General features: G+C 39.2%; 11 protein-coding genes, 2 non-coding genes and 1 pseudogene across 18 annotated transcripts; 7 read left to right on the top strand and 7 right to left on the bottom strand.

Moving 5' to 3' along the window:
• Positions 1-997: 997 nt before the first annotated feature.
• CFI (complement factor I) lies at positions 998-47,807 on the top strand. The gene is made up of 15 exons (XM_065907290.1): positions 998-1,121; positions 9,352-9,396; positions 16,357-16,416; positions 19,309-19,588; positions 21,541-21,694; positions 24,552-24,718; positions 25,565-25,678; positions 26,033-26,143; positions 30,665-30,688; positions 33,232-33,267; positions 35,099-35,202; positions 35,374-35,477; positions 39,242-39,519; positions 45,101-45,205; positions 47,399-47,807. Exons 1-15 carry the CDS (start codon positions 1,065-1,067, stop codon positions 47,614-47,616), a joined length of 1,857 nt encoding a protein of 618 aa, XP_065763362.1. The 5' UTR covers positions 998-1,064; the 3' UTR covers positions 47,617-47,807.
• Positions 47,808-59,222: 11,415 nt separating this feature from the next.
• On the top strand, positions 59,223-72,353 carry PLA2G12A (phospholipase A2 group XIIA). The gene is made up of 4 exons (XM_065907465.1): positions 59,223-59,629; positions 65,655-65,731; positions 66,923-67,088; positions 69,367-72,353. Exons 1-4 carry the CDS (start codon positions 59,434-59,436, stop codon positions 69,483-69,485), a joined length of 558 nt encoding a protein of 185 aa, XP_065763537.1. The 5' UTR covers positions 59,223-59,433; the 3' UTR covers positions 69,486-72,353.
• A 3,348-nt stretch (positions 72,354-75,701) lies between these two features.
• Positions 75,702-93,648, top strand: CASP6 (caspase 6). 2 transcript variants are annotated; one of them, XM_065907500.1, is made up of 7 exons: positions 75,702-75,963; positions 86,210-86,252; positions 86,771-86,917; positions 87,339-87,415; positions 89,452-89,627; positions 92,248-92,407; positions 93,114-93,648. In XM_065907500.1, the coding sequence occupies exons 1-7, from the start codon at positions 75,924-75,926 to the stop codon at positions 93,350-93,352; spliced, it is 882 nt and encodes a 293-aa protein (XP_065763572.1). In that variant the 5' UTR covers positions 75,702-75,923; the 3' UTR covers positions 93,353-93,648. The 2 variants fall into 2 exon arrangements, with proteins under 2 accessions (XP_065763572.1, XP_065763571.1); XM_065907499.1 differs by lacking the exon at positions 75,702-75,963 and adding an exon at positions 76,380-76,478.
• Positions 93,649-96,537: 2,889 nt separating this feature from the next.
• MCUB (mitochondrial calcium uniporter dominant negative subunit beta) lies at positions 96,538-194,978 on the bottom strand. 2 transcript variants are annotated; one of them, XM_065907492.1, is made up of 8 exons: positions 194,650-194,978; positions 113,892-113,967; positions 113,207-113,377; positions 109,241-109,345; positions 101,168-101,328; positions 98,837-99,040; positions 98,138-98,254; positions 96,538-96,770 (listed from the first exon to the last, which is right to left on the bottom strand). In XM_065907492.1, exons 1-8 carry the CDS (start codon positions 194,743-194,745, stop codon positions 96,681-96,683), a joined length of 1,020 nt encoding a protein of 339 aa, XP_065763564.1. In that variant the 5' UTR covers positions 194,746-194,978; the 3' UTR covers positions 96,538-96,680. The 2 variants fall into 2 exon arrangements, with proteins under 2 accessions (XP_065763564.1, XP_065763565.1); XM_065907493.1 differs by having other exon boundaries at positions 96,538-96,748; positions 194,650-194,977.
• Positions 194,979-208,627: 13,649 nt separating this feature from the next.
• SEC24B (SEC24 homolog B, COPII coat complex component) lies at positions 208,628-289,336 on the bottom strand. Of its 4 annotated transcripts, none has more exons than XM_065907539.1 (24): positions 289,051-289,336; positions 274,313-275,056; positions 264,929-265,102; positions 256,543-256,647; positions 243,508-243,588; positions 240,500-240,717; positions 233,810-233,991; positions 230,782-230,884; positions 228,984-229,110; positions 227,965-228,074; positions 227,024-227,136; positions 224,157-224,275; positions 223,732-223,787; positions 223,282-223,488; positions 221,193-221,316; positions 220,591-220,749; positions 219,921-220,094; positions 219,218-219,328; positions 218,401-218,576; positions 217,649-217,786; positions 216,596-216,700; positions 215,742-215,834; positions 209,743-209,846; positions 208,628-209,528 (listed from the first exon to the last, which is right to left on the bottom strand). In XM_065907539.1, exons 1-24 carry the CDS (start codon positions 289,175-289,177, stop codon positions 209,414-209,416), a joined length of 3,765 nt encoding a protein of 1,254 aa, XP_065763611.1. In that variant the 5' UTR covers positions 289,178-289,336; the 3' UTR covers positions 208,628-209,413. The 4 variants fall into 4 exon arrangements, with proteins under 4 accessions (XP_065763611.1, XP_065763610.1, XP_065763613.1 ...); XM_065907538.1 differs by having other exon boundaries at positions 233,810-233,994; XM_065907541.1 differs by lacking the exon at positions 256,543-256,647.
• LOC136148068 (ubiquitin carboxyl-terminal hydrolase 1) lies at positions 210,960-213,958 on the top strand. The gene has a single exon (XM_065907543.1). It carries the CDS (start codon positions 211,282-211,284, stop codon positions 213,634-213,636), a length of 2,355 nt encoding a protein of 784 aa, XP_065763615.1. The 5' UTR covers positions 210,960-211,281; the 3' UTR covers positions 213,637-213,958.
• Positions 289,337-336,393: 47,057 nt separating the features above from the next.
• On the bottom strand, positions 336,394-336,499 carry LOC136148173 (U6 spliceosomal RNA). Its single transcript, XR_010659458.1, has one exon. It is a non-coding gene; the product is annotated as a U6 spliceosomal RNA (small nuclear RNA).
• Positions 336,500-390,138: 53,639 nt separating this feature from the next.
• On the top strand, positions 390,139-892,245 carry COL25A1 (collagen type XXV alpha 1 chain). The gene is made up of 37 exons (XM_065907544.1): positions 390,139-391,036; positions 392,118-392,187; positions 646,609-646,653; positions 648,678-648,685; positions 679,637-679,654; positions 716,710-716,736; positions 716,880-716,906; positions 762,885-762,956; positions 763,693-763,800; positions 765,300-765,335; positions 781,554-781,580; positions 783,601-783,645; positions 805,945-805,998; positions 807,913-807,939; positions 810,598-810,642; positions 817,789-817,821; positions 818,240-818,275; positions 823,080-823,124; positions 836,757-836,819; positions 842,032-842,100; positions 843,076-843,120; positions 844,667-844,711; positions 845,659-845,736; positions 851,426-851,449; positions 852,070-852,114; positions 856,164-856,208; positions 858,384-858,464; positions 859,313-859,375; positions 860,011-860,061; positions 862,466-862,492; positions 871,795-871,848; positions 878,047-878,100; positions 879,498-879,524; positions 880,478-880,531; positions 884,471-884,548; positions 886,362-886,400; positions 890,752-892,245. The coding sequence occupies exons 1-37, from the start codon at positions 390,740-390,742 to the stop codon at positions 890,752-890,754; spliced, it is 1,965 nt and encodes a 654-aa protein (XP_065763616.1). The 5' UTR covers positions 390,139-390,739; the 3' UTR covers positions 890,755-892,245.
• On the bottom strand, positions 414,931-419,141 carry LOC136148101 (small ribosomal subunit protein eS1-like; annotated as a pseudogene).
• A 22,596-nt stretch (positions 892,246-914,841) lies between the features above and the next one.
• LOC136148197 (U6 spliceosomal RNA) lies at positions 914,842-914,944 on the top strand. Its single transcript, XR_010659481.1, has one exon. It is a non-coding gene; the product is annotated as a U6 spliceosomal RNA (small nuclear RNA).
• A 7,287-nt stretch (positions 914,945-922,231) lies between these two features.
• Positions 922,232-941,906, top strand: ETNPPL (ethanolamine-phosphate phospho-lyase). The gene is made up of 13 exons (XM_065907535.1): positions 922,232-922,420; positions 924,963-925,081; positions 925,346-925,505; positions 927,662-927,736; positions 931,677-931,767; positions 932,766-932,882; positions 934,525-934,607; positions 935,399-935,624; positions 936,535-936,689; positions 937,309-937,398; positions 937,618-937,748; positions 939,058-939,125; positions 940,541-941,906. The coding sequence occupies exons 1-13, from the start codon at positions 922,365-922,367 to the stop codon at positions 940,661-940,663; spliced, it is 1,494 nt and encodes a 497-aa protein (XP_065763607.1). The 5' UTR covers positions 922,232-922,364; the 3' UTR covers positions 940,664-941,906.
• Positions 941,907-998,902: 56,996 nt separating this feature from the next.
• OSTC (oligosaccharyltransferase complex non-catalytic subunit) lies at positions 998,903-1,010,479 on the bottom strand. The gene is made up of 4 exons (XM_065907405.1): positions 1,010,279-1,010,479; positions 1,005,745-1,005,838; positions 1,002,910-1,003,107; positions 998,903-999,487 (listed from the first exon to the last, which is right to left on the bottom strand). Exons 1-4 carry the CDS (start codon positions 1,010,415-1,010,417, stop codon positions 999,469-999,471), a joined length of 450 nt encoding a protein of 149 aa, XP_065763477.1. The 5' UTR covers positions 1,010,418-1,010,479; the 3' UTR covers positions 998,903-999,468.
• A 24,759-nt stretch (positions 1,010,480-1,035,238) lies between these two features.
• Positions 1,035,239-1,039,740, bottom strand: RPL34 (ribosomal protein L34). Its single transcript, XM_065907497.1, has 5 exons — positions 1,039,681-1,039,740; positions 1,038,623-1,038,696; positions 1,038,441-1,038,540; positions 1,038,049-1,038,152; positions 1,035,239-1,035,354 (listed from the first exon to the last, which is right to left on the bottom strand). The coding sequence occupies exons 2-5, from the start codon at positions 1,038,685-1,038,687 to the stop codon at positions 1,035,270-1,035,272; spliced, it is 354 nt and encodes a 117-aa protein (XP_065763569.1). The 5' UTR covers positions 1,038,688-1,038,696; positions 1,039,681-1,039,740; the 3' UTR covers positions 1,035,239-1,035,269.
• A 26,222-nt stretch (positions 1,039,741-1,065,962) lies between these two features.
• On the bottom strand, positions 1,065,963-1,139,496 carry LOC136147870 (basigin-like). The gene is made up of 5 exons (XM_065907231.1): positions 1,139,373-1,139,496; positions 1,137,424-1,137,492; positions 1,128,736-1,128,786; positions 1,127,098-1,127,193; positions 1,065,963-1,067,016 (listed from the first exon to the last, which is right to left on the bottom strand). The coding sequence occupies exons 1-5, from the start codon at positions 1,139,494-1,139,496 to the stop codon at positions 1,066,205-1,066,207; spliced, it is 1,152 nt and encodes a 383-aa protein (XP_065763303.1). The 3' UTR covers positions 1,065,963-1,066,204.
• Positions 1,139,497-1,153,433: the final 13,937 nt, after the last annotated feature.

The raw sequence follows: 1,153,433 nt of genomic DNA on the forward strand, positions 1-1,153,433 counted from the left end.
ACTGCAGCCCCAAGGTCAACTGCAAGGGCAGGGGCTACAGTTCCTTCCCCCACCCACACCCCCTGCAACTTCCCTCCCCTAAATTATCTCTCAGGAAGAGGCCCATTGCAAGTGTGAAGGAGCCACCCTTGAAACATCCATGGAAAGTAGACCTCAAAGGTGCAAATGGTAGACTCTGAAAGGCCAGGAGATGAATTTCCCAGATCCCCCTTTCAAGGAAGTTCTGACCGCCTGGCTGTGAAGAGAGTGGTCAGCAGACACTTCTCTCTGACAGCAACTGAAGACCTGCCTCACCCATGCATTTCCTGGGCAACTGTCACCAGGTCACCGAACAAGGCGGGCAGGACCCAGCCATTTCTGCATGACCCAGGGCCCCTGTGACCCGCCATTATCACTCCAGAGCCCCCCACCCCCCGACCCCGAGCTGGCCGAGGCTGTGTCAGACCCACATTGCAGTCCGCTTTCTCTTTCTGTTCATTCCTACTTCTCCTCCCTTCCTTTCCCCGGAGCTGATTCCTGGTAAGTATCTCCCACCCCAAACTGTCTCACATCTGCTTCCAGAGAATCGAACTGTGACAGCATTTCTGCTGAGAGAAAAAGGATTTATCACAGGACAACCCATGATTGATAAAGGAACCATTTTGGTGAGGACTTTTAGTGTTCAGCATAGCATTCAATACAATGGACTTTTTACTCCTTACCATTCCCTAGTCTTCATCCTTAAAGAAAAATATGATTCTGTTTTACCAAAGCATAAGGAATTTCTTTCAGTGGTTTCTGTCTACTCTAGCAAACAGAACAAGGCATTGTTCAGAATCGAGGTGGGGCATCAGTTTTCTCTGCGGGAAACACAGTCCCTCAGCTATTTGCTGAAGTCTTTTTTGGTTTCATTTACGGTAAAACTCTGGATTTTTGCCAAGTTCTCCACAAGTTCAAAAGTACAAAGCTCTTTAGGAGGACTGCTTTTTTAAATATTTTTTCAGAGGTTAAAAATTAAATTTCAAAAGAATACCTGGGGTGCAGAAGAGTCCACAGTAGAGATACAGATCCTGATTGTCTCCAACATGAAGCTTGGTCATGTCATTCTCTTACTTTTGTGCTTCTACTTAAGCTTTTGTGAGGTAAGCAATTCAATATTTATGCAAACTTTTAAGTAGATATTTCAAATAGTGTAAAAATACAGAAAAAATCTCAAGGATATTATTTTGACTTAAAGATTACATAGTTTACTTGCCAACGATGACATTATTTAGTCAGTAACCAAGATTTTATGTTATATCTTGATGAAAGAGCTTGAAGAAATTGCTTTTTTCATATGCTATTATCTGTGCATAGAGATTGGATTGAATGAGAATTTTACTAATAGATCTATGATTTATAGTAATTATTAAATCAGTAAACATTTATCAAGCCCTGTCTATGTGCAAGGTATAGTGATGGGCAAGACTGATCCTTCCTTCAGTAGCCTTTTGTACAGTTGTAGAAAGATGATTCAAATATACCAATGAAGAAACAAAACACATAATTTGAAAAATATTTGAAAACATGAGAAGGAACTGTTACGAGACATATATTTTTAATTGCCCAAAAATGGCACAAGTATCATCTGCCAAGGGACTTTAATGAGAGGAAAAATCCCTTCCTGCTTGCAGATCAAGAAGGGTTTATGGGACAAGTGGGATTTGAGCTAGACCTATAATTCTGGATTAGATCTGATCAGTGGAGAGAAAGAGGAAGTGATTTTTCAGCCTGAAAAACAGCAAGTGGTATGGCCAGAAAAACACTGGGCTCCTCTCCATGAATAAACCCACTTAATCAGAGTAGAGACTTTGCAGGCAACTCAAGGAGTTAAAGCCAAAACAGCAGACTGTAGCCAGTCTGGAAGGTAGGCTGTTAAGGTTAGGAATGTTTAAGACATTTTAGAGCCTTACTGATGATTGCCTACTTTTGTGATCAAAGAGTTTTGAAACAATTCCAAATATTGTTTTGTGTTAAAGTCTGTTTATAGCAGCAAATGTTTAAAGAAAACTACCTAAGATATCAGAATTAAATACTTAAGTTTCTTATAAGTTCTAAATTATATATGCAATGTTTATAGTATAAACCAAATGGAAATAAAGTAAGTGCTTATTGACTAAAATAGATTAAACTCTTGCACATCCAGAAATAACTATCACATTAAAATGGTGCTTTTATATTTATTGAAATAAAAATAATACCTCACTAAAATCTTGTTTTTGTTAAGAAGAAAAATACACACACATAAATACACAAATATATTAATAAATGCTTATATAAATGGCAGTTTAAAGGTTCATGAGGGGTGTGTATTAAACAGATAACAGTTGGTATCTCTGAGTAATGGGATTACTCATGATTTTTATGTTTTATATATTTATGAATTTTCAGAGTTCAAAAATTTTGTCTTATTTATTCTTCATTTTTCTTTTTTAAATACCAGATAAATGTGTGCTACATTATAACAAGAAAAATTTGTTTTCTGAAAAAAGGATATTTCAGCCACATTTTGGGTTCCTGGAACAAAAACAGAGTAAAAAAGAAAAAAAGTGAAAATAGTTTTCACTTACACAAAGGAAAAGAGCCTCTTTCTTTTACTGAACAAACATCCAATCATAAAATTGTCTTCATTCCTTTAAGAAACAGCATTTTGAAAAGAGTTGATATCATATTTGTGAAACCACAACTTCATAAAATGCTATTATTATTTCTTTATAAAAGAAAGTGGAATGATTTTTTATGCCACCTGCTGAGAAATAATCATTTTTAAATGGAGCTTATCATAGAGATAGGGTCTTCCCCGGTGGCTCAGCAGTAAAGACTCCACCTGCCAATGCAGGAGACCTGGGTTCTTCCCTGGGTTGGGAAGATCCCCTGGAAAAGGAAGTGGCAGCCCACTCCAGTGTTCTTGCCTGGGAAATCCCATGGACAGAGGAGCCTGGTGGGCTACAGTCCATGGGGTCACAAAGAATCAGACCTGATTTAGCGGCTGAAGAGCAACAACCATCAGTTCAGTTCAGTCGCTCAGTCGTGTCCGACTCTTTGCGACCCCATGAATCATAGCACGCCAGGCCTCCATGTCCATCACAAACTCCCGGAGTTTACTCAAACTCATGCCCATCGAGTTGGTGATGCCATCCAACCACCTCATCCTCTGTCGTCCCCTTCTCCTCCTGCCCCCAGTCCCTCCCAGCATCAGGGTCTTTTCCAACGAGTCAACTCTTCACATGAGGTGGCCAAGGTATTGGAGTTTCAGCTTCAGCATCAGTCCTTCCAATGAACACCCAGGACTGATCTCCTTCAGGATGGACTGGTTGGATCTCCACGCAGTCCAAGGGACTCTCAAGAGTCTTCTCCAACACCATAGTTCAAAAGCATCAATTTTTCGGCACTCAGCTTTCTTCACAGTCCAACTCTCACATCCATACATGACCACTGGAAAAACCATAGCCTTGACCAGATGGACCTTTGCTGACAAAGTAATGTCTCTGCTTTTTAATATGCTTATCTAGATTGGTCATAACTTTCTTTCAAACAGTAAGCGTCTTTTAATTTCATGGCTGCAACAACCATAGAGACAACATAAATATGTTCTAAGCTTTAAAATGTATCTCTACATTTTCAACATGACATAAAATATGTACAGCTGGGGTAAACTTTTGTATTTTAAAAGCTGGGAGCAGATTTCCTTCTCGGGGATAAAAAGCCCCACTCCTTTTTTATATCAAAACATTTTGATGGACTGATTTGAAATGATGGGGTGGGCTGGCAGTGAAGTTGTTCTAACAGTGAAATGAGAATCCTGGTTTTACTGAACCTACCCAGACAAAGAGGTAAGGGGACTTAGGAAAGGGTGGGAAAGAAACTCAGAGCTCGGAGGGAATGGCTACTGTGTCAATAACAAAGGGATACTAAGGAACAGGGATCTCGGTCCTTGGAACTCTCCAGGCAAGAATTTTGGAGTATGTAGCCATCCCCTTCTCTACAGGATCTTCCCAACCCAAGGACTGAACCATCTCCTGCACTGCAGGCAGCTTCTTTACCATCAGAGCCACCAGGGAAGCCCCAGTAATGAATAGGGAAGCCAAATATTTTAGTCAATATGGTAAAATACTGTGATATGCTTGACTGTGACATAATCCCCGACCAAAACCTTTAATTTTTTTTTTTTACCCTAAAAGCATATTATAAACTTTGGTTTATATGGGTAGTATTTTGGAAGGAAAGAACTGGGGTGATGGTCAACAGAATGATGAGATCTGGAAATAGAATATGCACAAGAGGCAATACACAGTGCAGAGAGTGATGTCATCTAGCAAGACAAAGTAGGCAAATCCAAACACTTGTCCCTCCACCAAATAAAAGTAGAAAAGTTAAGCAAACTTTCAAAACCAACTTTGTCAGAACTCCAGTTATCAAAGTCCTACAGTACCAAAGTGAATGCCGAATGAAGTAAAAAGGCAACTTAAAAATGGTTGGAAAACTGCAGTATTTCTACTTGCCCTTACCCCACCCAGATATCAACTCAGTGGCAGTCTTGAAGATAGCAATCCAGATTCCCAGTGTGGAACTCTAGTCGCCAGTTCTAAATGGAGCAGAGCAGACTTTATTTAAAAAGAAATTGTGTTTGTCTGTTCTAACCTATCCAGGGGCTACTTGAAAGACTGAAACAATAAATTTGTCTTTGTTTCATCTAACTTGGAACTCAGAGTGGAAAGGCAGCAGGCATTCCTCAAAAACATAAAGGCAAGCAAATGAACAATTACCTCCACCTGAGACAAAAGGTAACAGTTGAGGCCTACAATAGAGTGCTGAAGCTTGGAAGGAAAAGTTTTCATTGGAAATTAGGGCATTCAAAAGCCCCTGAGTATCCTGGGGAATTTAGAAAGCAACACACATGCCCAGGGCAAGATGAAGCCCAGAAAACACCTAAGAAGACCCTAAGCCTACACCTCCAAGCTCAGTGCAAGCATGAAGTAAAAGCTAAGACAGGATTGTAAACACTCTGGTGAAGTACTGAGCACTGATGTGCCACAGTGCAGAGCCAGTTTGCAAACTCGGAAGAGGTTTCTTTTATTGTTCTCAATTTCAAGGATTCCTTATTCTTTTCTTTCCTTCTTTCCTTCTGTCTTTTATTTCCTTCTTCCTTCCTTTCTCTTTTTTCCCCTCCCTGTCCCTTTCTCTTTCTCTCTCTCTGGTTCCTTGTGTGGAAGGAAATCTTTGTCTAAATCTTAGATAAATGCAAAGTAAAGGAACTGTTAGGTAGTTAGAATAGGGAAAAGGAGTCCAAAATGGCGGTGGCTAAAAGACCTGGAAGGGAAAAGCCCGCGAAAATAGAACAAAGGAAGGTTGGAGGACTGGAGTGAGGACTTCAGGTAGAACAGTGCTCCTGCCTAAGCCCAATTTGCATAGGGCAGGCCCAGGGGGGACAAAAAAACATATAAAAAGAAGAGCCAAAGCCCTCTTCTCTCTCTCTCTCTCTCTCTCTCTCTCCCTCTCTCTCCCTCTCTCTCCCTCTCTCTCCCTCTCTCTCTCCTGCACGACGGGGCACTCTTCTCTTCCCGTCTTTGGATCCAAGTGCCCTCACAACTCGAAGATGGATTTTCCTGCTATCATCTAAATAAAATAGAGCTGTAACACTGATTTATTTAAGAGCTATAACACTGGTCTGTCCAAGACCCAAGAGCTGTGACCCGCCGGGGGGCTTCAATGTCTGTCACTCCAAATTTTTGTTGTGACAAGAAAAAGAACCGAGGATCATACACTTGCTTGACAGAACCAAGACTTCAGAAACCACACATGACAAAAAAACCTTTATAGAAACAATTTGGAAAAACTAGTAAACAGCTATAGTCTACAGGAGTCAAGGAAAGCAAACCCTGAGGAGAAGAAAGAATTTGATTTCAAGAATTACAACATTATAATATTCAAAATATCCAATCTTCAACAAAGAATATGAAGCATGCAATGAAACAAGAAAATATGGCTCATTCACAGGAGAAATTATTTCTAAGGAAGGACAGACTTTGAAACCACCAGACGAAGACTTTAAGTCAAACATCTTAAATATATTCAAATAGCCAAAAAAAAAAAAAACCAAGGAGGATGTAGGAACAAATAGAGAATATCCATGAAAAGATAGAAATTATAAAAGGAATTAGACTGAAAAGTAAAACAAAGAATTCACTAGAGGGTTTTAATAGCAGATTTGAGCAGGCAGAGGAGTAAGTGAAGCTGAAGATTGGTCAATTAAATTATCTAATCTGAGGAGCAGAAAGAAAAAAGAATAAAAAGAGAAACCATCAGTATATACACAATTGGAATCTCAGAAGGAAAGAGAGAGTCAGAGAATATTTGAAGAAGTAATAACCAAAAACTTCTTAAATTTGATAACTGACAATGAATCTAGAATGTCCCTGGTGATCCAGCGGCTAAGCATCCGCCTGCCAATGCAGGGGACACAAGTTCCATCCCTGGCCTGGGAGGATTCCACACGCCGTGGGGCAACAAAGCCTGTGCACCACAACTGCTGGGCGCGTGCACTCTAGAGCCTGTGCTTCGCAACAAGCAAAGCCACTGCCGTGAGAAGCACCACACCTAGGGAGGAGGCTCCACTTGCAGCAACTAGAGAGGGCCTGTGTGCAGCAGTGAAGACCCAGTACAGCCTCAAGTTAGTTAATTAATTAAAAAAAAAAAAAAAAGGTGGCCAACCTCAGTCATTGGGGGGTAATGCAGATAAAACTATTCTCTGATGACATTTTTATATACCTAATTGACAAAGATAAAAATGTTTAATGTTTTCTGTTCTGTGGTCAAGAAAATGGAAAATAGGCCCTGTCATATACCCTGGATGAAGGGATGAAGGGATGACCCCTGGAGAAGGGATAGGCTATCCACTCCAATATTCTGGCCTGAAGAAGAACTAAAGAGCCTCTTGACAAAAGTGAAAGAGGAGAGTGAAAAAGTGGCTTAAAGCTCATGGCATCCGGTCCCATCACTTCATGGCAAATAGATGGGGAAACAATGAAAACAGTGACAGACTTCATTTTTGGGGGCTCCAAAATCACTGCAGATGGTGACAGCAGCCATGAAATTAAAAGACACTTGCTCCTTGGAAGAAAAGCTATGCCCAACCTAGACAGCACGTTAAGAAGCAAAGACATGACTTTGCCAACAAAGGTCCATCTAGTCAAAGCTATGGTTTTTCCAGTAGTCATGTATGGATGTGAGAGTTGGACCATAAAGAAAGCTGAGCGCCGAAGAATTGATGCTTTTGAACTGTGTGTTGGAGAAGACTCTTGAGAGTCCCTTGGACTGCAAGGAAATCAAACCAGTCAATCCTAAAAGGAATCAGTCCTGGATATTCATTGGAAGGACTGATGCTGAAGCTGAAACTGTTTCAACAAACCTGAAACTCAAATACTTTGGCCATTTGATGTGAAGAAATGACTCATTGGAAAAGACCCTCTTGCTGGTAAGATTGAAGGCAGGAGGAGAAGGGGACATCAGAGGATAAGATGGTTGGATGGCATCACCAACTTGATGATGGACATGAGTTTGAGCAAGCTCCGTGAGTTGGTGAGGACAGGAAAGCCTGACGTGCTGCAGTTCATGGGGTTGCAGAGTTAGACATGACTGAGCGACTGAACTGAAGTGATATATTGATGATAAGAGTTCAAATTTGAGCAATTTCTAGAGACAGAAGGGCTTCCCAGGTGGTTCAGTGGTAAAGAATTCACCTGCCAATGCAGGAGACCCAGGTTCATCCCTGGGTGGGGAAGATCTCCTGGAGTAGGAAATGACAACTCATTCCAGTATCCTTGCCTGGAAAACTTCATGAACAGAGGAGCTTGGCGGGCTACAGTCCATGGGGTCACAAGAGTTTGCAACTGAGCATGCACACTAGACAGAGAAATTAGCCAATGTCTTTCAAAACTAAAACTGCTCATTTCTTTGATTCAGTAATATTACTCCCAGGTAAGTACTGACAAATATACTTAGCATATGGGGGAGATGATGTATATTATATGAGGAGATTTATTACAAAACTGTTCATAGTAACAGAACATTGGAAACAATCTAAATGCTCTTTGAGGGCTCCTGGTTGTAAATTATACCGGTGTTGGGGGTGCAGAATTAGTAAAGTGTAGGTTCACATATGCAGTGATGATCTCTGGAAAGGTTCACTAGAGACTATTAAATGGTTGACTCTGAGGTAGTGCTTGAGTGTGTTGAATGGATAACAGAAGGAGAGAAATATAATTTTTACAGGCATGCTTTTGAACATGTTTGTAATATTTCTGTGTGTTTTCTATTTTTTAAAATACCAATTAAAAATGAAAAGTTTTTTCATCCATTTTACATTCATTATAAAAAAACAAGACCAAGAAACTATACCATTGTTTTGTTTTGTTTTACACTCTCTGAGACAAAAGTGATGGAAATGACCCTGAAATAAAATTGGAGGAAAAAATTGCTAGTGAAGCCCATGATGAGAAGGAATTGAGGCCACATAGGGCCTAAGACTCTTTCAACAGAAATGTTTCTGATGTGATTGTTAACTTTCAGGATATAAGCTGTTTATTCACTTCTGGAAGAAAGACAAAAGTCTATATTGCTTATTCTTTTTGAAAATTTTCCATCTTATTCCTCAGTGTTTTCCAGGGAAATCATGATTGTACCTGTTGGCCATCATAATGCAATCATCACAAAATCTCAGTGGCATATAACTTTAGTTTACTCACCTACAGGTTAGCTGGAGATCATCTCATCGAAGCTGGGCTCAGCTGGAGCGATTCTTCATTGCTGGCCTGATCATCGTCTTCCCATAGCTATGGCAGAGAAACAGAAGAACAAACCCAGTTGCACAAGTACCCTCCAAGCATCTCTTATGTCACACATGCTGACTTCCTTGTCCAAAGCAAGTCACTGGCCAGGCCCAGAATCTAGAAGTAGGAAAATATACCTCCCCTCTTCGAAGGAAGAGATAACAGCAAAGGATAGGATGAATAGTAGTAGAGTTGGGGCCATAAGATTCTACCACAGTCAGCATCACACTAGCATTTGTACAGGATCTCAAGTGTTTATTTCTGCCTTCCCATGTATTTCTGCTCTTCACAACAGCTCTGTGAGGATATTTTTATCTTCCACATTTCACAGAAGAAGAAGCAACCGTAAAGGTAAAGTCATTTACCAAAAATCACTCAACTAGTTAGCAGTAGAAGGGGAATTTTCAACTTTTTTACAGCAAACAGTCAGAGGGAAAGTGGTGGACTTTTGCTCTATTTGGTCTTAATTGATTTTGTTTTTTGTTTTGTTTTGTTTTGTTTATAGGCTAATTTTGGAAAACGAAAATCAAAGGCAGTGAAGAAATCCGAGGTAAAGCTATATGGCTGTATACCGGGGTGTGATGGTAGATTGTTGTTTTTTTCTTGTTTGTTGTCTAATAACCAACTGTCCATCTAAAATGCCTTCACTGGGAAATTCCCTGGAGATCAAGTGGTTAGGTCAAGGAGGTCAATGCTTTCACTGCCAAGAGTGCAGGGTCAATCCCTGGTTGAGGAACTAAGATCCCACAGTCCACGTGCCATGGCTAAAAAAGGCTAACCTGTACTCCTGCCTAGAATAAAAAGATAAAGTTTACAGCAGGATAATGATTGCAGCATCACAAATCCCGAAGAAGTGATCCTCCCTTAAAAAAAGAAATAGCAGCTAAGGGAGTTGAGTCATGTTTTAGAGATAACTAGGCTATAGCAGTAATTACTAAAAATTTGTGTGTGTGTGCCCCCAGTATATGTGAATATATCTATTTATAAATAATATATAATCTACTGTATAAATACACTTTAAAAAAGAAAAATTTAAAAACAAGTATTTTAATAATCTTACTGTTGATCTTTAATGAAATAATGTCATCAAATACAGTATTTTTTAATTTTTTGTTTGATTTTAATATCATATTAGTTGGAAAAGATACCTTACAAAGAGCAACATACACAATAAACACAGGGAAAGTTTCAATAATGATATTAGATGGAAACCTGTATTTCAATTAGTCTCTTTAATATTTTTGATTGGGGGAAGGTTGGATTCTTTTCCTATCTGATTAGCTTTCTTTTGTCTTGAACCCCATGGGGTGGCTAATGAACAGCTTCTACTGTAGCTGGAAGTGTAGACTCTGCCATTTTCTTGTTTATCGATGTTGTTTTTTGGCATTATTGTCAATCTGGTATCATTTCACTACATGAATCTCTAAATCACTTGTCCATCTGCGAAGATTATTTCGGCTAAAACTAGATGATATAATCTATAATGTCCCATAATCAAGCACATGAATATGATTCTTCATCTTAAAACAGAAACCTTCTCTTGACCCCGTGTTGTTGTTCACTCCCTCAGTTGTGTCCAACTCTTTGTGACCCCATGGACTGCAGCACGCCAGACTTCCCTGTCCTTCACCATCTCCTGGAGCCTACTCAAACTCACGTCCATTGAGTTGATGATGCCATCCAACCATCTCATCCTCTGTCGTCCCCTTCTCTTCCTGCCTTCAATCTTTCCCAGCATCAGGGTCTTTTCTTATGAGTCAGCTCTTCACATCAAGTGGTCAAAGTATTGGAGCTTCAGCTTCAACAACAGTCCTTCCAATGAATATTCAGGACTGATTTCCTTTAGGATTGACTGGTTTGATCTCCTTGCAGTCCAAGGGACTCCCAAGAGTCTTCTCCAACAACACAGTTCAAAATCAACAATTCTTCAATGCTCAACCTTCTTCATGGTCCAACTGTCACATCCATGCATGACCACTGGAAAAACTATAGCTTTGACGAGATGGACTTTTATTGGCATAGTAATGTCTCTGCTTTTTAATGTGCTGTCTATGTTTATCATAGGTTTTCTTCCAAGGAGCATGTCTCCTTTAATTTCATTGTTGCAGTCACCATCTGCAGTGATTTTGGAGCCCAAGAAAATAGTCTGTCACGTTTCCATTGTTTCCCCATCTTTTTGCCATAAAGTGATGGGATCAGATACCATGATCTTAGTTTTCTGAATGCTGAGTTTTAAGCCAGCTTTTTCACTCTCCTCTTTTACCTTCATCAAGAGGCACTTTAGTTCCTCTTTACTTTCTGCCATAGGGTAGTGTCATCTGCATATCTGAGGTTATTTATATTTCTCCTGGTGATCTTGATTCCAGCTTGTGCTTCATCTAGCCTGGCATTTCACATGATGTACTCTGCATATAAGTTAAATAAGCAGGGTGACAATATACACCCTCGACGTACTCCTTTCCCAATTTTGAACTAGTCCGTTGTTCCATGTCCGGTTCTGACTGTTGCTTCTTGACTGGCACACAGGTTTCACAGGAGCCAGGTAAGGTGGTCTGGTGGTCCCATCTCTTTAAGAATTTTCCACAGTTTGCTGTGATCCACAGAGTCAAAGGCTTTAGTGTAGTCAATAATGTCCTCCAATTATTGCCCCATTTCTCTGTGCTTCTTGACATCTAATCTTCAAAAAAGTTGCTATGCTCAATTTCTCTATTATTTCTTGGGGCTTCCCAACCCAGTCCAGCTTGAGTTCCCATATTCTACCAAAATAACCTTTGTCAAGATCACCGTCTTACTGGAGGAGTATCACACAACTGCTAATCATCACTTCCTTCTCTCTGCCTCTGTGTCACCATTTTCTATTTATTTGTCTTTTACTTCACTGGCCACGTCTTCTTATCTCCTTTACCAGTTCTTCATTATCTGCCTACCCTCTCAACATCATTTGCTCATATCCCCCAGTGGATAAGTCAAAGTCTTCTCAGTAGCCAACAAGGTCCTATGTGATCAATCACACATCCCTCCAATTCTCTGGCCTCATCTCCTCCTGTTCTCCCTTCAGCCATTCCCAGCCCTCCAGCCACACCCAGCATCCTGGTCCAAGAGCACATCACATATACTTCTACCCCTCAGCTTCTGCTCTGGCTGTTTCCTCTGACTGTGACACTTCACCTCTAGATATCTGCATGGCTTGCTCACTCACCTTCAGGCACCTGCTCCAAGGTAAACTTTTCCTCAAGGTCTTCCTTGACAACCCTATATGCATAAATAGCAATCCTTCCCCTCACTCTGTCTCTCTCTTACTGTGTATTTGTATTTGTCACGTTATGTCATACTACATATTTATTCTTTTAAAAAAATATTTATTTGTCTGCACTGGGTCTTCTTTGGAATCTTTAATTCTGACATGTGGGATGTCGCACATGTCCTGGGATTGAACCTGGGCCCCCTGCCTTGGGAACACAAAGGCTTAGCCACTGGATCACCAGGGAAGTGTCTATCTTTACTCTTTATTTACTTTTGGTGCTTGTGTCCCCAGGACCCAGAACAGTGCCCAGCATATAGTAGGCTCGCAATTAATAGTGAATGAATATGCTGTGAAGAGCCAATCCATATTCAAATATTAGTGAAGGTTCATTTCTTTCTTTCTACTTTTTCAATAAAACATACAAAGTTATTTTACCCTCTGGGTTATCTTCACATCCCCGGGGTTAATGTAATCCACTTTGAAAATTACTGGACAATAGAAGTGGCTCTCCATCCTTGGGGAGTATAAGAATCTTTATGGAGCTAGTTTACAGTACAGATTCCAAGATCTTCCCTCAGAAACTCTGATTCAGGAGGTCTACTGCTTGGATCCAAGAATCTGCATTTGCAAGATTATACACCTCACATGAGTGATGCAGATAGTCCCAGGCTACAACTGGGAGTACTTTTCATGTATTTGGTACTCTTCTTTTTCAGCTTTTAATTCCAGGCTCAACAAAAATGGGAAAAAACTTCTTTAGCATATTCCATCAACTCACACATAGCTTACACACAGAATGATTCAGTTTGTCCCAATCTCCATAGACAAGTGGTTCTCAAAGTTTTGGATTATAAAGACTATATCTAGATGGCTATCTGTATCAGTCAGTTTTGGCTATGCTGCAATAAGAAAGTGAAAGTGCAGTCACTAAGTCGTATCTGACTCTTTGCGACCCTGTGGACTGTAACCCACCAGGCTCCTCCGTCCATGGGATTCTCCAGGCAAGAATACTGGAGTGGGTTGCCATTTCCTTCTCCAGGGGATCTTCCTGACCCAGGGTTAGGACCTAGCTATTCTTCCCAATAACTTCAAATAGTCAAGGAAATAAACTGCTGCAAAAAGCGTTATAGCAGTTCTGATTTTTTTAAACCAAAACAAAACTTCTGCTTCTCTTCCAAGATTAATTCCCTTCAAAGCTTCAAGGAAAAACAAACAAGGAAGCAAAACAAAACCCCAAATACAAAAACAAAAAACCACTGATGGTAAAGAGAAGCTTTTTACTCACATTATCAATTTGAAAAAAACAATACTTATGCTGTTTTCTATGTATGAACAATCCTAGGACATTCCTCTGAAAAGCAGGTGTCCAGTGGCTATGAGAACTCTTTACCTTCAAGCAACTTTAAAAAGAATAAGATCAACATAATACAGAAATTGAAATCCCAACTAGGGGGTGTGTGGGGAAAATGAGGAAGGATCTAGTTCTATCTACGGCTTTAAGGAAGTTAAAATAAGGATGACAGGAAAGACTAACATGCCAACGAAAAGGCGAGTTGAGGTGCTTCCAAAAAAAACTTTGGTAGAGAAAATAGGAATGCTAAATCCCAGGAAGCCTGTAACAATCTACAATTGGTCCAAGTTAAAGACAAAACTGTCCAAACAATGTTGAAGTCTAAAGGAAGTTGAAAACTAGTTTGTGAATTTTTGCTCTTGTAATAAGTTACAAATGTGGGTTTGGTGTCTTTTGCAATGTTCATATTATATTCATTTTTAATGTGAAGAAATAGTTGGGTTTTTCTCCTGCTGCAATAAGAACCAATCCTCAAATCTTAGTGGCTTGACTTAAGAAAAGTTAATTTTTTCTCGTGCAAAGACTGTGGGTCTGGGTGACTCTCCAGTGAACACATCCTTCATGTGTTGGCCCAGCCTTCTGAGCTTGTTTGATTCTATGGTGCCTCTGAAACATATGTTCCCCTGATCACCATAGCAGAGCAGAAGCAAGTAGCATTGTTGAGCACTGGAAATTAAATGTTTCTACCTGAAACCAATACATGTTACTTCAGCTCACATTTCTGTGTGTAAAGCAAGTCACCACCACATCCAGCCACAAGAAGGAAATGCAGTCTCACCTTTTGCTTGGAAGTAAGAGTTAAATAAGATTTTGGTAAATAGTACCATGTTTACCACAAAAACAAATCCTAAGAAAATACTTAGATCCACCCATCTACCTTTCACCATCAACTACAGGCAGAATAGTAGCTGTAATTTTAGTATCTGTTATTGTAGGAAGGAAGGAAGTTACACAATCAATATAATTTCAGTGATAGTTTAAATAATTTTGCTTCTTATTAATTTTAACAGCTTCCACACACATTGGAAAGATAAATACACATGAATGTATAAGGAATAGTTTATATTCTGTCTACAGCAAACACTGGTGTAAAAATGCACGTACAAACCCCTTTAATAATGTCCTCTAAGATCATCAGCCTACTGCTCTAGACGTTGAGGATCCATGGACAACTGTGACTTACCCAGTCCCTTTAGAGTTAAAACTTTTTGCCATCAGGTTTTACACAGTGAATAAGAAAGCCTTACTTTTACTGTTTTCAGCCATCACCCCACAATAATTTCCTAACTTTCCTTTGATTATTGCCATTGTCAGCAGCCACGGTGTTGGTATTTGCCATTACCATCAACTTTAAATTTTAAATGGTAATATTATCATAAAACTGATTCTATTTACAATAAGAAATTGTAGAAATAGAAAACTGCTTAATTTCAAAGGCAATCTTCTCCCCCATGTTCTGGTTACACCTTCTCCCATCCCATCCTCAACCTGATTCCAACAATTTTGTCCTTTCTCCCTTAAAGCTTCAATCTTTCCCATTCCATTGGATTACTTACCTTACCCTTTACTCATGATGAAATCTCTCCTAACCTAACAACAAAAATCTCTTTACTGTGTCCCTTTATGATACTATCTTTCCATTTTTTCACTTCAAAGCCTAACTTTAATGTTTTCTATATTGAAAGCATGATGACCTTCTTTTTCATTTAGCTGTTTTTTTACTATATTAATTCTATATACAATTACAAAGGCAAATAATACCATGTGGCTTAAAATCATGAAGATATTAAAATATTTAATAATTTATTTAACAATTGATTGGGCTTAGATGGACTTCCCTGTTGGCTCAGAGGGTAAAGAATATACCTGCAATGCAGAAGACCCAGGTTCGATCCCTGGGTCAGGAAGATCCTCTGGAGAAAGAAATAGCAACCCACTCCAGTATTCTTGCTTGGAGAATCCCATGGACAGAGGAGCCCGGAGGGCTACAGTCCTTGGGGTCACGAAGGGTCAGACACAACTGAGCAACTAACACAGACACACATAACATAAAACACCTCTATCACACACACACCTCCTCATCCTTGATTCTCTCGACTAGAGACAACAATTTTCAAATATTTGTTGTTTCTTCTGCTGTTTATATCAGATTCCTTAAAAACATATTCATACAGCCATTCTTTTAAATAATCCTTTGGTTTTTTTAGCCACTCCATCTTCTTCAGAAGTAGTAGGTGCCCCAGTTGCTAGGATTTTCTCGAGTTCTCTGGGGATTAATTTGCTTTATTCTTATGGACTTCCTTTATTAGGTTTGGGTTTCATTTCTCTCATATGTGCTAAACCTATTACTACCATCCCATCTGCTTTCCAGCTTCCAACCTTTCAATAATGTCCCAAGTCTATAATCCTCTCCCCCATTCTTCTTGGCCTTATTGATTATGCCTTTTAAAAAAATTCTACTACTCTCATTTTAATGAAATTTGGAGAGGAGGCAGAAGTTTCTGTAAAGTCTGTGTTCAGTCTCCCATGTCTGTGTACAGGACCAATCAACAGAGTTAACCCATGCTTCTGTTTCCACTTTGTCACTGCCCATTCTGGCCTCAGCTCACCGAGGTCTGGTTTCTGCCTCTGACATTCAGCTAAAACTTCTGCTTCAAGGATCCCAGTCATCTTTGTTCATCAAATTCAGTGGCCTTTTCTCAGCTTCCACTTCTGAAGCTCTCTGCAAAATTAGACGCATGAGCAACATCTCTCTGGCTGAAAAGCAAAATATCTTCTGCTTATTCCACATCCTCAGCTACTAAAGTGTAAAATTCTCCTCAGTGTTCTTTGTGGGGTTTTTTCAGTTTATTTTTGGGGGGTCTTTTTGGTTGTTGGTCTGTTTTGTTTTTCACCTTTCATTCAATGCATTCCAGGTCCACCATACCCCTGAAGCAAGTCTGAGCGAGGAGAAAGAAGCTTCTTCTGAAGTGAAGGTCAGAGTCTGTATAATTACCCAGAATGGACACTTGATGTTATATTTTTGTAGCCACGCGTTTGGGAAACAAACTCACTCAGAAGGACAATGCAGATAGTGGAGTGCAGTTTATTACACCAGTGGGCCCAAGGCAGAGTCTCCTCTTAGCCAAGGACCCCAACCAGTTTTTGTGAAAACCTTATATACCCTAAGTGTATGTGCCCAAACCTACCTTCCCAAATTGCCTGAAACTAGTCTGAACAAAGGAAAAGAAAGATACAATCAAAGTTAACCCATGATTCATATGCCTTAAACCTAGGTAGTTAACAGTGGGCAATTATCAACAGGCCTGTGGTCATATCCCAATAAGCATAACAGAATTTGTGATTCTATTTGGTTACACAGATAATTAGGGTATTCTTTTAGGCTGTGGAGAGTCTAGGTACAAGCCCTGGGGCTCTTCCCTCCGGGAGGTATGGTTTTCCGGTTGGTATGTTGTTTCTATGTTGTTTCCATAGATACTGGGCCTATAGCTCAGTCCATAGTCCAGCCCAAGATGGAGTCCTGCTTTCAAGATGGAGCCTGTTCTATCTGTTTCCTCCTTCAATATATGACTCTTCCTGGGACCAAGAGTCTTTTAATTTTTTGTTTTTGCTCTAAGAATGACTGAAAAGTTGATGACACTTGCCCAAGTTTTGGTCTAAAACTCAGGAGAAAATGACACCTCAGAAAGGGATAAATTTGGGAAAAAAAAGAACATTTTTCACCCAATTAAAATATTGCTTTTTCAGTAGAAAGGTGATTGTCCCTAAAAGGGTGACTGTCCCAGCTGTCAGGGCACTTAAATTTTATCGGTGGAAGGTACAGGAGCTAAATAATACAAAGTTCAACTCTAATAAGTGCTACCAAAAAAGGCACATGGAACCATAGAAAGTATTAACTAGTAGATTTTATTCTAGACCAGTGTATCAAAAATTGGTGTATTTAATGATAAATTTGTCAAATTTCCTGGTTATTTGATAAAGTTTACAAAAAATCACGTCAGATAGAATGACTTTCACAACTTTTGCAAAGTTTTATGTGGTCTTTAAGTGACTGATTTTTGTCTTCATCACAGCCCTTAAAGATTGTTTAACTTGTTTCTGCCCCAGCTTGCTGTTACTGTAGCTGGAAGGCACTGAGCGAGAGAGGGGATTGGGGTGGGGTGGGGACTCTTGGCCGGAGGCTGGGGAGACCAGATAAAAGGATGTCCATCCTTCACGGGGATGCCTGGAGCACAGAGAGAGAGAGAGGGAGAGAGCATTGACTTTCCACAACTGGCTTTTGACCCAATTGAACTATTTCCAGCTTTCACTTGTTTCCTCTGGATTGCTGCAGATTTTTTTTTTTTTTTAGCAGCACTGAACACATGTGGGATCTTAGTTTCCCAACCAGGGATGGAACAGGGGCCCCTGCAATGGAAGCATGGAGTCTTAACCACTGGGCTGCCAGGAAATTCCCCCACAAGTCTAATTGGCCTCCTGCCTATCTGTCTGATCTGATCTCCAGAAAGATCTTCCTCCAATGCAAATTTGGGGAAATGCAAAAAAGCCTCCCAGGGGCTTCCTCAGGACCTGCTGCCTTATCCCCCACCACCCTCTTACTCTCTCCCTCAGCCTGAAATGCACTGTTTTTACTGTCAGGGTTTCACAGTTCTGCCTGGAGTGTGTACCCACCACACCCTGCCAGTAGACTCCTCCTGAGTGCTCTCAGAACGCAATCCAGACATCAGCTCTTCTTGGAGATGTTCCCAAGCCTCCTAGTCAGGCCAGGGACCCAGAACACAGTCCTGAGGGCATCTTTGGCCCATGTCTACCAGGGAGCTTGAGCATGTCTACCTTGGCTCATGTCTACCAGAGATGGGCTTGCCTGTCCCTCTTCTGGTTGGTATACTCCTTGGCAGGGTTTCCTAACCAGTGACCATCCCAGCTGAAGCACCACAAACCTGGGGCCCATCAGGAGGGACTGATGTGCACCACCCTCCCTGTGTCTTGCTAGCACCAACCCTCTGCTAACACCTGACTTTATTCCATGAGGCCTTTTAAAGTGCACCTGGAGGGACTTTCCTGGTGATTCAGTGGTTAAGATTCTGCATTCCCACTGCAATGGTCAAGAGTTTGATCCCAAGTTGGGAAACCAAGATCCCCGATGCCTCATGGAGAAACAATAAAAAAAAAAAAAAAAAAAATGCCCCTGGAAAGATGTATTCTCTCCCACTCTGGATCTCCAAGAGTACTGCATCTTGTTTGTATGACTGTTACATCACTTACCCTAGTTATTATGTGTATTTCTATCTTATTGTCTAGATGTCAAACCCTTGAAAGAGCCAATGTCATGTTCATTTTACCAGGATTTTGCACAAAGTAGGAGTTTGACAAATGGTTTTGCATTTATTAATAGAATTAATCAACTTCATTCATCAGTTCATTCCATGAGACTATAATCAGCGCCAAATTTGCTACTCCTTAAGGTGACTGATGAGATACACTGATTTCTTCAAAGGCAGAATTTTATGTTGGCATTTGAATAATTACAGCTCCCACTGATTTCATGCCTAGTACCTGCCAACCATTATACACATCTTATTTCTAATCCTTGCAATAACCTTGTAAGACAGAAGATAATATCCCCATTTTACAGATGAAGAAGCTCATGTTTCGTGAGGGTAGGTAAATTGCTCAAGACCATTTAACTGTAAGTGCCTAAGTTGGGACTGAAAGCCAGGGTTGTTTGAGTCTAAAAACCATCAGACCACATCACCCTCATCTATGCTGTGGGGTAGGTGAGTCTGTTTGGTTTCTTTCCTTCAGGTATTCATCTTTAAAAAGATTTTAGCTTGTTGCTAAGTTAATGTTTATTTTGTGCTTTATAGCCCGCTTCAACACCAGACACATCTCAAAAAGATTTCGTGGATAAAAAGTGCTTAACTGCAAAATACACACATCTCTCCTGCGAAAAGGTCTTCTGCCAACCATGGCAGAAATGCGTCGATGGGACGTGTCTTTGTAAACTTCCTTATCAGTGCCCAAAGAATGGTACCAGGGTATGTTCAACTAATGGGAAAAGCTACCCAACTTACTGTCAGCAGAAGAGTTTTGAATGCTTTCGTCCCGAGGCAAAGTTTTTAAAAAGTGGAGCATGCACAGTTGAAGGTAGGAAAAGCCTACTTTATTATATTAAGAAGAAAATTGTCTACTATATTGTCTATTAGAAAATACTTTTCCTTTGAAATGTTATAATGACAACTCAAAATTCTTCTCTAGATCCTCAGTAGTAGTTTATTATATTAAGAAGAAAATTGTCTACTATATTGTCTATTAGAAAATACTTTTCCTTCGAAATGTTATAATGACAACTCAAAATTCTTCTCTAGATCCTCAGTAGTAGTTGGGGTGATAATAAAGAAATTAGGAATCATCAGTATACAGTCAGCCATTGAATCTAGAGCATATGACCCTGAGGCTGGTCCTTCCCACCCCCTCAGGGCCTATGCCATTGTCTGCTGCCCAGCCCTCAGAACCAACCATCCCTTCTCTCACTTCTACTTGGCTAAAGGGATTATTCCCAGAGCTGTTGAGTTGCTTTAGAACCCAGGGGGAAATGCTTTACATGAGATTGGTACTTAAATAGAACATCTTTGGACCCCCAACCCCAATCATTTATTCCAGTTTCCATCCCACCAACCCCTACCCCTCTCCCTAGCCCCAGCCTCATCAGCCTTGATCCGGGGTTTAGCTTAGGCCACTGCTGGCCGGGGACATACTCCACCCTAGCAAATGACAACACACCAGATCAGAGAGACAGACAAGACAAAGACTTCATCCAGGTGCCTGATGTAACGAGGAGGTTGGGACCCTAATATGTGAACTAATGGAGTGATTAAGATGAAAAGACTCGGGCTGCCCTGGTGGCTCATTGGTAAAGAATCGATCTGCCAATGCAGGAGACATGGGTTCAATCCCTGGTCCAGGAAGACCCCACATGCCTTGGAGCAGCTAAGCCCCTGCACCACAACCACCAAGCCTGTGCTCCAGAGCCGGGGAGCCACAACTTCTGAAGCCCACTCACCGTACAGTCGGTGTACCCCGACAAGGGAAGTCCCCGCAATGAGAAGCCCGTGTGGGACGATGAAGACCCACGCAACCAAAAATAAATAAGAAGATTAAGGGTCTCACTGTCAGTCAGTTTCATTGCAAGCCCCTCCAAGCACCCCCTCCATTACCGACAAGCTGTGCGGCCTCTCTAGACTGCGGTTTCCGCATCTGTAAAATGTGAGTAACAGTAGTTCCTAACTCATCAGACTCTCGTGAAACTTTAACAATGTCCGTGAAGCTCTGTGAGGAGTGAACAAGAAGTGCTCATGAAATTTGAACTATGACAGCAAGTTTCAAGCTCGTTGTCTTTGGATATGAATTATCACAGGCATTTCATGAATTTACAGAAGAATGCTTGAAACATTCTTTTTAAAGATACCATGGCATGCACCGGAACACAGTAACCTAAATATTTTTGCGTTGCTGAGTTAAGATGCCGGGGTACTGAGGACGGAAGGAAGGGAGATCCCCGAGTCCAGCTCCCTTACCTGTTGGAGAGGAGGAACGCGATAGTGCAGATTATTCTGTTGGTGTCAGACTTCCGTCCTCTTCAGGCATGCAGTGGCTTAAGTATGTGAGAACACATAAACGTTTCTTACATTTTCTTTACTTGTATAGCTTACTTTTAAGAGCATGGATTTTGGAGTCAGATCAATACAGCAAGTACAGATTCCTGGCTTCACACCTTGAGCAAGTCACTTAATCTCATGTATAAAACTGGATAAATGTAGGTTCCTCATGTGTAAAAAAGGGAATAAATATCACCCTAGTCTTCATAAAATTGACATGAGGATTTTATGATTTTTTTTTTTTACAACTGGGTATCTCAGCCACTGATACATAATAAACTCATAAAATAATTGCTTACCATTATTTGTTAACATATTCATAGTGTTCAAAGTTAATTAAAAATTATGCATTTTATTTCTTTAGAGGCTTTTAATCAAGAGGATAAAAAATGAATGCCTGACTATTGCTAATTCTTTTAAAAAAATCTTTTTTAATTTTAGGGCAATTTAGTGTTTCCTTGTCACATGGAAAACAAGATTCAGAAGGAGTTGTTGCAGTAAGACTTGCAGACCAAGATAGAAAAATGTTTGTGTGTGGAGACAGCTGGAGCATTACTCAGGCCAACGTGGCCTGCCTTGACCTTGGATTTCCACTGTGAGTGCTTGCTCACTGAATTTTCCCAGGGCTGATTTTATTCTTCCAACTATTTGTCTTTAGATTACCCTGTCTTTCCATGCCTCAACTTCCTCAAATGTAACCTGAGGATAATAACTACCTGCCTCATAGTGTAGTCATGAGGGTGAAATGTGTTTATGCTTGACTAGTAGTTAGAACACTGCTGAACGCACAGACTGTAGGTTTGCTCAGGTCTCTGGATGCAAATCCTTTGCTCATCCATAGAGTTGCATACTCTACGTTTGCATCCATGCAGTTGGGTGCATAACTGTCTCTATTCATCTATGATTATGTCCATTCCTTCGTACCTAATGTTGTTTGTATACTTTTTCTTTCTGATTTTTTCTCATCAACCTTGCAAAGATTTGTCTATTTGATTGTCTTTCACTTTTGTATTTGTAAATTTTCTCTTGTTTCTTTGTTTTCATTAATGTTTGCTGTTATCTTTGACTCTCTCTCTCTGCTTTTCCCTATTGTACTTTTTCTAATTCTGTGAGTTAAATGCTTAGCTTGTCAATTTTCAGTTTTTCTTACTTTCTAATGTAAGCATTTAAGGTACAAATTTCCCTCCTGTTAATGCTTCATCTGCATGCCTTTACAAATGAGTATTTCATTTATTATTCAGTTCAAAATATTTTCTAATTTTCAGTATAATTCCCCCTTGACTCAAACATAATTTAGAAGTTTGTATTTTTACTTTCCTAATGAATATATTAGTTTGCTTTGGTTAACTTTTTGTTATAAATTTCCTATTTAGTTGTGTTGTGGAGAGAGAATTTCTCCACATGAGGACAATTGTTTAAATATTTTTTGAGACTTCCTTTGTACTGTGTATATTTCAAATGCTTCATATACAGGGTTCTACATAATGGAAGTGTTAGAATAAAAATTTTTATTCCATTAGAATAAAAAAGCATGTCAATTGCTTTATTCAAATATTTTCCCATTTATTTATTTATAAGTTTTCAAGGTCTTTATCTTTTGAGTGTGTCCCTTATAAACAGCACATATCATTTTTGTTTTTTTTTAATACAATATGATGATAACTGAAGAGTTTAGTCCATTTACATTATTGTGATTATTTACATTGTTGATTTTCCTGTCTTATTTGGGGCTTATTATTTACCCTTTTCATATCCTCTATTTCTTCCTTTTAAAAATTCTGTTGGATTAATAAAACTGTTGTTGTTTTCTTAATCTTCTTTTTTTTCCTCTATTTGGTTTGAAAATTATATACATCCTATTTCTATTCCATTAATGATTATTTTCACGTTTATACCATGAATCCTTAACTTATGAAGTTCTTGCCCTCTTCAGAAATAATGCAAAGAATGTCACTACCATATCAACTTTTCAGTATTTTGTTCCACCTTATTTGTATGTATTCCTGAAGTTAATTGCTATCATCATGTAATAAGCAATTATCAGTACTGCTGTTCAGTCAGTGGTTATTCAGATGGACTTCATGTTTGCCAACTTCTTGGTTTGTTGTTTCTTCTTGCATCTCACTTCTTCATTTTTCATTCAATTTTTTTCTTCCTAAACCACATTTGCTAGTAGTTCATTAGTGAGAGTCTCTTATTGTTAAATTGAGTCATGAGATAGTTCTTATTTTTGACAGTTTGTGACCTACAACCTATGATTTAACCTAACAGCAAACTCTCTCACTCTTTGATCTCCCAGTATTTTGTCCTTATCACACTTTGTATAAACTCATGAACAGACTTCTCTATTTAGTCAGTGGGTATTTCCCTTAATTTCTTAAGAGCTCATGGAGGTCATTTATCTAGTACTTTCAGAGAGTCATACATTGAGAGGTTTCTCAGATAATTCACCTATCAGATTGCCCCAAATGACTCCCATTTGTTCTCATATTTCGACTCAGTTTGGCACAGTTTCATGACTACTATATCTTCATTATGGATCTGAACTTCTCTGTTCCCTTTAATTGCTCTCTTTTTCCCTTTCATTGTAATTTATCAGATATTTATATTGCCATTACTGCTTAATTTTTTGCTTACATTTCCCTCATGCATCTTTGCTGAACCTTGTATTTTTAACCCATTTCCCCCATTAACTTCTAGAGAAAAGCAGAGAGCAATTGAATGTTCTGGAAGCTCACTGTAACTCACCATCTCTAGGATATTGGGTCATTGAGGTAGCCTCTTAGTTACACAAATTCTGAACAAAATGAGAAGTCCAAGCAATGGCATATAAATGTCAAAATACCACTTAACACTGTTAAGACTGAATTGAGGCCATAGCTTAGCATAAAAGTAGAGAATTAAGCCAACTGTTAGAATTAAACTAACTCAACCTCCCTGATTCCAGGTAACCGTGGGGCCAACCAGGTAAGACTCAGCATGGGGCAGGGTGAGAATGGAAGAGCAGGGTGGACCTGGCCTGCTTTTTATTTCCAAGATTCCCTAATCAAATTAATTTTCTCCCTTTTCTGGAGAAAAGAGGAGTTAACCAGTGGAGAGGCCAAGGATGACACATCTCAGGTTGGAAAGAAATCAGGAATGTTTGATCAAAGAGACATTTCTTCTTAACAAGAAACAGAGGAGGAGAAACCAATATTTTTGGTTGCTTGTTGTATTTTGAACTTTTCCAGTCAGTTTAAATTGATTGTTTTTATCTTTACAAAACTCAGCGAGGGAGTTATATTCCTTGTTACTGGGGAAGATGTGGAAGCTCCGAGAATGTAAGCATCTTGCCTAACCTATCACCCATACATAGAAAATAAAAGGAAATTAGTCCCTCACCTCCTACAGTAGAATTATAAACACAAAGCACTAATTATTCTGCTTTAACATTTCATTTATTTGATTTGCAGAGGTGCTCTTGATACTCATGGAAGAGATCCTGATCTAAATTCCGCTGAATGTCTGCACGTGCATTGTCGAGGATCAGAGACCAGTTTGGCTGAATGTACTTTCACTAAGGGAGTAATCAACATTTTGAAGGGGTTGGCTGGCATGGAGTGTTACACAGAGAGTGCAGGTCAGTGGAGTACTTGCCCAATATTTTCCCTTCCTTAGAGATTGTTTATTTTATACCAAGTCTGTAGTAAACAAACAAATTACAGATATCCTGTTTTCAGTCACACACAATGACAAAATCACATTTTGGATTTTAGAGCCCAAATTGGCGCTTTTCCCCTATTGTACCTTTCTCCCATTCAACTATTACTTCTATCCTGGTTCCTACAGGGGAAGTAAAGTTGTTTGATTCCACTGTGATTCTTGGAACATATGGATTAAAATTGATGTAGCAAACACAAGTAAATATTAGAAGAAACTCAGCATCTCCTTTGAGGAGTCCAGCCAATTACATATTCCTTTAGAATGGTTAAGTGATCACATCTATGCTTGAGACAATTACTGCCACTTTCCTCCTTCATCCTGATGTTGGAATATTTTAGCTATATATATAGTGTTAAAGATCAAATCTTTTGAATTGATGCTAAAAAAAGAGAGCCATCAAAATGTAAATGGCACTGCCCAGGTAAGCCTCGGGTGGGGCTGGGTCAGCATGAAGGAATGGGTGAGCACCAGCGTTCGCCAGTGTCAGCAAGGGCTCCGGATTCCCAGATCCCCTCCCCCAGTCTCAGAAGAAACCTCCACAATAAATGCTGGCTTTCAGAGTTTATCAAAGGACCTCCATAAACCAGCTTTGGCATTTATTTTCCCTTTTAATATATTATGTTAATGCTACCACTCATGCATTTTATATCACTTTTTATTTGTGCTTGATTTTATCTACATGTCCCCATTATTCCAAACAAGTGATAAAGATGTCATCCACAACTTCATAGATAAATTTCACAGAGACAATTCTATTTTACAGCTCCTCCAGAAAAGGACTCCTTTCAATGTGTGAATGGGAAACGCATTCCTCAGGAGAAGGCCTGTGATGGTGTCAATGATTGTGTAGACAACAGTGATGAGCTGTGCTGTAAAGGTAGGGATGAACCCAGCCTTTAAACCCCCAAGTGCTTTCTTCTAAGAAAACAGAAGCAACTTTCCCATTGATTTAAGATCCCATCTCATTGCATTTTTTTTTTTAATTTTTTTTTTCAGTGGGTTTTGTTATACATTGATATGAATCAGCCATAGAGTTACACGTATTCCCTATCCCGATCCCCCCTCCCACCTCCCTCTCCACCCGATTCCTCTGGGTCTTCCCAGTGCACCAGGCCTGAGCACTTGACTCATGCATCCCACCTGGGCTGGTGATCTGTTTCACCATAGATAATATACATGCTGTTCTTTCGAAAGAGTGAAAAAAAAACCTCCCCTCTTCTATTTTGCACAGACTGCCGAGGTGAAGGTTTTCTCTGTAAATCAGGTGTTTGTATTCCAAAGCAATATAAGTGCAATGGTGAGCTGGACTGTATTACGGGAGAAGACGAAGTTGGTTGTGAAGGTAATTTAAAGTTTTGTGGTTGTGTTTTACTATCATTATTATTATTTGATCCAGGGGTTTTAGAAGGCTTTGTAATTATTGCCTAGATCCAATTTGTCAATAGGGCCTATAAAATGGCAATTTCTTTTTCTAAAGTTTTTACTGAAGTATAGTCAACTTACTATATTGTGTTAGTTTTAGGTGTGGGCTTCCTTGATAGCTCCAGTGGTAAAGAATTGAACCTGCAATGTTCAATCCCTGCGTTGGGAAGATCTGCTGGAGAAGGGAACAGCTACCCACTCCAGTATTCTGGCCTGGAGAATTCCATGGATAGAGGAGCCTGGCAGGCTATAATCAATGGGGTCGCAAAGAGTTGGACACAACTGAGCGACTAACACTTCACTTCATAGTGATATATATCCATACACACACACACACACACACACACACACACACACACACACACACACACATATTCTCTTCCAGATACCTTTCCCTTAGAGGTTATCACAATATATTGAATATCATTCCCTGTGCTATACAGTAGGTCTTTGTTGGTTATTCTTTGTGTGTTGGGGGGTATGTGTGTGTGTGTGTCTGTGTCTGTGTCTCTGTTTATTAATCCCTAACTCCTAATTTATCCCTCCTCTCTTCTTTTAAAAAATGGCAATTTCTAATTCAACATTCCTTCTGCATTTATTAACTGGAATCTTGTAGAGAAGAACTATTTTGTTTCCATGAAATGCAGTTCATTATTGAAAGGCAAAGTGATATTTAATTCCTTCCTTTTTCTTACTACATTTCAAAGCAGTGAGCAGGTGCTCTTTGTTTTTTAGCGCTCACTGGAAAACCTCCAAAGGTGGGGAATATTTACTAAGTACCTAATGCATGCTGCAGTCCGTGGGGTCGCAAAGAGTTGGACATGACTGAGTGACTGAACTGAACTGAACTGAACTTAGTGCATCCCACCCAGACTGACTTCATGCTCCCATTAATGCATTCTGGAGGAAAAATCTTCTTAGTTAATATATTTATTCATCTACCCAATGGATATTTATTGAGTTCTTACTGTGTGTGCTGGTTCCTATTCTTAAGACACTGGGATTACCACTGTGAATAACATTTCAAAATACCTGCACCTTCATAGACCTTACATTCTAGTGGAGGAAGAGAAACAATAAAGAAAAATAAGTAAAAATATCTAGTAAAATAGTAAGTACTTTTTTTAAAAAAGCAGGAAAGGAAGATATAAAAGGGGGGATAAATTCTGGAAGTTTAGACAAGGTAACTTGGGAAGGCACACTCTCTTTTATTTTTAGGTAAAGAACTGAAGGAAATGATGATCCAGCCATGTAGATGTCTGTGGAAGAGTATTCTAGGCAGAGGCAACAACCAGTGTGGTTCTGCTAAGATAGGAACATTCCAGTATGTTTGAGGGACAGTCAGCAAGGAGGCTCATGTGGCAGGAGTTCCAGCTGTGCATACTGAGATTACGAGACAAGCAGGTGGGGACTTCCTTGGGGGTCCAGTGGCTAAGACTCCACAGTCCCAATGCAAGGGTCCCAGATTCAATTCCACATGCCCCAACTAAGAGTTCACATGCCACAACTAAAAGTTCCCATGTGCTGCAACTGAGACCCAGGGCAGCCAAATGAAAAAAAAAAAAAAAAAAAACAGGCAATAGGAGAGGTTGGAGAGGTGCTTGGTTGGGGTGATCAGGGCAGCTCTAAGGAGGTCTGTTAAGGAATGAAATGGGGACTCTCAGCAGAGGAACGGCATGATCTGAGTTACATTTTAAATCAAGATTACTCTGGCTGCTGCGTGGGGAATAGGCAGGGAGAAGCAGTAATGAAGCTACTGAGTAATCCAGGGAAGATGACAGTGACTAAGATAAGCTGGTAGGAATGGAAATGATGAGAAGCAGTCATCAGTTCAGTTTAGTTCAGTCGCTCAATCGTGTCCAACTCTTTGCGACCCCATGAACCACAGCACACCAGGCCTCCCTGTCCATCACTAACTCCCGGAGTCTTTGCAAACCCATGTCCATCGAGTCGGTGATGCCATCCAGCCATCTCATCCTCTGTCGTCCCCTTCTCCTCCTGCCCTCAATCTTTCCCAGCATCAGGGTCTTTTCAAATGACTCAGCTCTTCGCATCAGGTGGCCAAAGTATCGGAGTTTCAGCTTCAGCATCAGTCCTTGCAATGAACACCCAGGACTGATCTCCTTTAGGATGGACTGGTTGGATATGATTCACTTATAGATTGGATGGGGGTGTGAGAACAAATGAGCAGTCAAGGATGACTCCAGGGATTTTGGCCTGAGAACAGAAAGGATGGAGCTCCCTTCCTCAAAGATTGGGAAGGCTGCTGGAGGAGTGTGTGTGGGTCCTTGCATCCAGCTTACTCACACGGAGTGAATCCGGTGGTGTGCTGGTGAATGTTTAACAGTGGGCTTTGAAGAGTGAGAGGGACTCCCTGATTTGTAGCTTTTGCTCATTTCTGTGGTCTAAATGATTCCCACCATGGGTGAAATCAAGCCACTGACATGATGTCACAGAACACGAGCTGGGAAGTGACGCAGCAGCCTCTTGTGAAGTGGCCGTGTCTGTGTCAGGACACACCTGCATTGCTGTTAATGGTTTATTCTAGTGCTTTATACTTGCCTTCCCTTCCCTTTTCAACAACACATGCCTTTAAAACAGAGTCTACCTATTTTTACATTCCAAATGCCCCCGGTAAAGTGCCTTCTACATAAGCATTAAGTAAATGCTGGAGATATGTATGGATATGCATTGATATTAGTCATATCATGTACAATTACTTGATATGCCAAGTATTACTATTTGACTTTAATGAAATTTTGCTTAATTTTCCATTGATATCAGTTCCTAAGTTTTTAGGATTTCAAATCATGTCATTTCTTTTCAAGGTTATAAAGCAGTTGAGCAAAATACTTTCATGTTGGTTAACTGTAGTTAAGTCCTTAGTAGAGAAAGGAAAGAAAGAAATTTGAAAATTTTTTTCAGGGAGGAAGACATTACCACCCTCAGTTTTATTGAGATATACTTGACATACAACAATGTAAGTTTAAGGTGAACTTGATACGTATATTGCAAAATCATTACCACAGTAAGTTTAGTTAATATCCATCACCTAATGCAGCTACAATTTTTTTCCCCTGGTAATGAGAACTTTCAGGATTTACTCTCTAAGCAGCTTTTAAATATACCATAGTGATTATGGTCACCATTCTTTGCAGTCCACCCCCAGTGCTTATTTATCTATTTTTTTTTAAATTATTTATTTTTTTATCTTAATTTTGGCAGCGTGTGAGGACTACTCTCCCCTGCAGTACCCAGGCTTCTCATTGCGGGTTCTCCTCGTTGCAGAGCCCAGGCTCCCGGGTGCATGGGCTTCAGTAGCTGCAGTTCCCCTGCTCCAGAGCACAGGCTCAGCAGTGTGGCTCACGGGCTTCGTTGCTACAGGGCATGTGGGATCTTCCTGGACCAGGGATCAAACCTGTGTCCCCTGCACTGGGGCGGGTTCCCATCCATTGTACCACCAGAGACGTCCTTTATTTATCTGATAACTGCAAGTTTGCACCTTCTGTACCTCCTTCACCCAGCTCTTACCCATCTTCACCCAATTCCCCACTCCCCAATCCCTACCTCTTGTAGCCACAAACCCCACCCCTTTTTCTATGGATCTTGATTTTTCAGCTGCCATATACAAGTGAAACCATATAGTATTTGTCTCTCTCTGAAGCTCGACAGTTTGATTCCACTGTTTCAGTATAATATTTGGGGTTTCTTATCTATTTTCTCCTCTTCTTTCCCCTCTTCCTTCCTCCCCTTCTCCTCAGAATTTGTTAGTTTATCATAAAAAAAAAAAAATCCTACTGCGAGGGAGTAAGTGCAACCTAAAGTTTCCCTTTAGTATTAACTTCTTGAATCCATATCAAACATATATTTAGTCAGCTGTTGCTACTTCGGTTTATCTGTCTTTAGAGTGACCTCTGATTTGCATTTCAATAATGATCACAATTTTTCCCTTTCTAAGAAAGAGCAAGTGAGAGCAGAGGTGTGAAATAATATATTAATATATTCATTGATTTCTCCTTTCAGTGAATGGATCAGAATCACTAAGCCAAGGGAGGTTTGGAATAGATCTTAATTTCATTTAACCTTTATAAACTTTTTCTTAACATGAGTTAGAAAAGAAATACATTTTTTGTCTAACTATATAATAAATCTGCTGTTAGGTATGTTTTCAAATGTATCTAACATATGAATCTCTTTTAAACTCAAGTGAAAATGATTTCCTTGCTGTGATAAAATTGGTGTGCATTTAAATGTAAGAGGAAACATTTGTTAGGCACTATTAAAAATCAAAGTATTTGCTACAAAAAGTGGCATACTATGGGTCCCTTTTATCTTTTTATAAATGTTGTTATACTCTACTGAAAACTGATGATTAATGTACATTTAATTCAAGTGAAAATGATCTCTTTGCTACAGTAAATTTTTTTCCTTTTGTTTTTAGGAACTAGACATCTTGAAATTAAAGGTAAATATACTTTTATCATAGAAAATTTATATGATAGAATTGAAAAGAAGAATAAGGGGTCCTAGCTTGAAATGGTATTTTTTTTTTTCAAGTAAAAGTGATGCCTTGCTGTGGTAAATTTTTTGGGTTTTTTTTTCATGTCCTTGACTTGTAGCTCAAAGTAAAAATTTTATTAAAGTCTTGGGATTTTGCAGAATTGAAACAAAACACAAGCACTGCTTTTATGTTATATTGTTATATTTGAAGGTAATCATTAACCTAGAATGATATATATGACCAGTTGCACCGTTTGCTTAGACACAGAGGCCTTATCCCGCAGTGGGGTAAACTTTCCTTCCCACACTCCCTACTCACAGCCTGCCAAGAACCTTCTCTGCACATTGCACCTCTGCCAAATAGCCTTCTCTTCCTTTCCTTTCTCCTCAAAACCAAGGCAACTGCTGAAGAAACTGTCACCAGAGGAAAGATAACATCTTTTCACCTTAGGTATTTTCTTATTTACTTTTGTAACAGACATGCCCAAATCTTCCAGCTCTTTAGAGTCATCCTTTTCTTCATTATTCATCGAAAATGACTGCCAGAAGCTTTTGATCCTCCTCAGGATTTCTCAGGATTCCTGAGTGACATTTATATACTCAAGATCATCCTTGTTCTAAATGGCTAACTTCAACTGTTGCTTTGTATTCCCTCCATCTTGTCATTTTGCCCTCCAAGGCTGCTGCTGTCGCTTTTGTTTCATTTTGGTATTTGTTTGTTCATTTCCTCTGCTTAATTCCTTTCCCCCTTCCCTCCCTCTTGCCCTTCCTTCCTTTCTAGACTTCAGGTGCAAAGTGATGAGTTAGTCACACTCATGACCAGCACACGGTCATCTCTGGTTCAGGCAAGGTCCCTCTCTTGCTTCATTGATTCTCCATTCCTCCTGTACCTTAGACTCTCTCATTCCGCATAGCAACCACTGTAATGTGATTTAACTTGAGTGTCTTTTTGTTTGTATATCCAGGGTTGGTTGTTATCTTATGAGGGTACATTTGTAATTCACACAGTGCGGTGTTGTGTATCCTCTATTTCCTTTCCATCTTTTCACAAAGCATTACATTTTCAAGACCTGTCCATGTTGTGATGTTTCTGTCGAATCTGTTGCTTCTAACTGCCACACAATAAGACACGATGTGGTGTTCATCTTCCACAAGTTACTCTACCTGCTCAGTACTGAACTCTCAGCCCACACTCATGTGCAACGATGAATATCTTCTCCTTAAGGATGTGTGGGGGATTTCTCTGAGGCATCGAGCTGGGTCAGAAATTGTTAGAGGCATTTGACAAACTAGTGCCTGCACGTTCTGTGGCTGAGCTGCTCACCTCCACCAGTACCCCCCAAGGGGCACCTCCGCACCACTAACATTTAGTACCATCCAGCTTTCTAATTTTGCTGGTCTCATACTCTCAAGTGATAGGGCGTTCTTTATTCATTTGAACTTTTGTCATAACCAATGATTCTGGGTTTCTTTTCACATGCATACTAGCCCTTTGAGTTTCCTCTTCCTTTTCGTCTATCCTTTTGCCAATTCCCATCTTTTGCCTCATTTCACATTGGAGCCGCAGTCTTCTTTCTTCTAGCATTCTAGATATTAGTCCATTTTCCATTTTAGACATGCAAATACCTTCTTCCATTCTGTCACCCACCTATTAACTTTGGCCATAGTGAGCCTTGTTGAGTAGAAGTCTTTAATCTTTAAATTTTTAAATCTTTATTTAATCAAAGTCATTGATTGTTTTTCTTATGATCTGTGCTTTGGAGCTTTCTGCTCGTCTTGTAATATCCAGTATATCTCAGCTATACTGGACTTTCCCCATCGCCCTTTGTTGAGCATTTAATTATGAAGTCTTCTCTTTGGTTTATGTTACTGCTTTTGTGAAAGCTCTGAGCAGAAAATAACCTAGGGGTGTAGTGTAACAGATACATGTAAGTCTTCCCCTCCCCAAAATTTGGGAAATGCAGTAATAATACACAGCACTGCTGCAGCAAAGTAACATTGTCTCTCTGGGCTGCAACCTCATCCAAAACAGAGCAATCTATTGTGGAATTCACCTTTGGATGCTCAGGTCAAAGAAATCATGATTCTGTTCACAACTGAAATGTTTTAGGACAGCAGAGTGAAGATGGAATCATCCTGTATAACTTCAAGCCGAAGTCTAAGAAAGAAAAAGAGCGAATCTGTTCTTGTTTTTTTTTAACTTCTGTCTTCTGCATCCCAGATGACTAATAATAACCCTGTTGAATATGGAAACTGATGAAATATTGCATGACCCCTTATTATATACAAAATGTGAAGACCCTTTTTAATGTCAGCTCAGGACTCTTTTGGTCAGTGTCTTGAGCCTTCACAATTACCTACCTACAGAAAGGAAATAAGATGATTTTGTGTTGTCCTTTTTAAAGGTAGGACAAAATTTAGGCGGAAAATTATTATCAAACTTTAAATGATTTTAATGATTTAATTTTTACCATAAACATAAACATTAGAACTTCTGTTTGATTATAGAAGAAGCAGAAATGTTGACTGCTGATATGGATGCAGGTAAGTTAACATTATTCATTTTTACTAGTGCTTCACTGGTCAAATTTGCATTTTAATGTCATGTGCATGTATGTTAGTATATATGCATATATGCAATATAATTGATTTAAGTACCAATTTCTTTTGATTTCAATTTAAATACAAAAAACCATTACTACTTTTCTTATCATTTTTAAGAAAAACAAGCTTAAATACTTCTTGAGAACTACTTTTAAAATGGGTTAATATACATGACTTATTTTGAAATGAAAAAAATAGTCTAGTTCAACATACAGTTTTTCTATTTGCTATGAGCTTTATCAGGTCAGTTTTGTCAAAGCCAACCAGATTTCATGTGTGACCCAGGACACACATTTTAAGTACAAAAATAATAGATTCTTTTGCAATATTTTAAACCATGGTAACAGGAAGTCTGTGAAGATGTGTTTTTTGACCAAGTTTACACTGAGAGCCAAATTTAAATAAAGTAGTAAGCTCCTGGGAAGACAGTAACTGATAGGAATTTTTGAGTCAAGCTGACATATAAAGTCCTGACTTAGTTATTTGTTAGCTGTGTGACCTTAGGTTAGTAACAAGCTCAAATACAACTGGGAGTGAAATATCTCCCTATTTTAGGAGGATTGAAAACTGAAGCTCATGTAAGACTCTCTTCTGATTGCCAGGCCCCAGAGTTCATCAGCAATTTTTTAAAAATCAGGCAATGAGTGGAAGATTTAGAACTCAAATCAGTCAGAGGGATTTCCAACAAAGGCCCTTTATTTTCTACTCAGGGTAATAAATTAATTTTCAGGTTCAATCCAAGCTGATTTGACAGTCCTCAATAGATGAGGGTCTCCCTTCTTAAAGGTACAAGCAAAAATTTAAAATTTATCATCACACTCTTCCCCTAACCCAGTTCTTAGGCTGGACAGGACTCCCCCAAAATCTTTTATCCACATTTGTTCACAACTTCTCTACCTCTTTCTTTTGTGCTCAAAGTAATTGACAGTGATATTAATTTTCAATTCTCATTTGGGACTAAGAAGCAAGTTTACAAAAATTTTCATGACATGATAAAACAGAGCATGATTATAAGAAGAGCATCTTATACTTTTACTTTCTTCCTTTGTCATTAATTCCCTTGCAAATTCATGTCTTAAGCCTGACTCTAGCATGCCTCCCAGTGACAAGTGTGCTATGTCTGAGTGCTCACCGAGGAAGGAAAGACCATCACAAGTTAAGCCGCTAAAAACACAGCCCCCTCCCAGCCTACTGATCCTGGATTGTCCAGGGGCTCCTGGCAGGTTACCTCTCAGTGTCAATACGATGATTAAGTGATACAAGCTATATACAAAGTATTTAGTATAGGATCTGACACACAGAAAGAATTCAACATTAACATCATTAATGTTAATATTAATATTACTGAAGAGTCCCACATAAACAGTCTCTAGAAAGTAAGAACTATGAAAGAGAGACTCGAGTTCTGCTTGTGAACCTCATCCAGAGGTGTCACCCCATCCTGAACTGTCACAGTAGTAATGTCTGGGCGTGTGGCTTCTCTTATCTGCCAGAGGCTGGTCAGTGAGTAACCCCTCAGGCAACCTCCTTCTGCCATGAGTCCACCTTTAGGTAGAACGTCAGAGTATCAAGCCAACTTTAAGCTTAATTTTTAATATTAAGCCAGAATTTTTAAGCAAGGTGAATAGCATCCAAAATAACTTACTAATGAAACTGGCCTGCTTCATATTTGTTGTGACTCTGCTGTTTTTGTGGCATAGATAATCAAGAAGTTTGCCCAGAAGTAATGGTTTCAAAAATCATAATGACACAATCTCTTCTTTTCTTAAAGAAAGAAAATTTGCAAAGTCACTTTTGCCTAAACTATCGTGTGGCGTTAAAAACAACATGCACATTCGAAGGAAGCGAGTCGTAGGAGGCAAGCCAGCAAAAATGGTAAACCCACACAAAAAGTTATAATGTCATTTCCCAGGAGCCACCCAAGTTGGTGGAAAAAAAAAAGTCGGGGGTAGGGATGGAAATTATTAGAGATTGAGAACCTTGCAATGGAAATCTTCAAGCCACCTGTCCGGCAGGATGGCCGAGACCACATGAATGTCTTTCCAGGGAGACTTCCCATGGCAGGTGGCAATCAAGGAAGGTGACAAAATCCACTGTGGAGGAATTTACATCGGTGGCTGCTGGATTCTGACTGCTGCACATTGTGTCAGGTAAAAAAAAAAACCTCTCCAGTAGATTCCTGATTTCTGAAACAATGAAATTAGGTAAAAAAGGTTGTGATAAAGTAAAATGATAAATAAAAACCTATGTAAGAAAAATCACTAAGTTCCACTCTATTGTCTGCTAAACACCCTCTCTGATGTTCACGATCGGGAGGCCAGAGGCCAGTTCCTCAGAACCCACTATGTTCCCCACAGACCAAGTTGTTGACCTCAGCTGGCAGGGCGGATCGAACCTGTAGGTACAAGCTGTTTCACTTGGCTCATTTGCGTGGGTCAAGGTCAGCCTGGAGGACAGAGTTCAGAATTCTGGCTTCAGTTCTGACCTTTAGAATGAATGAAACACCATTTATGGAGTACCTCTTACAGACCAGATACCATGCCCAGAGCTTTCATAGATGTTATTTTGTTTTAACATTCTTAACATTCTTGAGAGGCAAATATTATTCCTCTCCTTTTCTAGGTAGGCAGACTGAAACCAGAAGTCAGATAACTTGGCTAAAACAGCACAAGTCTGTAGCAGGGCTTGGTGTGTGCTAAGTTGCTTCAGTCCTGTCCAACTCTTTTCGACCCCATGACTGTAGCTACCTGACTGTAGCTCGCCAGGCTCCTCTGATCATGGGGTTCTCCAGGCAAGAATACTGGGGTGGGTTACCATTTCCTACCCTATGGGATCTTCCTGGCTCAGGGATCGAACCCCCGTGTCTAGTATCTCCTGCACTGGCGGGCAGGTTCTTCCCCACAGCACCACCTGGGAAGCCCAGTCTGTAGCAGAGCCAGGGTAAAACCAAGTTCAGCATATCTGACAGTGACTTAGAGGAAGGCCTGTTTAGAAAATCTGCAGGTGACCCAAATTTAGAGGGTCAAGAAATCTGTTGAATGGCACCCATAAAAATCCTCATGGATTGGAGCGAAGGACCAAATCTCATTTTTTCCTTCTGAATGACCCTTTTCTCTTGGCTTCTGGAACACAACACTCTTCTGGTTTTCTACCTGCCTCTCGGGTCACACCTTCTCTGCCTTCTTTGCAGCTTCCTCTTCCAGTGACTGAGCATTATGGCTCAAGTGAAATACTGAAGTTCCTCGATGTGTATCCTGGCTTCCTCTTCTCTTCTGACTTCTTTCTTTCTTTTTTTTTTTAATATCTTATTTATTTATTTATTTGGCTGCATTGGGCCTTGTAGTTGTAGTGTGTGAGCTCTTAGTTGTGGCACATGGGAACTAGTTCCCTGACCAGGGATTGAACCCAGGCCCCCTGTATTGGGAGCACAGAGCATTAACCACTAGACCACCAAGGAAGTCCCTGACTTCTTCTTTCTGAAGTTATCTGCACTTTAAAATACCGCAGTATGCTGACACAGTGGTATCTCCAGCCTAGACTTCTCCAACCCTGACCCTATAGTACACTATCTTGACTGTATCAGAAGTATTAGTACATCAAATTCAAAAGGTCTAAGACTGAGCTCCGAGACTTCCCTAGTGATCCAGTGGTTAAGACTCCATACTTCCAATGCCGGGGGACACCAGTTCAATCCTTGGTCGGGGAACTAAGATCCCACCTGCCCCACACTGCGGCCAAGAAATTAAATATAAAAAATAATAATAAGACTGAACTCATGATTTGCCCCTTCCCCCAAATATTGTCCTGACCTAATGTTCCCTTTCTCAGCAGATGGCAACACCATCCATCTAGCTACACAAGGCAGAAATCTAGAAATGATCGCATTTCATTCCCTCAATCCTACCACACAGCTCAGCTGTGTATCACTAGCTCCAGATGTCATTTAAAATTTTTTTAAAATTTTTAATTGGAGGATAATTGCTTTACAATGTCATGTTGGTTTCCACTGTACATCAACATGAGCCAGCCATAGGTACACATATGTCCCCTTCCTCTTGAGCTTCCCTCCCACCTCCCCCTCCACCCCACCCTTCTAGGTTGTCACAGAGCACCGGGATGAGTTCCCTGCGCGATACAGCAACTCCCCACTGGCTCTCCGTTTAACACATGCTAGTGTATGTATTTCAGTGCTAATCTCTCAGTTCGTCCCACCATCTCCTTCCCCTGTTGTGTCCATAAGTCTGTCTCTATGTCTGAGTCTCTATTTCTGCCCTGCAAACAAGTTCATCAGTACCATTTTTCTAGATTCCATATATATGTGTTAATATACAGTATCTGTTTTTCTCTTTCTGACTTACTTCACTCTGTATAACAGGCTGTAGGTTCATCAACCTCACTAGAACTGACTCAAATGTGTTTCTTTTTATGACTGAGTAATATTCTTTTGTTTTAATTTTATTTTATTAGTTGGAGGCTAATTACTTCACAACATTTCAGTGGGTTTTGTCATACATTGACATGAATCAGCCATAGGCTGAGTAATATTCCATTGTACATATGTACCACAGTTTCTTCCAGATGGTGTTTTTAATTGTCAGTTATTTAATTCTCCAAGTTTCTGTTTATCTCCACTATTACCATGCTCCCACCTCTCTCCTGGATTTTACCATCTGCTTCCTAATTGGCTTACCTACATTCGCTCGGCACATTAAACATTTATTAAGTAAATTGAATGGATGAACAGTTAACCTTTGAATGATATTTAGGACCTCTCATCCTGAAATATAACCAAAATTAATATGAAGTACAGCATTCTAAGAACACTGAGTGTAAATAAAAACATCCTAAACCCCTCATTAGCTCCTAGGACACCACGGTAAGGTGTTTCCCTGAGATAGTGGTGTAAGCTGTGCTGTGCTTAGCCATTCAGTCGTGTCCGACTCTTTGAGACCCCATGGACTGTGGCCCACCAGGCTCCTCTGTCCATAGAGATTCTCCAGGCAAGAATACTAGAGTGGCCATGCCCTCCTCCAGGGGCTCTTCACAACCCAGGGATCAAACCCTGGTCTCCTGTATTGCAGGCGAATTCTTTACTGTCTGAGCCGCCAGGGAACCCCAAGAATCCTGGAGTGTGTAGCCTATCCCTTCTCCAGCAAAGATCCTGACCCAGGAATCGAACCAGGATCTCCTGCATTGCAGGCAGATTCTTTACCAGTTGAGCTACCTGGGAAGCCCGAGAAAGTAATAGATGCCAAATTTGCTGGAAACCACAAGGTGAAAATTGGTAAGAAAATGGAGTGAGGCATGAGGACAGGCAATATTTAGCCCATTCACCATTTCGACCAAATTTTAAAACAGCTACTATGTTCCAGATACAATACTCAACACAAGTATCTCTCTGTAGACAAATAAGATCCAGTAAAGGTTCTTGAGCAAATAAATACAATGCAAAGTTAGGATGAAGTCAGTTTTAAAGGTTACAGTGGTGGTTCCCAGGTCTTCACCTTGGGAACCTCTGGGATCCTGAGCTCTGACTCCCCACTTCCTCAAGCACATTCCTGACTAGATGCTCTCTGCTTTCTGCTTAAATACCCTCAATTCCCACGCTCTTACATCAGAGGCAGCCAACTCATTCTACTGTTGGCATCTCTGGTAAGTAGTGAGACCTTATGTCCCTAATATTTAGCAGGTAGATGAAGTATTCCTTTCTACACTTATCCACTGACTTTAATTCTGTCCTAAGAAAATTTCATTGCAATGCTTCATGGCAGCAAGGATTAAAAAAAAACCTGGGAAAATGAAAAAGCTCCTTAAGAGGGGAGAACTTAAAGATGAAGCATCAGAAGTCCAATTTATACTTGCTTCCCCACCCCCCCAACTCAATATATTTCCCCCCCTTTCCTATTTGTTACAGAATCAGCAGAATTCATCGTTACCAATTATGGACATCATTTACAGACTGGTTAAAACCTGACACTGAGATAGTTGTTCAATTCGTGAATCAAATTATCATCCATGAGAATTACAATGGAACTACCTACCAAAATGACATAGCTTTGATTGAAATGAAAAAACGCCCAAATCAAAAAGAATGTGTGTTGAGTAAATCTGTCCCTGCCTGCGTCCCGTGGTCTCCATATCTATTTCAGCCTAACGATAAGTGCATCGTTTCTGGCTGGGGTCGAGAAAAAGGTATGTTTTACAGTTTGTTCATCAGAATGCAGGGGTTGAAAAATGAATAGGAAGAGAAACGCATAGGAGCTAATCTCCCAGTGTTCGGAGAGAAACAGTGCATCAAATCCAGAAAAGTGAGCATCCAGCCAGGGCCACCTCATGGGCAGAGGACCTGCGTGGTTGCCCAGCACCCCAAGCTCTGGGCACCAAAGGGCTTTGTGCTTGCTGTACTAACCTGCTGTCACCATCATGAAATTCTCAATCATTTTTGCAGGGGCCCCACCTCACATTTTTAATTTTTAAAATTAAATAATTTGGTTCTGCAAATTATGTAATTGATCCTGACCCAGAGTTTCGAGGATACCTATACTCTGCGATAGTGAAACATCCATTGAGGGGTAACCATTCATCAAGAGAAAAACAGAGTGACAGGGGGATATAGCCTGGACTTTTTGGATTGGTTGGAATGATATGAATGAAAGATAAAATGTTTTTCAAAGGTATTGTCACAGTATATGCTGAGTCAGTGACCGCACAGCCTTTCCCCTCCCTCTTCTGTCCTCCCCTGTTCTCCTGACTCACACCCCAACATCCCACAAAGAGAAAGATAACATAAAGAAGTTATCCTTTGTGCTTCTAAGATGACTTGAGGTGAACATTCACATGAATAAAAGATATACCTTGCTTAGGGACAAATCATTAGAAAGACCTAGTAAATTAGAGATAGATTAGAATTAATTTAGACAGTACTTGTCCCCTCATCTTGAAGTCAGCCTAGAAATTTAGCTTCCTTTTGATCCCTTAACTTTCTTTGTAAATAGCTTCACTGCCTTTGCCTAATAGACTCCTATTGCAACACACTCTTTATAATTGCCATATTGAAAAGTATAAAGTGAAAGTTGCTCAGTTGTGTTCAACTCTTTGCGACCCCATGGACTATACAGTCCACAGAATTCTCCAGGCCAGAATACTGGAGTGGGTAGCCTTTCCCTTCTCCAGGGGACCTTCCCAACCCAGGGATTGAACCCAAGTCTCCCACATTGCAGGCAGATTCTTTACCAGCTAAGCCATGAGAAAAGTATAAAATATGTATATAAATGAACCAGAATTTGTGGTATGTTTGAATACCCAAAACTTACAAAATGCTAAAATTTTATTAGTAATTAATTTATTCAGAGTATTATGTTCTTTTATTTGTTCTTTTTTAAAATACCAACATTTTATTTTATTTTGGCTGCACTGCAAGGCTTACCAAATCTTAATGTCCCGACCAGGGGCTGAATCTGGGCCCTCAGCAGTGAGAGTCCTAACGACTGGACCACAAGGGAATTCCCTGTTTTCTTTTTTAAAAACTTTTATTATGTACATTTATATGTGATCACAAAAGTAGAGATAAAAGTATAGTAAACCTGCTTTCACCATGCAGTTTTCAGTTACCAACATTCTCCCATTCTTATTTTAGCTTCCGGAATCAATCACAATCACAATAGGATAATTAGGAAAGTTTATTTATAAAGGAGTTAATAACAAAGTGGGTGGGAGGTTGGGGAACCACAAGAGCTGTGCAGAAATCCAGGTCAAACAATCCCAGAACTGAGACCTTCCTAGATCTGAAGGTGTAAGGTGAAGAACTTACCAGAAGGAGAGAGCTCTTGGGCACAGCATGCTACCTTGTGAGAAGCAATGACCTCGGGTTGAAGGTTATAGTCAATCCCAATCTCATTATCCTCTCACCTTCCCTCCTTTTCCTTCTGCTGGAGTCTTTTGTTGGAAAGCAGCTGGAAACCAGGGGCGAGTTTACTCTTGTTGAGGCAGTCCCTCCAGCTCCGGCTCTCAGGGTAGGGGCCAGAGCATTGAAGGGTGGAGAAAGGATCTGAATGACAACAGGAGCTTATCAACATATTCCCCCACAGTGAATTTATTTTTTTCCCCTGGAGGATATCAAATCAAATCCTAGACACCATGTAATTTCACCCACAAATACGCCATCTTTACCAGGCAAAACTTTAAAAAAAAACCAACCAGTTCAGTTCAGTTCAGTCACTCAGTTGTGTCCGATTCTTTGCAATCCCATGGACTGCAGCACACCAGGCATCCCTGTCCATCACCAACTCCTGGAGTTTACCCAAACTCATGTCCATTGAGTCGGTGATGTCATCCACCACCTCATCCTCTGTCGTTCCCTTCTCCTTCCCCCTTCAATCTTTCCCAGCATCAGGATCTTTTCAAATGAGTCAACTCTTCGCATCAGGTGGCCAAAGTTTTGGAGTTTCAGCTTCAACATCAGTCCTTCCAACCTTTAGGATGGACTGGTTGGATCTCCTTGCAGTCCAAGGGACTCTCAAGAGTCTTCTCCAACACCACGGTTCGAAAGCATCAATTCTTTGGTGCTCAGCTTACTTTATAGTCCAACTCTCACATCCATATATGACTACTGGAAAAACCATAGCCTTGACTAGACGGAACTTTGTTGGCAAAGTAACGTCTCTGCTTTTTAATATGCTGTCTAGGTTGGTCATAACTTTTCCTCCAAGGAGTAAGTGTCTTTTTATTTCATGGCTGCAGTCACCATCTGCAGTGATTTTGGAGCCCAAAGAAATAAAGTCTGCCACCATTTCTACTGTTTCCCCATCTATTTGCCATGAAGTGATGGGACCAGATGCCATGATCTTTGTTTCCTGTATGTTGAGCTTTAAGCCAACTTTTTCACTCTCCTCTTTCACTTCATCAAGAGGCTCTTTAGTTCTTCTTCACTTTCTACCATAAGGGTGGTGTTGTCTGTGTATCTGAGGTTATTGCTATTTCTCCTGGCAATCTTGATTCCAGCTTGTGCTTCCTCCAGCCCAGAGTTTTTCATGATGTACTCTGCATATAAGTTAAGCAAGCAGGGTGACAATATACAGCCTTGATGTACTCCTTTTCCTATTTGGAACCAGTCTGTTGTTTCATGTTCAGTTCTAACTGTTGCTTCCTGACCTGCATACAGATATCTTAAGAGGCAGGTCAGGTGGTCTGGTATTCCCATCTCTTTCAGAATTTTCCACAGTTTATTGTGATCCACACAGTCAAAGGCTTTGGCATAGTCAATAAAAGAGAAATAGATGTTTTTCTGGAACTCTCTTGCTTTTATGATGATCCAACAGATGTTGCAATTTGATGTTTGGTTCTTCTGCCTTTTCTAAAACCAGCTTGAAAATCTGAAAGTTCACGGTTCACATACCATTGAAGCCTAGCTTGGAGAATTTTGAGCATTATTTTGCTAGCGTGTGAGATGAGTGCAATTGTGTGGTAGTTTGAGCATTCTTTGGCATTGCCTAATAAAAACGATTCCATAATATCATCCAATACCCAGTTGTGTTGAACATGCCTTAATCATTTACAAAACATTTTTACAGATTATTTCCACTGGGATCCAAAGTCTACACATTGCATTCAGCAGCTACTTTTCTTAAACCTCTTTAATCTAGAACAGTTACGTCTTTCTTTTATTTAAAATGTATTTATTTTAAATAAATGTGGGTCATTCTTATTTTAGAATTCCCACACCTTGAAATTTGCTGATTGTATTCTTGATGTACACATTTTCTATAAGCTAGTAGATTTGTTCTTATACATTGGCTTATTTATTAATCATCACATGTATTAAGCCCTCACTGTGAGTGCAAGATAGTAATGCTAAAGTGCTAGAATCTCACTGATGAAAACCATGGACATAACCAACAAACAAGAGGCGCTAAGGCTACAAAGTGGAATGACAGAGGTCAGCCCTCCAGGGACTTATGTCGCAGAGGCACCATCAGATATAATTGTCACCAGCAGACAGCAGTGAGGGAGGCTTCCAGGAGCACACAAAACAAGAGTTGAGGGGACGAAACAGTCTCTGAGGCTCAGAAATCACTCGTGTGGTACAAGAGTTCCCAGTTTTGGAAGGCTTATCCTGAGTTAGGGGAAATAATAAATTGCTAATTTTTGGAACGCTCTTATCCTGAAGAAGGCAGTCATCTTAAGATTAACTTGAGGGACTTCCCAGTGCAGTCAAATAAATTATTTTGCTTATTCACTAAGTCATGCCCAACTTTGTGACCCCCACATGGGATTTCCCAGGCAAGAATACTAGAGTGGGTTGCCATTTCCTTCTCCAGGGGATCTTCCCACCCCAGGGACTAAACCCAGGTCTCCTGCACTGCAGGTAGATTCTCTACCACTGAACCACCAGAGAGGCCCAGGCAAATAAATAAAAATAAATATTAAAAAAGAAAAAACGAAAGACTAATGTGAGGTATGACTTGAAGGAGAAAAAAGAAACTCCTTCCTGACTTGCCATACTGGTTGGAGGAATGTGTTAGAAAGCATTAGTTTCTCCCTCTGTTTCCCAGAAGAGAAGAATATTAGCCCGCAACACCCTGGGTGGGACCACAACACCCTGGGTAGGATCTGTGAGGGTGTCTTTTCAGAATAAACCAGACATCTCTGTCCCCAGGTAGAGACAGAGATTTGTAGATTAATTGAAGAGCCAAATCATTTGGCATAATGTGTTTAGTGTATAATGGAATTACTGAGTTCATGCATTAATTACCTAAATATTTATTAAGTAACTGCTTGGTACCAGCATGAGGCTAGGTGCAGCAGTGAATGAATCAGGCCCAGCCCCTGCCCTCCGGGACCACATAAAAATTGCTGTAAGGTGGGGAAAAGGAAGAGAGGAGATGGGACAAAAATTCACTCCTTATACCTGAGGTATATGAACCTGTGTTCTTAGGTCTGTCTCATCTTCCCTGGACTGTCAATCAGCAACAGCACCTGGTCCTTCTCTTTCCTTGGATCAAGTTCAAATCCCAAATCTGTGACTTAAAGGGAAATCCTAAATCCTCTTTCAGTCACTTTCAAATCATTTAGGAGATCGAGTTCCTCACAGACACAAAAACTCATAGATACCAATAATTTCATGTGTATTTTCATTTTAAGTTTTTATATTTAAAAGTTGTTTTCACTCTAACAAGGACTTTCAAGCAAAGAAGGGACTATAAGAAGACTGGAACTACTTATGTGAGAAGACCCCAATCACAGATTCCTAATCACCACCCACCCCCACCCCACCTCACCACTAGACTCAGTGATCAGAAGGAGTCTATCCCATTCTTTTCAAAGTGTACTGTGTCTTAGTCACCCAGTCATGTCTAACTCTTTGTGACCCCCTGGACCATATAGACCTCCAAATTCCTCTGTTCATGGGATTCTCCAGGCAAGAATACTGGAGTGGGTTGCCATTTCCTTCTCCAGGGGATCTTCCCAACTCAGGGATTGAACCCTGGTCTCCTGCACTGCAGGCAAATTCTTTACCGACTGAGCCACGAGGGAAGCCCATCTCACAGATATTCAATAAGGCTTCTTGACTATTTTTAGAAAGACAATTACAGAAATGGGATACGAGCAGTGTATGACTAAATTTGCTAGTGAGTTCTCCTGAAAAGTTTACAGATGTATTAAAGAATATATATAGTCTTATATGTTCCAAATGGTTTACTGAATTATGAAAGTAAATACTTAGATTCCTCATTTGTAGCTTCTAAATGCCTCTTTGTTTTTTCACTTTGTTTAGGTAACCAAAAAGTATATTCACTTATGTGGGGTGAAGTTCACCTAATAAACAACTGCTCAAAGTTCTACCCAGGTCGCTACTTTGAAAAAGAAATGGAGTGTGCAGGTAAGCACAAAGTGGCCTCTGGGAGATGTCTCCATAGTTTCTACCAAACACCTTTGTCCTCCCTGCTGAGTCACCGCCTTGTTCTGGGCCTCCAACCTTTTCCTTTGGCCTCTGGCTGTAAAGATCCCCTGGAGAAGGAAATGGCAACCCACTCCAGTATTCTTGCCTGGAAAATTCCTTGGACAGAGGAGCCTGGCAGGCTACAGTCCATGGGGTCGCCAAGAGTCGGACACCACTTAGCAACTAAGCCACCACAGACTATTGCATTATCAGACTGTTTCAGTCCATTTCCCTTAGCTCAAGTTCCCGCAACCTAATACGCAAAGGAAAAATCTTCCTTAAGCCATTATACAGCAGTCCAACAAGGTGATTAAGAGCACGGACTCTGTAACCAGACTGCCTGGGTTTACATTCCAGTTCTCACCAATTACTACTTTGTGACCTTGAGCAAGTTTCCTCACCTGCAACACTGGTGATCTTAAGATATGAGAAGAGTGAGATGCAGAGCAGTAATGTGAGTTGCCCCAAGTCGTATAGGGGCTTCCCTGGTCGCTCAGTGGTAAAGAATCCACCTGCAATGCAGGAGACACAGGAGACGCGGGTTTGATCCCTGGGTCAGGAAGATCCCCTAGAGAAGGAAATGACAATCTATTCCAGTATTCTTGCTTGGGAAATCCCATGGACGGAGGAGCCTGGCAGGCCACAGTCCATGGGGGGTCACAAAGAGTCAGACACAACTTAGCGACTAAACAACAACACAGCAAAGTCTTACAGACAAGCAATGGTATATTTGGGATTGAAGCCTAGACTTCTAAGTAAAAATCCAGACGATCTCACTTCAAAACGTCCAGTTGGAAGTCAGTTCTCCCCCGTTAGGAATCCCTTTGTCTTCTCAGGATTCCTGTCCCCCCCTCCTTCAATATCACAGGAATGCCAGTGCTACCACCCAACACAACTACGTCAGTTCCTACTTCTGGTGGTGAGCCAAAGGCAGGGTGCCAGCCATGGCAGGGCACTTAGGACACTTGATTGAAATCACTTGCAAATAGTGGATTATAGCAAAAGGCAGAGTTACTGACATTCTGTAACTGCTTGGATGTATCTGTGTGCTCAGTTGCCTCCAACTCTTTGTGACATTTTGGACCATAGCCTGCCAGGCTCCTCTGTCCATGGAATTCTCCAGACAAGAATACTGGAGTTGGTTGCCGTGCCCTCCTCCAGGGGATCCTCCCAACCCAGGAATCAAACTCGAGTCTCCTGCGTCTCCTGCACTGCAGGTGGATTCTTTATTGCTGAAGCATCAGGGAAGCCCCAACTTCTTGGATACAGTGATTTAAAATCTTGGAAAGTCACAAGAGTGAGAAAAAAGTAAACAGACCACTCCATGTGCCTCCCCCCACCCCACCATCTTAAAATGGAGCTAAGGATTACAGAGCACAAAAGGAGAGAACAGCACAAAATCTACCCAGGCACAACTGCACAGTTAAGAGGATAAGCTCTGAAGTCTGGCTACCTGGGTTCAAGTTCAGAAGTTCAAGTTCAAGTTCAAGTTCTGGCTACCTGGGTTCAAGTTTATTTCCTTGACCCTAGACAAGTTCACTAATGTCTCTGTGCCTTATCTCATCTTAAAATAGGGATACTAACGATCTGTCTCTCATAGGGTTGTGATGAGGGTTAAAACAGTGAACAATCAATACATCCTAAGCACTCAGTCAGTACTAGGTACTCCTATCATTTTTCCACTCAGTCATTGATGCTACTTTGAGATTGCTATCTCATTATGAAATATGCTTCCACAAAGTAGAGGAAGTGGGGGCGTACTTGCTAAACTTGGAGAATGAGTTTTAATAAAAGACACAGTACTTCCTAACCTGCATTTCCACAACTCTTTGGGCCTGCTCTGTAAGGGAGCCCATCGTTATTGCCTGTTAGGAAAGTGTAAGAAAGTCAGTGTTTGGGACTTTCCTGGAGGTCCAATTGTTAAGACTCCACGCTTCCAATGCAGGGGATGGGAGTTCAATCCCTGGTCAGGGTATTAAGATCCCACATGCCACATAGCACGTTCAAAAAATACAAACAAAAAACTTGAAAAAAAAAAAAAAGGAAGCCCGTGTCAGTACAGGCAATTGGTGGGAGAACAGCCTTGACAATGGAAGTAAATGTGTGATTTTCTTTGTCCCTTGTCTTCCTCAGGTACAGATGATGGTTCTATTGATGCCTGTAAAGGGGACTCTGGAGGCCCCTTAGTCTGTCAGGATGTCAACAACGTGACTTACGTCTGGGGTGTTGTGAGTTGGGGTGAAAACTGCGGAAACCCAGAGTTCCCAGGCGTTTACACCAAAGTGGCCAATTATTTTGACTGGATTAGTCTTCACGTAGGAAGGGCTCTTATTTCTCAGCACAATGTATAAAACTACGATCTCGCTCTTCTTTCTACTCTTTTTCTCTCAGGAGCTCCATTTTAATTGAAATGATACTGAATAATTAGTACTTCTTCAAGGAAAACAATAGAGGTGGTTTGATGGGACATTTTTTAAAGGTCTCTACAAAGTTTATGCCATTTTGGAATTTTGCTGTATAATTCTCAAATAAATATTTCAGTCAAGCATACATATTTTATTTTATTTTATTTATAAAAGACCTGGGTAATCTGTTCATTCAGGAGTGCTGTATGTTTTTTTAGGATTTATGTATTTACTTTTGACTGTGGGTCTTTGTTGCTGCATGTGGACTTCAGTCGCCACGAGTGGGGCTGCTCTTCACTGCGGAGCCCTGACTTCTCATCGCGGTAGCTTCTCACCTTGTTGCAGAGCACACACTCTGGGCGCAAAGGCTTCAGTAGTTGCAGCCCACAGGCTTAGCTACTCCGAAGCGTGTGGGATCTGCCTGGACTAGGGACTGAACCGGTGTCCCTTGCATTGCAAGGCGGATTCTTAACCACTGGACCACCAGGGAAGCCTGGGGGTGTTGTAGTCACTGTACTAAGGTTTAGCAGGTAGAAAGACATTGGATTCCCATACGCCCGGTTCAAACTCCAGCTCTACCACCTGCTCATCACTTGGCCCTGGGCAATTTACTATCTTTTTTTGTGTCCCATTTCCCACTTTTAAAAAGAAAACTGGAATTTTGAGAAAATGAAGCTACATATTAACTTAGCGACTGAACTGAACTGATTACAGTAAAACAGTTGCCATAATACCTATCACAAGAAAATAATGGACCTCACAGCTCTTGTCCCATTTTTTTCTGTTTCTTTAAGTATTCAAAGCTCCCAAAAACTTTTAGTTCCTTATTTCACAAGTCCTCCTTAAATCCCACCACAGTCTACCACCACACAAATCCGTATCTCCAGCCCTGACCTTTGCTAGAAGTCCGGACTATGCATCTCACTGAGCACTTAACATGTCTCCTGGATGCCTGATAGTATTTTCAAAGAAAGGCCAACCCCAAAGTCTACCCCTATTCTTAAACCTGTTCTTCCCACCTCAGTAAATCCCCTGTGGCCTCAGTGTACAGTGGGCATGCAATTGCTCTCTATCACATGAGCCTGCTTTAATCTCACCAGAGCACTTGTCATCACCCAACACACTTTGTTTTCACTTGCCTCCCCCTTCCCCAAAACCCCACCCACCCACCACCCCCCAACCCCCACTACACTGCAAGACACAGGAGACTTTGTCTTCTTATCAGCATCCCTAGCACTTTGTTCATCAACAGTGCTCGCTGCTTTTACTATTATTTTTTTTTCAGGGCAGCTATCAACATCCTGAAGACAGAGGTGTATTTTTTCACATAAATATTAACCTTTAAAACCTGAGAGCCAGAACCAGTTCTGGGTAGATTCCAGTTGTTTTAATAATATGAATATCCAAATTATTCCCAATTATTCCCAAATTATTGCCCAGATTTTTTTCCTTTTAAAAATTTTAGTAAAGTAAACATAAAGGTTTTTGTTTGTTTGTTTACCATTTAAACCATTTTGAACTGTGCAGTTCAGTGGCATTAAGCACATTCACATTTTTATGCAGCCATCTCCAGAAATCTCTTGTCTTCTCAAACTGAAACTGCCCCATAAAGCAGTAATTCCTCCTTCCCTCCTTCGCTGCCCATTTTTAATTCCTTTCGTCATTGACTGCAAGAGAGCATCTGGTTACTTATAGCTGTGAAAGAAAGGCCCCCAAAGCAGTGATTACCTGATAATTGTTTATGATTTTGCTCCTGCATCTGGGGATTGACTGGACTGGCTAGGTAGCTCCTCCATCCTCTCAGAAAGCTGCCATCACACGGGGCTGGGACAAGGATAATCTCGAAGCCTTCTTCACTCATGGCTGGTTTCTGGTTGCTGGGCTGGGAGACTCAGCAGCTGGGGTCCTCAGGCACCTCTCTCTATGTGATCTTTCCACATGAGCTCTCAACGAGGTGACTTGGGGTCACCAGACTTCTTACATAGCAGTTGACAAGTGTCCCAAGAGAACCTGCAGAACCTGCACTGGCTTTCTAAGCCTGGCCTGGAAAGCTTAGCTCAGCTTAACTTCACTTCCATCACAAAGACGGGACCAGGTTCGAGGGAAAGAAACATAACCCATCTCTTGACAGGAGGGGTGTCAAGGAATTTGTGGTGCGTCCACCATTTCGTGGATCAGAAGGTGGAGCCCTCACTCACATACCATTCCATATATCAATCAATAGTACAGATCCCGACAGGAAGAGGCTACTTTGCATTTCCAGCAGGAAGTGACACCAGTACTTTACTACCGCCAGCAGGAGGAAGAAGGATTTTCTCCCTGGCTGACAACAGCTCAGCCAACTTGGAGCACATGCCCTTTTAGCAGGTGTCTGTTTATGAGCAAAAAGAGAAGAGAACTAAGGCCTACAAGCTGGGAAACTCCGCATATGGGCACCCTCAGCCGACCCAGGAAGGAGCAGCACCCTGGCAACTCGATGGCCCAGTCTGCACAGTGACCGGAGACCTCACAGAAGTGGACCGGATTTGGGTAAGAGAGAGGAGCAGGCTTCTCCATAGTGACCCCGTGCGGTAGAGACTAGGAACTGCAGGAGTGGGATGCCCTAACTTGAGGGCTTTCCCAGTTGAGAGGTTTGCGTGAGGGCTCCTGGTTGCACACCACAGAAGCCAATAGTATTGTTTAAATGGAAAAAAAAAAGAAAGAAAGATTTATTCAAATATATTGTGCAGTTCACAGAATCTCCAAAAAAAGCCAGAAAGTAAGAGGCAACAAAGACCACTGCAGGACTGCTCGTCAGAGATTCCCGCCGCCACTAGCTTGGGTCCCAGGCTCCACGCCTAGCTCCTACCGCAGAGGCTGGGCATTGGACGCTACTGACTGACCCTTTGCCATCACCGCTTCTGTGAGTTAGCATGATCTTCCCTGAACGTGGTCAACAAACAGAGGTCACTAGATGTGGAACTCTGCTATCACCGCATTTAACCCTGGCTCAGAACTCACCAGCTTATAAGGCAGATGGTGATTTATGATTTATGATTTGTGATTTGTGATTTATAAATCACAAAGCTGCACTTGACAGGTACAATGGTAAGAAACCTCATCGGAGAATCATAAATCGGCCTTAAGAGTCCAAGAAGACTTCCCCAGAGATGAGCTTAATCTAAATTACGGAAGAACTTTCCAGGCAGATAGGAACACAAAAGCCCTGTGACTTGAAGAACCAAAGTCAGCACCGAAGGGATGGGGAGCAGTTCAGCATGACTGGAGCCCGGGGTGCAGCTGAGGAGCTGGAGACGGAGGAAAGGCCACACAGGGGGGGCCTTGCGTCAAAAAGTTGGCACCAATGAAGGACTCTGGAAAGTTCGTGCTGGGGGCATTGCGGAAGAATGAAAAATGATGACTGATGAACGGAGAAACCAAAGCAGGGCCCTCGTAAAGAGAATGGAGCTAATTCTAGAAATGTTAAGGAGCAAAACAGATGATATCTGGGGACAGAAGACATATGGCACTAGGGAGAGGGATAGTAGTCTAGGGTGATTCCCAGGTTTTCTCTTGGATAATGAGGTGATCGCTGTTGCCACTGATTGCAGAAATAAAGGGAAGAGAGGAATAGAAGAAGGCTTAGTTAGGAATATTTTGAAGCTGTGCTGTCTATGGGAGTTCGGCAAAGACAAATAGTAGAAAAATATAAAGAAGGAAATAAAAAGTTCAAAATCAATCAGAGGTTTGAAAGTAGTCAGAAACCCTACTGAGAGAAGTCACACACCTGAATTTATCCGGATGGTCTAAAACCTGCAATTTCACTTAAGTGGATTCCTTTCCATCTTCTCCAGTGCTTCCTCCTTGTGTGCCAAGTAATCTTACATTCTAGCCACAAAGGTCACTTGAAAATCTCTCTCCCTGATTGCTATGGTCTGAAAATTCGTGCCCCACTGTGAAAATTAATAAAGGGAAAACCTCACTAAAATGCAGTTGGGTGATCAGACAGAGAAGCTCTCATGCATATGCCCTCTATATATCAATCAATGGTACAGATCCCAACAGGAAGAAACTACTCTGCATTTCCAGCAGGAAGTGACACCACTACTTTACTACCACCAACAAAAGGAGAAAACATTTTCTTCTTGTCTGGTAACAGCTCAGTCAATGAGAGAGTGTCACAAATTGGCCAGCGGAAAGCCAGTATACATCAAGCTCAGCGTTTTCTCCAATGGCCTTTCATTTATAACAGGTCCCTCCCAACTTCCCAATATCCTCTATAAAAGAGTTTCCTTTCCTTTGTTTGCATGTGGACTTGAATGTGGTTCACCATAATTGCATGTCTTGAATTGTAATTCTTTGCTGCTCTAGAATAAACCTGTTTTATTGGGAAAATAACTGGCTATTTTATTGCGTTAGGTTGATCCTCCATATTTATATATTGAAATTCTAATACCCAGTGTGATGGTATCAGGAAATGGGATCTTTCAGAGGTGTCTAGGTCATGAGGTTGGAACCCTCTTGAATGAGCTTAGTATTCTTATAGAAGAGACCCCAGAGGTCCCACACCTCTTCTACCATGTCAGGACATGGTGGAAAGTCAGCAGTCCACAACCCTGAGAAGGGCTTCTCCAGAACCCCACCATTCTGGCACCCTGATCTTGAACTTCCAGCCTCCGCAACTATGAGAAATAAACCTTTGTTGTTTGTAAGTCACCCAGTCTATGGTATTTTGTTATAGAAGCCCAAAGGTCTGATGGTAGACCTCCCCAAGCAAAAAGCCGTTACCTTCAACATATTAAGATTATGGAAGCAGACGTTCACAGATCTGATGCAGCCATTTCTTGTCCTTCGCTTCATTTCCAGCTTGAAAGCTATCAAACCATTAATTTTTTTAAGGCAGAGGCTAGAACTTAGCACTTGAAAGAGAAAGTGTTAGTCGCTCAGTTCAATTCAGTTCAGCCACTCAGTCGTGTCCGACTCTTTGTGACCCCATGGACTGCAGCATGCCAGGCCTCCCTGTCCATCACCAACTCCCGGAGTCTACCTAAACTCATGTCCATCGAATAGGTGATGCCATCCAACCATCTCATCCTCTGTCGTCCCCTTCTCTTCCTGCCCTCAATCTTTCCCATCATCAGGGTCTTTTCCAATGAGTCAGCTCTTCACATCAGGTGGCCAAAATATTGGAGTTTCACCTTCAACATCAGTCCTTCTAATGAACTGCTCTCTAATGAAGTCTAATGAAGGACTGCTCTCCTTTAGGATGGACTGGTTGGATCTCCTTGCTCAGTTGTGTCCAATTCTTGCAACCCCATTGACTGTAGCCTTCCAAGCTCCTCTGTCCATGGAATTCTCCAGGCAAGAATATTGGAGTGGATTGCCATTCCCTTCTCCAAGGGATCTTCCTGACGCAGGGATCAAACCCAGGTCTTCTGCATTGCAGGCAGATTTTTTACAATCTGAACCATCAGGGAAGCCCCATCTAGCACTTATTCCCCCTTAATTTGAGCCTCTTTTAGAAACTAAACTTCCAGCTTTCACATTGGGTAAAAACTGATCATTATGGCTGTAATTCTTTCACTACGTGGCATTTATTTTTATCATGATAACACTGCTGAGGCCATTTAATGAGACACTGGAAAAGACTAAAAACAGAAACTTCCCATGATCATTAGCATTTCATTCATTTTGTTTTATTTCACACAAGACAAAAGATTGCATAATATTCTAGTTTCCAAGCATTCTGAGTTAATATGTTACATTAAACCCAATACATTTTGCATTCTTATTTCATTAATACCATCTTGTACTATGATGTCTATGTCCAGTGAAGAGACCATAAGGGGTTTTTAGAAGGGTATCTGACGGATCTTACTTATAACTGTACTGGGAAGCTCTCTATAAAAAAAGGCATAGTTGCAGCTGCCCAGAATTTCCCACCCTAAGGCATTTAATCATTCAGACAAGAATCAACACAAAAATAGAGTATTTTATATTTTCAGAATTAGCTTTGATAGTTTTCACCATAATTGGTTTCCCTAGTTCCTCTTCCAATCTTTTCTTCCTTGGACTACAACTGTGTTTTGACCCTAGTACCCCACAGAGGTGCCCCTAAAATTCACCAATAACTTCCATGTTATTAAATCCCATGATCAATATTCTGTCTTCATCTTTCTCCACACCTGTTGAACCGATGATTCTATCTTTTTTAGATACACTGGATTGGAGCACTCTCCTGCTGCACTTGGCTGTTTCTTCCTTGTCTCTTCTACCGGTTCTTAGCTACTTGATCTCCAACATCTTAGACCTTGTTCTGCTTCTCTTTGTGCATTCACTTTTTAGAGGATCTCATCTAGTTCCATGGCTTAAAAAAGCCATTTCTATGCTGACAATTTCCAAATTTAGTTCTAGCTCATATCCCATTTTGAACTGTGAATTCAGAATACTCTTCTTAAACATGGTATGTCTGAAAATAATTTTCTAATTTTTCCTTGAAATATTTTACTTCTGAAATCCTCCCCATTTTAGTTAGTAAGAACTCTATCCTTCCAATTGTTTAAGCCAAAACTTCAATGTCATCCGTGAGTTTTCTCTTTCCCTTTTTACCATAGTCAATCCACCAATAAATCCTGTTGCCTCTACCATGGAGTTATATCTAGAATGTGACCACTTTTCATACTTCCACTTCTTCCTCCTTGGGTCAAGCCATAATAATATCTTACCTAGTTTATTATGTCATAACTGGCTTCCTGGCTTCAGCTCCTACCCAATCCATAGACAAAGTGTATATAGATAAAACTAGTCATTTGCTAGCAGGAAAGATCTGGAAGCCATGGATTTGCAACCAGTAGTGTCTGTCACAATAAATACAGGCTTTCCTGATTAGGTGAAAGTATTCTGTAAAGGACAGAAATGGTATGGACCTAACAGAAGCAGAAGATATTAAGAAGAGGTGGCAAGAATACACAGAAGAACTGTACAAAAAAGGTCTTCACAACCCAGATAGTCACGATGGTGTGATCACTCACCTAGAGCAAGACATCCTGGAATGTGAAGTCAAGTGGGCCTTAGGAAGCATCACTATGAACAAAGTTAGTGGATGTGATGGAATTCCAGTTGAGCTATTTCAATTCCTGAAAGATGATGCTGTGAAAGTGCTGCACTCAATATGCCAGCAAATTTGGAAAACTCAGCAGTGGCCACAGGACTGGAAAAGTCCAGTTTTCATTCCAATCCCAAAGAAAGGCAATGCCAAAGAATGCTCAAACTACCGCACAATTGCACTCATCTCACACACTATTAAAGTAATTCTCCAAGCCAGGCTTAAGCAATAAATGAACCAAGAACTTCCAGATGTTCAAGCTGGTTTTAGAAAAGGCAGAGGAACCAGAGATCAAATTGCCAACATCCACTGGATCATCAAAAAAGCAAGAGAGTTCCAGAAAAACATCTATTTCTGCTTTATTGACTATGCCAAAGTCTTTGACTGTGTGGATCACAACAAACTGTGGAAAATTCTGAAAGAGATCGGCATACCAGACCACCTGACCTGCCTCTTGAGAAACATGTATGCAGGTCAGGGTGCAACAGTTAGAACTGGACATGAAACAACAGACTGGTTCCAAATAGGAAAAGGAGTACGTCAAGGCTGTATATTGTCACCCTGCTTCTTTAACTTATATGCAGAGTTCATCGTGAGAAACGCTGGGCTGGAGGAAGCACAAGCTAGAATCAAGATAGCCAGGAAAAATATCAATAACCTCAGATATGCAGATGACACCATCCTTATGGCAGAAAGTGAAGAAGAACTAAAGAACCTGTTGATGAAAGTGAAAGAGGAGAGTGAAAAAGTTGGCTTAAACCTCAACATTCAGAAAACTAAGATCATGGCATCTGGTCCTATCACTTCATGGCAAATAGAGGGGAAACGATGGAAATAGTGGCTGACTTTACTTTTTGGGGCTCCAAAATCACTGCAGATGGTGATTGCATCCATGAAATTAAAAGACGCTTACTCCTTGGAAGGAAAGTTATGACCAACCTAGACAGCATATTAAAAAGCAGAGACATTACTTTGCCAACAAAGGTCCATCTAGTCAGGCTATGGTTTTTCCAGTAGTCATGTATGGATATGGAGTTTGACTATAAAGAAAGCTGAGCGCCGAACAATTGATGCTTTTGAACTGTGGTGTTGCAGAAGACTCTTGAGAGTCCCTTGGACTGCAAGGAGATCCAAGCAGTCCATCCTAAAGGAGATCAGCCCTGGGTGTTCATTGGAAGGACTGATGTTGAAGCTGAAACTCCAGTACTTTGGCCACCTGATGCGAATAACTAACTCAGTGGAAAAGACCCTGATGCTGGGAAAGATTGAGGGCAGGAGGAGAAGGGGACGACTGAGGATGAAATGGTTGAATGGCATCACCGACTCAATGGACATGAGTTTGAGTAAACTCCAGGAGTTGGTGATGGACGGGGAGGCCTGGTGTGCTGCAATTTATGGGGTCACGAAGAGTCGGACACAACTGAGTGACTGAACTGAACTGATCCTGCAAAGGAGGCTCTTTTCAAATATTCTATGCTAACTAGAAGAAAAGGTGGAAGTGGGTCACCTAGGACTTATATGATATTATCAATCAGGCCTGGCCTCATGAGCAAGCATCCTGTGCATTTGCACAAGGCCCTGAACTCAGAAGGGTTCCAGACTATATCTCCCATCAACATCCTGAAATTCTTAATAATTTTTGAACAAGGAGACCTGGATTTTTACTTTGTGCTGAGCCCTGCAGGATCAGCCCTGATTATGTAGCTGATCAGGTGATCAATTCCATACCCTGGTATCTGATAGCAGGAATTGAGAGAAAAAAGTAAATCTTGGAATCACTACAGCAAAACAAGTATCTAATGATTGACTATGAAGAGATGTAAAAATAAAACTTAAGAGTCTTGTTTTCTGGGACGATGGCAATGATTTACTTGAAGTACATAGTAGAAAAGAAGATTTGTTTGAGAAAAAAAGAGAAGATCTCTATCAGCCAGAGAAAATGGAATTTGAGGATTTAACCCCTAAGGAAAGCTCAGACAAAGAGGACAAAATCTGAATTCACAGAGCTGGAGCTGTATTTGCCATTGTTTAGTTGCCAAGTCGTGTCTTTTGCAACCTCATGGACTGTAGCCCACAAGGTTTCTCTGTCCATGGGATTTCCCAGGCATGAATACCTTGCCATTTCCTTCTCCAAGGGATCTTCCCAACCCAGTGATTGAACCCATGTCTCCTGCACTGGTGGGTGGATTCTTTACCACTGAGCCACCTGGGAAACCTGAGGTTGCATTTAGAGTATAAGAAATTAGGTGAGATTACCAGGAATATGGACGACAGAGGATGAGATGGCTAGATGGCATCACCAACTCGATGGACATGGGTTTGGGTGGACTCTGGGAGTTGGTGATGGACAGGGAGGCCTGGCGTGCTGTGATTCACGGGGTCGCAAAGAGTCGGACACGACTGAGTGACTGAACTGAACTGTGTCATGAATACGTATACAGAAAAGGTATAAAGGAGAGACTTGGCTCATTTATAACAGGGCTGGAACCAGGTAACATTGCTATATTTTGTCTTTTCTTTGTGAAGACTTATTCCCATACCACAGCTGCTGCTGCTGCTAAGTCGCTTCAGTCGTGTCCGACTCTGTGCGACCCCATAGACGGCAGCCCACTAGGCTCCTCTGTCCCTGGGGTTCTCCAGGCAAGAACACTGCAGTGGGTTGCCATTTCCTTCTCCAATGCATGAAAGTGAAAAGTGAAAGTGAAGTCGCTCAGTCGTGTCCGACTCTTAGCGACCCCATGGACTGCAGCCCACCAGGCTCCTCCGTCCATGGGATTTTCCAGGTAAGAGTACTGGAGTGGGGTGCCATTGCCTTCTCTGCCCATACCACAGAGTTTCTCTGAAAAAACCAAGCCTGGTCAAGGGAGCTAGGTGGGACCTCAGAAGTACTGTAGGACTACATCCACACTTTAGAGATGAGAAACCCAAAGCTCCAGAAAGCAGACCAAAAAAACAAGAACTCTATGTTTCCTTTTCCCAGCTGTTGAAATGTGCTGTCCAAAAATTAAGGAAAAAAAAATCTTTGGCATCTTGTGATGGCAGAAAGAGGTCTTGGGGATTTGCTGCAGGTCCAGTGGTTAGGACCCTGTGCTCTCATTCCGCAACTGGTGTGAAAGAGGCCTTGATTTGACTGGATTCTATCACATGACTTCTCTGTGGGCACTTCAACTCCTTTACTGTAAAAAGGATAATATCCCTCAAGCACATTTCTCCTCTTCCTCTACTGTGGTTCGAGTTGATTACATCCGTGAGGTTCCTGGCTGAGCATCTGAAGGCAGACTTAAGCCTGGCTGCTCACCAGTAACCGAGCCTGGGGTTAGGCTCATAGGTCAGTCCGGGAGGGATGCCCCTCTCTGTTTCTAATTTGTCCAAACGCTGTATTCCTGAAAAGCGTTGTTTTGAGTGTAAGAGAGCCTCCGTGAAGTGCCTGGCACAGAGGAAGTTCTAAATAAAGACACGAATACAATTCGTATGAGCTGTGCATTGCACATTTATTAAACTCATGAAGCTTAACAAACACAATAACGCCAAACTAGAATTATTGGTGTAATTCTTATAGAATGGACTCATCCATTCTCAACACTTGCAGTATTACCCTGGATCTTACTGTAAAATTCTTGTAAACTGCCAGGATACTAAAATAACTAGCTCTTTACAGCTCTGGTAAAAACTCCAATTGTTATTTCAGGAGTCTGCACTGCGCTGGGATTAAAAATACAGGGAAACGTCAATGGAGCCATGAAGCTACAACGTAGCATCTTCAGTAGGAAAATTGTGCTTTTTTTTTTTTTTTTTTTTAATGCTTTCAAGTTTACAGTATGGCTTCTTCTCTATTACGGAAGAAAACTCATGGTTTTTATTGTCAAATCACTTTCTTCTAAAATTTCTCAACCAGCATCTACATTTGTCAGCCAGGCACCACCAGGGCCTGGGTTAGCATGTTCCAGTCCCTATCCCCCAACCGCGGCCACCGCAGTCCAAGGAGACCGGTGAGAACCCGAGACCTGGAGGTGCGAATCTGAACTCTCATTCCACGTATCACGCAGAATCACGGTTTCAAGCCCCAGATTCAGCTGGTCTTCTCGCAACGCTCTCTGCAAGGGACTCCGGGGCTTGTTTCTCCGACGTTGGCTACACCCTGAATAGCTTGTCGCTCGGCTCGGGATGGCCGGGCTGCACGCCCCCAAGTCAGAGGAGGTCACGGGGGTTCACCACCTCGCTACACCCTTCAATTACCCGAAGAGCTTTCAAAATATAACAATGCCCACTGACGCCGGGATGAACTTAACCAGCCTGTCTGGGATATGGGGCCCAACTAACCCCTAAGGTAGTACTAACGAGCACCAGGTCGTACTGCCTCCGGGGCACCACGCGGGCCGCGAGGCAGCCGGGGCCACGCTGCGTTCCCACCTGCCCCGCGCCTCTGACGCACCGCGCTCCGCGCAGGCGCACAGCGCAGCGGCCGGCCCGGGCCCGCGCGTGCGCAGCGCCCGGCGTCTCTGCCGCGGCACGGTCTCCCGGCAGGAGGGCTCATTGCGCGCGGCGAGCCCCGCCTCCCCGGCCGGCTGGGGGCGTGGGCATGGAGCCGGCCGCCGCTGCCTAGCCCCCGACCCGCGCCGCTGCTTAGGGCGCCCTGAGGTCTCCGTGGGGTGGGCCGGGCGCGGCCTGGCGCTGCGCGGATGGCCCTGCTCGCCGTCCTCCTCGTCCTATTCCTGACCGCCGCTGGGAGGTGCCAGGAGCAAGCCCAGACCACCGACTGGCGGGCCACCCTGAAGACCATCCGGAACGGCGTTCACAAGATTGACATGTACCTGAACGCCGCCTTGGACCTCCTGGGAGGCGAGGACGGGCTCTGCCAGTACAAGTGCAATGACGGTGAGGGGGCCCCGGCCCTGCGGGGCCCATGCTTTCGGGGCTGTTGGGGGGACTGGGGTCCTGGAGGTGTGAGATGCCCGGCGAACCTTGTCGGTGTCTTTCTGGCCCTGGAAAAACGTAAGCACCGCTAGGATCTTGCCGTTCTTGTGATTGAGCAACCTGCTGACAAGTCCACACCACTGCTTTTAGACTGGGAGAGGTCGCCTGAGAGTACTCTGCATTCTGTTTCATTGCTGCTGAATTACATTTTTTTTTTTTTTTTTTCAATTGCATGATGACGATTGCCTAAGAACTTTGTGACATACGTTTCATAGGGATGGAGTGAAACACACTGATTTTAGAGCCTTTAAATTAGCTGACTGTGCAAAACATACGGAGAATTTTCAAGTCATGCTGTTTTATGATAACTTTTTCAAGAATTGGTTTAAGTTTTAAAACTACAGAAAATAAATTGCGACCTTTGTACAGACTTTGGTGTACTTTATTGTTGAGAAAGAGTTCTGATTGACTCTTCCAGAACGATTCTATCAATACTGGGCGGGAATTTTCTTTCCTTAAATGTCAGTGACCTGCCTTCTCATTGTTGGTTGCTATTAATATTATTCTTTTGATTTACTTTTTCATATTTTTAAACTTAAATTCTGTTTGAATCTGAGAACTTGTTTGGTGTCATTGTTGGTGATAACTTGGTATTTCAGGCGGAGATCTTTCTTTTGAAGCCCTTGACTTTTTTGAATGCCTAAATGCTATAATAGTTCAGATGAGGTATTTGGGCTTCTTTTTTGAAATTCAGAATGCTAAGAGTAATTGGGAGACCGTGTTTCCCATATATGTGGACAGGTGTGGGGCCTAGTTAATTTCATGTTTGGCAACTCAAAGTAAAAGGCAACTTCGTGACTTTAGTGGTAAAACTGAACTATACGTAGGTGAATTTAAAGGGACTCTGTCACGTGAAAGCATGATTAACATGTAGTCATAATTTCTGGTTTTCTGTTAATGGAGGTAAAGAATGAATTATATGTTGTATGCTATGAACTGCTAAATATCATTCCTTCTTAAATGTATGCCTGAATGCTACTACCAGTGTTCCATCAGAAAAGGTGTTTTTGTACTCTTAGAGCTTGTTAGGAGGAATAAGAGAGTAGCTTGAAGATTAAAGGGTTGCTTTTCTGGAGACAGACATCACCGTTTTACTTAGTCATCCCCATTCATTAAACAAATATTTGAGTGCCTGGTTTGTGTCAGGTGTTCCACCAACTGGAGATTTGGCAGTGAACAGAAGCAACGGGAAAATGTGAAATAAAACTGACAGAATCCCTGTTCTTGGAGCTTACATTCTGGTGCAGAGAGACAGTAAACTAAAGACTAAGTGAAATAAGCCGGGTCTGCAGTGTGTGGAGGTCTGAAGTGGACCAGCACTTCCAGAATAGTACAGCAAGGAGCCAACAGTGGTGGTGCTGGGAGGCGGTTAGTTTACTCTTGTAAACAGATTCAGGGCCGGCCTCACTGATGAGATCCTACTTTAGAAGTCTGAAATGGTGAAGGTGACGCTGTGAAGAGCTAGGGAGAGAACAATCCAGGCAGAGGGAACAACACTCGTAAGGCACCAGAATTGAAGGGCCAGGCAAGGATGAGCCTGTAGGTTTTGGCCTGAGCCAAAGGAAGGATGTAGCTGCCATTTACTGAGATAGGAAAAGTTGGAAGGATCAGTCTTCATAAATTGATTATGAGTCAAGGGTTCTAGAGTTTATTTTATTACGTTTAAAATATCTCTGAAGTTAAATGGATGCTATTCTTTTTGTTTTAACTTGTGTATTGGAGTATAGCCGATTAACAGTGTTGCAATAGATTCCGGTGGACAGCAAAGGGACACAGCCGTGCATGTACATATATCCATTCTCCCCCAAACCCCTCCCTTTCTGGCTGCCACATAACATTGAGCAGAGTTTCCTAGGCTGTACAGCAGGACTTTGTTGGTTAGACATTTTAAACATAGCAATGTGTATATGACCATCCCAAACTCCCTAACCATTCCTTCACCCTACCCTTTCCCCCAGCAACCATACGTTGTTCTCTAAGTCTGTGAATCTCTTTGTTTTGTAAATAAGTTCATTTGTATAATTTCTTTTTAGGTTTCACGTATAAGGGGTGTCTAATTCTCCTTATCTGTCTGACTTAACTTCACTCAGTGTGACCATCTCTAGGATCCATGGATACTATTCTTATTAAAAATATTGTTTTAATCTTCTCAATTACTTAAACCTTTTCCACATCCTCACTAAATTTACTGTCTCGAGCAAAGTTTCCAGTATAAAAAACACAAATGAACTTGAGAATTTAGGAAATAGTATGTTTCAGTGAAAATCTTTTTGTCTTAGTAAATACTGTTGTACTTACTAAGTACTTAGAAGTACTGCTCATAGGACTCATAGGTTCTAAATCACCAAATTAATGATTCTTACATAATGGAAATTGTTCTTTAATTCCTATTACTCGAGAAGTCTCCGTGGAACAGTGTTTCAACCTTTCCTATATATTGAAGTGTGAGTGACCTTATCAGAACCAAATAGAAACAGACAAATCTCAAAACTAGAGGAGCATGGTAATTAAGGGATGTAGCAACAAAGGACATGGTAACCCACTCCAGTATTCTTGCCTGGAGAATCCCAGGGACAGAGGAGCCTGGTGGGCTGCTGTCCATGGGGTCGCACAGAGTCGGACACAACTGAAGCAACTTAGCATGCATGCTTGTGTAGGAGAAAGAAATGGCAACCCACTCCAGTATTCTTGCCTGGAGAATCCCAGGGACAGAGGAGCCTGGTGGGCTGTTGTCTGTGGAGTCACACAGAGTCTGACATGACTGAAGCAACTTAGCAGCAGCAATAAAGAAGTCAAGAGAGCCTTAAAAAAAAAAAAAAGACTTAATGGCGGAAGAGGTGTTGAATTAAAGGGCACAGATTTGTTGCATTTATTTATCTTTGCTCTGTGGAAAGAACTCTGAAGAGTGAGTTCTAGTACATAAATAGATTGGCCAAGAGCAGTGATGGCATATCTCTATTAATTGCAACAAATGTGTAGGATATGTGCACAGATACCGATTGGGGTAATGTGGACGTTCTCTTCTCATTCCTTGGTTTTCTCGGTAAAGTAGGAATAGAGGTAATCTGCTGAGTGAGAAGGTGGGAATGAAAATGTTGGTTGTTGTTTAGTCGGTCAGTGATGTCTGATTTCTTTTTCAACCCCATGGACTGTAGGCCACCAGCCTCCTCTGTCCATAGGATTTTCCTAGGAAGAATACTGCGGTGGGTTGCCCTTTCCCCAGGAAGTATTGGAGATTGAAGAAAATAGGAGAGCGAGTGTACTAGGGGGGGAAAGTGGCATTAGGGCTTTTTGGAGATTAATAATCAGAAATTTAAACTCCCAAATGTTTGCGAAAACAGGTTGGAGTTCTGTACCGTGCTTACAAAACGCATTAGTAAGAGCTTTCTGAGACCCAATAGCCTTCCCCTTATGCCTCTCATCTGCTTCAGTGTCTTTCAGGTGAAAGACATTGGTCTGTTGAAAATATTTAAACCAAATTAAGAAAATTATGTAGAAAAGAGCTATCATTGTCTTAGTCCAGGTGGATCTTTGGATTTCAACTGCCCGTACAGACGATAAAATGTAAAGCGTCAAGATTAAGAGCAGTTGTTGAGTTAAAAAATGAGATCAGTGAATTGTGTTTGTGTGTAGTTGTGCAAAGTGGGTTGGGTTTGTTTTTAAAACTCTTATTCATAGCCCATTTTCCCCTTAGCTTTCTGTACAAAAATGCCGAGAAATTATAATTTGTAATTTCTGCTCATGTGTTTTAGGAGACAGTGACCACAACACATTGTGGATTTTTCGTTTGACTCTCATGTTTCTTCTGCTGTTGAGTTTTTGCTTGCACTGTGTATTAGTCTGCTCAGGTTGACATAATGAAATACCACAGACTGGGGGATGTAGACAACAGGAGATTATTTCTTACAGTTCTGAAGGCTAAAAAGTCTGAGATCAAGGTTGAGCCAACCCTTCTCTATGGTGAGGGCCCTCTTCCTGGCTTGCAGACCATGCATGGTAGGGGTGGGGAGTGCAAGGAAAGCAAGTTCTCTGGGGTCTCTTCTTAAAAGGGTGCCAATCCCGTCATGAGGGCCCTATCCTTGTGACCTCATCTAAACATAATTACCTCTCAACGAACCTGTCACCAAATGCATTGGTAGTTAGGGCTTCAGCATATAAATTTGGGTGCGGGGAGACACAGTTTAATTCATAGCAGTTAGTAAAAACTGGCACCCAGTAGAAATGCTAAGTACTTTTAACATTCAGCAGCTTATAATGCCATTTATAACAACATTTAAAATAGTATTAATACAGTTGTAATCTTGGTGTCCATATCAAATTAACCTTTTTTTCATACTTTTATTTATTACATTTTTAAAAAATTTTATATTTGAGTACAGTTCCTTTACAGTGTTGTGTTAGTTTCAGGTGTATAGCAAAGTGATTTAGTTACTGTTGTTGTTCAGTCGCTAAGTCGTGTCTGGCTCTTTGCGACCCCATGAACTGCAGTATGCGGGCTTCTCTGTCCATCACTGTCTCCCTGAGTTTCCTTGAACTCATGTGCACTGAGTCGGTGATGCCATCCAACCATCTCATCCTCTGTCATCCCCTTCTCCTCCTGCCTTCAGTCTTTTCCAGCATCAGGGTCTTTTCCAGTGAGTCAGCTCTTCACATCAGGTGACCAAAGTATTGGAGCTTCAGCTTCAGCACCAGTCCTTCCAATGAATATTCAGGACTGATTTCCTTTAGGATGGACTGGTTGGAGCTCCTTGCAGTCCAAGGGACTCTCAAGTCTTCTCTAGAACCACAGTTCGAAAGTGTCAGTTCTTCGGTGCTCAGCCTTCTTTATGGTCCAGCTCTCACATCCATGTTTAGTTATTCAGATTCTTTTCCCATATAGATTAGTACACAATATTGAGTGGTGTTCCCCATGTTGTACAATAGGTGTGGGTTGATTATTTTATATATAGTAGTATGTATATGTTAATCCCAACCACGTAGTGTATCCCTCCCCCACACCTTTTCCATTTGGTAATCATAAGTTTGTTTTCTAAGTCTGTAAGTATTTCTGTTTTGTGAATAGATTGATTTGTACCATTCTTTTATATTTCAGATATAAGTGATATGTCTTTCTCTGTCTTACTTCACTTAGTATAATAATCTCTAGGTCCATCCGTGTTGCTGAAAATGGCATTATTTCATTCTTTTTTATGGCTGAGAAATATGACATTGTGTTTACATACCACATCTTTATCCATTCATCTGTTGATAGACAATTCAGGTTGTTTCTCAATGGTAAAGAATCGGCCTGCAATTTAGGAGATGGCAGTTCTGTCCCTGGGTTGGGAAGATCCCCTGGAGGAGGAAATGGCAACCCACTCCAGTATTCTTGCCTGGGAAATCCCATGGACAGAGGAGCCTGGCGGGCTACAGCCTTTGGGGTCACAAAGAATCCAGACGACTGGGCACCTAACACACACAGTAGTTATTTTGAGGTTTGTGTGCAGTGGAACAGTGACTGAGGTTGGTAAGACACAGTTCTTGCCCTGTAGATTTTAACCTAAAAATAGAAGCATTAGAACGTGCAGGAAAACAGGTTGGATTTATGTTTCATACATATGGACCCAGTCTGGCCTGTAAGCTCTGAAATAGATGTCCAGAATAAGGATTTATATGTGTGTATGGTGTAGGATTACAAATAAACTGTCAGAACACTTTATGAACTGCCATCTATGTGTACATGTGTACACTTGTACATATTTTGCTTGAGAAGTAAAAATAATTTGGTAGACAAATCAGCATTTTTAATGCTCATCCAAATAAACACATATTCACTTATGTCAGCATCAAACAGTAAATATTTCCAAGGCTAGCCCAGCATATTGTAAACTATGTGTATTTTCTAACATATTTGAAAATTAATTTTTATAACATTTGTATTTTATAGGATCTAAGCCTTTCCCACGTTATGGATATAAACCCTCCCCACCGAATGGATGTGGCTCCCCACTGTTTGGTGTTCATGTAAATATTATTTTTTATTTGTGAGTTTTATGATTGGTAGTCTTTGTAACGCTCTTAATAAATCATCAGTGTGTTCTCAGGTTCAGAAATAATTTTGTTTGTTAAAATAGTGATCTTTTATAGCTAAAACACAGTAAGTTCTAATGAAACTAAATAATGTAAAAGTCATGTTTTGTTTTTTCTAATCCTGTAGATGTTAATACCATTTCAATGCTATTTCCTTTATGTCACACATATGATTGAAAAGTTTGGAGTATAGAAGTAATACTACTTAGGGTGAAAAAGTATAGGAAAGCATAGTATTGTCTGTGTTGCAACTAGACCGAGTGGGATAGCTGTGTGTTGGTTATAAGGGAGGCTGAATCAGAGCCGGTATTATGGGAAGAAAATGTTTTATGAAAGTGATTCCTGGACACAAAGATTTTGCATATAAAGTTATTTAAAATAGTTGAAGATAACTATGAATTCAAAGGAATAATCACATCTTCAGGGAATTGGTGAACTCTTAAAGATTAAACATAAAAAACAAACAAACAAAAAATTCAATTGTAGGAGCTTAGACGTTGTCAGTGACATTTCGTAAAAAGGACATTGTATTGAGAATCTGCCTGCAATGCAGGAGACCCAGGTTTGATCTCTGGGTCAGAAGATCCCCGGGAGGAGGGGATGGCTACCCACCCCAGTATCCTTGCCTGGAGAATCCCATGGACAGTGGAGCCTGACGAGCTACAGTCTATGGGGTCGCAGAGAGTTGGATACAACTGAGTGACTAACACTAACATTGATTTGAGGGAGGAGGCACAGAATACTTTGGAATAGGCAAAAATCATACTTGTGTAGCCCCTGCAAAAATCTTCTAAAGTTCTTAGCTTTATCTTTTTGTTTTTAAAACTATATTTTATGTCTTGGAAAATGTCTTGTGTTTGCTACCAGCAGATGACTGAGAATACTCTAACACGGCAGAACAGGGAGCTTTGGGGCATGGTTTCGAGGGAGAGGATGCAGTAACATGGGGGTGCAAGTGAGAGTAATGGAGGGAGATTTAACCTGAAAAACATTTGGAGGCAGAAACAAATTTTGAAAATTATCTATACAACAGTATTGTCTTTGATTTCTAAGACTCTTTGAATGCACTACTTCAGACAAAGGTTGAATTTCATCAACAATAATCCATCCAAATGTCGCTTTCAGCTTAACATCGGCATCCCTTCCCTGACAAAGTGCTGCAACCAGCACGACCGGTGCTATGAGACCTGCGGCAAAAGCAAAAACGACTGTGATGAGGCGTTTCAGTCTTGCCTGTCCAAGATTTGCCGAGATGTGCAGAAAACACTGGGGCTGGCTCAGCACGTGCAGGGTAAGGCTGATTTCATGCGATGGGGGTGCGTGTGTGTGAGCATAAGATTTACTGACAGAAATCTCTCACTCTGTATTACCTTATCTGTTGTGACATAGGCCTATCAATTTCCTGAGATGATTTTGTCATCTAAAATGATTTACAGTCACGGAAGCAAGAAGTGGAGGAAACCTTGGGAGAAGGGTGTGAGGCAGAGAAGAATTCATCCAAGATCTTGTGCCCTATGTATAGTCCTAATTATCCAGAGCCTGAAGTTTGAAACTCTGGACCCAGTGAAGTTCCCAGTATAGCACAGTGGATTTGAAGTAGGAAGTTCCAAAGATTTGCATCTTAACTCTGTCTCTTTATATGTGTCTGTGTTGGGAAGGTCCTCAAAACCACCTGCAGGCTCAGTGATTTGCTCAGTGGACTCACGGGGCTCAGCATGTAGTCATATTCATGGTGATGGTTATTGCAGAGTCAGCAAAGATGACTAGGTGTTTCAGTATCCTCATTTATACAATGAGAATGATAATACCCATCTTATAGCATTGTCATAAGGGTAAAATGAGCCATTTGTCGAAATACACATTGCTCTACAAATACCAGTAGTTAACAAGATTTTTTTTTCACTGACAAACCAAAGAATATACCATACACTGAAATAACAAGAGGAAGGGCAATAAGATGAGGCAGGAAAGGAAATTGCCATTTTTAAGCACTTTCCATAAGATACCGTGCTAGATACTTGAGACATGTTTTCATTGATGTTCACAGAAACCCAAAGTACTAGTTGGCATTCCTTCCTTTCTAAAGGAAGGAAACTGAGGTTCAGAAAGAAGTAACTTGTCCCAAGTTACATACATCTGTCTATTTCAGTATTCCCCAAGACTCATAGGTGTCTTGGATTTTGAAATCCTAGTATTAATAATAACTAGGAAGTAATAAGAAGGAGGAAATCTCTTCCAAGTGAAGCTTGAACTCACTCTCTCTGAATCCCTTTAAATGCTTTTGGCTAAGGTAAACTAGTTGTCCAGCTGAAGCACAGATACATGTCATTTCTGCTTTCTGACCTAAGGATATACTACTGTTAAATGATGAAACCCCTTGCAATTTCCCATTTAATAATCATAACCTTTACACTTCTGCAGTTAGTTGTATTCCTTAATGGCGCAGTCTTTTGGAAACTTTGAAAATGCCAAGAATTTGTAATGAAAAGTTTCTTTCCTAACCTGAATGTTGGAAACTAGGAGTATTTGAATAACTAAAAATCACTCTGTGCCACGTCTCTGTAAGTGTAATATATTAAGATAACCTTGGACTTTCCTGGTGGTGGGGTGGGTAAGAATCCGACTGCCATTGCAGGTGACACAGGTTCGGTCCCTGGTCAGGGAAGATCCCACACGCCGTGGAGCAACGAAGCCCATGTGCCACAGCTGGAGCCTGCACTCAAGAGCCCCCGAGCCCCAACTGCGGAAGCCCACTTGCCCTAGAGCCCATTCTGGGCCACAGGAGAAGTCAGTGCAGTGAGAAAAGCCCATGCACCACACCAAAGCACAGCCCCCACCCCCTGAAACTAGAGAAGGCCGGTGCACAAAAACAAAGACCTAGTGCAGCCAGAAAATTTTTTTAAAAAGTTAAAAAAATAGATCATCTTACCTAGGTGCTCTAGGTTTCTTAGAATAAGAAAAGTTAAATCTATTGTCTCCTCTTACAGTCTTTCAAAAAATTAAGAATCCCCACCAGAGGAGAAACACCTTCGATTCCTGTGTCTCCCCTGCCAAGCCAAATTTGGATATTGGTCAGAGAGAGAGACTGAAGTCCATTTACTTTTAAGCATCTGAAATGTGTGGCCATTAAAAGCTATTGGCTTATCATTAAATGTTTTGAGGTTTCTCCATTTTTAACCTTCATTTTTTTCTGCACCTAAAAGTCACCCCTTAAAGTGCAAACTGAAGAGTGTTATCAGGCATCTCTGTGAATGGTATTTTTCAGATGGAAGGGAAATTAACAGTGATGAGCTTATCAGTGCTACTGAGAGAGACTCATTGTCTGGTACAAAAAGTTGGGTTGGACAGTTGCATGCAAAGAAAACATACAGGTGAAGAGACTGAAATGGAAAATCTGTGTATGTATGTTTATGTGACTAGTCTGCGAGAGCTTGGGAAGACGTTCACCTAAAATAGTTTTAAGTGCCCACCAAGGCTATGCCTGACACTGGGCTGAAACATGTATTATATGTGAAGAGAGATGATGCTTTGTAGTTGCCCAACAGTGATGGCACTTTCTTACTTTGCAGCCTGTGAAACCACCGTGGAACTCCTGTTTGACAGCGTTATACACTTAGGCTGTAAGCCGTACTTGGACAGCCAGCGAGCCGCATGTAGGTGTCGCTATGAAGAAAAAACCGATCTTTGAAGAAGATGCTGGCAACTGGTGACAACAGATGAGGACAGAAGAACGTAACCTTTGACAAAGAACTAATGTTTTTACAGCCTAGAGTTGCCTTATTTTTGTGACAGGATTATTTTAAGAACTTACTTTGACATTAAAACTAAAGAAACAAATGCAGGTTATCTTTCCAGACATTGCTGCCTTACTGTGCCACATTGTCTTGACCAGTCACAGAAAGCGATGCATGTTAAGGGGAGAATTTTTAAAAGAAAGAGTATGACTCAATTTTCACAACTGTATTTACCAAAAAGTAAGGTCAAATGTGAAATTCATGATAAGGTTATGTTCAACATTATCTTATTTGGAAATATGGTGAAGTTTTCACTGAGAAGTATGTTTGTTTTCTGTAAAATTTAAAATATACATATATGCCCAGAAAGATCTGACTTTTAGTTTTGCTCTTTTAATTAACACATAATATACAGTTTTTCTATAACCCACTGAAACATAACAAATAAGCCATATTTCTATGAATGGTGGGACTAGATACAAGGACAAGGGCATGTCTGTTTCTCTTATAAAATTGGAACCATCTGCTGGGACCTCTTAGGAAGCAAAACTAGGATATCTAGGTATTAATATAATGTGCCTACAAGATGACATGAACAAAATTCAGAAGCGTAGCATAGCCATTGCCATTTTATGAACCACTCATGACAAATGCCATATTTTTCTATAATCTTTGCCTATTGGAGAAAAGATGGATTCAGTAAGACAAAATGACGAGTCGTTTAACATACATCAGAGCAATATAATCTATTATGCTTTGGTATTTACTCCTTAGTACTTGCTCTTCATAATAGATTTGGGGATATTTTTAAAAGACCGTAAACCTTTTACTAACAGTGGCCTTAACAAAATTGTTCTTGATATTGTTGGGTTTTTTTTTTTTTTTTAAGTCTTTAACTGTGGAATCAAAAAAGATGGAAAAACAAGATACAAAAAACTGTCTTTTATAGAGCTCAGTTTATGCTGAAAATTATTAACTCATAAGAGCAAATCCCAGAACTTTAGCTGCCTCTGAAAATCTCCTCAGCCCCTTGGAAAGCTCAGCTGTGTCCCTCTACCATTCTTTGCTTACCACTGGCTGTTGACTTTCCCTCGCCCAAGCTATGTATGTCTTCTGGGTAACCTATGGCCAAAGTTAATAAGATAAACCACTTGGAAAGTCGGAGAAAGATAATACCAGGAGAAATAGTTCTTTTGAAATCATTACAGGCAGAACTGAGAAGAACTAAAATAGGTTTTGGAAAAAGGATCACATTTCCGAACTTTGAATATATGTCATTGCTGAGAACTTAATGGCTTCCCCAACTGAGATGATGGAGCTCTTCTGCTAACAAATGTCCTCTATTAAACAAAGCAGGTGTGTCCCTCAGGGCTAAGTAAGCAAACTCCAGTCAGCAATATTTGACCAGGCAGCTTTAAACTTACAATTGATTCATGGATTTTCTTGGCAACCTTGGCTTTCTCAAGAGGACAGAGTCAGAATGTCTTTGTAAAATATTTAATTCATGATCATAAATGTACAGATATCAGTAGAAGTAACTTTTATGTTCAGATTTTTAAAAACTTGTCTAGGAATAATTTTAGATTTACCAAAAAGTGGCAAAGATAGTATAGAGGCTTCTCATACACACTTTATCCCTAATGTTAACTAAGGAGCCAACATTGGTTGGTTCTATTAATGCAACTGTAGACTTTATTTGACTTGCACTAGTTTTCCCACTAGTGGCATTTTTCTTTTCCAGGACCCATTCTAGGACACCATACTGCAGTTAGTCATCAGGTCTAATTAGCCTCTAGTCTGTGACGGTTCCCCTGTCTGTCCTTGTTTTTCATAACCTTGACAGTTTTGAGAAGTGCTGGTCAGGTGTCCTGTAGAATGCCCCTCAAGTTGGGTTAGTCTTTCCTGTGTTTAGACTAGATTTTTAGGAAGAAAACCAAGCGTTGACCAGTTCTTCTCATCAAATCACATTGGTAGTTGATTGTTACCAGCTCGTTAGGTTAGCTCTAGGCATTTGGTTAAGGTGGTATCTGTTAGTTTTCTCCACTCTAAAGTTACTATTTTTCCCTTCCTGTGCTTCTGTTCTTTGGAAACCAGTCACCAAGTCCTGACTGTGGCAGGTGGGGGATGGGCAAGATTACATTCCACATTTTGATAGGGGATTATATCTAGATATACCACTTGAAATGCTTGTTAATCTCCCCCTCACCCACTTATTATTCAATTATTTTTATCAGTATGGATTCATGCTTATTTCTTTTGTACTCTGGGTAATATATACAAATCCTTCCAGCTTGGCTGTTGGGAATTATGTCAGGTTGACTCTGTATGTCTTTGACTTGCACCCTCCTTTTAACTTTTGAGCATCTCCATACTTTCTGGCCAGAAAGTAGGAAAGTTGCTTCAGGCTCATCCTCTATATTCCCCACCCCAGCCCTAGAATCAGCATCTTTTCAAAGGTTACTTTAATTGAAGAATGGTTTCCAATGGCACTTAGAAACCAAGATCTGGACAGTGGATGGCTTGTTTCTACTGGGGTGTCACTGCTTTGAGACCCTCCCACCAAACAGAGCTAGGAAATATATGTATACTAACCCATGTACATGTACATATCTGTAATTACTTATGTGTATATATATTAAGCTGTCTTCACTTGAATTCTGTACAACGGGGCATATATTTAAGTTTTAAGGATGGTATTTTCCTTATCTACAGAATACATTAATGAAAAAACAAAATCACATGCCAAAAAACTAGCTTTTGCGGCTCTTTGCAAGACATATATTGATATTTTAAAATAATAAAACTATATTGCCTTCAAACAATGCCTGTCTTTTTAAAGTCTTTTGACTTACCTCTTCCAGGGACAGATATGGCTGTACTCATTTCACAGGTGAAGAAACTGAGGTACAAAGAAGTTGCAATGAAGACAATTAAAATACAAGGGCAAAAGCAAATTAAACCCATCTTCTTAAGCAGGCTTTCTTCAGTGACCCCCCAGAATAGTCTAGACTAGTAGACTAGACTAGCAATTAAAAATTGCTTTGTTAGCTTATAACTACTTCTCCCTAAAGTGAAAAAGTGCTATTTCTGTCAGTATGGATAGAAGCTCAAGATTTTCAGGTCAAAATGGTCATTATTTTATGTACAAAACAGGAATAACATCTAATAAAGTGAAGATAATGGAGTGTTTCTGTAAAAACAACTCTTTTTAGTAGACTGGCTTTATTAACTTTGGGGAGTAGAATGAAAACAATTAGCTAAGGATCCTTCCACATAGATAACGTTGCATTGGTCACAGCTCACAGACACTACCCACAATGTATTCAAGTCTTGTAGAACGCCTGACTGTAATGTTTGAAATAGCCTTCTTAGTTTGCCGTTTTTCCTCAGAGAATTGGCTCAACCAGTATATGAAAAAGAACTAAATGAATAGTTACCAATCAAAATAACTAAAACTAGGCCGACAGTGTCATCTTTGCATTCAGGCTGCAGTGATGGTATGCTTTGGTTTGGTCTCAGGCTTAATTTGGTTTCCAAAACATCCTTCAGTCTCCTTGCTGACTACTTAACAGTGTTTGTCTTTGCTGGCTCTCAATTATAGGTATCAGAATTATAAAAATTCTTTATTTCTATGATTTGTATAGGAAAAAAACAAGGTTTAGTGGGGGGTAAACACTGAAAAAAGAAAGGTCACATTTTAAGTTTTAGAATTATCTCTGAATTTAACTTTAGCTGATATATTTCATTCCTTGGATAGGTTACAGTTGACTAAGAGCTTCAGTTTCAGTAATTCCATAAAAGTGACTATTTATAATGGCAAGAATCAAGCCATGCAGTCAGGTAACTTTGGGTCTTTAGTATATCTTAATTATTTTAAAATATGGATTTGCTATGAGTTCTTTTTTTTCCTTCTTTGAGAAGGAGGAGATTGCTCAGTAGAATTCTAATCCGTCTGTCTCAAATGAGAGCATGCTGCAGAGAGTCACTGGAGGGCTTGTTAAATTATACTCCTGGACCCCACCTGCAGTTTCTCATCCATTATGTCTAACTGTGTAGGTCCCAAGAGTTTGCATTTCTAGTATGTTCCCAGATGATGTGGATTCACATCATCTGCTGGTTCAGAGGCCACAGTTTGAGAACTGTCTAGATAATCTTCAGTAGCTAAAAATAACACTGAAAGCTTACTATGAGCTGGGTTCTATTCTAGGAGTTTGGCAGTTTCTATCTCAACTATTGAATTAATTTGGTCCCCATTTTAAAGAGAAGAATCTGAAGCTGGGAGTGGTTAAACTGCCTTAATTGTCCAAAGCCTCACAGTCAATAAATGATAGAGCAAGGATTAGAACCTTGGCAGCCTATTCCCCAATCACAGACACCCTTTTTCATGGGGGCAAGGTGAGGGGATAGCTATTGCTTTAAAAGGCTAAAATTTAGCACTTGTAATTTTGAAATGGCTATCCTAATACTTTATACTTACATTTCCTAAGGTAAACAAATCTTTAAAATATATCACCCCATATGCTGTAAAGGCAATACAGTATTCTGAGATAACAAACATCTGGGGGGGGGTGGAATTTAATTCCTTTCATCTGTTCCTTTCAGGTAAATGGAAGGTTAGCCAATTGGAGTTCCACTTCAGTATAAGGAGTATTTTTAGGGCTCAAGTAGAGGAGACCATGAAAAGTAGGCAGAAGAACAGGAAGTTCTGGTGGTCAGATAACTCATTCAAACTGGGTAAGGTCCAGAGCACAAATGCTGAAATTATGAATATCATTCAGTGGGTAAATATTTATTGAGTACCTCCTATACCCTCCGCAACTTCCTGGTAATGGTCAAACCAAAAGAAGGCCAAGTCTGCTTTCAATATGCTTAAGATGGTGGCAATAAAAATTTACTGAGCTTTTCACAAACCAGGCACTGTTCTGAATACAGTAATTTAACTCAATTGTCTCAACCAGTTTATGAGATACTGATATTCCATGTCTTCACTGCACTAGGAACAAAGTGATTTCAGAAATATTTTATGCCTACAATAAAACGAACAGTAAATGGCATAGGGTGAGTAAAATCCTTCGATTTCATATTCTGTGTGCTTTTTTGAACCACAGCACATGTAGGAAGTTAGATTTTATTTTTCTCTCTCATATAAAAAAGTTATATTTATAGAAGCATGAATGCTAAGTTGCTTCAGTCATGTTTGACTTTTGGGGACCCTATGGACCGTAGCCCGCCAGGCTCCTCTGGCCATGGGATTCTCCAGGCAGGAATACTGGAGTGGGTTGCCTGACCTCCAGGGGATCTTCCTGACCCAGGGATTGAACCTTGTCTCTGGCATCTCCAGCATTGGCAGGCCAGTTATTTACCACTAGCGCCTCCTGTGGTGTTGGTTTAGTCACCAAGTCGTGTCGGACTCTTGCGAGCTCAAGGACTGCCAAGCTCCCCTGTCCATGGAATTTTCCAGGCAAGAATACTAAAGTGGGTTGCTATTCCCTTCTCCAAGGGATCTTCCCGACCCAGGGATCGAACCCAGGTCTCCTGCATTGCAGGCAGATTCTTTACCGACAGAGCGCCACCTGGGAAATCCCATTTATAGAAATCTTATCTCTTAGGCTAATATATTGGAAGTCGTGTCTTAACACATTTTCCCCCGTCTGCTATTGGTTACTTTTTAAATGACGAGACCACGAGAAGTTGGAAAAGATGAAGCCACGTTTTCTTCCAATGTCAGGAGTTACTCGTTGAGGCAAGTTTACACAATAACCAGCCACCCGAAGAGGAGTTCAATTAACTGCAGCAAACATGCTCAGTAAAAGTCAATCTACAGAGCCCAAAATCGGGTCTCCGAATTTCTGCATGATTCCTTTCCAGAATTAACACTACATATGAAAGTCAGGCTTGGAAATTCTGGAGTTGCCTCCAGTTTACTTAGTCCCGGATCCGCTATACAAAGAGCGTTTTAAAGCCCTCCGAACAAGTCACCGGCGCTGGGAAAAGGGGGAAACGCGGCAGCGCACACCTTTGAGATGCGCGAGGAGCAGAGACGGGGCGGAGCTCGAGCGATCCGGGGCTCGCCGCAGGCGGTCTGTAGTTGCCTGCAGCCTCCCAACCCCAGGACCGCGGCTTGTCTTCGGAATCGCTGCTGACATCTTACGAAGCCCGGCTTCGGCTCCCCAGGCGCCAGGCGGGCGAGACCGCGTCCTCCGCCGTGCCCGGGCGCTCCGGCCGCGGCGAACCCCGAGCGAAGCCAAGGGCACCCCCCGACCCCCCGAGCCCGCCTCCACCGCGGGAAGGGCGGGACCCGGGGCGGCGGGGGCGGAGGAAGGGGCGGGGGCAGCGGCCCGGCTTCAGGAAGCGGAGGCCGCCCGGGCGTCGGTGCCACGCTCCCCGCTGCGATGAGCTCCGAGCCTGCGCTCCGCCCGGCTCGCGGTGCGGGTAGGTGGCGGGTGCCGAGCGGGGCGCGCGGGCGCGAGTGGGGACGCGGGTTGCCCCGGCTTTGCTCGGCGGCCGGGAGAAGTTGAGGGTCTTGGAGGGAAGCGCTCAGGTCGGGTGGGCGCCGCGGAGCTTCTGGGCTCAGGAAAAACAACTCCGGGACCTCGCCGCCGCCTCCTTGCGCTCTCTGGTGGCGGCGCTGGGCGCTGGGGAGTGCCCCGGCCGCTTTTGTCCTCCGGGCACTGATCTCTTCCTAGCTGTCGTGGCAATTTGAACTTTAACTGCGCCTGGTCATAAGAAAAGTTAACTTTCGGGTCTTGTTGGGCCTTATTTTTTTCCCTTCTACGTAAAAATAAGTGTTTGCTTGTAGTAACAGTGGAGGGTGAGCAGCCCGCGGGGGCGGCCGGGCAGAGAGAAGCCCCGGGCTTGCCAGCACGGAAACTGGAGATGAAAGTCAGGCCTTGGCGGCTGCACAGCCCCCCATGGTTCTCCTGCATCTGGGAAACCTGCAGTTATTTGTGAGTTTAACGTTAGGCCACGGTAACTTTTCTCTGAGGGGTTCCCTGATGGCTCAGATGGTAAAGAATCCTCCTGCTAAAGCAGGAGACCTGAGTTCGGCTCCCTGGGTCGGGCAGATCCCCTGGAGGAGGGCATGGCGACCCAGCCCACTATTCTCGCCTGGAGAATCCCACGGACAGAGGAGCCTGGCCGGCTAAGGTCCATGGGGTCTGAAAAAGTCGGACACAGCGACTAAAACAACAAACAACTTTTCTCTACAAAATAATCAGCTTCTAAACGCATGCTTTAGGATGTTCTTCCCTGTCACTTATAATTACATTATTGATAAGGTTTAGAAACTCTGAGCCTGGCCATAGTTTTAAAAAGGGCGGGGCGGGGGGGAGGAAGGTGGAGAGTGGTTTGACTCGCCGGCGGTCAATGCACAGAGTGCCTTTATTCCAGAGCTTTTTGTTCTCTGCTACGTAAAACAAGCCTTGCCGCAGAGGCACGTTGTAAAAGTCACCACGGTTGTTCAGGAAGTGGGGTTACCCTGACGAGGTCCTGCAATCATTTCCCTTTTGGAACCCCGGGGGAGGGGTTCGGGAAGGAGGGCTGGATGCTTGAGGCAGTGCTAGTCACTGCACATCCCCTGCCATTCCTGTAATGGTTTCCTTCCTCTCCCGACTTGCTCCCCTTTCTTTGTCCACATTGCTCCTTTTCCTATGTATTCCAGGCCTGACATGAAGGCCTACACTGAAGGTAGGATTATTAAACCAGTCCTTGTTAAGGAATATGGGTAGATTGTCACAGATACTGCAGTGAATGAAGATGACGACATTAGATACTGAAGAAGTCTGGAGAAGTGAGCACTTGGTTTAGAAAGGTTTCTGGTCTCTCCCTGGTGGGAGTGGTTTTACCGTGTTAACAGGGAGTGCACGGACTTTGCAATCTGCAGGCAGAACCGGGCCTTTTGGTACCAACTCCAAGGCACTGACCTTAGATAAGCCCCTTGCACTTTCTCTGTCTCAAGGGGCCTGTGGAGCAGAGTGAGATAAAATTATCTCATGTGCCAAGTCATCAAGAAATGGTAACTGGAGGCGTTCTCAGGTTAAGGTGTGGAGGAAAAAGAATGATTGATTGGTTTTGTAAAATCTGGTTTGAGCAAAGAAATGGTTACATTATGATGGAGAGGAAAATTGCATAAAATCAGAGACAAGGAGAAGGAAGGAGAGGTCAAGAGTCTGGTTGCCTCATTTCTGAGGATAATTGCAGATGAAAAGGAATTTATAAATCGTATATAGAGTATCTCCCTCACTAAGATTTATTTTCTCCACGTCAACAAAACCAGTTTATTTGTATTCATGCAGTATGCCATTCAGTCACTAAGTTGTGTCTGACTCTTTGCTACCCCATGGACTGCAGCATCCCAGGCTTCCCTGTCCTTCACCATCTCCTGGAGCTTGCTGAAACTCATGTCCATTGAGTCAGTGATGCCATCCAACCGTCTCACCGTCTGTCTTCTCCTTCTCCTCCTGCCCTCAGTCTTTCCCAGCATCAGGGTCTTTTCCAGTGAGCTGGCTCTTCACATTATGCAGTATAATGATACTATGCACCCTTCCTGAAAGCTGGTCTGTTGCGCACATACAGTTTAAAATGACTGTGACAGAATCATAATGATCTCGGAGAGGCAGCAGTGAGCTGTGGCCTGAAGTGGGATTGTAATTCCCTGCCCAGGAATTGAATCTGGGTAGCCTTGATGAAAACCAGGAATCCTAGCTTCCAGACCAGTAAGGGCTAGAGGCTCAAATCTGTTTTTCCCTGACTCTTGCCCCTAGTGAAAAATGCATTTTTCATGGAGGCAAAAACTGTAAATGCAGGTACAAAGTTTATTATTAGAGACATAACACAACGACATGTGGGAGCGAACACAGAGAGACTGTTAAGAAGAAACAAGCCAGAGATGCACACTGCAGAGAAAGGGTGTGGGCGTGTCCTCTCTGATGAGGACACAGTAAAAAGACAGTAAAAAATTCGTTCAGTCTCTCAGTCATGCCCGACTTTGCGAGATGGTTAAGTCATTTATTAGGACAGTGCTGGTGGCTAAGACGGTAAAGAAGCAGCCTGCAATGAGGGTTTGATCCCTGGGTCGGGAAGATCCCCTGGACAAGGGCGTGGCAACCCACTCCAGTATTGCTGCCTGGAGAATCCCATGGACAGAGGAGCCTGGTAGGCTGGGGTCTATGGGGTTGCTGAGAGTCGGACACAACTGATCGACTTCACTTTCACTTTTCACTTTCACGCATTGGAGAAGGAAATGGCAACCCACTCCAGTGTTCTTGCCTGGAGAATCCCAGGGACGGGGGAGCCTGGTGGGCTGCCGTCTATGGGGTCGCTAAGAGTCGGACACGACCGAACGACTTTCGTTTTTCACTTTCATGCATTGGAGAAGGAAATGGCAACCCACTCCAGTGTTCTTGCCTGGAGAATCCCAGGGACGGGGGAGCCTGTGGGCTGCCGTCTATGGGGTCGCACAGAGTTGGCCATGACTGAAGCGACTTAGCAGCAGCAGTGTCTCCTTTGCCCTAAGAATGGGAAATATCTGACCTCTTGATCTTCTAACAGAGTTTAGCCACTCTCTGTTCCTGCCATAAAGTACCATGAGGTCTGGTTATCCACTGTATTCCTGTTGTTTTTATATCCAAGAGCCGATCTTGAAATGTAGACAGCAGGCTGGTCATAAATACCTAGCCCAAAGCCCATCTGTCTCTTGCCTCAGGATATGTAAGCAGAGGGCTGGGAGTGTCTGGCCTGGAGCCTATCTTTTCCTCCCCCGCCCCGTGTCAAGGGGCCAGTTGTAAATTCTTTTCTAGAGTCCAACTGTCTCCTCCCTCAATAATGTATGTTCTCTGAAGCTGGATAAAATTGATCAGCTCCGAGGAAGTTTTGGAACTTCTGTTCTAATCTCTGTCTCCCTAACTTTCTGTTCCGATTCAGCAAACTGCTAGAACAGACTGGCAGCTGGACCAGATCAGTGTTGATATTGTAGGATACAGGGCGCCTGTTTATAGAAGCGTGAAGGTTAGAGCCTGTGAGGTTCCGAATTAAGTTTTCAGAGCCCAGTTTCTATGTCTATTGTGTTAACGGTGACAACAACAAAAAAAAAAACTTCAAAAAAAAAAAAAAAAAAACCACGCCTCATTAAGATGGTCCTGTTAACTTTGAAACTGAATGTCATTTTAAACAAGTTAATCTTGAACTACTTAATACTAGCTGTCTTCCCTAAATATTGCTGACAGCAATATTTGAGATGACTCAAATGCGCCGTGTAAATTACATCAGCCCAGGAGAGCTGTGAGGCTCCTTCCTCAGACTGTGAAAAGGAAACCTTAGGGACCCAATAGAGTGTACATCTCCAGTGCTTTCACTCTCAGGGACCTGAGTTAGTTTGGTGACCAGCCGGCTGGCAGGGACACTTCAGGCTGCCTTAGGCTCGCTACCGACAAGGTGCAAAAGCTGGGGGAGGTGAGCTGCTGGGTCTCAGCTCCTCTGGGGTTCTCAGAGGAGACTCAGTGCCCGTGCAGGTTCTTGGAGGGTGAAAGAAGTGATTGGCTTTCAGATAAAGATGCTTTTTTTTATTGGAGTGTAATTCCTTTACAATGTGTGTTAGTTTCTGCTGTTCAAAGATGTGAATCAGCTATATGTGTACATGTAGACCCTCCCTCATGGGCCTCCTTCCCACCGCCCACCTGCTCTATGCCATCCATCTAGGTCATTCATTACACAGCAATGAGCTGAGTTCTTTTTGCTATAGTGGCAGGTTCCCACTACACTATCTATTTTACATATCATAGTGTATATATGTCAATCATAATTTTCCAGTTCATCCCACCCTCGCCTTCTCCCACTCTGTCCACGTGTCCATTCTCTACAGCTGCCTCTCTTTTCCTCTCCTGGAACTAGGTTCATTTGCCATTTTTTTAGATTTCCACATACCTGCCTTAATGTACGATATTTGTTTTTCTCTTTCTGATTTACTTGACTCTGTAGGAAAGACTATGGGAGCATCCAGATCTCTACACATGGCCTAATTTTGTTCCTCTTTATGTCTGAGTAATACTCCATTGTGTATTTGTGCCACATCGTCTTTGTCCATTCATCTGTTGGTGACACTTCGGTTGCTTCCACGCCCTGTCTTTTGTAAATAGCCCTGCCATGAACATTGGGGTACATGTGTCTTTTTCAGTTCTGGTTTCCTCAGGGTATATGCCCAGTAGTGCTGGGAGAGTGCTGGGTCATGTGGTAATTTTATTCCTACTTTTTTAAAGGAATCTCCATACTGTTCTCCATAATGGCCACAGCAGTTTACATTCCCAACAGTGCAAGAGGGTTCCCTTTTCTTTTTCTTTTTTTTTTTTTGAGGGTTCCCTTTTCTCCACATCCTCTCCAGCATTTATTGTTTGTAGATTTTTTGATGATGTCCATTCTGACTGGTATGTGGTGATACCTCATTGTAGTTTTAATTTGCCTTTCTATAATAATTAGCAATGTTGAGCATCTTTTCATGGGTTTGTTGGCCATCTGTATGTCTTCTTTGGAGAAGTGTCTATTTAAGTCTTCCTCCCATTTTTTAATTGGGTTGTTTATATTTTTTAACATTTACTTATTTGTTTGGTTGGGCTGGGTCTTAGTTGTAGCACACGGGATCTTCGATCTTTGTTGCAGCATGTAGGATCTTTAGTTGTGCAATCAAACTCTTAGTTGTGGCTTGTGGGATCTAGTTCCCTGACCAGGGATTGGACCCTGGCCTCCTGCATTGGGAGCTTGGAGTCTTAGCCACTGGACCACTGGCAAAGTCCCTGTTTTTTTGTTTTTTATATTGAGCTGCATGAATTGTTTGTATATTTTGGAGATGAAGCCTTTATCTGTTGCTTCGTTTGCAATTATTTTCTCCCATTCTGAGAGTTGTCTCTTCATCTTGTTTATGGTTTCCTTTGCTGTGCAAAAGCTTTCGAGTTTAATTAGGTCCCATTTGTTTATTTTTTTCCCTTCTCCAGGGGAATCTTCCCAACCCAGGGATTGAATTTGGGTCTCCTGCATTGCAGGCAGATTCTTTACTGTCTAAGCCACCAACTTCCAAAGCCATGCTAGATAATAATAGTGAGAGTGAACATCCTTGTCTCATTACTGATCTTAGAGGAAATGCTTTCAGTTTTTCACCATTAAGAATGATGTTTGCTGTGGGACTATTGTATATGACCATTATTATATTGAGGTAGATCCCCTCTATGCCCACTTTCTGGAGAGTTTTTATCATACATGGCTGTTAAATTTTGTCAAAACTTTTTATGCATCTATTGAGATGATCATATGGTTTTTATTTAATTTAATACAGTGTATCACATTGATTTGAGTATATTGAAGAATCCTTACACCCCTGGGATAAATCCCACTTGATCACGGTGTATGAGTCTTTGAATGTGTTGCTGCATTCTGTTTGCGAGGATTTTGTTGAGGATTTTGTGTCTTTGTTCATCAGTGGTATTGTTCTGTAATTTTTTCTGGTTATTTATTTGTCTGGTTTTGGTATCAGGGTGATGGTGGCCTTGTAGAATGAGTTTGGGAGTGCTCCTTCCTCTACAATTTTTGGGAAAAGTTTGAGAAGGACAGGTGTCATCTCTTCTCTAAATGTTTGACAGAATTTGCCTGTGAAGCCATCTGGTCCCAGCCTTTTGTTTGTTGAAAGATTTTTAATTACAATTTCAATTTCCTTACTTGTGATTGGTCTGTTTATATTTTCTAATTCTTCTCAGTCCAGTCTTGAAAAGTTGTACCTTTCGAAGAATTTGTCCATTTCTTCCAGGTCGTCTATTTTATTATCATATAGTTGCTTATAATAGTCTCTTGTGATGCTTTGTATTTCTGCAGTATTAGTTGTTCATTTCTCCTTTTTCATTTCTGAATTTGTTGATTTGAATCTTCTCCCTTTTTTTCTTAATGATTCTGGCTAAAGACTTATCAATTTTATCTTCTCAAAGAACCAACTTTTAGTTTTATTGATTTTTGCTATTGTTTTCTTCATTTCTGTTTCATTTATTTCTGCTCTCATCTTTATGATTCATTCCTTCTACTAAACTTTGGTGTTTTTGTTGTTGTTGTTGATGTTCTTTCTCTAGTTGCTTTTCGTGTGAGGTCAGTTTGAGATTTTTCTTGTTTCTTGAGGTGAGATTGAATTTTAGATATAGATTTAATGTGTTTAGTTTGAGTGATTCTGTTTCTTTATTATGTAATTGTTTTAATGATAAGGAGGTAAGGGTATTAAAAGGAGGTAGGAAAAAAAAGGTAGATCATGGAATGCTTTTGAAAATGGAAGGAGAGGAAATGCTGCACATTTCTTAGTAGAGCAGTGTGGGGAGCAGGAAGGAACCCCACTAGACAATGTGTGGAATAAGAGGTCTTCTGGGAGGGCGATCTGTTGGCTAGGAGGAGTCCCAGTTAGAACAGTGTGTGGCTAGGAAGTAGCCCCAGCAGAGCACTGTGTGGAGTGGGCAGTGTCCCAGGGGAGCAGTGTGTGGATGAGAAAGTATCCTACTGCATCACTGTGTTGTAGGAAGTATGCTGGGTGGAGGAGTTCATGGGCTCGGAGGGGTTTGGGGTAGCTCAGTATGCAGAGTGGGAAGTCAGCCTTGAAGAGTTGCGTGTCCAGAAGGGCAGCATCCCTGAGCAGAGGGGAGTCTTGTCCCCGTGGAGCAGTGTGGAGCAGGAAATTCTCCCTGGTACAGCAGTGTGTGGAGCAGGATGTATTCTGTGTGTAGCAGTGTGTGGTGTGGGAAGAGGAGGATGTATATTCAGTGGAAGTGTCTGGGGTAGGGAGTATCCTCGGTGAGTGCAGTAGGGAAGCGTCCCTTGTATAGCACTGTTTAGGAGGAGATCTCCAGGTAAAGAGGCCTGAGGAACAGTGAAGGAACGACCCTGGCTGGAGCACCGCAGTGGTAAGAAGTACGTCACGTAGAGCTGTGTGTGGAGTAGGTAACCGCGGAGAACAGTGGAGCGGGAAGGGCCCAGGCATGGAGCAGAGCGTGGAGCAGGAGACGCCGCTTGTAGCGGTGTGTGGAGCAGGGCGTTTCTGGCAGCGTGTGGCATAAGGAGGGAGGGTGTCTCCTCGGGGGAGCACTGCGTGGAGGAGGAAGTCACTGGTGCAGAGTGTGCAGAGAGGGAAATATCCGTCCACAGAGCAGTGTGTGGAGCGGGGAGAACTCCGGGCAGAATCTTTGTAGGGAAGAGAGGTTGTATCCAGCCCGCAGCAGTGTGATGGGAAGTAACCTGGCCAAGTAGTGTGTGGAGTAGGGTGTCCCGGGTGCAGCAGGGTAGAGGTGGTACCGGTGACCTTGGTGGGTCAGCGTGTGGAGGATGAGGTCCCCAGAGTAGACCGTGTGTGGATGCAGAGTTCCCGAGGAGAGCAGGGTGTGGCGCTGGCTGCGTTCCCTCCCGCGGTGTGCGAGCTGGGAAGCGGCCCAGCTCATCGTCGTCTGGACTAGGAGGTATTCGGGTACAGCAGATTGTGAGTGTCCCGGGGGAACAGCGTGTGGTGTGGGAAGTAATCCTGGTAGAACAGGCTGTGTCGGAGGAGGCGTCCTGGGCCCAGCAGAGGGTGGAATCGGAAGCCCCCCAGAGCTGTGTGTTCACTGGGGCAGCATCCCGAGTGGAGTGCGTCTGATCAGGAAGCGTCGGCTGTTCAGCCTTGTGTGGAGGAGGAGGTTTCACAGTAGACCAGCGTGTGACCTAGGAAGTATTCTGGATAGGAGTTCTGGAGGAGGAGGTGTCCCTGCAGAGAGCTGTGTGTGGTCGGAAGTCTCCCCAGCATCAAGCGCAGGGGTAGGAAGCGTTGTAGAGAAAAGCGTGTGGAATGACTCTGGTGGTGTGTCCAGCAGGAGGTATTAATAGTCCCCAGGGTCGGTGTGTGGAGTAGAAGTCTCCTGGTGGGACGGGGTACGAGGTGCCACGTACCCTTTGTAGAGCAGTGTGGGGTGGGCAGGACCCCTTCTAGAACATGACGTGGAGTAGGTCGTGTCTCGGTAGAGCACTGTGTGAAATCGGAGATCCCCCCAGTAAGCAGCTGCATGGTAGGGGCGTCCCCGGATAGAGGAGAGCTTGGTAGGAAGGGTCCGCAGTACAATATGCAGGATCCGCCTCAGAGCAGGATGAGGGTAGCATGGAAGCCTCGGGAGTGGGGAGGATGCATTAGAGAGGCAGCTTCTGACTTCTAATCTTTGGTGTGAGTAAAAATCACCTTGTCACATCTCCCAGGATTCTAATTCTGTAAATCTGGGTTACGTACCAGGAATCTGCATTTTATCACCCAGGCCAGGGATTGATGCAGAAGGTTAAGGAAAAGTGATTGGGGCCCATTGGAACAAGGGTGATGCCTCTCTGGGGTCTCGGCTGGTTTGAATGCTGGATGCAGTCCAGGAGGAGCAGGCTGAGAGTGACTGGTAAAGGGCCCTGGAGTTGAATTCTCCCTCTCCTCATCCTCTCTCCCTAGGTGGACTTTTGTCAGTGAGGAGACGTGAGGTTAGAACCATCAGGCGTGAGGGAGAGACTCCAAGGAGTGAGGGGAACACCACCCTCTTGGCAGGGAGATGATGGGTAGGAGTTTACCCCTAGGGTCTGTCCTCCTTCCTTCAAAGACCTCAAGTGAAAGGGGCATCTTGCTCCATTATTAGTATCTGTGTAGTCGTCACCTTCTGTCCCCTCTCAAGCTGTTTATCAGGTAAAAGCAGACTCACGAGCATGGACTCTTCTGATAGAAGATGTCAGACTCACTGCTGCTGTCCAGTAGAGAAGCCACTGGCCACACATGTTATATAAATTTAAATTAGTTGAAGTTAATTAAAACTTGAGTTCCTCAGTTGCACTAGCCAAAGTTCAAGAGCTCAAAAGCACATGTGGCCAGTGGCTGCCTCCAGAGACAGCTGGGGTAGGGAATTCTGTCACTGCAGAGGCTCTGATGCACAGCACTGTTCCTGGGAGGAGAGGGATTCAGTGAGAGGTTGTCTTGTGGGTGGGGAAGTCTGATCTTGGGTTGGGAGAAGAGGGTCCCCATTATAGGATCGTAACAAGCATGCATGTGTCATGCAGGAGGTCAGAATCTGAGTCTTTGCCCTTCCCTTCCTCCACCAAAACGTCTGCCGCTTCCAGGCAGTAGGGTAATCCAGTGTCAACCACACTGTGTTCAGTTCTCCTGCTTGACTTCACTCCTCCTCTGTTTCAGAGAATATTTGCAAAAAACATTTTCTGCAAAATAAAGCAATTTCATATTTCATTTGAGCTTCACAATCACAGAGCTACGTTTGTTACTTTTGGCATAGTTGCAGCAAATGAATTTGAGTAGTGTTTTTCCACTTCTGTTTATGATCTTTTTTTATTTTGCATGTAAGAGTTGGAGGTGAGAAAATCGAGCTGTCTGTTTACGGTTCGTTTATTTATTTTGGCTGCGCTGGGTCTTCCTTGAAATGCGTGGGCTTTCTGTAGTTGCGGTGTGCGGGCTCCTCTAGTTGTGGCACGTACAGTTCTTTTATTATTAACAGCACTTTCCCTTCCTTCTCCCTTACCCCTTCTCACATCCTTTGACTGTTAAACCGACCAAGACAGAAGAAGCTTAGTGGATAGGAATCAAGGCAGCTGGGAGTTCCTAATGTGTTTTATGACCATAAATCAAAAAGTATGTTAACAAGACCCTACTTTCTTTTAATAGGTGAAGAACAAAACATGACCGAAATAGATGCCTTCCCTAGGAGGTAATAATGTTCTGTTTACTCACAGAGGTCTTTTCCTTTAGTGGTCATCGTCAGCCTACAGAAATCAAAGAAAGAAAGGGACATAGGCACTGAAAAGCAGAGCGGAGAATGCCAGGTTTCAGCATCTGGAGGGCTGGCTTGTAGGTGTGCGGGTTGGTTGCTGCCCCTGGTTCTGAAGGGACTTGAGGCTCAAGATATGGAACAGTTGGGACGGCCTTGGCCTGGGCCAGGCCACTGTCTTTGGTCCCCGGTTCCTGGAGCCCTGGGGGAAAGACACCCAAGCAGAGGAACTGGGGGGTGGGAGTGGTTTGCTCAGGATGGCTGCCGTTTACCGGTTGGTATAGAGATGTTTCAGGGCCCTCCTGACCAGTGTGGCTGGGAGGCCTGCCCAGGGCACAGCGGTGGCCTGTCGGCCTGGTGCAGGAGGAAGTAGCAGACCTCTGTCTATTGGGCGCGTTGACCTTGGGATTGGAGGAGCTTATTACTTAATGTGATTTTTTTAAACTTTTTCTAAACAGAGAAATGTTTGATCCGGCTGAAAAGTACAAAATGGACCACAAGAGAAGAGGAATTGCATTAATCTTCAATCATGAGAGGTTCTTCTGGCACTTAACTCTGCCAGAGAGGCGGGGCACCAGTGCCGACAGAGACAATCTTAGACGCAGGTAGTATTGTTTTACTTAACATCCAGATGGTCAGATATTTAAGTGATAACTACTTGTCCGCACCGTAGAAGTAATAGAGCAAGAGTATTTGAGGATGAACCTCACTTGGGTCCAGCCTCCCTTAAGAACTTACCTGAATTTTCCCCTTAATCCTGTTCTATTAAATGTCAGCAGTCTTTGCATTCTTATAAATATATCTGCATAGTAGATGGCAGTATTCTAACTTAAATCAGTTATCATGAATAAATCCCTTCCTGCCATGGGTAATTGAGGAAAACCATCATTGTCATATTTGATTTTTCTTTCTCCCTAAAGAAAAGTCAATTTATATGTCATAAAAATGTGTATAGATTCCTCAAATAATTCGGAGTATATGACAGTTTTGAATAGCTCATAAGCTAGTATCCAATTTAATCTCCAGGTTTGCAGATCTAGGATTTGAAGTAAAATGTTTTGATGATCTTAGAGCAGAAGAACTATTGCTCAAAATTCATGAGGGTAAGTAGTTTTCCTATTCATCTTCCTTTGATGGGACTGAGTAGTTTTTAATTATCCTTGTATGAAGACAGATCCAAATAATTAACTGTTGTAAAAAAGGCTTATCAATTAATTTAGCATGGGTTATAAGTTTTGCTTGTGCCTCTCTGATTATACATTACTCAGCAGATTTAGAGACCTTTGCAAAGTATTATGCCTACCAAGTTTATATACCACTACAGTCTGTTACTCTGGAAATGAATGTAATGATCTTTTCATTTGGCAATTAAAAGCCTAAGATGCAAATACTACAGATTCTGGGCAGTCGTTTTTTAACTGACTCCTTCCATACCCAAGTTTTTTACTGACTTCAAAATACTGCTGATTTATACATTATCTCTTAATTTCTATATCACTATGCAGTAGTTTGGAGAAGGAAATGGCAACCCACTCCAGTACTCTTGCCTAGAGAATCCCGTGGACAGAGGAGCCTGGTGGGCTGCTGTCCATAGGGTCGCAGAGTCGGACACGGCTGAAGCGACTTGGCATGCATGCATGCATTGGAGAAGGAAATGGCAACCCACTTCAGTGTTCTTGCCTGGAGAATCCCAGGGACGGGGGAGCCTGGTGGGCTGCTGTCTGTGGGGTCGCACCGAGTCAGACATGACTGAAGCGACTTAGCAGCAGCAGCAGCAGCATGCAGTAGGTAAATTAACAACCTAATGTGTATAATAATCACCACGTGTCATGGGTTCTTAAGTAATTTGTCAATGGACTATTACAACAATTACATCATTAAACTTTCTTCAGAACTTTTTTTTTAAATTGCGGTGTAACTGACATACAGAGGAGCCTGGTGTGTTGCATTTGTGTACACTGGGGAACAATTGCCACCAGCAGTCTAGTTACCGTCACCGTTCATAGTTATCAAATCTTTTCTAGTGACTTTTAAGGTTTATTCTCTTAGCAGCTTTCAAATTTGCAGTACAGTACTGCTAACTGTAGTCATCATGCTGCACATTAACATCCTCAGGACTCATTTATTTTGTAACTGCGAGTTTACACCGTTTGACCCCTTCACCATTTTGCCTCACGCTTCTCCTTCCCCTGCCCCAGCTGCCAGCAGTCTGTTCTCTGCGCCTCTGAACTTGGTTCTGCTTGCTGGCTTTCTGGGTTTTTAGTTCCCACATACAGTGACGTGATCATGTCCTGCTCTGACTTGTGTCTCTTAGTATAATGCCCTTGGGGTGCATCCGTGTTGTTGCAAATTGCAAATTTTCCTTTTTTTAATGACTGAATGCTAATCCACTGTATATGTGCAGATCACACTTTCTCTATCCATTCATCCATTAGTGGACATGTGGGTTGTTTCTGTATCTTGGCTGTTGTAATAATGCTGCAGAGAATACGAGGGTTCATATATCTTTACAAGCTAGTGTTTTTGTTGTCTTTGGATAAATACCCAGAAGTGGAAATGTCGGCTATGGTAGTAGCTCTGTTTTTAATTTTTTGAGGACCCTTATACCAGGGTTCTTCTTTAATCTGTAAATAATTTCTGCTGCTGTAAATAATAACTGGCTGCTCACCAACTTTCCTACTTTGCTTGCTGCTCAGCCTCGTGTCTTAACACTCTGGGAAGCTCCAAGCGCTGCAGACATAATAGTGATGGTGCTGCCTTCCTTAGCGGTGCAGCGACACTTAGGGAAGTGTATGGGGCAGTTTCCAGTCTGCTCTAAGAAGGTCTCTGCTGATTCAAAGAAACTTTTTAGGGGTTCCCCATAATAATCCCTTTAGGTTTTCCATGTCATTGTTCTGTGTTTTAAAAAAGCTAACAAAAACCTGTTCAAACTATTACTTTGAACTGTAATAATTTGGATGTTTAAAAGTCAGATACAGTATTGCTTAATTAAATAAGTGGTTTCATTAGACATTTTATAATAAAAAAATTTCCCCTCAATTATGTGAAACTTTATTCTAGTATTAGTAAATTAAAATTTTATGTGTAGATAAGAAGTACCTTATTTTCATTTCTAAATAACTTTTGGGGTCCTTTTTAGCGTCAACTGCCAGCCACGTAGATGCAGATTGCTTTTTGTGTGTCTTCCTGAGTCACGGTGAAGGCAACCACATCTATGCGTATGATGCCAAAATTGAAATTCAGACGTTAACAGGCTTGTTCAAAGGAGACAAGTGTCAGAGCCTGGTTGGAAAACCCAAGATATTTATCATTCAGGTAAGACTGATTATGTTATAGTCTTAATCATAAAGGCCATGGTTCTGTACATGTAAAAGAACTAAAGCTGATTTTGGAAGTTAACTGTCTCCAGTAATCAGAAAAGGCCCTTTTTGAATCCTAACCAGAGTTGCAGCTTGAGCTATTTGTGGTCGTTCTTTCTTAACATAAAGATGCTCAGTATCTTTATTACTTGCAAATGACTCAAAATAACAAATATTACTTGGAAATGACTCCATGGCCCAGCCCAGTGTTAAGGTAGGGAGGGCCTCTGGAGAAAGTGTCTGCTGATGGACCAGTGTGGTGAGGGCACCACCTGTTCAGACCAGGTTTAGTTTTGGGGCTGGAGAACGTGCCAGCCGGTGAGGAGAATGTGGGCATGAAGACTTCTAGTCCCAGCTAGACTTCTAGTCCTTTCACATTTTCCCTTAAGCCAAGATGTGGCTAAGAATAAAAATATTTGAAAAAAAAAAAAAAAGAAATATTTGGAGGGACCTGAATAACATCCCCTTTGGTACCTCAGGAAGGATTTCTGGAAAAAAATGGGAATTCCTGATGTTGCCGGGCTGCACGAAGTACACGGCCACATCTCACACCCCGCCATTCCCTGAGAGAGGGACTAGGGGGCTACTTTAAAAAAAAAAAAAAGAAGTCAAGGATGACTCCCTGGTTTCTTGTTGGACTGCGGCACTGGGGCGTCTGTGAGACATGTTGGAAATACAGGTCGAAACTTGAGACAGGAGGCCTAGCCTAGAGAAGTTAGTTGGGAGTAACGAGGGGATGGATGGTAACTGAGAGCGGCGGCCTGGGTTAGGGAATGGGCAGTAATGAGCGGATAGATGGTACTGGGAGGCATGGGAGGAGGTGAGCTTCTCCGTGTCAAGGACACCCTGAGAAATGCATGCGGAGAGGGAATTCTCTTGTGGTCCATTGACAGCACACCCTGACTGCCAGGCCTGCGGCTTCAGCCCCTGGTTGGGGGTCTAAGACCCCACAGGCTGCGTGGTAGCACCAAAAACAAGCGTAGGGCAGAACTGAGGGGTGCCGGTGAGGAATGGGCAGAGGGAAGGTGAGGAGGAGGAGGGCTCGGAAGAGTAGGAGAAAGTCATAAGAATGATAGGTGATTGTTCACGGAAAAGGGGGAGTGGCCAGCACTGTCAGGAACTAAATCAAGGAAAACGTTTTGCCAAGTTATTTTACTTCTCTGTGCATCAGATTCTTCATCACAGGAGCACTGCCTCATAGGGTGATTGGGAGGATAAGATGACCTGGCCTAAGGTGAAAAACGCTCTGAACAGTGCCTGGGAAATGGCACAGCCCCAGCCAGTAAAGGCTTACCGCAGGTGATTTGACAAGTGCTGGCATTGAGTTCCACATGCTCTACATTCCATTTAGGGAGACCGTAGAAAAGGTCTGACGATAAGCCTGATAATACAAAATAAGATTAAAATCTCCCTGTAAAATAGGGTATCAGGAATCTTCTGTTTATCTGGTAGCTCTGAAATCCATCAGAATGTTTCTTTTAAAGCTGATAATTCTTCAGCCATTTCGGAATGGATGGACACATATATAATACTGTAGCAGAGTCTTGTCAGACACTGAACTAAGTTTACGAGGGGTGCCAGAAAAGCGTACAGGCGTACCTCGATTTATTGTGCTTGGCGTATTTTCACACTTTCGCTTTTTTAAGACAAACCGAACATTTGCGGCAACCCTGTGTTGATTTTTTCAACAGCATTTGCTTACTTTGTGTCTCTTTCACATTTGGGTAATTTTATATTTCACGCTCTTTAAATATTGTTCATCATGATCTGTGATTTTGACATTACAAGGACACCAGTCATAGTGGGTTAGGGCCCACCAATAGGCCTCATTTTACCCTAATTACCTCTTTAAAGACCATGTCACCATATACAGTTAGATCTGAAATATTGGAGGTTATTTGTTTTATATTGAAGCCCTCAATATATAAATGGGGGTGGGACCTATTGACTCAAAGAAGACCAAATTCCCAGGGAGAAGGACCCTGCCAGAAAATAAATAAATGGAGCGGGGACAGAAGCCCGTAACAGTCATTGAATGTTAGCCTTTGTACGAGTCAGAATTAGTAAGAATCTGAGCCCTCGCTTTAAAAGGGACCAGAAGGCGCAGGAGGCACAGTGGTATGGCTCTCAGGCCGGGTGGTGTCATTTTGACCCTTGCAGCTTGGCAGGGAAACCCCGATCTGGGAATATGTTCCCTGATTAAATAGACACACTTAGGGACGTACTCTAGTTTTCTAAAAGAAGGGGTGGCTCTTGGTGCTGTGGTGTGCGTAATGCATAAGAAACTTTTAAAAGCACAGGTATTTTCCCCTCTACAGTATACCTTTCGATCAACATAACTTGGTGTCTAGTTGAGGATGCCAGTTTTTTAAACCATCAACTATGAGAAAGCGTAAGTAGGAAAAAAAGCACTGTCAGCTTTGGCCTGCTGTAAACCCGAATGCATTGTTTCTGAAATGCCTGGAAAGTGGATCCTGTTGATGTTGCTGTAAAGGCGTACGGAGCATTCACTGTGAACGTGAAGCACGGGGAAGAACAGGTGACTCAAGGAGGGGATTTTCCTCCCTGTCCCGTAGGCGTGTCGGGGCAGCCAGCATGACGTGCCGGTCATCCCTCTGGACGCAGTTGATCACGGGACACACGGGCTGGATGCCAACCTAACCCAGGTGGACGCGGCCTCGGTTTACACACTTCCTGCTGGAGCCGACTTCCTCATGTGCTACTCTGTGGCAGAAGGTCTGTGGGTGTTTAATACAAATGTATAATTGGCTTTCTTGGCTAAGTTTCTGTACGTTTCATCTTGCCTTGATTTAGGTGAGGTCTTTCTAGTGGGACTTGTGATCTGGTTGCGAAGCTCACAAGCTTAATGGACATCTTGATCAGAGTGATATTTAAAACTATAAAGTACCTTATAGAAAAATCCTTCCTGAAAACTATTACATGTTAAATAAAGCTCTAAGGCTAATTATATTGACTAGCTTAGCAGCAGAATTTGTCAGTTAGTGATGTGATACCGCTTTTATGGTTAACACTTGTAGAAAACGTTGAAAAAAAAATTTTTAAGTGTGGCACCTAAACCACTGGATGACCAGGGAAGTCCCTGAAAAATATTTTGATGACAGTTGTTCTCTAATGTAGTAAATAATCTTATGTTTTTCTTTTTTCTAATCACCGGTCTCAAAAATCATTGCCTAGTTTACTACTAGCTTGGGAATTTTTAGGAAGTGGAGAAAATTACATAGCATCAACACCATTTTTATAGAACTGTGTGGAATTAATCTTTTTTTCCACATGAGGATAGTCAGCAGAGAAAAAATTTTAAACTGTATCATGGACACATCTTACTCTTGCCCAATGATTTTTGAGAACTCGGACTTGAAAAGTGATTTTCTGTCACAGTAGGTAACCTGGAAACGTCAGTGGCTTCTCCTGTCTTTTTTAGGTTACTATTCTCATCGGGAAACTGTGAATGGTTCATGGTATATTCAAGATTTGTGTGAGATGCTGGGAAAATTCGGCTCCTCTTTGGAGTTCACAGAACTCCTCACCCTGGTGAACAGGAAGGTTTCTCAGCGCCGAGTGGACTTCTGCAGAGACCCAAGTGCGATCGGAAAGAAGCAGGTTCCCTGCTTTGCCTCAATGCTAACTAAAAAGCTGCACTTCTCTCCAAAATCTAAATGATAGGTGCTATTTTGTTTCATGTATTCAAAATAGATTTTCTCTTTTCATATAAAGGAGTATCACTTGGTTGAAGCAATTTAAATGGTTCAGCAATTTTAAATGTTTTAAGCTTTAATAACTTAAAATAGTTCATATTGGACATGGTGAAGGGGTTTTGATATATGGAAAAATGAAATCCTCAGGGAATTCCTATAGATAAAAATCCACAAGCATTTGTAATACTAGACTTTTGTACTAAATTGTAAGTTTACTCAATATCTGACTGATTTAACTTGTATTTTGTGACTTTTTTTTTTTAATAAAACTTTATAATGTTTTTAGGGGCTTTTGAAATCTAAGAACTTGTTTTCCTTTAATATTTGAAATTTTTAAATTAAGTTTTTCTAATTTACATTCTTGTATCATTTACTTGGTCATAAAAATTAATCTACTTATGAATTACCACTTTTTTGTATAAGACTAACTCTTTAAAAAAAGCCTTCAAGAACTATTATATGACATTTTGAAGAAGAAATATAAGCAGTTAATTCTTAGTAGAGGTCACAAACTTGCAAAGTTTGATTCTGTCAGTATCTTGCATGGTAAGTTATTATACACTGTCTGGTAGTCCCACTCACAGACCATCATCATATTTATGGAATAATAGACGTTACTTTTTTTTTTGGCAGTGCTGTGTAGCATGTGGGATCTTAGTTCCCAGATGAGGGATTGAACCCATGCCCCCTGCAGTGGAAGTGAAGTCTTAACTACTGGACTGCCTGGGAAGTCCCAGATGTTATTTTTAAGATTCAGCTCTTACTAATACGATATGTAAAATTTGAGTAATATGCTTTGTTAATAATCTGCCAGAGGCTGAAGATGGTTAAAAGTCTGGGTTTTGATAACAAACTTGGGACCTGCTGGTTCAGCAGTAGTTTGTGCTGTTTCAGGTATAGTTCAAAACATGTGCCAACTATATGCCAAGGTCACTGGGGCATTTAAACCTTTTCCTGTAGTCATGACAGGGGTTTCACTGTCAGTTGAACAGTTTACCTTTCCTTTAACCCCTGACCCTCAGGTGCTGCTGTCTCCATGACTCCCCTTGCAAGGTGAATGACTACAGAAACTCTCTTCATCTCATCCAGTGAGCACAGGTCCAGCCCTCTAGGCAAAGATTATATAACTCTGGTTACCTAAGAGAAGTTAGCTGATGTTATTAAAAAGCTCAACCCCTGCCACCCACCGTATGCATATACACACATTTTTTTTTCCTTCAGTGATCAGTCTGAGGGTTTATTTGAATAAAATCCCCTTGTTCAGATGCAGTGACACTGGTACCAATGTATCTGGGCACCAAAATGCCATCAAATTTGAGCTGTGGAAACAATAAGGACACAGCTGAATTTTGTTTATAATGGTTGTCTCAGGATAACACAACCCTTTCGTAATAAAATTAACATGCAATTTCTTTGGAATCCTTTAGTTTTGGTTTCAGTCTGTTTAACTTGGAACTTGAGTAGAAAGATCATACTTGGTGTTAATAAATGATCTCTCTGATCAATAACATTTTAACATATATGACATCTCCCATTTGAGAAACTACAGTTTAAGTACTAAAAAAGGTCAGAATGTCCTGCCTCTGATCACTGAGCTCTCATCCCCGGTGCTCAAAAATCAGTTTCACCTGTCACAAAAAAGTAGTGTGACCTACATGCAGCTCCTTCTCTGAAGAATTAAACTCTACTTTAAAAGTAAAGTCTATTTTACTTTGTAAAGTGGGATGACACTAGTCAAAGGGAGCTATCTTTACTAAGAATTCATTCATTTTTCACATGACAAATTTTCTGAAGCTCTAAAGACACAGAAGTATTCTTTGATAACTGTCTTTCACATCCTCTTTCAGAGATCAGTAAAATTTTTACAGAGCCAGAGATGAACTGTGTTGGGCTTTGCAGCCCACGCTGTCTGCTGCAATCAAACCGTGATGCTATATTGTGAGAACAGCCACAGACAGTGCATCAGTGTTCATACTTGTGTTCCAATAAAATTTTATTTACAAAAAGCACAGGTATTAGTTTGCCAACCTCTAGTCTACCCCTCTTCCCAGGTTTTCCTTTAGACTGTTTGAGAATTCAGAAGCCATCCTTTCTCTTTCCTGTTCCCAGCTTTCTCCTAGCTCTATACCTGAAAACTCCACCGACACCTGTCTCTCTCGGGTATGTCATAGGGGCCAGGCATTCTTCCTGGTGCCGGGGATGGAAACATCAGTGAATTCAGTACAGCAAACGGCACTCCCAAGAGGTAAGACCCACCTTGCCCAACTGGTTTCTCTTAACTTATATTGTATTGATGGTGGTCTTGTCCCTTCCTGGTTCCTCAAAGGCAGCACATGTCCTGCCTAAGTGCTTGTCATAAGTGCATGTTCTTAGCATGTTAGTAAAACACTTAACATTCTGCCAATCCAGACTCCCTGGGTGTCAGAGATACTGATACAGACTAGCACCTGGACCACTGGGTGTTGCTCTAATTAAGGTGTTTGAAGTTTGAATCTGATTTGACTGGAAGGTATACCCTTAAAACAGTGTTCTTTTTTTTAAAGCAAATCTCAGTATCAGGGTATCATCAGTACCCTTTCTGTCCCATAGTCAATCACTGAAAAAGTGACATCCTAGGTAATGGATTAAGCACCATTAGTTGTACATTTATAAAGATTTATGGTCTACTCTGAGTAGGTACACTAGCTATGTACACTTGGGCAAACTAACCACGCTAAACCTTAGCTTCCTTATTGGGATTAAAAACAGCAACCTCGTAGGATTACAGGATTACAAATAATTATATGTAAAGTGCCTAGAACAATACTTGACAACAAATGATAAATAGTAACTAAAGTAAATATTAAGATGAAACATTTCAAAAGATATTTTATAATAATTTTAACTATCGAATGATAAAAATCTTCCAGCTACTGTGAATTACAAAGAAATTAATGACCAGATGATTTTAAATGAAGCCTGAAAAAGGGAACCCAAGCGTCCTCACGGGAAGGAACACAGGACAGGCTGACAAAGCTGCTTAAATGCTGAAGTGTAACAGCAGCAGCTTTGATTTTGATGGATGCAGCCCAGATCCTTCCAGCAGTAAACCTCAACAAGTCGTGAAAATCCACAAATTGAAAATATCAAATGAGAACATCAAAGAATAGCTGTGTTTTGCAAGCATTTTTTTTATTAACAAGAGATTGAAACAGTCAAATGCAAATGAACTATGGGAATCAAAAAGTTCCAGTTGCAAAATAAACACATCATGGAAAAATTCACTGACATTAAAAATGTAAGATTACTTCTTTTCATCCAGTTCCTCTACTTGCATCCGCAAATAGAGAGAGCGGCGCACATGTCTCAGGGCTTCGGTAGCCTGTCCAAGGGAAGAGAAGGCACTGATCAGAGAGAACCACGAGCGTATCAGATCACTGTTCCTACGAATTTTATAACTTTAACATCTCCTGAGGGTAACACATAGATCTAAACTACAAGTGGCAACTGCCTACAATATTTCAATTTATGTGGATTCTTTTGTAAAAGATGAGTTTATAGTATATAGTTTATGCTATAGTTTATAGTATATATAGTATATAGTTTATAGTATATGAGTTTATAGCACTTCCTTATAGTTCTTGTTATGTTCATGTTCCCCTTTGCAGTGGTTTTTCTAGCTCATTAAAAACAATAGCAACAACAACAAAAAAACATAAATCTGACCTATTAGCTTCCCCTTTTTCTCAACTTTATTACCTTAAAAAAAAAATCTAAATCTTCAATGCCCAGTGCTGGAAACTAGTTAGGAGAACATTCTTTAGCCTTCTTGCATTAGATCATTTAAATGTAAGTACCCCAAAAAGCATCATTACCTTTTTCCTAAGTAATGATTATATGGAATGTAAATGTATTTTTAAAGCCTCTTTATCTCTAATTTTTGGACTGTGAATTCCTGTTAAATCTTTCCTTTTTTTTTAAATTTGAGGGATGGGTAGTTTAAAATGTACAGGTAACAGAAGATGTGATGATCGCTGGCTATTAAATGATCATGTATTGAACAGCAGAAGACATTTTTACCAAAACTTTCTTATAAAATTACTAAGAAAAATTTAAAAAGCTAATGGGTCTGCTGAGAGGCCAGAGATAACAGCTGCCTAGGAATCAGATTATATGGAAGTGCTCCAGAGTACAGCTCCAGAGCCAAACTTTCGGCTTCATACCCTGGTTTCCCCACTTTCCAACAGTTATACACCTCTGTTTTTTCATCTGAAAGACGAAAAAGATGAAAGGAGAAATGGCATATTGACTCTGTTTTTATGGAGAAGAAACCTGGAAAGCATTTAGAGAGTTTAAAATTGTTTTATCAGAGTGCTTACGTTCTTAGAAGTCTTTTATGTTCTTACTGGGTTCAGAATTTGCAGTTGAGCTTGATATGGGACTTCTTTCTTTAAAAACATATCTTCACTTAGAAATAGATGTCTATTGAAAACTATTATTTTATTATCTCAGAGTCATTCAAGACTTTTCCTATTTACATTTAAAGCTATCCCCATGTAGAATACAGATGACAAGAAGAAAAACTGTAGGAAATTAGTATAGGACATGTCAACACGTCAACTGTTTCACTAAACAAACCAAAAATACAGAGAAGCCCATGTGGGACCAAGATTTAACCCGTGTGGGGGAGCCACCAACTGTGCTTCCCTGACCCTCAATTCTGGCTCCCAGACAAGACCAGCTGTAAGATGTCACATTTGCAATGAGGTACCTTAGCAAGGTCATCTTTTAGCTTGTTGTACTGTACCACATCAAAATGCTGCTGCTTTGATCTCTTATGGAAGAAGTGAAGAAACTGCCTACTCTTTACAGCTGAGTAAGTGTAATCCTAAAAAAACAGCAAAGCAAAACAGAACATGCTTTAAATGAACATAATACCTCAGCAAGAAAGACACTTGTCTTAGCAACAACAAACCAAAGGAAGGCACATCAGTAAAATATTTGCCATATTTGTAGCCATCACAGCCAGCATAAGGCAACGCAAGTGAAACATTTAGTCTCACTTGAGATCAGCTGTTCCTTTCAAAAGCAAGCAAGCAGGGAAGAGAAATCACACATGCAGGGATAGAAAAGAGGAAATGGAAAATGGACATTTTTGGCAAAACAAGACAAAGCTAAAGTTACTGGGTGGTTTGAATTATAAACAGGGCACGGTACACAAATTTGATTTGTGTATCTCAAAGGAGGAGTTTAAGCGGCACTGTATTTCTCTATAGAGGTTATACACACTTTCTCTGTGCTAATATAAATCTCCATCCTCTGGTAAAACAACAAAATTTAACAGCTGATAACCCAGGTAGCAGTAATTCAGTAAGAAAGAAGGGTTTTTTTTTGCTCATTACTTGATTTGAGTGAGGAATTATTTACAAAAGACATTATAACTTAACCATTTTCTAAACAAACTACTTACCTGTCGAGTGACTATAAAGTATGCAAAAAAGACCATGGAATTTGCAAACGTGATGAAATACGTGACTGGTTCCATGATATCCCAAGAGTACACCCACCAGGTGAGCCAGGCCATTGCTCCGCCCTGAACGGACAGCATCGCTAATCCAGCCCACAGGAGTCCACTGATCTTGGCTTCTGAGCGAGCTTCAATTCTAGCTTTCATCTGAGCAAAATTCAAATGACTGTTAGTTGTTTACAGTGCACCAACTTAAAAAAAAACCCAAAGGAGTAAAAGTAATACATAACTGCATTAAAGAGGTAAGATTTGTGAAAAATCAATTTATGAAACATGTACGTTCATGAGTGATCACTTATTTCCAAATCAATTCATTAGTCAACCATTTTTTAAATAATAATGTTAATACCTGGTCATGGAAAAAATTTAGTACAGAAGGGTATACAATGAAAAACTCAAAGTCATCTTCTAAAACCTAACTAAAATTATGTCTACTTTCTTTGACCCGGCAATTTCACTTCTGTGTGTCCTACCTGCACACACATGATTCATTATAGGTTCATTCTGAAGGGTAAAACACCAAAAATTATCAATTTTTCATCAAGCTATCATGCAACTTTAGTGAGAAGGCTCTCTAGGTACAATAGGGAGATCTTTCCTGGATATACTGTCAGTGAAGAAAACTGAGACTAGTGTACAACAGCATATACTCTTTACTGGAGAAGGGAACAAAATCATATATTTGCATTTGTTTGTACACAGATAAAGTCTGGAATGATTCACAGTTCAGGGATATGGTACTGGGAGGACAGTAGGAAGAAAACTTTCCATTAGCCATTTTTTTAGATTTTTGAGTCTTAACACAAGTGAAATGTGTCACCAACTCTTTAAAAAGGAAATAAAAAATGAAAATGTGGGTGTGCTTAGTTGTCAGTCGTGTCCGACTCTGCGACCCCGTGGACTGTAGCCTTCCAGGCTCCTCTGTCCATGGGGATTCTCCAGGCAAGAATACTGCAGTAGGTTGCCATACCCTTCCCTCCAGGGTATCTTCCCAACCCACAGATCAAACCCAGGTCCTCCACGTTGCAGGCAGATTCTCTCCCCTCTGAGCTACCAGGGAAGCCCAAAAATGTGGGTACACAATCCAAACACAAAGTCCCTCTCTCTGGCATCCCCTAAGTATCCTTACAGCTAATTACCATCAAAAGTTTCTTTCAACAACAAGGTACTACTGTATAGAACAGGGAACTATATTCAGTATCCTCTGAAAGTGTCTCAATCATGTCTGACTCTCTGCAACCCCATGGACTATATAGTCCATGGAATTCTCCAGCCCAGCACACTGAAGTGGGTAGCCTTTCCCTCCTCCAGGGGATCTTCCCAACCCAGGGATTGAACCCAGGTCTCCCGCATTGCAGGCGGGTTTTTTACCAGCTGAACCACAATGGAAGCCCAAGAATACTGGAGTGGGTAGCCTATCCCTTCATAGCTCTATGTCCTGTGACAAACTATAATAGAAAAGAATGTAAAAAAGAATGTGTGTATACACACACACACACACACATACTACTGAATCACTTTACTGTACAACAGAAATTAACATGATACTGTAAATCAACTATACTTCAATAAAACATTTTTTCTATCTCCAGAAACTCTTTATTCATACACAAAGATACACATATACCTACCCATTTTTAAAAATCACAAATAGGAACAGAGGTTTTAAAAAATGCATTTTTCCCTTGAAACAGACTCCTGCCCCTCCTCCCTAGAAAAGTCTGTGGTTTTTTTTTTTTCCTTCCGCCACTGATTAACTTCAGATGTTGGGAAGCCATTGCTAGTTTTCCAGTTGCAATTCAGTTGAGCAGAGTGGGAGTGGAGGGCCTATTGTCTTAAAAAAATAAACAATGGTAGCGCTCCAGCTAGTGCATCGCAGTTAATCTTACACTCAGTTACTGGGGCACTGGCCCACCAGAGAGAGAACGCACAGCAGAGTTTAAGACGGCAGCCCGGAGTCAGACTGCCAGAGCTCAAGCTCTCCCACATATTAGCATGTATCTTTGCTGCCTTAGTCTCCTCAGGCAAAGGATGAGGCTGATACTACCGAATGCACAGGTTCACTGCGAGGAGTAAAGGAGAAAATAAACCTATGTGAAGCATGCAGGAAAACGCTCCCATGGAGCAGTTATACCAACATTGGGTATTAAAATCTCATGCGCAGAGGAAGGAGCCTGGCGGGCTACAGTCCATTGGGTCGCTAAAGAGTCAGACACGACTTTGTGACTAAATGATGATTATTTACAAACAGACTCGAACGAGATGCTTCCAAACCTGCTCCAGGGGCTGCAGCTGTCCCTTCAGGTGGTCAATTTTCTCCAGCAGATGGTGCTCTCTCTTCTTCTGAAACTCTTCTAAATGCAAGGCGGTGAACAGTCTGTAAACCAACGATTTCATGTTTTCCATCTCAGTAGCCTGCTCGCCGCTCAGTTTTTCTGAGAAAAGGCGACACAAAGGAAACGTGAGGCAGTCACCACGTCTTTCCCACAGGGAACCAAATCTGAGTCCCATGGTTGGCTGCCTGGGTGCTTCCCACTCCTTGGGGGGCATCTGATATCGGCCCTTATTCCTGTCTCAGGTAATTCCATTCATCTCTTTCTGGAATGATAATGACCAGACAGTAGGTTTAAAATTCATTATGTTTCTTTTTTTCTTTTGTAATATGACCAGAACTGTTTTTTGTTTTTTTTAAAAAGGAAGAATAATACAGGAAAAACAGAGTATCCATCTACCAGAACCCAGGTAAATACCTCACCTGAGTTTGTAACACATCAGTTTACAGGTTCACTTTTATACCTGTGTTAACCTAAGATCCTTCTTAACCCTCACCTCTATCCAAAATCATTTTGGGGTCCACTGGGGAGGGAAGCTGATGTACAAACATGTAAACAACAGTACAATTATACATTTGAAAAGTAATTCAAGTATAAGTTATTTTCAATAAGATATAGATCTAAAGAGAATCACAGTTTCTGATTTTTTTAATTATTTAAATTTTTTCTTTTTTAAATTTTTTAGAAATATTTTTATTGGAGGCATTTTTAGAGAAAAGGCTGGTATCGGTGCTGGAGTATAAGATCAGCCTGAATCATCTAGTTACATAAGAAAGAAAGAAAATGTTTAAAATAAAAAGGGGCAAGCATGTCACAAGGACATGGGAGCCAATGATGTTCGCATTGTACCAGATATGGTTAGCGGGAGGCCCTTCAGCTGGCTCCTGTGTCCTTATGACTTACTCCCATTTTTGTTAGCATTTCCTTATTTTTTATTACCGACATATATATAGTTGACATAATATATCAGTTTCAGGTGGACAGCATAGTGATTCTGTATCCTTACATATTATACTCCATTAAAAGTTACTAGAAAATAATGGCTATGATTCTCTGTGCTGCATTCTTGCTTATTATATACACAGTAGTTGGTATGTCCTAATCCCCTCCCCTATCTTGCCTCTCGCCCTTTCTTTCTTCTCACTGGTCAGCACTCGTTTGTTTTCCGTATCTGTGAGTCTTCTTCTGTTTCACTAGATACATTAATCTGCTTTAGTTTTTAGATTTCACATATAAGTGACATCATATAGTATGTGTCTTTGTCTGATTCAGCATAATACTCTCTAGGTCCATTCATGTTGCAGCAGATGGGGGAATTTCATTCTTTTTTTCTTTTATGGCTGAGCAATATTCATTCTTTTTTATGGCTGAGTAGACATTCCAAAATGTCTACTGAGGTCTGAGTATATACAGCAATATTCCTATATATACACACACATCTGTTGGTGAACACTTGGGATGCTTCCATTATCTTGGGTATCGTAATCAGTACTACTATGAACACTGGGGCGCATGTATCTTTTCCAGTTAGTGCTTTCATTTTTTTCCATATACATACCCGGAGTGGAATTGCTGGGGCATATGGGTGAATTTAACTCAGATGACCATTATATCTACTACTGTGGGCAGGAATCCCTTAGAAGAAATGGAGTAGCCATCATGGTCAACAAGAGACTCCGAAATGGAGTACCTGAATGCAATCTCAAAAACGACAGAATGATCTATGTTCGTTTCAAAGGCAAACCATTCAATATCACAGTAATCCAAGCCTATGCCCCAACCAGTAATGCTGAAGAAGCTGAAGTTGAATGGTTCTATGAAGACCTACAAGATCTTTTAGAAATAAAACCTAAAAAAAAATGTCCTTTTCATTATAGGGGACTGGAATGCAAAAGTACGAAGTCAAGAAACACCTAGAGTAACAGGCACATTTGACCTTGGAGTACGGAATGAATCAGGGCAAAGGCTAATAGAGTTTTGCCAAGAGAATGCACTGGTCATAGCAAACACCCTCTTCCAACAACACAAGAGAAGACTCTACACATGGACATCACCAGATGGTCAACAATGAAATCAGACTGATCATATTCTTTGCAGCCAAAGATGGAGAAGCTCTATACAGTCAGCAAAACAAGACCAGGAGCTGACTGTGGCTCAGATCATGAACTCCTTATTGCCAAATTCAGACTTAAACTGAAGAAAGTAGGGATAACCACTAGACCATTCAGGTATGACCTAAATCAAATCCCTTGTGACTATACAGTGGAAGTGAGAAATAGATTTAAGGGACTAGATCTGATAGACAGAGAGCCTGATGAACTATGGACAGAGGTTTGTGACACTGTACAGGAGACAGGGAGCAAGAACATCCCCAAGGAAAAGAAATGCAAAAAGGCAAAATGGTTGTCTGAGGAGGTCTTACAAATAGCTCTGAAAAGAAGAGAAGCCAAAAGCAAAGGAGAAAAGGAAAGATATTTCCATTTGAATGCAGAGTTCCAAAGAATAGCCAGGAGAGATAAGAGCCTTCCTCAGGGATCAATGCAAAGAAATAGAGGAAAACAATAGAATGGGAAAGACTAGAGATCTGTCAAGAAAATTAGAGATACCAAGGGAACATTTCAGGCAAAGATGGGTTCGATAAAGGACCGAAATGGTATGAACCTAACAGAAGCAGAAGAGGTTAAGAAAAGGTGGCAGGAATACACGGAACTGTACAAAAAAGCTCTTAATGACCCAGATAACCACAATGGGGGGGGTCACTCACCTAGAACCAGACATCCTGGAATGTGAAGTCAAGTGGGCCTTAGGACGCGTTACTACCAACAAAGCTAGTGGAGGTGATGGAATTCCAGCTGAGCTATTTCAAATCCTAAAAGATAATGCTGTGAAAGTGCTGCACTAAATATGCCAATTTGGAAAACTCAGCAGTGGCCACAGGACTGGAAAAGGGCAGTTTTCATTCCAATCCCAAAGAAAGGCAATCCCAAAGAATGCTCAAACTACCGCACAATTGCACTCATCTCACATGCTAGTAAAGTAATGCTCAAAATTCTCCAAGCCAGGCTTCAGCAATACGTGAACCAAGAACTTCCAGATGTTCAAGCTGGTTTTAGAAAAAGCCGAGGAACCAGAGATCGAATTGCCAATATCCGCTGGATCATCAAAAAAGCAAGAGAGTTCCAGAAAAACATCTATCTATTTCTGCTTTATTGACTACGCGAAAGCCTTTGACTATGTGGATCACAAAAAAAGGTGGAAAATTCTGAAAGAGACGGGCATACCAGACCACCTTACCTGCCTCTTGAGAAACCTGTATGCAGGTCAGGAAGCAACAGTTAGAACTGAACATGGAACAACAGACTGGTTCCAAATAGGAAAAGGAGTACGTCAAGGCTGTATATTGTCACCCTGCTTCTTTAACTTATATGCAGAGTACATCATGAGAAATGCTGAGCTGGAAGATGCACAAGCTGGAATCAAGATTGCCAGGAGAAATATCAATAACCTCAGATATGCAGATGACACCATCCTTATGGCAGAGAGTGAAGAGGAACTAAAAAGTCTCTTGATGAAAGTGAAAGAGGACAGTGAAAAAGTTGGCTTAAAGCTTAACATTCAGAAAACTAAGATCATGGCATCTGGTCCCATCACCTCATGGGAAATAGATGGAGAGACAGTGGAAACAGTGTCAGACTTCATTTTTGGGGCTCCAAAATCACTGCGGATGGTGATTGCAGTCATGAAATTAAAAGACGCTTACTCTTTGGAAGGAAAGTTATTATCAACCTAGACAGCATATTAAAAAGCAGAGACATTACTTTGCCAACAAAGTTCCATCTGATCAAGGCTATGGTTTTTCCAGTGGTCATGTGTGGATGTGAGAATTGGACTGTGAAGAAAGCTGAGCGCCGAAAAATTGATGCTTTTGAATGTGGTGTTGGAGAAGACTCTTGAGAGTCCCTTGGACTGCAAGGAGACCCAACCAGTCCATTCTAAAGGAGATCAGTCCTGGGTGTTCATTGGAAGGACTGATGCTGAAGCTGAAACTCCAGTACTTTGGCCACCTCATGCAAAGAGTTGACTCATTGGAAAAGACCCTGATGCTGGGAGGGATTGGGGGCAGGAGGAGAAGGGGGCGACAGAGGATGAGATAGCTGGATGGCATCACTGACTGATGGGCATGAGTTTGAGTAAACTCTGGGAGTTGGTGATGGACAGGGAGGGTTGACGTGCTGTGATTCGTGGGGTTGCAAAGAGTCAGACACGACTGAGAGACTGAACTGAACTGAATGCTAGGTGCTAGTCCTATTTTTAGCTTTTTGAGGAACCTCCACACTCTTTTCCAAATGCCTGCCCTGATTTACAGTCCTACCAACAGTGCGTAAGGGTTCCCTTTTCTCCATATTCTTGCCAACATTTGTTATCTGTAGACTTTTTGATGACAGTCTTAACAGGTGTAAAGTGATATTGCATTGTTTGGATCTGCATTTCTCTAATAATTAGTGACATTGAGCATCTTTTCATGTGCCTACTGGCCATCTGTATGCCTTCTTTGGAAAAATGTCTACTGAGGTCTTTCACTCATTTTCCATTTGCATGAAATATCTTTTTCCATCCCTTACTTTCAATCTGTATGTGTCTTTAGCTCTGAAGTGAGTCTCTTGTAGGCCACATACAAAAGATTCTTATCTTTTTAAACCAATCAGCTGCCCTATGTCTTTCGATTGGAGCAGTCAGTCCATTGACATTTAAAGTAATTATTGATAAGTATGTACTTATTGCCATTTTATTACTTGTTTTCCAATTGTTTTTGTGGCTCTTCACTGTTTTTTATTTTATCTAAGTCACTTCCTCCACTCCTCTCCATTCCCTTGGCATCTGTTGATGATTCTTGCCTGAATTTGGCTGCAATATAATGATTTTTCAACTACAGCAGCCCTCCCATATTTACCAGTCAGAACCTGGCATTATAATTATAAACATGAGCCCTCCCTTACATGTTGATTTACTTGTCTCATCATCGGTTTATTAAGGCATAGACTCACCAGTCATCCTACCCTCAGTAGTCCACAATCATAGTTTAACTGAGAGCAGAATCCTCTGGAGCCAATACAGGCAGGAACACTAAACTACAACTGTCAAAATGCTGGAGGTTCAGTGCTGACTAGTTTGAGAAATAAACACACTCACATTCATGAGTTTTATCTCCAGCAGTCCCATCAGGTTCTCACAGTGGAGGTCAGAGATCTGCTTCTAGCAGACACAGCAGAAAATTAACCATTCTCAAGTAGCCCTGCGCATTACTTTCTCTATACCTAGGAAATAACCAGTTGACCCTCAAATAACGTGGGGGTTAGGAGTACCGACTCCCCACGCAGTCAAAACTGCACATATAACTTCATAGCTGGCCCTCTGTATCCACGATTCTGTGGACCACACAGTACCGCAGGGCTCACTGAAACACATCTGCGTGTAAGTGGACCCACACAGTTCTAACTGTGTTGTTCAAGGAGACACGGTGCTCTACCAGAGCCTAATCTGGCCTGGAGGAAGGGCAGTTAGCCAACGCCAGGCCCCTCTAGCCTTCCTGTCTCACATTGGAAAGAGAAAAGAAAAGATAAACTCTTCTGAAGGTCACAGCACAGTAATCCTGGCCCAGTAAAAACCCTGAGATTTAATCAGAAGATTACAGACTGCTTCTCCTCCCCAATACCTTAACATTACAGCAACAGGGCTCCAGTTCTGTACATGACACAGAATGTGTCTATTTAAGTAAGAATTTCTGGAGAAACTTGAACACAACAGGGGAGAGAAAAGCAGGGACACGAGAAGAAACTGAAGCCTCTGACACCCACAGCTATAGGAAACAGCCGAACTCCTGGTCAGACTCACAGCACCTCACAAGAGAGACCTACTTGCTTCAGCTTCTATTTTCAGTAATATCATGTCCAGCTTTCAGCAAAAAACCACAAAGCAGGTAAAAGTCAAGGAAAAAACCATCTAAAGAAACAAGGCAAGCATCAGAATCTGATATGGTAGGGATTTTGGGATTATCAGACCAAGAAATTAAGACAGATGTGACTAATATGGTAAGGCAACATGCAAGAACAGGTTTGGCAATGACTTTTTAGATCCAACACCCAAAGCACAGTCCACCTAAGAGATAACTGATAAACTCAGCTTCATTAAACAAAACAAAAGACAATGACAAGCACATGAGAAACAGTGGGAGAAACACCTGCACAACAGAGATCTGATAGCGGACTGTTACCCAAGATACACAAAGAAACCTTAAAACTCAACAGCATGCTTAAAAAGCGGGTCAAAGGCTTGAACAGACACCACACCAAACAAGGTATATAGATAGCAAGTAAACATGTGAAATATGTTATCAGGCAAGTGCAGACAAACAATGGATTGCTGCTACTTCATACCTTTAAGAAAGGCCAAAATCCAAGACACTGGCAACACTAAACGCTGGCAAAGATGTGGAGCAACAGTAACTCTGATTCTCTGCTGATGGGAATACACAACGGTGCAGCTCGTGTGGAAGAAAGTCTACCAGTTCCTTACACAACGAAATGCATGCCTTATGTGGGCAGTCATGCTCCTTGGCATTTAATCAAACAAACTGCAAAAGTATGTCCACATAAAAACCTGCATACACATTTATAGCCATTTTATTTGTAATGATCAAGACTTGGAAACCTCCAAGATGTCCCTCAGTAGGTGAACAGATACATAACCTATGATACATCTAGGCAATGGAATAATAGCGCTCACAAGAAATGAACTGTAAAGCCATGAAAAGACAAGAAAACTTAAATGCATACTACTCAGTGAAAGAAGCCAGTCTGAAAAGAAGCTACGTGTTGTACCATTTCAACTATACAACATTCTGGAAAGGCAAAACTATGGAGACAGTAAAAAGATTAGTGGCTGCCAGAGGTTAGGGGTTAGGTAGAGAGGAAGGAGGACAGCACAGAGGATTTTGGGGGCAGTGGGACTATTCTGTGTGAAATGACAATGGAATGGTGAATCCATGTCATTATACATTCATCAAAACCCATAAAACAAGCGGGAGACAAATTGGAAATCTGGAATTGACATATACATACTATTACATACAAAATAAACTCTATCTGCCAGAGTTTGCTCAAACTTATGTCCATTGAGTCAGGGATGCCATCCAGCCATCTCATCCTATCTGTGAGACGGTGAAGGTCAGGGAAGCCTGGCATGCTGCAGTTCATGGGGTCTCAAAGAGTGGGGCACGACTTAGGGACTGGAAAACAATAAAACAAATAGCACAGGGAACTGCATTCAATATCCTGTAATAATTTACAATGGAAAAGAAGCTCATTCATACACACACACACATAACTGAATCATTTTGCGGAACTCTGAAACACTATAAATCAACTACAGTTCAGTAATAAAATAAAGCCTTAAAAACCCAAGAAAATACACAACACCAAGAGCAAACCATAATGAAAAGTGTGGACTTGGAGTGATAATGATGTTTCAATGTAGGTTCATGACTAAAAACAAATGCTCCATTCTGGCTTTTACAGTAGGGGAGTCTGGGGGGGATGGGTACATTAGTACACAGGGCCTCTGTACCATCTCCTTAATCTTGCTATGAACTTGAAACTGCCCTTTAAAAAATAAAGTAAAGCCTATTTTTAAAAAAAGTCTTAAAAACTGTGCAAGAGTATACACTTGAGTTCATGATTTTCAGGTCCACTTCTTAACCCAATAATGTCAAATTAAGCATTCAAGATCCTAGAAAGAAGCCTTAAAAGTCTAAAAAGAGTATGTGAGACTACATTAAGCCCTGACACCCATCTTCTACTGATCATTTCTACCCTTGCTAGAAAAGCTTAAACACTGGTCCTCCAAAGCCTTCTGGGTCATTAAGTTAATTAAAAAGATTCTCAGGATAAGCTTGCTCCCTGAAAAAGGCCCACAGCAAAAGGGAAATGTTAAGATAGTTCATAGCTGTGCTTCTTACCTTTCTTAGGGCACTGTACATCATATGTTATTTTATCAATAACAAGTTTAAAATCATTCATTAGCAAAATTTCCATCAAGGTTGAAGCTGCAATTTCAGTGCCATCTGAAAATGCAAAAATATGTCCTTGTTTTAGAATAATAAGAACCATTTTTCAATGTATGGAAAAATACTAATCCAGGTCTTTATAATACAGTAGTGTACATTTGCCTTTTTGGGTGGGCAGAAGCTCCCCAATACCCAATACTGTTCCCACTGGGAGTAATCCTCCCAATACTGCCCGTTACACTAGACCAAGATGAACAAGCAGATACCCCATCACCCACCCTCTGTCAGCAGGGCTGGGGTTCAGACTGATGTTCCTGGTGAGACTGTTCCTACAGACAGTCATGTACAGATTCCGGGGTGGGAGGCAGGAACTCATCACAGCAAGGCCAGTGGAGGTGCAGGCTGGGGGACGGGGTGCCAGCAGCAAAGCCTGTCAACCACTCCCAGGCTAACTTCTTCACCCACGGCCTTCTGCGGCTCCTGCCCTCTTCTGAGCTTGGTTTTCTGTCAGTTCCAGTCAGAAAGCCTGCTGACACGCTCCTCAGCTCAGCCAGTGTCCATCTCCGTGGCTTTTAGCCAAACCCCTGACTTTGTGGTGGAGGAACGCAGGTAGTAACATTTTTTAAAAGCCCACCTTTCTCTTATTTTTTTCAAACTTCCTTTGTGGCTCAGCTGGTAAAGAATCCACCTGCAAATGTGGGAGACCTGGGTTTCATCCCTGGGTTGGGGAGACCCCTGGGAGAAGGGAAAGGCTACCCACTCCAGTATTTTGGCCTGGAGAATTCCACAGACTATACAGTCCATGGGGTCGCAAAGAGTCGGACACCACTGAGCAACGTTCACTTTCCCTGGTGGCTTAGACAGTAAAGAATCTGCCTGCAGTGAGGGAGACCCAGGTTCAATTCCTGGGTTGGGAAGATCCCCTGGAGAAGGAAATGCAACCCACTCCAGTATTCTTGCTTGGAGAATCCTATGGACAGAGGAGCCTAGTGGGCTACAGTCCACCGGGTCACAACCAGTCAGATGCGACTGAGTGACTAACACTTTTCCTTTATCTCTAATTACTAAAGGTGAGTGATTTGTATTGTTTAAACCACCTCAAACCACCACCACACAGGGCTCCCTCCCTTTCTAGCTTAGGAAAGAGGAAAAGAGGCAAAATTGTTTCAGGAGTAAACATGCACTTGTGTGGTATGTTTTAAAGAGGTGGAGAGAGGCAGGAGAGATTCTCATAGTGATTTCAAATATCCTAGGAACATTTCAGAAAAAAAGAAATCTAGGAAAATTTAAAAGTCAATGTGCTTGGCACGGCTTCCTATATAGCCTAGCTGTTAAATTTTTGAAGTTTAATGTAACCCAGGGGTTAAGATTCAAACTCACTGAATAAAAGCAAAAAAGCATCTTGGGAGGGGTTTCTCTATCATTATTCTTTCAGCTGGTCTACACATAATTACCTGATATAAAGTCCAAGACGTATATTTTCACCTGGCCTGGCATTTGCTTGGCTGCATTCAACCAGAGAGGTTTCAGCTACATTAATATGCATGGTAACAGTAACACTGCTAGTAAAATAGGAGGAACCCAGATGCCTGCCTCCCGTCTGGTTCTCAGCAGTTCTTTTGTTCCAGAAGGCAGCAAGTCAAGTCTGCACCTGGGTCTGTTCCTAGAATTTGGCTGTTTGGGTTCCTGTTCATCAGCTGTGGTGAGATCATCTTCCCAGGAATTGCCAAATAACTCAGCCCACGTTATGGGCAAAACTGTGACAAGCTTAGAACACTCTTTTCAAGCCCAAATTAAATGCTGGCAAATTCCACCCACAGAGACTCTTAAAAAAAAAAAAAAAGATCAGCAACACACCAAATCCATTTTATCTGATTTGCAAGTGTCATTTAAAAATTTACATTTAAATGACTTCAAACCTGCTCCTTAAAATATTATAATAAAAAGAAATCAGCTGAGTATGATCTCTCAGTTGAAGTACTACATTCTCCTTTATACTAATACAGGATCAGCTAGAGACGGATATGAAACACTTTTAAGGAGCTCATGATACAGTGATGAATTTTTCACCTGTTCTTGGACAAGTACTGAAATGAACACCAAGAACTCAGTCCAAAGAGATCCTTTATGCTAAGAATTCTGGTGTTTCCCTGGCGCACACTCCAGGCGAGCACTGTGTGTGGTGCCCTTCTGAATTCTGCCTGTTCTAAGGAAGGCAGGCCTTGCCCCATAGGGAAGCCCCAGGGGATTCGCTGTTCTGTGGCTGGCAGGAATATGTCAAGGATGAAGTATTAGGCCATTGTGCCCACAGGGCTAACTCCTCATTTCCTGATCTTGGTTTTACCAGGAAGAAACTCCCCTTCCAGTTGAATCCAAAGTGCTTCCAGCAACCTACATGGAGGCTTTCCCTAGTCTGCCCCACCCCTCCTGCCTGTATCCACTCCCTCCCTTTATGGCTGCCAGTGGGGTTAGCTCCCACCTGAGGGGCTCTGCCTGGAAAGCTCTTCTCCCATCCCTGTCGTATCTCTTCCAGGTCTTCACTCAGATGTGCCCGTAGTGAGCACCTCCCCCAAACACACACACTCCCACCTCCCCACCACTCTGCTTTTTCACTGTAACTTATTATCTAATACATAAACTTAAAATTTATATAATTTATAAATTAAGTATTTATTGTTTCTTTCTCCTTGTAAAATGTTAGTTCCATTAGAACAGGAGTTTAATCTCTATTGTTCTTTGCTGTCTCTAGCATCTAGAACAAGGCCTGGCATATGTTAGTGTAAAAAAGGGTTAACACACAAGAACCTCAATTAAATAGAGTCTGGAGACCAGAAGGGGGAGCTCTCACACCTGTGAGGGCAGCACAGCCCAGCAGGAAGAGGCGGTCCTCTTTCCCAGCAAGGACACAGCCAATGAAAAGCCAGGGACCCTTTGTTTGCTACTGTCCTCCCCACTTCCTTTCCTTCTACAGAAGCATCCTCCTTTCCTCGTCCTGCAAGTCCTCACACGTGGCTCGTGTGAGCGGCTGCAGACACTGCACTACAGTTCTCCACTATCTGCAATAAACCCACCTTTGCTGGAGAAATATCTGGCAGTCTGTTTGTTTCAGGTCAACATCTGTTAGGTGCTCAAAGTTTGTCAAGTAAATAAGTTCTTTAATCTCTACTCTTCCAACTTTTATATCTATCCCTTAATTGGTTCTGAACTTGGACAGGGAAGAAGAATGTTAATTTCCTTTCCAAAACTGTAATAGTAATCATTAACTTTTAAATAATATTACATTCTAAGAATGTAATACTACAATAAAATAACGGTGCAAATTTATTAATCTGTTTATATTTATAGTAGCCTGGTATATTGGGCTGGGGTAAAGAATTCTTTATTCTCTTTTAGGGGCAGTAGGGCCTGTTTTTATGTCCTCAGATCATACAAATATAAAAGTTATATCCTAGATTTATTTAAAAGTCTATCTGATTAACTACCTCTGCTGGTATCAAACTAGTTTCCCGAGAATTAATTAATCAAAAAACACTTGAGACCATAACTGCTTTATAACAAAGATCAATGAACTATTTGTGTATTATCCATTGTCTATTTCAATCATGGAGCCTGCATTTCATTTTCTAATTATTCACATTTCTTATAGAAAACTAGATGCTAATTACTATATCATTAAAATTTTCTCAGAGAAAAAGTTGGGGGCTAAGTTTATAAAATAAATAACCAAAACATGAATTAAACTTATTCCATTTCTTTCCTCTCCATTAGAGTTCATTCTTTTAATATTATTCATGTTCAAAAATGAAGGACTTAGTAAAGACCAACCATTTATTAAATAATAATTTTCTAGAAAGTAAAGAAACAAAACAAAGTTTCAAAAGAAGAGAAACAAAAAAAGCTGGAAATATATATATATACCTGCTCTGAAGATGGCAGCTGTTCTGATACCTCTATCTTCATTTTGTAGGTCCTGAAGGAATGAACCAACTGTTGACAACATTGGCTTGACGACAAATTGACAGCGTTCTTTTCTGGATGGCAAAGTAAGTGTTATCAAGGGAAGGCCATGTTTATAATTAATTGTGATTTCTGTTAAGAAAAAAAAATTTTGATAATAGAGGATGGATAAAATTTACTTTTAAAAATAACTTTTAAATTATTATTAAACACTATGAACAACAAAAATTCTAGAAGGAATACCTAAATGTGGAATTCATAACCCTCTGAATTCCTGTAATAATTTGTATCACTCTTATAGTGCCTTCATTATACTAGTTAACATATTCCCCCCACCATTAACATTTTATTAAGTGTGTACCACACTTTGTTATAATTATCTGCTTAGGGTCTTCTCAGGTCAAAATTTACTGAGGGCAGAAACTACTTCCAAATCATCTCTAACTCCTTTGATAACTGGGATGGGAGTTTGCCAAAAGACATCAGAGATCTAATGGGAGCAGAGAAGGAAGAAACTGAACTCTGATGGGGGAAGAGTGGAAGGGGCGATACAAGAAAAGTCTGTTTTGTTCAAAACTCACATTTCTCACTTAATTTAGGATGAAAATAAATCAGCTGGGGAAATCAAAGTGATAAGAAAGCTTACCATCAGATGGCACCAGTGTACTATAAAGATTTGATTGATAGAATTTCAGGCTTCCGCACAGTTTCACACACAAAACCTGTAATGACATAAATGATTATCTATGTATAAGAGTAATATAAAGGGTAGGGGAAGGTAGCAACTACCCTCCTATAAAATGTTGTTTAAATATAGGTGGTGAAAGTTAAAACCCCTCCCCTTACTTCTTCACAGTGCCCCGACTTTCCCCAAAGATAATCACAGCAGAGGTGACAAAGACTCGCTCCTGGACCAAACTTTAGTTGGGATCCTCTAAGCCTGACTAAATCCCAACCTGTGCGTGTCCTCTAGGAGTCCAGTTAAGCAAGAATGTTGTCAAGTTAGCTTAGCCAGCCCTCCCCCAACACACACACAACCTTCAGTATCTGATCAAATTCCTCGTCCTCCACCATTCCCCAGGTATTATCTGATCACCCCAGTTTGTCTTCAACAAGAATCCTGCCAGGTCAGGTTAGCAAAAAATTACCCTATCCTCTTGGTAATTTCCCATCCACCACCTCCTGCCCCTCCACAACCCCCGTGTGCCCAACTCTGCTCCTTGGATATAAATCCCCACTTTTCCCTGTTGTATTCAGAAGTGAGCCCAGTCTCTCTCCCCTACATCAAAACCCCACCATGGCAGTCCCCCTGAATAAAGTCTACCTCACAGTGTCCTTAACAAGCGTCATGAATAACTTTCTTTCACAGTGGTTTGGTGTATAGCCTCCCAAATGTTTTTCCATATACTGCCGCCTTCACATGCAAGTTAAATTTTATGCTAGAGTTAAATTTAATGCTAAAGACAGTTTATGAGTCAGGTTCCTAGATGCCAGTGATGATACAATGCTCATAAAGTACCTACTGCTTAATGTGCTGATGAAGTTTCTGCACTACTATTGAAGAAATCATTGCAGAGGCAGTCATTAGACAACCAGGAATTGCTGAAAGCAGGTAAAGTGCCCAGGGAAAACGATCAAAGCTTTCTCAAGCTTCTGCATACCTGATAATCAGCGGGACACCCTAATATTGTCCATTGCTAAATAAACAGGGCTTGTTAAGAGCACAGCTTCCTGGACTCCACTCCCAGAGATTTTTGATCTAGTAACTCTGAGGCAGGGGTATGAGAATTTGCATTTTTAATAAGCCCCAGGGTTATACTCAAATTATAGGTGTGAAGACCATACTTCAGAGTAGCTGGGTTCTAACAGACCCTCTGTGGCTTTCGGGTCACTACTTCTAAATTTCAGCATAGAATCATTTTGAAATCCGAATTTTAGTGCTGGACAAGGGCTACTGCCTTCAAATGATATTCAGTATCAGGTCAAAAGAAGACTCAGGCTTCTCTTTCATCGCATCTTTTTCCTAAATACAATTCTAATCACTTTACTTAAAACCCCGCAGACTTCAACAGCTTATATAAAGTACTGACAGAAAGCACAGTGACCCCATAGTTGAAAAGACTGGTATTCTAAACTCAGTTTAGCCACTTGCTGGCAGGAGATCACAGATAAGTCATAGGACTGTGCTTCTGTTCTCTGAAGCCTTAGGTGGAGATACTCATATCTTGTGGGTCTTGTGGAGTCAATATGAGGGTTAAACAACTCAAAGTATCGAGCAAGGGTCAGGCAGAGTCTGTGAGCCTCCTCTGGGCAGTACATGCACCACCACCACCCCCACAGCTCCATCACTTTTTCTCCTTCAGCAGGAACCTGGGCCCCAGCCGGATGAGCTGTGCGCCACTGACGTATTGAAACGCCTTCTTTATCCACTTCTGCCTAACAGGCCCTGTCATTCCCTCCAAGCCCAGCTCTACATCCTTCTGCAGGGTCATGATGGTTGAGTGTGATGGCTTTGCCATCAGAACCAAGTTGGAATCCCAGCTTCAAGATACACTAACTGCCATGATCTCTGGCAGGCAGAGGAAGTTTCAGGAAGAAATGGGTTGTAAGAGAAACAGAAGGGCAAGTTTGCTAGTAGAAAAAAAGAAAAGAAAAAGAGCCAGGGCTTTAGTTAGAAAAGGAAAACAGCACTAACATGAGAAAGCTCTTTTTGAGCTTCAAAGTAAAGGTAGGCAGGTGTTAGTGGATAGGAAATGTATAATGATCATATGTTGGGCCAATTAACAAGATCAGATTGCTTTGACAGCTTTAAGATATTTTAGATTATGTATCTTTATTATTAAGTAAAACAAGATGTAATTCCCAGTCAAGACAGTATAAATTAATACTTAAGCAACACCTCTGCTCCATGTTCAAAAAGAATCCACGTTCCCCTTGTAGCAACACCAAGAGCAAAACAATGTGATAAGCAAGACTCAAGCAAGTAGGGAGTCCACTAAGGTTCTCCATTCTGCAGGAAAAGGGTTTCAATGGAAAATGATGCACTGTTTATACCACACTTTCCTTGGGGAGGGAGTATTAATGATTTTATTTTTATTTCTTTTTTCAATCAATATATTTTTACTGCAGGACAGCTGATTTACAATATGTTCATTTCTGCTGTGCAGCAAAGTGATTCAGATATATATATAACATATGGACATAGGATATACATTATATATTCTTTCTCATATTCTTTTTCATAGTGGTTTGTCACAGGATATTGAATACTGTTCTCCATACAGTAGTATGGAGAACATACAAGGTCCTCTATACAGTAGGACCTTGTCTATCTGTTCTGTACACAGAAGCTTACATCTGCTAACCCCAGCCTCCCACTCCATCCCCCCACCCCACTCCCCGCAACTCTATGTCTGAGAGTCTGTTTCATGTGCCAAGTTGCTTCAGTCGTGTATGACTCTTTGCGACCCTACGGGCTATAGTCTGCCAGACTCATCTGCCCCTAGAACTTCCCAGGCAAGAATACTGGAATGGGTTGCCATTTCCTCCTCCAGGGGGTCTTCCTGACCCAGGGACTGAACCCACGTCTCATATCTCCTGCAGTTAGCAGGCGGCTTCTTCACCACTAGCGCAACCTGGGAACTTTGTTCTGTAGGTGGGTTCATTTGTGTCATATTTTAGATTCCACACATGATATCACACAGTATTTGTCTTTCTCCTCCTGGCTTGCTTAGTATGGTAATCTCTAGGTGCACCCATGTTGCTGCAAATGGCATTATTTCATTCTTTTTGTGGCTGAGAATTTTCCATTATATATTTGTACCATGTCTTCTTTATCCATTCATCCATTAATGGACATTTAGGTTGTTTCCATGTCTTGCCTACTGTGAATACTGCTGCTGTGAACACAGGGCATGTATCTTTTTGAATTATAGTTTTGTCTGGATATATTCCCAGAAGTGGGATTGCTGGATCATATGGTAATTCTATTTTTAGTCTTCTGAGTAACCTCCATACTGTTCTCCATAGTGGATGCACCAACTTACATTCCCACCAACACTGTAGAAGGGACTTTTCTGCACACCCTCTCCAGCCTTTACTGTTTGCAGCTTTTTTGATGATGGCCATTCTGACTAGTAATAGGTGATATCTCATTGTAGTTTTGATTCGAATTTCTCTAATAATTAGCAACGTTGAGCACCTTTTCATATGCCTCTTGGCCATCTGTATGTCTTTGGAGAAATGTCTGAGTAGCATTCCACTGCATACATGTACCACATCTTTATCCACTTGTCTGTAAATGGACATTTATGTTGTTTCCATGCCTTGGCTACTGTGAAGAGTGTACAGCCTACTTTTTCAAGTTATTACATTCCAACCCTGTTGGCTGGTTGGAAGCCATCTTGGAACTATCTGTAAACTGTAGGTACCTAATTGGTAGGTATACAAATTTTGTCTAATCTGGTAGCAATCTAATTGAGTTCCCCACCCCATCCCAAACACCAGTTTTATCTCTACCTGCAGTTCATCTTAACATTCTTTCCTCCATATAAATTTGTGATGTTTTGACTTTTCCTATTAACTGGATAAAACATGTGCCTGGTTCCTTCATATCATGAGAGTAAATTTTTTAATGCATATTCATTCTTATAACTGTATGAGAGTCATATTTTTATCTTTTCCCCAAAATTATCTTTTAATAGTCCAGAACAGAAATAACTGAGAGTTTGACTCTTTGGGGGTAGGAAAGACTAAAGTAGCCCATGACAAGATTGAGTCAAAATTCCCAGTGATCTGATGACCTAATCTGTGATACATCCAATATCACTGCAACCTGGTCAGGGACCTTAAAGTGGCAATTTAAGAACCATTTCTGAGCTCTGGCTACAAAAGCCTTGCTGGAAGCAATATAAAATCACTAGTTAGAAAGGGGTGAGAACAGAATGAACAATAAACTTCTACTTAGAGTCTGTAACCCAGAATTTTACTGTATGAGAAATTAAATGCTAAGAAGGAACCAAATATATTAAGAATATTAATTCCATTTAGGGAAAGTAAAGAGAGTCATCCGAAACTAACTTTAACACAAATTAGAGGGTCTTCAAAGAGATAAACAGGAGAATTAGCTTCCAGAAAACCAATAAGAAATTATGATATTAAACTTGTAGAACTAAAACAAAAATTAGTAAGTTGGATCAACTAAACTTTCTAGAAATGGAAAAAAAATCTATATACATGTAAAAAACACAGTTTAATGAACTAGATAAATTCTAGACTAGATAAAGTCAACAGAAAAGAGAATTAGTGAATTAGACAATACTTCACCCAGGTACAAAACAGAATGAAATAGAAACTTTAAAAAGCAATCAATCGCATACATTGAACGTAAAATGGTACAGTTCAGTTCAGTTCAGTTGCTCAGTCATGTCCGACTCTGCGACCCCATGGACTGCATCACGACAGGCCTCCCTGTCCATCACCAACTCCCGGAGTTTACTCAAACTCATGTCCATTGAGTCGGTGATGCCATCCAACCATTTCATCCTCTGTCGTCCCCTTTGGTACAACCATTCTGGAAAACTTTCAGCAGTTTCTTATAAGATTAAACACACACTTCCATGTGACCCAGGCATTCCCAGTCCTAGCAGTATACCCAAGAGAAATGAAAACTTATGTTCACACAACTGCACAAATGCTTCTTCCTCCCTCTAGAGTTGAATACTCCCTGTTCACTAGTATATTCCCAGCACCAGGAATAGTAGCGTACCTGACTCAGTATAGGGACTCAATAAATACATGATAAATGGATGTATAAGGATTCTCATGGTGCTAAGGGAAAATAACTATAAACCTAAAACATTATATTTAGGAACATGACTTAAGGTTGAAGGAAGTGAAGAGATTTTCAGATGTACAGAGATGTGCATAGTTTCTTTCCCACACATCTTTGCTAAAGAACTTCCTAGAGAGAAGGGAACTAAACCCAGGCAGGAGAATATGGTTATGGACTGAAATGTGTCCTCCCTTCCCCACCAGACACATATGTTGAAGTCTTAACCCCAAGGACCTCAGAATATGACTGTATTTTAAAGAGGTCATTAAGTTAAAATGAGGTCATGAGTGTGGACCCTGATCCAGCATCACTGGTGTCCTTATAAGAAGAGATTTGGACAGTTATGCACACGTGAAGGAAGACCTGTGGGGACACAGAGAAGGTGGCTGTTTGCAAGCCAAGGAGAAAAGCCTCCGAAGAAACCAACCCTGCTGACACTTTTACCTTGGAATTGTGGCTTTCAGAATTGTGAGAAAATGAATCTGTTGTTTAAAATCTGAGGAACTCTATTATGGAATCCCCAAGAAACTAATACAGAACCAAAGCTATAAAATATGTTAATAAATAAACTACTTACTGTAAGAAATTTTAAACCATTTTTTTTTGTGTGTGTTAAAATGAGTGGAAAGCTAAACAAGATTTGGCATGCTATCTCTGGTGGATTCTTAGAACATGTGAAGATCCTCATCACATCAGAAGAAGGGCAAAAATAGTGAGAAACCACAACTGTGTTAGGGAAGTTATAACTGAGTATGTTAAACACTTAAAGGAAACCATTCATACACAATCTGTAGTTTCTGCAGTGGTAGAAAAGGAAAAAAGAACAAACTTTTTCAAGAAAAGTAGAAGAAAGAAGCAAAAAACCTACATAAATCAGAAAATTAAAAAAAAAAAAAAACAATGAAAAGAAATACAATAAAAATCATTGTGGAAACTTGCAAATAGAGAAAATGAGCATCCACAATCCCACCACCCCTAGCTTATGCCAGCCTTTCCAGAGGTATATATCTTTATATAATCATAGTGCTAATCATTAGTGTTTTATAAGCATTTTATTCATTAAAAACTTTTCATAAACAAAATAAATAGCTCCATAACCACATATACCACAGGTATAACAGAATTTACTATTTACCTATTGTTGGACATTTTATACATTCTACAAACTTTTTTCCATGTCAGAGAGTTTAATGCATGCTCATTTTAGAAAATCTATAAATCACAGACTCTCAAAAAGAAGGGAAAAAAGTCACCAATAAGGTCATTATCTACAGTCTCACTTCTCAGGTGGCGCTAGTGATAAAGAACCTGCCTACCAATGCAGGAGACATAAGAGACATAGGTTTGATTCCTGGGTCAGGAAGACCCCCTGGAGGAGGACATGGCAACCCACTCCAGTATTCTTGCCTGGAAAATCCCATGGACAGAGGAGCCTAAGTGAGCTATGGTCCATAGGGTCACAAAGTGTCAGACAATACTGAAGCAACTTAGTGCACACACACATATCTTCTAGTTTATTTTCTATATATATTGTATTTTGTTTTCACCATTACAACTAAACTGATTCAAAACATCTTTGCAGGTAAATCTATGTTAGGATATTTTCCCTTAGGGTAGGCTGTAGAATGACTGAATCATAAGGTAGTAATAGTTTTAGAATCCTGATATCATATTATCAAACTTTGGGAGTAATATTTTATTTTTTTCATGTTGTTTTACTCACTATAACCATGAAATTATTAATCTGAATCCAAACAAGCAAACCTGCATGAAGTTCAGAATCAAACAATAACAGACCCAGTTGGGCATCCCTGGAATGAGAAGTTTCCCTCTGGAGGCTCATCCCCAGACAGGCTCACCAGACATATTCACCAAGACAGCCCACAGGTACCACAACCTCAGTAGCTCCTCAACTGAGCTCTTTCTTCTTCTTGATCTTCTCCTTGATGGACATACACCACTAATTACCAGTCATCAGAACTAGAGGCCTGAGTGTTACTTCAAACAGTTAATAGTCCATAAAGTCACCTGGTAGACCAGTAGTTACAAATGAATGGTCACTAAGGCGTACTGGTTCTACTTCATAGCACCCCCAGATCCATCCTCCCCTCTCCATCTCCACTTCCACTGCCCTAGTTCAGATCCTCACCATCTCCCATAGATCACTGTTATGACTTTCGAACCAGTCTCTTCCACCAATCCATTCCAGGTTAAGGTCTCTAATTTTCTAAAATTACATAAAGTCAAACTAACTCAAGATTTAAAAACCTCTATTTGTTCTCTGTTGCAAAGGGAAATCATTCCAAAGTATACTTTCCACGAGCCGATTCTCATCAGCTTCTCCCACCTCCCCTTACCAATACCAGCACCACCCACCTCCCAACCCTCTATTTCAGATATGCCGAGGGTATTTCTCAAGGAAGGAACACTGTTCATGCTTCCTTGTCTTCACACTTATTTCCATCCTGCCTAGGAAGCCCTGCCTGGTGTACCCACCCTGCATGTCAACTCTTACTCTGAACACGCTCATGTTCCCTCTGTAAAGCCTACAGAACTTCATCTGAGACCACCATTGCATCCCTCCCCCCCACTGCAGTCCAGTGATCATCCCTTACAAGGGCCAGTTCCTCCTCAGAAATTCTCCATCTTATACATCACAAAGCTTTTTTTTAACTCTCCCTTAATCACTGCCTCTCACACTCACTCCTCTCTAACCCCTGGCCACCAAAGATCCTTTTACTGTCTCCATAGTTTTGCCTTTTTCAGAATGTCAAATAGTCGGAATTATATGGTATGCAGCCTTTTCAGATTGGCTTCTTTCACTTAGTAATACACATTTAAGATGGTTCAATGTCCTTTCATAGCTTGATAACTCATTTCTCTGTTCTTTTTCATTTTTTATTGAAATATGTTTCACATATAACATCCTGTAAATTTAAGGTGTTCGGATGTTGATTTGATGCATTTATATATTGTAATATAACTGCCACTGTAGCGAGAGTTAGCAGCTCTATCATATCTCATAATTATTTCTTTCTTGTGGTAGGACTAATTAAGATCTAGTTTCCTATAATCATTGAACTTGCTAACACAATATTACTGTCTATATTACTCACTTCTTTTTAATGCTTTAATATCCCTTTTTCTGGATGTATCACAATTTATCTATTGATTAACTTAGTTGAATGCTTCAAGTTTTGGCAGTTATGAATAAAGCTGCTATAAACATCCATGTGCAGGTTATTTCTCAGATTTTAATTATCAGAGTATTGGAACACACGGAGATTAAGTAATCTGTCTAAAGTCACACAGCTAATGAGTGAGCACAGTCAAGCAGTTAGGAACCCCTCCGCCCCTTTTAAATTGCTTCACTGCATTCTCATCCTGTGGGAAAAGGGGTCCTGGCTCAGGTTAGCACCTGCTGTGCCCACATCTGTGCGGAGCAGTGGGTTCTGCTTTCAGGTGAAGAGTAAAGAAGGGGTCCTGGGAAGACAGAAACAACTGTTAATACCAGCTCCACACTATTGAAACCCATGTACAGAAGGCTCCCAGGTGTAAGTGAACTGAACCAGAGAATAAAACATTTGCTACTTCTATTACAAACAAACCTTAATTGCATTCACACAATAATGTTGAAACCAATTTATTAATTGTAATATTTATTTCTCTGCCAATATATTCTAATGTTTTGATATGTTTTGCAACAGACTAGAGTGGGACAAGCAAATTAGTCTAGTATCTTCTCTCTGGGTTGTAATCCTTCTTTAGAATTTTGCTCTCAAAAGCCATTTCCTTGTTAAAGGAAGAAAGAAGGAAAGAAGGAGAAAGGAAGGAAAGAAGGAGAGAAAGGAAAGGAGAAGAAGGGAAGCAGAGAGAAAGGAAGAAATACACATAAAGACACACACAAGAATATAATTTCAGGGTTCCTGCTGAGATCAGTACAGGAAACAAAGGATGACTGGCTTAAATGCCAAGGGTTTACAGGGATATAAATGGGGCCTGGCTGAGACTCTACAGTCAATAGGTGAAAGTTATTATTGGTTATGAACCAAGTACTGTATGCATTACTCCTGTACCTTTTCTGTTTCAATCTCACTATGTATTAACTACTCTTCTTAGTCTGCCCAGATCAAAAAGAAAAATTTATTTTAACAGTGATTATTCATGTAGCATGTGAAAGAGACTGGGACATTAATTAAGATAAATGCCTAGTATGTGTTACAAAATGCAATTTTTGTTGGCCAGATTTAAAATATCAATCTAGAGACAAGTTAGAAGAGTTCCTCAAAAGAGAGTTGCTATATAACAGTTTGATTTTTGCTTTTATCCAGGGAAGCAAAAAAGAAATCATGAAAGCCTGAAACTCAGTGTGAGGTTCTGCAGAAAATCACGATGCACCACAGGTAGAAAACTAATGAACCCAAGGATGAGCTTCAAAGCAAAACAGTTATATAACCAAGGGGTTCATCTGCTTGCTTCACACATTCCATGAAACTGCACCGTAGGTGGTACATAAAGTATGGTTTAAAATTATTGAGTTCCATTCTTTTCTATGTTTGTCTTTTACTCATTTCCTTGTTCAACATTTCTTCTGCATCCTTATTCCTTTCATGTTAAATTTTGCTCACTAGAGCTTTGATCAGTGCTTTCACTGAGAGCCTATGTTGAGTAGTAAACCCTTCGTCTATGTTATAAATTTAATTTCTGTCATTTTCCTGTTGAATTTAATCTGTTTATATTTGTTGCTATATCAGATACATTTGGATATCTGTCATCTTATTTTGTGCTTTCTGTTTATAGTGATTGTCTTTTGTTTCCTTCTTTTTTCTTATCTTCTAATAATCTAACTATTCCTTTAGACTCCATTATCATTCTCTGTTAGTTTGGAAGTATTTGGGGTTTTTTCCCTCTGTGTCCTTTTAGTGTTTGTCCTTTACATTCTGACATTCTTACTTGCCTTAGAATGTAAATTTCTCTATCCTATGGCTGAACAACAGGATCTTAGTACCAATCACAATTAAAAACAAATTATTTTGACCTTATTTTTTAGACCCCCCCCCCCAAATAGACCTGGGTTCAATCCCTGGGTTGGGAAGATCCCCTGGAGAAGGGAAAGGCTACCCACTCCAGTATTCTGGCCTAAAGAATTCCATGGACTGTATAGTCCGTGGGGTCACAAAGAGTCGGACACGACTGAGCGACTTTCACTGACTAAAATGGCATCTTATGTTGTTTTCTACAGTGGTTGTTTCCTGGATTCACCTGTAAGTTTCCAACTATTTTGCTCTCCATTTCTTCTTACATCCTGTTCACTTCTGTGTTCAATTTCATGCTTCCTGAGAACTTTCAATAAGAATCTTTTAATCTCTCAAACTTAATGCTGTTGAAAAGGATAGTTTACTGGATATAAAATTCCAGATGGTTACTTCCTCTCAGAACCTTGAAGATATTCCTTTGCCTTCTGACCTCTATAAACACAACTATAAATTTAAGATTTTCTGAAAGATTTTCTTTCATCTTTCTGCTTCTGGGATTCCCCAAAGTATGTCAGCAGAGGCCTAATTTCAGTTTTATGCTTGGGACTCATTTAAAGATTCTTTCTGAGAAGGGTTCTCATGGGGAGAGGAGGGGCCCAAGGTTGGGAGTCTGAGTCCAAGTGTGGCTGGAGGGCATCCACACAGAGGGGCAGCTGGCATGGGGGTGTTGCAGCCTGAGCATGGTGACAAGTGAAGGGGGGTTGGTGTGGGGCAGCAGAGCCTGAATGGGTGAAGAGGGCATCTGCATGGGAAGCAGGCTCAGAACAAGATGCTGGAGCCCAAATCGGGTGAGGAAGGCATGCATGCAGGGAAAGGCTGTCACATACCAGAAAACTGACCAAATGAGGAAATATATTACTGTCAAGAATAACAGAAGTCAGATGTACTCTGTCAACGAAGGGAGCTACGCCATGGAAAGGGAGAAAATTGGAATAAACCCTGTACTACTGGAATGAATTTGGAAGTATTGGTATGAATTCACGGTTTTTAACATCTAAAAATATAAATAAAACCAACAAAATACATATAGAACTTCAAAAAAGATTGAATGTATATGTATATATAAATGTAAAAGATTTAAGTTTTATATAAAAATAAATACAATATTTTTTTGAAAGGAACAGTACCACTGTCAATAATGACAACATATAGCATCAAGATCTTGGCTTCTAAGTACCATTCTTATCCAAAAGGAATCAGAGCTCCTTGGAGAAATGGCTAATTCCAGGGCTGGGCATGAAAAGGACAAGATGAACTTGGAAAGCAAGGAAGTGCTCAATGAATGATGGGAGACATGTTAAAAGGGTGCATCAGTCAGCTTGAAAGGAGTCTCAATGATCAAATCTGGAATGATCTAGGCATTAAATGATAGTAACAGATTACAATATATTGAGCCCACTCTGATATAATGAAGTAAACAAATGATAAGGAACAAGATACTTAACACAGTTTTAATATGCCTCCAAACAAATGCATTAATACCAAAGGAAAAATAGTAACTGCAAAAAAGAGAAGTCTGACCTCAATTAAGCGATCAAATGCACATTATCAGTCACGGGGCAAACTGATGTCATGCTGTGAGACAGAACACATGTAATACTTCTGTGATATTCCTGATGAAGATGTATAATCTGAGTCAAACTGGAAGGAAGCAACAGACAAACCCAAACAGAGACACCCTACAGAATAACTGTAATCTTCAAAAGAGTCAAAACCATCACAAGTTGAGGGAAAAAATGTGATACTATTTCAGACTGGAGATAACTAAACTCAACTGTGATTCTGAACTTTTCGCAACAGAAAAGTTCCCAATTACTGGAAAAATTGGCAAAATTTGCATGGGGTCTAAGAATTAGATAGTGGTAAGGTTAGTTTTCCAGTGGTCATGTATGGATGTGAGAATTGGACTGTGAAGAAAGCTGAGCACAGAAGAATTGATGCTTTTGAACTGTGGCGTTGGAGAAGACTCTTCAGAGTCCCTTGGACTGCAAGGAGATCCAACCAGTCCATCCTAAAGGAGATCAGTCCTGGAAGGAGTGATGCTGAAGCTGAAACTCCAGTACTTTGGCCACTTGATCTGAAGAGCTGACTCATTGGAAAAGACCCTGATGCTGGGAGGGACTGGAGGCAGGAGGAGAAGGGGACTACAGAGGATGAGATGGCTGGATGGCATCACTGACTCAATGGACATGAGTTTGGGTAAACTCCAGGAGTTGGTGATGGACAGGGAGGCCTGGCGTGCTGCGATTCATGGGGTCACAAAGAGTCAGACACGACTGAGCGACTGAACTGAACTGAAGGTTAGTTTTCTGATTTTGATGGTCATTTATCGTTAAGCTGGAAAATGTTCTTGCATTCGAGAGGGAATGGCATTATGTCAACAACTTATTCTCAAATTAGTTCAGATACAAAGTGTCTGTATAACTTTTCTACAGTTGGTGATTGTTTCAAAGTAAAACAATGCTAAAAGTAATAGGCTTAGTCAAACACCAATATTGCCATTTATGTAGAGAAGTGACCTATTAACAAGAAGTCAAATGTTAAAAAAAACTTTTTTGCACACCACTGGGAAGCTATGGTTACTTAAGGAATTAAAATATTTTTAATCACAAAATTTTTTTTAAAAAGCACAAAAACTCATGTACCCTTTACAAGTTCTTAGGAACTCTAAGACTATCGTTATTCTTCTGACATATGTCAATAAAGCTTAAAAGAGAAACTATCGTATCTATCCTACAACAACCATTTCTTAGCAGGATATTATTTAAGATCATTCTGAAAATCTTACACAAGCCCACCACACACGCAGAGTTTAATTATTTGAAAATTGAGTCACACAAAATCAGCTGCTTCTTTCAATTTACATCCCATCAATGACCCACCTTGAGGAGTCTGTCAGTTACTAACCCAGTCAGGGCCTCATGTTTCCAGGATAGCATCAGCTATTCGTAAAATAAACTGACCTACACAGTCAAATTTGAATATGATTACTTCTCTTGAATGTTAACAATGGCCAAGTGTTTTCAGTGTTAAAGTCTAGTAGAGAGTATATCACCATAACTCCGCTACACGCCATTTCACTAAAAATAAGTCAGGGAGTGCAACTGAAGGAAAAAAACTTAAGTTTTTAGTTTTCATCCCTTTAAAGTAGCAATAGCAGCTTTTTGTGCTCCAACCTTATATTCTAAATATATTAAGAAAATGACAAGTATCAAGAAGTAGAAAATATGGCCTAAAAAGAAGTCAACCTCATTTGAAAAGGAAACAACTTTTCCATGTGAAGTAAAGAAGAGATATTGATATATAAATGTCAGTAGCAGGAACTAGCCTGATTTGTATAACGAATATAAATCAGAGAACTGAAATATAAATCGGAGAGAAGAAATAAATTTCTTAGCTGAAAGGCAACAGTGATACATTGATAGAGAAAAACAAATAAAATCAGAGTACTTCCAAATAGAAGCCTTTCTAGGAGGACCTTAACTACTTCGCTACAAAAGCACTCCCTGTGACACTAGTCTCAGCAGCAGGCTTTCAACAACAATGTGTTCTTTACCTTTGCCCTTCCCACGTCCACAAGTGTAAACTCCATTATTACTGCTTCTCTCAGGGACTGCTTGATTGTATCCCACAGATATCATTAGATCCTGTGGTTTACTTTAAAAAGATTTAAGACAGAAGCTGGATAAGAAAAAGCAACAGACTTGGTTCCTAACATTTGGCTGTTCAAAACTATCAAATGGTGAGTTCTTACCACCTTTAAAAGATATTCAAAATAACATGGCTCAAGGTCAAAAAACAGCTCCAAAAATGCAGTCATAATATTTTACCAAGTCAATGTAATTATTATGTATTTTCCCAAACTAAAGATATTTCTTTAGATAGTGTTTGGTCTGGACTAGTATGTGTTATACATATATGTATATATTTATGTACATTTATGTGTATCTTTTGGTGAAGGAAATAGCAACCCAATCCAGTACTCTTGCCTGGAGAATCTCAGGGACAGAGGAGCCTGGTGGGCTGCTGTCTATGGGGTCGCAGAGAGTCGGACACAACTGAAGCAACTTAGCAGCAGCAGCAGCATGTATATTTATATATGAATACACATAATATCCATATATATTAGAATGAATATATACATATGTATTTATTTAAATCAGCACATATGTTTCTAGTCACAACTTTATATATTGGAGAAGTACTTGAAGATCATTGCATGACAAAGCAGGTAGTTCCATAATGGGAAACACATGAGTGCTATATAAAGGAAACATCTGGATTTCTTTAGCAAGCACAGAATTCCAAGCTATGACACACTCTGCTGTGGGAATGTGGAAGTGACTGTTCCCCTGAGTGACGGAAACTAAGAAGCAGATCTCTATCACAGGAGATCTGGCTGTGTGGGGAACTGACAAATGAAACTGCAGCATATAATGCCTGAAAATACGAAGTCTTCCACTCAACAAAAGTCAACAAATATTTACTGAGCATCTGCTATGTGCTGAGTGACCAGACTCTTTCAAACTTCTGTACCAATCCAGCCATCCTTCCCCAGTTTCTTACTGTCACAGAGGTGAAGTCCTTTTCTGTTCCCCCTAAGGCTAACACATTTCCCCTGAGCCCAGCATCCCATCCCTTCCTGCTACAACAGAGACCTCACTTTTCTGAATATTTTCCCAATCAGATCTTTCCCATCAGCAAGTAAGCCCACTCCAACATCTCCTACCTTCTGGCTATCTTCCTTCCATCTCTACCCTGTTCTTAGTTAGCTGACTTCAAAGGGTGGGTCACATATGCTGTCTTAACTTCCTTCAGTTCAGTTCAGTTGCTCAGTCATGTCTGACTCTTTGCGACCCTGTGGACTGCAGGACACCAGGCCTCCCTGTCCATCACCAACTCCTGGAGCTTGCTCAAACTCATGTCCATTGAGGTGGTGATGCCATCCAACCATCTTGTCCTCTGTCACCCTCTTCTCCTCCTGCCTTACATCTAGCATCAGATCTTTTCCAATGAGTCAGTTCTTTGCATCAGGTGGCCAAAGTATTGGAGCTTCAGCATCAGTCCTTCCGATGAATATTCAGGACTGATTTCCTTTAGGATGGACTGGTTGGATCTCCTTGCAGTCCAAGGGACTCTCAAGAGTCTTCTCCAACACCACATTCAAAACCATCAATTCTTTGGCGCTCAGCTTTCTCTCACATCCATACCTGACTACTGGAAAGAACATAGCTTTTACTAGCTTTTACTAGATGGACCTTTCTCTGCAAAGTAATGTCTCTGCTTTTTAATATGCTGTCGAGGTTTGTCCTTTTTCCTTAGCTTTCACTCATTCTTTACCTATTGCAATCTGGCTCCTGTTCTATCGTTTCGCTGAAACTACTTTCCGAAAGTCACTGCTCTCCTTATCTCTAAAACAAAGGAAAACTTCTTGGTCACGGACTTCAAAGGAGCAATCATCATACTTGATCACTTGATACTCGACCACTCTTGATTACACTTGTCCTCGAAACATTGTCTCTTCTGGCTTCCATGAGATCATGTTCCCTTGGATCTCTGATCACGTCTTCTCAGTCAGCCTTCTTTAGAGACTCCTCGTCTTGTCACCCTTTAAATGTCAGTGTTTCCCAGAGTTCCATTATGTGCTAGTGGAACTAGTCACTAGTTTCATGTAGCCACATGCCTTCAATTACACTATTTTCCTGATGACTCAAAGCGGTATGTATGTCCAGTTCAGAGCCTCTCTTTGTGCATCTAATTTATATACATGATAAAACGTTTCAGGATATCGACCTAGATCATACAATTTTCCATGTTCTAAAAACTGCCTCTAGTTCCGCTTCAAATGTAGTAATGATGGACGCCCCCAGATCAGGTCTGTATTATGTGAGCCCCAGCCCCTTCATCACAATGGAACAGACATCTGTTCCAAGCTGGGTTGATCAGATTCCCAAGCCAGGAATCTGAGACTAAAATCTGTGTTCAAACTGGAATTCTCAAACACTGCTGGTTGATTGTGTAATCTACAACTTTGAAAACTGGCAATATCTCCAAATACATACATACTTAATGACCCAGCAATCTACTCCTAGATATAAAACAAGAGAAATAATTGCATATGTGCTCAAAAGACAAATATAAGAACATTCATAGAAGCACTCTCTATAATAAGCAAACACTGGAAACTACAGAAATCTTCATTGGTATTATAAAAAAGGAGGTATTCATCAGATGGAATATTGTAGCAATCAACATGAATGAATCTCACACATATGCTAAGCAAAATGGTACAAAAGAGTACATGCTCCAAGATTCCATTTTTATAAATTTCAAAAACAGGCAAATACTTCAGGATTTAAGCAGTGACTAAAAGGGAGTATAAGGGATTTCTAGGGTGTTGATAAAACCCAGATAAATATAACATAGGTATGTTCACTCTGAAAATGCATTAAACTTAGGTACAATGTATTTCCTAAATGCATGTTATTCTTCAAGATTATCAGCTAAATCTGAACTAGACTCTTGAAATGACATTTATAATTCTTTACAATAATAGATTTAATACAGGGATAATGAGAGGAAATATAATGGAGAGAACAAATCAAGTATAATAGAGCTCAGAGAAAGACATCACATAGGAAAAAAATTTCTACAGGAGATGCCTTTCAGATAAGAATATTTACCAACTGTTTGCTCCTTATGTAAGCTAATTGTTATCCAGAATTATCTCAAACGAAGAGAATCAAGATATGAAAGGCTTAACTAGATGGAGCTAATCAAGTTGTCTTCCTGGCTTTGACGCCTGGATGTCTGAGGTGATAGAAGGCTGAGGGCCCCCCGGAGTAGCACAGTTGGCAACTCCACTCAAATTCTGCAAACTAACACACAAAACGCTTTCACTCTATCCCACTGCAGGCTTACTTACAGGTTTTTAAAAAATTTTTTTGTAAAATATCATGTTCTATTCTAATAAAGCAAAACAAAAGACATCAGCTTAAAACCAGGATGACTTAAACTTTAAAAGGTATGTCTTTGCGTCTGTCATTTCTAAAGTTATGAATTTGTAATTATATATCTCATTTTGGATTCCTTCCTAAAACACAATGGATGTATTTCTATCTTCTGTCTGCCTCTTAAAGCTCTACTACATTCTAACCACATCTTACTGCCTCCATCATAGTCTCATAGTCATCAGTTTGCAGTCTCAGCCTCAGGGCCTGACATTCACTTTGCCACCACACCCTGACACCTATCAAGATGGTGCTGAAACAGAAACTGGCAATGACAGAAGACTCAAAGGGAATAAAAAATAAAAACCAACTAAAAATACCATCACCACTCAGTAAGTCACCCCTGGAAATAACTATATGCAGAACAAATCTTATGGCAACATGCTCTTTTAGGTCTACTGGCATACAGTAATTTATTTTAGGAAAGAAAGAAAACTGAAAGGACACTGACACAAAGATCAAATTAAATATAGCTCAGTTCAGTTTGGTCACTCAGTCATGCCTGACTCTTTGTGACACCATGGACCACAGCACGTCAGGCCTTCCTGTTCATCACCAACTCCCAGAGTCCACCCAAACTCATCTCCATTGAGTTGGTGATGCCATCCAACCATCTCTTCCTCTGTCATCCCCTTCTCCTCCTGCCTTCAGTATTTCCCAGCATCAGGGTCTTTTCAAATGAGTCAGTTCTTCACATCAGGCGGCCAAAGTATTGGAGTTTCAGCTTCAACATCAGTTCTTCCAATGAACACCCAGGACTGATCTCCTTTAGGATGGACTGGTTGGATCTCCTTGTAGTCCAAGGGACTCTCAAGAGTCTTCTCCAACACCACATTCAAAAGCATCAATTCTTTGGCACTCAGCTTTCTCTCACATCCATACGTGACCACTGGAAAAACCATAGCCTTGACTAGATGGACCTTTGTTGGCAAAGTAATGCCTCTGCTTTTTAATATATTGTCTAGGTTGGTCATAACTTTTCTTCCAAGGAGCAAGCATCTTTTAATTTCATGGCTGCAGTCACTATCTGCAGTGATTTTGGAACCCCAAAAAATAAAGTCAGCCACTGTTTCCACCGTTTCCCCATCTATCTGCCATGAAGTGATGGGACCGGATGCCATGATCTTAGTTTTCTGAATGTTGAGCTTTAAGCCAACTTTTTCACTCTCCTCTTTCACTTTCATCAAGAGGCTCTTTAGTTTTTCTTCACTTTCTGCCATAAGGGTGGTGTCATCTGCATATCTGAGGTTATTGATATTTCTCACAGCAATCTTGATTCCAGCTTGTGCTTCATCCAGCCCAGCGTTTCTCATGATGTACTCTGCATATAAGTTAAATAAGCAGGGTGACAATATACAGCCTTGACGTACTCCTTTTCCTATTTGGAACCAGTCTGTTGTTCCATGTCCAGTTCTAACTGTTGCTTCCTGACTTGCATACAGATTTCTCAGGAGGCAGGTAAGGTGGTTTGGTATGTCCATCTCATTCAGAATTTTCCACAGTTTACTGTGATCTACACAGTCAAAGGCTTTGGCATAGTCAATAAAGCAGAAATAGATGTTTTTCTGAAACTCTCTTGCTTTTTCAGTGATCCAGTGGATGTTGGCAATTTGATCTCTGGTTGCTCTGCCTTTTCTAAAACGAGCTTGAACATCTGGAAGTTCTTGGTTCACGTATTGCTGAAGCCTGGCTTGGAGAATTTTGAGCAGTACTTTACTAGCGTGTGAGATGAGTGCAATTGTGCGGTAGTTTAAGCATCTTTGGGATTGCCTTTCTTAGGGATTGGAATGAAACCTGCCTTTTTCCAGTCCTGTGGCCACTGCTGAGTTTTCCAAATTTGCTGGCATATTGAATACAGCACTTTCACAGCATCATCTTTTAGAATTTGAAATAGCTCAACTGGAATTCCATCACCTCACTTTCAGTATTCTTGCCTTGAGAACCCCATGAATTATATAAAAAGGCAAAAAGATAGGACACTGAAAGATCAACTCCCCAGGTTGGTAGGCACCCAATATGCTACCAGAGATAAGTGGAGAAATAACTTCAGAAAGAATGAAGAGACAGAGCCAAAACAAAAACACCCAGTTATAGATGTGACTGGTGATAGAAGAAAGATCTGATGCTGTAAAGAGCAATATTGCATAGGAACCTGGAATGTTAGGTCCATGAATCAAGGCAAATTGGAAGTGTCAAATAGGAAATGGTAAGAGTGAATGTCGACATTTTAGGAATCAGCAAACTAAAATGGACTGGAATGAATGAATTTAACTCAGATGACCATTATATCTACTACTGTGGGCAGGAATCCCTTAGAAGAAATGGAGGAGCCATCACAGTCAACAAAAGAGTCTGAAATGCAATACTTGGATGCAATCTTAAAAACAACAGAATGATCTCTGTTCATTTCCAAGGCAAACCATTCAATATCACGGTAATCCAAGTCTATACCCCGACCTGTAACACTGAAGAAGCTGAAGTTGAAAGGTTCTATGAAGACCTACAGGACCTTTTAGACTTAACACCCCAAAAAGATGTCCTTTTCATTATAGGTGACTGGAATGCAAAAGTAGGAAGTCAAGAAACACCTGGAGTAACAGGCAAATTTGGCTTTGGAGTACAGAATGAAGAAGGGCAAAGGCTAATAGAGTTCTGCCAAGAGAATGCACTGGTCATAGCAAACACCCTCTTCCAACAACACAAGAGAAGACTCTACACATGGACATCACCAGATGGTCAACACCGAAATCAGATTGATTATATTCTTTGCGGCCAAAGATGGAGAAGCTCTATACAGTCAGCAAAACAAGACCAGGAGCTGACTGTGGCTCAGATCATGAACTCCTTATTGCCAAATTCAGACTTAAACTGAAGAAAGTAGGGAAAACCACTAGACCATTCAGGTATGACCTAAATCAAATCCCTTATGACTATACAGTGGAAGTGAGAAATAGATTTAAGGGACTAGATCTGATAGACAGAGAGCCTGATGAACTATGGGCAGAGGTTCGTGACACTGTACAGGAGACAGGATCAAGACCATCCCCAAGATAAAGAAATGCAAAAAGGCAAAACCGTTGTCTGAGAAGGCCTTAAAAACAGCTATGAAAAGAAGAGAAGTGAAAGGCAAAAGAGAAAAGGAAAGATATTCCCAATTAAATGCAGAGTTCCAAAGAACAGCAAGAAGAGATAAGAAAGCCTTCCACAGTGATCACTGCAAAGACATAGAGGAAAACAATAGAATGGGAAAGACTAGAGATCTGTTCAAGAAAACTAGAGATACCAAGGGAAATTTTCATGCAAAAATGGGCTCAATAAAGGACAGAAATAGTATGGACCTAACAGAAACAGAAGATATTAAGAAGAGGTGGCAAGAATACACAGAACTATACAAAGAAAGATCTTCACGACCCAGATAATCACGATGGTGTGATCACTCACATAGAGCCAGACATCCTGGAATGTGAAGTCAAGTGGGCCTTAGGAAGCATCACTACAAACAAAGCTACTAGAGGTGAATGGAATTCCAGCTGAGCTCTTTTGAATTAAATATAGGAAAAAATGCTTATTTTTAAGGTGATTCAGTGAAACCATAATATGCAAACCAACAGACAATTAGCCCAACTGGTAAGGACAGAATGTATATGAGTTTAGGACCACAGTAGGGACTGAACACTTCACCCTCAAGCAACCAGCCCTCTGGCTATGAAGACAACAGAACCTCAGAAGGAAAAAAAAAGTGTGTAATCGGTTGCTAAGGGGCATGGGGCAGATTACAAGTGCAAGACAGGCAGACGTGTAAGGGAAGAAAGGCCTAGGGGAAGGTACTCAGTGGAGGGTCAGCAGAGCCAAGAGATGAGAAGCAGGCACTCGCACAGTGAGGCATGCCGAGCAGAGAACTGGTGGGTTTGATGCCGGAAAGAGGAAATAAAGTATTTAATACAATAGACTCAAGTTCAGTTTTGCTCTATGATATGTCAAAACAGCATCATTTTTAACAACAGCAAGTTGTTATTTCAGTATAATAGTAAAAGCTCATTAGACTTCTATTTCCTGCATTTTGAATGTATCAAGAGGCAGTTAAGAGTTTATGTACATACAATATAAGGTTAAAAGACTTGTAAAGGAAAGAAAGGAAAAGAAAAAGAATTCTCTCAGAAATTAACCTATCAAGGAGTCAGAGCATGGTGAAACAGGAAATTCATGCAGAGGCATCAGCTCCCTAGGACTTTTTTCCTGTTGGTTCTCTCACTGACTCACTCTAGCTATGTTCCCTTGGGCAAATCCCAAACCTTCTTCCAGGACCTGTTCAAGGGTATAATTAATAAATAGACAAGTCATTTCAAATACTTTTTTTAAACTGTGAAACCCTTGTATGTCCAAATCTATTACTACACGGGAAGAATGTAGAAAATAGACACACGAGAAAGGAAGGCCACAGCCCAGGGACTGGACCACCCTGGAACTCTCCTGTAGGAGACAGCATTTTTACTGTGCTTAATTCCATCTAAATTAAGTATTTTAGAAGCTGCTGTTTATATGTAATTGTGTGTTAATTATACATTATTTCATTAATTGAATTTCTAAATAAAGAGCTGGGTTTGCAAGACTGTCTTCTTGTCAACACTTAACTGAGTAAGCATCACTGAGTACACTTAAAAACAGTTACATGTAGAGAATTCCCTGGCTGCTCAGTGGTCAGGACTCCTCAGACTGGCTCATCAGTTACCAGGGAAACTAGCAGTGGGGCATCCACCACCCCTTTGATAAGACGGGTCACTCGCTGGGGCCTGCGGCAAGTATGTAAGGGGGTCAGTCATGTAAGCTGGGTGTAGGTGAGCAGGCACTGGTGGGGCATGAGATGTACAGAGAGCGGGAGAACAGCCACGCTGGGTGGCATGATCATACAGCTCGCAGGGTTGCTCTAGTCCCTCTGCTGACAATGTGCCGGCCGGCAAGAGGGAAAGGTTTACAGGTTCAATTCCAAGATCACAAAGCGAAGAAGTGGAGACTGGAAGTTGATGGACAACAAACTATTAACTGCCACCAAGTGTCAGCAGGTTCTCAAATGGCTCAGTGGGCAAGAACCGCCTGCCAACGCGGGAGACACAGGAGGCGTGGGTTCCGTCCCTGGGTCAGAAGATCCCCTGGAGGAGGGCATGGCAGCCACTCCAGTGCTCTTGCCTGGAGAATCCTATGGACAGAGCGTGGTGGGCTACAGTCCGTGGGGTCAGAGACCGAGCATGCACGCGCAGCTGCCACCATACTTTCTCTCTTTTCTCTTCCACTTTGCCCCCACCCCCTTTTTTAAAGGAAAAGCATAAGCATATGTTGTGAGATTAAATATTTATCACTATATTTAGTAAACAAGCCAAAGCCTCTCAAGTTCATTCTATTATGAAACTTATTTTCAGAGTTAAAAAGACTTCAAGTGAATAGAAGGAGTATCGCATTCCTATCTAGCTATCCAATGTTGGGGGAGGGGAGAGAGGAAGCGTGATAGCTGAAAAGCAAATTTCTAAGTCCTAAAGCATAAGAGACTGAGTAATACTCTTAATTAGAAACATGTTCTTTATCATCAGAAAGTCACAGGTCACTGTCTATGTATGGTGTGGTGGTAAGTCCTACACTAAACAGAATTATAGAGGCTGGATGTGTACTCAGTTGTTTCCTGAGCAGAAATTATTTATTGCTTGCTTCCTCTGAAAGAATTTCCTGTATGGCAAAATATGCTAGCTTGGTCACATCTGCGATGCCACCGACCTCACCCAGAGATTGAATATTTAGGCAGAGAAGATGAAGGGAGAGAGCAAACTACTGCATAAAGAATTAAAAGGAATTCTAAATGCTCCGAAATCTGTGAAAGTAACCATTCAAATAACAAGTCAGTTCATATAACAGAAGAGTCCAAGGAAGACAGTTCATATAATTCAGGGGGAAAAGAGGATAACTTTTGTAGCTAAAAATAACCCTTCAGAAGAAAACCTTTAGAGGGTTCTTTTTTAATCCAATAAAAGAAAAAAGAAAGAAAAAGAAAAAAAAGAAGCCATGTTTCCCAAATCAAATTTTGAGTAAACCATCCAGCTTGGACAAATACTCTAGCTTCAGATCTTAAAAGTTCTCAAGAGAATGGACTAGATTTTAACTGAGGGAGATTAAGAAGGAAATTAGATCTAGGTTTCTCTGAGACCCTAACCAACCAGGACCCACGAAGAACACTTCTCCAGTGACAAGTCCCAAATTGCTGCTCCAAGGCTTCACACTTTGTGGCCCACGGTTCCCTCTGTCCTAAATGCCCTCCCCTCCTTGACTCTATCCTTAAAATTCTAACCATGAAGCCAAACAAGGGTATAAAGATAGGAGCAGGGCTGTTTGAATTCGACTCTTGGTCCTGTCCACAGCACCCAGGCTCAGGGTCTTAACCTTCTAGTCCTCATCGTCTCCCTCAAGAAAACCCCAATTTAGGAGAAGGGGATAATTGATTCTTTCTCCCACATCAGCCCCTGCTGACTCTTCCCATCTCAATAAATGCTACTACCATCCACTCAGCTATTCAAAATTCAAGAAGTCCTTCTTCACTGCCCTTTCTTTGCATACATACAATCCCTCAGCAACTGGTATCTGCTCTAGTTCCAAAACAAACTCCAAAATTGATCAAATTCTTCCCTTTTCCCACTGTTGTTAACCTTTTCCAAGCCACCAGCACATCTCCGTGGCTACTCTTGCCCTCTTCAATCTGTTCTCTATACAAGAGCCAAAATGATCTTCTAAAAGCTATGGATGTGAGAGCTGGACTGTGAAGAAAACTGAGTGCAGAAGAATTGATGCTTTGGGGCTGTGGTGTTGGAGAAGACTCTTGAGAGTTCCTTGGACTGCAAGGAGATCCAACCAGTCCATCCTAAAGGAGAACAGTCCTGGGTGTTCATTGGAAGGACTGATGGTGAAGCTGAAACTCCAATACTTTGGCCACCTGATGCAAAGAGCTGACTCATCTGAAAAGACCCTGATGCTGGGAGGGACTGGGGGCAGGAGGAGAAGGGGATGACAGAGGATGAGATGGCTGGATGGCATCACCGACTCAATGGACATGAGTTTGAGTAAACTCCGGGAGTTGGTGATGGACAGGGAGGCCTGTGGTGCTGCAATTCATGGGGTCGTAAAGAGTTGGACACGACTGAGCAACTGAACTGAACTGAAAAGCATAAATTAAATCTTGTCACACCCTTGCTAAAAGCTCAGTAGCCCACCAAGTGCACTTAGAATAAAATTTGAAGTGTTCCCCTTTCTGGCCTCTGTCTACCTCTGACCTCTTCTCTTCCCTCTAGGCTCTCGAGGCATACAGGCTTCCTCTCTGTTCCTGAAATTTGTCAATTTCATTCTTGCCCCCTGACTTTGCACATACCACTTCCTCTGCCTGGAATACCCCTCCATCTAGTCTGTGTATCACTGACCCCCATCATTCAGCTCTCACTCAAATGCTGCCTCCTCAAGTGGACTTCCTATCACCCTGTTCAAGACTATCCCTCCTGCAGGACTCCTCGTCTCTCATCTCTCCTTGTTTTAATTTCTTCCTAGTTCTTCTCTTGAACTGCAAGTAAATCAGTTACAGATTCACTTTTCACTGGCCTATCACCACTAAAAGTTCAAGAGAACAGGGACCTTGACTCTTGTGTTCTCTTGTCAAGGAGCCATATTTTGGGGTCATGTGTCCTGAACCTCATCAAAAGCTATTCACTTCCTAAATTACTTAATGGGTTCCATTTGAGAAGGCAAAGTCCGAGCCCTTTGATTCTCCTAAACCATGCAGCATGTCACCTTATACTTAAATAATTACTGAGATTAATTTAATTCTTCCTCAATACCTATAGATTTTTTTGGTTACTCTAAATATTTCAATGACAAATTAAACTTCTTTTGTCATTCCTTCCAAAATGCTCCCAGATACACACCAGTAAACACAGGTCATCTTCCAATGGTCACAGAAAAACTGGAAGGATTAAGACCTACTTGGGGATAAAATTAGTATCTTTTGAGGAAATTTTTTTTAAATTTCAAAAGCCTAACTTTAGAAATAATGATAATAATGATCAGAAGAATTGAAAGCTGTGGTGCACCTTGAGCTATGTTAATTTTTATTAGAAATTTAAAAAAAACTGATATCCCTAGCAAAAGTGCATAATGGGATCATTTATCCATTACTCTAACACGTAATACTAGTGTTATTTTTCACACATTAATCCCCATGAGTTTTCCTTTTCTCATCTCTATGCTTCACTGGTTAACAAATATCCACAAACAATTTGCTGTGTGATGGTTGAAAAAAGGAGCCTGTTTTAATCATAATATAATAAAACACAGCAAATATACCTCAACTTATTCAGTTCAGTCCTGCAAGTATAACTGCTGTCCAGGTGTCCTCAAAATAGAATTCTTCTTAGAAACACAAATAATTAACAGTTAATTTCTAACATTTCTGCCAGCTCCCATTTAACTTCATCTTAACACCTAGCTATAACTTCCAAAAGCTGTAGAAAACAGCATCCACCCTTTGAAAATTTTAGCTGTTTCTTTGAAACCCAAACCCTAGTCCACAAAATGAAAAAAAAAGTTAGGCGAAGCACTCAGACACTGCCTTGTGAGCATAATTAAGTCCAAAGAGCTGAACTGGTAACTATGCATTTGACTTGTAAGTAACATACGTCACTTACACATTACAGTCATGATTTTTTAAAGAAAATATCAGATATTAAGATCAAAGTTTTTACAAGTTAAATAAAGGTGCCCATTTAATGATAATAGGTAGGTATAGTATAAGCATTTTCCCAGAGAAATTCAGCATCTGCTATACCTTCCTGTTTTAAAAGTCTCTCACTTCTGTCCCACACATCTTTATCCCAAACTATTTGAAAATTTTCATACATAGAGGAAATACTGCATTTCTGAAATGGACTGGATTGAAATGAGTAACAGCTGGAGCACCAATCCTGCTGCTGTTGCTAAGTCACTTCAGTCGTGTCCGACTCTGTGCAACCCCATAGATGGCACCCCACCAGGCTCCCCCATCCCTGGGATTCTCCAGGCACAAACACTGGAGTAGGATGCCATTGCCTTCTCCGGCACCAATCCTGACTGTAGGACAAAATGAATGACTTTGACAAGCCACCTAACCACTTTGGGCCACAATTTATTCATCTGAAAAAGATGGAATGGGACAAGATGATTTCTATGTTACCATCATCCTTGAAATTCTGTCCTTGTGAAAAATCATGAATAATTACAACAATTAATACTACAAATAAATTCAGAAAACACGAATGTCAATAAATAAAACCATCATTTCCTAAAAAGAAGAGATGCCGTGTTTTCACAAGGAAACTGCAATGGCCGGATGGTGGGGGGAAGTGAAGAACAGGTTATACTGGGTGCCTACTGGTGATCAAATTTCAAAGTTACTCTGATTGTGTATCTGAAGTAAACTGCAAAACAATCAGACTGCCGCTAACCATATGTCTTAGGCTAGTCAGAGATAAATCCTTAGTCATTTGTTAAGTCAGGCACAGGCACTGGCACATAGTAAGCACACACACACAAGTCTGTTAAATGAATAAACGAGTAGACAAATACATACACAGTTTGGCTTCTTAGCTCAGGAGCTTAAGTTTTATAAATTAAAATGGAAAAAGTTCAAAAATATTTCAGGTGTTACATAGAGAAGACACAGCAAGTCAGCTGGCCTGTCTGGAGTGACTCCCAGTGGCCAGACTCTCTGGCCTTCTTAGCTGAGCAGGGCCTGAGACCTGAGTCGGGCCTCCACCTTCTCCTGGGAATGTGAAAATCTGAACAGGTAGGAAGTGACCGAGGTGGCTGAAACATCTTATGGGGGAGTCCTGGAGAGACAGATGACTCCCTGCTGCGAAGTTCACGGACTTGCTCTGGTTCCCCTCCCTCCAGAAGACACGTATCTCTCCAGCTATTCCTTCCAGAAGCTACTAAAATGTTCTTTCAACAGATTTCTTTAAGAACAATACAAATATGCAGTACTGCTCTGACATTACTGTTGAGAAAGGAGCTACCATGTGCTGAAAATCTATATATTAATAGCAGCACCCGTCTGTGTTAACATGATTCAATATTTAACTAAATCTCATAAGGCAGGTGTTCTTCCTGTTTCCCTAATAGGACTCCAAGGATTAAGTAGCTTGCAGGGCCCAAGTCATAAGGTCCAAGTTCATTCACATGCAGGCTTGTCTGACTTCAAGGTCACCAGGCCACAGTGTCTTTAATATTATAACTTTCAAAACTTCCTGGATTTAAAAGGGCTTATCATAAATCTGAGTATTCAGAATTATAATTATTCATGTGGCAATTGATATGATATCACTTATGTACTAGAGCCATGATTCTGAATGTTAAATTTCTGAATGTTAACTAAATCTCTTCTTTAAAAAGCCTTTGTACTCTTCTTCAACATAGCTTCTTTTTAAAAGGATAAGGAAACTGTAATAAAAAATTTTTTCTTGTAAATTTTCTCTGCTGGAAAAATCTTCAAGTTTTATATATTTTCTGTAAGAAATTTCTAGAAGGCATTTGGGTAGGGGAGAATTGTAAAATTAGTGAAGTAGAAAGGATCCAGTGCTAACAGAAACCAGGGCTGATAAGGCAATATTGGCAGAGTCTCAGACATCTAACTATATTACATTTGGGATGCTACCTCAGAAGGTGGGACACTGGCTAACATGAACCCTAATCTAGGACACGCATTTGTAATTGAAATGACAACAGAAGAGATAAAGACTCAATCCCTTCTAAGCTGTAACACTGAGGACCAATGCATTCTGAAAAGACCATGAGGGAAATAACTAGGGCAGATAATCTACATGAAGCTATTTCTGACTACTCCCGCTGGAAAAACTGTATTCTATTCAGAATGACGAGGTGCTTTTATCCTGCATCCTCCTTCCCCTTCATCCCAAACCATTTAATGAGTGATTATATTTGCCATATAAGGTTTACCAGACCCTGGAAATACTCTGGTAAGCAAAATATAATCCTTACACTGTGAGACAGATAGTAAATACACAGTTGTAATGCTGTGTGATAAAGTCTGTGATGGGTTAGAGTGCTCTGAGTTCATCCACAGAGACACATACATGGCAAAATCTTGAAGTAATTAGAGCATGCTTTAACAAAATGAAATAACTGGTTTTTTAAATGCCTCAGATGGTCCTCACTCTTAAATCATACTGACATTTCTGTTAAAAATAAAACAGCCCTGAAGTCACACAATTACTTTCTAGAATCCTAAGGTTCCTTTAAGATCTTTCCTAGTAGGTTTTAACTTTTTTAGTTTCCATCCATTCAAATCTTTTTGCCAATAAATAACTTCGTTATTTTACACATTTCATCCCAAGTTTCAGAAACACTAGCTTTTATATTCCTTATCCCATCTTTTTATTTAAAATAAACAAACATTTATTATTACATGTTACCACTGGGTGTGGGAAGGAAGAGGGAACATGGAGAATGATTCTTTGTTTACAATAAGCACATATTCCTTCTGTAATTCAGAAACATATATGTCTATTAATAGTGCCACAAAATCCACACACTATGTTCATGTTTCCTATGGATCAACTACAGAGATGCAAGTACACCAAAGCCACTTCACTGTGTTTAATTATTGTTGGGTAATAATTCTGGTGGTGACATTGTAATTCTGTGAGTTGGCATTAAGCAGAAACAAGTATAAAATGATACTGCTCTATTTTATGTACTCTGTCCCTGATTTTATTAGAGTATTTTCTATAAAATCTTCATGGATAAAATTTGCTTCATTTCTTCCTGTGTGTAGCTACCGTAGAATACTGTGTTCCTTTCTCTCGGGGTATTATAATTCAATACTCAGAATCACATACTTTGTCTTCTAAGCATTTCACAGTGTTAAGGCAGCCTTCACTCCACCTCTGGTGCAACATTTCTGCAGGGCATGTTAGAAACAACTGGAGTAATCACCGACTTCTCTCAAACATGTAGGAGAAACATGAAGCAGTATACAAACTCTTTGTACCACCCAGACTCTGAGCCTTTGATTGTATAATTTAAAGTCAACACTCTTTCTAGTCTCAATCTCTCCTCTTCAATCCATTCTTTCTTTTTAACCAATCCAGTCTATTAATAGTTATGGAATCAAAGAAAAAATTCACCAAACTGGTCAGGTTTACTCTAGCTTACAGCTAGAAGATGTCAACACTGGGCTTCTTAGGCAAGTTATCTAGTCTCTCTTAGCCTCAGTCTCACCACCTGTAAGTGGGGATCAAGTTGCCTCTTTACCACCTGAAGGTGCTTAAAAGCACAGAGGAAGAGGGTTTGTGAATTTATCAAGCACCATAGATACATGCTATTAATATACTTGATGGTGTGATCACTCACACTAGAGCCAGACATCCTGGAATGTGAAGTGAAGTGGGCCTTAGGAAGCATCACTACGAACAAAGCTAGTGGAAGTGATGGAATTCCAGTTGAGCTATTTCAAATCCTAAAACATAATGCTGTGAAAGTGCTGCACTCAATATGCCAGCAAATTTGGAAAACTCAGCAGTGGCCACAGGACTGGAAAAGGACAGTTTTCATTCCAATCCCAAAGAAAGGCAATGCCAAAGAATGTTTAAACTACCGCACAACTGCACTCATCTCACACACTAGCAAAGTAATGCTCAAAATTCTCCAAGAGAGGCTTGAACAGTACGTTAACTGAGAACTTCCAGATGTTCAAGCTGGATTTAGAAAAGGCAGAGGAATCAGAGATCAAATTGCCAACATCCACTGGATCATCAAAAAAGCAAGAGAGTTCCAGAAAAACATCTACTTCTGCTTTACTGACTATGCCAAAACCTTTGCAGAAAATTCTTAAAGAGATGGGAATATCAGACCACCTTACTTGCCTCCTGAGAAATCTGTATGCAGGTCAAGAAGCAACAGCTAGAACTAGACATGGAACAACAAACTGGTTCCAAATTGGGAAAGGAGTATGTCAAGGTTGTAAACTGTCATCCTGCTTATTTAACTTATATGCAGGATACATCATGTGAAATGCTGGACTGGATGAAGTACAAGCTGGAAACAAGACTGCTGGGAGAAATATCAATAACCTCAGATATGCAGAGGACACCACCCTTATGGAAGAGAGTGAAGAAGAACTAAAAGCCTCTTGATGAAAGTGAAAGAGGAGAGTGAAAAAGCTGGCTTAAAACTTAACATTCAAAAAATGAAGATCATGGCATCTGATCCCATTACTTTATAGCAAATAGATGGGGAAACAGTGGAAACAGCGATAAACTTTATTTTGGGGGGCTCCAAAATCACTGCAGATAGTGACTACAGCCATGAAATTAAAAGACACTGCTTCTTGGAAGAAAAGTTATGACCAACCTAGACAGCATATTAAAAAGCAGAGACATTACCTTGCTGACAAAGGTCTGTCTAATTAAAGCTATGGTTTTTCCAGTATTCATGTATGGATGTGAGAGCTGGACTATAAAGAAAGCTGAGCGCCGAAGAATTGATGCTTTTGAACTGTGGTGTTGGAGAAGACTCTTGAGAGTCCCTTGGACTGCAAGGAGACCAAACTAATCCCTCCTAAAGGAGATCAGTCCTGGGTGTTCATTGGAAGGACTGATGCTGAAGCTGAAACTCCAATACTTTGGCCACCTGATGAGAAGAGCTGACTCATTTGGAAAGACCCTGGTGCTGGGAAAGATTGAGGGCAGGAGGAGAAGGGGACGACAGAGGATGAGACAGTTGGATGGCATCACCAACTTGATGGACATGGGTTTGAGTAAACTCCGGGAGTTGGTGATAGACAGGGAGGCCTGCCATGCTGCAGTCCATGGGGTCAAAAAGAGTCGGACATGACTGAGTGACTGAACTGATTAATATAAGAAATGTTCTTTACTTTTTTTGCTTGTTTAAAAATATTTATTATATCACCATACAATGGGAAGTATGGTGTTCTGTTTATATGAAAAGTATCCCAGCTCTGTTCAGTTCAGTCACTCAGTCATGTCTGACTCTTTGCGACCCCATGAACTGCAGCACTCCAGGCCTCCCTGTCCATCACCAACTCCCAGAGTCCACTGAAACCCATGTCCATCCAGTCGGTGATGCCATCCAACCATCTCATCCTCAGTTGTCCCCTTCTCCTCCTGCCCCCAGTCCCTCCCAGCACCAGGGTCTTTCCAAATGAGTCAGCTCTTCGCATCAGGTGGCCAAAGTATTGGAGTTTCAGCTTCAACATCAGTCCTTCCAATGAACACCCAGGACTGATCTCCTTTAGGATGGACTGGTTGGATCTCCTTGCAGTCCAAGGGACTCTCAAGAGTCTTCTCCAACACCACAGTTCAAAAGCATCAATTCTTCGGCGCTCAGCTTTCTTTATAGTCCAGCTCTCACATCCATACATGACCACTGGAAAAACTATAGCCTTGACTAGACAGACCATTGTTGGCAAAGTAATGTCTCTGCTTTTTAATATGCTGCCTAGGTTGGTCATAACTTTCCTTCCAAGGAGTAAGCATCTTTTAATTTCATGGCTGTAGTCACCATCTGCAGTGATTTTGGAGCCCTCAAAAATAAAGTCAGCCACTGTTTCCATGCTAAGTATCCCATACCAAAGTTTTGAAACCAACTTTAAAAGCATATGTAGTTCAAACGTGACCAGAAATATTCTAAAGAACATTGTTATTACAATCAAATAGAATAAGCTAAACTTAGTATGCTATGCACCTGTACAAAGGTCTGATTTTTGGTTAATTGCTCTTTATTCTTACTCAACTCCCTATCTTTTTATCAATAATAAAGAGAAAAAATATACAAGTATTGCCATCAAGTTGCTGGTGCATAGAATCAGTTACGATAAAAACAGAACATTAATGTGTGCATGTGTAAGATTACAATACCTGGCATTTGAGGAAGCTCTCAACAAACATTCCTTTTTCTTAACCTCATTCTCTTTTACATCAAATAAGTGATTTGGAGTATCTTCATAAGTAGCTCTTTAGGGCATGGGTACAATAATTTATATCAGTGAACAGGACCAACTAAAATCCCCCTATGATATAACTTTGAATAATAAGGTTAGAAGGAAGGTAATTGTGATGCAATAGCTTATAATTAGTACTTCCAGTAATGAACTGTTTCCTGCCCACATTGTGTGATAAGAACGAAATCTGTAAGAGATAAGGGCAAGCCTCACTCCTATCCTGTCCCTGAGGCTGGTGAGCTAGGAGTCACTGTAAACTCTGTTATGGCATTCCAGGATTCAAGCTGACCTTAGGGTTAGAGGCTGTCGAGCCATCTGCCTGGCATTTACAGGGCCTGTGCACGAAAAGTGGAGGAGACAGTGCCTCTAACACTGTCCTCAGGGACATCATGTCAATCTCCAAAGGCCTCAGAAACTATCTGATGAGAAAGGATGAAGTATTTAATGGCAGAGCTAAGACAGGCAGACAGGGATGGGCATCTAACCTGTCACTCAATAGCTCTGTGATCTGGGTGCGTTAACTTCTCTGAATCTCAAGTGTGCTCACCTACACAATGGGGACCACAGTGCTACCTCTCGGAGTTTGCATGAGCATTAAAGCTGAGCAGGTGTGTAAAGTACTCAGTCAGTCCAACATCATCACAATTACCCTGTTACTATGATTGTTGTTAAGCTCTCAGCCAGAAGCAACATGACCCCAAAACACAACTATGGGTAAACTCCACTGATAACCTAAAAGCCCTTGTTAATTTCAGGAAGATCAGCACAACACAGAAAGAGATTCAATAATGGACTCGAAACCAACTGGGATGGTTGGTATATCAGACACCGGTTTGGGGAGGGTAGTAAGCACATCCTTAAAGAAACTTATTCAATTGATAATTTTCTTTGCTGCATGTAAGTCAGAAGCAAGAAAGAGCCCATGGGAAAAAAATAAGTACATTTTAGACAATGTAACTATTTAAAGACTAATGACATTACTAGAAAAATCATACCCTCAAGTCAGGCCATATGATTATTTTACTTCTGTAGTTCCTACTTGACTTTAGCCTAGTGTTTCTGTATCTTTGCTAATTTTAATTTGTTGCTAGGCTGTTTCCTCATTTGCTGTTTGGTTAGGTAAAAATGCAATAATTTAATAAGAAACATAGTAACCAAAAAAGTTAATTACTATATGAGAATTTGGGTTTCTCTGAAGCAGAGCCTATGACAAGGATGTGGATGCATTCATTTATTTTGGAGGGGATCTTATGAAGCATGAGTGAGAGAGGGCAGGCATGAGACAGGGAAGGAAGAAATGCTGAATCTATGAGCATTACTGAAGTCACTGCTAGAGACAATAGGGGATGAATTCTGCCAGTACCCACGAGAAGCATTTTAAATATCTCCCAGGATTCTCCATCTGGAACACAGGAGGCTGCAGCGTTGACTTAAGTCTGGTTGAGGGTTGCCTTCCCCACCACAGCCTAATAATAAGCTTTCTGGAATGACTATCAGTTGGGGTTCAACTAAAGAAGCAAACCACTGTAATTGTGTGTGTGTGTGTGTGTGTGTGTGTAAGACCGCACGAGGCTTGTTAGAGAGATGTGACCTTCTGCAACTGTGGGAGCTGGTTAAGTGGTTTCTATAAGGTTGTCAGGGCTTCCCTGGTGGCTCAGCTGCTAAAGAATCCGCCTGCATGCGGGAGACCTGGGTTTGATCCTTGGGTTGGGAAGATACCCTGGAGAAGGGAAAGGCTACCCACTCCAGTATTCTGGCCTGGAGAATACCAAAGATCCCCAGAGCAGGCAGGCAGTCAAGGAAGATGGAGACAAAGTTGGGGAGAGAAAAACTAAAAACCACAGCACAACCTGGAGACTGTGAAATCTGTATCATTCTCAAATCTGCTCCCTGATGCCTCTAACCTTGGTGACAAGGGTTCTCTGCAGAAGCCGGGGCCCTGCCACAGAGTGGGAAACACACACGACTGGCGTGGGGGCCAGAGACACTAAGGAGGACCCAGGGGGAGATGGAGCAGGTCCAGGTCCAGCTGCTGCTTCATGCCAGCGAGGTGTCATCAGCTCAGCAACAAAAGTTGGGGCCAATGACCTGTCTCTTTAGCTTCATGGGTCTGCAGAGGGAGAGGCACTGTGTTCATGGAGCTGTTCTTAAAGGCCTGGGCCTGACCCAGACCACACGATTCTGGACTCTGAACTGATGCTGGGATGGGATGACACTTCTGGGGCCTTGGTTGGAGGTGAAGTTATGTTTGCACGTTGGAGGGATGTGAAATCAGGTGGACAGTGGTACACGGTTTTCAATATGGTTCTCCAACACGAGGAATCCCACCCAGTGGGGGAGAAAGTACAAACCTCCATGTGAAACAAAACTGCATAAACCTGTACAGAATGAAACACACAAATGAGGACAAGGAAAATGGGGAAATGTGAGTAAGACTGGTAGATTATATCATTGTTAAGATATAACAAGACTTTAGAGTCCCTTGAACTGCAAGGAGATCAAACCAGTCAATCCTAAAGGAAGTGAGTCCTGAATATTCATTGGAAGGACTGATGCTGAAGCTCCAATACTTTGGCCACCTGATGCAAAGAGCTGACTCATGGGAAAAGACTCTGATGCTGGGAAAGATTGAAGGGAGAAGGGGATGACAGAGGACGAGATGGTTGGATGGCATCACCGACTTGGACATGAGTTTGAGTAAGCTCCAGGAGTTGGTGAAGGACAGGGAAGCCTGGTGTGCTGCAGTCCATGGAGTCACAAAGAGTTGGACATGGACACGCCAGAGTGACTAAACAACAATGACATCCTGGCTGTGCCATTATACTACTTTTACAAGATGATACTTTCGGGGAGAAGGGGTGAGTGCACACCAGATCTCTATGTATGATTTCTTAACAACTACCTGTGAATCTGCAAATATATCAATAAATATTTCAATTAAAAAGACAAAGACAACCGTCTGAGATCCCATTGCTGGGCATCCCCCGCCCTGCATAATCCCTTCCTCTTGAGTGTGAGAAGGACCCAGTGATGTGCTTCTAATGAATGCAACACAGCAAAAGTGGTGGTGGTTTAGTCACTAAGTCGTGTCCAACTCTTGCAACCCCATGGACTGGGAACCTACCAGGCTCCTCTGTCCATGGGATTTTTCCAGGCAAGAAGACTGGAGTGGGTTGCCATTTCCTTCTCCAGGGGATCTTCCCGACCCAGGAATCAAACCCGGGTCTCCTGCATTGCAGGCAGATTCTTTACCAACTGAGCTAGTTACTTCTATGATTAGGTTTCAAAAGATGGTGACTCTGTCTGCTGCACTCTTAGCTTGCACACTTTGATGAAGGTCCCTGCGAGAGGCCACAGGGCAAGGAGCTGAGGCTGACCTCTGGCCGAGAGACAGTGAGACATGAAGCCTGCAGCCCATTCCCCCGTGAACAACTGAACTCTGCCAACAGCCAGGGGGTGAGCTTGGAAGCCTCAAGGTGACTCAGCTCCAGCAGAGACCCGACTTCGGCCTGAGAGACCCTGACTAGTGCCTGAACTCCTGACCCACAGATAAAAGTGTGTTCCTTTAAGCCACTAACTTTTGACATATTTTGCTATATAATGACAGACAACTAATACAGGCTTCTTATTTTTTTAATCTCTCTTTCTGGCTCCAGTACTTTGTTGCTTCATTTCTTTATCCTTGTGGATTTGTATCTCTTTTTTATTCCCATATTCTTCCTTTCTTAGGGTTACAGGAAGGAAACCATTATGTATTTGTTGATCCTGCCAATTTTTACTGCAAGTCACTCTCAAATCTTGTTATAAACTAGTTGTGTTCCCCCCCACCCCCAGATTCATATGTTGAGGCCCTAACCCTAAAGGCAGTGGTACTTTGAGAAGTAATTAGGTTTAGATGATCTTCCCTGGTGGCTCAGATGGTAAAAGCGTCTGCTTACAATGTGGGAGACCCGGGTTCAATCCCTGGGTTGGGAAGATCCCCTGGAGAAGGCAATGGCAACCCACTCCAGTACTCTTGTCTGGAAAATCCTACGGACAGAGGGACAGAGGAGCCTGGTAGGCTACAATTCATGGGGTCGCAAAAAGTCGGACATGACTGAGTGACTTCACTTTCTTTTCTTTAGGTTTAGATGAAATTTTGAGGGTGGAGCCCCATGATGGGACCAGTGCCCTTAGAAGAGGAAGAGACACGAGAACTTTCTCTCTCTGCGCTGTGAGAAGGCAGCCATCAGCTAGCCAAGAAGAGGGTTCTCACCCGGAACCAAACCTTTCAGCACCTTGATCTTGGACTTCCAGCCTCGAGGACTGTAAGAAAAATATGACTGTTGTTTAGACCGCCCAGTCAGTGGTATTTTGTTATGGCAGCCTGAAATGCTAAGATACCATGAGACCAACAAAATTAATGAGACAAATTAACAAGCAGTCTCTTTTAAATGACAGACATTTTATTCTAAAATTTTCACATTGTAAGTCTAGTATGGAAGATGAGACTTCTGTTACAAATGAGTCTTTTCATTTTAATCACTTGATCAATGTAGCATAATCAGAGGGCTTTATTTCCTTATAGTTTTAGCTAGCCGTGGAATTTAAAATGCCCCAGTTTGCCATCTGCTTCATTTTCACCAGCATGAGCAAAACCAATAAAAAGAAATAGCCTTCAAACATCCGCCCTTTTTCCAGAGAAAAAGAAATGCATGCCTAGACTATGGATTCTATTTGAGTCACAGGGAGATTTGGCCCTAATTTCCAGAAATCTCCACTCATATGATACAGAAGCAACTGAATTACTCCTTTTACTTCTAAGTTACTATTTAAAAAGCAAAAAAGGAATGCCAGAATCATGTAAGCATCATTGGTGGACGTTGGGAAATAAAATATCCCTGGATTTCTCAGTGCTCCTGTAAAAGGCCCCAGCTCCCTGAGACACAGAAATATACACAATACAAAGATAATGAATGCTTGCTTTCATCCTTAGAAGCATTTTACTTTTCACATACCCTGAGGATTCGACCTATAGCGATCAGTCTAGTTAATTGCTCTCTTCTGAAAGGGATGATAAAACTTCTCTTATCTTTACAAGAAGCCAAACGGTGACATTCCAGACTAGGCCCACTGGCCGAGCTCCCAAACTGCCAGGAAGACTGGAGGGCTATCTCCAGACAGCTACTGCTCTCTCTCTAGGTTCTTACAGAAGCCGAGGACTTGGAGACATCTCCTGGTCATAAGCCTGTGCAGACAGGAATGCTTACCCTGCCCTCACAAAGATGCATTCACATTCTATTAATAAAAGTTTAGAGTCAGAACTCAGGACCCTTTCATCTGTCTCAAAGGAGCAAAGATTTCCCTCTCTCTTTTAGGGCGAGGAGGGGAGGGGAGGAACTGCCTCTAAACGAAGAAAATACAGTGTTCTCTGTCTCAAATCAGCGGGGTGAAACCTGCCACCTACTTAGAGAAATTCCACAAGCTCTCATGTGCTGCCTGGGGGTCTAGTTATGGGGGACCAACAATGCAATGGTACTCTGAGTGTGGATCTGGTTGTGTCAGCAAAGAACTCTTTTCTGACCCAGATGCCCCATCTTCCCACAGTGTGTGTGTACACACACACACCCCAATCACATAACTACACCAGTAAGCTAGTGTCTCAAACTTTTTACAGTTCTTAACAGTCCAGATTGACAAACCTAAGAGCAAGCAAGCAAGTTAGAAAAGGAATATCCACTAGGAAGCAAAAGAGATTCCCTCAATATATTTTAGATTAAATCTCACAGAAAAAGGCTCCTCAGAGGTAAGAGCATCATATAGGATCATAGAATTAAAAGATAAAATAAAAATATGTCTCAAACCCCCAAGATTCCCCATGGAAGGGCCATGGGTCTCAATTCTATCTCAGTGTAAGTAGACCCTGTTCTCCAAGCTAAGTTCAGGAATCAGGATTTTTCCAGTCCCCTCTCAGACCTACTCTAACCACTAGCTGGGAGGGCCCCAGGGAAGTCTAAGCATCTAGTGCAATGTTTCAGACCCAAAGAGCTGATCGCTCTGAAGTCAATGTGGGCTTCCCCAAGCATCAGATGGATGACTGTGCTGGACTGATCTTTAAAACAGCTTTTAATATATGAGTCAACCATTTTATTACAATAAGCACCAAAAGAGTAGAAGGAGGGAAATGTAGGCTACTCTTGGCATCTGGATGAGAGCTGGAATTTATTACAAGCATCAAGCTCCAATAAGGCAAGGCAAATGCTGCATTTGAACTGTGAAGGCTCAGATTCCAGGCCTCTGAATTTCACCCCTTCTTTTTCAGACAAGGGCACCAGGGCCCCCAAAGGTAACAGGACTGCTGAAGTCATACAGGTGGGCTTCCCTGGGGGCTCAGTGGTAAAGAACCCACCTGCCAAGGAAGAAGATGCAGGATTGATCCCTGGGTCAGAAAGATTCCCTGAAATACGAAATGGCAGCTTACGCTGATATTCTTCCCTGGAGAGCCCATGGACAGAGGAGTCTGGCAGGCTACAGTTCATGGGGTCACAATGAGTTGGACACGACTGAGTATGCACACGCCCAAGGTCAGCCGTAACTGAGAACTAGTCCAGAGTGTCAGAGGTCCAGGGCCAATGACCAAATGGGACCATTCTGAAAGAGCAAGGTGGGTCTCTTAAAGGTGGCTGAGGCGATCACAATGGCCACAGGTGTCCTAGGTCCACTGAGACAAGTTCTAAACAGCAGGAATACAGCCCAACAATTTGTACCAGTGTCCCTGGCCTCTGGCTCCCCTTGTTTCTGCTCCTGTGGCTTCCATGGGTGCACAGGTTTACTTGGGCCTCATCTTTCTTCTTTTGCTCTTCAGCTTGCACATTCACTTCTTTCTCCACTTCACTCTCAAGGTGCAGAAGTTCCTCAGAAGATGGTGCTAAGGCCGAGAGGAACCCAGGTCTCCTGAATCACAGTAAAGTACTCTTGCTATTTAATCATTAAAAATGTGCATTTCCTACAGTGGAAATGAATTGTTCATCACAACCTGGACAATACATCCCTTAAGCCTCTGTCCAAAGAGCAACCTCTTGATTAGCTGGTACCTCCAAGGTACCTCAATATTACACTGTCCCACATCTGACACACAATATTTCTAACTACCAAGTCATGTTCCATGGCTTTAATAAGAGCGCAGTACAGCTCACTTCTTACTGGCTCTGGACCAGTCCAGCAAATGGATAAAACCAAGGTTTTTTGAAAACTTGAGACCACTCACAGGATCCTGCAAAGAAGAACATTCTAAGGCAGAGTCACCTTCAAGGACCTTCTAGACAGTCCTTCCTCAACTTGTTGTTCAGTCACTAAGTCATGTCTGACTCTTTGTGACACCACGGACTGCAGCATGCCAGGCATCCCTGTCCTTCTGTATTTCCCAGAGTTTGCACAAACTCATATCCATCTAATTGGTGATGCCATCCAACCATCTCATCCTCTTTCGCCCCCTTCTCCTCTTGCCCTCACTCTTTCCCAGCACTGAGGTCTTTTCCAAGGAGTTGACTCTTCCCACCAGGTGGCCAAAATAGTGGAGCTTCAGCTTCAGCAACAGTTCTTCCAATGAATATTCAGAGTTGATTTCCTTTAGGATTCATTGGTTTGGTTTCCTTTAGTATTGATTGGTTTGATTTCCTTGAAGTACAAGGGACTCTCGAGAATCTTCTCCAATACCACAGTTCAAAAGCATCAATTCTTTGGCACTCAGTCTTCCTTATGGTTCAACTCATACATCCATATATGACTACTGGCAAAACTATAGCTTTGACTTTATGGACCTTTGTTGGCAAAGTAAGTAATGTCTCTGCTTTTTAGTACACTGTCTAGGTTTGCTATAGCTATTCTTCCAACGACCAAGTGTCTTTTAATTTTGTGGTTGCAGTCACCATCTACATTGATTTTGAAGCCCAAGAAAATGAAATCTTACAGTTTCCACTTTTTCCCCATCCATTTGCCATGAAGTGATGGGACTGGATGCCATGATCTTCGTTTTTTTAATGCTGAGTTGTAAGCCAGCTTTTTCACTCTCCTCTTTCATCAAGAGGCTCTTTAGTTCCTCTTCACTTTCTGCCATTAAAATGTATCTATCATCTGCCTATCTGGGGTTGTGGATATTTCTCCAGCAATCTTGATTCCAGCTTGTGCTTCATCCAGCCCAGCATTTTGTATGATGTACTCTGCATATAAGTTAAACAAGCAGGGTGACAATATACAGCCTTGCTGTACTCCTTTCCCAATTTTGAATCATTCTGTTGTTCCATGCCCAGCTCTAACTGTTGTTTCTTGTCCTGCATACAGATTTCTCAGGAGGCAGGTAAAGTGGTCTGGTATTCCCACTTCTTGAAGAATATTCCACAGTTTGTTGTGATCCACACAGTCAAAGGCTTTAGCATAGTCAATGAAGCAGGAGTAGATGTTTTTCTGGAATTCTTTTGTTTTTTTCAATGATCCAGCATATGTTGGCAATTTGATCTCTGGTTCTTCTGCCTTTTCGAAATCCAGCTTGTACATCTGGAAGCTCTCAGTTCACATACTGCTGAAGCCTATCTTGAAGGATTTTGAGCATAATCTTGCTAGCATGTAAACTCAGTGCAATTGTGCAATAGTTTGAACATTCTTTGGCATTGCCTTTCTTTGGAATTAGAATGAAAACTGACCTTTTCCAGTCCTATGGCCACTGCTGAGTTTTCCAAATTTGCTGGCATACCGAGGACAGCACTTTCACAGCATCACCTTTCAGGATTTGAAATAGCTCAACTGGAATTCCATCACCTCCACTAGCTTTGTTGGTAGTAACGCGTCCTAAGGTCCGCTTGACTTCACACTCCAGGATGTCTGGTTCTAGGTGAGTGACCCCCCACTGTGGTTATCTGGGTCATTAAGAGCTTTTTTGTATAGTTCTGTGTATTCCTGCCACCTTTTCTTAACCTCTTCTGCTTCTGTCAGGTCCTTGCCATTTTTGTCCTTTATTGTGCCTATCTTTGCATGAAATGTTTCCTTGTTATCTCAAATTTTCTTAAAAGAGATCTCTAGTCTTTTCCACTCTATTGTTTTCCTTCATTTCTTTGCATTATTCACTTAAGGCTTTCTTATCTCTCCTTGCTGTTCTCTGTAACTCTGCATTCAGTTGGGTATCTTTCCCCTTCTCCTTTGCCTCAATAGTGCTGTATAATAAAGACTTCAGATACTGTAAACACAGACTTTGGGGCTAAAACTACTTAAGATCAATAAAAGGAGTAAAGACTGAAAAGCTGTTTCCAGTAGTTCTGGTGTAGGCCCTAGTTTCTGAGACTTTTTCTGTCATACAAGATATTCAGTGAGGTCCACAAGAATCACACAACTCTGGGAGGGGATCCTCAATGAAAATGACGCATTACAGGTTTCACTTGACATGACATTCAATCCCAGCAAAGCTCAGCACTTAATTAAGTAAGGCTTCAAATTCCACTATAAGCCATGATACCCAATTCTAATCTTGAACTACAGAGCTTAATTAAATATCCAGCATTAGGAATACCTTCTACCTTTTCCACTTTCACCTTTTTTTCTGCAAATGAAATACCCAAGTATCTCCTGCATTGCAGGCAGATTCTTTACTGTCTGAGCCACCAGAGAAGCCCTATTAAGAATACCTTCTGCCTTCTCCACTTTCACCTTTTTTCCTCCAAATGAAGTGATAGCTGATTGGATTTTTTTAATATATTAAACGTCAAGGATATTCAATCCTTTTTATCCAAAAGTTAAAATTTAAGCACTCTTCAGAGATGATAAATGTCCACCCTATTTATTCTGACAAACATTTGGCTAATATAGAATAGCTGGCTGACTATATTCTGAACAGCTGAACATAAATTGGTATATTGAAATACATCCACAATTTATTTCTTTTGATGCCAATTTAGAGAACAAAACAAAATTAACCATTTGACTATGGAAAGACAACTGCATATATGTACTTTAAAAGGAGTTCAATGAAAGAAGTCTTAGCTTTAAGTTCTCAGACAAATTCTTTTCTTTTAAATCAAGCCTCACAGCCAATATGAAAAATCAAGGCCCCAGACTGTAAGTAAAAGAGAAGCTGACCCAGTGTTCCCGAGGTTTAAGCTCACTCCGGAAGACCCTGGTCCACAGTTTCTGCACTAGCAGGTCCTCCCCAGTGTTTCTCTGTCCCAGCTTGGGACCCTTCCGGCCGCCCCCTTCCATCCGCACTGCAGGCTGAAATGCCGTCTTTGTAAGGCATTCTCTCCAGGGACTAGCGAGAGGGCTGCCTTTCCCTCCCTCTTTTTAATGCCTGAGTCTAGTAACCTGACGATACACCCCATGGGGCCCCTCACGGTGCTCCTGGAAAGCTGAGAAATCTCAGGCAAGTAGGCCGGCAGGTCAACTGCTGTGACATTCCTGAAGAACACACACAAACCGGTCCCCACTGTCACCCTCACAACAGAACCATACTTACACAACCGGCAAAGAATCCATGAAGCGATTTTTAGGCAGATATTTACTGAGTGCCCAAAATTCACACAGGCTGCATGCCATGTTAAGTGCCCTGTTGCAGAAATTCTCAGCAATCTGCTGAATTTAGAAGTGGCAGCAGGTGTCATCAAATGAAAATGGAAGAAGGCTACATCTCTTCCCTCAGGCTTTTCTCCTCCAGTGAGACAAGCAACACTTGGCCGGTAACTGCATCTGGGAATAAGTTGACAAGTACTTCCAGAGGGCTGACATCACCCCTTCACTGATTACACCGTTCAAAAGGCAGACAGGAAACACCAGGGAAGATTAGGCAGACTTAAGTTCGGCCTCCCTAACTGCATCTCTCTGGTAAAATGCCAGGGAGTAATTGGACTAAATGATTCAGAAAATATATTTACTGAAGATGACAAATTACAGAAAAATTCAAAATGGCTAAAACTGCTACTGTGGTATCATTGGCTCACTTTATGACTAGATGCAAAGTAGGAGATTTAAGTGTATAATATACTGACAATCTGAACCAAGTTCTCTCAATTACAGGGTCTGCTCACAATAAGTCTTTTCCAAGATTCTGAATAAGAAGATTCACTTTGGTGTTCTAAATAAAGTCTACTAAAAGCCATCATTTCATACTTTGGATGCTCTACCTGATTATTATTACATGAGAACACAGGAAGGAATGGGACACACTTACTTCTCAGAAAGCCCAGCGAAAGTGAAAGTGAAGTTGCTCAGTCGTATCTGACTCTTAGCAACTCCATGGACTGTACCTGCCAGGCTCCTGCATCCATGGGATTTTCCAGGCAAGATTACTGGAGTGGGTTGCCATCAGAAGTGACCCTAAATAATCATTCAGTCTCTGCCTTACATGTACTTGAAAGACAAGAAGGCTGTAGAAGATGACTGTTTAAGTTCCAATAGTTGCTTGGCCCAACTTCACGAGAAAACTGGAAATTAAGAGAGTTTGGTACGCTTCTCCTCAAGTTTTTTTCAACAAAAGACTGGAGTTGAGTGTGTCTTTTCACTCCAGTGACTCCCTGCACACTGCCTCAATCTTTAGGGAAAGTACCAATTTTTCTTAATTATGTAGGAAAATACTGATCAACATGAAATAAGAAGCATGTATTTACACTTGCACACGCATACACAGCCACATGCTCTGGCACTGAAGTGAGACTGACACTTTTCAGCATTGAAGGAAACATTAGTCTGTTGTCTGGAAATAATAAAGAAAACATTAAATAATGAGTGGAGACTCCCAAGTTAAGTGTCTAAAATGGACTGTTCTGTTATAACACAGAACATCCCTTATTTTTTTCTGGCTCTCTTACTTCCAGTATCTCCATATGGACATTACTGCTTTTATATTCTTCTCATGACTAAATACTGCTTTTATATTCTTCTCATGACTAATGGAGGAAAAAGTCTAAGGGAACTTTTGACTGTGACAAAAACATTCTCAGCTTTATAGATGGACAGGTTACACAGATCTGTGCCCTGTCAAAACTCATAAGTTGTGCACAGAGGATGTGTGTATTTTACTGGATGTAAATTTTACCTAAAAAAGAACTATATACAGATACTGAACTCTAGGGATTAGATTTTCTAAGCAGTAGCACAGAATGCCTATTTAAAAACTTCTATTTTCATGTGTATTCAAGGCTTGAACAAATAATTAAATAAATTGAAATGAGGCAGAAAATTTCCTCATTGTTAAATATGCAACCTCTGGTGTTTGACTGCAATTGTTGGTATCAAATATGAACTCATGGTATTGTGTGTGTGTGTGTGTGTGTGTGTTGTGTGTTATATAAAATACACTTATAAAATATACAGGAATAATATACATACACTCACTTATCATTTTTCTTACTAGCTTGGTCTTCAATTGGCAGCAAGGAAGACACACAGCCACCAGATCTTGGTGCTTAAATTACCATCTGCCACCAAGACATGGACCAGCAGACTGGTTCCAAACAGGAAAAGGAGCACGTCAAGGCTGTGTATTGTCACCCTGCTTATTTAACTTATATGCAGAGTACGTCATGAGAAATGCTGGCCTGGAAGAAGAGCAAGCTGGAATCAAGATTGCCAGGAGAAATATCAATAACCTCAGATGTGCAGATGACACCACCCTTATGGCAGAAAGTGAAGAACTAAAGAGCCTCTTGATGAAAGTGAAAGAAGAGAGTGAAAAAGTTGGCTTAAAGCTCAACATTCAGAAAACTAAGATCATGGCATCTGGTTCACTTCATAGGAAATAGATGGGGAAACAGTGGAAACAGTGTCAGACTTTATTTTTTGGGCTCCAAAATCACTGCAGATGGTGATGGCAGCCATGAAACTAAAAGATGCTTACTCCTTGGAAGGAAAGTTATGACCAACCTAGACAGCATATTAAAAAGCAGAGACATTACTTTGCCAACAAAGGTCCATCTAGTCAAGGCTATGGCTTTTCCAGTGGTCATGTACGGATGCGAGAGTTGGACTATAAAGAAAGCTGAGTGCCAAAGAATTGATACTTTTGATCTGTGGTGTTGGAGAAGACTCTTGAGAGTCCCTTGGACTGCCAGGAGATCCAACCAGTCCATCCTAAAGGAGATCTGTCCTGGGTGTTCACTGGAAGGTCGGATGTTGAAACTGAAACTCCAATACTTTGGCCACCTCATGCAGAGAGCTGACTCATTTGAAAAGACCCTGATGCTGAGAAAGACTGAAGGCAGGAGAAGGGGACGTCAGAGGATGAGATGGTTGGATGGCATCACCGACTCAATGGACATGGGTTTGGGTGGATTCTGGGAGTTAGTGATGGACAGGGAGGCCTGGCGTGCTGCAGTCCATGGGATTGCAAAGAGTCAGACACAACTGAGCAACTGAACTGAACTGCACCAAAAGAAACCTGGATTCTTTGGATAAAAAGCTAAGTCCAAGGTTATGGAAACAAAAATACAACCTAGAACAACCTAGAACATCTTGCTGCACTACAAACAGAAGCTGCACTCAGAATCTGAGAACCTACCAATTAAAAAATTTCCTGAGCTCAAGGACACAATTTCCAGATTCAAAGGGCCTAACAATTGATGCTTTTGAGCTATGGTGTTGGAAAAGACTCTTTTTTTCTTCTAATTTTTTTTTTAATTTTAATTTTTTGGCCTCCCGGCATGTGGGATCCCAGTTCCCTGACCAGGGATCAAACCCACACCCCCTGCATTGGAAGCACTAAGTCTTAACCATTGGACAACCAGGGAAGTCCCCTGGGGAAGACTCTTGAGAGTCCCTTGGGCTGCAAGGAGATCAAATCAGTCACCCCTAAAGGAAATCAGTCCTGAATAATCATTGGAAGGGCTGATGCCAAAGCTCCAATACTTTGGCCACCTGATGCAAAGAACAGACTCATTAGAAAAGACCCTAAAACTGGAAAAGATTGAAGGCAGGAGAAAAAGGGGACAACAGAGAATGACATGGTTGGATGGCATCACCGACTTGATGGACATGAGTCTGAGCAAACTCCAGGAGTTGGTGATGGACAGGGAAGTCTTGGGTTCTGCAGTCCATGGGGTCACAAATAGTCAGACATGACTGAGCAGCTGAACTGAACTGAAATGAAATGAACAGTTAACAGCACAATGATGAAGCTATCCGCCACAGGCCCATCTTTATGAAATTTCTGAACATCAAATTTCTTTTAGGGCAAAGAAAAGGCCCCATAAGTTTCCAAAGATTAAAAAAAAAAAGATTGCATACTAAGAACCAAGAAGCAGAATGACACTGGATTTAACACTGGAAGCTATAATATAATGGAGAAATGCTTCCAAAATTCCAAGGAAAGTGCTCTGGATCCAGAGTTTAACACACAGCCAATGCAAGCAAACTACTCAACGTAAAGTCTTTAAAACATTTATCATTCACATATGTACAAATCCACTGGAAGAGCTGCTCCACCAAACTGACTGAACAAACCAAGAAAGCCCTCCAGGGGTCAGGATCCAACATGAAAGAGGAAGACAGCAAGGGAAGATCAGGAGGGTAGCTGTGGGCAGAAGCCTCAGAAAGAGCTCCTCAGGAAGGTACAACTGGAAGCATCTCTAATGAGTGTCCATGTACTGAGAGGAGATTCATCCAACCAAAGGGAAGTCTGAGACTGAATTACTGAGGAGTAGGAAGAAAATTCAGTGCAAGTGTGTGTGCACACATGCATTTAGACCAGCAACTGTTAACTTCAGATAAGACAAATCTTGGACAGAAAAGGAAAAGTAAGCCCTGAACACTGAGCTACGAGTGTAACTGTACAGAAAGAATGGGAGACAGAAGTACAGGGTAGGAGTGAGGACAGCTGAATTCTCATCTTCCATGGAAGTCACCAGAAAATGCCTCAAACTGAAATATCCAAGGAGAGCAATACAAGCATTTGTGAATGATTTCACAGATATGATGGTAAATGAAACTTATCAGTTAAAAACACTAAGTCTCTGCCTTTAGGAAGTAATGTTTTTCACAACAACTTGTATAACTCTCTGACTCCTAATGACTGCACATACAAACACAATAAAAGTGAAAACTAAATTTTAAAAATTGGTTTTTTGGTTTACCCTTTTTTTTAACAGCCTTTCCAAGAAATTCAATTTTAAAATCTCATAGAACAGGTAGATAAAATGAAACCACATTAGATGTACTTTTCACTATTTTAATCAAACAATATTTAAAAACTAGATTAGAAATGATGCAAACTATAAGCAAACAAAAGCAAAAGGAAGTCAGGTACAGACCAATGACAACATTGAAAGCACCTTACTGTTTGCAAGATACTTCCAAACATACCTGTATTCATACACATATCCAAAGATGGAGAAACTGGGGATCAGAAGGTTACTAACTTACTCTAAGAGCAAAGAGAAAACAGACTTATGATATTACTCTTAGCATAATTCTAGCAGCCTTCTAGTAGAAAAAAAAATTAAGAATATTCCTTCCTCGAACCTTCCTACACTGTTGGTGGGAAGGTAAGTTGGTGCAGGCACTATGGGAAACAGTATGGAGGTTCCACAGAAAACTAAAAATAGAATTACCATATGATTCAAAATCCCACTCGTGGGAATATACCTGGACAGAACTATAATTCAAAAATATACACGCACCCCTATGCTCATAATGGTACTATTCACAATAAGCAAGACATGGAAGCAGACTAAATGTCCATCAGCAGATGAATGGATAAAGTGGTACATACATACAGTGGCATATTCCTCAGCCGTAAAAAAGAATGAAATAATGCCATTTACAGCAAAATGGATGCAGATAGAGATCATCATACTAAATGAAGTAAGCCAGAAAGAGAAAAAAAAATACCATATGGTATCACTTTTATGTGGAATCTAAAATATGGCACAAATGAACCTGTCTAGAAAAGAGAAACAGACTTATAAACATAGAGAACAGATTTGTGGTTGCCAAGGGGTTTGTGGGGAGGGAGAGGGATGGACTGGGAATCTGGGGTTGGTAGGGACAAATTATTACAACATTTAGAATGGATAAACAAAAAGGTCACCATGTATAGCACAGGGAACTACATTCAATATCCTGTGATTGAACCATAATGTAAAAGAATATAAAAAATACCGTATATTTGGGTATAACTGACTATTTGCTGTATAGCAGATGGGCACAATACTGTAAATCAACTATACTTCAATTTAAGAAACTATTTTTAAAAAAAAGATATTCCCTCCTTGCAAAATGACAAAAACAAAAAGATAACTGATAAGAATCTGTCTGTTGAGGTTAATGTCTTCCTAGTTAAAAAAAAGAAAAGAAAAGAAAAGAAACAATGTAGGGGGCTTACCACCAGATAAACTGCCAACTGTAATTCTTTTGTACCCTTATCAACTAGAGTGAAGAAACATAAAATATTCCTAGCATTCTTAGGATAACGCAGCTCTGTGTCTAAGAAATAGTAGGATTCCTACATGATCAGGCAGATAGACAAAAGTCAGACAGGAAAGTAGCATATATTGTTGCTGTTAATCAGTTGCTAAGTCATATCTGACTCTGTGAACCCACAGACTGTGGCTCAGCAGGCTCCTCTATCCTCCACTATCTCCCAGAGTTTATTCAAATTCATGTCTATTGAGTCTGCGATGCTATCCAACCATCTCTTTTTCTGCCCTCAATCTTTCCTAGCATCAGGGTCTTTTCAAATGAGTTAGCTCTTCACATCAGGTGACCAAAGTATTGGAGCCTTAGCTTCAGCATCAGTCCTTTCAAGGAACATTCAGGGTTGATTCTCTTCAGGATTGACTAATTTATTCTCCTTGCTGTCCAAGGGACTCTCAAGAGTCTTCTCCAGCACCACAGTTTAAAAGCATCAATTCTTCAGCACTCAGCCTTCTTTATGGTCCAATTTTCACATCCACACATGACTATTGGAAAAACCATAGCCTTGACTATATGGACCTTTGTTGGCAAAGTGATGTCTCTGCTTTTTAATACACTGACTAGGTTTGTCATAGCTTTCCTTCCAAGGAGCAAGCATCTTTTCATTTCATGGCTGCAATCACTGCCCACAGTGATTTTAGAGCCCAAGAAAAGAGAATCTGTCACTGCTTCCGTGTTTTTTCCCTTCTATTTTCCATGAAATGATGGGACCAAATGACATAATTTTAGTTTTTTTTAATGTTGAGTTTCAAGCCAGTTTTTTTACTTTCATCAAGAGGATCTTTAGTTCCTTTTCACTTTCAGCCATTAAAGTGGTATCATCTGTATATTTGAGGTTGTTGATACTTCTCCCAGCAATCTTGATTTCAGCTTGTGATTCATCCAGCCTGGCATTTCACATGATGTACTCTGCATATAAGTTAAATAAGCAGGGTGACAATATACAGCCTTGTCATACTCCTTTCCCAATTTGGAACCAGTCAGTTGTTCCATGTCTGGTTCTAACTGTTGCTTCTTGACCCGCATACAGATTTCTCAGGAGACAAGTAAGGTGGTCTCTTGAAGAACATTCCAGTTTGTTGTGATTCACCCAGCCAAAGGCTTTAGCATAGTCAATGAAGCAGATGTTTCTCTGAAATTTCCTTGCTTTCTCTATCATCCAATGAATGTTGGCAATTTGATCTCTAGTTCCTCTGCCTCTTTGAAACCCAGCTTGTAGGTCTGGAAGTTCTCAGTTCACATACTGCTGAAGCCTAGCTTGAAGGATTTTGAGCATAAACTTGCCAGCATGTGAAATTAGCGCCAAGTTCACTGAGCACCTATAAATGTGCTAGGTACTATTCCAGGCCCTGGGAATATGAAATGGACATGATCCCTGCCTTCATAAAACCTACTGATCAGCAGAACTGAAAGAAAGAAAAATACCTTGAGAAAAGTGATTAACATTCGCCCAGGGATTAATCTTAAGACCACTGAAAAGACAATTCCATAAAAGAAAGTCTGTCTACATCTCAATTTCCATATCCCAGAATAGGAATGAAGTTGACTGAAACGAAGGTTATTTGTATAACTTTGCCCAAGATGCCTCAACTGAAGGGTTCTCTTTACTGTTTTCAAATAAAGCAAGTGGTGGGGGGGGTGAAACCTAAGGTATCCAGCATGGCACCCATGTTTGCAGCAGGGAGGAAAACGCTTACTGAAGCTCTAGGTACTTGAAAGTTATTTCTATGCCTGTGAGAAACAGGTGACATATTCTGTAAGATGTGTTCTTGCCAGTTCAGTTACAATTCTACCTGGCCCTTCAGCTGGGACATTAAGGTGAAAGTTGTGGTTTGGCGTCTATAAATATAAACTGAAGATTACTGATAAACTTAAAAAACAACTAACCTCTTACATGACAAACAAATGAGCCTTTTCATATCTGTCCCTTAGGTACTGGATGTAGTTCTTTAAAAGTTTCTGATTTTAGACCATATTATAGCTATTAACCATTTAGGATTTTGCTTCTAATTATTTCAAATATATCAACTGAAATAGCTAACAAGTTTTCAGTACAACAAAGGCAGAAAAATTACTATTTACAATGTCTGAGAAAAAAAATAAATAAATACTTCTGACACTAATTTATTTATAAAGCTTCCAGCATAGGCTTATGTGTGTTTTTATATGTGCCCAGGTCTTAAAAAGGGGTTTCTCTGGTGGTTCAGTGGCAAACAATCTGACTGCAATGCAGGAGACTCGGGTTTGACACCTGGCTTGGGAAGATCCCCTGGGAGAAGGAAATGGCTCCCCACTCCAGTATTCTTGCCTGGGAACTCCCATGGACAGAGGAACCTTGTAGGCTATAGTCCTTGGGGTCACACAAGAGTAGGACACAACTTAATGACTAAACAACAATAACAAGGTATTCAAAAAATGTTATGATATCAATAATGATGGAACACTTAAAACACGGTTTTATGATTTAGTCAGTCACTGTTTCTTATTGAAACCTAGAACTCTTTTAAGAGAATACTCTGAGTTCCATAAACTTTTGTTTCAAGGCTGTTGTAAAAGTAATTTTTCTGCTACAGGGATTTGGTTATTTCTCCTTCCATCTAATTGTCATTTTCAGTCAGACTTCAAATATTTTTGTTTTGACTCAACCTCTGGATAAATTTAAAGTTGAACATAATACACAGAAAAGACTCTGATGCTGGGAAAGACTGAAGTCAGGAGAAAAACAGGACGACAGAGGATGAGATGGTTGGATATCATTACCGACTCTATGGACATGAGTTTGAGCAAGCTCCGGGAGATGGTGAAGGCCGGGGAAGCCTGGCGTGCTGCAATCCACGGGGTTGCAGAGTCGAGTGACTGAATAACAATAATAGATAAGTCTTTTCTATGTGGCAGTGGCAAGAAGTTCTGCACTGACCCATAGTTACCTATGAATTAATTTAAAAATCACTTCCTGTTCCTCAGATACATTTATGACCACTTATCAGAAAAGCATCATAACTGACACCACAATGTCTATGATAAAACGTCATCACGCAGATGTGTGCCCTTGAATAATACAGAGCCTACACAACTCTACATGGTAGCCCTGCTTTTATTTAAATGTGAGGTCTATTTAAATGTGAAGTTTAATCAAATGTGAGATTTAATCAATCTAACAAAGTATGCTATTGAAGCAAAAGAGAAATCAACCCCCACGCTGTGAATTTCTAATCCTGGGCGGGGCCAGGCCAGGTTTGCACCTTTGTTGCTTTCTTAGGCGATGAATGGCGGGTAATCTGGGCACCATCCCATAGGACTTGGATGAACGCCTGTGAGATGAGGCAGGGAGAGAGCCGACACCAGTGCCCTGCCCCTGCCCTGTCTGAGTCAGCATCATGGACAGGCTGCATCAAACAAAAGCAGTGCTGACTTCAATGGCCACTAGTGTCAAAGAGGGAAACAATACCTAAAGGTTTGACTTAGAATGAAAGTGTTAGTCACTCAGTCCGGTCTGACTCTTTGCAAACCCATGAACTATAGATTGCAGGCTTCTCTGTCCATGGAATTCTCCAGGCAAGAATACTGGAGTGGTTGCCATGCCCTTCTCCAGGGTATCTTCTCGATCCAGGGGTCAAAATGGGTCTCCTGCATTGCAGGCGGATTCTTTACCAACTGAGCCACCAGGGAAGCCAGATTCATCATTAACAATGAATTAATAAAACACAGGAAGTCTTAAGCTAGACCAGTAAGACTGAGAATTTTGCAATTTCAGTTTTAATCACTGTTAATACTTAAAGGTCCAATAAAAAAATAATTTCTGAGTGACTATCTGGCTGGGCCCTTCAATTCAGGGCCACTACTCCCCTTATTGTCACCCTGGTTATTTAACTTATATGCAGATTACGTCATGAGAAACGCTGGGCTGGAAGAAGCACAAGCTGGAATCAAGATTGCCAGGAGAAATATCAATAACCTCAGATACGCAGATGACACCACCCTTATACCAGAGAGTGAAGAGGAACTAAAAAGCCTCTTGATGAAAGTGAAAGAGGAGAGTGAAAAAGTTGGCTTAAAACTCAACATTCAGAAAACTAAGATCATGGCATCTGGCCCCATCACTTCATGGGAAATAGATGGGGAGACAGTGGAAACAGTGTCAGACTTCATTTTTTTGGGCTCCAAAATCACTGCAGATGGTGACTGCAGCCATGAAATTAAAAGATGCTTACTCCTTGAAAGAAAAGTTATGACCAACCTAGATAGCAAATTAAAAAGCAGAGACATTACTTTGCCAACAGAGGTCCGTCTAGTCAAGGCTACAGCATTTCCAATAGTCATGTATGGATGTGAGAGTTGGACTGTGAAGAAAGCCGAGCACCAAAGAATTGATGCTTTTGAACTGTGGTGTTGGAGAAGACTCTTGAGAGTTCCTTGGATTGCAAGGAGACCCAGCCCGTCCATCCTAAAGGAGATCAGTCCTGGGTGTTCATTGGAAGGACTGATGCTGAAGCTGAAACTCCAAAACTTTGGCCACCTCATGCGAAGAGTTGACTCACTGGAAAAGACCCTGATGCTGGGAGGGATTGGGGGCAGAAGTAGAAGGGGATGGCAGAGGATGAGATGGCTGGATGGCATCACCAACTCAATGGACATGAGTCTGAGTAAACTCCAGGAGTTGGTGATGGACAGGGAGGCCTGGCGTGCTGCAGTCCATGGGGTCGCAAAGAGTCGGACACGACTGAGCGACTTAACTGAACTCCCCTTGAGGAGGCCTTGGGTCCACCTCACCCCAACCTCCACCACCGCCATCCCAGGATTACCGCACCAGCCCTCGCAGTTCCCCTGTACCCCAAACGCTGTGAACAGCCCTCTATGTATAAGCCCTCCTTTAATTACCCTTATCTAACTGAGCCATCTGTTTCCTGTTGGGACTAAATTATACAATCACTTCACACACTAACATTACAGAAGAGTTCCTGCATCATGACATGTTTTACACTTTGAGTATCTGTTTTTCTCTGCTATTTGTTGCCTTTGTACTTTTTGACTATCATTTTCTGGTCTTCTCTGGAAGCTTAGATGGTAAAGAATATGCTTGCAACACAAGAGACCTGGGTTCGATCCCTGGGTCTGGAAAATGCCCTGGAGAAGAGAATGGTAATCCACTCCAGTACTCTTGCCTGGAGATTTCCATGTACAGAGGAGCCTGGCGGGCTACAGTCTATGGAGTTCCAAAGAGTTGGACACGAGTGAGTGACTAACACTTCTACACTTACTATTTTTCATACATTTATTCAGTTTACTCACCCAGTCGCATCCAACTCTTTGTGACCCCATGGACTGCAGCACGCCAGGCCTCCCTGTCTATCACCAACTCCCCAAAGCTTGCTCAAACTCATGTCCACTGAGTCAGTAATGCCATCCAACCATTTCATCCTCTGTCGTCCCCTTCTCCTCCTGCCTTCAGTCTTTCCCAGCATCAGGGTCTTTTCCAGTGAGTCAGTTCTTTGAGTCAGGTGGTCAAAGTACTGGAGTTTCAGCTTCAGCATCAATCCTTCCAATGAATATTCAGACTGATTTCCTTTAGGATGGACTAGTTTGGTCTACTTGCAGTCCAAGGGACTCTCAAGAGTCTTCTCCAACACCACATTTTAAATCAACAATTCTTTGATGCTCAGCCTTCTTTATAGTCCAACTCTCACATCCATGCAGGACTACTGGAAACACCATAGCCTTGACTAGATGAACCTTTGTTGGCAAAGTAATGTCTCTGCTTTTTAATATGCTGTCTAGGTTGGTCACAGCTTTTCTTCCAGGAGCAAACGTCTTTTAATTTCATGGCTGCAGTCTCTCATGTAGCCTAAATTAAGGGTTCAGCTGAGCCTTGGGAATGGACTAGAACTAGGGACTGGTGTGTCATACTGAGATTAGGAAGTCCTCTTGATCCACTTTTCATTTCTCCTTTTCTCTGCATGTCAGTGTCATTCTGCTTTATCACTACAAAATGATCTGCACCGCTTCCAAGTACATGTGATAGAAAATGATCATTCTGAGCAGCTCCAAGTGTGTAACTCCACTATTCAAAGGAGCAGCCAGCAGAGATGGCAATCCTATATTCAATCCAATTTCCTCAGTCAGATGACCAACTGAATGAAAGCCATGTTCTACTGAGATGACCAATTCTGTTATAACCATGTATTTAAGAGCAAGGAAATTTCCAGAGAAAGCAAGATGACTAGCTGAGACCACAAAAGTGGTTCCTAAAATTTCAAAACCAAGACCATTACTATGCTAAAATATAACAGTGGTAGTTTTAACAATCACTGCTGTGTCTATGAAATCTTTTCCAAGATCTAATAGCTTACAGTAAGCAGGATAATTATAAATAATAGCATATTTCATCCTAATTCTGTTCCAAAGATACATTCAAGTCATATAATTATTCTGCAAGAGAAGTTACACTTGGATGTTTCCACATAACTGCAGGCATCAAAACAACTGTTGATTACAAAGCTTAGTCACTGCCACAAATTCAGGCTTCGCTAATTAAATGGAGGCACAATCCCACTAAGTAGAATAACTAATTAAATGAAACTGCCTGGATTCATTATAAAGTGAATTTCTTTTTTTTTTTTTAAGTGAATTTCATATGTGAAAAAGTGTTATAGCCTGTTAAAAGAGCATCCGTGCTTAAAGCTTCAATGAACACCAGTAATGAACAGCACACCAGGGTCACTTCCAGCAAAACCTCACACCAAACATGCTAAACCCAAGCCTTCACAGAAAGATTAATATCATTCACATAAAAAGTCAAAACACAAACCACCTCAACTACGTAGTTAATACACTATAAGCAGTCCAAAGCTGCTTCTTGGTGGGGAAGGCAGGTGGCAGGAGTGGTCAGCAAGGGATGCACAGCAGTGGACCAATATTTAGCTAAACGTTTGGGTTTAGCAATCCTCAGGCTACAGCAGTCTCTGACTCTGCGATGAATATCAGAGGCTGTGGACCTGAGAGACTTCACAGAACAACAGTTATAAAAGGAACTCCAGAGCTCACCTCAGCTGGCCTCCCACTTTGACTTAGACCCCACTCAGGTTTTAACCACCCCCGCTTCAGCCCACTTCTTGGTTTCTCCATCGCTCACCTCTTGCCATCCTATCTACTCAGTCTAACTTCCTCCTGCACTTACATGTCTCATACTTTTGTTTTAAATCTCTCTGCCTTACCTGCTCCCATTTGGATTGTACTCTGTGTTCCTAAAACAGTCGCGTTCCCTGATTCCTGGTCTAGGCTATCGCACTGTAATCAAAGCGACCACTCCTTTACCCGCGCCAACCAGTCTGGCCCGTCTCCCAGAGCACTGTGGCCTGACCGATGAGTGCAGCTGCGCCTCCAAGTACTGCACAGGTGTTGCCTCACCCCCCTGTGACGGTGAGACACTCACGGCCTATAAGCGCCAGATTCACCCTCTTCCACTGCTCCGTAAACACGAACCTGCGTTCTTCAAAAGCAGAGCTATCACATACTCTAGTAATTCCACTTCCTGGTATAAATCAGAAGAAAACTTGAAAACTAGTTTGAAAACATATGCACGCCAATGTTCACAGCAGCATTATTTACAATTGCTAAGATATGGAAGCAACCTAAGTGTATATCAACAGATGAATGGGTGAAGAAGATGTAGCACATAAATATATAATAGAATATCACTCAGCCATAAAAAAGAACGAAAACTTTCCATTTGTAACAAAATGGATGGACCTGGCAAGTATTATGCTTAGTGAAGTGAGTCAGAGAAAAACAAATACTGTACCTTTTCACTTATATGTAACTTTTTCACTTATATTTCACTGTACCTTTCACTTATATTTCAAAGAATATAACAAAAACAGGCTCACAGATATGGAGAACAAACTAGTGGTTACCAGTGGTGAGGGGTGAGGGGAGGGGCAAGATAAGTGAAGGGGATTGAGAGGTATAAACTAATAGGTCTAAAATAAGATACAAAGATGTAAAGTACAGTACAGGGAATATAATTCATATTCCCAACACTTGATAATAACTTTGAATGGAGTATATAAAAATACCAAATCATCTCATACTAACATAAGATTGTAAATCAAGTATACTTCAATTAAAAGCAGTGTATGCACTGGTGAACAGGCAGAATATATATGATTTCTTAAACTAAGCTGAACTCTACCCACCCTTTCTGCCCAATCTTAGGAGTGATTTCCTTGCTCTGAAGCAACACAGAATGACAAATCTTTCACATTCCTTCTCAGATGTTTGAAAACAAAGATTTTGCTTCTGCTCTGCCTTCTTTTCACCAGATTAAACACATCCAGTCCCTTCAATCTCTGATATAAATCCTTATCATCTTAACTGCCTTCTGGATGCACCTTCCTTCCACCAGCTTGGCAGCATCCCTTCCAAAGCCCTGCCCCAGTAACAAAACATAATTCCTCATATGATCTGATAGCCTGGTACAGTGTAACAGAACTATTGCTTGTGATTAAGACTCTGCATCTCCCTTCAATGAGTTAGGAGCCACACTAGCATTCTGGAAATTCAGTGTTCAAAGGTGGCTTGTGGGTCAACTGAAACGCCCAGATCTCTGCCCACAATTACTATCAAGCAGGATTTACTGATCTTATACTTCCTCCCCCGCATCGAGAGGGACTGCTTTCTTCTAGCACTGCTAAACTGCTTTTCCCTTACTATTCTTACGCAATGTGCCGTGTGCTGTGCTTGGTCGCTCAGTCACGTTCAACTCTGCAACCCCATGGATTGCAGCCTGCTAGGCTCTGCTGTCAATGGGATTCTCCAGACAAGAATACTGAAGTGGGTTGCCATGCCCTCCTTCAGGGGCTCTTCCCAACCCAGGGATCAAAACCAAGTCTCCTGCATTGCAGGCAGGTTCTTTACCATCTGAGATACCAGGGAAGCCCTCTTAAAGCAACAGCCCAGATTAAAAATACTGCTGCAGTATGGAATAAGAATAAGCCTCCAGTAAAATATAATTCCACACAACCTAGGATGATCTATTATGTTCAGATATGGCCAGACCAGGCCCAGCCACAGTTCATAATACAGTAAGTGTTCATTTTGGTGATATATTTCCAATTATATATATATATGTTACATATATTACCAAATGTTTTTGTTGTTCAGTCACTCAGTCGTGTCTGACTCTTTGCAACCCCATGGACTGCAGCACATCAGGCTTCCCTATCCTTCACCATCTCCATTGAGTTGGTGATGTCATCCAACCACCTCACCCTCTGTCATCCCCTTCTCCTCTTGCCTTCAATCTTTCCTAGCATCAGGGTCTTTTCCAATGGTGGCCAAAGTGTTTGAGCTTCAGCTTCATTATCAGTCCTTCTGACGAAAATTCAGGGTTGACTTCCTTTAGGATTGACTGATTTGATCTCCTTGCAGCCCAAGGGACTCTCTAGGGTCTTCTCTAACACCACAGTTCAAAGGCATCAATTATTTGGCTCCCAAACTAGCCCTTTGAACAACTCTTTCATTGAAGTCTCATTTACTGTTTCATGGACAATATAGTGTCCAAGTTCAAGGAATGTATAGGAATCTATGAAAATCTAGCCTTTATAACTATGTTGAAATGTATGAAAAGCAATGAGAAAGGAAAACATTTCTAATATTCCAAAGTAAAAGTTATGCATTTAAGGCTGATCAACAGTGCTATCCGGCTCCGCTGGTGCTCAGATGGTAAAGAAGCCGCCTACCTCTGCAGGAGACCTGGGTTCGATCCCTGTGTCAGGAAGATTCTCTGGAGAAGGAAATGGCAACCCACTGCAGTATTACTGCCTGGAGAATCCCATGAACAGAGGAGCCCGGAGGGCTACAGTCCATGGGGTTGCAAAGAGGCAGACATGACTAAGCAACTAACACTTTACTTTCCATAGTGGTATTACCAAGCCTGACAAATTAAAATTTAAAAGTCTGTGATTACAAAGATGTGATTAAGTAAATAATGTGGTGAGGAGACATTATACGAGGTCCCATGAATAACTCTTTTTGAATATGCCCTGAACTATGGTAGATGAGTCTCAGTGTTATGTTGTTGCTCTTGTTTAGTTGCTAAGTTGTGTCAGACTCTGTGACCCCACGGACTGTCCCTGGGATTCTCCAGGCGAGAATACTGGAGCAGGTTGCCATGCCCTCCTCCAGGGGATCTTCCTGACCCCGGGATCGAACCTTCATCTCCGACTTGGCAGGCCAATTCTTTACCACTGAGCCACCTGGGAAGCCATTATGTTGTATACTAAGATACATTTTACTCTAAGACTCAGCTGCCATCTTTCAACCATCCTAAGCATCTATTTCCCTGGTGGCCCAGTCAGTAAAGAGTCTGCCCACAATGTAGGAGACCCAGGTTCAATCCCCGGGTCGGGAAGATCCCCTGGAGAAGGAAATGGAAACCCACTTCAGTATTCTTGCCTGGAGAATCCCATGGACAGAGGAGGAGCCTGGTGGGTTATAGTCCATGAGATCGCAAAGAGTTCGACACGACTGAGTGACTACCACACACACAGGCATCTACTTAAGATTTCCCTGTTTTAGATCATACTTATAATAGGCTAGCCTACAAAATGCCACTAAACTTAAATATTAGATATGCACGATACTTTTATAACTTTCACTGCAGCTCCTTTATCTATTAATGACCATAATTCCTCTACAGTAAGTCCTTCTCCGAGACTTATATGGTCAGCATCTTCTCTACCTCTTTTCCTTATCAGGTGTCATTGCACAAACTTGGCCTCAAATACTAATTGAACCATTGGAATTTACTTCTCTCTCTTGCTTAGTTTAACAAGTAAAAGTGAGACCACACCCTTTCCTATTAAGTTGCAGCCCCGAGGGCAGGTATAATGAAGCCAATCAGGTGTCAAATGTTCCTGCTCTAACCCAAATTAAAAATGCTCCATTTCCACCATTTCCTTTTTAAGTTTTCCAGGGGGAAATAAAGTTCCCCTGAAAATATCTACTGCTGAGGAATACCATACAAACAAGGCACAACAGAGCCTTGACAATTCAGTGCCCACAAAAAGCAAAACTGTCCTGTTTCTGGCCATGGGGGACTGCAGCCGAAAAGCTAAACGTGCACTAAAATTCTATCTCCCCTTTTCCACAGTTTTCATGTGTTCGCTGGAATGTGGCTCCCAGCCAACACACCTCTCAGCCCCCCTGGCAGCTCAGGGTGGCAACTGACCTTTTCAATGAAATATTCAATGGAACATGAGCACAAGCATTACGTGACATTGCCAGGCCCAGCCTGTAACACCTTGAAAAGTCCTTCCACGCTCTCTTGAGTTTGGGAGCCACATTCTGAAGGCAGCAGAGGGACTGGTTGGCTTAGGGTCCTGGAACAACTACGTGGAGCAGAGTTACTGCTGACCTGAAAAGCTTACCTCAGATGCATTTCCTGAGACAGGGAAGAGTGACTTAAAGCATACAGAAGTTCACGGACTGTTGGGGTCTTTTGTTTCAGCAGCACAGCTTAGGTAATAGAAAATTCTTAAAAAAATTTTTTTAAAGTTTGGGAAAGGAAAAGTGAGGGAAAACATACATAACAACTGCAAACTCTAATGCTGGGTTCAGATGAAAGACAAATGGCGCCCATGGTTTAACAATCCCAAAGGGAAATAACCTACTGGAATAAAGCCTGGGCCAGAGCACTGCCTCTTGAACATCACTCAGCCACATCTTCACTTCTCACCCATCATGCCACATCTCCCGAAAGAATGAGGACTCACCCCAGGACTCTGATTCTTTCCCTGACTTCAGATGGCAGCTCATTGTCTTAGTCCCAGCCATGGATTCTTTTCCTGCTCTCAAGTGCCAGACACCATGACTTCATGGTCAGGTATAAGCCTAATCATGGAAAACTGCTGGAATTCCTACACATTTCCATATTCTTCCTCTTGTTTCTCCATTCTACCAGTTCCTGTTACTTTAGCTCCATGTACAGTGACCAGGACTTTGTGATTGTTCCTTATTAATGAAGTCACTGGTCTCATCCCATTATACATACACTGGGTTGCTAAACCCAGATTCATCTCCTAGAATAGCATCTCTATGACTATTCCAAAAATGGAGTCTACAGTTTAGGGACTGGCAAATGATGGTCTATGGGCCAAATCTGGCCTATTGCCATTTTTGTAAACAAAGTTGATAGGAACATAGCCACGCCCTTACACGGCAGCTTTTGTACTGCGATGGCAGCACTGAGCAGCTGTGACATCACAGGCTGCAAAGACTACAGTGCTTACCATCCGGACCTTTAAAAGCTTACCAATGCCTGGTACAGACCAACATCATTTCTCATAAAGACAACGCGGCTATCTTCTTATACCTCATTCATTGAGCACCACTGCAAGCACCTGAACTAGCAGAATAAGAAAACCAAAGATAAATAAACATATATATGTGTATATATGGTACTGCTAGTGTACAGAGAAAATGAATACTCATGGGTGGAGGCAGAGATGCTGGTAAGATACATACACAAAAAGCCCTAATGTAAGAGAGTGTCCAAGTACCAAATGAGCAGTACAATGAGCCAACTAGCAGACACAGGAGGAAAAGAAAGGGAAAAAATGGCAGAGGATCTGCATATACGTCTTCCCAAAGAAGATATACAGATGGCCAATATGTACATGAAAATGTGCTCAACATCACTAACCATTAGAGAAACGGAAATCAAAACTACAGTGAAGAATCACCTCAACCTGTTAGAATGATACCTCATGCATGCATGCTCAATCATGTTCAACTCTTTGTGATCCCATGGACTGTAACCTGCCAGGTTCCTGGAATTTTTCAGGCAAGAATGCTGGAATAGGTTGCCATTTCTTACACCAGAGGATCTTCCTGACCCAGGGATTCAACCTATATCTCTTGAGTCTCCTGCATTGGCAGGGGGATTCTTTATCACTTTGTCACCAGGGAAGCCCCATCTATTAGATTGGCTCCATTCAAAAAGACAAGAAATAAGTACTGGTGAGGATGTAAGGAAAAGGGAACCCTTGTGCACTGTCAGTGGGAACATAAATTGGTGCAGCCACTATGGAAAACAGTATGGTGGGCCCTCAAAAAATTAGAAATAGAACTACCATATGATCCAGCAATTTGAAAACACTAATTAGAAAGGATATCTACACCTCTATGTTCACTGCAGCATTATTTACAATATCCAAGACCCAGAAATAAGCTTACTGGTCATCAATGGATGAATGGACAATGATGGTGCATTGGAATATTATTTGGCCATAAAAAAGAAGGAAATACTGCTATTTGAGGGATGGGTGAAATGAATGAAGGCGACCAAAAGGTACAAACTTCTAGCTATATAATAAATAAGTCCTGGGCATGTAAGGGAAGCCCCCATAGCATGGTGACTATAGTTAACAATGCTGCGTTGTATATTTGAAAGTTGTTAACAGTAAGTCCTAAAAATTCTCATCACGTGAAGAAAAATTTGTAACTATGCATGATGACGGATGGGTTTTCCTTGTAGCTCAATTGGTAAACAATCTCCCTGCAATGCAGGAGACCTGGGTTCAATTCCTGGGTCGGGAAGATCCCCTGGAGAAGGAAATGGCAACTCACTCCAGTACTCTTGCCTGGAAAATCCCATGGACAGAGGAGCCTGGTGGGCTACAGTCAAAGGGGTCGCAAGAGTCGAACATGACTTAGCAACTAAACCACCACCACCATGGTGATGGATGTTAACTGGACTTATTGTGATGATCTTTTCGTAATATATACAAATATCATATTATGTTATACACCTAAGACTAATGTAATGTAGTAGATCAAATATATCTCAATTTCAAAAAATGGAAAGGTGATTTCCATCTAGTAATCAAGACAGGTTTTATGCAAATGATGAAGCCAAAGTAAGACTTTTAACCAGGAATACAGCGGGTGCATAGTGGGTAAAGGCAGCACAGGTAAACTGTTACAGTCTATAAAATATATTCCATCCATATACTGTTTTTCTTTTTTTTTTTCATGTATTTTTATTAGTTGGAGGGTAATTACATCACAACATTGCAGTGGGTTTTGTCATACATTGACATGAATCAGCCATGGATTTACATGTATTCCCCATCACGATCCCCCCTCTCACCTCCCTCTCCACCCGATTACTCTGGGACTTCCCAGTGCACCAGGCCCGAGCACTTGTCTCATGCATCCCACCTGGGCTGGTGATCTGTTTCGCTATAGATAATATACATGCTGTTCTCTCGAAACATCCCACCCTCGCCTTCTCCCACAGAGTCCAAAAATCTGTTCTGTACATCTGTGTCTCTTTTTCTGTTTTGCATATAGGGTTATCATTACCATCTTTCTAAATTCCATATATATGTGTTAGTATGCTGTAATGATCTTTATCTTTCTGGCTTACTTCACTCTGTATAATGGGCTCCAGTTTCATCCATCTCATTAGAACTGATTCAAATGAATTCTTTTTAACGGCTGAGTAATATTCCATGGTGTATATGTACCACAGCTTCCTTATCCATTCGTCTGCTGATGGGAATCTAGGTTGCTTCCATATCCTGGCTATTATAAACAGTGCTGTGATGAACATTGGGGTGCACGTGTCTCTTTCAACTCTGGTTTCCTCAGTGTGTATGCCCAGAAGTGGGATTGCTGGGTCACATGGCAGTTCTATTTCCAGTTTTTTAAGAAATTTCCACATTGTTTTCCATAGTGGCTGTACTAGTTTGCATTCCCACCAAGAGTGTAAGAAGGTTCCCTTTTCTCCATATCCTCTCCAGCATTTATTGCTTGTAGACTTTTGGATAGCAGCCATTCTGACTGGCGTGTAATGGTACCTCATTGAGGTTTTGATTTGCATTTCTCTGATAATGAGTGATGTTGAGGATCTTTTCATGTGTTTGTTAGCCATCTGTATGTCTTCTTTGGAGAAATGTCTGTTTAGTTCTTTGGCCCAGTTTTTGATTGGGTCATTTATTTTTCTGGAATTGAGCTTCAGGAGTTGCTTGTAAATTTTTGAGATTAATCCTTTGTCTGTTTCCTCATTTGCTATTATTTTCTCCCAATCTGAGGGCTGTCTTTTCACCTTACTTATAGTTTCCTTTGTTGTGCAAAAGCTTTTAATTTTCATTAGGTCCCATTTGTTTATTTTTGCTTTTATTTCCAATATTCTGGGAGGTGGGTCATAGAAGATCTTGCTGTGATTTATGTCGGAGAGTGTTTTGCCTATGTTCTCCTCTAGGAGTTTTATAGTTTCTGGTCTTACATTTAGATCTTTAATCCATTTTGAGTTTATTTTTGTGTATGGTGTTAGAAAGTGTTCCACTTTCATTCTTTCACAAGTGGTTGACCAGTTTTCCCAGCACCACTTGTTGAAGAGGTTGTCTTTTTTCCATTGTATATTCTTGCCTCCTTTGTCAAAGATAAGGTGTCCACAGGTTCGTGGATTTATCTCTGGGTTTTCTATTCTGTTCCATTGATCTATATTTCTGTCTTTGTGCCAGTACCATACTGTCTTGATGACTGTGGCTTTGTAGTAGAGTCTGAAGTCAGGCAGGTTTGATTCCTCCAGTTCCATTCTTCTTTCTCAAGATTACTTTGGCTATTCGAGGTTTTTTGTATCTCCATACAAATTGTGAAATTATTTGTTCTAGTTCTGTGAAAAATACCATTGGTAGCTTGATAGGGATTGCATTGAATCTATAGATTGCTTTGGGTAGAATAGCCATTTTGACAATATTGATTCTTCCAATCCATGAACGTGGTATGTTTCTCCATCTGTTTGTGTCCTCTTTGATTTCTTTCATCAGTGTTTTATAGTTTTCTATGTATAGGTCTTTTGTTTCTTTAGGTAGATGTACTCCTAAGTATTTTATTCTTTTTGTTGCAATGGTGAATGGTACTGTTTCCTTAATTTATCTTTCTGTTTTTTCATTGTTAGTGTATAGGAATGCAAGGGATTTCTGTGTGTTAATTTTATATCCTGCAACTTTACTATATTCATTGATTAGCTCTAGTAATTTTCTGCTAAGAGTCTTTAGGGTTTTCTATGTAGAGGATCATGTCATCTGCAAACAGCGAGAGTTTCACTTCTTCTTTTCCTATCTGGATTCCTTTTACGTCTTTTTCTGCTCTGATTGCTGTGGCCAAAACTTATAACACTACATTGAATAGTAGTGGTGAGAGTGGGCACCCTTGTCTTGTTCCTGATTTCAGGTGAAATGCTTTCAATTTTTCACCATTGAGGGTGATACTTGCTGTGGGTTTGTCATATATAGCTTTTATTATGTTGAGGTATGTTCCTTCTATTCCTGCTTTCTAGAGAGTTTTAATCATAAATGAGTGTTGAATTTTGTCAAAGGCTTTCTCTGCATCTATTGAGATAATCATATGGTTTTTATATTTCAATTTGTTAACGTGGTGTATTACACTGATTGATTTGCAGATATTAAAGAATCCTTGCATTCCTGGGATAAAGCCCACTTGGTCATGGTATATGGTTTTTTTAATATGCTGTTGGATTCTGTTTGCTAGAATTTTGTTAAGGATTTTTGCATCTATGTTCATCAGTGATATTGGCCTGTAGTTTTCTTTTTTTGTGGCATCTTTGTCTGGTTTTGGAATTAGGGTGATGGTGGCCTCATAGAATGGGTTTGGAAGTTTACGTTCTTCAGCAATTTTCTGGAAGAGTTTGAGTAAGATAGGTGTTAGCTCTTCTCTAAATTTTTGGTAGAATTCAGCTGTGAAGCCATCTGGTCCTGGGCTTTTGTTTGCTGAAAGATTTCTGATTACAGTTTCGATTTCCTTGCTTGTGATGGCTCTGTTAAGATCTTCTATTTCTTCCTGGTTCAGTTTTGGAAAGTTATACTTTTCTAAGAATTTGTCCATCTCATCCAAGTTGTCCATTTTATTGGCATAGAGCTGCTGGTAGTAGTCTCTTATGATCCTTTGTATTTCAGTGTTGTCTGCTGTGATCTCTCCATTTTCATTTCTAATTTTGTTAATTTGGTTCTTCTCTGTTTCTTAATGAGTCTTGCTAATGGTTTGTCAATTTTGTTTATTTTTTCAAAAAACCAGCTTTTAGCTTTGTTGATTTTTGCTATGGTCTCTTTAGTTTCTTTTGCATTTATTTCTGCCCTAATTTTTAAGATTTCTTTCCTTCTGCTAACCCTGGGGTTCTTCATTTCTTCCTTCTCTAATTGCTTTAGGTGTAGAGTTAGGTTATTTATTTGGCTTTTTTCTTGTTTCTTGATGTAAGCCTGTAATGCTATGAACCTTCCCCTTAGCACTGCTTTTACAGTGTCCCATAGGTTTTGGGTTGTTGTGTTTTCATTTTCATTCATTTCTATGCATATTTTGATTTCTTTTTTGATTTCTTCTATGACTTGTTGGTTATTCAGAAGCATGTTATTTAGCCTCCATATGTTTGTATTTTTAACAATTTTTTCCCTGTAATTGAGATCTAATCTTACTGCACTGTGGTCAGAAAAGATGACTGGAATGATTTCAATTTCTTTGAATTTTTCAAGATCAGATTTATGGCCCAGGATGTGATCTATTCTGGAGAAGGTTCCGTGTGCAGTTGAGAAAAAGGTGAAGTTGATTGTTTTGGGGTGAAATGTCCTATAGTTATCAATTAGGTCTAGCTGGTCCATTGTGTCATTTAAGGTTTGTGTTTCCGTGTTAATTTTCTGTTTAATTGATCTATCCATAGTTGTGAGTGGGGTATTAAAGTCTCCCACTATTATTGTGTTACTATTAATTTCCTCTTTCATACTCGTTAGCGTTTGCCGTACATATTGTGGTGCTCCTATGTTGGGTGCATATATATTTATAATTGTTATATCTTCTTCTTGGATTGATCCTTTGATCATTATGCAGTGTCCTTCTTTGTCTTTTTTCACATCCTTTATTTGAAAGTCTATTTTATCTGATATGAGTATTGCGACTCCTGCTTTCTTTTGGTCTCCGTTTGCGTGAAATATTTTTTTCCAGCCCTTCACTTTTAGTCTGTATGTGTCTCTTGTTTTGAGGTGGGTCTCTTGTAGACAACATGTATAGGGGTCTTGTTTTTGTATCCATTCAGCCAATCTTTGTCTTTTGGTTGGGGCATTCAACCCATTTACATTTAAGGTGATTATTGATAGGTGTGGTCCCGTTGCCATTTACTTTGTTGTTTTGGGTTCACGTTTATACAACCTTTCTGCATTTCCTGTCTAGAGAAGATCCTTTAGCATTTGTTGAAGAGCTGGTTTGGTGGTGCTGAATTCTCTCAGCTTTTACTTGTCTGTAAAGCTTTTGAATTCTCCTTCATATCTGAATGAGATCCTTGCTGGGTACAGTAATCTAGGTTGTAGGTTATTCTCTTTCATTACCTTAAGTATGTCCTGCCATTCCCTTCCGGCCTGGAGGGTTTCTATTGATAGATCAGCTGTTATCCTTATGGAAATCCCCTTGTGTGTTATTTATCGTTTCTCCCTTGCAGCTTTTACTATTTGTTCTTTGTGTTTGATCTTTGTTAATTTGATTAATATGTGTCTTGGGGGTGTTTCACCTTGGGTTTATCCTGTTTGGGACTCTCTGGGTTTCTTGGACTTGGGTGGCTATTTTCCTTCCCCATTTTAGGGAAGTTTTCAGCTATTATCTCCTCGAGTATTTTCTCATGGCCTTTCTTTTTGTCTTCTTCTTCTGGGACCCCTATGATTCAAATATTAGGGCGTTTCACATTGTCCCAGAGGTCCCTGAGGTTGTCCTCATTTCTTTTGATTCTATTTCTTTTTTCCGCTCTGCTTTATTTATTTCCACCATTTTATCTTCTACGTCACTTATCCTATCTTCTGTCTCTGTTATTCTACTCTTGGTTCCCTCCAGAGTGTTTTTGATCTCTTTATTGCATTATTCATTTTTAATTGACTCTTTTTTATTTCTTCTAGGTCTTTATTAAACATTTCTTGCATCTTTTCAATCTTTGTCTCCAGGATATTTATCTGTAACTCCTTTTTGTTTTCAAGATTTTGGATCATTTTTATTATCATTATTCTAAATTCTTTTTCAGGTAGATTCCCTATCTCCTCCTCTTTTGTTTGACTTGGTGATCATTTTCCATGTTCCTTTACCTGTTGGGTATTTCTCTACCTTTTCATCTTGTTTAGATTGCTGTGTCTGGAGTGGGCTTTCTGTATTCTGGAGGTCTGTGATTCTTTCTTATTGTGGAGGTTTTACCCAGTGGGTGGGGTTGGATGATTGGCTTGTCAAGGTTTCATGGTTAGGGAAGCTTGCATCGGTGTTATGGTGCGTGGGACTTGATTTCTTCTCTCTGCAGTGCAATGGAGTGCCCAGTCATGAGTTTTGAGATGTGTCTATGTGTTAGGTGTGACCTTGGGCAGCCTGTATGTTGGCATTCAGGGCTATGTTCCTGAGTTGCTGGAGAATTTGTGTGGTATGTCTTGCTCTAACACTTATTGGCTCTTGGGTGGTGGTTGGTTTCACTGTAGGTATGGAGGCTTTTGGACGGTCTCTTATTACTTAAAGTTCCATGTAGTCCAGAGTTTTCTGGTGTTCTCAGGTTTGAAGCTTAAGTCTCATGCCTCTGGATTTCAGTTCTATTCTTCCAGTAGCCTCAAGACTTCTCCTACTATACAGCACTGATAATAAAACTTCTAGGTTAATGGCGAAAGATTCTCCCCCGTGAGGGACACCCAGAGAGGTTCACAGAGTTACATGAAGAAGAGGAGAGGAAGGAAGGAGATAGAGATGAGCAGGAGGAGAAAAAGGGGGACTCAAGAGGAGAGAGACAGATCTACGCGGTTGTCTGTTCCCAGAGTGTTCTCCGTAGCCCAGACACCCACAAAATATCACAGAATTGGATTGGGAAGAGAAGGGGAAAGGAGGAAATAGAGGTGTTTTGAGGTAGAAAACGGAGAGTCAAGATTGGGAGAGAATAATCAACACACTCCTGAATAAAAATGGGAACTGAATATTAGATTCTTAAATGTCCACAATTTATATCATATACTGAAAAACAAAGATTGAAAATCTAGAGTAAAGGTTAGACTCTTAAAAATACTATATTAAAAACAAAAACCAAAACACACACACACACACACACACACACACACAAATTTTAGAAATATATATGTAGTTCGGCTTAAAAATAGGGCTTCTCTTTTTTTTTGTAAGGTTATAGTGTAATGAAAATGAAAATTAAGGAGTAGTAGAGGGGTAATAGAGGACTTTAAAAGGAAATAAGAGAAAAAGGAAAATAGAAAATAGGAGAGAAAAAGGAAAAAAAGAAAAAAAAAACACAAGAAAAAAAATTTTTTTTCCTAATTAAAAAAACCGTAAAAATCTATGAAAATGAAAGTTAAGGAGTAATGGGGGAGTAATATGGAATTTTAAAAGAAAATAAATGATAAAAAAATAAAAAAGAAAAAAAATTTTTTTTCTTTTACTTAAAAAAAAAAAGTAAAAATATAATTAGGAATTTCTCTGGAGCTGTTGCGGTCAGTGTGGGTTCGGTTCAGTTTCAGATAGCTCCTCGTTCCAGCTTACAGTTCTCGATCTCTACAGGCCCCTTCCGGTGTAACCGGTGTTACCTACAGGGATTTTAATCTGTTGCACAGGTCCCTTCTGAAGCGGTTCCCTTTGTTTACTTGGCTTCTGTTTGCCGGTCTCTTCAGTGCCTCATTTCCACCCTGACACAGGCGGGCGGAGGTGCTCTCTTATTCAGGTTGCTAGTTCCATCGCACTGCGGGGAGAGACTGGCACTGTGGGGAGAGGCTGGCACTGTTTTCCCCTGTCTACGCTGCTCAGGCTCCCGGCTGCTCTATATGGAGCACGCCCTGCACTGCGCTCGGTTCCAGCCCTCGGGTGTTCCACAAAAGCGTGGAACACAAAGCTGTGCCTGCGTTTTGTGCCTACCCCATCCGAGCGGCTCAGGCCCCCAGGAGCTTGACTGGCGCACTCTCCCCAGGTGCGGTGCGCCTACTCCCTTCCGCGGCCCCAGCCCCAGTCCCTGCCCGTGCCAGTCGGGTGCGTGTGCCCTCTGCCCTCCGTGTCCCCAGCCCCAGTCCCCGCCCGCGCCGGTCGGGTGTCTGCGCCCCGTGTCTTGCCGCGACCCTCCCAGTGGATGTCGACCATCCAGAATCTCAGGACCTGGTCTCTGATTAGAAAGTGGAGGCCTGTTTGCAGTGTGGTAGGGGATGTGGTCCTTGGGGCCAAGCCTGCCCCTTTCCCCTCCCCCCTGCCTCCCTCCAGCCTCCAGCAGGGCTGGGTCGGTCTGCAGTCTGCGAGCTCTTCTCTGGACTTGCTCGGTCCCTTTGTTCTGCGAACGGCCAGCAGTGCTTGGGCCGGTTAATTCTCTCTCTCTCTCTCTCTTGCTGTCCCACAGTTTAAGTTGGTAACTCACAAAAGCTCCCTCCGATTGTCCTCAGGGCACTCAGGCCCGGTCATTACCCTAAGCAATGCCGCCCGCTCCTCTCCGTTCCACCCCCACTTGCTGGTGGCGGATGCGGGTGTCTGGGGTACTTTTCTGCTGGGAGTTGCTTTTAGGCACGTAATCTGTGGGTTTTATTTGTTGTTCCCCTCCCAGTCAGGTTGCCCTCCGAGATTCAAAAACTTCCCCCAGACCCACCAGTGCGAGGGTTTCCTGGTGTTTGGAAACTTCCTCTATTCTCCCTTCCTGGGACAGATCTCCATCCTTAGCTCTTTTGTCTCTCTTTTTATCTTTTATATTTTGTCCTACCTCCTTTCGAAGACAATGGGTTGCTTTTCTGGGCGCCTGATGACCTCAGCTAGCGATCAGAAGTTGTTTTGTGAAGTCTGCTCTGCGTTCAGTTATTCTTTTGCTGAATTTGTAGGAGAGAAAGTGGTCTCCCCGTCCTATTCCTCCGCCATCTTGGCTCCTCCCCTCAATATACTGTTTTTCAACTTCAGGTTTCAACCACTGGTAACGATGCTTTGGGAATTTGTAGTACTGCTTTCTGAGAGCCTCCAACAGCATCAGCCTCACAATGTCTTGGGCTCGTCTCCCCGTTTTTCTTGCTCTTCTGCTTTAATCTCATCATTCACAGACTTCCAGCTGGGCTGCTCTTCCATCGGACAAGGCACAAACTAAGCTGTTGTAAGGAAGAAACCAAAAAGCACATGGAGCTCCAGAAATGATTCCTTTTCTGGTAGGTAGGCAGTTGAGGGTAAGAGGACATTAATGCCATCCAGGGATCCAGGTTCCTTCTATCTAGTTGCTCCACCATCATCTAGAGGGTTATATGCCCCCACAGGGTCCAGCTGGCCCATCCCTTTCACATCTACATTCCAGCCCATGGGAGGGAGAAAACAAAGAAGACAGAACAGAAATCAGTTTCCTACTTAAGGATGTGAACCAGAAATTACACATTTATGCCATGTGGGCTATCCAGAATTTAGTCATGTGCTAGCTACAAAGAAGGCTGAAGAACAGAGCACCTCGGAATGGTCCAATACACTACAGTCAGAGTGCCAAGACTAGTGATGCCAGAGAAACAGGCTAGGAAATGGGAGGATTTCACCTGTTTTTTCCAACATCATCCATCCCCAATCTAATTTTTTAGTGCAGTGTTCCCCAAATTGTGTCCTATAGACCACTCTTCTGGGAGAAGCTATTAGGAATGCTGTGGAGTGACAGAAGTCTGTGATCAACCTCCTTCCCACTCTCAGATCATCCTGCTGCCTGACAGCAAAGGTGTGCAGCCAAGGAACACATCTAACTTGGCAGGGCTGAGCCCAGACTTAAAAGAACAGGCAATCTGTTTTTTCTGTATCATCTATTAACACCCTAGGAATCAATGTCCAACTACAGGGTGTCAGTTTGTGATACAGAGTTTAATTTAATAAACATAATTTCTACAAGATTTTAACATGGCATCTAAAACTCTAATCCAAGTCAAATCAAGAACCATACTTCACAGAGAAAGCTTCCTGCCACCTGATCAGAGGGCCTACTAGACCCCCAGTTCTGCTCAGAGTCCAACTCACTGTGCTTATAACCTTTCTTCCTACTCTAGATGTGTCTGCTAGCCTCTTCCTCACCCCCTGCTCTCAGAGCTTAGTTGAAATCTTACCTCTTTTCATCTCCAATTTCTATTGCTGTTTCTTCTCTGAATTCTTCCAGTATTTACTGTCTCTGATATTTGACTCTCATGAGCCAAATGGTGAATAAACATGTATCTCTTTTATGTATAGGTATGTTGTACTGCATGTAATCTTTAAGGATATTTTCTGCAAGCTTTCAGACCTAGCATGAACCATCACAACTCCCATTTTATAATGGATTTTAAGAGGATTATCACTCTAAATTATTGACCTTTTAATGATTAAGTTTTTAGTGCCGATGTGCTCAGTCGTGGCTGACTCTTTGCGACCCCATGGACTGTAGCCCTCCAGCTTCCTCTGTCCATGGAATTTTCCAGGCAAGAATACTTGAGTGGGCTGCTATTTTCTTCTCCAAAATTTTTAGTACCGACACTAGTAATTTTGGGCAATCACAAAACAGCACGTCACAAAACAAAAACCAATATGATCTAATGTGCTAGGAATTCCATTTATGAACATCCTCATGAGAGAAAAGCGCTGCCTTCCCCACATGTAAGGAATCACCCAAAATCACCACCATGCTTACAGAACAGCCAAGAAAACACACGCCAGGCTGTCCTGACAAAATTTATGTTTCATTAAATCATGTTGACTTAAGTCCTTTAAAAAGCCTGACGTGAAAGCAGATCTGAAACAAAACAACAAACCAAAATCTACTTGGATACCACAGCTTTAATATAAATATGATATATGAAGATTATTTTGATTAATCTTAAAACAATCTTCAACATTCAAGGCTCAAATCACAAGAGGTAGGTAAGAACACTTTAGGTGTCTCCCTGGCTGGAGTCAGTGGGGAAGAGGAAATTGAGAAGGTCAGGTGTGAAGAGAATGAACCGTGAAGGTAACCTATATAATATTTAGTTCTTTATCATCCACCCCTTCATTCCTCTACCCAATAAGCATTTATTATGTACCTACTGTGACAGGGCAGAAGCCAGAGATAAGGAGAAACAGTTCTGATCACAAAGGGCTGAGAGAATCCACATGGGAAAATCATATGAACCCAACTAAGGCTAATACAGGTTAGAGTGAAGCCTTTTCATACTGTTCATGGCATTCTCAAGGCAAGAACACTGAAGTGATTTGCCATTCCCTTCTCCAGTACTGCAGGTACCGTGGGAGTGAAAAGGAAGTGTAATTAATTCTGCTGGCAGAGACCTACAGAGACTGCATAAAGACTGAGGCAGGGTGGGTGGGTACTGGAACTCAGCCATGGAGGATGAGACTTCAAAAGGTGAAAGGGAGAGTGATCGGGGGCAACATTGCCAGTGGAAGTCATAAAGGCCACCAGGGACAAGCCCCAAGAAGAGGTGTGAGTCGCTGTGGCTGATGTGGGCCTCGCAGAGCATGCAGTAGAAAGTGAGCCTGGAGGGATGAAAACACAAGATTTCTCAGTCAACTGTAGCTTATGTACAAAGCTTGCTTATCTTGGTTTCACTAACAACAAACCCACAAAACCACATTTGCAAGGTCAAAATAAACCATACATTCTCCTGAAAAAATGAAAACTGCTACATGGTACATTCTCTGAAACATTCCCAAAGCAGAGTTACAGAAATGAACTTATAGACTATAAAACATCACAACAAATATCCTCTAGCAAAGGCTTAGACAGCCAGCACTATGCTGTTCTGTTTGCACACATTTTCTAAAACAAAATTTCAGGTTTATGGTCACATTACTGTCAGTCTCTCTAATAAAAATGCACACTTGTATTTCAGCTACATTACTGGCTGAAAAGGCAGTTTTTCATCAACAGCTTTTAAAAATCCCCTCTTCAAATATCCCATTCATCCACTAGTGTTCAAGCTGGATTTCAAAAAGGCAGAGGAATCCGAGATCAAATTGCCAACATCCGTTGGATCATCGAAAAAGCAAGAGAGTTCCAGAAAAACATCTGCTTCTGCTTTATTGACTATGCCAAAGCCCTTGACTGTGTGCATCACAACAAACTGTGGAAAATACTTAAATGGATGAGAATACCAGACCACCTTACTTGCCTCCTGAGAAATCTGTATGCAGGTCAGGGAGCAACAGTTAGTATTGGACATGGAACAACATACTGGTTTCAAATCGGGAAAAGAGTACGTCAAGGTTGTATATTGTCACCCTGCTTGTTTAACTTATTTGCAGACTACATCATGAGAAATGCTGGGCTGGATGAAGCACAAGCTGGAATCAAGACTGCTGGGAAAAATATCAATAACCTTAGATATGCAGATGACTGCAGATTTTCTGCAGATTCCCTTATGGCAGAAAATGAAGAAGAACTAAAGAACCTCTTGAGGAGAGTGAAAAACTTGGCTTAAAGCTCAACATTCAGAAAACTAAGATCATGGCATCTGGTCCCATCACTTCATGGCAAACAGATGGGGAAACAATGGAAACAGTGGCTGTCTTTATTTTGGGGGGCTCTAAAATCACTGCAGATGGTGACTGCAGCCATGAAATTAAAAGACGCTTGCTCCTTGGAAGAAAAGTTATGACCAACCTAGACAGCATATTAAAAAGCAAAGACATTACTTTGTCAACAAAGGTCCATCTAGTCAGAGCTATGGTTTTTCCAGTAGTCACGTATGGATGCGAGAGTTGGACTATAAAGAAAGCTGAGCACTGAAGAATTGATGCTTTTGAACTGTGGTTTCGGAGAAGACTCTTGAGAGTCCCTTGGACAGCAAGGAGATCCAATCAGTCCATCCTAAAGAAAATCAGTCCTGAATATTCACTGGACGGATTGATACTGAAGCTGAAACAGCAATACCTTGGCCACCATTGGAAACGACTCTGATGCTAGGAAAGATTGAAGGCAGGAGGAGAAGGGAACAACAGAGGATGAGATGGTTGACTGGCATCACCAACTCAATGGACATGAAATTGAGTAAACCCTAGGAGCTGGTGATGGACAGGGAAGCCTGGAGTGCTGCGGCCCATGGGGTCGCAAAGAGTCAGACATGACTAAGCAACTGAACTGAGCTACTAGTGAAACTCATACCAAAACAAACAAAATACTTGACACAAAGAGACAGCCACACATGAACACACACACACACACACACACACACACACACACACGTAAACACACAGTTAGAAAAGTAACAAGGGTTTGTCAAGAAAATTTATAACTTCTTTCCTCCAATCAGGCTCAGGGCATTTATTTTTACTGTCATACGTAAGAGCTTTAAGATAAGTGAATTCATCCTTCAGTCTCAGAAATGTAATTTAAGCAGCACATTCAGTATAAAAACGCTCCTACAACAACAAAATAATTGAGAGTTCCCAGTGGAGTTAAATATACTAGGATTACCACCTGTGTCCAAAGCAGTTTTATAAACCAAAACATCTTACTCAATCAGGTAATAAGAACCTCGGGTAGAAGCCAGACTCACGGTGTGACCCTTGTCAATCTTGAAGACTTTTTCCGCCCCTAAGTTTGCCACAATAAAACTGTGCATCTGTCAGTTTCTCGATAAGAACTTCAGTGCTTCACGGCACTTCCTGATTCTGTGCACAGGCTGCAGCAATTTCAACTCTTGCTCCATTTCTTGCCTCTCTTTTCAAAGTTCCTTATTTCTGCCCTCAAATCTATTCAGAGAAGTCTTTTCAATGGATTCTGTTGACAGTGCAAGTTTCACACATCACTTCTCATCAGCATCGAGCTGATGGGTCCTAGATCAAGCTCTGATTGTCCCCCAAAATGCTGCTGAACAAATGCCTGGACTGCATGCTTTCTGTTCTTGTAAACTAAGGTAAAAACGACGTAAAACCAAATAGCATCATTTATGAGTTAAATAGGAAACTCAGCATAAAGAGTTGACCCAAACTTTATTTTTTACTCAGGTGAAGCTAGTGGAGGTAAGAAGGGGCTAGGAAGATTTAGGACAGGTATGGGTAGTAAGGAGCAAAAAGGTGAGATGAGAGTCAACAACTTCAGTAACATTGCCTTTAAGAGACAATCACACTTGTCAATTACATTTCAAAACAAAAAAGAGCACCGTGGCATCAAAAGTCGTTTCTTAAGGCATCTCAGTACAATACAATCAGTATGTGTGGTGCACTTGCTATGGGTGAAGCACCCAGGAGACTGCACAGCAGACTGATTTGCCACGCTTCTGTCATAAACTGTGCTGTGCCTAGTCACTCAGTCGTGTCTGACTCTTTGTGACCCTTTGGACTGTAGCCCACCAGGCTTCTCTGTCCATGGGATTTCCCAGGCAAGAATACTGGAGTGCATTGCCATTTTCTCCCCCAGGGGAATCTTCCCATCCTAGGGATTGAACCTGTGGGATCAAATCCAGGGATTGTCTATGTCTCCTGCAATGCAGGTGGATTCTTTACCCACTGAGCCATCGGGAAGCCTTTGAACATATTTGTTCAAATACCAAAGAACTGATTTTTTTAATTTAATAAAGCCTTCTTTATGTACCACTTTTCCCCATTAAAAGATAATTACAGAAAAATGGGTGAAGATATGAATGGAGGGGAATTTTAAGGCAGAGATGATGAAACCTCTCTGAGTATAGTAAATGAGTATGGTAAATAGATAAAAGGCATGTCATAAGATCTTTCACATTTGTTAGAAGGTGGGTTGAAAATCTGACTCAAGGCTTTCTGGCAGCCAGAGCATAGAGTGAACACCCCTGGCTGTATACTCCACTGTCTGCATAATAAACCCCAAATCAACTCGGGGAAAACCCAATTCTAAGACTAAAACTAGAAAGTAGTATCTTCCACAGGTCCTTGTAAAAGGCACCTCTTAACTGACCACCACGTTTTATAGTACTGTTTCTTAAAAGGTACGCTAGTGAAGAAAGTTCAGTAAAACATTTCGGTGGTGGATCCCACACCATGCAGTCTAAACACACAGCTCAGAAAAAAAGAGCTGGCATTTGTTTTAAAAACCAGGAAAATTAATACTGTGGTAAGTTAAATGGGATCAAAAATCAGATACTTCTCAGATACAGCTAAGATAATGCTATTTTATTATTAACATCTATTGGCTTATAGCCTGTAGGTTAGGCCACGATGTCTATTATATAATGGTTTTAGGGTTCTAAAGCTAGATTCTCTTGAAAATCAACATCTCACAGATTAAATCACTAGCAATGACAGAATTAAGTATTAGAACACGACAAACCATAATTCCTAATACTACTATGCCATGCTCACCCCATGTCAAATAAATTCCAGTTTCTTTTTAAAGGGGAAAACAGTTATTAAAATCATTAGTTAAAACTGCCACTTTACTGACTGCCTAAGATCATAAAAGAGGATTTTCAACCACTAAGACATTCTGACACTGACAATATTTTATTCAACACTGTATTTACAACCCGTGGTAAAAATAATAAAATGGCAATTTTAGAGATGAAAAAGGCTTTTGAGACCACTTAGACAAATCTTGTTTTGAAAAGGGAGTAAAATAGGCTCAAGTAGGCTGAATGACTCGGGTTGACCATCAAACGTTCCATTTGCCTAACACCAACGAAATTAACTGCTCATTTTTATTCTATGAAGTAAATACATTTCGTTTACACAGCTACTGATCAACCAATACCTAGCCTCTGGTTTTTTACTGCAGTTTCATAGGTACCACATTCAACAAATATTGAATATTTATCTGTCAAGCTACAAAATGATTTTCCAACTTAGATCTTGCTGTAAAACAGAATCCTGTTAACTTGAAATAAACAGTAAAATAAAAACAAAATAATAAAACCCAGCACTAATACCTAAGCACTGGGAAAATAGTAATGTTTAACATTTAATAGACAAAATGGTCTAGAATTACTTTGAGACCAAAGCATCTATGTCGTCTCTACAATGTAAGTACAATCATAGCGAGACAGCTCTGAAATCAGGATTATAGACTATAACTTGCCAATTACAAACCCATGACAGAGAATCATAGGAAAGTATCAAACAAGAATGACACGTTTATTAAAGATGAAAACAACTTCTAAATTGACATTTGGTGGTGGCATTAAAGGCTTCCCTGGTGCCTCAGATGGTAAAGAATCTGCCTGCAATACAGCAGACCAGGGTTTGATCCCTGGATGGGGAAGATTCCCTGGAGAAGGGAATGGCTACCCACTCCAGTATTCTTGCCTTAAGAATTCCATGGACAGAGGAGCCTAGTGGGCTACAATCCATGGGGTCTACAAAGAGTTGGACACAACTGACTTGAAACATGTTTATGCTTTGTTTCTAGGGGTTGGGGGGAAAAGAAAAGCACAGGCAATACTTAACTTCTCTGCAAAGTACACTTGAATTTTTAAAAATTTTAAACTTATGTAGCTTCTGTAGAGACCCACATACAGTGCCAGTGGCTTGAAATCACCTCAGGGAGTCACTTCAGCTAAGTAACAGAAGACCCAAATTAAGGAAGGCACAATAAGGCTGGAGCTTTCTGTTTAGTGATTAATTCATTAGGCATCATGATCACTCGAAGCTGTGTCCTCGAAAACAGAAAGGCCAGCAGGAGCTGTGGACTGCCCCACCAACCACTCAGCCACAGCACAGGAGACAAGCAGAGATGTGGGACCCCCCTCCCACTGCCCCCCACCCCTGAAAATGACTGTGGACGCTAGGCCGTGCCGTAGCCAAAGGCAACACCACGTGCTCTGGTTCTCTTATGCCTCAGCCTAAATGTGTCCTTTAAAAAGCAATTCAGTTATACTAAACATACCCATGTTGACAAACTTTCTTTCTACCCCCAAAATACTGGCAATTACTCACCTACCATGTGAAACATATAAACTGTCTATTTTTCAAAATCACCAAATGCTCTTGTAAGGCACATTCATACTTTCAGAAAAGGCCAAATATAATTGGGAATGCTTACTTGAGATACTATTAATGACAAGTCCTTGCAAGCTAGGATTTTATGAGCTGTCAGGTCACATACATCACTTTTTTTCCCCTGCTGCTTTCAGAGGCTCTAGGGATCTGAATGTTTACAACAAAATATAAAGAGAAGTAATACTTGTCTTTAGTCACAGCACTTTTCATATCAAATGGGGCAATCACAAAACAGTGAGATCTTAGAATGAAAGATGTCCTTCACAATCAGTTAATTTGATTTACAGAAAACGATTTAGCAGCCTTAACTAAAACTCTGAGGCAGTCAGGATATTTGTCAATTTCTTTATGGTACAATTTCAAACAGCATATAAAGAAGCACATTCAAAACGTCTCTTTATTCTTTGGGGGTCTTCAATTAGACAAGTAAAACGAGGCAAGCATTTCCATTTCTAAAGTTCAGCAAATTGACTTAACAGCACAGTGAAGACTTAAAAATCTGCAAATTAGTAACAGTCAAACATAAGGCTTCTTCAGATGATTACATAGAGGCAACGTGATAACCAGAGTTCCCCTATAATTAAGCCAAGTAAGCCCCACGGTAACATTTTCGACCTCTTTAAAAGAGCACCCAAATCCTGCTGGGGCATGCAATGGCACTCCTTGGATAGCATCAGGTGGGAAACATGGAGAAAAGAGCTTAGAGTTGACAATCTGAGAAAGAGCAGCCAGTCTGAGGACCCATAAACATTCTACTCAAAATGTTAAATAGATTTAACAGAAAACTGACTCAGTCATTTAAATTTAAATGGTATATAGAGAAGGGGGGGCGGTCCTTGTATTGGGTTGTTTACTGTTTGGTATATTTTGACTGTAAAGTACAACATTTATACTAAGACACAAATTTCACAAAATGAAAAAAAAAAAAAAAGCCTCTCTCCAATTAAGTCTACCATTTCTTAAGTCTACCATTAAGTCTTAAAAAGTTTGCCAACCTCCCCCCCCAAAAAAAAGAAGCTTGCCCCTTTCCTAGTTATAAGGAACAAAATGTCCTTCCTCATTCTCTTTCAAACTTTCAGGGAAGGCATGCATTTAAAAACGCATTTAAAGATTTTTTTCCATCATTCCAAGCTCTGAGAGACTTGGAGAGGAAAAGAAAAAAGAAAAAAATGAGCAGGAAGTGAAAGTGACAAGAAAATGGTAACGACATCACTTGCCGCTTTTCTTTTACTGAGCACAACTCAAAGGGGAAAAAAACACATCTTTTTCTCGTTAACAATATGAAACTGATTTATGAGGTGGGGAAGGAACTCAAACTCAAACCACGCGCTCCCCAACCGCACACACCTGGAAGGCTCGATTTAAAAAGTCTGTCTTTCCTCATCAGGCTCGGAGTTAGGGCACCTGAGCTCCTGTCCGGCTCCGCCGCAACCCCAGTTACTACCAAAACTGTCCCCCCGTCTTCCTTGCCTCTTTGAGGGCACATCATCTCCCCCTCCTCCTCCGAGCGACGCTTCCACACAGACCACATACAAGTGTCAGGCCATTTGTTACTCACCAGCGCACACTCATGATTCACCCGTCTCTCGAGTCTCGGAACAAAACGCGAGTTTTTCTTCCCTCTTCGAAAGGGAGGTGCTGGCGGTTTCCAGGACGGGCATTTGGCTTTCCCACCACAGCGCTCACTCGGGGCAGCACTCCAGCCGCCCTACCGTTCCCTTAGCCCCCTTCGGCACCGATGATCGGGCCGCCAGCAGAACGGCTCTGAAAACTTACTTCAGACAGCGGTCTGGACGCGGACACACTGCCTCCCGGGGTATCTGTGCCGCCCCCACGCCGCAGCCCCACGGCGCCTGCACCCCAACTTCACCGAGGTCATGCGCCGGCGCACGTCCCCGCCGCCCGGGCTTTCCCTTCCCCGGCTCCGGGGGTGACTCCGATTGCGGACACCCGGCCCGCGGCCGCAGCCCGGGCGACCACTTGCCGGCTCGAAGCCGGGCGGACGGGCCAGCAAAACGCAGGGCACGTCCCTCCGCTGGGCTTTCGCGCCCGCCGAAGTTGCCCCACGCAAAGTTTTCCGGTCGCCTCCCTCGCCCCGGGCTCGGGCTTACCTGGGGCATCGGCGGCCGCGGAGGCGCCCGGCCTTGGGTTCGGGGGGTCGGCAGCAGCCGCGCGCGCCAGGGCCAGGGGCCCCTCCGGAGCATCATCCCGCCGGGCGCGGCGCTCCCGCTCCAGTCAACCGGCCATCGTCGGCGCCTCGCCGCGGGGAGCCGGCGTTCTCCGTGGGCGCAGCCTCGCCGGGCCCCCGCCTCCTGGCGCCGCGCGGCGCGGGGAGGGCTGACGGGAGGGTGTGTCCGTCTCCCCTCCGCTCGTCTTCGCGCGCACCCCGGCGCGAGGCTGTTTTCTCTCCTCCGACCAAAATTTGAACAGCCGGTGAGCGCGGGAGGGCGGGGTGGAAATAAAGCGCCAGGGAGCCGCCCTCCGCATCTCGGGTTTCGAGGGGCAGCGCGGATGCTGCGCCGGCCTCCTTGCCGCGGAAGCCCTTTCCGGAATGAAGGCGGCCGGCCCCCGTGTACCTTGCCGGCTGATTTCAAAACTCGCGAGTAAATCTGGGTCCTCGGTGCCCTAGGGGCCGTCTGCTCCATTCCAGCCCGCCGGGAGGGGAGGCATGGGGCGAGCGGAGAAGAGCCACGGGCATCTGGGGAGAGGCGGGGGCTCTCTGGAAGTTTCCCTCCTGGACTGAGCAGAGAGGAGGGAGAGAGCAGGTCCACCGAGCCGCCACCTCTCAGCTGGCTTAAGCCGTTGGGCTGTGGTCGTCTCAGGCCCCAGAGGTTTGTGGTTCACTAAAATGGTGACCCACCCAGGGCTCTTTGGGACAGTCTTTCCCACAGCCGAAGTGGCTTCTTCTTTGAAGCACCGGTTTAACTGAAGGAGGTGAAAGTTCTTAGTCTTCCCAGTGATTGGGAGATCTCAGTGTTTGACTTGGAGACATTTTGTTTGTAAAAACCACAAACCGTCTAAAAGAAGCCTAGCCCAACTTTCACATAGCGTCCTTACCACGGAGTTGCTAGACAAAACGCAGGATGCCCAGTTAAATATGATCCTCAGATAAACAACATAATTATTTTTAGTATAGTGAGATTCGCTCAGTGGTGTCCAACTCTTTGCGACCCCCTGGACTATACAGTCCATGGAATCCTCCAGGCCAGTATACTGGAGTGGGTAGCCTTTCCCTTCTCCAGGGGCTCTTCCCAACCCAAGGATCGAACCCAAGTCTCCGGCTTTGCAGGCGGATTCTTTACCTACCGAGCCACAAGGGAAGCCCAGGAATACTGGAGTGGGTAGTCTATCCCTTCCCCAGCGGATCTTCCCGACCCAGGAATCAAATCCAGGTTTCCTGCATTGCAGGGGGATTCTTTACCAATTGAGCTATCAGGGAAGCCCTTTTTTTTTAGTATAAGTATGGCCCAAATATTGCATGGGTCACACATTCTTTTCTTCTAGAATATTTCGGACATACTTATACTAAATTATTTATTACTTATCTGTAATTCAGATTTAACTGGGCAGGCCCTATTTTTATTTGCTAAATCTGCAAGAGGCTTGAGTTAATGAATTAGTTCGCAAACAATGCAACAAGTGGCAAATCTCACCTGATGACTATTTCCTTTCTTTATTGAAAAAAAAAAAGTAAGTTTCTATGATAGCAAAAACTGCGTCACCGCTTAAGGCTTATTTATATGTGTTAATGAGCATCTGCGTTTCAAAATACCATTGCTCTTTACTGAGAGTGACACATTAAACAATAAGTCCGCATGGGAAGTAATTTACTTTACCTGAGTCCTAGAAGGAAATTTGCTAGTATTTGCTAGTTCTCCCAATGAGAGATTTAGTTTGTCTCCTGTGAATGATGTTGCAGTAAATGAGCAAGTGCAGATATGTTTTTGAGACACTTATTTCATTTCTTTTGGATATTTATCTAGTAATGGGATAGCTGGATCTGTGGTAATTCTATTTTCATTTTTTGAGGAAACTCATACTGATTTCCATAATGGCTGTGCCAATTTACATTCCCACCAGCAGTATACAAGGGTTCCCTTTTCTCCAGTAGCCTAGACACAGAAACAATTCAAGGGGTCCAAGGGATGACTGGACAAAGAAAATTATATATAGATGACATACATATATTCATAATGGGATATTAGTCACCCATAAAATAGAAGGAAATCCTACCATATGGACAGTATAGATGAATGGAGAGAACATTATGCTAAATGAAATGTCAGAGAAAGACAAATACTATATGATCTCACTAATATATGGAAACTAAAAAAGTTAAAATCCACAGAACCAGAGTAGAACAGTAGTTTCCAGGGACTTTGAGATGGAGAAAATGGAGAGATGTTGGTCAAAAATTACTTTCAGTTATAATATGAATAAGTTCTGATGATCTAATGTACAGTGCGGTGACTATAGTTAGTAATACTTGAAATTTGCTAAGAATAGTTCTTAACTGGACTAACCACACCAAAAAAAAAAGTAACTTTATGAGGTGATGAATGTGTTAATCAATTTGATTGTGGTTATCATTCACAATGTATACAGATATCAAACCATCACTTTGTTCAAGTTAAATATATACACTTTTTATTTGTCAGTTAATTATACCTCAGTAGAGATGGGGATGAGGAGGAACAAAAAAGAAGAATTTTATTTGGAGGGAAATGGAGAAGAGGAGAAAATGTTCATTTTGAGCACAGACTCTGCTGCTATATCACTGTAATACTCTTTTTCTACAGGTTTGTTGGGGCTACATCCCTTCAGTTGCCTTTTTATGGGACAACAATTTTGTAATATTTTCTCTGGAGAAAATAGAAAAGATAATTGTCTTCTCTCTAGCACATTAATTTGTTTTTACATATCATAAATAGTTTAGAAAAGTCTTTAAGCGTTACAATTCACTATTGGTAATGTCATGAAAATACTTATTATTGTTCATCAATTTGGAAAAGTTTCAATCAAGTGTTTTTCATACCTGAGCTGTAACAGTTGGAAGTATAGTTCACAGACTAGTTTCTGAGTCCATTGATTGCAAGCATCATTTCTTTTTTACTAGCCACATACAATGGTCATTTGGCACTGCAGGGAACATTCATAATTCAATGCAATCTCTGGCCCTGCACTTTTGTCACAACAGTAGGGGATAGTATTCTTGGAAGTCATTCCTACAAGGGTATGGCTAATGATATTTAATAGTATTTGGAAAGGATGATGAGCCACACACAATTATCCCACTAAACCCAAACTAAATGTATTTCCAACTCAGGTTTTGTTGGATTTTGAAAATGGCCATGGCCACTCAGCCACCTGACTCAAGGCAACACATGACAGAAGGGTGACTGGATAGGAAAGTGACAGTGGTCTTAACTGATTCCAGTTAAAATATTTTACAAATATTAAGAAACATATCACCAAGCGAATGCATCACTAGGGCTTGCCCCCCACGGGGGGACTTGGGAAGGGCTTATGCAAGTGAGGACCCCTGAAGTTTAAGCTAAATCAAGTTTGCTGACACCTAAGTCCTCAAAAGGGAGTCCCCTGGTGGCTCAATGTTAAAGAAATCCACCTGCAATTCAGGAGATGCAAGAGAGGTGGGTTTAATCCCTGGGTTGAGAAGATCCCCTGGAGAGGGCAATGACTACCCACTCCAGTGTTCTTGCCAGGAGAATCCCATGGACAGAGGAGCTTGGCGGGCTGCAGTCCATGAGGTCCCAAAGAGTTGGACACGACTGAGCGACTAACTTTTAAGTCCTCAAAACATGCTATTACTCCAAACCATTCCATAGCACTTAGCACCTGCGTAGTTTGTAGAACTTGTCACACTATCTAGTTATGCTCATATCTGGCTCTCCAGCTAGATTACAAATGCAGGGGCAGGTGCTGCATCAGAGTGCCTAGCACAAGACCTGCTTTAAATTAGACACTCAATCAGCCAGGAGCAGATGAAACTGCTAAAGGGCAGGAAGATAAATTGCAATAACTTAAGACAGATGCCATGGAGGAAAGGTTTGGGTGCTATGGATAACAATATTCAGAGAAGGAAGTGCTCTGCAAGTGCTGGAGGGTGAGGACCAGAGACCTCAGACTAACGATGGGTAAGACAGTTACAGGAAGGACCTTTAAAGCCACCAAGGTGATTCTATTTATCTAAGATGTCCGGAAAGGGAAAATTCATGGAGATGGAAAGTAGATTAGTAGTTGCCTGGAGCTGAAGGTATAATTGGGAGTGAGGCAAATAAATGAGCATGAGGAATATTTTTGGGGTGCTGGAAATGACCTAAGTTGGATTCTGGTTATTGTTGTGTAAGTCTTTAAATTTTCTAATAATCATCTGTATACTTTTGAGTGAAATTTATGATATGTAAATGATAGCAATGAAGCTGTTTAAGGTTTTTTGTTTTTTGTTTTTTCTGAAAAGGGCAAACTAAGATTCAAATGCAAACAGGTTGTAATGTGTCAGTAGTATTAATGAACTAGCTGTGAGTAATTATTCGGTCTCACCAAGATTCCTGCACATGGTGGTGAAGTGTGTTGTGCCCACGACCCACTGTGAGGATAGGGCAGCCCTGGAGCCTGTCTGCAGTGTCCAGAGCTCTCTCACTTTGCCGGCTCCCCAAGTTACTAGTTACTGTGTGGCCAGTAAAAAGAAGCAACATGCGAAATGAATGCCCAGACACCAGCCTGTGGAATATTCCTCAAATATTACAGCTCACATATGAAAAACACTTTAAGAATTGACATGACATTATCAGTGCTGAGTTATAAAGTTCAGAGACACTTTTCTAAACTAAAATGATGTAAGACAAAACAGCATGCTAAAGAAGTTGATCTTTTCTATTCTCTCTATAGAAAATATTACAAAATTGTTGCCATAGGAAAAGGCAATTATAAGAAACATAGACAAAAAACTGTCATGGGAAAAAAGGGTATTACAGTGATGTGAGTGGCAACTAATTTTTAAAAATTTATTGTGGTGGGGGTTGTGCTTTTAAAAAGTTTGTTATATATCACTGATTTTCTCACTCTTAAGTATTCATTTAGGTCATACCTGAATAGTCTAGTGGTTTCTCCTATTTTCTTCAATTTAAGTCTGAATTTCGCAATAAGAAGTTCATGATCTGAGCCACAGTCAGCTCCTGGTCTAGTTTTTGCTGACTGTTTAGAGCTTCTCCATCTTTGGCTGCAAAGAATATAATCAATCTGATTTTGGTGTCGACCATCTGGTGATGTCCATGTGTAGAGTCTTCTCTTGTGTTGTTGGAAGAGGTTGTTTGCTATGACCACTGTGTTCTCTTGGCAAAACTCTATTAGCCTTTGCCCTGCTTCATTCCATACTCCAAGGCCAAATTTGCCTGTTACTCCAGGTGTTTCTTGACTTCCTATTTTTGCATTCCAGTCCCCTATAATGAAAAGGACATCTTTTTTGGCTGCTAAGTCTGAAACGTCGTATAGGTCTTCATAGAACCGTTCAACTTCAGCTTTTTCAGCGTTACTGGTTGGGGCATAAGCTTGGATTACTGTGATATTGAATAGTTTGCCTTGGAAACGAATAGAGATCATTCTGTCATTCTGGAGACTGTATCCAAGTACTGCATTTTGGACTCTTTTGTTGACCATGATGGCTACTCCATTTTTTCGAAGGGATTCCTGCCCCCAGTAGTAGATATAGTGGTCATCTGAGTTAAATTCACCAATTCCAGTCCATCTTAGTTTGCTGATTCCTAGAATGTTGATGTTCACTCTTGCCATCTCCTGTTTGACCACTTCCAATCTGCCTTGATTCATGGACCTAACATTCCAGGTTGCTATGCAATATTGCTCTTTACAGCATCGGACCTTGCTTCTATCACCAGTCACATCCACAACTGGGTGTTGTTTTTGCTTTGGCTCCATCCCTTCATTCTCTCTGGAGTTATTTCTCCACTTATCTCCAGTAGCATATTGAGCACCTACCGACCTGGGGAGTTCATCTTTCACTGTCTTGTCTTTTTGCCTTTTCATACTGTTCATGGGGTTCTCAAGGCAAGAATACTAAAGTGGTTTGCCATTCCCTTCCCCAGTGGACCACATTCTGTCAGACCTCTCCACCATGACCCGACTCTCTTGGGTGGCCCCACATGGCATGGCTTAGTTTCATTGAGTTAGACACAACTGTGGTCCTGTGATCAGATTGGCTAGTTTTCTGTGATTGTGGTTTCAATGTGTCTGCCCTCTGATGTCCTCTCCCAACTCCTACCGTCTTACTTGGGTTTCCCTTACCTTGGACGAGGGGTATCTCCTCACGGCCGCCCCTCCTGACCCTGAATGTGGAGTATCTCCTCTCGGCCCTCTTGTGCCCGCACAGCCGCTGCTCCTTGGACGTGGGGTAGCTCCCCTGGGCCGCCGCCCCTGGCCCCTTATGATTACACAGTGGAAGTGAGGAATAGATTTAAGGGACAAGATCTGGTAGACAGAGTCCTGATGAACTATGGACGGAGGTTCGTGACAGTACAGGAGACAGGAATTAAGGCCATCCCCATGGAAAAGAAATGCAAAAAAGCAAAATGGCTGTCTGAGGAGGCCTTACAAATAGCTTTGTAAAGAAGAGAAGCCAAAAGCAAAGAAAAATGAAAGATACTCCCATCTGAATGCAGAGTTCCAAAGAATAGCAAGGAGAGATAAGAAAGCCTTCCTCAGTGATCAATGCAAAGACATAGAGGAAAACAACACAATGGGAAAGACTAGAGATCTCTTCAAGAAAATCAGAGATACCAAGGGAATATTTCATGCAAAGACGGGCACAATGAAGGGCAGAAATGGTACGGACCTAACAGAAGCAGAAGACATTAAGAAGAGGCGGCAAGAATACACAGAAGAACTGTACAAAAAAGATCTTCACGACCCAGATAATCATGATGGTGTGGTCACTCACCTAGAGCCAGACATCCTGGAATGTGAAGTCAAGTGGGCCTTAGAAAGCATCACTATGGACAAAGCTAGTGGAGGTGATAGAATTCCAGCTGAGCTATTTCAAATCCTAAAAGATGATGCTGTGAAAGTGCTGCACTCAATATGCCAGCAAATTTGGAAAACTCAGCAGTGGTCACAGGCCTGGAAAAGGTCAGTTTTCATTCCAATCCCAAAGAAAGGCAATGCCAAAGAATGCTCAAACTACCATACAATTGCACTCATCTCACATGCTAGTAAAAGTAATGCTCAAAATTCTCCAAGCCAGGCTTCAGCAATATGTGAACCAAGAACTTCCAGATGTTCAAGCTGGTTTTAGAAAAGGCAGAGGAACCAGAGATCAAATTGCCAACATCTGCTGGATCATTGAAAAAGCCAGAGTTCCAGAAAAACATCTATTTCTGCTTTATTGACTATGCTAAAGCCTTTGATTGTGTGGATCACAATAAACTGTGGAAAATTCTTAAAGAGATGGGCATACAAGACCATCTGACCTGTCTCTTGAGAAACATGTATGCAGGTCAGGAAGCAACGGTTAGAACTGGACATGGAACAACAGACTGGTTCCAAATAGGAAAAGGAGTACGTCAAGGCTGTATATTGTCACCCTGCTTATTTAACTTATATGCCGAGTACATCATGAGAAATGCTGGGCTGGAAGAAGCACAAGCTGGAATCAAGATTGCCAGGAGAAATATCAATAATCTCAGATATGCAGAGGACGCCACCCTGATGGCAGAAGTGAAGAGGAACTAAAAAACCTCTTGATGAAAGTGAAAGAGGAGAGTGAAAAAGTTGGCTTAAAGCTCAACATTCAGAAAACTAAGATCATGGCATCTGGTTCCTTCACTTCATGGGAAATAGATGGGGAGACAGTGGAAACAGTGTCAGACTTTATTTTTGGGGGCTCCAAAATCACTGCAGATGGTGATTGCAGCCATGAAATTAAAAGACGCTTGCTCCTTGGAAGGAAAGTTATGACCAACCTAGACAGCATATTAAAAAGCAGAGACATTACTTTGCCAACAAAGGTCCGTCTAATCAAGGCTATGGTTTTTCCAGTGGTCATGTATGGATGTGAGAGTTGGACTTAAACAAAGCCGAGCACCAAAGAATTGATGCTTTTGAATGTGGTGTTGGAGAAGATTCTTGAGAGTCCCTTGGACTGCAAAGAGATCCAATCAGTCCATCCTAAAGGAGATCAGTCCTGGGTGTTCATTGGAAGGACTGATGCTGAAGCTGAAACTCCAATACTTTGGCCACCTCATGAGAAGAGTTGACTCACTGGAAAAGACCCTGATGCTGGGAGGGATTGGGGGCAGGAGGAGAAGCAGACGACAGAGGATGAGATGGCTGGATGGCATCACCAACTCGATGGACATGAGTTTGAGTAAACTCCGGGAGTTGGTGATGGACAGGGAGGCCTGCGTGCTGCGATTCATGGGGTTGCAAAGAGTTGGACACGACTGAGCGACTGAACTGAACTGAACTGAACTGAGTATTCATTACCATGCCAACTTTGCATTCCTAATTTTTTAGTATGTTTCTTAAAGAAGTTCTCCCAAATTATATAACCTCAGGCTCCACAAAACTTGGATCTGCCTCTGTGGGTCAGGCATAAGCATTCTGTTACCTTGTTTAGTCACTATAAAAACCTTATGGGATTCCTGTTATTAGATACCCATTACAGGCAAAGAAACTAGCTAATAGGTTAAGCAACTTATTTAAAGTCATATAGTCAGAATTCAGGCTTCCCTTATGGCTCAGCTGGTAAAGAATCCGCCTGCAATGCAGAAAACCTGGATTCGATCCCTGGTTTGGGAAGATCCCCTGGAGAAGGGCATGGTAACCCACTCCAGTATGCTTGCCTGGAGAATCCCCATGAGCAGAGAAGCCTGGCGAACTACAGTCTATAGGGTCGCCAAGAGTCGGACACGACTGAGTGACTAAGCACACACACAGTCAGAATTCAAGGCTAAATCTGTGTAACTATGACACCATGTTTTCCACTCCAAGACCCCAAGATAACCTTGACCTTACATTGCCTGTCTTCTGATATCACTTAACCACCGACCTTCTCATAGCTATAGCTGGGATCAGTATGTGAGGTGAATCAATTGCAGAGTCAAATCCTTTATTTAACATTTTGATATTCTGTTTGTGGACTTTTTCCATTAATTTTGATTTTAAATATATTACATTAAAATGTTATCTCAATGACTGAATTTTGTGATGCATTTGGTGCCCTAGACAAGTGCTTCAGTTGCCTCATCCTACTTTTAGCCTGGTGTCACATGCTGAATGAAGATGTGAACATCCACTTTATGCTTTAACTTCTAATGAAGGCAGTACCCAAATTTCATCCATTGACTTTCATACAATCTGTCTTTGCAGATATTATTCACTTATGTCCTCAAACTGTCATTTGAAAACTCAGTTCTTCACAGATAAGTTGACCAACAATAATATTGGATTATCTATTGATGGGACCGCTTGCCAGCCACTGGCAAAGGAGTTAGCTTTGGTCAAGGTGGAAGGAAAGTTTATTTCCACAGAAAGTTTTGTATTTATGTCACCTGGTCTTGTAAAATCCTCTGAACGGAGCAACTTCACCACATCCTCTGCAGATGCTAGCAGCACCGGACTGCAGCACGGACTGGCAGACTGGCAGATCCTTGAGACTAGATCCCCTCCCCTTGGAGGCCTCCACATTGCATGAATTCTAGTAGTGACCTGAGAAGAATATTCCTCTTCCCTATTCTGCCTCCAGACCCAAGGCTTTGGCTTTCATTTTTAACAGTTAGAGTCACAAAGAACTTTGTGCCCAATAAGAATACATATTATTTTCAAGCTCATATGGAAGATTCACAACATAATGATCATAATTGAGGCCTCAGAGGAAATCTCAAAAAAAATTTCTTTTAACTTGCAAACATATAAGCTCTGTTTATGAAATTAGAAATTAACGAAAAGATAAAGCTTCATTACCACTGAAATTTGAATAACAAACTTATAAATAAATATTCATAGATTAAGTGAAAATAAGTAGAAGTTGAGAGCTATTTTTAAGCTATACAGCAATTAAAACCTTCATTATTCAGGAAAATGTATAGTCTTAAATGCATTTATTAGAAAACAGGAAAGTCTGAAAGTAAGCTCACAACCTAAGAAGCTATAAAAATAGCAGCAAAAATAAACCTATAGGATGTAGTGGGAAGAAAATGATAAAGGTAAAATCAGAAATGAATCAAACTTCCTGTTTGTTCTAAAGCAACCTCTCTCAGAAATAGTCAGTCAATAAAACCAAAAGTTGTTTCTTTTTTTAAAGGCACCAAGTCTGACAAACCTGAAACAAGAATGATTAAGACAAAGAAGGAATACATAAACATAACAGAAAGGATATAAAAACTAGCCCCAAATAATTGCTTGTATCAATCAAGTTAAAACTATAAAAACTAAACTTGGCTCAACAAAGAGAACCTGAAGAGATCAACGGTCATAAATGGTAACAGTGGTTAATAATATACCTGGAAAAATGCCCCAAGCCCAGAAATTACTGAGCAAGTTCAACCAAAAGTTCCAGAATAAGTGATACCTATCTTACATACCTAGACTTTAGCTAACTTCTTTACAAATGGTTCCAAAACCTCAAAACAGATGGGAAGCTAATCCAATTCATTTAACAAAATTAGCATAATGCTGATATCAAAACTGAACTGAGTTGGCTAATAAGCTAAAATAATACATACCTGAAAAGCAGAAACAGCCATAACAGCCATGAGCACCTCTGAGTGGCAATGACACCGTCATAAAAGCTGGCCCGTCACTGACTGCAGGGCAGTTTCTGCCAACTGTCTGCCAGGCCACTGACCCACAAGCTGGAAACTCTCACACCCACTCACTACCCTATCCTTGGATTCTGCATTCTGCTTGCCTTCCCTACTGCCAGAAGCTGCTCCAAGGATCTAGCCTTGAAATAGAAATGTGGTCTTGAGGATACATGATGATGGCCACCCAAGACAAGCCGTGTAATTCCTTTGTTTATGAAACCTGCCACCCACCCGTCTGGAGCGGCCACCTCTTTCTTTGGCCTCTCCTTGTCCTCTGCACATGTAGGGGCATGTTGCAGATTTTACCCAAGAAGCTTCTGAGGAGGTTGCAACTCAGAATCTGTATATGTGCACTTTGTGGAGTTTTTGCAAAATTACAAACTTGCCCAGGAACCAGGTAACCAGATTTCTTAGGAGAACAGAAGTAAAGTGTCGATTAATCTCTAATAAAAACTGATATTCACTTGACTACAAATTTAGCAATCTTCAGCAAACTCATTTGGTGGGTTGTTGGTAAGCAATGCTTTTTTGGCCCCAAAATTGAAATGAAAATCTACAAAACTGTGCCTTGTTAACTAATGGGAACTAAAGTAAGGGCTTTCATTTTTGGCTCAGCCCAAGATGCATGAGAAGGCAATGGGTTAAGAGCCTCTGTGTCCCCTAATCACGGCTCAATTCTCTGTCTCTCGGAGGTATCCTAAGGAGGCAGAGGAGGAGGATGCCCAGTTTTCTGGTTGACACAGATCCCATCTCTGAATTTAGAGATAAGAGATGAGTGATTCATGAAGTATCTATCATTTTTATTTTTCAGGAGGTCTTTGCTTCATATGCCAAAGATTAAGTGCTTTTTTTTTGTTTTAATTTTAAACTGTCTTCAGTAATTAGAGATTCCATCTAAATAATATCTGCAGTGTTGCTTTCAATCTCATTAATTTTCATCTTTTTTGGCCTTTAAAAGTATTTTCAATGTCTTCAAAAGTTACTTTGAACAAAGGAATCATGGTTTTCTTAACATTTTGCTATTAATGATATATGCATTTCATAACCTCACAGGTTGACCACAACAGATTCATGTCTATAAACAGCTTTCAAATAGTTTTTAGCACACAAAAATACATTAATGTATAAACGAAAAATAGAATTCTTTTTCCATCAATGCACTCTATTTGTGCTAGGATATATTCCTTAAGAGTAGTGTGTCAACTATAAATCAAATTGTATGTTCCTATTAAATAATGACTCTAATAGCAGATTAGCAGATTTTCACATTACCTGGGATACCCCTAAACTGTTCACTTTAACGACAGTTTCAGTTAGTTGAAAAGGGGCTCAGAGAACTCCTGGTGAGCATGCCCCTTTCTCTCATCACTCCCCACCTCAGAAAACAAAGGGCCAGAGACTTTTCCCATAGGAGGGAGTGAAGATGATAGATAATCTGTCTACAGCCCATTAAGATCAACCTCCTCACACTGTTCCCACTGATGTCAATCTCCATTCTCTAACTGAAGTCTGGCTGCCTTTAGAGAACAAGGCTTTTCAGTGTGGCTCTTGTTGATCTCAAACCCCAGGTAAGCATCTCTCCACGCATTTGTAGACATCTAGATTAAACTTCCCCAAATCTCAATTTCAAGCATCCCATATCCTGACTGCCACTTCCTGTCTTTCCAGTTCATTCCCTCTGGTCTCCACACTCTGACAGCTCTCTGACCTCAACAGGACCTTCAGACTACTAAGCCCTTCTCTATCTACTACCACTACTAAGCTCTTCTCTATCGCTCGGTGTGCATCCCTTCCACTGGAATGACAGAGTAGCTTCCTTGTATACATCCACAGTTCCCCTGCTCCTCTGCTCTAACTTAAATCCAATTTTCTACCAAGCAGGAAATCCGGCTAGAAGGAAGAGGCATGCTAAGTGGTTTACGTTCATGCTGCCTGACAACCCTACTTCAAGCCACTGGTCAATCCATCTCTTACTCTTCCTAGGCGACTATTTCTTGGGATTCCAACACTCTTTACCCTTTCTCAACTGGTAACTCTAAGTGCTTCTATTATTTAATAGGGAAAACCAGAGTGACCAAAGGCTAACTTCCACATTTACCTACTGTAAAGATTCATCCCCTGGATGCCTCTCCTTCCAGACAGCCACATGGCTCTCTTCAACAGTCACCTTTTCAGAAGGGCCTTCCCTAGTTACTGTCAAAACCAGGATTCTTGACACTTTTTCTGCCTTATTTTTCTCCCTTGCATTTCCCACACCCGACATACAAACATGCTGTCTTTTCCCCAGTCCTCCTCACACTCACTCAGGAGTGTAAGCACTGTGAAATCGGGATTTTCTGTGTTTTGAGCTAGACCAATATCTAGCAAGTATTAAGTGCTAATAAATACCTATTAAATGAGGAACAAACTATCCAAAGACAAAAATATTTAGAAACATGATACCTCGTGTTATATAATTACAGTATACAGCTGCCCTGGGAACACTGCAGCTCCTTCTAATTCAGTAAGATTCTCTCCTGCTGCAGGCCGCAGGGCGCAGGGACACATACAGTGCTGGGGTGGGCTGGGCTGGGAGTAGGTGGGGGGCGGGTAGAACATTTGCCGTCTACTATCAGCTCTGTCACTAATTAGTAATGTCATTCAGGGTGAGTCATTTAACCTCTCATTTCCAGCAGGGAATGTAAGGGACTACTTTTATTTTTATCCAAAGAAAAGAGATCCAACAAGTGCAAAACCACTCATCACACACATCAAGAGCCTTTTCCCTTCCAAAGTTCATCAGTAGGACTTTTATAGTGTTTATAATAAAATTTTATTCTACAACCTAATGGATCATTAACAGTTTTTATAGTAAATAAATGTTAATAAATGAAAGATTTTTAAAAATCAGAATAAGATCGCTCTCAAAGTTCCAGATGGTAATCTTAAAAGTCAATTAAATAGGACAGTCACATGTTATAAAAATTTTGCTATGAATGTGTAAGGAAAAAAAAAATGCCTAATTTAACCAAGAAAGACAAATTAAGCTTATGATTAATCAACAGTCATATATATTTTGAAAGTAGGGTTTGCTTTCTGAATACAAACAGAATAAGTACTTTGTAATATCCACAAATTAATGAAAACATATTCACATATATTACTGGTTGAAATACAGTATCACTGCATTTCCTTGAGCAGTAAATCCAACATATCCTAGATGTAAGAATACCACCAATTCTCCCCAACCATAAACACACAAAACACCAAGCCATATTGTCAAGCAAAATATTTTTAATTAGTAGGCTGATCATAAATAAATCCACATAAAAGATTTAACAGAATTACAAAGAGTTTTGTGTTTCTTTTGTGGACTCAATTCATAATATGCATTAGTCAACCTCATTCTCTAACTGCGACAAAAAGAGTTGTCATCCAACAATGCAACACAATTTAAGCAATTCATATTCTGTAGTTACATTTTTACATTTTCTTTACAAATGTAACATTTATGTACATTATATATATTTTTTTTTCTATAGTTCATGTAATGAAACTCTATTGTTTTTACAGGGAAAATATTGAATTCATTTAATGAATATGAATCATTCCTTGTTAAAAAGTAATTCATATAAACAAATAACATGGTACGACTGCCTTTTGGCATCTCCTGTCAGAGTTCAAGTCCAGAAGTGTTATATTAATTATAAGAAAAAGGAATTTATCTAACTTTTCACTGACATATCATCCCACATAGCTACAGAAGTTTGCCAGCTTGCAATGAACAGAGAACTGTACTGCTGCACTCTGGAAATGTGTGGAAACCAATTCAAAATACACTTGGTGAAACAGTGTTATCAGCATCAAACTCAGAGTGAAGAGAATCTGTGAAGTTCCTTCTTCCTCTTTACCTTCTGCCAAAGCCTCAGCCAAGGTGCTACGCTACGTACTGCCTCTTGTAACGAGTGCCTTCATTTCAAATTTCTTATGTGCTTCTCTGACAGATTAATGCTTTACCTAGGTTACAGATCTCTTTCTTCTTATTCAATTTTATTTCACTTCACTTACAAATCTGCTGCTGAACATGAAGCAAAAATTCATAGTAAGAGAAGGCAGCTTCTGTCCGGTCTTCAATCAAATGTTGAAAAAATTCTGTTTTGGTAGGACTCTCATCTCTGAAAAAGAAAAAGGGATATTTATCTAAAAATTCGTATTTTTAAAAAGAATACTTATACATTAGAAAAAATACATGGGGACTTTTATGAAAAAGGACAGCCTTCTACCACTACAATGTATTTTGATATTATTATTTAAAATTTGAAGACAAACAATTTCACATGGACTGGACAGGATAAGACAATTTCATAATTAAGTTACAGAAGTACTTACTTTACCACGTGAAGAATTGGGCTTAACGGTCTGCTGTCTCTAAGCCAAGTTATAAAGGATCTGGCTCTCTCTGATGAAAGTGTGTCTAGCTCTGGAAGATGTGTCTGGTAAAAAATGCAATTAGGAAGTCATTTTCTTTCTCACAGACTTAGGCAGTATTAGAACTCAATCATAATCACGACTACCACCAAACGCCAGCACTTGATTCCAGCCCCAGCAGCAGCAACCAAACACGAAAAATTTATTACACTGTTGATAAATCTGTTTTTCTGACTAATAAGACATATTTAATGATAAGTATGCCACTGATATTTTACCTGAATATTATAGTTTTTCCAGAAAAGTCAATAAAACATACACAATTAGTATGTTACTCATATTGTGTTATACTTTTTGTTTCTTCCAAAGGAAATATTCAAATTGGGGGGCTATCATTAAGCTTCAGTTTCACTTATAAACAATTATACATTATTCTAGTAACAGACATTCTTACAGAATTTTATGTTTCCTTTGTCCTTAATATTTAAGGGCAAGAAATTTCAAAAGAATAGTGTGAATGTTTTAAAAACCATATGCAAGACTATTTTTTAAAAGACCTAAAGAGTCTATTCTTTTATATATATGTGTGTGTATGTATATCTGAGGGCATCCCTGGTGGCTCAGACTGTAAAGAATCCACCTGCAATGCAGAAAAAGTATATTCTTCTATGTGTACAATGAGTTTTTTCCAAAGTACATAGTATACAAAAATTTAAACAGAAAAGTTTGGGTTAATTATATTTAAATTTATATCAATATTTTAAAAGTACAAGAAAAACATATTTTTATGTACATTCTTTCATATATTTTCTAAATATATATAATATAGTCACTATTATATATAGAAACACATTTTTGAAAATACAAATAAAAAAAAAAAAAGAAAATACAAATGGATATTATGCACATTGTTTTCTTTTTCAGATTGTATTCTTTTTAATAGATTCATAGATTTTACTTGGGCTTCCCTGGTGGCTCAGTGATAAAGAATCCACCAGCAATGTAAGAGCCACAGGAGATGTGGGTTCAGTCCCTGGGTCGGGAAGATCTCCCTGGAGAAGGGCATGGCAATGCACTCCTGTATTCTTGCCTGGATAATCCCATGGACAGAGGAGCTTGGGCTACAGTCCAAAAGTCGCAAAGAGCTGGACATGGGGCGCTCCTTGCCGTCCCGGGGCGGGGGCGGGCGCGGGAGGGCGCCGCTCCGGGGATGTAGTTGGTGCCCGCGCCAGGCAGGACCGAGCTGCAGCCCGGGTTCCCGCTCTTAAGAGCGAATGGTCACTTCCCCGCGGGGAGGGCGATAGGGTCAGCTTTTCCGTGGGTCGGGGGCCCCCGCGGGCCCGGGGCAGGGGCTTACCTGTCGCACCCGCACTCAGCGGGGTTGGACTTGCCGGCGTCACCGCCGCGGACCTCGCTCTGGGCCATGACCAGATATGATTGGTGATTACAAGATCCCTGTATAAGTTAATTCCTGTCAACTGCTTGGGATTTGAGGAGAAAATGCCTGGTGTCATACCTAGTGAAAGTAATGGGCTTTCAAGAGGTAGTCCATCCAAAAAAAACAGACTTTCCTTGAAGTTTTTTCAGAAAAAGGAAACCAAGAGAGCCTTGGATTTCACAGATTCTCAAGAAAATGAAGAAAAGACTTCTGAATATAAAGGATCTGAAATTGATCAAGTTGTTCCTGCGGCACAGTCCTCGCCTATAAACTGTGAGAAGAGAGAAAATTTGCTACCATTTGTGGGACTGAATAATCTTGGCAATACTTGTTATCTTAATAGTATACTTCAGGTTTTATATTTTTGTCCTGGTTTTAAATCTGGAGTGAAGCACTTATTTAATATCATTTCAAGGAAGAAAGAAGCCCTAAAAGATGAAGCCAATCAAAATGATAAGGGAAATTGCAAAGAAGATGCTTTGGCAAGTTATGAACTAATATGCAGCTTACAGTCCTTGATCATTTCAGTTGAACAGCTTCAGGCTAGTTTTCTATTAAATCCAGAGAAATACACTGATGAACTTGCTACTCAGCCAAGGCGACTACTTAACACACTCAGGGAACTCAACCCTATGTATGAAGGATATCTACAGCATGATGCACAGGAAGTATTACAGTGTATTTTGGGAAACATTCAAGAAACATGCCAACTCCTAAAAAAAGAAGAAGTAAAAAATGTGGAAGACTTATCTACTAAGGTAGAAGAAGAATATCAGAAAGAGGAAATGAGTGATAATAACAGCATGGAGATGGACAGTATGAAGCATTCTGAAGACTACAGAGAAAAACTCCCAAAAGGAAATGGGAAAAGAAAAAGTGATGCTGAATTTGGTAACATGAAAAAAAAAGTTAAAATCTCTAAGGAACACCAGTCTTTGGAAGAAAACCAGAGACAAACCAGATCAAAAAGAAAAGCTGCAGGTGATACATTAGAGATTCCTCCTAAAATAATCCCCAAGCACATTTCTGAAAACGAGAATGCAAGATCCTCCCAAAGGAAATCAAAAGTTAAAATAAATTGGTTAAAGTCTACAGCTAAGCAACCCAGCATTCTTTCCAAGTTCTGTAGTATGGGTAAAATAGCAACAAACCAAGGATCCAAAGGACAGTGTAAAGAAAATGAATATGATCTTGAAGAGGACTTGAGGAAGTATGAAAATGATAATACAACTAATGATTGTGAACTTGAGTCTCCAGGGAATAATGATATGCCCATTAATGTTAATGAAGTTAAGCCCATAAACAAAGGTGCAGAGCAGATTGGTTTTGAGCTAGTTGAAAAATTATTTCAAGGTCAGCTGGTATTACGGACTCGTTGCTTAGAATGTGAAAGTTTAACAGAAAGAAGAGAAGATTTTCAAGACATCAGTGTACCAGTGCAAGAAGATGAGCTTTCCAAAGTAGAGGAAAGTTCTGAAATTTCTCCAGAGCCAAAAACAGAAATGAAGACCCTGAGATGGGCAATTTCACAATTTGCTTCAGTGGAAAGGATTGTAGGAGAAGATAAATATTTCTGTGAAAACTGCCATCATTATACTGAAGCGGAACGAAGTCTTTTGTTTGACAAAATGCCTGAAGTTATAACTATTCATTTGAAGTGCTTTGCTGCTAGTGGCTTGGAGTTTGACTGTTATGGTGGTGGACTTTCCAAGATCAACACTCCTTTACTGACACCTCTTAAATTGTCACTAGAAGAATGGAGCACAAAGCCAACCAACGACAGCTATGGACTATTTGCAGTTGTGATGCATAGTGGCATTACAATTAGTAGTGGGCACTATACTGCTTCTGTTAAAGTCACTGACCTTAACAGTTTAGAACTAGATAAGGAAAATTTTGTGATCGACCAAATGTGTGAAATAGGTAAGCCAGAACCATTGAATGAGGAGGAAGTAAGGGGTGTGGCTGAAAATTTTGACAATGAAGAAGTGTCTATTAGAGTCAGTGGAAATAACCAGCCAAGTAAAGTTTTGAACAAAAAAAATGTAGAAGCTATTGGACTTCTTGGAGGACAAAAGAGCAAGGCAGATTACGAGTTATACAACAAAGTGTCTAATCCTGATAAAGTTGCCAGTACAGCACTTCCTGAAAATAGAAATTCTGAGACTAACAATACTAATGGGACCCATGAATCTGATAGTAATAAGGAATCCAGTGACCAAACAGGCATTAACATTAGTGGTTTTGAGAACAAAATTTCATATGTAGTGCAAAGCTTAAAGGAGTATGAGGGGAAGTGGTTGCTTTTTGATGATTCTGAAGTGAAAGTTACTGAAGAGAAGGACTTTTTGAATTCTCTTTCCCCTTCTACATCTCCTACATCTACTCCTTACTTGCTATTTTATAAGAAATTATAGAGTGTATTTTCCTTGTGTATAATATTAAAGAGACATGGATAAACATTGGTAAACTGATTACATCAAAGTAGCTTATCTTTTGAAGCTATTGGATATTATTGGTCTCTAGGTTTTTATATAAATAGTGAAATTTGAATTATTGAAAACCATGTTAATTTTTAGACTTCATTTTCCTTAGTAGAGACTAGTGATAACATTAGCTTCTGGGAACAAACTTGTATAGGTTCTTAACTGAATTATTCAAAATTGAAGCATTTAAACACTTTTGAATTTACATCTATCTTTTGTGTTTGCTTTTTAAAATAAAGTGCTTGTATTTGTATCTCCATGTTTTGGAGTAATTATATACACAATGTTTATAGGTCTTGTGGGTTTTCAGCTAAGAAGCAGAATCTCATTTCAGTACATATAGTTTTGTAAATCATAAACCAAACCTTAGATGGGCTATATTACAGGCACAAACCCTGGAATATGTATGTATTCACAACAGTGTACATTTTGTGCCTTGAATCACTTTGAAAAATATCTCAGAAAACCTGTAGAGTCAGTCCTCTTCTATCTTCACCAGAATTTTATGTGTATTTATGAAAAGGATTCTGTATACTAGTAAATCTTTGGGGGGCATGGGCTAATTTGTAGCCCTTCATAGTCATACTCTGCACGGTCTGTATATAGTACATCAAACTTAGAGGTGTGACCTTAAATTTAACTTTTTTAAAAACCAGGAGGTCAATAAAATGTAAACTGCTTAACAAAAAAAAAAAAAAAAAAAAAAAAAAAAAAAGAGCTGGACATGACTGAAGTGACTTAGCATACAAGCACGATATCCTCTTAAGTATATGTGTACATATGAATACTTCTATGAGTATATCTATAGGATACATTCTTAGGAGTAAATAATTTACTATGTCATACGCTGTGTGTTTCTAATTTCAACAGGTATTGTCAAATGGTCCTCCTAAAGACTATGTAAATGTATACAGTCCAATTAATAGGCCTGCTGACCTATTCCCTCTGCATTACTGCCTATTATCAAATTAAAAAAATTTTTTACCAGGGGGCAAAATCTGATAAATGAAAGAAACACTATACTGTTATTAATAGTTTATTTTGTCTTCTTAATTATAAATGAAGCTGAATGTTGATTCATATGGCCACTACTATATTTGCCACCTATGACTTACCTGTTCAAATCATTTTCTCATTTTTCTTCTTTGTTGAGTCTTAGAAATAAACTCTGGATTAATGTGGCAAATTTTAAAAAATAAATCAAATAGCGAACGTGGTTAAGAATTACATTGACTTATATTAATTTTAGGAGAAAGGGCATATTTACAATATCCAAGAATAAGGTAGGCCTTTTCCATTAAGTAGCATAGAGAACTGCTTTCAGAATCATATTTCTTTGGTATCAACATACATACAGTACAGGCTTAGTGAAAAAATTATGTTTATTATCAGCAAAATAATTTAGAGAAGTTAAAGTTGTTGGAAAATCGTCTGGAGTTGCTCAAAAAGTTTACTGTATGACCCAGCAATTCTACTTCTAGTTACAGATCCAAGAGAACCTGAAAACGTGTTCACACAAACATCTGTAGGCAAATTGTTCACGGAAGCGCTTTTCACAATAGCACCAAAGTAGAGATAACCTAAATGTCCAAGAAGAGATGACTGGATACACAAAATGTGATCTATTCATACAATGAACTGTTATTTAGTCATAAAAAAGGATGAAGTACTGATACACATTACAACATGGATGTTGAAATGGTGAGAAGTTGTCAAACTCAAAAGGCCTTGCATTGTGTGATTCCATACATATGGATTGTCTAGAACAGGCAAATCCACAGAGATAGAAAGTAGGTTAGTGGTTGCCCAGGGAAAACAGAAAGGAAGAATTGGGAGATACAGGTTTCTTTTTGAGGTGATGTAAATGCCCTGAAATTATATACTGGAAATGGTTGTAAACACTGTGAATATACTAAAAACAAATGCATTGTACATTTTAAAATTATTAAAATGGTGACTCTTATGTGCATTATATCTCAAAAAAAAAATTAAACAAGTAAGTACACGAAAAGTTAAAGCTATATAAATCCACTGACCATTTTCTGTGGTATTGATGCAAAATCAGGATACCCAAGCACATCCTCTATAAAGTTATTGTCACAGCTCTTTCCGATCCAAATGTAAAAAATCTAAAAACAAAACAAATCACAGTAAAACTCCCTAATTGGAAACCCGTTACAGCTCATTTGCTCAAAATCATCAAGCGTAAAAGAGGCAAAGTATACTAGCTCGAATCAAGTAGGAATAAACACGAAAGTAAAAAAGGAAGCTTGTAACCTGCATATATGGAATCTGCATTCAGGAATCCAGAGTGGCTCATATCTTCTCTGCTGAAATTTCAAGCTTCTCATAAAATATATTTTACCATTTTCCTTACTTTTCCCCCAATGCTTCAACCAAGATATATGACTTACTACATTTCCCATCCGCTATTTCCATTATTTCAATCACTGCCTTTGTACTGTCACTAATGTCCCCTGCCCCACCACTCCCCACCCCGTATTGTGGCTATTGGAATTCTCTTCCTACTCACAAGGTATCATTAACAAAGCCACCCTGCCTATTCTGACAACCCTTCACCACCACCCTGTCCAATGACATCTCCTGAAATCCTAATTATTAATGGCATTTCAGACAATAGATCAAGTTGAACTACAAAAATTCTTGAGATCCCTTAGAATTTTATGATTCTAGACAAAAAATTCCTTGAAGTAAGGAATTTATCTCTTTACTCCTCTTAAATAAATTGATCTCCTGTGCCAGTTCCAATTTATTGCCCCTGAATTCCCAAACCACCTTTCATTGCCTGATCTGTGGTAACAGAGCTGGATCCTGTGTTTCTCCTTTTGCCAGCTGCAGTTGTTAAGCTTTGCCACTAAAGGATACTTACAGAGCCACAGTCCATAAGGAAAGCACCTTCTCGTGTCAGTTTCTCTGCAGACAATTTTTGAAGAGGTGGCTGAGGTACAACCCTGTCATTAACGTGTATTGCACCCTGAAGAGAAAAAAGATAGAATGTGAATGACCTTACATAACTACTATCCCAGGCTGGAAGCTAATGGCCACTAGCTCTGATACTGAAAAATGATACTTGATAATTTTGTAATATGTAAAAACTACAGTTGACCTTTGAACAACATGAGTGTAAACTACGCAGGTCCACCTATATGCAGTTTTTCTCAATATATACTACAGAACTACGTGATCTGCAGTTGGTTGAATCCATGGGCACCGAATAGAGGAAACAGAGGGCTGACCATGAAGTTATACATGGCCTTTCAATTGCACAGGGGTGGTGCTCATGACCCTCATGCTGCTCAAGGATGGACTGTATTGACAATATATACTACCGCGGCTGTGGAATCAAGACTCTCAAATGTAAATTAAAAGATGCTCAAAGGTATTCAAATTCAAAACATAAAAACTTGACCAGGTAAAAACATCTGCCCATTTCCTTCCCTTCTGCGTTCAGGATATACTAAAAGTACGACTACAATATCTGCTACAAAGGACTTTTTAATTTCAAAGAGTAGAAAAAAAGACATTACATATTGGCATATTAAAAATACTGTTGGATACCAGATTAGTTTTACAATAATATAGTCAAAGTTGCACTCTGATCACATCAGAAACTGTCAATATCTTCAAAATACAAATGGAAATGTCCTTCTATAATGCTGCTTTGCAGTAAATGTAATCAAATCCACAAAGTGAATCCCTTCCCATATGAAACTATTTTTGAAAATGCCATAACCATACTATCTAATAGTCCTCTTGTCCAATCAAATCCATAGTTAACGTCTATATTTAATGTTTTATTGTCACAGGGGAAAAACAGATGGAAGAAATTGTTAACAATACAATACTATCTTAGATGCAGAATCAAGACACCCAAATAAATTTAAATTAAAAAATTTCAAACACAATGAAAAAAAAATCATACCTCATCTGTCAATCTGTCTATCCTGTACAGGTTGGGATGAATCATTTTCATTAGATGAACAAGTGGCTGACACTTTATCTGACACATGGCATACACACGATCATCCAGGCGTGTGCTTGTGCCGGTTCTAAACGCTTTCTACATGGAGAAACAATACACGTTTTTCAGTAAAACATAAATATGGTGGACAAATATTAAAACAGATACATACCATCAGCCATGGGAAAAGCACAGCCTTCACACCAGATAGGCCTGGATTCAATTTTCAACACTGACAATTTAATTGGTAGATATGTGAGCAAGTTACTTAGCTTCTCAGAGGTATACTGACTGACATCATAAGAAAAAAGGAGAAAAGAATACCTCTAGGGAGCTGTACGGATTAAACGCGATGATGTATATACAACACGTATTATGGTGCCGGAGACTTGGGAAGATGTCCAATGAACAGCAGGCCCTGTCCTTAGAGTCTCTTTCCAGGAGCACATACTAAGAGTGTGCTACACACACACCATTATTCACGCTGCTCCCACATGTCAGAGTGAGAGCACAGTTTCATGACAGTCATCATGTATTTGTACACCTTCCTTTTCCATTCACCTCTTCCTGTTTAAAACTCCTCCAATGCTAAGCTGCAACTGTCTAATCAAGTATTTAATTCCCTACCACCCACCAGAAAAACTAGGTTTGGAAATCTATACATTGAAAATTTCATAAGACTTTATAAAATCTAACAGTGTACAGAGAGCTACCTGTTTGAGAAGGGCCAAAACATAGAGAGGAAACAACTTGAGGGAGCTGGGTGCTATCAACCCCGAGTGCTGTAAATTTGAGACAGTTGAGCCGTATGCAGATAATGAATCCACCACAGCGTTCACTAAGGCATCTCTTGCATCCGATAGACTTGAGGAAATTGATCGATCCACAGCTATAAAGCAACGAAAATGAAAACGTTTTTAACCAACAGATGCCAGTGAATACTGTAAGAGATAAAATTTACATGCAATACTTAAGAAACAAACATAAATTTCATTTTTAGGTTAGAAAAATACATTTCAGTTGTTCCCTTGAGTGTGGCTGCCCCTTTGTAGTAAAAATCCTCCTCCTTCCACCAATCCTGATAATCAGTGAACTATTCTTCATTCTTATAATTTTCACTTTTCCAGAATGTTGAATGAATGAATCATTTGTATGTAGCCTTTTAAGTTTTGCTTCTTTCACTTAGCATAATGCCTTTGAGTCATCCATGTCTGTTCACATATCAACAGTTCATTCCTTTTCATTGCCGAGTTGTATTCCATCATATGGATGTACCACAGTTTGTTCATGCAGTCACCATTTGAAAAACACTTGAGATGCTACCAGTTATTAATGATTATGAATCCCACACATGATTTTTAAACTAAAGAATTCATAAGAATGAGAACACCGCAATTCACACTGTTGTAAATGAAAATATAAAATATAAACATTTTTTAAATGAGGAATTTCTAGGGTAAAACAGTGTCCAGGCTTCAGTTTTTAGTATAGAAAAATATATTTCAGCTGTTGCTTCACTTTTTTACTTACCCATGTTTGCCAGGAGGCAGATGGCGGCTTGTACATCCACTCCTGCATACACATCTGCTAGTGAACTGACCACTGGCAAGCAAAGAGTGTGCACTCTAATTCTCCGCTCACCTAATGAAAGGATGAATCCATGTCATTGCAAAATACATTAGGCCAAGTAATAAAGAAAGCAAATAGGTCAAAATATTATTCAAGTTATTATTTGATGGTATTAAATTACCAACAGGATTTTGAAATGGCAAAAACAAAGTTTTACAATGAACATGTTTTAAAGAAAATTAAACATTCTCTAAACCTGAACATAGACTATGAACATACACTATATTCTGAACACTAGGTTCTGGTTTTTAATCTTAGCAGTACTCATTCTAAATTATATGTTACATGGTATAATGTCAGAAAACAGACCAGATAGACCTTAAGTGCCATGGAGAATTTCTCATGTTATGGATAAAGAAATAATGCTCAGGATAACCCAGACAGATTTAGTTTGAGTTATTATGCTAATATGATTCTGGGGGTACAAGTCTTCCATAAGTCAAAAAAGGTACTCTTTGAAGATTCAAAAATGAGTGAACGGAATGTATATTTGATGAACACAAATTCCATTACTTCCTATTGGTGTTCACTCTCCCAATCTCCCGGTAGGTGAAAAGAGGAGAGAATTACGGGGCAGGTTACATTTCACTTCTGTTAACATTACCTTTGCTAGATGTATATAATAGGGCTGTTTGAAAGCACACTAAGGAAGTATCTGTCAAACTTTCTTCAATTGAGAGTTGTACTGCAAATCCAGCATCGGGATTGATGTTGGCAAGGGATAACAAATCAGTGGAACGGACAAAGAAATTTCCATGAAAAGTGTGCATGGAAAGACCTAGGTAAGAGAAAACTTGTTATAAAAGATGAAGTAGCACTAGTCTCTTTACCTCAGGTTAAAGCTACTTTTTAAATAAAAAATGTCTCTGATTTCGAGTCAAAAGGATAACTGGGGAGCAGTACTTTTCACATAAAACAGAGATAACTGAAACTGAAGACTGTTTGAATGATGAGGAAGGCGAAGATCATTAATTGGACAATTTTCACTTAAGATCCTCCCTATTCCTCAAGTTCATCTGAAATCACCTCCAATATGGGCTTTCTCTTGACTTCCTCCTAACAAGGCAAGGCATTACCTCTGCCCACTTATTCAAATTACTTAAAAAACTGAACAATGATTATTTAATAACAATATTTAAAACAGTACAGCTAGTTGGATCAAGTAGAAAATCTTTTTTATGATAATGAAAGGTGGTCACAGGTTATCACTAATGAATGCTTATTAATTTTGAAAAAAGTATACAATATAAAGCATAACTTTTATAATTTCATACCTTTAGTACACCTTATTCTCATAACAGCTTCAAATCCAATTTTTCTTGTGAGATACCGTTTTAGATCTTTTTGTAACTTTTCTGCTTGTGAAGGATTGTGAGTGTAGTGGAAAGATGGATAATAATAGATGCACCCTGCAGAATACTTGGACATGCAGGCTTTAGAGAGAAAAAGGAGAAGTATTAGCTACTGAAATGATAACATTTTACTTGTCCAACAGCAGTGCAGATTCTGTATTATGAAGAAATCTAAGTTATAATGAAAAAAAGAAAAAAAAACCTACAGTGGTCAAAAATGGAGATAATATATAAATCTGAGAAAGAAATATTTATAAAACATAATATATATTAAGTTTACCGTTGAGCAGAATGGTAAAAGAATTGTATTTAAACAAAAACAACAACCCAGATTAGCATTTTATATTTGTATAGGGTAGGGTGTTTTTTTTTTTTTTTTAAGTTTAGTGGTAATTTCATAGACATTATCTAATTCACATGTCTTTCTCCCCAAACAACTGAGAACTCTTAGTAAAGAATTTACATTTAATTATATGCTAAAAATGTTTATGTAAAAACAGATAAATACAATGGTATCTCCTTACCTAGAGAAGCGAGATCAGAATACTGTGAACTTAAAAGGAACAGATCCACTGCAGTCTGCTGCCCTGAGCAATCTAAAGCGAGTTTCTTATAAAAATCAGTTGCAGGGCCAAGATGGTGTACAACCTAAGTCAATAGGTCATAAAGTAAGAGCTAGAAAACCTTGAATTATGCATATATTTCTATCTGCTACAATAAGGAAGAGAATATCCTCTGTCCCCCTATCAAACTAAGGATTTTTTTTTTATGTCTAGGTAGTTGGCATAGATTTCCAATGAGAATAATCACTAACATTTATAAAAGCACATATAGGGCAGCATAGATGTCTTATATAATTAAATTATTTAATCCTCATAATAATATATATTTCACAGAGTTACCAACATTTTACAGATGAGGGAACTGAGGCAAACAAATGACTATGTAACTCAACTAATCACATAGTTATTGAGTGGTAGATGCTGGAGTATCCAAGCAGTCTGGCTCCAGAATGAGTACTGTTACCAATTATTACACGTATACTGTTACACAATAACAGGAGAGACTAACAGAGTAAGCAAAGTCTTTCCTGTTGGTAGGAGGACACTTGAGCTGAGGAGGTGGCAATAGAGAAGAGTTAAGAATGTAAGAGCCAGGCTCCAAGTTCTTAATTATTTCACTACATTGCACAACAAAATGTTTCAATTATAGTGTATGATTATTATGTGAGCTTAGAACAGACACTTAAAATTCTTGAGTCTCAGGCAGATAGACAATACTTCTGAAAGTTAAATGAGAACAAAAACCCCAAAACTGTATCAAAGAAATCAGTAAACACTTTGCTTTTGTTAAGTAATCCATAATGGATTACGATGGATCAATGCACTGGATAATGTTAGCTGTACTTGTTGATGAGTTAAAAAATATAAATATAAATAATATAATAAAAAATATAAATATAAAAATATACTTGTCCCCAGTTTATTTTGAAATTAGCTTCTTTCTCAAAAGCAAATTAAAAGCACAATTTCATAAAAAGTAAAATACAGTGCTATTCAAAAGTAAAACACAGTGCAATTCTTTAGCAAATTGGTAAAGAATAAAAAAGTTATCAGAGTCCTTAAGAGTATAGGTTGATTAGAAATCCCAATAAGTAAAATAAAATAATAATTTTAAATACAGTTTATACTCATTGATCCAATAATTTCACTTCTAGAAATTTATCTTAGGGAAAAACTGAATATGTGGCTAAAGATTTACAACACTATTAAAACTGTTTAATTCATACTCATAACTAGATGCAATGGCATTTTCATATATATAAGTTGAGGTCAGACAAAACTTATTTACAGAACAAAAACAAGTATTTGAAATTGGGGTTAAAATACCCTGACCAAATCTTCACTGTAAAACCCTAGGAACATTCAGCCTCATTTCACTCTTAAACAGCAAGAAGGCAATTAACGAAATCATGTTTTTCATATTTACTAAAAAACCTTTTTTAAGTAGAATTTTTAGGGACTTCCGAAAATGCTATGAGTGAATGCTCACTTCAGTGAAAAAAGTCAATGAAAAAATATAGTATACATGTATGATGCCCAATTACGCTTACTTGTATTTATTTAACTACTATTATCTTGACAATGAGATAACTGATCATCTGTATGTTTCTATGTTCCAAGTTTCATACAATGATTTGTATTACCTTCATTAAAAGTTTATTAATATGTGCAGATTAAATTATATCTCAGATTTAGTAAGTTTTATCAATTGTGAAATAGAAAAGAGCACTAGAGTCAGAAAATCTAAGTCACATCTTTACCATTAAATATTTATTTAACTTTTGGCAAGACTCTTTAATCTGTTTCCTCATCTGTAAAAAAAAGGTTAGAGTAGATAATTTCTAAATTTCTATGACTCATAAAACAAAGTATTAAAAAGAACACACTGCAACACAACAACAAAATGGTAATTTAAATTAAACTCTCTTACCAGTTTGGTTTTTTTTTTTTTTTTACTGTCAAAGAATTAGAAAAATAGACCAACAAATAATTAAACAAGTCAATAGAGGTAGAAACCATGATCTTGAATATGAGAGAGGAACTAATATACCTTTGTGCTTGATCTCTGATTAGGATCTTCTCTGGACTGCAGAAGTCCTGCCCCCAAGGAAGGTAACTGTGTCTGAAATACAGACACACGGCCACCTGTTGGAGACATTAATTTAAAGGCAGCCTGGAGAGCAGGACCCAGGGCACTGTGTGTTTCTCTTGTATTGGTGAACATATTTGGTAATGCATTCAATAAGTCTTTAATAAGCTGGGAAAACAAAGATTAAAAGTGGAATTACTGAGAAGGAAGGGCAATATTCTTCTTTAAAATATTCCAGAGTACAGTATATGCCACTACATTTTGGAGGACTGTAAAGTGAGCAGTCAACAGATATGCTACCTACAATGTTTACTGCAATGTTAATATATACCAAGTAAACACATGTAGAACATTACAATCAGTTGAAGTAACAGAAATACTTTAATACTTAAAAAAAAAAGTCAGTCTCACCTCTTTACTTTCATATAGATTCACAAGTAAGCTATCCGGAGTAGGTAGAAAAACATCTATAGGGAAAACATATATTTTAACTAAAATATAAATAAACTCAAAATAATTTCGAATTTAAAAAATCTTAGTTTTTTAAGTCCATACATGTAAAGGGTATGCACAATATTGCTCTATTTAATATATATCCTCTGTACATATCATATGTGTGTGTATATGTGAGCATGTGTAAGTACACATACACAGGTGTGAAAAACTTTGACTCAAGTACTTTCCAGGAAAGCAATTATTTTAAAACAAATATCTAATGAGCTAAATTATCTGTACAGCATTATGACAAGCATTATGACAAGATGTATTGTAAAATAAAGTACCCTTAATTCCAAATTCTGTTTTATTAATAGAGGTTTGTTTTATTCACTGCTTACCATCTATATCAGATACAATCAACATTTGAGGCTGTGATAATCCTTCTTGTAAATTGTAGAAATGAATAGTGCTATCAAAGGTCACGAATCCTATTCTTGTTCGTGAATCTCCAGGGAGCCTAAAGATAAAAATTATAATTTTAAATTCAAACTGCTAAGTGACATATCCTATTTTCAAAAAATACTAATTGTTTATTTTTTTTTACAGAGGATAGCTACCCCTATCTAAACCAATGCATATCAGAAAAGATTAAGTATAAAAACATCTCTCCATTTCATTTTCAGACGAAACCAGACATGTTTATAGAGTTCATGCCTCTGATAACAGAACTATCTTCAAATAATAAATCAAAACTTAAAATGATATGCTTAAAAAACAAAAGATTTTTTTGCTAACTTTCCTCTGAAACAAATTCCTTTAAGTACAAATCGCTCATATTTTCAGTTTTAGTATTATAAAAATCATGTATATTGTTTAAGTATTTTAAGGACAAAATGAGTACTTTTCAAGAAAAGATTTTAACATGAAAAATTTTAAATAAAAACCACATTCAGAAATATCAAGACATTTAATCTATTATCATTGTTTTAAAATTTTTCTGTGAGTATTCAAGTATTCAAATTTTCTGTCAGTATTCAAGTCAATAATACAGCAAAGAATAAATAACCATTTAAAAGCCTGTCAAAAAAAGAGTCTGTCAAGCTATCCTTATTAATAATAAGATAGATGCCCTGCCTTACAAAAGTATCAGTATATTTCTAAGTACCATCATGTTAACTGCTATAATTTTTAAATGTAATTTATTGCAATTTTTTACATAATTTATTGTTTTAGCAACGTCTTTAAAGATATTTTTTAATATTACAGGATGCCAAAACAGTGTGCACCAAAGCAAGAAGCACTATTACTAGTAGGAAGGGTCAGTCAGGCTACTTAGAGGCAGATTCATGACACTGTAAAGCAATTACATTCCAATTTTTAAAAAAGGCATTTCAGAGAACAGAAAACAACAAGCTATGCAGGTGTTCAGCTTAGCAATACTGGTCAAGATTTACCTTGTTTCTACAGACTAATTTCTTCACTTCTTTGAGATTTCTAAGGTCACTGCTTATTAGAGTCATTTGTTATCAATCGCGACGGAGACTAAGTAACTCTAGGCCAAAATACAAAGCCGAGCTAGAACTGCTCCAGCATCGAATTTCCTTTCTCAAAGTTATATACACAGCCCTTTCCAAAAGCATGGTAATATCTTACTGCTATCCTATCACCTTTACATTTTTACTTTCCTGATACTTTTAATTTCCACTTTAATCAAACATACACGTTTTTAAAAACTATTTTTCATTCCCAATATTATCTTTTTGGCTTTCCATAGACCATTTAATTTGCAAATAGTCACTCATCTCTGTTGAAAGTGAAAAGTGAATGTGGTTGTCTCAGTCGTGTCTGATTCTTTGCAACCCCATGGACTATAGTTCACCAGGCTCCTCTGTCCATAGAATTCTCCAGGCAAGAATACTGGAGTGGGCTGCCATTTCCTTCTCCAGGGGATCTTCCCGACCTAGGGATTGAACCCTGCCTGGTCTTTTGCATTGCACTGGCTTCTATTTCTAGTGCTATATCATCAAATACCTTTCCAGCAAGCTAACTCTTCAGTCTTAACAGCTATTTCTTTGCAGAGTGTCTTCCTTTGCTACTCACTGGTAAAGTCATGTATGAATTAAGCACTTGTGACTTAAAAACAGCAAATGCTTCAATCAAGAACAAAAATATGAAATCACTAAGTTACTAACAGAAACTTAAAGCAAATCATTTAATACCTCTGGATGTTTTTAATCCTGAATGTCTCAATGTTATCAGTTTATTCACAGGCCAAAATCAGTGATACGCAATTATAGCGTCTAGAGCTAGCACTCAACAGAATAAGGATTCTCAAACTCAAATGGAAGATGGAAGAAAAGAGCCTTTTGGAATCACTGAGTATTTCTGACAAAATATTCATGTATTTTGAATATTGAAATATATTTCAATATATATTGAATATATATATATATCAAATTCAATTGAATATATTCAATATATTCAATATATATATTCACCCCTACACCTCTACACAAATCAAGAACCCACTGCAGTAGGAAGCTACTCTTACTAACAACCTTAAGCCATATTTCTTATGGGTGTTGGAGTAGAAAAAGAAATGTACAAACAACTTTGTTTCCTAGAGATCTGGAACATCCACTTTTTAAGTTTAGTTAAGGATCTCCTTCATGACTAATACTGGTCTCCTTCATGACTAATAGGCAGGACTTAGAGCCAAGTATAATCACCTTATCCTATACTTTGTTTCCACTTTCACCATAAAGCTTCTTACTAATGTGCCAGTTCAGTTTCTGGCTTCTTGAAATATTCAGCACAGTATCAATTCCCTCTCTCTTTATCTGGCTCATTTTCTCATTAGCACATCTGAAACTATCTTATGAAAAACTTCTTGCTCAGGCATAAATTACAGCTCGATTTCTCTCATCCAGATCCTTGATACCCTGGCTAGGTTGAGTTTTCTGGATCTAAGTGCTCAGACTTGCTAAGTCAAGGGGGATAGTTAGATAAAATCTAAATTCCTAGGTATTAAAACTATTATGGTTTTAACATTCAGATATAAAGTTATAAATCCAAATAATATATGTAGCAGATCTTTATTCTAAAGTAGACACGATGTACTCTTTTAGTGATAAATGAAATCAAACTTAATAAAACCCAACCCCATAAATTGCTAATATACACACTTCACATTTTATATACTTACACACACACACACACACACACACACACACACACACACACACTGAGTAAAAAAAATTCTTACTTGTCTAGATTTTCTAACAGTGCCTGGCACAAAATTGTCAAATATCCAGCTTCTACTGCATTATGAGACACATCTAAAACAAACAAGTAAACTGCAGGTTGAGGTGGACGGAGCTGAAAGGAATAGAAATAATGTAATATATTCAGTAGGTATAAGTTATTCTTTTTATATCGCAACTAGTACTGGATATTTACTGATTGTAAAATAAATATACATACATCTACACAAATAGAATCAATGTTTTATAAGAGGTTAGGTAATGAAAAGGATATTCATTTGATTTTTTTCCTTTAAATTTGGTCATGGATTAAGCATGATTAGGCAGTAATTACACAGTAATGGTTAAACAGATAGGCTATATGTCTTCCTGATGGAGTGATGGCTGAGATATCTTTCCAAGGAAAATTAAGCATATTTATTACTATATATTAATCTTTAACCCCTTCCCTACTCCTAAAAATATTTTACTTTAAACATTTATATTTTTAAACCTGACAATCATTAGTACCATTGGGTCACCTGATGGCAGTTGAATCCCAAGGGTTAAGTGCTAGGTGTAAAGCAAGCTCTTAAAAGCAATTTTTGACAAAAATATGAGATTTTCTATTGAAGGATCTTAAATACTAAATAGTAAAAAGAATACTTATATTCATTCCATGCAAGTAATGAAATCAAAATGGCAACAAATTGTAAATGATAGTATTTATTAGGAAACATTACCAATGTTTCTTAGGGATGTAACTGCATTCTTCTAGGAGATCAAGTAATCTTTACAAAGATACAAAGAGTTATCTATTTGTTAAGTACAAGCTTTCAGCACTACTTCAAAGAAATCATACTATGGACAATTTAAAAAATTAGACAAGAATTCACTTAAGAGTAAACTACCAAATGACTAATACAATTGCACTCCAGGACTAATTTTAACACTGAATAGTTACCATATAATCTGAAGAAGCAATGAACTCCACTGTTGAATTCTGAACTTCTGGCCGTTTATGAGGCTCTCCATAGGATCGGGTAAGGGGATTATACATAAATTCTTCAGGAACTAGATAAGATTAGGAATCCAGTACAAATTTAGTAGCACAATTTCTAAATACATATATATGCCTAGAAATAAACACCTTTATCATTAATATTTATGAAGTTTATAATAGCTTTGTGAAGATCTAATGGTAAAAACTAATCCCCTAAACCTTCTTTAAAAAATAAATCAGGAGGACAAGAAAACTTATTTTCTGAAATCAGATGAGAAAACCAGGACACAAGGAGCCTTGCTTCGTAGGCTTGTGTCCTATTTATTATGTCACATGACATGGGAAAGAAATCAGAAACACAGATTTGAAAGCAATCATAGTAAGAAGATCTAAGAAATGTCTTTAAAGGGGACAGTAGATACATATGCACACATGCATCCACACATACCAGCAGAGATCTACACTGAGTTGAATGAACCAAATGTACAAAAAGAAGACAATCTAAACTTGTCAGGGTCAAGCATGATTAGTGTGCATGCTCTCATCTGCCTGACCTTCACTTCACTTCTTCAAAAATAATTTATGAATTCTTTTTACCTTCTCTCCTCCCTGTCAATCTCCGCATTATCAATTATCCCCTTGGCCAGACAAAAATGAGGTGTCCCTAGCCTGTATTCTCTTCATTAAAAGTGTCATGAAAGTTTACAAACAGTGAGGAGAGACCAGATGATAGCAACAATGTCAAAATGTCTAAAATAATATAAGACACATTATTTTAAGAATCTGAGGGACTTTGCTGGTGGTCCAGTGGCTAAGACTCTGCTCCCAATGCCAGTGGCCCAGGTTTGATCCCTAGTCCGAGATCTAGAGCTCACCTGCTGTTAATTAAAGATCCCGCATGCCACAACTATACATCCTCAGCTAAGACCTGGCACAGACAAATAAACGAAATAAATATTTTAAAAGAATATGAAACTCACCATCATTAACTCTATAGCACAAATTGCATTTCCATCTACGTTGATCAATGAAGGATACAAAAGGGTTGATATATGTTCGACAAGATCGGCACCTCACAATGGTATTGGATGTTATCACTGGTAATTGCTAGGAAAGAGAGTAAAGATGTTGTAGCAGAAAAAACACCCCAGAGGAAAAATGGACCACATACTGCTCTGCTCCCTATACAGAACAGAAAACACATTTGTGTTTTGAAACTGAAGCATTTTAATAAATTCCAGTGGTGCAATGATCAACATAAGCAGCTACCAAGTTTCTCCCCTTTCTGTCACAAACTGTAAAATAACACTAAAATAAAGCCAAGTCAAAAGTAATGAAAGTTACTGGCAGACAAGAAAAGTCTGGTTGGCCAAGATAATATAACAATAACCTCAGCTTATCAGCTAAACTGATAAGCAAGGGTGAGAGACTCGTACTGTGTAAGATGCCTCTGTCTCTGCCGCCTGACTGCGCCTGGTACCAGACTCCAAGGCCCTGCTTGTCAGGCAACCACACAGCCCGGGCGGGGACCACAGCCACCAGAAACCAAGGACAACGTGCCTTAAAGACAGAGCATCTCTCAAGGCTTAGTGTGGGACAGACACTTTACACATAAGTAACTACATCTTATTTGTGAAAAAGTCAGGAAATATACTTAACTGAAAATGAGGAAATTAAAAATTACCCAGAATTCTACATTCCCAAGAAATCACTGCTGCCAATTTAGTGTATACATCCAGAAGCTATCATATATGGAATACATATTCAGACAAAAATTTTCACCTATGTACATGGGAAGCTACCCATCATGGTTTAGAGATAAAGGTTGCAATTTTATTACAGGTGGTCAAATAGTACTTACTGAATGAATATAATAAAGGTACTTATCACCTATTATAATTATTTTATTTTCTATTTACTTGAGGAAAGAAAACTCCACAAGGAAGCTTAATGACCTTTGTATCCTCAGCACTCAGCATGACAGGTAATCAAAAAATGTTTTTTGGTTCAATGAGAGCAAAAGAAACTCATTAGCAATGAAAGGATAAAAAAACCACAGTTATAAAGAAGTATGAGGGCGAAATACAACTTATAAAGTATAAATAAAATGTGTCCGATTAAATGTTTTTTCTGAAGTTTAGAAATTTTAAATATAATATACTTGCATGAAATACCAGAAATATGTATAAAAATCCAGCATGGTAGGTATTAAATCAAATAGACTATGGAAACGTTAAAAAATAATGCTTTAATTCAATAGGCTTGAAGAATTTAGACTTTATTATTACAAAGGTTATCTGATTAATACAGTTGGGAACAATCATATGGTTTTCCTCCGTAACTGTGCATCATTAGTGGTGTTTCCTTTATGTTTAAAAAAGAACTCGTAATGTTTATCTGTCATCTGTGGCTGTTTGACAGTACCACTAAAACTACCGATCTTTCCAAATCCAGCTCAGATCTCATTGCTTGTAGAAAACATCTGCTACTGTACCCAGAGAAAATCCCTTCCAGTACTGCATTCATTACCTAACTACTTCATAGATTTTGATTAGTTACAGGTATTAGTTATCCTGCAATGCAATTATCTGCCTTTACATTTTTGTTCCTGTCAGCAGGTGACAGAAAACGTTTGTTGTATCAAAACTGACAGAAATAATTAATTCTACCTTCAATAAAACAAAATGAAAAAAGTTCTAAGAAAATACACAATCTAAACATCTTGCACATAAGTACAGAGGTCAATACCCACAAATATCTTAAAATAGGTTACCTTACCGTTAGGTCTCTGAAGGGATGTAACAACAATCCTAAAGGAAGTTTAGCTTTATTCAGTAACGCCTGTGTCTGTGGAATATTTGTTAAAGTACACCGAAATGAGCTGTAAAGACAGAAACAACATGGACTACATCAGCTATCAGGAAAAATATTAATACTGACGTGGACAGTTGTAGACAGCCAGACATTTAAGAGGATACGTGAAAATCACTGGACATACTACATAACTATAACTACGAGGGTCCTGGTGACTTAACAGGTACACATGCAATTTATATGTCAAAAGATCCAAATTAAGGACTCAACTTTTTCATGGTGAAAAAGTACAACATACTTAGGAAAACACAGTAACTCTAGTATGACTATCAGGGCATGAATAGGAGGGGGCATAAAACATGAGTGAAATGGTACCTTTCCATCTGAAGAATGCTGTTCTTGCTCAACTGTGCATTCTTCACCTACTGAACTCCTGAACTCCTCCTTTTTCTATGAGACGCATCAAAGTTCTAGCTTCCTGTGAAACTACCCTCACCCCTGATCACAAGTCAGAAAGAAAGGCTTCTTCCTCTGTGCTCTGAGATCTACGTATGTTTCCAGAGCATCAGTTAGTCTGATCTGCTTTGGTTGTATACTTCATCTTCTCCATCAGCGACCTTTCGTTCGTTGTGTCGCCCTAGCACTATTCCTGTCACAGACCAAGTGCTCACAACCCAAGATCGGCAGACACAGAACCAACACAGGAGCAGCCAGACACACAGGCAGAGGTGCCGGAGGTGGTGCCAGGACGTCTAAGGAGCGTGGCTGACAGCATGCAGAGATAATCCAGACATGGGCTGGCTCCACACTGGTGAGCTCCCCGAACACACCAGGTTGGCTTCTGCTTCAGGACCACTGCATCTGCTGTTCATGCAGCTTGGCACCCTCTTTCCAGAGTCACATTTTGCTCTCTCATTTCATTCAGATCTCTATTCAAATGCTAACTCCTTGGGAAAACCTATCCTGACTCCTCAATTGAAAATAATCAACCTCATTCCTTACTACTCCCTACTTCATAGTTATTCATTGCTTTCATTACTAACAGTGCATCTTCCTTAATAGGATACAGGTTACATGAGACTGTGAGAACTTTGTTTGGTTTACTGCTTCATTCCCAGCACCTAGAAACAGTGTCTGACACCTAATTCAGAAAGCATTCAAGTCCAGTAGTCATGTATGGATGTGAGAGTTGGACTACAAAGAAAGCTGAGCACTGAAGAATTGATGCTTTTGAACTATGGTGTTGGAGAAGACTCTTGAGAGTCCCTTGGACTGCAAGGAGATCCCACCAGTCCATCCTAAAGGAAATCAGTTCTGAATATTCACTGGAAGGACTGATGCTAAAGCTAAAACTCCAATACTTTGGCCACCTGATGTGAAGAACTGACTCATTTGAAAAGACCCTGATGCTGTGAAAGATTGAAGGCGGGAGAAGGGAACGACAGAGGGTGAGATGGTTGGATGGCATCACTGACACAGTGGACATGAGTTTGAGTAAGCTCCAGAAGTTGGTGATGGACAGGGAAGCCTGTCATGTTGCAGTCCATGGGGTCGCAAAGAGTCAGACACGACCAAGCAACTCAACTGAACTGACTGAAATACTGAATGACTAATCTTAATATGCAGACACAATTACTATTCCTCTTTTACAGTTGACAACACAGATTTGAGACATTGAGTAATTGGCACAGCTTCATGGCTACTTATCAGTGGAACCATGATAAGTACCTAGGTCTGTCAAACTCTAAATCTATGCTCTAAAGCCTACTACTCTGCTTTGCTATTTAGGTAAGAGGTATTTTATGTATTTTACACATAATTGAGTAGAAACAGAGAACTATTCCCTATCTATGTGATCTCTTACACATAAACGTATACTATATTTACCTACTTGGGGGGGTGCCTAACCATTCATAGTACAAGGCCATAATTCACATACTTATTGACCCGATGGCAACTTACATGTAGTTTGGGCATCTACTTTCAATCTGGAATCAATGATTATACATTTTTATAGAAATTATTTTGGCACTGCCTTAGACAGTGATTGGGGGCTAGTGTAGGGTGTGGTAGAAGAGGTGGAACCCTTAAAGCACCCCCATCTTCTGTTTCCTGACTTTGGTTAAAAAGAGAGGAACTTGTTAGCTTTTTTTTTTTAAGCTAGAAAACTACTGCCTTAAAAATACATATATATATGTTGCCTCTGAAGAACACTAATTCTAATGCAAGGAAGACAGTGTTGTCTGTGAATCAGAGTTTATGAGGAGATTCCAGAAGCAGGAAGATGTCTGGGTACAGAGAAACATTCTACACTTAGGAAACAGAAAAACAGATACCAGGCAGTAACAGAGAACTTTCGGTTTGGGGGCATTGTGAGGTGAGGAACAGCTCAGCAGACACCAGTGGCTTGTGGCCATCAGATGGAGGCTGCCAGCTAAACTTCTCCGTGAGGTGAGGAAATGCTCAATAAAGAAAATCCAAATCAATATTCAGGCTAAATAAATGGATAAATACACGTTGGGGCAAGGGTCTTCTCATTCAACACTAAGTGGGAAAGGAAAATTAAAAAAAAAAAACTACTTATCTAATCTGTATCCTTTTCAAGCAGAGATTGAATTGCATTAAATTAAGATTTCACCTAATTTAAAAGGCAACAGAAGTTACTACTGGTGAAAAGTGAGGAGAAAGAAATGTAAGAAAAATATAGTTAGATTTGGGTTTCTAAAACCCTTCACTAAAATAGAAAAAACTTTTCCTAGCATTAGATAATAGGGAATGAGACAAGGAATGAGACTCGATAGCAACAAAGAGGACAGGAGCCAATGACCTAAACTAAATTTTACATCCAGAATTTCTACACAAACTAAATTACAAGTGTTCACATTAACAAAACTTCCAATCAAGGAATTAATACCATAGTATTTTTACTATGTTTCAAAGTCATGCAATGTTTTTGACAAGGTTTTACTTACTAAAGATTATAAATACTTACTCTGGGCTACAGTTTAATTTTTTGAGGTCTAAATTCAAGTTGGGTACAGGAGCCCAAACAGGAGTCATGGGTAAAATATTCCTCTCCTGAGTAAGATTGACAGGTCTCAAGCTTTCTGGCTGTGAAGAACTCTGAAGACTCAATCCTCCCAGACTGGAGGACAGCTGGTTCATACCAGGATACTGCTGAAAGGGCAATTTGAAACAAAACAAAAGAACAATGTATCAAACACGAATACAATTTATTAGACTATGTACAGGAAAGCAAGAAGATAAAGTTTGAATCTAGCTCTGTAACAGTAGAAAAACCTAATAGGGCAGCTCAGTTTAAAGCACTCTTAAAAAAACTCAAAGTGAAAACACTGAAAAAATTTAAACCTCATGTGAATGGTTAGACTTAACAACAAAATTTCGACAATGCTTTTCAACATCAAGAATTTGGTTTCTCTGAATATCTTTCATACTGGAAAGGCAGGATAAATGCTTATTTTTAAAGTTTTTCAATTTTCAGAATATGTTCCTGCCACAGGAATGACAATGATGTTCTATGAGTTCTGCTTGCTTAGTTTTTGTTTCCTTTTATATTCTTAAATTATTATGAAGTCACGGCTCTTATTAACTCAAAGTGACTTAGTGAATTGTAGTTACTATTCGCTTTGATGCCCACACTACCCAATTTTTTGCCAGTGACAGCCCCTTACAGCTGATTCCAGTGTCCTTTTGATATGAACCCTTGTCTCTGTTAGTTTCCTTGTTTTCTGACACGACATTCCATATCACTCCTCCTTCAGAACTGAAATTAGCTGTTTATCAAAAAAAGATTCTTGGTTCCTTTTAAATTGGGATGGTATCTAGAGACCATAATTTAGATAACATTATTATTGTGCTGTTATTACTTCCAGACTTCTACAACAGAGATAGAAATCAAAGAAGAAGGAAAAAAAAAACAATAATGAGTTCACGCTGACATTTCCAATTCAAATTTAGGTAATGGCATTTTAACTTTTTTGATTTTATGCCTATATCGCTCTTCTCTTTTGCTGAAAATCTTGAATTCTAATGGTTAACAGCCTTATGCATATGTGTTCAGTCAAGTCCAACTCTTTGCATCCCCATGGACAGCAACCTGCCAGGCTCCTCTGTCCTGGAATATTCCAGACAAGAATACTGGAATGAGTTGCCATTTCCTCCTCCACAGGAAATTCCCAACCCAGGGATTGAACTCCATCTTCTGTGTCGACAGGTGGATTCTTTATCATTGAGCCACCTGGGAAGCTCCGGTAACAGCCTTACTTATTTGTTTCATCCCACAATATCCTAAGATAGTTCCAATATAACAACACTAATATTACTGTAAGTGGAAGGTTATTTAAAGATTTCTTTGTAGTTCTTTTGTCCTTAGATTATTTTCCATTCAGAACATACAAAATACTGATTTTTAAGATTTGTTAGAACAATACTTTTTTCTATATCAGCATGTATTCAACTTGATAAATTGGTTCACTTCTTTTTGTTTGATTTTAATTTTCAAGGATTCCTTTCTATCTTTTATTCATTTTCTGTTTTTTTGAATAAAATTTATGTAGTTTTAATGTCAAAACTTATTCAGAAATATCTTGTTTCACTCTTGATTCCTCTCCCTAAGCTATTAGCTTTTGGTCTTATCTTCCATTGTCTCTACTTAATAATACAATATAAACTAATATATATATACACTGCTCTAAATGTGACCTTTTCACTTAAAAAAGAGTGCTAGCAATGACCACATCTGTATATAGAGTTTCTTCACATTCTTTTGTACAGTTATCAAACATTCCATTATGTGAACATACTGAGGAATTCCAGCTAATCAGTTCAGAATGATAAAGTCAGGAAAATCACTATTGTACAACCCATATGGGAATAAATGATACATGTAATGGTCATCTGGAATAGATGATAAACAGATACCAAGAGATGAGTGAAAGCTTAATAAGGAACTTCATAATGAAAAGATCAGGCTGTCACCAAATGAACCCATTAATCTATCTTAGCACCACTAAAGTGAGACAATCAGGTATTATTATGTTGTACACAGAATCAAAATATATATTTTGGCTTACGAAATACATAAATTAAGTAACATACTGAATTTAATCAAGCCATTGGATCTAATTTCTAGTCCACAGAAAATGGAACAGAAGAACAAGTCAAATGATACCACAAGAAGCAATCAGTCAAATTCAGAATGTGGGACAGTCTATAGATCAAGAGACCTAGTTTTTTTCAAAAGATCAAAGGCACAAAAAATAGGGGCAGAGTTTTGTGTTAGAGTTAATAAGAGAATTAAGAGACATATGCTAATACAATTAGTGAGTCTTGTTTAATTAGTGAGTCTTGATTTGAACAAACCAACTACAGAATGGCAACCTGGAAACTACCAGGCAACTCTGAATACCGACTGAATTTTAAACGAGTGTGTGTGTGTGTGTGTGTGTGTGTGTGTGTGTGTGTGTGTGTGTGTGTGTGTGTGTGTGTGTGTGTGTGTGTGTGTGTGTGTGTGTGTGTGTGTGTGTGTGTGTGTGTGTGTTGGGATAGGTAGAACAAGTAGAGCAAATTGTTGATAGTAATTGAAGCTGCTGAAACTAAGCAAAAGGAAAAAAAACACTGCATAATAAAAGGGATTCTCTTGAGTTTTCAGCAGAGCTGTAAAGGAGGGGAGAAAAATGGTTATATGAATTAATAATAGTGTATAACAGAAAACCCCAAACAGACCCAAGTCTAGAATAACAATTTAGAATTTAAATTTAAGAATTTAGGATACAAAGTAAGGGTGGAATATTTAATCAATGAGAAAGAATAGATTATTTAATTTCAGTGAAATTGGAACTATTTTGGAGAGGGAATGAGATTTACACTTATATTCTAAAATAAAACCTTAAAAGATGCAAAAGACAAGTCAGCAAAGAACTAAAAAAATACACAGAGGAAATTTTTCCTAATCTTAAGGTTGAAAAGACTTTTAAAGGATACAAAGGCAAAAACAAAAGAAATTATAATATGACTATATAAACATTTCTCTAATGTATTAAAAAAACATAAAAATTGAAAACAAATGTCAAGTTGGGGGGGGGGAAACTATAATATAAATTAGATTAAAAAAGGTTAATGTACTTATTACAGACAGCTTTTACAAACCAGAAGGACCTAAACAGAATGGTAAAAGAATATGAACAAGGATTTCAGTAAAGAAACACAAATAACTAATAATTATGAAAATAATAAAACATTTTTGCTTATAAAAAAATAATTATTGGTATACTGAAAAGTGGGCAGTCATAGAAACTTTTGCTAGGAATATAAACTGGAACATTATTTCTTCATATCTGAGCACCAAAAACTACTGTCTGCTAGACATCTCCACTTGGATGTCTATTGGGCATTTTAAATTAATATGGCCAACTTGATTCCCATTCCCAGAACTATTCCTCTGTCTTTCATCTAAATAAATACACTACCCTCTATCCAGCTGTCCTGCCAAAAACCTAAGAGTTATCCTTAATGCTTCCTTTCTCTCACCCACCACATCCAATTCATCAGTAAGTCAAAAGATATCCCTTATCCATCCACTTTTCACTACCTCTGCCAATACCACCTTAGAACAAAGCATAATCATCTATTCCTGGGATGATGCAAAGCTTCCATCTGTCTCCCTGTTTCCATTTTTATCTTTTCAAATACTCTCATCCCTAATCCGTTCTTCACTTAGTATCCAAGTGATTCTCTAAATACATAAACCAGATTTCATTCCATTCCATAAAATCTCCTATGTCTTTCTTTGCACTTGGTGTAAAACTCAAGTTTCTGACTATGGTCTTTCCCAAACTCTCTGATTCCATTACTATTACTCTTCCCTTTGCCAGCTGGGCTATAGCCACACAGGAACTTCAGTTCTGAAACACGTTAAAGTTGCCTCTGCCTTACGTTTCTGTATATATGTTTCCCCAGCCCCAAATTCTCTACCCCCATATTTATCCTCGTCTGACTTCTCCTGTCATTCAAATAATAACTAAACAAAACTTCTACAATGAGGGCTTTCCTGTTTACTCCACATACCCAAGCCCAGGAATTTCTTCAACTCATCTTGTTTCACAGCATTTATAACTGTTTGAAATCAGCTTGTTAATTTATGGATTTACTTATTGTCCTATTGATCCAGCCTTCCCACCAAGTTTCTTGAGAGAGAGAACTCTGTTTTGGGCACTTGGCTTCCTCGTGTAGCCTCAGTGCCTAGAGTAGGGCTGTCACATAGTAGAAACTCAGTTTTCACTGAATGAATAAGCAGAGAGAAATTCTAAAGTCTGGTATTAGCACCTATGATTGACTAATTTTACCTGAAGAAATTTCATCTAAGTTAATAATGAGACAAATACACAAAGGTTTGTGCACACTTGTACATGTTGATTTTGATGCTCAGTTATGACCAATAGCAGTAGGCTGGGTGATTATAAAACATTACGACGTAGCTCTTAGATGAAAGGTATGAAATAATATGGAAAGGTTCCCTCTCATGCCATTCAAGGATTTTTTAAAAAATGTAAAACAATGCTCATATTTATCAACTTGTTTGTGTAAATAAGTCATTTAGATGCCCAGCTCTTTTACTGGCTTTCTCTCATAGATGCATATAGCAAGAAACCTGGAAGGACAAGCTCCAAGTGTTACTGTTTATATCTTGATGGTGGAAATACTGGCTGATATTTTCTTCTTTTCTGCTCATCTACATTTTCCTACAACTGATCATGCACTGCTTTTTAAATTAAAAAAAAAAAGCCATACAGCTTCTGTATCTGGTTTTTTTTACATATTCACTAAAATATTTTTTTTAAAGATTTAAACATTTTTTTGGCTGTGGTGGGTCTTTGCTGTTGCACACGGGCTTTCTCTAGCTGCGGTGAGCGGGCTACTCTGCAGTCGTGGTCCAAGGGCCTCTCGCTGCGGAGGCGTCTCCTGTTTGGAGCACAGGCTCAGGTTCAGTAGCTGCAGCGTACGGGCTTAGCTGCTGCTTGGCATACGGGATCTTCCTGGACAAGGGACTGAACTGGTGTCCCTTGCATTGCAAGGCAGATTCTTAACCACTGAACCACCGGGGAAGCCCTAAAATATTTTTCTAATTTTTCTTTTAAAATTAATTTATTTTTTAATTTTTAGGGTTTTTTTTCTGGCCATACTATATGGCTTGTGGGATCATACTTTCCCAACCAGTGAAAGTGAACATGAGCCCAAGGCAGTGAAAGCACCAAGTCTTAAACACTGGACTGAGGAAATTCCCTTCTTTTTAAAACATCAACTTTTTCTGTTTTTCAACTCTGAAAAACTAATTTTAAGCTTTTTTTCTTCCTCAAAGGACAACCACTGGGGTTTCCCACTACTTAGTAAAGGTCATCTCAAATATATGAATACCAAGAAAACCCTTAAGATTTCAGGGCCCTCCCACTGGGTTATACTAGATGTAATATTTAGAGTCATTTCAATTTTACTCCTTGTGGCTTAGCTGGTAAAGAATCTGCCTGCAATGCAGGAGACCTGGGTTCGATCCCCGGGTTTGGAAGATCCCCTGGAGAAGGAAAAGGCTACCCACTCCAGTATTCTGGCCTGGAGAATTCCATGGAATGTATAGACCATGGGGTTGCAAAGAGTCGGACACGACTGAGTGACTTTCACTTTTACTTTTCAATTTTACTACAGAAAGCTATTTAAAGTAAAATATTCCTATTCTAACTAGGACTTGAAAAATAAATGGCTTCTGTTAAAATTAGCTTGTTAATGTTAATATTAGATTAAAATCTATAATCTTTTTTTAAGTAGACAGATAAGAATTTAAAGCACAACCTAGCTATCTGCTTAAGTCATTATTGCTCACTTATCCTGAAATAGTGGAGTTCCATTTGGACCAACACAGCCCAAAAGAAAATCTAACAAAACGGAAGGCAGGGAAGCCTGAACTAACCAACCATATTTCTCCAGTGCCTTCCCCAGTTTCCTTCTCTCTTCTGTGCTTTAATTCTAAAATTAAATTCCAGGAAGAAATGTTTTTTTTTCTTCTCTAATTTTCATCAGTTCACCATAAGATGAAATCTCTGTAAAGTTAGTCTACTAAGAGCAGTTTTATACTATAAGTAGAATGCTTTTGTCATTTAAACTGTTTCCTTATATTTTACTTTTTCTCAACAAGTATAAATGCAAAATACTTATTGTCCTTTTAATAAATTGCTATGGTACTTAAGAGGTAACTCCATGAAAGGTCAAGTCAAAAATAATGAACAAATGTATTAATGAGCATTTGTTGAGGCTCTTACCAATTTTAGCTATATGTCAGAGACTTCTTCAAGTTAAGCACTGAAACCAAAATCCCAAACTACATTTATACCATGTCAGTTTTTGAGAAAGCCAGCTTAGTAACACAAAATTTAAAATAACATTTAATTTCCTGATCATAAAATGAATATCTGCACATTACAGAGACTCTGAAAAATAAAAGTACAAGCACACACACACATAAACATACACACACAAACTGGAATCAAAGTCTGTGCATGGTTAATCTAGGCTTATCTACATTAGCACCTATGATACATCTGAATCATCAGGGAATGGTCAGAATTGCTAAGTTTCACAATTTTTGTATAACTTTATATGACTAAATACATACTTGAGCATACTGCTGGAATCCAGAATACACTGGGCTGCTGGGTGGTCCTCCAGAATTAAGTGGTGCTGTGGCGTTCTGATAACCAGGCTGAAGAGTCGGATAGCCATACCCAAACGGCTTAGGCAGTTTTGAAGGCTGAGGAGCCGCTGGGGCTGGCGCTGGAGCGGGGCCGGGAGCGGGGTCAGGAGCAGGACTACTTGCTGATGAGGAAAGCACATCTAACAAAGGGAAAGTCACGGTGGTCACTGAAAAGCAGCGTTCCACAAGGACACCTGGGTAAGCCGCAACTTCTGGCACTTTCTTTCCTCTTATTAAAACTTTTCCTTATGAGAAATTGTGAATGCATACAAAAACGGAACAAAATAATAAACCCATATATCCATTACTTAGCTTTAAATATTTTGCTAATCTTGTTTCACATGTTCCTACTCCATCTTTATTTTTTTTTAACAAATATATTACAGGAAAACTCCACCTTGTATCATTTCACTGACACATACTGCAGTTGATATTCCTAACAGATAACATACTAAATGTATATAATAAATACAATATAGCATATAAGTTTATATTTATGTATATGAAAATAGTTATTTTTTCCCTTTATTCTCTCAGCAGAAATGGGGCCAAGAAGCAGAAATCAAAGCAAAGCAATAAAAAACAGTGTCAATTACTCTCTTCTCCAACTTGCCTTTTTATCCGACCTTGACATTTATTTAAAAAAAAAAAAAAAAGGCCCATGGAAGAAGTGGCCTATTTCCACAATCCCCCAGAAATCTGCTTTATTTTCAGAGGCAAAACTGTGAAACTATGAAAGACAGTGTCTAGAAAAGTGTCCAGCTCCTAAAACAATGTCTGGTATACAGTAGAGTCCAAATGAAAATTTAATGAATGAATGCTTTTCCTTCATTTAAAACAGAAACTAAAACGTGATGAATACTGTAGGGGGAAAATAACTGTAGAAAATTTAATTACCACATACAAGAATAATATCAACAAAAGAAAGCCTATTACTCTACTACACAAAACCATTATTAACATTTTGTTATACTGTTAGTCTTACTTTTAAAATTAAATCTAAAATAAATGTGTATTTTACACTGCTATATTTAAAAGGACCTACTGAACAGCACATGGAACTCTGTTTGACGTTCTGTGACAGCCTGGACAAGACGGGAGTTAGGGGGAGAATGGGCACATGCGTATGTATGGCTGAGTCCCTTCCCTGTCCACCTGAAACTATCACAACACTGCTAAGCAGCTATACTCCAAAACTAAATAAGAAGGTTTTTTAAAAATAAAATATATGTATTTTAGTCTATTTTTCATATAAAAATTATATTCTTCACTAGCAATCAGATTCTCCAAGAAAATTCTTAAAAGCATCTGACTTTAATAAATTTATTTTTTCAAAGTTTATTGAGGAATCCCATCATTCTATTGACTCTATTAGCTCACATTTTTGAAGAGACCTTCCTGGACATTCTTAAAAGGACAAAAGCATCAACGTCATGTTATTTCCTCAGATTTCCTGCTTGTCTCTCCTGACGGTGATGGGAACAGAAGTATTAATAGAAAGGTCTCTTAACAAAGCAAGAGTCATCAGCTTAAGAAATGAAGAACTGGAGTCCTAAATATGAGGGTCCAAAGCTTTTCCTCTTATTTAGGAAAGGAACAATATTTCATACATCTCTACAGTCCCTAAGATCTATCTAGTATCTGACATACAGACTTACTTCATTTAATCTTACTCTGACAGATTCTCATCTTTCCTTAATTTTGGTGTAGTACAAAGAGCTAGAAAACTTGCCCAGGTCATTCACTTACTGTCAAGGCATAGTCCATAACAAGATTAAGATCTGGTGATTAAATGAATACAGACAAACACAACAAGGTCTAACTCCAAGGCCACCATGTTTTAACTCCACTACATTGGATGTTTTACTTCGGGTTAACCTGATGCTCATGAAATACTATAGTTATAGTTTCATCTTTTAGTGAATGAAGTAACTCTTCTAGAATATTCTAATAATGGGGATTGCTTTTGGAATGGTCCATAACTTCTCACCCATACACACACAAACAGATTGACAGATCCCTAGGTGAAAAAAATCCTTAACCACAAAAGACTGAGTAGCTCATTTAAGTATTCTTGAAATATTAAAAGGGAACTCTATATTAAGCTGAGAAGATTGAAGTTTTCTACTGATTCATATGACAGTAATAGCAAGACAGTTTGTGAAGCCCAGCACATTCCAACAATTAAGCTTCATCCTGGATAATTACCAATGTGATCAGAAAAAGAAGAGCACAAAAAGTTGTTTTATTAGTCCTGAAGTTTGGAATAATTAAAAAGAAAAGGCAGAAGATCAGGTGTGGTTGTCAGGCTGTTGGTGTTAGGAGACAGGCAAAAAAGGAAAATAACAGCACAAGACGCTAGAATGAAACACCTATCCATTATAGAAGTCAAATTTGTAGATTTTTTAACACTATCCACCACTCCTGCTCCTACATGATGACCAAAGTTACTTCCAGATATGGTTAAAAGTAATGCCTCCAAAACCTCCCCCCAAATTGGCTAATCTGTTTACTGGTGGAGGCAGGCAGAAGCCATAGCGGGAGTAAAGTATCAAAGACTATTTATACTCAGAGGCTAGTTGGAAGAAATTCAAGGACCTAAGCATGACAACAGAAATATAAATTTAAGGAGTTATAAGCATAAAAAAGAAGGGAAAGAAGAGAAAAATTATTCAGTATTAAGTCTTCTAGAAAGAGGAAAAGGATAAAGAGCATGGTAACAAAAATCAAATACTAAATTTCCTTAGGCCTCCCAGAGACAGCATCCATAGTTGTTACATGACAATTACACCATGAAATTAAGGCTGAAAATAACAGGAAAATGTTTCCTTTCTCTGTTAAAAATATAGTACAGTAAGTGTTCATGTTTGAAAGTAATTGATGGTCAGTAACTTTTCAAATAAACTTCAGCTATGCACAAAACAAATTACCTGGATAGCTGCCTCCTTCTAGAGCATCATAACTGTTGGGCATTGGAGAAGCACTGCTTGTCGTAGAAGAGCTGTCAACACCTAAAAGAAGAATCAAAATATCTGCTAAGTTTAAAATGACCATGTATCTTAAAGCAGCCTTTGGCAATTTTGAAAAAAGATGTTTTGCTGATCTAGGAAAATTCCTGATCCTAAAAACATGAGATAGCTGAGGTTTAACGACATTTAAAAAGCCATATATAAATTTCTGATAAGAACAGGGGATGAAAGTGGGAAGAATACGGAACTGATGAGTAGAATAAAATTTAATCAGACACACATGAAGGCATCTTAACGATATAATTTAGAAGTAGTAAAACACAAATATCAATTTAGAATGATAGAAATGTTAATATAATCACACCTCAAAGACAGGCTCTACCAAATCGCAAGCTATTAAATACCTCTTATCAATACCGGGCTATTTTAAGATAATTAAATTTTAATGACTTTTATAACTCAGCATAGCTGTATGAAACATGTGTAAGAGGAATCTCTGGCTTAGGTTGCCACCTAGCATGTTACTAAGCTTTTCTATGTCTTGGCTTATTCATTTGTTCAATAAAGATTAAATGATATCTGCTATTTTAATAAGAACAAAAATAAGTGGTACTCTATTAAATATGTGTTAGACTATAAAAACTTATTACTGTGTTCATTTCAAAACTTGTAAGATTAATTGGAATGTTCAGTGGCAATTTATGATAAAATTTAGTAATGTCACACAGATAGTAGAATGCAATATAAATCCTCTCATTTATTCACTCAACAAATACTTTATTGAAAGTTAACATAGGTAGATACACTAAAGTATATACTACTGAATAAAACTGAAAATGCATATGGCCCCTCTCTTGCATTGGCTTTTTTCACCAGAAGACAAAATTCTGAGTTACAGAGATGATTCCTAGCTCTTAATACCAATATTATAACTGGGGTTAAAATTATATTTTAGGTTAATTTTCAATTGTGATATAAAAAGAATAAGTATGCACAGTATCTTTCATTGAATAATTTAGGTTAACTACAAGAATTCAGGGTACTGACTTAGGGCATAATAGCTAAAATTCTTTGTGTAGGAATATTTTGTTATTAGTAAAGAACATGATTTAGAGGCAAAAGATTATAGTTACATTAGACTCTGCCACTTAAGTGCTACACAACTTTGGGTAAGTGACAATCATCAATAATACTCTCCTGGAAAACAAGAACAATTTTTTAAATGCCTTATATGTGCTTTTTAATGTTCTTGTGATGCTTAAATGAGGCAGTGGATATTAAGCAACTTACAAAACATTAAGGCTATAAACTAAATAACAGGCGAAAGACACTAATACAAAGTACTTTCTTGGTGGTAAATAGAAAACTGTTGCATATTTTTGTCATTACTCTTAATTAAGAGTGAGAGGTATGGGCACTTCCTTTTTGTTCCTTGTATTTGTGAATTTATATCTAAAGAAGCATGCTGATATATAAGGTCAAAAGTCTTGAAGTAATAGGATTAAAAAACAATATACCAAAACCCAAATATTCACCAGGAGATGAATGGATAAACAAAATGGACTATATGTAGTATATCTGAACAATGGGATATTATTCAGCAATAGGAAGGAATTAAGTACTGATACAGGCTACAATATGAATGACCCTTGAAAACATGTTAAGTGAAAGAAGCCAGACACAAAAGGTCACATGTATGATTTATATGAAATACCCAGAATAGGTAAATCTACAGAAATAGAAAGTAGATTGGTGGTTGCCAAGGGCTGAGAGGAGGAGGATATGAAAAAATGAAGACTGAAGTTAGATCCCCTTCTTACACCTTATGCTAAAATTAATTATCATAGACCTAACTGCTAAAACTCATAAAATATGGGAGTAAATCTTCATGACCTTGGATTAAGCAATAGATTTTTAGATATGACATCAAAGGCACAAGCAACAGAAGAAAGAAAATAGATATAATGGACTTTATCAAGTTGAAAACTTGTGTTCCAAAGATATTATCAAGAAAGTTAAGAGATAACCCCAGAATGAGAGAATATCAAGTCATACATCTAATTAATAAAGGTCTAATATCCAAACTTGGGCTTCCCTGGTGGCTCAGGGGGTAAAGAATCCTCCTGCAATGCAGGAGACCCCAGTTCAATTCCTGGGTCAGGAAGATCCCCTGGAAAAGGGATAGGCTACTCCAGTATTCTTGAGCTTCCCCAGTGGCTCAGATGGTAAAGAATCCACCGTGCAACACAGGAGACCTGGGTTTGATCCCTGGGTTGGGAAGATCCCCTGGAGAAGGAAACTGCTATCCACTCCAGTATCCTGGCCTGGAGGATTCCACGGACAGAGGAACAAGGCAGGCTACAGTCCATGGTGTCACAGAGTCAGACTACTGAGCGACTTTCACTAATATCCAAAATATTTACAGAACTCTTATGACTCAACAATAAAAAGACAAATAATCAAATCAAAATGAGCAAAGGATCTAAACAGACATTTATTACAAAAAAAAGATAAACAAATGGCCAATAAGCACATGAAAAGATGCTCAATATTACTAATTAGAGAAACGCCAATCAAAACTACAACGAGGTGTCACCTCACACTGATCAGACTGGCCATCATCAAAAACTCTACAAATAAGAAATGCTGCGAAAGGTGTGGAGAAGAGAACCTTCATTTGCTGTTGATGGGAATGTAAACTGGTACAACCACTATGGAAACCAATACGGGGGTTCCTTAAAAAAGTACTAACAAAGCTATCACATGATCCAGCGATCCTACTGCTGGGGGTATACACCCAGAGAAAAACAAAAACTCTAATTTGAAAAGACACCTGCACCCCAATGTTCACAGCAGTACTATTTACAACAGCCAAGACAGGCAAACAACCCAAGTGCCCATCAACTGACAACTGGCTTAAGGAGGTGTGATATACAAATATACGTAACAGAGTGCTGTGCAGCCATTAAAAACAGAAAAAAATATCACCATTCCCAACAACATGGATGGACCTAGAGAAGACTGTAGTTGGTGAAGTCAGACAGAGAGAATCTAAAAAATAATACACATGAATTTACACACGAAATACAAACAGACTCGCAGACATAGAAAGCAAGCTCATGGCCGCTAAGGAGAGGTGGGGCTAGGACCAATCCCTGCGCTTTCCAAGCTCTACTCTGATCCTCCCTGTGCTGGCTGAGCGATCGCAGCACGCTGCCCCATCATACTACAGCGCACAGAGGCAGCTGCGCTACTACGTTGGTATTTGCAACCATGATACCAAGGAAAATACTGCTTTCTGCATCCAAACTACTTTTAGCTGAATGAGAAGCTCTGGCACTTGTTGCCACTCTTAAACGTTAGGTTCAGTCTGCCTCAGTCACTTCACACTACAGCTACTGATAAGAAATATTCTGAGATCAAATGGATGTAACACTCAGGGCACATTTTTCCTCATTCCTTTACTGGCTCTATGTCACGCGCTGAGAGAAGACGAGAAGCTGGAAAAGAGTGGGAGCTGGGTCAGAAGTAAGGTCAAATAAACAGCTCAGAATCTTTGACGCTGGGGGAAAACAAACCACGGTACACTACAGCCTTCTAAAAGAGACTTAAGCCATTTTCTCTCCTTGGGTCAAAAAAGTCAACTACACCTATTAATATTTTTCAACTTGAAATTAATGAGGCAATTTGAAACTGTATTTCCTCATAACATGTATAAAACACGGAAAAAGTGTAAGCCAAATTCCATCTCTGCCACTTAGCAGCTGAGAGAAAATGGGTGGTGGTGGCTGAGTCTCTAAGTTGTGTCCAGCTCTTGAGACCCCATGGGCAGTAGCCTGCCAGGCTCTTCTGTCCATGGGATTCTCCAGGCAGGAATACTGGAGTGGGCTGCCATTTCCTTCTCCAGGGGATCTTCCCAACCCAGGAGTCAAACCCAGGTCTCCTGCACTGTGGGCAGATTCTTTACCAACTGAGCTATAACTGAAGCCCGAGAGAAAATGGATAAGACTCCTAACATTTCTGAGTGATTAATTACTTGTAACAACAGATTTTATAACTCCACAGGGGTAATGTTAAGATTAAAGAACTATAACAGATGTAATCTAAATAGTTACTAGCCAAAGACTGAGAAAACATTCTTCTACTTTTCTCTTCCCTCTTCCTATCCTAAAACCGCTACAAAAGAGAGGAAAAGAAAGAACAAGACAGAACCTCCTGATTGATAAAGCCAAGCATTTATTCTCAAGCTTTGACCAAACTTAACATTTATCACTGCTAACCAAGTTTCTTTTGATTTGTAAAAATGGTTCTTTCAGGAATACTCTGCTAATATGCTTCCCTCCTCCAATTTTCTGCTACCTTACTCTTATTTCTCACTAGCTTATTCCTTATTTCAAAAGCCGCTAGTGCTAATCAGTTTCTTCTGTTAATGCAAAATCAATTTGCATTTCTAAAATACAAGTTTGGTTATTTTATTTTCCGAGGTAAACTCCTTCAGTGACCTCTCACTACCTTAAAGATAAAACCCAAACTCCTTACTAGGAAATGTGAGGTTCTTAAAGATCTTATCCAGCCTACTCACCTTCATTCCAAATCTTACCACTTGCCCTCTGCAAACAATAGGTCCAAACTCGCTAAAGTTCCCCAAATATGCCACTATCTCTCATGCTTCTTCTTGCTTTGTTTCAAAAAAATGTCTCTGCCTCTCCAGAGGTCCCTCACCCGCTCAATTCCAAGTTCTTTCAGATTCAGTTCAGGTTCCCCTTTCTGCCCTTCAGAACCGTCCCAGTCATCTCCACCGTACGTCTGGTTCTAGATTCTCCTATGTATTCCTATAAAGCACCACAATTAACAAAGGACTGACTGTAATTTCATTCTATATTTCAAGTCAGACTGTGAACTTCTTGGGTTTTCAATCAAGCTCACACACGGAGCATTGTTAATCTGTTTACAAATTGGTTGTTCAGAACTCAAACATTTTTCAGAGAAATAATAAAATAACCGGTTTTTATTATCCTAGTTCAGTCAAAACCAAAATCAGATTGATTATATTCTTTGCAGCCGAAAATGGAGAAGCTCTATACAGTCAGCAAAAACAAGAACAGGAGCTGACTAGGGCTCAGATCATGAACTCCTTATTGCAAAATTCAGACTTAAATTGAAGAAAGTAGGGAAAACCACTAAACCAAATTCAGGTATGACCTAAATCAAATCCCTTGTGATTAGGCAGTGGAAGTGACAAATAGATTCAAGAGATTAGATCTGATACAGTCCCTGAAGAACTCTGGGCAGTGACACTGTACAGGAGTCAGTGATCAAGACCATCCCCAAGAAAAAGAAATTCAAAAAGGCAAAATGGTTGTCTGGTGAGGCCTTGCAAATAGCTGAGAAAAGAAGAGAAGCTAAAGGCAAAGGAGAAAAGGAAAGATACACCCATTTGACACCCATTTGTATGCAGAGTTCCAAAGAATAGCAAGGAGAGATAAGAAAGCCTTCCTCAGTGATCACTGCAAAGAAATAGAGGAAAGCAACAGAATGGGAAAGACTAGAGATCTCCTCGAGAAAATTAGACACACCAAGGGAACATTTCATGCAAAAAATGGGCACAATGAAGGACAGAAATGGTATCAACCTAACAGAAGGAGAAGATATTAAGAAGAGGTGGCAAAAATACAGAGTAACTATACAAAAAGATCTTCATGACCCAGATAACCATGACGGTGTAATAACCCACCTAGAGTCAGACATCCCAGAATGAGAAGTCAAGTGGTCCTTGGGAAGCATCACTACAAACAAAGCTAGTGGAAGTGACTGAATTTCAGTTGAGCTATTTCAAATCCTAAAAGATGATGCTGTGAAAGTGTTGCACTCAATATGCCAGCAAATTTGGAAAACTCAGCAGTGACCACGGGACTGGAAAAGGTCAGTTTTCATTCCAGTCCCAAAGAAAGGCAATGCCAAAGAATGTTCAAATTACCACACAATTTCACTAATCTCACACACTAGCAAAGTAATACTCAAAATTCTCCAAGTCAGGCTTTCATAGTACATGAACTGAAAACTTCCAGATGTTCAAGCTGGATTTAGAAAAGGCAGAGGAACCAGAGATTAAATTGCCAACATCCGCTGGATCATCAAAAAAGCAACGAGTTCCAAAAAAACATCTATTTCTGCTTTATTGATTATGCCAAAGCCTCTGACTGTGTGCATGACAACAAAATGTGGAATATTCTTCAAGAGATGAGAATACCAGACCACCTTACCTGCCTCCTGAGAAATCTGTATGCAGGTCAGGAAACAACAATTAGAACTGGACATGGAACAACAGATTGGTTCCAAATCAGGAAAGAAGTCTGTTAAGGCTGTGTATTGTCACCCTGCTTACTTAACTTATATGCAGAGTACATTATGCGAAATGCCAGACTGGATGAAGCACAAGCTGGAATCAAGACTGCCAGGAGAAATATCAATAAACTCAGAAATGCGGATGACACCACCCTTATGGCAGAATGCAAAGAAATAAAGAGCCTCTTAATGAAAGTGAAAGAGGAGAGTCAGAAAGTTGGCTTAAAACTCAACATTCAGAAAACTAAAATCATGGCATCTGGTCCCATCAATTCATGGCAAATAGATGGGGAGACAATGGAAACAGTGACAGACTTTATTTTTTTGGGCTCCGAAATCACTGCGGATGGCGACTGCAGACATGAAATTAAAAGACGCTTGCTCCGTGGAAGAAAAGCTATGACCAACCTAGACAACCTAAGAAAGCAGACATTACTTTGCTAACAAAGGTCCATCTAGTCAAAACTATGGTTTCTCCAGTAGTCATGCATGGATGTGAGTTGGACTATAAAGAAAACTGAGCACTGAAGAATTGATGCTTTTGACCTGTGGTTTTAGAGAAGACTCTTGAGAGTCCCTTGGACTGCAAGAAGATCAAACCAGTCAATCCTAAAGGAAATCAGTCCAGAATATTCACTGGAAGGACTGATGCTGAAGCTGAAACTCCAATACTTTGGCCACCTGATGTGAAGAACTGACTCCTTAGAAAAGACCCTGATGCTGGGAAAGGCTGAAGGCAAGAGTAGACAGGGATGACAGAAGATGAGATGGTTGGATGGCATCACCAACTCGATGGACCTGAGTTTGAGCAAGCTCCGGGAGTAGGTGATGGACAGGGAAGCCTTGCATGCTGCAGTCCATGGGGTCGCAAAGAGTCAGACATGAATGTCAACTGAACTGACAGATTATCCCAGTTATTTCATAGGCATTTACAAAACTCATAATCCATATTATTGATTAAATATCATACATTTATGACAAGCTGGAAAAAATAAGCATTTGCAAATCTTTAGTATTTCAGTTAATTACTTTTGGGGCTAGCCTAGATATCCAATTACCATCCTATCACTATTTCTACTTGAATGTGCCCTTTGAATTGTAACTCTGGACACTGGTACCAAATCTCCTTTTGTTAAGGCTTTAATATTCTGCCCTCTCTCACTGTACAGAAAGTTGGAGTTTCCAGTGACAGCAATCATATATACAGATACTTGCAAACTCAATGCTCAGGTAACAGGTGCCACCTGCAAACACATGACAATATTTTGTTTTCAATGAATACTGAAGACCCTCAAACTAATATTGTTCTTAATGGCACTGATACCTTTTTACATCCTTCACAGACCCAGTACATGTGCTCAATTTCTAAAATTTAAAAAATATACTAAAAATGTACTGAATTTAGTTGGAAGATACTTACTTTTTAAAATAACCAAACAGGAGTACATCAGTTAGAGAGAAAGCTAGATTGGGGCTTCCCTCAGTGGTGAAAGAATTTGCCTGCCAATGCAAGAGAGATGGGTTCAATCCCTGGTCTGGGAAGATCCCACATGCTGAAGAACAACTAAGCCCATGTGCCACAACTACTGAGCCCGTGCTCTAGAGCTCATTGAGTGGCAACTACCGAGCCCTGTGCTGCAACTACTGAGCCTGGGATCCACAAAAGGAGCCACTGCAATAAGCCTGTGCACTGCAACTGGAGAGTAGCCCCCCTCTGCAACTAGAGAAAAAGCCTGTGCAGCAATGAAGACCCAGCACAGTCAAAAATAAATAAAATTATTAAAAATAAGACAGAAAGTCAGATTGAACCCTTTTAGGGATTTTCTTTGGCAATGGGTGTTAGGGTGGTGGAGGAAAAGGGAAGATGTTGATCAAAGAAGAAAATCTTCCAGTTAAAAAAGTTCTAGGGACCTGGGAATCTAATGTATAGCACATAATGATTATAGTTAGTAATAATGCATGATACACTTGAACTACTGAAAAAAAAAAAAGGAATTTTCTTTGGAAGTTAGAAATAAGGCCAATACTGTCCTGTTCTTTATAAGAGTTGACTTAACTTGTTCTAAGTCAAAACACAGCACTACCTTTTAAAATAACCAAGTCAACCAAAAACATATTTTCTCTGAGGGAGTGCCTGGCACTGAATAATTACTATTAGTCTGTGTGAAAGTCAAGTAAAAACTGACTAGCACCTTAAAACTCATTAAAAAAAAAAAGTTTTTTCTTCTAGCATTATTTACAAAACATAGCATCATGCTGTCGCATTATGGGAGAGAACTTCCTCTTGTCCTCCGGCCTCTTCCCAACCTGAAAATTCCCTAGAGGAAAGGCGACGGGGCGTGTGGGGAGCAGGTGACAGAATGTCAGACAATAGTGTCTTCCAGGCACTAGGGCTGGCACTGCTCTTTGGCTTTTTACTCCCCCCTTTCACTTTATCTCACTTCTCAATTTTATTTCACCTATTACCTTTCACTCCCATTTTCAAGTTAGTATTCCTTACCAGTACAGGTGTGACGGTATTTGTCCATGAAAGGCCCACTCTAGCACCAACAACTGAAGGACAGAATATCTGTTACTGAATAAACTTAGTGAAGAACTTAAGATATAACCATTATGAGTAGCTTGCTCTCCGCTTTCTTTAAATTTAAGTTTATTCTCTAACAATTCTGAACTTTCACAAGCTTCCAACAAAACATAAAATTGTCTCCAGTACAAAATTCTATTTCAGTTTCCAAGTATGCATTTAATAAGGAAACTTGAAAAAGGAAACCTACTTGTAGCACGTAATTTTAAAGATATAATTAGATGGTTTAATGTAAAATCAGAACTGAAATCAAAATTTTCTTTTAAATCTGAAAGCTAAAAAAAAAAAAAAAAAAAGAAAGCTTTAAAGAAATATCGCTGTACATGACTCCTAGATAGACACACTGTCGAGCAAACCACAACCTTTAATAAATGAAAAGCTAAAATAAGTGGAGAGTCACTTTAACTGTAACTATGAAGAACTATGTAACTATGGGCTTCCCTGATGGCTCAGACAGTAAAGAATCTGGCTCCAGTGCGGGAGACCTGGGTTGGATCCCTGGGCTGGGAAGATCCCCTGGAGGAGGACATGGCAACCCCTCCTATGTTCTTGCCTGGAGAATCCCCATGGATAGAGGGGCCTGGTGGGCTACTGTCCATGGGGTCGCAAAGAGTCAGACACGACTGACTGACCAAGCACGCACAGCACAGCATAAATAATATTAATATTATGATTTCCTGCTAATTGATATTTTACTACTGCTTAACAAATTTTTCCAAAATTGGGGCATAACTTCACAAGAACTAAACACACAACAATCTAATGATTACAGGGGGAAGAACACCACTGAAATGCTTAACAAATACAGCACTCCAAATTCTCTACTTCATAGAGCTACTTATATGTAACCTCCACACCAATTTGAGGCACTCTCTTTCACCATTTTACATACGGAAAAAATACTGTAACTGACCAGGACTTTTAAAAAATCATTTTAAAGCTAAATTTCCTTTCTATTTTTTCTTCTCCCTCACTCAGAATGTCCTTTTAATTTGCAACCAACAAAAACAGGATATTTATTTACAAACCATAAGGAGATAACACCAGGATCCTAGGAAAAATTTTCATGGTACAGTCTTATTTTATTTTAGTGTGAATAGTGAAAGTCGCTCAGCCGTATCTGACTCTGCAACCCCCACAGATTATAGAGTCCATGGAATTCTCCAGGCCCGAATACTGGAGTGGATAGCCTTTCCCTTCTCCAGGGGATCTTCCCAATCAGGGATCGAACCCAGGTCTCCTGCATTACAGGCGGATTCTTTACCAGCTGAGCCACAAGGGAATCCTTTATTATTTTGCTGCATGATAAAAAGGCAGAGGAGGAAGACAATACTTGAATCACCATGGTGACCACTGCCACGTGCTCTTTAGTCCCCTCTACTTCAGGGCTTCATGTTCTCTCGAGGAGATGAAAACTACACTGTTCACACCTCTCTGCAGACAGAGAGACCTAGTTTGAGGCTAATGCTTTGTTCAGATCTCAATCAACTCATCTGCAAAATGGAGCCAATTATCTCTACATTGCAGGATTGTAGGGAAGAATAAACTGAGATAAGAACATGTGCTCAATGTTGCTAATGACAACTAATTTTTAGAGAGATTTTAGCATTTGCCAGACACTGTTCTAAGTTCTTGACAGATAACACTTTCAATCCTCAAAACAACTATGTGTAATTGTTACTATTATTCTCCACTGACACGATGAGTAAATTGAGACTCAATGAGTTTAAGAAACTTGTCTAAGGTCACAAAGTTAGTAAGTGACAAAATTTAGTCACTTACTAAAGCCACAGCTTTAGTTAAATAATGTAAGGTAACAGAAGAAAAGCCATAAATGCTAAATCTTTTTGATTTTCTGATTTTTTTCTTTTTCATCTAAGGAAATGGGATTTTCAACCAATGCACCTAATTGTTCAGCAGAACAAAAACATGGGAAATTTAGGCTGACAACATTACACAAAGTAACACATTTTTAACTGTGTAAAATTTGGATCATAAGATTAAAAACTGAGACATATGTAGGATCTGAATAACACAGGCATTAAATAATTAGAATACCAGGGCCTGGGAGCAGTGGCCCATCAGCAGCAAGGGCCATCGATACAGTAAGATCTTGGTTCCTAAAATGCCCTTCTCCACTACAGGTACCAGGACTGAAGCAAAAGGTCCATTCCAGGCTGCAGCAGCCCAAACACAAGATGAGCTAGGAACATCTTAGTGAGGACTTAACAGACTTAAAATAAGTGCTTAAAGATTCATGAGAACATTTTTAAAAGACAGCTTGAAGGAGCTGCCGCTGGCCAGGTTGAGGACAAATTGCTATTAGAATAACTAATGACAGTAATGGATTATTACCCACTGAATAAAACAAGAATCCATGAGTCATTATAAACCCAAAGAAATCAATAAGGGAGAAGAGAAAGCTCTTCTTCACAGTGAAACCTGAACACAAAGAAGGAATGTTAGAACTAGAAAATCTCCAAAGAATGTTCAAACTAATGTATGCTAGTTGAATAAAGAACAGGGTATTTATAATAGTATCAAAGAACTTCCCCATAAATTACTTATTAATTTCAAGGGAAAAGAGAAGTAACTTTACAGTTGAGAAATCTGGCAGACACCCTCTTAATCAAGTCATCAAAGTTAACATCATCAGTATGGGAACAAATCAACACCATGTGCCTCTTGACAGAACACACTACTTCAGTGGTAATCTTGCCAAAAATGTGTGATTTCAATTTAATCAAAAGTGTCAAAGTCAAGAAAAGTAAAGAAAGGTTAAGGGACTGTTGTAGGTTGAAGAAGTCTACATAAATGGCGACTAAATTCAACACATGACCCTGGACTGGATCCTAGGACATGGAAACAGCTATAAAAGATCTTATTGAGACAACTGTTAGGATTTGAATATGGACTGTGTAACAGATATTAAGGTAACAGTGACTGATTTCCTGATAACTCTATTATGTTTGTGCTATATAAGTCAGGAAATACACATTGAAATATTTAGAGGTAAAGGTCATGGTATCTCCACCTTACATTCAAATAACACAGGAAAAAATGTATACAGAGAGGATGAGGCAAAAATGGTTTATCTTGGTAAAGTATATATGGTAGCTTCTTCCACTCTTCTGTAAGAGTGAAATCATATAAAATAAAAAGTTACCAAAAATTCACAAAGATAAATGGGTATCTGGATTTTAAAGGGAAGAAAAAATTACCATTCTTCTGGAACCCTTTCCTTTCACCCTGCCCCCACAAATCATGCATAAGGATTTGAATGCTTAAAAAATGCAAAGGAAACAGAAAGCTCTATTTAAACAGACTGTTTACAGAGCAAATCCTTCCACTCAGTTATAAAGAGAACAGAATCGTGGTCATGTATAACTTGAAAGATCAGCACGTATTGATTCAGTCTTAAAATATTAGAATTAACAGAGGAACTGAACTACTTAAAATTCAGCAGTTATACTGATCAAAGGTAGAAAAAGATACTAAACAGGCTGCAACACATCATCACACGCACAATTTCTTCAACTAGCAAGATGTAAACTTCTACTTCAGAAAGTAGGAAAACAACTACAATTTTGGGGTCTTCAAAATATATGACAAGATGGTCCACAAAGAAAGACCTTAGAGAAACGCTCTCCAATTTTTACATCAGTTTTATAAAACCCACATGACTCATTTTGATTATCCCAAAGTGGCATGCAAAGCAGAAAATAAAACATTCCTAAAAGGGTGCTACAGCAATCATCAGCCAAAAGCATCAGTCAGGACTCATTCTTTAGCATGTGGCATGAGAGGAAATAAATTTCTGAAAGAAGAAAGCACTCTATCATCATGAAAAATGCATTGTTACTTACAAAATGGTAACGATGTCCAAAAGAGGAAACACAAAACAGACAAGCAAAACACCTCCAGTGACCCCCACCTTCTGTAACCCAAATCAATCTACTGAGCTAAATCTGCAAAGACACATTGGTTTAAGGACGAGTAGGACTATGGACATAAAAAGAAAACTTGAGTAGGAAAAGTTCAAGAACTGGGGTAAAGCTAAAGCAGACCTGCTTCCTCATCCTCCTCCTCCTCTTCCTCATCATCGGAAGTTGATGACAAGGGAGTTGGTGCGAAGCTAGCTTGATTATTAACATATTCACCATACTGCATGCCTGTAAAGTGGAAAGCACAAACACAAGAGTCAAACCAACAGGAAAGATGAGAAATAAAATTTTGACATTGCATCAAAAGTGAGAAAGAACTCTGACATTCCAAAGAACACCCCAGCATGCATATTAATATTAGCTAATTTATAATCAAAACTGAAACTGTTAGAAATCTCTGCGAAGCAGTTTAGTAAAAGCAGCTTTAAAATGAACTGGTTTAAGTGTAAAAAAAATAGAAAAAAAAAGAACCAGGTCTGACCAATAATATTTAGGAAACTCTACTGATATTCTCCGAACATTTTACTGAGCTCTACACACGTTTACCTTCTTTGACCTTGGGGCCCTTGTGGTATACTTCCTTTGAGACCATGTATTCTTGGTGAACAGCGATCGTTTCCACTGAAATGAATTTGTACAGCATACAACACACACACAAACACTTGGTACCTTCCTTCTGCTAATGCCACCCTGACAATAACTCAGTTCTCACAACGGAAAGAGAATGACAGTTAAAGAAAAGAACTGCATCTAGCACAGTTCTCTGCTCAGAGTAGATGCTCAAAAGAAAAAAAAAGGGGGGGGGGTGCTTATTCACTGTGGCCCTACAAGACAATTAAAGCGAATTTTCAGAGATGGCAAATCATCTCAGCATCAGCCTACTGCCTACATGTGAGTCTGGATTAAGGGAAGGAGACTGGTCTGCAGTGTGAGATACAGCAAGAGAAGGCAGCCTGTGCAAAAGGCACAGCTGGTAACTGTAGAACACCTCCCTTTATAACAAAAAAGTTGGCTGCATATATTTATTATTTAATTACTCTAGCAAAATCAGGACAAAAAACTAAGATTCACAAAATTTTTAAGAGGGAAAATTAAAAAAAAAATATATATATATATACACTTAAAAATACATATTCTTCATAAATAAGAATAAACATCCTTACTAAGAAAAATCTTAGAGCTCAATTTAAAAAAGAAAAAAAAAAAAGAATCAAGAAACATAACGTGGATTTTCAAGAACATTTCACAGTATCAAAAGTGCAGAGATGCCCTGCCTCACTAAAAAATCATGTGGTAGTCCTCTCATGCTCTTGTTTTTTTTTTTTTTTTCAGGTGACCTTCTTAATTAGCATGGAGAAACATAACTCATGTGTATAGTAAGAAAAAAATTTTAATGAAGTAAAGTCTGAACTTAGAAGACAGCAAAAGTTAAACTGTATATGAGTAAAGCTTTGATACTTATGACTAAAGACGTCATTGACAAATCTGCTAGCTTTGCTGAAATATGTTTTAAATACAGATAAAATGGCAGTTATCACAAATTCACCTGAAAAAGTAAAAATCAGTGCGAAGTAAGTTCAGGCAACACAAAGAATTAACTTGATACCTTAAAAGACCAAATTCAGAGTGGCAAGTTCCTCTAATAAAAGCCTAGTTAAAATGAAAATTTGACTAATATTAGACTTTAGCTTAAATACACTAAGAAGTTTATATTTAGACATGTTAACAGTAAAAATATTTTATAGAAAAATTGTTCAATTTAAGGACTTCTTTAAAAATGAAATACTTTCTCAAAACACCAATTAGCACTGCACTTTAAAAAGTACACGTATGTGTATGTATATAATAAGAAACAAGAGAAAGAAGAAAGCAAGAAATTTCCATCTACTGTGCTAAGCTGAGAGAGGCCAAAAAACTGGAAGAAAATCCTTTCTTTTCATGACTGTGTAGACTGTTGATTTTATATCTAATCAGAGGAGTCAAAGCATAGGGCAAACCTATACGTGTTATAAGAGAAATATTTTCCTCTTTTTCCAGATTTACTGAATAAAAACAGATTTCATGTATTACTGGAAAAATATCCAATGCTGAATTGGAAGCAAAAAAAAAAAATTTTTTTCATAGAGCAATGCACTGGATTAATGCACTGGAACAAACCTAAAAATAAGAGGTAACAGAGTAATATTATTTATTATAATATCATTTTAGATCATTCAATGGTTGTCAACATACTATATTACCTAAATGTCACACAACATACTTAATTTTACTGTTCTAAAAAGATGCAATCTTTTTTGAGAAGTGCTAGAGATGAATATATCAATACTTAAGCTCTTTCCCAATTATGACTCAATCTGCTCTGAATTTAACCTTTCTTTGCTCCATTAAGTAAACTTTGTTAAAAGTTTAGGAATACTAATGGCACAAGAATATAACATTCTGCTTAATTAACAGAAGAATGGTAAGAGTTCCAGAAAAACCTTCCATATGTAAATGCCCTGCTCTAGACTGTACACAGTACACTGTAGAAACGTACATGGGGTACCTCCCACCCCAACCAACACCATCACCATCACCATCACCACCAAACAAGGAAGCAAAGCCACACTCCTATTTCATTCTGTCAGAGCTTTCAAGGCATAAATCTAGAAAACCAAGAGGCAGAACATTACTTCACAGACTGAAGGACATGATAAAGAACCTGTTACTAAAAAAAAAAGAACCTGTTACTAACAGGTCACCAATATTTTAAAAAAGACATCCTCTTTAAACTACCTATCATTAAAGGACTCTCTTCAGAGAGTTGGAGTTGCTTAATAAAAGGCATCTTTACTGTTCCCTAGATACAGTTATACTGGGAATAAATAAAACCAGTCTGAAGAGAAAACAAATCCTTTGGGGAGGCTAGCTTTTTTAAATTCAAGAGCTCAGACATTTGAGCGACTGCTACCTTTCCTAATCTAGTTTTCTAAGTACATACACTAGAAGACTTTGCAAGGGTTCCCACAAAAGAATGGGAATCACTTTCCACAGTATTTTCTTTCCTATACTTAATCCATCTAAGAAAATATCTGTGTTAAGAACAGACTTTTTCTCAACTTACAAAGGAAACACATTCCCTTAACTTATCCTAAATCTTAATATAGGGAAGTCTCCTCCTTCTTTAAATGATTAATCAAGGCACCTTAAATCTACAGACTTTCATTTACCTTGCCATACATGCTTCACTTAAAAATTAAACATATTAGAAACAGGGTTGGCTTTATTAATTCAGAAATATTGAAAAGTAGGGTAGTGGGAGTAATGATTTATTTAATGATTCTGCATGTATGCAGGCCCCAACCATTACTATCAAAGAAGCCACTGCTTTTCAGAATTCAGCGAAAACAAAGCAAAAACAGTAAGAAATATTAAACAAACAAGCAGCAAGCCATTATGGATAAAATGGAGTCTCTGAGTTCAATTCCAGGAAATACCACTTACTAGCTGTGTGTCTTTGGGCAAATTACTAACCTCTCTGTTCTTCATTTATGTCATCTGTAAGATGGGGCAATGACTACCTCAAATGGCTGCTGGGAGGATTAAATGAATTAATATATTTAAAATCTTAGAATGGAACCTGAAATACAGTAAATCCTACACAAGTATTTACTATAATTACTACTGAACTTCAAAACATGTTTTTGTGTATATTTAAATGAAAACAATTATTTTCAACTATTCTTAATACTTATCCCCAGGATAAGTCATTAGAAAAAGAACCTTCCACCAACCTGGGCAATATTTTGAGTAATGCCAGTTCCTTTAAAAACAAGTAGAATATTTTCTAGGACTACCAGTCTTTTTCAAGATACACTGGATTTCTCTCAAAGTCTATGAGATATTCAATAAAGTACTTTACAACACTTTATCATAAAATATTTATAATACTTATAACTACTTCATATCTCCCTCTATTTTATACAGTATTTACTTCTTTCTACCTTCTTTTAAAACCAATAACAAAAAATTTAGTAGCAGGTAAACCTATTAGCTGGGCTTTCCAGGTGGCTCAGTGGTAAAAAATCTGCCCACCAATGTAGGAGACATGGGTTCTATCCCTGCGTCTTCGGGAAGAACCCCTGGAGGAGGAAATGGCAACTTACTCCAGTATTCTTCCCTCGGAAATCCCAGGGACAGAGGAAACTGGCGAGCTACAAGTCCATGGAGTCACAAAAGAGTCGTGCATACCTTGGCAACTAAACAACAACAATAAACCTATTAGTACTCAGTAGTGTGTGTGTATATATGTGTATATATATACATAAAATAAAATATATATATATATACTGTATATACATTTGTATATGAAATATATATACAAGCTGTATATATATTTGTATATGTACAAGTTTTTACTATGCCTGATGAAATTAATGGAATTATTTCTAATTCTTATGCATGATTCCTATTTAAATGCTAAAAAAAAGTCAAATAACAGAGTTTGATAAACACTATGCATATATTTGGGGCTTCCCTGGTGGCTCAGAAGATAAAGAATCTGCCTGCAGATCCCCTGGACAAGGGAATGGCAACCTTCTGCAGTATTCTTGGCTGAAGAATCCCATGGACAGAGGAGCCTGGCAGACTACAGTACATGGGGTCGCAAGTTGGACGTGACTGGAGCAACTACACTATGCATGTATTTTACCACAGGAATACAATGCTTTTTAAGACAATCCTTGCTTCACAAATAGCCTAATATCAGGTACATATTACAATGCTTTGTTTCAAATTTGGCAATGAGAAACAGCATATTGATTCACTGTCTAGTTTTTATATCTCACTATAAAAAAGAATAACTTTGACATTTAAACTTGACAGCTTTTAGTAATTTTGGCTTATGAGATATAAGATGAAATTTATTTCTCAGTGGAGTTTATGATACCTCCTGAAACTTTAGGAACACATTTCATTGGATTAAAAATTAAATCAGACTATTTGACAAAGAATAAAATGTGTCTCACTGGTTTGAAAATGAGGACTGCCTTTGCCAATTAGGTTATGTGGAGATACTGCCTGTGAGATAAAAGTATGTGATATTATATTGGCAATAGTATAATGAAATTTACAGTATTTTGAATAACTGTTCACTCAGTAAAACACACACCTCTCTAAACCGCAACTTCTCTCTTCTATAAAAGAAATATATGGTTTGTCTGCTTCATGTGATGATCAAGTGAGATAATAAAACCTAAAGGTATTTTTAAATTGTAAACTGCTGCTGCTACTGCTAAGTCACTTCAGTCCTGTCTGACTCTGTGTGATCCCATAAACTGCTACATGAAATAATAATGTTACCAGCTATCTACAACCTGGAAAATAAACTCAGAAGGTTAAAAAACCTAAAAGAACAATATTGCTTTAATAAAATCCTTCCAATACCATTCCTATCTACCCTACATGAACAAAATTTTCTCAGTAATTATCTGTATAAAAATAATTATAAATGAAATTTTTCTAAAATATATCTTATTTTAATAATGAACCATATGCAACCCAAGTACAGAAAGCTATGGTGGGGAGGAGGGAAAGCCATTAACCTCAATGAAAGATGTATTTCCAATGAAAAGGTACTTTCTATTTAAAAAACACCAAAATTCATAATGTTTATTGTTTTCACCAACTAGAAACTCAAAATAACTGTATTGATAGAATAACCAAGAAGAAAAAGTGTTAAAGCTTAGACACCTGTGGGTATAGACAATAACACAAATTTTAAAACTTCAATTTATATATATATATATATATATATATATACACACACACACACACACACACACAGTACCAGAGAAACATGATGGAGTGTTAAAAAGTTTCTAGCTTAAGTATATATTTTTACTACATTCAAGAGAGGAGATGTGATATTAAGAAGAAAAAGGAAAAATGTAAACTTTCTAAATGTTAAAGAAGGGCTCATTTCACTATTTTTTTTAAAGGATGACAGACTTCATCCCAGTGGATACAACGAAAAACACATCATCTTTGTTTTAAAAGTCAATATATGCAGTACACTGAAAATTATGTAACTGCAAGTATTTAAACTTCTGGTGAAAAATTTTAGATGTCGATCTAAAAATGTTCAAGTAGTTCTAGTTTGCTTCAAAAAAAATTTTAGGAGGTATGCAAGCAAAAATTTGAAGTCTCTCCTCTAAAAACCAGCACAAAATGCTGTGAGAATAACTAAGAAAGGGTATCTCTGAAATGCTGGAAAAACACAACCTAAAGGTTGAGAACTATGTTTTATTTGGTGGACTTTCTGAGGACTTCAAGCCTGGAGGCCAGTATCTCAGGCAGCTCTGAGAGGCTGTTCCGAAGGGGTAAGGGAGGAGCCAGGATATACAGAGGTTTGGGGGACAAAGACCAGGCAGCTGGAACATCAAAAGATCACCGTTAATTAAAGAAAACCAGTGAATGGATGCAGCACTTTTCTACCTATGGGAAGACGCCCTGAAATCACTCATGTGATGTGCACCACCGCAGTGGAGGCCAACGTCCAGTTCTTGCCCACTCCAGCTCCCTCAGGTGCACCGCTGCGGGGTGGTTGTAGGGCTTCAGGGCCTCTGTCCTGAGTTCCCTCAGGGCTGACTGCAGGCGGGCAGCTACAGTGCCTCGGTGGCTGCCCCATTCTTTGCTATATAGCTGGCAACATTTTTCATTCACAGGAGAAAAAGACTAATCTCTTTCAAGTATCAATATTTCAGAAGTCATATCAGACCCACAGCATACTGTACACAGCTGTAGCCTGCACATCATCAAGAAGTATCAGGCCCATAAACGATTATGTGCACAACACGCTTGCTGAGAGAACTCACACAGACCTGTGTGTAAATTCCAAATCAATCCCAAGGCAAAGAGACCACTCAGTACCCAATCTTCTACTTCAGAAAACAGAACAAAAAGAGCTGCAATTGAAATGTCTCCAGGATTATCTTTTCTGTTACTTATTCAAGGAGCATTATCTTGGGTAAGATAAGCACTTAACAGCTGACAAAAACAATAATTCAGCCTCATAGACACAGCACAAGACAGAAAGGTGAGAAATAAAGATCTTTCATTCTACTACTCCGTAATTTATAATCTTGAGCAAGTTACCTAACTTCTGTGAATGTCACTTTTCTCATCTGTAAAACCAGGATGTCTATCTAGTAGAATTGATAAGGGGATTAAAATAAATGGGGGGGAGGGCAATGTAAAGGGCCAAAGCAAGCAAGATATGTAATATCTGGAAGGTGGCCATCAATGGTTAGTAAACACACCACTCATTTAGTTAGGGCTCCTACCTACCCTTAAATTTCTTCTATTCATGATAAGTAAAACTCTCCTAATAGTCCCTCACTTTGAAGGTAAATGCTGTAATAACTAGATTCTATTCCTAAGACACCTACTGGCTTGTTGGGAATCAATGGACGCCCTTTGGTGCTGCAGTTGGTTTCTCTTAAAAAAAAAAAAAAAAGAGTAAGCAAATCTATAATGTACAATCCAATCAAATGATAGAAAAGCCTCTGCTGACCACAGGAACACTTAGCAGATAAGAGCACTGAGACAAGTCGAAGGATTTATGTTGCTTTTTCCAAGTTTCAAACAAAAAAGGGTTCTTCAGACTCAAGGAGAGGGGTTGGCATTACATAGTGATACAGTGCCTAAAACATTACTAATGATTATGATGGGAACACAAAGCATATATCCCTAAAAACAGTTCTCTCTCATCAAATGAGAAATACAGTATATTAACCTGAAACCTCAACAGATTTGGAATTTCAGCCAAATAGAAAACAAATCAAGAATACCGCCAAAAGAAAAGCCATTGTGGGGAAATAGGGTTAAAAGAACACCTGTCACTTAACACATGCAAACCATTAAAAGAGCAGACAAATAAACCATATTGTTTGTCAACAAGGTAAGAGTGTGGCTTACAATTTCATTTTCATCCTCTCATACTCAAAACTGGGTCAAAAGTTACTTTCTACTAATTATAATGACAAGCAAAGAAGTCATCAAAGAGGATATGTAAATTCGCTATTAAATAAGGAAATCTTGGGTGTTTCATCCTAGAAGAAATAATAATAATCTTAAAAAAAAAGAAATGAAATGGTCCATAATAGAGGGATGATTAGTAAATTATAATATACTGACACAATGAATTAGTCATCATGACTACAAAACTGTACAGACATATACGGAGAACTGCATAATTTAATAAATGTGAAAGCAGAATACAAAACATTATGTAAACTGATCACAATTATACATAACAGATTTAACAAAATTCTACAACATATATAAAATCATAAAAAGAGGCTGGAAAATATTAAAACATAATAGTCTGAACAGAAACTATAAATTAGTTTTTTCATATTTTCTATAAATTATGGTTATTCAGTCTGACTTTTTAAAATCAGCTATTTGAATTAGCATGTACGTATGTGTATGTAGGTACTATACCTAGTATAACAGATTTCTCAAATACCTTTCTGCTGTAATAGCTCTGACGGCTGTGTAACCGAGGCCACAGGCTCCACTGGACGATTTGCAGCAGGAGGCATTCTAGCTGTCGAGGCTCCTGACACAACAGTGGATACTACTGGGCTGGATTTAGGAGGCTGAACATTTTGCATTACAGAACAGGACAAGGAATCTGCAACTGAAGACAAGAAACTGTTTCATACACAGCAATAAGTTTGAAATACATTAAAATACCAACAAAACACAGTTTATCTGAAGTTCTTGTAGAAACTTCAGCAGCATCACATTTAGCTAGTATGTCTGCATCTAGGAAATAATGGGTCCAAAGAAATGATTTTCCAAAAAACGAAAAACTTACTAAATGTTTTAATAATCTTTAACAGCAATTTTCCTAAAACATTTCACAAGCTTCCAAACCTTCTTGAACAAAATGAACCCCAATGATTTTTACTAAAGATCACTATTATTAATCTGAATTATTGCACTATGCAGTGGTACCTCAGATGATAGAGGTAGTTTGCTTCAACAGTAACGTGATTTTTGAATGATACCAATGTTTCCAGTATTAGCTCAGATCCCATTTTGTTTTGTAAACTACCACATCTCATTTGCTGTCTCTAGTCAGATGCCCTGTCTCACAGGTAGCTAAGTAAGGTTCTGAGATTAACATTAGGTTGGACTTCTAGAACAAAGTGCATGTGATTCATATTCAGTCTCTGTGACAGCTCAAATTGCCTGACCTGCAAGATCATTTTCAGCCAACCAAGAGATAAAGGAAAAACCTACGATGACAACCTAGGTGTTCACTGGTGGATGAATGGACTTTAAGAATGTGGTGGATCTAGATATATATACATGGAGGTATGATGTGTATGCATTTATACGTGTGTGTGTGTGTGTATACACACATACAGTGCATGAATGGATACAGAAAATGTGGAAACAAAGAAAACACATACACATACACTGGAATATCATTCAACCATAAAAATGTAGGAAACGCTGCCATGTGACAACATCAATGGACCCTGAGGTTGTTATGCTAATTGAGATTAAGTCAGAAAAATAGTGTATGGTCTAATTTACATATGGAATCTAAAAAAGCCAAACACAGAAAGTTTTGGTTCCCAGAAGCAGGGAGGTGAGGAAAATAGGGAGATACTGGTCAAAGGGTACAAACTCTCAGTTAGGAGTAGGTTACAGTACAGTACTCCTGAATGTACAGTATGGCGACTATACTTAGAAGCACTGTTATAATACACTTGAAAGTTATTATGACAGTATATCTTAAATGTTCTCACCAAATACACAAAAAAGGCAATTATGAGAGGTGACTAACCCTACTATGGTAGTCATTTTGCAATAAATTTGTATATCATTATGCGGCACATCTTAAACTTACACAACAGTATATGCGCACATACAGACAGGTACGTATGTGTATTATATGCATGATGTGTGCATGTGTATATATACATGAACAAACTCAGGTCTAAGACTGAAACAAATGTAGCAATATATATAGTAACAGAACAAAATGTGATACATTTCCTAATAGTGTACAAATGATACAAATATGAGGAATGGGAAAAGGTGGACTGTGGTCTAAATGCACTGACTGCCACATAATTTTCAGTAAGGACAAATGTCACTGTGAGAGACCAAAAACACAGTCAACAATATTTTTCAGTTCCTCTCATTAAGAAGTGAGAGTCTATTTTCCCACTCCCTGAACTGAGGTTAAACTTTCGACTGGCTTTCACCAGCAGAATGTGGCAAAAGTAATGGTGTACAAGCTCAAGACCTCAAGTTTCGAGAGGCACTGAAGCTTATGCCTTCCTGCTCTTGAAAACGCTGCCCGGACCCCGTCATGTAAGGAAGCGGAGCTGGTCAATGTGGAGAAAAACCTAAGTACTCAAGTGAACGGTGGGCACCAACAGCTACACAGGCGAGTGAAGCCCTAGCATCTTTCAGCCCAGCCAACTGTCAAGCTAAACGAAGTCACAGAAGTCCAGGAAAACAAGCAGAGGAACTGCCCAACCAACCCACAGGACTGTGAAAAATAAAACATAATGCTGGTTTTCAACCAGCATTAGATAACCGATAAAATCATTCAAAATGTCAAAGTAACAAGAGTGATGACTATATTTAACAGTACAAGGTAAAAATTAAGAAAGATATGATCACCTAAAATTCAGTGATAGAGAAAAGAAAAGGGGTATGGAAGACAGTAAATATACTAATTTTACCTTTGCTCATATGAGAAACTAAAAGACACTGTATAAAAATATAGAAAAAAAAATTTAAAAAAACTATATAGAAAATATTTCTGCCTCTGGTAATGACGATCTAGGTAATTAGGAATAAACCTTCTAAGGAAGATAACTTTAAAAACTATATTTAAAAAGATTTTCTTAAAATAATCAAAAATCTAACATGACATAAACTAATCTCTGGGGAAAATCTATAAGAAACTGAAAACTCAAGAGAAATAAGCCCAACACTCAGAGCTGCTTTCACCTTGTGGATATCTGTTGCAAACCAGATCTGCTGTTCTTGGTGACCCTGCAGAGTGTGGAAAATAAGACATCTCCCACAGCACACCCAAGATACGGCGCCTGATACGGCACCCCATACCTTCGCTTTTAGGATAGTTTCTGAAGGGTTATAACCTCAGGACCTGGATAAATCAGGAAACCAAGCCTTACAAAAGCCAGCAGCTTTGATTCAGAGCATCTACACAGTCCACTACATCTAGGGCCTTAGACTGGGATAAATATGACCACAAGCTGGTAGTTCTTGGAGGAAACTGGCAGAAGGAAATGTAAATTCTCCTTGGAGAATGATTCCATCACCCTAGGCCTTTAGAAGGTCCCACAAGTAATTTTTCAGAAACAAAATTCCAAGCACCAAGTCGAAGATAAGCAATTCAGGTGTGTACAGGGCCCTCTGTGTTCTCCGGTCTCCAGCTTGATACATGGCATCATCCTGGTTATAGTCCTTCAATATTCTGCCAGTCCTTAAGGGTGAAGATGAAGCATGTTATCCTGAAAACTTAAGGGGGTCAACCAGGCCCTGAATGATCCCAGCCTCCTCCTGGTCCGTGGTTCTCCTCTAGCTTCAGTCTTTCAGTCCTTTGAACTTGCTGCGCTCTCTTCCATTAAAGGGAATTTCACATAATCCCCTTTAGATGTAACAGACTTTTTTCCTTAATAAAATAATTGATACAAATAAGTCTATGCCTTACATATGTGTATGTAGTTATAAAATCATAATAAAAGAAATACCCAGGAACTCAGTATCCAACTGTGAAAAGAAAGCGTTTCCAATATTGCTGACGCTCTTGTTGCACTCCTCACAGAAGGCATTCCCTTGCCTCTCTCCTGATTGTGTTCACTATCCCCTTACTTTTGTTATTAAATAGTTTACCACACAAATAAGTATCTCTAAACATTATTTCTGCTTATTTTTTAACTTTATCACAATAGCATACCACATATATTCTTCCATGAATTCTATGGTATATTTCTAGGATTCATTTGTGTTAACGAGTGTAGCTCAATTCAGCAGTCCACTGGAAGGGTATACATTATGTATCCCTTCAATTACAAACGGACCCCGGGGTTCTGCTTTTTCATTTTCACATGCAGTACTGCAGGAATGCTCACGGACCTTCCCTGGCGCACATGTGCAGCTTCTCCGCGGCAGAGCCCCTCAGCGCGTGTGCCGCGGCTCAGAAGGGTGTAGCTGCAGCAAGGAGTGAGAATGCCCTTGGCCCCAGGGGTAGCCTGTGCGAAGTGAGCTCTTTGGCCAAGGGAACAGACTAGTCTCTTTAGTTCAGAATCCCCAAAACGTCATTTCCTACTAGCACTACACATCTGAAACAGGAAGTGGTGTTCTAGGGCCTCCTTATTCAAAGTGTACTCCATAGGGTAGCAACACCTTAGTCAGAAACTTGATAAAATCCTTAAGCTGGGCCACACTAGCCGTGGTGAATCAAGACCTGCATTTTAACAGGACCCTGGGTAATTCATATGCACAAAGTGTGAGACAGAAGTGGGGCAGCCGTGTTCTAGAGCATGGTTACCTTCAATTCCACTAATGCCCAATTTCCCTAAAATACTGGACCAACAGATCCTCTGACAAACAGTGTCTAAGATTTTTTTTTAAATTCCACATCCTTGCCATGCCCTGATATGGTCAGTCCTTCAAAGTTTCATCATGCTGACACTAGGTATAAGGAGTCTTCCCATGCTAAGCTGCTTTTCCCTGATTATTAATGAGACCGAATATGTTTTCATTTGTGAAATGCCTGTTTGTGTTTTTTTCTTGGTTGTGTATCTTTCTTTTCCTTATTGATCTTATTGTGTTATCTGTGTAATTTTGGATAAAATAAATCTTTTTCTCCCAGTTAATGGCAAATAAAGTTCTTAATTAGAAATTAGTAAAGCTCATCATGCTTATTCTTTATGGCTAGCTAACATTCTGTGTAGTGTCCTTAAATTATTCCCTACCTGAAGTTTTTTCCGTATTTTCTCTGAAAATTTTGGAAGTTTTGCCTTTTTGCATTTAGATACTTGCTTTATCTGTGATTTATCTTATACATGGAAAATTCATTCTTCAGATTGCAGCTCACATATCAAATATCAAGGAAAACTTTCATAAGTTCCCCGACTAACAGGCCAGATGTACCTAGAATACTCTTCACCAAGCATCATAAATCTCTGCCTCATGATACTTAAATGACAATAGCAATTTTACATTTATTTGCCTTTATTTGGATAATGTTTGCCTTCCTAAGAAGATTACAACTTCATGAGGTAAGGCATCAAGTCTTTTTATTTGCTATTTTATCTCCCAGCACTAAAATAAATGCCTGTCACATAGGTGGCTTTCAATTATCTGTCAAATATATGAAGACAAGTTCCACAAACATTAAAGACCACCAAAAAAAATGCCAGGAAAAAAACCAACAAAACTATCCCTTTCATAAAGAGAAAGTGACAGATGAAATATGGTATATTTAGTGATGGAACACAATTCAGAAATAAACTGTTTATCTATTTATTTGTTGGCATTAAGGTAGTTCCCTTGTCAGTTCTTAGCAGCTCCTCAGTGAGTGTACATACAACTCTGTTGGAACTAGGGAGATTAAATTCTCAACTAATAATACTATTACCCATTCAAGCTGTTCAAACTAGAAAATTTAGGTCAACTTCTATTATTCCTTTTCCTTCATAAACCCTATCAACCAATTCTTGAAATCATCTCTTGCCACCTGTCTTCTGTCTAAACGAATCCCAACCTATGTTATCATCCTTCATCTAGATAGTTGTAGTTAATTCCTTCCTAGTTAGTCTTCTTGTCTCCAAGTTCTTCCTCTTCCAGTTCACCTACCACACTGCTCACAGAGAAACATCTAAAACACAAATTTGACAGTGTCACCACTGTGCTTAAAAATTTCTGATGGTCGCTGATTACAGATAGAACCAAGCTTATGTTTTTCCTTCACTTCGTCCTTTCCTCTCACCTTCCCAATGCCACGGCCCAGCAGAAACTGGGAAACTGAGACACCAGAAAAGACACCAAAAAAAATAACCAATAAAACCAAGTTTTGAATGAAGTGGTCATAAAGATGGACATTTCATCTTCTGGGCTTAAAGGAGTAAATATAGAAAATCTTCAAGTGGAAGGTACTAAGGTAAGAAAAGATAAGGTTCAAGAGTGCCTATGAAAAACTGAAGGAGTATGAGGGAGCAAAATTATTATTATCTCACAACTCTGCAATCTCAACACAAGTTCCTGAAGCTGAAAATAATCTCTTAACTGTACTATTTGTGCCTCCAATGTAGTTTTCTAACTTATTTCTAACTTGATTTCTTTATCCAGGTAGTCACCTCCTAGTATCTATTTTGCTTTTCCTCAGGCACATCATCACCTCAAGATGACAGACATATATTAACACATCAGTGATTATACCTTAGTATCGTGTTGTAAGTTGTAGATTTTTACACAAGGATTTTATCAATGTTTATTATTATTATTTTTATGAGTAGATTTTTAAATGCTTCTTTTTAAAAAAATAAAATTGTACTTGGTAAAATAGCATTAATCAGATAGTACTATTTTACAATATGCCAGCAAGATGTGACCCTTCTTGAACTTGTATTACTCAACCAATTTCACCTCAAACTAGGAAAGAGCTTCTGAACCTTGAGAAATTTACCTATAACGACAGTTAAAAAAAAATTTAATGGCCTAATGATACCTTTTAAACACTAGCCAAAACTGCACCCTAAATTAACTAAACACAGCACTCAAAACTTACATCACTATGTTTTTAACAAAAATAATCTGAAATTCTAGTGCTAAATTATATTAATGGGCTTTTCTAAAATTGAAGAGACAAATGAGATAATGTTTAAATGTCTCTTTTATTCCATATTTCTGAATATGAACTCAACTGCCTAAAAGTAACAGCATGTATCAATCACTGTATTTTTGATAATCACTTAACTCGGGCTATGCTTTTGAATCTCAACCCTTCATGAATTGCTGAAGTTTAACTATATTACCTGAAAATGAAACTAATATAATCAAGTAATAAAATGCAATCATTCTTATCAATTACTCAGATTGGTTTTCATACAAAACCATGCTTAAAATGTAAGATTCTTACTTTGACAATATAATTTAAAAGTGTCCTAAGCAATTAAACTGCTTGTCTTTCTAGAAAATTACAAGCAACATACCTATGGTTCCCAAACTTTGCACTTAGGCACCCAAGTTGCCCTTGCAACAAACTCACAGTTCCAAGGGATGTTTTAAAATTTCCAAGAGAAAAACAGTAACATCTGTCAGAAAACCTTATGAACTATTACTACAATGCAGTGTGGAGCACTGGAAAAAATTATTGAGAAACATCAACTGAGGAAGTTCAGGAACTTCTGTAATACTGAATTTTAAAGTAAGTTTTAAAAGTAATCTCTTTATCTCTTTTGAAATGATGACAAGCAATAGGCCATATTAACCTGAGATATATTTAATTTGTCAACTTCTGAACTACAATTAAAAAGTCATTTACCAATCTAAGGAGGGAAAAACCCACTTCTTTAACATTAATTTCCCAAATTGTATTTATTATGGCTTTCATAATATAGTATTACAATTAAAACAATGGAAATACACTCCCTTCTCTTTGCCTAATGGACTAATTACTAGTCATTCAAACAGAAGGTAATTTTGTAATTATCCTTACTCTTTATTCAATATTTTTTTCAATAGTAGGCCCTTGCCAATAGGTATTCTACTCATAAGCCAAATGGCCCCAACATTTTCCAATCTTACATCTTAATATAAATTCATTCTGTCCGGTCCTATTCCCATCTGAGAAATAAGATAGGAATTGCCTGACTTTCTTCTTTTTTGTCACGAAAGTCATAAAATCCTTAGGTCAGGGGGACCTTAGATAAGCTGATCTGTAAAAGGCTTACTGAAAGGAGAAAGCAAGCAGGATTTCTACGGGACAGAGAGCCCTGGTTCTGAGATGGGCAGACTGAGAGTCAGAAGAAACAGCTTCAGGACTGTTCCTAGTATTCAGGACTACAGGCTTTCCTAGTCTGTAAACCACAGGGATAGCACTAGAGCCTGGATCTGTTACCAGACGTTATTCGAGAGCCAGTCAGAAATTCAGATTCCCAAGACTACCCTGGAGATTATTCTATTCTAGCTCAGTCAGCTGGGTTTGAGGAATTCTCTGCAAGGGATTCTGGTGCAGAGCCAGATTTGGGAATTGTGACGGATGCTTCAAGCTGACTCACCTAAGACCCAGTCAATGCTGGCCCCCTGTTTCAGGCCTGTCTCTACCATGGAGGCTCTAAAGCAAACTATTTATTTCCTGGCCTTCCCTTAAATTAGACATGGTCTTTTAAAACAGCAATGGCAAATGACATGGAAAATGAAGTCTGTCAGTGCCACAAACCCATCGTCTTCCTCTCCCTTCTTTCTGCTTTTAATTTTGACAGGTATGTAAGTTATCTTGTTTCTATAAACCAACATATTAAGGATGGCAGAGTGGAAAGAGACAAAAGACAATGAGGACATCTGGATCTGCATCTGCCTAGACTTCTTGACTCCTTGCTATGTGAGGAAAATAAACACCGTTTCTGTTTAAACCACTATTAGTTGCTTGTAATCCAAGGTGTTTCTAAATAACATAGCACTAAAAGAACAGGCAATCTGAAATGTACAGTTCAGATCTAATATTCTAAAGATCTAACTTTAAATAATCTAACTGTCTAGGGAAGGATACTTTTCTACAACATCCTTGACATATGGCTATCTAAACTCTGATATACAATCTAGAGACATCATTCAGAAAACTATCACAGATTTCCATTACTCATTCTTTACACACTGTTTCACTCGGTTCAAGAGCAGATTTTGTCACTTGTTAAAGTGACAAGATGAATTAAAGTGAGTAAATTTTATGCAAACCCCACACTAAATAAACTACATATACAGCTTGTGTATATAACTTTTAAACAAATAAATTTAATCATATCTTGGTCTAGGAAGGTGAGAAAAACTAATTACAAGGGTATTCTTCATATATCTTTCTCCATCTTCACTGTCCTTCATTCAACTTATCTATCTGGGGCTGAGAAAACACCAGCTTTAATGTATAGGAAATACATCTTCTGTGAAAGCTGCAAATAAGGGTCCACCTAACCAGTTTGGTATTTCAGACCATAATTTTTTCTACAGAGAACGGGGCTATGGCTGGAAGAATAACTGTCTCAAAGTTGAACTAATATAAAAAAGAAAGTAGCAGCTAACAAAGTGAAGTCGCTCAGTCGTGTCCGACTCTCTGCGACCCCGTGGACTGTGGCCCACCAGGCTCCCCCGTCCGTGGGACTCTCCAGGCAAGAAACTGGAGTGGGTTGCCATTTCCTTCTCCAGGGAATCTTCCCGACCCAGGGATCAAACCCAGGTCTCCCGCATTGCAGGCAGACGCTTTAACCTGTGAGCCGCAGCTAACAAAACATATCCTCAAATGGACTTTTCCACTGTGCCCTATTCCAAACTCACATTAAAGACAACTACTGCAGAGGCAAGAAAACCTATCAGCAAACACCAACTGAGATCCTAATCGTGGCAAGGAACCACTCTATACAAGGTCAGGTGGCTAACTGTGAACAAATGAAGGGGATGGGTTCAAGGAGATACTGCAAAATTTTACAGCAAATAAAAGCAAATAAATAGCAAAAGTAAGCAAATTGCTGATTTTTCTAATGGGCAATATCATCTTTAACCTTCATGCAATAAAAACGGACTGGAAATGCACTGACTTTCAACCATGCTTTGGTGGACTTTTCATTCAACCTACCGGTATTTGTTGGGTTGCTGGCTGTAGCCAGGGAGGTGTGGTTTCGAATCAGATTGTCTTGGGTTGATGGAAGGCCCGGAGCTGACCACGAGAAAGTACTGTATCCTGAAAGACTCTGCTGCTGGTGGTACTGTTGTGACGGTGGAGGTGGAAGCGGTGACGGATGGCTGACAGCTGTACTTTGACCAGAAAATGAATTATCTCTAATTGGCCTGACAGTTGGAGCATTCTGTGAGGTAAACATTTGTTGCCCATATGGATCACCAGCAGGTAGAGAGGGATATGAAATATTAGGATACGCAGCATTAGAAACAGTTGACAAAGCGTAGTGAGCACAAGTAGAGGGAAATCCCTGAGAAGCAACAGAAGAACTGGCAGAGTACATGGGTGGACTGTTGTAATGATTCACAAAAGAGGAGAGCGGCTGGGAGGCACTCGTATGCAAATGCGATGCGGAGGCCGAGGCACCTTGGAAAGATCCCGGAGTGGACCCCACAGCACGAGGGGCGGGAGGAACCCTGCCATACATCTGCTGAGCTCCTGGCTGCTGGCTGGCTGTGTTAGGAGTCGCCACACTCTGCGTTGGTACCGTATAGAGACCAGAGTAGTAATCACCACTCTGGCTATCCAATGGCAACGAGGTCATTTTCCCAGGTCCTTGAGAGTAATGTCCTGAGGGAACAATATAGTTTTGAGGAGGCAATCCATACTCAGATGGAACTTGCATTTGATTCTGTGCTGGACCTGAAAAAGAAAAGCAAGTATTGACAGGCATTAGTAAGAAGGCAACTAATTTTTAAGCACAGTTCCCATCTAAATGTTGCCCTAATTTACTTCTTCATAATCCCAAACTGTTACCAGAGGTTATCCTCTAACAGACCTGCCGTGGTAGTCAGCCTCCAAGATGGCGCCCAGCCGCCTCCGCGCTCCGGTACTCCTACCCTCGCGCGATAAACCAGGACTGGACTGGGTGACCAGCAGCATAGAGCAGAGGTAATGGTATCACTCCTAAGACTTGTCCTGTCTCAGGCACTGGCACTCTTAGATCTCTCAGTGTGGAAGATCAAAGCTGCCAAGCTGTGAAGAGCTCTCTGGAGAAACCCATTCAGTGAGGAATCGCATTCTCATAACCAACCACCAGAGAGAAACTGAGGTCTGCCCACAACCTCAAGAGACTGGAACCAGACTCTTCACACCAAGTAGTAGAGTCTTAAAAATAACCAGAGCCCCTGCTGACAGTCCGACTACAATCTCATGTTTGAGACCCTAATCCAGAATCTCCCAGCTAGACTGCTTCATGTCCCTCAGAAAGTATGAGATTAGTACTCCTTGTTTTAAGCCGGTAAATTTTAGGCTATTTTGTCATGAAGTAACAGATAACAATATACCTACCACAGATGAAGTTCAAACCTTTCTTACTGCCCTCCCTTTTTTAATTATAAAACTAACAATATACCTACTATCAAAAAAATTCAAACAATGAAGAACATAAAATGAAAAGTACAAGTCCCCTTCTTTCCCTGGTAGCTGAAATCCTACTTCCCAGATGTAGTTTAGTTAATGGTTTCTTGTGTATTCTTTGGATACCTATATGTACAATATTGGATACCTATATGTACAACATATGTAATATACATATAAACATATATATATACTTAACCACAAAGACCATACTACAGTTCGGCAAGGATATCCTTCTGTGTTAGCATATATAAATCTTTATTATTCTTCTAAAAGAATCTAATAATATTTCATTGTAGAAACATAATATTATTTACCAAATCCCCATGATGAATATTTATTCCAGGGAGTGAACTAATTTATGAGGTCAACCCCTGTGATGAATCTGCAGGATAAGTTCCTAGAATTGAAACTGGAGGTTCAAAGGGTTTAGGGGCAATTAAAATTGACCATTATTACCAAATATCTCCAAAAATGTCTATCAATTTATACCTCTCAAAAATGATGCTTCAGAATGCCTCATCTTCCCAACACTGAGTACCATTTTAATCTCTGCCTATCTAATAAGAAACATTTTAGCTTGCAGTACTAAACTGAGTGATGCTGAGAATCCTTACAAATGTTTCTTAGCCACTTGGGTATCTTTGTTACCTACCCTTTCCCCACAGAATTGTGTGTCCCTTAATAATTTATAAATGTTCATACACATTAAGCAATTAACAATATTATTATGTGCTGCCTGTATTTGCTTCAGGTTACTTAACTTTGTTCACGTTGTCTCTTGCTATAGTTCCTCAACTATCATGTAGTGAAATCTTTCATGCTTGACAAAATTTTAATTCATACTTCATAGAGCCTCCCCTACTCCAATATTATAAAACTACCCATGTTTTCCTCTAGTGCTTTTAATACTTTCATTTTTACATTTATCTTTGATCACTACAGAATGTATTTATTTTATCAGTATCATTCAAGTTACCATAACTTAATATTAATTTTATTAATAGTCTAAACATTACACTTTGTGCCACTCACTGTTCTAATGTTTTATATATATTCAATCCTTTATTCCTCCTAACCACCTGAAATAAAGAGTATTATTGTAACTACTTTATAATAAGATAAATGAAACAAAATTTAAGTAAATAAAGTCACATACTTAGAAAGTAATAGGGCTGGGATTTGATTTAGATAATCTGGCTCAAGTCCATGCTTTTAAACAATTATCTGCTGGCCCTCGCTACACTAAAATCCTACTAGCTTTCTTCAGCCTAGAAAGTCAATTATCTCAAACAATGGAATTCTAGTTTTGGTTCCAAGGGCAAACTTGAATTATCCTAGAATCTAATTTGCTTGTCTTTTGGAATGAAATAGGCATCTGTACCTTACCTCAAATGAAAAGTGAAGGTAAAAGTCACTTGGTCAAGTCTGACTCTTTGAAACCTCATGGACTGTAGCCTGCCAGGCTCCTCTTTCCATGGGATTCTCCAGGCAAGAAAACTGGAGTGGGCAGCTGTTCCCTTCTTCAGGGGATCTTCCCAACCCAGGGTTCAAAACCAGGTCTCCCACATTGCAGGTGGGTTTTTTACTGTCTGAGCCACCAGGGAAGCCCAAATGAAAGGATAATCATGTATATGTATGTACATATATATGTATACGCACACACAGATAAGACATATGTATATAAATTTCAAGCTGCTTCAAGTTCACTGACACAAAAGGTGTCACTGTATTCCTTGCCATAATAATGTATAAAATAGAAAATATGTATTTATAAAAGATACATGAATAATTTCCTTATTCTATTTTCAATTTCTACTAAATAATCTTTAGTATTTAGTCATTTAAATACATTCTCCAAAGATAACTCAGACAATCAAGCTGTAAACAAAAAAATAATGTCCACACTTCTGTAATTCCAAGTATACAAGGAACCAAAACTCAGGTAACACTATTTTACTAGGTATATAATTTACTTTTCTTATAGGATATTTCACATGATCATAGTTCACTTAAAATAATTTATTTACTTAAAAGGAAACAAGTCTTAAAATACAAATCTTTCATTAACATGCCCTTAAAAAAAAGTGTAAAATGTTCTCCTCTTACTAAAATAGATCTTAAAAAATGGTTTTGCCACTCTTCATTATAGCCCCAGAAAACCCAACAATGTACACATTTATTAATCAAGAGATCAGATAAATCTGTTTAAATATCTACTCACTCTATGATTTGATTTGGCTTATCTATGCTAAATGATCTCTGCAAACAGGACAAGAACCATCATCTTGTCCAAGCTACTCAAATGCCGTTCTTCTAAAAATAATAGGGATGTTGGAACTGGTAAAATTTATCAGAAGTAAATTACCCACCCAAAAAAGTCTATTTACTTTTCAATCCATCAAGGAAAAGGAAGGTACTTACTTTGGAGAGAGGGTGCAAAGGTAAGAATAGCTAATTATATGTCGATGCATACTATTCCTTATCAAAATCTAAATGATCCAAGAGTACCCTCCCCCAAAATTCTAGTAAAATTTAACCAAAATAATATGTGAATTAACTCTTTTGAAAGTAAAATAATTTTTTGAATGTTTAAAATCAATTTTTAAAAACCTGCACAAAAAAAAACTAAAGATCAGTTTAAACTGAAAGAAAATGCTAGGACAAGAAAATAATTTTAAAGATTTTGTCTTACTGTGACCTAACAAGGTGTGCATTTTCTTCAACTTTAAAATGTATTAGATAATTCTTAACTTTTTCTTGGGGTATATTAATAGTGAATGCGTAGTCGCTCAGTTGTGTCTGACTCTTTGACTGGACTCTGACTGTAGCCCGCCAGGCTCCTCTGTCCATGTGATTCTCCAGGCAAGAATCCTGGAGGGGACTGTCATTTCCTATTCCAGGGGATCATCCCGACACAGGGATCGAACTTGGGTTTCTTACATTGCAGGCAGATTCTTTACCATCTGAGCCAACAGGGAAGCCCAGGGTATATACGAATATTAAAGTTATATTTCTTCTGTATAAACTAAAAAATGAGCCTGGGAAAGATCACAAATGCACCCATTCTTTTTTTTTTTTTAAAGAGACTCTGTAAATTATGGGAATTTTACTAGTATTAGCATTTTCATTTACTTATATTCCCGATAATTGCCTCAGCAACTGTGGCAGTTTTAAAACACGGTCGCCAAACTCTTTGACACTCTGCTGATTAAAGGGTAGGATCTGTCTACTCCTCCTGAATTGGAGCAGGCTTATAACAGCTTCCACCAATAAAGAATGGCAGAAGCAAAGCTGTGTGAATTCCCAGACTCAGTCATAGACAATTGAGCATCTGTATTGTTTGACGGGATTATTTGCATGTGGATCCCTAAGCAACTCCATAAGAAGCCCATTTACTCCACAGCTGCCATGGTCTGAGGATGCCAAACCACACAGATTGGTCACTGCTAGGCACTCTGGTTTGAAGTGCAAGTCTGATATATTCTAGTCTAAGTGCCAGATGTGTGAATAAATGAGCCTTCAAGATCATCCTAATCTCCAGCCATCAAAATCACCTTTGCATCGTCCCAGCTCTGGCCCTAGGCATTCTAAAGCAGAGAAAAGCCATCTTTGCGGTGCCCTGTCCAAAGTCTTAGCTCAACACACTCTGTGAGCATAATGGTTGTTTAACCCCTAAGTTTTGTTGTAATTTATTATGTAGTAATAGCAACTAGAATAGCAATTACTATTTTTAAAAATTCAGGATTCAGATTCTAAAGCCAAAATACTATTTTCAACAGCACACACAAAAAGTAGTATTAAAAATACAAATCTAATGAAATATGTGAAGAATCTATATGTAGAAAACTAGAAAACATTGACGAAAGAAATCAGGGACTTAAGTAAATGGAATGATATACATCTTTGTGGACAGGAAGGCTTGACATTAAGATGTAAATTATCTTAATTTTGATCATTAGATTCAATACAATCCCAACAAAAACACATGAAGGCTTTTTTTAAAAAATAGATACCAACAAGATGATTCTAAAATTTCTAAGGAAAGGCAAGGTACTAAAATAGAAAAAAACCAAAAAAACAAAAAAAAAACTTTGAAGAAGAATAGCAGATTGTTAGTTCCTTGTTTAAAGCTTTCTAATAGTTTCTCTTGCCATTAAGAATAATTCAAATTCTCTAATATGGTAAGATAGTGGGAGACAGGATAATCCCTCCCTCACCCCACGTCCATGTCCTAATCCCTAGAACCAGTGAAAATGCTAGGTTACATGGCAGAGGGGTGGTAACATTAGAGATAGCATTAGGGCTGTTAGCCAGTGGACCTTCGAAGAGGGAATATATAATCCAGGTAAGCGCCACATAATCATTAGAATCCTTAAAAGGGGAAGAGGGAGGCAGAAGAGCCTCACAAGGAGCCGTGACTACAGAAGACTCCTCTGAGAGAGGCAATGTTGCTGGCTCTGAAGATGGAAAGAGTGGCCAAGAGCCAAGGAATGTGCACAGCTTCTGGAAGCTGGAAAAGGCAAAGATATGGGTTCTCTCCTAGAGCCTCTAGAAGGGAACGCAGCCCTAATGACACCTCGATTTTAGCCCAGTTAGACTTCCAACCTGCAGAAGATGGACTGGTGTTGTTTGAAGCCACAGTCTGTGGTCATCTGTTACAGCAGCAGAGATAAAACCAATGCAAAGACTTTTTATGCTCTGACCCCTGCTTGTGTGTGTGCTTGTGTTCAGTGCTACGCTGTGTCCGACTCTGACCCCATGGTCTGCAGCGCACCAGGCTCCTCTGCCCATGGGGTCCCCCAGGTAAGAACACTGGAGGGGGTTGCCATTTCCTTCTCCAGGGGCTCTTCCCCACCCAGGGATCGAACCCGTGTCTCCTGCATCGGCAGGCAGATCCTTTACCACTGAGCCACTGGGGAAACCTCGACCACTCACCGCTCACCACTCCTCCTTTTCACAGTGATTTCCTAATGGTATACCTTAATATACTGCAAGTCCTCACATGAGTTTGCCACACTTTGATCAATAAAATGTATTAACAGCTCTGCTACAACTACGAACGCCGAGTGTTGTGATGAAGTGACACAGAATGCCGAGCTGGTAAAGAAGTGTAACTTGCCACAAGAAAAGCAAAGGAGCCACAGCACAACATCAGGTGAGGCTGCAGGCTAGAGCTTTGTGTCAAAAGGCCATCAGAGGGGTTGCTGGGGCAGAATATTAAGTTGCCTCATAAAGACTTCTGAAGAGGATCACGTTAATATAGTTTTCTTGGAACTTGCTGTTTTAAAATACATGTGTTCTAAGTTTAACTCCTTCAAGAATGTCACCAAGAACTTCAGCACTAAAGTAGCCATGAGTGAAAAGGTTGAAAATCTCTATTCCACATACACTCACTCTTAGCACAGAGAGTTATCAAGTCATGCTTGTTCACTTCCAACTGTTCACACAGGCTCTTCCTTCTACCCGCTTCACCTGACCAACTCTTACTCATCCTTCAGCTCTCAGCTCTTCCTCTAGAAAACATTCTGCAATTCTACAAGTCAATGCCCGCTTAATGTTGTACTACAGTATATTGGACCTCTGTGACAGCACTTTCCACGTGGAACTGTAACTAAGTGTACACTCTATAAGTCAAAAACCTGGGCCTACTTTGCTCTCGGCTCTATCACCTTAAGGCTTAGGATAGTGACTGGTTCATGGATTCCACTGCTGTATTTTTGAAGAAAAAAAAAGTGCAGTAAATAATCATCAAATATTTCTGTATCAGGCATTTATCTCATCACAATTATCAACAACTACATGATATTTAAGGGCTTCCCTGGTGGCTCAGTGGTAAAGAATCCGCCCGCCAATGCAGGAGACTTAAGAGATGCAGGTTCAATATCTGGGTTGGGAAGGTCCCCTGGAGAAGGAAATGGCAACCCACTCTAGTGTTCTTGCCTGGGAAACCTCATGGACAGAGGAGGCTGGTGGGCTATGGTCCATGAGGTCCCAAAGAGTCAGACACAACTGAGCGACAGGATGCATGCATGCACATGATATTTAAAGAGAAAGAATTTAAAACTTAATACTTATACTCTACTACCAGAACAAATTACAAGTCTGACTATTTTTTTCTCTGCCATTCTACACTTTTTATTCTTTAGTAGTTCAAGTATAAGAACACTCAAAACAAAAGGAAAGTAAAAATCTACTGCATTTCATTGCATCTAGAGTGTTTTGACATTGCCGCTTTTTTTCCTTCTTACTAGATGTATGAGTTTCCCAGTACAAATGTAATAAATTACTACAAATATAGTGGCTTAAAATAGTACAAATTTATTACTTTACAGTTTGGAAGTCAGAAGTCCAAAATCAGTTTCATTGGGCTAATGTTAAGGTGTCATGGGCAAAGCTGGTTCTTTCTGAAGCCTGAGAGAATCCATTTCCTTACCTTGTTCAGCTTCTAACGGTCACCTGCATTCCTTGGCTTGTGGCCCCTTCCCTCCATCTTCAAAGCACATCATTCTAACCTCTGCTCCTGTGGTCTTGTTACTTTCTCTGTAGGTTGACTCCTCCAGTTTCCAATAAGGATGGTTGCAAGTATATCAGGCCCACCCAGATCCAGGATAATCTCCCCAGCTCTAATTACAGCTGCAAAGGTTTTAGATGGTCAGCCTGACTGATATTATCATACACAAGTGAGATACAGCCTCTGATTTTCTATAAGCACCCTTGCTATCCTTATTGAGAGAAAATTATCACAAAATCTACCCAAAGGATAGATTTGCCTCAGTGACATAATATCCTTCCTGAGATCAGATTCTCACCAAAGGTAAACTGATTCTAGTCCTGCTTCATGCAAACTTGATATGAAAATCAAAATTTATACAGCAAGTATTTTATGGAACATCTAGTCACTACACGGAAAAAATCATAGGCTCTTACATGTTTCCTCATTCCCCTCATTCCATAGAGAAGTAAAATTTTGAATATAAAAATGTTTGCTTCATTAGTCCTTTCCTGAATTGAAAAGACTCAATTAATTCAGGAAAAATTGAATTCCTGAATCAAATTCCTGAAATTCAAAAAATTTCAACATTTAAAAAAAATTTATTTTCATTTTTTATTTTTTGGTCAGGCCACACAACATGTAGGATCTTAGTTTCCCAACCAGAGATCGAACCTGCATCCCCTGCAGAGGAAGTGCAGGGTACTAACCACTGGACTGCCAAGAATTCCAGAATTTCAACTTTTTTAAAAAGGCAGATTAAAAAGTGTTTATTATCTTCAAAAGAACATCAAGGTCAGCAAACTACAAGCACCTCTGTCCTACTGAAATACAATTCATACTAATTTGGAAAAGTAATTACATTACTAAACATTTATTTCATTCATCGCTGAACTATCAAGAAATAATTCAATATTCAGCCTGTATGTAGTTTAACAATCATCTTTATTAAAACATTGCCGAGCCAGTTGGTGAACAGTCACAGTCCTGACCCTGCTTCCCTGTTACATCCTACCATGCTGGTCCCTGGCCCCAGACCCACTCACAATGCAGCAACTGAAGGAGTAATCCAGGCGCATTACAGTCTGACACAGTTCTGCGCCAGTGTCAAGGCTGGGATCTACTCAGTGGTCAGTACGTTAAGTACTAATTACTAAATATTTTGAATATAAAGCATCAATAATATTGCTAAAATACATTTTTAGTGAGCATAAAATGTATACAGACACATACAGCTCCAAAAAGTCTGCAATTATAACCCTAGTGATTTAAAAAATGGGGAGTCTGAATGACATCTGATAACCCTGGATTATTCTTCCTGATGGAAGGCTAACAGCTACAAAGGTAACTGTTCCAGTCACGGCTGGCAGACAGAGCCTATGGAACCATTTAGATGAACTCTCACTGCACTAAGTATAGATTATTCCTGCCACTCCATCAGTTGTCCTCTTGGATGCCATCATAATGACTGCTAAGAGTAAAGGGGCCAAAAGAAAACCAATATTGATTGAAAACCTACTACATGCCACGTACTATGCTTTTTTATCCATAATCTTATATAATTCTCATAAAATCCTGTGAAGTATCACTATCATCACTTTACAAACAAGGACGTGAAAGGTTATTAATTCATACAATTTCACACAGTTCGGAAGTAGTGAAGATGCCAGTCAGTGAAGGTTCCAAACCCATTTCACAATACCTGTTTCTCAGAAACACTAGGAAAAACAAGCGAGTTAGGACTTGGCTACGGACTAGGCAAGGCATTTTACTACTCCCTCTTGCTTCCCTATTTTACCTCCCTTTTCCTCAATTCCTTTTCCTGGCAGCATTCGGGACGCAATCGTAGAAAACTTAAAACCCCTCTTCCCACAAACCAGCTAGCTGAGGTAGTGGCCTATTGGAGGAAACCTTCCAAGAGCAGATTCTTTGTGGGGAGGGCTGGACAGTGTGAGAAAATTAGTAGCCAAGTTCACGTACTCCATTGAGTGCCTATCGCATGCTGCCACTGGGAACATGAGGAGGAAAACTCACATGGTCTCTGCCGCCTGAAGAATTTATATCCTGGTGTTTTGAAGGAAATGGAATGAAGGAGCCCCTCATTTGCAAAGCATCTCATTTTACTAAACACCAGGTACTTTAAAAAACAGCACCTCATTTAATGTAATCTTCTCAACAACCCTAAGAGGAAGGTAATATTCTCCTCTGAAGCCCAGAGATGTTAAGTAATTTTCTCCACAAAACCTTGGGCTGTAACAGAACCTACACCTTTTTTCACTAGCCTACACTTTCTGGCAATTCTGAGTATGCTTAACCTACTGGAAATAATAGCGGCTTCCTCAGGGCTGAATACAAGATCTGCTCTAACACGCAGTGCTAACTCTGAAGATGCTCTCATTTCTAGGAAAGTCCATTGAAGATTGGCTCAAAATCCCTTCTATTTCAACGTCTTTAGCATCTAATACTTCAGGGTTTACAGATCAATCAGAAAGATGGAAGTTAGCTGAAATACCGGGATCAGTGGCAATGAATGTGATCTACAAAAATTATTACACATATTATCTCAGAAATTGAGGGGGAGGTGTGGGGTGGGAATGAAAATATAAAATAACTAAAACAACACAACAACAAAAAGTAAAAACAATCCAGATAACAGACACTTGTGTATATATTTTATAAGATCCTTGAGACATCTATTCACCAGTTTAGGAGGAAATTATGTATGCAGAAAGTCATATTATACCATGGCACTGTCTTCAAGAGAGGACCAGATGCTTCTGGGTGGCTGTAAAGGAAGACTAGAAACTTGAGACAAGGACACTGCTCTGATCAAAAAGGACTTACTTCAGATACACTAGTATCTGTATGTACACTTGTATGATTTTAAATTTTGCATGTGCTCTCAAAGTTGAACCGTTTCCTATAACCCACCAGATAGTATTCCTGAGTGAAAGGTATGTTTATGTAATGCTGCTGCTGCTGCTGCTGCTAAGTCGCTTCAGTCGTGTCTGACTCTGTGCGACCCCATAGACGGCAGCCCACCAGGCTCCCCCGTCCCTGGGATTCTCCAGGCAAGGACACTGGAGTGGGGTGCCATTTCCTTCTCCAGTTTATGTAATGAAGTCTAATAATAAAGTAATGAAGTCTGATAATTCCCATTACTATCTCATCTTTCTTGCATTATGGACAATAAAATGATAAAACTGCCGATAGTATCATTCTTGGGAAAGGCACATGGTAGGAAGAAAACACATTTTCATTTGAAAATGAGCACCATTTGCTTCCTAAAAGAAGAATCAGAAAGCAGAGTTTTACTGATAAATCTGAGTGCCCCCCACCAAAACAAACAAACAAGCAAACAAAAAACCACTTCTAAAATACCTCTTTCAATTTAAGTCAACTGGGAGAAATTATGGAGTTATGCCAGGTTGCCTGGTGGCTCAAAGTAAAGAATCTGCCTGCCAATGCAGGAGATGTGGGTGCAATCCCTTGGTTGGGAAGAGTCCCTCGACAAGGAAATGGCAACCCACTCCAGTATTCTTGCCTTCAAAATCCCATGGATGGAGGAGCCTGGCAGACTACAGTCCACAGACCCAAAAAGAATTAAACATGACTTAGCAACTAAACAACAACAATGGGGTTATGCCGTAATTACCAGGATATTATTCACTCAGTCTTTCCTTGTTTGAGGACTCTGTTTTGGAAGGACTCTTAAAAGGCAAAGTGTAAGCTGAAAAATATTCAACTAATACTTTCTATGAAAATACAATGATTCTAAACTACCCATATGCTGCTCAGTGAAAAACTGAAGTATAGAAATGTAACTCCAAGGAAGAAAGTTCAGAAAGAAATAATTCACAAACTCAAAGAAATCAAATCGTATCTTCAAATAAGTGGGGGGGGGGGGGGGGTGGAGGAATAAGTGGGGAAAGTATGTTAACAGTTAAACACAGAAAACAAGGAAAAATATTAATGAAGTCTGGGCTTCTGCCCCCCAACCCTTTCCAAAGTCAAAGTTTCCAGTAAGAGACTTCTTAGAGTCTGTTAAGAGAAAGAGATCTGGACTTTAAACTAGAAAAACTGTATTAAGCTTCATTTAACAAATGAAACTATAACTTGTTCTAGGCCTCGAAAATACTGAGTATACAGCAGTGAACAGGATACAGCCAGTCACCCTCAAGAAGCTTATACAGGCACAGGTAAAAAACACCCATCCAAAACTTTCTGGATCTTGATTTTATCTGTTTAATTAGGGAATCGAACTAGGTGTCTTACAGCCTGTACTCCAAAAACACCTGAACCTCCACCTCTATTTTAACCACAACAGCTCTGCTTTTTTCAGATGTCTGTAGCAGGGCTCTACAAATTCCTCTGGGAAAAGAAATCTGTTTTTAAAAATGTTTGATAAACACTAAAGCAAGTGATTGGTAGGTACCACTCCAGTTTTACAACTGTCTTCTGTGATGTTTCAAACTCATACTTCTGATCTATTTCTTTTTCATCACGCCTGGAATTCCAGAGATATAAAAAGGCAAAATAGTTTATGCAGGACTGAAGAATCAATCACAAACCCAAATGATTGCTTAACCGTTATCTATGGATTCCAAAAGCAAAAGTTACTTTTCTCCGAGATTAACAAGCAAAACAAAAACAGATTTGATCTTGTTATTTATCTACTTAACCCACTTATTTTCACAAAAACAAAAAAAAATTAACTCTAGTTCTTTATCTTAATTTCCAAATTCCTTAACACTCAAGACCTTTCTGTAATCTGGCCCCTTTCAAGTATTGTTTTCAGCTTTAATCCCTTGGGTTTTCCCTCTCACCTGGCACTCTTTTTGCTTCTTGGTTCCTAAATTTTTCAACTTTGGTTCATGCCCCTGCAACAGCCCTCCCCTCCTGCCTCTATCTGTCAAATTCCTCAAGGTCATAACCAACTTGAACGTCACCAAAATACATGTCAATTTAGGAGAAAGGCAGGGATTTTGTTTTATCTACTAGGCTAATCTCGAGTCCCCAACTGCAAGCATGCAACAAATGCTGAAATGAATTATATCAAAGGAAAGTAATGATTATAAACAGTAGAAAGCAAGCATCATTTATATCTGGCTTCTAAATGTATCAACTGATTTTTTACATATTTAACATCTTGATTACAACTGATATCCTGTCACTCCTTGAGTATTCACAAAATTTGTAAGGCTAAGGCAAATATTTGTCACCTTAAAAACTGTACACTATGACAATAATGCATAATCAGAAAATCAAGAAAAGACACAATCCTTGGATCACTATTAAACATGGATTTACAATATTCTAAAAGACTGGGGATCTCTTCTTTCAGTTCTTCCACACACAAAGCTATTTCAAAAACTAAACAAAAACAAGAATTTATGCTAAGTTTACAAGAACAAAAACTGCTCAAAAATAATATCTTCATGTTTGTTCAGGGCAGAAGAACAAAACCTACTACACTGTTTACATTTAAAACCCATACAGTAAACAATGACCAGAAAAAGTACTGCATGTAACATTGACAACTATGGCTGATTCAAAGGATTATGAAGACTAAGCCATCACATTTGACTTACAAAAAAAAAATAAAAACCTCAACTTCTGGTTCTCAGGATAAACGATAAACTGCAAGCGTGAACAGCATCAGCTATAAAAATTAAATGTTCGCTGAACTGATTTATAAAGTCCAGTAAGTTTTCACTAGCAGACTGGGTAAAATAGGTCAGTCCAACAATCATTTGAAGAGCACCACCAGACTTTGTTCTCTTATACAAACAGAGAACCAGACATATTCTTGTAAAGTATTCAGTCAATTAGTGTCGAGCGTTCTCATCGGAAATATTACCGTTTATACAGAGACGGCCCCTCTCCCCGGGCCCCATCCACTAACTGAGGGAATGGATATTCTACAAGCATCATTTTTCAGCGGAGACTGTTACGTCCCCAAAGCCCACGACCTTAGGCTGAAAGCGGCCTTCACGTTGCAATGCCTGCTGCCGGTATGAAGGCCTTGCCTCCAACAGGGCCAACTCTGGCACGTTTTTGTTTCTGAAAGTGAAGCTGGGGGACGGGGGAGAGGCGGGGGACACCCAGATCTAAAAGTATTCGTTTAAATCCGTTTGACACCTGCTCCTTTTCAAACACGACCAGCCAGTTCCAGACGCTCGAGTAGCGGCCGCAACAGCAACGACAGATCTCGAAGGCCGAACTGGGTCAGGGTTACAGTTACACTCGTGTTGCCTATTTACACCCTTTGTCTACAAACTTGAGCACAAACTGAAGTTTCCTTCCAGGCAGCGTGCTCGCCGGGCCTCAGAAATCAGAGCAATTTTCCCCGAGACAGGAAGGGCACAACCCTCCTCAGCTCCATGGCTACAAGCAGCCTCCGCCGGACCACGCACTCTGCGGCCCCGGGTCTCTCCGCGACAGGGGTCGCTCGGGGCACCTCGCCCGCGCCCGGGGCTGGATAACCGCGATTCACGTGGTCTCTGGGCTGCCCCCTTTCAACGCCCCAACTCGCCCCGGCGGTTTAGGGCCTGGGGCCACACTCCAGAAGCAGCCGCAGCCCGCGATGCCCCGGGTCGGCCCCGCGCCGGGGCGTCCGTCCCCTCTCTCCCCGCCCCCCGTCAGGCTCCCGCCGTGCGCCCCCCGCCCCCAGCCCGGCAGCCCCCAACTCCCGCCGCCCGCCGGCCCTCCCCGCCGGATCGCGCCGCGCAGGATGCCCCGCCGGCAACTAGGCCCCGCGCTCCGCCCCGGCCGCCCTCCTCACCGTTCTGCTGGTGCGGCCCCGGGCCCGGGCCTGCCGGCGCGGCGGCTCCTGAGGCGGCGGCTCCGCCAAGCTTGGGCGGGATCCGGGCGCTGGCGGCCGGATGAGGGGACCCGGCGGGGGCCGACATGACGGCGCTGCTGGCGGCGGCGGTTCGGCTTCGGCAGGGTGGGCGGAGGAAAAGGGAAGGCGGGGCCGGAGAGGCGAGAGGAAGAGGAAAGAACGCGGCCGGCGTCACCGAGGGAGTCACCCGGGACCGCGGCTGGAATGCTCACGCCCCACTGCGCAGCCCAGCCGGGCCGCCGCGGGCACCAGGACCCTGCCCCTCCGCCGCCCCGAGCGCGGAGCCGCGGGACTCCCACCCCCGGTAGTTCCCCTCAGGCACGGGCTGCGCTCGCCGCAGCGCCCCCTCCAGGCGGAGCCGGGCGCACCCAGGCCGGAGGCGGGGCGCGGGGCGGCGGCCTCCCCGGGCGAGAGTGGTGGACCTGGGTCGAAGGGGCGCGAGGCGGCGGTGGGGACGGAGTTCGAGAGCTGCGTGCGGAGCCCAGCTCCGGAGCCCAGGGATACGTCTGGCCGGACTGACCCCAGTCACCCTTCCTCCGAAGAGGAACCCGGGGTTTGTCTTTGTTTTTCTAATCTTGAGGTGTTTTCCCCCTTAATATTAAATTCTGAAGGAAATAGGCATCCAAGCGCCCTGCCCTTCGGCAATTATAATGCAAGGCAAAGGAAAAAGAAATATTTCTCTATGATAAACACAGAATCTCAGTCAGAACGGAGAACTTTTCGCACTGACTTACATACTGGGAAGAGCAGAGGGGAAGATGGAGTAAGGGAAACTGAAAGACAAACTTCACCTCCTCGAGATTTTTGCCAAGGGTTGGCTCATCCTGCTGGTATTCAGAAGAGAAGCTGTAGCACCCAAAGCAAGAACTCAGCTTCGTGTGTCCCCGTGAGGGAAATCTTTGAATCTCTGGCATGTCCCAGCATGCTAACTGGCAAGCAAGCCCTGGACTACATTACCCAAGTCGTTTTGCCATCTTATTCTGGCCACACTTACTCTGTGTTAGAAATGAAATTGTTCAAAAACATCGAATTCCGAATGGAATCTAGCAAGATGATATTTCTAATTACTGAATGATTATACCGACCATAAAGTGAGTTGTAGAAGAATGCAAAGTTCCCCTTTTAATTGTTGCCATGAATTAATGATACTTGGTGCTTTAATGCACCACATGAATCACAAATAAGGTTTCAGTAGTTGAATTTGTAGGTTTTCTTTTTGGAATTTATGTTTATTATTTCCACAATTCTGGTTAATTTTTCGTTTCCATTTTATACATTTACACTAATAAAGGACCCAAACAGTACCAAATGCTAAAATATACTAGTTCCTGCATGTGGAAGATACGTTGTCAGATTCTTAGGTTTAAAGCCTATGAGTTTGTTAAATGTAAATTTTCAGAATCTTTAGAGAAAATTACACATATAAGACGATCCTGTCCTAGAAAACAGTATCACATTGGTAAAAACTACTTGAATTTTTAACATTTTAGGTAGATAATAAAAGAAATACATTGTAAGAGAAAATAGTATAATGGGCTATCATATACTTATCAACAAGTCAACATTTGTCAATTCGGGATAATCTTGTTTCATCTATACTGGCACCAACCTCTACTCTCCTGAGATTATTTTGAAACAAATCTCAGACATACTATTTTATAGGTAAGCATTAAACATGTATCTTTAAATGCATAACATAATCACAATACTGTTACACCTAAAATCATTAAAAATAATGTATTTGTATATCATCAATATACAATTAACAGTTGTGTTTTGTAGTAGTTTGTACTTTGGAGTTTTAGGATTTTCAACAATACATTATATTTCATCTACACAAAATGAGCAAGTGCTTTTCCACAGCATTAGAAGCTTTTCCACAAAACCTAAGCCTCTGTGTGAGCAAAAGGTCACACCTTGCTTCATCAAGAAGATTATACAATAACAGTTTTCAACACTTCCTGGGAGTCCTTTGAAAAGTGGCTCAGGAAAAAAAAAGCCCCTTAAGGGAATAATTAGGCAGTTGGCTTTCTGCCCCTGGAATGTATCCTCTTGGGTGTAAGAAGCCCATTTTAATCACAGGTGTAGGGGATGAAGTTGAACCTTGTCTCTTTAGGGGAGACTCTTCTAAGAGGAGGACTAGAAGGCTAAGTTTTAACACTTCTTCCCCACAATCTTTTTTTTCTTCTTTTGGCCAGCCATGGAGAATCTCAGTTCCCCAACTAGGAATCGAACCCATGCTCCGTGCTTTGGGAGCAGAGTCTTAACCACTGGACCCCCCTGCAATCTTTATCACCTAAGCTGCTTACACTTCTCCACTAATTCATCGTAATATTTTCTCGCATTTTTATGAGTCTTTTTTGCATGACAGATTCTATAGTCTTTATGAAAAATATGTTATTTCACTCTACTGCTTCAAGACCCACGACTGCTGTCAGCCAAGAAGAGGAAAAGGATGAAGGACTGAATGAATGCTTACTATGTACCAGGCACTGTGCTAGTCTCTTTAGATATATTTCCACCCCTTTAGATATATTTCCGCCCCCCCATTTAATCCTCACAGTAACTCTATGGGATATTTTTCTTATCCCCATTTTACCAGAGGAAACTAAGGCTTATATAAAGTTTAAGTAATCTTGGTAAAAATCATGAATCTGTAAATAGCAGATCCAGAGCTTAAACCAGAGTCTATTTAGCATCAAAATCTTTGCTGTATTCACTACAAGCTATAGTTGGTTAATTTACATTTTTCCTCATAAAGCTATGCTAATTACAACGTACTATTTTGCTTGTCAAAAGATTTTCAGTTTTACATATGTAGAATTTGTTCCAGTATTCTTTTGAATGGTGAATCTTAAAGTGTTTGAAATGCAAATTCTCAGGTCCCACCCCAGACCTACTGAACTCTGGAGATGGGACCCAAAAGCAAGCCCTCCCAGTAATTCTGGTGTACTGGAAAATTTGAGAACCACTGCTTTGAATAGCAAAATGCAGCTGAATCTGTTCCATTCTTTTTTTACATTGGGGGATAATAGTTCTTTTCTTCAGCACATTTCTCCAATTTTTTGTCAATTATTGAAAGTGATATTTTGTAGGTGTGTGATTACAGTGCCAGAGTGCCCAATATGGTAGTGTCAATCCTGCTTGTTTTGATGGGCAATGCTGAAACCAGGTCTGTGTCCAAAAGGAAAAAATGCTGTTATTGAAAGTGAGCTCTGCCACAGGTGCAGGAGGGACATTTTTGCTGAATGTCAAATTCTGACATGTGCCACTATTTGTCACCCCCAATTCGGGACTCATATTCTCTGTAGCAGAAGTTGTGGGAGGCTTGAACAACTGAACACCTATTTTTATATCCAAAAAATGCTAATCTAGTTCCTTCTTTGTTGTGTCTGGCTTCCATCTTCCACAGCTTTTTCACCCCCTCTAGTTTTTAAATCACATTTGGCCTTTGTAGAACACCTTCCCTCTTTTAGTGGCATTCCCTATTAGGAGTCCCTCTACCAATATGAAGACACAGTTTTCTTTTTTCTTCTCCTTATTCTGATCTGTTTACACATTTATTGCATTTTTAATAAGCCAGGTATTGGGGATACAAAGATTAATAGTATGTAACCTGTCCCCATTTATATATGTGTACATACATATCTTTTACATATATCACTACTGACTTTCTTATACATGGATTTCTTTGATTTTTCTTTTTCTTTAAACTTACTTTTATTTTTTTCTCATGTTCCCTGTGTATCTTCATTCCTTTTTTTCCTTAGAGCATCCTAAGTTGAGTTCCAAGATTCATCTTATGGCAGGAAGAAATCATTTCACTGTTGTTCATATCAGTTGATCACCTATGTTGATGTCATTTAACTAGCATTGAAGTCTGAAGTATCTAAGACAACCAAGATCCTAAAAGATAAAAAAATGAATAAAAGGGTGGGACTATTAGTCAAATAATAACCACATAGCCTGTGTGCAAAAAGTGCACTTACAGAAAATCCTCTCAAGTTCTCACTTAGACTATTTGGCTGTTATTTTAGCTATACGGTAATTTCTGTGGCTCTCCAATCACCCAGCCCACAGCAGGTTAGAAAGAATAAATCATAAGGCAGAGGAAGGAAACACTGTGGATATAGGCACAATGACAGCAGCAACACCTTTGGTTGGTGGAATAAATAAACCAGAGACAAGAATATTGGGGAAAAGGTATAAGTGAAAATGCATAGCAGCCTGAGGCAATTAGTTCAATGGAACAACCTTATATATTCCACTGAGACTATGATAAACATAGCCCACAGGTCTCTACCATCTGAGAATTTCTAAGCTGGTATTCTGAAGGGAATTGAATAGAGCAGACTCTCATTTACTGAGCATCTACTATATAACTTGAAAACTCTTTAGAATATCACTCTTTTATATACAGATATTCATAGCTTTGCCTCTCAACTACTGCTGCTGCTGCGTCACTTCAGTCGTGTCCGACTCTGTGTGACCCCATAGACGGCAGCCCACCAGGTCCCCTGGTCCCTGGGATTCTCCAGGCAAGAACACTGGAGTGGATTGCCATTTCCTTCTCCAATGCATGAAAGTGAAAAGTGAAAGTGAAGTCGATCAGTCCTGTCTGACTCTTAGCGACCCCATGGACCGGAGCCTACCAGGCTCCTCCATCCATGGGATTTTCCAGGCAAGAGTACTAAAGTGGGGTGCCATTGCCTTCTCCATCTCAACTACTAAGAAATCTAAATTATGCTCTATTCTCTGTTTCAGAAAACAGGGATATACAAGCCATTTTTAGAATCTTAGAAACTTTCACATATGAACAGGTTAGGTTCCCAAAGCTCCTTTCTTCAAAAGTCCCAATACAAATCCCGGATGAACTCTCTTAGGTCACAAATATATTTCCACCACACAGAAAAGTGAGTTTCTTTGAAGTTTTAGAACCAAGCTTCCTCATCTCTTTTCTGTTGGTGCAAGATGTAAAGTGGTGCATCTCAAACCACAATATGCCTATGAATCACTTGAAGATCGTGTTAAAATGCACATTCTGATTTGGTAGATTTGGGAAGGGCTGAGTTTCTGAATTTCTGGCCAGCTCCCAGGAGATGCTGATGCTTGTGGTCCACAACCACTCTTTGAGCAGCAAGGTTCCAAAGGCATCTTTTCATTTACATTTCAAAGTCCACTAAGGAAAGGAATGCCCTCCAAAGGGAGTCTTTTAGCAGCTACTGTGTATTCCCACCTACTCATGTGGATGAAAGAAGAGAGTGAAAAAGCTGGCTTCAAACTCAGCACTCAAAAACGAAGATCATAGCAGCTGGCCACATCACTTCATGGCAAATAGATGGGGAAACAGTGGAAACAGTGTCAGACTTTATTTTCTTGGGCTCCAAAATCACTGCAGATGGTGACTGCAGCCATGAAATTAAAAGATGCTTGCTCTTTGGAAGAAAAGCTATGACAAACCTAGACAGCATATTAAAAAACAGAGGCATTACTTCGCTGACAAAGGTCTGTTTAGTCAAAGCTATGGTTTTTCCAGTAGTCATGTTTGGGTGTAAGAGTTGGACTATAAAGAAGATTGAACACCAAATAATTGATGAATTATGGTGTTGAACTGTGATGTTGAACTGCTTTTGAACTGTGGTGTTGGAGAAGACTCTTGAGAGTCCCTTGGAGTGCAAGAAGATCAAACCAGTCAATCCTAAAGGAAATCAATCCTGAATATTCATTGGAAAGACTGATGCTGAAGCTGAAGCTCCAATACTTCGGCTACCTGATGCAAAGAGCTGACTCATTAGAAAAGACCCTGATGCTGGGAAAGACTGAAGGCAGGAGGAGAAGGGGACGACAGAGGATGAGATGGTTGGATGGCATAACAAACTCAATGGACATGAGTTTGAGCAAGCTCTAGGAGATGGTGAAGAACAGGGAAGACTGGCATGCTGTAGTCCATGGGGTCACAAAGAGTCAGAGACAACTGAGCAACTGAACAACAATAACATGTTGAAGTATAGATTGAAATGGGCCTGGCACATCCATGGTTTTCTACACCAGTAGTACTTTTTAAAGATACTGACCCACCAGTGACCCAGCAGAAATGATTCCTCCAACTTCCATGGTGGCAGACAGTTGGGGGTAGGTGGGGAGCTGTGGTGTAGGTCTGGGGACCAGGTGTGGTGACTGTGGACTGTGGGAATGACAAGCAACTACTAACGTTCTTCTGGATGCAAAGTAGAATTTCATAAGAATCTAACGATGGCAATGAGAAAACCTATGGTGGTCATGAGAGCCCTGATGCCATGTATGTCAAATCAGTATTTTCTGATGGTCATGCTGCTGCTGCTGCTAAATTGCTTCAGTCATTTCCGACTCTGTGCGACCCCACAGATGGCAGCCCACCAGGCTCCACCATCCCTGAGATTCTCCAGGTAAGAACACTGGAGTGGGTTGCCATTTCCTTCTCCAATTCTGATTGTCATGAATTTATTGTAGAAAAAGAACATGAGCTAACATCAGGAACAATTAAAGCCATGTTGAGTGGTCCAGGTCAGTTTGCTGAGAACGAAATTAATAAAGTCAATTTTAGTGAGATCTCTTCACATGTGCTACCAAAAGTATGCATGTATTTCACCTACAAGGTTCATTCCATGAAGATTCCTGAGTTCCCAATTACACCTGAAATTGCCCTGGAACTGCTGATAGCTGGGAACTTCCTAGACTGTTAACTAAAATAAATTATAATAAACTGTTAACTTTTTTCAGTATTTAATACCTATACTTCAGTTAGCATTTTTTTTTTTCATCTGTAGAATTTTGCCTATGTGAAATTGAACTTTAAACTCATTGCAAAGCAGATTATCTTCTGTTCCTTTGCATAGCAGAGTTGAAATTTGTTTGATCAACATCAACAAATTAAGGGCATTTTCACAAATTGAGACATGAACAAATATGCCATTCTTAGGTGGTTTTGCCTTACTGTTAGATGTGATTTTTTAAATTAGATCTGTGGTGATACAGTAAATGCTGAAATTTAGGCATAAATTGAACATGTTCTATAGGTAATTAATGGGGTTATATATTTTTATGTTTTTAGTATTTTTCAAAAACCTATTCTGATCTTATAGCAGTTGTTAGCATTATTAGGGTTATACAGTTGCATATCATTGCAAATAATTGCATTATAAACAAATTTATAATTTAACCAAAATATTGATTTTTATAATTCAGACTTGAGAGTTGAAATTTCTTAAGCATCTTTTGATAAATCTCAGTATTGTTTAAGTGTGTCTTATCTTTTTGTTTATTGCTACAATTTAAGAACTTTATTTAAAATTTTGGAAGATTACTAAGTACAGCTTTAGAAGCAGGGACTTTTTGAATAGTAACCACATGATCAACAAGTAAATTATATGACTTTCGTTTCACATGCTTTGTGCATTTTGGTCAATCCAAAGTACTATATTTTCATTGACTCTAAAGTTTCCTTTGCAATGTTAAAAAAAAAAAAAAAACCGAACCACCTCCTAATGGGTTAATATGCTTGATGTTGACATTAATCATCTTGCCACCCATTCAACGATGTTTCCATTTCGCCAATTACTTTTCCTCTGGCTGGGTATTGTTTGTCCTAGAAAAATGCTGTTTTAGCGCAGGCCGCCATAACAAAATACCACAGCCTGACTGGCTTAAACAACAGAAATTTATTGTCTTACACTTCTGGCAACTGGAAGTCTGAGATCAGGGTTCTAGTGAGAGCTCTCTTCCTAGCTTGCAGGGCTCCACCTTCTCACTGTGTTTTCTCATGCTGTGGGGAGAGCTATCTCTCTTGTGTCTCTTCTTATAAGGGCACCAGTTCTATCAGATCAGGGGTTCAAACTTCTGACCTCATTTAACCTTAGTCATCTCCTCAAAGGCCCTATTTCCAAAACAGTCACATGAGGGGTGGTGATGGTTACAGCTTCAACATGTGAATGTAGAAGCAAGAAATCAGAATCAGAGGGCCTTTAGGTGATCCAGCTGCTAGTCTCCTTTGGCTGCAAAACCCTTGTTTACTTATCAAGTGAAATACTCTTATTTTTCAGCTCTGCTCTGACATGGAGGAGCTGGAAAACTCTACCCCAGAAGAAAATTACTTTGTACAATCTTCAGTGCCATCTGCTGGAAGCAGGCAAAATTGATATACTGTTGCTCCAGAAAGCTGATTTTTTTTAAAAAATGAAACTATCTAAGTTAAACTATAATGAGTTTCTTTTTTAAAGAAAATTAGTTAAAAATTTTTAAACCACTTTAAAGGATAAACTTCAGTTAGCTGAAAAAGAATAAGTTGTGTGAGACAGTTCACTATTCAGAAAATGCCAGATGAAAAAAATTCAAATTGGTATGAAATTTCAAAAATTTCATCTCTATTCATTTAGAGAGGACATACTTAAAAAAAAAAAAAAAACTATGATGGCAAGATGTCTAAAAAGCTTGCCTTATTAAAAATGTCCAAGAATTGGCAGGGTTGAAGTTATCCCCATATTGGGACAGAGTTCAGCAACTTGCACCCAATTCCAGATTCCATAGTCTGTCATTCTGTTTGTCATTTGGATTTCATTTAGTTTGATATTTTCAGTAATTAAAAAACTTTTATTAATATCCTTAGTCTTCAGTGTCATATCCAAGTATAATTCTAGAAAAATTTAAACCTGTTATGGGCTGAATTGTGTTCCCTCATAATTCAAAAAGGGCTTCTCCCAATGTGGGAGACCTGGCTTCAATCCTTGGGTTGGGAAGATCCCCTGGAGAAGGGAAAGGCTACCCACTCCAGTATTCTGGCCTGAAGGAGTCCATGGATGGTATAGTCCATGGGGTTGCAAAGAGTTGGACATGACTGAGCGACTTTCAGTTTTCATAATTCGGATATTGAAGTTCTAACCCCTAATAACTCAGAATGTGACTGTAGTTGGAGATAGGGCCTTTAAAGAGGTAATTAAGGCAAAATGAGGTCATACAGATGGGTCCTAATCCATTATGGCTGGTGTCCTTATGAGAAGAGGAAGGACAATGTAAAGACACAGAGAGAAGGCACCATCGGCAAGCCAGTCAACCCTGCTGAACACTGACCGTGGACAGCTAGCCTCCAGGACTATGAGAAAATAAATTTTTATTGTTCTAAGTCAACCAGTCTGTGGTATTTTGTTATGGGAACTCTAGCAGACTAAACAATGTCCTTCCGAAGGAGAGTTTCTTTACTTCCTTGGTTCACCATCTCTTCATCTCTTTCAAAAAGGTTCTTTTTTTTTTCTTCTTATAACAGCCTTCTTCTTCACTAATGAAAAGTAGAAATCAAGGAGATTCCTAAAGACAGTTGGTATGTAATAGGCTAAAATAGTCCTTATCACACTCTAGCAAACATATGATGTTACAGGGCTCAAGTTACAGGAAACTTGGTATAAGAAGGGTTTATTTTGAACAAGAATTTCTCCCAGGAGATTTTCTCCTTTTAACTATAACAAAGTAGGGAATGTAGACAAACATTCAGGAAAAGAGACTGTATATTCTAAGGGATGCCACATGCTTTTTATCAAGAAAAGAATAGCAAAAGGCCTCCAGTCGTCTCCTTGGTGTGGCTGGAGCCCAGGTACACCTCACCCCATGGCTTCTCACTTTTACACCATGTAGGGAAAAGGTAGGAAAAGGTAATGAACAAAGTAGAAGCAAAACTCTGAGGGACTCAGGGGTTGAAAGAGCAGGAGAAGGGATTTCTGTGGTGGTCCAGTGGCTAAGACTCCGCAGTCCCAATGCAGAGGGCCTGAGTTCCATCCCTAGTCAGGGAATTAGATCCCACATGCCACATCTAAGACCTGCACAGTCAGATAAAAGAATAAAAAATAAACATTAAAAAAAAAAGAACAAGAGGAAGTTTTAGCTGTCACGAGTAAGGAGTTTGTAAGAAGCTTCAGAGAGAGAAGAGATAATGTTGTAGGAGGCTTTCCTTTTTGCTTTTTCAGCGAAAGGCCTTGGTATTAATACATCTCTATGGTGATGGTTTAGTTGCTAAGTCGTGTTGGACTCTTGTGACCGCCCCGCCTCAACCTCCAAGGACTGTAGCCTGCCAGGCTCCTCTGACCATGGTGTTTCCCAGGGAGGAATACTGGAGTGGATTGCCATTTCCTTCTCCTAGGGATCTTCCTGACCCAGGAATCGAATCCAGGTTTCCCGCACTGCAGGTGGTTTCTTTACTGACTGAGCTACGAGGGAAGCCACCGTACTTCTTTAAGGAAACATCTAAATCCTTTTTGGATTAAGTTTCTTCAGTCTGCAACTGGGTACCATGTGATCCAGTGTCTGTGAGGCATCTCATTCAAAGATTATAGGACTAATTTTGTAAATAAGTTTCCTTTAAGGACACTTACAATACTAATGATCTTTATTATTTACAAAATTAGTTCCATTACCTTTGAATGAGACGCCTCACAAACACCGGATCACATGGTACCCAGTTGTAGACTGAACAAGCTTAATCCAAAAAGAATTTCCAGTCCTCATTGTTCTTATTTCCTGGATCTGGGGGTGGGGGATGGGAGTTTGATATATGAGTAAAGTGGACCTTTCCTGTCTACTTTCCAAGACAAGAAAGAGAAAAAAGTTCTTTGTTTTCCATGAAACTGTAGTGGAGCTATAAATTGCATGGCTGAAGCATATAATCTAATCCATATACTTTCTCCATAACTACTAGTGGGAAATTTTGCAGTCCTGATGTCTATTAGTTTCTCCCCCCTCAACTAAAGTTTAGAAAATATGTGCTTTGAGACACACTCTGGACTGAAGTAACATTTCTTCTCTCTGTATGTTTTATTTTTATTTTTTGTAAATTAATTTATTTATTTTAATTGGAAACTAATTACTTTATAATATTGTAGTGATTTTTGCCATACATTGACATGAATCAGCCACGGGTGTACATATGTCCACCATCATGAGACCCCCTCCCACCTCCCTCTCCATCTCATCCCTCAGGGTCATCCCAGTGCACCAGCCCTGAGTGCCCTGTCTCATGCATTGAACCTGGACTGGCAATCCATTTCACACATGGCAATATACTTGTTTCAATGCTATTCTCTCAAGTCATCCCATCCTCACCCTCTCCCACAGAGTCCAAAAGTCTGCTCTGTACATCTGTGTCTCTTTTACTGTCTCTCATTACCATCATCATTACCATCTTTCTAAATTCCATATATGTGTTAATATACTGTATTGGTGTTTTTCTTTCTGATTTACTTCACTTTGTATAATAGGCTCCAGTTTCATCTGCCTCATTAGAACTGATTCTTTTTAATAGTTGAGTAATACTCCATTGTGTATATGTACCACAGCTTCCTTATTCATTCATCTGCTGATGAGCATCTAGGTTGCTGCCATGTCCTGGCTATTGTAAACAGTGCTGCGATGAACATTGGGGTACACATGTCTCTTTCAATTCTGGTTTCCTCAGTGTGTATGCCCAGCAGTGGGATTGCTGGGTCATATGGCAGTTATATTTCCAGTTTTTAAAGGAATCTCCACACTGTTCTCCATAGTTGCTCTACTAGTGTGCATTGCCACCAAGAGTGTAAGAGGGTTCCCTTTTCTCCACACTCTCTCCAGCATTTATTGTTTGTAACTTTTGGATAGCAGCCATTCTGACTGGCATGTAATGGTACCTCATTGAGGTTTTGATATGCATTTCTCTGATAATGAGTGATGTTGAGCATCTTTTCATGGGATTGATAGCCATCTGTATGTCTTCTTTGGAGAAATGTCTGTTTAGTTCTTTGGCCCATTTTTTGATTGGGTCATTTAGTTTTCTGGAATTGAACTGCATGAGCTGCCTGTATATTTTTGAGATTAATTCTTTGTCAGTTGCTTCATTTGCTATTATTTTATCCCATTCTGAAGGCTGTCTTTTCACCTTGCTTATAGTTTCCTTCATTGTGCAAAAGCTTTAAATTTAATTAGGTCCCATTTGTTTATTTTTGCTTTTATTTCCATTTCTCTGGGAGGTGGGTCATAGAGGATCCTGCTGTGATTTATGTCAGAGAGTGTTTTGCCTATGTTTTACTCTAGGAGTTTTATAGTTTCTGGTCTTACATTCAGATCTTTAATCATTTTGAGTTTATTTTTGTGTATGGTGTTAGAAAGTGTTCTAGTTTCATTCTTTTACAAGTGGTTGATCAGTTTTCTCAGCACCACTTGTTAAAGAGATTGTCTTTTCCCCATTGTATATTCTTGCCTCCTTTGTCAAAGATAAGGTGTCCATAAGTGCATGGATTTATCTCTGGGCTTTCTATTTTGTTCCATTGATATATATTTCTGTCTTTGTGCCAGTACCATACTGTCTTGATGACTGTAGCTTTGTACTATAGTCTGAAGTCAAGCAGGTTGCTTCTTCTAGTTCCGTTCTTTCTCAAGATTGTTTTGGCTATTCGAGGTTTTTTTGTATTTCCACACAAATTGTGAAATTATTTGTTCTAGTTCTCTGAAAAATACCATTGGTAGCTTGACAGGGATTGCATTGAATCTATAGATTTCTTTTGCTAGTATACACATTTTCACCACATTGATTCTTCCAATCCATGAACATGGTATATTTCTCCATCTATTTGTGTCATCCTTGGTTTTCTTATCAGTGTTTTATAGCTTTCTATATATAGGTCTTTTGTTTGTTTAGGTAGATATATTCCTAAGTATTTTATTCCTTTTTGTTAGTGTATAGGAATGCAAGGGATTTCTCTGTGTTAATTTTATGTCCTGCAACTTTACTATATTCATTGATTAGCTCTAGTAATTTTCTGGTGGTGTCTTTAGGGTTTTCTATGTAGAGGATCATGTCATCTGCAAACAATGAGCATTTTCCTTCTTCTTTTCCACTCTGGATTCTTTTATTCCTTTTTTTTCTTCTCTGATTGCTGTGGCTAAAACTTTCAAAACTATGTTGAGTAGCAGTGGTGAGAGTGGGCACCCTTGTCTTGTTCCTGACTTTTAGGGGAAATGCTTTCAATTTTTCACCATTGAGGATAATGTTTGCTATGGGTTTATCATATATGGTTTTTATTATGTTGAGGTATTTTCCTTCTATGCCTGCTTTCTTGAGGGTTCTTCTCATAAATGGATGTTGAATTTTGTCAAAGGCTTTCCCTGCATCTATTGAGATAATCATATGGTTTTTATCTTTCAATTTGTTAATATGGTGTATCACATTGATTGATTTGTGAATTTTGAAGAATCCTTCCATCCCTGGGATAAAGCCTACTTGGTCATGATGTATGATCTTTTTAATATGTTGTTGGATTCTGTTTGCTAGAATTTTGTTGAGGATTTCTGCATCAATATTCATCAGTGATATTGGCCTGCAGTTTTCTTTTTTTGTGGCATCTTTGTCTGGTTTTGGTATTAGGGTGATGGTGGCCTCATAGAATGAGTTTGGCAGTTTACCTTCCTCTGCAATTTTCTGGAAGAGTTTGAGTAGGATAGGTGTTAGCTCTTCTCTAAATTTTTTGTTAGAATTCACCTGTGAAGCCATCTGGTCCTGGGGTTTTGTTTGTTGGAAGATTTTTTTTTTACAGTTTCTATTTCTGTGCTTGTGATGGGTCTGTTAAGATTTTCTATTTCTTTCTGGTTCACTTTTGGAAGGTTATACTTTTCAAAGAATTTGTCCATTTCTTCCAAGTTGTCCATTTTATTGGCATATAGTTGCTGATAGTAGTTTCTTATGATCCTTTGTATTTCTGTGTTGTCTGTTGTGATTTCTCCATTTTCATTTCCAATTTTGCTGATTTGATTCTTCTCCCTTTTTTTCTTGATTAGTCTGGCTAATGGTTTGTCTATTTCATTTATCTTCTCAAAGAACCAGCTTTTGGTTTTGTTGATTTTTGCTATAGTCTTCTTTGTTTCTTTTTCCTTTATTTCTGCCCTAATTTTTATGATTTCTTTTCTTCTACTAACCTTGGGATTCTTCATTTCTTCTTTTTCTAGTTGCTTTAGGTGTAAAGTTAGGTTATTTATTTGATTTTTTTCTTGTTTCTTGAGGTAAGCTTGTATTGCTATGAACCTTCCCCTTAGCACTGCTTTTACTGAATCCCATAGGTTTGGGGTTGCTGTGTTTTCCTTTTCATTCATTTCTATGCATATGTTGATTTCTTCTGTGATTTGTTGGTTATTCAGAAGCGTGTTGTTTAGCCTCCATATGTTTGTCTTTTTAATAGTTTTTTTCCTGTAGTTGACAACTAATCTTACCACATTATGATCAGAAAAGATACTTGAAATGATTTCCATTTTCTTCAATTTACCAAGGCTAGATTTATGGCCCAGGATGTGATCTGTCCTGGAGAATGTTCCGTGTGCGCTTGAGAAAAAGGTGAAATTCATTGTTTTGGGGTGAAATGTCTTATAGATATCAATTAGGTTTGACTGGTCCATTGCATCTTTTAAAGTTTGTGTTTCCTTGCTAATTTTCTGTTTAGTTGACCTATCCATAGGTGTGGGAGTTAAAGTCTCCCACTATTATTGTGTTACTGTTAATTTCCCCTTTCATACTTGCTAACATTTGCCTTACATATTGCAGTGCTCCTATGCTGGGTGCATATATATTTATAATTGTTATATCTCCTTCTTGGATTGATCCTTTGATCATTATGTAGTGTCCTTCTTTGTCTCTTTTCATGGCCTTTATTTCAAAGTCTATTTTATCTGATGTGAGTATTGCTTTCTTTTGGTCTCCATTTGCATGAAATTTCTTTTTCCAGCCCTTCACCTTCAGTCTGTATGTGTCCCTTGTTTTGAGGTCATTCTCTTGTAGACAGCATATATAGGGGTCTTGTTTTTCTATCCATCCAGCGAGTCTTTGTCTTTGGTTGGGGCATTCAACCCATTTACATTTAAGGTAATTATTGATAAGAGTGATCCCATTGCCATTTACTTTATTTTTTGGGGTTTGAGTTTTAAACCTTTTCTGTGTTTCCTGTCTAGAGAAGATCCTTTAGCATTTGTTGAAGAGCTGGTTTGGTGGTGCTGAATTCTTTCACCTTTTGCTTGTCTGTAAAGTGTTTGATTTCTCCTTCATATCTGAATGAGATCCTTGCTGGGTATAGTTATCTGGGTTGTAGGTTTTTCTCTTTCATCACTTTAAGTATGTCCTGCCATTCCCTTCTGGTCTGAAGTTTCTATTGAAAGATCAGTTGTTATCCTTATGGGAATCCCCTTGTGTGTTATTTGTTGCTTTTCTCTTGATGCTTTTAATATTTGCTCTTTGTGTTTGATCTTTGTTAATTTGATTAATATGTGTCTTGGGGTGTTTTGCTTTGGGGTATTTTACCTCAGAGGTTTATCCTGTTTGGGACTCTCTGGTTTCTTGGACTTGGGTGGCTATTTCCTTCCCCATTTTAGGGAAGTTTTCAACTATTATCTCCTTAAGTATTTTCTCATGGCCTTTCTTTCTGTCTTCTTCTGGGATGATTTTTCTTCTTCTCCTATGACTTGAAAGTTGGGGCATTTAACATTGTCCCAGAAGTCTCTGAGGTTGTCCTAATTTCTTTTAATTCTTTTTTCTCTTTTCCTCTCTGCTTCATTTATTTCCACCATTCTATCTTCCACCTCACTTATCCTATCTTCTGCCTCAGTTATTCTACTATTGGTTCCCTCCAGAGTGCTTTTGATCTCATTTATTGCATTATTCATTATTGATTGACTCTTTTTTATTTCTTCTAGGTCCTTGTTAAGATTTTCTTTCATCTTCTCAATCCTTGTCTCTAGGTTATTTATCTGTAACTCCATTTTGTTTTCAAGATGTTGGATCATCTTTACTGTCATTATTCTGAATTCTTTTTCAGGTAAACTCCCTATCTCCTCTTCTTTTGTTTGGTTTGGTGGGCATTTATCATGTTCCTTTACCTGCTGAATATTTCTCTGCCTTTTCATTTTGTTTAGATTGCTGTGTTTGGGGTGGCCTGTCTGTATGCTGGAAGTTTGTGGTTTCTCTTTATTGTGGAGCTTACTCCCTGTGGGTGGGGTTGGACGAGTGGCTTGTCAAGGTTTCCTGGTTAAGGAAGCTTGTGTGGGTGTTCTCGTGGTTGGAGCTGTATCTCTTTTCTCTGGAGTGCAGTGAAATGTCCAATAATGAGTTTTGAGGTGTCTATGGGTTTGGTGTGACTTTTGGCAGCCTATATTTTAATGCTCAGGGCTATGTTCCTGTGTTGCTGGAGAATTAGCATGGTATGTCTTGCTCTGGAACTTGTTGGCTATTGGGTGGGGCATGGTTTCAGTATAGGTATGGAGGATTTTAGATGAGCTCTTTTTTTTTTTATTTCTACTACTTTATTGCTACCAACCCATTTCCCTCCACCCTCGTGCACACATGCTCAGTCATGTAATCCCATGGACTTCAGCCCGCCAGACTCCTCTGTCCATGGACTTTTCCAGGCAAGAATACTGGAGTGGGTTGCCATTTCCTTCTCCATAGATGAGCTCTTGTTGATTAATGTTCTCTGGAGTCAGGAGTTTTCTGGTGTTCTCAAGTTTTGGATTTAAGCCTCCTGCCTTTGGCTTTCAGTCTTATTCTTACAGTAGCCTCAAGACTTCTCCATCCACACAGCACAGATGATAAAACATCTAGGTTATGGTGAAAAGATTCTCCATAGTCTGGAACACCCAGAGAGGTTCACAGAGTTATATAGAGAAGAGAAGAGGGAGGAGGGAAATAGAGGTGACCAGGAGGAGAAAAGAGGGAGTCAAAAGGGGAGAGACCAATCTAGCCAGTGATCAGTTCCCTAAGTGTTCTCCACAGCCTAGAATACCCAGATAGATTCACAAAATTTAGAGAAGAGAGGGGGAGGGAGGAGATAGAAGTGACCTGGGTGAGAAAAAGGAGAGTCAAAAGGGGAGAGAGCAATCAAGCCAGTAATCATACTCCTAAGCAAAAATGGGTACTGAAGATTAGATTCTTAAAGGCACAAAATTGATAACAAATACCAAAAAGCAAAGATTAAAAATCTAGAGTAGAGTTTAACTCTGAAAAGTACACTATTTAAAATACAAAACAAAATCAATCACAAAAATTATAAAAAAAATATATATGAAATTTGCTTTAAAAATAGGGTCTTTTTTTTTGCAAGGTAATAGTAGATTATAAAAATGAAAATTAAGGAATAGTAAAGAACTTAAACATAAAAAAATTTAAAAATGATAATAGTAAAAGTATATCTAGGAATTTCTCTGGAGCTGTTGAGGGCAGTGTGGGGTCAGTTCAGTTTCAGATAGTTCCTTGTTCCAGCTTATACTTCTTCTCAAGGTCCTATATACTTCTTCACCCCTTCCAATGCTTAGTCAATGCTAACTACTGTTTAATCTGTTGCACCTGTCATTTCCAGAGCGGTTCCCTCTTCTTTGTTTATTTTGGCTTCCTCTGTTTGCAAGTCTCTTCAGTGTCTAATTTCCGCCCTGACACAAGGCGGGGGCGGTGGGGGAGGTGGTCACTTATTTAGGCTCACTTGTTCAGTTGTGCTGTGGGGCGGGACGGACACAGCAAACAAATGTCAGTGGCCTGTGTGGGGAGCGCTTGCAGCATATGGACCACACTGGGTTTGCCCCAGCTCACAGCATTCATGCTTTCCCAGTCTACGCTGCTCAGGCTCCGGGTTGCTCTGCAGGGGAACTGTCCAAAGCGGGCTCCGGGTTTCTTGCACTTCCCAGGTCTAAGCTGCTCAGGTTCAGGTTCTCAGTTACTCCACAAAGGTGCAGACTTGATGGGACATGCATTTTGTGCCCTTCCCAGGTCCAGGCAGCTCAGATGACCAGGTGCTTGGCGAGCACACTGTCCTAGGTGGGCTGTGCGTCTTAATCACCTCCCCCATCCCAGCCGCTAGGTTCCCCGGGTGCTCCGTGAGAGTACCATCTCAGGTGTGCCGTGTGTCTCCTCTGGGGAGCTGATCTCTGGCTGCGACCCTCCTGGCAGATGTCAACCGTCCAGGATCCCAGGAGGACTTGGTTAGCAACTGGGAGCCTGCTTGCAGTTTGGTAGAGGATGCCATCTCGGGCTGAGATTGTCCCTTGCCTTCCAGCTCTGGCTGTAGCCCACCTGCCTCTCTGCCTCCGGTGGGGGGATGGGCAAGTCCACAGCTGGCTAACTCTCCTTTGATATTCACTCAATCCTTTGTTCTGTGAGCGGGCCAGGCTGTGCCTTAGGTTAGAGCTTTTCGTGGGAAAGTTCTCTCTGTCTCTTTTTTTCTCTCTCTCTGGCTATCCCACAGTTTGGGTTGCTATCTCAATGTTAGCTCCCTCAGATTGTCCTCAGAGCATTCAGGCCCAGTCCTTACCCTAAGCAATGCAGCCTGCGCCTCCCTGTTCAGCCCCTGCTTGCTGGTTGCAGACGCGAGCGTCTGGGCTCCTTCTCCCCTGGGAGTTGCAGTTAGGTGCATATTCTGTGGGTTTTGTTTTTTTTTCCCTCCCAGTTATGTTGCCCTCTGAGCTTCCAAAACTCCCACAGACCCGCAGGTGAGAGGGTTTCCTGGTGTTTGGAAACTTTTCCTCCTTCACAACTTCCTCCCTGGGACAGGTCTCCATCCCTAACTCCTTTGTCTCTCTTTTTGTCTTTTATATTTTGTCCTACCTTCTTTTGAAGAGAATGGGCTGCCTTTCTGGGTGCCCAGTGTCTTCTGTAAGTGTTCAGTAGTTGTTTTGTGAAAGTTGCTCAGCATTCAAATGACCTTTAGATGAATTTGTGGGGGAGAAAGTGGTCTCCCCATCCTATTCCTTCACCATCTTAGGACCACCCTCTGGGTGTGTTTTACATTGTAATTGGCCTACCAGGCTAAAGAAACCAAAAATTGTAATGGCTGCAAATACATGAATTTTTGAGTTCTTTGCCAACATGAAATGTGTAAATTTTGATGGTTTATCTGCACACAAAAACTATAGACAAAGTCATAATTCTGTTTCAAGATCTTGAGGCACAAGTGATGAGAACTAGATGCAAATCACTTGACTTTCATAAGTCACATGTCCTTTCAAAATAGAGTAGAAGTTGGGGGCAAAAATAATAATTGTTGCTATAAAAATAATAATTGTTGCTATAAAAATAATAATTGTTGCTATTTCTTGAGCACCTACGAAGCACCAGGCATTGTTCTAGGTTTATTAAATGTTATTTCCACAAAATAGTAGACTTTTAAAACATAATTCTAAGGAGGAGAACTCTGAAAGTCAAAATGCTTAAGAAACTCCCCTCAAGCTCACAATTATCCCAGTAATTCAGTGAGTGGGATGAGAAATGAGGACAGTCATAGAGGAAGAAGGGATGGTTTCCTGGAAGACTCCAGGATTCTAGTGCAAAGTTAGCTGACCCAGTTTCCAGTAGCTGGTGATGTCCATCAAGAGGATTTTCTCTTCTGTGCCTTAGTTGAGTGAGAAAAAGTGTAAGAGATTACAAGCATATAGAGAAAAAAGCCATTTTCTACTCCTCCCCAAGCCTAGACACTTCAATGAGCAGGTTACTGAGAACTTAAAATAATATATCTTAGCAAATTTTACCCAGGCAGTGATGATGTTCAGTACCATTTTGTTTCATTTTTTAAAATTACCAGAAAACATAATCTAGTTGTTGTTGCTGTTCAGTAGCTAAGTCGTGTCCAACTCTTTCTGACCCCATGAACTGCAGCATGCCAGGCTTCCCTAAACTTCACCATCTCCAGGAGTTTGCTCAAACTCACGATTTGTTGAGTCATCCAGCCATCTCATCCTCTAGTTAGATTACTAAAAATACTTTGTCACTAACGAATCTTTCAAAAAGTTCTCTTTTATAGTTGAACTTTTAAAAAAACCCATTATTTGAGGCTCTAAAATGCAACAGCCTTCCTCTATTTAAGTTTTTAAAAAGATTTAAAAAGCAGCTTCTCCACGACCGCTTGTCTTGATTTCCTTCTGCTACAGCATAAACTGATGGTGGGCTTCCATCGCCATCTGGTGGACTATGTGTAGATGTGTCACAAGACCCTACAGTTGAGTGGACTACTTGAGTAGGCAACTTGACCAACCCGTTAAATCACAGTTCCTTCACTCTGGGTGGGGCTGGGTAAAATAATCCAGTCTCAGTTTGGAACCTCTCTTGAAAGGAGGAGCTGTACATGTTGGAGCTCTAGGAGGCCATTGACAACCTTAGGGAATGCTTTTCACAGCTTTTCCTCCCTTGCCTGTGATTCCATCATGGTTCTCAGGGAAGAAAAGGAAGGAGGAAAAGGATGAAGGGACGAATGAAAGGCAACTGTGAGCAGGCGGACAGAAGCAGAAGACACGCTGAGAGGAGCAGAGACCACTGCTGCCTGCAGCTGACAGCTGATGAAGGACCTGATTACAGCTCATTTCAGAGTTTCCACTGCAGTGCTGCTCCTTGTAGAAATTATCTCCCCTCCTTTCCATTTAAGATGCTTTATTTCTTGTGGTCAAATGCGTTTAACCGACACTCCCCTCCCAGGTTCTTGCATGACTCCCGATAAAATTATTAAAGGAAATGTCTTCAGAACCAGTTCAAAAGTTAATCCCCAGTCTCACTATTACAGTTTAATCACCTTGTATGGGCTTGGTGTTGTTTCATACAGTAAATATTTCAAAAGTGCTTGTTCTGTGCGATGCACAGTGCTTGTCAGTCCTAGGAATGCAAAGACTAGTAGGAGATAATAGTTTCTTAGTGGGTTTCCCTGGTGGCTCTGTCGGTAAAGAATTCGTCTGCAATGAGGGAGACCTGGGTTCGATCCCTGGATTGGTAAGATCCCCTGGAGGAGGGCATGGCAACCCACTACAGTACTCTTGCCTGGAGAATCCCCGTGGACAGAGGAGCCTGGCAGGCTGCAGTCCATGGGGTCGAGAAAGTCAGACATGACTGAATGACTAAGCAAAATAGTTTCTTGGGGAGAGGAAATAACATGGAAAAATAATAATAAGTAACCAGTTCCATGACAGAAGTATAAGGAAAGTGATTTGGGACAAAGGAAAGCACAATTTATTCAGATTTTTAAAATTTACCAATGCTGAAATGCTAACAACATGCTGAGAAGTGTGTTACCATCTGAAGATATGGTGCAGAATAAAATATAATCTCATAGTTTAAGGAGCTTAAGTTTTATCATAAAGATAAATGTAAACGTATTTGGCAGCCAAAGGAACACCAAACCATGTGTTTAAGGGGCAGATCTGAGAAGGGACCCAGAGAGGAGATATCTAAATTGATACTGAAAGGTTTAAAGGTTAAGCAGGATTAGATGAAGATGGGTTAGAAGATTTCATAGAGGAAACTTGCAAATACAGAATGCTGGTATTGAAACAGTCCTCTCAGCAGCATTAGATAGTGACTTTCAGATTCTGTTACTTTCCACGTTTCTGTTTTTCTTCTTACCTGTCTGGCACCTTCCGTTTTTTAAGTGTAATTTTTTTTGAGCTATGATTGATGCACAGTATCATACAAGTTCTAAGCGTACAACATAGTGATGCGCAATTATTAAAGGCTTCACTCTGTTTATAGTTTTTTAAATAATATATTGGCTATATTCTCTGTGTGTACAATATATCCTTGTGGTTTATTTATTTTGTAAACAATAGTTTGTACTTTTAATCCCTACACCTATCATGCCCCTCCCCTCTCCCCCATCTCCCCTGGTAACCACTAGTTTGTTCTCTATATCCATGAAGTGAATCTATTTCCTAGGTACTTTATTCATGAGTTTGTATTTTTTTAGATTCCATGTATAAGTGGTATCATAGAGTAGTTGTCTTTCTCTGTCTGACTTATTTCCCTTAGCATAATATCCTCTGTCATATCTTTTCCTTTTACGTGTCAGGCTCCTTCTCAGTCTTCTTGGTCCTGAGTTTCTCTCCCTTCTCTTTCCTCACTCCCCTGCCAGGAGCGTTTTAACTAACAAGTCCACATGCTGAGCCCTGAGCTGTGGTCAGTGAGTGCTGCGGATCCACTCATGTCTGTGCCCTCCATCACGTTCTCCTCACCTGGTGGTGGGGCCGCTGCGGCTCATGCCCTCTGGCAGTTCCATTGCCACCAGGATTCCTGCAGCAGCCACATGTCTCCTTGAGGAACGCCTCTCAGCCTAGGGCGGAGGCCTCTAAATTTTGAAATTTCCTTCCTTGCTCACTTTCCATTGACTTTAAACATGGTAGCTGCTATCTGCAGTTGCTATTTCTGTGCCCTTAGAATTCTCTTATATCTCCATTTGTGTGTGTGTGTGTGTTAGTTGCTTGCTCTCTTTGCAACCCCATGCGTTATAGCCGACCAGGCTCCTTTGTCCATGGAATTCTCCAGGCAATAATTCTGGAATGAGTTGCCATGGCCCTTCTCCAGTGGATCTTCCCAATCCAGGGATTGAACCTGGGTCTCCTGCATTGCAGGCAGATGCATTGCTGTCTGAGCCACCAGAGAAGCCCATCTCCCTTAGTAGATCCCTACATTTTACTACTTAACTAACATTTATATTAAACTTTTCTGTTTAAATAACTGACACAGTTTTTGTCTCCTGATTGGAACTTGGGTGATGGAATGAGGCTGAGAGAGGAGTTGGGAATGATTGCAAATAGCACAAGCCGCAACAAAGAAGAATTAAATGGTTTGACTTCATTAAAGTTAAGGACTTCTCTGATAGACATTGTTAAGAAAATGAAAAAACTAAACAAGTCCTACTATACTGCCCAGAGAACTATATTCAATATCCTATAATAAACCATAATGGAAAAGAATATTTAAAGAGTATATATCCTGAAATATGTTGGTACCACTGACTCGATGGACATGAGTTTGAGCAAGCTCCAGGAGTTGGTGATGGACAAGGAAGCCTGTCATGCTGCAGTCCATGGGGTTGCAGAGTTGGACTCTATTGAGCGACTGAACTGAACTGAATTTTCCTCACGCCACCCACAACTTGAAACTTTCCTCAAACATACTGAAGAATCTTAACAACTAATCATTGAATGATCGATTGCAAAGTTGACCAGGCTTTAGCTTTAAATTCCACAGAATTGCTGATTTCAAGGCGTGCCTAAGAAGCTCTGCAAATAAACACATTGTCCAGGTGTCTGAAATGCTCCCTCCTTTTCCCTTTGTCTTGTAAGTTTACATTAGTCTGTTTCAATATCTCATTAGCAGAATAAATAGGATCCTCTAGTCCCTTGAGGGGAGGCAGTTGAAGGATTCATATGATCTTGCTTTCACCTGTTTATCAGCTTCTCTCTCTTCACATCTACTCACCTAAGGGCCTTCCTTTTCTGTCTTCCACTGATAGAGTACTTGCTGATATCCCCTCCACCTTGTAAATATTCTTTTTTAAAAAATTATTTATCTATTTATTTTTGTTGCACTGGGTGTTAGTTGCTTTGTATGGACTTTTCTCTAGTTATGGCTAGCTGGGGCTACTCTTCATTGAGGTACAAGGGCTTCTCTTTGTGGTGGTTTCTCTTGTTGCAGAGAATGGACTCTGGGCGCCCAGGCTTCAGGAATTACAGCTCGTGGGCTCTAGAGCACAGGCTCAGTAGTTGTGCATGGGCCTGGTTGCCCTGTGACATGTGGAATCTTCCTAGACCAGAGATCCAACTTGTGTCCCCTGCATTGGCAGGCAGCTTCTTATCCACTGTGCCACCATGCCTCCTTTTCTTTTTCTTTCTTTCTTTTTTTTTTTTTTTAAGGCCATGAAGCATGTGGGATCTTAGTTCCTTGACCAGGGATCGAACCTGTGCCCCTGCATAGGGAGTGTACCACCATCATAGGAAGTGAACCACCAGGGAAGTCCCTCCTTTTCTTTTTTGACCAGTCTCACAATGTTTCCAACATCTGTTATGCTTTAGAGGGGACCCTTGTCTGAAAATAGAAGTTCTTTCCAGGACATGAAATAAATTTCTAGTAAAAGCAAATGAATGAAAATATAGCAAGAAATGACATTTCACAAGGAAGTTGCCTGAAAGTGGGCTGTTGTAGTAAAAAGAGGCCAACGCCCAGCCCTTAGTCCCCACGGCCTGATCACTTCCACCCCTCAGGACTCCATCACATGTGTGGTTGGCTGTCTGATCCTCCGCAGACCGTGTGGATTACACTATGTGCATTGGCACTTGTTACACAGCAAGTGCAAACAGCTGGGTTTCTTGCTCTTCATCCACTGCCAAGATATTATTCCTCATAAGGCCTTTTAACTGCTTTTGCAGTTGGTAACATCAGCGACTGGGAAATCAAACGTTTTATCTGGTGGTTTGTTAACGCAATGCTCTTTTCCAGATGTTTTCTAGGGCTGTTCCTCAGATGTTGATTTGTGATGGCGTTGATATTTTCTTTCTATAGCCTTTTATTATTTTTAAGCAGTGATATTTAATTTCGTTAGGTGAAATGTCCTTTCCAAATCCTTTGTTTCTGATGACACACAGTTATTTTGTGCCTCGTGTTAATCCCACAAACTACGGGACTTGGCCCAGTTGTAGACAGGACTAGACAACAGATGCGTTAGAGGAAATGCTGCACCAGACTTTGGCTCCTATTGAGGCTACCAGACACGTAATGGATCGTAGGCCCAGGAAATGTTAGGCCGAGGGAGATTATTTACTCAGATCTTCCCTTTATTCACAAAACATAGCTAGAAGTTGTAGATGCTAAATGATGTTATTCTGGGCCACACAACTAGTTGTCAGTAAAATGAGAACTAGAACCCAGATCTCCCAGGTACATGTGTGTGTGCATGCTAAGTCACTTCAGTTGTGTTCAACTCTTTGTGACCCTAAGGACTGTAGCCCACCAGGCTCCTCTGTCCATGGGCATTCTCTAGGAAAGAATACTGGAGTGGGTTGCCATGCCCTTCTCCAGGGATCTTCCCCACCTAGGAATCCAACCTGAGTCTCCTGCATTGCAGGCAGATTCTTTACCCCTGAGATATGGAGGAAGATCTCTCCTAGGTACAGGGGAGAGGAAATCTTTTTTTAAATTCTTTTCACCTGAAGGCATATGTGTAAATTTGTTTGTCCCTTTCAGTGGTCCAAGGGCACATTCATTGACAAAAAAGTCTCTTGGTAGCATTTCGAAAAGGCGGGACAAACCCTTGCTGCCCCAGTCTACAGGAACCATCACGTCACTCTTCCCCAGTGAGCCCCCCTGAGACCACCTGCCCACCCTTCTTATAGGCTGGCACCAAGATTTCACACAGATGGACTGATTCCCATGCAAAGCTGTTTTGCCAAGAATGGTTTCAGTTTCTCTACTCTCCAATTCCTCCTTTCTCCCCACAAGCTCTCCTAGATCATATAGACCTACCAAGGTCCCCTGAAAGTGTTGTGATCATCTATTTCTCCATCCCTCGTGAGAGAGAGAGGAGAAGGAATCAAGTTCAGGGTGCTATGAGGCAGAAACGCTTTGAAAGTTTGACAGCAGTTTATAAATAACACAGGGTGGATGCAGCTGACAATAGGAAGGGTATATATGGGAAATACCATCATCAAAAAATGTCTTCCTTTAAAAGGAAGGATGACAACATACAGCCCAAATCCCCAAAAAGCTTAACAGAAATTCTCATAAAACTGTAAGTAGGCTTACATTCTATGACGTAAGTTTTAAACTCTGGATCTGGACTGAAAACATCACCTGCTTCAGGTCTTCCCATAGACACTTAAGTGAAAGTGAAAGTGAAGTTGCTCAGTCGTGTCTGACTCTTTGCGACTCCATGGACTATAGCCTACCACGCTCCTCTGTCCATGGGATCTTCCAGGCAAAAGTACTGGAGTGGGTTGCCAAGACACTAAAGAGCTACAGAAAAATGCAGTTGACCAGCAAAACACTTTAAGATTCAGCCGTAATCTATAGACTGTCAACTTGAGTGTAACTGGTAAAGTAATTTGTGGTCTTTTTTTGGTCTGATTTAATTCATGATATTTCTCTGCAGCTAGCTTTACAGGTGAAACTGAAGCACAGCTGCTGCATTGTAAACCCACAGAGTGAAATAAGCAGTGTCCGGTGATTAGCTACAGGGCCCCAGTGTGGCCCTCTAACAGCCCTACTTGCTTCCTTCACTGGAATCCTTCCATGTGGGCTCAGTGATGCTCATGCATCCAGGGCACAGAGACCTGGGATTCAAAGCCACGATCAGGCAAAGGGGAGGAGGCCATTACTTGCTCTTGGAATTTGGACCAGATGAGTCAACAATAGCAAAGAAGGCCTGGAACAGGAGCTTCAAAATCTAAGTCAAAACTCGCTCCGAATAGAACAGACCTGATGCACCCTATTGGATTCTATTTGCTCTTTCACTATTTGCCATCCTTTCGGTTTGTATGTATTCAGCTTTGTTAGTACTATTGTCCTATAATGGTCACCAATGCACTTGTGGTCAGCAGACTGTGGTGGTCCAGTCTGGCCCCACCTTTAAGGGGTTCCCCTCACCCGGGCACTGAAGCCAGACTCCGCTGTGCAAAATGTACGAAGATCTGCTGCTCACAGGCCTGGCTCACCAGCTCCACCCCGCCCACACGGCTTTCTCTCACCTCTTGGATTTCCATGTTGCTGCCTCCCTGGGGCTTGAGTCCTCACCCATCCACTTTCAGCTTAATGTTTAAGTTTGTTTTTTCTCTCAGCCGCCTTTTCTTCTTTCTCCTTTGTCCTTAAGAATCCACAGACCATCTTGGGGTAGCAATGTCCTTCTATGCTTGGCTTCATCCTCCAGATTTTCCAAACCATATCCTTACCTTGGAGACAACTTTGCTCCAGACAGGTCCAGATATACCTTAGAAGTGGTGGTAGTGAGGAGTATATTTACAAAGAAGTTTTCTATTCAAGATGGTTGTAGTAAAACAAGTTAGATATGGAAAGGGAGAGTGAGAGTGAGTAACTCAGTTAGTTGTTCTTTTATTCAGCTCTTCAAAAAATATTTGTTCTTCCAGCGTGTCAAAGAAATAGAATTTGATGATGATGTGTGTGCTAGTTGCCCAGTCATGTCCTACTCTTTGCGATCCCATGGACTGGAGCCTGCCAGGATCCTCTGTCCGTGGAATTTTCCAGGCAAGAATACCAGAGTGGGTTGCCATTCCCTTCTCCAGAGGATCTTCTTGACCCAGGGATTGAACCCAGGTCTCCTCTATTTCAGGCAGATTCTTTACCATCTGAGCCACCAGAGAAGCCCAACTGATGATATTAACTTGCATTTATATTAAAATGTTTTGTATTCAAATAGGGGTTCCCACGTTGCTCAGTGGTAAAGAATTTGCCTGCTGATGCAGGAGAAGAAGGTTTGATTCCTCAGTCGGGAAGATCCTATGAAGTAGGGAACAGGAGCCACTCCAGTATTCTTGCCTGGAAAGTTTCATGGACTGAGGAGGCTGTCAGGCTGCAATCCATGGGGTCACAAAGAGTTGGACACGACTGAGCATGCATACGTATTTATTGGGTATGTATAGTTCATTTATCTAGTAAGCTCTTAGCTTCTTTGGGGCAGAGATCGAATTTTCTATTACCTCTTTTTATTTTTTGTATTACAGAATTTTTTAAAATTAATTTATTTTTTATTGAATGATAATTGCTTTATAGAATTTTACTGTTTTCTGTCAAACCTAACATGAATCAGCCATAGGTATACATATATCCCTTCCCTTTTGAAACTGCCTCCCATCTCTCTCTCCTCATCCCACCCCTCTAGGTTGAAACAGAGCTCCTGTTTGAGTTTCCTGAGCCATACAACAAATTCCCATTGACTATCTATTTTACATATGGTAATATAAGTTTCCGTGTTACTCTTTCCATACAACTCACCCTCTTTTCCCCTCTCCCCATGTCCATAAATCTATTCTCAATGTCTGTTTCTCCATTTTTGCCCTGTAAATAAATTCTTCAGTACCATTTTTTCTAGATTCCGTATATATGTGTTAGAATACGGTATTTATCTTTCTAACTCACTTCATTCTGTATAATAGGTTCTAGGTTCATCCACCTCATTAAAACTGACTCAAGTGTGTTCATTTTTATGGCTGAGTAATATTCCATTGTGTATATACACCACAACTTCTTTATCCATTCATCTGTCAATGGACATCTAGGTTGCTTCCATGTTCTAGCTATTGTAAATAGTGTTGCAATGAACAATGGGATACATGTGATCTCTTTCAATTTTGGTTTCCTTAGGTCATGTGCCCAGGAGTGGGATTGCTGGGTCATATGGAGAAGGAAATGGCAGCCCACTCCAGTATTCTTGCCTGGAGAATCCCAGGGACAGGAGCCTGGTGGGCTGCTGTCTATGGGGTCACACAGAGTTGGACACAACTGACGTGACTTAGCAGCAGCAGCAGCATGGTGGTTTTATTCCTAGTTTTTTAAGAAATCTCCATACCGTCTTCCATAGTGGCTGTATCAATTTACATTCTCACCAACAGTCCAAGAGTGTTTCCTTTTCTCCACACCCTCTTCAGCATTTATTGTTTGTAGACTTTTTGATGAAGGCCATTCTGGCCGGTGTGAGTGATATCTCATTGTAGTTTTGATTTGCATTTCTCTAATAATAAGCAATATTGAGCATCTTTTCATGTGTTTGTTAGCCATCTGTATGTCTTCTTTGGAGAAATGTCTGTTTAGGTCTTTTTCCCACTTTTTGATTGGGCTGTTTGTTTTTCTGGTATTGAGTTGTATGAACTGCTTGTATATTTTGGAAATTAATCCTTTGTCAGTTGTTTTATTTGCTACTATTTTCTCCCATTCTGAGGGTTGTCTTTTTACCTTGCTTATAGTTTCCTTTGTTGTGCTAAAGCTTTTAAGTTTAATTAGGTCCCACTTGTTTACTTTTGTTTTTATTTCCATTACTCTAGGAGGTGGGTCATAGAGGATCTTACTTTGATTTATGTCATTGAGTGTTCCGCCTATGTTTTCCTCTAGGAGTTTTACAATTTCTGGTCTTACATTTAGGTCTTCAATCCATTTTGAGTTTATCTTTGTGTGGTGTTTGGAAGTGTTCTGATTTCGTTCTTTTACATGTAGCTGTCCAGTTTTCCCAGCACCATTTATTGAAGAGGCTGTAGGGCAGAGACTGAATTTTTTCTCTCTTATTTTCCTTCCTGGATGGCCACTCAAGTTTTTAAGTGACTGAATTGACAGATCTACCAAACCAAGGCCAGCATTTCACAAACTGTGAGCTGTAGATCCGTGTACAAATGTCACCACCCATTTGGAGGACAGTTTCTGTGGACTATGGACCTGGCAAATCACACTGCGTGAGCACTGTTCCTTCCACCTCCCCATTCAGCTCCAAAACACTGAAGTTTAATTCAGATGAAATTCCATTAAAATGAATATCAAGTAATGACTGTATCAAGAGGACCAAAACCAGGACCTTTATTATTATTATTTTGTTTTTTACAAATGTATTTTATGAAAGTATAGTTAGTTTGTTAATTTGTGTTAATTTCTGCTGTACAGCAAAATGACTCAGTTATGCATATATATACATTCTTTTTCATACCGTTTTCCATTATAGTTTATCACAGGATACTAAATACAGTTCCTTGAGCAATACAGTAGGACCTTGTTGTTTATCCATTCTATATATGAGTGAGTGAGTGCAAGTCACTCAGTCGCGTCCCACTCTTTGCAACCCCATGGATTATACAAGTTCATGGAATTCTCTAGGCCAGAATATTGGGTAGCGTTTCACTTCTCCAGGGGATCTTCCCAACCCAGGGATAGAACCTAGGTCTTCTGCATTGCAGGCAGATTCTTTACCAGCTGAGCCACAGGGAAGCCCAAGAATACCAGAGTGGGTAGCCTACCCCTTCTCCAGCAGATCTTCCCGACCCAGGAATTGATCCAGGGTCTCCTGCATTGCAGGCAGATTCTTTCCCAACTGAGCTAAGAGGGAAGCCCTTTCTATATATAATAGCTTGGATCTGCTAATCCCAAACTCCCAGTCAAGCCTTCCCCTACTGCCTCTCCCCCTTGAAAACCACAAGTCTGTTCTCTAAGTCTAAAACTGAGGTCTTTAGTCAGTAAAACAGTAAAACTGGTGTGTGTGTGTGTGTGTGTGTGTGTGTGTGTATGTGTATGTGTTGGCATGAGGTTGGGCAGAAATTAGACTGAGGATGTCATGAAAAGGCAAATTTGGCCTGAGAGGCCTGTGGAAGTCAGCGGGGCTTGTGGTTGCCAGGCCATTGGCCTTCCCTCTGACATTGCTTTGTGACTTGGGAAGGAGGTCAGGTGAGGCCTTGTCTCGGTAAGAGCAAGACCTAACTGCCTTGTCTGCGTAATCTTCCCTGAACACCCCCTCTGTAAGCATTAGCTGCCACCTCTGTTTTCCCACAGTGTGCTGTGTTTTTCTGTTTATTTAGGTACCTATTTACCTTTTGTCATTCTTTTTTTTTAAGTTTAAATTTTTAAATATTTTTTATTTTTGGGTACTCTGAACCTCTGCTGCCGCGTGTGGGCTTTCTCTAGTTGCAGCGGGCAGAGCCTGCTGTCTAGTTGCAGCAGGTTTCCTTCTCATTGTGGTGGCCCCTCTTGTTGGAGGACACCAGCTATAGGCATGCAGGCTTCAGTAGCTGTGGCACTCAGGGTTTAGTCACTGCATGTGGCATCTTCCTAGACCAGGGATCAATCCCGTGTCCCCTGCAGTGGAAGCAAGGAGCCTTAACCACTGGACTGCGAGGAAAATCCCCCCCTTCATCATTCTTATTTGTGTATCTGAACTGAGTGACTACTTGCTGTGGGTCAGACAGCCTAGATTTTAATCCCCAGGTCTGGTCATCTCTATGATCTTTGTAATTAAACAGTTTTAGTCCTGACTTCTTCATTGATAAATTGACAATAATCATAACTATCTCAAAGGTTTGCTGATGAAGGTTAAATGAGATAATGAATGTAATACACTTAATTCAGTACTTGAGAGATGGTAAAAGATCAAAAAATTATGTTATTGTGTTTATTATTGTTGTTATTTTTTCCTTTCTAGACTCTGACTTTGTGAGAGTTAAATCTCTCTATGTAGAAGGCATCAAGAGATTTTTTTCTGTAAAAGCTCAGAAAGTCAGTATTTTAGGCTTTGCAACCAACATATATCTCTGTCACACATTGTTAAACAATAGTGAATCTATATATTTATATAATGTAGTGAATATACATAAATAATAAATAAATAATAGTGAATATATATATATATATATATATATATATATATATAGGTTTCTGCTACTACTTCTCATCATAAAGCAACTAAAACTCTTGCAATTTCCCAAGAACATTAGAAACATCTTTTAATATTTAGTCTTTGACCCCAGTTGCTCACACAGGGCTCCTGAAAACCTTATAATCTTCTGGTGTTGGAAGTGTCTTTTGTTCTAATGAGGCGATTTTCTCTCTTTTTTAAAAATTAATTGCTCAATTATTTTTTAACTGTGCCCTACTGCATGTGAAATCTTAGTTCCTCGACCAGAGATCAAACTAGTGCCCTCTGCACTGGGAGCACAGTCTTAACCACTGGACTGCCAGGGAAGTCCTTCTAAGGAGAGGATTCTAGGTGGATTTCTGGATGATTCTTGGGTGGGGACTGGTCACCAGAAAGACCAAGCCATGATAAGAATCTTAGAATTTTCAGCTCACAACCTCTCCTTCTTCTCCAGAGAGACAGAAGAGGGGCTAGACACAGAATTAATATTTGATCATGCCTAGATGAGGAAACTGCCACAAAATCCCAATCATAAGGGGTTGCAATTGCTTTCAGATTGGTGAACACATCCACACACTTCAGTGACGCACTTCAACTGCAAGGAAACAGAAGCTTCTGAGCTCGGGATCCTCCCAGATCCCGCCCAGGACTTGATATTTCTCTGTATCCTTTATCATATCCTTCAATACTGGTGAACTAAAGTGTTTCCTAAGTTCTGTGATCCCACTCTAGGAAAGTAAAAAATTCCAGGAGAGGGTTATGAGAACCCCTGGTTTATCAACAACTTGGACAGAAGTTCTGGGTAGCTTGAGGTCCATCTGGTGGGAGGGGCAGTCACATGGGACTGAGTCCTTAGTCTGTGGAATGAGATGCTGTCTCCAAGCAGGCAGTGTCAGAATTGAGTTAAATTGTAGGACAATCGGCTGGTGTCAATGAATTGCCTGGTAGGGGGAAACACCCATATCTGGTGTCAGAAGTGCTATGAGTCTGGTAGAAGCATGAGACTGAAGGAGACGCACAGCAGGGGAAAAAACGAGTTTTTCCCAATACACATTTTTCTTTTTCTATTTCAAATAACCTTTGAAAATGCAAAATTCATCTCTAGCTCACAGGTTATGCAAAAACAGTCTTCACACTGGCTTTAGCTTGCAGACCCCTCTATCCAGTCCATAGTACCCCAGATCAGTGCTTTGTGGATATAGAGAAATATCTGATTAATTAAATGAGTGATCACATTATGAGTGCTCTAGGAATGCCACTGTTCTTTGTCTGCCTCTTGCAAAGGACTCCATTTTGTGCCCTCACACTCTGCACCAGAATCTAAGTCCAGAATCTTTCCAGCGTGTCTGATGCTAGGAACAAGCTGGATGAAGTCCCCAAAGTGTGGAGCTAGAAATGTGCTGCTTCTTCCACACAACTAGGCTTTCTGAGTGATCCAAAATAGCAGGGGAGCTGTGTGCACTTAGTGAGGTTCAATTATTCTGGGGAGAAAAGTGGTGAGAGTATTAGAACAATATTATTATATTGCATTTGGATGGCAGGTATTCATGTTTCTCCATGAATGTGTAAAATCCTCCCTTCCATGCTGATTTTAATTGAATTCTGACAAATCCAACTTTACTGAGGCAAGAGAAAATGAGAATGTTGATATTAACATAGCTTTTCCCCTTGTTAACTGTATTTACATATCAAATCCTGGGGCAGCATACATTATTTTCTCCTTTGTGCCTAGGTTTTATCACAGCAGCATCAATTAGCTCTATTAAGCATCTTTCTATAGATATACAGGAATGTGAGTGAGATTTTTACTACCAACAATTCAGGCATTGGCTCTGCTTCTCCTGTAAAGTCAGTTTTAGGAAATAATTAATATGGCATATTAAATTTGAAGCACAGATTATATGTGTACCTTCACACATTTTACATACTTCTCTCTTATCTTTAAATACTCAAAAATTGTGAGATTATCATTGTTTATGTTAGGTGAACTCTATACATTCACACATTTGCTCACTAGAGCAATGTTGAGTTATAAAATCATCAGTAGTATCCATATAAATTGCATCCCTTAGCAATTTCTTACTTTGAAAGGTAGAGACGTTTCTTAGCTGAGAAGTACAAAAATGTCCAGTAGGTGTTGCTGTTGTACACTGAATTAGCCAGGAGAGCTTAAAGAAATACAAATAATAATTCCACCCACAAGTTGGTTATCATGCTTGTTTAAGCACGTACTGTTGGGAAGACAAGGGAATAAATGGTATCTAACTTATTTTTATGTAATTCTGAAGATGTTGTCATTTGAAACATTTGTTTCATATACAGAAAGTAAAATGTCTTAGGAGAATAGCTAAAAAAGAAAAACTTCATTTTCTTAATTTAAATAACCTTAATTTTTATTTTTTACTAAAATAACTAAAAGGAATCTATAAGATAGAAATTATAGGGAATGCAAAGAACCATAAATAAAGAACATGCATAGACTATAGACAACACTATACTTTTAACAGTGTTGAAAAACATTTTGTTAATATAATGATTATTAATCTGAAAATCTAGTAAAATTCTGTGGCAGTCACACTAAGCCTGGAAAGAAAGAAAACCTCGATTCTGGTTCTGGTTCAAAACTCAAGACGTAATCATTTTATTTCTAGGGTTATAGAGCAGTGAGTGAAAGTCGCTCAATCATGTCTGACTCTTTGCGACCCCATGGACTAGTCTACCAGGCTCCTTTGTCCATGGGGATTCTCTAAGCAAGAATCCTGGAGTGGGTTGCCATGCCCTTCTCCAGGGGACCTTCCCGACCCAGGGATCGAACCCAGGTCTCCTGTGTTGCAGGCGCATTCTTTACCACCTGAGCCACCAGGGAAGCCCTGAAAAGTGAATTCGCTGTTGTGTCCGACTCTTTGTGACCCCATGGACTATAGCCCACGGGGTTCCTCTGTCCATGGGATTTTCCAGGCAAGAGTACTGGAGTGGGTTGGCATTTCCTTCTCCAGGAGATCTTCCCCACCCAGGGATTGAACCCAGGTCTCCTGCATTGCAGGCAGATACTTTACCATCTGAGCCATCAGGGAAGATCCCATTTCCTATCGAGTAGTAACAGCTGCCAAAACAATGTAAATGTACATTTAATGACCTGCACTTTCATTTACCTTTTATGATTAGCTGTTGGAAGTTGCATGATGTGGCTCATTTTATATATATATAATTTGTGTACTTGTTTTTGGCTGTGTTGCATCTTCGCTGCTGCGTGGGTTTTGCTCTAGTTGTGGTGAGCGAGGGCTCCTCGCTACTTGTGGTGCCCTGGCTTCTCATTGTGGGGGCTTCTCTTGCTGTGGAGCACAGGCTCTAGGGGGCTCTGGCTTGCAGCACACAGGCTTAGTAGTTGTGGCTTGTGGGCTTTCTTTAGTTGCTCGGCTGCATGAGGAATCTTCACTGACCAGGGATCAGACCTGTGTCACCTGCACTGGCAAGTGGATTCTCATCCACTGTACCACCAGGGAAGTCCTGTGGTGTGGCTTGTTATGACAATGCTCCAGATGAGTTGGAGAAGGCTAAGAGGCAATAAGATCTCCCTTCTATTAAATATTAGTATGTATGCATGCTTAGTTGCTTCAGTCATGTCCAACTCTGTGCAACACTATTGACTGCAGCTCTCCAGGCTCCTCTGTCCGTGGGATTCTCCAGGCAAGAATACTGGAGTGGGCTGCCATGCTCTTATTAGTATAGTCACTACAGTTGTTATAGAAAGGTAAGTTTGAAACCACTTGGACTATTTTTCTTTTCACAGTAGTTTCCACATTATGGGGAAGGAGAGTTACCCAAACTGTGGACTGTGCACCTTTTCGCTCCTGGGCAGGGACGCCCACAATGAGAGTATTGCTGTTGCTCTGGTACTTCTCTCGCATGGAACAAATTTGCAAGGTCTGGGCAGTGATTCATAGCTCAGGAAAGACACACCTTCCAAAGGCAATGATGAAGAAAGAAGGATATTATATGTTTAGTCTCCACTATTTTTATCCTTCTGGTTTTCAGTTAAATTGTGACTTACAATTGTTTGGTTATGGTGACCCACTAATTCATCAAACAGAAGCTCCATTTGAATCAAAGACTCCTTTTTTCAAACTTAAAAGAAAATGGGTCTATATGTTCTTATACTTTCCCTGCAGTATATTCTTTCATTTTAATAGTATTCAAAGTCTATCCAATAGGCCTGGACTCAGCTTGAATAAAACTATATAGAGTTTCACATGAATAGGTAAATAGTAGTTAGTATTTTCATTAAAAATGAGCACATATAAAGACTCAATTTTTTTTCATCCCTATCCCAGTCCTTGATAATATGCACTAAAAATTACTATCGTACTTAAGAATATTTTTAAGATTGAAGCTGACCTGATTGGTATTGAAATATTTGAACATTCTGGTTGTGTCATATGGCAGAAGCCATGTGCCATGTAAAAATATCATTTGTATATTTAATTGTGCATAATTTCTTTAGCATCTGCCTCTCCCTCCAGGCTGCAAACAACCCAAGAATTCTTTTATATAAAGTGTCTGTACAAGTGGATACATTTGTATCTACATTTTTGTAGATTGGACTAGCAAAAGAATCAGTAAAGATAAACACTGCTGTATTAAACATATGCAATATTAGCCAAGGTTAAATACAATCTTAGTTCAAAAATAATTTTTGACACATGAGTCAATCAGAATATTCTGAAAAGTAAGTGCTGCCATCCATCCATAGGGGAATTTAAGATGCTAAAGAACTTACAATCTTGGTTGTTTCTTATTTTCCAGCTCCTTCACACCTCATTCAGAATACAGATTTCAGCACCTTGTTTCTTGACTACGCTGTTTCATAATGATAAACCCAACACTTGGATAACAGACAGTTACAGAATACTTTCTGGTTTTATCTTTAGCCTCCAGTCACACTAGATATGCCAAGTCCATGAAAATATCAAGTGATTTAATGCCACAAAATATTTACTGCATGCTTTCTTGGGCTTGATGTACTATATTCTATACACACTATGATGTTTTATTCCTTTGTGCCTTTGTTAATGACAATCTTTCTAGTTTGAACGCTTTTCCCTTCCTTCTTCTCTGGGTAACCACTATTCATTCCTTAAGACTCATCTCAGATATCACCTACCCCATAGAGCTTTACCTCAGCCAAAAGGCTGGGGTCCCATAAGACTACATAGCTGTGTAACAGAACTTAGCTATTTTATTTTAGTACATATAAACACTATCTGTTTATGTATCCAAATGTCCCACTGGACTATGAACTCCTCAAAGTAAAGATATCAGAAGAGAACTGACCCTTATTTCCATTATCAAATATACCAACCTACCTGAGTGTATACCTAAATATTTGGTCTTACTTCCTAGTAGAATGAGTGGACTGCCATTGATTCATTAAGGTCAATCCATCTATTCGGGTACTTCTTGTGCACTTGATTTATAGTTTGTTTAGTTATGGAATTCTAGTTTGGAAATAATTTTCAATTATTAGAAATTTTGAAGGCATTGCTTCATTTCTTTTTATTTCCAGTACTGCTGAGAAATCCAAATCTTCCCTACCATTCCTTTAAAAAAAAACAAACTCCACATTACAGAAAATATTAATATCTACCATGAGCACAAATGAATCCTTACCCACTATCTTTCTGCTCCCACAGTTATCAATTCACAGCTGACCATGTTGGATCGAGTTCTTCTCTCCTCCACAGTTGCCTTTTTTTCCTCCTTACTTTTTTTCTGACCGTGCCCTATGGCATGTGGGATATTTTCCTGACCTGGGATCGAACTTGGGCTCCTGCATTGGGAGGGTGACGTCTTCGCCACTGGACAACCAGGGAAGTCACTCTTTACTTACGTTGATTTCCATTTTCTGTGGCAGAGACGTTCTACTTTGGGCTTGTCATCTCTTGGCTCTCTGCTCATAATCAAGAAGTGTTAGTCGCTCAGTCGTGTCCAACTCTTTGCGACCCCACGGACTGTAACCCACCAGGCTCCTCTGTCCATGGAGTTCTCCAGGCAAGAATACTGGAGTGGGTTGCCACTTCCTTCTCCAGGGCATAATCAAGAAAGTGTGAGACTAAAAACTGATTCACACTGAGCCTGTGGGAAGGACTTTTCAACTGTGAATTTCACTGAATAGGAATCTGGATGGGTTATGTATAGGGGAAACTCTGAGGTCAGTGCCTTTAGGTCTTGATCTTAGGTCAGAGTCTGTGGAAAGGAGTTTCAGTTTCTTTTCTGGAGGGTAAATGTCTGGCTGCCAGCATGCTGGGAGTTGTGTTGGAGAAGAAAGCTAGATGTGTCTGCATTCAGCAATTCACTAGCCATCTGCTCTCATGGCATCCCTGCTCATTTTCCTAGGCTGGAGTAAGTGACCTGAGATTTTTACTGTTTCTCAAACAGCTTTTACCTCCACCTCCTTATTTAGGAATGCTCCTTCACACTCCATTTCAGATTTTTCTTAACATTGCTAATTTCTGATCTTTTTGAGGCTGTGGTGCAAATTATGTTGATTTTGAACTTTCCTTGCAGCCAACTTGGGATTTGAGTCTCTTGGGGGTGCTAACTCAGTTATCGCACATCCATCTGCTTTCTAACTCTCAAAATCTTGTTGCTGTTTTTTCCTCTACTGCTTTCCCCACACGTGTATGTTTAGAACAAAACTCACTTATCATACTTTCAAGCCCTTTTGGGAGGGAGAAAGTTAAATGTGTGTATTTATATTACCTTCACCTGGAAAAGCGCCCCCCCCCCCCCCACACACACACCCGACCCTATTTTCTTTAAACCTTAAAAATCCCATAACCTTTGTTTGATATAAAGATGAACTCTCTTCCTCGTGGTTGATTTCTCCCTGGGACTTCTGGTAGCTGGGAATTTCCTGGTCCAGTGGTTGGGACTCCATGCTTCCACTGCAGGGAACATGGGTATGATCCCTGGTGGGAGTGGCACAGCCAAAAAATAAAAAAGAAAAGATAAAAAGACTTTTGGTAGCCACTGTGTGTACCGAGGCCTCTGACCTTTTTGGGTTTGCAGAGAAGGGATCAGCTACTAGCAGAGAGTATGTGGTCCTGCCAGATGAGTATGTCTTTGATTTCCACCTTGGAGCCCCATCCATGTATTTCTGGTAATACACCACCAGGGTTTTGGAGATGGGCTAGCCCCTGGCATAAATGTGGGCCACCCTTCACGCGGGGATGGATGTCCATGCAGGGAAACTGCTCTTTACCCAGGAACAGATCGGGCTCCAGAAGCATGTATATATAGTGCAGAGCAAGAGGCCCACTCAGCTACAGGGGCCACTGTTCACGTTGTACAAACAGCTGGCTCTTCATGCTGTACTGAGGCTGTGGTCACCTACTTGCTTCCTAAGACCTGCACAGACTGCAGTGGACCCATGGGAAGCAGGGCAGCCGGCAGAGACAAGGACGCCTCCACAAGGAGCTCCGTAGCTGGAAATACCTCTTCATGAAAACCCAGCTTTCTCACTGGAATTCTGGGGTACTGTATTGGCATGTTTTTGTTTTTTCCTTACCTCGCTGGCCACCCAATCGAAAGTAATACTTTGGAGTGTTTGGAGTTTTCTTTGAAGTGTTTTCCAAATGGCAGGCACTGTTTAAGATAATGGCAAATAATCAAGGAACAAAACAGACAGCTTTCTGTCCTCCCGGAGCATGTATTTCCCTGTTTCTTTGTTGAGCTCTTACCCTTTTTCTGATGTTTAAATTATGTAGGGCCCCAAACTTTGGTCCTTAGATATTTTTTGTTCTTCCTAAGTTATGCCATTCAGCTCCATGGCTCTAAAAACATCTATAAAATGATGACTCCAAATCTCATATTACTCACTGCTTACTCAACACTATCACTTGATACTTGTAAGGGGCTGAAAGGTGGCCCCACAAAAGATATGTTTACTTTTTATCCTCAGAATTTATGACTGACAATTTATTTGGAAAAAGATTTTGTAGACTTAAAGATGTTGTGATGAGATCATTCTGAATTAGCCATATAGAACCTAAATCAAATGATGCATCCTTATAAAAGACCCACAGAGGAGAAGACAGACACAGAGGAAAAAGAAATTTGAAGATGGAGGTAGAGACGAGAAGAATGTGGCTACATGTTGAGGAATGCCAAGAGTTGCCAGAAATTGCAAGAGGCAAGGAACATTTTTAAGTGTAAGTGTGTAATTATAATTAAATTACTATACTTAAATAAATAATTTCAGGATATAAGACCAACCCACAGAAATCAATTATATTTCTATATACTAGAAATAAATATTTTGAAAAATGATACTAAGGAAATAGTTCCAATTATGATAGTATGAAAAAGAATAAAATTCTTAAATATACTTTTAACGGAAGAAGTGCAAGTCATGTATACTGAAAATTGCTAAATGCTGTTGAAAGAAAGAAGATTTAAGTAAATAGAAACACATCCTATGTTCATGGGTTGGAAGACAACATTTTTAAGATGGCATTATTTCCCAAATTGTTCTTAAATTCATACAGATATATAACAATTCCAGTGAGACTCCTAGCTTTTTTTTTTTGTAAAAGTTGACAAGTTGATCTTCAAATCATGTGGAAAGGAAACCTGAATATCCAAGGCAATCTGGAAAAGAGAAACAGTGTTGGAGGACTCATATTTCCTGATTTCAAAACTTACCCGTGAAGTGACAGTGATCAAGATGGTATGGTACTGACATAGGGTAGATATATATATTGGTGAAATAGAATTGAGGGTCCAGAAATAAACCCTTACTTTTATGATCATGTGATTTTTGCCACGGTTACCAAGACCATTCAATGGGGAAAGAACAGTATTTTCAACAAATGTTAGTGCAACTAGGTATATCTGCATGGAAAAGAATAAAAATTGGACTTTTGTCTCTCACCATTAATAAAAATAAAAGGTAACTAAAAATGGAATACTGAAATGTAAGAGCTAAAATGATGAAACTTTTAGAAGAAAACATAGGAATTAATTTTCATGGCCTTAGGTTAAATAGCACACAAACAACAAAAGAAACTGTAGGTAAATTGAACTTTATTAAACTTTAAAACTTTTGTGCTTCAAAAGATACTACCAAGAAAGTGGAAAGAGAACAATGGAATGGTAGAAAATATATGCAAAACATGTATTTGATAAGAGATTTATATTCAGAATGTATTATAACATTTAATTCTATAATATATAATATAAAGAACAAAGCTCAATATTGAAAAGACAAATAACAATTTTAAAATGAGCAGTGAATAGATACTGTGCTGTGTTAAATGATGACCCTCCCAAATATGCCCTTGTTCTAATCCTTGGAGCCTGTGAAAGTGCAAAGACCTAACCACTGGACCTCCAGGGAATTATCTAAAAAATGTTGAATGGTATACTTTAAAAGGGTAAGTTATACAGTGTGTGAATTTGATCTCAGTAAAGCTTTTTTTCCTTTTTAAAAAATGATTCAATGAACTCCCATCTAGTCTTTGCCCAGTTTCATCAATTGTTTACATTTTGCTCGATTTATTTTTTCATATTCTTTCTATGCATCTTTTCTGAAACCATTTGTAAATCACTTGGGATGATTTGGGGATGACTGTGGAATACTATTCAGCAATAAAAAAATTAACTATTGACACATATAACACAGATGAATCTCATGCAGAATGAAAGAAGTTAGGCAAGAAAATGGAGAAGACAATGGCAACCCACTCCAGTTCTCTTGCCTGGAGAATCCCATGGATGGAGGAGCCTGGTAGGCTGCGGTCCATGGGATCGCTAAGAGTCGGACATGACTGAGCAGCTTCACTTTCACTTTCATGCATTGGAGGAGGAAATGGCAACCCACTCCAGTGTCCTTGCCTGGAGAATCCCAGGGACGGGGAAGCCAGGTGGGCTGCCGTCTATGGGGTCGCACAGAGTCGGACACGACTGAAGCGACTTAGCAGCAGTAGCAGTAGGCAAGAAAGACTATATATTGGACATTGCCGTTTACATAAAACTATGGAAAGTGCAAACCAATCCACATGAGCAGAGAGCAGATCTGTTGTTGTCTGAGGGATAGAATGGGAGGCTGAGAGGAACAAGAGAGAGGGATTATAGACCATTGTCTTGATTGTGGTGATAATTTCCTAAGTGCATGGTGGTGGTTCGTGCATGCTCAGTCGTGTCCCATACTTTGTGACCCCATGGACCATAACCCATCAGTCTCCTCTGTCCATGGGATTCTCCAGGCAAGAATACTGGAGTGGATTGCCATTTCCTTCCCCAGGAGATCTTCCAGACCCAGAGACAGAACCTTCATTTCCTGCATTCAAAGGCAGATTCTTTACTGCTGAAAATAGGTAAAATTTTATTAAACTGTACAGTTTAATGTGTACACTTTATTACATGTCAACTGTAGCTCAGTAAATGTGTTCAAGACTTTTCAAGTTGTACAGTTTGCTTTTCTAAGGTTGCATTTTTTGGGCCACACAACATATGCAATCTTAGTTCCCTGACCAGGGATCAAACCCATGCCCCTTGCGTTGGAAGTGCAGAGTCTTAACCGCTGGACCACCAGGGAAGTTCCAAGTAGTACACTTTATTTATTTATTTTTTTTTTGCTTTTTATTTATTTATTTATTTTTGTTTTTTTTTTTTAAATATTATTTTATTAGTTGGAGGCCAATCACTTTATAACATTTCAGTGGGTTTTGTCATACATTGACATGAATCAGCCATATAGTTACACGTATTCCCCATCCCGATCCCCCCTCCCACCTCCCTCCCCACCCGACTCCTCAGGGTCCTCCCAGTGCACCAGGCAAGAGCACCTGACTCATGCATCCCACCTGGGCTGGTGGTCCGTTTCACCATAGATAGTATACATGCTGTTCTTTCAAAACATCCCACCCTCACGTTCTCCCCCAGAGTTCAAAAGTCTGTTCTGTACTTCTGTGTCTCTTTTTCTGTTTTGCATATAGGGTTATCGCCACCATCTATCTAAATTCCGTATATATGTGTTAGTATACTGTAATGTTCTTTATCTTTCTGGCTTACTTCACTCTGTATAATGGGCTCCAGTTTCATCCATCTCATTAGAACTGATTCAAATGAATTCTTTTTAACGGCTGAATAATATTCCATGGTGTATATGTACCACAGCTTCCTTATCCATTCATCTGTTGATGGGCATCTGGGTTGCTTCCATGTCCTGGCTATTATAAACAGTGCTGCGATGAACATTGGGGTGCACGTGTCTCTTTCAGATCTGGATTCCTCAGTGTGTATGCCTAGAAGTGGTATTGCTGGGTCATATGGCAGTTCTATTTCCAGTTTTTTAAGAAATCTCCACACTGTTTTCCATAGTGGCTGTACTAGTTTGCATTCCCACCAACAGTGTAAGAGGGTTCCCTTTTCTCCACACCCTCTCCAGCATTTATTGCTTGTAGACTTTTGGATAGCAGCCATCTTTAAATATAAGCAGTTTATTGTAAGTCAATTCTATCTCAAGAAAGTTGTTGAAAGAATCAGAAGACAAATGAAAATTAAAGGAATACTTTAAAATCATAAAAAAGGGCTAATTTCCTTAATATAAAATCTGTACCAAATCAACTAGAAAACAAGAAAACACAGCTGAAAAGTGAGTAAATGATATGAGCAGTTCATGAAAAAGAAAATATGTTGGACCTTAAACAGAGACAATACTCAACCTCACTGAGAAAAATTCAAATTAAAGCACCGCTGACACTGTTTTTGCATTCCTAACTGGGCGAATAGCCACCAATTTCATACAACACTATGTTGACATGAGTTTGGGGAAGCAAGCAGTCTTCCACATAGACAGTAAGTGTATGGACTGCTCTAACATGTAAGAAGGATACTTTGATAATATGTATTTAACTACTGTATCCTTCCCTGTAGTCATTCCACTTGGAATTTTTCCTACAGTTATACTTGTGTAAGTCCAAAATGACCTACCTTCAATGTTATTAATTAAATTTTTATTTGTTGTTAAAGACTGGTAAAAGTCTAAATGCCTGTGCATAGGAGATTGGTTACATAATTATAGTTCAACTGTTGAATGGAGTACTGTGTATTGGTAAACAAAGAATGAGAAAACTCTTTATATGTTGAAATGAGAAAATCTTATTTATCTGAAGTGAAAACAAAAAGGTACAGAACAGTGTGTTATAGTGTGCTGCCATATGGATTAAAAATCAGTCTACAAATACCTTTTGCCACAATACACATAAGTCTGTACAAGTGCAGATTTGCTTCTGGGGAGGGGTTTGAAGAAAGATTTGGGAATAAGTCTTTTCCCTATGTCTCTTTTCTAAGACTTGAACTTTGGATTATTTGAATCTATTTCCTACACTACAAGACCCCCTCTTTTGTTGATATTAATAAACCCCTTTGGTGCTGCCAAAATTTTAGCTCATAAACATATTTATTTTATTTCCCCCTTCAACATTTAAAAAAGTAAGTTCATTTTTAATCCAACATTTCTTGGTGTTTTGCAGTAAAAACTTATTTCATATTTTCAGTTTACATAGTTCATGATATTTCTAGATATTGATGTCCTCATTATTTCTTATTGTATTCTGGAGGTAAAAGCTGGGTGAAAAAAGTCTGAACATTTTTTCTTCAACACTTTGGAAGAATATTGCCAAATTGCCCTTTGAAAGATTATACCAATTTACATTCTCACCTGCAGTGAATGGATAGGCCCCTTTTCTTGAACTCTCATTGGCACTTGTGCAATCATTTTCTAAATTCCAATTTTATGGGTTACACTCGTATCTCATTATTTTAATTTTTCATATTCTAAATTGCAATGAGTTTGAAGACTACTTCAAAGTTATATTAATCATTTAAGTTATTTTAAAAAATCTTTTTCTGCTTTTTTAACTATGTAATACATTGATTTCATTTTCACAATATATGATTCAAACTGTATGGAAAAATGCAAATATAGGTTAGTATATGGTGTTAGGTAAAGAATCTAATTATATTTTCCCATAGTTAACACAATTTTTAAGTGGCCGTTCATTAAAAATCTACTTGTTCTGTACTGAGCACCAAAGTGCTTCACTAAAGCTAAATTCTTGGATGTATCACAGAATTTAGGGTCTGCTTCATTTAAACTGTCTGTCTAGTATCAGGCTGGAAACATATCGTCTAGTTATTTTTGCTTAAGAGTTTTGTATCCATTCTTTATTCTTTTGCTGCATAGTTCTGGACTTGCACATTTAAATCTAATTACATTAAATTTATAAATGAAATGTAGGAGACTTGAGATTTTGCAACATTAATTTTTCTCATCTGAGAACACATTTTACTCCATTCATTTACCACTACTTTCATATTCCCCAGTAAAATTTTGTGTGTGTCTTTATGCCGGCGAGCATATTTCTTGTTAAGCTTACTCCAAGGTATTGGAAATTTATAGCCCCTTCCCTGGTGATTAGATTACTTTATGGTGCTCTTTCGACTTTGTGTCCTTTCATATCACTCAGCATCCCTCAGGTCCCCTGCTGTCAGAGCAGTTGACGGGAGGTTCAAATGCCATCGGTCGGATGGATATTGTTTATTCTCCTTGGGCTTGAGCTGACCACCTCTTACTCTCCTTTTATGGCCTGCAGAGAGCTTGCAGTGACCTTCTGCTGGAGCGAGGACCAGGAGCTGAAGTAGCTCTCCTTCATTTACATAAACAGCTAACTGGTTGGCCGCCGGCCTTTAGTGCTCTTCCACAGAGGGCTCAGCACGTGTGCTTCTGATCCCTGCTTGGATATCTGATTCCAGGCTCTTCCTTCCTCACAGAGCTTGTCCCCACCCAGGGCTCCCCCACCCCCAACAACCCTAGAAGAAAGTCAATTGCTTGTTTCCATTTGACCCCAGAGAATTGTTCCTTTATTGACTAAATACCAATTCGGGATTGCAGAACATACAAATGAGCCTGTCCTCAATCAGAAAATTTTAAAAAGAGAAAAATAAAGAGATAATAGTAGTCCTTTTCTCCTGAAACTCTCTATACCACGCACTTTCCAAGTGTTTTTTATAAGGTAAAATAAAATCTTACATTAAAATTTTTTCTTTTCTACTTTTTTTCCAGCAAAGAATTGTGGTAAAATACATATAACAAAATTTACCATCCTAAATTTTCTAAGTATACGGTTCAAAAGTGCTAAGCACATGCGCATTGTTGTACAACTGATCCCTACAACTTTTTCATCTTACAAAACTGAAATTCTATACCCATTAAATAATAGCCACCCACTAATCCCTCCCCCCAGCCCCTGGCAACGATCATTCTACTTTGTTTCTCTGAGTCTGAGGACTCTTGATACCTCAGAGAGTGAAATCAGACAGTGTCTGTTTTCATTTAGCAGAATGTCCTCAAGGTTCTTTCGTTCACTGTAGCATGAGTGAGAATCTCCTTCCTTTTTTTTTCTTGCCATGCTGCAGGCAGGTGAGATCTTACTTCCCAACCAGAGATGGAACCTGTGTTCTCGGCGGTGGTGGAAGCTTGGAGTCTTAACCACCAGGGAAGTCCTTCTCCTCTCCTTCCTTTTTAAGACTGAGTAATACACCATTCCATGTATATATCATATTTTATTTATCCATTCTTCCGTCCATAGACATTTGGATTGCTTCTACATTTTTTGGCTATTGTGAACAGTGCTGCTATGAACATGGGTGTACAAATTTCTCTGTGAGACATGTGATTTCAATTACTGTCTTTTAAAAAAAATTTTATTGATGTATAGTTGATTTACAATGTTTTGTTAATTTCTACTGTATAGCAAAGTGACTCATTCATATATATATAATATATATATATAATCTTTTTCATATCTTTTCCATTATGGTTTATTGCAGGATATTGAATATAGTTCTCTGTGCTTTACAGGTAAGACTTTGTTGTTTATCCATTCTATATTCAATTACTTTCTAAGTGTTTTACTAAGTTTATTTCATTTAATCCTTATTACAACTTTATCAATCAGGTATTATTAATATTCAAGCTTTATTATTTTTAATTTTTATTATTTATTTATTAGTCTGAGGCTAATTACTTCACAACATTTCAGTGGGTTTTGTCATACATTGACATGAATCAGCCATGGAGTTACATGTATTCCCCATCCCTATCCCCCCTCCCACCTCCCTCTCCACCCGATTCCTCTGGGTCTTCCCAGCCCCCCAGGCCCGAGCACTTGTCTCATGCATCCCACCTGGGCTGGTGATCTGTTTCACCATAGTTAATATATATGCTGTTCTTTCAAAACATCCCACCCTCACCTTCTCCCACAGAGTTCAAAAGTCTGTTCTGTACTTCTGTGTCTCTTTTTCTGTTTTGCATATAGGGTTATCGTTACCATCTTTCTAAATTCCATATATATGTGTTAGTATGCTGTAATGTTCTTTATCTTTCTGGCTTACTTCAATCTGTATAATGGGCTCCAGTTTCATCCATCTCATTAGAACTGATTCAAATGAATTCTTTTTAACGGCTGAGTAACATTCCATGGTGTATATGTACCACAGCTTCCTTATTCATTCATCTGCTGATGGGCATCTAGGTTGCTTCCATGTCCTGGCTATTATAAACAGTGCTGCGATGAACATTGGGGTGCACGTGTCTCTTTCAGATCTGGTTTCCTCAGTGTGTATGCCCAGTAGTGGTATTGCTGGGTCATATGACAGTTCTATTTCCAGTTTTTTAAGAAATCTCCACACTGTTTTCCATAGTGGCTGTACTAGTTTGCATTCCCACCAACAGTGTAAGAGGGTTCCCTTTTCTCCACACCCTCTCCAGCATTTATTGCTTGTAGACTTTTGGATAGCAGCCATCCTGACTGGCGTGTAATGGTACCTCATTGTGGTTTTGATTTGCATTTCTCTGATAATGAGTGATGTTGAGCATCTTTTCATGTGTTTGTTAGCCATCTGTATGTCTTCTTTGGAGAAATGTCTGTTTAGTTCTTTGGCCCATTTTTTGATTGGGTCATTTATTTTTCTGGAATTGAGCTTCAGGAGTTGCTTGTATATTTTTGAGATTAATCCTTTGTCTGTTTCTTCATTTGCTATTATTTTCTCCCAAAAAAATATGGAACACTTCACGAATTTGCGTGTCATCCTTGCGCAGGGGCCATGCTAATCTTCTCTGTATCGTTCCAATTTTAGTATATGTGCTGCCAAGCGAGCACAGTAGTCAAGCTTTAATAATGTGAAAACGGAGGTGCAAAGAGGCTAACTAAATAGTTGTGTATGTGTGTGTGTTCAGTCATGTCCAACTCTTTGCGGCCTCATAGACTGTAGTCTGCCAGGTTCCTCTGTCCATGGAACTTTCCAGGCAAGAATACTGGAGTGGATTGCCATTTCCTTCTCTAGAGGAACTTCTTGACCCAAGGATTGAACCTGTGTCTTCCATGTCTCCTGCATTACCACTGAGTCACCAGAGAAACTCCTTTTAGGTATATCTTATACTAAAATATCCTGTATAAATGACTTGAAATATTACTCCAGGAAGGAAAAATGAGCCTGAGCACGAGAGTTTTCATAGTTAAATAGGCAGTGTGGGGTTTGAAAAAACTGGTGATGGAGTCACTCCATGACCTGCATTCCTATATCATTGATTTGATGACATCCTAACTCACATATATTCCCTTTATGCTTTTGCAGTATAAATTCCAAAACCTCATAAGAATTGTAAAAAATGGGTTCTGGAGAATTTTTTTTAAGTCAGTTGTCTATAAAATGTATTATATATTGTTCATAATATATATCTCAATATTATATATATTGATTTTTTCTTTTTCATTTTTTTCAACTTAGCTACACATTAAATTATCCATCTTATTTAAGGATCAAAACACTGCTGAGTTTTCAGGATTGAGAAATGAATGTCTTTATTTCCTGCTCTTCAAAATAAATTATTTGGGTTGTTTTTCCAAGCTAAATTGTATTTAACTTCCTTTGCATTTTTTTTTTTAACCACCAGACGTTTTTAAGTTAGTGTAACCTAGCAAACACATTTCTTTTTTAAAAAATGTAAAGTCCTTTCTAGAGATAGAAATCTTTGAATACTTTTTTCATAAAATTATCTGCAAAATAGATGGAGAATGCTTTACTAAGTCCAATGAGTTTTAGTTTTTCAATGATATATGCTGCAGTGGATAAATAAAGAAAATATTTGAGGAAATTTAAAAAGTGGCCTCAATTTAAAAATAAGTAAAGCAATATCCTACTGTGGAAGGAAATACAGACATTATTTGTTACCCTACATTAAAAATTTTTATTTATTTATTTATTTATTTCTGGCTGTGTTGGGTCTTAATTGCTGCGTGGGCTTTTATCTAGTTGCAGTGAGCCCCAGATACTCCATCGGTGCGTGGGTTCTCACTGTGGCGCCTTCTCTGGTTGCAGAGCACAGGCTCCAGAGCATTCTGGCTTCAGGAGTTGCAGCACACAGTTTCAGCAGCTGTGGCACATGGGCTGAGTTGCTTTGTGGCATGCGGGATCCTCCCTGCCCAGGGATTGAACCAGTCTCTCCTGCGTTGGCAGGCGGGTTCTTTACCACTGAGCCACCAGGGAAGCCCTACTCTACCTTTTTTTTTTTTTTTAATTACAGGACATTAATTCGCTGCTTCGACAGCTTATTATTTTATTTCTTTATTTGTCCTCTCAGCATGCAGAATCCTAGTTCCCCAAACAGGAATCAAAACTACACCCTCTCCATTAGAAGCATGGAGTCTCAACCACCGGACGGCCAGGGAAGCCCAACTGTTCTGTTACTCTACTTTGATCACATTTACATGATAGGATTTTAGGGCAGAAGTATTGGTATCTTATCATAGGGATGAAGGTGATAGTATCATAATAAGGTTAATAGTCAGGCTTCTCTGGCTATGTAACAGAACTCCAACTCAGATTTGTTTTGTGATTTTAATTGCTCATGGAATCCTTGACAGGGTTGACAGGATATGTGTTGGATGATGCCTTGGTTTGGTATATGAAATAATAGATCTTTACTCATAAAGTGGTTAAGAGCATATTTTATAAAATGTTTGTTCTGAGCATTTTTTGGGGGTGGGTAACTTTGTTTTAAAATAATTTCAAACTTACAGAAAAGTTACAAGAATAGTATGAGGAACTATCAAATGCCGATTGTTCAGATTTACCAGTGGTTTATATTTTGTCCCATTTCTTTAAAATTTTCTCTCTTCTTTTTTTTAATTGAAGTATAATTGATATACAGTATTGTATTAGTTTTCAGAATGATTTGCTATTTGTATAGGTCCCATTTAAAAAATTAATCCTATTTTAAAGACTATTTATTTATTTATTTTTGGCTGTGCTGGGTCTTAAGGGCAACAACTAGAGAAAGCAATAAAATTTCAAGTGAGGCTAATTATTTTATTTTTTTGAATGATTCAGACAGTAAAGAATCTACCTACAATACAGAAGACCAGGGTTCGATCCCTGGGTTCAGAATGTTCCCTGGAGAAGAGAATGGCAACCCATTCCTGTATTCTTGTCTGGAAATCTCGTGGACAGAGGAGCCTGGTGGGTTACAGTCCATGGGGTTGCAAAGAGTTGGACCCAACTGAGGGACTAACACCTTACTCTCTAGTTGTGCCGTGTGGGCTTCTCATCGCGGTGGCTTATCTTGTTGCGGACCATGACTCTAGAGTGTGAGGCCTTCAGTAGTTGCATGTGCAGGCTTAGTAATTGTGGCACAGGGGATCAGCTGCCCCGTGGCATTTGAGATCTTCCCAGAGTAGGGATCAAACCCTTGTTCCCTGCATGGACACGTGGACTCTTAACCACTGGACCACCAGGGAAGTCTCCCATTTGTTTTCATACTATTCTCTATACCTATATACATACATATATATAACACATATATGTCTTTATAGATACATATGTCTGTATAGATATATGCACTCTCTATATTATATATGTATAAAAATATATTCATATTTTTTTCTCTGAACCATCTGAGAGTGTGTTAGATGTATTATGCCTCTTTATCCTTTAATACGTGAGTGTGTTTTGCTAAGCACAAAGAATTCTCTTACATAATTGAAACTGCAGTCACAAACTCAGAAAATTTATTATTGATTTTATATTATTATCTAATCTATAGTCCCTGTTCAAATTTTAGCACTTAAGTCAATAGTATCCTTTTTCCCTAGTCTAGGATCCAATCAGGGTGCATATACTGTTATTTAATTGTCAAATCTCTTTACTCTCCTTTAATCTGCAACAGTTTCATCAACCTTTCTTTTTTTTTCATCAGTCTCGTTACTTTTGGAGAATAGAAGCCAGGTATTTTATAGAATGTTCTTCAATTAAACTGGTAAGTAAGTGGGGAATGGAGAGAGAGAGAGCAGTGACAGGGTCTTCACAGATAGCCTTGATAGTCTGCTCATTATCTCTGAAGTGGTTTCCATTCTACCTTATAGGTAGCTCTAGAGAGACTACACGTGAGAGAGAATGCCCATCGATTTAAGCCAGACAATGCAGCATTATTGGAAAATACTGGAACATGTGGATGTAATCAAAGTATCAGTGATGAACCCTTCAAATCATTTTTAAAAAAATAGTACTGTTCAGAGGTGGTCTCTAACCAAAACTTCTAAATAGCAAGTGGCTATGTTGAATATATCATAGAAATTTATAGCTCATTGGAGCTAGATATTATTTAGTGTGTTTTATAGAACAAGAACTTCAGATTCACTGAGCTTAAGAAATTTGACTATGGTAGTCAGTGGAAAGCCAAGATCAGATCCCACATCATCCTGATTCCTTGCCCAGTGCGCTTTCTTTTTCATTCTGCCCCAAGTGATGGAAATTATGCTTCACTGTAATTGTCATCTTGAATCCCATTTGTGATTTGGTGGTAATCCAATTTTCAGTGTATGCATCTCTTTATTAAACAAATGAAGCTTCACCAGGAAATTTGTCATTTTAAGGGCTACCACTTAAAAAGCATTACTAAAATTGGCAGCTATTTTGTATCTCAAGACATTCATTCTGCCACTAGAAATGTTTCCATAGCCAAATGAACAACTGTTTTGATACGTTAATTTCTGATGTGTAAACTTTTATATTTTAGTTATTGGTCTTAAGAAAACAGAGTTTCTCCATTAATTGTTCTAACTTAAGAACAAAGTACTCCAGAGGAATGCAGATCCCTCCTACTTGTTAGTGACAAAAATTGTATGCAGAGCTTTCCCCTCACCAGGGAGAAATGGTCGAAAGTCAGACTAGTGCAGTGGGAAGAGTGCGCGTGTGGGCTCAGTTGGGTCTGTCTCTTTGCGATCCCATGGACTGTAACCTGCCGGGCTCCTCTGTCCATGGGGTTTCCCAGGCAAGAATACTGGAGTAGGTTGCCATTTTCTCCTCCAGGGGATCTTCCCACCCCAGGGGTTGAACCTGAGTCTCCTGTGGCTCCTGCATTGCAGGCAGATTCTTTACCACCAAGCCACCTGGGAAGCCCTTAGTGGGAAGAGCATGAACTCTAATTAGCCAAATGGAGTTTCAAAGTCTGTAGCAGACGATACTAGCAGTATGAGTTTATTCCTCATCTGCGTAATGGAAGAGATAATACTGATTATCTGACTCTCTGGTGCTGTAAGTACTTACTCTTAAGGATGACAGAAATGTGTCTCGTGGTGGAGGTCTCAATTGTGATTATTTTCAGCTGGGTAATTGCCCAAGTGCTGTGCCCTGAGTAGGTATTAAGGAGCGTCACTAGAGGCTGTGGAAGCTGATCCTACCAGCTGGTGCTAAAAATAATTTAAGACTGTCATAAACAGTCCGTACAATTATTCTTTAAACTTGCTTTGCCCCAGGTTTGGGGTTAGCAGTTAGCAACAGTATTACACTTCTCCATTAAAAAACCCCCCACAACTTCTTTCATTCTTCAAAGTTACTCAGATTTTAATTTTCACCAGGTTTCTCCAGCACAAAAATGTTTTGAGGGGGGTCCCTTATGCTAGGGCTTTTTCTGTTTCCTTTGGGTGACCATTGCTGTATTTATGAATTCCTTATTTAATTGAAAAGGTGACCCAGGAATTCAGACTATAGAGTGATTCAGACTTGACACTTTCACTACCTTGACCCAGAGTTCAATCCCTGGTGGGGAGCTAATATCGTGAGGGTCAGTGGAAAAAAAAAAAAAAAAGACCCAAGAGCCCATAGTAAGTTAAAGAAACTAGACACAGAAAAGAGATTTTTTGAAATTTTAAAGTATTTCTGTGCTTTTTGTTTTTCTGTTAGTTTTCTCATCTCTAAAGCAAATTGGTCAAATAAATGTCACAGTCTTTCATATGAATATTTCCTTCCTGTTTAAGTTGGTAATATCATTAGGCGTGAATTACAAAGGTCTGAAAATGGGACCTATAACGGAAATGGCAACTCAACAGTATAATGATGGTATTGCAAATTTGAAGCTGACACAGACTCGCTGGCCTCCTGAATGGATTTCTATCCTTTCTAGTCCACAAAGGTGCTGCTCCCCACTCTATCTTTCTGTTTGAACAGAACAGACACCTAGTATTACCAATTATCTGTATGAATCAGTACTTTTGAATCTGACAATTTTCTTGGAAAAACATTTTAAAAGCAATTTCCCTAGCATGTGAAGATTATAAAACAGCTAATTTGGAAGGAACAGGGGAGATGGCAGGTCCAGGCATTCCGTCTACAGTCTGACAGTCGGCCAGCCAGGCCATTTTATCATTCAAAATGATAAATAAGTCATTCTAACGAACGAGATGAATTTTTGTAGTCTTAGTTTCACAATTCTTTCCACGTCATTTTTATCATTGTCTTCCAGGCACAGAATATAAAAATAAAAGGAAACCATAATACTCTGTTAGAAAATCTATATCTATAGAAAGAAAGGCAATCTTTTATTTCATAAATTTACAATGGTTCATTAATTTTTGGCTGCTGTGGATCTTCCCTGCTGCATGCGGCTGTCTCTAGCTGTAGTGAGTTGTGGTGCCGCTGTGTTGTGTGTGGTCTTCTCATTGCAGAGGCGTCTCTTGTGCAGCACAGACCCCAGACTTCAAGGGTTGTAGCACAGAGGCTCAGGAGTTGCGTTACTTGGGCTTCAGTAGTTGTGGCATGGCATATGGAATCTTCCCAGACCAGAGGTCAAACCCCCGTGTCCCCTGCATTGGCATTAATTTTTATTCTTTACTCTAATGGTGCATAAACATATATACATAGGCTACTAAAGAATATACAACATACGAACACACGTGTGTTTGTGTACTTTATTTCAGGCCACCTCAGTTTATTTTTGTAAACCATGCTAAAAATATTCAATAAAAATGCGGTGATGAGAAGGCTGAACCTGATGCTGGGGACTGGAGATTTTCTAGGTGGCAGGCACGTGCTAGACACAACAGCGTCTCAGTGCCCAGGTGTGATTTTTGTGCTGGTGCAGGCAGCTCTGAGCTGCACGAGCTTCCCTCTCCTGGCATCTCTATTTCAAAAAGAGCCCCGCAGGTGAAGGGACAGCTGTAACAGCTGAAACTAGAGCTATCAAATATGATAAAAAGCACTAGTAGAGTTTTGGTGGCATAGAGTAAGCTTTTTGGAGAAGGGAAGAGCAAGCCACTCCAGTATTCTCTCCTGGAGAATTCCATGGACAGGGGAGCCTGGCGGGGTCGCAAAGAGTTGGACACGACTGAGCAGCTAACACTTTCATAGTAAGCTTTCTTTCTTGTAGTCTTACAGAGTAGCCAGTTTTGTTTTCTGCCTGCTTTTTTTAAATCTGTCCCTTGGGAAACCCTCTGATGATCAGCCCTGGTTTGATATTGATTTCCTTTCAAAGACCCCTGCTCACATTGGGCAGCCGTTTCTGGAAGTGCCTGCTGTCACATGGGGCTGGGGCTCTAGGTGGAAGAAGGAGGGGAGAGCTGGGAGGGAACAGCTGCCTGTCACATAGTAAACAGTGACGCCTGCCCATCAGGGCCCAGCTGGAATACATGGCAGGCTGCAGGGACCAAACAGAGCCGCTGAAAATTGGGTCCTTCCACCTAGCTCCTGACCCTATGGGATCACAGAGCAGGAGTTATTCTTATATAGTTGAAGTTCCTAATTTTTATTCTGCTCCCCACATCACTTTTGCTTTTACCAGAGGAACCAAAAGAAGGCCTGAGAAGCAAAGAGAGTGGTATTCCAGGAACTTGAGTATAGAAGTCTCCACTGAAACCTCACTTAGAAGCTAACAAAAATCAGTTATATTTTCCAGCTGGATGCCTACCTTGAGAATGAATACTCTTATGTCATCTGTTGGTTACTGTTGATTATATACCAGTGGGCCATAAAAATGAAAGATTAAAGTCACAATATGTTTAGTACTGGCTTTCAGAGATGACTTTAAAAAACAAACAAACTCAGTGGCTGCAGGAATGAAATGTTTAGTCATTTCTGAGCACTGATGTGGTCAGAGCAGCCTGTTTTAGACACTGACTACTTTCAGGTCTGAAGAAACTCTAGCTATTAATGCTTGCTTAGGGTTGTTCCACCTACTTACAGGGCAATTCAATCCATCAGTCAAGGTTTGTTAATGTTTCTTTATGTGCACTCTACAAAAGAAGCAGAAGACACACTTTAAGTCCTAAATTCTTGGGGAGTTTACGATTGAATGAGAACCAGAGAAAACACAAACAAATAGAGAACTGTAAACATAAAAGACAAAACAAAAAAAGCTCTCTTGCTTATAGAGTACTGGGTGCCTTTAGTAACAGAGGGGCTACGCCGGTGCCAAGGGCACTCGCAGTGTTACTAGTGGGTGTTCAGGTAATAGAAGTCTTTTTAGTAATTTTCCTCTCCTCAAAAAGTGGTAAGTGTAGTACCACAGTTTCATAGTTCCTAATTCATAAAGTATACAGCACAGCTTTGATAGAGAAGTAGCAATGTTCTCAAGTATCAGAAATGATGACTGAATTGGGCAAAGTAGTCAGTTCCAATCATGCAGTGAACATGCTGTATTGGAACTAAAGGGCAAGAATAGTGTGTGGAGGATTCTGAGGCTAAACTTTGTGATTCCATGGATCTAAACTAAGCTTGTCAATTTCGTTAATTCATTGAAGGAACATTTGAGTGCCAACTACCTGCCCAATACACTTTTAGGGGATTTAAGAATGAGTAACAAAGAGGTCTTTCTCTCAATGAGCTTATGGTGTATGAGGGTAAGGGTCGGGGGAGTTTGGGTGGAGAGCAAGTCAGCAGAAAGTTGCATTAGTGTATGGCAATTACTGTAATGACTTCTATTTTCTATTTTTGGAATTTGTAGTGGAGTATGGATAGTTGGTAGCTATACTTCTACTATAGTTTCTGGCAGAAGGGGATTGTGAATTATGGAACTGTTGCTGGATATAACTGTTAAGGGTTAGAGAATTAAAGAACAAAAGACAATTATGCTTACTGATGGAATTCTGGTATTCTGAGGGCAGTGAAATTCTCAGTCATGACTGTAACGTGGGAGAGAGTCTGTAATGACCACTGTCAATGGCTGGCTCATTTCTTCTCTGCCTTATCACTATAGTAACTCTGATGGTTGAACTCTAATGGCCTGAAGGATCTCTGTGGTAGTGTTGGTGGGCTGGATATGCCAGAGAACTGACGCTTCCTTCCCCCTCACCGCCAGATCCCATCATAACTGATGGGAATATGTGCATAAATACCCCATTTTTTGCTCTTCCAGAGGGATAACTCTGAGATTTGGCCCACAGAGTTCTACAGAGTGATTAATTGGTGGAAGCATTTAGGTGATCTTAGAAAATTGGGAACGGTAATTATATTAACTGCTGGTAATCCCCCAATACCCCTTAACCAATCCAATTTTTCTTTCCTTTGCTAGAGCCAGACAGGGTAAGACACTTCCGTAGGTCAATGTCCAGAGGTGAAGAGTCATGTTCTGAGGGCCAGTCCACAGACTCCTGCTGAGAAAAGATTTTCAACTTTTTTACACATAATTGGTCATATTTTATACCATGCAACCTCCTTGGCTACAAATATAGATAGATTAGCAGTGGGCCAGTATATGAATTGGCCTAAATTAGGTAGCCATTCATTCATTTACTCATTCTTTAAAAAAATATTTATTGAGACTCTAAAATGTGCCAACCACTACTCTAGGCATTGTGTAAAGCTGTGAACAAAGCAGATCTAAATTCAATCCTTTACTAGTCTCTGAAAGCAATGCTTATAGAGATGGTAAGGAGGAAATGGTGGCCAAAGCTAGGAGGTACATAATGGGTATGTCACACAGAATTGCAAAAGCCACAGAAGGGAGAGAGTCATGCCCGTGTGACAGTGGAAGATGAAGTTAAGATAGAGTTAAGCAGAGACAGAGATTGGCAAAATCATGGTGATGCTGGGACTCTAGAATGGACATACCACAAAACTGCCGATGAGATGGTGGCAAGGTAACTGACTTATAAAAGCTGCATTGGATTCTAAAGGACCACCTAGTTTCCAGACTCCACTTGTCTCTGAAAGCTGGCTTTGCTCAGTCGTGTCCGACTCTTTGCGACCCCATAGACTATGACATGCCAGCGTTCCCTGTCCATCACCAACTCCTGGAGCTTACTCAAACTCATGTCCATTGAGTTGGTGGTGCTATCCTACCATGTCATCCTCTGTCGTCCCCTTCTCCTCATGCCTTGAATCTTTTCCAGCATCAGGGTCTTTTCCAATGAGTCAATTCTTCGCATCAGATTGCCAAAGTATTGGAGTTTCAGCTTCAGCATCAGTCCTTCCAATGAATATTCAGGAGAATTTTAAGCATTACTTTGCTAGCATGTGAGATGACTGCAATTGTGTGGTAGTTTGAACATTCTTTGGCATTGCCTTTCTTTGGGATTGGAATGAAAAATAAGCTGACCTTTTCCAGTCCTGTGACCACTACTGCGTTTTCCAAATTTGCTGGCATATTGAATGCAGCACTTTCACAGCATCATCTCTTAGGATTTGAAATAACTCAGCTGGAATTCCATCACCTCCACTAGCTTTGTTCATAGTGATGCTTCCTAAGGCCTACTTGACTTTACATTCCAGGATATCTGACTCTAGGTGAGTGATCACACTGTCGTGGTTATCTGGGTCATGAAGATTTCTTGTATAGTTCTGTGTATTCTTGCCACGTCTTAATATCTTCTGTTTCTGTTGGGTCCATACTCTTTCTGTCCTTTATTGTGCCCATCTTTGCATGAAATTTTCCCTTGGTATCTCTAATTTTCTTGAAGAGATTTCTAGTCTTTCCCATTCTATTGCTTTCCTCTATTTCTTTGCACTGATCACTGAGGGAGGCTTTCTTATCTCTCCTTGCTATTCTTTGGAACTCTGCATACAAATGGGTGTATCTTTCCTTTCCTCCTTTGCCTTTAGCTTCTCTTCTTTTCTCAGCTATTTGTAAGGTCTTCTCAGACAACCATTTTGCCTTTTTGCATTTCTTTTTCTTAGGGAGGGTCTTGATCACTGCTTCCTGTGCAATGCCACGAACCTCCGTCCATAGTTCTTTAGGCACTCTGTCTATCAGATCTAATCCCTTGAATCTATGTGTCACTTCCACTTATGTATAATCATAAGGGATTTGATTTAGATCATACCTGAATGGTCTAGTGGTTTTCCCTACTTTCTTCAATTTAAGTCTGAATTTGTCAATAAGGAGTTCATGATCTGAGCCACAGTCAGCTCCCAGTGTTGCTTTTACTGCATGTATAGAGCTTCTCCATCTTCAGTAGCAAAAAATATAGTAGATTTGCTTTGCTCTAGGCCCTGTTTGTCTATGTCTTTGGGGAACAAGATCCTGTTTTCTTATTTCCTGTTGTATTATTATGATTGTGATTTTACAACAGTCCTTCACTCATTAAGGAAACTTGTGATGAATTCTTTTTCATTTTAAAGCTGATTAACACAGAAATTTGAACATGGAATTAAATTATCAGTTTTAACTGGTAAGGAAACCGAGGCCCAATGAAACAAAGTGATCTTCTGGTATGGAGAGAACCCCGACTCCAAATTCACGACATTTTAGGTCTGTCGCGAGCAAATGCTAATAACCTCACTTACTGTGAACAGGCCTAGAAAAAAGGACATTTCTTGGCTATTCAGCATCCTGAACTGGCTTTTTTCATAGTCTCCAAACACATTACCCTCATTATGTATGTTTTACTAAATTTGCACTGACCCAACCCATAGTTACCAGTGCCATTCTCTAATCTTCCTATTTATTCTTGTGTTTTATACTACTGCATATATTTTTAACTCAATAGCATTGACATCATTTGGGAACTTGTTAAAAATGTAAATTATAGGGTCCATCCCAGAGCTACTGAATCAGAATCTTAAGAGTTGACACTCAGCAATTTCTCATAAGCCCTCTGGTTGATCTTGATGGCGTGTTAGTGTTTGGAAGTTATTGCTGTAAGTTAAGAAACCATCTGGATCCACTTGCAGCCAGTATTCAGAGTGTTCCCACAGATACCTCTGAAAAAGTTTTTAAAAGAAGAAACACTACAGCCTTTGAAAAACTAATCTCCCTGTTTGATGCTTATCAGCCCTTCTTGGTGGTGGTGTTGATGACAGTGATGTGTATTTGTATCTGTGTGTGTGTTTCGTTCTACGTACATCAATTCCAGTGGTGTGCTAGGAAATGTTTAACAACTGGCTCTCTGGAAAAGGAAAAGGAAAGACATCAATTACAGGATTTACTGATTTCTGTCATGTAAATACTCCCACTATGGCCAATTTCAAGGTGTCAACATGATATCTCTGAAAATGGAGCCGAGAAGAGATGTGGAGTTGGGAAGAGATCAGCATAGTCAACTCTCAAAAGTACTGCCTCTACCCACCGATTTTTTAAAAAAATTGAAGCATAGTTGATATACAATGTTGTTATCAGATATACAGTTATCAGATATACAGCTAAGTGATTCAGTTATACATCTATTGATCTATTCTTTTTGAGATTTTTTTTTTCCCTTATAGGTTATTTCACAATTCTGAGTATGGCTGCTTGTGCTACACAGCAGGTCCCTGCTGTCCATCCATTTTATATATAATAGTGTGTATATGTTAATCCCCAAATCCTAATTTATCCCTTCTCTGCTTTCCCGTTTGGTAACCACAGGTTCGTTTTCTCTGTCTACCATTAATTTTAATTCTACACACTTAAGTATATAACTTAATACACAGCTGTACCTACATGTTTGGTGAATAAAATCTGAGGGAAGAAAATAAAGCTATAGGGCTGGAATTTTATCTTTTGGCTAGGAAAAAGAATTAGTGTGATTAAAGCTTTTAATTAGCATCTCAAACCATTCTTCCTTGATTTTAATGACTTTCAGAAAAGTAACCAACAGAAAGAAAACTGAAATTAAGCATGTATTTATTTAAAATGTATTTTAAAAATAGCTCTCTTTATCACCCACTGCAACAAATCAGGCTATTTAAATACAGGACATTTTCAACATAGCGCTTTATGGCAATAAAACACTTTGCAAATCAATTTTATTGTTCTTCTCTGCAACCTTGAGAGAGAATAGATATGAGCTCCCTATTTCTACAGATGAAGAAAGTAAGGCACAAAGAAATCTTCAAACTTTCACATAGTGCGTTAATAGAAAGACTGGGATTAGGACTCAAGCCCTGGAATTTCCCAGCCATAGTTTATTAGGTTGTATTTTCTGAAATTTGAATAATTAAAAATGAGACTTTAATTGTATTTGGCCTGCAGAAGTGACTGAGATTTCTGAACGAGATCAAAGGTTCATCCTATTGCTTGCCATCCCAGACTTCCCATGGTCCTTGCCGAGAAGCATCTTTGAGGGCCAGTATCCTATATATTCCTAAACCGCTCCACCCTCCAAACCATAGCTGACTGGGTTGGAGTTGGACACCAGACCCACAGGTGGCCAATCAGTAGCTTGGCCTGTGGCCTAAACAAAACAAGACAATTGTACTCTTTCTTTCCAGAGCTTGGAATCATGAAGGATAAGAATATTAGCATGGGAACTGAAAGCTGAAATTTATGATATAAAGATGTGCTGGAAAGGTCATGGTGGATTGTAGGTAAACTGAAATTATGAGAGTAGAAATGACTAGTGAGTAGCAGGTTTGGCTTAGAGAATAGATATAATTATTAGATTAGGAAGCAGGTAGTTAGAGCAAATAATATAAATAAATAAATGTTCACCAGAAAAAAAAATACACGAGAAACAGACCATGTCGCAATTGGAAAGGGGGAGAGACGGAGAGAGTAGCAGGTTCCTAGGGCTGCTGCAGTGGCTGGCAGCTTGCCAGGTTCTATCCACTTATTTGTGTATAACTTCTGCTGCACAGAACAGGAAGTCTGCATTAGTGACTTAGCCCAAAAAAGGGTTTGTGTTCTTCAGGTAGCAAGAAGTCTGGAGGCAGGCATTCAGGGCTGGAGTCGCAGCTCCACACTATGACATACCAGGCTCCTCCAGCTTTACTCTTTACCCTCCTTGACATGTGGCTTTCCTCCTGATATTAGCCATCTCATGGCCTCCGGCATCACATCCATTTGCCAGCCTGAAGAAGTGATGAAGAGGAACATGTTTTCTCTACATAAATATCAGGGATTCAAAACTTCTGCTTTTATCTTATTGGCCTGAACAGTAGCATGGACTCCTGGTCACAAAAAGATAAAAAATAGTCTCTCCGCCTCCCCCTTCTCTCTTTTCCCCTCCCTTCCTTCCTCCTGTCCTCCCTTTTTCCCAGGGAATGTGTTGTTCAGTTGTGCTCTGGAATAATGGTAAGAGTTAAAATTTGGAGCACTTACTATATGCTTTATATACATGATTATACCTCTTATTCACAGCAGCATGATAAAGTATGAGCCTGTTTTGTCAATGAAAAATAAAAACGGACATAGAAAGGTTAAGCCAATTGCCCCATTCACACAGTTAAGAGCTGGTAGAACCAGGATTCAGACTCAAGCAATTGACTTCAGAATCCATATTTTTAACCACTCATTAGAGCCAGAGTGTATCTACAGCAGACTGACTGGATTCCAGAAACCATGCCGTTGGACAGAAGGCTGAAGGAGCTAGTATTTTCCTCAGAAAAGAGAACATTTCTGAGGATCAGACTTTTTCCAGTGTGTGAAGGAATGAGGTGGAAAGGTGAAATCTTTATATTGCTGTAGAAGGACAGAACTAAAGCTTGCAATGGAAACAATACAGAAAAGCAGATTTCAGTCTAATGTTAAGAAAGACCTTTGTAACCATTGGAGCTGTACTGAATTAATACAATTCATTAATTGAATACAGAACATTAATTAATGTTTTACTGTTCAAAGTGAGTCTTTCTTTATCATGAAAGTTTATGCAGACTTGGATGACCAACTCTCTGGAATAAGATTCTTCAGGTAAAAGGTTGCCTTTCTAACTTGTGAATTTTGTGATTCCCCTGCCCTTTACCTGGTGGCTTCCTTAGGCACCCAAGGCAGTGTCAGGGTGAGACAGCATGAGACAGCTTCACCAGCACAGGGGAGAGAAGCAACCCCTATGCCGAAGGCGCCTTGGAGATGGATAGGAGGAAGCGTTGTTATTTCCTAAATGTAAAATTGTGTTCCCAATGTGAATGCAGTGGGATTAAGCTCACATCCCATGGTTCTTTGCCCTTATTTGTAATCAGGCACATGTTAATCAGACTTACAGGAAAACTCATTATTGCTCAGGCAGGAAGGAGCTTGATGAAACAAATCATCTAGCTTAATTTGAGAGGAACTCAAGGAGACATTTCTGACTACATGTGTCAAAAGAGGACATCTCTGGAGGGTGAATGGGTAAGAGAGGGGTGGAAGGATGCTGCTGAAGCAAGAATGGGAAACTTAGAGAACCAACCCCCAAATTTTCCTACTTCACAAATTTCCAGAGTCTTGGACCTGCTCTCTTCCTTATTCTTAGTCCCGCCTGGCATGGGTCCTGGTCAGATCTGAGTTCTAACCCTGACTGTTCCCCTTAGTAGTTGTGAGATGGACCTTAGACATTTCAATAGCTCCTGAGTCTCTGCTTCAGCTTGTTGATCACCACCCACCTCAAAGGGTTGTTGTCGGGATCAAAAAGCACTGGACAAAGCTAAATATGGCTTTGTTGCTCAAAAATATCTACCCTTCTCTCTTCTGCATCCAGAGAAGGAAATCTTCTAGAATTGTGCTACTCAAAGGGTAATTTCCAGACTTTCACTCATCCATGAACTGTTTGTTACTGGTTAGAGGTGAGATTAACAGCTTGATCGAGTCCATAAATTAGGTGCACTGCTTTTTTTCATCCAGGAAACCGACTGAAACAAAAAAAGTCAGCTGAACTGGATGGTGTTTAGTGACCTAGTCCTTACACTCTAAACAAGTGCCTCACCTCGTCGTGGATCAGTGGCAAATATTCCATGGACCGACACTTGCAGTAGCTCTGTTTCCTGGAAGCTTGGAATAAAGATTAAGGACATAGTAAAAAAGACCTAGAAGCATAACTGCCTAGGTTCAAATCCCGATTCCACTGTTCAGCAATTCTAGGTGAGTTACTTACCTTGTTGTATTTCAGTAATCTCATTTGTCAAATGGACATATTAATTGTATCTGTGAATTCACTTATGTGTAAACTTTAGAACAGAGGCTGGCATCAAGTAAGTACCATGTAAGATTTTGCTATTACTATTGGGGAAACTTTAAAAGTACATTTTGGTCTTATAAGAACTAAGGTGATTTGCTTTCACTCTTATAGATTACTTCTCCACTGGGTCACATTTTGTCAGAACTCTCCACCATGGGCCTGTCCGTCTAGGGCGGCCCTACAGGCATGGCTCATAGTTTCATTGACTTAGACAAGGCTGTGGTCCAAGTGATTAGATTGGTTAGACTGTGATCAGTATTCCTGCCTTGAGAACCCCATGAATAGTATGAAAATGCAAAAAGATAGGACACTGAAAGAGAAACTCTCCAGGTTGGGAGGTGCCCAATATGCTACTGGAGATCAGTGGAGAAATAACTCCAGAAAGAATGAAGAGATGGAGCCAAAGCAAAAACAACACCCAGTTGTGGATGTGACTGGTGATGAAAGCAAGGTATGATGCTGTAAAGAGCAATATTGTGTAGGAACCTGGAATGTTAGGTCCATGAAATCAAGGCAAATTGGAAGTGATCAAACAGGAGATGATAAGAGTGAATGTCGACTTTTCAGGAATCAGCAAACTAAAATGGATTGGAATGGGTGAATTTAACTCAGATGACCATTATATCTACAACTGTGGGCAAGAATCCCTTAGAAGAAATGGAGTAGTCATCATAGTCAACAGAAAAGTCCAAATGCAGTAATTGGATGCAGTCTCAAAAATGACAGAATGATCTCTGTTTATTTCCAAGGCAAACCATTCACTATCACAGTAATCCAAGTCTATGCCCCGACCAGTAATGCTGAAAAAGCTGAAGCTGAATGGTTCTATGAAGACCTACAAGACCCTTTAGAATTAACACCCAAAAAGATGTCCTTTTCATTATAGTGAACTGGAATGCAAAAGTAGGAAGTCAAGAAACACCTGGAGTGATAGGAAAATTTGGCCTTGGAATACAGAATGAAGCAGGGCGAAGGCTAACAGAGTTCTGCCAAGAGAATCACTGGTCATAGCAAACACCCTCTTCAAACAACACAAGAGAAGACTCTACATATGGACATCACCAAATGGTCAACACCAAAATCAGATTGATTATATATTTTGTAGCCAAAGATGGAGAAGCTCTACACAGTCAGCAAAAACAAGACCAGGAGCTGACTGTGGCTCAGATTATGAACTCCCTATTGCCAAATTTAGACTTAAATTGAAGAAAGTAGGGAAAACCACTAGACCATTCAGGTATGACTTAAATAAAATCTCTTACAATTATACAGTGAAAGTGAGAAATACATTTAAGGGACTAGATCTGATAGACAGAGTGTCTGATGAACTATGGACAGAGGTTAGTGACATTGTACAGGAGACAGGGAGTAAGACCATCCCCAACATAAAGAAATGCAAAAAAGCAAAATGGCTGTCTAAGGAGGCCTTACAAATAGCTGTGAAAAGAAGAGAAGCCAAAAGCAAAGGAGGAAAGGGAAGATATACCCATTTGAATGCAGAGTTCCAAAAAATAGCCAGGAGAGATAAGAAAGCCTTCCTCAGTGATCAGTGCAAAGAAATAGAGGAAAACAATAGAATGGGAAAGACTAGAGATCTCTTCAAGAAAATTAGAGATACCAAGGGAAAGTTTCATGCAAAGATGGGCTCAATAAATGACAGAAATGGTATGAACCTAACAGAAGCAGAAGATATTAAGAAGAGGTGGCAAGAATACATAGAAGAATTGTACAAAAAAGATCTTCACGATCCAGATAATCACGATGGTGTGATCACTCACCTAGAGCCAGACATCCTGGAATGTGAAGTCAAGTGTGCCTCAGGAAGCATCACTATGAACAAAGCTAGTGGATGTGACAGAATTCCAGTTGAGCTATTTCAAATCCTAAAAGTTGACACTATGAAAGTGCTGCACTCCATATGCTAGCAAATTTGGAAAACTCAGCAGTGGCCACGTGACTGGAAAAGGCCCATTTTCATTCCAATCCTAAAGAAAGGCAATCCCAAAGAATGCTCAAACTACTGCACAATTGCACTCATCTCACATGCTAGCAAAGTAATGCTCAAAATTCTCCAAGCCAGGCTTCAACAATACATGAACCGTGAACTTCCAGATGTCCAAGCTGGTTTTAGAAAAGACAGAGGAATCAGAGATCAAATTGGCAACATCCGCTGGATCATTGAAAAAGCAAGAGAGTTCCAGAAAAACATCTATTTCTGCTTTATTGACTATGCCAAAGCCCTTGACTATGTGGATCACAATAAACTGTGAAAGAGATGGGAATACCAAACCACCTGACCTGCCTCTTAAGAAATCTGTATGTAGGTCAGGAAGCAACTGGACATGGAACAACAGACTGGCTCCAAATAGGAAAAGGAGTATGTTAAGGCTGTATATTGTCACCCTGCTTATTTAACTTATATGCAGAGTACATCATGAGAAATGCTGGGCTGGATGAAACACAGGCTGGAATCAAGATTGCTGGGAGAAATATCAGTAACCTCAGATATGCAGATGACCCCACCCTTATGGCAGAAAGTGAAGAAGAGCCAAAGAGCCTCTTGATGAAAGTGAAAGAGGAGAGTGGAAAAGTTGGCTTAAAGCTTAACATTCAGAAAACTAAGATCATGGCAGCAGGTCCCATCACTTCATGAAAAATAGATGGAGAAACAGCAGAAACAGTGACAGACTTTATTTTTTGGGCTCCAAAATCACTGCAGATGGTGATTACAGCCATGAAATAAAAAGACACTTACTCCTTGGAAGGAAAGTTATGACCAACCTAGACAACATATTAAAAAGCAGAGATATTACTTTGCCAATAAAAATCCATCTAGTCGAGGCTCTGGTTTTTCCAGTAGTCATGTATGGATGTGAGAGTTGTACTGTAAAGAAAGCTGAGCGCTAAAGAATTGATGCTTTTGAACTGTGGTATTAGAGAAGAGTCTTGAGAGTCCTTTGGACTGCAAGAGATCCAACCAGTCCATCCTAAAGGGAATCAGTCCAGAATGTTCATTGGAAAGCCTGATGTTGAAGTTGAAACTCCAATATTTTGGCCACCTGATGCAAAGAGCTGACTCATTTTAAAAGACCGTGCTGCTGGGCAAGATTGAAGGCAGGAGGAGAAGGGGATGACAGAGGATGAGATGGTGGATGTCATCACTGACTCAATGGACATGAGTCTGAGTAAACTCCGTGAGTTGGTGATTGACAGGGAGGCCTGGTGTGCTGCAGTCCAAGGGGTCGCAAAGAGTCGGACACGACTGAGTGATTGAACTGAACTGAACTGATAGATTACTTACCCTTTTGTGGATTTTTATTTTTTGTTATTTTTCTTCTTTTCCCACTCTGTCCTCCCTCCCTTCTTTCTATTCTCTTCCTTCCTTCTTTCTATCCTCTTCCTTCCTTCTTTCTATCTCTTTTCTCCCTCCTCCTTCCTCTCTTTTCCTCTCCCCACTCCTCTCATTCTGTTGATATAGATGATAATGTGACCTTTTCTGCTAGCACTAGTAATAATGAACCCTTGGTGAATTCACTTATCAATGTTAATAATATTTAGGAAGCTTGGCTTATAGTAGGTTGTGACTTAAAGTACTCATCCTGGGAAAGAAGATCTCTACATCATTTTTTTTTTTTTCTGGGAACAGATAGAGGTTTTGTGGTTTCCTTGAGTAAAGCAGATTTACTGACCTCTCATCCCTGTTGATTAGGATGGTGATTTCTGTTCTTGTGCCGCTGCTCCTCTGACACCAGTTCTTCTCTATGTACATAAAAGCCATCAGAGACAGTCTCCTGTGAGTTGGTTCAAACTAATGCATTTTCACATTTGTAAAATAATAACAAGAGAACAAAGAGTTAAATGCTTTTGTTAAAAAGTAAAGCACTTCTGTAGTGTTCTAGGGCAAGCAGAGAGTATAGCCTTGTGTATCTGTGTGCATTTCTGCTAGAGAGTTCAACTTGTGAATTCCATATTCTTCATGGTCAGCTGTGAATGATATCCATCTTTGCCCAACTTTTCAGTTTCTCAGAGAATCTAGTTTTATATATTGCCATTTCGGAGCAAGACTTCAATCCCTTGACTTGGCTTGTTTTTCCTGCATGTGTGTCATTTGGGTGACATTGTCCTAAATTTTAATTCTTTCCTGTTTTCATTCTGTAAGTGATGGAAGAATCAGCATTGCATTATTTGGAGGAAATTATTTGTAGAATAGGAAAAAGCATTCACCAGATGTCCCACTCCACCTGCATCTTTCCCTATCATGTAAGCAGAGATTTGAACTCTATTCTAGGGAATTCTCACACATAAGTTGATTCTTATAATGACACCACTGGAATAGGCAACAGACGTCGTTAAGCCATCTTAACAATGACTTTGTGTATATTTTTGGAAAAGATGGCGTTATCAGTGTCCCAGCTGTCACTCTTTCACTCTATTTTCTCCACTCCCACATCTGACCTATAGGAACCTCTACCTACAGTCAGAAGGAATGGCGCTTTATCCTATTGATAAGTGTGCTCTGTGGGGTTACTTCCAATCTTCCCCTTAACAATCCCTTACTCTTCTTGTAGGGCTAATTTTCAAGTTTTAGAAACTTACAGGAAGTTGGGATAGATTTTTGCTGGTTTTTGAAATGAGTTCTGTTGGTTTCTCACCAACTTTAGCTTTTATGATACTGTAAGCATGATCACTAAGCAATTAAATGCTTTTTAAGAGTCTGCTTATTGGATTCTCAAAACCACTTATTTCTGTGATACCTGACAATAATTAAAACTAACGTTAGAATATAGAGTACCTGAGAAGATAACAAAACAATTTTAATGATGAGATATAGTGTTATAAAAATATACTCTTTTGGAAGTTTTGTCTTAATTTCTATTTATACCCTTATGAAAAGCTTCTGATGAGTCTAAAGAGAGAAGTAGAAATAATCATTTTTTTATAAAATATGTTTTTTCTTCATGAGTGGAATAAGATAGCACTTTCTAATCAATTAAAAAATGCTTTGAGTCTTCCTCATTGTAGGGACCTAGGAGTATCTGTCTTCCAAATGGAAAACTAAGATAGTTAAGGCACAACGTTAAAGAACATATTGGCTGTGTTCTGTGTGGAGTATCTGGTTTGACTCTTTAGCACAGATACACCCATTACACAAGTGTTGAGACCTTGATTCCTCTCTCCCCTACAGGTCTCCCCTACCTTCCCACAGTTCAATTTATTCCCAGGTCTTGATGAAACTAACACATCAATTTTTGAATACATTCCCCTTGCTCCTCTCCACTTTTGCACCTTAGTCCAGATCATCTTTATCTCCAACTTACGTACTTGCTGCTGCTAAGTCACTTCAGTCGTGTCTGACTCTGTGCGACCCCATAGACGGCAGCCCACTAGGCTCCTCTGCCCCTGGATTCTCCAGGCAAGAATGCTGGAGTGGGTACTTGCAGTGGCTTCTAAATAATCCCTCAGTCTCTAACCTTTGCTGCATACCGAGGCAAGAGTATCTCTAGGAAACGCAAATTTGATCGTGTCACCACCAGTCTGTTTAAAGTCTCTAGACTTCTTCCCACTGCCTTCAGGGGAAAGTCTAGGTGTCTCAGTTGACTTAAAAAAACCCTTCCTCCAACATCATCAGTCACCTCTCTCCTTCCTTTTGAGTTCTTTTTTCTTCCTCACATACTCTTTCCTCTGACAGGACCATTCTGCCCCGACTTTTCATCTGTTGAACTGTCCTTCAGGCCTCAGCAGAAAGGCTACTTTATCATGGAGGCAGATCCTCCCTTAGATGCCTTGCCATGATGTTTTCCTTAGATGCCTGTCTTCTCTGCTGGACTATAAGCTTCATGAGGACTAGGACTTTGTCTGTTGAGTTCCCACCTAGTTAGTACCTAACCCAAGTGCCAGACACATCAGAAGTGGTCAACAAACACTTGTTAAATAAATGAAGCAAGTGATTCACACTTTGCTGACATGTAGTAAGCATTTGCGGAGAAGACAATGGCACTCCACTCCAGCACTCTTGCCTGGAGAATCCCAAGGACAGAGGAGGCTGGTGGGCTGCAGTCCATGAGGTTGCTAAGAGTCGGACACGACTGAAGTGACTTAGCAGTAGCAGCAGTAAGCATTTGATGAATGGCAGCTCTTTGCTTCTACGTCTAGGTCACTATCAATGTACACATGCATACACATGTGACATGGTCAATATTAATAAAATAGTCTTGTTGTATACAATAGACTCACACTGAAGACTATGATAGGAAGGATATAGTCTATTTATTTATTGAAATGATTGCAAGTGTGTAAATTGGCTCTCCACCCAAACTGGAAAATACTCTTATAAATAAACATGTTCCAGGGCTGCTGAGACTTAAATTTGAATGAGCTTTCTGTGTAGGAGAGGCAGTAGGAGAGTACATGTGTGGTGAAATTTTAGTAACCAGTAGTATTTGAACATACACAGAGGTTATGGTGAGCAAATGTTGAAGTTATTACTATTCAACATGCTTAGTGCTGAGGGCTCACACTGAAGCTGGGTACAGTTGATCATTTAAAAGGCTATGTCCTTGCCAGATGGAGTAACATGGTCTGATTTAGGAAGGGATTGAACAGGTCTGAGGTTTTGTTAAACCTTAGCTTTACTACAAAGCTCTTCCTGGCTCCCTGGTGTATGTTGGAACTTCATGGCATTAAAGGTGAAGACGACGGTAAAGTGAGAGGCAACGAGGAGTGTGAAGTAAGTGAACGGGCTGAACGGACCAACCCTCAGCAGCTGGCTTCCAGTTGCTACTTGCTTTCCAAAGGCAACAGTGGTATGTACAAGGAAAAACAAATCAGGGAGTTAGAAAAATGTGATTGTGACATTTGCGTCACTTTCCCTGATTGAAGTATTGAGAACTGAGAAGTGACTTTCCCAGCCCATTTCTTACTGATAAGCTCTGTTCCAGGAATAGCTGAGCCACATGGAGTCAATGATTGCAATCCCTTTCCTTTATTACTTTATGACCTCAGTGTCAGCAGAACAAAAAGTATATGTTCAGAGGTTCTGTAAGTACCCAGTATGTTTCCCACTTTCAGCCTCTCAAATAGAGAAATACATGTTTTCTCTTTGAAAAATTATTAAGAAAGATTTTCAAAGATCAATGTATATCCAAATTGGATCAATATCATGTTTCATTCATTCTCTTGCGCTCACCCCAAATCTCTCAATCGGATGCCATCTTTAAATATTTGACTCTAAAGGAGAGAATGAGTGACTGTGCTCTAAGTATCTGCTCCCCATGATTCTACCATAGTGATTCTGTGTTGGTAGATGTGATATATCTAGCTCTAGTCTGCCTACTGGGGGCTTCCCAGGTGGCTCAGTGGTATAGAATCCATCTGCCAATGCAGGAGACAAGGGTTCAATCCCTGGGTCAGGAAGAAGCCCTGGAGAAAGAAATGGCAACCCACTCCAGTATTCTTGCTGGGAAATTCCATGGACAGAGGAGCCTGGAAGGCTACAGCCCATAGGGTCACAAAAGAGTTGGACATGACTGAGTGACTAAACAACAATAACAGTCTACCGGTTCTTGTTCTCCTCTATTTTTTTGACCATGCCATGCAGCTTATGGGATCTTTGTTCCCCGATTAGGAATTGAACCATACCTTCCAGGGCCCTACACAATAAAAACATGGAGTATTAACCACTGGATCATCAGGGAATTCCCATGTTCTCTTGCATTTTAATGATTCCAGTGGTCTTAGTGTATGTGGCTTGAGCACCGTTAAGAGATGTGAAAAAGATGTCCTTTTGGAAATCCATATCTGTACAATCAAAATGAATAGAGTTACCACACACAACACCTAACTCATGACCTGCTTCTGGTTCCAAAATAACAGCCACGTAGTGCTGAGAGGTGTAGAAGTCAGCTTTCTCTCTCTCCTCTTCTTGAATTCTTCATTGAAAGGGTTGAGCAGATCACAGTTTTTGCAAAGCTATCTTAAAACACACACACACAACAGTAATTTTTTTGCAACAGGGACAGTCATGAAACAAGGGAATTATTTCAGGATGTATGAATGACTTGCTCACTGTACCCCAATAGTAACCTGATTGGAGCTCATATCACCCTGTTCCCGTCTGCTGCACTGGGTCCTTGCATGTGGATCTACAGCTGGGGCCAGGGTGATTCTCCACTCACCAGTGACACTTTTTAGACCCTGAAAGAAAATTTGCCTCTGATTTTATACAAGAGTTTTGAGATTATGTAAAATATCTTTATATACCACTTTTCTTCCTTATAGTTTATTTTTAAATGTCATGTCATAACCATTTCCATTTATGAATGGTCTGATGAAAAGATAAACACATTTTAAAATATAATTTAAACATTGAAGCAAAATCCCCTAAGGCGTCATATATTTTCAAAATATGTGAGCTATTAAAACAATAGTATGTTAAATTAAGAAATTAAAAAGAACCACAAAAATAGTATGTTAATATGCCTATTATATAAAAGTGGGCTTCCCTGGTGGCTCAGATGGTAAAGAATCTACCTGCAATGCAGGAGACCTGGGTTCAATCCCTTGGTTGGGAAGATCCCCTGAAGAAGGGAATAGCTATCCAATCCAGTATTCTTGCCTGGAAGATTTCATGGACGGAGGAAACTGGTGGGCTACACTCCATGTAGTCACAAAGAGTTGGACACAACTGATCGAATAACACTATACAAAAATACTTTCATGCTACAGGGGAAAAACTTATGCTCATGACATATATAATTATATATTCACTTTTTATGAGAAGTGGACTTAATTTACTGATAGGATGTTTATATAAATTATAACTGTGACTATCTCTCTTCTTTCATCATTCTTTTGGGGGGTTTTACTTAAAGCAATAATACCCCAAACTAACAAAAAATACAAAACAACAACAAGAAATGAATTTTAAGATGAATAAAGAAATACTTTAAAAACTAGAAAAAAACAACATCCACACCAAAGATTTAAATAAGAAAACAATTCCTATGAAATACGTGTAATAGCTGTTCATAGTCATGCACAGCTGTTATTTTATTTAAATATCACAATTTTAAAGAGAGACCGTCATCCTGGGATATATAATGCATGCGTGTATGGTGTGTGGCTGTTCTAGAAAGTCAAGGCAAATCCCATTTTTATGGCTCCAGTTTTTAAATCCCAGGAAGACTTTGCAGAATGAGACTGACAAGAGGGACAGGTGGATATTGGCTCCAACTTGGTGACAAGTTTTCAACCTCAGCTGCATTCTTACGACAGGGGAGTGAAGAGCAGCTGGCCGGCCGGGAGCCACTGTTGTGCAGATGGAATTCTTGTGGCAGAGAGAAGAATGTTCTATCTGGCTCCCCAAGCTTTGTGAACAAAGAGCACAACTTAAGAGATTGAACCTACTGTTTGATCTAAATGGTGGAGCTTTATTCCCCGGACCCTCTCTCCCGTCTTTTGTATTACGGTCTTAGTGATTTGGGTTTAGAAAAGGATATAAAGTTTCCCAGTTTATCATTAGCCAGTGATTTCTCTGAATTCAATATGCCCTTCTAAAAACCTGCCTCTCACATTTGTGAGGTTTAGGGTAAGAAAATAAATAAGGCCCACCTATCCTATATCCACAAATTTATCAGCTATAAATCAAGCTAGCAAACTGTTAAATAGGAGATGTTCTTTCTTCTAACCTGGACTTGGCTACCAGAGCAGGGACACGTGGAAGAAGTCAGTCCTATTCCTCTGCCGTTACTGACTCTGTTCCATACAACTGTGTGTTTAGTCGCTCAGTCATGACCGACTCTTTGTGATCCCATGGACTGTAGCCTGCCAGGCTCCTCTCCTCATGGAACTTTCCAGGCAAGAATACTGGCATAGGTTGCCATGCCTTCCTCCACGGGATCTTCCTGACCCAGGGATCAAACCCACATTTCACGTGTCTCCTGAATTGGCAGGCAGACCGTTTACCACTAGCACCATCTGGGAAACCCATGTGCACATGTATTAATGCCCCAACTTGCATGTCTAGGCTCTGTCTGCTTGCCTATAGCTACCCCTTGGTCACCTTAGAACTAGGAATTTTGGAAGCAGGTTGGGGACTATTTAAGCTGGGAGTTCTATGGTCCTAGAATTCAGAAAGTGGTTCAGAGGGAAAACTCAGGCTCTGAGGGGCATGTCCCACTCCCCTGCAGCAGGGGGAAGGGTAGGGCTGGAGGGGAGCCAGAGAGGAGTGCTCATCAGCTCGAAGCTCGAGACAAGGGCCCCTTTACCTGGGTCTGGGACAATACATTTCTTTCAAACCTTGAAGTCTATAACATTGTTCCCTCCATGGCCAGGCAGGGAGGAAGACATTGTGGTTAACTTCTAAATTCTCCATTTAATTAAGTATGGTTAAAGCCAGTAATTATTTACCTGGTGTTTATGGCCCATCTGCTCTCAAACTGGGAACGATTTCAGTAAAGACAAGGTAGACTCTTTACTGCTGCACATAAAATATGAAACCCCGTGATTCAACATGGAGATCATGCCTCCCTTGCATTTTCTATAGCCTTTGGAAGGGTGACTGCAAATGCAAACTCATCTCCTCCCAGTTAGTTATATTTGACAGAACTTTGGTCTGAAAGGTAAATGGTATCCATTATTCTAATCCTATAAATAAGAGAAGCTGGAAAAACATTTCACTTTATGCTTTCTTCAAATACACAATAAAGTAGGAAAGGAGCCAGTAGCAGAAGCAAGAATCTCCTGGTTCTTAGAAATCAGTGAAATACAGGTTGTGATAGAACACAGAACCAAAAAGACGTGACCCATATTGCATCACAATGTATTGAATAGAAATGTAAGAGGAAGAGCAGAGGGAGGAATCCCCATTTGCGTTACTCATAGAATCACCCATTAGTGACATGATGTAGGCGAGAAACCCCGCACAGTGTTAGCAGGAAAGCTAGTGTTACATAGATTTTTTTACTGTAAGGTCCAGGGGAGCCCGGCCAAGTGGAAAAAATAGCTGAGTTATGGTGGAAACCAGTCACCTTGTTAAAACTGAACAACCAGGTGTTTAGGAAAAGAATAGCACGAGAGACTGGTTTCTTTCCTGCTGAACACAAGCATTCACTGTGAACAGAGAAAAGGAATCTTTGTGACAAGCCTAGAGGAAGACAAAAAATGGCGAATTTGTTTTTTGTTTGTTTTTTTTTTAATAATAATGTATTTATATTAGCTGTCCTGGGTCTTTGTTGCTGCGCGGGCTTCTCTCTAGCTGCAGCAAGCGGTGGCTATTCTCTGGTTGTGGTGCACGGGCTTCTCACTGCAGCGGCCTCTCTGGCGGAGCATGGGCTCTGGGGTACTGGCTTCAGCAGCTGCGGCGCGTGGGCTCAGAAGTTGTGGCCCCTGGCTGTACAGCACAGGTTCAGTAGCTGTGGCGGAAGGGCTTAGCTCCTTTGTGGCATGTGGGATCTCCCGGATCAGGGATGGAACCCGTGTCTCCTGCATTGGCAGGGGGATTCTTTACCACCGAGCCAAGAGAAGCCCCCACAATGAGAAGCCCACAATTGGTGGATCTGAATGCTTACCAACTAACCTATGACACGAGCCCATTCTGGATTTCACAATATAGTCGAGGAGAGCTACATGTCGAGCTACAGTTATGCTGTATTTCTTGGAACAAACTTAGTTGAGGTGTTTGTTTTAGCACAGAATCTATAGCAATACAAACTGTGATAAGTTCGGATAGATGGAGGATACATTTATTTTTCCCATGTGATCTTTTCTCCTCCTAAAGAATAGTGAATTAGACAAGCAAAATGGATGTAGATCATGCTCATTCCAAAATAAAAACCTTTGGTGAATGTTATGCAGTGAATAAAAACGGTTCAGAGTAAAAGATCATAAAAGATCTTGGCTTTAAAAGAATGCCTGTGTGTTAATCAGGCATTAACCTGATTAACATCAGCCTGTGTGTCTGACTTTTTGCAGACCCCTGGACTGTAGCCTGCCAGTCTCCTCTGTCCATGGAATTCTCCAGGCAAGAATACTGGAGTGGGTAGTCATTCCCTTCTCCAGGGGATCTTGCTGTCCCAGGAATCCAACCTGGGTCTCCTGCATTGCAGGCAAATTCTTTACTATCTTCTTTACCAGAAACCCTGGTAAAAGAATAGTATTTACCAAAAATAATAATAAAATTTGATCTAAAAATATAAAGAATATTTATATTCATAAAAATGAGATAGGACTTCCCTGGTGGCTCAGTGGTAAAGAATTTGTCTGCCACTAGAGGAGACCCAGGTTCGATCCCTGGTCCGGGAAGATCCCACACGCTGAGGAGCAACGAAGCCTGTGTGTCTCAGCTATTGAGCCCATGCTCTAGAGCCCGGGAATCACAGCTACTGAGCCCACATGCCTCAACTGCTGAAGCCCGTGCGCGCCAGAGCCTGTGCTCCACAAGAGCGGCCACCACAATGAGAAGCCCTGCAACCAGGGGGTAGCCTCTGCATGCAGCAGCTAGAGAAAAGCCCGCTCGGCAGCGAAGGTCCAGCACAGCCCTAAATAAATAAATTTAAACAATGAAATAAATACTCATGCGTGACTTCCTGTTGCTTTGGGGATAAAAACCCTGTATGACCAGGCCCCTCCCTGCCTGACTAGCCTTATCTCCCGAATCTCTCTGCTCTGCACAGACCTGCATTGTTACCTAAACGTCTCCTTCCCCCTCCAACACCATGTGCTTTTCTCTCTCACTCACAGTGTCTGATTTTCTTCCTTCTCTCGCCTAATCCATTCCCTTTCTAGTCTCAGCTTCAATGTTACGTTCCCAGGGAACTTTCTCCGTTTCAAAACCAGGCCAGTTAGGGCTCCTGTTGAACCCTTCCATGAAACAACTGTAGCTTTCCTTCTGTGTAGAAATAAAAATTTCTATCACAGGGTGATCCTGGCCCTTTCCCTCTCAGCTGCTAAAGAGTGTGTTAGTTTGTTCCTTCCACTTTCACAACTTCCAGGGAAATTTTTGTATGAGGTGGGGGGAAAGGGGAAGTGGAGAAGACACCAGGGAGGTGAGAAATGGGGAGCAGAGTAGAAATAAAGGACCGATGTGGCCTTAGGCTGGGGGCTGCAACATTTTGTGACTTCAAGGAATGAGTCAAGTGACAAGAAGAGGGAATCTGTGGAAGTGTTGCTGAGGATAAGTATCTCTTCCCTGTTGGAATTACCTGTTAGTTCCTGGGCTACATTCTTTGCGACAGCGCTGAGACTGGATCACACGTGTCCCAGTGTGAGCAGCACTTCTTGCAGTGTACAGTTGTTTCTGTAATTGTTATGCTTTTCCTTCCCCCACTACCTCGAAGACTGCAGGGCGGGACTCGTCTCTGTGTTCTTCAGAGCTCAATTCCCAGCGTCTAAGACAGGGTTTGGACCATAGTAAATACTCAGTAAATAACAACTGAATGCACAAGTGAATACACATACGTGTCAAGCCATTCTAGTTTAGATTTCTAATCACTATATATCACCCTAGGCCTAAGTGACAAAATTATGCTCCTTGGCCAGAGTTCTGTAGCAGATGTTCTGAGCTGGTTTTCAGATACCTGCTATTAGAAACTTTTAAAATAAACTGTTTTTTTTTCTTCTCATCACATTCTGATGACACTAAAAGGTACAAGGATTGAATATTAATATTCTTATAATTGAAATGAAACTCACCTAATACTTACACACTTTTCAAAGTAGTAAAATACTTCCTGAAAGAATTCTATCTTGGTACACTTGTTAGCTAAGAGTTTCTGTCTATTGAAAAGCAAAGAGAGTGTATATAATGCTGCTACTTACTGAGAATTTACTGTAGGCTTGGCAGTACAGTATTTACTACACACAGGCTACATCATTTGAACACATAAATAATATTTTGATGTAGGTATTAGTTCCTGATTTTTACCAGTAAGGAAATTAAGGTTGAGTGGTCTTGCTCAGGTCTCCTAAGTTAGAAAATGGGGGAGCTGGAGTTCAAACCTAGGCCTGCTGATTCTGAAGTTTAATGCTGGTGAGTGGCAACATTCATTTTTTAATTTTGAAGAATAAACTACATAATTGATTAAGAGTTTGGTTAACTTGTAATTATAAGAGTTTAATTAGCTTGTAATTATAACAGCAAGATGGGGTCCACAGTCTTGCTCCACCTTCTTTTTTCCAGAGATCATGTCCACTCATTGTGCGTCTAATTCACACTGTTCATTATGGGACTTTTCTAATATTTAATACTACATGGCTAGATAAAGAAAACGCATAGTTAATGTACTCCACAAGAAGTCTTATGTCAGTTGAGTAACTTGACAGAAGTCCACTTTCAGCCACTTTAGTCTACCAGCTACTTCTCTAGATTAATTACCCGTTGACCTTTATTTTCATAAAAATCCATGTTGGCTTTTGTAATTTCATCTTCTGTGTTATTAACCCTCTGTGTTCATCTAGATCATCTAGAAATTTTTCTCCCCATCAAAAGGATTACCCCGTCTTTTTTTTAAAGACTTAATGGAACAAAATACATATATTGAAGGCAGCCAAAAATTGATCCTGGGAAAAAGCACTCAATGAGTTGACTAGAAAATAGATTATATCTTTTTTTTTTTTTTTTTTAGATTATATCTTTTTTAAAAAGTTTATTTGAAAACAAAACAGAACTGAGGCCCAGATGGGGTTAAGTAACTTACTAAGACAAAATGGTTCCATAGGCCATGCCCAGAACAGGAAACCCTAGATCTTCCTCATAATTATTGTGTGGCTAAGGGTAGACCCTGCTGCTATCTGTGGTTCATTTCCTTTTCCTCCTTGTGGTGTAAAAGAGTCTGAGAAACATACATTGAAAAGTTCTAGAGATCCCTTAAAAAAAACTTTGCATAAAATATTAGTAACATAGCTTTCTAGTCCTTTGGCTTAAATCAAGACTCAGTTGAGGCTTAGTTTTCTTTCTGGTGTGTGTGTGTGTGTGTTCAGTCATATCTGATTCTTTGCAACTGTATGGACTGTAGCCCGCCAGGCTCCTCTCTCCATGGAATTTTCCAGGCAACAATAGTGGAGTGGGCTGCAATTTCATGCTCCAGAGGATCTTCCCAACCCAGGGACTGAACCTGGGTCTCCTGCATTGGCAGGCAGATTCTTTACCACGTTGTCACCTACCCGAGGCAAAAACAGAGAGGGTGATGTGGAGGAGGCGAGTTGGCTGGAACTAGGTCTTCCGTGTGCTCAGACACAGCCTCACACTCTCTTCTGATAAGCATCCCTAAACCTTCTAATGCCCAAACTCTTCTGGTAGAGTGATCAACCATTCCTGTTTGTCTGAGACTGGGCGGGGGTGGGGGGGGTGCTGGGTCCCAGAATGTGGGACTTTTGGTGCTAAAACCAGGAAAGGCCTGAGCAAATCAGGATAAGCTAGTCAACCTTCTTGTGTTCTCTCTCTCTTTTCTGAAAGTTAGTTTTTATTGGAGTATAGTTGCTTTATCATGTTGTATTCATTTCTACTGTACAGAATGAATCAGCCACATATAATATATATGTCCCCTCCCCTTCAGACTTCCTTCCTGAATACAGGTGCATTAAGTAGAGTTCTCTGTGTTATGCAGTATGTTCTCATTCATTACCTATTTTATATATAGTATCAATAGTGTACACATATCACTCCCAGTCAGAAAAACAAATATCTCATGTGAATGCATATATGTGGAATCTAGAAAAATGGTATATATAGATGATCTTATTTGCAAAGCAGAAATAGAGACACAGACATAGAAAAAATATAAATGGATTTTTTTTTTTTTAAGATAGCATCACAGTCAATGGACATGAATTTGAGCAAACTACAGGAGATAGTGGAGGACAGAGGAGCCTGGTGTGCTGTAGTCCTTGGGATCTTGAAGAGTCAGACAGGACTTAGTGTCTGAACAACAGCAACAACTCTTTTTTAAAACACAAGCTAGTTTTAAGTTTTCTCTCCATTTTTAGAAAAGATCAGTGCTTCTTCATTAAGAACCATATTCAATAGTTGACATATTTAGGGGCCATTGTATGAAAAAGATGTAACTTAGATCATAGACTCATGCTCAGTAAGGTGAGGTCCTCATAGTATAAGAGAGTGTCAGGAACAGAATATGTCCTAAGGAATAGCAGATCTTATTGTAGCTCAAGCTTTCACAGGGCTATACATTCATTGAGAGGAACAGCCATAGAACTGCAAGCATTGTTTAAATTATTTATATTCTCAGGATCCCCACCCTTCACTCCACAAGCATGTATAATTAAATTCACATAATTTAAATCCCTCTACTGAAAGAGACATCTGGATGTAGAAGAAGACTGATATAGTAGTCAAAGACCTCAGAGAATGCAGAGTGGCTTGGAGGTGAGCAGTTGTTAAAAACAAGTGTGACGCATATAAGATAGGGAACTTCCAATCATGCAGTCAGGCACAGAGGTAGGTCCTGAATTCTGCCTTCAGGACATGCTACATGATGAGGTCAAATAAGCTCTAAGAAAAGGATTTGGGGGGAGAGAACTGTGGCATGAGTAGCCAGTTCTCCCATGGGCGAAGGGAGTGGGTATGTTTGGGTGGTACACATTCACGCTGTAAGCTGCGTGAGAGAGGCCACAAGGAGCCCTTCTGGAAACCTGACACATCCGCTGGAGTTGACAATGCATATGTGCTGATATCGACACACCACTGAGAAGACTATAAGGGAGAGCCGTGTACTTTCACTAACTGCAAGAAAAGGCTACATGAATCTTCCTTTGGAGCAAGGAAAACCACCAGGATTGGGGACAGAGGAATAGACTCAGCCTAGAGCCAACTTAAAATCATCTTGCCAAGAGGACTGCCTGGAGGGTTATGGAATCCCAACAGAGAGAATTTGGAGTGTACTGCCAAATGCTCTGGAGATTAGAGTTGGAGTTATTAGTGACCAGCAGAGAAAAAGGTCCCTTCCTTTAAAAAAAAAAAAACGTAGACTTCTGAGGAAACTTCAAAAACCACTCTGCCAGAGAAAGTTCCAGCTCTAATCAACAGCCAGGCTCAGAGTGTTCCAGTGTTAGATCACAGTGGCACCAGCTACCATAATAACCATCACTGTGCGCTTTCCCATAATACCCTCTTCCCTGGTGCAGACCATGGAAAGGTCAAGGATGCTGACAGGATGCTGGAATAGAAGGAGGCAGAATTAGGAAGGAGAATAAAAGCTGACACTTACCATTCTCTCCCACTCTGTCCGCCACACAAAGCCTTCCAGGTCTAAAGTGTTTTTAACTGATAGAGGAACATCTGATAGATAGAAAAACTGATAGATAAAAGTTGGAGATGTTGATGATTTCACATAACTGGATATCTTAATTATTCAAATATAACCTCTTGGGGCAGAGAGAGATTGGAATCATGAAGAAAAGGATGGAAAAGTTATAGGACCAATTCACGATTTCATTCAAAGTATAGGAAGAAGCTAGTTCTTAGATTGGATTTAAAGGGACTGTGTGTATGTGTGTGTTTGTATATGTAGATGAGAGTGACAGAGGAAGAGAGAGAGAGACCCAGCTGAGTTCAGCCGGTTTAACAATAGCCGGCATTTACACTGTACTTATTATGTGCCTGGCACGGTTCTTTTTCATGTGATAAATCACTTAATACTCATAGCAACTCTGTGAGACAGGTACTATTGTTTCTCTCATTTTGCAGATGAGGAACTTGAGAGCCAAGGAAGTAAAAGTAATTTGACAAGGTCACACACCCAGTAAGTGGAGAAGCTGGGGTTAAAACTCAGATATAACTTAGGAGTTCACACTCCTAATCACAATTCGCATGTGGTGATAGTGGTAAAGAACATGTCTGCCAATGCAGGAGACAAAAAGGGCACAGGTTTGATCCCTGGGTTGGAAAGAGCCTCTGGAGAAGGAAATGCAACCCACTCCAGTATTCTTGCCTGGAGAATTCCATGGACAGAGGAGCCTGGTGGGCTACAGTCCATGGGATCACGAAGAGTTGGACACGACTGAAGAGGCTTACCATACTTAGCAGAATCACAATATGCTTTGCTTGTTCTCTTAAGAAAATGATTACAAAAAGATGCTGTGGGACTCACAGAAAAATGGTTTTTGATTGAGCAAGTTAGAGCAATGGTCTGGAAGCACCTCTTATGTAGGAGGAGGCTGCCAATGGCCAGCACCTTGGAACTCCAGCTGGAATTTAAGTGCATTGTATTCGTGGGGTTGCTGTAGGTTTTCACCCCCAGAGGACTCTCAGCAGACGGGGGTGGGGGTTGCTAATTTTCACCAACAGAGAGACTTTCTTAGACATGGGTCCACTGAAGGCTTTTCTTTTTGAAAATTACCTATTTTATTTCTCCCCTTTTGAATTATTTTGCTTCTGCTCTGGTCCCCATTTCTGGGCTCCTTTCTGACTTGAGTCATCAGAGTGTTAATGGTAAATGCCATTATTTCATTATGTCCCTCCTCCAACTTCAAGACTAGCTTAAAATCTTTCCTGATTAAGTAAGTACTAAGTACCATATTTCGTGCGTAATGCTCACTTTCGTATGCAAGGATTCCAGACATCACAGCTTCAGAATGTGCCCCAAACTATTTGATCTGATTAATTATTGGAGAAAAGATATATTTCCATAATAAATTAGACATAATGGAGAATATATTAATGAAAAATTCTGTAGATACATTTTTGCAGAGTTAAAATTTTCCAACCTTGAAAGTCAGTGAATACAAAGTCATAGTTTTCCTGAACTCTATTACTCTCTTACACTTTTTATATCATTGTAATATAGTGAAAATTATTTTATTGCATTCATGGAAAATTTAATGTCAAAATAATGAGGTTGCACTGAAGCTTACAGCAGGAAAACTTAGGCACTTGAATGCTAATTTTCTTATTCCATTCTGGCCATACTACTTAAAGTGCCAGTCGACTGTGAGAAGAAAGTGGTTGGAAATTAGTGAGGAATCAGATAAAGGAAGGAATATTGGGAAGTCAAACTAAGATCACTTAGAAGGGGGCTGGGTTCTCCTTTTCTACTCTAACTTCTCATCTTCCAACTTGGACTTCTTCAAAGAGTAAATCTTGGATAGGTTCAATATGAAATTAAAGTTTTTCTAAATTATTTTTTTTCCTATATGCGTGCATGTACACATGCTCAGTTGCTCAGTCATATCCGACTCCGTGACTCTTGGAACTGTAGGCTGCCAGGTTCCCCTGCCGGTGCGATTTCCCAGGCAAGAACACTGGAGAGAGTTGCCATTTCCTTCTCAAACATTTTTACCACCTTAGAGTAATTACTCTGTATTTTTAGTTTTTGAAAGTAAAGATTAAGTTCTAGACTTGAAAGAAACTTCATTCATTCACTCTTTTTTTAAACAGATGTTTTCATTAGATATTTTCCAACACTTACTCAACTATGTTTGATCTACCAAAATGGCAATTTCATGTGAGTCAAATAAATGCTGTATGTCTGGGACTCTGTTAAGTGCTTAGTTAGAATGGTCTTATCCAGTCCCTCACTTTACAAATGAGAAAGGAAAACAAAGCTAGCTTGTAAAGTCTGTTGATAAAACTATTATAAGAACAATAAAGAATAATACATTTCTAAGAGCTAAACAAAAATATGCTTGTTAGTATATGCATTGGAGGTGTAGTTCTGCTTCCTGTGGATTTATAGCTCCTGTGGCACCATTTATTTTCCTGATACTCTACTGTTCTACATTTGAACATGTTGATGAAGTCCTATGTCATAGGTACTTAAAAAAAATTTTAAAAAAACTTCCTAAAGTGTAAACAAATAAAAACATTATAAAGTGGAAAAGTCTGAAAGCATGCTTATTTTTCATGTTAAGGTGGAAAAATCTTTAGCCTCCTGGGTAAATATTCATTATCTTAATTGACTTCTGGCTAGTTAAGTCTTTGGGAGGATAAAAAATAGTCTGTGGGTAAAATACTTTTGATGGAAACTACAGGAGTGGAATGAAAGCAACATCTGAACTTCACTCTGAAACCAGAAAATCTAATACAGTAGTAATGATTTCGTCATGCTGCTTTTTCCAGGCATGATCAATAAAAGAGGGGAAGTCAAGTCCTACTTTGAACACTGGAGTTCAATAAAGAACCAAGTAGAAGAGCTGAAAAAGAAATCAGAACTAGATTAATTTGGAAGCACACACTGGTAAGAGAAAGTCCAAACAGAGGAGTGTGAAGAGAAACGGAAAGAAACAAAACCGTTCCATTAAAAAGGTGTTTAAAGAGCTTATTCTCCCTCAGCGTGCATACATATAAATTCCATTAGTGTTAATAGACCCAACTGTATGACTCACGGGGAGAACAAAGGGACTTGTGTATATGTAGTTAAATGAAGTCTAGGGAAAGTCAGTTAAAAACCACAGATGATAGTTCAGGAGTCTAGTAGACTTACAGATATCTGCAAGAAAGGTGTTTAATTTTAATTAATGGAATAATGCATTTTTCTTTCGCTTAAGACAGAAGTCATAAAAATCACAAATGGAAATAAGCCTAAATTTAGCTCTCAAAATCATTGCTTAAAGTTAAGGGATATATTTTGTGCTCTAAATGGTAAAACTGATCCCTTGTGAAATATTTATAGTTTGTATTCAAATTAGAAGTCATATAAGGAATTCAAACTACTGTCCATTTTTCCTAGCTTTCATAGTCAGAAAGAAGAGAGAGAAAGAAAGAGAGGGAGAAAGAGAGAGAGAGAGACAGAGAGAGAGAGAGAGATTCATTTACAAAGAGACAAAACTCTGCTCTTTGGTTATTTGTAAAATGGAGCATAATCAAACCAAATTTTTAAGAAAACGCATAACGGTACATAAACTAGTAGACGGAAATCTTACAATCAAGGGAGAAATTGTTTCTGGAAGAAACTTTGTGATTACTTTGCTGTAGTTCAAATGAACAATAAAGTTCTTTATCCAGAAGAGATAGAAAACTAAGGATGTTTTTCTTCATAGAAAAAATTAATGGTTACAAACAAAAGTTTTCTTTATGAGTATTTACTACTTATGTCTCATAAGCCATGCATTATTTGAAACCAGGCATGTTGTAATCTTTTACTTTAGTGCTCATGATTCTATGTGTATTAAATAGGTTCTCAAATATTTAAGTAATGATGAATAAATGAAGAGGAAAGTGGATTTGGAAATAAAAAATGTCTTGTTGAAGTGTTTTCTTTGAAGTGTCTTATCTCTCCTCTGCTTTTGGAAAAAGTTAGGTTTAGCACAGAAATGCTTTAGACAGAAGTTGAATGCGTAAGTACTGACGCGATCTTTTTTTCTAGTAAAAGGAACTACATTTAGGAAGAAGAATGTGAGTGAATTCTCTTTTGGTTTAGTTTAATAAGAAGCAGATCTTAGAGGGACTTGATATCATGAATTTGCATTAAGCTTTAATCCTTTGCTCTGTAGCTCTAGTATTATGGCACTGAAGTCATACTTATTGTAAAGCAATAAGTCTCTAATATTGCTATCTCCTTCCCATCCACGTTAATTTTTAATCATTTTAGAGGGTTCTATAGATTTGAAGACCTACACAGCAATATTTTTTAAACAAAAGGTTTATAAAATTTGCATATTCAACTGCACTAACATCAGATGTACATACTGTGTACTGTTTAATCAACCAGCTCTAAGTTAGGAAAATTATTAATAACTATGGGAAGCCCAAGAAGACTATATGATATGCCATGTCATTTCTTCACCCATGCATATACAGTAGTACCAAAACTAGAAGGGTGAATTTAGTTTTACTGTAAATACTAATTACTATAGTGATGTTGCTAAGATGAGGCTACTGGGAGGGCTGGCATAGAGGGTGGGATGGGAAACTGAAAATTGCACATAATAAAAAGAATTAAAAAGGGGTCTGCAGGACTTCCCTGGTGGACCAGTGGCTAAGATTCCATTCTCCCAATGCAGTGAGCCTGGGTTCCACCCCTAGTCAGGGAACTAGATCCCACATGCAGCAGCTAAGAGTTCGCATACTGCTAAACATTACAACATAAGACCCAGTGCAGCCAGATAGACAAATAAAATAAATGTTTTTAAAAAGGGACTTTGTAATACCAAGCGTTGGGGAGTGTATAGAGCAACTGGAACTCTCATACATAGCTGGTGGAGTGGCAATTGTTGTGCCCACTGAAAAATGGTGTGGCAGTGTTTCTTAGTGCCGAGCATTTGCAAAACATATGAACCAATCATCTTCTAGGTACACACACAGCGGAAATGTATAGATATTTACCTAAAGACTCAAGCAAGTTATAGGAACACTATTTGTAATTGGATCCAAGCTAAATATCGATAAGTTGTAATATGGATAAATAAATTGTGTTATAGTCAAGCAACGAAATACTGGGTTGGCCAAAAAGTTAGAGTTTTTCCCTAAGATGTTACTTGAACTAACTTTTTGGCCAACCCAATGCATACAGTAACAGGAATAAATATGGATACTGTGTGGAATCTCAGAAACAGAGCATTGAGCAAAGAAGTCGGGGGAAGACAAGTCTGTACTGTTTGAGTCCATTTATAGAAAGTTGAAAAGAAGCAGGCTGCAGTTCTTTGTGGAATGGCAGAGGGAGTCACGCCTGCCTCCGACTCCGGGCACAGGTTACCCAGCAGGATTCACTCGGTGAGCATTTATGGAGCCGGACGCCTCTGATTTGTGCAGCTTTCTATTTTTGGATGCATGTTAACCTTCAGTAAAAAATTTACTTTCATCCTCAAGTATAGGCCCTATGGAAGCTTGGGAACTCAAGCCTTAAGGGAAGAACTTTAGGGAAGAAGGGTGATGGAGCTTCAAAAGGGAAGAAAAATTGGGAGAGTGCTGTGGTCAGTGCATTCAGTCTATGATCACTTAAGGGAATATAATGAGCATTTTGATAAAACCTGAGGTCATGATAAATAATAATACAGACTCACCATTAATATTCAGAAAGTCTGAGGAGATTCAAGCTTAAGTCAGAATAGTCACAGATATGGTTTTCAAAAGAACAGGGACAAAGAAGACTAGAAGACAGGATGAAATGCCAGAGTTGAAAAAGCAAACTGTTGATGTACAAACAGAGTATCACATGGTAGTTTGGAGTGAATGGCCTGCAAAACCATGAGTGGGTTTAGAGTTCTCTTGCCCATGCATGAGGCCTGGGCAACTTTGTAAGGTTTATATAGAAGGCTGGAAAACAAAATGATGTGACTTCATGACTTACCATTTTATTTATAAATCAGTTATCATGCAGTCATGCCCTATACTTGTAAATGTCCTTCTGTTTTTCAAACTATGCTCTGACTTCTACATGTAAAACATGGTGTAACAAGCAAATCAGGTATTTAAAAATTAATTAATTAGGCTGCATCAGGTCTTAGTTGTGGCATGTGTGATCTTCTGTTGTGGCAGACAGGCTCCAGAGCATGTGGGATCTTAGTTCCCTGACCAGGGATCAAACCCATGTTCTCTGCATTGCAAGGGGGGTCTTAACCACTGGACCACCAGGGAAGTCCCAGTAAACCAGATTTTATTTACTCATTTCATTCCCAGTCTTTTTTGATGCAAATTTATAATTAAGACGGGCAAAGACCCCGAATAAAACTCCCACTGATTTATGGCTGAGAGATGGTTGGATGGCGTCATCTATTCAGTGGACATGAGTTGAGCAAACTCCAGAAGATAAAGAAGAACAAGGAAGGCTGGCGTGCTGCAGTCCATAGGGTTGCAAAGAGTCGGACCCTACTTAGAAACTGAACAACAGCAACTGATTTATGGATCCCAGGCAAAGTGAAGCAATAATAAAAGCTAACAATTACTGAGTACTTGTTGTATGTGAGACCCTGTCCTTACCATTTTACATCTATAGTGTCTTGTTTAATTTTCACAATTATCCTGAAACTTAGAGGAAAAGGTGTACAGTGATAAAGGGCAGAGTCAGGGTTCAAGGCCAGGTTCGTCTGACTTCAAACTGTATTCAGTTTTATCCTGTCAACTATATTTAGCCATCAGACATAAAAATGCTTTGAAATCTCAGTGAATGTATCTGTAAGTCTTCTTTAACTCAGCCCTTACCAAAAAGAGAAGGCCATCCCCACCACCCCGCTAGGTCCCTGGTTTTCAACCATGAGAGCTGGATCACATCCACAGGAAACCAGAGCTGGATCACATCCACAGGAAACCACCAGAAGGTGAGGGAGGTGGTGGGAGATCTCTCTCAAGAAAGGTTGACTCATCCTTGGCAAAGACGCAGCAGAGTATGGCTCCTATGCACTTGAATGCAGCCCCTTAAGGTGACCCCCTCTCTCTGTTGCTGACCTTCAACTCTTCGCACCCCCACAGGCAGCCTCTGCTTCCCTTTGATCATCCTTCAGTGTGAGAGCTGCAGTCTCTTCTTTCCCCAGTTGTCTATGACAGAGAGAGCCTGGTGTCTTTCTCTTAAGGGGAGAACAAGGAGTGGTGGATCTTGAAATACGCCCTTTCTTCATGTCTGTGGGTACAGGATCAACACCCAGAGATCATAAGCTCTTATATCTACAGAAGGGACATTTATTTAAATGACTGACGGCAGAGGTGGTGAGGCCTTATTGTCTAGACTTTTCATAGAGAAAATGTGCTCGTAGAGAAAAGGGTTAAAATGTGTGTGCGTGTATCTGTGCAGCGGGTGTGGATTTGAGGGTCTAACAATTCACTCATGGCAAGAAGAAGGGCTGAAAGCTGCCTTTATAGGGCGATTTTCAGTAGATTGAGAAAGTGAACATGCAGGGTGTGAAGGGTGATGGTGGGGGAGTGACGGGAAATGTGGCCAGCAGGAAAAATTAATCTTTCTCCGGGGATGCGGCGTCTACTTAGCCCCAGCTGATGGCTGCCAGTTGGCAATGAAACAGTTGCCAGATCTTCTGAGTTTTCAGAAGATGGAAATCCAGATTTTTTTTTTTTAAATGGGAAATCTCCTATTTTTAAAATGCCGTGTGGGCCAAACCAAACATGATTGTGGGCTGTATTCAGTCTGTGGCCTACCATTCTGAGACTTTTGATTTATAGTCCTCGCAGAACATGACGTTTAGGTTCCAGTTTGTAATCCTGAGGCTTGTTCCTTCCAGACTCAGTTCGTTCTCTGTACTTCACCTTCCTCCTTCACTCTTATTATTTACACACATGTCTGATATCCCCTCAAGATGATACATTCTTTGGATGGCACAACTTGCATCTTTTCCAGTTTCCTATCTTCTCCGTGGTTTTCTATAGAGCTTTAAATAGAGCAACACTCAGGGTTGGCTTGACAAGTGTTTGTTAATGCAAGCACGAAGCTAGTTTGGGGAAATCAAAAACTCTATGTGGGGTCCATTTGATGAAACATAATTTGCCAAAAAGCAAGTATCTGAAAGCCACTTTGAGATTTCCACTTTCAGTGATAGTTGATGATAATTCAGTCCAAATTTTTTTGTACAATAAACTAAAATACCTTAAAAAATATAGAAAACATCTTATTAAGAACATCAAGGGGCTCCCCCTAGAGCTCAGCGGTAAAGAATTTGCCTGCCAATGTAGGAGACATGGATATGATCCCTGTGTCAGGAAGATCCCATGGAGGAGGAAATGGCAACTCATTCCAGTATTCTTGTCTGGAGAATCTCTAGGACAAAGCAGCCTAGCGGGCTATAGTCCATAGTGTCGCAAAGAGTCAGGTGCAACTGAGCAGCTACGCATGTAAGAACATCAAAAGTCGAACAAAATAATGGGGAATTCCTCTGAGAGCACAGAGGGAGTATAAGAGCACACACTGGTGAACAGATTTATCTTTTATTCTTCATGGGAGCCTTCAGACTGAATAGAAGGGGACAAAGGGAAGGAGGAAGAGACCCATAGGTGGGGTAGAATTGGAAAAAAGATGGAGACCTTGGAGACCCACATATCAATAATTATCAAAATATGGGGCTTGAGTTCTTTAGCCACTTGAATCAGATTTACTTTTGTAAATGATGTTTTTCTAATTGTTCTCTAGATAAGTTTAGTATTCATTGTATTTTAACTTGCAATTTGTATAAATTCACCATCTATCATCATTAAAAAAGTGTTTGAAAAAAAAAAAAGGTTACTGAAAAGAAACAGTCAATCATTCTAGGAACTTTGTAAAGCTGAGATTGTATAAGGTTTCCTGAACTGGACTTGTTGCTATGATAACACGAAGAGCCGCCAACTCGTTGATAAAATTGTACCTTACATCAGTCTTGGTGTAAGACCTGGAGACCCCAGTAAGAGAAATTTCCTATTCAGGTGCGAGATGTGCAATAGATGACTATATAATGGGTGGTCTGGAAAACTAAATGAAGTGATTAAAATGCATAACTTACCTGGATTTTTGCCTAAAGCCTACTGCCAGACCGCTCCTGATGCCACACTCTACCCATTTGCAATGATTTTCATCTAATACTAACTTTTAGGAATTTATGTAAACACATGTCTATCAGGCAAGACAAGAACATGTCTATCATATTAGCAGTGAGCTACATATCCCTTGTTCATTATAGTAAACGACATCTCAAAAAGTGAGACCTCAAATATTCTTTGCAATGTCAACATACTTGAGGAAAATTATTGCTTTTCACAAACAAGCACTTTTACTTTTAATGATTATTTAGGGATGTTGGAACAACATGTCAAACATGTCCTGTTGGGAGAGTTGAAAAAAATTTGTTAATTTTTTTTTCTTTTTAGCTATAAATTCTAACTGTAATATTGTCTTTCAATTTTTATACATGTCTGTGGTAGATAGGTTTATGAATGAGATGCTAAATCCTGATGATTTTATTTTTTATTTTTTTTTCACATATTGTATGATTTCATTTATATAAAATGTTCAGAAGAGGCAAATCCACAGAGACACAATATAGATCACTGCTTGCCCTGGGGTTAGGGGGGATGTTGAGGGGACATGAGGAGTGGCTGCTCATGGGTACTGTACTGGGTCAGATAGCACCCCCTACCCCCAGTTTGATGATTTTAATGTTAGAATTTTGCTGAATACTTGATTTAATGGAAAGTGGTTTAATAATCAAGTTTTTTTTTTTTTTCTGTTTTTAAAAATTGAGGTAACATTTGCGACACACAATTAGCCACTTAAAAGTATACAATTCAGTGTCATTTAGTTTATTCACACTGTTGTGTAAGCACCACCACTTTCTAGTTCTAAAACTATTTCATCACCCTGGAGGAAAACCTCTATGTCTATTACTGATCACTGCCCATTCTCCCCTCCCCCCTCATCTCCTGGTTACTATTAATCTGCTTTTGGTCTTTATGGACTTGCCTAATCTGGACATATCATATAAAAGGAGTCATACAATATGTGACCTTTGATGTTTGGTTTCTTTCACTTAGCCTAATGTTTCTGAGGTTAATCCAAGTTATAGCATCTATTTACTTTATTTCTTTTTATGGCTGAATAATATTTTATGGTACATTATGCATACATCATGTATACATCATGACTTATCCTTTCATCAGTTAATGAACGTTTGGGTTGCTTCTCCTTTTTGGCTATTGTAAATAAGTAGTAAACAGTCATGTACAAGTTTCTGTGTGGCTAAATGTTTTCATTTTTCTTCAGTATATACTTGAGTAGAATTATTGTGTTATATGATAATTCTATAACTGTTTAAGAAATGGCCAAAACATAACCAAGTTTTAAATACTCAGATTGCCTTTGAATTTGAAACAATAGATGGCATCTTTTCTTTTGATGGCTTAATTTATTTAAAAAGTTTTTTTAACTTAAAAATTTTTTTTTAGTTGTGGCATGTGAACTCTTAGTTGTGTCATGTGGGATATAGTTCTAGTTCCATACAAGTTTTCCTGTAGACATATGTTTTCATTTCTTCTGCAGATATACCTAAGAGTAGAATTGCTGGGTTATATGTTGACTCTATGTCTTCCAAAGTCTGTACTATTTTGCATTTCCACTAGCAGTGAATGAAGGTTCCAATTTCTCCACATCTTTGATAACACTTGTTATTATTAGTCTTTTTATTATAGCTATCCTAGTGAGTGTGAAGTGATAATCTTGGTGCAGTTTTAATTCATGTTTCCCTGATGGTTAATGATGTTGCATGTTTTCATGTAACATATTTATTGCTTATTCGTGTACCCTCTTGGAAAAATGTCTATTGAGGCTTTTTTTTTGCCTGTTTAAAAATCAGGTTTTCTTTTCATTATTGAGGTGTAAGAGTTTTTGTATTTTCTAAATTCAAGTTCCTCATCAGATATACGATTTGCAAATGTTTTCTACCATTTTGTGGATTGACTTTCACAGTTTGATCATTGAAACACAAAAGTTTTAAGTTTTGATGAAGCCCAATTTACCTGTTGTTTCTTTTGTTGTTTGTGCAGTTGCTTAGTGTATCTAAGAAATCACTATCCAAGCCAAAATCATGAAGGTTTATTCCTCTGGTTCTTCCAAGGACTTTATATATTTAAGTCTTTCATTATTTTGGGCTAATTTTTATAATACAGTATGAAGGAGGATCCCGTTTTATTCTTTTGTATGTAAATTTTCAATTGTTTAAGTGATACTATATATTATTTTTCTAAAACTGTAAACTTTTTATGTATTAATAAATTTGAGGGGACATATTTCCCCATTTATGCCAGTGTCAACATCCATCTTCCACAAAATGGGAATGAGGAGTTTCTCATTTTCTTTCCTTGAATATTTTAACCCTCAGCTCACCATTCTCTATCACTATTCCTTTCAAATTAAAAAAAAAAAAATGATTTCAAGTCCCATGCAGATGATTGTTCAAATATCTTGGTGTCTCTGTATTTTATTTAAGCTAATAATCTTGTTGTACAGTTTACCTCAGCCATTTGCCTCCAAGGTCATGTTCTAGATCAGTAGTCCTCAATTAGAATCAGAATTAGTTCTTCATTAGAATTGGCTGGGGAGTTTTTAAATGATACCAATGACAGTCCTTCTCCAGCATAATTACATCAAAACCTCCTGGGATATGGCCTGAGCATCATTATTTCCAATGTGACACCAGGATAGAGAAACACTGCCCAGATATTGCCATCACCAATCACTGTACAACATGCCTTATATCAAATACTCCACTCCTCAGGTGCCACCTGCTAATTTTCCATCTCACTGGTTTGAATAGACTAATTCTAGTAAATCTTCCACTGGAATTTATAATCCACTCATCTCAGCATCTTCTCATTGTCCCTCATATCTCTAGTGTCTATACTTTTCTTATGTGATTATATTGATGGCCTTCAGTGAACCCTGCCTCCAGTATTCATGCCCTTAACCCCCAACTCCCACTAGAAATAAAGCTAGCTATGTGACTTGCTTTAACCACTAAAATGTGGTAGAAAAGACACTGCTGTTTGAGAAGAAGCCTAGCTACCCTGCTGGAGAGACCATGTGCAAGGACCACTTTTGTTGTTGTTTAGTCCCTAAGACATGGCCAGCTCTTTTGTAACCCCATGGACTGGAGCCTACCCAACTCCTCTGTCCATGGGATTTCCCAGGCAAGAATTCTGGGATGGGTTGCCATTTCCTTTTCCTGGGAGTCTTCACAATTCAAGGATTGAGCCTGTGTCTCTTGCATCGGCTGGTGGATTCTTTACTACTGAGCCACCAGGGAAGCACAGAAAGACGATACAAAGAAGCTAAGTGGAGAGGAAGAAGCCCGGAGGGAGCATGTGTGAGAGCCAACAAGTGCAAACGACAGGAAGGCTCAGGCTCCAGGCGGTCCAGGTGATTTCAGCGTGGGATGCTGAGACCCACTCAACTTTGAAAATTGAGAACCAACTGATGAGAAAACTGAGGCACAGAAAAGTTAAGCAATTTACCCCAAATTACACAGTTATCAGATGCTACAGCTGGGTGATGGGCTTAGGCGGTCTGACCTTGGAGTTTGGGCTTGTAACCCTGATCTGAGTTGATGCTACAAACATGTTTTGTCTACTTAGCATTGTAACAAAAAGTTGGTCGATTTGGTAAGTTCAATGAAATGTTGCTTCTTATTAGAATTAGCAATATAACTGGCAAATTTTGGGGAAAACCAATTAAGTGAGATTATGCATGCATGCTAAGTCGCTTCAGTCGTGTCCGACTCTGTGCGACCCCATAGATGGCAGCCCACCAGGCTCCTCTGTCCACAGGATTCTCTAGGCAAGAATACTGTAGTGGGTTGCCATTTCCTTCTCCAAAGTGAGATTATAATCCCACATAATTTAAAGTTTAAGAAAAAGTTCACCTCCTCTCTAAAGACAAACAAAACAAAACAAAACAAAAACAAAACAGCAAACCACATAAAACTGATTCTGCAGAGAGAAATGGGATTTTGGAAGACAAATTAACCTCAAAAATGAATAGTGCTAAAAAAAGATATTTTCTAAAGAAACTGAAATATTTTTCTCTCATGTAATAATATCTAAAAATAGCATAATATAATTATTCAATGCCTTATTTTGGTCAGAGAATCTTTCTAAATACATGTAAGACATCAAAATTTGGAGTGTGTGTTAATTCACCTCTCTGCTATATATCCTCTATTGATAAGCCTCTTAGAAGCCTATGGGAATGGATTATGTCCTCCCCCACCTTTTTTGTTAAATGAACATATTTAACGACATTAAATCTTTTCCTTCTATCTTTAATTTTTCTCTTTATCTTGGGTTTTTCTTCCATTCACCTTATTTTCTTACTTTAACTTCCTACTGTGTCTCTCTGTCAGAAGTCTTTATTTATTTCTTTTTTCTAGGGCCTCAATATTGGTAACAGAAATTGTAGCAGAAATGCTGTCTCCTGGGTCAGGATGCTGGCTAGGCTAGCATTAGAAGGAGGAGAGATGCGAGTGATTGAATAGCTTGACTAGTTGATACCTTTTGAGTTGTACCAATGACAGGCATCAAAGAAATAGAACATGTTTTGCTGCTTAATATGCCTTAATAGACGGCATCCTAATTTTGAATGAGATAGAAGACATAGCTTTCCAATTTTTTCACAGTGGGTGTGTCAGTAAAACAAGAATGCATCAAAAGAGATTGTTATTGTGGGCCTGCTTGGCATTCTGCTGTTTACAATACCACTTATGAAGCTGTCACAGATAAAGACTGATTTCTTGTGACTCTGAATCTGTTCATTTATAACAGATTATCTATTGTAACGGATTACCACAAACAGTAAATTAAAACACAAACATTAATTATATTTCTGATAATAAAAAGTCCTAAAATCAAAGAACCGGCAAAGCCATATTCCTTCCGGACACTCTAGGGGAGAATTTCTTCCTTGACTTCTCCACTGTCTAGAAACTTCCCATAGACTTTGGCTTTGACTTCCAACTTCAAAGCTATCACCCTGACCTCTGCATCTCCTCCTACTCTGAAATCTTGTTTCCCTCTTATAAGGACCCTTGCAGTTACATTGGGCCCACCGACATAATCAAAGAAACTCTCCCCATCTCAAGATCCTTAACTTCTCACACCTGCAATCCATTTTGTCAAGGAAGGTACCATTTCTCATTACAGGTTTGGAATATTAGAAATATAGACATCTTTGAAAATCCATTATTCTTCCAATCACCAACCAGCTGCCATTGATAATATCTAATCGATAAACTGGGGTCCGCTAGACTCTACCATTTTTAGTGCTATTTTTTACTTTTTTGAATCCTTCCTCATACAGGAACCAAAATAAACAGAACAACAGGGGTTCAAACGCCCAGAGTTTTCTTGATCCACACATTCTCTGTGCTTGATGCAGAGAAATCAAGCTTTTGAAATCCTAGTGCTAATGATTGGTACATTTCTGGCATACCATGCCCATCAAAGAAATAAAGTAAAACTGATCCTCTGGATAAAGATTCCAAATCCACAGAATTCCACCTCTCCCTTTCCACTAAGAACTGGCAGTTCTGAGAGCCTGTGAGAATTCTTTGTTCAACTTTTTATTTTATATTAGAGTATAGCTGATTAACAAAGTTGTAAGTGTTTCAAGTGGACAGCAAATGGACTCAGCAATACATGCACATGTATCCATTCTCCTCTAAGCTTCCCTCAGATCTAGGCTGCCACATAACATGGAGCAGACTTCCTTGTGCTATACAATAGGTCCTTGTTGGTTCATTTAAGAATTGTTAATATACCTTCTCATGGCCAATTTCCACAAAGGATAGTATAAGAACATTACATCGCCCTAATTAAATGTGTGACCTAATGTCAGCCTCCATCAGCACAGAAATGGCTTTTCTGTTTAAATGTTAACAGCATGGTGCCTTGCCCCAAAGAAAAGTTCCTCATATTCTTTGTTTCTATAACTTCATTAGAGAGACTGGCATGGAGGGTGTGAGGGGAAAGATGAACAAAGAGGAAGGTTAGACGACAGACATCAGGTGTTGACATATAAGACAGGGTTTCCACCCTTGGGACAACAGACAGTATTGAAGGAATTTAGGTGGATAGGGAGAGGAGGACCTGGGAGAAGTCACGGGTTATTTACTGTGTATTTTGGCGTGGGGATGCTGGATGAATGGCGGCTCCATTCACTGAATAAAGGAGGAAGAGCAGGGTTTGGAGGGAAGATGCAGGTCAAGTTGTAATTGCTTAGGACATCCAAGTGGAAATGGCTATATGGCTCAGTAGAGAGGTTTGAGCTTGTAATATGGATTTATCACTCATCAGTGTAAAGGCAGTAACTGACGGCAAGACTGGAGACAGCGCGCAGAGTTAGAAGAGAAGATGGCAGAAGATAGAGTCCTGAGGAGCACTGACATTTAGAGAATAGGGAGAGGAAAAGACTGCAAAGAAGCTTAAGGAATGGTAAGAGAGGTAACTGGGAAATCTGCAAGAGTTGACATGTTAAAAAGTTTGTACACATGCCTTGGGAACTATTATTGGAAATATGTTTCAGTTCAGTTCAATTCAGTTGCTCAGTTATGTCTGACTCTTTGTGACCCCATGGACTGTAGCACACCAGGCTTCCCTGTCCATCACCAACTCCCGGAGTTTATTCAAACTCATGTCCATTGAGTCGGTGATGCCATTCAACCATCTCATCCTCTGTCGTCCCCTTCTCCCCCTGCCTTCAATCTTTCCCAGCATCAGGGTCTTTTCCAGTGAGTCAGTTCTTTGAGTCAGGTGGCCAAAGTACTGGAGTTTCAGCTTCAGCATCAATCCTTCCAATGAATATTCAGGACTGATTTCCTTTCGGATGGACTAGTTTGGTCTACTTGCAGTCCAAGGGACTCTCAAGAGTCTTCTCCAACACCACAGCTCAAAAGCATCCATTCTTTGGGGCTCAGTTTTCTTTATAGCCCAACTCTCACATCCATACATGACTACTGGAAAAACTATAGCCTTGACTAGACAGACCTTTGTTGCCAAAGTAATGTCTCTGCTTTTTAATAAGCTGTTCAGGTTGTTCATAACTTTTCTTCCAAGGAGCAAGCGTCTTTTAATTTCATGGCTGCAGTCACTATCTGCAGTGATTTTGAAGCCCAACAAAATGAAGTCTTTCACTATTTCCATTGTTTCCCCATCTATTTGCCATGAAGTGATGGGACCAGATGCCATGATCTTAGTTTTCTGAATGTTGAGTTTTAAGCCAGCTTTTTTCACTCTCCTCTTTCACTTTCATCAAGAGGCTCTTTAGTTCTTTGCTTTCTGCCATAGGGTGGTGTCATCGTATATCTGAGGTTATTGATATTTCTTCTGGCAATCTTGATTCCAGCTTGTGCTTCATCCAGTTCAGGATTTCTCAAGATGTACTCTGCATATAAGTTAAATAAACAGGTGACAATATACAGCCTTGATGTACTCGTATCCCAATTTGGAACCAGTCTGTTGTTCCATGTCCATTTATAACTGCTGCTTCCTGACCTGCATACAGATTTCTCAGGAGGCAGGTCAGGTGGTCTGGTATTCCCATCTCTTGAAGGATTTTCCATAGTTTATTGTGATCCACACACTCAAAGACTTTGGCATAGTCAATAAAGCAGAAGTAGATGTTTTCTGGAACTCTCTCGCTTTTTTGTTGATCCAGTGAACATTGGCAATTTGATGTCTGGTTCCTCTGCCTTTTCTAAATCCAGCTTGAATGTGTGGAAGTTTTCAGTTCTGTACTGTTGAAGCCTAGCTTGGAGAATTTTGAGCATTACTCTGCTAGTGTGTGAGATGAGTGCAATTATGCAGTAGTTTGAGGATCTTTGGCACTGCCTTTCTTTGGGATTAGAATGAAAACTGCCCTTTTCCAGTCCAGTGGGCACTGCTGAGTTTTCCAAATTTGCTGGCATTTTGAGTGCAGCACTTTCACAGCGTCAACTTTTAGGATTTGAAATAGCTCAACTGGAATTACATCACTTCCACTAGCTTTGTTCTTAGTGATGCTTCCTACATCCCACTTGACTTCAGATTCCAGGATGTCTGGCTCTAGGTGAATGATCTCACCACTGTGGTTATCTGGGTCATGAAGATATTTTTTGTATAGTTCTTCTGTGTATTCTTGCCACTTCTTAATATCTTCTGCTTCTGTTAGGTCCATACCATTTCTGTCCTTTATTGTGCCCATCTTTGCATAAAATATTCCCTTGGTATCTCTGTTTTTCTTAAAGATTTCTCTAGTCTTTCCCATTCTATTGTTTTCCTCTATTTCTTTGCACTGATCACTGAGGAAGCCTTTCTTATCTCTTCTTGCTATTCTTTGAAACTCTGCATTCAAATGGGTATATTTTCTCTTTTCTCCTTTGCCTTTCACTTCTCTTCTTTTCAGAGATATTTGTAAGGCCTCTTCAGACAATCATTTTGCCTTTTTGCATTTCTTTATCTTGGGGATGGTTTTGCTCCCTTCCTCCTGTACAATGTCAGGAACCTCCGTCCACAGTCCTTCAGGGACTCTATCCATCAGATCTAATCCCTTGAATCTATTTCTCACTTCCACTGTATAATTGTGAGAGATTTTATTTAGGTCATAACCTGAATGGTCTGGTGGTTTTCCCTACTTTCTTCAATTTAAGTCTGAATTTGGCAATAAGGAGTTCATGATCTGAGCCACAGTCAGCTCCTGGTCTTGTTTATGCTGACTGTGTAGAGCTTCTCCATCTTTGGCTGCAAAAAATATAATCAATCTTATTTCAGTATTGACCATCTGGTGATGTTCATGTGTAGAGTCATCTTTTGTATTGTTGGAAGAGGGTGTTTGCTATGACCAGTGCATTCTCTTGGCAAAACTCTATTAGCCTTTGCCCTGCTTCATTCTGTACTCCAAGGCCAAATTTGCCTGTTACTCCAGGTTGTTTCTTGACTTCCGACTTTTGCATTCCAGTTCCCTATAATGAAAAGGACATATTTTTGGGTGTTAGTTCTAGAAGGTCTTGTAGGTCTTCATAGAACCGTTCAACTTCATCTTCTTCAGCATTACTAGTCGGGGCACAGACTTGGATTACTGTGATAGTGAATGGTTTGCCTTGGAAACGAAGAGAGATCATTCCATAATCTTTGAGATTGCACCCAAGTGCTGCATTGTGGACTCTTTTGTTGACTATGATGGCTACTCCATTTCTTCTGAGGGATTCCTGCCCACAGTAGTAGATATAATGGTCATCTGAGTTAAATTCACCCATTTCAGTCCATTTTACTTCTCTGATTCCTAAAATGTCGACATTCACTCTTGCCATCTCCTGTTTGACCACTTCCAATTTGCCTTGATTCATGGACCTAACATTCCAGGTTCCTATGCAATACTGCTCTTTTTTTTTTTTTCCAACCCCCCACCCAGCCACCCCTGCCCGCAATACTGCTCTTTACAGCATCCGACTTTGCATCCATCACCAGTCACATCCACAACTGGGTGCTGGTTTTGCTTGGATCTGTCTCTTCATTCTTTCTGGAGTTATTTCTCCACTGATCTCCGCTAGTATATTGGGCACCTACTGACCTGGGGGGTTCATCTTTCAGTTTCCTATCTTTTTGCCTTTTCATACTGTTCATGGGGTTCTCAAAGCAAGAATACAGAAGCATGTTTAATCAAAGCTAAATGTGACTTGAAAATTGTTTCTTTATATCTAAAATGGAGCCAATAATTCCTTCCTTCCATCACATGATTATGAGATTTAAATGAAAAAGTGTATTTGAAAATATTTTGCAAATTGTTACTCCAGTGGTCTCAAACTTTAGTGTGCCTCAAAATCATTAGGAAGACATGTTAAAATACAGATTGCAGTGTTTCTGATTATTAGTAATAATAGTAGTTTCTGAGTCAGTAAATGTTGGGTGCACAAAACGTCCCTTCAGATGTGTTCGACTCCTTGATACCCCATGGACTGTAGCCCGCCAAGCTCCTCCTGTCCATGGGATTCTCCAAGCAAAAATACTGGAGTGGGTTGCCATTTTCTCCTCCAGAGGATCTTCCCCATCCAGGGATCAAACCCATATCTCTTAGATCTCCTGCATTGCAGGCAGGTTCTTTACCACTAGCACCACCTGAGAAGCTCTAGATGGTGGGTGAAGGCCTAGAATTTGAATTTTGCATAAGATCTCAGAAGATACTGATGTTTCAAGTCTGGAGCCCCTCTGTGAGAACTACTGTGTAATCTATTGTGTAATGCAAATGTAAGGAATTAGGCTTTTGATTTTATAGTAGAATTCATTGTTTTCCTGATTTGTGTTTTAGACCTTAATTTTTTCAAAGTTGTGTCCTCCATCAGCAATGTTGTTGAAATATCTCTACCCTGTTTTGTGCCTAGTAATGTTGTAGTTCAGTCATTCAGTCCTGTCCAACTCTTTGCAATCCCATGGACTGTAACCTCTGTCCATGGGATTTCCCAGGCCAAAATACGGGTGTGTGTTGCCGTTTCCTTTTCCAAAGGATCTTCCCTACCCAGGGGTGGAACCTTCGACTCCTGCATTGGCAGGCAGATTCTCTACCACTGAGCCACCTGGGAAGCCATTGTACCTAGCAATCCCTGTTTACATTTACGACATATCGGTTTACTATTTTGTCGATTGTTTACATGAGTGAGCAACAACTTGCTGATTAAGCTTGATTAAGAAAAATATGAAAAACATGATATTGTATTTCTCTTGGGGAGAAGGAGATAAGAAGCAACTGTTTGGAGTAAGAGGTAGAATTGTTTTTTGCTTTGAAGTCGATTAGATATAGAATGCTACTTTTTACCTACTTTCAAAAAGCCCCCTGGAGAACTTGTAATTTGATCCAGAGGGATCAGCAGGAGGAGACAGGTAAAAGGAAAAGTTGACCTCATTCTTCAGTCCTTTCCGAAATTCTGAGAAATGTGTGTACCTCAACACTCGCTTCTTTAGTCCCACAAAACAGGGAATCAGGAAAATGCATTAGCACCCTAGTACAGATTAGGAACTCGGGGCGGAGAGACTCAACCCCATAGACAGAAGGAAACTGGGGGAGGGGAGAGAAAACCTCCCTAGTCGGAGACGGCAGTGCGGCCGTGGGAAGAGAAGGGAAGCGGGGAAATGTACTTCAGGCATCAGCCAGACACTTGGCCTCCAGGCATGTGGGAAGGTGAGGGAGGAGGGAAAAAGGCTCTGCACCAAGGAGGGATCGCCGGGGCTCCCGCCACTGCTTCCGAGTGAAGACATAGAGCGCTAGAGCTTTCTGCGTCCCCCTCTTCCCTCCTGGAGGCCATTTCTCCACATTTAACCGGGATAAAGAGGGGGCGCCGCGCCGAGTCAGAACAAGCCAGGATCGCCATCCCCCAACTGCCGACCCTGCTTCGGCCCCCGGCCCAGGCGGGGCGAACTGGCCTTGGGGGACGCTGAAGTTACTCGGAGAAAGAGGGAGGGTTCGCCAAGCGGCTCTCCAATCGCCTTGGCAGTTCCAGTTATTTGCATCTATTATGCTAATGAAGACCTCCGGCTCAGCGCCCACCCGAGCGGCCCGCCCCTCTGGGGCTCTCCCCGGCCCCGCCCACGGGCTGGGCGAAGGTGAATATATTATGCTAACAAGGCGGGCTTCTGCCTGCCTCGGGAAGGGGGGCGCACTGCCGCGGGAGCCGCGGGCTGCAGGCCGCTCGCCGGGAGTGGGTCGGGGGAGGGACGCCGCTCGTCGGAGCGCGCGCGCACTCACACACGAGCATCCTGATGGGTATTTAAGGCTCGCACACGCCGGGCTGCGGAGATACTTCGGGCGGCCGCGGCTGGGGCCTCACGACCGCGTTTTCTCCTTGGGTATTTCTTTCTCCTCTCTGCTCTTCCCCACTTGGCCACCCTTTTTGCACTGCGCTCTCGCGGTCTGTCTCAGCCTTTTTGCCTGGAACTGAATCTAGGTGGGAAACGGAGATAAAACACCGAATAGGTAGTCACGAGGCAAACTAACAGAGGCGCAACAGGTCCGGTGCTCTGTGGCCAGGGTCAGCGGCGGCCCCTCGCAGCGCCTCTGCCGCTGTCCCCGGGACCCCGCGCGGCCGCTCTCTTCAGAGGAGGTCCCGGTCCTCGGAGGGGCCAGGAGGGACACCGGTGGGTGGGCTTCACTCTGGATTTTACCTTATCGCCACCGGTCCGCGGACTGAGGGTGCTTTTCCCTCGCAGCTGGGAGGGGAGAAGAAAGCGGAGGATGGTCCAGGTCTGCGGTTCTCGGCGCTGATCCATCCTTGCGCTCCGGCTCCGACTCCGCCAACTAGTTGTGCAGCCATCGGGACGGAACTTTGCAGGAATCATCCTTTTTCTTTTAAGATTATTGGAAGTGCTAGAGGGTGGGAGGCGAAGCCAAGACAGCCGACCCCGCCACGATGCTGGTGAAGAAGCAAGCGGTGAAAGGAGGGGGCCGGGAGCCGGGCTCAGAGGACCGGAGCCCAGCCGGGCAGCCGTGTGCCCGCCCCGTGTCCCTGTGCGCGGCCCTGGCCACCCTCCTGTCGGTGGTGGCCGTGATATCTTGTCTGTACCTGGGGGTGAAAACCAACGACCTCCAGGCGAGGATCGCTGCCCTCGAGTCTGCCAAAGGAGACCCTTCCATCCGTCTGCTGCCTGATTGTGTGGATCAGCTCAAAGCAATGGTGCAAGAGAAAGTGGAGCGACTTCTGGCTCAGGTGTGAAAGGCTGGGGTGTTTTGTACGTGGATAACATCTTACAGTCGCGATTCTGTGTACATGACCAACCTCTACCTTACTATGTGCAGATGTGGCATGGCCTGTGTACACATATTTGTTAGGCCACCATCTCTGCTTACTGTAGCATATATTTGTATATGCACATCCTCTCATACCACCCTCTCTGTAATCATCTCCCTTACTCTTCTTAATGGTTGCATGCTAAACACATATGGACGTCTAAAAGGGGGAAAGGTGGCTAGAATGGTTCCTAGGCTGGCATTTTCGCTCTTTTTAGTTTCTGAAGCTGTGTGTGGACCTTTCCTACTGTTGTGGAGAATATCCCTTGCAGAGATAGCATCTGTTAGATCCTTCATACAGTATAAGAAGGTTAGGGTCATTTATGATATTAACATAGCGATACGAATGGAAACCACTCTTAAAAATGAAATAGCTACATGTGATTTTATTACTTCACACATTGAATGTTTTTGTGTTAAATGTTTAAAAAGGAAAAAATAGTCGCCTTGTTTATTTATTTTTTGTAAAGGATGCAGTGCCACCGGTGTTTGTGAATGAGGAGCCATTGGAGTTGAGAGTTGAAAGGAATCTGTGTTATGTTCATCAAAACCAGGGGTGCTTTTAGACTACAGTTAGGGGATTTTCTGGGACTTGCTCTTCCAACAGAGAGGTTGTTTGGCAGTAGTGGCCGCACAGCATGATAAGTAGTTGACATTTATGTGTAAAATATTGGTTGTTTAAAAACTCTTAGCTTACCTAAAACTGCAGCATGTTAATACTGATTCTGTACAATGACTGCATATGCCTGAGCTGAGAGGGAGGGTGATGGTAATTGAATGAAGAATGATGTTATACAAGTCCCACAGTCTTGATACCATCTCAATGGTCGTTTTCTTTTCTTTAGGGCTTGGGTGCTGTTACCTTTTGACTAGAGTCCAAGTACATATGTAAACGTTAGTTATGCAGGTTGGTAAATCAGGTATATAGCCAGACAGTCCCTAAAGAATCCATTTCTCTACAATGCTACTGATGATTGTTAATACCTCTTCTTTTCCTCCAGAAGTCCTATGAACACATGGCTAAAATAAGAATTGCGAGAGAAGCGCCTTCAGAATGCAATTGCCCGGCAGGTAAAATGGAACTTATTTCACAAGGTTTCCTCCATAGCAGAGCATTTTAAAACAAAGGTCCTATGTCTGTCAAGTCTACCTGTAATAATTGTAAAGAAAGAATGCAGACCCAACTTACTTTAATAAAATCAACATGTCTGGGTAAAAGAATGGCAGATAAAGCCACAAATATTATTTTAAGCAGCATACCAAGGTCTGCTAAGGGAAAGCAAAGAAGATAGAGATCTTCATCAAAGAAAATACCTGCAAGGTGATGTCCAAAGACAAAGTTTTTAGTTTCACAGATTGAAAATTATTCTTTGGTTTTACCTGCTTTTGTTATCTATAGTGAGAAGGATTGCAGAGCACATTAAACTTGAATTCCTTAGTGACTGATACTGCATTAGTACAGATTTCTGTTTGTTCCCTTTGACGGACGATTGTGTTAGCAAACCACCTTCACTTCTTTGCCTGCTTTTATTTTCTATAAGAAAGGTTCTCTCTCCTATCCTATAGCAATGAGGACTGAAAAGAAATTAGTTTTTTATCTTGAACTTTTCCTTACACACTATTGTATTCTCAATGACTTTTCAGAAGAGGCTATTACATTTTTACCATTTTTCTGTGTGGCTTTAGGGAACTATATTAATGACCTCCTTCTATATTAGTAGAAGGATGGAGGAGAAAGACATCAATGAATCAAAATCTCTGGGTAATCATTAAATCTTCCTTCACAGACCTCTGAGGCTTGGTGGTCAGTCTTCTGTAGACCTACAATTTAGAAGCCTTTGGAATATGTCCATTGGAAAGTATCTAGTGGCTTCAGCTGAAAGAAGTCATGAAAAACTCCCATCAGTCTTGAGATTTTTGTTTCAGATAAATGTTGTTAATGTATTTCTGAACATATTAGTTTCTTTCATCATCATGTATAGGAAAGTAAGTAGCTTACATTTTCTTTCATGTTCAGGAATATGATACTTAGTTACTTACACTGTATGAAAAGACTAGTTCCTATATTTTTTTTCACATTCTGAGGTTTTTGCCTCATGATAATTTGTTTTGACACAGCTAAACCAGGTACTATGTTTAGAAATTTCAAATGTCAGCTCCTGATTGTATGTCATAAAATTTTCACTGTTTATGTTTTGCTATATTGTCGACCATAATGGAGCTGTATTTTTTGAAAATGAAGCCCTTTCAATTGAGAAGGCATATAAATTAGGTAATAGGAAAACAAAGAATTAATGTTTACATTGTATGTTTCATTCTTAGTTGTTTAAAGCTGGGAAAGATCTCAGAAGTCAGAAATTCAAGGAAGGCACTTTTCTAGTGCAGGAATTAGCGCACAACAACCTCATCAGCTTGTAGGGATTATTTAAATTCCCAAGACAGTTGGTACAGGACTTCACTGATCATACCACTCAGATGCATCATTTTCTGTAGAGAATATTCTCTCTAGCTGTGTGAAAAATGCTTAGTATTTAATTAATGAGATTCTTAGTGAACTTGGTAAAAAATAGAAAAGTGACAGCCAAAGCCCCAAGTTCTATTTTTTTAGGGGTTTTAACTGCTTCATGATGTTTGATGTGAGTTGGTTGTTGAGGTCTAATTTGCAATCTGGAAGAAAGTCATTACATTTAGAGTTTACCTGAGATTATCTTGGATGATCATTTGGAACCATTTTTCTTCTAAAGCTAATTTAGCAATAAATGGCCATTTCACCATAATAACAAGCAAATAAGTGATTTCCTTGGCATTTCTGTTGGCTCTCAGGAGGGCTGCTTTACTTTCTTGCCACCACTAGAGCTCCACATTACACCAGTTTTCACCAGGTTCCTTTAGAGGTAAACTTTTAAAGGTGCATATTCCAATACACAGAATTAGACAGGTTTCTTGCTGACAAATCACTGTTATAGAAAACACTGTCTTCTCCTTGTGGAAGAATTAGACATCATCAAAATAAAGGCAATATGTTGAAAATAGTATCCTGGGGAAAACCAGCTATTTTGAGTGATGGTCAACAAGGTATTGTTTTAGGGAATGGGCTGGCCAAGAGGATTAGAAAGGAGATACAGCACTTCCCACCTGGTTTGGCTTTCGCCTTTGTTTGCAGTGACTAAGAGTTGTCACCCAGACATCTGTTTGCAGGGCAGAGTGAGACAAGTCTGTGACCTCAGCTCAGTTCCTGTGGACAGATGCCCACCCCTTGAAGTTGACACTCTTGTTGACAGTCTCCATCACAGAGCCAAGGACTGACAGCAAAGGGGTGCTGTGTTATTTGTGTTCACTTTTTGGTAGAATTCAATACCAGTGAGGTTTATCTAGGTAGACTACAAACAATCATAGAGTTGAAAGCTTTTTTGCCGCTTTAAATTAGAGTATAACTGCTTTACAATGTGTGTTAGTTTCTGCTGTACAACGTGAGCCAGCTATATGTCTACCTATAGACCCTCCTTCTTGAGCCTTTTTCCCACCAGCTCCCTCATTGCACCCCTCTAGGTCATCACAGCACCAAGCTGAGCTCCTGTGTGTTCAGCGGCTTCCTACCAGCTCTCCGTTTTGTACCTGGTGGTGTATACATGTCAATACTTCTCTCACTGTTCATCCCACCGTCTCCTCCCAAACTCCCCCCCATTTCCGGCCCCATGTCCATGTCTGCATCTTCTCTATGTCTGCATCTCTATTGAAAGCTTTTTTTTTTTTTTTTTAACAGAAGAAGGAAATTTTGTTGGAGGGTTTATTTGATAATCAACTATTGTCAAACAGTTTTTCATTGTAGGGAAGCATTCTTGCATTTAATCTTCACAACAACCCTAAGAGTTAAATATTAGTAATCTCATTTTACAGGTGGAGAAACTGGACTCAGAGAAGGTGACTAACTTAACATGGTAAAGGCAAGGTCAGGATTCATGCCCACATCTGACTGAGTCAAACACAAAGTCTAATGAGGAATTGAGGATGCGTATAGGTTTTGGAGCTGAATAGTTCTGGATTGGAATCCTAGGTCTGCTACTAAATAACTATATTACCTTAGTCAGACTAATGAACCTCCCTGTGTTCCAGTTTCCATCTGTAAAAAAAAAAGTGACTAATATTACTTTCCTCATAAGTTGATAGTTTACCTAAATTCTGGCATATTAGTGGCTATTCATTAGATGATATCAGTTACTGTATTTTTTAAATATATTGTGTGTTACTTGACTCTGATCTGGTCCATGGGGACACGTGATATAGGTGGGAAAACTGAGATCTGAAGATGTATAACTTACTCAAAACCCCATGGTTAGTTAATGACAGGTTTTGGGTGAGAACACTGTGCTTAATTAAGCAAATATATCTGTAGGCCATTTATGCAGATAATCAAATGAGTCAGTATCTCTTGGTGCTACATCAGTGAAGATGTTACAGATACTATATTAGTCTACTAAATTATTTTTACCAAAATTCTAGGAAAAGCTTTTGACCTTGTAGGTAAATCATGATTGTAGTAGATAGAACCATGGCTTAAAAGAATATGGGAATAAAGAATGTCTTTGCAGTTTTGATACCAGATGTTTACTAAAACAAGCATTTTGATTAATTTTCATGCTTATTTTTTAACAGCTTTATTGAAGTATAATTTATAGTATTTAAGAATATGATTTAAAAAATTAAAAACAATTTATGGAGCTGGGACGCTATCACAACAACCCAATTTTAGATCACTTCATCATTCCCCAAAATTCACATTTACTTTTTTCAGGTGCTCAGAAGATCTATTTTTTGAATATTTGTTTTAAAGAAACCTCAGAATAAAAAGTTAAAAACCATACAAATTAGAGTTCTGTTTAGCAGAATATTTGATTTAGCAGTAGCTGAACCATGGAAATTCAGCTGACTTCTGTGGCTTGGCCTCTGTAAAGCTTGACCCTCATAGGAAAGAATAAATCGGCTCTTTCCTATGGATGTAGAATTCCATTTGGGGTTTTGTTCTTAGAGTCCTACAAAAAGTATGTACAGATCAGGCATATTTATGGGAAGGCTTCTATGTTCCAACGTATAAAGAACACTGGGAATCAGGCAGATAAACAAATGGTGTTTAGATAACAAAGGTTTTTGTACCTCACTCATCACTTGTGTTGTCTGCCCAGAGTCTTAGATAAAGGAACCTCTGTGGTGAAATGGGCAGAGAATGTGAATGGGCAATACAGAGTCCAGAGTTCTAATGGTGATGACTGATGGTGAACTTTCTTCCATGACAGCATTTCTGGAGGAGCAATCAGGATCTACCAGTAGGATTGCTTTAATGATAGACCCTGGTGTATTCAGATAGCGAGCCTGTCCTGATCAAGGGGTTGCTTATTTGTCACTGGGGTCATGGGCTATATGGATCTGCAAATTAGTTCAACAAAAAATGAAGCTATTATGTTTGGCAAGTGAGAAAACTTTGGGGGAGCCCTAAAGAGTTGTTCAGTTGCTCAGTCATGTCCAACTCTTTGTGACCCCATGGACTACAGCACACCAGGCTTCCCTGTCCATCACCATCTCCCGGAGCTTGCTCAAACTCATGTCCGTTGAGTCAGAGATGCCATCCAACCATCTTATCCTCTGTCGTCCCCTTCTCCTCCTGCCTTCTATCTTTCCCAGCATCAGGGTCTTTTCCAGAGTCAGCTCTTTGCATCAGGTGGCCAAAGTATTGGAGCTTCAGCTTCAGCATCAATCATTCCAATGAATATTCAGGGTTGATTTCCTTTAGGATTGAGTATATTTAGGTTATTCTTAAATCTTATTTTTGAATAAGGTATATTGATTTTCTCTTATAACAATATTTTGATAAAAGTATAGTGGGGGAAAAAAGAAGAAACCAGAGTTCTAACCCTGGTTTTGCCATTAATGTGTTATACAATCTCAGGGAAATCACTTTCAAGAATGGCTTTTACAGACTCTATTTTCGTATCTCCCAGATAGCAGTGTTGGACTAGAATGATTTCGAAGGGCATTTGTCAGTTCTCCAGGTATGAAGAGCCTGTTGTGTGCTAAATATCTTGACTCAGGGAAAAGGCTGATGATCAAGGCAGACTTGATATCTGCCCTCATGGCACTTACATTTCAATGAGGATGACAGACATTTTAAAATGACATGAATTCACCAGCCTGACAAGTATAGCCCAGAGAAGGTACAGTGTGCTTTGGAGCACATGACCAAAATTTCATCCATACTGTTAATACCATGGATTTTCTTCCCTTTTCGTGCGCAAAGAGACTTTCATGCTAGGAGAAAATCATAAAATGAGAAAATCTGGCTTCTGATTATAAGTAAGAACTTTAGCAATGGATAAAAATACACCTGACTTTTGTCCTTTCAAGAATTTATGGCCAGATGAAAGTACACTGATAGCTGGTTTACACTGATATCCAGCTGAAACAGAAAGTGGCTTTGTATGTAAAAGGCTGTGGTAGGTAGCATGGTGATCTGTTTTTCTACATTTCTTTGGAAACCAGTGGGAGCGTCCTTCCTGGTGGTACTGAAAAGTTCCACTAAATCTGGCCCCTCTGCATTCACAGGTTATGATGAAGTAGTGTAGCACATCTAGTCAGCTACTCAGTGAGGCTAGCCAGAAATAAAAAAAGTTTATCCCGTAATTTCTGAGGTCCTTCCACACCCTTCAAGTCTACGAAAATGGTTGGATACAAAGTCATATTAAATGTCGGTAAGTAGAAATACCTCTGATTCAGAAATATGAATGCTACAATCTCTGGTGATGCCTTTTGTGGCAACTTCTCGATTTGGGGTGGAAAATGTTAACTGTAACTTTAAGGGTGTGCATCCTTTCCCATCATATGAAAAGCCCTTTAAATTACCTTGCTAACATAAATCTACTTTATCATATAAAATTGTGTTCCCTACTAACATGGTTTTTCACTTATGCTGTATAGTTTTCTTTACTGGCTACAAAATGAATGGAAAGAGTGAATCAAGTAAGGACATAATAATGTATAGATTTTCAATTATGTTAGGCAAAGAATAGTCAGAAGCGGTTTGCTTCTTTGCAAATTAAAATGCCATGAATGTTATTTAAATGAGACTAGCAGGCATTCCCCTCCTCTACTCAGGCCAAACAATACAATGTGACATCTGGGTGCCTCCAAGCCTTCATGTTAAATGGTTTCAGTCCTAATGAGTACAGCAGTTTGAGTGTAACACTTTTAGTTGGTCCAGCAGTGACAGCTGACAAAATGCCCTGTCACCTGAAGAAAGGAGGACAAATTGCCTCTTGAAGCAGCTTCTCTTCTGTTTCTGTTGTCTAAAAGTCACTAAGAAGCAAATCCCTCAAATGCTCTTTTCTCTTTCTTACTTTAGTAATTCTGTTTTTTTCCCACAAGCTGGGAGTTATTTAAGAGAAGGGTATACATTTTGTGCAGGGATTTGTTGTTTCCAGCTCAGCTGAAGAATGTATAGGTACAAGTAGCCTCTGAGGACCTTAATAACCTCTGTGCTTCTGATGGCTTGCAAGTGTTCAAAGTCAACTACCTGGCATGTTTGAGTGTCAAGATTAGGTTTCGGGGTCGAGAAGGAGGGCATCCTTTCATGGACAAGATTAGGTGAATGGAGGGCTAGTGGGGAACATGCCAGAATCACGACTCTTTTACAGTTCAAGGGGCACTGTCTTCTGCAGGGGGAGCCTCACTAGACACTCATCAAAATGACATCAATCTATGTTATCTTGAGTGGATACCATCTAAAACCTGTTATGAAAAAGTGTTTTTAGCTCCTCCTTCCATTTTATAATGGAGTAGGAAATGGCAACCCACTCCAGTATTCTTGCCTGGAAAATTCCATGGACAGAGGAGCCTGGCAGTCTACAATCTGTAGGGTCAGAAAGAGTTGGACATGACGGAGCAACTGAGGATGGACCACTTTATAAAGGCTACTTCGTGGTTTGCTGGGAGCTGAGAATATGAAAACCATGTTATGAGTCAGTCTGGGCTGATGCAGTAGCCCAGTATGTGACTGCTAAATCCAGAATCATTCCCATCCTCGCTGGTTTGCCAATACAGGTCAAGTTCCATGCAGTGGTTTAATGCACCATGATATTTAACACTTTTTTAAAGAATTGTGTTAAAAATGATTGCGGCACACCCGAATATGGTTTAGACATGCATGGTTACTGTTTCATTTGGATTGTGTTCAGCAACCTTGCAATTTAAAAATGCTTTATGGCCAACTTTTAAAAAGGAGGAGATGCTTTAAGTGGGAGGCAGAAGTAATTGGAAATTCACTTGTGGATTAAAATTGAGCACTTTTCACTGTTATCATATATTTCTTCATAGGAATATTCCGTGTTGTTTAAATAACAGGATTCCTTGAAGAAATGCCTCTAGATGGCAGGCACCTCCCCTTTGTGACCACTAGGAGGAGAAGCTGAGCCGAACCAGTGGGACTGTTCTGTCACCTGCTTCTCACTTAATTTCCTAGTAGACTTCTACCTGTCAAATTGTTCGCTATGGAAAAGTTTAATGGATTCAATATAATTATTAATAATGATGATGTTTAAATCTATCACTTTGTTGTTTTGCTATTTATCCCATTAGATCTTTGTTTTCTTTTCCCATTTTTCTGCCAACAACCCATGGATTTTTTTTAAATAAATGCTTTGTCTAATTTAAAAAAAAAAAAGAAGTTTAATGGAAGGAACAAGTCACCTCTTCCATCTATATTTAAAGACTAGGCTGTCTTATCAGCTTTAAGATATTTAAAATAACCTAGTAAATTGCACTTTTGTATTAGTCAAAAATTTAGTTATTTAGTAGATAAATTCATTTATATGAACTTGAGGCTAGTATTCCAATAACTAGAATAAATGAACTAAATGTAATTGAACTTATCAGTTGAAGACTTTCTGCTTCTATTTTGTACTTTCTCAGAATCAAGAATTGTTTGGAATTGCTATCATGCTTTTGACATAATTTCATTTGGAGGCTCCATTTCAACTTCAGTCATTCGCATAATATGTTAGTTGGAAAGTGTTCTTAATTTTTGTCATACTCCTCTTAGTCTGATTGGTTCATCTGATTTGCCAGAAATGCCAAAAACTTTGTGTTCATTTGGATAATCATAATTTTGGTTTTGGGCTTCTTCCCAGGTGACTGAGTGGTAAAGAATCTGCCTGCCAATGTAGGAGTTGAGCGTTTGGTTCCTGGGTCAGGAAGATCCCTGGAGAAGGAAATGGCACCCCACTCCAGTATTCTTGCCTGGGAATTCCCACAGATAACGGAGCCTGGTGGGCTGCAGTCCATAGAGTTGCAGAAGAGTTGGACACTACTTAGTTCCTAAGCAACAACAATGACAATTTTGATTTTAGGAGCTCTAGGCTTCTGCATTATGTACACAAAGTTTTTATTCTTATATTTTAAATGTAATCAGCACATATTTAAATATAGTTTTCACATTTAGGCTAAGTGGATGAATTATAGCCAGCCCTAGCTTGTGCATTATGGTAATATAGTCAGAATATGTCTAACTAGAAATAGGTCCACACCAGTATTCTTGCCTGGAGAATCCCAGGACAGAGGAGCCTGGAGGGCTGCCGTCTATGGGGTCACACAGAGTCGGACACGACTGAAGCGACTTAGCAGCAGCAGCGGCAGAAATAGGTCTGGTTGTGGCAAAGGTAAAATGTGTTTTTCTTTTCTCAAATATTTCAGATGTAAGGAGAGTGAGAAGAGAGAGAAAAAAGCCACCCATATCATGAAATGTCTTGGAATCATATCTCTTTACCATCATGTAGCAAGCTTGGTACTTTAGAGTTCCTATTATAAATCTGGACAATGGTTAAGAGAGTAAGAGCGATTCTGTCTGTCTCCAACATCCTCTTTTACTCTTGTAGCAGCTAATGGAAGAGAAAAATCTTATAGGAGTCTCTCCATCCAGTCAATTACAGGGCCAGAGTGGTGGTATTATTTTTGATCCTTTAGATACTAAAGTCAAATGTGCCCAGAACTTTGACACAGTTCTTTCTCAACATTCCTGTATCTTTAGGTCAGTTCTGACAGTTATTAAAGGTAAGGTGTTTGTATTACCTTTCTAGGAATTGTGAAACTCCAATTTTATGTCTTCAGTTCAGTTTAGTTGCTCAGTCATGTCCAACTCTTTGCCACCCCATGGACTGCAGCATACCAGGCCTCCCTGTCCATTACCAACTCCTGGAGTTCTCCCAAAATCATGTCCATTGAGTCGGTGATGCCATCCAACCATCTCATCCTCTGTCGTCACCTTCTCCTCCTGCCCTCAATCTTTCCCAGCATCAGGGTCTTTTCAAATGAGTCAGCTCTTCGCATCAGGTGGCCAAAGTATTAGAGTTTCAGCTTCAACATCAGTCCTTCCAGTGAACACCCAGGACTGATTTGTGACTTAAAGGCTCCAAAATCTAGCTGGCATTTTTAAAATGTGCATGACATGAGCATAAGATAACACATTTCCATGAACCATGGACAAAAACCAACCTTTTGACCTGAAAATCATACTAGAATTGCTGGCAAATTCTAGGGCTTTGACAGTGAACTTTGGAATACTAAAAATCATTTTTCTACTGAAAAAATTAGGGCTCAATGTCAGAGCATACAAAGTTTGAATGGACACAAGCATCTTAAATAGATGCCTTTCTGAGGATGGTTATCAACCTGGTTGGGTGTCCAATGACTTAAGTGTGTAAAGGGCCATATGTCTCTCAGGGGCAGATCCTGATGCTAATTACTATGTGGTTTCACAGAGTAATTGCAGTCGACTTCCTGTGGGAGTGGGTTGGGAGTCCATTTCTACCAATCTCATTTATAAGCTAATGGCTGGGTTTCTGGTTTGTATCTGTGTATCTCTAGGGCTTATTGTAGAGTTCTCTGTAGAAAGTTAGCTATAAAAGTTCATAATGATCATAATGAAGATCTGTCAACTTGATTTGGTTGAGAACTTTTTTTGTGGTTTATCTCTACATACACTAATTATCCTTATCCCTATGCATTTAAACATTTTCTCTGAGGATTTTCAGGGCCAAAACATATTAAAGCTAATACAAATCTTAGAGGTCAAGTGGTTCAGGGGTTTTCCAACATTTCTTAAAGAGCATGAAACTTTAGAAAAAAATGAAATATTATGAGGAAATTCAGTATATAAAATTGTATATAATGTTAGCCACACAAACCGTGGTTAACATTGGAGGTCACAGGAGACAGAGGCCAAAACCTTATATGACCTTTTTTTCCACTGCCCATCTCACACCCCCATAGTGGCCCCTGAGGAACTCCAGAGAATCTTAGAAATCTTTTGGATATTGTTAATAGATTACTCAAAGTCCAAGCCCCAGTGTGATCCCAGCTCCTGTGTCTAGAGACACTATGTGTTTGTCAATACATAAACCCTCTCCAAAATTCTGTAACTAGAAACATTACAAGGAAGGATGGAAACAAGATTGTATATTAAAATGAATCCAGAAAGGACTATTAATATAATATTGTCCTTTGATAGTTTTAGTAGTCTAGCAAAGGAGATGTAACAATAGAATTAGCGCTGGAAAGCTGTAAAAGTGCATTGTGTAACTGAGCGTGGGACTATGTGTCAGGAAATCATCTCATCCCTTTTCTTAAAGTCACTTATTTTTTTAAGCTTCCAAGTCACAGTATTGTTGTTTTTCTGTGACAGTTTTGTGTGTGTGTGTGTTTCTGTGTGTTTTCATATTTCTTCCTATGTATTTTTACTTATTCTGTAATTTTGGATATGTCTATGAAGCTTCCTCACTAAGTTACAGCAGTCCATTGCCTCTTTTATATATGTATTTAAAGCAGTTGATTTTCTAAACTAATAGTGAATACTTGATTTGTGAAGTAGTATACAAAAGATAACTATCCCCAAATTATATTATTTATAGAAAATTTATATTGTGGAAAAGTTGTTACTAAAGATACTTTAAAGATCTTTGAGACTTCTTTTTGATCTGACTCTTATTGTCTTAAACTGATGATGTTTATGTATTAAAATTTAAATCGACAGGGTAATGTGAATACGTGAATTGCACATCTGTGTTTAAATAATGATAGAAATTAAAAACATTTTAGCCAATGCTGAAGGGATATATGTAATACCTTTCAGGAAGAAAGTGTAAATCTGGGTACAAGCATTCTGCAGCAAATACTGCAAAAATAAGTTTGAAAGACTAAACTCTTCCCCCCACTGAGATGAGCACCCAGCGTCACCTGCAGTGGCGTTTACTGCATTTACTGTCCAGCTAGCGGTGGACAGTAGTTTGGTCAAGTGCAATGCCTTGATTATCTTACTGGGCAGATAGCGGAATGACAACTGTGCATGTTACTGAACTTTGGTGAGCAGTTTATTTTCTCCTTAATACACTATGGGCTTTCAGGAAGTCTGGAAGAGAAAAATGACTTCTCTTTTCTAAATGACTTTGTAGTTTAAGCCTTTTGAGAGAAGACAGAGCAGCGAAGATAGGCTGACCTAGTACTAATGGCTGGAAAGACCCTTTATGCCCACCAAAGCTACTGTGAGCTGTAAGAGAGAAGTCTAACCAAACAAACTGTATTCCCTGAATTTACTGTCAAAACGGTAAAGATATACTGACAACTTCCCAGGAGTTTAAGCAGCGAGCTTGACAGCGTGGCTTAGTATTACTCTACATGTGATGCATCTGCAAGTTTTTAGTGAAAGAAGAACTCTAGCATGGAGAAGTTACACACGAAAGGAACTAGGGCCTTTATATTCTTGTATAGTTTCCTTCTGTGCATAGTTAATGTTCTAGATTTACCCTATTTCTGAGGATACGTTCCTGGATATTGCTTTGGTTCTGCAATCAAGTCTGTATAAGGAATGCTATGTGTTGGTAGTAAAATTTATGTTATTAATGCCAGTTTTAGAATGTTAAAAAGTTAATTTTAAAAAAACTTAAAAATTTTTAAAATCTATTTATGGCTGTGCTGGGTCTTGGTTGCTGCATTGGCTTTTCTCTAATGTTGGTGAGCAGGGGTTACTCTGCTGGTGGTGAATGGGCTTCTCATTGCAGTGGCTTCTTTTGTTGTGGAGCAAAGGCTCAATAGTTGTGGTACACGGGTTGAGTTGCCCCATGGCATGTGGGATCTTCACAGATTACGGATCAAATTCGTGTCTCCTGAATTGGCAGGCAGATTCTTTACCACTAAGCCACCAAGGAGGCCCCCAAAAGTTAAGGCAAAAACTATCCTTGAGTTGAGACGTCTGAGGTATACTTTCTGTTTTTTATGTGTGAGCCCATGACACGTTAGGCTCAGAATGTACTTCTGCTCTTTGAGCGGAAAACCTTTGCTTCCAGCCTCAATCTTCGAGAAGAAATCCCAGACTAGAGGAATTTTGTAATCGATCACATTTATCTCCTAGATATGCTTATCATACATCATTTTTCTCTTACTTTTCAGTTTCTTGAAGTCTCCATTTTTGTTTAACTGTAGTCCTATACCACTAGCCATTTTGAATGTTCACACTGCTTTTGCAGTTATAGGATGTGGTGAGATTAATAATGTTAGTTGAACTCCTAAAAACCAAGAATGAACACAGCAAACACACCCAGAGACAGACGTGATTCTCTATTAGGCTATCCATGAACAAGCATTGCCCTAAAGTGAGCTGTTGTTGGCAAATAGAATGGACAAGGTTATCTTTGGGATGTAGCCGTGTATCTGTGAAACTGTAAAAATAGATTATCTTCTACGCTCTCAAATAAAAGCTCCCATTCTAGTCCAGCCTCTTTCCTCTCCATCCTCTCTTCTTCTCCTTCTCTAGCATATAAACTCTATTTTGCCTCTATTCTATGGATGTCACTTTACCTGGCTTATAGTCTGCCTCTAAATTGACCATTCAGAGGCTTTGTCATCCTCGGGTTCCCAAACCTCTAGGCTTTTCCTGGGTAATATTATACTTGTGATTAAATCCAACAACGTAACTGAGAAAACATCAGTGGTAAATGTCAATATTCTCTCAAATTTCAGAAAGTAACTGCTTCCCCAAAATTACTGTTAGAAGATAATTTTCCAAAAAAGGTAAAATCAATGAACATGTGTTAAGGATTTTACTTGAATCAATAAAGAAGTAACTGGTAAGATGTGATAACCAGTTCAAAGGAGAATTTAAAGACAGATACATTTATAGATCTAGAATATTGAAGCTAATATATAAAGGGAGGGAAAACTGGACTTTTCCTCAGTAGGGGGGTAAATCAGTTGCACTCAGAATTTGCATGTCTATAGACCGCAGTTCATTTTTTTAATGTACTAAGTTTTTAAAATTGGTGTTTAGTTGTTTTATTTTTTTATTTTATTTTTTTTCATTTATTTTTATTAGTTGGAGGCTAATTACTTCACAACATTGCAGTGGGTTTTGTCATACATTGACATGAATCAGCCATAGTGTTGTGTTAGTTTTCGCTTTACAGCTAAGTGGATCAGTTTGTATGTGTAAATAAATTCCCCTGTTTTGGATTTCCTTTCCATTTAGCACAGAGCATTAAGTAGAATTCCCCAAGCTGTACGATAGGTTCTTATTAATTATTTATTTTATACAGAGTAGTGTACACGTCAATCCTAATCTCCCATCTCACCCACGCCTCCTTCCCTTCCTTAGTGTCTATGTATTTGCTCTCTGTGTCTGTGCCTCTGTACACCTGTACCATTTTTCTAGATTCCACATATATGCTTTAATATATGATATCTGTTTTTCTGAATTTAGTTCACTCTGCATGACAGTCTCCAGGTCCACCCATGTGTCTAGTTATGTGACTTTGTTATTAGTTGTCTGCAACTTATAGCGTTTTACAATAGCTTCCGAAGAATCGGGTAAATGGGAAAGATGTGCTCTAGATAATGCATAGTTTTTTGTTGGAGCATATGTTTTTCCCCCACATTGCATGAAAGCAACTTCACAGGAAATAATTCTTTTAGGTTAAAATTTTTTTTTTTTTTTTTTTACACTTCAGTGTAGTAATGGTTGTTTATTTTCTGTCTTTATCCTTATTCTTATCCTATGGGTTGTGTGGTACTCAGTTTTCTTACTGTTGCTAAAATTATGTAAAGGACAGTTCCTTTCAGTTTGACTTTAAATGCTATATTTGCTAGACCCATGGTGGCGGCGTTGATTGCTATGCCTGTATTACTAGTATCATGGACCTAAGTGGCCTTTAAAATGGTAACACTGAAAATTTGCTTAAGGGAGAAACCACTTTGGAAGACTCAGCTTCCTGTCTTTGGGTATCAGTGAGTAGTTCTACTAATGTAAAGGGAGGAATTGCTGACCTTGCTCTTGTGTTCTGGGATACGATGCCCAGGCGATTATTTCTATACAGACCACATTTGCTTGGTGTGAGCATGTGGCTGCCTCTGGGGTTCTGTGCTGCTATTTTGGACTTCCTGGCTTTGACTTCAGTCATCTTATTTACTAGTTTGGCTTTTCACTGGGCACTCCAACCAATTCCCTTCATATTCATTCGTGTGTTTCCACTTCAGATAGTTGTCTTTAGTCCATACTGCGCTTCCTTAGTGGCTCAGGTGGTGAAGAATCTGCCTGCAGTAGGAGAGACCTGGGTTCAATCCCTGGGTCGGGAAGATCCCTGGAGTAAGAAATGGCAGCCCACTCCAGTATTCTTGCCTGGGAAATTCCATGGACAGAGGAGCCTGGTGGGCAACGTCCATGGGGTTGCCAAGAGGCGGATATGACTGAGTGACTAACACTTTGACTTTCTAAGATTTATTTCCTGTTCTTGGCCAGTTACTTCTCCTGTTGTCTGTTTTGTTTGATCTTCCTCCCCTTCTCCTGATACCTATGGACAGTGTTCACTTACCAGCATCTCAAAGAGCTCAGCTCTCAGCTGCCCAGGTGTATAGATACCCTTCTCTGCTCCTGCCTGCTTCAACTGCTTCCACATTTTGACTAAGCCCACTGAAATTTTGGCAGAAGATTGACTGAAGCTATAAAATGGCCCTCCCATATACTCTTGGAAGAAAGTATGTTAGAATAGGGGCTGGTTGGGTGGTGACACATTGAACTACATGATGATTGGTCAGCTTTTTTGGTAGGGAAATATCTACCTTCTTCAGAAGCAGTTTATGTTCTGGGAGTCAGTCTATCTATTACTAGATAGAGGAGAGAGTTAATTATAAATATTAAATATTTTGTATATTAGTATATAAAATTTCTATATTGTAGGTACTAATTGACCTCTGGTATTACCTAACTCCAACCAACTCTGACAAAGACTAAGGGATCATCTGTACAGTAGTGTTTAAATGTCTTTTTATTCAATTAATAAAATATATATTGCCATTTACTATGAATGAGACCCTGTGCCATATGCCTTACTATTTAAAGAATTAAGTAAGCTACTAAACTCTTACAAAGGAACAGTGGAGTCAGATATGCAGACTGGACTACAAGGGGAGTAAAAGCTAGAAAATATAGCCTGTAGCCAACTGTATCTAATTTTAATGGGTTTAAAACTACAATGATAATTGGTATTTGAACTCATAATTCCAGTTCATTTACTTTTCGTGAGTTCAAAAATAGCAACATGTTATTAAAGAAGTTACTTAGATTTTTAAAAAACTTTTTCTAGAAAATGGAAAAGTTCTCTAATGAATGTTGTAGCACTTTGGAGAAATGCTGGTTACATACCAATCAGGTGATTTTTCTCAGGATAAATTATCTCTGTGAGTTAGTTGTTAGGTCAAGTGTAACGTTTTTAACCCCTCTGCAGGCTGCTTTCCATTGGCAGTTATTTTTACGGAGACCTGCAGGCTTTCTTGGAGAAGGCAACGGCAATCCACTCCAGTACTCTTGCCTGGAAAATCCCATGGACAGAGGAGCCTGGTAGGCTGCAGTCCATGGGGTCGCTAAGAGTCAGACATGACTGAGCGTCTTCACTGTCACTTTTCACTTTCATTCATTGGAGAAGGAAATGGCAACCCACTTCAGTGTTCTTGCCTGGAGAATCCCAGGGACGGGGGAGCCTGGTGGGCTGCGTCTATGGGGTTGCACAGAGTCGGACACGACTGAAGTGACTTAGCAGCAGCAGCAGGCTTTCTTAAAAGTCAGTTCAGAGTCCATGGCCATGTTTTCTAGTGAGGGCAGAATCTCTGGGACTTGGCTAGACTCTCTTGGCTTTTAAAGAACAGGGTCCATTCAGGTGGCCTTAAGGACACAGGAGTGCAGGGATTCTGAACTTCGTCACCATTGACGTTGTGGGCTGGATGACTCTGTTGTGGGGGTGGTCCTGTACCCTGTAGAACGTTTAGCAGCATCCTTGGGCTCTCCTCCCTAGATGCTAGTTGCCCTCCGTTTCTAGAATACAAAAAATGTTTCAACATTGCCGGATGTTCCCCAGGGGTCGAAATCACTGCCAGTGATTTCAGGATGCTATTGTATGCTTGGTCATGTCCAATTCTATGCAACTCCACGGACTGTAGCCCGCCAGGCTCCTCTGTTCATGGGATTCTCCAGGCACGACTACTGGAGTGGGTTGGTTTTTCCTCCTCAGGGGGATCTTCCTGACTCAGGGATCAAACCCGAAGCTCCTGTGATTCATGCATTGCAGGTGGATATCTTACCACTGAGCCATCTGGATACCCAGTGAGTAAGGAAGGCAGGAATATCAGCTCCCCAGCAGGCTCCTCTAGAAGAATAGGAGATAGAAGGTGGTCAGAACAGTCAGGACGTATTAACAGTGTCATCCCCTCATCTGGAGGCGGCCAGTGCAGCACCCTCTGAGCTTTAAGTGTTTTATCTCTGCTTCTGCTGCTTTTGTCAAGGTTGCTCTCTTCTCTCCCCCTTGTAGTAAAAAAGAGAAGGTATAGCCCCAGGTTGACCTCCTTCTTTGTGTTTGATTATAGCATTGTTATTATTATTAAAATCATACATACATATGACAAACAAACATTTGTATGACACACAATGTCTCCCCCTAGAGGAGTCTGATGTTACTTGTTTGTTGTGTATCTTCCCAATACAAACTGATTTACATCGTTCTTTTTCAAGGCTATAGAGTAATCTGTTGTATAAACATACCAAAATGTATACAGTAAGAAGACAGATCACTTTTATTTATTTATTTTTTCCATTTATTTTTATTAGTTGGAGGTTAATTACTTTACAATATTGTAGTGGTTTTTGCCATACATTGACATGAATCAGCCATGGATTTACATGTGTTCCCCATCCCGATCCCCCTTCCCACCTCCCTCTCCACCCTATTCCTCTGGGTCTTCCCAGTGCACCAGCCCCGAGCACTTGTCTCATGCATCCCACCTGGGCTGGTGGTCTGTTTCACCCTTGATAATATACATGTTTTGATGCTGTTCTCTCGAAACATCCCACCCTCGCCTTCTCCCACAGAGTCCAAAAGTCTGTTCTGTACATCTGTGTCTCTTTTTCTGTTTTGCATATAGGGTTATCGTTACTGTCTTTCTAAATTCCATAAATATGCGTTAGTATACTGTATTGGTCTTTATCTTTCTGGCTTACTTCACTCTGTATAATGGGCTCCAGTTTCATCCATCTCATTAGAACTGATTCAAATGAATTCTTTTTAACAGCTGAGTAATATTCCATGGTGTATATGTATCACAGCTTCCTTATCCATTCGTCTACTGATGGGCATCTAGGTTGCTTCCATGTCCTGGCTATTATAAACAGTGCTGCGATGAACATTGGGGTACACGTGTCTCTTTTAGATCTGGTTTCCTCAGTGTGTATGCCCAGGAGTGGGATTGCTGGGTCATATGGCAGTTCTATTTCCAGTTTTTTAAGGAATCTCCACACTGTTCTCCCTAGTGGCTGTACTAGTTTGCATTCCCACCAACAGTGTAAGAGGGTTCCCTTTTCTCCACACCCTCTCCAGCATTTATTGCTTGTAGACTTTTGGATAGCAGCCATCCTGACTGGTGTGTAATGGTACCTCGTTGTGGTTTTGATTTGCATTTCTCCGATAATGAGTGATGTTGAGCATCTTTTCATGTGTTTGTTAGCCAGACAGATCACTTTTAAAAGTTCAGATATTGCTTCCTAGTTCTTTTCCTGTTTCCTGAAGGAAGATTGCTTTGATTTGTACTTTTATTCTATACAGCCTGAAGCTGCACATGTGGCAGCTTAATAAATACTCATTGATGATAGGTATTACTGATGTTAAATATTTAAAAACCACTCTAAAAAAAAAGCCCTAATTTATAGCATTTATAGATTTTCAAGATGTGAATATCCCACCAGAGTCAGTTGAAAGCTAACAAAGTGACATTAGGAAGCGATAAATTTGGATGTTGACTAGTTTTGTTTTTCATATAATTTATCTCATTGCAAGGTTATATAATTTAAATTTTAATAATGACTGTTTTAACGATAAGATTCCTAAATCCTGAAAAGTGAAAATTGGATTTCCTGAGTCGGCATCCAGTACCCATTGTCACTGGTATCCCTGATTCCATATAGAATGTATCATGTTGTTCTTGATAATGTCTCCAAATGGTGATGCTGTCTTTGATAGTATTTTAGAATCTCAGTGTTGTGAAGATCTTTAAAGGCTATCCAGACTTAACATTGTACCTGATTCTTGAATTCCCTCAGTGACATTTTTACTAAATGATCATAACTCATTATTATCTCTTGAATAGACTGTTCAATCTTTGGACTGGTTTATTACAAAGCTTCTTCTGTTTGTTAGGTTAAAATTCATCTTATGAGCATTCACCATTTGATTCTGTACACCATCCCTCCCTGCATCATAAAAAAGAATTCGAATACCTCGGTCTTGTGACAACTCTTCAAATATGTGAAATCATCTATTCTAACTTCTTATTGAGAGTTTTATTCTAAAATGCCATTGACCTATTGAGACTTTTCAGGGTGTCTGCTTCTTTCTTAAAATGTTGCACATTGGTTTGAATAAAGCCTCAGATGCCTGGTGGTCATCTATGAGGAGGAAAGAGAAGAAAACTTCCCTAGTTTTATATACTCTACTACAAATGCAGCCTAATATGACAGTAATTTTCTTTCTAGTTCCATAATTCTATTAACTGACACTGAGTTTAATATTGATGAAAACCCCTAAGTATTTTTCACATATACTTCTGTTAAGGCCTGTCTTTCTCACTCTTGATTTTGCAGTTTTGATTTTTTGGGGGAGTGGGGAGGCAAATCAAGACTTTATTTTGTATTCACTAGATTTTCATCTCTTTCTATAGACCCAAATCCCAGCCTTTCAGGACTTGATGGGATTGTGAGTCTTTCAATACATTTCCAGCTCCTCTTGGCTTCATATGATCTCGAAATCTGATGAACTGACCAACATGGTTTTCTTCTGATTCCATGATGAAATGCCCCAGCTTAAGAGAGCTCAGGAGAGAACCAAATGGCTTTCTAGTAGTCTTTCCCTTTTGCTTACCATTCATCTGTTTATGAGCACCTTGGGAATTGTCTTTATAACAGTGATCCATGTACTCTTGTCCTGTCTTTTGTTTATCTCAGTGTGTCCAGCTGTGCTCCCCAGAACACCATTTCCTCTTCATGTTAGCAAACAAGTTTCAAGACAAATTAGAGATGCACTGAGTTAAACAGATATAAGCAGATTTATTTACTGTAGGATATGTGTATTGTGACTCTCCAAAATGGGGAATATAATGTATCACGTTTTAAACATTTATAGTCATGGAACACTTTTCTGTTTAGGTAAAATTATATGTCTAAGAGTCACCTGTTCATGGGTTGATAAATGCTCTCGTTAAACTAGGGTGTTCTGTCTTCAGATTGGAGTGTAAGAGCCACATAAAAGCATTCAGATAACTTAAAAGGTTTTCTAAGTATAGCCGTGGTGGCTCAGGTAAAGAATCCACTTGCAATGTAGGAGACCTGGGTTCAATCCCTGGGTTGGGAAGATGTCCTGGAGGAGGGCATGGCAACCCACTCCAGTATTCTTGCCTGGAGAATCCCATGGACAGAGGAGCCTGGCAGGCTACAGTCTACGGAGTTGCAAAGAGTTGGACACGACTGAATGACTTACTGCTCTACTACATAGAATTTATGGGTTATAGGTGTACAGTATAGTGAGTCACAATTTTTTAAATTATAGTCCATTTGTGGTTGTTATAAAATATTGGCTATATTCTCCACGTTATATAATATATTCTTGTAGCTTATTTTACACCTAGTAGTTTGTATCTCTTATTCCCCTACCTTTATGTTGCTCCCTTTCCCCATTAACAGTTTTTCTCTTTTTATGCCTTTTGATTATTTTAAGTTATAAAAAATAACTTCACAGTGAATAATCTTATATCTTTATGCCTTTGTGTGGATTGCCTATATTACCTATAAGTAGAATCGGTAATTCAAATATTATGAATGTTTCTACATCCCATAATGCATACAAATTACATAGAAAGTGAATAAAAGTGTTGTTCTCTTGGCACCCTCTCTAGCATAGTAGGGAACTCTTGAAGTGGGGTGGTACTACAACCATAGTAAAAGGAATTAGGAAATGGTATTTTAAAATACTTAAAAATTCTTCTTGATTCTATAGTTAAGTGAAATCTCCTCATAGTTCCTTTCAAAGTCTGTTCATTTTTTCCCCCTTTAGCTCTAGTTTAGTTTTTGTGCTATAAATGGGAAGATATTGTATAGTTTCATAAGTACAAAAGAGTGAGTGCGTGCTAAGTCACTTCAGTTGTCTCTGACTCAGCAGTCCTTTGGACTGTAACCTGCCAGGCTCCTCTGTCCATCGGATTCTCCAGGCATGAATACTGGAGTGGGTTGCCATCACCTCCTCTAGGGGATCTTCCCCACCGAGGGATCGAACCCACGTCTCTTATGTCTCCTGCATTGGCAGGCGAGTTCTCTACCACTGAGCCACCAGGGAAGCCAGTATTCTGATTATAATAATCATTTCTGAAGCACTTGACTGTTCTTGAAGTTTTGTCCTGAGGCTTTGCAGAAACTTTGATTTCTGTTGCTTTTATTCATTGGAAAGATGGATTTAAAATGCAGCCAGAAACCATCAACATTCTACTGTATTTTTGGAATATATGAAGAATTGCTTATTTATTCTTCATATAAAAACAGGATTTCATGGAGAGGTGAACTAGTTTCAAAAATGTACTTGAAGCAAAAACATAATTTAACAGTGTGACTCATCGGTTTCCCATTACGTTGGTTTTCTATTGCCTGAAGGATGGCATATTGACATGTTCTAGAAATTCAGTGAGAATACATGATTAGATTAATGGAATTGCATTTGACTGTAACAGAAAGAACAGCCCGTGTTCTAGAGGTTTTCAGGGAAGGGAAGTGTTTTCAAGGAAGAAAGTTACTAGAGTGACTAGGAGATAGGCTTATATTACTGCAAAATAGAGCTATAGTCTTAAAAAGAAAAAGCACCTTCTATTACTCTCTTTACTTTAGTTGTTTTTTTTTAGTCCCTAACTTATTTCCAACCCTTTTGTGATCCTGTGGACTGTAGCCCACCAGGCTCCTCTATTCATGGGATTTTCCAAGCAAGAATACTGGATGGTACTGGATGGGTTGCCATTTCCTTCTCCAAGGGATCTTCCTACCCCTGGGATCTAACCCATGTCTCCTGAGTCTCTAATACTGGCAGGCGGATTCTTTACCACCAAGTCACCAGGGAAGCCCCTTTACTTTAGTGTTGCTCCTTATTAACTAGCTGGGCATAATCTGTTAAACCAGTATTTTGGGGGAAAACAGATTAATAACCATTAAGACCTTGGAAGTGGCCTTTCCCATTGAATGCTATTGTACTTGCATATAAAAATATGCTTTGAGTAAATTATTAGTTGTGACCATTAAGGGACCAAGTTGTCCCTTTAGGTCACAGTCAACTCATATCCATGCACCTTCCAGAATGGACGCTCAGGCCAATTAAACATTTTAAAGGTGGCTTGATGTTAAAAAGAATTCATTTGAATCAGTTCTAATGAGATGGATGAAACTGGAGCCCATTATACAGAGTGAAGTAACCCAGAAAGATAAAGAACATTACAGCATACTAACACATATATATGGAATTTAGAAAGATGGTAATGATAACCCTATATGCAAAACAGAAAAAGAGACACAAAAGTACAGAACAGACTTTTGAACTCTGTGGGAGAAGGTGAGGGTGGGATGTTTCGAAAGAACAGCATGTATATTATCTATGGTGAAACAGATCACTAGCCCAGGTGAGATGCATGAGACGAGTGCTCAGGCCTGGTGCACTGGGAGGACCCAGAGGAGTCGGGTGGAGAGGGAGGTGGGAGGGGGGATCGGGATGGAGAATACGTGTAACTCTATGGCTGATTCATGTCAATGTATGACAAAACCCACTGAAATGTTGTGAAGTAATTGGCCTCCAACTAATAAAATAAAATTAAAAAAAAAATAAAGGTGGCTTGAGATATGGAGTGCTAGTCCTTCCTTGCAAAGTTAGAATTTCTACTGTTTGATTAAAAAAGCAATCTAAAATGTCAAAATAACTGTTCTTCCCATACCTCCAACTTTAAAAAATACCGCATTTATTTGGAACCTAGGTTTTCTTTCCTGTTTTTGGAAAAGAGAAAAATTCTAAAAATACAGCAAGCTGATGTCAGTGATTTGTTCAAGACAGCATTTTTCAGGTCATGACAGAAAGTCAATTCATAGCAACATCATAATCTATAGTTGCTGGGTTGCATTCTTAATCACAAAGAAAAATTAAGCAATGTCTTGAAAAGTTGTAGACTTTTTCAGTAGGTCTTTCTACTGTGTTTGGTGTAAGAGGTCTTCTGACTCTGATTACTGAGATTTTTAGTAAAGCCAGCACAGAACAGATGAAGTAAATAACCAACACTAGCCTTGACATCAACATGAGCTTCAATCATGATCTGCTGTTTTTTTGATCATAGAGTACATTTTAAAAAAAAATTTATTTTATTAGTTGGAGGCTAATTACTTCACAACATTTCAGTGGGTTTTGTCATACATTGACATGAATCAGCCATAGAGTTACACGTATTCCCCATCCCGATCCCCCCTCCCACCTCCCTCTCCACCCGACTCCTCTGGGTCCTCCCAGTGCACCAGGCCTGAGCACTCGTCTCATGCATCTCACCTGGGCTGGTGATCTGTTTCACCATAGATAATATACATGCTGTTCTTTCAAAACATCCCACCCTCACCTTCTCCCACAGAGTTCAAAAGTCTGTTCTGTACTTCTGTGTCTCCTTTTCTGTTTTGCATATATGGTTATCGTTGCCATCTTTCTAAATTCCATATATATGTGTTAGTATGCTGTAATGTTCTTTATCTTTCTGGCTTACTTCACTCTGTATAATGGGCTCCAGTTTCATCCATCTCATTAGAACTGATTCAAATGAATTCTTTTTAACGGCTGAGTAATATTCCATGGTGTATATGTACCACAGCTTCCTTATCCATTCATCTGCTGATGGGCATCTAGGTTGCTTCCATATCCTGGCTATTATAAACAGTGCTGTGATGAACATTGGGGTGCACCTGTCTCTTTCAGATCAGGTTTCCTTGGTGTGTATGCCCAGAAGTGGTATTGCTGGGTCATATGGCAGTTCTATTTCCAGTTTTTTAGGAAATCTCCACACTGTTTTCCATAGTGGCTGTACTAGTTTGCATTCCCACCAACAGTGTAAGAGGGTTCCCTTTTCTCCACACCCTCTCCAGCATTTATTGCTTGTAGACTTTTGGATAGCAGCAACCCTGACTGGCGTGTAATGGTACCTCATTGTGGTTTTGATTTGCATTTCTCTAATAATGAGTGATGTTGAGCATCTTTTCATGTGTTTGTTAGCCATCTGTACGTCTTCTTTGGAGAAATGTCTGTTTAGTTCTTTGGCCCATTTTTTGATTGGGTCATTTATTTTTCTGGAATTGAGCTTCAGGAGTTGCTTGTATATTTTTGAGATTAATCATTTGTCTGTTTCTTCATTTGCGATTATTTTCTCCCAATCTGAAGGCTGTCTTTTCACCTTACTTATAGTTTCCTTTGTAGTGCAGCAGCTTTTAAGTTTCATTAGGTCCCATTTGTTTATTTTTGCTTTTATTTCCAACATTCTGGGAGGTGGGTCATAGAGGATCCTGCTGAGATTTATGTCGGAGAGTGTTTTGCCTATGTTCTCCTCCAGGAGTTTTATAGTTTCTGGTCTTACATTTAGATCTTTAATCCATTTTGAGTTTATTTTTGTGTATGGTGTTAGAAAGTGTTCTACTTTCATTCTTTTACAAGTGGTTGACCAGTTTTCCCAGCACCACTTGTTAAAGAGGTTGTCTTTTTTCCATTGTATATCCTTGCCTCCTTTGTCAAAGATAAAGTGTCCATAGGTTCGTGGATTTATCTCTGGGCTTTCTATTCTGTTCCATTGATCTATATTTCTGTCTTTGTGCCAGTACCATACTGTCTTGATGACTGTGGCTTTGTAGTAGAGTCTGAAGTCAGGCAGGTTGATTCCTCCAGTTCCATTCTTCTTTCTCAAGATTACTTTGGCTATTCGAGGTTTTTTGTATTTCCATACAAATTGTGAAATTATTTGTTCTAGTTCTGTGAAAAATACCGTTGGTAGCTTGATAGGGATTGCATTGAATCTATAGATTGCTTTGGGTAGAATAGCCATTTTGACAATATTGATTCTTCCAATCCATGAACACGGTATATTTCTCCATCTGTTTGTGTCCTCTTTGATTTCTTTCACCAGTGTTTTATAATTTTCTATGTATAGGTCTTTTGTTTTTTTAGGTAGATGTACTCCTAAGTATTTTATTCTTTTTGTTGCAATGGTGAATGGTATTGTTTCCTTAATTTCTCTTTCTGTGTTTTCATTGTTAGTGTATAGGAATGCAAGGGATTTCTGTGTGTTAATTTTATATCCTGCAACTTTACTATATTCATTGATTAGCTCTAGTAATTTTCTGGAAGAGTCTTTAGGGTTTTCTATGTAGAGGATCATGTCATCTGCAAACAGCGAGACTTTCACTTCTTCTTTTCCTATCTGGATTCCTTTTACTTCTTTTTCTGCTCTGATTGCTGTGGCCAAAACTTCCAACACTATGTTGAATAGTAGTGGTGAGAGTGGGCACCCTTGTCTTGTTCCTGATTTCAGGGGAAATGCTTTCAATTTTTCACCATTGAGGGTGATGCTTGCTGTGGGTTTGTCATATATAGCTTTTATTATGTTGAGGTATGTTCCTTCTATTCCTGCTTTCTGGAGAGTTTTAATTCTAAATGAGTGTTGAATTTTGTCAAAGGCTTTCTCTGCATCTATTGAGATAATCATATGGTTTTTATCTTTCAATTTGTTAATGTGGTGTATTACATTGATTGATTTGCGGATATTAAAGAATCCTTGCATTCCTGGGATAAAGCCCACTTGGTCATGGTGTATGATTTTTTTAATATGTTGTTGGATTCTGTTTGCTAGAATTTTGTTAAGGATTTTTGCATCTATGTTCATCAGTGACATTGGCCTGTAGTTTTCTTTTTTTGTGGCATCTTTGTCTGGTTTTGGAATTAGGATGATGGTGGCCTCATAGAATGAGTTTGGAAGTTTACGTTCTTCTGCAATTTTCTGGAAAAGTTTGAGTAAGATAGGTGTTAGCTCTTCTCTAAATTTTTGGTAGAATTCAGCTGTGAAGTCATCTGGTCCTGGGCTTTTGTTTGCTGGAAGATTTTTTTTATTACAGTTTTGATTTCCTTGCTTGTGATGGCTCTGTTAAGATCTTCTATTTCTTCCTGGTTCAGTTTTGGAAAGTTACACTTTTCTAAGAATTTGTCCATTTCATCCAAGTCATCCATTTTATTGGCATAGAGCTGCTGGTAGTAGTCTCTTATGATCCTTTGTATTTCAGTGTTGTCTGTTGTGATCTCACCCTTTTCATTTCTTATTTTGTTAATTCTTCTCTCTTTGTTTCTTAATGAGTCTTGCTAATGGTTTGTCAATTTTGCTTATTTTTTCAAAGAACCAGCTTTTAGCTCTGCTGAGTTTTGCTGTGGTCTCTTTAGTTTCTTTTGCATTTATTTCTGCCCTAATTTTTAAGATTTCTTTCCTTCTGCTACCTCTGGGGTTCTTCATTTCTTCCTTCTCTAATTGCTTTAGGTGTAGAGTTAGGTTATTTATTTGGCTTTTTTCTTGTTTCTTGATGTAAGCCTGTAATGCTATGAACCTTCCCCTTAGCACTGCTTTTACAGTGTCCCATAGGTTTTGGGTTGTTGTGTTTTCATTTTCATTCATTTCTATACATATTTTGATTTCTTTTTTGATTTCTTCTATGATTTGTTGGTTATTCAGAAGCGTGTTATTTAGCCTCCATATGTTTGAATTTTTAACAATTTTTTTCCTATAATTGTGGTCAGAAAAGATGACTGGAATGATTTCAATTTTTTTGAATTTTCCAAGACCAGATTTATGGCCCAGGATGTGATCTATTCTGGAGAAGGTTCCGTGTGCACTTGAGAAAAAGGTGAAGTTGATTGTTTTGGGGTGAAATGTCCTATAGATATCAATTAGGTCTAGCTGGTCCATTGCATCATTTAAAGTTTGTGTTTCCTTGTTGATTTTCTGTTTAGTTGATCTATCCATAGTTGTGAGTGGGGTATTAAAGTCTCCCTAGAGTACATTTTTTTATAAGTAAGATCCATACCATAGAAGTTAGTCATGCAGTTTTTTTTCTCTGAACATCCTCAGTAATTATCTTGAATTTTCTAAATGCAATTATCATTCTGCAGATCAGCAAGGTTTATTTCAAAAACATGACCCTTGAGGCCATGAGGTTAATTTTGGTTTCTTGAGTTCTTGTGACTAGTGTTTTCCACAGTTCTCATAGCTAGTGCTTTCACGTCCTACCAATCTTTTTTAGAAAATAGATCAACCATTTTCTTCTTAGCTCCCTTTTTTCTGCCTTCCATAAGGCTTTTGTTCTTGCCAATTGCCATGGTGCTGCTTGTGGAGCCAAAAAGTTGTGTTTCCTTTAAAATTGATAAGATTCAGGTTAAGCATTTCTGGCAAGAATATTTTATAGGCAATACTGTCTCATCCTTTGTTGGTTTAACAGCTAAATAGAATTCCGCTGAATGGATGTATAATTGAAACAAGACTGTCAATGGATAAACATTTGGGTTGTCTTTCATCCTAAAATATCTTTTCAACATAGAATAATGCACTTTGGTAAAGAGAAGAGAATACTTAAAATTTGCTCATATTTTTATCTTCCTCGTTCAGGCCTGTTGAAGTGTTTAATATTTGTGCGTCTTCTTTGGTCCTAAAGCAGACCCAGAGAGTGAGCATTCACTTGTGTGAAAGACAACAGTTTAAGGTCAATGCAAATGCTTGAATCTCAGTGTGATTATTCAGGCTGTTGTTAAAAGGATCATCACCAAAGAGGGAAGTGTTTTTGCGTTGGCTCTGTTCTGAAGGCTTCTGTGAGAATATGCTTGCTCTGAAGCAGTGGGGTATAGATCAGTTTGTGGAAGGGCTCTATGAAAAGTAGCTTCCTCATAAGATGATGTAGACCCTTTGCTAGCTGCTAGACCCTGCCACATCTTTCAGTGCCGCATCAATCCCAATTAAATTGGGATTTCTTTATTAGACCTGACTATTCATATCTGAGCCCTAAATTGTAGGATTTTTCATAAGTGGTCTGTTCTTTAGAAAACATGTTTTTAAACATATATTTTATATTAGATTATTTGCTTTTATATATTTTTTAAAAACTTTTCAAGAACTCATAGTTTGCTTTTAACTTTGAGATATATATATATATATATATATATTTTTTTTTTTTTAATCACAAAATTACGTTCTTAATGACTAAACACTAAATCAATTGAATTCGTTGGTCCTTGACTATGAAAATCTCATAACTGTTGTTTTAAAAGAGTTTAAACTTAAACATTAAACCAGTTGTAACAAATTGGAGGATTAGTTTACTTTCTCAAAAGAAATCATTTGTTGAGAGTTCTTCAAGGGAGGTGAACCCCTTGTCCAAGTCACCAAATTCTTCATAAACAGAATTGAAACTGAAAAGTAGTCCTTGGGGAAAATATTCTTATTTTAATTACCTCATTAAGGGAAGGCAGTTTCTCATAATTAGCCAGACCTAGATACTCAGTGTAGCATATTGTAACTTTTCATGAGAAATGCATTTCTTATATGTATGATAGTATATTTAGTTCTTTAGAATTCTGTAAGAACTGATAAATGGCCATTCAGTTCTATAAAGTAACTTTCATAGAAAGAACATAAAAAACATTTCCCAAGAAATTATAGGACTAAATAAAAAAAAAATTTAAGGCATCCAGCCTTTTTCTTTGATGAAGCTGCCAAATATTTACTTCAATATACTATTTTAACATATATGATATATGAGTGCTAGACAGAAGATATAATCATTTTACATTTATAAAGCTCCATAGTTGCATTCTGTCTGACTAGTAGACTATAATGGGTTTGAAATTGAATAGATCAAGTTCTATTATTGTGTTTGCAGAGAGGTGGCCTGGATTGATGTGCCGATTCAGCTCAAGTTCATTAAAATAACAGCTCATATTGAATTGAGAAAATATTCACATGCAAGTCGTGGTGTAACCTAATGATAAGATATATTAATTGGGCCAGAAAAACTCTAATATTGAACTGCAGAAGTAGAATCATATATGTGGAAATGATCTAAGTTCTATGAAAGACTTCCAAGGTATAGATATTTACTACTGAGTTAAATTTCTGTATGAACTATGTGTTAATATTTTCAATAAAGACTCTTACTTGTTATTGAAGTGTAGGAAGCCAGATTTTCTTGGGACGTTGTTCTGATATTTATTACAGGAAAAATCCAATTCACTTGCTACATACTTTGAGAAGAAATTATCTTTCAAAACTGGGGAAATCAGTAAGATTTCCCTTCCTCCTTCTATTGCCCCACTCCTGGCTCTTGTCTTTCAATCAGGCTAATTACTCGAAGCAACTGCTTATCATTTGGGGCTTTTTAGAAAAGTTTTAAATTAGTACAAATGTGTGAATGATGATGGACTTTACACAGGGGTCTCCTGTCTGGTTGGTAAAATATATTGTCATGGAGAAAACAGAGGTGCTAATCCCACTGAAGCTTTCAATCATCCCTTTTAGAAGCACAGGTGGAAGGAGAAGGTGAAGAGGAACATATAAGGCTGCATTTGTAACTTGTGCCTGGGACAAGTAGGTAGCAGTTCTCCTGTGTGATGCACAGACTGAACCATGCATGTAATATTTTGTTTAGTTTTGAAGAAAATACTGACAAACGAGAGCAGTTCTAGAGGGATGAAAGGCAATGAGGATGAAAAACATCAAAAAATATATTTTTTAACATCTGAAATTTATCTTAAAGGAAAAACAGCAGAAGAAAATAGGAACACTTAGCTTGTAAAAGACAAGAGCCAGAGATGGTGGTAGTGATATTAAGGAAGCAGGTTGGCTATTGTCAGATGTGTGGTGGACCATGTCTGCTTAGAACTGCAGGGCAGAACTTGGATCTGGGAAGAAGTTAACAGGGAGTAAATCTTGGTACCTACCCCACTCCCAACAACGTGGTTGTTTAAAAATGGCTTCCTTTCTAACACAGCATTGTAAATCAACTACATTTCAATTTTTAAAAAAGTAGCTTCCTTTTGCTGTGGTGGGCTGTCCATCATGGGGAGATTTCAAGAATGACAGTGCAGATAGTTATTAATTGCCTACTATGTGTCAAGCACTGTCTTAGGTATATGCAATAATATGATATAATCTTTATCCTTGAAAAGTGAAAGTGAAATTTGCTCAGTCATGTCCAACTCTTTGGGACCCCAGGGACTATACAGTCCATGGATTTCTCCAGGCCGGAATATTGGAGTGGGTAGCTTTTCTCTTCTTCAGGGGATCTTCCCAACCCAGGGATTGAACCCAGATCTCCTGCACTGTAGGTAGATTCTTTACCAGCTGAGCCACCAGGGAAGCCCAAGAATACTGGAGTGGGTAGCCTATCCCATCTCCAGTGGATCTTCCTGACCCAGGAATCGAACCTGGGTCTCCTGCTTTGCAGGAGGATTCTTTACCAGCTGAATTACCAGGGAAGCCCCTTTATCCTTGAGAGCTTATCATCTAGTAAAAAGAGACACATGTAATAAGCATAGTTAAATGTTGTCAATTCTGTGAGAGCAGTGTATGCAGAGAAGAGTGAGCCAGGGAAGACTAGAGAAGAGATTGTCTTTGAGTTTAACACTGGAGAGTGTATAGGAGTTAGCCCAGAGGAGGGAGGCTGAAAGGAAGAGAACCCTCACGTGGCTTCCTGTCAGAGGTTTTGTAGGAAGGCGTTTACCGCTTTGGCAGCAGGGTGGTGTGTAGACAAACCCCAGGGCCTGTTATAATTCTATAGCTCTACCAGTGATTGCCTTCTAAAATAAAACTTTACAGAGAGAAACCTAACATTGCACTCTATTCTTCATTTTGCCTGAGGTTGAATGAAATTGTCTTTTCTGTTAATATTTCTTATATAAAGAGACAGAATTATTACAACTCTTCAGGAAAATGCCTGTTGGCAGTAAAGAGCACTTGTTTCCAAGGAAGACAGAGTCCCTTTCCAAAATCCTCTTTTCTTCTCCCTCCGGCGCCTCTGCATATTCTGTAGTTGACTACATCTACTGTTTTCTATTCTGTGTGGCAGGATATTACAAAGAGGGTCCCTCATATCTCTATCTTGCTTTGTGTCCAGACACACTAATCTTTTTGTTAGGTCGTGGTTGGCCACCTCAGCCTAAACCCCATGAAACCTCTGGGGAAAAGTGGTCAGTGATGAACTTTTGTGACAGACAGACATCAGTTCAAAGCCTGTGCAGTGTTAGGGTTGACGGATGCTGTAATGGTCCATGAGAAGAGGCTCACAGGGGTCCTTTCTCAGGGCGAAAGGACAGATGGTTTTCTCTGCTCCAGATCATGCACAATGCACAATAGCCCCAGTAGTAACTTGCTCCTAACCATGTTACTTGCCCGCCTTCTTCATGATGGGAACCGACACTTTTTATAGACCCAGCAGGGGGACATTTACTCGTTGCTACTGTTCTTTTCAGCTGTTTTGTTGGTAGGCTAAGCTTGCCCTTTTGTAGAGTGGCAAAAAGGGATTTAGTGAAACACTGGCTCCATAAAGAGGGTCATTGTGTATACATGTACCTTCCGTGTAAAAGCTAACGTATTTTAAACACAGTCATAGGAAAGTTCAACATTCAATAACTCTGGGTCTCAATTATTTGTGGTAAAATATAATCAATGATTTTTATTGTGTTAACGCATGCTGAAAATTTTCATAGAGAAAGTTAATCATCTGTGTTTTATATAAGATACACAGTATATTATTTCTAGACAATTTTAAGGATCATAACCATATGTACTGTACCAAGCTACTTAAATATCTGTTATACCAATTTTAATTGCTGACTTTAGTCGTAATTTTTCAGTTATACATAGAATATGGATTTTTCATTTATACTTTCAAGTGTCTTAAATACTTAATTTAGCTTTACAAATAAAGAGATAATTTTGTATATTTCTTTGAATTCTTAGACTATTTGTTTTAACGGAAATTAATCGGAAAGATAATTTCTAGCATTTTCATGTGATTGCTTCTGTCCCTTAGGGCTTGGCATATTTCCCACATATTCAACAATGTTAATATAAAATATTAGATGAAAGAATTTTATATAAATTCACTAAATGAAAGATAATCTGCTTTCCATAGTTGTCAGTTAATCTGTGGAAATGACTTCTCCCTCTGTAAACCAGTCTGAAGCTAAAAAGGGTAATATTGGTTTAATTGATTAGAATCTTATTAAATTGTATATTTTTCTTTTCATCTCTTTTTGTTATAACCAAAATTGGAACTTTGATATGAAAATAATCTTTACATAGAAAATTATTTTTTAATTAAAGAATCAGAAAAGCAGATTTTGAATTGAGTTTTGATTGTCAACTTTTTTTCAAATTGAAAAAAATAAAACATCTGATTGACAGGAAAATAAAATATACTTTGAAAAATTGGTGATCGTGTTGTATAAATACAAAGAAGCATCACATGATACATGATTGATTTTGAAGGTTAGTGGTACTGATTTTATATGCTATATGGAGGAAAGAGGATTTGGGTCTGTGTGTCAGGTAATCCTGGGTTTTGCCATGTAAAGAAGAAATGTCCTTTAAAAATTCTTTGTTTCTATACTCATTTGATCTCTATAGCAACCTGGACAACAGGTATGACAGGCATTATTATCACAATTTGCACAGAAGAGAACCAAGACCCAGAGGTAATGCCACTTGCCCAAGTTGGAGGTTTCAACTTGTTCTTTTTCTGATTACTAGGATGGGTCTTCTGCTAATGCACAGAGTAATAATTTCCTTAAAATAAGATTGCTGACACACCAAGAAAGGTGGCCATTAGTACCTTTGATAATATTGGAAACCATTGGGTCAAACATAATTGCTTTCAATCAACTAATTACATCTACTCAGAAGTAATAATCATATGAAAACACATTATTTTGAGAACTTGTATTATTATCTTCTGGCAAGCAAGAAATGCGAAAGTTGCATTCATTTTCTGTATATTAATGATTATTTACCAGCCCAATTTGCTGGTGTAGTTCAGTGCCAGTTTGGTTCTTCCACAAGACGGTATAAGATTCTTTGTGGTACTTGGCAAATTTGAGGTAAATTTGAAATCTCAATTATTAGCATTTAGTTTAGTAAAAATTTGGGGATATATTTCTTACAAAATCAACTTACGATTAGTGTTTAAAAATCTCATTATTTTTTGTTGGAAGACTTCTTAGTCTTCCAACTTGGAGACTTAGAGACTTCCAAATTACTGACTTAGTAATTCAGACAATTACAATAATCTTTTTTCCTGTATTAATTGAGACTCTGGTAAGGTTGGAGTATTTTGGTGAGCTGGGTGGGGTTACAAAGGAAGTAATCCAATGTGTGGCATCTAATGTCTCTTAATCTTCTCTGTCTGGAACTTAGTTCAGATATTACCCAAGCCTTTACATCTTCTCTGCCTCTGGTGGTTCTTCACAAGGCCGTATGAGGACATTTCTAAAATGCAAATCTTATGTCATGCTTAAATATCTCCATTCACTCACCATGCTTTTAAAAATAATCTTACTTTATTTTTGGTTGTGCTAGGCCTTCCTTGCTGCTCAGATATTTTTCTCTAGTTTCAGTGAGTGGGGAGGCCACTCTCTTTTTTGGAGCACAGGCTCTAGGACGCATGGACTTTGGTAGTTGCGACTCCCAGGTTCTAGAGCCAGACTCAATAGCTGTGGTGCATGGTCATAGTTGCTCCAAGCCCTTGGGATCTTCTCAGGTCAGGGATTGAACCCGTGTCTCCAGCATTGGCAGGGGGACTCTTTACCACTGAGCCACCAGGACAGCCCTCCCCATTGCTTTTAGGATGAATCCCACTTGACACAGTGCTTATAGTCTGTCATTCCCTCAGATATGCTGGCTTCTGCTTTGTGTCTTTGCTTTCTCATTTTTGCCTGCAATGTTCTCTATTCATCTCTGCCTGCTTATGCTTCAAAACCTGCTCAAATGTCAGTCCAGATCACATGCCTCCCCCCAAGTCTTCTGGGAATAGTTAGAACCTCTATTGAGGATTTCGATAGATTGCTCTCATAGTAATACTTTGCCACATCTCAGTTATTTATTTGGGGGCCTGTCTAGTCTACACAGTGCTTCCCTCATAGTGTATACTTAGTGTGCATTTGATGGAGAATCTCTACTTTTAAAGAGTTTTTTGAAGAGTCAGGTAACACAAATATCAATGAACTCATGTTACAAAAAAGATTTTTTGGCTAATCCTAGATAATGCTCTCATGATTACCTTAGTTTCTATATCCTTTAAATTATGGAGTTGGATTAAATGATTTCCAAAGTATATACTTGCTTAAAATTTGGCCATGTAAGGAGAGGAAGAATGTGATATATTTTAATAATGGCATATAGGAAGTGGTTTTCATTTGCACACTGTTGCACACATTAAAGAAAAACTCCATGATTTCATTGTGATACAATTGGAAAGAGGCTTCTTGATTCTTAACCCAACTTTTCAAAAATTTACAAAAATGCCCTGCATACTGAGTGAAGACTTCCAGGAAAGAAGTCTTTACAATGAAAACATTGATTGAATTTTGAAAGGATTTAGTTACCGCTCCCCCCACCTCCCTGCTGATTCTTTGAAAAAGTTTAGCATGAACACTATAAAAATTATATGCTTTCTCCCCAGGTTCTAAGTCCCATCTTAAAATTTGAAGTAAAAAGGAACTTATCAGTATGAAAAATAACTATGATGTCCAGGGTTGAAGTTTTTACATAAAGAATTCCCTAGAAAGGTTCTGGTCAAATTTCTCTTTTGCACAGTTCATAACATGTAACTGGTATTCAATAATATTTAATATAATGAATTACAGAGTCTTTGAAAATTTAGGCCTCTAAAGACCAAATCCAAGATGGTAGATTGGATTTTCACACGACTGTGAAGACAAGGTAGAAGTTGACATAGTTGGCCTCCTGGGGGTGTTTCATCACACAAATGAAGGAGCTATATTCACTTAATTTATTTTAGCAAAAAAAAAGACTATTCTCTTTAATAGCCACTTATTTAAGGCCAAAGGGTAAAGAAGGCCAGAGGAAGTGATGTCAGTTTCAGTTGGGTTCTATTTTATAGAATGTAGTGCACTATAAAATTTGGCATTTTCTCTCCCAGCTTTTTTTAACAGCCAACATTATTTTATTTGCCTTCATTAAATTTACATTTTAGCTTCTGCTTTTCTGTTATTATGAATTTTGCATTTAAGTGTTTTTGAGTAAAAATAATAAATGGAAAAGAAAATGGCACTATATTCTAAATTAATGCAAATAAGAAAGTTGATTATTTTTCACTGAGGCAGCAGTGGTGTAGCCAGTGAGTGGAGCTTAGGCTTTGGAACCAGATAGAAGTAGCTCTGATGCTGAGTTAGCCACTTACCAACTGTTTGACCTTGGGAACATGACTGAAATCCATCCAACCTCAGTTTTCGCATTCATAAAATAGATATGTTAACATCCATTAAGAATTAAGAACAATGTATAGTAGGCATCTAACATCATGTTGTCACATAGGAAGGTGTTAAACAAATGGAATATAATACTTTTGGTGGCCAAGTCGTAGATGCCTCTGGTCTTTAAGTTCTAGTTTTTATTGAAAGAATTACATTCCATAAAATTTTCAGTGCCTAACACATAGCCTGACACATGGCAGAGTCTTGGTAAATATTTACCAAGTAAATGAACTAATGTAATTTTGTGCAAGAAGGGCCTGCTCACATATACCATTGGTGTTGTGTAGTATAAATACTAAACAGGGAAGACTGAGAAAAAGGTCAAGAGTGGAGTGTGTGTGTGTGTTCTCAGTCATGTTCAACTCTTTGGATACCCCATGGACTGTAGCCTGCCAGGCTCCTCTGTTCATGGAATTTTCCAGGGAGAATATTGGAACTGGTTGCTATTTCCTATGCCAGGGGATCTTTCCAACTCAGGGATTGAACCTGTGTCTCCCGCATTGGCATGTGGATTCTTTAGCACTGCACCAACTGGGAAGAGTTGGAGAAGTAGCTCTAAATGCCTGAGCTGTCATGAAGCAGGGCTGGACTGCATCCTCTAGGGGAAGGTTCCAGGAGAGGGTCCTACCCCTTAATTCTCTACAGATTTATGTGGATGGTGAAGGGGCAACATGGTGAGTCACCATGAAGGAGGTGTTAGGTAGTTAGAATAGAAAACAGGAGTCCAAAATGGCAGTGGCTAAAAGACAAGGAAGGGAAAAGCCTGTGAAAATAGAACAAAGGAAGGTCCGAGGACCGGAGTGAGGGCTTCAGGTAGAACAGCAGTCCTGGCTCAGCCCAATTTGCATAGGGCAGGCCCAGGGGGAAGAAAAAACATATCAAAAGAGGAGCCAAAGGGCTCTCTCTCTCCCCCACGCATGTGTGTGCTCATGCGCTCTTTCTCTCTTTTGCTGTCTCCCCCACACCAACCCCCACGTGTTGGAGCGCTCTTCTCTTCACGTCTTTGGATCAACGTGCCCTCACACCACGAAGATGGATTTTCCTGCTATCTTCTAAATAAAGTAGAGCTGTAACACTGATTTGTCTAAGAGCTATAACATGGTCTGTTCGAGACCTGAGAGCTGTAACACAGTCTGTCCAAGACCCGAGAACTGTGACACGCCTGGGGGCTTTAATGTCCGTCACTCCAAATCTTTGTTGTGACGAGACAAAAACGGAGGATCCTGCACTCGCCCGACAGAGGGAACCAAGAGGAGGTGGTCTCCTTAATGAGGGGTACCCTCAGGTCTCAGAGACTGGGTACCTTCTGTTAAGCCACCTCACGCTCGGAGGCCAGCCTTGTGCTGAGGCCTGGATGTATGGATTTGCTCTCCCGAGCAGTGGAAGTAGTCCCATTTAGCAAATACCTTTTCTGGTTCATACATACTAGGTTATCATGACTGACTCTTAATCTTTTTCTGTTACATAAACATAAACAGTATTAAATTTGTGCATGTCTTTGACTCCTCTTATTTCATTTCAGAATAGTTTGTTATTTTTGAAGGAGTTACACAGGTTCATTGTACAAGAATATAAAGCTAAAAAAAGCATTTTTTCTTAAAAAACTGCTCTTTTCTCCAGAAGACATCATAGTAACCTATTTCTTGCATAATCTTTCCAGAGGTGGTTTATGCATGTAAGTATTCCTTCGTGGCTCAGACGGTAAAGAATCTGCCTGCAGTGCAGGAGACCCAGGTTCGATCCCTGGGTCAGGAAGATCCCCTGGAGAAGGGAATGCCTACCCACTCCAGCATTCTTGCCTGGAGAATTCCATGAACAGAGGAGCCTGGCAGACTAGAGTCCATGGGGTTGTAAAGAGTCAGATACTACTGAGTGACTATCACTATCACTTTTTTGTTTTATATGTGTTCTATATGCTTTATTAGGACAGTAGTCACCACTTATGACCTCACAAAAGCAGTAATTTGCAACATAAAGTATATACAAACATTATGATTAAATGTGCATAGATACCTACCCTAGTTGTAACAGTTCCTTGAAAAGAAAAAACAATGGGAAAAAAGTTCAAATAACTGCAGACAGACATCCTTTGATCACTCCAGTCTCTTCATGCATATGCTATTATCTGTGGTGAAAATAATTGAGCTTTGTTAAAACAGTGTTGTCTTTGTAATACACTGCAGATATTCACACCTTTTAAAACATGTTTCAAGGTGAGTTTCAGTCAGTGTAATGATTTACTTATAGTCCAGATTTTATGGTAACTTAAATTAGGCATTTTAAAGTTTTAGATTTCTTTCTCCCAGATAATCTGTCTTACAATGCACAATTTTTCCATACTAAGAAAATAATCTTGATGAATGGGTGTCATAAATAAGACAATATGAGCTAAATCCAAACCTCAGATAAAGTCTAATTTGATTAAAGGTCTTTTAGGTAGTTTTGTACTGTGTTATCCATAGAGGACATATACAAAGCTGTACTGACTAAATTAAAAAAAATATGAAGTGTGAAATTTTTCTTTTGTTTGACTATTATGCTGAAAACTGACAATGGGATTTTGTTTAACTTGATCAGGGACATTGAATATTTTTTTTTTTTTGAATATTTTTTAAAAATTGGCTTATTTCCTAGTTTCTTTGATTTTTTTTTCATTTTTAGATCCTTATAGATACAGTTGAATAGTAAAGAACATTTAATGTTTTTAATGTGAAAAGAATTTTTGTGTATTATAGGTTTGGAAAACTTTTATTCAAATAATGGGTAAATATGGGATTTAACCTGATGTATTAAGCCCTCTTATTTTGTCAGTCATAGGAGTGAGAGCTTGGGCTTGTATTTGCTACCATTAGGGCTAGATAGATGAAGGTTTCTGATAGTGTATTTGGAAAGGTGACTAACAGGACAGTTTTTACAAACCCATCAAAAACTCTGTAGATGTTTCCCATCTGATTTTAAGAGCTGTAGCTCAGCATTTGGGTTCATTAACTTTTTCATCATGTGATTTAGGATGATCTCAGATTCAAGTGATGTAGTTTAATCTAATTAAGACATAATGCAGAATAAGCTTGAAGTACAATAGTTAAGGTTCTCAAAGAATTTCCAAAAGGCTGACACAATAAAAGTCATGGGTTTGGTTTATAACCAAAATTGCTACTTGTTTTTCACTTGAGCAAACATGTAATTCAACTGTACAGAAAAAGATTTGTGTCTGTATTTTTATGTCACTTTTCCTGTGGCTGAGAATAATCTTTACCCTGTCTTCCACAGTGAAAACTCATTTGTTTATTTGTTTTTCCTCAGAGAATACCTCTTTTGGGGAGGGGGGCACTCCGCTGGGCCCATGGCAATGAAGGCACCAAGTTCTAACCACTGGACTGCAAGGGAATTCCCAAGAATATCTTTTTAGGTAGTATTTACTAGTAAATGGGTGTAAACATTGTGGACTGAGGTCATGCTGACTGGTCAGGAGGCACCCATTTAGTTTTGAAGGTTCACCCTAGATTATTATTATTATTTTTCACCCTAGATTATCAATATATTCTTTCCTGGCTTCCTTATGTTGACAAATTTAGTGCCAACAACAAAAGCAATCTATAAAGTATATTTTGAGGTGAATGGGGAGTTTTTAGGATACTGGATGTAATGCTTAAAGCATAAACTTGTTATTAGCATTCTTTCTTTGAAATATCCCATTTTTTTTATGCATGCTTCTGAAGGTCATTTATCTTTACCTCTTTATTTCTAGAGAGTAAGTGTAGCTTGTCACTTCCTCAGCTGCTCTTCCATAGTCTTCCAGAAAATAATAAAAGTAGGAGCTGATACGCTTTATACCACGTATCAAGCATTAAGTTTTTTCACATGATATCTCAGTTAATCCTTACAATAACCTATTAGCCCAGTTTTATAGATGGGATAAATGAGCCCCCAGGAGGCTAAATAACTTTCACATATCATGTACTTTTTAAAATGGAGGTTCAGTTCAGTTCAGTTACTCAGTTGTATCCGACTCTGTGACCCCATGGACTGCAGCACGCCAGGCTTCCCTGTCCATCACCATCTCCTGGAGTTTGCTCAAACTCATGTCCATTGAGTTGGTGATTCCATCCAACCATGCCATCCTCTGTCATCCCCTTCTCCTGCCTTCAATCTTTCCCAGCATCAGGGTCTTTACCAATGAGTCAGCTCTTTGCATCAGGTGGCCAAAGTTTTGGAGTTTCAGCTTCAACATTGATCCTTCCAATGAATATTCAGGGTTGGTTTCCTCTAGGATTGTCTGGTTGGATCTCCTTGCAGTCCAAAGGACTCTCAAGAGTCTTCTCCAGCATGAGTCTCCATCTTATGTTAATGTGAAAAGAATGCAGAAAAAGGACTGTATTCACTGATATGGCTCCTGTGTAGTTTCTGTGCTTTGAAAACAAGTATACCAGTAAAGAGGCAAGTTCGTCTTCACTGTCTGCCATAAGGGTGGTGTCATCTGCATGTCTGAGGTTATTGATATTTCTCCTGACAATCTTGATTCCAGCTTGTACTTCTTCCAACCCAGCGTTTCTCATGATGTACTCTGCATATAAGTTAAATAAGCCAGGTGACAATATACAGCCTTGATGTACTCCTTTTCCTATTTGGAACCAGTCTGTTGTTCCATGTTCAGTTCTAACTGTTGCTTCCTGACCTGCATACAGGTTTCTCAAGAGGCAGGTCAGGTGGTCTGATATTCCCATCTCTTTCAGAATTTTCCACAGTTTATTGTGATCCACACAGTTGAAGGTGTTGGCGTAGTCAATAAAGCAGAAATAGATGTTTTTCTGGAACTCTTGCTTTTTTGATGATCCAGCAGATGTTGGCAATTTGATCTCTGGTTCCTCTGCCTTTTCTAAAACCAGCTTGAACATCTGGAAGTTCACAGTTCATGTATTGCTGAAGTCTGGCTGGAAGAAGCACAGCTGGAATCAAGATTGCCGGGAGAAATATCAATAACCTCAGATATGCAGATGACACCACCCTTATGGCAGAAAGTGAAGATGAACTGAAAAGCCTCTTGATGAAAGTGAAAGAGGAGAGTGAAAAAGTTGGCTTAAAACTCAACATTCAGAAAACTAAGATCATGGCATCTGGTCCCATCACCTCATGGGAAATAGTTGGGGAGACAGTGGAAACAGTGTCTGATTTTATTTTTTGGGGCTCCAAAATCACTGCAGATGGTGATTGTAGCCATGAAATTAAAAGATGCTTACTCCTTGGAAGGAAAGTTATGACCAACCTAGATAGCATATTAAAAAGCAGAGACATTATTTTGCTAACAAAGATCCGTCTGGTCAAGGCTATGGTTTTTCCAGTGGTCATGTGTGGATGTGAGAGTTAGACTGTGAGGAAAGCTGAGTGCCAAAAAATTGATGCTTTTGAGCTATGGTGTTGGGGGAGACTCTTGAGAGTCCCTTGGACTGCAAGGAGATCCAACCAGTCCACCCTAAGGGAGATCAGTCCTGGATGCTCATTGTAAGGACTGATGCTAAAACTGAAACTCCAGTACTTTGGCCACCTCATGCAAAGAGTTGACTCATTGGAAAATACCCTGATGCTGGGAGGGATGGGGGGCAGGAGGAGAAGGGGACGACAGAGGATGAGATGGCTGGATGACATCACTGACTCGATGGGCATGAGTTTGAGTAAACTCCGGGAGTTTGTGATGGACAGGGAGGCCTGGTGTGCTGCAGTTCATGGGGTTGCAAAGAGTCAGACATGACTGAGCGACTGAACTGAACTGAACTGAACTGATACCAGTAAAATTTGATACATCATGTAATGCTTTAATTTTTTTAGGTTGATTTTCTGAGTACTTATCTTCTTAATGTTGCCTGTTTTTAATAGCCATTTAGTATGTAGATTATTAGAAAAAGCAGGTTAGTTATTCTGAAAGTAAAATTTTAAAAAGTCTGATGGTATATAGCATGGGGCCACAACAATGGCTGTTTTGGAGAATAATCCTGACATTCATTCATATTCTGCTGTTATTATCTTTAATTCCTTGTGTAGTTCAAATGATTTGTAGTATATACTGTTATTACATCAAAAAATAGATGTTAAAATAGGTATTTATTGCCTTAATTATGTCATCTTAATGAAAACATATTAAAATATCACTGTTAATTGATCAAAAATACTAAAGAGAAAGCATAGTTTATTTAAAGAAAGTGGTGCTGTTTAAACTGCTCCTTTGACTTTCAGCTAGTGTTTTTTGCAGATGTGATCTTTAGTCCAGAATTTTAGCCCATGCTGAATATTTTGCAGTGTCTCAGTGCTCAAATTTTAATAGATAGGTTAATAGATTTGAGTAAGAGAGTTGAACCGACATAGCTCATGATTTGCCCTGAAAACCTGAGGATTTTCTAATTAAATACTGAATGATCAGTCAGTGCTGCTCAGCTTACTAAATCATGAATTTTTCCATCTTAGTGACATGGTTAAAATTGGAAATGTCAGAAATGCCTGAACAAGAGGGTGATTCATGGACTTGAGCCTGGACTTGTTTTCAATTTTCTTTATTAAAAAAAGACATTATAAGTAGATTAACTAGAAATTATAGTGTACCTATTAACCTGTCTTTTAGCAAGACTGTGTTTCTAAGTTGGAAAACATTTACTTCCTTCAACAAAAGTGGTGTTGGTCTCTTTAAAATATGATACAATTAATTAATTTCTCAACATCGGAGGCGAAAACCATGCATTGTTGTATTTCATTTGAAATCTCCTTTGAGGGACTTGATTGACCTGATCTCTGGTCGGGCAGCTCAAAACTCAAAGCAGGTTGAACTGAATTTATTATTCCCTAATAAATAATAAATAAATAAAAATCAAATTTTCTCCTCCCTTTGCACCTTTCTCAGTGAATGGTGCTCATTGTCCAAACCAACCACTTGAGAACTATTCTTGACTTCCCCTACACTCTTTGTAATTTTTCATTCACTGGGTCATGTCTGTCCTCCCAAATGTATCAGATCTGTCTGACCTTCTCTGCTCCTTCTGCTGTGACTCTCGTCCTGCCCACCCATATCTTTCCTTGGGTGATGGTAACAGCCTACTGCCCTATCTCCCCTACTTCGTTATTGCTTTCTTCCAGTCCGTTTTCCACACTGTAGCCAGACTGATCTTTCTAAAGTGGGATCTGGTGATTCTTGAAACGACTCCAGATATCTGAACAGGGTGGGCCTTTATTGGCGCCTCCGTCAGCCTTGCACCCTCGCCTCTCACCCTTCTGGCTGTCCTTGAACCATATTGCACTGTCTGTGTTCTCCCATATTGTGTGCTCCTTTTCAACCTCTGGACCTTCTCCCATGACGTCACAGGAGACTCTTCGCCCTCCTCAGCCTTCAGTTCCTGCTTAAACCTTCTTTTCCTGGAGCTTAAGTTCTCCTGCTTATGTTCTTTTGTCTGGATTCTATAGAACGCAGTCCTTAAAAACTTTTTCTGCACTTGTAATCCTTTTTTATAATATCCTGTTAGATGGTTTGACTCTAAAGTACATGTAGGAAGGGACCTTTCCCCCCCAGCGTTATGTGCCCAAAGTTCAAGAGTTTCTCATAGCCCATGGAGGACACTTAGCAAATATTTTTTTAATGTATGAATGATTCAGGTATGCTTTTCCTGGGGGGGTGGGGGTGGGGGGTAGAGTGTAGTAGCTCTTGGGCTTCCCTGATAGCTCAGCTGGTAAAGAATTCGCTTGCAATGCAGGAGACCCGGGTTTGATTCCTGGGTCAGGAAGATCCCCTGTAGAAAAGATAGGTTACACTCCAGTATTCTTGGACTTCCTTGGTGGCTTAGATAGTAAAGACTCCACCTGCAAGGTGGGAGACCTGGGTTTGATCTCTGGGTTGGGAAGATCCCCCGGAGGAGGGCATGGCAGCCCGCTCCAGTATTCTTGCCTGGAGAATCCCATGGACAGAGGAGCCTGGTGGGCTACAGTCCATGAGGTCACAAAGAGTCGGACAGGACTGAGCGGCTAAGCGCGGCACAGCACGTAGCAGCTCTTACATTACTATGCGAAGTACCTTCTCAAGGCAGCACGAAAGAAGAGCATTTAGAAAATGTAAGTGGGAGAATACACATGGCTCAGTGACAGAAAATGAGGCAGGAAAATAGTATAACATTCCAGAGGCAGAGAGGACTTTGTTTTAACCAATGTTCAGATTGTCAGTCTATCCATCAACCTCATAACAATTTCTATTGAAGCAGAGTCTGTAACTTTTCACAGTAATGGATTGTAGGAACCCCAAAGCCTCAAATTAGACATGTCTTTCTAATATCTAAACTAACTGCTTTTGCTGTAATGTAAACTCATTCCTCATCTTTCTTAGGTGAAATTAAGAGCTTTATACACCTACTTATGTTACTACCAAGTTTTTCTGTTTTCCTCCAATACATGAGGTTTCTTTTTTCCTCTTTCTTTGATATTGTATCTTATTTTCTAATCTTTTAATTGTTATTGCTAGTACTTTAAAAAATTTATTTATTTTTTAATTGAAGGATAATTGCTTTACAGAATTGTGTTGGTTTCTGCCAAACATCAACATGAATCAGCCATAGGTATACATATGTCCCCCTCCCTCTTGAACCTCCGTCCCACTTATTGCCAGTATTTGAACTTGAGTATGCCATCCTTTATGTCATAAGCCAGGTCATCAAAAACTGGTTAGTAATGAATACAGTGAGAGGATTACTACTTTTAAGACTGATTATTGTGTTCTTCTGAAATATGTCTCCAGCAAATCTCTGCATGATATATTGTAAAGGATTTCATAGTTCGTGACTAAAAAAAGTATTGCCCTTAATCTGAAAGATTTTGATGGACAAATTGCCCGAAAATCATTCCTTCTAGTAAAATGCTACTGTGCATAAAGAACCTAAAAATAAATATATCTTTCTCAGCATTTTTCCAGATTGAGCTTAATTATGACTCTTGACAAATAAATGCTGAAGGCAGGAATATGCACTTTGCAAATTGGATGACACTTTTAAAAAAAGAAACTTTTGCTAATGAACTAAGAAGAATGGCTCTTTCTGGCCCACAGTGGTTTAGATATATAAAATGATGCTGTATTATATGCTATAATTTTTTCTTTTTTATCCTTGCAGCTTATTTTATTTTATTATTTATTTATTTATTTATTTTTATTAGTTGGAGGCTAATTACTTCACAACATTTCAGTGGGTTTTGTCATACATTGACATGAATCAGCCATGGAGTTACATGTGTTCCCCATCCCGGTCCCCCATCCCACCTCCCTCTCCACCCGATTCCTCTGGGTCCTGCCAGTGCACCAGGCCCGAGCACTTGTCTCATGCATCCCACCTGGGCTGGTGATCTGTTTCACCATATATAATATACATGCTGTTCTTTCAAAACATCCCACCCTCACCTTCTCCCACAGAGTTCAAGAGTCTGTTCTGTACTTCTGTGTCTCTTTTTCTGTTTTGCATGGGTGTGGAGAAAAGAGAACCCTCTTACACTGTTGGTGGGAATGCAAACTAGTACAGCCACTATGGAAAACAGTGTGGAGATTTCTTAAAAAACTGGAAATAGAACTGCCATATGACCCAGCAATCCCACTCCTGGGCATACACACTGAGGAAACCAGATCTGAAAGAGACACATGCACCCCAATGTTCATCGCAGCACTGTTTATAATAGCCAGGACATGGAAGCAACCTAGATGCCCATCAGCAGACGAATGGATAAGGAAGCTGTGGTACATATACACCATGGAATGTTACTCAGCCATTAAAAAGAACTCATTTGAATCAGTTCTAATGAGATGGATGAAACTGGAGCCCATTATACAGAGTGAAGTAAGCCAGAAAGATAAAGAACATTACAACATACTAACACATATATATGGAATTTAGAAAGATGGTAATGATAACCCTATATAATTTTTTTTTTCAATAGGTTATGGCTAGGATGGGGGAGTTTTAGAGCTTGTGTTACACTATGCATTTAAGAGTAAAGTAGGTAAATGTGTGGGAAAATGGGGGAAGTGCTCTCAAAATGTGCCGGCCAGAAATCCGGATCAGGCTGACCTTAAAAACCTTACATGAATCAAAAGTTCCTTGTTATGAGAGAACAAAAGGGAAATAATATAGGCCAAGGGCATTGTAAAATTACTATATTTTAAAATATAAAATAAAATTATGTTAAAATAAAACATTATTATTGCATCGGTGATGATTTGCTTTAAGAGCACCTTGATAGATGCTTCAGAGATGCTCAAGTGGGCAAAGTCACCTGTTAGGGGGGAACACAGTTAATTTCTTTATATGTAAAAGCTGATTTCCATTCAAGGAGTATTTACTTAGCATTTATAGTATGTCTAGCACTAAATTGTATACTGTGAGGAGCGCTATTTTAAAAATTTCTTTTCTTGTGATGAGAACTTTTAAGATCTATTCTCATAGCAGCTTTCAAATATATAGTATAGTACTGTTAACTCTTCCCAGGTAGCTCAATGGTAAAGAATCTACCTGCAATGCAGGAGATGCAGGTTCGATCCCTGGGTCATGATCTCCTGGAGGAGGGCATGGCAACCCACTCCAGTATTCTTGCCTGGGGAATCCCATGGACAGAGGAGCCTGGTGGGCTACAGTCCATGGGGTTGCAAAGAGTCGGACGTGACTGAGCTCGTATACATGCCCAATGGTTAAATCACATGTGATCCTCAGAGCCTGTACACTTTAATGAACACTGCTTATTTTCCCCTTTCCCACCTCCCGAATGAAGCACTTCTGACAGATCCTAGCTGCGTGATTTCTTCCTCAGACTCTACTGTGGTATTAATATATTGACCTCTGATGTAGCCTTGAATAGTTTATCTTCTTGCATTGTTTATTTCATGTCGTCGTATCTCAGTTATGAACTAAATTAAACAGTCTTGGGAGGAATCCTGTGTCTTGAACAGTGGTATAGTAATGTATAATAAACATGAAATGATGTTGGCTTTGAGGAGTGTTCTTTTTGACTTTAAGAAGTTAAACATACGTTGAAATATTATACTTTGGAATAAGGCTGCTAAACATTTTTATAGTTTTTATTACCTCCCAGTTTTCATTGGAAATCTCCTCTGGTTGCTTTATTTTTAAAATGATAATAATTATAACAATAGTTTGTATCATTATTTATAAACTTACAGATTACATTTAGATATGTAAATGAATTTGGTTAGCACGTTCTAGTGGAACTAAATTTTGAAAATCTTTTTCTCGAAGTGTTGATTTCCCCTCCACCCCATGTATGAAGGTATATGGTACCTTCACTATATAGGCTTGCTGGGGAAAATGTAGAATGTCAGAACTCATTGGAAAGATAGTTCTACCAAACAAAGGCAGTGGCTGTTAATGTCTTAACATGTTTTCTTTAAAAAAAAAGAAAGTTAAATATGTTTTTACATAATTGAGATCAAATGCTATAGATATTATATTCTGTTTTTCACTTAATATTATTCAGTAAACATTTTCCATGTTATTAAAAATCTTCTTAATACTTACCTGGTAAATACTTACATGGTAAAGATATTTCATGACTTCTATAATACTTCTACCTATTTCATATACATTTTTTCTTATAATCAGACATAAGAAAATAGGATAGCTTCTAGGTAAGACAGTTTGATAGAGGTAAGATATGTTCAAGAGGCTTCCTTGATGGCTCAGTGGTTAAAAAAAAAAAATCCACTTGCCAATGCAGGAGACATGGGTTTGATCCCTGGGTCGGGAAGGTCCCCTGGAGAAGGAAATAGCAACTTGCTCCAGTATTCTTGCCTGGGAAATCCCATGGACAGAGGAGCCTGGTGGGCTACAGTCTATAGGGTCACAAGGAGTTGGACATGACTTACTGACTAAACAATAATAAGATTTGTTCTAAGCACCATTAGTTATCTGTATAAGTAGAAATATTTACTTTCTGTTTAAATTTCAAAAACTTTTTTCCTTCTCTGTTTTAACTCTTTAAATAGGATTGACTATTTTTCCTCTTCACTTTGTCGTGTATCTTTCTCCAAATTAAGGAATCAGCTTCTTATGAAAATTTCTCTTCTCTTGTTCTCTGTTGCCCCATACTCACTGAATAAAAAGGTATTTCCAAAAGTTTAGAGTATGATATCCATCAGTCCAAAGAAAACATTTTCAAAATGTTGATGTTGGCAGTGAAGGTATCTTTGTAAAAGGAACTGGGTTAAATGAAAGAGAGTTTTCTCACCTCTTCTCGCTTTGTAGTTGCACTGGAATTATGCAGTTGCACTTGGAATTATAAATTCTATGTCTCAAGTAAAAATTTCAGAAAGAGTTCATTCGTCTCTTGTTAATCACACACCTAATCTTTATTTATTTTCAAGATTTTCCTTACAGTGTAAGCAATGTATGAATGATAAGGCAGCCTCTGGTTGTATCACTTGTGTCTCTTTCTGTTTTGCTTTTGTTGTTGTTTTGCAACTAGCATGATTTTAATGGGGTTAAATGGAGAAGGATGCCAGAGATAGCTATAAGAAAACGGAATTAGACAGTGGCTTTCTGCGTATGTACTCAAGAGTTGTTTATATGAATGTAAATACTTGGCAGTATAAATAGAAATATGTCTAATATTTGAATTGATGATTTTGGTAACCCTACTGCAGTCCTTTGGGGATTGTTCAAAATTATTTGAAAGACCTTCTTTTGTAGGTAACCACTGACCTCCACCCAGCTGTCTGCAGGGATCTCCTCTTTATAAGGTCTCATACTAGGGAATGCAGAAGTGACTCAGAAGTATAAGTTTCAATCGCTGCCCTCAAAGACCTTAGCCAGGGAAACAGAACATAAGGAGTTCATATATTTAAAAGTGACTTACAGACTTTCAAGTAGTATGAGAATATAGGATGTTATAATTTAAAATTTCTGTAACAATGAATCAGTGTGTCACACAAAATTAAGATAAAAATGCCAGTAGAATTCAAAATTGGTAGATCATAACTTTTGGCCAGAAAGCTCAGAGAAGATATCTTGAAAAGGGTCTTAACTGGACTGGATTTTAATGATTATATTTAAGAATTTGATAATTTGAGGATCCTTCAGATAGAGGATATGGCAAGAACTCATGCTTGGAGGTATATTTTATCTGATCATTTCTTCACGGCATTGTAGCTTAGTGGTTAAAGCATAACTCTAGAGCCAGATTATACATATTCAAATTTTGGTGTCTCCATTGCTGTTATTTTCATTACTTTAATAATATTTATGTTGTGGTGTTGTATAATATTTGACTGTAAAGGTAAAAAAAGCAATAATTTAAAATGATAATAATGATTGTTAATGTTTATTGAGCACTTATTGAGCAGTACAGCCACTATTTCAAGGGTTTTACATGCATTAAATTAATTTTATTCTCAAAATAATTATGAGGCAAATATTATTATTTATTCCTATTTCATCGATGATAAACTGAGGCACAGATATACTTGCAGTAAGTCCAACAGCTAGTATAATGGTCACAGAGCTCATAAGGTTGACTAGGGTTATATTGGGGGATAGTTTATATATTTATTTATTTTTACAACTCTTAAAATTTAAAAAATTTTTCCAGTTTTATTGAGATGTAATTGACATATGAGTTTAAGAGGTACAGTGTAATGGGGAGCAGTTAAATTTAAAGTGCATATGGGTAATGGAAAAGACTATCAGGATGAATGTTGTGTGGTTAGTAGAAGACCATTCTGATTTCTATACCAAAGAGTAATATGGTCAGACAGTCTTTTAGGGAGATTAAGCTCAAAAGTGTAAATGACACAGTCTGGAAGGCAGGAGACCAAGGTGCTGCAGTTTTCAGCTGTGGAACTATAAGGGCCTGAGATTGGAAGGGAGCAGGAAGAATGGGAAGGAAGTGCCAGAAAGGAGGATTCAACAGGACTTTGTTACTACTTGGTAAGGGAGACAGAGGCGTCAGTGATGACTTGCAGCTGTTTTACTTAGGCTAATGGTGATCTCATTAGGAGGTAGTCTGTCCTCATGTTTAACCAACTTCTGAATGCTTAACATTTCAACTAACCTTCTTTTTAAATTCTTTTTCCTTCTTTATACTGGTGACTATTGTTAAATCTTGGTTCTCCTCTTACCTAATTCCTCCTTCAGAGTTTTATCCTGTAGTGCAATCTTCAAATCCTCAATCTGAAACATTTCTTTTTCTTTCACGTGCCCACTTCGTGATAGAGTGTATGTGGTGTCCAGTTACCTTTAATCCAGAAGCAGTGTAGCTTCATGAAGGGAGGCAGAGCTGGGCCCGAGTCCCAACTACACATTATTAGCTGTGGAATAACAACGCTTTTGATCTTAACTTGCTCATTTATAAATGGGAAGGATACCTGCCTTACGCAGTTATATAAATGCTAAATGAGTCCAGGGAAAAGGCTCAAAACACACTAGCTCCTTACTGCATTTATTTTCTCCTTAAAAGAAATTTTTTTTCTTCAAAAAAAATTTTCAAAAAAATTTTTTTTTCAAAAAAATTTTTTTTTCATGGCTCTGGGCCTGTGCCCCAACCAGGGATGGAACCCATACTCCCTACATTGGAAGCGCAGAGACTTAACCACTGGACCACCAGGCATGTTCCCTTCTATTTGCTCCTTTTGTTCCTCTTACTCCTATTCATATATTTTCCTTCAGTTCAAGTTTCTCTGATGGAGGGTCTCCCTACCTTTGGAGGAGTAGTTGTGATTTTCTTTTGCTTGCCAGATGTTAAGCTATAGATTATCATCATTCATGGATTAATAGCACAGTGATTGTCTTTCTGTTTTAAACATGGAATGAGTTAATACTCTAAAAATATAAGATATGAACTACAAAGAGATGGAATAATAAACTGGTTTCATGTGAAATTGCATTTCAGACTGGGGGTGAAAATTTATCTTCAGATTGGATTAAGTGCAGTCTGAAGACAAGCTGTGGGAACATGATATATGAAATATAAAAATTTCCACAGCTCTTACATATCTAGAAATTTTATTTCTACAGATGTTTCGAATGATACAATGATTGATCTTTTATATAGCTAGTCGTTAGAATGGGAATTTCATTTGGTTGAAAATGCTGTTGTGAAGAGTATGGATCTCAGTAAGATGCTGACTCACATAGATTAATAGGAAGCACTGTCTTTGCAGGTGGGTGAGACAATAATATTTGCTCCTGGGAAACTAGTCAATGAGTTCAACTTACAAGAGTGCTCAGTCACTTCAGTCTTCAGTTGTTTCCATCTCTTTGCAACCCCATGGACTGTAGCCCACCAGGTTTCTCTGTCCATGGGAATAGCAAGAATACTGGAGTGGGTTTCCATGCCATCTTCCAGGGGATTTTTCAACTCAGGGATCGAACCTGCATCTCCTGCATCTTCTGCATAGCAGGTGAATTCTTTGCTGTTGAGCCACCAGGGAAGCCCTGAGATCAAATTAGGCAAGTTCTTATTAAGGATTTGAAAATGACCCACAAGCAACTCTTCTCTGAATCAGGCAACTTTTTGAACTCCAGTCGTCCATCTAGTCAGAGCTATGGTTTTTCCAGTAGTCATGTATGGATGTGAGAGTTGGACTATACAGAAAGCAGAGCACTGAAGAATTGATGCTTTTGAACTGTGGTGTTAGAGAAGACTCTTGAGAGTCCCTTGGATAGCAAGGAGATCCAACCAGTCCATCCTAAAGGAGATCAGTCCTGAATATTAATTGGAAGGACTGAGGCTGAAACTGAAACTCCAATTATTTGGCCACCTGCTGTGAAGAAGTGACTCATTGGAAAGACCCTGATGCTGGGAAAGATTGAGGGCAGGAGGAGAAGGGGATGACAGAGGATGAGATGGCTGGATGGCATCACCAACTCAATGGACATGAGTTTGAGTAAACTCTGGGAGTTGGTGATGGACAGGGAGGCTTGAATGCTGCAGTCCGTGGGGTTGCAAAGAGTCAGGCACTACTGAGAGACTGAACTGAACTGAATTGAGCTGATCTCAAGGGTAAAATATTAAAAATAATCTCAGAACATAGAGTGTAAAGAGGTTTTAGGTATGATCTAGTATACACCCATTGTTTTAGAGAGGAATAAACTGAGGTTTAGAAATTGAATGGAACTTGGCTAAGATGTCCAGTAATGACAATGGTAAGTGGTAAGTCAGAGGTCAAACTTAGGTCTCTTAATTCCCAGTATTCTTGCCACTGTGCCACAAAAGCCCTATAGGCATTATCATTATTTCAAACAAACACTGGTCTAGAAATGAGGCTTCTGAGAAATTGGAAAAAAATTTAGGGAATATTTATAGACTTCTGAGATCACAAAAATTCAGCTATCCTCAAGTATTCACTTTGGTACTTTGTGCACTGACATCCACTGGAGGACCTGAACTCCAGTTTGAGAGGATGTTTCAAAAGTCACTTATGGTCAAGATAGTTGCAGTTGTACACATTCACCCAAGGTGAACTTGATATGTAAAAATTAATTTATTAATAACTGTTACACACTTTCTAAATGAGAAAAGAACTCTTACAGTTTAGCTGTTGATCAAATTTGATTTTATTTTGAAAATTATTAGAAACACAGTACCAGAAGGCCACTTTAAAGCAATGTGGTAAACTCTTTTGCATTCCTGCGTAAGTTAAATCAATACCAACACACATACATACACTGACGCACACATGCACGCACACACAGGACAGTTCAGTTTTGCCGCTCAATCATGTCCGACTCTTTGTGACCCCATGGAAGCATGCCAGGCTTCCCTGTCCATCACCAACTCCCGGAACTTGCTCAAACTCATGTCCATCAAGTCGGTGATACCATCCAATGATCTCACACTGTTGTCCCCTTCTCCTCCTGCCTTCAGTCTTTCCCAGCATCAGGGTCTTTTCCAAGGAGTTAGTTGTTTGCCACAGGTGGCCAAAGTATTGGAGTTTCAGCATCAGTCCTTCCAATGAGTATTCAGGACTGATATCCTTTAGGATTGAGTAGTTTGATCTCTTTGCAGTCCAAGGGACTCTCAAGAGTCTTCTCCAGCACCGTAGTTCAAAAGCATCAGTTCTTTGGCACTCAGCTTTCTTTATAGTCCAACTCTCACATCCATACATGACTACTGGAAAAACCATAGCTTTGACTAGACAGACTGTTGTCAGTAAAGTAATGTCTGCTTTTCAATATGCTCTCTAGGTTGGTCATAGCTTTTCTTCCAAGGAGCAAGCAAGCGTCTTTTAATTTCATGGCTGCAGTCACCATCTGCAGTGATTTTGGAGCCCAAGAAAATGAAGTCTCTCATGTTTCCACTGTTTCCCCATCTATTTGCCATGAAATGATGGAACCAGATGCCATGATCTTAGTTTTTTGAAAGTTGAGTTTTAAGCCAGCTTTTTCACTCTCCTCTTTCACTTTCATCAAGAGGCTCTTTAGTTCCTCTTCACTTTTTGCCATAAGGGTGGTGTCATCTGTGTATCTGAGGTTATTGATACTCCTCTCGGCAATCTTGATTTCAGCTTGTGCCTCATCCAGACCGGCATTTTGCATGATGTACTTTGCATATACATCATACACATAGGACAATGACTAACATGTTCCCATCTCTATGTAGTTTCACTATGTAGCTCTTTTCCAAAAGGCTTCAGATTCCTGTGAGAGAAGGTGAGATTAGCATTGATGAGCAGACATTGTGGCAACTTGATTTGCTCTGTTCTAAAGCCCAGTTATGACTTCTGGACTGTCATTTGAAATCTGTAAAATACCCATTTTAACTAAGTAAAGATATAAGGGCAGAATAGATATATTCAAAAGTCAAAGCAAAAAAAGTCTGGTTAGAGTGTATAACAAATGCAGTTTTCATTGTGAGTTTAATATATTTGAGATTGCCAGAAAGCATCAGTAGTTTGAAGTTATCCATTATTTTAATGAGAGGAATTTATATGATGTTGCTGTTTTGATTTTTCATCAGCTTCTCACTTCTGCTTTATTGGTTTAGGGGAAAACCAGAAATAAAGGTAAAAAGGTTTTTAAGAAATAGTCTAGAACATATTAGTAAAGATCATTTGAATGAATGAGCAAGCAGTAGTTTTCATTTGGGAGAGAGTGTAGTTGAGGGGAGAGGTGGGGAAGCACACAGGAATTCTCTGGATGGCCTTCCCAACCACAAATATTCACCCTGTTTCCCATTCAGAGACACAGCGCCTTGGGCAGAACCATGGCTCTGGAGCAACGAATTAAAATAAATTTGGAAATCACCCAAACCACAAGGCCTGTGAGCTTTGCACCAAATTTTCAACTTCAGTAGAGTCTGGGTTTGTTTTAGCAATATGGCACTTTTTTGGTTTGATGATTTAAGTTTTATTTTTAAATTAAATTGTAGTATATGATGAAGTTACTTTTGAAATGTATGAATTCAGATGTTACAAGAATACTATTTATGAGCAAAATAATTTTTCTTTATGGCTAAGCTCAGAATTCTTGAAAAGTATCAAAAGTTGTATTTTTTGTTTTGTTTTGTTTTTTTGCTCCAAGTAACAAAGTGCTCCCATTAAGTAAAAATTTTCACTGAGAAGAAGTATTTTCCCCACTCAAACAGGATACATTTTTTTTTCTATTAGTTCAACTGCCAGATTTCACCTTGTAGAAAAAAGAGCATTTTCTTTGCCCAGTGATACCAAGGCATCCCTAACAAATGAGATTTTTGTAGGCTTTATATTTGCATTAGCTTTTTGAAACTAAGAGAATTCTGCATAAATACCTAGCACAGTGCTTGTATTAGGTAAAAAAAGAAATGTTAATTTTCTTTTTTTCTGTTTTCTTTCTTCTCAAAAGACATCCAGAATTTATTTCAGTGAATTTATCTATTGATTTGGAAGCCCTGTCAAAAGTTGGAAAAATCTCACTGCTGAGCAGTGCGTCTCATTTTCAACCATATTGATCAAAATGTAGTAACAGGCAAGCTTATTAAAGGAATTTCTTTAAATTTAGCTCAATTTAATAAAAATTTATTTACTAACTACCGTGCACAAGGCACTTATATAGACATTTTAGGGGATAGAAAGATGAGTACAACATAATTTCTGTATAGCTTGTAATCCATGGTTGGTGAAAATGAGGGGGCCTTATATTCAACATAGTGTAACATTATATATACGTGTGTGGGTATGTGTGTATACATGCACACACATATTCACATTTATAATATAAACATATGCACATGTACACATAACACCTTATAGAATCCACGTCTCTAAAACTTCTAACCCATTATTCTTTCCATTATACCATATATAGCTTCTCAGGAAAGAAGTGAAGTAAAGTCGCTCAGTCATGTCCGACTCTTTGCTACCCCATGGACTATTCAGTCCATGAAATTCTCCAGGCCAGAAAACCGAAGTGGGTAGCCTTTCCCTTCCTTCTCCAGGGTGTCTTCCCAACCCAGGGATCGAACCCAGGTCTCCAGCATTGCAGGTGAATTCTCAAGAAAGAAAGTGGGTTTTAATTCCCACCTTCCATTTACTTAGTTGGTGTAACCCATAAGTGTTTCAGTATATTTCCAAAATTTTTAAGCTTTCTCTCACTAATTAGGGCATTGAAGGAAATGTGCCTGAATTAGCAAACTATATGAATTACAGGTTATTTCTAAGTAAGCATAAATTTAAAATATTTCAAGTACACACAGTAACCCAATTTTCTTGCTAGCTAATGTTGTGTGCATAGACAGCAGTAGAAATTTTATTGGGCATGCTTTAATAAGCCTAAAAAACTCAAGTGTAATTAATGTTCTAAAGTACTTAAAAACAGTTCACCTAGGAAGTTTAAGTAGGTCATGCATATTTACTTTGATAATATTTTTTAAATCATTTTAAATTTATTTTTAATGGGAGAATAATTGCTTTACAGGTAATTTTTTTAAATAAACACTTTCTTTAGTAGATGCACAGGTTAAGTTTAGTATTGAAAATGTGATAGACTTGGTAATCATTGGCATTAAAATTATGGTTATTACTGTGTTGCATGTGTATATACACACACACATACATATATAAAATCTTTGTTTATTCCTCTAGAGATTGTTTTTGACTATAGAGAAAAAGATAATGTTTTTTTTTTCCCCAGATATATAGTAATTTGTTTTGGACCAGGGTGGATAGAAGGTAGTTCTTGAATTCATTTTGCAAGGAGCTACCTTATGCCCTGAGGACTAAGAAGATGATGAGAATGTTAAGATGATATGACTCTTGGCTTCAAATTACTTGTAGTCTGTTGTGTGTTAGTTGCTCAGCTGTTTTCAACTCTTTGGGACCCTGTGGACTGTAGCCTGCCAGGCTCCTCTGTCCATGGGAATTTCCAGGCAAGAATACTGGAGTGGGTTGCCATTCCCTTCTCCAGGGGATCTTCCCAACCTGGAGATCAAACCCAGGTCTCCTGTACTGCAGATAAATTCTTTACCATCTGAGCCACTAGGGAAAAGCCAGTAGTCTATTAAAAGGTGATATGAAGAAATAGTTACAATGGGGGGATAATATCATGTCCCATCAAAAAGATCCAAACAAAATGCTGTGAGAATTTAGAGAAGAGAGCTGTTTACTTTGGCCTGGGAGACTTGAGAAGACCTTTCTAGAGGAGCTGGCATTTGAGCTGGGCTCTTAAAGGCAAGACTGGATTTGAACATAAGGAAGGTATTCCTGAACATTTTCCACTATGTATATGAATTAGTTTATTGTTTAGTCACTGAGTCATGTCTGACTCTTTTGTGACCTCATGAACTGTAGCCCACAAGGCTCCTTGTCAATGTGATTTTCCAGGCAAGAATACTGGAGTGAGTTACCATTTCCTTCTCCAGGGGATCTTCCCCACCCAGGGATTGAACCGACGCCTTTTGCATCTCTTGTATTGGCAGGCAGATTTTTTTTTTTTTTTTTTAACCACTGAACCACCAGGGAAGCCTATGAATTAGTTAAAGTGGTTAAAACATCTAGTTCTTACTATCATTTCCAGCATCCAGTGGGCATTCAGTAATTGTTGCTGAATAAGTGCATGAACCAGAAGGTTAATTGCATGCCACTAGCTGTCTTCCTTATAAGAATGCTGTCAGAAAAGTAATTGGAAAATTTCTGCCCAGGTGCCGACTTAAGCAATGCTTCTGCACTTATCAAGGGCTTTAACCGCTTAGTTGTCCTTCATTCATCTTCATTAACCATCAGGCTTTATCCCTGAAAAATGGTGCAGCTGCTTGGTGGCTATTTCCCATACCCCTCCCTAATCAGCTGTCCACCAGAGAGTTGGGTTGATGTTTCAGACAAACATCTGAAACTATAGAGCACCTATTCTGCTTCTTCAAAATTTTAAATTGAGGTAACATTGGTTTGTAGCATTTTATAACTTCGGTTTGTGCAGCATTGTGTTCTAACTTCTGTACACACTGCAGTGTTGACTACTAAAAGCTTAGCTCTCATGTGGCATCACGCACTTGATCCCCTTCACCCATTTCACCCTTCCTCTCTCTTCCCTTTGGTAATCACGACTCTGTTCTCTGTATGTATGTGTTTATTTGGTTTATTCATTTCTCTAGGTTTTCTTTTTGTTTTTGTTTCTTCTTTATTACAGTGATTTTAATATTTTTACTCCACTTTATTTATGTGGATTTTTTCATATAAGCTTCTTAAAGGTAAAACTCATGTGGTTTCATCTTTGATTCCCTCACAAGCCCCAGAACAGAGACCTCTTCCTAGATGACTTAACAAGTTTATAAAATGAATATATATTTTAATGAAGATGCTTAATGAGGGAGTTGGGAGGAATGAAGAGGAGAAAGAGGACAGATTCATATGTGGAGAAAAATGATCTCAGTGGAGGCAACTCTACAAAATAATTACGTTAGAGTGCAATTTAACCCTAAAATATTTATAAAATTTTAAGATTTGTTGAGTGTTTATTCAGATATATTTTGATTTGGCTATAAAGATACAAATATAAATATACACTAATTATAATAAATATGTTAAGAAAGTTCATACAGTATGATCTCACATCGCTTCTGAGAAAATAAATGCCTTGAGTTATGATGAAGGAACTCATGTGTGTGTGAGTGCCAAATTGCTTCAGTTGTGTACAACTCTTTGCCATCCTATGGACTGTAGCCCACAAGGCTTCTCTGTCCATGGGATTCTCCAGGCATGAACACTGGAGTGGGTTGCCATTTCCTTCTCCAGGGGATCTTTCTGACCCAGGGATCAAACCCGTGTCTTGTGCATCTCCTGTGTTGTAGATGGATACTTTACCACTGAGCCACCGGGGATGATGGGGAGCTCACTCATCACCAATTAGAACACTGTGTACTTTTCTTACATTATTTTAATATCTAATGATCAAAATTTCACTGATGGAACTGACAATGATTTTGTCTCTAAAGCTTTAACTGTATGACTTGCTTGCTGTTGGAACTAGTAGCTCCCTGGCTCTCCTGTAATGCTGACTATAAAGGTTTATCATGTGCATGTGCTTCAGTTCAGTTCAGTTCAGTTCAGTCGCTCAGTTGTGTCCGACTCTTTGCGACCCCATGGACTGCAGCACGCCAGGCCTCCCTGTCCATCGCCAACTCATGAGTTTACTCAAACTCATGTCGATTGAGTCGGTGATGCCATCCAACCATCTCATCCTCTGCCATCACCTTCTCCTCCTGCCTTAGTTTTATAATAAAATATGTGATTTTACATGCAATATTGTAAGGAAAATCTGAACATTGATCAGTATAATTGCCCTGTTTATAATGCTGCTTCTGAGCAGGCTTATGGAATTTGAAATATCCCTCTGAGATAATGTCTATCTTCCTACTTAAAAAATGATTTCTGGACACTTTGGATGCGTTTATTGTTGTTAGTGTTTTCGTTTTGTGTATTACTTATGCTTTTTTTAGAATACTATTTTTTATTACTTAATAAAACACAACTAGAGGATCACCTATTAAAACAAACAAACAAAAAAAACACCTCAAACCAGTAGCTAAGGCCCAGTCTCTGCATTCCCCCTTTCCTTCTTGGACATAGTTCTTTACATAAGCCTTCTTTGTATTTTTCTTTAAGATTTAATCCTTACTTTGTGCTGCACTTTTGTTATTTATCATCTGCTGTGTTTTTGTCTGATACTCTGCCTTTGTAATTACCACTGTGCTATAGTCCCTCAGTCAGGATTAATCTAGTCCGTGTTCATTTAATATCCGCATGGACTGGATGAATGGATCCACCTCTTGAATTCCAGTCAAACCTGCTATTTGCTGATTGTATTTCTTCTTGTCTTGAGTTTTTTCTGTCTTTTCTTTGCCCATCACTGTGCTCTCTACATATGGTAGAACATCTCTGTTATTTCAGAATTTCATTTCTTTGGAGTAACACTTCAATAGATGCTTTGACCTTCAAAATAAGCTTTTTTTCCACACCTTCATACCAGTTAATTATGTCCTACATACCAGTCCCAACCCAGAGTGCCAAGTACCTGGAGACCTTTCAGACTTCTGTCTTTGCTTGTAACAAACAGGATCATGTTGGTCTAGGAGACAGGTGTCCCTATTTCCTAGTTTCCCTAGGACAATTCTGGTTTTTGCCTGCTATTCTGCTTTAATTATTAATAGAACCCCTTCACTCTCAAAAGTAAGATAAGTAATATGGTTATCTAACCTCCTCCTCAGTCATGTACGGCTCTTTGTGACCGCATGAACCGCAGCACGCCAGGCCTCCCTGTCCATCACCAACTCCTGGAGTCCACCCAAACCCATGTCCATCGAGTCGGTGATGCCATCCAACCATCACATCCTCTGTCGTCCTCTTCTCCTCCTGCCCTCAATCTTTCCCAGCATCAGGGTCTTTTCAAATGAGTCAGTTCTTCACATCAGGTGGCCAAATAATTGGAGTTTCAGCTTCAACATCAGTTCTTCCAATGAACACCCAGGACTGATCTCCTTTAGGATGGACTGGTTGGATCTCCTTGCAGTCCAAGGGACTCTCAAGAGTCTTCTCCAACACCACAGTTCAAAAGCATCAATTCTTCAGTGCTCAGCCTTCTTTATAGTCCTGCTCTCACATCCAAACATGACCACAGGAAAAACCATAGCCTTGACTAGACAGACCTTTGTTGGCAAAGTAACGTCTCTCCTTTTTAATATGCTGTCTAGTTTGGTCATAACATTCCTTCCAAGGAGTAAGCATCTTTTAATTTCATGGCTGCAATCACCATCTGCAGTGATTTTGGAGCCCAGAAAAATAAAGTCAGCCACTATTTCCACCGTTTCCTCATCTATTTGCCATGAAGTGATGGGATCAGATGCCATGATCTTAGTTTTCTGAAGGTTGAGTTTTAAGCCAACTTTTTCACTCTCCTCTTTCACTTTCATCAAGAGGCTCTTTAGTTCTTCTCACTTTTTGCTGTAAGGGTGGTGTTATCTGCATATCTGAGGTTATTGATATTTCTCACAGCAATCTTGATTCCAGCTTGTGCTTCTTCCAGCCCAGTGTTTCTCATGATGATATAAGTTAAATAAACAGGGTGACAATATACAGCCTTGACGTACTCCTTTTCCTATTTGGAAACAGGCTGTTGTTCCATGTTCAGTTCTAACTGTTGCTTCCTGACCTGCATACAGGTTTCTCAAGAGGTAGGTCAGGTGGTCTGGTATTCCCATCTCTTTCAGAATTTTCCACAGTTTATTGTGATCCACACAGTCAAAGGCTTTGGCATAGTCAATAAAGCAGAAATAGATGTTTCTCTGGATCTCTCTTGGTTTTTCGATGATCCAGTGGATGTTGTCAATTTGATGTCTGGTTCCTCTGCCTTTTCTAAAACCAGCTTGAACATCTGGAAGTTCACGGTTCATGTACTGGTGAAGCCTGGCTTGGAGAATTTTGAGCATTACTTTACTAGAGTGTGAGATGAGTGCAATTGTTCAGTAGTTTGAGCATTCTTTGGGATTGTCTTTCTTAGGGATTGGAATGAAAACTGCCCTTTTCCAGTCCTGTGGCCACTGCTGAGTTTTCCAAATTTGCTGGCATATTGAGTGCAGCACTTTCACAGCATCACCTTTCAGGATTTGAAATAGCTCAACTGGAATTCCATCAGCTCGACTAGCTTTGTTCATAGTGATGCTTCCTAAGGCCCACTTGACTTCACATTCCAGGATGTCTGGCTCTAGGTGAGTGATCATACCATGGTGATTATCTGGGTCGTGAAGATCTTTTCTGTACAGTTCTTCTGTGTATTCTTGCCACCTTTTCTTAATATCTTCTACTTCTGTTAGGTCCATACCATTTCTGTCCTTTATCAAACCCATCTTTGCGAGAAATCTTCCCTTGGTATCTCTAATTTTCTTGAAGATATCTCTAGTCTTTCCCATTCTATTTTTTTCCTCTATTTCTTTGCATTGATCACTGAGGAAGGCTTTCTTTTTTATTTTATTTTACTTATTTATTTATTTATTTTATCCATTTATTTTTATTAGTTGGAGGCTAATTACTTTACAATATTGTAGTGGTTTTTGCCATACATTGACATGAATCAGCCATGGATTTACATGTATTCCCCATTCCGATCCCCCCTCCCACCTCCCTCTCCACCCGATCCCTCTGGGTCTTCCCAGTGCACCAGTCCTTAGCACTTGTCTCATGCATCCAACCTGGGCTGGTGATCTGTTTCACCGTTGATAGTATACCTGTTTTGATGCTGTTCTCTTGAAACATCCCACTCTCGCCTTCTCCCACAGAATCGAAAAGTGTACTCTGTACATCTGTGTCTCTTTTTCTGTTTTGCATATAGGGTTATTGTTACCATCTTTCTAAATTCCATATATATGCGTTAGTATACTGTTTTGGTCTTTATCTTTCTGGCTTACTCCACTCTGTATAATGGGCTCCAGTTTCATCCATCTCCTTAGAACTGATTCAGATGAATTCTTTTTAATGGCTGAATAATATTCCATGGTGTATATGTACCACAGCTTCTTATCCATTTGTCTGCTGATGGACATCTAGGTTGCTTCCATGTCCTGGCGGATTGGTCATTTATTTTTCTGGAATTGAGCTGCAGGAGTTGCTTATATGTTTTTGGGATTAATCCTTTGTCTGTTGCTTCATTTGCTATTATTTTCTCCCATTCTGAGGACTGTCTTTTCACCTTGCTTATAGTTTCCTTCATTGTGCAAAAGCTTTTAAGTTTCATTAGGTCCCATTTGTTTATTTTTGCTTTTATTTCCAATATTCTGGGAGGTGGGTCATAGAGGATCCTGCAGTGATTTATGTCAGAGAGTGTTTTGCCTATGTTCTCCTCTAGGAGTTTTATAGTTTCTGAGCTCACATTTAGATCTTTAATCCATTTTGAGTTTATTTTTGTGTATGGTGTTAGAAAGTGTTCTACTTTCATTCTTTTACAAGTGGTTGACCAGTTTTCCCAGCACCACTTGCTAAAGAAGTTGTCTTTTTTCCATTGTATATTCTTGCCTCCTTTGTCGAAGATAAGGTGTCCATAGGTTCGTGGATTTATCTCTGGGCTTTTTATTCGGTTCCATTGATCTATATTTCTGTCTTTGCTCCAGTACCATACTGTCTTGATGACTGTGGCTTTGTAGTAGAGTCTGAAGTCAGGCAGGTTGATTCCTCCAGTTCCATTCTTCTTTCTCAAGATTACTTTGGCTATTTGAGGTTTTTTGTATTTCCATACAAATTGTGAAATTATTTGTTCTAGTTGTGTGAAAAATGACGTTGCTAGCTGGATAGGGTTTGCATTGAATCTATACATTCCTTTGGGTAGTATACTCATTTTGACAATATTGATTCTTCCAATCCATGAACACGGTATATTTATCCATCTGTTTGTGTCCTCTTTGATTTCTTTCATCAGTGTTTTATAGTTTTCTATGTATAGGTCTTTTGTTTCTTTAGGTAGATATACTCCTGAGTATTTTATTCTTTTTGTTGCAATTGTGAATGGTATTGTTTCCTTAATTTCTCTTTCTGTGTTCTCATTGTTAGTGTATAGGAATGCAAGGGATTTCTGTGTGTTAATTTTATATCCTGAAACTTTACTATATTCATTGATTAGCTCTAGTAATTTTCTGGTAGAGTCTTTAGGGTTTTGTATGTAGAGCATCATGTCATCTGCAAACAGCGAGAGTTTCACTTCTTCTTTTCCTATCTGGATTCCTTTTACTTCTTTTTCTGCTCTGATTGCTGTGGCCAACACTTCCAAAACTATGTTGAATAGTAGTGGTGAGAGTGGGCACCCTTGTCTTGTTCCTGATTTCAGGGGAAATGCTTTCAATTTTTTACCATTGAGGGTGATGCTTGCTGTGGGTTTGTCATATATAGCTTTTATTATGTTGAGGTATGTTTCTTCTATTCCTGCTTTCTGGAGAGTTTTAATCATAAATGGATGTTGAATTTTGTCAAAGGCTTTTTCTGCATATATTGAGATAATCGTATGGGTTTTATCTTTCAATTTGTTAATGTGATATATTACATTGATTGATTTGTGGATGAGGAGGGCTTTCTTATCTCTCCTTGCTATTCTTTGAAACTCTGCATTCAAATGGGATTATCTTTCCTTTTCTCCTTTGCTTTTGGCTTCTCTTCTTTTCACAGCTATTTGTAAGGCCTCCTCAGACAGCCATTTTGCTTTTTTGCATTTCTTTTTCTTGGGGATGGTCTTGATTCCTGTCTCCTATACAATGTCACTAACCTCTGTCCATGGTTCATCAGGCTCTCTGTCTTTCAGATCTAGTCCCTTAAATCTATTTCTCACTTCCACTTTATAGTCATAAGGGATTTGATTTAGAGCATACCTGAATGGTCTAGTGGTTTTCTCCACTTTCTTCAATTTAGGCCTGAATTTGGCAATAAGGAGTTCCCGATCTGAGCCACAGTTAGCTCCTGGTCTTGTTTTTGCTGACTGTATAGAGCTTCTCCATCTTTGGCTGCAAAGAATATAATCAATCTGATTTCGGTGTCAACCATCTGGTGATGTTCATGTGTAGAGTCTTCTCTTGTGTTGTTGGAAGACGGTGTTTGCTTTGACCATTGCGTTATATTGGCAGAACTCTATTAGCCTTTGCCCTCCTTCATTCTGTACTCCTAGGCCAAATTTGCCTGTTACTCCAGGTGTTTCTTGACTTCCTACTCTTGCATCCCAGTCCCCTATAGTGAAAAGGACATCTTTTTTGGGTGTTAGTTCTAGAAAGTCTTGTAGGTCTTCATAGAACTGTTCAACTTCTATGACAGTAGCCAAACTTTAAAATTTTGTTTTGTGTGTTTAAATATTAGTGCCATATTGAGAAACTTTGAGGTTTAGTTTTTAAAATCAGATCACATAAACTGTATAGGTTATGAAATGATTTTGAGGTTACACCTATTTGGAAAGAGATTATAAAGTATAAAGATATAAAATGGATAGATCAAGACACAAACATTTTTTCAAGGTCCACACATTTCTGGATAATATCATAGGCTTAAGAATTTCTAGGAAGCCAATTTTAAAACATTTGTTTCATTTCCCCTTATCAAATATTCTGGAAAGCAACCCACTGTCCAAGACACTTCATTTTGAGTGCATATAATTGTATATGTTTAGTTATGTAAGCTCTTTTGGGGACCATATAGCAAGTAATGCAGTCATTGAATCACTCAAGTGGGGAATTATAACAATTCTAAAAATATAGCATCTCAAGATATCTTTTAAAAAATAGTGATAGCATGCCTTTCATGTGCCGTGTAGCAGAAAATGACTAGGCCCTGGTAATTATTCTCAGGGCTGCCATCTGTGAGTTAAAGCTTAAATGCCTTGAATTGCAGATGCTTCAGTTCCTTTTTATTCACTTTGTAAAGTCCCCTAAAATTATTGCAAATTACTTCAACAGAAAGAAAACAGTGGGATCTTGTGAGTACATTTAAGTGAAAAATATAATCATTGGAAGGCCTACAAGGTAACACAGCTTTACAGATATTACTATCCTGCTTTTCCTAGTATTTCTATGGATACTAAGATCTGGAAAAAAGAATAATCCATAGTGTAGACACCATGCTTTTTCCATTACACATGCGTAATTTACCTTGACTTAGGGAGCTCAGTGTCTATGTTTGGGCTATTTTTATGATGAAACGAATTTGCTTCTATTTCTTTTCTTCTTATATCCTTCTGCCTATTTCAGGATAGGTAAAGGGGATAGTGTTTTATCATGATTGTAAAGTCAAGAAAGGAAGTCTACTGTAGTCTGGGGCTTTGGGCAAGTTCTAAGAACCCTTTATGTAGAAAAGAAGTTTTATCTTCCAGATCTCTTTTGACTTTGACTTTTAACTTCACTGCCTCCAATAATTTTTTACACAATTCATGTGTATTAAAATAGACTTAAGAGAATCTGACTCAAAATCACAGGTTCATAGATATAGATGGGACAGGATTATCCTCCTAACTTTCCATTAGCACCACAACTCCCAACTCCAGAGAGGGTCATCTGTGTCAGACATGAAGACTTTTAGAGGTGATAGTCCATTCCATTATTAAACAACCTGGCTCTCTGAGAGATCTTTCTTGATCTCATCTAAGTCCTTCATATTGGAATTTAAGGCTATTTCCTTTGGTTCTGTCCTCATTGTCAATAGAGAACAGCTGGTCACTGGAATAACTGATCAAATACCTTAAGAATGTTATTAAATCATCCGTCAGTCTTCCCTTCAGCAGGCGCAATAATCTCTGTTCCTTTAATCTTTCCCCATAGATATTACTTTCCAACCCTTTAATCATCTTTGTGGCTCTTCTCCACTTTAGTAGAGTTAAATTTGGACCCTACAAATTGGGTACAGGTTTTAAAAAACCGTTCCTTTTAGAATAAAGAGCAACTATCTGGTCCTTGAAGCTTTTGGCAGCATTCCAGCTGCACCCAGAGGCCCCTTTCATCCAAGAGACAGAGTTGGTTCCTAAACCTTTTCCTTCCAAGTTCACAGCACAATTTTTTCCATGTGTGTTGATGGCATGAAGACTCATGGGATCAAAAAGAGATGAAGCCCTAATATTAAGGTGACACTCCGTCTACTCCTATTTTCCTCCCTCTCCTACACTGCAAAATTTTATTTAGTTTATGAATATAACTATTAGTTGAAGTGATATTTTAAATTAAGTGATATTGAAAAATTAAAGTTTTTAAAGATATCAAAAACAACTTAGAGGAAGCTTCTTTTAGTTTAATGAAAGAAATACAAATAGGTTTGCTAAGTTAGCAATGAATAATCATTTGTGTAAAGAATTTCTCAAACTGTGGGAGTAAAAGAGTGGTGAAAATTTTCATGAAATAAAAATGCCAGTTACTTACACCTGTTATTATAAAAGTGTGAGTGTCTAAATGCAAATAATGTCAATATCAAGGTAACTTTTACATAGAATGTGTGTTTTAAGTAACAAAGAAGAATAATTCAAATATAGTATATGACTTCTGGTCTACTGGGTTTATACCACAAACCCTGTCTAGCTCAAGCTCCATCTTATGAACACTAATATTGGCTAGTCTCCCAGACCATAAAGCTACCATTCTTAATTTGACCTTCAACCCCACCCCTCCACCTCTTGACAAACTTTGACAGATTGTGTGTTGGTGCCTGTGTTTATTACAGGGAGTGAAATGGAGTGCATATGGGTTAAGAACATTCATTATTCCAAGATTAGGGTTTGCCTTTAAAAAATGAGGTTGAAGACTTTCAAGCAGAATAGACTATTAGAAAAATTGGTGGTGGAAAATGACTTGTTACACAAATGATATAAAGCTGAGGAAACGTGGCTGTGAAACACAGCAGCTATTGGAGTTTTCGTAGGAAAAGCTGGGATGACAAGCATTCAAGCATGTGCAAAGCAAGCTGTATTCCACTTTATAAAGGCTCGGGACCCTGATGTCACAGTTAGAGAATGTGGGCTCTGTGAAAGATGAAGCCCATCAACCATGAATGTTCCAGACCCAGGGCTCTTGGTCTTTGTATTCAGCAACACTTACATGCTTGACACAACTTAAGGACACAGGTGGAAAAAAGTCAAGACTTGATATGGTATCTTTATGTCAGTTTTTTTAAAGTGCAATAGAAGTGTATTATATGTGTAATAAAAAAGACTTATGAACACATCAGGAATCTGTACAAATGAATTAAAGTCATGGTGGTAGTTTTCTGGGGGTAAGATTGGGGTTACTAGGTTCCACTAACTCTACTTCAACAACAAATTCTAAATGTTTCCTGTGCTATAAATTAGAAACTACTTGTTTTTAATTAAGACCATCTGTAAACTCAGAAGGACTTGAGGACTAAAGGAGTGCCAAGGCTAAAACTGGTGGTGTCTATTTCTCAGGCCAAATGTTTTCTGCTAGGTAAACATTTCATAGATTTGCGATATCTCATGACCTGTTTCCTCTAAAGATCTCCCATTAAGAAGCTAACAGGTGATTTAATGACAGTGTGTTCAGAAACCATCTAGAAAATAAGACCACACTCTTTGGTGTATATATATATATGTATATATATATGATTTAATACAATTTTTAGCAATAGATCTTGATGATTAAAACAAGGTGTCTGTTATTTTAGGGACTAGACAAAGAAGGTGAAAATAAAGAAATATGGCAGTCTAGAAAATATAAACCTTTTAGATGATGTTTTGGAAAGAAAGAGGGCATTCAAGTGGGAAGATAAAGAATGCTCTCAAAGCTAAAAAGGAGTAGCTTCAATAGAGAACAAGAATGATTTGGCTCTAATGGATATTACAGGTTTCTAGAATGTGAAGATTGAAAGACACCTTAGAGATTGTCTAGTTTAATCCTTTAAATTTATAGATTAATAGCAAACAAGCAGACAGACACCCTGAGGTGCAGAAAATTCTTCCTTTCTTTTGTCTGTATTCAATTGAGACACTGGTGGGTGAATACTAAGGAAGTGAACAGTTACTCAACAAATAAATGTGGGAGGCGTTGTGTAGTGTTCTGGAAGAATTAACCTTCATTCAAAGTAGCACAATAAATTGATATTAGGAAAAGCAATTAAGTGCTTTCATGGAATTAAAAAGATTTGTAATTTTTATAGTTGTAAAAGATTTATAATTTTCAGAAAAGATTTATAATTTTATATGGGAGAAGATTTACAAGTGATCACACTTCAGTAGCAGTGGTTGAACTTAATGGACTGCTAAGCTCCTAGGCACGCAAGTGTATTATCTTATTTAACTCTTACATTGACCTTATAAGGTCCTAATATCATTATCCTCCCTATTTTACAGCTCAATAATGTGAACCATAGAGAGATTAAACCTCTAGCTCAAGTGAGAGTCTCAGGGTTTGAACTCAAGTATATTGTGAGTCTGTTCATAACTGACACTACTGTGCCTTTGATGATACAAGGCAGTACTCTAGTAAGTGTACTGCCGGAAAGATGTATATGGACTTCTATGTGGAACTGAAAGATTATTGGAGAAAATTGATTGGACCAAGGTGGAGGATAGGGTGGAAATATGTCTCTGGTAGATGGTGGTCCTTGTAATGGCCTTTGAAGGATGATAGATTTTAGGGATATTATTGAGAAGTATGATCCTGAAAGTTTAAGGCTGTCATATCTTCTTTTAGCAATCATGGAATGCATTCCCGAATAGTTGGTTCAAAGATAGACATTAAACCATTCCTTTACCAATGTACATTATGTGCATTAATAAGAGTGGAAATTCTCCAATCTTGGCTTTAAATAATCCTTAGGGTAACTCCCTTATTTACTCATTTACTAGTTTTTATTTCTCTTTTTACTGCTTCAGTTGAAGGTTTATACCCTTGTAAACTGCATTTGAAGAGTTCCATCTGGTTGAAACCCAATTTCTCCCCAAATATGTTGAATTCTGAAAGAGAATTTTTCAAAATGCCTCAGGCATGAGATGTTTTATTCATCTCCACTGACAGATGAATTACTCTTGCTTTTCATTTTTCTGGTTGTGCCATTTATTTGAGCAGTCATTTCTCAGCACTTATTTTTTGTAATGTGTAGATCACATTGGAGATGCTTTTATATTTCCTTTCTGGTTATCCACAAAAGAGAACAAAGTACTGCTACTTGAATGCTGGGATAATATCTAACATTGTAATAAAATAGGGCCTATTGTAAATTACATCTCTTGTGCATAACTGATTCAGATCAGTCACTTAGCTTTTTAGCATGTTCAAGTGACCAATTGGTAGCATAGCTGCTAGTCAAAATATTTCTTTATAAACTTTAATATTACATGTTTCTTACACTTTGAAGCCATTCCTTCATTTTCAGTGATCATTATACATTGCATATCATTATATATAATTTAAAACTATATAACAATATATAAACTGTAAACTTTATAACTATATAAAAATTTCTAGAAATTTTTCCTTCCGTATTTCAGAAAAATTTTTTGAGAAGCAAAAAAGAGCTCACTGTTGTCTGATTATCTTTTATATAAATTCCTGTTGAGGAACAAAGATAATAAAAAGACTAATATATAATATGTCTAGCTTTTAACGTGGTCTATAAATTGATATTTAGAAAATATAAATCATTAGAGAGAAATATTAAATCAAAAATGTTCTCAAAACAAATAGGATAGTCTTAAAGTATAAAATAATAAGTAACAATGTATTTCTAGAAAATAGTGATTCAGAGGAGATTCAGAGTCAAAATACCTTTCTTGGATTAGGATAGCTTTTTCAATATAAACAATATTTAACAATCAACTAAATTTTGTGCCAGGCTTATTTATTAACCATTATTTATTCATTTCCTGAAGTACTGAATGAAGGAAGTGGCCATTTATGGTTGTACCCATAAATTTTATGAGAGCTTTAAAGAATGAACTGGAGAGACAACCCAGAGGGATGGGATGAGGAGGGAGGTGGGAGGGGGGTTCAGGATGCGGGACGCATGTGCACCCATGGCTGATTCATGTCAATGTATGGCAAAAACCACTACAATATTGTAAAGTAATTAGCCTCCAATTAAAATAAGTTAATTAATTAAAAAAAAAGAATGAACTGGAGAAGTTACAGGTGTTTGGGGAATGGCTTTGGATTTCCTCCAATTCAGGACTAATATTCTCTGCTAGGTTCTATTGCTTCTGATGCCTGGCAAATAAGAAAATTCAAAATGGCTCTTATGTATACAAATTTATCTTAGTTTCTTAAGTGTATCTTGTTTTATTCAACAGATGTAGTCTTGAAAAATTTTTGTACAACAAGGCTTTAGAAGTTAGATTTTTAAATACATATTGGAACTTATTTAAATGATATTGCAAGAGTGAAGAAATGTTTGGCAAAATTTCTCCAAGGTTTTATATTCCAAATTTTTGTAACTTTGTGTTTTTTTTGACCTGTTATTATTTTACAATAGGCTATAAAGTTTTATCTTCAAGCAATTTTATGAAAACTACAAATGAGATAACTACAAAGTATAATCAGTATACAAGAAATCGTGTTAGATATTTAAGTACACAGAAAAGGCTATACCTAGAGCTAACTGCCGAATTTGTGCCAGTTAGCAGGTTATATACTTAGACATAACTTTGCCATAGATAAGTAATAAATATCCCTGATATACAGGACCATTCACCTGAACTCAACTGCAAAATCTATACTACACAAGGTGACGAAAGGCCTAATTGCACAGTGTATGGCATAGATTGAGCTTCACCTATTCCTTGTTGTTTGTTTCATGATTTTACTGAATGAGCTTGGTGAGGTCTGTGCTCTTTGTCAGATGCTGCCACTGATATCTGCTCAGTTAGCTTAATTGTTAGCTGATGACTGAGCAGAGATTTCTTTAAATCAATACAGTAAGTCTCTATTTTGGGACAAGTTTCTCTCATGATCGAAGATGGCTGCCGGCAGCAACTGATCCAGCACATTCCTTGGGGTGGGAGGATGGGGAGAGGGGACTAGCTTCTTTGAGCTAACCAAATCAACATAGACTGACTCTTCCCTGAAACTAATGTTAATTGCTGGAAGGGTGAAGGACATGATAGTAGTTGGCCCAGTTGAAACATTTGGAGTTGGAATGAGTGTTAGAGAGCCAGTCACATGGCTAGCAGAGTTAACTTCTGGAGAATAACCTTCAATAAGGGAAAGGTGCAGTCTTGAAGGATAGAAACGGCTCAAAAATGGAAGACTGGAGACAATGATTGAGAATTCTTGCCCAAGGCTTGGCTTTTTGTTCTTGCCTTCATCTTTGTTTATGCAAAGATGCCGTTTGTTGTGGGAAGAATATTTAGTCACACTAAGATTAATTTTCAAATTTATCTGTATAAGCTTCTACTCACTTTGTAAATTTTCTGCAATGCAGTAACGTTTGAATGAGGTTGTTTCAAGAAACAGTGTGGGGCAATGTAATGAACACTGAGAAAAAGTTTGTAAGGAGTAGGTAGGTAGGAAATCAGAAAATATTTGAAACTGAGAAATATTCTATTGAATTTCTATTATTCGAGCTGGGGATCACTATTATGTTTGGAAGCAATAACTATGACCTTTAGAGCATGAAATTATTTAGTAGCTGGAGAATGGTAACAGGATTGTACCTATTAAGTGGTATTAAGTATGGTACATTATGTTCTTTGGCCCCTAGAAGCTTATAATTACCCACTGCAGAACACTGCAGCATGAGTAATGGAGCTTCGTGTTCTATAGAGTAATGTCAGATGGCCCATTTATTATCTTTGTGAAGTGGATCAGTGTTATTATAGTCATTACCTGTCTCCTACATGATGAATACATTGAATCTCAAAAATATGAATCACATTACTAAAGATCATGCACATAGCTTATGTTATGAATGTTTCAATTATTTCTTCCAGTGTTTGTTCAATGCTCATTCAATGAGCTCCCTTTGACAAATGGCCTTAAATATTATTTCTTCCAATAGTCAGGAAAAGAAAAATGTCTATGTACTGCCTTTTAATATTCTCTGTTTCCTGATGTTCATGAGGTGAGATAGTTTCGTACTAGTTGAAATAGAATGAATCTGGCATCCAGGGTACTATAGAAGGAAATCCAGTGTAATTAACACGGAGGAACAAAGAAAGAACAAGAGAAAGAGAATATGGTTTAGCAGCCTCAAAACAAAATCATAGAGAATGTATTTATTATACTTAATTATGAGAGTGATTATATTTTCATTAGGCAGCACATTCCTCTGTCTTGCTAAGTGAATTGGAATGCTGTATACAGCTGATTAGCATTAAGGAGTTGTGACTCCCTTAAAAAAATAAAACCAGCCCCAAGTCGTTCAATTTGTAATATGTACGGTAAAGCTGTATTTGACAGAAAGGAAGAAGGCAAAATTCATTAAGTATCCAAAGATAGCTGTTGCTAACGTTTGGTCTAATTCCAACATTTTGGACTTCCTCTTTTCCACTGCAGATAGCAATTATCACTTTTTAATGTGGCTTTGAAATTTTAGAACAGAATCTTTGTGAAGTGCATCAAACATTCTTCAACTGTTTTCGGAACATTCTTTTCATGGAGCCATGGAACCAGCTGCTCTTCTGCCTTAGTCAGTTAGAGTTTTGTCATTGATGCTTTTAAGAATGCGTGTATAATAAAACAGAATCTGAGACATTGATCCTGCTACAGCTATTTTGAGGAGGCAATTATAGCAAAATGAGACACTGATTTATAATGTATTGTTCTCTGGTCTAGACCAGATTACGTGATTTGTCACAGAGGTTACCTATGTATATCACTTAGGAAAAAAAGTGCTATGGAAGTAACTGCAGAATAATTGAATGGGCTTTTTTCATGCTAAAGAATAATGCAGTCTTACATTAGGGAATTATTATGGACTAAGGTTTTTGATATCTTTCTTGATAGGTTCACAAAGGCATTAAAACAATGACACAACTATTAGGATAATTCAGTCCGAAAGTGTTTTGTTGAAGGCAAAAGTTTTATTCATTCTATATATATAAAAAGTGAGTCAGAATTTCAGCCAAAATTACAGGAGTGTTGCTTAGCACCAACATATTCTGATCCAATATCTAAAGTCATCTTGCAGTTTTATTGACTGAAATAGTAATAATTAACTGTTTCATTTTTTTTCTCTGTGCCATGTTAGAAAATCAATCAATGTGATGAATTCTGAGTATTTTGTGTCAGAGACCGGTAGAGAAAAATTGTCAGCAATGGATTCTGATATGTTCTCTTGCTCATGGTGTGGCTTATTATCAAAGTTCTGATGCTTGTACTTATGAGTTGAAGGTACATTTCTCTCTTTTTATCCACTTACTCTACAAATTGATTGTGTATAGACCTGGGTGACTTCTGAAGTCAATAGCAATCATATTTGGATTTTTACTAACATCTGGTTAACTCAAGATATTGAAGTGATGACTTCAGAATTCTTTGAAATTATCCTATGCCAAAGAACTATCATGTGTTGAGTAATTTTATATATATATATATATAAGTTCTATGTGAGATGCTATTTATGCTTTAGCCTGTGTAGTTTTCATAACACAACCATTAGATGTAAGGATCTAATTTCCTTATTTTGCACTCGAGGAGACAATCTCAGCAAGTTTCTCACTTGCCTAATTACACGTAGTAACTGGGAGAGCTGAGGTTTAAACCAGGTCTGTGAATTGCAAGGCATGCTTTTTCTTCTGTCCTGTTGCCGCTCAGCCATAGGGAAACATCTATTTCAGTAAACACGAATAAATCTGCTTAGAAAATGCCATTTAGTTTCAATCATAAGGATAGAATTCATAGTATAAAAAAATAAAGCAAATCACAGTACCCATCCAAATAGACTTCTTTTATCATATCCCTGACCATACACCTCATCTCATGTAAAAAGAACCACTGTCTCCTTGCAGTTGTCTTTCCTGGATTTCACTGTGAAATTTTGCCCTCTTTGATATATAATATCACACATCGCAAACAAGAATGTGATGCAGCTTGACATTGGCTTAAGCTGAACTTGTAGTCACTAAAGTCTTATGTGTAAAATGAGGACGTTGAAGGAAATAGTAGCTCTATCTTGGAACTTCTAAACTGTAGAATTCCAAGATTAATAGATGAGTTTGTCACGTAACATGGGTCTTGACTATAAGTATTCAGTAGTTTTTGAAGACTGAAATGCAATCCATATGTCAAAGCAGTAGTTATACATTGAGTAGCCTTCACTGACCATGAATAATTTTATTGTTTAACTTCTAATTTTTATCAGCACTTTTGAGTTTATATTTTTGGTGGTAGAAATCTATTTCTGTTTCTATGTCACTTAACCTCCATTTGTTTTCTGTGCCACCAATTTAAGTAATCTGTTTGAATGCATTTTTTTCCATCTTTTACATTTTTTTAAAATTAAGTGCTTTTGAAATAGAACCTTTGAATTGGCCAAAGTGCTTCCCCTTTTGATAGTTGAAACAGTATGTCTGTGGTTATTAACATATCGGTGGTAAACTTTCTGGCATCTTCTGGGTCCTTAGACAGTGTTAAACACATATCTGTAATTAAGATATTTCAGAAACTTTTAATTAAATGTCACAGCTGTTGATTGTCCTGAGGCAGGAAAGACAAATCACTGAAAATGTTACAAATAACATCATTTATGGTGCAATAATATATTTCATTACAATATTATATCACTGGAAAAGGATTTTAGGAAAATTGCTCTGTGTGTGTATCAGACCTAAGATAAAGACTTTTACCTTGATAGTGAAAGTACAGTAGATCCTTATTATTCATAGATTCCATATTTACAGTTTACCTACTTGAAAACTTCATTTGTGACCCTCAAGTCAGTTCCTGCAGCACTTTTGCAGTTATTCATGGGCATGCATAGAGTGATGAAAAACCTGAGTTGCCTAAAGCTCACATGTCCTTCTGAGGTCAACAAGGTGATGATTGCCCTTCTTGATTCAACTATTGAACAGCAAATACGTTTTTCTTTTTTTTTTGCAGTCTATTTAGTACCATATTTGGGGGGGTATTTTTGTGGTTTTTGTTGGTTGTTTCACTGTTTCATATGCCCTCAGGTATAGTGCTAGTGCTATCTAGTGTTTCTAAGCATAAGAAGGCCACGATGTGCTTTTGGACAAATAATGTATTAGACAAGTTTTGTTTAATCTTGAGTACTAGTGCTGTTGCCCATATGTTCAACATTAGTGAATCAAAAATATCTATTAAAAAGATATTTTAAAATGGAAACACTCATAAAATAGGTTATATATAGAGCAGTTGACAAAAATGGTGTGAATCAAAGGCTCTCAGGAACCTAACTTCCTATTTCCATTAAGAACAGTGGTTCAGAATTTGCCGATTTAACATTCAGTTCAGTTCAGATCAGTTCAGTCGCTCAGTTGTGTCCCACACTTTGCAACCCCATCGATTGCAGCATGCCAGGCTTCGCTGTCCACACCAACTCCCGGAGTTTACTCAAACTCATGTCCATTGAGTCGGTGATACCATCCAGCCAACTCATCCTGTGTCGTCCTCTTCTCCTCCCGCCTTCAATCTTTCCCAGCATCAGAGTCTTTTCCAGTGAGTCCGTTCTTCACATCAGGTGGCCACAGTATTGGAGTTTCAGCTTCAGCATCAGCCCTTCCAATGAATATTCAGGACTGATTTCCTTTAGGATGGACTGGTTGGATCTCCTTGCAGTCCAAGGGACTCTCAAGAGTCTTCTCCAACACCACAGTTTAAAAGCATCAATTCTTTGGTGCTCAGCTTTCTTTGTAGCCCAACTCTCACATCCATACATGACTACTGCAAAAACCAAAGCTTTGACTAGACGGACCTTTGTTGGCAAAGTAATGTCTCTGCTTTTTAACATGCTGTCTAGATTGGTCATCATTTTTCTTCCAAGGAGCAAGCGTCTTTTAATTTTATGGCTGCAATCACCATCTGAAGTGATTTTGGAGCCCCAAAACATAAAGTCTGTCACTATTTCCATTGTTTCCTCATCTATTTGCCATGAAGTGATGGGACCAGATGCTATGATCTTAGTTTTCTGAATGTTGAGTTTTAAGCCAACTTTTTCACTCTCCTCTTTCACTTTCATCAAGAAGCTCTTTAGTTCTTCTTTGCTTTCTGCCATAATGGTGGTGTCATCTGCATATCTGAGGTTATTGATATTTCTTCTGGTAATCTTGATTCCAGTTTGTGCTTCATCCAGCCCAGCGTTTCACATGATGTACTCTGCATATAAGTTAAATAAGCAGGGTGACAATATACGATTATACAGTAGAAGTGACTAATAGATTCAAGGAATTAGATCTGATAGACAGGGAGTCTGAAGAACTGTGGATGGAGGTTTGTGGCATTTATAGGAGGCAGTGACCAAGACCATCCCCAATAAAAAGAAATACAAAAGGGCAAAATGGTTGTCTGAGGAGGCCTTACAAATAGCTGTGAAAAGAAGAGAATTGAAAGGCAGCAGGAAAAAAAAAGATAATCCCATTTGAATGCAGAGTTCCAAAGAATAGCAAGCAGACATAAGAAAGCCTTCCTCAGTGATCAATGCAAAGAAACAGAGGAAAACAATAGAATGGGAAAGACTAGAGATCTCTTCAAGAAAATTAGAGATACCAAGGGAACATTTCGTGCAAAGATGGGCACAATAAAGGACAGAAATGGCATGAACCTAACAGAAGCAGAAGATATTAAGAAGAGGTGGCAGGAATACACAGAGGAACTATACAAAGAGTAAAAAGAGCTTAATGCAGTTTTTCAGGTGAACTTGTAATAATAATGTCCAATGTTTTCATGTAAAAATGTACCCCAGATTTCTATGGGAAAATTTAAGGATAAGATTGAGACCTGCTTGGTTGCAATAGATATATTAAGATAGTAATGTTTATTTTTGGATAAGGTCTGCTATGGTGGCCTGATTAATAGACTGATACAGATTAGAAAAGTGCAAATATCTATAACAACATAAATTTACATTTTAATTTAAATTATTTCTATATTTCCCCGCTCTAGTACTCTTGCTTGGAAAATCCCATGGACGGCGAAGCCTGGTAGGCTGCAGTCCATGGGGTTGCTGAGTTGGACACGAGTGAGCGACTTCACTTCATTTTTCACTTTCATGCCTTGGAGAAGGAAATGGCCACCCACTCCAGTGTTCTTGCCTGGAGAATCCCAGGGACAGAGGAACCTGGTCGGCTGCTGTCTATGGGGTCGCACAGAATCGGACACGACTGAAGCGACTTAGCAGCAGCAGCAGCATTTCTGTATTTTATTTCTATAGATGACATAAAATTAAAAATTATAGCATGAGGAGATTTAGCCTGGAAATAAAGAAGCACTTCCTGATCACATATGGACTTAGAGTATATTTAGGAAAAAATACTGAAATTTCATTCTGAGAATCAATCCTTAGTCTATTTGAGTTAGTTTATGTGTAATATCAACTGAAGGCCAGAGGATCAGCTTCTGTGGTGCTGTTTAGTCCTCGGAATACATCATACATGTACCTACATGCTCATATACATGCAACCATTCAGTTTTTAGTTAGTTTCTTAGTGCTAATCATTTTTATGTAATTAATGAAACTAATCACATTTTTTTCTAGATGTATAGAAGACAGAGTTATTGAAACAGTAAAGTGGATTTGTAGAGAATCTGTTTAGGGAATTATTTAGAACACGGCAAAACAAAAACCAAAAGGCAACAGTGCAGCTTTTCCGTTCAGCAATGTAGATTTACTTCATCCTGAGCCCAGGACCGACAGCTTCCTTTGGGAACATGTCTGGTTTATAGCTGCAAAGACAATATGACCTTTTAAAAGTCTCTTGGGTCACTGAGGAAATAGTTGACTAGGTGTGTGAAGTAAGGCTTCTACATTCTACATTTAGCATTAATCTGAAGAGAGATGGAATTTATAAGTTAACATATTAACTTGTGTAGTAATTATTAGGTTGATCATTAAATAGCTTAATATTAATTTTTGAGAAATAAGCCCTAATAAGTACTTAGTAAGGCCCTGAGCTTATAAAGTTGAATTTTTAGTTTACCAAGTTTCTCTGAAAATCAACTTTTAAAAAAATATAATTGTTTCAAATGTTGAGAAGTATTAGATTTGAGGTTGAAGAATAAAGAGTTTTTTGGAACACTGTGCTTGAATGAAAATACATGATAATGAATATAATTTCAAAAATATGATTTATGTCTAATTTTATTTTAAAGTTTTATTAGTTTCCTGATGCTTTTATGTCTGTATGCTGAGTTTGCACTCACTTTATCCTCCTGCCACCTCTTTTAGGAGTTATAACAGAGCAACACTGGCCCATGACCATGCCCGTATGAGGGTTTTATTGGCAAACAAGATCTTTAAAATTTATATCACTGAAGAAGACTGACATAAAAGGAATATTAAGATAGTTATTGAATGATAAAGCCTTTACATTTCAGATGTGATCATGAGTTCATGCATGTAGTAGGTTGACCGTGAAAGGAAGGCCAAGACAGCCAGGCGTGTAGTAACCTTGGGTGGATCCCCTTACATAGAAGGTATGCGTTGAGTCTCCTGACTGCTAATGGTATTATAGTGGCCTCAACCTGTTATTCAAAAGCACTATTGCTTAACATAATACAAGTTTTTTAAAAGAATTATTTTGTATTTATATCTCAATTGCTTTTTAAACCCAATTTCTTGTTATAACAGATATGAACATGTGTTTGGGGGTACTAGAAATGAAGCATTTACACAATGTGTTTTAAGGACAGCAGAAACCTGCTGGATTCAGATATATTTCTGCAAATTCTTGAAAACATTACCTGGGATTTCATCCATTACTATTTCAAAGAAATTTAGTAGTTTTCTGTGATCGCTGTGGGTTGAGGCTTTCAGAACTTATCAGAGAAATTAACATAAATTTTCATTCTACTCTGACTTAATGGAAATTAAGCAAACTCGAGAAAATTTGAAACTGCCTCAGTTTCCAGTGAATATTTTATTCACACAGAGTAATATGGGCTTTTTTTCCCCTATAGGCTTTATCAGTAATTCACTCCAAATTATTTAGCCCTTGATGTGGATAAGACACTGTGCTAGGTTGGGAAACTCTTGTTTCCTAGGAATTTTGGATCTAAAGACTTACCCTCATATTCAGTTTGTGCATTGTTAAGTCTTAGTTCTATATGTCAGCTATAAAGTTTTCTGGAAAAATATTTATATATACTAGTTAGATATTTGTTGATTTTATATTTTTTCAGAAAAATTATAAATGTAGAAACCTCATAAATAATGTGATTCTGAAAAGTGAAATAACAATATTATTGGAAATAAATCATATTATGTTTGGTTACTAAAAGGAAAGAAAATTATTTCCATGTTTTTAAAGAAATTTGAATTTAGTTTCCTAAATTTAGATTTTAATAATGTACTTTTGAGTTTTTTTCTATTATTTTAATCTTAGTGACATTATTCCTGTTAGGTTTGATTTGATCTTAATAGCAAAACACATTTCTATATACTATGAAAAAATTCTACTCATTATAGACAGTTCTATGGATATGATAGTAAAAATATTATTACCATATTTAAAACATGCAGTGTACTCAATTTTCAGATCTTCATTAAAAAAATAACATTAAAATTCTCTGTATTTCATTGGGGTAACCACAGGGTGCTTGATGAAAAACTTTTTGGATAGTCTTTGTGTCCTCAAGTTTGAGTTGCTTTTGTTCATAAACATCTGTGATGTAGACTTACTTCTGAGTATCTCATCATTTGAGATAAACCACAAGTACCTAAAGTGAACTACATGTCTGCTTAATCTCAAGGAACCTTTAGATTCAGAAATATGGGTTCACTGAAAAGCAAGATCAGTTAATCTTTAAAATAAAATATAATGAACCAATAAAAGAACTACAGTTCAAGTCGCTGACATCATACTAAATGTATTCCAGGAAATAGACATCTTCTCATAGTATGATTTTGATGAATTTTTCTCTTTTAGAATATACAAAGACTCAATTGACTGAGAACTGCTTTATTAGATTAGAAGTAAGGCTATAAACGACTTATGGCACCTTCTAGCCTGCTTTCTAATTAGAAAACAAATAATACATACAGATTTTCCATTGCATTAATGAGCAGAGATACAAATAAACATGACTTGTTTTTCAAGGGATTAAAATAGTATAGAAACAATAAACATACAGCCATTTTTACTTTAATATGACTTTTCAAAACAGGATTTCAAAAGAAGCTGATTTATTGGAGGGCAAGTTGATATTTTGTAACTTTATAATGTCATGTGGTAGGTGATCTCAAGGTAGAAGTGAAAATTATAGCTATAGCTTAGACATCAAGGAAGTGTTAGCCTTTTTCTTCAGGCTAAGCTATGTTAAAGTAAACTCTACAAAGTCATGAGGGGCTGTGTATTCTAAGATGTACAATGATTCTCCCAAGCTCATTGAGAATGATAGACAGGAATTGGTGAAAATGAAAGCCTGGCATGGGAGAGGTAAAAAGAGTAGTTAAAGCCTTATACCTAGGTTTAGGTTTCCTTCTGGGGGGAATGGCGCAGAGTGATGGTGCAGGAGCTTAGGGGTCACGGGAAGGAGAATAGGAAGAAGAGTCAAGTAACATGGAATGGAGATTGAGGTTAAAACCTGGTAATTAAAAGACTTAAATTATTTGTTTTCAGTCTTTCTTGTACCTTACAAACCCCAAAACATAAAACCTCAATATTTCGGTGACCATTTATAGTAACTGCCTTGAAATGCACACTTCTGACAAGTGGGAAATTGGATAATACATTAGGTTAGAAATAAAAGAACCCAGAAATCTAGTCATGTGTAAATCAAAGTTCTTTGTGACCCCAACTTTATCACCTATAAAACAATACATTTATAGATTATCTGTACAATACCTTCTAGTTCTATCTTATTGTGATTTGGTAATTCTATAAATAAACTGGACTAACTTACTTGCTTTTCTACTTGCATGATTCCAACTAGACACCTTACCAGGAAAAGTTTATATTGATTCATTTATACAAATTTAAATTTGTTTATCCCTGACTAATTTCTTGAATTTATAACTGGCTAGTCAAATTCCACCAATAGCTGGGTTGACATAGTTGAGATCCATTAGATTACAGAAGTCTAGTGAGGCATCAAGAGCCTTGTGGAGGTATTCTAGCTATGAACCTATTAGATAGAGGATGTTATGAAGGAGGATAATGATCATTTTGGTCTCATTTTTAAAACTTTTTCTTTGTTTTTTTGATGATCACTTTGGTCTTAAATCTATTTTAGATTTAAATTGTAGAGATCAGTATAATCTCATTAGCTCCCATGAGAATGGTACTCATTTGGTCATTTTTGCTAGATGAATTCAGGGTGTACTTATTCAGAATATGTATTTAAAGGGTAATTTTTTTTAAGTGAAGAAGATGAAAATTAGTGATATATATATCACTAATATATATATATATATAAATATATATATATAACTGATATATATGTGTGTGTGTGTGTGTTAGGTTTGGATCTTCCCTGGTGGCTCAGATGGTAAAGAATCTGCTTCTAATATGGGGACCCTGGTTCGATCCCTGGGCCAGGAAGATCCCCTGGAGAAGGGAATGGTAGCCCATTCCAGTTTTCTTCACTGCAGAATTCCGTGGACAGAAGAGCCCAGCAGGCTGCAGTTCATGGTAGCAGAGAGTTGGACAGGACTTAGTGACTAATACTTTCACTTTCACACTTCATATTAGTTTCAAACCAATAAAAGTTCAAAAGCATTTCAATGGGTAAGAATATGTATCCAACATTTTCCTGAAGTTGGGAGACTTACATGGTTTCTGGCCTAAGAGCTGAGAAAACACAGATTGCATAATTTGAACAAGGACATGGCAGAATGACAAATTATATCAAGATTTGAAACGGGTGGAAGCAAAATCTACACAGAGACTGGATTGTCTTGAGTTTGGATAACATTTAGATTATCCAGCGTTTGGATAACATGAAGCCCCTTAGCTGCCATAAAGTGTAAGTTTAGTTCAAAAGCCAGAAACAAAAAAATAGTAGCGATTGATTCTACAAAACTTTAGTATTTAGTAACACTTTCCACTGTAGTACAATAATAAATCATGTTTCCTAGTCTACAAAGTCTTGTGGAGCCTCCAAATTGTATCTTGTCAAACAGAACAACCCATATTATAGGATTTATCCAAAAGGTGAATGTTATTTTCATCATTATTGGCAACTCAGAAATGATTTTACTGTATATATGATACTACTGTCAATCATCTATATGAGTAAGTCAACTTTGGGATAAACACATGCCTCCAAAAAGAAGACATGAGTATAGAATAGTACATAAAGGCGTAGTCTGTGGAGCCAGATCACCTGGGCTGTGGGAGTGTAGACAGATTACATGTGACTCTCACATGACTCAGTTCCTGGCTTGTCAGGTCCTACCTATAACTGAATTGACATCTTTGAGACCCATTGCAGTATACATTTCAAAGCTTCAGGATTAATATTAGGATATTAATTGTATCTGTTAAGGCGGTTTTCGACGTTTAATCATCTAGTCCACAAAAAGTGGTCAAGTGTGTCTAAGTGCTAAATATTAGTTATTATGTTATGATATTTGTTTTATGTCTCAACAAAATACGGGGTTAATGGTCAGATAGTCAAAGAAATAAATGGAATTAGCCTTAATATATGGCCAAACAAAGAAAATCTAAATCTCATTTCAAAGAAAGGTAAAGAGGACTGATTGTTACAATCATTTTATGTACAAGCCATGCCAGATGTTTTTTGGTTTTTGTTTTTTTTTTTTTTCAATTTTCAATCATGGTTGAAAGTATAGCAAGAAAGCCTTGTTCCAGGCACAAGAGAGAACGCCACACCAATGGTGATTATATTGCTTGGAAGAAAACAGAGTTCTTTAGTAGTGAGCATCTTCTTGTGTACTTGCTGGCTATTTGTATAATGTCTTTGGAGAAATGTCTATGCAAATTATTTGCTCAATTTTAAATTGTCTTTTTGGTAAAATTTGTCTTTTATTATTGAGTTTTAGTTCTTTATTCTGGATATGTCTCTTATCAAATGCTTGATTTACAAATATTTTCTCCCATTCTCTGGATTGTCTTTTCATTTTTTTATGATATTCTTGAAGTCACAGGTATTTTATTTTGATGTCTAATTAATCCATTTTTTCTTTTGATATCAAATTTAAAAAAAATGCCTAGTCTAAGGTCATGAAGATTTGTTTCTTTTTTTTTTCCTAGAGTTTTTATAGTTATTAGCTATTACATTTAATCACATGGGTCATTTTGAATTAATTTTTGTGTCTGATGCGAGGTAAAGGTTAAACTTCACTATTTTGCTCATGGACATCCAGTTGTCCCAGCACCATTTATTGAAAAGGTGATCTTTTCTGTATTAAATGGTCTTGGCTCCTGTGTCAAAAATCAGTTGACTATAAATGTAAGTCCCACATCCTTTTTAAATTCTAGACTTTATCTAATTTGTTCCAGTTAAATGGAAAACTGAGTATGATTTTTCTTAAAGATACTTTATAATAAAGTCTCCTTTCCTTTCATCCAATTGATAAATCATTTCCATTGGCAGTTTCTTTGTTATTGGTACACCAAATTTTTTTTTTTAATGGACAAAAATGAAAAAAATGGAGGTAACTTTAGAAAAAATATGTTTCGTTATTGGTGCACCAAATTTTTTATGTCTCAGCTGAAACTAATTTTCTTTTATTTCTGTAAGTCAACTGACCTTTGTCTTCCTTGCAATGTTTTACTAAATTAACTTTCTACTTAGATGTTCCTTATACTCAGAGGAAAAATATTAATTTGAATGGAAGTTGCCTGTGTCTACCAAAAGAAAGAATTTGAATTATACATCTATTATATTTCTAGTCCTTCAATTCATTTGTTGATGTGTGTGTGTGTGTGTGTGTGTGTATGTGTGTGTTAGTCGCTCAGCTGTGTCTGACTCTTTGCAACCCCATGGCCTGTAGCTCACCAGGCTCCTCTGCCCATGGAATTCTCCAGGCAAGAATACTGGAGTGGGTTGCCATTTCCTCCTCCTGGGGATCTTCCCGACTCAGGAATCAAACCTGGGTCTCCTACATTACAGGCAGATTTTTTTTTTTTTACCATCAGAACCACTAAGGGAAGCTCTAACAGATATCTTTAGTAGTCAAAAAGATAATATTGTGTAACTAAAGGGTCATATGGAATAATTCTAACATTAACAAAATTAGAGTGATTGGGAGAAATTTCAGAGCTCTCAGAAGAAATTTGCTTAAAAATCTAGTATAATTTCCAAAACAGAAGTAAAACTTACATAAAGAAATCATTCAGTGCCCTTTCTGTAAACCTCAGTACACTCAAATTGCAAATTTATTATTATTTCCCAGAATTTCCTTTTTATGAAACATTGTCTTGTCTGGGTCCTGCGCAAGCTACAAAATAAACCACATGCATCTATTTGATTAACTCAGTTGCCAAAATTTAGATATCACCTTTGCAGTCTCACAGCCTCTCACCCTTCCCCATGTCTCTTTTGGGCTTACTAAGACCATAATGTCAATTACAAACTCTAACTTAACCCCTAACACTCTCATGCAATGACATGCTAATGCTATCGGCAAAATCCATCAGGTGTTCAGATTTTGTGTGGACTTGGAAAAAGTGAAATTGGAATGTGAAGGTAAGTTAACTTTTTTCCTCTTAGAAACTTTAATGAAAAATATAATAAAATTTGTGCTCTCTTTGGTAGCAATATCTTGATACTGTTTGATTATTTGGGATTTTACTTAACTGATTAAAATTCATTTCTCCAAACTTCCTTGATGGATTTGATGAAGCTGATGATAAAAGTAAATTCAAGGACCTCATCAGCTAGGGCTAAATGAACCCAAAAACCTAGTTCTCTAGTCTCTCATTCAGTCTTTTTTTTTCCCTTTGAAATTATTTATTTGGCCACTCTGGGTCTTAGTTGTGGCATGCAGGATCTTTAGTTGAGGCATGTGGGATCTAGTTCCCTGACCAATGATTGAACCCAAGCCCCTTGCATTGGGAGCCTAGAGTCTTAGCCAGTGGACCACCAGGGAAGACCCTTTCATTCAGTCTTGATTTTCCCTTCATGAGCTCATGTTATCTCTATCTGCATAATGGGTCTGGTAATGGCTAAGGGACTGGCTTGCACTGAGTGTCCATTTCATGTTTTTACCATACTACATACCGTAGTGATATTCCTGAAAATTGCAAATTAAATGTTTACAAAGAGAATAATTTAAAATACACAAGTCAAGTTTACCTATCAGATTACCATTGTAAAATGATAATATAAAAAGTTTTTATAAAGCTAACCACCTCCTGATTTACCTGTTTAAAGCTATATTTTAGCATTTTAAAACATTGAAAGTAGAGACCAAATATTTTTACCAGCTAGGTAATTTGAAAAATGATCTTTGAATTTATTAGGCTGGGAAAAGCATTTTAGTGATTTAATTGAAAAGAAGTTTAATGAAATACAAGGTATCTCCAAGTTAGTGGTCTCCTCTTTGAAACATTCATAATAGCAAATATAGTGAAATTACCAAAATAATACAAGTAGCAATAATTAGATAGCTGCAGTCTGAAAAGTTACATATTTGTCATCTGAAGTAAAATATTGACTCATTGAGAAGCTGAACTTTGACTTTAGACTTTTTCTTAAGATCTTGGGAACACTACGTAAAGCATTTGTTAGGCAAACACAGTAAAAGTTAGATTTTTTGTATTTGTTTTTTTAGTTGAGTGATAACTTTACAATATTGGTTTGATTTCTGTCATATGTCAACATGAATTAACCATAGGTGTACCTATGTCCCCTCTCTCTTGAATCTCTCTCCTACCTCCCTTCCTTAAAAATTAGATATTTTAAACTAAGAGATTAACTTAGAAAATCAAGAAAAAATAACTAATTTTTAAAAAGAATAATTTACCTGTTGCTCTCAGAATTTACCTTTTAAATAAAACTCCTAGTACAGATTTTCTTGGTTGCTTTGGATCAGTATAAAGGCAGGTGCCTTAGGTAGGCAAAGTTTGTCTTTAGTATCTTCTACTTCTCTTTAATATATGTGGTTGTATTAGTTTCTTAACAAAGCACCACAAACTGTGGACCTAAAACAACAGAAACCTACTTTCTCACAATTCTTTAGGCTAGAAATCAGAAACCAAGATGCTGGCAGGGTCGTGCTCCCCCCGAAGCTTCTAGGGAAGGATCCTTCCTTGCCTTTTTCAGCTTTGAGCCCCAGGTGTTCTCTGGTATATGGCAGCATCACCCAGTCAATGCCTCTGTCTTTACACGGATGTCATCCCTCTGTCTGTATCAGTGTTTCTTCTTTCCTTTTCATAAGGACAATAGTCATATTGGATTAGGGCTCATTCTAATTTAGTATGACTTCATGTTCACTTGGTTGACAAATTCCCCATTCCCAAGTAAGATTGCATTCACAGGTATACATGATTAGGAGTTGAACATCTCTTTTGGAAGGGCACAATTCAACCTATATATTATATTTAATTTCCTAAGCACTTCTATGAAAGTCCATTCAGTTTATTTTATCTTTGAATCTTGTTTGTTTCATTGATCCATCCATCCATCCAACAAACAAAATTAAACCTGCTGTGTGACAATCCATACTTACATTCTATTAGAAGTTGACAATCTAGCCATTAAAAATATAAAAACATTTTTTCATAATTACTTACAAAGATAAGTGCCTCAGATGGTAAAGAATCTACCTGCAATGCAAGAGATCCAAGTCCAATCCCTGACCCAGTGGCAACCCACTCCAGTGTTCTTGCCTGGAAAATTCCATGGGCAGAAGAGCCTGGTGGGCTACAGTCCATGGGGTTGCAAAGAGTCGGACACAACTGATTGACTAACACTTTCACTTTCTGAAGATAAATTAGGCATGAAAGAATATCAAGAAATGTGGGGATGATAGGCATGGCGTGTGCATGGCAGCCACACTTCAGACAGAATAATCAGAGCCAGCTATCTGCTCTGCTAAATGAATACATCTGAACTTGTTGTTGGTGATCAGTAGCCAATGTGCTGACTCATTCATGTAATATAGCAAAAACATCCTCCTAGAAATAATTCCTTAAATTAGACAAGTGGTCGAATATAGATAATACAAATTTGATTTTTATAAGGTAGGAAAAATGGTTTTGAGGAATGTCTCTTGCTGTATTCATTCAGCTAACCAATGTTATGTGTATTCTGTGTGCCAAGAGCTCTGCCAGGTATAAGAGATGCAAAATTGTAAGCAAAAAAAGGCAGCTTCTGCCCTCCTGGAACTGTATGTTATAGGGTCGCCCCTTAAATCCTGATGTAATGTGGAAATCATTCTCGGATAACAAAGAACCAGCAGCTGATTAGTATATGAGGAAGAGTCAATTTGAATCTGACTTTACTAATGTGTTTCCTGCTGATTTCGAAGCAAAAGAACGGAATGTAATTCATTAGTTGCTGAAATGATCTCTCTTAAATATTCATAACTTATTGATTAAAGGCCATGTATCAATATTTTAGGGAGTAAGAAAATTTTTGGTATGAGTGCTGATGGCTGACCTCAGATAAACTATATTGTTTTCCTTGGTTTAAAGTTTTGGGTTATTTTTACAAAAATATTATAGTGGAAAATATTGTTATGAGCTGCATAGCCCAGCTGTGAAATACGAAAGCTGGTAGAGACCAAATTTTATTTGACGATTTGTTTATTGACTTTTAGAATATAAAACCAAAAGAAACCATGTACTTTCATTTAAGAAAACAAATCTTTGTTTTGTAGAGGACAAATCAAAGTTTGTTGAGTAGCTTACCTAAAAAAAAATGACCCAAGTTGTTACCCTGATTTCCTGTAGACTGTGTATATCTGCCAGCTATTGTTTTACTAAGATGAATGAATATCTGCCAGAGGATTTAAAAGCTCTTTTAGAACTATAAAATTCCTTAGTGTACAGAAATAAAATTTGCTGAGCTAAATGTTCATCAAAAGGTAATGCATCAAGCTAAAGGAAAAGTCTCCAGACACACAGGCAGATTGTACATGTAGATTTTCTTGTATATCATGTTAAAACAAAAATTATGGAATACATCTGTTACTGACCTGAAAACCAGATTAAACCAGAATGGAACCCGCTGAGATCTTCCTCACCAGGATTATGCCAGTTGTGCTAAGATCCAAGGGCAGCCATAGCGTTCAGTGAGTGCTCAGTACGTGTCCTGTCTGGCATCTTTGACTGAGTTGCATCACTGGTTCTGATGCTCTCCAGCTTTTCTGAAGCCAAGGGTAGATGTGTCCTTGCCTCCCTTTTGTGGTGTGTTTTATCTCAACTTGATACTTTTTTTATTCTCTCCACTTGGCCCTCCTCCAATATGTAACTTGTTTCACAGATTTTTATTATATCCAAGCTGAGACTGTTGTTATGAAATAAAATATATACATTTTAATACTTGTGAAACTACTGTTTATTGGTTTTTCTAAAAAAGTTGATAATCTAGGACTTTTCTTGACCTTAGTGGTTTTATACACAAACAATGTATATTGATTTCCGGGCCACTCCCAGTTTCCTATATACTAAATATATGTGTTATTAACTCTAAGTCAGGGAATCATGCTATCTATATTTCTTCTAGAATTTTTGGGTTTACTACATTGGGATTTCATTTTAATTCTGTTGTATGAAACAGTGTAAATTGATATTATGACATTTAAAATTTTTTTTTTTGCTTTGGATTAGGTTGGTTAAAATGCACCATTTGTGAGGCTAAAGAAACAAATTGATTTTCTCTGAACCTGAAATTTTATTCTCTTTTCTGATCACACATTGTCCCTTTAATCACAGATCAGCAGTCTCACCATATGTTTGTCATTGACGGCAGAGAATTCAAGCAAAATGGTGGAATGGTTTGAGGCTAATCTGTCATCACTTTGAGACACCAGCTTCTCATGTGTGACAGTAGGGTTACTTTCATGCATGAAGGATGTTGGGTAGAGCACAGAACCCTGTCTGTGCCATTGTTATAACAGAGTTCTGTTGCATTTGTTGTTTAGTTGCTAAGTTGTATCCAACTCTTGGCGACCCTATGGACCATACCCCACCGGGCCCCTCTGTCCATGGGATTTCCCAGGCAAGAATACTAGAGTGGGTTGCCATCTGTTGCATTACTTGTCATAAAATAAGATGATGAGTTCTCATGTTAGATGAAACTCACTCTTTTTAATTTATTGAGAAACAAAGGCATTATTAAAGCAAGCTTACACTTGGGACAGCTAAGGTTAGGACATTGTTCTGGCTACCTATTTTTGTGGACTAAGCCACCTCCAAAATAGCAACAGTCATTTAATTTGGTCACAGTTATGCAGTTAGGACTGAGTTTGTCTTTGTTTGACATGGAATCAACGAGGTAGTTCAAACAGGGCTTCAGAATCTGTTTCAAAGATGACCCATTACATGGCCTGCAAGTTGGTACTGACAGTTGGCTGGACTTTACCTGGGGCTGTTAACCAGGGTTCTCAGGTCCTTTCCCGTGGGCCTCCCTATTGTTTGGGCTTCCTCAACAGCATGGCAGCTGGATTCCCAGAGCAGTATTCCAAAAGATGGGAAATAAAGGATGCCAGCATATCAAGACATGGGTCTGGAAACTGGCTCGCTGTCTCTTGTGCTAAATTCTACTGGTCACAGAACCCACTCAGATTTACAGGGAGGGAATATAACCCTCACCCCTTGGTGGAAGGAGTGTCAAGTAATCTATCATCATATTCCTTATAGTGAGTAGGGAAGATTATCACTGTTTCTGTAAAAATATAGGCACTTGGCCACTTCTGTAATCTTAGATTAGAATCTGTCAGTCACATCCCAAAACAATGGAATCAGGTCAACAGATATCATGATCTGACAATTAGCATTCTAGAAATCCACTCTACCTTTTTAGCATATTTTTCTCTTTCTAGGTATGTACCAACACATGAATCTCCTAGAGTAAACTTGAAGTCACCATCATTTCTAGGCAGAAATAATCCATCCTTTGTCAGTGGTCTCAAAATATTTTCTATTATGCATCTCTATAATTACGTGTAAAAAAGTTTCTTCTATTTTCTTCTATATATGGTGAAGAATGTTATATTTTATTGTTCCTGCAGAAGAGGACAGATGGTTCCTTGCCTCCATCTCTGTTAATGAAAATTTTTGAGTATGTACTGTTTATATATCAGACTACTAATATTTTATTTCCTTTACAAAAAAATTAGAAATTAAAAAAGTAAAAAAAAAATTAAGAACTTATAGTGTATTATCCTCATGTGCCTGGGTTTGTGCACCTCATTGTAGGGAACCCTAGAGTACTGTTTTTGTCTTTTTCTTTGGCTTTCCACCTTATTCTCTATTCATTTTTGGCACATAGTCTGGAAATAGTTCCTTCTCTTTGATCTGAGTGTTTCATTCTTCATCTTAAGAAAGGGGATCTAATTCCCCTCCTCTTTAATCTGGGCTGGCCTTGGTGTTCTCTTGACCAGTAGAATGTGGCAGAAGTTAGGTTGTACGAGGTCTGAAGTTCTGTGAAGGCATGCAACCTCCCCCTAGGCCTTTTAGAATGTTGTCTCTTGGAGTGTTCCCTTTTAGAACTTGGCCTCCTTGTGAGAACGCTGAGCCAGATGGACAGTGTGTGTGAGTGCTCCTGTTGCCGCTTCAGCTGAAAGCCAGGAGAGTGTGCCATCCTGCGTGTCCAACCCACTCGTGCCGTCAGATGACTCTCGTCCCAGCCGTCATCTGTAACCATGTTAGAGAACCACCCAGTCAAGCTTCCAAGAATGATGAGAGAAAAGAGAAAATTGTTCTTTTAAGTTACTGAGTTTATAGGTAGTTTATTATGTAGCAGTAGTTAACCAGAACACATTCTTCCTTATTCTGTTGATTGGTCTTCCAATTATTAATGACCTCCTATGAGTCATTACTCTGGAGAAGGAAATGGCAACCCATTCCAGTATGCTTGCCTGGAGAATTCCATGGACAGAGAAGCCTGGTGGGCTATAGTCTGTGGGATTGCAAAGAGTTGGACACAACTGAGTGACTAACACGTGCACACACAACGAGTCATGATTAGAGAATCTCATTAAGAACATTAAAATGTGTGTTTTTTATAGACAAGGAAACTGAGGCTCAGGGAGGTTCGTTAATCTCTTTAAGGGCAAATTGTCAGGAAGAGAGGGTCTGGAATTAAAAACGCAGGTCTTTTGGATATGAGAGCCCATATTCTTTCTACTGCAGCATTCTTCGTGTCAGACTGCATGTCACTGTGAAATAGTATTAATGTCATTCAACATGGTTATGTTAGTGGTGAAGAATCTGTGCTAGTGGTAAAGAATCCACCTGCCAATGCAGGAGATTCAAGAGATGTGGGTTCGATCCCTGCGCTGGGAAGATCCCAACCAACTCCTCTGGAGTGGAGTAAGAAATGGCACCCCACTCCAGTATTCTTGCCTTGAAAATTCCTTGGGCAGAGGAGCCTGGCGGGCTGCAGTCCATGGAGCTGCAAAGAATTGAACATGGTTGAAGCCACTGAGCACAAACAGACCACAGCAGATAGAAGGTCTTGTTGGATCCTTGGATTCCTCAAGGATCGGAAAGAGGTAAAAAAAAAGAAAAAAAAAAACCCAGCTAGATTAGAAATGTAGTTGGCAGTGTCAGGGACCCCCAGCAATGGAGGTGTCCCTGAAAAACCCTATAGTCATCCTACAAAAGAAAAAGCCTTAAAAAGTCTTTCAGGTTAATAGAGTAGGATGCCAGTTTATAGCAACAACAGTTAAATAAGAATGTTTTGTTGCCCATACCTCTTCTGTCTCCAAAATTATGATCATCCATTCCCCACCCAGTTCTGGAAGGGTCAGAATAAGGAGCTGGTGAGCAGGATAGGAGACGAGCTAGATGCCTCCCAGGTCACAGGTAAACTTTGTCTGTGTTAGTCGTTTAGTCATGTCTGACTCTGCGACCTCACGGACTGTAGCTCTCCACGCTCCTCTGCCCATGGAATTCTCCAGGCAAGAATACTGGAGTGGGTTGCCATTCCCTTCTCCAGGGGATTTTTCCTGACCCAGGAATTGAACCTGCGTTTCCTGCATTGCAGGCAGATTCTTTACCATCTGAGCCACCAGCGAAGCCCAGCTTTGCCTAGGGGTAGGTGAAATTGCTGGACTGGGGAGTGATAATGGCAGTCTTAATAATAACATGAGACTGGCTTTATAGATGATCAGATTGAGATATTTTCCAACTTAAAGAAAATATAGGCATTTTTATTACCTAGGAGTTATCAAAAATGTCATGATTGTCTGAGTTTCCAGCCATGGCAAGGGAAGAAATTGACCCACTGTGTAAATTCTGAAGACAGTGGGAGACTAAATTAGGTCCTGTTGCGATTTTATCTGTTGAGTTAGGCTGCTCTGTCACCTAGGTTATCTTGCAGCTAGATTGCTCTGTGCAGTGTTTCATAGGGTGAGCAGAAACCTAAAAGAATGAATGTGGTTAGATTATGAGCTCTTTTGGAATGGAAGTGAATTTAAAATTTTTAAGCAAAGAAAGATCTCCTTGTGGAGAGAACAGAGGTGCTCAGAGATTCTATACCTTTTTTATTAAAACTGAAAATTTCAGTAAAAGTATTATAATTATTTAATATAAAATGGAGTTTTCTAAAAACCATATTATGTGACTTGCGTTTTGCTTTGATGATGATGCTGTTAGAGGCCTTTCAACTTTTCAGGTGATTTTCTTTAGACTTCTCTTCTTTATCTTCAGTTCAGTTCAGTTTAGTCGCTCAGTCGTGTCTGACTCTTTGTGACCCCATGAATCGCAGCACACCAGGCCTCCCTGTCCATCACCAACTCCCGGAGTTTACTCAAACTCATGTCCATCGAGTCGGTGCTGCCATCCAACCATCTCATCCTCTGTCGTTCCCTTCTCCTCCTGCCTCCAATCCCTCCCAGCATCAGGGTCTTTTCCGGTGAGTCAACTCTTCACATGAGGTGGCCAAAGTATTGGAGTTTCAGCTTCAGCGTCAGTCCTTCCTCTTACTCCCTCTCTTTTCCCTTCTTGAAATTGATTCATCAGCAAACTATAGCAAATTAATATATAATGAAGCACAAATATTATATTTTGATAGTTATTCTTAAAAGCAAGTGTTTCTGTTGAAGGTTTAGTATTAATAAACAGTAGCAACATCATATAATCTTTTTAGTGAGATAGATAATTATATAGAAATGCTCACAGTTTGTATTGCAAAGATAATGATTGTGTTTTCCTAACCAAACATTGTTGAAAGAAAGCAAAGGAAATTTATTAATGTTATTACTGATGACCTTTTCTGTTGTTTTTTATGGATTTGTAAATGAATTATTTTCCCCAAAGACATTAAAATTTATTGCTGCATGCTCATTCACTTCAGTCATGTTCGACTCTTTGTGACCCTGTGGACTGTAGCCCACCAGGCTCCTCTGTCCTTGGGATTTTTCAGGCAACAGTACTGGAGTGGGTTGCCATGCCCTCCTTCAGGGAACCTTCCTGATCCAGGGATAGAACCTGAGTCTCATGTCTCCTTCATCGGCAGTCTGGTTCTTTACCACTGTCACCACCTGGGAAGCCCAAAATTTTAAAATCTCATCCAAATAAATAAGAGTATTTTACTCAATAAAAGTAAAGGCAGCATTAAATGTAAAATAAAACAGAAAAGATTAACTGATAAGCTCTTTCTTTCCAGATGTGAAAATCTACTGCGACCTATCTGGAAAGAAAGAGCTTATCAGTTAGTCTTCTCTGATTTTTCCTACATTTTAATGCTGCCTTTATGAGTAAAATAGTCTTATTGATTAGGATGAGATTTTATCTCTGAAGGAGTTCACTGGGTCATCCAGTCAAATCAGGATCTCTCATTTAATCTCCTATCAGCTGTTTGGTATAATCAAAATAAAGTCTTTACCATTCACTATTATTATGTGCTTAACTTCACCTGCTTTTGGAAACAGAAATAGATACTAGCTTATTCCCAGTATGTGTGGAGAAATTTACACACATTGTTTTCTGGCCATCCTTTCTTGCATAGAACTCTCACTGAGGCCGTTAAATTTACTTGAAATATTAAGAAGTCATCTTGCTTTCACCACAGATATCTGGAGAAAGAAGATTTGCAAAAAAAATGCCATATTTAACATTTTTGATCATAAAAATGGAAGACATATTCACTGAATATGATCAATAATATAATAATAAATTAACTTTCATTCAGTTAAAATTATACACTACTTACTTTTTTAGGGCAGTGGTAAGAGCAGGAAGTAGAAAACTGTTAAGAAATAGTCTGGTTTATGTCTGTGTGCTTAAGTGAGAAGCCAGAGGATGGAGAAGGAAATGGTCATGCTCAGGGCACCTTGTGTTCCGTGAGATGGTTCATCATACCCACAGGTCAGTATTCAGGAAATGCGGAACATTGAAGGAAAGCATGCAGACTCATGATGTATTTGTGCCTGCTGCTCTCCAAAATGGAAGCAAAAATATTTGAGTTAACATTTTCCTTCCTAAAATGAGTCTTTGTAGGGTCATCAATAAAATAAATAGTTTTTATAGAGCAGTAGATTGGATTTTTTAAAAAAGCTAACTAAAATCACTGTGCTGATAACTTCTTAGAAAAATTCTTGTTTTTAAACCACCTGAATGAGATCTAGAAATGTCGGTTTTTCTTACTGACTGATTTTTTTTTTTCCTTGGAAAAAACTTTTGCCTGCAGGGATCTGCAAGGTCTGCTGGGCCAAGTGAGGTAGAGGCTGCAGCTATCTTTAGGGTGAGGACCAGTGTCTGCTACAAAGAGAGAGGACTTGGTAGATGTTTGTTGAATGAATGCAGGCAGTCCCCAAGAACAGAGTGTGCTAAGTGATTATTATTTTTGGTTTACTGGGTTCCCTGTGTTCAGAAGCATAAACATCAGCCTAAAAGCTCCAGTCAAAGCAGTTTTCCCTAGACTAATGCATGGTGCATGGAAGGGTTCACTTCAGAGTTGTTATTCAATGCTTATATTTTAGCTCTTCCAGTCATATGATTTTCATATTATTGCATGTTAAACTCTAATTGGCTGAGGACATATGGGAAGGGTGCACATGTGTGTCTCTATAATTCTCTTTTAAGCCACAAGGCACCTAGTTTATGATCCCTGGGAAAAGAGGTGATTGCAATGTGCCTGCTTCAGAAACACCAGGCAAGGCCTTCTTTCCGTGATGGTGGAAGAAGCTTTAGAATGTCTTAGCAACAGGTGTCGTGATGTCATGTTGGAAAACTTAAAAAAAATTATTTATTTTTGGCTTTGTTGGATCTTAGGTGCGGCCCACTGCATCATGCAGGATCTTTTTTGTAGCACATGGACTCTGGTTGTAGTGTTCAGGCTCAGCTGCCCCACAGCATGTGGGGTCTTAGTTCCCTGACAAGGGATTGAACCCACATCTCTTGCATTGCAGGGTGGATTCTTAACTGCTGGACCATCAGGGAAATCCCAGGAAAGCTATTCTTTAATGGAGTGTGCCTACTACTGTTCCTGGAAGCTCTGTGTAGGTTAGATTGCTCTGCAAAACATAACGCTCCAGGTCTACTTGCATGAATTGTCAAATAAATATTCCCTTTTGTTTCTAAGCTTTTTCAACATGCTGAAGATTCTCTTCACTGGACAATAATGAATATGGTTAGTAATCACTGTGCATGCATTCGTGTTTAGTCACTCAGTCGTGTCCGACTCTGTGCGACCCCATGGACTCCTGCCAGGCTGCTCTGTCCAGGGGGTTCTCCAGGCAAGAATACTGGAGTGGGTTACCAACCCTCCTCCAGGGGATCTGCCCAACGCAGGGATCAAACCCACATCTCCTGTGGCTCCAGCATTGGCAGGCGGGTTCTTTACCACCAACACCAGTGGGAATCCCTGGTAATCACTGTGGGTGCTAAGTTGCTTCAGTCGTGTCCGACTCTGTGCGACCCCATGGACTGCAGCCCATGGGATTTTCCAGGCAAGAACACTGGAGTGGGTTGCCATTGCCTTCTGCGATAGTAATCACTAACTTGATGTAAATAAAGTTAGGAACATTTCTTACATTATAGGGCAATGTTTAGTGCTTATTTCAAAACAATAGATAGCCTGTTTTTTTCTCTTTTCTTCTGCATTATTCAAACAAATAAACTGCTGTTTTCTCACTAACATTTGCCTAAGGAAAAGCCATGCACTAACTAGAAAAGTAGTGTTCTGAGACATTTCCATGAAAAGTGCCATTCGGCACCTGAGCTGTATCCTACGTGTTTTGTCAGCGATGGAAGCCTCAGGGACAAGCCATCACGGGTGAGAACAGAACTGCGCCGAGGACCTCGAGTGATCCTCTGGCGATTCACTCAGACTCCGCTGTTACCTTCCATCACTATAACCAGGCTCCAGGAAGACTGCCAAGATGTCCGGCTTTCCCTCTCCACACCCCCAGAGCTAATTGATGATCTGACCCGGGATGCCTAGACTCAGCCGTATCGCTTATACACAGTGCGGTCCCGAGGCAGCCGGCATGCTCACTGCCGACTTCTTTGCTGGGCAACGTCCTAAAGCAGCCTGGGGCACGCGGAAACGCCGGGCCCTTCACCGAAAAGCAAAGTCCGTCAGTGAGCCCTCGCCTGGAGGTCTCTAAGTGTTGGATTTCAGGTTAAGGGGTGTGATTTATGGGTTGTATTGGTAAAATTCTGGCTTTTTTTTGGTTTGCAATCGTAAATTTCATTTCTAAGTTCTCCGCAGAAATTAGGTACCGAAAGCAGATTTTTATACACAACTGAGGAATTTCGAGGGAAAGAACCCCACTTGCTGGGTTTGAGGCCCAGCTCAGCTGATTGGATGGGTCCTCGGGGGCCTCTGATGTATTAGAGCAGACGGGAGACATGAGGGAGTTGTCAGGCTGCCGCTGGGGCTTTCCTGCCCCCATCCCCGCCCTGGTCCTTGCCAAATCTGCTTTGCATTTGAAGTTGATTGAAATGGGTCTCACTGTTAACCTGTCAACTGAAACTCCTGTGATTTAGAAGGCTTTGTGTTCATTTCATTGGTGCAAGAAATTAAAGTGCGAAATCTGGATCCTTTTAGAGCAGTGGAGATGACCAAACAGAACAGCATCTGGACTTACCCCCAATTAAAGGAAAACTGTTGTCAGGTGCAGAAATGAAATCTTTTTTTAGAAAGGTAGTTCTTTGGTGCCAAAAGTTTGTTGTGGGTAATGACCTCTCTGGAGCTATTCAGAAAGTCCCTGGAAAACATTATGAAGAATTATACCATCTTGGATTTAGGTGCATTTATTCTTCCTAAGAGCACAAAATGCTTTCATATATAGGTTATCTCATTTATCTTCATAACATCAGCATGAAATAGTCTGTGGCAGGTATAATTATCCACTCTTATGGAGAGAGAAATGGGGTGTCCAGAGAAACCAGAGAGCCACAGAATGTTTATGTTTTGTAGTGTTTTTCTTTCCAAATAGATGAAAATACTCTTTATTATGTGAGGAAGCTATTTATTATGGGCGAGTTGTGTACAGTAGAAAGGTGTTAACCATTTTGTGCCATATGATAACTTTGGGGGAAAGCCATAAGTTGCTGTCTATTAAATAACCTTGTATATTGTCTATTTTTGGTGAATTGAATGGGTTATGAATGAAAACAAACTTGTCTGGAAAATGGGTTAAAATAATCTTTTTCTTGGTCCTTAGAAACTGGAAATGTAACTTGTCCAGCAGTAACGAAACAGAACCAGATGTTATTTTCCAGAGGAGAAAGCAGCCTGACATGAACACCTTGGTCACAGAGTCTGGGGTTTGAGCCAGATTTAAAGCATTGTTACCATATTACATCAGAGATGCTGTGAAGAAAAAAATGATGTAAAATTATGGGAAGTGAATTGGACTCTTTTGGAAAAAAAGGTGTTTGGTAAATTAAGTATATTGTCAAGAATCCCTGAAGTATACTTGAGGAAAGTGTTAGGGGGAACTTTATTAGATAGGATACAAGGTTTTCTAAGCCAAGAGAGAATCTAAAACTATATCGACAACCAGGATGGAAGTTTTCATCCTCTTTTGTAAGTCTGGGTAAGTGGCCAGGGTGGTCTGGCAGCTTGACAGTATCAGGAACCTAGGATCCTCCTGTCTTTTATATTCAGTGTTTCATTTTATGGTCTGAGATGATCCTTATTTTCTTTACCATGTCAATATTCCAGTCTCTGGGGGGTTGAAGGTTGAAGAAGAGACGGTACCAATCAGTCTTATGTATCCGTGTTTATCCACTTGGCTTCCCTGGTGGTTCAAATGGTAAAGAATCTGCCCATAATATGGGAGACCCTGGTTCGATGCCTGGGTTGGGATAATCCCCTGCAGAAGGGAATGGCTACTCATTCTAATATTCTTGTCAGGAGAACTCCATGGACAGAGGAGCCGGGTGGACTACAGTCCATGGGGTCGCAAGGATTTGGACACAACTGAGCAACTTTGAGAGAGAAATCCACTATTCATTAGTCAAAACTGAGTCCTATGAACACATTTAACTTCAGAAGAGCCTGGGACATAAAGTCTTTAGCTAGGCAGCCATATGCTCAGCTAAAATGTGAAGGGCTGATATTAAGTCAAGAAGGGGAGAAAGCATATTGAGGAAAACCCAACAGTCTCCAGCACAGAAATATATGGGGCAAAATTTTAATCTGTTTTGAGATGTATCAATTCTATGGTTGTTTTAGAGTTAAATGCTATCCAGTGTGCTTTCTGGGGCTTCCCTGGTGGCTTAGTGGTAAAGAACTGCCTGTAATGCAGGAGACGCAGCAGGAGCTGCGGGTTCAATCCCTGGGTGGGAAGATCCCCTGGAGCAGGAAATGGCAACCCACTCCAGTATTCTTGCCTGGAGAATCCCATGGACAGAGGAGCCTGGCGGGCTACAGTGCATGGGGTTGCAAGAGTTGGACCTGACTTAGCAACTAAACAATAAAATAAAAATGTGCTTTCTAGACAACATTGCTGATGAATATATGAATATATCTATCATCTGATAGATTTCCTTAACTCAGTTGAGACTTGTGACATAGCTAAATCATTAAGATAATGAACTGTGTATTTTTTATATTAAAAAGGTGAATATAAATTTCATTACTTTTGCCATGTTCCATAGTACTTTGCATTGGAGTAATTATAGTTTGGTAAAAAATTCCTTAACACTCCTCCTCCCTATTCTCAACACACACATTAAGATAGTAAAGTTGGAACAAATACTAAGAATTTACTTATTTATCAGCTCTATATTACAAAATCAAATTTGTCAGTCTTGGTAGAATTAGAAATACCATTTAGCTACAAGAAAGGGTAAGGAGCCATTTGACCAGAATACTAAAGATTAGTTTTTAGGGGTAAAGGTATATATTTTTCTTCTTTGGTCTCATTAGTATTGCAACAACTTAAAAAAATTTTTTTTTGAAAGATTTTAGAAAATATCTTTATTTACTGGATTGAACTTATGAAAATATCATCTGTTTCTGTTTGATATCAAAGAAGTAGCTGTACTGTGTCTATAAGTCTTTCTATAAACAAAAGTTCTCTTTGGCTTCAGTTTCGTTAAATTTCATAATTGTTCATATAACCTTGCTCAGTTGCTTCAGTCATGTCTGACTCTTTGCGACCCTAAGAACTGTAGCCTGCCAGGCTCCTCTTGTCCATGGCAAGAATACTGGAGTGGGTTGCCATTTCCTTTTCCAAGAGATCTTCCCGACCCAGAGATCAAACCCTTCTCTCCCGTGTCTTCTACCTTGCAGGCAGATTCTTTACCACTAAGTCAGCAGGGAAGCCCCATACGACCTTAGTGCAATATTTATATTATTTTCTAAATATTCTATTGCTTGCGATAGTCGTTTGTTTTGTTAATTGTTTTTGCTGTTTTTTTGCTTTTTTGGTCTTAATAGCAGTGTATTAGACTGTTTTTCCAAATTATTCCTACGATGTGAAGGAAAAGAGCTTTCTGGTTGTGATATGTCTCTCACTCTTTGGTACAGAATCTTTCAGAATTATTATGTTAACTTATAAAGCAAATATCAACCTTTGCTGAAGTCCATTTGGGAATGATCCACACATTTTGGGATCCTTTGGGATCGAATACTTTTCTTTAAATTTTTAAATTGCACTAATATAGGCAGATAGTTTAAGAAATCTAAATGCTGATGATAAAAAACATTTCTCTGCCCCACAGTCTTTCTACCCTTAATTTCTGTTCCACAGAAGCAAACACTTGAAACTATTTAGCCATTGTTTCTGTTATTTAATTCTCTATTTCTAAATAAAATGCTCGTGGGACTATTTTGAAGTCTTTTTAAAGTAAAAAGCATGCATTTTTAAAATTGACATCTAGCTTTTAAAGATTATTTTATTGTACTCTGCCTGCAACTACATATGCCCTCCGTATACAGAGGTTTCCCCCCTTTCAAGAGCTGTTTTATTATTTGTGCCTCAATCACTGTTCAGTGGTGATTGTATTATGAGTATGTAGAAATTGATCAGAGATGAGCCATGAAGTGTTTTATGATTATATTTGCTTTTAAAATTAAACATTGCTTTGTTTTTGTTTACTTCTTTATCTTTCTATCTTCATCTCACCATTCACTTCACCTTAAAACATTGCCAAAGTGATTAAATTCATCTCACTATGGTAAAACAAACAAACAAACGAACAAACCCAAGAAAACAAAACACAAACAAAAACCTCAGACAACCTATAGGGTTCTTTTTGTTCGTTTTCTTGGTGACATTCTTCTTAGAGTTCCCAGTCTTCCTTCTAGACTGGTGTTCTTAAGACCTGAGAAGCATTGTCTAGCAACATCCTATGAATTTCTTTTGTTTCCTCTTCCTCCTCCCTTGATTCCATATTCTCATTCTTGGGTGAATCTCTGTGTTGAGTGGACTATATAAGCCATTAATTCCCAAGAAAGGGTATATGGGAAGTAAATTTTTCAGGCCTTTTATTTCCAAAGATATCTGTATTTTGTATTTAGCTAGTGAAGAATTCTAAGTTGGAAATCATTTTAGCTCAAAAAATTGAAAGCATGGCTCCATCTGTCTTTTAGTTACCATTATTGTATTAGAGAAGTCTAGTGTCTTACTGATTCTCTGTCCTTCATACGTGTCCTATTTTTCTCTCTGTATTTTATGAAGCTTTTGTTTATCTACAACTGTCTGAAATTTTAGTGTGATACACTTTTGTGTGACTATTTTCAGTCAGTAAGATGAGTACTCATGGTAAGCACTTTTCAATCTATGATTTCCTTTGTTCTAGGATTTTAGGAGGAGAGAGTATTATTTCTTTCTTTCTGTCCCTCTATTGCCACTATTCATCTCATTCATTCTCTCTCATCTCCCTCTATCTCTCTCAGTCTCCATATACATATATATAATCTATAAAAATATAGATATATAAGAAATATATGTTTAGATATATACCTATATATCTATCTGTCTGCACACATATAAAGATACAGATACAGATGGATGGATAGATAGATAGGGAGACAGATAGACAGGTAATGTGTTTTGCAAATGTTTTCTCTCAGTCTGTGACTGTCTTTTCATTCTTTTAGCAATGTCTTTTGAAGATCAAAAGTTTTAAATTTTAATGAAGTCCAATTTATCAGTTTTTTTCTTTCATGTATTGTGGTTTGGGTATTGTATCTGAAAGGTCATTGCCAAATCTAAAGTCACATAGTTTTCTCAAATGTTATCTTCTAGGAGTTTTGTGGTTTTATTTTTTACATTTAGGTCTGCAATCCACTTTGAGTTAATTTTTGTGAAAGGTACAGGGTCTGTGTTTAGATTCTGCTTTTGTATGGGGATGTCCAGTTGTACTAGCCCCATTTGTTGAGAAAAGTATCTTTGCTCCACATTGTATTGCCTTTGCTCCTCTTTCAAGGATCAGTTTCCTATATTTGTGTGAATTTATTTCTGGGATGTCTATTCTGTTTCATTTATCTATTTGTATATATACATTGCCAATACCACACTGTCTTGATTACTGTAGCTTTGTAATAAATCTTGAAGTTGGTAGTGTCAGTTCTCCAACTTTGCTCTTCTCCAACATTGTGTTGGCTATTCTGAGTCTATTGCCTTTCCATTTAAATTTTAAAACCAGTTTGTCAGTATCCACAAAAGAACTTGCTGGGATTTTGATTGGTATTGCATTGAGTCTGTGGATCAAGTTAGGAAGAACTGACATTCTAACAATATTGAGTCTTCTTATCCGTGATTGTGGTATATCTCTTCATTAATTTTGTTGATTTCTTTCATTTGAGTGTTATAGTTTTTCCCACATGGATCTTTACATATTTTATTAGATTTATCCCTATTTTATTTTTTATTTTGGTAAATTAAATGGTATTTGTTTTAAATTTAAAATTTCAATTGTTTATTGTTGGTACATAGGAAAGCAATTGTATCTGTTTATTAACTTTGTATCCTGCAGTCTTGCTATAACTGCTTATTAGCTCCAGGAGGTTTCTTTTTCTTTTTCCAAGTTCTTTGGGATTTTCTACACTAACAATTTTCCATCTATGGAAAAATAGTTTTATTTATTTCTTCTCAATCTGTGTACTTTTAATATCCTTTTCTTGTCTTGTTGCATTAGCTGGAACTTTCAGTATGATGTTTAATGGGAGTAGTAAGAGTGGGCTTCCTTGTGTTGACCTCGTATTAGAGACAAAGCTTCTAGTTTCTCAGCATTAGGTATGATGTAAGTTTGTTTTTAGTAGATGTTCTTTGTCAAGTTGAGGAAGTTCTCCTCTTCAGTTAGTTTTCTGGGAACTTTTATAATGAATGGGCATTGGATTTTGCCAGGTACTTTTTTCTGCATCTGTTGATATGATCATAGGGGTTTTCTTCCTTTAGCCTGTTGGTATGGTGGATTACATTAATTGATTTTTGAATATTGAACCAGTCTTGCACAGCTGGAATAAATCTTACTTTGCTTGTGGCATATAGTTATTTTTAAACATAATAGGATTCAGTTTCTCTATAATGTTTATTTACTGTGTTCTTTATGATAAATTACTAAACCAAGTAAGCACCAACATAAAATGTAGCCTTTTTTTTCATAGTAGTCTTGTGATAAACTTTTCTTAATATAGATAGGATGTAGAAATTGATTGTGATTGGTGAGTAAAAGGACATGACTGAGGATCACTCTAAACAGTTGAGATTTGTTGAGAAGGAAAAGACAAGCGATGGAAAAGAAAAGAGGAGAAATAGATATTCAAAAATAAAGTATTTCAAAAGATATTAAAGAATATTTATTTTTGTGGTTCTAGTATTATGGCTGGAAAGAGGTATATATCTAAGTAACTGAATAAGCAGAAAATAAGTTGAAGACAGAGAATTTTGGAAATTGTCTATGTATTAGTGACAGTTGAAGCTGTATTAGTGTATAATATTGTTAAGTAGGGGAATGGAAAAAAGATGAAAGATTTGAAATGGACACTCAGGGATACTTATACATAGACAGATAGAAGAGAATCAACAAAAGAGACAGAGAAGATGTGTATCAATGGAGAACCAAAATGATATGATACCACAGAAGTAAAAGGAGGAATTGCAAGGACCAAGGATTGTAATCAACAATGAATATGAACAAAAATTTGGAAAGATGGGAGCCAAACAAAGAGCCACATATTTGATAACTGTAAGTTCACTAATAAAACTTTTCCCCTAAAAGTATAAGTTAAAGTATGCAGTTAGACTGCATAAGGTAAAGCAGGAAATGGAGGCAGTGATTGTAGACTATGCTTTCCGAAATGTTGACAGTGAAAAGAAGAGAGAAGTTAACTCAAAGGCATAGCAAGACTGAAGGAGGGATCTCATCAGCAGTAAGGTTTTATCATGTCTGATTGCTGTGTCTAAGGAGACTCTGGAGAGATAGAGTGAAGATTCAAAATGGAAAGGGAATCTTAGACCGAATGAGGTTGCCATTTAATATATTGCTGCCTCAAAATAAGCCAACATTTAAGTGATCGGTTACTGAATGATTTAGATGTCTTTTAGAAAGCTTTAATATATAAAGGTGTATATCAGTTAGTTTAGGTGAGGCTGTTCTTCAATAATCCACAATCCCAAAGTCTCAGTGGCTTAAAAGAACTAAGGTGTATTTCTTGCTGACACTCCATGTATATCATGTAACAGGTCAGCTGGGGATTTTGCTGCAGTTCATTCTTACTCTAGGATCCAGAGTAATAGCACAGCTCTTTTTCTGAGGATTGCTAGTCACTCTGGTACAGGAAAAGAGAAACATGATAAATTAAACACTGACTTTTGAAGCTTTCAGGTGTAAGTGACTTTTGGTCACTTGCCCTCACAGTTCATTCACCAAATCAAGTCACATTGCTGTGCTGTCTCCCCAGGGATGGGAGGTACAATCTTAATTTGATACTTGCCAGGAAGGAGAGCAGAGTATTTGCAAACCAGAGTATTTGCAAACAGTCCTAATGAGCACCATAAGGAATATATTTACCTGGAGTACTACAAAGTTACAGTTATAAAAAAATCTAACATTTATGATCATTTCTATAAAGAGTTGAGCAGTACACTTTTCTTCAGGAAAATAATCCTGTACTACAACTTTGCTCCTAAGGGGGAAATATGATTGGAATTAGAGCTCATTTACAGTTATAGTGTCATTTTCAGAGCTCTGTCCCAGAAGTATATGCTATGGTGACAGAAACATAAAAGGAATACATTGGATTTTTACCAGTTATCACTTTTAAATGTGAAATAATGAACTTTGGTAAATAAAATTAACATTTTTTTCTTAGAACTTGTTGACTAAATACCCTTTTCATTCTTTAAAATTCTAGATAATTCCTTTAAATAGTGTCAAGTTCTATAAAGGGGGACAATAGAAGATGAAACAAAGATCTGACCGAATTCTCAGGCTAATAGTTTAGTTCCCTCTAACTATACAGTTGCAGTTTAAAACATTCCCTATTATCCCAACAGGAAACATTTCCTTCGTAAAAGTGATGGTGCATGTTTGGTTCAGCGTAGATTCAGTTCCCAGTTGCAACTTATAAATGCTGTACAGGGAAGTGTTTAGTGTTCAAACAAGAATTATACTTCATTATCCTAGTTTCAAATTTCTGCATCATCTCATGAATCTGACAGCTTCTTCACAAATGTACTTATTAGAAGTCTTCAGAGAAGCATCTTAGACATTTATGGCATTGATAAGGATTTAGATTGTAAACGATTTTAAGTATGGGCATGGCAGGTGTGGTAATTTTATGGATTTTGAAACATTTTCTCATCACAGTTCAAACAGACCTATCTGCAATACTTTGCTGTGTCTGTTTAAAAGGCTCCAGGGCCAGCATAGAATGCAACCATGGTGCTTTTACTGTTGGGTGACATCCATTTCCTAGATGTCCTGTACAGTCTTGCAAGAGTTTCTCTGTAGGACATGATTGTTGAGTGAGTTTTACCTGGCTATCAGTGAATTTAAGAGAGTAAAAGGAGACTGTGTCTACAGTACTAATAAAGTTCCTTTGTAACATAAAAGGAGTGAAATCAGATGTCTAGAAGCCTGCCAGAGAGATAAAATGCAATGTGCTTTAGCCATTGTTATTCTCCTGATTAAGTGCATAGTGTTAAAGCTACATGTAAGTTTGGTGTGTGTGTTTGGGTGCATAGGTAGAATCTGATGTGGTTAAAAAAGATAGACTTTACTCTCTAGGAAGCTGAGAAGAGAGTGTTAGTTATTTCCAAAAAGGGGCTTTTGACCCGGGTTGTGTTGGTTTAAAGAATCTACAAAAGAGGTAAGCGTTGGCTAGACACCACACTCATTTTTTAAACAACTGGAGTAAGACAAAGTGGAAGAGGTTCAGAGTAAAAGCAAACATTATAAAAGTACAAGGAAACATTAATTCTAAGACATATACAATCCAAGAAAAAAAATCAGAAGTATTTTTGTTTTCAAGGATCAGGGCTTGTTTAAAATAGATTTTTTTAAAAGTTATTTTACCTATTTATTTATTTTTGACTGTGCTGGGTCTTCATTTCTGCTCGGGCTTTTCTCTAGTGGTGGTGAGTGGGGACTCCCCTCTACTTGTAGTGTCTGGGCTTCTCATTGCAGTGGCTTCTCTTGTTACAGAGCATGGGCTCTGGAAATGCGGGCTTCAGTAGCTGCGGCTCCCGGGCCCTAGAGCACAGGCTCAGTAGTTGTCATACACAGGATTAGTTGCTCCATGGTGTGTGGGAATCGTCCCTGATCAGGGAACAAGCCCATTCTCCTGTCCTGGGAGGTGGATTCTTTACTGTTGAGCCCCCAGGGAAGCCCTGAAATACATTTTTATTAATGAGAAAACGTATTGCTTGGATATAACCACTGGGAACATATAGTTTCATGTGCATCATGAATAATTCTAGCTTATACTAGAGTGGCCTTCCACTGATTTGCTGCTGTTGTTCGGTGGCTAAGTCATGCCCGACTCTGCAACCCTGTGAACTGAAGCACGTCAGGCTCCTCTGTCCTCCACTATCTCCTGGAATTTGTTCAAATTCATGTGCACTTCCACTGATACATGTTAATTATTCAATCTAATGAAATATAAAATATTTTGACAGGGTAAGGAACTTATTCATCTGCTGAAACAGTCACCTTAAATCTGTAATAATACTCAGCATTTTGTCAGGTATAAAGTCTTAGAACTTTTTAGTTGATTTCAAGGATTTTGATTAAGATGTTGACCTGGAATATTTTTTTTTTTTTTTAAGATGTTGGTCTGGAATTTTAAGTGGAATTGAGGTTTAGAAACAGCCTGAATAATATTATTTTCATGAAAATAAGATATAGGCCTTTGAATTCAGGTGTTTCCCATGAGTACTTCTGAGGTGGTGCAGTTGGTTAAGAATCTGCCTGCCAATGCAGGAAACATGGGTTCGATCTTTGGGTCGCAAAGATGCCCTGGAGTAGGAAATGGCATCCCACTCCAATATTCTTGCCTGGGAAATCCCATGGACAGAGGAACCTGGCAGGCTACAGTCCATGTGTTGCAAAGAGTTGGACACGACTGAGCATGCATGAGTGCTTAAAGATTTTAATGTGAAATTTAAAAATATTGTCATGTGACTTTATTTAATGCTTGAGCATATAGTTTGACTAAATATATGTGTTTGTAGGATTTACATAGATTAATAGATTTTTTACGTAGGTTAATAGATTTTAAATGGACCATAAGTAATAAGTAATAGCCATATTATTTATCTAAAAGTTTGTGTTTTAACATTGCATGATAACTGGGTTAAAGATGAATCTCTGTAAAATAACTCTGGCACCTATCAGTATTTACATACTGATAATCAAAATGTCTCAGTGGTTGATTGATTTTCTTTCTTTTTTTTTTTTTTTGATTGATTTTCTGTGCCATGCGGGAGCTCCATAGCTTTCTTGTTAAATTCACTACCACTTCAGAGGTAGCGGTTTTGAGGTATAAGATTTATAAGATGAAGTACAGTTGTCTATTTTTAGTTCCTCGCGCACAGAAGAATGCTTGGTAATAGCTGCGCTTTATCTGTGAGCTGCAGTAAATTTTTATAAATTATAGGCTCCATATTTCTGAGGACAAATTGAAAAAAGCACCTTCTTCTGAAAGATTTAAAGTGGAGAGTACTGTCGTACTCATTTTATAGAATCCTGGTAGAGATGCAAGTGAGGATGCATGATTTGTGTCTAGGATTACAACTGTATTAGGGCAAACACATTTAACATATACATATGTATGTTTATGTATACACATACACATATGTTATAGTATATATAATATATACACATATATGTTAACACATTCCTAAATATGAGAGAGATTTCTCTCTTTTATTGTTTAGATAACTGAATTTGAATAAGTAACCAGATTGTGTCCATGTCATTAAATGTTGCCTTGGGTTTAAAGCGGAACGAAGGCTGTCTGACTGTTTCCTTTCAGCACTGCAGTACTGCTCCGCCAGAGGTTTCATCTCCCTGTAATGAAGGTATATTATCTTCTCTCAAGCGAGTCCCGGCAACCTGTGTGCAATACACAGAGAACATCTTTGTATTAGACATGGAGCATGAGTCCAAACCAATTACACCAGGAGAGATACCGCATTTACTCCTCGGTGGATTACTTCCTTCACTGTTGCTGCTCTTTCAGAGACAGAACAGAGGGTAAAAAAAGGGCTCTCTGTAAATATGAAATTTAAAAGAATAGCTGGAAATCTCTAAGTTGGGAGCCAAGTATGCCGTACCACACTGACTTCCTTTTTAGAATACCAGAAAATGAAAAACATATGGGGTGACTTGTTGAGTTGATTTTTGTTCTGTACTCCATTCTTGTTATGGATTCATTTTCAGAATCAAACATTCTGAATGCTTCTTGGTGGACGCATGTGGGTTTGAACACATCACAGCATGTGGGACCCGGTGAAACAAGAATTTCATTTGTTTTCCTTGGCTTCTGTATGTCATGATCTGTCCAATATGACAGACTAGGAAATGGTAAATTTTAGCAAGGTCTTAGGGCTGAGTCGTGAACTTTGGTTAGGATAAGAAGTCTGGTAATGAGAAGTGAACTGATAGTCTAGTTGGTTCTTTCATTTATGCAACTCATATTATTGGATTTTAGTTCTCACTGTTGAGATTGGAGCACCTCATTATGTGTCCAGGCGCATCCTACTTTATGTTTTTTCTGTTAGTTTAATACTCATTTTATTTTATCAGATGAACAGAGAGTTAGGATCTATTAAGATAAATATATATAAAGTTGTACCAGCTACTTATTGTTACAATAATGCCACGTAACAAGCAACTGCACAATCTCAATGACATAAAACAAAGAGCATTTATTAAGTTCTTATGTCTGCGAGGTCAGCAGATCTAGACTGGGCTCATCTAGGGCAACTGGCTCTGCTCCACGTGTCTCTTTCTCCTCTTGGGACAGAGGGCTACACCTGCCATGCTTTTCTTGCAGCAGCAGTAGAAGTATAAGAGGGCAAGCGCAATCATACATGTGCAGATCAGTGTTTTAAAGGGGAGGTGTCACATTATATCCATTAGTGTTCTATTGGTCAAAGCTTGGTACATGGATAAATTCAAAGTCAAGAAGCAGAGAAATATTTTCATCCTCTCTACTGGAGGAATTCAAAAGTACCTGGTTATAGGGAGTGGTAAAGAACTGAGGCCATTAATACAGCTTACCATAGGGTTATTGCTTTTTCTAATACTCTTGATAAGAACAGAACATTCAAATAGAATGAATTGAAGGAATCAAAGGAAGAAGTTTACAAAGTAATAATCTTTGTCTATTGCTTGATTAAATATATAATTGCCTAATTATATGCTTTTCTCCTGCCTCTATATGCCTTGTGGAGTAATGATGAGAAAAAAGAGAAAAAGTCACTCAGTCGTGTCTGACTCTTTGCAACCCCATGGACTATACAGATCATGGAATTCTCCAGGCCAGAATACTGGAGTGAGTAGCCTTTCCCTTCTCCAGGAGTTCTTCCCAACCCAGGGATCGAACCCAGGTCTCCCACATTGCAGGTGGATTCTTTACCAGCTAAGCCACAACGGAAGCCCAAGAATACCGGAGTGGGTAGCCTATCCCTCCTCCAGCAAATCTTCCCAACCCAGGAATTGAACCAGGGTCTCCTGCATTGCAGGTGGATTCTTTACCAACTGAGCTATCAGGGAAGCCCAGAGTAATGACATATTCTTTATTTGTTATATTATGCCCAGGATCTAGAATAGTTGTTGGCATGAAAGCAAAGCATACATTATTTCAATGAATTAGTGAACTTTAAAGCTAGGCTTCTCCCAAAATCAGTTAGGATAACAGACTCATTGATTTTTTAACTGATATATAATTGACACAAACCATTTTATTAGTTTTAGGCATACAACATAATTATATGGATAGATAACAAATAAATTTAGTTAACATCCATTACCACACATTGTTGCAATCTTTTTTCTTGTGATGAAGGCTAATAAGATCTACTGTCTTAGCAACTTTCAAATGCACAGTAAAGTTTTGTTAACTATACTCACCATGCTCTACATTATATCCCCAGGAATTATTTACAATGGAGAGTTTGTACTTTTTGACGATCTTCACCCATTTCACCTGCACTCTGCTTCTTGGAACTAACAGTCTGCTCTCTGGATTTATGTTTGTTTGTTTTTAAAGATTCACTATGTAAGTGAGACCATAGAATATTTGTCTTTCTCTGATGACTTATTTCACTTAGCATAAGGTGCTTTCAAGAAGCATCCATGTGGTCTCAAATGGCAGAATTTCCTTCTTTTTATGGCTAAATAATACTCCATTGTATTGAACATACACCCCACATTTTCTTTATTCGACTGGTGGATACCCAGGTTGTTTCCATGTCTTGTGTATTGTAAATAATGCTTCAGTGGATGTGGGGGTGCAGATATCTTTTAAAAAGTATTTACTTATTTATCATATCTTTTTGAGCTAACGAACTTATCCTGCCTTGCTCAAATGTTTGAGATCTTGTCATTGAGTCTGATAATTAACTGGATATAGTTGAAATACTTTAACAGTACTTAAAAGAAATTGCTTGCTTGACAAAAGATGGTCTAATTTTTAAGGAAAGAGAAAGGTATTAGTTAAGATTATTTTTATCAATTAATATCTTGATTCCTCTCTCCCTTTTCAGTGGTTTCTTCCTCTTGGTGTATAAAAGGATCAAGTTGATTATATCCTAAAACTTTGATCTGACTTCTTAAAGCTACCGGACCATCTCTCTTCTTTCCACTGTCAAATTTCTTGAAGGGATTATGTATATTTCATGAGCTGGTTCCAGTTCCTTGGCTTCCACCTCCTCTTTTACCTGCCATTTTCCAGACTGACCCCACTTCTGCCTCTGCTTACTGAGGATCGAGTTCCTAATCCTAAGCCTTTTTCCTTTTTTTTAAAAAAAGAATTTATGTTTTATTTAAGGACTCTTTGTAGCATATACTCAATGTTTCCAAAATGGCCTATATAAAGAGTTCATTGGCAAAATATCCAGGAATCACTTCCAGAGATTTCAGGATGGAATTTCAGTTTCACTTTGTGAACCCAAACATTAAGCTAATAAGGGGTTGTTTTACTTCAGGAGGGTTTGCAACGCAGATGACACACTTTTTCTTAAGCTGTGTCATCCTCTGCCTCTCTGTAGTGGTAGCCACAAACTCACTATTCCTTGGGCCTTTTTTCATTTTGCATTTAAAGAATTAACCATTTCTGTTCTCAACACTATGTAGGCTTCCTGGAATAAACAGATGCATAGAACACAGTGCTTGGCATACAAAGATTTGCATGAAAACTAGTTTATTGAAGAGTCACAACTTTATAGGAGTCCCATCATGAAACTTTGGAAATGTTTCTAGTCACTGCCTTTAATTTTCAGTTGAATTCTCTTTTTCCATTTCTTAATGATATCTTAAACGATATAATTTTCTGGTCATTTTCATTGATTGAAAATTCAAGTCCAGGTCAGAACTTTAATCTCAAACTTGACTTAAATCTTCTGTTCTCTCCTCTGCCTGTGGCTGATTTAACCAGCTGCTCTCAGGACTTGCTGAGAGACGGTGAGCGCTATCCATCCGCTTTTCTCAACTTTTCTTGCTGAGAGAGGGCGGGTGCTATCCATCCGCTTTTCACCTCTCATCCCACTTCTTCATTTTTGGGTGGTGCTGGGTCTAAACCTCACCAGCACCACCCTTCCCTCTGCTGGGGGCCTGCATAGCTCTCATCCTCACTTTGTTGGTGTTGCTGTTTCTCTGACCAGCACTGACTGATGTCTGATGGCCTGAAATACTTGGTCATCCACCACATGGCCACATCTGCCTTTCCAGGATTGGGTGTTACAATTCCTCAACATACCCTCTGTTCTAGTCGAGTGAAATTACTGCTGCCTCCCAGGCAGATTCTGTGTTTCCCTAGGCTGTCCCTCTCTAGTTCTAATCCAACTTTAAGAATCAGCTTAAATGGTTACTTAACTTATATAGCTCTTGCTGTCACTCTTTTTGGAATTGATTTCTCTCTCAGCACTATTCCTGTTGCACTTCATTTTTTTTTTTCTTAGAAAATTTGCCACTTCTCCTTTGATTGTAGTGATTTATAGGATGCTTCTCTTTGGTACAAGTGTGTAAATTCCTTTAGCTCAGAGACTGAATCTTGTGTTTCCTCCAAGTGCTTTCCACAGTCGGTGGGATAGAAACTCTTAGAGGGTTCTCAAATGCTGAGTGTGCTATCTTATTCAGAGATTCAGCAATTTGGGGCATAATGTTTTAGAGTCAGAATACTGCTGCATGTGTAAGTGCTTTTCATAGTTCTTATTGCTATCAACACTCAATAAATGATTTAAGCTGTAATATCCTTTTTTTTTTGATGGTAGATACTGGATCTGTTAACCCAAAATGTAGTGGATACTCTTAAGGCAGAATGCATTCCTTGTGGAGTGCAGAGGAGACCTCAAAGCCAAAGGTGGTTGGTTCCAGGGAGTGGCTTTCAGTAACGTGGCTAAATGCAAGCAGCCTACTAAGCCCTCGATCTTTCTGAGCAGCTGCTGAGCTTTCTGTATTTTGTGTGCCCCTTTCTTGTGGGTGACAAGTACCAAATCTCTAAGGCACGCAAGGGTATGAAAATGAGAGTTTGGGGTTCATGGCCTCAGCTGTTTGAATTTGTCACCCTGCTCAAATAGCACAAATTCTCTTCTCCCTTTAGCATGGGCCTTCTCGGCTTCCTACAAAAATGTGATATTTTCCCCAACCTGATGGGCAAATGCATAATTTACTTCATCACTGAATTTACTATGAAACCAACTGTTTTCCTAGTGTGTGGAATCAATGTAAACAAAACCAAGAAGCATGGCTTGTGGCTTATTTAAAATACTGCTTTCTGTATATTATTCCTGCAAACTTTCTGCTTTGGGATAACGATCTGGTATGTATTAGTAACCTTGCGGGAAAATGCTGAAGCAATTTGCCATCTTCTCTTAAAAATAACACTATTCTAGCCCAGAAGGGTGATATGCTTTATGCAGCAGATATAATTTCTGAACTCATAAATTAAGGCTATGCTCCAAGTCTTATTTTGGATCACCATTTTGCTTCCTTATGTGTCTCAGTGCGTGAAAGATGCCTCTCAGCAGCTCTAAATGTTAGGTTTGATGTCTGTGCCTGATTTTATTAGTTAGCATTAAAATCTATGGAATAATAAAAAAAGATACAGATTATGAAACAGTCATGAAATGGCAGTGTTTAGAATGTGTAGGCTCTATGCAATAACTAATCAATTCCTATTATATCCATCTGTTTCATATTTTCTCCAAGAAGAAATTGAATCAGCTGATCAGATAATTTCAAGATCCATGAAAAAAAATATTTCCATTGTATCCACTCATTAAGTTTGTTAATATCACACATGGCTTTCCCTAAGACATTGACCAACCTACTGTTCTGCTGACAACTTTGGTCTCTCACTTGCATCTGCCAGAGTGCATTGCTTATGGTGCAGAATCAGGTGAGCTCCACATTGGGACTGACTAGATTACAAGGGTGTGGATATGTATTTCTTCTGTGAATATGTATCTTTCTTCCTCCCTTCCTTGCTCCCTTACTCCCTTCTCTATTTGAATGCTTAGTGAATATTTTTTCTTACTCTTATGATTAAAACATTTGTCAATATGTTTCTTAGCATTGGTTTTCTTCCCCATAGATTTTGCTGGAAACATGATGAGTCCATTCGTTTGAATACCTGGGGTTTGTTTCAGTCTAAGAAAGTTTTTCTTTGATTTGTCTTTTATCATTGTTTCTGTTCCAACTGATTTAGTGAAATACCAAAATAATTGGCTGTCTCTCCATTCTTTTGTCTATAAACATGTCATCTTCGCTCTCTCTCTTTTTTTTTTTTTTGTTTTCGTTTGCATTAATAGAGAACATCTGAAGTTTTCCTTTCACATCACTGGTTGTATTTTATGAAGTGTAAATTTTGCTCTTTATTGCCTTTATGCTCAATTTATTTTATCCCTGCCTTGTTAGATTGTTTTTTAAACATGAAATTTTGAAACATCACTTATTTTTTAAATACCACAAATGAAATGAAAGGCAAAGGACAAATATTTGGTGGAGGAAGAAACCGCCCCCCGGTATTGAGGTTTATAAGCTTAATGAAAAAAGCTCTTTCAACTGAGAAAAATGTCTACACCTGTTTGAAAGAACCTGCAGCCCTTCCCTCCTGTGTGTCTCTTTCATTATCACACAAAACAGTTCACTTCTGACACTTCTGGTCACCAAATGTCGGGGGCTATTCCTCAAACCACCAAGTAATTCTCTGCAATAACAGCTGATTTTCTTGCAACGTAATTTTGCCAGTATCCACCTGAGGCTGAGGACTCAGTCTCCTGAGACTGTCCCGCACCTCAGAGGCCAATTGCGAGTCCAGGTTGTCGCCTGTGCTTCAGTGCTTCTGATCAATTGTTATGTCTGAGGTTCCCATGACCCCTTCCTTAGGTTTGATTAATTTCTGAAACAGTTCACAAAACTCAGAGAAACACTTACTTATGTTTACCAGTTTATTAAAGCGTATGATAAAGGATGGGCTTCCCAAGTGGCTCATTGGATAAAGAATCCACCTGCAATGCAGGAGGTGCAGGAGACGTGGGTTCGATCCCTGGGTCAGGAAGAGTCCCTTGAGGAGGGTACGGCAACTCACTCCAGTATTCTTGCCTGGAGAATCCCATGGACAGAGGAGCCTGGTGGGCTACAGTTCATGGGGTCGCAAAGAGTTAGACATGACTGAAGTGACTGAGCACGCACACATGCAGGGTGAAGGATGCAGATGAACGGCCAGGTGAAGAGGTACATAGGGTGAAGTCTGGGAGGGTCCCGAGCACAGCTTCAGTCCTGGAGTTGGAGTGCATTACCTTTCTGGTATCTGGATTTACCAACCTGGAATCTTTCTGAACCCCGTACGATTGAGATGTTTATGGAGGCTTCCTCCTTTAGGCAGGAGCAATCATTAACTCCATTTTCAGTCCTCCTTTCTCAAGAGAATGGGGGCGAGGCTGAAAATTCCAAACTCCTAATCATGTCTTGTTCTTTGTGGTGACAAGCTCCCATCCTGAAGCCCACCCAGAGTTGCCTCTTTGGAACAAACACACTCCTATTAACCAGGAAATTGAAAGTGTTTCAGGAGCCCTGTGTCAGGAACTGGGGTCAAACACCAAATATGAGAACAAAAGTTGCTTCTATACTCTTATCACTTAGGATATCACAGAGACTTTAGGGGTGTGTGCTATGGCCTGGAGGCAGAGACCAATATATATTTTTTATATATATATACACACACACATATATCTATTTCTATATTTTCACAGTACTGTAAGAGAGAAGCTAACAGAGGCAATTGCAAACAATTGATGGAAGATGACAAATAGACAAATTCAGGACAAGTGCTAAACCTAATCAGTAAAAATTTTAACCAACATAATACTTTTTAAATATAAAATTTCGAGATTACACAATAGATACAATGCTGAAGTAGATTTGCTTAAGGGATAATCACAAAGCTTGCTAACAGTAGAGCAACCTTTAATAAACTTCTTGAAACCAAGTTATTGATATATGTCAAGAAACTTACAAAGGAAAAAAGAATCCATTGATCCAGCAATCTTATTTGTGGGAAGTTATTGTAAAGAAGTTATCAAAGGTTTTATGAAAATTATAAGTACAAGGGATGCTTGTTATGCTTTATTTTTTTTTTTTTTTAGGTTTTTCTACATTTAGTATCATGTCATCTGCAAATAGTGACATTTTTATTTCTTACCTTTTAATTTGAATGCCTTTTCTTTTTTTTTTTTTAATATCATTTTATTAGTTGGAGGCCAATCACTTCACAACATTTCAATGGGTTTTGTCATACATTGACATGAATCAGCCATAGAGTTACACGTATTCCCCATCCCGAGCTTGTTATGCTTTAAAATTGTAATTAGCCTCCAATTAAAATAAATAAGTTAAAAAAATTAGAAAATAAAAAAGTTAAATATCCAAGAGAATCATACATGATAGAATACATACATGGTGTAATATGCATCTTTTAAAAAATCTGTTTTAAAAGAGAATTTATTGATGTGGGAAAAGCATTTGAATGTTAATGGAAATAAAGGATAAAAATTGTGTATGATTCTCATTAACTAAATAACCTGTTGTTTTCTGTCTACATACACATGTGGGCATGCACACACACACACACACACACACACACACACTCTTCATTTACTATTATGACTCATTAGTTCATCCTTTGATCTTTTAACCATAGCCCATTCTCTTCTGAATTTCTCCTTTTTCATGGAAGGCATGCCATCTTGTGTCCTACGGAAAGTTTCCTACCGTAAATATGTTTAGATGTCTCCTGATTGTGTTTGCAGTACCTTTCTACTTAGGTTATGAATTGGATTTTTCTTTATGCAGCCTTGAGATGAGAGATCAGCCTATGAATGATGACGGCCAGTGAGTTATGTTGGCCTCATCCTTGGACCACTTGAGTGAAATTCCACTCTTAAGTTCTACAGTGCCCTAGAAGTTTGATTCATATATCTTGCCCAGTGTTTCCTGTCTGACTGACTTTCATCTCATACTGCTCAGCTGGGCTGAAACGGTGGTTTCTCTGACCAGTGAGGTGGTTTCCCCCTCACTGCACATTTCTCTGACACTGGGAACAAATGGAATCAGGAGAAACTTACATGGAGGGATTGTGTTTAGAGATATGTATCACCAGTTGCTCCCAATCTCGATGCCCAATTATTTCTAGCTTGGTTTCTGTTAGCGAGGAGAGAACAGGATAGGGCAGCTGGCTTGAGAAGCAAGCAGGAAAAGAATAGCTGGTCAGTTTTGTTTGCGGTCACCTTTGTGCTTGTGAACCAGAGAAGATACGGTAGGGGAGGAACGTGGGCTCTGTAGACCCACATTAGCGTTGACACTGCGGTTACTACCTATCAATTGTAATTTCCTGATTTGTCTCATTGGCTTTGTCATCAGTGGCATATTATTCCAGATTCATAGGTCTCCCGTTACTCTCGTTTTTTTATAATGTGACTTTTCTCATGTTGAGAGGCTATCTTCATACTTATAAAGTTGGAAACTTTATTATGAAGTTGGAAAAGACTGCTTTAGGGGCTGCTTAATGGAATACAATTTTAAGTAGGAAGAAGGCGAAAAAGATGTTTTTAATCCTTAAACCATTCTTCTCCAGTTAGCGTACTTTACTCGCTCTAGTATGAGAGGGAAGATGGCATATCTCTGTAGTTTGTGCAAACAGTACAGCTTATTTTAGCAAAATGATCACATTTTGCCATTGCACTTAGGTTTGCCGCATTATGTCATTGTAATCAAATGAAGTTGCTAGTCACAGAGAGTAGAAAAAAACATAATTATATGGAATTATACAGTAGCTTCATGTTGAAGCTGTGTCATGATGTAAAGGTACGAATTCATAATGCTAACTACTTAGCTCTTATCATGTGCCAGGTACCGTTTTGAGCATTTTGTATTTATTAGCTCATTTAATTCTCCCATTAACTCTATGAGGTAAGTATTCTCTTCAAAATCTTACAGAGGAGGAAACTGAGGTGTGAAGAAGTCAAGTAACTTGCCTTAAGTGTTATAGCTGGTTAAGTGTCAGAGGTAGCATTCTAGGGAATTCCCTGGTGGTCCAGTGGTTAGGACTCTGCACTTTCATTGCTGAGGTCATGGGCTTTGCAGCATGGCTTAAAAAAAAAATAGAAGAGCATTCTAAATTTTTTCTCCTAAAATCCCAAATTCAGGTTTTTTTTTTTAAATTTCATTAGTAATCTAAATATAAGTAAAGAAACCTGGAGAAGTGTTTGAGAAGAAGGATGGAAAAGTTTGTTGACTGTCATTTATGTACATCTATAATACACAGAAACACAAACATAGAACTTTATATGTAATTAAAATTTTTTTAATTTATTTATGTCTGCACTGGGTCTTCATCGTTTTGTAAGTGCTTTCTCTCGTTGCGTAAGTGGGGTCTTCTCATCCTTGTGGTGTGTGCGGCTTCTCTTGTGGAACACAGGCTCTTGGAGGCATGGGCTTCAGGAGTTGTGGCTTGTGGGCTCTGGAGCTTGGGTTCAGTAGTGTGGCATATCGGCTTAGCTGCTCTGTGGCATATGAAGTCTTCCTGGACCAGAGTTTGAACCCATGTCCTCTGCATTGGCAGGTGGATTCCTATCCACTGCACCACCTGGAGAATGAAATGGCTACCTACTTCAATATTCTTGTCTGGGAGATCCCATGGACAGAAGAGCCTGGTGGGCTACAGTCCATGGGGCCGCAAAGAGTCAGACACGACTGAGCGGCTGAGCACACGTGCACCACCAGGGAAGTCCATCGTGTGTTAATATTGAAAAGGGTACTACTCCCGCACAATAATCTCCTCCTGTTGTTTCTCTTTTCTTCCAAGGATTTTGAAAGTATTTTTTATAACTTTGCCTTCTTTGGTATATAGAAATAACACCAGTGATTTCAGAGTTTCCTGTTATAAGAATGAAAAAATTGCATTGGCTGATTCTTTATTTTCTCATACCACTTTCCATAGACCATCAATAGTTTGAATTTGTGAGATGGATAAACACAGTTCTGAGTCTAGGTTTTGGCCATAAAAGAGAGCAAATCGTACAGTAATGTTAAATTCATGGCTTGGATCTTTTCAGAAAGATTCTCTAATCAAATCAGCTCCTGGGAACAGATTATTTACATCTGGAAGGCACATATTATGTAAATGCTTCTCCTTCCCATGTTTGTTTAGAGGGACTCAGAATTATCCCCAGGTGGAGAAGTCTACATTTTATTGTCTCCTGGGTGTAGCAACCATGTGGCATTTGACACACAGTGGAATGAGCTACCCTTCTGGTGAGGACCATTTGAAAGGGCTACCCCAGAGGGGCCTTCAATGTCTTTGGTGAGTTTGTTTGTTTTTTTGTTTTTCATTTTTAAGAATTCCTGAATCTACTAGAACATTCTTCGGATGCTTTAAAAAATGTTTTGGGTTGTTTTGGTAGGCATCATGCAATAATATAAAAGATGAGGTATGGCATGCATTTGCAAACAAAACTAACTTTAAAACCAAAGGTCCTTTTTCCCCCTGAACATTTCTACCATTTATAGTTCTCCCAAGTATTTCTTCAGTTTTTTTACTTTAAAAATCCAAAGATATAAAAAATATCTGAGGAAAGAGGACAATGAAAGAAGCGTGCAATAAATGAATAGATATTTTTAAAAAGTTTGATTCAGACATATAAGATGATGGAGTGTTAGAACTGAGGTCTTTCAGTTTATTGAGAAGACTGAATCACAAAGAATCGATTTCTCTGAAATGACACAATCAGCAATTGGGCCATGGGAAAGAGACTTCAGCGTGTTTCACTTTCATTCCACCAGGTCACAGTCGCTTGAAGGTTGGGAAAATAACCAAAGTTCTGGTGAGAAAGATGCCTCATTGCTATTCTTCTCTCAGTTATTTAGTAGACTATGACAAATAGCAGAAAGACCCTACCTTAGTTTGCTTCAGCTGCCGTAACAAAATACTATAGTCTGGGTGGCTTAAACAACAGAAATTGATTTTCTCACCATTATAGAGTCTAGAAGTCTCAGATCAAGGTCTGGCGGGGTTGCTTTCCCATAAGAACTTTCTTCCTGACTCAAAGATGGTGACCTTCTTGCTGTATTATCACATGACAACAGAGAGAGAATGAGCTCTCTGATGTCTTTTTCTTATAAGGACACTGATACTATTAGATTAGGGCCCCACCCTAAAGATCTCATTTAACCTTAATTAGTTCCTTAGAGGCCCTAGCCCCAAATACAGCCACACTGGGGGTTAGGGGGTTCATATGAATTCTAAGGGGGTGGGGATGCAAATACTCAATGCATGAGAAAATTGTAGTGTTTCCTAATCTTAGCAGGGAACACATTTAATTTTATCTGAATCATAAGCAAGAGGGAGGAAACTTAGATCTTGTATGGGACACATCTGGATTTGATCCTGTGGCTCCTTTATTTAGTACCTATATGACCATGGATGCATTATTTAATTGTTCTGAGTCTTGGTTTTTTCATTTGTAAAATGGGAGTGATGACGCTTCATGACTACTGTAGAATGTACTTAGGACAGTGCTGTTGATGTGGTTAAGTGCTCAATATATGAAAATGATCATTGTTTTTAACTCATAGATTTAGTATAGAACAAGGACTCAGTTTGTCTTATCCAAGAAAAACTATTGTAAGCAAATATTCCCTAGTCTTTAAACTATTTTATGATACGAATAATCTTAGGAGAAGTAAAGCTATAATTATGTGTGTAGTTAGGGAAGAAGCAAAGCTATATATACCTTAAAAAATGGCTTTAAAGTTATTTTCTTTGGCCTTAAGATTCTTGACTGGTTCTCTACACTTTTTCTCTACAAATCTTTGAATTTTTGAATCGTTTTATACCAGTGAAGAGTTACCACTGACTCAGCTTCTTCTGGGGACCCCAGAGGGCGGAATCAGGACCAAGTGATGGACTTTTGTGGAAGAAAGATTTAATTTCAACTAAAGAAAGAACTGCAGAACAGTCTGAACTGTTTGAATAAGGGATGAGTTTTCTCATGAGGTGGTGAGTTCCTTATCTCTGAACAAGGACCACTTGGCAGGAATATTGTAGGGTTTCAAGAAGAGGACAGGAAGCTGCTCCAGGACTTTAGAGACTTCTTCTACCTTAAAATTCTGTGATTACAAAATGTCATTTTCAGAAAGTCTCTCACTTTAGAAAAGGATGTACAAATGGCGGTTACCTCAGTGTCTGGCTTATGACTTAGAAAATAGAACTCTGATTGGTTTGTTCAGGCAGCCCTGGAACTTGAAGTTCTTTCAGGTTGTTCCTTATGTCTTAGGGCTACTGATGATGACTTTGGAGCTAAATATAGCCTAGAAAGTACCATTGTGTATCCAGTCACTCTGAGCCAGTGCGCAGACTTCCTTTTTACCTTGGTGTCTAACACTTCATTAGGCTCTGGACATGATCCTTTTGTTAGATGCCAGCACAAGCATTTCATTACAGATTCAGGAAATGATGAAGAGATAAATGTTAAAAAGAATGTTTCCAAGGAAGATATTAATGGAGTGTTAATGCATCTTACTCTCTTCCCAGAGTAGAATTCTCTAGAGGGTTTTGGGTTTATGAGAGTGAGAGTTAATCCATGCCAATAGAATCTGTAGCTTCATTTAGCAACAAAGTAAATATGAATATTAATTAAAATGTGGGGTTTAGCACTTCCTTGTAAGCAAAATTCCTTGAAAACTTCAATCTGGAACAAAGCCATATGCTTGCTCAGTCATGGAAACCTAGAGCCAGAAAGACTAATATATACTTTCCCTAGCTCTGAAGGCAGGACAATAACAACATTGTATTCTCCAAACTGAGGAATTGTTGACAGCAGCATTTTCATGAAGGGAGCTTCAAAGGAAACTTGTGAAAGAACCTTTAACGGAGGAGCTCAGTCATTTTTTATAAAAGCGGCTGTGTGTTTTAAAGGTATTAGTAATATAGGCTTCATGAATAATTTAAGTTTAAAAATCAATTTAGTCTTTACCATTTAGGCTTGGACACTGTAAATCACAAAGCCATTCTGAATATTCTAGCTGTCTTCTCAAAATCCAGCAAGGGAAATGTACATACCGGCCTATGTGTTGTGCCTGCCTTGAAATTTTGTGCTTTTAGGTTCAGCATTTATTTTTAAAGACAAAGAATGCTTTAAAGTGCACAGCATTTTTTCACTTAGAGTTTCAAATGTTTTTGAGATGCTCTAGAGAACCTGAAATGCATCATATAGTTGATCAGTGTACAGATGAAAAGTGTGCTTGCTGTATCTCTGAGTTGTCCTTAAAATGACCTTTTATATTTGAAATCACTTGAGGGTAGGAGAAAAAGAAAGAAAAAAGCACAGAAAAGTGGCGTTTGTAAAATGAAATGAAAGTTTCTGCATTTTTTTCCCACCAGTTACCAAACAAATGTCTGTTCTTTGCTCCTGGGACTTGAGATGTGGTTGATGAATGGAAACCTATGAACTTGATTTTTGTTCACCATTTGGTATGAGTATAAACTTCATCATCAGTTTTTCTGCCTCACTCTTGTTTTACATTCTCTTCTCTTTTTCTCCTTTCTGGATTTGTGGCAGGTGGGTATAGGAGCAAAGGACTTGACATTGTACAATCAGGATGCTGGGGAATGGTGAACAATCTGGTTGTTTTATTTCAGTTTATTTTAAGGTATCCTGAAATATGATAATAGGTATGGGAGGGGAGAGGGGCTTCTCTCAGTCACCCTATCACTTAGGGTAATGGTCCTATAAGATTAATATAGGATAGTTTTTTTTTCTATTTGGTTATTTAAATATAGCAGTGTGTACATATCAATCCCGAACTCCCTAACTATGTCTTCCTTACCAGGTAACCATAAGTTTGTTCCTTAAGTCTGTGAGTCTGTTTCTGGCTTGTAAATAAGTTTGTTTGTAAAATTTTTTAAGATTCCGTATGTAAGCGATATTTCTTTTTCTCTATCTGACTTACTTCACTCCGTATGACAATCTCTTGGTCTACCTGTGTTGCTGCAAATGGCATTATTTCATTCTTTTTTAACATGCTAGTTTTAATAGTTGCATATAATGAAAGTAACTAGGTCAGCCCTTGTTTTAAATATTCCTGACACCAGGTAAAAATGTTGCAGTATAATGAACAGTGAAGTGGGAACAAAAAGGATTCTGATAAAGTTAGGCTGGTTCCACTTTTTCTTTTTCTTTTTTAATGTTGTGACCTCTGTTGTTCTCAGAAAAGCAGCTTGAAGCTTAAAGGGCTAATAGGAAACCCTTTCTATATTATAGTACAAAAAGTTCTCAGGCTGCAAGTTTGCAATTTATCCTAACACCTGCTGTGGTAGGCCCCAGGCTGTGAGTCTGCCTCTAATTCCAGGGGTCTTATGGTGTGTGTGATTTCAGTTCCTTGCTCATACAGTGAGGGAACTTTAAGTCTCTATAGTCCAAGCTTTGTTTAATAGGAGCATTTTTATGAATTGTGTGTAGAGCTATCTAAATGAATTTTGTTTTTAGCTATTACCTGGGCATCCTTAGTGCTTTATTACACTCTGTCGGACATTTGGGAAATGCCATAGGACCTATGAACCAGAAACGTTGCCCGAACTTTTACCTTGCTTATTAAATGTTTTACTTTCAAATAGTTATATTGATTTTTTTTTTTAAACTGATGTCTGTCTTATTCAAACATTATTATATATAGCTGTTGGGATCAATATAATCATGTCTTAGCTCACCCTTTTGAATTACTTTTACTTAATATTGAATGAAACTTACCCTCTGCCCATATGCCCCGCTCTGTGCTTTATACAAATAATTTAAAATAATAACAAACTACCTTGAAGGAGTATAGTGTATCCTATTTGGACAATTAGCAATTGGTCTCTACTTTCAAAAGAGTAATATCTTTAATATAGGTAATAATATAATCTTTTCCTATAGAAATTAAATTTCTTTTAATTAATTTGATCTTCATTTGGGTAAGTTTTATGAATTATTAATATTAAATTTATTTAATTTCAAATCAAGTAGTCACCATTCGAAGTAGGGAGTTTTCTGGATGGAACTCTGGTCTGTGAAGCCCCTGAAATTGAAATTGAATGTAAAATCATTCACGTATGTGAACCTTTTGGGGAGAAGGTCCATAATTTTTGTCATTCTCATAGAGATTCTGTCCCTTACCCACACCCTCAAACACATACCATATTCAAGAATCAGAGGATTAATATAAAGTAGAAGGGACTAGCAAAAACTTGGTGAGCTGGTGAAAAGATTTTAAGGATTTATTTCCAAGACTGCTTCAAGTGCTTCCTGTTGTATAGAACTGTCTTCCTTTGATACGGACCTTCCGAGGACCTTCACTGCATAGATGACATTAGTGTTAGGAATTAGGATATTATATGTTCAATTCTTTTTCCTTCTGAAAACAAAAACTCTAGAAATGTTATAAATGTGTATCAAAGTATTATTATAGTAGTGTATTTTACAAATTCTAAAAAAATAACCAATTTCTTTCTTTGAAAATTTAAGTAATTTGTAATAACTGATTTTATTTTCTAGAATTTCAGCCCTTATGACATTGTTTCAAAGGGCTTTTAAATTTCAAAAATACAAATTTGAAGTGTGCTTTACGAATTTCTTAGTGGAGACCTTCTTAATATAAGAGATTTTAAAAAATATTTCTGAATTCTGAAAGCCCTGTAGATAATCATCACCATCGCCATCTGTGCCAGGCACTGTTGTTAAGTACTTTTCATGTATTAATTCATGTAATTATAATAATCCTATGCAGAAAGTAGTATTAGCCCCATTATACGATAAGAAAACTGAAACAAAAAGAAGTTAAATAACTTGCCCAACATACTTTCTCCCTGTAGTTTAAATGTGTGAAAAAAATATATGGTTAAATTTCACTATCCTGGTTTTTCTTTATATCTGGTCATCGGAGCTGGGGTATTAAAAGCCTGAACACGTGTGTTTGACCCATTATCTGGGCTTCAAAATCAAATTTATTTCAGAATTTAGCTTTGAGTTTTGAAGCCACTTTTGCAGTGTTGCCAAAGATCTTATATTATGTTCATTTGCATATATTTACTAATTAACTTGAGATCTACAAGCAATTTGTCAACATTTTAGTCTTCCTAAATTTCCCATTCTCTAAATAAAATTTGAGAGCAAGATATTAAACATTTGCACTAAAGTGAAGACCTCACTCTAGCCAAGCATATTCCTGTCTTAATGTACTTACCCTTTTAACAATATATTCTAAGAACAGAAAGTTCACCTTTTACCAAAACCACATGGTGCTTACTGCATTGCAGCATCTGTTTGACAAAAGCCTTGGAACACAATAATTAAAGTATGCAAATCTCTTCATAATGGCCTGATTTTACAGTCATTGCTCATAGAAAATCCCAATTGATTTCAGATGCAAAGCATTTTGTTATTAAGTTTTAATTGTTGATTAAATAATAAGAAACATTCGTAGAACTCTCCAATCCTCTATTTAAAAATAAAGCAGCGTTCTGATAAACTTTTCTAGTACGTCTCCAAGAGTTCAAATTCTAGAGAAGACTGCACTAACAAAAACACAACCTAAAATCTTCAAACTTGGTTTTGCAGATGATCTGAAAAAGTATATATATATATATAGGTTTATAACCCAGGAAGTAATCAGTGACAGGTGTTGGTTAAGTGCTTCTGTGACTGGTTATCTGAAATCAAGAGATTTGTGAAACGCATTGAGACTAAGTTACTCACGTGGACAGTACCTTTCTCTTCCCTAGCCTGCCAGGTTTCTGACAGGGGGTCTGGTTTCTGAAATTCAGAGAAATTGGAGTGAGGAGCAAATGTTTGGGATCGTGAGTGCATATCTGGGGTCTCGGATGACTGGGGTCACGGGACGGGGTGGACATGCAGAGCCGGATGGGCAGGCTTTGAAATCCTCAGCCCTAGCGGGAGCTGCTCAAACAGTTGTTGTGCCAGGTGCGGGGTCGGGGGGAGGTGAGGCTGGTCCGGGCAGGTCGCTTGGAAGGCTGCCGGCGACTCGGAAGAGGACATGCGTGGTGTGCCAGCTCAGAGGAATCTCAGAGATGTCGATTTCATAGAGTGGGACACAGGTGGCGACTGTCACCTTGGTCTTCCTGCCATTAGCGGCAGATGATTTGCTGTGCCTTCAGATTAGGAAGTGAGGATATAATTTCCCGAAGGCTTGTCCTCGGTGACAGGCGAAGCTTGGAAAAACATTTTTAGACCATTGTTTCCCCCTGTGTTTAAAAATGGAAGTCTGATATTGCTCCCAAGAGTATATTCCTTGATGTTGCCTGCTTGCGTGATATCCTACTGTCCTATTTAAGGCCTGTTGTTACAGAAAAACTGTAAATTCTTCCATTAGATTTGAAGCTCAAATGTTGGCTCGGTATTATGAAATCTATTTTTCAGATGAAGAAACTGAAACTTAGATTAGTTTGTCACAGGCATACCATAGCCAACAAATGCAAGGTGAAGTATCAGTCTAAATTGATTGGCTTCACATTTAGTTTAAGAGCTCTTTCTACAATACAATGCTCCATCTAAATGGAAAGTTCTAGTTATTGTCTGTTGTTGTTTACTTGCTAAGTCATGTCTGACTCTTTTGCCACCCCATGGACCGTAGCCAGCCAGCCTCCTCTGACCATGGGACTTTCCAGGCAAGAGTACTGGAGTAGATTGCCATTTCCTTCTCCAGGGGATCTTCCCAAGCCAGGGACTGAACCCACGTCTTCGGCATTGGCAGGCAGATTCTTTACCACTGAACCACCAGCAAAGTCCCCTAATTATTGTTATTTTCCCCTTAATTTCATGTTTAGGCTAACGGGCCATGTTTTTAAAAAATACCTTGTGGGTTCATAGTTAATAAACTCTGACCTAACATAGTTAAGAACATTTTGGAGTTTCTTTTCCTCAGGAGAAAGGTGCTTGACAATTCCCTCTTGTCAGGAATGTTTCAGATATTTGAATTTGTTATATTGTATTTGAATCGCTGGCTTGGGGATGTATAAAGGAGGGAATATCAATCAAAATAGTAAAAAGAAACTTAAGTAGATAACTGAATTAGGGCAATAAATTAAAATCAATTCCCCAGAAATTGTAAGATCAGTCTATATTAAGCCTACTATATGAGATGAAAATAGATATTTTGCTTGTGTTTAAGTCACTGACCCATTTTAGAGTACTACATTCAAAACACTACTCAGTTCTTCATGAAGTGGCAGTTTGTGACAGCTTAGGTCAGTGTTACCTATGCTGTCTTCCTCACAAGATTAACATATCTCTGCTCTTTTGCATTATTTATGTAGTTAATTTTGATAACGGGCAGTTTGTAGTCACTGATGTTTGCTGTAGAGGCACCCACAGAAGCAGATTTAACTGGGGCCATAATTACACAGTGAGTCACATTATATGGCAAGTCGGGCTCTAAAGTTTTAAATTATTCAAAAATGTTTTTGTTGTGAGCTCTGGCACATCCTCATTAGCATGGAGCTAGTCAGCCAGGCTGAATCAATCATGCAGGGAGAATTTGTGTCCTGCCAGCCTTGTCACCTCCTATTAACTCACAAGATAAACTTGGCCTGGGACTCATCTTGGCTGGGAAGAGTGCCGGTGTATTGATAGCAGATGGTGCCCACTCCATTTGGCCTAAAAGGTTCAGTTTAAAAAAATGAAGGAATAGGGTCTGGAGATGGGGGCAAGTCTTAGGAAGAAACCTGTGGGAATAAAGTTTTGGATTCTCATTTTGGTCCCTGGATCCTCTGTTTTGTTTTCGAGTTTAGATTTTTACCAGCAACGCACAAGTGCTAGGATGGGTGGGTGGTTCTCTAGGCTGTTCAAGTTTTGTTTACACTGTATATCTTTACCTTTAAACTTTTCTTCCTCCATCTCACTCTATAAGCAATGAGACTGAAACCCTGAGAGGAATGTGGCCAAGTGACACAGTGATGCAGTGACAGATGGGGGCTCCTAATTCAGGCCGATACAGGCCTCTCTCCCTCCCATCTCTTGTCATTGTACGGGAGAATGTTATTTCCCAATTTGGAAACTTGATCTTGTTTGTGTATTTGTTTGTGCTATTTGTCCCCAGACCAGGAAATCAATATACAGATACTCAACCTGTGTTAATTTCTTAGGGCTGTTGTAACAAACTACCACCAACTTAGTAGCTGAAAACAGAAATTTATTCTCTTATGGTTCTGGAGGCCAGCAATCTAAAATCGAGATGTCAGCAGGGCCATTCTTTCTCTGAACTCTGGGGGGAAATCCTACCTTTTCTCTTCCAGCATTTCCAGGCATTTCTTGGCTTATGGCAGCATAACTCAAATCTCTGCCTCTGTCTTCACGTGGCTTTCTCTGTGTTTCTCCTCCTCTCTGTCTTCTCCTCTTTCCACGGGGACATTTGTCGTTTGAGTTTAGAGCCCACCTGGTTAATCCAGGATGATCTCAAGACCCTTCTTTAATTATAGCTGCAAAACCCCCTTTTCCAAACAAGCCTCATTCTTGGACACTGGGGTTAGGACTTGGACATATCTTTTTCAGGGAGGGGGACACAATTCAACCCACTGTGCCATTTTCATGCTGTCTTAATTCACTCAACCCTCTGTTTATAGGAACTTTCTCATTTTTAACTTTTTTCCCCTATTGCAACCTGTGTTTACTGACCCTTTTTAGTCTCTGAGAGAAGCAACATTAATGTTTTCTCTATCGTTAATGGATCCTCTATTCTGATAAGTCAAGTCCCCTCTCTAGATGCTCTGTCAATTCCTTGAGGCTGTGTATTTTATCTTTGTAGCTACAGTGGGTGGCCCTGGTATGTGTTTGGTAAGTGTTGAATAGATGAATGGCTGTATAACAAGTAATAGAACCTTTCAAATGTTCATCATCCATTATATTATTCTCTAATGCAGTTCTGTCAAACAACATTTTTAATATAGAGATTGATGCTTATTGGAAAAGACATTTGGTAGGTCATGAAATGTAGTTTAAAAATAATTTAAAGTGAGAAAATACTGATACCATGGGCCCTCTATAAAGATGTAGTTTGAATAAGCTCCGGGAGTTGGTGATGGACAGGGAAGCCTGGCGTGCTGCAGTCCATGGGGTCACAGAGAGTCGGACACAACTGAGCTACTGAACTGAACTGAAAAACTTACTAGATGCAAATCCTTCCCAGGTGGTGCTAGTGGTACAGAACCTGCCTGACAGTGCAGGAGACCTAAGAGAGGTGTGTTCGGTCCCCAAGTTGGGAAGATCCCCTGGAGGAGGCGGACAACCCACGCCATAATTCTTGCCTGGAGAATCCCACAGACAGAGGAGCCTGGCAGGCTATAGTCCATAGGGTCACAAAAGAGTTGGACACAGCTAAAGCAACTTAGCACACATGTATGTCTGTAGGTCTTCATTAGGCAGTATTTGATCTGAATTTTTAGCTCTGCTATGGTATTTTGTGTAGTTTTAGATCTACCTATTGAATGACTACAAATTCAATAGATGTTGAAGCACTTCATTCTCAGAAAGATTGACTGTTTGTTTTGTAAATATCTTGGGATAAATAAATAAGTAAAATTTTTGAATACTTGGGTAGATTGACTTTATGTACCAGCAGGGAAGTATTTAATCTTAAAATATATGAAGAGAAAAAAAAAATTATGTTTTTAAGATACAATCACAATTGTGTATTTTGTATGAGTAACTCTATTGGAGTAATGTATATTCACCAATCTTGTGCCTCAATTAGACAAGATTTCCCTAACCTATCACCAGTATAAATGAAAGTCAGTTAATAATGACTGTGTGTGTTAGTTGCTCAGTTGTGTCTGACTGTTTGTGACCCCAGGGACTGTAGCTGCCAGGTTCCTCTGTTCTTGGGATTTTCCAGGCAAGAATACTGGAGTGGCTTGCCATTTCCTTCTCCAGGGGATCTTCCTGACTCAGGGATCAAACTCGGGTCTCCTGCATTTCAGGCTGGCTACATCTGAGCCACCAGGGAAGCCTAATAATGATTACTTTATGGAATAATCAATGAGTGGTAAAGATCCATTCTCAGGATCCCAACTTTCAAATAAAATATGTTAGCTGTGCAAAAACAAGCTTTGGAAATGGAACAAACCATATGCTTTGTAGTACTAGAAACCTAATGTCATTTTTCATGACCTTGACCCTGAGTAGAAGCCTATGGAAGTTTCCATATCCTTTTCTGGTAATAAAGCTTAACACGCAACTAAAATGATGATTTGTATGTATAAAAAAAGGCAAGTCCGTGGTTTTGCTTTAGAACAACCAATAAAGTTGCTATTTTAATTGCCTTCTTTTCACTCTACTGGTGGAGGAAGGATTCCTGCCCAAGAGTTATAGGGATGCCTGAGCTCACAGCACCTGACATTGGACAGATGAGATGGACAGCAGTTTACTGGTCACACATGTTCTCATAGCTGGGGGAGGAGGACACCACATGTCATGCAGGGTCACACAGGGTTTGCAAAACCAAAGGCTGTGAGAAGCAGGCTTCCGAGTATGAAGAGGGTGGGGTGGCCCTGGTTCCCATGGGAGGATGCAATTGGCTTGCTTGAAAAATTCTACCAATTGACAAGGAACTGAAGCTCACTGCTCAGGATTAGCCAGAACTGTACCCAGTCGCCTTGACAACAAGGGTTGTTTGGCTAGAGGACCTGTGGGAGCAAGATGGGAGGGGCGCTTAGGCCATTTGAGGCCCCCCCGGTTTTACCAAATGTCAAGAGAGCACATAATATTGGGTCTTAACTTTAGTCCTTAGGCCTCACTTGTGACTTGTGATTCACAGGGTTTTAATATTTTTAGGCACAGAATTATATTCATTTCTCATAGACATCAAGGATTCATGGGTGATCAGTTTTTACTTGGAGTCTAGGGACAAGACTGAGAAGGTGGGCTAAGGTTTATGTTTTACAAGTTCTAGCACCTCTCTCAACACTTAGCTTTTAAATTTGACAATATAGCATATTCAGTATATGTGAGAATTATATCTGACAATTATATTTTGAGTTTATGAATGGTTGATTTTAAACAGACTGTAATTATTGTTTTGTTGCTTTTGTAACAGAGTTCTTACTCTATGAGAATTTTTATAGAGATGATCCCTGACTTAATCATGGTTCAACTTACAATTTTTCAACTTTATGATGGTGCAAAAGCAAGGGACATTCCGTAGAAACTGGACTTTTGAATTTTGATATTTTTTTCTGGTCTAGTGATGTGCAGTATGATACTCTCTTGAGATGTCGGGCAGTGGCAGAAGCTGCAGCTCCCAATCAGGCATGTAATCAATAGGGTAAACTTTTGATAAATGTAGAATCATTCTATACCCACACAACCGTTTTCATTTTTGCTACCAGTACAGGATTCACACTTTATTATAGAATAGGCATTGTGTTAGATTATTTTTCCCAATTATAAATGTTCTGAGCATGTTTAAGGTAGGTGAAGCTAAGCTATAATGTTTCTAAGCTTTAATCTCTTAGGGGATTGCACTTCTGATATTTTCAATTTAACATGGTTTTATCTGGATGTAACCTCATCATCATATGTTGAGGAAGACCTATAATTGATTTTTTTTACACTAGTATTTTTGCCAGTTCAGGCTTGCCATTGGCTCATAAAACAGATTCAGAGAGAAACAATCACTGTAGATTTCATACTAAAAAAAAGTATAACTTTGCATGCCCTTAAATACAGTAAAATTATATATTTCTTTAATGCAATTTATTGATACACTTAAAATAATATTCCCTGTTTTGTATCAGATACATAAGACTCTAAATGAAGGACTTTTATTTTATCAAAAATTTTCTCACATCTCACTGCATGGTTTTTAAGTATAAGATATTCAATTTTAAGAACTCAAGTAACTCCTGGCAGTACCTTCTTAAGGATCAAGCTCTTCTACATTGAAAGCTACTATTTAGAATGTTCATTTACTCTAAGGCATCTTAAGTGCTTAAGTATGATATTTTATTTTGAGTATTTTCATGGTATCTTATATTTATAGTTGACTAGTCAATGATGTTTACTGTTTATCCCACCGTGATCTTTTCCATGATGTAGGTTTGATTTATTTTCCCATTTAGCGTAGGTATAGTGAGTGCTTGAAAGAAGGGGAGGATGACTGATTTAAAGGCCCACAAGAGATTACAGCGCTACTCTCAGCCTTAGAGATTCTAGGATGCTGTTTACTTAACTGGAATTACATTAAAAAAAAAGCTTTTAAATGTTGGTCTCAAAGAGGGATTCTGAATTTTAGTGTTCTAATAGTACCAAAAGGAGTCCAGTCATTAGTTGGAGAATTGAAATGGCTTGTGGCGAAGTGGTATAATCAAGATGGATTATAATCAAGATGGATTATGGTCTTGCAGGCAGGACACTCAGACTCACAGGAGGCAAGCAGGATCTGACTGTGGTCAGGACATGGATTTGTAGGAAGGCTAAAATCAGCCAAATTCATCTTCAGGTCCCAACTTGGGCATTCTGACCTCAGGGATGCCTTTCTATTCCCTCCTGCCACCCCTTGGGATTCTGTCCTTGCCAAGTATCTTTTTATTCTTCCTCTATTCTATTCTATCACATTTGATTGTATTTTCTTCCTGAAATATGTTTCCCCTGCTAGACTATAAACTTTATGATGGCAAAGACTGTAACTATGTTGTTTACGGTTTTTAATCTCCATCCCTTAGCACATGCCTCACAGAATAAATATTTGCTGAACGGTGAGTACAGGGAGGAAACAAAAGGAGGTTTAAGTACCAGGAAATGTTCTCAGTGAGCAGTAAGCAAATGGCTTAGTCCTTTCATTATCTCAGGCTTCCAGCACTGGTGGTTCAGGTGACCCTGCAGAACAAATTAGGCCTTCAGATGCCTGGAGCTATTTTGTCAGGTTCTGATCCCTTGAGGAGAGATTCTTTATTTTCATTACCTCTGCATACTTGTGTGTGTGTTGAAAAGGTTTAATTTTAAGATCTATCCTCTTAGCAAATTACAAGTAAACAATACAGTATTGTTTACTGTTGTCACCAGCCTATACATTAGAGTTCCAGAAATTATTCATTTTCACAACCAAAACTTTGTACCTTTTTGCCAGCATCACCCCATACCCCCTTACCTCAGCCTATGGCAACAGCAAAAGTTCTCACTGGTTATGGGCATTGAAAGACCTAAAAAAAAGTGTGAATTGCATAGCCTGCATTGAACTATAGTAAATTCATTTCTCCACTTGAACTAAACAAAAGAGCTTTTGAAAACTGCTTATCAAGAGTGTTTTTAGAAGGACCTGCTATGGATTTCCTATTTCAAGAACAATATGTTTTTAGCATGTAAGTAAATTTTATCTCTGATTTTCACCTTTCTTATTAAGGAATTGTTTCTCCTCCCTAATGAATAAAATGTCAGAAAAAAATATAAGACATTGTTTAATTTCCTCCTTACTTGCATTTTTTTTCCAATGGAAAATAAAGTATTGATTTAGAAAATGCTATGGAGTACACCCTCTGTTCAGATTAGTTCTGTGACATTTATTTTCCTTTGAACTAATGTTCATAGCTGGAAACACCAAATCCTTTATTTTACAAATTATTTCATTGATTTGTGCAATTAAAATGGAGGTTAATTCATGTATTATGTAATACACTTTTATATAAATGAATATATGAAATTACATTGTTTTTAAAAATAAATCATGGAGTTGAAAGTATTGAATTCTGGAACTCTTGGGGCTAATTTGGCAATATCAGTGTAACAATGTACTCCTGGAGACATGCTCTGTGATACGAACATATAAAGTGCTTTAGTTTTTCTCTTTTGTTCCTTGCCATTTTGGGAGGAAAAAATATTCATTTGACTTTAGATAAGCTTTTAAAGATAAACCAAACAAATTAGATAAAGGAAAGCTATGTTTCATTATATTAGTATAGAAATAAGTTGTTAACGTATATTAATTTGGACTAGTCTTCATCAAAATCCCTAGAACTGGGTGGAATCTGATCAACCTAACCAAAATGATCCAACTCAGCCTAAATATGCATTTAGAAAAGTCGTTTATTTAGCTGTCATTGAGTGCTTATATTAAGCATCAGGTAGGTGATAGATAGTTAGCTATAGATGTACAGAATAGTACATGTATATGTACATGTATAGTATAGTATACATAGTATACTATATAGTGTGAATATGTATGCTATATATAGATACATAGTATACATATAGATGTACAGTATAGAATTAGCTATAGTACATACAGATGTATATGTACACACACTAAGATAATTGAGACATGGTCTTACTCCTCAAGAGAATATACACAAATATGGGTAAGTGTCATAACAGAGGTGAACAAGATTCCTGTGACAGTGTTGCTAATCATTCCTGGCTAAATTAGAGAAGGCTGAGAACAGAGGGAAAGAAAATTTAAGCAAAGTAGTATGTACAGGACAAGATTTACTGAAGAGCCCACACAGACAGATGTGAGGTTTCGCGTGTAGCTGGACATACCCAGTGAGTGAAGTGCAGTAGTAGCGGAGGCTGGAGAGGTACTGTGGGAATAAACTTGAATAAGGACATTTAGGCCATGTAAAGGGAACTAAAATGTATCCTGGAGAGAGTGCGGAGCATGTAGAGGATTTTTAGCCAGATGATTTTCAGAATGGTGTGAGCAGGGAGAATTTGGGAAGAGTAGCCCAAGACACATACAGTAGCACAGGTGAGAGGGGCTGAGCCCCTGGACATGGGGATGAAGAAGGGCAAACTTGGAACCCTTTGATGAATTCTTATCACGAGTTTCTAAAGAGATGCAAGGACATTTAATTTAAAAATATTTGATTCTCTCTACTATGGTTAATATTTCATTTGTCTTAAAAGCTTGTAATACTTTCTGAGTCAAACTTTGGCGTAGTTTGAATCATAGCTTGGTTTAGTTTCGTCTGGTTCCAGATTAAATTTTTGGCACAGCCTTGAAATAGCATCCCCTGCGAGGAAACGTTAATATGATATATAATAGCTCCTGAGAGTCATATATGTCAACAGGAACTGGAACTTCATAGGTATATTTTGAGTTTAGCAAAGGACATACTATAAATGATAATGATAATAATAATACAAATTTGTGAATCTTATGACTGAGCATTGTTTATATGCATGTTTGTGTGAGATGCATGCGATAGAATGTATTGGAATGATGTAATAATTATCTCTTCCTATTTGTTAAGTTAAAGAAAGAACTTTAACTTCCAGAGAAACTGCAAAGCAAGAGAACTACATTGCATTTGCGAAGTGATCTAGCAAAAACTTCCCCTCTCTTGCTGGTACTTGCTTTTGATCTTCATTATTTATTTGGTAGTATTTCTTGCATCTGTGATGGTGAGAGTTCTGTAGTAAATTCACTTAATATCTTCAGCATTTTAAAGCCAGAAAAGAAAGCAAGAATGTGTAGGAAGAGTTCAGAGAGATATTGCTGAAATTTCACTTCACCTTGAAAATAGTCCTGGTCAAGGGACTGTCATGATTCATTTAATTTTTTAAGAAGGTTCAAAGCCTCCTTCAGAAAAGCTAATGGGCCATTATAGGAGAGTTGGATGCTCAATTCTTAGTTCATCTTTCTTTCTTAGGATCCTCAGAAATGGCAATCTAAAGGCTCAACTAGTTGCTTTTATCCATGTTCTCTCTGCCCAAATTTATTGGTGTAAGGATTTAAGGATATATTAATATATGAATGGAGGGCAAGATGAACAGTTTTTACTAAATTGTTTCTCTAGTTCTAGAAATCAGGAATACATCAACCTTCCACCTCTATCTATTCAAAATTGTTTATAAGTTGTGTGACTACAGATAGCTCCTTCTGTTATTTGCTCCAGAATATCTTTGGTTCTTTTGCTTTTTCAGTGGTGGTCTTTTCCACTAGACCAAGAGCCTATATATCCATGTTGTCAATGGGGTGCCTGGCCCTGAGCTAATGTACATTATGTCTCAAAAGAAAGAGAGAGGGAAGCTTGGAGGAAGAGAGAGAGGAGGAGAAGCTAGTCTCAGAAACTAGAAAACAAGACAAAATCTCATCACTTTAATCACTGTTACAAATGTAATTATACTGATCCTTTTCTTAAAATGCTAAAAGCATGATGATGATACATTTCAAGAGCAGCCCCTGAAAAAATGAACATTTGTTTTTCTTGAATGTTCTCAAACTTGTTCTTCATCCATTGAATAAGCTGTGGGCAAAAGACTTTACTTTGTGCTACATAGGTGGAATTAGTGATAGAAAATATAGAGGAGTTATGGGGCATAACTCAGGAAGAACTTGGCTCAACTCCTGACGTGTCCCTTGCCTCACTTTGCAGCCATATATTGCCTAGGATTTGCACACATGTTATCTTGAATGGGACTCTTGAGAGAGAAAGATGAGTTTTATAAAATGGACTTCTGGTTCAATTTCAAGGATTATTTAAATCTACTTAAGATGTTATAGAAATTCCTATAGGGTTTTTGTTCCCTCTTACAAACTTTTGTCTAAAGGACAAAGTTTCCATTTTCCTTCCATTTCATGAAATTGAAGAAGAGCATACTTGTTAAAAAATTCCTAACAAAGGCTTCATTGAGCATATCCATTTTCTAGAAATTTGATTAAAATTCACTTTCCAATTTCAGTGGCACATTATTTACATGATTCTTTTCCACTGCCTGTAAATAAATTCTTGCAGATTTCCCAATCCTAGCTAGAATGAAAGCTGTCAGATATATCGAATTCAGTAAAGATTCTAATATAACTCAGCAATAAAAAAGAAAGGAATTCAGAGTTCTTGAAAAAAGCTATATAATTGAAATCTTGAAAAAAGACTATAATTTACATATTTGGTTTGTATTAATGAGTGCATTTTTTGGCATTAATTTCCAAACACAAAAGCAATGGCATAGTGCAACAATCAGAATCTTAATAAGACTTGTGTTCTCACAGCTCCAGGAAATCTTTTCATTGGAAATATGCTTCACTGTAACTGACTTGATACAGATCAGCAGAGTGCAAAGCCCATTTCACAAATATTTTGATGTTTAGGCCCCAGGAAAAAATGGCACCTGTTCCAACTCTGAATGCAGAACCCAAATAAACAGCAGAGTCAGAGCACCACTAGAAGTTGGCTTCATTGTTTTTATTTGTGAGCCAAAAGTACTAGGGAAGATTGGAATTTTACACACCAGATTTGTTGGAAAGCAGATTCAGTTGAATTTCCAGCCAAAATGAAAGCAGGAAAATGACACTTATTTGATTGAGGACATAAAGAGAAAGAAGGAAAAGTGACAGAATGATAGTTAGATTGGCAGAAAGAAGCTAATGAGTCCCAGCTGTATTTAAAAGAAAAGCTTTAAGGTTTTTAAAGCATGAATAGTCATGGAAGGAAGGAGATTGGGATAATTGATCTAACAGACACGGCAAATGAAATCCATTTGTTGTTCAGTGGGGGCTCTGGACTATGCCACTGAATACCTTTAGCTCATCTTATACGTTGTAACTAAAAATACACATACTTTCACATACTCATAGATAACTCACATTGATTTGAACTGCACTGATTTGAAATTCAAGTACTATGTGTATCACTCTTATTAAATAGAAAATTTGAACTAATTTTATTCATTTTCCATGGTTTTTAAAAAATAAAAATGGAAATCTAAACTTAATTTCATCTTTTTAAAGCAAGGGCTCAAGAAATCAGAATTTTTTAATGTTGAAATTCCAGGTGCTTTCAGATGCTGAAGATGCTTTGGTCCCAGGAAACATTTATTTGAACACCTGTTTATATACAGGCCCTAGCCTAAAAATAAACCCTATATTAACAAATTATTTACATTACATTCAGGTGGCACTAATGGTAAAGAAACTATTGGCAAATGCAGGAGATATAAGGGACACGGGTTCGATCCCTGGGTCAGAGATCCCCTGGAGGAGGGCATGGAAACCCACCCCAGTATTCTTGCCTGGAGAATCTCACTGGCTTGCAGAGCCTCGCAGGCTCCAGTTCATAGGATCTCAGAGTCAGACATGACTGAAGTGGCTTAGCACACAGTGATACTGAAATAGCACATGCTTGATATGAATTATAATTTCCTACCAGGTACACTAGCATGACTATTAATCTTTATTTTTTTTTAATAATACGGAATGTCTAGAATGGCCTTCGTGATGTGTGCGTGCTCAGTCGTGCCCAACTCTTTGCAACCCCATGGACTGTTGCCCGCCAGGCTCCTTTGTCCATGGAATTTTCCAGGCGAAAATACTGGAGTGGGTTGCCATTTCCTCTTCCAGGGGATCTTCCTGACCTAGGGGTCGGACCTATATCTCTGATGTCTCCTGCATTAGCAGTGGTTTCTTTACCACTCTGCCACCTGGGAAGCCCCAAATTCCCCTTAAAAACCTTTAAAATGAATATGTATGTACTAATTTTAATTTATATCCATTTTTCTTGGTTTTCTTTTTTCATGTTGATGGTTGAAAATTATTAGAGATGACACTGATATCTGATTTGGGGTCCTGGGTATTGTTAGAGTTGACAAGTTTTTTCTGACTCAACCTAATGCACAGGGACTTTGTGACCACTCTAAATATTCTGCTTGAAAGTTATGAACTTTATTTAAATATTTAAAAAATTGCCATTTTAAAATTTATTAACTCTTGAAGTTTAAGCCTAAACTTGAGCTAATTTATCTACTTGAATTCTTATTTTGTTAACTTAGAGAATCTAGTTCTAGGTGCAAATGGTGTTAGTTGGCTGTCATTGTATGTTGAAGGTAATACATATGAAAGATGCCTCTCTGAGTTCAGGTCTGGAACCTAAATAAGAGTTCAGGGATCACATTTCTCCAAGCCATACAACCAGACTCGGTAAGAAATGCATTATTAAGACAGCAAGAAGATAGTCATATATCAAAGTAGGCTTAATTGTGATTATTCAGATAGAGACTGGGCTGAAAGTTCATATTGATAATATCATAAACCAAGTTGTGAAAAATGCTTCAAATATTTAAGAGAACAAAAAGCTTCCACATGTGAGAGAATTGGGCTTCCCTGGTAAAGAATTCGCTTGCAATGCAGGAGATCCAGATTTTATCCTGGGTCAGGAAGATCCCCTGGAGAAGAGAATGGCTTCCTATTCTAGTATTCTTGCCTGGAGAATTCCATGGACAGAGGAGCCTGGGGAGTTGATAGTTCATGGGATCACAAAAAGTCGGACACAAATCGGTGACTAACAGACACATAACAGATTTAGAGAAGTTGATCAGCATAATTATTCATTAACATGTGATTCCTATAGACCTGTTGAATGAATAAGAAGAATAACCCTTGTTAAGTAAATGATTAAATGAATGCTGTACCTTAGTCTGGATTACTAAGTTAAAATTATCTTGAAATAGTCAGAGGAGACACACTATTTTAACTAACAATTCTCCCTAAATCCAGTCTCTTAGTATTAAAACGTGTATTTCTTGCTCAGGTCCACTCCAGTGTGTGGGGGCAGTGTGGAGGTGTGAGATGTAGGGATTGTCTCTGCTCTTGCTTTCATTCCAGGATCCTTTCATTGTATCTCTATGCTAACATCCATTCAAGGCCTTGTCTTCCACAGTGGCTAAGAAAAAAATCTTGGAGGATTTGCATAGAGGGCTTTTTGCATAAGCCAGGGCTAAAAGGACTTAGCTGGTGGCTCAGACGGTAAAGAATCTTGCCTGCAAAGCAGGAGAGCCAGGTTCGATCCCTGGATGGGAAGGTCCCCTGGAGAAGGGAATGGCAACCCACTCTAGTATTCTTGCTTGGAGAATTCCATGGACAGAGGAGCCTGACAGGCTACAGTCCATGGGGTTGCAAAGAATTGGACAAGACTGAGCGACTAACACTAGGGCTAAGAGTGGTCCATATGATTTCCGTTCACATTGCATTATGTGCCCAAGCACAAAAGGAAACAGTTTGGTGAATACACAGCATTCTCTTCCACAGGCATTTCCTGAAGAAACATTTTGCAATTCATAATTTTCACTAATCAAGACTGATCATACCACTCGTACATCCACATTACTTAGGTTTTACAACTTGGGCTAGGTAATTACTTAGCAAAAGTGTTGAAGCAATTTGCACTTCTGTGATCATCTACATAGACCAGTTTTACATTGGTTCTAAGCTGAAGGGGTCAGGAAATCCCCCTGAATTATTTGTTTTACTTTTATAATTAGAAATGACTCTTTGGTGTATTGCAACAGATCAGAACCAGAAACTGGCAGGATTTGATGAGCAGAGACACAGGTGGCTTCGCATAATGAACCCGATATGAGGAATTTGGAGCAGTTCAGGAGCTGAGCTGGCTTCCAGGTGTTCCTGTTACCAAAGTCAGACTTGGGTTACCTGCCAAGGAAGTAAAGCCTATTCATCAAAAAACACCTTTAGCCATTTACGCTGCTTAGGCTTCCAAAGGCTGCCATGCAACACTCGCAGCAGAATTTCCTGCTTTGGGGAAATGGTTGATCTTCTGCAATTAGTCTGCTTCAGCTTCCCCACTGCTTCCCTTCGGCGTGTTTCTAGCCCACCTCTCTCTCACCCTCAATTCTTTCATACCCTATCTTGCATATCCTCTAGTCACATAAACAGTGCACTCGAGTATTGGTTGCTACAAAGACCACAGTCTGGTGGAAACAATTTTGGGCTGATGAACTGGCAGCTTGAAGTTGATGCCACCAGTTTAACCTTTTACACACCTCTAAACCTTGCCGCATTTACTCAAACAGGCTGGAAATCAGTGCAGCTAAGTGCTTGGGTTGTATTTCACTTACCAGATAGGGTAACTTTTGTCTTAGCCTGGGATGCCAAGGAAGCAGAGTCTAAGAAGTTTACTCGTTGGCACTCTACTGGGGACCGAGGAGAAAAGTAGAGCAAGGCAGGGAGGGTGGAAGGTACCAGGAAGTGCGTTTCCAACCGGGCCACAGCTTCACACAAGTTCCCTGAAGATTGCCGAGTTTCATATGACATCATCAGAAAGGACATAGGAGCTACTGCCTGTCAGAGTAGGCTCTGAGGAAGTGGAAGAGAGAATTTATACACAGGCTTCCTCCTGTTAAAATTAGGTAAAGTTCCCTCCCCAAGAGAGAGGGGTACTGACTCTGAGCCCTTCAGGTTGTATCATTTGCGTCTCCAGGCAGTTGCCCATGATTCTGGTCCTGCTAGTCTCTGTCAGACAGGGCTTCCCAGGGCCTCTGCATCTGAGCCAGTGCATCTGCTGTGGCAGCCACTGTCTGCAGGACCTCAGGAATCATGACTGCTGAGGCTCTTCTGGCCTGAAAGCAATGTTCAGATTGGGGGAGGGGAGTAGGAGGAAAAGATGAGGGCGTGTAAACTGAGTGCAGTAAACTGGGATTCTTGCATCTCATTCTTTTTAGCCATGCCCATTCTGGTTTCCGTAACTGTCATATTAGTCCAGCTCATATTAAAGTGATCTCCTTGACTCTAGACATTCCTGACTGCAATCTAAACTCTTAGTGTATTGAACTTACATTGTAGTTAGGGAGACTGAGAAAAGTCAGGTAAAACAATCAATGTGATAATTTGATGGAGTAGTAAGTGCCACGTAGGAAGCAAAGCCAGGTGACGTATAGTCATTGCAGGTACCCTGAGAATCCATACATCTTGGTGTTCGGAGGCTTTTACCATTTTGCTCCCCTCTCTCCATTGCCTTGCTGACTTCAACAAATTCATCTTGGATTCCTCTCCAACATGGTCTTCCTGATCCAGAAACTGGAAACTATTTGCAGTCCTCCACATTTGACTTGCTACTTTTATTTTTGGGTTTTTACTTGTATCAGTACTTGAATAAAAAATGCCCTCCATTCTTCCCTCTTAATTTTTCTCCTGTTCATCCTTCAAAATCTGATTAAAAGCTCACCTGCTACAGGAAGCCTTTCCTGATATGCTTTCCCCTTGTTATATCTTCAGTTGCCTGTATTTATGTCAACTGCCTTACGTTAATTTGAACTGATTGCTATAGTATCTTAAACACATTCTTAAGTCCCTTTCAGAGTTCTTTATTCTTATTGCTTTCCTGGCCCCACGTGCAGAGCCTTGGGCATAAGTGTTGGAATGACTGGCAGATACCACTTAGGAGATTCAGGGCTGTGTAGAGAGAGGTTCAGTGCATAGTACCTGTTGCCTGAGGTTGGATGTGAACCACTTCTTCATACTTTATGTTAGTTCACATAAGATCCCTGGTTATGTCACTAACTGGTTCTGTGATCTTATCTGACTTTTCACATCTAAAACTGAGTCTTATAAATGAACTGCAACATCTTTTCTAACCTCAGTATAACTCTAAAATATTAATGTAGTACTGGAGTAATATATATTTTCAGAATTGTGTAAGGAAATAGACCATAAATTCTGGAATTTAAGTGTGGAAAAGAAACACTTTATTATGTAAAATGAAGATAATATTTGGGTTTAAAAATTTAGAGTGCTGGAAAAGCAACAGGGTCTCGGTATAAATGTAAATTATCTTATCCCTTCCCTGACAAGTCAGACTCAGTCTCAAGGGTTCAGGAGGCTTAAACAGTCAATCCAGGTATTCTGTTATAGTTATGATATAATATTACTTGATGTAGATAGTTTGAGATAAAGAAAAGAAGAATTGATCTATTACATCATAAAGCAAATCAAGTAAAAGGAACTAATGTGATTTTCAAGAGAGTCAACAACAAGGTAGACTCTCTTGACATTCTTTGTTTTGAAGGGCTTGTCCTGTGCATAATAAAATGTTCAGCAGGATTCTGTGGTCTTTACCCACTGGAAGCCAGTACCACCCTCCGCTCATGAGAATCAATATTTTCAGAATTTATCAAATGCCACTGGGGGCAGAATTGCCCTGGTTGAGAATCACTGAATTAGAACATGTTGAAATCCATATAAAGGAGTTGAAATATGTAAAGTATTATAAGTATTTCTTGTATTGATTGCATAAAATATCCAGAGTCTAACAGTATTCAAATTTATGAAATGATTTATTATAATGAAGGGAAATAATTGTTATTTAGTATGTAGGATGTTAAAAGGATTTGGGGTTACCTTTATTTTAAAACTTTATTTTTTGAATTTGAAAAACAGTGAATCCTAATGAGAGTTTTTAGTTCTTTCCTCACTTACAGGTCAGGCCAACAGGTCACTGGCAATGCCTTGGGGTCAGTGGTTGGGTCACATAGCTCTTCCTGCTGACCTCTGGCTCCCTGGCTGTCTGTTGGAGCAACAATAAGCCACTCTTACAGTAATTAGAGCAAATGTGTTAAATTGTGCAGATGGACAGGTCCTGGTCACAAGAGAGCTTTTGGGTGGTGGCTGCTTATCTACGATCAATTGAAACAAAGCAAACTTAGTGATGAAAACATAAAATAAGTGAAAGTCTCCTCAGCTTTTCTTTGCCTTTAATTTAAATTTGGTTTGGCTTCTACATCCTTATAACTGAGTAACAAACTCATGATAATATTTATTACTTTGGGTTAATTATGGCCAATTTCCAAGGCAGTTTTATTTTCTAACAGTTTGCTCTATTTATAAACATAATAAAATTTTTGTTTAACTTCATATTACTAATTCAGCATTTCTAAAAATGAACCAAAGAGCTGTTATTTTCTTCTCTTCAACTTTTTACATATGCTCAGTTTTCAGGGAGCTCTTATATGAGTAATGGAAGTATATTTTTACTTAGACGTTTACTTATTCATGGGTACATCTTGACTCTAAGTTAAGAAAAAAATGTAAATTTCTATACTAGAACATAATTTGGAAAAAGCAACATGGATCTTGACCCTTGTGTTTAAACTGTAGTCATAATTTTATTATACTATTCCTACCTAAGCATGATGCCTTTTGGTTTTTTTTATTTATATATTCTAAGAGACATTGGTTTAGTCAGTTATAATTTTTTGTTATTTTACCCTCTGACCTCTTAAAAGTGTGTGGTATTCAGTAGTTATTTTCTGTTTATTCTTTGGTAATCAATTTTATTTCCAATTGTGCTACTAATCTCTTTGTTCTGATCGGCTTGTTTTTTATGTAGATTATTCTGTTTGTTTCTAATGCCTTCCTTTCATACTTTTTTGTTTTGCTTTAATTAATTTATTTTTCAAAAAAATGATTTATTTTTTTAGTTGAAGGATAATTGCTTTACAGAATTTTGTTGTTTTTCTGTTAAACCTCAACAGGAATCAGCCATAGGCATACATATATCCCCTCCCTTTTGAACCTCCCTCCCATCTCCCTCCCCAGCCCACCCCTCTAGACTGATACAGAGCCCCTGTTTGAGTTTCCTGAGTCATACGGCAAATTCCCATTTGCTATTTTACATATGGTAATGGAAGTTTCCATGTTACTCTTTCCATACATCTTACCCTCTCCTCCCCTCTCCCTGTGTCCATAAATCTTGTCAAGGTGTATGAACCTAGAGCCTGTTATACAGAGTGAAGTAAGTCAGAAAAAGAAAGATAAATGTTGTCTACTAAAGCATATATACAGAATCTAGAAAGATGGTACCGAAGAATTTATTTGCAGGGCAGCAATGGAGAAGCAGACATAGAGAACAGCCTTTCATATTTTTGACCCTCTCAGTTAGCCTACCAATATTTCTTCTGTTCCTTCGGATTCCACTCCTCGCTTTCAAAATGCCACACTGATTCCCAATAGTTGATAATACACCAGACCTGCAGCCATTCCAACCCCAAACCCTGAAACCTGTCTTGTGAGTTTGGAGTACCCAAGGTTGAGGTCTTCTTTTGATCCTTTTCCTCACAATGAATGCTTTCCATAGCTCATTCTTTTTCAGTCACCTGTTGTGTTCTGCACACCCTGCTTCTTGCTGTCCAATTACTTAACTGTTGGCCGCTGTGATTTTGGAAGAAAGCCTGTGGGGAGCTTGTGCAGTGGGGGGACGGACTCAGCACAGGAGGATGGTGCCGATGATGAGAGAGGTAGGAGCAGATGGTTCTCCATCATACTTCAATGTTCTCATGGTGTCTTCATTATGAAGAAAGGTGACAACTCACTCATAAATTATATTTTTATTTCCTTAAAAAACTGTCACCAAAACCACTACTATTAGCATTAGAGACATTTAGGTTGTAGTAAGAGACCGTTGAGTAGTATATTCTACTGAACTTGTGACAGTGTCTTTATTTTTTTCATAGCTATTTGTCCTTTGTTTTATTTACTTACTTATTTTTTTGCATATATATATATCTATTCTTTTTCAGATTCTCTTCCCTTTTAGATTGTTACATAATATTGAGTAGCGTTTCCTGTGCTATACAGTAGGTCCTTGTTAGTTATCCATTTTTAAATAAACCAGTGTGTAGAAATTAATCTCAAACTCCCTATTTATCCCTTTCCCCATCCTTTCCCCCCAAGGTCATTCTCTATAGTCTGTGAGTCTGTTTTGGTTTTGTGAATAAGTTCATCTGTGTCATTTCTTCTTAGATTCCACGTATAAGCAATATCATTCGATATTTGTCTTTCTCTGTCTGACTCACTTCACTCAGTATGGCAATCTCTGGGTCCATCCATGTTGCTAGATGCATTATTTCATTCTTTTTAATGACTGAGTAAAGCCTCTTATGCTAGAGAATGCTTTCACAACATTCTTGCCATTTTCTTTTTTCATGTAGAATGTATCATATTTTCCTTTAGTTTGTTTCTGTTCATTATCTCTATTTTGGAATACTATAAGAAATTTTAGCATATTATAAATATTTTTACTTGATATTTTGTAACATTGAGAGTCTGTTTATATGGGTTTTTCCACTTACTAGAGTTGCTTTTTTCTCTTTCAGCTCTGTTGAGGTATAGTCAACAAATAAAATTGTAAGATGTTTAAAAGTGTACATTGTGAGATGTGATATCCATTTATCTCATTCTGAACAGGTTTCCTCCCATCTAGTTAATGATTGCAACTACAGGATTGCTTTTAATCATACAATTAAATTTATATTACACCAGTATGTAATAAAATATAATAGACTTATGAGAGTGTTATTATAAACATGAGTATCGCCAAAGTCTTTACAAGCAGAGAAACAGAATTTGGTGTTATAAGAAACTCTCATGTTAATATTGGATGTTTATAGGGAGAGCAACTAGGTGTGGCAAGGAAAGTTTTCCACAGTATAGTCATTTGTTTCTTTTGAATTTTGAACCAGGTGATTATACTACCTATTAAAAAATCATGTTAAATCTTTAACACTTAAGGTATCCTCTTTAAAATTCTTAAAAATTTTAAAACCTGTAAAACCTTCCATAAATCACTGAAGCACAATACTATGTACATACCTCTATGAATCCACTGATTATATTTAATTCCAGCAATTGTCCATGTCTCTGTCTCCTTTACAGATAACTTTGATGGTAGGGCCATGACTCATTCTTCTTTTTATCTAGAGCCCAGATTTGCTACTAGAATATTATGCTTACTTAAATAGGAATTTAATGATTGAATAAACATCTTGTTTGATGGGTTTTATGTTTGTTTCTACCTTGCCTTATTACTGTTGTGCTGTATATTCTACATGTTTTGAATAGACTATACAGAATAGCATAATGCAGCTTCTTGATAGCATTTCCTTTTAGTGGGGAGAGTTAGAAGTGTCACTGAAAAAAATGCCTTATCTGTTTTTTATCCATTAACTTTAAAATATTGCCAACGATAGGAAGGCATGCAGATTGGTAAATATCAAGAATAATTCCCCTGCCCCTCCTCCGCCTAACCCTGCCAGCTTTAGAGCATTTTGATAAGCTGAAACTATTTTTCTGTTTTCTTTTCTTTCTTATTTTAAATTGTCATGACTTTCCATAGGCTAGATACTGCAATACATTTAAAATAGAGTATTTGCATTGAAAAAAAAAAAAACCAAAGAAATTTTATAGGAGCATATAGGGAAAAGTGATGCACCATTTAATTTATTTTTTTCTTTAGTCCAACAGGTGGTTTGTCAACATCCATGTAATTTTATATAGGAGTATTCAGAGGCTTTAGGCTGTAGATGCTGGCATGCCAGTTATGTGCATGCCTTTGATCCCGTGTGCGCTTTGGTGTCGGGCATAGCACGGCACTCCACGCCGCTCTATGGCCATGGCGGTGGGCCTGTGTGCTCAGAGCCAACAGGCTGGACTCTCAGTGCCAACAGCAGTCAGCGACTGCGCCTCCTGGGCAGGAACAAGCAGCTGTACTTGCAAAAGATGTATTTTTTATACACTCCATGGTTGTCTTGTTACCAATAGCCTTCAAAATTCTTACAAGACAAGATTGTGATTTTAAAATAAATATGAAATAAAGTTGCAGCAGTGGTTTTATTTTGCTTCAGTTGGCTATAGCTAAGCATACATATCAGAAGCAAGAGTATTAAAATGCTTTTGACTTTATTGCCATCTTTCTTTAAGGAGCTGAAACACATTGTACATACTGTCTTCAAGGTTCCCTTGAGGAGTTATGAAATAGTACAGGTAAATGTATTGGGGAAGCCCCACAGGAAACACCAGAAGTTATTTTGTGGACTAAATTATGAACCACTTGACTCTGCACTGTACTCTGGAGGTCATCTGCCAAGGAGAGTTTGCTAAGGCGAGTTAATTGAAAATGGTTATGATCTTACTGGAGTATGCTCTTTGGATTTTAGTTGTCTTAACTCATGTTTTTCAACTGAGACTTGATCTTGAAGATATAGCTTTCTAGAATCCCAGTAATTTTTGTTGAGTCAAAATTCATTTTGTGAACTTTCATCTCAGTTTCTTCAAATTCAGGAGCTATATGCAAGGCAATTGACTATCAGTTAAAAACTTGAATTTAAGTGTAGGATCTTGCACTAGATCTTGTATACTTGTCTGCTAGATGCCTTTGCTTTCATCAAGCTTAGGTTGAAAATGAAAAAACTCTCCAGATGTTACTCTGGGTAGCTAGAATTCACATGCAAAATCACATGGATTTACAGCAGTGGCTCCTGACTTTTATTGGATTGCAGACTCCTTTGAGAATCTAGCCATACACAGAAAAAAGTACTCATGTGAAACTTTTTGCTTGTAATCTTAAGAGGATCAAAGACTTGCTAAAGTGAGAGTTAGAACCCTTGATCTGTGGTTCACTGATAATAAGAACTGGAGGAAATAGAGTGAATATTTGTTTTGTTTATGCTCTTTTCTTGTTTCTGTGTGATTTACAGTTGAAATCCTAAATTATTCTTTTTTTCCCCACAGCCCCTACCTACTTAAATCCCCAAACAGGCCCTAGATTTTGTATCTCTACACATCAGTTTGCTTTGTAGTTGAGGAAACACCAATGTAGTATAGATTTGAGGCAATTCCGAAAGGAATAGTCAGGAGTGGCAAATTTAGATGGAAAGCCAGCTTTAAAATCACTTACAGATGAATGCTCTTCGGAGCTTGCTGCTTGACCATTTAGAATTAAACATTTTTAACTAGCTAATTTTGCTAGAATATGACATACAACTTGCTTTGGTTCTCCTGCTTTTTTTATTTCGCATACCAGTAGACATGGAAATAAAAACCAAGCCAGCTTTCAGTGTGTTAGTTGTCCTCATTCTCATCCAGGGAGGCCTGCTTCAAAACTCGGTCTCAAAGATCCTTAGCTTTTATCTAGAACAGACAACGCACTTGAGAAAGTTCCTTTGGTTATTTTGTTTCAGTTGACATTGACACAGTGGGTCAAACTTGTCCCAAAGCACCATGTCTCAAAGGCTTCCTTTATGTGTTTCTAATTGGGATTCTTTCTCAGGAGGGTCAAATTAGAGCTCCTGAGACTGGAACTCCGGCACTAGCAGTGACAGCATCAGCTCAGTTCCCCCTCTTGAGACATGTAAGACAGCCACTTAGCGTTTGTTCCTACAGACTTTTGACAAATGGCCCCACTCTGACTGTGTACCTAATAGACATTTTTTGTTTTTCTTCTGGAGCAGTGCCAAAACCATCGTGTTTCCTTAAGCACTTTATTTCTGCTTTGTTCTCTTTGCTTTTGCCTTTTGTTTGCCGGTTCAGTTTGTTCAAAAGCATTTGCAAGTTTTCTTGTTTATGTATGGTTATCTAGCATACTGACGTAAGGGTGACTGGCTTAATCAGCCTTTTGGATGTATTAATCTCTTAGGAAAACTCATTCTGCTTGATTGAATGAAACAAAACTTTGAACACCTAGACTGTTCTGTTGGTCTGTTGATGAAGATAATGCATGATAGATTAGGTGATAATAACATTCAGCATTATCACAACCAAAATTAATTGTTAAGCACAGACAGGATATAGCTGAAGACACCTGCTAAAGATTCATAGATTTTTCAACCAGGTACCAAGACTTTAGTGCATTCATGTTAGCCTTCTGTAGCATTTTGGCACACAGATTTTCTAGGATTTCATTTTGGGTAATTTTGAAACAGGAAGTTTTTATAAAGATTTTAAATTGCCTCATATATCTAAGTTCAGGTACTAGAATTTAAGTGCCTTACACTGTCCTTTTAGAATCCTGTTGTTTTAAAGCCTGAGAAGTAATTTATGACTGTGAAAATAGAAGGGATAAATTGAAGACCGAGGTATGTGTTGCTTTTCCCCAACAGCCTGAGGGATAACAGTGGAGGTCAGACAACTTAAGACTGTTTCTCTTTCTTTGGTTCTGTCATGTTCTTGCAGAAGAAGGAGAGGTATTGTTTCTGAAAAGTGGAGATGAGGGTGCCAAGTGATTCCTATCTTTAAATACTGTGAAGTTTGGTTAGTTTTATGCTCCCTTGACCAGAATTGCTTAAAATGGGAAAATTGGGGGCCTTCTGGTGGTCCAGTTGTTGGGAGTTCATCTTGCAATGCAGGGGAAATCGGTTTGATCCCTGGTCTGGGAAGATCCCATGTGCCTCAGAGCAGCTAAGCCCATGTGTCCCAACTACTGAAGCCTGCAGAACCTAGAGCCCTTGCTCTGTAACAAGAGGCCCCCACAGTGAGAAACCCGTGTATCTTAGCCTCCACTCACAACTAGTGAAAGCCTGGGCAGTGACGAAGCAGCCTATAAATAAATAGATTTTTTTTAAAAAGGGGAAACTTAATATTATGAATATACTTAACGTCATGAACATCTTTCCTGCCTTGTTTCATTTTTGTAAATACTAATTTATTATTTTAGTATAATCTTTTTTAAATTTATTTTTTAACTGGAGGAAAATTGGTTTACAATGTGGTGTTGGTTTCTGCTTTATAACAACACAAATCAGTCAAAATTTTGTACATGTATACCCTCCCTCTTGAGTCTCCCTCCCCTCTCCCATCCCACCGCTCTAGGTCATCACAGAGCACCGGGTTGGGCTCCCTGAGTTATAGGACAACTTCCCACTAGCCATCTGTTTTACACAGGGTGGTGTATATATGTCAATTTTACTCTCTCAATTTATCTCACTCGCTCCTTCCCCCGCTCTGTCCACAAGTCGTTCTCTACCTCTGTATCTCCATTCCTTTCTGGCAAATAGGTTCATCAGTACCATTTTTCTAGATTCCATATATAGACATTAATATGTGATATTTGTTTTCTTTTTCTGACTTACTTCACTCTGTATAACAGGCTTTGAATTTGTCCACTTCTCTATCACTAACTCTTATGCATTCCTTTTAATATCTGAGTAATAGTATATATGTACTGCATCTTTATCCATTCATCTGTCCAGGTTGCTCCCATGTCTTGGCTATTGTAAAGAGTGTTGCAATGAACTCCGTACATGTGTCTTTTAGAAGCGTGGTTTTCTCAGGGTATATGGCCTACTAGTGGGATTGCTGGGTCATATGGTAGATTTATTCCTAGATTTTTAAGGAATTTCCATACTGTTCTCCATAATGTCTGTTATCAGTTTGCATTCACACCAAGAATGCAGAGGGTTACCTTTTCTCCACATCCTCTCCAGCATTTATTGTTTATAGATTTTTTGGTGATGGCCATTCTGATGGGTGTGAAGTGATACCTCATTGTGGTTTTGATTTATATTTCTCTAATAATGAGCAATGTAGAGCATCTTTTCATGTGTTTATTGGCCATTCCTGCCTTGCTTTAAATACTTTGACTAATATGAGAGCTTCCTTTGTGGTCTGAAAGGTCTAAGTATATGGAGAAAGTATAATAGAATCATCTTTTTCCTCTTTGCTCATTAATAATGTATTTGCCAGGCCCTGCTTCATGTCCACTAAAGAAAGACAGTCTCTAAGTGTTAGAAAACACTTAGATTTCATGATCAAAATCTCAAGAATAGGGAAATTAAACTAAAAGAGAAACTTCCTGTATGTTTTGCTTCACATGACACACTTTGGGATTTTAATTTCTCACTTTCTTTTGATTAAAAAGACATGCTTTCTCTTGAAATTACCTGTTCATATAGAGAATTGGTAAACTTGAAATTGCAGTTCTTCTAAACATTTATGCTTCATCTAGGAACACCATTAGGGAATATTTGGCTAGATCTAGTCAAGTGTCCCCTTTCATGGAAAGTGAAAGAGGAGAGTGAAAAAGCTGGCTTAAAACTCAACATTCAAAAAGCTAAGATCATGACATCTGGTACCATCACTTCATGGCAAATAGGAGAAACAATGGAAACAGTGAAGGAGGAGGAGAAAGGGACAACAGAGGATGAGATGGTTGGATGGCATCACCAACTTGATGGACATGAGTTTGAGTGAGCTCTGAGAATTGATGATGGACAGGGAAGCCTGGTGTGCTGAAGTCCATGGGGTCACAAAGAGCTGGACAGGACTGAGTGACTGAACTGAACTGAGTTAAGCTTCCAATTAAGTAGAAGTTTAGCAACTAGTCTAGAAGTTTTAGAATTTTCAGCATGGACAATTCAGTGTAATGATTATCTTTTTATGTTGGCCAAGTTCACACTATATGCAGGATAATAACCTAGCCAGTGTGTCGAAAAGCAGAGACATTTCTCTGCTGACAAAGGTCTGTATAGTCAAGGCTATGGTCTTCCCAGTGGTCCGTATGGTTTTGAGAGTTGGACCGTAAAGAAGGCAGAATGACAAAGAATTGATGCCTTCAAACTGTGGTGCTGGCTAATACTCCTAAAAGTCCCTTGGCCAACAAGGAGATCAAACCAGTCAATCCTAAGGGAGATCAACCCTGAATATTCACTGGAAGGACTGATGCTGAAGCTCCAGTATTTTGGTCATCTGATGTGAATAGACAACTCATTGGAAAAGTTCCTGATGCTGGGAAAGATTGAGGACAGAAGGAGAAGAGGGCATCAGAGGATGAGATGACCGGACGGCATCACCAATGCAATGAACATAAACTTAGGCAAACTCTGGGAGATGGTGAGAGATAGGGAGGCCTGACATGCTGCAGTCCATGGGGTCACAAAGAGTAGGACATGACTAGGCAGCTGAACAACAACAATAACAATTTCTTTAGTCTTAGTTTATATTGCCTGATGTAATTATATCAGATAAAAAGATTAGTCATGTAGCCAGAGTATCTTTTGAAACATAAAAGATTCTACTTCTAAGAGTCAATGAGAGATGAACCAACTTTGGAATAAGTGAAAGGTTAGTCAGATAATGATAATTTGTGTATTCCAAGAGTGTGAAATTTTACTTCCAATTATTTCTAGGCTTCCTAGGGATAACCTGGAGGGCTTCTTGAAACCAACTGATTCTAATTAAAAAATTTTTGATGTCACTCATTTCTTTTTTTCAGGACAATTAAGAATTTTTAAAAAATCAGGTTAATGGAGGGAAAAAATTTATATCTATCTTACATAAATTACTACTCCACAAGCAAATTTTAGTAAAACAATAATGCTAAAACTCTGAAGGATATAAAATACTTTCCCATGATTACTCAGTAGTTAGTGTCAGTTATATTATTATGGGAGAGTTGATGAAGTGAATGCCAGCTAAGTCTAATGTGTCCTAGAAGAGACATGAAATGGTCAGTAATTCTAGAAGGTTCTTTGCATTTAAGGAGACATCATTCATTAGGACATTTGTTAATTTGTAGGTAAATCTCAGTGGGATAGAAATAACCTCTATTAACATTCACATTTCTTTTACTGGGGTGACATTTACATAAGAAAAAATTAATCATTTTAATACATCTAATTCAGTGATATTATGTACATTTACAATGTTGTGAAAACAATATATTGTTTTTTTTTACCAAGTGTTAAATAATAATATCTGTGGCATTCTTAGAAGTTGCTTATGCCAAGTTAAGAGCCTTTTTAAAAGGCTTGAAATTTGTCTCTTTGCAGATCATACCTAATTAATTTTCAACCAATCAAAAAAGAAGTAAGGAATACAGGGTTTGATATTTAATAATTGTTTTCCCTGCATTTGCAAAGCTGATTCAATTGGAGCTATTAAATTTATAAATGAATAAAGAACTTAATTTGCAATTTCAAAGCTTCAGTCAAGGAATTTAAAATTAAGGGTAAACAGTTGCATGATTTCACTTACATGTGAAATCTAAAAACCAGAACAAATAAAAAAATGTAACAAAGCAGAAATAGACTCATAGATACAGAGAACAAACTGGTAGTTGCCAGACCGGAGAGGGAAGAGAAATGGGTAAAGGGGATTGAGGTACAAACTTAGAGTTAAAAAGTAAATAAGTCATGGGGATGTAATATACAGCATAGAAAATTTAGTCAATAATATTGTAATAACTTCATGTGGTGACACATTTTAACTAGCCTTATTGTGATGATCATTTGTAGTGTATAAAAGTATTGAATCACTATGTTGTACACCTGAAACCAGTATCCTATTGTAAGTCAATTATGCTTCAGTTTTTTCAACAGTTTCACAACAAATTCAGTGACATTTTGATGTATAGATCATCTTCAGATCTAAAACTATTCAGATAGCAGAATAATGAAGAATCTAAATGTACATATAATATATTTCAGTATTGAAATTTGTCACTAGACATAAAGATCCCAGTGTCAAGTTTAATTCTCATAGAGCAGTTGTTTCTCTCACTTTCACTCTGGATGCAATTTTCCTGTCTTACATAACTGTTGATTCTATTAATGATAATTATTTTAGAAACATGCTGTTAAAATAAATTGGATAGCTGTAAGAAACTTTTCACCACATCTCTATATTTCTCCTTTTCTTTCTTACCCCCTAGACTGAAATAGAACTGCTTGCTATGTAACATCCCTGGGGTTTATCCAAAGTATAAATTCCCATTTTCTTGACAGTTTAGAAATTATGACCACAATTTTTACTCATCTCCTAAGTACCCTTAGGAGGTATTACTTGATTAACTAGACAGGAGAGAACAGCCAGAGACCTTAGAAACTTAAGAAGCCTAATAGTTTCTCATTTTAAGAATCACAGTGGGGCTAGACAACTTTTAGAAAAATCACAGAAAAAATAGATCAAAGTGTGATCATTCATAATATTGCAATGGCCTCTGTATGGTTTTACTTTCTTTATCTCAAAGTAATAATAACCAATTTGGGGAAGTAGCTTAGGTAAATTAGAGACTGTGTGTATTTACATTACATGTTCATTAGGCATTCATATAAAATTATTCTCAGGAACAATCAATCAATCCAGAAACATTCATTAAGTGTGAAAACCAGAAATGGCCTCTTGATCATTTATGTATTTCCACACTATCATCCATCTAATCCCATAGAGCAGCCAGCTATTATATGCTTCACATCATTTTTCATTAATATATATATTACATCCATTTTTAAAAATCCTAACTATTTAAGAAAAAAGCTGTAAATAAAATATATAGTTTTGAGCCAAGTATTTCCCAATGATCTCAATTCAATGTCCATATTGATGTCTGCTCTTCTGCGTTTTGTAGACTCATTTGTATTTAGCAACTCCCAACCTCAGTGACATATGTTATTCTTATGGCTTATAGTCAGAACTGTATATGTTGCCAGTGTCATATTTTTAGATTCTAAATTCCCATGGGCAGAGATTATATTTTATTAATGCTATTTAAAATCACCTCAGGGCATAGCACTGACATGTACTTCAACAGGTTCAATTAATATTAATCAATGAACATCTAAGAGTAGTGTAGCCTTCCATATATTTCATTACTTGATTGCTGAAATTTAATATATATTAAATTATTCAATAATTTTCAACTGTTTAATGATGGCAAGTGATCCAGTAGGAAATCATTTTGAAATGACTCTTGACCATTGACAATTGACAGTTTGGATTCATTGCCAAAGTGATTCTATTCCACATTTATAGGATACTTTCTTTCTGTATGCCAGTCTTCCCTGGTGGCTCAAAGGGTAAAGAATCTGCCTGCAATGTGAGAGACCAGGGTTCGACCCCTGGGTCCAGAACATCCCCTGGAGAAAGGAATGGCAACCCACTCCAATATTCTTGCCTGGTGAATTCCATGGACAGAGGAGCCTGATGGACTACAGTTCATGGGGATGCAAAGAGTTGAGCTGGACATGACTGAGTTACTGATACTTTCACTTTTCTTTCCCCCCTATATACAAGCACTGTTTGGTAAGGAAAATAGGGCTTCAAAAATAGGCAGCTCTCAATTTTGGAGTGTATGTGGAAGTTGAGATTGAATTTATTTCAAAGACGTGGATATAATAATACAAATAAATGTGCTGTGGTAAGAAACTCTTGTGGGGCATGTATATTATCTATGGTGAAACAGACCACCAGCCCAGGTGGGATGCATGAGTCAAGTGCTCAGGCCTGGTGCACTGGGAGGACCCTGAGGAGTCGGGTGGAGAGGGAGGTGGGAGGGGGGATCGGGATGGGGAATACGTGTAACTCCATGGCTGATTCATGTCAATGTATGACAAAACCCAGTGAAATGTTGTGAAGTGATTGGCCTCCAACTAATAAAATAATATTTAAAAAAAAAAAAAAAAGAAACTCTTGTGGGGGAGTAATCAGTTGATATATTGTGTGTTTTTGGAAAGTGAAAGTCTCTCAGTCATGTCTGACTCTTTGTGACCCCATGGATTGTAGCCCGCCAAGCTCTTTTATCCATGGGATTCTCCAAGCAAGAATCCTGGAGTGGGTTGCCGTTGCTTTCTCCATGGGATCTTCCTGATCCAGGCATCGAACCCAGGTCTCTGGCACTGCAGGCAGATTCTTTACCCTTCAAGCCACCAGGGAAATCTTGTGTTTTTGGAGAAAGACTTCAAAGAGAAGATATATGAAAATAAGCAAGATAGAGAAAGGAGAGAATAGAAGTGTGTGGGAAGAAGACTCCAAAAGAGTGAGAAGCATAAGTTAAGTCACAGAGGTGTGAATATTTGTGAAAGATTGAAGGCGGATGCAGCTGCACCCTAAAATGTGAGTGGAGGAAGGACTGCAGAGGAAACTGGTCAGAAATGAAAGCAAGAGTGTAAAAAGTCATTGACTACCATGCCATGGTTGGGGCGGAGGAGGGTGACAAGCCACCACCAGAACTTGGAGAGGGAGAGAATGGCAAGACAAAACTGTGGGTGAGAAATAATTATTGCAGCAGTATGGAGGATACCTTGGAACCGAGCAAGACTGACACAGGGAAATATGTGATGATTTCCTGGGAAGAGAAGGAGACCAAGTTGCGGACTCAGGACACATCTGAGTGGTGATAGGTGAACAGGCATCAGTGAAAGTTTCATTTTTTTCTAATTTGGGCACGTGGCAAGATCGTAGAATCTACCTAGATGGTAGATCTAGGCAAGATCCTAGAATAAATTCAAAGGAATTTATTTCCTTTGAATAAATGGATTTTGAAGTTCTTTTATGAAGGTAAGAATAGGCTACTCTTTCCCATGTTAAGTGATACTTAAAATTGATTGCAAAATATGTATAAGTAAAAGCAACCTCTGTTATAATTTTAAAATATTGTTATTAAGTCTTATTCTTGTAAGTTTAATTCTTTATCTGGAAAATTGTGTGGCTTAGGTTAAGAATTAAATTATCGTTAATTAATTAATCATTAAGATTTCCTTAAGTTCTAAATTCTGTGACTATAAATTTCTGTTGATCTAGTTTTTTTGAACTGAAACTTTCCCATAGTAGTATAATGATAGGAAGACACTGTATGAAGTTCAAGTTCTTTATATTTCCTGATACCTTATCTCTACAGTATTTATTTTCACTTTAATTTACACTGCCTAGATCCTTTTAAAGCCAAGTAGGAAGTGAGGAAATTTGTCCTAACAATTAGTTTAAAAAGGATTAATCTCTCCTGGCCTCTGCTAAAGAAAAAATCATTCACGATACTGTGAAAGAAGAGTAAGGCAAATTTTTTCCAGGGGACTTTTAGGACAGGTATAAGAACCATTGTGATGGAGTTTTGCAGTGTGGGCAGTGGGGAGAGAAATTGGAGTCAACTCCAAATACAACAAGGAAAAGTGGGGACTTGTAGCCAAAGAGCAGGCTGGGGATCAGCAGATGAAAATGACTAAGAGGAAACCTCAGGCTTAAGACTAGTTCTGGTTACAGTGAACTAACAGGATTCTTGCTGAAAGTGGGCCTGAGTGATCACACGTCACCTGGTCAGTCGGATATTGAAGGTGATCATAGAGGATGGGGGCTTCTGGTTAAACCAACTTAGCAAGATTTTCACTAATATTGGACAATACAGAGAAGAACATGGAAGCCCAGAAGTTGAGGATTAGTTGAAAAGAGATCAGAGGAGTCTGACAAGTTTGGCCATGAAGAGAATGTTTGTCATATCTTAGCTTAGAGATCTTGACCGTCTGCTATCTACTATGATAAAAAATAACTTCTCTTAACCTGGGTAATCTTTGAAGTGGTTCATTAATAGAGGTAACACATTCTCATTTTAAGACTGAGTTTTAGATATACAAATAGAAATACTCTACTGTATTTTCAGTCGATTATCAGTACGGATCCAAACTAGTATAAAGCGGGGTGGTGGGGGGGAACACCCTGATTACAAATATAAATGCTCTCTGCAAGTAGACATTTGAAAAGTAGTTTCTCCTGAACTGATTTTCCTGGCCCAGGGTTCAGAAGAGTGAGCAGTCCCTTGGGGTCATGTGCAGGCTCAGAGTGAGGAAAGTGAAACCTCTTTTTCTAGTGCTAGTGAGTCAATGATGGAGAAGCCTTGAGCTCAAGTCAGGACTCCTTAGTGGAAAAAGAGGACGAGATTTCATGATGTAGTGTTAATCTGAAGCATGTTTGCAATTTAGAAGTCTGCATCTAAGTTCTGTTCATCATGCGGCATTTAAAACTGAATAACAAGCTGGGATGTCGACTGGGGTTAAAATTAGGAAAATGCAGGTGAGAAATGCAAATACTGCGAACACATGCAAATATTGTGAAGGATTTCTAAGTTATTTTACTCCTTCTCTTGCCATGACCTACACTAATAAGAGAATAATGTGATCCTGTCTTGGGCCACACAGTTTGGGATTTAACAGTTTTCATGGTCCTCATTCCAATCCATGTCAGGCCCCTGTGAAGTTCTTTATTTCTGGTATAAACACAGGTTTGGTTTGAAGACATTAGCAGGTTCCAGAGACCCATTGCCTCAAGCTTCTCAAGCCCAGTAGTTATACAAGTATAAAATTTGGAGGTCATTAATTGAAATGAAATAATGGCAAATGAGAAAAGGAAACTCCGTATTCTGTAAGAGTGGAAACTTACTTCTCTGTCCTGAAGGGAAATTGCTGCAGTGGGACATGGACTGCATCACGGCTGCCTCTTGACAGCTTCACCTTGGAGAGACACAAATTAAATCCTTTCAGTTGCTGTTTTGAAGCTAAAAGTGTTTGACCGGTTCAGCCCCTGAATGGTGTTTAAGGAATAAAGAGAAAAGAGCAGGAAGTTCTAATTGGCAAATTACTCCTTGTTATTTAGTTTGGCTTCCAAGTTGAAAATTCCAATAATGAGGAGCTTTGTGGGACTTGCCCTTGAGGAGAACCAGGGGGCTTTTTGTTCAATTACTATTTAATGTGAAGATATTCAAGAAACATATTGTAGCATTTAAGCCATCACTTTCTATTAAACAAACATTGTCATATAATGATTTTTAAATCTCTCTTCATGGATGCTTTTATGATTCTGAACCATCTAAGTGAAGTGTAAATTGCAAAGAAGACATAAATGGATTTTTCTTGTTATGTAGTATTTATAGGGGTGATATTACTTAATGACAGTTTCTCAAAAATGTTAGAAAATATATGTTTACCTAACAGTTAGTTATCTTACCTTCTTCATCATGGTTATTCTAATCTTGATTAGAATTAAAAAAAAAAAAACAACTCTAAAGATTTCTTCAGAGTCATCCTAAACTGACCTTACAGCAAGTTGAACATTTCCTTTTAATGCTAATATTTCTGAATGTTAATGAATAATTTTTTTGATTGTTTACTTAATAAGTTACAGAAGCTTTTTTGACATTAATTTTGACTTACACACAACTTTTTTAAAAAATGTGTTTCAATATGCAGAATTATCTCAGACTAATTAGCATTACTCTTGAATGAAGGATTATTTCATATTTGAAAGTATATCAAAGTGGTTAAAAAGAATTTTTTCATTTTCTGCTTTGATGGAACCTCTGAACTTCAATATTTGACCTTGTCAAAAGTTATAAAAGGAATTTTGAAAAAGGTTAGAGTTTTGCTCAATGAATGCAATTTTAAGATTAAATGATTATGTGTAATTTTTCATTAATCTTCAGAAGATGGCCACATCATGTAGATAATTAACAACTAAGATTTTAGTTGAACACTTCTGTTTACTTTTATTGCTTGGATTTTAAATTTTAATATTGTTGGATTTTAAAGGAGAAAGAGACCTTTCCTTCTTGATTATTGGAATTTTCTGTCCTCTCCTAATAGTTTGTTACTTGGCTAAAGGATTTTATGACATCAATGTTACTTGAAACAATCATGCAGTTGAAATGACTGTGAATTAATTACCAGTTTCCTTTTTACAATTAAATGTCTCACACAGGAACAATTCATATAATGCTTTTGGAAATGCTAATGGTTCCTCAGGTACTAATCTTGCCGTGTTTCTGAATACTTATAGAACTGTGTCTCCCTGAGTGGGTCAGGGACTTATCCTATGTTGTGAGGAGCTGCACTGAGGTGTCAAGCTGGTAAATGGAATAGTTTTCTGATGAGATGTGCGTCTGAAACTTCTTCCTTAACGAGTTTATCTTCACTGGTCAAACAGAATGAAATTGCTTTTTTTTTCTTTCCAGTGTTTTATAAAATTTCTCTAAATTGGAACTTATATTTGGAAGTTGTGAAAACAATTGAAAATGCTCCGTCTTTGAGATGCACAGAGGACAAACTTCTTGATTAAGGGATTCAACTCTTTTCCTTTGATGAAAAATTATACTAAGCATTCTACAGATTATTTTGAGATCCCATTGAATTTGGAGTAGTGTAACAAGTTGTGATTTGGGAGCTGATGATGCAGAGGAGGCAGACACCGTGTCATTAATATGTGTGTATAACTGGCAGAGCAGATTAAATTTCTCCCCATAATCTGATGGCATATAATGTGATTAGACTTCCCTTTTGTAATTCCTTTAGACTACCTTTTTTGGGGGGTAGCAGTTTGAGAATTGGTTGGAAGGCAACGGACTCTGGGTGGGGAAATAAATAGGGCGTTGCCAGTGGTCTTGGAGCTTCCCAAGTGGCTCAGTGGTAAAGAATCTGCCCGTCAATGCAGGAGGTGCAGGAGACATGAGTTCAGTCCCGGGGTCAGGAAGATCCCCTGGAGTAGGCAATGGCAACCCACTCCAGTATTCTTGCCTGGAAAATTCCATGGACAGAGGAGCCTGGCAGGCTACAGTCCATGGGGTCGCCAAGAGTCAGACACGACTGAGTGATGAGCATGCACCCAAGTCAGTGGTCTAGACGGAGATGATAGAGGCCTAAATTAAAGCAGTGAACCAAAAGGAGGATTTTTAAGAAATTGATCAGGTTGACTGTTGACTGATTAATGTGATTAGTGAGGTGGAAGTTTTACACAGGATATTGAACTTTAGAATTTTGTAGCAGAAATTGTTATTTGTTTATTGGGAACCACCCCTCCCCACCACTGAGCAGATTATCAGTAGCTCGAGAGTGCTTCTGGAACAACAGAGTCAGGACTTATAAATGAAGTAAGAAATTTGCATTGTTCTCCTTGGTCAGCCAAAGACATACTTGACCTATTCTTGTATTAATACATTCTCTCTCCTGCCCTCTCCCCCCATCTTCCATACAAAGGAGATCCTATTCTAAGAATCTGTAAAAATCCCTTACAATGTATAGCAATCTAATATTATAAGAACACATAAAATGCACCAAAGTCTTTGTTCGTATAACATGCAATGCTAATTTTTTGCCTCAAAAAAGTTTAATATTAATAAATATGACTTTGACTTTGACAAAAATAAAAGAAATTGGTATTTGTTTAAATGTTTATTTTGCTGGATGAATCTGGGTTATTCTTTCAGGCTTATTGTGGCAGTTTTATATGATATCTAAAATTGCAAGTAGAGATATTTTAGTATTTTTAGTATATATATTTATATACTAAATATATATATTATATTTATATATTTAAAATATAAATTTTTTATAAATATAATATATTTAGTATTTCCTCCTGCTTAAAATCCTTTAACATATTCTTATTCCATTAGGTTAATGCTCAACCCAATTTTTAAACATAGTATATTAGCTATCTTCTGCTGTATTAGCGAACTACTCCAAAACATAGTGGCTGGAAGCAGCACACCTTTATTATCTCACAGTTTCTCTGGGTCGGGTGTTAAGGAGTGGGTAGTACTGACTTCCTGGGGGCCCAGCAGGAAGGAATCCACCTGCCAATGCAGGAGACATGGATTCAGTCCCTGGGTTGGGAAGATACCTTGGAGAAGATGATGTAACCCGCTCCAGTATTCTTGTCTGGGAAATTCCATGGACAGAGGAGCCTGGCGCGCTACAAGTCCATGGAGTCACAGAGAGTCAGATGTGACTTAATGACTGAGCACACACACATATATAGTGCTAACTTCATGGTCTCTCACAAAGCTGCAGTCAAGGTGTCAGCCAGCACTGCAGTCATCTCAAGGCACAACTTGGAAAGAATTTGCTTCCAGGCTTACTCATGTGAACCTCAGAGGACACGTGGGCTCCAAAGGACTGCCTCATGACATGTCACTTGGCTTCTCCCAGAGTGAGAGATGAATGAGGAGAGGCAACACCTATGCCAGAAACCATAGTCTGAATAACCTAATCGTGGAGTGACAGCCTATCACTTTTGCTGTACAGGCATATCTCATTGTATTGTGTTTCAGGATCTTTTATTTTTTACAAATTGAATGTTTATGGCAACCCAGCAACAAGCAAGTCTATCAGTGTCATTTTCCCAATAACATTTGCTCACTTTGTGTCTCTGGGTCATGTTTTAATAATTCTCACAATATTTCAAACCCTCCACTGGCAACAAGATTACAACTCACTGAAAGCTCAGGTGATGGTTAGTGTTTTTTTTTTTAAGAAATAAAGTATTTTTTTTTTTCATCCAGCACTTTATTTTTTTATTTTTTTTTCTCTTCTGAATCTTTTTTAAATTTTTTTATTTTTTATTTTTCAGTGGGTTTTGTCATACATTGATATGAATCAGCCATAGAGTTACACGTATTCCCCATCCCGGTTCCCCATCCCAGAAATAAAGTATTTTTAAGTGAAGATATGTACATTGTTTTTTTAGATGTAATGTTCTTGCACACTTAATGCACTACAGTGTAGTATAAACATAACCTTTACATGTGTTGAGAAACCAAAATTTTGTGACTTGCTTTATTGCGTATTTCCTTTATTGAGGTGTTCTGGAACCGAACATGCAGTATCTTTGAACTATGCCTGTAAGCTATTAATTAGGAGCGAGGCAATAATTCAGCCCACACTCCAGAACTGAAGGCTTCACAAGCCAGGGATCCCTGTGGCTTCCTCAGAGGCCGCCTACCACACGTGGCTGACATCATCTGGACCCTAACTACCCAACTCTCCAGTTTCATGCCTTGCCAGGTTTCCATTCACACTAGACTCCAGCCAAGTCAAACTTCCTTCAGCTCCTGAAATGCTCCATGCTCTCGCTTGCTTGCAGACTTTCCCCGCTTCACTTGGCTAACTCACACATATCCTGTAGATTCCAGCTCAAGTACCCTTCCTCAGGAAGCATTTCCTCACTGTTTTTTCCCCAGTCCCCTCAATTTACTAAAAGCTCTCATTCCTTCTTCAATTTTACCATGTGTCAGATTTAAGATTATTGCTTTTTTAATAGTGTGCCTTTTCTACCAACTGTAAGCTATATCCTTAACACTAGGGCTTCTGCCTGGCACAATACTAGATACTTATTAATATTTGTTGAATGAATAGCTGAATGAATACCATAAGATATGGTCAGTGTGATCAACAAGCTTATTTTGGTCTTGTTGCTGTTCAGTTGCTCAGTTGTGTCTGGCTCTTTGCGATCCCATGGATTTTGGACTTCAGCACACCGGGTTAACCTGTCCTTCACTGTCTCTGGAGTTTGCTCAAATGCATGTCCATTGAGTCAGTGATGCTATTCAACCATCTCATCTTCTGTTGCCCGCTTCCCCTCCTGCCCTCAATCTTTCCCAGCATCAGGATCTTTTCCAATGAAAAAGAAATGCAAAAAGGCAAAATGGTTGTCTGAGGAAGCCTTACAAATAGCTGAGAAAAGAAGAGAAGCAAAAGGCAAAGGAGATAAGGAAAGATACACCCTCTGAATACAGAGTTCCAACAAGCTTATAGTGCCATAAATATGGAGCCACTACGTGTAACATCCTCTGAATACATTTTATTGACCTACATCCCAAGTTTGTTGCTTTAAAAAAACCAATTTCTATTTTATATACTGTTCTCTATTTTCTCCTCTCAGTTTTATGACTATGCTACAGATTGAGTTTGGAGTTAAGAGAGTAAGAGTAAGGAAAAAAACTCTGTTTAAGCTCTATTTAAGCAAAGCTTCAATTGCTTGGCAGAAACCAGTCTTTGTTTTGACTTAAACTGTCCTCACTTTTTTTCAAAGTTGATAGCAGGCAATGCCAAGAATCAAAAAGAATTTAGTTTGAGCATATTTACTTTCAGTCTAGGTGGAGTCATAAGTGGTTTAAAAATTTTTGCATTGAAAATGTGGACATAATAGTTTGTATTTTCTGGCTTCACAGTAGGGACAACTTTAAGTGATTATGCATTTCTTTTCAGTTAAAAAAAATGAGAACAAATCCTTTTTAGTGAGTAAACACAGAAATGAAGCAGAGCGGAGAGAAATAATTAATGTATTTTAACTTCTTCAAAGAGTAGACTCTTTGTGTCTTAGTCATTTCCACAATTCCAACTCCTCAGTCCCGTATAACCTGTCTCCTATCTCCGAGCCTTCATGGAATTTCTTCTGGCAAAGCTTACGATACTGACTTACTGCCCAAAGCAGGGGGTTCCCGGCATTTATCTAGTTGAACTTTTCTACTGCATTGCACTCTTGATCACTACCTCCTTTTTGAAACTCTTCTCACTTGGAGGTTTCAGAATAGGACTCTCCTGGTGGTGGTGGTGGTTCTCCTCTTTCTTCTAGTCCTTTTTCTTTATCACCTTTTTTTTTCCTCTTGTTGTTTCTTCTCAGCTGTCTTCTGGAGCTCCTATTTTGTCACTCCCTAAGGAGGGCTCTACAGGTTCTATTTGGACCCTCCAGTTCTTGGTCTACAAGAAATTCCTTTACTTGTATTTTATCTGTCATGTATATCTTGATGACTTCAAGTTTCCAGCTCAAACTTCTTCACCAGGCCTCAGACATTTATTTCCCTCTGTTAACCTTTTTGGGACTTCCCTGATGGCTCAGATGGTAAAGCATCTGCCTGCAATGCGGGAGACCAGAGTTTGATCCTTGGGTCAGGAAGATACCCTGAAGAAGGAAATGGCAACCCACTCCATTACTCTTGCCTGGAAAATTTCATGGATGGAGGACCCTGGTGGGCTACAGTCCATGGGGTTGTAAAGAGTTGGACACAACTGAGTGACTTCACTTTTCTTTCACTTTTAACCTTTTCACCAAAATGTTCTGCAAGCATTTCAGACTCTGAAACTTGCTTCTTCTTTGTACCTTCTTGTGCATCTCAGTTGATGACTCTGTCATATGCATCCAGTTCACACAATGATTCTAGATTTTATTGTCCACTCTTCCATGCAATGATTTAATTACTAAGTCCAGGTGATTTTATTAATACCTTCTAAATATATGGTTTTCAACCTTTTTCTCCTTTAAACATCTGAGAGCTATGACAAACTTATAGATGTCATTAATAATGGGTCACAATATCAGTGATTCTTACTTGGAAATAGGGGTGCACTCCTTAGGGGAAATCCTTAGAGGGAGTGGAGGGGCCATGGGTAGTCTGAAACAAGCCTCTACATGGTTCTTATAGCCTTCAGAGATTAAGAATTGCTTTCCTAACTGCTGTGAGAATCAGATGCTCCCTAGCTAGTAGATGCTTCTGATATAGTTGAAGCCCTTATCAGTTCTCTGCTTGATGACTGGAATAGTGTTTCACCCTCAGTCTAATCTATCTTTTACATAATTACCTGAGTAATTACCCAATATAAAAATCTACTATCTCCACTTGAGACTTTTAAAGGTTCACCATTACCCATACGTAAAAGTTCAAAAATAAGTTCTATGGTCTGGCCTCTGTCTTCCTTCCCAGTTCTCTGCCTTTTGTTTAGTTCACAGCTCCATGGAGCTCATCCTTTCTAAGTATCCCCGTCCTCTGTCTGAGGTATTATTTTTCTTTGTTTTTTTACTTGACTGACAGTTGTCCATTATTCAATATTCATTTCTTCCAAGAAGCATTTCCTGACCCCAACCCTTATCCCACAGTCCTCCCCAGATCAATGTGTTCTAGGTGTTCCACATGTGCACGTAGAATTTTGTGAAAATTGAAATAATTGCACGTGCACATGTTTACTGCTATTCTGTGTTTTTATATTCTTTTCATTTACTGAGAATATTTTGAGGTTGAGGACTATGTCTCATTCATCTTTGTCTCTAGTGTACATATGTTTTTTTTATGTTTATAAATGTTTGTGGAAGAAAAAGGTGAATTAATAGATTTAAGCAATTTATCTACTCTTTCACTTAAACATTTTTATTGAATACCTACTGTGTGACAGTCGTCACTCTGTACACAGATTACTATAGTGAAAATTTTTTATAAAAGTTAAAAAATTCCTGTCCCCATAGATTATATTTCTTACATTATTTTGCTAATACAGGTTGATATAATAGCCATTGATAGTTGCATGAACATTTTGATAAACATTAAATAAGTTAGACTTTTTCTTGATGAATAAATGAATCTCTGATAAGTATTTTTAAAATTTGTACTTTGGATATTTCTTCCTCCAACATTTCCTCCTGGGTAAAAATTTATTAGGCAGAGTTATGAAAAAACCTATAAATCACAAATAAACCATCAGTTCAGTTCAGTTGCTCAGTCATGTCCTACTTTTTGCAACCCCATGAATTGCAGCATGCCAGCCTCCCTGTCCATCACAAACTCCCGGAGTTTACTCAAACTCATGCCCATCGAGTCAGTGATGCCATCCAGACACCTCATCCTCTTTCGTCCCCTTCTCCTGCCCCCAATCCCTCCCAGCATCAGGGTCTTTTCCAATGAGTCAGCTCTTCGCATGAGGTGGCCAAAGTATTGGAGTTTCAGCTTTAGCATCAGTCCTTCCAATGAACACCCAAGACTGATCTCCTTTAGGATAGACTGGTTGGATCTCCTCACAGTCCAAGGGACTCTCAAGAGTCTTCTCCAACACCACTGTTCAAAAGCATCAATTTTTTGGTGCTAAGCTTTCTTCACAGTCCAACTCTCACATCCATACATGACCACTGGAAAAACCATAGCCTTTAGTATTGAACAATAGTAGAAAATAATATTAAAGTAAGATCTAGTGTTTCAGTTAAATTTTAACTTCTGTTACTTGGCCCACAACACTAAACGTTTCTTTAATATCATATTATTGCAAAATATGTTATTTCTCCAATACTTGGACAAGTTGAAAATTGTATATTTAGTTTCACTACAGATATTTCTTACTAAATATCATGTCAAGAAAGAGAGGAATTATATCTTATCTTTGAAACTAGGAGTGTAGAAAAAAGGTCTATAGCTCTAGTCTAGTGGTAGTGAATGCTTTACTAACTAATATTATAAATGGGCTGTTGATTAATAGTTGTCTTTCTAAACCATAATGAATATAGTCATTTTCAGGAGGAAAAAGTCAGGTTCACAAATCAAGTATTTCATTAGGGAAAATGTAAATGAACATGTAGCATGAATACTACTACTTTTTATGGCACTACATATCACCATGAATCAATCAAGTATTTAGTATGGCCTAAATACTACTATTTAGTATTTTCAATTGGAAAAATGAAAATAGAATATATTTCCACAAATGGGCTGTTTATATATTTCCACAAATAATGGTAGATTCTGGAAGATTTAAAGAATTGTGTTATAAGAAGAGAACTTGAAAATTATCATTTCCACCTTTATGTCTCCTAAAAATGGAAAACAAAAACAAAAACCCCTGTGCCATTAATTCCTTATTTTCAGAGGATAATGCATAACTCCCCAAAGCACACTCCAATATATCAAAACCTTTATTTTGGCTCAATAGATTTTCCTAATAACTGATCAAATTTTCTTCTTTTACTTAAAAAAATTTAATTCTATGATTAATTTTGTAATATAATTTACTCAAAATGTGATTATTGAATCAAATTACTAAACTTTTTGAAGTTTTATTTAAATTAAAACTTTTTAACGTATTGTCAAGGATGAAAGTGGGAACTGCCTGCCAGTCCAGTGGTTAGGACTCAGCTCTTCCACGGTCAGGATCAAGGTTCCATCCCTGGTTGGGTCGGGGAATGAGAGTGGGTAATTGCAAGTCTGAGATAAGACCCTTACCCTTTACCTACCAATCATTATCCTATCTAGCAGTATGAGATTCCAATAAATTAGTTCTCCAAAGGGTGTTGGAAGTAGCCTCATTGAAAATTTTCTTGAGAATCTGGGAGCAGAATTTCAATAAGAAACTAAAACTATATAGAGAGAGACTTTAATTAAAATCTGTTGGTTTTTCCTCCCTGATTTACTGCTGCTTGAATGAGCACCAACCATTGTTTGTCTCACTCCCACTGTTTATGGATGCATTTGGGAACTAAACACTCCTCTGAAAGTGAAAGTCATTCAGTTGTGTCCAACTCTTTGTGACCCCATGGACTGTACAGTCTATGGAATTCTCCAGGCCAGAATACTGGAGTGGGTAGCTGTTCCCTTCTCCAGGGGATCTTCCCAACCCAGGAATCAAACCTGGGTCTCCTGCATTGCAAGTGGATTCTTTACCAGCTGAGTCATCAGAGAGGCCCAAGAACACTGGAGTGGGTAGCTATCCCTTCTCCAGGGGATCTTCCCAACCCAGGAATCAAACCAGGGTCTCCTGCATTGCAAGTGGATTCTTTACCAGCTGAGTTACCAGGGAAGCCCTTACCCTGTTCCTCTACCCCCATTCTTTTTTCTTTTTCAGATCTAATATTTTTAATCTTAAAACTTCACTGACACTTTTCAGCACGGTGGGTCTCCAAATCTAGTTCTAATGAACTTACTTAGTGACCTTTATCTGTTTCAAAGGCTAGTGCTCCTGCCTGTCTGGCTCCATGGCAGCTGGGTACTGGGGAAGAGCTGGAGGCACCCCCTGCCCCCCTGTCCTCCATTAAATGATGTCATTGACAAGTGTGCTGACATGGTCCAGCAGTGGCCCGTGCTTGTCATCAGGCTCTGCAGCATACCTGCTCTTACACTGTCAGTATTCATGTGTCCTGGCTGGGTTCCTGATGAAGGTGGCGTTGAGGAGGGCTGGCTTCTGTGATGGATTTGCCCTGGTATGTGCTATCTTGCTTTTCCATGAGCTCCCCACTCTTCATCTCCCAAATACAGGTTATGTCTGGATCATGATGGATAAGATGAAGGATTTTACTGTCTTGGTTGGTTGTATCTTTCAACTCCCTGTACATCTCAGACTCCCCTCATCTTTTATGCTTGTATATTCTCATTGAATATTAATAAAATATGTGATATTTGCCAGTCAGGATGGCTGCTATCCAAAAGTCTACAAGCAATAAATGCTGGAGAGGGTGTGGAGAAAAGGGAACCCTCTTACACTGTTGGTGGGAATGCAAACTAGTACAGCCACTATGGAAAACAGTGTGGAGATTTCTTAAAAAACTGGAAATAGAACTACCATATGACCCAGCAATCCCACTTCTGGGCATACACACTGAGGAATCCAGATCTGAAAGAGACACGTGCACCCCAATGTTCATCGCAGCACTGTTTATAATAGCCAGGACATGGAAGCAACCTAGATGCCCATCAGCAGACGAATGGATAAGGAAGCTGTGGTACATATACACAATGGAATATTACTCAGCCGTTAAAAAGAATTCATTTGAATCAGTTCTAATGAGATGGATGAAACTGGAGCCCATTATACAGAGTGAGGTGAGCCAGAAAGATAAAGAACATTACAGTATACTAACATATATATACGGAATTTAGAAAGATGGTAACGATGGCCCTATATGCAGGGCAGAAGAAGAGACGCAGAAGTACAGAACAGACTTTTGAACTCTGTGGGAGAAGGGGAGGGTGGGATGTTTCGAAAGAAAAGCATATATATTATCTGTGGTGAAACAGACCACCAGCCCAGGTGGGAGGCATGAGTCAAGTGCTCGGGCCTGTTGGGCTGGGAAGATCCAGAGGAATCGGGTGGAGAGGGAGGTGGGATGGGAGACCGGGATGGGGAATTCGTGTAACTCTATGGCTGATTCATATCAATGTATGACAAAACCCACTGAAAAATTTAAAAAAAAAATAAAAAAAATAAAAAAATAATAATAATAAAAAAAAAGAAAATATGTGATATTAACAAAGCAAAATATATGGCCTAGAATTGATAATCTGATTAAATCAGATAGTGAATGCAACAGTATATTTAAAACTTTATTCAGAATAATCTTGCTTTCAGTCATCTTTCATATTCCAGTCACTTTAGTATCTAGAGCAGTACCATAAAAATACAGTGCTATCCACTTGCATAATTTAAAATTTTCTCATAGCTACATTTAAAAAAGTAAAAATAAACAGGTGAAACTAATTTTAATAATATATTTTATTTAACCCAGTGTATCCAAAATATCTTTTCAACAAACAATCGACAAAAAGATTACTGAGATTTCTTCATTCTTTTTTTTTTTTTCCATTCTAAGTCTTCAAAAATGGCACAGCCATTTTATACTCTCTCCAGTTTGGGAATCCCTTGCTGTCCTTTGGGAAGCCTTTGCTGTACTAAACTTCTATATCTCCTCTTAAGAGCCTTTGTCTTATACGGTTAAACGTAATTGTCTAATCTGATACTATTGCCAAAAAAATCTGAAACAAGCCAAAAGCTTTTTAGAAATATGAGCTTTCATCTCTTCTCAGCCTTTTGGCTAAGATCAAGTGAATTAAGAGCTTTCATTTACTACTGTTATGCTGCAGTGCATCCCCAGTAGCTACTGTGCCTTGAGATATTAAGTAGTGATGGTATGGAACTATTGTGATGAGCAAGGTATTTAAAATTATTTTTCTCCTTTTGTATTGTTCTTTAAAAATCTCTATTTTTATATATGAATTATAAACTAGTGGCTGACTAATATAATTTATAAATAAATATAAATACATTGTAAATGCAGGTTCAAAAACAAAGGGGTATATGTTCAAAAATATTTGATGACCACTGGTATACAGAACAAAGTCCAAATATTTCAATTCATTTTTAAAGTCCTTCTGCTTTACCCACATATTAATCCCATTGAAACTCCCAGTGCTTTCCCCCATGTTTCCTCTAAGTTAAAGCCACCAAAGAGAGCCTGATTCTCCTTAATTTGTGTGCTTTAACTCAACATTTGATTTCTTGTATCTGTGATTTTGCTCAAGCTTATGTTCTTATTTGATTCTCTTTCATTTTTTTACCTAAAAAATAATCTTTTCTTTCAGGATTCAGCACAATTTCCACTTCCTGGAAATCATACTGGAATGGTTACTCCATCCTATGTTACTATCTTTTCGACTCAAATTCTTGTGGTTTTTTTTTGTTTTTTTTTTTTTTTGATGCCATTTATTTTGACATCCATCTATAGACTATCTTTTATTATTGTTTACCTTTTTTTTCATATATATATTCTGTTTTCTCAACTAGATTTTAAGTATTTTATTTTTTTTTTTATTTTAAGTATTTTAAAGCAGGGATATTGTGTGTCTTTTGTTGACCTTTTAGCACCTATTATAGTGTGCAGAGCTTCATAACATCATATAAATTAACACTAGGCTGAAACAAAATTAAGACTTAAATACTCCTGTTTTTAACCTTAATTATCCTCATCATGATGGCCTATCTTACTCTCTATGGTGCAGAGGGATTTTATTGATAAATGTGTATGTTCTATGGAAATATGGGTTTAATAAAAAATTGCTTTGTGAAGCCAAGAAATTTCCTGTTATCTCAGGACTCCATGGTTTTTATCCTTAAACAACTTTGTCTTTGTAAGAGATAAGGATAATTTAGAGACTTTCCCTGAAAGGCTAAGTAAACTTGGCTAACTCTATATAATCTCCCATAACTTGTGACAATCTAGCAGGAATGGAAATATGGGGTGGTTTATTAGCAGAAATGTTGTCACATGATGTAGGTGAGACGATAACATTTGACATCTGTCAAAGGAACGGGACAAATTTCACAAATCAAACCACAGCTTGGCCCAGGTTTCAGTGTCATCACATCATATAATCACCATTTAACTCATATTTCACCTATATTAGTGGCATATTGCCCTCTCTGAACATTTCTGTGTTATCACTTTAGTTTTGAAGAAAATGAGAAGTTATTTTATAAGGTTTGTTATATTTGAGCACAGCAATTGGGATTTGAGTGAGAATTATACAAAAATGTTAGAAATTATTTGACAAAATAAGGTACGTACAACTAAATAAGGGAAAGGGAAGTTATTGTTTAACGGGTAGAGAGTTTCAGTTTTACAAGATGAAAAGAGTTTTGGAGGTGGATGGTGGTGATGATCCAAGCTCCCTTAGCCTTGGAATCTGTTTTATACTCTCTCTAGTTTGGGGATCCTTTGCTGTCCTTCTTCTCAGTTTCATGTTAGTTATCATACGATGTGCTTCTTACCATGGGCTTAAACTTAAACCCATGAGTACTAATTCCAGGCAGATGAACTGGAGAAGAACCTGGGTATTAACTTTTCTGATTCTCTCCTGTCTACGTGAGTCTTTGGAGATTAGACAGCAGACAGTCCCCCTAAATCCCCATTTTGAGGTTTCTTCCTGTGTACCATGGGTTGTTGTTTTAATCCTACTCTAGTATAAGGGCAGTCCCTGCCCTAATCTGGGATGCACTGCAGGATAACAGCTTCATCATGCTCATTTCTTAGGGCCAGGTTAACTCTCAAGCTATAGTGGATGTTCCCTGGCCAAGGCTAAACTCTTAACCTTAGATATCTATTCAGGCATTTTCAGGCACAGAAAAGCCAAACACACTTTGGTATAGAGCTGACTGTAAAGTCAAATCCCTACCATGATTTATTGGCTGAAATATTCCTTGGAGAGGTGGGGGCTCAGTAGCTGTAGAACTGAATATAGCATCTCTTCAGATACCAGAGGAGGCATGCTTGCATGCGTGCTATGTTGCTTCAGTCATGTCCAACTCTTTGCGGCCCTATGGACCATAGCCCGCCAGGTTCCTTTGTCCATGAGATTCTCCAGGCAAGAATTACTGGAGTGTGTTGTCATGTCCTCCTCCAGAGGATCTTCCTCACCCAGGGATCGAACCAACGTCTCCTGCATTGCAGGCAGATTCCTCATTGCTGAGCCACTGGGGAAGCCCAGAGGAGGCTTCAGAGAGTAAATTTGTCATTTTTCATTGTTTTTGACTATTTCAATTCTATTTAAGTTTCTTTTATGCAAAGTTCTGTTGTTGTTGTTCAGTCACTCATTTATGTCCGACTCTTTGTAGCACCATGGACTGTAGCACGCCAGGCTTCCCTGTCCTTCACTACTAACATACAGGATGAGTGTTGCCTTTGTTCATGCAGGTGTCAAGGTATTGTGTTTACGTTTGGGGTGTGTACAGATCAATATGCACTGTTCCCCACTCAAATGTTGATGGCCACCACTCCATCATCACAAGAGTATCCATCAAGAATATTTTTTTGCTAACTAGATATGTGTTGTATATAGGTATATAACATACACAAACAATATATCAAGAGGAACTAACATTGGCTGTTTACTAAGTGGTGTTTAGTTCAGTTAGTCCTCATACCAGCCCTCCAGGATTGGTTTTACTGTCCTTTTTTTCCCCCCTTTTAACCAATGAGGAATCTAAGGCTTAAAGAGTAACTTACCTGAGATCACTCAACTAATAAATGATAGAGCTGTGTTTCCATGCCTCATACATCTGGATCCAAAATCAATGACTTTCCTACTTTAGCATACCATTTCAACTAGAGCTTATTTCTGCATCAATAACTCATCCTCTCTTTGGGAACTAGAAAGAATAATGGACTAACTGTAACTCAGCCATGTTGAGGTTCCATTATATCTTATAAATGTTTGATTCAAGCAGCACATACTTAGGAATGAAGGACTGGTCCTAATACTCAAATGGGTCAAAGCACTGTAGAATGTTTTATGGCTAGGATAGAATATGCTGTTCCAATGTAATGTTCAGCTTGGTTATGAGTGATTCTTATTCAATATTTTGAAGCTTTTCCTCCCTTTCTCTTATCACACTTATCTAATTCTTTAATGAATGAAAAAATGAGTTCTGAAAGTGAGAATGTAAATTGAGGAGGGAAATATCCTATGAAGCATAATCCTATAGCTTTTATTTATTTTTATTCTTTTTTTTTCATTTATCTTTATTAGTTGGAGGTTAATTACTTTACAATATTGTCGTGGTTTTTGCCATACACTGACATATTTGTCTGTGTCGGGTCTTAGTTGCGTCATGCAGTGTTGTTGCGATGCCGACTCTCTAGTTGTGGTATGTTGGCTCAGCAGTTGCAGCTCACAGGCTGAGTTTCCTGACCAGGGGTCAAATCCATGTCCCCAGTATTGAGGTGGATTCTTTTTTTTAAGATAATCTTTTTTCTTTTTAAATTGGAGGAAGATTGCTTTACAATGTTGTGTTGTGAATCAGCTATAAGTACACACATGTCCCCTCCCTCTTGAACCTGTTTCCCAACCTCCACCCCATCTCACCCCTCTAGGCTGTCACAGAGCACTGGGTGGAGCTCCTTGTGTTATAAAGCAGCTTCCCACTAGCTATCTATTTTACATATAGTAATGTATAATATATATATTTCAATGCTACTTTCTCAATTCATCTCACCCTCTCCTTTCCCGTGTCCCCAAGTCTGTTCTCTAGGCCCATGTCTCTATTCCTGTGCAAGGCAGATTCTTAACCTCTGCACCTCCAGGGAAGTTCTAGAATCCCATAGCTTTTAAAGTGAAAGTTATCAGATCACCCCTTACCTAATATTTGGAATAAATGCAATAGATTTTGTGTTAGACTGTAACAGATGTCTGGTATAATTTAGTTTCTTTTGTCCTTGAAACAAGAAGATTTTCTATATTTTGGAATATTATTAAAATGTGCACAAATTTGTGTTTATATTACTATCAAATTTCATTATTGTGTTTTGTTTTTATTCTTAGTGTAGGGCATGGTGATATGATAATGACGTATGCTTGAATTCTATTCTCAAATCAGAGCATATCAGGTTAGGAAATATTGTTCTACCTTCCTGTTTCCAGAAATAAATTTAAGATGTGAATTTCACCGCTTTCAAATGTTGATTCCTGAAAGCCTTGATTTAAAAGTACATACAAAATGGCTTCTAATGAGTCAGTTTGTCTTGTTTCAGAAAGAACTTCAGTTTATACTTCTCGAGATCTATAGGCTGCTTCAAGGCAATGTATGGTAAAACCACTACAATACTGTAAAGTAATTAGCCTCCAATTAAAATGAATAAATTTATTTTAAAAATGTAAAAAAATAAATAAATAAAGATTCTCCCTGGGGGAAAAAAAGAAAGAACTTCAATATTTATTAAGAAAGTATGTTTTTCACTTGTGTACTTTACTTTTTTATCATGAGATGTATGAAAAAATTCTAGAGTTTTAAATCTTCTTTTCATTTAAATTAGCAAAATGGTGAAACTTTCCCACATACACACTTTCTTCCTTAAGAAGAAGAAGGCTACAGCATAACAAAACACATAGAAGTGAGTTATAGAGCGTGATGAATGAGAACAAGACTTGGTGTTGGAATAGGAACTGAAATTACTCTGTACCTCTCTTCCCACCGTTTTGCTTTCTTCAAAAGAGAAACCATTTACAGGCAGCACTGACTGAAGGAAAAAAATAATTGCAACCTAAAATTTGAAAATTATGTTTTATTCACGAACCTTACTGAAGACTACAACCTGGGATAAAATCTCTCAGATAGCTCTGAGGGATTTTTCCAAAGAGGTAAGCGAGGAGCCAGAATATATAGGAGTTTATGCTGGGGAAGAAAAAAAGATGCAGGCAAACATAAAAAAATTACTGCTAACCACAAAAAGCAGACATCGCAAGTAAATGATTTTGTGCCTTTCTATGTATGGGAAGATGTAAGAGTCTGGACTATTGAAATTATTCCTTTGATTCTCAACTATCTAGGGCCAGTATCCTCTTTTTCTCCATCTTGAATTCCTCTCTGGGCAAACCATCCAGGAGCTGCTGCAGTGGCATATGGCTTGATAGCAGGCAATGTTCTGCTGTCTACAGTAGTTCTAAAGTCACAAAATACTGCTTTCCTAGTAACCTTACCAGAAAAATGGCAAAAGTTGTTTTTATCTGATATTGAAATCATGTTCAGTTAGCCGTTCTTTCTATGTTTATATCTACTATATAAACAATTGCAATTTTCATCTTGTCAGCCCACCAAAGTGGGGAGTTCTCTTTCACTGGGGATAAATCTGTATATTGAGTGGACTACCTAGATTATAGCAAATTGCCTTGAAAAAAATTCTTGTAACCATTAGTAATGTCATATCATCATGATTTTTTTCCCTAAGGGAAAGCAATCTGCTACCTGACTTTCTTCCACACATTCATGTAGGATTAAAAGTTGATGTTTAACGGCTTCCCAGATGGCTCAAGTAGTGAAGAATCTTCTTGCCAATGCAGGAGATGCAGGCAGGAGAGGCGGGTTTTGATCCTGGAGTCAGGAAGACCCCTGGGAGAAGGAAATGGCAACCCACTCCAGTATTCTTGCCTGGGAAATCCCAAGGACCGAGGAGCCTGGTAGCCTATAGTCCATGGGGTAGCAAAGAGTCAGACATGACTTAGCGACTGAGTACAAAAGCTTAAATATCCCTTAGATAGCTCTAAGGAACCAGTATCCTATCTGTTGAGATTGGTTCAATTGCAGAGTAGAGGTCTGTTAGGTAGAATTCCATGTCAGAATCCTCTCCTTGATTTGTTGCTGTTGTTATTCTAAGGGGAAAAATGAGGGTTTTCTTTGCTTTAAAAAATTCTGTAAGTATTAAGCAAGTATGATAAACAAATAGGCTACTTCACACTTTTAGGACACTCAGCCAAGTATCAAACATAGTTAATGTATTTATTGAGAAATTCCCAGTTATAGTAAAGGGAGAATAAAATAAGTATTTTAAATCTTTTGCTCTATCCAAAGAAGAGAATAGAGAATGTTTCTCTATCCAAAATAGATAATGAATTAGTAGAACTGAACTATTTGGGTATTTAAGTCTGTGTTTTGCTTGTTTGATTTTGGATACAATTGTTTCTCTTTAGAAATTAGAATAATTCAGATATTGTTGAGTGTCTGCCTAGAAGGAAAACTTTATTAGTTTTCAACTATTAATACACCTTTAAAAAAAAAGTATAACAACTATTCATTCTCCACTAGCAGTAAAAGATTAAACTCTGGAAAGAAAATAAAGAAAGCATTTCAATTTTTATAGTTTCTATTTTCACATCTATCTTTGTGAGTTTATGTGATATTCCCTTAAACATTGTTTGTAGAACAGAAAAATAAAAAAATTTGTGTATCATTAAGGAAAGATTGTAGCCAGAATGGAAAATTTCACAAAATCATATATTTTAGACTTTTATTTTAGAGAATAATTATAGCTAATAATGTCTAGCCTCCACTGAGTACTTTGCCCACATAATTACATGGTATAATTTAACATTACATTTTAGGATGTTAATTAAAACCTTCAATTTAAGTCAGGATAAAATTCTGAGAAATACATGGGATATGGGAGTGGGAGTAGAAGCTGAATAACTGCCTTAACTGTATTAAATTAAACACTGATTAAATAGGGAGCAGAGACTGCAAAAAAAACACACCATCTTGCCCAAAGTAAAATGCTAATTTGATATGTTTTAAAGTTCATGTTGACACCTGAAATACTGTGATAAAAATGATCAGAGAATGTAGTATATTACCTCTTGTGTGTCTAGACTTGCATTTTGTGAATTTCTTTTTCTTCATGAATCAAATATACTCTGAACTTTTAATGTGAGGTCATCAGTGCACATTCTGGGCCTCGGGAGAGGGCCAGAAACAGCACATAGATTTTATATATCTGTCCCTCAACTTGTATAAACTTACCTTGCTGTTTGTTTGCATTTGTGTGTCAGAGGCCATGAGGAACCATCAGGAGATGCAGAATTTCAAGATGAAGTTGAAATCCTAGGGAGACAGAAGTAATCCACGGTGGCTTTAGGGCCCAGGCCCAGGTCCAAGAACAACAGCTGGTCCCATCAAATGCTTTAAAATAATTATGAATATATTATGATTCTTTACACAAATGTGGAAATAATTTCAGTTTTTAATTTCAGTATCAATAGAGTGTTTTTTCTTTGTAATTGTGAGATGCCTTATTTCTTAACCTTTGGCCCCCAAATAAACATATTACTACATACATATTTTGTTAGGGAGAAGTTCAATATACTTAACTATATTTCCAGGTACTTATTGATTTACCCAAGCCCTGTTTTTGCCATAATTTAATCATTGTATCTTAATCATTTACTCATCCATTCAACAAATGTTATTATTATAAGCTAGGAACTTATTTATTGGTTTTATTGATCAGATTGTGAAAATAATGAAAAACAAGTTTTCATTTAGAAGGACACAATTAATGGAATGATATGATTTTGCTGTGTTAAGCAGAGATCTCTAGATTTAAATTAAACCAAAAAGTTTGTGGTTTGGGGCAGTAAATCTGGCATCATTAACATTGGTTTCTTATTTTTCTAGCTCCTGATTATTTTTTGAGAAGGGAAGACTTCTTTATTAAAGTTTTTGTTAACAGAGAAAAATTAAACTCCCCATACATCAGTCATTATAATCTGCTCTGCATGTGAAAGGTGTCAAATAAATATCATTGGAATCTTTGAGAAGAAGTCTTACAGCCTCTAAATAGTGAGCTTAAGTATAAGAATATTTGATTTCTCTTGCACAGCCTTAGAGGGTCCGCAATGTTCACTGCAGATAACTTACTTCATAACTTGAGTGTAATGAATGAGTAGTGATGAGCTACACAATGTGCTATTGTTGGATAAAGTAGACATCCATAGATATAAATTGTTATTAAGCAGATTGATGGCTCTGTTAAATTCAACTACATCCTTACTGATCATTTCTGATAGAGGGGTGTTGACGTTCCAATTACCATAGTAGATTCATCTATTTCTCTTTGTTGCAATATCAGTTTTTGCCTCATGTGATTTGATACTTTCGTGCTAGGTGCCTACACCCAAGGTGTCTTCTTGGAGTATTTGCCCTTTACAATTGTGTAATGCCCCTCCTTGTCCCTGAAAACTTTCCTTGCTCTGGAGTCTGCTCTGTCTGAAATTAATATAGGTGTTCCAGCTTTCTTTTGATTAGCATTAACAAGGTATGTCTAGATCTAGATCTATTTCTTCATTCATTTACTTTTAATTTATGTGTCTTTTTATTAAAAGTGGGCTTCTTATAGATAATGTGCAGTTGAGCCTTGTTTTATAATATGATCATTGGTGTGATTATATCATTGAAATTTAAATTGGGTACTGATATAGCTGGATTCATATCTACCATATTTATTACTGTTTTTTATTTTGTTGCCCTTGTTTTTGTTCTTATTTTTGTCTCCTGTAATTTTTCTGCTCTTTAGGTTTGAATTGAGCTTTTTATATGATTCTATTTTCTGTTTTTTCTTAACATATCAGTTACACTTCTCTTTTTACTTTTCTTTGATGGTCTCCCTAGAGTTCATAATATACATTTGCAACTTATCTCAGTCGTCTTTCAAAGAATACTATACCATATCATGGATAGTGCAAATATTTTATGTTTACAAAATAATCTCAATTCCTTTCTTTCATACCTTGTCTCTTTGTTGTCATTCAATTCAAAGCATCAGTTCAGTTCAGTTCAGTCGCTCAGTCGTGTCCGACTCTTTGCAACCCCATGAATCGCAGCACGCCAGGCCTTCCTGTCCATCACCAACTCCCGGACTTTACTCAAACTCATGTCCATCGAGTCAGTGATGCCATCCAGCCATCTCATCCTCTGTCATCCCCTTCTCCTCCTGCCCCCAGTCCCTCCCAGCATCAGGGTCTTTTCTAATGAGTCAACTCTTCGCATGAGGTGGCCAAAGTACTGGAGTTTCAGCTTTAGCATCAGTCCTTCCAATGAACATCCAGGACTGATCTCCTTTAGGATGGACTGGTTGGATCTCCTTGCAGTCCAAGGGACTCTCAGGAGTCTTCTCCACCACCACAGTTCAAAAGCATCAATGTTTCATCCCTCAGCTTTCTTCACAGTCCAACTCTCACATCCATACATGACCACTGGAAAAACCATAGCCTTGAGTAGACGGACCTTTGTTGGCAAAGTAATATCTCTGCTTTTCAACATGCTATCCAGGTTGGTCATAACTTTCCTTCCAAGGAGTAAGTGTCTTTTAATTTCATGGCTGCACTCACCATCTGCAGTGATTTTGGAGCCGAAAAAAATAAAGTCTGACACTGTTTTTCTGTCTCCCCATCTATTTCCCATGAGGTGATGGGACCAGATGCCATGATCTTAGTTTTCTGAATGTTACGCTTTAAGCCAACTTTTTCACTCTCCTCTTTCACTTTCATCAAGAGACTTTTCAGTTCTTCTTCACTTTCTGCCCTAAGGGTGGTGTCATCTGCATATCTGAGGTTATTGATATTTCTCCCGGCAATCTTGATTCCAGCTTGTGCTTCTTCCAGCCCAGCATTTCTCATGATGTACTCTGATATAAGTTAAATACATAAGTATGTATAATGTACATTTGTATGTACTTGTACATAATTGAATATACTATTGTCATTATTATTTTAAACAAGCTGCTATCTGCTAGATCAGTTAAGCAGAAGAAAAATAAAAGTTTTTATTTTACCTGCACTTATTCCTTCTCTGATGCTCCCTTTTTTATGTAGATCCCAGTTTCTGAACTATTTCATTTTTCTTTTCTATGTGGAAGTTGTTTTATAATTTCTTGCATGACAAGTCTACTGGCAATAAATTTCCTCAATTTCTTTTTCTAAAATAGGCTTTATTTCTTCATCACTTTTGAAGGATAGTTTCACAGAGTATAGAATTCTAAGTTAGTGGTTTCATTTTTAAAGCATAGTTTCAAAGGGTACAGAATTTTCAGCACTTTAAGTATTTAAAGTGTTTTTTGAGAAGTTGAATGTAATTCTTATCATTGCCCCTCAATAGTTATGGTGTTTTCCTCACTCCCACCCCTTAACTTTCTCACGATTAAAAAAAAAAAGAAATCTGTGATTTTCTGAAATTTGAATATGATATTAAAAAAAAAAGTGTCCTTCCCCCCTCCCCCCCCCCCCCCCCCATTTATTGTTTGATGTTCTCTGAGCTTCCTGGACCTGTGGTTTGATGTCTTACATTAATTTGAGGAAATTCTTCATGGGAAATAGATGGAGAAACAGTGGAAACAGTGTCAGACTTTTTTTTGGGCTTCAAAATCACTGCAGATGGTGAGTGCAGCCATGAAATTAAAAGACGCTTACTCCTTGGAAGGAAAGTTATGACCAACCTGGATAGCATGTTGAAAAGCAGAGATATTACTTTGCCAAAAAAGATCCGTCTACTCAAGGCTATGGTTTTTCCAGTGGTCATGTATGGATGTGAGAGTTGGACTGTGAAGAAAGCTGAGGGATGAAACATTGATGCTTTCGAACTGTGGTGGTGGAGAAGACTCTTGAGAGTCCCTTGGACTGCAAGGAGATCCAACCAGTCCATCCTAAAGGAGATCAGTCCTGGGTATTCATTGGAAGGACTGATGCTGAAGCTGAAACTCCACAGTACTTTGGTCACCTCATGCGAAGAGTTGATTCATTAGAAAAGACCCTGATGCTGGGAGGGATTGGGGGCAGGATGAGAAGGGGATGATAGAGGCTGAGATGGATGGAGGGCATCACTGACTCGATGGGCATGAGTTTGAGTAAAGTCCGGGAGTTGGTGATGGACAGGAAGGCCTGGCGTGCTGCGATTGATGGGTTCGCAAAGAGTCGGACACGACTGAACGACTGAACTGAGCTGAATGGGCTTCCCAGGTGACACAGTGGTAGAGCTCACCTGCCAGTGCAGGAAATGCAAGAGACAGAAGTTCAGTCCCTAGGCAAGGAAGATACCCTCGAGTAGAAAATGGCAACCTACTTCAGTATCTTGCCTGGAAAAGAATACTGAGCCTGGTGAGCTACATTCCATGGGGTTGCAAAAGAGTTGCGACTAAGCACATTATTTTAAATATTGCCTCTTTCCTTTTTCTCTTTCTTTTCCTTCTAGTATTCTCATTAGAGAATGAGAATATGTTACATTTCTTATAATGTCACATAGTTGTTGAATATTTTGTTCTTTTTTAAAAGTTTTTTCTTGATTTATTTTCTAGTTTTGGAAATTTCTATTGTCATATTCTTAAGTTCAGAGATGTTTTTCCTCACCATGTCCAATCTACTAATGAGCCAGCCCATGAAAGGCATTCATTATTTCTGTTATAGTGATTTTTATATCTAGCATTTCTTTTTGATTCTTAGAATTTTCATCTCTCTGCTGACATTTTCTATTATATCTGTTCTTTCATGTTGTGTACTTTTTCCATTAATGTCTTTAGCATGTTAGTCATAGTTTAAAAAAAGAAAGAAAATCCCTGGTCTGATAATGGCAACATCTCTGCCATTTCTGACTCTAGTGCTTGTTTATTGTCTTCAAACTCTATATATGTATTTTTTAACCTTTTAGTATGTCTTATAATTTTTTGTTGGAAAATGGACATGGTGTTTTAGAAAAGGAGAGTGTGGTATTTAGGCCTTTAGTAATGTGATAGAGAGTGCTGGGAGAGAGGAAATGTCTATAGTTCTATGATTAGATCTCAGTCTTTGGTGAGCCTCTGATCATGGACTGTCAATTTCAGCAGTGCTTATTGTTTTTTTCTCCTCTTAGGTGGGACAGAATGGTGTTTTCCTCCCTCTGTATTAGTTAGGTTCTGCTATAACCCCAGCAGGTTTTGCAGCGGTCAAATTGTTTCTCCTGAGGGTGGGCCTTTTAAAGAAGAACAGAATACTTCTGCCATATTTCAGAATGGTTCCAGAACTTTGAGAGGATTTTTCTTCAGTATTCTTGTGAGGACATGTTTGAACTCCTAGAGATAAAACAGAAGTATGTGGGTGTCCTTATAATTGAGACCTTGTGGAATTTTTAACTCTCAGACTTGTGTGCACTGAGCCTCCAGCAATTCATCAATGATATTTTAGATTTCCCTACCCTGGCCCTAGTTCTGGTGGTGGTTTTTGCTTGTGGGTTTCTGCTTTCAAGTTGTGAAAGTTGTGATTCTCTTTTTCTGCCAGTCTTTCTCTCTGATTTGGGCTTGCTGTGTGCCATGTCACCTAACTTCTCTGAGAGATCTTTAAAGAGTTGTTGATTTTTCAGTTTGTTTAAAGCTTTTTTACTTGTTGTTAGGAAAGAATGGTAACTTTTAAGCTTCTTTATATGTGGGACTGGAAACTTAAAGTTACTTCTGTTCCTTGAAAGCACTGTTTATGTCTAGGTCAACTTTATACATCCCCTCAGTGTAATTATCATAGTGCGTCCCATGTAGTTGGTTCTCAGTCCTCTCAAATGAATGACCAAATGAATGATTAGATATGTGTCTACACTGCCATAAATTTTGTGATCCCTTTCTACTGTTGAGATTCTGTTTCATTTTGCTTTTTACTCATCTGTCCTAAAATGTGGCATCTCCACTGTTGCAAGTCTGGACAGTGAATCTACAATTGAAATATGTAACTGGAATTTGTCCCAACTTCAATCATATGGTCAAAGGTCACCTTCTCTAAGATACGTATTAAGCAGAGGGGGTTTCTTGTGTACTGTTGAGACATCATCTTGGCAGCAACTTCTCTAGATCTCATGCTCCTTTCACAGATCTAAGCACTGCTGGTGCTGCTTCTCACACTGATGCATCAGGAGCTAGAATCCTGGAACTACTGACTCTTTGATGCATCTGTTCTACCCTAGCTTCAGGAGACGGGTTTTGTAAGAAAAGCTACAATTCTTTTAATTGCCTAATATCTCACCCTTCTCCCCACTGGAACCCCCGTCACATCTCCACACTCCTTTCTACAGTTTTCATCAACAATACCCAAGGAATGAAAATGAATAATGGAAAGTATAACAGAAAGAAAAACTAAAAATATTAAACCCTGCACACTTCATTTTCTAGTTTTGCTCCATGAGTTGAAACCCACTGTTTGACTTTTGACAGAACTCTTCATAAACCTACCTTTTGACTTTCTGTCTGCCTCTACCCAATCCCACCCCATAGAGTTTAATGTCCTTAGGATTTATCTTTCTTCCTACACAAGAGAGTCTTTGAGATCATGAATCCTACAGCAGTTACCACAGTCTGAAATACTGTTTAGCATGGGAAAAGAAACACTATGTGAAGTGGTAAAGCTCCAGCAGAACCATCTGGGTGGGCTTTTCTACATTAATTCTATATCCTTTTGAAGTCTCCCTGATCATACAAACTATTGCTTGCCTTCATTTTTATGATTGCAGAGAGGCCAACTATAGGATCAAACACACTCATGTGCCCATACACATCTACACACAGACAAATATAAAAGTAATTTTTATTAAAGAACAGTAGAGATTCATACTAGCTAAATATATTTTCCTAAATATAACCTAACTTGCAGATTCCTATGCCTGTAACAATTCTACTACCATTTCATACTCAGAGGTCAATATTACATAAGGAATAGTCCATTAACATAAGTAATAGTCCATTACCAGGCTTATGGGTTACCTGCCAATTGATGGCTGCTCCCTAGCTGTCTTGACATGGTCTTAAAAGTTATACTTTCCTGTAGCTCATGCCAGCTCAAATTCTTTTTTTTTTTTTTTTTCAAATTCTTAGCTAACATGTCACTTACAATAATCTTTGGACATGGAAAGGAGAAAAATAAAGAGATCCATTTTGTTTCTGTTCAAGCCAATCCCCTGGAAGTCAGGGTGTAGGTATTTCAGTTGCCGCTTAAAATCTACTGGATAATTTTAAAGAAAACTTCTGATGTATCATTTTATTATTCTAAGCACTACAGAAATGTTATACCTTACTTTGAATCTTATTTAAACGTGGGAATTTGGTTTTTAGATGGATGCATTTTGTTTCCATCTTACAAGTATTTAATTGGCTAGCTATAGTCACAAATTTTTAATAACTTCTTAGTGTTCTAAGAATTAGTGGTCTAGCTGTCTAACTTGATTGAAGTTTGATTCTTGCCTTAACAAATACTTTATTGAAGTTGTTCTTTACTGTCTGGCAGTTTTCTTATGCCTTAAATATATAATCATTCCTTCCTTCAGAAGACCAAAAATTGGGTTGTCTTGAAAATGTAGTACTAACACAGTTTAAATTCAAGAGTAATTTTAGCACTCAGATTACCACTTATATGCTACCAGTGCTACCATGCCTTGTATAAAGAAAAGACCCAAATACCTATCTTTGGCAACGTCACACTCTACTACCTGCCAAAAATGAAATTACTCTGCTTCACATTGCTATTCTTCGTAAATATGTTTGAATCTTATGCTCCAGACTTACTGAAGTACTTTCAATTTCCAGGATATAAACTGGTTTCTTGTGTTTTCATGACTTCCACACACTGTCCCCTTAGTCTAGAAGTCACATTCCACCTCTCAGCCCCACTCTCCATCACCTTCTACACCTGCACAACTCCTTATCCTTCAAAACTCAGCTGAGATGTCATATCCTTTGGAAAGCTTTTCAATTCTGCCCTCTCCTTCAAGCCTGAATAGAATATCAATCCTGCACTTATACTTTCACAAAATTATCTGCCTTTACATGTTTATAGCTTTATAAATCTCTCTCCTAATTGTTGAGCCCGATGATCTTAGGAACTAATGCCACTTATGTCTGTATTGTCAGCACATAGTAGATGACCAGTTAATATTTAATGAACTGAAGGAAATATTGCTTGTGGGTACTTATCAAAGTATTCATTCTGATTTTTCTGTTGTACCTGGATGATGTATGTGAAGCTCACCAATCCACTAAGTCACCCACATATTCTATAGAGAAGACTTTTTATTTCTTAAAATATTTGGACCTTATCCTGGAGCTGTTATCATTATTGTTCTTACTGTATGTGTGTGAGAGATGGACATTGACAATTATTGATCATCTGTGATTGGTAGATCTTCTAGATTAGTATATTTTCTCATTTAACGCTTATGATGACCCTTTAAGATTGGTTTTTTATTGTCTTCATTTTATAATCAAAGACCTAGACACTAAGAAACGCTAAGTAATTTTTTCAATTTCATATCTGCTAAATGGCAGAGCTAGGATCTGAATTTTAAGTTTATCAATTATTTAGAGCTCCTCCTTTTTGCACTATGCATGTTGTATTTATTTTGATGCATAGAAAGTGCTCATGAAAGGTTCCTGAAAGAAGATCTTTATGTATGGAAATAGCATTAAAGGAGTGATTCATAGAATGGTTAGCTCAGTCATCATGCCCTTATATTCCCCAACTTATCATAAGTAACTATTCAGTTTTAAATATATTTGGCCTTAAACATGTCCATTAAACAACCACAGTGAGCATTTTCAGAAACTATACTGCTATAAAAATAAAGTCCCCTGGACTCTTTGAGAATTACAGAAAATTAATAACAACACTTAAACTAAAAGTTACATTTGCTATCACACACTCAAAAATCCATACATGTTAAGCCGTCAAGATAGAGCTTTGCTTTAGAAAAAAATCTCTTGTGATATTAAGGGATCACTTTGGAATTCTCTAAAAATGTGATATTATGTCTCTGCACAGTGTCCAGGATACAGGATCTGGTTTGCACATTTGTGACAAATCTCTTCCCAGAGCTGCAAAACAATTTGTTTCTGTCATCAGGGGGTTAAAGAAGCAGTTTTCTTCCTGTGCTGTTGAGAGACTTTTTTTTCCCTAAGAGATCAGGGAAATACATCAGAAGAGAAGATTACTCACATTTGCCCCAGTGCTGCTAAAACGGTTGTTTTTTGTCTCTCCTGTGTAGAAGCCTTTCCTATTCTTCACTTATCAAAGAAATTGAGTAAGTGCTCCTATGCCACCACTGCTGTTTCAGTTCTTTGGTTTCCCCCTTATCAATCAGATTTTAACTTGGTTGTATAGTTCAAAGCTCAGCTGAATTTGGTGGTCCTTCTTGAAGTCTTTGTGGACATTTGCCAATTTTGTAAAACTACTACAGAGTTCAACAGACTTTTGCATTCTTGGCAAGATTCCATCTCTAAGAGATCTGGGATAAGAATAGGAATAACACTACATAGAGAATTAAAAAAACCTTTGTGGAAATGTGATAGAGTAGTTTCTATCATGTGCTTCCTCATTTTTCTGTGCTCTGTAATGATATGAATTTTTCAGGCTTTATCAAATGTAAAATTTACTTTCTTTGGAACTACTCTAATTTTTATTTTTTGAGAATTAATTTTTTAATAAGGAAATATTTGTATATTCACTTTACTTAAAATTTTAATATAGACTGAGAAGAGATATTGGAGAAAAAATTTGCTTTTTTAATAGATAGCATAGCAAAATAGAAATGTTGGATTTTATCATTTATTCAAATGTTTAGATAACCTTTGAAGGCATCAGGGAAGAAAATTCTACAGAGTTTCTTAATTAAATTCATTAATAGTAAGAGTGGCAAAAATAATGATCATTTATTGAGCACTTATTTAATTTTTATAAATAGGAACTTTCACCAGTGTTTTACATGTATCATTTTATTTAATTGTCACAAAAATCTTATGAGGATTAATTGACTTATTTGCCTTCTCTAACAGAGGAAAATGAAGTAGAGAGAAGTTAAGAAAATTTCCTAAGGCCAGACAGTATTTCAGTTAATATGCTTTTGATGACAAGAAGAGAAAATAAAACAGTAGGGACATTTACTGTCTGACCTAACTATCAGTCCAGAGTTAGAGCTACTCCAGGGTTAAGTCAGTGACATCATCAGAGACCTGTTTCCTCCACATCTTTCTACTTTACTGTCCTTAGCAAATTGTCCTGTCTAGCTACCCTTTAAGATGGCTACTGTATTTTCAGACATCATAGGCAGAAAACTTTGTCACCAGACAGAAAGAAAAAGGAAGAAGCATTTTTCTCAGCTCTCTTTTTAAGAAAGAGGAGTCCCTTCCCGGATATTCTATAGGCAGTCTTGTACTGTCATGTCATTGGCTGGAATCACATCCTATGCTCAAGTCTAAACCAATCACCAAAGAAAGGAGACAATTCCCACAAAATTGGCCTATCCCAGGAAAGATTCACCCCAGTTCAGTTCAGTTGCTCAGTCGTGTCTGACTCTTTGCGACCCCATGAACCACAGTATGGTTCATAGCCTTGACTAGACAGACCTTTGTTGGCAAAGTAACGTCTCTGCTTTTTAATATGCTGTCTAGGTTGGTCATAACTTTCCTTCCAAGGCGCAAGCGTCTTTTAATTTCATGGCTGCAATCACCATCTGCAGTGATTTTGGAGCCCAGAAAAATAAAGTCAGTCACTGTTTCCACTGTTTCCCCATCTATTTGCCATGAAGTGATGGGACCGGATGCCATGATCTTAGTTGTCTGAATGTTGAGCTTTAAACCAACATTTCACTCTCCTCTTTCACATTCTTCAAGAGGCTCTTTAGTTCTTCTTCAATTTCTGCCATAAGGGTGGTATCATCTGCATATCTGAGGTTATTGATATTTCTCCCGGCAATCTTGATTTCAGCTTGTGCTTCAGCCAGCCCAACGTTTCTTATGATGTACTCTGCATATAAGTTAAATAAGCAGGGTGACAATATACAGCCTTGAGGTTCTCCTTGTCCTATTTGGAACCAGTCTGTTATTCCATATCCAGTCCTAACTGTTGCTTCCTGACCTGCATACAGGTTTCTCAAGAGGCGGACCAGGTGGTCTGGTATTCCCATCTCTTTCAGAATTTTCCACAATTTATTGTAATCCACACAGTCGCATAGTCAATAAAGCAAAAATAGATATTTTTCTGGAATTCTCTTGCTTGCTTTTTCGATGATCCAGAGGATGTTGGCAATTTGATTTCTGTTTCCTCTGCCTTTTCTAAAACCAGCTTGAACATCTGTAAGTTCATGGTTCACATATTGCTGAAGCCTGGCTTGGAAAATTTTGAGCATTTCTTTGCTAGCATGTGAGATAAGCGCAGTTGTGCGGTAATGAAAATTCTTTGGCATTGCCTTTCTTAGGCATTGGAATGAAAACTGACCTTTTCCAGTCCTGTGGCCACTGATGAGTTTTCCAAATTTGCTGGCATATTGAGTGCAGCATTTTCACAGCATCATCTTTCAGGATTTGAAAAAGATCAACTGGAATTCCATTACCTCCACTAGCTTTGTTCGTAGTGATGCTTCCTAAGGCCCATTTGACTTCACATTCTAGGATGTCTGGCTCTAGGTGAGTGATCACACCATCGTGATTATCTGGGTCGTAAAGATACTTTTTGTACAGTTCTTCTGTGTATTCTTGCCACCTCTTCTTAACATCTTATACTTCTATTAGGTCCATACCATTTCTGTCCTTTATTGAGCCCATCTTTGCATGACATGTTTCATTGGTATCTCTAATTTTCTTGAAGAGATCTCTAGTCTTTCCCATTCTATTATTTTCCTCTATTTCTTTGCATTGATCACTGAGGAAGGCTTTCTTATCTCTCCTGGCTGTTCTTTGGAACTCTGCATTCAAATGGGAATATCTTTCCTTTTCTCCTTTGCTTTTTGCTTCTTCTCTTTTCACAGCTATTTGTAAGGCCTCCTCAGACAGCCATTTTGCTTTTTAGCATTTCTTTTCCTTGGGGATGGTCTTGCTCCCTGTCTCCTGTACAGTGTCACGGACCTCTGTCCATAGCTCATCAGGCACTCTGTGTATCAGATCTAGTCCCTTAAATCTATTTCTCACTTCCACTGTATAGTCATAAGGGATTTGATTTAGGTCATGCCTGAATGGTCTAGTGGTTTTCCCCAATTTCTTCAATTTAAGTCTGAATTTGGCAATAAGGAGCTCATGGTCTGAGCCACAGTCAGCTCCTGGTCTTGTTTTTACTGACTATATAGAGCTTCTCCATCTTTGGCTGCAAAGAATATAGTCAGTCTGATTTCAGTGTTAACCATCTGGTGATGTCCATATGTAGAGTCTTCTCTTGTGTTGTTGGAGGAGCGTGTGTGCTATGACCAGCGGATTCTCTTGGCAAAACTCTATTAGCCTTTGCCCTGCTTCATTCTGTACTCCAAGGCCAAATTTGCCTGTTACTCCAGGTGTTTCTTGACTTCCTATTTTTGCATTCTAGTCCCCTATAATGAAAAGGACATCTTTTTTGGGTGTTAGTTCTAAAAGGTCTTTAGGTCTTCATAGAACCATTCAACTTCAGCTTCTTCAGTGTTACTGGTCGGGGCATAGACTTGGATTACCATGATATTGAATGGTTTGCCTTGGAAACGAACAGAGATCTTTCTGTCATTTTTGAGATTGAATTAAGTACTGCATTTTGGACTCTTTTGTTGACTATGCTGGCTACTCCATTTCTTCTAAGGGATTCCTGCCCACAGTAGTAGATATAATGTTCATCTGAGTTAAATTCACCCATTCCAGTCCATTTTAGTTCACTGATTCCTAGAAAGTCAATGTTCACTCTTGCCATCTCCTGTTTGACCACGTCCAATTTGCCTTGATTCATGAACCTAACATTCCAGATTCATATGCAGTATTGCTCCTTGCAGCATCTGACCTTGCTTCTATCACCAGTCACATCCACAACTGGGTGTTGTTTTTGCTTTGGCTCCATCCCTTCATTCTTTCTGTAGTTATTTCTCCACTGATTTCCAGTAGCATTTGGGCACCTACCAACCTGGGGAGTTCCTCTTTTAGTTCCTGTCTTTTAGCCTTTTCACCTTTGCCTTCTATTTTACCTCCAGTGAAATAGAAATTATAATAGACCCTCAGAGGAAAGTGAACAAAATGGGGTTTTGTTAGCAAGGAAGATTAGTGGGCAGGGGACTCTGGCTGCTGGAGAGGTGGCCAACAACATCTCGTGTATACTAACAAGGTGTGGGCTAAAGTCCAAACCCAAGCAGGCTGCTGCTTCTTAGCCTATGCTCTTAACCACAGGCTATGAAAAGTTTAATACTAGATTCTAAAGCAGTTTTCTCTAATCTTTTGTAATAATCACATATTCTAAAGAGCAAAGTTGAGTAAAGTGTGATGTTGGAGAAGACTCTTGAGAGTCCCTTGGACTGCAGGGAGACCCAACCAGTTCATCCTAAAGGAAATCAGTCCTGAATATTCATTGGAAGGACTGATGCTCAAGCTGAAACTCCAATACACTGGCCACCTATGCGAAAAACTGACTTGTTGGAGAAGACCCTGATGCTGGGAAAGATTGAAGACAGAAGGTGAAGGGGACGACAGAGGATGAGATGGTTGGATGGCATCACTGACTTGACAGAAATGAGTTTGAGGAGTTTTAGTAAGCTCCGAGAGTTGCTGATGGACAGGGAAGCCTGGCATGCTGCAGTCCGTGGGATCTCAAAGAGTCGGACACGACTGAGTGACTGAACTGAAAGAGCAAAGAAGCATATTTTTCAAACAGGAATTTGGGTGAAGGAGATTTCTACTCCACAATTCACCATATTTACTATGGATAGATCAGCTTTAGCCTGTAAAGGATATATGTATCTTAAAAGAATATATATATATGATACCTTAATGTATCTTAAGAAGAGTAGACAGCAGTCAATATCATTAATCCCATCTACTTCCCATGAGAAGAAGTAAATCACTACAGAATGAGAAGGAGTCTCAGACTTCATTTAAATATCTGGAGGATCTTCTATAACATCCAACAAAGATTATTGCCCATATTTATTTATAAGAAGATGGAAATATAGTGATATGATTTCATTTGTACTACTAAATCAATTCATTTATTTACCGTTTCTTTACTCAGTAAATATTTATTTAGTGCAATAAAGATTAAGTTAAAGTGAGTTAAGACAGAAACAGGCAAACAGAAACTAGAGAGAATACACAGAAATCTGGGGAAACCATAACCTCAGTCTCAAAGACTAAATATGAGATTCTTCCAGTGTATACACACATGCATTTCTTTAGTCTTGGAGTAATATTCAGTGTAGAAAAATGACATTGAAAAATACATATTTTCAATCATTATGTGTTGAGCATTAAACATCTACTATATTCCTGACATTATTTGGTATCATTGATTTAAAATAAATACTACATTCTTCCTTTAAGGAGCTGATAAACTAATGAAGGAGAAAAGCAAGCACTTGGCTACAACATTACGAAAGCTGTGTAATGGAACGTATTTAAAGTCCAGGATCAGGGATGGAAGATCAGGGATAGCTTCACAAAGGAGTATGATGTTTGGTCTGAGGCTTAAAGAATAAAAAGAATTTGCCAGGTGATCTAGCCATTATCCACTGGCCAAGGCCAAATCTAGTCCAGAAGCACTGGACGGTACCCACCAGTGTCCATCAGGGAAGTTCCAGGGGTAGGATTCCAAAGCTAAGACAGAGCGCACATACTGGCTTGTTACTGAGCCAGAAAGCATAAACGTAAAGCAGTTAATTCCTTCTGGATGCAGAGAAGTGGTAGGAAAGAGACTCCACATAGAATGAATAGTAGTTGTAAAAATATACCACAGTACATTTAGGAAACACAATTATGGCTGAATAAAGCTTCTATGTGTAGATGTACAAGGAGAAGCTGAATAAAAATATGAAGCAATGACCATGAAAAGATAGTGAAGGGCCTAGTGTGCCATGTAGACATTTTGAACTGGTCCTATCCATGAGGAATTCTTGAAGGATAAATGTTATCTGCTTAAAATTTTAGAAAGATCACTCTGGAGCTGATTTGGAAATACCTTTCAGGGAAATGGGATTGTGATTGTAGTCATGGAGACCAGGTAGGATGCAGTTGCTATTGCAGACAAGAGCAGACGAAGGGCCAGGCTGAAACAGTGGTAGAAGATATGGAAAGGGGGAAGGGAAACGCATATATGTTATCCAGTCTCTATAGATTTTGAAAACCTATTAGATGTGGTGACTCTAAGAGTCCAGGCTAAATCTCCAATTTTTTGGTAGGTAGTGATGCCATTTCTCTTGATTGAAATTAGAGGATAAATAGGAACAGGAAAAACTGAGGGAGTGTAAAGCATGAGTTTGAGGCTAGGAATGGGGAGGAGTGAAGGAATAACCTGAAAAATTCAGTTTTGTGCAAATTGTAAATGAAGCATTTGGAGACTTTGCCCATGTGAAACTGGTAGTATTTACCTAGAGATTAGGAGTGATATGTGACTTAAAGCCACATACTTGAGAGGTTAGATTTTTAGATTGAGGTTAGATATTTAGATTGAGCCATAGAGGTAGGTAAACTCCTAAAAGAAAAAGAGCTAACAGAGAAGAGTGTAAAGGATATGAATTTTGGAAAACATTAACATTCCAGGGACAGTGAGAAAAGGTGGAGTGAGTCTGTAAATCACAAAATGGGATTATGGAAAACAAGAGTAAAGAAATTTCAAAGTGACTGCAAAAACATAAACATGATAAATATGATAGAGAATTTATCCAGGAAGTAATAAGGCTTCCTGGATAAATACCAGCTGATTTCAAATCAGTGATGTGGTCCCTTTTTAGATGTACCTGGTTTCCTCCAGCCTTGTGATTCAAGAGTGTTAGGAAACATGGCCATTAGGTCATGTCGGAAGAAAGGACAATGGAAGCTCTTTCATTGTTTTACTTGACATCATCTTAGTGGATAGAGGACCAATGGAGAGTTATTTATAATATAACAGAAAGGTGCAAAGTAGGGTGGTACTGATAGTTTTGGTCAATAGACAGCAAGTAAAAAATAGCTGTAGGTTGGCAAGAATAGAGAAGGGGAACAATGGAGTGGGTGCTCACTCGAATCTCTGAGAGCTTCTGAACAGCGTTCGCAGCTCCCTTGTCCTTTGTGGTGGGTGTCCTGAGCATTCCCAGTAGCACTCGCTCACGACTGAATGGCAGAACCAGGGATTTCCTTAAATTTGTACCTTAAAACAGCAGTCCACAACAACCTGTTTGCACAAGGGACTGGTTTCATGGAAGACAGTTCTGTGGATGGGGGAGGGGCAAGGGGGATAGTTTGGGGATGATTCAAGAGCATTACATTTATTGTGTACTTTATTTCTATTGTTGTTACATTGTGATATAGAATGAAATAATTATACAGCTCACCATAATACAGAATCAGTGGGAGCCCTGAACTTGTTTTCCTGAGCTCAGGTGGTAATGCGAGGGATGGGGAGCGACTATAAATATAGATGAAGCTTTGCTTGCTTACCACTCACCTTCTGCTCTGAGGCCCAGTTGCTAACAGGCCACAGATGGGTAGAGGTCTGTGGCCCCGGGGTTTGGGGACCCCTGCCTTTAGGGAGACAATGTGGTGTGGCCGGAAGGACAAAAAATACAGAAGACGTGAGTAGATGGTGATCTTGGACACTTCCGGTGATCCATGGCTACTACTTTCTTTTACCCTGAATGATGAGGACTTAATGCAGAACTTTAAAAGAAAAGCTGTTCCAGCAATTATTTGTTCTTTGACTCTATAGCACACACTCAGTCTCTCTGAATCTTCTCATATTATTCAAGGTGTATCTACATCAGAAATAATTATTTGAATTTTTAAATACTCTTTGCATATATTTGGCTTCCTTGGTAGCTCAGCTGGTAAAGAATCTGCCTGCCATGCAGGAGACCCTGGTTCAATTCCTGGGTTGGGAAGATCTGCTGGAGAAGGGATAAGCTCCCCACTGCAGTATTCTTGGGCTTCCCTGGTGGCTCAGCTGGTAAAGAATCCACTTGCAATGTGGGAGACCTGGGTTTGATCCTTGGGTTGGAATGATCCCTGGAGAAGGGAACAGAATACTCCAGTATTCTGGCCTGGAGAATTCCATGGTCTGTATAGTCCATGGGGTTGCAAAGAGTCAGACATGACTGAGTGACTTTCACTTTCACATGCATATATTTTAATGTTTATAAATATATGCATATGTATATATTTTATGTTTCAGAGTCTGCACAGAAATAAATATAAACACAATATTTCATTTCTATGTCCAAGGACAAAAATGGGCTTTTTTTTTAACCTAAAGGGTAAAATTTTAAAAAATGTTTCCTACCAAATGCTCTAAATAATTATCTGTATTCTCACACAAGATATAGATTTCATGTAACTTGGACATGTACATAAATAGGCTTATAAGGTTTGTTGAACATTTATGTTGATACTTTTTAGGTTTGTATTTTAAAAACAAAAGGATTCGACCAGTTGATCACATGAAATTCAAAGTTAAAGGAATTTAAAGAAAAAATGTTATCCATCGATCCCTTTCTCTACTCAAAGGTACGCTGTGTACCCATGAGACACACACAATGAGAAAAAGAACAAAGAGTTTGGATTTATTTTAAAGTATGTCTTTGTTTTGAGAAGTCATTAGTAGTCATACTGGTGACGTGGTTTTGGGTAAAGCCCATCCGTATACTTGTTACTGTGACTTTAGAAATGTCAGCATTATTCTCTGTATAGGGGATGGTATTGCTCTCTGTTTATTTTGGGTGAAGTTGCATGTTGAAGGTGGGGGGTGAGGGGGGATAACTGACTTTAATCTCCTCTGTTTTCCTCTCCCCACCCCAGACATTTCCATGTTTCTCTTGTCAGCAGTGAAAAATGTTGTCTTGCTATATTGGTTAGTTGTGTTCTCCTGATGAAAATAGATGAAAAATTTTATATTAGCTCAAGAGGAACTATAATACATATTACCCACTTCTAAACTGTTATGTTGAGGTCTAAACATTAAAATGTCTGGTCATCTTTGAGGATGAAATGGGGGTGAAATCTGTAAATAATAAACTTTGCGGAAAATACCTCTTGGAGATCTCATTAAGATAAGAAACCTAGAAAAAAAAATCTTCCCTTGGGAATTTCGTGGAGGTGGGGGAAAAGTGCTTTTAGTAACAGCCTCATTTTCTTTAATATCACTTTTTGTCTAAATTGTTTCATTGGGACTCATGGTAAGTACTGTATCTATCATTAGGTTTTATGCTAAACTAAGTTAAGAAACCTTTTATTGGAGCACTTATTACATTCTGAAAGGATATCGAGAATTATACATGCATAGAATTATACATGCATAGAATTATACATGCAAAATGAAATATTGCTCCATTTGAATGAGAACTTTAATTTCTATTCTTTAATATATTCTGTCCATTGTTGATAAGACATAGGGACAAATGCTTTTATTTGTATTCTTCCTGTGTAGCAATTTTATTTATTCATTTTCTATGGCTTCTGAAATAGCTGAATACTTCTTCAAGGTATTCATGTGTCATGAATAATACTATAAAGTAGCTGTGATGAAAAAGCATGTCAGTCTTTTTGGCCAGCCTCTCATAAAATATATAGTTTCAGAATTTTGTAGATCTCCTTTTGGGGAGGGCAAATTTTAAGGTAAAGAAAACACCCTTGCACTCACAAAATAAATATAAATGTCAATGTTTTGTTTTAAGTAGGTGTAGTTTGTACAAAAGATGAGCCATGAAGACTTGAAGTAGAAAATCACTGCTCATTTTTCTCAAGATTTAAAAAATATGTCATAGGTCACTGTAACAATAATCTGTAACAGGATATTCTGGAATGGAACTGGGGAGACAGAGAAGATAGATAATGTTATATAACTCATTGTTGTCTTTAAAATTTGTTTTCTTTTAGTAAAGAGATTAAGATTGTCCCTTTCCCTGTATTCTCATCTTGACTGTAAGAGCAGTATCACTCACACTAAAATGTAGAAGACCCCAACAGTTCGTTCATTAAATGCATTTGGGGATCATGTCTGACATCCTAGAAAATAACATGCTGCTGCTGCTGCTAAGTCGCTTCAGTCGTGTCCGACTCTGTGTGACCCCATAGACGGCAGCCCACCAGGCTCCCCCGTCCCTGGGATTCTCCAGGCAAGGACACTGGAGTGGGTTGCCATTTGCCTTCTCCAAGGAAATAATATATTCCTGAATAAAAGTGGTACTTAGGATTGTTATAGAGTAAGATCGTTTTGACAGAAATTTTTTTCTAGAAGTTTCTTCTAGAATGAACCATATTCAATAAATGGAAATATAATTGATAGATTTTATGGGGGAAACTGAAGTGTATTTAAAATGAAAAGCTGCTGCTTGGTACATTAAAGTTTGCTGAAGAAGTTTTGGAGTTTTATTTAATATCTTTACCGTCTGTTTCCTTGAGAAAAGCAGCCTTAAGGACAAGTACCAGAACTCTTCCTAGGGTATTTTACACTCTTTAAAAGAAGGAAAATGGCCTATTTCCAAGTAGTTGGAGACATTTTCATAGTTCTTCATTTCACCTCTTCATATCTCTCCACTTTTCTTTTTGTTATGCAGTATGAGATTATCAAATATAAAATTATTTATGTGTTTCTCCAATTTCTTTGTCATTTAGTTTGAATAAAATGACCACAGTCTTTTAACATATTTTTTTGTTCACAGATAATTACAAACAAATGCAAAAGCATAGAGACTAGCTTAATGAAATTAATTTTTCCTCAACCAGCCTGAATAATGATCTATATATGGTCTGTATTCCTATCTTTTCCTCCAATGCTAAGATTGTTTTGAAAAGTTTCAAAATAAAATATTCTTTTATATGCAGATATTTCATTATTTATCTCTAAGAGTTTAGGACTCTTTGTTGTAATCACAATCCTGTTATCACACCTAATACTTAGCAATAATTACTGAATTACCAAAGATTCACAAGTATTTTCATTTCCTTGATTTTATATAAACTTTTAGTGTTTTTCTTATTTGAATCAGAATCCAAACCTTTCAAAATTGGTTGATATGTCTCATAAATTTTTTTCATCTGTAGGTTGCCTTTCTATCTCATTTTCTTCATTACTGTTGGTGAAGAAGTTAGGTAACTGTCCTGTAGTTTCCCACAGTCTGGATTTTGTTATTGCATTCCCAAAGGTGTCTTTTAATGTGTCCCTCTGTTCCCAGTATCTCCTTCGAATTGGTAGAGTTTGAGGCTTAATCAGACTTAAGTTTATGTTTTGGCAAAACTACCACAATAGGGATTTGGGGCTTCTGCTGGGAGAAAAATAATATATAATTTTTGTTCTCTCTAATCTGACTTAGATGAACACTCATTGGAACTGTCTATGCATTAAGGATTGCAAAAAAAAAAAGTGATTTTCTAATTTAGTATTCCTTTTTCACTTATTAGTTGAAATATTTTGGAAAGAGGAACTTCTTATCATCGTCTGTTCCAGTTACTCTGAGATACAATTTCATACCTAATTTTTTCCCTTCATTTATCACTGTTCAGAATAATGAATTGGTTTCCTAGCATCTGCCCAAACTGACCAATGTCTGTCTCTGTGTTTTAATATCATTAAAAACTCATGAACTTAATGTGTCAATACTTTGTAGTTATTATCTTTATTAGTACTTAAATTGCCCCATCTTTTATCCAAATTGGCTTCTGAGCCCTTTCACAAAACTCTGGTGGTCTTGATAACTTCCTTTCTACATAGTATGACAAAATACTACAGGTTCCTCTTGATTATTTGCTATCCCAGGCCTGAACTTAGACATTTCTCCAAGGAATTCTAGTTTCTTTCCATGGCAAGTGGTATTTTAATATCAACATTCTGGGTTTTTTGGTTTTTGAAAGAACTCTTACTTTGAAATTTGTTTGCTACTTTAAAGAAAGTAGATACATGGCTATGGATGCAAATAATATATTAGTACATTGTAGGCTTGATTGCATGACTTTAGACGTGATCCTAAAACATAGATGATAAATTAATTTTTATTTTAATAATGGAGCTGTTGACTAGCACAGACTTTGAGTGCATAATGTAAGGCAGAAAATAAAAGTATTTGGTAATGCTGCCGAAAGGAATGTAGTTTGAAAGTCCTGCTGAATTTGTCTGTAGTTAACATTTTGTCATGTAGATTTGATTGTGAAACCATCACTTAAAAAGTATAATTGGGTGCTAAGAAATAGAATGAAGTTGCTATGAAAACAAATAATTTAATGATGGTCTCTTATGTATTTTACATAGTTGATTAAAGTTAATGAAATTAGGTCTCTTTGTAGCACTCTCTGGGGACAAGAATGAAAGTTTCAGAACATTAGTTTGTGTCTGTGGTTCTTAAAGTTTTTTGTGTTAACATTTTTTTTTTCCTTGAGTGGTAGTGCTATTACCAGGCCACTGTGAGAGTTCAGTGCTTATGTGGCCTATAAGTACTTACTTCGCAAAAGGGTAGATTTTAAACCTAAGCATGATGATAATTACATTAAGTATAAATGGTCTAAACACCTCCCCAATTAAAAGGCAGTAGTATTATTTTGGATAAATCGCAAGACTCAACCATATATGTTTTCAGAAATTCAGTAGAAATTAAAGAAAGCTGGAGTGTCTATTTTAACATTAGACAAAATAGATTTTTTTTTTAAATGATATGTGGTTGATTTACAACTTGTGTTAGTTTCTGGTGCACAGCACAGTGATTCAGTATATATATATTCTTTTTCATATTCTTTTCCATCATGGTTTATTATATGGTATTGATTACAGTTTCCCAAGCTATCCCATAGAAACTTGTTGTTCATCTATTTTATATTTAGTAGTTTGTGTCTGCTGATACCAAATTCCTATTTGCTCCTCTCCCTCCCCCTTTCCTCTTTGTCAACCATAAGTTTGTTCTCTGTGTCTGTACAAAGTTTAAGAAAAAAACACAAGATAATTAAATACATGTTTCTCCACCTGTGTAAGTGGTTTTTATACATTTACGATTTTGTGTGTTACACTTACATATAAATATATGTGCATGCATACATTTAAAGTTGGAAGTTTCATACATATTTGAACTTATTTGAAATAAATGGAGTTAGAATAATTAAATGTGACTGATAGATTTCTATAGGGCAAACATGATAATCATGCTGCAACTCTGTATGATGGAAAATGCTTCTCGTAAAGATATTAATTCCCAAAGGGAACAAAATGTCACAAAAATAAAAATGCAGAGCATTTAATGTTATTCTTTAAGCTTTTTTTTAATAAAAATGATAGCCTGGATATGTGTAATGGGTTATTTATTTATTGAATGAAGTTCGCTGAACTCTTGATGGTGAGTTTTGAGTTTTCACAGGGGATAAGGAAGAACATTTCAGCAGTAGCTCAATCAGTTCAGAGTGTGTGAAAGGGAAACCTAAGAGAAGCATTGAAAGGTCTCAGCTTTGTGACAGAGCCAGATGTCAGCCTGAAGAGTAGTCTTTGTCTGCTTTTCATGATGGGGAGAGTATGTTATGGACGAGATGAAAAACGTATGGAATAAATTACTGGGAAAGGCAATTGGAGGAGAGCATAGGTGAATTTAAGAAACACCTAGACTTGTTTTTGGAGAAAACAGATTGATGAGTCTAGGAAAGCAGGAGAGTTGTATTAGCTTCTGCAAACAAAATGACTGATCGTTACCTTGAGAAAGATTTTTCTCCCTTTGTATACTTTTTACATTTTTGTGTGTATTCAATCTCTGTTTTAAAGGTTATACCCCACCCCACCCCCACTCCGAATCACGTTACTCTTTTACAAACAATTTCTTTTCAACTTTATCTTTCAATAGGTCAGTTAAACATAGGTTTGGAGCATGAAAAACTATTTACTTTAGCTTTTTTTTTTAGCAAACTTTGCTGCTTACTGCATTTATATTCACTTTGTAATCATTGAGAGTTTGACTTTACCTGTGCGTTCCTCCTCAGCCTCTACCTTTCATGATTGTGGGTAAGACTCATAGGGTTTGACAAAATACATTGAATATTTATGGTTTTTCTGACTCTTTTTGGATTTTACTTTGAAGTATTTTCAAATTGTCCAGAGGAATTTCATGATGTAAACAACACAGTCCCATCATACTTTGAAAAGGAGATTATGAATTGTCTCCCAGTCCCCTTATAGTCCACTTAGATTTTCATTTAAAGTTCCTCTGAAGTAGTCACTTTAACTTTCTGCAGTGCTGATTCTAGAATTCAGAGACCAGAAATAGCTATACAGTATATAGCATGTGACATTCTTTTTCAGTGTCACATCTGAAACTCTGCACCCTCTGAAACACACCTCCTCAGAGTTATTTGTGTGGAAAATTATGACTAGCTGTAATTATTAGAGGTTAACATTTTTCTCTGGAGAAGATAAACTTGATGGTAAAGGTATTAAGGAGATTTTTTATAAACATTTTCATTCTTTTGTTTTAGAAATGCTAGAGGAGCAATAAGCAGGCATCCTCATCTTGCAATACTGTTTTAAAGTTTCCTAATCAACTTTAAGTTGCCTGAATATAATTTAAATCTAATTTAAACTTAAATTTTGTTGTAAATAGTCTTTGCCCTCATAGATGTGCTTATATATTCTGTATTCCTGCCCACCTCTCTAAAGATTCCTTTATTATCTTGCATGTTTCTTTTATGTTCTCATAATTTCTTGAATTTTTTCTCAACATTTGCTTGCAGCATTGTATATAAATATTCTTTTCATAATATAGCCAAAGCATCACTTTAATGGAGGTTAAGCAGAACTTTTGGTAAAAAGAGAATGCTATATTCTTGCCATATCTTCTCTTTTATATAAAAAAAACTACATATAACATTAAATATGTTTTCCTCTTATCTAGAAAGTCAAATACTTCAGATGGATATTGGATTAATTTTGACTTTTCCAAGTCAACACAATCTTTATGTTAACATAGATTTCTATTAATAGTTCCATATTTATTATGAAATCTTTCCTTCCCAAAAAAGCAATATTCTGACTCTTTCTATACAAGTCTGCAAAAGATTCAGTTTAGAAGTTCTGACTTGATTATATTTTTATTACTGTACTTAAAATCTCTTAAAGGAAAGCATCTTTTAAAGTAACTCTATGGCTGATTCATATCAATGTATGACAAAACCCACTGGGGGGGGAAATAAATAAATAAATAAATAAATAAAGATATATGGATAAATAGAAAATTGTGTGAAATAATAATAGTTAACATTCCTCCTGGATGCATTGTGAGTCCTGTATACCCTGAATGCTTTACAAGGACTATATGCTTTGAAGTAGTTTATGTTAAAATACCCATTTACAGATAAGGAGACTGAGTTTTCACAGGTTGAGTAACCTATCCAATATCACAAAACTAATAAATACTAGAGCCAGAAACGAATCAAGACAGTATGATTCCAAAATCCATACTTTTAATCAGTAGTTAATATGACCTCTTCATTACTTCATATGATTTTCTAGTCTCTCAAATTTTGTGATTAACAGTGATTATATAAATGTCCTATTCTTAAAGTAGTTTGGGAAGTATATGTCCTTTTGCTTTTTATCTTCTTGATGAATTATATTTCTTGTTTTCAGTTGAAATTACCTGACACAGACAGTACAGATATTTAAATTTGTAAAGAAAACAAATGTAAATAAAGAAGAGTGATGAACACTTTAACAAAGATCAGTTTTTTTTTTTTGAGAGTAACAGTTTTTAATTATTACTCAGAAAATGAAAATGGTTCATAATATCAAAGATGTTTGAATTATACTTAAATTGCCTCTACCACACAGAAAAATATTTACTTACCTAAATAGGACAGTTACCTTGATCATCTTATAAAAAATGTTATACCTGCACGTGGATTATGGGGCTTCTCACTTCAAGCAAGTGCTGGTATCACAAGCAGAAACATGCACTTGTCCAGAGATATATTCTCTTTGTCCCCAGTCTCCCTGTATTTTAGAACATCTTTGCTCAACCATCAGATTCTGCATCAGATTACCTGGGGCCTTCCTCTGGCTCATAGTTGCTTATCTGCAGGACAGCTTGGGTCTTAGAAACTAGGTATCACCTTAAGCAACTTAACACTTCTTTTTCTGCTTAAAGAAAAATAGCACGCCATAGCACACCATAAATCGAGAATTTTCAGGAAATATATGGTATAGATAAAGGAGCTCAAAATGCTGTCTAGAACAATGGAAAGGCCTTCATGTATGTGCATTCAGAGAGCAATGGAAAGTGTTTACTGAAGCAGAGACTTCTACGAAATTGATATACTTTCTGTGCCTGGTAAATGTTATTCTTCCATCATCCAAATGAGTGTTATTTACATTTTAAGAAGTGAAATTTGTTGTTTATATGAGATAATATACTTTCAGTGATCGTGGTTCGCAGTCAGCCTCTTCTGCCACAATCAGACAGTGGAAAGAGCTCTTGGCTGGGAGCTGTGTGGTCGAGTGACATTCTGTGACAGGCATGCTTTTTGGTTGGTGTGTTTATATAAAATTAAAAATAGGAGTAGCTGAACTTGGTTAACTAGTTGGCAAATGGAATTATAAATATATAGAACTTAATAATCAGAGAAGGCAATGGCACCCGACTCCAGTACTCTTGCCTGGAAAATCCCATGGACGGAGGAGCCTGGTGGGCTGCAGTCCATGGGGTCTCTAAGAGTCAGACACGACTGAGTGACTTCACTTTCACTTTTCACTTTCCTGCATTGGAGAAGGAAACAGCAACCCACTCCGGTGTCCTTGCCTGGAAAATCCCAGGGATGGGGGAGCCTGGTGGGCTGCCGTCTATGGGGTTGCACAGAGTCGGACACGACTGAAGCGACTTAGCAGCAGCAGCAGAACTTAATAATAATAACAAAAATAAAGCAGGTATCTTAGTAGTGGGCTTGAAGAACAAACTATTCTCTGCTGAGAAAATAATAAGGCAAATTTTTTTTAATACTCTATTTTGCTGTGCATTAAATGTCATATGATAATAGTGTATTTGTTCTCATGTCACCAATCAGCTGTTTTCTATGTTGTCTAACTCTTCATTCCAATTGCAAACACTTTTACTCCATTTTCATTCCCTAAATCTTTGCTCAGTTAATGAATTCATCTTCAACTTCTGGATGAATGTAAATCTTTGGGTATACAAAGAACTACACTTGTCTGGTGACTCAGGAGCTGCAGGTTCAATCCCTGGGTTGGGAAGGTCCCCTGGAGAAGGAAATGGAAACTCACTCCAGTATTCTTGCCTGGGGCATCCCACCGACAGAGGAGTCTGGTGGACTACAGTCCATGGGGTCACAAAAGAGTCAGACATGACTTAGTGACTAAACAGTAACTGCAAGGCGAAGAGCTAATGTCTACCTTTCTCTATTGCAGTCTTCATGTGATTAGTTCTGTGCATGTGGACATGCCCATCAGGGGTTGCCAAGAATAATATGATAACTTGATCTCCATTTGCATTTTCTAGATAAAAGCCTTAGGTAAGTATGAGAGTCACCTTATTAAGTCCAGCTAGGCCTTGTTTTACAAATACCCTGGCCTCCAACCCCATCTTGGTTCATTTTACTGTTGTCTTATTCAGAAACTTACTTCAAAGGCTTTTCAGAAGAGCAGCTGATTTTCACAGTCTGGGGAGCTTTGGCTTAGGATCTTCAAGCTTCCCCAAGAGAAGCATGAGCTGCTCACGCATTGTCTCTGTGAGATCTCTTGGTATGAAGCCTTTGGGCCTGGACATATTGGCTGCACATGTGCTGTAGTCCAGTCGTATGCTCTTGAGAAGATCAGTCAGAGAGAATCCACAGTCTATATCTGTTTCCTGGCATTTTGGTTTTGCATTGTTATGCCCTGTTCCAATGAAGAATAATGGGATGCGTTTCTTTTGTTCCAGAAAGCATGATTCAGCTGTCAGATTTCACACTTTCTGGGTTTTAATAAAAACCCACTAGTGTATTTTTAAAAGAAAAATGCATCATTCAACTGTTTTGTTCTAATGGAAGCTGGGTCTTTAGTTGTTGCTCAATCACTAAATCATGTCTGACTCTTTGCCACCTCATGGACTGCAGCATTGAGGTCTTTTCCTTAATGAGTTATCTCTTTGTATCAGGTGGTCAAAGCATTGGAGCTTCAGCATTAGTCTTTCCAATGAATATTCTAGGTTGACTTCCTTTAGACTGGTTTGATCTCCTTGCTGTCCAAGGGACTCTCAAGAGTCTTCTCCAGCACCACAGTTTGAAAGCATCAGTTCTTCAGTCTCAGTCTTCATTATGGTTCAACTCTCACATCAGATATACTTGACTACTGGAAAAGCCATAGTTTTGACTATATGGATGTTTGTCAGCCAAGTGGTATCTCTACAATTTAATATGCTGTCTAGGTTTGTCATGGTTTTCCTTCCCAAGAGCAAGAGTCTTTTAATTTCAGGGCTGCAATCACCTTCTGCAGTGATTTTGGAACCCAGGAAAATAAAATCTGTCACTGTTTCCACTTTTTCCCCTTCTATTTGCCATGAAGTGATGGGACTAGATGCCACTATTTTAATTTTATTATGTTGAGTTTTAAGCCAGGTTTTTCACTCTCTTCTTTTTCCCTCCTCAAGAAGCTTTTTAGTTCCTCTTCACTTTCTGCCATTAGAGTGGTATCATCTGCATATTTGAGGTTTTTGATATTTTTCCCGGCAGTCTTGATTCCAGCTTGTGATTCACCCAGCCCAGCCTTTTGCCTGATGTGCTCTGCATATAAGTTGAATAAGCAGGGTGACAATATATAGCTTTGTTGTATCCATTATTCATTTATTTTGTTCTAATGGATGCTGAGTCTTTAGAAAGTACATAGTTGGCATTTTGATAGTCATGAAATGGAATGAATTATCAGTGCGTGTTGTTGTTTAGTCACTTAGTTGTGTCCGACCCCATGGACTGTGGCCCGCCAAGCTTCTTTGTCCATGGGATTTCTCAGGCAAGAGTACTGGAGTGGTTTGCCATTTCCTTCTCTAGGGAATTTTCCCAACCCAGGAGTTGAACCCAGGTCTCCTGCATTGGCAGATGGATTCTTTACAACTGAGTCATGGAGTCATTTCTGAGTTAGTGTAGTGTTAGTATATATTTATTCATTATCATTTAAAGAATTAGGATTTGCAGAATATCAAAAATTTTAATTCATCATTTTGAATGTTTGAATAACCTTTTGTTACAGCTACTTGAAATTTCCAGGTGTTACAAAAATATTCAAGCTAAAAACTGTTTTATTTGGGACAATGTTTTTCCATATGAACTTCAAACAATGGCTGATTATATGGGCTGAGAATAAAGCAAATGATTTTCTTTTAAAAATCTGGACAAAATAGGCAAGAAAGGTGAGCTGGTCATTCAAAAGCAAGACTGGCATATATTTAGGCTACTTGTTGTGCCTAATCATTAGAAGTCTCTGCTTTACCTTCTGTAGTTGTTGAAAAACCTGTTTTCAAATGTAGTCTTTTTTACTCATCAGATGACTTAAAAGAAGGCTTATTTTGACTTCCAGGGGAGGATTTTCAAACTAATCATCAACAGTCCACATTTCCACTGATGAATGTCTGAAATCCTAAAGTTTTCAGACATGTGGCATGAAGTGTAGTGCCAAAATGCAGTATCTTAATGTTGTGTGATGTAAATGATTTGATTAAGTTGACAGTCAACTACCAAACATAAGAACCTTATGTCAAGTACTAGGTATGAATATGAATCAAACTAAGTCCAAAAGAAAGTCGCAGTGACAAGTAAAAGAATCGAAATTCCTAACTCAATAAATATAAAGCCACACAGTATTTTTGAGGAATCATTTTTAAAACTTTTTTTTTTAAAGGAAGGAAAGTTTAAAAAAAAATCATGGCACAAAGTGAACTTGAATATTCAAGAGGATTATGGTGATGTATTTAATGGTTCTCTTCTGATGGAGTTCCAGTATCTGTGCCAAGCAAATGTAATGGAAATGAGGAGAATTAAATTCAAGAGTTTGCTTTATGAAACCTCAGTTCTTCTGGCAGGATCTGAATGAGGACTTGTTTGACTAGTCAACCCTAGATATTATCTCTTATCCAACATGTGCCTGTGGCTTGGATGGATTTCCTTTGTATTTTTATGCAACTGTCAATGAAGAAAGGAAGAGCTCACTGACCCCCACTAGAAGGATATTATACATAAGGAGAAAGATTTAGAAAACCCTGCAAGGCAAATTATTTCATTCATTTATCTTTTCATTTATTCAACAAACATTTATTGAAGCACTTCAAAGCAGTGTGCTGAATTTGAATAAACACATAATATTAAAGAACTGGGCTTTTAAAATTATGGCTTCTTTGATTTGTCATGGATGTTTTCCAACTAAATTCCCTTAAAAAGTTAAAAACACTTTTGCAGTGAGAAATTCTAAAAGAAATCAGTTAAAATTTACAATGAACTCAGAAAAAGCTAAAGTCTTTTGATGATAATTTTGAAGTAACCAAAATATTATCATCCAGATTACATGACTAATTGATGCAAAAACATGCTATTAAAATTTTTGGTCCCAATATGCTTTGCCTCAGATATTATTTAACAAGTTGTTAGTTCTGGCAATTTTTCTTAGAACGTGACTCTTAGAAAACAACTATGTATTTGTGTATGTGTATGTCTGGCTGTATGTACTTTTTAAGAAGAGGGATTAAATTAATTAATATGCCAGAGAATTTTTAGTTGTAATCCACAAAAGGGCTGAAAATTCCATTTTACACTAATGGAGGGTGTGGGGGTGTGATTTTTAGTTTCAGTTTGTCTTTTTCAAAGCGTTATTAAAGTTGTGTCCAATAGTCCCCTTTTAATTTAAAATCCAAGTTCTTCATGTGCTTAGAAGATCAGCTAAGTCCAAGGTTTCTTGCTTTGTTCAGACCCAGAGTAGTAAATTTGACCAGTGTTTGGTGTAACTTTCACCAGTAAAGACAAAAAAGTGACTGTGGTTTTGTATTGGTTTGCAAAGTGGTAGTCAGAGTTAAAATTTTTTTCTATTAATGTGTTTTAATTTAACCTTCAACTTTCTGAACCTCTTGAGATCATAGTTAATTGTTATCTCTGTTCTGTAGATAAGCAGTCTGGGGTCCATACAGATTGAGTTGCTCAAAGTTCTCCAACTTCATTTGGGCGGAGACTCAAGCTAAATCTCATGCCAAGATATATGCTCTTTCATTACAACTTAGGAATCTCCAAGAAATCTTGGGGATTAGTAAAAAAAAATGCTATGCATGTAGGAGGAACTAGCATGTTTTGTAAACATTGTTATTTATCTAAAATGAAAGAAAGTGTTAGTCACTCACTTGTGTCCAGCTCTTTGTGACCTCAAGGACTACAGCCTGTCAGGTTCTTCTGTCCATGGAATTCTCCAGGCAAGAATACTGGAGTAGGTTTTCTTTTCCTTCCCCTGGAGATCTGCCCTACCCAGGGATCAAACCCAGGCCTGCTACATTGCAGGCAGATTCTTTATCATCTAAGCCTACAGGGAAGCTATTATTTACCTATGAAGTTAGAAATTCATATATATATGGTTTTTTTTACTTGACATTCCCTGGTGTCTCAGATGGTAAAGAGTCTGCCTGCAGTGCAGGAGACCTGGGTTTGATCCCAGGATCAGGAAGATCTCCTGGAGAAGGAAATGGCAACCCACTTCAGTATTCTTGCCTGGAGAATTCCATAAACAGAGGATCCTGGTGGGCTATAGTTCATGGGGTCACAAAATATGGGTTGGATATAAATGAGTGAGTAACATTTTCACTTTCAAGGGAAACAAGTTTTTGAAGTTTCATTTTGCCCATGATTTAATACCTTAAAATTCAAGGTAACTTCTAAAAGAGTAAGAGGGTAAGGGAATAAATCTTGTGCGTGTGCGCTCGGTTATGTCTGACTCTATGACCCTATGAACTGTAGCCTGCTAGGCTCCTCTGTCCGTGGGATTCTCCAGGCATGAATACTGGGGTGGGTTGCCATGCCCTCCTCCAGGGGATTTCCTGACCCAGGGAGTGAACCAGAGTCTCCTGCCTGGGCAGGTGGATTCTTTACCACTGAACTACCTGGGAAGCCCCTATTCTATGCTGAAAGCAATATCTATTCCCCTCAGTGTGTGTGTGGGTATTTGTTTGCAAGCATATGTGCATTTATGTGTTTTAACTTCTCTTCGGGCTGCATGCCTTGGTCTCAGATCTCACTGTGGACCAGTGGTCATGGCCCTGGGCTTATGGTCACTTTCCCTGGGTCACAAATAGCTTTCTTTATTGCATTAGAGGGCTATAAATTTTTCGTGATCCCAAGCTGAGTTTTAACCAGTCACCTTAAGGTGAAAAGCTCAGTATCGCATTACTGTTTCCTTGGGCTGTCATCCATTGCCTCTGACCAACATGTCATAAATGTTTTAAGACTCTGCAGCTCTTTCAGCGTGGTTCTAATCTGAGGTCTACAGCTCGGGCTCACATCTCAATGAATCTTGGAAAACTTGCTCCTGCACTTGTGTGTTCATGCAGAGCAGGCAGACTCTTCAAAATAAGTGGTGATGTGTCCTGGCCTATTTCAGATTAAAATGGATTCCCTGTGAGTCTAGTGTTAAGGACAACAGTATTGCACAGGGCTTTTTTTCACCCAAAGAGTTATTAGTCAGACATATGAGCCATTATGCAGGAAAGGGGAGAATTGTCCTGGAAATGCTTTGGCTGACTTCTAAAAGAGCTCTCAGGAAGTGATATATGCTCTTGAGCACTCTACTGTGAACTCTGTTAAGTATTGTGGATATGTTTTAAAGTACAGGATGGACACACACACAAAGACACTTCAGATGAAAATAACTTTTAAGCAAAAATATTGGACAACTCAGAAATGCGTGAGAATTGTTTAGATAATGGCTCTAGAGTTTTGAGGGCAGAGAAGTACTTCGCACTGAGGAAGACTTCCTTAGTGAAATATGTTTGAGTTGCATTTTAAAGAGTGATGGGATTTGAAGGGACAAAAAGGAGAGTATTCATGAGCAAATAATAGAAAAAGTGAAAGTCTTTTAAAAGAGTAGGGAAATGAGTCTACCTGTAGTTAAGAGTTTACAGGAAGGAGAATCGAAGCAAACAAAGTAGAAATTAAGCCTGTGGTCCAGGTTCTTCCTTGGTGGTCCAGTGGCTAAGCCTCCAAGCTCCCAATTCAGGGGCCTGGGTTCAATCCCTAGTAGGGGAACTAGATCCCACATGCCACAATTAAGAGTTCCCACGAAACAACTACAGCTGCCGCATGTTGAAAGGAAGATGGACAATCCCTCGAGTGACAACCAAGACCTGGTACAGCCAAGTAAGTAAATAAATACTAAAAACAAGAAGAAAGACTTCTTGTAGGTCAGTTTACAGCAGCCCTTAAATGGATCCAACTTTACCCTGAAGCATTTCAAAAGCAGCTTTCACCAACTTCCTATTCAGCTATTTATATAATACTTTGTCTTCTAGGGGCTGTTGCCAAATTTGTATTAATATTTTGCCCTTTACAGAGGGGGAAAAGGGAAGAAACTCAGCAAATTTAGAACCTATTCCTGTACATAAAAAATACAAGCTTTGCTGAAGAGAAGACTTTCCCCAGATCTTTTTCACAAAAATCATCTCTGTGTTCAATCCCGGCTGTAATTATTAGCAACCTTGACTTCAATTTGGTGATACGCGTTCATCTTTTAAAAATGTCAGTCCCTAAGGCTGAGTCCAAAAGACAGTTTCCTTCATTGTTACATCATGTCATCTGACTCAGTACAGTTCTCAGTGATGTTAATTCAGAAAATAAACTTTCAAGTGGAATTTAAAATGGATATGTTCTTCTTGGCGTTCTGACCAAGAGTAAGTACTAATATATGAAACCTAAGGAGTAAAGAATGTTTTGTTTTTTAAAAAATAACACTTACTTATATTATCTTTAATAAGACATTTAGACATAACATAACTACATTTCAGCACTTGCAAGCAATTTGTTTATTTCTGGTTGCTATAAATTCTAGAACTATACATTTTTAATTTACTTTCTGAAAACACATTCAGGGTTTCCTAACAGCTTCTTGAATTTTTGATAAATGTAATGAAATGACTGATGAAAGATATCTTCCTCTGTGTTTAAGATGCAAAGTCATTTGCCAAAGGAAAAAAATTATTATGTGAAGATAGAGTGTAGAAGAAAAATAAAGAAACCTGTTAACAAGGAAACAGTGGAAGATAAAGACTCAGATTAGACTTTCATAGATAAAAAATATCAAAGGCTTGTTACAGAAGGGATTATGTAGAATAATCAGCTCCTTATACTTTTGTAGCTCAAATGTACTAATCTGAACTTAAACTCTAGAGAAAAAGAAATTTGCTTAAAGAGTAACTTTATTCTGAGATAAAAGCATTTTATATTTATATATAATGAATTTTGTAAACTGAAACTTCATGCAGAATATAGTGCTTCATATTTTTGTCGGTTCAATTGAATCTATAGAAAATATTATCCATTCAGCAATTATAATTGTAAAATATATTCAAATAAGTCACATAGTAGGTATAACTATGCTAAATGTCTCAAGCAGATCTGACCTCATTGTTTATGATCGCTCATACAAGAAAGGAGGTGAAGTTTACCTTTGCATTTTTAATGAAAGAACAGAGTAAATAAAATCAGTACAATTACATAAGAGAAATTACTTCTAAGCACTTTTGAATTCTCCACTTTGTAGAAAAGAAGAGAACCTAAGGTTTATTAATTAGAGGTGATGCCATGTACCTTCCCTACATTCTGTGAGGTAGACATTCTAATGAATAAACTGATGATCAGAATTAAAACTGACCTGCTCAAAATGGGTTGCAGTTGTTTCATTGGAAGAACACTTATTTCCTGGTTTTTTTATAGGCATGACTCTGTTATCTTTTATTATTGAGTTTTCTCATGGGGAAGGTGGGGGTCAGTTTGTTTTTCTCTCTCTCTTAGTAATGACCTGATCATTACTGTCAGGATGATTACATGACCCTTTATTTGTAAATTTTATGTCTCCAGTTTGATTGCCCTGTGTTAGTTTTCCTGGAAGTAGTTTATATCTCCCTTTGTTTTGGATTTCTTGAACTACTTTTTCTGAGTTTCCCATTGTGCTTATCCAGCCGTCTTCTTCAGGTGTAAGGCACAGCTCCCTTTTTAGTCCTCTCAAACTTTTTATTGATAAAGAATTGTTAAGTTTCATGAGACCAAGTTGAATGGAACAAAGTCCCTGCTATCTAGAAGTTTACAAATTTATGGGGCAGACAGACAGATTAAGTCAACCAGTTTAGTACATTTATTATGCTTATGATAATAGTGGTACCCACTAAGTTCACGAAAGAACAAATGTCTCAAATCTATACCTTGAATATTCTGAGAACTTGAAAAAAAAAAAAAACCTTAAAAAAAAAAATGTCCCCGCTGACATTACTGGTTTAGAACCCATCTGCCAATGGGAGAGTCTTGAATGATACTGGTTTGATCTTAGAGTCAGGAAGATGCCCTGCAGGAGGGCATGGCAACCCACTCCAGTGCTCTTGCCTAGAGAATCCCATGGACAAAGCAGCCTTGTGGGCTACAGTCCATAGGGTCGCAAAGAGTTGGACAGAACTAAAGTGACTTAGCACGCATGCATGCACACTGTTTTTATAGTAGATTTAATTTTAATGCCTTTAGTGCAATTTAGATAATAGAGAACTGGATTCTAGTCCTGGATCCGATCCTAGGTTCTAGTGAGGAATTTATCTAGAAGTAGTTACCCATCTATAGTATAGGGAAAGGATACTTGGTCCTAATTTGTGGGATTATAGCAAAGTTAAAATAAGGTACTTTAAAAATTGAATAATTCTCTTAAAATGTACCTTACGACTTTCTTATCATTGGATTCATCTTTACTTCTGTTTCTAGTGGGTAGGGAAGACTGAATTGGCATACGTTTTGTAACCTTTGTAGATAATGAGCATGGAACTTAGCATAGTACCTGGAACATTGCAAACAATAAATATAAGCTATTACAAAATTTACTAAAAATAGTGGTGTTTTCATGAAATGGCAAAATTATTTACCATTGATGACTTTCATCTTGATCCTCGCAACAGAACTTGACAATACAAAGCTTTCTCATTTATGTAGTTTGAATGTCGTATTTTTGGATCAATAAAACTGGAAAAGTAAACTTTGGTCTTGTTTAATAATTTCTCCATTATGAACATATTCATGATGAAATATTTATTTGCAGGCTAGGAATTTTCTTTTATTTATGGATTGAAAACAACTTAGTCCTCTTGGTTTCATGTGAACTTTTAACATTTGAACTAGTTTTTGCAACTTGTGTGTGGCCGAGATCTCAGAATCACTGACTTGAACCTCAGTTCTACTTGGCCACAGCTGCACCAGAACCTTAAGTTGTGCCTTTATGCCTGTACCTCATTGTAAAGCCATGACTACTCCAGTTCTTAAATTCAGAATTATTTTTGTCATCTACTGATATTAGATATTAGAAATGTAGACTCAGGAAGCCGAGAAAGTCTTCAGTTTACTTTTGCTTTTATTTCAATCTCATTTGTGACTTTCAACATAACTTTTATATGTCAGCAGATTAGAGAAAAAATATTTTTAATGTTGTATGCATATTGCTTGTTTTTGCAACTTAGAGGATGATGAGGTTACAAAATCTATAAAATAGAATCACAGATACTAGCGCTAACTTTGATAATTGTGGATTACATAAAATACCTCTGATATTTTACCTAAATTGCATGATGTATCTCATTGTCCCATATTCCTTTTTAATAGGTATTTTTATGCTTAGTATAGTATCTAAGATTAAAATTTTTTTTGAAGGTTTTTTCTCTGGTTTATAAATCATCTTCTCTTTGTATCTGCAGAATAGTGTTTTGGTGAACACTTGTGCAGAACACTGTGTAAGATAATTTTCAAAAATTAAACCCAACTGAGACAGGCCTTGAGCTGTGTAAACTAACATCCTCAAGTATCAGGCAAAATTGGTAAGATTAAAACTTGCAAAGCACTTATCTAATACTAAGATGCAGCATAAACTATGCCTTTTCATGCGTGTTGATTATTTTTTTAATATTATTTCAAATTTAAATAAGTTTCTTATAAAAGTATTTTCAATTAAAAAATAAAAAGAAACTTAAGAGTCTATTCATTACCTCCCAGAAACTTCAGAGTATTAAATAAGTCCTGTACTAACTTTTTGGATGCCAGTCAAGTTGTGTGTTATTTTTAAAATATAATGATATGAATAGTATATAGAATAAGGCTTAAATAATAATCAGAGAACAGTGTATACCTGAGTACACTGCAGCTATTTGACCCCATATATAACTGTTATGGGATTTCTAATTATTCAAGAAAAAATACAGGTAAGACATGGTATGAAGAAGGCAATAAATTTTTGAGGAATATAAATTCTAATGTTCATGATTGAGTATTAGTGTTTAATAAGAGAGCTTTTTAGAATAAAGAAAGCAGAATAAAAATAACATATATTCCTAGAGGTATAGCCACCAGCTCAGTCAGTAACAGATTAGTTCAGTCGCTCAGTCGTGTCTGACTCTGCGACCCCATGAATCACAGCACGCCAGCCCTCCCTGTCCATCACAAACTCCCGGAGTTTACTCAAACTCATGCCCATCGAGTCAGTGATGCCATCCAGCATTCTCATCCTCTGTCGTCCCCTTCTCCTCCTGCCCCCAATCCCTCCCAGCATCAGGGTCTTTTCCAGTGAGTCAACTCTTTGCATGAGGTGGCCAAAGTATTAGAGCTTCAACTTCAGCATCAGTCCTTCCAATGAACACCCAGGACTTATCTCCTTCAGGATAGACTGGTTGAATCTCCTTGCAGTCCAAGGGACTCTCAGGAGTCTTCTCCAACACCACAGTTCAAAAGCATCAGTTTTTCAGTGCTCAGCTTTCTTCACAGTCCAACTCTCACATGCATACATGACCACTGGAAAAACCATAGCCTTGACCAGATGGACCTTTGTTGGCAAAGTAATGTCTCTGCTTTTTAATATGCTGTCTAGGTTGGTCATAACTTTCCTTCCAAGGAGTAAGCTTCTTTTAGTTTCATGGCTGCAATCACCATCTGCAGTGATTTTGGAGCCCCCCCAAAAGAAGTCTGACACTGTTTCCACTGCCTCCCCATCTATTTCCCATGAGATGATGGGACCAGATGCCATGATCTTAGTTTTCTGAGTGTTTAGCTTTAAGTCAACTTTTTCACTCTCCTCTTTCACTTTCATCAAGAGGCTTTTCAGTTTCTCTGCACTCTCTGCCGTAAGGGTGATGTCATCTGCATATCTGAGCTTATTGATATTTCTCCTGGCAATCTTGATTCCACCTTGTGCTTCCTCCAGCCCAGTGTTTTCTCATGATGTACTCTGCATATAAGTTAAATATGCAGGGTGACAATATACAGCCTTGACATACTCCTTTCCCTATTTGAAACCAGTCTGTTGTTCCATGTCCAGTTCTAACTGTTGCTTCCTGACCTGCATACAGGTTTCTCAAGTAACAGATTAAATGATCTTAAACCTGAAATGGTCAGAAAGAGCAGGGAGCCACCCAATGTGAAACAGGGACCTTGCATGTTGTAGAAGAGTCTATTTCGTGTGCGCAGATGAGTTAGACTCCACTTATATCTTCAGGAAAGTGTGCTACATGGATCACTTCAGAGAAGGTTGTGAGACTTCAGGGAGTAGGTTATGTGGTTTTGTTGCCATTTTGGTGTTAGGAGGGAAGGATAGGGGATGAGGAGTATGGTTGAATTTGTGTTATGGGTGCTGAACCTCTTATTTGCTCTGTCCAGCTGAAAGACTTTATGAAACCTAGGGTATTTGCTGTCTACATAATTAATGACTGTTGATGTTGACCTTAGTCATCCTATATATGCTGTTTCTCTCAAAGAGTTTTGGGTTTTCTTTTTTACTAAAATAATATATGATGCCAAAGCATGAGTACTCACAGTAGCATTACTAAAGGCTGGGGTTAAGCCACGGGTCTTGGATTAGTTGAATGTTGTGTCTCCAGTAGCTCCCTGGAACACGCTGCCCGCCCTCTGAGTGGTTGTTAGGCAGGTCCATCATCATCCCTCATCATGCTCACAGCCACATTTCCCCACCAGCTAGGTGATAGCAGGTGTCCTTTGGTTCACTATCTGCCAGACCGTTTTCTTGCCCTGTCTCCCCACCACCTCTCCCAGCTGAACCACGTCATATAGCCCCCCTGTGTCAAAGGTCCAATCAATGAACTTAGCGTGACACTTTTAAATTAATAGGCTTTATTTTGGGGGGAATGAATATTTTTAGAATGATTTTAGATTTACAAACAATTAACTTGTAGTTCAGAGAGTTTCCATACACCCTGTCACTGCTTCACAGCTTTCTCTATTAGTAACATCTTACATTAGCATGGTTCATTCGTTACATTTAATGAACAACATTGACAACAGTAATATTAACTGAAGTCCATGTATTACTCACATTTCTTTACTTCTTACCAAATGTCATTTTCCTATTTCAGATCTCATCTGTGATACCACATCACATTTAGTCATCATACTCTTTCTTTAGACTCCTTTTGAATTTGACATTTTCTCAGACTTCCCTTGTTTTTAATGACCTTGACTGTTTTGAAGACTACTTACTCATCAGGTATTTTATAGACTGTCTTTCAGTTGGGCTATTTCAGATGTTTTTAATAATTAGATTGGGGCTATGGATTTTGGGGAGGAAGACCTCAGAGATAAAATACCGTTTTCATCACATCATTATCAAAAATAGCTACTCTCTACAGGGGATTTATGGCTGTTGTTGATCTTAATCATGTGGCTAAGTCACTGATTGGATTCTCCATATTTGCAGTACTTTGGTTGAGACAGTAAGCCAATGTGGGAAGCCTGGGTTGGGAAGATCCCCTGGAGAAGAAAAGGGCAACTTGCTCCAGTATTCTTGCCTGGGGAATCCCCATGGCAGAGGAGCCTAGCAGGCTACAGTCCATGTGGTTGCAAAGAGTCGAACAGGACTGAGTGACTAAGCACAATAATTCTTTGGGTACTTTCAAGAGACTTTCAACTAACACAAAGGTGTTAACTTTTGGGATAAGGGATTCTGATGTTTTGAAAATGCAGTTTTCCTAGGTTCCTATGAGTTAGAGGGGACCCTTCTTAGAAGAGTTAACTAAAATAGGTGTGGGTGATGAATCATTATTAATAGTACAGAAATAATTCCAGTGGTCAAGCATAGGGCAAGATATAACAGTGCTTTCTGTATATTATCTGTGGTGAAACAGACCACCAGCCCAGGTGGGATGCATGAGTCAAGTGCTCGGGCCTGGTGCGCTGGGAAGACCCAGAGGAATCGGGTGGAGAGGGAGGTGGGATGGGGGACCGGCATGGGGAATACGTGTAACTCTATGGCTGATTCATATCAATGTATGACAAAACCCACTGAAAAATAAAAAAAACAAGCAAACAAAAAAAAAACAAAAACAGTGCTTTCTTATTTAGAAATATTAAGAGCTCTATTTTTTTAAGAGCTCTATTTTTAAAAATAAAGACAGAATCAAGATTGCTATTTAACTAGAGAAGAGCTCACACAGCTCCTCTATTTATTTTTTAATATTTTCAATGTTATATGGTTCAAATCCTATTACAAAGATTCCATCACAAAACATATCTCAAAGCATAGATAGGAGAGGTGTTACCTGGAATATAGTCATTTCAAGGCTAATTTCCTTCCCCCCTCTCATTCTTCAACTTTATCATCATTATTAGGCAAATTGGCATCTATTCCTTCAGTTTTATGGATGTTGAGAGTCAAATATACAACATATGTTTTAATTTACCAAGTAAAATTCTTTATTTTCCTTTTGGTACCAGAATGTTGCTGAGTTGAACATTCAGCATCCTTCGGCTAGTATGTTAATTACGCATTACTCGTAGTGAAAGGTTCAAATTTGTTACGCTGCAACTGTTCAGTCCTTGACAAATGACTCTGATAGGTCACACCCATTTTTAAGTAAATAAAGAACAGCAAGAGCAGAATTTCTTCGTAAAAAAAAAAAAAGTGTAGTACTGGGAGCTTCGTTGGCAAGTTATCATTTGCCCTTTTACTTAAAGTCTAGAAAACTCATGTGCTTTCCAACAGAGTTAATAATATTTTTAGGGGAGGGTCCTCCTGGAGCTTCCTTAGTAGCTTCCACATCTATTACCCTTTTGGCTTACTCTACTCTCTGCATTTAACAAACATTATGGTAGCTTCTACTTTATCCTTTCAAAATATACTGGGACTACTTTTAGGGTTGGAAACTCTGTTCTCATGTATTTTCCTAACAATTTTTTACTGAGCGTTTTTACGTACTAGGCGATGTCCCTGGTGCTAGCTGTGCAAAGAGGAACATATTCACTTGGAGCACGCACAAAGAAGAATTAGTAAGTTGGTTCAGCTGAAACGCTGAATACCTGGAGGGAACAGAGGAAGATAAGATTGGAAAAGTGGTAGATGTTGCAGAGAATTCTGAATGCTAGACTGAAGTTTTTGCATTCTATCCCTTGAAGGCATTTTGTGCAGTGGAAATATGTAGTCAGAGATATCCTCAAGGACGATTAAGGGCAATATGTTTATTATGTTAGAGAGGGGGAGCTAGGAGTTCACTTAGAATTTTATAATTATCTGGGTAGATAGAATTGAAGACCTAAATTGAGGCAAAATAAGTGGAATCAGAAGAAATAATTGATGCAAGATATATTGCAGAATGGGCAAGAAAGAAAGCAAGTAGTCAAAGTTTGTAAGGTTAGAACCTGAAAGAGAGTATGACACTTGAGAGAAATGAAACCCAAGGAGTACATCTGAGGGGAAGATAAGTTATGTTTTGAAAATTTTGTATTTGAGAAATTTGAAAGTTATCTATGTAGACTTATAAGACTATTAGGAATGCAGGCTTCTATCTTGTATGGGTCCTCGGGCTGGCACTTTAAACGAGGTGACAGAGCCCAGGATACAGATGAGAGAATGTACAGAGAAGGCAGTGAGACAAGAACTGAAATGTAGAGAACAGGCACACAGATATTAAGGGTGCCTGAAAAGCAAAGGTCGGAAGTGGAAGGAGAAGAGAATAACTGATGCCCCAGAAGCCAAAGGAGAATGATCAAATGCTTCAAATGCTGCTGTGAAGTCTAAGGACAGGGACTGAAAAAAGAAAATGGTCATTCCGCTTGGAAAGTTATTGGTGAATATCGAGAGAGCTCTTTTGGAATTGTAGGATAAAAATCAAAATGCAAGAAAGAATAGACATATATAAAAATGTTAATTAGGATCACTAGTTGAGAAAACAGAGGAGCACTAAGCATATGTCCCAGAAAACAAAACGAAATGAAATAAAACAATCTAGAGACCAACTAGATAGTGCTCAGATGTGAAAACCACTGATTTACACAAAGTAAGAGATTGGTATTACATTATAAATAAGTCATACTGGGCCCACAGGATGTAATGGAACATGAGCTTGAACCCTGGCATAAAAATCTGGTATGTGGTTCTTGATATGGTGTTGCTTACATAATATCATACCAGAATAAATTCTCAAGAAATTCAATATAATGTAAAAAGTAGTTTAGGCTCCCCTGTAGTGTTAGAGAGATTAAGTATGTGATGTGAAAATAAACATGTTTCAATCATCTCAGTCACCAAAAATGATCATATCTTGAGAATTTTCAGTGGAAAATAGATTTTTTGATACTTTTTATTGCTGATTTTTAATATGTAATTTTAAGCAGTTTCCTTCATTATAGTTTTGCTATTTAAATTTCAACTTTGCAAAAAAAGTGTTAATACTGTGAACTTAATTAGGGAAAAGTATCAGTTCATTTCAGTTAAGTCACTCAGTCCTGTCCATCTCTTTGTGACCCCATGGACTGCAGCACGCCAGGCCTCCCTGTCCATCACCAAGTCCCAGACCTTACTCAAACTTATGTCCATTGAGTCAGTGATGCCATCCAACCATCTCATCCTCTGTTGTCCCCTTCTCCTCCTGCCTTCATCTTTCCCAGCATCAGCGTCTTTTCAAATTGAGTCAGTTCTTCGCATCAGGTGGCCAAAGTATTGGAGTTTGAGCTTTAACATCAGGCCTTCCAATGAATATTCAGGACTGATCTCCTTTAGGATGGACTGGTTGGATCTCCTTGCAGTCCAAGGGACTCTCAAGAGTCTTCTCCAACACCACAGTTCAAAAGCATCAATTCTTCAGCACTCAGCTTTCTTTACAGTCCAACTCTCACATCCATACATGATGACTAGAAAAACCATAGCTTTGACTAGACAGACCTTTGTTGGCAAAGTAATGTATCTGCTTTTTAATATGCTGTCTAGGTTGGTCATAATTTTTCTTTCAAGGAGCAAGCATCTTTTAATTTCATGGCTGCAGTCACCATCTGCAGTGATTTTGGAGCCCCCCAAAATAGTCTGTCACTGTTTCCATTCTTTCCCCATCTATTTGTCATGAAGTTATGGGACTGGATGCCATGATCTTTGTTTCTGAATGTTGAACTTTAAGCCAACTTTTTCACTCTCCTCTTTCACTTTTACCAAGAGACTCTTGAGGGCTTCACTTTCTGCCATAAGGGTGGTGTCATCTGCATATCTGAGGTTATTGATATTTCTCCAGGCAATCCTGATTCCAGCTTGTGCTTCATCCAGTCCAGCATTTCTCATGACATATTCTGCATATAAGTAAATAAACAGGTGACAATACGTACTCCTTTTCCTATTTGGAACCAGTCTGTTGTTACATGTCCAGTTCTAACTGTTACTTCTTTACCTGCATACAGATTTCTCAGGAGGCAGGTCAGGTGGTCTGGTATTCCCATCTCTTTCAGAATTTTCCACAGTTTATTGTGATCCACACAGTCAAAGGCTTTGGCATAGTCAATAAAGCAGAAGTAGATTGTTTTTCTGGAATTCTCTTGGTTTTTCTATGATCCAACGGATGTTGGCAATTTGATCTCTGATTCCTCTGCCTTTTCTAATTCCAGCTTGAACATCTGGAAGTTCATGGTTCACGTACTGTTGAAGCCTGGCTTGGAGAATTTTGAGCTTTACTTTACTAGCATGTGAGATGAGTGCAATTGTGTGGTAGTTTGAACGTATCTTTGGCATTGCCTTTCTTTGGGATTTGAATGAAAACTGACCTTTTCCAGTCCTTTGGCCACTGCTGAATTTTCCAAATTTGCTGGCGTATTGAGTATAGCACTTTCACAGCATCATCTTTCAGGATTTGAAATATCTCAACTGGAATTCCATCACCTCCACTAGCTTTGTTCATAGGGATGCTTCCTAAGGCCCATTTGACTTCACATTCCAGGATGTCTGGTTCTATGTGCGTGATCACACCATCATGGTTATCTGGGTCATGAAGATCTTTCGTGTATAGTTCTTCTGTGTATTGTTGCTACCTCTTCTTAATATCTTCTGCTTCTGTTAGGTCCCTACCATTTCTGTCCTTTATTGAGCCCATCTTTGCATGAAATGTTCCCTTGGTATGTCTAATTTTCTTGAAGAAATCTCTAGTCTTTCTCATTCTATTGTTTTCCTCTATTTCTTTGCATTGATCACAGAGGAAGGCTTTCTTATGTCTGCTTGCTATTCTTTGGAACTCTGCATTCTGTATTCCTTTTTTTCTTTCACATCTTTTATTCTTTCAATAAATATTACTTAATTAAGTCCTTTCCAAAATCTGTACCAGGTGCCAAGTAATCAAAGATGAAGAAAATGTGTCCTTTACCTTCAAGGAACTTCTAATTCCGTAGTGGAAACAGATGAAACAAATCAATGCAGTAATGTGTTGTAGCCTCTAAGACAATATACATGATTTCAGAGGGCACAAAACAAGGGAACTCTGTTCTACTTGTGGGCAGGGTCATTAGGAACAAGCTTTGGAAATTTTGCGACACTTAAGTCTTGAAATATGGGTGGGTGGATTTTTCTTGCCTCTTAGGAGAGAATACATGTAATCTTTCTCCCTTCAATTTAAGTTGTTTTTCTGTTGCTGAATTTAAAAGAATAGATGAGAGGGAAAAGAGAAAAGATGGAAGGGAAACTGACTTTAAAAACTGGGGAGATGAAAGGTAGGGTTTTTTTTTTTGTCCTCTTATTCTGTATCTTTCTGTAAGTTAATTATAGAAACCTGCCTATTCTTAAAAGTACTGCATAAAGCTATTTTAATTTAGTATAATTATTGGCATTGCTATGTTTTGGTCATAATGAATATGTAGTTAAGAAATAGAGCAGTCTGGAGTATATGGAGTAATGCAAATTGCTATACTTCCCTTGAGAAGTTGTTTTTCACTTTTTAGCTTGTCACAGTCACTTTTTTGACTTTCAGAAGCATTAATTAATCAAATAAATTTATATCAGGAAATCAAATAAATAGATATTTTATTTTTTATTTTACAGTTAACAATGTCAGAAAATTTAGGCTAGATTTCTTAGGCAAATACTTGGATTTGTTTCTCAAAAAGTCCTAAAACAGATGAATGCTTCTTTGTTTGGAAGTCTTATTAAATTTTCATTACAATATCAGATTTTTTAAGCCGCATGTCTCCTCTCGAAAGTTTTATTTTAGGAAATGGCTGTTTTATAAAACTTGTTTTATATACTACCATTTTCATAGAGTTCTTTCTCTCATCCATCGTATTATATTTCTCATCCAATAATATTCTGGGAGAGATTATTTTCTTAAGGAAGCAATATTGTTTTGTTTAAAATATCAATCCTGAAAATATGGTACATGTAGATATTTATGGGTTCATCACTAATGCTTACTAAAATTCTTAACAGTAAAAAGTTGAAAAAAATGGAATTAATTTCTCTCTATCTTTCAGATCTAAAGACATTTACTCAAGATTTTCCTTTCTTTTTTCTGAAGAGATGATCCAAAGCATAATTGTTTGATATGAAGCAAAAAATTCCAGTGGGTGATAGAGTATTGAAAGCTGTCATTACGGAATAGTAGACCGAAAGGGCTTTGTACATTTTTCCTATTATGCATCAAGCAGGTCTTAATCATTCATATGTGTGAGGCGGAGGAGTTGCCCATAAAATAGGATGGAATCTTGGGGAAAATGTGAAACATACACAAAATGGTCTTGAATTCTCCCAGCTGAATCACTTATCAGTAGTGTGACTTAAGTCACTTGGGCAAGTGGCTTAATCTCTCTGAAACTTTTCCTTACCTGTTCAATGTGGATACTACTACTCTGCTCAGAACTTTTATGAGGAACAAATGACATTAATATATTATGCTTCTATCACAATAAATAGCATATAATAAGAACTCAGTAATTTAAGGGAGTTTATTTCAATAATTCATGTGAGAGATAAGAGCTAAAAAAAGGACACTTTCATTGAGAATGAGAAGGGAGGGATATATTTAGGAAATATTCATAAAATTTGAGAGATTTTATTTAGTAGTACAGTTGTGAAAAAATAGTAATAAATAGGAGGGAGTTTGAATCTGAGATGTCCAAAGATCATAAAACATGTAGGAATCCCATCTGCTACTCATTGGAACTCTGGATTTAACATCTTTTGATAGTTACATAAAAAATATGGCTGCTCATCACTGTCCTTAAGGTAAGTTTAATGAATAAAATATTCAAAATTAATTCCCCAAATTGTGTTTAATTAGGTGAGAAATATAAAGGAAATTTTGGGGAAAGAATTAATCTTTTTTTTTTTTTTTCTGTGTGACATGTTTGTGTAAGAGTATCATAGACTTATGGATTCCTGGAGGTAATTTATTCCTTGCTTCTTGTGTATAAACATACATTTTTTTTTTCTATTAGGATTAAGACTCTTAGGTAAAAACTATATTAGTGTATTTATTTTACTATACTTAGAAAAATCTCTAAGCAAACAGTTTAGTGTAGTGGTTAATAGCTAACACTATGCAGCCAGACTGCCTGGGTTTATTTCCCAGCTCTGCTACTTACTAAGTGCTGAAGAAGTTACTTAACTTCCCTATGCCTCCATTTTCTGATCTGTAAAATGGGGATAATAGTATCTCTCATATAAAGTTAAGATGAGGATCAAGTGAGTTAATGTTTGTAATAGGACAGTGCCTGGTGGAGTGGCTTGTGCTGTATATGTGTTGGTTGTTATATATGGTGGTGGTGATGGTAGTGGTGATGACAACACAATTTTGTGATGATTATGTGCAAATAGAACTTGGCACAGTCCAATTTTCTTGAGTAAAGCAGGCAGGCACCTTTTGTGAATATAAACAGCTTTATTCCAACTGGAAAGCAAGTCATTTGAGTCACTTCCCATTTCTATTCCTTTCGTGATCTGAGTTTGAATTCCATGTCATTGATTCCTATTCCACATTGCTACTGTCAACTTTAGTTATTTCAGTAGATTTGAAGTGATTTCAAAACTATTATTTTTGACTCACTTCAACTCTTGGAAATGTAAAATAAAACTTCTTCAGGAAGACTGGAAGCCTGTGACACAAAAATTGGTGTGTCAGCTCCAAAATGAGGAAAACTGCTCTGAATAAATAAAAATCTTTGTCTTTTATTTTTTTGTAGTGGAAAGACAGACTTTTCTCAGCCACCACCACAGTAAGACAGAATTAGCTTCTTTTGTTGTGGAAAAAATTTTAGCTTTCTGAACTTGAATTTTTATAGCTTGTGAAAGTGAAAGTCACTCAGTCATGTCTGACTCTCTGTGACCCCAAGAACTATACAGTCCATGGAATTCTCCAGTCCAGAACACTGGAGTGGGTAGCCATTTCCTTATCCAGGGGATCTTTCCAACCCAGGGATAGAACCCAGGTTCTGCATTGCAGGCAGATTCTTTACCAGCTGAGCGATCAGGGAAGGTTTATGACTTTTATCATAATTTCATGGTGTTAATTGTTTGTGTGTCTCCCCTTACATACTGGTATTCTCCTGTGAATAAGAGAATGTGTTATTTTTCAGCTTTTCACCCCCTATCGGTTTAGCACAGTTTCTAGCCCAGAAAGCACCAACATTTTTGCTGTTGTTGAATGAATGTATTAGTCAATTCAAAAGGATTGCTCAAATTATTATAAAGTTAGTGTATATTAAATACAATCCTACACAGTTCAAGTGGATTAATAGTGAATAATGGGGAATATTCCCCAATAGAACAATGAGAGCATTCAGCTGACTAGCAGGAGAATCTGTCTAGACATCAAGGAAAAATGAAAACAAATGAAAATCTTAGGTAGAAGAAAATCCATCTAAGAGATTGTGAGGTTTTGCTTTAGTTTAATCTGAGGCTCAAGATTATTATGAAACTATATTTCAGAGTGATCTGTCTTATTTAACACCATTCTTTCATTCGCCTCCTGAAAAAAAAAAAAAAAAGGCACAGTAACCTAGATCATCAATCTGTTTCCAAGAACATCAGCAGAAATTGTAAGATCCCTCTGACCACGAGGCTCTGTAAGCTTGCCAGTGAAAACATGCATGTTTTTCTTTTTGCGTCTTGCATTTGGTGCACCATGCAGCAGAAGAAACAAAAATCAAGTTTCACAAGTTCTGTGGGCTGAGTTTCCGCCAACCCTCACCTTCGGAACCGTCCTTGGGAGCCAGCTGCAGCTGTTGGACACACCAGTGAGGTGCCAGACTTTAAGACGAGGGCCCACAGGAAGGACAGCCCCAGGATGTCAGCATGGGGCTCTGCACAAGGTGGCCCGCGATGCTGAGTTGCAGACACTCTGCGATGTTCCCGCTCCCATCACATCGTCCACACTACACTCCTGCCTTGTGATTCTGCTAGTTAAGTTTTTCCCTCTATAAATTTTAGCATTTCACCTAGAAATAACTCTTCTACATGTTATAAGCCCTACTTACATATTTGAATGGGATTATGATTAAATGGTGCCTTTTTTTTTTGCCAGAATCCACTTGAATCTTGATCTGTTTCAATAAATGTATATTTTTAATCTGACGCTAGAAAGCATTGAAAAGCAGCTTTATGATCAATACTTTTTAAAAGCATTGTTATTTTTTTGGGTTTTTGACAAAAGCCTGCTTAACAGGTCTGATGATGCAAATGCTTCATGTCTTTCGTTTTATTCAGTTAAAGAAAAATACAGATTTGAGAGTGTCTGGCAATATATGAGGAGTAGATAATCTCAAAAATTACTTAAATTATGCTTAAATGCCTCAAAGTAGTGCAATTAATTTAATTAGACTGTAATAACCCTCCAATGGAGAGGGCAATGGCACCCCACTCCAGTACTCTTGCCTGGAATATCCCATGGACGGAGGAGCCTGGTAGGCTGCAGTCCATGGGGTCGCAAAGAGTCAGACACGATTGAGTGACTTCACTTTCACGTTTCACTTTCATGCATTGGAGAAGGAAATGGCAACCCACTCCAGTGTTCTTGCCTGGAGAATCCCAGGGACGGGGGAGCCTGGTGGGCTGCCGTCTAAGGGGTCTCACAGAGTCGGGCACAACTGAAGCGACTTAGCAGCAGCAGCAGCAGCAACCCTCCAAAGGAAAATCATAAATATCAAGCTACTTTTAAATAGTACTACAACCATTGATTCTTGTTTTGAAGTTAAAACAAAATAAAAACTTCCAGCATGTTCTAGGAAATGAATCATGTGTTGATATTATTCCAATGTTTCTTTGAGTTCTGGAGGGTTTAGAAAAATTAATCAAGAAACTCAAACATAACAAAAAGCTTCTTAAGAAACAGACTAATTAAGAGGCTCTCTGGACAGACCCTGGAAATGCTGATACTCCAGGATCAGCCAAGAGCAAAAGACAAGAAAGCAGCTCACCACCGTGTGCCACAACCAAACCATGCCCTTCCTCTATGGGTGATCCAGAATGACCCTCTATGCGTGATAGCCAAAGAGTGGAGTGTGTATCTACCAGACTACTCTAAATGTGAAGATTTCAGTCACCTACCGCAATGTCGGGGAGACTACCCTTGTCAGGGTAACAAATGACTTCCTTACGTGGCAGACTTTGCTTTCTCCTCCAGTCTTATCCTTTCACACTTGATCTCAGTACCGCTTTCAACACCATTGATCATGATCTAGTTTGAAAATGCTTGAGGGAGTATGCCTTTTTGTTGGTTTCCATTGTGAAATGGTTTTATTCTTACCCTTCAGACAGTTGACATCATGTATCAACGGCTGCTCATTGTTCTGGGGCTGAAGGCCTTGAGGCTGGTGTTCAGCGGGGTCTAATGCTAATATGGGCCCACAGGCTGCCGTTAGGCCCTGTGACTGCTAAATGCAGTGGCAGCGTTAGCCGAGCTGTTTAAGGGTGTTGCTTCCTTTTTCCCCTGGTGGCCAGTGGGGAAGAAGGAAGAAGTGGGAGGCTGGCTTTGTTTTAAATGGAATTATGAAATTATAAATCTGGAAAGAAATTACACAAACTGGCAGTCTGTCCTATGTTCTCTGGAGCAGCGACTTGGCCTTGTGCTGAAATATTGTGGTATGTAGCTATTCCACCATCTTTTGCTCTCTACTACATTTCTGTTCTAAAAATTTATTGGTTTAAATTTTTTTCGTTTACATGGTTTTAATGCTTCCTGATATTGGTTTTCCATTTTCATTTAGCCATTCTTCACTTATCAAACTGTTCACTTAGTATGTGGCAGTTAGCTTAGCTCATGATTTACTTTAAACAGAGCATTAGCATCATTGTGGGATCCTCTGACTCTACTTATTATTGTTGTTCAGTCGCTCAGTTGTGTCTGACTATTTTGCGACCCCATGGACTATAGCCCATCAAGTTCCTCTGTCTATAGGGTTTCCCAGGCAAGAATACTGGAATAGGTTGCCATTTCCTTCTCCAGGGAATCTTCCCAACCCAGATGCCTCTCCTACATTGGCAGCTAGATTCTTTACCACTGACTCACCAGGAAGCTCAGCCCTACTTATTAATGTAATAGATATTCTCATTAGGAATGATATGCAAAATTTTGGTCACTTTCTCAATTAGGAGTCTCTAGAACACCAGGGTTAGGCACGTAATAAGCACTCAATAAATGGTCATTGATTAATAAATGAACAATTACTAAGGTGAGTAAAGGTGGACAGTGAGTGGGACAAGAGACTGAGTTCCACTTAAAGAGGAAGTTATGATTTTGCTGTGACGTATAAAGCAGGTATTAGTTACCTGGTTTAAAGCACCTGAAAAATCATGTATATGTGACTCTTCCATTTGGGAAATTCTGCTAAATGCTAAGAATATAGCATTTCATAAACACTGTGAATGTTTAAACCTTCAGGTTTTACATTGTCAGTCAGAACCCCAGGAAGTACATGATGTGTACATTTAAATGAACTTCCAAGTGAACACATAAATTATACAGATTGGTGATTTGACTGAATCTAAATGGATTAGGTGGAAGGTAAAATATACACAGAAAATGTAAATAGATTAAAAACGTAAACACATTAAAATTCTTAATATATTTTTATTACAGATTGTGTTAGCTATTTTTCCTTTGGGCTATATATATTTTCAGTGTTAATAAAATATATAAATATTTACTTTTCAATGTTAATGAAAATTTTTGAGGGCAAATATAAAATATAAAAGTATGTATACTCTCCCACAATTTTATGGAGAAAATCTAATGTATACAAAATGAGATTTTTATCTTTTGTCAATTTTTTCATTCTTTTTCAGATCACAAAATATTAGCTTTTATGACTGTTTTCCCCTTCAAACATGATTCTGGTCATGTCTCAACTTTACTCCAAAATTTATGGAATAACTTAAAATTTCTTCCTTATTTGTTAGTATGTACACCTAACTATATGTGCATCTAGGATGTACATCTAAAATATTTCCCATTTTAATGTATATATAGATGACTAATCTACTAATTTATTATTTAATAGCAATAGGATAGAAAGTGTTTATAAATCACTTGAAAATTAAATTTCAAAGAACAAAATAATAAGATTAATAATGATATTCTGTTCTGGTTATTAGGACTGCCATCATAGACACTAAAATTCAGTAAATGTTGGTGTTTTCTCAGTTTTAAATTGATATTTGATGATCATTTTCCCATCATAAAACTGTAAGATGATGTTGCCATCTGAGGAACGTTACCAGCCTTTAGAGGCTCTATCTGTATCTGTTACTGAGAAAATCAATCACTATTTGGGTAGGAAATTATATTTTCCTTGACTTTTTTGCCTTTTTTGTTTTTTTGCTAGGGATACATATAGTAAAAGGCTCACCTTACTTGAGTGTTTTCTGAGGGGAGCTATTGTGGGTAGACAATTTCTTGGGTAGATAAGTATGAGTTGGGAAACCAGTATTTTAGTGATGTGCATACCCCATTCAGTCTTATTAAGAAAGAACTTTGTATTTTAGTAGGGCCTGAGTAGTGTCAATGGCACTCTAGTAATTTTATAAAAATTTATAAAAATAAAACAAGCATGGTTTTCTTAAATGAAAGAGCTGTGATTTTCTTCAACTATAATATTCCGCTGAATGCCTAAATGAAGGCACTATTGTAGTATAAATCATTTAATCATACCTTCATAATTAATGAGAATAATACACAGAGCTCCCTTTGAATCTTATGTTAATTTCATTACTCTCATAAGTCACATCATCAGGAATCCATCTGCCTGTAAATTAGATTTGGATGCAGTTTAACTAGCTTGAGAGAACACTTTGAATTTTATACACTAGCTAACCCAGTTTAATATTTTGTGTCCTTTGGCACATGTATGTTTTATGTTTTGCTATATAATAGCAATAGAAAATTTCAAGAGTAGTTATTTATTTCTCCTTTGAAGCAAAAAAGCCAGTAATACTGTGTGTATGAAGCAGGGATATGGGGTATGGTGGCTAGAGTTGGTCATAGTCTCTGGAGCCCTTTTGACTCATTTTTCGACTAGTTCAAAATGGTATGTAAATACTGACTATTGACTCTGATTGAATAATCTATTACATCTTTTTATGTGAGTCAAATGAATAGTGTCTCAGCAGAAGGGTATTGTTTTGTTTTTCTTTTTGTATGTTAGCCACTGTTCTTAATTGTGGCTATTGTGTCATGGAAACCACAGTAAAAAAAATAAAATTAGTAGGATCCAAGGGTTAACAGAAAAATAAAAGGGGCTTGAAGACATGATCTATTAGAAGATATTAAAGAATTGAATGTTTTCAGCCTTGATGGAAAAAATCAAGAAAGATATGACAGCATCTTAAATTATATAAAGTAAAGTAATGCTAGAATAAATAAAAGAAAGTTGATTTTCAGTAGACCCCAGAAACAGGTAAAGCTTCAATATTTTGCTGTGATGCATAGCTAAACCATAAGTAGCTAGCATTAACAATGAAATGCTATGTTTTGAAGCTAAAATTCCAAGGAATACTTCCTAAAGAAGATCTGCTGCAACTGTGTTATTCTTTTAGAGCAAATGCACAGTAGGTGGAGGAGCCTGCCCAAAGGATGAAAGTGGGTTTTGTCATTATGCAATCTTTGGTCTGATAGGTCTCAATATTCTCATGATGCACTTCATGGAGGTTATCTCTAGGATCATTTCCAAACCCTAGAGAGTTGTCGATAGAAGATGATTTACAGCAACACGGCTGAACCTGGAGATTGTCATCCTGAATGAGAGAAGTCAGACAAAGACAAATACTGCGTGATATCACTTATGTGCGAAATCTAAGAAGAAATTATACAAATGAACTTATTTACAAAACAGGAACAGACTCACAGAGTTAGAGAATGAACTTATGGTTACCAAGGGGAAGGATGGTAGGGAGGAATAGATTGGGAGTTTGGGCTTGGCATGTACATATTGCTATATTTAAAATGGATAACCAATATGGACCTGCTGTGTAACATGGGGAACTCTGCTAAATATTATGTAACAAGCTACATGGGAAAAGAATTTGAAAAAGAATAGATGTATGTATTTGTATAACTGAATTACTTTGCCATACGCCTGAAAATAACACAACATTGTTAACTCCAGTATTTTTTAAAAAACTTAAAAACAAAGAAAATTGGCAGCAGAAATTATGTTCGGGAATTCAGAAAGTATATACAGAGTTTGTTTATTCTGAGGTGAGAGGTCCAGGTCTTGGTTTCTCTTCCTAAACCACTCCCCACTTTCTGCCATCTACCTGACACCCACCCACACACGTGCGCACGCACACACACACGCACGCACACACACACACATGGAATTTATCAGAGATTCTCTGAGATAGCCCAGATTGTGTGTATAACAGTAGAGTGATCCCATCTGGAAACACCGGGAATAATGGTAAATCTGTCCTCAGAGAAAAGCCCCAACCTGTTAAACCAGATTACAGGTATCGGCCTCAGCCCAGAACACAGTGGAGAAGGAGAATGAACCAGTAAACCCTACATTGTGTAGTGAACTTTGGGCAGCTCTTGTTGGGAGCTGGAGTCAGGTGGTGTGGAGGAGTGTAAACTTTTATGTGGGCCCCCTGTGGAGTTATGTAAGTTATTTAGTACATCTGGACAAGGAATAGCTTGGCAACTGTAGCGCTGATTGCAACACTTACTGTTGAGAAATAAGACATCTTGGTGAGGTTGGGAACCTGTGGTGGTCATGGTGCATGTCATTTCAGAGTAATCAGAAGGCTTTGGAAAGAAAAGGGAAAACTTGTAGAGGGGTTTGCAAGCTGAGAATGTGGGTGAATCTATATTACAGACTTCAGGAAGGAGAGGAATGATAAAATCACTATCAACCATTAGATATGAGAGATCCATATTGATCTTATAGTTGCTGGAAGAACAAAGTTCCAAAATCTGGGATCCTTGTAATATGAGTTATGCTTTAGACTAGAAAAAATACTTCAGTGACAATAATGACCTCAAATACCTATTTGAGATTAACACGAGGGATTCTCATTGTTTCACTCTCTCTCCAAATTCACCCATACAAAAGATGTAAACTGAGTTTATAAACGAGATTTACAACTAGTAAATAAAAATGTTCACTCCAATTAGTAAAGAAAGAAATGTTAGTTAATTCAAAATAGCATCTTTCGTCTATTAACTTAGAAATTTCAAGATTAATGGCATTATATAGTGCTGGCACAGATATGAAGACCTCAAGTATCATATATTTCTAGTCAATTTCCACAAGAAGGATCTTTGACTTCTTAGCTCAGTGGCTGTATTTCTGAGACAACTTCCCAAGGAAATAATTCCTATGAAGGAAAAAAAAAACAAAAAACCCCAGCTTGTCATAGTCTATCCAGGTTGCTGTAACAAAACACCAGAGATTGAGTAGCTTATAAACAACTGAAATTTATCTTTCACAATTATGGAGACTGGCAGTCCAAGGACACAGCATTAGCATTGGTGGGTTCTGGCAAAGGCCTTCTTTCCAAATGCAGATTGCAAATGTCTTGCCATCCCCACAAGGTGAAAGGGGTAAGGGGTCCCTCTGGAGCCTCTTTTATAAAGGCACTGGTCCTATTCGTGAAGGCACTACCTCCCCAAAACCATCACCTTGCAGGTTAGAATTTCAACATATGAATTTTTAGGACAGAAACATTCAAATCATCACTAACCATATGCACAAATAGGTTCATCATGATTTGTTGTTAATAATAGACAATATGTGTGGGCAACCAAAATGATTGACAGGATCAAAGATCACTGTAAAAGGAAAAATTTACCTAACAAACATGATTAAAGATAATGATTATGAAGACTGATAAAATATGGGAAATGCTTATTTTGTGAGGTTAAGTTTAAAAAGGAAAAAATTAAAAAATTAAAAATTCTATGTATGTGAAACAAGCATATCAAATATATAGACATGAAGATATACTGTAGTAAAACAGTAGTTCTGTTAGGGACTTGAGAGTTATTTTAAATTGTTTTTTAAAACTTTCTAAACTAGGGACTTCCCTGGAGGTTCGGTGATTAAGACTGTGCATCTAGTGCAGGGGTATGGATTTGATCCTTGCTTGGGGAACTAAGAGCCTCCATGCCTTGTGGCATGGCCAACAACAAAAAATTAAAATAAAATAAAAAAAGAAAAATTTCTAAATTGCCTGTTATATAGTTATCTTGCTTTCATTTTTTAAAAAATTGCATCTTTAAAAAATTAGCTATTTAAGGTATGCAACATTATGCCTATTTTAGAAATGAATAAATACAACAAGTTTTCAAATTGTTAGACGCCAGAGGCTTCCATATCTCCTAAGCAATTCCAGTTCTTGTTTCTCTCCCAGAAAGTTGAGCCAGAGATAGATATGAGTATTTCATGCTTCATAGCACCCTTAAAGTGCACGTGTTGTGACTTGCACTGAGTTCTCTCTTCCTTCCTCCTCCCTTCCTACCTCCCTCCCATTTGGTCTGACTGTCAAAAAGGATAAATCTGTTGCATGGGCACTAGGCCCTTAGACTAAATATCCTATTTACCCATTGCTAGTGTTTCTTCATAGAATTCATCTTTTCATTCAAGTATAAAGATATAAATGCAGTGTTGACTGTGGGGAGCCTTTAGTGTGCCATTAGGAAGACCTTGACGAAGGAAAAGGGCAGGTGTCTCACCTGTGAAAAAGCAATAATAGAGGGGATTAGTTTCCCAAGTCCAGCACAGGGCTTACTGCACTGGCCAGTGTCCAAGCTACTGAAGATATGTGCAGCTGGCCTTGGAGGAGCCTCTGAAAGCCGTGGCACGTGTCCCAGGAGACTTCTGGGTATTTCATAGAATAGCACCTACACTTAAAAGACAGGCTTTCAGTTTTAGGTTATTGTTGGACTCTGATCTTTCTTTGGTGCATCAGGCTAAAGAATACACGGTGGTGTTTACTTGAAGAATTATCCCAGTGTCTTGACTTTATTTGCGATCAGACTCTCCTCTCAGTGTCCTAAGACAATCTTTAATTACATAGAAGTAGACTGGGAAATTTTTTTCACCTCTCTAATCCCTTGTCTTCCATCTTTTCCTTCTATTCATCTTTGCTTCTTTCTGCCTGAAATCATTACCATAATCTTGGCCTCAAAAAATCAGCATAAGCCAAAGGCAGTCTCATGAGGGATATATTACTTTCATGTGTGGCCTAAACATAGCACATAAACTACTCCCTGGAAAAGAAAACAAAAATTGTTCAGCAGGAGTTATAGAATATATTCTTTATGAAGAGATTTTTTTTTTCACACTGCGTGCCCTGATATTCTAAATGTTCCCCAATGTGATGAAACAAAATGTGGGTTCTCATCTAGCACCAAAGCATTAAAAACATTCTGTGACTTGTGTTTTAAAGTGTTGTGAAGATAAAAAAATTTTTCAGTACTTTTCCCCTGAAGGTCAAAGAGTTACACTGATTTTAGATGATAAGGCTACCCATTAAAGCAGGGGAAAGGGGTTGCTGAGGGCATGATGGAGTCACTCAGGAATCAAAAAGTATGGATATCTGAAAAATGCCAGCTCTAAAAATGATTTCTGTATTTAGTAAGATAAAAGAGGTTTTTAATTTTTTTTTCATGCTTTTGTATTTATTGGATATCTCTTATAAATCTTATCATACCTCCTGGAAAGTTGCAGGAATAACATAAAAAGCACAACTAACTCAAAAGGTTTCTCTCTTGGGATTTTCAGTTCATTATTATTACCTCTCTACATGAAAGTCAAAGAAAATTTGAAGGTCATAGTGTCTAAAGGAAAATCCTTGCAAGCAATCACAAATACTGTGTAAGTATGAGAATACATTATCCATAAATGTTATACTCTTAAAGTGACATGAAGAAATAAATTTTTTTGTTTTTGTAGTTTGTTCATTCATAGATTCACCAAACATCTATTAATACAGAATCATTCTCTTAGGCACTAAAGCTCAAAGATGAATCAGTCTTGAGTACTTGTCCTCAAGTACTTGAGAATGGTAGATGCAACTTTTATAGGAATAATCACAGTACAACTTTAATAGGTGCTATAAAGGTGAAGGAGGTAGGCAAGATGATATTCAAAATATCAATCAAACAGTGTGGTTCAGGCACCATGAATCAGAATAGTTGTTTTTGTGTTATTGTTCAGTTGTTAAGTTGTGTCTGATTCTTTGAGACCCCATAGACTGTAGTACACCAGGCTCCTCTGTCCTCCACTATCTCCCAGAGTTTGCTCAGATTCATGTCCATGGAGTTGGTGATGCTATCTAACCACCTCATCCTCTGCTGCCCCCTTCTTATTTTGCCATCTATCTTTGAATCAGAATAGACACCAGCATTCATTCTGGAACAGAGTTTGAGAGATACCCTGCTGGGCTAGGTCTTTTTATTTTGCATGGAGATCCTGGAGGCTTCCAACAAGGAACCAGGATGGCCAGGGTATTAAGAGGAGAGGTACTTGGCAGGGAGTTGATGGGTGGGGATGACTTCGAAACTGGCTAACTAACGACCAGTGAGGTAGGGCTTATGTATACCAGCTGCAAAACAGCTCTGGATTTGGAATGTTACAATTCATTTAAATATGAATGTTCAGATAGTGCCAGCACGATTATTCTAGATTGCTGTCTATTTTAGATTCATTGAGTACGTTTCTGCAGCTGTCACTAAGCTTTGTTTCAGATGATGTATGTATCACCCTAGGGCAGGTGGGCCATGTAAATACTTTGATGGGATTCTGCTCAGCTTGAGGTTCTGGATTTAAATGACTGATAGCATGTGTGGGTTCACCAAAGATATTACTATTACAAAAGGCTAGCTATGTTACTACCTTTAATCTGACCATATTGCATTTCATCATTGGTTGCTGCAGTGAAATGAAAATCCTTGCCATACAGTGAATACTTTAATCTATCATCATAAAGAAGGCCTTGTCAATGTTGGCTCAAGAAAGACAAGCTAGTGACCAAACTGGTGATAGTCTTTAAGTAGTTATCTCTGTATGTGTTCTTCTAAATTAATATTTTTGGTCTTCATCCAATAGAAAAAAGTAAGAAAAAGTTGAAAAGAAACTTATTCTTTAAACACACATACTCACATCTGTAAAACACAAAAAGAGGTATTTACAAGCCTTTTGGCATTATTTGGGTCACTGCATCAACATTTTACATCCCAGCAAAGTGTTTCTGTCAGGTAACTGCAGAAGATGGGTTTCTACTTTATTCTGGAATGTAGAACTCATCTGGTTAGATTGTAATTCACAAAGCTGAACAAAGACTGGCCATTGATTTATTACAACTTGTGATCCAATTGAATGGACGTGGTCTTACTTCCGAATATTTCTTCATGAGGGAGCCAGAGTGTGTAGCAAGATCAAACAACTGTGCTTCATGATTGTGTGTACTCAGGCAGAATGGCTAGGACTCCGGGGGGATTTGTGTGCCTACATCATGCCCTGAGCACTTCCCCTCCACAATCCCTGTGGAATTTCTCAGCTGCAGCCATCAGTCCTAGGGGTTAGAGGAGCCTGAAAGAAACAGACCACGTTGCTCTCATTCATTACCACTGCCTTGTTCTTGCCACAGTTCTGACGAACCAAAGAATCGTGGGCCCTGCCTGACCTCCCTTGCATTTCATCTGACACAGTCTCACTCTATCTCTGCCTTCTACCGCCTCAAGGCAGAAAAAGATGGCAGCTGTTAGGATACCTGCTTAATGCTATGCCCGCCTATTTGATGTGGAATCTGTCGACTGGCATTCTTGTCTTTACTTTGTTGGACCTAGAGTTGCTACTTCTGAGAGTGGGTATTAGGAAATAAATTATTTTGTTTCCTAGAGAAGCATGTTGCTGAAAGGTGCTTTAGTGCTATCTTTTGGTGTCAGAATAAAAAGTCTAAGATTCTGCAAAACTTCATGACAACAGAGCAGAAGTGGTCTCTGGTTCTCAAACCACTTATCCTGCTATATCCTTATTTCAGGGATAATTCAAATCAATAATTGCTGATGGAAATCCTGAATTAATTCACTTTATGTGAGTAGAAATATTGGAAATTATTTCACGGATTCTAAATGAAGCCAATAGAAAGATACAAATAACCCTAATACGTTTGGGCTCTGTTTTGTGACTTGTTATAGATTATGTAATATCATCATCAAATAATTACCTATTTTGCTTGGGTGGAATTTTGTAATTATGTCTCTGAAGGTGACCTTGAATGCTATCAATGTCTAAATACAAGAGCAATGTTTTCCAAGTTTGGAGGCTTGCACCTTCAATTGTAAAGGCATGTGTGTTTCATCTCGAAAGAAAAAAATACAGACTCTGCAGAGAATCTCTTTCATATTAACATGTCAGGGTTCTGATACTGTGTCTAAGGCACAAGACTGACATTTGATTAGTGTGTTAATAATAAAAGGACATTTTGTTTTATCTACCTAGCATATGTAAATAGTACTATCAGGTTTTTATTCTATAAGGCTTAGATCCTAAGAGCCAGTTTTAACTTTCAATCTTTCCTACTCATGCTTGGTATCTAGTTAAGTCTCCTTGTTTGATTTTTCTTATCAAATTACTTTTAGTATCTTATTTTTGTCCTTATTGCCACTATACTCTATAACTTTTATGAGAGATTCAAAATTGACTTTGATAACTCCTGCCACGTTAGTTTCCCCGAAACTGATGTGTTTCTTCATGTTTCTTCATATCATTATCTTGTTTTTCAATCTATAATGACTTCCTATTACCTGTTGGAGAATTTCCTAACTTCTTCTCCGGTCATTTGAGAGTTTCCATATTCTAGACTCACCTTACTTATCCAACCTCGTTTCAAATAAAAATTCATATTCCCATATTCATGGTTAGCTTCAGTGCACATGGTTAACTGTATTAATTCATGTCTTTCTCTAATATCCTGCCTTGTTCTTTTTTTGACTCCTCTTTTAAATCAAGCTAAAGTTTCACCTCTTTGAAAAGCATCTCTCAGTTCTCTTCTCTGAGCTTTTGTGTTATAACCAATGCCATGTACAGTACAACACAGTATTATATGCTGGCCTACATTACTCTCTCATTCTTATTGTCTTGTTTTTGTTTTAGGCCTTGTATGTCTAACAAGATCACAAGATCTTTTCAGGAAGAATCCATACACACATGCTGCTAATAACATGAGGCATTCTTGCCTATTCTTTGAGTTAAAGTATTTTAAAAGTCAGCAACTGTTTTAGATAATGCCCACTTTTATCTCAGCAGGAGATATTCAGAGATATTCAATCAAACTCAAACTCAATCAAGTATCTAAGGGATTAATTTTATTTATAGGATTCCTTTTACACCTTGAATATTAACAACTAACTTCAAAGCTTCCTGGTAGAACTTATGAATTTCTTAATGATGATTGGGTAATAAGGAGACTGAATATGGAGAATGATTAATGATGTATGACCTGATCAAGTCATACAGTTTCACAAATATGCATGTACATGGAATATAAATGACAAAACTGATTAAAATCGTAATATCCTCATTTTTGTTCACATCTAAATATAGATAGATATATATATTATATAGATATAGAGAACCACTATAAATGAAAATTTATGCTATTGAAGATTTTACATAAAGCTCTTTGTGTAAGAAATTCATTTAAATCATTGTGTACAGTTGTTTTATTCAGGATACCTTCTTTTGTGTTTTGAAAGACACCCAATGTACTCATTTACTGGCACGTTAAAAATGTGAGTCATTTTACTAAAGAGCATGAAACAGGTTTTATAGTATCAATTCCATTCTGAGCATTATGGTTCCTTCTATATTCACTGCAGTCGATCTTTTCCTTAAAGATTTCCCCTCTAATGTTACCTGGTATCATTATAAAATGCCATATTTTAAAATTGTTCTATTTTATGAAAAACTCTTGTGAGAGCAAGTTGCAAAATAAAAGAACTCAAATTTTACTTTGAAATTACCCTCTTCCTTAAAACCTAAAGTTGTAACTCTTGAACTTTCTCCCTTGATAGTTAGTTCCTAAGTTCCTGGTCTACTTTATCAGGGCTCTCTCATAAGTCTGTTAAGGATAACTGGCATTTGTAGTTGGTCTTAAACATATTACTTACTGGCCTCTGATGCACATCCAAACCTTGGTGTGTCTTGAGGGTTCTATCTTGATTAGAACAATGGATGTCAAGTAGAAAGCCAATACAATTTTGGTATATGTTTTCTTTGTTATTTAAGGCTGTAAGAGTGTGTGTCTACCAAGATAAAAGACTTGCTATTTTTAAAAAAAAATTTATTTTGGTTCATGTACAGCATAGAAAAGAAACTCAGCTTTCCAAAGTTTAAAATCGTATGTCTTGGACTGGCCCTTCCACAGTTGCGTTGGAAAATGTTTGCTTACCATGTGATGGAAATAGCAGCAGTAAAGTGCCAGAATTATTATGAAATCATATGGGGAAACGTTTTGTACATAATAATCTGTTCATAATGTTTTTGTATTCTAGGGAATTTGCCTGTCAGGATGAATCTGAGATTTAACTATAAGGAAACAACTCTGTTTATTTTGAAGGAGGCAATGAAACTCTGTGGGGTGGTCGGGAGATTTCAAGTATCTTTTTTAATGGCCAAGTGGGACTTGATTTTCTGGTGAAGATCACCTATATTAGCATTTCTATGAGAGGCCAATCATTATCCTAACCTGCACTGCGTTTTGTTCTCAGTTAGTTTAACAAGATAATTTGACATTCTGTAGAGTACATTTCATATGCATGACATTTCAAATACCTCATAGCACTGAGTAAATTAATTCCTTGTATAGGCAAATGGCAGTTCCTCCTTAAACTATGGTATGAAGTATGAAATGCCATTCCTATTGTTATTTAGGAAACCAAGAATAATGATAAAAATAATTGTGTGTTTTTACTTAACAACTCTGTTAAAATGATTATGATAGTGATGTTGTAAGAAGGCAGAATTTATATCACAACAGAATAAATTCATGACTGTACCTAGGGGGCCTATTCTAAAGAATGCACCTGTTAATGCCAGGGACACAAGAGACATGAGTTCTACCCTGGAGAAGGAAATGGCAACCCATTCCAGTATTCTTGCCTGGAAAATTCAATGGACAGAGGAGCATGGTGGGCTACAGTTCATGGTATGACTGAATAACTGAGCAGCATATTGGGAAAAAGATTGGAGGAGATCAATGGGCCAACAAAAATATATGATAGGGAAAAAAAGTTTAAGTAAGAGGATAACAGGAATGATGAAAAACCAGGGTCTAGGCAAAAGAGACTCTTACGTAGGGTGGAGACTTGGGTTGAGTAACAGTGGGGTTAGGTTTTCCCAGTGTTACCAAACAGAAACTTGAATTCGCTCACTCACCACACAGCAAAGCTGCTCTACTGACACTGGGTTGTGGTGAAGGAAAGTGTAGCATTTATTGCAGACTGCCAAGCAAGGAGAATGGGCAGTTCATGCTCAAAAGACCTAGACTCTGGACTTTTTTCTTTTTTATGTTTGAATATAATCTCCAAGTGTTTTCTTTTCCTCCTTCTTTCTTTCTTTCTTTTTTTTTTTTTTTTTTTTGCAGTTTTAAAAAATTTATTTATTTTTAATTGGAGGATAATTGCTTTACAATATTTTGTTGGTTTCTGCCATATATCAACATGAATCAACCATGGGTATACCCTTAGGGAAGATTTTTAAAGAACATTTTGCATGAGAGTTGCAGCTTGTGGACTTTTTCCTGGTTGGTGGGTGGTGAGGTGTCAGGGTGATGCTTTGGGAATCTTTATCATCAACTTGGTTCCAGCCAGTCTGGGGTCTAGGGCTTGTGCTGCCACCATCTTCCACGGGGTTGGGGGTCTTGGTTTCTACAGAGCAACTCAAAGATACATGTCAGATTGTTATGTATATCCCTTGAGAAGGAACTCAAGACTGTTTTATCACTGAATTGTTTGCTTTTCCTTTTTTTCTTCATTCCCTATTTCCCTAATTACTAACTGGGTCTGTTCTTTGGAACTCAGGAAAGGGCTAGGAGACTAAAGTCTTTTTTCTGCAATTGAGAAGTATGGACCACAGAAGGGCTTTTGTACCCAGGAAGGCCCTGCAGGGTCTTACTCAGTTTCACTGGTGGGAAAACCTTATCTTTTGGGCCAGTATATTTTCCTCCATATATATGGAAGCTTATTGATCAGGAGAATTGCACAATGAAAATGTATTAAAATAATCACCCCAGTACTTATATGCAGATAGATTTGAGAGAGATCAATGAGAATTCAGAGCTGAAGAGCAAAAACCAAAAACATCTGAGGTAGATATTCTCTATGTTTTGTAGATAAAGAAGCAGGTTGTAAAAGGTTAATCTGTCTAAAGTCCCACAACTAGTATGTGGCAGAGTCAAGTTCAAACATATGTCTCTATGGCTTGTTAAAAAACAAAATCCAACCTAGTACATTTCAAAGAGCTTTATTGGCTTCATTCAATAATTTGTGAATTGGGCAACATCTCATCTAGTAGATAGAAAGGGGCTCTGAGGAGCTGCACAAAATGGAAACCTTTATAGGCAGAAGGGAGAAGGATTAAGTGAGTTATACTAGGCAAAATGTGGTTTGGTTTTGCAGGCTTACTTTCCTTTAGGAAATGATAGGGATGTATCAGGCAGAACCTAACTGGTGCTAATCAAGCTATTCCTGATTGATTGGTTAAGGAATTCATTTCTGGGAGAGACCAAAGCTGTAATCAAGTCTTGATTCAGTGATGTGAGGTCTAGCATAAGTAACTCCACTTTGGGCCTGTTGTTTTATTTATAACAGGCTTATTTTTTTTTAATTGTACTGTGCTGTTTTTAACCAGAAGAAATGTTACAAAAATGCTATTGTTATTTCATCTTTTAAAAAACACAGTCAAAAATAAATAAATAAATAAATAAACACAGTCATCCATTTAACTATTTAACTATTTAACTATATCCATTTAACTACATCCATTAACATTTAATTATGTCCAGGTTCTGAGAACAAAATAGTGAATAAGACAGACACTATCCCTTATTTTTATAAAATCAATATTTTTCTTATTTATCTCATTCCAAATACTTACATGTAAAATATTTGTTAAAACTGATGTGCATGCTATAGTTAACAGTATTGTATGATACATTTAAAATTTTGTTAAAAAGATGAATTTCATGCTAAGTGTTCTTACCATCAATAAGTTTTTTAAAAAATTGCATGCATTGTGTAACTGAGCATATACATAAATATGTGCTATCACACCCCAATAGGTTAACTATAAATGTTTTCAGTGTGTGGAGAGAGAACAGTTCCTTTTTAGTTTTATAAAATAAAAGTTTATCAGTTTTTGGCCAGTGATTTCTCATGATTATTTTACATTTAAAATAAGAAGCCAAAAAATAAGCCTATAAACTGAGATTGTAAACACAGACTTTCAGAAATACTCATGAACTTGTTCTTTCTGAGTTTATTTAAAGCTCCTATTTTTCTTAACGGCAACTCTCTCTTTGTATCAGAAAAAAAGAGTGATCCATATCGTACTTGGTAAACGAGCCCATCTTTTAGTTTTAGAATTTACAATTTGGGAGTCAGACTCTCTGGGTATAAATTCCTAACCCACCACTTATTAGATATGTGATGTTGAGCAATTCACTTAGTCTCTCTGTATCCTCGCCTTCCAAAATTGCATTGTGATCATACAATTAGTATAAATAAATGGAACAATACATGATCAGTGCTTACAATGCATGGTCAGTGCCAGATGGGTGAGGAACACTCATAAATATTAACCATCATCATTTCCCTTTTTATTATGTTCAAGTATTTTGTGGATTTCTTTTCCCATGGCACCATGTGGTCATCATGTTTGCTGACTTCCAGGGACAGCCTCTTATTCTCTCTTTCCTGTTCTCATTGCTCTAGTGCTCTGTGCCTTGATGCTTGTTTCATCAGGTCCAGACCCCAACGTTGCCCTTTTCCTCTGGTGTGCTCCTATTCCTGCCTTGGTGGCTTCATCTTGACTTTTTGTTTACTCATTCTCTATCACTAATTATCAGAGTTAAGCCAGTTCTATTATGATTACTTTTCCTATTATGACTAATTTTGGCAAAGGCATGAATAATTAATTTAGCATCAGCTTAAAGACTTGTGGGCCATTTACATGTGTGTATTGGTGTATGTCGGAGAAGGCAATGGCACCCCACTCCAGTACTCTTGTCTGGAAAATCCCCTGGACGGAGGAGCCTGGTAGGCTACAGTCCATGGGGTCACTAAGAGTCAGACACGACTGAGTGACTTCACTTTCACTTTTCACATTCATGCATTGGAGAAGGAAATGGCAACCCACTCCAGTGTTCTTGCCTGGAGAATCCCAGGGATGGGGAAGCCTGGTGGGCTGCCGTCTATGGGGTCGCACAGAGTCTGACATGACTGAAGTGACTTAGCAGCAGCAGCATTGATGTATGTGCTACTACTATATTCATTATCCATCACTATTTGGCAAAAGTTTATGCAATTGCAAAGTCATCAGTGAAAACAAGTCCCAGTTCCCATTAGTCCACTTTCTTTTTTCCATTTCCCACAAGGAAGATTGTTTCAATCTTTGATAAGAATTAGTATTATTTAATTCATTGAGTGTATGACAAACTATATTCAACCCTTGGTCCCTTAATCTTTAAAAGATCTGTTTACTACCCCACATTCCATTAAAAACATGGAATCTAGAGACCTCATTTAAATTTTTTTGCAAGTTTGGAAGTAAAGTTTTTTTTCATGTTAATATATGATGTTGTATAGGTAACAGGCATTCATTATGTAGCATATAATCTCACAAAGAAACACATCTTTCCTATTTCCCAACCTCTGTTCTCTGACATCTTGCAGCCCCTCTCCCCTGCAAGTAGAGATTTTTTGAAAAGCTGTCATGACAAATCCCCTGTAGGATCACGGGGTAAAACATTCTAGTACCATAATAATGAAACACTTTATGTGTGGGAGAATGATAGAAATAACAACTGTGCCACATCAGACCTCATTAAAGTCAATGAACTGTAACACCGGTTATTTGTAGTCTTGAACAGTTTCTATTCAATATTCTCCTATATTTATTATTTAAATATGGAAAACAGCAATAAGAATAGCTCCTTAAGTGCTAGAATTCTGCTTCTGGAAACAAAGCATCTACACAAAGCTCAGAAAACATTTCATTGTACTAGATTTAGAAGTCCATTTATGTGCAGTAGTTTTCTAGTATGTTCTTGTGAGAGTTTCCATTTATCTCATAAATATGCTCATTTCTCCTTATAAAATTTATAAATATCAGTTAATTCTTGGGTAAACATGAAATGCTTCATTTAAGCCTAGTCTAAGCAAGAATTGAACTTACAGTGAGATAACTGGGAACAAGGAGAAGTTTCAGAAGGCCATTGGTCTATCTCCACAAGGAGTAGAAACTCAGCCACTTTAAAAACAATCCTAATGATCAAGTAATGTCAAGAATTAGATTCACCACAATTCTGATATAAGTCGTATTGATTTGTTTAAAGTAAATAATTTAAGTTAAATTTATTTTATTTGTAATTAAATTTATTTAATTACAATTGTTAAAATTTTCCTTTAAGATTGGAAAAATATAGAAATAGATAAGACAGAAGTCATGCTGTCAATGTATTTCATGAGAAAATAAAAACACTCTGCCAGAAAGGTATACCTTTCTTCTTAAGGGCTCCTCTAGTGAGCAGTATATTCTGGAATAACTAGCCCATTTTCTTCTAAACTAGCAGCTATTCACAATTTTGACTACTGCCCCAAAGAAGTATAGGCATATCACAGATATATTATAGGTTCAGTTCCAGACCACCAGAATAAAGCAAATATCACATAAAGCCAGTCACACAAATTTGTTGGCTTCCCAGTGCATATAAAAGTAGTGTTTATCCTGTACTGTAGTCTATTAAGGGTGCAATAGCATTATGCTTTAAAAAAGTATATGCTTTAATTTTAAAATATTTTATTCCTAAAAACTGATAACCATTATATGAGCCTTCAAAAAATGAGTCACAGTAGTAACATCAAAAATCACTGATTGCAGAGTACCATAGCAAACATAATAATAATGATGAAAAAGTATGAATGTTACAAGAATTGCCAAAATGTGACACAGAGACACGAAGTGAGCAAATGTTTTTGAAAAGCAATAACACTGATAGACTTTCTGGACACAGGGTTGCGAAAAACCTTAATTTGTAAAAACAAAACAAAAAACATAGTATTTGGGAAGAACAAAATGAAGCAGAATAAAACAAGGTATGCACCTATTGCATTTTACGTTTAAACCAGCGCACACATACATATTCACCCAGTTGTCTTTAGGTGGCCTAATGTGTACATTATTCATGTACTCAAACTTGCTAGCCATTTTTCTCTTTTTGTACCTTCCATGTGTCATATAGTTTTATCCTCATTAATTGGAGACATTTTTGGCGTACACTTTCTATTTCATAAGTTTTACTTGGAATTGACAAAAAGTTCTTGGTATGAAAGCTAGAAAATAAGTATGTTTATGAAAGGAATATTCACAAAATTACTTTAAAGATTTGGTGTTTTTATTTGATTTGTTTAAATCCCCTATAGATTTTGGCAAAACAACCTTACTAATTAATCTTAGGGTGCTAATACATTTTAGATATTCGTAGTCCATTAAAGGGCTTCCCAGGTGGCTCAGGGGTAAAGAATCTGCCTGCCAAGTAGGAGACTCCGATTCTATCCCTGAGTCAGGAAGATCCCCTGGAGAAGGAAATGGCAGCCCACTCCAGTATTCTTGCCTGAGAAATCCCATGGACAGAGGAGTCTGGTGAGCTACAGTCCACGGGGATCTCAAAGAGTTGGATACGACATAGTGACTAAACCACCACCACAGTCTATTAAGATTGTGATTTGACCTGGTAAGGGTATGAAATTAAAATTTTGCAACTTCATACTTATTGTTTATAACTAAATTACTAATGAACTAGTTTTTCTAAGAATCTATTCATTTTTTTATTACTCTGATAACTTGTAAGAACAGAATCCCTGAAACATTTGATAGTATGTCTCCTGTGTTGTTTAGAAACAGAAGAAATACTTTTACAACTTTTCAATTAAACGTATTGCTTTTAAAATAAATACTGTATATCTAGAAGATACTCTGTAGTGAGAGTTATGGACCTTGGCTATTGTAAACTTAAATTATTACCTATTATTTATTACGATTAACTTTCTTTTATAAGCTGACATTCCACAGAAATAAGAAACTTGAGATTTGTAATAAAAACACACATAAAATATATTTTAAATGAACAAGCCTGTGTTATGTACAGTGAAGTACAGGCTGATTTAAAATACTTTGGGAAGTAAATCTCCTGAATAAGAAAAATTATTTCTTTGAAAAATTAATGTGGTGTGAAATAGCATTGGCATGCATCAAGTAGCCCTTGGGCTGAATTTCTTTAAAGGTTTGTCAAGTCGGATAAGTGTTGTGCCAGTTGCTGTAGATGTAAGGATGTACAAGGGAATCTCAACCCTCTAGAGCTCACACTCTCGTGAGGCAGTAACATGTAATAACACCTCTGCCTAAGTAGCCCTGTTATAAGAATTTGAAGCAGGCCCTTGAACAAATGCATGTCTTCCCTGGTAGCTCAAATGGTTAAGAATCTGCCTGCAATACAGAAGAACTAGGTTCGATCTGGGGCGGACAGATCCTCTGGAGAAGGGTGTGGTGATCCACTCTGGTATTCTTGTCTGGAGAATTCCATGGACAGAGGAGCCTGGCGGGCTACAGTCCATGGGGTCACAAAGAGTCCGACACGGCTGAGCGACTACACTTGCATTGATCAAATGAAGCAGTTTGGAACGTTTGCCCTGGTTGTGTCCCGTCTCTTGGGAACTCAAATGCAGTGTGAGTTCAAAAAGGAGACAGGATGTGGTGAGTCAAAGAGCGTGGAGTTTGCCATTAGGAAGCTGTGTGGGACCTTCTGCAGGTTGCTTTCACCTACCTCTCTTGGCCTTCATTTTCGTTTGCAGGATTCTGATTTATAAACCCATTTAGCCAACAAACTTTCACGGCAAATGGTTGCAGTTTAATATGCAAATTGGAGCTACTCTGGTAGTCAGTATGAAGCACAGGGTGAAAACTTTTGGACTGAATCACCTCCTGGGGTTGTTTTAGGACAGGCATTCTACAAGTATGCGGAAAATACATTTTAGCTAATATTCCACTTCTACTAGGCATTTGCTGTTTAAGCCTTTACTTCTAATTGTGGAATGCAGAGCTTTGGTCTATGTTGAAAACATCTTAGGCATTAAACAAGTGAGCAGGTGAGAGGACTTTGGGGAAGTCCTGAAATTCAACTGTGCCTCCTTATGAGGCTAATCTGGAAGATGTGAAGGTAAACCTAGTTTAGGCTTCTGAAAGTAGCTGGATGATGGGGGAGGATGAACCGTTCAGAAAGGATGATCTGCAGTCTCTTCTGTGCCTGGACAGGTTCCTCCCTCCCTGGGGGCATTTGCAGCTGTTGGAGGCCAATTCCTGGGACTGACTGGGATGGAGGGGCATCCTAGCTTTGCACTCATTTCTTCTCTAGGCCTCCTTACCCCAGCATTTATCTGCCCCTTGGGCTTCTCCATCTACTAATTGCTTTTTACTCAATCTTTGCCTGCTTACCCACAAGCCCTGGTGCCTGCTCTTTCCTTTGCCTTACATTTCTTTGTCTTCAGAATTCTGGATAAGGGTACAGTTGGCCCTTTGTGTCTGGGTTCTGTGGATTCAACCAACTGTGGATGGAAAAGATGAAGGAAAAAATTTCTAGGAAGTTCCCCAAAGCAGAACTTGAAGTTGTTGCAGACCAGTGACTATTTACATAGCCTTTAATTGTATTTATTATGTACTGAAAGTGATCTAGAGATAATTTACATTATGCAGGAGAATGTGCATGGGTTATATGCAAACGCTACACTATTTCACGTAGGAAATTGAGCATTTGAAGATTTTGGTGTCCGAGGGGGGTCCTGGAACTGATTCCCCTGTGGATATCAAGGGACAGCCGTGAAGGATTTTTTGGTACTTTCTCTGATGTCCTTAAAGAATCTCCATGTTTCTAGAGATAAAACTTCTAAGAAGTTTTAGGTTTTTTAAATAGGCAGAATTGTTTAGAAGTCTTGCTATTTTTATAGACAGTGTGACAATATTACCACAGAAATAGTTTATAAGTTTTGCTGCAATAATGAAAAATAAAGGAGACAGTTAACATAATGTAGAAAGCCATTTAGTTTTCACCCTAAAGGTAATCATATAAACATAGCAAAGTTAATGCCATTTACCAGATTATTTTGGCACACCAAAATCAAAGAGGTTAATTGGAAGTTAGCTCAATTTACACATTACTGAAAACCTATGTCTTTGAACTCTCTGTTTCATATTCTTTTTATTATACTAAATTGCCAGTTTGACAATATACCTACCATATATGGAAGGAAATGTTAATCTGTCACAATTTCATTCACACATATAATCAGTGTTTCTTATAAAATATTCAAATATATTATGATCACTTTATGATTAAATATAAAAAGAGAATACAAATAAAGCAAAAGAGGGAGCTAGTATTTATTGAGCCATTAGTTTTGCATGTATTACCCACCTTCATGGAAATTCAGTCAAGAATTAACTCCCTAATGACTCAGACCATTAGTGACCATTGGGTCATTTTTATAATGAGATGACTACTATTCTCCCCATCCTCAGCTTTTGATGACAGTAGACCTAAGCACAGTCACCAAAAGCATGAGCCTTAGCCTTGTTTTTTTTTTAAAGAAAGAACTTTTACTGAAGTATGAGTGATATGTAAAAAGCTGTACATATAATGTGAAGTAGTTCATGAACTTGGAATAGGTATGCATCTGGGAAACCATCACCATCATAAAGGCATAGACAATCCATCATCTCCCATACCCTTCACCATTATTATTATTATTATTTTGTGGTAAGGATATAACATAAGATGTACCCTCTTAGCAAATTTTAGCAATGAATTATTAGCTATAGGCACTATGTTGTATGGTAGATCTCCAGAATTTATTTATCTGGCATAATTAAAACTTTATACTCCTTAACAATAATCTCTTCTTTTCTCTATTCCCTGGCAACAGCCACTACTCTCTGCTTCTATGAGTTTGACTGTTTTTGATTCTACACATAAATGAGATTCTACAGTGTTTGTTTTTCTGTTTCTGGCTTATTTCACTTAGCATAGTATCCTTCAGATCTATCCAGGTTGCCGCAAATGCCAGAATTTCCTTCTTTAATTTTCCATTGCATATATATGTGTGTGTGTGTGTGTGTATATATATATGATATATACCACACATTTTCTTTATCCATCATTCATCTATCAGTAGACATTTGTTTCCATATCTTGACTATTGTGGAAAATGTTGCAATAAATGTGGGAGTACAGGTATCTTTTTGAGATTCTGATTTCAATTTCTTTGGATAAATACCCACAAGTGGGACCTCTGGATCATGTGGTAGTGCTAGTTTTAACTTTTTGAGAGATCTCCATACTGTTTTCTGTAGTGGCTGCGTCAGTTTACATTCCCACCGACAGTGTAACAGGTTTCTCTTCTCCATACCCTCTCCAGCGCTTACCTTTTTTCCCCTTGACTAACAGCCGTCTTAACAGGTGTGAGGTAAATACTTCCTTGTGGTTTTGATTTGCATTTATCTGATCATTAGTCATGTTGAGCACCCTTTCAAATATATGTTGGCCATTGGTATGTCTTCTTTGGAAAAATTTCATTCAAGTCCTTTTTTGCCCATTTTTTAAATTGGATAATTTGGCTTTTTGCTATTGACTTGCAGGAGTTCGTTATATATTTTGGATATTAACCCCTTATCGTATCCATGACTTGAAAATATTTTCTTCCACTCTGTAGTTAAGATTTTTTAGTTTGGTATAATCCTGGTGTTTTGGTTTTTTTACTTTTGTTGCTTGTACTTTTGGTGTCATATCCAAAAAATCATTGCAAGACCAATGTCAGGAAACTTTCCCTCTATATTTTCTACTAGGAGTTTTACTTATATTTAAGTCTTTAGTCCATTTTAGTTGATTTCTTCCCTTTGTTTCTATCCACCTTTTCTTCTCTCTGAAAAGGCACACACAGCAGAAATGTGTGTTGAAATAGAGTCAGAGGTTAAAACAAAATACTCAGCCAATTATGAATCCTGAAACTTCTCTTGAATGCTTCCTGTGTATTTAATTGTGAATGTTTATTCGAGGTAAAAATATTTTTTAATACAAATAGAATTCCAGTTAAAAAAATCTCTTCTCAAAGTACCTATTTATTTCAGTTCAGCTTAAAATACTACTAGGAGTGGAAAAGAGTAAACAACCCAAGTCATAAGAGAATTGACAGGGCTTGTTAATTTATCTGATAAACCAGAAAATGGTATTCTAGACACCTGTAATAACTACTCACCCTCAAGACCATTGGAAGACCCATATATAGGCATATGTTTATTTCTAGATACATCTCCAACCTTAGAGAACAGCCTTATCACAGGCAGGAACATCATTATTGAGGTGTAGAGAGTTCCAACAATATTAGTTGTGGGCCAAAAGAACTGGGTTGGCTTAAGACACCTTGCTGTGATGTGATTTGATGACCTTGATGTATCTGCAGTTGAAGTTGTCAACACTGGTCTGTAAAACATTGTGATTATGGCTCATTGTTACTGATTTCTGTCTCAGGCTGACAGTCTTTGTACCATCTTTCAAGCAAAAACTGTTTCTGAAGCATGAACAGTATCAGTTGCCATGGATTTTCTTATTATGAAGAGCAGTCTGGTTTTATCACCTCCCTCTGTTTTCTATAATTTATTCTTTATTCCATGAGTTGTCTGTTTGTAGGTTTTTACTTCCTCTGTTGCTGATAGCTTCTGCTTTTCCTCTTCTCATTCATGTTCTTGAACCAGTTTCTTTTGTAGAGTCATGTTTTTCTGCTGAGAAAATTCACTCAGAATTTGTGCTGCACAGATCTAGCTAAATTCAGTAAATAAGAGTCAGGTTCCAGTTTCTAAATTTGTTCTTACAGCTCATGCCTGGCTGACACTTCATCACTCAGTTTGGAATAGGAATGGTCATTATCTTTTTCAACTAATGTTAACTATTGTTAACATCGGTCTGGTCTGGGAAGCATCTATCATTTGTCTTTTCTAATTTTTTCACTCTGGTGATCTGCCAGCTGTCCATTGTCAAATTCATTCCATGCATATCATTTTTAATTAATTTTGCTTTAAATTCAAAAGTGAGATCAAATTATCTGCACAGTAGACTTCTTAAAAACTTCTGTTTATTTTCTTTGTATGCAAGATCTTTATGTGTCACTGTGTGCTTTATATAATTTATTAGTTCACAAGATCAGTATAGTACTCATTCCAGTCTTCTGTTTCTTATAGCGATTATAACATGCTCTTCTCAAGTCTAGTATTTTCTTTGTAAATCCAATAGGGTTTAGATTCTCATTTCTCATAACTTAGTTTAGCTTCATTTTTTCTCTCAAATATTATGAAACTCTTTGGAAAACCTTGTCATAGTTAATAGGTATCTGTATTACCAAGTATATTTTCAGTTTCCTTAGACTTTATTTTTTTCTCAACTCTCAAAACAATAAGCAACTTTCCCACAGTATTTGGTTCATTTCTGTAAGAATTCAAATTAAGTATTTGAGGCAAACATGTTCTTTTTTTCTCCTGACATGGATTGTGGTATCTTAGCTCTCCACCCAGGATAGAACCCAGGCCCATGACCATGGAAGCACTGAGTCCTAACCACTGGACTGCCAAGGGGTCCTCTTAACTTTGTTGCTTGATTTCTTCAAATGTATTGCTTCTTTGATCATTCTTTTATAGTCTGATATTTAAAAAATATCTTTTAAAGTTTGTTTCAAATTATTATGAGACATTTATATAATCTATTGTTTTTACTTGATAAATTCTACTATTAATATTTAAAAGGAATATTTAAGAAGAAAGTGATAAAGTAATTCCAATAAACAGATATAACTATAGGCTCCAAAAGCTTTTCATAAAAATCAGGCCTAGGCCCTTCTGGCCCCTTTGTTATGGATAAGACAGCAGTCAGTTTAAGTATCTTCCATGGTAATCTTCTCTCTGGTAGTTCTTAACATTTTTTTCTTTATCCTAGAATATTTCTAAGTTTCTCCTTTGTGTTTGTGTGATTTATTTTACTTGACAGTTGAGTATAAGTTCTATCTTAGATCTCCTGTTTTCAATTCTGGAATAGTCTCAAATATTATCTCTTAAACAAAGGCTTCCCTGTCACTTCTTTTGAGTTCTCTTATAAGTAAAATTTTTCCTCTTAGCATAGATAGATGAGGCTTCCCTGGTGACTCAATGGTAAAGAACCTGCCTGCCAATGCAGGAGACACAGGTTGGATCCCTGGATCAGGAAGATTCCTCTGGAGAAGGAAATGGCAATCCACTCTAGTATTCTTGCCTGGGAAATGCCATGGACAGAGGAGCCTGGCAGGCTACAGTCCATGGGGTCATGAAAGAGTCAGACAAGACTTAGTGACTAAACAACAGCAACAACAATAGATAGATGGATGGATGAATGGGTGGATAGAGAGGTAAGTAGATAGCTAGCTAGCTAGCTAGCTGACAGAGTCTTATTCTGTTTGGGCTACTGTAATAAAATACCACAGATGGGTAGCTTATAAACAACAGAAATTTATTTCTCGTGTTTTGGAGGCTGGGATGTCTAAGATCAAGGTGCCAGCATGATCACCTTCGGATGAGGGACCTTTTCCTGGTTCATAGCTGGCGACTTTTCACTGTGTCCTCACATAGTGGAAGGGACTAGGGATCTCTATGGGGTCTTTTTATAAGTTCCATTCACGAGGGCTCCAGCTTCATGATTTAAACACCTCCAAAAGACCTCACTCCTAATATCACCATCTTTGGGGGTTAGAATCTCAACCTGTGAATTTGCATGATACACTTACATTCAGACCACAGTGGATAGTTAGATACCTAGATAGATACTGGATTGGTCTCTCTGAGCAGCATTCTACATCTTCCAAATCTATTCCTTCTTCAACCATATCCAGACTAGCATTTAATAGATTTATCTTTTTTTTTTTAATTTCAATGACCATTTTCAAGGTTTCTAAAGGATTTTCTTTCAAATCCACTTGTTTCTGTTTTCCTTGTTTATGTTTGAAATCCCTTGCTCTTTAATGGATGTTATTTCATTTATCTCTTAAAGCACAATTAACATACTAATATTTATCTGATGCTTTCTTAAAATTAATTAATTTTACCTGAAACAAATCCTTGATCTTATTATTGAGTGCCACCTTTCTTAGCATTAGATTTCTTATGTTTTGGAACTTGGATTTCTATACTCTTTGTAAGTAGGAGGTTTTGAGTGTATCTGTGGGTATATAGTTTTCTCTGTATGTGTGTCTGCCTTTCTTTTCTCTGTTTTCACCCTTTCTTACCTAATCATTTTATGTTTGCCTTTACCTGACCTCCCAGCCTTCTAGACCAGATTTGTCTTAAAATGGCATTTCAGGACTTCTGTCCTAGATTTCTGTTGGGAATATCACAGAATTAGGCATCAAACCAACAGAGGCTTACTTCATTTTCTGATTGAGATATTATATCTATATTCCAGAGATCTAGGTTTTTTTCAGCTTCTCTTCAGTATTTATAAGCCCCCAGCTTCAAAAAGTGAGTCTGGCTCTGATGAGAGAAGCTTTGAGCATTTATTCTTCAGGGATAGAACCCATGGGTACCATTTCTACCCCTAGAACTAGGGCCAGGCAGGTTCCTGCTTTATCTCTGCTCTCCACTTTTCTTTTCCAGTCTATTTCATGCCTGTCTTTTTCAGATACAAATACTTCTAAATGTTTTCTGCTTTTTATAATTGACTATGTTTAGAGTAGAAGGAACAAATCAGAGCATAAACTCAAGTGCCATCTTTACAACATACTACTAATGAATTTTTCATGCATGTTATTTTAATCTTGTCAACTTCTTTGCTTCTTCAGAGCCAGTATACATCTAATACATGAGGGCCTATAATCCTAACTATGCAGATCACAGACAACATAAGTATCTAGTAGTTTCTAAACATTTCTTACTTAAAGTAATTTTGTAATATAAAAATTCTGATTCCTAATCCAAAGGACATTGTATATTATATATCAGAATTTGTCAATATATATATGAATATGTGTGTTTTTGAGTGTGCATATAAATGTATATTTTTGATACCTATTAGGATTCCCTGGGTTTATTTACCTATTTCTATGGTTTTCCTTATGCTCCCCATCTGGCCAAAGATAGCTTGAGTCTGATGAAGATCTCTCTTTGTTCCAGAATACAGAAAGAAATCTGAAATTTCAAATGGCAGTTTTGAACTCTGCTTCAAAACTGCTTCTCCTAATATTTTCAATTGATTTTATTGTTTGATTGGTTGTTAAACCTCTTAGAAAACACAGTTGGCCAGACTTACTCTATCCAAGGGCTTGCTGGGAAACTAATCTGGCCCACTGATGTCTTTATTTCCTGTGATAGTGTCTCCGCGTGGAAGTCAGTGGCTCGAGATTACACCTGGAGAGTCACCTGGGTGCAAGGCCTGTGCTTTTGTGCTTTGAACTTAGAGTTTAGAAGTCATTGATCCATCTTTGCAACTTGTTCTTCAAAACCAGGCAGTTCTGTATTTTCCTTGGCTTCTTTCTCCCAGCAAATATAATAATATCTCAATTCTCATTGTGAGCTGATTATTCTCTTCTATCTGCCGGGATCATAATTCAGTGGGAGCTGTTCCTAACCAAGGAAATGAGGGCAGAAATTATATAATTGAGAATAATGGGCTTGAAATCCATGAATGTCTAGAAACATGTGCAAGTCTGACACTTACTAGCTTGGTGGTCTTCATAGGCAACTCACTGAAAAAAAGTTTTTCTCCACTTTTAAAATGAGATCATCATATAGACTAAACACTTATTGAATGACAATAATGAGTTGGCCCCTTAGAAAAATGAGACCAATAGTTACTCCCTAAATGCTTTCTAATTAAAAGCATTCTGATTTTAAGTAAGTAGGTTATTAGAGAAATTCCAATATATAAAAATTCATATTTAATAATAAACAAAATAAAATAATAATGTTTAATAAAATAGAAATATTTGTAAAAATTATTTACATTACTAGTACATACATTTAACTAACTGCCAACTAAATATTTTCAAAAGAAGTCTGATGAGTGTGACTTAAGAGAAACTGTAATCACTTTTACTTAGTGCTTTTAATTATTAATATACTGAAATCTTCAGAAAAGAAGTTTTCCTAAGAGACATGAAATCTCAACACCACCAATTTTCTTACAAACACTTTCTTACTGATGATATCTAGGCAAGATGAACAGAAATTCTGAATCTTTAGTGTTTCTAAGTAACTCGTCACTGGTTAGAGATCTAGGACAGCTTTTGTAATTAAATGAAGCTAAATAGTTATGCTGGAATACCAGAGACAAAATTAGCCTTTACAAATCTCTGGTCCTTTTCATGTTAGTTAAAATAGTGATAAAATATATAGAAATCCTTTACTAGCCATTTTGGAATAAAAAATTCCAAAAATTGTTCTTTGTCTCTCAGGTCCTCCAGGGAAGCGAGGTAAGAGGGGCCGAAGAGGAGAATCTGGTAAGTCTCTGTTTCAGCTGCCCTGTGTCATTCATATCCTGGTTAGGTTCCCACATCTGTTCTTCCTAATTAGTGATTATATTGTTTTGTTGGGTATTGTGTCCATGCGTGTGTGTGTGTGTGTGTGTGTGTGATGTTTAAATCTTCTCTGTTACATCTAGAATTCTTTTTTTATCTTATTTCCATCAAGCTGTAGGAAGGAGAAGTTTGCAAAATATTATTAATTTCAGTTTAATAGCCCCTGGAACCCTATTTTGGCTTGTTTACTGTGTCAGGTTAAATCTGGCCTTTCAGTGTACAGCGGGGAATTTCTTAGCCACACACAGCGTGGCAGCATCACCTGCTGTCCATCTACACAGGTGGTCAGTCGGGGCAGGTTCTCTGCAGAGACATCCACCTTGGGACACCAGGGCGTATGTCTTGGAAAGATTATTCTTATTTTATCCAACTGGTAAAGTTTTGTCATGCTTCAACTCTCATTCTTTTCAAAACTTGAGAATTTTTATTCCTCTTGTATAGCCATAGCATTTTAGTGATGACAGGAGCCTTAGTAATCAATCCAGAGTTTTCATTTTCTAGTTGAGGAAATGGTGGCCCAGAGCGATCAGGTGGTTTAGCAAAGCCCATGCAATTTTTTTAATGAGCAGAACTTGAAGCACAACCAATTGTCCTGATACCCTTTTCAGTGTTTTTCTTTCTTTCTTTTTTTTTTCGCTTCCAGGTCAAATCCCTATACGTAAAGTCAAATAAAAACTATTTTTTGAAACCAAGATATTCAAATGAGTGTGTTCAGTTACAGTATTACTAATACTTTTATAAAGTCTAAGACTTCAAAAATGTAAATGTAAATGTGAAGTCTTAACAGGGTATCAGTTCTTTCTTGAAAGATAAGAGGAAGGTAATTAAAGGTATGATTTTAGTAAGAAATGTTATTTTTCAGTATTTTCTACCTACAAGTATTTATTAGCATTAAAAACAAGCCACTAAGGGTTAAAACAGTGGAAATACTAACACATCAGATAGATAAGACAGCAGATTGGCTTTTTGTCTCATCTGCTCCCTCTTGGAAAAATTCTGTCAAAGTAAAAAGATTTTATGAAAAAGTATCTGCTTAATTTCTTTAAAGAAATTCTTGAAAGTTATCTTTAAACCTCATTCACTCTAAATAATTGGAAAGTCATATAGATATCCCATTCATGAATTGCAAAGGTTTGTAATAAGAGGATGCTTTATAAATTTGTTTTGAAGGAAAAAAATGATACAACGTTGGTGTACCCAAATAATCACTGAATTGATCTTTGTGTCAAAAGAAAGAAAGATGATTAAGAGGGGGGCGGGGAGTGAAAAGTTGTACTTAGGCAATTTTACAGAAAATATAAAAATCAGTTCCCAACTTTCTGACTCCTGAGAACTGGTGCTGTAATTGAGCATATGGTGTGTGAAATATTGAAATTTTCTTAGACTTTGCCTGTATTTTGATGAGAATACACAGTTTTAAAGAAACATATAAACATCAGGACTTAGTCTTTTATAGACTGAAAATACTACTGAATGGTAAAGATTCTTAAAAAAAAAAAAATGGTACATTTCTGATTTAGCCATTTTTACCAAACTCAAGAAAATTGTCCATCAATTGTTTACAATTGATCAATCATGAAGACTAAAGACTCTCCTGATTCATATTATCTAAATTTTGGATATATAAATTACACAGTGTTTGCTTAAAATACATGAACCTCTCAGTAATTTATAAACAGGCCTCAGGGAATCTGAATATTCCTTGAAATTTTACTTAAAATTTTGTGTGCACATAGATGTAAATGTATTTTTCTGATGTGGTCTTATAGGTCCATGATCAAAAAAATGACTAAGAATCCCTGAATTTTTAAGTGACTTCTGTGTCTCTTGGATTATGTTAATGATTATGATGGTGCTCTAATGTTTTATTTCATCTTACTATTTGGCATATTCACTAATTTACTTCTCCTCTTTTTCTTATTCTCTCCACTCTCCTCCGACCACAGGTCCTCCTGTAAGTATATTTGCTGAATTTTGGCTCTTCTGCGTTAATCAGGACCACGTATGTTAAAACTTTGCTAAAATATCCAAGCATAGTCTGCATGTCAATTAGAAAAATGTTGCTGACCTTTAGTATTTAACTTTGGGAAATTATTTTTTAAGTTTAATATTTTGTGATCATATGATGTGTTAGAGTGCAGTATGTGTCAATTAAAAAAAACTTTATTTTTAATATAATCACAAACCAATATTCTCTTGGTAATTTTGGAATAGCTTATGAATCTCCTGATATTAAATGTTTTTCCTGGAATCCTGAGGTTTCTTTGCGAGCAAACCCCCAAGCTCTTTCACACTTCTTTCATTCATTTAAGCCTGTATCTGAAATATTTACATTTGCCAGTACACGAAATGTAGATGGCAACATGATCACGGAAGTGATACCCCCAGAGGGCTTGGGCCAGGCTCACTCCATAGGCAACACTCCCTTTGAAGTCCTTTGGAGTTCTGCCTGCATAAAGAGCTTGAGTTGGGGCCCTGGGAGAGTTGCACTTTCTTTTTTCTTTCCTTGAGTAGGGTCATAGCTGCAGCATTCCAGTCTGCTTTGCACTCACAGGAACAGATTATCTTGTCAGCTTTGAGCTAGACGTGTTTTTGAGTAATATCCTGGATATCTGTCGTCTGACCCCAGTGCTGTGCGTTTACGGTAGCAGCGATCATTGGCCTCGACTTGTTTTCTCATCCTGAGTAGCCAGCGTGCTCCGGGGTTCACAGACTCCGCGTTGGCAACTTCCCTAACAGGCCAGCTTGGTCCAGCGAGAGGGGTTTAGCATATACTCGTTTACTTGATTCAGAGGAAGCATTGGCTTCCAAATATCTTTTGCAGTCTTCCTGCCATGTTCAAGGATGGAACATAAATCATCTTAGAAATGACTTTTTTTTCCTGTAACTGACTTTCAGCTCTTGCTTAATGCTAGGCAGATGGCATACCCCAGGTCTTTGGCTTCATATTTAAACCTCTGTCTTTTAAACTAGAAACAAACTACTACCACTCAAAGGAGACCTTGGAGATTACATCCAGAATAGAGTGTTCAAGGCTTCTTTTTGTGGATGTATGTATTAGGTAGGCCAGAGGTAGTTCTATTTCATCTCTGCCTTACAATGACATTCAGGATGCTAGAATTTCCTCTTTGGTCCTTTACAAATTTAGACAGCCATGTGGCTCCTGCTTTTTGGGGGGCTTTCTATTAGTGCAGGCTTTCCACTCTAAAAGATTACAATTGATTTTACTTTTTTAAATATTATATTTAAAAAGAGGACTAGTGTGTTTTAAGCCCCTGTATATGGCAGGCAATATTCTAGGCACTTTACATAACATTTATTTTGTCTCTGATGTCATCATTGCCATTATCATTAATATCCCTAAATATTACCATTTTTCAATAAGGAAACTCAGGCTCATAGAGGTTAATTATCAACTGGGCCTCCCAGGTGGGTCTGGTGGTAAAGAACCTGCCAGCCAACGCACAAACCATGAGATGCAAGTTGGATCCCTGGGTGGGGAAGATCCCCTGGAGGAGGGCATGGCAATCCACTCCAGTATTCTTGCTTGGAGAATCCCATGTAAGAGGAGCCTGGTGGCCTACAGTCCATGGAGTCGCAAAGAGTAGGACACAACTGAAGTGACTTAGCAGTCACGCATGTACAGCTAAAGAGGATTTGCAAAGTTTGAATTCAGTTAGATATGTCCGATTCTAAATACTTTCTACTTACCACATTACCTTTCTTCCTCAAAATCATGAGTATATTATAACATGGGTCATTGTTACATAGCTTTGCCAGGCTATGATCAAATCATAATTCTTTTTTTATTGAAGTATAGTTAATTTACAATATTATTAGTTTTAGGGATACAACATAATACCAAATCATATTTCAATACCAAATCATATTTCTTGATATAAATAATTACATGTAATAAAAGCATGATAAAATGTAAAATGGCTAATCAACATAACACGCATTAATAATATGGCTTCTCAGCTGCATTTTAAAGAAGTTATGATGTCTATAATGTGTTTAACAAATTGCATCAAATCAAAGAAATAAGGTATAATTGTGAGTTCTTATGCTGACTAAAAACTAGTTCAAGTTGCTTACATTTAAGATTAAAAAAACCATTGCTTATGAAAAAAAGAAAAAAATGTATATTCATTGTGCTACCTTTCCTAATAGGATGGAGTCTTACTGTAGAAGCAAGTACAGTATTTGTACTGTAGTAAGTACTTGGGACCCCATACTCCTGGAGCCCTTATGGGTGAAATCCTCAAGTCTCCAAACCCCCATATATGATTTTTAAGAAGTATTTGCTTTTTATCAAATTTTGCTTTAGGTGGCTTTGTAAAATATTTCTATTATATTTCTTGCATGTGAAGAAAAATGGATGAACAGTGACATTATGATTAAACAGAATGATCAGTTTTATATTTTTTTAGATGCAGTATCCAATTATTGACAATTGGAACTTGCAGTGACCATACTCCTCCTATTTTTAGCATTTTAATTTTATGTGTATTTTTCCTTCCATTTCTTTTTGATAAAGTGAAGTTTTAAAGTTTCTGTAATTTTATTTTTAAAAAATTTTATTTCCCTAATTGTGTTTAACACAAATATTTATCTCAACCAATGCAAAATGGATAAAATATCAAGGTTTATGCAGCAATTTCAATGATAATTGCCATGCCTCCATTCTGTAAATTAAATGTAACACACAAAGGTAGTCTGAAAAATCAAATAACCTTGTTTCTGATGAACAATTCATGGCATAGAATCTGTATCAAGTATCCAATAAATCCTTCCATCTTCCGTCTAACGGTGAACTTCTGTGGTCCTGTAATTTCACATGTACGGAAAGACTGAAGTGTAACTTTGTGTCCTGATAGATATTTTCTTGTCATTCACTTTGTTATATGTGATCACTGGTGCAAAAGACAGCACTGGGGCCCTCATCAAAACAAACAAATAAATGGAAGATTGGTTTTCCCCAAGGGACAATAGCAGATAGATCTCTTTTGTCACTGAGAGTCACCTTTTTTATCACCCTCTTGCAGTAATACTCTCAAGTAAGATTGAGGAGGGAAAAACACTTGATAATAAAATTTAATTTAGAAAACTTACATTAACATCTTTATTTGATATATTTGGAAAACTTGGCAATATCACAGTAGAATTATTTGTGGCTGGAGTGTTACTTCTGTCAGTTTCTGTATCTTGCATAATGAGATCATTTATAATTTAAAACTTAAAATAAAACTTGAAATAGATTCCACATGTCAATATACTCTTTAGGAAGTTGTTCAGCTTTTTACTCAGCCTTATCCATTTTGACAAAAAGATGTTGCTACCACAGGAATCTTTGCTATAAACAGCTGCAATGGAATGAGTTTATGATAATGTATATAATTTATTTTTATGAGAATATCAGGTGCTTTTTTTCTATTTTCTTTCTTATAAAAGTAATATGTGTTAAAACACTGCCCTAAAGAAATCCATGCAAGTACTTGGAGTACCTAGCTTGGATTTTACAAGTGTGTTTGCCAGAATGATTTGCCTGACCACTGTGTTACCTGATTCCAGATGGCATGAAATTATACCTTCTATTTTGGATATCTCAAAAACACATTTATGTTTCAGTAAGAAGCAAAGAGTATGATCAAAATGTACAAAATAACTTCAGCATTTTTAAGTGTAGCAAACTGTGCACTACTTTTGACTTTTTTAGAGTCAGTGGGAGATGCACTCTCTCTGTCCTTTTGTCCCCAGAGGAGGTGCCATTCTGCTTCACGTGTAACAGAATCAAACAAGTCCTATAATGGTGGCCAGAACAGAGTCAGGAGATCTGTTTTAACTGGCTTTTTTATTTGTATCAGTCTATCGAGTGCTATAATTGTGCCCGACTGGCAAAGATATGATGTTATTGTTAGTAGAGTAGAACCCTCCGAGGTGTGAAATACAACGCCAGGGTGCAGCCTGTTCTGTTCTGTCCACCTTCAACAATTGTCAACAATTGATTTGAAGCCCGGAATCCTGTTGACAGATGAATGAAGCAAACTTTAGCCAAGTTAAGCTTACGATGCTATTTCTGCCAATGTGGTAGATGAATTAGGAAAAGAAATCTCTGTAGAACTTTTAGATGAGAAACTCTGATATCTTTACTTCATATTGGAAAGAAACCAATATGACTTTTAGGTCAACAGTAAATCTTTCCCAGATACATCCATAACTACAGTTTATAATAACTGCCTAATATGTGTGACTTTACATACTAATTCCCATACCAGCCTGGTAAGCTAGAGATATATTATACCCACCCATTTTACAGAGGAGGAAACAGAGGGTAAAGCAGGTCAAGTATATCTAGTCCAAGGACAGACATCTAGTAGGAAGCAGGAGCAGAATTTGAACCCAGGTTTATTTCTCTTCAAAGCCCACATCCCCTCACCCCCATATTCTACAGGTTGTTTTTAGCAAGTAAATTTTAAGTGTTACTACCTTCTTTGCAAGTATCTTCTTTGTTTTATCTTATCCTACTTTCTATTATCTAAGTTTCATTTTAAGCTTTTCTTAGCTACCTGTAGATCTTACATCTTGTATGTGATCTTTCTTACTGCTCTTGACTCAAAACACACTTATAAATCATCTAATTCTCATCTAACAGAAGTAAATTGGTGAAGACATGAACTTTGGCTCTTGAGTTGAGAAAACTTAATATAAAATTGTAATGGAGTTTTTCAGCAAATGTTCCTTTAATTGCTTTTGCTATATTCTTGATTAACTATCAAAGTATTTTTATTTCTATTTGGGCTCAAATAGTGTGCTTTTAACTGTGTGGTTGCTGTTACTTTTTCTATAATAATAAGATGCCACTGTTGTTGGAGGGAAGCTAAGCACTTATTTTGTAGGAAATAATATCCCTACAAAATACCAGGATGTCTTGATAAATTCAGATGTATCACCATAACAAACCAGATAAGCAATCAAAGCAAACCTGGAGAATTAATTTTTTTAATGGAAAAATATAGTTTTAATAGAAAACAGTTATAATAGAATGACTATAGGCTATCACAGATGGGTAGTCCATTTTCGGACCTTGTCTCGGAACAAAAGGTAGAAAAAGAGACACAACTGTAGTTCTTACATAGAATAGATTTCCCCAGTGTTTTTCATGTCTTCTGTTTTGAGTGGTTCAAGCTGCCATGTTTGAAGAGGGAGCATGAGTTCAGTGGCAATTTATTTCAGTGCTTCCTCTGATATTGTTTACATAGACTTAGTGCCAGATTAAGCAGAACTCTGAAATTCTGGAAGGAGCAGAGATAATAGATAAAGAAATCCCAAAACTGAGATAAATAAAGGCGTTTAAGTAAAAAAAGAAAGAGGAGGAGGAGAAGGAGGAGGAAAAGGCATATAAAAATATTGACAATATATTTTTGCAAGATTATTCTTTCTTTTGGTCTATTTCTGGATACCATCTGTTTTAGAATAACTTTAGCTGCTTTAACAGACAAACTCGGAGATGTTAGTGGCTTACCACAATAGACATTGATTTCTTACTCATGATAAAGAGCATGGCTTCTTGCAGGAATCCAAACTCACAAAGACTCTACCATCTTTCACATGTGTGTTCTGATGTTACCCTGCACATAGGCGTGAAGCCATTGGATAAGAGAAATAAAGAAAGAGATTGGATGGTCAGGTGGGAGGATTTTCTTGGCCAGCACTAGAAGTACAAGATTTTATGGTTTATATCATTTCTGACCACATTTCTTTGGCAAGTGTCAAGTCACATTTTCACACCTAACTGCAAGGGAGTGAGAGAAATATAGCTGTGGGCTCAGACGAAAAGCTAAACAAAGTTGGTGAATAGCCAATCTCTGCTGCCTTGTCTGGAAATAATTCCTAAAGAAACTGAAAGAACCAGAAATGTCCAGAAAGATGTGTACAGATAGGTGCATCGCTTGGGGAATAATGTCATCTCTGTTTTTGGAAAATTTTAGAAAGAAAAATTTTATCAAAACTATTATCACTAGAAACTTTGAACAGAAACAGGAAAGAGAAATTTTTTTTTTTAAAGAGCAAAATAACAGTTTAGGGTGTGGTTTGTAAAAACGGGATATGAACACCAGGTTAGGATCCCCAGCTTCCCCAAGTTACTTCATACCATCATTGGTAATGAAGACTTATTATCTCTAAGCACTTACAGAATCTTCAAGCACCAACTGACACTGTTATGGTTTTCTCTTTCTTCTCTTTCTTCTCCCTGTTGCTATTCAATCGCTAAGTCCTGTCTCACTCTTTGCGACCACAAGGACTGCAGCACGCCAGACTCCTCTGTCCTCCACTATCTCTCAAAGTTTGTTCAAATTCATGTCCATTGAGTCAATGATGCTATTCAGCCATCTCATCCTCTGCCATCCCCTTCTCCTGTTGCCTTCACTCTTTCTTAACATCAGGGCCTTTTCCATCACCTCAGGTGGCCACCTTGGAGCGTCAGCTTTAACATCAGTCCTTCCAGTTAACATTCAGGATTGATTTCCTTTAGAATTGACTGATTTGATCTCCTTGCAGTCCAAGGGCCTCTAAAGAGTCTTCTCCAACACCACGATTTGAAAGCATCATTAAGTTGTTGTTGTTTAGTTGCTTAGTCATGTCCAGCTCTTTGTGACCCCATGGACTACAGCCCATCAGGCTTCTCTGCCCATGGGATTTCCCAGAGCCAAGAATACTGGAATGGGTTGCCATTTCCTTCTCCAGGGGATCTTCCCAACCCAAGGACTGAACCTGTGTCTTCTTCATTGGCAGGAAGATTCTTTACTGGTGAGCCACCAGGGACGCCCAGCCTTTCTTCTCCTACTGTTTCCCATCCCACTGACCAACTTGATTACTTTGCAGTGGATCCAAGTTGACCTTCTCAACTAGGAACTGTTCTGTTATCTGTCTTGTTTCATATTCCCAACTGTTTCACATCCAAGTCTAATGTTTACAATGCTTCTATGAAAAAATGATATACTTTTAGAGTCACTTTTATAAGGTTTAAGAGTGAGCAACTGCCATTCTTGTGGTGGGAAACATGCTGCTATGCTGTCACTTCAGTCGTGTCTGACTCTGCAACCCTATGGACCATAACCCGTCAGACTCCTCTGTCCGTGGGGTTCTCCAGGAAGGAACTGGAGTGGGCTGCCATGCCCTCCTCCAGGGGATCTTCCCAACCCAGGGACTGAACCTGAGTCTCTCCTCCTGCATTGACCGGCAAGCCTTTACCACCAACACCACCTAGGAAGCCCAAATTAAAACAAAAACGTGAGTGTTTAGGGATGAATCTTTTCTCTTCCAAAGATTCTTGGAGGATGAAATAATGAAGAGCTAAAAGAGTGTTTCTTTTTAGGCTAAAAAATAAAAAACGAAAACAAGAAAGAGGTAGCACAAGGAAGCAGAACTCTTAAAAGTGAACCTTTCAGCTTTGAAGTCTTTGCTTTTAGTTGCCGATTGGGCACCTGCATATTTTTTCTAATATCCAGTCTACAAACAAATGGGGTCACATGTCACTTCTTCCTATTTGTCTATCTGATGTCCAAATACTTAGTTGCGTGGCTAAATTCCTAAGGCTGTCTGTTTATACAGACCAGTAATGATGAATAGAACAAATGACAGGAAGTAATTATATGACTTCTATGGGCTTATGAGGCAATAACTAGCCATAGTCAAGAAAGCCACTCTAAAATAAAGTGCCGTGAGACAAGCAGCTTGGACACGTTTTTGAATTAACATTTAAAAAAATTAATTTCTATTAGAGTATAGTTGCTTTACAATGTTGTGTTCATTTCTACTGTATAGCCAAGTAAGTGAGCTGTATGTATACATATATTCCCTCTTTTTTGGATTTCCTTCCCATAGGTCACCACAGAGCACTGAGTAGGTTTTCCTGAGCCCTACAGTAGGTTTTCATTAGTTATCTATTTTATCATAGTATCAGTAGTGTATGTATGGCCATCCCAATCTCCTCGTTCATCCCACTCTCTCTCTCCTCCCCTTGGTGTCCCTACATTTGTTCTCTATGTCTGTGTCTCTATTACTGTTTGGCAAGTAAGATCGTCAATAAGATGCCATTTTTCTAGATTCCACATATATGCATTCATATATGATATTTTGAACAAGGTCAAATGAGTGACTTAAGACTACAATATTGTTTCATTATAAATGGCTAAGCATTTAGTACTCTTTGGCAGCATATGATTGCAGAGAAGACCTCAATGTCTCTATTCTTCCAAACTGGCTGCATAAAATGCTGTGATTTCTTCTTACACAAAGAGTGGCTCCTGCCTAATCTCTGATCATATACTGTGATGCTGACCTACATTTGGCCCAAGTTAACTAAGTGGCTTGTTTGATGTGAATTGAGTCCTAAACTATCACACAGAAAGAATTCCCTCCTTTAGTTATGAAATAAACTTTGGTTCTTGTTTTGGTGGAATTAAAAAGGCATCAGACCTTGGAATCTAAACTACCCCAGGTTACCTAAATGTTCTTATGGGGCTTTTTTTTGAAGTCATTATGAATGATTCTTTTTGAGGCACTTTTTATCTTCACAGCCCTCATACTTTCCCAAGAAGTCCTTAGTGTGGTAGTGTTAGTCGCTCAGTCGTGTCAGACTCTTTGCCATCCTGTGAACTGTAGCCCGCCAGGCTCCTCTGTCAATGGGATTGTCCAGGCAAGAATACTGAAATGGATTGCCTTCTCCAGATGATCCTCCCGATCCAGGGATCAAACCAGGGGCTCCTCCATTGCAGGCAGATTCTTTACCATCTGAGCTACAGGGAAGATCCTAAGATTTAACCCTAAGATTTACTTAGGGTTGAATAAAATAAAACTTTTTCTTGTTTCTTTATGCATTAATGTTTTCAGTCTCAAAAATACATATATATGTCTCATGCTTGTATTTTTGCAGAATGTGTTAATAGAAATTATTTCTGTGAGATAAGAAATAAATAAAGGATGGAATCGTGGGGTATAGAGGCCAGAGGGGCTTTAAAGGATTATTGATAATTAGGTCATAAAGTTATTGAAAATTTAGTGTCTGTTCATTCACCGATTCACTCATCAAACTCATTTTGCGTGCCTAATGTTTGCCATGCTCTCTGCTGTATATGATGGAGATATAATAGCAAGTAAACATACCCACTGCCTTCAAAGACCTTAGAGTCTAGTGGGAACAAAACAAAACCAAAACATAGCAATATTATGTGAAAAATATGCTCAGGATATGTCGAGGTACAACGGGAGAATCATAGAGGGGTAAATCATCCAAGTCTGGGTGGGGAAGAGATCAGGATGCCTCTGAATCTAGTCTCAGTGTTGTCAATATGAAAAATCTTATTAATAAATAACGCAGTGTTTTCCAGAGAAGGCAATGGCAACCCACTCCAGTCTCTTGCCTGGACAATCCCATGGATGGAGGAGCCTGGTGGGCTACAGTCCATGGGGTTGTGCAGAGTCGGACACGACTGAGCGACTTCACTTTCACTTTTCACTTTCATGCACTGGAGAAGGAAATGGCAACCCACCCCAGTGTTCTTGCCTGGAGAATCCCAGGGACGGGGGAGCCTGGTGGGCTGCCGTCTATGGGGTCGCACAGAGTCGGACACGACTGAAGCGACTTAGCAGCAGCAACAGCAGCAGGATTTTCATGGAGGTTGCATGTTCAAAGCCTTTGTGATATAAAAAAGAAAGGCATTTGGGGAAACTCATATTAAATAAGGTTGAAATGTCATGGTCGAGGAGAAGATGAGGAAGTAAACAGAAAGCAGCTTGCATGCTGTGCTAAGTAATTATCCTAAAAGTATAGAATCTGAAGGATTTAAGAAGTTGGGTAGCATGATCAGACAGTCATTTTAGAAAGATCACTCCTGCTAAAGGATGGGAGGAAGACAAATGGGGAGAGAGAGAGAGTTAAGATATAGTTGCAATTACTCAGATGAAAAATAAAAGGGCCTGGAGAGATGTAGAGAAGGGGATAGATTCAGGGTATATTGATGAAGTAGAAATGGCAAGATGTCTGAGTAGGTGAAGGGATGAGGAGGAGAGAGAAGTAGGGGCGATTCTCAGGCTTTGTTCTGGAGAATAATAGTGCAGACCCCAGGACAGAAACTAAAGAAAGAAGAGCAGATTGGGGAAGGAGATGACGCTGAAGTCTGATTGGAGCCCACATCCAGACTGAGAGAAGGACAGGAATGGGGCTGCCTGAGCTGGCCCGGGCCTGAGGTGAGCAGGAGCCAGGGGCCCCCGGGGAGCAGCCTGGGCGCAGACCAACCAGAGAGGCGAGGGCCTTGCTCTTTCTAGTCCCAGCCCCGCTGTGCTCTCTCTTTCCCCCAACTTCAGACTGGTCCCATTTTACAGTGTTCTGTGGAAGGAGAGTAGAAATAGGAAAACTGATGTGTCTTTACAAAGTGGCTGAGTCACCACGTATTCCTATCAATAAACAAATGAGATCCATATTTGTGTAGCTAACCCACAGAAAAGGAAGAATGTTTGGCAGGCATAGCAGAAACCCAATCTGGAAACTACAAATTTAAAAACAATTATTTTAAATTTCATATCACAAGCTTCCTTTTGGAGGCTTCCGTTAGCTACATCTGTGTTAGCATACTCTTCTGGGAGTAGAAATATAAGTGCTCCAGAGCTTTGCTGCCCAGAGTCATGGATTTTAGAGGACACGTAAAAGCATGCTTTCGTCCTGTAGTGCAGACACCATCTTTTGTTCTGATATATCGTTTCATTCCACGGTAGTAGACGCACATGCTTTGTCTCTTGATTTGCAGTTTGGGGAACAGTTTCAACTTGCTCCCTCCCAGAGTGCATTATTAACAACCAATTGGCATACAGTTTCAGACTTTTTCATAGGCGAGACTGAAAATCGAAAGAGTGGATTAGAGGGTTCTCTGCAGGCACTCTGGATAATTTATCACGCTTCTGTTGTAATGGCTGGAAGGATATATCTTTCACCATATGTAGCCTTTCATTTAGACTTCTAATCAATGGTAAAGAATAAGAACTGGTTTTTAAAAACCATCCCTTGGAGTGGAACTAATCAGCTTGTGGTTTCCCTTCAGGTAGTCTGACCATTATCCAGTATGCCCTCTATGTCCTCACATAGGAAATGACCTAAATTCCCACTTCCAGTTGTGCAGGATTATTTATCCAGATGCCCCCCCCCACCCCCCATCTCCATCCAACCCTCCACTTTGCATATTAAAGTTAAGCCTCTAATCATTGGATCTTCATGTCTGGAAAGTTGATATGGCATCACCGTTTCATACAAACTTACTTTGTACCTTATATGGTGTGACCTGAAAAGAAACTATTTTTGAATGCTTGTATTGTTTACCAGTTTGAAAGTTGTGTGAAAGATGAGGATTTATTCCTCTGCCTGACTGGATCCCCTGGGCTTTATTTGTTAAGAATGCTATTTTCCCATAGGCATTAGCTCCCATGTTTAGAGGAGAAAAAAATTCCTTATTTTAGCTTTAGTTTGGTAATGTTCATAGAGTTTAGGAGGAGAGACTTTGAAGGACATAAACAAATGGATGGTGATTTCAGATCGTTGGAACACTTTGAACAAAATGAAAAATTGCTTGACCTTGTACCAAATATCATAATTCATAAGAAACTCACTACAGAAATTATGTATTTCTTATAATATGAAATTTCCTATATGCATATATTTAATCAAAACCACAAGACAAATGAATTTAGATTGGGAAACTCCCCATTTATCATAGTGAGAAGTTTTTATTTTATCATTAAATAGTAGCATTAAAGACAAGGCAATTTCTTTCATTCCTATTCATTTCTGTAACTTCTGATACTTTCTAAAAGCTATAATATAGAGCACCTGGATCGTTTTCTAAGTTTGTGTCCTGTTTAAAGTAAATTAAATAGAAAGTTTTCATTAATGTAAATTATTTCTGGAAATTGACCTGAATCTTCTCTCTGTAGTAGTAGGAACTCAATCTATTGCCATAAAGTACAATGATTACAAAAATGTGACCTACTCTAGTATTTTCAGTGATTTATAATATCCTTATTATATTGTCAGTAGATTACACTCCACAGACAATATAAAAATTTCTTTGGGGAAGAGTTCTGGTAGCAGTCAAAGGGCATGGTTTATATTAGAATGTTTCTTGTTTGGGGTGAGAAGTCAGCATCATTTCAGGTGTGAAATGTTCCCTGCTTTGCTTGTTGATGGTAGCTACCGCAGATGGCTTACCATTAAAATAATTATTGTAAGTCTCTTAGGAAATGACATCTCTTTTGTTGTGTATTTGTTCCCACTTTGCCTCACTTTGTGCTGGCTAGCCTTTTATTGAATAAATACCTTAGCATATCAAGAATGGTTTCTAACTAGCATCCTAAATTGCAGATCTTCAAACTTCTTACTTTTAAACTATAACCAAAACTAGTTAAATGTTTGACTTTATTTAACAAGGGCATCATATAAAGCCGAGTAAATGAATGTGTGTGCTTATGTAAAACTAGCTCCTCATCTAACATCCAAATGTATACATAATGGGATACTAAAACCTCCATAATGAAATATTAAAGTTCCAATATTTGACATTTATTTGCTTTTAACTTCTAACAAATTTAGAAATAGTTCATCTGTAGCAATTGACCATAATATTGACTCTTAACTTTTCTGTTAGGTTAGAAAACCTTTTTTAGAAAAGGGATCTTCTCCTGAGATTTTTATCTTCAAATTAAGGAAAGTTTCAGAGTGCATAAAATACTACATTTAGAATTTGACTTGATGAGAACCTCAGAGATAGAGTTCAAGTTTTCCCTTTTTAAATTAATTAACTAAAAGTGGATCCCAAACACAAAGAAAGACATTGTCACACTGACATAGAACTATTCTGCAGTGACGAAAATGGGCTTATGAATAATGGCATACAGTATTTTCTATCTAGAGTAATTTATTTCTAAGAGGATGTCTTTTAAAATCTCCTTATTTTGAGAAGCTCAGTTCATCAAAGTCCTTATGTCACATCTGTTACAAAGATCCATCCCTTGTTGATCTATAGTTAACTAATTATCCAGAAATGACCCTTCTCACAGTTTATTGTGTTCTTATCATAATGACACAAACCAACATCAAATGTGTTTCTTGAGTGCTGTTCAAGATGAAGTAGCCATGTGTATTCTATTTCTGCACATGGAGGTTTTGGTTTCTTAAAAAAAGCAAGAACTTTTAGGTAAAAATGTCTTTCAGTTTCAATCAGCCATAAATTTTTTTACATGGACATTTTTTAAATGTTTCTGTGGTTAAGATAGAATAGCACCATGAAGGAAATATTTCCTGCTTTTAAATAATATTGGTTTCTAATGACTTGAATTAAACCTCAAAATTTTGTTGATCTCTTAATTGCTTGTTTTTATCTTAACTTAAGTGAAAATAGGGTTAAGAGAAAGCTTGAGAATCTACTTGCTATCGAAGAATTTGAATTATTGGCGTTATTTATAAACTTTATTTTTTTTTTTTTGGTTTTTGGATTCAAATCTTATTTAGACAAAGTTAATTATTATGCAAATGAAAGGATAAACATTTATTACAGAATGACATAAGACTGAATGAGATGTATGTCTGTTGCAAAGGATATTGCTGCAAAAACAACTTATTTTCTTTTCTTATAAGGGTTAGAAGAAAACATGATTCTACCACGTTGTTAGGTTTGCTATTTCTCATTATCCTTAACTACTATGGGCTCTTCATGAAAGAGTGATGCTGAAAAGAATTTAGAAACCTGGGAGATGTCTATACAGAAAACAGGTGAAAATTCTATTATCTAGGATCATAAAGGAAAGCGGTTTCAGACATACTGTTTCCTTCATAAACTTGAAAATGAATCAAGGTTTGGTTGAAATACTTGAGCTCTCTCTTCTGATGGGGACTGCCCTTCACTGTGCCTGCCTGCAGTCACAACATGACTACAAATAAGGAGGCCAGATTCCACTGTAGCACCAATGGTGCCTGTGGGAATAGATGCAGGAGCTAAAGGAACCCGGAACTGCCCCACACCTGGCCTCTGACATCGCTGAAAAATCCTACCTCGACTTAATGGCAGAACCAGGTCCCTCAACTTCCTTTGTGAATAAGGACAGTGCTGCATAACTCTCATGTCCTAGTTCATGCTTCATACACCTATACGGTGTGTGTGCATGTGGGTGTGCGTGAACTAAAACTTCTCCCCGAACTCCCCTTGCCATGGGAAAAAGAAATAAATGGCTAAGGTTTGCAGTTTGTCAAAAGCTTTGAAGAGATGGCTTTAGCAGACTTTATTTCTGGAGGCTTGTACCGCCCCTCCACCCCTTTCGGAAGGACCTGGTGGGTTAGCCTAATTTGCTTCATGCACACCAATTATTAATACAAGCCTCTACCTGCGCCTACTTCCTTTCATTTATACAATTTCAAGGCTGGCCAGTCAGCATGCTCCAGGCAGGACATAGAACCATTCATGCATGGGAACTCGAGCTTTATTCTCTCCCCAGGAGGCTCCTGGCATGCTGTGGCCACAGCCCAGGGAAGACTATCTTTTAGCCCTCAGCGCCTATTTAGAATCATTCAGAAGGAACCTGCTAAGCCTCATCAATAGAGGTAATTTAGCCAGTGGCTCTAAAAATGCTAAGTTACAGTCCCAGTCTCAACTGAGAACATTTATGTTATAGGAGAACTGAAATGTATTCAGTGTACTCTTGATGATGTTACAATCTCTAATTTAGTCCCAACATCATTAACTTCAAAATGGTATCTATTAAAATAAATTAAGATAGCTTATTTTTCAATCATTTTTGTCACAGCAAGAAGAGAGGATTAACTAGTTTCCACAATTTAAGCCTATGTCAAAAGGTCTTCCAGTTGCTTGGGAAGAAAAAATCCAATAAAACATGGAAATCTGACAATGTACGAATTTCTCTGTGTCACTTGTAACTGCAAATTCCCCCACTGAAGGGTCTGTGCCTTATTTTCCCTTGTTCCTCTAACACTACCAAAGTGCTTGGCATTTAGTGGATTGACTGACTGAATAAAAACTCATATAAAGATAAACTTTTAAAATCAGATATTATATGCCTTCTACCGTCCATGATGGAGTTTAGAATAATAGCTAAAAAGTTTAGGTTCTGGAATCAGAAAGACCTGAATTTATATTCAGTACTCCCACTTTCTAGCTGTGTGATCTTGGGCAAGTCACTCACTCACTCTGTCTCAGTTTCCACACCTGTATAATGGGGCTAACAATGGTACCTGTTAATGCTCACAGAACAAAAGGCACAGTGCTGTCTCACTGTAGCAGCTCCATAAGTGTTAGCTGTTCAGAGAGCATGCCATTTAATAGGGGAGGTAGGATACCAAGAGCCATGGTTTAAGGCAGAATATAATGTCATAAAATAATTGAGGAAATGATCTGTGGCTCTTCAGAAGAAATGAAGTTCCTATCTGCTGTGAGAGGAGAGGCATATCTTTGAAAGAAACGAAAGCTCTAAAGCCTGGCTGGGATTTCAGCAAATGCAGCGGATAGGAGGGCAGCCAGACTGGGTGGATAGCAGGAGCAAGGGTCTCTGAGGAGGCCAGGAACCTGGAGCAGGAGGGGGGTCACAAGGTCCATGGCTTCCCAGGTCGTTCAGTCGGTAAAGAATCCGCCTGCAATGCAGGAGACGCAGAAGACGCAGGTTCGTTACCCGGGTCAGGAAGATTCTCCTGGAGGAGGAAATGGCACCCACTCCAATATTCTTGCCTGAAAAATTCCATGGACGGAGGATCCTAGGGCCACAATCCATGGACTCACAAAGAGTCGGACACGGCTGAGCCCACACACATGCACACAAGGGCCGTGGATCCCTCCAGTGGCTGGGCCAAGGGCTGGGACTCCCACGTCTGACTGAGCCTTGATTTGGTCAAGATGAGATGTCATTAGCTTTGGTGGAGCAAAATTGAGGTTTTGAAGCTGGGTCAGACCCTGCTGGGACTGCCTGAGTCCTCCAAGTGCCATATTTCTTCCTTTGGCATTTCAGCAGCACTTTGTTTACATAGCCACTGTAATCCTTAAAGTTTTGTGACTTGATTGGTAAAGTTTCTTTGGTCTTGTTACAGAAAATGTAGGAAATGGTGATTCATGGAATTCTGTGGTAGCTTATCACGAACAACGTCTGGAAAAGTGAATTATAGGCAATCCATAGCCTTTTAGGCAACATACGGTCTTCCCCAATGGTTCAAGTGGTAAAGAATCTGCCTGCAGTGTAGGAGACACAGGAAGTGCAGTTCGATCCCTGGATCAGGAAGATCCCCTGGAGGAGGAAATGGCAACTCACTTCACTATTCTTGCCTGGGAAATCCTATGGACAGAGGGGCTTGGCAGGTTACAGTCCGTGGGGTCTCAAAGAGTCAGATACAACTGAGTGTCCACTCACTAGGCAACATACTTTGCATAATTGCTCTATACTTCTAATAATTTTTGAGTCTCTATTAAATACAGATAATATTATTTTTATTATTGTTATAGTACATGTTATTGAAACTGTATTCCTGCAATTAAGCCTAAGGAGATAAAATGAAGTTAGAAGTATGGTTTTAAAAGCTGTTAAAACATCACTGGTTAAAAACTATAATGATAGATTAAGATCACAGCAGACATTCTACTAATTGAACTTATTAAAGATAGTCTGCTGGGTATATCACAAATGTAATGTGGAAAGAATAAAAAATTCATCTGACAAAGAAATAGATGGCCCTCTTGTTTCCTCACTTTCTTCCTGAACAGATTAGATGTCTTGTTCGATCATTATACTCCTGCTCTTGTATGCATACACCTCTAACTCCCTCTTTCCCTCTGTCTTGCCCTGGGGAGACCACAAACCTAAAATTCAAGTCACCCTCCACTCTGCGCCTGCACCTGCCCAGCTGAAGGTAGGTGGAGGATAACCACCCTGCTAACTGTTCTCATTTTAAACTCATAGCCACTAATCCTGAGGATGCACAGTGCTGTCCACGTCTGCAATCCATGTCTAACTTTCTTAGCTGTTTCAGAGTTTTTCCTTGCTCAGTTCTCTAGCATCTCCTTCACACTTAATGTTGTTAAAAGGATTGTTTGTTGTTTCTCTGAGAAAATAGAAACCATCAGAAGAATTCTATGCACTCTCACCACCAAATATGATAGTTTACTCAGATCTGTACCCTCCTTTCCTCCTGCTACAAGAAATGAACTGTTCCTTCCTTGTGCAGTTGAACCAATCCCCTCTGTCTTGCTCAAGGTCATTGCTCTTCAATTGTTGTTTCTCTTCTATATCATCAGTTTTTTCCTCTCTATTAAATAATTTTGTTAACACAAATGAAGCCATAATATCATCCATCTTAGGGGAAAAGAATTTCCTTGACCCCATATCTTTCTCTAGACACTGTTGCATTTTGCTTCCACTGTCCTTCACACCAAAATTCCTAGGAAGAGTTGTCCATGATAACTATCTCTTGATGCTAACAAGATATTAATATCTACCACTCTGCTGAATCCTTCTTGTTAGGGTCACTGATTACCTTCACTATGACAAATTCAGGGATCAGGGTTCTGTTCAAATGTTACTAGACCATATTTAACAGAGCCTGTGGCTCTCTTCTTGTTGAAACACTTTTATTGCTTATCTCTTTGGTGGGTATCTGTCTTTCAAGGTGCTCTTCCAATCTCACTGGTCACTCCTCAGCCTGGCTAGTTCTTTGGCTTCTTCTTGGTCTCTAAATGTTGTGCTTGAAAGCTCAGTCCTTGGACCTTTATTCTTCCTTATTTACATTCACTTGCTAGGAGATTGCATGTAATCTCATGGTCTTAATATAATCTATATGTCAAAAGTTCCCAGATTCATATCTGCTGTCTAGACTTCTCCTTTAAACTCTGGACTTGTATATCTAACTATCTACTCAAGATCCCTACATGGCTGTTTCACAGATATCCCAAACCACATGGCCAAAACCAAATTCTCCAACCCTGCTCCTCTTTAGTCTTCTCCACAACAGTAAATGACATCACCATTCCTTTAGTTGCTCCAGGCAAATATTGGAGTCACTCCTGATGCCTCTTTTTTTTTTCACACCTTGCATTCAATCTATCTACAAATCTTATATCACTTTCTTCACAATATTCAGTTCAGTTCAGTCACTCATTCACGTCCGACTCTTGGTGACCCCATGGACTGTAGCACACCAGGCCTTCTGGTCCACTGCCAACTCCTGGAGTTTACTCAAACTCATGTCCATTAAGTCGGTGATGCCATCCAACCATCTCATCTTCTGTCATCCCCTTCTCGTCCTGCCTTCAATCCGTCCCAGCATCAGGGTCTTTTCAAATGAGTCAGTTCTTTGCATGAGGTTGCCAAAGTATTGGAGTTTCAGCTTGAGCATCAGTCCTTCCCAATGAATATTCAGGATTGATTTCCTTTAGGATGGACTGGTTGGATTTCCAGGCAGTCCAAGGGACTCGCAAGAGTCTTCTCCAACACCACAGTTCAAAACTGTCCATTCTTTGCTGCTCAACTTTCTTTATAGACCAACTCTCACATTCATACATGACTACTGGAAAAACCATACCTTTGACTAGAGGACTTTTGTTGGCAAAATAATGTCTCTGCTTTTTAACATGCTATCTAGGTTGGTCATAACTTTCCTTCCAAGGAGTAAGCGTCTTTTAATTTCATGGCTGCAGTCACCATCTGCAGTGATTTTGGAGCCCAGAAAAATAAAGACTGACACTGTTTCCACTGTCTCCCCATCTGTTTCCCATGAAGTGATGGGACCAGATGCCATGATCTTAGTTTTCTGAATGTTAAGCTTTAAGCCAACTTTCTCACTCTTCTCTTTCATTTTCATCAAGAGGCTTTTTAGTTCCTCTTCATTTTCTGCCATAAGGGTGGTGTCATCTGCATATCTGAGGTTATTGATATTTCTTCTGGCAATCTTGATTCCAGCTTGTGCTTCTTCCAGCCCAGTGTTTCTCATGATTTACTCTGCATATAAGTTAAATAAGCAGGGTGACAATATACAGCCTTGATGTACTCCTTTTCCTATTTGGAACCAGTCTGTTGTTCCATATCCAGTTCTAACTGTTGCTTCCTGACCTGCATACAGATTTCTCAAGACGCAGGTCAGGTGGTCTGGTATTCCCATCTCTTTCAGAATTTTCCACAGTTTATTGTGATCCACACAGTCAAAGGCTTTGGCATAGTCAATAAAGCAGAAATAGATGTTTTTCTGGAACTCTCTTGCTTTTTCGATGATCCAGCAGATATTGGCAATTTGATCTCTGGTTCCTCTGCCTTTTCTAAAACCAACTTGAACATCTGGAAGTTCACGGTTCACGTATTGCTGGAGCCTGGCTTGGAGAATTTTGAGCTTTACTTTACTAGCATGTGTGATGAGTGCAATTGTGTGGTAGTTTGAGCATTCTTTGGGATTGCCTTTCTTAGGGATTGGAATAAAAACTGACCTTTTACAGTTCTGTGGCCACTGCTGAGTTTTCCAAAGTTTCTGGCATATTGAGTGCAGCACTTTCACAGCATCATCTTTCAGGATTTGAAAAAGATCAACTGGAATTCCATCGCCTCCACTAGCTTTGTTCGTAGTGATGCTTTCTAAGGCCCACTTGACTTCACATTCCAGGATGTCTAGCTCTAGGTGAGTGATCACACCATTGTGATTATCTGGCTCGTGAAGATCTTTTTTGTACAGTTCTTCTGTGTATTCTTGCCACCTCTTCTTAATATCTTCTGCTTCTGTTAGGTCCATACCATCTCTGTCCTTTATCAAACCCATCTTTGCGTGAAATGTTCCCTTGATATCTCTAATTTTCTTGAAGAGATCTCTAGTCTTTCCCATTCTGTTATTTTCCTCTATTTCTTTGCATTGATCACTGAGGAAGACTTTCTTATCTCTCCTGGCTGTTCTTTGGAACTCTGCATTCAGATGAGAATATCTTTCCCTTTCTCCTTTGCCTTTTGCTTCTCTTCTTTTCACAACTATTTGTAAGGCCTCCTCAGACAACCATTTTGCCTTTTAGCATTTCTTTTCCAGGGATTGGTCTTGATCCCTGTCTCCTGTACAATGTCACGAACTTCTGTCCATAGTTCATCAGGCTCTCTATCAGATCCCTTAAATCTATTTCTCACTTTCTCTGTATAGTCATAAGGGATTTGATTCAGGTCATACCTGAACAGTCTAGTGGTTTTCCGTACTTTCTTCCCTACTTTAAGGCTGAATTTGGCAATAAGGAGTTCATGATCTGAGCCACAGTCAGCTCCTGGTCTTATTTTTGCTGAGTGTATAGAGTTTCTCCATCTTTGTCTGCAAAGCTTATAATCAATCTGATTTCAGTATTGACCATCTGGTAATGTCCATGTGTAGAGTCCTCTCTTGTGTTGTTGGAAGAGGGTGTTTGCTATGAGCAGTGCGTTCTTTTGGCAAAACTCTATTATCCTTTGCCCTGCTTCGTTCTGTACTCCACGGTCAAATTTGCATGTTACTCCAGGTATTTCTTGACTTCCTACTTTTGCATTCCAGTCCCCTATAATGAAAAGGACATCTTTTTTGGTTTTTAATTCTAGAAGGTCTTGTAGTTCTTTGTAGAACCATTCAGCTTCAGTTTCTTCAGCATTACTTGTCGGGGCCTAGACTTGGATTACTGTGATATTGAATGGTTTGCTTTGGAAACTAACAGAAATGGTTCTGTCATTTTTGAGACTGCATCCAAGTACTGCATTTCAGACTCTCTTGTTGCCTATGATGGCTACTTCACAGTATATGCAGTAGCTAATCATTTTGTCTCCTCCACTGCTCTCCTGGCCCATCCCATCACTTACCTTTTACTTGGATTGTAACTTCCCTCCATGCTTAAGCTCTTGCCTTCTTACACTCTTTTCCCCACAGTAAATGCAATCCCTTTCAAATATAATTCAGGTTATGTCACTTCTCTGCACAAACCCTGCTCTCAATGGCTTTCTATCTCACCCCAGTTAAAAGCCAAGTTCTTATCATAACATACAAAGTTCTACATGACCTGGCTCTTCCACCTCTATCTATAACTGCATCCCTGCTGTTTCCTATCGCTCCCTTGCATCCAGACCCTGGACTGGAAGATCCTACCTCCTTAGCAGGCACTCCTCTTGCTCATTTCCCTCTTCCTCTGTCCCTTCTGTGATGACCCCGTACAACAGGGCCCTCCTACTCTGTCCTCCCTATTCTCATATATTTTTCTTCTCAACCATTATCACTACTGGGTGGATTGTTTATAAACATTCTTCTACAGTCCGTCTCCCCCTGCGAGCAGCTGAGTCTTCGTTGGCATGGACTTTATTTCTCATATTTACTATATTCGTAGTACTTGAAAAATGCCTAACACACAGGAGTGGCTTAACAAATATTGATTGATTGAATAAATGAGCTATCAACCATAGTTTCCCCACCTTTTATCCCACACCCCGAAGACTTCTACCTCAGAGTGCTTTGAGATTTAGGGCTTAGCACACCTCCATTTTCTGCCCCTGTACACCCAAATGTATTATTTGCGTCTAGCCTCCATTCCTTTCTCCTCTTCTCAGACAGAGTGATGACTCTTCTTGCCCTGATCCTCTGACACCACCTCTTTTTGTGTTCTCTTATATTGATATATTGATTGTGCTCTAAAAAGCCTTTTCTTTCCTCTCAGCTAAGAGTTTTCTGTCAGTTTGCAAACATTGTCAGATCCATCCCTTCTACTGCAAAAATAAAGAAAAAACTTCTAATCTACAGCCCTTTTAACTTCTATCCTGTTTCTTTTCTTCCCTTTATACACAACCACTCAAAAGAATTGTCGACTGAGATTGGTGAAGAGTTGGTACACATGCTTTCCACTTTTTGCCTTTTATAAACATTGCTGATTAATTCCAGGGCCATTTTCAAAGCCTATAACCCAGCCTCAAAGTCTTCTCTTAACACATTATTCCAGGTGGCCATTCACAACCAGAGTTGCTACTTGGGATGACACCTGTTTGCCACCTCTGGAGCTTATCCTTGTCTTAACTTTCTCACCTCGCTGCTCAATTACATTTCATATTCTTACTTCCTGTCAGTTAAATGCAATGGGCTCTTTGCAATCTCCATTTAATTCTCTTTTTGAAATTCTCTCCAACATTGGCTTTATCAAACTCATGTTTGTTGGTATTGTTTTTCATTCTGTTCCTCCTCAGTTACCTTCTGGGGACTCTATTCTTCTCCTCCCCATAAAATGTTTGTTTTTGTCTACCCAAGGATTCTTAACCTGGGATGAAAGATTGGCTAGAGAATCCATGGATGGACTTAAGGTGTGTGTTTCGTGTGTGCAGAATATTAAGTGTTTGGTGTATGGATATGTCTAGCTAGAGCAGCTATATCTTTTATCCAGTTCAAAGGAGAGTTAAGAATGACTGCTACTTGCTTCCTCTGGATTGTTGTTCAGTCACTCAATTGTATCTGACATTTTTGCGATCCTGTGGCCACACCAGGCTTTCCTGTCCTTCACTGTCTCCTAAAGTTTGCTAAACTCATATATCTATTGAGTCAGTGATGCCATCCAGCCATCTTCTCCTCTGTTGCCCTCTTCTCCCCGTGCCCTCAATCATTTCCACTATCAGGGTTTTTCCAGTGAGTCAGATTTTCACATCAGGTGGCCGAAGTATTGGAACTCAGCTTCACCACCAGTCCTTCCAGTGAATATTCAGGGTTGATTTTCTTTAGGATTGACTGGTTTGATCTCCTTGCAGTCCAAGGGACTCTCAAGAGTCTTCTCTAGCACCACAGTTCAAACGCATCAATTCTTCGGTGCTCAGCCTTCTGTATAGTCCAACTCTCACATTCACATATGACTACTGGAAAAAACATAGTTTTGACTGGATGGACCTTTGTCAGTAAAGTAGTGTCTCTGCTTTTGAATACGCTCTAGGTTTGTCATAGCTTTTTTGAAGTTGTGTGACTGGGAATGTTACCCAGCCTCTCTGAAACTTGGTTTGTTCAACTACAAATGATGGAAATGACCCCTAATTTGTAGACTTATTGTAACGGAAATGTCATTCGTGGAGCTCTTGGTGTCTTGTGGGAATCAGTAAGTTATAGTTGTTATGATACAGCCCCAAACACCTTGGTCCCTAAAGTACACAAGCTTCTGGGTTTGCAGAGCCTCTCTGCCTGAATTTTGAAATAGGTTTTCGTTTTTAGGGCTCTGTCTCACTGGAGCAAAAAGCATTATGTGACTCATGTATTATCAATTAGTTGACTCTGCTTTAATTCATTTATTAACGCAAACATGTAAGGCAGCTGCAGAGAGCAGGAAGTCCGTTTTTTGCACAATATTTAGAAAATTGGGCATTTACATAAATTTAATCAGACTGAGAGATGTTTACAAATTGGCTTCTCATATTATCTGGCACAATCAAAATAGCACACTTTTAAAGATGTAATAAAATTGGAAGAAGCCATATTATTCATTATATACAATTTAAGAAAAATTTGTTAGGCAGTAAAAATTGCCTTTGTATTCTTTAAAAAGCATGTATTTTTAAAACAGTGGAAGCTGAGCAGGTGTCTCTACTCACATATATTCTATGTGTTTATTGTATCCTATTAAACGTATGTTTGTAAACTTGTCATTTATTTACACCTTCCAGATTCCATGCCAGTTGGTGAAAAAACTTGGAGATGGAGTTTGTTTTAGAAGTTTGATGCACATTTACATCCAAAATCATACATCCTTTAAATGGCTTTATAAAATAATACAGCTAAATCCCCAAGCCCAAATATTTTGGTCTGCAAAATTGCAGTTTCCCAACCAACCCAACTGAGCAGGGATCTCCAGTCTACATGAACCATGGCCTTCTCTCGCTGCTTCTTGACTCTAGACTCTCCTGCCCCTGTGTCTGTGACAGCTCCATTCCTAGAAATGAGGTGGGGCTTACATAGAAGGTGAATTAAAAACTCTTATTTATTGAACTTTAAAGAACAGTTTTAAGAATTTTTCAAATTCTTCCAAGTAATTAAAAACACCCTGAATTGAAAAAGTTGGAAAATGGAACTCAAATCACTGACCTAGATCTTTGAGTGAATGAATCTACTATGGAAAAAATTTGGTTGTGTTTACAAATTTCTGTAGTGAATTAGGTATCATACTAAATATTTTCATGATCAAGACATGGGGCTCGAAAAATGTTGGGAAGTATAGAAAATTCTCAGGCTAGAAATAATTACTCATAATTCCACCACCAAGAAATAACTACCATTTTCATGTATTTTTTCTCTCTTCCATCCTCTCTCCCTTCCTGCCTTCTCCTCCGTCCCTTCCTTCCTTGTTTCCTTCATTTTCTCTTTCTTTCTTTCCTTCCCTCTTTCTTCATATAGATATATTTACAAATATATGTCTGAATAAATACATATATGTATATACATGTAGAATTATACCCCAGAAAAAGATATAATCTGCATTTTATATAATGCAATATGAATAAATAAAATATATGAATTGTATAATTGGAATAACACTGCATTATCATTATTGTATCATAAGGAAATAATAGTGTGCATGCTAAATCGCTTCAGATATGTCCGTCTCTTTGTGGAGCCTATGGACTGTAGCCAACCCAGCTCCTCTATCCATGGGATTCTCCAGGCAAGAATACTGGAGTGGTTTGCCATGCCCTCCTCCAGGGGAACTTCCCCACCCAGGGATGGAACCCTCATCTCTTATGTCTCCCGCACGACAGGCAGGTTCTTTACCACCAGCACCTCCTGGGAAGTCCTAAGAAATAATCATATATAGTCAAATATTTGTATAGAAATAAGTAGACACTGTTTATAGTAGCAAAAATCTGAACCAACCTCAGTGGAATATTAAGCGTTCAATACATTTAGCTATTGTAAATTAATGCATAAGTAGAATCCTTATCTTTCTTATGCTCTGTATGTGAAACTTTTAATGACAAAAAATGCACCTGATAAAATTCTTTACTTATGTTCCCACTATGACCATTTATTTATAAGATAAACATAGCATGGTGTTAGAAAAATAATAATGTTTAAAAATTATTGTGGGAAGGACTTAATCTGCTTAAGTATGAGTAAATCTTTAAATAAATCATGCTATTTATTTATAAAAGGTTAACATCATGGAAGAAATCTTGCAAGTTGTAAGTGAATTTTTGTTTCCTTTACATTGAACCCAATAAAACCATTTCCATGTTCACTCTCACTTTCTCTCTTTCCTCTTTCAAATGAACAAGAAAGACATATCCACCAGCCTTGAGACTATAGCCATTTATTTTCCTCTTGCATAGAATATGACTTTTCCTTCCCGGAATTAAAACCATGGAGGATTAAGTATTTTTCAAAAGAAAAGCTTAAATTGAAATACTCTTATCTAAGTAATACTATGTGACTGTGACTAAGGTAAGAATTATTAATATCTATCCTGCAGGGTAACACAACAGGCAGTATAAATTATGAATAATGTTTGTTTCAGCCAAGCATGTAAGAGTCCTTGTGAGTAGCTTACAGACACTGAGAAATTAGGCAGTCTTTGCAAAGCCATTTCTGAATGCACATAATCTGTATTGCTTTATTTCTTCAATCGTTTTTCTCTGTAGTTCATCATTCCCATGTTAATTTGTTTTTAAAATTAATAGGCACTTTTTATCTAAATTTGAATTAGTCCAGTAAATTGTTGGTGCTGGTTTTATAGCCTACTTTGAATTGCCATGCTACGATGGTATAGCATTTTATAATTTGCAAAGTCATTTGATATAATATTCTTACATTAATTAGATGGAGAGGCTTAATCAAACTAGGGAGTGATTTTTCTTCAAGATATCAATATCATGCTTTTTGTCCTAAGGCACATAGGTAGATGTCTAAACTTCCCTTGACAGCCTTGCAGGCTTCTGCCTTAGCTCCATCTCTGGCATCTGAAGATTCCAGTGAGGGAGGAGACTTCCTCTTCAACATAGATATGTTTATTTGCATGAGCAGAAGCCAAGAGATTAAGAAGTTATATTTTGAAAATACAACTCTGAAATGTAAGGATGGTCGACTTCCTAATGGTTCTCTAAAAATACTGTAACCAATTTGAGGACCAGTCAGAATATTCTCACCTTTCAGCAATTCAGTGATTGTTTTCAAAGCACCTTGTAACTTGGGCACTGGGGTGTCAGGGATTAAATGTGAAGAAACTCACAGGGTGAGCAAGATTCCTGCTTCCTGGGGCTGCAAATGTAGAGTACACATGTTCTGTTTACCGGTACAGACTTTAGGTCAAACTGCGACTCAGGAAAGGTTAAGGGATCCCACTGAGATGGTCCTACATGAGTGCACGCGTGTGCGTGCAGTCACTCAGTCGCGTCCGACTCTATGCGACCCTGTGGACTGCAGCCCGCCAGGCCCCTCTGTCCATGGTATACTCCAGGCAAGAATACGGGCGTGGGTTGCCGTGCCCAGCTCCAGGGGATCTTCCCAACCAGATATTGAATTCGCATCTCTAAAGTCTGCCTGCATTGGCAGGCACGTTCTTAACCACTAGGGCCACCTGGCAAGCCTGATGGTTCCTCTGATAGGATTCCAATTGGTCCTCAGAACGGCTGCCGGCAGAATAATCCTGTTGCCAACTGAAACAATCTGAAGCTTCACCTGCATGCTTGCTTCCTGTGTTCTTTTCTCCTGAAAAGAAAAATAAACTTGACATCTGAATATGTGGATTTGAAAGAGGTAATGAAGTTATGATGATCATCTTCAAATGATCTTTTTAGACTGTAAAGGTTTGAAAGTGCAAAAGCCTAGAAATGATTATTTTAAAGTTTTTTTTTTTTTTTTTCAGTTCAAGACAATGAAATAAACAATTTGAGTACACTAACACTGATAGTCAAGCTAGGTTTCTTAATGCTGAGATTCTAAGTTAAAAAGTACAAATTTTGTGTACCTTTTTGTGCCTGTGCTAATGGAAAGGAGAAGGAAATGGCAACCTACTCCAGTATTCTTGCCTGGAGAATCCTGTGGACAGTGGAGCCTGGAGGGCTGCTGTCCATGGGGTTGCACAGAGTCAGACATGACTGAAGCGACTTAGCATGCATGAATGCATTGGAGAAGGAAGTGGCGACCCACTCCAGTGTTCTTGCCAGGGACGGGGGAGCCTGGTGGGCTGCCGTCTTTGGGGTCGCACAGAGTCGGACATGACTTAAGTGACTTAGCAGCAGCAGCAGCAGCTAATGGAAAAATGGCATTTGTCCCAGCTGAAAAAGAATGACACGGAATTGCCAGCCATAAAAAAGTATCATGTGGTGAAACTAATTGCCTCAGTCAAAAATCTAAATGACTTGGTTGATTTAGAAAAGAGTGTTAGTACTTTCTGGCAACCATAGTTGTGATAACAGCCTGGCAAAAACTGGTTAATACTGCTCTTTAATTTGCCTAAAGTAACAATACATACTCCAGTGATACGTCTTCTCATTTATCATGTTCCATCTTGGTTTACCTGCCTCACGAGACTTTGAACTTGCTTTGAACACTTCTCTGTCAAGCATCAGCTACTGGCTGATTGTTTTCCACCATGCTGTTCTGATTACCACGTTTTCAAGTCAGCTTTTCCTGCTGTTTCTTTTTCTTCACGCTGGTGCCTTAGCTGCCTTGAGGGCATTGTACAGAGCTGTTGACTACAGTAAATCAACAACTCCATTCTCCTTCGTTACATGTCTGGCCTAAGCTTCAGTATTTCTGTGACTTAACTACTTCTCTTGGCATGGCTCTTGATTATGCTAGATTGTACTCTTTGGGTTTTTATTTATAGAAACATTTTGATGATTCGCTTGGGGGAGGAAAAGGTCCTTTTCAGCCATTTAAAAAAATTCAACTTAAAAGTTTTATTTGCTAGCCTTCATCATAATTTTTACCTCCTCAGAGTGCATTTTAGAAAACTAAAAGAAATTCCCTTTTACTTTGGATTGCTAATAGTATCCACTACCTACAAGTTAGAATAGACTTGAAATGATGCGCTAGTATATAAAAATACTTGTCCTACTCAGTGAATTATTCAGGGGCAACAAGGAAATTCTGAGATACGTCTTTGGATGATTTGTCTGTGATGGAGTCTTCGTCACATGGTGTCTTGGGTCCCCAAGGCATTTCTGAGATGCTCTTCTTGGGCTCTTGTCTATTCTCTATGCTCTGCTCTCCATGGGGTGGGAGCCTCTCCTCCATCACTTCGCTCACTTAGCCAGATGGCTTTACTACCCTGACTGCCAGATACCACCTGGCATTCTAGGTGTCTCCAAGTGGATAGCTTGTGACATCACATTGAGTTAAGGAGACTTGGTGTAGGCGGTCCTGGAATCTTTTGTATGATTTGTAAGACGTACATCGTGTAAGCCATGTTTTAAGGAGGTTGCCAAATTTGCCGTTTAGTTTGCATGGTTTTTCTGGGAATCCTCTCTGTCAACGCACTTCCATCTCTCTTTTTCACATTCCCCACCCTGCACATACACATATACATGCACACACACCTCACATTCATATCTGACGTTAGGGTAATCTGAGTTCCCTGGTGCTGTATATGTTCCAGCGCCTATATAAAAGTCCACTTCTTATCTTTACCATCATTTACTATTTGTTCTCATTATCACTGATAAAAACTTCATAATGCAATGTATATTTGTGCAGTTTCTACAAACACTGCTAAAAGTCATTTGTTAAATGTAATGGCAGAAATGCTAGTTTTTAAAGATAGATTAGAAAAGCCTGTAATTTGTAAAACAACCATAGGAATAAAAAAATCTCAGCAATGATGCTAAAATATATTCCTTTGAAGAAATTCTTTCTGATTTTAGAGATGTCTACATTTTAGTCTTTACCAAAAAAAAACACATAAGAGAGGTAATTTATTCTGGGGTTCTATAAAAGGTTCATGGTCACGTTTCAGAGTGTGCATTAGCTTAAAAGTTCAGAAAGGTTGAAAGCGTAAAGCATCCAGAGGAGGAGTGGTAATGCAAGAGCCAGTGAGCATGCACTGTAATTTCATCCATTGTGCGAATCTGAAAGATCCACATTTACATGTAGATGAACGGCCCTGTACTTACAGGTTCTCCATGTTTAGAGCTGATGTTAGAGCTGTTTGCTACCCTCAAGAACCTTCGCTGACCTGGTTTCTGTACAGGTATCAGTTCAAAGGCTGGGTGCCCTCTGGCTCTAGGTCTTCATCTGGAAGCAGAGATTCGAGCTGTTGCAGCCTGGGAGTACCTGGGAGGTTTAGTGTCCACTCAAGTTAAGAGTGCTCTGGGACCTTGCTGATCTCAGTTAAGTCTGCATACAGCTTAGAGTTTAAACTTCCAGAGTGAAAGGCAAAATGTTTGAGCTTTGGAATCAGTTTGGATTTAAAATTTGCCCTTTTTGCCTATAGGCTGTGTGATTTTTGGCTTATTTCTATGAGTCTCAGTGATCTCCTGGTGGCTCAGACGGTAAAGCATCTGCCTGCAATGTGGGAGACTCAGGTTCAATCCCTGGGTCAGGAAGATCCCCTGGAGAAGGGAATGGCAACCCACTCCAGTACTCTTGCCTAGAAAATTCCATGGATGGAGGAGCCTGGTGGGCTACAGTTCATGGGGTCACAAAGAGTCAGACGCGACTGAGCGACTTCACTTTTCTGTGACTCTGTTTTTTCATTTATAAAATTCAGGACAGTTATAATAAATGGAATAACACATCCAAATTGGCCTGGAACTATAAGGAATGAGTGAATGGTATTCTCTTATCTGTCTGCATCACTGAAGAGTCAGGGGTGGGGTGAGTTACATCCACAGTAGCTGGTATAACTGCCCTTCCTGGTTTGATTAGATAAAATCTAGACAAAGCTCTTGGATCTGTTTTATCACCAGTCAGTTAGAGAACATGTACCTAGAGAAATTCCAAGTCTGAAGAGAAGCTGAAAGAGAAAGAAAGTCTTCTCTGGGAGTTCTATTAGCTTCTTGCTTTTTTGTGTAATACTCCATGGCATATAGGTGATATAATGAGATTATAGATTATTTACTTTTTAAGATTCCCTAATTCAGTGTGAACTTTTTCTTTCATCTCATCTATGCAAAATCCAATTGGAGATTTGAAGAAGGTGGTGTGTAATCAATACTTTTATTCACAGGTGATTATCCTTTAGTAAGAAGCACATGTAGTTATGCTGTTTTGAAATTTTTATTAGTTTAAACAACAAGAAAATGACATTAAAAATAAATCTGATTGACCAAAGGTTACATAATCTTATTTGTATGAGGAGTTATGATGCACTTTAATTGAGCCAAAGACCTCTCATATTCTTTTAAAATGCCCTTAGGTTGGATTTTCCAGAGTAAAAGATAGATGTTTATTTTTTAACAGACTTAAAATATTATTGAAACAATGAGAAATGTAAAGAGTTGGTGAATTCTAAAATTAAACAACTGCCTCTTTTTTCTTTTCTCTGTGCCATCTCTGAATATGTAGCTCATAATAATAATGTGCTCAAAGATCCTCCCTTTATGTAACCCATTCATTATTATCACGTGAGATGTATTTCACCCTTTGCCTTTTCTTTCTCCATTTTAATTCCAGAGCATAGTAAAACTCTTGAGTCATTGTGGAGTTACATATAACAGACCATAACATCAAGATTTTAGATAAATGGCATTGAGTAAAAATATTAAGAAATAACTTTAATAAAACACAAAGTGAAATTGTCTGTAGTTAGGTATTATTATTTTCAGAAATATTTTGAAAACATGTTCAGAACTAGTTTAAGTTTTGATACTGAAAATACTCACTTAGGAAGCAATTTTGTAACTGTTTTCCTTTCTTTCTCCTTTTCAATTTCAGGGTCAGCCCGGTCCTCAGGTAAGTGAACACTTTTTCTTCTCACAAACTAATTTCAATTTAGGATTTTTCCAGCCTAGAGGATTTGCAGTTCTTTTCAAAGCATGTAAAAAAGCTATGAACCAGTAATCATGACAGCACACAGTAGACCAGATATTTCCCAGGAGTAAATCTCTGGGGCCTCTTCAGGATCGCGTGAGTCATATCAGCTGTTGGGCCAGACGGCAAGTTTAACAACGTACTTTCATACAAAGCAAGACTCTTTAATAGATCTGAGACAGTGCCACAGGGCTTTAATGGAAGATAAAATGACTTAGTAGTAGATGTTCGTTAGGAACTCATTGGCATTAGGTACTGAGTCATCATTACTAATACCTTGTCGTCAATCCCCACAGACTGATTATTTAGATTGCCATCCTATCAACTAATTTTGATTTATTATAGATAGATATTTAATTTATTCTACATTTCCTTTTTTCAGTCTTTTCTAAAAACTTATTTTTAATTGGGGAAAAATTACTTTAATGTTGTATTGGTTTCTGCCATACAGCTGTGCAAATCAGCCATAATTAAATATATATTAACTCCCTCCCCTCCCTATATTTTCAGTATAAACTAACTGCTGAAGACATGACTAATCATTGTGAAGGCAGTCAACAGACAATCTTTTGAGCCCTAAATCATAGTGAAGAAAATGAAGAAATATTAGGAAGGGGAGGAATGTGTATAAAGATGAAACGCACAGAAAAGAGTTGTCAGAAATGAACAGTCAATAAAAACACCTCAATATTAGCAATTATTATAGTCAGTAGGAAATCAGAGAGAAGGAAATGCCATTATTAATGTTTTACCTCTAACACCAAAATACCTGTAAATAAAATAGTTATTTATTGAGTCCCCTTTTCGTCTCTTTCCCCTCGATATGCTGAATACTATTTCTGTCCTAGATTTTTCCTAAATAAGTGTAGCCAATGCCACAAACTGTCTATTATGTACTGATTCTCCTACTAGACCATGATAATATATTTATATTTTATGAGCTCTGAATATAAGGATATCTAACAAAACAAGCAACCCCCCCAGTAGAATATTCCTTTTCACACTACTCATGAGAAATGGCTTGAGAAGTAATTAATTTATATTCACTCATTATTCACAATAATGAATACTCTCATTGTTTATAATTTTCGCTTAAAAAACATTTATTGGAGTATAGTTGATTTACAATATCGTGTTAGTTTCAGGTGTACAACAAAGTGAATCAGTTGTACATATACACATATCCACTCTTTTAGATTATTTTCCCACATATACCATTACAGGGTACTGAGCAGAGTTCCCAGTGCTATATGATAGATCCTTATTAATTATATGTTTTATAGATAGTAGTATGTAGTACAGTAGTATGCCATTGATCTAAGATCAAACCAGTCAATCCTAAAGGAAATCAACCCTGAATATTTATTGAAAGGACTGATGCTTAAGCTCCAATACTTTGGCCACTTGATGCGAAGAGCTGACTCATTGGAAAAGACCGTGATGTTGGGAAAGATTGAGAGCAGGAGAAGGGGGCAACAGAGGATGAGACGGTTGAATGGCATCATCAACTCAATGGACATGGGTTTGAGCAAACTCTGGGAGATGGTGAAGGACAGGGAAGCCTGGCAGACTACAGTCCTTCTGGGGTTGCAGAGTTGGACATGACTGAGTGGCTGAACAACATAATGTATATCTCAGTTCCAGCCTCCCAGTTTATCCCTCCTTCCTTTACCCCTTGGTAAATATAAGTTTGTTTTCTATGTCTGTGACTCCTGTTTTGTAAATAAGTTCATTTTTACCCTTCTTTTTTAGATCCCACATGTAAGTGACATTATACGATGTTTGTCTTTCTATGTCTGTCTTACTTCACTCAGTATTACAACCTCTGGGTCCATCTATGTTGCTGCAAATAGCATTATTTTGTTCTTAATTTTCACTCTTATGTTCTAAATCTCAAGCTAATTACTGGAGGGAAAAAACCCATGAAAGAAAGTCATAGTTTCTTCCCTAAATTTGAAACTGCTACATTATAATGAGATGAAAACAAAGTAAAAGTTGCTTTGCATGCTTTATTTTATTTAATGCTTACAACAGTCCTGAAAGTAATATTATCCTGGATCTAGATCTAAGAGATATATATATTTGATCCCTTCTTATTCTGTATATAAACCGGGCTTCCCAGGTGGTGCAGTGGTAAAGAATTTGCCTGCCAATGCAGGAGATGCTAGAGATGCAGGTTTAATCCCTGAGTCGGGAAGATCCCCCTGGAGTAGAAACTGGCAACCCACCCCAGTAATCGTGCCTGAAAAATTCCATGGACAGAAGAGCCTAGTGGGCTACAGTCCTTGGGATCGCAAAGAGTTGGACGTGACTGAGCACATACACACATTCTGTATGTATCCTTATCTATATATGTATCTGTGTCTGTGAACCTATGAGAACTTATACACACAGAACCTATGAGAGCCTATGAGAAACAGTGCAGAGCTTGCCTTAGAATTGCCGTACTGCAAGGTAGGAAAACTGATGCATTTAATCACTAATTTCCCATTCTTCATTGGTGAGAGTTGTACCTGGGTGTTAACTACCTGGCATTTCTGGCCTACCCTAGAAGGTATAACACACTCCAGGTGTTCAAGGAATGCGGGAAGCCATAAGAACATATGGGACCTTTATTCTAGCACAGTCTTGGAGAGAGGCAGCTACATCTGCTACAACTTTCAAGTGCAAGTGTCCTATAGACGAAACAGAGTGGAAAACTCAGATAGGGCTATAAGGACTTAGAAAACTGGACAGAAAGACAGCATGAAAAGCATAATGAGACATTAAAGTGGATAACTATAAAAGAAGAACATGGGGGAAAAAGAACATGGTCATAACAAATTTTGAATGCACAGCCATAGTGAATGAGCAGATGAAGAATGATAAACCAGCACAGGGAGCCAAGAATAGTCAGAGCCAGGAACATCTATGGATGGATCATGGTAGCTGAAAGTTGAAAGTGTATCATGGCACTTTAAGAAGCCAAGAGATACCCCGCATTGTCTTTCTACACCGTATGCAAAGAGTTTTGTTGCTATGTCCCCAAGGAAAGGTCTGACCTACTTCTTATTCCTACATCATTATAGTATTTTTTCAAAAGAAACTTCCAATTTCAGATTTTAAATTAGAGAATTATTAATGAAGTTTTCACTTAGTACTAGATGATTATTAACTGCTTGTTACTCATATGCAAATGTTTATGTCAATTAGTGTTTTCTTGCAGAGATTGAACACTGCCACATCATCTTATTCACATTGCTGTATGATGTAAGACTCTTAGAGAAACTCAGTACTCTTTCTTTGATATCACACTTACTGAGTGAGGACTTCCAGGTTAATAGAGTTTTATTTTGCAGACCAGTGGTAAAAAGGGAAAATATCTTATCATCAAGGAGTTCTGATCATCTTCCTAAAATTGAAAACGGCTCGGATGGACTTAGATTGTTAAAAGATTATTAAAAGACTAGAAAGCTAAATAGCAGTGAACTCTGTTACAGTGACAGTATGAAATTGAATATGAAAATAGGCCTGAGGGAAGAGAGGTGAATCTATGCATTTACCTAAATGGGTGAGAAAATGGTTCTTGACAAGGGAAATGAGATGGTGAAAGGATATTAGAAAGAAAAAAAAAAAGGCAGTTCTATCAGCTGTGGTTATGATGGGAAAAGAGGAATGGATAGAGAGGATATTGCTGTAAATCCACTGAATCAGAGGAAATCAAATTCTTGGAGAGGAAAGGGGATGAGTTAGCGTAAATAATCACAGAGACTTGAAAAAAACAATTGGGTAGAAAAAGAAAAAAAAATGTGACAACAGAAAGTGAAGGAAGAAAGAAGGGGAAGAAATGAGAAAACAGACAGATGAACATTTGTATTTCAAACTAGACATGATGGGAGTTATTCAGGGGTGGTGCAAAGTTAATCTGTTGAAATGAAAGTCACCCTGATGTTTTTTATTAATCCATATTAACATAATTCAGTTCAATAACTCATGTCTATTTTGCCTCTATTAGGTATAAGGATGTGAAGTTGTAGTGAACAAGACAGACTCAGTCTCTGTTCTTTTGATAGTTCTTTTAATAATAGTAGTCAAGTAGAGTGTCAAACGGAGAAGGCAATGGCACCCCACTCCAGTACTCTTGCCTGGAAAATCCCATGGGTGGAGGAGCCTGGTGGGCTGCAGTCCATGGGGTCGCTAAGAGTCAGACATGACTGAAGCGACTTAGCAGCAGCAGCAGAGTGTCAAAGTGCTGTCAGTTCTGCAGACCCACCATCCTACTCTGTGCTTACACACCTGGTCAATCCCCAGGTTCTGTTGGGACTTTGACATGAGGCATTTAAAAAAGCCTTTTCCCTACACATACAGGTGAACCAACATCAATGCCGTTGCTCTAAGTGTGGTCTTCGTGCCATGCCCTAGTCCTAATAATGGAATTCTGCCCAGATCCAGGCACCCCATTCTGATGACTTGAGTCCTTTCCCAGTTGCACGTGTCTACACTGTTTTTCCATTACCATCTTCATCCAAGGTCCTCCTTTTCCTTTCCTCTCCACTGCTGGGCTGCCCTGGTGGCTCAGTGGTAAAGAATCCACCTGCAGTGCAGAAGAGGAAGGAGATCTGGGTTTGAACCCTGGGTTGGAAATGGCAACCCACTCCAATATTCTTGCCTGGAGAATCCCATGGACAGGGAGCCTGGTGGGCTACAGTCCATAGAGTTACGAAGAGTCAGACATGATGGAAGCGACTTAGCCCCCACATACCCTGGGTGTTAAGAGTCATGGGGAGTATCCTCTCTGCAGCCTTGCTAATGGCTGACTGAACAGGCCGATGCCTCTAGCTCACTGCCTGCTTGACAGGACTCTCCATTTCTATTTCTCTTGACCCTGAATCCCTCTTGCCATTCTGCACACTGTGCAGACATGCCTGTTGCCTGGGCTGTCACTGCTGCAAATGAGCTGAGTCCAAAAAGTAGACATTTAGGTTTTCCTATCCCTGTAGTGGAGATATCAAGTGGGAATTAAGTGTAGCATCAACCAGTATCAACTTATATATGTTTTCCAGACAAAGTTTTTCTATCATGGTTCTCATTATGTCATTCTTCTGACTCACAAACTTTGAATCTCAATATGATTACCATTTAGAATGTGGTAAAATCTAGTTCCTTGCCTGGTATTCAATTTCTTTGACTTGACCTGTTTTTCCAGCAGTGTATCCTACTAATTTTTTAAAAAAAATAATTTTATTTATTTATTTATGTTGGCTGTGCTGGGTCTTCGTTGCTCTTCTCGAGTTGCGCTGAGCGGGGACCCCTCTCTAGCTGCAGTGTACGGGCTTTTCACTGCAGCGGCTCTTCTTGTGGAGCACGGGCTCTGGGGTGCATGGGCTTGGTAGTTGTGACTTCTGGGCTCTAGAATACAGGCTCAGCAGTTGTGCACAGGCTTAGTTGCTCCATAGCATGTGGGATCTTCCCAGATCAGGGATTAAACCTGTGTCTCCTGCGTTGGCAGGTGGATTCTTTACCACTGAGCCACCAGGGAAGCCCCTATCCCACTGATTTTTAATTAACTTTCTTCCTGGGCACGATGCTTCATCCAAACTGAATCAAACCATTCATTCTTTTCTCTTCAAGTCTTTTCTTAAGTCTTTTCTTAACCAGGATTTTCTCCAGAAGTGCTTCCCTTTCAGTGCCTAGATATACTGTTTCTGCACATCCAAATAGGATAACCCTTCATACTTACATGTTCCTTCTTCCATCAAGATGTTGTTACTTCCCCGAACTGATTATAATTTCTCCCTTTTGCTGATTCCACACAGCATTTTATCCTGTACAGCTTTTTATATGACTTTACATTTAAAACAGAGAGACTATAGACAGTGAATCCAGACAGATCGTAAGTCAAATCCCAGCTCTACCACTTACAAGCTCTGTGATCTTGGGAGAGAGTCTCATTTCCCCCATCTGTAAAGCAGAGATGATGAAATCTTATCTCAATGGAGGGTGTGAGAGTTAAAATAAGATAACACGTATATAACTTCTTGCTTTTTTAATGTATTTATTTTTTAATTGAAGGATAACTGCTTTACAGAATTTCGTTGGTTTCTGCCAAACATCAACTTTTAACACAGTGTCTACTACATGCCAGGCACTCAGTATACGTTAATTCCCTCCCTTCCTTTTCCTCTTTCTATTTTATCATAGTCATTTATAAACATCTTTTCTTTCTTTATTGCTAGCTTTTATGATTCTCAAGAGTGGAATCTATGCTTTCTTCAGTCTTTAGTGTCCTCTATAACATCTAACTCAGTTCCTTGTATGTAGTAGAAGTTCAACAAATCTTATTGAGTCACAAATGGTATATATAAGAGCTTAAGGAAAAGGAAGCTGAAAAGGAGAGAAAACTATCGCTTTTCATAATTCTAAATGCACCAGGCAGTAATACCATCTGTTATCAATTGTACCATGTAAAACTGGTCTGAGGTTTCTAAGCTCTGAGATCTTTCTGAACATTTATTATTGTTAATATCTAACATCCACGTGGTTGGGAGGGTTTGGATGCCTTTTTTTCCTTTCATTATAGTCATTTATTCTTGTTGATATTTAATTTTTGGTGAAAATAAATAACACTAGCCCAGGGCTATACTTATGATGTGTAATTATATTTTATAGCCATTTATTTGTAGGGTTCAAAGCCTGGATTTAATTTTCAACAATCAGGACAACTATAGAAAGTAGTTCATGGTGGCTGCAATATTAAGCAATAATATTCTCCCATTAATAACAATTAATACAAATTGTAGGAACTAGTTGTTTCTCTAAAAACAAAAACCTTCTCAGGATTCTATCTTGCACACTTTATAAAATATATTGGCCTTCTCTTCACCCTGAATAACTCCATCAGCATAATCAGTAGAGGATAATGAAACAGTGGAATCATTATATTAATGAAATATATAATTATATTAATGAAAGGTACCCCTTCTATGACAAGGGTGTTTCTTTTCATAAAGTTTGTAGAATTATAAAGTCCTTCTTATAACTCCCCTTTGGAGTTGCATGTGAACATAAAGGAGATACAATTCCCTTAGGAATTTGGAAGACTAAAGCTGCGTGCATGGTGTAATTCTGTATTACTCACTGAGAAAAAAATGCAAGAGAAAAACCACAAGCAAATACCGTTAGACAACTGCACATGGAGGCGTGTGCCTTCCGTTTGTACTGGTTCAGATGCACTTGAAAAGAAATGGAAGATGTCACTTTGCCTTTTGCCCCCAAACTCTTTTTTACTTCTTGTTTTTTGTTTTTTTTTTTTTTTGCTTTGACATTGTCTGCCATTTGACAACATTTTACTAAACTTTACAAAAATAAAGTTGCATGTGCCTTGTAAGGAATTATTCCTGAAAAAAAAAATGCTATCTTTGGGGACAGTATTTAACTTTTTGCTCATATGTTTTTAATTATACATTAAGCTCCTTCTAACCTAACACTTTAGCAATTCCTATATTTCATGTTTGTGTTTTAGTCCAGCCTTAGGCAGACCCATATAGTCTGACTTGGGGGCAGGGGGAGGACGTATACATTCCCCAAGAAATCTGAAACACATGTGTCTGTGCCTGCATGTATGTATGCATGTGTGTGCATGTGTGTGTACATGTGTGTACATGTGTGTGCATGTGTGTGTACATGTGTACAGAAAGTCTTTTACTGTGTACAGAGAGTCTTTTCCTCACTATACAACTGTCAAATTAGTAACATATCCCATTCTGAATAAACCATGTTAGACCTGACAAAGTATTATCATGCCCCGTTATCTACACGTTATGTGGTGATTGTGTGATAAAGAGAATGATTATAAAAGTCTTAAGATTAAGACTTTTGAGGTATTTTATTAAGTAAATGGTTAACATGACATGAAAGGACCCATTGTACTCCAAATAGCTTATACCATTAAGAGTGCACACAATACAACAGCTTATTTATTTTATTATAACCATATTTCTTTATTTTTGCATGGTCATTTGTGTATTGAATTGAGGTAACATTACCTCAAAGTTTAATGTTACCTTTGGATTCTTTCCTACTTAAATTAGTTGAAGGAAATTTACTGCCAACTTTGTGTTTTGTTTTCTACTGAACATATTTCTTTTAATTCTACCTGCATAAAGGTGAATAACACATAATCTTTCATGAATAATTAATCCAACACGGATTTGCATATGTAGAAACTGCTATCATTCTCCAAACTGACTCATTTTTGCATCTCAATTTTTAATACAATATTGATATACAGAAAATGTACAATAAAGTTTTGTTGAATAAATGTATTTATTTAACAATTTAGATTTAAAACTAATTTTATATTCACTTGATGACATGACTAAAAGAACTGAAATATCAGCTTTAACAGTCCATTTTAAAAGCCGCACATGGAATACATTGAATAGGTTAGGGGGATGGGCTCCATGGGAAGACACCTGGGTTTACACCTTGGTCTACCACTTACCAGCTGCATGACTTTGGCCAAGTTATTTTTTTCCTCAAGTTTTCCAATGTAATACAAGGGTGATTGGTTTGACTTAATACACGATTTAATGAAGCACTTAAAACAGAGTGTGTGTGTGTGTGTTAGTCGCTCAGTCGTGTCCGACTCTCTGCGACCCCATGAACTATAGCCCACCAGGCTGCTTTGTCTGTGGGATTCTCCAGGCAAGAATACTGGAGTAGGCGCCCATAAATGTTATTATTAAATCTAATAAATCTACTTTCATGAGTATGATTATTAAATTTAAACACCTTCATGGGCTTCTCTGGTGGCTCAAACAGTAAAGAATCTGCCTGCACTGCCATCAAAAAGTCTACAAACAATAAATGCTGGAGAATGTGTGGAGAAACGGGAACCATCTTACACAATTGGTGAGAATGCCAACTAGTACAGCCACTAGACCAGTGTGGAGATTCCTTAAAAAACTGTAAATAGAATGGCCATTCAACCCAGCAATCCCACTGCTGGGCATACACACTGAGGAAATCAGAATTGAAAGAGGCACGTGTAACCCAATGTTCGTTGTAGCACTGTTTTACAATAGCTAGGACATGGAAGCAACCTACATGTCCATGGACAGATGAATGGATAAGGAGGTTGTGGTACATATACACAATGGAATATTACTCAACCATAAAAATGAATGCATTTCAGTCAGATCTAAGGAGGTGGATGAAACTGGGACCTATTATAGTGAGTGAAGTCAGAAAGAGAAACATCAGTACAGTATATTAACGCATATATATGGAATTTAGAAAGATGGTAATGATGACACAATGTGCAAGACAGTCAAAGAGACACAGATGTAAAGAACAGACTTTTGGACTATGTGGGAGAAGGTGAGGGTGGGATGATTTGAGAGAGTAGCATTGAAGCACATATATTACCATATGTAAAATGGATGACCAGTGCAAGTTCAGTGCATGAAGCAGGGCACTTAAAGCCAGTGCTCTGGGGCAACCCAGAGGCTTGGGGTGGGGAGGGAGGTGGGAGGGGGTTCAGGATGGGGGACACATGTGCACCTGTGGCTGATTCATGTGATGTCTGGCAAAAACTACCATAATATTGTAATAGCCTCCAATTAAAATAAATAAATTAATTTTAATTTATTAATAATTTATTATTAATAAATTATCAACTTTAATTTAATAAATGATTTAATTTATTTATTAATAAATTATTAATAATTAATAAAATTATTGATTTTAATTTATTGATAATTTATTATTAAGGGGAAAAAAAGAATCTTTCTGCAATGCAGGAGACCCAGGTTCAATCCCTGGGTCAGGAAGATCCCCTGGAGAAGGGAATGGCAACCCACTCCAGTATTCTTGCCTAGAGAATTCCATGGACAGAGGAGCCTGGTGGGCTACAATCCGTGGGGTCTCAGAGTCAAGCTTGACTGAGTGACTAACACAGACACCTTCATACATACCTTCTTATATAAGCATTCACACTGAGACAGAGCCAGGGAGATATGTTACCCTTGATACTTCTTATGACGGATATATATCCAGTAGAATAATGGCCTCCAAAGGTAGAGGTTTAGGATAGTAGTTTAATCTTAAGTAATTCATGAAAAATGATTATCACTGTTAGATGTATACTTCCTGTATAGATTCTCTATCTGAAATAAACATTTATGTGCACATTTGTGTATCTAATTCTTTCTAAAGATATCAAAAAGCTTTATTTAGAAATACCATTCTTCATAGTATTTTATAATATTAACTTACCCCAAACAAGGGCAAGGTATATAAAATGTACAGATATTAGTTATATCTCATATTGCTATATAAATTTAATTCAGTCCCAGTCCAAGACCCAAGAGAGCTTTTAAAGAGAATTTAGCAAGCTAGTTCTACAATTCATTTGAAAAAGAAAGGGGCCCCAGTGACCATGAATTTTTTTTTTTTTATTAAATTTTATTTTATTAGTTGGAGGCCAATTACTTCACAACATTTCAGTGGGTTTTGTCATACATTGACACGAATCAGCCATAGAGTTACACGTATTCCCCATCCCGATCCCCCCTCCCACCTCCCTCTCCACCCGACTCCTCTGGGTCCTCCCAGTGCACCAGGCCTGAGCACTCGTCTCATGCATCTCACCTGGGCTAGTGATCTGATTCACCATAGATAATATACATGCTGTTCTTTTGAAACATCCCACCCTCACCTTCTCCCACAGAGTTCAAAAGTCTGTTCTGTACTTCTGTGTCTCTTTTTCTGTTTTGAATCAGTCCTAATGACCATGAATGTTTTGAGATGAAAAAATGCGGGACAGCTTTCCCTGCTAGATATTGGAGCACGGAGTCTACAGTGTAGACTTAGTTTGCAACACACTGTAAGACTTCTGCTCCTGTTCATGATGAAACGACTGGGTCCAGATTTAGCCTCCTCCTATACAACTAAATCACTAGAAAAGATATGTAAAATAAGAGTTTTAAGGCGTGGACAACAGGCAGCACAGAAAAGGAAGACAAACAAGGTGAACCTTATGATTGCTTGAGCATACTGCCTGGAGAGAATTTCTCAGCTGCAGCACAGGAAGGAGCACCTAAACCGAGTGGTCTCTGACCTTGGAGGAGGTTAAGGCAGCTGGAATTTTTGGGTCAGGCTAGAGAGCAAAAAGCCATATGGGGAGAACTCAGGAGATACGTGGAGTCCCCGCTGAGAGCTCAACTCACCAGTACGTGTGTGTCTCAGCTTAGTTGCTGGGCGGCTTAAACAACAGATGTTTATTTCTCTATTGCCATTATTTTGTAGTAATTTTAAGTAGAGTAGAGCTTCCCTGGTGGCTCAGTGATAAAGAACCCGCCTGCCAAAGCAGGAGACCCAGGTTCGATCCCTGGGTCAGGAAGATCCCCTGGAGAAGGAAATGGCAGCCCACTCCAGTATTCTTGCCTGGAAAATCCCATGGACAGAGGACCGTTGTGGGCTACAGTCCATGGGGTCTCAAAGAGTCAGAGATAACTTAGTGCCTAAACAACAATAACAATAATCCATAAACATATCAGATTGATATGCTGTATACCTGAAACTAATATAATATTGTAAATCATATAAAAACTTTAAAAATTTTTAAAAAGAAATATTGTTCTTAGTGAATTAAAACTAATTTAGCTTGAAGTGTTTCAAACTTTATGAATTTTATAAATGTTCTTAAGTTTATTATACATGCATATATAATTTCTCATATATGTCTTTATGAATTTCTTTGATAATTTTGATATCCTGTGAGAATTCTTAATAGCTATATTTATTTTCTCTCTCTGTTTCTCCAGTCATATTTCAATTGATATCACATTTTTAAACAAAATATAAATTGTGAATTGTGTAGAGATTAAAATGGAAGAATGTTGTAAGATAGTAGGTAGAAAGATAACTCAAGAGGCATCTTATCTCTTTCTTTTGACTAGACCACATTTAAACCTAGTTTAAGCAATGACTGATGAAGATTCCATTACCTTGCTAAGCTAATGTGAACCTTTACATTTCAGGTTTATTTTTTTCAAGTGATCAATGTATTCAGTATTAATTATTTAAGATCTTAGATCAGGCAGAATCTATCGCAGTAATTCACATTCAGCAAATATCGTTTTTATAAAAAAAACATGGAATTAAAAATAAATCAATGGCGATACATCCTCAGTTGTTAGTGTTGAGTAAATATCACCAATTAGCATTTTGCTTAGAATAGTTATGGCACAGATTCTTTGCAATCTCTTTCCTGGCAACCTGAGCTATGGTCCTACTTGTAAAAGTAAATAAGCCTAGTGAGGTTTTGAGTTCCTGAAATATATGTTACTCCTTGCAGTAAACACCAGGGTCACAGTTGACATGTGTCCAAGTTGTGCACTGCACAAGGCTGCCCAGCTCATGTTTCATTTGCCAGGCTGGTGGGGGCCAAACCTGCCGGGGGGAAAGCCTCTTTATCGGATTAATGCAAATCTCACTTTGAGTCATCAGGACTCTGAATGAAGTGCATGGGGAGTACACTGAGGAAAACTGTTGGAGTCTTACTGGGGGTATCAGGGTCTGAGATGAGAAGAGTGCATCCAGGAGGAAATGTGCGGGGCTTCTCTGGTGGCTCAGTGGTGAAGAATCTGCCTGCCAATGCAGGAGACACGGGTTCTATCCCTGATCTGAGAAGATCCTACGTGCCTCAGAGCAGCTCAGCTGTGTGTCACAGCTACTGAGCCTGTGCTAGAGCCCAGGAGTTGCAACTACGGAACCCATGTGCTCCAACTACGGAACCCATGTGCTCCAACTACGGAACCCACGTGCTCCAACTACTGAAACCCTCACACTAGAGCCCAGGCTGTGAAACAATGGAAACCCTTGCAATGAAAAGCCCTCACACTGCAACTGGAGAGTCTCCCCTGCTTGCCACACCCGGGGAAAAGCCCACACAGCAATGAAGACCATGGGATTCTCCAGAAAAGAATGGGTCGCCACTTCCTCCTCCAGGGCGTCTTTCCAACTCAGAGATGGAACCTGAGTCTCTTATGTCTCCTGCATTGGGAGACCTGCTGTTTACCACTAGTACCACCTGGGGAGTCCACAAATAAATAAAATTATTGGGAAAAAAAAAAGGAAATCTGTGGTGGGCAATAGGCATCATCCTGGAGAAAAGCCACTGCTGGGTGTAAAGGAGATAGACAATCAGTAGCTGAAACTATGGAAATGAGTGAGATGCTCAGGGACTGTGTATAGAGGGGAGGAGAAGAAGGCAGGGGTGTGGGGGAGGCTTAGTCAAGAAGTACAGAAGAGGACAAGGAAAAGAAAGCCCCATCGGACAGTGGAAGACCCAGAAAACTTTGCCAAGAAATTGAAGAATTCAGCCATGTGAACTTTCTTACCAGGTTTACAATTAGGAGGTCAGTTAGTAACTTTATTCATCTGTGGTTTTTCAAAGCAATAATGCCATGGTTTTAGGAGTGACTCAGTATTGAAAGTGTATGGAGAGTGAAAATAGAATATACTCTTTCTAAAATTTGGAGTCATAGGCAGGAGGGAGAAAGGAGCTAAAAATATCCACCCATGTTGAGATGTGAGAAAAAAAAATCTTTCATTGAACAGAGTTCATTTTATCTTCAAGAGACTGTGTGAAGTTGTTTGTTCCTTTTACTGTTAGTTTTAGCTCATCTGAACTAGAGTCATGAGTCTACAAATGAGAAATGGTAGTGACCTTGAAAGGCATAGTTTCTAGCCAAAGTCAAATATATCCTCATAAGCATTCATTGAGAGCACATTGAACATATAGATCTGTGACTTTTTGATTGTCAGCAGAGTATTAAAAGAATATTAATTTTGGCCCTGATGTCTTGTTAGAAGTCTTCGTTGCAGGACATCTGTAATATATTTATTAGATACTTACTGCACATAAGGGATGAGACTACACATTTGAATTAGTAAGATAGGTGCGTGTGTGTGTGCTCAGTCATGTCCAACTCTTTGCAACCCCATGGACTGTAGCCTGCCAGCTTCCTCTGTCCATTGAATTTTCCAGGGAACAATACTGGAGTGGGGTGCCATTTCCTTCTCCAGGGAATCCTCCCGACCCACTATCAAATGTGCCTCTCTTGCCTCTCCTGCATCGGCAGGCGATTCTTTTTTTTTTTTTTTCCATTTATTTTTATTAGTTGGAGGCTAATTACTTTACAATATTGTAGTGATTTTTGCCATATATTGACATGAATCATCCATGGGTTTACATGTGTTGCCCATCCCGATCCCCCCTCCCACCTCCCTCCCCATCCCATCCCTCTGGGTCTTCCCAGTGCACCAGCCCCGAGCACTTGTCTCATGCATCCAACCTGGGTTGGTGGTCTGTTTCACCCTTGATAGTATACTTGTTTCAGTGCTGTTATCTCAGAACATCCCACCCTCACCTTCTCCCACAGAGTCCCAAAGTCTGTTTTGTACATCTGTGTCTCTTTTTCTGTTTTGCATGTAGGGTTATCATTACCATCTTTTTAAATTCCATATATATGCATTAGTATACTGTATTGGTCTTTATCTTTCTGGTTTACTTCACTCTGTATAATGGGCTCCAATTTCATCCATCTCATTATAACTAATTTAAATGAATTCTTTTTAATGGCTGAGTAATATTCCATTGTGTATATGTACCATAGCTTCCTTATCCATTCGTCTGCTGATAGGCATCTAGGTTGCTTCCATGTCCTGGTTATTATAAACAATGCCGCAATGAACATTGGGGTACACGTGTCTCTTTCAGATCTGGTTTCCTCAGTGTGTATGCCCAGAAGTGGTATTGCTGGGTCATATGGCAGTTCTATTTCCAGTTTTTTAAGAAATCTCCACACTGTTCTCCATAGCGGCTGTACTAGTTTGCATTCCCACCAACAGTGTAAGAGGGTTCCCTTTTCTCCACACCCTCTCCAGCATTTATTGCTTGTAGACTTTTGGATAGCAGCCATCCTGACTGGCGTGTAATGGTACCTCATTGTGGTTTTGATTTGCATTTCTCTGATAATGAATGATGTTGAGCATCTTTTCATGTGTTTGTTAGCCATCTGTATGTCTTCTTTGGAGAAATGTCTGTTTAGTTCTTTGGCCCATTTTTTGATTGGGTCATTTATTTTTCTGGAATTGAGCTTCAGGAGTTGCTTGTATATTTTTGAGATTAATCCTTTGTTTGTTGCTTTGTTTGCTATTATTTTCTCCCAATCTGAGGGCTGTCTTTTCACCTTGCTTATAGTTTTCTTTGTTGTGCAAAAGCTTTTAAGTTTCATTAGGTCCCATTTGTTTATTTTTGCTTTTATTTCCAATATTCTGGGAGGTGGGTCATAGAGGATCCTGCTGTGACTTATGTCGGAGAGTGTTTTTGCCTATGTTCTCCTCTAGGAGTTTTATAGTTTCTGGTCTTACATTTAGATCTTTAATCCATTTTGAGTTTATTTTTGTATATGGTGTTAGAAAGTGTTCTAGTTTCATTCTTTTACAAGTGGTTGACCAGTTTTCCCAGCACCACTTGTTAAAGAGGTTGTCTTTTTTTCATTGTATATCCTTGCCTCCTTTGTGGAAGATAAGGTGTCCATAGGTTTGTGGATTTATCTCTGGGCTTTCTATTCTGTTCCATTGATCTATATTTCTGTCTTTATGCCAGTACCATACTGTCTTGATGACTGTGGCTTTGTAGTAGAGTCTGAAGTCAGGCAGGTTGATTCCTCCAGTTCCATTCTTCTTTCTCAAGATTACTTTGGCTATTTGAGGTTTTTTGTATTTCCATACAAATTGTGAAATTTTTTCTTCTAGTTCTGTGAAAAATACCGTTGGTAGCTTGATAGGGATTGCATTGAATCTATAGATTGCTTTGGGTAGTATAGTCATTTTCACAATATTGATTCTTCCAATCCATGAACACGGTCTATTTCTCCATCTATTTGTGTCCTCTTTGATTTCTTTCATCAGAGTTTTATAGTTTTCTATGTATAGGTCTTTTGTTTCTTTAAGTAGATATACTCCTAAGTATTTTATTCTTTTTGTTGCAGTGGTGAATGGTATTGTTTCTTTAATTTCTCTTTCTGTTTTCTCATTGTTAGTGTATAGGAATGCAAGGGATTTCTCTGTGTTAATTTTATGTCCTGGCAGGTGATTCTTTACCACTGTGCCACCTGGAATGCCCGTTAAGAGAGTAGGGGAAGGGAAATACTGTTTACAGAAGACCATACGTTCTTTCAGTCACTTCCCATTACTCCCATATAAGATAACTATTGTTGGTTCCATCTTACAGATGTGGAAACTGAAACTCAGAGAGATTAAGTGACCTGGCAAAGGTTATGTGCTGGGATATATAAAACCCTCCAAAGTCAGTGTTTGTCACATTTCCCTCTCTTACATATACCTTCCTCTGGCCCTCAAGGGTCTTGGTAGTTTAGTACGAGGCATATATCTTAAGCTAGCTAGCATGAGCTAAGTTTTATTTTTAAAAAAAGTTACAAGTATTTTAGGAGTTCATAAATAAGGAAAGAACATATCCAAAAGAGGGTCAAGTAAAGCTTAGGGAAAAGAGGTCACTGAGATGAGCCATCAGTGACCAACAATAATGATAGTGGGATCATAGAGGAGGCAGAGATGGGACTTTTACTGCAAGGACTAATATTTCTTTTAGAAACTCAAATTCCTACTGTGTTAAAAAAAAAAAAATGTTTGGTTTGGTTGCACTGGGTCTTAGTTGCAGCACATGGGATCTTTGATCTTTGTTTCAGCATGCAGGGTTGGACACGACTGAAGCGACTTAGCAGCAGCAGCAGCAGGGTCTTTAGTTGCAGCGTGCAGGATCTAGTTCTCTGACCAGGGATCAAACCCGGGCTCCCTGCATTGGAATCAGGGAGTCTTAAACACTGGACTACCAGGGAAGTCCCTCAAATTCCTACTATGTTATCCCCCAAGTAGCTCCATAGCTGAGGTTGCCAGATCAGTTCAGTTTAGTTCAGTAGCTCAGTCATGTATGACTCTTTGCAACCCCATGGACTGCAGCACACCAGGCCTCCCTGTCCATTACTAACTCCCGGAGTTTACTCAAGCTTATGTCCATTGAGTTGGTGATGCCATCCAACCATCTCATCCTCTGTCGTCCCCTTCTCCTCCTGCCCTCAATCTTTCCCAGCATCACGGTCTTTTCAAATGAAGTCAGTTCTTTGCATCAGGTGGCCAAAGTATTGGAGTTTCAGCTTCAACATCAGTCCTTCCAATGAACATTCAGGATTAATTTCCTTTAGGATGGACTGGTTGGATCTCCTTGCTGTCCAAGGGACTCTCAAGAGTCTTCTCCAACACCACAGTTCAAAAGCATCAACTCTTCAGCACTTAGATTCCTTTATAGTCCAACTCTCACATCCATACATGACTATTGGAAAACCATAACTTTGACTAGATGGACCTTTGTTGGCAAAGTAATGTCTCTGCTTTTTAATATGCTGTCTATGTTGGTCATAACTTTTCTCCCAAGGAGTAAGCATCTTTTAATTTCATGACTGCAGTCACCATCTGCAGTGATTTTGGAGCCCCCCAAAATAAAGTCTGTCATTGTTTTCACTGTTTTCCCATCTATTTCCCATGAAAGTTGCCAGGTAAGAGGTTTCAAGAAAGGTGTGTTGTAGTTATTCCAAGCAAAATGAAAATGGATGGTGTTTATTCAGCAGAAAGAATGGCATAAGCAAAGATACAGAAAGTGAGGAGAGTGAGGGACATTCTGACCACAGCTGGTATTCAAGGCTGACTGGTGGGGAGAATTCTTATGGAAATGGAGGCAGGGGTGGAATGAGGGATGAGGGAAAAAAGGAAAGTTAGCAGCAGATAATAGAGAACTTTGGGCACAGAGTTAACACTTTATTTGGTAGACATCAGAAGGGTCATCTCAAATGAATTTTAATTGTGCAACTACTTCTTTGGGGAATTCTTAAACATAAACTGCCCAAGGCCCATCACCCAGCTTCAAGAATTATCTAAGGCTTAACCCTATGGGGTATCAAATAATGAGAGCTCACACAAAGGAAACCACTTGAATACAAGACCTGGCAACATCCAACCACCAGTAGCCCCCTGTGCAGGACACCTCATCTAAACAGCAAACAAAACAAAAATACAAACCCAGTCATCAGCAGACAGGAATACCACCTCACTCAGCCTTGCCCATCAGAGGAAAATCAAACAAACAAACAAACAGACAAAAACTCAGCACAAATCTCACCCTATACAAAGCTTACACAAACTATTGGACCAGCCTTCAGTTCAGTTCAATTCAGTCGCTCAGTCGTGTCCGGCTCTTTGCGACACCATGAATTGCAGCACGCCAGGCCTCCCTGTCCATCACAAACTCCTGGAGTTTGCTCAAACTCATGCCCATCGAGTCGGTGATGTCATCCAGCCATCTCATCCTCTGTCGTCCCCTTCTCCTCCTGCCCCCAGTCCCTCCCAGCATCAGGGTCTTTTCAAATGAGTCAACTCTTCGCATAAGGTGGCCAAAGTACTGGAGTTTCAGCTTTAGCATCAGTCCTTCCAATGAACACCCAGGACTGATCTCCTTTAGGATGGACTGGTTGGATCTCCTTGCAGTCCAAGGGACTCTCAAGAGTCTTCTCCAACACCACAGTTCAAAAGCATCACTTTTTGCAATTTGCCTTGATTCATGGGCCTAACATCCCAGGTTCCTATGCAATATTGCTCTTTACAGCATCGGACCTTGCTTCTATCACCAGTCCCATCCAGAACTAGGTATTGATTTTGCTTTGGCTCCATCCCTTCATTCTTTCTGGAGTTACTTCTCCACTGATCTCCAGCAGCATATTGGACACTTACCAACCTGGGGAGTTCCTCTTTCAGTATCCTATCATTTTGCCTTCTCATACTGTTCATGGGGTTCTCAAGGCAATACTGAAGTGGTTTGCCATTACCTTCTCCAGTGGACCACATTCTGTCAGACCTCTCCACCATGACCCCACTGTCTTGGGTGGCCCCACATGGCATGGGTTAGTTTCGTTGAGTTAGACATGACTGTGGTCCTGTGATCAGATTGGCTAGTTTTCTGTGATTATGGTTTTAGTGTGTCTGCCCTCTGATGCCCTCTCACAACACCTACTGTCTTACTTGGGCTTCTCTTACCTTGGACGTGGGGTATCTCCATGGCTGCTCCAGCAAAGTGCAGCCGCTGCTCCTTACCTTGGTTGAGGGATATCTTCTCATGGCTGCCCCTCCTGACCTTGAATGTGGAGTAGCTCCTCTCAGCCCTCCTGCGCCCGCACAGCAGCTGCTCCTTGGCGGTGGGGTAGCCAGCCTTAGGAGGGCAGACACCAAAAGGAAGAAAGAATTCAACCTTGAAGCCTGGGAGAAGGAGACCTCAAACACAATAAGTTAAAGACAAATAATGAAAAGGCAGAGAAATACTACAGAAATGAAGGAACAATCTAGAAACACAGATGTCCAAATAAATGAAGAGGAAGTAGGCAAACTACCTGGAAAAGAATTCAGAATAATGATAGTAAAGATGATCAAAAACCTTGAAAACAAAATGAAGAAAATGCAAGAATCAATTAACAAAGACCTAGAAGAATTAAGGAATATACATATGGAGACAAACAACACAATTGCTGAAATTAAAAATACTCTAGAAGGAATCAATAGCAGAATATCTGAAGCAGAAGAATGAATCAATGAACTGGAAGATAAAATGGTGGAAATAACTTCTGAAGAGCAGAATAAAGTAAAAAGCATGAAAATAACTGAGGATAGTCTCAGAGACCTCTGGGACAATATCAAACACATCAACATTCAAATTATAGTGATCCCAGAAGGAGAAGAGAAAAAGAAATGGTATGAGAAAATTTTTGAAGAGATTATAGTTGAAAATTTCCCCAACATGGAAAAGGAAATAGTCAATCAGTCAAAGAGGCAGAAAGAGTCCCATACAGGATAAACCCAAGGAGAAACAAGCCAAGACACATACTAATCAAACTAACAAAGACTAAACACAAAGAAAGAAGATAAAAAACAGCAAGGGAGAAGCAACAAGTAACATACAAGGGAAACCCCATACGCTTAACAGCTGATCTTCCAGCAGAAACTCTTCAGGCCAGAAGGGAATGACAGAGTATATTTAAAGTACTGAAGGGGGAAAATCTACAACCAAGATTACAGTACACAGCAAGGATCTCATTCAGAATTTATGGAGAAATAAAAAGCTTTTCAGACAAGCAAAAGTTAAGAGAATTCAGTACCACCAAACCAGCTTTACAACAAATGTTAAAGGGACTTATATAGTCAAGAAATACAAGAGAAGAAAAAAGATCTACAAAATCAACCCCAAACAATTAAGAAAATGGCAATAGGAACATATTTATCAATAATTACTTTAAATGTAAATGGTTTAAATGCTCCAACCAAAAGACACAGACTGGCTGAATGGACAGAAAAACAAGACCCATATATATGCTGTCTACAAGAAACCCACTTCATACCTAAAGACATATATAGACTGAAAGTGAGGGGATGGAAAAATATATCCCAAGCAAATGGGAAGCAAAAGAAAGCTGGAGTAGCAATCCTCACATAAGACAAAATAGACCTTAAATGAAGAAGATTACAAGAGATGGAAGGACACTACATAATGATCAAGGGATCAAGTCAAGAGGAAGACATAACAATTGTAAATATCTATGCACCCAACATAGGAACACCTCAGTACATAAGACAAACACTTACAGACATAAATGGAGAAATTGACAGTAACACGATAATAGTAGGAGACTTTAACACCCCGCTCACACCAATGGACAGATCATCAAAACAGAAAATTAATAAGGAAACACAGTATTAAATGATACATTAGATGAGGTGGATCTCATTGATATCTTCAGGACATTCCATCCAAATGCAGAAGAATACATCTTCTTCTCAAGTGCACATGGGACATTTTCCAGGATAGACCACATCTTAGGTCACAAATCAAACCTCAGTAAATTTAAGAAAATTGAAATCGTATCAAGCATCTTCTCCAACCACAACGTTATGAGACTAGATATCAATTACAAGGAAAATAAACTGTAAGAAACACAAACACATGGAGATTAAACAACACATTTCTAAGTAACCAACAGGTTACTGAAGAAATCAAAAGGGAAATCAAAAAATTTCTAGAAACAAATGGCAATGAAAACACAGCTCCAAACCTATGGGATGCAACAAAAGCAGTTCTAAGAGGTAAGTTTATAGCAATACAATCCTACCTCAAGAAACAAGAAAAACATAGAATAGATAGCCTAACTTTATACCTAAAACAACTGGAAAAAGAACAACAACCAAAAAAAAAAAAAAAAAAAAAAAAAACCCCTAAAATTAGTAGAAGGAAAGAAATCATAACGATCCAAGCAGAAATAAATGAAAAAAAAATGAAAGAAACAGTTGCAAAGATTAATGAGACTAAAAGCTGGTTCTTTGAGAAGATAAGCAAAATTGACAAACCTTTAGCCAAAATCATCAAGAAAAAGAGAGAGAAGAATCAGATGAACAAAATTAGAAATGAAAAAGGAGAAGCTACAACAGACAATGCTGAAATAGAAAGGATTATAAGAAACTATTATGAACAATTATATGGCAATAAAATGGATAAAGAAAGAAATGGACAGATTCTTAGAAAAGTTCAATCTTCCAAGACTGAACCAGGAAGAAATAGAAATTATGAACAACCCAATTACAAGCACTGAAATTAAAGCTGTGATTAAAAAAACTCCCCCCACCAAAAAAAAAAAAAAAAAAAAGCCCAGGACCAGATAGCTTCATGGGAGAATTCTATCAACCATTTAGAGAAGATCTAATGCCTATCCTTCTAAAACTCTTTAAAAAAATTGCAGAGGAAGAAACACTTCCAAACTCACTCTACAAGGGCACCTGATACCAAAACCAGACAAAAACAACACACAAAAAGGAAACTACAGGCCAATATTACTGGTGAACATAGATGCAAAAATCCTCAGAAAAATTCTAGCAAACAGAATTCAGCAATATGTCAAAAAGCTCATACAACATGATCAAGTTGGGTTTATTCCAGGAATGCAAGAATTCTTCAATATATGCAAATAAATCAATGTGATATACCATATTAACAAATTGAAAGATAAAAATCACAATAATCTCAATAGATGCAGAAAAAGTCTTTGACAAAATTCAGCACCCATTTATGATTAAAACTCTTCAAAAAATGAACATAGAAGGAACCTACCTCAACATAGTAAAGGCCATATGAGATAAGCCTACAGCAAACATTATTCTCAATACTGAAAACCTGAAAGCATTCCCCCTAAGATCAGGAACAAGACAAGAGTGTCCACTTTCACCACTATTATTCAACATAGTCCTGGAAGCCCTAGCTAAAGCAATCAGAAAAGAAAAAGAAATAAAAGGAATCCAGATCAGAAAAGAGAAAGTAAAGCTCTCACTGTTTGCAGATGACATGATACTGTACCTAGAAAACCCTAAAGATAGTATCAGAAAATTACTAGAGCTAATCAGTGAACTTAGCAAAATTGCCAAATACAAAATCAATACTTAGAAATCACTTGCATTTCTATATATTAACAAAGAATAATCAGAAAGAGAAATTAAGGAACCAATCCCATTCACCATTGCAACAAAAAATTTAACTAGAAGTAAAATTACCTAAGGAGACAAAAGAACTGTACACAGAAAATTATAAGACACTAATGAAAGAAATCAAAGATGACATAAACAGATAGAGAGATATTCTATGTTCCTGGGTAGGAAGAATCAATATTGTGAAAATGACTATACTACCAAATGCAATCTACAGATTCAATGTGACCCCTATCAAATTACCAATGGCATTTTTCACAGAACTAGAACAAAAAATTTCACAATTCATATGAAACACAAAAGACCCCAAATAGCCAAAACAATCCTGAGAAAGAAGAATGGAGCTGGAGGAATCAACCTTCCTAACTTCAGACTATACTACAAAGCTATAATCATCAGGACAGTATGGTCCTGGCACAAAAACAGAAATATAGACCAAGGAACAAGATAGCCCAGAATAAACCCATGTGCCTATGGGTACCTTATTTTTGACAAAGGAGGCAAGAGTATTCAATGGGGTAAAGACAGTCTCTTCAATAAATGGTGCTGGGAAAACAGCTACATATAAAAGAATGAAATTAGAAGACTTCCTACCACCACACACAAAGATAAACTCAAAATGGATTAAAGACCTAAACAGACCAGAAACTGTAAAACTCTTAGAGGAAAACATAAGCAGAACACTCGTTGACAGAAATCAAAGCAAGATCCTCTATGATACACTTCCTAGAGTAACAGAAATAAAAACAAAAGTAAACAAGTGGGACCTGATTAAACTTAAAAGCTTTTGCACAGCAAAGGAAACTATAAGCAAGGTGAAAAGAAAACCTTCAGAATGGGAGAAAATAATAGCAAATGAAACAACTGACAAAGGATTAATTTCCAAAATATACAAGCAGCTCATACAACTCAATGCCAGAAAAACAAACAACCCAATCAAAAAGTGGGAAAAAGACTTAAACAGACATTTCTCCAAAGAAGACATACAGATGGCTAACAAACACATGAGAAGATGCTCAACATCACTAGTTACTAGAGAAATGCAAATCAGAACTACAGTGAGGTATCACCTCACACCAGTCAGAATGGCCATCATCAAAAAGTTTACAAACAGTAAATGCTGGAGAGGGTGTGGAGAAAAGGGAACACTCTTGCACTGTTGGTGGGAGTGTAAATTGATACAGCCACTATGGAAGACAGTATGGAGATTCCTTTAAAAAAAAACTAGGAATAAAACGACTATATGACCTAGCAATCCCACTCCTAGGCATATACCCTGAGGAAACCAAAACTGAAAAAGACACATGTATCCCATTGTTCATTGCAGCACTATTTACAATAGCTAGAACATGGAAGCAACCTAGATGTTCATCGACAGATGAATGGATAAAGAAGTTGTTGTACGTATACACAATGGAATATTACTCAGCCATAAAAGGAACATATTTGAGTCAGTTCTGATGAGGTGGATGAACCTAGAACCTATTGTACAGAGTGAAGTGAGTCAGAAAGAGAAATATAAATATCATATTCTAACACATATGTGCAGAATCTAGAAAAATGGTACTGAAGAATTTATTTACAGGGCAGCAATGGAGAAACAGACAGAGAATAGATTTATGGACATGGGGAGAAGGGAGGGGTGGGTGAGATGTATGGAAAGAGTAACATGAAAACTCACATTACCATGTGTAAAATAGATAGCCAATGGGAATTGCTGTGTGGCTCAGGAAACTCAAACAGGGGCTCTGTATCAGCTAGAGGGGTGGGCTGGGGAGGTTCAAGAGGGAGGGTATATATGTATGCCTATGGCTGATTCATGTTGAGGTTTGACAGAAAACAGCAAAATTCTGTAAAGCAATTATCCTTCAATAAAAAAAGAAATTTATAAAAAGAATTATCCAAGGCTAATCTTGGTTCATGAATCTCTCGCTCTCATTTATTTTTTGTTTTCTGATGGTGTATTTAAAACTAAAACCTGGATATCATATCACTGCATGTATAAATGTTGAAATATTAATCTCTAATTGATAACCTTTCTGTAACATAACCATCATTTCATTATTGACTCTAATAAAAATAATTATTATTTAAATGTCATCATACCCAGTTCATATTCAAACTACCTCAGTTGTCTCAAAAACATCCCTTTATAGATGGTTTGAATCAAGATCCAAAACCCACACTTGGAATTTAATTGCTATAGCTCTTCAATCTCTTTTATTCTACAGTCGCCTTCCTTCTCATTTTATTTGTTCACGTCATCAATTTTTCCAGGACGTTTGTCCTATACACAGAATGCCCCACATTCTGGATTGATCTGACTTTCTTATGGTGCTGTTTAACTTATTTTCATACCTTCTGTATTTCTTTTAAATATCTTCTGTAAGTTCTATTTAGAGGGTTGATTAGGTTCTGGTTTGATTTTCAGGAAGAACCTCTTATAAAGGCATAGTATACTTCTTACTTCATCATGTCAAGAGGCATAAAATGTTTGGTTGATTGACAGGCCAGTGGTATTGGCCTGCTTTCCACAACCTGTCACCTAATAGCTTTTGCATCCTTGGAGGCTCATTGCCTGTAACAGCTTTTTCATTGTGGATTACAAATGAGCCCTGGATGTTTTTTGAGCTGAGAAATGATATGTTCAGAAATGTGCCTTAGAAAACAGAGCCTGACAAAAGAATGTAGGGTGAAGTAGAATAAAGGAAGTATAAAGATGCTTACAGACTAAATTCTTGTTTTCATGGAACAAGGAAATGGAAAGCTAGACTCAAAGGATTTGGGGAAGAATGAATATAGAACTTGTCAATAGAGTCCATTTACTGAATCAGACATAACACTTGAGTTTTTAGGCTTGCAGAGTAGCAATGTGTTCAACAAAAACAGGTAAGTCAGAAGTCATGACTGGCTTGCAGTGGAAACTGAGAAGTTTGGTTTGGGAATGTTGAGCTGATGATGGCATATCTTGGCTTAGACATCTGGTGAGCAGTTGCGAATGCAGGATTGCAGCTTGGAAAAGAATTTAGGACATAAGTCAGGTAATACTTAAAGCCAAACAGTATATTTGATAGCTGATGAAGGAAGTAAAATGAAAAGACAAAAGGTTTAGATACAAATGTGGGCAATCTTGACATTTATGAGCTTTGTCAACCCTCCTTCTCAAAACTCTGGTTTATTTAGTTTTGGTTTAGCCCAGGGTAACTCATTTCCAGGCCTCCGATGACTGGCTCAGCAGTTTCCCTTCCCATAGCTCAGCTTTCTTCTTTCTGATGGAAAGAAATGCCCTCAAGGCCAATATGTATTTCAACTCATGTTACTTTATTTTTCCCAAGGCCAGAATGTAAAAATATGACTTCTACTCTGCGACCTCCTTTCTCTTCCCTCAAATTCAATTTCCTTTCTTTCTATGACCAGTCTATTATTTAGGGAAGTTTGATGGAGATGGTATGAAGTTAGGACCGTAGAATGGTGAAATAGAGGGCAAAGGCAAGTTTTTTTCCCTTTGACTTTAGGAGAGGGGGGCAGAAATATGTTTGAAGACCGAGGAGAAGAATCCAAGGGAACTATAATGGGTTTTTACATTTTATTTTTTTATTTTTATTTTTTATTGAAGTATAGTTGAGTTACAATGTTGTATTAATTTCAGCTATACAGCAAAATGATTCAGTTATATATATACACATATGTATACACGCACACAATTGTTTTTAAATATTCTTCTCCATTATGGTTTTTCATAGGATACTGACATAGTTCTCTGGGCTATACAGTAGGACCTTGTTGTCTGTCCATTCTGTGTGTAACAGCTTGCATCTCTAACCCCAACCTCCCACTTATCCCTCAGTCCTCTCCCCTTTGGAGCTACCAGCCTGTGCTTTGTATCTGTGATTGTTTGTTTCATAAATAAGTTCACTTGGGTCATATTTTATATTCTACATATAAGTGATATCATGTGGTATTTGTCTTTCCGACTTACTTCACTCAGTATGACAATCTCTGGTTGCATTCATTTGGCTGCAAATGGCATTAATTTGTTCTTTTTTATAGCTGAGTAGTATTCCATTGTATATATATAACATCTTCTATATCCATTCCTCTGTTGATGAACATCTTGGTTGTTCCCAGACCTTGGCTACTGTGAATAGTGCTGCAATGAAGATAGGAGTGCATGTATCTTTTTCAATTATGATTTTGTCCAAGTATATGCTCAGTAGTGGGATTGCTGGATCATATGGTAATTCTGTTTCTAGTTTTCTGAGGAAACTCCATACTGTTCTCCATAGTGACTGCACCAAGTTAGATTCACACCGACAGTATAGGAAGGTTCCCTTTTCTCCACATGCTCTCTGGCATTTGTTATTTGTAGTTTTTAATGATGGCCATTTTGACCAGTGTGAGGTGGTACCTTACTGTGGTTTTGATTTGCATTTCTCCAATAATTCGTGACATTGAGCATCTTTTCATGTGCCTATTATTGGCAATTTGTATTTATTCTTTGGGGAAATGCCTCTTTAGGACTTATACCCATTTTTCAATTGGGTTGTTTGCTTTTTTGTTGTTGAGTTATATGAACTGTTTGTATATTTTGGAAATTAATGGTAATGGTTGACAAGACAAGTGAGAGCAACAGTGAAGAGCAGCATGAGGGCGGAGGGAATAAATACGATATTACCCTCACACCCAGGAGAGAGGAGGTGAAGATACAGGGAAATATGGAGACAGAGAGCATGGTGGTTGCAGAAGTTTCCATTAAATGTTTTTGCTCTGTTTAGTCATCAGCTGAGAATGAGAGAGATTGGGCTTCTGATTTATATAGGAAGCTCAGGAATCATAGAGGAACCACATTCAGGCTCTCTCCCAGCCTCATCTGGCAGTTCTTTTTTCCATCCCATCTCTGAATATCCTTAGACTCAAAGGGAACATGATACTCCCATCCCTGGGTTCTGTTTAGGTGCCCTTCACAAAATCAATATTGCTCTATGAGATACTACAAGTGAAGCCAAGAATCAAAGTAACCTTCAAACCAGTATTTCTTAAATAGCCTCAGCAAAATGATTTGGAGACAGTATATTAAGAACCATGCAAAAATAGATGATTGTAAATTAAACACAAAGTTTAAAGATGGATCTACTTCTGAGTACATTTTAGTTATATTGAGGACACTGAGAGTATTGTAGGTAGTTTACACCTTTAGCTGTAAAATCACAGGGGCTACTGTGGGCATTTAGAGAGCAAGTTGACACTTTCTTTCGACAAAAGGAATGTTTAGGATTCCAAGTCTTTCACCATGGAGTTCATTTTATTTGACCTCTTAAAAATGAGTTTAAAAAAAAAAAAGCTAAGTTAAACAAAAAAAGTTTTGACAATCTCTTACAATATTTGGATGTAAGGGATGATTCTAGAAAGAAGGGACCTCTTGGTTTTGATTGGCAGGAGCAGTAATTTGACTGTATTTAATTTGTATTGTGTTAGGAAAGAAAGCCAGAGTGAGCTTCCCTGGTTCCTGCTGTTTTATAAGCCCTTAACTCCATTGAGCTGCATCAACCTAGCTTTTGAGAGTCCTTTTTTTAATGTTTGGTTTTTCTAAATTTACTTTTAGCGCTAGACCTCACTAATTGTTTCCTTATGGCAGCTACTCATGATTTAAAACTGATCATGGGTACATATAGTCCCTCATTCAAGGCTCAAGCTGACATCACAAAAGAACTTACAGTTATGATCTTACTACAGAAAAGGCCCAGAAAATAAGAACTGTTAAAGATTAGTTTCTTAATAAGGGAAACTGGTTTTGATATTTTAAATTTCTGTATATACTGATCCCATTTTTCTGCTTCATCTCTTTTAATCTTCAATGCAAAATGAAAGGTGTAAAGTCTGAAGCTATAAATCTGTTTATAGCTATAACTCCCTTCCCCAGCTTAGCAGAGTTCGACACTATAATAAACACAGTTCTTCTGCAGAAACATTGAATCTGCTTCTTGGATAAGTCTTTTGTATGTTGTTTCTTTGAACACAGAGTGTTTTGAGGCATTCTTCTCTTTCTGTGTGTTCAATTCACAAGAGTTGAGCACCTACTGTATACTAGGATGACTAGGTAGTTCTAGGGCCTAAAGTTTGATCTTATTTAGTCATTAAAGTAATGTGGTTAAAATGACAATTAAGTGTTTTGTTTTGTATTTGGTGATAATTCCTGAACATTGAAGTAAACTATATTAAACCTGCATATTCTTCAAATATTTTCAACCTTCTACCTAATACATTTCTCACTGCATTGCTTATTGATTTTAGGAAATCAATATGTTTACTTTCTTCATCCTCAGGTCAAGTATCTGAAAAAGAAATTTACTTTTATGTTTAGAATGGTTAAAATGTTTTAAATGTTGAGTGTGTGAATCATAATTATTACCATTAGTAGATCAGGCATTCTACAGGTTCCTTCATGGACAATGTTTTATTTAAGCAAACAGTAAGCATTGCTTACCCCATTTTTCAGATGAAGAAACTGAGGCTCAAAGAGAGTATTTAATCTGCAAGTTCACACAGGTGATGACAACCAGGATTTGAGTCTGGATCTGTTTGACTCTAAACCTTGAGCTTTTAATCACAAAGATAATTTATTTTATGTATTTTATTTAAAAATAATTCCCCTAAATTATACTTATTTTCATTTTCTTTTTTACTTTTTTCTGAAACATTTAAAAGGAAATTATACATAAGCACACATACAACCATACACTGATCTATACTTATACATAGGAGCTCATACATTTTCACGTCAGGTTTTCCACAAAAAGCTTTATATTTGCACATTATTAGCTGAAGTTATTTGCAAAGTTGGAATTCTGTGAAACAAGCAAAAAAAAATTGGTAATTTGCTAAAGAAATGTTCCTAAAAATATATTATGGTGGTAAAGCAGATGATATACATATTAGTTCAAGGTTGAGGTATATCCTTGGAAGAACTCATGTTCACATTTTAGTTAGAGGTAAACCTATGTGAAGTGTACTTTAGTCATAAGCAAGGTAGATTTATCCACATGCAAATAGCTAGGGTCCCTATTTTTCAAGTAAATGATAGATTTTATCATTGTTAATGATATTTGCAGTATGATTTTGTATAGTTTCAGATGCATGCTGAGAACCATGGTCCCAAATTCAGTTTGTTCATGCCTATATGGATTTGAGTATCTTATCTCATTGGTACAATGGACCAAGTGAATGATATAGTCAGGGAGAAGATGGAAATCTTGCAATGAATAGAAATGAGGCTTCCTTCCTACTTGAACAAGAGAACACCAGATACTTCATGTTTCCTTCATCCCTGAGAGACTGTGGATATTGATAAAGAAATGTTTTCAAGGGTGCCTGAGCACACAGACATCAACCATGCAGTGGCCACTGAGGTTGTGTTGTGCTTGCAGAGAATGGCCGTGCAGCAGACTCTGTCTTCTTTATCCTTAAAAGACTACAGAAATGATGGCTTTTAAAATATAATAATACCATGTTCAGTTTACAGGAAATATACTTTTTAAGTTAAGCTAGAAGAAGGATGGTTTCGGTATGGTGGCAGCACAGTATGACTACCATATATCGTCCATGTTCTTTTTACCCAGTGGTATGGTAGAGGACTCTCTCTCTCTCAGCTATTTTTGATTAGGTCAGCCAAATCTGCCAACACTCTCTTTGGATTTGAAATACATCCCTAAAACAAGATTTTACACTTTATATAGTTCACTTGACTCTGGAGCTGCTGTGTTTATCAGGGTTGAACCAGCTTGAAAAGTGAAAGTTTTAGCTGCTCAGTCCTGTCCAGCTCTTTATAACCACTTGGACTATAGCCCACCAGGCTTCTCTGTCTTTGGAATTCTCCAGGCAAGAATACTGCAGTGGGTAGCCTTTCATTCTCCAGGGGATCTTCCCAATCCAAGGATCAAACCTGGGTCTCCCACATTGCAGGCAAATTTTTTACCATCTGAGCCACCAGGGAAGCCCTAAACCAGCTTAGGTCAGTGCTTTTCTTCAAATGCACTAAATTTCAAACTTCAAATGAATAGGACTTCTTCAACCATGATGATCTGTCAGTGGCCCCCAAGTCCAAAGAGTTAACTGGGCTTGTTAATTCTACCTCAGAAATGTCTCCTAAATCTAGAACTTTCCCTGTGTCCTCATTGTCATGATTTTAATTCAGATCTTCGCCATGTCTCTCTTGGACCAAGGCAACGACTTCCTAAGAAGAAAAACATTCCATGCTCTCATCAAAGTTCCACGAAGCACACTTGATCTTGCCATTCTCTTGTTAAATTGATGACCGAATCAGTCCAGGGACCTGGGTATTGCTAACCAGTTTTCCCAAATCTCTTTCCTGCTATTCCCTATCTCTACTCCCCACACCACATTTGTACTTACCACTCTGCACTCCTCATCTTTCTCTGATGGCCAGATAGCCTCTCACACATCTGCATGTTCATCCCTTCTGCCTAAACAGCCCCACTCTCCCCACCCCACCCCCCAGGCTCCCTTATCCCAGTCAACTTTCCAGAGCCAATTCCAATATCATCTTTTAAATTCCAGCTCTCCTACCTTCATTCCTGTCTGTACTCTGACAACACAGCATCTATTTCACTAGTTATAATTATATTTACAAGTCTAGACTCAGAGCACATTGCCTGACTGATGAAAAAGTGAAAGTGAAAGGTGAAAGTGTTAGTCACTCAGCCATGTCTGACTCTTTACGACCCCCTGCTGTAGCCCCGTTAGGCTCCTCTGTCCATGGAATTTTCCAAGCAAGAATGCTGGAATGGGTAGTCATGTCCTCCTCCAGGGGATCTTCCCAACCCAGGGATTGAACCCAGGTCTCTTGCATTGCAGGCAGATTCTTTACCATCTGAGCCACTACAGTTGGCCATAAATGCTTAGAAAATGAAATTGTTTGTCCTCCCAATTCTACAGTAATGCAAAGATTCATCAGAAAAAGGATTGTTTTATATCAAAAATACAAATGATTTACACTTTTCTGTGATTCTTATTCCATCATTCTTATTTCAGCAGTTCTGGCTGCCAAGAATTTCCAGGGTTTGCTCCTTTTCCATTTTTATACCTCTAGCAGAATTTATTTATTTATTTTTTTCATGACTGCCGTCTCATAAAAATCATTCCCTCTTTAGCTATTGCCAGTTCAAAGTAGACAAAATTTACAGTTCTTGTGAGTAAAAAGCCTTTATTGGGCCATTCAACCCCTGTGAATATATGTCTTTTCCAGATATATTTGGATTACTTTTATGTAGATTGAAATTCATATTTTCCTGAATTTCATTTATTGTGCCTCTTATTCTTGTGCTTTTAGTTTGGTTTTATCATTTAATTGAAGTAGATAATAGACTGTGATAGAAGAGCTGAAACCTTAGTTGTTTGGATAGAAATAGAATTTAAGAGACTAAAATTATTATAGGCCCACATTAAAGTCTTGTTAAAAATAGGTTTGTTGCTCTAAGTTCTGTATTGGAAGTCATTTGAATAGGAACTAATTTGAAGTTTGCCACTGAAGTTTATAAATATGTGGTGGTAAGTTAAGAACACAACAATGCTCTAAAAGAAATGGTCCAGCTATTAGGTAACAACACTAATAATAACGATTTTGTTAACTCCTTCAAATTTATGTAATTAGAGCTAATTACATAAAACTACTTATAAAGATTATTTCAAATATTTTTATTTATTTATTAAAGTAAACATTATTAAAAATCTGACTTCAACATACTAGACAAGATTGGAAGGACAGGAATCCTAAAAAAGGCCTCATATAAAGCTGTGACTCTATTCACCTATTTGTGATGAGTAATTTTACCATATTTCCTTCCCATTGACCTCAACCTTGTTTTATCAACAAGCTTTTACCTTCAAGTAGTTACCACCAGCCATTAATACTGATACCTGGACAACATATTTGTCCATTAAATATTAGATTGTTAGCTCAGTGTACGTGGGAGCAGCAAAAAGCCATTATAAAATACTCTGATTCAAATAATTCATTAATTTGTATTGCTGCCTATCCTTTAGTTTACACCAGAGGATTTTGTTTTGTTTTACTCTAAAGACAAAAAACAAAACAAAACACAAAACTTAAATCATGACCCAGCTTTAATTTTAAAAGTTAATAATCAGAGTAACCATTCTTTCAATTCTAATGTTTTAATTTAAAAGGATCATGGCTACCAAATTTTGAAATACTACCTATGTTGCTAAGGTAGCTCACGTTGTTCTGCACATTTAACTCATATTTGCAGTGTAAAGGATCCAGTTTAGAAAGAAGGGTGGGATTTCATTCAGAGCAGAAGAAAACACCTGCGTTAATCCCGGGAGCACAAATGGGGTCTGGAGTGTCCAGAGCAGCCACCGCAGCTGTGGATGGAGGCTGACCTCTGCTTCAGCTCTGTCTTGAGCTGGCAGGTGCCAGGACGCCATTCTGTCTGCTCAGAAACACTCCCTTTTGAAGCAGCAGTATTTATTGCTCAATTGTGAATGCAAATTTTCATGTGTTCGTGAAGTAAGCATCCCTGCTCACGGCAAGTTGTCTAAAGGACTCTAGTGGACACATGTGGCTTTGGCATTAGTAATTGGACTTTGGGGAAAAGAGTCATCTCTGTTGCCCACTGTAAAATAATTTCATAAAAGCTTTGACCTCAGACCTGCCATATCAGCTGACAAAGTGAATTTGGGGGGTGGAAACAATGAGAAGTTTGGCCTCTGAAATCTTGCACGTGAAAGAAAGCTAAATTTTAAAGAGAATCTTTTGGTGACAGTGGGAGGGAGAGACTGAGACGAGTTCTCAGTGATTGTAAGTGACCTTACAGTAGCTGGCTGTTTTAGGGGTCGTTTTTCTTAATACCAGTATATAGAGAAGTGTTTGACTTTGGCAATAGGCTATTTAGCTTTTCCAGAAGAGTCTGTTTAGCTTTTCTAAATCAGCGTGTCCCACCATCTCCTCCATCAGTGTTTAGAACATCGCCAAACTCTTTATAGGCATTCACTGAATGTATATAAAAATCAATTAGTTAAATAACATTCTACTTAATCAAATCAAGACCATAAATTCCATTGTAATTCTAAAACTTGATGCTAGGTATCCTCTCATTCTTTTCTTTGGGTTTCCTCTGCTCCACCAAAAACAAAATCCTGCTTGTAGAGCATTAGTGAGCATTCTGTGTGTGTCAAGAATGACCAATACATTTCTTAAACTTAATTTTAAAAGATACCAGACAAACTGTTCTCATTACATGCTACCTGATTCACTGAAAATATTAAGAAAAATGTTAAGAAACATAATTTTCTTAGGTTCCCATTTTAATGGCAAAATTATCAGGGTATAAGAAAGAAAAGGGTTTGTCTAGTTGCTTCCGTTATCTTAGCCCATCTCACTCTCCCAGATGCTCTAAAATTCCCCTTTCCCACATTTTGAACTTGAGATCTTGAGGCTGCTGTCCTTGACACTATGAAAGGCAATTGGGAGGCATTCAAGAGAGCATCTAGTGAAAGCAAGGCACCCATTAGGTTTTCTGACAATTGAGTTCTAGAGCTGCATCCCAACACTTAGCACCCTAATCCACTGCTTTTAAAGTCACACAAGACTAGCTTACAGTCCTGGACACCTCACTTACAAGAGACCTAACTGTGATAATCTTCAAGTTTTATTTCTAGAATCTGTAACAGGGATATCATGATACTTTCCTCATTAGATTGGGAGAAGAGTAAATGTAGTAACATGTGGAAGTCCTTTGTTGATGGTAAAATGTACAAAATAGAAGACATGATGTTCTTGTTAATGTCATGCTAACCTTACAGCTGTTACCAGAAGTGCTGCAGAGTGGAAATTTGGCACAGTTCAGTTCAGTTCAGTCGCTCAGTTGTGTCCGAGTCTTTGCGACCCCGTGAACCGTAGCACACCAGGCTTCCCTGTCCATCACCAACTCCCGGAGTCCACCCAAACCCATGTCCATTGAGTCGGTAATGCCATCCAACCATCTCATCCTCTGTCATCACCTTCTCCTCCTGCCCTCAATCTTTCCCAGGATCAGGGTCTTTTCAAATGAGTCAGCTCTTCGCATCAGGTGACCAAAGTATTGGAGTTTCAGCTTCAGCATCAGTCCTTCCAATGAACACCCAGGACTGATCTCCTTTAGGATGAACTGGTTGGATCTCCTTGCAGTCCAAGGGACTCTCAAGAGTCTTCTCCAACACCACAGCTCCTCTGTAACTTGTGTTTAACAGTATACCTTTTGGTAGGTAGACCATTCTTACATTCCCACCTGACATGAGACAGCAATCTCCTTGGAACCTTGGGAGGGACACTTTGCTAGGACTTTGGCTTTGCCCCTGTCTTAACTTGTGTTTGTCTCCCAGCCCTGTTAAAGAGGACGGTGAGAGATTGAAGGTAGCTGAAATGCTCCACCTCCTCTGGTAGGCTGAGTCCTGAGACATGACTTCATCTTTGTTGTTTTGTTCAGTCGCTCAGTCCTGTTCGATGCTTTGCGACCCCATGGACTGCAGCACACCAGGCTTCCCTGTCCTTCACTATCTCCTAAAGCTTGCTCAGACTTCATGTCCATTGAGTCAGTGATGCTATCCAACCATCTAATCCTCTGTCATCCCCTTCTCCTCCTGTCCTAAATCTTTCCCAGCATCAGGGTCTTTTCCAATGATCGGCTCTCTGCATCTTTAGCTCTTACAAACTTTGAGAGCTAGGAAAAAAAAAAATCGATGCCTCTAGAATTCGTGTTTCCTGCTAGTATTTTTGTTCAAAGGTAAAAAAAAATCTCATTTGTTTCCCGGTCAGGGAACCGAAAAAAAAGAAAAAAAAAAAAAAAATCTCAGTGTGGCTGAAGAATAGACAACTGTCCAACAAAATAAAAATCCCCAGAAGACCCACCCATCATCTGATTTATGACAAAGATAACACTGTACTTTGATGGGGAAAGGAGGCATTTTCAGGAATTTTTTTGGTTAATTTGATAACCATATGGGGGAGAAAAGCATCTTGACTTTGACCTCACATCATATAAATGACCTTGGAAGAGGCAAAAATTTCTTAAGTGAAACACTAAAAGAGATAACTGTAAACAGAAAAAATGTTAAATTGAGTTTAAGAACTTCTATTCATCACAAACTCCTTTAAGAGAATGTAAACTCAATATGCAGTGTGGGAGAATATATTTGTAATAAATATATTCTTTTCTGACAAAAGACTCATATTCAGATATGTAAAGAGCTCTTATCTATCTAATCTATCCAATGTATAATATATGATGAACTCTAGCAAATAATAGGACAACTCAATAGAAATTGATATGAACAAATACTGTATGGAAGAAGATACAAAGATACTAAATGTCCAATACATTTATTAAAAAGAGTTCAACTTAATCACTGGATAAATACAAAAATTAAAACACTATGTGAAACTACTACACCTACCAGCAGAATGTCTAAAATGAAAAAGATGAAAAATACCAAGTATTGGTGATGATATAGGGGAACCGAAAATTCTCATATATTGCTGATGGAAGTATAATTGTTAGAGCCATATTGAAAAACTATTTAACAGTATCTCTAACTAATAACCTGAACATATGTATTCTCTGTAATGTAAAAATTCCACTCCTAGATATACATCCAATAGAAATGAATACAGTTTTTCAGCAAAAGGCATACACTAGGATGTTTATAGCAGCAAATTTGTAATAACCAAGACCTAAAAACTTCTGGAAACAAATGGATGTCAATAGTAGGACAAATAAATAAAAAATGGTTTATTCACACAAAGTGATATTATAAAGTAGTGAGAACGATCTACAACTACACACAAAATTTTGCATGTATTTCACACATGCTAAGCAAAAGAGGCTAAAACACTGAATGGATGATTCCATTTATATGAATACACTTATATAGAGTACAAAAACAGGCAAACTGTTCTATCAAAGGTCAGAATAGTGATTACTATTGGTGGTGAGAAGTAACAAGGAAACATCGCAACAGGAGCTTTGGGGTTTCTTTAGCTACATTCTATGTGCATTAGATATGTTTACCCTGTGAAAATTTATTCAGCATTTCATATACTTAGGGCATGTATGCTTTCCTGTTTATATATATAATACCATTTTTTCATTCTAATCATATTATAATTATAGTTTTAGAACCTAAAATTCCTTGAGAGACCTCATTGGCAGGTACAAATCTGTGTCCTTTGCATGAATCTTGTGACTAACCCTAGGTGATCTAGTCAAGCTATATTTTAAAATTTATTTAAAGATTTTTTTCTCTTTGTTTTTTCCTTATTTCAGGGCCCTCCTGGTCCAAAAGGTGACAAGGTAAGAAAATATATAGCAGAAACAAATTTAGTGAGAATCCATACTGGCCTGACTTATACTGTTACATTTAGATCTTTTTAACAAGCATCATCTACAGACTTTATTCTAAAAACTATCTATCTTCTCATTTTCCTGCTCTACAGGGAGAACAGGGCGATCAGGGACCTCGGGTAAGTTGTTCTCTTCCTTTCCTGGGCAGAAAGTTAGCTTTTAGTTCCAAATTCATTGAATTAAAGTAGTCCTGGATCCATAACTATGTTGTGTCATGTGGTTTAGTAATGGCTAACAAAAATACCATATTACTTATAACTGAAATAGCCTTAATTATAACTAATGTTTATATCTTGTTGCATTATCTTAACTTGATACCTGTAAATAGGACACTCTACAATAATGATCCCTTCTGATTAAGGGCCAGAATCACAACTAAAAGTCAACAACAACCACCGTTCCATTGGCTATTGGGTCCTTCAGATTAGTATGCATTGTTTTGTAACATAGAGGCCATGTGGATTCCTATTGAGTTTGCTTTTTTTGCAGTTAAACTTTATGTGCCATTGCATAAACATGTTGTATTATAGATGAAAATATTAATGCATTTTATATATTTTGTTCATAAGTTTGAAAAATAGTTATTTGAATTTCTTATTCTTTATAGAGTTTTAAACAGATAAAAGGTATAATATCATTTAGCATTCCAGGGAGGAGGGGCCTTCTTTTATTCTTCTCCATGTGACTTTTAACCCATCAGAACACAGTGGTGAATGCTTTGTTGTTACCTTGGTAGTGCCAAGTCCTCTGCCTCACATCTGCGCCTTATTACCCAAATGTTCAGACATACTGTTCCAATGATGTAGTGGCTCTGTGCAGACATACCTCTCAATTTTCTCATGTCACTATGCACAAACGCGAGTATTTGGTTGAAGAGAGTCATTTTTTACAGAGGAAAAGCACTTTTAAAACTTTCAGGTTGAAAACAGACACTGTTTTTTGTAAAATTTTACAAAATTTTTTGTAAAATTCACTCTGTGAGGTTAATTATGGAATTCACTTACACTGCAGTATCATGAAAGATGCAGTCAATGAAAACTTGAAAAGTTTGTAGTCTTAGTCCTGTTTAGTAACCTAGATGAAAATTATGGTATGATTTACTTTCCTTTCTATTCTTCTGCCATTTCTTCATGTAGAAATAATGACTATGCTTCAGAGCATTCTGTTTCTCATGGCAGTTTTTCTGTCTGATGTCCAGTTGAAAGTTCCTCTTAATGGTCAAGGATTAAACATCATGAGTGGCATGGATGTGAATGGAATAAAATTATCATAACCTTCAATGATTAGAATGTAACCACTTGCTCTGTATGTGGCAGTTATTTCTCGTGGCATGTCCCCATGCACTGAGTATCATTTCTTTCTACATGCAATATCAAAATCACTCAACTTGCCCTGTCCAGGTAAGAGAGAAATGGTTTCTATTCTAAGAAATCTTCTTTTGGCAAAGGACGTGAGAGGGTGGTTCACAGCTTAGCTGTCATCAGTGTGCACACAGTCATTTTCAAAAAGGTGTGTTGGCTTTCATCATTCCAAAACGTGATGATTGATTATAAAGCGAGGCCAAATTTTCAGGATGAAACCCGAAACCATGTGAAATTCACCTGGTTTCATGTTGCATTGCAAACTAAGACTTGGACCAGCTTCCTTGCAAGTGTGGCCAAAGTTCATGAACTACTTTGACAAACCCAGACTGCCTTTCATACAGATTTCAGCCAGTTTTCACACTGACTGGGGCCAAGTTTCACACAATTCGGGGGCCACTTAGCATTTTAGCTGGAAAGTGGCAAAAATTGATCCCATTTTCATCTGGATTTTGCTTTGGGTTGAAACAATTTCGATTGAATTCATAATGCAAGATGAATCTTTATGGATAAAAATTTAAATGTCCTGGGAAGTATATGGGAATGTGCACATGAGAACGTATGGAATTGCCTGGCTTTTCTCAGATTCCTAATTTAGAAACAAGGCAGGACTCATTCAGCAATCTTAGATTTATAATATAAGTAATGCCAGCTACTTATTAGAAAATTCATGTATCAATATGGCAAAATGAAGATTTTACATTTCCAGAAAAATCAAAAGTTAGTTAGAACTGGAAATGTCTTTAATTTTAATGAAAACCAACATTTCCCACATTCTCTATGAGCACACACTATTCCAGCTGATGCTGACAGAGGCTCTCTGTTTAAAAATGTAGATCTTTGTATTTAAATACCCCTTCCTCCAGTACTCTTGCCTGGAAAATCCCATGGACGGAGGAGCCTGGTAGGTTGCAGTCCATGGGGTCACGAAGAGTCAGACAGGACTTAGTGACTTCACTTTCACTTTTCACTTTTATGTATTGGAAAAGGAAATGGCAACCCACTCCAGTGTTCTTGCCTGGAGAATCCCAGGGATGGGGTCACACAGAGTCGGACACGACTGAAGTGGCTTAGCAGTAGCAGTCCACTTTCATCCTATCATAGAATTTTGAATTTTGAACAAATGTCATTCCAAGTAATTTATTTCTTTCCATAATTAACTATATGATCTTCCATTATTTTAATTCTTTGTTAACTGACTTTCCACTGGGATGTATGCTATTTTCCTGAAAGTGAAGTCCTCTTTTTATTTTCTTGACTCCCCAAATGCCAGGCAGGAATATAATAGGTCATAATATGTGAATCAAAGAAGGAAAAATTTGAAGATGAAATAGATATTAAGAAATTAGAACTATCTTGAAATACTTGGACATATATTTATCAGTATATATTGAGTGTCTACTATGATCAAGGTACCCTACTTAACACTATAGAGACTACAAATGTATCCACTTCTCTCTCTCTTCTAATATCAGCAAATTCAGCCTATTCTCATCTCAGCCTATTCTCAGTTCTTGATCACTACTCTAGTATTCCAGTTGATTTTGTTTCTACTCTTACCCTGCACAATGCATTTCCTAAACAGCAACCTGAACCATTTTATGCTTTAAATTAAGTTGTGTTACTCCTTGTTTTAAACCTTAGAATGAAATCCAAACCACTTTGCTTGGCCTCCATGAACCTTCAAGATCTTGCCCTTCAGTTCACTTCAGTTCAGTCATTCAGTCGTGTCCAACTCATTGCAACCCCATGGACTGCAGCATGCCAGGCCTCCCTGTCCATCACCAACTCGTGGAAGTTTACTCAAACTCATGTCCATTGAGTCAGTGATGCCATCCAACCATCTCATCCTCTGTCGTCCCCTTTTCCTCCTGCCCTCAATCTTTCCTAGGATCAGGGTCTTTTCAAATGAGTCAGCTCTTCACATCAGGTGGTCAAAGTATTGGAGTTTCAGCTTCAACATCAGTCCTTCCAATGAACACCCAGGACTGATCTCCTTTAGGATGGACTGGTTGGATCTCATGCAGTCCAAGGGACTCTCAAGAGTCTTCTCCAACACCACAGTTCAAAAGCATCAATTCTTTGGTGCTCAGCTTTCTTTATAGCCCAACTCACATCCATACATGACTACTGGAAAAACCATAGCCTTGACTAGACGGACCTTTGTTGATAAAGTAATATCTCTGCTTTTTAACATGTCTAGCTTGGTCATAACTTTTCTTCCAAGAAGCAAGCATCTTTTGATTTTACGGCTGCAGTAACCATCTGCAGTGATTTTGGAGCCCCCAAAAATAAAATCTGTAACTGTTTCCACTGTTTCCCCATCTACTTGCCATGAAGTGATGGGACCAGATGCCATGATCTTTGTTTTCTGAATGCTGAGCTTTTTAAGCCAACTCTTTCACTCTCCTCTTTCACTTTCATCAAGGGGCTCTTTAGTTCTTCATCACTTTCTGCCATAAGTGTGGTGTCATCTGCATATCTGAGGTTATTGACATTTCTCCCAGCCATCTTGAGTCCAGCTTGTGCTTCTTCCAGTCCAGGATTTCTCACGATGTACTCTGCATATAAGTTAAATAAGCAGGGTGACAATATATAGCCTGGACGTACTCCTTTTCCTATTTGGAACCAGTCTGTTCTTCCATGTCCAGTTCTAACTGTTGCATCTTGACCTGCATACAGATTTCTCAGGGGGCAGGTCAGGTGGTCTGGTATTCCCATCTCTTTCAGAATTTTCCATAGTTCGTTGTGATCCACACAGTCAAAGGCTTTGGTGTAGTCAATAAAGCAGTAGTAGATGTTTTTCTGGAACTCTGTTGCTTTTTCAATGATCCAACAGATGTTGGCAGTTTGATCTCTGGTTCCTCTGCCTTTTCTAAAATCACCTTAAACATCTGGAGGTTCGTGGTTCATGTACTGTTGAAGGCGGATGTGGAGAATTTTGAGCATTACTTTGTTAGCCTGTGAGATGAGTGTAATTGTGTGGTAGTTTGAGCATTCTTTGGCATTGCCTTTCTTTGGGATTAGAGTGCCTTTTCCAGTCCTGTGACCACTGCTGAGTTTTCCAAATTTGCTGGCATATTGAGTATAGCACTTTCACAGCATCATCTTTCAGGATTTGAAATAGCTCAACTGGAATTCTATCACCTCCACTAGCTCTGTTTGTAGTGATGTTTCCTAAGGCCCACTTGCCTTCACATTCCAGGATGTCTGGCTCTAGGTGAGTGATCACACCATTGTGATTATCTGGGTCGTGAAGATTTTTTTGTACAGTTCTTCTGTGTAGTCTTGCCACCTCTTCTTAATATCTTCTGCTTCTGTTAGGTCCATACCATTTCTGTCCTTTATTGAGCCTGTCTTTGCATGAATGTTCCCTTGGTATCTCTAATTTCCTTGAAGAGATCTCTAGTCTTTCCCATTCTGTTGTTTTCCTCTATTTCTTTGCACTGATCACTGAGGAATGCTTTCTTATCTCTCCTGCTATTCTTTGGAACTCTGCATTCAAATGGGTATATCTTTATTTTTCTCTTTTGCTTTTTGCTTCTCTTATATTCACAGCTATTTGTAAGCCCTCCTCAGACAGCCATTTGCCTTTTGCATTTCTTTTCCTTGGGGGTTGTCTTGATCCCTGCCTCCTGTACAATGTCACAAACCTCCATCCATAGTTCATCTGGCACTGTCTATCATATCTAGTCCCTTAAATCTCTTTCTCACTTCTGCTGTATAATCATAAGGGATTTGATTTAGGTCATACCTGAAAAATCTAGTGGTTTTCCCTACTTTCTTCAATTTAAGTCTGAATTTGGCAATAAGGAGTTCATGATCTGAGCCACAGTCAGCTCCCAGTCTTGTTTTTGCTGACTGTGTAGAGCTTCTCCATCTTTGGTTGCAAAGCATATAATCAATCTGATTTTGGTATTAACCATATGGTGATGTCCATGTGCAGAGTCTTCTCTTGTGTTGTTGGAAGAGGGTGTTTGCTATGACCAGTGCATTCTCTTAGCAAACTCTACTAGCCTTTGCCCTACTTCATTCTGTGCTCCAAGGCCAAATTTGCCTGTTACTCCAGGTATTTCTTGACTTCCTACTTTTGCACTCCAGTCACCTATAATGAAAAGGACATCTTTCTTGGTTTTTAGGTCTAGAAGGTCTTGTAGGTCTTCATAGAACCATTCAACTTCAGCTTCTTCAGCATTACTGGTTGGGGCATAGACTTTGATTACTGTGATATTGAATGGTTTGCCTTGGAAATGAACAGAGATCATTCTGTCATTTTTGAGATTGCATCCAAGTACTACATTTGACTCTTTTGTTGAATATGATGGCTACCTCATTTCTCCTGAGATTCTTGCCCACAGTAGTAGATACAATGGTCATCTGAGTTAAATTCTCCCATTCCAGTCCATTTTAGCTCACTGATTCCTAAAATGTCGATGTTCACTCTTGCCATCTCCTGTTGGACCACTTCCAAATTGCCTTGATTCATGGACCTAACATTTCAGGTTCCTATGCAGTATTGCTCTTTACAGCATTGGACTTCACTTCTATCACCAGTCATATCCACAACTGGGTGTTACTTTTGCTTTGGCTCCCTTTTGCTCTTGCCCTTGCCTACTCTATAACCTCATCTTGGACTGGTCTTGATCTCCACCCACTATGCTCCATCCATTTTGTCCTCCACAAATTCTTTAAACACAACACACTCTCAACTTGATGACTTTCCATTTGTTCTTTAATGGTCTTCTCGTGATTGGGTTTTTCTTATCATTGAGATTTCCTCTCAAATATCTCCGTGGGGAGAACTTCCCAGCTACTCAATAAATCTGAGATTATCCTATTTTGTTTGTTTATTTACTTCCTTCTTTTTAAGGAAGGGCATCTGCAAAGCATTGTTGCTGTTCAGTCACTCAGTTCTGTCTGACTCATTGTGACCCTATGGACTTTAACACGCCAGGCTTCCCTGTCCTTCGCTCCCACAGTTTTCTCAAACTCATGTCCATTGAGTCAATGCTGCCATCCTCATCTCATCTTCTGTTGTCCTCTTTTCCTCATGCCCTCAATCCTTCCCAGCGTCAGGGTCTTTTCCAATGAGTCAGCTCTTTGCATCAAGTGGCCAAGGTATTGCAGCTTCAGCTTTAGCATCAGCCCTTGTCCTTCTTTAAAGCAAAAACTCCGTGAGAATAAGGATTTGTTCATACCTCCATCACCTAGGACAATAAGAACTAAATGAATATTTGTTGAATGTTAAAAGAAAATATTATTTCATCGTTACTGCCTTCAAGGAGCTGGTGATCTCATGGGTGCCTGAATAAGAAAACTATGTGGTTGTAGATTATATGCTTTGAATAGCTATACTAAACCATGCTAGATAAGTGGAGCATCTTTCATTTTAAATAATTGCTGGAGACAATAGAAAAGATGGCATTTGAACTAGGACTTGATAAATGGATAATCATTAAAAGATTAGATGAAGAGAAAGACATTAAACTTTCCAGGAAGAAGAAATAGCTCAAATAATATTACACAAGGAGGAAATGACAGGATTCATTGAAGAAAAAAAAAAAATTCCATTTGCCAAGGAAATAAGTCAAATACAGAAAAATTGTACCCATATAAGTTTGCAAAACCTTTATTAGAGTTACATTATAGAACATTTTTAATGTCTTGTGTGGTGGGCAATAAGGAACCATTGAAGATTTTTGAGTATAACATTGATTGTATATTACCACTAGACTATTTAGTATCATTACCAAATATTCCTTATGAAAATCTATATGGTAATAGTACCCAGTATGGAAAGGAATTGGAAAAGGTTGAAAGGAAAGAGACCAAGTAGACCAGGAAATGATGTCAGTCATCTGGACAAGGTCGCAGAAGTCTGGGCTATAAGGATAATGTCCAGTCCTCAGTGGAGAATTGAGTAGAGGGCATGGACTGGCTCAGTCTGGAACATCAGGTATGACTGAAAGTTCAGGGCCACACTGAGCAGAAAGCTTGGTATGAGAATGAGCAGTGGAGTGTGGCTAAGTTGGTGAGCCAAGGCAGAAATTCCAAAAGAGGGACCAGAATATGGGAGAGAGCTCTATGTTTGCAGTGGAATTCGAAAGGAAAGTTGCGTCATCTCATCAATAGTGTCTGCCACAAGCACCAAGCAAAAACCTGGGCAGACAGAAAGGGAAAATCAGGATTGTTACTAGTAGAGAAGAATTTGACAAAAGTAAAGTCTTAAAGCAGAAAGTGAGAGAAAATTTTGACCCACACCGGATTTACATCCAAAATTGGTGATCATGGGTAAAGTTGTGACCATGTTGAGTTTTCTAAAAAAGAAGAAGAGAAGTAATCAGGGAGTAAAATTAAAAATATCGAGATGAAAATTTAATAGCAGTCTTCTAGCTAACTGGATGTTGGAGCTGAAGGTGATGAAGATAAAGATAGAGCTGAGGTTTCCAGCTTGATTCCTTGGTAAAATTGGCCAGAAGATAGGGAATAAATGATAAGCTGAATCTTAGTTATGTTGAATTTGAGATCTTGATGAATTACTCCATTGGAGTAGTGTAGCAAACAGTTGGAAATATGAGACTAGAATTCTGAAGTGATGTTGCAACTGGAAAGAACAGTTACATAGCAAAACTGTCACAGAGTAGCAATTGAAACCATAGGAGTAGAAAAAGGAAGGGTGACAGAAGAAAGATAGAACCACTTTAGAAATATCCACATTGAGTGAGTGGGATGAAAAGGAGACTCAGGAAACAGTGAGCATTCAAAGGACACTGCAATGTTTGAACAATAAGGCCGAACTACTTAAAAAAAAGAAAAAAGTGCGGGTGGCCAACAGACTGTAAAAAAAAAAAAAAAAAAAGGCCACAAGGATGAGAGCTATTAAAAAGAAAACCAAAAACCAGGGGCTCTGTAACAATCTAGAGGGGTAGGATGGGGAGGGAGGTGGGATGGAGATTCAGAGGGAGGGGACATATATATATACCTATGGTTGATTCATGTTGATATTTAGCAGAAAACAACAAAATTTTGTAAAGCAATTACCCTTCAATTAAAAAATTAAAAAAAAAAAAACTTTTGGACTTGGTGTTCTGGAGTCCTGGGGTAGTAAGGAGATGCATTTTGTTCAGTGGTGAGAGTGAAAGTCATATTGCAAGAAGTTAAAAGTAAATGGTAGGAAAGACTATCTTTGAATGCTGTTGATGGCATATGATTTAATGCAGAAGAACTGACTAGCGTTTTTGGCATCAGCTTTCTGTCAGTATACACTGAACCAATTTCAAGCCTACAGTTGTAGGTATAATATGACAGCCATAGATATCATTCGGTTTTCTTCTATAAGAAGCTGAGAGTTAGATTTCCATAGATGAATGCATCCTGACATTGGAACCACACTTCCCTCCTTCATTCTTAGGGAGATGTCATTACAGATTTGCTATTAATCTTTGTTTTTGCAGTCAAACATTGCACTGCAGCAGTTAGGCCTTTAGGCTGTGTGGTCAGGAGAGTGCTTTTCCATGCTGTCAGTTACCATATTCACGCACAGGCTTCTTCATTTCATCGTCAGGGGTCTCTGTTACAGACTGTTGAGGCTATGCCTTTACTTTGTGTTCAAGTAGAAATTGGAGACCCACCATAAGGGAGTCGTAGGGGGTTTCCTAAGCCAAACGAAAGCTGGACTGAGAAATAATACCTCATGAAACAGTTATAATTGCTCATCACTTAGAGTTGTACAACTTGCAGAACATCTTTCTAGGTAAGTTATACATATCATCTCTAAGCCTTACTACAGTTCAGCAAAGTACATTATCAGCAAAGAAAAATAGGGAAAGTGAATGAAATAGAGAGAGATGATTATATCCACATGGGCTGGGGTCAGGCTGGATAGGGATCCGTTCTAATTCTGCCACTATCTGTCTTCATGGTTATGAGATGGATTAAATAAAATAATGCATGAAGAATCTGTAATAAGCCCTCAACAGGTCATAGCTGATTATTCTCATAAAGTTTCACATGAAGAATCTAGGGTAGAGTAATGTGTCCAGTTCACACAATTTGTAAGTGACAGAAGTGGGATTCAAACCCAACTCTCTCAGCCTCTGGTTTGTGCATCTCCTGGTGGATCATGCTACTTCCCTATCAATCAAGTGGATGGTATGACCATCAACCTCAATATGAAAGAGTTGGGGTTACCAAAATATCCAAGACTTGATTATTTATTTATTGAGTTCTTAAAATATGCCGGCCACTCTATGAAGACATGTATTTCAACAATTCTGGGGCTTCCCTGGTGAGTCAGTGGCAAAGAGTCACCTGCCGATACAGGAGATACAGGTTCTATCTCTGGGTGGAAAGAGCCCCTGGAGAAGGAAATGGCAACCCACTCTAGTATTCTTACCTGTTAGCCTGGTGGGCTGCATTCCATGGGGTCTCTAGAGTCAGACATGACTGAGCGACTAATCCTACCTACTCACAAACTGCATTTTCCATGTACTCCATCATTTATTCTCAAAGTTGAGTTAGTAGCACAAATTTTTTTTGTTTTTTGTTTTTTTCTTTGATGTGGGTCACCTTCAAAGTCCCCATTGAACCTGTTACAACATTGCTTCTGTTCTATGCCCTGACTTTCTGGCCGCAAGACATGTGGGATCCTAGCTCCCCGACCAAGGATTGAACCTGCACCCCCTGCACTGGGAGACAAAGTCCCAACCATTGGACTGCCAGAGAAGTCCCAGTAGCACCGATTTTAATATGATCTTTTTTTTTTTCTGATGTAGATTTCCTCACACAGGTTAAGTGACTGATTCTAGTTCTTTCACACACATCTACCAAAAGACAATGCTGGAACTCAAACATGAAAATCAAGGTCTGCCCTCTTTCCATATTGCTAGGCTCTCTCCAGATCGCTTCTAGGACCTTTTTCAACTTTAGGATCCATTTCTCTATGAATCAGCTTGAAAAAGTTGAGGAGCACAAATGAAAATAAGTGCGTCTTTTTTCTTTGCAATCATGATAGTCACAGTCTTAACAATTCATGCACTGTCAACCCTCCAGAAAACAAAGGTATGGCTGAGTGCCACTTAGTAAACCCTGGAACCTCTCGTCATGGAGCTTAGAGAGGCAGGGCAATGCTGACTTCCATCCAAAGCACGTCATAATATCCGATTAGCTTGTTGTGATACGATTTCACTTCTCAGCTCAGGGGCACCAATTTGGAAATTGTATAATAGCAAGACCCTGGTGTATTTGCTGTTAGTGATTTTTTTTTCTTAAGGATAGCCAAATGAATGAAGTGTTTTCTGTAGTTCCTAATGCTGTGCCTACATGTTCTACGAGGTATTTTGTTGCAAAACTTCTCTTTGTAAAAGAGGTTGAGTTATACTTCTAGATCAGAAGCTGAACCTGAATGTCAAGTGTAAAAGACTCAAAACTTTTCAGCATTTCCACTTTGTTGTCTGCACGCGCTGTTACTACCGACCTCTCTCTCCTTCATTATCAAAAAGGACTTTTGCCCAGGTCATGCGGACTTCTGTCCTCATCATGAACCACAGTCCTGGGCTTTGATGTTAATGACTCAAATTTCATTTCTCTGTCTTCGTGACTTAAAAACAGCCTTAAAAATAAGCGAAGCTATTTTAATATTTCATACTGTCTTTTTAAATTAGGGTATTATGTTGTTCTGAAATTGTGGTACATTTGTTAGTCAAACTTAGGCAGTAAAACGAACAGACATGATGAAGTGATCTTTTGGCTACAAATTAATCTTCTAATCAGTTGGCTACCATCCCCTTGCCAAATAACACAAAGGCCTGATAAAAAAAAAGATTTAGTGGTTATTGGTCTCAATATCATCAGCCAACAGCTGGTTTTAAATGAGTCCTGAGCCCTCACAGTTTCAATAAGCCACCCAGGAGCACTGCCTAACTATTTTCATCAAATTCTCTTCTCTTCCCAGTGTATTCAAATAAATTTTCATAACAGCTGGGACTATGAAAAACTGATAGCATCTTAAAAACATCTTCGGCAAGACAGATTAAGTTCCAGAAAAGGAAAGCATTTAGAAGTTTATTTTATTATCTTAACCTTTGTTGACTTGAATGATTAAACAGATTCTTTGGCTCTGCTAAAGCATTTAGGCCTGGATATTAATTTGATGTTCTTATTTACTTAACCCTTGCCTTTCTCTTTAGCCCTAATGAATACACTACTCATTTGGTACTGAATGTATTGCCTGTGAAAAGGGAATGGATATAACACAATGGAAAGAAATAAATTGTGAGAAAATTATTTTAATGATTTCCAGATTCAGGAGAAGTTGGCATGGAAACTGCAAGCTCATTAAAATTTGCAAACGCTCTTGTTATGTTTTATAATCAGAGTTCTTTTTTAAGTGTTCTGTCATACTTCAAACCACTAAGAGCCCAGAAGCATTTGTAAATTTGTCCTAATGTGGGTTAATTTAAGGAATAAATTATTTTTACAAACAATTATTGATAAGTAGACAATATTTCCCTTGGAATTCAGTGTTGCAAATTACACCTCAGTTATTGATTTTATAGCTGTGCCCATTAAGGAAAAGAAAAAGAGGTATTATGAGATGTTGAGGAAGAGATTCTATTTTACATCACTTTAAGTCTTGACATTTTTGTTTAATGTGAAGTATAGTACATACAGTCATCCAGTGGAATAAGCTTTTATACAAAATATTTGGAAGTAAATGTGAACATTTCACAAAACTCTTGTGTTTAAACAATACACACACACACAGAGTAGTTGAAAAAGTCTGAGGTTTGAGTCCTTAGCTGAAAATTAAGGGCTTTAATTAATAATTGACAGTAGAATTATCAAAGACCATACATGTATTAAAACCAAATTCATTCCTAAGTATATCCTTTGACAAGGAATTCTGGAGAATAATGCCAGCTGGTTTAAATAACTGTTGGATTTCCTTTTAGTCTTTTTTAATGCAGTGACCTTCAAACTAAAATAGCAACTCATTATGTTTTATGAAGTAAGGGAAAGATTTCATTTGTCTACAGTTGTACTCATTGCTTATATCAAATGCAATATCCTTTTTTTTAAGTTATTTTACTTTTTTCGTGATTTATATATCTTGAATTATACATTATAGTCTCTTCAGGCTAATATGCTTCATTTCACATTTTTTCTTGAAAATGAGTGGGATGAAAGATTTTAGATGTGTACATATATATTTAATATTATTCCATTTATATTTCTTTTGTTGGAATTTTGCAAGTGCTGCTTTCTGTGAAATATTTTCTAAATAATTTAAAGAATTCCTTGGTAGAAAATTGATCTTTTCTGAAATGCAAAGCTAGACAGTTGGTTTTATTCTCTTGTCTTATATTTAAGCAAGATAGTTTTCACCTGAATTCACAAGAATTCAAGTGATTAGTTAATTAATTAGATTTATAAGATTTATTAATTCATATAATACGTAGCTATGATTTGCATTACTGTCTGCCACTCAAGCATATAGTAAAATGTGGAGGAAAGATAGATTTGGGGTTGATGACTTTCAATATTATATAAGAAAGATAAAGTAAGCCTTTAGGTAAATAAAATCTGTATTTGAAATGGACAAAAAAATAAAATCTAACATACTACAGTTGGTAATATCTATAAATAATGGGCATATTGCAAATAGGAAGTACAGCAATTTACAAAAACAAAATCCAACACAATTACCACCTTTCTTTTTCTATCACTCCTAAATGCAAAATTATAGTTGCAACAAAATGTTAATGAGGTGAATTAACCAAATAGAAATCATTAAAGTATGAAACAGCAGATTTTTAATGGTGCATCAGGATTTGCAGAAGGGACTAGAATGAAAGACTATATTTTTGACTCATCCCTTCAGAATGGGTGGGAAAATGGCTTATTTATTGACAGATCATGCTCAGGGAGAAGAGTTCCTGTAGGTCTGAATGAGAGGGGTCTCTGGAAAGTCATTCAGTGCCAGACAGCAGCATCCTTTCATAAGCAAACCTCCACTCATGTGTCCACAGCTCCTTGCAGCAGACGCAGACTGTAAATCACAAGTAGCAGACAAGACTGGCTTTGTAGGAAAAAGATGTCAGTTGTAAGGTCCTACTTCGCATACAATTCTAAAGTGACTAGAGGGAGTCAGGAAGATTTGATTGTCCTTCCTTAGAAGTCGGTTAAATTTTATTTGAAAAATGTTGGTATTCAGATGAACTTTTGTTGACCACTATTATTTTTATTATTACAAGTAAACTTTTAAATGATTTATATATAAAAAAATAATAATTAATGCAGCACTATTGTTTTTATATTTCACCTACCATGAAAACTTCTGGACCTTCTTGTCATACTTTATGACCTTGTAAGTTTAGAATAAATCTGTTAATGAAGAAGTCTAAGTGATGAATAAGGTGGCATCCATATCCTCCGATATAGCATTAAAATATCAAAGAACTAGGAGCATCAGACTGTCTTTCCAGGACAGGAAGTATAGTTAACTCCAGTCCTAAAGGAATTCATTAGAATTAAGATAGGGAAATGGTGGTGAGTAACTAAGAGAAATCGGCATGGCAGAGAGTCACTGCTCTTCTGGCTTGAAGCCTGTGTGATGTGATGTGAAATAACAGGAACTAACTATAACCCTAGGAAGTACAAAGGGGCAACAGGTGGTAATTCCTGCCTCATTCACTATGTCTTCAAAAGGACATGTCAGCCTGAACATTCCGAGTTTATTGGCAGGTGAGAAAAATAGCTACCCAGAGACACCACCGGATTTTTAATTAAGAATACATTCAGTGGTTTTAAAAAATAGTGTGATGGCTTGGGTCTTTCATCAGTTTATTTTTAGAAACTGAGTCAATCTATTTATCTAGATTATTAAAATTGTGGCCCAGCTTTGAAAGATCGCACCCAGCTCTTGACTGCATCATAAAAGGAGGCCATCAGCATGTGACATTTCCGGGATGGCTGAAGGGAGAGTCTTCCACGGGTGAAGTAGGAAGTGTGGAATGAAGGATGTGACTGAGGAGCTGTGCCCATACACAGAACATGCCAGAGAATCTTCTAAAACACAAGTTATATGTGTTGTGGTATTTTGTTTATTCCAAGGTGTACAAGTGGATTCTCAAATCAAGCACTTGCTTTTGTGCAACAATGGCTTAAAATATTATAATGCCTGTTATTCTGTATGTAGGTGTCAAGACAGATATCATTCTCTTTAATAGGAAGTATTCTACTTATAGAGATAGATATATACACATATATGTATGTGGATATTTACTTAAAATTACACTGCCTATACTGTCTTAATGAAAAGAGTTCTCCATAAGCATAGATTATTATTCATATATACAAGTTATAAACACATAGAAATGTGAACCAACCCATGCTTGTTCATATTCTGACTTCTTTTAAGAAAAGGCAGGTAAATATTGAAAGCAAATTATTAAGTTATTTTGGAAGTAAATGATATTTCTTCCTTAACTGCTTTTTAAAATGGCATTTTTGTGTCCAGTGTGGCATTTTAGAATTATCTAAAGAGATTATAAATTAACTTTAATAATTTTATGCTTAATTTTTCTTTGTGCATGTCTTAGCCTACAAGGAACACCATTCTCAATGTTCCTTTGCAAAGTTAGATGGAAATGATCACAGTGACGGTCCTTGGCAATCACATCGACATGGCTCTGACTCTGCAGTGGTCTACTGACTGGGCTTCTCATGATCATCTTTGAGGAACAAAGACTTTCCTTGACTTGAATATCAGAGGAAAGTTTGAGATCTAATTCAGAACTCCGTTGCTGTTTCTTTGTTGTAGTTGTTCAGTAGCTCAATCATGTCCGACTCTTTGCAACCCCATAGACTGCAGCATGCCAGGCTTCCCATTCCTTTTTTTTTTTTTTTTTCCATTTATTTTTATTAGTTGGAGGCTAATTACTTTACAGTATTGTAGTGGCTTTTGCCATACCTTGACATGAATCAGCCATGGATTTATAGGCTTCCCATTCCTTGACCATCTCCAGGAATTTGTTCAACTCAAGTCCATTGAGTCACTGACCCCATCCAACCATCTCGTCCTCTGTCATCCCTTTCTCCTCTTGCCTTCAATCTTCCCTAGCATCAGGGTCTATTCAAATGAGTCGACTCTTCACATCAGGGTGGCTAACGTATTGGAGCTTCAGCTTCATCATTAGTCCTCCCAATGAATATTCAGAATTGATTTCCTCTAGGATTGACTGATTGAATCTCATTGTAGTCCAAAGGACTCTCAAGAGTCTTCTCCAACACCTCAGTTCAAAAGCATCAATTCTTCGGTGCTCAGCCTTCTTTATGGTTCAACTCTCACATCCTTACATGACTACTGGAAAAACCATAGCCTTGACTATATGGACTTTGGTTAGCAAAGTAATATCTCTGCTCTTTAATATGCTGTCTAGGTTGGTCATAACTTTTCTTCCAAGGAGCAAACGTCGTTTAATTTTATGGCTGCAGTCACCATCTGCAGTGATTTTGGAGCCCAAGAAAATAAAGTCTGTCACTGTTTTCACTGTTTCCCCATCTATTTGCCATGAAGTGATGGGACCAGATGCCATGATCTTCGTTTTTTGAATGTTGAGTTTTAAGTCAGCTTTTTCATTCTCCTCTTTCACTTTCATCAAGAGGTTCTTCAGTTCCTCTTTGCTTTCTGCCATGAGAGTGGTGTCATCTGCATATCTGAGGTTATTGATATTTCTCCCAGCAATCTTGATTCCAGCTTGTGCTTCATTCAGCCTGGCATTTCACATGATGTACTCAGCATGTAAGTTAAATAAGCAGGGCGACAATATACAGCCTTGATGTACTCCTTTCCTAATTTGGAACCAGTCCATTGTGTTCCATGTCCAATTCTAACTGTGGCTTCTTGTCCTACATAGAGGTTTCTCAGGAGGCAGGTAAGGTGGTCTGGTATTCCCATCTCTTGAAGAATTTTCCACAGTTTGTTGTGATCCACACAAAAACTTTAGCATAGTTAATGAAGCAGAAGTAGATGTTTTTCTGGAATTCTCTTCCTTTTTATATGATCCAACAGATGTTGGCTATTTGATCTCTGGTTCCTCTGCCTTTTCTGAATCCAGCTCAAACATCTGGAAGTTCTCAATTCACATACTGTTGAAGCCTGGCTTGGAGAATTTTGAGTATTACTTTGTTAGTGTGAGAGATGAGTGCAATTGTGCGGTAATGTGAACATTCTTTGGCATTGCCTTTTTTGGGATTGGAATGAAAACTGACCTTTTCCAGTCCTGTGGCCACTGCTGAATTTTCCAAATTTGCTGGCATATTGAGTGCAGCACTTTCACAGCATCATCTTTTAGGATTTGAAATAGCTCAACTGGAATTCCATCACCTCCACTAGTTTTGTTCATAGTGATGCTTCCTAAGGCCCACTTGACTTCACATTCCAGGATGTCTGGCTCTAGGAGTCATGAAGATCTTGTTTGTATAGTTTTCCTGTGTAGTCTTGCCACCTCTTCTTAATATCTTCTGCTTCTCTTAGATCCATCCATTTCTGTCCTTTATTGAGCCCATCTTTGCATGACATGTTCCCTTGGTATCTCTAATTTCCTTGAAGAGATCTCTAGTCTTTCCCATTCTATTGTTTTCCGTTATTTCTTTGCATTGATCACTGAGGAAGGCTTTCTTATCTCTCCTGGCTATTCTTTGGAACTCTGCATTCAAATGGGAATATCTTTCCTTTTGTCCTTTGCCTTTCATTTCTCTTCTTTTTCTCAGCTATTTGTAAGGCCTCCTCAGACAGCCATTTTGCCTTTTTGCATTTCTTTTTCTTGGAGCTGGTTTTGATCACCATCTTCTGTACATTACTAACCTCTGTCCTTAGTTCTTCAGGCTGCTTCTTAGCTACCTTATTTCTTTATATTTCTCAATGGTTGAGGACTTCAGAATTTTCTAGAATGGATTCTAACATGTTCCTTGCATTTAACATAAATTGTGGAAGCACCTTGTAATTTTTCAGTCTTGGCTCTTCCTTACTTTTAATTTATTTTAACCTGAAGAACTGTTCTTTGAGAAGGTAAACATTGGAAAGATTGTAAATCATTAATATAGTTTTATCAGATGTTTTAAAAATCGGAAGCTATTTTGTCTTAATCAGCATGACTGATGATGAGCATGACATATGATACATCATGGGCTTCCCTGGTGGCTCAGATGGTGAAGAATCTGCCTGCAGTGCGGGAGACCCGGGCTCGATCCCTGGGTTGGGAAGATCCCCTGGAGGAGGAAATTGCAACCCACTCCTGTATTCTTGCCAGGGAAATCCCACAGACAGAGGGGACTGTCAGGCTACAGTCCATGGGAGCAGAAAGAGTTGGACACGACTTAGTGACTAAACATAGCATGATACAAATTAACCTTTTTTATTAATTATTTACATTTCTTTGATATTATGTCTTGTTTAAAGAATCTATACTCTATATGACAATTGCAATAATTTTGATAATGAAAACAATAATAAGAAATATTTTACCTTTATATTGTTATTTTTTATCCACCAACTTGATAACTGCTGTGTTTAAATTAAAAACATCATCACTTACATACACCATTTTTATTTTTTGGTATAGATAACTATAAATTGCTTCTACTTTGACAAAGCAAAGTTTCTAAAGAATTTTCAGTGTTGGGAAATTCTAGAGTACAGCTTTATAAAGCCATTTTTGTTGCCTTTTTTGCTCAGTACAAAGTTACTTTTCAGCCTTACAACCTTTTTGTTTTGTAGTCATTCATAATTAGTCAATAATCTTGTAAAAGGAAATGAACTTTGAGGAATAACAGGAAGAAAGGAATATTTGGACATTTTGGATCTGTTCAGAAAATTAATGCAGAGATTTACAACTTCATCTTTCATTTTACACTCTGACGCAGAAAAGTCAAACAAAATCGACATAGAAAAAGCTTTCTATGTCACCAGTACTATGTTGAACATTAATGCTGTAACTCTATCCTACTCTTTGGTATTACTTCCACTTGGGATCCCTATAGTTCTAATAAAATGTGTCAGAAAAGAATGCAGATTTTAAGTCATGGTATCTACCTAGAATTTTATAAAGTAACTTTCATAATAACTCAAGATTTTCAGAAGGTGTCAAATGAAATGGCACATGCCAATAGGGTTGTAATTTGAGAAATTGTCGCAGCTTATATGGGATTTCCTTTTAGGGTGGAGAGTAACAGCTTTGGTTGTAGTGGTGGAGAGGAGTGCAATGTCTTTATTGTTCCTTATTTTTGAAATGTGCTATATTATTTTGTACCATCTTCCCTCTATGTTTTGTTTTGAATCAATAATTCTCATGAGACAGATTAGAAGCTACAAACTATGTACAGATTCCAATAGTAGATATATTTTATTTGGCTTACCCAAATTACTTGCTAATATTTTAATGTTGGGCAGTTTCACACGAAATCTTATTTTAAAACTCCTCTTGGAAAATTAGAGAATCTGACACCACTGGGTACATATTCTTTTATATCAGTTGGCTGAAGCTGGATGGAATCTCTCTGCTTTAGATAGGGCATGCATTCTGCCCACTTCAGTTATTTACGTGTATGCATAGCCCCTGTTGGCACCGGAGTTTGTAATACTCAAATTAGAGATGAAGATGATTTTGCTTCTGATATTATAATGACGTGCGTGTGTGCTAAGTCGCTTCAGTCGTGTCCAACTCTTTGTGACCTGATGGACTGCAGACCGCCTAGCTCCTCTGTCCATGAGGATTCGCCAGGCAGAATACCAGAGTCGGTTGCCTTACCCTCCTCTAGGGGATCTTCCTGACCCAGGGATCGAATCTACAGGAGACATAAGAGACAGTTTCAATCCCATCAAAATAGACACAGGTAACAAAACATCCAATGACAAATCATCCATCTTCTAGGAATAAGGATACATTATTGCCTTTGATTTAATGTACATGCAATTTGTTTTAAAATTACATAGAATTCTTCTTACATCGGTAATTGTCAACCTATGGTATTAAAGAATTTTTTAATTAATATACCAAGTCTGTTCAAAGTTCTAAATTAGAAATAGTTCAAGTTGATAGTTTTATACCAAGATGGAAATATAATTTATGCTATCTTTCAAAGTTTTGTTGAAATATAAATTATAAATAACAGAATTTTAATTAAGCTACCCCTATATATATAGAATAGTAATTAAATGACATGAAATAATAGTAAAAGATATATTTTAGTCCTTTAATTATATATATTTAAAATTAGAAACAGTATAGACATTGAAGGCTTGCTCTTCAGTCATTCCTTTGATGGAAAAATGCAGCCTCTAATTACAGAATTTCCTGTAGGTTTTTCTTAGCAGTATATAGTATGTAGGTTTATTACTTAATATATATTACTTAAGATAATAGCATATTGTAGCTAAAGTTCACAGATATTTAAAATCATAATATAAGTTTAGTTCCGTATGTTTTTATTGGACCCAAATAATTTCCTTTATATTAGTCAGTATACTTCTAGAGACATCCATATTTTAAGGCACTGTGTATTTCTTCTGGTTTTTTGTTGTTCTGGTTGTTTAGTTAGATTAATGGAAAAATCTCCCCTGATAAACATTTCTGAATAAATTGCCTTTATGGAGCACCAATAAAAAATAAGTTAATAAATTGTTTGGAATTGCTCTCTGTAGCTATACTGACAAATCCTACGGAACAGAACTAATTTGAGTCATTATTATTTGACTATCTTTTCTTTATATTCTCCTTGATGTAAAAATAAATTGAAACCTTATTTCTCTGAGTGTAACAAATACAGAATCTAAGGGTGTGGTTAAAATGATTTTAAAAAAATGGCATGAAAAGGATCCTATAAAGTAGATCATATTTCCCTTTATGAAAAAGCGTTTCATGCATTTGAAACATTTTTTCTTATAGTATGTTTAATTGCTGGATAGTATAGAAATTAAAAACTGACTTTTTATTAGAATTATAAAATATTTTAGCAATGTCAGAAAGGATTTCCAGGTAAATCTTGATTGTCTTATTCTAAAAGAGTGGTGAGAGGGCAGATAATATGAGTAAGAGAAATTCACTTGCTGCTCTATTAAATTTTCTCTTATAACTGCAAAATAAACTTATTTCACAGCCAATCAACTGACTGAAAATTCACATAGGGTATCCTAAGCTCATGATTCCTGAGTTTTGTTCAAACACCTTTAGTGGCAAGGAACTCACTCTCTTTAGAAGCAGACTGTTCTAATTCTAGACAGTTCTAAATATTACAATGTAACTTAATCATTCATTCATTCAACAAATATTTATTGTTCCTTCTTTTGGATTAACATTGGCTGTTCTCTGCTTCCTATCACTTAGCTTTCATCCTGCCTTCTAAACTAGTTCCTCTTCCAGGTGACAACCGTCAGGGATTTTATAGAAACACCACATGAAGTTCAGGGTTGCAATGACTCCTAAAGCCCTGTTGGTTTAGATGTGCTTCTCTCAATAAGAAGAGCACATCAGCCTGACTCCTCCCTGTGATGCGCCCCAGGCAGTTCTGAGCCTATTCAAAATAGCTCTCTTTTCCCAGATCACCTTCTTCTGCTCCAACATCCCAGTTCCTTCATCCATTCCTCACATGACACCTTTATATGTTTCTCTCCTGGTTGTTCTCTGTATATGCTTCTGTCTGCCCTTAAAAGGTAACACTCCAAAATTAAACACATTAATTCAGATGTAGCCTGGCCTAAGCTGGGTAGAACCTACTTGCTTATACCTCTGTTTATATTAATATGCCTGGAATTTGATTAGCTTTAGAACACATTGGCAATCATATCATATATTGATGAATACATACATTTATTATCAACTTAAGTTCTAAAGTCTGGGTTTTTTTTCCACTGCTACTAGCCCTTAACTCTTCCACTGTGTATCAATATGGCTTGTTTATTGGACCCAAACACAATTCTCTATTTTTACCCCCACATTGTTTTATGCTCCATCCTGCTGAGATCCTCTCCTAAAGTCTGACTCTGCCATCCAGCAAATATTACATCTCTCTGTGGTTCCATTTGCTGGAAATTTGAGATATTCCCTTCTTCAGGGGATCTTCCCAGCCTGGGGGTTGAGCCCAGATCTCCTGCACTGCAGGCAGATTCTTTACCATCTGAGCCACCAGGAAAGACCCCAAAAGTGAAAGTGTTAGTCTGTCAGTCGTGTCCAACTCTTTGTGACCCCACAAACTGTAGCCCAACAGGCTCCTCTGTCCATGGAATTCTCCAGGCAAGAATACTGGAGCCATTCTCTTTTCCAGGGATCTTCCCAACCCAGAGATAGAACCTGCATCTCTTGCATCTCCTGCATTGCAGGCAGATTCTTTACCCTCTGAGCCACCAGGGAAGCCTATAGAAACAGATACACAGAGAGAGAAATCATTCCTAGATCTAAATTTTAAGAAGACTCACCCAATCCATGATATAACTATTGAATGGAGTAAAGACTGAAAACAAGAACTGTGGGATGAGTTAAGCTCTGTTACCAAGGTAAAGTGTTCAGCCAGTTATAAATCCACTTGTTGGTTTGCTTTTAGTTCATATTTCTCAATTGATACATGAGAATAATATAACATACCTCTTGCTGTAATCCAGTTATACATGTACCTCCACCTAATAACCTTTTTCTAGAAAGGCAAAAAAGATCATATTTTTAAACTGAACTTCTTTTCCAGATTTTTACCAACAATCCTTATAATAATCTATTCTAGTCTTAAGTCAGTGAAATTCTACCAATCTATCTATATTTTGCAGGATTTACCATCTTCCTTGTTTTCTGTTGTTACTTCTCTTACTTTCTATACTTCCTGAAAAATAATCTGAATGGTTTGATAATTTTTTTGGCAAATGCTCAGTATTTTAAAAGTCATTTTGTCATTTAGGTTCCCAAAGTTTTCATTTATAGTTTCTTCACTTCTCGTAGCATTTTATACTACCAGTATTTATCATTTTTAATCCAAATATCTGTATTTTTTCTGTTCGACAGAGAATTAGAAGCTAAATAGGAAAGTGATGCTGTTGATTTCATTATAACAGTTTACTCTCAGTTGACCAAAGGCCCAGAAAAAACCCCGTTCTTGTATTCTTCTTCTGGTTCCAATTCTAATGGCAAATGCTCTTCTTACCCTTATTATTTTCCCCCAGATCCTGTGGAGCCTTAGTGCTCCTGACCTTCACTATTCCATGCCACTCTTCTCTATTAATCCTTAGTTTGACTTTCACTTCTTTTTTTTTCCTCTCCATTCCATCTAGTAAGACAGTCATTATAAAGGAAATCCAACAAAGATTTGGAGAGTGGAAGGGAGATGAAAAAAAGTGTTAGTCATTCAGTCGTGTCCGACTCTTCATGGACTCCATAGACTGTAACCCACCAGGATCCTCTGTCCATGGAATTCTCCAGGCAAGAAGTGGGTAGCCATTCCCTTCTGCTAAAGATCTTCCCAACCCAGAGATGGAACCCAGGTCTTCTGCACTGCAGGCAGATTCTTCACCATCTGAGCCATCAGGGAAGCCCAGAAGGGAAATGAAGAGCCTAATAGTTCACAAATTGGTTGATGATCCCTTGTACAGAAGTTGACTCTAGCAATGCCTTTGAAAATTATTTTTTTCTTATTCATATGTGTTTCATGCCATTTTCCCAACATTTAATAATTTTCCCAACATTTCACAAGTCAAGAAGCATGGACAATTGTACAAATGGATAAATGTTTATGAAGCTTCATCTCAACTGTTGGTAATGTTATGAAGCTTCATCCCAGAGCTGGAAAATGGTAAATTATTCTTTTTTACTTTGTGACCATAATTGTTAATATTTCACAGCACTCAAGGAGAAGAACTGACAGTGCCTTATGTGTAAATAAGTAATTCAGTTTCAATAATATGATAGGCATATATCTGTAATTTTTTAGCCACATATGGTAATCATAAAAGTTGCAGCTGATGAGGTGGTAGAACTGGTTACTTATCTGAGTATACCAGATGCCATTTGGTTTTTGAAATGTAAACTTTGTTCTTTATGGGTACTGGAATTGGAAATGCATTGAGTTAAAAATAAGCCCTATGAAATATGTTTTTATTTTGGAAACTGAGCTATTAAATCTTGTCTTTAAAGACAACAGAGAAATATTTGTCCTCCATTTTACTTATGTATAATTCCCTCATTTCATATACAGAATACAGTTATTCACCATTCATTCTTTTTATTGTTATTTACCAGTAAATAAGGCAAGGAGTGAAAGTGTTAGTGGCTCAGTTGTGTCTGACCCTTTGCGAACCGTGGACTGTATAACCCACCAGGCTCCTCTGTCCAGGGAATTCTCCAGACAAGAATACTGGAGTGGGTTGCCATTTCCTTTTCCAGTGGGTCTTCCTGACCCAAGGACCAAACCAGGGTCTCCTACGTTGCAATCAGGTTATTTATCATCTAAGCCACCAGGGAAGCCCTCAAATAAGGCAAATATTTCATTTAATGTTTATTAAATTAAAAGACAATATTACACTTTGAATTAATTCCTATAATCATAGGGAGGAAAAAAAACTTGCTCCTGTTACATGTGGCAAATTCCTTTGATACATAGCATATCAAGTTCTTCTAAATAAAGAGAAAATTGACCCCATAAGAAATTGCAGCTACAGCTTATTTTGAGCTCTCATTTTCAGTACCTTTCAAAGACAAGTTAATCTTTATTTTTAACATTTTTAACTGGTTTATTATCACCTAAACATTTGAAACTTGAAGGTATAAAAGGAAATTTGAGGTTAGAAAAAAGACTTTGAATATTATCAGTGTACTTAATTCAGTTATACCTGCACATAAATATGACTTTTAAAAGTAGATATAATGAGCATAATAGTATGTTACAATTTAGTATTTAAAATGTATAGAACTTCATGAAATAACATCATCACCAACATAGCGAGGAAATGAAAACTAAAAAGTAGAAAGTTCATATTATGATTTCTATAGCCATATCATTATAAAGTTTGGGCTTAATTTCACAGAAGTCAGGAATTCCATTCTGAGATTCCCAAAGAAACCATAGCTCTCACATAGATTACAGCAGCCTCTTTCATTAGGAGCTTAAATCATGGAACTCCTCCCAACTGGATCCATCACTGTACAGAGCAGCACTTGGTTTCCAGAAAGGAATTATACCTTGTTTTCTTCCTTTTCCTGGAAGTCCTGGATAACAGTCATATTCTGAATGTTTTACAATTTAAGAACCAGTGGTCTGGATTGCAGCATGTAGTTGATACAGTGAGAACCTGTAGCCCTTTCTTCACGCAACAAATGTTATAAATAAAGTTCCTGCAAGAGATTAACCAAATCACTTCCTTTCTGAAGCAAAGCCCTCACACACTTGCCTTGTTTCTAAGTCAACATTCAGAAGCTTAGATAAAAGACCCTTAGCTGTTTCCCTGTGGCCCAAATCACCCCTCAAATATATTTTTGTTTGGACTATAAAGTGTTTTAAAGTAAATTTGAATTGATTATTGTTGTTGTTTTTCAGTCACTAAGTTGTGTCTGATTCTTTGTGACCCCATGGACTGCAACATGCCAAGCTCCTCTGCCCTCCACTATCTCCCAGAGTTCACTCAAATTCATCTCCACTGAGTCGGTGATGGCATACAACCATCTCATCCTCTGTTGCCCCCTTCTCCTCTGCCCTCAATCTTTTCCAGTGAGTCAACTCTGCATCAAGTGGCCAAAGTATTGGAGCTTCAGCTTCAGCATTATCCTTCCAAGGAATATTCAGGGTTGATTTCCTTTAGAATTGACTGGTTTGATCTCTTTCCAGTCCAAGGGACTCTCAAGAGTCTTCTCCTGCACCATAGTTCAAAAGCATCAATTCTTCAGCACTCGGCCTTCTTTATGGTCCAACTCTCACATCCATACATGACTACTGGAAAAACCAATAGCTTTGACTATACAGACCTTTGTCAGCCAAGTGGTATCTCTGCTTTTCAATATGCTGTCTAGTTTTGTCATAGCTTTTTTTCCAAGGAGCAAGCATCTATTAATTTGGGGGCTGTAGTCACCATCTGCAATAATTTTGGAGCCCAAGAAAATGATGTCTATCACTGTTTCCATTGTTTCTCCATCTATTTGCCATGAAGTGATGGGACCAAATACCATGATCTTCGTTTGTTGAGTTTTAGGCCAGCTTTTTCACTCTCCTCTTTCACTCTCATCAGGAGGCTCTTTAGTTCCTCTTTGCTTTCAGCCATTAGACTGGTATCCTCTGCATCCGAGGTTGTTGATATTTCTCCTAGCAACCTTGATCCCAGCTTGGGACTCATCCAGCCCAGCATTTCCCATGATGTACTCTGGATATGTTAAAATAAGCAGGATGACAATATACAGCCTTGATATATTCCTTTCTCAATTTTGAACCAGTCTGCTGTCCCATGCTCAGCTCTAACTGTTGCTTCTTTACCTGCACACAGATTTCTCAGGAGGCAGGTAAGGTGGTTTGGTATTCCCATGTCCTTAAGAATTTTCCACAGTTTATTGTGAGCCACACAGTCAAAGGCTTTTGCATAGTCAGTAAAGCAGAAGTAGATGTTTTTCTGGAATTTCTTTGCTTTTTCTATGATTCAATGGATGTTGGCAGTTTGATCTCTGGTTCCTATGCTTTTTCTAAATCCAGCTTGTACATCTGGAAGTTCTTGGTTCACATACTGTTGAAGTCTAGCTTGAAAGATTTTGAGCATTACCTTGCTAGTGTGTGAGATGAGCACAGTTATATGGTAGTTGAACATTCTTTGGCATGGCCTTTGAATTCGTAGCAAATGTTTGAAATATGAAGCATTCATTACACACACACACACACACACACACACACACACCACACAAACAACACCTGAGATTTCTGGCCTCTCCTGAAGCATGTGAAGATTTAGCAGCACTATGTAGACCTTCCCCTGAGGCAAAATCAATCGAGTCCTCCTCATTTCCTTTTAGTCCCAGCTTGACTCCTATTCAGCCAAGTCTCCCCACTTCCTCTTGCCTTAAACCTGCTCACTTTTTTATGTTATCTGCCTGGTACTTATAGCCGTTTGCATTTACCCCATGTGCAACAGATAGCATCAAATATAAATATTGCTTCTCCCATTGTGGCCATTGGATATACGTTAAATAAGCAGGGTGACAATACACAGCCTTGACATATTCCTTTCTCAATTCCTTGATTAATATTCTGTGTAGGGCATTCAAATGTCCCAAGTTGCATCCGGTACTTGAGGTCAATATGGAAACTTGGAAATTTAAAGGATGCTTTCAAGACACAGACTATTTTAGTTTTGAGTAGTTGAACAGACTGGGAACACACTAAAATTTAGGATGTGGACTAAAGGGAGAATAGGACCAGTTTTAAATAGTAGAGGAATGTACCTAGAGTGGTATTACTCCAAGTAACAGTTCTCCCTGGTGAACTCTTCCAAGTACTCCATAATCTTTTGTTGCTAAGGTCAGTTTTGAAGAGTTCCATTATCCCAGGGGACTATCAGGTGTTGGCTGTGGGGTCAAATTTATTTATGCAGAAGGGTGAACTTCAGAGCTGGATTGGGAAATACGAGGATGACTGTCCACTCATTATATCTGAGCCCTATGGGACGCTCGCCAGCTCTTTTATAGACGAGTTTCCAGCCATCTGCCCCGTCTGCAGAAAGAAGAAAAGACAGTGCCATCCAGGAAGCATGCCCAAGGAACTTTAGAGTCAAGCCAATCTAGTATCATACAAAGGAAGCTTAGCAAACACCCACTAAGTCAGACACTAAATAGTCTCTCTAGGGAACAACAAGACACTTCTCTCTGCTTTTCTCCCAGAATGAAGAATGCAAAAAAGTTGAGTTTTTCTTATAGAGCCAATGCTGATTTTCCTTTCAGCGTACCATCAGCAAATGAACCCCCTATTTGCCTGGCACTGCTCTTTCCTAATCCTACTGTGCCTCCTCTCCCAAATATAGACTGTTTCCTTCCACAAAGTGGATAGGGCATATTCAATATGAGGTAAGCCCTTGACCTGGCAACCGCAAGTGAAAAGCACACTTGGTTTCATAGAAGTATAGGAAGTGAAGTGAAGTCACTCAGTCATGTCTGACTCTTTGCGACCCCATGGACTGTAGCCTACTAGGCTCCTTCGTCCATGGGATTTTCCAGGCAAGAGTGCTGGAGTGGGTTCCCATTTCCTTCTCCAGAGGATCTTCCTGACCCAGGGATCAAACCCAGGTCTCCCGCATTGCAGGCAGACGCTTTACTGTCTGAGCCACTGGGAAGCCCTGTAGAAGTATCAGTCAGTCAGTTCACTCAGTGTGTCTGACTCTTTGTGACCCCATGAACTGCAGCACGCCAGGCCTCCCTGTCCACTGTGCAGCATATTATTGTATTGTACATTATTGTGATACTGTACTGTCTTTGAGGGAAGATTCCTGGAGAAGTAAAAGATTATTAGTCTTTTATTAAATAATTCATAATTTGTATTTCAAATGCAAATTTCATGCAAATCAGATGGGTTGAATTAAAGCTTGCTTTAGCATGATTTCCTTTTTTAAAGGGGGGAGGGGGGGGAGGAGCCAAGATGGCGGAGGAGTAGGACGGGGAGACCACTTTCTCTCCTAGAAATTCATCAAAAGAATAACTGAACACAGAGCAAACTTCACAAAACAACTTCCGATCGCTAGCAGAGGTCACCAGGCGCCCAGAAAAGCAGCCCATTGTCTTCGAAAGGAGGTAGGACAAAATATAAAAGATAAAAAGTGAGACAAAAGAGCTAAGGACGGAAATCCGTCCCGGGAAGGGACTTAATAGAGGACGTTTCCAGACACAGGGAAACCCTCGCACTGGCGGGCCTGGGGGAAGTGTTTGAATCTCGGAGTTTGAATCTGGCTGGGAGGGATAGAATAAATAAAACCCACAGATTACGAGCCTAAAAGCAACTCCCAGCAGAAAAGTACCCCAGACGCCCACATCCGCAACCAGCAAGTGGGGGCGGAACGGAGAGAAGCCGGCGGCATTGCTTGGGGTAGGGTCTGGGGCCTGAGTGCCCTGAGGACAATCAGAGGGAGCTTTTGTGGGTGCCCAGCCTGAACTGTGGGAGAGCGAAAGAGAGAGAGAAAATTAACCGGCCCGAACACACTGCCGGCCGCTCGCAGAACAAAGGGACCGAGAAAGTCCTGAGAAGAGCTCGCAGGCTGCGGACCGGCCCAGCCCCGCCAGAGGCAGGAGGCAGGGGGGAGGGGAAGGGGGCAGGCTCGGCCCCAAGGACCGCATCCCCCACCACACTGCAAACGGGCCTCCGCCTTCTAATCAAAGACCTCCGGGGATTCTGGATGGTCGACATCTGCCGGGAGGGTCGCGACTAGACACAGTACAAGCACCCGGCCAGTGCGGGCGGGATTGGGGCTGGGGACGTGGAGGGCAGAAGGCGCACGCACCCGACTGGCGCAGCGGAAACTGAGGCTGGGATAGCGCAGGACAGAAGGCGCGCCGCACACGGGGAGAGAGCGCCCGACAAGCGCCTGGCTGCCTGAGCCACTCGGGCGGCGTAGGGACAAACCGCAGGCGCAGCTTTGTGTTCCGCGCTTTTGTGGAACACCCGAGGGCTGGAACCGCCTGGAGCCTGAGCAGCCCAGACGGAGAAAATAGCGCCAGCCCCTCCCTGCAGCGCCAGCCCCACCCCGGAGCGCGACGGAACTAGCTACCTGAATAAGAATCCACCTCCGCCCACCTGTGTCAGGGCGGAAATTAGGCGCGGAAGAAACCGGCAACAGAAGCCAAATAAACAAAGGGAACCGCTTCAGAAGGGACCGGTGCAACAGATTAAAATCCCTGAAGAAAACACCGACTTCACCGGAAGGACCTATAGATATCGAGAAGTATAAGCTGGAACGAGGAGATATCTGAAACTGAGCCGAACCCACACTGACCGAAACAGCTCCAGAGAAATTCCTAGATATATTTTTTTCTTTTTTCTTTTTCTTTTCTTTTTTTTTTAAGTAAGAAAAAAAAAAATTTTTTTTTTCTTTTTTCTCTTTTATTTTCCTTTAAAATTCCCTATTACTCCCCCATTACTCCTTAACTTTCATTTTCATAAGATTTTTACGATTTTTTTAATTAGGTAAAACAATTTTTTTTCTCTTTTTTTTTCTTCTTTTTCTTCTTTTTTTTTTTTTCTCCTTTTCTTTTTTCTTCTTCTCTTCTATTTTCTATTTTTCTTTTTCTCATTTCTTTTAAAGTCATCTAGTACTCCTATTACTACTCCTTAATTTTCATTTTCAATACACTGTAACCTTACAGGGGGAAAAAAAAAAAAAAAAGAAGAAGAAGAGAAGCCCTATTTTTAAACCAAACTTCATATATATTCCTAAAATTTTTTTTTTTTTATGTTTTGGTTTTTGTTTTTAATATAGTATTTTTAAGAGTCTAACCTCTACTCTAGATTTTTAATTTTTGTTTTTCAGTATATGATATAAATTGTGAACATTTAAGAATCCAATATTCAGCTCCCATTTTTATTCAGGAGTGTGTTGATTATTCTCTCCCAATCTTGACTCTCTGTTTTCTACCTCAGAACACCTCTATTTCCTCCTTTCCCCTTCTCTTCCCAATCCAATTCTGTGAATCTTTGTGGGTGTCTGGGCTACGGAGAACACTCTGCGATCAGACAACTTCGTAGATCTGTCTCTCTCCTCTTGAGTCCCCCTTTTTCTCCTCCTGCTCATCTCTATCTCCCTCCTCCCTCTCCCCTTCCTCATGTAACTCTGTGAACCTCTCTGGGTGTCCCTAACGGAGGAGAAACTTTTCACCATTAACCTAGAAGTTTTATTATCAGTGCTGTATGGTTGGAGAAGTCCTGAGACTACAGGAAGAATAAAACTGAAATCCAGAGGCAGGAGACTTAAGCCCAAAACCTGAGAACACCAGAAAACTCCTGACTACATGGATCTTTAAGTAATAAGTGACCGTCCAAAAGCCTCCATACCTACACTGAAACCAACCACCACCAAAGAGCCAATAAGTTTTAGAGCAAGACATACCACGCAAATTTCTCCAGCAACGCAGGAACATAGCCCTGAACGTCAACATATAGACTGCCCAAGGTCACACCTAACACATAGACCCATCTCAAAACTCATTACTGGGCACTCCATTGCTCTCCAAAGAGAAGAAATCAAGATTCACGCACCAGAACACTGACACAAGCTTCGCTAATCAGGAAACCTTGACAAGCCAATCATCTAACCCCACCCACTGGGTAAAACCTCCACAATAAAAAGGAACCACAGAACTCCAGAATACAGAAAGCCCACTCCAGACACAGCAATCTAAACAAGATGAAAAGGCAAAGAAATACCCAACAGGTAAAGGAACATGAAAAAAGTCCACCAAGTCAAACAAAAGAGGAGGAGATAGGGAATCTACCTGAAAAAGAATTTAGAATAATGATAATAAAAATGATCCAAAATCTTGAAAGCAAAATGGAGGTACAGATAAATAGCCTGGAGACAAAGATTGAAAAGATGCAAGAAATGTTTAATAAAGACCTAGAAGAAATAAAAAAGAGTCAATTAAAAATGAATAATGCAATGAACGAGATCAAAAACACTCTGGAGGGAACCAAGAGTAGAATAACGGAGACAGAAGATAGGATAAGTGAGGTAGAAGATAGAATGGTGGAAATAAATGAAGCAGAGAGGAAAAAAGAAAAAAGAATCAAAAGAAATGAGGACAACCTCAGGGACCTCTGGGACAATGTGAAACGCCCCAATATTCGAATCATAGGAGTCCCAGAAGAAGAAGACAAAAAGAAAGGCCATGAGAAAATACTCGAGGAGATAATAGCTGAAAACTTCCCTAAAATGGGGAAGGAAATAGCCACCCAAGTCCAAGAAACCCAGAGAGTCCCAAACAGGATAAACCCAAGGCGAAACACCCCAAGACACATATTAATCAAATTAACAAAGATCAAACACAAAGAACAAATACTAAAAGCAGCGAGGGAGAAGCAACAAATAACACACAAAGGGATTCCCATAAGGATAACAGCTGATCTATCAATAGAAACCCTCCAGGCCAGAAGGGAATGGCAGGACATACTGAAAGTAATGAAAGAGAATAACCTACAACCTAGATTACTGTACCCAGCAAGGATCTCATTCAGATATGAAGGAGAATTCAAAAGCTTTACAGACAAGCAAAAGCTGAGAGAATTCAGCACCACCAAACCAGCTCTTCAACAAATGCTAAAAGATCTTCTCTAGACAGGAAACACAGAAATGTTGTATAAACGTGAACCCCAAACAACAAAGTAAATGGCAATGGGACCATACTTATCAATAATTACCTTAAATGTAAATGGGTTGAATGCCCCAACCAAAAGACAAAGATTGGCTGAATGGATACAAAAACAAGACCCCTATATATGCTGTCTACAAGAGACCCACCTCAAAACCAGAGACACATACAGACTAAAAGTGAAGGGCTGGAAAAAAATATTTCATGCAAACGGAGACCAAAAGAAAGCAGGAGTCGCAATACTCATATCAGATAAAATAGACTTTCAAATAAAGGAGGTGAAAAGAGACAAAGAAGGACACTACATAATGATCAAAGGATCAATCCAAGAAGAAGATATAACAATTATAAATATATATGCACCCAACATAGGAGCACCGCAATATGTACGGCAAACGCTAACAAGTATGAAAGAGGAAATTAATAGTAACACAATAATAGTGGGAGACTTTAATACCCCACTCACAACTATGGATAGATCAACTAAACAGAAAATCAATAAGGAAACACAAACCTTAAATGATACAATGGACCAGCTAGACCTAGTTGATATCTATAGGACATTTCACCCCAAAACAATCAACTTCACCTTTTTCTCAAGCGCACATGGAACCTTCTCCAGAATAGATCACATCCTGGGCCATAAATCTGGTCTTGGAAAATTCAAAAAAATTGAAATCATTCCAGTCATCTTTTCTGACCACAGTGCAGTAAAATTAGATCTCAATTACAGGAAAAAAATTGTTAAAAATTCCAACATATGGAGGCTAAATAACACACTTCTGAATAACCAACAAATCATAGAAGAAATCAAAAAAGAAATCAAAATATGTATAGAAACGAATGAAAATGAAAGCACAACAACCCAAAACCTATGGGACACTGTAAAAGCAGTGCTAAGGGGAAGGTTCATAGCATTACAGGCTTACATCAAGAAACAAGAAAAAAGCCAAATAAATAACCTAACTCTACACCTAAAGCAATTAGAGAAGGAAGAAATGAAGAACCCCAGGGTTAGCAGAAGGAAAGAAATCTTAAAAATTAGGGCAGAAATAAATGCAAAAGAAACTAAAGAGACCATAGCAAAAATCAACAAAGCTAAAAGCTGGTTTTTTGAAAAAATAAACAAAATTGACAAACCATTAGCAAGACTCATTAAGAAACAAAGAGAGAAGAACCAAATTAACAAAATAAGAAATGAAAAGGGTGAGATCACAACAGACAACACTGAAATCCAAAGGATCATAAGAGACTACTACCAGCAGCTCTATGCCAATAAAATGGACAACTTGGATGAAATGGACAAATTCTTAGAAAAGTATAACTTTCCAAAACTGAACCAGGAAGAAATAGAAGATCTTAACAGAACCATCACAAGCAAGGAAATCGAAACTGTAATCAAAAATCTTCCAGCAAACAAAAGCCCAGGACCAGATGGCTTCACAGCTGAATTCTACCAAAAATTTAGAGAAGAGCTAACACCTATCTTACTCAAACTCTTCCAGAAAATTGCAGATGAAGGTAAACTTCCAAACTCATTCTATGAGGCCACCATCACCCTAATTCCAAAACCAGACAAAGATGCCACAAAAAAAGAAAACTACAGGCCAATATCACTGATGAACATAGATGCAAAAATCCTTAACAAAATTCTAGCAAACAGAATCCAACAACATATTAAAAAAATCATACACCATGACCAAGTGGGCTTTATCCCAGGAATGCAAGGATTCTTTAATATCCGCAAATCGATCAACGTAATACACCACATTAACAAATTGGAAGATAAAAACCATATGATTATCTCAATAGATGCAGAGAAAGCCTTTGACAAAATTCAACACTCATTTATGATTAAAACTCTCCAGAAAGCAGGAATAGAAGGAACATACCTCAACATAATAAAAGCTATATATGACAAACCCACAGCAAGCATCACCCTCAATGGTGAAAAATTGAAAGCATTTCCTCTGAAATCAGGAACAAGACAAGGATGCCCACTCTCACCACTACTATTCAACATAGTGTTGGAAGTTTTGGCCACAGCAATCAGAGCAGAAAAAGACGTAAAAGGAATCCAGATAGGAAAAGAAGAAGTGAAACTCTCGCTGTTTGCAGATGACATGATCCTCTACATAGAAAACCCTAAAGACTCTTCCAGAAAATTACTAGAGCTAATCAATGAATATAGTAAAGTTGCAGGATATAAAATTAACACACAGAAATCCCTTGCATTCCTATATACTAACAATGAAAAAACAGAAAGGGAAATTAAGGAAACAATACCATTCACCATTGCAACAAAAAGAATAAAATACTTAGGAGTATATCTACCTAAAGAAACAAAAGACCTATACACAGAAAACTATAAAACATTGATGAAAGAAATCAAAGAGGACACAAACAGATGGAGAAACATACCGTGTTCATGGATTGGAAGAATCAATATTGTCAAAATGGCTATTCTACCCAAAGCAATCTATAGATTCAATGCAATCCCTATCAAGCTACCAACGGTATTTTTCACAGAACTAGAACAAATAATTTCACAATTTGTATGGAAATACAAAAAACCTCGAATAGCAAAAGTAATCTTGAGAAAGAAGAATGGAACTGGAGGAATCAACCTGCCTGACCTCAGACTCTACTACAAAGCCACAGTCATCAAGACAGTATGGTACTGGCACAAAGACAGAAATATAGATCAATGGAACAGAATAGAAAGCCCAGAGATAAATCCACGAACCTATGGACACCTTATCTTTGACAAAGGAGGCAAGGATATACAATGGAAAAAAGACAATCTCTTTAACAAGTGGTGCTGGGAAAACTGGTCAGCCACTTGTAAAAGAATGAAACTAGAACACTTTCTAACACCATACACAAAAATAAACTCAAAATGGATTAAAGATCTAAACGTAAGACCAGAAACTATAAAACTCCTAGAGGAGAACATAGGCAAAACACTCTCTGACATAAATCACAGCAAGATCTTCTATGACCCACCTCCCAGAATATTGGAAATAAAAGCAAAAATAAACAAATGGGACCTAATGAAACTTAAAAGCTTTTGCACAACAAAGGAAACTATAAGTAAGGTGAAAAGACAGCCCTCAGATTGGGAGAAAATAATAGCAAATGAGGAAACAGACAAAGGATTAATCTCAAAAATATACAAGCAACTCCTGAAGCTCAATTCCAGAAAAATAAATGACCCAATCAAAAAATGGGCCAAAGAACTAAACAGACATTTCTCCAAAGATGACATACAGATGGCTAACAAACACATGAAAAGATGCTCCACATCACTCATCATCAGAGAAATGCAAATCAAAACCACAATGAGGTACCATTACACGCCAGTCAGGATGGCTGCTATCCAAAAGTCTACAAGCAATAAATGCTGGAGAGGGTGTGGAGAAAAGGGAACCCTCTTACACTGTTGGTGGGAATGCAAACTAGTACAGCCACTATGGAAAACAGTGTGGAGATTTCTTAAAAAACTGGAAATAGAACTGCCATATGACCCAGCAATACCACTTCTGGGCATACACACTGAGGAATCTAGATCTGAAAGAGACACGTGCACCCCAATGTTCATCGCAGCACTGTTTATAATAGCCAGGACATGGAAACAACCTAGATGCCCATCAGCAGATGAATGGATAAGGAAGCTATGGTACATATACACCATGGAATATTACTCAGCCGTTAAAAAGAATTCATTTGAATCAGTTCTAATGAGATGGATGAAACTGGAGCCCATTATACAGAGTGAGGTGAGCCAGAAAGATAAAGAACATTACAGTATACTAACACATATATACGGAATTTAGAAAGATGGTAACAATGGCCCTATATGCAGGGCAGAAGAAGAGACGCAGAAGTACAGAACAGACTTTTGAACTCTGTGGGAGAAGGGGAGGGTGGAAAGTTTCAAAAGAACAGCATGTATCAAGTGCTCGGGCCTGTTGGGCTGGGAAGATCCAGAGGAATCGGGTGGAGAGGGAGGTGGGATGGGAGACCGGGATGGGGAAATCGTGTAACTCTATGGCTGATTCACATCAATGTATAACAAAACCCACTGAAAAATAAAAAAATTAAAAAAAAAAAAAAAAAAAATAAAGGGGGGAGGTTGTTAAGCAAATTATTATCTACTGCTTTGTAATCTGATTAACGCTCTAAACAAAATCTCTGGATTTTTTTTTTAATTTCCTAACAGATCAAAATTTATTTCTGGCCCATTTTTGCATTTACTTGCAAAACATGTATGCTAACCATAAACTGGTTATTTATTCATTAAAGCAATTTGTTAAAAGACACTAGGTAACAAATGATCAGGCTAGTCCTGATTAATATATAAAATTGCAATCATAAAGGAAAATTTATTTCTAATTACTGTAAACTTGTATTAATTATAATATATAGTTCAGAATACCAAGTATTTAACCAGGACATTTGCCAATCTAGCCTATATTAACAAGTTGTACTGTTCAAAACTAAATGCATTGCCTTAACTTCACAACTTACTACTCTTCCTATAATCTTTAATTCTGCTCAAAGTATCTTTGTCATCAACTTGGGAACAAACTTACAGTCCTTCCTTGAAACCCTCAGGAGTCAAATGTGTTTCAGAATTTAGAGCTTTTAGGCACTAGAAAGTTATTATTTTTCATCCACCACGTGTTGTCTGACACCGTTAGCGAGGCCTGAGGCATGTGTAATCAAGCCGTCAGTTTCTGCAGTGGAGCACACGCGTGTTCATGCTAAGACGGATTATTAGTGACCAAACATAGCCTCACATCTGCTCAAATAAGTTCTTGTCACCAAATGAGTTTGCTACAAAGTTATAAAAATCTTTAAACTTAAGAAATGTTTTGTTTTCAGGAACCTTGGATTTTGGAATTACAGAGAAAGGATCATGGACTACAACTTAATTCTTAATCTGTTTTTTGTAATTTGGCCAGGGTTGGCTTCCCAGGTGGTGCTGGTGGTAAAGAACTCACCTGCCAATGCAGGAGACATAAGAGACATGGGTTCAATCCCCGGGTCAGGAATATCCCCTGGAGAAGGGCATGGCAATCCACTCCAGTATTTTCACCTGTAGAATCCCATTGACAAAGTCTGGAAGACTACAGTCCATGGGGTCACAGAGTCAGACATGACTGAAGTGACTTAGCGTGTCCTCCTCAAATGCATGCATGTATGGTGTGGCATCTTCACTGTATAAACACCTTCATGGTTTCCCACCATGTCCCCCTTTAATGCTTCTTTGAAGACCTCCCGCTTCTATACCATATCAGCTTTTCTAGGTTGTTTCCTAAAAACTGTATGCTTCACCCCATCTAAACTCAACTTACCAGCAATTTCCAAGTATACCTTCTACCTTTTTGCTCACTATACTTCAGACCAGAATGCCTTCTTCCAGAGGCCCCAAGTCCACACCCACCCCTCCTCAAATACCGTTTCCTTTTCATTCTTCTTTGCCCATCTCAAATCCCAACTTTACAGAAGCACCACTCCATCCCCAAGTCAGAACGTGCTTAGAAAGCATACTGCTTGCTCCTCTAATCAGCATTTTTGTTGTTGTTATTCAATCACTCAGTCATGTCAAGTCCGACTCTTTGCAGCACCATGGGCTGCAGCGTGCCAGGCTTCCCTGTCCTTCACTATCTCCCAGGGTTCAAACTCATGTCCATTTTGTTAGTGATTACATCCAACCATCTCATCCTCTATTACCCCCTTCTCCTCCTGCCCTTAATCTTTTGCAACATCAGGAGTTGCAATGAGTCAGCTCTTTGCATCAGGTGGCCAAAGCAATCAGCAATAATTCAGTATATTTTCTATGCAACATCAGGAGTTCCAATGAGTCAGCTCTTTGCATCAGGTGGCCAAAGCAATCAGCAATAATTCAGTATATTTTCTATATGAATTGATAATCATGTGATAACCTCTCCTCCCCGCTAGATTTAAACCCCTACAGCGTCTGTCACTATATTTTGCATATTATTTGTTAGATGAAGCAATGGACGTTTCAGTTAATCTCTTTCAGTTTATCAATCTGACTTCCCACAGCAATCCCACACCCCATGGTCATTGGTATTCCCCTTATCCTAACCTTCCCCAAGTGGAGAACGAGGTCTAGGTCTCAAGGGAATGCCTAGAACATTACCTAATCTTTGTAATCCAAGTGTAGATTCAGCATTTCTTTGGAAAAGAAAAGTATGCTTTCTCTTTGGCTCCAATATTCATCTTGATGATACTGTCAAGAAGGAAAGGGTCAGAGCCCTTGGAGAGCTACCACAGGGTACTTGGTTCTGTGGATCCCACATTAAACATCACTTCCCTAGGAAGTCCTCCCTGACCATCTCACCTCGGTTTCGGTCCCCTTTCCGTGGATTCTCGTGGCTTTTGTTTTGCCAACTGTCATTATATTCACTTCGGGGGTGTGAGTCTCAATCCAAACTCTCAATGCGCAAGAAATATGATTCCATTTTCTATAACAACTTGATTTCTGAATCTAAACCTCCATTTGCCTGTGCCAACAAAACAATCAAGATCAGTCTTCTTGGGATTTTTACACTTTTGTTTCTCCTTTTGGACCAATTCACAGTTGTTCTAGGATCTTATAGCAGCAAAAAGCCTAGGGATGGGAATTGAGAGGCACCTGGTCTTCCACTGTCAGTCCACACAGTCTGCTGCTGAGAAGGCAGCATGAGCCAGCTAAACTGCATGGCCTTCGGAGACCATGTGTCACTGCATCACCAGGGCATCGTGGGCGACTCTGCTGTCCCTGTGCCACATTTCAGACACAGAAATCTTTTGCAGGGCTTCCCACGGGCCTGCGCCTCTAGGCGTGTCACATAGCCATTTCTTCTTTACGGTATTACTGCCTTTGCTGGAAGTGCTGTGGGGAAGCCAACCTTAGACCCCCTCTGCTCTTGTGGCCCACAGTTCTCCTTCCTCTCTTCGAGTTTGGGGAGTATCTTCCTGGATATTTTTGGTTTCTAGCAATGTTGGCAAACAGGTTTTGTTTTCCACTGTCTTCTTGTACCTCTCCTGATGCAGCAGCAGATGGCCAACCAAAAGCTTTACTGAGGGATTAAAAGAAATGGAGGAATATAAGAGGAAAAGAGCATAAACATGTATGTGAAAAGAGACCCCAACCACATTTATAATTGCCTGTTTAATGTCTACCTTTCTTCATTATACTCTAAGCTCCATGAAGCCTGGGATAAGGCTTTCTAATCTCAGTATCCAAATATTGCCTTTTTATAGTAAGAATAAAGTCTTGTAATAGTATAAATTCTTCTTGAATAAATGAATGAATAGATGGGAGCGAAATTCAGACACTGTGAAGAATTTATGGAAAGTATGGTGGCTTAGAGGGTAGATTCTGGGGCAGATGACCAGTGTGTGAATCTTGACTCTGCTACTTATCGCTAGTTGGGCAAAACACATAGCCTCTCTGTACCTCCAATTCCTCACCAGTCAGATGGTTGTTCTGAGGATTAAAAGAGCTAACATTGAAATTCCCTGGGGTCTATTGGTTAAGACTCCATGCTTCCATTGCAGGGAGTACAAGTTAGATTGGGGAACTAAGATCCTGAATTGATAAAGCTCTTAGAACTAATGACTGCACATAGTATCATATGAGTGTTGACCACTATCATTACCATCATTATCATTATTTATTGTCTCATTATTATTAAGAAACCCCAGTACAGGATTGAGCCAATGACTGTTGTTGTTCAGTTGCTAAGGCATATCTGACTCTGTATACCAGACTCTCCTGTTCTTCAGTATCTCCCGGAGTTTGCTCAGATTGATGTTCATTGAGGTAATGATGCTATCATCCAATGATAGCAAAATATTTATTTAAAAACTGACATAATTTTAATTTTGCACTATTTCCTATACTGTGAGGCTATTTTTTTTTCTTCCCTCTATTCCACATCTATGCAACTCTGATTTCCTCAGGCTCAGGCAGTCATTCTTCAGGAATCCTACCTGTTTTCATGGGGGTCTGGTCTTTTGTTGGTATTTCTTATTTGTATGTCCTTAGTAAACACAACACCTCCCGAAACCCCGTCTCAGATCATATGTACCAAGGAAATACTGTCTCAGTATGTAGTATGTATAGTTCAGGTGTTTTTCTCATCCTTTACACCCTCCAGTGTTGACATTTATCCACCCTCTTTCTGCTTAGTTACAAGATCCTTTGCAGTTTGTCTTTGCCTACTTGGCATTTCAGTAGCTGTAATACTTAATGACTTGACTTTGTCAATGTAGAGATTGCATTATTCTCTTCTAAATAATTTATAAACTCACATTTATTATTTACATAATGAAAAGATAATTCCTGGAGTAACTAAGGTTAACATTTATGATAAAACACAATAGCATGGAACTTAGAGTACCTATAAAAAACAAATATTAACATTCTGAGCCAAATATTTTATTTAACTACAGAAAGCTAGTTCTTTGCATAATTATCATAAGAAAGTCTTTTTCAACCAGCTATAACTACTGATTTTCACAGGCTCTGATGCTCATTTTATTTGGTTGTTCAAAGAATTCTTGTAGCTATTTAGCTTCATACAGCTAATTTTTCTATTCAGACAGATTATACCATCTACAACAATATGGAATGATTTACCAGCAAATTTCTTTCTTTAAATTTTTCCCTTATTTAGCCTTCTAAGAGTTCCTGCTGTTAAACTAAAGTAATTCCTTTGCCTAAATATTTTTGTACTCTTTTATAATATTTCCCCATCTGGTCTCTCTTAGCTAGAAATCATTTTATCAACTTATAGGAATATTTGTCTTTATTTATGCTGCACACATGCCCACCATAATGGTTATGCTGCAATGCATGATATGCTTTGGGTAAACAATAATGATACTATTTACATTATGGAGATACTCAGGGTTTCTCATTTTTCAGTATAACATTTATCATCTGTTCCTAAATATTTGCTATGAGGCCCCCTTGACCACCTTTATAATTAACATAATTCTTAATATTTTCCTCCAGACATCTACAACCTCACAGACAATCCCTTGTGCTTATTAGTGAGCATTCATCATTAGTGATATTGGCCATTTTTAGCCTGTTCTTGCTGTGGGTCATTTATGTGCATGTATTCAGTACAATTAATGATGCAGTAAACTGAAGTCAAGTATATGTGTCTACCATTTTGAGTCATCTGCCTGTTTAGAATTTTTGTTAGAAGAGTTCCTATTCTTCCTGTTTCTACAATCACTTTTTATTAATTCTATTTGTAGTTGCCTCTTCCTCTGTTCCTCCCTTGAACTGAAGTCTTTCCAAGGGTTCCTTTTCAGGTCTATTCTCTCTACCACCTCCCTAAGCAACTTCACATAGCGCTGTGACTTGGGATTCCTACCTCTCTCCTGACTATTTTATATGCATATCCAACTGCTGCCACTTGGCTGTCCACAAACACCTCAAACCCAGCCATCCAACTGAATTCATCATTCAAAACCAACTGCCTGCTTCCTTCTAGTATTCCCTCTACCATCCTCCTGTTGCTCAAGGTAGCGACATAGGGCTGCTTCTCTATCTCCTGCATGTTCTCAGCGAAGCTACAAGTTTTGTGAATCTTATTTTGTAAATTACATGAAACTATGAATTTGTCCTCCTCTAGTTCTAGAACATAGTCCCTCAACTAGACTACTGTACATTCCCAGTCACTCAGTCGTGTCCGACTCTTTGCAACCCTGTGGACTGTATCCTGCCAGGCTCCTCTGTCCATAGGATTTTCCAGGCAAGAATACTGGAGTGGGTTGCCATTCTCTTCTCTAGAGGATCTTCCCAACCCAGAGATCAAATCCAGGTTTCCTGCATTGCAGGTGGATTCTTTACCCATCTGAGCCACCAGGGAAGCCTGTAACATTTTCCCAAATGATCATCCTATCTTTGATTTTATTATGGCTCTGCCAACCCCTGATGCCTCATTCACCAGACTAGGGAGTCTTCCATGACTCCGCCAACTGAGTGTTAGGTGCACATTTTATTTCCTTTGCAGTTTCTCCATTTCTCCATCATAATGGTTATCACGTCCTGTCTTTACAGCCCACTTATTTTTCCCTATTTCCCCACTACACATTAAACCTAGTGAGCTTGGGGTCTTACTCACCATGCAATCCCCAGGGCCTAGCACAGTGAAGACTACACAGAAGGTGCTCAGTAAATGCTTCTTAAATATTTCTGCATGTTAGTCAATTTTTCAGCTTTCTGATATTTAAACTATAAAACCAATAGAGAGAAATTATAAACATGTAAATTTCATGATGACAAAGTCTGAATCAGAATTCCTAGATTACGTTTCTGGCTCTATCATTGCCTTATTGCATACTTTTGATAAAACACAAAATTTTCTCACTATAATGTAATGATAAAACACTCATCTTTACTGAGTACACAATAAAAATGACAATAGCGTCTTATATTTAATGGCTTCCAAGTAGTTAGCAACATTTCTTATGAATTATGTATTTGTTCTCCATCCCTCTGGGGCAGACCAGCATCTTTCCTTCTAGAAGGCAATGAAGGGAGAGAGAGTTCCTCCTGTAATGGAATCCAAACCCTAGTCCTTGTTGGTTACCTTCTTCACGGAATGTGGGGAAGATTCATGAAGTTGTCTAAGTCTTTATGCCCAGGAAAATGGGTTATAAAAAGTAGTTTTATACTCTTATATGTCCAATTTCTTAAGCACTCAAAATCTTTGGGAGTGCAAGTGAGTACAAATTATTTCAGTATTTGAGCTGATTCCGAGGCTCTTTCTCCATGTTTTTCTGGAGACAGATTTTTTTTTTCCACACCCACTGAAACCATCTGTGTACCAGGCAAATTTTCTGAGATGTAAACCCAAGTGAAATATGTCCATTCCACTTATAGGACTATAGCTAATGATCCTGTGGAAGAACGGCGTGTATAATGCTAAAGTGCCCTCTCTGTGTGAACAGCAAGGGCGGCCTCACAGTTCTGGTCACACCAAGCCTGGATGTGCAGACAAGCGCTCAGCACCAGTACTTTCAGACTCGCCCTCCAAAGACTTCCTGCAGGAAGCAGGATCAGCCCAGGGTGTGTGTGTGACCTGGGGGTATCCCCCGTAAGGTCGGGTTCTCTACTACTATCCAGTGGTAACATTTTTTTAAGTTTTGTGCCAGGTTTACATTCTACCCCAAATTACGTCAACATTTGCTTTATTTAAAAATGTTTCAAGTTACTTCCCATTGGGATTCTCTGGCAATCCAGTGGTCGGGACTCCACAGTTCCACTGCAGGAGGCACGGATTCAATCCCTGGTCAGGGAACTAAGATCCTGCAAGCTCCACAATGTAAAAAGAAAAGAAAAAAAATTACTATTCATTAAAATTGACTCTTAAGGAAGAGGCACCACATTTATTATTGTCTTTAAGCTCTCCACAGGACACTCTCATCATGCTCTTTTTAAGCATTATCCCAGTTTGAGAAGCATGGAGTCTAGGATATTGTAGCCCAGGCCGTGAGTTTTTTGTTAGAATTCATGAGAATTGTCCACCTGTTTCCTTTCTACTTCACTGCATGTAAGCTCCTGAAGTCCTTTTGGCTAGCTTGCTAATGAAATCTTTTAAATGTTGTTCTAAGTACCTAATTGGCAGCATGTTCACAATTAAGATGATTGAGGAATATAAATCAGCTTCCTCAAACAGAGATGTTCTGTTTGAGAAAAAGGCTCTGTCTGAGATGGGAATCACCTATCCACTTCTCTCTTTAGATCTTAATAGCAACTGGAAACCAAACTAAGTTCTAAAACTTAATGCTTTTTGGTAAGCATTTAGAAAATATGATCAAACAGCAAGCTGGTCATGCTCAGATATGAGTAAAAAAATTGACTTATTTATACATGTAAATTTCAAAACATTTGTAAGATCTACCATGTGTGCTGTTAAAAAGGTTTTTTAATTTTAAATTATTTTTGTTAGATAATCCTGTTTCAAGTGACACTATGATTTATCACCACTAATCAAGGTTCCGATCCCTCATAGACTTCTTGTTTGTATCTGTTTTTGTTCTTTGTTACATAAATATGAGGTTTATATATAAAATTCTGACTGTGTAATATAGGGCTAATGAGTCACAGATGGAAAGATGCTGGCATGTAACCATCTAATAACATTTTAAACTCATATTCCACAGTAAAACAAAGGCAAATTGTACACATCTGTTTTCCAACTTGTAGCATTGCTGAATTTGTGGAGAGTCTATGTTTAAAGAACTTTTACATGAGGAGAAGAAAAAGAGGCTACGGGTCACCTTGAAACTACCCAGCCACCTAATAGCCTTATCAGAAAGGATTTGGCAAAAGCGATGAGATGTCCTCGACTTTGCTTCCTCAGAAGTCCCAGCTCTTAAAGGAGAACCAAAGGCATTAGGGCTGAAGAGCAGTCTCAGACTACAGACGTAATTTTATTGGCTCTCTTAAGAAAAAAAAGATTCCTAATAAGGGGAAATAGGGGAGAAAATATACCAAAACTAATAAAATTTAAAAACTAGAAAATTTCTGGCTTTTTCCAAAAATATCCTTAAAATAGATTTGGGTGGGAAGTAGGAAGAGAGAGGAGTAAACATAGGAAGGAATTGTGCAGATGCTCAAGGCCATATATTGTCGTGGTTGTTGTTCACTTTCTGTATAGTAAACGGATTCTGCGTGGGAAAAAAATTTGGAATTCAAGCCTCTGGTATCACATATCATTGAAAAAGAAATAGAACACAGGCAAAATTTCTCTCTCAGACCTACCCAATTGATAAAGTCTGTGAGGACAAATTAGTACAAGCTAGTAAAGTTCAGGCCCTTTAAAACATCTCTCCCTCGTTCTCCTCTGTTAAGGAATTCAAAACCACTTTTCTGCTTCAAGGGGGTGTGTGAACTGTCAAGTTCTCTTGGAAAAGTTACGTGACAGAAGCGATTACTGCAGAGTGTGACCATAAATCCCCCTGACATGAAATCTGCATGTTATAAGAGACAGACTTCCATCCACCACCTCTGCAGGAATTCCTGAGCCAGGAAAGACCTGAGAGTCATCATATGATCGGAGAGAGAAATTTTGATATGTGGGTGGTAAGACTATATTCTGTGAGGCATACTGCAGTTATTCGGAGGAATACATCTGATCTGACTGCAAAATTCTGTTCACTGTTGTCCAAAAAAAGATTTAATACATGTACATCCTGAATTGTAAACAGAATTCCAGTAGAAGGAAATTACAGTGTTGTGTTCATAACAGAGTCTGTAGTTATCTCCATTCTGTACTAACATTTTATATGTAAGAGTCTAGAAATCTTGAGGATATACGTGGAATCCCAGTGGACCTGAGTTCTCTAGTCGACCATTCCCTTGGAGGAATGCTTGGCTTGGGGACCTCACGTATCTGATTTTGTTCAGGCTATGTCAAACAAGGCAAGACTCAGAGCCGGGATGGGGTGGCTTTAGGTGCATGCTTGTTCTGTCCGTCCACTGGTGGAATGTCTGTGTGACGTTTTGTGTCGTGTTGTTTTGGTGCTGTGCCCCGTCCATAGGGTCTGCCAGGCTTCCCCACAGTTGCTGCTCTGCACAGTAACCAGATCCTCACCGTCAAGGTTTGTGGTTGGCACCCATGCCTGCTCAGTCAGAGCCCGCAACCAGCATAAGAGTGAGCAAGAACAGCTCAACTGGCTTGCCGAGTCCAGTCACGCCTTTCATCCCGCAAGCAGGTCATTGGGCATCCAGGACCTCACCTCCATCAGCGGGACCAAATGTATATGAGAAAGGAGACTCTTGAGCCTGAAAGAGGGGAGGATACTGAAGTCGAAGAAAGGCAGGCAAGCTCTCATAGACTGTGCCATGCCTGGTAGTCTGATTGGCATGCATCACCATGCTCTGTGATAGCTTTCAGTACATCAGATAATCCTAAATACTCTGGACTTTGGGCATCAGTAACGTGACAGTCGCGTTCACGCCACATTATGCTGGTTGATGAATCTGACGAAAATTGAACTGGCGCTTTGTCTCTGGACTTTCTGCTCAGAGTACAGGTGACTCGAGGTTACCTGCCTCTCTATGTACAATGTTTAAAAAGACCCAACACCCACAACAACAACAAAAAAGATTCATTTCTAACTAAAAATCTGGTTTCACCATCCCATTTCAAGGTTATGGTTCTTTGAAGAAGAGCCAGAGAGTCTGATGTCAGACACAAGTACCAGTTCTGTTTTGCTGGATGGTTATTATAAGTCTAATGTGTGTATCTCTATTTCTTTCTTGGGGTCTTCTGATGCCTATTCTTCAACTCTCTCACCTCTGAACTCCAACCTTTGACCTCACCTGACTGATCAGATGGTGTTTCCTAAAATCAATCATGGGTTTCTCTCTGCTGATCAGCAGCTCATTAAACGCCGCCTGATTAAGGTAGTGCTTATTCTTGCTCACGTTGGATTTCTCCTTTACATTCGATTTTTACTCTGTATACGGTTGCTTAACCATTTATCTTTCATGGATGGGGTGTGGGTGGTGGGTATTTATTTTAAAATATACTAAAGTGAAATTATGTTTCATGAGCTGCATTTGTTTGAAATGTATATGAAAATACCCAAAGCAAAAGGTATAGAAAGCCTATCTAATTTTTTCTTAAATAAAGAAAAAGGAAAACAGCTTAAAAATTATATCCAGTGACAGATCCCGTTTCTAAGCTCTCTAGCTTTGGTAATGTATAAATTATTGCTCAGCATGACTAGAGCCTTGTATGTCTGATTTTGTAAGTTATGAAAAAGTAGATATTTGTCCAATTATAAAGGCAGCCATTTTATTAAGCAAGGTGAATATAACCGAGGCAGCATTGTCATGGATAAAGTTATGCAGAAGTTTTCTGCCAGCTCTGTTATAATAACATGCACACTCCTTCCAAGAGCTGAGAGTGCTGTTCCCAAGCTTTGATTTCAACAGTGTCTACTCAGCTCACCCAGCATGAATATTTATTTGCTTCCTGCTGGCAGGCAAATTGCCTTCAGGCTTTACGGTCCTGGTTGTTCGGGTTCTTTTTATGGTATAAACGGGGATTAGATAATACAAATTTAAAGTGTTGAAAAGGAGACCTGGGTCTTTATCGCTCACAGTTACTGTTGGTCTGTCCCCTTCTCTACCGCAGGGTGACCAAGGTCAGGCTGGGCCGCCAGGCCCGCCAGGCCCCCCGGGCCCAAGAGGGCCGCCTGGGGACACAGGGAAGGATGGCCCCCGCGGAATGCCAGGCGTGCCCGTGAGTTGCTTTTTTGGTTCAGTTGTTCTCACTGGTTTTGTTTCCTTTGAAGCGCTGAGAATTGGGATGGAGTTGGGGACGATGGGGTGGTGGAGGTCAGATGAGTGGAGTGGGCTGAAGGAACTGGGATGATAGGAAAGTCACCGGTCAGAGGAGACTGCCCACAGGAGTCTGCTCTCCACTCAACCCAGCGGGCACCCATGCAAGCCACAGGAGAGGCCTGGAAACAGCGACTGATCTGGTGTTCGGGTAAGCCTCAAGAAACCTGCGGGTAGAGATGCCTGATCACATGTGTCCTGAGTGCCATAGAGAACCTCACAACCTTTGGTTTAAATGGAAGACTGGCATGAAAAACTAGATGGGAGATGGGTGACAGTTCCCAAAGGACCAAAACAGAGACAATAAAGTCCTATGCAATTTACAGAAAGTAAAAGAGGTAAATCATCCCAATGTTTAATCCCTTGCAAGTAATTGCTAATAAAACAGTGAAATTAATGGTTAAAACAACAGCATTTACGATGTGAATATCATTTGTCCTTTGTATGTGAAGCTTATGAATAGAAATGACTTAGCCATCTCAACACTTTGATCTAAGTGCTAAGTTACTAAGTACTTAGTTACTTAGATTGAAGTGTCAATAATAGAGTAACACAAGACTTCAGATAAATGATTTAGTTTTGTAGAGGCAAGTCAGCAATTTAAAGAAATACATGGAAAAGGTCAAAAATTTGTACACTTATGACTTTTGGACCAGAAGTTCAGGTTTATTGCTGAATTAAATTATTTATTTAATATATTACTTTAACTTATTTTCATTAGTGTTTTCACAGTACAAAGGTAATAATAAAATATTAATCCACAAAGTAGAAAAATTTGAAAATAAAGGTAACCAAAAAAGAAAAAGTCTGCCATAGTCATTAATGTTTGGCATATTTAATTTTTATACTCACATATTTATGTATGTGTTAAGTGGCTCTTTTTTTTTAAAGACTATAGGATACCTTAAACCTTTTCTGAGACAATCTCCTCTCCAAAAGCTGCGGTAAATTTATGAATGAAGTTGACTCTCAGCATAATTTTCTGGTTGTTAGGACTGCCTTCACTGGACCATCAGAGGTAGAGGTTTCATCTTAAAACTGTCTTCTGAGGTCTCACTTTTTCTCAGGATGAAACCCCAAAGATAGAGAAAGCCTCAGCTGCTTTACAATATAATCACTCCTACTCATTTTATTTAGAAAACCTTCTTGGCATAGTTCTTAAATTTCTGCAGTAAGTAACACAGAGTCATCATATTAATCTTAAAATGTTTACAAAATGCATTTGAAGAAAGAACATCAGTACTCTTTATATTTCATTATGTTTGCATTCCTCTCTTTAGCCTGAGAAGTATGTATTTACATTCTCAATCCCCAGTGGATATTGTGAAAAAGAAAAAAAAAGATTGAAGTTGGTTCGTACTGTTTACGGCATTAATAAAATTATCATTATTCTTTTTTAAGGGTGAACCAGGGAAACCAGGAGAACAAGGCTTGATGGCAAGTATCTGAATTTATCTTTTTCTGTGTTGAAAAGAATGGAAAGACAAATTACTCAAAGCTGTGGTCAATACTGTGTGTAACAAATGTATCTATTGTGTAACCTATAACAAAAAGAAGTAAGAATTAGTAAAAGCTAAAAAACTGATATGATAACTGAATCACTTTGCTATACCCCTGAAGCTAACATAACCTTGTAAGATAACTATACTTCAGTTTTTTAAAATGGTAAATGTGTGTGTGTATGTGTGTGTGTGTGTGTGTGCACGCGCACGCATGCATGCGTGTGCACGCTTAGTTATGTCCAACTGTTTGCGACCCTATGGACTGTAACCCACCAGGCTCCTCTGTCCATGGGATTTCTCAGGAAGCAATACTGGAGTGGGTTGTCATTTCCTCCTCCAGGAGATCTTCCCGACCCAGGAATCGAACTTGTATCTCCTGTGTCTCCTGCATTGTAGGCGGAATCTTTCCCCACTGAGCCATTGGGGAAGCCCTGGACTCCTTTAAAATAAACAAGCAAAAACAGTGATAGACTCCGTTCATCACATGGTAAGGATAGCATGAAAACACATCTGCAGAACTGATACAGGAGGAAAAAAAGAGGGAGATTCCAGGTGAAGCAAGTGACAAAGAAGGCTGAGGGAGACATCTATAAGAGAGATGAAATTCAGGGACACGCCTGTTAAACAGAAATGAGACGTCAAAAGAACCAGGTGTGACTTCCCATGAATTAGTGGAGCAAACCTCCCACAGTGATTCAAGGGGGTTTTCTTTTGTTGAAGGGAGAAAACAGTTGTGCCTTTTTGACCCCGCAAATTGGTAATAAAACAGTAGAGTTAATGGCTAAAACATCAGCAGTTATGGTGTGAATATCATTTGTGCTTCCACAGTGGTGACTTCCTAATTTCTGACATTAAAAAAGATCATGAAGTGATTCCTCTTGGACTTGCCCATAGACACGTGGGTCCCAGCTTCTCAGGTTTGTTTATCCTTTGCCAGAGATAAAGAATTTGGGGCAGCTTGCTGAGCCCCAAAGAGTAGAATTCCTTCAACCTGCCTCTTCCTGTCTCTTCCTGCCTGTCTCTCTCTGGAGTCGCCTTTCTGACCTACTTGGTGACATAAGCAATATTGGGGAACACAGGGTTATGGACTAATAACCCAAATTCCAGAGGACGGCGGTGTCTCACACTCGCCCTGGATGCAGTGATGACAATCAACTTGATCATGTCCATTCCACGCGATGTGTGGCATGCAGCCTGCAGGTGTTCAGGATATAAAATGTATTTTTAAAAAATAGTTAGCTGGGTCGTAGTGAATGCACAGAAACACACTAGTTGGCCAGTAATTAAAACAAATGTGTGCATAGGCTAAAGGTCAAAGACTTCTCCCTGCACAGGATGGCTTTAGCAGCCCTCCTGGGAAGACACTCAGCAAGCTGTAGTCCTAGCTGTCGTGGAGCTGTCTTCAGAACGTCACTGATGAAGTGGAAGCCTCCTGGGACCACACCTGACCCACTGTCTGGGAATTCTCTGTTCCTGACCTATAGTATCAAGATAGATATTTGATGTGATGATCAGGCAGAGGGTGCCATTCCTTTTTAAAAACAAGTAAAATGAAAGAAAAGCAACAACAGCAAAAGAGCATATGTGAAAATTAAACAAAACATCTGCCATCTGTGGTAACTTTGCGTACAAGTGCAGCATTAGCTCCCAGGATTATAGGATCACAGAAGGTGTAGGATCTTTGGAAATCTTTAAGCATTTGAATGCACCTGTAATTTTTATCATGGATAATGGTCAAAACATTTTACTCCCATACACTCTTTCATCAAAGGTTACTTGGGATTCTCAGGAGCCCAGGTATGCAAAGTCAACTCAGATTTTTATAATTGCCAGTGATAAATGGTTTTCTACCCCAATGTCCAAAGCAGCACTGTAATATATAAAGTTCTAAAATAAAAATGGCTGTTTTTAAAATTATAATCTTATCTTCTCTAAATTCATATATGTGCTCTATGATACACTTTGGGAAGAACAACTTAATCCCAATTCCCTACTCTTCCTAGCTTAATGTCATTAAGTATAAGTGTCCCATCTAGTCCTAAATGAATTATATCATTATCTTAATATGCCCCAATTTCCCATTTCATATATTTACTTTTCAGATAAAGGTGATCCTGGGATATTTTTTCTCAACTTTTTTTTCTCTTTAAACTCTTCAGCCTTAGTTCATATTCTCATTTTTAAAAATGCAGCTAAGAAATTCAGTTGAAATCACAAATGTTTGAAGGATGTGTATAATCTAGTGATCTTATAAAGTGCATTGCACAGTTCTTAACAATGTAAAATTCTTCTTTTAAAGAAAATTTGTATAATATATATTTTTAAAAGTAGATAAGTATACATCTCAATGAATCTTCACAGTGTACATAACTGTGTAACCACAAACCAGATCAAGAAATAGAATGTCTCATATCCTAGAAACTCTGCCCTGTTTCCCTCACCATCCCCCTCTTCTGCCTTCTGCCAACATAGATTAATTTTGCCTGCATTTGAATTTTATAGTAATAGAATCCTACAATATGTAACTTTTGTGTCTGGATTCTTTCATCCAGTGTTATATTTGTGAGATCATCCACCTCTATTTTAATAGCCTTCACAGCTGGTTACCAAAAAAAAAAAAATTAAGAGGAAGAACCTTACTTCCTTGACTTCACTGTTAAAACTACATCACTCAAATAGCAGTAAATGAATGAATAGTCTGTCTGACCCTGGGCAAGTCACTTAACCTCTCAATTTTTCATCTGTAAAGAAAGGATAATAATACCCTCTCTACCTCCCTTATAAGGTTGCCAAAGACAAATGCAATAAACTAGGAGAAAGCACTTTAAAATATATAATGAAGAATTGTATGAGTATGTTATTATTATTATCACTCAATTGTTCCCTCTAGAGTAAATTACAGGTGAGCATGGATTTATATAACAGATGTATTCCTGTAAAGTTCTATATGAATCAGATTTTCATAAATCAACATAGCTTAAATGCACTGGGAAATTTTGCTATTTAAGGCAATCCTATTCAGAGTCTTTTTGTAAAGGAACATAATCCCCTAATTCCTCTTCCCAGAAAATCAAATTTTTGTATATTATTTGCTTAAAGAGAAATATTTCTATTTTTAAAGAAATCACTATTTATGTTTGTTAACTTAAATAGCACCTGGGTATTTTAACCTATCTCAAAGAAAAGATACTAGAAATATAATAGCAGCTTTCATGAGGAGAAAAATTTCCTTAGAAATTTTCTTTTTCTTTCAAATATTACATGTAGGGGATGGGGAGCAGTGGGTGTGTTTTGACTCAAAGTCTGGTAGAAAGAAAAGTACATCATGCCAGTAATTCTGACCTCAGAACAACTTAAAGAGTGTATGACTGTAGTCTGTGACCATTTTTACTGATCTATAAAATATAGGCAATGATTTCTATTTTACTCCTCTCACTGGGATATGGTAAGAAGCAAGTCAAATAATAAAAAATATGAAAATGCTTTATGGAACAAAGACTTGCATAAGTGAGAAGAATTGCTGTTAAGACAAAAATGTCAGACGCCGTAACTTTGCTTGCAGAAAACCCACTCGATGAGCCCTAAGAGGCTAACAACAGTGTGATTATAGCTATCAATTAGAGTGTGTCAAATACTGAGATTGATAATGCCCCTTATTCCTTTTGTCTTATTTGTTGCTGTCGTTGCTTTTGGCCTTCTCTTATGTATCATGTCTTCTTACATCATCAGCTTTTCGTAACACACCACCAGTTCAACCAAGGGAAGATAATAAATGCCACTGCTCTCATCTTTTCCATAGTATGCTAAACCCACTACATCTGTTGGGTTCTATCATGGGAGAGTGTTTGCTTACATGAGGATCTTGAGAGGCACTATAGAATTTTTTTTTAAAGTTTAAGTATCTCTAATGATGAAATGCAAAAAAAACAGGAATGATCTAAAATTAGCTCTTATAAAACTGTTTATGAGTGTGTCAGGTGGGGAATTAGTTTTTGTAATCCAGGCTGTATATTTTATATTGCAAAAATAATCATCTGAAGATTAACAGCAACTCTGATAAAATAAAAGAGAAGTCCTGCCTGTCAAGCAGTTCCACATTTATTTAGCCCTGCTGTGCATCTATTCCATAAACAAGGCATTTGGGTTTTCTGAGAAGTTCTAGAGGAGATTTTAAAAGGCAGAATCTTGAGCTAAAATAAACTGGACCCCATTTAAATAAGGAGAAAATCACTCTGGCTTGTAAAACTAGACTCAAGAATCAAACCAAGAATTGACCACAGTTGGAAATGCTAAATTTCTGAACCCCAGGACAAGTTATCTTTATTTTTCAGTTCTCTAGAACTTTGAATAGTTTAAAATAGTATTTTTGAAAGTGTTGTTCCTTTTGATATTCTTACAGTTTCTTTCTTTGACAAAAGTAGAAGTTCTCTCAATAACATAAAAGATAAATGATGTATATTCAATATGCCAACTTGTCCCAGTTTCCTGGAAATTATCGCTGTTTTTTTAAAAAATATTTATTTATTTATTTGACTGCACTGGGTCTTAGTTTCAGCATGTAAACTCTTAGTTGCAACATGTGGGACCTAATTCCCTGACCAGGAATCAAACCTGAGACCCCTGCATTGGGAGGTCAGAGTCTTAGCCATTGGACCACCAGGGGAAGTACTTGGAAATTATTTTTTCGTCTAACGTATCTATAACCAAGGTTTCCTAGACCACATCCCTTTTCCTACACTGAACTCTTTCTTCCTCTCCCTCTCCCTATATAAACGCAAACTCCATAATGTATCCATTCATCTCTTTCTGAATTATAAGAGTACTTACAGTGTCATTCATTGGGCCCTGGTGGTGTCTGAGAGTTTAAAACTCAGAAATTTTTTTCTGTTATTGTTCCTTAAAGTGAAATTTGTATTGTATCCAAAAATTTATAGATTTTTTTAGTTTATTTTGGTTTTGTCTGCAGACACATTTAGTGTATTTGGGTCAAGTGAATACAATGCATTTCATAGTAGCTAATAACATAAGCATAAATAATTGCTTCTGCTTCATTTAAGATAAAATTGAATCAACCAACATGTGAAGATTTACTTTAAACATATTTAGTTATAATATACTGCTGTCCCACAGATTTGATAAAACTTATCATAGTACTTAATTGTACTTTGCTGTCTCAGCTTTATTAATCTGCAGCAGGCTTCCCTTCATGATTTTAATCTGCTGGAGCAAGTGAAAGTGTGAAAGTGACAGGTACCCAGTCATGTCCATCTCTTTGCGACCCTATGGACTGTCGCCACCAAGTTCCTCTGTCTATGGAGTTCCCCAGGCCAGAATACTAGAGTGGGGAGTCTTTCCCTTCTCCAGGGGATCTTCCCAACCCAGGGATCAGACTGGGGTCTCCCACATTGCAGGCAGGTTCTTTACCATCTGAGCCACCAGGGAAGCCCCTGGTGGAACAAACAAGCCTTCAAATCACAAATAACCAAAATGACCTAAATCATCTTAGGGTATTTAGTTATTAGATTAGATTTAGCAGTGAATTTTTTTTTTTTTTTTTTTTTTTTTGGTAAAACTGTGTCACTTCAGTTATGCACACTGCCTGCTGGGATGCCTTAGCAACCGTTCCAATGCGTTATCATCTTCAGTTAATTTAACTACCCACAAAATACATGTAAATGCCACACCAACAGAACTCTTCTGACTTATGGTGCTTTTTTCTAGAGTCGGTAATACTTGGTTTTCCGAATGGGCCAAGGCCTGCCCCCCTTGCTCCCTCACATGTACCTAATATCCAAATCTCTATGAGACTCCAGCTCTCACATGTAGATATTTGGAATGCTCACAGGATCAAACTCCACCCACGTGCTTCAAAATATCCACCTCTTTGCCCCATTATTACAGTGCACACCAGTGGTATGGCTCACCCTCAGAACATACCTGGGACGAAGGCAACTCACAGTCCCTGAAGTGAGCTCCAGTCATCGGGGGGGTGGGTAAAATTCCAGGGTCACAGGTACGCAGAGCACAGTCTAAGGAAAGGAGTGGGCTGCCAAAGGAGGGGAGTGCAGCCAGGAAAGAGATCTCTAAGGCGCGGGCCCCGGTGCAAGAACCTTCTCGGCCAGGGTAAGGGCAATACCACGGCCGTGTGTCTGAATGGACTCTTAAAGAAATAGACTTCTGCTTTGGTGGGTCACTTCCTTTGAGAAAACTTCACACACACGCAAAGATATTCACATTCCTCTAAGCTAAGTTAGAAACTGTCTTCTCCCCTCCTCCACATTTATCACATCACATATAATGTTAATTGTGTTTGGAGCTTAGTGTATTCAATAAACTGAGTGACTGAATAATATGAATTGAATCAATAAATCAAGTACCAATGCAAGGAAATCCTATTTAGATTTTTCTTTTATCCAATGTCATAGCACACCAGGAGTAGGATTAGGCAGGGTAAATACAACTACAAAACTACTTTTTCTTCTGCATCATTGTGTATTCATTCTTGTATTATAATTTGAAATATGTATGTTCATGAATAGGCATGGTGTAACTAAAAGACTGATTTTCATGAGGACAGTGAAATAATAACTTGCAACTTTTAGTCACACTCCATAAGAATTTTTTAAGTAGAGCATAAATAATTTAGAAGAAATCTTAGGAATCATCTAGTTAATCACTTTAAAGATAAAGAAACAGCATCAGAATGAATAATAACATGATCAAGCTCACAGAGTAGTCCATGGCAGAACCCGGGTCGAATCCAGTTCACTTGATTGCAGTCTTATGCGTTTTACACCTTAGATCTGCTAGATCTACACTTCCTAATATAGTAGCCACTAGCCACATGTGGCCATTTAAACTGCAATTAAACAAAATTAAATTTAAAGTTCAGTTCCTAACAGTTGTACTAGCCACATGTCAAGTGTTCACGTACCACATGTGGTTACTAGCTACCATACTGGGTTGAGCAATAGAGACTATTTCCATTATTCCAGAAAGTTCTGTTGGACAGGACTGGTCTAGATAGAAAACAGATCTGAACAGTAGATGAGTATATATTAGGGTCCTAAATTTAAGTCTTCCTTCTGCTGGTTGTGGGATATTTAAATTTTAACAGTTAGTGTTTTTTTAGCATTGTTGATTTAACATGGGAAAAGCACTTACACGTTACTCCTTAGAAATATTTTTTCCTGAGCATAGTATCGGGTGATAGGCCTTCATAAACCATAAATTTGCTGCCTTTATGGTACACTGGGGAAGTATGCTTAATCACAGAGGGCAGAGGAAGCCTGTTAATTTTTCTTTCTTTCCAGATCATTTCCATTTTGGATGTAGCACTGAGAAACAATTTATTAAATATTTAGAAAGGATAAAGTGAGCTAATTTCAGTCCTGGATATCTGGTAGGAGGTGATAGAGTCTCTGTTTGGGGATCTAATCAGAGTACAGATTCTCAAATACCTAGATCTGTCTTAAATCTGTTAGCCATAGTTAATGTTCAATTTTTAGTCTTGGGTCCTGGTTTCATCAAGTGGTAAGAAAAATGTATAGCTTCTTTAATTTCCTGAGTGTTAAGAGACATCCCTTAAAGAGGTTGGAGCTTCAAGAGTTTGAGAAACACTGACAAATGAATCATCTGGGTTTAATATTTTTCCCCAAAAGTTAGCACATGAGATAGAGAAGTCAAAAAGAATTTATTCTTTTAAAAAATTAATTACTGCATTTAAAACTTTTTTCATCAAATATTCATGAATTAAAATATAGTAACATGTCATCTTATAGATAGGCTCTAAAGGAGACCTATTTTAGAGAAACTTCTTCAAACAATAGAAATTATGGAGTGATATTATTGAAATGAAAAAATCCCAGATACTTGAACAGAAACAACGGCCTCAAAACTGAGGACTATAAGGAGAAAAATAGAATGATGTCTAACTTCCCTTAAGAAGAGCTTCAGTTCAATTCAGTTGCTCAGTCGTGTCCAACTCTTTGTGACCCTATGGACCGCAGCACACCAGGCTTTCCTGTCCATAACCAACTCCCGGAGCTTGCTCAAACTCATGTCCATCACGTTGGTGATGCCATCCAACCATCTCATCCTCTGTCGTCCCCTTCCACTCCTGCCTTCAATCTTTCCCAACATCAGGGTCTTTTGTAATGAGTCAGTTCTTCACATCAACTGGCCAAAGTATTGGAGCTTGTCCATGCATTTTCTAAATGGATAATGATGGATGAATCACCCTAGTGTTTTGATTCTATTAAGTACTACTGTAAGGCAACCATTTTTATTTCAAGATATTGTTTATATATACTGGAAGATTTTTGCTTTTTTAATTTGATTAAAAGTTTTAGACAGCCATCTATTAAAAAAAAAAAAAAAACACTGAGCTCTTTCCAGTAATAAGAAGGAAGATAGTTAGAGTTGTAAAACAATGGAGGAAGTTTGGTAAATGGAATTTAGTAATTTTCATATTTACTAATTCATTGTTTCAATGCAGTCAATAATGATTTATTTGCTAGGAACTGACCTAGGTGCTGAGGATGTAAAATATATGGCCTGAAGAATTTGCCTGCTAGTCAAGTAGATTTTTAAAATATGCAAATATATTAAAATTCAGCCAGTTAAAATGTGCTTGAGAAACATGGAGGACAAAAACAGGCTCTGTCTGGGTGAACTGGAGAAGGTTCACAGCGGAAGTGAGTGAAGGTTGCTGAGCCTCAAAGAATGATGAAGCCCTTTACATGAAGTCTTCATGTCTGGATGACTCAGTGTGACTGAAGACAGAATCCATGGAGGACTCAAAACAAAAATGAGGCTCTCTCAGCTCAGCTCTGTCCCGCTCTCTTTTTGTTTATGCTGTGTTCCTTCTTACCCGGTTCATCTGAATCATTGACTTTTGTACTGAAAACATATCAGCACATGTTCTATTCTAAACATTTCCCCAAAGTTTCTAGTTTGGCATTTCCACACACTTAAGCCATGAAATCTGAATCTTGTAAAACATCACTTGAATTATACTCCAGACTCCCATATAATAGTGGCTAGACTTTATGTTTCTTGACCCTCTCTCATCAGACATCCAGGCGGAACACGGAATGTTATAAAAGTACATCTTAAATGAATCCTTCTTAAGTAAGACAAGCTTCTATTATTTATTTCAAATTTCCTCTTATTCTTTATAACCAATTTTTTGTATTTTCTGATCTTGTGACCAGGTTAATAGCTTTCACAGGTTAATAGCTATAATTAAAGTCTGTTGCACCAAACTCTTGAGAAAGTCTGATATTAACATTTTACGACTCCAATAAGTTAGATTATATGTTATCACTTTTCCCATAGAAACAGACTTTAAAAAGTACTTTCTCCATTTTGCCTAACTTTTATTAAATCATGGAACAATTCTTAACCCAAAAAGGAAAGAATTTTAAGTGGCTTAATAGATTGGGGCTTTTATTCTCTCCTTCACAGATGGGCCAGCTTTCTTCTGTTCCCTTTGTTTTTTATTACAGAAGCTGGTTGTATATTCTTGCATCCAGGAATGACCAGCAGCTTTCAGTGCTTCAGTTTTACTGTTAGCCGTCAGGGACAGAACAGGAACTATGTCCGCCCCCTGCTCACACAGAACATCGTTTCCTAATAGCAGGCAACCAGAAGTTGCCTTAAAACACCTCCCAAGAGGCATCCTAAAGCACATCATTTAGAAACTCCACATCCTGTTTAGGTAATTAATACCTCAATCAAATTTGTGCTAGCATCAGTAGTGTCAGAAAAATTCATTAGTTCTTTTCTATTCCGTGGTCTTTCAAACAAAAGACTTTTTAATTAAAAATATGATATTTTTACAAGCTGGAAAGTGCAGCCAATGCATAATAGCTATAGAAATAGCCATTTCTTAACTGTCTGCTTTGAAGATTACCATGGGTTGATAATTCTACCTACTCTTTGCATGATGGCTTTCTGAAGTGCATTAGAGAACTTAGACCTACATTCACATCCATGACAGTCTGAGCAAAGGAGACCACGTAGCCAAAATGATCTTTACTTTGCAGTTTTAATGTAGAAACTATGGGTTGAATTACTTCACTCACTCTTGCACTTAGAGGTAATCTAGAGGTTATGAACTTAGGCTTGTAGCATTAGAATAACTTGGGTGAACAAGAGTGAAAAATCTTGTCATTGTTATTTTTTTCTGTTGTTTGTTTTTATGTTCTTTTTATTTTAAACTTTTTATTTTGTATTGGGGTAGAGCCAATTAACAATGCTGGGATAGTTTCAGGTGAAGAGTGAGGGGACTCAGCCATACATGTACAATGTATACACTCCCCCCCAAACGCCCCTCCTATCCAAGCTGCCACATAACATTGAGCAGAGTCCCATATGTTGTACAGTGAGCCCTTGTTAGTGACCATTTTAAACGTAGCAGTGTGTACACGTCCATCCCAAACTCCATAACTGTCCCTTCACCCTGGCAACCGTAAGTTCATTCTCTAAGTCTGTGCTGTCATTCTTATCTTGAGACACTGTTGTCTAAGATATAAGCGGAAAAGAAACTTGCTTTACTCCATGTATTCATTATTCATTCCTATAATTTTTATCAAACTCAGTTCACTTCAGTTGCTTAGTTATGTCCGATCCTTTGCAACCCCATGGACTGCAGCATGCCAGGCTTCTCTGTCCATCACCAACTCCCAGAGCTTGCTCAAACTCATGTCCATCGAGTTGGTGATGCCATCCAACCATCTCATCCTTGGTCGTCCCCTTCTCCTCTTGCCTTCAATCTTTCCCAGCATCAGGGTCTTTTCCAATGAGTCAGTTCTTTGCATCAGGTGGCCAAAGTAGTGGGACTTCAGCTTCAGCATCAGTCCTTCTAATGAATATTCAGGAATGATTTCCTTTAGGGTTGACTGGTTTGACCTCCTTGCAGTCCAGGGGACTCTCAAGAGTCTTCTCCAACACCACAGTTCGAAAGCATCGATTCTTTGGCACTCAGCTCTTTATGGTCCAACTCTCACATCCATACATGACCACTGAAAAAAACATAGCCTTGACTAGATGGTCCTTTGTTGGCAAAGTAATGTCTCTACTTTTTAATATGCTGTCCAGGTTGATCATAGCTTTTCTTCCAAGTAGCAAGCGTCTTTTAATTTCATGGCTGCAGTCACCATCTGCAGAGATTTTGGAGCTCAAGAAAATAAAGGCTTCACTGTTTCCATTATTTCTCCATCTATATGCCAAGAAGTGATGAGTAAGCACCATTTTGCTGACAATCACCTGTAGGCCATACACATGCGAGCTCCCTTCCCTCTCCACAGCCCTGCCTTCTGCCACCCACCTATTGCCTCCTTGGTGTACTTTGAACACTCTGAGCATGCGCCTACCTCTTGACCTTTGTACTTCCTCATCCCTTGCCTGGAATATTCTTGCTCCTTCTACAAGCATGACTGTCTTGCTGGCCTCTTCTAGAGTTCTATCCAAGTGTCACTTTATCCCTAGGCCCTCATCAAATCCCCAATTTAAAGTGTCACCACATACACTTCTCCCAGTTCCAAACCCCCAATTTGCTGTAACACTTACCACCTGACACAACTTTATATTTTACTAGTTTATTTTATTTTATTTTTTGCTATCTTTCTCCATTAACTAGACTATGAAGTCCAAGAGGGCTTGCATTTTCTTTTATTTTGTTCACTACTGTATCCCCAGTGCCTAGAACATTGCCTGACACTTAATGGGTATTTAAAAAACTGCTAAGTGGATGAATTCATGAATGAACCCAAAAGAACTGAGCATTTACCATGCCAACTATATTGTGCGTAATAAGAGATGTTTAGAGTGAAGAAAGAAGTAAGCCAACAATCACAGCTCTGTTGGTAAATTCTGGGAAGAAGTGCAGTCATAAGGGTACTTTGGAAAACAAAAGAAGGGGACCTAGCCCTGAGAGGGGTGGCCCTGAGTTCTGAATTATGTAATGGGTGGAGGAGGGAAGACGAGAGAGAAAAAGGCCATTAAAGGAACAGACAACCAGAGGTGCAGAGGTGTAGAGATAATAAAGCATGACTTTTTCAACTGAGGAAAGGTATGAACCTGAAAGCCTTTTAAGAAAGGTCCCTCAGGCATCACTATGCAGAAAGGGTTGAAGAAGACTAAAAGCACGGTGGCTTTTAGCTGGATATGACATTAGCTTAGCTGAGAGAGATGAGGGTTGAACAAGAGCAGAGCAATGCTGGTGAAGAAGAGGGTGAACTGGAGAATGTTCTCAGGTTAAGTATCTGGAGGAGTAAAAGATCACCCTGAAGCCCGAGTAACCCACCGTTTGGTAAAGGCAATCACTAAATGGAAACTACAATATTCCTTTAACTTACTTGATTGCCATTTTTATACATAGTATTTTATATAATCTTTAAAAATGAAATTTAGTGGGGCAGGAACAGGAAAGAGAATCAGTGCACTGTATAATTTCTTGCTTGTTTATAACTTTTTGCTTAACTTGTCATCCCTCTCTATAGTCTTTTCTGAAGGAACATGAAAACTTAGGTGCCAACATTTATATGCAAATGAGTGATGCTATTACTCTGCACTTAGAACTTTTCAGTGGCTCATTTGATTCTTATGTTTTGAATAGTTATGTTCACTATGCAAGATCCTTTAATGAAAAAAGCTCATACATTCTGACCAAAAGCTTATGTCAAAGTGAGTATATTTTAAGATATAGTTTAACACTTCTAGAATTGAACTTAAATATAATTTATCATATTGAGATTCTGAATGTTACACAATTTTCAATCTTTAGATAAGGATAAAGAAATGATAACAGAAAATAAAAGAGACTAGATTATTCTCATATTAATTGGTTGTTTACAAAGTAAATGCAAACATAAAAGTGCCCACCAAGAAAATACTTAAGAAAGGAACAACTCATTGATTGATAAAAATGAACTAAAAGATTGACTCAGTTTTGAAAACTATTTGATTCAAACTTTTAAGACATGGGATGACAATAATGGATTTATTTTAGAAATCTTAGAATATGAGAACAGTTTTAACTTTAGGAATAATAGGAAACACTAGCTTGACTGGTGAATAATGAATTTATGAGTCTTCATCCAAGTCATTATTCAGGCTAAGAATATAAGTAAGTTTACAAAAGAGTAGATTAGTCAGTCAGTGGTTCTGTGGCATTTGCTCACTGTTTTATAAATTTATATTTATACCAGAGGCCACAAAACTACTCAGATGCAGGCATCTTAACCAACTGGTAGCAACATACCCTAACTTCAAAGTCAATTTTTGATTAGTGAGGCTTTCATTGATTGGTAAGCTTAAATTTAATAACCACAGTGCCACAGATATATAATGGTGCATACTCAAAAAATATATACATGTGCAAAATACTGATCAAAATAGCTACCTGGGTATGTGTGTGTGTCTGTACTTACTTGAACGCATGTCTGTGTCTTATATTCAACACTGCTTTTTCCTAGTTCCCTTCTAATAATAAATGACACTATCTTTGGCTTGCAACCATTTTTCCTGCCAGCACAATCACAGGAGTATATGCATACTTTTGGTAGCTGAGGATATATCCTTGGCAACATAGTTATGAAAATCTATAAGATATGTATTTACAATTCAAAATTAATGCTCCATCTTAAAACCGCTTTTACTTTTGGAGTTTAGCACAAATGGCAGTAGTTTTCTAACAGTGAGAAAATATGATTTTTATAACCTCCTTTGACTTTTATTAAGTATTGTATTAAAATATGCAACTAGTAAGATTTCACAGATTTCAGAGCTGTGAGCAATTTTTCTAAATCTCTGACTTACTGTAATCATGCAACAAAGACAAAATTAGAAAATACCAGATATGTTCATCTCTAGTTAAAACATCTGATTTAAAATTTGCTCTTATTTTCATCTGAAAATTTCCTTCCCAGGATTATATGTCAATGTACAAAATGTCCAATTTAATGAGCAGTATTCTTTCAAGTGGCAGTTAGGTTTAAAAGGGGAAACAACCTTTTTGAATTGAACATATACATTCTCAGTCTAAACATTGAATTAATGTACTTTTTGTTATATGATTTCCTTTTCAACATCAACATTTTAACAAGTGAAATACTCTGGAGACACTTGGAAAAATGGAATCCTAGACAATGATGAAACCCAAGTCTTTTCTTCACTCTCAAATCTCCTATCACTGCAACTTCCAGATTCTGCCTTTACTTAGCATTAACATTCACTTCCCAAACAATTTACCCAAGTGAGGAAATGATTACACATGTTTATGTGCTAAGCGGAAGGAACCCGTGCAGAGCAGGAGGCTCTGATATGGTTACAGAGATAATTGATTGAGAAAGATCCCTGAGGATGGAGGCAAGGATGGATCCCAGAGTCTATGGATGCCTCTGCCCTGTGGGAGGAGAGCATCTTTCCCCACTGATATAGTAAGGAGAACCACGTGGGTTTGAGTTGATGAGAGACATGATGTTGGGAAATTTATTCCTAGAGACTTCGTTTTCTCTGCAAAATCTAAAACAGAGAATTTTAAATTGAAGGAGTAAGATAAGAGAAGAGAAAGTCAGACCATGCGGATATATGAGATAACAAGTTCATTAAGAAAATGATTGGTTGAGTAAATCAAAAAGGAAGATATATGGCAAAATGTTAATTGTTACATATAAGTGTAACATGTAAGTGATGAATACCTAGGTGTAGATTATATTACTTTTCCTACCCTTTATCATGCTTTAAACTTTTTATAATAAAAAGGAAAAAAGAAAAAATTTCACTTTCTTTCAGTTCCTAAACTAGTAGGCCGGTATTAATTTTTCATATGTCTGAACATTCCATCTCCTTGCCTCTATTGTCACTGAGTCAATAAATCTACATCCTACATTTTTTAAAAAAGGAATATATAAGGGTGATATTGCACAGTGCACTTTCAATAACCTAAGCCTTATTATATGAGGAAATTGTTAGTCTTCCTGAGGATTGCAAAATAATTTACGAGGAACAGAGTCTCTGAATGTTCTTAAACATTGTGTATTTTTAATTAAAAAATTATGCATGACCAATTCTTCCTCTAATTACCATTCTCTTGCTTTATGTTAGAGTCCAAATGTAAGATGCTGATTAACTGAAATGTCACACATTGAAAATAAGTTAGCTATTAAGTGTAATGGAATAAAGGGCTTTTTATTAATACATGGAATGATGGAGGATCTGTAACTTTGTTAAAATACACTGACGTTAAAAGCATTTTTGAAAGAATTAGAAGAAAAGTGCTTAATATTTTCATTTAAAAATAGACCTCAGTAGTCAGGATTATAGCTCTCACTGTGCTCTTTTCTACCATCTCAAAGAATGCCTTGCTCTAAATACAGCCAACAGATCCCCAACATTGACTTGGCGGTCAAAGAACGCTAAATCTCAGAACTGCCACATTTCCATTTTAAATGTACATATTCCCATTCATCTTCCTAAATATTATATTTCTTCTCCCCCCTTCCTCCCACCCTAGTGTCATAGTTTATGCAACAGCTGACAGTATCTTTTGTTCCCTTTTATGGTGCACACTAGTTGCCACAATTGACTTTGGCATCCCCTAGCTTGGAAACAAGTTTTTGTGCAGGTCGATTGGCCACATTTCATAAGAGGAAGAATAGAACAAAAAATGTTTCTTCATAATGCCATTCAATGATTTCCTTTGCAAATCTGCTTCCTGAAGTTTTGCAGATGCAGAAGTCATAGAACAAGTCGGTGGGCTGGGAACTGCATTGCATTTTTAGTGCTTCTAGAAGCAACATCTCCAGCCTTTTAAATGAGAGTAAAGTGATGGATTTGCAGGTATTTGAAGAAACAGATGTGCTGGAAGGGCAAAGGTTACTTTTAAAAATTAATTTATAGTTGATTTACAATGTTGTGATTTTTTTTTAAAGCAAAAATCAGGATCTTACTGCATAACGTTTTTCAAAAGAGAACAAGAGAGAAGACCCATTGTGTACTTCCAACCAAAAATTCTCATTTTCCTTGGTGTACAGAACATCGGCATATTTCAGCAAAGAGAACCTTACAGAATAGGACAACTTTAATCGGTCATTTAAGTTTAAAATGGTTGCAATATTATGTTAATTGAATTGTTTTTCTTTTTTAGGGTCCTCTGGGGCCTCCAGGACAAAAGGTAGAGTAAAAACAATACTGTGAAAGTAATTATATCCCCATCACCTAATGACTGGCCTGAGAAGGGAACGGAATTAGCTACTGTGAGCCATACCAAAGTAGTCTGGTTTGTGCATTCTGCTTTCTAAAAATACAATCATATAATGTGAGCCATTAGATTTCTAATTGACTCCATTATAGAAAGTCCAATAAATCCGGAGCAGACTCTTTTTAAGCTGTCTGCCAAACTTGTAGGTTATTGAGTTTTTAATTCCAGTACTAGTAAAACATCATGACAAAACTTAGAATCTGAAGGGTCATAAGATATTGCAAATTAAATGCATGGTCTTGCACAAATATATGATTGTCAAAGGACCATTAAACAGACTAGAACAAAGAATGTATTTGTTGCTTGGTGGCTATATTCAAGTGGCCCACTAGTATCTCCCTTTGCTGAAGCAACCCAAAAAAATGGCTTCCCAATTATTATTTCAACATTATCCAGAGCCATCAGACTTGACCCTTTACATTTTGGAGAAGAGAGTCTAACACTTCTAAAATTAGGTCAGTTCTACAGTGGTAAATGCATCAATAGCAGGTAGATAGCCCTTTGCGAACAAAACATCACTAAACCCCCACTTCCCATCCACCTCCCACGCTACAAGGAGGACATAAAAGGATATTTAACCTGCAGAAAACCAAAACAAAATAATAATAATAATAATTGCATTACAACAGGTGGAAAAGTGATTATTCTTTATCTTTGGAATCCATCAAAGATAGAGACATTTATCCCCCAAGCTTGTGCATGTGGCATCTGTTGAAACATGATCCCACAAACCAAGTAAAAGCCAGTGTGTAGTGAGACAACTTGTGTATAGGAACACTTTGTCCTTCGCAATAATGTCTCTATTAAGTATGGTGTGAAATTGTAAAGCTACCCTAATCCACATGCTACCAGGATAAAATTACTGCCTCAGGCTTTGGGAAGTCCTTTTATGACCCACTCAATACAATCACCAAGAAAGCATTAAGGAACTTGCCATCTCAAATTTTTTTGCATGAAATGACTATATTTTTAATAGACTTTATTTTTTAGAGAAGTTTTAGATTTCTAATTACTATTTTAATCTTTTCCATTATTCTTTAAAAATTTTAATATCACATATCTACTAAAAGAATCTGTTTTATAGTGCTAAACAAAAAATAAGCACATTCTATTTGAAAAATTATTTCTCCAGAGCCTCACCAGAAGGTGTGTGGAGGAAAATGACATCATTATTTGAAAACATTTGTTAATGTTTCTGTATCTGGTTAAATGTCAGATTTTCTCAGGTAGTAACTACTTTTCTTTTCTGATGACCAGTCATTCTCATCACCCCAGTGCTCATGTGTGCACACATCCAAGTGCATGTGCATACCCACACAGACGACACAATATTCAATGTATAGAACTGGTATCGTTCCTAGTCTATGCTCACCATTTGCGGCATCCTGCCTAGTCCACTTTGGAAGATATATTCACCCTCACATGGTTTAAACATACTCCCTGAGTCTGGGGGAAATGCTTCAAATACAACAAATTTCACTTTACAAGATGGGTTCCTTATAGTGGTTGTTATTTTAATTACCTTTTATTTTATGGTATTTAATTTCATGAAATTCAAGAGTTACTGGTACAGCTAACCTTTTTTGAGATGAAACTAAGCCTATTTAATTCTCAAAAGCACCCAAATTTGGAGCCATGAGGCCTTCTGATAGCTTTGGATCTCAATTTATGATATGAAATTCTTTAAAATCTTATTAGGGTTAAGTAAATATTTACAAACTTGGCGAGATTTTCATGACTTCTGGAAAAGCTTGATGAGTCTGTTTACACTATTGTGTGTTAGAACACAGTGGATGAGATCTGAAAAACATAGCCTGTCAGATATGTTTTAGTAAGATAAAGTTGTAGCTGACATAATTAATATGACATAAGTTTAGAATTGAATTATTTTGTGCTTATGATGTCAACTTATTTTAATCATATGTCTCCTTAGGGTTCTGTTGGAGTACCTGGAATTCCAGGGATGAATGGACAAAAAGTGAGTTCCATAGAATATACTGCTTTTGATCATTTGGGGAGGATTAAATCACAAAGTTGTTCTAATCAGTAATGTTGGTAATAAGTTTATATGCTTATAAAAATTTTATATATTGTTGAAATATAGGAAAATTATGTTGCAAATGATCAAATTATTTTAATTTTTAAATGAATGCATTAAATAGTCAAAAACTCTTAGACAATTTTTTATTTTATTTGATATATGTGAGATACAGTGGTATCTTTCTCATAAGTATATTTGGAGTAGGAAAAATATAGTACTTAACATTGATTGTGATAAAGTGCACTCTGGTTTATTCTTGTTATGGCAGACTAATAAGTATTATTTCTTGCATTAACGAAAGTTATTCCTACAGAGAGACGCTATTGGAATCGTGAATTCACATGCAAGCTTTTTTTACAGCTAAGCAAAATTAAGAATTAAATAGATTTGCTAAGCTCTGATAGCATGCTGTTATTGTACTATTAATAATGAAGGGGAAAAAAAAGTAAAAGAAAACCACCCACAGACATATCTATGTGCCTGTGTGCACTTTTTCCTGCAACATACGTGCCAGTGGGACAAAGCAGTTACCAAAGTCACTGCGGGCCAGTCTGCCAGGGGCCGGAGAGCTGAGCCAGGGACTTTCCTGTCTTCCCTCAGAGCTTCTGAGCTGGCCCTTTGCGATCCTGCGACCCAACTTGTCTTCCCAGAGGACTTGAAATCCAGGCATTCTGAATTGAAATCATAAAGGGTCCAGCCCTTATGGACAGAATAGACCTCCTCTAGCTCGTCCATCTTTTTTCTCCAATGAGACATAGACAATAACAATCTAAAACCTGGGAAATGGCTAAGAACATGGATCTTCAGCTCAGAGAAAGTAAATTTGGACAGAGTCCTTGAATCCTCTGGCCTCAATTTCTCCATCTTTAAAAAGGAGACAAACAATTCCTGCCTCATAAGGTTACTGTGAGGATTAAATGGGGAAATAGGCTTAACGCCCTTATGTCCATGTCTGATATTGCTGTTAAACTTTTTCTTCAGCTCATTTTAGTGAAATCCTGGATATTTGATTGACCTCTGTTGTAAGAGACCCTCTGTTTCCAGAATCCCTTGATTCCCAAGTAAAATGAGTGTTCTTAACCAAATCTTACGGCAGCCTGTGGTCCGTAAATCCAGCACTGGGCATTCATCGGCAGTTCAATGCCCGTGTTACTGCCCTGTTTTCCCCTTAGTAAAATGCGTACCTGTTTGCTTCACAGATCCTGATAAAGACAAGGATTAATATTCCATTTAGAATATTGTAGATCATGGAGGGAAACAGAAGTAAAAATTTGAGAGCATATTCATTCTATGTGGAGAAGGCAATGGCACCCCACTCCAGTACTCTTGCCTGGTCAATCCCATGGACGGAGGAGCCTGGTAGGCTGCAGTCCACGGGGTCGCGAAGAATCAGTCACGACTGAGGGACTTCACTTTCACTTTTCACTTTCATGCATTGGAGAAGGAAATGGCAACCCACTCCAGTGTTCTTGCCTGGAGAATCCCAGGGACGGGGGAGCCTGGTGGGCTGCCGTCTATGGGGTCACACAGAGTCAGACACGACTGAAGCGACCTAGCAGCAGCAGCATTCATTCTATGATGAATTTGAAAATTACATAACAGGATAATATTTAGAAAGGACAAAATATAGATATAACGTAAATGTTGTTTTTAATATTTGTACACGTAAGGCTAATGTTTTGCTTTTACTTCTTTGTTTCTTTTTCAACTTTGAGATAATCATGAAAATTTATAGAAAACTTTACCCTGAAATAAAACAAGTCCACAAGTTTAAAACTGTCACATATATGCTTATGAAAACTGCATATTCTTTCTTTTTCCAAAGGAAGTATGCAATTTCCTTAGCAAGAGAAAGGGAATGTGTCATTTTCTTGTCCTAGTCATCAAGTTTAAATTATATTTCAAGGAAATAGCTAATATTTGTAGTTTTATATCTTGTTATACATCTTTGTGGCATTTTAAAGGGTTTTCTGTAAAATCTAGGAAAGCTAAATGATTTCATACTTTTATGAAGGTATCAGCAAAATGTAGTTCAAGATTTTTTTTTTAATTCATATAACTTAACTAAAACTTTGTTTATAGAATTTCTTTTAATGATAGTTATTATCTAACACCTGTAATATTTGCTATATCATCTTTAGGACAATAAAGTACAAAAAAACCAAAGTCTACATCACTGAAGTAACAGGACATTTAGACAGTAAAAACAGAGTTGAAAATTGAGTAATACCGATAATTTACACTTAGAGCTATGAACTTTCCCTGGTTCTCTAAAATTTATGTTTCTAGAAAGAGAGCCTGGAATCACATTAATAATTTTTTAAGCACCTTGATGTTCTTAAGCTTCAGAGAAAATATCTTCTTTGCATGATACAATTTCATTTTTTCACAGAGAAGTACTTTTGATGCTTAGATCATTTTCAAGTACTGGATATCTTCCAAGGATATCCTTCAAGGAAGGATATTATTTCTAAGCTATCAGAAACATGGCAAATAACTAGAAAATTTTTAGAAACTTCTCTATTATAAGAGAGAAAGAAAATGACTATATTAAGCAAATATTTTACTTGTCTTCCACTAAAATATTTTCCATCCAGATTGAGGTGATTGATTTTGGCCAGTAGCTTGATGGTGATTTTTTTTTTTTTTTACATTATTTTCCTTTCAGTTTTGGTCAACTCGATTGTTAATCCGAGTATTTCTTATTTTTGTAATGGTCCTCCAATTCTTCAGATCATATTAGGAAAACAGACTTACAGAAGCAGTACCATGGCATTAAACTCCAGTTTAGCCCCTTCTAGCCTTATAATCTATCAAGGGCTACTAAAACACCCTTCTATGAAAAGTGGGAGACAGTGTGGTATGTGGTCTCTGCAGTCTGAGAGAGGAGGCGTCAAGTCTTTGTCCTCCTTTGTGTGAGTTACTTAATGTTTCTGAGGCTCCAGTGCAAAATATTAATATAGAATTTGCAATATTAACTAGCTAATATGTCTAAAGTAAACATAATGTAATAGGTGCTCAATAAATACTATCAACTGTCTGTAGTATTAATAGTGTAACACTTCAAGAATTTCAACAAATGAGCCCTAGGCTTACCCTCTAACAGGACAAGAAGCCAGGAAGAAAATGAAGGTGTAAACTCACACAGGAAGGTAAAATATTTCTCTGCTACCTGCTATGTCTCCAGTCGCAATGCACCCCATTCCCAATAGTGGGAAAGAAGTACCATAGAAAGGAGAAAGACATTTCTCGCACTGCTTTGAAAGCTCACTCACCGCTGTGGGGTCTTGTAGGAGTGCTGTCTGGAGTCAGATACTCTGCACTCTTCCACCTCATGTGCAGCCTGTGAAACTTCTTCCTATATGGGCTCAAGGTGGCTTCATTGTAGAGTGAGAGAAGGTGAAGTTCTAATTTATATCTAAGTCTCTAAGAGATACTGTGCATCCACAAAAAGTCACAGGTGTCTCTTTTCCATGCTCTGTTTCCAATTCTAAAAGCAGTTGTTTCCATAATTTGAACTTGTTTCCAATAGCCAAAGTAGTTAGGGAAAATTTAATGCTAGGTCTTACCTAAAAAAAAAAAATGTTGCCTTATTTGCCTCTGGCTAATTTATTTAGCACAGAAACTTTTGTAATTCTCACAAATAGATCTTGTGGGTTCAAATATATTATAAAAATTTTATTTATGCTATTGGATTCATTCCCCCCCCCCTCTCTCTCACACACACACACACACACACTCAGGCACATAATACATACATGTAAAGATACCTAACTGCACATGTGCATGCTCAATCGTGCTCAACTCTGTGTGACCACATAGACTATAACCCAGCCAGGCTCTCTGCCCATAGTTCTCCAGGCAAGAATACTGGAGTGGGTTGCCATTTCCTACTCCAGGGGATCTTCCGGACCCAGGAATTGAACCTGCACCTCTTGCATCTCCAGCATCCCCAGCATTGGCAGACAACTTCTTTACCACTGTGCCACCTGGGAAGCCCATATAACTGAATGTTTGTCTATTAAACTCTGATTCTCAGATATATTGGAAAGTGGGCTTCAAAATAATTTTGTGGTAAAATTTTTTTTAGACTATATAATGTTCGACGCAATAAATGGCTGGCTGTATTTTTTGTATGTATATACATATATATATATGTATATCTCAGAACTTAAAAAATCTCAACTCTTAACATGTTATTAGAATCCTGAATTTTTCTACTGTTTCCACATTTTCACATTAGGAATAAATCATCATAATAACAATGTATTTGAATAGCAAGCAGTGCCCAGCATTGTGCAAATGCCACAGGAGAAGAGGACTAGGGATAATGAGGGAACATAACAAGTCTACTTTGTGCAACCCTTAGTTCACATCCTTATCTCTGTTACCATAAAATTAACATTAAAGAGTTTCAGGTTTAAGAACAAATTATTTTGTCTAAGCAGGCTAGAATTTTTCTGAGGACCCAGAATCATAGGGATTGTTTCCAAAGCAAAAGATAAGTATTGGATGATCTTGTTTCATGTATTTTTCAAATGCTTGCTAGGGTTTATTATATCTAAAACTTCAAATACAATATAAATAAAATATTGGTATTAATGTATCATCCTTGAATCTATCCCAGATAACTATGTTATTTTTTTAAGTAACATTAAAATTTAATTAGTTTATGGCTATGGTATTTAGAGTTCCTTTTCATCTCTTATCTGTGAGTCTCACTGTTTTTCACTGACATTAATCCTCACAGCATACTTCTAATGGCATTTTTATTGTAAGTATATTTAGAGAGCAGATAAATGGAAGTCCTCAGACTCTCAAAGGTCAAGCTGTTTATTCAAGTCTATACAGTAAGCTGTACACAATGAACTCAATACTTTTTTATTCCTGATTCATTTTCTGCAACCACTAAATAAAACTCTTCTCTTTTGCAGCCTTGACTTTATCATTAAAATGTCTGAGTTAAATTCCTGAAGGATTTGGATATATTATATAGTTCTGTTTATTTCCTGTCTAGTTAGCTTAAATTTACCCAGTGATCTATGACCCAATGTATTTATAACTTTCCAATTTTACACTTTAAGAAAAGATATATAGTGTAAATAAAGTGACTGATTTTTTATTCCAGATTAATTAATAGCTTGGGGAAAGTGTGTTACAGCAATTTAATACCTTGCTGGTTAAAGTGGAGAATTAAATTATTTTTATTAATTTTTCTATCTTTACAAGTTGGTGACTGTGTGCATTATAGTTCTAATAATACCTGATTGTGTTTTCTCTGATAACTATGAAAATAGGATGCTTGCTTCTGAAGCAGCATCATTGCTTTCTTATTATAGGATATTCCTCTTTTTCCTAGTTTTATTGAGATAAGGTATACAGCATAAAGGTTTGACTTCCATATATAATGAAATGATTACAATAAATTTAGTTTACATCCATCATCTCATGTAGCTACAATAAAAAGAAACGGAAAAAAAAGTTTCTTCTTATAGTGATAACTCAGGATTACTCTCTTAGCAACTTTCATAGACATCGTACAACAGTGGTGACTATAGTCATCATCTCGTGCCTTGCATCTCCAGTATCTTATAAATTGGAAGTTTATACCTTTGGTGAAGGTCACCTTTCCCAGATGGGTCACCTTCCTTTAATTCCTCCTTCCCCAAAACCTCCAACCCCAACCTCTGAGAACTGCAGATCTTATCTGTTTCTATCAGTTTGGGTTTTTTGTTGTTTTTGTGTTCTTTTAGATTCCACATTAAGGTGAGATCATCTTTTCGTCTTTCTCTGTCTGACTTACTTCACTTAGCATAACGCCCTCAAGGTTCATCCATGTTGTCACAAATGGCAGGGTTTCCTCGCTTATTACGGCTAAATAATCTTCCATTGTGTATGTACCCACACCGTAACTTCTTTATCCACTCAGCGTCAATGGACCCTAGGCTTGTTTCCATGTTTTGACTATTGCAAATAATTTTGCTGTGAACATGGGATGTAGGTGTCTTTTTAAGTTAGCGTTTTCATTTCCTTTGGATATATTCCCTGAAGTGGAATTCCTAGATCATGTGGTAGTTCTATTTTTAAATTTTTGAGGATCCTCCATCCTGTTTTCCATAGTGGCTATACCAATTTACAATCTCACCAATAGTGCACAAGATTCCCTTTTCTCCACATCCTCACCAGCGTTTGTTATTTTGTGACTTTTTGATGATAGCTGTTCTGACAGGTACCGTGAGATATCTCCTTGTGGTTTTGATTTGTATTTCCCCGATGATTAGTGATGTTGAGCATCTTTTCATCTGCCTGTGGGCCTTTCATCTGCAGAATATTTCATATAGTAAAATCACATCATCTCTGAGTTCTATGCAAATACTCAGAGGCATTTTTATATGTAAACTTACTCTTAAAGAAACTTTTCACTTAATTTTACCTATTGAGTGAAGCAAAAGATATTTCTATCCTTTATATAATTAAATTTAAGTTCCTTTAGAAGGGAATAAAAAGTTGGTTGAAGGAAGTAATGTAATGCTTCCTGATTGAAATTTTTAAAATGATGGTAATTTAAAAAAAAAATACACTTTCTCTTGACTTCATTTAGGCATGTTGCTATAAATTTTAATACTCATTACCATCCTACTATATGAAAATATTGGGAGAGATAAGAATAAACAGTTGAGGAAATGGGGTTGTTGGGGAAATCCAATAGGACTGGCTATGAGAGGAAGGAAAGCTGATCACAGGATGTTGCAAAATCAAGCAACAAGAAGGCAAATATCTTGGACTGAATTATGACTTCAAGTCCACTTATATTCCATTTTAATTGAAAAGGCACTGTATTTTATAGATAGGATAACCAAAATATTATTTACTAAATCTAATTAAACTACATATATAACCTGATGATTTGGGGGGAAAAAAACTTATGCTAAATGTATTCGTTGATTATTTGCCGGTTTCGTCTATCTTCCATTCAACAAATCTTTTTTCAGTCCTCACTAGTAAGTGCAAGGCACATCTGAGCCCTGACATTAAAGCAGTGTCTGCCCTCATGGAATTTCAGCCAAGAGGGGGATAGAGACATGATATGAACAGTTACACTAAAAATCTGTTAAATGACAATACTGTTAAGTACTGCAGCTGAGAAGCACAGGGCAGCCTGTCCTGGTGCAAAAAGGCAAGGAATGCCTCTCTGAATAGGCGACTTTAGGTACAGCTTAAATAGTGAACAGCAGTTGGCAAAGGGAAGGGAAAATATTACCACATTGCAATACTTCCAGATCAAGTTAGACAACCTTGGTCTTAGAATTTTTTTCTAAAACACCATATTATTAACCACTATAGGACCTAGACTACTTTTTTTTTTTTTGCAAATTTCTTACCACTAAAATAGTTAGTTGATATAAATCACAAACCCTGTTCTTTTATCATTAGATCTGATCTCTGAATGACACTCTTGATTTTGAGATTTGCATTAAAAATAAGGCTTCAATGAAATAACTTATTTTGACAATTATAGTAGCTTAAGTTTTACCTAGTTCCCAGGTGGCTCAGCGGTAAAAAATCTGCCTGCCAATGCAGGAGACACTGAGATGTGAGTTTGTTCCCTGGGTCAGGAAGATCCCCTGGAGGAGGGCATGGCAACCCACTCCAGTATTCTTGCCTGGAGAATCCCATGGACAGAGGAGCCTGGTGGGCTACAGTCCACGGGATTGCAAAGAGTCAGACAAGACCGAGCTTACACACACACACACACACACACCTGTCCCATACCAGGCCACATTGCCAAGGGGATAGGAACCATTATCCAATTGTGAAACAGCATGTGTGTGTGTGTGTGTGTGTCTGTTAGTTGCTCAGTTGTGTCCAACTCTTTGCAACCCTGTGGAGTGTAGCCCACAAGGGCTTCTCTGTCCATGGGATTCTCCAGACAAGAATACTGGAGTGGGTTGCTTTTCCCTTCTCCAGGCAATCTTCCTGACCTAGGGCTCGATTCTGGGTCTCCCACATTGCAAGCAGATTCTTTGCCATCTGAGCCACAGAGGGACTGTGAAACAGCCTCAGTGGGGTTAATTTAGAAGAGATCAGATTTCCTTTGGGACCTTCTGTGTCTTCTCTGCCCAACGCAGACAATAGAGGACTGCAGTGTGTAATACTGACTAACATGTATTCATCACTTACTGTCAAGCTCTTCCTGAGTTTACCCCACTTACTCCTCACAGCGATCCTGTGAAGTGGATACAATTATTAACTCCACTGCATTAATGAGGAAACCATGGCACAGAAAGGATATGTTGCCTATGGTCACCAAGGTGTTTGTAGTAGATTTCAACTTCAAAGTCAGTCAGTCTGCTACAGCTGTCAAGAATATGGATTTTAAATTCAGGGAATCCCAGGTCTGTTGTTCAGTATTTGTATGGTCTTAGACAAGTTACTTTCCTTCTCTGAATTTACTTTCCTCATTTGTCAAATGAGGATTGTCATGTTTACTGCAAAGTTTAACTGGACAAAATAAAAGAAGTAATGAATGTAACTGTTTAATTTAAAACACTATTAAATAAGAAACGACTATTTTCCACTTTGAACTGGGAGCGTTAGGAACTCCACAACTCAGAAACCTCCAGAGTATGTAAGTGAATGTTTGTAAGAGCTGTTGTCTCTTTCTACTACTCTTCACTGATCTTTTTTGAAAATTATGTCTAATTTTTCCCATTAGACATAACCATTTATCACATCCATGAATACTTAAGCACATCTTTTCCTGAGTGAAAAGAATAATACATCGACTTACTATTAGGAATTATACTTAGAAAAGAAGAAGTTAGCTGGGATTTTGAACTTTAAAAGTGGGTATATTATCAAAGGCATGTTATATGGCAAGTCATAGAATACTTAACAGGGCCAGTTTTTAAAATAAAGGTATTTATTGGTCTGTAACGTGGAATTCCAGGACTCCCCTCATAGCTCAGCTGGTAACGAATCTGCCTGCAATGCAGGAGACCCTGCTTTGATTCCTGGGTCAGGAAGATCCCCTGGAGGAGGGACAGTCTACCCACTCCAGTTTTCTTGGGCTTCCCTGTGGCTCAGCTGGTATAGAATCCGCCTGCAATGCGGGAGACCTGGGTTTGATCCCTGGGTTGGGAAGATCCCCTGGAGAAGAGAAAGGCTACCCACTCCAGCATTCTGGCCTGGAGAATCCCATGGACTGTATAGTCCACGGGGTCACAAAGAGTTGGACACGACTGAGCGACTTTCAATTCACAATGTGGAAGTCCAGCACTAACGCAGCCTTCACCCTTGACACCTAAGCTTCATCACTAAGAACCCATTTCTTCCATTTCGTCAGTCTGTCTTTCATATTACTGCTGTCACCCTAATTCCCTCTCTCCTCCTGCTTCGAAGGCAGCTGCTAATCATGCCTGGGGCTTCATTCTTTCCTATCTACATCCAGAGTGAGGGTCTTTCCCCAAACATCCAATACCACTTTTGAGTTTCCTTGTTATTGGGTACACACAGGTCCCCTCCTCCCCCTCATTTCCCAGCTAGGGGGATGCCAAATGCTGATTAGCTGTTACCACTGCAGTTCCTTTGCTAGCAACCCCAGTCATGTGGAAAGTTGCAGTAAACACTAATTATCTAACTTAGGAGAGATTCGTGTAAGACACCGAAGCTGAGCAAGTGTGTTGTTTCTGACTTATCCCAGCCCTAACAAACTCCTCCGCATCACGTACCCTCTTCATCCATTTTGATATTTTGTCTTCCTGAAACATAAGACGTTGTTCTTAATCTTTTTTCTCCATAAGAGTACTCACAGAGAACAATTTCTCTCATACACAGAAAAGAGAACCCCACCCCGCACTGTGACACCATGCTCCCCGGCTGGGTTTTGGCAGCTTTTACACCTTTTATAAGTTATTTAAGAGGGAACACTGGACAGTGTTTTCCTTAGACCCAGGCAGTGTTCCTCCTTGCTCTCCTTTGTCCCTCTGATGCTGTGTCCCCCTCCTCTAATGGGGACTCCACAGGGCCTAGAGCTCCCGCCTTCTCTGTGCTGAGTCTGCTTCCATCGTCTGTAGTGGCCTCTTCCTCGGGTCCATTTTCCCAAGGGTCAACCACCAGCTGGCGTGCGCCCCCATATACTTGTGAGTGGCCTGGAGCAGCTAAGGGTGGGGAGCTGTGGGCAGAGTTTGCAGGCTGTGGTGTCCACACGCGACTCCCAAGGCCCTTCCTGAAGAATAAGAGAACTGGAAGAGACGGGAGGAAGGACGTTAGCAGGCAGGATTGGGATGGAGGGGGTCATCTGTGTGTACGTCTCCCTAGACCTTTTAGGGGTATGCTCAAGGCAGATCATTCTTCTCATTTGTGTAAATTTCACCCAGATAAACTCAATTTAACTGTTTTCTGTGACCCCTAAATTCTTAGCTATATCTTTGCATTTGAATTTTTTTGTTCAAATTATATTTTGTACATTTCTTTCTGCATTATCAGTACAAAAACTAGAATAAAAAGTGTTAACCACAAACTTATTTCTGAAATAGTCCTTACTGTAGTATTATTGACAATAAGACAACTATCAAGTTTTCTTATTTACATTTTTAGATATTTGTACTTTTTAAAAAATATAATGAATGTTTGATTATTAGATTTAGCTTAAGTAATATGTCAAGCAGTTAAACCCAGTTCAGTAGATTATCTGAAATAAGATATTTTCATTGTTTCTGACTGATAACCATCTATTTTTCTACTGTTATTCATATTATCTAGGAGGACAAAGGGATTTTAATTTTAGGGAGGGAGTTTGCTGATTGGATAAATGAGACAACACTCTCCTACAGGGATGTCAGTTCCCTGATATATGACCAAACCCAACAGGTCAGAGTTTTCTGTTTCTCTTCCATGAGTAACAAAGTCTCTGCCTCCAGAAAACAAACAAAAGAAGCATTAGGTGCTGAGTATGCAAGTAGGAGCTACAAACTACTGAATTGCTCCACATGAGGGCGTGAAGCTGAATTCCCAGTATGGCCGAGGAAGCTGGGAAGGAAGGAAAGAGGAAGGTGAGGTGGAAGCGGAACAGAGGGGAAGGCAACGAGATGAGCAAAGTCTGAGTGCTCTGTGATGACTCAGCTTTCAGAACACCAGCTATTCAATTCTAAGCTCACAAAAGGCCTGAGAAGAGGGAATTTCCTGAGGCAGCTGGTGAAGAGCCACTGGTCTGGAGCGAAACAGAGAAGACATACAGATGCAAGAACTTGAGCACGGGACCCAAGAGCGGATCCTGGGCCTGCATAGTGGGTGAAACTGGGACTTGAAGCAAGTTTAACTAGATGTCTGAGGAACACGGAGCCACCACTGACATCTTTAGTCCAACAAAACAACAACTAATAATAATAAAAGAACAACTAACTCTTAATCCTTTAAACCTGAGAGAGGGTAAGCATTTAATCTGCCCCTAAACACTGCATAGAATAAAAGCTAAACCCCATGGAAGCTCAAGAAATTTGCTCTGTGTCCCAGGACCAGAAGTAAAAAACTAAAGATTAGATTGGAGGCTTCCTAATAAGCCACTTTCTTATTTTATACAAAAATTAAAGACAAAAGAAACCCAATAAATACGAATGAATTCTTTAGACACAAGTTATTCAAATAGAAGGAACACAAGGTAGGGAATTGGAAGACCTGGGTTCTAATCTCACATCTGCCTCTTTGCAGCATTTTGTTTCTGAAAAATGTACTTTCCCTCTCTGAGTGTGTTTCTTCATCTATCAAGAATGGCTCGCTTGGCTGCTTTCGACTAAAACATCGCCCTTGGGACTTCCCCTGCCGTCCAGTGGTTAAGACTCTGTGCTTCCTCTCTGCAGGGGGCATGGGTTTGATCCATGGTCAGAGAAGTAAGATCCCCCATATAAGATAATAATAAGAAATAAGATCCCCTCATCTTATCAATGATAATATCATTCAAGTTGACTAAGTCCTATTGATTTTATATTTAACTTGCTCTATTAATTACTGAATGAGGAGTATTGAAATCTCCAACCATAATCCTGGATTTGTCTGTTTCTCTTTGCAGTTCTATCAATTTTTGTTTACATATTTTGAAGCTCTATTATTAGATACATCAAAATTTAGAATTTCTATGTCCTCTTGATGAGCTGACCCCATTGTCATTATGAAGTGATCTTCCATATTCCTGGTAATGATCTTTGCTTTGAAACCTACTTTGTCTGAAATTAATAGGTGGTGCTAGTGGAAAAGAACCCACCTGCCAATGCAGGACACTTAAGAGAGGTTCAATCCCCGGGTCAGGAAGATCCCTTGGAGGAAGACATGGCAACCCAATCCAGTATTCATGCCTGGAGAATCCTATGGACAGAGGAGCCTGGAGGGCTACAGTTCATAGGGTTGCAAAGAGTCAAACAAGAATAAAACAACTTAGCATAAACTCAACTAGTGCTAATAATCTTATAGGCAAAATGTTTTTTGTCAGCATTTCTCTGTAAGGTCAGCATTGTTATTATTTAAAATGTAGACAAGACATTACCCGCCCCTCCCCCCCCCGCCAAATACTGTGAATCTGTATCTTTCATGATCATAGATGCAAAATTTCTAAGCAAAATGTTAGCAAATCAAATCTAATAATAGTTTTCAATGTGCAGTTGGTTAACTCTACCAATGTGGAACCCTCAGATACAGAGGACTGACTACATGGAACTTGAGCATCTCTGGATTTTGGTATCCCTGGGAGTCCTGGAATCAATCCCCTATGGATACCTAGCAACAATTTTATGTAAAAACAGTAGCTAATCATAACCAGATGGCCTTTATACCAGGAATTCAGGCTTAGTTTAGTATTTGAGAGTCAATCAATGCAATTTTCCACATCAGCAGATTAAAAAAGAAAAACCATATGATCATATCAATTTATGCATAAAAAAACACTTGACAGAATGTGCTTCCCTGGTGGCTCAGTTGGTAAAGAATCCACCTGTAATGTGGGAGACAGGGTTCAATTCCTGGATCAGGAAGATCCCCTGGAGAAGGAAATGGCACCCCACTCCAGTATTCTTGCCTGGAGAATCCCATGGACAGAGGAGCCTGGTGGGTTACAGTCCACGGGGTCACAAAGAGTCAGACACAACTTGGCAACTAAAGCACCACCATATATGTATATGTTGTCCTATTCTGTGAGCGCTTCTGCGTAGGGAAAAGCAGATGTTAGAGTGAGTCTGTAAGGTAAGTGATAACACACAGGTTCTGAAAGGGTCTTGGAAGAACTTGAGATGACATGATAAATTACACAACTGGCATTGTCCCAGCTGCTCCTCACTCTTCACTGAGGCACACGGGGTGACGGAAGGAGCAGATGAAAGAGGGGCGATAACCGAATAGGTGGAAACATTTATAATGACCGGGTCCCCGTACTCACAGGCACAACTGTTGGAGCCTCCGTCCTCCAGGCAACCACTCTCCCCCTGACAGAGTCCTGGCTCAGTGCTTTTCCTTGGCAGCCGTGGACATTCTGCTCATTCTCAGCATCCTGCTTTTCAGGGGACTCCTCCCTCCTTCACTGATCCCAGGCTATTCCTCTATTTTTCAGTTCTATTTTAAGCTGACCTGCGAAACGTGGACGTGTGACTGCTGGGTCAGTGTCTCTGCCATCTTCTTCCTGGGTCCCTGTTTCTTTTCCCACCACTACCTTTTGCCAAAGCTGAGACAAAGAGCTGTCTCTTGCACCAGAGTTTTTGGTCTTTTCCAGTTTCCCAGCAGAGAAGACTTGCCGTCTCTAGCTCTCACCAGGCCTGTACGGGCTTCACATTTCCATATCAACTTAATATATGTTATTTGCTTCTCCTGTATTCATTCATTCCTCCAATGTAGATGACTGAACAATTATTATGTGTAAGGTACAGTTCCTAGGCAATGTGGAAAGAGGAGTAAGCAAGAGAAACCAAGTTCATATTCTGGTGCTGGAGAGGGGGTGGGCAATCAGGGCACCAGATAAAATATAAAATGCCCAACCAAATTTGAATTTCATATAAACAGCCCATCATTTTTCATGTTCTATGTCTATTCGATATTTAAGATACATTTAATTAAAAACTCTTCTCTTTGCTGTTTATCCAGAATTAAAATTTAACTGGGTGCCTTATATTTTTATTTCCCCAATCTGGCAATCCTAGTGGGGGAAACAGAGAAGAATAAAATTTATCTTAGGTAGTAATTAGTGCAGTAGAGGAAGCAAAGTCAGATATAGGTGGACATCGGGAGTGGTGGGGGTGGGGCTGGAATTCTGGACAACCGCTGTAATAAGAGGACAGTTGTCCCAAGGATAAGAAAGTGAGACTCAGTCCCTGGATATCAGAGGGAACATGGTCCACAGGAGAGAAGCCCAAATGCAAAGACCCTGGGCGGCTCCTGCTTAGTATGTGGGAACAAAGAGTTCAGTGTGGCTGGGGTGGCAGAAGGGGAGGTCAGAGAAACAGCATAGCCAGACCTTGGCTGGGACCCTCACTCTTGAGTGCGATGGGACAGCCTTGGCGAGAATGAAGGGATGGAATTTATAAGCTTGCCTTGTTTTTCAGAGACTGTTGGAGGTGGGCGGGCGACAAGGAGATGGCTTAGGAGATTGCTAGTCAGTCTCTACCCCCACCCTGGCTGTGGCTTCCCCAGCCCCGTGGCAGGCAGCCTCTGCTTCAGATCCGCCCTCTGCTCTCGACCCCTCACACGCTACCCACCTTGGCAGAGTCCGGTGATCGATTTTAACACCACGCTGGGCATCTCCATTCTGAAGTCTTGCTGTACAGTGACTTGCTTGAATATGGATGTGCTCATTCTCTGCTTTTAAAGGCATTTTGTTTATCATGCCTTATAATAATTACAGGGTTTTATAGTTTAAACCAATGCTGTTTGATAGAAACATAAAACAAGCTCCAAATACAAGCCATAAATGTAAATATGAATTTTCTAGTAGCCACATTTTTTAAAGTGTCTGTAAAGGATTTATTTAGAGTATGAATGACACTTTAAAGTTAGGGGTAGGAGTCTTATTTTTTATTTTTGTGCAGTAAAATGATACATTTCTAGAAATTTCAAGATAAAATATGTTGGTCATTTTCTACCTCCTATGTTCACCCAAGTTTGTGTTCATTCTCACTTTCACTAGAGACTAGTGTGGAAGACTAAACTAAGCTGAATTATTTGCCTGCTTAGTCATGCCCAACTCTTTGCAACTCCTTGCGCTCCCAGCTCCCCTATCCATGGAATTTTTTCCAAGCAAAAATACTGAAGTGGGTTGCCATTTCCTCCCCCGGGGACTCTTTCCAACCCAAGGATCAACCCACATCTCCTGCATCTCTTGCATTGCAGGCAGACTCTTTACCACTGAACCATCAGGGAAACCTCTAGAGAAAGAAAATAAATAGGAATGGAGAACAGAAACCCCTTTTTCCTGGCTCTTTCCCAGATAGTTCTAGCTGGAAGTCCCCGTGGGCACTTCACTGCCTTCAGAGAATCCTCCTCTACCAAGGGTTATCTACCCAATAGCTGCCAAAGCTTCTCAAGCCCTGCAGCGTTGCAAAAGGTTGCCCCCTGCCCACCATAACTGCCTGCAGGAGAGGAAAATCCAGTGGCCACTGAGATCCTTCTGTGAACTGTCACTGTCAGGAGGAAAGACCCAATCCATCCAGTGTTTTAAAGAGGTATCAGTCACCGATGCTGTCCAGTTTTAGCCTTTATTTCACATATGCACCAACCACACCAACTCCAGAGGTGGGAGAGCAACCTTAAGACTGACACCATGTTTTGCTCAATATCGCTCCTTTCATTTGCTGCCGGGGCATCTTCTATGCGGCAGCCCCGCCTCCTTCTCTGCAAGGAGTGTGTTCCAAGACCCAAGTGGATGCCAGAAACTGAGGAGAGCACTCAGCGCTACGCATACTAGTTTTTCCCCTATATTTGCATGCCTGTGATGAAGTTTAATGTAGAAATTAGGTACAAAAGAGACTATCTGAACTGCTCACCTTTGTGGCCATTATTAAGTAAAATGGGCTTCCCTTGTGGCTCGGACAGTAAGAATCTGCCTGCAATGTGGGAAACCCAGGATCAGTCCCTGGGTCAGGAAGATACTCTGGAGAAGGGGATGGCTACCCACTCCAGAATTCTTGCCTGGAAAATTCTGTGGGCAGAGGAGCCTGGCAGGCTACAGTCCATGGGGTTGCAAGGAGTTGGGCATGGCAGAGCGAATATTAAGTAGAGTAAGGATTACTCGAACACAAGCACTGTGATGCCCTGACAGTCGATCCGATCACCTAGCCTGGCTACTAAGTAACTAGCCAGCAGGATATGCTGGACAAAGGGATCATTGATGTCCTGGGTGGGACGGAGCAGGCTGACATCATATTTTAGCATGCTACTCAAAACAGCACCCAGTTTAGAACTTGCTGTTTGTTTCTAGAATTTTCCTTCTGATATTTTTAGACCTTAATTGACCATGGATAACTGAGACCTTGGGTAGCTCAGTGATAAAGAACCCGCCTGCCAATGCAGGCATAAGAAACGTTGGTTCAATCCCTGGGTCAGGAAGATCCCCTGAAGAAGGAAATGACGACCCACTCCAGTATTCTTGCTGGGAAAATCCCATGGGCAGAGGAGCCTGGAAGGCTACAGTCCATGGGGTTGCAAAGAGTTGGACACGACTTAGTGACTAAACAATTGAAACTAAAGAAAACAAACCTAAGGATAAGGGGGGCAATTGCAGTTATTTTCGTCTTCTGTTTAGATGAGCTCTTTCTGAAAATGTAGTACTTAAAGGAAACAAATATATATTGGCAAGGTGAATGTAAAATTATACTATGCTAAAAATTTAAAGCTATAACTCATTTTAAATTCCAATTGTGGCTGATTCATGTCAATGTATGACAAAACCCACTACAATATTGTAAAGTAATTAGCCTCCAACTAATAAAAATAAATGAAAAAAAAATTCCAATTGTGATTGAAGTGACAGGGAGCAGTATTACTACTAAATGACCTGTTTCTCTTTAGCACTCAGTTTTGTAAGGAAACTACATTCCTTTCTACCTTCAAGTATTCTTTCAAATTGCCCCTGAATAGCTGTACCTGAAATAATTGTAAAAGCCTTGAGTGATGTTAGAGTGTCTGGTTTAAAAAGAAAGAAAGTAGTGTCATCCTTCTCAAAAGTCAGTCCAACTTATTTTTAGCTTAAATGCACAAATTCTCATTTGGGAGTAATGCACTGGGAATTTTAAGAATAGTAAAGAAAAATCCATCAGTCTGCCTGTAGTTGGATGTTAGCCGCTATTTTTGTTTATCACTATCTTTATAATGTCCTTAGTACTTGTGAATATGACATGCATTCAGAAACAGATGAATAGATTATCCAATAAACACGAACATATTTCTCCACATGCACACACACACATACACATAGAACCTAATTTCTATTTCTTTGGTCTACACTTTTCTGATATATTTCTCTGTATATGTCCTTTTTTTTTTCTGTATTATGTACAACAGTCAAGTAATATAACTGTAACTATTTGAGGAGACCTCATGAGATTAATAATACTCTGTCCTCATATGCTAGAAGATACCAATACACTATATGATGTATGCTATATTCTTCATTAAGACTTTCCTTTGATTTCTATTTATTATGCCTCTTTATGAGGAAAACTTTGCTCAAAGAAAAAAGTTCCATCTCAATTAGATATCCTTTTAAGTTATTTATGTAGAGGTCTCTTTTCTCACTCAAAAATAAGCTCTCTGGGCACAGGCACCTGTCATGTCTATTTCATCCTTATATCCCAGGAAACACTCTGCTCAGAGTGAAACATGTAGTAAATCTTCACTAAATGTTAACTGAGTGAATTGATGACTTCCAGAATCCCACTGCTTGGCCTTGGTTCTCAAAGTTCTACAATGTCTCATCTGTAACATTACTTTACCACAACTTGGGAACTAAATTTGAACAATAATAGAATGTTTCATAACCTCCTAATCTGAATTTGGGTGTATTTTTATTATAACTTTTTAGAAAGGTAAAACGCTATGAGTCACTTTTTCTTGTTTTTATCTTGCTTTGCTTCATTCAGGAAACAGCCTTATTCACTTTTTAGCTTTAAAATCTTGCCGGATACCTATTTAACCTTACAAGGGATAAATGTAGAATTGAACTTCAGGAAGTTCTTATTTGTACTCATTAAAATAGCCACAAAAGTAATTAAAATTATAACATACAGTGCTGATGAAGTTGGGAAAAAGTAACAGAGCGGGTGCCTGGAAAAGCAGATAAAGCTCAGATCCTGTTTGGAAAGCAACTTAGAAATATTTACATAGATGTTTAATTTATCTTTAATAGCAAAAATTGGAAACAACGTTAAGTATTCAACAGTTTGGGGCAGATTAAACAAATGATCAGACCTGACTTTGATAGATGATAAACAATTTATAAGACACAAATACTGTGTAAAACTAAACATGCAGTATAAAATAATAAAAAAATCAGTACGTCAAACTATGTAATAAGCTTACGATTACTTGAAATATGTAAGCATAAATTTAAGAGACTAGAAGGAAACAGGACAAAATGAAAACAGTTATAGAGTGATGGGATTATGGATGCAATGTTTTGTTTCCTTTTACGTTAAAAGATTATTTTAACAAAACATAAAATCAAAGGAAAAAAGGATCAAGTTTTAGTCCCTCGATGTTCATATTTTAAGAAGGATGTTATGCAGATACCTAAGCAGCGTCCCTTGCTTCAAAATCTCAGCATGTATTTCGTCTGGTTCCAGGGGCTTAACCATTTAAAAAAATAGTAATTCTGGCTACCATAGTTTTTCTTTGAAAGTCTAAACAGAGTTTGTATTGTTCCCTGGCAGCATTTCTTGTTTGCATTAAACCGTGAGTTATGATATTAGTGTATCCTGTTGTAGGCTCTTTGAAGAAGCAGACTCCGTAGCTCTTTTTATGGTTACATGGTAAATGAGAGTCCTCTTTAGGGGTGTATTCAATTTCCAATGGACTTCGTACCCTCGTGTGTGCTCAGTCACTCAGTTGTGTCTGACTCTTTGTGACCCCATGGACTGTGATCTGCCAGACTCCTCTGTCCATGGAATTTTCCAGGCAAGAATACTGAAGCAAGTTGCCATCTCCTCCTCCAGGGGATCTTCTATACTTACCCTTGGTTATGTACAAAGGGCATATCAAAATTTTCTTATAATGGCCATCGTTATTCTAAGTCAACATTTTTGCCATTTTATCAAGGAAAATGCAAATGATTGCAGTGTAACTTTATAGAGGAAACAGAATTTCTTCCATGAGCTAAGATTTTAGCAATTACAGTACAATAACCCAGTATAATCGTAAAACATTTTTTGCCCTTTTATTTTTGTGTATGGTGTTAGAAAGTGTTCTAGTGTCATTCTTTTACAAGTGGTTGACCAGTTTTCCTAGCACCACTTGTTAAAGAGGTTGTCTTCCCTTGCCTCCTTTGTTGAAGATAAGGTGTCCATAGGTTCGTGGAAGACACTATAAGCTTCACATTGCCTAGTTTATCTGGTAGGTGTACAAAATCATCTTTAAATACGTTACATTTAGTCCAGGTTTGTATACATTCTGGAGGTCATTTAATAACCAAATGATAATGAGGATAGAAATATTCATCACCAGCCCTCCCAATTTCTAGATGCATTCATTCACCAATGCATAATTGTATTAAGAGCACAACCTCTTAAGGCAGAGTTGTGTAAATCTGGGAAAATTACTTTACCTTTCTGTGCCTTAGTTTCTTCATCTATTAAAGAGAAATAAAGATAATACTTATCTCGTAGAAATTTGTGAGAATGTGAGAGTTGGACTGTGAAGAAAGCTGAGCTCCGAAAAATTGATGCTTTTGAACTGTGGTGTTGGAGAAGACTCTTGAGAGTCCCTTGCACTGCAAGGAGATCCAACCAGTCCATCCTAAAGGAGATCAGTCATGGGTGTTCATTGGAAGGACTGATACTGAAGCTGAAACTCCAGTACTTTGGCCACCTCATGCAAAGAGTTGACTCGTTGGGAAAGACCCTGATGCTGGGAGGGATTGGGGGCAGGAGGAGAAGGGGACGACAGAGCATGAGATGGCTGAATGGCATCACCGACTTGATGGACATGAGTTTGGGTAAATTCCGGGAGTTGGTGATGGACAGGGAGGCCTGGCGAGCTGCGATTCATGGGGTCTCAAAGAGTCGGACACGACTGAGAGACTGAACTGAACTGAAGTGAGTTAATGAATGTAAAATTCCTGGCACTTAAAAAATGTTACCATTTTACTAGGGTATGTGTTTTTGAAGGTAACAGCACAGATATTAAAATGTCACAATTTCTGCCCTTCAGGCAGCTTAGACATGAAAGTGAAAGTCAATCAGTTGTGTCTGACTCTTTGCGACCCCATGGACTATACAGTCCATGAAATTCTCCAGACCAGAATACTGAAGTGGGTAGCCTTTCCCTTCTCCAGGGGATCTTCCCAACCCAGGGATCAAAGCCAGGTGTCCCGCATTGCAGGCAGATTCTCTACCAGCTGAGCCACAAGGGAAGCCTAAGTATAGGGGAGTGGGTAGCCTATCCCTTCTCCAGTGGATCTTCCTGACCTAGATCTTTAAACGGGGTCTCCTGCATTGCAGACGAATTCTTTACCAACTAAGCTGTCAGGAAAGTCTTAAGTCAGGCAGCTTAGAGAACATTCTTAAAAAATCAACTAAATTTGCTATGAACCTAAAACTGCTCTAAAAAATAGTCAACTTAAAAAAAAAAAACAAAAAAAAAAAACTAAGGCGCCTTTTTAACCCTCAGTGGAAAGAAACTTGCCCAGTAGTTGAAGCATGTAATAAATGACTTGGGAATGTTTTTAAATGAAATTCTAGTTGCTGTAAGTTTAAGCTTCATGGAAATAACAAAAGCCACACTGCTTTCTGTCTTCTCCCAGTTTTATTGAGTTACAATTGACATATGACATTGAATTAGTTTTAAGTGTATACCATAATGATTTGATATGTGTATATGTTGTGTAATGATTACCACAATAAGTTTGGTTAACATCCATCATCTCACATAGTTACATTTTTTTTGCTTGTGATGAGAGCTTTTAAGACCTACTCTCTTAACAGCTTTCAAATATACCATAGAATATTAACTGCAGTCATCATACAGAATATTTTTCCTTTGCTTCTGAACACTTGAAAAGATTTTTCCTTTTCCTCTTTGGAAAACAATTGTTGGTTCAGAGTCTAGAAAGACTGAGATACCTCATTATCTTTCTGAAATGTGTAATCTTTCTAGCTAGTAGCCATCATCATTTTCTCAAATACCTGTCACTCAATTTGACAATGAAAACCGCAAGCCTGAATGTTTATTTTTATCATCTTTACAGTGAAACTGGGAAGAGAAATCAAAGCCATTTTAATTTTTGTGTCAGATATGTCTAAATGAATTAAGTAGGTGGGTGTATGGAGGAGGACATGGCAGCCCACTCCAGTACTCTTGCCTGGAAAATCCCATGGACAGAGGGGCCTGGTAGGCTGCTGTCCATGGAGTCGCGAAGAGTCACAACTGAGTGACTTCACTTTCACTTTTCACTTTCATGCATTGGAGAAGGAAATGGCAACACACTCCAGTGTTCTTGCCTGGAGAATCCCAGGGACAGAGCAGCCTGGTGGGCTGCCGTCTATGGGGTCGCACAGAGTCGGACACGACTGACCCAACTTAGTAGCAGCAACAGCAGATACGTTTATGCTTCAAGATTTAGGTTCGGAGATGCTCATTTTCCTTAGTTCTAATAAATACAATGATTTAGGCTCTGTTTTCCTGAGCTGAGAAATCACTTGAAAATTCTCCATCAAGTCTTAAATTTTCAGACGTCTTTTACTCATTCATCAAATATTTATTTGGTGTACCTAGCACCATGCTAGATATTCATTTCCCCTGGTAATTTGCTTTTGCTTTCTTAATGAAGAAAAGACTGAATGCAAGAAGATTAGCCCTCTTGTATCCCTGGTCCATAGCAGATAAAAGTTTGGCCCAAACAAGCTAACTTGTATAACTAGTTTAACATACTATGTACTTCTCGAGTATTATTGGAGGGTTGGTTATATCCGCTAACAGTCTGTATAATGTGTTGATTTTGTGTGTTTTACTTAGTAGTATCTTTTTTTTTTTTTTTTTTTTTTTAATTTTGAGGGTGAACCCGGGTTACCTGGAGCAGTAGGACAGAATGGAATACCAGGACTAAAGGTTGGTACAAAGAAAACCAAGCAGAATCATTTGAGGCATGATTTTTCATGAGATTTTAAGCTGTTACAATTTTTTATATCCCACTGGTTTTACTTGGGTGGAATCTTTTGTCAATAGTAAAATATGTTATAGTATAAAACGTTGTGACTAAAGAATAAATGGTGTTCATGATTCTTATTACATTAAAAACACAGAGTATAGGATATGATTGTCTAAACTTTGACTTCTGGGATACTTAACATGAGAAAACCTGTATTTCAAATATGACTATTGTCATTTTACCATTTGATGAGTGTATTAAAACATAGGTCACGTCCACACTACCAGCATTTGCATAATTTTTATAAGACATACTAAAGAAAATGTTTACAGTGCCACTGTGACTTTTCCTCAAGATTTGGCCACCTCTAAAACTTACATAACCCAACAAGTTAATCAAATGAAAAGCATAATATATATGTAGCGTGTTTGAAATTTAAAAATGGATGTGGTCTGCATTACTAAATAGGGAAAAAATGTAATGGAGATTTGAGGGGTGATTCCAAATTTCCTTTGTTTCTGAAGAACAAACAAATCTGTTAAATATAAAAAGATTGGTGACAGTTTAGTTTAAACCGGATAGGCAGACAAATCCCAAACCCTTTGAGGAGTGACCATCCCTTGAAGTACAGAACTGATGTCTAATCCCGTCAGCTGTGCCACTGTGTATCCAGACCCACAGATGCCCGTCAGCTGATTTTACAGCTCACATTGCTATCGACAGGCGCCTAGAACAGACCTAAAATTTATAGACCTGTCCTTTGTCCTGCAGGAGAGGAAAGAAAATATTCCTTCTGGCACTACAGCCATTTTCCTGTCTTCCTGCCTCTGTAGCTCCGTGCTAAAAAGTCAAATGATAAGAGCTAATGCTTAATGCTTGTTCTCAGTACTGTTCTGTTGCCTAGCAACCATCAGGATGGCTATTAACCAGTGAAAGGTAACCAGAAATTCAAAAGGCCAAAGGGTCCGGCCAAGTTTAAGGGAGTGAAAAGAGTGCTGCCTTCAAACTGACTTCAAGAGTGTATTAGGAGTTTTTAAAAATGCAATAACCACCTTAAAAATAATTTTTAAAGCAGTGTGACCTTATTGCAACACCTTCTCAAGCTTTTCTTAAGAAGGGTATTACCGTAATGCGTGTGATTTGCTGTCGATTTACTCTCTGATTCTGTCCCCTGCCTCTTCCTGGGTAAAATGAAAATGAGATTCTTTTCAGCACACAATTTTGCGTTTTAGTCTTTATACTGCCATGATCATCATTTTTTCGTAAAGACATCTCTCCTAAGCTCACTTAGATTCTGCCTCAATCTAGGATCTTTTCTGAAAAAAACTAATGACTCCTAAAGTACACCTGATTTAGAACACAGTAGTTAACAACAGATTGAAGAGCACTCATGACATTGTGAAAGGGTCCAAGTTCAGGCCTTAGTCATGTCAGGGCAAGATATTCTGGTGAACTACACTCCAGACCCCAGAAATAATCCATGCACCAGCGGGTGCTTTGAATGGAAGATTTCACGGACGGACGTGCTAGCTCACCTTACTGAGTTAGAGTCTGGTCGAAATAAGATGTCATAATCTCAGAATTGCCTCAACATTGCTCTCCTTGGTGCCCTAAAAGCCAGGCTTTTCTTTGCTGATCTTAAATATCTCTCTTTAGTCCTCAAAAGAAAAGAATTAAGGTGACATTTGCTATTGATATCCATATTCAATTTTCCAGGAAATTCATCATTTGATTTTAGAAAGCAACTGTATATTGGCAAAATAGAAAATATCGCATGTAATTTAACTAGTATGCTCAATATTTGATTTTGTTTGATGTTGCTTAATTAGGTGTTTTATAATTTAACGTGTCACTCACTTTGTTCTTTTGTGCAGGGAGAACCTGGAGAACAAGGATTGAAGGTGAGATGATTCTGCCTGTTTTTAATCTCCTCCCCTCAAGAGGGACCAAACTAAACTGTGTTTATATGTGGATGGATAGACAAGTACAGGTATACAAGTATATCTTGGCGATATTGCAGGTTCCATTCCACATCACTGTGATAAAATGTATATTGCAATAAAATGAATCTCATGAATTTTTGGTTTCTCAGAGCATGTAAAAATTATGCTATACTGTAATCCTCTAAGAGTTCAATAGCATTATAACTCAAAAACAGTATGCATATCTTAATTGGAAAATGATGCTGTTAGAAAAATGGTGCCTTTTGTCTTGCTTGACACATGGTTGCCACAAATCTTCAATTCGTAAAAAATGCAGTGTCTTCGAAGTGCAATAAAGCAAAGCCCAATAAACAAGCTATGCCTAGATATAGATGTAGATAGATACACTGGCCACTGTTTCTTTCAAACTGCTGATTAATGGAAGGAGAAAGTAGTGTAATCCTTATGTACGTTCAAAAGTTTCGGTAAAAGGCTTTAAAGAAATGGATGAGAAAGGAGCAAATTTGAACGATCTATGTCAGGCTTTAAAATGGCTTTCAAAAACCTCTAGGCCTGCAAAATTTCTGTTCTGCCTATTTGCTGATGCCATTCCAGTACTGTTCTAAGCATCCATACCTCTATTACTTCTTAGGTCACTAGGTTAAAGGGATACAGATGTTTACCTGCAGCAAATATACTGAAAGTTGTCCCACAAAGAATTCCCATAAAAAAACTAAAAAGAGAAGCAAAAGGAGAAGCAGAGTGCATATGTTAAATTTCTCTCAGACAGAGAAATTTAAGAAATCCTTCTTCCCACTTTGGGGAATGTTCTCATCCTATGTACTTTGCCAGTGTTTAAAACATGTGTTGTCTGTGTAGGCAGTTACCAAGATATCACATAATGCTCTTCATAAGTGATATGACCTTTCTGAAAAATCAGTATCATCACCACTAATCTCAAAAGAAATACATCTACAGATCCAGTGAGCTTTGTGAATTTAACTGTATTTTTGACCATTGTAAAACAAAAACAAAAGACATTGATTTAAACAGAAGGTGAGCAAAGCAGAAGGGTGGCTCTTCTCAGTCAAACCCTTTGCCTCCTGACCACTCTGAACCAGTTTTCCTAATAAGAAAGTTTGTTTTATTTGTTTTGTTTTTTAACAAAGGGATTTCCAAGCAATTTTTTAAAGCATGCTAATTGGCTGCCTATCAAAAGTCCTTCATAACTGATGATCAGTATATTTATTTGGCATCCAACCAGTTCGTGGTAATTAATGTGAAATTAATTAGTCATCAGATGACTCTTTTGTGTAGAAAGTAAGGAGGGGAAAGCGACAGTGTCAGCATGGTTCTGGGAGCTCATGGGATAAAGTGACTCAAACTCCCGGGCTCTGTGGTGTACCCGTCTCCGTAAAAGAGTTCCCAAGCAGGTTAGCCTCGTGCTTGTTTGAAACAGGAAGAGAAACTGAAGAGAAAAAGTTAAAATCTCCCTCTCTTAACACGCCTCCTTCTCTCAGGGAACTCATTATCAGTAACTCCTCTCTTGTTTTATGGAAAATGTTAAATGATAGAAACGGGACCTCCCATGGGAGACAGAAGGGTATTCTTATGGAATACAAGAACAATAATGCATTGTTATTGCTAAACCATTAACAGCTTATGTTGTGTCAGATATGGTCCTAGTTGCCTTAGACACAGGAATTATTTCTCATAACCTCATAAAATATTCTTGTCCTTATGTTGCACATGAGAAATTTGATGCAAATAGCTTTTCACTGGCTCGGTAGGTACTAGAGCTGGGCTAGGTCTCTGGCTACAAAGTCTGATGTTTCCACTAGAACTTACTGTATGACTTTAAAATTTCAGAATTTAGGACACAAAACATGGATAATACACAAATGACTTGTTTTCTACTGCATTGCTTTGTGGGTAGAAAGGAGATATCAGTGACAAAATAGGCATAGGAGCTCTCAAAACTAACAAAGGAAGCATAAACTCCTCAGATTATTTTGCTGTGATTTTTGAAGACTTTCTAGTAAGGTAAAATTTTTATTTATTTACTTTATTAAAGCAATTATTTCTCAATGCAAAACATGTATGCCTAGATAAGTTAAGATTCACTGCACAGTTTTGAGGGCTGTGTCATGCACTTTGAGAGCCTAGAGATTTGAGATGGGCTCGAAGACAGAGCAGAATTTACACAGATGGAAGGGAAAGGAGAGGGCAGGAGTCCAGGAATCTGGAATGGAACAAAGAAGGAGACAGAAGGGATAAAGCAGAAAGCATATGGAGGGAATCAGGAGAAAGTCTTTGTCAGAGTGACTCTTTGAGCAGAGAAAACAGAAAGGGTTAAAGCAGCTCTAAGTGCCAGAATACGCTATTAAAAGTCAGAGAAATTACTTTCTGTTAATATCATGGAGTAGTTTAAAACTATTCAGTCATCTTCATTGTAATAAAGTTTATTTGGATGGGTTGATATCAGGCAGTTGGTCAAGTAAGGTACATTAGCCCTGTTGAACATTTACAACAGCTATTAATATATAGTACCTCTGAAAGGAAACTTAAAATAAGGAAAAGTACTCATTGCTGAGTATCATCACTATGTTTTCATATATTTCTTTTCTCCCCCCTTAGGGAGATGCTGGAGAGAATGGCCCCAAAGGTGACACAGGCGAAAAGGTACAGTGTTTTTAAAAAATATGAGCACATGCATATGAGCAAGAATATTATTTCATGTACATGAAATGGGAGACTTTGAGAAAGTTGAGAGATCATGGCTTAATATGACAAGATCAGAGATAATTTTACAAGATTAGAAAGCATTTAAATATTTAATTGATAAGAGGTGATTATTCTACAACTTCCTAGCTACAAATTTAAATATTTTAAAAGTGAAACGGTACTTCAAAGATTCTAGAAAATGTGTAGTTGGGTTTCTAGTAATATGACTGAAGACAAAAACACCCCGCTATTTATGTGTAAATGGAGCACTCCTTTTATACACAGAGATGTAAAAAGAGAGTTCCTAAAGTGATTCCATTTGTCCCAGTTTTAGGACAGAAGATTGCAGGACTGGGATGAGATGTAAGAGTTTGATAGAAGTTAGTGTCCCTTGATTAGAGCCTCTAATGCAGTCTTGAAAATTTGCCTTGACTTAAAATGTATTAGATCCAAATATTTTGTCAACTTTCATATTGTCCTTTTTTAAAAATTTTAAACTGTTACTAGCATTTACATTGCAGTGATCTTTGGTTCATCCTCCTACCTCGTGGTTTTTTTTCCCCAGACTATCACAGGTTTTGCTTGGCTTCTTACTTCACAGACATCTCTGACATAAAAAGGAAATTTTTACTTTATGTGTGGTGTATGTTAAGAATTGTGGAACACGTGTGCTCAGTCGCTCTGTCGTGTCTGACACTGTGATCTCAAGAACTGTAGCTGACCATGCTCCTCTGTCCATGGGATTTCCCAGCAAAAATACTAGAGCAGGTTGTCATTTCCTACTCCAGGCATCTTCCCAACCCAGGGATCAAACCCAAATCTCTTGCATCTCTTGCATTGGCAGGTGGGTTCTTTACCACAAACACCACCTGGAAAGCCCAGATGAAAATGGAATAGTCAGATTTAATTTAAATCAGGCTAATTGATGAAACAAAGACCAATTCATTTAGGCTTGTAGTTGAGAGTAAGAATGGGTCCAATTTGAAAATTATTACTGTACAGATGGATAATTGTTAGTCATAAAACCATACCCATAAAATAAAGAGAAATTTGCCTTTCTTATTCTTATAAATATTAATATAAATATGGCATGGGTGGTAGGGATAGATTAATGATAGTGTCACTGAGTAGCAATTGTGTTTGTATTCAAGGGGTAGTCTAGAAGTTCCCTGGCACCAGATGGCTCAGTGGTGAAGAAACTGCCTGCCAATGCAGGAGACACAGAAGACACGGGTTCGATCCCTGGGTTGGGAAGGTCTGCTTGAGTAGGAAATGGCAACCTGCTCCAGTATTCTTGCCTGGGAAATTCCATGGGCAGAAGAATCTGGTGGGTTACAGTCCATGGGGTTGCAAAGAGTCGGACGCAACTGAACACACACACAGTCTAGATGTTAGGATAGACTCTCAGTTTCTTGCAGACCAGGGTTTCTTAACCTCAGCACTACTGACATTCAGAGCTGGATAATCCTCCGTGGGGCAAATGTCGGATGTCTAGCATCCTTCCTAGCCTCTCCTACTAGATGCCGATAGCATTCCCAAGTTGTGACAACCAACCTTGTCTCCGGAGCTTGCCAATTGTCCCCTGGGGAACAAAATTTTCCCATGTTGAGGATCACTGCTGTAACCCATTTTATTATCTGTCAGATTCAAGTATCACACTGCAATCCACCACAAGATGAGTATGTTTTAATACTAATGAGGTCAATGATATACCTCTGTGACTTTTTGAAGTAAAAATTTCAAACCCCAGATATATAAACATGGATATTACATTTAACTTTCTTGTTCTGCTTAAAAGCAAAGGTCAGCGAGCTTTCCCTGTGAAGGGCCAGAAAGTGAATCCTTTAGTTTTTGTGGGCCATATGGTGTCTGTCACAACTGCTCAACTCTGTCATCATGGCATGAGAGCAATCGTAGACATGTCTACTGATGAGAGTGGCTCTGCTCCAATAAAACTTTATTTCTGGACACTGAAATTTTAATTCATGTGCTTTTCACATGTCACAAAATATTATTCTTTTGACTTTTTTTAACCATTAAAAATGCAAAAACCATTCTTAGCTCTTGGGCCACACTAAAACAGGTGGCTAGCTGCATTTGGCCCTCAGGCCATAGTTGCCAACCTCTGCTTAAAGAAAGGAAATCTTCTAAACAGAAAGCAGTTTCTTCAAGTGAAAACAATCTATGCCAAGTCTGAGCTATGCCTATGTGGATTTATGTAGAGAGGTTTAAGTTTTAGAAGATGTATTTTTTAGAGCTTCATGTTTTGGATGTAGGCCAATAATTATTTCTTTAATCACACATTTTTAAAATTTAACATTGTCATACTAAAGCAACTTTTTTACTTTGTAAAGGCTAAATTCATCTCAAAAGAATCCTGTTCTTATTTTTTATGTTAATGCAAATCATTTACCATACTGACTCATACATAGTAAACTCTCAATAAATGTTAGCTTTCTTACCACATGGAAATGGAAATCAACTAGATTGGTTATTTTTCTTTTTTATCAAAAAGTTTTATTAGTCAACTGAAATTAGGTATAAGAAATGCTTCAGTTAAAATGGAAATCATTTCCATTAACTTTCAATGAGTCTAAACAGAGGGTTGTAAATAGGAATATGTAACATATAATATGTAATCTGACCTGTAGCATTCATTCCCAAGAATGCTGTAATTGGAATATAATTTTTGATGTGTTTTTTAAACATTTCCTGCTTCTGTCATATAATTTGTTTCCAGCATGTTAGAAACACTCTTCTCACAGCCGTTGGGTTCAGTATGTGAAACTCATTCATCATTTACCAAGTTTGAGATGTAAAATAAAAAAATGCTTCTTTTCTGCCATTGATGTAGTAAATTACGTCATCGGCTGATTCACTTTAATAGGATTTTTTTTCCCTTTGATCCAACTCGGTGCCTTTGGATGGTAAAGCAATCTAAACCTTTCCAGACTGGTCATCTGGAAATGCGGTGGGACTGCTAAAACCCTCTGGACTGGGTTTTCTCTATGACCAGCAGCTGCGATGCACTCTGGACTTAAGAGTGACCTGCCAACGACTGATTTTAATCATACGTGGAGTTACTGTGGGAAGGTTAGGTTCTGCTCTTGGAGTGTTAACCTCACCGACTAACGTAGAGATGGATTTCTTATCTTTTATTCCCACACTTGAAAGTAAATGTTGGTGCATTCAAGTCCCTTCAGTCATCTTTGACTGTTTACAACCCTATGGACTGTAGCCCACCAGACTTCTGTCCATGGGATTCTCCAGGCAAGAATACTGAAGTGGGGTGGTATGCCCTCCGCCAGGGGATCTTCCAAACAGGGATCAAACCTGCATCTCCTGGGTCTCCTGCATTGGCAGGCAGGTTCTGTATATATACCAGTGATTACCACAGTCCATCGGTATCCCAGGAGATTGATTCCAGGATCCTCGAAGATATCAAAATCCTAGGATGTCCCTTATATAAAGTGGGGTAGAATTTTCCTATAATCAATGAACTTCCTCCCATATTCAGTTGACCCTTTAACAATGTGGGCCTTAGGGGTACTGAGACTCTGCCATGTTTGAAAATTAGGATATAAAAGGCCCTCCTTCTACGTGGTTCCTTCATATCCCCATTCCTCCATATTGTGGTTCTTCATCTGCCAAATTCAACCAACTGCAGATCATGTGCTACTACAATATTTACTGTAGATGTTTTTGGAAAAAAAAAAAATCCACATACAAATGGACCTTTGCAATTTAAACTCGTTGTTCAAAGGTCAACTGTGCTGTAAAAAGCATCTCTAGATCACTTATAATACCTAATACTATGTAAATAGTTGCCAGGGACCCAGGAATTCAAGTTTTGCTTTATGGAATTTCCTGTAATTTTTTTTCCCAAAATATTTTTGATCTGAGGTTGGGTGAATCCACAGATGCAGAACCCAGGGATGTGGAGGGGCGACTGTATTGTAAGCACAGAACAAGGACAGGGTTTGAAACATTGTCTCCCTCTCTCCTAGCATCCCTGTATCTAAAATACGGCTGGCACAAAACCAATGCTCAATAAATACTTATTGAATGAATTAATGAGTGACAGCAATGTCCCCACATTCACTTCATTTATCTACATATCAAATGTGTTTAAAAATAATCACAACCCCAAACAGAAACTTTCTGTACTTGAATGATTGATCTGTGGTTGTTCAGTCCCTAGGTCGTGTCTGACTGTGACTCCATGGGCTGCAACACGCCAGGCTCCCCTGTCTCCCGAGTTTGCTCAGATTCATGTCCACTGAGACAGTGATGCTCTCTAACCATCTCATCCTCTTCCACCCCCTTCTCCTTTTGCCTTCAGTCTTTCCCAGCATCAAGGTCTTTTCCATCAGGGTCTTGTAATGATCAATAGCAAAATCAAATTTATTTACCTCAAGTATCTTCTAAAAGTATTTTTTGTTTTATGATTTACCATGTAGATTTACCCTTTCATTTTAAAACCAACGGATTTATGAAGCTAAGAGTATACTTAGAGAGACACAGTTGGGTGTTTTTCCTACTTTAATCCCATATTCGTTTTTACTTTTAGGGGAAAGAGGATTATAAACACTGTTTTATTTTTACTACTTACAGCATCATCCTTTAAAGTGTTTAGCTTAGAAATGTCTTCCAGCAGTTGCCTTGCCACTTTCTAAAAGTTATAAAAACTCCTTGAGATTTCACAGTTCTGATTTTTGAAAAGAAAATTGAAATATCACTTATAGTTGTCTATCAAACGAAAGTACTCCAATGTCCACAAATAAATCAGCTTTCCAGGAAACTGACCTTGTCTTCACATTCTCTTTCTCTGAGAACTAAATCTAGCCCTTATTCTCATTAGTGGATTATCCAGTCACTTTCTGCCTTCAGTGCTGGAGACCTGGGTTCAGTCCCTGGGTTGGGAAGATCCCCTGGAGAAGGGAAAGGCTATCCACTGCAGTATTCTGGCCTGGAGAATTCTATGGACTGTATAGTCCATGGCGTTGCAAAGAGTCGGACATGGCTGAGGGGCTTTCACTTTCACTTTCTATTAAAACATTGGAATGAAAAAGTTTTTATCTACAGTTAATACAAGCAACTTCCTTTTATTTACAAATTTACTACAACCGTTATGCCTTGTTGTCAAAATGAGATAAACCAGTAATTCTTCTCTTATTCTAATAAAAAAAAGCACATGGCAATAGCATTTAAGAAGTCCAAAATTCACTTAACCTCAAGTTGCTTCAACATCCTCATCTATTGAGAGTGGTAATATCTGTCCTATCTCTTGGGAGTGTTGTGAGGTAAAAATAAGATGAAAAAAGGGACTTAGGAAAGTCAAACTTGCTTTTATGAATGCAAAGGTCTTATTGTGCAAACTATTGTGGCCCTGACTCACTGGTGTTGATGGCTCTCAGATTTTGTTTTAGTAGAAATAGAAATAAGTACTATTTTATTAACCACATTTATTTCACTTCCCATTCAGAGCTCAATTCAGTGTTAATGTTGGGGAAAAGACACCAGTATCATTTTACATTAAGACAGTGTTTGAACTCCTCTTCTGTATGTTTTGTCATGTTTTAATTTTTCTTTGAGTAATAGGAACTACAAATGTCAAAGAAACTCATGTATTTCCTCAAATAAGCTAATTTATTATTTCCTTCTCCTTCCTAAGCTCTTTTTTTTTTTTCTTCCTCAAGGTTTTTGTGTTTTTCATTTTGATTCCTGACTATTGACCAGCTGGAAAACATTCTTTCTGAGATATGTTCACTCATTCACTATATATGTATCCAGCGTGTTTTATTTAGACACTGAATAAAAATAGGTACTGAGCCTGCCCACATGTGGCTGATCATCTAATCGAGGGACAAAAAAAGACTCGGCAGAAAACATACATGCATAATCCATAGGCAGTGAGCGTGCAGGACATGCAGAGATGCTGCGGAGTGAGATGTGCATATGAGGGGTGGGTGTCTAGGTTGGTGGGTGAGGAGTTGAGGTGAAGTCACTTAAGACTTGAACAGACAAGCTGCCAGCCGTGGGAAAAGAAGACAGCGGTTGAGGGAGGGAGCAAGTGCCTCATGTCCAGAGGCCTGACGTTTACCTGTTCTCTAGAAGAGATTGATGCGCAGCTCTAGGTCGAGGAGGTAGACCCTGGGACTCTGTGAACACTTGCACAGAGAGAACAGCCGAGGAGACCCCAGTAGGTGTCTTTCTCCTTGTGGCTGTTTCTGTTTTCTTAACAGTCATCGTCTACATTTTCTCCCTTTTGTTTTCCTTGTAGCGTGTTCAGGAGGAGCTTGGAAATCTTAAGCCTTTGCCTGGCATCACCTCAGAAATAAGCAACATCCCAAGCAACCCCTGAATTCTCTCCCAGTGGTGTCAATCTGCCCATGGAGAGCAGATTTGCCTTAGGAATGTGGTCACCCTCCATGAAATCCAGATGGAACACAATGCCTTTTAGGAAACCAGATTCTATCTCAAGACTTTCTCTCAGATCTTCTGTGTCCCTGTCACCCACAAGTCATCCATCATCCTGTAACTTTCCGGGGACCGTGTCACAATGAAATAAGTGTAGGGCTAGAAAAACGTGCCGGTCCTAACTGTGGTCTGCTTCACAAGGGAAGCACACTGACCAGCTACGTGGCTTTTTCCAGCTCAACATCATTAACCCTTTGACTTCATCTGTTGAACCCTGACTTTCTAAAGACCGAAAGAGTTAGGGAACTCCTAGCAAATGATAGCCCGTGACATTAATAAATTCCAGAAATGGAGAAAACGAAAATTCCAGATCGGCTAATGTGTTGCTTTAGAATACAACTGTAGCACTCTATCAAGGGAAGAGATTCATTTTCATATATTTCTATTTATTTCAAGGAGTGTAGTCCTCATGTATTTTGCATTCAAAGTAGTTTTAGAAAGTATATTGTTGATCTTGGAAATTATTGACATCTTCACAGCCATATGGATACAAATTCTTAGGGAGCAGAGTTCCACCCATTAGTCATGGCGCTTCCCCTTGGGCGCTCCTGTCAATAAAGGCTGTGTGTTTGTGTTTCCTCTTCTCATAGCTTGTAGAATAATCTCTCCTGGGTTTCATTTTAGGGTGACCCTGGATCGTCTGCTGCAGGAATTAAGGTAACTATATGCTTGCAAGTGTTTGTACCCCAAGAGTTCCAGTTTTGACTTTTGTATGTCTCTTCTTTCTCTTCTCCTTTAACAATTTGGATGGTTCTATCTCTGTTACTATTCTCCTGCAATAATTGGCTTCCAAACATAACAGGGAGTATCTGTTGGAAGTCTAATAAAGGCTTAAACAAGAGGTTTTCACTTCTCTTCCCTTTCTGATTGGTTTTAATGGAAATGTGGATTTGTATGTAAGCTTTAGACATAGTCAAAGCAGAAAAAAAAAAGGTTCCTATGTCGAGTAATATATAGAGTAATAGAGTGAATGAAATGCATGTGTCATCAGGGAAGCTGAAAGTGTCCAGGGGTCTAAGGGTTCTGGAGAGTTCTTTTAAGACTGCCTTTTCCATCTTTGGCTTTCTTTGGCCAGGGAGAACCCGGAGAATCTGGTCGTCCAGGGCAAAAGGTAATATCCCTATTCTAGTGTGGTTTTAGTACTATTTTATATTCACCATTTTAACATGTCTACTATCCACTGTGTAATATGAGAACAATTATTGAAAATGATGCTGTTTTCATGCTTTGTATGCAGTGTTATTGTTTTCATTTTAAAAGTGTTGATGCTGACCATAGCAAAAATACAAACATATTCTGTACATGTGAAAGGAAGTTTTATGAACTAAAGTCTGCATGTACTGAGCTGTTTAAGACTAACAAGGATCATCTGGGTTGGAATGCCAACAATTTATCTTGCATGTTTAAAGATACTCTGCATGTTTCTTTCTTTCACAAGAAGAAATGAATACTTACTAAACTGTCTCAGTAGGGGATGATGGACAGACCTTTTAAGATTATATTCCTTTCCTCTCATTTCAAATACGTCCCAGCTGATAGTTTTTTATGTGACTAATATCTACCTAAGCAATCAATGTTGTGTTGTACAAAGAGATTTGTTCATGAACTAAATTTTAGTTGTAGACACTTGCCAAACCACTTTAACCAATCTGTAGTTACATACATTAATTTTTTTTTTATCATTTGTGCTTTACTTTAGTGATAAATTAGAGGACATGCAGTGAATATGTTTATTCTCATTTGAGTCTGAAGCTGGAAACAACTGTTAGTAGTTTATCGTCTAAGCATCTGGATATCAATGCCCAGTGCAGATTTTAGATAACAGATGTAGCTAACAAGTAAATGTGAATTCCACACTAGGTTAAATCTCCTAAGATCATGACTCTGCCTTTGTCTAGCAGTAACTGATGTTATAGAGAAAAAACATGAATAGAGACATAGAATATACCTCATTAGTATAAATAGAAAGAATAAATTCCATTGTAGTAGTTTGGAATCTTAAAACATAACATTAAAAACTATTCCCACATTCTTGAAGTTATTGAGAGAATCATTGCTTTGTTTAAACACTTAGGATTAAAGTATTTTTGGAGAAGGTCTTTCACATCTTTTAATGTTTCCCTAATTTAAAAATAGGGTTTTCTCTTGAAATTAAGAATCTGAGAGAAATAATTCATTAAGCCTAGTTTTAGGTTAAGTTGAGACTTTTCTGAAGAGCCCAGAATGCTGCAAATTTTTCTGTTCAACGCCTAAAATTTCCCACTGATTCTTTTTTTTTTTTTTTTTTCATTTATTTTTATTAGTTGGAGGCTAATTACTTCACAACACTGCAGTGGGTTTTGTCATACCCACTGATTCTTTATGTAAGAAATTTGAAATTAGTGATGTCACAGAGATCCATGACTTGTTTTGGTGTGAGACAGCATCTGATTTTCTCTAATGAACTGACTTTAAGTTCCTTAGTCTTTAAAAATTGAAGGCTAAATTTAAACTGCTCTCCAAATCTGTGATAAGGTAAAAGAAATGTCTGCAAAACTGGTATGTCTTTTTAAAACACAAAACAAATTTGCTATAATTTCATATAGGTTTCACTATTTTCAGAGTAGAAGATCCAAATTGATTTTCAGTTAGTTAATGAAAGAGTGCCTTATTATAATTACTCAAAAATACATTTTAGATTCATTTTTGGAAGTTTGTAGGTTTACTTATGGAAACATTGGCTTTTCTTTGCATTTCATTTAAAACCTGTTTTAAATTATATTGAGAGAATTAGATTATATCTGAATGAATATGTGTGTGAATGAATATGTGAACGAATATTACAACTCACCTGAATGAAAATGGGCCCTGAAATGAGCAGTATTTTTTTCATTAATATTTAGGCCAGATTCTACCCTTTGATGCAATATCAGTTTCCCACGATATTTATGACTTCCTTTGTTTAGTATCTGGATTTGGCAATACTTACTCCAACATTGACTTAAAAGTAGAGTGTTCCCATGTTTGCTGGTTGCTTAGATTGGAACATGACAAATAGAACTGAGGACAGAAGCCATTCAAGGAATCTTCAACAACATTTGTCTCACCACTGTAGAACTGGGTTGTGGGTTCTTTGATATTTAAGCTTCGGCATTAGGGATGTTCTCAGAAAGTAGAGGATATCCTGACAGAATTGAAGTGCATTGATTAGTTCTCCACTTTCTGGTATTTGGCAGTATGAAAGTTTGTTTTTTAGTAATGTTCATAAGGGAGGAATGATTTCAGTTTGTTTGTTTTTTTTCTTTTATAAACTCAGCAGGAGAGTCTGTGATTGATATGTGAGTTAGGGTAATTGTATTTATAAGGTGAGTGTGTAGATTTGTGAAATAGGCATGTGTTTCATCCTATGATTTTTTTCCTTCCTCACTTCTCCACATGAGATGGCATTGATGGTAAGGTGGAGAGCCTACTGCCTACCTAACTTCTCCACATTTTTTTGAAATATATTTTTCTTAGTTTTAAAGGAGTGAAAATGCTTGTTGCTCTGTTGAAAGGGACCAGCACAGTAGAAGTATATCTAAAAACAATGGGCATTGTGACAGGGACATGGGGTGAAAGCAGAGAACTGCCTTTAACAGTAGACTAGGTCTCCAATAATGGAGAATAAAGGATGAAAGGGAGAGAAAAAAAGAAAACCAGAAGTATAATGTATCAGTATAAAGTATAATCTACTTGGACAAGTAGTCTTTGAGTGGAATAACAAACCAATTCTTTTTTATGACCCAGACCTGACTTTGGGCTGTACCTGCCCAAGAACTCAGCTCAGAGAAGCTCTTAGTTAAGAAATAGGCAAGAATGGAGACATTAACTGAGAAACTATCTCTTAATTAAAAGATAAACCTTCATGGTATAAAGATAGAGAATTTATATAAGAAGAAACATCTTCCTAAAAGTGTTGAGATGTTTCTCGAGGGTCAAATTAAATGTTTTATATTTTATAATGTGAACTTTTAAGTAAACATAAATTTGGAAAGGTCAAGTTTATAAAAATCCAAGACTATGAAATATGAATTACTGAAATATTTGTTCATTAAATAGTACATTTATAACCTGTATACCTACATACATATGCATATGATAAAAGAAACAGCTAAATGCTCAAACTCTGTAAGTATTCAAGCTATATTATAAAATATTCCATAATGTCTTATACATCTTTCTCATTGTGAGAAACATGGGTGTGTGTCTATGTATGCATGTGTATGTAAATATCTTACTTTAGTCATTGATCTTTTTATTTTGGTGGGAGGGAAGAGTTTAGTGAGAAAGCTTTTTGAGAAACAGTGTTACAACCCATATGTTTCCACAGGTCTTAAATAAGATGTCTTGAGTTTGGGGGCAGGGCTTTACTAAAACAAAACAAAACTATCGACTTGTCAGCAATATGCTTACTTTTATTGGTTGCTTATTATACTGCAGCTTACTGTATTTTCAAGGGTCTTATCCTTTTTTTTTGTAAAAGAGAATCTTCAGTGAAATATGGATAAGATCATTTTACTAGATCTTTCTAAAGTTATTTATTGAGGGGGAAAAGGGAAAGAAAAAAGAAAATCAAAGGTATAATGTTGTATCTGTGTAAAGTTTAATCTACTTGCCTACGTATTCTTTGAATGGAATGTCAAATTCTTAATAATTATTCTTTCTTCTCTGGCTCAATCTCATCTTACTCTTCTGTTCACAAGGCAAACTTTCATTCATGTAGTTTCAAAAAGAATAGCTTTTCTTTTGCATTCCTGAAGCACCTTTGACCTAAACCATTAGGAAAGTCATTGTTCTTTCTATGTCTAACCATACAGCTTCATATAAACAGTGTCTGAAGTCATTTTGTGATCATACCAGAGCAAAGTATAGTTCTCCATTGTTTGAAAGTAATAATATTAAAGATTAAATGTCTGGTTGCTGTTAGTAGACTTTCCTTGGAATAAGGATTGTTCAAGCGTTTAAAGTAGAAGGAGTTTGATGCTTCTGTCTCTTTTGGTATAGCTGCCATAGCACTGGCTTGCAATCCTGAAACACTGTGACCCTTTGACCTTCAAATGTTATTTCCACAATATTTGGTCACCTCAGCCCAATACGGGATGGGCTTTCATTTTCTCTAGCAATTTTGTTATGCTTTTTTAGTGGAATTCAGGAGATTTTCTAAGCAATAGAACTTCCTATCACTATACTCTGTGCTTAAAATAATGTAGAAAATCGTGTGAAAATCAGAAGATTTAGCTTGACTCCAGTGTGCTCACCCAAAATATACCGCTTAATCTCAAACCTGTATTCAGAAACAGCTGCATGGTACCATTAGCTCCCAGTGGCTAAGCAGGGCTACCCCCACTCAACAATTGTCAGCTCCATGGGCTGGAGTTCAGTATAATCTTAACCATGCATTTATCTTCTCATCATTCAGGAATGGAAAAGAAATACTGTTATACTTTTAAATGAGGAAGACTTTTCATGTGTATTGTTTTGATGTGACCATGTGTTCATACAGCCAACTCTTGATTACCTGAGGTAAGAGAGCTCTGGAGTAGGGTGCATTGTTCAAATGCAAGTAATCCCCACTTCAGCTGATAGCCTCAGCTTCCACAGCAAATCATTCACCAGACAGTAATAAAACATAGGGGTTCCTTCTCCTTTTCTCTCTCTCACCTTCTGGTAGCAATGACATAATGGTAGCATAAGGGTCAACCCATCCCTGAATCAAGAGTTGACTGAACTGTATAATCTCACCAAATGTCTTGAAACTAGACAGTATATATATTAGACATATATATGTGTATACCTACAGCAAGAATTCAACTGGGAGCATTTGCCATGTTTTTCTCAGATACTGTGCCTGAGTGAATACTGTTCTATAATGCTCTGTGATTTTCCTATCTATGTAGGGTGAACCAGGGCTTCCTGGGCTTCCTGGACTTCCGGGGATAAAGGTAAATACGCACTGACAGTCTTGGCTTTGTAGAAATGTAACTGCAGGAGTCACAAAAATGAAAAAAAAAAAATAAGTGAAAGCTAAAAGTATACTGCTGTTCTTTAAATACTCACCAGCCATTTCAACCAATAAAATTTTTTAATTAAAAACAGAACACAAGTAGCAGAAATAGAATTACAGACAGAAAATAAATTTATAGTTACTAAAGGGGAAAACAAAGAGGGGATAGATTAGGAGTTTGGGATTAATAGACACACACTACTGCATGTACAGTAGATAACCACCAAATCCTGCTATATAACACAGGAAGCAATACTCAATATTTTATTTTATATATATATTAACTGAATCACTTTGCTGCATACCTGAAACTAAGACAACATTGTAAATCAACTATACTTCAATTAAAAAAGAAAATGAAGCCCAGGTATTTCTGAGTTTGTCATGGCTATTTGGATATATGTTCCACTTATAACCTACTATGCCCCTTAAATAAATGTAAAAATCATTTCATTTGAAGTCATAGGAATTCTTTCAAGTCTAGAATGTCTCCCTTCACATTTAAATTTTACTCTTAAAATCTTATCAGATTTTGACCAGAATTAGAGTCTTCACATCCTCATAAATCTAACATCCAGGCAGCTGTTTTTGTGATTCACCCATTATATTAATCCCTCCAAAGTGTTCTGTGCTTCCACTTCCTGTCAATAGTTCTCACTGCAAACTACAAATCATATTACTGTTTTATTGACCCACGTACTATTCCCATAAAATTTGTATGTGTCTTTTTAAATAACTGCTTAAAGCTTAGTTTGAAAACCTTGTTTTACACATTTTTACATCATCTAAAGATGTTAAGAAATGGGTTTTTTGTTTAAAATTTTTCATGTGGCAACTGACAAGGCTTAAAAGTTCTACTGCCTTGGCTGTAGTCACTCCCTTAAAATCAGCTCCTTATTTTAAGATTCTTTTTAAATTCTAACTGTTTGATATGATAACAGAATGCAGGTAGATTTTTCTTGACATCGTTCTTATCTTATAGGATTTTATATTAATCTCAAGAGTGCTTTAGATGATTCTAAAATTAAAGTTCCTAGTTTCAGTAAAAGAGTTGCATATACCACTTTATGAAGATTGTATTTGAAATGTCTTACATGCATCATATGATTATAGAATAAATATATTACTGAGTTCCCAGACATCATATGGTATAATATGTAGTATTTTATGAGGATATTTGTTATAATTAACAGATATGAAAGCTATGAATTCCAGATTGGCACTCAGAAATTTTGGTTCTGCTTTTTGTTTGATGTTTCCAGGTTAGTATCATAGATGTTCGGATAGGTCCTTTTAATGTATATTTTAGTCTTTTGTCTTCTCCATTGAAAAGAACACTCTATGACAACAGTTTACTAAAGAGTTGAAATAGTTTCCTTATCTTTTGATATTTAGCAAAAATAACTTAATAAATTGTATGTGATCTCATACTGTAAATATGGGATTAGTAATACCACATTACACATCTTTAGGAATCCCACACATTAAAAAAACAAAAACAAAAAAACTTTTTACTAATATTTGGAAAATCATAGATTTTTTTAAACAAATTTAAGAAAATTGTGTTCAGCACGAATTTAAAAGAGCCTGATAGCATTTTAAATAAGAGGGAGAGGGGTGCGTTTAAAAGGAGGAGTATTTGGAAACACTAGGACAGGATTTCCTGCATACTTGCTTGTAGGTCAGCCGGGCTCTGCCACCATCAGTCACATGCCAGGAATCTCAGTGCTGTGTGGAAATCCTGCTGTCCTTTCTCCTGAGCGTGAGCTTTCTTGTTGAGAGAGAGTACATAAGGGTGAAGGTATTGGGTTTTTCCTCCAAAACAAACAAACAAACCTACTATTTTTTCTCATTACCTTTGATTTCTGTCCTCCATCATGAAAAATATACCTTTCCCTAGTCATCAGTGGACCAATCCAAAGGTTTTGAGCTTTTTCAAATTGGGAAAGATGTTGATTTGCCACCTCTAGTTAATGTTTTTATTGCTAGGATCATGGGAAGTTGCCAGACAAATTTTGTTGAAATCTTATAGCTGACATTTTCCATTGTTTTTCTAAGCTGACTGGTGACTATGGTGAAAAGAAGCTATTGATTGACAAAAACCTTTCTATCATTCACTAGAGATACTTTTCTAGGTAATTATCAAGTGCTGTTGGATGACTTGCCAGTATTCAATTTAAATCACCGGTTCTATTTTTGGATTAATAGCTCTATCTTCTCTAGTTCAGAATGTGAGTGATATGCTTGCCTTATAGTATAGTACGTGCTCAATATAAATGAGTAACTTTGTAAAGGAGACAATTTAAAAACACATCATAGTCAGCAGTAGTCATTGGATATTTTTAAATGTAGACTTAAAAGTTTACAAATTTATGATATAGCTTCATTAACTTGGGATATTCTTTATTCCTTTCATATGTCTTGATTCTACTAGGTAGCTAACCACAGGACAGTTAACCTTGATTTCACAGTTAATGAGTAATAATATTTAGAAGATGAAACCATCATGTATGGATTTAGAATGCATGGTAGCAAGAGCATTAGTTGTAACCTTCCTAGACCTGTGTTTTTGTTTACCCTTTGGAAGTACTTCCTGTTGCTATTCATCTCCTTATCTGCTGGTACTCCAGAGAGCATGCAAATGCCATCCGTTATTTCCAAGACATTGAGGAAACCAGCCATGACATACCAGGGAAGCTTTGATTGCCACCTGTTGCTCTCCGGGAATGGTTGGAAACTTAATGAGCATTCACATGCCCTTGCACACGGCTCTCAGGAAGTGAGCAAAGTGCCTAAGTACAGACAGTAGACTCATCTATCTATCACCTCAGAGTCCCACTCAGAGAAAAGTGCTAATACCTTTGGCATACATAAAAGTCACTAAGAACAGGCATCGCTTAATTTCAAACTACTCTCAAGCTTCCTGCACAAGTATTGGAAAGTGTACTCACCATGTGGAAGACATTTGGAATTCCTATTTCATGCATTCATGGTTCATATAGTGTTAAGATGTTCAACTGGGAAAATTAAATTATGCACAATGTACCATGCAAACATCAGTCTTCTGGATTAAGAATTGAGCTTAGAATATTATTTTTATAAATAAGCCTTTAAATACATTTTTCATGGGTAAAGCTTATTGTGACTAGCTTTTCCAATATCACTTAAATGGGGAAGATTTCAAAGTTTCTATTTTTAAATGTTTTTTTCCTTTCCATACATTTTGAAACATTATTTACCCTTTTCATGGTTATGTTACCCTAGTCATTAAGTCACAATGGGCAGTGATCAAGAGCCTTGACTTTAGAACCAGACTGCCAGTGTGTAGATCCTGGTTCTACCCCTCACCAGTTTGTGAAGCTGTAGCATGATACTGGGCAAGTTACCTAATCTCTGTGTACTGGATTTCCTTATAAAATGGAAATTATTATTGTATATAACTCAAGGGGTGGTTGTGAGGATTAAGTGAATTAATATATGTGCAGCTCCTAAAATAGTGCCAAACATATAGTAAATTAGATATAAATTTTAGCCATTGTTATTTCTTTCTCTTGGAGCAGCTCAGAATATTGGAAACATTGTTTATGCACCTGTTCTATAGAGTCTTTCTTCCTGTGAGTCATTTCAACCTAGAGATCATAAGGCCATTTATACCCTACAGGTTCATAGATGTAACTGAAAACTCCTCTGTAGTGATGGTTGAATGTTACCTTTAAGAGCAGTAAGATAACCTACTTTCTTGCATCATACCATTCATCTTTTTCTCTAACCCATACATTCCAAGAACAAAGAATAAAGGAGCACAGCGTTCTGGGCATAAGACATGGTGTTAAGTTCTCCTTCCCAACACTGTTCATAGGAAAAGTAAAAGGAAAACCTGACCTGTAATAATGAAATACTCTAGGCCCCATTCATAGCGTTGCCTAACCCCAGACATTTTTTACAGATATGGATTTTCAATGCTTGCTTTTCTCCTTTCAACATTGAATACCAGTTTATCTCATCATATTCAGGAAGTAAATTCAGAAAAAAAATATAGCTGGTACAATAAAATGAATGCAGTGGGGAGACATAATACAGTAAAAATTACAACAAATCAGAAAAACAAATCATTTAGGTGGCAAAGAAATTTTTACAGTGTTTTCCCTCAAAGCTTGATATTTTTGTTCTGGCTTCCACATTAGTGAAAATCTGACATTCAGATCAAGAACTTGAGGATTGGGAGACAGTAGCTAACTCGTTATATAAAATCATCCTTGACACTAAATCATATATGGACTAACTTTTACTGGTAGCAGAAATGTTGCTTTGTCATTCTTAGGATTAAAAGAAGTGCTCACTAACCTATAGAAACTTATCTTCTAAATCCACTGGAGATGAGGTTCCTTCCTCAGAAATACCAAATCACATTTTAAAAGCAAAAGAGCAAAGTTCTTGAAAGTAACATAGAATGTGTAATGAATTCCTAAAAGAAAAGGAAGAAATACTGGTTGAAAGGATAACATTGCGTTATTGTTACTTATTATTATTTCCTGCTTACACAAAGTGTGTCTGAGCAGTTAAGTAGTTTAAGAATTCAATTAGGAAACTCATACAACCAGAAATCAGAGTTTTTCACAGCCATAATGAAACCTCGAACAAACACAAGTACGCTTTCATGTTGCAATCCCATTAAGAAAAAAAAATATCAGAAAGTTATGTTTAAAAAAAAAAGAAAGTTATATTTTCTGGGTTTTGAATAAACTTGCTATTGTATTTCATTTTCATCATAGCCACCAAAATGTTTAATTTGTACTCAAATGTGATCCTTCAGGGAAGTAAGTGTTTTGGGGACAGATTCTACTTTCTCATTCTTTTTTTCCCCCCTCAATAGTTTTACAAATCAATCATTACCAAAACTGACTGCCTGAAGGTTCTTATTACAACAAATGTTCTTGCTGTTATCCTCAAAAGTAGGTATCATGCTGACTTGAATTCTAATTAGGCTTTAAGCTAGAAGAATATTGTATGGTTAATGCATTCAGTGTCAAGACACATTAATCAAAATTATTGGTGATGCCTTTAGCACCCAGGCAAATCAGCACATATTTTCCAAACCCTGTTGTACTAATTTTTGGGCAATGAAAATTGGATGTGTTCGGGGTGATAAATATCATGGAAAGCGTGACTTGGTTTAAGCTGGTATGTTAGACAGGTTAAAAAAATAATATCTTTTACTCCTTAACTGATAATGACATAAAAATAAAACAAATCGTAATAAATGAAAAGCCAGAGAATTTTCTATGGGCAAGAACTAATCAGTTAGGACTTTCTGGCCACCATTCCATTTAACAGATGGTAGTTTCTAGAAGTTTATAGGGAAACAACTGCTGAACCATTTCTATATGAATGAAGCTGTCTCTATATTCTTACCTTGACTAGTAATTCCATCAACATATTTTTGACTCTTCTCACCTATATGAAGGACACCCTTTTTGTATTTGACCAAAAAAAGGTATTAAATGAACTGTCCCAATAGTCATTTGAAGGGTAAAAATACTTTCTATCACATGTATATGTACACGTGCTATGCTTAGTCATCAGTCGTATCTGACTCTTTATGACCCTTTGAACTGCAGCCCACAAGGCTCCTCTGTCCACGGGATTTTCCAGGCAAGAATACTGGAGTGGGTTGCCATGCCCTCCTCCAGAGGATCTTCCCGACCCAGGAATCAAACTGGTGTCTCCTGTGTCTCCTGCATTGCAGGCAGATTCTTTACCCATTGACCCTACTTTCTTGCCATGTATTAAATGTGAGTTTGAAGAAAAATCAGTCAAGATTTTATTATGGAATTCCAGGACATAATGACTTAATGGTAAATTGTTAGATTTCAGAAAGATCGTGTTTTTAAGGAATTTCCTAGCTTTTTCTTACCTTTTTATAATAAAGCCAGATTTTGTTGCCTTCTTAGTTGGTAACGATTATTGTTTGCTTTGTTTAGGGTTTTTTTGTTTTGTTTTTCAGGACTTTTTGGCCAGAATATGTGGAACTTAAGCTATCTCAATAGATTGTTTAAATTTTTTTTTAAAGTGATGGTGAATGAGTTGATCAAAGTGGCTTCAGTCAGAAATCTTATCTTTGCATCATCTTCTTTTATCTTGCAGAGTAAATAGATCCCACCTTCCCATAACTTAGTTATCTTTTGGTTTACTTTATTTCTCTGTGTACATACTGCCAATTTATAGAAGAAAACAGAGATAGGAATTCTAATATTGACACCAGTCAACAGGGGAACATTTTGTTGGATACAAAGAGAAGATAATTTTTCAAATATAGCCCATATTAGTTACTATGACATATGCTCATTGAGCTTTATATTACAAGATCAGTGCTGTGGCTGCTGAAAGGGTTAGCTACAATTAGAAAGCTCAGTGTGAGATCCCTAGGCCCTCCAAATTTGGTTATGTACAAGTACACCTTTGATTTCAGCTGTAGTTATTCTTTGTAGATTTGGTTCTGCATCTTTAAGTACTCCCGCTGTTTAAAGTTCTCATTCAAATTAGCAACCTGTGTCAGATTTTCAGAGATATCTGTTTGCTGCTACTGCTGCTCCCAGTTTATTTCTAGACCTACCGATTGTGCTTTATCATAAATTAATAGCATTTATTCTGCCCAGCCCAAATCCCATTTTACTTGCCAAAACCACAGTCATCCCATTATTCACCTTTTCTACCAGCTCAACACAGGAAGATGTGTTGCCATCTTGGTATTGAGGCCTAGTTTTCAAACTCATTGGTGGTGAGTTAATTAATTGATGTTAAGGTGAAACAAAGGACAAAACTCATGAAACAACTAAAAATCAACATCTAAGATAAGACAAGAAAGTTAAACCAGTTTTGTTTCATTTGAAATTTGATGCTGCATTAATGCCATTTCCAATACCATGTACTTAGCTATTTCTGTTTCTCTGACAACCATTTGATCACTGACAGGCATGTGATTTGGGTAGCAGAATTTGGTGGCCAGCCATTACTTGTGTTTGAGCAATTAAAAGCTTGGATTGTATTAAGGGTTCTGATTAATAGTGTTGTATTTTTTTTTATTTCCAGGCTTTGGTTTAATCACAGCTCTGTATTTATTTTAAGAGTTAGCTATTACATTGTTTATATTTTTCTGTTTGCCAAGAGGGTAGGTCTCATTGGACATTGCCAGGACCAGTGAAGACAAAGCAATAACAAAAACAGCAGATTATCCTGGGTTTAATCGTTATGCACATGGAGGAGGAACAGAACGTTTTAAATGCTTGTTCCTCTGCATTCTTCCCCTCTTCTCTTCCTGCATCTTTCTCCCCACTAGTTGGTTGCCCTCACTCTTTTGATTCACTTCCAATGAGATCAACAACTCCAATATGAGTGGAACTGTTTTACTTTGTTATCTTATTCTCAATGATAACAAAAGTAAAAACCTAAAATGTTATCACACTTGAGGTAGTGAGTGAATAGGTAGAGAGATGAAGGAAATTTTAATATGTATATATATAAATGAGATATATATGTGTATATATTTATGAGTAAAGCAGATTAAAGTGGCTCTGAAGTAATCATGCTCTTAACTTATTCCTATGCTGTTCATTGATGTCTGGTGTTCATAACAAACCAGTGTTTGATGCCTCTGACTTTCCCTTATTTTCTTAGACATTTTTTGGTTGTTAGTGCTTTTAAAACAAAAACAAAAACTTTTTTTAAAAAAGCACTAACACATCATAAACTGAAAAGATTAATATTGTTTCAGAAAAGATCATATTTTATTGTTTTCACTTGAATGGTAGAGCTATTTTAGTTGCTGTTTCCCTTTATGAATCCACATTTCTCTGATAAGAACAGCCAATGTCTGCCCTTTTCAAAGGATCACTGCCTCATGTTCTCATGTTATTCCAACTATGGCCCACTGAAATTATTATTGGGTTTTCTAGTTCAGGTAATTGCCTTGTAGAAAAGTAAAGGAAAAAAACTCTGAATTTAATTGTTTCTTAATTAAAAGTATGATAGGAGCTTAATTCCATTATGGTGCCAATTTCCTCTATTGCATCTCTCCCACACTTTGTCTATTCAGGCAATCTGTGTGAATAACTTCTAATTTAGCAGTATTCTATTTCCTGTTGATTATATGAGAGTAGATATGTAAAAACAGCTCTGTGAATCATCATACAGTTCAATAGAAATAGTTACTTCTCCTGCATGTTGTCCTGAAAAGTTATGAAAACTCACTTTTGTGTAATCTGATTTACTTCCAAAGATGATTTTGCAAAAGCATTTTGTGTTTGAGTCATATTTTAGCTGCTTTCTCCTACCTTCCTTTGACTCAGTCTCCTTCCTTTTCCTGGATAACTAGAATTATGGCTAGAGTGGAATAACCAGTTGCTTATTTTTTTATTTGCATCAAAGTTTTTATAGAATCATAGGTTGTCATAACCTTTCTGTTAGACATTTTAGGAGATTCTAGGACCTTTAAACTCTATATCAATCCTTTCAGAGGCAAGATTTTTTTTAAGGATTATATTATTTAGGGATATTTAACAGGTATGACCATTTTCTCCTTTTCTTTTCTTATAGGAAGAAAAGTCATTCTTAGTAAACCTGTCATTTCTCTACCTTACATGTGTTTGACTTTTCAGTCATAAATGTTCTGGCAGATGGATATTGACTCATAAAATGATTACATAGTCACATGAGAAAATTTAGGGTTACTTCTTGAAAGGAGTTGAAGAAATACTGAATATAACCCCATGACAGGTTGTAAAGAATCAAGAAGTCACTGTGTATATTACTAACTAGCTATGGAGATGTTGTAATAATACTACTAATATTAATAATAATAATGGTAGCTGGCAATTTTTGAGCCTGTGAGGTAAGAGCAACAATAACATTTATCATTCACTTACTTTGTTCTAGAGTTGGTGCTGATTGCTTTGCTCACACTACCTAATAAGTCTTGACTAAGCCACCCCCAAATGACACCACAGTCTTACATTATTTGGCACCTCAGGATTCCAGCTTGCAAAGTCAGGCTTTAACTCAATTCTGTACCTTTGTACCAACAGTTCTCAAAGATTTAACTTCAAAACCCTTTTACACACCCAAAAATTAAGATTTAAAGAGTTTTAATTTGTTTATACCTATTGATTTGTCTGTATTAGAAATTAAAATAGAGAAATTTAAACAGGTCATTATATGTTAATTAAATACCATTTTATGAAATATAGCTGAGTTTTCCAAAACAAACAAAGAATTAGCAGGAATAGTGACATTATTATCTTTTTATTTTGTTTTTTCCAAATCTCTTCAACATCTGGCTTAATCAAAGGTAGCTTGATTCTCTTATCTGCTTCAACTTTCATTCTGCTGCAATTTGTCTTGGTTGAAGCACATGAAGGGAAACCAGCCTCGTATAGATATGTACATGGACAAAGGAAGATTATTTTAATAGTCTTTCTATAAAAGTGTGGATGTTCTTTTTTTTTTTCATTTATTTTTATTAGTTGGAGGCTAATGGATGTTCTTTTTTAATACTACCCCAAGCTCTACAAGTGGTAGTTTCAACTCAAAGGTTAGGTGCAATGCGAAATCTGAAACCATGTCAATGAAACTATCCTACTCTGTACACTAATAAGGGTAAGTGAATAGGCACTCTGAGACCTCGGGTATAAGTCTAGGAAAGTAAGAAGCAGCCCAAGCAGCTTAAGACCATGAGTAGACTTATTTATGCCTTATTTACTTCAATCATTCTTTCAAGCCTGAGACAGGAAAGGGACCAATGATTATTTCCTCCCCATCCTGCTAAGATATAGACTGGATGCCACAATGTCTCTAATGTAATTGAGAGCTCTGGAGTTAAATAATCATAAAACTGTGGTCCTAAAGTTCAGTATGCTATTGCTTCCCTTGAGTAAATTGAAGGAAGAAATGAATGTATTGAGGTGGTGGATGCTTTCTTAGAGTGGCATGAAAAAGTATAACTAATCATACTCAAAGTCTTTAATACTAGTCAGTATTAATAGTGCTAAAATTGTTGAGAGTCCAGTCCTTTGCTAATTTTATATCTTGAAATAACCTGAACATTCTGCTTGAAGGAAATTTCTATCTATTTCACTCAGGAGAACTTAGATTCTGTTTTTAAAAAGGAAGAAAAAACACTTCAGCCACTGAGATCACAAAGCCTTGTTTATTTGTGAATTATGAAATTGCATGCTTCATCTTTTTATAAACTAAACACTGCCTGAATAAGAAAAACATTTTTGCAGCATTTACTCTTTTTTCTTCTCTTTTATTAGTATGCTTCTATGGTGCTTCCATTTGCTTTGCTAGTAGTGAAATCTTTATTTCCACCTGAAGATATATGAGTCTTGTTTACCTTTAAACTTTCCACCTGTTAACTTGCATTATATTTTCATGACAGAAAGTGGTTACTAATAATATACATTGACTTTAATACAGCCTTTTTTCTTGAGGGTGGAAAGGGAAAATTTTTGTACTTGTGTATATCATTTTATTGAGAGAAATATCTTACATGTAAATAAATGTTTCCTAACTTTTTTTGTTGTTGTTTCAAATAAGTTAAACTTTTTTTTACAAGAAGTAGAATGGTTGTCACTGATTTTTCTGAATATAGTTGATTTTCATTTTAGGCTATCACGAGATCCATCCAAGGTTGTTTGTTCAGCTTTTCCTCTCCGTTATGTGTAAGGGTATGGAGACAGGTAGAATAGAGTTATAGAAATTTCACAAACAATAAACCTAGAGCATTAGTTCCCCTACATTTTTTTCCTTAAACTAGTACCACGAGCATCAGAGCTAGAAATAAATCCATTTGAGTTATTCAGCAATGTGATACATTTTGCAGTACTGATATCCTTTTGTTCCCTACCCAATACCAAGGTTTTATATGGCATATATTTTTTAAAAACTCAGTATTTCAAAAATGTTTGATGGCATTCTAACACTTCATATAAAACACCCTCTCTGCATCTTTTTGCTCAGCGCTAAGAAAACAAATGTTGCAATATAGCTACTTTAAAAGAAAATCAAATTTATCAAACAACATTAGCAGAAATAATCCAGTGGGGAAAGACAAATAAGCAAACAAATCCCAGGAAATATGGGAACAGAGTCATTATGTTTTTGTTTTGTTTTGCTTTAAAACATCATTACAGATTTCAAGAAGTTAGAATTTTACATTTGAGCTCATGTTGTTAAGAAGAAAATAAAGCTTTACAGTTTACATGTGAACACTAGTCTCGGGTGTTTACTGGTGCCAAACATATGGTGTTTTTCCAACACTGGTTCTCCAGCTCTGATACTCTGACACCAATTCATGTCCTATTGTGACACTCACTGCTCAGAGTTGGCATCAGATTCCATAGGTTTAAGGGTTCAGTCCCACAAGACTGCCCTCACTTCAGATCCTGGTCCAAGTAACACCCACCTCACGCCCTCCTTACCTGCACTTCCATCTGACTTGGATACAAATTCCAGGGTAGTCACAGCCACCAACTCCCACCCCTATTCAAGTTCGATAATTTGCTACAATAACTTACAGAACTCAGGAAAACACATACTTACCATTGCGGTGTAGGATAAAAGGTGAAAGTGAACAGCCGAATGAAGAGATACAGAGGGTGAAGTCAAAAGGGTCCTTAGTGCAGGAGCCTGTGTCCCTGTGGAGTTGGGGCGTGCCATCCTGCTAGCACATGGATATGTTCACCAGCTCAGAAGCTCTCCAGTCCCCATTGCCTAGGTCATCTTATGGAGGCTGTGTTACGTTGGCATGATTGATTAAAGTCTTGGCCACTGGTGAGTTAACTCAGTCTCCAGTCCTCTCCCCTCTCTGGAGATGGTAAGAGGAGGGGAGAGGTTGAGAGTTCCAACCTTCTTATCACAGCCTGATCCTAAAGCTCTCTAGGGGCCCACAACAGTCACCCCCTTAGCAACAGGTATTTTTAAAAGGAGCTTGTTGTGAGTAACAAAAGATGCTCCTATTTACTCTTCAGTTCAGTCACTCAGTCGTGTCCGACTCTTTTCGACTCCATGGACTGCTGCACGCCAGGCTTCCCTGTCCATCACCATCTCCCGGAGCTTCCTCAAACTCATGTCCATCAAGTCGGTGATGCCATCCACCCATCTCATCCTCTATCCTCCTCCTCCTCCTGCCTTCATTCTTTCCCAGCATCAGGGTTTTTTTCAATGAATCAGTTCTTCACATGAGGTGGCCAAAGTATTGGAGCTTCAGCTTCAGCATCAGTTCTTCCAATAAATATTCAGGACTGATTTCCTTTAGGATTGACTGATTTGATCTCCTTGTGGTTCAAGGGACTATTACTCTTACTATTCAGGAAATTCCAAAGATTAGAAACTAGGAACAAGACCAAATATATTTTTTTATTATACCACACCTGGGTTTCCTCCAGGTAATAGAGAAGAGATTTTGGAGGTATGGCAAGGAGAGATTTTTTTTTTTTTGCTTTTTATGCTGAACATTCTTGAATCTCTTCCCTAGCCACACCCACTGAATCAGTCATGCATTGCTGCCTACCATATAAGTGTCCCAAACTGCTGTGACTTCAAACTACAGTCAACTCACATTTTTGGAGGAATAAGCATCTGAGTGTAGCTCAACTGGGTGCCTCTAGCTCAGTGTCTCCCAGGAAGATGCAGTCCAGCTGTCAGCCAGGGCTGTGATCTCATCTGAAGACTCTAATGGGATGGAGTACCTGCTCCCAAGTTCACACATATGGCCATTGGCCGACCTTGGTCCTCACCTTGGGGACCTGGCTGTAGGGCTACTCACAGCATGGCAGCCTGTTTTCTCCAAAGTAAATTGACTCAAGTGAGAGAGAACAGGAAAGAGCCCTCAAGATGGAAGCTACAGTCTTTTTATAACTTAGTCTCAGAAATGATATCCTATTACATCTTTCATATTCTGCTCATTAGATATGAGTCAGTAAATCCTGTGCACACTCAAGCAGAGGGGTTTTGCAAGGGAATTGAATACCAGCAAGTGGTATCATTGAGGCCCATCTTAGAGGCTGCTTACCACATCCACCCCAACATAATAGACCTGATTTGGTAAATGATAAGAAGCACAAGACAATAGATGAGAAAGAAAATTGTAAAGACATTTATCTGGTTTCTTTGTCACTTTTACTTTTCAGAGCTTCTCCAAAGTTTTGCTCCAAGTGTTGTCACTGATCAAAACCAATTCTAATTAATTTTATAGTTAGTTTCTGGATCTCAGCAAAAGCTGTGTACAATCAAAGAAGTAAAATCCCAGTGAAGTGAAAAGTGAAGTCGCTCAGTCTTGTCTGACTCTGTGACCCCACGGACTATGCAGTCCATGAAATTCTCCAGGCCAGAATAGTGGAGTGGGTTCCTTTCTCCAGGGGATCTTCCCAACCCAGGGATAGAACCCAGGGATCGAACCCAGGTCTCGCACATTGCAGGCAGATTCTTTATCAGCTGAGCCACCGGGAGCAAACAATAGTTCACATATTTACTGTCAAACGTGGTGATCTCATCTGTCCATTTTTTTTAAAAGGGAGAACCAGGTTTCATTGGTCCTCAAGGAGAACCAGGCTTACCAGGGTTACCAGGAACAAAGGTAAGTGGAGTGTTTTCCCCTTCCTTTCTTTCTGAAAAATTTTTGTGACATATTTTTAGTCCATTTTGTTACTCAGGTGAACCAGATAGTTTTGCCTAATAGAGAACTAAATCAGCTTAGCACCCATTCCCAACACTTCTAATAGAAATAGCATATTATTAAAATTAGAGTACTAGGAAATTAATTCCAGAAAGCCTTAGGCAAGGCAACAGGATGGTGGAATACTTTCGTTGTTCCACTTGTCCCCCAGTTGCACCTAAATTGACGTGGTGCTGTTAGTCTTCTGGCCGCATGGAAAAGTGAGGCAATTCTGAGAAGGAGAGGCAGACCTCATTAACTCCAGCTCCTCATTACCCATTTTAAGGCATACTTGTAAATCAAACATTATTACTATTCCCCCATCACTCCCTAGATTTCAAAGGCAAGTACTGATGTCATATAGATTCCTAGTGCCTCATCCTAAAAGGATCCATCCTGGAAAACGTCTGCAGAAAAATTCTGTAATGAAAACCATCTCGTGATCTTCCACATGGCAACCCGAGAGAGGGCCCTGAAAGCAAAATCTGTATGCTGCCATATAAAAAATCATGTTGCTGTGGATACAGTCAGAGCCATGGTTCCCTTTTTATCTACCCGGAAAGACATAAAAAGGTACCGTTCTGAGGATGGAACTTTATTCATGACAGACTCATGAATCAAAGAAAGAGCAAAATTAGATCAAACTACATTTTTTTATTTTTAAACCATAGCAGTCTTCGCCTCAATGTGTATTGCATTCACCAGAAATAAGCCAGGATGATTTCCAAGAGCTCGAGAAATATGTTCCTGGTCTGTTCTGACAGAGGAGTCCTCATTTCCACTGGTCAAGAGAAAATAACTCTAATCCTCGTAAATGGAAACTATGCGTGGCCTAGGGGAGACTGAAATCGATCGAATTTACGCAAAATTGCTCTTTTCTCAGCAAGTTCTTTTTCACATAATGAGCTGACAAGTTTATTAACAAAATATGAGGAATGCCTGCGTTAGCCTGAACAGATTTACACGCAAAATGCACTTTCTTGAATAAAGAGATAGATCAAGAGGATAACGGGCATCCGGTGCTCACGTCAGAACTGTTGTATGACTTGCAGCCTCAGAGTCAGGCAGAGAAAGAGGTGGTTTTGTGGATGAGTGCAAAGAAGTGGGAAACCTGCTCATTGCCAGAGAGGGCCAGGCGTGAATGTGATCTCTAAGTGTTTGCAGCATTTTGTTTGCAAAACAAGGAAAAATAGAAGAAACACAGACAGACCCCTGGAGAGTAGACTTTATCCCTAAATATCTTTTCTTTCGTTCATTTGTTTTAAACTGTTCCATAGTCAAAAAAATTCCAGATGTAGAGCTATAAAGTCAACATTAATTACTGTTCATGAAGAACCTGGGCTGATTTTACAGATCCCATACTTTTATAACAAATATTACTTTGCACTCCCAATAAAAGTAAAGACTGTACTGTAATTGCTTTGTAGTTCCACAAGAAAGGATGTGAATAAGAAATTTATTTAAGAATATTTTGAAGTTATATTTTGGCTAAATTGCCTAACATGAAATTGGTATCATAATGGGAAAATCATGATTATTTAAAAATCTCTTTCAGCCAAATACTAGTCTTTTTCCAGTTGTGTAGAGAGTCTGGATTTGTACCAATAAATTCAGATTTTAAAAAAACTAACAGTGCATATTTTATCCCCAACACAATGAAGAGAGAGCATAATGAAGAAGATGTATAATGGTATCTAAAAACCTGTTTTATGTGCTGCTGTATTCTCAGCATCTGTATCAGGGCCTGCAAGAAAACTACATCAGTCTAAAGAAATAGGATTTTATCATGAATAATTTAGAAAACTTTGAATAATATTGTTTATTCATTAATTCAACACATTTTTTGCCAGACATTTTTCTACTATTTGAGAATGGAGATTAAATGCAACAAAAATAGTTTCTATTGAAGCTTACACTACAATATGTGTGAGAAAGGGATGGAAGGAAAGAAAAAAAAAAAACATGTAATTCCAGAGAATAATAAGCAATTAATTAAGGGCATGATGTTAATAAGTGATTCTAGGTAAACATATATAGACTTTATATACTATAGAGAAATGATTTTCTAAGATTTTTGCTCTCCTCTAACATAAGATTATAGTTACCAGTTTAGAATTCATCTGTAATATATTAAGCAGATAACCAAGCATTTATATATGTAAATTCTATATACCAGTAGAAGCACTTCAGTTTCTAATTCCTGGAAAATTCCTTCTGGAGCATCTTTCCCATATCCTGCATCCAGTCAAGTCCCTTGCTTTTCTTCCAGCCTCTCCATTTTCCTACTCCCTTTTGGTTCATACTGAGAAATTTACTGAGTCTTCCATAGTCCTGGCCCTAATCTATCCCACCTCCCCTATGCCCACAAAGTCTTCCCAAAGTGGGCATGATACAGATAAAGATCTTGGGATTCAAAGCCTTCCATCACCCATAACAGATCCAACCCTATTTTCTTTCCCTTTCCAAGATGAATCCATCCTTTAGTGAGGAGGGTGCCTCCCTCATCCATAAACATGCCATCACCAGAAGTCAAAACTTGTTTGATTATTGAAATCCTACCCATCACATAGGAAGCCAAATACTCTCAACTCTGTGTTCAGACTCTGTAAAACAGAACCATCTTCCTAGAGGGTGATTTGGCAAGATTTTAAAATGTTTTTATTTTTGACACAGACATTTCCCCACTAGGAATTTATCCTAAGAGAATGACCAGAGATGTGTAAAATATTTACATACCAAAACATCTATGCAAAAATTGAAGATTGAGTACAATCCATTCTAAATTACAGCTCTCCCATATTAAAGGCTTTGGGAAAATTACTTAACCTTTCTGAGCTTCAGTTTCCTCATCTGTAGACTGTGGATACTAACACCTTTCTCATTTGTCTTGAGAACTCAATAGGATAATGCATGTAAAGTGTTGTGTGCACTCATCAAAAGCACAGTCATAGCAATAATTTTAAAATATACCCTACCTATCCTTCAGGACTTGACCCAGGTCTCAGCCAAAAGAAGTCAGTCCAGTTGAAAAGCCTGTGGAGTTTCTTCTTCTCTCACATATGACTTTACATTATTCCTTAACTCTAAACTATTTTGTTCATGTGGATCTTATCTTACTAGAGCACTGGCCCCTGAGGGCGGTGACCATGATCACCCTTCCCAGCTCTATAAATATAGCAAAAACTGTAATACCTACATGTCTCATACTGTGACAAGGACTTTTTATTTTAAGTTCTGAAACCAGTACTATAATTTTCTCCATTTTGTAGGGGAAACTGAGGCTTTCAGAACTTAACTAATTTTCCCCAAAACACAGACCTGGTAGGTAACAGAGCCAGAATTAAAGCAGAGAATGTCAAATTACAAAACCTGGTGCTTAGTCATTTTGCCATGCTTCTTCCTAGTAGATCTTAAAAAGTCACTGCTGAATGAAGACTATGTCAGTGCCTATGGCAAGGCTTAATGATGGCCCTTATCAATTCCCTTTAAAGGTCTTTGTATTTACCAACGTAGGTGTCTGACAGTCATTTACCAAACCATTTCCTCATCTATAAAAATGTGGATGAAAATGCAAGCACTATATAGTTGTTTTGATTTTTAAATAAGATGATCCATGTTGAGGTTAATACAATGCTAGTTCAGTTCAGTTGCTCAGTCGTGTCCGACTCTTTGCGACCCCATCAATCACAGCACGCCAGGCCTCCCTGTCCATCACCAACTCCCGGAGTTTACCCAAACTCATGTCCATCAAGTCGATGTTGCCATCCAGCCATCTCATCCTCTGTCGTCCCCTTCTCCTCCTGGCCCCAACCCCTCCCAGCATCAGGGTCTTTTCCAATGAGTCAACTCTTCGCATGAGGTGGCCAAAGTATTGGAGTTTCAGCTTCAGCATCAGTCCTTCCAATGAACACCCAGGACTGATCTCCTTTAGGATGGACTAGTTGAATCTCCTTGCAGTCTAAGGGACTCTCAAGAGTCTTCTCCAACACCACCATTCAAATGCATCAATTCTTTGGTGCTCAGCTTTCTTTGTAGTCCAACTCTCACATCCGTACATGACCACTGGAAATACCATAGCCTTGACTAGACGGACCTTTGTTGGCAAAGTAATGTCTCTGTTTTTTAACATGCTATCTAGGTTGGTCATAACTTTCCTTCCAAGGAGTAAGCGTCTTTTAATTTCATGGCTGCAATCACCATCTGTAGTGATTTTGGAGCCCCCAAAATTTGGAAAACTCAGCAGTGGCCACAGGACTAGAAAAGGTCAGTTTTCATTCCAATCCCAAGAAAGGCAATGCCAAAGAATGCTCAAACTACCACACAATTGCACTCATCTCACACGCTAGTAAAGTAATGCTCAAAATTCTCCAAGCCAGGCTTCAGCAAATGTTCAAGCTGGTTTTAGAAAAGGCAGAGGAACCAGAGATCAAATTGCCAACATCCCCTGGATCATTGAAAAAGCAAGAGAGTGCCAGAAAAACATCTATTTCTGCTTCATTGACTATGCCAAAGCCTTTGACTGTATGGATCACAACAAACTGTGGAAAATTCTGAAAGACATGGGAATACCAGACCACCTTACCTGCCTCTTGAGAAACCTATATGCAGGTCAGGAAGCAACAGTTAGAACTGGACATGGAACAACAGACTGGTTCCAAATAGGAAAAGGAGTACGTCAAGGTTGTGTATTGTCACCTGCTTATTTAACTTATATGAAGAGTACATCATGAGAAACGCTGGGCTGGAAGAAGCACAAGCTGAAATCAAGATTGCCAGGAGAAATATCAGTAACTTCAGATATGCAGATGACACCACCCTTATGGCAGAAAATGAAGAACTAAAAAGCCTCTTGATGAAAGTGAAAGAGGAGAGTGAAAAAGTTGGCTTTAAGCTCAACGTTTAGAAAACTAAGATCATGGCATCTAGTCCCATCACTTCATGGGAAATAGATGGAGAAACAGTGGAAACAGTGTCAGACTTTATTTTGGGGGACTCCAAAAAAATACAGTGCTAAGTATGTAGTAAATAAATAGTAACTTTCTACTTTTTGATTTTATTCACCTCACTCATTGATCTACAGGGACCAGTTGGGGGAAGATGGGTCACCATTTACTTATTTTGTGATTTGTGGCAGGGCGAACGTGGGGAGGCAGGGCCTCCTGGACGAGGGGACCGAGGGGAGCCTGGAGCCCCTGGACCAAAGGTCAGTTATTCTCACACTGGAAAACAACATTCTCAGTTTGGAAATGCATACCACTTACTTTTAGAACATGCAAGTAAAATAAAATTATTCAAGGGGTATTCAAACAACCCCAAATCACAAATAATTCATGAAATGCATACCAATTTGTTATCTTCTAAAAGGGGTTTTACTGTTCAACTTTTCCAGTTTACTCTGTTCTATTCAGTCAACAAATTTAATAACACATCTAAATGTCAGTGGGGAGGGACTGTCACATTAACACATTACCACTCTAGGCATATTAAAACCTACTGAGTCCAGTGATTCAGACTCTGCACTTTCACTGCAGAGGGCACAGGTTCAACCCCTGTCAGGGAACTAAGATCCCACAGGCTGAGAGGCATGGCCAAAAACAAAAAAATCCCTGCATTTAAAAATACATATGTAAAACAAAAATAAACAAGCAAACAGAAACCTACTGAGGGAATATATGGATCCAGACTGTGTTAGTTTCCATGGTAACTTGACGGTGTGTAACACCTTGAAAATATGAGAACTAAGGATTTATTTGACTATTTAATCTATTCCTCTAAACTTCCTGCAAACTATGTGGTAACACTTTATTTTAATAGCCCATCCTAGAGACATGGGAAATGACCTCCTCTTTGATGAAAAGGAAATTTATAAGCAAACACTTTTGAGACTACTGAGAATTATCTAGAGAACTCTTCCCATCCGCCAATGGGTGGTCAGTCTTTAGAATTATGATGACGTGAAGGTTGGTGAAGAGACCAGGGGGTGTGAACTAATGATGTGGTGATAATGCTTACGTTCAGTGTTGCAGCAGTTTACATTATATAGAGCCACATATTAAGGCAGTTAAAATAAAGTGTTTCCATTTTTCTCCATTATTCTGAGTCACTGCTAATTTCTTTTTTCTATTCTTATCTCCCTCTATCATCTTCTCTTTTCCATCGTCATATTCTTCTATAATAGGGGAAACAAGGTGAATCAGGAACTAGAGGCCCGAAAGGGTCAAAGGTCAGTAACCGGGTAACCATTTTAACATAACACGAGGCCGTCAAGAGCTGTGCCTTTTCCTCAGGAAAGTCATATTTTGGATTAAACTCTTTCGCACACTGGGATTGCCGTAATTTCATCCTTATGATAATATCTCAGGACAGTTGGTTTGTTTCATCTTGTTTTTGTGTTCCTGTGCTTCAGACCATTCTTTAAGAGAAAATGTACTTCCTGTTTCATAAATATAGCTTATTTGGAAAAAATTAAGTACTTTACTTAGTTTACATTATGTGCAATATAATATTTTTTTTTATTTCCTGGCTATCTTTGTGATAAATGTTCAAATATAGTTTGCTTTTAAGTCAGTTGATTCCCTTCATTGCATTAAAATTTCACCACCAATGGAAATTCTCTCCTTTATCATGTTCTTATAGAACCTGTAATAATCTGTATACTATTAGCAGAATCATGTTATTATGGGGAAAGCAGAAAACAGATATAATTCTCCATTCAAGCAAATTTAATTATTATGGTCAGTGTTACTAGCATATTGTGGATAGAAAAATTCATAATCCTTTTTACTGCTTATCTTCACTGGTCCTTATTCCAGTTTATAAGGATATGTAGAAAGATACAGAAAAATGCTTTGAATCCTATTTAGTAAAAGGGCTCTGTAAATTTTAGGCTATTTCAAAGAACTCTCAGTTCTACACAGGTTCAAATATCTCCTCCAAATTTTCTGTTGAGATTTCTGAGACTTTCTGAAGTGTTCTTAGTGATGTATTTTGCAATTTGAGGCTTAGGTGATTCCTGGTGTCTGACAGGGGTAGGGGTGAGGTGGCAAAAACACTGTAAATGGACATTTAAAGACTTTTCTTATTACACTGGGAAAAAGAGAGAGAGCCAGGTTTGCCCAGCTCTTGACCTTCAACCTGGCCACCCTGGTCGAACAGGCTGCTGTCCTCTTCAGCACTTCCTAAGTAGAAAAGTTTTCCTTAGATCCTTATCATCAGAGGGAGACCCACCGGGAGGCCTTTCCCTCCTAAATCTCCCAACACTGAGCTCCCGGTTGATCTCTCTTCCTTCCTTGTCCTGATTATCTACACTTTTTCTTCTTAGAGAACAGATAACCTATTAACTGGTTGGCTCTTTTACCCCTTGCACCAAATCTCTTCACATAAAAGCAAGAACATGGCTCAATCTGAGAGATTAAAGCTTAACTTTAGGTGTCTTAGAAGCCACTTGCTCTGCCTTTGAAGGCCCCTAATAAACAAGTTACTGTATGTATTATCGTTTCAAGATACTCTGCCATCTGAAGGGGGAAATTTAATTCACTTTAAGGGGCATCTTAAAGAAGCGTTTGCCATGTCAGGGGTTATTGTATTTCATGTTGCTATTTGACATTTCCAAAGTTCATATTAAAGGTGCCACTGAATGATAGTAAATACTTGAATTTAAATCCTTGGATTAAATACTTGGATATCAAATCCTTGGATTTGAGATATTTGGGGACTGTTGGCCTCACTACTAACTAACGAGGTTCTTTTTCTCTTTTCACTGGGGAAAGGGCGATCGTGGAGACAAAGGGGACTCTGGAGCCCTGGGACCAAGGGTGAGTGTGTCTCATCTACAGCTTTGGCCTCCAACAAGTCTAGATTTGAAGTGTGTGTCTATGTGGCTTTTCACAAGGCACTTGGATTAATAATACCCAATAATAGCACAGGAGGTAGACTACTGTGATTATTCCTGCTACTCCTCCCTTTCTCCCTATTTTTTATTGTAGTCACTAGGAGCACTGAGTCTGTAAATTTGGACACATGAGATAAGCTCCACAAGAAGTTGTAAAGAGCTCTGTCTACTTTCCCTCTGCTAAATGAGCAGTAGCAAACCCACAGCCATCTAACAATAGAACTTTCCACTTTTCAATTAACTCAATTATAAAGAAAGAAATAGTCCAAATTTTCAGAACCTTTTTAAAACACAAAGAATTAGGACATAACTAATGGAAATTAAGTGGCAGAGCTACTGAGTAGGGTAGACATCTTAAAAATATCTGTTCCCTCCATATATATATATTCAAATATATATATGCATACGTATTTATTCCCTGCTTGATTCAATTTTAATGGAGTGCTATTCCTGTTGGAAAAGCAAGCATTTCCTATAGTATAATGTTCTTTCTTCTTAAAGAATGAGGAAGTGGTCTTTGTGGTGTGGATGAGAAAGATGTCAGGGGTTGCTTTAATAAATATAGATAAAGCCAGCAAAATTTTGTCAGTCAAATCAGATTAGCCTACATATAAGAATTTTCAGAGAGCAGTTTTTGATATTGAATCTTTTTTCTTTTTTATCTGATTTAATATCTTTAACATACCATGGAAGTAGTTTGCCTGCTTTGAAATAAGGACAAACTTTGAACATGATTTATTTATTTTAACATGTATTTGGGCCTCAATCGAGAATTGATGGTCAGAGAGAGCATGCATGTTACTATTCCTGTTTCTGCCACAGTCCCTTCTGCATCCTAGCCTAATGTTCTCTTGGTTTATTTTTACATAGGGTCCACCTGGTCAGAAGGGAGATCCAGGAGCCACCGAGATCATAGACTACAATGGCAACCTCCACGAAGCCTTGCAGGCAAGTGGCTGCTCCCCATCCTGACACAGACAGGGACACCGATGAAACCCGTGTAATGTGTGGAAATATCACCTTCCACCTGCCTCAGATCTCAGAGTGTTCTACCACTCAAAGCACACCTTCTCTTTCATCTCTTGAACCCAGCTTCTCCTCCTTGGCCCGGCTTATCCTCTTTATTTCCTAGTGTTTTTCAGTCCTTCCTTTTATTTTCCTTCTACCACCAGACATATTTAGTTTTATCTGGTTTAACTTACATTGGTTTTGCTAATCTTTGTCTCCTGTCTTGAAAAGTGAACTTAGCAAAACCATTAAGAGCCCTGTGGCTCTGGAGTTGGAGCTGCCTGGGTTCAGGTCTCTTGCTTATTAAGTGCATGAGCTAGAGCAAGTTATTTAGTTCTCCGTGAAATGAGGACAATAATAGTATCTGCCTCAAAACATAAATAGGGTTTTTGGGAGAAGTAGATGGCTAAATACTTGGAAACGTGCCTGGCACAAAGTCCCCTATAGTTGCTTCTTAATACTGCTACTTTGCAGTTCTTTTTCTTTCATCAAGTAAAAACACATAGAGGGTAGTCAAGAGGGTTACTCTTCTGATTTTCCTAAATTATCACTATTTTGGTGACCCCAGTCTGTTCAGAACCCTCGGTGACCCCTTTGCCTACTCTATCAAGTCTAAGCGTCTCCATCTGATGTTTAAGGCCCTATAATCCTGTCTTTTCTATACAGATGTTTTTATTTCTCCACAACATAGTTATCATATCTATAAAAATTGCTCTTTTCCTGGTTCATCTTTTTCCTTTCATTCATCCATCTAAATCCCCTTCAACTGTTCACTGCTGCCACCCAGACGAATTCCTCCTCTGAATCCTTTGAAATATTAGCAGTCAGGACCCAGTAGTTTAACATTTAACTATTCTCCCAAATCCCCTAATTTACTTTAGTCCTGCCTCTTACCAAATTGTAAATTACTTGTTGATGGAAAACTTGTTGTGTGGTTATTTTGACTCCTACAATGTGTCCAACCCAGGTCTGGGAATGTAAATATTAAATAAAGTTATTGGTTGAATTAGTGATTATACTTAGTTCATAAGCACAATCCATTTCTCTGCTTGAAAGTCAAATTAGTTGTTTTAAATATTTTCCATTTTGTACTTGCTTGAATTTTTTTCCATCTATGTGATTTCACTAGCATTATCAAATTATGGCAGATCTGCTACACTTCCGTGTCCTTTGTTACAACTGTCATTTTTAACCAGTAAAGCATTTATTACATAGCTTTTACAGAATCTATCTTCAGCTAAGCCTATTTTTCATTTCTTTTTCTTCTGGTAAAGCACAAAGAAAAGCATGCTTACTGCTTGGAGAAGCATCCCTTGGGCAGTGTGTTCAGCCAACAGCCTGCATGACTGTTCCTCACCACAAGTGGATTAGACTCAAGCAGTAGATTCTGGGCTCCTGTCAGGTTCTAGAACCTGCTTTCTAAAATTGCCCCCTGTTCCCCAGAAGTTGCTATCTGCATGTATAAAGAAAGAAAAGAACAGGAGGTTTTGGTTACCTACTATGCTGTCAAGAGTTCTTACTTATAAAATGTAGGGACACATTTTCAACTTTCTGAACAATACTGTCAGTTTCCCTTGAACTGCTTCCAGTGGCACCATGATTATTTTAACTACCTTTAAGAGGTATCCATTCTCTTATCTTCCAAGATATGCTCCAATATTTTTGACCATGGCCATTTTATGGAAAAATTGTGGGAGAGTTTTAAAGCCTTTCCATGAACAGAGCTTGGCATGAAGCAGACTACCCTTAGTCTAAAACCAAAATCTGCTTTGATTTGCCCTCTGTTATTAACTAGGAGTGTCCCTTTGGGGAAATCGCAAAATGTCTATATTTCATTGATCTGATCTGTAAAATGAGAATGTTTCTAAATGGATCTTTTTTAAGATCCATAAAGTCTAATATTATGCATAGAGTTTTTTTTTTTTTAGGAGCTGATTATACTTTGTTGATGTGCCTGAATACACTGTACTTTTTAAAAAAATCTAACAACACCTACATCTTGATATGAAAGGAGAGATGTGCACTCACTTTCTTTTTTCACCTTGAGTTCTATGTGACTGTAAACCAGTCAGTATCCATCACAAGCAACTAGTTCATGTTTGTATCTCAATCCTCAGTCAGTCGGTTCAGTCTCTCAGTTGTGTCCGACTCTTTGTGACCCCATGGACTGCAGCACACTAGGCTTTCCTGTCCATCACCAACTCGTGGAGCTTTCTCAAACTCATGGCCATCGAGTCGGTGATGCCATCCAACCCTGTCATCCTCTGTCACCCCATTCTCCTCTTGCCTTCAATCTTTCCCAGCATCAGGGTCTTTTCCAATGAGTCAGTTCTTCACATCAGGTGGGCAAAGTATTGGAGCTTCAGCTTCAGCATCAGTCCTTTCAATGAATATTCAGGACTGTTTATTGTTACCTCTATTGAAAATTGTTACAGGCATACCTCCTTTTATTGTGCTTCACTTTAATGCAATTTGAAGATACTGCACTTTTTTTTTTTTTTTTTTACAAATTGAAAGTTTATGGCAACCCTGTGCCAAGCAAGTCTATTGACTCCTTCTTTCCAGTAGCATTTACTCACTACATGTTTTTCTGCCACATTTTGGTAATTCTCACAATATTGCAAATTTGTTGATTTTGATTATATTTGTTGTGGTGATCTGTGATTTTTTTTCCCTGGCCCCGCCACATGGCTTGCAGGATCTTAGTTCCCTGACCAAGGATCAAACCCCAGCCCACTGGACCACCAGGGAATTCCTTGTGATCAGTGATCTTTGATGTTACGGTTGCAAAAAGATTATGACTCTCTGAACATTCTGATGATAGTTAGCATTTTTTAGTGTTAAAGCATTTTTATTGAAGTATAGTTAATGTACAATATTACATAAGTTACAGATGAGCAATATACTGATTTGTCATTTTCAAAGGTTATAGTTATAAAATATTGGCTATTGTACAATATATCCTTGAGCTATAAAGTATTTTTCAATTAGGGTATGTATATTGTTCTTTAGACATAATGCTATTGCACACTTAATAGACCACATTACAGTTTAAACATAACTTTTACTTACACTGGGAAATCAAAAATTTGTATGACTTGCTTTATTGCAACATTCACTTTATTTCAGTGGTCTGAAACCCTAACCCACAATATCTCCAAGGTATGCCTGTATTTACATGGACATTTGTTGTAAGTCATTTATTTTTTTTAAGGTGATTATGTTTTCACAATTAGCAGCAAAACCTTTTCATTTAAAAGCTCTTAAAAGCTCTAACTCAAACTTTTAAAATTTCTCAACACCATATAAACTAAACCTGTTCTCTAGGGTAAATCAGACGTGATTTTAAGCTTGCTTCATTATAAGACATGAAAGAAAATAACCTTTAATCCTAAAGAGATTCACATTAGCATCTCAGAGAGTAAATCACCCAGCATCTTGCTAGCCTTCAACCAATTTACAGCTTTTCTATCTCATGCCTTCCATTTCACATCGCAGCTCAGTAGAGAATGACATGACTTTCTCCATCACTACCCAAAATTCTGGTTTTCAAATTATTACTGAAGTTCAGCAGAGAACCATGCTGAGTTTATGTCCTGTTAACTTAGAGGAACCACATACAAGAAATCCAAAGTGAGCCAACATATTTGCAAAGTCCCTGAGTGTCTACATACTGGTTCTTCAGGATGGCAGTAAAAATTATGTTTTCGAGAAGTTAGCTTAGTTTTCTGTCATTTGTTCTTCTGTTAACTGGGTGGAAACCACCCTGTATAATTTTTAGGTCTCACAGATATAGTTATTTAACAAAGTCATTTAAGCCCCATCTGTTCAATAGTTCAGTTTCCAATAATAATATTCTTTCATTTATGCAATTCACTATAAAACATGTTGTTATCCTTAAAAAAAAAAAAAGACAAACTAGTTTTGCTTTTAGGTGGAAAATAAAGCATGTATGGCACAGATTGGAAAACTTCTGAGAGTTCAAATTTTAAACTACCCCGCTTTCTAAGCTTTTCTGGATTCACTTTCTAGTTTAAAAAAAAAAAAAAAGAATTTTTAGTTGGAAGGCTATGGCAAAGAAATTATTTCTGCTCAGTAATTTTCTAATAGCCTTTAAAAAAATGACTCATCTATATATAGGAGCTGAGAAGTAGCTTTCTCATAACCATAAATTCAACTCTTGCTCCAGGTGAATCCTTTAATAAGTGGTATCTTATGTTACATATATATGATGGTATAAAAATCTGGACCTTGATTTTTTTATAACTTTGCCCCCAGTTTGTGGCCATTTTGCCTTTTACCTTAAAAGCACTGGGTTGTTTTTTCCTACCCTATTCTCTATGAAGCTGTATTGACTATAACCGATTTTACCATAGAATACAAACTTGAACCATCTCTACATGTCCATAAATACATTGTTTCTAAGAAATGATGACACTATATCACTAAAAACTCAAGGGTCTGAAGTGAGATAGATGGATAATGTTAAAATTATTTTTTACAACACAATAAAAACAGCACCTTGAATTAGATCATGGAATGGAGTAACGGTTGGTGATGGACAGGGAAGCCTGGCACGCTGCAGTCCATGGGGTCACAAAGAGTCGGACACAACTGAGCCACTGAGCTGATGGAGTAGTGGAAGACAAAGGGATGGATAGTCTGACTGATATTCAGAAGTTCACATGTAATTGGACAGTGTTTTTTTTCTCGGACCAGAGCTCCTAATAGAAAATGTTCTCCCCTCTAAAATCCCATAAAAGTGGCACAGACCTTCAGGGGGCAGCTAAGCCCGAGCACCACTAATACTGTCCATGCTCCGCAACAAGAGAAGTCTCCGCAGTGAGAAGCCTCAACTAGCAAGTAGCCCCTGGTTGCTGCAACTAGAGAGCCTGTGCAACAATGAAGACCAAGCTCAGTCAAAAATAAAGAATTTTTAAGAAAAAAAGCTTTTTTTAAATCATCAAAAAAGAAAAGGCCTTACAGAAGTTTTTGTATAACACTTAGACTTGAAAATCTTAATGCAAAAACATTTCCTGGATTAGGAATTGGCTGTTTTAGTGATTCACACTTTGAGAGAACATATTTTGACACAGTAGTCAAGCCCTTTGCTTTCAGAAACAAGGTGAATCCCATGTCAGTTCTTATCTTAGTCATGTCACAAACACACACACACACACACACACACACACTTAAGCTAATGATAATGCAACAAACAAGATACAATCTAAAAGACAAAAGCATGACTTATACAGTTAGATATTTCATTTTCTCTAATCAAGGTGCCCTAGAAACAGAGCTTTTATGAATAGCAAAGCTTCTTAGCTCACAGTTATGCTGACAAGCCACAGGTGCATACTATTTTACTTCATAATTTAAGTCAAGTGAATTAAAATTTTGACATTTTTCTTTCTCCTTTATCCACAGGGTTTTAAATAAAATCCTAAAAATAATTTGTAAAAAGAATCTTTACAATCTATGGTATTCGTTCAAAAATAGGATGATATGTTCTCAGTTCCTTGTCAGTTCTTACCAAAAGATAATCCAAAAGTTGATTATTTCAGAAATGTATCACTGTACTTTGGCACGCAATTAGGTAACTGTCTTTATCAATACATTTTCCCAACAGAGGATTACCACCTTAACAGTCACGGTAACTCCTATTGCATGATTTCTGTGGTTTGTGACTTTGTATTCAGTGTTGATGCATGCTGGTCATAATGGTACTAATGTAGCCACTGTTTTTATCTGATAGTTAATATGTTTTCTTATGTCAATAACCTTTTACAACATTTGCCCCAATTGAATCACTTTGTCTGCTTAGTTAAAAAAAAAAGTCAAGAAAAAATTTATTGCTGTTTTTCTTAAAAGTCTTTGGCCTTATCTCAATAATACAGCTTTGTTCTTTAGTGTTTGGAAAATTAAAGCATTTGTGGCGGGTGGGAGAAGTGTTTCTAGAAACAGAGGAAATATTAGGACGTTAATTCAACCCTGAAAGATGAATGTGGAACAGGGCAGCAATGATTTTACATTATTTTACAAATCAGCTTGAGAGCATTATTTTAACCCAAATATGGTGGGGTTTTTTTGCATATATGTAGGTAGTTTTTATAATTCTGTAACCAGTGAAATGTTTCCTCTTTGCAAATCAATACTGGAGGATATTTGATTATGATAGAAATTAGGGAAGTGTGTCGTGTGCTTATTATTTAAAGCATACATTTTAATACAGATAGTTGCTATCTTTTAAAACTTTGTCTTTTCTGGATTTAGGGTCCCCCTGGACCACCTGGACCTCAAGGACTACAAGGGCCAAAGGTTATTCTTTGTTTTATTTGTTTCCATTTACTACATATGGTGCAGAGAATCCATATTAAATATATGTGTCTTTGAAAATCAATCTTACGAAATACTGGAGGAGCTGAGATCAGCAATATTGCTTAAGAGAGCTGAAAATAGAAACTGAGTTCTGGACTGAAGGAAGAGGAATCAGAAAAAAGTAAAAATCAAGAAAGAAGTGAAATAAATAGAAATGGCATTAAATTTAGAAGGAGAACACTCAGAAAAACAGTATTAAACAAAAGAGAAATAAGTTTTACAGAAATGGTAAGTGTAGAGAAATACCTAATGTGGTATATGGAAAAAAGGCAAAAAAAAGGCAAATGTTTAAATAGAGAAGGAGTGAAGGAAGATTTGCTCTGACATTAAAAAAGATCTTTATCTTCAATTCTTTTGTAATAAAAAGAACAAGAAAAGCTTCAGCATGACACATTCACAAATGATAATTTTAGAAACCATTTTCAGTCATGTTTACAACACTGTATACTGTATATATATTCAATTGTTCTGCCATTTAAACTTCATCTAATAAAACATACCAACTATAAACAGAAGGAACAAAATTACTTCATTATATCAAAAATTTGTTAGTAGCATTAGCTTTTCCTCTCCAAACTAAAGCTTATTCAACCGTGCTCAATCAGTTAACACATGACCAGCAATTCTGTCTTTTCAGGACTGAACTACATATGTTGAAATATGACTTTGTCATTGGGTTTTTTGTAGGTGATTCAAATGGTGTCAAAATCCATCTTTTGTTTATGCCTCTTAAGGCAGTTTATTTGCAAAATCTATCACACACACACAAATGCACACACCAGTTTTTGTACTTTTCTCTTTCAAGATACTTAAAAAGAGAAAACTAGCACATAGAAACAATTATTTTTCTATTAGTAAAAGAAACATGGAGTAAAATATTACTAAGATCCTTGCCTATGTGGGATATATTTAGAACACAGACTCTAATTTCAAACAGATTTCATGTATAACATTAATGTAAGTTTGGGAATTTTTTTACATTCTGGTCCCTAAGAGATATAACACAAAAAAATGACCCGATAATATACAGCTTATGTTCTTGGTAAACAAGTTGGCCTGGATCCCTATTCTTTATTTTTTTTCTAGATTTGAACATTTAACATAATTCACTAAATTTACACACACACAAAATTAAACTTTCTGGTTTAAATTACATAATTTATTTAAAATATTAATAGTATAGATTGTAATTTTTGTAATATAGATTATTTCAGTTATTTTAGAGACAAGAAAGATTTTTTAAAGAAATAGAACTTAAATAGTATGTGCATCTAGAGGCTCCTTAAAGAGATGGTGACAATCATGACATACAGAATGGTTTATATCATTAAATTAAAATAGTCTATCTCTTCTTTGATAAAACAAATTAATGAACTGCAATCCCATTGCAGTATTTGATATGCTATGCAAAAGTCGTTGGATCCCTGTTCTTTAATATCTTGGTGAGCTAGACTAGAAAATCTAAAAGAAAATCTGCAGATTCCTTTTTTCTCTTTGTAGAGTCAACCAAGGTCTGAGTTTTTGCTTTATCCCCTCACTTGACTAAGTCTCCAGAAGCAAAATTGTCCTCAATGCTAAATGTGTGCCTTATTCTGTACAAACTTCAAAAAACTTGAGACTTGACTCTTTATAGCTCAGAGGCCAGCTGAAGCCCAAAAGGACTTGACCCAAAAGAGGCAAGAAGGACTACCTAGTCAAGAAATCTATGTTGTTAAAACGTACATCCCCTGTGCTTTATAATTCAACTGTTATTGATTTATTAATCATATCAATCAATACTTAATTGGTGGACCTCTATTCCATGATAAGTACTAATACCTAGTAAAGATAGGAGGATATAGTAAGGAGTTTCAACAAGGAGCTCTCAGTTCAAGGATGGAGAAAGGAAAGTAAAGGCACAGTTATTAGTAAATAGAGTAAGTGCATTGGGTAAGAAGCATATAGGAAGTGTGCTCTCTGTCTTGGGGTCAAGAATGACTTTGAACTGAAAGTGAAAGGCAACAGAAATTGGCCAAATGAATGTCTAGACAAGTGGGGTGGGGACGGGGTTAGTCATCCTCCTTTACCTCTTACCTGCTACCCTTCCCACCTTGCTGGCACTCTGGCCCACCTCATAGACCTGACAATGATCTTGGAATTGGGATCCTGGGTTAGCTGATACTGTCTTTGATGCTTTCCATGAGTTCCCCTTGAGAAAGTTGGGATAATTGGAGTGAGATGTGCCTATGACCTGGAGTCAGCAAATGCAGTGTGAGTCAAATATAATACTCATTCCGGCTCAGGACTCAGAGCCTCAGACTGAATGTGAACCAAGTCAATTAGTATTTCTCCTTCCTTTATCAAACAAGGACTGTTTGACTTCTTATATATCAAATGTGCAAGCTAAGTTGCTTCAGTAGTGTCTGACTCTCTGCAACCCTGTGGACTGTGGCCCGCCTGGTTCCTCTGGTCATGGAATTCTCCAGGCAAGAATACTGGAGTGGATTGCTATGCTCTCCTCCAGGGGATCTTCCCAACCCAGGGATCGAACCCCCATCTCTATGTCTCCTGCATTGGCAGGTGGGTTCTTTACCACTAGCGCCACCTGGGAAGACCTATATATCAAATTACTTTACAAACTATATTTGGTGGGTGAAGAATAAATAATTCATGAATTGTATTTTTCTTTTAAACATTTGTGAGTCACATTTTGAAAGGAAAAGCGTAGCAACCATTATCCAACCCAGAGTGCTGACAGATATTCAGATTGCATGAAACTAGGGCTTAACCAGTTGCATCCAACCTCAGCAGACTTATTTGTGGCAGAATAAACTTTGCCACTACCACAAAGAGCAGGAAATCTAGAATTTAAAGGGAAAAAAAAAGTTTTTTTCTTTTTTTCATTTGTTTGTCATGCCTTCCTTTAACATTTGGAAGAATCAAATTCCACACTATGACCAAACAGCTCTTAAAGTTTTTACCAGGGGAAGAAGCTCCAACCATTTCAATATTGTGGTTTATAACATCACCAAACAAGTCTTTCTAGAAAAACAGCCTCAAGTCAGCTCCCTTGGAAATCTGTCTGTGAGGCAAGCCATTCACTCACTCCAAAGAACTGGTTTTACAAAGTTTCTATGGTGTGGAAATCAGAGTTATTTATAATGGGATCTACCTAAATGACCCATTGATATAATATCTTGTCTTTGCAAAGAATTTAGTTGTTCAGTATGTTTCTGATTGAAAGGTGACTGGACATTTGTTGGTTGAGTAAATCTCTAGCACATTGTTTAAATTTGTTTTTAATGGAACATCTTCAGTTAAGAAAAATAAATCCATATATCTGAAGTTTGTCAAGGGTTCTAATAAATCATACTATGAATAGTAACTTTAGTTCATTCCTAGCATAGTATAGGAAATTGAATTGATCCCAAAGTAATTTTCTATGGATTAAGATATTATCTGATTTATTATGTCCTTCAGTGAGGCTTATCTGGAAATAGCACATTCACAATCATTATGAATTTGTATTCACTGTTCAAACAAGGCCAGGCAAAATATTATAAATGTATGTGCCCTTGCTCATTATTTTTTCTTAAGTTAACTGCTATGTTTTTGCTCTTTTCTCAAATTTGAATATAAGAGACATCATACAGATTTTTTAAGGAGAAAAAAATTAACTAATTGAGGCATATAGGTTGTAGCTATAGGATATGCTCTGCCATCAAATGATAGCAATTTTTTTAACCTGAATCTCACATGAGGGGATAAATTTTTTTTTAATGCTGGATCTTAATTAGCTATGGATAAATATTATTATACATAATATTCAAAAAATGTTATTTCACTTCGTGTAATGATGTGGTATGATATAATAACATATTCAAGTTATGATGCCTTTGCTGAAAGGTAAATTGTACTGTTACCAACTAGCATCATTTTTTGCATCATTTTTAGTGTAGTATGCTACCGATAATAAATAAGAAGCTAGCCATTAATTTTTATCTTAACAGGGAGAGCCAGGATCCCCGGGAGTCCCAGGAGTTGATGGAGAGCAGGTAATTTTCAAAGCTACATACTGTCATTTAAAGCATCATTATTAATTATCTTTTATTATAGGTTTGAAGACATTGTTGATATATAATATTCTCTTTTTTTTACCTTCTGTTCTAGAGACTACATTAGCTTTAAAAAGCAATTAGTTTTAAAGTAGACATTGCTTTTCTTTGTAGAAACATACCAGTTATAGGATACCTTAGATTTATCCTAATAACTCCGATCAATCTACCAATGACATATCCATGAATTTTTATTAGACTTGTAAGATCATTACCAATTTAGTAAGAATTATCTAATTCTTATCAGTTAATACAAATTAATTTAAGATTTAAGTCTGTGACCATAGTTTCTACAAAATTAGATATTGCTTACACATGTTATTGCGATATTGTTGTATTTTCCCAAATAAAGATTACACCTAATTTTCTAGATCATTAGAGAAGACAGAAACAAACAGGACACTTGTAGTTTTATAGAATATGACAGTATCTCTGAGGGTTTCCCCCTAACACAGAGATTGGCAAACATTCTCTGTGAAGGACCAGAGAGTAAATGTTTTAGGCTTTACAGACCATATACATTCTCTATCAAATTTTTAAATTTTATTTTAAACATCCAGCCTGTACAAAAACAATTCCTGAGCTGAATTTGGCCCTATGCCATGGTTTGCTCACCCCTGAAAGAAATGAATCTGACCAGGCGAATGTGGACAATATCCAATATTCAGAGAGTCTAATCACAAGAATTAGTTTCAAGATATCGGATGTTTCCTGGGCTTCCATAATTTACCCAAGAAATGACTAAAATCAAGAAGATCATAAGAAATCAAGGACATTATTTATACAGCTTGTGGAATAAACTCCTCAGAAGTTTGTATTAGATCAGTAAATTAAGAGAAGAGTTATTTTAATATCGGAGTTGTATATTGAAATCATATAATGTCACACTACGTTAACATGTGGTAGCTAAAAAAAGACTTTAAATGATCTGCTGTATCCATCAGAGATCACATTAGCATTTAAAAACCCAGTGGTTTTTCCCCAGTTAATCATTATAAATAATTTTATGTACATTATAATATACTACATAGACATCCCTACACATACAATAGCTGAATTTTTTTCTATAGGCTTTACAAAATCTTTTATACTATGTCCATTGGGTTGGCTATCCTGCTGCTATTACTAGATTCCTAAAACCAACCAGGATCTGATTAGCTTTAAGATCCATCTATCTATTTAGGTACCCACCCGTCCTCCTAATAGAGGACTCTGAAGTAGGTGCTATGAAATAGATGTAAGTAACAAGAAAAGAACCTTCCTGTCCTTAAGTCGTTTTTAGTACAGGAAAGTTGAACAGGTTACTGCAACCAGGAAGCCCTATAATCATAACTAAAATAGCTATGATCATCTCTGCTCAAGAGTGGGCCATCTGGTCATAGTGCGGTAAGCCTCCTTGGGTGAAAATGCTTAATGATGTACATTAATTTCAGTATTAGTATTGCAAAATTCCTATGTTTGTCTTCAGAATTCACATATATCTATTTCCTCACTGTAAAACAAGAATAAAAATCACATGCTGGATCATCTCATAGAGATGTCATGAGAACAAATTGAGAATACAAAGTGGAAGTATTTCTAAGCATTAATTGAACATGAGTGTGTAATGAATGATCTCCCAGTCTGTAGACTTAACCATTGAAAACTGGCAACCGGAACTTCTGCCTACACTTAAGAAAGGATAGGGAATGTATAATGAATGGAGATGGAAGAAACTTATTTGTACTTTTGTTACTATAACACTAGGTCCTGGTTCAAAATGTGTACTGTTCTGTTATGCGTTAAATGCATTAAGTTGTTTTCAGAACTGATGACATCGAATTAGCTACCAGGTAAAAATGTGGAATCAGAAGAAATGACATCAACACTTATGCTTATGCTTTTCATAATTAAATGGCCTAAGTAATAGAATTTAATCTCTTCCATTACAAGGGGAGATTATAGTGATTAATGTAGGAGGTTGCTATAAGAGATAACTCTACCTAAAAATGAAAATCAGAATCATCTCAGCATAGGACCCATTTGTTGACAAAATTGATCTGGAATTCCATTTTCCCTACTATGTAACCATCAGTGGTCAGTATGATTCTTAAGTGCAAATCATGTCATTTGTAGGGACTCAAAGGCTCAAAGGGAGACGTGGGGGACCCAGGTATGCCAGGTGAAAAAGGAGGAATTGGACTTCCTGGACTACCGGTATGTTTATACTTTTAAAGATGTGTTCATATTGAGATATATTAAATAATCAGAAAATAGTTGTATTATTAGCTGCAGTCTCATCCAATGATTTATATAATGTTTTTGTTTTTAAATATTTGAAGTATTTTTGGTTAATAACTACAACTAAGGCACTGGAAGAAGTTTTAAAGCATCTAACCAAATGAATTACAAAATAAACCTTTATGTTTTCTTGAATTATTTTCACTAGAAGATAGTAAAATAAATAGAGTTGGTCATTAACATAAGGTGTAACTGATCATTTTTAAATAAATCTTAATTTTAAAACCAAAAAATACAGAATAATTAAAAACAAATTGCAATTGAAAGTATTCTCTTTATGTGTGTAGTATTATGGGGTGATGTTTTTATGGTTTTCCCCATAATTTTTATTGAGAATTTGGAGAGGTAAATGTAGAAAAATATAGGAAAAAAATATAGAAAACCTCACTGCCCTAGATCATTTTTTAAAACAAGGAAATGCATAAATGTCAGTGAAAACTAAAAGACTACTATTTAAAGTCAGCACCACCATTAAAATATAATAGTTAGAATAGGACATATTTAGCAATGTATAATTTAACCCATCAAGCATAACTTAGTTTTTATTTACCTGATAGTTTATTTCACAAATCATCCACAATCCTAGCTAATCCTTTGCTGCTTAGCTTGAAACTAAAATGTAAGAAGATAAATCCTTGTCTTATATACCATGTGCATGATATTATAAAAATTTCAAGAGAATGATGGATTTGGGGAGAAAATTCAGCCGTTCCTTGTACTTTGCAAGTAACTTGACCGGCTCCACTCTTAACGGTTATTTGTAGGGTGCCAACGGAATGAAAGGAGAAAAAGGAGACTCGGGATTGCCAGGCCCACAGGGCCCTTCCGTAAGTCCGTGGTGGCTCAGCGTTCATGGTTCCCAGAAAACCCTGAAAGGGGCCAATTATTCACCAACTTCAGCCCATGCCAGACGGCTTATCAACAGTAGAAAGACCACGATCCTCTTGGTCTGTCAAACTATAGAAGAAATATCTGTCAGCCTTGTACGGGAAGAGACAAAGTGTCTCAGAGGTCTGAGTTAGAAGCAGTTTTTCAGAGGACTGTCTAATCCTGAGGAGAAAACCAATGGTTTTCCCGCGATGCTTGTGGGTCGAGCTCTGTGAATGTAGAACCTATGTTTCTTCTTGTTTTTTTCTCCAGAGCCCCTGTTGTTGCTTAGTGAAATATTTGAGAGTTTGATAGTGGTTATAGCATTATAGCATTTCTTGCTAATCAGTTGCTTCCTCTTCTTTTAATGTGCTTTTGATTTATTCTGGCTTTTGTAGAACAACTGTATTTTTTTTAGATTTTTTTTTCTCTCACAAACGAATTTCCAAATGTAGAGAATCAAGCACGTTACTTCTTCCAATATCCCTCCTCTGCAACCATTAATGGCCTTAGCAGAACCCTAGCTTGAGACTCAAGCCTAACTGCCTTATCTAAATGAAGTGACCAAATCCATGTTTATTTTCCTGACACGCAGGTCATAGGCCCACCAGGCCCACCAGGTCCCCACGGCCCACCAGGCCCCATGGTAAGTTTCCCTGCTCTCCAAAATGGAATCATTTAAGAGCATACCTCCGGAGAAAACATGAACTCATCCCTCAAAGCAGCCAGCTTGTATCTGGTGCTTCCCAGGCAGAAAATAGGAGGTGCTTTTCTGATTTTACAGCGTTCTTTCACTCTCCCAAACATCTATGTTGGAAAGCAATAGGGTAGTTTTGTGATAGGAGATTTGAAGAAACAGGTTCGGCAAGTTTTTTGTAACTCTCTGGTGACTAACACCATAAAGAATCTGCAATGTGAGAGACCCCCATTCGATCCTTGAATCAGGAGATCCCCTGGAGAAGGGAATGGCAACCCACTCCAGTATTCTTGCCTAGAATTACATGGACAGAGGATCCTGGCAGCTATAGTCTGTAGGGTCGCAAAGAGTCGGACACGACGGACCAACTACCACTTCACTTTCACATAGTATGAACACTGAAAAATCATTTTAACCAGTTCTAGACCTTTAATGCCATAACAAGATTAATAATTGTAGCTATTAATGAATGTTTTTTAACAAACTTCAGTGGGAGAGAGGGGTCTGAGCCCTGCGTGACTTTCGAGATTTTAGTTCCCTGACCAAGGACTGAACCTGGGTCCTCAGTAGTGAGAACTCAGAGTCCCAACCACTGGACCACCAGGGAATTCCATGTTTCTAACCAACTTTGAGGGTTGTGACCCTTTAATGAAACATTCAATAAGAACATTTATAAAACAATATGATAACAGAAGCTCACTTCTACACATGATATGGTAGTATATTGTTGGATCTTTTTCTTTTCCCTTTTTACATACTTTGGCAAATACAATGTTCACTGCAGATATCTTTCAGTGACCGGTGGAGAAATGACTATGTCCTCATAGAATTCATGTTCTGTGAAGAAGGTAGTCATTAAACCAGATGATTCTCCAAATGTCTACCTAATGACCATTGTATGAAGGCTGGAACTAGAAGGCAGAGTGCTTCAAATGCTTTTGACTGGGACAGGTTGGGGAGCAAGTCAGGCAGCCTCTTAGGTCACATTCGTCTCGAAGGTGTCTCAATAAACCATATGTCTTCAATCCCAGAGGTTAAACAATGTGTCAGTCGCTCTTGCCTCCAGTTGTGCTCCAAGAAAGAGCTTCATTGGAATGGTCTAAACCACAGAGCATAGCACCAGATCCCAATCATCTACTGGGTTTCTATTTCATACCACAGAACAGTTATAATTAACCATATTTTTTAAAAACTAAACAGTTCCTTAAGAATCAAGAAAATGGCATACTTTTGGCTTTTCTGTACTCCTACCACTTTGTTAGGAAATTAAATTTAAAATGCTATATCCATTGATATTACAAAATTAATTAGTTTAAAGGAATTTAAGACCACTTCTAAAATGAAAATAATACTTGATAAAATGACCACTTCCTGAAAATATTTATCCACAACTTATTCAAAGGGAAAATGTTATTCCAAAGTAGACATGTATAACAAATCTATCTATTGCTTGATTTAAAAAAAAAAACAAAACTTTTTCCTCTTGTGTGATTTTGCTGACAAGTATTTAAATACTCCTGTCTCCATATAGTTCATTTAAATGACTAGAAATTTAATGCAATCCACAGTAACCTTTACTTAGTTAATTTAGCTTAGCTAATTAGTCTCTATATTTAGATTTTCCACACAATACATGGGAAAAGCCCTGACTCATGGATGTGTTATGACTTCCTTCCATTGGTAAACAGTTATTACATTTGAGCCTTGAATAATTCATCTCTGTAAAAATAAATGCATTCTAAATAATAATGTTTAGCACTTCTCTCCTGGAATCCTTTTCTTAGCCTTAAATTAAAGAAACGATCCAACAGGGTTCCAAACTTGACTGTCGTCTCCTCACTTTGTTCCTCCTCTAGATTTTTCAAAACCTTGGCATTAGAGGAGTTAATAACTGAAAAGATCTCCTCTACTGGTACTTAGAGTTCCAAACGTATTTTTAGCAAATTTCTGTCTTCTAAGGCTGACCTCTACTTCATATAAATTCATAATGTAGCTCACACAGTCCACCTAGATTTTTTTAAAATAGGAAATTGAGAAATAGAAGTAGTATGAGTTTCCAAACAGTTTTTTCTGTGTTGTTTTTTTTTTCCCTCCCTTGTAACCCTGGCAGATTCCCCTCTCCCTGTCAGAGATACTCAGCAGAAAGAACTGCTATTAATGAATTTCCTATTACAGAGCCATCCAAGAGCTGGAAGGGACTTTCTCTGAGTGTTAATACCCACTGGCCTGCCTCTAGCTGTAGATCAAACAAGATTCTTGTTTTACATCTCTTTTGTTACTTCATATAATAGTCACTTCTGCTGAGAAACAGTGATTCACTGCTTAATTAAAAAGATGTGTTTTCCATTTTCAGGGACCCCATGGACTTCCTGGACCAAAGGTAATCCAACAAATCCCTTGTTTGTTTGATTTCTATTTCATTGTTAATCATGGAGAAGCATGACGGATGCATGCCTGTCCTGCCTTATTTATTTGTCAAGTAATGTTGATAATCTTTAAGCCTTTAAGTATCCAGATGTTTAAATTTCACAAGGAAAGACTTACCACAAATTTAAGTGATATCACCTGGAGATTAATTAGTCCTCATTTTGCCTTTTTCCTTGTCACTATGTCAGTTTCTTAAGTTACTAATCACAATATTATACTCAAAATCAACATTCCAAAAAAAAAAAGTGAATCTGATGAGTTTCTGAGACTAGTCCAGACGCTCTTTCCTAGTATAATGTCTCTAGTTATATATTCAGATGTTATTGGTTGATACATCTTGTTTTTCATATAGCAGTACTGCATCTAAATGCTTTGATTGTCCAGCATCTTAATTTTGTATTTCCCTGTAGGTCACTAGTGTAGAATGAGGTAGGGCATATCAAGTGTGCGATACTGAGAAGAAGATTACATCACATACATGTATTCTACATCTGAACTAACAAGAGGCAGTGGAGGATAGCTCTTCCTTGTCAGAATTAGTGCAGTTCAAATTGTGAAGATGGATGAAGATGTGTTCTTTGCCTTTGTGTAGACCAAGAAGACACCTTGGAGGACTAATATGAGACAGACTCCTTCCTGCCAGTGTCTGTGATAAGGACCCATGTTCTAATCTCAGCTTTGTCACTGACAGGGCATGTGTCCCTTGGGCAGGTTATTTCCCCTCTCTAATCCTTCCTTTGCTCGAGGAGTTAACTTGCCTCAGAGTGTTGTGATGATTGGATGAGGTATGATTATAGAACACTTAGCAGAAGGTCTGGTGCAGCTGTTGATAAACACCCACTAAATGTCAGCTGTTCTGGCAGTCTTCTGTTTTGATGCTTTGTTCTGAACAGAAAAATTTGGCTAGTCCTCAAGGCTGCTTGGGGGCTTCGCTGGTGGCTCAGACAGTACAGAATCCACCTGCAATGCAGGAGACCTGGGTTCAATCCCTGGGTCGGGAAGATCCCCTGGAGGAGGGCATGGCAACCCACTCCAGTATTCTTGCCTGGAGAATCCTGTGGACAGAGGAGCCTGGCGGGCTATAGTCCATTAGGGCCACAAAGAGTTGGACATGACTGAAGCTATTTAGCGTACATGCAGGCATGCAAGGCTGCTTGAGAGAAGATTCACAACTCTTGCCAGCTCCTCAGTAGTGTTAATGCATTTAGTGGAGATGGGCTGGGGGAACACATAAATGCAACATTGGTACTAAAAGTTGAAAAGCCCATAGGCAGCCCACTCTCTCTTCTGAGAACTCCCTCTGGCCCGCCCAGCTTTGGGGGTGGTACAGCGATTGGTCTGACTCCAGAAACCTGAGTTTCCTTTTTGAGGTAAAGCAGGTGACTCAGCCAAGAAAGGGAAAAGTTCATGCCTGTTTATTCTTCTTAGAATACTTTACCTTCTGGTAAGGCCAATGAGTGACAGTGTCTCAGTGGCATGAATTATAGTTTAAGATAAGGGCACTGTTGTAGGGGTCAAAAGAGAGAGCTTATCTATCAGCTTTGTGGTCTTAATATTATCTAACTTCCTTGGACCTCTCTTCCCACACTGGACTAAATACTATTTTCTTCTCTTGGCTTCTCTTTGGGTTTTAACATACTGCTAAGGATCAGATTAATTGTAATGACTCAGGCCAAAGCCACCAAGATCATTTTTAATTCTATGAGTGATTCAGTTACCCCATCACCATTAAATTAATAGATGCCCAAGATCCTTTTTATATTTACAATGCAGTGATTTACTTTGCTTACACTTAACTTCAATTGTTACTTAAATCATAGATTTCAGAGAAATAAAAAGTTGAAAGCCCCACATAGATTACCTGTGCTAACCCCTTGATTTTATAAATATTAAACTATAGGCTCAGGAGATTTAAGTTATTTTCCCTAAATTACACTAAGTAAATGAAAGATCTGGGACCATAATTTAGATTCAGAGTTGAAATTTGAAATTTTTGCCCCCAAATTGGGAAAGGAATATGACAAGGCTGTATGTTACTTAACTTACTTGCAGAGTATATTATGCAACATGCCAGGTTAGATGAATCACAAGCTGGAATCAAGATTGTCAGGAGAAATATCAAGAACCTCAGATATGCAGATGATACAATTTAATGGCAGAAAGTGAAGAGGAACTAAACAGCCTCTTGATGAGGGTGAAATAGGAGAGTGAAAAAGCTGACTTGAAACTCAACATCCGGTCTCACCACTTCATGGCAAATGGAAGTGGAAAAAGTGGAAGCAGTGACAGATTTTATTTTCTTGGGCTCCAAAATCACTGCAGACAGTGACTACGGCCATAACATTCAAAGACTTTTGCTCCTTGGAAGGAAAGCTATGACAAACCTAGACAGTACATTAAAAAGTAGAGACATCACTTTGCTGACAAAAGTCCAAATAGTCAAAGATATGGTTTTTCCAGTAGTTATGTACGGATGTGAGGGTTATACCATAAAAAAGGCTGAACACCAAAGAATTGTGCTGGAAAAGACTCTTGAGAGTCCCTTGGACTGCAAGGAGATCAAACCAGTCAATCCAAAAGGAAATCAGCCCTGAATATTCATTGAAAGGACTGATGCTGAAGCTGAAGCTCCAATAGTTTGGCCACGTGATGCAAAGAGTTGACCCACTGGGAAAGACCCTGATGCTGGGAAAGATTGAGGGCAAGAGGAGAAAGGGTTGACAGAGGATGAGATGGCTGGATGGCATCACCGACTCAACCAACATGAATCTGAGCAAACTCCTGGCAATAGTGAAGGACAGGGAAACCTGGCATGTTGCAGTCCATGGGGTCGCATAGAGTCAAACATGAGTGAGCGACTGAACAATATTCTACCTTCTCAATTAATGCTCACTGCTATCAATGTGTGATTCCTCACCAAAGAAATTCATAGCTTACCAAGGCTGCCCTTGGCATCTCAAGATCACTTGCTGAATCAAAATCCACACACATGCAAAGCCATGAATCTCGAGTTTAAATCAGTTAACTGAAGTTGATTGCTGGGCCATGGCTTTAATCTCACATTGACTCTAGCTCTGTGACAGTCACAGGATCATACTTCACTGACGATAGCACGTTTGGATTTCCTATAGTGGCAGTATTGCAGACTTCCTGTCTCAGAACTGCCTAAATCCACTAGATCATGCCAATGTGTATATTATTTTGTGACCCCTTTGAAAGTTCAAATATAGAGCACGGTTCCATGGATGAGTCTGGCTCACTGTTCCCTGGAATTTCCTGATGAGGAGAATCACCTGGGTGATATTAAAAATATCATTCCTGTGTTGCTGTGGCCTAGGTGAGGCCCTGGACTCTTTACCAAACACTTCACTGACTTTCATCTTCAGGCAGATAGGGGAGAAATACTGCCCAGGTTGATAATCCTTCCTGCCATGCGGGTATAATCTCTCCCCTCTCCCACCCCCACTACTCAAGATTGCATAAGGCATTTGAAAATGAAACTATCTTTCTTCCTCAAATCTTTCAAGATCTTATTGATGAAATTAGTATCTATACTTAAACGGTGAAAAGTGGACAGGTCACCGTTCTATTTCTAACATGCTGCTGCTGATAGAAAATAGTGTATGGCATTTTTAGATTTTTGAAAACAAGAGTTGAGAATTTATCACTTTTCATGACTTTTATAACGTCACATTAAGTTAACTTCAAACCTCCTTTATTCTAACATTGGGCAGGTGCATGGTTAATAAAACCAGTAAAGTTCTGTGATCTTCACATTCTCTTCCAGGGTTGGCTCTTTGCTGTCTATCCTATCGATTAATCCTCACAGGGACCTGACTTGGCAATGTCCATGAATGAGGAGTCACCAAATGGCATTACTTCAAACATCGGCCGCTACATTTATCACATTCCTCTGGACAAAATGCTTAAAGGCTTAAAATGTTCGTTTATAACACTGTCCTGCATATTCCAGTTTTCTATTCCAGCAGAGTGGCTCTTTCCTGCTGAACATCCTTGCACATCCTCCACTCTGACTGTTTTGATTTGCTTGGTCAGAACAATGTAGCGAAACACCAATTTCCTTGAACTAAAACCGAAAATACTGGAGCTCAGCCATGTACTTTTTTGGTCATAAGGAGCACATTTTCTAAGGAGCTTTGCCTCCTAGAAAATTATTTAATTCCAGCTTGTCAACTTTTTGCATTTTTAAAATTTGTTTTGAACTGGTGCAAGACAAATCTGCCTGACTCTGCTGTTACCTAAGACTGGAATCTGCAACCATGTCAGAGACTGGCTCTCTTCTCTCGCAGTTGAAACACCCATGATAGCAACCAAAATTGGCATTTGCTTTTGCATTTAGGGTGAACCAGGGTTAAATGGTGTTAAAGGATTGAAGGGTGAAGCAGGTCAAAAGGGTGACAGAGGACCCCTTGGTCTTCCAGTAAGTAAAGAAAACTTTCCATTTCAGTGCAAATCTCAGACTCTTCTTTCTACCCTAAGTAACAACTCTGGTTTACTCGGTGACTATCACACAGTTGAGATTTCTGTAATTAGAAAACATATTGTGTTCAAGCAGAGCTCAGCCCAGTTTTATTTCCTCTGATGTCTGCTCATGTGTCAGAGGAAAACCCCATAACAAACACCACCATCAGTGTTCAATTACATACGTGCCAGCCTTCCTCTTTTACAGCTGACAATTCTTCCCCCGTCACCCTCCCCTTAAAAAAAATACTATACGGATTGTTTCATAATTTCTCCCAAATGCCTTTAGAGTTTAGTGTAGTGTAAGATCCTCCCTCAATTTTTATTTTTTCTTCTTCGATACTAGAAAGCACAGCCCCTTGTCGGTGGCAGGTATGCTATCGGCCATTGTTGAAGGCGTGAGTTCAGTGCTGTGGCTCCTTACGTTAATCAGTCATCTCGTGGTCTAATTGTTGTGTGTTGTTTGTGTTGGAAATGCCCTCTTATGAGGTTCTTGTGGCAGTTATGAATAGTATGGAAGGAGTATTTTGCAGTCATTTCGAGATTTTTATTTTAATTGAAAGATTGCATTTTTCATGCACTTTATGCTAGCCTTCTTTCTGCAGTGACTAAAAAGATATTGTTAAATGATCATTAAATATGAGGGTTTTTTGTTTGGGGCCACACTGTGTGGCATACAGGATCTTAGCTCCCTGATCAGGGATTGAACTGTCCCTCCTGCAGTGGACACGCAGAGTCCTAATAATTGAACTGCCAAGGAATTCCTAAATGTGAGCTTTAGTTTCAGGCTTTTTAATATTCTTCCTATTCAGTGAATGCAGATAAAGTCAGTAGAGGACATTATAGATTACATTATTAAAATATGACATAAAAATGGTAATAGAAAATATTTCATATACATATTTTATGCATAAACAATTGGTGACTACTTATTTTACTTTTTCCACAGGTACTGTATTCTAAGTACTAAAGTTTTCCTCTTGATAGCCAATGCCTTACATAATTTCGGGCATATAGTAGATGCTTAATATGCATTCATTAATTGAATGAATGATATAAGTCTTACATTAGAATATAGGCTAAATCACACCAATTAAACCATGCCACAAGTGTGAAATCCAAAACCTCTATAACGACTGTGAGTCAGGAATTCCCATTCCAGGTAAATATTAATATAATATATAATATATATATACTTAATATAATTAATATAATATTATTTATCATCCCCCTATTTATTTTTAAATGCTATCATAGTGGTGGCTCTGAAGAAAGTATCAAAAACGCAAAGTGAAACTTTGGATTTCTATTTTACTTAAACCCTCAATCTGATTTCTTTGATGTTTGCCCTAATTTCAAATCTAGGATGGTGGACCATTTATATGCAACATTTAGCCAAAAGCTCTACATCTTCTAGCTCTAAACAAACAATAACACACACATTTTTAAAAATTTTAATCATTTCTAGCTAAATTAAATTTTGCAGTTATAATCTGACTCACAATAGGATTGTACAGAAGGAATTGTAAAATAAAAAACTAAAAGTACCCCTCAAATGTATGATGTAGCATCACTGGTAGAGTTTGCAGCTGGAATAGATTTTTTCCCTTCCATTTTGTATTATTAACTACATCTGAAGCATAAAATGGGGAAACAGTTCTGCAACCTTGCCAAGAGAATTTATAGAACTAGTACATTGTCTTTCTTAAATACTCCTTGATCAAATCAACATTTTCAAAGCCTATAAATAAACATTTGAGTTTTGAGATACAAAAGCCATATTTAAAAAGTAATTGTGCTTACTCTTGAAACAAGCATTGAAAATGTCATCTTTTGGTCATACGTTATACATAGCCTAGAGATGAAGGAAAGAAAAGCATGCATTGCCTGAACACAGCATTAGATTTTTAAAACATTTCCCACTCAGACTCTGATGCTTGATTATTTGTAGTGAGCTGAGGAACAATGTTTGGGGCAGTTATTTTTTGTCTGGACTTGAGAAATTTTTCTGCCTTTTCCCATTCCTAGAAGTCCCTCTAGTGGTGACTAATGTAAACACAGTAAGAACAACGCAGCAACAATTACTGTTTGTGTAAAATCCAGAGTCACCCTGACATGTTAAAATTCTGCATTTGTTTTTCATAAATGCTATTTTAACAAGTAAAACTAGAGCTCTTTTCTTCTCTGAAATTCTAACTTGATTATTATAATGAGCTCTTACCTAAGAGACTGGCCATTATCTTTTTTTCCAGAACCTAAAGAAATATATTGTGAATAGCACAGTCTTTAGAAAATTTAATTTCATATGGAAATTAGCTACCCGGACTGTTACTGGTAACTATTTCAAAGCCCACTTTATAAACCTCATTCACTTGATTTCCAATTAAGAATTTGCTGAATGGAAATGTCATTAAAATGCCATCATCTGTGGGGTGTTTATTGTCACGTGTTGTTTTTTTTTCCACTAACAATTTGTAGCAATGTGATTTTCATCTCAGAACCCTGTGACTGCGTATTATGTTGTTTGAAGTGTTACATTTGTTCATCAGTACCTCATACTAATCTCTGTTCTTGTCATTTGTGTCACACCCACCAACCCTGCTACACACAGGGAGCATCTGGCTTAGACGGAAAGCCAGGAGCCCGGGTGAGTCAACACCTCAACTTGCTCCAACATGCTTTGTGGCTGTGAATGTTACGCTTTAGGACAGACTCCCATCACACGATGAGGAGTCCACGGGACTGGAGCGGAAGGAGAAGGTGCACAGAGAGAGTGGCAAAGAAAGGGAGAAGCAGAGAGAACATAGGATACACAGCCTACACTCCAGAACATCTTCTGAAGCCTGGGTTCAGGTCCAGATAACTTGCAACACGGGAAGAATGATCAGTCTGATTGACTTCATTGTCTTACAATCCCAGACAGATTTTTTCATAACCAATGGACACATCTTGCAATTCCATGTGAGAGGTCCTTAGAAGGGATCAAAATCACGTGAAATCATTTTAACTTGCTTTCCTCTTTTATGTTCATGTCTGTATTAGAAATGTAACTTCTTCCTTGAAACTAACTTTCAGATCTCTGTTCATCGAAATGATTCATCTGTCTTCTGTCATTTTGTCTCTTTTCTATGGTTCTTCAGAGCTCCCTCTGTTAAAGTTCAGCTTCAGGTCTTCAATATTTAGAAGTTTTCTGAAGATGAGCTTGGAGTTCAGGCAGTAAGAAAGAGATCAAACTTGATGATAATACAGCAACACTAGAATGAGTTTAAAACCGTGAATTATTTCATGTCACAAATCTCTAATATTATAAACAAGAAGAGTAAAAGAGAAATAAGAATACTGTTTTTAAAATTGTGCTGGAATAGTTCCTATGTTTGTAAATGCCATAACAAATTCATTGCATATCTAAGCATATAATCTTCCTGAAAATGAACAAATATATCTGAGGTCCTTGCGAGAGATTTTTAAATAATTTTATTTATTTTATTTTTATTTTCGGCTGTGCTGGGTCTTTGCTGCTGCCCAGGTTTTTCTCTAGTTGCAGAGAGTGGGGGCTGCTCTCTGGTTGCAGAGCTCTGTCTTCTAATTGCAGAGGCTTGTCTTGCTGTTGAGCATGGGCTCCTGGGTGCCTGGACTTCAGTAGTTGCGGCACATCGGCTCAGTAGTTAAAGCTCCTGGCCTCTGGAGCGCAGGCTCAATAGTTGTGATGCAAGGGCTTAGCTGTTCTGCGGCATGTGGGGTCTTCCCAACCCCGGGATTGAACCCATGTCTTCTGCATTGGCAGGTGAAATCTTTACCACTGAGCCACCAGGGAAGCCCCTTACTACATTTTTAAGCCTCAAAAGGAATTCCAAACTCCTCATTTTATTTACTTATTTTTTATTTTATTTTATATTTTTGCCACACCACGCAGCTGCAGGATCATTGAGATTTCCTGACTAGGGCTCGAACCAATGCCCCCTGCAATGGAATAGCAAAGTCCTAACCACTGGACCACCAGGGAATTCCCAAGCTATTCAATTCTAAAAACCTGTTTCAGGACGTTATTATTTTCACTGGACCTCAGTGTTCCTTTGTTCATTCAAATATCACCTAGTTGGCCGCAAAACTCCTAATCCTGAATCAGAAGGCCAGAGGGCAATTATGCCATTGCATCACCTGGCTGCCTGCTTTGTGCCTTGCAAGCCCACAGACCTGAGCCACTGGAGCAGAACCCGTGAGAGGAATTCCTTCCTTCTAAGCCCCCTGCTCCTTGCAACAGAGCTGAAGAAAGTTTGAACAGTTAAAACACTGTTCTCATTTATTTCATTTTGTTTTTTTACTTGTATAACTGTTGGAGCCTCTTAAGCAGCTGAAAACAAGACTTCAGAGCATTTGTGGCCAAGAGGAGTGGGGGTAACTGTGGGGCCAGAGAATGGATGTGAAGAAGAGGTGATATGAAGCAAGAACAATTACATTTTTCTTCAGATGGTTTTAGGGGCAAAGTGAAGATGTTCCATTTAGCCAGGGAGGAAATAGATAATTAAAGTTGATGTACAGTTCTGTGTGTGTGCCTTTCATTGAAATATGCAGTTATATAAATCATTCCTTTTGCATGAGTTTCTTGAAAACTACTGGCCTGAAAGAATCAAGAATAAAGCAGTTTGAAAGGAGATGTGTTGTCTTACTTTCTAAGGCATTATTCACCCAGGAAAAGTCCAGGGTAAATTATAACTGCATTTCTTACAGCCCTTGGGATATGTCTCATATCTTCTTATTTTTATCTTTTCTTAGGGTTCAGATGGCCCTATGGGACCCCATGGCCCTGCAGGTCCCAAAGGAGAAAGAGTAAGTCACTCCTGAGGTTATAGAGCCGTGGCCTAAAGAAAACACAAAGTGTGGCTTTTCCTTTTTAGCTGATCTGACACGTTCATTTCCCAGAAGAAATAAAAGACCATCTAATAGTAAACAGAAATAGATACCATCTTAAGTTCTACTCAGAGTCCTCACATGGGGAGAATGACAGAGTATTAGAATATGACTGCTTTAATAAAAAAAAAAAAAAAGAAAAAGCAAAAACAATGCATATACTTTCATGGCTAAAATAAATAGCTCAGACCATTGCTTCTTAACCCATACGGAAGATATTTTCATTTGGCCTTTATCCAGAAAGTTGAAGTCAATAGGGCTAAAATTTCTGGAACTATATAATCTGGTTGATAATCTTTTATATAAAGCTCCTGTATTCATTCAGAATAAGTTATAACCCGTTTTAAAAGGAAATTACAAAACCTAAGTATTCTCTGCACAGTTACACATGCTTCTTTTATTTTAAGCAAAAGAATAGCCTTTCTTTAACATAAGGAAATAATTTTAGTGCTTTATAAAACAAAAACCTTTTACAACCTCTCTATATCTTTGTGGGGGAAAAAGACAGTCAGGGTAGAAGATAAATATCTGACACAAAAAAGAAATGTACTAAAGCATCAGCAGCTAGTTGTCTTTCTAGAACTTCTCTCCCTTTTTTTTTCTTTTTTTCTCCCTCTTTTTCTTTTCCTCACCTTGAAAAACTTAGAAGGTTTTTTTTGTGTCTGAGTAGAACTGTGTCATCAATTTCCCCACCATCCAGGGTGGATGTAAAGAAAGTATCCTAATAGTGAGGTCTTCAAAATGTTGTGATGATTTACTGTGCATGTTTGTGGTCTTTTAAAACTGATAAGAGTTTCATCATTCTGGGATAATTTGCTTTAAAGCAGAGAGCCATATAGAGATTTCTTTGGCATACATTCCAATTCCATAATATCACGTCCTATAAAGTGAATTCACTTAGTAAATATTTATCACATGACAATATACAAAACACAGTGTACTCTAGTGTGAAATGGAAATGCTCTCCTCCCATTTATGAAGTCTGTTTTGCTAATTGTTCTAGTGAATTGCATAATACCATTATAATTGATTCATGATCCTATAACCTTTTATTAATACACTATATATTTACTCAGTACAGTAAAGGAATCAGCTATATTCTATGATCTAAAAGAGTTTATAATCTAATTGTAGAGGGAAAAAAGTATCTGCAAGGAATAACTTGATAATGATGCCAAAATGAATACAAATAGTGCAGACTGTGCATTCAGCGATGAGGAAAGCTGGCATTACTCAAGAATGCTTCTAGAAAGAAGTGACCCATAAAGGAAGAAATCATATGAACCTGATTATCACTATCTGATTCCTAAGAGCAAACCAATGACTTATGAAGATCATCTTACTTAGAAATATTTAAAAGCCAAGAGTCTCACGCTGCTGATGCATTAAAGCATTGTATCAAGAGATCCAGCACGTGGACTAAAAATGGAACACCAAATTTCAAGTAGTCTATTGGCAGAAGGCCCTGGGACTCAAGAGGGTTTACCGTTTGGTAAATCAGCTGTTACTTCCGAGAGCTCTGCAGTGTCACAAGAGTATCAGGTCTCAGCGCTGGAGTGGAATGCACCAGGGGAGCAAATGAAATGACTAAGAATTTGTGCAGGCATAGTTTAAGTCAAATGGTGTGCAGTGTAAAGTATTGTGCTTATATTTACTCGGCGTGTTAACTATCATAACTGGATCGGATAGCAGTACTCTCCAAGTGTCCCTCACCCTAAGTGCCACACTGGAGTGTAATTTTCAAAGTTAATTGGTTGAGGTGCCATCTGGACTCTCTTGAAAAAGTTTCAAATTTTAAAGAGGCAGGAATCAAGAAAGGGGGCCTATTCTAGATTAATCCCTCAGTGTAGACAGGCAAATTAAAAATCCTGAATGAAACAAGACCAACCTAAAAGAAACTAGGCATTTGATGGACAGTATTGTTTGAGAATTGTCAAATACATGACTAGCAGTATTAGTATGCATGACTAGTAGTGTTAGTATGCATGACTAGCAGTATGAGGAGACATGACTAGCAATATTAGAACACATGACTAACAGTATTAGTACGCATGACTAGCAGTGTTAGTACGCATGACTAGCAGTATGAGTACACGTGACCAGCAGTATGAGTACACATGACTAGCAGTGTGAGTACACGTGACCTGCAGCGTGAGTACACGTGACCAGCAGTGTTAGTACACATGACCAGCAGTGTGAGTACACGTGACCTGCAGCGTGAGTACACATGACCAGCAGTGTGAGTACACGTGACCCACAGTGTGAGTACACATGACTACCAGTATTAGAACACATGACCAGCAGTTTGAGTACACATGACCAGCAGTGTGAGTACACGTGACCTGCAGTGTGAGTACACATGACTACCAGTATGAGTACACATGACCAGCAGTATGAGTACACGTGACCAGCAGTGTGAGTACACATGACCAGCAGTGTGAGTACACGTGACCCGCAGTGTGAGTACACATGACTACCAGTATGAGTACACATGACCAGCAGTATGAGTACACGTGACCAGCAGTGTGAGTACACGTGACCTGCAGTGTGAGTACACGTGACCAGCAGTGTGAGTACACATGACCCACAGTGTGAGTACACATGACCCACAGTGTGAGTACACGTGACCCGCAGCGTGAGTACACGTGACCTGCAGCGTGAGTACACATGACCAGCAGTGTGAGTACACGTGATCAGCAGTGTGAGTACACGTGACCCGCAGTGTGAGTACATGTGACCCACAGTGTTAGTACACATGACTACCAGTATTAGAACACATGACCAACAGTATGAGTACACATGACCAGCAGTATGAGTACACGTGACCAGCAGTGTGAGTACACGTGACCTGCAGCGTGAGTACACATGACCAGCAGTGTGAGTACACATGACCCACAGTATGAGTACACATGACCAGCAGTATGAGTACACGTGACCAGCAGTGTGAGTACACGTGACCTGCAGCGTGAGTACACATGACCCACAGTGTGAGTACACGTGACCCGCAGTGTGAGTACACGTGACCTGCAGCGTGAGTACACATGACCAGCAGTGTGAGTACACATGACCCACAGTGTGAGTACATGTGACCCGCAGTGTGAGTACACGTGACCTGCAGCGTGAGTACACATGACCAGCAGTGTGAGTACACATGACCCACATTGTGAGTACATGTGACCCGCAGTGTGAGTACACGTGACCTGCAGCGTGAGTACACATGACCAGCAGTGTGAGTACACATGACCCACAGTGTGAGTACATGTGACCCGCAGTGTGAGTATACGTGACCTGCAGCGTGAGTACACATGACCAGCAATATGAGTACACATGACCAGCAGTGTGAGTACACGTGACCTGCAGTGTAAGTACACATGACCAGCAGTGTGAGTACATGTGACCCGCAGTGTGAGTACACGTGACCCACAGTGTTAGTACACATGACTACCAGTATTAGAACACATGACCAGCAGTATGAGTACACATGACCAGCAGTGTGAGTACACGCGACCCGCAGTGTGAGTACACGTGACCCGCAGTGTGAGTACATGCGACCCACAGTGTGAGTACACGTGACCCGCAGTGTTAGTACACATGACTAGCAGTCTTAGTGTACAGCTCCTCAGAGCACCTGATGGTCCTGCCTTCAGCTGATTTCTTCATCTTGGCCTTGTAACTACTTAGAAACTCTGTAAAATGTGTTAAATTTGAGAGGTTCAGCATTCTTTTGGAATGAATGAATCCAGGAAAAGAAGTGGCGCGTTCAAAGCCATGTGTTAATATTTCATTCCTAAAAGTTTTCAAACTAGGATGCTTTTGATTCTAAGTGACAGAATCCCAACTCAAAATGGCTTTAAACAGTAAAGAAATTGATAGTTTTGTGTAGCAAAATATCCAAAGGAGGAAGTCTAGTCTTTGCTTCTGTGCCCTTTCCATGAGCTGGCTTTGCCTTTTGACCCACAGGCAAGCTGTTTACAGTGGTTCCAAACTTCCCCTCTGGAGAGGCATCAGCAAAGAACAAACATAGGGACCCTCTTCTCCTTTATCCTCCTTAGCATCAAGGAAACCTCTACCCAAGCTTCTCAGCGACTTCCCCTGACACCTCATTGACCAGAATTGGGTCATATGTCCATTTCTGAAACAGTCACTGACGAGAGAGATGCAATTGTCATTACTAGCTTAAAGTAATTATTTGGGATGAGCAGTTCTATAAAAGGAGTTTTCCATAGACAAATGCTTCATGACAGCTTAATTCAAATCAGTCATGGTGTATTAATCTTAAAAACAATAAGTCCCTCCTTCCTCCTCATCAGAGGAGGAAGGAGGGACTAGGTATATCTTAATAATATATGGAGATATTTCAAACTAGATCTACTCTAATCCATTGAGTTTTTTCAAATTAGACAGACTCCAAGTTATGTGGATTCTCCTTCTAAATCCCCACCTCCTGCTACACACACACACACACACCATCACCACCAGCACCACTACCTTGAAAAAAAAAAATAAATAACACTGCCAGATGGCAGCACTTATTTTGAATAAGTACTCTTTGGGTTGCCAAGCCCTTTTCATTAAAAACAAGACCACTAACTGTCCAATAACAATGATAGTTCCTATTTATGGACATATTATTTGGCAAAATATAATTTCATATTTTATAATAACATTTAATCTTTAGAAAAATTATTGCAGAATATGTCTTCTTCTGATTTTACAGCTGATGAAACAGACACAGAAAGGTTAAGAAAGTTACTCGAGGCCACAGGACCAGTAAGTGCCAGAGTTGGCATCCACATTTAAATCTGTTTCATTTCAAAGCCTGGCTACTTCACTGAATGCAACTCCTGTTCTTTCAGTAATAATCAGTAAAAGTTCAACAAGATTTTTTTGTGTTCATTCCCAGTAATCTCCTGATACTATGTGTGCGTCTAAGCGACCGTGTTAATTAGCACCAACAACTCCTAAATTTAAAGAAGATTGTTAACAGTGACTTGAAATTTGCCCCCATGGGAATCTAGAGTTTAGAGAAACACAAAGTAATCCTTGGATCTGTATGCACAGTTATCAGCTGAACTTGTCATTTTACCCTTGAAAAAGATTTAGCACCTTTAAACCTCCTTAAGGGTGGTGATAAAAGAAGGTAACATTTTCTGTTTGGCCCTCATATAAACATCGCCGTTCCTCCTGAAGTTTTCATACTAGACATTGACAGTCAAACTTTGGAGATGGCAGCAGAAGAAAACACTATGTGAAATGCAGAACATTTATTTCTTTATTATCACAATTAAATCATATTCCTGGGACTACCTCCAATTGCACTTATTTTTTATAAGCATTCAGATTATTGTCTAAGCCAAGGCAAACTATTCTCCTTAAATAGGTACATGGAGAGAGCAATGAAGGCAGTAAATTCCTACATTATCAAGCATAGAGGAGAAGGCATAAAAGTTTTTAAACCCTCTTTTTCACAAAGGAAGCAAAACATGGACAACTGTATTGATCTGACTTGATTCATTAATTCTACAAATATTTACTGATGTGCCAGACACTATTGTAAGCTGTGGGCATGCAGTAGGGAACAAAGTCAGGATCCGGATACCCTGATGTGCCTATCCTAAAGAGGGACCCAGCAGAGAATAGACAATTTATTACATGGGTATGTCTCCCAGTATATGAGCACCCTCAAGTAAAATACAACTCAGTTTAAGTAGGATGGAGGGGAGGGGAGTCAAGGAGGAAAGGCTTGCTAAAAAGGAGACATTTGATAGGAGGGAAAAAAAACATTTCATCCTTACATTTTTGAAAGAGTAGTAACTTAAATAATTAGTAATGAATAAACATGTCACATGAATGCCAAAGAAAGCCAAGCACAGCACACTAGATAGGCAAGTCCTTTTGCAAGCTGGATGGCGTCAGTCTGACCTACAGCCCTTTCAAAGGTGATTCTATAAAATGCACTTTCTTTTGCTGTATCACTGGCAGCAACCTGGAAGAGCGTGACTTTTTAGAGTTTTGATAGAATGATGCTTCAAATAGAGGCTCTGGACACAAGGCGTTAGAGAAAGTGTATGAATACAGACATTTGTGTATGATTGGAACTCTCATCTTTTATTACAGGGTGAAAAAGGAGCTGTGGGAGAGCCGGGACCCCGAGGGCCGTACGGTCTGCCCGTGAGTTCTATGTCTCGTGGTTTCCCCCAGCATGTGTAGATGATCTGTTATTGGCGCAGTTAACTCTCCCTCATGGGCAGGCTAATCCCGTTAGAGGAGCAAAGCGCAACCCACTGATTCCCTTCAACACCAGTGTAACCGTGTGTTTCAGAGATAGGTCACATCTGTGCCGTATTCTCACACTCAGGTACACTCATCCTCGTGCTTCACAAGACGGAGAAGATCAGAGGCTGTCCATGAGATGGACAGGGCTAAGCTGAAAGCAGGATCTGGGGCCATCTGACTGGACCCATAATCGGCCCTCTCTTAGGAGGTCATTGTACCAGAAGTGGGTGTGGAAGCTTTATTTAAAACAACCCTCTTCAGACTTTATCCATTCTCATAGATAGCTTACAAAAACTGTTCTTGCTAATCAAAGTTGTTTCTAAATTGACATTTACAATGATGTTGCTGTTTCTGACCTTTCTAAATCACTGTGATGACAAGTGATCTTCAGAACAGGAATGTTGATAGTGTTCTATCTTCTGAAAATTCTCAATCACCCCCACTTCACATTGAGAGCCTGGGGTCTGCTTCAGAATATCCTTTTTAGGGTAATTGTGAATGATGCCGTGGGGTGAGATAGGACTTCAGTAGAAGCATATACTTACTGTCATCTCAAGGTTTCTACCCCTGTGTCGCTTTCACACAGCTTGCACGTTCTAGGTTTTATAAACTGAAATAAAAGCGTCAGCCATGATTATTTGAGTGCTAAAAGAAATGCCGATTTTGAAATAGATTTCAAAATCTAATTGATGGAATCAAGCATCTTCTCAGCAACTTTTGGGTGGATCCATTGTGTGACCCTAGTCATTGCCCTGAAAATCTGCTCCACAGGGGTGAATGGATAGGGGACCATTCATCTACAAACAGTTTTTAAATTGTGAGCTTCACACCCTCAATATATATAGACAAGGTGCACATCTAGACAAATTAAAGCTGTATTTAACAGTTTTCACATTCTTTGCTCACTTATAATTTATTAAGCTGTCAAAGTAGTTTCGATTTGCGTATTCTACCAGTGCTTGTGTGTTTTTAAATCAACTAAACAGTATTTTTGCTTTTGACTTACTCCTAGATAAATAACTTGGATACCAAGAATTAAACTTCAGCAAAATATCACACTATTTAACCTGATACATAATAAAACATGTTCATGACCCTTAACTGCAATATTAACAATCACTTCACTTGATTTAGTGAAAGAAATTTGCATTACTAATCAATAGAGGATTTTTTCACTTTTCTGAATTAGTTGTTTTAATACTAGTGTTGCATGTCCAGGCAGCCTTAAATAGAACAATAACCTATTCATGAAACTTAGGAACACTAATGTAGCTACTATGGTTCTTTGGCAGGGGAAAGATGGAGAGCCTGGTCTTGATGTAAGTAAAACATACAATAAACATCTTCCCATTATAATAGATGCTGATGGTCTCCATCATCAATCACAGCAAGAATAGTTCTAATTTTTTTCTATGCACATAGTTACACATACAGCATATATTGCTGTGCATGTAGACAGTGATATGAAATCTACCACTAATGTCTGCATGAGATAGACATGGAGGCAAAGACCATAATTATTTTGGTACAAAATTAATAACTGACAGTTGATATACAAAATACTTTCCCAAATTAGACACACTCAACATCTGTGGCTGAACCACTTATTTTAAAATATGCATAAATTAAAACATCTTTTACATGCTACTCTTAGGGAAATGATATGTTTATTTTCAAAGCTTTTATACAGTATTTTTCTTTTTAGCATTAAAGTCTCTATGTGTCTTATAGTAACATAATTCTCTAAAAATAATGTTAAAGTCAGTCCCTCTTAAAATGTCTGCTGCTCATCCAGTATTATATGAACAATAGCAGTAGAAAAAGTGATCGTAGTAATTGTGTATGAGGCATCTGTTGTGTGCAGACATCATTCTGGTACTTTATATACATCTTTGAGTTTAATGCTCACATTGGCAGTTGTGTAGTAAACATTAACCTCATTTTATGATCAAAGGACTAACATGCTGAGGTGAGTGATTTGCCCACAGCCACACAAATCCAATAACTTGCCAGGATTCAAACTAGGGTCCTAACATTCTCTCCACTATGCATTTCTTTGGAGAAGCAGCAAGAAACCCTTTGTTTATAGATACTTCAAATGTTAGGAAGCTGTTATTTCCAAGTACTACTTTACCCATCTAAGTTTTTGAGATTTGGGGCCATGCCATGTGTCTTTATATTTGCATTTGGAAACATGAAATCTTGTTTCTTTCAATATGGTTTTGCCACAGTTACATCAATAGATCTTTTCGATTTGCTTTTTATCCTGTAGGGTTTCCCTGGTCCACGAGGCGAGAAGGGTGACCTGGGAGAAAAGGGGGAAAAGGTGACCTCTCCCACCTAGCATGTGCCTGTCTGATTTTTCTGCTTCTGTCTGCTTTGCTGCTCACGCTGTGTGATTCTTTCACACATCTCATCTTTCTCCATCCTGTGCTCCAAAAACACACTGATGTCTGATCTAATGAACCAGGTCTCTACAGAGGAATAAAGAAGGCTACACTGAAAGAAATAAGGGTGCTGTCAGTGTAGAAGAAAAGAATTATAATCCCCAGAAAACCAGGCTACAATTTTTGGACTACCTGACACCAATTAGTTGAAAAACTGAAGTTTCCAGAATGTGTAAAAAATGAGAGGGGCAGGCATTTATTACATTAATAATATTAAATAGCACAAATCTGCAACAGTCTTCTGGCAGAGCTCACCTAAGCATATAAAGCCAGCACCTCATTTATCTCCACAACATTCCCAGTAGAGACAGGATATGGCCTTTATCTTGATTTTTTTAATTGGAAAATGGAAGACAAGTATTGTTTCTGAGACCCTTACACAGAGACCAGGACTTGTTACCTTCAAACACTGCAGACATTTTAAGTGAAGATATTAGTGTATTTTATGAGATTGGTTTTTAGGTTTATCTCAAGATAAATAAGGAGCCAATATCAGGCAAAATGGTTTTATGTCTAGAAGAAAAGTTTGGATTATGGCTATTTTAAACCACTTTTTCTTCTTTGAAGAATAGTTTTTTATATATATATATATATATAGTTTTATATATATATATATATATATATATATATATATATATATATACACATACACACAATATAAACAATACTTAGCTTCCCACTGCTAGGAAAGCTCATGTGAGTGGTTATATAAAACATCACCATCATCATTGTCAATATCATCACATTTATTGATGTGTTTTTATGTTTTTCCTAGAGCTTTACATATGAGAGTCTTTTAATCTTCATAACAACCCCCTAAGGCTGGTGTTATCATTGTCCCCATTTCATAGGCAAGGAGACTGAGGCATAAAAAAGTTATTTTAGTCTGAACTGTAAATTGTAACTATAAAATATACATGTTCTGAGATAAAAGCTTTGGGCCCAAGGTGTGTGTGTGTGTGCCTTCAAGATTATAGGCATTTATTTTATACTTACCCAATGAATTTTATGAGTCTAAAACTTCATCCACTCAAAATAATGTTAGCATTATGAAGATATTCATTCCAATAATCTTTTAAACAAAGAAGAGATTACCAGTATTATAACCTGTGAAAACCTAAAGCTACAAATTTAATCCTCAGAATAATGTTAATCACTCAATACAAAAGTATTTCAGTACTTCAGATTCCATTATTAGAAGTTTTATACTTAGGAAATTAGATACAAATGTGAGCACTTTATGTATATCATTGTTTGACATGGGACATAAAAATTAGCAAGAGCCCTTATATATTCATACCCACAAAGACATAGTTGCAAAACTATGCTGATTAATAATAACACTGACACATTATTCTCTACAATAGTATCTGTTTTCCATAAAGCTTGAGGTTCACTAAAATATTGTTGAAAAACGATCCCCTGAGCCTGTTAAAGTCAGCATTCATATGACAAGCTTTTTCACTGAATGATTAATCTGAGTTGATTAACCAATCAAAGAAGGAGTGGAGAACGAAATTAATAACACCCAGCACAGGTGGTGTCAGTCACACCTATGTGAAGAGGAGTCCACTGCCTCCCAAATAAGTCTAAATCAATTGTATGTCACAGAACTGATGTTATTTGCTGAAGAAGTGTGTTGATTCATCTTGCGTGAATGAGCAGTTTACTCCCAAAGCTCCTCCCATTGTACTTCCTTTCGCCCCTGCTTTCATTTCATTTCACCCTGGCATCTCAAGTCTTTGTTTTTGATCGTGATCAACTAAACCACACAGAATTTCTCTTTCCCCGATATTAGAGAAACCCAACTGGTTTTGATTCTGAGCCTTCTGATGCAATCTTTTTGGCACACAGGAGATCAATGTGGAGTTTCACTCACACAGTCAGAATGAATGCATTAATTTGAATGCATATCTCATCTATATCTGTTATGTATATGTGTTTGAATATTGATGCTGTTTTGCTTCTGAAATTATTCAGATTTACTGTATCTGTCATCCTGATTGCAGAATGAATACACTCATTTAAATATGTATTGCATAGTATTTTGTATTCTGCACTGCACCAGCTTCTTGTCTATAAATATGCAGAGATATTTATGTTAATGTGAAACAGCTGAGGTACATTCCTTCCTTCTCCTCCTTTTGCCTCCTTTCCTTAATTCCTCCATCCTTGTGATCCATGCAGACTTCCACAACCTTTACCTTGATTCCTAAATACTAATTCCCATGGCTAAATTCCCACTATGTAATTATTCTGCCTACCTCATTTTTAGTGTTAGCTCAACTGAATCCAAACCGCTTTTCCCCTCTGGAACAAAACTTTTTTTTCTTTGCTTTTGTTACCTTGTGAGTAAGCTGGAAACCCATTTACCATTGTGAATACCTGGCATGACATCAATAAGCGTGAATTAAAAAACATCTCTTGGTTTATAAATAAGTTTCTCCAACTGACATTGCTAAGAAATCTTAGCACTTTTAAAATCTATTTACCTGACTCAATAAGGGAAGTATTTGTTTTTAGTTTCCTTAAAAAGAATCTTAAAAGAAAGAGGAGTATCTTTTTAACACACTATGTTTAAATGAGAGCTACAAAAAATGATGTCAGAAAGTTGGATACATTTCAAAAAGATACAAGCTGTTAATATTTTTTCCTTTCCCTCTGGCTCATGTAGCTTTCATCTCTTATAGGATTAGGGGGGGAAAAAGTTGGCAGGTACTGCAAATTGGCCGTGAAAGTCTCCATTCTTCCTCTCAACTTCCCCTGCCACTGGCTGACTTCAATACGGTTGATATCTGCCATCTTCACCGGAGCGGTGGCGGGAACACCTCATTCACAAGGACCCTGGCATTGGGTCTGAGTCATCACTGATCCTCCTTTCTGATGTGTCAGCTTTTAAGTTCTTTCATCTTGTTGAGTCTTTTTAATGAAATCTTGTATTTCACTCCCCAGAATCCATCGCCACGCTGAAAGTCTGTTTTTTTCACAATGTCATGCCTTATCTAAACCAGAAAACGGTGGTAAATGCCCTTCCAGACTTTCATTGGCTAAACCATCTTTTGAATCACCATTACTTCCCCCCACCCCAAATAAAAACTGTCTTTTATTTAAACCCTTGTATCCACAGGGGGAAAAGGGAAAGAAAGGCAAAAAGGGGCCTAAAGGGGAGAAAGGAGAACAGGGTGCTCCTGGATTAGATGCACCGTGCCCGTTGGTATGTCTGACCTGTGCAGCCGTCTCTGGGTGTCCCATCTGGAGGCTGAGCTGGGAGAGGAGCAAGCTGGAGGGGCCGTACCAGCGCAGTTCTGACTGGGTCTATTTGCAAAAGACAAAAAGCATTTGATTTTGTTATGGGAGCAGAGCCGATTAACCGTGCTGTGACACTTTGAGGTGGACAGCAAAGGGACCCACCCATACACATACATGCATCCACTCTCCTGATTGGGGTCTTTAACATAGACTTGAAGATCCCTCAGGTTGCCCTGGGGTGTGCCTCCCCTTGCCTCTGGCCACCCGCTCTTCTTGGGTTTCTCGGCAATCAAGGATTGATGTGCATCCAGGGCGTGAACGCGGGATCAGAGGAGGAACCAGGACTCTTCCCTCCCGCCCCCCAGAGCAGGTCCAGGTGCCCAGACAAGCCCTGCTTATAGGACCACATCAAGCCCTGTTTTCTTTTGTCCAACCTCGCTGGCTGTTACCTTTCCCTTCAGAGTTGCTCCTCTCCCAGTCTTTTGTTATCGTGGTTATTTCTTTAGCAGAATTTGTGCTCAAGTGATTTCTTCTGTTTAGTAACGTTATGAGTTAATCTTTACAAACAGGGATTCCGTGGCGTTAAGGGGGAAAAAGGGGAGCCAGGCCAGCCTGGCCTGGATGGGCTGGATGCCCCTTGCCAATTGGTACAGTATTTCTCTTTCCTACCACCCTGCATGCCATTCCTTTGTTTCTTACGTACTCATCCCTCTCAGTGTAAAGTGGTACTTCCAGAGCAAGCTTTCCATGATAAACACACCACATGCATGTGCATGAGTGGCTCCTTCAGTGACTCTGCAGAGTGAAGAGGGCATGCATGCGTTTCAGTCAGTGGCTGCGAACTAACCTTCTGACGTTGTTCTCACAGCTGACATGGCCGCCATGTCTGTGTTCTGGGGAATGTCCATTTATCCAGTAACTATTTCAAGATGACATTAAAAGGACATTAAACAAAGTGAAGATACAGCTAGGCTTTAACTTTGGGTTTTTCCCTTAAAGTTAGCTTTTTTTTTTTTTAAAGAAATAAAGGCATTTTTGCCACTTCCACTAAATTTGTGTCAGGCTATAAATAAGGCCAAACCTACAAAGGTAAGCTTCTGTGGTCAAGATTTAACCAGTTCGAGGGAATGTTAAGAGAGCATAGAGATGAAAACCAAACTTCTTGAAGCTTCTAAAGGTGGTAATAGTCTGTAGCCATACCCTCTTCTTTGTCACATAACCTTTTCAATTTAATGGCCTCTCCTTTTGAAACTCACTTTCCTAAAGTAGAAAGATCTTCCCTACCTCCATTTGGCATGAACTCAAAATCCTTTCTTACACTAAAATCTAAAATTCTACTGGGTGATCCTTCTCCTTGTACCAATCTGGCATTACCAATTTTTTCCCAAATATAAAGTCATTTTAAGGTGTTCTTTTTTTTTTCTTTAGCAATTAAAAAGCAAGTATATTCTGACTTTCTGAGGTGTAAAGAAACATTTTATTATTGTGTTGATGGTTATATTTGATCTGCATGTTCTTATATTATTAAGTACTAAGCATGATTCTTTAAAGATAAATTTATGCTTCTCAAGTCTTTTAAGAGATTGCATAATAGAAGAAATTTTTATTCAGTCAATAATTGCAGTTAGAAGATTTCAATATGATGTGCCCAGTCTTTTATTTTATTTGCTTGATATTGACAATGAATAATATTTTACAATCATTTTGCTGGGAGAAAACACAAGCATGCTTCATAGTATGTCAGTTCTTGTCTTATTTATATCATTTGTATCTGAAGAGTGCTTACACCTTAAGTGAAAATAAATTTCGCAACATTTAAGAGTCTTTTGTTTATTCAGGACTTGTTAATTGGCTTCTGAAGAATTTCAATTAAAAAACTGACAAAGACTTTGGATAACATTTTACTGTAAAGATATAGACAATACTTATCTTTTAATCCAATCAATTTAATGTTCTACTTTTTCTGCTTTCAATCTAGAAAAGTTGAAAAATATGCCATGTGAAGAGCTATAAACTTCAGATAGAAATGGTTCATCACTGATTACTCATCATTATCATGCATTTAGCCGTAAAACATAGTGACCAGGAAGAGAAGTTATTTTCATTTATTGAATAAAGATAATTAAAGTGCATCTTAATGAAATTAAGAGAAATAATACAGATTTATTATCTAAAGATATAACTAAGTAAATCACTAAGTTTTACAAATCATTGTTCAACATTAAGGATGAATATTTTTACAATTTATTTATTTGCAAAATGTGTACTCACTTTGGAAAACATTTGAATTTTCTTCATTTTAACTAGTGTCGGGTAGTCTATTGGGGGTGGATAAAAGATGCCTATGACTAAAGCCACCTAAGAGCTATAAATCCATTTTTAAGCCTCTGATCTTATTAATTACAAAGTATGATCACTTTTGTGGAAGCTGAGGAATTTTTATTCTTCTTTTTAAAATAGGGGCCAGATGGATTACCCATGCCTGGCTGTTGGCAAAAGGTAGGTATTATGGAGTTATTTCTAAAAGAAGCACTCTCCCTTTCGCTTCACCTGGCCTAGCCCTTTCCATTTAGAACAGATTTTTTTTTTTTTTTTTAATTTGACATTCCTGAACTGTGTATGGGTATTAAAAAGCAAAAGATTCCATCTCTGGAGTACCTTTTGATGGTGTTTACTGCTGATTTATTTCTAAATGGATGAGTGAAAATAGTAACCTAGTAAACGCTGTAATTTGTACCTCTCCACATTTAATCTTTTCTTCAGGATGGAAAGGGGCAGTGCATCTTGACTATGGTTTGCTTGTGTCAAAATTCTTTTCCTCATACTGTTTAAAATTGTTCTTAATTGTGATTCCTTTTCTATTTATACTAAATTACTTAGATAAGATATGCAAATGCATGGTAGAACCCTGTCAATCAATATTAGTCACAAAGCTGAGAAAGCAGAAAATGTAAGAATGACTTTTTCTTCAAAGATGCCTTGATTTATTTAGGAGAATATGGTTATATTTGAGTGGATGTACTTTATGATAAGCAGTTTGCTCTAGACTCTACATCTGGCCACCCATAGTCACTGTGTGTGTATTCAGTAGAGAAGGGAACTTATTCCTCATAGAGAACATGTGTACAAAGGCTGTGTGATAAGCCCTTTCATATAGGTGACATCACTTTATTTAATCCTCATCATAATCCTATAGGGTATCACTGGTCTTTCCATGTGACTCAGTGGGAAAGAATCCGCCTGGCAATATTGGCAGGAGAGGCAGGAGATGCAGGTTGGATCCTGGGGTCAGGAAGATCCCCCGGAGGAGGAAATGGCACCCGACTCCAGGATTCTTGCTGGGAAATCCCATGGACAGAGGAGCCTGGGGACACTGCTGGGCATTATTAGCCTCAGTGACGCTGATGAAGGAAATGAAATTCAGAAAGGTTAACACTTCCAAGGGCACAGACCTAGTGTGTAACAGAGCTAGAAGCAGACAGTGGAAAGCAGTGGCAGACTTTAAGGAGGGAAGAGATCTGTGTGCTGTGCTGTTCAGAGAACACCAGACCTTTACACTGTATAAACCTCAGCATAAGGCACTGTGTGGGTGCTACCTAAGGTTACAGGGATTCCACTGATGCGAAAATGAGCTGAGGGAAGTGTGCATGCTCTTTCATCATTCTGAATTTTTTCCTCTAACATGTGTGGCTTATTCAGTCATTTTTTAAAAAAATTTATTGAAATATAGTTAATTTAGTGTATAGTATTGTGTTCATTCCTTCTGTACCGCATTGATTCAGTTATACACATGCATACTCTTTTCCATATTCTTTCCCATTGTGATTTATTGCAAAATATTGAATATAGTTCCCTGTGCTATACTGTAGGACCTTGTTGTTTATCGTTTTTCAGGCGTTTTTGACAGGCAGGCTTCACAGGCAAAACTGTAGGACGCAGAGAGACGTGGAGAGACAGGACTCTTCTTCACCTCTCATCTCATCAACTCTATTGGTGAGGAGATCCTGTGAAACTCACTCTCTTGCTTAATACTTTCACACCCCCTTGGCCAGGGAAAGAAAAGCCTTCTCTCCCAGTAGCGTCATTTATTCAGTAGCTTCCCATACTCCACTTTCAGCCTGTCAGACCACTAGCTCCGTCACATCGGAGGTCAGCTGGTTCTTGGGAAGATGATCAGTCTTCTTCACCTGAGAAAACTATCCTTTCACTATCCTTTCATAACCCCTGTTTTCAGAATTTTTAATACCATCCTGAGCTGGAATTACCATCTGCTCTTTAACCTTGGCCCTGTAATCTGATCCTGTCATGATTTTTTAATCCAGTCATCCGAACACTTTACATGGAGGGAGATGTGAAAGGCCTACCTTATTCAGCCTCTGACTACTCAGAACTGGGGTTCATGTCATTTTCAGCCACTTCTAAACCATGTCCCTTTTGTGAGGCATAAAAATAATGGCAACAAGCAAGGATTCATCATCTTGTTGGTTCATAAAATGGCCAAATCTAGTAATATGAGCTAATGTGAGTTGCTCAGAAAACCAGAAATTTCCCTTTTAGGTACTTATTTTTCCACAGAATATATACTATGCCCTATATAAGATTAAGGCTCTCCTAAATCTAGCCTCTCTTTATATAAAGAATATACACATTTAAATCAATCAGACTTCAATAAAATTTTTAAATGGTAAAAAAGAGAATAACTCAGTGGTAAAGGTTCAACATTGCTTACCACATTCCCCAACACAATCAAATGCAAACCATTGTGATCATCCTCTCCCAACATCTTCCTGCACCAAAAAGAGAGAAAGGAAAGAATTAGACAGGGTTGGCAGAGGCAAGCTATTACATTTAGAATGGATAAGCAAGGTCCTACTATGTAATAAAAGAACTATATCCAATCTCCTGGGATAAGCCGTAATAGAAAAGAATATTTTTTTAAAGTGCATGCATGGGTAAAATTGAGTCACTTTGCTGCACAGCAGAAGTTGGCACAAATTGTAAACCAACAATACTTTAATTAAAAAAAATTAGGAAAATGAAATGTTCTAAAATTCCTCCTGTGGTCAACTTAGCCATCTCAAATATGCTGTTGGTCAAATCAAATTAATTTTTAAGTGATATTATTAAAAGAAGGCCGGTAGATTACTTAGTCCTGTTTTAGTGGACCACTTTTTTGAATATTAAGTTTAGTAGTCTCTAGAGTGATGCAGGTTCAAACCCTGAGTTGGGAAGATCCCCTTGATCAGGAAATGGCAACCTACTCCAGAATTCTTGCCTGGAAAATCCCAGGCAGAGGAGCCTGGTAGGCTACAGTCCATGGGGTCACAAAGCATCAGATATGACTGAGCATGCACACACAGTCTTGAGAGCACAGTGATAAATGTTTGAATGAAAATTCAGATTTTAACCACAGTAGAAATCACTGTGATTAATGAACAAGTCCTATTGTTTTCATGCTACTCTCAATAATAATTTTCTTCATGTAAAACTGTTTGATCTTTATTTAAATTACTTTTCTTTCTAGATATAGTTCAGTTATCTGTATTTGGAGAATAATGATGTATCAATTCACATTGTAATTCATACAGTGAGTAAAAGGCAGAACTCATGGTTCAGAAAATCCTTACAAGATATTTAAATTATCATCTGTCCTTATCCAGAGATTAAAAACCACTTAATAGGAAAAATACCTGTAGCCTTCACATTTTAAAATGTTTCGTGAAATTTTGTTTTTTCAGATAGGGCAGGCTTGCAACAGAATCTTCCTAAAGTAAGGTGACAGATTTTTTAAATTAAGTTTTAAAATCTGGTGGGAAAAAAGAATCTTTAAAATTCTGGAAACTATTTACAAAACATTGGTTTCTCAAAAAATGTATTTGTTTGAAATTTGAGATGAGTGGGAGTGTGGAGAAAAGAATAATACTTCCTGCACACATTCTCTGACCTTAGCATGATGTGAGTGAGTAACACTAACTGAACTTCATTGCTAAGGATCACAGAGGACCCAGCCTCTTAAGCATACTTAATATAGCATCTATTTTTACTGGAGAGAAAAACACAAATATTTTTATTTAGTGAAATGAAAGATGACTCTGTGGATGAGCCACCATTGTGATGGGGAGATGAGAGATCTTTATCATTGTCCTTCTCTGGACATTCTATTTTTCTCACTCATTTTTCTTTGAGAGAAAGTCAAGCGTGTCACCAAGATCTACTCTATAAGTTATACCTCAAAGACTTTTGTTCTTCTGTTCTCTCAGACTTAAAACTTCAGCTCCAGGGCAACCTTAGTAATTATGGCTGCCCAGAACGAGGAACCGGGCTTTTCTAGATCTTGAGATCACAATAGAACCTGTCATACAGCTTGAAGACTTGACAACAGAGGTCGGCCCTGCACACTCTTCACAGCGGGGCAGGGCCAGAAAGAGGAGATAAGAACCCAAGGACAGTAAACTGTTACAGTTGAGTGTCAGTGAAAGAAGCAGTGTCATTGCACTTGTGTTTTAATGCTTGGAGACGATTACATAAGCCGTACATAGAACATATATTTTAATTATGGTGTGTCTGTGATAAAATTCTAATTTTCTGCTTTCCCAGAATAGTTACTGAGACAAACACTTCCCACAGACTTCTCAGTAGCAAAATAAAAATGTGGGTTGAACCTAGGATAAAATGTTTGATGAGTTTTAGAAAAGTAATGTATATGACATATCAATTGACTCATTGATTTAAAGAAAAAAAAAACTTCTATTCAGGGTTCTACCAGTTTTCTTAAAATAAAAGCCGATTGGGAGTTTTTATCCTAAACTACTAATTCTCTATCTTTCTCTTTTTTGTTGTTTTCCTGCAGTGATGAATCTAACCTTCCGAGCATGACGTTGTGTATATAATGGTCCACTTTTTATATTTATAGTTGAAATTGGATTGCAGATTGTACAAGTCTGAGATATGTTTACATGTAGCTGCTTCTTCCTGTTTGCTGTAGTACACATATCCATCTTTTCTTCCCTCACATCTAAAATCGGGCAAGATGTGAAACCAGTAAGAAGCCTGCAGAAAATATAGATCAGTATCTCTTTATCTTATGCGAAGATATGTATTTATATGGACCCAGTGATAGGAATTGATTGTTCTTGCTATTTTCTTACCTTGGGCTTGTTAATTGCATGGGCAAAAAGCACCATGAGATAGTTTACATGAAATTGTGACCAAATATGAACTCAAAGCTATGAAAACATACTATACGGACTGATTTTAGAGTTTATCATCACAGCCCTGCTCACCTTTGCTGTTCATACCCACACACCCATTGAAACTGACTAAAAAAAGCATGACCGTGTGCCAAGCCTGCTTGCTGTGCAGTTTCAGATGCTAGCATGCCACGTGATGAGTCATTTGATCACAACGGAGCTTTTATTTCTTTTGTCGTCTCAAGGGGGTTACACCGTGGCTTATTGCCAAAAAGTGATAAGGTGGCGGAGAGCACACACACAAATGGTCTTGTATTTTACGGGTGCTGCGGTCCCAGCTACGGATCTTCAGCTTCCAGTATTGTGGGCTCACGTGGCCTCCTTGGTTAAAACGTCCAGGGGCCGAGCTGGTTGCTGACACCAGTTTTCCTTGGGCTCCCCTTGGCAGTGAAGACAAGGAGAGAGGATTGGTTCAGCCTCCCGCACTGTCTCTCGTGTGACCAAGTAGAAAAGAGGTTTACAAAAAGGCAGGCACCCAGAATAGTGGACTGTTATTTTTTAAATAAACCAAATTCCAGCAAGTGTTAAAATGGGTGCGTTTGGAAAATGACAGAGGCATACAGCACTTCTTTGGGGTAGGAGGTTCTTGTAATGACAGTCCCTGTTCCTGAAGACAAAGCATGTGTGTACATCTCACGAAAGCTTGGGTTGCTGAAGAAATAACAAATCCCAGGAAAGGGGTGGATGAGACAACCTTTCCTGAAGATGTAGGAGAGTTCACCCTGCATTATCTACAGAAGCTGATGTGAGAGCTTCCCTCCCATCCAAGATCCAATCCGTGCTGAACATTTTCTACAAACTTCTAGAAACAGATATTTTCCATTCTTTTTAATACTTTTCTCTTTTAGTCCCAGGAATATTCAGGAAACTTTTTTTTTCAGCTTTTGTCACATTTATTTTGAACAATTGTTTTTTTTTTCCTTCAAAGCCTTGCAACTTGGTATACCAATGGTCCAGATGAGCTTTTGCTAACTTCTCTCTTGTTCTGAATAATTGAGGAGAATATAAAAGAAACTCCACTTTCAGTTCAATCATTGTAAAGCATCAAAGTTAAGCCATTTTTCAGGACTTTTTGACTTTTATTGTAGGATGAATATAACATACATAGTGATTATCAGTTAAGATAAAGTCAAGATTTGGTCACATTTGATAGTATTAACTCATTTCTATTTCTTGTAGTTCTATTGAGATCTAAGTTGTATCTATATTTAGATTTCTTTTATCTTTTTTATATTTCTAAATGTTTGTCTTATGCACAGACCAAATCTGAGATCTCAGAAAGCTGTGAAATATAGTTGCCATTAAGAGTATTTTTTCAACTACTTGCTCAAAAGTTACCTAACTGTATTACACTGAGCATTTCTTTGCACAGTAAAGAGTTGCTAGCGTGTTTTGAAATGACTTGTTCTAGTGGAAGGGTTACATTAGGAGGAACATCATCAACGAACAGTCACTCTTTCAACCCATTGGACAATATAATTTCTCATTTCAGGCCATTTTGTTGGAAATTTTCTGGTTTCATGTATAGGTTTTCACCAGCAGAGGGGAAATTACCTCACCATTGGCTTCTGGTGACAACAGTTAGGATATGATTGTAAGACAGGGATCCTAAGATCCTTATGATATCTTTCAGATTATTTAACCAAATGTTCAGTTACACAAAATGCCTTCTTTTTGTTTCGATTACGTTTTGGAGAATTGAAAGATGTTTGAACGAATCTATCAATCAAGTTGGTAACATTTCTAGTAACATTCCACACTCTGAAACCAATTTAGCCTTTTTCGAACAAAAGAGGGCATTTTCTACCCATCTCTTGTATGAGCTGGCTAGGATATGGTGTTTTCTCAATGTCTAAAAAAATTTGTCTTAAATGGTTTGGAAAAATGAACTAAAGCGGGTAAAGCTACAATCTCTTCAGGAAAACAAACAGTGTCTTGAGAAAAATCTGGTGGCTATATTTCTTCCTATCTATCTTTCTTTCTACTCCTCTAGCAGAAAGAGGAATTGAGATGGATCACTACTTAAAACTTGCACAGTTTCAAAAGAGAATACCTCAACATCAAAAGAGAAACATTTCACGTACAAAAAAATATATATATTTTTTAAACACAGCCCTTTAGAATATTGTTCTATCCTATATGTAAATTGAGGTTTTGCTCCATAACTGATTTGACAAAATTGATTTTTATTCCATGATTAAAGGAAGCTGTAAACTTTCAATATATTTATTTCTTTGGGGAAAACCAAAGGACTGTGGTCCTCCTCTTTGTTCCATGGAATTACTAGGTCTTAACCACCATGCATAATCTTCAGCTTTTGTTATTAAAATATTTTAAATCATCCATTTTGTTATCAACGTAGAAAATCCTCAAGTGATTGCCTAATGAACTCATGAATGTGTCCGCTGATATATGTGTTGGCAGATACATATCTTTCTTTAAGTTTTCTTTCTTTTAATTTTTCATTGGATAGAAGATTAAGAAAAAATACATGACAGACACATTGGAAATAAGTCAAGATCAGGTTCTATTTCTGATAAGCATCTTTAAAGAATGTCAAATTGGTATGTGTTTTAGCTTTTAAATTGTTTTCCATTTATGTTGGTGCTAATGTATTTCTTTTTCTTTATGGAAAATGCAATTCTACTATGGATAATTTCATTTCTCTGTTTAATAGCATTCCTAAACTGTTAGTGTGTGATTCTAATTTTAAAGTTTATGGATTTACTATAATTATGGTTCAATGACCAGTCTTTCTTAATGTAAAAGAAAACAAAACAGCGTACCCTTAGATGATGCGTGTTTATTTGGATGGTGGATCCTCTTATTTCATGTTCATTTCATGTACCATATGCCTTTATCACCTTTCATCTTTTAGCTTATATAATTTGATCGAGTGACAGAACCATTAGACAAGTCTGCATACATTCATAGAGTAACTGACACATAAATAAGGTGAAATTTTTCTTCTAGTTTTCATTTTCATTATGAAAAGCAGTCATGAAAGGTTTTTCTTTCTTATTTGATTTCATAGAAAACATGAGAATATCTTTAATTTCTACCAAAAATTATCTGTTCTTAAACCCTGTGCATGACGTTCTGATGGGACAGTAAGAACTCCGATTCACCCAGTAGTTCAATCTATATATGCTTTGTCTACAATATATATATATACACCTCTCTGCTAGTTTGGAAATGATCAAATCAGCATGATCAAATTAATGGAAAAATTAACTGGCATCATATCTTTATCACTTAGAAAACATGCTTAATTTTCCAAAGTTTTATTTTTAATGTTTCTATTGTAGCATAAAAAGTTAACACAATATTTCATTCTTTTTTTTTTTTTACCATTATATAAAATCTTGCCCAGAAATAAGCAATGCTTGTTAAGGTGGGTGATATTTTTATGTCTCCTAGTAAATGATCATAGGAACATGCAGATATTGATATTTGAAATCTTATTTTTCTCTACTTCTTGATAATGAATTTATATTAATAGTTACTATTACCAAAAATGAACTTTAAAATTTTTTACCAAAACAAACAAAAACCTTGCTATCTCTAAAAGTCAGGACTACAACAACTTAACCTTATATTCTCAAAAATAATGATTAAGAACAGTCACTTGTGATTCTGGCTGTTAAAACAATTCATTCCTAATGGAATTAACATACTTGACCAGTTATGATTCAGCTAAGTTATTTTAGAACATAAAGACCTTCAATCCCTAATCTTTTCTATTTTTGTTGAAATAGCTTCATATCAGCTGGATTTACTATATGCCATAGCAGAGATACCCTTACAACTTAAATTTTAAGTGGATTTTTTTTTGCTAATTCAATACTGAAATATTTTAATGGCATTTCTCATTTTTTAATGTATTTAAATGCAGAAGTTATCCTATGCTGCTTATTGACAAAATTGTCCTTTGGGGAATAAGAAGACTTTTTCAACCTGACCTTTTACATTTGATTTACTGATAACAAAGTACCAACATTTCTCAAAATGCAGTGGATTTTCTCATATATATCAGAAATATTAATAAATTGGATTCACAAAAGAATGTCTTACATATTATTGACATTTATGTGAATATTCTTTATACTGTTGTAAATGTTTCATGCAGTTTAATAACATTTTTAAAAGATGTATGTATCTGATTTTCCTTTAGAAAATATATTTTTATTTGTATTTTTTACATTTTAAAGTTCATCTCTATGTGCAGCTATTTTTATATTGCCAAAAAATTCACATAAATACAAAATGAGAGAAAATGCAAAAAAAAAATATTTTGGCAAGCATTACACTGCATATTTTTCTTAATGTTTTGTGGGCCAGTCTCATATAATTGATTATTCTAAGAATGTGTTGTGTCTTACCACTGTAAATATGGCACAAACCTGTTTTTCTTGGTAGTGTAAATAATTGAAAGATTGAATTCTCCCTGTTTGATTTCTTGTTTCATTTCACTATCATTTCTCCAGCTGAGATTACTGAATCAAAAGACACAAATGGTTTTTGATTTGCAGCCTGGAGATGACTGCCTTGTGTTCAGTTTCTAATTTGTTTTTATTTGCTTTTTTAACTTGTTTTCAGGGTTCCTAGTTTGTGAGAAGTTGATCTTCATAATTATTTTTACACTATTTATGACTTATTTTCATAATGTAAAAAGTGTGTAATTATTACAATATTAATCCAAACATGGTCATGAATTGTATTGTTATAAAGCTTTATTGATGTTCACGAACACCTTGGTCTGTCTTCTCTGATTTAAACACAGTCCATGAAGAATTTTATTCTACTTTTCTACAGTATTGTAACATTACCATTCAATTTACTGCTTGGTTACAGTGATTTTCTACCAAGAAAAAAAGACATACTTTCTGTTAATTAGATAGTGAAAACTATACTGAGCTTCTCCTCCAAATTCCCTTTTCTTCCAGAATTATCCATCTTGAATTAAACTCCCTTATATTCAGTTGACTCTTATCTGTACCACAACAAATCAGGGATTAGAATGTAGTATGTTTTCCATTATGGTTTATTACAGGATATTGAATATAATTCTTTGTGCTATACAGTAGGACATTGTTGTTTATCCATTCTATAAGTAATAGTTTGCATCTGCTAATCCCAAACTCCCAATCCTTCTTTTCCCCATCCCATCCCCCTTGGAAACCACAAGTCTATTCTCTGTCTGTGAGTCTGTTTCATCATTATCTTCATTTGTGTCATATTTTAAATTCCACATATAAGTGATAGCATATGACATTGTCTTTTCCTGACTTACTTTGCTTAGGGTGATAATCTCTAGGTCATCCAATGTCACTGCAAATGGCATTATTTCATTCTTTTTTATGACTGAGTGATATTCCGCTACTCATGCTCTATATCCATTATATGTATATACCACATGCTCTATATCACCTGCCAGTGGGCATTTAGGTTGCTTCTCTGTCTTGGTTTTTATGAATAGTGTGGCTATGAACCTAGTGTTGCATGTATCTTTTTGGATTATAATTTTGTGTGGGGGCTTCCCTGGTGTCTCAAATGGTAAAAACATCCACCTGCAATGTGGGAGACCTCGGTTTGATCCCTGGTTTGGGAAAACCCCCTGGATGAGGGCATGCTATCTCCAGTCTAGGCTCCAGACGGGTATGCGTGGCACCTTTGGAAAGCCCCAGGGCACAGTAGCTATTGACCAAAACATTATGTCCATCCACACGAAGCTGCAGAACAAGGAGCATGTGGTTGAGGCCCTCTGCAGAACCAAGTTCAAGTTCTCTGGCTACCAAACGATCCACATCTCCAAGAAATAGGGACTTACTGAGTTTCTTGTGGGTGAATTTAAAAACATGGTGGCAGATAAGCAGCTTATCCCAGACGGCTACAGGTCAGGTACACCCCTAATCATGACCCCTGGACCGATGACAGTCTCTGCAGTCAGGAGAGCCTTAGTGCTGTCCCTTCCTCACTCAGAGCTTTTGTTGTGTGCTCAGTCATGTCCGACTCGTTGTGACCGCATGGACTGTAGCCTGCCAAGTGCCTCTGTCCATGGAATTTTCCAGGCAACAATTGGAGTGGGTTGCCATTTCCTACTCCAGAGGCTCTTCCTGACCCAGGGATTGAACCCACATCTCCTGTGTCTCCTGCATTGGCAGACGGATTCTTTACCTGGGAAGCCCCTTCCTTAAGCATCAGTTCAGTTCAGTTCAGTCACTCAGTCATGTCTGACTGTTTGCGACCCCATGAATCACAGCACGCCAGGCCTCCCTGTCCATTACCAACTCCTGGAGTCTACTCAAACTCACGTCCATCGAGTCGGTGATGCCATCCAGCCATCTCATCCTCTGTCATCCCCTTCTCCTCCTGCCCCCAACCCCTCTCAGCATCCTTAAACATCAGTTAATTCAGTTGCTCAGCCGTGTCCGGCTCTGTGACCCCATGAATCGCAGCACGCCAGGCCTCCCTGTCCTTAAGCATACCCACCAGTAAATCCTACCTTTTTGTCAAAAAAAGAATTCTTGCTCTTTCAAGACCCAATCCATGTGTCAACATCCTAAACACCCCTTCCTGCCAACTTTAAATTCTCCATCTTCTATGCTCCAATAATTACTTTTATTTGTCACTGCTGAAAGACTTATCAAGTTGTTGATAATTACATGTTTATCTCTCTCCTCTACTAGATGGCGTACCGAAGATGAACCCAATTTTTAGAGATTTTCCATAAATATTTTTAAATGAATAGATGAGAGACAAAAGTTACAAAAACAACAATCTCACTTAGACTTGCCTATTTTATTAATGTACATAATGGATAAAGCACCCATCTTTCCTGGGCGATAGAAATGTTTTTGTTCAATGAGGTGACTCTGGGTGGGCTCCTGATGGGGACTGATCATCAGAAAGACCAAATCATGATTAGACACGTTGGAGTTTTCAGGTCTAACCCCCATTCTTATGAGAAAAGAGAAGGGCTGGAAATGGAGTTAATGTCTTTGATGAACCGCTGTAAAATTCTAATAGTATGGGGTTCAGAGAGCCTCTAGGTTGGTGAATGCATGGAGATTTGAGGAGACTGATGAACCCTAAAAGGGCATAGAAGCTCTATGCCCTTCCCACATACCTTTTTGTATGCATCTCTTCCACCTGGCTCTTCATCTATATCCTTTTATAGTCAATTAATAAACAGTAAGTAAACTTTTTTAAAAAAATTCTCTGGCCTTAGCTCTCACCATTCTCTCTCCTGTAGTTTTACAACCTGCCCTTGTCTTACAGTTCTTCAACCAAGCTCTTCTCTGTCACTTCCAGAGCCCCAGTCTGTCACTTTTTCATCCCTTCTTCACCTAAAACCCCACTTCACCTCCCCAACTCTTATCTACCCTTCATGTCTCAATTTAGACATTCTTAGCTCTGTGCTTCCTTTGCATTTTGGATTTGATTTCTCACAGCACTCTCATGGTACTGTTCCACAGAGAGTCTGTGTATTTTACTCATTAGTCCTCAATGTCCAGCACAATGCCTGGCAGGGAGTTGGCACTCAATAAATATCTGTTGAATAAATAAGTGGAAGAAAGCAATAACCCAAAGGGATACAGAACAAACCATCCAAGGATATTATGAGCAACTGAGTGTGAAACTATGAAACAGTGAGAATACAATCTTGCCAAAAATTGCATGATCATTCCATTAACTTGGACATGATAAGATAGTTCTATAGGCCTGTTCTTTTCTGTTCTCTTACATCAATATCGAATCAATATCAACATCAAATAGTGAAAGCAAAAAGGACTTAAGGGATCTATTCCTTATTTCTTTTGTACCAAGTTGTGTTCTCTAGAAATATCCTATGAACTAGTAATGGGTATTCCACACACACACAAAAAAAATTAAATATAATAATATGTACTGTAATGTCCATGAAAAGGATAAAGGATACAGTCTCCAGAGAACACTTTGGAAAATGCTGCTCTACAATAGTGTTTGATCTAAATCAACACCTGCCATGGCTCAGACATGCAGGCAGTCCGCATGCCTCGTGTCTTGTCTTGTAGCTGTCAGTATTTCTATCACAGGGGCTGGTCCAAGAAGCAGCTCTATTCAAAGCTGTCCTCGTCTTAACACCTCACTCTTTGGCATGCTTTTCCAGTCCACCTTTTCATCTTCATTGCTATCCTCGATCCTCGCTCACATCTCCACTCTAAAATGTACCGGGATTCGCTTGAATTGGAACTTGATTTGAGTGTCGACTCAAATCTATCATTCAAGGCAATGACAAGATCCAAGAGTAATAAAGTCTCATGTGGAAAATGTGTTTCAGCAGAGCACATAATAGGCAGCCAACCAGACACAAACTTTTCTATCTAATTTATGAGTTTGTACTTACAAGTGGAAGGGGAGGTTGGAATATGAGAACAAAAAAGCAAGTGAGCCACGTTTATATTGAACCTGTATATCAAGTCACAGACTGAGCAGATAGGCACATTGATGTCAGACTGTGGAAGGAAGAGCTGTTGACTCCACCTGTGGCTGAAATGATGGGTAGATAAACAAAATATCAACTATCTGAGCCACATGGTGTTGAATAACTGTCGAGTTTCCTATTCAGCCTCCCTTTCATAAAATATCAGTAAAAACAAACATAAACAAATGCAAGGGATAATGGAAAAGTTGGTTTAAAATGTTGGATGAAAGAATTTATCTTTAAAGGTTTCAGTGATGTATTTTGCACTATTGGCTACTTTAAATTTACTGTCCATAATTTACTATCCACAACATACTGTCATAATTAGCTCTCACTTCTCTTTTTTAATTCATCTAACCATTTTAGCAGTGCTCTACAGAGAGTTCCACAACAGTAAAGATACCTTTTCTACTTTAAGGGCCAAAGGACTCATTGATTTTAAAAGAGTACTTTCCTCCCTGACTTATCACCCCTCCCAAAAATATAAGATAGAGGGAAAAAAATCTAATTATGTTATGCTCTTGATACCAAAAAAGAGGGAGGAAGAGGCAATACATAACAAAAGAATGGGGAGACTGAAATATAGCTTTTGATAAAATTCAATAGCTATTCCTGATAAAAAATGAAAAGAATTGAGTTTCCTTAACATGATATAGGGATGACTATATTAGAAACCTATAGCAAATATCTTTCTTTTTTACATTTTTTTGGCCATGCCACACAGTTAATAGGATCTCAGTTCCCCAATCAAGCATGGAAACTGCACTTCTTGCATTGGAAGGGCAGAGTCTTAACCACTGGACAACCATGGAAGTCTACATATTTCTTTAAAAAAACAAAACAGGAACACTTTCTTGGGAATTGCCTGGCAGTCCAATGGTTAGGCCTCTGCACCTTCACTAGAAGGGACCCAGGTTCAATCCTTGGTTGGGGAACTAAGATCCTGTAAGCCATGCCCAGTGACCAAAAAAAAAAAAAAAACAACAATCACCACAATCTACAAATATGCTTCTTAATAGCAAAATGTTAAAAACATTTCCTTTAAAATCAAAAACAAGAAAAGGATATTTAATATCACTACTGCTATTTTTACTTTATTGACTATGCCAAAGCCTTTGACTGTGTGGATCACAATAAACTGTGGAAATTTCTGAAAGACATGGGAATACCAGACCACCTGACCTGCCTCTTGAGAAACCTGTATGCAGGTCAGGAAGCAACAGTTAGAACAGGACATGGAACAACAGACTGGTTCCAAATAGGAAAAGGAGTACGTCAAGGCTGTATATTGTCACCCTGCATATTTAACTTATATGCAGAGTACATCATGAAAAACGCTGGGCTGGATGAAACACAAGCTGGAATCAGGATTGCCAGGAGAAATATCAATAACCTCAGATATGCAGATGACACCACCCTTATAGCAGAAAGTGAAGAGGAACTAAAGAGCCTCTTGATGAAAGTGAAAGAAGAGAGTGAAAAGTTGGCTTAAAGCTCAACATGCAGAAAACTAAAATCATTGCATCTGGTCCCATCACTTCATGGGAAATAGATGGAGAAACAGTGGAAACAGTGTCAGTCTTTATTTTGGGGTGCTCCAAAATCACTGCAGATGGTGATTGCAGCCATAAAATTAAAAGACACTTACTCCTTGGAAGGAAAGTTATGACCAACCTAGATAGCATATTAAAAAGCAGAGACATTACTTTGCCAACAAAGGTCAGTCTAGTCAAGGCTATGGCATTTCCAGTGGTCATGTATGGATGTGAGAGTTGGACAGTGAAGAAAGCTGAGTGCCAAAGAATTGATGCTTTTGAACAGTGGTGTTGGAGAAGACTCTTGAGAGTCCCTTGGACTGCAAGGAGATCCAACCAGTCCATCCTAAAGGAGATCAGTCCTGGGTGTTCATTGGAAGAACTGATTCTGAAGCTGAAACTCCAATACTTTGGCCACCTCATGCAAAGAGTTGACTCATTGGAAAACACCCTGATGCTGGGAGGGATTGGGGGCAGGAGGAGAAGGGGACGACAGAGGATGAGATGGCTGGATGGCATCACCAACTCGCTGGACATGAGTTTGGGTAAGCTCCGGGAGTTGGTGCTGGACAGGGAGGCCTGGCGTGCTGCAATTCATGGGGTCGCAAGGGTCAGACACGACTGAGTGACTGAACTGACTGACTGACTGCTATTAAACATTGTATTGAAAGTCTCAGTCAATGCAATCAGGAAAAAAATAGTGAAGCAAAAGTATTAGAAAGAAACAAAACTGCCTGTGTTCCTTGTCTCTGGCTGCTGTAATAAATTAGCAAAATTTAGTGGGTTGAAACAACACAAATATATTATCTCACAGTTCCATAGTTTGGAATCCAAAATGGGTCTCACTGTGATAAAGTCAAGGTGTTAGCAGGTCAGCATCCCTTTTTGGTGGCTCTAGAGGAAGGGAAAGACATATCCTTGGATTGTCCAGCTTCTAGTGGCTGTCCGCACCCCTTGGTTCATGGCCTCCTTCCTGATCTTTAAAGCCAACATCAGGCCAACTCTTGAGGCTGCCATCTCTCTGGTTCTTCTTTCTCTGCCTCCCTCTTCCTCTTTTAAGGATCTTTTGATTACAGGCGTCTACCTGTATAATCTAGGATTCCCCCTATTGTAAAGTCAGCTGATTAGCAAACTTAATTTTTCTGCATCTTAATTCTCCTTTGGTGTATAGCATAACATATTCATATTTTCCAGAGATTTAGGACACAGACATCTTTGCGGGGGTCATTATTCTGCTCACTACCCTGCCATTATTCACTGATTATTTGAATTATTTGATTATGTATATAAATAAATTTAAAAGAACTACAAATTACCAGATTTTGTAGTATTGTCATTTGCTAAAAGTTTTAAGTAGTTATAGCACCAATATTTTTTGTAAAATAAAGGTGCTATCTATATCTCCTACCTTTCTCATGCTATACTAGTAAGGATACTTGAAACTCTTCTCAATATGGTAATACTTAAATATTTATTGACTTCTATTTGTCTTCAAAATATTAAGCTATTTGAGGATTTCCTGAAAGAGCATGTGACAGGTAGCTATTTTACATACTGCCACATTGAATCCTCATAATGCTGAGAAGTAAATATTATTCTGTCTCTTTTACAAATAAAAAAGCTGAGACTCAGAGAAGTTGGATCACTGGTTATCCAGAAATAAATGACCGCATGAGTATCTTAATGCACGACACTGCAGCTCTGGAAAGTCTTACCGCTGTACAGTTCCATCTCTCTGCCCTCTCGGAGGTAAACTGCTGCCACTACCACTTCTTCCACCCTGAAATGACACGCTTCCATACGTGACTAGTGACAGTAGACAACAATAATATCACTTTAAATTTACATAGTATTTTGTATACTTAAACCGTTGTCATATCAATTACATCTGATTCTCACAACATACAAGATGAATAACAGTATGTTAATATTTTGTGTGAGAAAAGGATTCAAAGAGGAAGACTGGCCCAGATGACACAGCTTTTCCTAGCAGACCATAGAACCAGAATCTCCTAACTTCTAGAACACTGTTTTACACCAAGAAATAAAACCCGCAAAACACACAATGTTCCAAAAGCCTTTTTGACACGTATTCCCATGAGATGTTTGGGGGCAGGAAATAATCTGTTCTAAAGTCTCATCATTTTCTTCTGAGTTTCTTTTCAGGGGGTAATATTAGGAGTAAATTATTTCTAGAATGTTCTTAATTGATGTTTGAAGTCTTTCTTGGCATTCAAAAGGCAAGTCATTTAGTGTTTAAGAACTCAGTTGCTGGAGTCAAAAGGCCTGTATTGAATCCCTGTTTGACCCCTTACCATGGCGATTTATCTCATTTCAGTGGGCTTCAGTTTCCTAGTATGTAAAATGGGAATCATTTCACTCCCTCGAGGTAGTGAGTTAACACAGGCTTCCCTGGTGACTCAGATGGTAAAGAATCTGCCTGCAGTGTGAAAGACCTGGGTTAGATCCCTGGGTTGGGAGGATCCCCTGCAGGAGGGCATGGCAACCCGCTCCAATACTGGAGAATTGCCTGGAGAATTCCATGGGCAGAGAAGACTGGCGGGCTATAGTCTCTGGGGTCGCAAAGAGTCGGACGTGACTGGGTGACTAACTCTAGACTAGACTAGTGACTTAATACGTACACTGCCTTAAGTCAGAGCCTGGCCCGGGGTCAGTACTCAGGAAGCACTAGCTATTATTCTCTCCAGAGCAGAAGCCTTGCATATCTATCATCTTAATGGAAAGATTACAGTGATTAAAGGTTCCAATCTATACTCATTGTTAAAAGCTAAATGCTTTCTCTTGCATTTCAGTGATGACTTTACTGTCACAAAAGCATCTATATAACCTAAGCACCAACTCTGATAGGCGAGCTAATGAGACAGATAAGTAGTTTTCTTCTCCCCTCAACCCAGCTTTATTGAAATATAATTGACAAATAAAAATTGCATATATTTAAAGTATATAATATGATGTTTTGATATATGTATACATTGTGAAATGCTGCCGAAATCAAGCTAATCATCATATTCATCACTTTACATGGTTACCATTGGTGTGTGTGCATGATGAGAATACAGAATTATTAACTATAATCATTAGACTCTACATGAAACTGTACATTAGACCTCCAGAATTTATTCATCTTACATAACTGAAACTTTGGACTTTTTGCACCCATTTTGCCTACTCTTTAGCCCCTGGAAACTACCATTCTACTCGCTACTTTAATAAGTTCAACTTTTTTAGAGTCCACATGTGAGATCACATGATATTTCTCTTTCTTATATATATCACATCTTCTTTATTCATTCATCTGTTGATAGACAGAGTGTTTCCATACCTTTTCTTAAAATTGTATTTATTTATTTACGGCTGTGCTGAGTCTTTGCTGCTGCACAGGCTTTTCTCTAGTTGCATCGAGCGGGGGCTGCTCTCTGGCTGTGGTGCGGGGGCTTCTCACTCCAGCAGCTTCTCTTGTTTCAGAGGATGAGGTCTAGGGCACATGGGCTCAGTAGTCGTGGTTCCCAGGGTCCAAAGTCTGGGCTTAAGAGTTGTGGTGGAATGGCTTAGTTGCTCCAGGCCTGTGGGATCTTTCCAGATCAGGGATCAAACCCGTGCCAATACGCATTGGCAGGCGTATTCTTTACCACTGAGCCACCAGGGAAGCCCCTCCATATCTTGACTATTGTAAGTAACACTGAAGGTAGTCTTCATCTACAACTTGAGTTCAAAAATAATGAATGTCACCACTAAAGATAGTTTATTATTGACAGGAGAAATATACGGGACTCCTCAGGAATGCGCAATGAGAGGGAAGACTGTCAAAAGACAGCTGCATTAAGAACCATTGAAGTAGAGGCATTTTGGTACATTTTCACCAGTGTGGTTTGCACAGTCTAATCCAAGCTGGACAAGATTGCAGTGTCTTTCTTGAGCAGTTCCACATGCCAGAACATTCTGAACTTTTGTGTTCCCAGGCTGGCACTACACAATGTACTATAATAGTAACAAAGACAAAGAGATTAACACCAAGCTTAGGGTACTGAAACTTTCATAAAATAGTCTTCCTGTTTAAGTTAATAGTGCAGAATTTTACTGATACTCAATAAAGGTTAACTCATAAACTCTTCTGTCATATAGCAGTTTAGTGCACGCTTATGTTCTCTTAAAGACATTTGCATTTTATCTAAAAGCCAGCCAGCACTGAAGCTCAGCAAGAAGTCAGTAAGTAACTCTAATGATGTTTCCTCTGCAGAGGCCATGCCTCTCACTCACAAGCACGTGAGCTATTTTCTAACACTAGCAATAGGTTCACAACAAACCAAGAAAACACTCTTGTTCAAGGTCCTTCGAGGCCAACAGCTTGAATCTAAGGGATCTGCCAACCCATCCAAACCTAACTAGGTTCTTAGCTCAATATCACATGGGCACTGTGACCAAACTCTACTCCATCAGTTCAGCTCAACAAATAGTCACAGAAGTTGCTATCGAGGTCTGTAAAAATAAGACACAAAGGGATTCTACAAGTACAGAGGTAATAGTAATAGCTGTCATTTCATGAACGTCCACTGCATACCAGCATGCTAAGTTATCACAAACATCTCATTTATATCACCCTGGGATTTCGATATGATTTTTTAAATTTTATTTATTTGTTTATTTTTGGCTGTGCTGGGTCTTCATTGCTTGACGTTTCATTCTGGGCTTTCTCTAGTTGTGGCAACAGGGGCTACTCTCTAGTTGTGGCACACAGACTTACTGCTGTGGCTTCTCCTGTTGAAGAACATAGACTCTAGGGTGAGAGGGCTTTAGTAGTCGCAGCGCAGAGGGGCTTAGTTCCCGGACCAGAGATAGAACCCGTGTCTCCTGCATTGGCAAGAAGATTCTTAGCCCCTGGACCACCAGGGACAGACAATAGAAACTATTGGTCTCAGTTTACACATTACAAAACTGAAAGACATCTTAAGTGACTTCCCTCCAAGCTCACACAGCTAGAAAATAGCAGAGCCAGAATCTGAAAGGAAGCTGATTCTCCACGCTCACCACAAAACTAATAGCCTTGTAGTCAATTTAAAGTTAGAGGTATGTTCAGGGTACATGGTGTGGCACAAAGGGACATTTTTGCAAAACCACCTTCATTTCTCACTCTGCATGTCAAGAATACTGGAAGGGATTATGGCTGGATTCAAGGAAGGAAGCCATGAACCCTAAAAGACTCCAAATGTATGCTTCTAACAACGGGGAAATGGAAGGGTGATCAACCCTCCTCTCTAAGACCAGAACCAGAATTAGGAATCACACTACTTGCTAAAAATGTTTTCTGTCCTCCCATCACAGAATTCTGAGGGGTAAAGGCTTCTTAAATAGTGTATCTCACCATTAGGGGGCAGACCCTGAATGCCCAGAAAAACTGTATCCTTAAATGCCCCTGGACCCAGTCTCCTTAAAACCTCACATTTAATAAAGAGTTATAGCTACCAGTACTTCTGGTTATATTAGTCACCCCAAATTTATTTCATTTATTTGAAATAAGGTCTTATTTTTAACAGAACAGTCTCAAAAATAAACTACATATTTCTACAAGTTCCCAATCCCGATACTGCAAGGATTAGAACAAAACTTACATATACCATTAGCAGGCTCTCCCAGCAAACCTAAGGACAGATGTGTATTTGATAAAACTCAGCAATCTGAGGGCTAACTGGCAAAGATCAGTTAAAATAAATAAACTATAAATAGTTTGCCTATAACTATAAACTATTTGCCCTAGAAAGGCCCACCTACTTGAAAACTGGCAGGAAAAAACCTTGCCTTAGTGCTAATAAATTCTTTTCTTATTTTATTTTATTTATTATTTATCTCTGGCTTCACTGGGCCTTCACTGCTGCATGCAGACTATTCTCTAGTTGCAGCGTTCGGACTTCTCGTGGGGTGACTTCTCTTGTTATGGAGCACGGGCTCTGGAGCACAGGCTGGGTAGTTGTGACACATTAGCTTAGTTGCCTCATGGAATGTAGGGTCTCCCCACTAATAAATTCTTGATTTTTAAAAATTAGATTAAAAATGTGCTTTTAAAAATAATAACCAATAACCTTATCTTTTATAAAATTACCATGACTGATTTGATAGCAATTTCTAAAATTGTAACTAATATAAAATCATTTGATTGTTCAAAAAGTGAAAATTGTCTAGTGGCTGTCTTTCAATATTTCTCAAGCTACCTTCCCCAACCCCACACTTTATTCCAGTCAAAAACACTTTAGCACACAACACATATAAAGCTCCCAAATATGAGCAAAGGGAAGTTCCTGTCCTCAAGGTATGTGCAGTCTACCCAGACAACATTAACCACTGGAAAGCCCTGGGCGCATGTAATAAATTCAATAATGGTAACACAAAGAAAATGTTGCGGGGGAAATCAAGAGAAATATTAAATAGTTCTTGAACTCATGGTTCTTAAACAGAAGAAAGGTGCTTTCATATTCAGTTCAGTCGCTCAGTCATGTCCAACTCTTTGCGACCCTGTGGACTGCAGCACGCCAGGCCTCCCTGTCCTTCACTATCTCCCGGAGCTTGCTCAAACTCATGCCCATTGAGTCGGTGATGCCATCCAACCATTTCATCCTCTGTCGGCCCCTTCTCCTCCTGCCTTCAATCTTTATGGTCATGATTTTCAAGCCCTGAATCAGATTTTTCTTAGCAAATGAAGATATTCTGACTGGAGAGGAACAGAGGTTCTGCTCCACTGGCAGATGAGTTTGTATCTGCGTATGGATCTTTTATATAAAAATCTTTCATACAAGGAAGTGTACGAAAAACTCACATTACTGATGGACACTGTACAGGCAGAACAGAAGCCTGCCCTGGGGCTCGTCCCTGAAACAAGGGGTGACTTTGGGCAGTGGTGACCCTCGAGGTTAGAGGAATTTGAAATGGGGTTTCCCACCAAACATGGAGACTTCTCACACTCACAAACATTCCCGTAAAGAGTGCAGCTAGATTGAGGAGAACGGTGTGGACTTTCTCCCACAATCTCTACTAATGACTAGCTGCTCACTGAGCTGCAAATGAGAAAGCAGATCGAGGGTTCCAAAAAAGAACAGACATTTGGAAATAAAGACATTTTCACTCCCTTCGGAGCTTGAAATCAACTATCTATAACATAATGCCTGAAAATAAACCCCTTTCACACTCTTCAAGGTTATACAAATTTAAAACACATGGATAGTTTAATACCACATAATTATCCCCCCTAAAATCTCTATCTTCCTGCTTCAAATCATATACTGTGGCTAATAATCAGCAAAAATTGACTAACACGTATTTCACAAAGTTTCTTGGATATAGAACCTTGCTCAGTGTGACCACTGCTGCCAAAGGAAGGGAATTAGATGCCTTAGAGCACCAGCATCATGAACTACAAGCAAAAACAAGCTCAGAGAAGCCTGGGTATTTATTACTATAAGCATTATTCCCAGCTTATTATAAGATAATGTATTTTTCTAACATTTTCCAATTTAAAAGTCATTTCACATTGATTTTATCATCAGAATCATAGAATCTATAAAAACCAGTTGGGGAAAGTGAAATGGCCTAGCTGTAAATCCCCCACAGGAGAGGGCACTGAATCCCACCCCAGGCAGGAGAAAGTACACTGGTCTGAGAAGGTCTCTGCACTGCAGGTAATGAGGAGGGAGGCTCAGACCCATTTTATACAAAATTAAGATAGCGACATAGAGTAGGACGGTCCCTTTTCAGGGCTGGGGAATAAGGCTAACCACCAACTCGGAGCCTTTCTTGGCATTCCAGCACTGATAGGTTTCATGACTTCCTGAGCCAGGGGTGGGAAAGAGTCTGGTTTGGGGCCCGAAATAATTACTAAAGTATCCTAGCCATTAACCGCAAGAGCCAACACTTGTAGAGCGTTAACCACATCTCAGGACTATGCAGATCTCTATTTCCTCTCCCTCCCTCCAGCATCAGCTTATCTTACTTTACCTGAGGAAGTGAAGAAGAGAAAATGTAAGATCACGTTTTGGCCAAGATCACACACCCAAGCGCAGAGCCAGGCCCTGAACTCAGGCCCTCTGCCCACCTAGTTATGCTTTTCCCAGGAGGGACCACCACAACCAGGGCACTTGAGAGTGCGGCTCCACAGTGACAGGGCCTGGAAGGCTCGCTTGTAAAAACCCTTTATTTAGAACGGCCCTCACAGGGCTTTCCTGGTGGCTCAGTGGTAAAGAGTCTGCCTGCCAATGCAGGAGCCACAGGTTCAATCCCTGGTCCAGGAAGATCCCACATGCCGTGGAGCAGCTAAGCCCAGGAACCCCAACGCCGGAGCCCATACACCTCAGTCACTGAAGCCCGAGAGCCCTGGAGCCCGTGCTCCACAGGAGAAGCCAGCGCAGTGAGGAGCCCTCACACTGCACGGAAAAGTAGCCCTGCTCACCGCGACCAGGGAAAAGCCCACACAGCAACAGAGACCCAGCACAGCCAGAAACAATCAAATAAATAAAACTGTAGACCGGCTCTCACAATCTTGGCCTGTGAATGTTGCAGTTTTGGTAACAACTGGACTTCCCAGGTGGCGCAGCGGATAAGAATCTGCCTGCCACTGCAGAGGACATGGATTCAGTCCCTGGTCCAGGAAGATTCCACGTGCTGTGGAACAGCTAAGCCCGTGTGCCACAACTACTGAAATCCGCACACTCTAGAGTCTGCAACGAAGAGTAGCCCTCACTCTCTGCAACTAGAGAAAGCCCTTGAGCACCAGGGAAGACCCAGCACAGCTGTAAATAAATAAAATTATATTTAAAATAAAGGAAGCTGATAACAATCAACCTAAAGCAATAATAGGATTTTTAAAAGATATTTATTTATTTGGCTGTGACAGGTCTTAGTTGCGGCACTCGGGATCTTAGCATCAGGCAGGATCTTTTGTTGGGGTACACAGACTCTCAGGTTGTGGCACATGGGCCCCGGAACACACAGGCTCAGTAACTGCACCGTGTGAGCTTAGGTACTCTGCAACACGTGTGACCTTAGTTCCCCGACCAGGGATTGAACCCATGTCTCCTGCATTCCATAACCACTGGATCACCAGGGAAATCCCAATAGCAGGAATTTAAATGTCAGAAAGTCAAAGGGCATCAAAGGCAGAGCAGACCCTCCATGGAGAGAGCATGAGGTCTGGAGATTTAAATTATAAGATTTGTTGAAGAGCAAAGAAAAACATGGAGTATATTTCTTAAAACTGACAGCATCGTTTTTTTCCAAATAAAAATACTTCTGTATCAATAGCATCTTAAACCCCTTAACGACAGATCTTTATGAAGGATAAAGTGAGGAAATAAATGATTAAAGCTTCTGTGAACCTTCATAATTGATGTATGTGATCAATTGATTCTCTTTTAGCTAATTCCTCCGGGAAAATGAGATGTCTGTAACATGTGAATTCTCGGGTCTTGTATTCCTACAAATTAAAGAGCAGAAGTCATTAATTAATGTCCTATCAAAACCAGACATCGTACATATATAATAATAGTAACAACAGCAGTAATGGCTGACACGTATTAAACACTAGCTGTAATGCCAGGCATAATTCTAAGTGCTTTACTGTTTTATCTCATTTGATCTTCCCAACAACCTAATTTTTGCCTTATTCTTCATAAAAGGAAATTGAATCACTTACCCAAAAATTAGACAGCCAGCAAACAGCAGAGCCAGGATTTGTATCAAGCAATCTGACTCCAAGACCTAAACTCTTAACCCATGTATGTGTGATATGTCGTTTAATTTTAGCCTACTCATAATCCTGTCCTGGGAGTTGCTTTTTACAGCTCACAAAATCATGGCTCAAATGGGTTAAGCAGTTGAAACAGAGCTCAAATTCAGGTCAGTCTGTCTCCAAAACTCCTGTTCCTTCTACCATGGTTTCCCTAAAAGGAAAAGAGATGCCAGAGATGAAGATGAGCGACAGATCTGGGAAAGGAACTCCCGGCAGACGCAAACCAGATGTCAGCTGGGGTCTCCCCTGCCCCCTTGAAATCTAGGAAACAGTGTCTATAAAGTCTTTTGTACATGTTGGGAGAAGTCCCAGGAAGAGTCGAAGTGTTGTTTTCTCCTGGCCAGCTCTGCTTCCAGTTTCCACCGTGTGCTGAGTCCTGGTTCCCACTCTCCACCGTGGACCCCATGATGGAATTCAACCCCAATCCCTCGATTTCCACAGCAGTCCCCAGGTGTGTGTACTAGACAACCCTGCTCTTTAAAAACTGTTTCCTTGACTTTTTTCTCCTACACCCGAGCTCTGGCTTCCTCTGATGACCCTCCTCTCCCTCTCTGACCTCCTGCTCTCTTCGACTTGAACCCCAAATCTCCGGAACAAGAACCCCTCCACTTTCCCAGACAGCACAGTTCAGTCTCATGACCCCTGTGACCCAAGACCCTCCCTGACGCCGACAGTCTCATATCCAGAAAGCTCCTCAAGGCATTTTCCTCTTCACAGTAGTTCTCCCTCCCAGAGGAGGCATGCCTCTGGCTCTTGTGGCAGCAGCTGCCCCCACTACAAAACCCACCACGAATCTTCCCATCAGGTGAACCTGGGCTGGGGAGGAATTTCAAGGCAACCAAAGCTGAACGTCAAGAAAACCTCAGCATATTTTTTTTTAAGTTTATAGTTTCAAACTAGACACCAATTTACTGCCCTTTTTAAAAATAAAACATATATATTACATAACCTTGACTGCCCCGGCCTGCATCTCAATATCCCTCAATCCCAGCAGCAAGTGGGGAAGAAAGGAATCTCATTGACCAAGTCTTTGGCAGCCACTTGGCTCCTAAGGCCTCCCAGTTTCTGGGAAGCTGCATGCTGGTAGCTGGCCTGGGGCCCCTGGCACTCCCATCTCCCATCTCCCCTGTGTACTTTTTTTTTTCTTAATTTATTTTTGGATGCACTGGGTCTTCGTTGTTGCATGTGGGCTTTCTCTAATTGTGACAAGCAGGGGTTACTTCTCACTGCAGTTCAGGGGCACATGGGCCTCAGTAGTTGCAGCATGCCAATGGGAAGTCCCTAAATTTATATTTATTCCTAGAATATTTTTGAGTACCTACTATATGCCAGGCTCTGGACAAAACACTAGGGATGCAGTGGGGAAAGGTCAGACCCTGTCTCTGGCCCATGGGCCTTTAATTCTAGAGAGAAAAAATTAGGCTTTAAACACAGCTCATTTATTAATTACAATCATGACAAGTGCTCCAAAGGGAAAGGATGAGATGCTGTGAAAATACTGGCCAAAGATAGGCTGACTTGCAGCCGCGTTGGCTTCCTAAATGGGGAGCAGCAAGGGTGATGGAGGTTGAAGACAGCAGGACCAAGCACGGTTGAAGCTGGGGTCTGAGTGGAGTGTGCAGAGGTGAGGGTAGGGTGGGCATCATGAGAGCAGCTCCAAGCAGGGCCACTGCGCCTGGAGGTGAGCTGAAAAGAGGGAACAAGCAAGAAGCAAGGCTGTGGGACACGGGGCAGGCGGCCCTTGCTTGGGACTGTGGATTGTGTTCCGAAGATGAATGTGAAATCATGAAGCAGGGATGTGGAATGACCCAGCTCTCATGCTGAATGTGTCTCTTTGGCTGCTCTGAGGATGATACACTGGAAGGGACCCATGAGGAAACCTGGAGCAGTAATTAAGAGGCTGCTGGTATAATTCAGGCAAGAGATGATGAGATCTCAGACTAGGAATAACAGCCATGTTGAAATGGCCCTGTGGTTCTAGCCTCTCTCTTATTGAAATGTTCCTCACACTTGCCTGATAAGAATCTGTGACGTTCATTAAAAATACAGGTTCCCAGAGTCCCATACCGCAACGGGGTGAGGTTTGGGAATCTGTACTCTAAACAGACTTCCTGAGGGACTCCTTTCAGTAGACAAACTCGTCCCATGTTACCCTGCAGTGTGCACTGAGAAATAGACCTTCCTTTCCCCTGCAAAATAATTCCGTTTCTAGAGATGGTGCTTTTCATGACCTCAGCCAGCAGAGGACGCAGGAGAAACCTCACAGTTCACAGAATGCCTCCCCTCCTTAGCACTTCCGCTGTAATGCAGATCCAATGTTTAGTTTACCTGCATTTGTGGGTTTTAGGTGTGTTTCTTCACATATGAGCCTTTTTATTTTTGATTTGGGTTTTTAAAAAAATAATTTATTTGTTTTATTTTTAGTTGTGCTGGATCTTAGTTGCTGCACGCGGGCTTTCTCTACTTGCAGAGAGCAGGGTCTACTCTCTAGTTATGGGGCACGGGTTTCTCATCGCAGTGGCTTCTTTAGTGATGAAAAACAAGACCTAGGAGCTTGGGCTTCAGTAGTCATGGCGCACAGGCTCAGTAGTAGCGACTCAAGGGCTTAGCTGCTCTGTGGCATGTGGAATCTTCTAGGACCAGGGATCGAACCCATGTCCCCCGCATTGGCAGCAGGATTCCTATCCACTGTACCACCAGGGAAGTCTTGTGTTTGTTTGTTTTTTTTCTTTTTTCTTGTAGTATTAATTTATGTACAGCTGTCAAGAGAGGCAAAAAGGAGGTACTTCTGCGAAAGCTACGAGGAACAGCAGGATTGTAGAACAATAGATGGAGCTAGAGTCTAGCTCTATCTTCGTTCTATAAACATCCTACGGAACTCAGCCCATCTCCCCTGACCATCAGCTGCTGACCTGGGGACATTTTACTTGCCCCCAACCTCTACCAGCTCCTACAGAGGAAAACATCAAGACCTTACATGGATTATGTCCTTGGAAAATGCTTTCCAATATTGTCTTAGTTGCATATGATCCAGGTGGAGTAAGAAGGAATTTTTTGCACTCTATCCAGTTATCCTCTATCAATTTATCTACACAGAGAGCATAGCACAGTGGGTAGAAAGAAAAGTTTAGGAATCAGTCTACCAAAGTTCAAGTCCTGACGCTTTCAGTTATTAATTGGAGAAGTTACTTAATCTCTTTGCCCTTCAGTTTTTGCACATGAAAAACAAAACGATTATGGTATACTACTTTGTTCAGTCTGTAATAACAAAGTACCACAGATTGAATTGAGACAAGAGGCAAGGCGGGGCGGGGGGGGGAACAACTTTTTGTTGTGCCACCAGACATGTGGAATCTTCGTTCCTCAACCATGGATCAAACTCATGGCCCCTGCATTGGAAGGATGGAGTCTTAACCACTGGACCACCAAAGAAGTCCCCCATTACTTATTTATTTGACTAAGCACTGCATGCAGACCTTCCCCAACTAGGGACTGAACCCATGCCCCCATGGGAAGCACAGTGTCTTAACCAATGGACTATGAGGCAAGTCCCAAGCCCAGAACCTTTAAAATAGCCTCTGAGGACACCACAAAAACTGGTAACAAAATGTGCTCACCACAGGGAACTCTGCTCAGTATCATGTAGTAACTTGAAAGGGAAGAGAGTTTGGGGGAGAATGGACACATACATGTATACAGGTATAGCTGAGCCACTTTGCTGTGTACCTGAAACTATGGGAACATTATTCATCAGCTATACGCCAACATGAAATAAAAGTTAAAAAAGGAAAAAAGAATTCAAGGATGGGCCACTATTGGAAAACTATTAGTGCTATCTGCCACTATTAATAAATCAAATAATAAAAATCATATGATTACTTCAAAGGAAAAAAAACACTCACTTTGGCAGCACATGTACTGAAACTGGAATGATAACAGAGAAGATTAGTATGGTCCCTGAGCAAGGATGAATGAATATTCATGAAACATTCCATATTTTTATTAAGGGGGGAAAGAAAACTGGTTACAACCAATTAGGCCCAAGATGGCAGGCGATTCCACTTCCAGTAGACCTTGAACTTCACTGTATTCTCACCATAATATTAGCATCTGCTGAATGATTCACCCACAGGTGCCATGACAATTCCCAGACAGACCATAAAAGGTCAAAGAGTGGGCGGTGGCCCAATTCTTGGAGATTCCTGCCCTTTCTTCAAAATAGCTAGCATAACTATTGGCATAACAAAATAGTTAGCATAACAAATATTCCTCTTTTTGTTAGCACATAACATTACCCAGCCCGTAAAAACTAAACAACCCCATACCCTGGGGCCACTCTCACCTTCTGAAATAGACTATTGTTGATCATCCCTAAGTCAAGTCCAATTCTTTCCCGCCCTGTGGACTCCAGCATGCCAGGGTTCCCTGTTCTGCACTCTCTCCCTGAGTTTGCTCAAACTCATGTCCATTGAGTGAGAGATGCCATCCAACCATCTCATCCTCTGCAGTCAACCCCCCTTCCAGTCTTTCCCAGCATTAGGGTCTTTTCCAATGAGTCGGCTCTTCACACCAGGTGGCCAAAGTATCAGAGCATCATCTTCAGCATCTGACGCAGACTACATTTTGCCTATATGATGTGGATTTAGATAAACTCACTTTCCCTTTACTGTGGTTCACTCTTGAATTCTTTCCTGCATGAAGTTGAGAATCCTCACTTGGTGGCCTGTCCCAGGGATTTGCCCACGACCTGGAATGTGACCTTTCTTTCATGCCCCATTCTCCTGCAACAGAATGGCATGGTTGTTGTTGCTGTCTAGTCGCTCAATTGTGTCCAGCTCTTTGCAACCCCATTGACTGTAGCCCACCAGGCTCCACTGTCTATGGAATTCTCCAGGCAAGAATACTGGAGTGGATTGCCATTTCCTTCTCCAAGGGATCTTCCCAAACCAGGGGTCAAACCCAAGACTCCTGCCTTACAGGCAGATTCTTTACCACTGGGCCAACAGGGAAGCTCATAGAATGACCAAGACAACAGGAATTTACTTTTCTCACAATTCTGGAGGCTAGAAGTCTAAGATCAAGCTGTCGGCAGGGTTGGTTTCTTCGGAGGCCTTGCTCCTTGGCTTGCAGATGGTCATCTTCTCCCTGGGTCTTACCATGGTCTTCCCTCTGTATATGTGGATGTCTGTGTCCTCATCTTGAAACCAAGCAGGACTCTGTGGGGGTCTCCCAAGTACAAATCCTTTTAATCTGCTGGCCCTCCCTCCCATTTCTTGTTTGTAAGAAATAGAGTTCATTCAGCCTCCTTGACCTTCCCTGAGTTCCAAAGAGCAGATTGAACAGGTGCTAATCATGGGAGGAAAGGAATGCAGAAACAGGGGAGGAGCAGTCAAGAAAGGAGATCAAACCAGTCAATCCTAAAGGAAATCAACCTTGAATATTCACTGGAAGGACTGATTTTGAAGCTGAAGCTCCAATACTTCGGCCACCTGATGCGAAGAGCCAACTCATTGGGAAAAAAAAAACCTGATGCTGGGAAACGTTAAAGGCAAGAGGAGAAGGGGGCGACAGAGAATGTCATGGTTGGATAGCATCACTGACTCAATGGACAGGAGACTGAGCAGACTCCAGGAGAAGGTGAAGGACAGGGAAGCCTGGAGTGCTGCAGTCCATGGGATCGCATGACTTGGCAACTGAACAAGAAGTCAAGAAACCCAGTGGGTTAGGGTCCTGATTCCTTCTCAGGGAATATCCATAACAATATATCTCTGAATTCTTCTGCAAGAACTAAACCTCTTCCTCCCCTTGGTGGAAGATGGTAACTTCAGTCTGAGCATAAGACTCCTATTACCTCACCACTAACCAGTCATTAGAAAGTCACATAACCTGCAGCGCTAACCCCAAATTTTGTCTATTAAAAACCCTTCCCTGAAAAGCATCAGCGACTTCAAGGTTTTTGAGGAGCCACTCTCCTTGTTTGACTCTGCTGTAAATCTTTCTCTGTTCCAAACTCTGACATTTCAGTTTGTTTGGCCTTGCTGTGCAACAGCTGGAAAATCTCTGTTGCTGGGGACATACACTGCCCTCACCTTTGCACATTTCTCACTGACCAAAACATTAAAACCTGCTGTCCAAACGCTTCTCAGCAAACTACTGAGTGGAATTCTTTATGTCCCAAACTCGTGTGGGCTGTGCTTTCTCCTTTCAGCCATGTATGTATCAGTGTGGTTTGTTTGATCCAGCCTAGATGGTTGAGAAATCAGTGATGTTCAGGTCAGAACCCACTCAGCAGGGTGAGCCAATCAATAGGGTCAGGACCCAAGCTGAGTGAACCTCAAGCTGTGGGGAGGAAGGCACCTCTGTACCCACCCCTAATCAAACAGTCCTAGGATGGAGAAGCACAAGAGAAAATATATCAAAAATACCTCTCTTATTTGACAAAGTAATGCATAGGGCAATCTGTTGACTTTATTCATCTTTATTTTGGTGCTATTATGTGTCTGTCTTTTATTTAACGACCATTTGTGGTACTTAGTTAATATTATATATCCCACAGTGTGAAATAAACAATTTGGGGAAATGATGTTTTATATTAACTTGCTTTCCCTTTAAAGATAATGAGTCTAATTATTTCTCGCCTTAAAAAAATGGTTAAGAGGTAAGCTGGCAGTCAACAGTCAAGAGTTAAATGATGGTAAGAACTTTCATTTTCAAAACAAGTCTTTAAATGGGTTTTCCTTTCAATATGTCAACAAATATTTATCAGTCTGCCATACACCCTTGAAGCTCAGTTGGTAGAGAATCTGCCTGCAATGCAGGAGACCTGGTTTGATTCTTGGGTTGGGAATATCTCCTGGAGAAGGAAAAGGCAACCCACTCCAGTATTCTTGCCTGGAGAATCCCAGAGACAGAGGAACCTGGCAGGCTACAGTCCATGGGGTTGCAGAATCGGACACTAAGCAACTTAGCCGTCACCACCACCATACGCCAAGGTTTGGACTATTGCTGGGGTACATTGATGAATAAAACAGATAAAGACCCAACAAAGAGGGAATTAAGGCAGAGGAACAGGACAGACATTAGTTTTTTATATTCATTAAGAACTATTTGAAACATAATAGTCAATAATGACACCTCTGAGGCTGACTATATGGAATATAAACTGAAACTGAAGTAAATACAGTACATGAAGTGATTAAAGACAAGGGAGATAGGTGTGGTGTGTGTGTGTGCTGGGTGGTAGGGGTGGGATGGAAGGTGTCGAAGATGAGCTTGGAGAAAAAAGCTGGAAGTCACTGATGAATTTTAAGGAGGGAAGGGACACTGCATAGGGTTGGAAGGGGAAGCAAGGAATTGAGTTAATAGAGTATATTTACAGAGTGTTGGCAAAATGCAGAAGGCTTACACAGGGTGGTAGTAGATCAGGTGATAGCACATAGATTTAAGGGTATATTTTAAAGTGGAGGCAGCAGGACTTAAAAATAACTCGACAGGAGGACAGAGTTGAGAAAAAGATAAGATTATCCAGGGCTCCTAGTCTTCTGGCTTAGGATCATTTCCTTCAAAGCTTCTTAAGCCATTATCTTTTTGATTTGTTTACTTTCTTACCGAGTCCAGGAGGAATAATGCTGTCCAGGTGAAAAGTAATGCATTATCCAGCAATCCCACTCCAGGGCATATACCATAAAGAGATATATGCACTCCAATGTTACAGCAGCACTGTTTACAATAATCAAGACAAGGAAGCACCTCAATGTCCCCTGACCAATGAATGGATAAAGAAGGTGCAGTACATATATACAATGGAATATAACTCAGCCATAAAAAGAATGAAATAATGCCATCTGCAGCAACATGGATGGACCTAGAGATTATCATACTGAGTGAAGTGAGCCAGAGAGAGAAAGACAAATATCATGTGATGTTGCTTATATGTTAAATAGAAAAAAAGATACAAAGGAACTTGTATAGAAAACAGAAACAGGCAGGCCCACAGACAGAAAAAAATATATATGGTTATCAAAGGGGAAAGGGAGAAGAGGGATAAATTAGGAGTTTGGGATTCACATATATACATTATTGTATGTATAAATTTGGAGAAGGAAATGGCAACCCACTCCAGTATTCTTGCCTGGAAATTCCATGGACAGAGGAACCTGATGGGCTACAGTCCATAGGGTGGCAAAGAGTCGGACATGACTTGGCAACAACAGCATATATATAAAATAGATAACCAGCAAGGATCAACTGGAAACAGGGAACTACAGTCAATATTTTGTAATAACCTGTAAGGGAAAAGAATCCCAAAAAGAATATATTTATAAATAAAGCATATATACGTATCACTGAATAACTTTTCTGTACAACTGAAAATAGCAGCATTGTAAATCAACTATACTTCAATTTTTAAAAAATAAAAAGCACATAGGTAATTTTAAATTTTTAATTTGCTAATAGTCACATTAAAAAGATGTGAAATTATATATATTTAATTTAAATTATATATATATATGTATATATATATATACATATGTCCATGCGCCATGCAGGATCTTAATTCCCCAAACTCGAATTGAACCCAAGTCCCCTGTGATGGAAGTACTGAGTCTTAACCACTATATATTTCCATGATATATTTTACTTAATCCCATAAATCCAAAATATTATTTCAATAAGCAAACAAAATCAGAAATAATGAGAGATTCTACTATTCTTTTTATATATTGAGTCTTCAAACTATGGTGTGTCTTTTACACCAACAACACATCTCAAGTCAGACTAGCCACAGTTCAAGTCCTTAATAATCGCCTGTGGCTAGTGGCTCTGTACTGGATGGACACTGCACTAGGCACTAGGAGGCATGGAAGGCAGAAATGTTCAGTCTAGTTCACTGTTTCTCTGTGCTAAGCATTCAGTGTCACATAGAGAGTGTTTGATATATCTCGAATGAATGAACAAATGCTTCCATCTTGGATTCATCTTGGTCCAGACAAGTTGGTCGGAGGTATCTAAGAGACCTCACAATGGAGATGTCAAGAAAGGAAGTGGATGGGACTCGGTGGTAAAAGAACGAGAAAGAGAGAGAGGCAGGAAGGAAGAAAGAAAGAGGAGATGAGACTCTAGGACTGAGAGAAATTTGAGTGAAGATGTAATTTTGGTATTTGATGGTTTCTAAATCCAAGGGAATAATTTCAGGATTACCTGAGGAAAGAGTGCAGAGCAAAGAGAAAGTCTAGGACCCTATCCACAGAGATACCAACATTTAAATGTTGAGAATGTTGAGCAAGAGAAGAAAATCAGGAATGTGTGGTCATGTCAAGAAATCAAAAAATGAAGTTTCAAGAAGAAAGGAGTAGTCAACACTGCTGAAAGTTCTGGTTAAAAAAAAAAAAAAAAAAAAAACAAGCAGAAAATAAAAAACGAAGAATACAAAAGCATTGAAACCTTAACAATTATCCCAACACACATTTCACAATCATGATCTCTTTTTAGCCCTCCTTGTAATGCTTTTCATTAGAGAATGATTGAGGTTTTTTTTTCCTTTAATACGAAATTTGAACATTTTAAAGAAATGTGGCCTCCAAGAGGTCAAGAAACCCAGCTAGTTTATGCAAGAACTAGTTCAGGAACCCAAGACCCTAGGGACTTCCCTGGCGGTCCAGTGGTTAAGACTCCAAGCTTCCACTGCAGGGTGCATGCGTTTAGTCCCTGGTTGGGGAACTAAGACCCCCACAGTACAGGAGGGCAGCCAAAATAAATAACAAAAAAAGAACTCAAGACCAGGATTGTTTATTTAAAGAACATACGTTAGAGCACTGGAAATAACTGGAGGTGTATGGAGGCAGCACGCCTGTATGTGGCTTCACCAGCTGGTTTAAGGGTAGATGTACACACGGCAATATCTTTCAAGAGTGGAACAAGACCAAGATGACATGACTGGGATTTCTTGCAAGTTTCCTACCTGTCTTCTCCCCTTCACTGATAACACCTAGAATTCTTAACTCGTTTTTCCGCATAGACCTCCATTTCTCAACCTATCTTAGGCAATGAAATAACTCTACTAATCCTGCAGGACATTAATATTAATTAATAACTTTATTCAAGAGAAAGGTCGGTTACAAACATTTATCAAGCATGTTCTTACTGGTAAAATATGCTTTCTCTGCTGTCTTTCGAAACACAAAGAATGAAATGATCTCATCTAAACTCTATGGCTAAGCAGTTGTGTGACCTTGAATAATAAGACTTTACCTTTCCTGTACCTAGGTGTCCTTATCTACAAAACACAGGGGATAAATCAGATGATCTCTACTTCTTCAAATAGTTTATGGTTTAATGTTATAGTTAATTAGGTTTCCTTCTGTCCACATATTTACTTTAAATTTGATCAGTGAGAGAAGAGAATCCTAAAGGAAGTCAAGAAACCTAGGAATGAATTCAGGTTCACCATCAGGTAGACCTGTAATAACTGTTCCCATATGTTAAATAAGGTGGTAACTCTCAGGGTTACCTCAGTTAGGGTTGTTACGATAACTGAACCCGATAATCAAGTGAATGTTTTATAATCTGTACCGTTTCAGAGAAACTACAAGTGCTATTATCTCTAAAGCAGGTGTTTGAAACAGGGGTATAGTTTATCCCTCCCAACAAATAACAGGCTGAGTTCCTGTGATTTATCCTTTGGGCGTGTGACCTGTTCCTCTTGTTAAGTAGATTTTGGTATTGGAACTTGCTCAAAAGGAGAATGGAGACAAAAGTCCTGTTATCTCCGGAGAGTGCCTATCTTTGAATGTGTACAAATAAAGGGAGAAAGGAAAGAAGAAGGGAGGGAAGAAAGAGAAGAAAGAAAAAAAAAAAGGCGGTCTTCCCTGGTGGTCCAGTGGCCAAGACTCCCTGCTCTCAATGCAACCGGCTCAGATCACGCATGCCACAACTAAGACCCAGTGCAGCCAAATAAATAAAGATTTTAAAAAGAGAGTGGGAAGGAGGGGTTCACAGGCAGAGGAGGAGGAAAGGCCATGGCAAGGCAAACTTAGAAAAATAAAAGGCGAGTTAGAAGAAGTAACAAGAGTGGGAAGGGGAAGCGGGCAGCACTGCAGGAAGGGAGCGAGTTCGCCCGGGGCAAGAGCGGGGGCGGGTGGGGTTGGCGACTGAGCGTCGAGCCCAGGCTCTTGCCAGGCGGGCACCCGGCGGAGGAGGGGAGGAGGAGGGTGGGGCTTGGCGAAGGGCAAAGGCGGGGCAAGGCTTAAAAGGGAGATGACCCTACTGGCTGACACCGACCGCGACCTCCGACGCCCGGGGCCAGGGGACCCAACGCGGGGAAACAGGGAAGGGCCGCCGCGGGGGCAGCCCGCGGGCTCCGGACGCGGGCGCAGGGGCTGGAGAGGGGAGACCCCTGGGGGCGCCCGGCACCCCGCCACCATGTGCGAACTGTACAGCAAGCAAGAGACGCTGGCGCTCAGGAGAAGGCACATCGGGTAAGGGCGCCCCCGCCCAGACGGGAGGCGCAGGCAGTGGGAATCACCCGGTCACCAGCGCAGGCAGCCGGCAGCCGGCTAGCTGGGGTCCCGCGGGGAGCGGGACTGCCCCTGGCCCGCCGCACCTGCGTGCACGCGCCGCCGCGCGCCCCGAGCGCCCCGCCGCGCCCGCGCCCCAGGGGGCTCCCTTGCAGCCGGGTCCCGGGTGATCCCCGCGCTCTGCAGCCCGCGGAGAGGGTGAGGGCTGCGGGCCGGCTGGGGGCATTGACCGCGAGGGTGGATAGCCACTGAAGAACACCGTTCCAGGGATGGGCTCTGGAAGGGAGAAGGGTAGTTCTCCGCCACTCCCACCTACTCGAAAGTTTTCCGTAACTGTGAACTCTGAAATATTTTTGACGATGGCTATGAAAACTAATTCTGACAACTTTTGTTGAAAGCCAAGTCTTCCTTCTTGCACGCTTGGTTAAGAAGTAAAAGCTTAATCTAGCCAGTGGAGGCGGGAGTGGGGGTGGGGGCATAGACACTTTTTAAAGGGTAAGATGCCCTTACTCACCTTGGTCTCCCCAGATGTGCCCTCACTACAACGTAAAGATGCAGGGTTCTCTCGGGTCTATTTTCCTTTTGCTCACATTAATAGTATAAACAACTTGATGAGTGAGCGTACAGGACTTATACTTAAGTCAGACCTGGGCTCTGGTTCTAGTAGAGTGTCAAGTTACCTTGTGATCTCTAACAACTGAATTTGAACCAAGAAGAAATTCTCATTATTAGTTTCATTTTAGCTGATAACACTTAATTTTAGGCATTTTTAACATTTTATTAGTTATTCACAATAATTATAGTACTTTCTAAACTATTGTGTATCAATATAATATGTAACTACTCTCCCTCTAAACTACCTCCAATGCACATGGCAACATGTTTTCTGTGCATGCAAAGCCACCAAAATAAAACTATTTTGGGAGCTTTTCTGGTGGTCCAGTGATTAGGACTCCTTGCTTCAAACGCAGGGAGCTTGGGTTCAATCCCTGGTTGGGGAACTAGGATCCCACATTTCCTCATGGCGTGTCAAAAATAAAATAATAAATGTAAATAATAATGTAAATAAGTGTAAATAATAATAATATATTTTGTTTAGTTTCTAAACATCCATGGATCCAAGATCAGAAATGTTTGTAATGTTTTCATGTTGCTAAAACTTGTACTCTAGACAGCCATCCAAGTAACCATAAATAGGGATGACATTTTATTAGACTCAAAAGAGTGGGTTTAAGGGTTAGAATAATAATTGGATTGTATTGTTTAAGAACGGAAAATCCATTTGCTGTAGAACAGGAACCAGTTAAAAGACATGAAAATGATATGTAAAATTTCTTGCATACTATTTAACACTAAGTTATTTGTAGTAGCTTTTAGTGCTATTCATTTCTTTACAAGTAGGTTTGAGGGAGAGATTACATGACAAGCAAGATCTATTTTGGGCAATGGCATAAGACAGTCTTCTTTTTTTCCTTCCAATTTTATTGGTATGTAATTGACATATAGTACTGTATTAAGTTTGAGTTTTGCAGCATAACTATTTGACTTACATCATGAAATGACTATCACAGTTAAGTTTGGTGAACATCCATCATTCCATTAATACAAAATTTAAGAAATAGAAAATCCCCTAGGATTTGCTTTCTTAACAACTTTTGTATAAAACATACAGCAGTGTTATAATTAATCATGTTAAAAGGTAAGATGCCCTTATCATGTTGTACATATAAATTATATCCATAGTACTTATTTACCTTATAACTGGGAGTTTGCACCTTTTGACTATATTCATTTGATTTCCCTGCCTCCCAGTTCTTCCCAAGAAGTGTAATCTCTTTCTTCTATGAGTTTATTTTTGAAGTATAATTCACCTACAACACTATGTTAATTCCTACTGTACAACATAATGATTCAATATTTCCAAGCATTTCAAAATGGTCACCGTGGTAAATCTAGTTACAATCAATACAGAAACCTACTTTCGAATTCTAGTTTTCTCTCTTATTGGCTTGAACCAAACTTCTTAATTTTTCTGTACCTGTTTCCTCACCTATAAAAGTGAGAATGACAATAACTCCTATTATATTATTGTTGGAAGGATTAAATGAGATAATATTTGTAATAGCTGTCAGTTTTCAATATATAGGAAGGCTCAAAAAAATTGATTTTTTTTCCTAGTTGAACAAAATTTCCCAAAGGAAAATTAGTTATTGGTTTGTGTAATTAGAGCTGTCAGAGTTGATCCATGTACCTGTAAGTAGCATTGTCAGATTGTGGCAAATTTAATATAACAAGCATAAGACATGTGAGCAGTGTCACGGATGGGGGATTAAGGTCAAAGTTTCCAGGCTAATATGAAATGAAGAAAAACAGTATGTCACCTTGGTTGTGTTTTCCCTTTCTTTTATGTAATTGTAATTTTCCACTCATCGTGACCTTGATTGAGAAGGGCAAATGCTGAGCAGTCCTACCAGACCAAAGTGTTTCCTTTCCTTATTTCTAGGCCTTCATGCAAAGTTTTCTTTGCTGCGGATCCCATCAAAATAGTGCGAGCCCAGCGGCAGTACATGTTTGACGAGAAAGGCGACCAGTACTTGGATTGCATCAACAACGTTGCCCATGGTAATGTGCTGTCTTTGTTGTGCTTGAAGGATACGTTTATGGATTAAGGCAGCCTTGGCACCATTAATATTTGTCCGAGGATATGCAGTGGCTGCAGTTCCTCGACTGAACGGGGCCCTTAGTCCTAGGCTGGGAAAAGCTAGAACAAAATGTGGGAGAGGAACAGGATCAACTTTTCTTTTTTTCTTGATTCAGAATCTGCCTCACTTCCCAGGCATTTCGAATTGTAACTCATTTTGAGGACTTTTGTCTTCTAAATTTTAGTGGGACACTGTCACCCAGAAGTGGTCAAAGCTGCCCAGAAACAGATGGAACTACTAAATACAAATTCTCGGTTCCTCCACGACAACATCGTTGAATATGCCAAGCGCCTCTCAGCAACCCTGCCGGACAGACTGGCTGTTTGCTATTTTACAAATTCAGGGTAGGTTTCAAGGTTTTTCCAGCTATCCGCATTTCCATGAATCTCTTTGTTTCCTCTCTCGCCGTCTTTTCTTTTTTTATTGCTGGTGGAGTAGGAATATGTAAACAGGCTTCCTGAGACTCTTACTAATGACCTTGCATGGGGGACCTGACCTCCTGGTTCTTTCACTTGGGCCCACCAGCTCCTTGTAGATAAGATACCTGACATTGTGTTCCAAGGCTCTTGATGCAGCCTGTAACCGCAGTCTCATGATGAACATGTGCATGTCACTCGAGACTTTTCACTGCCACGCTACTTTGGGGAAAGATGGGGAAGCTGCTCCAGTAGGGATCCCTGAACATTTCCCCAGCACAAACACAAAGGAGGAAGGGATAAATTCAAGTGATAAGATATGTTACAACTTTTAAATTCCATAAATTCAAATGGTTATGTCCCATTCTGTTGAAAATTATGCAGACATTAAAAAGTTTTGGGGGGAACTCCCTGGCAGCCCGGTGGTTAGGACTTCAAGCTTCCACTTCAAAGAGCCTGGGTTTGATTCCTGGTCAGGGAACTAAGATCCCACAAGCTGGGAAGTGCAGCAAAAGAAAAAAAAAAGTATGTTTTTGAAAGTAAGTACATGTTTAAAGACAGGTGAAAAACTTGCCTATTGGGAGGAAAGCTGTCTATACAGCACAAACTCTATTTTAAAATGATATATATGTACATATATACTATAAGAAAGTCTGTGATTCCTTTTCTTCTTTGTGGCCGTACCTGAGACTTGTAGAATCTTAGTTCCCCACCAGGGATTGAACCCAGCCCCCTGCAATAGAAACTCGGAGCCCTAACCATTGGACGGCCAGGGGAGTTCCACACTTTTTTTTTCAATGAGGTATTTTAAAACCCAATTTATAATCAGAAATTTGTTATTTTTTTTCTTTGTAAAGAATTAAGACATTTTAGGATCTAATTTGTTGTCTTAAAGCATTCTTGCCTTCAGCGAATTAAATGGCACAGTATTTGACTTTCCCTTCCAAAGAATCCTATGCTGTCAAAGAATGATCAGTCTTAAAGAGCAGTGTCACCAAAGACTGGATGTGACAGAGCCTGGAATACTATTAATACAAAGAATAATCTTGAAGTTAAACAGGCTTCAATCAACACTGGCTCTACCTCTTCTTAGCTGTGAGAACTTATTCTTGGTACTTAACCTCTCTGAGGCTTCACCCATAAAAAGATGACAATACTTGCCTTGAAGAGTAGTTATAAGAATCAATATAAGTAAAACAGTATAATACTTGGCACATTAAAAACATTCCACAAATGATTACTTTTCCACCTGTATCTGGGTAGTATATCTAAACTCTCTACACCAGATAGGGTTATGATCTTCATTTTTTAAAGTCTCGTTTATCTACTGATCTATTTATTTTTGGCTGTGCTGGGTCTTCGTTGCCGCTTGGACTTTTCTCTAGTTGAAGCGAGCAGGGGCTCCTCTCTAGTTGTGGTATACGGGCTTCTCATTGTAGTGGCTTCTCCTGTTGCAGAGCATGAGATCTCGGTACACAGACTTCAGTAGTTTCAGCAAGTGGGCTCAGCAGTAGTGGCCCATGGGCTTAGCTGCTCTTTAGCATGTGGGATCTTCCCAGGCCAGGGGTTGAACCCCTGTCTCCTTCATCGGCAGGACGATTCTTTACCATTGAGCCACCAGGGAAGCCCTGATCTTCATTTTACAGATAAGAAACTAATCAAGTATTTGGCCAGCACAACACAGTTCAGTGGCCCGCCGGTTAGTGGGACCTTAGACTCCGATTCCTCCCACTGAGATCACATTTAATACAGGTTTCTTGGGCTCCTCAAAGTTAGTCACCTATGATGTGGCTGAACTGGGCCAGAGTTTGAAACAAGCAGAACATCCTTAATTTGTACTGAGTTTCCTTGTGCGTCTCTTTCTTTTTTTAAGACATCTGGGGAACTTAGGAGGATGATGTGAGATGGCTGGTTGGGCAAGACTGAGGGGAAAGAGAGGACCTCAACTTATTTATTTATACAGTTCTCTGTAGTTGAAATCCTCAACTTTGAAAATAGCATTTCAAAAGATTTTAAAAGAGCCTAAAACACACTGCTTTAAAACACATTGTCATATTGTTCCTTTCTCTCTGCTGTCTTAATAGATCGGAAGCCAATGACTTAGCCTTACGCCTGGCTCGGCAGTTCAGAGGCCACCAAGATGTGATCACTCTTGACCAGTGAGTCTTTTCTTTTTTTTTTTTTTTTTCATTTATTTATATTAGTTGGAAGCTAATTACTTTACAATATTGTAGTGGTTTTGGCCATACATTGATATGAATCAGCCATGGATTTACATGTGTTCCCCATCCTAAAACCCCTCCCGCCTCCCTCCCCATCCCATCCCTCTGGGTCATCCTAGTGCACCAGCCCCGAGCACTTGTCTCATGCATCAAACCAGGACTGACGATCTGTTTCACAATTGATAATATACATGTTTCCAGTAAGTCTTAGACACGAAACTTCTCAGCAGGAAAGTCCTTCAGAGACGAAAACACATTGATCCTATCTACACTGATACCAGAAGTATGTACAGGGGAGGCTGGATGGATGCCACAAGGATTTTTTTTTTATTATGTTTAAGATTTCAAGGCCAACTCAGGCCTAGAGAACACTTAATTCTTTCCAAGCACCTGGAGGCTCTTTTGGGTCCTGTGGTCATGGTTTCATGGGCTTTGTATGAATTAGAATTTACTTTCACACATTAACTATTTATTGAGCCACTGCAATGTGATTATCCACTGTAATTAATTTAAAAGACTGTAATTTAGAGCAAATTTTAATGACTGCAAGCAGCCAAGTTAAAAAAAAAAAAAAGGTTTTTTTGGCCACATTGTACAACATGCAGGGTCTTAGTTCCCCCACCAGAAATCAAACCCAGATTCCCTGCATTGGGAGCACAAGTCTTACCCACTGGACGGCCAGAGAAATCCTAAATTCATTACAATTTGAACAAGAAATTTGACAACTTCTAGCTTAACTGAGATTTTTTTTTAATTGTTTCTGCCTCCCTACCCCACTAATCTCACACACAGAGGGTTGAACTGAACATGCACCTCATTTCTTGCCCATCTATATAGGCTTGTCTTGTTTTATGTGTTGGTTGATGTATTCATTCTCTATTATTACTGTAGCAAATTATCACAAACATAGTGGTTTAAGCAACATGAATTTATTCTCTTATAGTTCTGGAGGTTGGATGTCCAAACTGGGCCTCACTGGGCTAAAAGTTAGGTGGCAATAGGGCTGCAATCCTAGAGACTCTGGGGGAAAATGTGTTGCCTTGCCTCCAGCTTCTAGAGGCTGCCTGCCTTCCTTGGCTTTGGGTCCCTTCATTCACCCTCAGAGCCAGCCATGCCATCACTCCAGCCTCTGCTTCCGTCATATCCCTGTCTCTGACCACCATCCCCCTGCCGCCTTCTTTCACTTATAAAGACTCTTGTAATAACATTGGACCCTCCAGGATTATCACTCCATTTCAGGATGCTTAATCACATTTGCAAGGTTCCCTTTGCCATGTAGCATATTCTCAGGTTCTGAGGAGTAGAACGTGGGCATCTTTGGGGAGGGCAGGCTTCATGCCTATCACAGAATGGACACTGTGACTGCCCTCTATGCCCAGCTACCACAGGCAGCACGGCAGTAAGCACCCTCAGGCATGTGCCTTTGTGGACCTTTCTGAGGATCGCTTAGGAATAAGCACCCAGAAGCAGGATTGCTGGGCCATAGGGGTGCTGTAAACATTATTGATTTGACTACATGCTGCCAGGTCGGTCTCCAGAGTGGTTGAAACTCTCTACCTAGTGCAGGAAATGTTCCATTTCCCCATATGCTGGGCAAAACCTTAGAGTACTGTGCCTTTTTTTCCTTTAATAGTTGCTGGTCTAATAAGTATAAAATAATATCAATGTTGTTTTTATTTGCAATTTTCTAACTATGAGATTGAGTATCTCTTCATATACTTATTATACATTTGTGACTGCTTTCTGAGAGTTAGTTTCACTGGTGGCTCAGATGGTAAAGAATATGCCTGCAATGAGGGAGGCCCAGGTTCTATCCCTGGATTGGGAGGATCCCTTGGAGAAAGAAATGGCAACCCACTCCAGTATTCTTGCCTGGAGAATCCCCTGGACAGAGGAGCCTGGTGGGCTACAGTCTATGGGGTTGCAAAGAGTCAGACACAACTAAGTGACTGACCCACTTTTTTTCTGAGAATTATCTGCTTATATTCTTTACCCAGTTTTTCTGTTGAGATTCCCATCCTTGTTTTTGTGCTTGCGTGCATAAACTGGATGAGAGGATCTCAGCCTAGACTATGTTTTAGAAATACCTGAGGAAATGTTCTTTTTATTTTTTTTTATTTTTTTTTCCTTTAGCCATGGACTTTATTGTTTGAATATTGACTATTATTCTATATGCACATTTTATTTCTTACAAAACTCTACATTCCACATTGCTAGGTCTCTTCATTCTCCATTTTATGCCACATTTTCATGAAAAGGTATTTCCCTGAATCATAATCTGCCTGATTGTGGGTTTTTTGTTATGGTTGTTGTGGTGTAGTCACTAAGTTGTAACCACATGGATCATAGATCCATGGATCATAGGCCCTTTAGTCCATGGGGTTCTCTAGGCAAGAATACTGCAGTGGGGAAATGTTCTTTTCAGAGTGCCAATACCCAGGCCCCATCCCAGACCAGTTAAAGAGAGGCTCTTAGAGTCAGAGTCAAGAGAGGCTCTTAGAGTCAGAGTCCAGGAAACCAAGTTTCCCGAGTGATTCTTATATGCAAACAGACCATTTTGGAAGTTAGCCTCTTTTATTTGAGACATTACAAATATTTTTTTCCAATCTATCACCTGCCTTTTAACTTTGTCCATGGTATCCATCTACCCAAAAATTTTTGGTTGAATCAAATAGTTTGCCTTTTCATCCCGTGGTTTGGTTTTCTAAGTTTTGTTACAATCTTTACCCCTGTACATACCCATCACCATCCCTCAGATCACAAAGATGCTCTTCATTTTGTTCTACTATGTCTGTAACTGCTCCTCAATTAACTCCATCTAGTGGCCACTGCGTTACCATTTACAAATGGCTGAGCTTGCTTCTGTCCCATTCATTTTAACTTTGTTCTTATTCCAATACCATACTAATTTCATTGCTATTGCTTTGTAGGATGTTTTAATCTATGGTAGGGGAAGTGCTCCTTCTTTGCTTTGTCTATTCATAGGCCTTTTATAATTTCCAGAGAGAGACAGAGCCTGTTATGTGCTGGTACAGAAAGAGAGATATCAGCGTTTCATCTACTGTGTGTGCATGGGCTCAGACGCTTAGTCATGGGGCTTCTCCAGACAAGAATACTGGAGTGGGTTGCCATTTCCTCCTCCAGGGGATCTTCCCAACCCAGGGATCAAACCCCTGTCTCTTACATCCCGCATTAACAGGCAGATTCTTTACCACTAGCACCACCTGGGAAGCCCTTACAATTTCCAGTCTCCTGATTATATTATATATATCTGGGAAGAAAAAAACATTAAGGGGAATATCATAGCCACCTGTATTTTAAGTGAAAGAAAGGAATTTCATAACCTAGGAAGAACTAAGGTTGATCACCTCTCAACCTCAGTTCTTTTTGAAAAAACCTCCTATTCCTTACCAACTTGCATTTGTTCAAAATGTGCTATTGAATATCCTTTAGAAACCATCCTAAACAGAAATACAGCCCATTTTATAATATAAATTTGTTTTTAAATTTACTAGAATATAACTATAAAATACATTTAAAGAATTCATACATCTGATATTTCTCATGAAACTTTAGAAAATAATATTTTACACTTAATCTAATTTAGCAGAGCTAATACAATCCAAAGAAATTAAGTTTTTTTCTGGCTAAAAACTGCCTACAAGGATACATACTTGGCTTTGTATGTGTTTTATTGCCTGAATCAGGAGAGCTGGACAAATTAATGGCTGGTCCTACCATGAAAAATTGGATTCCATATAGTTAAATCTGGCACCAGTGTTGAGATTCTCCCTGGATGATACGCAATACTATTTTTCATATCCTGGAAGAGCATCCTTTTTTGAATGATGTTGGTTACCATTTCTTTTCGTTTCAGTGCTTACCACGGTCACCTATCATCTTTAATTGAGATCAGTCCATATAAATTTCAAAAGGGCAAAGATGTCAAGAAAGAATTTGTGCATGTGGTAAGTATCTTGGAATTCAAGAATCAGAATGTTACTACTGGAAGAGTGCCCAGTGATAATCCAGACCAATCTTTGCATTGAAATGAAACCATGAGAAAGGAAACTAAGATATAGAGCTGCTATATGACTTGCTAAAAGTCAAAGAGCTAGTTAATGACAAGATGTGGGTTAAAATCCATTGATGAGTACCATACAAATCAGTATAGTGGTAGTGACAGCTGTTATTCACAGATCTATCACTGAAGCCAATTTGAAACTCAAAGTTGCATCAGGTGTGTATGACTGTCTTAAAATTACTCTATGCTAAATTATTATGTCAATTTATTAAGTCAAATAAATGTTAAATGAAAGAAAATAAAGAAACCAAGTTGTTGAAGCAGTAAAACTCATTTGGCTTAATTAAGGATCAGTGGACGTTTTTAAGAGAGCCATGAATACATTCTTTCAAAATTTTAAGATCTGAAATTACCGCTAAAACACTCTGGCTTTCTGAATGATTACAATTTGCTATATAGTTGGTAAGTTCTGGTTTATTTCCTTCTTCTTTTTAAAAAATATTTCTTGCCCTCACCAGACAGCACATGGGATCTTATTCTACCAGAGATCAAACCCACACCTCCTGCTTTGGAAGCTCAGAGTCTTAAACACTGGACCACCAGGGAGGTCCCTATTTTTGACATAGAATAGTTAACACAGTTTCCATTCATTGAGATTTTCAAATAACATAGTCACATTTGTTGTTTGAATTCTCCCCTTACGTGATCAGGGATGCAATTTTGACTTTCAAGAAGCCTAGAAGTAAATCCAAGCTCCTGTTCACAATGCAAAGATTTCAAGTGTCACAGAATTCAGAAATGTTAAAAGAGCAAAAGAACCTAGAGTCACATAAATCCATAAGTCACCTTTCTATTATGCTCTTGTGGGGAAATACCCTTTCTTAAAAGCTCATTTGTCCAGGACAAAAATCATGAGAAACTGTTATCTCTTGATGTTTTCAGGCACCAGCTCCAGATACTTATAGAGGAAAATACAGAGAAGACCATGAAGACCCGGCCAGTGCTTATGCAGATGAAGTGAAGAAAATTATTGACGAAGCTCATAACAGCGGAAGGAAGGTTTGTATTTACAGCTTTGGAAACACGATAACATCTTTCATAAAATAGATTGAAACCATCATGATACACTAGAGAGGTGGGAAAGGATTAGACAGCAAATTCTTTCTGTTCTTCTCCGGTTGCATTTTCACGTAGTTCATATATCAAAAAATGCATTATTATAGTCATGCCTCTAAGACTATTTTTATTTATCCTGGAAATGTAATTACTGTACCTGTTTCAGAACTGGTGGTCTAGTTCTAACCTTCCCAGTGGGATGCAGACTCTGGTGCAGAGGGTTAGGAGGAGAGAATTAAGAAAGGTGATAGCCCATGGACAGAACATTCCAAATGAGAGTAACATGAGGGGCTGACAGAAGGTGAACGGAGCGGGAAGAGGCAGGGTAGCCCCAGGGCTTCAGGATCAATGCAGGCTCCTGGACCTTGGGAGCCTTGGCTTTCCCTAGAATTGGTTCAGCTTTCCTGAAGGTGCTGAGCCTGGGTCAGACCAGGCAGGAAAAGGCTCTTCCAATCTGTTTCTGCACCTTTTTTTTTTTTTAATATTCATTGAATTTATTACAATATTTCTTCTGTTTCATGTTTTGGTGTTTTATTTTGCTTTGTTTGCCTGAAAAGCGTGTGGAATCTTAGCTCCCTCCCTGGGGATCGAACCCTCACTCCCTGTATTGGAAGTCCCAACCACTGGACTGCCAGGGACATCCCTGGGTCTGCACTTCTAAAACAAACCAGAATCCTACTGAGTAGGAAGAGCTTTCATTTTCTCAGTCTTCACCCTACTGTCTTCCACCTTCAGCTTAATGTTAAATTCTCAACCACTGCAGGGGTTACTTACATGGAGTTTTAATGTGATTTGACATATGTTTTGCCTTTAAATTGATTTACGGCATCAATATGGCAATTTTAAAAACTTCTTAATTGAGAGAAAAATGAAGCCTTTGTGTTTTCCCGTTCAAGTGTTTTTATCTTAATGACTTGGTTCCCTTGTTTGTTTTTAATTGAAGTATAGTTGATGGCTTAACTTCTTATACTATTTCCATGCTTTCTCTTAATTTAGTGATTTTTTTCTTCTCCTTTCTTAGCCTCTAGAACATTTCCTCTGTAGTTTTATTGTGAATTGCCTACGTTGGTTAAGTTGTAAGCCTGGTTCAGGGCAAGAACCAGAAAGAGAGCACAGTCACTAAGGTCTGTGACCACAAGTCACCTTCTCACCTCCCTGGTGCAAATTCCAGACTCAGGCAGTCCTAATTCAACAAGTTGAGTAAATAGGCATTACAGTGATATGTTTGGAACCTGGGTAATTTTGTAGAGGCTCATATCAAAGATTGATCAAGATATCAGTCTTACTCAGTTGATCCTAATGCAAATCCTGCATTTAAATTAATTATGGAGAGATGGAAAGCACCTTTTCCACCATTTCTAGTGGTAGTTTCATAAGAAACCTAAAATTTCAGAAACTAATGCTTCAGATCACTTGCTTTTCCACCATGAACATCTTTTCTTTTTAATCAAATAGCCAATTTGTCTCTTGCCAGAGGTCCATTCTCAACCATGTTTAAATCAGCCGCTCTATAAGAAGTCCTCTTTTTTTTAGGGGGTTTGGGAGGAGGACCGAATGGACTTTGACCCCATCTTCTCTTGTATAGATTGCTGCCTTTATTGCTGAATCCATGCAGAGTTGTGGCGGACAAATAATTCCTCCAGCAGGCTACTTCCAGAAAGTGGCAGAGTATGTACTTGGGCATCTTTGGTCAGACTGAAGGAACCATGACAGTTCCGCAGGGTCATCTGGTTGTTGGCGAAGTATGGAAGTACTTCCCATTGTTGTTTAGTAGCTGAGTCATGTCAGACTTTTTTGGCGACCAACTGTAGCCCACCAAGCTCCTCTGTCCATGGGATTTCCCAGACGAGAATCCTGGAGTGGGTTGTCATTTCCTTCTCTAGGGGATCTTCCCAACCCCGGGATGGAACTCAAGTCTCCTCCACTGGCAGGCAGATTCCTTACTGCTGAGCCACCAGGGACGAGCTGGTAAATAGCTACTTGGGAGTGCCTGCCGCCCAGGACTCCTGGGACTCCTCACCTTCCAAGATCCCAGATAATAAAGGGTTTGCACACAGTCTAGCCGGGGGTCCTTGAGGGCTCTGCCCCACTTTACCCACCTGGCATCCTCTCTGACTGATTGGTGTCCAAGCTTTACTGATAAGATTAACTCTGCTAACATTACTTTTTGTTCACTTTTTTCTCTTGCCACTTAAAATACTGCAGTAGAGCTTACTTTAAGCAGCACAAACCCAAACAACATAGACTATATATTATCTGGAAATGACGTGATTATATTTCAAAGTCAATGACGTCACATAGATGTCATTGGGGATTTAAGCACTGAAATGTTTTTAACAAAGATTGCAGACTTCAGGTTAACGCCATTCTTTTGAAGTCCTCAATAATCCATATCTTGAAGGGAGGATAGGGGGGCTGTCAGCGACCTGAAGGCATCATGCTGCTCTTTTGCTTTTCAGATATGTCCATGGAGCAGGAGGTGTGTTTATAGCTGATGAAGTTCAAGTAGGCTTTGGCCGAGTTGGGAAACATTTCTGGAGTTTCCAGATGTTTGGTGAAGACTTCGTTCCAGACATAGTCACAATGGGAAAACCAATGGGCAATGGGCACCCAATGGCATGCGTGGTAACAACCGAAGAAATTGCAGAAGCCTTCAGTGCCTCTGGGATGGAGTATTTCAACACGGTAAATTTTGACCTCCCACTTTAATGCTAAGAGGGAAAAGTACTGTGTGTTCTTATATTTCTTTCCAATGTAATAAAGAATACATCTCACTGTTGCTATCTAATGACCCCAGAACCGAAGCCAGACTTTGATCTAACCATATTTCATTCTGTTTGGCACAATCCTCCTTGTATTTTTTCTTGTATCTTTCCCTTTCCTCAAATGTTCCTATTGATTGTTCCAGTGATAGATGTCTGCCCTGGTAAACTCTAGAGGTTATGATATTTCATGAACAGATGATATGATCTTTTTTTGTTTTGTATCACATTTAAATTCCCAAAACACGTCTGAAGTGTATAGATGATTCAATACTATAAATATTATATGGCTGTCATAGGAGATACTAACTAAATTTCTTTCTTTGGGAAATTTTATTTCCTTGATTTTGCCCCCAAAAGTTGTAAGATTCTCAAGTTTGGAAAGACTGTTATAGTTTGTGCAATATGTGTAATAGGACTTGTTGCAGCTAAAAGTCAGAATCAAAATCTAGGAGCACAAATTACTTGGATAAAATGTCATTTTTTGGCTTTTTTTTCACACAGATATTCAAGTGCTGCAATCCACATTCCTCTAAGTAAACCACACTCTGAAATCCTTAATTCCCAACACAAAATCTGTGTTTGGTTTGGATGAATTTATAGATTCCCCAGTAGTCCTTCATACCAGTTACGTAGCATATATATAATTTAGAATTATATTCTCAATCCTAAATGAATAGAATCACGCTATATTCTAAACTTAAAAAACTAACATCACAAGGGAAAATCTTATTGAAATTATATCTTTACTTAAATATGAGCCAGATTTCTCATAGATGAAGCAACAGCATGAATTCAACTAGTCTGTTTTCTCATTTTTTTTTTTTCTGCAGTATGGAGGAAATCCAGTATCTTCTGCTGTTGGTTTGGCCGTTCTGGATGTAATAAAAAATGAAGACCTTCAAGGAAATGCCACAAGAGTAGGGAATTATCTTACTGAGTTACTGAATAAGCAGAAGACTAAACATACTTTGATAGGAGATATCAGGTATATTTATCAAGGAATTGTAGTTATCCATATGTCCAAATGAATATTGGTGATATTTTATCATATAAATTTAAAATAAATTACACAAAATCAAATCTAGAAAACACTGAAAAAACTTTTTTCATTCAGAACCAGATGTTTCACTATTAACTTTTGGGTATATATCTTTCCTGACTTATGCTTTTTAAAAAAAAAAATTAAGCCAGGATAATTTCAACAGCTAGAAGATGAAAAGAAGAAACTTAAAGTAACTCTATATGATCTATTAAAAATAATTTAAATGACATCTAAGAAAATCACTATTTTTCATATATGTATTTATCATCATTGATGTCATATGAAACTAAATAGTATAAGGTTGTTTTTAAGTCTTTTTTGTTTTTTTGCAATTATGTGATAAAAAAAAAAAACTGGATTACAAAAACTAACTTCAGAAACTAAGAAGTCCTGTGGACCCTGGATTGATATCATGGATTAATTAGAACTAGTTATAACTACCTCTAAAGAGACTCACATTCAGCCTCAAATCAAACTGAAGTTTGACGACTGTGTTAATTTTTTGCGACAGTGTGGTGCTTGATAGAGTGTATGTCAAGTTTCCTTTCTATGTCTCCCTCAGGGGCGTTGGCCTTTTTATTGGGATTGACTTAGTGAAGGACCATCAGCAAAGGACCCCCGCCACAGCAGAAGCTCAGCACGTCATCTACAAGTAAACCACCCCTCACCTGTTTGGTATCTCAGCTTAAAAGATGTCCACCCACTTGAATGTTTTTACTTCCTCTCTTCTCCCTAAATAAGGAAAGTTTAAGACTCGTGCAATTACAAACATGACTTCTTACACACATATGCTAAATTGCTGTCCACATCATTCTGAAATCATCTTAGTTATTGCTTGTAGGCACTCACATGTATTTCCTGCACTAATTAGGATGAAAGAAAAGCGAGTGCTTCTCAGTGCTGACGGACCTCATAGAAACGTGCTTAAAATAAAACCACCTATGTGCTTCACTGAGGAAGATGCCAAGTTTATGGTGGAACAGCTTGATGGTATTCTAACAGGTCTGTGCACAGATCTTTAAATAAGATGCCCTCCACACCTACATCCTGGTCATACATGATAGTGCATCTTGCTGTCCGTGGTAGAAGTGAAGGAGTGTGGAAATGACTGTGTAAATTTACATTATCATTTATTTTCACTTTTAAAAAATAATTGCATGTCTTCATTGTACCACAAACCACAGATGCTGCAGCATAAGAGTCTTTGAGCTTTATACCCTGAAAATGCTTGAAATGTTGTTAATAAAACTTACAGGCTATAGGTGAACAGTTATTTGCTATACCCTGACTCATTTGACTTTGTGCTTCACTTATTGCAATTCCATTTTTGAGGATCTGTTCATCATTCAGAATTATAGCCTGTCATATGAATTAATCTTTTGTTGGCCTCTATTAAATAATGAGGTTGGGCTTCCCAGGTGGTATTAGTGGTTAAAAATCCACCTGCCAGTGTGGGAGACCCAAGAGATGCGGGTTCAATCCCTGGGTTGGGAAGATGCCCTGAATTAGGAAATGGCAATTACTCCAGTATTCTTGCCTGGAGAATCCCCATGGACAGAGGAGCCTGTTGGGCTACCATCCATGGGGTCGCAAAGAGTTGGACAGGATTGAGTGACTGAGCATACACATTAAATAATTAGGTTAATTTATTTTTCATAAATTGAGATTAGCTAAGTAAGAGAGCAGTGTAAAGCCACACTGAAAAACTTAAAGTACTGTCAAATGTTGGAGCTTTTAGTTATATTTTTAAGATTTTACTTCTCTGCTCCCTCTCAGACTCTTGTGGTTGGGATAAGGCTGATAAGCCAGGACAGTGCAGTATACAAAATAAATCATTAATATTGGAAAGCTGAGAGTCAGCCCCAAGTTATTTGTAATACGGTCACTGTCTTTGGACTAAGAGACGCCCAAACCTCTCCAGCAGTCCTCACATACCTGTTTCCTCTGGTCCCTTAAAGGCCAGGTGGAACAGAGTACAGGTTGGGACAAATGTCACTATTGCTTAAAATTCAGCTCAGAGCCTCAACATTTTTAGTTGTGGGGCTGGACAATTCTTTTAACAACGTGAATGAGGCAGAGCTAATGCAGGCCGAGTGCCACGCGTAATGGTGAAATGCTGCAAAAAAAGTTGAAGAGGAACTATTTTAAAACACACGGACCTCTCTGTTTTTCTCTAGTAAGAGTATCCCTATAGTCACCAAAATGGGCTTTTTGTTTTTCTTAAGGATTTTTTTAAATGTTTTATGTTTATGTTTTCTTTATGTTTTATGTTTTTTTTTCCATCTTATCTACTGTATCTTCCTTGATGAAGATTTAGAAAAAGCCATTGGAGCTGAAACTGAGAGTGTGATCTCTAAGAATACTCCTTGCAGAACCAAGGTAAGAGTCACTTGCTTAATATTTAAGGGAAAAGTTTAAAATTGGGGAAATTTAAGAAAAAGGAATTCGAATGTTTTAAAATCGTACAATGACCTTTAGAATAAACCCAGCTTTGCTAGAGTTGGCTTGCTGCTGCAATTCTAAGTGTGCAATTAAATTCCAAGGCAAGTGTCGTTCCACTTGACATCTATAAAAGCAAAGAACCATTTTTACAGGGTCATTCCCATGCTGAAAATAATAATAACTCTCAGGCTTGCAAAGAGGGCCTTCAAAATGTATAGAGAGAGGATAGCAAATGTCCTGAGCTCCTTCCTGTTTTTCTGAGTGAGGTTTGACACTGCTTTGTCAAACTTCTTAATCAACAAAAGCTTTGGCAGTGTGACTTCAAAATGCCAGAGTTCCATCCTCCGGTGAATTAAAGTGGAAACTTCGAATGGCAGCAGGGCCTGGGAACCATCTGGCGCTGAGTGGCCTAGTTTCTGCATTTGATGTGCTGCCAGCAGAGGGCTTCCCTATTCTCTCCCCAAGCTCCCCAGGCTGCAAGAAAGGGCTCCCCGGGTCGGGAAACAGAAAGGCAAGAACTTGAGAGGCTCTGTTGCATAATTTGTTATTTGTTTATGACTTTGACGCATAAAGGAACTCTCGGTACACACCCAGTGTAGTCAGAAAAGTCCTTTCCCTGAGTGAAAACCACGACGCCCTTTGAATGAGAGCAAATGACTGGCTAACAGGGTGCTTCTGTCTCTTGGTGCAACACAAACCAATGCTGGGCATCAGTCCCTCTCTGCTGTGTGAGAGTCGCATAGAGAGTCTGGGGCAGAATCACGGCTGTCTGGGCCGAGCAAGTATTGGAAAGTGCTCAGACCGTCAGTCATGTCCAACTCTTTGCGACCCCATAGACTGTAGTCCGCCAGGCCCCTCTGTCCATCGAGTTCTTCTGGCAAGAACACTGTAGTGGATTGCCATGCCCTCCTCCAGGGAATCTTACCAACCCAGAAATTGAACCAGTGTCTCTTTCGTCTCCTTCATCGGCAGGCGGATTCTTTACCACTAGCGCCACCTGGGAAGCATATAAGCATTGAAAAGGAGCTTATTGAAAAGGGACTCAAAAAAAAGAGAGTTCCCCCACCAGAAATGTCTCTGTGGAGATAGCAAAGTTAGCAAACCTTTCTGAGTTTGGCTTGGACACCCAGATTTTAGGTTGCCATCACATTTCCGGTGTCTATGGAAGGTAGTCATGAAGGCTGGGGAGGAACAGCTCCCTAACACAGCATTCCTGTGTTGGGCTGTGTTGGGCTTGTGTTTTCGTGTTCCACATGCCGCGTTCCTGTGGACTTAGCCCTGCAGAGACTGGAGGCTGGAGGCTGGGTGCGTTAGCAGTGGGCTGCCCTCGAGTTTGTATGCTTGTCTTACAGATGCCCAAGGAAGCACAGTCAGAATTGCTCAGAGACAGAAGCCTGGATCCCAGAGAAAATCCCAGCCGAAAGAGAAATGGATTGTGCACAGATTCATTGCTCAGCAAGAGGTTCAGGACGTGAGAGATGAGCATTTTACAAGATAAATGTCCGGAGTTATAGAGAATAAATGCAGGTGTCCCTTCTGTTAAAGCTCTGTTGTACCCTCTGAAAGAAGTGTTCGCATTTACTCAGAGGTATAAATAAAGTCGATGAGTCATAAGATTAATCCAAATGATAATCAAACTGTGTCAAGACTATTAGTTCAGCATTTAGCCTATTAATTCCTTACTTCAGATTTCTGCAAGTACTTTGTTTATTCTACTCAGTTTAAGCTTCAAATGAAATATTTTTGAAGTTGACAATTTTACTTCTCATATTTTAATCTTTGACATGACAGAGGAAAGTACAATAGGTTCCTGAACTTTGGAGACTTAGTGCCTTAAAATATTGAATTCTTTAGTGATTTAACTTATAAATATTTATGGCTATAATAAAAGATGACATGAACCAAAAAAAAAAAATGTTGACTAGAGAAGTATGTAGTGTTCTTTCTTGGAGAATCGTAGAGTTGGTGGTAAAAGCAAAGCCATTTGTGGAAAAATCACATAGCAACTATGAAGAAGGGAATGAATAATCTGGACTCCTGTTGGGGAACGAGGTTAATTGTGATCCTCTGGGGATGAGGGCACAGGTGCAGAGGCCAGACAAGAAGTAGACCCAGAAATACTCCTAAGCATGGAGCTGGAGCAGTATCCAAAGCACCACATTCACCTCCGCTCTGGCTAATCAGACTGTCATCTTGGCAAGTCACTTACCTGCTAGATGAGAAATTAACTTTTCAAGCAATCCTCTTCTCCTTCTCATCCGTCTTATCACCTATGCACACACCCTGACACACAGAGATAACTTCAAGAATCTCTTCCTTAAATGTGCAGCTGCCATGAGACTTGGAGGCTTGTGTGAGTACTGACCTGGAAGAAATTTGACTTTTAGCCTTGACTTCTCATTATTTCTCAATTGCCCTTCTGACAGTCACTAAGCTTTGTGTGTTGGGTTTTCTGGGGGGAAGTGTTCGTTTGGAGCTGTACCTCATGGCTTGCGGGATATTAATTGCCCAACCAGGAATTGAACTTGTGTGGTAGTGAAAACACAGTGTGCTAACCACTGGACCATCAGAGAATTCCCTGTGCATTGGTTTTTGTTGTATAAAGATGAGTTAAATAATTTTGCTATGGCCTTTTCTTGATAGCTGAGAAAGATGTTGGGGGGGGAATTAAATGCAAAAAGCTTCCTTTATAAGTTCACCATAATAAAATGCTGTGAAAATGCAAAGACTTGTTAAAATAGTTTTGTCTCCTAAATGTATAGTTGACTGTGGGTCTGAGCTGGATTGCCCTGAGATTGATCCCCAAGTGGAGAGGAGAGAGCATGAAGATCTCTGTGGTTTGCTTCTATGAAACCGAGGTTAGTTCCAAGACAGTCAGACCTTTCACAGCGCAGGTCAGCCCTCCTGGGGGCACTCCTCGTGTGAGAAAGCACTTGTCTCCTTGAAATGAACCGTTCCCGTCTCTGCCACCGTGGCCAACCTGCCCACGTGCCGCTGTGCCTATTGTGGGGGTGGCTAAAGTCACAGTGGCTGCTGCCAGCCGGCCAAGCCGTCCTGTCTCCTTGGTGGCTCAGGGCCTTCTGTTAGTGGATGCTTTGTGGTGGACGTGAACACGTGATACAGACCTTAACCTGTGCTATGTATTCCATATAGTCATTCATATGCCTCTTCCCAACACCTCCTTTTGCCACAGACTTTCTAATTCTTCAGGCTCCTGACCCGCCATGCACCCACTCCCCACTGCTCAGGATTTCATATATATGCTCGCTTTTCTTTCTCCACACAACATGGAAGACCAGGTCCAGCACTGGGAAGATTTTTCCCTTGCCACTGCTTTTCAAGGCCAGCACTGAGTGTGCCTATCACGGGGCCATCATGCACTTTGCTGAAGTGATAGATCCCTGATTCTTCATAGGGTTTATCTCCCACCATCTTGAGCAAACGTGTCTTACTGAGGCTTCCAGCAGATCAGCTGCCTCTCTTTCTACAGGATGATCCCTTTTTGCTAACTGCTCATCAGAGAGTCCAGTCCTATCTTTAAGGAACTACTTTTACTGTGTATTTTTTTTAATTAATTAATTTTTTTAATTGAAGGATAACCATGTATTTTCTTAAAGCCACTTTATATTATCACTTTGATTTCATTGTTAATTTCCTTCACATCAATAGCCATTTGTTTTGTTATATTACTGCTATTACATTTTAATTTTTTCTGTACATTTTCCCCAAGTTTTTATTTTGAAAAATTTTAAACTTTCAGGAAAGTTTCATGTATTTCATGTAGCCTTCACTTGGACTCACCAGTTCATATTTTGCTCCATCTACTTTCCTATCTGTGTACCTATGCATGTATTGTTTGACTTTGACTAAGCAATATGGGCCATTGGGAATTTAATTACTGACATCAAGGCAATTACCCTGAATATTTCACTTTATCTTTCCCCAAAACAAGGGCATTCTCCTACAAATCAATTCCTACATTAGGGGAATTTAATATTAGTTTATTTAATATATTAATATTATTAATATATAATTGACATTCACATTTTTAATTATGCCAATAATGTCCTTTGTAGCTTTTTTTTTTTTCAATTCAGAATTCTTTTGGGTTGAGATGTGCAGCACACAAGATGTGGAATCTTAGTTCCCCAACCAGGGATCAAATCCCCTCCGCCTGCGGTGGAAGCACAGAGTCTTCACTACTAGACCATTAGAAAAGTCCCCCAAATTCAGAATTCTATCAGAAATTCTTCACAGCATTTAGTTTTCACTTCTGTTTAGTCTCTTTTCACCTAGAATACTTCAACCAGTTAGACATTTAGAAGAATGTCTCTCAGTTTGAATTTATATAATATCCCTCATGATTAAACTCAGGTTAAACATTTTTGGCCAAAAAAAAAAATTACATAGGTGATGTATATAGATTAATTTTCAAATGTGAAACTAAACTGAAATTAACCCAATTTGGTCATAATCCATTATTTTATATATATATAGATTACATATAGAATAATCGATTCTATATATAGTGTGTGTGTGTGTGTGTGTGTGTGTGTGTGTATATACATGCAAAAATCCTAAACAAAATTCTAGCAGGCTAAACCCATACTCATTAAGAGCCAATATGCAGGACTCCCCTGTGGCTCAGTTGTAAGGAATTTGTGAGCCAATGCAGGAGACATTGGGTTCGATCCCTAGTCAGGAATGATCCCACATGCGGTGGAGCAAGAGAGTTCATGTGCCACGACTGCTGAGCCTGTGCTCTGGACCCTGGGGACTGCAACTGTGAGCCCATGCTCTGCAATTACTGCAGCCTGTGTGCCCTAGAGCCCTCCTCTGCAACAAGAGAAGCCGCTGCAAGGAAGAGTAGCCCCTGCCCGCCACAAATAGAGGAAACTTCGATCAGCAATGAAGACTCAGCACAGCCAAACATAAATAAATATATTAACATACACAGAAAAACACATATACAATATTGACTGGGGTTTTTATACTCTTCCTGATCAACGCAAAGGGCTTCCCCTGTGGCTCAGTGGTAAAGAATCCACCTGCAAAGTAGGAGACACAGAAGACACAGGCTCCGTCCCTGGGTCAGGAAGATCCCCTGGAGGAGGAAATGGTAGCTCTCTCCTGTATTCTTGCCTGGAAAATCCCATGGATAGGGGAACCTGGCAGGCTACAGTCAATGCAGTTGCAAAGAGTTGAATCCAACTGAATGAAGCAACTGAGCTCACATGCACAATCAATAAAAAGACTTTAGAATATTTTTATTTCATTTACCTCCCTCGGATGTTACTATTTTGTATTTTAAATCTGTAATTTTAAGCATATATATATAGTTTAATATGTATGCTTTTTATTGTTCTCCATTTCTTCGTTTCATTTGAAATTATTTTCCCTATTTTCTTGAAGAATACCCCTTCTAGTATTTCCTTTAGAGTGGGTCCTTGGTTCGGCTTCCTAGTTTGACTGATGGATAAACTGAAGACCACAGAGGTTGAGTGGATGAGGTGCCCACATCTTTGAAGCTGGGACTGCCACCCAGACCACTGACGCCTAGGCCAGTGATTTTTCCTCCACATCATTTTTAAATGTTGGGATCAGAGGCATAAAAGAGTAAACAATGCCATAGATGGTTAAATCTATTAATGAAATTTTCCAAAACCAGTTATTTTTATGAATTGGCTTTGAACTATTAATTTTAGTGAGCAAAAGCAAAACAGTTTATCAGCCAGTGACAGACACCAAAATGTTAATTAGGAAAACCCATTCAAGTGACGCAGTAACAAATACACCAATACTTCTACTAGTTAATACTCACCTAAACATAATGAAACATGGGCCACCAAATGCTGACTTCTACATCCTTACTATTTTATATACCAATAGCAGCATCATCTCTGAACTGAAATAGTTACAATAAGGAAAGTAAAAATCCAAGGTGCATTTTCCTCCCCTAGAAAGAAGAAAATTGCAACAATAACATACAATTTGAAGTGGAAATGGGGCTGTAGAAGCAGAAAGTACAGCTTTAGAAAGCAAAAAAAAGCCTTGCAGAGAGCCACAGGCCCCTAACACTTGTTCCTTCGGAAGACCCTGAGGACTCCCTGATTTTAACTGGCCCCTGATGCATCACACATAGCTTATGTTCTTCTTGGTGGGATACCGACTTAAAAAGGAGAAACAAAGAGGACAGAGAACACTAATCACTCATTCCTTTCGTATATTCAATTATTTGCCTTTATTCTTCACTATTCCCAAAATATTGCTCTGTGATATTCCTGAGATTCTTAACCTATGATGTTTGTCTTGGGATTTCCAATTTGTTGCTTTTTTTTTTTTTTTCTCACACCATGCAGCTTGTGAAATCTTAGTTCCCAACCAGGGACTGAACCCCAGCCCATGGCAGTGAAAACTCTGTGTTAATCACTGAACTGCAATGAAAGTCCTTGAACTGCTCCCTTATTTATACCTCTTTTCTAAAGGATTTCGATTGTACAGATTGCTTTTATAGAAACACCAGCTTTTCGATGATGGGCAGATTCAAACACTTCAACACTCTTGTGATTGTCCAATGAGGCAACAAACCAAGTGCCCTGGCGAGAGGGATGGAGGTTACTCAGAGACTCAGCAACAGGGGCTTCCGCTCACCCAGGTCAGTCTGGCTGCAGCCACTCCTGAGTGCCCAGTCTGCCAACAGTAGGGTCCAACACTGAACCTCCAACATGGTGCCATTCCCCAGGGAGTCAGCCAGCTGCCTGGTGACGTGTTGCTTAAATTATCCTGCTTCAACCATGGAAGGAGTAGTGCCTTATTTTACTAGGAGACAGTTACTCTGGATGCGGGTTTTCCTTTCCTGCCTGAAATGCTTCTACCTAAACCATCATCCACGGATTTACAGAGTCATCTTGCACTACCATGGTACCACACACTTCTCAGGAACGCATTTCACAGAGAACAAAATGTGCAAGAGGGCCCAGGATCACAGAGTTCACTAGTCTTCCCATGTTCTTCATCCTGAAACAAGAGCACATTAATACATTCTCCATTAGTTGAAGGTTTTCTTAGGTCGGGTTCCCTAGGAGCAGAGTCTGAGACAGGAATTCTAGTGCAAGCGAATTATTGGAGGTGCTCTCAGGAGGAGTAGGTTAAGGAAGTAAGGGGAAGCAAGAGGTTTTGGAAGGAAAGCAGCAAAGATATCCATAGTTGGAACCCAACCAGATCTTCTGAATGTGGATGACCACCTACAATTAAGCCTGCTTCAGGCAAGGGTGCATGCATGCTGTCTCTTCAGTCATGTCTGACTCTTTGCAATCCCACCAGGCTCCTCTGTTAATGGGATTCTCCAGGCAAGAATACTGGAGTGGGTTGCCATTTCCTTCTCCAGAGGATCTTCCTGATCCAGGAATCGAACCCTGGTCTCCTGCATTGCAGGCAGACTTTTTACCAGCTGAGCTACAAAGAAAGCCCCAGAAGAACTGTCCCCTCGAACTCAGGACCTACAGATTATGAGACTGATGTGCTGCCTGCTGCGCTAAGAAGGCAGAACTGAGAAGCTCCTTGGGGCTTCCATATCAGGCAGTCATTGACTGCAGGTCAAAGAGGGGACAAAGCTTCCAGACAACTCTAGAAAGCCAATTCCCTTGGGCAGAGGGTAGTTCTTCAGAGAAAGGGGAGCCCTGAGCCATGAGCAACCATTGCTCAAGAGTAGTCGGAGGAGGGACTTCCCTGATGATCCAGTGGTTAAGAATTAGCCCTTCCCCTGCAGGGGATATGGGTTCCATCCCTGATCAGGGAAACTAAGATTCCCACCTACCCCAGGGCTACTGAAGTCCATGCACTCTAGAGCCTGCGCAGTCTAAAGAAATAAAAAATAGGGCTTCCCCGGTGACTCAGATGATAAGAAATCCACCTACAATGCAGGAGACCTGGGTTCGATCTCTGGGTCTGGAAGATCCCCGGGAGAAGGGAACAGCTACCCACTCCAGTGGCCTGACTTGGAGAATTCCATTGACAGAGGAGCCTGGCGGGCTACAGTCCAAAGGGTTGCAGAAAATCGAACAGGACTGAGTCACTTTCACTTTCAGGAGTTGGGGGATGGGTACACCAAGCTGATGAGTCTGTCTGGATGGGGTCCCACAAGCATCCATTCTAAGGGATTCCTTCTTTTAAGCACAGAAGAGATTTGTTTGTGAGGCTGCTAACACATTTTCTTTTATTTGGAGACAGAGAAGCATAATCCTTCACTTAGGTATCTGAACATGTAAACAACATTTTAAAACTGTTTTATGCTGTCAGGAAAAAAAAATTTAAAAAAAATCATTAAAAAAATTCTACATATTAGGCACACATCTACTCTTAAACAGGAATCAATGAAGTGTGCTCCTACATGTCAACTTGAAAATACCCACGTATCCCACCCAGATGCTGAGCAACTGTGAATTCCTTCCCCCAAAAAACTGAGGTTGAAAAAACTGGTGAGAAAATAGAGGAAACAGACTTCCCTGAGTGGGAGTGTCTTGAATTTAGTGTCTGAAGGCAGGGTAGGGTGGTCTGGGAAGGAGGCCGTCCAACTCAGGATGGAGAGGAAACAGGAGGGGCCCTGGTGGTGCTCTGCCCTGGCTCCACATTTGCATTGCCTTGGGACACCCACAACCTACAGATCTCCCAGGTGTCCTACAGATCTACACTGCTCCAGGTGTCCCAGCAATATTCAGTTCAGTTGCTCAGTTGTGTCCGACTCTTTGCAACCCTATGGACTGCAGCACACCAGGCTTCCCTGTCCATCACCAACTCCCAAACCCTACTCAAACTCATGCCCATTGCGTCAGTGATGGCATCCAAACACCTCATTCTCTGTTGTCCCCTTCTCCTCCTGCCTTCAATCTCTCCCAGCATCAGGGTCTTTTCAAATGAGTCAGTTCTTTGCATCAGGAGGCCAAAGTATTGAAGTTTCAGCTTCAGCATCACTCCTTCCAATGAATATTCAGGACCGATTTCCTTCAGGATTAACTGGTTGAATCTCCTTGCAGTCCAAGGGACTCTCAAAATTCTTCTCCAACACTATAATTCAAAAGCATCAATTTTTTGGTGTTCAGCTTTCCTTATGGTTCAGCTCTCACATTCATTCATGACTACTGGAAAAACCATAGCTTTGACTAGATGGACCTTTGTTGGTAAAGGAATGTCTCTGCTTATTAATATGCTGTCTAGGTTGGTCATAGCTTTTCTTCCAAGGAGCAAGCATCTTTGAATTTCATGGCTGCAGTCACCATCTGCAGTGATTTGGGAGCCCCCCCCAAAATAAAGTCTCTCACTGTTTCCATTGTTTCCCCATCTATTTGCCATGAAGTGATGGGACCAGATGCCTTGATCTTAGTTTTCTGAATGTTGCATTTTAAGTCAACTTTTTCACTCTCCTTTTTCACTTTCATCAAGAGGCTCTTTAGTCCTTTTTCACTTTCTGCCATAAGGATGGTGTCATCTGAGGTTATTGATATTTCTCCCAGCAACCTTGATTCCAGCCTCTGCTTCATCCAACCCGGCATTTTGCAAAAGGTACTCTGCATGTAAGTTAAATAAGTAGGGTGAGTAGCGTGACAATATACAGCCTTGACAGACTCCTTTCCCGATTTGGAACCAGTCTGTTGTTCCATGTCCAGTTCTAACTGTTGCTTCTTGACCTGCATACAGATTTCTCAGGAGGCAGGTCAGGTGGTCTGGTAATCCTATCTCTTTAAGAATTTAAGAATTTTCGACAGTTTGTTGTGATCCACACAGTCAAAGGCTTTGGCATAGTCAATAAAGCAGAAGTAGATGTTTCTCTGGAACTCCCTTGCTTTTTCGATGATCCAGCAGATGTTGGCAATTTGATCTCTGGTTCCTCTGCCTTTTCTAAATCCAGCTTGAACATCTGGAAGTTCACAGTTCACGTACTATTGAAGCCTGACTTGGAGAATTTAGAGTATTACTTTGCTAGTGTATGAGATGAATGCAACCGTGCAGTAGTTTGAACATTCTTTAGTATTGCCTTTCTTTGGGATTGGAATGAAAACACCTTTTCCAGTCCTGTGGCCATTGCTGAGTTTTCCAAATTTGGTGGCATATTGAGTGCCACACTTTCACAGCATCATCTTTCAGGATTTGAAATAGCTCAATTGGAATTCCATCACCTCCAATAGTTTTGTTCATAGTGATGCTTCCTAAGGTCCACTTGACTTCGCACTCCAGGATGTCTGGCTCTAGGATCACACCACTGTGGTTATCTGGGTCATGAAGATCTTTTTTGTATAGTTTTTCTGTGTACTCTTGCCACCTTGTCTTAATATCTCTTGCTTCTGTTAGATGCATGCCATTTCTGTCTTTGATTGTGCTCATCTTTGCATGAAATGTTCCCTTGGTGTCTCTAATTTTCTTGAAGAGATCTCTAGTCTTTCCCATTTTATTGTTTTCTTCTATTTCTTTGCATTGATCACTGAAGAAGGCTTTCTTATCTCTCCTTGCTATTCTTTGAAACTCTGCATTCAGATGGGTATATCTTTCCTTTTCTCCTTTGCCTTTAACTTCTCTCCTTTTCTCAGCTATTTGTAAGCCCCCCTTAGACAACCATTTTGCCTCTTTGCATTTCTTTTTCTTGGGGATGGTCTTGATCACTGCCTCCTGTACAATGTCACGAACCTCCATCCATAGTTCTTCAGGAACTCTCTATCAGATCTAATCCCTTGAATCTATTTGTCACTTCCACTGTAAAATCGTAAGGGATTTGATTTAGGTCATACGTGCATGGTTTAGTTCTAGTGGTTTTCCCTACTTTCTTCAATTTAAGTCTAAATTTGGCAATGAGAAGTTCATGATCTGAGCCACAGTCTGCTCTTGGTCTTATTTTTGCTGACTGTATGGAGCTTCTCCATCTTTGGCTGCAAAGAATATAATCAATCTGATTTCAATATTGACCATCTCGTGATCTGGTGATGTCCATGTGTAGAGTCTTGTCTTGTGTTTTGGAAAAGGGTGTTTGCTATGACCAGTGCATTCTCTTGGCAAGACTCTGTTAACCTTTGACCTGCTTCATTTTATACTCCAAGACCAAATTTGCTTGTTACTCCAGGTATTTCTTGACTTCCTACTTTTGCATTCCAGTCCCATATAATGAAAAGGGCACTTTTTATTTTTGGTTGTTAGTTCTAGAAGGTCTTGTAGATCTTCATAGACCCATTCAACTTCTGCTTCTTCAGTATTACTGGTCAGGGCATAGACTTGGATTACTGTGATAATGAATGGTTTCCTTGGAAACAAACAGATCATTCTGTCATTTTTGAGACTGCATCAAGTACAAAGTACTGCATTTCAGACTCTTTTGTTAACTATGATGCCTATTCCATTTCTTCTAAGGGATTCTTGCCCATAGTAGTAGATATAATGGTCATCTGAATTAAATTCACCCATTCCAGTCCATTTTAGTTCACTGATTCCTAAAATGTCGATGTTCACTCTTGCCGTTTCCTGTTTGACCACTTCCAATTTTCCTTGATTCATGGACCTAAGGTTCCAGGTTCCTATGTAATATTGCTCTTTGAAGCAATGGACTTTACTTCCATCACCAGTCACATCCACAACAGGGTGTTGTTTTTTGCTTTGGCTCCATCTGTTCATTCTTTCTGGAGTTAGTTCTCCACTGATCTCCAGTAGCAAATTTTGCACCTACCAACCTGGGGAGTTCATCTTTCAGTGTGATATCTTTTTGCCTTGTTATATTGTTCATTGGGTTCTCAAGGCAAGAATATCGAAATTGTTGCCATTCCCTTCTCCAGTGGGCCACGTTTTGTCAGAGCTCTCCACCATGACCCATCTGTCTTGAGTGGCCCTACAAGGCATGGCTCATAGTTTCATTGAGTCAGACAAGGCTGTGGTCCATGTGATCAGTTTGGTTAGTTTTCTGTGATTATGGTTTTCATTCTGCCTGCCTTCTGATGGAGAAGGATAAGAGGCTTATGGAAGCTTCCTGATGGGAGAGACTGACTGAAGGGGAAACTGGATCTTGTTCTGATGGGCAGGGCCATGCTCAGTAAATCTTTAATCCAATTTTCTGTTGATGGGTGGGGCTGTGTTCCCTCCCTGTTGTTTGACTTGAGGCCAAACCATGGAGGAGGTAATGAAGATAATGGCAACCTCCTTCAAAAGGTCCCATGTATGCGCTGCTGCACTCCTTGTCCCCGACCCTGCAGCAGGCCACTGCCAACCCACGCCTCCACCAGAGACCTCTGGACACTCACAGGCAAGTCTGGGTCAGTCTCTTGTGGGGTCCCTGCTCCTTTCTCCGGGGTCCTGGTGGGCACAAGGTTTTGTTTGTGCCCGCCAAGAGTCTGTTTCCCCAGCCCTGTGTAAGTTCTGGCAGCTCTATGGTGGGGTTAACGGTGACCTTATGGACACTTAAAAGAACAAATAAATATATCTGCATAAATCACCCTTGCAAGGAGTCCTTAAAGAAGTTTGGACTTCAAGGGACCAATAACCACTCTATGTGTGTCTTCTCGAATGGCAAGACAAAGCCCACTGCAACTCTCCTGAAGACCACTAGACTACACATGGTTGAATCTAAGTTTTTTCCTTTTTACAAAATGTAATGGTGCATAGTAACCTTTAAGGTGGAGGGGAAAACTGGCATTTATTAAACATTATTAAACGATTCACACATTTATCTTTTCTAAATGAAACAAACCCATTTATTCCAGTCTTTCTTCATTGAAGCCTGTTTCCTAAGCATTGGTTAATTTTTTTTTAATTTGAGTTTGATTACATATGAAGTATCATTTATACACAGTAAAATTAACTCCTTTAAGCTATGTAGATTGATAACAGTATATTCATATTTGACAAATACGTATGAAATGAGTGTGAAAGCCAGTAAGACCCCTTCTTTCTGATCTGTGGTCAAAGTGTGTTTTACCCCAGGAACTTTGTCTGTATGCATAAAGTGGCTCAGCCTCAGACCTAAACTGTGTTTGAAAGGTCAGGGTAGAGAACCTCCCATTTCTACAGAAACGTGCAGACACACTCTGTTTATAATCAAGCCTTGAGGAGGAAATGCGAGGGTCAGCTGCTTCTGTGGGCAACACATGAACTGGCTGTTTTCTTACCCCCATTCAGGTTAAAAAGTGTCAGGTTGAGACTCCACACTACAGTATGAGTCAAGAGCCAAAGTTCAATTTTTTGAAAAATCAGAGACTCTCTAGCTCTTGGAGTCCACAGTCGGATGCATGACAACTTGGGTTAATATAATCATTTTTATTCTAAACATTGAGGTCATTATGCATCTGCTTTAAAAGGAGCAAGATGATGAATTTTCTCTGATATTCAACATTATAAAAATCAGAAGTCAAGATGGCTGTGATGCATTTGAACAAAAAATAAAATGTCTACAGTTGGTAATTTAAATGGAGCTGGCCTTTCTATGGAAATGTGAGAAATTATTGTTACAAACAACTGCTTCAGGATCCTCAAAAGAGTAATTTACATATTTAATGGGAAAATTTTCCAGTGAATAATACAAAATTGTAACTTAACCTTCAAATTGAGTCACTTTATTTCTAAATAAGTAATAAAGTATCAAATAAGAAATCTATATGGATGAGGAAATGGCAACCCACTTTAGTATTCTTGCCTGGAAAATCCAATGGACAGAGAAGCCTGGTGAGCTACAGTCCCAGGGGTCTCAAAGAGTCAGACTTGACTTAGCTACAGAGCAGGCATCCTTAAATAAAACATTTTAGGACTGAATTTCCTGAGGAAATGTATGATGTGTAGCACTTTTCTTCCTTGTTGTTCCTGACCAACTAGTTTCAAGGATTCTTAGAAAAACATAAAAAACAAAAACAAATAAAAAATTCTATTCCAGGACACTCTCTTGCATCAGCTTTGCCCTCAAAGTATACAGACACATGAAAAGAAGGTATAAGGCAGAGCTTAAGTATAGTCAGTAAAAGTTCAAAGATTTGATAATGGCACAAGTGGCCTTTTCTTAAAAATGGTGTTATTAAGAGCCAAAGCTGAGTCAAGGAGGTAACAAGACGAGCATGGCGTCACCACTGCAAGCCCAAGAGAACCACAGGAGTGTAAGAAACTTGTGACAAGCAGGGCAGTGAGGCTAAAGACACGCAGGAACAAGTGTTAGGGCACAGGATGGCAGAAATTTGACATACGAAATAGTAAACCATTGCCACTTAGCCTCCCTTCCCCCCTTCATGCTGCATTGAGAGTGAATGTTTGAGAGCTTCATGGCTGAGCCAGCAGGTTTTAGTGGTAAAAATTCAGTGAACTTCAAAAATAGATAAATTGTGGTTTAAGAGAATATGGTCACAAATCAGGGCAGATATGTTTAGGGGAAAAAAAGACGTTTATTCACTCTGGTTTTGTAGGGTGTGCGATGCTCCTGCCAAATCTCGTTTTAAAATTAATCAGAGAAATATTTCTTGTAAATTCAAATAAGATGCACCAGAAAAGCCAGTATACTACAGTTATGTTGCTGCTAAACTGACGTGGCTTTGATGTGGAGTTTTGTGGCCTTTGAACATACAATCAAATACGTGCCTGTTTATAAATGCTGTATAAATAGTTCAACCTATCACAGATGAAAATCCACTTAAATGAAAAGAAACAACAAAAAATCTGATGCTGAACAACCCAAACACTGATTTAATGTTCGGGACAGTTCTTAGACCTGTTAACATTGCAACTTTATCTTAGCTTTCCAGAATGTGTATATAGTATTAGCTATACATTATGGCCTCATGTTGAAAACTATGATAAGTTTTGGGGTCTATTAAACCTTAAAGGATAAATCTAAAAACAGAGAGAAAGAAATCTGTAGCCTGGGACTTCCCTGGTGGTCCCGTGGTTAAGAATCTGCTTTCCAGCACAGGGAATGGGGATTCCTTCTCTGCTTGAAGAACTAAGATCCCACATGCCACGGGGCAACTAAAAGACACAGTGTAGCCAAATAAATAAATGAAAAGAAAGAAATCTAGAGTTCTGAAAATAAAACCTGAGAGTTTGTCCAAAATCCTCTAATATGGCAAGCCCCAAATATAATTTGAATAAAAAAGCTTTGCTCCAAAAATGCATGAAATCTTTTCATTGTGATTGTTTCCATGTGTCTTTTTAAAAGCTTCACAGGTCAAATCCAAAAGTGATAGAAAACAGTCTTTATTTTTTTAATGGCATGTTTGCATTAGATAGTCCTACATTAGTGTTATATCAGATCTGGCTTGATTCTGGGTGTTATAACCTGGGAATGCAGGCAGACATGGCCTCTCACGAGGGAATTGCTGCCAGTTGGGGAAAGAGAAACAGGTACCCTCAAAGTTGCCAGATGATTAGAACAGGCAGTGAGACTTCTAAATGAAAGGATAGGAAAATTTTCTTAGCTTCATCTCCTTGATTAAGTCACAAAAACTTGACTTTCACTAATGTGTAACCATGAGGTTTTAAACAATGCCTTATCTTGGGTTTTCTGAAAAATAGACCCTGAGACAAAAACCTGGGGGGCAGAAGGTTTGTTTAGGAGTAACCGCGGAAGCAGATGTAAGGAAGTGGGAAAGGCAAGCCTGGGAAGGGTGAGGAATAATAATGAAAGAATCACCACCCTCATGTGAATTTTTCTTTTTTTAAGTACTTTGAAATCATTAAAGGCTAAAAGACTTCAACAGTACGTGAACTGAGAATTTCCAGATGTTCAAGCTAGATTTAGAAAAGGGAGAGGAATCAGAGATCAAATAGCCAACATCCACTGGATCATTGAAAAAGCAAGAGAATTTCAGAAAAGCATCTACTTCTGCTTCATTGACTACGCTAAAGCCTTTGACTGGATGGATCACAACAAACTGTGGAAAATTCTTATAGGTATATGAATACCAGATCACCTGACCTGCCTCCTAAGAAATCTATATGCAGGTCAAGAAGCAACAGTTAGAACTGGACATGGAACAACAGACTGGTTCCAAATCGGGAAAGGAGTCCATCAAGGCTGTATATTGTCACTCCACGTATTTAACTTATATGCAGAGTACATCATGCAAAATGCCAGGCTGGATGAAGCACAAGTTGGAATCTAGACTGCTGGGAAAAATGTCAATAATCTCAGATATGCAGATAACACCACCCTTATGGCAGAAAGTGAAGAAGAAATAAAGAGTCTCTTGATGAAAGTAAAAGAGGAGAGTAAAGAAGTTGGCTTAAAACTCAACATTCAGAAAACTAAGATCATGGCATCTGGTCCCATCACTTCATGGCAAATAGATGGGGAGACAGTGGAAACAGTGAGAGACTTTATTTTTTGGGGCTCCAAAATCACTGCAGATGGTGACTGCAGCCATGAAATTAAAAGATGCTTGCTCCTTGGAAGAAAAGCTATGACCAACTGAGACAGCATATTAAAAAGCAGAGACATTCCTTTACCAACAAATGTCCATCTAGTCAAAGCTATGGCTTTTCCAGTAGTCATGTATGGATGTGAGAGTTGGGCCATAAAGAAAGCTGAGTGCTGAAGAATTGATGCTTTCGAACTATAGTGTTGGAGAAGACTATTGAGAGTCCCTTGGACTGCAAGAAGATTCAACCAGTTCATCCTAAAGGAAAACAGTCCTGAATATTCATTGGAAGGAGTGATGCTGAAGCTGAAACTTCAGTACTTTGGCCACCTGATGCAAAGAACTGACTCATTTGAAAAGATCCTGATGCTGGGAGAGATTGAAGGTGGGAGGAGAAGGGGATAACAGAGGATGAGATGGCTGGATGGCATCACTGAGTCAACAGACATGAGTTTGAGTAAACTCCAGGAGTTGGTGATGGACAGGGAGGCCTGGCATGCTGCAGTCCATGGGTTCGCAAAGAGTCAGACACAACTGAGCAACTGAACTGAACTGAAAGGTTGACTTTAATTTCCCATGACTTGGAATTCTTATCTATCTTTTCTTCTAAAAATATCACCATGCTAGGTCTGCTCTTCCTGTATTTGTGTCCATAGACACAAGGTGTGTGCTCAAACTAAGGGCATCCTTTGGCCCACTCCAGGTCCTCCTAGAGCATTTCTCAGGCTTGAAAGCCTATGACTGAAGAGGGTTGAAAACCTATGAAGATGTAGGTCTGTTTTGTAAATGTCAACTCAGAGGAACCATCGAAAAGCCCAACTACACTGCATGAGAGGAGGCTCACTGGAGCCTTAGAGGCAGGTTGGGTGACGCAGTCATGATGAGTGACCCCTTTGGCAAATGTTCCTTGAGCTCTTCTGGTTTTCTTGTCTAGGATCAGTGCCTTTCAGAAGAATCCGACGTAAATGGCACAGTGACAATGCCCGGCAGTATGTGCTATTGTCGCAGGGGAAAAATGGGATATAAGAGGATGGTCATGTCCCAGGTCTCAAGTGAGCCCCCTGGGAGAGCTGCCAAGTGAAGGGCAAGCCAACCATTGTGAAGTAAAAGTAGGTTTCTTCAGAGATAGACAGAATGCATTCTGTCTCAGAAAGGGAGAGCAGGCCCTAAAGTGTGGGGGTGGTTAGTTTTTATGAGCAGGGTAATATCATAGGCTAATGAGTGGGAGGACTGTTTCGGGGAAGGGATGGGAATTTCCAGGAATTGGGTCACCACCCACTTTTTAGCCTTTTATGGTCAGCTGCAGAACTCTCATGGTGCCTGTGGATGTGTTGTGTAGCATATGTTAATATATTACAGTGACATCCAATGAGGCTCAAGGTCTACTGGAAGTCAACTCTTCTGCCATCTTGGACCTAGGTGATTCTAACCAGCTTATGCAATGTTGTCAACTGCTATATCGCTCCTTTAAAACTTGAGCCCTGCCCCTTTCCTGACTCACTATGTATCATCAAGGTGCATAGGGAATGTGATGGAAACTTTGAAAAGGGCAATCAACTCTATCCAGGACGGTCCTGATGTCTTCATGGTCCAGGAAACCTTGAAAGAATCATAGGAGGGGGACTCCCCCTTCCGGACAGAGAAACAGCACTGCAAAAGCCCAGCGTCTAGAATGAGAACCAATGAAAAGAGAGGGAGAGGGAAGACAGGAGGAGGGAGAAAAGGTAAGGGTGGCGAAGGTATATGAAGGCAATTTATAAAGGAATGTGGACTTTATCTTCTAAACTATGGAATGGCCTGTGAAGAGCTTTAAGCAAACATGTTTGCATTATATATTACCTAAAATGTATAATCTAAAGATCTCTCTAAGGTGGCTGCAGGGTAAAGAGCAAACGGGTAAGTTTAAAAGTAGAGGAGAGTTCCCTTTTCTCCACACCCTCCCCATCTACATCAGCAGACGAATGGATAAGGAAGCTGTGGTACATATACACCATGGAATATTACTCAGCCGTTAAAAAGAATTCATTTGAATCAGTGCTAATGAGATGGATGAAACTGGAGCCCATTATACAGAGTGAAGTAAGCCAGAAAGATAAAGAACATTACAGCATACTAACACATATATATGGAATTTAGAAAGATGACAATGATAACCCTATATGCAAAACAGAAAAAGAGACACAGAAGTACAGAACAGACTTTTGAACTCTGTGGGAGAAGGTGAGGGTGGGATGTTTCGAGAGAACAGCATGTATATTATCTATGGTGAAACAGATCACCAGCCCAGGTGGGATGCATGAGTCAAGTGCTCGGGCCTGGTGCACTGGGAAGACCCAGAGGAATCAGGTGGAGAGGGAGGTGGGAGGGGGGATCGGGATGGGGAATACGTGTAACTCTATGGCTGATTCATATCAATGTATGACAAAACCCACTGAAAAAAAATAAAAATAAAAAATAAAAAAGTAAAAAAAAAAAAAAAGTAGAGGAGAGGTACTATGTTAGTTTCCTTTGCTGCTGTAATAAATTATCACAAATAAACCCAAATTTATTCTCTTTGTGTTCTGAAGGTCAGAAGTCCAAAAGGAATCCTAAGGGGTTAAAAAGCAAGGTATTCAGGGCTGGTTCTTTCTGCAGGCTCCAGGGGAGAATCTGTTTCCTTGTTTTCTCCAGTTTTTGGAGACCACCTGCATTGCTTGGCTCCTGATACACTTCCTCCACCTTCAAAGTGCCTCCCTCCAACTTCTATATCTGTCATCCCATCCCCTCCAACTTTGACCTTGCCTCCTTCTTATTAGGACCCTTGTGAGTACAGCAGACCCAGCTGAATCATCCAGGGTAATCGCTCCATCTCAAAAATCCTTAGTCACATCTGCAAAGTCCCTTCAGATATAATGTAATGTTCACAGTTCTAGAGATTTGGACAGGACATCTCTTAGGGGCTATTATTCAGTCTACTACAATGATAGTTTGCAAGTGAGAGACAAGTCACAGGAACACCTATAATACATGGGAATATCCTAGAATAAAGGAGATCTAGGAAGGAAGAGTGTGTTTCATTTTCTTTTCTCCAATGCAGAAAGAGAAACTTGTTACAAACAAATATAGTCAAACAAAAAGAATTAGGATCTTAGATGTTCTAGGCGTCTTCTCTTCTTACCCAGTGCTTCCTTTGCATTTTGTGTGTGGGTGTGTTTTCACTGGATAACTGCTGTGATTCCAGAGTGCAAGTTCTGGGGGCTGGTGATGGACGGGGAAGCCTGGCGTCCTGCAGTCCGTGGGGTGGCCAAGAGTCGGACACGACTGAGCGACTGAACTGCGTGCCCGTAAGTCAAGCAAAATGTAACATTGTTCTCTCTCTTGAGACCGATAACAGCATAAAAGTTTGGAAATAGTGTATTGAAAGCACATTGATGTGCAGTCATTCAGGAAATAAGTCTGCTCTTAACCATCTCCCTTTGCGGTCCTGGGCAGCAGCAGTGTTCTAACTTGTATTTTTGTCTCCAATGAGCAGAGCATAGGCTTCCCATGTGGCGCTAGTGGTAAAAGGACCTATCTGCCAATGCAGGAGATCTAAGAGACGCTGGTTCGATCCCTGGATTGGGACGATCCTCTGGAGGAGGGCATGATAACCCACTCCAGTGTTCTTGCCTGGAGAATCCCATGGACAGAGGAGCTTGCCAAGCTACAATCCATAGGGTCGTACAAAGTCGGACACAGCTGAAGCAACTTAGCACGCACACACACGGGGTGGATCACAAACAATGTCTACACTAAATGTTTCTCATCTGCGGCTCCAGCGTGCATTTATTCCTTCCTTCATCTTTACAGGGATCCATTTCAAATGGATGTCCAACACTTACACATACACACACTTGTTAGCATAGTCAGTCAGCATTTCCCATTCCTTGGCCCACAGTCCATGGACCATTGGCCTAAGCTGTTCCCAGCAGAGTGAATGCTACAACAGAACTCTTCTGTTTTGAGGATGTGAATCTAAAAGTTCTGCAGACACTTAGGCAGCCTGAGGATAAAAGTAATACCTCTATGAAGAGAAACACGTCGTTGAACCACTGAAAAAATCAACCCTAAAGCCTACTCTTCATCTGGACATTCCAGTTAAATGAGCCAGTAAATCCTTTTTGCTCATTAAGCTAATTTAAATTGTTTTCCTATTTTTGCAAGCCAACATTTGCTAACAGGAACATATTTATTCGTTGGTGAATGAATGTGAATGAATAAATGAATAACAAGAAAAATACTTTCATTACAACCTTCTTAATGCTACTCAGAACATTTTTAGTGCTGATATCATCAAAATATCTGTTTTTTTCCCCCCTGGGCACTGTCATAATTAGGAAAATAACAGTCACACGATTTTTAAATTATATATTTATTTATAAATTGTATATATATAAAATAAAGGTACTTGAAATGTGATTTTCTAGTAAGGGGCAGAAATTCTAATCAGATTGCTGAGAATTAGGGTTCCTGGTCTTAGAGAAGCTTTTGCAAGGTTAACACTTTGATTTCCTTTACTTATTCGAGTTTGAGATTGACTTTGGGGAACTCAGAGTTTATGAGGTTGTCAAGGCTAATCCTTGTGGCCTTTACTTGTTCAAAGGTTGCTGCTCTTCACTCCTTTTCCAAAAATCATTTAGTGTAGTTAAATATTAAATAAAGAAATGGTAAAATCAATTGTAGAAAAGGAATCCAGTCCCAAGGCTACTTATAATTATACTTGTAATGTTTATAGGCAGGTAAGGAGAATGTAAGGGGTAGAGTGTTTCACCCTCTTACGTCACCAATTCAATTTAATTTTCTCCATTGGTATGAAAACCCATTTGGGGTAGAGAAGTGAGCATTTTTGATCCCACCAAAATGATAGAATTGGCCTTACCCACCTACACTTAGACCTGAAAAAGTCCTTTCAAAATTGCCTCCTTCCAAGATTTGTCTTCTCCAGATTCATGTATCTTGCTACTCTGCTTAATTTGTCTTTATCTACTCACAGAGGAAGGTACATGTAGCTTCTCAGAGGCTGAAAATTTCTGCCGACTTTTCATAAATGCTGCCAACTACAAATTGGCCCTTGCCAAGAGCCTTCGCCAGCGACTGAACAGCAACAAAAAGCGCATTAGAACCCTGTGCTGTCGCCTCCAGCACACACTGAGGGGCATTCAGGGTGGAGAGCGAGGCACCCTGTGCTCAGGGGGACTGGTGGGACAGGTCTTTAGACAGTTAGACATTTTCAGGTGCTGATCTCATGAGCCCAACCCTTGCGTCTCCTCATATCTAGAAAAGCAGTAAATCCCTTCATGGTGACCTCAGCTCCTTGTGACAGGCAGAAAATGTTTTGTAAAATAAGCGCTTGATTGCATTGAACTCTCCCTTCAACAAAACCACATATTAATATATTGACCTTCCCCCATTACTTCTTTGAACCGTCTCTCAGCTCTCTGAGGGGCTGTCTCCTGGGCTTCAGTCCTCATTTTACCCCAAATAAAACTGAACTCTCAACTCTTAAGTTGTGCATCTTTTTTAGTCAACAACGCTAACCACTGTTTCAGCTGTCTTAACTATTTTAATCAAACATCGCTGTTTTATTCTTGTATCCTCACTGCACTTTCTCACCAAAGCCACAATTTTGTAAGTACGAATATGTTTAAGCATATTGAGCAAATTTTTTTCCTGAGTCATTTGTGTAGTATGTACGTAAACCTATTTGTTACTCTTTGGTAGCAATACAACTAGCAAAATACATGTAAAAACTCAAAACTATAGATACCACACATTTAGTCTTTTTTTTTAATATGTATTTATTTGGCTATGTTGGGTCTTAGTTGCTCCACATGCTGCCTGTGGAACCTTAGTTCCTAGACCGGGGATCAAACCCCTGTCCCCTGCATTGCCAGACAGATTCTTAACCACTGGGCCACCAGGGAAGTGCCACATTTAGTCTTTAAACTGCTCATAACTGGTGGCTTACTTCTTAATGAGGCTGGGAGAACTAGGCAACCCCCAAGAGGAAAATGAAGCTAGATCCATAGTCCATACCTTTCACTTGGTTAAACACCCTTAGGGAACAGATTAAAGTATTTAAAACTAAACAAACTTATTTTAAAATATATATAACCATAAAGAACATAAAACCTTTCTACATGTGTTACACAATTTAGAAACCAAAGCAGAAAAGACTGAGAAATGCTACCATGGAAAAACTTATTTGTAAAAGCTCTTCATCTAGAAAAAAATTTTTCTTTGGAAAGAGCTATGTGAAGAATTATTAGCAAGGTGTAGCTAGAGCAATTTAACACACACATTAATTTTTCTGTTGTATTTGTGTGTGTATGGGGATGTGTGTGGAATAGTTGAGTCTGCAGAGCAACTCCCTTCCCTGTCTTTCTCTGATCACACCAAAGTCTATATCTTCCCACATGGTGAAGAAAGTCTGCTTTGCTGACATAGAGAACAGACTTGTGGACCCAGCAGGGGAAGGAGAGGGAGGGACAAATGGAGAGAGTAGCACTGAGACATATATATCACCAGATGTGAAATACTAGCTCGTGGGAAGTTGCTGTGAAACACAGGAACTCAACCCTGTTGTTATTCAGTCACTCAGTCGTGTCTGACTCTTTGTGACCCCATGAACCACAGTGCGGCAGGCTTTCCTGTCTATCACCAACTCCCAGAGCCTACTCAAACTCATGTCCATTGCATCGGTGATGCCATCAACCATCTCATCCTCTGTTGTCACCTTCTCCTCCTGCCTTCAGCCTTTCCCAACATCAGGGTCTTTTCCAAGTGAGTCGGCTCTTCGCATCAGGTGGCCAAAGTATAGGAGCTTCAGCTTCAGCATCAGTCTTTCCAATGAATATTCAGGGTTGATTTCCTTTAGGAGTGACTGGTTTGCTCTTCTTGCAGACTCTCAGGAGTCTTCTCCAACACCACAGTTGAAAAGCATCAGTTCTTTGGCACTCAGGCTTTTTTGTTGTCCAGCTCTCATATCCATACATGACCACTGGAAAAATCATAGCTTTGACTCTACAGACCTTTGTTGGCAAAGTAACGTCTCTGCTTTTGAATACGCTGTCTAGGTTTGTCATTGCTTTTCTTTCAAGGAGCAAGCATCTTTTAATTGCATGGCTGCAGTCAGCATACACAGTAATTTTGGAGCCCAAGAAAATAAAGTCTCTCACTGTTTCCATTATCTCCCCACCTATTTGCCATAAAGTGATGGGACCAGATGCCATAATCTTCATTTTGTGAATGTTGAATTTTAAGCCAGCTCTGTGACAATCTAGAGGGGTGGGATGGGATGGGATGGGAGGGGCAGGGAGAGGCAAGAGGGAGGGGACATGACTGATTTGTGTTGTATGGCAGAAATCAACACAACATTGTAAAGCAATTATCCTCCAATTGAAAAGAAAAACCGATGTCTGCTTCCCTCCTGCTCCATCCTTGTTTGCACTGAGTGGGGGAGATAAGAGGAGGTGGCAAAAAAAAAAAAAATGACTACTGGCTCCTTGTTAAGGGGCGGGGTGTTGAGTTGAAAGCTGGCTGCCTTGAGAATGTAAAGGATCTGCAGCAATATCTGTAGCCCCAGCCCAGCTGTCACCTCTAGCTATCTGTGAACCCACTGGTCTTCACACAGGAAAGCTCTCCTTCATTTGACACGTGCTGTTTGAGAAAATTAGAAGGGAGTGGAAAGAGGAAGTGCTCCATAAGTATGATTATTATTATAAAGAACAGTTGCAACGACATGCGGCTTGGAAATTGGATCTATGTTCAGCATTCACTCCAGGGAAGGTTCTCTGACGGTTCCAGGCCCAGGAATTCTAGGGAAAATACAGGACGCAGCAATGGGTGACCTTTTGATGCAGAAAGCCAGGCTTGCTGAAATGATCGCCCAGAGGGGACAGAAGCAGCTGTTAGAGGTGGGAGGAGCCTGGGGTATCACCCGGAGGCCAGGTGGGTGGAGCCATGGCGAAGTGGGAGGAGCTCCAGTGCCCGGATCACTCTCCAAAGGAGACAGAGGGAGCGAAAGGTTAGAGCCAGAGTGTGATGAGGCTTGGACTCGACCAGCGTTGGAAAACAATGTGACCTACACTGGGGCATGTAAGTGGGTAACTGACAGGGCCGGGAGGAGTAGAGAGAGAGAGCAACTGAAGAAAGCTTATTTATTCACTTGTCCCTGCCCTTGTCATCTAGGGTCAAGTTCACAGTTAAAGTAGAAGAGCATGAGCTGTCTGTCACTTGGCAGGAAGGTGTGATATGTTGCAAGGAAGGGAGAAGCTAACCAGCAAGTAGGATCCATCCGGTTCTAATCATCCGCCTACCTCCTACATGGTGTCTGCAATCTCTCTTTCTTCCAGGGGCTCAAAGAGACAGAAGAGTTCCATCCAGGCTGCTTGGACTGCCCTGCCCTTGAGCCACCCTCAAAGTTTTCCTAGTCTGCTTCCAATTTCCAGGAGGAAAATAATGCAAACCAATTTGAAAGGAAAGGGATCGTCCCTAACATGTGGCAGCTCTCCTGTAAAATGTCTCTCTCACAGTTCCCAGAAATGGTTGTCCGTCTCTAGGGAATGTCATAGAATGTGAGAAGGAGGGGCTCTGAGTTTGTAGATGTTCAGATTGAAGCTGAAATTGACCACAAAAGTCTTAACTCCCAACTCCTCATTTTATTGGGAAAAAATAGAGACCCAGGAAGCTTAAGGGACATGCCCCTGGTCATCTAGTCCCCCTCTCTAGTCATCTTTAGGTGGATCTGTCAAATGTACTAGCTAATGACCTCCCACCACCTCTGCGAATTTTACTTAATACAGGTAAATCCCTAATAGCCATGTGGGTGCTCTGTGAATTTAGTCCACTTGCTGTAACTGATCAGATCAGGAGTACATACATAGTTGTGTCATTCATCTCTTAATATTTGAAGCCACAAAAAAAAGAAAAAATTTGAAACTGTTAGTGATCCAAAACTTTTTATATGGCTGGAAATATAACTTGTAAATTCAGGAAATATAACTCACATGTATGTTAAAGAGGCATATTCGCCTGTCACATACCTGTGCACCAAGGAACAAAGAAAGGGGTCCACAGAGTGAAGCAATTGTGCAGAAAATGGTAGAAAAATGTGAAGAGAGTGTGAATCCTGGGGCCTGGTAGTTCCACTTTCCAGTCACTCACTGAGCTTGGCTGCATTCCTGCTCTTGGACATGTCCCTCCACACCCACCCCTTTTCTCCATGTTACAGTTCAAGTTGTTGTTGTTGTTCGGTCGCTAAATTGTGTCTGACTCTTTGTGACCCCAGGGACCACAGCATGCCAGGCTTCCCTGTCCTTCAAGTTACTTGCTTCTGTTACTTGCAACCAAGGAATACTAATATCCTCTCACGGTGAGAGTAGACGTGGGTGCCAGCATGGCTCTCTCAGCTTGCACTCCTGGCGATCAAGCAAGGAGCCCACCTGAGCCTCCCTTTTCCTGTTGGTTGCTGAGGAAATACTGGCCGAGGGCCCACTGAGAACTGCTTTTCTGCATCCAGAAGGATGCAGCATGGCAGGGATGCTACTAAGAGCACCCAGATGCCCACGTGATGGGGATGCATATAAAAAGGGAGGAGATCATAGCTGAGCCTCCTGACCATCTGAATTACTGCCCCCCAGCCCTCCTGGGACAGCCCAGCTCGGGCTTTCCCCTTTTCTCTGTCTGAGATCCTGTCATGACTACTTTCTTAGTCTCTGTGTGTTGGTAGACGAGTCCTGACAGCCATTTCTGAAAAACCTAGCTAAGTCCAGGTCTCCTGCCTGGGAGCAAATATTCTCTCGCTGCATCTCAGGATTACAGACCTCCAGTCCCTGGTTCCACATTTCTCAGGTCAGTCATCTGCTTTCTTTTGCCTGGGCCCTGATCTCCAAAGTGTCCCCATCCTCCCAGGTCTTAGGTTGGGTTCCTCAGGAATAAACCCTGGAATAAACCCTTTATGCAAGTGTATTATCTCAAGGATTGTTGGCAGAGAGATGGGAGGGAAGAGGGGGAAGGAAGGCAGCTAATCATGGGTGTTAGGAAGAAGGTGACTACTTTGGGCAACTTGGGTGCAATCCTGCCCAGGGGACTTGAGGGACAGTGGGAAAATGCTTTAGAGTTTCCCACCCTAACATTCAAGGAAGCTAAGATCTATTTGTCTTCCAGTTCCCAAGCAACATGAGCTGATGGCTGTTCCCGGAGGATCAACTTGCCAATACCACCAGCTAGTCCCATGCCTGGATTGAGAGCAAGCAGAAGAGATGCAGGTCCTTGCAAGAGGATGCATTCCACACAAGTCCCCTGGTGAGGTCCCAGGGGACGTGGGCAGAGAACAGCAGTGTCCACTACAGCCCACGTGTCCCGGCTGCACCTGGGCTTTGGTACATGATTACACAAGCTTGGCATTGTCCAACTGGAATCAAAGACGAAGCATTCCAATATGAGGACCCTGGAGCCCCATATCCAACAGAGACGAGCTCCAGAACTTGAACCTCAGGCTGGTACTCGTCCCCACTCAGCTTCAGCCCCTGGGAAGCAGAATTAAGTCCATTCCACACAATTTTGCATAATGGAGATGTTACTTGGTGATGTTAATCACATATGCATAAAGTTAAGTTTTGTGTTTAAGGAAAAGCCTTATTTCCAAGGCTCTTTCAAGTTTTTATCAAGTCTGTCTTTCTCCCTTGCCCTCCATGAATGTAAATGCAGGATCAAGGAATGCCACAGGACAGAGATATTAATATTTGTTCCTCTGCTAAAGCTTAACACAGTCGAAAGAGCGTGGACTTTGGAACGAAACAAGCTAGTTTTATTTCTGCTTTTGTGTCTTAAAAAAATTCTTCTCAACTCTGAAGTCAGGAAGATATACTTCAGTGTATTTTCTAAAGGCTTTATAGCCTTTCACATTTAGATATTTAATCCAGTTAGAATTGATTTTTCTATCTGGGTTTTTTCCGGTTTCGATTATCCAGATGTCAAAGAAACATCTATTGAAAAGATCATCCTTTCTGCAGAGTATCACCTTGTCATATATCTAGTGTCCATACAAACATGAGTTTGTTTTAGACTCTGCTCCAGTGGTCTGTTTATCCATCCCTGGAACAAAGCCACGTGTTAATCAGTGTGGCTTACAAGTCTTTTCATCTAGTAGGACAGGTTCTCCTACTTTACTTTTCTTATGGACTTCCTCACCAGTTCTTGCCCCTTTGTACTTCAGTATAAACTATAGAACCAGCTTCTCAAAGTAATTGCTGGAATTTTGATTGGGATTGCTGAATCAATAAATCGTTTGGGGGAGAGTTGACATACAGTACACTTCCTTCCATTTATGTAAAGTTAAAAGCTCAAAAAACTATAATGCTTAGAGAGTGATAATTTAAAATACAGCAAAGAACCAATTACCATCATAGTCAGTGGAGTGATTACATCTGAGAGGGAAGTAAGAGGCTTTGATTTCGAAGGGATACACAAGAAGCCTTTGTTTTATTTTTTGACCTCATGGTAGTTATATGAGGGTCTGCCTTGTAATTATTTATTAAAATGTGTATCTATGGCTTGCTTAATTTTTATAGTATTGTTCATGACAAAATATTTTTAAAATTCTAACTCTGCCTCTTGCTAGTTATTACACTAATTTTTGTTACTTTAAAAAATGTAACAGTTTCTCTCTAAGCCATAGTTTTCCCATTTGTAAACTGGAGCTCATACCTACATCACAGATTTATCTTTTCTTACAACATTGCAAACAACACATACTACTATGCTTAACACATGCTAGATCATCAAGAAATGCTGATTTACTCCCCCCTCCCAGACAATCTCTAGTAGAATCAAGCAGAAGTGAAATGACAACATCTAAGAGGATTATGGATTCAGGAGTCCCCTGCATGCAGCTTTGGACTTGAACTCTGTCCTGCACAAAACGAATGTTGACTGGGCAGTGAGGTTATCTCTTGCTCTTTCTGGAAATCATGACATCTGTTAGTTTTATCACCTTAGGTGTAGGGCAAAGTGAAATCCGTTCAATAATGCTTATCTCTAAACCAGCCTTCTGCTGAGTCACCAATTGGCAATGGGCTTTCTCCCCACCCCTTTCACTCTGTCCTTGGCTTTAGAGAAATGAACCTGTAGCCTTTGACCCCCTACAGGTAGGCACTGCCGGACTGCAAATGGTAGTGAATGGTGGTAGAGGTTTTTAAATATTCATTCTGAATTGAGATCCCTTTAAAATAATGCCTGGGATGAACATTGGGGCGCACATGTCTCTTTCAGATCTGGTTTCCTCAGTGTGTATGCCCAGAAGTGGTATTGCTGGGTCATATGGCAGTTCTATTTCCAGTTTTTTAAGAAATCTCCACACTGTTCTCCATAGTGGCTGTACTAGTTTGCATTCCCACCAACAGTGTAAGAGGGTTCCCTTTCCTCCACACCCTCTCCAGCATTTATTGCTTGTAGACTTTTGGATAGCAGCCATCCTGACTGGCGTGTAATGGTACCTCATTGTGGTTTTTATTTGCATTTCTCTGTGTTCATCGCAGCACTGTTTATAATAGCCAGGACATGGAAGCAACCTAGATGCCCATCAGCAGACGGATGGATAAGGAAGCTGTGGTACATATACACCAGGGAATATTACTCAGTCATTAAAAAGAATTCATTTGAATCAGTTCTAATGAGATGGATGAAACTGGAGCCCATTATACAGAGTGAAGTAAGCCAGAAAGATAAAGAACATTACAGCATACTAACACATATATATGGAATTTAGAAAGATGGTAATGATAACTCTATATGCAAAACAGAAAAAGAGACACAGATGTACAGAACAGACTTTTGGACTCTGTGGGAGAAGGCGAGGATGGGATGTTTCGAGAGAACAGCATGTATATTATCTATAGTGAAACAGATCACAAGCCCAGGTGGGATGCATGAGACAAGTGCTCGGTCCTGGTGCACTGGGAGGACCCAGAGGAATCGGGTGGAGAGGGAGGTGGGAAGGGGGATCGGGATTGGGAATACATGTAACTCCATGGCTGATTCATGTCAATGTATGACAAAACCCACTGCAATGTTGTGAAGTAATTAGCCTCCAACTAATAAAAATAAATGAAAAAAAAAAAAAAGAAAAAAAGAAAAGAAAATAATGCCTGGGCCAGGGCGGTGGATGGGAGAAGGGGAGGGAATGGGTATTTTGTGATACACACACACACACACACACACACACACACACACACATCTTCTTTGCATTTATTACAAGCCAGGCACCAAAGTTAGTCTCTTAATAATAAAAATTAAAAAAATAATGGATAAGATATGCTGCTGCTGCTGCTAAGTAGCTTCAGTCATGTCCAACTCTGTGTGACCCCGTAGACGGCAACCCACCAGGCGCCCCCGTCTCTGGGATTCTCCAGGCAAGAACACTGGAGTGGGTTGCCATTTCCTTCTCCAATGCATGGAAGTGAAAAGTGAAAGTGAAGTCGTTCAGTCTTGTCCAACTCTCAACGACCCCATGGACTGCAGCCCACCAGGCTTCTCCATCCCTGGGATTCTCCAGGCAAGAACACTGAAGTGGGTTTCCATTGCCTTCTCCCAGATAAGAGATGAGTGATTGTTAAATATGCCAGTCATTTTGCTTTGTACTTCAGTTGTATTATTTTATTTAATCCTCTCATGATAATGTGTTCTTTTTATCCCTCATTTTTCAGTAAGGGATACTAGCTTTACTAGCTTCACTTACTAGCTTTACCTAGTAAGCTGGGTGTTAGAGAAGTTATGACTTGCCAAATGTCTCATAACTCGTAAACTGTGGGGACCTTAATTAGCTGTGTATCTAAATTTGTGTAATGGCAAGTTAAGAACTGGAGTGGTGGAGCTGTACATACTCTATATGCACACAAACTGGCTTTTCTGCTATGTCTTCTGTTTCTGCAATGAATGGCTGTCACGAAGTGCTATGTTCTCCTGCCTGCGTCATCTCTCTCTGATTGGTGGATACGTGAGTGAGTGAGTATGAAAGTTGCTCAGTAGTGTCCGACTCTTTTGCAAAGCCAAGGACTGTAGCCCGGCAGGCTCCTCTGTCCATGGAATTTCCCAGGCAAGAAAACTGGAGTGGGTTGCCATTTCCTTCTCCAGGGGATCTTCCCAACCCAGGGGTCAAACCCGAGGTTTCTGCATTGCAGATTCTTTACCATCTGAGCCACCAGGAAAGCCCCAGTTGACACATAACAGTTCACTAATAACCACAATGAGTTTCCTGCTCAGATTGGCTCTGTGAGTATTAATTAATCATGGTAAAAGTGAGATGATGAAGGACGAAAAGGAACACAAGTTTTAACCCCACTTATTGCAAATGCATGTTATAGCCAGTTGTTCCACGTCTGAAGGAAACAAAATTTCCAACTGTACACAAAATTAGTTGCTAGTTGGGCCTTGCAGACCCCAGACCTTTAAGAGCACCTGCTGCAAAATTTGGAATTGGAACAAAGAGTTGGTTTGAGTCACTTTGTCTACCTAGAAATTTAACACGTAAACTCAGGAGCTGTGAGGGAGCAATGTGCCCCTGTGCCCAGAGGAGCAGAAAAATCTACCCACCACAGAAAGAGCAGTGAAACATGGTGCAGAGAGAGGTAGGAAAACAAGGTTAAAAGGAAGAGCTCTGAGGACATGTGGGTCTGCATCTCAGCTCCTCCTAGCGTTCCCTGAACACCTGTCCTGAAACCCTGTAAATGGCCTCTACCCTTTCCATTCAGGGCTTCCCTCGTGGCTCAGATGGTAAGGAATCTGCCTGCAATGCAGGAGACCTGGGTTTGGGAAGATCCCCTGGAGAAGGGAATGGCAACTCACTCCAGTTTTCTTGCCTGGAGAATCCCATGGACAGAGGAGCTTAGCAGGCTACAGTCCATGGGGTCACAAAGAGTCAGACAGGACTGAGAGAGACTAATACACACACACACACAATGCTTTTCATTCAGATCCATACTGGTTGGTTGGTTTTTGTCTTCAGGCAGTTTGCATGTGAAAGAGGGGTTTAAAAGGAAAGGTCCTCCCCCTTGTCCTACACTGGAGCTTAGAGAATTGCTCTAAGGATCTGCCAGTCCTTCCACGGAGCCTCCTCGCTTCCCTCAGTGTCTGTCCCTGTTACGTGGCTCTTCACGCTCCACCCACAGCTTCTGTTCCAAGCTCTACACCCATGCAGTGTATGCTGGGAACTTTAATCACCCCTTTCTCAATTCATTCCTTAAATGAATCCAAGCATTGGGCTCATTCATCACTAGTGTTCACCTGATTAAGTCAAGATTTACCCAGAAACATCCCAGAAGATTTCTTTGGATATACCTTCTTATCATGGTGGGGGTGAGCTGCCCATCAACATGTCCTTTGAAACTTATCTTGCACCTAGCCCATGAGACTGCTAGATCAAATACTAATTTACAGAAGTCCCTAGATTTCTTGGCCAAGATGATACCTGACAACCGATTGACCCTTGTCCATCTACTGGCAGAACAAGGAGAGGTTTGTGCAACTGCCAATATTTTCTGTTGCACATACATCAATACCTCTTTCCAGGCAAAAATCAGTATTGAGGAAATCTGACAACAAGCTACTTGGCTTCATCAGACAATTAACCACTAAAACTTGATATTTAATATGAGCGGGGACATTGAAAACTGGTTATCTTGTTTGTTTGCTTGGATCCCACAAGGTTTAAAAAAGTTTCTGGCAGGAGGTTTTCATTTTTTATAACTCCTTTCTTTTCAGTCATGCTGATTTATGCCATATTTTGCCTAGTGCTTCGCCATCTTCCCTACTGTTATAAACCTGTGACTAAGATTTTTCAGTCCAAGAAGGAGACCTAGGACCTCCAGGTCCAGACCTTCTATTCTAAAAATAGATAAACAGGTTAGACTTGAACTCTGAGATTAACAAAAATATATTTCCAAGCAGAATGGCTCCTTGGCAGGGATAACATCACCCCTCCTACCTGGTCAACATTTAAGGAAACCCTCCTAAAGTTAACCTGATTCCTTCCTTTCCTTTGTCCTTTAATAGGTATCGCTGTTCACCTTTTTAGTCCTTGTTTGTCTAACCTTTTGGTTACATTCGTGTCTTTTAGGCCCCAAAAGTTTGAAGTAAGGCTCGTGATGGCTCAAGGAATCCGGCCCATTCCAGCAGAAACAGGCTGAAGGTTGCTTAACAACAGGTCTTACCTGCTTCATCATGTGACCCTAACCAAGGACTTACCATACGGATCCCATTTTTATAACAAACCGATTTTTACAATGAACAGGATAGATACCAGAACCTGCCCCTTTGCAATAAAAACAACCAAGGGACTTCCCTGATGGTCCAGTGGTCAAAACTCCAGGCTCCTACTACAAAGGGTGTGGGTTTGATCCTTCGTTAGTAAACTAAGATCCTGCATGCTACATGGTACAGAGAAAAAATTTTAAAAAGTAAATAAAATTCTAAAAATAGATAAAAACAACCAAAAAAGTAGAATCCTCTCAGTTGCTAGAGGTGGCGTGACATAGTCATGAGCTGCTGTCCAGAAAAGAACTAGACATCTCAAGAATCACTGGACACAAAGAAAGGACAGAGATTGAAGGAAATATAGACCGGATACACACTGGAATCCCCTGGGGAATTTAAAAAATCATGCCACCATGGTACCATCCCCAAGAGATTTTAATGCAATTGGTTTGGGGCCCTGGCATCAGGATTTTAAAAATTCCCCAGCATCCCAAGTGGTTTTAATGAGCTGTCAAGGCTGAGAACCACTGACATAGAGGAGAAACATAATTGATAGGAAGTTGAGCAGATTTTAGGAAAAGACAAAGGTGATGAGAATTATGTTGATTACAGTTTTTTAAGTTTTTTTTTTTTTCTTAGCTACACTGCATGGCATATGTGATCTTAGCTCCCCAGCTAGGGATCGAACCCATACCCCCTGCAATGGCAGCAAACCACCAGACCACATGGGAAGTCCCTCGACTAAACTTTTTATCCTTCACGGCAACTTGTTTTAAGTAACAACCATCTACTCATCACCTGCTCTGTGCAAGGAACTATCCTTCACATTCGGATGTTCCTCACAGTGACCTTGGAGTTTTCTAGCCGAGGAAGCGGAAAGTCAGGTGAGGAAACTCCTCTGAGGACAAATGACTCCTGAGTTGCAGAGTCTGTCTTTCCTTTATATCAGTTGCTCCAACTTTAGTTGCAGCCACCAGGACACTTGCTAGAAAAGCCCCATCACAGGGGTCCCCACACTTTTTGGCACCAGGTTTTATGAAAGACAGTTTTTCCACAGCCAAGGGGTGAGGGGATGGTTTCGGGATGTTTCAAGCACAGAGATGGGGAACAGCTGTAAATACAGATGAAGCTTTTCTCGCTTGCCGATGCTCACCTCCTGCTGTGTGGCCACAGAGCAATACTAGGGGTTAGGGTCCCCCTGTTCCATCACACAGGGGTGAAATTAAATAGGTTTCAACAGGCTTGAGTCTTTCTCCCCAGGTTAGTCTGATGCATGAGCTTCACAGAGAACTTTTGAGAAAAGCGTTGCCCATTCACACTATTTCCTCTAGCACAGGGCTCCCAACATAGTAGAAGCTCAAGAAAGATTTGCCAGAGGTAGGGAGGGAGAGGGGCTTCCTCAGTGGCTCAGCAGTAAAGAATCCACCTGCATCTCAGGAGACATAGGTTTGATTCCTGGATCAGGAAGATCCCCTGGAGGAAGGCATGGCAACCCACTGCTGTATTCTTGCCTGGAGAATCCCAGAGACAGAGGAGCCTGGCGGGCTACAGTCCACGGGGTCGCAAAGAGTCGGACGTGACTGAAGTGACTTAGTACCCACACATGCAGGCAGGGAGGGAAGAAAGAAGGCAAGAAGGCAGGAAGGACAAACTTGGGACTATACTAATAACTGAGTAATAATTATTAATTGATTACCTGAGTAATAACTAGGATGACTGTAAGAGAGTGTAATACAAAAATATTAAGGAATATATCTGTGGGACTTGTCAGTCTTTCTTCCTATTTGGTGCCGAAGAGCTACAATGAGAAACTCCGAAAATGGGAGTTTAGAGGCAGAACAGGGCCAAACCAGTGGTGGGAGGCAGGCAGGGTGGGTATATTCTTCCACAGAACCACCAAGGTGACCGGAGAACGCCAGAGGCATCCAGTTCCAAAGCCTGGGCTCTTGAGCACAAAGGCACTTTCTTGTTCACACACCTATTCTATTTAACTTGGTTTTGACATCCATGAAAAGAAACATCCGTTAACACACATAAAATTGCAGAGGATCAAGTTTGCAGTTCCAGCTGGCATTTCGGCTGTATTTAATGAACAGTACCATCCAGCAAGAAGGATTCCATCCTTTTAAAGACAAGGTCATAGGCAAAGCGACAAGAACAAAATAGATCTGAGAGTTAAATGACTCTGCCTGCGCAAGCAGGAGAAAATCACTCTAAGTTATATACCATTGCCCCCAAAATCTCTGTATCGAAAAAGTAATAATTACCAAGTTTCAGCAGCACATAATATTTTATCTAACCACATTTGTGGCCAATAAAAGAATCGGGACAGTCCCTCAGAGTCTGTTCACTGCCAAGGATAGACTTGTGTTGTAATATTGACAGAGAGCCAAGCCACATCTCTTCCTGCCTCGCCCCCCCCACCCAAGTTCTCTGCAACCATCATTAATTGCCTGTCAATGCCAGTGACAAGAGCTGAACAGTGACCCAGAGATAGAACTTCAGTGAATATTTCCTCTCGACTAAATGTATTTGTGGGTTTCTGATGGACTTTAGCATGTGTTTGTTGAATGCACAAATAAGTCGAAGAATTAATTAACCTAAAGATAGCCTGGGAATCAATGTAAACAAGTTTACATAGGACTTCCCCAGTGGTCCAATGGTCAAAACTCTGCACTTCCACTGCAGGGGACATGGGTTCAGTCCCTGGACCGGGAGGTTCTTCAAGGTGCAGCCAAAAAGAATAAAAAGGTTACATAACTGGAAAAAGAAAAGTCCTTGGAATGATTCAGAAATGCTGCAGTACTTGCTAACTAAATGAGTGTTACATGGCAGGGAGGGAAAAAAGGACTCTCTGAGACACGGAACCAGGTGAAGCACACTTATTGGAAACCCCAAGGCTGTTTCCAAAATGTGCTTAATACTAAGTGTCTGGTGTTTTTATTAAAAATGCAAATTCCCCACGCTCCTGCTATACATATTCGATTTCTGCAGATCTACTGCAAAGACTAGAAATCTGTACTTACAAAATTCCTAAATACCCAAGGGCCAAGCTGTTATGGTCATGTGCTATTTTTCTTCAGTTCAGTGGAGTTTGACCCATTCATTCATTCATCAAACTTTTATTGTCTACTGTATACTAGTCAGGAAGTTAGGTACCGGGAATCCAGCAAGACCAAGGAACACCAGGTCCCTGTGCTTATGGGGCTTACCTTAAGGGAGATTTGAAAGTTTTTCAATGAAATGAGATAACAACTCAAGAGCATTTTGAGAATAACATGCCTTTATTAAGTCCCTGGTCTGGTAGATGAGAAAAGGGAGAGGACAGACAGAAAGAAACCTCTTATAAAAGGATTCAGACTCAAAGTTTAGGAAGATGCTAGAATGTGTGCAAATGCTTAATTTCTTATCCTCACAGGCACCCGGGGTGGGGGGCCTGAGAAGAGAAGCATTCCTGTGGTTTTCTCAGGGTCACTGCAGGGACCAGAAGTAACCACAGGCCCAGAGGTAAGGCCTGACATCCACAACAGGAACGTGTCCCTCCCTGGGGCCGCTGGGACTTGACATGGAAGCATTTCCAGAAAGTAAATGTTGTAATTACTGCAACAGATGAGTGAAGCTTTCGTTGATTTCTGAAGAGCATTTGCTGTGAAGGTCTCCTCGGGGAAGCAATAGAGAGCTGGGGCCACGAGTGCTTCTCTTTATCAGCAGTAGACAGTAAATAGGTTCCAGGGCTGAAGTACCAAAAAGCACCAGAATCCTGGCTTCTCCCCTTATTTATTGTGTGAGTCAAGGTAACTCCTTGAGCCTGTTTTCTTGTTCCTCGGGGTTGTCATGAGCGTTATATGTCAAAAAACATGTGAAGTGTTTAGCAGAATTGCTGGGCCATGGTAGGCAATTAACAAATCACTGCAATTATTTTCATAGATGTGCAGAAAAAGGATGATAAAGATATATGTGTTGATGGATACCAGTTTTTCTGGCTGTCATCTTGACAAGTTTCCTACTTCTGGAAACTTTGAGTTTCCACGCCCATCTCCCAGATTTTCTATATAGAAGAAATGCATTAAAAGCTTTCCTGCACTTCCCTGGGGGTGCCATAGATAAGAAACCACCTGCCAACGCAGGGAACATGGGTTCTATCCCTGATTCAGGAGGATCCCATAGCAGATGGGCATCTAAGCCAACTGTGATTGTTATTTTAGTTGCTAAGTTATGTCTGAGTTCTTCGTGACCCCATGGACTGTAGCCTGCCAGGCTCCTCTGTCCATGGGGTTTCCCAGGCAAGAATACTGGAGTGGATTGTCATTTCCTTCTCCTGGGGATCTTCCCGACCCAGGGATGGAATCTGTGTCTCCTGCGTTGGCAGGTGGATTCTTTGCCAGTTGTGCCACCAGGGAAGCCCAGCTAAGCTGGTGCAGCGCAGCTACTGAGCCAGTGCCCCAGAGCCCGTGCTCTGCAACCAGGGACGCCTCTGCAATAAGTCCACACACCGCAGCTGGAGAGAAGCCCCTGCTCACTGCTGCCAGAGAAAGCTTGAGCACGACAATGAGCTTTCTGACTGCACAGCACAGTCAAAAATTTAAAAGATTAACTAATTAAAAAGAAAAATCCTTTCTCATTCAAAGAGTGGAAGAGTAGGTCCTTGTGGATTTAACACTGTTAGAGAAGGATCCCCAGCACAGACCTAGCTGAAGATGGGTTTCCAGGGTCTCCACTTTTATTCCTGACAAGTAAGAATTGTTCCTGTTATGCAGACTTTAATGACAAATGTTAAGGACTAAAGCATGACCAGTATTGAGTTTTAGCTAATCAATTTAGAGATCAGAAAGAGAGTTCAGAGCATTGGTGGATTATAGAATTTAAACAGTGGGTGGAACAAACACCCGTGGAGCTAGGGGCAGGATGAAAGCAATGGAGACTTGAGGTCCCATTGGAAGGGGAGTCTCAAAGGAAGACAAGGGAGGAAAAATTATCAAAAGGAGGGCAGAGTATCTCCATTAGAATCTTGGGTACTTTGAGTTGTGCCTGGGTCTCAGCTTGGCACTGAACTCCATCAAGCCATTTATTCACTGGTCCATTCATTTGTTCATTCAACAGTTTTTTTTTTATTATGGACCTAATGTGCAACTGCTCATCACAGCAAGTACATAAAAAAATTCCTGAACAAGATTATCAGAATGCTCCAAGTAATGAGACTTTGGGCAGGTTATTTTATCTTTGTGCCTTGCTTTATTAATTGATGAAATGAGCAAAATAGCAGTACTTACCTTATAGATATGTGATAAGGATTAAATTCTTATTTAAAGAATTTAAAGTGTAAAGTGCTAAGAAGAGTGCCTAGAAAATGGTTACTCCTCAATAAATATTTGCTACTGCTTATTATGAATAGAAAGTCATTTGGGTATCAAACTAGGAATGCTATTTTTAGGAGATTATCAAACCTTTCCATCCCCCGATCATCCCCGCCACCCCAACATACACACACACACTCCAGTCCAAGGTCATAAGATTTACGGTCAGCGCCATCTTTCCCAGACTTGAAATTTTCAGAGGTCTTTCCTTTTCCTTCCTTTACATACCTCACATAAGATTCTTCTGTTTCACTTCATTCACATTCCTTCCCCTCATTTTTGCAACTTTAGAACTCCTGTTTCTGTTCAGAGCGCTCATTTTATTCTCATGCTTACTGCTCTCTCTAATGAGTCTTTGCTTCTCCAACACTTATGACTGGAGACAGTTTAAAAGAACCAAATAGAAAGTGCTCAATAAATATTCTTTTCCTTCACTCTCATCATTTCTTCTAATGTGACTCTCTATCCTTGAGATCTATGATCCAAGTTAAAAATGACTGGTTCATCTTAAGGTGATTAATAGACTTTAATTCATTCTTATGCCCTTAAACTGATGACTCTCACAGGACTCAGCCTAAGATTTACTTATATTTGAGCTATGTCTACAATTTTCTTCAAATCTCCCTGTAACCATTTGCCCACCATAGAGAATGGAAATCTCATCAAATTCCTGCTGACCCCACAAGGGTATTATAAAGGTTAATGAGGCAATTTCCCAGCAGTTTTTTGAGTGCTGAGAGTGTACAAATACTATTATGGAAAAATATTGGGACTTTCAATGCTTAGAAAATAGCAGACATTTCCCTCAGACTGTTTGATAAGAATTTTTAATTTTAACTTTTCAGGTTTCATTAAATTCAGTTTCTTTCATCTTTAGAGTTTTGTTTTGATGAGATGGAATTCTGAGTCTTCTATAAATTAGACTGTGTATGTATTAAAAACAAATACTTATATGTATTTATATATGTGCATAATTTTATTTGTATACCACTCCAGTAATTTTATGTATAATACTAAAAAAGTCCTTCCAGAAATAAGTTTCTGAAAGAATAAATATTAAAGACTTGAGAAAGGAATATTTAACCATCACTCCATCTTCAATCTGAGGCTTGAATTCCCCCTAGGATAACAGTGGTAAATGTTATCTATGCGTAAATCTCCCCATTGACAACTTGTTTCATTCTAGAAACTTCCTAAAATGCAGAGAATTCCTCCTTTTGCCAGGGAAGGACTATTTCATGTTGTCTTCTCAGCCCTGAAAGTTCCAACTCTTCTTCTATCCTCACAAAGTAGGCAATCTTGATTCTTGCTTTGCTGGGGAAATGAAAGCCATCAGAGGAGAACTTCCATAATCTCCCTTCACCACACATTCTGCCTTCTCTCCACCTCCTGTGGACGGATGAACTGTCTGTGCTTCTGGCTAAGACCATCCTCTCTCCTTGCTCTAGGAGCCTGCACCACCGTTCTCCTTTCCATCATTTGTATCATCCACTTTCCTCTTCTTATTGAATTATTCCCATCAGCATACAAGTATATTGTGAATCTGCCCATCTTCAAATAACTCTTTAAACCCCATGTGTCCCTTCAGCTAATACTCATTTCCCTTCACCCTTTTTTATTTTGTTTTTCTTGTGTTTATTTCTTTTTAAAAATTTTATTTTTTTATTTTCTTTTTCAGCTGCACTTGGTCTGCTTTGCTGCTTGTGGCCTTTTCGTACTTGCAGCAAGCAGGTCTACTCATTGATGATGCTTGGGCTCCTCTCTGCTGTGGCTTCTCTTGTTGTGGAGCAGGGGCTCTAAGTGTGTGGGCTTCAGTAGCTGGGTGCAGGAGCTTAGTTGCTCTGCAGCGTGTAGGATCTTCCTGGATCGGGATCACACCCATGTCCCGTGAACTGCAAGGCAGATTCTTACCACTGGACCTGGAGGAAAGCTCTTCCATCCCTTTTTGGCGAAAGTCTCTGAAAGTATTGCATGTTCCTGCTAATCCAAGACCTCTCCTCCAGTTCATCACAAATGCCCAGCCATGCCTCCCACACTGCGCTTCTCCAGGTCACCAGGGCCCTCCACGTTGCTAAATCTGCTGACCATTTCTCAGTTCTCATCTCCTGGGACCTAGTGGGGGCTGATGGCTTCGTGGGTCACTCTCTCTGTCTTCAAATGCTTTTCTCAGCTCCCAGGACATCCTCCCTGCCTGGTTTTCCTCCCTCCTTCCTAGCTGCTCATTCCCAGGCCCCCTTTTGTTCTGCCTTTGACGCACTTCACTTCCAACCCCACCTTCAGGCCCCAGCCTTGTCTGAGTTCCTATCATCTCTCACTTATGTTATTGCAACTCATCTCACAACTGGTCTCCCTTCAACTCCCCTTGTGGGAGTTTCTCACTGCAGCAGCCAAACTGATCCTGTTAAAATAGGTCAAGTTCCCTGACGGTCCAGGGCTTAAGACTCCGAGCTTCCACTGCAGAGGGCATGGGTTCTGTCCCTGGTCTGGGAACTAAGATCTCCCCAAACAAAGATTTTAAAAAATAGAAAAGCATTGTTAAGTGTGTAATGAGGTCCCTTAGTTTCCCCAGGCCTGTGGTACTGCATCGCACGGCATGCTGCGCACTTCAGTGATAGACACAGATGTGGGGTTTGCTGCCAAAGAGCTGAACAACCTGTCGTTCAGTTCCCTGTCGCTTGTCACTTGCCAAGGTAAAATCACACAGCCACATCATCTCCCCGGTAGTGCTCATCCTGACCCATCCCTTCAATCCAAGTGGAGGAGTTGTGATGGTCATCTCCTGATGACCTTCCCTTACCAACGTTCTTTATTCTTTTAATTCTATAATAAATAAATAAGCATGCATCTTAAATAAAATAGGTCAAGTCGAGTCATTTTTCTGCTCAAAACACTCCAGGGGCCTCCCATTCCATCTGAAGTAAAAGCGAAGTCTTTTCTGCCCCTTGTGATGGGATCCTGTGTCACCCTCCTAATCTCTTCTCTCCTGCTCCTGTTCTGTCGCTAAGCTGTGCCCGACTCTTTGTGACCCATGGACTGTGGCCTGCCAGCCTCTTCAGTCCGTGGGACTCTCCAGGTAAGAATACTGGAGTGGGCTGCCATTTTCTTCTCCAGGGGATCTTCCCGACCCAGGGACCAACCTTCACCTCCTGCATTGGCATGCAGATTCTTTACCAATGAGCCACCCAGGAAGCCCCTTCTCTCCTGCTGCTTTCCCCCTTTGGCACTCCACTCCAGCTGTCTGGGCCTCCTTACTGAGCCCAGACCTCACTGGTCCCGTTCTATCCTCAGGGCCTTTCTCCTTGCTCTTCCTACTCTCCCCACAAACTTCCTCCTACTTCTCCCCTCCCTCACTTCCTTCATGTCCTTACTCAAGGGTTGCCCTTCTCAGGAAGGCCTTCATTGACCATCCTATCAAAAATTGTAAGCACCACCCCCCCCCCAAATTCATATTCCCCTTTTCAGCTTTTATTCTGCCTTAGCACTTTTCATATCTGCCTTTATCTCATTCATTTGTTTATTATCTGTCTTGCACACTAGAATGTAAGCTCCATGGAGATGGGGAATTTATTTATTTTTTTGGTCTATTTTGTTTACTGTTTTATCCAGTGCCTAGAATAATATCTGGAAATTAATAAACATTCACTATATATATTGCTGAATAAATTATGAATAAAAGAGGTAAGTCAGTTTGTTATAAATGATCGACTGTTAGGACAGTAGAATGCAAATATTGGCATCACAGTACCTCTTTAGTGAGGATTAGACCATCTGTGTATGTACCCTGTACATTCTCAGGGCAATGAAGCTCCTTGGCTGGGTGACCTCACCCTAAACCCCAAACAACCAGCGCTGACCAATCTTCCCCACAGATGTCAGCTCGAGCTCAGAAAGGACAGACTCTTCACCAGAAGGAATTTGTCAAGCTTATCACCATGAAGTCATCAACAGAGGCAAATAAGATTTTGTCCTTCTTCAATATGTTGCTAGGTTATCAGGCTTCGATCTTCTTGGCTTTTGTCTTTCAGTTTTTTGTTCCCAACTCCAACTGGTGAAGATTTCTAGTCAGATTTAATTAAACTCTTCAGGAACTGCCTGTATTATAGTTTTCTGCTCTTTAGAGTTTGACTCACTGTCAGCCTGAGCATAAACATTTAAGTAAGGTATCATTCATCATCGAACAACCATGTATAGAGTGACAAAGTCCCAAGCACAGTGTAATGGAGACAAGAATAAATAAGGTCCAGTCCTTGCCTTTGAGGACATGGAAGTCTAAAGGGAGAGGGAGACAGAGGTGAATTCAATGCAGTATTACAAAGGAAGTAACAGATGAAGAGTTATGGGTATGCTGGGGAGAGAAGGATGAAGTTTGCGGGGAGATATGAGTTTTGTAGGATGAAAAGGTATTTGCTGAAAAGAGAAATTACATCACAGCCAGAATCGCTGCAGGAGATTCCCTCAAACACAATGATCTCCACCTCACCCAACACAGCACAAAAGTCAGCTCCTGCTTGCCTTTAGCCTGAACCGTGCTCCACCTAAAAATAACATGATCTTTTACAAAATTTTATCTGTCACTTGATCCATCCCCAGGAATTGCCCCTCTGTGGTGAACATCAGGCTGAGTAAGCATCACAAGATATAGTCATCAGAGGGGCCCCCTTGGTAGGTTTCCCACCTTGGACTCAGACTAGTAGAGCTGCAGCTTGAGAGATTAACTTTGCCCAAACTGTGTTCTTTCCATTGCTGAGGAAGTCAGAGCCCGGGGCCGGGACTGCCCTCCCAGATGTACCTGGTGAGTTATGTCGCCTCGTCTCTCAGCAGGATCTAATGGGAACACATATGAAGTGAATGAATCAACTATTGCAACTTACTTCCTACATTTCCCAAACCTGTCTGACTGCTCTCCAGACCTGAAGTAGGCAACACTGCTCTGAACTAGTCCCCTTCCCACTTGTCATCGGGTGGCAAAGAGCATGCATAGCCCAGAGAACCAGCGCTGGGGGGTCTGTTGGAACACTGCCCCACATCTTCAGCCATCCTTGAGTCACTCAAAGCTTTGACTTTAAAGAAGCCCCAAGACTTCCCTAGTGGTCTGGTGGTTAAGAATTCACCTACCAATACAGGGGACATGGGTTCAATTCCTAGTCCGGGAGGATTCCATATGCTGCAGAGCAACTAAACCCATGCAGCACAACTTCTGAGCCTCATCCTAGAGCCCATGCTCTGCACCAAGCCACCGCAGTGAGAAGCCCGTGCACCGCAACTAGGGAATCGCGCCTGTTCCCACAACCAGAGAAAGCCCAAGCACCGCAACGAAGATTCAGCATGGCCATAAGTAAATAAAAATTTTTAAATAAAATAAACAAATGAGTCTCTGAACGGGTTTCCAGGACTATGAAAGTGAAAAAGTCGCTCAGTCATGTCAGACTCTTTGCAACCCCATGGACTATCCAGTCCATGGAATTCTCCAGGCCAGAATACTGGAGTGGGTAGCTTTTCCCTTCTCCAGGGAATCTTCCCAACCCAGGGATGGAACCCAGGTCTCCTGTATTACAGGTGGATTCTTTACCAGCAGGGAAGCCCAAGAACACTGGAGTGGCTTGCCTGTCCCCCTGGAGAAGGAAATGGTAATGCACTCCAGTATTCTTAGCTGGGAAATCCGATGGACAGAGGAGCCTGGTGGGCTACATACAGTCCATGGGGTCGCAAAGAGTCAGGCACAACTGAGCGACTAAACAACAGCAACAGGGATTTTTGTCCTCTGTCCTTTGTGGTTTAAGATAACCTATTAACTGAGCCAAATGTCACTAGATTTAAGCTGATCCACCCACGTTGTGAATATTTATTTGACAGCTAGGACCAGGTAGGGAAGACAAAGTCCTGATCAAAGAACACGTCATTTTTTTCTGAACCAAACTCCAAATATAGGTCTTTGTTGGGGCGTTAAAATCTATTACATCTTGGCATTGAAGTGTTTTGCTTTGTTTTGTTTTGTTTTAGATTCCTCAAGTAGTCCTCACTGAGCCAGATTCCCCAGAGTTTGTCCTGATTTGGGACAAAAAAGGGAATGGAAAAAATGACACGTTCTTTGCTCAGGACTTTGTCCTCCCTACCTGGTCCAAGCCCTATCAAATAAATATTCACAGTCATGGGTGGATGAGCTTAAATCTAGTGACATTTTGGCTCTTTCAGCTTCAGTTAATAGGTTATCTTAAAGTACAAAGGACAGAGGACAGAAACCCCTTTTATTGTTTCTGTTGTTCAGCTGCCCAGTCGTGTCTGACCCTTTGTGACCCCATGCACTGTACGTAGCCCGCCAGGTTCCTCTGTCCATCAGATTTCCAGCACATTGCCATTTCCTTCTCCAGGGGATTTTCCTGACTCAGGGATTGAAACTCCATCTCCTGCTTGGCAGATAGATTCTTTACCCCTGAGCCACCTGGGAAGCCTCCAGGGCACTTTCAGCAGTCAAATAGTGAGCCTTATGCAATCAGGGTAAACTGATAGACTGGCAGTCCGGCAGTTCCTGAGTCTGGGTCTTAGAGCCATGCCTGCTATGGTACCTCTACTGTTCCGCTTCCCTCTGCCTGGTTACAGTTAGACTTTAGCTGTCTTTCCTGCTGCTGCCAACTCCCATTTTAAAATTTCTGATGATGCCATTTTCCACAATCTAATGTATTTTATTTCTGTTAGTCTTGCTATGGACTACTGGTTAGTCCCTACACAGCTGCCCTTAGCTCTAGAATCATCACAGATGAGTTGAGATCAGGGCAGCTGAGCTACAGGGCTCCAGGCATGGAGACCTGGGCATAAAGAACTACCTGTAACCACTTATCTCATGAAGGGGGTGGTGTCAGGGGCAGACCAAATGGCCTCTCCAGCACAGAGTTTCCAACTCTTTGGTGTCTTTGAACCATTGCAAGAGAAACAGCACTTTTGAGACATATCAGATGGAAGAAACTGCAAGAGCTTTGCACGTGCATAAAGTAGGCAAAGATGTTTCTTCTCTTTTTTTTCTTTTCTCTTCTTAAAACATGGGTTTAAAATATCCAACTTACAGAATTGTTTGAGGGATTTGAAAGTGCTGAACACAAGGCCAAGGATGTAGTCACAACTTGACGTGAATGACCATTCCCTTCCTTTGAAGCGTACAGTCAATCACACATGTAAAGTCTTTAAATAGGATTGATTCCATCTTAGTGAAGCCTGGGTCTGGCCATGCCTTTGGGCTTAGATGAGGGGAAACAGTAATACCTAGTGTTTGTTGAGAGTTTTTCCTGTATTAACTCCTTTAATCTCCATATCCTCATTTTTCTTCATAACACTTGTCTATCTGACATTATATGTTGACTAGTTTGAATATGTCTCCCCTTCTAAGACCTAATCTCCACGAGGATCTTATCCTCTTTATGTTGCTTTCTTCTATCACTAGCATCTTGAAGAATACTTGACAGTTCTTTAAATATTTGTTGAACAAATAAATTTAATCCCCTAGCAAATGATGCTATAGGTAATAGGTAATATGATTACTTCTTATTTCAGATTAAAAAAAAAATAGCTGAGGCACTGAGGAGTCACGTGAGCTGCACAAGGTCACAGAGTGGGCGGTGGAGGCCAGATTAAAGCCCAGACTGACCCGAGCATCCCCATACTCTGCCGCTGTGCTCTCCTGCCTCTGGGAAGAAAGACCGCCTTTCAGCCCCGTCTCTATGAATTAGACTCACACTTGTGTGTGTTCTAATGAAATAATTGTTCCCTTCAGAACTGATGCTATTTATCAGCAGCAGTGGCACAACTTTTACCTCCCCGCCCCCACTCTTGAAAGAGGAATAGCGTGGCAATCACTGCAACTAGAAACTTGTCTGGTCAAGGGCCGTTGCCAGGTCCAAAGAGCCAGTGCAGCCCTGGGACCAAGGCGGAAACGAAATACCAGCATCTCAGAAAGTTAAGGCAGGTGATCCTGCACAGTGGCTGCCCAGTGGGGCTAAAACCTGAACTATTGTACAAAGAGGACCTTCTGACAGCTGATTCATGTTTCTCCAGAAGATGAACGACCTTCATAAACTGTAAGGAGAAACATGCCCCACATTTCTAGCCTGAGTGAGACGTGTCAGGATCACTTCAGTTGCAGCCTGTTGGAATTGTCACATCAAGATTGTCTCAAAGGATGAATCTTCAGGTCTGTCTCAATCAAAACGAAATCTTCAAAGAACACAAGTAGCTTGAGGCAAAGGTGCTACAGTTGGGCAGTAATACTTTTGTCACGAATAAACATGTCAGGAGAAGAATAGCCATAGAATTTAAATAGGATCAGAATGATAGAATATGAACTAGACTCATAGAAGACTCCTCATAAAAATTTATGAAATGTGACTGAAATTTATGGAATCTCAAGTGAATATCCTAGTTCTGGCCTGATAACTACATTCTAATACATTTATTTATTCAACATGATTTATTTGTTTACAGATAAATATATATCTCATTATCTGGGGTTGATGTCAAAATAACCTGGTATGGAATTGGAGGGGTGGGGTGAATATCTCTGAAACAAAATTGTGCCTGAGTGTTTTGTTTTTAGTGTCCAGTTTTATTTCTTTATTTGGCTGCGCCAAGTCATAGTTGCAGCATGCAGATCTTCGATCTTCATTTCAAGACATGGGATCTTTAGCTGAGGCATGTAGGATCTAGTTCCCTGACCAGGGATCAAACCCAGGTCCCTGCCACTGAGGGTATGGAGTCTTAGCCACTGGGCTACCAAAGAAGTCCCAGCACTGAGACTGATTTGGTGAAGCTAAGAATGGGTAGGAGGAGAAGGGGACGACAGAGGATGAGATGGTTGGATGGCATCACCGACTTGATGGACCTGAGTTTGAGTAAGCTCAGGGAGTTGATGATGGACTGGGAAGCCTGGCATGCTGCAGTCCTTGGGGTCACAAAGAGTCGGATGCGACTCTGAGTGACTGAACTGAGCTGGAGCAATAGGTGAGGAGAGGTTTATTATACTATGCAGTCCTCTTTCACTTGTTTAGTGTTTAAAATTTCCATAATAAAAGTGAAAAGATCAAGGAAACCTTCACACAAGAATTCTTGAACACTTCTGATTTGTATGAGCTTCCCTGGTAGCTCAGTTGGTAAAGAATCGGCCTGCCATGCAGGAGACCTGGGTTCAACCCCTGGGTTGGGATGATCCCCTGGAGAAGGAAATGGCAGCTCACTCTAGTCTTCTTGCCTGGGGAAATCCCATGGACAGAGGAGCCTGGCAGACTATAAAGTCTGATTTGCATAGCACCACTGTGTTCTGTGCAGTGGAGTCTGTGCAATCCAGTTCTACCTTGAGGAGTCCAAAGTCCTAGGAGGGAAATAGAGCAGGCACTCAGGGATCCCAAATCCCAAGTGGGCTTTGGTACCTCAAGAGAGACAGAGGGAAAGCCCAAGGAGGTTCAACTTCCAGGAGCCTGGTTAGTACTGTGTTCATTCAGACAGCCTCATTATGAAGATTTGAAATGCTATTCCAACCTAACTTACAGTGCCCCTGACACTCGTCACTGAGAACAGACATCTGTTATCGTACGTGTCCTGGGATGTGGAGGGAAAGTAGAGAAGCTAATTTTCTTCCTGGACAGGACACAGCTGTGCTGGAGCATACTATTTGAAAAGAAATGCAATGATTTGGCTAGGAAATCAAGCTGGGGGTTGGAATGAGGGACAGAAGGGGTGTAGTCAGGAGTGTGTCAGATGGAGATGGTTTTGCAGTGATTAAGTGATCCTAAAAATGTCCCCCAAATGAGAGCTCAAGCACTTTTCTCCTTTATTGAAATCATCTTGCCAAACAGGTAAATACTCAAATCTACCGGACAAAGGCTTCTAATATCCTGGACAGTGCAGGAGAAATCCTGCCGACTGCTTTGGAGATGTTCTTTTTCACAGGCCAGGCCAACCCTGCCCCATTTATCCTTTATCCACCTGCAGACCAACCTCAGCACAAGTGGACAAGTGTCCAGAGCTTACACCGAGCCCACCGATTGGAGGTGTCGCTCCCAAACTTTCAGTTCTACATCTGCAGTTTCTTGACTTATAATCCAAGGTAACTAATTACCTCTATTATAGAATTTTCAACCAGTTAAATAAGAGTGCTCTCATTTCCCTTTTTTTAAAGTTCTTAATAGGTCTCCTCATTGCTGAAGCCACGACATGAACAAATGTCTTGATTCACATTGCTCTCATACTTGAATACAAAATGAAATGAAGATGCTACATTATAAAGAGAAACTAAGGAGAATTCTCTGGCAGTCCAGTGGTTAGGACTTGGAGCTTTCACTGTGGTGGACCGGGTTCAAAACACAGTTGGAAAACTAAGATCCTTCAAGCCTTGTGGCATGGCTATAAAAGAAAAAGGAAATAAGGTACATACATATAATCTGGTACATATAATTCATGTACAATAAAACTAACATGCTTTCAGATAAAAACTGCATAAAAACATACTTTTCTAAATTCCAGCTAAATGAAGGTTGTGTGAAATATCTCTAGTTAGTAATCAGTGGAGTAAGAGACATGTATTTTGTAAACTTTAAAACAGTCTCCAAAAGTTATTTCTACTTCAGCCCCCCAAAATAAATTAAGTTCCTATTATATGCTGAGTACTGGGCACATTTCTCAGCTGCAAATGATGAGGCTAAACTGATACAATATAAGAGATACAGCAGGTGAATACGAATATTATATGCAGGGCTATGGCATGGAAAATTTTGTAAAGAAGTAAATAAGAAACAGGATCAGACCCTGAAGTAAAGTAATTTTCAGTCTAGTTGATTCTGTTTTATAAATATTTAAAAGTTTTCTATTCCTTTGAGGTCAAGTAAGGACACATTCCTGGAATGTTCCATTGTGAAGAGCAGAGGCCCTGGGTCCATCACCTACTGCGCAACCTTTAGCAAGTGACTTGACCTCTCGGAGTTTTCTCAGCTACAAGATGGACCAAATAATACTACTCTCAGAGGATTGTTGTGAGATTGCAGGGAGGTGACATTTGAAGAAAGCTGGCAACAATGCCAGGCACATGCTACACTCTCAATGAATATTAGCAAACAGCTAATATTAATACCTGCCCAGGTGGCACAGTGGTTAATAATCTGCCTGCCAATGCAGGAGATGCAGGCTTGATCCCTGGGTCGGGAAGATCCCCAGGGGTAGGAAAGATCCCCAGGGGGTGGGAAATGGCAACCCATTCTAGAATTCTTGCTTGGAAAATTCCATGGACAGAGGAATCTGGCAGGCTACAGTCCAACGGGCCACAAAGAGTCGGACATGACTGCGCAACTGAGCACGCAAGAGCTTGAACAACAGCTCTTTCCAAGGTAGAAGAAAGTCCTCTCAAGAAAAGAGCTGGGGATTTAACAGGTTAAAAGTCTTAGAGAATGGAGCCCTGTATTAAGACTAGTGAGTCAGCACTTTCCTGTTTACTCCCCAGCTGCTCAGAAACACTGGTTAACATGCTCAGAGGAAGAGCTCCAAGACAAATTCCAGTGACAAGGAAAACAACCAACTTCCCTGGCAGACAGGCAGTTCCTTTATTAAAGTCCCATTCTAGGAACAAGCTGGTTATGCGACATTTTGGGTATCAGAGGAGAAGTGGGAAGAAATAGCATGTCTTCACGTTCTAGATCCCAAAGACCCATTCAGATTTTTCTGGTACATCTGTCTTTGCTTCTCAAAGTGCTGACCAGGCATGGCCCAGGGCAAAGAACACCCAGCCATGTGGACCCACATAGGACAAACCAGTGGCAAAGACCTGCATGGATTACTCAACCTCTGCACGCCTCAGAGAAGAGGCGCTTACACCATGCGGGGGTGTGGCCTCTCGCGGCCAAGCTGAGTGAGTGGAAGAACTAGTAGTTTGTCCTGGCCTACCTTTGAGAGGTTATCTAAATATTTGAGGGATCTTCTATTTGATTGTTGAAGCAGACTCTTTTTTGGTGGCCCCCTGCTGGCTTATGGGATCTCAGTTCCCTGACCAGGGATTGAACACAGGTCCTTGGCAGGGCAGTCTCTAGCCACTGGACTGCCAGAGAATTCACTGTTGAAGAGTTTTATGTGGCATTTCCAGCTACAGTGCAGCTCCTATCTTGAGACCTCTCTTAGAAGTGTTAAAGAACAATATAGTCACCACCCTATAATTGTTTCCCTGGTAGCTCAGCTGGTAAAGAATCCACCTGCAATGCAGGAGACCCCGGTTCGATTCCTGGGTTGGGAAGATCCCCTGGAGAAGGGAACAGCTACCTACCCCAGTATTCTGGCCTAGAGAATTCCATGGACTATACAGTCCATGGAATTACAAAGAGTAGGACACAACTGAGTGACTTTCACTTTCTATCATTGACTGTATCAATTAATAATTGATATTGGAAAACCATAAGAGAGCTTGAGAAACAAAGAGAATTCAAATTTTCAGAAGCATCTGGAATATTCTACTTCCCATTTTGAAGCATTATGCATTGAATAGTTGGTACCTACGGGTGAAAAAAAAGATGGTATTAATATTATTATCCTTTTATAGATGAAAAATTATATTAAAATATATGTATAAATTGAAAATATGAAGTGGCTTTGGTATCCTATTTATGATCACAAAAGCCTTAATAAATTGCAGTATCTAGCCCCTGAGCTCCTGGGAGACATTTGAAAGTCACAGGAGATCAGACCTATCAGCTCCTTCACAAAGGAGTCGTGGACTCTTAAGGTCACTTAACTCTGGACATCAAATCATGACACTTAGCACTGGGAGACAGCTCAGTAATCAATTTAATCAATTATTCAAGGGGAAAAGTCCCTTCTTGGTAAAATAGTAAGTGTTCCTTTCAAAGTTTTTAACCACACGGAAAAACAAGAATTTGAAATAGGCCTAAGAACACAGTTACATAAATCTGAAGCAATAGCAGGGTTGCACCCAGGCCTGGCACAGGGTGCAAGACCATTGCTCAGTCCTGCCTGACTCTTTGTGACCCCATGGACTGTAGCCCTACAGGCTTCTCTGTCCAAGGGATTTTCCAGGCAAGAATACTGGAGTGGGTGGCCATTTCCCTCTCCAGGGGATCTTCCCGACCCAGGGATCAAACTTGCGTTGCCTGCATTCCCTACATCGGCAAACAGATTCTTTAGTGATTGAGCCACCTGGGAATATTTGAAAGTGTTAGTCGTTCAGTCATGTCTGTCTCTTTGCGACCCATGGACTGTAGCCCAGCAGGCTCCTCTGTCCGTGGAATTCCTCAAATGCTGGAGTGGGTAGCCATTCCCTTCTCCAGGGGATCCGCCCTATCCACAGATTGCACCGAAAGCAGATTCTTTCCTGTGTGACCACCAGGTAGGAGCTCAATAAACGCTTCTACCTATTTGATTATCAAGAGCCCCATCTGCTGGTCAAACAGAATTCATTTGCAACCCTGCAGATCCTGTTTAGAAAACCCATGTGTCAGAAAATTAGAAGAGATGAAAAGAATATTGAAGGTGAAAGAGGCTCTGGAGGTCACCTGATCCAATCCATATACTTCACAAATAAAGAAGCTTATTATAATACTGGTGTATTCTAACTAAAAGAAATGGAGAAAATAAAATAATTTATTAAAACTATAGTTCATATAAAACATTGACTGTGAGACAATGAGTGTGAAATTTTTTTAAGCTGAGAGTATTCCATACACTGAAGATGTTTTCTGGTTTAAATCTAAACACCTGTTCTTCTCACAAAAAAAAGGTAAAAGCTTGGACTTGGAATAAACTAAAGTGTGAATTGAGGTTTTATCCCTGATGCTTCCTGGTTTAGGTAATTACCTCTCTGGTTTAACAGACTTCATCCTAAATACTTAAGGTAACAATCCTTCATAATCCTCCTCTATAAGGATGTAAAACCACTTGTCTAAAGCTTAATAGCAGGCACAGAGTTGGAACCCCAAAATTGCTATTATAAATATTGTGAACTAACAATAGCTTCCTATATAGGTCTAACACCAGGATTGTCAGGAGAATTTGGATAATGTATATAAAAACTCTTCAAAATTGAAAATTTACAGTACATCTAAAAGTTACAGTTTTAATTTGGACACAGAGCAATGGTGTTTAAAATGTAACATTTTTAATCATTGATTTAACAAGAAATTCTTTAAAAAAGAAAAAAAATGAGGGAAAATTTCCCTGGCTGTCCAGTGGTTAGGACTCCACACTTCCACTACAAGGGGCATGGGTTCAGTCTCTGGTCAGAGAACTAAGATCCTGCAAGCCTTGCTGTATGATCAAAAAGGAAAAAAAAAAATTAGCAACATTTCTTTGATAAACTACGTTCTTAAAGCACAAACTTTCCTTTGCTATCTGGAAAGATTGGTCTGGCTTCTCTATTTCTCTACACTCCAAAAACTGAACTGAAAAGTTCCCTCTTTGATTCACCTCTCTCCTCACATTTCATTAGTTGCGACAGAAGCTACAAGAAGCCAGTTGTACTTTCTGCCTGGAAATCCCCCCCTTGGATCAGTGAGTGGGTTCATTAGGTGCCCTTTCTATTTTCCACGTCAACAGCAGGCAGCAGTATTAACAAACCTGCTACCTTCCCTTCAGCCTCCAAGGTCATTTTCCTCACTGTCTTCAAGCCCTCGTCAAACTTCCCTGGAGAGAGGTCCCTGCGTCTTCTCGACGCCCTTCGAGGTGGCATCCTCCACCTCCTCAACACCCTGACAGTGTCCATCCATTAGCCAGTCCCAAAGCCAAGGCCGTACCCCCATTCCAGTTATCTATGCTGCATACAAAGCCACCCCAAAACATGATACCTAAAAGCAACAGCTTGTTAACACTTCTCCAGGTTTTCTAGGCTAGAGAGGGGCGGTTCTCCCAGTCACCTGCAGCTGGGGCTGGCTGTCCACACGGGCTCACTCCCGGACCAGTAGCTGATGGTGGTGGTCAGCTTGCAGCTTAGCTGGTGCTGACAGCAGTGGTAGCAGTTTCTCCATGTGGCGATGCTTCTCGTGATCTTACCTACTTCCCAACTGCATCCCCGGAGAAGGCATTCTAAAAGGAAGGAGACAGAAGGTGCAAGGCCCAGCACTGGACCAGCACTGGCCCAGGCTCACTTGCACCCCTCTGTTGATTAAAGCAGTCACAGGCTGGCCAAGTAGCATGGGCTGGAGAAACAGACTCCACCTCTGGAGGGGCAGCGGCAAGGTCACCTTTATAAAACAGAGGGTAAGAGTTACTGCTGCAGTCATCTTTGGAATCTACAATCTGCCATTTAACATTAAAACAAACAAAAAACTCTATCAGCCCCAAACAGGTGAGAGCAGAGGGAAAGGAAACATTAAAAAACTGAGACAAACAGAACAAAGCAGGGACACATAGAAAAGCCCAAATATCTAAGAATCACAATTCCTGAAAATGGGCTAAACTCACTCATTAAAAGACAAAGATTGCCAGAGTGAAACACAAATAAATGACACTTCATGATACACATGATACACCTAAGACATAAGAACAAAGAAAGGGTTGAAGGAAAAATGATAGCAAAGTATACAAGACAAATTCTAGTTGCAGAAAGCTGAGTAAGCTACATAAGACTACACAGACTTTGAAACAAAAAAATTATTATCAAATTTGAAGAGGGTTGTTACATAGTGATGAAAACTTCAATTTGCCAGAAAGATAGAACCATCAAATTTTATGAAACTGAAAGTATCTCTTAAATTATGATCACACTGAAAGATAAGACACATAATTTTTTTTTAAAACTTTTTGTTTTGCATTGCTGCTGCTGCTGCTGCTAAGTCGCTTCAGTCGTGTCCGACTCTGTGTGACCCCATAGATGGCAGCCCACCAGGCTCCTCTGTCCCTGGGATTCTCCAGGCAAGGGCATTAGGTATAACCAATTAACCAGGTTGTGATGGTTTCAGGTGAACACTGAAGAGACTCAGCCGTGCATATACATGTAACACACAATTTTAAATTATCAATGTTAAACAGTAACTCAAAATCAATCAAGACTAAATAATACATTAAATAGTCATACAAATGTATTTTATAAAGCAAAGAGGTAATGAACCCAAAATTCAGATCACAGGATACCTCTAGAGGGAAGGCAGAAGAATAGCTGGATAAGGATGGAATACAAAGATGGACTCCATGGTATTCATTCCTGTGTTAGGAATGGGTCCTGAGCACTTTATTCATTTTTTTATGTTTCCCAAATTACACGTCTGTTTCGCATATGCCTCTAATATATTACATATTATATAATAAAATGTTAATATGAAAATGATATGAACCAAGCTTTATAGGGGAAACAAAAGAATATAAAGAGATCAAAATTATGACGTCCTTAAATTAATGATCTGAGAGTTTTTCCATAGTCCAGACGTTTTTAAAAACACTGTTAGAATAGAGGACAAAAAGTATATGATATTCTAGTAGCAAGTACCAGGGCCTTAGAGCTGGGCACACTTTAGTTCAATTCCAGCTGATCCCTGGGAGATAGCACCCGAGTAGATGGAACTGTTTGTAAGGACTGGAAATAATACAGTTCAAGTACCTAGCACAGTACCTCCCTTCTTGACTCAGCCTGCTGTGTCTTTTTATGACATTAAGACCCAGAGGTTGGGTAGGGTCCTTGATAGGGTTAAATGAGGTCATAGATGTGAGGGCACTTTTAGAAGGTGAAATATGCTGTTATACAAATAGAAAGTGTTACGTGAAGACATGGTTAGATATTAAAATTGTTAGATTATTTCTCATCTCAGTTAAAACAGTATAGCAGTTCTGAGGACTCTGAGTTAAAATCATTCCAACCTATTGTGTTTACACTGGCACCCCTACTCTGCCGTCAAGAGATGACTCTGCTGGCGTCTTCTGAGGTGGGACAATTGCCAACATGAGCATTTAATGGAACGTGTGAAGGTTCATCCTCAACAGGAAGCATCTGAAGAAATGGACTTTATGAAGAGGCCGTGCCATCCATTAACCAAAGGCAGCTCCTTGGCCCCCAGTCCTGGGGTGGCACATGAGGCTGCTGCCTAGAACCTATTTCTAGCCTGCAGTAGACAACATAAATCATAAAAAAACACCTCGCTACATGAATGTAAAAATAAAAGCCGACATCCCATGCTTCAACTATATTTATCGCACATGTCCGCATGCTCATTTCCACCACTCCCATCCCCAGGGGAGAATGTGTAATCATGCATTAAATAAAACTAGAGTGTGAAGGGAAGAAGAACTAAAGTTCAGACCTAACATCTCTGGAGCCCCAAACACGTTCCAAAGACTGCATTCTCTCATTTAATTCTCAGAACTTCCCTATGAGGTAGGTATTGTTATCTCATTTTACTTAGAGGAAAATGAGGCTTTGAGAAGCTAAGTAACTTGTCCATCATAATTGGCAGAGCTGGACTACGAATGCAAATCTGATTGATCCCAAGTCTGAGCTCCTAATAACTCACGGAACCATCCATCTAGATCCATGGTAACCACTGCTGAAACTCTGATATTAACACGGCTTATGAGAAGAATGGAGCCACCAAAATGGTTCTGTCAGTTTTAGTATGAGCACCCCAAGTGCAGTAGATAATCTTTCAGGGAATTTTTTAAAAATTTTATTTATTTGGCTGCATTGGGTCTTAGATGTGGCACAGGGGATCTTCACTGTAAGCCTGCAAAATTTCTCATGTGGCTCGAGTGCAAGGGCTCAACAGTTGGTGCATTTCAACTTAGCTGCCCCACAGCATATGGGATCTCAGTTCCCTGACCAGGGATCAAACCAAGTCCCCTGCATCGGAAGGAGGATTCATAACCACTGGACCCCAGGGGAGTCCCTGGGGGAACTTATTTTTAAAGGAACATATACAACTTAAGAGTGTAGTGGAAAAGGAATAATCGTAAAGGAATCAGAACCTATGTTTCTGAGCCTGAAAAGTTAGAAATGATAAGCTTGAAAAGACTGGATGCTCAGTAGAGGGTTTTACTGTTTGAAACACTGCCTGTCACTACATAGTAGATAGATAGGTAGATCTGTTTAGACATAGTCACAAGGACCTGAAGGCCAGTGAAGTAAAGCAAAACAGAAAATATCTTTCTAAAAGATAAAAAGATCTGAAGACGGAATGGGTTGCCTCAAGAAGTAGAAAGAGTCCCTTCACTAGCAGGTTCAGCAGAAGTTGGAGAACACTTCATCATGGAAAATGAAACCAGGATTTGAGTTGTCTCACATACTCTGTAACATATTGTATGAACTCAGTTCCACAAACTTGGCAACTGGATCTTGGGTAATCTTGCAAAGACAGCTGGACAGGTGGGTGCAACAGAGCTGGGGAATGGGGTAAGGAGGGGTGGCCAGAGGCAGGGGAGGAGGTAGGAGTTTCCATTCAAGGAGGTGCCCTTAAAAAATGATGGAGCCAAGGAAATTTCCTCTAGAGTGGCTGAAGTTGTCAAGTATAATGATCAAGACAGCTTAGCAGCCATGATTCCCTCTACTCTGAACTAGAGTAAGACAGGAGACTAGGTTTGTTTTTGGCTGCACTGGGTCTTGGTTGCGGCGCATGGGGCTCTGTTGGCACCTCTAGCGCTGTATGTTGGTGGTCTGTGGGCTTAGTTGCCCCGAGGAATGTGGGATCTTAGCTTCCCAATCAGGGTTGGAACCCATGTCCCCTGCATTGGAAGGTGATTCTTAACCACTGGACCCCCAGGGAAGTCTCTAGAAGTGACCGGTTTTAAACAGTGGCGTCCTCAGAGTCCCGTGTTCTCAATCCTGGTATTCTCAACACCCGGCATCCTGTCCTGAGTATCGTCACACTCCAGCACCTGAATAATTTACCTTCTTTGCTGAAGACAGCTTGAGTGAGTTTCTCTCACTTTCAAGTTATAGTACAAAAAGAAAAACAAGAGATTCGGGGAAAATGTATTTGTACCTTGAAATATTTAGGCAGATGAGTAGTCATTGTTCTAACAACAAAGTAAAGGCTTGTGTCACCCCAAGTCTGGGTTTAGGTGCTTCTCTCTTGTGGTCCTGTGGCCAAGAGAATTGGGCCCTTGTTGTATCGTCAGTGGAGAACAAATTCCACATGAACAGAAGTTGTGTTTTTCATATTAATATAACCCTGCATCTGGCATTATGTCTTTTGTTAACATAAATAAGTGTGTACTCATTACTACCTTCAGGGACTGATCTGTATCAGAAAACAGTACATAATGAAAAAAAACTGGTGTACTTTGCAGAAGACCTGGGTTCTAGTTAAAGCTCTACAACAATCAATCACCATTTTCTTATTAGCAAAGTGGAGAAATAACCTTTTCCCCAACGTTACGTTTCAGGAATATACCAGTTGCTAAGAACCTAAGTTACTTCACACTTCCCAATTTAAAAAAACATTAACAACAAGCATAGTCCCATCCATCTTCTATATGCAAGTGAATGTCTGTCAGTGCGTCCCACTCTGTGACCCCACGGACTGTACCCTGCCAAGCTCCTCTGTCCATGGGATTCTCCAGGCAAGAACACTGGAGTGGGTTGCTGTGCCCTCCTGCAGGAAATCTTCTGGACCCAGAGATTAAACCCAGGTCTCCTGCATTGCAGGCAGATTCTTCACTGTCTGAGCCACCAAGGAAGCCCCTTATAAGCAAGGTATGCTGGATTTCCTCATTGTAATCCTGTAAAGAGGGTATTTTCTTTCTCAATCTGGGGGCAAACAGAGATGAGCTGCTCAGACCTCCCTGACGGCTAGCTGCAAGCAGGGGCCAGCTGAGTCTCCGAGCTTTGTCAGGATTCCCTCACTTTCCACCACAGTAGTCTCAACATGGCACCAGGCCAAACTCCAGAGGCAATGAGTGGTACAAAGGTCCAGCCCTTTCGACCCAACATGTTTCTGACAGGCATTCTTTCCTCTGGAGCTCCCCGGGGGCTGACAGCAATTGTCAGCCGTGTATCACAGGACGGCAGCTTCTCCTGGCAACATCTGCATCTTTTCTTTACCTCTCACTGGAATTATTACTGTTGTTTAGTCACTAGGTCGTGTCTGACTCTTTTGCAACCCCATGGTCTGTAGCCCGCCAGGCTTCCCTGTCCATGGGATTTCCCAGGTACCAATACTAGGCTGAGTTGCCATTTCCTCCTCCAGGGGATCTTCCCCACCAAACAATCGAACCCAAGTCTCCTGCATTGGCAGGCAGGCTGTTTACCGCTAAGCCACTACGGAATCCCTTCATTGGAGTTACTCTCCACTAAACCATTTTGCCCTTCTAACTCCACTGTAGCATACACCTTCTAGAGAATTCTGTAATAAAATCAAAGACTAGTTTGTTTCTGATCTAGGCCATTAATTTACTCTATCTCATTTATTTAACCTCTGCCGACGTTAATACTGCTTGGCAGGCTTTTTATCAGGCTGTTAACATTTTGGCAGTGTCCCCAAAAGCAAAAGTCTAGTACAAGGCACAAATTTTTCCTTCACATAAAACACTGCAATTTTACCAGCAGAATTATTTAAATACATTTCACTGTGTTTAGTCAAGATACTTTACTATAAAAACAAAAGCCAAACCTTAAAAGCCGACATAGAAACACACCGCAAACCTTAATAGCGCCATCTGGTGGTGCTTAACGGGAACTTTTCAATGTTCAATCTCAGGCAAAGACATATGGAAATCATAAAACCTTTTTGTCACCTTGTCCATCTAGTTTAATCAAGGTTTTAAAATAAGGCTAAAAAAGAGAAAATATAAATTAAATTAAGCCTTTAAAGTTGGTGAATACACACGGGTCTTGTTCTCCTTTCAGAGTTTTGGAGCATAGTAACCAGCTCTTCCACCTCTCATCACTAGAGCAAGAGTGCTCTTGTGTTGTTTTTTGTTGGTCGTTATTTATCAGTATCTGAAATTTTATAAACATTTTTAAATCTTTCAATAATTTGGTTTCCTTACAATAACATAAGCTCTGTGCTCCCTGGCACACATAGGTTCTCAAAACTTTCTGGATAAATAAATATCTTTTTAATGAACAGCTACATTTAGATCAGCCCTAGAAGAAGGGAAAAAATCCAACTGAGTAGAAATTTTACTGTAAAGTTAAAGATCTTAGGGTAAGAACCGAGACCCCAGAGAAGTGTTCTCCTCCCAACCTCCATGACAACCACAAGTCTGTTCCCTACAGGCTGCCCAGGTGGTGCAGTGGTAAAAAATCCGCCTGCCAACGCAGGAAACACAAGGGATGCAGGCTGGATCCCTGGGTTAGGATGATCCCGGAGGAGGAAATGGCAACCCACTTCAGCATTCTTGCCTAGAAAATCCCAAGGACAGAGAAGCCTGGCAGGCTATAGTCCACGGAGTCACAAAGAGTCAGATACAACTAAGCAACTGAGCATGCAGGCTCAGCACGCTGGGGGGAACCAAAAGCCATGGCTAGAAGAAATTAGGGGAAGACCAGACTAGTCTACAGATGCTTTTATGCGCTCAAAATTGTATTAATTACTGGAAATGAATGCCTGAAGGGAACTTCATCTAACACAATCAGATTTAAAACAGACATGACTGTGTAGCCCGTGCTTGAATATTCACAGGGAGATGGAGCTGACACCTCATAAGGCATCCTGCCACCTATACCTGGAGACGTCAAGCTACCAACAGTAGCTTGATAGTTACAGGATGGGAGTGGATTAATCACAGACTGAAGATTAATACCATCAGTCAATGAAAAAAAAACAAAAAGTTAATTAGAAAAACTTTATTTCTGCTCCTTTCATACATCTTATTGTTCCTGAAACAGTCTTCCACACGTATCTGAAATGATGTACTGTCACACACTCTGTTTAAAGGCAAAGCACCATGGTAAAGCTGATCAGCTGTCCAGAGTTCTCAGCTTACGGGATCACGAACCCTGATTTTTTTACATTAATTTCTGAAGGTCAGAAAAGCCACCTCCAAAAAATGTTAAGGGATTTGTAAAAAATAATCACTTTATTCAATATTATAGCTATAGAAATGAAGTACATTTTAAGAAATGAAAAAAAAAAAAAACAAAAAAACGAAAATGTCACTTAACATCATTGGTACATCAGTGAAGGCCAGCAGGAAAAAATACTGACAAGCTTGTCTCTGACACCAAGAAGGCATTCTAGTCCATGCCTTAATATGCTTCCTATGTTTTCAGTAGATGTTTCTTTTCTGCTGCTTTTCATCCTTCTCTGTATTTCATATCTGAGGACTGGTACAGCCTTTAAAATTTCATTAACAGAAGCAAATTCAGTACCTGCTGATTTCTTCTCAAAAGGCACTCTAACCCATCAGATAGCCCCTGTAAAACATAAAATTTATAAACACAAAGAGTGAAAACGAAGCAACATTTCAAAGTGTCCCAAACAAATTTTATGATGAATCAAAGGACAATCTGAAAATATAAATGTGTGATTCCTCATTATGGTTCTTATTTCATATCTTGCCCCCTCAATAAATAAATACCTTACTGGGCCTTGGTTCCATTATCCTTCCCCCTCAAAGGACAAATTTACAAACCAATATGCTAAATGACTCCAGATGAGAAAAGAAAGAAAAGCAAATGTTATGTAAAAGTTAAAGCTAAGAGTTAGAATCAATTTCCTTTGGACTCTCACAATTCCAACAAAAGTCACAAAGTTTTTTATAGAAAGCAGCTCATTTTTATATCCTAAAAAGCCTACTATTACCAAAGGAAAAGATGGAGGGCCCAGAAGCTGTTCATGCCTGGGAAGCGAGCCCTCGCACCCTGCACCTCTTTCTTTAGGAAACATCCTGATGGTGGCAGGGGCGTTAGCTGTCGCTGTTGAGCAAGTCAAACTTCACAATGTTCAAACAGGAGATCCATTTACTAAATGCACAAGGCAGGCCCTGAAATTCCCGTTAAAGTCAGGTATTAAAAGTCTGCTTTATAAAGTTCCAATCTTTTTCTTTTGCAATAAGTTCTTGCAACCTATTAGGATCAAGAGAGAAACAGAAAAGCTGTGTAAAACTATTCATATTAAGAAAGGGTTGAAAACATGCTATCCTCATTGATGCCTTTAGAACTTCTCTGCTTTTGACCCTGCTTCGAAAATGAGTAGATAAGCTTGGGCAAACCTCAGTTTTCTCGTCTGTAAAATGGAGTTAAATCGGAGAATTTTAAGGATTATATGAGAACCTACCAATATAGTAACTGCTATTCACAGCAGTAAGCACTTGACAAACATTAGCGATTATTAGTTCAGAGTCTCAAGTTTCTTCCTCTCTAAGGTGGCGCCATGGGGTTGATACCTCACATCATGCCTGACACAGCGCAAACACTCAGGAATGTGATTTTCTTTTCTTCTTTTTTTTAAATTTTAAATTTTAATAAGAAATGCATTCTTCTTTATGTAATACTTAAGCCAATACTTCAATGTAATGGAATGTCAAATTGCTATATGATCACTTGACAGTGTTTAGGCACTTTACTTCTTGTTGAAAAATTGTAATAAATGTGATTTTCCTCCTTCCAGTTCCTAGACTCACCTGACTCCCTACAGGTCCTGGGTCTATGTGCAGCCTAAGTAATATCTTTAGAACTTCATTTATCCCTTTCCTTCTGCTCTACCAGCCTGGCAGATCCACAGTCTGAGCACAGAGATACAGAACTTTAATCTCACAACCCTGAGACAATCCAGGGTTGAATAAAAAATAAAAAGGCTCTTAACCTATATATTGATTTTGAAGACGTCCACATAAATTTGCTAAGGTAAAGGCTGGTACTTCACAAAACGCATACTTTAAGACCTAAGTTTCCCAAGTACTTAATCTGAAAGAGAACTGATACGTGTACGTATATAACTGAATCACTTTGTTGTACTCCTGAAATTAACACAACACTGTAAACCAACCATACTCCATTATTTTAAAAAAAAGATTAAACCTATAATAAAATAAAATCTGTCAGATAATTCTTAACAACAATAGCAAAAAAGGACCTAAGCTTCCCAGGAAATAAAAGGTTCAAGAAGATTCTGAGAAGTGTCCACCAGTGTCAGCACCAAGGGAAGCTGCTCAACAGCTAGCTCACGCTATGAAATAAAAGAGCCGAGCAGACTTGAGGGACAGCTGTCGGTCATCTGCATGTGCTGATAGGCAAACATACACTTTTGGACATTTATCTCTTGATACAGTTATATGCTGTGGCATTCTTCCTTGTAATTAGTGTGTGACCTATGCTTCTGCATCAAATAAAGCCATGTTTAAATGTTTAAAACTATGTCAGTAGGAAAGACATCAGGTCTTTTAAAAAGCATAGATCAGAAAAGACAAAGCAGGTTGTACCATTTTACTGCTATTGTTTTCTCAAGGTACCTCTTGTTAAGGATATCAGATTCTTGGCAAAAGCGAGGTGAGTGCCACCCTGGAAGTTATCTTATGGCACAGCCATCTTTTATCTCAGATGCTCGTAACTTACCTGATGTGAAAAAATCCCTGGTTACTGGGGTTTTTTACTGTTCTGTTGCTGCTGTCTCATTTATTACATATCTAACTGCTTATATATGTTGGGACATCAAAGAGAATCTATGCCCAAGAAAACAAATTCCTTCCTTGCTGGTGGTAGTAACCACACCCCTCATGAGGAATCTGCAGGCCCACAGACCTGGTTCATCATCTCTCTGGGGCCTGAAAATACGCCAAAAATGCAATACTGTTGCTTCCCTTTATTTTCTAAAACTGTCCATTGTTTCTCCCCACTCCACACTCAAGGTACCAGGCATTAGGAGCTGTAGATGAGAAACCATATCAGAGAGTGGACCATAAAGTCCTTCCTCTTAAAAATTGAAACCTTAGATCTGGCTGTTTGATAAATTATAGAAATCAGCAACTTTTTGTTTAGACTATTGTTCTGTTTGACTATATCTATCTATACCTGAAACCCAGAGAGTATACTCCTGTTTCTTATTTCCTGTTATTAGATCTTAGTCAACTATCTTGGAAACTGGCCTACAGAATGCAGAAGACAAATGTTTACATAAATAATTACAAAAGTAAGATGAAAGCAATCCAGAGAATTAAACAATTTTCAAAATTTTTTTCTAAGCCAGAGATAGCTGAGCTCTGTTATCCTATCCTTCAAATGCCATTTTCTTCCTTTTTGGGGGGGCAGCACCACGCCACACGGCTTGCAGGATCTTAGTTTCCTAATCAGGGGTCAAACACAGGGGCAGTGAAAGCACCAAGTCCTAACCATTGGACCGCCAAGGAATTCCCAAACCAACTTACTCTTGTTCCAAAGATAATGTAAGCTTTACAAATGAATCTAAATAATGTAATATATACATGAAAGTCTCCTTTTCTGTCCAAGGCTTAATGGATTTTGCTCCTAGCAATATTCAGAAAGCAGCAGCAATTAATGGCTTGAAAATACTCTCTATTATTATTACTACTATGATGGGAATTCCTCTGTATGCTACAGATTAAACAAAAAGCACTTTTAGAGAAAATTCTCCATCAGTGGGCACTCATGCTACAGCAAAATAACTTTCTCATGAACATACATGGAAATAATAGGAAGATCTATTTGTTTCCATTTTGCTACTAACTAACCTTAAGCAAGTCACACATTTCTTTGGTTCTCAAAATGTTCATCTATTTAAATGAGGGTTAAATTAAATCTATGATTTCACGTGATCCAGATAATTATTTTACCAGTTTGCAAGTTAAGATATTGATTATACAAAGCACTGAATAACTTACGGCAGTTTCATTCTCATGAATACTCTAGCCATGAAAAAACTCAATAGGACACACACGAATCCAATGAATAGAAGAAGAAACCTATTGAGTTTGGGGATGTTTGGTGCATTGGATCGGTCCAGGATTATAAAACCTAAACCTCCCATTGTAAACAGGAAGCTGGATGCAAGTCCTTCCATAATATACTGTCCATTTACTCTGAAAAAGAAAACAGCAAAACAGTCAATGAAAATTTCCAGAAAAATAAAAAGCTTTTTCCTCAGATTGAAATTCCTATTTCTGCTAAAATGTTTTTGCGCTTATTTTTTATTCTTAAGTATTTTACCATATTTCTGGCTATTCATTCCAATAAATATTTATTGAGAGTCTATTATGTATCAAGTACTGTTCTAGGTTCTGGAAATACAACAATGAACAAAACAAGAGAAAAATCTTTCATCTTCATGGAGTTTATGCTCAAAAAAAAACTTTAAAACTCAACTAACACAACTATCTATGTAAAATCACTATGCACATTTTAATTATTAGCTTAAAAAGTCAACTACTATAGGTACATGAACCTTTTACTCAGAACTTTAGTTTTGCTTTTAAAAGTTATGCTATTTAAATGTCTACTATCAATTTCAAATTTTGAACTGGTTATAAATGTTTCCTGAGTTTTATAGTAATTAACAAACCTCTTATTTCGAAGGGAAACTTTTAAAAGCAAGTTTTCTTAATTAAGGCTTCGTGACCTCCACAAAGATTTCCAGTAACCTGTAAACTCTTAAGTTTCTGTATATACGGGAATATGATTTTTCTAGTGATGCGTGTGCGTGTGTGCTCAGTTGTATCCAACTCTTTGCGACCCCATGGACTGTAGCCTGCCAAGCTCCTCTGTCCACAGAATTTTCCAGGCAAGAGTACTGGAGTGCATTGCCATGTCCTTCTCCAGGGGATCTTCCTGACCCAGAGATTGAACCTGAGTCTCCTGCATCTCCTGCACTGGCAGGCAGATTCTGTACAACTGCGCCACTTGGGAAGCCTCTTTCTAGGGATGAAGAACTTTCAAATTCTCAAGAGTTCATGGACCCCAAAAGGCAAATTTCTCTGTTAAAGATAGGATTTATACAAAGGCACATGTAAAGAAAGTATATGCATGTATGTGTGTAGTATGTGTATATATACATTTATTTGCTAAATTAATTGCTTTAACTGAAAACAACACATGCAGCAGTTTCAAAATTCAAATTCAAACGTCAACCCTGTGAAAAGTCTCCCTACCAGCAGGATCTTCAGCCACTCAGATCCCCCCTCCTCGCAGAGAATCACAGTAATCTTTCCAGGAATATTCTCTGCATAGAATACCATTCGTGTAACTGTAAATACAAATATGGGGCTTCCCTGGTGGCTCAATGGTAAAGTATCTGCCTGCCAATGCAGGAGATGCCAGTTCCATCCCCGGGTGGGGAAGACCCCTGGAGGAGGAAGTGGCAACCTGCTCCAGTATTCTTGCCTGGAGAATCCCATGGACAGAGGAGCCTGGCGGGCTACAGTCCATGGGGTCGCAAAGAGTCGGACACCACTGAGAGTGAGCACACACACACACACACAAATACAAATGAAGAGCTATCTTTAGGTAGACAGCTACCAAGTGGATTTTGTAAGGCAATACAGCAAACACTGTTCAAGGGAAATAAACAACAGGAACTCCCAAATATTCTCTCAAATATTATTTTTCTTATTTAACAGTATAGGGTCTCCCCTAGTAGCTCAGCTGGTAAAGAATCCACCTGCGATGCAAGAGACCCCAGTTCGATTCCTGGGTCGGGAAGATCCTCAGGAGAAGGGAGAGGCTCCCCACTCCAGTATTCTTGGGCTTCCCTGGTGGCTCAGCTGGTGAAGAATCTGCCTGCAATGTGGGAGACCTGGGTTCAATCCCTGGGTTGGGAAGATCCCCTGGAGAAGGGAATGGCAACCCACTCCAGTTTTCTGGCCTGGAGAATTCCACGGACCATACAGTCACAAAGAGTCGGACATGACCGAGTGACTTTCACTTCACTTCACAACAAACACTGCTGAGGAGAAATAAACAACAGGACCTCCCAAGTCTCAAATACTATTTTTCTTATTTAGCAGTATAATCCACTGGTCCAATTTTTCTTTTTTTTTTTGACGGTGCCGGGTCTTCACTGCTGTTTGAGGGCTTTTCTCCCCTAGTTGGAGCAACTGGGGGCTACTCTCTTGCTGCGGAGCCTGGGCTCTAGGTGCAGCGGCTTCACCAGATGCAAGGGCTCTCGAGTGCAGAGACCATGGGTTTAGTTGCTCTGCAGCATGTGAGATCTTCCCTGACCAGGGATCGAACTGCACTGAAAGGCAGATTCTTAACCACTGGACCACCAGCAAAGCCCCACACATTTTTCCTTAAATGACCAAACAGTATATATCTTAGGCTTGTCAGCCAGATAATTTGTGTCACACTACAGTAGCTTGAAAGCAGCCATAGACAGTATAGAAGTAAATGGCTGTACCTAACTCCAATAAAGCTTTATTTACAAATAAATACGTTCCAGTTTACTGACCCCAGAACAGCCTATAAATAAACATATTTTAAACTGATATCCTCCTTTAAATAAGTGATTATGTCCACCACTGTGAATTATTTCCTGATAAACGGGTAATATATTTTTATTCTTGTTCTTGTCCACTTCCTACAATCTCTAAATTTAGCATTTTAAAACAGCTATTGTCAAAATACAAATTGACCCAATAGGTTGTGCCATAATTTTAAATACGCAGGCATGCCCCAGCAATCTTCTTTTCCACCATCAAATCATTCAAAATGGTGTCTTTTACCTGTAGGCTAAGAAAGCGACTGGTCTCTGATGGCCGTGTTCATCAGTCACGGAGCCGACACTTGGAGGCTCAACAATAACATCATAAATGATTCCTAAATGAAAGATAACAACATAGATTAGACTGGATTTCTATTTATTTAGTTTTTACCTATTTCTAAAGTGAAACTGTTTTGCTCAAGTGCATCTGCTCCTTTGTGACCCTATGGACTGTAGCTTGCCAGGGTCCTCTGTCCATGGAATTCTCCAGGTAAGAATACTGGAGTGGTTAGTCACTTTCTTCTCCAGGGAATCGTCCTGACCCAGAGTCAAACTGGGTCTCCTGCATTACAGGAGGAATCTTTACCATCTGAGTCAACAGGGAAGCCCATCTGTCTCTAGAGGCTCACTTGTATTTAAATAATATTTCCTTTTGGGGCTTCCCAGGTGGTGCTAGTGGTAAAGAATCTGCCTGCTGAAGCAGGAGACGCAGGTTCAATCCCTGGGTAAGGAAGATCCCCTGGAAAAGGAAATGGCAACCCACTCCAGTATTTTTGCCTGGACAATCCCGTGGACAGAGGAGCTTGGCGGACTAGTCAATGGGAGTCACAAAGAGCTGGCTACCACTGAGCGACTGAGCAGAGAAATCTTAGAGCCTGAGTGTTAGAGAAGACTGGGAGCCCATTCATAGAAAGATACTGAAGTTAAAGGAAGTATCTGTCTCTAAAGATGCATTTATGTTTAAACAGAACTGTTCTAATGTATTATTACAGTGAAATGAGGCCCAGCTTATCTCCTACACTTCAGATAAACCATTCAGAAATTCAACTCAGTGTTTTTAGAATGACTTGTAAATCAGAATTATCTCCAAAAAGAGGTATTTTATAACAGAATTCATTCAGTAACTGTTTCCAAACTCTCCACAATAAAGGAGATTTAACATTAAAGGCTATTTCTAATTCAAGAAAAATGTTATACATATGCTTGGATATGTTTCTATAATTAAGAGTTAACTAGAGAATTATTCTTGCTTAAAAGTAAAATGAGACATTTTAAAATCACATCATTAGGCGGACTGGCAATATTGGAGACACATGATCATTAATGTTAATATCTGTCATTATGTCTTAATGACCACTTATGTTAATGCCCATCAACACTGTTTTCCGTTTCTCCCACTGTCAACATCTACTCTTTTATCTTCTCCACTGTTTTCCACCATCCTCATTTTTAGCTTTTTTTTAAGCATAGCAAGACTGTCTCCCTCATCTCTGATAACAAAACCACCATTTAGGAAATCCCTAATGCTACCTCACCATCAAATCCACAAACTGGAACCAGCTTCCATCCTCACCTCCTTCCCTCCAGCTACACCAGAGGAACAGTCCCTCCTCCTATCACCATGGGATCCCCTTTGCAATCATCAGGACTCCACACCCTTAACATCTCAAAGACTGTTCCTTTGGCTAGCTCCTCTCTTTCCTGCATTATCAACCTCCTGTTCCCTACATCAACCTTTCCTTGACACCAGATCCTCCTAGTTAACATTCTCTTTCTATGCTTCCTTTTGGAAAAGGAGCCAGGCTTCTTTCTGGAAAAGAAAAAAAGAATTTGCTAAACTTGCTGTCTCCATTTTCTCACTTACCCTTCATTCTTTAACTCAGTCCAATCTGACTTCTGAGTTATATCAGTGGTGACTGATATAACTCTTGCTAAGGTGGGCAATGATCTTGCTGTGGTCAAATTCAAAGGACATTTTCAGCTCTCATCTTAGGAGGCTTCCTAGTACTCCATCCAGTTACTACATCCATTTTCTTGGGGGGTGGGAGGGATGGCTTCTTATGGCTTTTGTGACACTCCTGTCCGAGTTTTTCTTGCTCTCTCTCCAGCTGAGCCTCCTCTTCTATAAAACCACTAAACATTCAGAGTTCCCTAGGGCTTGATCCACCATTCTCTTCTTTTTCTACATTCTTTTCCCAACTGAACTAATCCCCTCACAGGGCTTTTCTATGCTAATGATCCACACCTATCAAATGTTAGCACCATTAAAATTAGATGTAAGCAAGGAGATCCAACCAGTCCATCCTAAAGAAATCAGTCCTGAATATTCATTGGAAGACTGACGCTGAAGCTGAAACTTCTATTACTCTCGCCACCTGATGTGAAGAACTGACTCATTTGAAAAGACCCTGATACTGGGTATGACTGAAGCCGGGAGGAGAAGGGGACGACGGAGGATGGGATGGTTGGATGCCATCAGCGACTCAAAGGACTTGAGTTTGAGCAAACTCCAGGAACTGGTGATGAAAAGGGAAGCCTGGTGTACTGCAGTGCATGGGTTGCAAACAGTCAGACACAACTGAGCGACTGAACTGAAGCTCCTTAAGGACAGAAATTCTGTCTCTGTCCTTCAATATCTGGCTTATAGGAGGAGTTCCGAAAACATCTGTTATTGACTAACTTCAATACAAACCTCTTTTCCCACTTCCTATCTGCATACTTGACATTTTCAACTAATTATAGTTGGTTCTGTCCAACTATTATATATCCCAAAGTGACCTCAGGGTTCACCATTCCCCACCAAAAAAACAGTTTATTTCTTTAGTCTTCTCAGAAAATGACACTTCCGCCTACTCAGTGCTTCATGCCATTCTCCCCCTACATCCAATCAATCATCACCAAGATTCTGCTTCCAAGATATCTTTCATTATATCTTCCTCCATCTCTGCTGCCACCATCCTAAGTCAACTGTAAAACCCACCTAATTGGTCTCTTCGTCCATATTCATTCAAACTTTTCCCTATGCCCAGATACCCTTTCCCCCAATCTATCAGATTTTGGCTAACATGTCATTTTCTCAGGGACTCCAATGTAAATAATGTTCCTAACTCTGATTATTTTTCAAAACCTCTTTTTCTTTTCCTTCAAGGCACTTGTGGCAATCTGCAATGGAAAAAATGTTATGGAGAAAAATTGACACGACATTTAATGTGTCTCAACCAATGGCCTTATAAGCATCAGGAAGCAGGGCCCTTATCTGTTATATTCATTGTTCTCTCCAGTACTTAACACCTAGAATTTAATACGGACTCAGTACATTATCTGCTGACTCTTTCTCAGCAATAAATATCATTTATTTATAAAGGTACACTCAGTATTCAGGTGATTCCTTTCCAGTGGCAAAACCAACTCCCATATGAGACAGCTCATGGCCTTGGCCACTAAAAGGGGTCCTCTCACTTCCTCCAGAAGTTAGGGCAAAGAATCTCCCCATTATAAAAATCGACAGGGAAAATGGGGCCAGAATGAAAACTGTGAGGTTTCCAGTAAAGGCCCTGGCTCCAAGGGAGTTAAGGGTTACAGGGAAGATTTTGAGCAGATGAAGGTTTTTTTTTTAAAAGCAACATGCATTTTAAATTTTGTTTATTCAGTCCAGCCCCTACTAATGTGCTGAGCAAATGTTAATGCTAATGTTATGCTAGGACAGTATCTAAGCAACATGAAAAGTATTTTAAATGTAACTTAATTTGAACATAAATTAACTGTCATTATCCTAGAATTGGGAGGAAGGTAAACCTAAAAGTTCATGCTAGAACTAATTCTGAATTTCAGATACTTCCCTCTTCAGTGCCAATTATTCTCACAAAACTGGCTTATGAAAATGACGATGTCTCCGACTATGCCCTTAAAAATAGAGTCATCTGCTCTCGCTGTTGCTAATCTGTACAGTTTTAATTTTATCATTTCCAAATTAAGTTCCCCACTTCCCAAAATCCAAAAGTGCAGTAGCACACTGCTGAGTAAATCATGGAAATACTGAAGGGGTGGTGGCTATGAAAAGACTGCAGCCGGATTGCCAACTCACCACTATATAAAGCGACGCCCCTTTTGTAAAGAACAGGATAAGATGATAATGCAGAAGTGATCAAAAGTAATGCTATTCCCCTTATTCTTTAAATTATCCACTTCTGCGCTCTCAAATACGACAGCTTCTGAAGATTGATCTCCAACCTCAAGCATTTATCAAAACCGTGGTTTCGGAAGACTCCATTCATATGTTTTGCTGACTGAGGAGAGAGCGACACGAAGTCTTAGGTTTGAGCTAACAAATCCAAAGACTGTTAAGTGTCTACAAAAGTTCCAGGGACCACAGACAAAGAGAAGGTGGAAGTCCCACACCCTCCTGATCAACAGTGGAAATAGAATGGGCCAGAACAGATTATCCCAGGGCCTTTGTTAAGTAACTCATGGCATACAATAAAACAGCAACAATCCGGGCTTGAAAAATACACTATTCAAATCGGATCGTTTGGCTAAGAGGCCAGGAAAGTCAAGGCAATGGGACAGGGAATACGAGACCTTTCAAGATTGAAGACCGGGCGTGAGGATAAAGAAACCTTTGGGCGGTGAACACTTAGGACCCCAGAATTTCCCTCCACCCTCCGAAATGGTTGAGAGCAGAGCGATGCTTTCCCTGGCTGAAAGTCAGGGAACTGACGCGCCCCCGGGGCGGGCCGGCTCTCCGCGCCTCTCGGGCCCCAAGCAGGCCGAGTTACCTCCGGTGATGAGGAAGTAAGACACCACCACCAGAGCGTACACCGTCATGGCCGACGGCATGTGCACCCAGGGCGGCTTCTTCAGCTTCAGGTTCGGGCATTCGAGCACTAAGAACGGGACTCGGTACAAACTCTCCATGTTGGCGGCGGCAGGGGAAGCTGTCGGCCTCCAGCCCCACGCGCCACCCGGAAACAGGCCCGCCCTCCCTCTCCGCGCGCGTGCGCAGGGAAGCGACCGGCAGGTCCGCAACGCTCAGAGGCAGTGTTTACACCCCCAGAAGAGAAGAAGGAACTATAAAAAAGTATAAGTGACGTAACACAAAATTCTGCACTATAGAATCTTTTGAAGCAGAAATTTGAATAAGAAGTTCAGTTATTGCCAGTGAATAAACAGGTGATTTGTGTACCTTCAAGGACCTGCAGATCATCAGACGTGGCCAAGCCGGAGCAGCAGAGGGAACGGAATCTCTCTGAGCCCCTCCCACTCCCAGACGCCGCGGATTTTGGAAGCTGATTGGACGCGGAGCGCTCTAGGTTCCCAGAGCCCGAGGATGAATGGGGAAGTTTGGGAAATGCTGTCTTTTTTTATTAGCCGGTTTTTCAAGAGTTTGAGAAAGTCCTAGGTTGTTGAGCTTTTACTTCCTGATGTAGCAGTGGTGATAATAATAATAGAAACTGTTAATAATAATTGGTAAGTTAATATTTTATAAGATTGGAAAATACATATCTAATTTAGATCTATCACAAATGTCAAGAAGACACTGCCACAAGATGCCTAAAGCGGAGACTTTGAAGTAACCAAAATACCATTTTAAATAACCCGTGTGCTCTGCTCTTTTCGTAAATGTTAAAATCTTTCAGGCCGAAAATCTTTAAATCCTCCTGGTTTCTCTCTTTATGAAACCTCCGTGTCCAAAGTATCAACAAATCTTTTCGGTTGTACTACTACAATATATATATATTCATATATATACATATATATATATATTCATATATATATTCATCCACTTCTCTCCATTCCATATTTACCACCCTAGTGGAAGGCACCATCATTTATAGCCTGGGCTAGATATTTACAATCCAAGCAGATGAAAATAATTGGTGGAGAATTTGTCTTTGGGGATGGACTAGATGGCCTAAAAAGTTTTTTTTTGTTTTCTGTTTAGTTTTTCTTTTTTATATACTCTCTTCAGTTCAGTTCAGTTCAGTCACTCAGTCCTGTCCGACTCTTTGCGACCCCATGAATCGCAGCACACCAGGCCTCCCTGTCCATCACAAACTCCCAGAGTTTACTCAAACTCATGCCCATCGAGTTGGTGATGCCATCCAACTATCTCATCCTCTGTCATCCCCTTCTCCTCCTGCCCCCAATCCCTCCCAGCATCAGGGTCTTTTCCAATGAGTCATCTCTTCTCATGAGGTGGCCAAGGTATTGGAGTTTCAGCTTCAGCATCAGTCCTTCCAATGAACACCCAGGACTGATGTCCTTTAGGATGGATTGGTTGGATCTCCTTGCAGTCCAAGGGACTCTCAAGAGTCTTCTCCAAAACCACAGTTCAAAAGCATCAATTTTTCGGCGCCCAGCTTTCTTTATAGTCCAACTCTCACATCCATACATGACCACTGGAAAAACATAGCCTTGACCAGACGGACCTTTGTTGGCAAAGTAATGTCTCTGCTTTTTATATGCTATCTAGGTTGGTCATAACTTTCCTTCCAAGGAGTAAGCGTCTTTTAATTTCATGGCTGCAGTCACCATCTGCAGTGATTTTGGGGCCCCCAAAAAATAAAGTCTGACACTGTTTCCACTGTCTCCCCATCTATTTCCCGTGAGGTGATGGGACCAGATGCCATGATCTTAGTTTTCTGAATGGTAAGGTTTAAGCCAACTTTTTCACTCTCCTTTTTCACTTTCATCAAGAGGCTCTTTAGTTCTTCTTCACTTTCTGCCATAAGGGTGGTGTCATCTGCATATCTGAGGTTATTGGTATTTCTCCAGGCAATCTTGATTCCAGCTTGTGCTTCTTCCAGCCCAGCGTTTCTCATGATGTACTCTGCATATAAGTTAAATAAGCAGGGTGACAATGTACAGCCTTGACGTACTCCTTTTCCTATTTGGAACCAGTCTGTTGTTCCATGTCCAGTTCTAACTGTTGCTTCCTGACCTGCATACAGGTTTCTCAAGAGGCAGGTCAGGTGGTCTGGTATGCCCATCTCCTTCAGAATTTTCCACAGTTTATTGTGATCCACACAGTCGAAGGCTTTGGCGTAGTCAATAAAGCAGAAGTAGTTGTTTTTCAGGAACTCTCTTGCTTTTTCAGTGATCCAGAGGATATTGGCAATTTGATCTCTGGTTCCTCTGCCTTTTCTAAAACCAGCTGGAACATCTGGAAGTTCTCGGTTCATGTATTGCTGAAGCCTGGCTTGGAGAATTTTGAGCATTACTTTACTAGTGTGTGAGATGAGTGCAATTGTGTGGTAGTTTGAGCATTCTTTGGGATTGCCTTTCTTAGGCATTGGGATGAAAACAGACCTTTTCCAGTCCTGTGGCCACTGCTGAGTTTTCCAAATTTGCTGGCATATTGCGTGCAGCACTTTCACAGCATCATCTTTCAGGATTTGAAATAGCTCAACTGGAATTCCACCACATCCACTAGCTTTGTTCATAGTGATGCTTTCTAAGGCCCACTTGACTTCACATTCCAGGATGTCTGGCTCTAGGTGAGTGATCACACCATTGTGATTATCTGGGTTGTGAAAATCTTTTTTGTACAGTTCTTCTGTGTATTCCTGCCATCTCTTCTTTATATCTTCTGCTTCTGTTAGGTCCATACCATTTCTGTCCTTTATTGATCCTATTTTTGCATGAAATGTTCCCTTGGTATCTCTAATTTTCTTGAAACGATCTCTAGTCTTTCCCATTCTGTTGTTTTCCTCTATTTCTTTGCACTGATCGCTGAGGAAGGCTTTCTTATCTCTCCTGGCTATTCTTTGGAACTCTGCATTTACTCTCTTAAGATTCTGCAAATGTCTGTTTTCTTTTGGGATAAGAGTAACTGATTGTAAATCCAGCACAGACTTGACACCTTTATAATTGAGCCATGTTTTTATGTTTTTATTTGTTGCTGAGCTCATGATTTTTTACAGGATGGCATGCGTTGGTTCTGCACTTTTAGTGACTCAATTAAAGAGAAATTGTTTAAATACCATAATAATAAAAATACTTATAAAATGTAGTAGCATCTCACTCTAAATATAGACGAGGCTTGCTGCCCTTACTGTTTACCAGTGAGAGTCTCCCCAGTGTGTATTAAGGAAGGTATGTTAATTGTAGATTATGAGAGAGCCACTAATAACACCAATAATAAAAACTGTTTACACCAGAGCCAGCATTTATACATGGGAAGTTTTTCTAGGGACTATACAGCAGAATATTTCTGAAATTCCCATAGTTTTATAAATAAGGAAAACTTTGGAACAATTAAAAATATGTTGCCTTGAAAAAAATAAGAAAAACAAATAAATTAAAATTTTTAAGCTTCCTTCATATCTTCTGAAGGGAAGCTAATGTTAATTAACTTACCTTTTGGCAGATATTATATTGTCATTTACATTAGTTCTTACTTACTCTTCATGACAATTCTATTAGGTAATTACTAATGTCACCACTTTACATATGACAAGATTTAATTTTGGGAAGTAAAACAAACTCAAAAGGTATGTTGTGTGATTGGATGAGAACTAAAGGCCATTGCCCTAACATAAACCAGATTTAAGATATTTGAAATGAGACAAGTTTATATACTTATCCTTCCTCTTATATATCTTGGGGCCAAATAAGTCCGTATACACTGTGGATAAGGCACAGAAGTTTTTAAAAGTACCAACTTTCTAATAAAAAATAAAACTAAAGTCAGAACATATCACATTCACCTACATATCAAATTATTACTGTCATGTCTTTATCCTAAAAGTTTGTTCCAAGAACCAATTCATTATTATTTTTAACATCTTAAACTTTCAAATATTTTTTAACTTGAGTTTGTAATGTTCTACAAGCCAGGTAAAAAAAAGAAATCTTTCATGAGTCAAATATGCACACCTATTACCATCTGTGTCCTAACCAATAATCTTCCTATAGAAAATGTTTTTTTTTAATACAACATAAACTTTGAGACTGAAAACCAAACAAATAATGAATATAAGCATGGGCATTAGGGCATGCCCTTAAGTAAACAGAATCGAATTCAGTGGGTGATTATTGTATGTTAATGAAGTAGGACAAATGTTGAAAGAAACAAATACTTGAAACATCATGTATTACTCTGAACTGCGAGCCGGGCAGGGGCAATGTCCCTCTGCCTGCCCAGCCACCAGCTGTTTTTCAATAAAATCAGAGTTGATGGGTTAAAAAAACCACATTTTGTATAACAGAGCCTATCATTTTAAGCTACATGTAAAAGCAAAAATGACTTAATTCTTGCTGTGCATGATCAAATCCATACTCAAAGGAGGAAACGAGCATAAAACGTATCTACTAAGATGTTCATACTTACTGTAAAAAATTTTAATAAAAAGCCTTGAAATCAGGAATGGCTCAGCCAGTCAAAAGAGAAGGTAAACCCTACAAATAAGTTTTTTGTTTTGGGGGAGCTTTTTTGGCTGCTCAGCATGCAGAAGAAGCTTAGTATTCCAGCCAGGGATCGAACCCACGCCCCAGCAGTGGAAGCACAGAGTCTTAACACCTGAACCACCAGAGGAAGAGCCGACAAATAAGTTTTTAACTAACTTCTAAACAAACCAGAGCTATCAAGGCTATTAATACTACTAACTTCAGTTTATTTCAATATAGACTAGATAGGAAATTAGTAACTTTTTAAAAATCAGAGAATAATATACAATTTTATCCTAGGTTTATTTCTAAAGATATTTTACAGTTTAGATGACAGTCTCTTGAACTATGCTCTTCCCTTCTGGATTTTGTATAAGCATGAGAATGTTTGTTTCCCCAGCTCAGTGCTTATTGAGTGATAACTCTATGCCAGGCACTGTGTGAATCACTATTATGTATCATGATCTATACAGACTCTTTCCAACGCAACACGCAATTGTAGATTTTATCACTATTGCTGTCATTCTTTTCAATTTTGAAAATTAGTAAGTAAAACATAGGTACATGCCCATTGTAACAACAGAAATACATATGGAAATATTTTGCTTCATCGTGCTCCTGCTAAGTTGCTTCAGTTGTGTCTGACTCTTTGTGACCCCATGGACTACAGCTTGCCAGACTTCTCCGTCCATGGGATATTTTCTGCAAGAATATTGGTGTGGGTTGCCATTTCCTTCTCCAGGGGATCTTCCTGACCTGTGTCTCCGGCATTGCATTTACCGCTGAGCCACCGGGGAAGCCCCTTCTCTTCATCAGTGCTCTCATTTTAGTTCTCCTTCCAGAGGTAGTGAGGATCCTGGGATTAGTTTTGGAATGCACAGTTGAAATAAACATACTCAGGGTCAAAGAGTCCCCATCCTTGCTCATTTATTTTTTTTTTCTTTTTTTCTTTTTTTTTTTTTGCCGCCCTAAGCTTCTGGTGGGCTTCCCCAGTGGCTCAGCAGTAAAGAATCCATCTGCGATGCAGGAGACACAGGAGATCTGGGTTCAATCTCTGCATCGGGCAGATACTCTGGAGAAGGAAATAGCAACCCCCTCCAGTATTCTTGCCCGGAAAATCCCACAAACAGAGGAGCTTGACAGGCTACAGTCCATGGGGTCACAAAGAGTTGGACACAGCTGAGCACGCGTGCACGCAGTGTGTAATATGTGAGATATTCCTTCCAAAGTCTTTGCAAACTATACCTATAGTTACTGCATCTGACTTCTTCTTCCACCAAGTTGCACAATGCTTAGGGAACCACTTAGGATTTTGGAGGCAACATATACCTCATTTAGTCATGCTATTCCAATCTATTTAGTGAGTAGTCCAATAGCTGCTTGTTTTGAGTAAGACCGAGAACAAGCAAAGACTATGCCACAGGTCCAGCCTGCCAGTTTGCTAAACTGCTCTGTCACTTGAGCCTTATGACTCAGCAGATCCAATATCATTTATGATATTGGATTTATGATGTCTGTGACAGGTAGGGATGCTCTATGAATTTGTTTGACAAGCCCCTTGAGGTGATTCACAGCATGAGCCATAGAGTTTTAGAGCAAGTCTATGTCATCCTTAGCAGGTAAATAATTTCCTTTGACAAATAGCTTCTGGCTCACCACTGGGTCATAGTGGAGGCTAAACTATTAATCAAGGGCAACAAGTCCCCATGAAACCTGAACCAGCCATCTCCAATTTGGCATATTCTGACCTTAGTTCCATTCAGTCACTCAGTCGTGTCTGACTCTTTGCAAACCTATGGACTGCAGCATGCCAGGCTTCCCTACCCATCACCAACTCCCGGAGCTTGCTCAAACTCATGGCCAGCGAGTTTGTGATGCCATCCAGCCATCTCATCCTCTGTCATCCCCTTCTCTTCCTGCCTTGAATCTTTCCCAGCATCAGGGTCTATTCTAAAGAGTCAGTTCTTCTCATCAGGTGGCCAAAGTGGTGGAGCTTCAGCTTCAGCATCAGTCCTTCCAATGAATATTCAGGACTGATTTCCTTTAGGATGGACTGGTTTGATCTCCTTGCAGTCCAAGGGACTCTCGAGAGTCTTCTCCAACACCACAGTTCAAAAGCATCAATTCCCTGATGCTCAGCTTTCTTTATGGTCCAACTCTCACATCCATATATGACTACTGGAAAAGCCATAGCTTTGAGTATATGGACCTTTGTCAGCCAAGTAATGTCTCTGCTTTTTAATATGCTGTCTAGGTTAATCATAACTTTTCTTCCAAGGAGCAAGCATCTTTTAATTTCATGGCTGCAGTAACCATCTGCAGTGATTTTGGAGCCCAAAAAAAATAAAGTCTCTCACTGATTCCACTGTTTCCCCATCTATTTGCCATGAAGTGATGGGACTGGATGCCATGATCTTAGTTTTCTGAATGTTGAGTTTTAAGTCAACTTTTTCACTCTCCTATTTCACTTTCATCAAGAGGCTTTTTAGTTCTTCACTTTCTGCCATAAGGGTGGTGTCACCTGCATATCTGAGGTTCTTGATATTTCTCTCGGCAATCTTGATTTAGCTTGCACTTCATCCAGTCCAGCATTTCGCATCATGTACTCTGCATATAAGTTAAATAAGCAGGGTGACAATATACAGCCTTGATGAAATCCTTTTCCTATTTGGAACCAGTCTGTTGTTCCATGTCCAGTTCTAACTGTTGCTTCCTGACCTGCATACAGGTTTCTCAGGAGGCAGGTCAGGTGGTCTGGTATGCCCATCTCCTTCAGAATTTTCCACAGTTTATTGTGATTACACAGTCGAAGGCTTTGGCGTAGTCAATAAAGCAGAAATAGATGTTTTTCTGGAACTCTCTTGCTTTTTCAATGATCCAGAGGATATTGGCAATTTGATCTCTGGTTCCTCTGCCTTTTCTAAATCCAGCTTGAACATCTGGAAGTTCATGGTTCATGTACTGTTGAAGCCTGGCTTGGGGAATTTTGACTCATTGGTAGTGGCTAATCATTTGGTAAGTGGATGTCTAAAGGGAACTAAAATGAATACAACTGGAAAGGTGTTGAGGAGGTCTGGAAGAGAGACATATGGATAAACCTCTCTATATTGGCATGAAGTATGAAAATATTTGTACCCCATGTGAACTTCCACCAAATAGCCATCTATGTAGGGAAAGGATTTTAGGTGGATGAGATGACCCTTCCTGTGGACATTAGTCATCTTTCCCCAGTCACTCCTGTCCTTGTCCAGCGGGTCCACAAAGGGCCATGGCAGCACAGATGGAAGTTACGCATGGACTTTCACTCATCAAGGCTGATCCGGCTAGAGCCACTGCTGAGCGCCCCGACTGCCAACAGCAGAAATCAGCAATGAGCCCACAGTCTGGCATGGTTCTCCAGGAGGATGAGCCACCCACTTGGTAGCAGGTTAATTACACAGGAACACTTCCAGTAGCACTTAGTTCTTACTGAAATAGATGTTTACACTGGATACAACTTATCTTTCCTTGCCCGCAGTGCTGCTACCAAAATCACTATTGTGTGGACTTGAGGAATGCCTTAATCAGTATCATGGTAGCCCACACTGCTTCTAGCAAAGAAGCCTGTTTGACAGCATATGGATTGTGGTGACTGGCTCTTGTTATGGAATTCACGGCCTAATCAAGTGTACCATCGCCTTGAAGCAGCTGTGTGAATGGTGGGATGGCCTTTTGAAAACTCACTTATGCTTCCAGATTAATGTCAACACCTTCTAGGGCTAGGACAATGTCTTCTGAGAGGCAGCACGTGCTGTAAATTAGTGGACAGTGTCTGATGCCTCCTCTCTTACAGCCAGGATTTACCAGCCCAGGAGTCAAGTGTTGAAGGTGGGAACGACTCCACTCACTGTTACTTCTAGTCATGTACTAGTAAAGTTTTTGCTTCCTATTCCCTAGAACTTTAGGCTTTGCTGGTCTAGAAGGTTTAGTCCCAAGGGAGGAATATTTCCACCAAGGAACACTTCAGTGTTTCCATTAAACAGGGTCAAAGTGTTTTTTAGCACTTGAATCTCTCACAGTGCTGGCACATACTCTCTGTGTGTGTGTGAGTGTGTGTGTGTGTTAGTCATTCAGTCATGTCCAACTCTGCAACCCCACAGACTGTAGCCAGCCAAGCTGCTCTGTCCTTGGAATTCTCTAGGCAAAAATACTGGAATATGTTGCACTCCCTTCTGCAGGGGATCTTTCCAACCCAAGGATTGAACACGGTTCTCCCATATCACAGGCAGATTACCATCTGAGCCACCAGGGAAGCCCATAGTAGGACTCATTAAATATTAGTTGAATGAATCAACAAACAAGCAAACCCTTGGCTTTTCTATCTCTTTTGATCCTTCAGTGCATCATCGTAACAATTATGCTTAATTAATGTTTCTTTAGTTTGTCCTCTCCTCTCCATCTTCCCCAGCATTTAATAGTCCAGACCTACATTGTCTCCTGCTCCATTTCTCTCAACTTTGCAGGCAGGGTGCTCTTTCTAAGAAACTGAACACATCTCAAAAGTGCCCATTAAGACTCCAGCCTCACTGCTAACTAGAGAAATAAGTTGGGTCAGAAGCAAAATTTGGTTCGTTTTTATTCTTTACTATCTCCTTTCTTTTCTATCTCATACCTTCTTTCCATAGTTTAATACCTATTTTGTGGACATTGTGAGTATACTCTGAAAGCATCTGCCTACTTCTTAGGAGAGGTGGGAACCAGTGAGGGCACACAATAGCGCTGGTCATAATAATGTTCACCATTATTCATTCTTCGGGCGTCTGTGGAGCATGTAGCAGAGACAGCACTATTCAGTGCAATGAGGGGTGCCTGATTCCTGCCCCCAAGAAACTGGCATTATAATCAAAGGAGAAACACATACCCAGTTAATGGCAGTGCTGTCTGAGAAGGTCATGTTTAGTGGAGGTTTGTTTTGAGAATCCTGGAGGGAGTCATTATCTCAGGGAGGAAAAGGCAGGCTTACCAAGGAGTTCACATTTGAGTTGAACATCGAAGGAGGAGCTGGATTCCTTAAGGGTCAGGAAAAAGCTTTTCAGGAACAAGGACCAGCCTGAGACAAGGAAGAAAGATGGAAGAGTACAAAGGAGGATGAGTGGTTGTGTATGACAGAAAGTGAAAGAAGAATGGTTGGGGATACTACTCACAAGGGAAGGATGGGGCTGGACTGTAGAGGGGTTCTCAGGACGCGTTTAGATTTTATTATGTAGGCAGTTAGAAAACCACTGAAGCTGTGGCTGATTCATGTTGATGTCTGATAGAAACTCTAAAGCAATCATCCTTCACGTAAAAATGAATTAATTAAATTAATTAAAAAAGGGGAAAAAATTGAAGGATTAGTTTTCTAATTGAAATAGTCAGTTGTGTGTTTGAAAGATAGATGAAACAGCAGAAAGACGTGAGGCACAGAGACCTTTCAGGACCTTCATGGGGGCTCTAGGTGGGAGATGATGAGTGTGTGATAGACTGGGGAGTGGAAAGAGCAGGGAGCTTGGTGGTGATGGACAGATTAAAAGCATCTTTCACAGGTAAAATCAGTTGAATTTGATCAACAAATAGATATGAGGCTTGGTAAAAATGAACTGTGTAATAATGGCCCAGGCAACTCTGCAGCTTTGTCCAAGGGCTGGACCAAACAGGGAGGTTTTCCTGGAGCAGGAGAAGGAGGCTGGGGAAATGGCAGGTGTCAGGTAGTGCTTACATGGATACAAGAGCCACGTCGGAGCGCTTCCCCCAGGGACTTTGATTATAGGCGCACTCCCTGCCCATCACCCCCAGCCCACACAGCGGCCCCTCAGAGAGAGATGCAGGGAGCAGGAGGCTGAGGTCCTGCCATCTGCTGGTGAGAACTGCTGTTCTAGAAGGACTCTGCAGGACTGGACCTTAGTAAGGTTGGGAAAGAGGCTAGGTTTAGAGATCCAGGAGTCAGCAGTGACTGGGTAATGGTGGGAGCCATAGCAGTGGATGAACTGTGAAATATGAAAGGGAGCGGGCAGGGCTTTTGTTTGGAGGGATCTCAAATTTCCTTGCTGATATAAGCTATGAGTTCTCTTCCCAGAAAAGTGCCCCGACTCATCCACTGAATGTGGATAATTATAGGAAGTTCACAGAGTCAAGTTAACAGAGCCAGAGGGAAGAGAGCCAAAGATGATGCCTAGGGAATCATCCACATGATTAGGAGGTTACTACAAAGTAGATACAGCAAGATCAAAGGGCCCGGGGAGAGAAGGCGCAGAGAAAGCTCAGGAGGGCCAGTCTCCAGCAAATCACACAGAGTGAAACCGAACAGAAGCCACTGGGTTTGACCACTGGGCATTGGTAACTTTGGACCAGTGAGTGTTTTGTTGAGTGCACACTATTATCTGACTCCATGGCTAGGCACAGTCCTGGAATATGGTATCATGATCAAGGTTTGGTGGATTAATTTGTTAATTTCAGTACTATGGTGGCAGGAGAAGCCAGACTGCAGAGGAAAGAAGTGAGTGGGAATTTAAAAAAATAATAGTAGTGAATTAACATAGAGTCTGTGCCTCCCGATACAGCTGGTTGTGAAAGGAAGAGGCGGTGGTAGCAGAGAAGGGTTTTCAAAGACGGTGGGAACTTGGGTACATTTGTGTAAGATGGGGGAAAGAACATTGTGGACAGGCAGGGACTGAAGGAGAGGCGGTTAAGTAACAGAACAATATTAGGGGCGTGGTGAGAGCGTGTGGAGGGAGCCCGCCAGGGGTGAAGCTTACCTTGGGGAAGATTTGAACCGTCTAAAGAAAGACAGCAGCAAGAAGGTTAGTGGCATAAGGAAGTCAGTCATCACTTAGCGTCCTGTTAAGCTGTCGTATTTAAACAATCCAATAGGCATTATTGATCCCATTTTTCCAGGTGAGGAAACTGAGGTTTATAAAGATTGAAAACATACTAAACTTCACATAGTTTGAAAGTGGCCCAGTTACCTGATTACAAAGCCCACACTGTTACGTACATTAAAGTTTAAAGGTGCCAAAGAGGGCGAGGGAGCGCCAGAAGCTCACAGCTAGTGGTTTCCATACTTTCAGATATTATTAGACAACCTGGAGTGAGTGCTGGGTTGAGGAGAGAGGTAAAGACTTTGAGACAGCCAGTGTGAAGAGTGGATTACTGTCTAACATAGGGATCAGACTTTTAAGAATTGATTAATTAATATATAGAATTAATTAGATATATATGGGCTTGCCTGGTGGTTCAGACAGTAAAGAATCTGCCTGCAATGCGGGAGACCCAAGTTCCATCCCTGATTTAGGAAGATCCCCTGGAGAAGAGAATGGCTACCCACTCCGGTATTCTTGCCTGGAGAATTCCATGGACAGAGGAGCCTAGCGGGCTACAGTTCAGGGGGTCGAAAAGAGTCAGACTTGACTGAGCAACTTTTACTCCCTCAGTGATGGTAGTACTACTCTTCAATTATTTGTAATATGTTATATATATATATACATATATATATATATATATATACATAAACTCATTTTACTCTAAATTTATTAAGGGAAAATAACTGTAAATCTGTACATTTTTTAAGCTTTCCTGCAAAGCTATTGCAATTCAACTCAAGAACCATTTTTCTGACAGCTGCCCACATGTAATTCCTTTCTGTGGCCACAGCAGGGCAGAAGTTCTCTTTTATAAAAATCACAGTCCTTTATAGTTTTAACTTCACCCAGATGTATTTTCGATACTTTGAGATTTATAAAACTATTCACTGGCATAATGAAAAGGCAAACTTATTTAAAAGAAAGTTGGCTCAATGCCGTGATCAAATAAGTGCAATGAAATATTACACAAATGGAAAAGGCTGCTTCTCACACAGTCAAGCCTATCTCTAAAATGCGAATGGTTTACTCTTTTCATGATGAAAGGAAAATCTTGTGAAAGCAGTATTTTCAGATGAATTAAATAGCAAACCCAGGATATTTACTTTTATATGTAGTTACTTTGCAAATCATACAGACTTATAAAAAGCGAGAACAGAAATGTGTATTTGTCTGGCAAGTTTTAGTTATTAAATCTTAAAAAAGGGAAAATTTCTAGTTAAGGTTTGAAAAGTAAACTTAATAGAATTCATTTTCAATGTAGACATTTTTAAAGAATAAATAGCAACAGTGGCCTCCAGCACCTTCTTACAGATGATTCCTGCTTGTTTGGTTTTTTTTTCCAAATAAGATCACCTGTTCAGAGTTATGAAATTCAGAGTACAAAGGATTAAAAACATGAAAATCAAATGCCATCTCCTGCTTATCATCTCCTTCCTGTCCCCACCCCTTTTCCCTGAAAGTAATCACTATTAGTAAATTCTTGTGATGAAGATTATTTTCCAAGGAATGTTTTACCCCACGATTAGGAACGGCATTTAAAGCAAGAGACTTTAATCTTTTCAAAAGCATGCAAGCCAGAATGCAGATCACTATTTAGCTGCACATGTGAAAGGTGGCCAGAGGTCTGAAAACCAAAGGCCTGAGTGAGTGGTTCAGCACACGGCCACCCCCGCCCACACAGTTCAGAGTGGAGGCGAAATCAAAGCGCTTTCTCACCTCCAGAAACCATCTTTCCAGAGGTGAGCTATTTGGGGGACATTTGAGCAGCAGCTGCTCCTGCTGTCTGCCAAAAGCCTGGAGAAAAGAGGCTCGTCTCTGGGGCTGTCAGTTCGGTCCTTTTAGGCGCTGAAACTGATTTAAACAAAACAAAACAATTCTAGCTTGGAAATGACAAGGGACTCTGGAAGACATTGATTTATCCATGTTTGCACACAGTTAAGAGAAAAGTATGCTTTATATATACCGAATAAAATATCTAACTTTTTAAGAATGTTGTAAAATATTTCCATATGTACATTATATCAAAGTACTTTCCCCACCCCCCACCCCCAAGTTTGGTTGAAAGGAAATACCCAGAGCATTAGACCCATCAGAATAGATGTCTCCAGTTGTGGTTTTCAGATGCCCTAACATGCTTCTGCCCAGAACTAATCAAATACAGCTTGGCACTTTCAGGCGGGGTATGGGTATAATTCCTTAACAAAGAGGGAAAAAAACTCATTCTGGGTAAAACATGCTAGAAGAGGATATCACTTACCTTTTCACTCTATTTCCAAAGTTATCACTTGTCTTTAATCATTCCAAATGAGAAGACTCCATAGTGACCATCTTCATGCCCTGCACGTGTTCCTCCATAAATATATGAGAAGGCAGCTTTGGGACCAGAAGCAGGAAAACATCATGCATTCTAGGGTGTGGACAACACAGGATATTTCATTGAACCTCTGAAGTTATAGCGTCTTCATTTTATAGGTGAGGTGACTAAGACTTAAGAGAGAGGAAGACACTTGTTCAAAGTCACCTAACTGGTTAATGATGGACTTCAGATTTAGAGCCATATTCGTCTAACACCAAATTGTACACAGTTGACCCTTGAACAACACAGGGGGTTGGAAAATATCTGAGCATGACTTACAGTCGGTTGTCAGTATCTGTGGTTTTGCATCAGTGGATTCAACCAACTGCAGATCCTGTAGTACTGTAGTTTCTATATTTAAAAAAAATCCATGATTAAGAGGACCTGCGAAATTTAAACCTGTGTTTTCAGCGCCAGCTGTCCTTTCTACCATAACTTGGGAAAGGGTGGTCCAAGATCCATCTCCGTGAGGATCAACTGGGTGATCTTGGTAAAATTCAGGTTCTTGGCCTGATCTTTGGAGATTCTGATTGAGAAAGTCTTAGGTGGGGCTTCCCCGGTGGCTCAGAGGATAAAGCATCTGCCTGCAATGCGGGAGACCGGGGTTCGATCCCTGGGTTGGGAAGATCCCCTGGAGAAGGAAATGGCAACCCACTCCAGTGTGCTTGCCTTGAGAATCCCATGGACAGAGGAGCCTGGCTGGCTACTGTCCATGGGGTCACAAAGAGTCAGACACGACTGAGCGACTTCACTTTAGGTGGGGCTCGGGAATCTGCATTTAAAACATCTCCCCAGGGACTTCCCTGGAGATCAAACGGTTAAGACTCTGAACTTGCACTGCAAGGGGTGAGGGTTCAATCCCTGAGCTGGAACTAAGACATCGCATCCTGCATGCTGAGCAGTATGGCCAAAATAAATAAAACATCTCCCCAGCAGATTCTTAGAGGCAGTATGTGAAGACAGCCATGGGCTGACAGAAGTAGATGGTAGATTTATATGGCTCCAAGCCAAGAAATGTCAAGGACTGCCAGCAACACCCAGGAACTAGGCAGAGTTCTATGCAGGGTCTCAGAGGGAGCAGAACCCTGCCGAGACCTTGATTTTAGTCTACTAGCTTCATAATTATGAGACAGTAAATTCTGGTTCTTTTTTTAAGCAACACTAACAAACAAAAACTCCCCAGCAGATTAAGTGAATCTAGACTTGTCTACACGGCAATGCTCAGATTTTTTAAAACAGAAAGGGAAGTTTCCTACGACAATCCTCCTTTGGGCCCCGACGTCTCTTTGTAAAGAGCTAGTGATCTCAGCCTGCTTTGACCATGACCATGTTAGCTTTGTATTTATATTTAATAGTTTGTGTGATCCTTGACTCCTAGCAGGTTGACCTACTAGCTTCACTTGCTTGAAATTCCTTTAGCAGAAGTCAGTCTTTCAACCCACCAACAGAACTTTTGAAGCTAAAATACAAATAGTTCTAGAGGGAACATACTAACTCATGTTCACACATGGCTATTGGCAGATGTGTCCTGAGGTCAGTCTTTTTTCTTTTTAATTGGTGTATAGTTGCTTTTCAAAGTTGTGCTATTTTCTGCTGTACAACGAAGTGGATGAGCTATGTGTGTTAGTCGCTCAGTCGTGTCTGCCTCTTTCGGACACCATGGACTGTAGCTTGCCAGTCTCCTCTGTCTATGGAATTCTCTGGGCAAAAATACTGGAATGGGTAGCCATTCCCTTCTCCAGTGGGGTCTTCCCAATCCAGGGATCAAACCCGAGTCTCCTGCATTGCAGGCAGATTCTTTACAGTCTGAGCAACCAGGGAAGCCAGTACCAGCTATAGGTATACATTTATCACCTCCTTTTGGGACCTCCCTCCCAATCCCAACCCCACCCATCTAGGTCATCACAGAGCACCAAGCTGAGCTTCCTGCGCTATACATGAAAAGATTCTCAGTATCACTAATTATTAGCGAAATGAGGTTAGGTTTTGAAGAGAGCTGGAAAGGGACCCAGAACTAATATTTGTTAATTCCCTGCTAGATACTAAGTTCTTTATAACTTTTGGAAGTGGGGTATTGTTATACTCATTTGTGACTCACACATAAAGAATCTGTCTGCAATGCAGGAGACCCGGGTTCAATCCCTGGTTTGGGAAGATCCCGCTGGAGAAGGGAATGGCTACCCATTCCAGTACTCTTGCCTGGGAAATTCTATTGACGGAGCATCCTGGGGGGCTATAGTCCTTGGGGTCGCAAAGAATCGGACACAACTGAGCGACTAACACTTGAAGAGTTCATAAAGCAGAGACTCGGAGAATTTAAGCAACTTCTCAAGGTCACAAAACAACACTAGTGGAACCTGTGAAATTTTGTCAAATACTCCAAGCCACTTGCCTGCATGTGTGGAAAGAGGGGTAAGGGAAACAGATGAGAGATTCCAGAAACTCTTCCCAGGGTAAGCACTGACTTAGTGCCTACACACAACCAGTGCAGAGTTAATATTTATTGAATGAGTTGATGTCAGTTCTTCGTGCCATCAAAGAGAACTTTCTAAACACCAGTGTACTGAAAACACGTTGGAGTCTCTTAATTGCCAGAGTAATTCTCTAACTTGCTCAGGAAGCAAAGCACTTAGAAATCAGTGCTCTTTTCAGAACACGATCAATTTATACATTAGGCCACAAACTGACTTATTGTTAATCAGATTTTGTGAAAACAACATCCAGAATCAAAGATTTAAGAAAAATATAAACCAATAACATTCACCCATACATTTACAGTTTTGTCTAAAAATTGTGAATCTTAGATTCCCTTGCAAAAGTTTAAAACTTTATTTATTGCTATTTCTTTTTTCCAAAAGGTTAAATTTCTCCAGATAATGTTTGGAAGAGAAATATAATCTCCCTGGTTTGACATAGTGCATTCCCAGAAATTTTAGAATTTATTAAAATGATGCAAAAAAAATTTTATATTCAAATGGTGTTTACCAAGGTTGAGATAAGTAAGCAGGTTTCTTACCTACACAAAAATCTGATTGGGTCCTGGAGAGTCACATAGGACTCAGGATGGTTTGTTGAGCAGGACTGTCCTGTACATTATAGATTATGTAGCATCAATCCCCCCCCCAAATGCCTCGTAAGTGTCATTCCAGTTTGAACCACGGATTTAAACTAATTTACCCAAGAATCATAAGTGGCTGAACTAAGAAGCTAAACTACAAGCTCCTGGAAGGCACCATGTTTTCATATTCACCCTCGAGCCCCATCCAGTTGCTGAAGCACAGCGGTCATAGGACTTTGGATCTTTCCCTGACTTACACACAAGGGAAACGTTTGATATCGGAGAAGGATGTCCTGGCCCACATTGGGATGACCTGATTTCAGATATTGGGTTGGCCAAAAAGTTAATGTGTCTTTTTTCATGAGGTGTTACAGAAAAACCTGAATGAAATTTTTGGCCAATCCAATAGAACAGGGTCAGGTAGGGGGGGTGACGGCCATTTTAATTTAACATCCTCACCTCTTTTATCTCCCCCAAATTGTCCAATGAATCATTCTTGAGAGAGAGTCCCTTGAAAGCAAGGTAAAGAGAACAGGGTTGAAAAAGCAGTGATGCCTTGCTTTATCCAGAGGACAAATGGGTGTTAAGACTCCACACTTCTCTTGTTTGCTTTTTCTTTCTTAGAGACAGAATTGTGGAATTACCAATCAGGAAAAGACTTCCAACATGAAAACATGGTTTAAAATTCTGTAGAGGAAATGGAATGGTAATACAAGTCAAGAAGAAGGAAGACTATAAAATTTCCAGTTGTTAAAAGAGCTTATTCCTTTAAAAAAAGAGAAAGGTCGCTATGTAACTTCCATCTGATATATTTAAAAAGTGATAGAATAATTTTGAAAAGAAATATTCATACCTTTACTATGTTGGAAATGATATCCTTTGCAATGATTTTAAATTTATAATGAAAATTTTTGATGATAATCTAAAAACGTGTGAGGGTCTGTATAGCTTTTCAAAATTCTTTAAGGAATATACAAGCAAAAAAAAAAAAAAGACCATTGAACTGTTTCAGTGGTAAATTGCTGTATAACCAACCACCTTAAAATTTAGTGTGATAGAACAGTTGTTTTAATTTTTTTCTCACTGTCCTTTGGGTTGATTAGATTCAACCAGGCTGTTTTCTGCTGGTCTTGCTTGAGGTTTCTCATGTAGTTGGTCAGCTGGAAGCTGTAGCTGGAAGCAGGAGTCATCTAGAGCAGGGAAGGTCCACAATCTACAACTTGCAGGCCACCTGTGACCCAACATCAGTTTTGTAAATAAAACTCTATTGAAACACAGCCATGACCATTCATTTCAGTACTGACTATGGTTGCTTCCAAACTCTATTGGTAAAGCTGAGCAGCTGCAACAGAGATGATATGGTTTACAAAGTCTTTAGAGAACTTACTGTAAAATGTAGTAAACACTTGGATTTTCTTTAAGATCATTTGTTCAATAGGCATGTCAAGCTGTAAATTTATTTCCAACCAAAGAGAGGGAATAGCCCTGAGGTTATTTGCACAGGTCAAGGAATATAAAAGTTGAACTGAATATCAGGGGAATTGAGTCAATAATTTTGATGCTTTTTCTCCTTAATAGTAGGTTGATGCCTAAATTATCTAGGGGATAGCATAATTTAAATATCCTCTGATGCACAGGAGTGTCTTTGCTCCTAAGTGAAATAAACACTTTAGGAAAGCTTTTCTTTCACTGGTCTCACTGAGGAAGGAAAAAGTGGCACAGATCTTCGTGACTCTAGGGACACAGGCGGACTTAAATCTATGTGCTAACATGGATGCTCCTCCTCAGTGATGAACAATTTGCTCACACACGTTAGATTTACTGAACTCTAAATATTGAGAATGAATTGCATTGCATGTATTGTTTTTATTTTTTTATACAAATTGTTTCTTGACTTAGAGCATTTGGACATTGGTTCTTTCATCTGGAATGTTCTCCCTTTTTGTCACTCAGCTAACATCTCCTTGCTCTGAGCTTAAATGTGACTTCCTCTGAAAAGCCTGGCTTCACTCCCAATGAGGTTCCTTTCTTACACGGTTTCACAGTACTGCGTACTTCTTTTTGGTTTTTATTCTAATGTGTGCAATTAAAAACATATTTTTATCCTCATTTAACCAAGTCCCCCATGGACCATGAAAGCAGGGGAAGAGTTTGCTTTGTTAACAATTGTATTAATGTTTACCAGCAACATTGTTCCTGGGACGTAATAGTTTCTCATAAATATTTGTTGAGTGAATGAATAAAATCTGAAACAAGTTATAAAGTGTAAATGTATGGCAAAATATTTTCATAATCCTTCAAATTATCCAGAAACATTTAAGACTTACTGAAAATTATTGATTAGCTAATATTTTAGAAATCAGAAAGTATCTTTTGATCCAGAATTATTGTGAATATCATCCTTTAAAAAGGAAACTCATGGAGTCTTAACTTTTGTACTCTTGGTTTTAAATAAAGTGTTTATCATTGTTAAAAGAGATGAAACTTTCAACGTTTCAAGATTTTAAATTCTGTTTTTCTCCATATTCACAGAACTGGATTCAATAAAAGGCTCATTGTCGTTTATAAAATCAAATTTCAGAATATTTGTAGATTCAACATATTAAGAATGTATTACAAAAAAAATTAAGGGCAAATAATAATCAAACATGTACCAGATATATAGAGAGCTCCTGGTACCAACAAAATCATACCTAACTTGTGATAATAGACTGTAATTTGAATAATATCCAGTGACTTGCTGATAATATAAACATCAAGCTCCTTGGAAGGGGAGAAAGAATTTTGGAGCACCTGCTGATTTCCCAGGTGTAAATACTCCTTCCATACCAATTTCAAGGCACCAAACTGACTTCACTGAACACAGAGCTGGAATAAGCTGGGTCCACACTCCAGTAGTTCTACTGGTAATGTCGATTCCAAAATCACTGCAGATGGTGACTGCAGCCATGAAATTAAAAGATGCTTACTCCTTGGAAGGAAAGTTATGACCAACCTAGACAGCATATTGAAAAGCAGAGACATTACAGGTCCATCTGGTCAAGGCTATGGTTTTTCCAGTGGTCATGTATGGATGTGAGAGTTGGACTGTGAAGAAAGCTGAGTGCCGAAGAATTGATGCTTTTGAATTGTGGTTTTGGAGAAGACTCTTGAGAGTCCCTTGGAATACAAGGAGATCCAACCAGTCCATCCTAAAGGAGATCAGTCCTGGGTGTTCATTGGAAGGACTGATGCTGAAGCTGAAATTCCAATACTTTGGCCACCTCTTGCGAAGAGTTGACTCGTTGGAAAAGACCTTGATGCTGGGAGGGATTGGGGGCAGGAGGAGAAGGGGACGACAGAGGATGAATTGCCTGGATGGCATCACCAACTCAATGGGCATGAGTTTGAGTAAACTCTGGGAGTTGGTGATGGACAGGGAGGCCTGGCGTGCTGCGATTCATGGGGTCGCAAAGAGTCGGAGACGACTGAATGACTGAACTGAACTGAACTGATAGGACTTTTACTGCCAATGAGTAATCTGACTCCGAGAAAAAAAAGTCATAATGTGCAACTCTGCTTCACAATCTTACTCCACAGGAATTGTATATGATTTTAATTGGCGTGATAAGATAGTTAACAGTTAAAGCTAGACATAGCACTGACTATTAAAATTCTGGGAGCCCAAGTGACAAATCATTAGTGAAAAAACTGCAAATGACACTGCTGAAAATAAACTTGATTTATTTATTTAAACATATGGAGACTTTCTGCTTTAAAGGGTGAAAGAACTCCCCACCCCCACCCCAATCCTTCTAATAGAATTTATAAGCAATTCAATGAAAGGAGAAATACTAGACTTTAAAAAGAAACCACTGACTACATTCACATGTCTTTTTAGGAACCTGTCAAGAACACTTTAAGTCACACACACAGAACTGGATTTAATAAAAGCTTTGTTTTCTCTACAAAATCAAAACCCAGAATAGTGCAGAATCCATTTTGGTCACTTGGACGGAGTTGATACTATGTTCACACCACTCTGCTCTTCTGTGTCTACACATCGCAAGATGAGCCCTGCAGTCCTGCCAGTGCTGGCGTGGGAGGAGGGAGCGGACCAGCGAGTGTGGGAGGATGAGGTGAAGAGGGCCTGCCTTAGCGAAGGGAGCAGTCTGCGGTTAAAAACCTGGTGGCCCAGCCAGGTGAAGAAGTGGTCACCAATCAGGCACGTTTCACACCCCGCCTTGGGGAATGCGTGTTTGCGCTTCCCGGGCTTGTAAGGGCTTCTCAGGTAGCTCAGTGCCAGAGAGTCCACCTGCCAAAGCAGGAGATGCGGCAGACGCAGGTTCAATCCCTGGTCGGGAAGATCCTCTAGAGCAGTATGGCAACCCACTCCAGTATTCTTGCCTGGAGAATCCCATGGACAGAGGAGCCTGGCGGGCTGCAGTCCATGGGGTCGTCACAAAGAATCGGACATGACTGAGCACGCATGCAAGGAAAGGCAGAAGGGAGCTTTCTTCTCTCTCCCCAGTCCATCATGTGAGGACACAAGAAAACAGCCATTGGCCTACTGGGAACAGTGGGGGTCCTCACCAAGAACAACCTGCCGGCACCTTGAATTTGGACTTCCCAGTCTCCAGAAATGTGAGAAATCAATGTCTGATGTTAAAGTCACCCGGTGTATGGTAATTTGTTACGGCAGCCTGAGCTAGGACCCTTAGGAAATATCACTGTAACCCTAATAATTAAAGTTGACTAGTGAAGTACTGTACTCCCGTACAAGTTTATGAATTAAAAGATCAGCATAGATGACATAGAAAGCTGAATAAAAATGCACACAAGTGTTAAAACAGAAAAATTGGCAATAGCCCAAATGTTCAAATGAAAGGAACTATTGAAATTATGCTACATAGATTTGATGGCATATGTAGCCACTAAAATAATTATTTTGAAAGAAATATGCTCACAGGGGTTAAGCGGGGGGAAAGGGTTGAATATTTACACATAACTTTTTTTTTGGTGGCATTGGGTCTTCATTGCCAGTGAGCCGGCTTTCTGTCGCAAGCACGTGGGCCGTCTTTAGCTGCAGAGGGCCCTCTGGTTGCCCCTTGGCACGTGGGACCTTGGTTCCCAGACCAGAGATTGAATCTGCATCCCCTGCACTGGAAGGCAGATTCTTCATCACTGGACCACCAGGGAAGTTCCACAGCTTTTATGTAAGATATGTAACTTGGGAGTTCCCTGGCGGTCCAGGGGTTAGACTTGGTACTGACACTACTAGGTCTCCAGCTGGATCCCTGCTTGGGGAACTAAAACCCCATCAGCTGCACAGCACTGCCAAAAAAAAAAAAAAAAAAAAAAAAAAAGCCACAAAAATACCCTAAATTTAAAAAATAATAGAAAACAAAATGGGAGGAGAGATATCAAACTGTTAAAAATTATAATCTGTATACTGAAACTGACCCTGGGAAAAGACCCTGAGAGTGGGAAAGATTGAAGGCAGATGACAGGATGAGATGGTTGGATGGCATCACCAATTCAATGGACAAGTTTGAGCAAGCTCCAGCAATTGGTGATAGACAAGGAAGCCTGGCACGCTGAGGTCCATGGGGCGTCAAAACGTCAGACACGACAAGAGTGACTGAACTGATACTGAAGGTGATTTCATTGTTTTTCCATACTTTCCAATTTACCTATAAAGTTTTTTTTTTTAAGACTAGTGGACATTTCAAATTTAGGAAAGGTTGAACCATCTGACCACCCTTATGGCAGAAAGCAAAGTGGAATTAAGGAGCTTCTTGACGAAGGTGAAAAAGGAGCGTGAAAAAGCTGGCTTAAATCTCAACTCAAAAAACAAATATGGCATCCGGTCTCATCACTTCATGACAAGTAGATGGGGAACAATGGAAACAGTGACAGACTTTATTTTCCTGGGCTCCAAAATCACTTCGAATGGTGACTGCAGTCATGAAATTAAAAAGACGACTGCTTCTTGGAAGAAAAGCTATGACAGATCTAGACAGTGTAGTAAAAAGCAGGTATTACTTTCCCTACAAATGTCCATAGTCAAATTTATGGTTTTTCCAGTAGTCGCATATGGATGTGAGAGCTGGACAATAAAAAAGACTGTGTGCTGAAGAACTGATGCCTTTAACTGTGGTGCTGGAGTAGACCCTTGGAGAGCAAGATCAGAGCGGTCAATCCTAAACGAAATCAACCCTGAACATTCACTGGAAGGACTGATGCTGAAGCTGAAGCTCCAATACTTTGGCGAAGAGGCAACTCATTGGAAAAGACCCTGATGCTGGGCAAGAGTGAAGGCAGAGGCAGAAGGGGACAACATAGGATGAGATGGTTTGATGGCATCACTAACTCAGTGGACAGGAGTTTGAGCAAGCTCCAGGAAATGGATGGGGAAGCCTGGAATCCTGGTCAACGGGATTACAGTTGGACACAACTAAGCCCCTGGACAACAACAACAAAAAAAACCATCTGAAGTATGAAACTTTAATGCTTTGGCTTTCTCAAATTTCTAAGTTAATCCACTTATTTTGCAGAAACTTTCTAGTCCTTTCTTCTGTCAAGCTGTTCAGTGGAACTGTCTTTAGTAGGGAGGGAAGAGTCCTGACAGACAAGAACTCATGCTGAGCTACTCAAGACTTTTAACACCTATTTACTCTATAAGCCAATCAAGTAATTGAATTTATTTTAAAAGTACCAACTTTTAATTAAATTTCTATCAAACACAACACTACAGGATCACATGTTCATGCAGTCAGCCTAAGGCAGAGAAGGGTTTAATCTACCTCAAAATCCAGTGTTTTTCAATTATATGCCCAATAAAAATTTTAGTGATTAAACATAAGGGCTATTGTTTCTTATGCTGTTTACTGGGGGTGCCTCAGTCAATGAACACACCACTTGCAAATATTCTAGCAACATAAGTGGCTCTGGGTAATATATAAAACCTACACCTCAATTTACCCCTCACTCGTAAGCCAGAAATCACCACAGATAGTTGTGTCTCACACAATTAAGATGTTAAGTGCTATGGAGACGACATTAAGTATCATTAATAAGTTTATAATGGCTGTGAGTTCAAGTGCCACCTGGCCACTTAAGTTTTGCCATGGCTCTTCTGCAAAAATGTTAAAGGGCATGGCCTTGATTTTAATCAAGAGAAAACACTCCTCATGACCTAATACTAATAGTAAACACCTAAATGGGAAAAGGTCAAATTTTACAGAATTCAGATACTTTTCCAGCTTCTAAATTCTTGGCTTGTGAAAACAGAACCTGCTTTCTACTCTCCCTTGAGATGGGAAATAAGCTTGACATGTCCTAAGAAATGACCTTATAAGAACTGATCTTGGAAGACAATTCAGAAGAGCTTATGTAGACCACTTTCAAGAATACTTGATATAGTCTTAAGTGTTAGCTGCTCAGTCATGTCACTCTGCAACCCTATGGACTGCAGCCTGCCAGGTTCCTGTCCATGGAATTTGCCAGTTAAAAATACTGAAGTGGGTTGCCATTCCCTTCTCCATGGGCTCTTCTTCACCCAGGGATCAAACCTGACCCTCCTGCATTGCAGGCAGATTCTCTACCAGCCGAGTCACCAGCGAAGTCCACTGATAGTCTAAATACTGCAAGAATGAGCTATTACTAAAATCTTTAGAGAGGTAAAGAACCTGCAATTAATGCAAGAGACCCGGGTTCCATCCCTGGAGATGGGAATGGCTATCCACTCCAGTATTCTTGCCTGGAGAATACCAGAGGAGCCTTGTGGGCTACAGACCATGGGGTTACAAAGAGTCGAACACACCTGGGCGACTAATACTCTCACATTATTTATTAACAGAAACAATATAACATAGCCTCTAAGAGAAACTACATTGCACTCCATATTTTAATGTTGTCTAGAGGTATCATCAAAATTCCAGCAATCACTGACCTCCAATTATTTTCAGAAAAAGTGATCACTAAAAATTGTAGTGTGTGTGTGGGGACTGTCTAGTTGCCACAGAAACCAAACCTGTACACTAACAAATCACAACAGAAGCAACAGAATGAGGCGTTTGATTTATTACTCAAAAATGGTTCATTCTTTATTTAGCCTTCTGACTCTGTGCTTGTGCTTTCAATACTTTCACAACGATCTTCTGCTCTTCAATAAGGAAAGCACGCTTGATCCTAGAAAAGAAAATACTAGTTTAAAAAAAATCCGAGCCACATGGCTGCACGGCAGAAACCAACACAGCAGTGCAAAGCAATTCCCCTTCAATTAAAAATCAAGTTTAAAAAATCAGTCTTTTAACACTGGAAATTAATTTTACTTCAATAAATTGGGGGGGGAGCAGGGAGAAAAGAACTGAGTTGAGCATATCAGCTAAGATTCCCAGAAGAGTAAAGGAAACCGACACAGGTATAGATTTAAACCTTAAGCTGAGATTCTATGGACAGACCTTTTCAGCCTAAGGTGTTCTTCCTACACTGGAACTTAAAACAGGTTAATTCAATTTTATGCCAGTAATAACTCTTCTGGGCCATGATAAACTATAAACTCATCCCACAGGAGACTGTCACTTATGACAGCTTTTTTCATCACTGGGATTCAAGACTTTTAATAAAACTACTACATTAATCAACATGTCTTAGAACGTCCCTTTAGAGAGGAAATGCACAACAATCTCCTGGTGTTCCAGTGGTTAGGACTCTGAGCTTTCACTGCCAAGGGTCCAGGTTGAGAGAGGAAAGCGTTTTATTTATCACTATTATTACAGTGTGTTAAAACCTGGCAAACAGCAAGCCCTCATTACCATTTGTTAAAGCTACTTCCACAGATAAAGCACTCATTTAACTCCCACAGAAACCCACCCCCATGCGCCCCGTTGGTACCCCTGGATACCCTCCAAACCCTGGGGTTTCTGACTCCTTCAAATGTCCCAGATGAAATCACACTACAGAAATAGCTGATATCCTTCTTATCAGAGCAAAACAGACTCCCTCAGTGTCACAGCAAACGCTATGCTTTAAGCTATGCTACAGATCTACACCCTAGCTACTCCAGAAGCTAGGGCCTCATTTTTAACAAATATGCTCATGGGGTTACATTCAGCAGAGCCCGGGAACCAAAGATTGGTAATAAGCTCCTCTACCTTGAAATTCACAACCTATTCATCCAATGTACCTTTCCAATTTCATTTCTCATTCTCTCTGGAATCTAAATGTCAGACTGAACCATGCTCAGTCCCGATCGGCAATGCCCTCTTCACCTCTTGTGAAAACTTACCCATCATTCAGGTTCCACCTCAAATACTATCCCCAGATTCTTAGCTAGTTTAATGTCACTTCTCCAAACTTCAACCATAGTTAAGTTTTCCTGTGTAAGTTACATATATTTTGCTTGTCTTTCTATCAATGTAACACACCTAACCTCCCCTTACAAATTAAGTCCTGAAAGACAAGGTGAGGTGAGATTTGGTACAGGCACTGAGCCAGATCACTTCACAGAACAAGCTGAATGAACTGGAAGCAAACCACGTCTCTGAGCCAATTTATCTTATAAAGACCAACACTTCTCACATCTTTCCACTTAGGTCTTTGCCCCCCCCCCCCCAATTATTTTTATTAGTTGGAGGCTAATTGCTTTACAATACTATAGTGTTTTTTGCCATACATTGACATGAATCAGCCATGGATTTACATGTGTTCCCCATCCTGAACCCCCCTCCCACCTCCCTCCCCATCCCATCCCTCACTTAGGTCTTTGGAGACAACTTAATGCAGCCAGTGAGGTTAATTAAGAGCAAGAGCCTCAACAAAACCTGGGATGAACCCCCTTACCAGCTATGAAAACTTTAAGCAACAAGCCTTGGGTTGTCCAAAAAAAAAATAATAGATTGATACCTCCCTGATGGGACTTTTGACAGCTTTTCTTTTTAAAACAGTAAGGCCGCACAGCTTAGTATGCAGGATCTGTTCCCCAACCAGGGATGGAATCTGGGCTCCCTGCATTGGGAGCTCTGAGTCTTAACCACTGGACCAAGTCCCTGACAGTGTTTATCATAAAACCGCTGAGCAAGTATTATCCTTATACACCGTACTCCTATCTATGCCACTACCTGGAGAATGGAACGGCAATCCACTCCAGTATTCTTGCCTGGAAAATTCCATGCAAAGAGGGATCTGATGGGCTAAAGTCCACAGGGTCGAAAATAGTCAGACACAACTGAGCACACACACACGCCACACACATCCTTGGGCATATCCACAAGACCCAACAATCTCCCAATAACCCCCTTTATCCCCAGTCCAGCCTTCGGCTTCATGTAGGTGCCATTTCCTTAGCCTTAACAAAGTAGAGAAACCGTTCCAAGCATGTACCCTTTGTTGAATGCCTTTACTATCCACACTGGGGCACATTCAGTCTCCGAGACCCCAAAGGTTTCCCTGCCCTGTTGAAACCTCATCAATCCCCACATCTGTAAGAATCAAGCCAAAAACCTGTCCTTTAGGGCCCTTCCTGACCTGTGACATCTCTACCTTTCCCAACATCTCCCACAATGCGCTGCTCCAACCACATCAGAACCATACCCAGCTATTTTATTTCTACAATGTTTACTTTCCACTCCCCATCATCAACCTAACCTTCTTACTGGATCGGGACTCAACTTTTAATTTCTACACAGCATAAAGATGTCAAAATGTTACTAAATTAATTGGAACTAATATAATTTTTAAATTCCTACAGCACCAATTATCCCCAATCAAGCAAGGATTGTAGAATATGCCACTTTTGTTATTTTTTCACTATTCTAATGATTAGCACACAGTGCCACACAAACACACACACTTAAGACAGCCCCTCTGATTTCAGTTACTTACCTGTCGCGGACACATTTAGCACACATGGAACCACCATAGGCTCGGCTGACGTGTTTCTTCGTTTTAGACAACCTCATGAGAACTTTAGGTCTCACAGCACGAACCTGCATAAAGAAAATGTTGAGATTATTTTGTGAAGCTTTAACAGGAACAGAAATTTTCCTTGATATTTGATGAGTGTGAAGTGTAAACATTAACGATCTACACAACAGCATTTCACTGTACTTGTCTTACAGGCTTTAAAAGAAAGTCTATGTTCTTCAGATTTGGATCATAAACCCTTAGTAAATCCCCACCCTCCTACTGGTGACCTCTCCTTCACTCACTCTCTTATGGAGGAATTAATGTTCAGAAGCTCAACCCCTGTTACTTATTGCAAAAGGTTCACTCACGCCTCTGAGTCGGCCTGGGCACACACCACATGCGGATTTTGGTGCTTTCCCAACCTTCTTGGTGTAAAGGTAAACAATTCTATTACCAGGGGTTCGGGACCTAGGAAGTGAGAGAACAGACAATAGCTCAGCATTCCGCAGAATAAATGACAATACCTGTATTAAATTTTGTAAATACTTACAGCCTGGTTTTGTTAGAGGCTGTATTGTAGGACAGCCTACGGCGGTACGTCAGACGCTGCACCATCCTGAATGCCTAAATAGGTAAGAAATTAAAAAACCTTAAGATCACAGAGTTGACACATTACCCGTGTATGTTTTTACATAGGCTATCCTTGCACTAAGGTATCTTATGAGAAGGATTCCATGTTTTAAAACTATGGCTGGCCCTCTACGCGCAAATTCTGTATCCGCAGATTGAACAAACTGCAGATAAAAAATACTTACTTCCTTTTATTCAAGGGGAAAAAAATCTCAACAAGTTCCAAAGAGCAAACTGATGTGCTGTGTGCTTATAACTATTTACGTAGCCGTCTACATTGTATTATGTTTTATGAGCAATCTGCTGCTGCAATCTAGAGATGATTTAAAGTATACGGGAAAATTTTATATGAAGGACTCGAGTACCAGCGATTTTGGAATCCTCCGGCTTCCTGGAATAATCCCTCAGAACACCGATGGACAGCTATACTTCCCATTTTCCAGTTAACTACCCCAAATAACATATTAATAAAACACACATTACACTGGAACTGTCAGCCGACACGGAACTGGCCGTCTGCCTCTCCAAAACCAAGACAGAAAATTCCAAACTAAAACTTTAATCTTCTCTGCTAACAGACTTAGAAAGCATCTTGAAATGACCCTGACATGCCGCTCGTCGGCCCTCCCAGAGCACAGCTACAGGCGCGGCGTTAAAACGCGGCCCTAACACATAAGAACGTTCCGCGATTTCGCAGTTTCAAGTGGCCGAAACAAAACTCATTTGTTTCCTAACGCTGGACTGCGAAGGCGGCAAAGCCAGGGGTGGTGAGCTCCGGGCACTCACTGATTCAAAGAGAAGGTCGGGATCGAAGGATGTCTAAAGCTAAAATCAGCTAACCACCAATCTAGCTCCGAAGCCCTTACACCTATGCTAGGTAAACACACTGTGCCTGAGAGACCCTGGTCCCTGCAACTCCCCGGATGGCGGCCGATTGTAAGTGCAGTAGCGATAAAGCGAAGAAACAGGCAACCATACCTTTAGATGCCGTCCCCGGAAGAGGAAAAAGGAAGTCCTCGAGGGGTCAAGGGTCAAATATGACCGCGCATGACAGGAAATAGTCATCGGAAGAGGCGTGGTGACAAGGACGCCGCCATGTTGTACGGCAGTCTTGTAGCGCCCCTCCGTGGAGGGGATTCATAACACAGCCACGTTGTGCGTCAAGCGACGTGCCTCCCCTCCGTGGGCCGGATTGTGTTTCAGCCTACCGCCTACCGCAACAGCGACATACAGAGGTCATTTGGGGATCGGTGTAGAAACAAGAGATAAAGGAGCTAGCTGCAAAAGGGGGTGGGACAGGATCTACCTTTTCCCGTTCTCACGGGCGCTAGGACACATTGAACTTAAAGAGCATCAATTTTGGGGTTAGGCCTGAGTTTAAATCCCAGTTCTGACACTTCGCACTAGGTCACCTTTGAGAAGTTAGTATCCTTAACTGCTCCTTTTTTCTTGACATTCGTTCAAAGCACAAGTTTTACAAATTAGGATTTTTAATGCATTATCTGCTGATTATTAGTTGCGTTATGTTGGGTGAGTCCTTTAATCTCCAAAAGAAAGATAGTAACTACACTGCAGAATTATGTTCGTGATCAGAGGCATTATGAAGTTAAAGCACTCAGTACAGTTTCTTGTAGAGAGTACTCAATAGATGGTGACTGATTTTAGGATTATGTGCAAAAAGTCTCTTGAGGCTTCACATGGGTGGTAGAGTTTGAGCTGGGCCTTAAAGATGAGGAGAAAGAAAAAAAATGTTTACATAAGTGCCTCTGTGTATTTTTCCAAGAAGAGAGTCCTTTGCTTTCATTACATTGTCAAAGGGGCTCAGGACATCCAAAAAAGTGAAGAGCACCTTGGGCTCTAAGGAAGACGGCTGAAAAGGGTCTTTACATACTGAGAGAGAGTTGTATGCAGGTGTATTGGGGAGTGCATTTAAAAAATACATCTTTAAGGAAAAAAGAAAGGTAAAATCAGGGGACCCACAATGTGGTTACTACTGAGGCCTTATCTGTTCCAACAGGAAGCTCTGGAATTGGTGTGGCTCTTCATCAGTTCAGTTCAGTCCCTCAGTCACGTCCAACTCTTTGCGAACCCATGGACTGCAGTACGCCAGGTTTCCCAGTCATAAACCAACTTCCAGAGCTTCCTCAAACTCACATCTATTGAACCAGTGATGCCATGCAACCATCTCATCCTCTGTTGTCCTCTTCTTCTCCTGCCTCAATCTTTCCCAGCATCAGGGTCTCTCCCAGTGAGCTAGTTATTCACGTCAGGTGGCCAAAGTATTGGAGCTTCAGCATCAGTCCTTTCAATGAATGGTGGTGGTGGTGATTCAGTTGCTGAGTTGTATCTGACTCTTGTGATTCCATGGACTGGGAACCTACCAGGCTCCCCTGTCCATGGGATTCTCCAGGCAAGAATACTGGAGGGAAAGAATAAATATTTAGTACTGATTTCCTTTAGGATTGACAGGCTGGATCTCCTTGCAGTCCAAGGCACTCTCGAGAGTCTTCTCCAACACCACAGTTCAAAAACATCAATTCTTCAGCCCTTAGCTTTCTTTATGGTCCAACTCTCACATCCATACATGACTACTGGAAAAACCATAGCCTTGACTAGATGGACTTTGTCGGCTGAATAATGTCTCTGCTTTTTAATGTGCTGTCTAGGTTGGTCATAGCTTTTCTTCCAAGGAGCCAGCATCTTTTAATTTCATGGCTGCAGTCACCATCTGCAGTGATTTGGGAGTCCAAGAAAATAAGTCTGTCACTGTTTCTGTTGTTTCCCCATCTGGTTGCCATGAAGTGATGGGACCAGATGCCATGATCTTAGTTTTTTTAATGTTAAGTTTTAAGCCAGTTATTTCACTTTCTCACCTTCATCAGGAGGCTCTTTAGTTCCTCTTCGCTTTCTGCCATAAGGGTGGTGCCACCTGCATATCTGAGGTTATTGATATTTCTCCATGCAATCTTGATTTCAGCTTGTGCTTCATCCAGCCTGGCATTTCACATGATGTACTCTGCATATAAATTAAATAAGCGGGGTGACAATATACAGCCTTGATATACTCCTTTCCCTATTTGGAACCAGTCCATTGTTCCATGTCTGGTTCTAACTGTTGCTTCTTGACCTACATTCAGGTTTCTCAGGAGAGGGGTAAGGTGGTCTGGTATTCCCATCTCTAAGAATTTTCCACAGGTTTTTTTTGTTGTTGTTGTTTGTTTGTTTGTTTGTTTGTTTTGTGAACCACATAGTCAAAGGCTTTAACGTTGTCAATGAAGCAGAAGTAGATGTTTTTCTGGAATTCTCTTGCCAACAGATGTTTGCAATTTGATCTCTGGTTCCTCTGCCTTTTCTGAATCCAGCTTGAACATCTAGAATTTCTCTGTTCACATACTATTGAAGCCTCACTTGGAGAATCTTGAGCGAGTATGTGGGATGGGTGCAACTGTGTGGTAGTTTGAACGTTCTTTGAAATTGCCTTTCTTTGGGATTGGAATGAAAACTGATCTTTTCTAGTCCTGTGGCTACTGCTGAGTTTTCCAAATTTGCTGGCATATTGTGTGCAGCACTTTCACAACATCATCTTTTAGGATTTGAAATAACTAAGCTGGAATTCCATCACCTCCACTAGCTTTGTTCATAGTGATGCTTCTTAAGGCCCATTTGACTTCACACTCCAGGATGTCTGGCTCTAGGTGAGTGATCACACCTTTGTGGTTATCTGGGTCAGGAAGATCTCTTTTGTATAGCCCTTCTGTGTGTTTTTGCCACCTAATATCTTCTGGTTCTGTTAGGTTCATACTGTTTCTGTACTTTATTGAGCCCATCTTTGCATGAAATGTTACCTTGGTATCCCTAATTTTCTTGAAGTGATCTCTAATCTTTCCCATTCCATTGTTTTCCTCTATTTCTTTGCATTGACCACTAGGAAGGTTTTCTTAGCTCTCTTTGCTATTCTTTGGAACTCTGCATTCAGATGGATATATCTTTCCTTTTCACCTTTGCTTTCCACTTCTCTTCTTTTCACAGCTATTTGTAAGGCCTCCTCAGACAACTATCATGCATTTTTGCACTTCTTTTTCTTGGGGATGGTCTTGATCACTGCCTCCTGTACAATGTACGAACCTTCATCCATAGTACTCCAGGCACTCTAGAGAATCTATTCCCTTGAATATATTTGTCACTTCTACTATATAATTGTAAGGGATTTGATTTAGGTCATACTGAAAGAGTCATTTCCTAAGCAGGTTGATAAGAAGTCTAGGGGTACCCATGGAGAGAAGGGTCTGGAATTCTCAAGAAGGAAGAAAGGACAAGCTTTTTTTCCTCTACATTCCTTAGGATTATATAACAATGATGTATCCTGCCTGAGGACAGTCTCTGAAAAAATTCTGGCTAATTCTGTTATCTCAAATTGTAAATTATGGGAGTAGGTCTGGTGAGGTCTTCACAACCTCCAGACATTCTTTTGATTCACTGTAATAACTAATTTGAGAGAATATAATTCCATTGCTAACACTAGCAAGGTACTCTTTCTACCCCCTTCTGATGTCTATGTCAGAAGCTTTCTCTATCTCCTTTATACTTTAATAAAACTTTATTACACAAAAGCTCTGAGCGATCCAGCCTCGTCTCTGGCCCCGGATTGAATTCTTCTCCTCTGGAGGCCAAGAACCCCGGCGTCTTTGCGTGATTCAGCAACAACCTTTCAATATCTGCATGGTCTAGTGGTTTTTTCCTACTTTCTTCCATTTAAGTCTGAATTTTGCAATAGGGAATTCATGATCTGAGCCACAGTCAGCTCCGGGTCTTGTTTTAGCTGACTATATAGAGCTTCTCCGTCTTTGGCTGCAAAGAATGTAATCAGTCTGATTTCAGTATTGACCATCTGGTGATGTCTATGTGTAGAGTCATCTCTTGTGTTGTTGGATGAGGGTGTTTGCTCTGACCAGTGCGTTTTCTCTTGGCAAAATTCTATTAGCCTTTGCCCTGCTTCATTCTGTACTCCAAGGCCAAACTTGCCTGTTACTCCAGGTATCTCTTGACTTCCTACTTTTGAATCCCAGTCCCCTATGATGAAAAGGACATCTTTTTCTTGTGTTAGTTTTAGAAGGTCTTCATAGAACCATTCAACTTCAGCTTCTTTGGTACTAGTGGTTGGGACATAGATTTGGATTACTGTAATAGTGAATGGTTTGCCTTGGAAACGAACAGAGATCATCGTGTAGTTTTTGAGATTGCATCCAAGTACTGCATTTCGGATTCTTTTGTGGCTCTTCATAGCTGTCCTAAACTGGCAGGGAGCTGGGCCTCTGCACCCCCACATCAGCCAGTCTTTGGTCTGGCGGCTCCCTGACCGTGAGTGAGGCAGTCTTTTGAAGCTGAGAACAATGTCCAGTGACCCAGCTAATATCCTTAGCCCAGAAGAGAGGATTTGAATAGAGCATCTCAGTGTCCACTCAAGTTCCTTTCCAGTTTTTCCAGTCCAGTTATTGAGGTGAGAAAGCAGGTGAGGGACCAGGGACAGATTCCCGGTCCATGCAGAGACCTATGTCAGACTGTAAGATCTGTAATTCCATCCTGCTTCACATCTGTCACCACGCCAAATGGAGGGTCTGGTTTTACCCCTCCCTTTGCTGACTCTCACATAGCTGCTTCTCCCCTGACCTTGCCGTAGTTCCTTCTCTCCTTCCCAATCCTTCCCTTTTCATCCCTTGCAAAGCCTTTCATCTCTGTACCAGCCCTTGAGATGGAGGCTGGGACAGAGAGCCAAATGTGGTCTTTGAATGAATGAACGAATGAATGCATTTACTTGGAATATATTCCCTCTATTTCTGGAAAGACTTTCCCAGGCAGTTGAGTATAACAGAAGGTGGGAGCTGTTAGTACACTGCAGTGGGTTTAGTGGACCTGACCTATCTTTCCATGCCCACCTCCACCCCAGTAGATGAGAACAGTGGTCTCACTATCACAGTTTTCCCTTATTATACTTAACCTAGTTCTATAACGTGACTTTTCTTCTCTTTCAATCTGTATTTGCGTTTTTTCTCTATCAGACTTGCCAGAGATGTGGCACTGTTATTAAGCACTTCAAAGAACCTCATTTGCTTTTATTAATCTTTCTCTCTCTTAGTTTTTTGTTCATTAATTTCTGTGTACAGTTACTAAATATCTCCAGTTACACATTGTACTCTTTTTATAAAAATAATATTTTTATTTATTTATTTATTTTTGGCTGTGCTGAGTCTTCACTGTTGCGCGGGCTTTTCTCTAGTTGCAGCAAGCGGGGGCCCCTCTCTAGTTGCAGTGTGCAGGCTTCTCATTGCAGTGGCCTCTCCTGTTTCAGAGCCTGGGCTCTAGGGCTCGCGGGCTTCAGTAGTTGTGGCTCCTGGGCTCTAGAGCACAGGTTCCGTAGTTGTGGCCCACAGGCTTTGTTGCTCTGAGGCAGGTGGGAATCTTCCAGGACCAGGGATCAAACCCACATTTCCTGCATTGACACGTGGCTTCTCACCACTGAGCCACCAGGGAAGTCCTGTACTTTTTTTGTGTGTGTCCTGTACTTAAAAAAAAAATCTATTTATTTATTTGGCTGTATCCAGTCTTAGTTGCAGCACTTGAGATTGTCAATCTTCATTGGGGTATGTGGGATCTGTTTTAGTTGTGGCCTGTGGGATCTAGTTCCCCGACCAAGGATTGAACCTGGGCCCCCTGCATTGGGTGCTCAGTCTTAGCCACTGGACCACCAGGGATGTCCCCGCAGTGTATTCTTATCACTGTGTCTCTAGGCCCTTCTTCTGGTTATTGTTTGCTGTTTAACAAGCCATCTCAAACTTAGTGGTATAAAATAGCACCACTGTATTATGCTTATGGAGTCCATGGGCCAAGCATTTCTACATGGCATAGTGGGAATGGTTTGTCTTTGCTATAGGATGACAAAGGTGCTTCAGCTGGGGGTGACTTGAACAGTTGGAGACTAGAGTCATCTGAAGACTTTTTAAGTTAATTCTTGAGTTGGGATACCTCAAAAACCCAGGTCAGTCTGAGACCGTCAATTAGAGCACCTCTATATGACACCTCTGGGGCTTGGATTCTCACACACATGGCAGCTCAGAGGGAGTGTCTTGAGAGGGAGCATATAGAAAGCAAGCAGTCTAAGAGAACCAGTAGAAGCTACATGGCCTTTTATGGTCTAGCCTTCAGAGTAACATAGTATCATTTCCACAGTATTCTATTGACCAAAGCTGTTATGAGCCCCCAGATCCAAAGGGGGTGGACATATATTCTTACCTTTAGATGGATAGAAAAAGTGAAAGTGTTAGTCACTCAGCTATGTTCAACTCTTTGCAACCCCAGGGACTGTAGCCCTCCAGGCTCCTCTGTCCATGAGATTCTCCAGGCAAGAATACTGGAGTGGGTTGCCATGCCCTCCTCCAGGGGATCTTCCTGACCCAGGGATGGAACCCATGACTCTTATGTCTCCTGCATTGGCAGGTGGGTTCTTTACCACTAGCACCACCTGGGAAGCCCTGATGGATAGCAATTTTAAGATTCTATTTTAAAGCTACCACAGTTTCCTACATTCTTTAATATTTGCTGTCCTTTTGTTTTTCCATGCTTTGTTCTGTTTTCTTTTGACCTGTCTTCCAGTTCATTAATTCTCTTTTCAGTATAACTCCAATGGGCTTTTAATTTCAGTTCTATGCTTTTCATTTCTCTTTTTATACTTCCTATTCTATGCAGAAATTTTATCTTTGATTTCTCTTTCCTCGAGTACTTGAGTATATGTAGCAGAATTATTTTTAGCGTTTGGTGGCTGATAGCTCCATTATCTGAACCTCCCAACCTTCTATTGTCTGATGTTTCTCTTGGTTTTCTTGTCTTCTTACCTCATGTGACTGGTTCCTTTTTATTGATTTAGAATATTTTATATGAAAAATTAAAATGATTTTAGGCCTTTAGTATGTACTCATATACAGATTTTAGAATCAATTTGTTTAGGTCCAGATAAAAACTTGTTGACATTTTTATTTCACTAGATTAATGTGTTAACTTGGGGAGAACTGATCTTTTTGTGATGTTGAGTCATCCTGTCCAAGAATATGGAATGTCTTTCCATTTATTCATCTTTATTTTTAAAGGTTTACTGATACAGATTTTTCTGCATTTTTTATTGTTTATTTTACCCCTTGTTTTGGAGGGTTGTCCAGATATATTATCAAGGTATATTACCTCTTCCCTTCTAATTCTTATGCCTTTTGTCCAATTCCATTAGCTGATGCTTCAAACACAATATTAAATAGCAGTGTAGATATTGGTTTTTTTTTGCATATTCCTGACTTTAGCAGAAAAGCATCCAGTGTTTCTCTGCCAAGTGTGCTAAAGAGATAGCCATTGATCATTGTTTCCTAATGAACTATATTTTTTGCTATGTCGGGAATGAGTGTTAAATTTGTTGATTTTTTCCCCTGTATCTGTTAAGATGATAATTGAAATTTTCTCCTCAGGTCAATTCTTATAGTCAGTAATATGTGGTGTGGGGGAAGGAGCATCTTTTCTAATTTGCACAAAGTCACCATGGTATTCCTGTTTCACTGGCCATTCCTCTGCTTGGAACGCTCTTCCCCTAGATGTCTTACTGGGGGCTGGGGACGTGACTTCCTCTTACTTCTTTTACTTCTTTGTGTCACTTTTTGGTGAGGCCTATCCTAACTATTCCACATAAATCATGCATTTTTAATCCTTCATTGGTGCTTATAGATGCCCTCAACCCTGTTCTGTTTTTTCCTGCACTTATCATTTTCTAGATACTACGTATCTATTTATTATGCTTATTGTATGTTTTCTTTCTCCATTAGAAGCATGCTCCAAGAAGTAGGGAATTTCATCCTTCTACAAAGAATTTTTTTGACTGATATAGTTTCTTTCTTTTTTGTTGTTGTTTATTTATTTATTTTCTTTTTTCTTTTGATTGATATATTTTTATTGCCCAGAGTGGTGCCTGGCACATAGTAAGCACTCAAAATAATTTTTGAGTGAATGTATGAGATTGGAGCTTATCAAGGAATGCTGAGAGGGAACATCTGAACTTGAGCTTCCTGTTACAAAGAGCTTGAAGTTTAAAATGTAACTTTTTTTTCTATGAATGAGGTTATATTTATATTTGCAGCCATTGATACAGAAAAGGGATTGAAAGACTTTCATTGTAGATCTTGTGTACTTTGCCCTATTATTGGGTGTCACAGCTTATAGTGCTTTATGAATAATGCATTTTATTAGCATTGTGATTATTTGTGAATAGCTCAAATATGTTACACCTTATTTTGTGTATGAAAAACATTCGTTGGTCCAATGTAAACACTTAAAATGGGTCATGGTCTTGTTTTGGCGTGTCTTCATTTTTAAACTGATACTTGGGAACCTCAGGGAAGGTGGCCTGAACCTTTTCTTCACCTCTGAGAGGCCCTGACAGAGATGACTGCTCATCTTAGACTGAGCTCTGAGTCTTCCAAGCTACTATTGAGTCCTTTGGTTAACTATGCCACCTGCATCTTTAACTGCTTTGCCAGTTTGAGCTGTGATTTAGGCATAATTTTTGCTACAAACAGTTAAAATATGAGAGCATTTCAACCACTCTAAAATTTAGAAATAGGAACTTGAGACAAATTAGATTTTTCTAATAGAAATGTTCTGAGCCTAAAGCCCTAAAGGGGAGTAAGGAAACCAATTAACTTTAATTTAAATAATCATGTCTTAAGTAGTAAATGAACCAAGTTCTATTGTTAAAGAACAACTGTATTAAATCCCTGAAAGGTTAGCTTCAAAATGGCATTAATGCAGTGGTTTCGTGTCTAACTAATGAAATAAGTTTCTGTTGGACAGTGTAACCTCTGTTTGTTTTACTAGGCATTGTTATTGAGCATGTGGAGGGGAAAGACTGAGAGATCAAGGACACTAATGTTCCTATTGTTAGTAACTTTTTTAAAGCCACAAACAAAAAACTAATCATTTCACTCCTGGGAAAAATAGTACAATAAAATGTGAGAGCAGCTTATTTTTTTATTCTGAAACTTGCATATATAAAATATATAAAGATCATATATATATGATTTTCTGTTTGTCCTTGCTATTTTAAAATAATGTATGATGATTCAGATCACTATAACTCTAATGACTGAACTTCAAAGAATGTCTATAAACATTAAGGCAACCATCAACAATATATTAATAAGGTAAAATGCTAGAATCCGGCATTAGGTTAATGTCTGGAGATGTATTTTGGATGAGTTTATGTAATAGAATAGAAAGAGTATGAGTTTGGCAGACAGATAGTTTGAAGTCAGATCATGGAGGGTTTTAAATATTATGCTCAGAGACTTGAACGCTACCTTTGTGACCTTAGGAAGGCCACGTTAACCTTACTGAGACCATCTCCTTATCTGTATGTGGGAATGTGTGTGTGTGCACGCACACTTAGTCATGTCCAACTCTTTGCAATTGCATGGACTGTAGCTTGCCAGGCTCTTCTCTCTATGGGATTTTCCAGGCAAGAATACTGGAGTGGCTGCCATTTCTTACTCCAAGGAATCTTCCCGACTCGGGATTGAACCTGCATCTCTTGCATCTCCTGCCTTGGCAGGTGGATTCTTCACCAGTGCGCCACCTGGGAAGCCCTGTATATGGGAATAGTAATCCTATATTATGGGTATGTTGGGAGAATTACCAGATATAACACATATCACTGAGGCTGGCACACACTGGAAACTAAACAAGCATTGGTCTTACTTTGTTTTCTAGAAATGAAATGCTGCTTTCTGCCCTCCCTTATTAACCACTTCTGCACATCAGTGTTACATCTTGTGCTTGGCTACTATTTGCTCTGTTCTTGGGAGAACCTTTTCATTTCCTTTTCATTTGTGGTATATTGGGGAAGAAGTCTAAAGAAACTAGTACAGAATTTATCAGAATGGAAATTAGCATGAATTGACAGGCAAGGGCAAAAAGAGTTAAAAGGGTTGGAATATCAAAGCCTTGACTTTCTGAAGATACTTCTTTCTTCAAAACATAGCCACTGCCTTTGCTGGCAACGTGACCTGTATCTTGTTCCAATTATTTATGCAAATCAAAGTATTTTTTTTTTCTGTGAAGGACTCGAAACGATTCTACTGAAAAATCCAACACATTTCCATTATTGCTTGCTCAACAGCTGTGCTTACTCTGTATTAATAGTGAGAGGAAAACAGTTTTGCAGACTGCTTCTCTGCCCCCGCATTGAGAGTACATAATATCATGTTTGTGTTGAAACTTTTTCTCCTGAAATGTCATAACCCCATATGGAAGAGAATTAAAATCCTATTATTTTAATTTACATCTCGCCACAAGATAAGTAAAGTTATCATTGAAATTCTAATTAAATGGGATGATTGACTAAGGTAGCACATCAAAGAAGAAAAGTGAATATGATAAGTCAAAGACTTATTAATTAGTCTGCGTGGAAGAAATTCCAGGGATGTCAAGCTGAGCCTGCTGCAGGAGAAAAAAAAGCAGACAAGAAAACGTTCATTTCTTTGAAGTTAGGCACTGAGATAGTGATGGAGGTAATTGTGTCTGACTGGATCCAGTAATGAAGAGCTGTAAATCAGACCTCAGAATCGAAGGAAAGATTCAAGTAACGAATGTGGCTGGCCCGCTCCTGCTGCGAAGAAACAGAATGCAGAGCGCACTAATTGACCCAGCCTATTTCCCAGTAGTTCTCTGTTATTATTTATTAATTTTTAATTTCTGAATTATTTACATCCTGGGAAATTATTCTTGACAGCCTGTTAGGCGTGCCAAAGTTAATGGAGGATGAAAGGATTGGTACCAGAATTAGCAGGGATGTGTTCACAGGCTACTGGATTTAATGATTTTGGAAAGAAAAATTGATTTCACACAGCGTGTCACTTTATACTACTTTAGGGATACACCAGCTATTTGATTAATTGAGGAATAACCAATTCAAAGTATATTTGAAGTGTAAATGAGTCACACTGCTCAGCTGTTTATTTTTCCCTCTCTCAGAGAGATCCGAATTTTCTTGAAGCTGATGATTAAAAGCTGATGAAGACACACTTGGACGCTTTGAATGCACACCTGTTTGATTCGTATTAAACACAGAAGGGAAGAAAACCCTGAAATGCAAAAGGAGATATTTTCACTCTTCTCCTTTCTCCCTTCTAATCTCTTTAAATGATTTTTGTTCTTTTTTTTTTTTTTTTAACTCCAGCATGTTGCACAGCAGTAGTTGCAATCTGTATCTTTTGAACACCAAGTTCAGGAAAATTTTTCGTTTATATCCTATGAGACAATTAGAAGCCGTGCTTGCTAACGAATAGAACAAATAGAAAGAAAATGTATTAAAAGGAAACAATGACATTAATGAATAAGGTAAGATGATTAATCTATTAGGAAAGTGAGTGAGGAAGAAATAAGCCATCACCTACCAGCCTGAAAGCTCTGTGGCATCATGGCATCTCCTCTTGGGCCAACTTGGTTAGCTTCGGTTTGTCTGCTGATCTCATCTTCGACCATCTCTCTCTGGCCTAATCCTCCAACTGGTCTTAAGTCAGATCTTCCTCTTCCACTGTATTTCTCAAAGTTTAATATGCAAGTAGGTCACGTGGGGGGCTCTGGCTACTCTGCAGGTTTGGATTCTGTGGGTCAGGAAAGGGGACTGAGAGTCTGCTGAGGTTCCCAGGTGAGGCTCATGCCACTGGTCCTTGCCCAGTCTTTGAGCAGCAAGGTCCTCCAAAACTCATTTTCTTTAAAAACATTGCTTCTAACCATGTAACTCTCTCATTCGGACCCATAAGTTGATTTCCAAATACTGGCAGTTAAATTTGGATTCCTTAGCGTGGCATTCAGGATCTTCCTAATATGATCACAACCTGCCCTCCTGGTCGTGTTCTACATTCTCCAGCTCCGTGCTCTTGTTTATGCTATTTCTTGTTCCTGAAGTGCCTCTGTCTTTGAGAATTCTACCAGTGCCTCAAGTTGTATTTCAAATATCACATCCCCAGTGTTGGCTATTCTAACCTCTCACTCAACAAGCCATGAGTTCACCATCAAATGCTTCTCTCATATTTTAGCTTTATTTCTTGCTTGCCTGTGATATCTTCAGTCTTTCATTATTGCCATTAATATACTTATTTTTCCCTATGGTACTTTCCATCCTTAATCCCTATACCTTTCCAAATGTAGAGGAAAATACATTTTTAAAAAGCCTCCTAATTTCACATCTACCATAAAGATTCAGGCAAAAATGAACCACAAGAAATTGTGTCATGCATGTATGATGGGGAAATGTCCAGGAGTCTAACTAAAAAAAAGACGAAATTATATTGTGGTTCTTTGTAAGCTAACTCTGGCTAATAAGCAAAAAGATGAGTCAAGGATTGTCCAGAGAGTAGAAGACAGACTTTATTAGAATTGAATTTAGGTGAACAGGAATGCCACTCAATAAGAGACCAATCTCTTAGTGCCCATGTTAAGAGGTCTAGATCTTACTGTTTCTCCTAGGGATTGACTCATAAGTACAGTCGCCCAAAAAAGGAAAAAGATTGGAGCCAGGCCATTCCCCTTGGGAAGACTGCTTATTAATCTTATATTCCAGAACTGTGTTCATTCTCGCCCTTGAGTCCTGCCTGTTCAACTTTTACTTCAACTGATTTTTAACACTGGCAGCTAGAGAACTCTAAGTGATATGAAAGACCGTCACAGTTGTAGGTGTTCATTAGGAGTTTGCTCATCATCCACACAGTGATTCAGGTATGAATTTTATACTTTCTCAGGGACGAGTCTCCAGTCTCTTTGTACACAGGTATATTACCTTGGTGACTTTCCACAAACTTTTCCATCCACCCAGAATGTTATGCTCCCTGCTCCCTTCTCTGCTTGCTCAATGCCTACTCTTTTTTTTTTTTTTTTTTAACATTAATATCACCCAAAAGAGAGAATCAGTCTTCCCTGATAGCTCAGTGATAAAGAATCCATCTGCCAATGCAGGAGACACGGGTTCAGTCCCTGGGTAGGGAAGATTCCGTGGAGAAGGAAATGACAACCCGCTCCAGTATTCCTGCCTGAAGAATCCCATGGACAGAGAAGCCTGGCAGGCTCAATCCAAAGGGTCGCAAAGACTAAACACACAAAGGAGTCATTATTCTAAGTTTTTTTATGAAAAAAATTCCACATACATCAACGTTAAAAAAACCATAAGATGAAACTCACATATCCCCTGCCTGGCATCAATAATTGTTAACATTTTGCTGTGTTTGTGTTATATTTTCTCAGAGTAAATTTGACATTATGACTTTCCCTGCTTAAGACTCACCATGCAACTCCTAAGAATAAGGGCATACTCCTATATAACACAATTCCTTTATTATGCCTCAGAAAATTAGTAGTAATTCCATATTGGATTAATCCAGCTGTTTCAGGAATGTCTTTGATATCTTTTTTTAAAAAACAAGATCAAATCAAGTTGTTCACTCATGTTGTTAGGTTTCTTTAGGCACTTTTCATATAGAATAGGGCACTGTCTTTTTTATCATGGTGTTTCCTCTTTCAGAGTCATGTTGCTCCTCTATCTCCTATACTTTTGGAAAACTGAAAGTTAGGTCTAGAGGTTTGATTAGATTCATGCTAAATATTTTTAGCAAGACTGTTTCTCAGGTAATGATGTGTATTTCTCATCATATCAGGAGGCATATTGTATCTGATTGTCCTACTATCAGTGATGCTGTGTTTGATCACTTGGCCAAGATGTGGCCCCAAGATCATTCCATTTTAAAGCTAAAATTTTCACTATTTAAAAAATCTTCAGCTCAAATGTGATGATGTAATCTTTTCCCCTTATGTAGTAATTATCCCTTACTTTGTTCACAATATGTCTGTATCATAGTATTTCTACTCTGTATTATGGTAATAAGATTTTAAAGTAATTTTTATTTATTTATTTCTATTTGTTTTTGGCTGTGCTGGGTCTTCGTTGCTGCGAGGGCTTTTCTTGAGTTGTGGCGAGCAGGGGCTCTAGTTGTGGTGTGTGGGCTTCTTGTTGCAATGGCTTTCCTTGCGGAGCACGGGCTCTAGGGTGCTCTGGCTTCAGTGGCCGTGGCTCCAAGCCCAGGAATTGTGCCTGCGTTGGCAGGCAGACTCTTTCCCTCTGAACCCCCAGCGAAGCCCTATGGTAATAGTTTTGACATATGTTTTCCTTGCTAGATGGTAAAATCCTTAAGGGGGAAGATTGACACTTTACTAATTTTATTTTCTTCACATTCTTTCTGGGGAAAGAAGCAAAGTATAAATGTAAAAATAAAATGCATTTCATTTATATTTGAAACTCCAATGTCCAGCATGTGAAAGATTCTTTATAAGGAATTATGAGCCCTAGCTGCTCCAACCCTCATAATGGTCTATCAGTGAAAGAAATAATTTTGAATTTGCTCATTTTTGTAGACTGTTTCTGCTGATCTTTGGAACCACAGTTTCAAATAGCTGGTAGCTGCACCACATGGAATGGTGAAGAAATAATTTTGAATTTACTCATTTTTGTAGACTGTTTCTACTGATCTTTGGAACCACAGTTTCAAATAGCTGGTAGCTGCACCACATGGAATGGTGAAGTCTAGAGTATCCTTAGGATACTCCTAAGGATTCGTGGCCATAAATTACTGATCAAGCCCCCATACAAGTCTTATATTGAGAGGGTTATTTTACTGAGTTCTGAGTTATGTGGTTCACATATTATCCAGTCTATTCAGCTCATGAGACCAGATAACTCTGTCTAAAATGAATAAGCAGATTTTTACTCATTAGAAGTTCTAAAAACACTCGCTAAGAACAACCTCCTTAAAGAAAAGGTAGTCAAAGGGAGTTCTAATGGCAGTGTAGGTTAATAATATTTGAAAGGTCAGAACCATTGACAAGACAAAGCAAAGGGAAAATATAGGAACTCATTTAGTGGGATGTTTATAACTGACATCAGCATAGGAATGAGGAGCAATTCAAATTATTAGTTGTTATGAAATATTGCAGTGTGCTTATGGGGTAGGAGCAAACCGATGAACAGAATGGAGAGTTGAGAAATCTGTGTTTATGGGAATTTGATATACGATAAATATACCATAAAAAATGGAAAAGGATGCCTTCCTTGTTTGATATATGATATTAAGAAAACTGGCTCCTCATTGGGAGAAAAAACAGAACTTATGATTTAACACCTTATAAAGATGGACTCTAGATGGATTACAAACCTAAGTGAGAAAGGTAAAGAAGCAGAGCTAGTGTAAGAAAAAGAATATCTTTATGAAGTTTATTAAACTGTAAAATTATAAATCATGAAAGAAAAATTGATGATTTAACTGCATCAATATTAAGGTGTTTTTGTTCAATGAAGGATACCAAAAACAAAGGTAGCAGAAAATAATTTCAGCATTGAAAACTAACAAAAGGTTAATATCTAAATCAATGCTGTCCATTGAAAATATAATATGAGCTATATATGTATCTTATGCTCTAGTAATTACATTAAAAATTTTTAAAGTAAAATTAGTTTTAATAATATATTTTACCCAATATACCCTGCATATTAGCATTTAACATGTATTCCAAAAAGAAAACTATTAATGAAATGTTTAAAAAAAATTTTATACTAAGTACTTGAAATTTGGTATATATCATAGACTTATAGTACATCTCAATTTAGATAATAAATTTTCATTGGAAATATTATATTTCATAAAATACAGACCCAGTTGTTCCAACATACTTAAAAATTTTCTAATAAATATAGTAAGCCCTCCAATATATTTTCTGTTAATATTTATCTATGTTGACAAAACTGGTTCATCTTTTTTAGGAGAATTGAACTGACCTTAAAGCAAAAGCAGATCAGTTTTAAAACTATATTAAATCAAAGCAAGTAAATTAACTAACTTTTGTATTAGTGTTAAATGTTGAATTCAAAAGTGTATTGTATAATTAGAAAGCAACTCTAAACTTACCAATATTAACAAGACATTCTTCAAATTTTCCTTCTGTTTTTTTCTTTTTACAATCAAATTAAACAATGCCATTGATTATAATTGTATGGATGTGAGAGTTGGACTATAAAGAAAGCTGAGCCCCGAAGAATTGATACTTTTGAACTATGGTGTTGGAGAGGACTCTTGAGAGCCCCTTGGACTGCAAGGAGATCCAACCAGTCAATGCTAAAGGAAATCAGTCCTGAATATTCACTGGAAGGATTGATGTTGAACCTGAAACTCCAATACTTTGGCCACCTGATGCGAAGAGCTGACTCATTGGAAAAGACCCTGATGCTGGGAAAGATTGAAGGCAGGAGGGGAAGGGGACGACAGAGGATGAGATGGTTGGATGGCATCACTGACTCAATGGACATGGGTTTGGGTAGACTCCAGGAGTTGGTGATGGACAGGGAGGCCTGGTGTGCTGCAGTCCATGGGGTTGCAAAGAGTCAAATGTGACTGAGTGACTGAACTGATTGATTATAGTTAGAATCTCTTACACTTTGATTCATGTTAGAAAAATGTGTGAAATCATTATTGATTTGTATTATAAAGAATTTCAATCTCAACATAAATTATTGTACCTATCTAGTTAGGTCAAAAATTAACCTCTTTAGGTGTTTTAAATTTAGTTTGTTCATAATGTACTTTGATACCCATGAGAAAATGAAATTACATCATTATTTTCTCTTTGATTATCACATATTTAACATATATCCCTTTCATTTCAGGAAAATCTTAAGTTGAACTTAATGCCTTCCGTGACTGTTATCAGTGGGTGCTGGCAACAAGCACCGACACAATCACTAAAATCGGTGTCTCTACTCCTTTGAAAAAGTTGGCAGTGAAAGTGTTAGTTGATCAGTGGTGTCCACCTCTTTGTGACCGCATGGATTGTAGCCCACCAGGTTCCTCTGTCCATGGAATTCTCCAGGCAAGAATCTTGGTGTGGGTCGCCATTCCCTTCTCCAGGGGATCTTTCTGACCCAGGGATCAAACCTTGGTCTCTCGCATTGCAGGCAGATTCTTTACTATCTTTACTATCACCAGGGAAGCCCCACAAGTTGGCAGTGGGTCATAACCTTTATATGTGTATTCTAAGTGACTTTTAAATAGTTGCACCCATAACCCTTTTCACAGAGTCTGCTTCAGAAAATGGAAAACAAATATTTTCAATTTCAATACTTAGTTTGGAACAAAGGAGTAAGGGAAACAGCAGTCTCTTTTATATAAATTCCAATAAATCTGGATTTTTGGCCTGATAGAGATAGACTACCACATGTCATGTTAGAAACACATTTTTTATGTCTAGCTGAAATTCTCTGATAGCTGTCAAAGAGTAAAAAATATCTGCACCACAAATTTTATTTTCAAGCCATAAGAAACGAGTGATAGAATGGGTGCTGTGGTTACCTTGCAGGTGTCTAATCCCATCAGGACCCTAAGCTATCTTTGCCTTCCTCCTCCTGTTCGTGCTGGTGACTTTTTGGCTGAACACAACCTTAGGGCATAAAGGTCAGCCTCAATGACGGATTAGGGTGCAGAAACAAACTCTTCAGTGCAACAGGTCTTCCCCTTTCCTGACTTTTTTATTTTGGAGGCAGCACATCCTCACTACCTTCTTAAGAAAAAGTACATAGGAATTAAGTTTTCAAGACCTTGTATATCTGAAAACATCTTTGTTTCCCGCATATGTATTTGATAGTTTAGCTGAATCTAGAGTTACACTAGGAATAATTTAACTCGGGAAGTTTGAAGGTCTTTCTCCCTTGTCTTACTGCAACCAAGAAGTCTGAAGTCATAGTGATTCCTGATTCTTTGTATAGAATCTGTTTTTCTTTCTGAAAGCTTACAGGATCGTCTCTTGGTCCCCAGTGCTCTGAAATTTCAGTGATGTTCCTTGATATAGATCTACTCCAGTGTACTTTTTTTTATTTTGGTGGGGCCACTCAGTGGACCCTTTCCACCTGGTAACTCATGTCTTTAGCTCTCAGATATTTTTATTGATTTAATTTATTGATGATTTTTCCATTTTGTTTCTTCTATGCTCTTTTCTAGGGAAAAATATCCATTATTAAAATGTTGAACCCTCAGATTGACTCCTTTTATTTTTTTGTCTTTTCTCCTATTTTCCTTTCTCTTTGGTCTTTTTGCTCTACTTTCTCCAATCTTCAAATTTATCTTTCATTTCTTCTATTGATTTTTTTTTCATTTCAGCTATTTTGTAATTTTCAAGAGCTCTTTTTACTCTCTGAATTTTCCTTATATGTAGTAATAGCACCTTTTTAAAAAGTTTTCACAGGGGCAATCTTTTTCTTCTAATTTTTCAGAAGATACTAATAGTTTTAAGTGTTCTTCTCTTTCTACAGTCTCTATTTTCTTCAAGTTACTTTCTTTTGATCTTTGGTTTTGGCCTCTGTCTTCTGTGGTAGAGGTCTTCCTCAAATATCTGGTCATCCTCTCTTAAACGCTCATGATTAAGAATGAGGGGCTGAAATATAGTTGATTGCTCTGATTGCTTTCATAAGGCTTGTTTCCTTTGAATGACACTGTCAGATGATATGGGTGGTCTGTTTGTCGGTTAACTCTTGATGTCAATATTTTCAAATCTTTCCTCTTAGGTTGGTTATGTTTATCAGAAAAGAATCTTCCAATCTCTTGCCTAGAGGGAAATAGTCAGGATGCTGGCATCCTAGCAGCCAGCCTAGGGAAGAGAGAGAAGTTGTGGGCACTCAGCATTCAGTCATGACATCTCTCTGTGTTTGGTATGATAGTAATATCCCTTCAACTATGTCTAACATCTCACAGTCCAGGGGCCTTCTGCATTTACTTCTGAGAATAAACTATTATCCTATGTAGTTTATGTGTGCCTAATTTAATGTAAATGCTATATCCAGGCTCTTCAGTCCATGGGATTCTCCATGGCAAGAGTACTGGAGTGGGTTGCCATTCCCTTCTCCAGGGGATCTTCCTGACCCAGGGATCAAGCCCAGGTCTTCCTCATTGCAAGCAGATTCTTTACAGTCTGAGCCATGAGGAAGACCATATTAAAATACAGCAGTGTGCATGTGAGCAGATACAGAGAGCCAGCCCGGGGGAAGAGCTTTCAGCCAGTCCTCCTCATTTTAGCCACCTAGTTATTTCAGCCTCCCCTTTACAGCTTCTGCACAAAGCAGAGGTGTAAGTGCTGCCTGTTGTCAATCTGCTTTCTAGCTTCCAAAATTTTACTGCTCTTGTGTTCTCTTATGTTCACTCTCATGTGGGTTCATGCCTTTAAAAAATTTTTTTTATTCAAGTTTTAGTGGAATTTTGCAGAAAAATGAGATGTGCGGTTTATTCTACCATGTTAAACAAGAAAACCATTTAGGTTCCTTTTTCTTCTTTTAAAATGATCAGTAAAGCAGAAGTTGCAGGTTATTGAGATAAAGACCAATCAAGGACTTCTTCTGTTTCCTTTATTCTCTTTCCATGACAATGTGAAGCAATATTTAGATAGAACGAGTATTTACACTCTCTGCTATTGAGAAAACTAGTTTTGAAAATTTGAACAGTCGGAACGACCACATTTTGGCCTTTGAAGCTGACTCAGAGGGATTTTCCACAACCCGTGACTAATCTTGATGCACATGGTAGCTGGTTAGTTAAAGAACAGAGGCATTCACCATGTTACCTCTCCGGGTTGGAAACACTTGATTTCTCTGAGAGCAAATGCAAACTACTTTATCTCATTTGAGGGAACTACAGTGTCCAGTTTTTCTCTAACAAATATGTCAAAGAGCGTGCAAGTTTGATTTCTGAACAAGAAACTTTCTTGTGTTACTTATTACACAATTACATGTGTTAATTATTGAAATATGGATAAATTGTCTTCTGGGAAGGTGTACTTGGGGCTTAATATGAAATACAATAGTAAATAAAAAGTTGGAAAATAATTCCATTCATTTTCCACAGAAATGAGAAAAAAAGTCATTCATTGTTTTATAACTGCTGTTGATGCTTTAGGACTATAAAATGGAAACTTTGCCTAGGATCTCTTCAGCTGACCTTAAGTAACATTTAACCTTCTTCCTGTTTTCTTTTCTCCCCACCTTCCTTCCTTCCCTCAAACATATTTCTTGATTCTCAATGTGTGCAGGGCTCTTAACTAGTTTCTGGAGCTCTAACTGTGAACAGGGCAGATACTGTCCCTGCCTTCTCGAAACTCTCCTCTGGCAGATGGGACAAATGTGAAACAAGTGACTCCAGCCTGACTTACTGCTTTAAGAAGAGAAAAGGGGAGGACTCAGGTATAATGTCTGAGCTGAGATCTGAGACGAGTAAAAGACATCGCCTTAGGCAAAGAGCAGATAAAGGGAGCGGGGAAAGCAGTCCCAGACCTCAGTAACAGCACGTGTAATTAAGTGCCTAGAGGCACTCCTGGATGGCCAGAACCCAGAGAAAGAGAGAGATCAGAGATGAGGTTGGGCAGGACTTTCCCGGTGGTCCAGTGGTTGGGACTCTGCACTTCCAATGCAGGGAATGTGGATCTGATCCCTGGTTGGGGAACTAAGATCTCACAAGCTGCATGGCCAGAAAACCCTCAAAAAACAAGCAAAAAAAAAAAAAAAAACTGGGCAGAAAGCCAAGCCTACATCATGTTCGGTTATAATATTCCCTCAGGAAGAAAAGAACCCTCTGGGGCAGAAACATAGTGCAGGGAGGTTTCCTTGCTCAGTGTTTTAAATGGCCATCCAGCTTCAACATGACAATACATTTCAATGGAAGTATTTTACTGAGGACAACATTTCAGAAAGTATATGTGTATTAATATATATATATTTATTAGACTACAAAGTGGGTTTTCTAACAGGTGAACAAGAACAGTGTCTAATAGACTGCCCAACACCACCTATTATGTTATCTGCTAATGTGTCTACCCCTCAGTGTTTTTTGTTCTGTTTTGTTTCAATCACAATTCAGTGTTTAAAAGATAAAGCTTTTTTTTTTTCTTTTAATAAACATTCACTATTGCTTACTAGCTGAATGCATGTGCTGTCCTAGATCAAGAGGTTAGTGGTGCTTATTTCAATATTAAATAAAAGGATTCATTTTCATTGAAGCAAGCAGGGAATTAAGCTTACAACTTCAATTACCAATAATTAATTCCCTACACTGCAAGCCATGCAGTTTGCATTTAAACTCCCAATGCCCAACGGATAACAAAAATCTATTTTGATCACTTTTTATTTTCATCATTTAAGGAGTACATCTTATTTCAATTAGGCACATGCATTTCTAGATTATAAGAGAGAACAAATATCCTTTCTAAAAAACCAGGCGATCGGAGCCAGGGAGACTTTTAAGCATAACAAAGAAATCCTAGGATCTTTTCATTTCTCTTGCTTTTATTGAAGGAGTGCCTGACATTGGGTAGAATTAGCTACCTCATATCCGAGAACCTGTTATTTACAATTAGATTATTTCCCTAAATTACTTTTTTTAAATTGAAGTATAGTTGATTTATAATGTTGTGTTAATTATTGCTATAATTAAAGTGAGTCAGTTATATATATATATTTTAAAAACTATTCTTTTCCTCTATGGTTTGTCATTGAATATAGTTCTCTGTGCTGTGCAGTAGGACCTTGTTGTTCATCCATTCTATACATGAAAGCTTACACCTGCTAACCCCAGCGTTCCACTCCATCTCTCCTGCAAGCCCCTCGCCCCTACATTTGTTTTTCCTTATGCATTAAGCTGTTCTTTGGTGGCTTTTCACTCTATGAGATAAAGAAAGAAATTGAGCACATGGTTGAAAATGAGGCAATATTAACGTTCTGCTCCAAAGCCAAGCCCACCGCCTTGGGCAGCAGGCCTAAGGATCAGAGCTCTTCAGAGAGTGAGACCTGACTGAGAGATGGATGAGAAAGACAGCTCATCAGGAGTCTCCGCATTTTGGGGACAAGTTCTGAGCAAACGAAAGAAGCTGCCAGGGTGTCACAAAGCAAAGGCACAGTCAGAGCCAGAGTTCTCAGAGATGTAAAGAGGCTCTTGAAATTAGGTTTCGTGGGAAACAGGCAGACCTGTGTGGCATGCAGAAAATGAGTTCTAAGAAGCCTTTTCTTTCAAGTTTTGAAGACAAGTTTTCTTCCTGCTTGCAAGTGTTAACTTTGCTCATTATTTGTAGTAATTGACCATATTATAATAATATCTCATTTAAGTGAACCTCAATGAAGTGAAACCATAAATTAACTGGAATCGGCATCTTCATTTGACTTTCAGGAAAAATAATGCAGCGTCAGTCATTTAATAAAAAGTAACAGCTACACTGGCAAGTTCTAAGGTTAGTACATATCTATTCCAATCTTCAGTCCACGCTGTGCAATGTCCAAACAGGTTTAGAATCTGATTCCCATACCCTGCAATATCCTTAATACAGCCATAACACAAAAAGAGTCCCATTTTAAGGAAACAAACCAAGATCAGCCAATATACTTTTAAAATGATTCTCTTAAGAAGGGTTGAAGCAAAAAGTATTTTCTGGACAAGTGAACCTTAATGGTTAAAAATGGAAATAGTTATTCAGCTTAATATTCAAGCAGTCTGATCAATCAATCAATATTTTCCATCACTATGTAAAGGTATACACCGCATTGAAAGCCCCAGCCATCGTGTCAGATTCAGTCAACAGTTTCTCAATGCAAGGAGAAACAAGAAGGATTTGCTGGTTATTAATATACAAACCAAACAAAAGCAGATTTCATGCTTCTGGAGGCCAAAATACTAAACGCATTTAAACACAGAGAACCACCACTGGCCCCAGTATGTATATGTTTGACACATTGTTAGCACAGCCAAATACATTCATCCTAGGAAATCAAAGCTAAATAATACAGTAAGTGATTTCACATGACAGAGAACACTTTTTTTTAATTGCAGAGTTTTTGTTAATAAACCATTCTGATACAGGAAAGGTGGAGGAGCAGACTTAACTTCCTTGGGAATAAAGATCAACTATGATTCATTTCTTGGTTTCTGCCTTGATGACATTTTTAAGGTCAGACCTTCAACAGTAAAGGTGAGTGACTCATCTTAGGCTCTTTGTTGCCTTCCTGCTCCACACCATCTGTTAGGCAGTCTCTCTGCTGATGATTTTAACACAGACAAGTAAATTCAACCCAGGAACTTTATTGTGGTGCATACGAATGTAAGTTTCCAAGCACAATGGGTATTATTAGCCGCATATATCCCTAGTGGACCACACAGCTCTGAGACCCAGCCCTTAGTCACAGATAGCCACAGGGAACAAAGAGGAGAGAGATGGCTCAAATTTGCTTGGAAAGATAGGTCAACCCTGGAGGTCCATCCAAAGCCTGATGGATTTGCTATTACACAGCTGTTCTTGCCTGGGAAGAGGAGCAGGGAACACTCGAATTGCTTTCCAAGATTCTGTAAATGATGAACTTCTGAAGCATACCCCTGGCTAAAACCATCTGGGTAAGTATATGAGAACTCAAAAAAGACTGGATCAGAAAGCCAGCGAGATCTTTGTTGTTTCCCAGTTGGAACTTGAGGTAGTCTCAAGGTCAGCAGTCAGCCAAAGTTTGCAGATGTGCTACTTTTCACAAGTAAAAGAGTTTATGGCCATTGTCTGTCACTCAAGCACCTTTGAGTTGCTTTCCCACTAGAGAAACACTCCTCTGTGCTCCTTGTTACCAAATGACAGTTTTAAGTGAATAGCTAGGTAGGGGTACAGGCTTTCGTAGTGCAACACCACTCTTACTGCACATGCCCAAAGAGTTCAAGTGACTTAAAATCAATGGAGGTCATAAAACTAGTTAATAATCAAACGCAGGCTTGAACTCAGGTCTTTTATCATCTCCCTTGATGATGCTGACGATATAAGTCATTCCAGTGTTTAAGACAGATTGCTCTTCCTCACTGTGACAGGTGGAGCAATGCTCCTCACCACTCCTAACGTCTACATGCTAAACCTTGGAAGTTATTAATGTGTTTTGTTACATGGCAAAGATTCAATCCCTAGGCTGGGAAGATCCCCTGGAAGAGGGCATGGCAACCCACTCCAGTATTCTTGCCTGGAGAATCCCGTGGATAGAGGAGCCTGCTGGGCTATGGTTCATAGGATTGCAAAGAGTTGGATATGGCTGAAGTGACTTAGTATGCATATGAAGAGAATTAGTGTTGCAGATGGAATTAAGGTTGCTAATCAACCGAGTTTAAAATAGGGAGATTATTATCTGGATTATCAAGGTGAGTCCAATGTAATCACAAAGGTCTTGAAGGAGGCAGAAGAGACAGTGTTAGAGTGATATAACTTGAGAAAGTCTTGACTGGACTTTACCAGCTTTGACAGTAGAAGGGGTCACCAGCCAAGGAATGTGGGCAGCCTCTAGATACTGAAAAGTCAGAAAAACAGATTTTCGCTTAAAACCCTCAGAAAGGTGGTGTCCAGCCAACTTCCTGATTTCAGCCCCGGGAGATTCATTTCGGACTTCTGACCTCCAGCTCTGTAAGAGAATACATTTGTGTCATTTAAATGTGTGGAAATCAGTTACAGCAACAAGAGAAAGCTAATACAGTCTCTGTTGTTGTTCAGTGACCAAGTCTGTACAATTCTTCGAGACCCCCATGGACTGCAGCACACCAGGTTTCTCTGTCCCTCACCGTTTCCCAGAGTTTGCTCAAGTTCATGGCAAGTGAATCAGTGATGCCATCCAACCAACTCATCCTCTGTTGCTCATTTCTTCTTCTGCCTTCAATCTTTCTCAGCATCAGGGTTTTTTCCAATATACTCTCTAAAGTCTCTAAAAATGAGCACATGATCCACAGTACATCTTACTATTTTTTAAAAAGTAATTATTATTTCTTTGAGGTTTGATGTTTAACAAGTCGTTAACAATTAAGAAAGCCTTCCCTGGTGGCTCATTGGTAAAGAATCCACCTGCAATGCAGGAGACGCAGGTACAATCCCTGTATCAGAAAGAACCCCTGGAGAAGGAAATGGCAACCCACTCCAGTATTCTTGCCTGGGAAGTCCTATAGACAGAGGAGCCTGGTGGGCTATAGTCCATGGGGTTGCAAAAGAGTCAGACACGACTTAGAGACTAAACAACAATTAGGATCAGCAGCAAATACTCGATCTAGTACCTATTATTCATGTCAAGAACTGTTCTAGGGCTTCCCTGGTGGTGCAGTGGTAAAGAATCTGCTGGCCAATGCAGGAGACATGGGCTTGACTCCTGGTCTAAGAGGATCCCACGTGCCATGGAGCAGCTAAGCCCCCGCGCCACAACTACTGAGCCGATGTGTGGCAACTACTGAAGTCTATGAACCAAAGATCCCATGCTCTGCAACAAGAGAAGCCACCGCAATGAGAAGCCCTCACACCACAACTACTAGAGAGTAGCCCCCTCTCTCCACCACTAGAGAAAACCACGTGGAGCAGCAAAGAGCCAGCACAGCCAGAAAAAGAGTGTTCTAGATGTTAGGTATGTTAACTCATTTAAACATTTGCAGAACACTGTGAGGTGGCTCTATTATCAGCCCCAGTTTATAGAGAAGAGAACTGAGCACAGAGAAGTAAGGTACCTAACTTGTCCATGGTTACACAGCTGGAAAGTTGCAGGACTGGAACTGAACCCAGACTTGAGCCGGTCCACTGCTGGGCCATTCTGCTGCTCTCAGTGCTAGTGGCTCAACAGCGGGCATCCTTACCCGGAGTCAGCGCAGCTTGTCTTTTACACCGGAACTCAACAAAATTGCTTATGGTAACACGTTGCTTTCTAGTTCATAGGTTTTTTTTTTTCTTCAAAAAAAAAATTTTTTTTTGACAGAGGACGAGGGTCAGATTTTATTGTGAGTAGGATGGTAGGGAGTGGGGCTCAGGCCCAGCACAGCAGTTCTGAGATTATCGGCCAGGCTGCCTTCCTCCTGTGTGTGCAGATGGGGCGCTGGTGAGGGGGTTGCCCTTAAGGCCGCCACGTGCTCAGACCTGCAGTGACTGACAGCACTGGTTCCACAGGGCAGGACGCTTGGCCCTGCACCCGGCTTGGGACCTTCCTGGGACCTTCCAGAAAGGGCAGGGGCCTGGCTCCAGCCTAACCCAGCCCAGGAGCCTCAGAGATGGACCCGGGGCAGGAGCCTTCAGCCCTGCCCTGTGAATAGATCAGGACACCAACAGCCCAGGGGGCCAGTGGGGTGGGGGGTGCAGCAGGAGCCTTACACAAACCTCATGAGGCCTGGGGTGCTCACGAGATGTTTAAACAAGAAAAGCAAAGCCCCTAAGGAGAATTCTACACATAGAAAACCCTACTGCAGTTTTTAAAAAAGGAGAAAATGTGTAGTCTGAATGTATAACAGGGCCTGCTTTCGCTGGGGGGTTTCCACAGAGGGAAGAGCGTGGGGCTGTTCTCTGCGCTGCCTGTAGACTCATCCTGGTCCTCTCAGCTGGAGTTCCTCTGGCGAACATTCTTGTCTTTGTCGTTCAAGGGGTTCCCGCTGCTCTTCAATGGAGCGGAGCCTATATCTTCATCATCCAAGACCTTGTCCGGCTTCCGCCGCTTCTCGTAGATGAAGATGATGGTGACCAGTACAAGCACCTCGGCCACGATGCCCAGGAAGAGCCAGAGGGCAGTGAAGCGGTTGGCCGCCTGGCTGGTGCCCTCCAGGCTGGTACCGTTGCACACGTACGTGCCAGGGTCCTCCTTCAGGTCCACGCCGGGGATGTGCAGCTCCATGTGGCTCTCCGAGGACACCACGAAGAACTTGCTCTGGGTGCTGTTGGTGATGACCTGGTCCCCGGACTCGCTCTTCTTATACCACAGCCAGTAGATGATCGGTGGGAAGGAGTCCGATTTGCAGACCAGGACCACAGTCTCACCCTTGGTGGCGTGCTCTGACTTCTTCACGGCCATGACGCTGGGGGGTCCTTTCACTTCCAGATCGGTGCAGCCCGCGTGCTCTGGAAGGAAGATGCAGGAGTACTGGCCTGAGCAGTCTTCTGAGTCCACCTCACACTCCGTCTTCAGGTCAGGCAGGGTATCCTCCTTCAGCACCTTGCCCCCCTTCACCCAGCGGTGGCCCACAATTTCTGTGGGCCTGTGATTCAAGGCACAGGTGAGCTGCGTTTTGGAGCCCTCATCGTTTATGGTCGTCCAGATCCTGCTCCCTGCCCCGAAGCCACGCTCGGCGCTCAGCAGCACGAGCCCCAACACTGCGATCTGACCAGCCTCCGTGTCCCGCCGTCCCTCCGTCCCTTCAAAATATTTTTAGCTTTTACCTGTAGGCTTTCCATACTGTTACCCAGCCTTTCTTCTCTTCTCAGCACTGAGACTGTTTTTATGTTAATTACCACAAATGTCATAGCCTTGCAGATATGGGTTATTCAAGAACTGATCAACATGTCTGGTTTCCCAGCTCAATTGTCTCTTCCTTTGTGCCTCTTGCCCTCTTCAGATTCCTTACCTTGACTAGTAAGGAATTCCTTAGGTTGACTAGTCTACTTGCAATGAAGGGCAGAGGAGGTGCAAACAAAATCTGCAGACTTAGATACTTGCCAACAGCTCTTGACAAAGCAGGAAGTTCACCCACGGTTGTCTACCATGGATTTTCTCTTTTTTCTGCTTTTTTTGTAAAAGGAAACTTAAGCTTCTTGTGTTCCTAAGATGTCTTACATTTAGACATACTTTTCTTTTAAATCTTCACTTCTAATGTAGGCTTCTGAGAGTTGTTAATTTGATTTGTTCATGCTATGCCATATTCTCCGTTATCACTGACGATCAGGAATTAGCTTTAATCACGTTTTGCTTTGTGTTTTGTTTTGGTCTCTAGACATAGAAAACCAAAATGAGCCTTGTTCTTCAAGGCTTCCTTCCCATTTTAAATATGCCTCACTCGGATTGTCCATAAATGGGAAGGGGTTAGTAGTGGCTGATAAATCAGCAGAGACTGCCTGAAGTATTTTTGAAAAGGAGTTTATGGAATAGTCTGGACTCTTTTAGAAGAGTTCAGTGATCCAGGTGTTCATTAGTAGATGTAGGTGTGTATGTTGGAGGTGAGCTGAGTCTTACAACTGCCACATATTTGGCTATGCCTTGTGGCCTGAGTCAAGAACTGTTTCACCAAAAGCTCCTACTCAGCTTCTGTGTGGTAGACTTGGGTCTAGGTGGTACCATCTGTTACAACCTTCCCATCTTCCTGAATCCCCAGAGTTTTCAAAAAACTTAAAACTACCTTAAACCTCATTTTGTGCAATTCTCTAAAATATAGCCTAAAATGATTGGAAATAATATTAAATTAAATACAGAGTGTTTTAGGCTTCAAACAATATTTTACCAACTTGAAGGATTATTAGATAATGCAGAAAGTCATTGACAGCTGGTATACACTTTATTCTGGAGAAGGAAATGGCAACCCACTCCAGTACTCTTGCCCGGAAAATTCCATGGATGGAGGAGCCTGGTAGGCTATAGTCCATGGGGTCGAAGAGTCAGACATGACTGAGTGACTTCACTTTCACTTTTCATTTTCATACACTTTCTTTTTATAACAATAGCTATCATTTCTTGAGTATTTTTTTTATCAGTGAGGTCCTTTGCTCAGTGAATTTATACATTTAACTTATTTTATCCTTATCCAAACCTACACATTGGTATTTCTGACTCCCATTTTGCAGAAGAGAAAATTCAGGCCAATGAGGTTCAGTAACTTTCATTCATTTCCAGAGGAATCTCCCCAGAAGGCTTTGGTGGAGGACTGTCTCCCAGAGGAAAAAACCAAATAATCAGAGGGATGCCTTTCCAATGCACCTCAGCCCACAGGTGAAATTGAACACACTTCTTGCTCTCCCTATTTGAAAAAGTGCGAGTTACCAGATTAGAAATATTGAGCTATATGTTTGAAGCCATCGAGGGATTAGACAGGGCCAGACCTCAGCAATGCCTGCCTCTCAGGACTGCGTTAAGATGGAGCAAACCGTCCCTCTCTGCCTTTTATCTCCCTTTCTAGGTCAGTCCCTGCAGGGCCTCAGTCCTGTCAGTTACTCTTCTCTGCATCGCCTATCAATTATTTGCTGTCTTGCTCTGGGGTTGTGATATCTAAAAGAAGATACATATCAAGCTGTGAGGTTTTGCCTGGATTTCTCAGGTTCTTGCCTCAATTTTCTGCTTAATTTTTGCTTTAGAGACAAGTTATACAATGAGGGGTTTCCTTTTACATCAGAGGTCAGGGCAGAAAGTTTGGAAAGCTTGGTAATTAACAAGGACTCATGAAATCCAGCCTCTGGCAGGAACTTAAACCGAATGAAATATCAGTTGAGAGACTATTTGGATGTTCTGTTGAGGCCTTGTCTAGGTTCAGGCTTTCAAAAATACATAGCTTAAAAACACCCACCCACACACCTTCAGCTTCAAATTGGCTCATGAGGTGTGCTGATCTGGGTCACACAGGCCAGGAAAAAATATTTGGATGATATTACTTTGATTCACTTCAGTTTTGAGGGTTAAAGTTAAGTGAAAGTTACCATGTCTACCTTTTTTTTTTTTTTTAAGAGACAGGTGAGTAGAGAAGTACTTTCAGAACTTTCAGAAAAATACTTTCAGAAAATTGCATGGAAAACTGAATTCAGGTACCTGAGACAGCAATGATCAAACATCATGTTATATAAATGGCTACTGGTTACTTAATGCCTTTAAATTAGAATAGTACTATGAGTGTACTTCCTAGACTTTTGTGGTGCTTGAAAAGACTCGAGAGCCCCTTGGACAGCAAGGAGATCAAACCAGTCAATCCTAAAGGAAATCAACCCTGAATATTCATTGGATGGACTGATGCTGAAGCTCCAATACTCTGGCCACCCGATGAGAAGAGCCAACTCATTGGAAAAGGACCTGAGGTTGGGAAGGATTGAAGGCAAGAGGAGAGGGGGATGAGAGGATGAGATGGTTGGATGGAATCACTGACTCAATGGACATGAGTTTGAGCAAACTCTGGGAGAGGTGAAGGACAGGAAAGCCTGATACGCTGCTTCCATGAGTCCCTGGGGTCGCAAAGAGTAGGACATGACTGAGCGACTGAACAAAAATGTAGACTTTATATCTGCTACTCAGCGTGAAGACCAAGCAATGATCTCCTGTTTTAAGATCGATGATTAGATTATATTCCCATTAGTAAGTTCTTGCTGAAGCTATACAGACTGTGCTGTTTGCTATATGTTCACCAAAATCCATTTCTTACCTACTTTGCAGACAGACAGCCTACATCTGCCAACCTCCCCTATACTTAGCAGTGACCATGTAACTGGGTTCTGCCCAGTGGAATGTGGGTGGTAGCGAGGTACACTACTTCTAGAGTTAGACTCTCCCCGCCTCAAACTGCTGTAATACTCTTTAGAGTCTCTCTGACATCCATCCTCTGACTATGTGATCCAAGAGAGGACTCTGAGGCCATTCTTTTGAGGCCACATTGATGAAATGATGAAATGATTTGACATTGCACATTGTGTGTGAAAGAGAAACTCTTTTTGTGGTAAGATCCTGGAGCCTGTTATAGAAGCTAGTACTACTTACCCTAACTAATAAAGAAATGGTTTATGCAACTAGATTAAAATAGTGTCCATTAGCAGCTCTGAGTAAGTAAAACTGCATTGCTTTTACAAATTAAATTGGATTTGAATTGGGATCTCAAAATCTATTCTTTTCCTATTGCTCTAGTATACAGTACCAAAATAACTAATTGAAAGTTCAGTATATCAATCATTGTGTTATTTGTTATCATGTCCAGCAACTGGTTTGTCTGATATTTAAATTAAAATTAACAGGTATTTAAGCTCAATCAGTTGCTTACATGACAAACAGTTTACAAGTGAGCTCCTTGCTTATGTGAAGAAGATGAAGATTTTATATTTCTCATCTGTTTTCAACAGTAAAATTGGCATTTTAAAAATCCTTTAAAATGTCCAGCTTATCTGAAAGCATTTGAATAGTCAACTTAAAGTTAACAACATCTAATTTATCTTGAGTATTTCAGTGATACTTTAACTAATTTAATTTATTTTTGTACTTAATCTTTTGTTTCCTAGTGAACTGTCCAAGTGAGTTTAAAATCTTTGGGGGGAGGGGAATTGTAGTGAATATGATATGAAGCATTCAATTGCTTATTATAGCATTCAGTACTGGACTAACTTGTGAAAAGCAAAGTAGTAACAGGACTAGTACTTTATGAACAAATGTGCTTTCAAATAATCTTAAGCTCTGATAGGAGAAAGAATTGGAATTTTAAAAATAAATCTCAGTAGGAGAACTCAGATGCCTTTTGGAACACAAATTGGAAGATACTTATTAAACAAGGGTAATTTGTTCTGGGTCTACACCACAAGATGACTTCAAATGCCTTTAAAGTAGGTCATTTGACTACTCTAAAATGTTTGGCATATGGCAGCCTTCTTTAGCATGTCTGTATGATAGTTAGACTGCATCCTAGCAGCATCCTTGGGATTTCTGACCATATCAAAGCATCATCAAGGAGCTCTAATGAGACAGTTTGTTTAATTGAAATACTTTAAACTGCCATGTAGTACAGCATGAAAAAAATATTATTTTTCATTAGTTGAACTATTTCTGCTAGCCCCAAACTAGAAGTCCTAATGTTGGAGCATGATATAATGCATTGTAAAACCTGTTAAACAGCAGGTCACAAAGAGGAATTTAAATGAAAGAATTCATCTAAAATATCAAGATTTTGGACTTCCCTCATGGCGTAGTGGATAAGAATCTGCCTGCCACTGCGATGGACGTGGGTTCAATCCGTGGTCCAGGAAGATTCCACATACCCTGGAGCAACTAAGCCCGTGCACCACAAGCATGGAACACGTGCTCTGGAGCCTGGGAGCTGCAGCAACTGGGAGCTCACACACCCTGAAGCCTGTGCTTCACAACAAAAGAAGCCACCACAATGAGGAGAAGCCACCACAATGAGACGCCTGCACACTGCAACTAGAGAGTAGCCCCAGCTCAGAGTAATTAGCAAACCACCGAGAGTAGCAACCAAGACCCAGCATAGCCAATAAATAAATAAATTCAAATAAAATTTTTTAAAAAATCAAGATTTTGCCTTAAACATTACTCTTAGGCATCAATATCTTTCTGCCGATTCTGCCAAGCCAGAGCAACTATCAGCCAGAAAAGACCTCATGTACTTTGTTGTTGTTCAGTCACTCAGTCTGACTGCCACCCCATGGACTACAGCACGCCAGGCTACCCTGTCCTTCACCATCTCTTGGAGTGCACTCAAATTTATGTTCATTGAGTCGGTGATGCCATCCAACCATCTCATCCTCTGTTGTCCCCTTCTCCTCCTGCCTTCAATCTTTCCCAGCATCAGGGTCTTTTCCAGTGAGTTGGCTCTTCTCATTAGGTGGCCAAAGTATTGGAGCTTCAGCTACAGCATCAGTCCTTCCAATGAATATTCAGGGTTGATTTCCTTTACAACTGACTGGCTTGATCTCCTTGCTGCCCAAGGGACTCTCAAGAGTCTTCTCTAACTACCACAGTTGGAAAGCATCAGTTCTTCAGCACTCAGCCGAAGACCATCAGTTCTTTATGGTCCAACTCTCACATTCGCCCATGACTACTAGAAAAACCATAGTTGTGACTAGATGGGCCTTTGTGGCATCACCGTTTAGTCACTCTCTTTGTCTTCATAGGCAATGCAGCTCTCGTGTCAACACACAGCCAGAGTGGGTTGCTTCCGACACAGACCATTTATGAGTTTTTCTTTGAGTATTTTTATTGTCAAAGACACACTTATTTTGACTTAAGGAGAGCCTGCCTATAGTCAAATGGGAAAATTCACATAGCACTTGTGATTATCTTTCCATTGAAAGAACTGACTGTGCAACAGCAGAATGTCAAAATGAAATCTCCCATTTGGTTACAATAGGATCTATCTCAACATGAAGCAGTTTTGTTTTTAGGAAGCACCAAAAAATATCCTGAGACTTGTGCCCCTCACTCAACTGATCTGTTTCATGAGCTAGATCAAGAGGGTCCCATGGAAATGGACAGACTGTGAAATAAGCTGTATAACAGAGGGGACAGGCATGTCCTTTGTAGGCTAACCTAACATCACCTAAGGATACACTTTGCTTTAACACATTAGTCATAACTTAAGAAGAAAAAGAAAAAAAAAAAAGAAGAAAAAGAACAAGACTCAGGTCTGCTGACCGAGAAGTGGATATGATTGACTTTTAAAATCTGATGCAGTGTTAACAAGAGAAAAAGACTTTTTTTTTTTTGAATGATAGCAGAGGTTTGAATTATCTGTTTTTGTTTTGAGCAAAAGAATAGTTATAATAAGAAAATTTTATTTCTTGTGGGTTCATTATATGGAGGTGATTCGAAGATTTTTTTTCATTTATTTTTCTCTAATTTTTGTGGGATGTTAATTTTTCTGGTCTGTTTTGCTTTATGGTTAAATGTTTTAAGTGCTGGGCTTCCCAGATGATATTAGTGGTAAAGACCCCACCTGCCAATGCAGGAGATGTAAGAGACATGGGTCCTATTCCTGGGTTGGGAAGATCTGTGGAGGAGTTTATGGGCACCCATACCAGTATTCTTGCCTGGAGAATCCCATGGACAGAGGAGCCTGGCGGGCTACAGTCCATAGGGATCGCAGGTCAGACACTATTGAAGCAACTTAGCTTGCATGCATCCACACCTTTCAGGTGTTATTCCACTAATCATTATCCCAATAATCAAGTTCAGAAATTTCTTTAGGTTCATACAGTAAGCATCTATGGACAAGGAGAACTGGACCCAGAAATCTTTGTTTCATGAGTGTTCTTATATTTCCGACATTTTGTGTATAATACTTTTATGATTTTAAGGGTCCTTTTTTAGGCACCTTGGAGAAACTCCTCTCACAGAAAAAATATTAATGTATTAACAGATTATGTCAGTTATTTTTTCTCACATTTTATAAACTAGAAAGTTGAATCTTCCAGCTTGTAAAAAAAAAAAAAGAAAGAAAAATCTCAGATGTTTTGATCGTTAAGTCCCTTGAGTCCTGTGCTTGGTTGGAGTTTTATTTTCCCATCCCTGATCCAATCTGAAGTTCTTTGTCTGCAATTCAATCTCTGTGGCTTTAATCATTTTGGATTGTACCGATGGCTTCTCAGTAATAAAAGAAATGGGGAGTCAGTCTTGGCATGGGACAAGTCTCTGCAACTGGAATAAGACATTACATATGAGTTGTCTACCCATAAAAGGGCTCACTGTCAGATTAAATTAATGAGCTGCATGTTTTAATCATTAAGGTAATAGCCACACAGGGATTCATTGCCTCTGTTTTAATCATTTCTATGTTTCTACCAGCTAGATCATCAAATGCTTTCTTTTGAGGTCTTCCCATTTCATTGCAGAGAATGGCTTCTATGTGGGGCAGAAATACACGCCTTGGAGTCCCAAGGAACACTAAATAACTTTGCCCATCAGGGTTCAGTGCAATTAATAGCCATGTCTTTGTCCTTCAGTGCAGGAATTTGGAGGGACAAGGCTGTAGCCACTATGAGCAAATGGAACCCATGAGGGTCCCAGTTTGCAAAAAGTCGAAGTAGCAAAGGTGAATTGTAGGTTTCAGTAGCTGAGGTCAAAATGGATTATGATATTATGGCCCATGGGCAGAACTTAGACCAGGTGAGCTGAAAGAGATACTGTCAGCTAAGCCAGTACTGGGGGGCTCTGAATGTTTTGCCTTAGCCTGAAAGTGCTCTGTGCAGATTTTCAACTTGCGGGTTGGTGTAAACTTGCGGATCAGTGTCTGCTTGGCAAAGTTGGCAAAGTTGGTGTCTGCTTGGCAAGAGACTTGCTGTTCACAGGAGCGTCCACAGTGAGCAGATCAGAACACGTCCCCTCGACTAGATAGATTTTATCAAGCATATTTCAGGATACTACATACACATACAAATGGCATTTTCACACCATTCGTATTCTCCTCAGACATTTAGGTTACAGCCAAGTCATATCTAGAACATAGGTTCAAAAAAGAGAAGAAAATCCAATATATTAATTATTTTGTTTGGGTGATGACAACACATGGCTTGACAGATTTTTCACTTAGTTTGTTAAGTCAAAACAATCATCATGTTGAAGTTTGACAGAAAACAACAAAATTCTGTAAAGCAATTATCCTTCAATTAAAAAACAAATTAAAAAAACCAATAAATTTCTGAGCTCTGTGGGATTATTGCACTGTCCAATGTGTTACCACAGCAACTGTTTATAGCTTGAATATAGCTTGTTCTAGATGTGTTATAGTGGATTACACCATTCAAGTGTGAGTTTCTACAGGGCAGGGCTAGTACCATATCTGTCAGTGTCTTTAGGTCTTTGTACATAGTCGACGCTCCATAAAAGATTGTAGAACAGAATTGCATTTTGTGTTGTTATTTAGTTGCTAAGTCATGTCTGACTCTTTTGCAACCCCGTGGACTGTAGCCCGCCAGGTTCCTCTGTCCATGGGATTTCCCAGTCAAGAATACTGGAGTGGGTTGCCCATTTCCTTCTGCAGGGGATCTTCCCAAGCCAGGGATAGATCCTGCATCCCCTACCTCAGTAGGCAGATTCTTTACCACTGAGCCACCAGGGAAGTGCCAGAATTGAGTAATTTAGAACCAGAAAGTTTCTTCTTTCTTTTCTGGAAACTGGGTGAGCCCAAGGGCCATGGGGGGAGGACTTAGAAATATAAAATCATAGGTTAGACAGGGCCTCAAAGATCATGTAGTTCAACACACTTATTTTACAGATGAGGCAAATGAGGTCCAGAGAGGTCAGTGATTTGATCAAGTTCACTTAGTTGGTGGCAGAGCTGGAATAGAGATGAGTTCACATTCACCAGAACCTGCTATGAGAATGTGCTAGATGTGCGTAGTCCGGTATTGTAGTGTGTTAGCCAAGGTTCTCCAGAGAAACAGAACCTATACTGTCAATTCCTTTATTAATTATGAAATTATGAGGCATTGACTCACGCCATGATGGAGATTAAGAAGTGCTACTATCTGCCATCTGCAAGCTGGAGACCTAGGAAAGCCAGTGGCATCATTCGGTCCAAGTACAAAGGCCTGGGAAATGGGGGAAGTAATGGTATAAATCCCATTCCCAAGGCAAGAAAAGATACTAGATATCCCAGCTCAGCAGTAAGGCAGGAGAACGGAGGTGGATTTCTTCTTCTTCTGCCTTTTTGTTCTATCCAGGCCCTCAACAGGTGGGAGGATGTCCACCCACCCTAGAGAGAGCAATCTACTTTAGGGTGTGCATTGATTCAAATGCTAATCTCATCCAGAATCACTCCCATAAACACACCCAGAAATGATAGTATTGGTGTTGGAGAAGACTCTTGAGAGTCCCTTGGACTGCAAGGATATCCAACCAGTCCATCCTAAAGGAGATCAGTCCTGGGTGTTCATTGGAAGGACTGATGTTGAAGCTGAAACTCCAGTACTATGGCCACTTGATGCGAAGAGTTGACTCATTGGAAAAGACCCTGATGCTGGGAGGAATTGGTGGCAGGAGAAGACGGGGACGACAGAGGATGAGATGGCTGGATGGCATCACTGACTCGATGGACATGAGTTTGAGTAAACCCCGGGAGTTGGTGATGGACAGGGAGGCCTGGCGTGCTGCGATTCATGGGGTTGCAGAGAGTCAGACACTACTGAGTGACTGAACTGAACTGAGATGAACCTGGGTAACCCACTGGCTGGTCAAGTTGACATAAAGTCATCCATCACTGTTAGCTGCTAGCATCACCTGGACAGTGAGAGCTGGAAATGTGGCAAGAGAGATGGAGGTACTGACTTTTAGAGTTAACTTAATTTTTTTTAACTTTAATTTAAACAAAAACTGTGTAAAATATTCTTCCATTAAAGACAACTTTATTGCTTTGGTAGAACCACATTTCACAACCATCACTGAAAATTTAGTGTCTGGAATTGAGACATGCTGTTGGTATAAGATAAACACTGGATTTTGAAGACCTCATAGTGAAAAAAAGAGTGTAAAATTGTTTATATTTTTATATGTTGATTACATGTTGAAATGGCAATATTTCAACTGGGTAATATTGAGTTAAATAAAATATAAAGTTAAAATGACCCTCATTCATTTCTTTTTACTGTCTTTACCATGGCTACTGAAAAATTTTAAATGGTACATGCAGCTTGCATTATATTTCTATTGAATAGCTTTTGCTAGACACTGAACATACATTATTTTTTTTAATCCTTACGACAGCTATTTCCATGTTACTCTTAACTCCGGCAGACTCAAGATGATGCCTGGTGTGACTGACGTATGCTCTTACTAGGGGTTGTTCTGGACCCAGCTTTCTGATACTGCTTCAGCAGTACTTCAGATATTCAAAACTGAACTGTAGATCCTAACATAGAGATTCATCATTGTGCTATTTATTTTCACTAACTACTTCATAGGAAAAAAATAGGAGAGCTCTCTTGGTTGACCGCTGAAAAATTTTCAGTGACTGACCTTCAAGTTCTTGGGTTCTGCTTCACAGCAAAACCTTCTAAAACTGTGAAAATTAAACACAGATAATTAATTCCTTTTAGGGAGTTTTCTTATAGTTTTGCTTGCTTTTGTTTCAATACTTAAAAAATAAGTTCCTAACTCAACAGTTGTGCTTCTGATTAAAATCATATATGAAAATTGACATATCTTTTCTTACTAATTCATCCCTTTTTCTTTTTTTTTCTTTTTTATTTTTATTATTATTATTTTTTATACTTCTTTTTTAATTTTTTTTTCATTTCTTTTTATTAGTTGGAGGCTAATTACTTTATAATATTGAAGTGGGTTTTTCATCCCTTTTTCAGTGAGAAGTGGGTCATACGTCTGGAAAGGAAGTAACCTTATTTTGGAATTAACATTACCTGGAAAAAATTAAGATTAATTAAAATTAAATAGCTTTATTTAATTTAAAAATTAAAAAATTGAATTTAAAAATAAATGTTGTATTTTAATATTTGTTTGTCATTGTTTCCAATATAAGTCTGATTTTTGCCTAAGCAGAAAAAACAAAAGGATAATACACCAGCTCCGTGTAGAGCATATTTTCTCCACAGGTAAAGATGATTCTTTTCTTACTGCTATTTGAGACTTGTTAATTCTATCACAGTTTTGCTCCGAGTTGGTCAAAGATGCCTGAAGATGTGTCAAAAAAATTTCAGACTCATGACATAACTTTTGATGAAAGAGTAGTCTGATTTTCCCAAAGACTGTAAATTCACCCAGAATTTGTAGTTGTTCAGTTGCTAAATCGTGTCCAACTCTTTTGCGACTCCATCTGTCTTTTGCAACCCCATGGGGTGTAGCCAGGCTTCTCTGTCCATGGGATTTCCCAGACAAGAATTCTGGAGTAGTTTGCCATTTCCTTCTCCAGGTGTCTTCCCAACCCGGGGATCGAAACCGTGTCTCCTGTACTGCAGGTGGTGAATTCTTTACCACTGAGCCACCAGGGAAGTCCTGAATTTGTAGAAAGACCTGCAAATACCCTCCTCACAGTTCTCCCCTCTAGGAAAGAAATTGGTCTAATTTCACTGCAGTTGAGTTTACTGTCAATAGAGGGCGCCAAAGGATGGAAAAGTAATTATTGATGAACTTGGTTTATTTCTCCAAGTCAATTAGTTATTAAAAATTAATTAGTTAATTTTAAAAACCTTTGAAAAATCATCTTTTCATCTTTAAAAAGGAGGAATCAGCAGTGCTTTTGATATGTGTAATCTCATGTTTCGCGATCCAGCCATGGCCAAACTGACCAGCGCACCCTGACGCCCGGCTTTGATATCTGGGTAGTGTCCAAAGTGCAGAGATAACTCCTACTTTCTGGCTCGTTTACCAGAGGACATGGTCAACGTTTCCCCAGCTGGACCCTGTCTAGTAGCTTCGCTTGCACTAGTCCTTTAATTATTAGCAAATTAAGATCCTTCATAGAGAAGTAAATTGATTCGCCAAATATTTCAGTTCCTGCCACAGGCGGAACTGTGTGGCACTTTGTTAATTTCTGCGGAAACCAGGCACTAAGACAGACCTGCCTGCATGCAGCCTACAGTCCAGTGGGCAGCAGTGACATTAACCAGACAATCCACAGACTTGCAGTAAAAACTTATGTTGACAAAGTGGTGTTCTAGTGGGGATCTGAAGACTGAGAAAGAGTTAAGTAGGTGAAGTAGGGAGGGATGAGGCAGAAGATTCCAGGCAGGGAAAACAGCTGGGTCGGTGTATCTGAGTCAGGAAGGAACACAACTCCAGGAATTGAAAGTCAGAGTGGCTGGAGCCCAGGAGATAAGAGGAGAGTGGCTGAGGCTGGACAGGGAGGCAGAGACCATTCATGGAAAGACTGGTGGCAGCACTGTGCGAGGATTTTGTTGTATGTGCAATGCAAAGCCCTTGATAAGTGGATGTTAGGATTATGCTTATGTATTTAAAAAGATTACCCTAGCTGTTTTGTGGAAAACGGATTAGAAGAGGGCGAGATAACAAGGAGGCTATTGCAGCAGTTCAGATGGCAGATTTTGATGACTTGGACCAAGGTTGTTGTGGTTACTATGAATAAGTTGTGTCCAACTCTTTTGCAACCCCGTGGACTGTAGCCCATCAGATTCCTCTTTCTGTGGAATTCTCCAGGCAAGAACACTGGCGTGTTCTTCAGGGGATCTTCCCGACACAGGGATCGAACCCATGTCTTCTGCATTAGCAGGCACGTTCTTTACCACTGAGCCACGTGGAAAGCCCTGGACCAAGACGATGTGTGCTGTCTCTTCAGTTGTATCTGACTGTTTGCAACCCTGTGGACTATAAGCCACCAGGCTCCTCTGTCCAAGGGATTCTCCAAGCAAGAATACTGGTTGCTTGCCCTTCTCCAGAGGATCTTCCTGACCCAGGGATTGAACCCACATCTCTTATGTCCCCTGTATCGGCAGACAGGTATTTACCACTAGCGTCACCTGGGAAGCCCATCATGGACCAAGGTGCTGATGTTGAAAATGGAGAGATGTGAGCAGGGAAGATCAAATTGGCTGGACCTAGTTGTGGATGGAGCATGGTGGTGAGGGAGAGGATATTGTTAAGGATAACTTCTCGGTTTCACAGGTTAGGTTTTTCAAACTTAGAAAGCACAGCTGGCAGAGTTTAGGAAGTGTTATCATTACTGATGTGAGGTGGAAATCAAAACTTCCAATACTGGGCAAACTCAGTCCAGGCTGTCGGTCTTCACATCACATGTCAAAGCCTCTCTGTTATGAAATGAACATTTCAAGAAGAGATGGGCATGACCAATAACATTGTAATGTGATATTGCCATACATAGCCAATAGCAATATGTGTATATGTGCATGCATAGAAAAGGTTCTGGAAGAATATAAGCATGTTGCTACTGTGGTTAATTTTGCAGGGGTGAGATGAGAGGGAGCATCATTTTCAAGTCTAGATGTTATTATGTTGTCTGAAAAATTTTAAAGTAAGCCTTAATTGGTTTTCTAATTAGTAGAATCCATGAAATTCACCATCGTTACCAATAAAAAGCTTTTTTTGGCTGAGAAATTGAAAGCCTTTTGTGGAGCCCCAGTTATCTCCTACCTCCATTAGACCTCTCTCCTAGAATCTAGAGAGCCTTTCCATCTGGGGACCTTCTAGCCCCAGAGAGCATAGATTCCTCTCGCTGCAGCTCATTAGAGATGCTCAGAAAATCAACGTGAGGACTAGCTATAGAAGCCCTCTCAGCACCGTTTGATCTTTTCAGTAGCAAATGTGTCATTTGTAACACGATTGGTCCAGTTCTTATGTGAGGCTAACACAGAGCCACTCCAAGATGCTTTTGAGACTCCCTGAACCACGACTACCTACCAGTCTTTCTCCCAATTGGTGTATCCATTCTGCCATATCCCTGAGGACATCATTTCCACTTGCTTGGTAAATAATTAGGCTGCTGCTGTTGGCTATAGAAAGGATTATAAATATTTCAGTACTGCAAGTGATTGAAACCCGTCTCTATTTGACTTCATCTATGCCTGCAATGCTTTGGGTAAAAACTTACCTCTTAACATGAAACACCCTTGGGCAGATAACTGTTCTAGGTGTGACAAGAGTAAGGCATTGTTTAGACTGCTTTGGGCAGTGGGCACTCAGAAACAGGCTCTAGTAAGCCAAAGGTTTTGAACCTTTCCAATTTTGGCTCACACCCGTTGATTTTTCTTACAATGAGAGAAATAAATAACCCCATTTCCTAAGAACATTTTTATGCTAATAGGATTTTTTTTTAATTAACTTTAGAAGGGTTAATGCTAATATATATAAAGTACTCATATAACTCAACAGCAAAAAAAAAATTGACTAAACAATAAGTAAAGTATCTGAACTTCCTTGTGGTACAGTGGATAAGAACCCACCTGCCAATGCGGGGGATGTGGGTTCGATCCCTGGTCCTGGAGTGCTCTTTCCAGAGCCCTGCAGGGTATCTGTTCTCAGCAAGTCCAGTGTGACTTCTGATGAAAATGGTACACGTGCCTATTGATTCACAAAGTGAAGCAGTACAATGGTGTACAAAGCAGACGATGCCATTCTCTCCTCCTCCGGAGGTGACTACTGTTTTCCTTACACGCTATAAACGGGCTCATGCTGTACTTCGTATCTGAACAGCATGCTGACCTTATTAACTAGCGCATCATGGAGCGCTTTCCATGCCCATTCATAAAGATCTCATCTTTTTAAAGATGGACAAAAATTTATTCCACCAATTCTCTATTGATGGCTACCCGGATTATTTACAAATATTTTCTGTGAACACTGGCAGTGAAGATTCATATGTCTCTTTGCACATCTGTTTGATTATTTTCTCAGGATAGATTCCTGGAAGTTGAATTGCTGGGTCCAAAGGTAAACATGTTTAAAATCATGATACATATTACCCAATTATACACTCACCAAAAGTAAAATGAGAATACACATTCTTGCACCCAGATCAAGAGAAAGAATATCAGTCTTTCATCTTTGCCAATTTGTTATGCTAAAAAGTTTTAATTTCACTTCTTTATTAAAGTATTAATGAAGTTGAGTTTTTATTTCAGTGCTGGTTACCTGGATGTATTTAGTTTATGAGCAGTGTTTTTGTGTATGTGCACTTCTGGAGGTTAAGTATTATATCTTGGCTTTTTTTGTGGGGTGGATTTCTTGTGTCTCTATTAGGCTTCAAGTAGCAGAAAATTAAATATGTATTTAGCTAAATACATTAAATTAAATTAAATATGTGTATATTCTCTGATACAACAAGAATTCTATAGCCAGCATGGTGCTGTTATTAGTTGTTAAGTCGACTCTTTTGTGATTCCATGGGCTGTAGCCTGCCAGGCTCCTCTGGCCATGGAATTTCCCGGCGAGAATACTGGAGTGGGTTGCCGTTTCCTTCTCCACACCAGCGTGGTACAGCTTGGCTAATTCAGTCCCGCAGTGCATCTCACTTTGACATCTCAGCAGACCTCAGAGCTCTGGCTTAGTTCCCCTCATGAATGTAAGATGGCTGCAGCAACTCCAGGCCTCACAAGCAGGTACCACAATATCCCGTGGGAGTAGAGGGACTGTTTCATCCTATCTGTGTTTATTGTAGGGTAAGGGAGCTAGAGAAAGCAAGGTTTGGAAAAAGAATGAGACCAGCACTTTACAGGAACAGATCACCTTTAATGAGGTGAGAAGGGGCAGCACTCAGATTAGTGAGCTGCTGCAGTAGCCCAAGAAAAGTACATACAGGCTTATATGTGGAAATCTACCGTCTTAAGGGGGCCTATTCTTCTCCAAGGTTGTTCGGAGGAGTTATCTCTAAGACAGCTGGGGCGAGGAATTCTGGAGATTGGTTAGAGGCTGGACCGGCTGGGAGCTGGGCATAATCAACCTTGATGTCCATTTTTTTTCTTCCAGTGAGAGAGCTTTGTTTTGCATAGAATGGTGGGGATTACCTGGAGGGGAGTTTTAACTCCAGGCTGTTTTGAGCCTTGAACTCTCCTTCATTTATCACTGAAGAAAATCTTTCTTACAGACTTCCCTCCTCCCCAAACACTTGCTCTCACGTCTAATTGGTACTTCCCCACCCCTGTCAATGTCAAGAGGAACCAGTACACCGTGACTGGTCTAAAGGGATAGAGGCTGCTGGGAATGAGGCTCAGCCCCCTGCAGATTGCTTAGGTGAGATTGGGTGTGCTTAGGAGAAGAGTGGGAGACTAGATGGAACAGGAAAGAGGTGAGTTATTTCACAATAACCTCAGGAATTAGGTACTATTATCCCTATTTGAGGGCTTCCCTGGTGGCTCAGCTGGTAAAGAATCCGCCTGCAATGTGGGAGACCTGGCTTTGATCCTTGGGTTGGGACGATTCCCTGGAGAAGGGAATGGCTACCTTCTCCAGTATTCGGGCCTGGAGAATTCCATGGACTGTATAGTCCATGGGGTCACAAAGAGTCGGACACGATGGAGCGACTTTCACATCACATCCCTATTTTAAAGGTCAAAGGTCACCTTTAAAACAGGGAAATAGTACCAAGAGAGAAATACCTTGCCCTGAGTCAAAGGGCCAGTGAATAGAGGAGACAGGAGTGGAGCCCAGGCAGTGAGACTTCGGAGCCTGGGGTCCTAACCACTCAGCCTGCTGCTCATAAAACCCACAGGTCAGGAGTTAGAAGATAGTACTGTAAACACAGGCTGGAGTGGAAGCAGCTGGAATAGAGGGGGAGTAGCTCTGATTGTATCCATATCTGACATTGCCGAGTGCTTCCTGTCTAATAGGAACTGTGTTCCGTGCTGGTTATACGTGATCTCACTGAGTTCTCACAACTCTGGAAGACAGGCATTCTGTTCCACAAGTAAGGAAACTGGGGCTTCAGGATGGTGAATCACTTGCCAAATTTCAATTGCATTTGAATCTGGGTCTTTAAGACTCCAAAACCTGTGGAATTAGTTAATTTCACTATATTACTATTAGAGTATTTTCCAAACAAACAAACAAACAAAAACCCAGAGAATTCAGTGGGAAAAAAGGTACTATAGGATATAAAGGTATACATATCCTTTTTTAAAAAATTTTTTTAATTGAAGGATAATTGCTTTACAGAATTTTGTGGTTTTCTGTCATACATCAATAAGAATCAGCCATAGGTACACCCATGTCCCTCCCCCATCTCTCTCCCCATCCCACCCTTCAGCCTGTATATATATTTTTTAAAATAAAAAACAAAATCTTAAAGAAAATCCAATTTTAAGTGTGCGTTTGCACCTTGGCTGGTCTGAATCAGTCTTCACATAGTCTGATTGGTCATGGTCTGATACTTGTGAATACCTCGATTTATTTTTTTTCCTCAAAGAAAACTAAATTCAGAATACAGACACTTTTTCCAAACTTTTTTTTTCTTGAAAAATGTCATGTATATTAACATTTTATTATATATTTACAGACCTTCAGTGATACTTTGTGTATATAACAGGCACCTTGTATTTACCATTTTTTTTAGATGCAATGCAAATTAGTTTTAATTTGTATAACTAACCAGCCAAACCACTGCTGGCTGTCCTCACAAGTCAGGAGTTCTACCCCCAGTCCACTCTACTCCCTCTCAAGGACTCTGCCTTGCAGAGTTAGGGAACAACTGTGACCCAGAGGATTTTTTTCCTTTTCTTAGTTTCCAGGGAGAGCCTCTCAAGCCCTGGTCCAGATGTTAATGTGGCACATACAGTGCAGAGTCTTGACTTAAATCTTCTTTTCTTTAGTAGAACGTCTGGGTGGAGCAAAGGAAATTGTTAAGAAGTATTATGGTTTCTTTCCCTTCTGAGTTGAGTCGGATCCAGCCAACACCCTCAGTGACCTAAGTCACTGCCATCTGTCAGCTGTGGGTGGCCCATGCCCAGCAGTCTACTCGGCTCCCAGCAGACAGGTAACTCGCATCCGAAAAACCAGCGCATCACATCTGGAACTGATCGGCAGAGTCAAAAGAGAATCCAAAAATGGAATCAGTCACAGAGATAGAACGCCCTGCTTTTTCTTGGAGCTGGTATCTGTTGGGTTCTGGCTTGTGGCATATGGGTAGAGCAACTCAGGAAAGTTTTCCAATGATATAGGCCAACTGAACATACTTTTCTGAAACACAACCTCTGACCAAAATGGAAAGGAATTAAAAAAAAAAGCCCCAAACCAAACACACCCAAACCAAGTCCCATCTCTGGTGTGCCACTTAAAATAAAATTGCCTGTTGTGAAGATATTTGAATTTAAATTGTTGCCCGTTCTGAGGAAAGGGTAGGGGTAACTGCTTGAGAGATAACCAGAATTGTAACAAAGTCGTCAGGACTAACGCTAAAATTAGTATACACAGGTGGTACAACTTCTTGCTTCCTCTTCCTTAGATATATAGAGATTACCAAGGGAATAAGAATGACAGGATGAGGGAAAAAAATAGAAAACATTTAAGGAAATCACTGTATAAATAGAATATAGTATAGGTTTACATCAGAATGTTAAAAATAAAAGCATATCTCTTTAAATATTATTTTACTTTGCAAAATATTGCATAAGTATCTCAAGTCTAATTCCTAACTGTGTTAGGATTTACAGAATATTGTCCCTCTTAAGTGTTTTAGCTAGCAATATACAGTGCATTTCAAATATAAACCATGGCTGCTTTCATAAGAATATTATAGAAATAAAGAAACTGGATGAGTGAGTGAAATGGGGAAACTGTATTTGAAAAATACTCTGATGTATTCCTGGAGGAGCTGAACAGGCAGCCATTGTTAAATGAGTATTTGTCCTGCAGTCGGCTGGGGGCTTGGGCTTCCCAAGTGGTGCTAATGGTAAAGAGCCAGTCTGTCAATGCAGGAGACGTGGATTCAATCCCTGGGTCAGGAAGATCCCCTGGAGAAGGAAATGGCACCCACTCCAGCATTCGCGCCTGGGGAATCCCATGAACAGAGGAGCCTAGTGGGCTATGGTGACTGAAGCGACTTAGCACACGTGCACGCAGCCGGGGACTTACAAGTATACATTTCTCTCCGAAGCTTGGAGCATAGAATGCAGGGAGCCTGGGACTGGGGGGAAATTCATGAGCTCTGGCATTAGCAGCCCTTCAGTCCAGGGCTCTGCTACTTACCATGTAACTTTAGTCAAGTCACTTAAACTCACTGAGTTTTAGTTTCCTCTTCTATGAAATGAGAGCTGTTAACACCCCTTGGCAAGCGATTTGAGGTATAATAAGATAATGATATTAAAGCCCATGGGACCTGGCAGATGCTCTGCCAATGTTTTTCATCTTCCTTCCTTTCTCTGTTGGTGTAAGGGTCAGTGTTATTCATGGGTTTCTCAGAGACAACCGTGGTGTTGATGAATGAAATCTCATCTGTTTTGCCTTGTACTCCTTTTCCTCTATTTTCTCACTTTCTCTTTTTTCTTCTGATGATAGTATGATTACTACATAGTCCTCATGGAAGAGCTGATTCATTTTCAATGTTCCTTTTTCCTAGCCTAATAGTAATGCCTAAAGTATACACACCTTTAGTAAAAGAAAAAATTTTCATAATCATTAGAAGAAATTCATAAGCCACAGGGCTTGATTTTTCCTTCTCCATTTGAGTATGAAAGAGAAAAGAACAGTAAGGAAGCTTGCCTTGAGGTTATTTAAAATCCTTTAGGAATTGTGCTTCTCTGTCTCCAAGCCTGGGCTTCCCAATTGTTGCTGGTGGTAAAGAACCCACCTGCAAATGCAGGAGACATGAGACACGGGTTTGATCCCTGGGTCGGGAAGATTCCCTGGAGGGCATGGCAACCCACTACAGTATTCTTGCCTGGAGAATCCCATGGACAGAGGAGTCTGGTGGGCTACAGTCTATGGGGTCACAAAGAGTTAGTTGTACATGGCTGAAGGGACTTGGCATGCACGCACATCTCTAAGCCTAGGTCCTGGTCTATCTCCGAATGACTGCAAGTCATTCTCATTCTGCCTCCAAACTACCCGTTGTGTATATCTGCATTGGGACAACTCCGTTCCTTCCACATTGCTTTAACATTGTGCCATCATAGACTCCTGAGTGTGTACAAGTCCTTCTTAGCAAGGATGAGTCTATTTTATACCTTTCATAGGGCCAGCTACACATCTGGGCATGCAGGAAGTATTTGATAAGTTCTGAATGAGCCAGCGAGTGAATATTTTTGAAACCTATGATGTCTTTTCATCAGTACCTCCCATCCCCTAAATGTGGATCCTGTTTAAAATGGTCCTGCCCCACAGACAAAGAACTGTTTTCTGCATATCCCACCAGGTAAAACTTTGTTGAGCATCACATTTCCTAACCACCCTGGTCCCCCGAGTGTTAATAATACATTTAAAAAATATATTATAGAACATGCTCTCTCCTGCCCAAGGTTTTGATATTTTACCCTGGGTCCCCAAGGATATCTGCATCATTTTGTACCAGAGGCTCCAGAATGGCAGGGACATACTTATTCAGATATCTGCCATGCGTAAGATATGCTAGTTCCTACATAAGTGCTTTTTCTTTTTTCATTTTTAATCAAACCTGGGTTTTTTTGTTTTTGTTTTAAACTTTTTATTTTAAATTGGAGTATAGCTGATCAACAATGTGGTGATAGTTTCAGTTGGACAGCCAAGGGACTCAGTCATACATATGTATCCATTCTCCCCTAAACTCCCCCCCATCCAGGCTGCCACATAACATTGAGCGGAGTTCCCTGTCCTTGTTGGTTATCCATTTTACGTATAGCAGTGTGTACATGTTGATCCCAAACTCCCTAACTATTCCTTTCCCCCATTTCTCCCCTAGGCCACCATAAGTTCATTCTCTAAGTCTGTGAGATTGTTTCTGCTTTGTAAATAAGTTCAGTGTGCATGCTAAGTTGCTTGCTAAGTCATGTCCAACTCTTTGTGACCCTATGGACTGTAGCTGGCCAGGCTCTTCTGTCCATGGGATTCTCAAGGCAAGAATACTAAAGTGGGTTGCCATACCCTCTTCCAGGGGCTCTTCCCCACCCAGGAATCGAACCCATGTCTCCTATGTCTCCTGCATTGGCAGGCAGGTTCTTTACCACTGAGCCATCTGGGAAGCCCCAAGTAAATTCAGTAAATAGGTGCTTTTGATAATGATACAAACAACAGCTTTCAAGAAGCTGTAGTGCTCTACCGTCACCAATAATATGTAGCAGTTCACAACTGGATTTAAATGTAGAACTCCCAAGAAGGTCCCAGTAGTCTAGTCTGAGATGGAATGCACGGTATTCTCCAACCTCTCTTCCTTAAAATCTGTCCAGCTTATGCTCTTTAATGTTCTTTTGAAGTAGAAAAAAAATTATATCCTTCGCTAAAACTTTCCCCGACTCGGGCATTTAATATTTCTAATTAAGACTGAAAGGCTGGAGTTTTAATTTTTTTTTTTTTTTTTTTTTTTACATACTTTCAACCTGAACTATAGGATTCTAAGAACTGAATGTCTGGCCTGTAGTTGCTGGAGGCCTGCCTATACTTCTTGTGTGCATGATTATAACATGAAAAACTAGGAAAGTGTAATTTTATAGCAACCAAACACATGGTTTTCCCTTTTCCTTTGGGATGAAAATTCCTTCCTGTCGAAACTAAGGTTATGCCCCTACTTGTGAAGCCCAAGGAGAGACACTTTGATGTGAAAGAAGATCCGGGTAGAGTAACGGATACAGAAACCAGTGTGGGAATAGGAGGAGCCTCCAGAAACAGGAAAAGGCATTGTCCCGAGGAGGGGTCATTTCATCCCCCTCCGTCGTCACTCAGCCTGTCTGGCTTATTTCCTCCCCCAGGTTGGTGCGGGTTGGAAGACCAGCCCTTTGTTAATGAGGTCAAGAACAAGACTGCCCATTTTGTGCGGTGGTCAGGCAGGGCTGAACTTTCAGATTTTCAATTTTATGAAAGGTGACCAAGACTGAAATTAATTTGGGCTTCATCTAAGTAGTGCCAGAGCAACTGGCTGGGAAGTGAAAACGCCATCAACTGGTGTGGCTCAACAACATCAAACAACTCGGTTGCATTGGTTTTCCAAGGAAATGCTTCCATTGGCCCACAGCTTAGGCGTGATGTAGGTGGAAGACTGAAAGCCTGAAGTCAAAAATTTGCTAAAATAAAAGAGAATTTTAAGAGTTCCATGTCACACGAATACCTGCTGCTCAGAAGCGCTGATGAAGACTTATAAGCAGTGCTTATAGTTGGGAACTCTCGTGAACTCATTTTCTAGGAAGGCACGGGTGCTGTCCCTGTGGATGGGCTCTGTCTTTCTCAGGGGCTTTCTCACCTCTCACACACACCAGGCTGGACCCTGCAGCTCCCTCTGGGAGCACTGCTGTGGGGGCCCCGGCAGAATGTGCAGTCAGACCTTCGTCATCTAAGAACAGTGTGGGAAAGAGTGGCCAAGGCCAGGTCCACTGGGCACACGCCCGAGCTCTCTGGCTACACTGGTTTCACTACGCTTAGCATTGGACATTTGGAGTGCTTTGGAATGCTTTGTATTAGTTTTCATACCAGTCCGTTGCACAGGACAACTTTAATAATAGATTTTCCATTTTAGAGACCAATGAGCTGATGATCAAGAGGCTTCAGGGACCTGCACATCATTACCCAGAAAGTGAGCATTAGAGGCAGGATCAGACCTCACTGCCTGACACTCCAATGACTGCATTGTCTATAGAGAACATTGGCCTCTGTGCTCAGAACCAAAGAGAATCTATTTTCACCTCCAGGACCCTGAAGGAACCTCCCTCCCTCCCCGGGCTCAGGGTAACCACAGCAAACCATACCTCAGGATGTGAACTTGGTATGAACCGCTAGAGGTAGTCTTCTGAGCTGAGTGAACTCTTTGTTCTAGGTCATACACAAAGTCCCATGACGGTTTGAGATGAGTAGGATTTTTTTTTTTTCCTAATCTGGAATATTAGTACATAAAAATAAAACCAAAGTACCTTAGGGAAAACATAAAACTGAACAAAAATCAAAGGCTGATCGTATAAGGTCATTCAATTTGATACGGCAAAATTATGAAACAGCCTCCGTGAGCAAGACCCAAGATGGATAAAACTAGTTCTGACTCTCCAGGAATTCAGCTTTCTGCATCAGACAAACAGATATACAGGCAGATCTCAGAGATACTGCAGGTTCAGTGACCGACCACTGCAATAAAGTGAATATCTCTAGAAAGTGAGTCACACAAATGCATAGAAAATTTATGTTTACACTATAATGTAATATATTAAGTATGCAATAGCGTATGGCTAAGAAAGCAATGTACATGTCTTAATTTAAAAATACTTTACTGCTAAAAAATGCCAATCATTATCTGAGCCTTCAATGAGTCCTTATATGTTTGATGGTGGAGGGCCTTGCCTCAGTGTTGATGGCTGCTGCCTGATCAAGGTCGTGGTGGCTGACGGTTGGGCTGTGGCAATTTCTTAAAGTGGGATAACAGTGAAGTTTGCCACACCGATTGATTCTTCTGTCCATGAACGGTTTCTCTGTAGCAGGTAATGCCATCTGATAGCGTTTTACCCATAGCAGAACTTCTACAAAAAATTGGAGTCAGTCCTCTCAAATCCTGTCACTGCTTTATTTACTAAGTTTGTGTAATATTCTAAATCCTTTGTTGTGATTTCAACAATCCTCACAGCTTCTTCACCAAGAGTAGATTCCACTTTAAGAAACTACTTCCTTTGTGCATCTGTAAGAAGCAACTCTTCATTCATTCACGTTTTAGCATGAGATTGCCGCAGTTCAGTCACATCTTCAGGCTCCACTTATAAATCTAGTTCTCTTCCTATTTCCACCATATCTGCAGTTCCTTCTTTCACTGAAATCTTGTACCCCCCGAAGTCATCCATGAGGACTGGAATTAGTGTCTTCCAAATAGTTAATATTGATATTTTGACTTTTCCCCATGAATCACTAATGTTCTTAATGGCATTTAGACTGGTGAATCCTTTTTAGAAGGTTTTCAATTTACTTCACTCATGTCCATCAGAGGAATCACTGTCTTTGGCAGCTATAGGCTTATGAAATGTACTTTTTATTTTATTTTATTTTTTTTATTTATTCATTTATTTGGCTCCACCAGGTCTTAGTTGCAGCATGTGGGATCTAGTTCCCTGACCAGGGATCGAACCTGGGACCCCTGCATTGGGAGCTCCAAGTCTTAACCACTGGGCCAGCAGGGAAGTCCCTGAAATGTATTTTTTAAATAATGAGACTTGAAATTCAAAACTACTCCTTGGTCTATGGGATACAGAATGGATGCTGTGTTAGCAGACAAGAAAACAACATTAATCTACAACTCCATCAGAGCCCTTGGATAACCAGGTACATTGTCACTGAAATGTTTTGAAAGATTATTTTGAAAGTAATATACATTTTTTTCTGCATAGTGGGTCTCTACAGTGGGTTTAAAATATTCAGCAAACCATGATATAAACAGATGTACTGTCATCCAGGCTTCATTATTCTATTCATAGAGCACAGACAGAGTAGATTTAGCATCATTCTTAAGGCCCTATGATTTTTGGAATGGTACATGAGCACTGGCTTCAACTTAAAGTCACCAGTTGCACTAACCTCTAACAAGAGGGTGAGTCTGCCTTTTGAAGCCAGGCACTGAGTTCTCCTCTCTAGCTAAGAAAGTCCTAGATGACATCTTCTTTCAGCAGAAAATTGTTTTGTCTGTGTTGAAAAATCTGTTTTGTGTAGTCACCTTCATTAATGATTGTAGCGCTAGATATTCTGGGTAACATGCTGCAGCTTCTACACAGCACTTGCTGCTTCACCTTGCAATTTTATCTTCTGGAGATGGTTTCTTTCCTTAAACCTCATGAGTCATCCCCTGCTAGCTTCAAACTTCTCTTCTGCAGTTTTCTCACCTCTTTCCATCTTTACAGGATTGAATAGAGTTAGGGGCTTGCTCTGGGTTAGGCTTTGGCTTAATGTAATGTTTGATCTTCAATTCAGACCTCTAAATCTTTCTCCACATCAGCAATAAGGCTGTTTTGCTTACTTGTCTTCACTAAGTTTGTAGCTTTTGATTTAAAGTGAGAGATGGGTCCTTTCACTTGAACATTTAGACGCCATTATAGGGATATTAATTGATCTAATTTAAAATTGTTGTGTCTCAGGGAATAGGGAAGCCTGAGAAGAGGGAGAGAGTTAGGGGAACAGCTGGTTGGTGTAGCAGTCAGAATACACACATTTATTGCTTCACTGTCCTATATGGCCCTGGTTCATGGTGACTTCAAACAAGTACAATAGTAACATCAAAGATCACTGACCACAGATCACCATAACAAATATAATAATAATTAATAAGCTTGAAATACTTTGAGAATCACCTATGTGACCTAGAAACCCACAGTAAGTAAGTACTGATGGAAAAATGGAGCTGATAGACTTGCTTGACGTAGGGTTGCTACAAACCTTCTCTTTGTGAAATATGCAGTATCTTCAAAGCATAATGAATTGAAGTGCAGTAATGGCACGTGCCTGGACACCCATCTATATCACAAGGCTGTGTCATCCTACAAAAGAAGAAGAAACAAAATGTTAGGAGGTCCAGAAGAAGAAGGAAAGTGACATTGATTTTGACCAGGGAACTATGGAAAGTTTCTCAATGGAGATGACACTCGAACTGGACCTTCACAGGTCAGACTCACGGAAGGAGGAATGATGAGGTCCAGAGCAGTTTGATTTGACCGAGATCAGAATCAGTTCTATAGCCATCAATCATAATTGCTTCAAAGCCACCATCTGATACCACAGGAGACATGGTGTACTGTGAAGTTGAGATGATTTTGTTCTCAGTTCTATTTTGTTCAAAAACCTCGGAATGAGGCAGTGGCAGAAATGACCCATTTTTCTCATTTCGCATAATTCTGTATTCAAATTCTCACTATTGGGGACTTATAATGAGATTTATCGAGAGCCTTGAGTCAGTCTTAAAGAAGGACTTTCGTTTAGAGGAAGATTTTCAAATAGATCAACCAGGCATTGAAATCCATTTATGTTTCCTACATTTCTAAATGATGTTTCCTGAAATATTTGCTTTTTATTAAAGTATTTTAGCAAAGAGTGAATCCCCTGATTTTTCTACTTATTTAACTCAGGATCAAATGAATAGATAAGGCCATGTCTATTATCTCCATGGAAATAGATTAAGAGGTTATAAACATAGGATTAGCGTTAACTATGGTATTAAGCAAGAGAAACTGGCCATAATGTATGACAATGAGTTGGGTTTTTTTCATATGCAAAAATAGAGTACTTGTCAAAGCGCCTGGGTATTACACTGAGAATGGCTTCGTAAATACTTTCTAATAATATCTCCCCTTCAAAGGTGATTTTCCAAGAAATGTATAATGCAAAAAATTAGACAGTTCTGGTTGGACAGATGTTAAGCGCACTTTGTTTTCAGGAATCTGCTTGTGTGGAAGGTTCTACTTAAAACCAGTACTTACAGCTCAAATTTCTGGATAAGACGTTGGATACATGTGAATCTGACAGTGAGAATATATGCTGATTTTGTCCAAAAAGCTTATTATGTCAATTATACATAGCATTATGTACAATAGTTTTTTTGGGCTGAGATTCATACAACCCTGTTCTAAGGTTAATTCATTTACATGACTGATCATTATTAAGCACATATGATAAGCCGAGAATTGTCCTACATGCTGGATAAGCAAGTCAGATGTAATGCCTGCTCCAAAAATGCTTGTGGTCTTACAGAGTAGACTAGCAATAAACATATGAGTAAATCATCACTCAGGGAGTGTGAAGAATACTACATTTTATTGAACAGTGATACTTCTGGTTATAAGATACACCATTATTTTCTAAAATTGCTTAGAAAGAAAAGACCATGATTCACGACTTATCCCAATTTCAGAGGTATTAAAAGGTGGGTGGGGAAGGGGGAGAATGGCAGGGGTGTATATCTTAGAACAAGTGCAGTGTAGTACTCTCAAGAAAAAAAAATAGAGGATTAACATAGACTATCACTAGGGATCTTTATTTTATTTATTTATTTATTTTTAATTGAAGGATAATTGCTTTACAGTATTGCATTGGTTTCTACCAAACATCAACATGAATCAGCCATAGGTTTACCCATGTCCCCTCCCACCTCTTCCGTTCCACTCCTCTAGGTTGTTATCAAGCCCCAGTTTGAGTTTCCTGAGTCATGCAGCAAATTCCCATTGGTGATCTATTTTGCACACGGCAATGTATGTTTCCATGTTATTCTCTCCATACCTCCTACCCTTTCCTCCTTCCCCTCCCTCCACCACCAGCTGTGGCCATAAGTCTGTTTTCAATGTCTGTATCTCCATTGCTGCTTTGCAAATAGGTTCATCAGTACCATCTATCTAGATTCCATATATATATATATACGTTAGTATACAATAGTTGTTTTCTCTTTCTGACTTACTTCACTCTGAACCTAGGCTCTAGGATCATCCACTTCATTGGGACTGACTCAAATGTGTTCCTTTTTATGACTGAGTAACATTCCATTGTATATATGTACCACAGCTCCTTTATCCATTCATCTATCGATGGACATCTCGGTTGCTTCCATGTCCTATTGTAAATAGAGCTAAAACGAACATTAGGCTAGCGTGTCTTTTTCAGTTTTGGTTTCCACAGAGTATATGGCTAGTAGTGGGAGGCTGGGTCATATGGTGGTTTTATTCCTAGTTTTTAAAGGAATCTCCATACTACTCTCCATAGTGGCTGTATCAATTTGCATTTCCACAAATAGTGCAAGAGGGTTCCACTGGAGATTTTTAAATGGGGATTGACTCACTGATGAGTTACATTCTAGATCAAACCTGAAGAATAGGAAAAGTTGGTCCTACTACTATAGCCCAAAAAAAGAATATTCCAGGAAGCAGGATATGGAGGCAGAAAAGCACAAAGCATGTTTGAGGTGCCCAAGTATACCAATAATTATACCAATAACTGATAAATAATTGCCCTGGGCTTTCCCCAAGCCTCCACTGCATTGCATTATAGAATTTTAAGCCATCGAGGCATCTCCCACTCCACGTGGCCCTCACTGGTGGTTACAGCTTTCCTGCTCTCGTTACGTGTCCTGCCCCTCTGTGGCTGATCACCGTGCTATCTCCTCCCACTGCTGCTGTCTGCTTGGGGTCATCTCTCTGCTCTCTGCCACCACCATCCTAGCCTGTGGCCTGCTCCCCTTGGAGAGAGCCATCCTCTCAATCAAAGTGAATACTACTCTTTGGAAATCTTGGGTGGTCTAACCTGATATTTTAGTTGAGTGGCCACAGATATTTTAGTCCCCCAAGAGGTAGTCTTACTCTTTCAGTTTTACTGGTTCCACCATTTAAGGAACTTGGAGCGACTTCCCCAGGGACTGGTCTGGAGGTACCGTTGAATAACACCACAGTGTTTTTCTTCCTTCCCACAAAAGACCAGCTGGTGCCTCAAGACCAGGCCTGAGCCTTTGGCGATCACTAACTCAGTGAAAAACTGCTTTCCTTCAGCATGCCTACCCTTCCAGGTCAGGCAAAACCTTTTCTTCCTTTGTTGTTTAGGAACTTTGAAACTTTTTCTTAAATTTATTTTTATTGGAGTATAGTTGCTTTACACTGTTGTGTTCCTACTGTATGGCAAAATGAATCAGCTATATGTGCACTTATATTCCCTCTTTTTTTGGATTTCCTTCCCATCTACGTCACCACTGAGCACAATTAGCAGTTGTCTGGGCTTGGATGGGAATGTACATGGGTAGAAGGGCTATTTACAGAGTGATAGAAATGTTCTAATACTGGATTGTGGTGATGGTTACATAACTGTATATTTGTTAAAATGTCATTGAATCGTACATTTTAAATGGGTGAGTTTTATGGTTTGTAAGACCTCAAAAAAGATGTTTGAGAAAGAATGCTATATGACATCCACTGTGACATCAACAAGCCAAGACTCTAACTCTGTTAGTCCTCATAGACTATACACTATAAGCCATTTCACCAATCTAATTAGATTCTAGAATCCAACATGTAGTAGGCCCCGAGTATGTGCTGCTAATCATGTTCAGATAGATCCCTTTACATAATTATTGTGAAAATGCATTTCACTTGAAATAGAGTAGGAACAGAGACTCATTTTCTTTGCTTCTTTATTTATTTTGACTGTGCTGGGTCTTCATTGCTGTGCAGGCTTTTTCTCTAGTTTCAGAGAGAGGGGAATACTCTCCGGTTGTGGTGTGGACCTCTCATTTCGGGGGCTTCCCTTGCAGAGTGCGCGCTCTGGGGTGCCTGGCTTCAGTAGTTGTGGCTCCGGGGCTCCAGAACACAGGCTCAATGGCTGTGGTGTGCAGGCTTAGTTGCTCCGAGGCATGTGTGATCTTCACGGATCAGGGATTGAACCTGTGTCTCCTGCAAAGGCAGATTCTTTACACTGAGCCACCAGACAAGTTCCCAGAGTCTCGTCTTAGATGATACTATCTGTCCTAGAATTTAGAGTAGATCAGGGAAAAAGAAGAGAAAGAGATGTAAAGGGAATAGAGAAAAATGAACCAAGCCATGTTAAACCAAGTGTAACTGCCACATCTTCTTGCTCTGCTGCTGCCGCTGCTGCTGCTAAGTCGCTTCAGTTGTGTCCGATTCTGTGCGACCCCATAGACAGCAGCCCACCAGGCTCCCTGGTCCCTAGGATTCTCCAGGCAAGAACACTGGAGTGGGTTGCCTCTTGCCCTATTTATGTTGAAATGGTGAATCAGTGATGAAAATTCTGGAAGGCCAACATGTATCCCTTCGCTGCCCCAGCCTCTCCTTCCTTGTCCATCAGGTTTTCCTGAGTTCATGTGAGTAATTTGAGGAATGAGTCTGGTTGTTCTATATGTGCTGACTGCAGCGGAGGGCTGTTAGCCTTGGGGAGTGTCCCCAAAGAGCAGAAGCTGGGATATGTTTCTTCTCCCAGAAGTGGCTCAGTGATAAGACTTTTTGAGAACAGGTTGATTTACTCCCTGTTGTCAGGTTCAACTTTGTCAGGTTCAAAGTTTCCTAGCTCAAGGGTCCAGGGATCTCTGGAATAAAACTCTTACCCTGGCTGCTAAGAAATCTCAAGTTGAAGCTAATGGGTTTGCTTTTGTTAATTACCACTGGGCTGGTGGTAGCAGAGATCTGACCGGTGTGGAACTGCTAATTCTCCATGGTTAGTTCTTTCTGGAAGTTAAGTCATGACCAGGACAGTCAGGGCTAAGTCCTGACTATGACTTGGACTAAGGGGGGTAGAGACAAGCCTTTCTCATTCACAGACATTTCCCAAGGGAAAGTGACGCTTTTCTTGGATTATGTCCCATCACAGAGAATTTTGACCAGACTCTTGCCAAGCCCTTATTGTTACAGTTCTTAGCAACTAGGTCTTTTTGCTTCATGCCTACACTATTGATAAGGGTAAAAAGTAAATTCAGGTTGGGTAGATCAAGACATATTCAGTGCCCCTATTCATGCCCAGAAGTACCATCACATCACTCTTATCTGTCTCAGGCCAGGACTAGCCACTGTTCCTATTTCACTCCCAACTATAGTAACTTTTGGATCAAATCACCTTGATGTATTTTCCTAGTTCTGTATCTCTCTGAGGAAGAGTGAGAGTTATTAGATCCTCTTTTCCTAAGGGACCTTGGTTCCTTGTCCTATATCTACTGACTTCTTTAAATCATATTTTTTCTAACTCCTCACATCCCGTTCCTCCTTAATCCTCTCTACTATAGCATCCACTTTCACCAGGATTTGTAATGAGAGGCTGTGTAGAGAGAGACAGAAATGCCTGGCTAGCTCCCATCTGCTCCAGTCCTCCCCTCTGAGATCACACACACTGAGGAGCAGAGGAAATGTCTCCTCTCTGGTCTGTTCAAATTCTTAGAAACACAAGACAGAGGTGTTTTAGACCACTGAGTATTGAGATAGTTTTGCAGTGATATCAAGCTGGAAAATATGAGAAGCAATTTGAGTCCTCGAATAGCTTGAACATCTCACTTCTATTTACTGTTTATTTAATAATTCAGTTGGGTATAGAGTGTTTGGTTGGAAGAACTTTCCCTCAGAACCTTGAAGGTATTGCTCTGCGGTCTTCCAGTTTTGAGTGCTGCTATTGAGAAGTCCAGTGCCGTCCAGATCCACACAACTTTGCATGCGGTCTGTTTTGCTTTTTCTTTCTCGCTGTGGGAGTTTAGGTTTTGCCCTCTGGGCCCAGTGTTTCTTGTTGTTCTGTTTTAAGAAGTTCATAATCTTTTTAAAATTTTTTATTTATTTTTCGCTGAGCTGGGTCTTTGTTTCTGCGTGGGCTTTCTCCCTAGCTTCAGGGCGAAGGGGCTATTCTCTAATTGTGGGGAGCAGGCTTCTCATCGCAGTGGTGTCTCATGTTGTGGGACATGGGCACTAGAGTGCTCTGGCTTCAGTAGTTCTAGCACGTGGGCTTAGCTACTCTGGGGCATGTGGGATCTTTCCAGAGCAGAGATCAAGCCCATGTCTCCTGCACTGACAGGTGGATTCTTTACCACTGAGCCACCAGGGAAATCCAGTGTTTTATAGCGTCATGATGCTGCTGCTAAGTCGCTTCAGTCGTGTCCAACTCTGTGAGACCCCATAGACGGCAACCCACCAGGCTCCCCCGTCCCTGGGATTCTCCAGGCAAGAACACTGGAGTGGGTTGCCATTTCCTTCTCCAATGCATGAAAGTGAAAAGTGAAAGTGAAGTCGCTTCAGTCGTGTCCAACTCTGTGCAACCCCATGGACTGCAGCCCACCAGGTTCCTCCGTCCATGGGATTCTCCAAGCAAGAGTACTGGAGTGGGTTCCCATTGCCTTCTCCATTAAGCGTCATAAGGGTATGTTTTATTGTGGGTCTTAAGTTTCCACTTTCTCTAAGTTCACTAAGTTCATCTCATCCAACCAACTCTTTGTTTTCACAAGTTTTATTGTTCTCCTCTACTATTCTCTTGTGGGTTTATGTCTTTCTTTATTAAAAAAGAATATTTATTTACTTATTTATTTATTTTTCTGCATCGGGTCTTAGTTGCAGCACGTGGGGTCCTTCATTGCGGTGCACAGCCTCTCTAGCTGTGGCATGTGGGCTCCGTCGCCCCGTGGCATGTGGGATCTTAATTCTCTGACTAGGGATCAACCCTGCGTCCTCTGCATTGCAAGGTAGATTCTTAACCTCTGGACCACCAGGCAAGTCCTGGCTGATGTCTTTCTAAACCATTCACTGTAATATTAAAAGGAGTTGGAGAAGCACCAACTGTAATTGTGTGTACAACCTCCTTAAACTTCTATTTTGCACTATGTATTATTTTATTTAGGGTTTCCCAGGTGGTGCTAGTGGTAAAGAACCTGCCTCCCAATGCAGGAGATGTATTAGATGCAGGTTCAATCCCTGGAGAAGGACGTGGCAACCCACTCCAGTATTCTTGCATTATTTTATTTATGATTTTTTTCACACTGTCCCCCTACAAAATTGTGAATGCTGTTACAGTCGGGACCACTCCTTCTTGTTCACTGCTTATCTTCTTGTTCACTGATTATTACTATCCTCTTACAGTGCCTGACACGTAGCTGTCATTTAATGAACAGTGTGAATGGATGAGTAAAGATATGGCTGAGGGCAGGGGGCAGGAAAAATGGCAGGGGTAGACCCATCAAAAGCAAACATCAGAATCTACCTCACCATTTTGTCCAGACCCCTGATTTTTAACTGAGGGAGGAGAGTTCATCTCCCAGAGATGCAGTACCTGCAGGAGTAGCAGTTTGCTCCCAGCATCTGGTGCGTAGTGGCCAGGGATGCCGCTAGACATCCTGAAATGCACAGCACAGCCTCTACAACCAGGAATCACCCAGTCCCAAATGCCAGTTGTGCCGAGGTCAAGAAACCCTGGTACAGATCTAGTTCACTCTTGAATATGGAGCCCATTTTCAAAATTCCACACACATGGGTCAAAACTCTCAACTGTGTACCCTCTTCAGTGAGGGCACTCACTGGAGAAGTACTAAGCTTGAATGTTCCATGGCTCACCCCTGCACCGTCATCTTTTACATGACATATACACATTTTTTTGAAAGCTGGGATTAGTGTAAAAAGTGGAGTAGGAAAGAAATTGACAGAATCCCTACTTAATTCATTATTTTTCTTTCCAACATGCAAAGATAAGTAGATTTAATGGTGTCTTACATTTTTTTTTCTCAGTTGCTCTTCCACCTTCTCAGAGGAGAGTGCCTACCAGGCTCTTCACAGTAACCAAATAATGTAATCACAGCCCTCTAGAGGGCTAGAAGGCACCTCATTTTAAGATAGAGTAATTGTGCTTCATCTAGCTAGCCCGGTACAGAACCAGAATAAGAATACAGGTCTTTCCTAAGAGGTATTCTCTTGTAGAGTGTTCTTTGAACTAAAAATAACAACACCTCCCCACTTCCAAATAGAAAGCCTTTGACTACACAGACTCACTTTCAGCAATACAGTTAAAAAAAAAATGCTCCACCTTCATCTACTTTCATCAAAACTGAACTCACTTGGAGCAACCATCCTATGTCATCCGACCATACCCAGTGCTACACCACAGACACAGTTGATTATGACTGGCAGACAAAGCATGGATTTCTAGTTATATGTTGTGACATGCAGCACATTTGGGAGCCTTCTTTAGGCTATATTCTGATGACAGTTATATTTGCAGAGTGAATACACCAGGCTAAACTCAGCGATTAGTCATGGTTGGTTATTTAATGCTCTACCACTCCCAAGCTCCACCTCTGTCTTCCAACCTCACCATTTAAGCCCAAACTAGAGTTGGTACAAAATGGACTCTGCTTTCTTCTCTGCAGCCCTTATTCCACCGGTGATATATGTGATGTGATATTTAAGAAGTTAGCCGTTTTTGTTCTGGTTACTCCCTCTGTAGAAGCCAGATAAGATAAGGACCCTCTGTTTTCTTTTCAAATTTCTGAATGGCAGTAGCATCCTACAGGTTCTTTGACACCTCCAGATACATGAGAAGCTTGGACCAAATCTGGGTGCCCGGCTGCTCCTCCTTTCACAGCTGTGTGGGATGGGAGTGCAGTCAGTCCTTCGTTGTCCCACCTGGCCTGCAGATGGCCTCTTCCTCCAGGCCCGCAGGACTTCTCTAAGTTGGAATGTTCAACCCCACCCCTGGGCTGGGTTTTCACAGAAGTCACCCAGCCTTCTCAATGGGGCGCAGACCAAAGCGGGTAACCCACCATCATCTGAGACCCTGGTGTGGATTTAAAGCTCCTTTCAGCACCAAGGGACATCTGGGAAGTGGAAGTCTTAGTCGATCAATTGTGTTCCACTCTTTGTGACCCCATGGACTGTAGCCCACCATACTCCTCCGTCCATGGGATTCTCCAGGCAAGAATACTGGAGTGAGTTGCCATGCCCTCCTCCAGGGGATCTTCCCCACCCAGGGATCAAACCAGTGTCTCCTGCATTGCAGGCAGGTTCTTTACCATCTGAGCCACCAGGGAAGCCCCAAAGGGGCGTCTGGATACTAGCTATCAGCCACCACTTAGCACTTCCCTTATTTATGTTCATTTCCTCATATTAGTTATATGCCTGACTTTTCTCCACTTAATGGTAGTTCCTTAAGAATAGGGCCCTATCTTTTTTATATTTACCTTATCATGTTTTATAATGTACTGCCTCATCCTTGACAGTAGCCAACTCTTCAATTTGACCCAAATGAGTTTAATTAGTATTTTCAGTGGGTGACAGGGGAAGCTATAACCAATGTACTCTTCGCCAGCAGGTCCCAACCTTTTTGGCACCAGGGACTGGTTTCATGGAAGGCAATTTATCCTTGGATGGGGAAGAGAGGAATGGGGGAGGATGGTTTGGGGGTGATTTGAGCATATTATATTTATTGTGCACTTTATTTTTTATTATTATTATATCAGCTCCACCTCAGATCATCAGGCATTAAGAGGTTGGGGACTCCTTCTCTATGCCATGGTCCTTACGTACCTTAATCACCTGGTGACTTCCCCTTTGGGAGCTAGACCAGCAGGCATCCATTTCTTTAAGGAGTTGTCAGTGATGGAATTAGAAGGGGGGAAAAATGAAAATTCTTGGTAGGAAACATTGTAAAGGACAAGTTGATAGTCAGAATCTGTTTTTCTCCTCTGCTCCAGTCTCCTCACCATATAAAGATCCAAGGACCAAAGACTGGGGGAAGAGTATGGGAAGAATAAGAGAGCTTCAGGGATGGATGTTTTTCTGGGTCTTGCCTCCTGCCCCAGCCCCCAGAGAGCTTCGGGGGCTCCCTACTCTGAGTTCCCCTGGGCTTGGCTGATCCCCTCTGAATCCGTCTAGGTCCTGGAGGACAACAGAGGTGGTGCTGAGGGGTGGGGAGGAGGGTGAGTGCCTGGGAGAGTGCAAGGTGCTCAGGGGGCCCGAGGACTGGAGACTAGCCTTTCCTTTGGACTAGCCTTCCTTTGGTTCCTTAGGAACATTTCTAGAAATTAGGGGGAGAGAGTAGAGGGGAAATGGAGGGGAGAGAGGAAGGGAGAGAGAATAGAGGCGCTGGGGGATCAGAGAGAGGACAGGGAAGAGACAGGAAAAACAGGAGGGATGGAAAGGAAGGGCTGCCTTCTCTAGCCTCTCTGCCTGCCCAGCTTGAGTTGAGATTTTCTACACACTAGCAAAGGGTCCCCTGAGAGATAGGTATTAGGTCAAATCTGTTTTTTGTTTTTAAATTTTATGATGGCAAGAACACTGAACTTGAGACGGGCCCTCTTAACAGGTGGCTAAGTGTACAAATATTGCTGTCTCCAGGCAGACCATACGGCAGATCTCCAGAACTTTTTCACCTTGCATAAGTGAATTTTCCACCCATTGGCCAGCCACTCTCCATCTTGTAGGTGTAAATGCAGGTGTTAGCAACAACTTCATGTCATTTAACCTATTGCAACAGGCAGGACCACATTACAACTTTTGTGGGCATCAGGCACTTCTTCCTTTAAATAAACTAAAAATTGATTATGTTGGGATAAAGACAAACACATGAATTTTATATATGAAAACATCTTCAAACTAAATGTTCATTTTTGGGAGATGTCCCCTGTAGCCCACGGGCTAAGATTCCAGGGCTCCCAATGAGGGGGTCTGGGTTCTATCCCTGGTCAGGGAACTGGATCCCACATGCCACAGGTGAGACCTGGTACAGTCAAATAAATTAATACAATATATTAAATAAAAAAAAAAAAAAACAGCTCATTTCCTCTTCTGCTTTATAAAGGAAACACAAACATCTCAGGCTCCTGAAAGCATCGTGTGCCCATGGCACTGTGCCTACCGTGCCTGCTGGGATGGGCACTCCAAGGACAGTGTCCTGTGGATGCAGGCCTGCAGGGCCCACAGCGGTGCCCTGGGAGCCCTCCCAACCCTCACCCAGCCTGGACCCCACTCTCCCCTTTCTCTCCCTGCTTCCGTCAAGCCCTCCCTTCTCCAGAGGCGTGGGCTTCTCCCACCTTGGGCTTTCCACAGGTGAATAAATCCCTCTAATCTCCAAGGCCGATCAGAAAGTCCTGCTCATGTAATTAGTAGGGATATTTCCATTTCAACTGGGAACTAATTGCAAAGGCAGGGCTTTGTGCAGCTATGTAAATTAGCCTGGCTCTCAGCTTGAGAGCTACTCACTATAATACTAAAAACAAACAAACAAAGAAACCTCAAAGCTTTACCCCCACCATATGGACTGTGACCACCATCCACGTTATCCCTGGTGACCAAGGAAGGGAGCTCACAACTGATCTTTGTAGCAGGAACAGTTAGACGCTGGCAAGGTTTCAGACCTCTGCATCCCTTTCCCCCTCCACTAATTGCCCTTCTGAGATGGTGGCAGAAAACACACGGGCTCCTGCTTTGAAAACCACAGGGGCTTGTATGGGTGAATGACATTTTATTACTCTGCCCTTTGGAAATTAGCCTCTCTACTGTCAGGCCCACCATGGAACTTTTCTCCACTTCTCCCTCAGATGTCAACCACCCAAATTTCAAATAATGCTGGAGAATGGTGTGGCTGGGATGATCTAACTGTGTAGCTGTGTCTGGGCAGCTTCGGGGGGCCAAGGCTTTGTGGTTAGAAGGAAATGGGGATTAATAGGTAACTTGGGACAACACCTCTGCTCAATAATTCGTCATCAGATGAGCTTTGAATAACTGATCCATTAATTGGTTATTTTTGTTGAAACACACACCCACACACATACACAAAAACCCTGGTTTTATGAGACTTGCTCTCAAATGGATGTGGGTGGAGGTTTTATCCCATTGAATAATTCATAGCCTTTGGAGTACAATTTATATAGCATTCCTATATTTTTAAATCAAAGAGGTTTGATTTTTTTCCTCAGTGATTTTTTTCTTTGACAATTTCAAGATACCCTTTGAAACTATTTGCAGCATTCCAGACTTTTTCAAAACCAAGGCTTTACTTTTCTAGCTATTTGTTCCGTCTTTAAGTTGGCCACATTAGTTTTTGTATTACAATTTAACAGTTGATTTTTAAAACCATATGGGAACTTCAAGTTAATTAAATATTTTAATTAAAAAGAATATGCATGACACAGATTACTAGTCCTCAGGAATTATTATAGAGTATCTTTGAAAATTAAACTGTACTGAACTCAATATTTCATTAATAATTATGAAGATCTTTTCTGATCACAAAACTCTGAAAATCAGTTTTCATTGTGATATTGATCTGAGTAATTTCCAGGTCAATGAAGAGTTCTGGAGACAGAGTGATAAAATATTTCACTCTGGGAACTGACTATAACACCTGGAAATTATGTATATACTGTTAAATTAAAGGACATAATGCATACAAATGAACCAAGCACCAGAGTTGACACATAGTATATTTTCAGTGAATAAGAGTAGAATTTGAACATGAATCTCACTTATTCAACAGTATTTATTAAACATCTACTATTACGTTGCATCAATTCTAAGCCAGATATTTATTCAATTTTTTTTTGGTGTGTGTGTGTGTGGCTGTGTTGCACAGCATATGAGATCTTAGTTCCCCCACCAGGAATCAAACCTATGCCTCCTGCAGTGGAAACTGCAGAGTCTTAACCAGTGAACCACGAGGGAAGTCCCTATTCATATTTTATTAACTCTAAAATTGTGATGTTTCAACATTAATTATGGATTGCATTACCATCAGTCAGAACAATCATAGTATACTACTTGGCTACAATTTTTTTTTTTCTTACCATGCCGAGGCTTGTGGGATATTAGTTCCTTGACCAGGGATTGAACTGGAATCCTTAGCAGTGAAAGCTTGGAGTCCTTACCACTGGACTGCCTGGGAATTTCCACTTAGCTACCATTCTTGGTAGCACAGCTGGATAACTGAGTCCCTTCCTAAGTCTGTCAGTTGACATTTCAAGGGCCATTCGAGGAAGGCGCACGAATTGTGGTCACTTGAAATCTAACACATGCTGAGATCAATGCAGCACTAGTCCCTATACTTGCAAAATGGTGAGCTTTTTATTTATTTTTTAATTTTATTATTATTATTATTTTTTAATGGTGAGCTTTTTAAAGGAATGGTGCCATGCCAGGACTCGGGATGGCACAGACGGTACTGTGGAAAAAGTCATGGACACGGGCCGCTGAATTTTAAAGGTAATTCGGCAGAGTCAGACTCTGGAGATGAAGAAGTCTACAAAACTAGCCAATCTATTTTGCTTATATTTTGCTTTTCACACATGTAAGAGAGATATGATAAATATCTATGACTAAATAATTCTCTTGTACTAAATAGAAAAATGCCTAAGTATTAGGAAAGCATAGTGTCATCATTTCAATAAGCATTATGTCATCATTTTTCAGAGGCTTTTTTCCCATTTCCTAATGATGCATCTCACCATCAGGGGTGCCTTCAGTTCAGTTCAGTCGTTCAGTCGCGTCCAACTCTTTGTGACCCTGTAGACCACAGCACGCCATGCCTCCCTGTCTATCACCAACTCCTGGAGTTTACCCAAACTCATGTCCATTGAGTCGGTGATGCCATCTTAGAGTCAATGAATTCTGGGTACCAATCAGACTCTGTGCTAGGCTTTGAAGACGCAGTTAATTTAGCAAATATTGATCAAATGCCTCCTGTGTGTCCCAAACCTGCTACATGCTATGAATGAGCCAGATAAAGTCTCACAGAAGTTTCCCTGATTGCAAAGACAGACATCATACAACATACATACTCTGGTGGGGCAGAAATGTGTAAGTATTATGAAATATACTGTAATAGAGCTAAACACTGGTGTTTAAGACACCATCCTCATTTTCAAAGAATTTACAATCCAATGTCAAAGACAGAAGGAAATTTCAAAATTGTGTGTTAAACACCATAAAGTCCCAAAGAGTCTGGAGGAAGTGACAAAGTGTCCTGAAGGGAAAATAAGGATTAAGCAGGTGAAGAGTAGAGGGAGAGTAATCCAAGCAGAAGGACTGTCATGTTTAAAGGCCGAGAAGTAAGAGGGAGGCTGGTGGCTTCCTTCAGCTGTAGAGTTCAGCCACAGAGCTTTCTCTGTGAGGGGCAACAGATGAGCCTAGAAAGGTAGGTAGAGCTGGGAAGATATGGTAGGCTAGGATGAGTCTTTTGTTTTTTATACCAAGAGTGGGTTTTATGCAGGATATAGGTGTGATATAGATGTGATAGGATTTGTATTTTAGAAATATCTTTAGAAAGATGTGTGTTTTAGAAAGATCTCTTGCTGGGGTGTGGAGAGTGGATTAATTTACTCCCTCCTTCTTCCCCCAAGCAAAGAAGCCAATTGGTGCAGGAAGTAAATGTTAAGGTTCCCAATTTCCCCAACTTGATTGGATCTATGTCCTGCTTGTGTGCGGGCTTTGTAGTAAAATGCTGACTTCAGTAACTTGTGGTCACTGCCCAGGGGGAGCCCAGTTGCAGACAGTAAAATTGTTTTTAAATGAAGTCCTATCAAGTTACTTGACTAGAAATGCAGATTGATAAACCCACTGATCCAGTGAGCAACTGATCAATAAAAACGCCACCTCAATTACATGATAAAGTCAAGAATCAAAGTGTACGGTTGCCCTCCTGAGCTTCTGTGGGACTGAAGAATTTCCATCTGAGATTTATCAAAGGGTCTTGAAAGCCAAAGAATGATTTAGATGAAACTCAATTGATTTTGTGTTTCTGACAGAACTCAGAGCTTTCTACAGGTCACCGCCTGTCAGGTATAAAAAGTCGTAATTTTACCAGAGCTTCCTTTCATGGTTTAGCAGTCTCCAGCAAGTGTTGGACTGATAAACTCTGGTTCTATGTCTGTTTAAGCAGGTGTAAATGAAAATGCCAAAGGCTCGAGTTCAAAGGGAAGAGTGTCACTTTATGGGACTCCCACTTTTTTGGAAAAGCATTTTGGCAAAAAGGTTTCTTTAAGCATGGCTGAGAGACATGCATTCATGTCACTCCCAGCCAGCATGTTGCCCTTTCTTCTTTAAGCCCATGAAGGGCTGGACACCCAGAGAAATGGGCCATCCGGGAAGGCTCCAGATCCAGGGAGACCACTGGCATCTGTTTCTCAGTTAATTATTCCTTTTCGAATGTAGTTGCATTTTCTAAGCAACCTTTTGCAAGGAAATAAGGACGGGCAAAGCAAGCCACCTCTAGACATTTTATCCTCACATATGCCTTTGTATTTCTGGGTGTACATGGGTTTACCCCAGCAGGAAAACATTTAAAGAATGTAGATAATACCTATCCGTGTGGTGAGTCACCCTGTCAAGAGAATAATGTACAATGGAGCATCCTTGTAAGTTATTTATCATACCTTGAGACTTGATGGAATACAGTTTCCTTGATGAAGAGATAAAGGGAGCAACATAAAAGCAAGGTAAAAGAAGAGTACTTCATTAAAACTGAATCTACCTTCTGGTTGTTTTTTTTTTTTTTTTTTTAAAGAATTAGTATTATTACTGCAATTTATCATCCCCCAAATTTCCTTTGTAGAACATCTTTTCAGAAAGTGAGAACAGTTGAGAGAGGAAATGAGATTGGAAGAGAACAGAAATACAGAGAGATAGAGAAAAAAATGGAGAGATAATGATAGGAGAGAAGCTGAAGAAACTGACTTGTGTAGAACTGGAATGCTAATACAGTTAAAGAGACCAACCCTCCAGAGAACGGAAATAAACAGCTCTGAAAAAGCAATGGCTTTTTCTCTGGTGAAATTGGTAGGAGGGGTTTGCAGAGCTAGACAGAGAAGACCACCCTCTGCCCCCACCTCACTCCCAAGGGAGGGCTAAAAGTGAGCTTGTAGAGAACAGGATTAATCATTGAGAGTAATGGATTCTAACTTGAGCAAACCAGTCTCCTCACCTTAGAACAAAGTGGGTCACAGCAAAGGGCCCTGTTTCTCTCAGGGTAGATGGGTGGCCACTGAGAAGGACTGGGCTCAGGTCCAGGAAAGGGTGGAGAAGAGAGATAATTGGCGTGTTATTCCATGTTGAGATTTAGTTCAAATTCTGCTTTGTTTACTCTCCCTCTTCCATTGCTTTGCGAGAAGAGAACCTCAGGAGTAAATAAGCCTCAGGAAGAAGACTAGCTGGTTTTCAGGGCAATATTAATGGTTAGCTAAATAGAGCATCCCAATAAATAAATGTTTTAACCTCAAAAGGACTTAAATTTGAACTATATAAATAATAAACAGTTTATTTGTACAAAAAATGAAAATATCATATAGAAGGCTACACCCCCCTTTCACAACCTTAGTCGCAGTTCTGCCCCAGTCTCTCCCAAGGGGGTCTTTCATCAGTTTACCCATTTTCCTTTGCAGACCTTCTACATAGAAACTCTGAAATATTATTTTATAAGTGTGTTTTTACTATAAGTAGAATGGGTTGTTTTAATAAATGTCTTTATTATTGAATTAATTTAACATGTAACATTGTATAAGGTATGCAGCATGTTACTTTGATATATTTATATGTTGACTGTGATTGCCATCTAGGGCTATTTATCACATTACATAATTGTAGCTGTTATGTTATGGACTGTATTTATTTCACTCTGCATTAGATCTCTATGATTTATCTACTACTTGTTACAAGCTGTACCTTTAAACTCCGTCACTCTAATCCTCTTGCCATCATCCCCTAGAATCTATCATTTTACTGAAAAAGGTTAATCTAGAAAAGGTTAACTTTTCTAGATTCCACATATAAGTGATATCGTACACTACTTGTCTTTCTCTTATTTAGCTTAGCATAATGTGCTCAAGGGCCATCCATGTTGTCACAGATGGTAGGATATCCTGCTTTCTCATGGCCGAATACTATTCCATTGTGTCAATGTGTATGTATCCCGTATCTTTTCTATCCATTCATCTGATGATGGGCATTTGGGTTGGTTCTGTATCTTGGCTATTATGAACAGTGCTGTGATAAACATGGGAGTACACACATCTTGTCAAAATCCTGTTTTCATTTTTTTGAGAGGTATGCCCAGAAGTGGAATTGCTGAATTAAATGGTAGATCTACTTTTAACTTTTTTAGGAACCTCCATACTGTTACCCACAGTGGTTGGACCAATTTATAGTCTGACCAACAGTGTATAAGTGCTCCATATGGCTTTTGTTTTTATTGCCATGTCTTAGAGATGGATCCTTTTTAGTACATGAGTTCTACCCCATTCCTTTTAACTGCTTTGGAGTGTTCTGTGTAGGTGTTTGTGTGAGAAGTCATAGTTTATTTGGTCACTCCTCTATGATTTGCAATTATGTGGCTTTCAAATTGTTTCTAGCTTCTGTAAATAAATGCTGCAAAGACTAATCAAGCTTATACAAGCTTCCTTGCTCACCAATCTGATTGTTCATTTTTCTAAGGTAGAAATAATTTGGTTTCTAGCCTCTGGGTCTCCAGGTCTTATAAGGGCAGCTAGAGTTCAGTTACGTGCATCGGAGGGTCTTAAAAACTGCCTCAAAATTGGAGGGAAGGGAAGACTTACTCTTTAATCTTAGCAAAACATTAGCCCATTTCCCAGTTACATAAAATAACTATTAGTTTTCCAGTTTCAATGATTAACTATTGGTTAAGAATGCTACAACAGGCATCACCCCCCCAAAATACTAATTAAATATTCTTTCCCCCTTTTGTAGCTTGCACGTTAAATACGTATGTCTGAAAGAAAACGTTTTGAATTTATATGAAAGCATGCATAAACCAAGACTTTCATCATAATGCTGTGTAAGAATGCTGTCTTTTATTAAATGAACATTTAATGAATACATGAGACGAGAAAGAAGGAAAAGGGAATGATGTCAAGGGAACAAAGCGTAGTTATTTCTGCTCTGTGCTATCTGTACTGGCAGCATCAGGATCAATCCGGTCACAAATCCTATGAGCAGCTGTTTGCACATCGTCGGACTAACGAAGCCCTTTGAATGCCCTGTTATCAATGCAATAGAGCAGGAGAGGGAATAAAGAAAGAAAGAGTGGACCACGGAGAGACATCCTGAAGACAGACTCCCTTTCCCCAGCCACTTGTGGAAATCTATCTCAGGGCAACGGATCGATTGTGAGTTCTGGCCTTGGGCAAAATTCCTGTTTGCAGTCAATAAATTAATGGGTGACGCTTTGAAATGGGTTGACTTTAGCCTAATCAATGTCTGGTATGGCAATCTTCCCTCAGGCCAAACTCCCACTGAAGTTCCTAGGTTGGAGCTGACTGAAGAAATGGAGGCATCCTTGAACTTTCTTTCTTCTTCACCTGTTTTTTTTTTTTTTTTTTTTTTTTTTAATCTACTGACAAAGCAGAGTGCTGAATTTCTGCACTACCATTCTTATTTCCTGTCCTTGCCTGTCATCTCTTTCACTGGCGTGAAATAACTCTGATGCCCATAGATCTCGTTAGCATCCAGCTCTCCAGCTACAGAGCTCTTATCTGGCTGATTCTAGTGTAATCTCTTCCCTCTCAGAAAGCTGTCCACAGGGCCAAAGAGGGAGCTGTTCCTTCACAGTAGCGCCTTTGGAAAGCTCTAGGCAGCAGGAAACAGAGAAGCCTACTCTGTTGGTTCAGCTGGCTTTTACAGCTGAAGATAACACGGACCGCAAATCTGTCGGGGTTCGTGTTTTCTTGGAGGGGGAGGAGAATTGGGGGAGCAAAATAAAGAGAAGTTTAAGTTTAATATTTCATAACCGTGTGCTCTTTCCCAGGTTTTATTCCTGTAATATTCTCTGTGTGTGGCCAGACCCTTCACAACACAGCCCTATTGAAGGAGGGTGAAGGAAAAGAGAGGAAGGGTGGAGGGAGGGATAAAAACTAGCCTTTGGGGGAAATAAAAAAAGACCACTGCTTTTAAGTACCAACTGTGACCTTAGCGGGATGTAGTCAGGGCCTCACAGGATGGAGTTGGTCATTCAATTCTGAAAATAGGATCGGGGGGCAAGCGTGGGTAGCATTTGTAGTGAGGCCAGAAGAGGGAAGTGACCCATTTAGACTCTTCTCTGGAAAAAGTAGGTTCGTGAGGGATCAGAAAGTTGATGGACTGAGAGCTTTCCTTCCCTTGAGGGTGTGTTGGGTAATGTCTGCTGGGAAAAAAAAAAAAAACAATAAATCTGAGGAACAAAGATGGTTGAAACATAGACGCAAAATCTTTTTCTGTAGTTTGGAATCTTTTTGTGAAATTAAAAAATAGGAGAAAGACTTCTTTTTTTTTAATCTCTGGAAAAAGAACAAGCATTGGCGCGTCCACATTATGTATGCAACGCTATTCCTGCCACCAGGCTGGGCGTCTAACAAGCTTAGCCGCTTAGGAGAAGCATATTTTATTTTCAGGTTGGCCAAGCTATTTCCTGCCTTTGGAGCAAAAACCAGTGCAGCTACTGTACCCTGACGATATTTTTTTCTCTCTGAATATCATAACCTTTTGAATAACAAGCATGCTGCTCTCTCAAGGGCTCTAAAAACACGGATGGAGAAATACAACAGCCCCATTTTATCCCTTCCCTCGAGAAGAACACCCATTTCTCTACATTTGTCCACCCTTTCTGTGATTTCCAAATGTAAACGTAGAAGATGACAAGTGTTTTGATCACTCTAGTGTGAGACAACATAACCCAAACACAGTAGTGATTAAGTCACATAGCCTTGAAAAGAGGCAATGGAAATAGGACCAGTTGTAGTTTCTGGGCTGGGTGGGGTCTGTCCAACCAGGGCAGGGTGATTGGGCAGAGGCAAGGAAAAGTGAGGAGGCAGCTGGGGCCATGATGGAAAGGCTTGTGAATGGTGTTTGGCAGTCCACATCCATTGATGAATATTTCTTCAGTGTACAACAATAAGCTCAAAAGACCTTTGATTTCATATAAACCAATGGCCTCATTTTACCAAATAATTTGCTAGGGCAAGAATCACAGTAAAGCCAAGATTTCAGGGCTCTTGTCTCCCAGGTTGGTATTTTCCATTGCTTTGAGTTAGGCATTTTACTACTCAGGTTAAAACACAGTCTCTGTCTTCTAGTAGCTTACACTTTAAAATGTCTATTTCCCAGAAAAAGGAGTAGTTTGGGGAATGAATTAGCACTGAGACGACCAAAGAAGATCCTTGGTTCCAAGCCTGTGTCGCTGGCTGACCAGAAGAAAACAACTGAGCTTATCTGTGCTCCCAAGGGAACCCAAAGGAGAGGGGGCCTTGGGGGAGCTCCTTTAGCATTTTTAAGAGTTGGTGGTTCTATGCTAAACCAGTGTGGACTGTTTATGGTGCCATGAGGGCTGTGGGAGTGGTCAGATGTGAGGCTCAGGTGCTCATTTGAAAGTGTGATATTGGAGTAATAGCACTACCTGGGTCTATATCAAAGGTCAGCGTGGGTTCTCACAGGGACAGAAATGGCCTGGCTCTGTACTTCTTCCTTTACAAACAGGCACCACATGTCAGCTTCCTGACTGACTTCTGGTAAATCATCCTAGAACGGTTCCTGGCATTCACCTCACAGAGGGTTAAAACTTCCTCTCACAAACCAAGGGCTGCACAGAGAGGAGACAGACTACAAAGGAGGGTGTTGTTGCTTATTTTATACCATTTGGGAGGAGAGAGGGCCAAAAGGAGAAAAATGCTGTGGTAGAATTTTTAAAATCCAGATTCATAAGAAAAAATTTTACAGAGGTTTTTCTTTTTTTTTTTTTAACTCCATTTTTTCCCCTCTCTCCTCTCCATCCAACCTAAACCATTTATTAAAAGTCATCTTATTAGGGTAAGAAGGCTTCCTATGCTATTGCAGTCTGTTGAGACCCAAGAACTAAGGCTTTGCCCAGAGATGACACAGATAGGGGTTGGTGATGTTGGCCTACTGGACTCCCAGCCTTGGCTCCTAAAGGGCATGGGGTAAAAGTTTCTTGTGGGACTACGTTCATCCTTCCCATGAGCAGGATTAGAAGAATATGCTGGAGGCAAAAGAGAGCTCCACCTCCCTTCCTCTGCCCCATTTACTTTCTGAGAACCAAAATGAACAGGACAATCACATCTATTACTGATTCTGAGAATTCCTGGAAAATGGCAGCAACCTGTATTGTTGGGGACTAAGAAGAAACCAGAGACATCGGCTCAGGTTCAGCTAATATCTGTGTGAAAACTGAAGTGTTTTCTTTAACAGAGATGTGGGTCTTCACGTCTCAAGAATACTGTGCTCAACAATATCGCTTGTAAATGTTTATGGACGTAATTTTTCAGGGGGGAAATACATAGAATGAAGAATTAACGTCTAGTAAAAAAAAAACCGAATGAACTGCTGGAAACTTTCATGCTATTCCATTGGGAAATGCAGACAAGCTGATATAGTGCATGTTTAAACAGCGCAGAATGAGACAATATTAAAAATATTTATTTGGGGACCTAAAGTAGGTGTTGACACTTATACGAAGGCCATGCAGACCTGCCCAACTGTCTTTCTGTGCATTACCATAGTGTTTAAAGGGCCAACCGCCTCTCTTTTTTTTTTTTTAATTTCATTTATTTATTTATTGTGGCTGTGCTTGGTCTTCGTTACTGTGCAGGCTTTCTCTAGCTGTGGTGAGCAGTGGCTGCGCTTCATTGTGGTATGTGGGCTTCTCACCGTGGTGGCTTTTCTTGTTGCGGACCTCAGGCTCTAGAGCATGCGGGCTTCAGTAGAGGCAGCTCCTGGGCTTGATAGCTGCAGCTCAGTTGGGCTCAGGCTCGGTAGTTGTGGCACCAAGGTGTGGGGCACAAGCTTAGTTGCTCCATGGCACATGGCATCTTCCCGGACCAGGACTCGAACCTGTATCCCCAGCATTGGTAGGCAGGTTCTTATCCACTGTGTGGCCAGAAGGGGCCAATCATCTCTTGAGAGTTAACATGCTTTATTTACTAAAAATAAGAAAAAAAGAAATTGGTACCAGTTTTCTTTCTGGGGTAAAAATTAATGTGTTAACCGTCAAGACAGACAAGCAGAGGAAAAAACTTTTCCCCTCCTTTTTAATCTGCTTTGATGACATGGTAACCAAATAACCAAGCTGTGCATCTATACTCAAAATACACTGAATCAGTCTCTAGGGCAGGGCCAGATCATCAGCATTTTTCTAAAGCTCCTCAGAAGATCCTATTGTGCAGTTAAGTTGAGAAACTGCTCGTCTGAAGTTTCACCACTTTGAACTGGTATTAGTTAGGAGGAAACTTGGTCAGAAACAGGACACAGGGAAAGGTGCTATGAAATAGTACTGTTACTTTATCAACTGCTGCATCGAATTAAGGGCGTGAAAAGAACTTTGAGCATCTGATTGTCTCGTTAGTGTGCATCCGGATGGAGCACACTTCAGGAATGGATATTCTGTTTTCTACAGCTTTCAGTGTACGTATCCAAGTATCTTTTTCTTTTTTAATTTTTGTTAGAGTATAATTGATTTGAGGGCTTCCCTAGTGGCTCAGACGGTAAAGAATCCACCTGCAAACACAGAAGACTCCAGTTAGATCCTGGGTCAGGAAGATCCCCTGGAGGAGGAAAGAGCAACCCACTCCAGTATTCTTGTCTGCAGAATCCCATGGACAGAGGAGCCTGGTGGGCTGCAGCTCATGGGGTGGCAAAAGAATAGGACACAACAGCGACTAAACAACAACAAACAGCGTTGATTTACAATGTTGTGTCAGTTTCTGCCATACAGCAAAGTGAATAAGTGATATGTATATACATATGTCCATTTTTTAAAAGATTCTTTTCCCATATAGATTTCAAATATTTTGTAATCCATTTCAAAACATCACAATGGATGGAAAAGCAAGTAAGTAGACCTGTAGTAAAATGCATTCTAGAAAGAGCTTATTTTTATAGAAAATAAAAAGGGAATTAAAGGTGAAGTTAGGATTGCTTTGAAACGGTGCACCATGGGTAAATTTTCATGTGTGCATATTACAAATAAAACTGACTTTCACAAAACCAATTTATGAATGCTCTTAGAACTCTCTACCAAAATTTTTCTTCTTAGTTAATGCCAGAGAAGGTGTTTTAGCCGTTTCTCTGATCGCTGTAAAAGTATTGGTCTGGCTAGATTTATAGGTAATTTCCAGTTGTAGTAGCAATAACCTATAACTTACTCATATTTAAAAGCTATAATTATTGGAGGAAAAAATTAAAGGTAAAGCTTCCATCTTCATTGAGATACAAAAGGATGAAAAACCTTTATGAAAGAAAAGACAAAAAGCAGTCATTTAAATGTTGAGGTCAAATATATAAGGTCTGTTTTCTTAATTAAGAAATTTGGACACAGATAGTAGTAAGAAATACTTTCTTTTAATAGCTAAATAGGTAATCAATAGGCTGAGCTCCAAGTCTGATCATCTCCACTCTTTGGTTCCTTTAGGGTCATTTCCTTTTCTTTTTTTTTTTTTGTTTTTTTCACTGTACCCAGAGGGTGAGTGGAAGTACTGAAGGAAGGTGTACATGACCCTGTTTCAAGACCTAAAGGTAGGAATCCATTTAGTTGAGAACAGGTCTTCGTTGTTTGTGTGGAGTTCTGAACTCATTTGGGAAAGTGCTTAGCACAAGGAAGAAAAACAATCACTGAACAATGACATGTGGACTCCAAATGGGAGGTGCAAAACCAAAAAGGAGGAAAAAATTCCTTAGCTTTCCCACTTTATGAAATAGTAAGGCTTTTCCTAGCTCAGCCTGGATTCAGCATAGACTTCCCCCAAGGTCGCGTTAGGGTTTTCATGGTTGCTAGGCACTTTTGCCTCTGTGGGTTCCTTCTTTCATAAAATAAAACACCTAAAAATTATACTCTATGACTCTGTTGGTATAAAGACAAATATATTAATATTATATATAAAATACTGTCTTTAACCTAAATTTTTTCTTCTGTTTTTAAAAGAAATGAACAGTTTTTGCCTGAAATGCATTGTGGGCCTTCAGCACTCTGCCTACTGCCTAGCAGATACGTTAACCCTGACTAGAAGCTGGTGTGTGAGGAGAGGACTAGCAGAATAAGTATAGTAGCAAGGGATAGGTTGGGAGTTTGTGATTGACATGCACACACTGGTATATTTAAAATAGATAACTATCAAGTACCTATTGTAAAAAAAATTAATTTTTTTTTTAAAAAAGGAATAGTAGCAAGGGATGAGTCACATAGTGGTAAGGATGTTGGAATTTATTTTTCATGAATGAGATGGGATGTTTCAAGGGTTATGAACAGAGAGGTAGCATGACCTGATTCACATTTTAAAGAGATGGTTTCTTTTGTGGAGAAAATACTATAGAAGGTAAGGAAGAAAATCAGAGAGTGTCAAGCAACTATTCTGATAATCTAGGAAAGAAATGACGTGGCTTGCACTTAAGGCAGTGGTGGAGGTGGTAAGAAGTGATCAGATGATGAGTAGATATTAAAGGTAGATGCATAAAGAATTTGCTGATAAGACTGAATGTTGAATTGTGGTTGAGAAGATTCAAGATGACTCAAAACTTTTGCTTGAACAACTGAAACTGTGAATTTGTCACTTATTAAGATGGCTAATATTGTAGGTAAAGCACATTTAGGGAGGAAAATATCAAGAGTTCCGATTTGGACATGTCTAGTTTTAGATGTTTATTAGACATCCAAGGGGAGGTGTCTGGAGTTTAGAAAGTGGTTCAGACTAAGGATAGGAATTTTGGTTGCTCTTGGGACTTTTCTGGTGGTCCAGTGGTATAGACTCTGTGCTTCCACTGCGGGGGCCATGGGTTCAATCCCTGGTTGGGAAACTAAGATCATATATGTCAGGAGCTGTGCAGCCAAAAAAAAAAAAAAAAAAGTCTGGGAACATCTACTTTCAGGTAGTGTTTAAAGCCAGGAGAGGATGAAATCAGAGAGGAAATGTTATGCAGATACATAGAGAAGAGACCCAAGACTGAAATGTCAGGTGCTCTGATGCTTAGAGATTGGGCCCATGAAGAGGAACCAACAAATGAGACTTGTAGGAGTGGCCAGTAGAGGAGGCAGAGTGCTGAGAGAATGGTGCCCTGGAGCCCAAGTGAAGGTCTCCCGCAGGTCTGTAGGAGCAGCTGCTTTCAAACTCTGACAGCCTCTGTCTACCCAACACCACATGAAATGATCGTAGTTTCACAAGCTTCCTTCCTTCATACAGGAGGAAACCAAGTTTCCCCTGCCAAAAATGTGATGGAAAATCAACCTAACAGCAATTCACCCACTCCTTGTATGACTTGCCACAAATAAAGTGATTTAAATAATCTCTTTCTGGTTCAGTTAAGATGTAAGTACTCCCAAGAGGGTAGAATAAGTCTTGTAGGTCAGGGTCTTTTCTCCTGGTGTGAGAGTCCTTTTAAATGACAGATGACCTCTTTTGGTCACGTTTGAAGAGGCATTTTGGAGGAAATGATGAGAAATGTGTACAAATGGCAGTGATAAGGAATCAGACAATGAATCCTGTCATAGATGTTGACTTGGTTCACACATAGACATGATGGAGGAGGAGCTCAGAAAAAGATGGCTGAGAACTAGAACATGGCTTAGAACTAGAACAAAACGCAATCAGAAAAAAGTAAAAGGAAAAAAGCGTTTTCTTTGCTCCAAATAAACCCTTACACAACCAATTAAAAGTTACATTTAAATACAGTTGTCACAGATTTAATAAAACATCAACCATAAGTCAGCACCAGCACCCAAGGCTGTAATAGGGTTTCAGAATATTTTTTTTTCCACTTCATTTTTTTAACTGAAGGATATTTGCTTTACAGAATTTTGTGGTTTTCTGTCACACATAACAAGAATAAGCCATGAGTACGTTTTTAAAGTTCTGGTTCACATTCTATATTAGGATATTGCTTTTTATTTTTAATTTAATTTTTTTAAAGTGCCATTAATGGGGGGGGGAGGGTGATGGTGAGAGGCAATGTATGAAGTCTTTGAATAATTTAGAAATAAAATCTTTTAAAAACTGCCTCCTTCTGAGAATACATTCTGACACGAGATTATACAACTGTATTCTCTTCAATAGGATTAAATCATAAAGCAACAAAGAGAGAATGAGGTTATGGTAAATTTATATCAATCTCTTAATTTCTCTGTTTCTGTGAATCTGTATGCAGGTCAAGAAGCAACAGTTAGAACTGTATATGGAACAACAGACTGGTTCCAAATAGGAAAAGGAGTAAGTCAAGGCTGTATATTGTCACCCTATTTCACTTATATGCAGAGTACATCATGCAAAATGCCAAGCTGGATGAAGCACAAGCTAGAATCAAGATTGCCAGGAGAAATATCAATAACCTCAGATATGCAGGTGATACCACCCTTATGGCAGAAAGCGAAGAAGAACTAAAGAGTCTCTTGATGAAAGTGAAAGAGGAGAGTGAAAAAGTTGGCTTAAAACTCAACATTCAGAAAACTAAGATCATGGCATCTGGTCCCATCACTTTGTGGCAAATAGATGGGGAAACAATGGAAACAGTGAGAGACTTTATTAATGAGGACTCCAAAATCACTGCAGATGGTGACTGCAGCCATGAACTTAAAAGATGCTTGCCCTTGGAAGAAAAACTATGACCAACCTAGACAGCATATTAAAAAGAAGAGACATTACTTTGCCAACAAAGTCCATCTAGTCAAATCTGTGGTTTGTTTTTCCAGTAGTCATATATGGATGTGAGAGTTGGATATAAAGAAAGCTGAGTGCTGAAGAATTGATGCTTTTGAACTATGGTATTGAAGACTCTTGAGAGTCCCTTGGACTGCAAGGAGATCCAACCAGTTCATCCTAAAGGAATTCAGCCCTGAATATTCATTGGAAGGTCTGATGTTGAAGCTGAAACTCCAGTACTTTGGCCACCTAATGCTAAGAACTGACTTATTGGAAAAGACCCTGATGCAGGGAAAAGATTGAAGGCAGGAGGACAAGGTGATGACAGAGGATAAGATGGTTGGATGGCATCACCAATTTGATGGGCATGCGTTTGAGTAAGCTCCGGGGGTTGGTGATGGACAGGGAAGCCTGGCGTGCTGCAGTCCTTGGGGTCGCAAAGAGTCAGACACAACTGAGCTACTGAACTGACGATGATATAATATGTATCAATATAAAATAATATATCAGTATACTAATACTATATTTATCAGTATAAAGTAATATAATCATGGTACAAAATTTGAAACAAACAAATGAAAAAAAATCACCCTATATCAAACCACCCAACATACCACCATTTTGGACTATTTCTTTCCAAACTTTTTTCCTAAGCAAATTTCAAAATCTATGCAATTATAATTATAAAATATAAAAACATTCATATCTTACTTTCTCCATAGAGTATTAAAACAGGATTTTAAACATGTGGATACTGCCTTTCTAAACTGGAATTTCTTTACAGGAGGATCTTCTCTACCCCTTTGGGCTGTGACTCTTTTTTCTTTGGTTGCACTGGGTCTTTGTTGTGGGCTCATGAGTTGTGGCATGCAGTCTCTCAAGTTGTGGCGTGTGGGCTTAGTTGCCCCTTGGAGTGTGGGATCTTAGTTCCCTGATCAGTGATAGAACCCATGTCCCCTTGCTTTGCTGAAAGTTTTATTTTTGTTTTAGTTTCAAAGGATTTGTTAACAAAAGAACCCACTCATTACTCAGAAATAAACAGTTTCATTTTTTATAGATTATTTGACTTAATTTCAACATACAGCCATTAAAAGAAAAGAAGTAGAAACAGCAGAAGTAATAGCATATAATCAGTGAATTAAGACAACCTACAGTCAGACTTGAACAGTGCTGGAAAGACCCTGGTTAACAGCAACTTGGAGTCCCAGTTGGGAGAGGGTCTTGGGTGGTTTGTCCACCTGACAGGTGAGACCTCAAATTGCAGTTTGGGGGGCTCTCTCTTGTAACTCCAAAACTGTTATCATCATCAGTTTGCATGCAAAAACGCAGATTTTTAACTTTTTACAATGACAATGTTATTTGTTTCACCTTGTGAGTCACAAGGCTTTTTAGACCCCGGGGGGTTGGCCAGAGCTCCAGGGGCTCAAGAACTCCAAGACCCATTCTCTTTCTTATCTGAAGTGCCACCTGACTTGATGTGCTTGCAGGCAGGCATAGAATCTGGGCAGGGTTCCAGGCAAGGCAGAAGTAGGTCAGAGTCCTGCTCTCCTTTTTCTGAAGCCCAAACAAGACTTTCTGCGTTTTAAGTTCCCGAACACCCCTGCATTGCAAGGTGGATTCTTAAACACTGGACTGCCAGGGAAGTTTTCTGGGCTGCAACTCTTTCATTCCTCCAGCAGTTATTCTCCATCAGCAAATGAGTCTATAAGATGACCCTGTTAATCATCTGCCCTACAGTAAATTTTCTTTTTTTCTTTGCAATCCAAACCATATTATTGTTCAGATGTCCACATATTCTTTACTGGCATCCATTCCTAACTAAAAAGTGACTGGGTTTAGCTAGTCCTGGCGGTTCATTCCTCTGGGTATGATCATTCTACTCAGTGAGATGTGAGGGGAAATGTGGGAACAGTTTTTCATTTTATTCCAAGAGTCATGAAAGGGAGATGGTCCTCTTCTTCCAGACATTGTCATGCCTACATAACAGAAAACTCTGGAATCATCTTGCAACAAGGAAGAGAGCTAGCCAAAGACAAAGCCAAGATGTTGGGGTGGGCAGAAAGATGGCACCTTCAATAATACTGAGCCACTGCCCCCAGCTGTCCTCTCTCTCCTCTAGGAATTGGCCCATTTCTTGGGTTTCACAGAGTAAAGGGCTCTGTAAGTGGTGGCCAGTGGACCCTGATTTTGCCCAAGACCTTGGTCCACTGTAATTGCTACTCATTTTTCTCTGATCTATGTCTCTCCTTGTTCCCTAATTTCAGGAAAGAAATTTAAAGCATTTCTGGGCTCATTTTCCACATAATGTACTGTGTTGTATCACATAATGTGTGTTTTAATAGTGGCATAAATACAAAATTCTAAGAGTCAAAAATTAAGAAGTGGCTCACTGTCAAAGAGGACACATTTCATAAAGGGATTAATATTTATGAGGTGCTTTAGCGTGGAAATAATATTGGATGGGCTTCCCTGGTGGCTCAGTGGTAAAGAATCCTCCTGCCAATGCAGGAGACGTGGGTTTGATTCCTGGTTTGTGAAGATCCCTGGAGGTGGAAACAGCAACCCACTCCACTATTCTTGCCTGGAAAAATCCTTTTGACAAGAGGACCTGACAGGCTACAGTCCATGAGGCTGCAAAAGAGTCAGACACGACTTAGTGACTAAACAACAACAAATTTAAGTGGATATGATCTTCAAGGGGATATGAGGGGAATTTTTTAAAAACACACATACAGCTTCAGTTGTCAGGGATATTTTGTATAACAATGATTTGGTGGAAAGCCAAATGAGGAAGCAAATCATGTGCAAGGTGATGCTTCTCTGACAATATATTAAAACCAACCTTCAAGTTTGAAGCAACTTGACTTAAAAATCCACTTTCTATGCATTGAAACAGCAACTGAATACTGAAAGTAAAAAATAAAATTACACATTAAGTAATGGTCTCTAGGTTATAAAACTGTTCTCAGGCAGACTAAAGATGGTCAAGGGATTGAAGGGAATTCTCTGGAACTCACTACTGCTATAGCAAGCTCCCACTGCTGTCAAGGTCATTGCATCTATTTCTTTATTGCTGCCCCCACTGAGTCCACCTGATCCTGGGTTACCTGTTGCAATCATTTGGCACACTATATGGAAACCTATTGACCCCATAGACGGTTATGAAATCTTGAGTCCAGACATTTCAAGTTGGAAACATATTTTCATCCCCAACAGGGCTAAGATATATTTCATGTTCCTGTTGTAAGACCAAACCCCAAAGCTCAGAAAACTTCTATCCTTCTCATAGTGGGTGTCCCAAATACAGGGTGTAGTATGGCCAATGGTAACCAATCCACAAAGAGGCAGATCTCATTTTTACGGTTCTGTGGAACAGCTGGATGAAATTTCCTTCAATAAATGCTCCAAAATCAGACATAGACCTATAGAGCATTAATGGTAAGTGTTTTTGGATAATAACTTTGATGGCTGTGCAGCAGATGGGCTAAGCAGGGGAAAGCTGCTGGAATAGCCCAGATAAGACTTGATGAGAGCATAGGTCATGTCAGGGGTTTTGTGTGTATGTGTGTGTGCTTAGTCATGCCTGACTCTGCAACTCCATGGACTGTAGCCTGCCAGGCTCCTCTGTCCATGGGATTCTCCAGGCAACCATGCTGGGGTGGATTGCCATTTTCTCCTCCAGGGGATCTTCTCAACCAAAGGACTGAACAAAAGTCTTGCATCTCCTCCACTGGCAGGCAGATTCTTTACCACTGCATCACCTGGGAAGCCCCAAGAGCAAAGGTAATGGGTGTGAATACATGAGGCTTATGGAAGAATGCCTTAACTTTGACTAAGTGCCTACTATGAAGTAGGCATTGTGCTGAGGGATATATATATCATGATACATATGGAAGTACAGTTTTAAAGCTATATTGAATGCTTAAAATCAGAACACGCACATATACACACCAGCCCATGCATTCTACTTTTTACTAAGCACTCTGAGTATTTAGATCTCTATCAGTACCTCAGAGTGTTGAGTTATAAGTGAGAAGTCCTCCATAATACAAAAACACAATATAGCTCTTGGGGAACTAAAACTACCATAAACCAAAAAATAATCGGCAAAATAAAATCTTCACACTCCTGGCTGAATAAGAATAATAAAAATGATAATGGTAACAACAGCTAGCTTTTCCTCAGTGCCAGAAGGTGTCAGAACCATGCTAAAAGCATGCAGTTCACTCTCATGCAAGGCTTGTAGCAAAGATATATAGTAGAGTCAATTAATATTTTTATTTTATAGAAAAGTAAACCTCTTTGGAAGTGCTTAATTAATCATTTCCCCAAAGTCACATGGAGAGTGAGTGGCAAAACTCAGACCCAGACATGGACCTGTCTGACACCCAAGCCTGTCCTCCAGACAGAACAGAACACGGAGGCTGGGTCACATTCAAGGCCCTTTAAAAGCACATTTTATAGTGAAAAGCTTTAGCCTCGGGGCACTAGAAATTTGGCAACTTCCAGATATATGTGACTTGTTTTTAATATGGTTGATCTAAATCATTTTTTTAAACTTTTTTTTTTTAGATTTGAAAGCATGACTGAACAAGTCTTTAAATCTGGTTTAAAATGAATATATTTCTTCTTCACTGTATAAAGGACTATTCCACTGTTTCTTCCCCTCATCTCATCTCCAATCTCATTTCCCATCAAAGTGACTAAATTCTTGGTACACGTGCAGTCTGATAGTGTCCAGTCTTGCCTGTGGATCTGCATCGCTTGACTTTTTTGTTTGTTTGTTTTGTCTTTTGTACTGCTATTATTCAAGGCAAAACAATTCAGAAGAAAAGCTGAACCACATCAAAACAAGCCCTGGATCAAATTTGTTATATTTACTCTCTCCTTCAATCCTCCCAACAACTTCATGAGTTAGATGTTAGTAAACTGCAGTGCAGAGAGATTGTCAACGTCACACAATTGTAAGTGGCCAAGCTCTTTAACACTGGGCTATGTAACTTCTGCTTACTGAAGGGACCAAATCCATTTCCAAAATAACTCCAATCGGATCCTCCCACAGTAAATTATATTCTTCTTGGTTTGCTCACTTCAAATGGTAAAGCTCATCCATCAGAAGAGACTTCACATTCTCATTCATAGGGAGCATCCTTATCTTCATTGTGTCTAAATTTCTGCCATGCCAAAAACTTCCATGCTAGCAAGGAAGACTGAAGTATACGTCATTGTTTTTACAAAAAACTGTACAACAAAATTGCTGTTTATTCTTTTTCTTTTTGGCAATGCCCAGTGGTTTGTGGGATCATAGTTCCCAGACCAGGGACTGAACCTGGGTCTCATCAGTGAAAGGGCCAAGTCCAAACCACTGGACCATCAGGGAATTCCCACAGAATTGTCATTTAAAGAGGCAGTCAAAGAGCATGCAGTTAAGAGAATAGAAAAAATATTGTGGAGATGTCAGGTAGTTAGTTAATAAAAACATTCTGTCCTTTTAGATGTGTGATGTTTATAGAATTCATCACCTCTTTGAAAGTATTCTTAAATAAATACTTTTTTACCTAATTGCAACTTGTGCCCTGTTTCTCAAAGAGAACTCTCCAAGTGATATAGACACTAGATCTCACAGAATGGGACCTGACCCAGGGTGGGAAAGTCACATTCCTTATCTTGGCCTCTTATCATGTTTTAACCAATGTTCTAACCTATAAGTAGAGGCAACATACAACTATTCTCACTTTCTAGGGGGCCATTTGCTATCTTAGAACTGGATTAGAATGTCATGCATAGTGAGTAACTGTCTTCTCAGCTTATATCAGCTGTTACACTGCCGCATCGAAAGGAATCTGAGACCAAGTAGAAAGTAAACAATGTCCAGTTTACTCTCACTTAAACAGTGGGTTTCAAAAATGAAACAGTCCAAAAATCAGTCATGAAATGACTAACACGTTATTGACATGACATTTTATTTCATCAACTATTGGGAGCATCTAAGAAACTATTTCCTTAGGTTGTGGTTACAGATGGTCGGATATTTTCTATATTTTCTATGTGAATATATATTTTGCTAAATGCCCCTGAACCAGTAGTATACCAAAATCTGTTGCTCTTAACTTATTTGAATGTGATTTATTCAGCTATCTCAGTTTTCTGAAAGATATCTGACAGATCAGGATAATGTGGAAAAAGATAGTCAAAAGTATCATCAAAGGTTCAATTAATTAGGACAGGTACATTTTACCCAAAGATGAGCCAAAGAGGATCTCACTCTTAATTTAGATACACTTTTTACTAAATATAGCTGTATGATTACTTACCTTTAAGCTTAAAAGTAGTAAGCAATTAAGAACTGCGGTGCAGCAGGGTTAAGAATCCAGCTCAATCCCAGGGTTGGGAGGATCCCCTGGAGAAGGGAATGGCAACCCACTCCAGGATTCTTCCCTGGAGAATTCCATGGACAGAGGAGCCTGGTGGACTACAGTGCATGGGGTCTCAGAGTCTGACACGACTAACACTTTTATCCTTTCACTTTCAGGGTGCTACAATACAAGAATTGCTGTGGATGTAAGTAAGAAAGAAGAAAAGCTATGGAAAGAGGACACGGAACTTAATAGGAATAGAGGCCATTTCATGTGGGTCAAAAAGTCCTACGTAATACAATTGTTCCTGAGGACTTTGTATAGTCAATGATGTTCGTAACAAACAACTCTGGGCCATAAAAAAAACATTTAATTTTCTACAATATTCCTCTGAAAATAATATTATTAAGCAACATGGGGCTTATAATGTCAATTATCTAGGAAATTTATAAGTTTATTTTATAATAATGTTTTAAAGATAATAAAACTATAAAGAGTCACATTAGAACACTTATTTTATCGAACTCTGGAATGATATCTGGGATGTTTTTTCCCGGACAATGCTTGCTTTTCGAGGGTGCTTCAGTTGTATCTGACTCTTTGCAACCCTATAGACTGCAGCCCACCAGGATCCTCTGTCCACGGGATTCTCCAGGCAAGATACTGGAGTGGGAGTCAGAAAGTGGTCTTTCCGACCCAGAGATCGAACCTGTGTCTCCTGCAGCCCCTGCACTAGGCAGGTGGGTACTCTATCACTGGTCCACCTGGGAAGCCCAATGCTTGCTATAATCTTATATTTGCATTCTAGCCCACATTCAAGAGAGAGTCAAAATCTCAGGTTAGAGTCAAAATCTCAGGTTAGAGACAACGTAAGATTAAATAGTACACTTAAATACTTGTGCAGCTTCGCAGGTGGTGCTGGTGGTAAAGAATCTGTTTGCCAATGCAGGTGACACAAGACACGGGTTCAGTCCCTGAGTCAGGAAGCTCCCTTGGAGAAGCATGGCAACCCACTCCAGTATTCTTGCCTGGAGAATCCCATGGACGACTAGCCTGATGGGCTATACAGTCCATGGGGTCACAAAGAATTGGACGTGACTGAAGCGACTTAGCACTCACGCACGCACAACACACAAGATGAACAGTGACTTCATGTTATGTGTGAAGACAGATACAAGGTCTTTTTCCTGGTATTTAGGAGCATGCTGGGCTTTCTCTATGATCAACCTAGACAGCATATTAAAAAGCAACTTTGCCAACAAAGGTCCATCTAGTCAAGGCTATGGTTTTTCCAGTAGTCATGCATGGATGTGAGAGTTGGACTGAGCACTGAAGAATTGATGCTTTTGAACTGTGGTGTTGGAGAAGACTCTTGAGAGTCCCTTGGACTGCAAGGAGAGCCAACCAGTCCATCCTAAAGGAGATCAGTCCTGGGTGTTCATTGGAAGGACTGATACTGAAGCTGAAACTCCAATACTTTGGCCACTTGATGCGAAGAACTGACTCATTGGAAAAGACCCTGATGTTGGGAAAGACTGAAGGCGGGAGGAGAAGGGGACGACAGAGGATGAGATGGTTGGATGGCATCACCGACTGGATAGACATGAGTTTGAGTAAGCTCTGGGAGTTGGTGATGGACAGTGAAGCTTGGCGTGCTGCAGTCCCTGGGGTCTCAAAGAGTCAGACACGACTAAGCGACTGAACTGAACTGAGCTGGGCTTTCTCATCTCTTAAGTCTCTTTAAAAGCGCCCACTAGATGGCGCTGAACTAGCAGGGAGGACCGCACCAGGAAGCCTCGCTTTCTGGTCCCCCTCCTCCATCCCGACCCTCGCCTCTCGTTCAGCGTGCTTGATGTTCCGAGAGAGCGATTGTTCAGCAATGTCTAATGATAACAGAAGCCTTTTTATACATTAGACAAACACAAGCCGAGGTGGGTAAACATCATTAAGCAGACTTCTCCTTTGTCTGTAGTTATAGGGAATGACGCCTAGTAGCACCTCATGCAGGCTGGTGGGCCTGCAGTTACCCTGTCTATAACAAGGCACCTTTTGAAATACACTGATTATCTGTTTGGGCTGGAAGACTGTAGGAGAGAGGCGCCAGGTAGGAGAACACTTGAAAACTGTGTGTGTTCAGACACAGAAATGTGAATGTATCTCTGACAGCAGAGTGGAAGACTCAAGACACAAGGAGCCTGGCGTCAGATGCCCTTGTGTTGGAACCTGCATATTCATGCAAAGCTGAAATATCCTACACTTTAATGGACAGTAACAATAAGTGACACCTATGTCAATATGCAGGGATGGCAGAGCCTGGTGGGCTGCCGTCTATGGGGTCGCACAGAGTCGAACACGACTGAAGCGACTTAGCAGCAGCAGCAGCATGTCAATATGGGAAATGCATTTTTCTTTCTGATTAAGACCTTTAACTTTTGCAGGGAGAATGCTCCTGGCTGCCTTAAATACATCCTGTTAAAACAGAAGTTTGTACTTAATCACTCCTTTATGGAACATGAGTCTGATTTCAAGCCAGGCAAAAACATGGAGGGAAAAAAGTTTAAGAATAAAGTAATCTTTGTCTCACTTGGGCACTGCAAAAAAGCAGGAGGCGTTTGATTAATGTTGATACCTAGGTGTTCACTTTAGAGCAACTTGGGGGATCTAGTGAGTTGAAACTAACTTCTTACCTTATAAATCTTAAAGAACTTCAAGTTGCAAGAATTTTAATATAAGATAATAGTGTCAAAAAAGGAAGTTAAGCATTATGACTTTACTGTTGTTATTATTGCCAAACCAACTAGAGCAGAATTTCTTGACCAAGACCACGAATCTACAATAGTTCTTTCTACAGTTGACCAAGACTCTTTCTTTATTGCTTCCTCTAGGGAGAAAAGCCTGTGTAGAAGTGTGTATTGTACTATTTCCTGTTGAGGACTGTCTTTGTGCCAGGAAATGTAGGGGCTGTGGATGGTGGGATTATTGGGGGAGGTAGAGGGGGAGTGGAGAAAGGGGAGAGGTCCTTATTGTGGCCAAGTGTGACGGTGGGTCTGAAAACACAGGTCGGGGTGAGGAGGAGCTGGAGGAGAGGAGCCTGTGGTCAGGAGTAGACATGGGCACTGTGTGTGTTTCTCAACAGCCCTGTTCTCAAAGGTACATTTTGTTTTGGGATGGAGACTGAAGAAAGTGAAAACAGGTTCGGGAGGAGGGCAGAGACATACCAAATCTCACGCCCATAGCAAACATCCAAGGACCCAGAAGATTGTCCTCATACACTTTCACCAAGCGCCTTGCTGTGTAACCACCAGCAGGGCATCAACGCGGCCGCGCCAGCACTGATGCCAGCACTGAGGTGCCTTTCTGGGTGCTCAAGCGAGGGCATCTGTGGTCACTGGGCTCTCACCATGGAAGGGAGTACCCTGCCGCACCCCCACAGATAGCTCTGAGCTGCTGGGGCCGCTCCCCACTGGCAGATGGCCCTGGGGAGGCAGGGGTGAGGAGCAGAGAGGCCCAGTGCCACAACGTGTTAGATATTTATCGTATTTATCACTGTGCTAAAATCACTCTAAAACTTAGTTGCTTAAAACAAGAGATACTATCTCATGCAGCCTTTGTGGGTCAAAAACTGGGGAGTGACTTAGCAGGATAGCTCTGGCTCAGAGCGTCTCATGAGGTTACGGTCGAGATGTCAGCCAGGGCTGCAGTCATCTGACGGTGGCTCACGCGTGTACCTGGCGAGTTTCTCCTGGCTGTTGGCAGAAGGCCTTTGTTCTTCACCCCGTGGACTTCTCCGTGGGACTGCTTGAGTGCCCTCACAGCATGGCAGCAGGCTTCTCCCAGGATAAGTGATGAGAGAGAAAGACAGAGAGCGAAAGAGGGAGGGGGGAGCCATAACACGTTTTATGACCTGGTTGCAAGTCATATGTGGTCACTTTGGCCACATTCTATTTGTCATTAAGTTCTGTTCACAGAGAGGAGGGAAATTAGGTTCCACCTCTTGAAGAGAGGGGTATCAATTTACAGACATATTTTATTTTTTTTATTTTTTTTGTGTGTGTAATAAAGTTTTATTAAAGTATAAAGGAGATAGAGAAAGCTTCTGACATAGGCATCAGAAGGGGGCAAAAGAGTACCCCTACAGACATGTTTTAAAGCCATCACAGGAAAGGAAGATGGCCATCAGAGGGTGGCGAGGTGGTCGTCTCCCAGACGGCTGGGGCGAAGCCTTAGAAGGCTCTCTGTCTCTGATAGACCCCAGAACAACTGCACATTGTCTCAACTGGGAGCTTTAAAAAGAAATGCTAGCTCAGGAGTCCCAGCCCAGACAGAAGAATCTCTAGGGGGCGGAATCTGGGAATCTGCATTTTTAAAGCTTCTCGTATAATTATGAGCACAGAGAATTTTGAGAACCCTTCACCTAGGTAACTGTTGTCCAACAGAAATATAACATAAGTTGAATGTGTAATTAACATTTCTCTAGTTGTCACATAAAAAAAGTAAAGAGAAACAGATTAAGTGAATTTTAATATATTGATGTTTTCTTTCCCCCAGTATATCCAAGCTATTATCATTTCAACATGTAATCTATATAAAAAGTTGAGTATATAACTTTATTTCATATCAGCTATTTAACATACCAGTTGTGTAAAACATTAGTATGCATTTTACACTTATAGGACATTTCCGTTTGGAGTGGCCACATATTACGTGATCAGTAGCCATACACGCCTAGTAACAACCATATTTATTAATCAGCATGGGCCTAAACTATAAATCCCTTGAGGGCAGGGACCTTGTCTATTTTGTTCACTCCTTTGCACAGAGCCTGGCATGTGGTGTGTATTCAAAGCATATTTGTCAAATAGACTAATAGTGTGCTGATATGAAATTTAAAGTATATATAATTATTTAATATATAGTTTTTCTAAAAAGATTTCAATGCTGAAACTCTTTACAGGAAAACTTTTTGGAGCTTGCTTTCTTGCTGGTCTGGTATTTAATGTGAAGAAATCGAAGTCATTTTATTGTCTGTGTATGTGATCTGCATGCTCAGTCACTCAATTGTGTCTGACTCTTTGCGACCCTGTGGACTGTAGCCTGTCAGGCCCCTCTATACATGGGATTTTCCAGGCAAGAATATTGGAGTGGGTTGCCATTTCCTATTCCAGCAGATCTTCTCAACCCAGGGATCGAACCCACATCTCTTGAGTCTCCTGCATTGGCAGGCGGATTCCTTACCACTGCACCACTTGAGAAGCACATTTTAACATTAAAAACATAGCCTAGACCCATCCTTTCCCAGCCCTGTCCATACACCACAGCCCCTGGTCACTCCAGGTCCATCTCTTTCGGGCTTAGGTGATCTGTAGCAGGAGAGTTTTTGGATCTGCCAGTCAGTTATGTGGCCAGAGGCCAAATCCCTTGCTTATCTTCTAGAGCATTCATCTGTTTCAGGAACAGTTTCAGCACATTGAAAGAAGCTCTTGGCTTATTCTTTGGGGTTTTTTTGTTTTTTTTTGTTTTTTTTAACTCTTTAGAATTCAAAGAGTTTCTTAGAATTGCAAAACTTCTAAAAACATTGATGATACCTATGACAAAACAGTGACAACAAACAAAACAGAGTAAAAGTCACCTATGACAAATCATACATTTTAAAGATAATATCTGGAAGTTGGAGGGCCAGTAGTTCTAGATTATGAACTTAGAGGCCTGTTTTTGTTCCAAATTATAAATGCAATGCTTAAAAGAAAGCAATATGAACACTATACTTTAGAAAAACATGCCCCTGGTGGCTCAACGATAAAGAATCTGTCTGCAATGCATGAGCTGCAGGAGCCAGTGCATTGCATCTCTGGGTCTGAAGATCCCCTCAAGAAGGGAGTGGCAACCCACTCCAATATTCTTGCTGGGAAATCCTATGGACAGAGGAGCCTCCTCTGTGGGGTTGCAGAGAGTCAGACACAACTGAGCACATGCATGCATGTAGGTTTATGCGGAGAAGCACATGCAGGTCAGTATTCCACATACTTCCTGTTATGTTCCCCATATTCACATATGTATATAAACACATTTTGAAAAATTGGAACTTACTGCTCTATATGAACTTTTTCCCCTTAACTACATATATTGTGATTGTATTTTCCTGGTTTCACACAATAATTTACTTTATAAAATTTCATGTAAATGTGTAGCCTTTTTGATGTCCATTTATCACTATAAATGTTAACATTAAACATGCTTGGACAATAATAAGGGGGTGTGGATAGCCTGGTCTCAGTGGTTACTAGCCCTGAGTACAGAAAGAGAATTTGAGCAAAAGTTCATGAATTTTAATGTTCCACAGATGTGAGTCTCTAATACAACAATGTGACACTATCCATTGTGGAACCTGCACTTTCTAGACATTCTAAACTATTTCTAGGAGCCAGGAATTCCACGGGTGGGCAGTTAGAATACTCTGCCAAAAGCTGGATTAGCAAAGGCACTCAAAGTTCTTGGTCAAAATCATCAGCCAAGTTTTATACTGACTGATTCTGAACAGAGTTGCAGTCAAGTGTGAGCACAGCTTCTGCACTGGATATCTGGGCCCAGAGTTCAGATGGGACAATTTGAGGATACTGATGATACCTGTAAGTGATGGAATGGCAGATGGGGGAGGTGAGTCAACACAGCTCCTACTTGCCTCAGAAAAAAAAAAAAAAGCAAACTCCAGATGTTAATAGTAAAGAAACAATAATTTTATGCATGCAGCCTTTTGGGAAGTACTCCATACTCCCAAATTTGTAGATTTTAAGTTCACAAAGATCTCAAGGCAAGTTATCTTTTAGTGACATGTCATTGGGCAAATCACTTAGTTCCCTCATTTGAAAAATGAGGATCATAGCACTTGGTTACTCAAGCTTTAGTAAGATAAAGTAAGATAATCCACGTAAAGACCTTAGGACAGGATCTGACACATAGAAAACTCTAAATACCTAGTAACTGCTGTTATTATTTGAAAGGGAGCTAAGAAGGAAGAACTGGTTACATGGAAATAGTGTTTTGTATAAGACAAATATATTCACTGATATATCAAAGCCAAAGAATGTACCTGTAGGAGGAAAAGTTGGCCCATGATTTAGTGGGAACATATTCCCACCAGATCCACACTAAAACAATGTTCGACTTGGAAAACATGATACAAAAATAAAGCCGATATCAGATTGAGTGCTGAAAGCTCTCAGAGACAATAGTTTACCTCCCACGTGGATTCCAGTTCAGCTTGTTAAGTGCTAAAAGTCAATTCCCTGTCAGGTACTCTACCTTATTTTCTATCCCTGAGGGCACGGTAACCAACCAGGGCATCTGGCCACGAGTCAATGATCCATGTTGTAACAGCAGCTCTGACAGTACACATCCATGGCATCCCTCCAGGGATGAACCAAGCGTTTTCATTTCCTGTTTAGTATCACACGGGTGCTGATTATTTATGGAGTGGCAGGAAGTCAATTTTTTTTTTTTAGGTTGAGCAACCAATCGTGGGTTTTGAAGTCCATTCCCTAAATAACAATAAAACAAATAATTTGGCTAATCCAAGTTATTCCATCCACATTTGCTGTGTGGCCACTGAGAGCAATGTCATTGCACTTGGCTATGGGAGGATGTCACAAACACAGCCCCCCATGCTGTCTTGGGACTGTTCACAGGATTCTGTCTGATGTCCCCGATTCCACTGCTTGCAGCCATTTCCCACGATGTCTCTGTCCCTTTGCCTCAAGTGATTGCCTGTGATTGCTGGCTTGTTTCCCGTTTGTCCCCATCCCCCAGGTTCCATCATCCTGCTGAGTTTTCCTAGTTCCTCTTGTACTACAACCCCTGAGGATCAGCCTTTTCTCAGCAAGGCCAAGGCAGCTAACTTAAGGCTATACAAAATAGAATTCTCAGTTGTTCCTGGTCTGAGGTGGTTCATGTGGGTGTTAGTTGCTCAACTTTTTGTGACTCCATGGGCTGTAGCCCCAGGCTCCTCTGTCCAGAATTCTCCAGGCAAGAATACTGGAGTGAGTAGCCATTTCCTTCTCCAGGGAATATTGTCAACCCAGGGATCAAACCCAGCTCTCCTGCATTGCAGGCAGATTCTTTACCATCTGAGTGATGATGTGGTTCATGGGCCAGCTCCAATTCCTGTTTTTCTAAAACAATTTTAAGGACTCCAGTAGAATTTCCTCTGTGTTGGGTTGGCCAAAACATTCTTTTAGATTTTTTCAGAAAATGTTTTTGGCCAATCCAGCAGTTTCTAGAGTCACCTCCCAGTTGAATGTTCCCAGCCAGAGAAGAGTCTTCCTTCTTTAGTCGAAGAGGGGAAGAGGTGATATCTTAAAAGTGGCATTGCTTTTTTGAGGAGGGGGGAGCGGAGGGATTTAATTTATTTTTAAATTGAGCTATAATTGACATATAACACTAGATTAGTCTCAAGGTGTACAATATAATGATCTGAAATGACATTGTGAAATGACCACCATAATAAGTCTAGTTAATGTCTGTTGCCTTACATGGTTACAAACTTCATTTCTTTGTGATGAGAAGTTTTCTTGACCAAGGAATAGTTGATTTACAATGTTTCAGCATACAGCAAAGTGATCCAGTTATACATATAAATATATACGTGTGTGTGTTCTCTCTATATTTATCTATTCTTTTGTAATTAATTGATTTATTTTTTGACTTCCCTGGGTCTTCACTGTTGCATGGTGGGTTTTCTGTAGTTGTGGCAGGCAGGATCTCCTCTTCTTTGCAGTGCACAGGCTTCTCACATTTGTGACTTCTCTTGTTGCGGAGCACAGGTTCCAGGGTGTGTGTGCTTCGGTAGCTGTGGCATATAGTTTCAGTAGCTGTGGCATATGGGCTTAGTTGCCCCGTGGCACATGGGATCTTTTCAGATTAGGGATTGAACCTGTGTCCCTTGCAGTGGCAGACAGATTCTTAGTCATTAGACCACCAGAGAAGTCCCAATATTTATCTATTCATTTTCAGATTCTTTTCCATTATAGGTCATTACAAGATATTGAATATAGTTCCCTGTGTTATACAGAAGGTCTTTGTTGTTTTGTGGTGAGAATTTTAGGGTCTACTCTCCTAGAAGTTTTCAAATATACAGTACAGTATTATTTACTGTAGTCACTATGCTGTTCATTATATTTTTAGGAAATATTTGTTTTATAAAGAGAAGTTTTGCCTCTTGACCCCCCTTCACTTATCTTTCCCACCCCACTCTGCCTGGCAACCACCAATCTGTTCTCTGTATCTATGAGCTTGGTTATTTATTTATTTTTTTAGATTCCACAAGTAAGTGAGATTTTACAGTGTTTGTCTTTCTCTGACTTATTTCACTGAGCGTGATGCCCTTGAGGTTCACTTATGTTGTCATAATGGCAAGACTTCACTTTTTTATGGCCAAATAATATTCTATTATATAGAGATATATCTAGACATATCTATATCTCTATCCCAGAATGTGTGTCTGTGTGTATAAATACACATAGTGCATTTATACCTTTATCCATTCATCTATTAATAGACACTTCTTTGCCAACAAAGGTCCATCTAGTCAAGGCTATGGTTTTTCCAGTAGTCATGTATGGATGTGAGAGTTGGACTATAAAGAAAGCTGAGCACTGAAGAATTGATGCTTTTGAACTATGGTGTTGGAGAAGACTCTTGCGAGTCCCTTGAACTGCAAGGAGATCCAACCAGTCCATCCTAAAGGAGATCATTCCTGGGTGTTCATTGGAAGGACTGATGCTGAAGCTGAAACTCCAGTACTTTGGCCACCTCATGCGAAGAGCTGACTCACTGGAAAAGACTCTGATGCTGGGAAAGATTGAGGGCAGGAGGAGAAGGGGACGACAGAGGATGAGATGGTTGGATGGCACCATCAACTCGATGGACATGGTTTGGGTGGACTCCCGGAGTTGGTGATGGACAGGGAGGCCTGGCGTGCTGCAGTTCATGGGGTTGCAAAGAGTTGGACACGACTGAGCGACTGAACTGACCTGAACTGATGCTCTTTCCATATATTGGCTATAGTAAATAATGCTGCAGTGAATATGGGGGTACATACATCTTTTCAAATTAGTGTTTTTATTTTCTTTGAGTAAATACCCAGAAATGAAACTGATGGATGGTATGGTAGTTCTATTTTTAATTTGTTGAGGAAGCTCCGTACTGTTTTCCAGAGTGGCTGCACCAATCTACATGTCCACCAATAAAGCACAGGAATTCCCTTTTTCTCCACATCCTGGCCAACACTTGTTATTTTTTTTTTATCAGAGCCATTCTATCAGGCATGAGGTAATAATCTCATTGTGGTTTTGATTTGCATTTTCTTGATGATGGTCCACTGCTTCCTTACATCCCCATAGGGTAGGTTTCAGGGAACCAGGTCACATAGAGTCAGCTGCATATATACCTTAGATTCTGGACAGGAAGGTATACCATGTGCATATGTTCTTATTTATGTACTTATAAAATACTTATTACCCATCTCAAACTATGTTTATATTGAATTCAAAAATGAATAAGAAGAATGAAAAAGAGCAACATGAATAAATGGTTTGGAAAATTTTTTAAAATTATTTGAAAGCAGTAACTATGCCAATTTCATTCATCTTTAAATCTTTAATTTGGATGTAGTGAATACTATGTTCTTGTCATTTATTCCCAAATTCTTTCTTCTCAGTTTGGTCTATTTACCATTTGTAGATCATGTGGTATCAGAGAGGCTAACTACAAACTGTGGTTCGAGGGGAGACACATGTGACCTGGGCTAAGCCGGTCACTGTACTCCTTCCTCTGGTCATGGTATTGGCTCTTGTGAACACGTGACCTGAGCTGGCTCAGTCACAATGATTATTTCAAGTTTTTGCTGGGCGTTATGAGGCAATGAAATTTTCTCTGGGTAGGCATCATTGGACCAGTAGTGGATGATGAAGAAATGACAGAAAATAGAGTAGAAAAACAGATGGCAAGAGAATAGGTTCCTTGTTTGACATTGCTGTTTTGAGTCACGTTTATTTTTCCATGCAACTGAAAGTGTCATCAGCAATATGTTGTAATGATGTCTGCCACATGGTAGGTATTCAGTAAGTTTGTAAAATGAGTGAGTGACTGATCCGTTATACCACACTGAAATTTTCATACAGACTGAAAATATCTTTGCTTTATCTATACTTCACAAGAATTAAAAATAGAAGAATTAGAAAAATCAAAACTAGAGAAAGCCATCAATATATAATGAAGTATTTTGGTAGTAGAATTGGTGAAACCCAATTAAATACGTATGCAGAAGTTCTTCTGGATACAAACCTTGGTATCCTTTTCACCCTGAAGGATGTTACATAGTAAAGATAAGTACCCTAACCATGGGTAAAGTGGTAAAGAACCTTCCTGCAATGCAGGAGACTCAGGTTCAGTCCCTGTGTTGGGAAGATCCCCTGGAGGAGGGCACAGAAACCCATTGTAGTATTCTTGCCTGGAGAATCCCATGGACAGAGGAGCCTGGCTATAGTTCATCGGGTTGCAAAGAGTAGGATACAACTGAAGTGACTGAGTGCACACACACACCCTAACCATCCGATCTAAAGTGACTACATCCCTTGCAACATTCTCTAACCATGTCCCTTCTTAGTTCTCATCCATAGCAGTCACCAACATGTAACATATTTTATTTTACTTATTTTATCCAGGGATATATATGCAGTATTGTAAGCTCTATGGGCTTATGGATTTTAACCTCTTTTAATCATTGTTGTATTCCCAACCCCTAGAACAGTTCCTAATATGTAGTAAACACTTGGTAAATACTTGACAAACAAATGAATAAATTAGAACTTTGCTTAGCAAATAGCAATAAAGGCAGATTGTGTATAAATTATCATTTAGAATAACACAGGGTTTTCTGCTTCAGGTCAACTAAGGGAGCTTACTTAGGACCCAGAGACATCCTAGATCTAAGCTTCGGGGAAGTCTAAGTCCTCTGAAAATTGGATGGGCGGTATCAATTTCATTTGTTCAGAAGACATAGAGAAAGATAGTAGGTCAAATTATCTCTGCATTCTCTCGTCTGTATTCTTGTCACTCACCTCTGACAGGCCCTGAGTTGGGACTCTTTAGAGATAATCTCAGTGACTCTTTAAAAATACGCTTGGAGGCTAGTAAAACAAACACAGGTTAGACTAGAATACCTGCAATTGCATTTTACTCTAGGAATAAACAATCCTTTAATTCAGCTGCCGTTTTTCAAAATAATCAAGCAATGCAGCAAAATTTAAGAAAAAGTTTTAGGTCTTAAGAAATGTTTCATCCACCTATAAAATAGGTTAGGGATAGACCCAAAAGGTGAGTGTGTAGTCTGTCAAATGAATTTTTTACATCAGAGATGTAGTGACAATGACCTTCTAGAAATCCTTTGATCAACCAAACCAAACCAGGAGCTACATTTTGAAACACTGCAGGAATTTACTGTATACTACATTTGTCTGGACATATCTAAGCTTTTCCCATATTAGTGACATTCTTATTTCTATAGAAACTAATGCACTTTAAAGGGAAAACGTCATGGCCAAAAGAAAATAAAAAAGAAGCCCTGTGACAAAAGTTAACTATGCGAGGGAAGAACTTGTCAAAGGGTTTTCCCTTGACTTAAATAATTTAAAATTTTTTTAATGTTTATTTATTATTTTGGCGGTGCTGGTTCTTTGCTGCTGTATGCCAGCTTTCTCTAGTTGCGGCAAGCAGGGGTTACTCTTCCTTGCAGTGTGAGGGCTTCTCACTGTGGTAGCTTCTCTTGTTGCAGAGCACGGGCACTAGAGCACTTGCGTTCATTAATCGTGGCACATTGGCTTAGCTGCCCCATGGCACGTGGAGTCTTCCCCGACCAGGGATCAAACCTGTGTCCCCAGCATTGACAGGTAGATTCTTAGCCTTTGCATCACCAGGGAAGTTCCCTTGATTTAAATAATTTTTGATTGGAGGAAAATATCTTTAAGAAGTAGCTCATGAATAGTTGGCCGTGCATTTACAGTCATGAATTAATTTCACCTTGAGGGTTTTTTTGTTATTAATTTTATTGGCATATAGTTGATTTACAATGTTGAGTTAGTTTCAAGTGTATAGCAAAGTGAATCAGTTATACATCTCATAGTTATACATCTATCCACTTAAAAAAAATTCTTTTCTCATATAAGCCATTACCGAGACCCCTGTGCTGTCCTTATTGTTAATAGTTATCTCTTTTATAGAGGATAGTGTCTATATGTCAATCCGAATCTCCCAGTTTATGTCTCTCTTCCCTCCACTTGAATTTTAAGCACCAGATCATACTGGAAACTGGGCAAGAGCAAGTGAAATGGAAAAGGTGACTCATTTATTAAGCAGTGACACATATTTCATTGTGTGATATGATTTATTATGACTACTCAAAGGCAAATAAAGCATTTATTTAATCTAAACTCAGAGAGTAAGTCCTGATGTTATAAGATGATAGGTATTACCTGGTAATATTCTGTACATTGCAGCAAATTATTTAGCAAGGTCAACAAGGTGATTTAATCTATTCTTTTACAACAAAGAAACTTCCTGTAAAGTGTATTTACATGTATTCGTACATACCTACAGGCTTCCCAGTTGGCACCAGTAGTAAAGAACCCACCTGCCAATGCAGAGATATAAGAGATGTGGGTGTGATACCTGGGGCAGGAAGATCCCCTGGAGGTGGACGTGGCAACCCTCACCAGTATTCCCGTCTGGAGAATCCCATGGACAGAGGAGCCTGGCAGACTGCAGTCCATGGGGTTGCAAAGAGGTAGATGTGACTGAAGTGACTTAGCATGCATGCATACATACCTATGTGCACACAAACATTTGAAAAATGTGTATGAAGAAAGTATCAGTAGAGAAAGCATGCAGCATTGGAATCACTTCCAATAGAGACTCTTAAGGGCATTTCAGTTAGCTTAAGCGAATTTCAGTGTGAGGCTGGTGTGTGGAAGACGGTGGGCAGGAGCAGGCAGGAAATAGGTGTGAGGCTAACTCGTGGCACCTGCTGTCTCTGAGGTGTCGTACTCGGGCACTCCTCCTGGGGCTGAACTGCATTCCTTTGTCTTCCCAGGAGACTTCTCTTGTGGGTGGGCCTGAGGAATGATCGTCCACGGCATACATGGACCCTGGGTTCACACAGGCAGAGCGAACTGACCTAAAATATCTTTGTTCAGTTTCACCTGGAGCAGCATTTCAGGGTAGGGTGCTTGTATTTGCACAAGTGAATTAAAATCCACGTCTTGGTTGACTGACTGACTGACTTGGGAGAGCAACCAACTCAAACTCATTTACAGAGAAAAGGAGCAAAAGAAATGCAGTAAGAAGGAAAGAGCGGACGAAGAATTTCTTGTCAAGAATATCTTGTCAAGACACTAAGCCATACAAAGTGTTTACAGAAATATACTTCATATTCAGAAGGCAGTGGAGATAGTCATGTTATTCAGGTTAGGCTAGACCATGCAGTGGGAATGAATGCGCTCCCACGTCACAGGGCTCCACAGAGTGAAGCTCACAGAGTGAAAACTTGTTCCTCACTTATACCAAGTCCAAAGTCCATTGGAGGGGCATCACCTCTTCCCAGAAATTCAGGAAAACAGGTTCTCATCACCTCATGGTATGTTCTCCGTATACATGGCTCCCGAGGCTGCTTGGTAAGAGAGAGAAGGGAAAGGCACCCTGGCTTTTAAGTGACTCACCCTGGACGAGACATGTTATTTCTGCTCACAGTCGTGTTGCTCTAGTCTAGTTCAGAGAATCTGGGGAGTAAAGTAGAGCACATGAATACTCAGCAAATATTAACTGACTTAGCCAAACACGTGAAAGGAAATGACAGAAAATGGATGATAAAGGAGAGGATGAATAAATAAAGGAATTAGACTATTGAGGAATGTAAAGACATAATAGAGCAGGAGACCAAAACCCAGCCTCTCCCCATGACATTAATGGTTGATTAAGGGTTGACTTTAATCTTAATTTGTAAACAATGCCTTTTTTCTAAACTACAGAGTAATGCATGTGGACATTTAGGAAAATTTTTGAAACAAGAGTGTATGTACAATTTCACCCCTCCCTTTCCCATCATTCAGTTGCAACATGCTTTTTTTTTCTTTTTTAAAATGTGTCCTCAAATATTCCCTTTTAGATAGAATTCCTTATTCTCCCCATTGGGAACATGCTGCTCCTCCCTCTCAAGGATCACTTACCACATGGTTGAACCCAAAGCCCATCTGTGCGCCTTGCTGGACTTGAGTTCCTGGGCAGCTTTGCTTCCTCAGGGCCTGGCATGGATCTGGCATAGAACCAAATGAATGGATGATTCTCGCAGGGGTAAGCGAAGGAGTGAATAAATAAGTGGACAGATCGTTTGCTCGTTCTTTAAGTTTTGTGTTAGAGTTACATATTTTCATGTGTAATATGTAACTCTAATATTTTCTCTGCTCTAAATTCTATAGTAAAACTCTTAATTCTTACTTCTTCAGAAGTCTTAGGGGGCCCAGATTGATGGGAAGCCAAGATGTGCAGAGGCCTCAGTCTGTGAGGCTGCAAGTTACACAGCCTTGTTAGGACATGCCAGGGCAGGATATGGCCACTGGATGCAGTCAGGAACTCGTGCCTGTGGAAATAGAGGGCTATCTGCTAATGCAGGGGATAAGGCTGGAAATGGGGGGCTTTTCATAGGACCACAGGCTAAGACAAATAGTAAACAGAGCGGGCTGGGAAGACCCAGGATAATCAAGACTGAGACAGAGCTCAGTAGAGATAAAGAGGCTGTTCTGAATCCTGAAATGGAGGTAGTCATCAGTTAGATCCCTTAAACTGTAACTTGTTTAATAAATAATATCCCGTAACCAGCCTTCACTGACTAAGCTCTCTTCAATTGTTCTGGCCAATTGCATACACTCCAAGCTTCACGTAGCTTAGACAATATGTCACAAGACTCTTTAACCACCCTGAATAGAAAACACCTCTGACGTATAGGTCAATTTAGTAACCATTGCTTAAGCTGTTTTTCAGGAACTTGGAGTCAGCTCTGGTCCAAGTCAGGTTCCAGTCAGTTAAGACTGGTTAGGACCACGGACCCTTCATCTGGGTCTGTGAAAATGTCCAGTGGATGACCTTTTGATGTCAGAAGGCTAAAACTTCACCCTCAGATCATACCAGTGCTGTCGCTTTTAGAATATGAGTCCCATGAAGAAACATGTAACTCAGATATGCCTCCACAGAGCACCAATGACTTTACCTTTTCCTTACCTCCAATCCCCTTTTTCCAAACTTCAAACCACCCTGCTTCTCTATCTGTAACTATCCCAAGTCCCTCTCCTTTGAGGAGGCAGATCTGGGACTTGCTTGATTGCCTCATGAATATATCCCTACTCTTCATTTTAGCATTTGACTTGATGCGCGTTGGGCAAATGAACCTGATTCCATAACCAGGTTTGTTCCAACACATGAGAGACCCATGAGCAATTTCAGAAGGCAGAGTCAGGGTCCATGAGGTCTTCCAGAAGAAGAAAAGGGTTTGCTCTGAAGCTCAGTGGACTGATGTGTTGACCAGACAGAATGTACCCTTGTTTTCCGGGGAAACAAAACATAACTTTGGATGAAAGGCTAAAAACCTCAGCAGGAATAAAGACAGGATAGTGAATACAAAGAACTAGGGTTTCAGATGGGGGAAGGGACCCCTGGGAGAGGGAAACAGTGATGGGCTGTTTAATGTTTGTTGAGTGGAACCCAAGGCTTTAAACTGGTGCCAAGCTAATTGAGTAATGTGCGGCTTTGTGCCTGTAACTTCACCTAATCTCTATGCTACCTGGACTTTGAGATTCTCTGGACTTGTAGTACAAACTGTTTGTTCACCTGAACTGATGGTATGTTCTAGTTCAATGGCTACAGTGTGAAAGGGACATGTCCGCAAAGTGGGGGGTGGGGGTTGCTGCGAAGAGAGTTCAGAACACCAGGGAGTATTCTGTGTAAAGAAAGCAGTCCCGGTTTCTCCCGGTGATACTAAGAGAAGCACTCAGAGAAACGGTAGAGGGAACCAGAAGGCCATGCTTCTTGTCTGGGAGTTTCAGAGGAGCTTACCTCACCTGCTCTGCTTGTTGGGGCACACTCTGTTCTGAGGAAATGGCCTGACCTTGCTTTGGCTACACAGACTTGGCTTCTCAGAGCCGCTGGGCTGAGTCACCAGCAGTGCCTATGTTATTCCAAAGCAGCAGCAAGAAAGGTTGAATGAGTCCTGCTACCACCATGAAGTTTTGGATGGTCTCCAAACACTTAGAACTTCCCTAACGCTATCAAGAGAAGGCAGTCAACTGGAATGTCCTTCCAGAGGAATTCCCGCCTTCATCAGGAATCTGGCGAGATGAGAGATTAAGTAAATGCACTGTTAGTTCAGATTTAGTAAGACAGGTTGATTACCCCATGGAAGTGGGGAACAGGAGTGGGTAGAGGAACTTGGGCCTGAGGGAACAGACAAGTTACTGGAAGCAGAAAGTTCACCATCAGAAACCCCAATACTTAGAAATCAGATACTGTAAATCCACATTGTAACACTATAGAGAAGCATTCCTTATAAACCTGAGATAATTACAATAATACTATCAATAGGGACCTGGCATTGAACTTGCGTGCATGCATGCTAAGTCACTTCAGTCATGTCCAACTCTTTGTGACCCCATGGACTATAGCCCACCAGGCTCTTCTGTCCATGGGATTCTCCAGGAAAGAATACTGGAGTGGGTTGCCATGCCCTCCTCCAGGGGATCTTCCCGACCCAGGGGTTGAGCCTATGTCTGTTATGTATCGTACATTGGCAGTCAGGTTCTTTACTACTAACTCCACTTGGGAAGCCCTGGCATTGAACTTACAGCATGTCTAACCCAATAACTGAGCAAACTGAGGGCTAAGAAAAGGCGATGAACTCCAGGTCATACCATTTGTATCAAAGTGGCTCAACACTTTGAAGATATGCAAATGACTCATCAGTTTGCTGCTCTGGGACCTTCAGAAAGTCGGAGCTGCCTTTCAACCCAAAGACAGCCCTGTACTGGAAACAAATAATCCCTCTTTCAAACTAACAAACAAAAATAGAACCTATTAGGGAATTCCCTGGCACTTGAGTGGTTAGGACACTGACACTTAAACTGCCGGGCCCTGTGAGATCAAAAAAAAAAAAAAAAAAATGTGTATATATATATATATGTATATATATAACCCATTAAACAAATAGCAACCACCAAAAATATAACATCACAAAATAAAACAATTCCTCTAGCCCCAAATTTAATCTTATTAAAAGGAGTATTGTTACAAAGAAATTGGCCAACCTTATGAAAGGTAGACAATTTCCCTGTCCAGACCAAACCCATCTGAATCTCAGAACTTGACCCCTTCCACATTTTAACACTGAGTTGCTGTCTACTGTCCACTCAGCGAGGGACAGTCTTCCCCATCCTGCTGCCCGGGTGGTGCTGCTCAGGGGTGGGGTCCGTGCCCAGGCGGCAAGGCAGCCCACCAGGAGAGCTGACCAGTCCTGGTGGATGAGAGCTGGGGCCACTGAATGGAAGCCAGCGGCTCTGAACCGACTGTGCCATGAGGCCAGATGCTGTTTTCAGATAAACACGGTCATTTCTCTTGGGGAGATCTATCACCATGCTGGGGGATCCACAGTGAGGGGTACCCTCCCTGGCTCTTCTCAGAAGAAAGAAACCACTACAATACAGAGAATGATGACGACTTCACAACTGAGTGGAATCTCGAGTGCATCTCAGACCATGCGGTGGTGAGCAGAGCCAGGACTTGGAGAGTTAAATGGTGAAAAGAACGTGATCCCGGTTCCAGTCTCAGCTCAAGCGTTCACTGGCTAAATGCGCTCAGTTACTCAGTTACTTCAGTAACTTCATCTGTAAAGTAGATGAGGTACTTTTCAAGGCTGCTAGGAAGATGAAGTCAGGGGGGCGGGCAGCATAAAGTGTGGCTACAACAAGCAGAGGGACCACGCCTTGCTATTTTTGCCTCCACTTCATGTTCCACCTGGCTTCCCCGGTGGGCCACATGCTAAAGAACCTGCCTCAGGGACTTGAGTAACTTGCCTGTTCTAATCGCCTCCTGGTCATTTTGCTGCTGACAGAGGGATCCTCTGGCCTAAACAGGATAAGATGTCTGGACGCAGGACCCTGACAGCAGTTCCTTAGTCACTTATTCTCCGGGCCCGGGGCAGGGGGACACCGGATGCTAACCAGGGCCACGTGGGAGTTGCACTTGGAGCAGCGTGAACTAGAAGGGGCCGTGGAAGGTGTGTGCTCAGCTGCTCACAGGTCCCCGACTCTTATGCAGCCCCAGGGACTGTAGCCAGGCCCCTCAGTCCAGGGGATTTTCCAGGCAAGAATAGTGAAGCAGGTTGCCATTTCCTCCTCCAGGGGATCTTCCGGACCCAGGGCTCGAACCCACGACTCCTGTGTCTCCACCATTGGCAGACAGATTCTTTGCCATTGATCCACCGGGGAAGCCTGCAGTATGCAGCAGGCTTTGTAATACCAAGAGGTTGTGACGGTCCCTGATTCCCACAGGAGGATGTGATTGGCTTGTTGGACTAATTTAGTAAGCTGATAGGGTGGTAAATATCTTTGGGTTGAAGACCAGGTCAGGTGTAGGCTGGTGCAGCTAATAGAAAAGCTAATCAGGTGGGGAGACTTTCCTCCCAGGTCTGGGTAAGCATATCTGGTGAGAACAGGGGGATATCCTGCTTAGGTCTTTGGAACCCTGAAAAACTGAAAGATATTAAGGCAAGCTCTTGACATCTTAGGGCTTTCCAATGCATTGCCCAAGATCTTAAGTCTGTGCTCCACTGTGTTCTCGTGTTCTGGTTGTATGGCCTTCTACTAGTTAGCTTCAAGCTAGTTCTCCCTGAAAAATACTGGTTAGTACTTAGCCCATAGGGCTGCTATAAGAGCGAGTATAACGTGCTTAGCACAGTGCCTGGTACATCAGAACTGAGTAGCTGTGAGTGATGGTCACCATTATCCTTGGAGATATTGATAGTAACAGTCATGGACGGTTTCCTTCAATTTTGTTCATGTTTGAAGAGGTATTTGAGCAAGGGCTTATTTTTAGGTTTGGGGTCATTTGGTGACCTCATCGGTCGCAGGGAAAGTGCAGGCTTTACTGTGCTCACAGCACTGACTTGACTTGACTTCCCAGCATCATGAAGGAACTGTGGGAGGGGTCAGCAGGAGTCGTGAAAGGTTGAGCGGGAGAAACAGCTCTAGCTAAGACCTTTCTATTAAGCTGAAGATTTAGACTGTTTATAAGTTCTTTCCTTTAACTGTCTAAAAAAAGTTATTTTGATCAGAAATGGAAACAAAGGGATTAAGGGAATCAGAAGAGTGATTTGTAATTGGCCTCCGGACTGCACTCCTGTCTCCGTATGTGAAGAGCAAGCTGGTGAATAAAACTGCATGGAAGGACTTTATTAGCAGTGGCTTCCTCCTGCAGCCTGGGATTAGAGGAATACTTTAACCTTGACACATTCATTTTATGATCACAAAGCCTTTCGCCTATCAGTCTATTTTCCCCTTTTCATATTGCCCTGATCCTGGCAGAAGCTCTTAAAATGATCAGAGAATGGTTCTATATTTCTCTGTCTCCTCCTCCTTCACATCTTCCCCTCAATGTACTCACCAATTTTAGTAAGACAAAGAAAAACAAACCCTCAAGGATGTGTGACAGTATTTTCTACACATATTCTAGAAGTCTGCTGCAGATGAAAAATACATGTTGCCTTCGATGAAGAGTCATTGCATATAGGATTGATTTTCAGAAAGAAATTTGTTGAAATTAAAAGATTTCCAGGGAAAACACAAAAGAATATATAAGAAAAATATAAAATGTATTTAGCCATCAACTCATCTGCAAGGAACAAAGGAAACCAGAAAAAAATATGCATAAGATATTTAATCCAAATGATGATTATGAAAAGGATATATAACTCATGTAAGAATCCATTTGAAATGGATATGGGGTAGGCAGCATTGATATGCATAAATCTCTGAGGTTCAAGTGTAAAATTGACTTGTGTATTTATTAAAGTGTGAGATCTATATCAGAGTTAAATGTTAATTGTAAAACACTTGACTAGTCTCCCAAAGACACAATATTCTTTGTTGTCTGATAGGTGGAGAAATCTATCCACCGTACACCAATTTATTATAATTATGGAGTTTTACTTTACTTTTTTCTTTATCCAGCAACATTTTTGACTTGTTTTAGATTAAAGTGTATGTCTCGTTAATTACGGCATTTAGTTCTCAGCTTGTAATTGCTATCTGGTGTTTCGAACTCGCTAGAGCTCTTAGTGTCGCTGTTTCAAGGGGGGCCGGTTGAATTTGCCTGAGGTAAACTAAAACGGAAAGTACCGACTCTCTTAAATAATTTCAGTTATTTCTTGTAGCTTCCGCAGCTTATGATTGTTCCAGCGGAGCGGGTGGGAGTGGTGAAAGGTAGGTAGTACTTCTGATTATCTTCCAATCAGAGGGACCGAGATAGGGGCTTTATAATACTGGCAGGGCTGCGTGCCAAGATGTAATCAAATATGAAACTGGGTGCCAATGGTAATTTTTTGAAATGTGCTTTTATGACATCCTTCTCCAAGATGAAAGCAGTGTTCCCTAAAACAAACAAACAGCGCCGGACTTGGGCTAAAACTCTGATATGAAATTTATTTATGTTTCACCAAACCCGACTTGAAAGTAATTGTATATGATTTGAAACTTTTAATTGTTCTTGTTGTTTCTCTCTGCAAATAAGGAAATCCTGGTTTTCTGTAAAAAAAAAAACTCTAGATCCTGACTATTGGTTTCTTTTCAAGGTTTTGCCACACTAATTGCTTTCTGTTTGATTCTGTGCCCTTCTGAAATTGAAGGTTGCCTCGAGGCAGGAGAAAAGCTGTGGTGGTGACTTGTGGGTTTGGGGACTGGGGGAACCCACAGTGGTGGCTGCAAGCCAGCCTCATTATCCCCCGGCTTGGGGGGGCAAACCAGGGGGCCCGCTTTCCTGCTTCAGATCTGGGCCTGTGACTGGAAGGGTTAGAATCTCAAAGCTTTCTCTTTGCATTATTTATCATTTCTGACTGATAACAGCACCACTTTCTTCTAGGAACCAAACACTGGTCATTATGGTTTTGTTTTAATGTGGTATCATGTATTGTATTTCACTGTTCTTCAACCGCAGATTTACAAACTGAGGATATATTAAAGTATCTGTGTTTCACAGGAAATAGACATTTCACTTCTTTTCAGCAATGATATGATATTATTGCTTCTACACCAACAGTCTCCTACTATTACTGTATGATTGCTTCCTTTAAAGCTGACTAAACTGCAGTGGTGAAAGTTGGAGTGACTTTATTGGTGTCTGAGAACATGTATGCATTCAGTGAAGTCAGAAACAATTTCATCCATGTGTGCCCTGATGTCTTTGTAAATAGGGTTTCAAAATCATAAATTCAAAGTATTAATAAAGGAATTGCTTAGTTATCCAGAAAGGTTTACTCTATAAGGCACATATGCATCCTTGCTGAATGAAAACTTGACCCAACGAGGTAGTTAACAGGGAAGGCAGTGGGTCAGACTGCTTGGGTTCAAATCCCAGTTCTGTCACTCACCCCCAGGGAAACTTGGTTGGGACATTTCTCTGTGCTTCGGTTTCTCCTGTGTCACCTGAGGGCTTTAGTGGTATCTGGGACTTGGGGGTTTTTAACACATACCAGTGCTTAGAACAGTGCCGGGCACCTGGTGGTGACTTAATAAATGCCAGCTATGATGATTAATATTTCCCTAAAATGTTAGTGCTTTTGAAACTGTACCCATTAAATATTACTTGGCCTTTTCCTTCAGACTCTGGGTCATCACTGGGGACTTCAGTGATGGCAAAGTGATGGGCTCTGGGCCCCAAGCGAGCTAACCACCTGCCCTCCAGGGGGCGCCGCTGTTGCCTCGAGCCTTTAGCAGACATCTTCCTTCTGCCCCCCATCGCCCCATCGCCTGCCCATTCCTTTGTGGGCCTGTTGGAGAAGGTGGGGTGTTCTTTGTCTTCTCCCACACAGCTTGCTCTGTTTTCTGCTCTCACTGCTCCCCTCCCACGCAACCCAAGCCAGTTAAACCACTAATCTCCCACCCATGCTTCCCTTTGATCATAGTCATCCTGCTTATAATGACCCAAGTCAGTCTTTTTCCCCACTAGCTGGTAAACGCCTGAGACCAGGGCCCCCACGCCTGTCTTGTCTCATGCTCTTCCCTGGAGATGGGTGAACAGTGTTCCCTAGAGATGGCCACAGCTGCCTACTCCACTTACAAGCATGTACTCCAGGGGCCAACTTCCAAGAGTTCAAATTCTGGTTTTGCTGGTCTGTATGGTTGTGAGAAGGTTACTCAAACTCTCCAGTTTAAAACCTTAGTGACCTCATTTAAAAAAAAAAAAGAGAGAGAAACCTGCTGAGTTCCCAGGATTGTGACGATTAGATGAAGTTAGCTAAGCAGAAGGACTAGGATATACTAAGTGCTCAATTAAAAGTTGGTAGTTGTTATCACTGTGGCTAATCTGAGAAAGTTATCATTGTGGCTGAGCTGAGAAATCGTCCATAATCTTCACCTGGGAACCTCCGCCAGCCCCTGTGGCAGAGGTGGTGGAAAAGGTTGCATGACACCCTAACATGACCCACAGAAAGGAGTTAAAAGGAACAGGAGTCTTCAGTGTCATGTTGTGACATTATAAATAGGACAAAGCAGAGTTGAAATATCCATTCTGTTTTCTCAAATTGAGACTAGATGTAATTCTTTAGCTCATCAAGCAGCATTGTCTAAAGGGCATCTGCTATCTCATTTTATCCTCACATGAAACTTCTTCAGTGAGTTCTACGAGCTATTTGTACAGCTCAAATTCATTAGGTAATTGCAAGTGTGGTCCCAATGGTTCCCACCACCACTCTGACGGTAAATTTAGGTAAAACTATTCCTTGTGTTCCCTCTGCCTGTGATATGATCTAAGAGACTAGTTTTTATCTCCAGGCCACACTGGTCATGGTCATTCCACCATGGTGGTTGGTCATAGACTCACAGGCCCGCAGATTTGGAAGGAGCCTCAGGGACCACCTAGTTCAGCCTCATCATTTTGCCAGGTGAGAATGAGGAGGCCTAAGGAAGTTAAGCCACTTGTCTGAGACCATAGAGCTGATTACTGGTCATGGGGCTCCCACCACCTGTTGGTTTCTGAGTTAAGATTTGGGAGAGCTCAGTCCTCTGACTTGTCTGTGAGCACATTTCCCACTAAACTTTCTAATTTGATTGCAGGTTTTTATTTTTTAAAATGTATTTATGGAATAAGCGCTAGATGAGGGATCTGGAAGCCTAGGTTTTCTGATTCTGTCCCTTACAGGTTTGGGAACAATACTTATTCCCCCATCTTTGTCTGTAAAAGGGAGAACAGGGTGTCCACCCTGCCGTCTTAGCAGGGTTGCTACAGAGTCATATGAGCCAATAAAGAAGAAACTACTTTGAAAGAAAGACCAAACAGACCATTGTAAGAGCTGGGTTTGGGGATCAAAACATACTTGTCACCAACTCCAGCTCTTCCATATGTTGACCCTTGGTCAATGCTGTTCATAAGTGCGAATAAAGCCTATCATCTTATTAAATCTGCTCAAAGATGTAAGGAAATGGTATATAAAGTACTAGATACAAGGTGGACTCTCAAGAAACAGGTGTCATTTTTCAGTCACTAAGTTGTGTCCAACTCTTTGCAATCCCATGGACTGCAGCACACCAGACCTCGCTGTCCCTCACTATGTCCTGGAGTTTGCTCAAGTTCATGTCCATTGAATCAGGGATCCCATCCAAGCATCTATCCTCTGCTGCCCTCTACTCCTTTTGCCTTCAACAAGAAATGCTAGCTATTATCAGATCATTAATATACTTTACAAAAACAGTGGATGGTAACCTGCTTTGTGTTAATAGGGATGTGGGCCCTTGGGCTGTCCCATCACTCCCCCAGCTTCATGGATTTCAGTGTCTATGATCCTTGTGTGTCTTCAATTCCAGAAACTGGTCACAGTCAATACCTAGAGATGCATGATGCTATTCATGGAGAGCTCAACTGAGTGAACCCAAATGTGTTTATGTTTATCAAATGGCTTGCTAGAAACCTTAACTGCAGAATTTATGAAGGGAAAAAAAAACTGTTTTGAAAATCAGTTCTGAATGTGTTCAGGTTGGTTTCAAAACAATGAACTCTTCCACTTATCCAGATTATAAATCTAATAAACACTGTGTATGGGGAGATAAAGTCCAAATTACAGACTGGAGTGGGTGGTGGTTTTGTCTCTAAATGGCCTCAAGCCAGGTTGCCTCCTTCATATACGACGTATGTGTGTGTGTATGAGTGAGTGAGTGTGTGTGTGTGTGTGTGTGTGTGTGTGTGTGTGTGTGTGTGTGTGTGTGTAAACACCTCTAAGAGCCATGTGGACGTGACTGAAAATACCTCCCCACACCCGTGCACAGGGGTGAGGCTTGTTGGGACAGGGGAAGCTCCATGTGCAGGCATCTCCCACTTGGGAAGCAGGAAGGGCTTTTCAGGCTCTGTGTCATAACCCAGTTCCACTCTCCACTTACAGGGAAGAAGGATTGAAAAATGAAGCAGATGCATAGTTGCACACATACATTCATAAAGTCCTCATTAGAAAGTAAAACCGCAGGGTGGGAGCCATCAAAATAAATTGTATTGTCATAAAGCAATTAAGAGAAAATCAGGCAATCATAAGGTGATAAAAGCCTATTAGTTAAAGGGCCTGAAAAACACAGCGGGTTGTAAAAAATTAAATTCTCACACACAGGAAAAAATGCAAATACATGCAATTGTCTCTCTATGGCAAAGAGTCAGCTTACTGATGTGGGTGAAGAGTTAAAATCAAAGCCTTGAAAAATGTGAGGTGCGATTTTCTTTCTCATCTGTGCTCCGATTTGAGGATTTCTGTCTTCTAAATTCTTTCCTTTCCTTCACAGTAATCTTACAAAACAGTTTTGTTCTTTGACAATAAGAAGATACATTTTTTTAAATGACATGTAAGAGCATGCAACAAATTTCACAAAGATTTCCATTTTTAGCTCATTGTGACCATTTTATAGTCTTCAGATCTCAAAAGAATTTTATCCTTTTTTTTTTTTTTTTTTGGTTGCATGGCATGTGGGATCTAGTTCCCCAACCAGGGACTGAACCCAAACACCGTGTATTCAGGGTGCAGAGTCTTAATCACTGGACAACGAGGGAAGTCCCCAAATAATCTTATTCTAATGCCATTATTAGAAATGACGAAATTGAGTCCTGAGAGGGTGAAGTGAGGTTTCCACTTGACTACTGGCCTAGTTAATGAAAGCAGATCTGATTCTAGAGAGCAGATCACTCTAGCAGTTCCCAGCTCAGAACTTTTTCCACTGAGTTCCCTTGCTTTTTTGCTGTGAGGCTAGTTCTCGAAAGATTGGTCTATATCAGAGATTAGCACACTTTTCCTGTAGAGGGACAGATAGTAAATGTTTTTGGCCTTTCAGGTCATAAGGTCTTTCTTGCAGCTACTCAACGTCAATGGTTGTAGTTCAAAAGAACCATAGAGGATGCTGATACAAGTGAGCATGCCTGCATTCCAGTGAACTTGTTTACAAGTTGAAGGGCCAGATTTGACTGCCTGTGATAATTTGCTGACCCTGGTCTCTATAATTTTTTCCATAATTATTAAGGAACCTTTAACCTAAACCAATATTTCTAGATGTCATAAGGATGTTTCTATGGAAAAATTGACCAGTTCCCTAGGTCAGGTGTGTATTTTTCCTGAGCACTCCTCTAAATTTTCTGAGGCCCAGCTCATTGAGCCCAGCTCTTGCACAACAGTGTCAGAAGCCCCAGTCTTGGATTAATCTCACCCCTTTCTCCCTGTTTCGGTAGCAGGTGTCTCTGCAATGGAAGCTGGTGCAGCACACAGTGATCTTGCAGGTGCCCTAGACAGGCCTCTGTTTGTCTGCAATGACTGATCTGAGCTTAAGGCAGGGATCTTATGACTCCTTCTGCAACTGGATAAATAATTGTCCTAACACTTTAGGTAAACAGTCTTTTTGGCACTGGTCAGAAGTGTCACATTTATCATATATGAACTTTCCATATGCCCATGAGGTAGTCTGTAGATTTTCATTTCTGTTTCATTAACCTATTGGTTGTTTCTCCATGAATCTTTGCAATACTGTATCTTCTCCACTAGGAAACTCTTTGTCCAGATTTTCTTTTATATCTTTTAATAAAAACGTATAGTTTTCTTCCTAGGTCTTGTACATTTTCGTAATGGTTTTTAAAAACAAGCTACATGGCACTGATTTCCAACATAGCAAACAGGGCTATCAGTGACTGTAGCCTGTGTAGTGAAAGCATGAAGGACGTAGCTGTAAGCAATCACCGACAAGAGCCTGAGCATGTTCTATCATTTCCCTGTCCCCCTTGGTATGTGGAATGATTGACAGGTGTGCAGCCAAACAAGAAGGCTGGGTGGGCAGGGCTGGGAAGGAAAGAACAGAGAGCCAGGCAATTTAATCAAGCACCTGGGCTCAGGCCAGGAACAAGATGGGGTGAGCTGCCCTTGGTGTTGTCAGCAGCCTCTGGAGACGGTCAGAAGGCGCCCCAGGGGCAGGGACTGCAGCACCCTTCTGTTGGGTTACACAAGTTTTGGGGTGTAATTTGGATAAAACTGATCCTTCTACTTTCCCCTTATTCCTGCCTCTTTTCAAATCTCGGCCTCCCCCTTTCTGGCCAACTTGTACCTATTGATTCAGCCCAGCGTGCCTTATTTTTGTCACTTGCTTCTCACTCTTGCATTCGCTTTTGTGCCTGTGTTTATTTGAACTGGTTTATTTGGATTATGTGAATGTATTACCTGATTCCAATCTCTGATTTTCTATTAGAATGATCTCAATTGGGGCCCTTTTGCCTTCTGGTTTTCCATTCCTGGGATGTCTCCTAGCTGCTC

This window comes from Muntiacus reevesi, chromosome 16 (genome assembly GCF_963930625.1).
Source record: "Muntiacus reevesi chromosome 16, mMunRee1.1, whole genome shotgun sequence".
Lineage (NCBI taxonomy): Eukaryota > Metazoa > Chordata > Mammalia > Artiodactyla > Cervidae > Muntiacus > Muntiacus reevesi.

Bases quoted from the DNA above. Each gene is read 5' to 3' on its own strand.
- CFI (XM_065907290.1), top strand. From the start codon at position 1,065: ATGAAGCTTGGTCATGTCATTCTCTTACTTTTGTGCTTCTACTTAAGC. The intron at 26,144-30,664 runs GTAATTTAAAGT...TTTTGTTTTTAG, and splicing joins AGACGAAGTTGGTTGTGAAG to GAACTAGACATCTTGAAATT. The intron at 35,478-39,241 runs GTAAAAAAAAAA...TATTTGTTACAG, and splicing joins ACTGCTGCACATTGTGTCAG to AATCAGCAGAATTCATCGTT.
- PLA2G12A (XM_065907465.1), top strand. From the start codon at position 59,434: ATGGCCCTGCTCGCCGTCCTCCTCGTCCTATTCCTGACCGCCGCTGGG. The intron at 59,630-65,654 runs GTGAGGGGGCCC...TGTATTTTATAG, and splicing joins CCAGTACAAGTGCAATGACG to GATCTAAGCCTTTCCCACGT. The intron at 65,732-66,922 runs GTAAATATTATT...TGTCGCTTTCAG, and splicing joins CCCCACTGTTTGGTGTTCAT to CTTAACATCGGCATCCCTTC.
- CASP6 (XM_065907500.1), top strand. From the start codon at position 75,924: ATGAGCTCCGAGCCTGCGCTCCGCCCGGCTCGCGGTGCGG. The intron at 86,918-87,338 runs GTAGTATTGTTT...TTTAATCTCCAG, and splicing joins AGAGACAATCTTAGACGCAG to GTTTGCAGATCTAGGATTTG. The intron at 92,408-93,113 runs GTCTGTGGGTGT...TGTCTTTTTTAG, and splicing joins GTGCTACTCTGTGGCAGAAG to GTTACTATTCTCATCGGGAA.
- MCUB (XM_065907492.1), bottom strand. From the start codon at position 194,745: ATGATGCTCCGGAGGGGCCCCTGGCCCTGGCGCGCGCGGCTGCTGCCG. The intron at 113,968-194,649 runs GTAAGCCCGAGC...ATGTCATTACAG, and splicing joins CGCGGCCGCCGATGCCCCAG to GTTTTGTGTGTGAAACTGTG. The intron at 96,771-98,137 runs GTACCTCATTGC...CTCTCTGATCAG, and splicing joins TAAAAGATGACCTTGCTAAG to TGCCTTCTCTTCCCTTGGAC.
- LOC136148068 (XM_065907543.1), top strand. From the start codon at position 211,282: ATGCCTGGTGTCATACCTAGTGAAAGTAATGGGCTTTCAAGAGGTAGT.
- SEC24B (XM_065907538.1), bottom strand. From the start codon at position 289,177: ATGTCGGCCCCCGCCGGGTCCCCTCATCCGGCCGCCAGCGCCCGGATC. The intron at 230,885-233,809 runs GTAAGTATTTAT...CTGTCTTTACAG, and splicing joins AAATTAAACTGTAGCCCAGA to CTCATTTCGGTGTACTTTAA. The intron at 229,111-230,781 runs GTAAGGTAACCT...TCTCTTTCCTAG, and splicing joins ATCCCTTCAGAGACCTAACG to CAATTACCAGTGATAACATC.
- COL25A1 (XM_065907544.1), top strand. From the start codon at position 390,740: ATGCTGGTGAAGAAGCAAGCGGTGAAAGGAGGGGGCCGGGAGCCGGGC. The intron at 805,999-807,912 runs GTTGGTACAAAG...TCTTTTGTGCAG, and splicing joins ATGGAATACCAGGACTAAAG to GGAGAACCTGGAGAACAAGG. The intron at 879,525-880,477 runs GTAAGTAAAACA...TTTATCCTGTAG, and splicing joins ATGGAGAGCCTGGTCTTGAT to GGTTTCCCTGGTCCACGAGG.
- ETNPPL (XM_065907535.1), top strand. From the start codon at position 922,365: ATGTGCGAACTGTACAGCAAGCAAGAGACGCTGGCGCTCAGGAGAAGG. The intron at 927,737-931,676 runs GTGAGTCTTTTC...TTTTCGTTTCAG, and splicing joins GATGTGATCACTCTTGACCA to TGCTTACCACGGTCACCTAT. The intron at 931,768-932,765 runs GTAAGTATCTTG...TGATGTTTTCAG, and splicing joins AGAAAGAATTTGTGCATGTG to GCACCAGCTCCAGATACTTA.
- OSTC (XM_065907405.1), bottom strand. From the start codon at position 1,010,417: ATGGAGAGTTTGTACCGAGTCCCGTTCTTAGTGCTCGAATGCCCGAAC. The intron at 1,005,839-1,010,278 runs GTAACTCGGCCT...TCTTTCATTTAG, and splicing joins TTACTTCCTCATCACCGGAG to GAATCATTTATGATGTTATT. The intron at 1,003,108-1,005,744 runs GTAAAAGACACC...TTTCTTTTTCAG, and splicing joins GTCGCTTTCTTAGCCTACAG to AGTAAATGGACAGTATATTA.
- RPL34 (XM_065907497.1), bottom strand. From the start codon at position 1,038,687: ATGGTGCAGCGTCTGACGTACCGCCGTAGGCTGTCCTACAATACAGCC. The intron at 1,038,541-1,038,622 runs GTAAGTATTTAC...CTCACTTCCTAG, and splicing joins GCCTCTAACAAAACCAGGCT to GTCCCGAACCCCTGGTAATA. The intron at 1,035,355-1,038,048 runs GTAAGTAACTGA...TTTCTTTTCTAG, and splicing joins GCTAAATGTGTCCGCGACAG to GATCAAGCGTGCTTTCCTTA.
- LOC136147870 (XM_065907231.1), bottom strand. From the start codon at position 1,139,496: ATGCCGTGGACGATCATTCCTCAGGCCCACCCACAAGAGAAGTCTCCT. The intron at 1,137,493-1,139,372 runs GTTAGCCTCACA...TTGTTTTACTAG, and splicing joins AGAGACAGCAGGTGCCACGA to CCTCCAAGCGTATTTTTAAA. The intron at 1,128,787-1,137,423 runs GTGAGTGACAAG...CTGCCTCCCCAG, and splicing joins CAACTCAGGGCCTGTCAGAG to GGCCATCTGCCAGTGGGGAG.